General features: G+C 47.3%; 1 protein-coding gene across 3 annotated transcripts; it reads right to left on the bottom strand.

The window, feature by feature from the left end:
• Window positions 1–234,431: 234,431 nt before the first annotated feature.
• On the bottom strand, window positions 234,432–1,137,600 carry VANGL2 (VANGL planar cell polarity protein 2). 3 transcript variants are annotated; one of them, XM_069635423.1, is made up of 11 exons: window positions 1,137,516–1,137,600; window positions 1,050,563–1,050,700; window positions 995,218–995,414; window positions 677,158–677,315; window positions 664,713–664,982; window positions 624,843–624,963; window positions 590,615–591,222; window positions 531,469–531,605; window positions 490,771–490,906; window positions 334,840–335,071; window positions 234,432–239,273 (listed from the first exon to the last, which is right to left on the bottom strand). In XM_069635423.1, exons 5-11 carry the CDS (start codon window positions 664,781–664,783, stop codon window positions 239,013–239,015), a joined length of 1,566 nt encoding a protein of 521 aa, XP_069491524.1. In that variant the 5' UTR covers window positions 664,784–664,982; window positions 677,158–677,315; window positions 995,218–995,414; window positions 1,050,563–1,050,700; window positions 1,137,516–1,137,600; the 3' UTR covers window positions 234,432–239,012. The 3 variants fall into 3 exon arrangements, with proteins under 3 accessions (XP_069491524.1, XP_069491523.1, XP_069491525.1); XM_069635422.1 differs by lacking the exon at window positions 677,158–677,315; XM_069635424.1 differs by lacking the exons at window positions 677,158–677,315; window positions 1,050,563–1,050,700.
• Window positions 1,137,601–1,153,433: the final 15,833 nt, after the last annotated feature.

Raw genomic sequence — 1,153,433 nt, 5'->3', positions numbered from 1 at the left:
AAGAAGGCATTCTTAAGATCCACCACACTGAAAGGAGTAGCAGAAGTTGGAATCATTGTTAGTATCATTGTTACATCAGGCACAATTGGACATTTTGGAGCAACAATCTTATTGATAGCGCGCAAATCGATAATGAAACGGAAAGGAATCGCATTATCCCCTTTCTTATACACAGGTAAAATCGGGCTATTGCACAAACTTCCTGCAATTTCTTCAATTACTCCATGATGTACAAAGTCAGAAACTATACACTTCAAAGCTCGCTCACCGTCAACTGAAATCTTATATTGTTGAATTTGTGGCAACTTAACTCCTGGTCCAAAACAATTTTAACAGGCTCAATTTGCAAAATACCAACATCATTGTCATCAACCACCCATAAACAGGCTGGAACTTCACTAAATTCTGGCGGCAAAGGTCTAGTCAAAAACTATGAGGCAGAGGATTGCTGAGTTGAAATCGTTAAATGCACTCCATCCGAAGAACAATGAATTACCACATTTAATTCCTTCAACAGATTCAACCCCAACAAATTCTCCCCACAGTTCGTTGTCAGAAGAAACAGACAGAGTTCTGTGAATGGCCCCGGTGAAAACGGTACCGGCAGAGAAACCGGACTAACCACTGGTGTGCCAGAAAAACCTACAGAAACGTTATTCTGCCCCGACAGTGGAATGTCTGGAACCTGTGAATGATCAATGGAACACTTCAGTGCTCCTGTGTCTATCAAAAATATATGCTTCAACTGCTTCTGCACGTAAAAAGCGTCTAAACTATCACCATCTACTTCATCATTCTGTAACCATTCTAACTCCCTTCTGAACTCAAAAACCCTCTCGACATGCTCATGTACTTTCTCCGCAGTATCCCTTGAATAAGTTAAAACATTCAAATCCCTCAACCCTTGTGGGATATCTGTGTCCGTCAATCTATTCCACATTACAGCCAAATGTATCACCATCCCCTCAATAAAGACGTTCTGATCGGGAATACTTTCTAGATTAAGGAGTGTAGCTAAAACAGTAGATTTTTCACCTTTCTCTATACATTGTTTAGCCCATGCATTCAAATCTCTCCTCCTCTCTTTGGAAACTGTGTTTGCGTTACAACTTTTGATTCAGCACTCGCCCCTTTATCAGCTACAAGCGGAACAGAACCGATTGGGAAAGAGAGAGTAAACAAATCCTGTACAACAGGTAGTGGAGATACTATCACTGGCAACAAAGACGGATTCACTGGAACAGTAACAGTCGGTAAAGGTGAAGGTACAGGCCGAGGAACAACAACAGGAAGCAGAGCAATAACTGGCGGCGGAGTAGCAACAGGAAGAACAGGAATTGCTACGGAGGAGGAACGACAACAGGAAGAGGTAAAACAGCAGGAAGAGGTACATAAGGAGCTGGTGCAGTGGCACCAGGCCTACGTTCATTCAATGGCTTATCAATTAGCTCATCTGAGGCATGAAAATCTTTAGATGGATACATTTTCTGTATATCAAGTTAAAAAGCCCTATCCATGTTTCTAGCAGACTCTGGCTGTTTTTGTTGATCAAACAATAATGCCTTTTCTGAGTTTGACATATGACGACGTGCATGCTTCTCTTTACTCTTAAATTTCTGCATAGCTTCCTTTTTCCAATTTTGTATTACATCAAATGCTGCAGGTCTAGCTTTTTTGTTTAACAATATAGATTCTAAATACTCTATTCAGGCAATCTCAAAACTACCATTGACTGGCCTCTGAAGTTCGGAAGCATGTCTAGTTTGTCTGTGCCAAATATCGTTGAATACTATACTACCAATGCTGTACTTACAGTAAATAGTACATGCCGCGACCCCTTCTGTGGTGCTGGTCGACCAAATTCCAAAGATTGTCTGTCTCTGCGGAATAACGCCCTGAAACAGGCAGACAATTTCCCAGGCATGTCAGATTACTGGTGTTACCTGGCGTTGATTGTGCTCGCGAGTACAATTCTACAACCAAATATCAGGAAACTTAGGAATCGGGGCACGACTCACCTGATTCAAAGGACAAAGGGAGGTCCGATCGGATTACAACTGACAAAGGAGCCTCGTGGTTGGTGATTTCGGCAAAAGTGCCTGCCTCGATATATGGACCCTAATCAAGATGCCGCCTCGGACCTCATGCTCACCGTCCAGGGATTGGATCGTGCAGTACTGTTGAGGTGTCACGTCCCATCCAAAAGGGGCCCCCTTTTTTTCACCGTCCGATCCCGGTCCGATAGCCGTGTCTACTCTTCAACGAAGTGGCATCAATCTTGAGGGTCCCTATTCGGGCACCATCTGAAAGAACAAAGAAAAATCGGGGCTGAGTAGCACAACGGAAATACACCAATCACGGGCTAAAAAGATTCACGGATCTTTTATTACTGTACAGTTTACAAAGCAAACAGATAGTTATCTGGCTCCCAACACCTTGCAGTGTGTACCAGCCGACAAGGAGAGGTGAGAGAGTCCTGAACATCTAAACACTTGTGTATTTATACATTTCATGCAATATTGTCCAGCCTCTCTTCATGTTAATAATTCGTGGTCTAGAGTTCGGGCCCAGTTCACATACAGATTTTACAATATCATGCGAAGGATTACGTAGGTTTGTATTTCCATGAAGACACAATAGCGATGTATGTTCTTGGATCCCGCAGTAAGCCTTATTCCAAGTTTCTTCACAATGTAGGTCAGCTAAAGCATACGCTCGAGGTTTGTTCTTTATTGTCCCAATGTTTATACAAGGATGAGGCTTGTGAGCGCAGACAACACTTGAATGACAGTTCATATGAAGCACAAGGTCTCTTTGCTCAGTATAAACAGTCGGCTCTCGGACATCCTAAACATTAACAGAACTCAAAGGTCGGAAGGCTTGGCTGCAAGTCGAAAACATAGTCCACCATTTTAGAATGAAGAACACACGAGTGGAAATCAAAATGGCAGATGAATCTTAAAATGGCGGTGAAGTTAACCCAAAAATCCGAACTTTGCAACGCGGTTTTCCGTGTAGCGCGAATAGGCTTAGGCCAATATAAATACTAAGGAGGCACTATATAATTACTGTTTAACACTGGAGGACATCCAATGCCTATTTGAAGTTGAAGATGATCTGCCGCCCCTGCCCCCCGCACCCATCCAAGTGAGCAAAACGTGAGCACAAATTCTGTGAAGGATGTATCTTGCATGATAAATACTGCCCCTCAAACTATGTTAAGTGGACAAACGAAGACACATGAACATTGGTGTGATATACAGGAGTCACAAGATAGGCCTAATGCTTCTGATGTAGATGTTGAATCCAGAGCTGATATCCAAGCCTTACAACTACGGCCTGTTTCATCCTCGGAATATCAACCTTCATTATATAGGTCAACTGTATTATGCATTCTCCATGCTGTAGTAGCCCTTTGAGTTTTTACCTCGATTGAATTAAAATTGTGGATCAATTAGAGGATACTGTATCCTCAGTATACAATATCTGGTTGAACTCTGAAACTACACTAGACTATATTCTACAATATGAGAATGAACTATATAGACTAGGATATGTGTGCAGGCTGGGAAAAATGACACCCCATAAAACTAGAAATGCTCTACTGGTTAAAAAATCTGCCAATGTCACACCTAAATCCACTGAGGTGCAAGCGCAAACACAACGAGAGGGGTTCTGACGAATTATGTGTAAAGACAGTACCCCAGAGGAAGTTGACAATGGAGAGGGATACTGGCAATGGCTACCCAAAGTTTTCAAGGTCCACTTTTCATCAAAATCTCGATGACCTCAATATAATGTGCTCTTGGAACACAAGGGGATTTGCACACGTGTCTGCTGAAGATGGCCTATTATCGTATACACATCTATTTAGTATTATTGCTTTGCAAGAAATGTGGATGATAGAGTCATCTGAATTTGATGGTAGGAGTACTTTGCAGATACCAGTTACAAGGCACCTATTGGTCGACGTTGTCTGTTCGGAATCTATGGATCTTAAGCTCATTGATGGGCTCGACCACAGTGGTGCAAGTAGTTAGAATTGACCACAAACAGAGCAACATGGTCTTGATTAACATATATGAGCCTCCTAACACTGTTGCAACCAAAATGGTTAATGAATGGTGGTTGGGTTGACGCGGAAGCTGCCTCTGTAGTGAACTAAGAATCGAGATGAGAGACGAGAGAGAGGTGCGGCTTGAGTCACGCTACCCGATGCTTAGAGGTTCTTTCCTCTAACCACGTTTCCTCGCTCTCTCTGAGAGAGTGCGCTGTGGGCGGCGGCCGCTCCGGGACTTTAGCGGCTGAAGAGGATCCCTTGGCTACAGCTGGCTACTTGGATGTGGGCGCACCCCAACCTAGCCCAGTCCAGTTTAGCCTACAACCCGAAGCGAACAGGGGAGGAAGCACAGCTGGCGCAGAAGCGGGCTACGGCCACTGGAGCAACAATCAGGGTAAGACTGTGCCCTGCGCCCTGCCCCCATGAGAGCGGAGAGTGCTCCCATTTTTGTGTGCAGTGCCGGCTACTAAAAGGAGCCGCTGGTTTTGGCGAACTTGAGCCTGTGTGCTCGGAGTGCTCCGGGTCATGCTCTCGGTTAGCTCTGGTAGAGCTGGAGCTCTACCTCATGTGGTGAAGGGGTGGAGGGTCCATTACCCCCTTGACCTAGCTGCGTGATAGGCGGCTATAAAGGCTGGGTGTCTGGATCACTGTGGGTGGAAGGGGCCTCAGAAGGCGAGGTGGGGCTTGACTTTTAGGAACGCAAACACAGCGTTTGGTGGCCTGCTTCCCTATCTGCCCATAGGAGGTAGGGGCGAGCAGGGAGTAGTTGGGGGTGTGCATACTCACCCAGGGGCGTATCCTACCATAGTTTGGCACCCCCAGCACACCTTTGCACTTAGGGGGTACCGGCAGAGAACCTGAACAGTGTTTTACGGGCCGGAGACTGTGGGAATTTGCCTTTGACCCGGGCTGTTAGAACATAAACTCTGTACAACACCAGGACGCCCTAGTGCGAAATACCATCTTGGGAGTGATTGTTGGGTTTAACTTCCTCTCCTCTCCAATCACTGTGCTGAATATTATCTTTGCCAGTGAGGCAGGACCTAGATAAAGTAATACTCAAACGGCGAGGGCAGCCACTCAGCAGTTATGCAGCGGGGGAAAAGAGCTCCCCATTCGATTTACAATTTACGGAAAATCAAGGCAAAACCTGCGAAGGAATGTAAGGAGAACAACAAGAAAGGCAACAAACGCAAGAAGAAAGCAAAAAATTCCTTACCGGTCGCGCAAGGAGCTATTACAGATTTCTTTGCTGTGAACCCTCCTCCTGAAATAAACTCTACCATCAATGAGCAAACGGCTGCTCCAGGCCTAAGTGGTAATATTTATTTAAACACCACCAATTTTGACGACATAGACAACAATTCATTGCTTGACCTTTGTTTAGACATAGAGAGAGGAATGTCATCACAGATTCCCCAGAGGGTTTCCAGCATCCTAACATCTTCTAAGGAAAACATCAGCACTCCTTCGGTTGGGCATAATCCCGAGGGTAGCAATGGTCGCCTGTCTGCTTCTCCAAATCTAGCGATGGCTTCCATGGAGGATGGACCCGAAAATGAGGGGGAGGATGATAATAGCACGCATTTAAGTTCAACTGCGATAGCCGAGCTTCAATCTTCGGTGGCCTCCCTTCAATTTGCGCTTAAAATACTTTTGCAATTGTCAGGATGCATTTTGACAAACACCAACACCATTACTATGCCGCTAGATCTTACGGATTTCCTGCGAGACAATGCGGAAGAGAATCTATCAGACGCTGTACACGTAGTGGAAGAGACGGAAGAACAAGCAATTACTCCCGTGGAAGCCACTGAAGATGCTACGCCTTACGGGAGCCCCCAAGAGGAGGATGTACCAGCAGTGTGCGTAGAGGATCAGGAGCTTGGACATAGTCCTGGGGCTCCTCCTTCACGGAAACAACCTAGATTGGCCAAGAAGGCACTTAAAAATAAGAAAGATACAATGAGTGCCCCACTTCCTACTGCTGGCCTAGGGCCTGCTCCAGAAACTCGCTCGAAAAAAGCTAGGAAAAGACTTGCGCGAGCAGAGGCCCGAGTGGCAACAATAAAGGGTCCCCTCTCAGATTGGCTAGTACCGGGAGAGAAGTCCATTGTGGTAGACCTAGATGAAGCCTCGCTGGTGGACCCTGAGCAAGACCTAGATCTCAGTACTCCATTATGTCCTGAAGAACTCTTTGGGACGGGGGCAGCAGGAGAACTACCAGAGCCTACACGACACAGATTAAAAAGCTCTGTGGAGGTGTGCAAGGAGAACCGCATTTGCTTTATTAAGAATCTTTATCCTAGTGGAAAAAATCCTTGGCTGTCACGCTCTGAGTTCTTAATTAGACTTCATTACATCCCTCAACTTCGAGTTCTGAAATCTGAGGATTTCTTGTTTATTGAACCCCTGCAGGTGCCTAATTCACATGTCTCGGCCATACATTGTACTTTTTTGGCCTCTGCACAACTAATCAGAAACTTCAAAGAGGAATTGAGGGAAGTTGACATTGACGTAGATCTGCAGGAGAGGGATCCACATGACGAATCTGAGGTCATTGATACATCTGCCTCCCCAGCCAATGAGCCCAAGCCTGTGGTAATGGAAAACTCTGCCTTGGCTGAAATACAAGCTCTCAAATCACTTTTGGAATCCCTCCCGCGAGCACTACAGAACCACTGATGTTTTTCTTTAATTTCTTGGAATTGTCGAGGCTTTGCACACCTTCTGAGGCCAGAGGGCTCAGTAGCCTTACTGTCCAAACACAGCTGTATCTGTCTCCAAGAAACTTGGTCACTGGACCCTCTATTACTTGATGGTTTTGTTACATATCAGTCACTTGCCAAAAGGGGTGACAAGGGTCGCCCTTTTGGGGGTTTATTTACAGGGGTGGTTAATACAGTCACCTCACGAAAGATACAGTGCAAAGCTGAGGACTATCTGTTGGCAGTAGGGATTGATTATTTAAATGAAGATGGTCTGCGTAGATTTCTATTGATTAACCTCTACAACCCCCCTGGTGCTGTGGCAAGAGAACCTTTACAAGAAGCAATTCAGGATTTATTGTCTTCTTGGTCACTGAGGCCGGGCAACATTGCGGTAGTGGTTATGGGGGATTTTAATTGCCATATGACACGGGACCTCCTTGTATCTCAAAATCTCGACCTCAGTGCAAGATGCCTGATGACCCATGGAAGAAGGGAGGGAGAAGTGTTAGGTTGGCTGCAACTGTTTGATTCATGGGATCTTACCATGATTAATGGTTGCACACTGGGAGATAGGCCTGGGAAACACACTTGGACTAACGGTTCTTCGTTCAGTACCCTGGACTACATATTTATATGCCCCGAGATGCAGTCCAGAATCACTGACATGTGTGTAACGCCCAATAAATGGAGCGACCATGTGTTGCTTCTTTGCTCACTCCGCCTCCCTTCCCCTTCCACCTCACATTCTAATATTGGCAGCATTCAAACCAACTGTTCTGGCTCTAGAATAGTCTGGTCGGAGAAGAACATAAGAGCGGCCACTGAAGCTCTTAAACCCGCCGCTTTATGGGGTCTTCCTCACTTCGATCTCATGACTGTAAATGACATAGAAGATTGGATTCGGGGATTTTCTGGCCTACATGCCACCACAAACACGAGGCACATGCTAAAGCCTGGGGGCAGAAATCGCCCCTATAATAAGGGAATTCGGGAGGCCAAGAGAGGGTACAGAGCTGAGATTCAGGGTTTTAAGAACATGAATTTAGTGGGAGCCACCTACTATGAGAAAGTTAGAAAAGCTAAAAACAAATATAGAGCCTGTATTAAGAGCATAAAAATGTCAGAGAGGAACAACAGATATCAAAGGCTCGTACAAATCATCTGCTCTAGAAACTCTCGTAGTATTTGGACACTCCCAAATGAGAACAGAGGGAAGGTAAATGGACCATTAGCCAACCCTACTGATGAAGAAGTATGGATAAAATTTCTATTAGGTCATAACTCTGGAGAGGCGGAGGCTCCTAGTATATCTCAAGTGAAGGCTCCTTTCCCCCCGCCGTTTGACGTCTCAGCGGAGGCCATTTATAACAAAATAGTCACCCTCAAGGCCTCTAGAGCCCCTGGCCCTAACGGGCTGGCTAATGCAGTAATTAAGAACCATCCTGCATTTTGGGCACACCTCTTCTCTATTCTTTTCATAAAGATCTTAGCTCAGGGGACTATTCCCCGCTCCTGGCAAACGGCGATTCTCATCCCTGTGTTTAAAAAAGGTAGCCGCATAGATCCTAACAACTACAGGCTCCTCACTATGCTGGACATCACTGGCAAACTTTTTGCCGCATTACTGCTTAGTGAGCTGCAGAAGTGGGTGGAACAAACCAACATACTTAGCAGATTCCAATGTGGTTTCCGGCGAGATTTTTCCACTTCTCACAATCTCTGGGTGATGGATATGCTTCGCACACGGGCACTTAGCAAGGGGCAGCCTCCGCTTTATGCCTTATATATCGACTTCAAGGCTGCCTTTGATTCTGTCCCTAGAGCAAGGCTATGGATTAAGCTGGAAACTATGGGCTGCTTGCCTGGTTTTTTATACTACCTAAGACAGCTGCATCATAATACCTCTGCATGCCTCAGATTAAATCAGGAAGGCACTATGACTAGACAGGTGATTCAGAATAGGGGGGTAAAGCAGGGATGTGTAATTGCACCCCTCATTTACAATCTTTATGTATATGACATCCCTGCAGCACTTGCCGAGGCTAACAATTGCCCTCCAAAAATTGGTGAGTAGCCTTGCACTGTTCTAGCATATGCTGACGATCTGGTTGTATTTGACAATACCATAGCTCTGCGGTCACCTTATGGGAATATGCTAAGGACAATGGTTTGACTATAAACCCAGATAAGACAAAGGCACTCAGATTTACTAGGAAAAGAGCATCCCGAGTCAATCTGCAGGTACATAATAACCTTATACTTTATGCTCCATCCTATAGTCGGTATCTTGGAGTAGAACGTGAGCCGTTGGGCGATTACCTCATGTGCCGGCAAGGACGTATAACCAGGGCGATGCAAGTGATAGCATTAATATCTTCGTTCACAAACAAACAGGGCGTCTTTACCTTGTGGGGGACCAGACACCTATACATCCAAGTGTTCGCGCCCATGATTACCTATGGCCTTGAGTCTCTTCTCTCTTTCGATCTTGCCTGGCTGCAAGTGATGGAAGGTAAATTCTGGCGCCGGATACTGGGATTACCTCCGAGTGTCCCAGTGGCCCTGATTAGGCGTGTATTGGGCCTCCCCTCACTCAAAGCATTGGTACTTAAAAGGAGGGCAGGATTCTATCTTAAAATGAAGGGCAGCCCCTCCAATCCGTTACTGGCTGTGATCCATCAAGAAGTGAGTAAAAAACACACCACTTCTCCCTTCCTGAAAGACATGACCAAATTTCTCATGGACATAGGCTGGACGCACAGAGGGGTGACTGTCTCTAAGGATGTTCTGAAAGCACTCAGCAAAAAGGTGGACCTATGGGACTGGTTAGAGAATTTCTCACACCTGAGCAGCCTAAAGACTTTTCATTTTGTAAAATATAGACTCTATAATTTTATGCAACCACAAGCATATCTGTACCTCTGTCCCATCAAAAGGCTCAGACGTTTCATTATTTTGTTCCGTCTGGAGCAATTACCCACCTTGTATAACATAGGAGCCAGGGAAAAGATCCCTGCCAGTGAGCGAGTTTGTTGTTTGTGCAAATCTCTTGAATGTTTGGAAACAGCCAAGGACTTGTTGACTGAGTGTTCGGCTCTGGGGTGTTCAATCTCTAAATATCTTGGGGCATTTGTACATGATCCACTAACCATTTGTGAAACTTCATTCTGGCTCTATTGCACCAACACCTGCAACATGCATTTATTTATTGCATTGTATAATGTGTGGCAGCTGATTGAAAAAAACCTGGGCTACTTGATCTGAAACAACGCATCATGGTGGGTTAAGATTGCTTGTGATACCCTGATCAGGCAGGGGTTTTATACCTTCTCTACCTTTATTATCACTTTAAGGCAGGGTGTTTTTTGTTGAGACGTCTATTGCTTACTTATATGGCTAAGATTGTGCTGATGTGTAGACAAAGACTATAAGCTACACATAATTGTTATTATTTGAATATTTTGTTTTTTCTTGTTCAGGTTGTAAATATTTTAAAGAAAAATTTTGCTTTACCACATATTTTCTTCTGTATGTGATAACTGCAGATTTGTTTTCTCTTAATGAGTTAATATTAATGTATGTAATTTGTATTATGTGTAAAGTTTGAATTTACTTTCAATCTGTATCACATTAAAGAATTATTATTGTTGCAACCAAACAAAATATAAAGACCGTCCAAAAGGTGCTAGATGACACTGACCCTAATGTACCCCTATGGATAGTTGGTGACTTCAACACTAAGATAAGTGTGTGTGCTGCAAGTATGTCTGATGTGGGTGAGTCTGCTCCAATCAAGCCATTTAGTCTCAATCGGCAGGGAAATGCATGGGAAACCCTATTATTTGCATACCATGTTACTAGACTGAATAGTTTTTGTCCAGGTGATGCTCAAAAAGCCTCCACCATTGATTATGTGTTTGCCAATAAGGTGGCACTGATTATGGTAGACGACTTGGCTGTTCTCACATGCGGGGAGAGTGACCACTTACCACTGTATATCAAATGTAAACTTGACATGAACGTTGAGGAGTCAGACCTTTATGATCCAAATGGTGATATATATGTGAACAATGGTAAGAACCGCATACAATGCAATGCGGTTAACTTGGATAAAGCCAGGCTCGTTGTTGAAAGGGCATTCCCCATTTATGTTGAGCAACACACAGATGACTGTGTAAGTGGCGGTCTTGACATAAATACAGTTTTTAGCTCTTACCACAAGTATTAAAGAGGCCACACAACAAAGAAGAAACTACAAAAGTCCCCAAGAACGATGGAACAGGGTGTGTAAAACAGGTCAGCGATGCAATAGCAGAATTAAGGCAGCAAAAAAGCAATTGCGGGTAAACATTGCAGAAGTTGTACACTGTGCTGTGGGCATATATACAGCAATAGAAATCTCTGAGTGCATTAAAACAATGGAAAGTACTGAAGGTGGCTATGAGAACATCGGCGTAAATGTGAGATTGAAGTATGGCAACAGCTTGCCAATCATGCCAACACTGGCAATAATATGGGAATATGGACAGTGTTAAGAAAGGTGGCCAAAAAGGCGTTGCCCATTAAGAGTGTCTCAGATAATGCATGGGTTATGAACATTGTAAGGACACTAGGTTCTGACACCACTTGACATTGAGGTATATTATCCCTTTGTAGCATGGATATGCCAAGTGTCAGTAGGAGAGATTGTAAATATTACTGCAAGGTTGAATAGTTCTTGTGCAGCTGGCCATGAAGGAACCTGCAACAGTTTCATTAAGCTTTCACCAGAGCTATGGGCACAAGTATTACATATCCTATTTGTGCACATTGGAGAGTGTGTAATACTCCCAGAGAGCTGGAGTGAAAGTCACATTATCCCTGTGCACAAGAAGGGATGCTGGAATAATCCATCAAATTATAGGATGCTTGCTATGCTCGACATACCTGCGAACATATTTGCTAAGGTTTTGTTAATCGGATTAAACCAATGGATAACGAAAAATTGAATTCTACCGCTGAATCAAATTGGCTTTAGGATTAACTCCAGCACGACACACAATGTGTTGATTTTAGTATTGGCTGGTGAATATGGGTGGACGAGACAGCACTTGTCAGTCTATGGCGCATATATCGACTTTAGTGCAGCCTTCGAAACAGTCATGAGGAACCAGCTGTGGAGTAGACTCACTGCATGTAATAATACTTGTGGCTTGTTGAATATGATCATGTTGCTCCACAAAGATACAAGTTTGAGGGTGCACCTAAATGGCCAGGTTAAGCTATCTGAATAATTTCCAATGAGCAGGGGTGTCAAACAAGGTTGCAGATTGGCCACCACGCTCTTTAATCTCTACCTTGCTGTCCTAGCAGTCGGTTTTGATAGTCTAGCGACCAATCCTGTTAAAGTTGGAACACAAAAAATGTATTGGCTAGGATATGCTGACGACTTGCTACTGTTAGATCATACACCGAAAGGTCTGCAGAACATGCTTGATCCTTGGGAGACTACGCAGAACTATATGGGCTTTGTGTCAATATCAGTAAAACCAAGATAATGGCATTCATAGGAAAACGAAAGGCATCTTGTACAAAATGTGTGTGGTGGTGTGATAATGCACCTGTCGAGGGTGTTAGGTACTACAAATATCTGGGTGTTATCATGGATGACAATCTCAAATGGAATTTACACTGGGATGAGACTAAGAACAAATGTATGAAGATGGTACATACCGTAAGCTCCTTCTTTGGGAGAAATAGAGGAAGTTCAATGCAGACAATACTACTTCTATACATGACCACAATTGTCCCAGTATTGCTGTATGGTGTTGAAGTGTGGGGACACAATCTGACTGTTACATTAAACAAATTCTAATCAAAAATACCGCGGATTCTATTTAGAATGCCTAAGCTATTATCTGTTGAATTCCTCCTGATTGAGTTTGACATCAAAGGCATTTTAGTAGATTTTTTGGGTAAAATGGCTAGGTGCTATGAAAAACAGCTATTTCATGACAATGGAACTATCATGGGTCAGCTACTTTGAAGTCTTTGTCAAATGATATAGTTTTGATCGACTAGGAATCATTGGCAAGATGTTGGCGATAGATCGAACATGGTTTGAAGGGTTTGTAATAAGGACTGATGGAATGCCCTTAAAAGCATGTAAACGCTGGTTAAAATACAAACTAGGAGAATATAGTTGTGAGACCAATATTGAGCAATTATCAACTAAGGTCAACAGTGGTCCCTACATACAATACAGAATGATGCTCAAAATACGATGGAATTAGGTTTTAGCTTACCCCCAACAGTTTTATTATTAGATAATATTAATTGCAAAAATGTAATGTCAGCCAAGTTTCAGAGATAATGGGTGCAAAAATTGGACTTGCAAGATCAGACCGTAAATGTCGCCTCTACGGTGACGATGAACTTGAGACATTAGAAAATATTGTGATTGATTGTGTGAGTTTAGGCATGATTAGATACAACTATGTTAAAGCATATAATAACATGATAGGTTGTGCTGACAAGTCCTTTATGTGGAATATGTTTATGGAACACGACGACAAATATTTTATATGTTATGGTAAAATTTGATCTGACAATTAATGACGTTGTAGGTGAACTGTTACTGGGGCTTTTAACTTGATTGTTGATTCTTTTTATATGATTAGTTGTACCTGCCCCATATGAATTATGAATTATGAATTTGAAGTCACATGATAGGTCACCAAATTATTTTCTGTGGATAATCTAATGTGGTGAATGTATGTGATGTGTATGTATACACAAATATATACAAAGCAATTTTTGGCTATGAGTATATTAATAAATAAAAGTTACATAACTAAAATAACTCCATGTGTATGCTACTGGAGAAAAGTGCACCGAAATAACTGTGCTGCCCGGGGTTGACCTAGCTAGAACCAGCATTATTGCATATACAGTATCAACTCACATACTCCCAAGGGTTCTAGATCAGACTGAAGGAAGTAGAATGCTGCTGGTAAAAATCTGGCAGTGGCGGTATTGCTCTTTTTAAAAAAAATGTTTTAAACAGAGCGCTCCCATAATGCCCTCCTAATTTATTTATTTGTTAAGCGTCATAGCCTGCCGGCATCGTGGTGCACATTAACACAAGACAGGAAGATCAATAGGACAGAAAACAAAGGGGGTTCTGGCAACCTATTATTCGAATAATAGGGTCTTTAGGTGCTTTTGAAATGCCAGTAAATGCTTTTCTAGTTGTAGATCTATGGGTAGGGTGTTTGTGGGCTGCTTACACCGGGAAAGACTGCCCATTCACCCTCATTCTTTTGGCTCTTGCTTTGATCAGGCATTGGGTGTTGCTAGATCGCAATGATCTGCACGGCTCTACGGTTTAAGACTGTCTTCTGTGTAGGCAGGAGCATTTCCATAGACAGATTTGTGTGTCAGCGAAATGACTTTGAAGGATATTCTCGCGGCCACTGGTAGCCAGTGGTGTTCAGTCCAAGTGCTCGAAATGTGATCCCTTTTCTTTGCCCCACACACAATCCTGGCGGCCTTGTTCTGAATTAGCTGGAGCTTATGTACACAGTCTTTGTTGCCACCTATCAAAAGGGCATTACAATATAATGATGGCCCTGAGTGGGGTTTCACAGTTCTTAGGTGCCATAAAAGGTTTGATTTGCCTAAGCACTCATCGATGGTACTGAGATCTCTTAACTGACCCGCATGCCTGTGCATCAGCCGTGAATACAAGTATGACAAATATATCTGCATGCAGAGGGGAAATTAACTAATACATTTCAGGCTTAGTTGTAAGAATCCCCTATGTTTCTGCTTTGTCAGTTGTCCTATTTCCTCTGCACACCGAAGAGAACAAACCATCATACACCAAACTACAAACTACAATTACCATCCAACATTACTGTTTTTAGGGAAATATATAGCATATGCCTAACAAAAAATACTAGCAACCATTTTCTTCACAAAGTGATTGGCTGCTTCTATGACTCCCCTTCACCATGCTCCCAGAACTGAAACACAGAAATGTTATATTTTCTTTAATAACAAATGTAAAATTCAAAGGGCCTCATCACAACCTCGGCGGTAACCCTTAAATCCGGCGGTAGCACTACTACCGCCGGATTTAAGGGTCTGCCGAATCAGGGCCTCGGCAGATTTCAACCCAGCTCTGAGCTGATGTGAAATCCGCTGAGAATTCGCACTCATACCGCCGGCGGGAAATCAGCGGGTTTTCCTTAGGTTCCAGATCCTGAGCTTCTGGATGGGCAGATGTTTTGGAGGTCCACCGGGCCACTGCTTCATAGGGCTTTTCCTCAGAATTCTCTACTGGCAGAGTGGTGCCCCCCTCTTAACAGCTTTGTCCCAGGGCCACTGATTGTGAGATGGTTTGGAACACTTTGCAGGGGCTTGATATAGAAGGGTAGCCCTCCTTTTGCCAGGTGTCCATGCTAGCTGGCTTGAAGCACCCTGGTGGGGTCTAGCAGAGAAGCATGGCCTACTCCCAAATTCTACACACCTCCCGTTTGTTTGTGCTCTTCCTGGGTGCCTTCTACCTCCTGCCTGAGCTTATTCTGGCCTCCCTGCTCCCCAGCATGGTATCACCAGCTCATCCCTCCACTGGCCTGTGTGAGCTCCTCTGGAAACATGTGGTGCTCTGGAATGTCGTTCTGCTTGCTAAATAGGTAGATGTAGTTCTACGCAGTGTCATATCTGACTCTTACTCCCTAAAAACAGGCACATAACCCCAATTAAACAAAAAAGGGAGCAAAACTACTGCAATCAGAAAATAGCAAACAATAGACACAGATAACGCTGCCCCCTGCTTCCTGAAACAAAGCTCCACAGATATGTTCGGATCAAGGGGCAGAGGGGTGTAACTAGGAGATCATCCAACATTATTACTTTTAATGTGCATGAAATACTAAATGCAAGTCTTGTTTCCAGACAAATAACTGTTTTGAGTTAAAACAAACTTTAACTTTCACGAAAAATACCTACATTGGAAATGGGAATGATCTTTTTACACCCTAAAACAATTTAACTATCAACATAAAAAATAGGAGTAAAATACTTCACCTTGCAAATCATATTGGAATCCCAGCGTGGATTATCTCTCCTTCCCTTTCCTGGCTAAAATGGCCTAGCTACTGTGCCCTCACTAGCAGCCCAACTTCTCCTGCTCATTTCATATAGTGTCTCTCTTGCATGCCACAACTCTTTCCCACATCCAGGGACAACCTCTAGCCCCCCCCCCCCCCCACGCCCTTACTCCGCCGTCGTCGTGCAAAAAGCATCTGGTCTGGCCACCTTTTAAGTCGTGTTGCTACCTCCCCTTGGCGGTGCTTCCATCTCCCCCAAAGCTGGCTCGAGGAGGAGAACACAGCTTGTTTTGATTTGCCTTTGTGTGAGGAATGCACATTTGTCTTTCTTTAATCGCATCTATGTTCAAAATGAGGTATTTCTTAGAAATCCAGTGAACCAAACCAGACCCGTGAACTGTAACAAAGTTCTGCTCCGGCCATACATGGAACAATCCCATTGTCCCTTTTATCACAATGTTGCAAATTCGTTCCCTTAAAGGAAGCACGTGTATTTTCAAGGCGCTGTTTGGGTGTGTCGGCAGGGCCTTTACAGCTCCCTCTACCCCACGGGGTTTTCTTGCCCTCGCTCCTGCTGCCGCCAAAGGATCTGTGGACCCTAAAAGGGGCAGGCTTGTGCTGAAGGTGCAGGGTTATATGTTATATAACAAAAAGTGGATCGAATGTGTGCTAGATATTATTACTAGCGCATTTATTAAACACGTTTTATTCAAAATGCAGAAACCATTAAGGATGAAGAACACTTTCTAAACGTGCATGCCCCAATACAGCAATGTAAAATACACATACAATCACAACAAAAGTGCAGGTGCAGCTCTGATTGGATAACACCTAAATGCAACTACAACATAATATCAAGAAACAATCTACAAACTGTCAAAACCACCCACTATCTAAAAACAAGAGTTCTTTGATTGTAACAATTTCTTCCTGAAAGGTTTACATGTCATTAGAAAGAGTGAAGCATAAATACCCCTAGACCCAAACGTCATCCCATGGGGGAATTGGTCGCCATCGCCATGGATGAAATGTGCACTTTTGTTGTGATAATTTGTGTGTGTGTATATATTTTAAAATTGATATACAGGAGTGTGCAGTGTTATTATGTATGCCTCATTAAGCATATTGGTTTATGCATTTTGAATAACACGTGGTTTTAGAAGTACACTATTATTTTCACAGCAGGAACAGTCATTTGGTAGATATACGACTAACAGCAAGCAGTCCTTTGATTCAACCCCATTTCATTTCACACTATTGTCCCTTTCAAAGCACACATACAGCACAGTGTGATTCCTTGGTGCGGATTTCATAGAGAGGGTGATGGTTAACATCCAAATGCTTGCGTGAAAATCTGCATGCTGTGTTTTCGCCACCAACTTTTTACACGTTTGCTTTTTAAACGTGCTTTTATCGCTGCCGTAATTTTCGACTTTTAACTATATGTGTGTTTGGGGTAGAGGATTGGGGGTGGTGGGTCTCAGGGTGAGCGTAGGTTAGATGGGGTTTGGGGAAGAACCCCTCTGTATTGTTACCTTGATCAGTAAAGATGATCGAACATAAAGGTGATTTCTCAAGTAATTTATTTAAGGAAGTCCCCGGCCGGCAACCTCCACCAACAGGCCATCATATCATAATATCATAACGTTCCGCTTTGCTTGCCCAGGAGACGGTTCCAGAAACCAGGGAAGCGGAACATTCTCAATAGAATCGTACAACATTCTACATTATAGCACCTCCCTTCCCGAACATTCAAAGAAGTGTAATCACCGCAACTATGTACAAGAAGATTGACATAAGCTCCAACAACGCTGCCCACAGAAACTATGTACAAGGTTCATCATTGCAACAGTCCATAAAGCAGTTTACGCCTACTGTAACTATGTACAGAGTTCATACATTACCAATAGCATGCCCCTAACCCTCATTATGCCTCCCTATAAGTGTGAAGGATACACGCAGAGGGTCAGCAACATGCCCAGAGCAATGCAATTACAGGTTGGCTTGATGTAAGGTTTGCAGTCTCCGTGGTAGCTGCAGATTTAGTAATAAATAAAATCTCTCTTGAAATTAGGTATGACCCTTCTAGACTTCGACGAGTACTCATCGTTCATGCATGGAACTCTATGACTCTTCCCATCAACCAGCTTCATCACTGTTTCTTCCTCATTCCTAGCTTGTCTGGATGCTTCAAAAACGGTATTGTCATCACTGTCCTCTGTTTGATTAAACCTCTCTCTCATCGTTCTAACAGGCTGATCAACACCATTTCTTACTCTGTTTTTCCCCACCAAATGATGTCATCACATGACCACTTGTTACCGTCTTCCAATATTGCTGATTTCTTAGAACATCTGACCACTCTCTGAGGAGCACGGAATTTGGACTCTCCTTTCAAAATTCTCTTGGGTTCCCTTACTCTGACCCAATCTCCACCTTCAATCTTACTCTCCTTCACATGTTTTTGTTGGTCATAGTATTTCTTGTATTGCTCTTGTCTCATCCTAACTCTCTTCATAATTTCATCCATGTCAATATTTGTGCTCTTCCTTAGAGTCATCCAAGCAGGTCTGAGCCTGTTGTTGGCAATCCTCCCCCTCATCAAAGTGAAAGGTTCCACTTCCGTCACAGAATGTGGAGTGACTTTGTAGGTGTTCAAAGCTTCCTTAAGCGCATCATTCCATGGCAAACTATTTGCTACAGCCAACTGGATTGCTCCCTTTATGAAACGATTCATCCTCTCCACTAGCCCATTACCTATGGGATGGTACAATGCCGTGGTGCTGTGTTTGATGGCTTGATCTCTCAGGAAGCATTGTACCTCTTTTGACATGAACTGAGCTCCATTGTCCGAAATCAACTCCTGTGGATCACCCTCTCTACTAAAAATCTCCTCCAAAAACTTTGTAACTTTGCTGGCGGAAACAGATTCCTCGATGACTCCACACTCCACCCACTTTGACGTGTAATCAACCAATACAATAAGATATATTTTAAGTGGCTCTAGAACTTCATAGGGGCCAGCTATATCAATGGCCAGCTTTGACCAAACCGAATTTAGTACAGCTATCGGTTGTAGTGGTGTAACTCTCGTTATCTTGCCCTTGTCACTCACCGCACAGGCGGAGCACTCCTTCACTAATGATTCTAGTTCACCCCACATGTTGGGCCACCAATATGTCTCTCTGACTCTTCTTTTTGTCAAACTTCTGCCTATATGTCCTTCATGGGCAATATCCATGATTCTCTTCCTCAGTGCTGCAGGAGGAACAATGTGATTCCCTCAATAGACGCACACCTCATCACATGACATTTCATCTTTCATCTTTCCCAAAACTTGATCTCAGTCTGGACATCCTTCCAACCACTTTCAACTGCTTTCCTCAATTGGTTTTGTTCTGGATCTAGTTTTGTGGCTGTAATCCATCCATCTCTTCCAAAACTGGGATGTATTTGCACAATAATGGAATCTATATCTTGATCTTCTACCAGATTCTCACCACTTAATTGGTCATCACCCTCACAAACACACGGCAGGCGGGAAAAGCAATCAGCAACTTTGTTTGTTCTGCCAGGAGTATACTTTATGACCACATTATATTGCGTAATAATTAATGTCCATCTCCTCTGATACGTGGAGACGTTAAATGAGGATTCTTTGGATTCAATACATGAATAAGTGGTTTGTGATCTGTTTTAAGTTCGATCGGAATCCCCCATATCAGTCCTTTGAAGTGTTCTAGAATCCATTTGACAGCTAGCGCCTCCTTCTCAATAGTCGAGTACTTTTTCTCTGCCCCCTTTAGAGTCCTAGAGGCAAAAGCGATTGGAACAACAAAGCCATCTTGAACCTGTTCCAGGACACCTCCTAATCCCACATTACTTGCATCCACCGATACCGTAGTCTTGGCTCCACAATTGGACATTTTAAGAGCAGGTGCTTTGTTGACCAGTTCCTTGATTGTGTCCAATTCCTTCTTACATTCTTCAGACCATTCAAACTTCGTGCCTTTGGTCATCAATCTTCTCATTTGACAAGTTCTATCCGCATAATGGTCCACAAATTTGGAGTAGTATTCTGTGAGACCTAATAAGCTCTGTAGTTGATCTTTGTTCACGGGATCAGGAAGTTTAAGAATGGTATTTACAAGAGTCTCCTTGGGTCTTATTCCTTCTTCATTGATACAGTGACCTAAATATGTTACTTCTCTTTTTTTATCTTGCATTTCTCGATCTTTAGAGTTAATTCTTTCTGTTGTATGATTTGCAACACTCCCAGGAGTTTGGCGTCATGGTCTTCTTCCGTCATAGCAGACACCAGTATGTCGTCCTGAAAATAATGCACCCCCTTTAGGCCACTGAAAAGATGTTGCATCAGTCTCTGAAAGACGGCAGCTGCCAATGCCAAACCGAATGGCATTCTCTTGTATAAAAAGGCCCCCAAAGGTGTTATGAAAGATGTAAGATGTCTGGACTCCTCTTCTAATACGACTTGATGATAGGCAGATGATAAATCTAGCGTGGAGAAAAACTTTGCTGTTCCATGGTGGTAAGCATTTCCCCAATGTTGGGTAATGGATGGCGATCAACCCAAATATTGTTATTATGATCTCTTAAGTCCACACACATTCTAATCGCTCCTTCAGGTTTCCTCACAATAACAATTGGAGACAGCCACTCAGAGCTCTCTACCGGCTCAATGATGTCTTGTGAGCACAGTTTTTCCAGTTCTTTCTGTAGAGCTTCTCGAGTACCAATCGGGATGTTTCTTACTCTGTGCACCACCGGCTTTGCACCTCTCAAGTATTATGCGATGCTTGAAACCTTTCAGAACACCTATATCGTCATTGAACACTTTGGGAAAGCTCTTCGCTAAATTCTCAGCAGAATCATAGGTATTGTTCATTATACTCATAATTGGTACACCAGGGTGTATTCTGATCTTCAGCGATGCCTGTTCCCACCATCAAACTATCGAAGACCCATCTTTTGCTACATATAATTTACAGTACGTTTTCCTCCCTTCAAAGTCCAATTGCACCCAAGTATACCCTACAATATCAATGGTTGTTTTGCCATACCCTGTTGCCTTGACTTTAGACATTTGAAGGTCATTCATGTCATTTTTTAAGACATTCAAATATGTATTCATGTCTACCATAGTATGCGGTGATCCTGTGTCGACCATTACCTGTAGTGTAATGCCATTGATGGCAATGGGTACCCATGGGCCAACGGTGCCTCCAGTTGGGGTGAGGGCCAATATATGTACTTCATCTTCAAAACAACTAGTGATCACCACCAAATCATTTCACCCAGCCATTTCCTCCAGTGCTCTCACGCTTGTCATAGCTCCCCTTCCAAATTGATTATTATTTCTTGTGGTACTGTAGCGTGTATTGAATCTGCCTCTTCCTCTAATATTTTCACAAACCTTCCCAAAATGGCCCACTTGCCCACATCTGTAACATTCTGCCGAGTGGGCCGGACAATCCTTCTCTATATTCTCATGCCTGGACCAGCCACATTTAAAACACCTGCCTTTTGATTTTTGAAGCCCCTCTTTGTTTTGTCTGGAGTTCATGCCAAAATCCGACTTCACCATTCTTTTCACAATGGCGATCAACGCCTCCTCGTCTCTATTGGTGTTTCCTTCACTTGCGTCCTGTACAGATTTTATGTCAACACATTCAGGTTTACTTTGGAGTTCTTTCATGCACTTCTCTCCCAATTCGAATGTCCTCGCTATTTCAATGGCTTGCTCTAAGGTCGGATTCTTCGCTTGCCATAGTCGTCGTTGGATTCGACTATCTGCCACATGCAAAACCAGTTGGTCTCTCAAATACTCATCTGCCACACCTGTGAATTCACATGTCGATATGAGACCTCTTAGGGCTGCGATGTAGTCATCTACTGATTCATTCTTGTACTGCTTTCTAGAAAGAAATCTGTACCGTTCAAGTACAATGTTTGTTTTATTGCCAAAATGTCTGTTCAATTTCAACAGCGCAGTCTCATATTTCCTTGTACTACTGGCTGAATCTCCAGATCCTACCTCTGTGTCACTGGGTTCTGGTAGAGTTCTGAAGATTCTCAGAGCTTCTGCCCCTATACAATTGAGTAAGGTGGCCTCCTTCACATCATCATTATATTTGGCTCCACCAATTGCCCTCAAGTAAACTTGAAAGCTGTACAGCCACTGTTCCCAGGGACATACCGGATTACCAGGCAGGGCTAAAAACGTCACCGGGGCTACAATGTTCTGCATGGTGGATGATACCTTGTGTAAGGCCCCCTTATTCACTTTTTTTTTTTTTTAGGCTCTCTGTCCTTTCCTTTCCGATTACTCTCTGTGGTACACAATCCTGTGAACAATGTGCTACATTCAGTCAGTGAGATTCCCTTTTCAGTGTAAGTGTGCACCCACCATGTTTAAATGTTCTGCATGTGACACTGCATCCACTACTGAAAATGTTCAGATTTTTAAGCAGGTAGAATACTTCCACTATAATTAGTGTCATTTACACCTTTTTCTTGTGCTAACTTGTCTTTCTTTTCAACACTTTTTTTTTTAGTTGCTCTGGCTCATTCTAATGCTCCCAATGTACGTCTTGCATTGTTCATGTCTCATTGAACAATGTAGCAAGCGCAGGCATATCGCGTGCCTGCAAGCGCACTCTTTGTTTTCTTTCCCGACGTTGTTTTACTTAAACACAATGCCCATAGCGTTCATCGTTACCATGGCATTGCAGTTCCTCTTTTACAAAATGGAGGCCCGTAGTGCACGAACCTGGGTCCCTTTATCTAAACTCTCTCCCTTGGGCTCCACGTAGATTTGACGTGTTGTCGTCAGCCCGTTCCGTGCAGTTCCTTTGGTTCCCGGCTCGCGCACACATTCAAATGACACGCATCACTTTTAAACGTTTATCCCCAGTAAGTATTGTAATTTCATTGCTGCCCACATCATTATTTCTGACCTTGTTTGTCTTTTGTAACATGCCGCTCGAGTGGGTTCAGTAGTTTTCGTTCCGCGATCAGCCCAACTTGATGCGGATCGTTGCATACGCGCGTCGGGGACTTCCTGCTACTCATTAACAGCTCCTCATTGCCATTTGTAGTGTTACCTTGATCAGTAAAGATGATCGAACATAAAGGTGATTTCTCAAGTAATTTATTTAAGGAAGTCCCCAGCAGGCAACCTCCACCAACAGGGCATCATATCATAACGTTCTGCTTTGCTTGCCCAGGAGACGGTTCCGGAACCAGGGAAGCGGAACGTTCTCAATAGAATCGTATAACATTCTACATTATAACACCCTCCACCCCATCAATTAAAAAAAATAAAAATGGCGTTAAAAGCAGCAAGACATGCACGTTTAAAATGCAAACGTGCAAAACCAGCGACAAAAACACATGGGTCCGCAAAAAGCAATGTTTTAAGTTTGAGTCAAAAAGAGTAAAACAAAAAGGGATAGATCATTGGGGTGCATGTTCCAAAGTGAAGGGGCAAGAACCAAAAAATAGCGCCCACCTTAATGGCTGCAGTTAAAACTGGGAACAGCCATATTTCTAAGATGTGAGGAGCAGAGGCTTTTAGCTGGGAGTAAACTTTGATCCATTTAGAAATAACTGGGAGGGCAGCATAAGGCCGGCAGCGATGGGCAGTACACAGACTTATGAGCTACACTCCCTGCTTAATCAGAAGTCTGTGTAGATCAATACAATAAATGATGGTCTGAGCGGAGCAACAATTGGAGTACAAAGATAGGCAGAACTTTGAAGCGTTTGGAAAGAAAAGGATTATAGTGACAGATTTGTATACCTTTTATTGGACGAACTGAACAATCTATGCAGAGATGGAAGAACACATCAGTTTACAAAGCCACACAGACCTCTTCATCAGATGCTGCAGAGTGACTGGGTTTGCAAAGAAACGCCAGACCACGGATCATTCTCAAAACAAACAAAAAAGAACATTGAATTGGCTGGTGGAACAGAATGAATGTAATGTGGGCTTGGAATAGCTTTCTTATCTAAAAACACCCCAATAGTCCTTGAAGGGAACAAAAGAGGTTGGAAACAGTACACATTCTCAGAGTTGCATTTAACCGAAAAAGGAGAAAAAACAGATTCTTTTCACAGGTTACTGTTAAGTTGGGTGCTACCAGTCGTAAGGTGGGCTCTGCTAGTTTCATAAAATTACTGATGTTATTTTAAGAGGTCTATTAAAGTGAGAGGTTTGAAGGCACAGAATTGGGAAACCTGGGCAGTTTGTATTTTAATTACAGTCTAAAAAAGTGTTTAGCAGCCTCTAAGTAACGTCAGGGTATTTTGGTGACTCCAATGCAGTGGCTAATGCTTCCTCGTTGGTATATAATTTGTCACTACAAAAATGTGCTAGGGTTTAACTAATGCCTTCTCCAATGTGACTTCACTATGCCTGAAGTTTCACAAGGGATTTATGACTTGAATAGTGTGGCAAATGACAAAAAAGTTACCTATTTTTGGACGCTGCGGTGTCCACTGTTATCTCAGCTTGTCTCATGTCCGGTAATGGGTGCTAAACCAGATTTCAGCTGTGGGTATCCTGTGTCCCTCATGAATTAAAGATCCTGATCAGTAGCGTGTGGCAGTGAGAAATGGTGCTGGGCAGGAGTCTTCTGATTTTGTTGATGTGATTGCACTGCTCGACCTGGGCTCAAAGTTTGCCATAGTGTGTCATCAATCCAATATCCATGTTAAGACACCTGTCTTTTAGGTTAAGCAACTTCAGTACTTGAGCTCCCACGTTCTTCTTTGTGTGGTTTTGACAGGCCAACTTTTAAAACGATCACGTATAGATACTCCAATGAACGCCCATCATGTGTGAATTGCCGACCATGGGTGTTTCCGTTTGTGGTTTGAGCTGGTGTATCTGTGTAGGTTCAAAGGTACATAAACACAGCTGACATGTGTTTCAACCACGTGGGTCATTCTCAAGGCTGTATAGGACCTGCAAAAAAAACACATCATTCACCATAGACATAAGATAAATGTGAATAAAAGAAAAAGCTTTCTTTACATTCCAGTAAGACCGTAATCTGATGGTCCAGAGCCTGTTGTTTACCCTGGCAGCATCCTCATTTCGTGCTCTATATTTATTCTACACAGGCACGACACTTGATTGCACATGCGATTTGGTGCCACAATTGAAAATATTGGAATTGTACCTTGACTTACTCACCAGCGTGTTTTCACCGCATGGTGAGTTCACGTATTTATTACCTCCTAAGTAAAAGTCCATCCAGTTCTGCGCCTTTTGTTAATCACAGTGTGCTCATTCTCCTATTTTTTCTCATCGATTCCTCATTGAATCCCATCAGCCAGATTGAAACTGATGAGCGATGGCTTTGTGATTTAATCTCCATCAACCACTTTGACGGCATTGATCCACTCAAGTCCTGTACTTTGGCAAACCGTTAGGTACGGTAGTATATACTTCCATATCAACTCATTGTGTGGCCCTGTGCACCATCCATTTAATCTGCCACGATCAACAGTTACTGTCCACCTTCTGCACTTGCCAGTCTCTTTGTCACTGAACCTACACTAATATTCCCTTTCCTTATTTTTCAAGACACCAGGTGGAATCTCTTTGATGCATGCCCAACTGCTACCTTACCAACTGTCCAAAGAATAGCACTAGTTCATGGTTAACCTCAGCAGGTGGTCTTTGGGGCAAATGAGGTGCCTTTGCACTACTTAAATACTTTTATGTCAAAGACATTTTAATGCCATTTCATTGTGTTCTTTGTTATTTTTCTTTCATGTGCGCCTCCATAAAGCTCCGAATTCAACCCCTGTTTTGCGGTATGACACTCGCATTCATTTTAATTATGTGGTACTTCTTATTCGTTATGGAGCCCATTACTTTGTGTTTGTATTATTTGGTTTTTTGATTCGATTCATACTACCCATGTTCAATTCTGATGGTATCAAACAAACAACTGCCACTATGGCAATTTGGCAAAACCTTTTTCTTTTATGCACATTTATCTTATGTCTTTTGTGAATTATTTGTTTTTTTTCATGTCCTATACAGCCTTGGGAAGGACCCACGTGTCAGCTGTTCATTTCATGATTAATCTCTCTAATGCTAAAAAACAGAACTATCTCTGTAATTATAACTTGACTGGTAACAGAAAAAGTAGGCGGTGCGCGTTTCACCCTACTTCCAAAACCAATCCTATACCTTTGCAACTGATATGGCCTTTGTTAGGGGGGAGCCCAGTGGAAGTATTAACGCAGCAGGCTGTTCCTTCTCAACAATTTTTTATAATAAATTTCAAGGTGGTGAATCTAGCGCACCAGGGGTCTTCAGGCGAACCCCTAGCCTTCCTATCCCTCTATGTAGTTCATCCTTTCGCGCAACTCTTTTCAGGTCTCAATCACGCCATTCCCTTGAATGCAATTTTTGCTTTGGGTGAGGTATACAACATTGCATGATCTGCAGTTGTATGTGCCTTGTACCTATATTGCTAGATTCTGCAGGGTTGTAATGGCAGATCTGGTTAAAGAAAAGGACACATCTGCCAAAGTGGACAAAGATAATATCAACAGGAAGATGAAGTATGGCAGATAATGGAGAAAATAAAGCTACATCAAATTTGAAAGCAAGGTTTTTAACTATTGGGACATGTAGACATGATGTGAGAGAAGGGCAGATATGAGAGCACCGTAGATTAGGAACCAAAGAAAATTGCCTCCTCCTTGTGTGTGGGCTTGATAAAGGCAGGCAAAGGAGGCTTAACTCCAAACTCACTCTCCCAATATTACCCCTCACCAATGGGAGCCAATGTCCCCAGAAATTGGGGGAAATTGGGAAACATAAGCAAGAATCTGGGACATTTTTGGGGACACACGTCAGGCAGAGACAAGGGGCTTAAATATGGGACTGTCCCCGTAAATTGGGGCCATATGGTAATCTAACACAAGGAGGTCCAGACCTGTACTTGAGAATAGAGTACCCAGAAGATACCAGGTCAGTGAGATGAAGAGTTTGTGATTGGTAGATTGGATACGCCCACAGAGAAAAGGATGTATGTTGTGATGGAAGCTGAGATGCACACCCCTAAATCATGAATATGCGACGCGTGAGAATGCAAGAGCGAGACTGATGGTTACTGGGCATATGCAAACTAGTCATGCGAAGCCAGATGGGGCCACGCTGCGGAGAAGGGGGTTCCTGTTCAATGAAAAAAGGCTGGGCACACGGATACTCTAGGCATGCTATCGTAATAACGTGTTTTGCCACCTCTAGTCTCCTAGTCTGTATGCCTGTAGCAAATCCACATGTCTGTATTGGCCTAAAAAAATAAAGCAGAAGGTTTTGCGTGCAACAATGACCCCCCCTCCCCTCCTCGTTTTATTATGCACAACCTAATACACATATCGCACCGGTGCCATTTTTGCCACAGTTACAGAGGTGGGTGAGGTTTTGTGCTGGACTTTTTTCTTCCCGCGTGGCAAAAGCCATTTACTATTCAGTTTCAAAACCTTTACCCCATACTTAGGGGAAGGCTGGATCTATCTGTGTCCCGTTGTATATTGTTAGGAGGCATCTTCGATTGTGTTCCAGTTTTAACACAGCCTGTGAATATAGAAATCACCTCCGAGGGTGGGGGGCGTACATGGTCGGTAATGGCCCACCAGCTGCACATATTGCACTCATCAATCTCCTGGAGGTGGGGAGGGGGGAGGGGTGGCCACTGTCATGGGAAAAGGGACTCAGTCGCAGTAGTAAAAAAATAAATCCTCAACCGTATCATTTCTCAAAGAAAAAAAGAAAGTAGTCCGCACAGTCATTTTCAGTATTTGTGTTAACATTACATTGCAGAAATCTGACACTTATTAAATAGCTACCATTAGCTATTATTAGCGGAGGTTATAATTGGCCCTGGTAAAAACATTACATCCAATATTTACCAAAACGTTCAGTGTCCAAGGTGGCTGAAGTCTGTACATTTTGGCAGGTGACCCTGTTCAGATGATGTGACATCTTTTTGTGGCATTTCTCAGTGATCTATTGAAGTCCAGGGGAAAATATAAGAGATGTTGTGGTGAGAATGAATCCAAGGTGGTTCATGCACAAAACAAGGGTGCGCTTTGTGGTGTGCTTCTTCACTTAATTGATATCAGTTTGGTGTAAGACCAATCATGAGGAATCCATAAGCCACAGCAAGACAGCCCACTTATAGTAGTTTTCACGAAATCAGCAAACATCAGGGTGGGCTATATTGCACAGTTTTTTATTCGAATGTTGGGCAATTCTTCATCATTCCACAAAGGAATTTGGAGGGAATTGCTGAAAATCACAGGCCCACTGAGCGGCCACACCTGCATTTGAAGGTGTCTCACCAAGATCAGGGCTTTGACATTAGATGTAATGTGTACTGCTGCGTAACGAAACAAGCAATAGTTTGGTAAAGTGTTTGCATGCAGTACGTCAAACAATAGACTGTCGTGAGGTAAGTCACCGGGTGCTGATTTTTTAGAAAGCATTCGCCTCTACCCTACTTCCGCATCTACTCATGGTCTATGAGTGTTCAGTGAAAGGTGGGGATTTGCCCCGATACCATGAGGGAAGCAACTATCACTTTACTTTCATAGACTGCCATGAATCGGACATAATGTGCAGTGTAAAAACCGATCTCGCTGATAAACACGGACAATAGAAAATCCCGTGGAGGGTGCTCGCCAATAGACTTGCTTCATTTATGCCCAGGTGCATGCTGCCTGATCAATCCGGCTTTATTCCAGGGAGGGCCACCGCATACGGATTGCGGCGTTATCTTTGGTCTACTGCACGCTCTGGATGCTGATCTGCCAGTGGTTGCGGCCCTCCCAGATGCTGAGAAAGCATTTGACTCCATAGAGTGGCCATGTATGTTTGCCGTCTTGCAGAGAATGGGGTCCTTTTTCATATCCCTGATCCCTCTTTTGCATAACAAACCAGTGGCTAGGCTGAGTATTAATGGGGTGCTGTCACAGATTATTTTTGGGCAGGGGCACGAAACAGGGATGCCCACTTTCGCCATTGTTGTTTGCCCTCACTATAGAACCCCTAGCAGCTTTGACAGGTAAAGGCACATGCACCGGGGATACAGCTATACTCGCACAGGTTGGTCATCTCTCTCTATGCAAATGATATTCTGAAAGCAGCTCCGACAGCACCTGAAACCGGTGATGCAGGATATCCACGGGTTCGGTACTTACTCTGGTCTTAGAATGAACGCTTCCAAGCCAACGCCATTTCCCCTCAGAGAGGGGACCCCTGAACTGGTGGATAAACTTGGATTTCAATTGCATGGGCCTCACACTAGGCTCTTGAGGATTCAAGTAGCAAGAGATCATAGAAAACTATGTGTTAGCAATGGGCCGGCTCAAGGATACTGTTAAGTGGAAAATCCTCCCGCTATTACTGTTTGGGAGGATCTCGCTCATTAAAATGGTGATCCTGCACAGGTTCCTCTACTTTTTTCTCAATATACTCATTTTCTTTTTTTTTGTTTTTTTATATTTGTGTTATAACCAAAATTTGATTTTTCAAAAGGAAAGTAATAAAAAATGAGAAAAATAAAAAAAGAATCTTACAACTATTAACAAATCAATTCATACGATTATTTCTGAATTTAAGAAACTACAGATAAACATTATCTATATAGTATTAGCAATATTTTGATAAAATGAATTCCATATCTACAAATACTCTGATTACGTTTATCATCAGTGCAGTCTCTTGCCCGGTGATCAATCTGTTCCAAAACATCAGTGAAGAGAGGCCCGTCTCTGGATCTGAATTAGAGATAAATTTGCCCAAATGTTTTCGTACCCAAGGCCTACTTTAAAAAAGCTGAGAGGCATTCTCACAGGCTTCATTTGGTCGGGCAAGATGGCCAGAGTCAGCTTGGATATTCTTTCTGCATCCCTTATTAGGGGATGACTGGCCTTGCCAGATTTGAAAGCTACCTGGCAGCTCAGGCCTATTTCCTATCGCATTGGTATTCACCATTGCCAGACCGATCACATGTCCAGATGGAGAGGGCCATTGCTGCCTTGGCGGTACTCAGAACCATTATCCTCAAGGAGAGTCGAGGAAGTCAATGTGGTGGCAACAACATGGTCCACTTGGGCATGTATTGGGACTAAATTAGAGGCAAGTGTCTTTTTTCTCCGCTACTTCCTATTATTCACGTGTCAGGTATCATAATGACTGGTGAAAAGGTTTATACATAGGGCCTGCAGAAGCTGGGGTTGGCCATGTTCTATGACCGGTTTTGTAAAGACCAATTTAAGATATTGGGTGGGTCATCCCCACTAGAGTTGTTCCTACATAATAGGCTGCACACCACACTCAAATGGATTTTTGCTACATTCCTGGTGCAGCTGCAGACCTTTCCGGTGCTACACAATGTAATTAAGATGGAGGGAGAGGGGCATCTCATCTACTGGGTATGTGCTAAAATTCTGTTTGGGAAGGGTGTGGGTGTTGGGGTCCCCAATAGGCTGTGGGATCGGTCTTTGCAACACCCACTCACGGTTTAGGTGTGGCAGTATTGTTGTGTACAAACCAAATGTGTCTCCTTCAATAGCCGCTACAAGTTAATTAATTTCAAATTTCTTCAGCAGGTGTATTAAACAACCTTTCAATAACATAGATTTAACCTAGATTCCTCCCCGGCATGCCACATTTGGCCAAATGCTCAGGCTGATTTCGTTCACTTTGCCTGGAGCTGTGGGCTCGTTTGAGTTTTGGGGCGAAATATTTCAGATTGTTAGTGAAATGGTGGGTGAGGGGGTGGATGCGTCACCACCAATAGGTCTGCTGGGCTACACAAATAACCTTGCTCCACATGTCAGGAAACTGGCCGGTCTGCTGTTTCTCCTGGCTAAAAGATCCCCACCGCAGATACAGGCTTGGCTGCGAAATGTGGTGTTCTGCTATGATATGGAGAAGAAATACAAGACTATGATGCCCCCGCATCTTCACGACCTAAGGACTTTTGGGGCCCATATCAAAACTATTTGCTGAGGAGGGCTTCTCACCAGTGTCCTTCTGTATCCAACTCAAGTGCCTCATCATAATCTTGGTGGCTCCCATGGGGGCGGTGGGGATGTGGATGGTACCTGGTCACTGTAGGATGTAGGAGTACCCTCTGCGGATATACAGAAACTGTAAACTGTTGACCTGTGATTTTACCTCTGGTCTGTGACTGTTGTGCATTTTCGAGGGATATGGTCTGTTACATGCTGGTGCCGTCACTTACAATAATTTACTTACAATATAAAGAAAGTAAAAAAAAATAGAAAGCAATTATACAGGTCTTGAATAAAACATGGCAGGATTGCCCCTGTGAAATACATTATCATGCTGTTAGTGCCCCCCAAAAAATGTCCATCTCAACAATATTTACCAGGGCTTCCCACTTTCTGTGCTGTTGTGCCCAATTCTAATTCTGCAGTCTGTCTCAATATATGCGCCGTGCCGTTCTGTTGTGCAATTTGTGGCTCAGTGTTTAACAGCAGTAATTGCAAGCCCATTGTTAAGGCGCCTTTTCGAATCTGGATTTTTGCCCAGCTGAGAAGGTGAGTGAGCAATGGCCCAAATGGGAAAAGGTTGGTTATAGCTGTTGTGTACGCCTTACGTCCCGCTACGCGGTGACGTAAGGCACGATCAAATAAATGCCCCGCCCCTGCTACGCGCGGGCAGTTCCGGGCGTACTACAGCACCAGAGTGTCCGCATCTCTCTTTGCTCCTGTTGGAGCTGCGCAGCGAGGCCCTGGCGCCCAGCGCCACAGAGCTCCTACGGCCCGCCGACGCATCAGCTGGGGAGTAGGATCCAACATTGGAGACGAGAAAACGTGATCAAACGTTGCATGCAACGCCCAATTAATTAAGCCCTCAGCACGGGCACAATTTTTGGAAGCACGGTGGGGGGCTCATGCCCCACCCCCAAAAAAAAAGGAACACATGAGAAGAAGCTTCTAGTCTTCTCATACATGAACATCTCGCCATCGCATACCAGGGGGCCCACCACAATCTGGCCAACATCCGGATGAACCAACAGCCTGCCTCAGTTAGGCACCTCACGTGAAAGGAAAGAAAGCTCAGACATCCACTGGCCACAAAGGTGAGAGGGTTTCAGTGCACATGGGCAGGAAGAGCCACCAGGTCCACGGGAAAATTGCTACGGGTCAATCTACTCCTAGGCCCAGCACACCATTGAGAATGGCAGCCAACCTTTCGCCGTCCACGCCACACACGCGCTCACAAGGAGGGACGTCATTGGCGCTCTGCCCATTCGACCCATACACCGACCCCTCCTCAGTTGGTCCTCGGTGGCAGCTGTGGATCCAAAAATTTGAGATGGCTATGGATTGCAAAGACGTCACCACATCTCGCAAAATGAGGTCACACCTTCTACTTAATGTTGGGGATGAGGTTCTACGCATATTCAACTCACTGGCAATAGCAGATGGCTTCGACGTCTACCAACAAACCAAAGACGCTCTCACAGCCCACTTTTTGCCCCAGCTAAATCCGGACTATGAAACATTCATTTTCTGTACCACCATCCAGTTAGAGGATGAGACACTTGACGCCTATCACACCAGGCTCTGGAAACTTGCGATATCCTGTGAATTTGCCGACGTTGAAAAAGAAATCCGACGCCAGATGATCAACGGGATACACTCGGAGAAGCTAAGGAGAATGGTGTTAAGTGAAAAAGGCATATCTCTGACCAGAATCTTGGAACTCAGGCGCCAGAGGGAGTTGTCACATGCCAGAGCACCGCACATGGGCACAACCCTGCAGAAGCTCCAACCGGCACTAACGATGGCGACAGTGGCCCAAACCACAAACCGCCAATACAAGAGGGACGTGGCCAGCGGCAACATCACCCTCCCCCGGTGGCAACCAAGAACCCCAGGACCCACTGAATGTGGGTGGTGCGGAGGTCCTCACCATGGGAGACGAAATTGCCCGGCCCAAGGCACCACGTGCGGAGCATGTGGCAGAAAAGATCACTACGCAAAAGTATGCAGATCGTCTGGGCCACTCCAACACCCCCAAACATCTCAAGACAAAAACACAGGGAAGAAGAAGAAACAAGCCAGTGCCCGCCATGTTGAGACTGCCAACTCGTCAACCAATGAGGAAGGGGACAATGATGTACAACCTCAAAAGGAAGCAGCAAACGAACAATGGAGAAAAGGGAAAAAGGTGTACCTAGTCTCAGCACTGGACTATGGGGGCACGATGCCCACGAAAAGACTGAGAAGACGGAAATGCCAAGTGGCCATTCAAGGCCAAGAAACGCAGATGACTATAGACACTGGGGCGTCCGTTAATGTCATGCCAATGACCGCATTCAGAAAACTACGACCCCCACCAGTCCTGAAAACAACGGATACGCTGTTATTTGCCTATGGGTGCAAAACTCCACTGCCCATAATAGGACGATTCCGGACAACACTCAGCAGAGGCAACAAGTCACTGCAGTCTAAAATATACGTGTGAACGCAGGAATTGAGTGCCTACTGAGTGGAGACGCGGCAGAGGACCTGGGACTCATAAGCTTCATCTGTGATGTGACAGATACACAGGACATCAACAGCATTCTTGGGAAGAACCCGAACCTCCTCAAGAGCATTGGATGCCTAAAAGGAAAGTCCATTAAACTTCATATTGATGAGTCCGTTCAACCGCGAGCAGTACGCCAGCAAAGGACTCAGTTCCACATAAAAAATCAGGTTGAGAAAGAACTCCATGCACTCGAGAAAGTGGGCATCATTGAAGAGGTGACCGGACCAACACCACGGGTGTCACCCATGGTCATAACCAAGAAACCCAAGCAACCGGGCAAGGTGAGAAAATGCACTGACATGCGCCTCCCCAATGCAGCAATAAAGCGGGAGCGACACATCACCCCCACCCTTGATGAAATTATAGCAGACCTCACAGGATCGAAAATCTTCTCCAAAGTCGACCTCAATGCTGGATACCACCAACTGAAACTCCACCGGGACTCCAGGTACATTACAACATTCTCCACCCACATAGGTTTGCGCAGATACAAATGTCTCAGTTTCAGAATTTCCTCTGCGGCCAAAGTGTTTCAGCACACCATCCAGGAGGTGATACGTGGCATCCCGGGGTACTCAATGTCAGCAATGACATTCTCATCCACGCAGGTGACAAGGAAGAGCACGTACAACGACTCAACATGCTACTCAGCAGGCTAGAGAGTGCCGGCTTAACAATCCACAAGGACAAGTGTGAGTTCCTAAAGGAAGAGAACTCATTCTTCGGATATACATTCAAAAGCGCAGGCATCTCTGTGGACCCTCAAAAAGTAGCGGACATCCATGCTGCCTCGCCCCCAACCACACCAACAGAGGTACACAGTTTTCTAGGGATGGCAACATACTGCAGAAGATTCATCCCCAACCTGGCTACGTTGTCTGAACCTCTGAGGGAGCTCACTAAGGCCAGCACGAAATGGGTCTGGAGCCCCACCTGCCATGAAACGTTCAAACAAATCAAGGCATCACTCTCGGCCGACATTACCATGGCAGACTACGATCCCACATTGTCGACCGAACTATATGTCGATGCCAGCCTGGTGGGTCTAGGGGCGATCCTAATCCAAGTAGCTAATACAGGAGAGTCGATGCCGATCGCATACGCCTCCCGCGCTTTGACACCGACGGAGCAACGGTACTCCCATGTAGAAAAGAAAGCAATCGCAGTACTGTGGGGCTGTCGCCATTTTCATCTGTACCTGTACGGCCGAAAGTTCAAGGCATACACGGACCATAAACCACTCCTCCCCATATTCACAGGCTCGTCATTTCACCCACTAGCCAGAATAGGGAAGGAAGTGGCTACTACATCTACAACAGTATGACTTTGAGTTGGCATACCAGCCTGGCAGTGGGAACCCAGCAGATTTCCTGTCCAGGCACCCAAGAGCAGCCACGCCAGGGGAGATACATGTGGTTGAGGAAACGGAGGAACACATCTGCCACGTTGTTCACGCGATGAAACCAAGAGCCATCGGCATCAAAGACATTGTGGAGGCCACGCAAGCCGACTCATGCTGTGATCTGGTAAGAGACACGGTCATCTCTGGTGAATGGAAACCCTTCCTACGGAATATTCACAATCGCACTGCCGAAGCCAAAGAGTTCCTCGCTGGCATGTTCGCAGTAAGGCAAGACTTGTCAATCACAGAGGAAGGGCTCATACTAAGAGGGACCCGAATAGTCATCCCTGCAAGCATGCAAGACAGAGTCACCAGGGAATGGTAAGGACCAAGGCCCAGATCAGACACCGCGTATGGTTCCCATGCATCGACGAAAAAGTGGAGCAACTAATCACAACATGCCTCCCATGTCAAATCCTGAGCCTATACTATCAGCCGAGCGAGGGTCCTCCGGATGGGACGCCATCAGCGTTGACTTCTGCAAGATACAGGTAGGCAAGTACCTGTTAGTGGCAATCGATTACCACTCTAAGTACCCAAAGGTTGAAATCGTATGCTCCACAGCAGCAGAGACGGTCATACTGGCTATGGAAAAAATGTTCGCCACTCATGGCATTCCACGGCGGATCTGGAGCCACAATGGACCACCGTTCCATGGCGATGAATTGAAGAAGTACCTAGCCGACCTCAACCTTCACTACCATCACATAATGCTGAGATAGCCACAGGCCAACCGAGACGTAGAAAGGTTCATGCAAACCCTCAATAAAGTAGTGCGCCTATCCCTTGTCAACTCAAGCCCCTGGAGGGTGGACTTATACAGGTTCCTAAGAAACTACAGAGTGACACCACACAGCACCACAGGGATATCACCGTCAGACATCATGTATGGAACCATAATCAACTCATCCATTCCACACCACCCGAGCAGGGGTACGGACACGTATGACAGGGCACAAACTCAACAAAGAAGGATTGTGGCGAATGAACACATGAACACCAAGAGACACGCCAAGAGGTCCAATCACTGAGTCAGTGATCAGGTAATAATGGTAACGCACCCATCCAAGTCAAAGCTGGACACCCAATACACTCTGTCCCATAGACCATAACACAAAGGCGAGGGACCATGATAACAGCCACAAGGGGCCAAAGACAGGTCACAAGAAACGATTCATGGTTCAAGACTGTACCAAGAGACCTGTGGACAGATGGAGAGAAACAACCAGCGGAACAGGAAGATCCGCAAATTGAGGAGGAGCATCACCATCAGGAAGGAGAAGCGACCATAGACAGCGGAACGGAAGAGCTGTCAAGCGAACAAGAAGAGGCAGAGCTGAACAATGAAGGTGAGCAACCCAATGGGAGTCAAGAGATAGCCTCCAGGGGTGGACGGTATGCTCTAAGAACTGTGCCCAGACCCCCTGAAAGACTCAAAGACTATGAGTGGTAAAAGCCCAGCCCGCGAGGCATCAGAACTCACAGTTTGGAACATTGTTTGAAAGATATGATGTTTGTTAATGTTCTTGTTGGAAAAAAAGGAGGAATGGTGTGTACGCCTTATGTCCCGCTACGCGGTGACGTAAGGCGCGATCAAATAAATGCCCCGCCCCCGCTACGTGTGGGCAGTTCCGGGCACACTACAGCACCAGAGTGTCTGCATCTCTCTTTGCTCCCGCCGGAGCTGCGCAGCGAGGCCCTGGCGCCCAGGGCCACAGAGCTCCTATGGTACGTTGACACATCGGCTGGGGAGTAGTATCCAACAATAGCCATTAACATACATTTCTCCCCATTAGCTGGGTACTGGGAAGAACAACGACCAATGTGAAAATTGTCACCCACGATAACAGAGGATCAGCGGCTGGGACATTTTCTGAAGACGTAGGGCCTTTATGACAGCCAGCAGCTGGGAAAATGTCTTGGCGGGTCTAAAGTGTTCCTGTTTTCAGCCATGTGGAAGTCTGTTTGGCAAGCTGCCCCTTCTCCCCCCACAGTCGGTACACTACTGTCTGTAATGCAGGCATCGGAAACATGTCATTCTTCCGCAGCAGAGCTGCATTCAGTGTCACCCTGTAAGATGTACCTCCTAGCTGAAATACTAGTCCACCAAGTACGGTAGAGTGGCTGCCTTCGGTCTCACTACTGTCCTGTGAGGAGACTGCACCTGCAGACTAGCAGAAGGAGCTCTGCTAGACTCACTGAATATGGTGAACAGGCTGCACTCTGAGCCAAACTCAGGGCCTTTGCGGAAAGGCCTGTCCAAACTCGGTGTGCTGTCGCACATTCTCCTCCCTCTAGCAGCTCTCATTCTTGTTCACGTTTCAACGTTATCTCCTCGTAAGCATCCACCAAAGCCCACATTAATGCGGGGATCCATGTAAGGGTTTACTAGATTGCTAAATGTGAATATCCAATGAAAAACACATTTGCAACGCTTAACATAGTTGTTGCGCACACCTATAAAAAGCAATAGTCTAGTTGCCAGCAGATTTGAAACCATAATATACATAAAATGAGTGTGCTGTGGTAACTCAGACTTAGGAGGCGGACAAGAGGTCATGGTCCAAACTTGTATTCTATTTAACTTGAAAAGGCGGGCTATTCTAGCCATATATTGGCCCTGTCTAAAAATGAAATCTATGGTGCTCTTCAGTAAGTCTTACAAATCACGTGGTCCAGAAATCGAGAAACAAAAAGATTGGTCTCCAAACTAATGGAGACGGCCGTCCCCTGCACATCTTTGTCCAGTAGAGACAGGCAATATTTCAAAAATTAACATTAGTCAAAAACACCAAATTAGTATACTGTAAAGGAGGGAAACATATCAACCAAATTAACAATCATAGTCCCCAAAAAAGGCTATTTCCTCGTTGGACTCCTTGCTCACAAATGTTAAACAATAAATAATAAATGCACATTCATGTTCATCAAAAGGTTTTTAAAAGATACAATAATTCACGTAGTCCACATCCTTTATATTGTTACCATAATTGTGCATCTAAAGTTAAGTATTTCAAAATTCGAAACACATGAGTGACCAACATGATCTAAAACAACTTCACCTCCTGGTGCCTAACTGCCCCCCATAGGAAACCTTATTCTTCCCCAAGTGGCTCCAAAGTGCTCAAAAGTACGTTTTATAATCCTGAGGTGATGAACACTCCACTATGGTGCGAATCAATCAATCTATAAAAAGCATAAATCCAGGGACGTAATTTCACCACAATGCCAGGGGTAGCAGCGGTGACTTCACACGACCCTTGACCTCTGATGACATCAGAGTAAGTGATGTCATTTGACCCCCACCCCGAAGTGACATCACGGGATGCGATGGCACACAACCTTTCACCCCTTGACAAAACAGGCACTGGAATCACATAGCATTGTTCCTAAGTACACTATGAAAAATATGTTTACGGTATCACTGTAATGTGATATACGTTTCATACAAGAATGGATCACCATATGTATGGTTAATATCAGTGCGTATAGGCCCATATTATCCAATTACTGTGAATGCAAGCAGACATCCAAGGTCAAATGATAATGATGTGTTATTATATAGCACTTACGCTTCAGCACTTTATAAAACAAATGTACATAATATCACCCAACCTGTGTTGCTACTCATGTATCGACCTCAGAAGGAGGAAAGGCTGGGTTGGCCATGCTAGGATTCGAACCTGCAACCTGCAGATCAAACAAACATTGCAGCATTGAGCGCTCAACCCACTGAGGTATTTTACGGCTACAGTAACATTAGCAATTACATGCCAGAATGTTCTCAAAGTCAAAAACAAAATTACACTCTCCAGTGGATACCATTAAACTGGTAACTGAAATTACCAGCAGGCCAGTTCATTTGCAGGTCTGGTGCAAATTTGGCCACATGTCAAGCCTGCATGGCTCTACTTTTCAGGCATCAGAGGATGGCAAAATACATACCATTGGAAGGGCTCATAACTGTGTATAAAAGAATTCAGAGTAGCGCAGGGAAAGCAGCGCACTCACACGGCATCGCATACTCTGGGCACTCGTTACCTCATACATGCAAACATCCTAAACAGCATGCCATGGAGATCGGAAAGATAGATACATTGCAACAAAGCATTTATTGCGGCACAATGAAATCAATAGCCACTTTATGTGCTATGGTCAAACATTTCTACACTGTACACAAGCTTTTAGGCACAAGGGTTTTGTCCAGTGACAGAGAACACCAGGAATGTCTTGTGATGATCGTAACAGAGACAACGGCAGATAAAAACAGGCTAAAACTGCAACCTGCGAAAAGAAAAAGACACAAGGTCCCTTAGCGGGTCTCCTCCCTAACACCTGGTTTTACCAGGCGTTATGGAAGGGACCCGTTAAGGGACTTCAGAGCTAATAACAGTATCGCAAATTGCAGTACCATTATTAGCTCCATCCCCATTGCCATTGAGCCCTATGGGGGCTCGAATGGGGAATGGTTCCCAGAATGAGGTTTTACCTGGTCCTCCAAGGTTGGAATGACCGGTAAATCCCTATTTCGGGAACCCGGAACCGGAATGCGGTAAGGGGGTAGCCATGGTGCTAATAGCACCATGGCTACCACCTACCTCGTAATGAGGCCCAGTCCGAAATGGATGCTTATTCTACTCGAAATGCTTTTTGGAAGTTTTTGTCGGAATTGTGAATTTGAGGTGTTTAAGAACAGACATACAGGGTAATTCATAGAAATTCGCACAAAAGTGGCGCACGCGACTGGCGCACAGCGTGCCCGTGCGAATGTCTGCGCCAGCCGCGTGCGCTAAAATCGATTTCCGCGCACAGCGTATTCATGGATTTTCACATCCAAAACCAGCCGTGGCGCAGCGACCCTGCAGCAGCGCCAGTTACGCCCCCAAGAACGCCCTCGCGCAAGGAAAAGCCTTCAAAATCCCCAAATAATCGCAAAGGGCTGCGCTAACTCTGGACCATTTCACAGGGCTGGCAAACAGCAAACGCCAAGCGGGGAACGTGTATTTCAGTGGTTCGCGGGAAGTTCCACACGCGATTGTCCTGTGCACATGTGCATCAGGGGTGCGCGGGAAGTATCACACGCAAAATCAGCAGGGTACGTGTATTTCAGGGGTGCGCGGGAAGTATCACACGCGATTCCAGCAGGGTACGTGTATTACAGGGGTGCGCGTGAAGTTCCACACGCGATTTCAGCAGGATACGTGTATTTCAGGGGTGCGCAGGAATTTCCACACGCAATTGGCCCCGTGCGAGCAGGGTACGTGTATTTTAGGGGTGCGCGGGAAGTTCCACACGGATTGGCCCCGTGCGAGCAGGGTACGTGTATTCCAGGGATGCGCGGGAAGTTCCACACGCGATTTCAGCAGGGTACGTGTATTGCAGGGGTGCGCAGGAAGTTCCACACGCGATTGGCCCCGTGCAAGCAGGGTACGTGTATTTCAGGGGTGCGCGGGAAGTTCCACACACGATTTCAGCAGGGTACGTGTATTTCAGAGGTGCGCGGGAAGTTCCACACGCGATTTCAGCAGGGTACATGTATTTCAGGGGTGCGCGGGAAGTTCCACACGCGATTCCATCACGGTACGTGTATTTCAGGGGTGCGCGGGAAGTTCCACACGCGATTGGCCTCGTGCGAGCAAGGTACGTGTTTTGAAGGGAGGGGTGCGCGGGAAGTTCCACACGCGATTTCAGCAGGGTACGTGTATTTCAGGGGTGCGTGGGAAGTTCCACACGCGATTTCAGCAGGGTACGTGTATTTCAGGGGTGTGCGGGAAGTTCCACACGCGATTGGCCCCGTGCAAGCAGGGTACGTGTATTTCAGGGGTGCGCAGGAAGTTCCACACGCGATTGGCCCCGTGCGAGCAGGGTACGTGTATTCCAGGGGTGCGCGGGAAGTTCCACACGCGATTTCAGCAGGGTACGTGTATTTCAGGGGTGCGCGGGAAGTTACACACGCGATTTCAGCGGGGTACGTGTATTTCAGGGGTTCTGGGGAGTACTACACGTGAATTGGCCGTGTGGGTCCTCCCAGGTGTTCGCTCTACAACCTCCACGGCCCCTGCAGGCAGCCCACACCACGGGGGACTACCCTGCACCCTTGCCCATGTCCCGCAGGCAGCCCATCCACCATGGGCATGCCCCCCAGCCAACCCACATGTCACCTTGCACTACTGATCAACAATGCATATCTCCCAGCACCCCCACCCCTCAGCAGTGCAGGGGCAGCCTCCACCAGGCCCCCACTCATGTCTCCCATCACCCCCACACCCCAGCAGTGCAGGGGCAGCCTCCACCAGGCCCCCACTCCTGTCTACCTGCACCCCCACCCCCCAGCAGTGCAGGGGCAGCCTCCACCAGGGCCCCACCCATGTCTACCACCACCCCCACCCCCCAGCAGTGCAGGGGCAGCCTCCACCAGGCCCCCACTCATGTCTCCCTGCACCCCCTACCCCCCAGCAGTCAGGGGCACCCTCCACCAGGCTCCCACTCCTGTCTCCCAGCACCCCCACCACCAGCCACCAGGGGCAGCCTCCACCAGGCCCCCACTCATGTCCCCTATTACCCCTACCCCCCAGCAGTGCAGGGGCAGCCTCCACCAGGCCCCCACTCATGTCCAACTCATGTTCCCCTGCACCCCCACCCCCCAGCACTGTGGGGCACCTGCCAGCAGGCCCCCACTCATGTCCAACTCATGTTCCCCTGCACCCCCACCCCGCAGCACTGTGGGGCACCTGCCAGCAGGCCCCCACTCATGTCCAACTCATGTTCCCCTGCACCCCACCCCCCAGCACTGTGGGGCACCTGGCAGCAGGCCCCCACCCATGTCCAACTCATGTTCCCCTGCACCCCCACCCCCCAGCACTGTGGGGCACCTGCCAGCAGGCCCCCACTCATGTCCAACTCATGTTCCCCTGCATCTCCACCCCCCAGTACTGTGGGGCACCTGCCAGCAGGCCCCCACTCATGTCCAACTCATGTTCCCCAGCCAACATGTCATCACAATCTAGATCCCTGGTCCCTATGGTCAGCCTCCAAATGCAAAACACCCACCCGAGTATTGCATCCACCCACTCAGAAATGGCAATAACATGATAGAACAGCAATTGCAAGTTTGGAAACAAACACATGTCCCTCACATACACCCAATGGGTGTCAGTGAATCTCAAAACCCATATCATGATATGCATGAAACCAATGAGATGATACTACACATTAAAGTTTGATCAAAAAATATGTATTAAAGGAAACATGAATTGAATCAAAAATAAACAAACAGAAATGGGAATGTAAAAAAAGTAAAAAGAAGCATGTCCATGAAAAAATGCAAAACCAAAAATCAGAATCCAAAGGAATGGTGTCCAAAGTCACAGTCCACAAAAGAAAATCCAATGGGAAATTATAATTGAAAGCCATTGCTCCATGGGTAAATTGTAAAAAGAAACGAAAATCCAACAGTGTACTATGTACAGGTGAACAAGCCAGGGTCCATGATCCCAACAAAAGAAATGAAACCTATCTAACAACACTACCTAATAAAAAATAACTATATACAAAATGTGGCCCATTGTCCAAAAGGTCCAAAGAAAATGCAAAAACAAAGGAAACCTAACACTAACTACATAACTATTTACATGGGCAGCGGGCTAGTCCAACGGCTCACTGGATGTTGTCATGGGCCAGGGCATCATCGAACTCCTGTTCAATGGCTTGGAGGCGGGCAAGTTCCCTGGCCCCGAGGTCTCGCAGGGATAAAGCAGTGTCCAGCTCCAACTCCCTGCAAAGACCCTCGAGGCACTCAGCCCGCCTCAGCGCCCTCCGCATGGAGTTCTCCGCCCTGACCATTGTGAGCCGTTCCTCCTCTGCCCGCTGCCGCTCCGCACCTATCTGCTGGCCCAACCACTCCCACACGGAAGCCACTCCCATTCCAGGGTTCTCCTGCCCTCCGGCCGATGCCTGCACCCCTGATGTTGATGGCCCCGAGCCATGATGCCTCCCACGTCGAGCCTGCCGCTGCCTCCGACGCAACTGCCTGTGCCAGCACGACAGCATCCAGGCTGATGGTATCCACCGACGCCGTCATGCACGTGCCCTGCCCGATGATGCCATCACATCCTCCATCTGCTGGGGTCCAGTTGCTGGTGTGTCCACCCCTGCTGGACCTCCGACTCCCGACCATGGCAGGGATGGGATCCCCACCGAGCCGGCTGCATTGGTCGGGGCAGGTCCACAGGGGGCCCTGGTGGCATCTGGGCCAGAAGACGGCATGGAGAACGACTGGTGCATAGTCTCCACAGAGGAGGAGAGGGTCGCCAGATTGGCCGACACATGTAGGAAACCCCCGACCATGGCCGTTCCCAACTGGGCCACGTCGGCACGGTGCTCTCCGTGATGACGTGCATGCTCCTCCCGGGAAGCACGCACCTCATCACAAATTGCACCTGTGCGCAACGCGACACCAATCAGGACCTTCTCCATACGGCCAGGGGTCCCCTCGTCCGCAGGTGGAGGGGAGTCAGATGACATGGACATCCCCCCTACCTGCGGACGGGCCTGGGATGGGGCATCCCTGCTGCTGCATGGTGGTGCAGTCATAGTGTCAGGGACAGTGACATGCACAGGCCCCTCCACGGCGACCTGTGCTGCCTCCTGCCCCTGCCCCTGGACTGCAACACTTGCACCAGCAGGGATGCCCCCACCAGGCCCCATGTGCGCCTCAGTTGCGGCCTCCTCCTCCTCTGTGGAAACCACCAACCTGGATGGCTCCACCCTGTCTTCCGCCGTTGCAAGCCCCTGTGGGGGCTCACCCACCCCTTCTGCTGCAGCCGTGGGGGCATCCCCGCCGCTTTGCTCCACAGAGCTGTCTCCGCCCTCTTCTTCAGGTGGCGCTGTGTAGAGGGAGACATAGAACACAAGCATCAGGGTACTGTACAATGGTCCCCTAGACAGGAAGCAATAGCAGATGAGTGGTACTGTCAAAGATCACTTCCATCATGTCCCTCCATAAAACATGACTCAGTGCAGGTAAAACACATGCGGTAACATGCATGGCGCATGCTATGGACATTAGCATACATGTCCAAGGGATTCTTGAAACATACACTGTTGTTTTGAAACTCACATGCATCATGGGCCATGCCTATCACATGCACACACTTCACCCTAGTTTCATCCATCTGGCCTCGTACACATGCATACATGGCCTATGTCAGACATACAGGCAAGTATCAGACAACCAGCACACTGCGACATGCCCTGTCTCACACAGCAATGCTTGGCCACTTACCGCTCAACTCCAGACGGGTCTGCCTCTCAAGGATCTGGGCGTGGAGCACTGGGCCTACGCGTTCCAGGACCCTCATCTGGATGGTACTCATGCGGCCCCGGCCCCCCTCCACGAGGCGCCGGGCCTTCAAGAGGGTCCTGGACCTGCAGTCATCCCAGCGCTTCTTGACATGTTGGTAGTCGCGGACTGCCACCCCCTCCGCGTTGATGGCAGTCACGATGTCCGTCCAGATCCGAGTCCGTCCTTCCTTGTTGGCGCGCTTACTTCCGAAGAGGGCATCATACTGCCCCAGGACTTGCTCCACCAGGACACCAACTTCGGTGGCAGTGAAGCTGGTGCCCCTCTGCCTCTCTGGCCGGGGGTTGCCAGTGGTGCCAGATGTTGCATTGCCCGACATGGCAACCCCAGAGGCAGGTGTGGGTGGGCAACTGGGTCCTGGGGCTGGGCTGTGGAGCGATGGTATCCCAGTCGGGAGTCTTCTGTTCCAGCAGGGGTGGACACAGCAAATGGACCCCTGCAGATGGCTGATGTGCAAGCACCAAATGGCAGGGCACGGTGGCAGCAGGCAGGCAGCAGCAGATGGCTCGTGGGAGGCTGCTCGGGGCTGTGGGGGGCAGTAATTCGGCCTTTTGGGCAGGAGCGTGGTCTTCCGTGTGCTTACGCGTGGCCAGCTTGATATGGAGTGATTTGGCACGTGAAAATCCTGCACGTCTGCGTGTAAATCGAGGAAAGGCCCTTAGCGCGTATGCACATCAGCACGCATATGCGATTTCATTGGACCAAAGGCCCTTAGCGCATGAGCGCGTCTGTGACGTGAGGCGCGCATGTGTTTCCCTCATTACACGTGATGACAGAGCACACGTGGATTACCACCAATCGCGTGTGGAATTTCCTGCGCACCCCAGAAATACACGTACCCAGGCCAATCGTGTGTACGCTCACTTCCCTCCGATTACACGCGATGACACTCGGACGTGCAGTTTTACCACGTGTGCTCGCATATGCGATTTTATTGGCCCAAAGGCCACCATGCAAAGCTGTGACGTCACGCGCATGGCCCTAGAGAATGGCGTGTGTAAAAATGAAGAGATGCATGTCCGAGTGTCAAAGCGCGTAATTGGTGGAAATGGCCTCATCGCGTATGCGCGTCTGTGACGTGTGTATAAAAGGTACGTGTAGAACGCCATTTCCTTGTACGTGCTTTTCGTGGAGAGCGAGTGGTTGAAATCTGTACTTCTTGATGGTTTACACGCGATTTACTTCACGGCGTTTCCAGTTCGTACTCCCTGTTACCTCTGACAGCTTTTTCTCTTTTCCTCTTTTTCCTGGGCCTGTTTCCTCAAACAGCGTTCCCTACTACTGTTGTCCTGTCTCCTCAGACAGCGTACAATTCTTCTTTTGGCGGGGGTGTTGCCAACGCGCACACGCGCATATTTTTCACGCTTTTGTTCCTGGCAGACGGTGAGTCGCGCACGTATTTAACATCTGTGCTTGCCCCGTGTGTCGCGTACCCCTTCAGAGGTCATTCTAGGCTGCGTATGACACGCATAAGTTCATTCTTGTGTTCCTGGGTGCCACAGTGTAGTGCAGGTTTATTTTTCCATGCACGTGGTCTAGGAGGGGTTGCGTGCACCTTACTTCGCTTTTTTGTGGTGCCTATGCGTTGCGTGACCCGTCCTCTTTCCCCAGGGGTGACATACAACCTTGCTAGAGCACTAGGGTACGATTACCATCTGGTACCCAACCCCTTTGACCCCCAATTGCCCAGGACAATAGTTCACATCGACTCCCATACGCACAATAACATCAGTGCCATGGCTGGGAGGCGACCAAGCCGTAACGGTGGCAAAGGTGGCCGAGCCCCAAGTGGTGGCTGTGGTGGATCCAGTAGGGGACGTGGCCGTGACTTGCAGGGTGCCCCTAGCCCCCCATGTGTGGAGGAGCAGTCAGGGACACCCATGCCCCCCCCCTGGTTGAGGTTACCGTGGCTGACACCATCCATGCTCAGCCCTTGTTGGACCAGCCCACTGTGGAACCAGACCTGGCACAGGGTGACTCCATGGCTGACCTCCAGGTCAGCAGGTCTAGGCCACGTGCGCCTGTGAACATTGGTGTCATCAGGCCACATGGATCAGGGGCAGCTAGGTCATCTGCTGCCCCGCGTAGGCAGGCTGGGGAGGCTGCAGGGGCAGCTGTGGCTCCATCCACCCCACCTCTCACACACACATCCAGGACAGTGTTGGTCCAAGTCCATCTTGCTGACATTCCCCCTGACACCATCACACTTGAGATAATGCCTGCACCAACTCCCATGCTGAGTGTGCAATCCCACGCTCCTGCCCCTAGTGTCCAGAGCGGCGTAGGACACTCAGGATCCCCACCACCTTCCAAGCGGAAGAGGAAGAGTGCTCGTCCAGTAGAGGCTTATGCCCCAGACACGGCTACACAGTCCGGCCCGTCAAGGAAGCACAGCTTCAATGAGGCCGAACTGAATGCACTTGTAGAGTATGTGTCCGCACATGACCACGAAATGGTGATTGTTGCAGGATCCAAGACCACACCTGCACAATGTCAGGCACACTGGCAGACCATTGCGGACATCATAAGTGCCCTTGGAATCATGAGGCGCACAGCTAATGAATGCTACAAGCGCTGGAATAACCTGAAGCGCAGGGCAAAGAATAAGCTGGCCTCAAGTCATGCCGCAACTCTAGTGACTGGAGGTGGGTCTCCAGCAGACGACATAGAACTCACTCCACATGAGCAGGTTGCTGGGACCTACATCACGGAGGAACAGATCCAAGGCGTGGGAGAACTGGCAGATTACGAGGCATTGTCCGGTGAGTGCACATGCATGTGTGTGTCATCCATGTGCATGGTGTGTGTGGGAGGGCTTCTGTTTGGGTGCCAGGGGAGGGTGTGTGTGCCTGAGTGGTTCGGCTCACCCATGTGCCTCTTCCTATACATTCTTGGCAACAGCATTTGGGTATAGCAGCATCCCTTCGGCCAACATTAGACATCCAGCCCAACACCACGCCAGTTGCCCTTGGAGTGTCATCTTGCCACAACACTGTTGCTTATTTACCTCAGTTTATTCAGGCAGATTGTTTGCATACCACCACTTTTACTCTGGATTTCTCAGTCCTATTGTCACATGTCTGACATGGCTATGGTACAGTAGACTGGCTCATTTTCGTGGACATGATGAGTTTGTACATGTCCCTGTGCTTTAGGACCATTTTTGACTGGCAGCTGCAGGTTAAACATTTGAACCATTACAATGAAAATAATCAATTATATGAACAAACTGGACCAAATGAACAATTGGTGACCTCCTCTCCCTCTTCAATTCATGGCTAGGGTACATGCCATCTGTGTGATGGCACGTGTATTTGACCTGCCAATCACTGGGCAATGTGTGATGCCACTGCTAGGCAGCATGCAGCAAATGTGTTCATCTTCCATCTTGGTGTCATCAATGTGTGCCATCTGCCTCCCCATCACACGCAGTGACGGTGCATGCATGGGAGTCTTTTAGTCATGTGGGACATATGTCAATCAAGTACTGTTTCTGTAGCCTCTCAGCCCTAATTGTGTGCCATAGTGCTAATGCCTGTTTCCATTTGTTTTCTTTTATGTCTTTGCAGGGGAAGACGCACTTGATACTGCTGGGGTTGTGGAGATGGTGCAGACCCAGGAGGGGTCTGAGGGCCGACCGACCACCAGTGAGGGACGTGGTGTGGTGGTGGGTGAGAACCCACAACTGCTGCAGGTCGTGCTCTCAAGGAGTGTCTCTGGCTGCACCTCCCCCGAGCTGTACTCAGGTGTCGATTCGGATGATGAGACCTACGTGCCGTCGCAGCTGAGTGTCCCTGGGAGGGATTCTGTTCTGTCCGACCCACCTGCACCAGGGTTTGAACCCTCAATGGGGATGTCAGTGTTGGCAGGTACGCCTTTGGTGGTTACGGATGCAGGGTCACACTCCGCGACATCTGATCCTGTTCCTGAGCCAGCAGATCAGAGGGGGAATGCAGTCCTTCAGCCTCAGGCAGTGGCGGCACAGCAAGGCGCAGTTCGCCTTGCCCCAGACAGGTGTGGTGGCCGTACGCCACCTGGCAATACCGCATGGGAGCAATCCATTTATGGTATGGCAACCCAACAGGCAGCATTATCAGAGATGATGGCTCAGGCCATGGATAGGGTGGCCACTTCCATTGTCCCCCCCGAAAGGCTGATGGAGCGACTACAGCAGGCAACCGACTCCATCTGCCAGTCACACAGGGAGGACATGTTGGCGTCCGACAGGGACAGGCGAGCTGCACTGGCGACTCTGCAGGAAGCCATCTCCATAGAGTCCCAGGGCCACAGGGAAGCTCTGAGGCTGGAACTCCTTCACCTCAGGACGACTCTTGTTGAGCTTGAGGCTTCAACAAATCGAAGGACAGAACAGCAGCTGGAGCGTCTCACCCGTACGCTCTCAGCTGAGATGCAGGCAACTAGGGCGGAGGTCCGGGCATCCCGTGAGATGTTGCATGGGGACCTCCGCACACTTATCCTCCAGAACGAGACCTACCACACCCGCATGCTTGCAGCCATGGAGGAACAGACTAGGGCTTTGCGTGGGCTGCCTCCCATAGTGCCACCACCTCCTGATGCAGCTGCAGAGGGTGAGGATAGCGACAGCAGTGATACTCCCACAATAGGGTAGCCGTGTAGGCCATGAGCCCATGGAGGTGTTTTTTTTCCGCAAGATCCACACAGGTGGGTTTTGGTGTGCACCCTGTACTCGGACCTCCTGGGTGGCCTCCCGCCCCCTCCCCCCCCCGGGCCCATTAATGGCCATTTTTGATTTTTTTTTTTTGTTTTTTTGTTTTTTTGGGACAGCTTGTTGCCTTGTATGGCTCCCGTGGGCATACGCTGCATTGTGGCTGGGCACATGCAGGCTTGTCATGGATTTGGTTCAGATGCTTGGGTTTTTGTCACACACACCCCTCCTGCTTCCCGTTTCCATGGGCTTGCAAAGGGTGTGCCCAAGGGACATTGACGTACATGGTGACATTGGACTCCCATGAGCTGTGTGGGCAGTCTGTAGTCAATACTGTGTATACATTCATAGTGCATATTGTTGTTGTATTGTACACTGCGTGGTGTATTGATATGTGCCTCTGCATCCATCTCATCCTCCATATTTGCAGATCCATTCCTCATGTCTTCACAATGTGGTCCACCTTAGAACTGGAGTCCATGTTGTAAGCAGTGCACCTACAGTCTTGCGTGGCACTAACACTGTATACTTGGAAGTGTTCGGAGGGCTGTCATCATCAGGTGGTGAGGCTAGCTAATTTTTAAGTCTGTAATGTCATGTTTAAGGTAGGTTGGAGGTTGTGTAGGTGATTGGTATTCTTGGTAAGTATTTGGTAATGTGGGTTGTAGGTCCTGCATTACTGTGAGCATTTCATGTGTGGACATGTTTCCATTAGGGACACTGTAGCTGCTGACACTTGGGGCATGTTGTGGGGATTAATTTCTTTCCTCTCACATTGCATGACATGCCATGGTGTGTTGTGTGGCCGTGCCGGGGAGGGGGTGGGTGACATGGCACTGTTTTCATGTAGTATATTGCAAGTGGGTATTCATTTCTGCAGCATGGAAGTGTCTTTTCATGACACTGCATTGGTGGTGTTTGTGTAGGTAGGGATACACACATTGTGACACTTCCACATGAACAATCTCAGGCTGCTATGGTTCTGACAGTTGACAGTCCCTTTGTTCATCTTAATTGTCAGGTCGAGTCATCATTGCTTATCAGATGGTATGTGCCAGGCCTGTGTGCACTCCACTGGGGTGTGATTTCTATGTGAAGTAATTAGCCACCAGCTGCGTACGGGCTGCCTCACCCCGTGCCCTCTCCCCTCCCATGCGCAGCGGCCGTGCATGTGGTTGGGGATGTGGGGGCACCACCATGTCCACGGCCAGACCCCGGCATGTTGCAACATTGTGCAGGACACATGCTGCCACTATGATCCTGCACACTACTGGGGGCGCATATAACAGCTGCCCGCCAGAATGGTCAAGGGAGCGAAAGCGTGACTTGAGCACTCCGAATGTGCGCTCCACTATGCCCCGGGTTGCAATAAGGGCTGTGTTGTATCTTACCTCTGGAGGCGTGATGGGGTTCTGAATTGGCGTCATCATGTGGGTGCTCAGAGGGTAGGCGCTGTCTCCTGGTGAGGAGGTGATGGGTATCATTAGTGGGGTAGTGACATAACTCTGCATCTGACATGCATGCATGTGCAGTGGCATTCATACTCACCAAGCAGCCATGTATCGCCATGCCGCCCAGCTTCTAGGTCCCGGCTTAGGGTAGACATTCGGTAAATGAAGCTGTCGTGGGTGGACCCTGGATAGTTGGCATATACTGAGGTGATGATTCCCTTAGCATTACATACTACCTGCACGTTGATGGAATGCCAGTGCTTGCGGTTCCTATAGATGTGCTCAGATGCCCTGGGGGGACGTAGTGCCACATTGGTGCAGTCCTGGGCAGGTATATGTGCCTACGGACTGATGGGCGTGCAGTGATGATGTTCAAGACCTGGTGTAGGCAGCGTGACTGCGTGGCCTGTGACACCCCACCCACTATGGCACTTGTCCGCTGAAATGATCCTGTGGCCAAGAAGTGCAGTACATTGAGGACCTTCTCCAGGGGGCTGAGTGCTTGGGAGCACAGGGTGGGTGATGTGAGGTCATCCTCCCACTCACTGACCAGGTCCAGTATTATGTGTGGGGGAAACCTGTACCTCCCATACACCTGGTCATCAGGCATCCCAAAAAGGCTGGTTCTGGGAGTGAAAATTCGGGCCCTCACTATCCTCCTCCTCCTCCTCCTTTGGTAACCCACAGCCACTGCTGCTAGGAATGGTATATTCATCCTGGCGTATGAGCTTGTTTGTTGTTTGCGCGCACTTTTATGCTGCGCGGGTCGACGTACGCCTGCTTCATGCTGGCGTACGTGTCTCAGGATTGGACCATTTATTTTTCGGCACGTCGTAGGCGAACGTTTGAATCTTCCCGCCCACCCCAGGAATACATGTACCCCACTCTCACAGGCCCAATCGCGTGTGGAAGTTCACGCGCACCCCGAAGTACACGTACCCAGGCCAATCGCGTGTGGGACTTCCCGCGCACCCCGAAGTACACGTACCCAGGCAAATCGTGTATGGAAGTTCACGCGCACCCCGAAGTACACGTACCCAGGCCAATCGCGTGTGGAACTTCCCGCGCACCCCAAAGTACACGTACCCAGGCAAATCACACGGCTGGGGGGTGGGGGTGCAGAGGGACATGAGTGGGGGCCTGGTGGAGGCTGCCCCTGCACTGCTGGGGAGTGGGGGTAATAGGGGACATGAGTGGGGGCCTGGTGGAGGCTGCCCCTGGTGGGTGGGGGTGGTGGGAGACATGAGTGGGGGCCTGGTGGAGGCTGCCCCTGCACTGCTGGGTGGTGGGGGTGCATGGGGACATGAGTGGGGGCCTGGTGGAGGCTGCCCCTGCACTGCTGGGGGGTGGGGGTAATAGGGGACATGAGTGGGGGCCTGGTGGAGGCTGCCCCTGCACTGCTGGGGAGTGGGGGTGGTGGTAGACATGAGTGGGGGCCTGGTGGAGGCTGCCCCTGGTGGCTGGGGGTGGTGGGAGACATGAGTGGGGGCCTGGTGGAGGCTGACCCTGGTGGCTGGGGGGTGGGGGTGGTGGTAGACATGGGTGGGGGCCTAGTGGAGGCTGCCCCTGCACTGCTGGGGGTTGGGGTGGTGGGAGACATGAGTGGGGGCCTGGTGGAGGCTGCCCCTGGTGGCTGGGGGGTGGAGGTGGTGGTAGACATGAGTGGGGGCCTGATGGAGGCTGCCCCTGCACTGCTGGGGGGTGGGGGTAATAGGGGACATGAGTGGGGGCCTGGTGGAGGCTGCCCCTGCACTGCTGGGGGGTGGGGGTGCTGGGAGACATGAGTGGGGGCCTGGTGGAGGGTGCCCATGGTGGCTGGGGGGTGGGGGTGGTGGTAGACATGGGTGGGGGCCTGGTGGAGGCTGCCCCTGGTGGCTGGGGGGTGGGGGTGGTGGGAGACATGAGTGTGGGCCTGGTGGAGGCTGCCCCTACACTGCTGGGGGGTGGGGTGGGGGTGGTGGGAGACATGAGTGGGGGCCTGGTGGAGGCTGCCCCTGGTGGCTGGGGGGTGGGGGTGGTGGGAGACATGAGTTGGACATGAGTGGGGGCCTGGTGGAGGCTGCCCCTGCACTGCTGGGGGGTGGGGGTGATGGGAGACATAAGTGGGGGCCTGGTGGAGGCTTCCCCTGCACTGCTGGGTTGTGGGGGGTGGTGGTAGACATGGGTGGGGCCCTGGTGGAGGCTGCCCCTGCACTGCTGGGGGGTGGGGGTGGTGGGAGACATGAGTGGGGGCCTGGTGGAGGCTGCCCCTGCACTGCTGGGGGGTGGGGGTAATAGGGGACATGAGTGGGGGCCTGGTGGAGGCTGCCCCTGGTGGCTGGGGGGTGGGGGTGGTGGTAGACATGGGTGGGGCCTGGTGGAGGCTGCCCCTGCACTGCTTGGGGGTGGGGGTGGTGGGAGACATGAGTGGGGGCCTGGTGGAGGCTGCCCCTGGTGGGTGGGGGTGTTGGGAGACATGAGAAGGACATGAGTGGGGGCCTGGTGGAGGCTGCCCCTGCACTGCTGGGGGGTGGGGGTAATAGAGGACATGAGTGGGGGCCTGGTGGAGGCTGCCCCTGCACTGCTGGGGGGTGGGGGTAATAGAGGACATGAGTGGGGGCCTGGTGGAGGCTGCCCCTGCACTGCTGGGGGGTGAGGGTGGTGGGAGACATGAGTGGGGGCCTGGTGGAGGCTGCCCCTGGTGGCTGGGGGGTGGGGGTGGTGGGAGACATGTGTTGGTGATCAGTAGTGCAAGGTGACATGTGGGTTGGCTGGTGGGCATGACCATGGTGGATGGGTTGCCTGTGGGATATGAGCAGGGGTGCAGGGTAGTACCCTGTGGTGTGGGCTGCCTGCAGGGGCCGTGGAGGGTGTAGAGGGAACACCTGGGAGGACCCACATGGCCAAATCACGTGTAGCATTCCCCGGCACCACCGAAATACACGTACCCTGCAGAAATCGCGTGTGAATCTTCCGCGCACCTCGGAATACACGTACCCAGGCCAATCGCGTATGGAACTTCCCGCGCACCCCGAAGTACACGTACCCAGGCCAATCGCGTGTGGAACTTCCCACGCACCCCCACCTACCCAGGCCAATCGCGTGTGGAACTTCCCGCGCACCCCGCAGTACACGTACCCAGGCCAATCGCATGTGTAACTTCCCACGCACCCCCACCTACCCAGGCCAATCGCGTGTGGAACTTCCCGCGCACCACGAAGTACACGTACCCAGGCTAATCGCGTGTGGAACTTCCCGCGCACCCAGGAACACGCGCACACGCTATTTTTCACACAGCGGGTGTCCGTTTTTGTCGGTGCCCCTTTGCACCTCATTTGTCCTAGAGGACCACTGTATGGGCCATTCATCATGGCTGTATATGGGTGCTTTTTGTTAGCGCAAATTTTGGCACACATTTTTTTCAGTCGCAGGGACGCTACCGCCTGCTTTCTTGTGGCGTACTTGTTTGGCCCTGTGCGCGTCTTTGACCGTGCGCTGGTTTGCCCTATTCGATTCCATGAATGCGGGTTGTAGGCGAGCTTGTGGGCGTTCCGCGCACTTGCCTCCTGTACTTCCCCCGTGACGCCCATATTTTCACGCGTTGTTCCCCATTTCGAGTGTTACGCCACGTGTTCCGCCTACTTTTGTTATGTGCGCCGCGCTATGTGCAATTTCGCAGTGGCCGTGGCGCACGCTGTTGGATGACCTGTGCGCCGGTGTGCGCGGCGCACATTTTTAGCGCACATCCAATGTTTTTCTCGCGCACGGACTTCCATGAATCGCTGTGCGCTGGTTTTCCTGCGATTTTCGCACTTGCACTGCGATTTTCGCACTTGCACTGCGATTTGCACGTTTTGGCACCTCTGCGCGGGAATTTTCGGCGCACATTAATTCCATTTATCGACCCCTAAATCAGTGACTCACCCCTTAAAGTGTGCCTAAAATAAACCTTTAATGAGTCTAGCAATTATTACACAGAATTCCATAAAGACAAATTATTTACTATTCCTATTCTTTCTTATTTAGCGTCACTGTTACATTTGTGGAATCCCTTGTTTTTTTAAGGAAGCCAGCCACTACAGAAACAAAGAGGCACATGATGCTGGACACAGCCCAGGAGCTTCTGTTTGTAAAAAACAAAAAGCAAAAGAAAACAAGAAAACCATTTTTTTCTTTTTTTTAGGGGTAGCAAAGGGGACCACAGAGTAGCAAGGGAGATCACAGGGGTCGCAGTTGCGACCCCAGGAGGCTCCTAAATGACGTCCCTGCATAAATCATGTCAAAGAAGGAAAAAGTCCATATAAGATCACACACGGGGTTAAAATCTGTAAAGAAAGAACCTGATTTGTACACAGATTCGCCAATTTGTTATGAGAAGAAACAGATTCTATTGTAAAGGTGCTCAAAAATTAAAAATAAATGCGTAAGAAAGTAACCAAGCCCAAAGAAACTCACTGAAGTGTGAAAACTGCTCGGTTGTAAGGCGCAATGTCCCCTCATCGATCAGCAGGTCGCTGATTGTATCTACAAACATACCAGCATGGCCAGCTGGTATCAGGTGACTGACTGCTAACTTTATTATATATGTATGTATGTATATATATATATATATATATATATATATATATATATATATATATATATATATATATATATATATATATATATACACACACTATTGGGAAACGTCCTGTGAGTATGCGGTTCTGGCAGACCGCCCATCGAGTACAGTTAGGGGACAGCACAGCTTACAACCCAGCAGTTTTCACACTTGTATTTTATTTAACTTAAGAAGGCCTATTCCAACCCAGTGTTTAAAGTTTATCTTGGTCCTATCTAAAAAGAAAAAGAATAAATGGTGCATGTCTTTAAGTTTTACAAACCTAACAAAGTCCTCTATCCCAAAAGCCTAACCTTACCATATCAACTGACCTACCACTAATAAAACAGACAAACAAAAGGTTTGTTTGAAAAGGTCTCAAAAGGATTCAGTGGTAAATAACTGACTGGCTGGCTGGCTTCTGATCCCTACCCAATTGCGTCTCTGCAAGTTACCAGCCCTTGCGCCTGGCAGAAGAGTTCAGAGTTCCAATAGGAATGCCTTTTAAATCTTTCTTGTTACCTTGTAGAACAGTCTTTCACTTTGACGATTAAATGTTGATTCCTCCACTCTGGAGTAGTTTCTTTCGGTCAACCTCGGGGTCGCAATCGTCTCTTCCTGCCCATTTCACCTCTTACTGGGAGCCAGATATTCTCCTCCTGTCGAGGATTATGGAGTCGCTCACCCCTGCTTGGGGTAGTTTGGCCTTCAATCCACCTGGGGTCCTCTGGTTTCTCACCCCGTAAAGGTTTTTTTTATCTCTTACTGGGGTGGTTTGCCTTTCACCCTGACAACGTTCTTCCGGTTTCTCACACGGCACTCTCTTTGGTGGACGCGGAACCGCGGTTGAGCTTCATCCAGCGTTCCGTTCCCTACGTCTGTTTGTTGAATTGGCATTCTATTTTGGCAGTTGACCGGCGGTGTCAGCTGCCCAAGAGCAAAGTGGAGCCAGTGCACAGTAGTCAAAGCTAGTGCCCTGATGCAGGTACATAAAGTGGCAGCACAGATTAAGTGAATCTAAAGAGCTGTGGTACTCTTGTGCCCTAGTGGCAAAAACAGGCAAACTCAGGAATGACATTCACTTCAGAAGGAAGGTGTGGTGTCCCCATTAAACGATGAAGGAAGAGATCCCACGTGTATCAAGGGATATCCTTACTAATATTCCAGTACATAGCAGCTCTTAACTTGCAGAAGAGGCAGACCTTTCAGCAGATCACAGGAAAGTTGCAGAAGGAAGGGGTCTGCTACAGATGGACATTCCCCTTTAGGCTTGTATTTACCTGGAAAGCTCGAGAAACCAGATGCACAACCCCAGAGGCGACGGCTTAGATACTTGGGCTGCCATTAGGAAGTGAGCAGAATGATCTGAGCGACAAGCAGTGGTCCAGATTCCCCCGCGCAGATGACGGCACAGCCCGCCTGATCCTGGAGGAGGGCGGAGTATGCAGCCGCGACACTCACAATCACCCGAGGCTCGATGAGGGCAATGAAGGGAGTGGCCTATGACAGATGTGGCACTGTCTCTCTCCCTGGGGTATCGAACAGAGGGCCTCAGTTCTACCCAATGACAAAGTCTTTTGAAAAGTTGAGGAGTGGAATGCGACAGGTTTTCACCTTTGAATCAGGGTCGGGTGGGCGGGTCAGGATAGGAAACCAGGATCGTGGGTGGAGCAGGTGGGGGATAATATCCATAGTCACAGCACATATTCACACGAGGAGTGTTAGGGAAGAGCAGGTTTGCGGATCTCAGCTGAGCTTAATTCTTCATCTTACAAGGCAACGTCCTGCAAACTCCTGCCATATAATATGAGGAACAAAGGGGGGTCTGGGAATCTCTCTACCAGCATGAACATAGCGCAATGACCTGTTCGTGGGTGAATAATCCCTGGGAGAAACTCTACCAAATCTTTAGCTCACTGTCCCTTTCACAGAGAAGAAATGTCCCTGCATATCAGCCTTTGTCCTGCCCAGGGGCAGTCCAGTGCCAAAATGCTAGGCAATTCTCCTCTGAACAAGAGTACCAAAGGTAACCCCATACACGTGTTTCAGCCTTATTTGGCATCATCAGTGAGGTGAAGCTGTGCCTCTCTAAGAACAGTGAGCAATGGGTCCACATCTGGATCGTCCTGGTAACTTAGGGTGAGACGCAAAGTTAATTTATGCAAAACAAAGGGGGGTCTGGGAATCTCTCTACCAGCAATCTCTCTACCAGCACAAACATAGCCCAATGACCTGTTCGTGGGTGAATAATCCCTGGGAGAAACTCTACCAAGTCTTTAGCTCACTGTCCCTTTCACAGAGAAGACATTTCCCTGCATATCAGCCTTTGTCCTGCCCAGGGGCAGTCCAGCGCCGACAGCAACCCCATACACGTGTTTCAGCCTTGTTGGACATCATCAGTGAGGTGAAGCTGTGCCTCTCTAAGAGCAGTGAGCAAGGGGTCCACGTCTGGATCGCCCTGGTAACTTAGGGTGAGACCCAAAGTTAATTTATGCAAAACAAAGGGGGGTCTGGGAATCTCTCTACCAGCACGAACATATAATATGAGGGGCCTTAACTCCCTGCAAAAGAGATGTAGATTTTTCCTGGGGTCTCCCTTTTACAAGTCGATGTAGCATGCCTGCAAGAAACATCTAATAGGGAAAGACACATGCAGAATCTGCACAAAAGATTTCCCACACCAATTCTTCACATGTGCAAAGGACAAGAGCAAGGGGGCCGGCATCTTGGTGAACAAGCAAGTGCAAATCCAGCTGGTTAAGACCAAATCAGAAAAGGGAGGACGGTATCTCTTCATAGAAGGATGGTTCAATGGAGCGCTGCTCACAATAGCCTCGGTATACGCGCCGAACATGTGTCAAAACGAATTCTGCTGTGCAATGTTAAACGAGTTTGCATCTGATGAGATACTGCTGACCCCAATTGGGATATCTGTAGAGGCATGTATATGAGGGCAACACAACCATCCAAAGCACTCATTAGTGGTTAGAAGAGGCTGGGCTGGTAGACAACTGGAGACGCTTGAATCCCACAGGGCGCGATTTCTCATTTTACTCACACGTGCACAAGGTATACTCTATGTTGGATTACATCATGGTGGGATTAAGCTGTGCAGCCAGGGTGAGGGCAGCAGAGATGGGCACAAGATCACATACTCTGACCAAGCCCCAGTCATAATCACATGGGAATTGCAACCAAGAGAAAACAGATCCTCCTACTGGAGGCTCAACAACTCCAGAAATAATGACCTAGTGTACAAACAAGAGATATTACATTTCTTTCAAGTGAATGCCCTGTGGGGATACAAAGGATGAGACATGTTGGGAAGCATTCAAGGCCTATATTAGGGGCATGGAAATTTTAAAGGGTGCGGGCTCCGAAGAAACTGGGCGCTAGACCTAGTGAACCTGTTGGTGCAGCTAAAAAACCTATAAGGGCAGTAAAGGGAATCAGGCTCACGAAAGATCTACAGGAAGCTACAGGCAGTCAGGCGTCAGGTTAATTTGATCGAGGGAAATAAAGCTGAATTTACCCTATTTAAAACTAAGTAGCTATATTATGAGCATGGGAACACAGCGACCAAATTGCTAGCTTGGAAGCTTACGACCCGGACCAATAAGCGGGTGGTGGGAATAATGCAGACTTCTAGCGGGAGCTGTCCGCGGAACATGAGAAGCCAAGGTATTTGATGACTTACAAGGAGCTATACACATCCGACTCCACTAAGCATGAGCTGATAACAGCTTTTTAGACAGATGCAATCTACTGAACCTGACAACAGAGCAAAGAGAGGGGTCAGAGGTGGGATTAACAAAAGAGGAGATTCTAAAAGCCATTGGCACCTTCAAAGCACGCAAAGCACGAGGCCCAGATGAGTTTGCACCAGAATTTTATAAGATCTACTCCAGCATGCTTCTGGGATCACTGAACGCATTATTCAACACAATCTGTGGGATGGCCATGTCCAGGGATCAATGGAAGAAGCAAAGGTCCAAGTGATTCTTAAGGAGGGCAAAGACCCAAGCCAATACTCGTCATACCGCCATATTGCAGTGCTAAATACTGATAGGAAATTGTATGCCAAGATACTTGTGACCAGGCTTGATCTGGTCCTACCTTCATTGGTGACGACGGACCAATTGGGATGTGTGACAGGGAGGCAAGCGGTGGACAACACACAAAGGGTCATACATTCAATTGACACTGCACATAAGAAAAAGACTCGAGCAATGTTAATTGTTAATAGCCTTAGATGCGGAACAGGCATCCGACCGGGTAGAGTGCGGCTATCTGTGGGCAGTGCTGCATATATTCGGCCTGGCCAAACAATTCATAATGGGGATATTTGTATTGTAAAACACTCCAACAAGAAAGGTGGCAGTTAATGGACAGCTCTTCCAGGGCTTTCACGTGAGCAGGGGTACATGACAGGGATGCCCGCTTTCATCCTTATTTTTCGCACTTTCGGTGGAAACGCTAGCAGAGCAAGTCAGGGACAAGAAGGAAATTCGGGGGATCAGAGATGGAGGGTCTGAACATAAAATAGTTTTGAATGCAGATGAGATTCTTCTAGCGCTGTCAAAGCCAAAAGATTTGTTGCCACCGACACTTGAGCTCTTAGAAAATGACAGCCGTCTCCAGGTTTAAAATAAACCTTGATAAATGTGAGGCACTGAATATATCCCTGGGGCACTCAAATCTGCAGAGCTTGGTGGGCATCTCTCAGTTTAAGTGGGCAACGAAGGCCATTCGGTCCTTAGGCATACATCTCACAGCACGAGCAATGGACTTGTATGAAACAAGCTATCTGCAGACCATAAGCGAAATCAAGGGCAACCTGTTAAAATGCAAGTTACTCACTGAGTGACTACCTTACTCCCAGTCCATTGTCCCCTTTCCTCCATACTTGTGGGACATTGTCCTTTTATTTTTATACTGGGCCACCGGACGTGACCATAGCCCCGCCTTCCTGAGCTCTGCTAGATAGAAGCCTGTCTGTTGTCAAGCTCTTTGGCTAGATACCAATGACAACATCGGAGCCACTTGCTCCTGTATTGAGCTCTCATAGAGAGCTTACTTGCCGTTTGAATTATACGCATGTTATCCTCAGAGAGGTTGAACTGCATTAATAATCGGAACTCCGGCAACAGGCCGCCAAGCTGTAAGATTGTGGGGAGTTGTGCCACAACTGGTGATTGATCTGGTGAAGAAGGTTGGGAATCTGCAGCAACCTGATCGGGGAGCACACCGACAGGTGCTGCAGTTCTGAAAACCAGAACCTGGCTGGCCAGCAAGGAGCTATGAAGAGGAGAGTGGAGTTGGAAGCACTCCAAAGTTTCCAGAGTGACTAATGAATCAGCGGCAAAGGATGAAAAGTGTAAGCCTTCAAGTTGTCCCACGGGATTTCATGGGCCTCCCCCAAGGAAGACACTCCAAGCCCGCCCTTGGAAGCATAAAGAGGACGTTTCCGGTTTGATGAGGTTGCAAAGAGGTCATTTGCTGGCGAACCCCATTGCTGGAAGATCGTGGTGAGAACATCGGTGTTCATCTCCCACTCGTAACACGCTGCAGATTGGCGGTTTAGGGAGTCTGCAGCCACATTGATGTGACCTGGAATGCGCACAGCCTGAAGCCAGACATTGTGTTGGATAGCCCAATTCCAAATTCGGATAGCAAGGTCCACCAGAAGAGGAGACTTGGAGCCCCCCTGTTTGTTGATGTTGAACATCGCCATGGAATTATCTGTGCAAATTTGAACACACTGTTGGTGAAGACTGCCAGGAGCTCTAGGTAATTGATATGGAGCTGCCTGTTCTGAGGAGTCCACAAATCGTACACCTCAAGGTGGTGCAGTGTTGCTCCCCACGCCACCAGGGAGCAGTCTGTAACAACTGTTGCTTGTGGGCAGGGCTGCTGGAACGAGGTCCCAAATGAAAGGTTGCTGGCGGACGACCACCATTGAAGATCCACCATCATGCAGGAGGAGACTGGAATCTTCTTCAGATCCATAGCCTGGGACCAGCAGCTCCAAAGAGCAACCTGAGTGCATCTCATTTTTAGTCATGCAAGAGGTAGAGCTAACACGAAGAGGCCATGAGGCCCAGGAGTCTCTAGAATAACCAGGCCGACATGTGGGAGGACTGCAGGAAGAGCTGGCAGGTGGAAGAAAAGTCTGCAACCCTGTCCTCCATCAGAACACTCTGGTACAGACGGTATCCCAACAGAAACCCAGAAAGATCAGGCCTCGAGCAACCATCATTGACAATTTCCGCCAGTTCACTGACAGCCCAAGAAGGAACAGGAGCTGAAGGAGTGACTGAAGATTGGCCATAGCGGCCTGTGGGCAAGGACTGCACAGGAGCTAATCGTCCAAGTATGGATATACATGTACTCCCTGCAGTCTGAGGAATGCTGCGATGACCACCATCATTTGGAATCAAATGGAAGCACCCCATACTGGAAGTGTTCCGTTCCTACGGAAAACCACAGATATTTTTGATGCGGGCTCCAGATCAGAATATGCATGTAGGCATCCTGATGGTCTACCACGCTGATCCAATCGCGTCTCCAGAGAGAGGACTTTATCTGGCAGGGTGGAATCATCTTAAATTTCTCCTAGGGTAGAAAGAGATTGAACTTGGGGAGGTCGAGGATAGTGCGCAGGCCAGCCTGGTTGTTTTTGGGCACTGTAAACAGACAGGAGCAACAGCCCTCCCCTTGCTCCCGCAAGGGAACAGGTTCCACTGCTCTGATGTCTAGAAGTTTCTGCACCTCGGCTCTGAGGGAGGGCGACCCAGTCTGCTGGAGAGGAGGGTCGAAGGGTGGGATAGGGGGAGGGGCAAGCAGAAGCCAGCGCAGGCGACGGACAAAACCGATCAGTTTTCTGTGATGGTCTGCCACGCCTCCAGATGAGACAAATTTCATCCTTCTACCGGAGTCTCGGGCGACCAATGAGAAAAACATTTATAGGGTTTATCGGCAGGGAGACCACCAATAGCTGAAGAGGAGGATGTTGACCGAGAGAAAAACCGTCCGCCTTGCCTTTGCTGTATACGGCAAGGGCCACCAGTGGGAGCCTCTGCCTGGTGCGCACAGTGGTCCTGGAAGCCTCGGAAACCAGAGAAGGACCTTGTTTGAGACCCCAAACTCTGAGTATAAAGGTGCCTTTGCTGGGGATTTGGCGAGGATCGACAATAACTTGGCAGTTTGCGTGCTTGCCTTGGTTTTTTTGACTTCCTCATCAGTGGAAGAATGGAACAGTTCCTTACCCTCGAAGGGGAGATCAAGTACCTTGTCCTGAACTTCCTTCGAAAACTTTGTAGAATGGAGCCACACTTGGCGGGAGAAGTCTACTCCGATCATAAGGCCTTGAGCGGAAGGCTCTACATGATGGGCCGCGGCCTCCAGTAGATCCTGCGCTAGAACGCTGGCATTGGATAAACTGCCCTTAAAGTCTTCTAGCCTATCAGGAGGAATACATTCCTGAAATTGGGTGAGCTCCTTCCACAGCTTGACATTAGCAGCCGCCAGGATAAGCTTGGTATTAGCCTGGCACAGCTGAAGAGCTGAATTGGAAAATACCTTTTTCCCCAAGGGATTCAAGACGCTTGTCCTCCTTGGAAAGGATCTGAGATTTACAGTGGAGGAGGTAGAGTCCGGCTTCGACTGAAACGTAGCTGCTGCCACCACCATCGATGAGGGGAGGGGGCACGCAGACACGGAAATGTCCACAGATGCGTGTAGCTTGTAGCGAGCATCAATTTTCTTGTTTAGGTGTTGCCCGGAATTAGGTTTTTCACAGAGCTTGCAGGCTTCGGCCAAGGCATCCTTTTGAAGGAACAGGCCAGTGCGCTCCTGTGTTGACAGAGTAAAGGCTCCAGAAAGAACCCCATCTTGTGGAGCCGGAGGCTCAGGTATTTGGATGTCTAGCAACGCCATCATATCCACAACCCGGTCGTGAAAGGCTTTAATAGAGAGGGTTGTTGCTTTTCTGGTCAGCTTGATCCTCATCCAGTGAGGCAGGTGCAGAAACTTGGTCCGCCGCACATGGCGCCTTAGGGAGATCCCTGGTAACAGAGTCACTTGAGCCCCTCCCGGACCCCAAAAACCCCACAAAGGAGTCCACTGGCCAGGGTGCCCTTATAAGGAACAAACCTATTGGTTGCTTCCTTTTTTCCTTCAATGAACTGCTGTAAATGTGGTGGAGGAATCCGATGGAACACCTCCTCCCATGTGGCAAGCCGATGCTGGAGTGAGTGCCCGGACGGAGAGGGAGTTGTAGTAGAAGTACGAGTCCTACCAGTGTTTCCGGGCCCAAACACTCCAGGCAAAGAGAATGGAGATATGCCCTCGCGAAACGATGTTCGCACGATGAACAGGACACGAATCCCAGAAGCTCCGGCATAGATGGTAGAAAGATGACAGTGGAACCGGAGAACGAAAATGAAGGACAAGGGAACAAAAAGAAAAATATTCCCTGAGATGCAAGTGCGTCCGACCCCAAACGCGCAGAGAAAAGGACTGAAGGGCGTTGCGCAGGACAGAGCTCAGGAAGGCGGGGCTACGGTCACGTGCGGTGGCCCTGCGTAAAAATAAAAGGACAACAAAGTAAATTTTTTGATGTTTTAAAAGTGCTCCGGTCCTGTCCCGATGGACGGAATGTCCCACAAGTATGGAGAAAAGGGGACGACGTAGGAGTATGAAGTTCGCAAGAGCCATCACTGGTGGGCATAGTAGTCTTAATAAAGATGACTATCCTGCCAAAGCTCTTGTACTTATTTCAGACACTTCCCATAGTGATTCCTAGGAAGGTGCTAGACAATTGCCAAAGAGTTATAGGTACATTTGTAAGGAACAACTGACCTGCTAGGGTTGTAGTCGTGACACTATATAGGCCAAGATTGGATGGGGGGCTTGCTCTCCTGAATCTTCGAAAATATTATCAGGCCACTCGGCTGCTTTCTTGCGAGACGCGGTAGATCCATATTCTGCAAAACCATGGAAAGAGGTAGAGGAACATGTGGCCGGTAGGCCTCTGGGATACATGTTATGGATCCTCCGCTGCGATCGCCCCATCTGCTTGTATGAGCTCCCATCTACGTACACAACATTTAGATTTCGGGACGTGGTAGCAAGGAAGTTAGAGCTAACATCTTCCTAAGGCCCAGTCACCAAGATTCATCACAGCAGTAGCTTCACGCCCGGCATATGGGAATACTACCTTCCAAGCCTAGCAGGTGGGAGGCTGCGAATACATTGCAAATATGTTTGAGGGGGGCCAACATCAGGTCTTTCCCAGAAGCAAAGACACCTTAGGGGTTTCTGAGGGAGAACGTTTCATATATATGAAATTACGACATTGGGTCCTACAGAGAAGCAATAGAAGGGGAGCTATGAGACTTCTTACTGCATTTGAAAAGTTGATCTTCACCCTGGGATGGTCGTCTGGCCTGATATCACAGCTGTATGGCTGCCCCAACTTGCAGGTGCTGACCAAAGTACCGTCTTATGCAAAAGGAGGGCATAAGGATCTAAGCATGGAGCTAGGTCGGGGCAGTGGGCAGTGATATGATAGGGAGCCACGAAAATGACAGTGTATAGTATGCTGAGAAAAACTATAAAATACTAGCAAGGTGGTTTATCTGCCCAGTGAGAGGCTCTCAAATAGGGCACAGTGAATTGGGGCTGTGCTGGCGGGGATGCGGGTGGTAAGCACATAATACATGTTTGGTGGAATTGTCCCAAGCTGAGACCATACTGGGAAGTGGTGGCAGATACTTTAAAGCAGATAACATGCCTTTCACTGGACTGTTCTTCAGAACCTAGCCTGCTGGGCTGGTGGTCACCTCAAGCCAATATTACAAGCAACCAAAGACAGTTGTTGCAACTACTCAGACTGATGCTACTTGTGGCCAGAAACGCCATTGCAGCTCAGTGGAAGGTTAAGAGGCATGTGGCTACTTATTTGTGAAAAAAATGACTTATATTTCACCATACAATTGCATCCTTCCTCATCAATTGAGCAGTCTTCCTACAATATATCAAAGACTCGAAAAAGGACTGTACCTGCCCCCACAGAATTAGAGCCTTGGGACGCTAACTTGTTGCAAGAGTAGATATTCTATGATGCTAGACGGCGGGAGTTTCACTGCTCAGGAATTATGAGTAAAATGTGCTGTGGACAGGGCTATGAGTGGAGGGGGGGTACTGGAGAGGGAACCGGGAGGTGGGGGTGGGAGTGAGCTAAGGGTTTTGTTGCACGTTCAAAATTAACCTGTTGAGCTGTAATGTAAGATCTGGTAAGACATCATTACCAAGTGAACACAGTGAGTCTCAGTGATGTGATTCTACTTATCTTTGTGATTTTCACTTGAAATCCTTAACATAAAGATTTGAACACAAAAAAAGAAAAAGGTTAGGGGCTCAAAATAGCACAGAGATCAGCTTCCCTTCATGCTCTCCAACATCCACACCTATGTGGACAGATGTTATACAGGCTATAGCTCACACCATTCTAACTCATCAGTCCATGACTTCCGTGTACCAAATCAATCCAACTAGACATGTCAGACTTAGAGGACCAGGTTGTGTATTTGCGCCCCATTGCGCCCGTCTCAAGCCATACACTAACTCAAAGAAGGACCTAACTTTTAGAATTCTCACTGCCCCACTTCTCAGGGGTAATCTATCCAATTCTGCATCCAAAACTGTAGTCAAATCCCTAGCCACAATAATGATACCTCTCGAGGAGTCTTCATGGTGCTGTAAAATGTCCTAAAAATGACAAAAATACAACATCAAGCCCCATATATGTTGACTGATAGAACCTTTAGCCACAAAGCCAGTGCCTTGGGCCAGGCATCACCCAGTCCCACTCATCAACTCCTTGAACTTAAAACTCACTGATTTGTGCACAATCATTAGCACACCCTGTTATGACCGGCTCTTGGTCATAGGGTTCACTCCAAGGGACACTCAGGATACACAGGCCAGGTACGCATAGTGGTTACTTTATTAGCTTCTTAGGTTACAGGATCAGATGTCAACAAGTCATTAGGAGATAAAGAGGAAAGGGACAGGAGCCCACTGGCTCCCACCACCCAGGCTCACATAATCTAACTGCCTGGGTTAGAACCCATTCAACTCCAAACATTCTAATCTCACATTCCAGACTCACAGCCTACATTCTGATGGTGACATCAATCCTGGCTCAGCACACATGCAAGTATAAGAGCCAACCCTAACACCTCCTTTCCTACAACAAACAAACACACCTCAAAGACACACTTAGAGGAAGCAACCCTAACACCTCCTCCTCTTGCATAAAGAACAACACACTCTTTCACAACAGCAAGACACACCTCACTCTCAGCAGAGTTCCGCTAAACCCAGAGATTGAACAAACAGGTGAAACTAACATCCTATGACAGTCCCAGCCGCCACAACTAACATTCCTAACCAATCAAAATATCACAAATCACCTTCCGTTCCCCCCTGCCACAAAGGAACCTCGAACTGCCACTTTCGAGCACTAACCACCCACCTCGGCAAACAAACCACAACACTACCAAGACCAACCAAACACAAAGCTCCTTCCGTTCCTCTCTGCCACAAAGGAACCTCGAACTGCCACTTCCGAGTACTAACTCCCAAAATCGGGAAAAACCAGGTACTGTTATAACTGCGCAAGATACTTACTAACAACCCAACAATCTACCTGGGTCACCAAGAAACCACAGTCACAACTCATGCCGCTGTCAAATCCAATCCAAAATTCAAGCAACACAGACACACCTAATCACCAGTCACTCACCTCATCACACCAATAAAGAAACGCAACCAGCTGTCACTAAACAACCACCACCAGCATAACGCTACAAATGTTGGCCAGACAAATGAGCCCTTAAAACCAAATAAACACCCCAAAGTGAACACAGCTGCAGATGAAACGTTGCCAGGCTTCTGAAATTAATCAAGAGCGGACTCAAGAACAATTCCAAAAGTCACCTAAAGTTAAAAGAAAACACTAAATGCAATGTCACTTGCATCTTCAGAATTCCAAGCAATCCCTGGACCTTAACAACTCCAAGGTCACCAAAAACATCAAAGCTTCACACAGCTTCAAGTAAACTCTGCAGAGCTACACACCATCAAAAACAACATAGAAGCTTCACACAGCTTCAGGCACTAGTCCCCTGCTAGATGCCTCTGGACTGCTCCGCAGAGCCACAATCCAAAACAACATAAAAGCTTCACTAAGTTTCATGTGAACTCCTCAGAGCCACCAATCATCACATCAACACAGCTTTGCAAAGCTTATGGTACTAGTCTCCTACTAGATACCTCTGGACCCCTCAGAGTCACTAACCAATTAATCAAAGCTCCAACTAGCTTCTATACTAGCCTACCACTAGTAACATCACTAACCCCACAGGGCCTCAAAACACCAAACACCTCCAACTCCGCAGAGTCCCCTGACCAACCCTGGTCATGTACATCAATTAAAACATATTCCAAAAAACAATAAAAAAGATTTCAAAACCCAACACTGGTCATGCACCAACACTAAAACATTCACATACTACTCCAACACACACATGAAACACAGGATGTTCAAAATACAGACAACCCCCACATAGAATGTTAACTGCTAAGGAGCGCTGCAGTCACTCTAGCAGTCATCATGGGTTGCACATCCATACAGGCACAAACAAAACATCACGCCTGCAATGCCTCAAAAATGGTTACAGTAAGCATTGCAATGACATATCAATAATCACATTATAAATTGCAGATCTCATTTCCTAAAAGTCCATGTTGCCAAAGCATGGGCAACTCTAAATGCTGAAATGCCTCAAAGATTGTGGTAACCATTAATGACCAACATCACTCTTATTGTGCTTTAGGATCACAAATCTCACACCACACACACACAAGCGAAACATAGTGTTATCTCCAGAATTCCTCAGCACACATGCAAGTATAAGAGCCAACCCTAACACCTCCTTTCCTACAACAAACAAACACACCTCAAACACACACTTAGAGAAAGCAACCCTAACAAGGTGTTAGGATGATCAGAACAATGAAACATAGAACATCCAAGTCACATTTTCTAAAAGTCCATGTCGCCATTAAACAGGCAACCTAATATGCTAAAATGCCTCAAAACGTTATACTAAGCATAATAGGATCAACACCCTTTGATTGTCCACCTCAATCAACCTCATATGTGCCACTCACACACAACCCCCGTCACAACACAAATGTGGAAACCGACTTTAAATGAGACCTAAACGTCCAGGTTGCCAACTGGGGCCAACTCTAAAACCAACCTGCAATGCCTCAAAATGGTTACATCTAAAAAAAAATGCATCTCCTATTCTCAGTGCAACATCATTCTCACTAATACTTCTCATGTTAATTCACTACTAATGCACAACTGTACTCTTCAGTCACAACTTGTCACATTATTGCTCAATCCATTATGACATTTTACTTTTAAATGAAACTCCAAAATTTCTTCTGCAAGCATACACTAATCATCCCCAAAAACTACTATCATACCCAAACCCAAACAGTAACCGTTTTCTCATTGCGTGGTCCCCACATCAGACCAAATCAGCATAGCGTCTATTCTCATTAAAACCTTTAGCCTCCAGGTGCATAAAAGGCAAAATTACGCTTACTTGGCATGGAAATTACACTTCCCCTTTTTAAATAATGCTGGCATAGTCACTCAGGAAATGGTGGCACACTTGGGCAGCCTCATGCAACCCTGCCAATGTCTCCTCATGTACCAGGGGGCCTGCTCCTGGCAGACTCCAACAGGCCAGCCTTGCCCCAGGCTCCATGGGGCAGGGTGCTTCTGACACCCCTGGGTGGCCGCCTGCAACAGCCCTGGGGGCTGACTAAAGTACTTGGTGGCTGACTCAAACAGCCCTGAATGCTTTCCATTTCTCCAGACTCTTGGGCAGCCTCTAATGACTCCTGGCATCAACAGGGCACTCTCCCTTCTTCCCAGGGGTCTCCTCTGACAGGCTGTCCCTTCCAGCCCTGGGTGCTTTCCATTTCTCCAGACTCTTGGACAGCCTCTAATGACTCCTGGCCTCAAACAGGGCACTCTACCTTCTTCCCAGGAGTCTCCTCTGATAGGCTGTCCCTTCCAGCCCTGGTGGACTGGCTCAAACAGCCCTGGGTGGTGGGCGCAAACAGTCTATGGGGGGCAGTGGGCTCTCCCTCTCTCCTTTCATTCACTTGTCCTCTTGCCTGCACCCCCCGCAGCAGAGTCTCTTCTCCTCTCTCACATGACATCACACAGGTACCTGCATCTCCTTTTGCTTCACTTGGTGTCCACTCCAAGGTCCTCCTTCACCATACCTTGGACCATCCTCGTCGCCAATTGTTATGACCGGCTCTTGGTCATAGGGTTCACTCCAAGGGACACTCAGGATACACAGGCCAGGTACGCATAGTGGTTACTTTATTAGCTTCTTAGGTTACAGGATCAGATGTCAACAAGTCATTAGGAGATAAAGAGGAAAGGGACAGGAGCCCACTGGCTCCCACCACCCAGGCTCACATAATCTAACTGCCTGGGTTAGAACCCATTCAACTCCAAACATTCTAATCTCACATTCCAGACTCACAGCCTACATTCTGATGGTGACATCAATCCTGGCTCAGCACACATGCAAGTATAAGAGCCAACCCTAACACCTCCTTTCCTACAACAAACAAACACACCTCAAAGACACACTTAGAGGAAGCAACCCTAACACACCTCCTATCCCAAATCTAAATGTGTTGAATTATCAGTTACACCTCCAACACTTGGCATATCTCCCGTGCTCAATCCTATCCAAATTAATCTCTTGCACCATGGCTATATACACGTTATGTCTGGCCACATACAAAAGGATTCTTTTATTGACCTTACTGTCTGCCCTCTAATATTCCAAATCTCAAAATTAATTGAATAGAAGCTATCATCCTGCTGGGGTACATGTTCAATGTGCTTTAGGACTGTGAGACTGACCTCTTCACCAAATTAATCCAGGCTCCACTGCATGTTATCCCACTCCAAATGGCCAGGGGTCAAAGACCTCACTGTAATGTTTCAGATGCAATACTCTGTTCCTGTGTTCTACACTTGTGATAATCAATCAGATTTTGACATCCAAGTGCACCCCCTCATTCAGTCCCTTTGCAGGGACCTGTGCTCCCACCACCACCTCAGTAATTAAAGTTACTCACTGTAGTGACTAGAGTACTCAGTGCATAGTCCCCCTTCCTCCATCCTTGTGGGCATCCTCCAACATGGGGACGGTACTGGAACCTGTGGCAGCAAAAAATGGAGCTTCCCCTTTAAATGTATTATAGCGCAGGGTCTTGGCCCTAGGCGTGAGAAAGACCTGCCGAGGCCCCGCCCTCCGGTACCTCACCTCAGTTCCCTTTGAACACATTGGAGGCTTAGATACCTGGCTATTCTTACCCACCAGACTGCACACATCCAACTGATACCATCAGCACCACACCTAACGTTAGGATGCAGCTACCATCCGACAATTACATCAGCTGCACACATATCTGGTACATCCATGCACCCTACAAAACTGTCTCTCTCTACTGACCGGAACTACGATTCCCGAGGGCGTTCAACCTACTGGCGCTTTAAGGTCATACCAATGATATATAGAGCGCTATATAAATGCCAAGTAACATAACATAACAGTTGGTTCATTGATCTCGATCGTCATATAAATAGCATGTTACTGTTGGATATTGAAATTCTTATTACAATCGTTTAAATATTACATATATATGCACATAATATTTAATATACAATATAATCATGCAAAACCTTTTTGGAGATGTAAAATAAAATGTGGCAGGTACAAAACTCATACTAACATACTAAATAACACATTGTACAACACCTTGCAATATATTGTGCAAATCGCAAGTCTTCCCCTATGTTTGAATGTGAAGTAAAATGTGCCAAGTGCAGAAACATGCCAACATAAATGACACACACTGCAAAGCTTCGCAAGATATTGTGCAAATAGCAGATCATCCCCTGTGGGTGCTGTTCTCATCTGCTGTATTCAAATGTAAAGTTCTATGTAAACAACTAGTACCTAACTGGTAACTGTATATACCTGTTGTAAACCTGAAGACACTAGAACAGGGACACTGAAAAAGTGCAATGCACAGTGCAAATAATAACATCGGCGCACTATATTACATACAGTGCCTTGTGCTGTGCTACTTGCATTGTATATTCTCGCTATATGTTGCAATCTACAAGTTGCAAATGAAACCTACGTGAAGCCCAAGTGGGCATATCAAGCCGTCTTATTGATCATGCTGGTGTGTTTGTGTGGCTGGCATGTCGTATTGTGCCGCCCATCTTTAGATTTTTCTGAAGAAAATAAGGCAAACCTCTACAAATGTGAGAGCTAAATTGGTATGAAATATTGGCTTATTGAGTTGTTACTTGTGTACTTCCTATGGCCATGCCCGGCACGTCACCAGCAGACCGATCTTGACCCAATTTGACATTAACATATAAGCAAACATAAGTATAAAAAACAAAATATAAAAACTCAATTCAATTTCAGTGAGAGTTCAACTACAATGTGTAACACAGAACTCGTACTCTTGGAAAACCTGCTGTTGACCAAAAAACGTTAGCCACAAATGTCTGAATCCATGCTTCTCATGGATATGACATTTCCGCTGCTTGTGGCAAGGAATGTCTACACCAATCTTGTTTAGTCACCCAGAAAATGTATACAGTTCTTCATCTCTATTATGCCCAGTTGAAAATGTGGTATTGTGGTCCACTATATAGCGGGATTCCATTTGTCTCAACTTCCTTAATCTATTACCTCCTCTGGGATGAGCTATTGCTGTATCAATCGCAAAGTATTTGAAAGAGGAAGTGTTGCCTTGGTGTACATCCTCAAAGTGCTTGGCTAATGGATAAGCCATGTCACGATTTTTAATCGCTCACAAATGTTGTAAAATGTGCAATCTTACCTCTAGTTTGGTACTGCAAATATACTATAGCTTACGTTCACAAGTGATGGTATAAATCACAAATTGTGGATCACCTTCTTGAAAGAAATCTCCTTCCCTCTGCGTGGATGGGTATATTTTCTACTGCTGACCCAAATCGACATGCTTTACATTTTGGCCTGGTGGAAAAACCAGACAATTGATTAGGAAGCCAATTGTCGACCGTTTGGGCACTGATGGGCTGAAACTTGCTTGGTGACAGCTTGGATTGAATCGAAGCAGATTTCCTACATGTGACTGTTCCCTGGGCTTGTAAAAGATGACTGGTGTCTTTATCTCTCTTCAACAGATACCAATGTTTGCCCAAAATTCTTCTTATCTCATTTGCACCTTGATTGTACATAGTAATAAATCTAATGAAATTGTTAACTTTATCTTGGGAATTTGTGTGTTGGATCTGATTTTTAACAAGGATATCCTCCCTGGACTTGCTGCAGCTTCGGTTGTATGCTTTATTGATTATGTGCTTGCTGTATCCCCTGACCAGGAATCTCGCAGCTGCTCTCTTTGCATTACTCTCCCAGGTTTCCTTTTCACTGCAATTCCGCTTTATTCGAAGAAACTCGCTGTATGCTATACTGTTTTTAAGGTAAGTTGGATGTGCACTCGTGGCATGCAGAACGGCATTCGTTCGTATGTCTTTTCGATACAGATCCATTGTGATGATATAATTTACAACTTTTACTTTGATGCCCAAATAGACCACTTGAACCTTGTCGTGATGTTCAGTGAATTTTAGATTAGGTTCCTCCAAGTTAAGTATTCAGAAACATTCCATCTATTCTGCATTTGTGCGGTCCCAGAGGATGAACGGGTCATCAATATACCTTTGCCATAGGATGACCTTGTCGGTATAAATGTTATCTTCACTGGCGAATAAACTTTCTTCCGAGGCACCCATGTATATGTTGGGCAAATGTCGTGGCTACTGCAGTACCCTTTGCGGTGCCGCATATTTGATTATAGAATTCCCCGTTGAACATGAATGTATTATGCATCAGGCAGTAGGATAACATTTCAAGCAACATCAGAGAGTGGCCATGATGGCTGAAAGATCTGGTCGAAAGGTAAAGTTTCACTGCTGCAAGGCCTTGAGCATGCGAAATGCACATATTGACACTACGTCAAGTGTAACAAGGAGATAATTCTGTCTCCTGGGTATTTGGTCAATTTGATTGAGAAAGGCTATGGTGTCTTTTCTATAGGATGTTAATGTCTCAACAAACGGAAAAATCCTGCCATGGCGCACGCGGGCACACACGGCGTGCGCTATGCGCACAGCAAAAGCGCACATAGCCGGCGCACACAACCAAAGTGGGCGGGACAGTGGGCGTAACACGCGGAATGGGGAATAACGCATGAAAAAGAAGGCGTAACTGGGGAAGTACTGCAGGGAACTACACAGAACGCCCACACGCACGCGAACATCCCGTATTCATGGATTCGAATATGGGAAACCCGCGCACGGCAAAAGACGCACACAGGCGTCAACGCGTCCGCCACAGGAAGGCAGGCGGAAGCGTCCCCGCGCACAGTATAAATGAATGCCCCATTTCTTGCAGCACTGATCGTGGGACACCGCAGGAGGAGGAGAATAGCCAGGGCACGCATTTTCACACCACGGGCAAGCCTTTTTGGGATGCCTGATGACCAGGTCTACGGCAGGTATAGGTTTCCACCCCATATCATCCTAGACCTGGTCAGGGAGTAGGAAGATGACCTTACATCCCCCACCGTTTGCTCCCAAGCATTGAGCCCCTTGGAGAAGGTGCTCAATGTCCTGCATTTCTTGGCCACTGGGCCATTTCAGCGGACTACTGCCATAGTGGGGGGGATCTCACAGGCCACGCAGTCACACTGCCTACACCTGGTACTGGCAATCATGACAGCGCGCCCCTCAATCCGCAGGCACATATACATGCCCAGAACCCCCGCAGAAAGGCAGGCCGTTGTCCTGGATTTTTACAGGGTGGCACACTTCCCCAAAGTGCTCGGTGCCATAGATTGCACCCATGTGGCCCTACGTCCACCTAGGGCCACTGAGCACATCTACCGAAACCGTAAGCACTGGCATTCCATCAATGTACAGGTGGTATGCGATGCAAAGGGAATCATCACCTCTGTCTATGAAAACTACCCTGGCTCCACCAGGCCACTCGGCTGCTTTCTTGCGAGACGCGGTAGATCCATATTCTGCAAAACCATGGAAAGAGGTAGAGGAACATGTGGCCGGTAGGCCTCTGGGATACATGTTATGGATCCTCCGCTGCGATCGCCCCATCTGCTTGTATGAGCTCCCATCTACGTACACAACATTTAGATTTCGGGACGTGGTAGCAAGGAAGTTAGAGCTAACATCTTCCTAAGGCCCAGTCACCAAGATTCATCACAGCAGTAGCTTCACGCCCGGCATATGGGAATACTACCTTCCAAGCCTAGCAGGTGGGAGGCTGCGAATACATTGCAAATATGTTTGAGGGGGGCCAACATCAGGTCTTTCCCAGAAGCAAAGACACCTTAGGGGTTTCTGAGGGAGAACGTTTCATATATATGAAATTACGACATTGGGTCCTACAGAGAAGCAATAGAAGGGGAGCTATGAGACTTCTTACTGCATTTGAAAAGTTGATCTTCACCCTGGGATGGTCGTCTGGCCTGATATCACAGCTGTATGGCTGCCCCAACTTGCAGGTGCTGACCAAAGTACCGTCTTATGCAAAAGGAGGGCATAAGGATCTAAGCATGGAGCTAGGTCGGGGCAGTGGGCAGTGATATGATAGGGAGCCACGAAAATGACGGTGTATAGTATGCTGAGAAAAACTATAAAATACTAGCAAGGTGGTTTATCTGCCCAGTGAGAGGCTCTCAAATAGGGCACAGTGAATTGGGGCTGTGCTGGCGGGGATGCGGGTGGTAAGCACATAATACATGTTTGGTGGAATTGTCCCAAGCTGAGACCATACTGGGAAGTGGTGGCAGATACTTTAAAGCAGATAACATGCCTTTCACTGGACTGTTCTTCAGAACCTAGCCTGCTGGGCTGGTGGTCACCTCAAGCCAATATTACAAGCAACCAAAGACAGTTGTTGCAACTACTCAGACTGATGCTACTTGTGGCCAGAAACGCCATTGCAGCTCAGTGGAAGGTTAAGAGGCATGTGGCTACTTATTTGTGAAAAAATGACTTATATTTCACCATACAATTGCATCCTTCCTCATCAATTGAGCAGTCTTCCTACAATATATCAAAGACTCAAAAAAGGACTGTACCTGCCCCCACAGAATTAGAGCCTTGGGACGCTAACTTGTTGCAAGAGTAGATATTCTATGATGCTAGACGGCGGGAGTTTCACTGCTCAGGAATTATGAGTAAAATGTGCTGTGGACAGGGCTATGAGTGGAGGGGGGGTACTGGAGAGGGAACCGGGAGGTGGGGGTGGGAGTGAGCTAAGGGTTTTGTTGCACGTTCAAAATTAACCTGTTGAGCTGTAATGTAAGATCTGGTAAGACATCATTACCAAGTGAACACAGTGAGTCTCAGTGATGTGATTCTACTTATCTTTGTGATTTTCACTTGAAATCCTTAACATAAAGATTTGAACACAAAAAAAGAAAAAGGTTAGGGGCTCAAAATAGCACAGAGATCAGCTTCCCTTCATGCTCTCCAACATCCACACCTATGTGGACAGATGTTATACAGGCTATAGCTCACACCATTCTAACTCATCAGTCCATGACTTCCGTGTACCAAATCAATCCAACTAGACATGTCAGACTTAGAGGACCAGGTTGTGTATTTGCGCCCCATTGCGCCCGTCTCAAGCCATACACTAACTCAAAGAAGGACCTAACTTTTAGAATTCTCACTGCCTCACTTCTCAGGGGTAATCTATCCAATTCTGCATCCAAAACTGTAGTCAAATCCCTAGCCACAATAATGATACCTCTCGAGGAGTCTTCATGGTGCTGTAAAATGTCCTAAAAATGACAAAAATACAACATCAAGCCCCATATATGTTGACTGATAGAACCTTTAGCCACAAAGCCAGTGCCTTGGGCCAGGCATCACCCAGTCCCACTCATCAACTCCTTGAACTTAAAACTCACTGATTTGTGCACAATCATTAGCACACCCTGTTATGACCGGCTCTTGGTCATAGGGTTCACTCCAAGGGACACTCAGGATACACAGGCCAGGTACGCATAGTGGTTACTTTATTAGCTTCTTAGGTTACAGGATCAGATGTCAACAAGTCATTAGGAGATAAAGAGGAAAGGGACAGGAGCCCACTGGTTCCCACCACCCAGGCTCACATAATCTAACTGCCTGGGTTAGAACCCATTCAACTCCAAACATTCTAATCTCACATTCCAGACTCACAGCCTACATTCTGATGGTGACATCAATCCTGGCTCAGCACACATGCAAGTATAAGAGCCAACCCTAACACCTCCTTTCCTACAACAAACAAACACACCTCAAAGACACACTTAGAGGAAGCAACCCTAACACCTCCTCCTCTTGCATAAAGAACAACACACTCTTTCACAACAGCAAGACACACCTCACTCTCAGCAGAGTTCCGCTAAACCCAGAGATTGAACAAACAGGTGAAACTAACATCCTATGACAGTCCCAGCCGCCACAACTAACATTCCTAACCAATCAAAATATCACAAATCACCTTCCGTTCCCCCCTGCCACAAAGGAACCTCGAACTGCCACTTTCGAGCACTAACCACCCACCTCGGCAAACAAACCACAACACTACCAAGACCAACCAAACACAAAGCTCCTTCCGTTCCTCTCTGCCACAAAGGAACCTCGAACTGCCACTTCCGAGTACTAACTCCCAAAATCGGGAAAAACCAGGTACTGTTATAACTGCGCAAGATACTTACTAACAACCCAACAATCTACCTGGGTCACCAAGAAACCACAGTCACAACTCATGCCGCTGTCAAATCCAATCCAAAATTCAAGCAACACAGACACACCTAATCACCAGTCACTCACCTCATCACACCAATAAAGAAACGCAACCAGCTGTCACTAAACAACCACCACCAGCATAACGCTACAAATGTTGGCCAGACAAATGAGCCCTTAAAACCAAATAAACACCCCAAAGTGAACACAGCTGCAGATGAAACGTTGCCAGGCTTCTGAAATTAATCAAGAGCGGACTCAAGAACAATTCCAAAAGTCACCTAAAGTTAAAAGAAAACACTAAATGCAATGTCACTTGCATCTTCAGAATTCCAAGCAATCCCTGGACCTTAACAACTCCAAGGTCACCAAAAACATCAAAGCTTCACACAGCTTCAAGTAAACTCCGCAGAGCAACACACCATCAAAAACAACATAGAAGCTTCACACAGCTTCAGGCACTAGTCCCCTGCTAGATGCCTCTGGACTGCTCCGCAGAGCCACAATCCAAAACAACATAAAAGCTTCACTAAGTTTCATGTGAACTCCTCAGAGCCACCAATCATCACATCAACACAGCTTTGCAAAGTTTATGGTACTAGTCTCCTACTAGATACCTCTGGACCCCTCAGAGTCACTAACCAATTAATCAAAGCTCCAACTAGCTTCTATACTAGCCTACCACTAGTAACATCACTAACCCCACAGGGCCTCAAAACACCAAACACCTCCAACTCCGCAGAGTCCCCTGACCAACCCTGGTCATGTACATCAATTAAAACATATTCCAAAAAACAATAAAAAAGATTTCAAAACCCAACACTGGTCATGCACCAACACTAAAACATTCACATACTACTCCAACACACACATGAAACACAGGATGTTCAAAATACAGACAACCCCCACATAGAATGTTAACTGCTAAGGAGCGCTGCAGTCACTCTAGCAGTCATCATGGGTTGCACATCCATACAGGCACAAACAAAACATCACGCCTGCAATGCCTCAAAAATGGTTACAGTAAGCATTGCAATGACATATCAATAATCACATTATAAATTGCAGATCTCATTTCCTAAAAGTCCATGTTGCCAAAGCATGGGCAACTCTAAATGCTGAAATGCCTCAAAGATTGTGGTAACCATTAATGACCAACATCACTCTTATTGTGCTTTAGGATCACAAATCTCACACCACACACACACAAGCGAAACATAGTGTTATCTCCAGAATTCCTCAGCACACATGCAAGTATAAGAGCCAACCCTAACACCTCCTTTCCTACAACAAACAAACACACCTCAAACACACACTTAGAGAAAGCAACCCTAACAAGGTGTTAGGATGATCAGAACAATGAAACATAGAACATCCAAGTCACATTTTCTAAAAGTCCATGTCGCCATTAAACAGGCAACCTAATATGCTAAAATGCCTCAAAACGTTATACTAAGCATAATAGGATCAACACCCTTTGATTGTCCACCTCAATCAACCTCATATGTGCCACTCACACACAACCCCCGTCACAACACAAATGTGGAAACCGACTTTAAATGAGACCTAAACGTCCAGGTTGCCAACTGGGGCCAACTCTAAAACCAACCTGCAATGCCTCAAAATGGTTACATCTAAAAAAAAATGCATCTCCTATTCTCAGTGCAACATCATTCTCACTAATACTTCTCATGTTAATTCACTACTAATGCACAACTGTACTCTTCAGTCACAACTTGTCACATTATTGCTCAATCCATTATGACATTTTACTTTTAAATGAAACTCCAAAATTTCTTCTGCAAGCATACACTAATCATCCCCAAAAACTACTATCATACCCAAACCCAAACAGTAACCGTTTTCTCATTGCGTGGTCCCCACATCAGACCAAATCAGCATAGCGTCTATTCTCATTAAAACCTTTAGCCTCCAGGTGCATAAAAGGCAAAATTACGCTTACTTGGCATGGAAATTACACTTCCCCTTTTTAAATAATGCTGGCATAGTCACTCAGGAAATGGTGGCACACTTGGGCAGCCTCATGCAACCCTGCCAATGTCTCCTCATGTACCAGGGGGCCTGCTCCTGGCAGACTCCAACAGGCCATCCTTTCCCCAGGCTCCATGGGGCAGGGTGCTTCTGACACCCCTGGGTGGCCGCCTGCAACAGCCCTGGGGGCTGACTAAAGTACTTGGTGGCTGACTCAAACAGCCCTGAATGCTTTCCATTTCTCCAGACTCTTGGGCAGCCTCTAATGACTCCTGGCATCAACAGGGCACTCTCCCTTCTTCCCAGGGGTCTCCTCTGACAGGCTGTCCCTTCCAGCCCTGGGTGCTTTCCATTTCTCCAGACTCTTGGACAGCCTCTAATGACTCCTGGCCTCAAACAGGGCACTCTACCTTCTTCCCAGGAGTCTCCTCTGATAGGCTGTCCCTTCCAGCCCTGGTGGACTGGCTCAAACAGCCCTGGGTGGTGGGCGCAAACAGTCTATGGGGGGCAGTGGGCTCTCCCTCTCTCCTTTCATTCACTTGTCCTCTTGCCTGCACCCCCCGCAGCAGAGTCTCTTCTCCTCTCTCACATGACATCACACAGGTACCTGCATCTCCTTTTGCTTCACTTGGTGTCCACTCCAAGGTCCTCCTTCACCATACCTTGGACCATCCTCGTCGCCAATTGTTATGACCGGCTCTTGGTCATAGGGTTCACTCCAAGGGACACTCAGGATACACAGGCCAGGTACGCATAGTGGTTACTTTATTAGCTTCTTAGGTTACAGGATCAGATGTCAACAAGTCATTAGGAGATAAAGAGGAAAGGGACAGGAGCCCACTGGCTCCCACCACCCAGGCTCACATAATCTAACTGCCTGGGTTAGAACCCATTCAACTCCAAACATTCTAATCTCACATTCCAGACTCACAGCCTACATTCTGATGGTGACATCAATCCTGGCTCAGCACACATGCAAGTATAAGAGCCAACCCTAACACCTCCTTTCCTACAACAAACAAACACACCTCAAAGACACACTTAGAGGAAGCAACCCTAACACACCCCCTATCCCAAATCTAAATGTGTTGAATTATCAGTTACACCTCCAACACTTGGCATATCTCCCGTGCTCAATCCTATCCAAATTAATCTCTTGCACCATGGCTATATACACGTTATGTCTGGCCACATACAAAAGGATTCTTTTATTGACCTTACTGTCTGCCCTCTAATATTCCAAATCTCAAAATTAATTGAATAGAAGCTATCATCCTGCTGGGGTACATGTTCAATGTGCTTTAGGACTGTGAGACTGACCTCTTCACCAAATTAATCCAGGCTCCACTGCATGTTATCCCACTCCAAATGGCCAGGGGTCAAAGACCTCACTGTAATGTTTCAGATGCAATACTCTGTTCCTGTGTTCTACACTTGTGATAATCAATCAGATTTTGACATCCAAGTGCACCCCCTCATTCAGTCCCTTTGCAGGGACCTGTGCTCCCACCACCACCTCAGTAATTAAAGTTACTCACTGTAGTGACTAGAGTACTCAGTGCATAGTCCCCCTTCCTCCATCCTTGTGGGCATCCTCCAACATGGGGACGGTACTGGAACCTGTGGCAGCAAAAAATGGAGCTTCCCCTTTAAATGTATTATAGCGCAGGGTCTTGGCCCTAGGCGTGAGAAAGACCTGCCGAGGCCCCGCCCTCCGGTACCTCACCTCAGTTCCCTTTGAACACATTGGAGGCTTAGATACCTGGCTATTCTTACCCACCAGACTGCACACATCCAACTGATACCATCAGCACCACACCTAACGTTAGGATGCAGCTACCATCCGACAATTACATCAGCTGCACACATATCTGGTACATCCATGCACCCTACAAAACTGTCTCTCTCTACTGACCGGAACTACGATTCCCGAGGGCGTTCAACCTACTGGCGCTTTAAGGTCATACCAATGATATATAGAGCGCTATATAAATGCCAAGTAACATAACATAACAGTTGGTTCATTGATCTCGATCGTCATATAAATAGCATGTTACTGTTGGATATTGAAATTCTTATTACAATCGTTTAAATATTACATATATATGCACATAATATTTAATATACAATATAATCATGCAAAAGCTTTTTGGAGATGTAAAATAAAATGTGGCAGGTACAAAACTCATACTAACATACTAAATAACACATTGTACAACACCTTGCAATATATTGTGCAAATCGCAAGTCTTCCCCTATGTTTGAATGTGAAGTAAAATGTGCCAAGTGCAGAACACATGCCAACATAAATGACACACACTGCAAAGCTTCGCAAGATATTGTGCAAATAGCAGATCATCCCCTGTGGGTGCTGTTCTCATCTGCTGTATTCAAATGTAAAGTTCTATGTAAACAACTAGTACCTAACTGGTAACTGTATATACCTGTTGTAAACCTGAAGACACTAGAACAGGGACACTGAAAAAGTGCAATGCACAGTGCAAATAATAACATCGGCTCACTATATTACATACAGTGCCTTGTGCTGTGCTACTTGCATTGTATATTCTCGCTATATGTTGCAATCTACAAGTTGCAAATGAAACCTACGTGAAGCCCAAGTGGGCATATCAAGCCGTTTTATTGATCATGCTGGTGTGTTTGTGTGGCTGGCATGTCGTATTGTGCCGCCCATCTTTAGATTTTTCTGAAGAAAATAAGGCAAACCTCTACAAATGTGAGAGCTAAATTGGTATGAAATATTGGCTTATTGAGTTGTTACTTGTGTACTTCCTATGGCCATGCCCGGCACGTCACCAGCAGACCGAACTTGACCCAATTTGACATTAACATATAAGCAAACATAAGTATAAAAAACAAAATATAAAAACTCAATTCAATTTCAGTGAGAGTTCAACTACAATGTGTAACACAGAACTCGTACTCTTGGAAAACCTGCTGTTGACCAAAAAACGTTAGCCACAAATGTCTGAATCCATGCTTCTCATGGATATGACATTTCCGCTGCTTGTGGCAAGGAATGTCTACACCAATCTTGTTTAGTCACCCAGAAAATGTATACAGTTCTTCATCTCTATTATGCCCAGTTGAAAATGTGGTATTGTGGTCCACTATATAGCGGGATTCCATTTGTCTCAACTTCCTTAATCTATTACCTCCTCTGGGATGAGCTATTGCTGTATCAATCCCAAAGTATTTGAAAGAGGAAGTGTTGCCTTGGTGTACATCCTCAAAGTGCTTGGCTAATGGATAAGCCATGTCACGATTTTTAATCGCTCACAAATGTTGTAAAATGTGCAATCTTACCTCTAGTTTGGTACTGCAAATATACTATAGCTTACGTTCACAAGTGATGGTATAGATCACAAATTGTGGATCACCTTCTTGAAAGAAATCTCCTTCCCTCTGCGTGGATGGGTATATTTTCTACTGCTGACCCAAATCGACATGCTTTACATTTTGGCCTGGTGGAAAAACCAGACAATTGATTAGGAAGCCAATTGTCGACCGTTTGGGCACTGATGGGCTGAAACTTGCTTGGTGACAGCTTGGATTGAATCGAAGCAGATTTCCTACATGTGACTGTTCCCTGGGCTTGTAAAAGATGACTGGTGTCTTTATCTCTCTTCAACAGATACCAATGTTTGCCCAAAATTCTTCTTATCTCATTTGCACCTTGATTGTACATAGTAATAAATCTAATGAAATTGTTAACTTTATCTTGGGAATTTGTGTGTTGGATCTGATTTTTAACAAGGATATCCTCCCTGGACTTGCTGCAGCTTCGGTTGTATGCTTTATTGATTATGTGCTTGCTGTATCCCCTGACCAGGAATCTCGCAGCTGCTCTCTTTGCATTACTCTCCCAGGTTTCCTTTTCACTGCAATTCCGCTTTATTCGAAGAAACTCGCTGTATGCTATACTGTTTTTAAGGTAAGTTGGATGTGCACTCGTGGCATGCAGAACGGCATTCGTTCGTATGTCTTTTCGATACAGATCCATTGTGATGATATCATTTACAACTTTTACTTTGATGCCCAAATAGACCACTTGAACCTTGTCGTGATGTTCAGTGAATTTTAGATTAGGTTCCTCCAAGTTAAGTATTCAGAAACATTCCATCTATTCTGCATTTGTGCGGTCCCAGAGGATGAACGGGTCATCAATATACCTTTGCCATAGGATGACCTTGTCGGTATAAATGTTATCTTCACTGGCGAATAAACTTTCTTCCGAGGCACCCATGTATATGTTGGGCAAATGTCGTGGCTACTGCAGTACCCTTTGCGGTGCCGCATATTTGATTATAGAATTCCCCGTTGAACATGAATGTATTATGCATCAGGCAGTAGGATAACATTTCAAGCAACATCAGAGAGTGGCCATGATGGCTGAAAGATCTGGTCGAAAGGTAAAGTTTCACTGCTGCAAGGCCTTGAGCATGCAAAATGCACATATTGACACTACGTCAAGTGTAACAAGGAGATAATTCTGTCTCCTGGGTATTTGGTCAATTTGATTGAGAAAGGCTATGGTGTATTTTCTATAGGATGTTAATGTCTCAACAAACGGAAAAATCCTGCCATGGCGCACGCGGGCACACACGGCGTGCGCTATGCGCACAGCAAAAGCGCACATAGCGCGGCGCACACAACCAAAGTGGGCGGGACAGTGGGCGTAACACGCGGAATGGGGAATAACGCATGAAAAAGAAGGCGTAACTGGGGAAGTACTGCAGGGAACTACACAGAACGCCCACACGCACGCGAACATCCCGTATTCATGGATTCGAATATGGGAAACCCGCGCACGGCAAAAGACGCACACAGGCGTCAACGCGTCCGCCACAGGAAGGCAGGCGGAAGCGTCCCCGCGCACAGTATAAATGAATGCCCCATTTCTTGCAGCACTGATCGTGGGACACCGCAGGAGGAGGAGAATAGCCAGGGCACGCATTTTCACACCACGGGCAAGCCTTTTTGGGATGCCTGACGACCAGGTCTACGGCAGGTATAGGTTTCCACCCCATATCATCCTAGACCTGGTCAGGGAGTAGGAAGATGACCTTACATCCCCCACCGTTTGCTCCCAAGCATTGAGCCCCTTGGAGAAGGTGCTCAATGTCCTGCATTTCTTGGCCACTGGGCCATTTCAGCGGACTACTGCCATAGTGGGGGGATCTCACAGGCCACGCAGTCACACTGCCTACACCTGGTACTGGCAATCATGACAGCGCGCCCCTCAATCCGCAGGCACATATACATGCCCAGAACCCCCGCAGAAAGGCAGGCTGTTGTCCTGGATTTTTACAGGGTGGCACACTTCCCCAAAGTGCTCGGTGCCATAGATTGCACTCATGTGGCCCTACGTCCACCTAGGGCCACTGAGCACATCTACCGAAACCGTAAGCACTGGCATTCCATCAATGTACAGGTGGTATGCGATGCAAAGGGAATCATCACCTCTGTCTATGAAAACTACCCTGGCTCCACCCATGACAGTTTCATATACAGAATGTCCGCCCTGAGCCGGGCCCTGGAAGCTGGCCAGCATGGCGACACATGGCTCCTAGGTGAGTACAAATGCCCTTGCACATGCATTCATGTCACACACACACAAATACACAAACCCCAATAATCACACCATTTACACCTCCCCAGGGGACAGTGCCTACCCTCTGAGCAACCACATGATGACGCCAATCCGGAACCCCACCACACCACCCCAGGTAAGATACAACGCCGCCCATATTGCAACCAGTGCCATAGTGGAGCCCACATTCGGAGTGCTCAAGTCACGTTTCCGCTCCCTTCACCGCTCTGGCGGGCAGCTACTCTATGCACCCCCAGTAGTGTGCAGGATCATTGTGGCAGCATGTGTCCTGCACAATGTTTCAACACGGCAGGGCGTACCGGTGGACATGGTGGTGCCCCCACATCCCCAACCACAGGCACAGGCACTGCCCATGGGAGGGGACAGGGCATGTGGCGAGGAAGCCCGGACCCAGCTTGTGGCCACATTTTTCACCTAAACTCCCACCTCTGCGGAGTGCACACAGGCCTGGCACATACCAGGTGACAATCGATGATGACAAAGAGACAGTCAACTGTCACAGTCAACCTTACCACCCTGAGATTGTTGCCATGGAAGTGCCACATTGTCTGCATCCCTAGCTACTTAAACACAAGCTATCCTGTGTGACCAAAAGGCACACATATGACATATGACATGACATGATATGGCATTTGTAACGTGCCTATACACAAGTGTTTCAAGGTGCAACGAGGCAGGGAGGGGGGAACAAGGGAAGACAGACAACGATACTACTAGGCCAGGTGTCATTTAGATTACGCAAGTGCAGGGGTAGGGGGAAGGGAAAAGTGCAAGGGGAAGGGGAGGGGGGAGTGCATTACAGGGTAAGTAGAATAAAAAACAAATAAATAGGCCAGCTGGTGGCAACTGCAAAGGTAAGTGCAGACAAGTGCTGGGAAGGGGGGGCTGTAGGGCTAGAGAGACAGTCCCGCAGTGCAGGGGTTGCCAGGGAGGCAGTGCAAGTGGAGAGTGGCTGGGCCAGGGACCGAGGTCGGTGAGAGTGGCCCAGTTGCAGATCCAGTGCAGTTTCAGTGAAGAATTTAGCGAGGGAGAGGGAGAGAGAAAGCAGAAGCAAAGAGGAAGGTTTTGAGGTGCTTCCGGAACCGGAGATGGTTCTCCTCAAGTCCCAGGGAGGCAGGAAGGCTGTTCCAGAGGGAGGCCCCTGCCGCGGAGAGAGATCTACCCCCAGCTCGTTGCTTCGAGAAGCGGCTGACCCTGACATGTAAGGTGTGAATCACACACACCTGCAAAACAGGCCATGACCATCACTGTTATGTCACTCAAACCCTCCCAAACCACAACATGACATGGCAAGCAGTAGCCATACACCAACACAGTACCAATAAGGTACACATTGCCATGTCAAAAATGTACATTGGCATCAGACAATGATGCCTGACATGGAATCAGATGAAATGACTGACCAACAACCTCCCACCCAAAATAAGTCATTCCGAAATGCATGACAAAAGTTGTAGACGTAACATAACAATGAATGCCTGTCTGCATGCACATTGTGCATTGCAAAATCAACACTGCAGCTTCTGTGTGCTGTGTCCAACTCCTGCAAAACACTGCTCAGCGCACACCACAGTGAACAGCTATTGTGTGTGATGCACACCCTGAGCATCACATCTAAGCGACAAACCACATCAAAAAGCAAATTAGGCATGTACAGGATCCATAATTGGTCACAGAACATGTGCTGCAGGGACACAGTGGGCACCAGAAGGCAAACCGTGTACACGTGGATATGCAAGGGTGGTTGTACATGTAGTGCATCATAGTGCGAGTGTGTGGGTCAGTAAGGACATGCACTCAACATATGCATGTGCAATCAAGTGACCATCAGTGTCCTCTACACATCACATGTGAACATTCACCATGTGTACACCCCAGCAGGTCAAACCACAACTATCCCCTCACACCTGAAAGGTAAACACAACACATGAACAGGCATTGATCAGCAGACCACAACATGTACATAGGATACCACAATTACAATGTCAGGGTTCCCATCACACTGCAGGGCAAGGCAACTATCAACAACAAAACACCCCCCCTCCCTCACAAATGACCATGACCCACTGAACAACTGCACCTGGGTCATGGAGCCTTCAACCCTCAATTTCACCTGGCCACAGGATCACCCTTCCCCTTCTTCACCATCTCCCACCTTGTGTGTAAAAAGGTGCCTGCACCCTCAGAGTCCACCTTCATTTGCAAAATCACAAAATCCAAGGCAGAAAAACGAACCAGAACAGCCTCCAGTAGATGACTTGAAGTAGCAGTACCTCACAAAGGCCAAGTACTACCACAATGATGTAACAACCAATGTAGCACAGTAAAACAATGTCACAACAGGATGTGAACCATGTGTGGTACATAACATAGAATGATGCACCACGAATGTATGTGTACTGTCACAGGTCCCGTGTACAGGTGCAGGAGTGGCACGAACCAACCACCCCCACCGTGGCCCGGGTGCCTGCAAGGTCAAACTCACACAGGCCTTTGAGACCCTGGTAGGGAAGGAGGGTCAGGGATATGCAGTCGGGACAGGCGTTGGCACACTGAAGAACTGGAATGAGTGGCAGGAGAGGGGAGGAGGAATGACACATGAAAGTAGGGAATGCACGAATATGTACTACCTGCATGAACACATACACAATCCGAACAAACTTGGACATCATTGTCATGGCCTTCTGGAGTCCAGGCTTAGGAGTGGCACAAACCAACCACCCCCTCTAGGGTCTAGGGTTTCGGCACCTGCAAGCTTGGGGCTTACACAGGCATCCGCAACCCCAGCGGGTAAAGAGGGTTAGGGAACGTTGGTTGGATAGGTACGGGAAGCAGGAACACCGGGTAGAGGGTACAGGGTTTAGAATTGGATAGGACTCCGGGTGATTAGGGGGAAAAAACATACCAAATTGAATTACACATTCAACCATGCATTAGTGCACCCCCCAGCAAGCCTATGCAGAGCAGTTTGAAAGAAAAACAACAAGACACTTAGCTCTGGTTTTGAGTGCTGGCCTCCTGCCTGCGCATTCTCAGGTCCAGTTACAGGAGCACTTCAATGCTGCAAAGAGAGCCACAGTTAATAATCTATGTGTGCCCATAACACAAAACACACCACCAAATATGCCCCATAGCAACAAACTACTCTACAAACAGACAATCTGGTGTGGATGCTTCGTACCCATATGTAACATTACCCCTGTGATTGGTCATACACAGTCAATGCAGTAAGTCAGCCGCCGGTGGGTGCATGGCAAATGGAACACCAATGTGTCACAATTCACACAACATGCAATGTTCCCTGGGTAAGCAGACAGACCCATATAGCAAGGCATGACTTCAGAACAAGTCGTGTTCCACCATGACCGAAACAAAGTAGGCAGTGCATGTTTCAAAATGTACATGGAAATGAAATGCACTGCACCCGAGTAGGTCCCTTGCTGTATGTCCCTGTGAGCTGCTCCTTTCCATGTCTCGGAAGGCTACATGGTTGATACAAGTGCCTCAATGGACCTTGGTGTACCGGAGGGTATGTGCCACTGCCCCTGCAGGTGCCCCAGACAACCTGACAATCAACAGCCATCAGTCCACCAACACATCTGAGCTGTATTGTGTGCTTCAACACCAATATTCGTCCAAGCTCACCCTCAGTGCTGCTACTAAGCCTGCATGTGCAACTGGCCTGGTGGAAGCTTTGCTGTGTTGTGGCCCCCCTGTGCTGCTCACCTTGCCTGGGGTTCCTTGGAACACGTCAGCAGTTCTAGGATGTAGGTCTGCAATCCCTGTGCCTCTGCTTGCGCACACATGTGCATGTGGGCACCAACAAACATGTCCAGAATCCAGACGTCCAATGGGCCATGTCTGCTGGCAAAAGTGGTCTGGAGGCTCATCCCCCTGCAGAAAGGGCATGAAACACATGATTAATGCTTTAAAGTCATCTGTGTGTGTCTTTTCAGGCATCTCATTACTGGACCATGTCAGAGACTTACATCAGAAATCACACCATCAGTCCGTCTTTCACATCCAAAGTGTGGGACACACTATCTACGGCATGAATTGCAACATGCACGTGTACAGTAAAGATAAGAAACATAGTACACAATGCATAGCAATGAATGTACACATTAATCATGAAACACCCCATCTAGCATGAAAGCACAATAGACAAGCAATTTTAAACTATATTAACTAATTACACTTACTATGAAAAACCTACATTACCTAATTAAACTAACTATCAAACAGAAACTTTAACTAAACTAAAAGAAAAATCAAAAATGGCCACATACGACCTGGGGGAGAGGGGAGGCACCCAGGAGGGGGGAGGTACAGGGTGCTGCTCAACACCCACATGCGATGATGCTGAGCCAAAAAAAAACCTCCATGGGCTCAACGCCTGCACAGCCCGACCTATGTGGGAGATAGATGGTCATCCGAGTCTGGCTCATCCTGGAAAGAAGGACGTGGCACAGTAGCCTGGCCACACCTAGCCGCAGCTTGCCCCTCGTCGGCAGAAAGTCTGCCGGACGGGTGAGCCTGGTTCTGTGTGGCGATGTGACGTAGGTCTGCATGCAGAACCTCACGTGATACACGTGCTTCCTCTTGCAAGGTAGCACGTGTAACACGGAGTTCCTCCTGCAAGGCCTGGCTGGACAACCGCTGCACCTGCCGGCAAGCCTGTAGCTCAGCCGAGATGGTACGCTCAAGCTGTGCAAACCTCTCCTCTGCCCGCTGCCTCTGGGACATCATAAGGACACCCAGAGTGGATTTGAGGGAAGCATACTCCTCCCTCAGGGTATCCATGTGCGCCTCTGCGTGAGCAGCAATTGCTTTACGCAGAGACAACATTTCAGCCTGGCGTGCCCTGTCTGAGGCCGCCATGCCCAGCCTGAGCGAGCGGGCCTTGGACCGTGCCGCCTGCTGCTGGAGAAGCACCTGCCTAGCAGGGGAGAGCACAGATCGGGCCACACGCTCCATGCTCTCAGCGATGTTCTCCATTGCTGCCCCCCGCCGTTCTGAATTGGCAGTCATGTCTTGCTCCCACTCAGTATACTGCGGTTGCGCGCGGCGACCGCGTTGCTGGGCTTGACCCCTGCGGGACCCAAGGACCGGGTGTCCGCGCTGTGTTGGCACCGCCCGCGGCTGTACGACTACATGCCCCCGTCGACGTGATGTCCCAGGCACATCAGTGACTGGTGTGGAGGGTGACCCTGCGTCCCGATCCACCACGGGAGGAGGAACCAAGACTGTCTGATCCCTCAGTGCAGGTGTCGCGGACAGAGGAGTGTCCACATCAGAATCACTCACCCCTGACACATGGACTTGATGCTCATCCAACTCGACATGGACGTCTGAGTCGTTATCAAGGCTGGACTCATAGGCAGCCAGAGACAAGATGGACTGTAGTACTTGGGGGTTTTCGTGGCCTACCACCCCACGACCCCCACTTGTGCCGGGTTGATGTAGTTGTAACAACCCTGTGTCTGGCATGACAACACCATCCTCTGCCTCCATTGCGTCATCACCTGAAAAATAGAGAGAAAAAAGGCCACTGCACATGTCAGAAGCACACAACACACACACACACCGACAACAAACACATCAGGCAGACATGTGACACACAACATAGAACCTGGCATGCATGCTGGGTCAACTTTGAATTGCTTCTGTGATCATACCTGTTGAAGGGTGGCAGTTTGCATGGAAGTTGGTTTATGCAGTGCAGAAAATGTGTACGTCACTCACCACCTACATGTACAAGGACTCCATGGTGTGTGTCAGGAAATGTGAAGGCAGTGCAAGGTCAAATTCAGGCATCACGTGCACTGTGCATTCAATGGGTAGCATATCTACAAGACAAGCACCCCTCCACCCAAGTACAAAAGCAGGGATGCCTAGCATGGTATCAAAAGGCTGACCATACACCTGTGTATTGACAGGCAGTGTTGACTGGCATCAAAAGCTTAATGTGATTCAAGTGACAACACTGCAAATTATGATGGGACAGTAAGCAGGACACATGACGAAAACTCTGGAGGCCGCCCACGTGTGAAGAAGACACTACAACAGTCGGCCAGAGTCATTGGTCATTAAACAGGCTGAGGCCTGTGAGCCACACAGATTGTCAGACCCTAAACATGTGTGCAACGCAGTACTGAGCCACAGTTGACATGGGAAGGCTGATGAGATGCCATACAATGTATGTCACCCAGGACTTGTATTACAGTGATCATCCAGTCAAGGACACCTAGGGACATGCGTGCAATGCACATGGAGCATGAATGGGCACTCATGTCCCTGCGGGACATCTGACCTATGCACAGTACAAGTGAGATACCCTGCATCAAGTACTAAGGCTGTACCACACGGCATATGTCTGGCAGATTGTACGCTGGAAGTTAGCATGTACACAGGACGCATGAACAGGAAAGTACACATTGGCAAGATTGAAGCAGACCAGTGCAAAGGTGGAACTGGGGTGCAGAGTGGCAGAGGAGGGGCAAGGGAGCATGCCTACATGGAGTACCCGCATGCAGGCAGAGGACACATGCACGTCAGTCATGCAATGACATTGTGCCTGGGCTGAGAGGAAAGTCACCCCACGCCACATGCAGAAGGGCCAGTGAGCTGGAACATGGACCGGAGGGGCATACTTGTAACCAGCATGTGAGTAGGGTGCAATAGTGGTGATGCGGACAGTCCCCGTCTGCTCCACATGTCCAGCATCCAGCAGAGCAGACATGCATCACGGAAGCATTGCATTACTTACACATCAGAACCATGTACGGTGGTCAGTCAAAAGACCGAAAAAAAAATCTCGAACTGCAAAAATATCGAATCCAAAATCTCGAAAAACAAAAATCTCGAATTATTTATTTAGTTATATGTGTTTTTGGGGTCAGGTAAGTAAAAAAAAGGGTTAAAATAAAAAAAAAATAGAAAAAGGGGAGTTGGGGGGGGAACCCCCCCATTTCGAGATAAAAACGTATTAAAAAAAAATTCGAGATTTTTTTTTTCGAGATTTTGAACTCGAGATTTTTTATTTCGGGATTTTTTTTCGGTTTTATGACTATAAACCCCATGTACACGTCACATGTAGTGGCAATCATGCACAACACATCCCACAAGTGAAACACGCACGTCCTTAACAAACACGCATCAACACTCACTGGACTTGGCATCAAAGCCCAGCATCTCTCCCACTCCTTCGACCAATTCAGGTGGCATGAACTCCGCAACGAGTGCCTCATGCGGAGTGAGCTCTTCCTCCTCTGGTGCAGGCCCACCGCCAGTCACCAGAGTCAAGTTGTAATTTGAGGCACGCTTAGCGTTAGCGCTGCGTTTGAGGTCATTGCAACGCTTGTTGCACTCTAGCGCCGTGCGCACCTCATGGCCGAATGAACGGACATGTTCCGCAACATGCTTCCAGTGGGTGTCACGGTGGGCAGCCGTAGTCTGACTATTGGCACCCACTAGCATTTCACAGCTGTGGCCCCGCACGTAGTCCACGAGGAAGTCAAGTTCCTGCTTGCAGAAAGGCTTCTTCCTCGACATGCAGGAGGTCGTGGCTGTGTGTGTGGTCCCAGCCTGTGCTGCAGGTGTAACCTTACTCCTCTTGGACTGTGGCGCAGACCCTGGCTGGCTAATGCCGCCCTGATCAGTATGGCCAGTGGGTTCGGTGGATTGAGCCAAGGGAGTGGAAGGTGGAGGGACAACCAAAGGCCTGACTTGTGTCAGTGGCATCTGGGTGCCCTCTAATGGACCCTGCGCAGCAACATCCGCTGTGGCAGGGTCATTGACCGCAACGGTCCTGGTTGGCAGACTCACAACCGGGGTGTTGTTGGGTGCATCTACCCCTGCACTTGCCAACACCCGGCTGTTCGGTGCAGCAGATGACATAACTGCCCCAGGGACATGTGTCTTGGTCAGAGCAGCCCTGTGTGCCCCTATGGTTTACCTACTGGCCTGTTGGAAATCTACCAAGGGCTCCTCAAGTGCCAACGCAGCCTGCGCTGGCAGACCCTGAGCCTGGGTGGCGGTGTCCACAGCTGCACCTGCAGCTACCACTACCCTTGGGCCCGTGGCAGTCGATGGAACGGACTGCCGGGTCAGACGGGCGCCAGTGCCAGATGCAGAAGCTGCATCCCCCAGAACCACAGGGGGTGGTGGCATGACTGCACCAACACATGGCACAACATTGTGCTCAAGTGGCGCACCCCTGCCTCTTCCCCCTCTGTGGCCGCCCTGGACACCCTGGAGTCCCCCTACTCCCTGGTCACCACGGCCACGTCCCCAACCACACCCGCCACGAGGAGTACATCCATCTGAGGCGCCCCTCACCTTTGGTGTCCTCCCAACCATGGCACAGATGTAGTAGTGCCGGCACAGATGGAGTAGTGCCAATGGGAGGTGTACACCACAATTGACCTGGGCAATTGGGGTGAAGAGGGTGGGAAGCAAGATGTTAACAGCCCCCCTGAACCTGCAAGGCTGTATGTGACCCCGGTGATGTAGTGACGGGTCACGCAACGCTCAGACACCCCAAAACTGCAGTAAAACCGTGCACGCAACCCTGCAGCCTACGTCCGTGGAATCAACCTCCCGCAGTACGCGGTGGCACCTAATAACACGAATAACGCGTACGCGTGGGACACACAGGCTACTATGACCTCGAAAATGGGTGTGATACACAGGGGCAACCGCAGTGGGAAAAATAGCGTGTGCAACTCACCGTCTGACTAGCGCGAAGCAGAAAAACACGCGTAGCCAATACCCCCGCCAAAAGAAGAGATACGTCCTTGATAGCTGTGAAGTTGTGATGGCGCGCGAAACAACAGGAAGCAGCAACACACGTCGGTCTCCACGAAAGGCACGTACAGCGAACTGCTGCCCCCGCTCACCTTTAACCCGTGCTGAGGGAAACGCCCGCGCGCGTCACGTCACTTACGCGCATGGGCCCTTTCCTCGGATTACACGCATTCCCACGCGGACGTGCAGTTTTTCACGCGCGCTGAAATGCCCGTACACGCCCACGCGCGTCACGTCACAGAAGCGCTTACGCTTGAAGGGCCTTCGGTCCAATGAAATCGCGTATGCGTGTAGACGCGCTTACGCGCTAAGGGCCTTTCCTCGAATTACACGCTGACGTGCAGAATTTTCACGTGCCAAATCACTCCGTATCAAGCTGGCCACGCGTAAGCACACGGAAGACCACGCTCCTGCCCAAAAGGCCGAATTACTGCCCCCCAGAGCCCAGCGCAGCCTCCCACTAGCCATCTGCTGCTGCCTGCCTGCCTGCTGCCACAGTGCCTTGCCATTTGGTGCCTGCACATCAGCCATCTGCACGGGTCCAGTTGCGGTGCCCACCCCTGCTGGAACAGAAGACTCCCGACTGGGATACCATTGCTCCACAGCCCAGCCCCAGGACCCAGTTGTCCACCCACGTCTGCCTCGGGGGTCCCCATGTTGGGGCAAACACCATCTGAGACCACTGGCGACCCCCAGCCAGAGGAGCAGAGGGCCACCAGCTTCAGTCAGAAGGAAGTTGGTGTCCTGGTGGAGCTTGTCCTGGGGCATTATGATGCCCTCTTCGGATCATCATGCGCCGACAAGGAAGGACGGGACAGGATCTGGGACGACTTTGTGGTTGCCATCAATGCGGAGGGGGTGGCAACCCGCAACATCAAGCAAGTCAAGAAGCGCAGGGAGGACTTGAGGTCCAGGACCCTCATAATGGCCCGGCGCCTCATGGAGGGGGGCCAGGGCAGCATGAGTACCATCCAGCTGAGGGTCCTGGAACGCGTACGCCCAGCGTTCCATGCCCAGATCCTTGAGAGGCAGACCCGTCTGGAGTCGACCGGTAAGTGGCCAAGCATTGCTGTGTGAGACAGGGCATGTTGCAGTGTGCTGGTTGTCTGATACTTGCCTGTATGTGTGACATAGGCCATGTACGCGTGTGTTTGTGCAGGGACATCATGGTCATGCATGTGAGACCAGTAATGTGTGAAGCACACGGTTGGTGTATGTGGTTAAATGCTACATGAGGAGCCTTATGCGGAATGGACACATGAGAGCATGCCAGTCTCTGTTCCTGGACATGGGTGGGGGTGAGGGATGGGTGATGATGCCATGTACATGTATGGTGTCCATGTCTGTGTGTCTGACTTGCGTGTCTGTGACTTGTGAATGCCATGGATGCATGACACATGTCTATGACAATGTTCAGATTCACTGATGCAGCCTAGTTATCCTTGCATCCACTGTGTCTGGGGTGTACGAGTCCAGATGGATGAAAGTACGTGAAGTGTGTGCATGTGATAGGCATGACCCATGATGCATGTGAGTTCAAAAACAACATTGTATGTTGCAAAAGTCCCTTGGACATGTTTGCTAATGTCCATAGCATGCGCCATGCCTGTTACTGCATGTGTTTTGCCTGCACTGACCCATGTGTTGTGGAGAGACATGATGGAAGTGATCTTTGACAGTGCCACTCATCTGCTATTGCTTCCTGTCTAGGGGACCATTGTAAAGTACCCTGATGGTTGTGTTCTATGTCTCCCTCTACACAGCGCAAAGTGAAGAAGAGGGCGGAGACGGCGCTGTGGAGCAAAGCGGCAGGGATGCCCCCACGGCTGCAGTGGAAGGGGTGGGTGAGCCCCCACAGGGGCTTGCAATGGCAGAAGACGGGGTGGAGTCATCCAGGTTGGTGGTTTCCACAGAGGAGTAGGAGGCCGCTACTGAGCCGCACATGGGGCTTGGTGGGGGCATCCCTGCTGGTGCAAGTGGTGCAGTCCAGGGGCAGGGGCAGGAGGCAGCACAGGTTGACGTGGAGGTGCCTGTGCAGGACTGTGACTGCACCACCATGCGCCAGCAGGGATGCCCCATCCCAGGCCCATCCGCAGGTAGGGAGGATGTCCATGTCATCTGACTCTCCTCCACCTGCGGACGAGGGGACCCCTGGCCATATGGAGAAGGTCCTGATTGGTGTCGCGTTGCACACGGGTGTCATTCGTGATGAGGTGCGTGCTTCCCGGGGGGAGCACGCACGTCATCACGAAGAGCACCGTGCCAACGTGGCCCAGTTGGGAGCAGCCGTGGTCGGGGGTTTCGTACATGTGTCGGGCACTCTGGCGACCCTCTCCTCCTCTGTGGAGACTATGCGCCAGTCGTTCTCCATGCCGTCTTCCGGCCCAGATGCCACCAGGGCCCCCTGTGGACCTGCCCCGACCAACGCAGCCAACTCGGTGGGGATCCCATCCCTGCCACAGTCGGGAGTCGGAGGTCCAGCAGGGGTGGACACACCAGCAACTGGACCCCAGCAGATGGAGGATGTGACGGCATCATCAGGCAGGGCACGTGCACAACGGCGTCGGTGGATTCCATCAGCCTGGATGCCGTCGTGCTGGCACAGGCAGTTGCATCGGAGGCAGCGGCAGGCTCGACGTGGGAGGCATCATGGCTCGGGGCCATCAACATCAGGGGTGCAGGCATCGGCCGGAGGGCAGGAGAACCCTGGAATGGGAGTGTCTTCCGTGTGGGAGCGTTTGGGCCAGCAGATACGTGCGGAGCGGCAGCGGGCAGACGAGGAACAGCTCACAATGGTCAGGGCGGAGAACTCCATGCGGAGGGCGCTGAGGCGGGCTGAGTGCCTCGAGGGTATTCACAGGGAGTTGGAGCTGGACACTGCATTATCCCTGCGAGACCTCGGGGCCAGGGAACATGCCCGCTTCCAAGCCATTGAACAGGAGTTCGATGATGCCCTGGCCCATGACAACAACCAGTGAGCCGTTGGACTAGCCCGCTGCCCTTGTAAATAGTTACGTAGTTAGTGTTAGGTTTCCTTTGCTTTTTTATTGATTTTGGACCTTTTGGACAATGGACCACATTTTTGTATATAGTTTTTTTATTAGGTAGTATTTTAGATAGGTTTCATTTCTTCAGTTGGGATCATGGACCCCGGATTATTTATCTGTATATAGTTGACTTTGGATTATGGTTTTTTTTTGGATTTACCCATGGAGCAATGGTTTTCGGTTTTGTTTTTTCCCTTGGATGTACTTTTTTGAACTGTGACTTTGGACACCTTTCCTTTGGATTATGATTTGTGGTTTTTCATTATTTTACGGACATGCTGCTTTTTATTTTTAATTCCATTTATGTTGCTTTTATTACATTTTTTTCATCAAACGTCAATGTGTAGTATTATCTCATTGGTTTCATGCATATCATGATATGGGTTTTGACATTCACTTACACCCATTGTGTGTATGTGAGGGACATGTGTTAATTTACATACTTGACATTGGGGTTGTATCATGTAATTGGCATTTCTAAGTGGGTGGATGCAATACTTGGGTGGGTGTTTGGCATGTGGAGGCTGCCCATAAGGGCCAGGGATCTAGATTGTGATGACGTGTTGGCTGGGGGACATGTGTCAGGGCCTGCTGGCAGGTGCCCCACAATGCTGGGGGGTGGGGGTGCAGGGGACATGAGTGGGACATGAGCGGGGGCCTGCTGGCAGGTGCCCCGCAATGCTGGGGGGTGGGGGTGCAGGGGGACATGAGTGGGACATGAATGGGGGCCTGCTGGCAGGTGCCCCGCAATGCTGGGGGGTGGGGATGCAGGGGGACATGAGTGGGGGCCTGCTGGCAGGTGCCCCGCAATGCTGGGGGGTGGGGGTGCAGGGGGACATGAGTGGGACATGAGTGGGGGCCTGCTGGCAGGTGCCCCGCAATGCTGGGGGGTAGGGGTGCAGGGGGACATGAGTGGGACATGAATGGGGGCCTGCTGGCAGGTGCCCCGCAATGCTGGGGGGTGGGGGTGCAGGGGGACATGAGTGGGACATGAATGGGGCCCTGCTGGCAGGTGCCCGCAATGCTGGGGGGTGGGGGTGCAGGGGGACATGAGTGGGGGCCTGCTGGCAGGTGCCCCGCAATGCTGGGGGGTGGGGGTGCAGGGGGACATGAGTGGGACATGAGTGGGGGCCTGCTGGCAGGTGCCCCGCAATGCTGTGGGTGGGGGTGCAGGGGGACATGAGTGGGACATGAATGGGGGCTTGCTGGCAGGTGCCCCGCAATGCTGGGGGGTGGGGGTGCAGGGGGACATGAGTGGGACATGAATGGGGGCCTGCTGGCAGGTGCCCCGCAATGCTGGGGGGTGGGGATGCAGGGGGACATGAATAGGGGCCTGCTGGCAGGTGCCCCGCAATGCTGGGGGGTGGGGGTGCAGGGGGACATGAGTGGGACATGAATGGGGGCCTGCTGGCAGGTGCCCCGCAATGCTGGGGGGTGGGGGTGCAGGGGGACATGAGTGGGACATGAATGGGGGCCTGCTGGCAGGTGCCCCGCAATGCTGGGGGGAGGGGATGCAAGGGGACATGAGTGGGACATGAATGAGGGCCTGCTGGCAGGTGCCCCGCAATGCTGGGGGGTGGGGGTGCAAGGGGACATGAGTTGGTGATCAGTAGTGCAAGGAGACATGTGCCTTTGTTGGGGGGCATGGCCATGTTGGGTGGGATGCCTGCGGGACATGACCAGGGATGCAGGGCAGTCCCCTGTGGTGTGGGCTGCCTGCAGGGGCCGTGGAGGGTGTACAGGGAACACCTGGGAGGACCCACACTGCCAAATCACGTGTGGGACTCCCCGGCACCCCCGAAATACACATACCCTGCTGAAATTGTGTGTGAAACTTCCCGCGCACCCCAGTAATACACGAACCCTGCTGAAACCGCGTGGGAAACTTCCCGCGCACCCCAGTAATACACGTACCCTGCTGAAATCACGTGTAAAACTTCCTGCGCACCCCAGTAATACACGTACCCCACTCGCACAGGGCCAATCGTGTGTAAAACTTCCCGCGCACCCCAGTAATACACGTACCCTGCTGAAATCGCTTGTAAAACTTCCCACACACCCCAGTAATACACGTACCCTGCTGAAATTGCGTGGGAAACTTCCCGTGCACCCCAGTAATACACGTACCCTGCTGAAATTGCATGTAAAACTTCCCGTGCACCCCAGTAATACACGTACCCCACTCGCACAGGGCCAATCGCGTGTAAAACTTCCCGCGCACCCCAGTAATACACGTACCCTGCTGAAATCGCGTGTAAAACTTCCCATGTACCCCAGTAATACACGTACCCTGCTGAAATCGCGTGTAAAACTTCCCGCGCACCCCAGTAATACACGTACCCTGCTGAAATCGCGTGTGAAACTTCCCGCGCACCCGAGTGATACACGTACCCTGCTGAAATCGCGTGTGAAACTTCCCGCGCACCCCAGTAATACACGTTCCATGCTCGCACAGGGCCAATCACGTGTGAAACTTCCCGCGCACCCCAGTAATACACGTACCCTGCTGAAATCGCGTGTGAAACTTCCCACGCACCCCAGTAATACATGTACCCCGCTCGCACAGGGCCAATCGCGTGTGAAACTTCCCGCCACCCCAGTAATACACGTACCCCGCTCAAACAGGGCCAATCGCGTGTGAACCTTCCCGCGCACCCCAGTAATACACGTAGCCCGCTCGCACAAGGCCAATCGCGTGTGAAACTTCCCGCACACCCCAGTAATACACGTACCCCGCTCAAACAGGGCCAATCGCGTGTGAAACGTCCCGCGCACCCCAGTAATACACGTACCCCACTCGCACAGGGCCAATCCCGTGTGAAACTTCCCGCGCACCCCAGTAATACACGTACCCTGCTGAAATCGCGTGGGAAACTTAATGCGCACCCCAGTAATACACGTACCCTGCTGAAATCGCATGTAAAACTTCCCGTGCACCCCAGCAATACACGTACCCCACTCGCACAGGGCCAATCGCGTGTAAAACTTCCCGTGCACCCCAGTAATACACGTACCCTGCTGAAATTGCATGTAAAACTTCCCACGTACCCCAGTAATACACGTACCCTGCTGAAATGAAATCGCGTGTAAAACTTCCCGCGCACCCCAGTAATACACGTACCCTGCTGAAATCGTGTGTGAAACTTCCCGCGCACCCCAGTGATACACGTACCCTGCTGAAAACGTGTGTGAAACTTCCCGCGCACCCCAGTAAAACACGTACCCTGCTCGCACAGGGCCAATCACGTGTGAAACTTCCCGCGCACCCCAGTAATACATGTACCCCGCTCAAACAGGGCCAATCGCGTGTGAAACTTCCTGCGCACCCCAGTAATACACGTACCCCGCTCAAACAGGGCCAATCGCGTGTGAAACTTCCCACGCACCCCAGTAATGCACGTACCCTGCTGAAATCGTGTGGGAAACTTCCTGCGCACCCCAGTAATACACGTACCCTGCTGAAATCGCGTGTAAAACTTCCCGCGCACCCCAGTAATACACGTACCCCACTCGCACAGGGCCAATCGCGTGTAAAACTTCCCGCACACCCCAGTAATACACGTACCCTGCTGAAACCATGTGTAAAACTTCCCGCGCACCCCAGTAATACACGTACCCTGCTGAAATTGTGTGTAAAACTTCCTGCGCACCCCAGTAATACACGTACCCCACTTGCACAGGGCCAATCGCATGTAAAACTTCCTGCGCACCCCAGTAATACACGTACCCTGCTGAAATCGCGTGTAAAATTTCCCACGCACCCCAGTAATACACGTACCCTGCTGAAATTGCGTGTAAAACTTCCCGCGCACCCCAGTAATACACGTACCCTGCTGAAATCGCGTGTGAAACTTCCCGCGCACCCCAGTGATACACGTGCCCTGCTGAAATCGCGTGTGAAACTTCCCGCGCACCCCAGTAATACACGTACCCCGCTCGCACAGGGCCAATCGCTTGTGAAACTTCCCGCGCACCCCAGTAATACACGTACCCCGCTCGCACAGGGCCAATCGCGTGTGAAACCTCCTGTGCACCCCAGTTATACACGTACCCCGCTCGCACAGGGCCAATCGCGTGTGGAACTTCCCGCGATCCCCAGTGATACACGTTCCCCGCTTGCCGTGCTGGTACAGGGTTAGCGCAGCCCTTTGCGCTGGATTGGGGATTTTGATGGCTTTTCTCTGCGCGAGGGGCGTTCTTGGGCGTAACTGGCACTGCTGCAGGGTCGCTGCACCACTGTGCACCACGGCTGGTTTTGGTAGCTGGAATCCATGAATACGCTGTGCGCTGAAATGTATTTTAGCACACGCGGCTGGCGCAGGGATTCGCACGCGCACACTGTGCGCCAGCCGCGTACGCCACTTGTGCGCTAAATTCTATGAATTATCCCCTATGGGTCGACCTGGTGGCCTTGAAATTGATTTATTTATTTTGGGAATAAAGAGGACTATAGGAGTAGTCGGGTGCTCCTTTGTTAGATACTTTTTCTTGTTCAAATTGATGAGGCCTTGTTCGAACCACGCAGTTAGTTTTGCTTTGTATTCTATTTTGTATTGGGGATACAGATCTTGTGGTAGTTTGGCATAACTGTGGGCATCTCTCAGTTGTCGCATTGCTACTACTTGATAGTCTTTAGTGTTTAAGACCACCACATTGCCCCATTTATCTGATGGTTTCACCATGATTGTTCGATCCGTTCTTAAGCTCTCCATTGCTAACTGCTAACTGCTGCGCATTAGTCAGGTTGGACTTTTATTTCTCCGTCCTGGGTTTGACAGCTAAAGCCTTGAATTCATTGATGATCAAGTCCTCAAACAGATCAATCATGGGGCATATATATATATATATATATATATATATATATATATATATATATATATATATATATATATATATATATATATATATTAACAAACATAAAAACCTTGTTAAAAGGACGTTATGGTTAAGTTTCGCTACTGAACACATTTCTACTTTATTGCAAAACACTAGCCTAACACATCGTCATGATTACAGTGCACTATTAAAAACCTATGAAATTCACTAACAAAAAAAACCTTGTTAAAGGGACGTTATGGTTAAGTTGCACCACTACAAAACCTATGAAATTCAATGGAAAAACATTGCTACAGGGACGTTATGGTTACAGGTAAAACCTAAAAACATCAGAAATGTGCAAGTTATGGTATGCTACGCAACCATAACTCGCGCTACCACTGTGCACTTTAAGGACTAACACCCATGACATCAAAGATGACATCACATGTATATGTAGTTGTCATGACAATACTCCAGAGGGCATTGTCTTTGTTATGTTGCCATAACACTACCAGAGATCATGGGGAGAACTATCATTACATAACTAGCTAATTTCACAAGGCATTGATATAAACAGTACTGCATTACACATTTCTTTCCATTACAAGACCAAACTCATGTACAGACGTAAGCACTGTGTGCAGCATGCATAATACAGGTGCAATATCCACATTTTTCACATGATGCATAGTGAGATGCTGCATGCTTTGCTGTTAGACTTTTGTGGACTGTTAAACATGGGATAAGTAGCTACCAATCCCTCAGTTACTATACAAAGATACTACTGCATACAAAAATGAAAGACAGCACAACGCATACCAATAGCAGCATATACAAAGAAAGTATAGTAAGCAAAAAAGTAGGAGTACTACTACAACCTGTTCATAACCTAACTGTATATTTTAATGTACACAAATAAGTGCTGCATTTCAGGCTTCCTTCTTCCCGCATACATACGTAGCATATGAGGTGCCTGAACCATAAGGTAAGCAGATGTAGGAACATATGAGAACGGTAAGATGTACAAATGTAGTACCTTCTCACTTTGCTATTCCTCACTGGTAGGCAAGAAAATCACCTAGTGTACATATCTCATTAAACTAAAAATAGCTAGTGCCAGACTTGTGATTTCATCAGTGATGTCATCAATGGCATTTGTGATGTTATCTTTGATGTCATGGGTGTTAGTCCTTGCAGTGCACAGTGTTAGCGTGAGTTATGGTTGCGTAGCGTACCTTAAATTGTGAATTTCTGGGGTTTTTAGGTTTTATCTGTAACCATAATGTCCCTGTAGCAATGTTTTTCCGTTGAATTTCATAGGTTTTGTAGTGGTGCAACTTAACCATAGCGTCCCTTTAGCAAGGTTTTTTTTGTTAGTGAATTTCATAGGTTTTTAATAGTGCACTGTAACCATAACAATGCTTTAGGCTAGTTTTTTGCAATAAAGTGGAAATGGTTTCAGTAGCGCAACTTGGATCTACGTGATCCGACCGCGGCTGATTTTCCCACGACGGAAAAGTTTGCATGTGAAATGTACGAACCACAAAAGGTTCGTACATTTCCCATGCGAACACACATTCAAAACCCTACACAACTAAACCCCGACCCACACCCATAACACACCCACAACCACCCCTCCACCCCCACCAACACCCCCAACATAAACAAACCCTACTTACCTTTTCTTCACTCTGAGTCCCATCAGCGCCAGTTCCCTTTCACTTCCGTGATCAGGAACCGACGCCGCAGGGTCCTTTTCATTTTTTTTTTATACAGAAGGCTGCAGGGATTTCCCCCACAACCCGCGCTCACTATACTATAAAGTATAGTGAGCGGGGGTTGCGGGGTGTCCCCCGCAGCCCCCCATTTGTTTTTTTTTCTTTTTGTTTTGTTTTTTCTCGGGTGTGCTGCAGGGGTGTCCCCTCCAACCCCCGCTCACTATACTGTATAGTATGGTGAGCGGGTTGTTACGGGGCGACACCCCTGCAGCCCCCATTTATTTTTGTGTCGGGTGTGCAGCGGGGGTGTCCCCTCGGATCCCCGCTCACTAAACTGTATAGTATGGTGAGCAAGGTGTTGCGGGGGACAAGCCTGCAGCCCCCGCAGTCTTTTTTTTTTTTACTTACCTTCAATTCATGCTACCACCAAAGGTTCAAACCTTTGGTGGTAGCATTTTTCGGACTTTTTGTGGGTTTGGACTTCTTTTTTCGGTCCGTTCTTACAATTCGGCGCAACTTAACCATAACGTTCCTTTAACAAGGTTTTTTGTTAGTGAATTTCATAGATTTTTAGGACGGCACTTTAATCATAACATTGGTATGTTATAGTTTTAGCAGGAAAGATGAGAGGGTTTAAGGTACACAAGTCAACCATAGTGTCCCTGTAGTAATGTGTCTTTCACTGAATTGCATTAGATGTGTACAGGATACGCTTAGTGTGTAAAGATGTACTGTGCATCATACTGAAGACGCAGGCTGTATAGTAAAAGGAACAAAGTTTGGGAACACTGCATCCGTTTGAGGCGATTGGGTTGAGTCCAACGTGCCCAGAAAGGGAAGAGGGGGTCATAATAAGGTGTAAAAGTCAGCAAACACAAAAAACATAGACAAACAGCTTCAAGTGCGTCAATTAGAAGGTAAAATGCCTTACCTATACAAAATGTGTACTTTCGCCACAAAGTCATAAAGTATGCAACATAAAGAAAAGCACCAACATGAAAAGTGACGTTTGTCTTCATCAATTTTACTGCACACCTGCTGCACAAGCAAACAAAGAAGGAAGAGGCAGAGGAGCAAACAGCAACTACTGAGAACAGAACGTCAGAGCAACGTGGTAAGGAGATTAACGTTTTTGTTGTAATTCCAGAGATCCGTTAGTGTACAATAGTAGAAAAGCCTTATGTTTTCTGTTTGTGCACAGCAATGGCTTTCACCCTAGAGTGGCTTCAGGAGAATTTTCCGCATGAAGAAACGAGTGATGACGATAAGCCCATTGTTACCCACCACACTGTGAAAAGGGAAAGAGTTACTATAAGGGCAAGCACCCTGGAGTGGCTGGACAACATTTTTCCAAATGAGTGAGCATAGTAACCCCATAGGCAGGGAGCAAGCTGGCAAAAAGAACACAGTCTCAATGTAAAACTTAATTTCAAGTAACCAAATTTGTTCTCTTTTAACAGAACATACCTGAATGCAAAGCTGTTCAACAGAAGCAGCACCTTTTGCACAGGAACATATGGCCCCCAAAACGAAGCTGAACGCTTGGCATATCAAAGTTGACCACCTGGACCCCAAAATCGAGCAGTTGCTCCTCCAATTTGCTGGCTTGAGAACGTTTGTTGAAGACCATATTAGGGGCAAAATAAGATATCACTGCGCAACTTGCACATATCCGCGTTCCCCAATTCCCAGCCTCCCTTCTCCGCAAAATCAGTGGCATGCAAGATGCTTCGATGAGAGCTCACTCCCTTCTTCCCCTCAGAAGCAGCTTCTTGAAATGGAAACATCTCCAATATATGTATCTGTTTCTTGTCCCCCTTCCTTTTCCGATTAGTTGCTATAAATGTGCGCTAATAAATATTGCAATGTTAATTTGTACAGATTGTGTACGTCCCTTTTTTTATTTTTCGTTTAACAGCGCCATTGTAAGTGAGAAGGGCATAACAGTAGTGGGGATGAGTACAAGTGAGAAAAATGGAGGAGGCTTATGACCGCCGCACTTGGCTGCCCTATCCGCAATCACAATACAATCATCCGTAGGAAGCCAGTACAGGCCGCATGTTTGCATTCACACATCCGTCTGGAAATAGTAACAGCAGTGTGTTTATCTGTGGCACAACTGTGCACATACGTATATCGTACTGTGACACCTGGTAACACTTTCCCTGGTGAACATCACCGAATGAACATGTGGTATAGTCGTAGTAGCTGGAAGCGTACACCCTCGTTCTATGCCTATTTCTTTCCACGTAAACATCCGACCTACTCTAGAGTGCTCACATCAAGCATAGGTAGAAATTGCAATGTACGTGCACCACATGTTTAAGTAGGCCGGGGATGGGAAAGGAATCGGTACTACACCTATGCACGTGCGACAAAGTATAACGTGCAATATACGTCTGGCTGAGAAGCTTGCAAACGGAGAAGGATGGCAACGTCATCATAGTAACGTAGCAACATAGCGCATCGTCCCTTATTTTGCACACACACGCCAAATCCGTACACATTGAAAGAGAACATTTCTATGCAATGTACGTAGTGTTACACTGATAGTGCACCCTTACAGCGATCATCCACTCTTCCTTCTACATGTAGATATTGTACAAATAACGAACGCTGGAAATAGGTTTTTATGTTGTTTTACCATGTTGTTTGATATAATAATTAAAATATGCTAAAAACATTTCTTTGTCTATGGTGGGAGATATAATCCTATGAAATTCCTACTGTGAGGTAAATTTCTGACAAGTAGCCACCTTTTGGTGTGTTAGAGGTGGGTAGCTAGTGGTATATGTACGTTTTTTTTTCTGCTGTATCTCTCCTCACATACCACAGCCCCCTTAAAAAATTGAGGAAACCCTTGTGCTCACAACACTTGCTTATCCCCCGGAAAACAAATCCATTCAATCCTGGCAAAATGTGAGAATGTACAGGAAACCACAAAATACAGTCCAATGCAGGCTACTCCTAAAAGAGCACGTACAAATAGTAGTGCAATCACAAGCAAGCATTCAAGAAAACAAATTTTACAAACACATTTCCACCACCAGTCCTTCACAACCTTACAAGTAGAGGACAGAAATCACGCTCAACCCTCAAAATCTACAGTAGAAAAATCATCCTGGAAGCTCTTGTAGACACTGCTATAAGTGTGAAGCGGAAATTGTTTATAATAACTTTAAAGAGAATGAAACCACTAACAAGATTAATTGGTAAATTACAATCAGTACTACTAAACAAACGCAAGGTCACCATAGATACCTTTGGCCACATATGTGCAGGCGAGTGGAGTCACACCACCAACACAGAGCCATACTTCAATGAAGAATCCTACAAACAACTAACTAACCAAATTGCCTTAAATCAGAGTGGACGAGGATATGAAAAGATAGCCAATACCATGATGGAAGAAGAAACACTTCTTTCACAAATATCCCCATCAAACTTAGATGGCACTCTCCCATCCACCAAACCAACACGCCTCACCTACAAATGGCCTTGCACATCTATGTGTAACGTGCCATGCCCAATCAAAAATTTGCAGCAATTCCTCAATCAGTATGTCAAAGGCACCAACAAAAGAAAAATGAAAATACTACAAAGTATGGACTCCTGTCCAGTGCGCAAGTACACTGGTAAGCGCAGAAATTCATTAGACTGCATTTGTGGACCATCTTTCAAAAGCACCTTCCACCGTATTAAAATGTTAGCAACTCACCATTCAACCATCAGAAATCTAGTCTATAAACTATAATATGCAAAAACTCCAGCTGTAGCACTCCAACATTTAAATGGTATTCTCCTACACGGAACAGCCAAACAAGTGTGCAATGAAATTGAGTACATCCTCAGGAAATACTGTGAAACTGAAGAGCACTTACCCACTGCAACATTGTCAGCCAACAATACTGACAACAGTGCAGCTAACAACTTTTTACATCAGACATACACAAAAGAAATACAAACGTTCAAAAGCACTTCTGCTGAAATGCCAAATCAAGTATGTGCGTGTTGCCGTAGAACGTTCTATAAAAAGAGCACCAAAACTACTGATATAATTCAGAAAATGGAAGGCAATGAGCAATCCCAATGGTTTGAATTAGCTCTGTAAATTGTTGCAGAAAACAAGTATGACATTACCAACACCTCAATACTGTGCACATAGTGCACTTCAAAACTTGACAATAACCAAAGGCCTTCACATGCAATTAGTAATAATTTGGAACTGTTTCCAGTGCCAAACGCACTGCAGCAGCTTAATTTGCATGAGAGCATTATAATACAAACAGTGCACCCATTTCAAGCAATAATACGCCTTCAACCAAAAACTGCTAAATTACCTCCCACCAAATTGCTGAAAGGCATTTGTGGTAAAGTAGTTTACTTACCATTCGATCTGAAAGAAAATGTAGACACCCTACGAGTGCAAAGGCCAATACACAAATCTTTGATTATCCTGGTAAATGGTATACCTACAAAAGACAAACATAATTGGCAACACCTCGTGGACTTAACCAAAGTTAGAGAGGCATTGCAGTACCCTAAAGAGAACAATGAATACTACAATAAAACAAACATTGAAGAAAACATGAGAGAAACAACAAAATAATGCAGGACTCCTCAACAAGTGGTCAATTTGAACGCCTAGATCCTAGTGCAGCCTCCAGTATTTTAGACCACTATACAATTCACCCACTGCACTCCAGAGACACCATAGACGATGCACTAGAAACATATCAAATGCGGCAAGCCAAAGGAGTCCCAATCAGTATATGGGGAAAAAGTGTGGAAGCACAAGCCTTTCCTCTACTGTTCCCCACTGGAAAAGGTGGAAGATAGGATGAAAGAAGCACACAAATAACAGCATCCGAATACCGCTGTTTAAGCATCTATGCTGAAGAACCAAGATTTAGACAGAACGTGGAGTACATATTCCACCTACTCTTTGAAAGTGAACTAGCAACCCTATGTTATGGAGTTGCCCAGAGATTAAAAACAGGTTCCCATTTCCAAAGCATGTCTGCTACACAACTACCTGAAAAGGTGCAACAAAAGGACAAAGTTTTACAAAGTAGTGTTACAAATGTCTTGGCAAACATGCGTGGCACCAAAAAGTACTGATTCCGATGGCACACATTTGTACAGTGTATGCTACACAACCTTGGCCCACCCACATGGTTTGTCACTAAGTTGTGCTGAGTATGCATGGGAAGACTTGCACACTTTCATACGCATAGCAAACAAAAAAAAACAGGTTTAGACATGAAAACACCAGGAGAGAGCTGTGCTCTCTCGATCCAGTAAATGTTTCACGCTACTTTCATCATCGCTTCCTTGCGATGCTCCACTTAATTTGCAATAAAAGACTTCCTCCCCTCTGAGAAGTACAACACTTCTTTTGGAGAAAAGAATATCAAGCCAGATGAGCACCACACATCCACATGCTTTCGTGGATTAAAAATGCTCCTAAATTTGATGAAGAGACTGATGAAACTGTTTTGGAGGTCATTCACAAATATGTCACTTGCTAAATCCTTCCGGAAAGTACCCATAGTGACCTACGAGCACACATTTTGCAATTCCAACGACACAAGTGTGGCAAGTATTGTCAACGCAAATACAAGAACAGAGGCAAATACTACACCAAATGTCACTTTGGTTTCCCTAGACCAGTTTGAACAACAGGCCAAGTAAACAGCTTCATGTCTTCAGTTCGACACAGTGTGAAAGGAAAATCTCCTAAAAGCACATACTACATAAAAAGGAGCGAAGCATCCAAGTACATCAATGATTACAATGCAATTATTCCCTTCTTATGGAATGCAATTTTGATGTACAGTAGATTGCAGACAATTCCACTACTGTTGCACGATATGTCACCGCCTGCTTAATCAAATCAGAGAAAGCCGAGCTCAAAGACCTATGGGATGACATATCCTCTGAGAAAACACTGGCACAAAACTTGTACAGCTTTGACATTAAAATGCTCTCCCATAGAGAATGTGGGAGCTACGAAGACGCTGATCGCTTAACCTGCACAGCCTTATATGGAAAATCTGACAACACACTGTGGCTAAGCCTTGGGCCTGATGCATCCAGAAACAGAGTACTTAAATCTTACAAAGACCTATAAAGAATAGCCAAAAGTGATCCCAACAGCCAGGACATTTTGAAGAACAACTTATTGGACACATACTACCCAAGCAGAAGTACTACTTTAGAAGCCCTGTCCTTGTACCAAGTAGCCCAAAACTTCTCATACAAAAACAACATTAAACCAAATGAGGAAAAAGGTAGATAAAGTGTGGAAAGCTGTGAAGGCAGCCTCGTAACACTAACCAAAGGAAGCCTAATTAATCATATTTAAGTTGTCCTTAAAAACTCCTCAACACAGAGAACTGTACTACATGGTTCACAGATAGAAATAACTTTATTACAACTTGTTTCCCCTTTTAAGTGTTTAGTATAGAAGGCACTTACAATACAGGAATCGGATGCTCCACAAGTGCAATCAAAATGAAATGACACAAAACAGGTACAAGACGAAAAGAGCACCCTTTTCGTTTAACAGTACATTATTTGAAAAAGTACAGTTTTACACTTTTTATTTTTTAAAACAGTTGAGACTCTGAGAAAAAGATAAAAATTGCTTTACATTTGATTTAAAATGTATAATTCTTTTTTTTTTTAAACTTGTTTATTTTCAAGCAGCGCACAGGAAAACATTACATTACAATCATTCAACATTTACTACATTTCAAGTCATCTTCATCATCTCCTAAGTTTCTGTCCCACCCTTCCCGCTCCGGCTGCCCTTCGGGTCTTGTTCCTCCACTGATTGAGCAGGGTCCTTGTCCTCAGCCCTTTGGGCATTCAACACCAAGCGAGGTTTGTACGTTAGGGCTCGGAAGCGCTGGTCATAGTCTATCACTGGCGACCAAATGTTTGTAAAGCGGTGGAGGTGGCCTCTATTTGCCGCCATTATTTTATCCGCAATGAAGATGTCCCAAAGCTTCAGCCACCACAGGATCATTAGGGGGCCCTCCGGGGATTTCCAAGTTCGGGCAACAGTGATTTTCACAGTAAGGGCAGTTGCGCTATGAGAGTCGCCCGCTTGCCTGATCTCGGATATATGCCAGGAATTGGGATCCCCAGTAGGATTGGTTCTAGTTCCAATGGTAACATGATCTGAGTAATGTCTGCTATGGTGGCTATACACTGGGAGCAGAAGTTCGCCACCACTGGGCATGACCACCACATGTGTAGGTAGGAGCCCTCCATGCCGCAACAGCACCAGCATAGCGGGTTCAAGGACTGATTGAAATCATGTAGTCGCAGGGTTGGGTAATACCATCTGAGCAGGAGTTTATGTGCACATTCCCGATTGGTCACACAGAAAGAGGACGAATGCGTATGTGCCCAGATGTCGGACCACGATTGGTCTTGAATCAGATGTCCTAGTTCTGTTTCCCACTGTGACATATGAGTCGCTTTGGCTGCGAGCAAGTTCGTCTGCAATAATCTGTATAGCATGGAAATTCGCCCTCGCCTCTGTGGATCAGCGGGCGTTAATTCGAGGGCATCTAGATCTCGCGTGGCTGCCATGTGGATCTGGGGATGCGAACACCAGTGTCTGATTTGGATATAAGAGAATCTATCGGTCTCCGCCAGGCCAAAGGCGCTCTTGCATTGGGCGAACGTCGGCGGTTGAGAGCTTTCGAATAGCTGACTTTAGGAGCTGAGGCCCCCGGCGATCCAGTTTTTAAAGTTCGAGGGAGTGGTCCCAGGTGAAAAGGCTGGGTTGTAGAACACTGGGGCGGCTGGGCTTGAGTCTCTTGGGATGCCTCTGGATTTGCGTGCCCAATCCCATGCCTTTAGTGTTTGTTTGGTCGACGATGGGAGGGATGGCCATGTTCGTCGCAATGAGGCTGGCAGGTGCAACAGAAAACGGAGGGGAAGGGGTAATCGAGATTGTTCTACATCCATCCATCCATTTGGGCCGCCCTGACGCGATGGTCCAGGCTCCAGTATAAGCTATCCGCGCCGCCATCTGATACCTTTGCAGATCGGGGACCCCAAGGCCTCCCTGGATTGGAGTGCATAGCATGGTTCTCTGCGAAATGCGTGACTTTTTCCCCCTCCAAATGAAGCTAAAAATCTTCCTCTGTAGCCGCTGCAGCGGGGGGCGGGGCATGATAGTGGGGAGGGCAGAGCAAGCGTAGAGGAATCGCGGTAGGAGATTCATTTTACAGGCCGCGATGCAACCTATTAACGAAATTTCCTGTGAAAGCCAGCGATCCAGATCATTCTCCAGGGTCTTAAACAGGGTTGGGAAGTTTATCCGGTAGTGTCTTCAGGGCAGACGGGGATCTGGACTCCCAGGTAGGGGATAGATTTTTCGCTTAATGGAATCGAACAATGAGTTCTGAAGGACTCCTTGTCTTCCCGTTCCAGGCCTATTCCCAAGGCTGTTTATTTCGTAAAGTTAATGGAAAATCCCGAGACCCTTTCAAACCTGTGGATTTCTGCCAGGGCGGCCCTCAACGACTGGGAAGTGTCTGTTATGGTCAGCATCACATTGTCCGCATATAGCGCAATTTTATGTTGGGAAGGGCCTACTAGGAGGCATTTAATTCTGGTGTTACAGCAGATCCGTTGGGCCAGAGGCTCCATCACCAGGGCGAAGAGCAGAGGGGAGAAAGGACAACCCAGCCTCGTGCCGCATGTTAGGGGGATCGAGCTGGATGATAGGTCATTTACTCGGAGGAGGGTGGTAGTTCGCTAGTATTAGCCTCGAGAAGAGTGGTCCAATACGGAAGGATTCCAAGGTGAGACGGAGGAACGAAAAATCCACTTTATCAAAGGCCTTGGTTGCATCCAAGGTCAGCAGGGCCAGCTTTCGAGAGTCTCGCTTAGCTATTTCGATCAGATTAAGAACCCTACGGGTGTTATCCGTGGTTGCCCTATTCATTACAAAGCCCGTCTGATCCGGGTCGATGATGTCCGGAAGGATCTTCACCAGGCGGTTCGCAAGGACCTTCAAGTAAATGTTTGCATCTAGATTTAATAGTGAAATAGGTCGATATGCTGTCATGTCTCTAGGGTCTTTTCCTGGCTTGAGAGCTAGCACTGTAATCAATTCTTGCATTGACTCAGTGATAGATCCTGAGGTCGCGAAGGAATTAAAGAGCGTCGTCATGGGGGCCAACAGCTGGGGCCGGAACAGTTTAAAGAATCGAGACAAGAACCCATCTGGACCAGGGGCCCTTGATTTCAGGCTTTTAATAGCCTTGTCAACTTCCTCGCTTGTGATCGGGCCTCCAGCTCTTCTCTACTTGCGATGGTGATGTGAGGTATGGCCGCTTCCTGCAGGTAGGCCTACTGTTCCTCCTTGGATCTCGGGGATGCCGACATTGTCTCTGAGAGGTGGGCCTCTGCAACCCGCAATTTATCCCAGTCCGCGAACTGCACTATGTTCTGGGGGTCCCGCAGGCCTATAATAGTGTTCCTTCTCTTGACTCTCGCTAGTTTTTCCACAAGAAATTTGTTTGCTTTATTACCTCTGGCATAGTAGCTTTGTTTTGTTTTGGCTAGGAGCTGGGCTGTATCCTCTGCATAGTGGGCCTCCAACTTCTTTCGGGCTGCCTGCAAAACTCGATAAGTTTGTGGTGACCAATTTTTAGCTTTACATGCGGTCTCCGCCTCTTGTACCTTGTCCTCCAGGTCGCGACGGAGCTGTTGCTTTCGTTTATGGTAGGCTGCACCTCGGGAGATCAATACCCCTCTCACCACTGCCTTCATTGCATCCCACGTGTTAGCTGGAGAGGTACCTTTGTTCCTATTTACTTCGAAGAACTCCTTTATAGCTTTGGCCACCACGTCTCTTGTTGACATATCCCCTAGAATTGGGTCATAGAGGGACCACCTGCGTCGCAGGGCCTGGTCGGGATCGTGGGCTCTGAGCGTTACAGTTACTAGGCTATGATCTGTGAGGATTCTCGGCCCTATGGAGACTTCGTCTGTGAATGCTAGGACCTGCGGGGAGGCCAGGAGGAGGTCGATGTGTGAGTACGTTCTATGTACGTAAGAGTAAAATGAGTAGTCCTGTTCCCTACTGCAACTTTTTAAACCATGGAGAAAAGAAGATGATTTATTAGCCACCTACACGTGCTATGAAGATGCTTTCAAAGCCACTGAAAGAACAATTACTGATGAAAACACTACATGGTACAAAACCATATTGGATAGTGAACGTCAACAAGAAGAACTTCAAGTACAACTAAATGTGGACACCTATGAAAGTAGTGAACCTTCGCAAACAGGCAGCCAGGAACCACTTGGAGAGCCACTCATAGCAAATGAGGCTGAATTAGCCATGACAGAGGTAATCACCACTATGCTTCAGTACGAGCACTCTACAGAAGAGTTTGCAGTACTGCAATCCCAACTAAACAATGAACAGCGTACCATTTTTAAAGAACTAAAACCACTGAGCATGGTATACAGCACAAAAGTACAACTTGCACCTGTAAGACCAAACCTATACTACTGTATGTAAGTGGTGAAGCTGGATCAGGTAAAACATTCTTAATTAAAATGATCAGTAAATATGTCCAACAAATAACAAACAACAACCTTTCTGCGGTTATAACTGCCCCTACAGGTTTGGCTGTGTACAACATAGGTGGAGTCACTCTACATCGATTGCTACTCCTTCCAGTAGAACACCAAAACAAATTAGAGTACTATAAACTTTCAGCACAAGCTGCTATGGAGCTACGCAGTTTTGAAACAAATGAAAATACTCCTAATAGACGAGATCAGCATGGTCTCCAACCTAATGTTGGCTTTGATTCGCCTCAGAATGCAAGAGGTACTCAAAACAGACTACGAACAACTCTTTGGAGGAAAACATGTCATTGTTTTCCGAGATCTCCTTCAATTGACACCAGTCAATGGTGAACCTATCTTCAAAACCTTAGAACACAAACTGTGCCGTAAACGTCTTGGAAGCATCGGCAATGTAAATATTTGCCAACATTTCCAATACGGAGAACTAACTCAAAACATGCATCAGCCCGCAGACCTCACATATGCCAACATTTAAAAAAACATATGGATTGGTGTACTATCAAAAGAGGCGCAGTCTACCCTCAATAGTAGACACATCCATGAGCTAAACGGGCTTAACAATTAGCTCACAAAAATGTCAGGTGTATGGCCTTATGCCAACTCTAGCAAGCTGCGCACAATTTAATGCAACAATGCTGCAAAAAGAGAAACAAACACTAGTAAAAATTCATAGCACAAACAAACTGGACGTACATGGTATGACAATACCTATGTGTCGGCAAGACATAGCACGACTACAAGCCTTAGATAACTCCATCTCCAACACAGATGGTTTGGAGAAAATTCTAACATTATGTGTCAACTGTAGAGTTATGCTAAAGCATAACATTGACGTAGAGCAAGGTTTCGTTAATGGAGCACTTGGTACAGTTGTTGCCTTCCACACATACCCACGGGACAGCAGCATTCAGTTTGTAAACATCAAGTTTGGCAAACTTTCAGAAGTCAAAAATATAGGACGCACAACAGCACAATTCCTTCTTTTCAAAGACATGTATGTACGCAGAGAACAGTTTTCTCTGTCGCTAGCTTATGCAGTAACTATTCATAAATCGCAAGGTCTCACCTTAGATCAAGCATTGATTGATATTGGCAAGACAGTCTTCAAAGAAGGCATGAGTTACGCAGCAATATCACGGCTACGTACACTGGAAGGACTGTACCTAGGTAATTCTGATGCAACTGCAGTCAGTGCAGACATTCCTTGCATCATAAAGTACAATAGACTATGTGCACTGTACACACCCCATTTAAGAATGTACCCTATTCCTAAAAAACAAAAGCTTTGAAAAGAAGGCTCATTCACTCAGAAGTACTAAATGATTGTGCCACAGTACCATCAAAGAAATTCAAAGAAAGTCACAACTACCAAAAGCACATACAAAAGGAGTAAAATAGATGAACCAAACCCACTCCACCCGCAAAAAAAAGCCTCTGCTAAGAAACCATGTGCCCTTCCATCAAAGGGCTCAGACACAGAAGGACCTATCCCATTCAAATTTTCCAATACAACAGGTGTTCATTGCTATGCAAATGTAACAATAAATGCTCTATTCCAAATACAGAAGCATTTGTTGAACACATTTATTCAAATGGCGCAGACCAATTGTGTTTGCAAATGCTCACCCTTCACAGAAATGCAGTAAGCAATCCTGACACCATTTACAGTGTCTCATGAATAAGGCAAGAATTGGACTACGGTGCTGGAATGGTGAAATTCACTGTAAACCGACAAGAAGATCCCCAAGAATTTCTAATGTACTCACTACAAATACTGGAAAGAAAAAACACACTTATAATAGAAATCTTTCAAATGTCCTACATGTGGAGACATACATGCACTCTTTGCAAACATGTCATTGAGGAGCAAGACTCTAACAAATCCTTTGTGTATATAGCAATACCCAACTGTGACTCCATTCCATTTCAGCAACTGGTGCAAAATGCAAACCATAGCAGGTTCTGTACGTCGTGCAATTCTGATAATCATTTGACGCTACATATACACTCATATACATATACACTCACATAGTCAATATGTGATATTAATGCTCTTACGATACAATGCCGACGGTGACAAAAACAACAGCAAACTTTATTTAGCCTTCACACATGGACAAATATCACTTGACAGGAAAACCTTCACAACTGTAGCCATAATCTACCACACAGGGACCTCCACCAATGCAGGCCACTATACTGCATACATTAGAAAGCAATCGTCATGGTGGGAATGCAATGATGCTTCCATCAGTCCAAAGCACAGACTACCTGCAAATCTTGCAAATGCCTACTTAATATTCTTGAGGCCAAAATGTACTCATTAATGTACAAACTTGGGGGCGTGGCCAACGAGCACACGATGCAAATGTGATCAATCGGTGCTCTTGAGGCCGCCAGCAATATCCTGCCTAAATCCTGCAAAACAAACTACTAATTTGCTCAAAACAGCACACATGTGCAGTGGAACCTCCTCGGAATAATTTGCTGAATTGTGGAACTGAACCGGTATCCAGATCCAGAGATCTACGCAGCAGAAGTACAACAACCGTAGAAGACGAAGACTACCCAAGAGGGCCGGTGCGACCACGAGGTGATGTGGAACGGCATGCGAGGTCAGAGACCCTGCTGAGACAATCACCCAGTGACCTCGCCTCTCGAGACAGCGCTGCTGTGGAGGCGCGATGTGATGTGCTGCGGGGAGACCGACCCGTGGACAGTGTGAGCCTCCAAACACCAATGGCCCTGAGCGCTGATACGCAGCGACCCAGCTGGTGAGACAGACCCCAGCGGAGGCGAACCTCGGCGAGGACGCCCGACAACGGGGAGCTGCGGAGCAATCTGCCGGAGCCGCTATGCCTGCAGTTAGGGACCCGGCAGAATAAGGATCCTACGTGCACCCCCTGCGCCTGTTACAGCCTGCTCCCCCTAGACCACTGCCTGCCCCGGAACACACCAACACTACGCCCTGAAGCGCGGCGTGGACCAGCAATCACACGCGGGCGCCACGCAGCAGAGACTTACTGGAGGAACTGGCGGCTCTCTTTCTCCGCTCCCCTCGCCGCCACCCGGTGAAGGAGCAGGGGACGATGGAGCCAAAACGGACCGCAGCCACAACATCCAGGTGCCTCAGGAGAGAGAGGAGGGGGCCCAAACAACACCCACGCTTGGCAGAGGCGAGATCCGACGACAACACAGCTGACAAACAAGGTAAACATTTGCTGAATTAGCAGCAGCTTCAGTGGTATCATATAGAAACACACAGAAGCTGTCACAGAGGAGACAAGGCCACTCACACACCTAAAGCAACAAAGGTGCACAACATCTGCTACTCCTCTGACAGCACCTGCCCTGCTCATAGCCCTATACCGGAGCAAATAAAATAAATGCCTCTCCCTCAAGATAAGTGGCATTACCAATTTACCTGACTCTGGCACTAATGGCGGCGCCCCTGGTCTAGCAGCTCTCACACGCCGGGGCATTGAAGCCAAAGTCTTGACCCTGAAAAATACTAAACTACCACTGAAATAGTGAAATGAATGCATGCTAGATCTTTCAGAGGATACGGCCAGTGATAGCCACCCTGCAGGCAATAACCACACAACAAACTAATACACAGTGGCGAGTGCTGCCTACCTGGGCTCCCAATAGAGAGGCACTAACGGAAATAAGCAGACACTGAGTAACACTGTGAAGTCCATCCAGCCTAGAAGTAAACGAAAGACACATGGGTACCCAAACAGAGTCACAGAACCAGAGCAATTGGCTGGACCGCCATTCAACTCGCCAAAGTGACACCGCTGACACTGCTGTGAGGGGAGCACAGACACGACTGCATAATATATTGCACATCACCAGCACCAAACACAAACCCTTGCCGAAGCGTGGGAGAGGAGTGCTGACCCCAATTACTATGGCAGCCAGCTTACACCTGGGCTTGGCACATGGTGGCTTTCGACGCTCCGGCACTACTACTGTGCCCAACTGAATCCGGACACACACAGCTCCATAACAAGCAGGACGGCTACTGAGTGAGCCACAGAAGCCGGTACTGTACCAACCACTACTAAAAGGGAGAGGGGGACATACAATGTCGCATTGAAGCTGAAGCGCCAATCACAGAATGCACTAAATGACCACTGGATAGGCGATATAGCGGCACAAAAAGCAACGAATAAAGCCAAGACAATATCCTGCGCAAACACCGCTAGCCGATACGACACCCGGCGCTCCAGGTTGCCCACTCGACAAGAGAAAAAAAAACAACACCAAAGAGGACTTGCGCAACGCCAAGAGCATTAAACTGAGGTAATATCAGCCACGTCACCATGGGGAAAGAAATGGCAAAGAAGGCGAGCACACAGAGCAAAATGGAGCAGTACACAACCCCCGCCCAGACTTCAACACAGGAACAAAGCAAACCTGGCGAGGTAATGAGAAATGCTGAAAACCAACTGTCCCTAAAGGAAGTCACAAATGCCATAGCCAATTCAAGAACCTTGATGGAAAAAAAGATGGACGGCATAGGCACAGAGGTATCACTTCTGCACCATGACATACAGAAGCTTACAGCCTCACGGTGGAAGCTGAGGGCCGCATATCTGAAACAGAAGACGGCCTGAGAACTGTGAGTCAGCAAATGACAGGGGCACTAGAGCATCTCAAAACATTGGCGGAATGAGTGGAAGAGGGAGAGGGGAGTGGAAGAGGGAGAGGGGAGAGCAAGACGGAACAATATCCGAATTCTCGGACTACCAGAAAAGTCAGAGGGCCCGAGCATTGGGTTATTTCTTGGGCAATGACTTGCTGATTTATTCGCTCCCAAGACCCTATCAAAATTTTTCTCAATCGAACGCGCCCAGCGCATCCCAGCGGGAAGACAAGTCCCGGGAGCTCCCCTGCGCACCGTGATTGCAAAACTTCTCAATTACAGGGATCGAGGTGCCATACTCCAAATGGCCATCACCAAGGGCTCTGTGACATACAATGGATCAAAAAATCCCAAATTGCCTCCTCCCTGACTTCACCAGGGAGGTGCAGAAGGCGAGACAATCCTTCGATCCGCTTAAGAGGAAGCTGCAGGCCCTTAATGTAAAATACGGGCTCTTGTTCCCAGTACACTTGAAAATGTACCACAATGGAACAACCGTACACTTTACTGACCACAGGGAAGCATGGAACTGGGTAGAGAATCATCTAGGGGGCGACTGGAGGCCGAACCGACGGCAAGAGAATGGTAGGAATAGACCAAGGCCAGAGAGTGCATCCGCTGAGCGCCCACGACGAGAACCAGAAGCAATCGCGAACAAAGATGATAACAGACACAACACAACGCAGGTGCAGCAATAGGAAAAACAATAAGATGCGACACTGAGACACGACCACGTAACGACAAGTTAGTTAATGCTGATGAAGAACCTATCGCCAACAGCCAGTGGCTTAAACCGCAAGGACCCCTGCTGCTAATGGTATGCGAAGAAATAAGCATTTAAGCGGACTGACCGCTTCATCATAACATCCGAATATTGGAGAGTTCGAAGTGCACCTGACTTCATAATAGCTGGCACCCCCAGACCGCATGAACCCCCGTTAAAAGTTACCTTGCGACTGAGATAGGTAACACTGTTTAACTGACTGTTGTATACCTGATTTTGCAGGTTTGATGATGTTGAATGTATGTAGTTGATTGGTTAATTTATGTTTAACATGTTAGGGCGACAGATGCTTCAGTTTGGGATGGAGTATGGGGAGGGGGGAATTAGGTACGTTTTTAGTAAAGCATACACGGCTCGACTGTTCACACCAAACACAATATGTATTGGGGTACCCCAGATCAAAAGAACAAAGAACACCTCCTACGGAGGCTGTGACAGCATAAATACAGAGGTTTACAAAGCACACAATGGGCCTCATTACGGGTTGGGCGGTCCGGAATAAACAGTGGCGGTAAACCCGCCGCCACTGTTAATTCTGGACCGCCCGGTCCCGATCCCTGCAGGCGGAAGGTGATCTTCCCGCCAGGTCTGACCTGGCGGGTTGAACACCTCCCGCCTGCAGGCGGACGTGGAAACACCGGCACCATCACGAGATGGTGCCGGTGTTTCCACTTCCCCATTGAGTCCTATAGGACTCAATGGGAATGGGGATTAACACCATTCCGCCTCCGTGACACCCGGGACACCGGGGCTGTAATGCCCTGGTAATTCCGGGAGTCACGGAGGCGGAATGGTAATATGAGTCCGACGGTAACCAGGCGGTTTTACCGCCACGGTTACCGCCGGACTCGTAATGAGGCCCCATGACTCTAACTGGGCCTAACACCAAAAAGCTTAGGGCCTCATCACGAGTTGGGCGGTAACGCCGGCGCTAATCGCGCTGGTGTTATCTGCCCTACCGCCAAACCCACTGGCGCTATTAGCGCCGGATCACAGGTTTGGCGGAACGGGAAATCCCCATTGATCCCATTTGGGAATGCCCCATTCCCCATTGGGCTCAATGGGGAAATTTCACACTCTTACCACTGGCGGATTTCTCGCCAGCGGTATGAGCGCAAAATGTCAGAGGATTTCCCCCCAGCTAAGAACTGGGGGGAATCAGCCGAAGCCGTGATTTGGCGGACCCTTAAATGCGGCGGTAATAGCACTACCCCCTCATTTAAGGATTACCGCCAAACTCGTGATGAGGCCCTTAGTCTCTTAACGTGGAACGTGAACGCCTGGGTAATAGTATAAAAAGAAGGTTGGTGACACAGTTTCTAAACCGACATAATACAGACATAGTACTCCTCACAGAGACCCATCTGGCAAGCACAACATGCCAACTCTTCAAGAGAACCAAATACCGCACAGCAGTACATGCAGGATTCTCCATGGGTTCGAGAGGGGTATTAATATTAATTAACAAAAAGACTCCCATTGAGATTTCCAACATAATCCAAGACACAGGGGGAAGGTTCGTATTCATACATGGTACACTGTGAAATCAGACTTTTGCCATACTAGCAGTCTACTCACCCCTGGCACTCATGCCCGCCTTAATGGAACATATCACACCCATAATAGCTAACAATGTAGCAGACACCCTTATAATAGGGCGGGTCTTCAATGAAGTAATGAACGTCAAGGAAGATCGCACACATATAAGGGGAAGAAACCCAGCAATACCAAGCAAACTGGCTACCTTCGCAGCAGCACTGGGGCTGAGAGACGTGTGGCGAGATTTACACCCGACAGAACGTCAATACTCGTTCCATTCCGGTGCACATGCATCACTATCCAGGCTGGACTATTTCTTTATCCCCGCTGAAAATGTCCATAAGGTAACAGAGGCAACCCTGCTTCCCCGAGAGATATCAGACCATTCTCTGTTAATGATACTACTTGAAAAAGAGAAAAACCCCAGCCCCCACCAACCTGGTGACTAAACGGCTATTACCTGGGCTTCCCAGACTTAATGGACAAAATCCAAAAGGCCACATCCTCATATTTCAAGTTGAATCAGGGCCCGATAGATGACAATGTGATATTATGGAAGGCATGTAAGGCAACTCTGAGGGGTGAAATCCTAGGCTAGACAGCAGCACACAAAAAAGCGCATATGAAAGATGTGGAGGATGCTGAAACCGATGTGCAGAGAGCTGAGGCACACTATACAAACACAGGAGTAGCTGAGGATAATAGAGCCCTAGTACTAGCGCAAAAAAAACTGCAAAATGTAACGCTGAATTGCGCAAAACAAGCGCACGAACCATGCGAGTTAGGCTATATGAGACGGGGACAAAGCCAGTAAGATGTTAGCATGGTTGGAAAAGAGGGATGAAGAGCATCACCAAGTTAGAAACATAACCATCGAAAATGCAGGGCAGGCCTCAACTGACCCGGACATTGCAGAGTGCTTCGCAACCTATTATGATGCACTGTATGCGGCCCCAACAGATCCGATAGATCCTGCCGTACTAGACAAAGTTACCATTCTGTCCCTAGATGATGCACAAAGGATGAACCTAGAAAGAGAGATCACAGAAGAAGAGCTGATAACAGCCCTATCCAAACTCCAAAATGGGAAAACCCTGGGACCCAAGGGGTTCCCAGTGGAAACTTGGAGGAAGATAGGGAGTAGTGAAGTGGCACCACACATGCCTAATATGTTTCTGCACTCCAAAGAAAAGGGAATTCTCCACCTGCGGAAGGCCAGCATAGTGGTGATACATAAGGAAGGCAAACCACCAGACATATGTAGCTCCTACCGGCCGATATCGCTCATAAACACAGAAGCCAATGTCCTAACGAAGATTCTTGCTAATAGATTACAAAAGGTAATAACTTCTCTCATTCACCCAGATCAGTGTGGCTTTATGCCCAAGAGATCCACAAGAATGAACATCCACAGGGTCCACGTTGCCATTGAGAAGGCACCAGCACTACAGGAATCACTTGCACTCCTCACCATCGACTTTGAGAAGGCATTTGACTCGGTCTATTGGGGGGACCTGTGGATGATAATGAGTAGAATGGGATTTGGCGACCAATTAATGGGCTGGGTTAAGCTCCTATATAACACCCCGACAGCCGAGTTTAGAGTAAATGGATGGTCCTCATGCAGCATTAGATTGGGCAAGGGAACAAGACAAGGATGCCCCCTGTCTGCAATGCTATTCGCACTGATGATTGAACCCCTCACAATAATACTGAGGGACACGCAATCGTGGAGGGGATTTCACTGGGCTCACGACTGGGAAGATAGTTTCCCTGTACGCTGACGATTTGCTGATTTACCTAAGTAACCCGTCGGAATCCTGTACCATTGTCACACAAAAGGGTTATTTAGTGGGTTGAGGGTGAGTTGGAACAAATCGATACCATTCCTGATCTAAGGGATAAATAACATGAACCCCAATATCTGCCCATACCGAGTAGAATCCGAACAATTTTGCTACCTCAGCGTACAGATCATGACCGGCCTCACGGAATTTGTGCCCAGAAATCTATATCCAATCATTGATAGATTCGCGAATGATGTGAGACACTGGATGGCTCTTTCCCTTACTCTACTGGGGAGAGCGGCACTGTTTAAGATGCTGGCCCTCCCGCGGTTCCTATACATTCTGCAGAACACACCATTACATATACCCAAGTCTGAGTTCCGCAAAATAGACAGTCACGCAAACAGTACAGTCATGCAAACAGTACGTCTACACAAAGCACAGTACCAGTATTTTCCACCGCATACGTGGAATGAAAAGTGCTAAGTATAAGGGTTCAAAACTATCCTCAGTAACCTCCGTAATCACGACTTAAGCAAATAAGTCACCAGCTATCCAACAATTCTCATACAACTACAACACATATGGACGTGGCACCACTTACATCCGTAATTCAGCACTTCCAGTTCCAAACGTAGACAGATATCCAAACAACCACAAGAAAGCACCAGCTTCTCTACGTACCCTTCACAAACAGTACACTCTAAACAGTTAGAATACGCCACCTGTTATCTAACTGCAACCTGAATACGACAATGTTACTTGCAGCATCATAACTACCCAACTCAACCTTCAAAAACTACCGTGCTACTAAAATAGCATCAAACACTTCCAAAGTATAAGCAGTTACAATACACCAACATCTACGTAACTACGGTCATAATACTGCATAACCACTGAACAATATCATAATACTTGCAAACCACCAGCAGAAACCAAACGCATAAAGAAACAATGGTACAAAAAGGAAACAGTGAAACATTTAAAAATCAGCACCTGCTATAGAACGCCACCCATCCCAACATGTATAGAGCACATATTGTGCACCATTACATTTCCTCCTACTTCAACAGTACACCTTAAAAGTATTGTAACCACTCCAAACGTCACTATCACTCATTGTGCACTATATTAGCAACTAAATTTCGAAGGTTTTTTTTTTTATCCAGCATGGATTATTTTTCCCCACAGACCCAATGATTATGCAAAGAACCACAGGAACTGCGCTGATTGCACAGTTCACTGGTTCAAAGCATAGTAATTACTAAGTGTTACTTATGAGGGTCCACAAAATAAAGAAATGTATGCTATGTACTGTACTTCAAAGTAACAAAATACCTGCGCTAACATTCTCATTGTTCTCTTTTCCCACAGATAATACAGCAACCAGTACGACAACATTTTACACTCCTTAAACAGAACACAGTACAGGGATTCCTCAATGCAAACAGTAAGTCTTCAATGATTGCTATTATACTTCTGTACAATATCCACAGGGCATTAAGTGCACTTATTTCTACTATACACATAGCAATAGCACCACTGTCAATGCACACCTATATTACACTATGCAGCTTGTTGCCACGCCCTGCACACTTCACTACACCCTCTACACGCTCTACATTGTAGAGCCTCCAGCCATACACTAAACATTACACACCCTGCCCACTATTGCTGCTGCACTGCAGAACTACACATACAAACATCTATGCATGTACAACTAACCCCACACATAACACAGCCACCTACCCTTTAGCCACTGCAGTTTACATTGCCTACTACTTCTTCCACTGAATACATAACCTGTTTCCTACATACACTGGTCACCTAACCCTACCATAAGGGTACACACTGAATTAACAACACTACAGTAACGTACCCTACCTACAATCTGCACAATTAGAACAATACCACTTCATGCATACATCCATACATCTTATGTAAGTCTCCTAACTTTTCCAACATTTGCCTCCCTGCTTTACACTGCCACCATGTACGCCATTAGCTCACTTTAATTGTTACGTACACCATTTTCAAAAAACCTAGCCAACGCATATTTCAATACAGCGCATACATCATAGCTCCCCAACCACATTGCAACCACTACCGTACCTCTTTACTTTTTCAACTTCTGTTACCTTTATTTTCTGTAAAGAAAACACCATTTGTAGGCCATAACCACCTGACAATGTCAAACAAATGTTCACACTAACTGCTTTCCTTTTCTAAACAGTTGCCCCAAAAACAGTAATGCATTACAACACCAACCTGCGTACTAAGGACCACCCACCCACCCACGTATTCTCAAACAGCAAACACAATGTCACATTACCCACCGTTGCCTCGTAACACAGTGCACATCTAACATTTCCTTACACACTGTACAAAACAAATTCTGTATTTTGCCATCTGTGCATTCACGTGTCCATTTGTACAGCAGCATGATATCTACTTGTACGTTGTACTACCTTCACCGTAATGACACTACCAACATTCGTAAATAGATGGTACACTCGAAACACGTTCCCGGTTTATGCCTTCCTTTTGTTCATGCCCCCATCTCCGGAAATCAAAACTTAACATACCTCTCCTTAAACAGAACACACGCTCATTGTAAAACAGAGTTGAGGGGGAAGCATGTGTAGCTGCAAGGTCATATAATGTGTAGAAGTCTAGCAAAAAAGGATACATAACTTGCAGTGCAGTTTCTCTGTCCATGTGCCCCAAAGGTATTCTGCAACCATCTCATACACTGTACACTGCCATTTCATGGCCTCCCAATTGAAGCATGGAATTTGCCAAAATTATGTAAGTACACCTTTACAGGACATGTGCATGATGATTAACAGTTATTTATGTGCTCCTCTGTATGCATATTTACAAACTTGCTCTACCACTCAATTTCTCTCCATACAATACACAGAACTTTGTGGCGGCAGTAAAAAAACACTGTCACACTGCCATGTCTCCACCATTCTCAGTAACTTGCAACTTTCATTGTACTGTCTTTTGCTTCTCGTACACTGAAACAACTCACCTTCTATGCGCTCATACAGTGCTAGAATCCCTCTTCTGCCCTTTGTATGCCCTTTCACACAATTACTATGTCCACACACCCTCAGTGTACTATACTTTGTAACAGACACAGGTGCACGCAGCGGTCAACCGGCACACAAGTATGAGCAACTTACATTTCTTTTGCGCGCTTCTTACCAAAGCAGCTACTCCATTCTCCACCAATCCAAGGTAACCCCCATTACCTTTCTTATTGTATTACTTTCTTTGTAAACACACTGACACAATGTGCCATTGGTCCAACTGCACTGGCTACCACTGTCAACTTTTGTAAATAAACAACACATGAAAACATCATCTTGTCCCAACGGTTCCAACAGATTTTCTTCTGTGCACCCGTACAATCACTGTATTACTTACAATCCAGACACCAAGGCAATGAGTTCAGATATGGCGCTACGCAGTAACACGCACGTCATTGCTCCTCAGCCATTCAGCTAATTACATGTACTCTTATTCCTCTTTCCACTCAGATATGTTGCACCCTACTGCGCATGCCACACCTTCCACATTCCAATATACGGCTGGTGGACCAACCATTGGAAGATTACCATAAGCAATGTCTTTTCCATTGTTATTATCTGGGCCGACCACTATGGGCCGGTATGACCACTTGCAGTTCCTGCTATATGAACCAACCTGCAAACCTTCATTCTATAAAGCATCTCGGAGGCACTGCATGCTACCTTTGCTACATTTCAAAGACCATGTTTTCTTGCACACGGACCACCAAGAAGCAGTACGTACTCCTTTTCCCACAGCGCTACACCAGAAAAGAAGAACATGACTGCACAGGCGGCATTGGTCACTGTATTTTGTGTGCGAAATAAAAGAGCGGTGAATCCACCAACTGCATTTACATTCTGTGGCAAAATAAAGCACTTTCAACCACTCACTGTATTATTAGTAAAGATTGGAATGATCTCGAAGCGTGCATTCTGTCTGCACAAGTCTTGTTTCCAGAGCTAGGTGCTCACCTGACCGAGTGCACTACTCTTGCCACACACTTAAAATAAATACCTGGAGTGCACGCCATGAGTAACGAGTGTCCACAAGTAAAGTCACGGACGCCAGTGACGGCTGCGATGGTGTATACAGCACACAGGCATAGATGACGGAACCGATCCACACAGTACAAATGCACACGCTTCAAGCTCCACCGGCTTCCATTCGCCATGTAAACAAGTACGCCAAACAAAGGTAACAGTCAGATAGCCTACCATCCTGTATATAGCTCCACTGAACGGCGTTCATCATGGTGCCGGCTGGAAGTGTATGTGTGTTCAAATTCACATTCGCCAAAGTGTTCATATGTAAAACGTATTAACTCGTGTCATGTCGCACTACCTTCCTTCTCTCTCACTGTACTAGGTGTTATGAGAGGTGTACCATACTGTACATTAATTGTGTCATCTTAGAATGTGAATAGCAACAAGGCCAATGACGGTCACCATATTCACGTGCTGTCACTCTATACCACCTCTACTGGTATGGCACCTGCAAGATTTCCTCCACAAACATGGTGTGACAGTGAGCACCCACACATCACATACACATTTCCAGACTTGTACGTTAGACTTACATATCAGTGCAAGAACTGACCCAAAGAAGGGGACATTGTTAAAACTACTTCTGAACAATGGTCACATTGTTACGTCAAACGCCCGTAGCCATCCATACATGGCAGTACGCGCTTGCCACTCCCAACACAACATGGAACACCAATTAGAGCAATCCCTACACCATCTGCAATGCACTCCCCAACCGCAATAGCCTCTTAAGGTTGTCACCTGCACACTTACCCCACAACTGTTTATGTGTTAGTATCTGCATACATGAGCCATGTCGCAAACATTACGTTCTAAGACCAGCCTTGCATTTCCCACTTTCATACTGCACTCCCTGAACCAAATCTCTGGTCACGTCCACACCCCTCTGACCACAAATGATGTCTTATCTCTGCAATTCCCCTTTACGATCTGCACCATGTCCTCCACATTAATTCTGCAAAGCGTCTCATTTTACGGCACTTACATATTTACAAGTGTATTGTATAGCACAAGGTAAGCTTATAATTTACTGCCTACAAATACGTATAGATGCAGCAACATACTGAAAGAAGGCAACAGAGTCACACCTACTTCCAACCAGTGCCCACACTGTCACATGCAAGGGCCATACCCATGCACACAAGGCAATATGGGTTTTACAGGCACAAGGCAACATGACAGCCCGAATGCAAATATCCTCATATTATCTCCAATGCACTCCCCATCCCCAATTGAGTCTGCCTGCATGCACAAAAAAAAAAAATATTCGCCTCCACAACCGGCCACCAATTAACTAATCTGCGAGTACCTGCATACAAATTACTTCCATCTGCCAATGTCTACCTACCCTCGCTAAAGCAAGCCTATGGCCAAGCCCTAGACTCTTGAGTACACAGGCGGAGGCCTATGGCCTCCGCCCATGCACCCAATTGCCTAGTCCTACTACACACCCACTGGAAGGCAATACAGGCATGCATGCTAACAGTACAGTGAAACAGCGAACCAAAACAGCACTTGCACCCCTACTCCCAACCACTGCCCACACTGTTCCAGCCAGAGGCCACTGCCATGCACATAAGGCATTAGGGCCTTTGGAGGCACAACACAACATAGTACACCGACTGCTAATACCGTCATATCTCCGAGGCACTACCCATCCCCTAGACAGTCTGCCTACAGTGACCAACATATCGTACTTCCCTGTGCAACTACCCATCAATCGAGTGTATGTCAATAGCTGCGGCATTGGTGCATACCTCCACAGTGTACTGCCAAACAATCCTTTTTTTCCATGTCGTTATGCACTCTCGTGCACCAATGTTATAAGCAAACTCGCCCCCCTATCTATTAGCTATGTGCCTCATTGCTCTCCCATATATTTAGTCTTTACATTAGGGGGGTTGTACCCAAGTGTACGCCAGGGACGTCATTTAGGGATCGCCAGAGGTCGCAACTGTGACCTCTGTGGTCTCCCTTGCGACCTCTAAAAAAAAAATATATATATATATATATATATATATATATATTCATATATTTTTTTTTTTGTAATTCAACCTCTTGGGCTGTGACCAGCACCATGTGGCTCGTGGCTGGCTTTCTTGTTCAGGCCCCTTAAAAAGAAGAACAGGAGTGCCACAAGTGTAACACTTTCAGCAGTGACTCTAAATAAGAAAGAATAGGAATACCAAATAATGTGTCTTTCTGGAATTCTATACAATAATTGCTAGACTCATTAAAGGTTTATTTCAGGCACCCTTCAGAGGTTGAGTCACGGATTTAGTCTATTCTTAAACGCCTGAACTCAGCCTTCCATCCTTCTGAGGTCGATAAATGAGCACCAACACAGGTTGGGTGATATTGGGTGTATTATTTTTCTACATAAAGCGCTTAAGCGTAAGTACTTTATAATAACACATCATTATCATTTGGTCATGGACATCTGCTTGAATTCACAGTAATTTGGTAAAATGGGCCTACACACACTGATCTTAATGATACATATGACGATCCATTCTTGTATGAAATGTACATCACATTATAGTGATAGCATAACCATATTGTTCGTAGTTTACAATGCTATGTGATGCCACTTCCTATTTTGTCAACGGGTGAAAGGTCTTGTTCCATCGCTTCCCGTGATATTACTTTGGGGTGGGGTCAAATGACATCACTTCCTGTGATGTCATCAGGGATCAAGGGTCATGTGATGTCACTTCCGCTACCCCTGGCATTTTGGTGAAATGACGTCCCTGGTGTACGCGCATTCTGCATGGCATGGCCATGCAGTAAGAAGCCTACGCCTTACCCAGACCCACTGCAAGGCAAGTTGAAGAAGCAGGTTATTTCCTCACAAACCCGCCGCAACAAAACAACTCAAACGCTCAACATAATCACTGGCAGCTGTAGCCTACAGCACAAAACATTGTCAATATCTTTGCTGCCCCCTCTTTCACCCAGCCAATCCTGCAAATCAGTCTGTCCAACGTCTTTCGGCACACCACTATCCTCTGATACTCCATGGTGGCGTCTCCAGAAATGTTGACGCACAGCACGCTTCCCTCCAGCCAACCACTGGCCGTGTCCACTGTTTGCCGACAGCACAGCGTACCGCGACCCAATCACACATTGGTCCACGGAGCGAATTGGGAAATGGGTCTGCGGAGCGGACCCAGATATCACTAATTTTTTGGGCCGTACATTTCAGTGTTCTGCAAAAAATGTACCGTTCCGATTTCGACCGAAAACACAAAAGCACGCTTTCTGGCCCAAGCCCCCGCTCCTGGCGCAAATTTGGTGAGAATCGGTCCAGCCGTACGACCTGTAGCCGTGCGCAAAGTTTTTTCCCATTCAGTCTATGGGAAAAACAAACAATTATTTAACTTTAGAACTCACATTGGTATGCAGCCAGACGGAATTAGTCTTTCTGGATATCAACTTTACAGTTGTAGACAATTTGCTTATATTGAAATTATACAGAAAGGCTACGAGTTCCAACTCAACTCTCCACGCCAAGAGCCATCACCCCAAAGCTCTCATTAACTCCATTCCATATGGAGAATTTTTGAGAGCCAAAAGAGCTTGTAGTGATAGCTTAGATTATCAGAGAAAAGCTAGGGACATTGGCCAAAGATTCATCACCAGAGGCTACACGAAAAATATTGTAGCAGGATGTTATGAGACAGCAGAGAAAGTGGACAGAGATACTTTGTTTAAAGCTAGGAATGTTGTAAATGAGAACACGATCAGATTCATTACAGGCTTTAATCATCAAGCTAATACAGTTAAAACAATCATGAAAACACATTGGAAGGTATTGCTAACTGATCCAGATCTGTGTAAAGTGCTTGGGGAGCAGCCTAGTATAACTTATCGAAAAGCTCTGACATTAAAACCTTATTGTCTCCAAGTATGGTAGTTATCAAATATACTGCTCCCTCTAACTTTCTCATAGAAGAGCAGCAACCAGGATACTGAAAATGTGTCAACTGCAAAATGTGTAATTTTATATCAAAAAAACATGTTGTTAGTTCTAATGGATTATCATGGAAATACAAACACAAGATCACATGTTTAACCAAATATGTGGTATATGTTGTAACATGCACATGTAACTTGCCTTATATAGGCTCTACTATAGGACCATTGAAACTGTGAATATTGCAACACTACAGAGTCGATCAAGAATGGGGATTTAACTTATCCATTGACAGGGCACTTTTTGGAAAAGCATGGTGGCAATATTAATGAGATGTCCTTTCTGGGGTTAGCTCATGTCCCCTTACACAGAATATTGGGCAATAGGGAATTGAAGCTGCAACAACTTAAAGCGTCACTTATTTGTAAATTTGATAGCCTACGACCACAGGGATTAAATACAGACCCATAACTATTTGTGTTTCTTCAATGAATTAACAAAAAGAAAGAACACAATATTGGAGGCATGTGTGGCAGTTCAGGTGGGGTTTCCTCTTTGCTTCTGAGATACACTCAGGGGGGCTGGGGCAGTATATCCTTTATTGGTTATGCACTTGCACTTTTTGGGATGCATTCCAAGTAATGGCATTTGTACTGTATGCACTAGCACTTTATATTGACGAGGCGCCAGCACTTTAATTAGTCATCTGATATACTTGAATTATTGCTTCATTTAAACCTGGAAAATTAGGGTCCCACCTGTACCAATCTCTGCATATAACAGTAATTCAGCTTGAGGTGCACACATATGATTCAACCCCATTTTTGAAATGATCAGAGAATTTGTTTACTGTAAGGATGTTGGAATATGATATAATGAATGCTGCTGCTGCTCTGTTTTTATGCCCTCTCTTTTTCATGTATGATATGTTTTTCATGTTTCCTTTTATATGGTATAGCACTGGTACTTATGTTTTAAGGAACTAGCTATACATTTCAATAAGAGTAAAAGCTTCATCATCATTTGTAATGACAAATCTGTTTATCTCCATCATGTGGCCTAATTAGGGTATTACACCAGACATAGTGGCTAATGTAAGATGCAAGGACGCTCATAGCATGAAATGACTCCTGCCTGTGAGGTTTCAAGAAGTACTTGTTTTTCCTCTTGTGGGGGCTGCGCTTGATGGTGCACTTTCATTAGCAACACCGCACCATCAAGCATAATAATGGCTAATCCCCCACATTAATGTGAGATGGGGGTTTAGATTCTATTAAAGACAAGGAGGCGATTATTATGCATTGTAATCTTTACTCTGAAACCACAGCAGCAAAGAAAAAAAACAAAAAACTTTTACAAACAAAGAAGTTTGAAAACAGAACTAAATAGAGTTCAATGTCAATGCAAGGGGCGACTCCCCAATCCATCATGGAGGACAGGTCATGCACTTCAGGAGACCAATGAGCAGGGACCCTTCCTTATATAAGTCCATTACTCTAAACCCAACTCCTCTTTTTGTAGCTGTCTTGAACCAGATGTCCACTGCACAGATCAGAAGATAAACGATGAAGGCAAATCCAGCAAAGCTCTCATACCACGCACCCCACAACTTGTAACTGTGAGCCACACTCCTGGTCAGAATCTCAACTCGTAGCTGTAAGAACCAGCAAGAAGGGTGGGTAGATGGGAAGAACTACAAACCAAAGAATGTTCTCTCTTGAAATACCTGTGCACATGCGTTTCATAACTGTCATATCATATCAAGGGTGGGTGGGTGGGATAATAATCACCTCCTTGTCTTTAATAGAATCTAAACCCCCATCTCACGTTAGTGTGGGGGATCAGCCATTCTATGACAACACAGGAGGCTCATATTATGCAAGTTCAAAGCCCTTGCATCTCATTAGTACAACATGATCATTACAATAGAGACAATATAATAAAAAATAGGATAAGAAAATGTTTTAAATACTTTCATTAGATCAATCAGCTGACCACAAGATAATTGCCCAAAACTAGGCTGCCCGAATAACTGTTTTATAAGGCATAGCCAAATCCATTGCAAGAAAAACAACTGGAATATGTGCCAATTCCAGCGTTACTTACAGGCCACCAAAACCAACTGGTTAAAAAGGAGGGGGAAAACACTGAACAAAGTTTTCCTAAACTAATAGGTTAGGAAAAAACCCATCGGAATAATAAACTGTTGTCCAATCAAACATTTAAACACTTAAATTCATACCATCTTTGGGAACCTAGATAACAAAGCAAAGAAGATAAGCACTTAGCTCTCCTGGGGATAAAGAAAATACCCCTTAGGGGTGAAAGCATTTTAGGTTCCCTCCCATGCGTTAAAGGAAAATATCGCATTAGAAATAGGGCATGTCACATAACTACACTGGGGAACAAGTCGGAAAGACAAATCTTCATAAAAGGTAAAACGGGAGTAAAAAGGTTGTTTTATCAATCTGTAATAGGACGACCTATCCTGAGCGGAGCTGAAAAGCAATAGACTTGACACACACCATTGTCTTCAGACATATGTGTATACTAAAGAAGGTAGCAGAATAGAAGAGAGGGGCCCCACCTGAAAAGCTAAAATGCCAAACCGCCAAAACGGAGACCTTCAGACTTCCCGAGCTCTTGAAGAAGGACTCTGCTACAATGACAAAGGCAGATATTTACAAAACCTGGCCCTTAGGAGACCAAACCTGGTAAGGAGAAAAAAAGTATCTTACATCCAATCGCTACCATTATAGTGATATCTGAACGCCCTTGTAGATGTGCCCGGTGTTTGAACCTTGTTCCCTTCTCCATGGTTCAAAAATCCCCTAGAGGATCAGAAACTAACCGAAGGAGGACCCTTAAATTCCAAAGTCTTAGCAAAAACTCTAAACTGCAAAGAACTGATCACTAAACAGTTAAAATGAAGTTGCTCACCAGAAGAGGACCAGCCTCTCTCTTAGGCAATTTGAAAAACCTTGAAGTTCCCAGCACCCTGAGCTGGCACCTTATTGCAAAAACAATATCCTGTGAAACCCCAAAATGTCTACCTGCCATGCAGGTGACTAGGAGAATCAAGTCATTAACTACATATATACGTCCCAGCCCCCTGGGAAACGCACTGACAGACACCTTTTGATAGTTAATGGAAAGACGCTGGAACGCATTGTGAGAAGAGGGTCGTAATAACTCGGATGGGAGATTAGTAGCGCTCCCAGACCCTTCTATCCCACCAAGGGCTATTGAGCCTTCCCAAAGGAGGAGAACCCTCCCTTACTTATCTAAGGAAAACCTTGCAACCCAGAAGAAGGCTACCGTGAGGACCACGCTAAAGCCCCGCTTTACACCTTTAAAATAAATAAATACATTCTTGCACTTCTAACCAACCCCCTGACCGTGGAATGGGCTCCAATTAACTTATTGAAATACCAGGAATTAGCTCAAAAGCAAAAAAACTGACGGGAGGGAAATGCTCAGTGCGAGTCTGCACTGGTCACGAGTCAGAACTCCTGTAAAAGGAAAAACAAAATCCATCGGGTGTTACTCCAAGAGGTATAATATGATGCAATCTCCCCCAAGGATGGCGGGAAGGGGAATGAGGGGGGAAAGGACTCTGGGGAATTATCATGTTCCATAAATGAAAGGTTGTGAAAGAATACTGGGACCAATGTCCCCTCAACCCTGAGGTCTGAGTCTCTGTATGCGTGAGAGGCTGAACTGGCCACTAAGGGAATCAGGGGAAGGAAAAATATTAAGCACATTGCCCATAGCAAAATAGCACTAATATAGTGCTATGATCCCTCAGGTATACTAGTGTTGCTCATCACTACTACCAACAGTGTGTGGTGTGAGGTGTTTACTTATCGATTGCAGCAGGATGAAAGACTGATTTAAACCTTTCCAAGTTAGGAACCTGCATTTGCAGGCTCAGTGCAGCTGTGAAAGCCAGCACTCTATTCGCTGACTGTAGAAAAAAAAAAATAATTATATACATATATAACGAAAGAGGCTAAACTCTCTTGAGGGTACAGAAACCTGCTTGTTCTCCTCGAGCAGAGGAGAAAATGTAACACGCTGCTAGACGGTTAGCTGAACAATAGGCCAAGCTTTTGGAGGAAACCCATGGGGCAGATGCCAGAAAGTTATTATTTGGCAACTTGTCCATCTGATACCAGCAAGTGTTTCCAAACACGCCATCCAAGCAGAACATGGATGCCCAACTTGCCTTGCAACAAAACTGAACAGTTGCCCTCGAGCTGACCTTGTCTCCACCAATAGTTCAATAGTAAAATGAATGTCAAAATGGGACAAATAGAAAGGGAAAACACCTCACCACTAAAGAGAGCCTCAAGCCCTGCAGACCTCAATAGGGGCATAAAGTATCATTTTGTTTCTTCCTTATGTCGAGAGAAACATTTCTGCAGCTTAATCAGCACGGGTGTTGGGTGGAGCAATTGTTATTGGGGAAAGGAAACCTAAGGAAAGGACTGAGTTGTCCTAAAACTAACTAAGGTAAAAGGCACCAGAATCTTAACTAAAAGACGAAGGTTAACACCAGAGAGATGGCTATAGGGAAGGTACAACCCCCACATGAGTCCGTTTATAACTACCTCCTCACCCTCTTTTCTTTAAAGTACTTAATAAATAAATAATATAAAATACATAAAGTATATAAAATATCCAAAGAAGATGGGTTACGCCCTCACAGGGGTCCGAACCTGATACCTACTGAGCTATCCGGGCTACTGACAATTCTGAAAAAACGCAAATGTGTTCCAGTCAACACTTAAGCATATTGCTTAGGAAAGGAGTACACTGAGCAAGTGCACACTCAACTGCTCGCCCAAGAAGGATGTGGCAACCAGCAGTACACGAGGGAGCACCTCGCAGTAGAATCCAAGCAAAGCCTGAAACTGAGCAGGTTACGGCACGCTTACAGAAAAAACAATGACATCTGCCATATGCAGCACCTAAACAAAGCTGCTGACCTTAAGGGAGGAATACACTGAGCAAGTGCACCCCCAACAGTTCGCCCGAGCAGGGCGTGATTACCAGCAGTACACAAGGGGGTAACGTCGCATTAGAACTCAGGCAGAACCTGAAACCGAGCAGGTTATGGCACACAAACAGTTAAGGTAATCACCAACGCCATATGCAGCACACAAACAAAGTTGCCAACCTTAAGCGAGGAATACACTGAGCAAGTGTACCTCAAACTGCTCACCCTAGCACGGTGTGGAACCAGCAGTATACGAGGGGTCACCATGCAGAGAAACACAGGCAAAGCCTGCCACCGAGCAGGTGACGGCACCTTTCCAGGGAAGATAATGACATCTGACTTAAACAAATAACTGCCAAGTTTAAGGGAGGAATACACTGAGCAAGCTTATCTCAAACTGCCCACCCCAGCAGGGTGTGGTAACCAGCAGTACACAAGGGTTAGCCTCGCAGTAGAACTCAGGCCGAACTTGAGACCAAACAGGTTATGGCACCTACAGTGCAGGCAAATCACCTATGCCCTGTGCAGTGCATAAATAAATAAATAAATAAATAAAACAGCAGATTGGCAGCGTATGAGGCTCTTCAGTAGGCGAACTAGTGTTAGTATAAGCTGAAAATATCAATTTAAACACAAAATAAAAAATCAATTTTTAAATATATATATATATAAATACATACCTATATATACACATGTAAATACATATTCATAAATATATATATACACAGACACATCCATGTGTGTACATTGCCAATGGAGGATATTGAACCCAGGTCCCTCCGCATGGTAAACCTGCAAGCTTCATATTGAGCTAAGTCGCTTGTGTGCTGAAACAGAAGCTTACCATATATACATATACATATAAAAATATAATAATATAATAAAGCCCAAAAAACATGGAGGCGTTCAACTGAATAAATGGGGGAGGACACAGCTGCATGCTGTAGAAATGCTCACTAAAGAGCTTCACCCACTAAATGAGGGCCTAGCGAACAGCCTCTCATTATGGTCCCAAGCGCAGGCCTAGCCTGTGTGCACCGGACTTCATACGCAAGCCGCGTATAAATAGAAACACACACGCAAACGCGTGAAGTGAATAAATATACCCAGAGATGCCAGTCTTTGCAGCCGTGACGCACGTCGGTAAGAAGCTGAGCTTCTTTAACAGACCGCACGCGTCACCAACAAACCTGCCGGAAAAGCGTGCTGGCTCCGGGGACTGGAGGCAGCCGCGCAATGAAAACAAACTTCCCCTGAGGGGAACAAGCATTTGACGCGTCGCCGCCTGAGTTTCATGAGGCAGGCAGGCAACGCTAAATGAAAAGAATAGGGCGAGACCGCCGCTCAGGGCAGGAAGAATAAACCAATGCACAAGAGGAACGTTCCCAGCGGAGCCCCACTACAATGTATCACTGTGACCTGGAGGTCAGTGTTCCAACGAACGTGGCACTGAGCCAGTTTCCAATACACATGAAAATAAATGGCACTTTCAGTCACAGTGCAATAAATCAAAAATCTCTTTCAATATAACAATAAAATAACACTCTAAACTCCATATATTCAACACTAAGGCCAGACAAGGAGGAGTGACTTAGCTGTGGATTCAGCAGCAAAGAAAGAGGAGTTGTGTTTGTGGTTAGAGTAATGGACTTATATAAGGAAGGATCCCTGCTCATTGGCCTCCTGCAGGGCATGACCTGTCCTCCATGATGGACTGGGGAGCCCCCCCTTCCATTGACATTGAACTCTATTTAGTTCTGTTTTCAAACTTTTTTGTTTGTAAACGTTTTTTTTTTTCTTTTTCTTTGCTGCTGTGGTTTTAGAATAAGATTAGAATGCATAATATGAGCCTCCTGTCTTGTCATAGAATTATGGCGCACTAGCGCTTTTTGAAAAACTAAAATGTTAATGTAAATAAATAAATTACATTTTTCGGAGGGAGGCCCACCAACATGGTCGTGCTCACCCCCAACTATGATTAAATAACTTATTATTGGGGCTATTTGCCTGATATCAAAGATGAGGGATTTGCCCTCTAGTCTTGGTGTGATTATGACACTTCAATATGGAATTAGAATTTGCAGGCATTTGCCGGTCAGACTCACAATCACATGATTGGGAGTCATGTGACCTGGGGGAGGAATTTGCCGCGTTTAGTGTTCCTCTTGTTGTGTTTGGAAGCTAATGTGAATGTAAAAGCCTGACGAAGCTCGGAACGCGTGGCGCAAAGTTTACCCTGGAGGGTGAGTGACTTCTTTACTTGGCCGTCATGCAGGTGAGCGCAATATTTTGTGCTTACCTAAAAAGATGTGTGTTGCACTAAAATGTTAAAATAAAGACTATTTGATTTTATCCTTAAGCAGTAAGGTTGTGTGTGCTTGGATAATTTTTTGTACACATTTATGGGTTTTTTGTAGTGCTACAACCCATGAATAGTGTGTGTTTTGTTACTATTTATGAAAACGAGACAGTTTTCATACCCTTCAGCACCAGCTACGAGTAGGCTGTGCATTTAATGGCTAACCACGTATTTACATATACACACATGTATTACACAGCCCACAGTAGTGGCCGTCTAGTTATGGTTGAGTTGCTAAACCCATAGGAAGAGCACTTTTTGGGCGGCTTATAACTTCACTCCCCCGGACGAATCCTCACCAAACTTTGGATAGTATATGGCCCACTCTGAATTTTTTTGCAAAGTTTGGTGAGATTTGGTGAAGGGGGGGCAAAGTTATAGGGGGTATCCCAAAATCTCTTTTTTTTCCCATAGACATAATGGGAAAACATGTCTGTCGCGACTACAGCCCTACCCGCTGAACGGATTTTCACAAAATCTGCAGCAGGAGCGGTGGCTTGGTCCCGAAAGCATGCTTTTGTCAATTTGGTGTATATCCGTCTAGTAGTTTTTATTTAAACGACCAAAACATAAGGCAAAAAAATGTGATATCTATGTTCGCTCCGCAGACACACTTCCCTGTTCGCTCCACGGACAGGACACCGATTGGATGATCGGCTTGCGTCGTGTCCGCGGACACTCAACGTGTTCTCTGATTGGCTGGAATGAGGCGTGCGGTGCGTAAAATTGTTTCGATGTGACTGCCATATTGGATGCGCGGACATGAACTGGGAGTGAGCATAAATCCAATTTTGGGAAGTGTGTTGGTGTGTATGAGTGCTTGGAGAGGGTGGGGGAGTAAGAGATGGGCCAAGTGCTGTATTTGTTTAGGTGGGAGAAGGCCGTGATGTGTTTGTGTTGTCCATGGTCACCACGGTTGTCAGCGGACATACTAAACACTGGGCGCATTACTTAGAATGTTAATTGAAGTGCCTAGTTTTGAGGTGGATGTATTATGTTTTTGGGTTGTGGTCATTTGGTAGGCGTTTGTTTCTATGGGTGTGTTATGCTGCGGTGGTTGTGGTCAGGGTTTAGAGTCTTGGGTCCATGGCCGAAGGCCCTAGGCCATAGGCCATGCACGCAAGACTCTAGGCCCTGGTCACAACCACTGCAGCATAACTCTACAATGCTACCAAACATTTTGATTGTGGTATGTGGGCTGCTTAGGGGAAATAAATGCAAAGGATTTGATGGGGTCACCAGCTTATTACTCAGTAGGTGATTACTAAGTACTGGGTGATTCTGTGGTGCTTGGAGATGGGAGAGTTTGAAATAAAGTAAGGGTTGCAAGGAAGGACCTGGTGCTTGTGTTGCAAACTGAAGGGAAGGGGGGAGATGTTGTATGTCTTGCTTTACAACACTGTACATAGTTGTAGGTTGTAGATGATGTGGCAGATATGACTGCACTGGTGCACAGTTGAATGCTGTTGTGAAATCTAGAACAGAATGGGCAACCAGCTGGAATGAGATTGATGTGTACATTGGAAGAACCGTTGTAGAGGCAGTGGTGTTGTTTCAGCTGGGAGCCTTTCAAATGATATTGGCTATCTGTGTGCATAAATAGAGATGCATGTACTCACTTTGGCTGCGTGTCATTTTATAACACACTAGAAAGCCTTTTTCCATAATTATACTGTTATTTCTCCCATCTTTTAACATGAAATGACACTTTGTTATATAGCTGTGTGTGTTGTGTCTGATATACTATTATAATCATTCATAAATGAAGTTCAAATGGTAGACTGTATGTAAAATATCCAGAATGTATAGAAAGGAAATTGTATGTACATCCAATGCAATATAATGCATTAAATGCTATTATGGTTCAAATGTGGATAAATAGGTGGCAGCGGTTACACAAATGACAGAATGAATGAAGAGAATAACAGTTTCCACATTACAGTTAGTAATATGGGTAAACAAAAATTGGAGAGCAGACAGTTTTGCAAGTGACAGTTGATCATAGCAGATGGGAGAAATGACAGTAAGCTATTTTATAGGTTATACAGGGTAAATGGAAGTTACCCTGTTTATATGTATTAATACAAGAGCTGTACATGTACTGTGCAGAAAATATTCATAACTGTAGTTTGTGTTCATGCATGTGGATGTGTATGAATCTGCAAGCAGAAGTATTGGAGAGTTTTAAAGTAGTTGTTGCTGTAGGTGCTTCGCAATCACAGCACAATTGTACTCAGAGTGATCAACAGTACAGTGCTGAACTGAGATAATGGAGTTAGATGAAGAGTTCTTGGATGTGATTGGTGGATGGTTGTGTGACTGTTTAACGGTAGCCAATGAGGGAATAGTGCAGAGAGTGAAGTGGAAAGGGTAGAAGGGCTGCCCCAGTGTTAAGTGCTCCGCGGACAGCGCGGCTGTTCGCAGACAAGACATGCAACTTCCGGGGCTTCTCTGCATATCTGGCATGGAAATAGGATTAGGGGAATTAGCTAATCAGGTGCTGAGGGTGTCATTCATAGAGAGGGTGGGTATTCATTTTTTCCATTGCTGTATGCTGTGAAGATGGCTGTGGTTGCTGAGATGGACAGAGTTAGAGTGTGGATAGTGGGGGATCATTATATTACTAATTTGCAGTAGTATGCAAACATGTGTGGCATTTCAGACAATGTTGGAATGCAGGGAGTGGAGGCTAACTGGTGTGATGTGCCAGGGAATAATTTGCAAGGTGGTTATACACTTTGTAGAAATATGGCTTATTTTAACACTCCTGATATTCTGGTGGTAAATTGTGGAGCAATGTATTTGGGCTATCTGAGTGCAACACGTTTGCTGGGTGCACTGAAGCAGTTGCTAAAGCAACTGATGCACCTGTTTCCATCTGCTAAGATATTTTTTTCACAAATACCACCTAGGACTGAATGGATGCCTTGTCATGTATTTAATCCTCAACAAGACATAGCAGGATGTCTTGTTAATGAAGTAATATCTTGTTTCATGCATTCTGTGGGCATGTCATCATTCCAAGATGAGAACCTTTTGGAATATGGTGCAATTCCTTCTTGTAATGGAATGACTAACAGATTTTGGTCATGCAATATTTCTTGGTAATATGCAGACCTCAATCAGGAAGTTGTTAAGTCATGTAACAGATACAATCTGAAAAAAGCCTAAAAAGAAGCCTGAGAAAAATCAGAGCCAACCTGAAAGGGGAAGTGGGGCACAAAATTTAAATTTTCATTCCCCCTTTTCGATGTGTCCATGTACAGCGCGGTTGTCCGCGGGCAGCACGTATTAGATATGGGGATTTTGAGGTTGAGAGGGATGCAAATGAGACGTAGCACAGGAAGGGATTGGTCAATAGGGTTTACTGGGTGTGGTGTGGGAGCAGAGAGTTTGTCAGAAAGTATTTTTCCTGCGAAGAGAGGAGATAGCTATGGCTGTGTGTTTCAGAAAGCAGATTGTCTGGATTTTGGGAGATTCGTGGATAAATTGGTTGGAGGTGCATGCAGATTGCTGCAGAGCGGCTGTACATCTGGGATTCCCTCATGTGGAAGTGCACTGGCATGGAGTGCGTGGAATGAGGTGGCTGGATTTGGTACCTCTCTGTGCTACTTTGGTGACACAGTGTCGTCCAGACATTAGTATTATTCATTGTGGAGGGAACAGTTTAGGACATGTGTCTGGAATCTCTCTGCAATTTGCAATGAAAGAAGGACTTGGGAAAGTCATGGACATGTATCCAAACTCCAGAGTAATGTTTTCCCGTATTGCGCAGAGACAAATGTGGCTGCGTTCTTCTTCATGTGGTCCACAAATGGAGAAAGCAAGGCCCAATGCTAAAAAGGTTGTCTGTGCCTTTTTGCGAGATGTTGGTATGTCCTCTTTTCACAATGAACATTATGTTTCGTAGTACACACATTTTTCACAGCGATGGAGTACATCTTACTTATGCCGGCAATCAGATTTTTCTGCGAAATATACAAAATGCATTGCAACCTTTTTTGCAATTAGAGCAATCCCTTTTGCAGTAGGTGTTGACCATTTGAAATTTTCAAAACACAAAACACCACAAAAAGGCTCTTTTCAGAGCCAGCACTTCCTCCCAGAGAAAAGTGCAATGGTTGTGACAGAGCAGCACTGCACAGATTTTAGATGTCCACAGACTTCTAAAAATGCACACGGCCCTGTGCATTTCAGACACTTCTATTTTTGTACTGTGAAAGGCGGCTCTGAAAAGAGCCTTTTTTGGGGTTTTTGTTGTTTTATATTTTATTGGTTTCTTAAATATGACACACAAGGAAAGGAAAGGAAAGGAGGGTAAAGAAGGGACACCAACCATGGGGATAAGAAAGGGCAGGTGGAGAGAGGAATATGTAGGGCGGGCCTTATTCAGGTAGGTAGCAGTTCTTCTCATGCTCCTTGACTACAGTCGCGAAAGCACTTTGAAGGTTCTCCCCCTGCAGAGTACTGCGTCACAGTACATGCACAATACTGTGACCTTCAAAAGGTAAGGATCAACAGCATCATGTATGGCCTGCAAGGCAGCTGGAGGGATGCGCTGCCCCACAGGAGTGTCTCTTGTGGTGGCAGGAGCGGAAACAGAGGATGTTGTAGGGAAACTCAACCTACTACGTTTATCGCAAGGTACACCTCAGGAATAGCCCCACCGTGGAACGATTTTAGGTGTCTTTCATTGAGGTAGTACCATAGCTGTACAAACCCGGTTTCCCAAGACTCAGCACCATCTTGCACTTTTTGCTGGTCACCTTGTGTGCATATGATTTTGGTACTCCATCAAAAGTGGTAAATAACATCCACACCCAAGATTCACAGTGAAAACTAGTAGTAGGGACTTCCACTACCTCATCACTCACCTCTGTATCCTGATGCCTGTTCCCCTCTGCAGGCCCTCGGGGAGGGGTTGGTGGTGGAGGGGATGGGGGTGCTGCTGAGACAGCAGTAGCACCAGCAGCAGCCATGGATACCATCAGGACAGCTGTTTTCAAAGAGCAAGAGCAATCCAATGCAACAAGGAGCAACCTGGAAGCCCAAAAACAGAATAAGGAGCAGCTCTGGGGTGTGGCCTTTTATAGGGGTACTGGGGCACGCTTCGCAGACCCCTGCGCTGTCCCAGGACACTACGAACACCAAGAAAGGGCTCAAAAAATTCAGAAAAGTATGCAAATCGCCAGGGACATAGTGTGGGAGATGTGCATGGGTGAACTTTCCCAGGAAAATACCTTGGATTGCTGAAAAAGAAACTTTTTAGGGATTCGGGGGCCCGGACAGTGTTTGTTACGCTTAGCGTGGGTGTGGTCACATGATGACGTCAAGGACACGTTGGCAAATGGGACGGCTGTCCCTAGGACACCAAATGCACGGGGTCAGGTCTACGTATGCGTGCAGGTGTTCTACGGGCAGTGTTCCAGTCCCCGAAGTAATTAAAAGTGCGACACACGTGCAGAGGATAGTTGCGGACAGGCACGATGTTCGTAGGGGCAAGGGTGTGCTACGCATGCGGGCGGGTGTTCTACAGACAGTGTTCAGGTCCACGACCAAAATAAATGTGCGTTACAACTTTGCGGACAGGCGGACGGGCTATGTGTTCTACGTACATATTCATTCTGGTTACGGACAATGCGAACAGGGGGAATGTTCTTAGGACACTTTATTTTGCATAGCTACAAACATACAGACATCTTTAGTGTTCTGCGGACACCCCCCATTTTGACTACCGCCTATTCGAACAGGTATAGTGTACTTTCGGACACCCCCATTTTGGTTAATTATGGACAGGCCGACATCTTGTGTGTCCTAAGGACACTTCCATTTTGATTGCCAACAATACGAACTGGTATAGTGTCCTTAGGACACCCCCATTTTGGTTAATTGAGGGCATCCCGGACAGCCGCGCTGTTCAGAGCCACCCTAACTGCCTTTTAAAAAAAAATAAGACACAGAGGAATATACTAACAACACACTTAGGGCCTGATCACGACTTTGGCGGTAACCCTTAAATCCGGCAGTAGCGCTATTACCGCCGGATTTAAAGGGTCCGCCAAATCAGGACTTCGGCGGATTTCGCCCCAGCTCTGAGCTGGGGGGAAATCCGCTGAAAATTCACGCTATTACCGCCGTCAGGAAATCCGCCGGCGGTAAGAGCGCGAAAATTCCCCATTGAGCCCAATGGGGAAATGGGCATTCCCGAATGGGCTCAATGGGGAATGGGGATTAACATTACCACCGAACTCGTGATCCGGCGCTATTAGCGCCGGATAGTTTGGCGATAGGGCTAATACCGCCGCCGGTAATACCGCCGGTGTTACCGCAAAAGCCGTGATCAGGCCCTTAATATTTTATTATTGTATAAAAGTATAAAAATTATGAAAGAGAGGGGGAACCAGAAACAAACAAATACAGGGGAGTTAGCGGTTTGGACATCATGAATGGTAGGGGAGGGGAGGAAGGGAGTGAAGTCTCATCGTAACATTTTTCTTGCTGGGGAGGTTTTGGGGATAGTTGGCTGGGACATGGAGAGGAGGAACACGTACATGTGGGACAGTGATATTTAATGTTTTCTTTTATATGGTCCTCCATAAAGTGTTTTAAAAGAATTACATTTTTTATTAACAGATCCATGTTTAGCTGCATTCGCTGCAGAGGATTTTCTAACGTCTCTCTTGGTATATTATTTTAATGTCTGTATGGTCTGCTGAAAAAATGTGTTAAGTTCACATAAAGTAATGGTTATTACTTGGCTTATAGAGAGAAGTGTAGTGTCTACCATTAGTATCACTGTCTTCACTCATTTCATCCCGAGGAAAATGTTCTTCCAGCCATTCCAAAGTACTGGACATTTCTGTGTAAAAAAAAAAATATATTAGTTTTAGTGTACCTAATACAGAAAGTTTATAAATATATACAATAAATGTAGTGTACTCACTAGTTTCTTGCTAAGTTTTGCTGTTACTGATGCGTAGGTGTCCTGTTGATTTTTGCCGTGCAGTTTGTGAGGTAATTCTGTTGGAGGCATATTTATTGTGCTTTGGTATATTCCACTAGGTTGCATTTGTTATGTAATTGGACTGTTAGTGTCTTACATACACAGTTTCAGTTTATTATTGAATGTAATTTATGTGCTGCTTTTTCAACATTTTCAGTGTTTTTTTTGGATGATATAACAATGTAAGATACTCCTGAGTTTTTGGATAGTGTTGATGTTGTCCGAGTCCGTCCGTGAACAGGCATCAGACCCACTAGCGCAGGTAGGGGGTTCAGTATGTTGTATGTTATATGTATATAAACTAAGGGCATCCTAGTAAACATTTATCAAATTTACATTATCTATATATCTATTTTCAGTGAAAAAACTTTGTTACAGGAACATTATGGTTAAGTTGTGCTACTAAAAACCTATGAAATTCAGTGAAAAAAAAACTTTGTTAAAGGGGCATTATGGTTCCAAGTAAAACCGAAAACCCCCTGAAATTCGCCAGTTATGGTAAGGTAAGCAACCATAACTCCCGCCACCACCGTGCACTGCTAAGACTAACACCCAGGTCAAAGATGACATCGCAAATGTCATTGATGACATCACGGATGACATCACTGATGACATCACATATCTAGCTCCCTCTTTTTTCCTTTACTGACATATCTAGGCCAGTAACAGTCAGGACCTAAAAATTCAAAAAGTACTATATTTGTAGACTAAGGGGGTCATTACAAGTTGGGCGGTAAGGGATACCGGGCACCGGTAAGGAGAACGCACGTCCTCTCCGGGTCCCGCTAAGGGACCAGTGCGCTAATAACGGTACGGCAAATTGCGGTACCGTTATTAGCTACTTCCCCATTCCCATTGAGCCCTATGGGGGCTGAAATGGGAATGGGGAATGGCTGGTTCAATAGGGACTTACCGGTCGCTCCAGGGTCGGAATGCACCGCTAAGTCCCCATTGAACCAGACCAGTGCCGGACCCGGTATTGGAGGCAGCCATGGCGCAAATAGCGCCATGGCTACCTCCAATCTCGGAATGAGGCCCTGATACTTCAAATATGTTCTTACGGTAATTCACTTGGGGTTCACTCACTGCATATGGAACATATACATAAGGGAAAACACAGACTTGGAAGACAGCAATGCTTTCTGTGTATGAAGATGATCAGTAAGGTTATCAACACTTCCTTATATTTCTGTTTTTTTATTACTGTACTTTCCCTGGATATGCTCACATTTGCATACAATATACTCACATTACTTTCCTTAGGGTCCAGTCACATTATGTGATAGTTATACATAGGTAAGTAGTATCTTTCAAACAGAGCAATCATTTTCTGTGCATGAAGATAATCAGTTAGATTATAAAGATTGTCTGGTAATAGCGCTGTTCTATTGTTTATTTCATTTTCCCTGTATATACTCATATTTGGATGTGTTGTTGTCTGTGTTTTGTTTGCAATGATGCAATTGTGTAGTTTGTGGGTTTTATTTGCTACTTATTCGACAAAACTGTAATAAGAAAGCATTTTCTCATTTTACTATTCACCATGGCAAGATTATTAATATTGCACGTCCATCATGTACGCTGCACACAATGCCTATGTTTGTTTCTACATGAGTACCTTAGTATACTGGAAAGAATTTCATAATGGAATGCTATTTGTATCAATGCATTCCTTAATGCACTACGTACCTCATGATATTTATTCCAATGATCCTTGACACTTTTCTTTATCAACATTACTATAAGAATCCCTTCTACAGACTTTTCATGAAAAGTAAATGCACATGTCATGTCATCAGTAATATCAACAATGACATTTGTGATGTCATCTTTGATGTCCTGGGTGTTAAGTCTTAGCGGTGCACGGTGGTGGCGCAAGTTATGGTTGCTTAGCTTACCATAACTGGCGAATTTCAGGGGTTTTTCAGTTTTACTTGGAACCATAACGTCCCTTTAACAAAGTTTTTTTCAGAGAATTTCATAGCTTTTTAGTAGCGCAACTCAACCATAATGTCCCTTTAACAAAGTTGTTTTCACTGAATATATATATATATATATATATATATATATATATATATATATATATATATATATATATATATATATATATAGAGAGAGAGAGAGAGTGTGTGAGACAGAGAGAGAGAGAGAGAGACCCCCAAAACTCCCCATAACAAATACTTACCATTACCCACCCCCCACATATATATGTGAAATAAGTGCATAAAAAAAGGAAATAAAAGAACAAGTTACTTTCTTACCTGGTAACGTTCTTTCGATGGGATGGTCCGACGACGTATTCCATATCTATGACATGTAATCACCACAGCTGTGCTGCTTCGGAAACTTTTTTCGGCGTCTGCGTCCTGCGTCAATGACGTCAATGCGCCATCGTCGAGGACCTCCTCCGACGTACGACGTCATCCGATGTGATAAGTAGGACGCACGACGCCCGTAGCCTCAGTTGTAGTTTTTTTCCCCCAGAACGTGTGACATTAGTCAACTGCCAGTCAGACACAAAGCCTTGCGGAACGTAAGCTGCAATCGCAAAAGAAATTCTGCAGCGGGGAAGGCAGGGCAGGAGCGATATGGAATACGTTGTCGGACCATCCCATCGAAAGAACGTTACCAGGTAAGAAAGTAACTTGTTCTTCGAGGGGATTGGGTCCTCCGAAGTATTCCATATCTATGACAGACTCCCAAAGCAGTACCAGAGCAAGGAGGAGGGAAAGAATTTAGAATCAAAATTTAGAATAGCCAATCAAAAAGCAGAGCAAAGGACCGCCTTGCCAAAGGCCAGATCCTGTCCTCGGATGGAATCGAGGGAATAGTGACGTACAAATGTATGTACTGAAGCCCAGGTGGCTGCATCACAGATGTTGCGAATAGGAACACCCCTCTGCAGGGCAGTAGATTCAGCCACACCCCTGGTAGAATGGGCCCGCAAGCCAGCCGGTGGGTCCTTACCCGCCAAGCGGTAACACTCCGAGATGGCTAAAATAATCCAGCGAGACAAAGTCTGTTTTGTCACAGCTTGCCCCAAACGCTTTTCAGCGTAACCAATAAAGAGTTGATCGTCCACTCTGACCCGGGACATGCGTGAAGCATAAAAGCTTAAAGCTCTCCTAGGATCAAGCCTATGGAGCCTCTCCTCTTCCTTACCAGGATGCGGAGGAGGATAGAATGCCGGAAGAACAACCTTCTGGGCCAAATGAAATTCCGTCACTACCTTCGGAAGAAAAGAAGGACGAACTCTAAGGACAACCCTGTCCTTGTGAAATACAGTGAAGGGTGGCTTAACTGAAAGTGCCTGTAACTCACTCACTCTGCGAGCGGAAGTAACCGCAACTAAAAACACAGTTTTCAGAGTTAACAGCCTCAAAGGGCAAGAATGTAAAGGCTCAAATGGAGCACCCATAAGAAACTTAAGAACAAGGTTTAAATCCCAACCGGGCACCAGGAAAGGTGACGGAGGGAACACATTAGTGAGCCCTTTCAGAAACTCTGAAATTAAAGGGATTTTAAAGTAAGAACACTCTTCAGACGAGCGCTTAAAGATGGACAGCGCCGCCAGGTAACCTTTAATGGTACCCACTTGCAAGCCCCTGTGGGCCAAAGAAAGTAAAAAGGACAGAACCATGGGGATGTCACATGCAAAAGGATCCACATTCTGAACTCTGCACCAGTCGCAGAACTTACGCCAACGGTACAGAGACTTTGTTGCTGGCCTTCGGGCCGAAAGCAACACCTCCATCACGTCCTCAGGGAGGTCCCAATCCCTATACCTCAACCTTTCAGAAGCCAAGCGTGAAGGTTGAGGGATCTGACCCCTGGATGGAGAACCTGACCCCCCTCCCGTGAGAGCAGATTGTCTCGGTAGTGAAGACGACGCTGAGGGCAGATGGACAAGTCGAGAAGGTCCGGGTACCACGTCCTCCGAGCCCACGCCGGAGCAATGAGGATCATCCGGGAACCGAACATCCGTAACCTCTGCAGCACTTGCGGGATGACGGGGACTGGAGGAAACGCGTACAGCAGCGGGAACGACCACTCCACCACAAACGCGTCTCCTAAGGCTCCTTTTGGAGGAAATTCCCGCAAGCAAAACCTTTCGCACTTCCGGTTGACACTGGAGGCGAAGAGATCCACTTGAGGGGTCCCCCAAAGGGCGAAGATCTCCAGGAGAATCTCCTGAGCCAACTCCCACTCGTGGGAGATCGTGCTCTGCCTGCTCAGAGCGTCCGCCGTCACGTTTTCTTCTCCGGCCAGATGAACTGCCGAGATCTAAACTTCCTGCTGGATGGCCCAGAACTCGAGCTGCATCGCCTCCCTGCAGAGAGGAGGTAACCCTGCCCCCCCCCTTCTTGTTGAGGTAGTGCATGGCCACTGTGTTGTCCGTCAGGATCAGGACACTCTTTCCTCGCACAGTCGGCAGAAAAGCCTTCAGGGCTATCCTGACGGCCCTCAGCTCCAACAGATTGATATGGAGTCTGGACTCCGATGGAGACCAACGACCGCTGACTGTCAGCCCGTTGGCATGAGCTCCCCAACCCGTGAGGGATGCATCCGTCACGATCGTCACCTCCGGCCAGGGAAGCCAAAATGGAGCCCCTTTCATCAAGTTGCCTTCGACGGCCCACCACAGAAGGTCCCGGGCGACCGAGGGCGGCACCTGAACCGGGTCCGACATCCTGCCGGAGGACTGCGACCACTGCGTCTTGAGCGCCCACTGCAAAGATCTCATCCGCAGGCGAGCCTCTGGCACCAGAAGAAGGCAGGATGCCATGAGGCCGAGCAACCTCAAGAACTCGAACGCTGGGAGCGTCTGGGCATGCTGAAACTTGTGCACCATCTGCTGAATGTGAAGAGCCCTCACCTGGGGAGGAAAACACTGCCCCAGGGAAGTGTCGAGCACTGCTCCGATGTACTGGAGCCGCTGTGTTGGCGTCAAATGGGACTTCTTTAAATTGAGGGAGAAGCCCAGCCTGTGAAGGGAGTGGCAGGTGACGGACAGATGATCCAGGACTTGCTCGGGAGAGCTTCCCCTGATCAACCAATCGTCCAGGTAGGGGTAGACGTGAATCCCCCCTTGCCTGAGATGCACTGCCACCACCACCATGAGCTTGGTGAAAACCCTCGGGGCAGAGGTCAATCCAAATGGCAGGACCCGAAACTGAAAGTGCGAGTCGCCAACCGCGAACCTCAGGTAATTCTTGTGCTTGGGATGGATCGGCACATGGAAGTAAGCATCCTTGAGGTCGAGTGACACCAACCAGTCCTGAAGCTGAAGGGCCTGGAGGACTTGAGAGAGAGTAACCATCTTGAACTTGTCCTTCCTGAGGAGTTTGTTCAAACCGCGCAAGTCCATGATGGGTCTCAATCCCCCGTCTTTCTTCGAAATCACAAAATAAGGGGAATACCATCCCTTGTTCCTCTCCGCTACAGGCACCAGTTCTATGGCGTCTTTCTCCAGCAGGGCTTGAATTTCCTGCGCAAGGAGCGGATCCGGACTCTGCAAAGAGAGGTACCCCGGTGGATTGTCGCGAGGCCTGTGCCAAAAGGGAAGACAGTAGCCGTGGGTTATGATCTCCAGAACCCACACATCTGAAGTAATGGCATGCCACTCTACAAGATGCTGCGCCAGCCTTCCCCCAACCGGAGAACCATGGGACATGGCCTCATGACTGAGTGGGAGCGGCCGCGGCGTTACCTGAGGGCAAAGAGGCAACTGCCCGAGCGGCCTTGGCACCACGGGTACCCTGTCGTCCACCTCTGGTACCCCTGCGTTGGCCTCTTTGACTGCCAGCTCCTCTCGCTTTACTGAAGGACGAGTAATAGTGAAAGGAACCACCCCTCCACTGCTGTCCCCTAGGACGAAAAGGCGGAGGTTGGCGAACTGCAGCGCCCAACGACTTCGCTGCAGCTTTCGAGGTCTGCAACCTCTCAAGGCTCTCGTCAGCCTTGCTGCCAAAAAGGTGTTCACCGTCAAAGGGCATGTTGAGGAGCCGAGACTGCACATCAGGAGCAAACCCCGACTTCCGCAACCACGCAAACCTGCGTATCACGGTGCTTGCCGCCATGGACCTACTGACGCATTCAGCTAAGTCCAAACCCGACTGAACGGACTCACACATGGCATCCTTACCATCCTGGACCATAGCAAGGAAACCATCCCGTTCGTCCCCTTCGGGAATATGTTCACCGCTAACGCAAAACAGTTCCACAGAGTGTGTGTGAAACGAGACAAGGCACAAATGGAGTTGGCCGCCTGAAGCGCCATACCACCAGAAGAAAACACTTTCTTCGCCCAGCCATCAAAATGTTTGTCGTCCCTATCAGGAGGGATGGTAGGGTACGACACCTGCTTTGCCTGGGCCGTGGCCGCCTGCACCACCAAACTCTCCGGAGTGGGGTGCCTGGTCAAGTAGCAGGGGTCGCTACTGGCTGGACGGTATTTTCGCGACAAGGATCTGCCTACCGCCGGGAGACTCTCCGGAGCAGTCCAAGCCGCCGCCACCCTTCTCTGTAAAGCCATATGGAATGGCAGTACCGGATCAGTTGGGGGACCAACATCAAGGATGTCCGTCAGATCATCCTGCACAAACTCCCCTGGGGGAGCAGACCATCCCAAGTACTCAGAAACCCTAGCCATAAGGCGCCGGTACAAGGAATCGGCATGACAGCCAGGCTCAGGCCTACAAAACTCCACCTCCGGAGAGGTGTCCAGTCCACTGGCATCATGCAGTGACTGTCTCAAATCGTCAAACTGACTATGGCCCGAGACAATTTCATCTGGAACCTGACTAGGAACCAGGCCATCAAAATCCTCATCCGCCTCTGAAATATAGTTCAGGTGGCGAAAAGAAGGCACCCGAGAGTGCTTGCTCTTAACCAGAGCCTTCCTAGGGGGTCCTCCCGTGCTACGGGGTACCTCCGACACGAAAGGCGTCGATGGCGTCAAGCGAATCGGCGCCGGCGTCGAGAGAACCGGGATCGGCGTCGACGACGAGGAAATCGGCGTCGACGTCAGATGCAGCGCCTCCAGCATCGGCGGCATCGACACAGCCCTCGAGGCCAGAGCCCCGAGCGTGTCCCTCGACGGCCTGAGCGTCGACGGCTTCGACGACTTCCTCGGAGCCTCGAGAAAGCCTGCCGACGCCCTTGACGCCTCAGACGTCGATGTCTTCCTCGAAGACCTCACAGGTGCACACGGTCTCGAACGCGTTGAGGACCGGGACCTGGAACGGGTACGTCAAGAACGAGTCTCCTTGTCCGAACGGGACCTCTCCCGTGACTCGCGCCGACCACTCCTGCGAGCGGTGTCTCTCGACCTCTCACGACCGACCCCACTCGGGGGCGAGGACGGCTTAGTACCCTGCGACTCAAGAATCGCCAGCATTTTCTTCCCGAAGGAAGCCCATTCCTCCGGCGTCGCACGGCTGGTGGGGTAAGCGACGTGCCGGGCAGAGTCCTCCGAAGAGGACCTGGAAGACGGCCGGTGTCGGCGCTTCCGAAAATGCCTTGGAGGCTGAGGAGTGGCGAGACCGACTCCTAGAAGGAGACCCACGAGACTTCCGACGATGACGCGGAGAGTCACCCCTTGAATCATCCGTCGAAAGCCCCGCAGACTTCGTCTTCCTGGGCTTGGACACCCGACCTACCGACAACTTCTTCTTACGTTCGTGTAAGGCTTTGGACGTGAGCGACTGGCAGTCGATACAGTCATCCGTGTCGTGGGCCTCCCCGAGGCACCAGAGGCAGGCGTCGTGCGAGTCCGTCACCGACAACTTGGACCCACACTCCCCGCACTTCTTGAAACCCGGACGCGGGGTCGAAGACGAAGTAGAAGACATCTTCACACGAAGGATTTTCACAAAACGAACAGGTTCGAAGAACCGAGAAGAACAGAACTCTAAAGAGCCGAGGCGTGAACCGAGAATCACGAAGCAACACGTTCGCGGAAAAAACGGAACTGAGGCTACGGGCGTCGTGCGTCCTACTTATCACATCGGATGACGTCGGACGTCGGAGGAGGTCCTTGACGACGGCGCATCGACGTCATCGACGCAGGACGCAGACGTCGAAAAAAGTTTCCGAAGCAGCACAGCTGTGGTGATTACATGTCATAGATATGGAATACGTCAGAGGACCCAATCCCCTCGAACCGGTATTTTTTACTGCATGATAATGTCTGCGACTTTATTGCTGGAATCTGAAAATTCCTGCTGCTTACTAACCCTGTGCAGAGAGGTGAGAGCCAGCAGTAAAACTCTCTTTAGTGTCACCAAGTGGATATCCACAGATCCAATGGGCTGCAAATGTTAGCGCTGAAAAGCTGCCAGAACCACATCGAGGTCCCAGACCGGTCGCAGCCTATGCACTGGCAGAAAAGCCTAGATAACCACTTAAGGTGGGCCTTAACCACCAGGTTGGCTGCAAAAACATGCTCAGGGGAATTCTTGTAAGCCCCAATGGCCATCAAATAAGTGCAGCGGGTATCCAACTGAACTCCAGAATGAGCCAGGTGTGCTGAAAAAGCCAGTACATCATCCTAAGGACAGGTGACAGGATCCAGTCCCCTGTCACAGACCCAATGGCAGAAAATAGTCCATTTACTCCTATACTGGGACCGAGTCGAGGGCATTCGGCCCTGCAGAATGATGTCCCAGTTTTCATCTGAAAATTGAATATGCTGAAGCCTCAGCTGGTCAGGAACCAGGCCGCCAGCGCCAGCTTGCCCGGGTCCGGATGTTCCACCACCCCACCCTGCTGTGTCAGGAATCCCATTCTGGGGATTGGAAGGTGGAAGGGATCCTGGTAGCACAACTGCAGCAGATCTGAAAACCAGGGTCTCGAAGGCCAGTGGGAGGCAATCAGGATGAGGCTGCAACCCACCAAAGCCCGAATCTTGTGGAGGGTCTGTTGGAGCAGAGTGATGGGCGGGAACGCATAGCACCTGCGGCTGTGCCAAAAGATCTGAGAGGCATCTCCCAGAGACCCCCGTCCTGCACATGAAGCAAACTGGGGCCCTTGAAATTCAGAGCATGCAAACAAATCTAGGTCCACGAAACCCCAAAGCTGGAATAGGGGCAACAAGGAGACTGTGTAGGTGTTGAACGCCTATCGGCTCAGTTAGTCCACTTCAGTTGGTCCGCTTCTGCATTGCTGTCCTCTGGGAGGTGGACTGCTGAAACACCAAACTTCCTCCCTCAGGGCCCATTCCCAGATTGATAACGGCTCCATGTAGAGGAGGGGGGAATGGGTGTCACCCTGCTTGTTCAGGTAAAACATTGTAGTAGAATTGTCCATCCTGACCAGAACCAACTTGTCCTTGATGAGGGGCAAAAACGTTTTGCGGGCCAGGCCCACTGCTCTGAGATCAAGCAGATTGATATGCAGGAGGGCTTCCTTCCTGGACCATACACTACATGAATCATGTAGCCCGCCAGCCCAAAAGAGAGCAGTCCATTGTCACCACCAGGGTAGGTTCGGGTGAAATGGGCGCCCACTGAAACATTGCCCTCCATCATCCACCAGCGAAGATCGGGCAGTAGGAGCATTGTTATTGTGATCCTGTCCGACTGAGACCCTGACTCCTGATCCCAATTGGCTGCCAGGTGGAGCTGGAAGCACCTCATCCTGAGGCAAGTGTGCTGTACAGTGAGCACACAGGAGGCCAGAACATGCTGGAACCACCATGCAGAGGTGGTTGTGTTGGACAGAAAGTGCCCACTGCCTTACAGAAGGACAGAAGCCTCTCAGGCGTAGGAAACACCCGCTGAAAGGTGGTGTTCCAACGCACCCCTAGGAAGACTAGATCTTGAGAGGGGCACATCTGTGACTTCCTCTGGTTGAGGGAGAACTCAAGCTAATGAAGGAGATCCGCCAATCTCTGGCAGGAGTGTACCACCCCTTGGGGTGACCCTGCCCTCACCAGGCAGTCGTCCAAATAAGGGTACAGATGATGGCCCTTTAAGTGGAGAAGACATACCACTGCATTCATCAACCTGGTGATGACACGAGGAACAGAGTTCATGCCGAAGGGCAGCACCTTGAGATTGAAAGTGGTGCGACATAATCGTGAACCGCAGAAACTACTGATGCGTTTGGTAGATGGGAACATGCAGGTATGCATCCTTGAGGTCCAGGGAACAAATCCAGTCCCCTGCACACAGAGACTCTGCTATGTGTGTGGGAGTAAGCATCTTGAAGCGTTCCAGCGGTAAAGGCAGATTTAGAAATGACAGGTCCAAGACAATGCTCAGGCCAGCCTGGTTGTTCTTGGGTACCGCAAAAATCCTGGAATATTACCCAGTGCCCCAGTCTACAAGAGGAACCAGTTCTATCGCCTGCATCTCCAAGAGCGAAAGGACATCCCGTAAAAGAGCCGGGCGACCCGATCTGACAAAGAGGAGAAGATGATGGTGGCAAAGGAAAAGGAAGACTGAAGCCTGTGGAGACTACGGATAGGATCCACGGGTTGCTGAAAAGATGCTTCTAGGTGTCCTGGAAAAGAGCCAAACGGCCCCCCACAGGCGAGCTGTGCGTCCCAACCTTGACGACATTGCTTCTTCACGTCAGAGGTGGGGGTAGAGGGGGAACAGAAAAACCCTTGCAACGTCCTGTGGTGCGTCCACCACGCTGGGCGACCTGACAGACCTCTGTGTAAACCGATGCCCGGAACCCCTTGAAGCTGGAGAAGGCGCAGGGCTTGAACTTGATCCTGCCCTGGGACTGGGGGAAGCATTTCTTACCTGGTTTTGTCCAGATGGCCAAGGACTTGGCAGTTTGAGTGGAGGTTTTCTTCTTTGTCAACTCATCGGTTGATGAATGAAAAAGGTCCACACCCTCAAAGAGCAGATCCAGGATCTGTTCCTGCATGTCAGATGAAAACTTAGTGGCGTGCATCCACGCCCTCCTTCTCATTTAGACCACAAGGCACAGTCCTCTGCTGGCTGTGCCGATGTGGGAGACTAAAGACTCCATGAGGTCCTGTGCAATGGCCTGGACATCTACCAGCCCAGCCTTGAAGGACGCTTGCTTGTCTGAAAGGAGGTCAGGCAGAAATCCGCCACAGCTTCTGGTTAGCAGCAGCCAAAAGGGTGTCTGCGTTGACTTGCTGCAGATGCATTCATGAGATGGAATAACAGCGCTTTCCGAAAGAGGCAACTGGTGTTGGCTCCCGTGGAGGAACACGATGGTTTAGAATACAAGGAGGCTGCAGCCACCACTGAAGAATGCGGCTGCGAGGTGAGGAGGATTGGCTTCCGGTCCGTCAGCCTAAACCTGATTGACCTTCTTTTTCATCTGGGTGTTGGCCCTGGGCTTCTCCCAGACCATCTGCGCCACCTGCAGAACATCCTTCTGGAGAGGGATGTCAGACCAGATCATGGTGCACTTCCCCAAGACCTCTGCTAGTACACCCGACTCCTCGGGGGGTTCCTTCGGGCAGAGGGACTGCCAAGAACTCCACCAGGCCCTGAAGGCGGTCATGAAAGACCTTATCGGATGCTGAGGGTTCATCGTCCTGGGCGTTATCGTCCTCATCACACCCCCCTTTTTCACAGACCAAGGGGAACTGGGCCCTGGGACACAGGTGCCAGTGGGGTCCCCCTAGGTCCGGAGCCGCAAACAGGTTCAACGGCTCTTGCGGTGGAGGCGATGGTGGTACAGGAGGTGGTGGAGGGGTCAGAACAACTGGTATGGCCTAGACCGGGGGAGGGACTGGCACTGGAACCAGCAGAGCTGGAGAAATGGGAGGAGTACCCAGAGGAGGTGTCCGAAAGTGGCACCACCTGCGGAATGACCTTCACAATGTCATTCAGGGGCCCCTTCATCTGAGGGGTATTCATGAGGAAGAGGAAGCGCTCAAAGCGGTCCTCACAAGCCGCCGAGTCCCTAGAGGCTTGGCCCTTCGAGGAGCTGGGCCTCTGCTCCTGGTCAACGCACAGAGGGGCCTGGTACATGCAGCTGTAAGGCTATGATGGGTAGATGTATCCCTGAGGAGACCAGAAGCCTACACCATAGGATCCGCTGCCGCTTCCACATGGAAGGGGCTGGGATCATCTTGCAAAGCCCATTCGATGGGCAACAGCACTGGCAGGCCGTGAGCTGGAGCCAAGAAGGCCGCCTCTGCCATTTTGAAGCCCTGCATCACGCCCTGGGCGGGAGGGCATGAAGGTCCTGAGAGGCCTCAGACACGGGATGATACAGCTTGGGTCTTGCATCCAAAGCAGAGGTGTCTCTAGTAGGCGCTGAGCCCTCAGCCAGACGGCCAGTAGTCGTAACACCATGACTCACAGCCTCAGAGTGAGCTCCTGTAGGCTGGATGCCCTCGGCACCTTTGCTGGTAGCCATGTTGGATAGTGCCGAGGAAAAACTCTTGGAGATGGCACTCAATGATCCCCTAACCCCCTTGGGGTAGAAGAAGACTAAGAACTTGATCGCCCTTCTGAGGACAGCCTGGTAGGGGCAGAGCCCCTCATCTTGGAAGCCGGTAGCCAGGACAGTCTCAGATCTGTCCCCAGAGCGCCGGCAGAGCCCCTGGGCCCCTCTGCTTGGGCGCCAGTAGCCTTAGAGGCTGCAGGCCTGCCAGAACCTGAATTCGAGGAATCCTGATCCGTGGGAACCCCGGGGAAGGAGTCGCCGCTCTGTGGAGCCATGCTGAACAGAGAGCCTACCTTGTCTTGTCAAGAGGTCCTTGAGGCAAAGTCCTTAAGCTGGGGAGGAGGAGAAGTGTGGAAGATCTCCCCCCTACCGTGACAACACATTCTTCAATGCCCTGTGACAAGAGTGCTGCAAGCCAAACATGTGTCCCAGCAGTGGTCAGCCCCAAACAACCAAGACAGAGTACATGGAGATCCAAGGTGAGGAATGAACGGTTGGAAGAGGCACATCTCGTGAATCCTCCTGCAGCCGACATGCGCCGGGGGAGGAGAGGCACTGAAGGGAAGTTAAATAAGATTTTTATTTTAAAAATAGGGAGTAAAGGTCCAGTCGCAAGCGACTCACCACGAGATTAAAAATGCCAACCACTCTGCCCTACCAGGAACTGAACACTGAACATCATACTGCCTACAAATCATGCCTGTCACAAACTACACCTGTAACTCAAGACACCAACAACGACCATCGATCAACGTCACACCGCCCACTTTAGTTCGTTATAACAAACGCCACGACCGGGAAGTTCTATGAGCAAGGACAAGGGGGTGGGGGGAGGGGAGAAAAGGGAGTTATACTATTCGTCCATCAGAAATGGACGTGTATTTTTTTGTTAAAATGTTGTTAGGGTGGGATGCAGGGATCCTGTGAAGTAACTATGTTTGATTGACTATGTACCCACCCAGCTGTTCACTTCTGATGTCAAAAATCAATAAAATTGAATTTGAAAAATAAAAAATAGGGAGCAAGCGGAAAGCAAAAGAAAAAGTCTCTGCACTGGCTGCCAGGTCCGGCACAGTCCGGGCAGAAAAAGGGACTTGGGTGAGGCACCGGAGGGCAGGGTCTTGGTGGGGCGTTACCATGCCCGAGGCCGCACTCTGCGCGCTATACTAAATTTAAAGGGGAAGCTCAATTTTTCGCTGCCAAAGGCTCCAGTACCATCCCCAAGGATGTAGGAAAGGGGACGGGACATATGAGTAGTTGGCACATGCTTTTTAGGCCATTATTCATTACCATTAAAATTACACTGATGCAACGTCCCCCATCAGATATCCTGCTCCAGATTTTTCATACTCCAGATCAGGCAGCTGTGCATGACAACCCTCCCTACTCAGTCTATGACTCTGCTTCTTGTCTAAGGTGGTCCTGCAAGGAAACCTCATAGGAACCACCCTTGACTTCTGAATGGGCCTCAACTCTCCAATGATATGATATGATAGGTTATTTATAACGCACTTAATACCCAGAGGTTGTTAAGCGTGGACCCGGGGATCGAACCTGTGTTGCTCCGTATCGTGTTACTTCCAAGGTGAGCACGTTGCCGCTGAGCTATCCTCCCGAGACTACTAATGAGCTCGCCACCCATGGCCACAATCCTCAAACCTGCCAAGCAGCCAGATCTCACTATTAAATAATGACTACTCAGTTGGAGTTACCCATACCCCTGATTACCTTAAATGTGTCTGGTGGTTATCAGTACTATCTTTATATACCATTTACAGATGCACTACTGATCAAACCCCCAATCCATTATCTATCCAGCTTTCTCTCACCTAATAAACAAAATACTTCCTATCAGAAGCCCCCATCCCCTTACGCAACATTAACATAGCAAGTTATTCCACCAGTTTTCCTTTTTACACAAATGCAACTTCAATGTAATATCCCCCTCTTGCAGCTTCTTCAGCTTCACATATATAGCTCAGCCACATTCTCCTCACGCCTCATCGACTTGCCTACTGTCCTTGCTGTCATCTCAGTCTACCATAGCGAGGAAGCCGGCATGAGGTGAGCCTTGCCCACCCCTGGACACTTTGTGTTATCTGGCCCATACCAGGCCCCCAGGTCCCCGTAACATTCCTCTCCCACCCCGCACCCGCTTCCTGGTCTCTCTCCCCTGCCCCCACCTTCCGACCCGCCCATCCCAGCTATCATTGGGCCTAGAGCCCTGGCTGCTAGGGTCTAGCAACCCAGCTCACACCGGCTCCTCCATCCATAGCGAGGAAGCCGGCGTGAGGTGAGCCTTGCCCACCCCTGGGCACTTGGTATTTTCTGGCCCATACCAGGCTCCTAGACCCCCGTAGCGTTCCTCTCCCACCCTGCACTTGCTTCCTGGTCTCTCTCCCCCTCCCGCCTCACGACCTGCCCATCCCCGCTCTCATTGGTCATCGCGGCCTTCATCACTGGTCCTCCCAGGGCAGCCCTCTAGCCGGGAGTCCTCTGCCCGGCAGCCCACTGCCAGGCAGCCCCCTGCGGCTAAGAGCCCCAAGACCAAGGTCGGCTCCAACAGAGGCAGCTCCAGGAGGTACCAGCAGGGGAAACCAGTGGCCAGCCATCAACCAGCAACTACAAGGACCAGTAAGGTAGGGGTGGCTTGGGTTGGGGGAGAACTACAGCTCTACCCTTGAAACCTGACCACTTGGCAAAACCAATGTTGAACAGTGTGACTATTCCCCGTTGCCCCGCTCCCTCCCACACCCTCAAGAGAGACAGATCAAGCTGTCTAATACGATAACCAACAGACCGGCTAGCTGTAGACCACTATACAGGTCTCTCAAATTTAGCAGGGCCTCTGGGCCCAAATTGCCATGTGTGATATTTAGATTGCATTGATAGGCCTCTCTACCACTATACAGGTCTCACTAATTTAGCGGGGACTCTGTGCCCAAACGGCATTGGGTGATATTTAGATTGCATTGATAGGCCTCTCTCCCACTTTACAGGTCTCTCAAATTTAGCAGGGCCCCTATGCCCAAATTGCATTGTGTGATATTTAGACTGCATTGATAGGCCTATCTCCCACTGTACAGGTCTCTCAAATTTTAGCAGGGCCCCTGTGCCCAAATTCCATTGTGTGATATTAAGACTGCATTGATAGGCCTCTCACCTACTATAAAGGTCTCTCAAATTTAGCAGGGTGTCTGTGCCCAAATTGCATGGTGTGATATTTAGACTGCATTGATAGGCCTCTCTCCCACTATACAAGTCTCTCAAATTTAGCAGGGCCCCTGCGCCCAAATTGCATTGGATGATATTCAGATGGCATTGACAGGCCTCTCTCCCACGGTGCTGGTCTCTCAAATTTAGCAGGGCCTCTGCGCCCAAATTGCATTGGATGATATTCAGATGGCATTGACAGGCCCCTCTCCCACGGTGCTGGTCTCTCAAATTTAGCAGGGCCTCTGTGCCAAAATTGCATTGTGTGATATTTAGATCGCATTGATAGGCCTCTCTCTCACTATACAGCTCTCTCAAATTTAGCAGGGCCTCTGTGCCCAAAAATTGCATTGTGTGATACTTAATCTGCATTGATAGGCCTCTCTCCCACTATACAGGTCTCTGAGATTTAGTAGGGCCCCTCTATCCAAAATGCATTGTGTGATATTTAGACTGCACTGATAGGCCTATCTCCCACTATACAGCTCTCTCAAATTTAGCAGGGCCTCTGTGCACAATTTGCATTGTGTGATATTTAGATTGCATTGATAGGCCTCTCTCCCACTAAACAGATCTCGCAGGTTTAGCAGATCTGTGCCCAAATTCCATTGGGTGACATCCAGATTGCATTGACAGGTCTCTCTCCCACGGTGCAGGTCTCGAGTTTAGCAGGGCCTCCATGCCCAAATTGCACTGTGTGATATTAGATTGCATTGATATGCCTCTCTCCCACTATACAGGCCTCTCAAATTTCGCTGGCCAACTCACTCTTAAGTTTGACAGAACCCACCAGTGAATTACTGTGGAGTGACACTCTGATTAGGGGCTCACGCAGCACAAGGCGCAAGTCTGAGCTGCGCCCTCTAAGCCATTCTTCAATCAATAGATACCCCTCCCAAACCCACATAGCTAGCTCACAGCATTGAACTGCGCTCAGGGAGACAGACATCGATAACACCCAACTATATAACCCCTAACCACCGCCCTACCCCTCTCAAGACAGTGACTGAACGTGTCAGCAACTGCAGCCGGAACACCACCTACAAACAGAGCCCAAACCAGTAGCGGACAGCCTCCACACCCACTACTACACCACAAGACAACCAGACCAAAGCGTGATCTTATAATGCCGCACAAATGACCCATTCCAAGGAAAAGACAAAGAGAAGAAAGGACACACACTCCAGAACAGCAACTAAGAACAACTACTATAGAATGCACCCCCACAGACAGGAACACAAATCGAACCAACACAGAGAAGAGACAAATCCCTCTACCTAACTCCATACCTCGCTGACAACTGGCCACCACAGCAATACAACCCAACGCTAGAAGCATCATCAAACAACCTAACACAAGCAAGTAGAAGAAGGATGAACAACACAAAAAACTACAAACACACGACTGATGCGATAACACCGTATATCACCAAAACAAGAGGAACTTCCAACTGACAACCACAACACCTGGAAGACGAACCTGATGAAAACAAAAAAAAAACAAGACAGAACCTAGAAGAACATTTCGAAGACGCTAACACCCCCAAACCCACAGCCCAACAAGAGATCGACCAGGAAGGAAACCTCAACACTGTGCAGAAGACAACCTCAACAAGAAAGTCCAAACCAAACAACACCTCCAAACTTCACTGCAATCTAATAAACGCAAGATCCATGTCAAAACACTCAACAGAGATCTTCGACCTACTCAACGATAACGGCATTGACATCCTGTTCATCACAGAAACATGGCGGGACGAAAACTACAAAATCACACTCCAAAGCTGCCTTCCAACCAACTTCAAATGCCTGCAAACAAACAGGAAAAACAAAAAAGAAGGAGGCATCGCAATAGCATTCAAAGAACACCTGAAAATGAAAACAGACGAACCACTCAACATCCTCAACTGCGAAACTATGGTAGTACACCTAACAGCAAGCCCAAAAACCAACATCACATTCATCCTGGTGTACAGACCGCCGACATATGATGCAACCTTCGTCGACAACTTCATAAAAGCCATCACCAATTTAGCCATCAACCACTAACACCTAATCATCCTGGGGGACTTCAACATCTGGTTTGAAGACAGTCACGCCAATTCCCAAAACTCACTGATTGAACAACTCGCCAACATGAAACTACGACAACTAGTCAAAGGGGCAACACACTCAGCAGGACACACCCTCAACGCAATTTTCACCAAAGAAAAACTCATCACCACGGCACCACCAATACGAATACTGTAGAGCGACCACCTCATCTTCCCATTCGTGATCACTCTGCCTACTCAAGTCTGCATCACCCGGAACTCACAACCACCACCAAAAGAAACTGGAAACACGTCAAAGAAATCAACCTATTCGAACAACTGGAATTAACCAAACCCACAACTACAGAACTAGAGCTAGCTGACCTAGACAGGAAAGCGGAGATACTACACAAATGGATTGCAGATACAATAGACAAGATCGCCCCAGAAAAACCATTCACCTCATCAAAAAAAAGAGCAATGGCAAAATGGTTCACCCCATTATTGACCGCCATGAAAAAGGAAAACAAAAAGATGGAACTGGAATGGAGGAAAGAATACAACCCAGACAAAAAAAAACACTGTTCCAGAAACAAATCTGTGTATACAAGAAGGAAATTAAAAAAGACAGAGTCGACATTACGATGACAGAATCACCAATGCCATCAACACACAAAAAGAAATGTTCAGCATCATTAAAGAAATGATAAACCCACCAGGCTGCGATAACACCCCAACCCCCAAAGAGAAACTATGCAACGACCTGGCAGACCACTTCAAGAAAAAAAATCTGTGACATCCGACAAACCATACAAAAGAGCCCAACCGACCACAACATACAACCTAACGAACCTAACACGGAACCACAGCACAAACTCTGAAACATTTCTGAAATATCAGCAGATGCTTTCTCAATGCTGGTAACACAAAGCAAGAAAGCTGGATCACCCATGGACCCTTGTCCCCCGGACATCTTCAAATCAATCCTCGCACAAGGAACGCCGGCAGAACACTACAGAAACCTTCTAAACCTATCACTAGCAACAGGGACTGTACCGAAGATCTTCAAATCATCATATATCAAGCCACTCCTGAAAAACACAAGTGGTGACGTAGAAGACCTCTCCAACTACAGGTCGATCTCTAACACCCCCTACCCGGCAAAACTCCTAGAAACCTACGTATATAAACTAACCCAAGAACACGTAGAAAAACACTACCTGCTAGACCAAGCCCAAGTCGATTTCAGACCAGCAAGAGGAATGGAAACAGCACTACTATCCATCTGGGACGACCTCAAAACTAACGCAGACAAACACTACCTCAGCCCTTATTCTGTTCGACCTCTCCACAGCCTTTGACACAGTTAGCCACGACACCCTGACCAAAATACTAGAAGACATGGGCATAACAGACACAGCACTACTCTGGACCAAATAATTCCTAGCAGACAGAACAGAAACCATATGGATTAAACCATTCAAATCCACTCCACGATTTAACGACTGTGGAGTGCCACAAGGATCCTCACTAGCCCCACTATATTTCAACATCTACCAGACTCCGGTCATCAGAATCTTCAAAAAATACAACATTACATGCTGCAACTATGCAAATGACACTCAAATCATCTACAAAATCAAAGACACCAATGCTGATCATTCAAACCTAATTGACTGTCTAAAAGAAGTCTTCAACTGGATGAATGCCAACAACCTCAAATCAACCCAGGAAAGACAGAAATCATGATCTTATCCAAAGACAAGGAGAACAAAACCACCATCCCGTGGCCTACGGAAATGGGAAATGCACCAACACCATCTAAGGTAGTCAAAAATCTGGGAGTCCTAATGGACAACACCCTAACCTTCGAACCCCAAATAAATGCAACAGTGAAGAAATGCTTTTTCCTCCTCCACACAGCAAGAAGAATTCTACCTTTCCTCTCGCTCACGCACAAAACACTCACTATCGTCTCCCTCATCATGTCAAGAATCGACTATGCAAACAGCTTCTACCTCGGAATACCAGAATACCTCCTGAAGAAACTACAACGGATCCAAAATGCAGCAGCAAGACTACTCCTCAAACTATCCAGAAGAGAACACATCACTCCTGCCCTAAAACACTACACTGGCTCCCACTAAAACATTGCATCACCTTCAAAACAATGTGCATAACGCACAGGGCAATCAGCGGACAAGGAGCAGAATTCCGACAAAAGAAAATAATCTACAAACCAACGAGACCCCTCCGATCAAGCAACGAATTCCGCCTGGAACTTAAACCATATCTTAAGAAAAAACTTGAGAGCATCTCCTTCTACCACTTAGCCGCAAAAACCTGGAACATCATCCCAAAAGAAATAAGAAACACAGAAGATCACCTAAAATTCAGAAAATCACTAAAACCTGGCTCTTCAACACCAAAGACTCAAACTGAGAACCGAAACAAAGAGAAGGATGACTAAACGGGAAAGGACACGGACAACCCAGAACTGACAGGGAAGCTCCCACGGTACCCGGACAGGTGACTCCAGACAGACTAACACAGGCGACACGCATGGAGACCAAGTCAACTACCCCAGCCAACCCCACTCAACATCTTCACCCGCACCTTAGTTACCACCAGGTACCACAGTGTTGTGGAATTGTTTATAAATTGACAACCACCACACTATCTGAGTTGTTGACAATGGCAGGTGCACTGGCCACAGGAGTAGGAAGGGAGGACATGTGGGGCTATGAGAGAGCCTGATAGAGGTGGGTGCCAGATGAGAAAGGGACCTTGAATGCCAGACGGGCCCAGATCAGGACTGAGGCGCATCAGGGGAAACTGCGCAAGCCAGGGGAGTTGCTGGGTCTGGAAAAGACCCGGGGCTAAGCTGATGTCGGAACTGTTGGGACTGGGGGCTAGCTAGTCTTTTGGCTGTAGCTCCTGAGATTCTATCCGGGGCTACAACCAAAAGATCAGGGGCTATAGCCCCCTTATCCCCCCCTAGCAACGCCCCTGGCGCAAGCCCAGTGCCGCAATTCAGGATAGAAATGCCAACTAACCAACTCCACTAACAATTTCACCCTCTGCATACACCTCTCAAACTCCAAACCAAACGCAACCAAAAACCTACAGCACAACAAACCACACAAACTTCACTACATTGCAACAAAAAAACAAAATTCACGCAGACTCGCACAACTGTACACGACGACTAATGGCCGCAAACACCCCAGGCCCAGCCAACGGACCCACCAGGCTGAGGCCGCCAACAGCACATCACTGCTCTCTTGCACTTTTCCTGCTTCCTCCCTCTAACTCAACCTCCCCTTCTCTTTCAGAGCCGCCTGCATGCCAGCGGACCACTCCGGTGGTGATAGTGTGTGGTACAAAAATCCTTAAACATTAACATTAACTACCATCCTGCTGATGGCTTGTCCTTCTAGTGGGCTCTTCCAGGGCGCCACCAGTTCTTCTGCATGTTGAGGAGCTGTCTCATGGTCATGTAGAAATGGAGTCTGACCACTTCCAGAATAGTGAATTTAGTCGAATGCACTATTGTATACATCAAGATCTTCACAAGCAGCAATGCCTAAAACGTCCGGAATTCTTTTTGGGCTCTCTTGCATTCAAGGGTTGAAATTCAGATATTACCCGATCCGATTTCAATCCAGATCGATACTCTCCTTGTACAACTTGCCACTGTTAGGATTTCGTCAGTCTCCATAAATCAATATATTTTTTTTTTTTAAACGTCGGTCTAATATGTCTCAGTACTAAGACTTTGACATCAGACTTTTGTTACAACATGGTGATTTTTGTTGATTCCTTTACTAAACTCAAGAGCCAGCCGATGTGATGCGAGCTATGGCGCTCCAACATTATAGCTAAAAACTACAAGGGAGGTGGCTAAGCTCGCCACTATACCGCTATGGTCATGCGTTTGCTTCCAAATCTAGAGAGTCTATGAAGTCAACTACGGCACAGCTTAGTTTCACAGAACTACCGGCCATGGCTAGTGACCACCAATCTCGGGACTCTGGGCTCGCAGGACTTTAGTTTCCTAAATGCACGATCCGCTTTGCTGTTGTCTGCGTGCATGTAGTAAGGAGATGTTCCAAAGATTCGATTTCACTTAGGCAAAAGCAACACTTCTTGTCGTTTACTTTGTTTAAGTGACGAAGCCACAACGTCGCCTTGGTTTTTATGGCATTTAGTCGAATTCGCAGGAACTGTTCACGGTGATGTCGAGAAGGACAGTTTGTTAGATAGTGACATGGTACACCCAACTTATGTTCTCCTATTCCAGAGTCTAATGTGGTTGGCATCTTGATACGTTGATCGTTGTTCTCAATCCAGCACGAAAGTTCAAACTTTTTTTTTGCAATTTGCGGCCGCATCATCAAGTCGTCTGGTGTTAGGTTTGCTTGGATTAGGATTTGTTCTAAACGTTGTTTCCATTTTTCTAGTAGGATTGATTTTCCTGAGCCTGGTTTTACGGAAAAAAATTCATATGCAGGTGGAGTGGGTGTCATGGTCATCTTTCGCATTGCCATTAAGGATTTCCACATGACACACACGTGAAGCGAGTTTAATGAGAGTTCGTATCTTATCTGCTTCATCGAAATGTATGTCGGCAGCTTCAAGACGCGCCGCCAAAAGATGCCTTCCAATTTCTGCCAAAATGAGGCGTCTACGCTCCATCCCGCTTCTGACCCGAAGGTAATGGCCGGAACTACTTTTTGGGCATAAAATGTTAGTACGGGAGTTAGAGGGAATTTTCCGTACTGTTTGTTCAACAATATCTTGTGGCATCCCTAAAATGGGAACATTAGTTAATTATGCTCACCTTTCTTGGTTCTCAACACTGGTCATCGCTTGCTAAAGAACCACTGCCATGCTCCGTGTGAGGGAGAATTCTCATAAATGGTTGATTTCCCTTACATAGTGAGTCCCCAGCAGCTTTGCTGGATTTCTAGGATTTATTCTTTCCACCTGGTAAGAGTGTGAGTCTTTTTTCCCCACTCTTACATGTGTTTTGCTGTGTGTATTTTCACTGTTTATGTGATCTTGGGCACTGGAACCTCACCTACACCATGTGCACCACTTTTTGTATGTGTTACACAGCACCTTCAGTGCAGTGACAAAGGGTTGTCTTTGAGACTTACCACTGACTTCATTTTTCTGGGGCTGACTACTGTCCCCCAGAAACAGGTAAAGTTGCCATTAACTTTATATAGTCACTTTAAATCACAGACCCAGTACACCCCATCTTACATGGAGTATTGGAAAGGGTTAACTCTTATCCCTTTTTGTCTGTACCTCTTGGAGCCTTGTTTCGCTCCCTTAACATTTAGACTTGGCTGGTGGCAGTGGTATCTACCCTAACTTTTCTACCGCGATTACCTTATATAAACGTGGTAATGTTTTAGGCTATTATATTAGACTCGAACATAAACCCGCTTGACCAAATACATTTTATTTTGGTTCCGGCTGGGTTTATTCGCCATTTCTTTTTGTTAAAGTCTTTCTTGTGTTTTACTCTGCGCGCCAAACTGGGGATGACTCCTTTGTTCGCTGTCTTTTCACGGGCTTCTGCACAGAAGCCCTCCTTAAGGCGCCTGATAGTCTAGAGGGGCAGGATGTGAGGGAGGTATCTTCGGACCCCTGCCATGGGTTGCCTTAGTAACCCAAGTCACACTCTTGTCTGAATGGCTAAGGGGACTGGCCTTGCCAGGCCAGCCACCCTGCTGTGTGATCGACAGCCAGGCTATATGAATGGGGGAAAACTGCATAAAAAGCAGGTCTCTGGGACTGGAAGAGCAGAGTTGCCACTGGAACGAAAGAACCAACGAGGAACTGGAAGAAGAGGACCCCAACCATGACTCAACCGCCCGGTGAAGCCCAACTGCAGGTCTGAATCTTCTAATCCGACGACAGAGAAGATCCTCCAGGAAACTTCTTCCCTTGAACTGGTGGGACCAACCACTTCACCCAAACTTCAAGCCAGGACCCCTCCTCTGGTCGAATTTGCTGTACAGAGCTACAGTGGGCCGGATAGCCAGGAAGGTCGGACCCGGCTTGGGTTTTAAGGAGCGCACTTTTCATTTGTTGTTTGGCGCTGCTGCTGGTTTCTTCCCTGGGTAGTGCAGGACCCTCCAGTCTTCCTACTTCTGATCAGTCCGACAGTCGCTTCAGGAACCGTGAGCCTGCAGGAACTACCAGGAACGTCTGCCTCAGCTACAGCCCCCTCTCCGCTTTAAGGTACTGTGCAAATCCGGTTGTGCGTTTCGCTCAGCTGCGGTGAAAGTGTTTGAAATCTTTCTCCAATCTGAGGGCTTGTCCTTCTCTTCTCTTTGAACTAACTTTTCTACCAACCATCCTCGTCTGGAATCTGTGCCACAAACTTTACCGCGAACTACCCTGAACTGTGTGATCTTGAGCAAAAGACTTTGACCCATTGATTTTGGCTTTAAGCCTTTTCTAGCTGATCTCCTCACTGTAGTCTCTCTTGTTCAAATTGCTCAGAGTACTTACCTGTTGGTGTTGCCTAATTTCCAATACCTTGTCTTTCCCTCCCTTTTAAATAGTTGGAGTGCCATTTTGCTCCCACTTCATTTTGTGAGCTTAACTTGTCTGGAATTTAATGGAAGTGGTGTGGTGTATTTAGGATTGTGATTTTTAACTTGCTTAGAAAGGTGAACTGTTATACAACTGGTAAGTAAATAAATATATATTCTTTTACTTTGAAACCCTTGAGTCAGTGTTTGCCTGAATCATAGTAATTGCTGTCCTTTGTGTAACTATCTTGTACTGTTCACTTACTCTTGAGATAAGTCTGGCTGCTCCGCTACTGCTACCACTATAACTGTGTAGTACCGGCTTGTACCAAAGGTGAAATTGTACTGTCACTTGTAGTCTTAATTGTGTGTAGTGTTCCCAAAGGGTACTGCATATAATTCTGCCTAACATTCCACAGTTGTTGCTCAATGTAGTCAACTGTTCCGCAACACTGTTTATCCATCTTGCAGCCTCTTCCACCCGCCAGTTACCTTGTTGATGCGTTGCTGCATAGTCAACTTTCACCAGGAGTGTCCACTAGGTTCTTTTTTTCAGTGCCCTCATCTCCCCTCGCACTATAGCAAAGTCCAGGTAGCCAACCGGTAATTGCAGGTGTGGCGTTTTCCTAGCTGGGTAGAAGAGGACTGACTCTCCAAAAAAGGAGGGCAGGGGGCGGGATCTTTGGGGCAGCAAACTCATTCATGCTTTTTTGTTTGCTTTTTCCATCGGTAACTACAGTTCTCGATTACTTTCATAAATGGGAAAGGGCTGTTCATTGATGTTTATTGCAGTGGGGAGTGGGAGCTCAAAGGGACGTGTGCCTTTAAGTTCCATCCATGCCATCCTGTTGTCCCACCCGCTGCAATTTTCTAAGGGTTCTCTTTATCCGGGTGTTCTTTTCTGATATGTTCTTAAGATTGTATATTACAATTCATCGAGCACGATCTCCAGGTAGGCTTGGCGCTGTTAAACGACCAAGATGCAAGAACATATTTCAGAGATTAAATCGAATGATACCCTATTGAATAATATTTTTTAATGTCTTCTTGAATTTTAGATGCTAATCCAGCAGTCTTATTGGCTCAAGAAGAATTCCATAGGACTGCTGCATGGAGCAAAACAGTTCTGTCACTCACTCTAGGTTTTTTTTTTTAAACACAGAATTACCGAGTTCCACGTTGTTCGCGAGATTCCACCGGTCGTCCAGTGGTTAGTCTCGGAAATCATGTTTGGCCAGCATCTCTCAGAACTTTTGCTTTGGTATGCAATCCTTCTACCACTTGTTAGAGTTCAAATAGCATGCAATGTTTCTTAAAAGTTTTTTAGCAGATGATTCTAAAAGGAAGCCAGACACTATATTATGTCACCGTGTTGGGTGCATTTCATTTGTTGCTTCTGAAGCCATTTTGTAAGAGTTTGCAATTTGGTCCATTTTCTTTTTGGTGGGTGCGTGAAGTTTTCTACATTAAAATATTCAATGACATAATTAAGTAAAAATCCAGACATAAGTAGGCAACGTTTTCCTGTACAGCACCCTTCTGTCATTTGATTTTGACCTTCCGGCATGTGGCTACGTAAGAAAGGAGTGCACATTGGTGCATAGTGGAAGTACCTAGGTCCTGTCTGCCTGAATGCTTCAGAGGGTTTGGCAGAGATCCGTGGGGATGTGTTGTCTGGAAGGGAGCACCATCTGAAAAGTTCTAATTGTTTTGGGTAATATCGCGGATTTGGGGGCATGTGATAAGGCTAAAGAGGGTAGACTAGTCACACCTCGATAATGTTCATGTGGTATCAGCAATGCCCGTCAGCCTAAGTGGGGGATGCGTAGTGTGAGGTGGTAGATTTTAGAGGAGAGTCGATTATACAAGAGGAGTGCGCAAGCAGGGATACGAGTAGTGTGAGGGTAAAATAAAACTGAGAACTCTTGGGAGTGAGGTTGGATGTTTGTTATACATTTGTGGAGATAATGCTTTGGTTCAATTTCATTTGTGTCAAGCACAATCCAAGTAAGGCTGGTTCTCGGCAGGATACATTTGGGTTCCTGGTAACATCCATACTTTAAAGGGTGCCATCATCAGGCAGAGCTGAGGTATGTAGATGTTAGGTGAGATTATGGTGCTGATCTTGTGATGTTAGTTAAAAAACGTGATTTTGGGTTGTTTCCTGAAGGTTAGGTATTCGACTTGTGTGCGGAGGTACTTGGGTAAGGAGTTCCAAAATGTGTTTTTTAGGGTGAAGAAAAAAGACCCGCCCTGCTACTTCCAGCTACTTCCAGCTGATGTTCGATACTATTACTAGCGCAAAGTTGCCAAATTGCAGTGTTCTTAATTTTATGTAGTTTTAGGGTTTCCTTAGGATGGATTCCAGGCCTCTGGTCTTGTAAGAGCAGTGCATGATGAGCAGAATTTTTAAGTGGCCCTTTTTTTCCTTTAAATGGAAGCCAGTGAAGGGTGTGGAGTGCTGGCCTGATGTGTTTTGCATCTTGTCAGTCTTAGAGAAGTAATCGGGCTGCCACATTTCTTTTAGTCTGCTGAGTAGATCACCCAGGAGTCCATGGTAGAGGCATGTTACATCATAAGATGCAAAGTTGGAAGAAGCAGCTCCTTAATCTAACTTTCAACTGTCGTTCTAGTGGAACATTGCTGTCCATTGTGATTCCAAGATTTCTAATTACATCTGACCAGAGGATTATAATGCAGGGCTAAATGTTATTGCACCAGAGAGCGAGAGTCATGCTTTGGAGAGGTTGAGCCTATGTTTGTTGGAGGTCATCCAAGTTTCTGCTTGTGAAAAGTATGTGTTGAGATTAGGTCGGTCTGCTGTTGTGCACCATTTGTAAAGCATTCCTGTGCGTTTCATTGAAGCATGCGGCCCATCAGTGCTGCTTCTTTTCTTTTTGTCAGGAGGAACATGTGATCCAGCGTAAAGCAATTCTCTTTACCCCAATGTCCTCTAGACCTTTATGTAGGATCTTGGTACTGATGGTGTAGAACGAGGCAGAAATGTCAAGTAGGAGTGTAGTAATAATCAGTTGCGTTTTTCTTTAACACGCCCCTGTTACTTTCATTGCCCAGAATCTATGTTGTGCTACATTAAGGAGGTGGTTGATCTCAATGTATTCCTGAAGCTATTGGTAGAGTCATTTCTTAAGGATTCTGCTGATGAAAGGTGTGCTCGAAAATTGGGCTGTAATTACGTGGGTCATTTAGGTCGACCGTGAGTCTCTTCAGAGATGAAAGGCTCTAAAAGTGTGTTATTGTAACACACCCAAAAGGGCACTTCTTTATCTGTAACGTTTACTCTAGTGAGTTGGTCTAGTTATTTATTGTCCACTTAGGTTTTGATTTTTAAAGAAAATTCCATTCCAATTTTCTGTCTTCTGTTTCCCGGTATGGGCTCTCGAAGTATGGAGTTCAGTTTGTTGAAGTGACTCTGGGTAACAAACCAGGAATCATACCAAGTATATATGTGGAACTTACCACAAAAGCACTTGGGAATCCTCTGCTGCTCCCTGCTCCTGCTCCTGCTTCGAACGCTGCTCTACACGCTTCCTGGAGGAGGCGTGGCAACACCGGCACGTGACCCCATCACGTGACTCGGGCCGGCCTTCAAAGGGCAGAGGCTGCCGCCCGCTCAGTGCGTGGAACTTACCACAAAAGCACTTGGGAATCCTCTGCTGCTCCCTGCTCCTGCTTCGAACGCTGCTCTACACGCTTCCTGGAGGAGGCGTGGCAACACCGGCACGTGACCCCATCACGTGACTCGGGCCGGCCTTCAAAGGGCAGAGGCTGCCGCCCGCTCAGTGCGTGGAACTTACCACAAAAGCACTTGGGAATCCTCTGCTGCTCCCTGCTCCTGCTCCTGCTTCGAACGCTGCTCTACACGCTTCCTGGAGGAGGCGTGGGAACACCGGCACGTGACCCCATCACGTGACTCGGGCCGGCCTTCAAAGGGCAGAGGCTGCCGCCCGCTCAGTGCGTGGAACTTACCACAAAAGCACTTGGGAATCCTCTGCTGCTCCCTGCTCCTGCTCCTGCTTCGAACGCTGCTCTACACGCTTCCTGGAGGAGGCGTGGCAACACCGGCACGTGACCCCATCACGTGACTCGGGCCGGCCTTCAAAGGGCAGAGGCTACCACCCTTGTGGCGTTAAGCCCGTCTGGAGTAAAGCCCAGTGACTGTTAAGCGACTGTTAGGCACTGGTGGCCTCACTCCACGTACTGTTGGCGAGCCGTCATAAATAATGACTCTATCGGCAGACGGACCCCAGACCCGAAAAAAATCCTTACAGCAACGGCGCTCTACAAATCCTTGGTCGATGATGAAAGCTGCAGCCGGCACAAAGGTAAGCAAAGCTACGGGTCGTGCACTTATGGCTCCAAAGGAGTCATTACCAACAGAAGTTTGCAGCTCTTCAGACCCCTTAGTCTTGATATCTCTCGAAGAGCAATGTGCACAGATTGATGCTCTAACTCCACCTGCATTACCCATTGTTCCATCTCATGCCTTAGCAACACAGGCAGACAATCCTGATTCATCGAGACTCCTCTCCATTAACTTAGAATACAATCCAGCATCTAATGATGAAATCTTACTTGTCAACAAAACAGACATATCTGCAAACAAGGTGAGCAAGGTGGACTCACCGAACTCGATGAACGTGTTAGGGGATATTCCGGCGCCTCGGCTCGATGTTAAGACATCTGAAACATCACGAACGACGCAACCGGCCATAATAGCAACTACACCATTTCACAACAACAACTCTATGAATGCTGCTGGTCTTTCCACAGACAAAGGTATCTTGTCACACTTAGTGACCGATGAAGAACTGTTAACAATCCCAAATCTTGAGTCGGGAAACCTTGCGACGAACAATTTATTTCCCAAACAAGCTCTGGACACTAAACGACCTTCTATGCCAACTGTGAAGCTGACTTGTTGCCCCACAGACAATGATATTCTATCACAGAAGGGAAGCGCTTGTCACTTCCCGGTTCAGTCGCGTGGCCCCAAGAGCGCACTGGCCAGTACCGTAAATTCAATGATGGCCCCTGATAATATCTCACGTTTCTTGGCCACCACCAATCCAACTTATTCCCGAACTGCTCCTCCTAATCTAAAAATAGCAGGTCGTACTGCTATAGGAACAGTCTTTGAATGCACCGGATCTGACAACGATAGCGCTTTGGCATGTCAAGCTCCAGACGTTGGTCGCTCCTCTATCTCGAGTGCAAATGACCAGCTCAGCGCGACTCAGCAACTTAGCACCCCTCAGCCACTGGCCCCCGCACTCAATCCACTCCCCATTCCATGCGATCGGAGTGCGATTGCTCGGGCAAGTCGCCTGCAAAGAGTCGCCGAGCTAAAAGCTAAATGCACCTCCGCTATACCTCCTGTAGGTGAAAATTCAACGCCGAATGCAAGTACCCCACACCCAAGGCCATCTCAGTTCGGTGAAGAAGCTCATCCGACGATTTCTGCAAAAATATTTACCACTTTTAATCCGCATTACAACTTAGACAATTCTGTTGGCTCCTTGTCCCTCCAAGACTCCGCACCTCAGTCGTTTGGCATCTCACCCGAAGCACTTTCTCAGATACATAACAACGTCTTAGCTGCCTCGGCTGTTGCCTTAGCTCCATTCACCAAAATTTTTGAATCATTGATAGGATCAATAAGTGACCAAGGAGCTGCCATCTCGAACCTAACGGCAAAACTCGATAAACTTGAACACTTTTCGTGCTTCCTTCAAGCCCAAATGACAACAAATAATGAAAACGCGGCGCGATGGCAAAACAGGTTGAGTGATCTCGCTGCTCGTCATCACTGTCAAAACGATTCTCTAATGGAAGGCCTGCTGGACGCCGTGAAATGGATGCGAAAAAATACAACCCTGGCCTCCCGAGACCCTTGCAAGAAACAAGAAAATCCATCAAGATCCCCCCGCTCTCAAGTTTCGACTACACCTGCGACACTCGGAAAAGAACCATCGCTGTGCGATCCAACAATAAGCCTTCCGGCGCCCTCTTATGACACTCCTGTCCCAACCTCGGAAATGCAGGGACCAGTCCCGCAAACAAGCAGCCTCACAATAAAAGAAATCTCGTTACAAGGACATGTACCGGTACAAACCTCCAAATTAGTGAACTCATTTAATATATTCAAAGGGCCAGCAAAAACCATCATTACAAACGTCGAAACTTATCCGAAAAAGCCTGCCGGACAAGAGGCAGAGCCTTCTAACAAAAAAAGCACTCATCCTAAACAAAAACAGCAAATCAAAAAAAAAAAAAATTTATAAGGAATCTAACAACCCCCAAAAAGACAAGTCTGTTTACTCGGCATGCTCATTCAGCGAATTTAATAAAACCTTCAAACAATGCACCATCAATATCTACAGGTGCTAGACCGAGTCCTTCAAGGACCTCAATAAAACGACGGCGCATAGCCTCCAACGATGCTTCCACTATAAACGGTTCTCAAGATTCCTCCGTTGACCTGTGTGACCTATCGACCTACTCAGCTGATTTTGAGAATTCCATCAATGCTTCTCTTGTAGCTCCAGCTGTAATATCAACCGGACCATCAATGGAAGAGAAGCTAGAAATAAATAAAACATCGAAGATCGCACAATCAAGGACCAATGCCCGACAAATTTTACCCTCAATAAAGAGGAAAGCCCAGCAACTACTAAGTTGTAGGCTAAATCCTAAATACACGTCGAATCAGTTAAAACTGTGCCTGCCTCCAATGCAGCGCGCTCCCGGTCCTGCCAATTTTGAGCCTCAAACTAGTAAGTGGAAACTCCGTCTCCAAAATATCCACTCAGACGGCAACGAAGTCAACCTAAATAGAAGAAACATCCTAAAACTGTTCGCATGTATACCTCCACTGCGAGCCATTTCGTCAGACGACATCAAAATTGTGGAATATATAACAGAAGCGTCTTCCGACCAAGTGATTCTTCATATTTCATCGACGGCGGTAAAAAAATATGCTACTTCAAGCAACTGAAGATCTCCTACTTTACGGCTTTGATCTCACTCTTGAACCTCTCACAATGAGAGGCGCTTCATCTTCCAAGATAAATCGTGACCATGAAGCAAGTAACGATACCGCCAGGCATCAAGCTGTGCGCCAATCGCTAGTTTCATCACCCGACATTTTAGACGCTGCCACGCATCAATCATTTGAAAGAAGAGCCAATAACGCAAAACGATTCCCAAATGGACCATACAAACAACAATGAGCCGACGTCAAACAAAAGACACTGATTCTACTGTCATGGAACACGAGAGGATTCACGCACTTGTTTAACACTTTCCAAGAATCCTTGGCGAATGTGTTTGCGTTATGCCTACAGGAAACATGGCTACGGGATCCCCCGACTCGTGATGGATTCATTACGCTGATAAATCCAGCTAGAAAGAACCCAAAGGGTAGACCATTTGCAGGCTTGTTAACCCTTCTGAAAATCCAGAACTGGTGGTCGCTCGTTAGTTCCACGAACCCTAACCCATTCGTGCAAAGTACTTTGCTCAAACTTTCATTAAGAGCCACCGTCTCCCATCTTCTAATAATAAACGGATACTGGAATCCTGCTATGATCTCTTCAACATCTTTCATTCAGTCAATATTGAATGAAATAGATCACACTTTTGTAGAACACAACAATGTCTCTGTACTTATCTGCGGCGACCTCAACTGCAGTTGGTTTAAATATGATCCACTTACTAAACTAAATGTCCGGCTCCCGGACCTTGAAGTAGCTAAGCGAGGCCAAACTTGGTCAAAGGAACTTCTGGCACGCAACTGCCAGATGCTAAATGGAACAACAAAGGGCGACTCTCCAGCAATTCCGACGTGGCATAGCATGGCTCGAACAAACACCCTCGACTATATTTGGGCCTCGGCGAACCTCTTTGACAAGGTTTCTTCCCTCAAAGTACGGCCAATGCCATCTAGCGATCATAACCTGCTGCGGCTTGTTTGGCATGAAGAACTCTGCAAAACGCCAGACAAATATTCTATTCAATTACAAACAAATGCAGCAGGCAATCGATTAGTAATCAATGGTTCAGCTATCGCTAATCTATGCCACAGTGCAAACGAATCTGAGACAGTAGAATATACACACCTGCTGATGGACCACAGTCAAATAATTTCCAACTCAAGAACGTATGGATCACTCCCGAAACATCTATATAGCTCTGAAATCAGTCTGGCGAAAAAACTACTAAGGAAAGATCTCAGGCAAATTAAAAGAGTCGTGCGATCTACGCTGCAAGGCAATGAAGATCAAGGCCCGACGACAAGTCTATCGAAACTGGCTAAGATCACACTCAACCATCATTGATCAAGATCGAGCAGAAACGATGTTAAAACTTCTTGTACAGAAAAATACCCGTGAAATCTGGGCCATCTTGAATAAGGGTCGCTCCAAATCATCGCCAGCAATTTCTAACGAAATCACCGGCGACAAATGGCGCGAATACTTTACCTTAATGCACGAAAAACCTGAGTCTGAAGACCCCCCGCAGCCTGACGTGACACTCTCTACCTGGGACATCATACCTTCTTGTAAAGAGATTGAACATGCAATCTCCAAGTTGAAAAATTCAAGAGCCGCTGGGCCAGACCAAATATCAAATCTCATGCTCAAAAAACACAGTATACACTGGGCGAAATTTATTCATGAGCTGTTTTTTCGAATTACAAGCTGCAAGAAACTGCCTTCCTCTTGGAGCAGGGCTATTGTAGTTCCGATATATAAGAAGGGATGCCGAGCCGACCCTTCGAACTATCGCCCGATTACCCTTCTAGATACTATTGGGAAAGTATTCGGATCCTTTTTGCGCCAACAGCTGGTGAATTGGGCAATTTCAACAGGAAAACTTGACTATCGCCAAACCGGGTTCACGAAAAACGTGGGGACTGATGTGAATCTGACAATACTATCATTTTTAAAGCTGTCAGCAATGGAGGCGAAAAAAAGAATCTTCCTGGCGTTTGTCGATCTTCGACAAGCATTTGACGTCATAAATAGGACCAAACTATGGGCAAAACTACGTCTGTGGCATTGCCCAGAGTCTCTGTTAGAGCCCATCATCGCCTTACACTCCAATACGTCCATCCAAGTCAGAATCAATTCACAAGGCGATCTTACAGATCCAATAAGAACATTTAAAGGCGTCAAACAAGGCTGCCCCCTCGCAGCAGACCTTTTCAAACTTTTCATAGCTGACTTACCCGAGTGGCTAAAGTCTGTTCATTGTTTTCCACCCAAACTAAACGGAACCTTCATTAATCACCTGGTATACGCGGATGACATAGTGTTGGTTGATCAAACCCAAATTGGCCTTCAACATCTTCTTCTTCGCCTGCATGAGTTTTTAACCTTTAACGAGCTCTATCTAAACACAGAGAAAACAAAAATCATGTGCATTGACCAAGGCAGATCAAAAAAAGACAGGTCTTTCAAATGGCACATAGAAAAAAAAGTGCTAAATGTTGTCAAGTCTATTCGCTACCTTGGAGTAATGGTCAATGACTCGGTTTGCGAAGCTGCATGGACCGGTGATCTGAAGGACAAAATAAAGATCCTGAGTATCCAAGCTGCCAAAATAAACACAGACTACGGGAAATTTTCTATCGCTCCCGTAGTAACGTTCTATCTTCAAAAAGTAATCCCAACTATTACTTTTGGCAGCGAAGCAGCCTTGAATATCAACCACAACCTATGGTGCCAACTGGAGGGAAAGTTTTGGAAACGTGTCCTGAGCCTTCCGAATCAAATCCCCATGTCGGCTCTGAGATATGAGCTAGCTTTGAATTCCATGTATATGACAATTGTCTGGAAATCTCTATCTACCTTGCGTAAAATATTACTCAGCTCTACCATCCCAGCTTATAACATCCTTAAGCTGGGGCTGAAAACCACCGACAATGTCCTCATCCAGACATGGAAGCTCAAACTAAATTCTATCATGGCTGACGCAGGCATATCGGAGGAAGAGCTAGTCAAGCGCCCACAACATGCCAAGAAGAAGATAGCGGAATGGGATTAGATCACAACTTACAATACCCGCCTAGCCCTTAAATCAACCCTGCCCACTTCCAGAAGCCAAGTTAAACTGAATTCTCAACCAAAATACCTCACAAACTGTCCATCTCGCCACCTCAGGGCACAATTTCTAAGGCTGCGACTGAACGCTTTAAATACTAATGAGACGCTCTGGAGGCAAAAGAATAATGGAACAGCAAATAATTACTGCCGCTTTTGCAAAACCACAGAAGTTGAATCTCTGAAGCACCTAGCTATACTGTGCCCAATGCTGACAGATCTTCGTGAGGTGCATTTAAATGAATTCAAAACACAATCTGAGGAACCCGATGATTGGTGGGATAACGCAACAGCAGGTCATAATATCAAGCTCTCTTGCAACCTCATCAACTTCTTTGATGAAGCCCTAAAGTCAGTACCCAACTGAAGGACGCCAACATCTGAAAGTTCCGCCCTCTTGGTGGATGCTCTTCTCCAGTAACTGTGTTACCATAAAAAATGTGTTACCCTAAATTAAAACACTCACTGTTAAATCCAAATAAGAATACCCACGGCGGAAATAGATGAAGTAGAATTTATTTCTTTTTTTTTTCTTCCTTTCGGAAATGTAACAAAAACATGATATGAAAATATCAAGTTGAAGTTTTACAATAAAATAAAAAAAAAATATATATAGAATTTGGGGAGCATATCTATCCTGTAAAGAGAGATTTTACCCAAGACTGAAAGTGGTCGATCTACCCATCTCTGAAATCCCCCTCTATGTTAGCCCATAATCTGTCCAAATTAAATTTCATCATACCAGTAAATGAGAGACATAGCTTTATGCCTAAGTAAAGTAATTTATTCTGTTTTTAGATTCTGCAAATTCTGTAGTCAATGGTGCCTTCTTGATGTTGAGAGGGAAAGAAGTTCTGTTTTGCCCCAGTTTATTTTATAGCCTGATAAAGTCCGCATTCAGATAAAATCTCTAGGATATAAGGGAAGTCTCTTTCCAGATCCGCTAGTGTAAGCAAAATATCAACTGCGAGCAATAGGAGTTTTGACACTTATCTGCCTATGGGGAAACCTACAATTCTCTCACACTCCCTAATCTTAATCACCAGCGGTTCCAAGCTGAGGGTAAATAGGAGTGGTGAGGGGGGCAACCATGTCTTGTCTCCCCTCTCCAAGTGGAGAATGAGCAAGATGTAACCCTACCCATGAAGATAACCACCCGAGGGCTTTTATAAATCGTTTCTATCCATTGGATGAGTTGCTTATAAAAGGCAAACTCCTTTAATATGCATAGGAGAAAAGGCCATTCCAGCCTATCGAATGCTTTTTCTGCATTGATCGATGTGAATGCTGTGGTGCCTTGGCTGTTTTCACAGCTTCAATCATGTGGGCAACTCTATGTAGATGAGAAGGTGATACCTATTTGTAAACCACCCCACTTGATCTGTATGAATAATTTCCTGAATAGGCTTCTGTATTCTGGTCGAAAGGATCTTTGGGGGGTTCTTCAGGTCAGTATTTAACAATGAAATTGGCCTGTAAATGTTGCAGATTACTGGATCTTTATCAGGCTACGGAATGACTATGATTTTCACTTGTGATATTGATTTAGGGAGCATCCCCTGACGTAGGAAGTGATTAAAGAATCTAGTCCGGTTGTGATCAAGGTTCCTGCTGTGATCTTATAGAACTATGCCCCAAAGGTATCCAGGATTGGGGGTTTTATTTTGAAGGGAGTTAACAGCCAAGAGAAATTCCTCTTTTGGTGATGAGCGAGGGACTTTCATTTCCCCAGCAGCCCCGCTGCCTAGTTTTAGGAGGATAAATGAGTACCAATTTCGGTTGGGTGATATTGTATGTAAATATGTGCTCTGTAAAGCACTTTGGATTAAGGTGCTATATAAATAACACATCATTATAATGTCATTTTTTAAAAAGTGCCACAGTCCTGGGATGTGTATAGGGATTGATCAAAAAAGTCCTGAAGACTTAATTTATAGCGTTGCCTTCTGTCCTCAGTGTACCTCCGTCATCTTTTATTTCAAGGATTATGTTGAGCCACTTGCTTTTGTTTAATCATGTGAGCTAATAATTTCCTCCGTTTGTCCCCTTGGTCGTAAAAGGGAAGACCCAATCTTTTTGTGTAGTAACATTGCCCTAATCATGTGTAAGCTACTGAGGCCCCTTCTTGCTGCAAAAGTGTCAAGTGGCAAGGGCTCTTTCTTTATGAGACTTCCAATTCCCTAATCTTATTTCCCAGTGCGATGTATTTAGCCAATGCCTTTTTTCCTCCTGCTCCATCACTCAATAACAAAGCCCCCATTTCTGGGCTGCAGTTTCATTATCATCATCCTGCTCCATGAAGTGCTCAATCTCCATTCTTCAGACTTTCTTACCTTCTTCAATCAAATAGATTGGGGCTAAACACTTCTAGTGTTAGTGGAGCACGACCTGATATTGTTCCCACCAAAATATTAGCTTATCTAAAATCCCCCAAATCTGTCTTTGAGAACAGAATTAAGTCCAATCGAGAAAAGGTCTTATGTAGAGCCATATGTGTGTGTCTCTCCAAAAGTCAATTAGAGCACACTGATCCATTAGTTGGCGAAACGCTCTCCTTGCTGCCGAGTAATTCATAGCCATGCCACTTAGATCGGTCAACGGCTCGGTCCAGTAATTCATTCCAATCGCCTCCAAGAATAATCGAGTGAGTGGGAAAGGCTTTCAGTTGTTGCAAGATAATCTTAAAGAAATCTGGATCATCCTTGCTAGGTGAATATGCTGACATAATGAACGTATCATTGTGGCCCCCCACCACCCTAGATTCCTCTACACCAATACCCAACTATTCCCTGGGTCACTTGGCACTGTTCTGTGTTTAAAACCCACATATTTATGGATCAGTATGGACACACCGCTCAATGCGGAAGTGCAGTCGGCAGCGGGAGGCTACCTGTTGTGCGTCGTCAGTGAACGCCATCGTTCGACTTTTTTTATTTTGCGGTGTGCGGACTAGATTGCCTAACGGCATCCATTTATTGGCAATCTGCAGGAAGTGACTTCATAAAGACTGCCCCGCCCTCAAAGTGCGGAAGGGCAATCAACAGGAACAGACTGCCTGCCCCAAGAAGCACAAGAGAACTGTTTGTGTTTGGTTATTTAGCTTCCGCTATGCCAAAAAGAGGAAGGCAGGATTTGACAAGAAGACAGGTGCGTGCTGAGGGCTTTCAAATGGGAAAAAAATAAACAAAAGGATTAAACATATCCCTCCCCCTAATACGGCTGAGGATTCATCCTTCAAAAAGAAGAGCTATGTCGTTCCTAGGACTTTGCCCATGCAAAGGAGGGACAATTAAGACTTTTTCCTGATCTTACATCGGATCGAGGAATACTGAGAAAAGCTGTGGACTCCATTCATGACAGTCCTGTGCTGGAAAGTCTCGAGGTGGGGGGGACATTCATCTAAGCCATTGCCCCAATGGATAATAATTCTCTGCTCACCCTTTGTTACAGCCTCCAAAGAGAAGGTGTAACAGTGGGGGATACTAAAAGATCTTGTGAGCTTCTGGCTTCTCTGCTAACGCGATAGGTACGTGCTGTTCTGCATCGCCAAATTTTAAAATCCTGACCTTGCAGAATGATAGCTCAGAGGATGTTTCTGAGGCATCAATTTCAAGTGACGCTGATCTTATTCCTGAGATTGTAGAAATACACGCTCTTATAAAAGCCATCCTCGCATTGTGCACCAAACTGTTCAAAAGTTATAAACAGACCAACACTCTCCACAAGAAAATCGAAGTTATAAACAGACCAACACGAAACTGCTCTAAAAAGGCCAGAGATGCATTCATCCACAGTAATCAAAGGGTGGGAGGAAGTTCTTGAAACCAGACAAGTGGAATCAGATGAGGTAGAGGTTGTTGAGGAACAAACCTCCCGCATACTGAATAATAGTGTTGTGGAACAGGAAGAATGTGCAGCATTGGCGACAGTTAAGGTAATAGTGGCAGATCTTTCTGTCCAGTTAGAGTGCTGTCCTGAGTCTGATCGCGACTTCTACCAGCCCCTTTGTTATGATGTAGAGTGTTATGTACTAGGTTCCATTTAGGAGTGTTCTTCTTGTGTGGTTCTGGAATCTGCTATCAGAACCATACAAGAAGATACCTGTATGAAGGAGGTTGGCTGTTGGAGACTTCCTCCCAATAAACTAAATTTAATTATAATAAACTACGTCTGATCTTCTTTACAGCAATTGGTGACGAGCAGCGGTCCCTGAAGGAAGTCCCCAGATGCGTGCCAGCACAAGCTCTTGATGGATGTGGTCATCGAGAAATGAAATGAGGACAGCTAGAACCCATGAACACTAAAGAAGTAAGGAAACTAATTGAATGAAGTAGCGGTGACTTTTCTTGCAGGAGATAAAAAATTATTCACCTCGTATTGGCGTGGAAGCGACTTGCATCATACGAGTGGTACGCGAGCCAAGAAGCCAACCAAAAGAAGCATCCGAACAATGCACCCGGTATGTAAGCACTTCGCTCCGTCATAGCGTAGCAAGTGCCACAGAACTATTCTCGAGTAAAGCACCTACGTGCGTGCATTACGTGCCGCCATCTTGGAGGACTATAGTTGGCATAGTTACGTATAAACAGCAATGCTACGAATAGCGTGCATCCTAAGGGCAATACAAACATATACATAGAACGTATGCACGCTGACATGTTACAAGTGCAACTGCTTGCCGTGATCAGTTTATAATCTTGCTGGTAACGCATATGATTAACTACATTGCTGCAAGAATTGCACCGCGCGTAACAGACATAAAAGGCACGGCATATTGTTTCACAGTGATATTGGATCGTGTCAGATCTCAACAAGAAAGGAAAACATGGACAATTTGACAAAACAGTAAAAATAACATAATGGCATTATGGAAATACGTACCTCAATGCAGTAACAGTCTAGCAAGGACTCTTTTGGACAGTTGAAGAGTGCTCCTTTTGTGTGGATTATAATTGCTGGCACCTAAAAAAAGGGTTAAAGGGATAAAAAAAAATTATTTTTTTATTTTTAAGATTGTTGCCGTGCAGCTGTGCTCATTGACCAACAATCATTTTCACCATGCAGAACATTGTGGCCCCAATGAGATTCTTGGCACAGCCTGGAAATCCTGTTTGCCCGTGGGAACAATGGCTAGACAACTTCCAAGTTTACTTGAGAGCAATTGGAGGGGCTAAGTAAAATGACGATCTGAAAGAAGCCACCTTGCTCAATTGCGTTGGTGCAGAGGCACTGAGGATATTTAGAACGTTACCAGATTCCAATGACACGGAGGAGGGGTCTGGAGATTCTGCAGCTAGTGTAAGAAAATATGAGACTGCACTGTCAAAACTGAGCAAACATTTTGGTAATAAAACAAACATTGTCCTAGAATGGTACAGATTCTTCTCTAGGAAACAAAACAAAAATGAGTCTGTAGACACTTATGTTGCTGCTTTAAGAGGCCTTATATCAATGTATGAATTCACAGATATGGCAGATGAGTATTTGAGGGATCAACTGCTTCTACACGTGGCAGATACCCGGATTCAACAGCTACTATGGCAAGCGAAAAACCCAACATTGGAACAGGGAATTGAGATAGCAAGATCGTTTGAACTGGGAGAGAAATGCATGAAGGAAGTTCAAAGTAAGCCAGAATGTGTTGACAAAGTCAGTACAGGACATAAGCGATGGAGGATTCAATAAAGATGAAGATGCTTTAGTTTCCATTGTAAAGAGAATAGTGAAATCCAATTTTGGTATGAGCCCCAGAGAGAGTAAAGAAATGCTCCAAAGGTCACAAAACAGATGTTTTAAATGTGGTTGGTATAGACATGCAAATAGAGAGAAAGATTGTCCAGCCCAATCAGCTGAATGTTATAAATGTGGACAGGTGGGCCATTTTGGTAAGGTCTGTCGCAACATCAGGGGAAGGGGCAGATTAAATTCACGCTATAATGCAACAAGGAATAACAGCCATTTTGGAAGAGGAGCCACGACAAGCGTAAGAGCGTTGGAAGAAGTTGGTGGGTCAAATGACTTGGTGGCGATCACGAGTGGTTTCGAGGAGGAAGTACGGATATTGGCCCTTAAACCTAATGAAAGCACGTTGGCCCATGGGTGGCCATGGCCATCAATGGCATAACATTACAGGTAATGGTCGATACAGGGTCGCCATATACAATGGTGGATATGGAGCCGTATCTGAATGTATTAAGAAAGAAGATGGAAGACTTGCATATGACTAAAGTTAGAGCGACCGGCTATGGTAAAACAGCAATCAATATTGTAGGATATACCTGGGTGCACTCGGACTTTGAAGGAAGGAAAACATATTGCAAGATGTATGTGGCTGAAGATGGTCTTTCAATAGTTGGCTGGTGGGAACAGGCATCATTGAAGATAAGAATACACCCTGGCGAGAATGTACCAATCTTGAGTATAATGAACAATAGTTGTGATTCTGCTGAGAATTTGGCAAAAAGTTTTCCCAAGGTATTCAATGATAACATTGGTGTCCTTAAAGGATTCAAGCATTGCATAATACTTAAGAGGGGTGCAAAACCAGTGGTGCATAAAGTAAGGAACATTCTGATTGGCACTCGAGAAGCATTGCAGAGAGAATTGGAGAAGTTATGTTTACAAGATATCATTGAACCAATAGAGATCTCTGAATGGCTATCTCCTATTGTTATAGTAAGAAAACTGGAAGGGTTGATTAGAATGTGCGTTGACCTGAGAGATATTAACAATAATATTTGGGTAGATCACCATCACCTACCCAATATTGGAGAAATGCTCACAACCATGGAACCAGCAAAGTTTTTCACTACGTTAGACTTATCTTCTGCGTACCATCAGGTTGCATTAGAAGAAGAGTCCAGACACCTTACATCATTTATAACACCCTTGGGAGCATTTCGATACAAAAGAATGCCATTCGGCTTGGCGTCAGCAGCCGCCGTTTTTCAGAGACTGATGCAACATCTTTTTAGTGGCCTAAAATGTGTACACTATTTTCAGGATGATATATTATTGTCTGCCATGTCAGAAGAAGATCATGACACTATGTTATTGGCGGTGTTGCAAGTTATACAGCAGAAGGGTCTTACCCTTAAGATTAAAAAATGTAAGATAAAAAAGAAAGAGGTGACATATCTGGGTCATCGCATCAATGCAGAAGGACTACAACCTAAGGAAGCTCTTTTGAATACCATTCTCAAACTTCCTGATCCTGTCAACAAAGACCAGTTTCGGAGATTGCTGGGTCTCACGGAATATTATTCTAAATTTGTGGACCATTATGCAGATAGGACACATCAGATGAGAAGACTGATGACTAAAGGCACAAAATTTGAGTGGTCTGAAGAGTGCAAGAAGGAATTGGATACAATCAAAGTGTTGATCAAGAAAGCGCCTGCCCTTAAAATGTTTGATTGTAGTGCCAAGACTATATTATCGGTGGATGCAAGCAACATGGGGTTGGTAGGCGTTTTGGAACAAGTGCAAAATGGATTTATAGTCCCAATTGCTTTCACTTCAAGGACTTTAAGAGGGGCAGAAAGAAATTATTCAACTATTGAGAAGGAGGCTTTGGCAGTCAAATGGATTTTAGAACATTTCAAAGGGCTTATTTGGGGAGTTTCCATTCAACTTAAGACAGATCACAAGCCACTTATACATGTATTAAATCCAAAGAACCCTCATTTGACATCCCCACGCATTAGGAGGTGTACTTTGATTATTATGCAATATAATGTAATTATAAAGTACACTCCGGGAAGGACAAACATAGTGGCTGATTGTTTTTCTCGCATGCCATGCGACAATGAAGGAAGAGACCACTGTGGTAGTGATGAAGTGATAGAAGATCAGGACATGGATTGCATTATTGCGCAAGTACATCCCAGTTTTGGGAGAGATGAATGGATTGAGGCTACGAAACTGGATTCAGAACAAGGATATTTAAGGAGAGCGGTGGAAAGTGGCTGGAAAGATGTTAATGTAGACATTGGATTCTGAGAAATGATAAAAGATGAAATTTCATGTGATGATGCATGTATTTATCGAGGAGATCGGATTGTTCCTCCTGCAACATTAAGAGAGAGAATCATGGAAATTGCCCATGAGGGGCATGTGAGGAGGAGTTTGACAAAGAGAAGGGTCAGAGAAACTTATTGGTGGCCCAACATGTGGAGTGAATTAGAAACATTGGTCAAAGAATGGTCCGCATGCGCAGTGAGTGATAAAGGAAAGTTAACCAAGATCATACCGTTACAACCAATAGCCATACCAGACTCAGTTTGGACAAAGTTGGCTATTGACATAGCTGGTCCATATGAGATACTAGAACCGTCAAAAATATATTTTATCATGTTGGTTGACTATACATCCAAATGGGTGGAGTGTGGAATTATTGAAGAATATGTCCCTGCCATGAAAGTTACAAAATCTTTAGAAGAAATTTTCAGTAGAGAGGGTGAACCGCAGGTGTTGATATCCGACAATGGAGCTCAATTTATGTCGCAAGAAGTTCAGTGTTTTCTGACAGAACAAGCCATCAAACGCAGCACAACAGCGCTATACCACCCTATGGGAAACGGCTTAGTGGAGAGAATGACTCGTTTTATAAAAAGTGCAATTCAACTAGCCGTTGCCAATAGCTTGCTGTGGAAAGAAACACTCAAAGAAGCACTGAACACATATAAAGTCACTCCACACTCAGTGACAGAAGTGGAACCTTTCAACTTGATGAGAGGGAGAATTGCCACTAACAGACTTAGACCTGCTTGGATGACTATAAAGAAGAGCAAAAATGTTGATATGGATGAAATAGTAAGGAAAGTAAAGAGGAGGCAAGATCAATACAAGAAATACTATGATAGGCAGAAGCATGTAAAAGAAAGTAAGATCGAAAGTGGAGACTGGATTAGGGTAAGAGAACCCAAGAGAGTTATGAAAGGGGAATCTAAATTCTGATCTCCTCAGAGAGTGGTTAAATGTTCCAAGAAGTCAGTAATTTTGGAAGATGGCAACAAGTGGTCATGCAATGATATTATATTGGCGAAGAAAGAAGATCAGATGAGGAACGGTACTGATCAGTCTTCCACACAAGGAATATGGAGGGACAGATCCAGACAAGCAAGTGATATCAATGAGAATATTACATTTGCAAGTGATGGTGGTACGGTGGAGAAGTATGACAATGGGAAGACCTCTAGAAATCCATGGGAAAACAATAACATTTCTTCGAGAGCTAGGAGAATTGTACACAATTTCAAGAAGGATTTTATTTACTACTGAAACTGTTGGCACTTTCATACATAGTTACAAACCCTGGGCTGCATCATCCTGGGACCTTACTATGAGCCACAGCATGTATCCTTTTATTAAGAATTAATGTATAGTAGAAAGAAAGTTTAAAGCTGTCTTGTGTTACATATTAGTATTTTCTGTACATAGTTCTTTTCCAAGTTAATAGCCATGTTAGGTTGCATATTAGTATTTTTGTATATAGTTTCTCACAATCACATCCTTCATAAATAATGTGGAGGAGATGTTAAATTAGTTCCATTTAGGAGTGTTCTTCTTGTGTGGTTCTGGAATCTGCTCTCAGAACCATACAAGAAGATGCCTGCATGAAGAAGGTTGGCTGTTGGGGACTTCCTCCCAATAAACTACGTTTAATTATAATAAACTACGTCTGATTTTCTTTACAACACCCGTAAAAAAAGGAGGAAGGCGCCAAAAGGCTAAATACAGTGTAAAAAGAAAAGACAGCGCTCTAATCGGAAAAATACTGGGGCCTTGGCGCAGACGGACGACACGTTACATATGTGTGTGACTATGGGGGATAAATATGATCTAAAAGAGACTGGAGTGATACCAGAGTTACAGAAAATAAGCCCAAGAAGAAACCAGAAACAAAGTGTAATACCTTGGATTTGTGGGTCAGCTCGATCACTCCCGCCGTCACTTTTGCGCCACGGATGACAATGGGGAGTGACATGGTCACAGGGGCAAACGTTGAGGGTGGTGGTGGTACCCCTTCCCATACAACAACACTATCCTCTGGGATTGGATGCAAAATACTGTCTAGCTTGGAGGAATTGGTCATAAATGTCACACACCTCTTTGCCACGTGTGGCACTCTATTTCGTAATAGGCAAGCTGTTTTGAACCTACTCCATGTCTTCCCTCAGTTAAGGGCGATCTCCTCTCAGGACATACTCTGTGTAGTTTTACGACTGTGCGACGGAGAGTTGGTCTTCTATGTATTTTAATAGTAAAATGACTGTAGAATGTATTATTGATATGTCGACTTATTTCTTTATAATGGGTTATATGCTGGAGGTGAGTCCTACCTTTGTTGATGTTAATGAGTCCTCTTCCATTGAGGAGAGAGTTCTAGAAAAAGGTGTGCCAGTTATAAGAGGTTCCTGGGAGGTTGCCTATAAGACATGAGGTTGGGAGGGTGCCTTGCACCCCAGTGGGTATTCACACTTTTGCCAATACAATGGGTTTGTTGCCCATTTCCATTCAAACAACAAGGAGTCAAGTTGATTTAACGGATCAAAGCCAAGCCCCTGCTGCATTTTGAGCCGGAACACTCATGGGCATTCCCACCTGTTACGTGGAAGGGCGAGTATGCTGAAATTGAAAGCGGCTGACATTCTTATTTTAGGAAACCTGGCTTTGTGCATCCCTACACTGTTTGAATAAAAATGTTAAGGGTGGCTGGGGTCACCCTAGTGGGGGCCTAATTATAGGTGTGAGGAATGTTTTTCAGCTCTTAGTTTGGATCTAGCCTGGCTTCCAAATATGTTTTATTGGCTCACGTAATTAGTACTGATTGTGAACTAGCAAAGGGAGAGAGTACAGTAAATGGTTGCTCATTGGACATGGACAAACGACCATATGACATCTAGATTGGACTATATTTTCGTCAATCCTTTTAGTTATTTGTCTGTTGTGTCATTTGTGCAAATTGATCATAAAATCTTGTAGGTCGATCTAATGCAGGGTGATGGGGAACCCACTCATACTTGGAGTCATACTTGGAGGGCTTTTCTAGAATAATCCTTCAAGGTAATAGAATAATCTGGACTCAGGGTAAAGCTTGTGCCATTAACAATGAATTAGCTAATGCTAATTGTTTGGGTTCCTTTAATCCCTTTTTAGGGACTGAGGAACTAGTTTTTTGTTGGTCGACCATGGCCTATAGAATTGTGGCGGCTACTGCCAAATTTAGCCTGGATGGTAAAGATCATCCTCGAAAGGTCTACAATGTCGTTATAGCCGCAAAGAATTTAACATCATTTAACAATTTAAACAGCAATTCTGCTAATCACATTTATCCGTTCATGCTCCCCTACTACTGGGGTACCTCTGGCTGCGTCCTCGGCCAAAATCGGACCCGCTGTGAACTGCTACCAGCACGGCATCTGGGGAGGCCTCCTGCTGCTCCACCTTCTACCCGGCTCTTGCGGTGTTCCTTCCCGCTCTACGCTCGACTGGAACAGTGCTGTGCTTTGTCTACCTCCAGGTGCCGCCCGGCGCCCGCAGCACTCCTGGTGCCTTGTAACGGTCTCAACCATCCTGAGTCGCAGCTGGTTCAGCTGGATCGCGGCTGCCTGTGATCCCTCCTTGTCCTCCGGGCAGTCGCCATTCCGGATCTTGGGGTCCCGGCGGGGCTGTGGCTGTTCGCCACCATCTTGATTCTCCCCTGTCTCCGGCGGCCCTCCTCATTTGAGTGCAGATTCTGCTGCTTGCACACACCGGCGTCTGCCTGACTCCTCCGGCGCTCTGTGGACCGGTGGCGAGTTCTCCTTGAAGCTCGAGCTCTACCCTGGTGCCTGCCTTTCTGCTGGGTCGCGTCTGCGGGAGGGTCCACCATCTTGGCTTCGGCCGTGTATGCTGGAGGGTCTACCATCTCGGCTTCGGCCGCGTCTGCTGCAGGGTCTACCATCTTGGCTTCGGCCGCGTCTGCCACAGGATCCACCATCTCGGCCGCATCTGCTGCAAGGTCCACCATCTTGGCTTCGGCCGCATCTGCTGCAGGGTCCACCATCTCGGCTTCGGCCGACATCAGCCGAACTCAACAGACTTCACTTGCTGGCATCAGCCTGACTCCTCCAGCACCCCATGGACCTGTGGTGAGTTTGTCCTGACGCCCGAATTCTACCCTGCTGACTGCCCTGCCGCAGGATTGCGCCTGCTTGTGGGTCAACCATCCTGGCTTTGGCCGTCATCAGCCATCTTTGGGCGACATCTGCCCAGCTCCTCCGATCAGCGGTGAGCTCTCCCCAATGCCTGAGCACTATCCTGGTGCCTGCCTTACCATCCCCCCACTGTCAGTGGTCCCCACTCACTCTGATGTGAGTTCTGCCACATATTTGTCTCCGGGTCCAGCCTTGGTACTCAGTTGGAGACGAGCGTGGCTGCTCTGGGTCCCTACGGGGTGGTTTGCCTGGATTGCCTCCACTCCATCCCTGGTCCATCATCTCTCCTCACTGGCTCTCTGGGTTCTGGCAGGGCCACGGCTGTTCAGAGTGCCTCATTTCATCCCTTGTCCCACTACCACCGGGCCACCCCGCCTATGACTGATCGCAACAGCGTGGGATCGCCTTCACCAGCCTAGACCCCCCTGGCCGACCGCTCCGAATCCCAACCCAGCCCTACCCCCCCTGCCGTCTCTAGCCCCCAGCCTCAGCCCCTTTCCACCGCCTACAACCCTCCCCGCTCTAGAGCGGACCTCTCACAGTGGATTCTCATCTGGAACCCTACCTCCTCTGCTGACTGAAGTCCTGCCAGTGTTCCTGCTCAAGATCCCAGCTGCAGCCCCTACCCACAGCCTGCAACCCTCCCCCCTCCAGCACCTGACCTTCCACAGAACATTGCGGATTCAACCCACTTCCTGCGGTCCACCTGCAAAACATTGCGGGCTCAGTCTACATTTCTTGACTGTCCTTGTTCTCACCTGGTGTCAACACCCCACTCCTTGACCCACTACCAGCGGCCCTCCCCACTCAAAAGTGAATCTATTCATGCTAGATCCCTGCTCTCCACCATTTACTTCACTGTCTGAATTCCTCCACTGGCACTTTACTGCCGCTTCTGATTCCACCTGCAACCTCCCCCCCCAATACATAAGATTCACTGCACCAACATGATCACCCGGGCTGCCTAAGATCTCCTACCATTACCCCCTCATTACCCCTATTCATCCTCCTGCTACCTCCTACTACTACCTCCCTCCTCTCGTGTGGGTACAACCGATCAGGTTTGCAACCCGTCTCATCCACCTGATTAACTGGTGTACTACTAGCGCCTCCATTTCACTCCTGCCTCCCCCTCCTGTGAACCTCCACTCTCAAAGGGAGAGCAGATGTCCAAGATTGCCGCACCTGCCCATTCTCCTCAATTGCCCCCGTCCTTCCTTTAAGCCTCTACACTGATAACACCTCTGCCCAGTCCCCCGTTTACTGTCCCGTCTTGATACTGCCACAGTGGTCTCTGTCCTCTACATCACAAGACTTCAGCTACGGCCCCTCCTGCCTCGTCACATTTCTGAGTGCCCTGTTATGCAATCCTCCAAATCTCCTTTTCGCCACCTTTTCTCCCCTCCCCCCCTCTTTCACCACTCCTACCTTCTCCTCTCCCTCCTTCTCTCCTTTCCCCTCCTAATGCTCTGCCCTCTCCCCTATCCCCCCGCTACTCCTCCTGCCCCACTCCAACCCTCTCTAACCACCCTAATCTTCTTTACCCCCCCTACCGCCCACCACTGGAATGCCAGATCTATCTGCAACAAAACCACAGCAGTTCATGACCTTTTCTTTCACCTCTTTCACCTCAACCTCAACTTTCTATGCTTAACTGAAACCTGGATTCCCCCCATAACACTTCTGTCCCAGCGTCCTTAACCACCACCACCTCCTCCTTTTCTCACACCCCTCGCTCTACAGGCCGTGGCAGAGGTGTTGGCCTCCTCTACAACCCCAAGTTCATCTCCTCCCCCTCCTCTCCATCTCTCCCTTCTTTCCCTTCCTTTGAATTCCTTTATAAATCTTTCTCCTCTCCTCACCCTATCTCTCTCCTGATCATCTATCGACACCCTGGCCCTCTTTCTTCCTTCTATGACGACCTGGATCACCTCCTCTCGCTTATCTCTCCCTCCTCCTCTCCTCTGTCAGCGCTTGGCGATTTTAATCTCTATCTCCCTTCTCCCCCTCAATCCTCGCCCCTCTTCTCCATCCTTGGTTCCCATCTCTCTGACCATGCATTACTCTTTTTCCCTTTCTCCTCTCCCTCACTCCTCCTCTCCTAACCCCTCCCCTCCAATCTACTCTCGACGTGACTTCTGCAACTTTGACCCCTCCGTCTTTATTGACACTTGCTCTTCTCTTCTCCTATCTCTCCATGACTTCTCATTATCGGCGAATGATGCTCTTTCCTCCCTTTCCTCTGCTATTTCATCCTCCCTTGATCAACTCTATCCCCTCTCTCTCTTCCGCCCAACCCGGAAACCCTCTCAACCTTGGCTCACTCCTCAACTCCTCTCTGTGATGCGCCTTCTCAGACGTCTCGAGAGACTATGGCTCAAAACTCCCTCGCTTTCTAACCAAACCGCTTAACTTCTCTTACCACACTATCTACGATTCTTGTCTGACCTCAGCTAAATCCTCCTACTACTCTAACCTACTCCAATCTCAAGCGACTCACCCTCGCCATATCTTCCAAACTCTCTCTCGACTCCTCTCTCCCCCTACTCCTGATCCCTCCTCCAATTCTTCACTCTCGCCTTCTGACTTCGCTAACTTTTTCTCCTCTAAGATTGTTACCCTTCGGCAAAAAATACTCACCCCCCTCAGACTTCCCTTCTTCTCCTCCCCCCTCCCTCTTCTTGCATGTCCATCTTTTCCCCCATCTCCCCCTCTGAGGTCTCTACCCTCCTATCTAAAGCCCACTACACGTCTGCCCCAACTGACCCCCTTCCTTCCCTTCTCATCCCTAAGATTTACCCTCTTCTTGTCCCCTACCTCACCTTCAACATCTGTCTCTCCTCAGCTACATTTCCCTCTGCCTTTAAACATGCTACGATCATCCCTATTCTAAAGAAACCTTCTGCTGATCCACTTCTAACCTTGAATTTCAGACCTATCTCTCTTCTCCCATTCCTCTCCAAGCTTCTCGAGCGCCTTGCCTACTCTTAACTCTCATCCTTTGTCACTAGCTCCTCTCTCTTACCACCGTTCCAATCAGGCTTCCGTCCTAAACACTCCACTGAAACTGCTCTCACCTCTATTCTTAACTCCCTTCTTACTGCTCGTCATGCCAAACAATCCTCTATCCTTATTCTCCTTGATCTCTCTGCAGCCTTTGATACTGTTGATCACCCCCTCCTCCTTCACACTCTCTCCTCCTTTGGCTTCAAAGGCTCCATCCTCAACTGGCTATCCTCTTACCTCTCTTCCAGCTCCTTTAATGTCTCCTGGGGTGGCCGGTCCTCTCCTAACTATCCTCTTGAATATGGCGTATCCCAAGGCTCGGTACTCGGCCCTCTCCCTCTTTAACACCTCTCTCATTGCTCCTGTTATCTCCTCGTTTAGCATCTCCCACCATTTCTATGCCGATGACACTCAACTCTTCCTCTCTTTCGCCTCCTCCTCATCTGACCTCCACCTACAACTCTCTTCCTGCCTTACTGCCATTAAGAACTGAATGTCTTCCCGCTTTCTCTCTCTCAACAATGACAAGACGGAAGTCGTATTCTTTCCCTCTAACTCTCTTCCCCCTTCCTCTCCTCCCCCTTTCATTCACTTTCCTCCCTCCAACCTTCCTCTCTCTCTTCAAGCTCTTAATCTAGGCGTTCTTTTTGACTCCTCTCTCTCCTTCTCCCTGCACATCTCCCTCACTTCTCGCTCCTGTCGCTTCCACCTCTTCAACATTCGCAAAATCCGTCCCTCTCTCACTTTCCACGCTACCAAACTCTTAATCTCCTCCCTCATCTTCTCTCGCCTCTTTTACTGCTCTTCCTTACTCTTTGGACTTCCTACTCCTCACCTTGCCCCTCTTAAATCCATCTACCACTCTGCTGTTCGCACTCTCTGTCTCCTTAACCCCCCGTGACTCCATCGCTACCTCTCTCTCCTACCTTGGTTGGCTTCCTTTTCACTCCCAACTTAAATTCCAATTTCTCTGCCTTGTCTTCAAGTCTCTCCATGGTCTTGCCCCACCCCTTAACTCTCCTCCCTTCTCTCCTTCTACTCCCCCTCCCGTTCCCTTCGGTCCGCTGATCATTTCCTTCTCACTTCACCCCCACCCCCACCTGTGTCGTCTCCCGTTTCCGCTCATTCCGATTCCTAGCTCCTCTACACTGGAACTCCCTTCCTCTTGCAATCCGTTCTTCCTCCACCTTCACTTCATTCCGCACTTCCCTTAAATATCTCCTTCTCCATTCTCCTCCTTGAAATCCCTTCCCCCTTCTGCTTCCCCCTCTCTCTTTTCCCCAACTTTCTCCTCTCCCCTCTCCTGCCTCCCATTTCACCCTCCCCCTTTCCTCCTCCTACTCTTCTCCTCCACTCCCCCTATTCTGTCCCATCTCCCCTTTTCCTCCCTATCCCCTTCAGTTAATTGCTCTTCTCATTGTTTTGCTGTTTGATTGATTCATATTGTAATTGCTTCAACCGTTATATCGTTTATGTTTTATGTATTATGTTGTTCCATGTACAGCGCTTTGGATTAAGGCGCTTTATAAATCAATAAATACAAATACAAAGAAGCGTGCGGCTGCCCGGAATAAACTAACATTAGGGAAGTTATGGAAAAATGGTTCAATCTCTTTTCCCTATTATATCCAGGAGGTATCTAATATCCATATTAGACAAAACTGGATGGTCACAAAGGAATTCTGCCAGAACTGCTCGTTTGCAGATTATATTTAACCTACTAAAGACCAACGATAGCAAACATTTCTACCAATTGGCAAAAAGCTCATCATCTTTAAATTAGGCAGCTGAAATTACCCTACAGGGAAGAAGGATTGAGAGCTCTACATCGCAGACCTCTATGGACCTAGTCCAGTTTGTTTAGACAACTTATTTTCTAAGCAGTCTACCTTTCCCCCAGTAGAAATAACCTGGAATATGGAGGACGTTAAAGTTGTAACTATGAACTGAAAGCCCTCCAGCGCGCACAGCCCAGATGGCCTATCTAATATGGATATTCATGCCGAAACAGATATGTGGGATACTTTTTGACTTGTTTTTATAAAGTCCTGAGGACTTGGAAGATCCCTTTATCTTGGAAAAAAAATAGCTTCCGATTCCTGTATTCAAGAAGGGTGACAGAGGGGTAAACCAGCAGATTACAGGCTTCTGGCAATGCTGGATTCCCCTAGTAAGATCTTTGGTTCACTGTTATTAAGGGAGCTACAGGACTGGGCCAATCGGAAAGAGATTTTGTTGGTGCAGCCATCAAGATTGCAAAAGGAGATGGGAACGGATCAGAATATCTGGACTCCCCAATACTTAGCACGGTCAACTACACAGAGGAAAGCCTCCTCATGTATCGCTTTTGTTGATTTCGTAAAGGCAAAGGCGTTTCGTACGGTTGATGGGAATAGGATTTGGGGCAAGTTGTCTTCTTCAGGTTTAAATCCAAAAAGTAATTTCTTTGTTAAAGCAGTTACATGAAGTAACTAACAACTGTTTGATAAAGGCTAAATCAATCCAGCCTTATGACCAAGCACTTCCCTTCTGGGAAAGGTTTGAAACAATGGTGCAGTCTCTCACCCATGCTTTTTAACTTGTATCTTGCCAATTTACCCCAAAAACTCAAATTGTGGAAATCTCCCCCCGTCCCTACCAAGGATGGGTCCTCAATCTGGATCTCTGGCTAACGTATGCTGACTACAGTACTTCTGGACAGTACCCCAACTGTGCTCCAATGCTGACTGCACTATATGAATATTCCCAGGCCAACGGCCTCGAACTGAATAAGCAAAAAACTAAAATTATGATTGTGTGGGGGGGGAGAATACAGACATTTTAATTAGAAAATTAAAAATTATACCCTTGGTGGTCCCATCCTAGGTTTACCCGGCTGTTTTGTTGAGCTGCAGGTTTTCCGCAGATTCACTTCAACAGTTAGTTCAAACCAGGGCTGCACATAAACTGGGATTGATAAAGCGCTCTCTGCAGACATCGGGGGTTATTCTGTGGAGGGAATACGACATGCTTATAATCTTGGAATTGTCCCCACTATACTGTATGGCCTATGTATGAAGATAGCGAGCTCAGGTGGCTCAAAATATTGGAGGGGAAAATATGTTGTGGAACCATGGGCCTGCCTCAGTCCTTACCAATCCAATCTATTCACCTCGAATTGGGTTTGATTTCCCCATCTACGCTTATCAAGGTGAAAAGTAACTTATTTATATATAAGATTTTAATTAATATGAGTAAGACCCAGTTTGGCAGGTATAAAGAAATAAGTAAGCCATTGCCTTTCCCTGACTCGAAATTTGCACAATTCATGCAGACATGAAAATATTTCCATGCTGAAATCGGTTGGGAACTTGAGATAACTTCAAACCACGCTTTATAAACGCATTGTAAAACAGAAGGTGTTTGCATGGGATAGGGCTCAAAACCTGGAATATTTAAAGGGGACATCTTCCCTTCTCTTTTTATACGAAGCAATCCTTCCTGGCCGATTCCCCTTTCCTTTACCCGAGCTTGTTCAGCGACAAAAGGTTAAAGTATTTTGGCCTGGGGATTAAGATTTAACCTATTACCTGTACTGGTAGTGTTGGGCCCTAGGCTGAGAATACCTCGGTTAAAACATATGAGTAGAGCTTGTGGTAATGAACAAGAGTCTATCAGACAGGTACTCACACATGGCCGATAATTGGAGAAGATGGACCTTAGAGGTGACATGTCCTTTGTGTCAGTTCCCGAAGCCATTGCGGGAGACCAATTTTGGTCGTGGATTTTTATGACCTCCAAGGTGTTAACTCAGGAAACTTATGATGTGTGGGTATGTTTCGAGAATATACTGACGCACAACCTTGGTAATAAAAAGGCAGCAATTCCTTTTAACATTGTATTGCGCATATATGAATTAAAAGCTGGGCACTGAATGCACTTTAGATATCGAGTTTGGAGATCAGGTAGTTGGATGAAATTGTAAAATGGTTGATGACTTTCTAAGAAGATCTGTAATACCTTCATCATATATTAACTTGAAGAGTGTGATCATTCCTGAATCATTTTGTTTTAATGATGAAATCTTGTATGTACTCGATGTATTATTAGTGTTTAAGGTGTATTGTAAACCAAACAACACTTAATTAAAAAAAGAAGCCTAATCCCTTTTATGTCTGTGAGCTTTTCCAGCTCTGTCTGTTCTAGGTATGTTTCCTGGAGTAGACATTCTTGCCGGTTTTCTAAGATAAGTTAGGATCTTTGTTCTTTTGATCGGTTTGTTAATATGTATATTTTATTTATATTGCACTCATACACAAGTGTTTCAGAGCGCGACCAGACAAGGGAGGGGAAACAAGGCAGAACAACAACAATGATCTCACTATGTCCAGTGACATTGAGAGCGCGCAAGTGCATGGGAGACGGGATCAGTGCATTGGGGGTGGGGAGGAAGTGCGGAGCAAAGGAGAAAACAGATTAATAATAATAAATAAAGGACAACAAACAGTGGTAGTTTAAGGCAGCAGACACGGTATGTCTGATAAGTGCAGGAACCTGGCCCCGGAAGACAGATGGTAGGCCAGGTGCACGGTGCCGAGAGAGAACAGATCAGTAGGGGACAGGGAGGTGGGGGTAGACAAAGGCAGAAGCAAAAGGGAAGGTCTTGATGTGCTTCCGGAACCGGAGATGGTTCTCCTCAAGTTTCTGAATGGCAGGGAGGCTGTTCAAGAGGGAGACCCCAGCCAAAGACAAATCTACCCCCAGCTCATCTCTTTGAAAAACGACTGACCCTGAGGGAGTTTAATAAGGTTAATCACCGTAGTGACTACCTTACTCCTAGTCCATAGTCCCCTTTTCTCCATACTTTTGGGACATTCCGTCCTGTGGGACGGGACCGGAGCACTTTTTGTAAAAAAGCATCAAATTGAAAATGTGTCCTCCTCCTCTTTTTATGCAGGGTACCGCACGCGACCGTAACCCCGCCTTCCTTAGCTCCGCCCCGCTCATTGCCCATCAGTACTTTTCTATCGCCAGGTCTGAGACCATTTAAGCAAGGAACAAGTTACTTACCTGTAACTGTTGTTCTCCAGCATGGGTCTGGCATGGATTCACATGCTCATGAATATTCCCCGTCAGGCCGGGAATCCTCGGTAAAGAAAAAATCAGTATCAGTTTTGTTTCTGATCTGTCGTTCTTAGTAGTAACCAATCACTGATCTCTGGGTCATACTGCCCCCAGCCAATGTCTGCCCTCTCCCTAAGCCCCTCCCCTGGCAGCCATCCTCAGATTTGGTAGCACGTAAAGTGGCAGTATGACCAAGTGAAGAGCCGCAGAGGGGTAGGAGGGAGGGATTGCATGTGAATCCATGCCAGACCCATGCTGGAGAACAACAGTTACAGATAAGTAACTTGTTCCTTCTCCAGCATGGGGTCTGGCAGGGATTAACGTGCTCAAGAATACATAGCAGTACACACATGCACAACCACGGGAGGTGGCAAAGGCTCAACATTAAGCATTATATAAACTCAACATTAAGCACTCTTACCTCCTCACCAGGACCACCTTCAAGCGAACAGGTTGCGCAGCACTGCTTGGCCGACTCTGGACTCCTCCCTGGAATCCCGGTTGATGCAGTAGAATCTCGTGAAGGTGTGCGTCGATATCCACGTAGCAGCCCTGCAGATGTCCAGCAGGGGCACACCAGACAACAACGCGGTGGTAGCAGCGATCGCTCTGGTCGAATGGGCTCTCGGACAGCCGGGCAACGGTCGGTTTGCCAACCGGTGAAAGTGCTTGATGCAGCCGGAGAGTCATCTGGAAATGGAAGCCTTCGAGAGAGCCTTCCCTTGGTTCACAGGTCCAAAGTTCACAAATAGCTGTGACATCTTCCGAAAACTCTTCGTGCAGTCAACGTAGAACTTCAACGCTCTAGCCACATCCAGCGAGTGCAAAGTCCTCTTGGCCAGCGACGAAGGCGACGGAAAGAAAACTGGTAACACCAAGGGCTCGTTGAGGTGGAAGTCCGATGGCACCTTGGGCATAAAGGAGGGGTTGCGTCCTCAGCACCACCCTCGTGTTGTGAAAAGTCAAGTATGGAGGCTTGCAGGATAGGGCCTGGATCTCTCCCACTCGTCGTGCGGAGGTGATGGCCACAAGAAATGCTGTCTTCCATGACAGGAACTTCAACAGCACCAAATTAAGAGGCTCGAATGGCGCCCCCATGAGCCTAGACAGCACCACGTTGAGTTCCCAAGCCGGGGCAGGAGCCTTCACCGGCGGGAACGATCGGAATAGTCCCTTCATAAATTCCTTCACCAGGCGATGAGACCACAAGGACGCCCGTCCCGTAGTTCTGGTGTATCGGGAGATGGCAGCCAGATGTATCTTGATGGAAGCGTGAGCTAGTCCAGCCTTGGCCAGCGACAGTAGGTAAGGCAGTACTTGAGGAGCCGTAATCCGCAGAGGGTTAATCTTCTGTGCACGGCACCAGACAGAGAACATCTTCCACTTATGTCTGTAGCACTTGAGAGTTGAGGAAGCCCTCAAAACTCTAGTGCTGCAGGAGCCAGGCCTGCAAGTTCAGCGACTCCGGGTCATGATGAAGGATGGCGCCTCCTTCTCTGGAGAGAAGATCTGCGTCCGTCGACAGCTTAACTGGTGGGGATGTTGACAAGTCCAGAAGGTCTGGGAACCAGATCTGTCTCAGCCACGCCGGTGCGACGAGGATCATTCTGCACCGGGACCTCTTGAGCTGGTTGATGAGTCGGAGCAGCAACGGCAACGGAGGAAACGCATATAGGAACAGGCCGTCCCAGGGGAACGAGAAAGCATCGCCCATGCTCCTCGGTTGGGGAAACCTGCTGGCGAACCTCTGGCACTTGGTGTTCGTCGCCGTCACGAACAGGTCGATCTGGGGTTTGCCCCATCGCTGAAAGAGTCGGTCCACTTGATCCTGGCGTAGTTCCCACTCGTGGCGCGAGCACAGCTCTCTGCTGAGTGAGTCAGCAATGGTGTTTTTTATCCCTGCCAGATGAAACGGCACCAGAAACATCCCTTGAGCAACGGCCCAATGCCACAGGTCCTGGGCTTCCTTGGATAGGGCCGGGGATCTGGTTCCGCCCTGCTTCCGGATGTAGAACATCGTGGTGGTGTTGTTGGTGAAGACCCTCACCACCTTGCCCTTGAGGGACGGGAGAAAGGACCTCAGGGCACAAAACACTGCCCGGAGCTCCAGGATGTTGATGTGGAGTGGCTTCTCCTCCGGGAGCCAAAAGCCTCTCACGTGAAGATCTCCGGTGTGGGCTCCCCACCCCTCCAGGGAGACATCCGTCATCACAGTCGCCTGGTGGGCCAGGGTCTGAAAGTCTGTCCCAGCCGCTAGATGAGCGCGGGTGCCCCACCACCGGATCGCTCGTCGGAAGGTATCGTTGAGAGGGATCCTGTCCTCGAAGCTGGCCATCGCTTGAATCCAGCGGGTGTCGAGGAACTCCTGTAGAGGGTGCATCCGAGGCCTGCACAGGTGCACGAGATAAATGCAAGAGAACATCATCCCGAGGAGGAACTTGATGGACCTCACTCCGGCCACGTCCATGGCCAGCAGACGCTGCACCTTGCCTAGGATGGCTTTTGTCCTTTCCTCCGACGGCGAGGCCAGACGCGCCACTGTGTCGAGCTTGGCTCCCAAAAACAGTGCGACTTGAGAGGGGACCAGGTGGGACATGGGGAAGTTGATGGAGAACCCCTGGTCTGTGAGCAGCTGGACAGTCTTCGCTGTATGTTCTACGGCGAGCTCCCTTGTCCTTGCGCGGATGAGCCAATCGTCCAGGTAGGGGTAGACGTGGAACCCCTACAGGCGCAGCCACGCGGCCACTAGATCGAGGCACTTAGTGAAAACCCTGGTTGCCGACTTCAATCCGAACGGGAGGGCCTTGAAATGGTAGTTCCACCCTTGGACCACAAACCTGAGGAACTTCCGGTGCCCTTTAAGGATGGGAATGTGAAAGTATACATCCTCCAAATCCAACGACGACAGGAAATCGCCCTCCTCCAGCTGTCGCAGCACATGCTGGAGGGTGACCATCCAGAACTTCTGTGCCTTGATGTACTTGTTCAGTCGTCGCAGGTCTAGGATGGGTCGCCACCCTCCCGTCTTCTTTTTCACGAGGAAGTACCTTGAGTATACTCCAGAGCCCCGGAGCCTCTTTGGGATGAGCTCAATGGCACCTTTCTTGAGCATCGCCCTTACCTGTATAAACAGGAATGCCACTAAATACAGCTACCCGCCTACACACATGCTAGGTGTGACTAGTTGCACCAAGTGTTAACAAATCATGTTGGTCTATAGATCCAAACAAGAAAAAGGGATAGAGATAAACATATTTTAATTAGTACATAAGAAAACTCGACATGTTAAAAAAACAACAATGCATCTCGTTTACACAAAACATAAAAACATTTTGAGAATCAGCGTTTTTCCTAACCGGGAAGACAACTGCAAACATCATTTTTAAACAGTGTGGTGGGGTTAGTACAAGTGTGATATTGACAATTCATATATCCTCAATGGTTATTATTTGTCCTTGACTCGGTCGACACAGAGAAATGTGTTTCTGGGTACCAGCGGATGTTGTTGGAAAGAAAAACTCTCTAGCCGACGTTAGATTGCTATGAGATGTGTGCTGCACCCGTCTTCAGGACAATACATTGTAAGGCCACAGGATAAGTCTCAGGGGCACAGTGATAATACTAAAAACCAAAAACACAAAAAAACGTATTAGTGGTACCTTAAAAACTGGTTGAAAATCTCTATAGGTATACACGTGCAACTGTTAGCACTAACCTTGCAATTGCTTTGTAGCTGTGTGTGGCATCGGATTTGGTGACCATGTAGACCGAATTCGATGGTAGTAACTGTGGGAACTCACAGTTAGAATAACTGAAATGAAGAAATAGATTTTAGCTGTTTGTTGAACAACATTATTTGAATTTTAATTATTAAATTATGTGCGAAAAACTGCACAAACCCTAAGTGAGCAGCTTGGGCCATTGAATTTTAATTCTTCGTGGGCTATCCGTTTATTTTAGTGATAGTCCTATGGTTAATGAATTGAAAAGGCCTACGTATTGACATGCAGAGTTTTACAAACGTGCTGGTAACGATTATTACCTTCATGCCCAGGCAGGAATGTGCCTGTTCGTTGGTGTCGATCGACACGGTGTTGGCCGAAATAGTGCAGCTAATACGGAGTGCGCCGTGTGGTATTTCTTTGAAGAGAAAAGGAAAAGCCGGTAAATGACTTAAAGCGCTGGTGTGAGGCCTGGTGAAAGCATGAATGTTCTGTCCTCTTACCTATTCGGAAACCGGAATGAAATGCCGGAGGATTGCAGACTGTCACAGTGCAGAGCGCTGAATGACACACTGGGAGATACGGATCGGGTGAGGCCATATTTGAATGCTTGAGAACTAGACCGGGAGTGTACTACCAGAATGGATTACGTTGGACGCCATCTTGGATGGACAAAAGGCGGATACTGACGGAACTAAAGTAGTCATGCACATGGATCCCTCTATGCGGGTGGACTGCATAATTTATTTTTAGCAGACTGAACGATGTGGTAAATGTTGAGATTGTCACACTGCCACAAAATAATTGATCACATGTGTGGATAAGGGCAACTGGTATGGGTGGCACCTGTATCCAGACAAAAGATATGGATCATTTGTGAAGGAACAGACTCCATTCTATCCCGATGTTTAAGCCAGCTTGGACTGTATTCAATTTGTAAATCCATTTTTGCTCAAGCTATCTTAATTTTCGGTCTCTATCTACCCCACGGGGATGTGGTGGTACTGTTTGAAGTATGACCCACTGGATGTCTTTGACAGTATGTTTGGCTTTGACAAAATGAGCCACTAGTGGTTTTTCAGGCACTGCGTTTTTTACACATGAACGATGTTCGCAGATCCTTTGTTTTATAGGTCTCTTAGTTTTGCCAATGTATATAAGCCTGCAAGGGCACTTGATGGCATAAATGGCCCACGGTGTGTTGCAATTCGTGAACTTCTTGAGATACCAGGTGAAACCATTTAGATTGACAGATTTTAAATTGTCAGTTAGTTCACATACCGAGCAGTTGCCACATTTGAAATGCCCAGTTACTGGCGGTAAATGCCATAATGTTGTTTGTGATGTAGTTAGAGGTGTCTTTGCAACTTTGTATGTGTGTACTAATTTATCACGTAAATTGGGCATATGTTTGAAGGCAAAACGTGGTTTCTGTACAAAGAACTCCTCAGTTTGTATTAGAGACCAATTTTTCAGGATGCAACGGCGCAACTCGTTGCCAATTGGCGAGAAGGTGGACACGCAAGTGATCTTGTCCTCTTGTGCCCTGTCTTGTTTTTCTAAACAACGAGATCGGTCGGTGTTCCGTGCCCTTTTCATATATCGTCTAATGATGTGTGGTGGGTATCCTCGTTCTTTTAATCTAAGAGACAGATTTTGACTGTGGCTGTCAAAGTCTTCTTTAGTCGAGCAGTTGCGCCTAATTCGTAGGAATTGGCCAAAAGGGAGATTTTCCCGCAAAGATTGCGGGTGGAAACTTTTGAAAGACAGCAAGGTGTTTTTATCTGTAGGCTTCTTGTATAAAGTGGTGTTCAAGGTGCCCAAGGTTATTTTATAGATTTCTAGATCTAGAAACGCTATTTTCTGATCATTGTGATTCATGGTGAAATTTATACATGGATCTTGTTGGTTTAACCATTCTAGAAAATTAGTCAGAGATGTTGAATCCCCGTGCCAAAGTAGAAACACATCTATATAGCGATGCCACGCGATGATTTCTGTTTTAAAAGGGATTGTTGCCGTGATGGACTGATTTTTGTTCTAAGTCATCCATGTATAGGTTGATTTACATGATAAATTAGTACACACATACAAGGTTGCAAAGACACCTCTAACTACATCACAAACAACATTATGGCATTTACCGCCAGTAACTGGGCATTTCAAATGTGGCAACTGCTCGGTATGTGAACTAACTGACAATTTAAAATCTGTCAATCTAAATGGTTTCACCTGGTATCTCAAGAAGTTCACGAATTGCAACACACCGTGGGCCATTCATGCCATCACGTGCCCTTGCCGGCTTATATACATTGGCAAAACTAAGAGACCTATAAAACAAAGGATCTGCGAACATCGTTCATGTGTAAAAAACGCAGTGCCTGAAAAACCACTAGTGGCTCATTTTGTCAAAGCCAAACATACTGTGAAAGACATCCAGTGGGTCATACTTCAAACAGTACCACCACATCCCCGTAGGGGAGATAGAGACCGAAAATTAAGACAGCTTGAGCAAAAATGGATTTACAAATTGAATACAGTCCAAGCTGGCTTAAACATCGGGATAGAATGGAGTCTGTTCCTTCGCAAATGATCCATCTCTTTTGTCTGGATACAGGTGCCACCCATATCAGTTGCCCTTATCCACACATGTGATCAATTATTTTGTGGCAGTGTGACAATCTCAACATTTACCACATTGTCCAGTCTGCTAAAAATAAATTATGCAGTCCACCCCCATAGAGGGATCCATGTGCATGACTACTTTAGTTCCGTCAGTATCCGCCTTTTGTCCATCCAAGATGGCGTCCAACGTAATCCATTCTGGTAGTACACTCCCGGTCTAGTTCTCAAGCATTCAAATATGGCCTCACCCGATCCGTATCTCCCAGTGTTTCATTCAGCGCTCGGCACTGTGACAGTCTGCAATCCTCTGGCATTTCATTCCGGTTTCCGAATAGGTAAGAGGACAGAACATTCACGCTTTCACCAGGCCTCACACCAGCGCTTTAAGTCATTTACTGGCTTTTCCTTTTCTCTTTAAAGAAATAGCCACACGGCGCACTCTGTATTAGCTGCACTATTTCGGCCAACACCGTGTCGATCGACACCAACGAACAGGCACACTCCTGCCTGGGCATGAAGGTAATAATCGTTACCAGCACGTTTGTAAAACTCTGCATGTCAATACGTAGGCCTTTTCAGTTCCCTAACCATAGGACTATCACTAAAATAAACGGATAACCCATGAAGAATTAAAATTCAATGGCCCAAGCTGCTCACTTAGGGTTTGTGCAGTTTTTCGGACATTATTTAATAATTAAAATACAAATAATGTTGTTCAACAAACAGCTAAAATCTATTTCTTCATTTCAGTCATTCTAACTGAGTCCCCACAGTTACTACCATCGAATTCGGTCTATATGGTCACCAAATCCGATGCCACACACAGCTACAAAGCAATTGCAAGGTTAGTGCTAACAGTTGCACGTGTATACCTATAGAGATTTTCAACCAGTTTTTAAGGTACCACTAACACTTTTTTTGTGTTTTTGGTTTTTAGTATTATCACTGTGCCCCTGAGACTTATCCTGTGGCCTTACAATGTATTGTCCTGAAGACGGGTCAAGCACACGTCTCATAGCAATCTAATGTCAGCTAGAGAGTTTTTCTTTCCAACAACATCCGCTGGTACCCAGAAACACATTTCTCTGTGTCGACAGAGTCAAGGACAAATAATACCAACCGTTGAGGATATATGATTTGTCAATATAACACTTGTACTAACCCCACCACACTGTTTAAAAATGATGTTTGCAGTTGTTGTCTTCCCGGTTAGGAAAAACGCTGATTCTCAAAATATGTTTTCATGTTTTGTGTAAACGGGATGCATTGTTTTTTTAACATGTCGAGTTTTCTTATGTACTAATTAAAATATGTTTATCTCTAACCCTTTTTCTTGTTTGGAGCTATAGACCAACATGATTTGTTAACACTTGGTGCAACTAGTCACACCTAGCATGTGTGTAGGCGGGTAGCTGTATTTAGTGGCATTCCTGTTTATACACGTTTGCATTTTGTCCTCAGCCACGCAGCCCCCTAAAAAAAGTGGACTTTTCTAGCTCGAAACGCTTGATTTACTGCATCGCCCTTACCTCCAACAGCAGTTGAGGGACGTGGTTTTCTTTCCTGGCCACGGGAGGAATGCAGGGGCACTTTTTTAGAAATTCGAGGGCGTGCCCCTGGGCCAGGGCGCCCAGCATCCAACGGTCGGTGGAGATGGACTCCCACACGCTGATGAACTTCGCCAGCTGGACTCCCACCGGGGTGCTTTGTTGGGTGCCCCACGCCACGGTCGGTTCAATCTTGCTTGGAGGACGCCTTGCCGCCTTGGCCTCCCTGGCGACGACGGCTGGATCCACCCGACTTGCCTCGTCCTCTATAGGCTTCCTGCGACAAGGAGCGGGCCGCTTAGCGGTACGTAGAGGAGCCACCGCCGAATCCCTTGGAAGCACCCTGCTTGCCTCCTGAGCTCCGAAAGGATGGCCTTCATTGCTGGAGAACTCCCAGGGCCTTAGCTGTCTCCGTGTCCGCCTTGATGGCTTGGAGGGACTCATCCACTGTGTTCCCAAACAGGTTGTTCCCATCAAACGGCATATCCAAAGCCTTGGCTTGTACGTCCTGGCCTAAATCCGTCGCCTTGAGCCACCCTCGTCGTCCGAGGCAGACGCTGTTGCCTAGCAGGCGGAAACCGGTGTCGGCAATGTCCGTTGCCACCGTTATGGCGTGGTCCGACGCCACCTCACCTTCTTGCAAGATCTCCAGAGCTTCAGCCCTCTTGTCGTCCGGTAGGAAGTCCAACAGGGGGGTGATCTTGTACCATAACTCCCTGTCGTAGCGGGCCACGATCGCGAGGGCGTTGGCCGCCTTAATCGTTGTTTGCCGCCGACGAGATAACTCGTCGTCCCATTGCATCCAGCTTCTTTCCTTCGCCGTCCGGCGGGGAAGTTGACGTCGAGGCCGATGCCCCCCCCTCGCTTTCTTCTTGGCCGCCGCTGAGATGACCGAGTCAGGTGTTGGTTGCGCCCTAAGGCACAAAGGTGCCGCGTCGGGGGCCCGGTACTACTTCTCGTACCGATCCCTCTTGGCAGGCGTCATAGATGGGTTCTTGAGAAGGGTGAGACCCTCGTCCCAGATGTCATCCAGCAGAGGCACGGCGAGGACTGTCTTCCTCTTGGCCTCGCGCTGTTGGTAAAGGAAACCTTCCTTCTTCTCTTCGGGACAGAGCTCAAAAAGCTCAGATGCCCTGGCGATCATAGCGTGGAAAGACCCAATCTCGTCGGGCAGGGAGGCCTGGCTGGAAGCGATGGGCGCTCCGTCCCGTCGTCGCCGCCTTCATCCGTACCAGTCGTGGCTGTGTTCGTTCCCGTGTCATCCCCAGGTACTGGGGACGTGGGCAAAGGCTGAGCAGGCCGCGAGGGCTGAAAAGGCGGGGCTGGATGGGTCCATCTTCTCTTGTTTGGGGGACTTCCTGACGGGCCTGGCTCTGGCTCCTCCGTCGGGCCTGGTTCTAGCTCCTCCGTCGGTGGTAGGGGCAATCTCGTCCTTATCTCCGAACATAAGGATTGTATTGCCAACAAAATGGCCGCCGAGTTGTCCTGCGGCTCCAGAAACAACGGTCGCAACGGTTGACTAGGAACCTCACCGGCGCCGCCGTCGCTATCGTCCCCTTCGTCGGGATCCCTCCCGTGGGACCGGGCCTCTTCGACACCCTCGTCGAGGCCCTCCAAGACTTCAACCAGTTCCTCTGTGGCTGTGTCCGTGTTCATCATGGCCACCGCCCCTCCCCTCTTTTTCCACCGGGGTCTTCAAGGGGGTCTTCTCGATGGGCATGAAAGAGGCTTCCCTCCGCGGTGGCAGGGAGACTCTGAGCCCCGAGGTCGCCTCCACTGGTGTAGCCCCCTCAGGCTGCGCAAGGGCCGCCGCGACTTCCTCGATAGAGGCCTTGGCCAGGTGAATCAAGGCCTTCACCACCTTCTGCGGGCCTGTCGCCTTCACCTTGGGGGGAGGGTCACCGCCTCGGTCCCCTTCGGCTGAAACCTTAGAGATCGACCGGGGCCTCTCCAGAAGCTTCGCCGGGTTCTCGGCCTTCCTCTTCCCTGAGCCAGAGCGTTGGCTCGTGGTTGATGACGCTGGAGAGGATGCGCCCTGCCTGGCAGCCGAGGAGCCCAACCGTTCGGCGCTCCCGGTGCCCGCAGACTCGCAGTGCTTTGCCTTCTGTTGGGCCCCCGTCGCCGGGGCACCCTCACAGGACTTAGAAGACCGCTCGGACTTCTTCTTCTCACTTGACGGGCTCTTTCCTTCCAGCCAGTTGGAGAGACAAAGGTGTCGGTCCCTGATGGTCCTTTCCGACATGTTCCCGCAAAACGCAAAGTCCTTCTCCATGTGCGTTTTGTCCTCATGAAGCCAGTAGAGACATTTCGAGTGCTCGTCCTCCTTGAACACATTCTGCAGCTGGCATCCAGGGCAAACCCTGAACAGCTTTCCGGGCGTCGAGCTTCCTTTCTCCTGGGCCATATCCGGATAGGCCGCAGAAACTTCTGGACTCCTCCAAGAAGCGCAACTCAATGAAAACTTCACCCTTGAGGGGCGTAGAAAATCCGAAACGGGTCCCCGTTGATCGGATGTAGACACGGTGGAGCTTGAGGGTCTATTTGACCGGAAAATGAGAAAATCTCTTTGAAAAAGCGCGAAAACGCAGCAAAAAGCTCGAGAGCTAAACACGAGGACTCCCAACACTTGAGCGTGCAGTAAAAATCTGAGGATGGCTGCCAGGGGAGGGGCTTAGGGAGGGGCAGTCATTGGCTGGGGGCAGTATGACCCAGAGATCAGTGATTGGTTACTACTAAGAAAGACAGATCAGAAACAAAACTGATACTGATTTTTTCTTTGCCGAGGATTCCCGGCCTGACGACGGGGAATATTCATGAGCATGTGAATCCATGCCAGACCCCATGCTGGAGAATAGAGGATACTTATTAGAGGGGACGGTGGGCAGGTGCATGGAGGAAATTGGACTATGGGTTAGGCGTAAGGTAGTCACTACGGTGAGTAACTATTATACTCCTAAGTCCCGTCCCCTTTCCTCCATACTTTTGGGAGATTACCAAGCACTCCTTACAGAATACCGGGTGGATGGAACTCCTTTACTGAAAGAGGTTTTTGAGAACAGATTGCCCGAACTGAGCATCAGCCCTGGAGCTCAGGTCTAAGCAGTAATGTTTCACAAAAGCTGGTGGGGAAGCCCAAGTGGCTGCCTTGGCAATGGTTTCCCAGGGAACATATTTTTAGAAGGCAAAGGCCGCTGCCTTGACCCGCACAAGATGGCCATGAATTCCGTTTGGAGGTTGAAGGCCCTGAACGGAATACGCTTCAGAGATACAGGAAGCAATCCATCCGAAAATTTGATGTTCTGTCCAAATAAAACTTAACAGCTCGCCTTACATCCAAATTATGTAGAACCCTCTCAGCATCTGAAGCCGGTTCTGGGAAGACAACTGGTAAGGAAAAATACTGTTTCAGATGAAAATCAGATACCACCTTTGGAAGGAAAGAGGGATTGGTCTGGAGGCTAACCTTATGCTTGTGAAAGGTGAGGAATGAATGTTCTACCGACAAGGCCTGAAGCTCGCTTACACGCCTTGCCGAAGTCACCGCAATCTGAAAGGCCAATTTCCATGAAAGGAATTTCAAGTCTGCCGTAGCCATGGGCTCGAAGGGTTTATGACAAAGCAGTAAGGACCACAATTCAGATCCGATTTAGGATGAGGGTTGCACACAGGTGAATACAGATGCAACAGACCTGCAAAGTGCCTTTAAATGACAGGGTTTGTCAAAGAAAAAGAGCAAGAGTCCGCAGACAGGTAGGCGGCAATAGCCGACAAATAAATAAACACTGTGTCGATAGCAGCTTCTCTGGGGTCCAGCTTTTTTGCTAAACACCAGTGACAGAAACCAGAGCCATTTGCTCCTATACTGAGAACAGGTCAAAGGTTTTCTAGCCGCTTCGATAATATGCATATTATCCGCTGACAAATTGAAGCTTTCTTAAGATTTGAACTCAGGCACTAGGCTGCCAAGCTGAATGATTGTGGGGAGGGGTGCCACATCTGCTGATCGCTCTGGTGAAGCAGGTCGAGAATAAGCGGAAGCCTGATCTGTGAGCAGACCGACAGATGCTGAAGCTCCGAAAACCAGAATCTGGCTGGCCACCACGGGACTATGAACAGGAGTGTGAGATTTGATGTGTTCCTGAGCTTGCATAGCGCCTGGTGAATCAGAGGAAGAGGCGGGAAGGCATAGGCCCTCATGTTGTGCCATGGAATCTCGAGAGCATCCCCCAGGGAAGAAGCTCCAAGCCCGTTCCTGGAAGCATAAAGAGGAAGTTTCCTGTTCAAAGATGTCGCAAAGAGGTCCACTTCTGGATTGCCCCAATGGTGAAAAAGGTCAGAGAGGATCTGTGTTCAGCTCCCACTCGTAGCTGACTACCGCTTGCCGGCTGAGCGAGTCTGCCATTCCATTCAGCTGGCCCGGAATGTGTACTGCCAACAGCCAAACACTGTGCTGAATGGCCCACCCAAATATGAATGGCTAGATCTACAAGGGGAGGTGACCTGGTACCCCCAGCTTGTTGACGTAAAACATGGATACTGCATTGTCCGTGCAGATGTGGACCACCTTGTTCACAATCCCTGGCTTGAAAGCTTTGAGTGCCAGGAAAATCGTCATAAGCTCCAGATGATTTATTTCAAATTGTATGTCCTGCGGCGACCACAGGTTGACAACCTGAAGATGATCCATCGTCGCGCCCCACCCGATAAGTGAGGAGTCTGTCATAATGATCACCTGAGGGGAGGGCTCCTGAAAGAGCGCACCCACTGACAGATTTCTGGAAGAAACCACCATAGATCGGTCATAATGCAGGGTGGAACCGGAACCATCATGGTGTCCGGGTCCACTGCCTGAAGCCAGGCGCTCCGAAGAGCCAACTGTGTAAGTCGCATCTTGAGACGTGCGAGGGGAATAGCAAACACGCACAAGGCCATGAGGCCCAGAAGCCTCTGGAACCACCAGGCGGACATGCTTTCCAATTGAATGAAGACTTGACACGTGGTTAACAGATCCGCCATCCTGTCCACCGTCAAGTACACTTTGCAGTTGATCGTGTTCCAACGGAAACCCAGGAATATCAGGTCCTGAGAGATCGTCATGGAGGATTTCCGCCAGTTCACCGACTGCCCAAGACTGAAGAGGAGCTGAAGGAGAGACTGAAGATTGCGTGAGGCTTTCAGCAGACAGGGACTGCGCAGAAGCCAGTCGTCCAAATATGGATACACATGAATACCCTGTAGCCTCACAGGGAGAACCGCAGATATTTCCCACGCGGGCTCCAGATCAGGATATGCATATTAGCATCCTGAAGGTCCACAATGCTGAGCCAGTCGCCCTTCTGAAGAGAGGACTTTATTTGGCAGGGCGTAATCATCTTTAATTTCTCTTGGGGAAGATAAAGGATGAACTGGGAAAGGTTGGTTGAGTTTTGGCACCGTAAACAGACGAGAGCAGTAGCCCTCCCCTCGTTCCCCTAGGGGAACGGGTTCTATCGCCCTGAGATCTAGAAGCTTCTGGACCTCGTCTCTGAGCGTGGGCGTCCCCCCACTGCTGAAAGGGAAGATTGAAGGGTGGGGTAAAGGGGAGGGGCAAGCAGAAGCCCACCCGATGGACAAAACCCACCGGTCGTTGTGACGGTTTGCCACGCCTCCAGATGAGACGAGATTCGTCACTCCCACTTGAGTCGCACGCGAGCGCCAATAAATATAATTTTGCAGACTTTTCGGCAGCCTACCTGTCCCTGAAGTGGAGGCCGATGACCAAGAGAAAAACCGGCCAGGTTGCTGCCTCCGGCGGGAGTTACCGGGCAGAGGATCAGTCCTGCGCGACCTGCGATCTTGGAACCCTCTAAAGCCCGAGGAGGATCGAGATAGGGACCCAGATCTCTGACCTCTGACTGGGGCTTTCACGAGCAGCAACTGAGACTTGGCAGTTTGCATGCTCGCCTTAGTCTTGGTGAGCTTGTCATCCATTGAAGAATTAAATAACTCTTTCCCATCAAAAGGCAGTTCCAGAACTTATCTGGGACCGCCTTCGAAAACTTCCTTGCATGAAGCCAAGCCTGACGAGAGGTGTCCACCCCCCTCATGAGGCCGCAAGCCGAGGTGTCAACATGGTGCGCAGCAGCCTCTAGCATATCCTGCGGCAACACCCTGGCATCTGACAATCTGCCTTTAAAGTCTTCAAGCCTGTCAACAGGAATGAACTCCTGGAAGTCAGCCAAATCTCTCGACAGTTTCATATTCGCCGCCACCAGGAGGAGCTCTGCGTTGGCCTGACGCAACTGCACCACCGAATTGGCAAAAATCTTCTTGCCCAAGGAATCAAGCAATTTGTCCTCCTTGGACAGAACTTAGGTCGCAGCTGTGGAAGACGCAGAGGCTGGCTTGGATTGCAGAGTGGCGGCCACTACCACCGTCGAGGACGGCAGCGGACAAGAAGCCAAGGCTACTTCCTCAGAGGTGTGAAGCATGTAACAGGCATCGATCCTTTTATTAATGTGTAGCTGGGTGTGGGGTGTATCCCAGACCTTGCGGGCCTCGGCCAGGACGTCCGTCTGAAGGAACAGGCCGGTGCGCTCCTGTGGAGACAATGTTCGCACCCCCGAAAACACCCCTTCCTGTGCAGCGGGTGCCTCAGGCACTGGTATGTCAAGAAGAGACATGCCTAGTACCCGGTCGTGAAATGCTCGGACAGAGCAGGGCTGGTCCTCACTGTCTTGATCTGCCAAAGGGTCATCTAGAACATCCGGGTCCTCCAGCTGTGATGCGACTGGCGTCAGATTGACATCACTCTCTGCCGGAGTCTTGTCCACCAGTGACAAGGGAGGCAGAGGCGGAAGAGCCGGAGGAGGGCCGGGAGGAAGAGGAGGTGCAGCCGCCGGGGCGACAGACGCTGTGACAGGAACTGTCGGGGCAGGCAACGGAGACAGAGGCCAGATTTTTCTAAAAAGGCCCTTAAAGTACTCCTTCATGGGATCAGAGTTCATTAGACTGGGAAATTTCCCCGAAAAGGCATCCTCTGCCAAGACCTTAGGCGCTGGAGTGGGCAGAGGCCTCTTATGAGGAGCATAACCCTATGAACACATTGAGGAGGGCTGCCAAGAGGGCCCGCCACCAACCGGATCTACATAGACCAATGGGGCAGATGTAGGAGGAAGCGAGACCGAATGTGGTAGTGGCATTCGAGCACACCAGTCATAGGAAGGGCGGAACGGATTCACACTGTCGTGTGGAAAAGGTTGTCCACCGAAAAGAAGCTTCCCAGCACCCGTCGCCGATAGCGTGGGTGTGAGGGAAGAATACAAAATGCCGCCGTACTCCACGCAGGAAGGCACGCCATTTTGTGAACATCTGAGGAGAACTGCGTCACATGTGTAGATGAGGCAGTTGACTCCACAGATTGTTCAGGGGCCTTGACTGAAAATTAAGCCTTGACAAAAGGATCCTCGGCAAAGCCGGTACTATGAGGCCTTGGATGTTTCCTGGACATCCTGTCCCTTGAATTAGACTCCAAAGGAGGAACCTCGGCAACGCTGGTAACAGAGGAGTTACAGTCAACAACCTCTCCCTGTGCCCCCTCAACAGAACCGGTAACTCTGAGCGCGGGAAAGTTCAGGAATCCACCTCACAGACAAGACCTTTACAAGCCTCTCAGTTGTGTTGGTACACACCTTAGCCTCGTTAAGAGGAACCTCGGAACACATTCCGGTCTTAATAGCTCGCCCGAGAGGGGCCTCGAACTGTGGTTTGGTACAGAAAGCCTCAACAGAGGCCTCAAGGCGCACCCAGGTGTCTGTGTGGGAAGCTCCAGACAAGGAGACCTCGGAGCGAACTCCGGTACCCAACACCTCAGCACGACTATGCTGGCTATTAGTACCTGATCGGTGAATCTCGGATCGTGATCCGATATAGGCAGGCCCCTCACGGAAAGCCTCAGAGAAAACCCTGGTACGTCTATTAGGCCTGCGAGGCACCTCAGTGCCAACCCTGGTAGCAGAGCTTTTGAAGCCCCCCCCAGGACCTGAAGGACCCCGGGAACGAGTTCCCTGGCCGGGGTGCCCTGAAAAGTAAAGAACTTACCGGGCGTCTCTTCTTTCCATCGATGAAGAGTTAGAAATGCGATGGAGGAACCTTTTGGAAGATTTTCTCCCACCTACGAAGACAACGTTGACGTGCCCGGACCGAAAGGGAGTCGCAGAAGAAACACAAGTCCCAATGGTGATCCGGTTCCAGACACTCCAAGCAGAGAGAATGGGGATCCGCCCTAGCGAAGCGACACTCACAAGAGGAACAAGTGGCAAATCCAAGATGCTTCAGCATAGACGGAGGACTACGCGACCACAGAACCGGGACAGGAGAGAAGGACAACAGTTAAGAAAAAAAAGGTCTTCCCAGTGATGCTAGTGCGTCCAGCTGTGACCGCACAGAGAAAAGGACTGAAGGGCGATGCGCAGGGCGGAGCTAAGGAGGGCAGGGTTACGGCCGCATGCGGTACCCTGTGTACAAAGAGAAGGACACATTTTTAATTCGATGCTTTTTTACAAAAAGTGCTCCGGTCCCGTCCCACAGGACGGAATGTCCCAAAGGTATGGAGGAAAGGGGACGGGACATAGGAGTAAGAGGTAGAGGAGCGAAGAGCTCGAGAGGGGAGGTATTTGCGAAGGGATAGCTGAAGGTATTTTGGACCCAGGCCCCAGAAAGCCTTGTGGACAATGCAGAGCATTTTGAGTGTAATCCTTGTGAGCCAATGGAGAGATTTCAGAGCTAGAGAGATACTATCCCAGGGATTGAGGCCAAGGACAAGTCTCACAGTCCTGTTCTGGATTAGTTGCAGGGGTTTAAGAGTAAAGGAAGGTGATTTAGAAAGAGGCTGTTACAATAGTTCAACCTAGAGTGAACCAGAGGTTGAGAGACAGTGAGCTTCTGGGGAAAGGAGAGGAAAGGCAGAGTTCCTCTGAGGAGGTGCAGTAGGAAGTTTGACTTTTTAGCGACATCAGAGATGCGGGTGGAGAAGGAAAGTGTGGAGTCAAAGATGACACCAAAGTTCTTAGCCTTGCAGGTGGAGGTAGGAGGAGGGCCAAGGGAGGCCGGCCAGAGAGTCAGGGGAAAGGAGGGTGAAGGTGCGCCGATGAGGAGGATCTCTATCTTGCTGGCATTCAGACAAAGATTGTTGGCGGCACACCAATCTTGAATGGCAGTTAGGCAATCAGAGATGAGAGAAGGAGAGGTGGTGGCTGAGGGCAGCCTGAAAATGAGTTGAGTGTCGTCAGCATAGCACTGGAAATTGGAGCAGAAAATGGCAATGCAGTTGGCAAGAGTTGCCAGTTATTGGTTAAAAAGCAAGGGCGAATGGTTAGACCCCTGGGGAACACCACAGGTAGAGAGGGCGATAGATAGGAAAGACCCAAGTTGGACCTGGTAGGGTCGATCAGAGAGGAAAGCGGCCAGCCAGGCCAGAGGCCGATTGGTGATAACCATGTTGAATTCCATTCAAGTGATGATTTTAGCATCATCCTACATTCTTGATGAAAATGTCAAAAGGTAGTGATAGTAAGATCAAGGAGCATGTGTTAATCTAGCAAGCCACTTTTCAAAACACAAAGTTGGAAAGTTCCTGCAACTTCACGTGGCTTGAGTTTGTTTTTTTAAAGAACATTTCCAAGATGCACTCAACTGTTTTTTTAGAGTCTGTGTCTTCACTCACATTTGATGGGCTTTGCATTCCCTCTTGATTTTTCAATATGGCAACAATAGCATTTTGCATTCTGGGGACACGTTTCTGGCCTTTCCATCTGAACTTTATCATCACCTGGACAGACCCTCCAAGTGTAGATATTTCTCGGGGTAAGCTTTTCTTGGCTTCATTAAACCTTTTTCTCTGCTCTAGCTAAAGTTGAGGTAGGACCTGGAAAAAGAGGAACTTTTTACCTTTAGGACTGAATGTTTCTCGTGCTAATTGAATCGTACTTTCTGATTGCAAACCTTAGAAAATGGATGATGTGTCTTGAGGCTTTCCTGTGTCTGTTCGAGGTCGCAGACCGCTGTGCACCCACTTTATCTTGGTTGCATCCTGGATTTCGATACCCAAAGTCTCTGAAAGTAACTGTAGAATAAATGCTTTCATACTTTGTCCCTCAGCACCCTCTAGTGATCCCTAAGAAGCTGTTGTTTCGTCGGTCACTTGCTTCTAGGTCTAGGAGTTTCTCGTCCACAGATTACAGCTTTTTCAAAAACAATCGAGGGCCTTTGGCCTGACCGGCGAGGTCATTCTCCAGCTGTGAAATCCTGCCATCTGCCTCCTCAATGCATTTAGGTCCACCCTCAGGACTTTAATGTCTGTTTTAATGGAGGTGTTGGCATCAGGTGCAATGTCCAAAATGTGAAAGAAATACAGGCTGCGTAAATTCTATTTGGATGGAGAGCTGGTCATTTTTAGTGTCGCTGTTGAGCTGGATTTCTGAACTCTGACCTGGTGGGCAGAGGTTCAGAAGGCCAGCCTAGTTTCTTGGAACAGGGTAACCTTCTGGACAAGCCAGAACAATCAAGGTAGCATTGGCAACGGTCAAGGTTACGTCTCAGGAGGGGCGAGGGTGATGATCGAAAGCCCACAATGAGCACACACAGTAAATTGCACAATAAATTACTCTCAGGTATATATATATGAAAAATACATATACATTTATTAAAGGCATTTTAAAATCATACACAAAGCCAATCTCAGCAGTAATAACTAAACCAACACAACACTACTATTAAACATATATGCAGTCACCAATGGCCTAAAGGAACACTATACAGTAAGGGTCGACAACCTGTAAAGAAAGGGAGCATACAGTGCAAATATTGTTTCGGCAGTCCTTCACTATTCAAACCCTGAGAGGCAGACCAATCCCAAGAGGAGTGGAGCCTTATGCTCAAAATTACTTTCAGTGCTGTCGTATGCTATCGTGCGGTTGAGCAAAAACAGGGTTTCTTGCAGGGTGTGTATCGACTCAGGAAGGTGTGTGAGGCAGTGAAAAATAAGTTCGCTCTATTCAAGGAGGGTCTCCCCAAGAGGACAGAACAGGATCCAAGAGTTAGGAATAGCTTAGTAGGACAGGCTATCTCGATAAAGAAAGGTGGCCCTCAGGGGACATTTGCGTGTATAAAAAAAAAATCTATGGACGCACCAGGAGCCACCAGTAGTGGTTGCAAGAACTCACCGACCAGACCAAAATTCAGCAGCCGAGTCCACTTCTGTTACAGGCTCAAATCCTGCAGTTGCACGCTCTGCGGCTTTTAGTGGATGATTTCGTGGTGGGATAGTGGCAACCTCTGCGCTCCTGATGGAGGGTTCAGGCAGTTCTGCTGCAGCAAGTTTGAAGGCACAGGGGGGGAGGGCACCCACAAAGTTAGTCACCAAAGCTGAGCGGCATGGTGACCGCATATGACTCTCCCAATTCCAGACCTAGGAATGCTAGTTGTACGAAACTCGGCGGGAGAGTGCCTTGCATACAGAGCTTATCGTCTCCAAATGCTCAAGTGTCAACTCGAGACAGCAGTGGTTCCAGGGCAAAGGTGTCCAACGGGACAACAGCGGGCTCAGGGTGCCAAACCTTCCAGAGGGTCACCAGCGGTTCCTCTGCTCTGCTTTTTGGTTTCAGAATACTTGGCTCCTTTCCGAAGCTCGGTGTGAACTCAAGAGATCGACCTGGAATGAGTGCAAGATGCTTTCTCCTATCCAGAATCTCCTTTGCGCCACAACGAAGAGGACCCAATGAGAGATCTGCTCACATACAGCCATCCCACACGTAGACCAATCACGGTGGTCCCAGTCATTCTCAGCAAACCAGACATCCTGCCACCCAGGATGTGTATTGGAACTAGACAGTCCAGTCCATATCCTGGACGCACAAACACAAGGCATGCAGAAGCCCGGGAAAGCTACGGTTTGCGCGGGGGTCTGCATGACCAAATAAGTAATTTCCCGGATCTGCTCGACCTGGGGAAGGCAAAGGGACAAGATGGCCAAAGGAAAGAAGGACCTCGTGGCATGGCCATTTTAGGCACTGGCCACTGTCCTTGGCCAAATGGACTATAGAAAAGGGTTAACATACATGAAATGTAACAGCTGCCACGAGCTCTGTCCAGGGCACATATGTACATGCACCGACAATTCCTTTGAGGGTGTCTAGGTGCCTTAAAAATGAAAGGAAGACCCCAGCGCACTGTACTGTAAGGTACTTTGTACACTGAAAAAATGCTGCTAAAGAATAGCAACAAAGTGAAAGACTAAGGGAAACAAAGTCTCCCAGTAGTGACTGTCTTAAGGGAATGTCAGTTTCCCCATAACAAAATGAGCAAAAGCACAGCAGAGTACTGGGCTCCACTGGAGAAAGTCAGGCTAGGATGGCCAGACAACGGCAAAAAGTTGGGTGGTTCACAACTGGAGGGAAAATTACACATAAATGGAAATCTTTCCTAACAGTCACTAATCTTGTAATTTGCTTAGCGGTTCTGTCCATGTGTGAATTGCACTTGACAAACACTAAAGAGCACTACATGGTGAAAAGAGAGGCAGCAAAAGACGCTGTCCATTACACTCAGAATTTAGGCCTATATCACTCCAAAGGTTTTCTAGCTAGGATCATTGAATTAGATTATGTATTTGCTGCTTTCACGAGGATTAGAGTGTGTCCTTTTAAATTTGGACCTATCATAAGGCAAACTTCCACATTTTTTAAGGGGGATCTCTTTCTCGAGAGGGAGGGAAATATAGATATACCATAGAGGTGAGAAAAGATTACCCCTCTCACTATCAGTCCGTGTGGGGTTGGTGGTGCTTTTACAAAGGCAACATGTTCGATCAGCGGTATCTCATACATTAAGAGAAACATCATCAGGAACCAAACATGCCATTAGGTTGACTATAAAAGGATTTCAATTTATCAATAATTCATTAAACCCACACACAACAAATACACGAATCAAAACAGACAACGAACATATAAAAAAATCACTGTCAGATAAATATATATATAGTTCATACAGGGGTCAGTCTATCTTAAATCACAAACACTCTTAACAAATAGAGATCTTTTCAGATTGTCAACATGTTTCGGCCATTACGAATTGCATTAGACACTATCTCTAGTGTCACTTCACACATTACTATTTTGGGCCTTCTTCAGGATGAACTGATTTCTTCGACGTGGTACTAATACTGTCTTGTACCCGAGAGTTATTTCGCAGGTTCTAAAAACTGGATAAAAACAGACACTATTACAAACAGGTTTGAGGATTCCTATGTGTTTCTCAAATTCTCAATTTACATGATATACTTCATCTTTAATCTGAATCTCAGCGTTGCGCACCTCCATATTATGTGCTTTGTAAGAGAAAAAAGAGAAAACTGTGCCTTTCTACTGTCAGAAAGACGTTTACATATTTCCGTGACACTTCTCAATTTGATTAAGCACAGCCAACCCTTTACTTACTTCCACAAGCTGGTGTGAGTAATTATGCCCATAGAACTCGAATTAGCCAGGGAAAGTTAAGATTTTCACAGGTAAGAACGTGTTCTTTTTTTCCTACAACACAAAAGGAGAGCATCTATTTATTGGATGTACCTCCTCATATTTATATCAGAATTTCTTCTATTTAATCTGGCATTTCTTCTCTACAGATTTTAGCTATTATCTCTTCGTAGCGGCACATAATTACCAATCTATTCTGAGAAACTCCTTTATGATAAATTGGACGAGAAGTGAAAACTCTACTTAATCACCTCCTTTTAAAAGGGCGGTGGTTAAGTGGGCCTTAATGTTAGTTCATATTCAGTATTTTAACAGAAGGAGGGCTCTTTTCCACAATGAGGGCCAGAGAGGCATCTCAATTATGACACTCTTTGTCACAGCATACGCCGGGGAGGCAACTTGATTCTGACCCTCTGCATGGATGATAAGTTTATGCAGTTATTCCTGTAATTCCTTTCCAAGCCCCTATGACTGTTGGTGTGCCCCATCTGAATGCCACTTGGTCTACCTAAAACTTACTTCTTTGATATCAGAAGCGCCTGCTTCTTTCCACTCGGTGGGTGACACAAATGTCTGTCGCTCACTAGCCGCTGGTGCGGTAATCTTAATGCCCGTTGTATAGGTCCTCAAGTCCCTATCCTGTTGGATTCTGTACAGGATAGAAGGTGCTTTAATGAGGCGTTGGTAATTCAAATCGCTGCCATATCTTACAAGGGGATGGCCAAATGCAGACTAAACTACCAAAAGGGGGGACGTTTTAATTTACAAGCCAACTAATCACACAACGGCACTAGTGGGCCAGCGTCTTACTGAACATGAACGTCAGCATTCACTAAGGCTAACTAGTATGCATACGGCGGTAAGGGAGAGCTTACCTTGATGCTGGTGCACATAGATCGACACTCCTCCTCCGAATCGGGCGATCGCAAGATTGGTAAAATCTCATTTCTATTTATATCTATCCTGCGTGGAGAACGTCTGTTTGCGGCCAGCTGCGGCCGATCACGTGACTTTAGGTAGTTTCAGTTTGTGCTTCCGTTTAAAGGGGCTAGAGCCTCATTTTAGCAGGATAGGTGTTTAAAGGGGCTGAGGCCTCATATTAGTAGGGTAGGCGTCATAGAACACCTTTCATTCATATAAGTATTCCTCAATGATTAAATTTCGAACGTTTCTGCATGGCAGCTCATTGAAAGTTATAGGCGACATCAGAACCAAAGCTGGTAAAGAATCTAGCACGTCCAGATGAACGTGGCCCACACAAAGATGATGGGGGCATCATTGAAACGGGAGCTGGTTAATGCAGACATTTGCTCAGACACCACAAGAAAATATCCAAAAAGCCTTTTAAAAGATGGAAAATGCCATAAATGACCCATGCAGAAGTACAATTTGAAAAAGAGCGTAATTCCCAGGTTCTGCCATTAAGGTCAAGGGATTTTAAATTTTGTGTGAGAGAGCACCCTGAACACTGGCCACATTTAAAGTGGCCATGACAGGTAGAAAATGCCTGAGTGTCGTTTGTCCAGTAGTTTCTTGTTTTTTGGGATATGTATGGACTAGCATATCCATGCAGCTTCTTTGGCGTTTAAAGGCAAAGCAAGGTTGGGCTGGGTTGAAATCTTCAGTGACTAGTATATGCCAGTTTTTCTTTACGCTTTTTCTTAATTTATTGCCGATGGGGCTGAAAGTGGTAACGCATGTAATTTTCAGTTCTTGATTTTTTGGTTCAGGATGCAAACATCTCTCTATTCGTGAGTTGAGCCCTTTTAAAAGCTGAGTGCACAATTTTCTTAGGGTAACCTCGGACCTTAAGACATTCTTTAAGATCTTTTCCTTCCCCGATATAGTCGGTCATGTTGGAACAATTCCTTCGGATTCCCAAAAATTGACCGATGGGTAGGTTATCCCTGAGTGCTAAGGGATGGAAGCTGTTATAAGGCAGGCACGGGCCCACTAGTGCTGTTGTGTGACGAGTTGGCTCGTAAATTATAACAGCCCCCCTTTCAGTAGTTTAGTTGGCATTTGGCCATCCACTTGTAAGATATGGCGGCGATTTGAATTACCAACGCCTCATTAAAGCACCTTCTATCCTGTACAGATTCCAACAGGATAGGGACTTGAGGACCTATATAACGGGCATCAAGATTGTCACTCGCTGGCCGCTGGTGTGGTAGACGTTTGTGTCACCCACCGAGTCCCAAGAAGCACACGCTTCTGAAATCAAAGAAGTAAGTTTTAGTTATCGCAAGTGGCATTCAGATGGGCCACACTAACAGGCATAGGGGCTTGGAAAGGAACTACAGGAATAACTGCATAACCTTACCATCCATGTAGAGCGTCTGTATCCAGTTGCCTCCCCGGCGTATGCTGTGACAAAGAGCGTCGTAATTCAGATGCCTCTCTGTCACTTGTTGTGGAAAAGAGCCCTCCTTCTGTTAAAATACTGAATATGAACCAACATTAAGGCCCACTTAACCACCGCCTTTTGAAAAGGAAGTAAGTGATAATGTAGAGTTTTCACTTCTCGTACAATTTATCATAAAGGAGTTTCTCAGAATAGATTGGTAATTATGTGCCGCTACGAAGAGATAATAGCTATAAATCTGTAGAGAAGAAATGCCAGATTAAATACAGGAAATTCTAATATAAATATGAGGAGGTACATCCAATAAATAGGTGCTCTCCTTTTGTGTTGTAGGAAAAGAGAACACGTTCTTACATGTGAAAATCTTAACTTTCCCTGAATAATTCGAGTTCTATGGGCATAATTACTCACACCGGTTTGTGGAAGTAAGTAAAGGGTTGGTTGTGCTTATACGAATTGAGAAGTGTCACAGAAATATGCAAATGTCTTTCTGACAGTAGAAAGGCATATTTTTCTCTTACAAAGCACCTCATATCAAGGTGCGCAATGCTCAGATTCAGATTAAAGATGAAGTATATCATGTCAATTGAGAATTAGAGAAACACATAGGAATCCTCTTATCTTTATGAATTTGTGACTGTTTTTATCATGTTTTTAGAACCTGCAAAATAACTCTGGGGTACTAGACAGTATTAGTACCGCGTCAAAGTAATCAGTTTGTCCTGAAGAAGGCCCGAAGTAGTAATGTGTGAACTGACACTAGAGATAGTGTCTAATGCAATTCGTAATGGCTGAAACATGTTGACAATCTGAAAAGATCTCTATTCGTTAAGAGTGTTTGTGATTGGGGGGCGTGGCCAGCATGCGAGCAGCAAGGATGTGAGTCCCGTGAGCTCCATCTGGCCGCCCGCGATATCTTGTTTAAATATCCTTTGGACGGACCAAATCGGCCTGGAAAGACACCCGAGCTGAACTAAAGCCGTATAGCATGCCTGGAAGAAATCCTGACTCCCGGACGGAATCCGCTCAGCATCTACTTCGACAAACCCGGAGGCCCCCTGGGCGCGAGGAAATGCCCGCCAAAATGGCTGCTGCGGCCAACTACTGAGGACGACACGAGCCGCCGAAGCACTACGAGGAGGGGAGGAGGGACCCAGAGCCAGCTCCTCCGTGCGGGCCTGCGAAACACAAGCGTGCACTGACCCGGCGGGACCCTAGATTGCCAGCTGGACCTCCGTAGTGCCGGAGACACACGCACGACTGTGTCGAGGGGTGAGACAAGTGCTGGTGCCCCGGACACATCCTGCTGCACCGCGACCTTGTAAGGTGCTTCCCCACCGTGTGAGACGAGCAGGGGGGGCACCATGGGCAAAAATAAAACAAAACGGGGTACCACGCAAAGCACCATGGACCAATACGCAACTAGCACCCCCACCACTGCAATGGAGGTGTAACCACCGACGGCCTCCACGCCTGAGGCTGGAGACCTGACGTTAAAGGACGTGATGGCCGCCATCGCTACTTCTCACTCCTCAACGGAGAAAAAAATGGACGGCATCTCAGCAGAGGTCTCGTTCCTCCAACACAACCTCCAAAAGCTGTCCTCTCACACAGGGGAAGTAGAACAGAGAGTCTCGAACGTGGAGGATGATCTTGGCGGGGTCCAACTGCAGCTATCACAGGCAATCACACGTCTAAAATCTCTGGAGGCACGAGTGGAGGAGGGAGAGGGCAGATCACGCCGTAACAATATTCGCATTTTGGGACTGCCGGAAGGAGCAGAAGGTCCCAGTATGGAGCTCTTCCTCAAGCAATTGCTAGCGGACCTGGCGACACCGAAATCCTTCTCCAATTTCTTTTCAATAGAGAGAGCCCACCGAGTACCATCAGGGCGTCCAATACCTGGGGCCCCCCCGAGGACCGTCATCGCAAAGCTATTGAACTACCGAGACAGAGATGCGATACTGCAGATGGCCCGATCCGGAGGCCCGACTACATACAACGGCTCCAAAATCACGTTCTTCCCGGACTACACCCGGGAAGTGCAAAGAGCCAGGCAATCCTTTGAACATCTAAAGAGGAAACTGCACTCTATGAACGTAAAATATGGACTGCTTTTCCCAGCACAACCGTGCACTTTACGGACCCAAAAGAGGCCTGGAAATGGGCCGAGACACATCGCCGGGAATAGGGATTCGGGGATCCTGCACCCTGGGGGCAGGCCCAGACTCCCGGGAGACAGAGGGCGACGAGGGCGGCTCCCCCCTCGACCGGAACCGAATGGCCCGGCTCAAGAAATAGAAAATTGACGCATTAAACCAGGTAGGACAACTGATGTACACCCAGCGAGACTACACCAGGGCACGTGCCAGACACGCATGCAAGGGTACTGTGGAATCCTGTTCACACTTTGGCGTAAATCCGTCAAAGGGGCATGATGTAAGCAGCGAGCCCCTAAGAGCCACCACCTACGATCCCGAGCTCCGTGAGGATTGTGAACAATTTGGGTGGTGTGGCAGAACGAGTAGAGAAAAGAACATTAGGTAATAGTTATTAGTTAATGAGTTGACTGTCCTTTTGACAGTGTGTTGAATCTGTTATATTGGGCAACAGATGCTTCAAGTTGGGTGGAGTATGGGGCGGGGGGATCAAAGTTGTAATGTTAAGCACCGCACCAGTTCCAACACACGCATGGCAACAGCTTCCTTACTAATAAGCCACACAGGAGTACATATGTCCCGACAGATAACCACCTTACGCACGACCATGACCAATCCCTGAATGGGCCGCTGTATCACGCAGCATCTCTAGACACCCAACACTGCGTCACTATAGTCACACAGCTCAAATGGCAGGGACCTCCAACATGAACAGAAATAGAACCATCCGGCTGATGACATGGAATGTAAAAGGGCTTGGTAATAGCATCAAAAGGCGACTGGTCCTGCAGGCATTGAACCAAAACTCCCCAGACATAGCTTTCCTAACGGAAACGCATCTCGCTGGTACAAAGTGCACACTATTTAAACGTTCGAACTATAGATTGGCATTACACGCCGGTTTCACGATGGGATCGCGAGGGGAATTAATCCTAGTACACAAAAGACTTCCATATATACCCATCACTGTTACACAGGACACAGGAGGCAGCTTCGTACACACAACAGGAACCCTCTGGCAACGCACTATATCCATGACTGCTGTATATGCACCACCCATCTGCTAACCTCTCTGGCCAATGACATTACGCCCCTACTTGCTACAAACTCTGCAGATCTTACACTAATTGGGGGAGATTTCAATAAATAATGAATATAGACATTGATAGAACACATGTAAGGTCCAGAAACCCAGATACACGCACTAAACTCGCCACATTCACTAATGCTCTGGGGCTGCAAGACGTATGGAGATCATTGCATCCCAACGAAAGAGAATACTTGTATCACTCTGGAGCACATGCCTCACTGTCCCGGTTAGATTATTTCTTCCTACCATTAAGCAATATACATGAAGCATGTGAGGCACACCTACTCCCCAAAGGCATATCAGATCACTCTCCACTCACAATAATGATTAAGACCAACAGATCAACTCCCCCACCCAGTTGGAGATTAAATGGTTACTACCTAGGATTCCCAGAACTGGTAGAACATATTCGCAAGGTCACTGAATCGTACTTTGAATTGAATATTGGCTCTGTAGACAGCCTGGTAACACTATGGGAGGCTCTAAAGACGGTATTAAGAGGCGAGATCATAGCCTGGACCTCAGCCCACAAAAAGAAACATCTAGAAGCAATACGCGAAGCCGAAACAAAGGTACAGAATGCTGAAGTTGAGCATATAACACACGAACAACCTGCGATGCACCGTACGCTACAATTAGCGCAAAAACAGCTGCAGCACATAACTTTAGATAACGCTAAACAAGCACACGCAGCGATGCAAGCAAGGGTATACGAGACAGGGGACAAGGCTGGAAAAATACTGGCATGGCTAGAACGTAGGGAGATGGGCCTTACCCAAGTCAGGAAACTGATGATGGAAGGACCAGATCCACTGGTAACAGACCAGGACATAGCCGAGGGTTTTCGCAAAGTACTACACAGAACTGTACAGAGCACCATCCTCACCACTATCGACTGACATTCTGGACGAAATCACTCTCCCTACTTTAAGTGTGCAACAGCGCAACATATTAGAACAAGAAATCACAGAGGAATAAATAACCCAGGCAATGTCAGAACTCCAATCATGGAAAATCCCATGTCCAAACGGCTTCCCAGTCGAAATATGGAAGAAATTTGGCACAAATGTAATCTCCCCGCACCTGCGACGCCTTTTTCAACACTCACATTCACTGGGTTGCCTCCCCACAGACCTTAGAAAAGCCACGATAATAGTTTTATCAAAAGCGGATAAACCACCTGACAAATGCAGCTCCTACAGACCCATCTCCCTAATAAACTGCGAGGCCAAGATACTTGCAAAGGTACTGGCCAACCGACTACAGCAAGTTATACACACACTGGTACACCCAGACCAGTGCGGGTTCATGCCGGAGAGATCCACTAGACAGAATATATACAGATTACATACAGCACTGGAAAAAGTACCTGGGCTGCAGAGCCCCCTGGCCTTGCTTGCCATAGACTTTGAAAAGGCTTTTGACTCTGTTAATTGGGAAGCAATTTGGGCGATTATGCAACGAATGGGCATGGGACCGTACTTCATGAGCTGGGTCAAGCTGCTATATCACCTTCCTGAAGCGGTAACCAAGGTAAACGGGCATGTCTCAAATCCTTTCCGGCTGGGTAAGGGCACAAGACAGGGTTGCCCCCTGTCAACTTTGATATTTGCATTAGCGATCGGACCTTTAGCAATCCTACTAAGATCGACACAAACATGGAGTGGATTCAGATGGGCAGAAGACTGGGAGGACAAGGTGTCCTTATACGCAGATGACCTACACCTAATATATACCTAATATACCTACAGGACCCACGTGACTTTTGCCCTATCGTGACGCAGTTGCTAAAAAGATACGGCAGGTTCAGCGGCCTTCGTGTCAATTGGTCTAAATCCATACTGTTCCCAGTGAGGCAGATAGACAACCCAGTACCAGACGAATGCCCATAGCGCATTGAAAGGGAGCAATTTAGATACCTAGGCATACAAATTACACATAAATTGACAGACTATGTGTCCAAGAACTTACTCCCTATAACGTTAAGGTTCAAAGATGACGTCCAACATTGGATGTCCTTACCACTTACACTATTAGGACGCGCTGCACTTTTCAAAATGATGGCCCTCCCCCGCTTTCTTTATATATTGCAAAATGCTACACTGCCTGTTGCGCCCAGTGAGTTTCATAGAATAGATCAAATACTCAGGAAATTGCTATGGAAAGGGGGATGCCCACGTCTGGCACTCACGACCCTACAAAGATCCATATGGGAAAGCGGAATCAGACTCCCCCGGCTGCAAACATATTACTGGGCCAGTCAAATGGCAATAATAAATGATAAAGTACACGGGGACATCACCCTACCGCACAATAGAATGCCGGATTCCAACCCACAAGAAAGACCCATCATGAAATACCTCTATTGCCAAAAAGACCAGGCTGCAGCCCCATCCATGCAGACACATATAACTCTAATATGGTCAGATACTCAAATACTTAGGCTGGGATGGGAAGCTAACCCCAGCACAACCACTGTGGAATAATAAACACCTCGCGGAAGTGAACAACCTCCCTAAATGGCGCTCCTGGTCCCAACTAGGCATTACGAAAATTGGGGATGTAGTGAGAGAAAACGAAATAATACCATTCGAAGTTTTAGCCACCACTTTTACGCTTCCCCCCAATGAACAGTACCACTATGTGCAACTTAAACATGCGCTACAGGTCCATCTCCCCGATATACTGACCCCTGTAGGGTATTTTGTGTAGATTTGGGGCCTGGCAGTATTTTCTTACCGCCAAAAATGATGGTAATTTGGCAATGACTACTCCTTGCATTTAGATTGGGTTTGGCTTTATAGTGGTATAGTGGTGAGCATAATTTCCTGTTTTATTTATGGCCCCAATATACAAACCCCTTCTTTTTGCTTAGACTGTTCGTGTGATCACTAGAGGCCTCAGACCTACATTCATAGATACCACAACTTTCACATATAGCATTCTCAATCCCCTGTGGTATTATCACTAATTTATTTACATTAGTGAGATTATGTTTCCATAGGCCTCTTTTTGCTGATTCATGTACGCTCAGCAAGAACTATTGTATTATATTCCACTCAGAAATCACACACACATACACTGAGTGGAATCACGCACACAGCTATTTATAATTGCTAATGACATTGCTTCATCTGTATAGGAAACCTGGCACATATATTACTTAAACATCATCCCTTTCTTGAAGGGAATTTTTTTTAGATGCACCAAAGGAGAAAGAAAAAAATAAATAAAAGAAGCAAAACACTCTTACACAGACTGTGTTATAACAATTTCATTTCAAAATGATACATTACCATTCTGGTGAGACAGTCCTTTCTGAAATAAACAGAAGAGAAACAAATACAATAATACAACGAATTTCACTTTACATTTACAACAAGAAAAATAAAAGTTACATCAATATGACAGCATTTGCATTGCAACATTATAATGTGGCAGTTAAACACAGGGATTCCCTATCGCTATCTTTCCTGCCTGAAAAATACTTCATCAACACGGCACACCCTCAATTTTACGTGATAATTACCAGTGATTTGTAGCTCTCTGGCACGCAAAATCCGTTGGCTTGCCGCCTCCGAGAAGTGACCCAGGGTTGCCCTCGTAAGCTTGCAACTTGAAGGGCACGGCAAAAACACACAGTTTTCAAGCCTGCACCAAGTGACCACGAATCCCCAGTCTCTGAAGGTCAGCAGTGCAGGTGGAACGACTCCTCCCAGCAGCCCAGCAAAGGCGACCTCACAGAAGCTCCGCAAAAGTGAACTATAATTCTGTCAGAGCTCGTCCAGCAAAGCTCTGTTGCTTACGCAGCCTGTCTTCAGATATACTTCCCTCCAATCATATTAACAGAAAGTGTATTCGGTTGCCACCCCTGTTTCACAAACAATGGGATCTTCATACTGTAAACACTGTTTGATTCCCTGTTGCCTTTCCGTCCTTCACATTTCAGTGCAGCCAGAGAAAATCAGAGAAAAATGCATGTTTAAACTGAATCTCAGAACAGGTCATTCCTGCCTCCTTTTTCTACATGGAGAGCACATTATAATGTTATTTGGTTAGCAGTGGTGTTAGTATTTGTTAATCAAGTTAGTCAATTAGATAGCTAATGTGGTCTCCTGTGAATGAGGCATTTCAAATAAGAAAGAGAAAAAGAAATAATTCTATTATGCTTTTAAATCTGTAACCTGTCTCCATTTGCATACCCATATCTAACACTGGCGACATATGGCTGGCTATATGTGTGCCACATTATAGCAAAAATGTGATCATATGCAGTGGCGCTGTACTTCAAAACACAATGAATTATACTACACCACTGTATGAACTATATATATATTTTTTATCCGACAGTGATTTTTTTTATATGTTCGTTGTCAGTTTTGATTTGTGTATTTGTTGTGTGTGGGTTTAATGAATTGTTAATACATTGAAATCCTTTTATAGTCAACCTAATGGTATGTTTGGTTCCTGATGATGTTTCGCTTAATGTGTGAGATACCGCTGATCTAACATGTTTCCTTTGTAAAAGCACCACCAACCCCACACGGACCGGTAGTGAGAGGGGTCATCTTTTCTCACCTCTATAGAATAACTTTTGAATTTGGGAAAGCTTTTGTTAGTTGTCGTGTGTGTGGCCGAAGTGCGAGGAAGTGCAAGCATTAAGCAGGGCAGATATTAATCATTATTAGCATAAGGGCCACCTTAGCCAGAGCCATGCCCTTTTTGAACTAGACCCAGTTAAGAGTTGGTATCTTTCTGTAATTCAGGGAACTAGGCTATATTTCTGAGCTTCTGTCATGTTAGTTATGTTCCAGACGATAGATTAGAATAATAATTGTGAACAGCAGATCTGGTGGGAACAAGGTTGTGAGTCGAGATATTGCCAAAATACTGAATCAAGTTGTAGTCACTCACACTGCCCCTAGCAGATCAGGACAACTGGGTCCTTAGAAGAAAGGCCTGGTAGCACAAATATATCAGACATTTCCAAAGAGTAGAGCCTCAGCTGAGGTTTACATGAAGTCATCTGGTTCACAGGAGATAGCTAGGAGGATGTGCACTAGGGAAGGGAAAGCAACATGTTTCGGAATGGGAGTTGCAAAAAGTGTGGCAGAGCAAGCCGCCACAAGTGTCTCAGAATTGTCCAATTTTGCCAAGAGTTTGAGCTCATAGGAAAGGATATGAGGTCTAAAATGCTGGTCACGCCGTTCACACCTCCAACAGGATTGGTTCATTTCAGGGGCATGCACATCATGAGTTCCCCAAGTTGTTCTGGCCATTATTGCAACAGTTACATGGATGCTGTTTAGCCATGCAAAACAGTATTTTTCGCTGTCTATATGCTTAGGTCATTCGCAGGGGGCTGTACTCCTATGGTCATGGATAGTTTACTAACCAATGGGTTGGAGTTGTATAGGTTATGTTTAGATTCTTTTAAAGGGTTTAACCAATAGGGAATGTGGGATTAATCTATACTTGTTAGACATGTTAATTTTGAGTTTTTTGTCTACAAAACCTGTAACCCCAATATGGGCGGGACAAGAGACGTTTCAGATTTTCATTTCTACGGAGTTGACTGACCCTCTCCGACGTATTTGCATGTATTAAAATCTATTTTTCTTGCAAAACATGCACTCCATTATTGATTCCTTGAATAGTTTTTTCCTACAGGTTTTTGGGCCTACCGTACAGTGCCCACATCGTTCACCAAGACTTGTGTTAAATTAAATATGTCTCATTGCGGTGAAGTCCTTTCATCTATGTTAGAGTCCATGAAGTTGTCAGAGAGCTCATCGCTTATGTTTGTGCGTTCTATTCTTTGTGCCATTGTGTGGAATCATGCCTTATACACCTTCCTGAGTTCCCGAGCCCTGCTTGTTTAAGATTGCTCAACCCCCACCCCGAACCCAGTGGGGTGCAGTGAGTTCACTCCTGCAAAGTCCTACTATTATAACTAGGGAGGTTATTAGCTGCTTCTGCAGTGCTTTTAGTGACCATCTCCAGATGCGCTTCACTTGACGTGAACCATTTAATAGGCCCTGAGGACTCCTTCCTCCAGGCTGTTGCCGTCTCAGACTCTGTCCGCAAGAAGTCTGCTTGCTGCCTCCCTGGCCCCCTTCACTTAGCCCAACAGGTGTGGTAGTGCCCTTGTACCAACAGTTGCGGTCCATTGACATGGCGGTTAGGCCTGCTGGGATAGAGGCAGTCTTAACCAGCCCTCTCATGACCCACTTTTGGTTTTACATTTCACTGAATGTTAAGCTGTCCCCCCGCCCCCCTAGCTACTCCTGTATGCTGGGCTCTTCAATTCCTTTGAGACATGATGTGCTTGCCAGTCTACCCAGAGCGCCCTCCTCCCATGGCCTTTGTTCTGACCCTCTTTGTGGTCCCTGGCATCCCATCTCCATGCCGCACCAGCAGCTGCTGTTTCGAATCTCTTCACCTTCCACACATTCTGTGACTCTTGGCAGCACCCCACAGCCCTAACCAACGCCCTGTGATGATTCCAACCGCTTTCGCCCCAGGCTGTGGTCTAGCAGGCTCCTATCACAACAGGGTTCGGCTCTGTTGCTTTACATGCTCTTCGGGCTGGGTCTGCTCAACTTCCCTGGGGGATGTCTGGTCCTCCATGTTGACCTCTGTCAAGTCACCGCACTCTCTGCAATAAGCCTCTGCACACTTCAGGTGTGGAGACAGAAGGGATCAGATTATGCCATCTCAGGTAGGGTGGGGAGTGGAAGGTGTGTGGACCTAGGTGTTAGGGAGGAGCCATTTCTTGAACAGGAGGGTCTTGAGCTTCTTCCTGAACATCTCCCATAATACAGGGAAAGGGGACATAATAGTACTCCTAATTGCCTTAAGTAAAAACAAAGAAGCACACAGAAAATTTGAAACAAATAAATATTGACGCCCTTATGTGTTGACTTTTAAAAATTGAATTTTCCTGTGTCAAAATCTCACTCCACCTTTTTGTAACTTTTTAAGTGGTCAATGTTATTAAACCATGAAAGCAGAATATATTACGGATAACTCACCTGGACACTCGTCCTCTTTATGGCTTGCAATGCTCATCTATATTAAGGGGCAAGGAAACCAATACCAGAAGCCTACATTTTGAAGATGCTAGCATTTACTCAGTTTCAGGGAACATTTCGACTGGCAAGAAAGGTATTGTATAAAGGCAAAGATCTCCTATGTGGATGTTGTTCACAAAAGAAGCAAGCAGTGCCCAGACTTCCTTTGCCAATACAGCAACACAACCAGCAGAAATGTGTAGGATTTTGGCTGGGGCTTGAGATCAGATGGCTGACCACTGTCAACAACATTGCTGTTGTAATTGTCTATGAATAAGTAATGCAAACCCAAATCGCATTTTTTCATTCTTCAGTATACTGACATCCACTTGCAAGTTGACACAAAGTAAAATGTAAACTATAAATAATTCCTATGATGCCGACAACGTCTCAATCACAGGCATCTTTTGCCAATGATATAAACATTGTCATTATAGATGGCAAAAACAAATGTCTATAAAATCATCCAAGCACACTGCAGTGGTTAAGAGGCAAGTTTATCTGTTCTGCTCTAAATAGACTGTTGCACCCAGTTTGTTTCTTACAAAACATTTTAAGACAATTTTGGATACCCAAACGCTAGGTGGCAAATTATACAAATGTAGTTAATGAAGATACACAATTTCCCTGTTATCAATCGACCTTGTGAAATCATGGAATCATATACTGCAACCCTGTGTCAAGGTACTTGACTCCTTTGGAGTTTATAATGGATTCCTTTCTTTTCATTACCACTGAACAGTTATGTAACTATGTATCTGCCACGTTTCTTTTACAGGCTACTTGAACAGTGAACAAAACAAATATTTAATGAAATAATTAAGTTGATATATTTACATAAATGCAGTGTTTGTTGCAGGACATTTCTCACATGTGTCTCTTTCATATTTCCCGGCACATAAGCAAACACACGGATAAAATCCAAATGCTTTATTTTGTTTAAAAAAAAAAAAAACACATGTACTTTTAGTATCTATGTTTAAGAAAAGACAACTATAACATTTCCATTCACTTCAAACTGCAAAACAAGCTTTACATATATTAAAACAAATTTGTACATACATTTCACAATTTCTACAGGCATGCACATTTAAAAAAAATCTGCTCAGTAAAAAAAATCCTCAATGTAAAAGTGGAAAACTATGTTACAATCGTAGGCAATTAAAAATATTTCACAGCTGCCCCCATGATGCACATCAGAAATGTGTGCGCATGCGTTCTCATCGATGCCAAAAATAGCATCAGAATAAACGCAAGAAAAAAACGTCTAATAAGACGATGAATAGTGGCAGTTATAGAATTATGGGGGCACCACTTAAGACCTTTATGGGCATGGCATAGAACAGAATGGCTCATATTAGCCATAAATAAAACAGGCAGTTCATGCTTGGTGAGACCTTCAACAATATTTTGTGATGAAGGCTAGAAATAAGTAAGGAGATTATGCATCTGCCACAATGTCAGCAAAGACTACCCCCTCCCTAAGGGCTTTGTCCTACTAGGGTGTGGCGAAAAGGGATGACTCCATTATTTGACAATTCCCCGATTAATTTGATTAGAGGTGAAAATCGTTCAGCAGAGCAAGACTGCCAATTCCTAAGAATCAGAGAGCATTAATAATTATTTGCGTGTTAATTGATGAAGACTAGATTGAAGGGGAAAAAAAAGAAAAGAAAAAAAAAAGACGTGGTGAAATAAAGATGCCAAAACCTATTGCTAAACTAATGTTAAAATAAAAGAGAACAACAGGGCACACCATTTTAAGGACCAAGAGCACACAATGCTTGAAAACAAGAGCTGCAGCCCTTTTGATGAGCAATTCAAGTGACAGGAAGTGGGCATGTTTGAGAAGGAATAGAGCGGGAGGAAGCAGAATAAATCACAATATGATGGATAATTGAAGTGTACAACCAATGAGACAGATTTATCAGAATACTCTTGACAGGCATGATCAGACTTTGGACCATGTCTCTCGTCCTTTTTGGAATTCTTCAGATTAAACAACTTTCCTGTTCACATACATTTTTTTGGAAGCAGTAGGAAGTTGATGTGTGAAGGGAGATGAAGAAGAACAGTAGTATCCGAGAAAGGCTTGTCATCTCAGTTGTACAAATGGCTTTGTAAGGAATGGCATCCCAGATATAGAGCTACTTTGAAAAAGGGTGCCCATTGCACACTGGGGGCTTGTGTTACCAAACTGCCCAGATTTCCTATTTAAATGAACTAATGCAAAGAAAGGCGGAGAGGAACATGTGAAAGTCACTGGGGAGCCCATCGATAAGGAATGAATAGAATTAGAGCTTGCCAGTTAATATGACCTCGCACCAGTCGCAAATTAATGTCTACTTGCATTTGCTGCATTCATTAGGAATGTTAATACAATTTGAACATCGTAAAGATTACTAAACAGAACAGAACTTAAAAAAACATGGTCTACCAAACCAAATGCAATCATGATTGTATGCAAAAAGGACAAATGAAAACACAAGAGTCGAACAGGGGAATCACACAAAAAGGAGGAAGGGCAGAATATGCATGAAAGATGTGCAGATGGATGGAAGCAGATGGGCTCAAAAGAAGACCACATGGGAAAGAAGGCGTTGGATAAACAGAAGAGGGCAGGAGTTGGGATGATGCAAACAGGAGATGGGTGGATCACTGGATGCAAAGACGACTTCTTTTTTAAACGTTGTTCATCCACTGGTGAATTTCCGCTTTGAGGTAGAAGCCACAGCCTATAAAACCCATCTGGATAAAGTGAGGTCATGCATTTTCAAAGCGGAACAAGTGGTCGATCAGCATGACAAACTTTGCGTGACAATGCCACAGATAAATGCACAAAGGATAATGAAATGCAACTATATTTTATTTAATGAGGTAGGAAACCAGCACTATATGCTTGAAAAAAGGGAAGAGATTATCGGACCGTTGTGCTGCTGGTGTGCAGTAGCATGCCAGAGTGTGACACAACGGAAAAGCTTCTTTCACATCAGTTGACAACTTTTACTTTTTGGGGGAACATTCACTTTAAATCTTACGTTTACAATACGACTTTAGCACAAGTGTAAACTTCAACCCCATGTAACAGCATACAAAAAAACGTATTTGAAAAAGGTAAATCCAAGTCTTTTAACATCAGAAGATTATTTATATAAAAAGACTTTAGTGCTAGAAATATACCCTATATAATTACAATCAAGTAATCTGGCGGTAACAAAGACATCTTTACAAAGGACCATATGCAAGATAGTAACTCTAGCATTATCAATCATTAAAAGTCTGGTCGGTAATTACTACGAAAAGGTTCCAAATCAACAATTCTCCCAAAACAGTTAAAAAAAAAAAAAAAAAAGGCTTGGGATGATTAATACACTCAAATACCATTGATCCGGTGATGCAGAAAGGAACAAAAACCAGAATCGTCCATGTGCATTCAGAAGAGAATCACTGCACTTTGTGAACAACTAAACACAATAACTACACGGTTACATATGCTCTACTATGCTCTACTCTTTACTTTTAGTGTGAATGGGTTTAAACTTCAGAACTGAAGATTTCAGTATTGATAGTGAATTAGAGTTCTATTAAGGGAGGCCAAGGAATCTGCAATGAGTGGCCAACATAACACTAAAGATCTACTGGCTCCTACTATGGGAGCATCTGGACACCAAATGGTATTTTCCAGAAAATGAGGCAACAATGACAAGTCATGTAATCTTACAGCCAACATTTGTTGTCAATTCCTGACATCCAGTACTACAGAAGAACAAGGACACACACGTTATAACATGCCACTCTCATAACCGTGCAACTCCATATTTTGCCATGGTGGCAAAGTAAAAAGCTCTTTGCTTACACCTCACCATCATGGAAAGGGTACGAATTGAAGATGATCTACTTGCATTGTAACATCTTTCAAATAGGGTTTTAATCGTAGAAAGATATGGAACATAGTCACGCACAATGATTGAAATGAAATGAGCTGCACACAAGAATGGCAGGTGATCTCGTATTAGAAGTTGATCGCAAGACATAGTATGGATGGTGAACTATTTGGGTTGGAATGTTAAATGTATCCATTCTACACAATCTCAACAAAGCCTCAATGAAATCCTCCCTGGAAAGTAAGTTTAATGCATATTCATTCATGTTTCAGCTTCTGTGGTAGTAGAGAATCCAAGCTGAAGGGCTGGGGCATATGGAGCTTTATGGAGTGCTTCATGATCAGGAAATTTGACCGCATATGGATTTTGGGAATTAACATTCTGGGTAAAGTTGTGTAGGGCAGGTTTACCTAGTTGAAAAAGTAAAATGCTTAGCATGCTAGCCACGATTTTCATTACAGAAGCTCATGTTCTTACTTCTTCATCAAGCAGTTGATTTTAGAATGTCTTCGTAATAAATTGCTGCGAAAACTGTTCAGAAAAAGGTACAAACGGAAATTCAAATGGTAAAAGGCAAAGTTCGGCAAAAGAAGTACTTCTGAGTTTGAATACACAAGCTATTCAAATTCAACTCCACATACTTATTCATTATTTAAAAAAGGCAAAAGTCATAAAAAAGTCATCATTATGTACATATACAGGATTTTCTTTGAAGTTCTCACAGCTTTGTACCGGATGCATGAGCATTAGTGGTCAGTTCTCATCAATGCCAGGAAGTCCTAATTCAAAACGTCTCTTGTGTTTGTCTCTGTTTCCCTATTGTTGAATTGTCCCACTGAATATCTCTGTAAGCAGTACAGCAGCGTTCATTTCATGGTACCGCTCGTTCTCCTCCTGTGAGTTGAATGGGGATTACATTGAGGGAGTGATCCAATGCTGTGTCTCGAGGACAGGCATGAAAAAGAAATGTTCCGGGAAGCTATCAAAGGCCTTGTCAAACTGACACAGATGAACGAAAGGAAATCAAAACAGATCCCAAAAACAAAACAAGAAACATTGGGTCATGCCAGTGACTTGGCACCAAGGTAATCCTCAAGCAGCAGACTGTTGTACTGTGCTCCAAAAGCATGCGGATTCTACTGGCCATGTGCATCTCAGGGAACTCTAGAAAATGACTAAATGGTGCATGAAGGACATGGTCGTTTGGAAGGTGCAGTGGTGATGATCAGGGACCTTGAGATGAGAACAACAGAGTCCAGAAATGATAAGCATTTGCTCTACTTAAATGTGGAAAAACTGTACATATGGAGGGGAAGCAGTGTGAGCAGAGAGGTTCCTTCTAAAATCCTGGAACGTGGTACTCTCAAAAAGGGACATGGCGGTGGAAAGGAGTGGTCCTCACCCCATAGCAGCTGAAACAAAGGCAGAAGATTGGAGAGAAGGGACTAACCGATGGCGTGCAAAGGAATAACCAACAACCAACCCGGGATGGAAATGCAGATACTAGAAATGATAGGTAGAGACACACTGCAGTTTATGATTATTATTGTCCGATCAGTCTCCAATGGTACACGGCTCCCTCTATTTTAGGATGGTTTCCTATTTGCTTCTTCTAAACAGACGTTTCAGATTGCAATCTCATAACAAATTTGTGAGATTTAGGGTCTACAAACTCTTCCGACAGTTTAAAGAAAGGGATCTTCTTCGTGCTGACCACCAAACTGAAGTCTTGGCGCTTGAGGACAAAAACCATGGCATCTTTCAGGCCATTGGTGACAGGCTCTTCGCTGACTAGTGTCCACTTCTTGGCTAGCCACCGGTCCTTGTGGTACTGGATGGTAGGGCCTGGACCCAGGTACCGCTCGAGGAAAGCCTGAAAGAGGAAACACAGAACATAGAAACCAGTTATAGAACAATTAAAGTGCCATCTAGTGCAAATCTATTTACTGCATGTATTTGAATATTTCTCATAAGAAGCCAAGTAATGTATTTATTTTTATTTAAAACTTTTTATTAGTAAATATGTACTCTCAAAGTAAGAAGCCAAGTACTATGCAAGCCACATTTCTTAAGAAATATGGATTCATGATTAAACCATGAGGTGATCATTCAGATTTCTACCAAGAAAATCTATGTACTTTTAAGTTGTCCTGGTCACTGGAAGCCACAAAACGTTTAAATTACAGTTCAATCAAAACATGTGCAGATTTACATGTAGAGAAGGAGCCAATTAATTTGGAACAAGATTAAATAATTTTTCATTTAGAGAAAATAAACCCATCAAATTTTCAGCAAGGTCATACGAAAACAAATATGAGCTGAGGATCTCCATAACACACAAATGATTCTGTGAAAGTTTCCTTTTCTGCAATTTCTAGAGAACCAGTTCTGAAATATTTCATTTAAATTAATTTGTAAATTTCTAGTGACTGCTCAATAAAAAAAGAAAATTGAGATAACCCAAGAGTTTGTTTTGCCAACAATGAAACAGTTTCATGAAGACCTGCACTTCCCCTAACGTGAGGAATACTGAGCCTTAAATCGCTGTAGTGGTATCCCTGCTCTGAGGCTTGACAAAGTGAATACTTGCGTATTGTACCCAAACCTGGGTTTCCCAAAGCCTAGTCCGAGGAAGAATAAAGATTTTCCATGATAACTTACTAGAAAGTCTTAATTCTATTAAAGACGCGGAGGCAAGCATTATGCTTCTCTTTCTTTTATTCGACAATAAAGGAAAAGCTCAGCAGCAAGATATTTGTGCACCAAATGTGAATGTGCCATGAGTAATGTGCAGAAAACAGGTGCACCAAATATATATATAATAAGCATAGCAATATAACAGTAATATAACAGTAACATCATAACCTAAAAGGTAAGAGTCTCTGAAGAAACTACTTTTCCCAGGGAGCTTAGCTCCAGTTCATTTAGAGGCCATCAACACGTGACCTAGTCCACCAATAGTAGTTCAGATCCCCTGCATAAACAGTCCTAAACATGATAACACTTCCTTTTTCTGGGCTGCGAACTTGGCTGTCCATAGTAGAAGACAACTGTAGCCAACTTGAAGAAGAACTTATGTCGGGCCGTGATCAGGCGGACTTGTCTGCAGGCGCTGTCAAAGAAAAGGAAAATGAGTGTCTTGTATACAACAACCCTAGATCCATTATCAGGGTGGGAGAAAATCGTGGAGTTATTCTGATAGGGTACATGTAAATTTCAGAACATTAATCTTTTCATTACATATTTAATTAACATCAGGTAACATGCTGTTATTTTCTCGCCGGGTGGGATAATGCTCGCCTCCGAGTCTTTAATAGAATTAAGACTTTCTAGTAAGTTATTATGGAAAATCTTTATTCTATGTCAAGACTGGAGGCTCCCATTATGCTTGTTTAAAGCTTACTTACCACAATAGATGCCGGCTGATCTACCGGTTTTAGGTAGAATTGTTTGAATACTGATTCACTTGCCCAGTGCCATCCTCATGATATCTTCTAGGCAAAATCCTGCCCGGAAGGCTTTGGAGGCCATGGCTCCCCTAACAGAGTGGGCTCCGAAGTGCTTGGTGTCTATCCCTGCTTGAGCTAGCGTTCACTGGACCCAGCGTGCTAAGGTCGGTGCTGATACCGTGTTGTGCGGTTTACGCAAAGCAATCAGTAGCTGCCCGTTAGGGGAGGTTCTGAGTGGAGCCGTCTTTTCTTCGTAGACTTTTAAGCATTTAACCAAGCAGAGCTTAGGTTGATCTCTAAAGGCAGGATAAGAAATCACCCTGGAATTGCACTTTGTTCTTCTATGAATATGGAATACAATGCCATCAGGAGAAAAGGCTCTGCCTGCTAGATCTAGAGCTCTGATATCCAAGACTCTCCTGCAGGATACCAAGCAGAGTAGAGTAGTGAGTTTGCCAGATAGGGCTGTACGTGATAGTTCTTCATTACTAGGCCATGATAGAAAAAGGTTCAGTACTTTATTAACGTCCCAAAGCTTGTCATAGTGAGCTGAAGGTGGGACGGTAAGCCTTAAACCCTTGAGCAACCTGCAGACGAGGTGGTGTTCTCCTGCTGGTACTCCCTAGATAAGGTCATGACCTGCGGAAATTGCTGAACGGTAGGCTTTCACAGACCTGTAGGCGAGCCTTTTTTCCGCTAGGAATGCTAGAAAATTCGAAATCTCTTCTAAAGGTGCTGTAATCCTTTCTCACGACACCAGGAGCTCCAGATGCTCCAAGAGTTGGAATCTCTCTTCCAGGTACTAGGAGCCCAGCTCTCTTCGATAAGTTTGATCACTTTGTGAGACATGCCTGGGACTCTCCATCTTGACCTGAAATCCTCCAGGCCGCTAAGGTTAGAGATCTGCTGAGGAGGAGACGATGACGCTGACCTGATGGATCTAATAGGAGATCCGGAAACTGGGGTAGTAGGATTGGAGAATCCGAAGAAAGTTCCAGAAGAACTGGATACCAGGTCTGAGATGTCCAGACCGGCGCTATAAGGATCAGATTTGCATGCTCCTGACGGGCCTTCGCCAGGGTCCTCGCTATCATAGTGAAAGGAAGAAAGGCATACAGTATTCCCTTGGACCGTGACTGTAGGAATGCATCTGTTGTAGCTGCTGCCGGGTACGGCCGCCAGCTGTAGAAAGTTGGCAGTTGGGAGTGGAGTCTGGAAGCAAAGAGGTCTATGGACATTGGACCACAGATCTCCTGGAGGTGGAGGAAAACCTCTCTGTTGATTCTCCAATCGCTGTAATCCGTCGAGTGGTGGAAGTACCAGTCCGCTGCTACATTTGAGAGGCCGGGAAGGTACTCCGCTGTAACTGAAATCTGGTGATCCAGACAGAAATGCCAGAAGTCCCTGACTAATTCTGCTAGGGGTCTCGACTTGGTGCCGCCAAGATGGTTGATGTATCTTACCGCTGAGTTGTTGTCCATCTTTAGTAAAATACAGCAACTCGCTTTGTCTTTGGCAAAAGAACGCACTGCAAAGGAACCTGCAAGAAGTTCTAGACAATTGATATGAAGGTCCAACTCTTGAGGGGACAAAGTCCCTCCTGTGGCTACGGAACCGCATCTCGCTCCCCAACCGGAGCGACTGGCATCCGACTCGATAATATCTGGAGTGAAGCCGAAGATGGCTCTGCCATTCCAGGCTTCCATGTGAGTGAGCCACCAGTTGAGCTCTGTCCTCGCTTGAGGAGACAGTGTCAGGAGATGAGAATAAGAAAGGCTTCTCATTAAGTGTTGGCCTTTTAGTCTTTGCAGTTCTCGATAGTGAAGAGGGCCGGGAAATATTGCTTGAATGGAAGATGAAAGTAGCCCTATCAGTCTTGCTAGTTCTCGAAGAGAGAACATGTTCTTCTGTAAAAGTCTGCGTATCTCTTTTGGTAGAGTGAATCTTGGCTGATGGGAGTCGAAGTTGCGAATTCTGTGTATCCACTATGAATCCCAGAAATTCCATATTTTTGGATGGAAGTAGAACTGATTTCTCCCAGTTTATAAGAAAACCGAGGCTGTGTAGCAAGTTTATTGCCAGTTTGGTTTGTTTCTGAACTAACTCCTGGGAGTCGGCCATGAAAATAATGTTGTCTAGATAAATTATGAGACGGACACTTTGCTCTCTTATTTGAGCTACTACATGTCTTAAGAGTTTGGTGAAGACCCAAGGTGCCGAAGAGAGTCCGAAGGGGCGACTTGTGAATTCCCAATCTCGATTTCTCCAGGAGAATCTGAGTTAACTGATATGTGCTTGATGAATCGGCACTGCGAGGTAAGCGTCTTTTAAGTCTATGCGCATAAACCAGTCGTTCGGTCTCAGAAGATCTCTGAGCATGTGTATACCTTCCATTTTGAAATGGCGGTAAAGGATGAATTCGTTGAGTGCTCTGAGGTTTATGACTGGGCGCACTTTTTGTTTCCTGCGTACCAGAAATATGGGACTGAAGAAGCCTCCCTGACTTGTCCAGGGGCGAATCGTTTCCTTCTGATGGAGACTGAGTATTTCGCGGTCTAAGGCGGTTTGATCTGATAGAGACATTACTATGGGAGTGGGGCGACATGTCTGAATGGGCTGCGTGAAAAACTCTAGGCGTAGACCCCGAGCTGTGTCCCTTACCCAGGCATCTCCCGATATGGTATCTCAAGCATTTGCAAACATCCTTAACCTCCCTCCTATAGGTGTTAGTGGCGCTGGCGCAGTTATCAGTACACTGACCTGTAGGTTGTTGTTGGGCTGGGTATCTAGCCGCTCTCCTCCAGGGACGCCCTCTTCCACGACCTCTCGAGGGGAAGAAAGTGTTGGGTCGTTCTTGCCAGGAATTATGCTGACCTCTGGATTGTTGAGGTCTCTTGTCGAAGAAGTAACGGCCGGAAGAGCGACCTCTTCCTCGTCCGGCCCTGGAGAAAACCTTGGTTGCAAATACTCTTTTTATTGAAGCCTGTGCTTTGTCCAACGCCGTGAATGTCCCGACGAATTTTGTCATCTCCTTCATAAAAGGATCTCCAAAAATCTGGCCTTGCGCAGTTGGGCCGGATTCTGTGTCTGCCAGTTCGGTTAGTTTGGCATCTATTTTGTATAGGATGCCTTTCCGTCGCTCTGTTGAGATGGCGCAACTGGCGTTGCCCAAGAGGCAAATAGCCCTCTGGACCCAACCGGACAGTATCACTGGGTCGATGGGGTCCGATCAGGTGATGGCTGCATTCGCAAGATCAGAGATTTTTGCTAGTGCACCTGCTATGTCCAGTACTTTATCCTGGCAGGCCTTCCAGGCGCAATCAATACCCTTCCTGGGGTCTTTAACGTTTTTACCCAGAAAGGTAATCATTTTAGAATCAAGCTCTGGAGTCAGAGCTACTTTATCCGCAATGTCTGGTCGTGGACATTCAGCGCGTAGTCTGGCCCGAACTTCTTTATCGAGTGGCTTGCGCCTAAGGTGGATGTAACTCGATGTCTTGGAAGATGGTTCCCAGTCAGTGGACCTGGGGTGTATTAAGTCTTCCGGGGTAAATGTACCTTCAGTAGAAGGTTTGGTCCCGGTTGTGTCTTTAGGGATGGGGTCTGCCGCAATCCATGACACAGAGGGTTTTGAATCCTCAAAATGAAATTCCTCATCTGAAGAGGAGTGAGAAAGATCAGCGTCGTAGACGTTCTTATTATGATCTTCTTCCGAGCCCTGTCCATATCCCTCTGGGCTTGAAGGTCTATTTCCCCTGATTTCCTCCTCGGGGTAAGAGGGTTGATGGGAAGGGGTTACCTTCCTATTCATGAAGGCTTGTTTCAGCCTTGAGAAGGCGTCCTTTACGGCAGCTGTGGCATTAGATGGCTGGCTCGGGGGAGGGGTGGGGGGGGGGGGTCGTAGAGCTTTTACTCTTGCGAGCTGGTGTACATCCCCCTTCGGTAAGGTGCTTCCTTTTCTGTGTTCTCTTCCTCCCAGGAGGGGAGGTCCCTCTGAAATGCTCCTCCATAGTGTCTAGGCGATTTTGTATGGGAATGAGCATATCTGTTACAGCTTTCTTAACACTGATATCCACAGAGGATCCCAGAACCTTCTGTAAACTATTAGCCATTGCCACTTCATCTATGTAACAGTGATCTCCCTCAGCCTCAGACCAAGCCTGATCTGATTGAGGCGAGTACTGTTCTGCCATTATAAAATAAATGCAACGTACTCACTTTTTTAATTTTTTATTATTTTCTGGGCTTCTGAACGTCTTCTATCACTGCCAAGTAATCTTATTTCAGTTCAGCTTTGTAATTGTTCTTAATATGCTGAATAGGAGATTTCTTTGATCTATCCGCGGTGAAAAAACCCGTGAGAAGAAACACTTGTTCTTGTCCGAGGAAAGATTCCGGCGCATGAGCTGCAAGAAACCGTTATATTATAACGGGCATGCGCGCTCGAGCGCCGGAATGTAGAGAAAAGGACCAGGAGCTCCCCTGGCGGCCTGCAGGCGGTGCAGCGTGCTCCGGCTAGGCCGCGCCAGACTCCCAGTGCTTCAGGAGCACAACGAAGCTGTGGGAAAGCCGGCGCGAGTACGCTGAGGGATCCGCTCGACGAGCGGATTAAATAACGGCTGATCAACTGTGACTGTGTGAAGCCGAGCTTCACATTAAGCGGTCTCCGAGGCCAGTGGACTGGCGTCAGAGCTCAACATAAAAGTACAAATTATTATTATTTTTTTTTTAAATAAATATTGAAAGTAAACTTCGTATAAGTCTATAACCATGCAGTAAACATATATTATGAAATTTAGCAACGTTATCTTTTAAATTATAAAATCATGACGTAAGCAGTGCTAAACATGAAGTACTTATCTCTTGCTGTGAGCAGCAAAGAAAGAGGAAGTGTCATCATGTTTAGGATTGTTTATGCAGGGGATCTGAACTACTATTGGCGGACTAGGTCACGTGTTGATGGCCTCTAAATGAACTGGAGCTAAGCTCCCTGGGATCTGTAGTTTCTTCAGAGACTCTTACCTTTTAGGTTATGATGTTACTGTTATATTACTGTTATATTGCTATGCTTATTATATATATTTGGTGCACCTGTTTTCTGCACATTACTCATGGCACATTCACATTTGGTGCACAAATATCTTGCTGCTGAGCTTTTTCTTTATTGTCGAATAAAAGAAAGAAGCATAATGGGAGCCTCCGGTCTTGACATAGAATCACACTGTGACAGAGTTGGTTGGGGAAAAGCAGGAACAGTAGACGTACAGTTGAAAAAATAGACGGTAATACAGGAAGGCAGGATGGGGATATGTTTTTAGTAGAGTGGGTGCAAGTAGACTCAACTAATGCAAGCAGGAGAGGTGGTTGAGGAAATGGGGGCGCAAGGCTGCTAAGCCACTACTAAGAGGGTAGGTTCCAAGTGCCATATCTGGTGTAATCAGATGATGGACGGTTGGTTGAGTGATGAGCTCTAGTCAAACAGTGAAATATAGAAGGAATCCTGGTATGATCAGAGGTGTTTAAGCTTCCCAATAAAACAGCCTATTTACTGAATAAGCTAATGCAACCTATACGTCCAAGTCAGAGAGGACTGTATACTGTAAGGGAACAACAGAAGATACAAATCCAAGTGGAATGCCAAACCTGCTTGGGAACAATCCTGGGGGAATCTGAAGTCGTAGGTGTGGGAGGTGGATATGTGGGCGTGCATACGGGGGAGAGGTGTCTGTCTGCACTTAGTGACAGGTGGAGCTAGCATGATGGAAGCAATATAGCATTACAAGACTGTCATGTGTCCATCCGCCTCCTTTAAAATACATTAGAATAACCTCGACCTGGTAAGGCACAGCTCTGCCTAAATGTTTAAGAATATGGCCCTGGAGTTTGGATGCCTCCATGTTCCATCTACTGAAGTACCCAGCTGTAGGTCAAGAGTTCCAACATACATTTGAACATGAGTAGTCTCGCCATGTGCCTGATGTGGCCAAGGAGGGCTTTCCAGAGGAGGAGCTTCCCCGGTGTGAATATTCTTGGTGGGTAGAATCATTTAGTGAAGTGAGAGACTTATTTTAAGCAGTCTTTGCGGCCACTATCCCAATCTCTCAGCTGCATTAAAGTTAGTAACTTAGTGGAAAAGACCTTAGAAGCTTTTCTCTTGGCTAGTGCAAGACAGGTAAATGGGGGCCTGCAGCAATACAGTCTCGGTGGCCTAGACTGAGAAGTGTAGGCTGGAAACCCCTTAAACACAGGCTGTTTGCATTATCAAGGCAGGATTTTGCCATGGCCTGGTTAGCAGTGTATTTTAGAGGAAATGCTAGGAAAGGCAAAATCTTCCTTCTGGATTTAAGCTCCTAAAACTATAGATTGACAACTGTCATAAACGACAAAGAAAATGAGCTCCACAACAGAATGGCAGTTATTAAATATATACAAAATACATCACAAGAGACTTTGGGCACTACTACAATCCATAAACTAGGTTATTTCTTGCACTTTACTGCAACTGTCCCCTGAAACTGAGGTTTTTCTCTGTTTGGGTGCCAACAAGCTGGCAGCTGTAGTAGTGAAGCAGCTGTATCTGCCCTCTCCGAATTTGCTAGTTTTAATCTTGAGGGCAGTCGGGTAGTCTTTTTGTCTCCAACTCTAAATAATTACAACACAGTTATCCAGATTAGACAGATAATGATTTTGGATTCTCTCTTCAATCCTATTTTGGCCCAGCTGCAAGGCGAAGGGAGGGACCACTGATTTTGGAAAATGTAATGGATGAATGTAGGAGGAAACAGACAAGACATAATTGAGATAGAGTGGACAAGGGTAAATCGAGCTATGTCCTGCCATTAAGAAACCGGCAAAAAAGCAGGATTGAAAGTGTAGGCCTGCAAGTGAGGGAATGGGCCACTAGCTGAGCTCTTTGTGCCATTAATGGCAAACTAGGTAGGGACACTCCAGCACAAAACCCTCTTATTGCCCATCAGTGGGGCCTTTGATAAACTATAATTTTCTAGACATGTAGGCTTAGCCAGTGCCATTCAGATCTGATTTTTGGGTGGATTGTGGAAGATCTGCTCTGGACTAAGGGGACAATGCAAAGGGAAAGGTAGGAGACAAAGCAATAAAATGACGTAGCACCTTTTTTGCCCATCTTTTGTAGTCATCTCAACTAAAGGTGGGACTCACCTTGGGTAGGGGTGGATTAAAAATGGCATTGATGGAAGGGGTGGCGCAGTTAACGGAGGATGTGGTTACTGGACCAATTCAATGTTGCCCAAGCAGCACCAAATTGAGTCAATGTCCAGTGAACCTGGGGTAAAATGAAGTATACTGGAAACAAGAGCAGCTTCCTGGCACTGCAAGGAAGTCACATGGCTGGAGAAATCTACAGACCACTTCTTCACTCCACTCAGGGACCTTATAGAACTTGGATTGATAGAAGAAAAAAGTCTGAGTAGGTAGAGGGCCTGGAACGATCTGGAGTTGGCAATAGCAGATGAGCACTCAAGGGTGTTCTTGGCCCTCGATACCTGGGCGATAAGGTAGAGGTGGGGAGGACCTTTTGGGAATTTGAACAAGGTAGCAAGGATTCTATTGGGCTATACAATCAACCTGCAAAAATGTACACATCTTAGAAGGCAAGAAAAAGGTGGCCGATTCCCTTCTTTATTTTGAGGAATCTCTGGCCCTACATTCCCAATCATCTGCCAGCACTAAATCCAGAAACTATTCAAACAGACTTGTATGATGCCAATTTGGAATTCTGGGTCAAGGCATTCACCAGTGGCAGAATCAGGGGGCGCCCCTAGTTCCACACTGGTGCCCATTCGTCCCTCAGCCTCCCACTGGCACCATATTATTCTCCGCCCCGCCACAAACAGCTGCCTCCGCTACTGATTCACCATCATGTTCCACCAATGGGCTGCTTGAAGTTGAAAAGCGGATGGTGCATGCAGCCCAATTCCACTTATAATTGTGTTTTAGCTCCGTGTGGAGTGGAGGGATACGTAAAAGAAAATTATCTATTGTACCAGTTACAATATCCAGCGTTTACAAATATTTCATTAATTACAGTATTTTTACGCAGCATGTTGCATTTTTATAGAACTCAGTTCTTTTTATTTTTATGTAATGTTTTACTCAGTGTTCTCAGCAGATAAACACTGTTAATCAATACATGTTTTAGCTGACTTGATATTATCAGTTGCCTGTCATCTGCAAAGTAATCGGCCAGCTTGAGCGATCTGATGAGGGAGAGATTGAAAAGGAGGGGGAGACTAGGAGGATCCTTGGGGAATGACAATTACAGCAAGGAGAAATGTAGACCATGTGGGTTCATTCTTTGAGAAAAGGGTGAGTGGGTGCACATCACATATCTGGGTGCTACCAAAATAGCATTGAATGATGTGAAATACAGAACACAGGCATCATTTTGGAAGATAGGCTTGAAAGAACAAGTTATTTCTCACCAGTAATATTTGCGGTACTCTTCTCACAAATTCAACAATTTATGACAGGTATAGACTGTCCAAAACTATTTCTCATAGCCACTAGAGGGCAACACATGCATATGTGCTACGAGTGTTTGTGGTAACCGCAGTGCCCCAACAGACGTTCTTGGCATATATACACATGAAGCGACACCCGTTACCTGGGATCCACTACATTTTCTGCAGTCACAGAAGCTGAAAAAGAGTAAAACTGCCACAGCACATGACAAGCCATTTGCTCAAGGACAAATGTTATGGGTTGATGAGGAATCTCATGGAGGAATACCACATCTTAGATACCAGTAATGTTCTTTCTATGGATTCTTCTCCCACAGGTGCTTCATATTTTGGAGGGCTATCACAACCAAGGAGCTAAGGACAACGTCACCCATACACAATGAGGTTCTGTAACAATGAATGCCCAATATCAACAAGTGAGAAGTAGCCCTATAAAGTCAAGTACAGTTTAAGTTACTTACCTGTAACTATTGTTCTCCAGCATGGATTCACATGCTCATGAATAATCCTCAGTAAAAAAAAAAGTTTCACTTTTATCTATATAACTGAATTTCTCTCCTAAACCAATCACTGTCCTCTGGGTCATACTGCCCTCATCCAATGACAGTCCTCTTCCCTAAAACCCGCCTGTAGCAGCCATCTTCAGCTTTGGTAAGCACGTAAAGTGGCAGTATGACCAAGAGCCGCCGCAGAGGACAATAGTTACAGGCAAGTACCTTAAACCTTTTCAAGCATGGGGTCTGGCATGGATACACATGTTCATGAATAACGAATACACAGCAGTACAACATTACCAAACCACGGGAGATGGCAAGGCACAACAGAAGCAATTAACACTAACCCCTGGATCTGCAGGGCTGCTACATAGAGGTCCACACACAAATTCACGGGATTCTACTGCGTCGACAGGGATTCCAGGGAGGAGTCCAGAGTCAGCCAAGCAGTGCTGAGCAACCCGTTTGCTTGAAGGTGAGCCTGGTGAGGAGGTAAGAGATGCTTAATGTTGAGCCTTGCGAACCTCCCGTGGTTGTGCATGTGTGTACTGCTATGCATTCTTTATTCAGGAGCATGTGAATCCATGCCAGACCACATGCTGGAGAAGGAACAAGTTACTTACCTGTAACTGTTGTTCTCCAGCATGGATCCACATGCGACCCCTCTTGCCTATCCCTCTGTGGCTCTTCTCTTGGTCCTACTGCCATTTTACGTGCTACCAAATCTGAAGATGGCTGCCAGAGGAGGGGCTTAGGTAGAGGGCAGTCCGTGGCTGGGGCAGTATGACCCAGAGACCAGGGATCCGTTGTTAGGAGAAAGACAATTCAGAAGTGAAACAAACTTATTTTTTCTTTACCGAGGATTCCCAGCCTGACGACGGGGAATATTCGTGAGCATGTGAATCCATGCCAGACCCCATGCTGGAGAAGCAAGGTCCTCTCCGCCAGCGAAGGATTCAGGAAAAAAATGGGCAACACCAAAGGCGCGTTGAGGTGGAATTCCCTTCGGCATGAAAGTGGGATGCATATGCAGTACTACCCTTGATTCGTGAAAAGTCAGATACAGCTGCTTGCAGGGTAGGCCCTGTCTTTGGAGGATAGCTCAGTTGCAACTTTTTCACCTTGGAAGAAGGACAATACGGAGCACCACAGGTTCGATCCCCAGGTCCACGCTAAGAAACCACTGGGTATTAAGCGCGTTATAAATAGCCTATCATATCTCACCGACTTGTCTGGCTGAGGTGATGGCCACAAGGAATGCAGTCTTCCACGAGAGATACTTGAGTGGGGCTTGATCCATAGGTTCGAAAGGTGCCCCCATGAGTCTTGTCAGGACCACGTTGAGGCAGGCGCCTTTAGAGGGAAAGATCAAAAAAGCCCCTTGAGAAACTCCTTGACGAGTCTGTGGGACCTGTAAGGAACTCATGGTGGCAACAGTAAAGACAGACAAGTGATCACAGTTCAAGGGTGTTTATTCAACTGTATGCAGGTTGGAAAAACGCCTAATCTAAACTTAAATCTAAGATGGAAGCAAGCTTCGACCATCAGGACCTTCGATGGTTAAGTCTCTATTCTAGAGAAAAGTCTTACCTCGGAGGGCCTGATGCTTTAACAAATAAACAAAAGGTTCCTTCTGTTCCGATTACACTTGGGTGATGTTTCTTCACCCCTGGATCGCCCTCTGCCGGACTCAGAACCCTCTTGAAGATTAGCCTCCCTCCGTCGGGTTTACTCTGGCTTTTCACAAAAAACAGTTCACCTGTGGACTTTCACAAGTCTTAATGTCTTTTTGTTAAAAAACATTTTTACTGCTGATTTTGGTACATGAACGACAAACCATATAGGAAAGGAAAATCAATCAACAATGAACTGACCAGGCACCCCCAGAGGTGGCTCGATGGTGGGGGCCATGTTGTTACCCCTTGCATTTCTGCACCCTGTCACCATATGCTCCATATGGTCCACAGAATCGGGTGATCTTGGATTCTGGAGGGGTGCTTGCTTCTTGGTACCCACAGCCATTCTTCTACGGTGGTGGGAGACAGGTGAAGATTGTCTAGGCCCACCCAGTGGGGATACCTCTGCGCTCTAAGATGGGGTTCCAGGGAGAGTGCATAAAGGGCCAAGGAAAGGGGACAGCCCTGCCTCGTGCCCCTGCTGAAGCCGAACCAGTGGGATTACCCTCCGTTCACTGCCACACACAACCGGGGGGGATACGTAAACTGCCATTATCCCCCATCAGAGCCTAGTTCCCAAACATACTTTAGTGTGCACTTACTTAAGAAAGCCCCACTCCACCCCTGTCAAAATACCTCTGCATCAACTGAGAGGAGGGAGGGGTCCCCAGTCATCCCCATAGCTTCAAAAATCAGGTGCAAGGTTTTCCTCATGGTGTCCGCCCCATGATGTCCCTTTATGAAGCCCATCTGATCCGGGTGTATCAGTTGGGGCATGTCCCCCTGAAGTCGTGCCGCTAATAACAGAGTGTAGATTTTGGCGTCGATATTCAGAAGGGAAATGAGTCAACAGGATCCACATAATTGGGGATTCCCCTCCTTGTGTATCACCGTTATTAGTGCGCAAGAGAAGGATTCCGGGCTTCCCCCGTCTCTAGGATATCATTGAACAATTCTACCATGAATGGCAGGGGGGCAAGGAAGGTTTTGTGAAACCCCTGCCGAGAAACCATCCTCCCCTGGGGCCTTTCCTATCCATAATCTCGCCACTGCTCTCCTAATTTCTTCCTCCGATATTGGGGCCTCTAAGGCCTTGGCTTCCTCAGGATACAGCCTGGGTGTTGGGGAGGATTCTCAGAAATATGTCAATTCTCTTCTACCTTAGAGACCCCCAGCTGTTTTTGCTGGACTTTAGGACTTTTCATTTCAATACTGGAGAGAGTGAGACTTTTTTCCCCACTCTCTCCTGTATTTTTCTGTGCTTCTTTTGGTTTTGGAGTCTGACAAACTCCATAGGCATCATCTTTTACATTGTAACACACAGAACCTTCAGTGAAGTGGCACAGGGAAGTCTTTCAGATTACCCAAAGGTTTAAATATCTTCTCTTGGATAAACTACTGTTTTCAAGAGCAGTGAAGTGAAATTGACATTTACTTACATTTGTAACTTTCTAGACCCAGCACACACTATCTTACAATAGGGTGCTGGAAAGGGTTACTAAGTATCCCTGTTGTCTAGTTTCTCATGTAACATTTTTAGGTTACCCTTGGTGGCAGTGGTTTACTTTTTCCTACCTTTATTTGTTTCTACAGCGGGCTGCAATTGCAGCTGCAGTAAAGGACCCATGGGTGCCCATTTTGTCAAAATGGCCCGTTTTGTGCGCCATTTCTTGTTGGAAAGGTCGTCCTTGAGATTTACTCTGCAGGTTTGGTCCCTTTGTTCATTTTGTCTTTGGCGGGATTCACTGGTGAAGTGAGGGATGTGCCCGAAACTCCCTCTGCTTAATCCCCTTGGTTACAGGAATGCACCCAAAGGTGATCGGCTGGCTGGCTGGCATTGTAGGACAGCCACCCTGCTGTGTGAGTGACAGCTAGGCTGCGAATGAACGGGAGAAACCTGCATAAAAGGCGAGGTCTTTTAGACAGAAGGCAGAGTCGACCACTGGAAAAAGGAATCCAAAGAAGAACTTGGAAGAGATTCTTGCTGCAACTCCTGGACCGTTGGTTTGCCCGGTGAAGCCCTGCTGCAGTGCCGAAGCTCCGAATTCACCTCGACTAGGGAAGCCCTGCAAAGGACGACTTCTCCTCTTGGGTTGGTGGGATCAATCGACCCAGAGACAAACTCATCTCGAAATCTGCTCATAGCAGCTGTACTTCCATTGCTGCTGCAGGAACCGATTGCCAGGGAGAGGAACACCAGAATTGAGTCCATCGTCTTTAAGTCGGACCCAAGCTCCAGGAAGATCCTGCAGACTCCCTCGAAGCAGGACTAACCAAGCCTGAGCCACCTCAACAGAGTGCTAGACCCCAGAAGCGAGGAAAGTCAATAAAGTATCCGAGAACCGCGGTGGTGCTATTTGCGAGAAGCTGAAACCGCAAAGTGCCACTGATCTGAAGTTTGCCCATTGCTCCCGCCGACCTGCAAACCGTAGTGCAAGAGTCCCCAGACATCCTCCCTCTTGTCCCCACGACTGAGGCCCAGGAACAACAGGCTCTGCAGGACCTACAACAAGCTGGAACCACTTTCTTCAGACCTAAGGTACTGTGAACTAAGGCGTACTTACCTCTTGTTGTGTAGGATTGCTAGCTCTCAGTTGAGGCTTGTATTTGTTACCTTTTGCCGAGTTGCTTGCAGCTCTGCCCATCACAGGCCTCCCAGCTTGTGGACCAACAGTGATTTCTTTTTCAACAAAAACTTGCTATAACATTCTGCAAGAAACTTATTAACCATTGTTTCTCCCTTAACCTTTTCCTTTTGACACCAAACTCAGTATTGCTCTAAATGTAGCAGTGATATTTATTTATTTTTATTTTGCATTTGTAGAGCGCACTACAGCCCACGGGCATCAAGGCGCTATAAGGATATTTACGAGTGCTTGCTTGAGGGTTACAGGAAGCAGCACAAGGACAAATGCTTAATACAGTTTGCTTGGTTACAGTCGGTTTGGTCACATGCTCAGAGGTTACATTGCATAGTACAGTGGATAGGCAAATTGATGGTAACATATATTGCATAGCGTAGAAGAACAGGCCCATTCAAAATACAGTAGCAGGGCGCACAGATGGTTACATATATAGTACATAGTGCGGTGGGACAGGCCCTTTCAGACAAACAGCCTAGTTTTTATGGCCTTGTGGAAGGCTGCATGAGAGTCAATCGTCCTGATCTGGGCTGGGAGGGTGTTCCAGAAGGTCGCGGCCATGGTTGGAAAACTGGACCCGCCCGCACGCACTGGGTGTGTGAGGAACAGTAATCCGATTAGCATATGCAGACCTAGAAGGTCTGGATGCAGTCTATTTGGTGATCCTTTGTGCTAGGTACAAGGGTGCCAATCCGTGAAGATGTGTGTAAGGGCAAGTGTTTTGAAGAAAATCCTTTCCTTAGCGGGTAGCCAGTGTACCTGTCTCCTGATTACAGAAATGTGGTCCCTGCGTGAGATGCCTGTTGCGGCCCTCAAGGCATTATTCTGAGCTATCTGGAGTTTAGCCAGATTCTTTTATGAGGTCCCAACAAAGAGGGCATTGCAGTAGTCCAACCTAGAGCCAATGATGGCCCTAGCGATGGTGATGCAGTTCTGTTGGGAGAGAAATGGCCTAACTGCATTGATCAGTTTAGAATGATATGCTGCAGAAGACGCGACGGCAATGACCTGCCTATCCATGGCAAGGCTGGGTACGAAATACACGCCCAGTGTCTTGATTACTTGTGACACTGTGATGGGAATGTTGTCAATGGTGAATGAACAATACTCCTTGTCCAATTTACCCAGTGTGGAGGGGATCCAACCAGCAGAAGTTCTGTTTTTTTTTTTCGCTTTTGAGGCATAGCCAGTATTCAGCCATCCAGGATTGAATTGTGGAGTATATGACGCTGAGGGTGTTCATATCAGTTGAGTAGTCACCTTTGAGTGGGATCAATGTCCACAGTGTCCTAGTTATTTAAGTCACCTCAGGGTGTAGTAAGTGTGTGTGGCATCCCAAATGGGTATCTACTGATTTACTGAAACAGAGTGTGTATTTTAAGTATATTTAAGTGTTAAAGATTTTCTCCCTTATTCAAACTGACTGTCAAATTAATAAATAATTGTTTAATCAAGAAACCTTGAGTAAGCGTTTATACGGATACTTGTCACTGTGAAACTCTATGATGCAACCCTAGACCCCTCTTGAGATAGGCCTGGCTGCTCAGTCACTCTGCCAACTTGTGTTGTACATGCTTACACCACAGGTTGGGTTAACTACTGCCAAGAGGACAAGGCTGGTGCAGTCTCCCACAGGGTACTCTATACAATCTTGCCTAACACTGGGCAACTGTGTGTCCGCCAGGTTAGGTCTCCCGTCTCTGTGGTAACATCAGTTTCATACAACGTTTCATAGAAGGAAGTAAATGCCTCTTGAATCCCATCTGTCGTGGGGTCCGGTGCTTTATCCACCCCTTCTATAACCTCCACCCACCTTTCGGATCCCCATCTCCTCAGCCTGGCAGCTAGTAGTGCGTCCAACTTATTGCAATTTCCTAATTATTTGCCCTTCTTCTAGCAGTCCGAGATCCTCGCTTTTCCCCCACGCCTCCAGGACCCAATCCTCCCGGCTACCAGACATTTGATGGAAAAAAATTGGTCGACTGGACAAATGGTCGAACCAATTTCGTCGAAAACCAAATGGTCGAATTTTTATTTTGTTTATTTTTAGCCCTTTTTTTGGGGGGGGGGGGGTGTCCCCCCAGCCCCCTTTTTTTTCTAAAAAACCCTTTTTTTCCCTAAACTACAACCTTAAAAATATATATATAAATAAAAAAATTTGACCACTTGATTTTCGACGAAATTACGTCGACCAAATGTCCTGTCGACCAATTGTTTTCGATGAAATGTCCGGACACCATTCCTCCCGCCTCTCAGTAGCCTCGCAAGCCTGTTTGTCGAGCTGGCTGATCTTCGACCTCAGCCTATTTTCAATAAGTGTTCATTCCATCTTTTTCCCTGCCCCTTCCCTAAGCAAAATTCCCCTCCATGTCCCCTTCACCACTTCCCATACCACTCTCTTCTAAACCTCCCCCATATGATTTGTTTTGAAATATTCAGCAATTTCTTTGGCCAATTCTGAGTGGAACACCGGGTCCTTCCATAGGAATTCAGGTCCACTGTTAACATGATAACATACAGACTTGCACATCAGATTACAACCGCACAACAAAATGGTCAGGTCTGCTTGCTCCCTTATCCCCCGCCCTCCCAACTCCTCCCTGCCGCCTACATGCATCTTATACCGTACACATTGCGCGACTAACTTCCGCTACAACTCGCTACTCCAATGTCTTCCACTCCCTCCCCTCTCGCTAACATTGTCATACCCAGTGCCAATAATATCCATTACCACCTGTCCCCAAGCCTCCAACCCCATATTACTCTGTCCTGGGTCGTGACTAGCTGCTTCCTGCCAGGCCATAGTCTCTGCGTTCATCCATTTCTGAAGATCCGCTCACCACACTTGTGCCGCCGGCCCCTTGTGTGCTTTCCAGCGTGTCGCTATCCTGTGCTTTGCCAGTATATATGCGAGGTATTTTAGATTATTCACAAGTTTTACTTTCTTGGGTTTCGCAAAACACCCAGCAGGCAGACCTTCGGGGATCCGGTGTCTAAGATGATACCTGCTCGCGCTAACACTAGGGCTATCTCATCCCAAAATTGCCTAATCTTTGCGCAGGCCCAAAACATATGAACTAGGTCCGCGTTAACTAATCCGCATTTTGGGCAGACCTGCACTGCCGCATGGCTAAACTTTGCTATCCTCCCGGGGGTCAGGTATGCCCTGTGTGTACATTTGCACCTGCTGTAGTCTGGCATTCCTAGACACCTTCTTGGGATAAGCCATTGTTCTGGCCCACATCTCGTCTGACATTTATTTTTGCAGTTCCGTCTTCCAGCACTGTCTGACCCGCTCCACCCCACAACCCACTATGCCCATCAGCAGCTCATATATTCGAGACCTCATGCCCGCCCTGCAAGATGTCAAAGCGCCTCTAGCTTATCCCCCTGTAGACCTTCTACCGTCGGCCATGCCCATCTAATTTGAGTTAGCAGGTGGTTGAATGCGAGATGTGCCAGGTGCAACCCTGTATTCGCCGCCAGTGCACTAAAATCTAGTGGCTTCACTTCTTCCAGCATATCTCCCACTGTTGCCACTACCTTGAGTTCCCAATATTTCCTCACAATCAACCTAATCTGCTTCTCCTCCCCATACAGCGTGACCAGTGGGATCTGTGGGGAATATGGATCCACCTTCCCCAACAGTCGGCAAGCTCGTCGCCACATCGTCTTTCCCAACTTCAATAATGTATGTGGGCCCGATTCGCCGGGTGCCATTGTCCATATCACTTCTTTAAGGAAGTACAGACTGCCACCGCTTGCAGTAACTGCGACTCCTGCGTCTGTACATCCGAGAGCCATTTGATCACGAATTGTAATTGGCTAGCGACAAAGTATACCTCAAAGTTAGGCACTTTAATCCCTCCCTGCTCGTACGGGTTCTGGAGCTTCTGCAATTCCACTCTGCATCTCGAGTTGTGCCATAGAAAGCTCCTACATTTTCCGCTCAACCCCCCGAAAAACGATTTTGGGATGTCGTATGGGACATTGGCAAAACAATGCAGTAGCCTTGGTAGCACCACCATCTTTAGCTGGGCTGCTCTCCCCATCATCGACAATGGCAGTCTGGCCCAGCAGGCCATGGAATGCTCCATTGTGTCGATCGTTCTCTGTGTGCTTGGTCTTTGGATCGTGATATCTACCACTTAGTACCTGAACGTGTCAATCTCCCATCTAATCGGCAGCACCGGCAGTGCACTATCCTCTCAGGTAATCCGACATATCCTCCCAACGGGAACAGGCTAGACTTCTGCACATTGACTGAGATACCTGACAGTGCCGTTTAGAGTTCTAGCACATCTAGGATATACTGCAGGTTATCCCCCGGGTGCTGCAGGTACAGAAGCATGTCATCTGTGTACAACGAAAGCAGATGCCTTCCCCCCTGGTGTAGCGATACCCGCCCCTATATATTCTTCTCGGAGGTAGACAGCCAATGGCTCCAATGCCAGAATAAAGAGCATCGGGGACCACGTGCAACCTTGCCTCGTACCTTTATCCAGCTGCCATTGTTCTGAGACAATCATGTCCGTCTTAATTCTCACCATCGGCTCGTTATATAGCAACAGCACCCATTTGATATATGTGGGGCCCATGCCAAACTTTTCCAACACTGCTATCAGCCAAGGCCACTTCACTGAGTCAAACGCCTTGACCGCATCTAGCGAGACCACTGCCAAGTGATACACACTGCTCTGGGTGTGATCCATTATGTGATGCAGTCTTCTTAGGTTACTAGTGATTTGTCTATGCGGGACGTATTCTGTCTGGTCCGGGTGTATTAGGTTGGCAATAGCTGGTTTGAGCCTGTTAGCCAGTAAAGCTGTGAGAATCTTTCCGTCTTGATTCAGCAGAGACATGGGCCTATATGAGCCACAGTTCGCAGCCGGCTTGCTGGGTTTCAAGAGGGGAATTATTATTGACTCTCTAAGCGACCCAGGCAGTTGGCCTATGTTCAATGCTTCGTTGAGCATCGCCTACAATGGGGCCATGACCTCCGCTCTATACTCTTTGTAGAATTTGCCGGGCAGTCCATCTGCTGCCAGAACTTTACAAGTCGGTAGCTCTTGTATAACCTGTTCCAGTTCCTCTGCGGTTATGGGGCCTCCAGTTTATGTGCTACCTCTAGCTTGGGAAGATTAATCTCTGACAACGCCTCGTCAATCTCGGACATCGGGCATTCTGAGGTTTCCTCGTATAGCTTCTTATAATATTCGTAAAAGCAATGCTTCACCCCTTCCTGAGTCTCCCACAATGTCCCATCACTCCCCACCCGTGCTCTAATAGTTTCCTTTTTGGTCTCGCTATCATACAGCTAGGCTAAGAGGCGCCCGGGCTGGTCTCCTTACTTTTGTTGACGCTGCACATGTTTCCTATAGCTCAGTTTACCCAGCCTGTCCCAGTGTGTCGAGCATTCCTTCTGCAGGCAGAACACCTCTTGTGCTCGGTCACTGGACCTGTCCTCTGCCGACTCAATGGATTCCAGTGCAGTCTCAGCTTTTCTCATGTCTCTATCTCATCCTGCATCCCTTTTGAATTTGCCATAGCTGCCCGATGCACCACGACTTTAAAGGCCTCCCACAGTGTATCTGCTGACTCCACACTACCTGTGTTGGGTTTAAAATATTCCTTCCCCTTCCCCCCTCAGGGTCTCCCGAAATCCTGTATCCTTGAGCGCCTCCACCCTTAGCCTCCATGTAGAGATTCTAGCCCTGGGGTAAGAAGCTGCCACGTAATCACCAGGGGTGTGTGATCCAAAAGCATGCTCACCTTGTATTCTGCCTTTGTGAACTGTCCTAATGTTTCCTCTCCAGCAAACACATAATCCAACCTTGTATAGAGATTTGTGTGAGTATAGTCTGCTGGGGATGCATCCTCCTCCACACATCTGATGGCTTAAATGCCTGTAATAACGAGTTCAGGGCCTTGGCCGCCGGAGCTGGTCGAGTGTTTACCGTGTAGATCTATCCACCGCTGGGTTAAGTTTACAGTTGAACCCCCCCCCCCGAACCCTCATATTAATCTGCCGTCTCTACTGGGGCTGATCCTGGAGTACAACGATCAAAAGCATGCTGCTGTATCCCGATTCGGCGCATACATATTGATGACACAAATCTCTGTTTCCCACCATCCTGTGTAATACAAACATTATACCCTCCTCGTCTAGGGAGGTTTAAAGAACTCTAAGCGGGACCTTCAGTGCCACCCATATTAGGACCCCCCTGGCAAATGCTGAATATGACGAGCCCACCATCATCCCACTCCACTTGGGGGTCAAAGTACTCAGCTTTTCTTTGGTGAGATGCGTCTCTTGTAGCAATGCAGCATCTATCCTCTTGCGATTCAAGTAAGCCATTACTCTGTGTTTTATATAACTATTCAAGCCCCTGACATTCCAGGTTACTACTTTGAGTTCCCCCATTTCCTTTCAACATACAGCCTGCCGAATACTCTCCCAATATGGCGACTGCAGTAACCCTCATAAATGCAATTGCAGGCCCCCTTAATCCCATGAACTACCCCAACTCCCCCTGCCCCCCCAAACAACAGCACAGCTCAATTCTGCATGCTCAGGCTCTCCCACTTCTCGCCTCTGTCCCTGGAACATGTCCTGGAGTGTCAGGCACGGTGGGGGGATACGTAACAGCTAGTTGCCGTGCAGTCCACTGCAACTAGGTGTATAGGAAGTTCCCACTCAGTGCAGTCTGGGTAAGCACCACACTGTTAGCTCCTGAGTTTAGCACCATTTTGTCATTCTTTTCTCGATGAGGTTCATGATGTAAAGTCCTCACAGCCTATGCTGTTCGCAGTTTTCTCTTTGCAGTTACACCTGTCCATCTGGATCCGCTTCCGCCCTTGCTGTCAAGTTCTGTGTGTCCATCCAATGCTATGCCCGTGGATTGTCAAAGAAAAGTGTGCAACCCTTATGGATCACCTTCAGCCTGGCTGGGTACAACAGCATGTATTTCTGGTTAGCCTCCCTCAGTCTCCTCTTCACTGCTATGTAGCTCATTCTCAGTTTCTGAACCTGCAGGGTGTAGTCTGGCTACGCCGTTATTGTGGCGGATGCCCTTTGAATAGTCCCCCCTTCGCAAAAGTGCTCAAGGATCCTATCGCAGTAGTTCAGGATCCTGGCTACTATTGCCCTAGGCTGGGCCTCTGGCGGTGGCTTCTGCGCCAGCGCCCTATGCGCCCTTTCCGCTGTGAAGCCTTAGCTGAGAGCCCCTGGTCTGATTTCTTGCTGCTGCAGGATTTCGATATACTCCGTCGGGTTTGCATCACCTCCTTCTGGGAGTCCAATAATGCATACATTGTTGCGTCTGGCCCTGCCCTCAGGGTCCTCCGCTCTAGTCCTCTAGGTTACGAACTTGTTGGTGCAGTACCCTCACCTCTTCTGTGGTGTCCTTGGGGCCACTTGCGTTCTCCAGCATCGACTTTGAGCGTTCCCGTTTAGTTTCCGCCAGGGCCCCTACATCTTGTCGTAGCAGGAACACGCTAATGGCATCTATTTTTCCTTCCAGTGACTCTTTCAATGACGCTATGGCCGCAAGGATCTGCTGATCTCCTTCCACAAGCTTCTGCTCCTTTTGAGGTGTTGAGGTCACTTGTGGGGATGGCGTAGTCTTGGTGCATGCCTCCAGGGTAAGTTGTTTCCCTTTGCTCTTTTGATGTTTGGACGCCATGACTGATCTTCGCCCCTTGTCCGGCACTCGTGCTGGCGTCTATGTGATCCAGGCGTGGTAGTTGCACTGCTCGCCACACTTCCAATGCAGGCGACTTGGGCTCTGTCTTTTACCCTCTCCCTGGGATGTCTGGCGCACTGCCTGGTGTTGCCTATCTCACCCTGCAGGCACACCCACAGCCTTCTTCATAGTGTAGTGCCTATTACCAGGGCAGGTGCACTTCATTCAATGCCGACTGTCAAAGGCCTGAAGTGCACATCAACGTCACTGGCGTGAGCCACCCTCTGATCAGACCTGCACTCCTCTGCCCCCTTATCCCGCTCTATGTCCACCTGGTCCACACAGCGAAGCAGAACCCAGAGGCTTGGTATTGCGGGCACTCCAATTTCCGTGCTTAGGAGGTTGTAGCCGGGGGGGCATTACCTGGCGCTGCCGGCTATGTTCCCAGCTCCTTGTCCTGTTCTGGTTGAGCAGTAGCAGTGTCCTGCCCACGTAAATTGGTGCTTATCGTGGACCTTTTGGCTGCAAGTTCCCCACCAGGGTTCTCTTACAGATTGTTCTCTGGGGCTTCTGTATCCAACCCTCACCCAACCTCAGCTGCAGTATTATGTCCCCTTCTTATGGCATAGCCCGCACAGGTGTTCACGCTGTTATCATACTCATTCTGCACAGATAGGAGTTTTAACAGGAAAAGCATCCCGGGGTCGCACACAGGGAGCGTCCACACAGCCCTTACTGTGCTCTTGGTCTTCTGCCCCTCCAGTAAGCCCAAGTCATTCCTTCTTCCACTGAGTTGCAGCAGCACTCTTTTCAGGCTTCCCAGACGACACAGACCCCCAGGCTCCTCATGAACCTGAGCATATCACCAGCTCTGCAGGGGCCTTCTTGTGGCCGAGCTCCACCTGTGCCCATAGCTTATTTACTCATCTTGCCTTCTCTAACCAGTCCCCACCGGGTCACACGTCTTAATCAATGTGTGACTTTCCGGTCTCCGTTCCTCTTGGTCCTGGAGTACTGCAGTTCTTCTCAGGCCTTTTCCTGGACAGTATCGAACAACCAGAGCGCTGCCGCCTCCTCCAACGCCGTATTATAGGGCCTCTCAGGTATCGCAGCCTCAGTATCTCCGCTACCTACAGTCCTTTCGTGTTGGTCCCGCGGCACTATTCAGTGTGTTACACCTCCCCCCGCATCATTGTTGGCCTCCACGTGTGCCCGTTCTACGTGCAATAAGGGTAGTGTCTTCCATTCCGGGTCGATTCTGTTTTGGTACCTCCTACATACAACACTGTAGCCCATCCGGTTTGCGAGCGGCCCTTCAGGGTGGCCATCGCACATCCTCCCTTCTTCCTTTATTCCGTTACTGCAGCCCTCGATGTTCGCTGCCGGGGTCTGGGTCGATGTTAGGTTCCCGGCACTCCACACTTGCCTGCAAACCGTAGCATGCTTGTATCTGTTCTTAGGTCTAGCGGACACCAGGCGCTTCACTTAGTCGCTGCATCCATCCATGTTCTACCTATATTCGCATCTCACAGCACAGACATGCTCCAACCATCCAGCCACCCGTCACCTTTCTTGCGGGTGCTGCTGCCTTCGTATTCGCACACCAATGGGTCTGACTCAGGGCTACTGGCTGGCATTCACTGTGCCTCATCAAGTTACTGCTCTCCACGGTCTTCACTGTCAGCCATTGTGTTCCTCTTCCGGACTGAGCGGACAGCGCGTGCCCGCTCCTCTCTCACAGCCCACCGGTATTTGGCTTCCGTGGAGTACCAGTGCATGGACCTCAGTGGGAATACGGTCCCGCTTTGCGCCGCTCTCCTCACCAGCACCTGCTCTTCTCCAGGCATCGTTACGCGCCAAGCCAACAGTGCCCTGCGATGATCCCTTTGCCTCTCACTGCCATCTTGGAGCACTCTATGCGGGTCGCAGCTCCAATTCCAACCACTTCAAACCTTTAACCAGAACACCTCAGGTGCTCGCACGCTGGGTTCCCATACATGGTGCTGCAATCTTCAAGTTCTAGGCTTGCAGAAAGCATTTCATGCCTGTAAAGATCACAGGAGCTAAACAGGACACGTCCTATTCCATGACTGTGTACCTCCCCCCCCCCCACCCGCCGAGTGTGGGGCTATGGGCCTTTGGCATGTGGCCTTCCTTCTACAGTTCTGTCGAGGAGCGCCCTTGGGGTATGCGTTTAGGTGTGTGTGCGAGTGCGACACTGTCGGCAGATGCCTTCCCCATAGCAGCACGCTGAAACTGCCTTTTGAGGATGGGGGCTCCCCCATGGGAGCCTGATGGATTCCTTGTAGTGTTTTCAGCTCCAAACTGGAGCCTTCGCTGCCCTAGCCTTCCTGATATGACTCAGAACTGCAGCAGTTTCCGACTGTCATCATAGCATATGCCACCCACTGTTTTGTTCAACGCTCTTTTTAAGTGTTTTGCGCCAAAAGCTCACAGGATGCACAACGGGTCTCCTGGTGATCACGAGGAATGGAGGGTCAGTTGCGGGATGTCCAGCTTCTCCATGAGTTTGCCCAAAAAAGGGTGATCGAGATAGGGCGATAGTTTGCTGGGCTAGAAGGGTCAGCAGATGGCTTTTTAAGGAGAGGGTGCACAAGAGTGCTTAACGGGTTGAGGGAAGGAGTCAGTGGCAAAATTATAAGTTACTCACCGCAGGGACTAGTCCCCTGTCCTCCATAGTGCAGGGGCGTCCCTTCCAAGGGACAGGAGACAGAACCTTTTTCACCAGAAAAAAACGTCTCCCCTTTAAATTTAGAGGCATGCAGGGGTGTGGCCCTGGGAGCTTGCGCTGACCTGACTCCGCCACCACACTTCAGTTCCCACAGACGAGTCAATAATAGATCAACATTGCCTAATGACACCAGTTTTATTAGGGGGCGCGCGGGGGGGTGGGGGTGTGGGGGGGGTGTTACGTACGAAGCAAAGTGGAGTAAGGACTAAGAGTAGAACAAGTTACTTACCGACTGGTAACGTTCTTTCGATTGGATGTTCCTCCAACGTATTCCACATCTTTGACATGTAATGTCCACAGCTGTGTACTTCGGAAACTTTTTCGGCAGAGGGCGTCCTGCATCGATGGCGTTGGGTCGATGTACCTCGAAGGCCTCCGTTGAGGGCGCCGTCACTGGATGTTATAAATAGGATGCATGGCGCCCATAGCCTCAGTTTATGTTTTTTCCCCATAACGTGCGACATGCACACATCCAATGCCTGCTTGACTGCACATAGCCTTGCGAAAAGGTAAGTTGTAGTCGCACAGGACATTTTCCAGAGGGGCAGGTTGGAAGGGCGATGTGGAATACGTTGGAGGAACATTCAATCAAAAGAACGTTACCAGTTGGTAAGTAACTTGTTCTACAAATGGATTGTGTCCTCAAACGTATTCCACATCTTTGACAGATTCCAAAAGCAGTACCAGAAAATGGAGGAGGGAAAAGAATTTTAGAGTATCCTATCAGATGGCAGAATAAAGAAACGCCTTACCAGGCCATATCTTGACCATGGAATGTATTCAGGGAGTAATGTTTAACAAAGGTGTGGATAGAAGCCCATGTGGCTGCATCACAAATATTCCTAATAGGAACTCTGCACTGCAGGGCTGTGGAAGCAGCCACGCCCCTAGTGGAATGAACTTGCAACCCTTCAGGAGGGTCCTTGCCTGCCAAACGGTAACATTCAGTAATGGTGAGGATAATCCACCTGGACAAGGTCTGTTTTGTAACAGCCTGGCCCAATCGGTGACCAGCATACCCCAGAAAGAGTTGATCGTCCACTCGGACCCTGGACATCCTAGAAATATATAAGCTCAGAGCTCTCCTAGGGTCCAACCTATTGAGTCGCTCCTCTTCCTTATCAGGATGAGGAGGATGTTAGAAAGACGAAGAACCACTTTCTGGCTCAAATGAAATTCAGACACTACCTTAGGTAGAACGGAAGGACGTACCCTCAGTACAACCCCATCCTCGTGGAACACACTAAAGGGCGGCTTAGATGAAAGTGCCTGCAATTCACTCACTCTGCGAGCGGACGTAACCGCAACCAAGAACACCGCCTTGAAAGACAAACTCAAAGGACAAGAGTGCAAAGGTTCAAACAGAGCACCCATGAGGAATTTAAAAACCAAATTCAGATCCCAAACCGGCACCGGGAAAGGGGACGGCGTGAACACATTAGTGATCCCTTTAAGAAATTGGGAAATCAAAAGGAATCTTAAAGTAAGAACATTCTTCAGATGAGCGCGCCATGTAACCCTTAATGGTACCCACTTGAAGGCCCCTGTGGGCCAAAGAAAGCGAGAAAGACAAAACCACAGGAATGGAACACTGAAAAGGATCAACATTTTTTCCTCTGCACCAGTCGCAAAACTTGCGCCAATGGCAACAGTACAGGTATTTTGTGGCTGGCCTCCTGGCCGAAAGCAACACCTCCATCACGTCATACGGGAGGTCCCAATCCTTATACCTCAACCTTTCAGATACCAAGCGTGAAGGTGGAGAGTTCTGACCACTGGATGGAGAACCTGTCTTCGGCATGAGCTCACCATCCTGTGAGGGAAGCGTCCATCACTACAGTCACCTCCGGCCACGGTTGCCAAAACGGCTCCCCCTTCATCACGTTTCCCTCATTGGCCCACCATAGAAGATCCTGGGAGAGGGAGATTGGAATCTGAACGGGATCTGTCATCTTGCATAAGAACTGCGACCACTGCGTCTTGAAGACCCATTGCAAGGATCACATCCTCAACCTGGCCTATGGCACCAGAAAAATGCAGGATGCCATGAGGCCAGGCAACCTTATGAATTCGAAAGCCGGGAGACTCTGGGCATGTTGAAACTTGTCCACCACGATCTGCACAATGTGATGAGCCCTCACCTTGGGAGGCGAGCACTTCCCCAAGGACGTGTCCAACACAGCCCGATGTACTGGAGCTGTTGGGAAGGTGTCAGATGCGACTTCTTGAAATTGAGGGAGAACCCCAGCTTGTGGAGGGAGCGGTAGGTGAGACTGAGGTGACCCAATGCTTGCTCAGGAGAATGCGCACAGATCAGCCAGTCGTCCAGGTAGGGGTAGACTTGAACCCCCCCTCCCCTCACCTGAGATATACTGCTACCTCGGTGAAGACCCTCGGGCGGAGGTCAATCCGAATGGCAGACCCCGAAACTGAAAGTGCGAGTCGCCAGCTGCAAACCTCAGGTACTTCCTGTGCTTTGGCTGAATCGGCACATGAAAGTAAGCATCCTGTAGATCCAGAGACACCAACCAATCCTGAAGTTGAAGGGCCTGGAGGACTTGAGAAAGAGTGACCATCTTGAACTTGTCCTTCCTGAGAAGTTTGTTCAACCAATGCAAATCCAGGATGGGTCTCAATCCCCAGTCTTTCTTTGGAATCAAAAAATATGGCGAATACCATCCCTTGTTGCTCTCTCCGCTACAGGCACCAGTCCTATAGCACCTTTCCATAGCAGGGTCAAGATTTCCTGCCCAAGGAGCGGATATGGAAGCTTCAAAGAGATTCCCCGGTGGATTGTCGCGAGGCCGCTGTAGGAAGGGAAGGCAGTAGCCGTGGGCCATTGTATCCAGGACCCACGCATCCGAAGCAATAGCTCGCCATTCTTGCAGATGCTGACTCAGTCTGCTCCCAACCGGTGAACCATGGGACATGGCCTCATGACTGGTTTGGAGCGGCTGTGGCAGTACCCAAACGCAAAGAGCCAGCTGCCTGAGCAGCTTTGGAACCTTTATTTCCTCGACCACCACATGTACTTTTACGCTGACCCCTTTGACTGGCGGCACCTCTCGTTCTACCAAAGGAGGAGTAGTAACGAAAAGAACCTCCCCTCCAATGCTGTCCCCTAGGAAGAAAAGGCAGAGGTTGACGCACAGCTTCGCTTAAAGATTTTGCTGCAGCTTTTGATGTCTGCAACCTCTCAAGGCTCATGTTAGTCTTGCTGGCAAACAAATGCGCGCCATCAAAGGGCATGTTCAAAAGACGGGCTTGCACATCCGGAGCCATGGCCAGCTTACACTGTCAGCCGTGTCCAAACCCGAATGAAGGGATTCGCACATGGCATCCTTGCCATTTTGTACAAGAGCAAGGAACCCATCTCTTTCTCCCCCTTCGGGAATATGCTCAGCCGCTAGAGAAACAATTCCACAGAGTGTGAGAAAATATTGGCAAGGCACAAGTGGAGTTGGCCGATTTCAGCACCATACTCCCCACAGAAAACACCTTTTGTACCCAACTGTTTGTCGTCCCTATCGGGAGGGATGGTAGGGTACGCCGCCTGCCTCGAGGTGGTCGTAGCTGCCTGAACCACCAAACTCTCGGGAGTGAGGTGAGATGAAAAATATTTTTTAGTTAACGATTTGTTAACTGCCGGAAGAGATTCCGGGGTCTGCCAAGCAGCCGCCACCCTTTTCTGCAAGGTCAGATGAAAAGGTAATACTGGGTCAGAGGACGGGCCTTGATCCAGAATATCCTTCAATTCATCCTGAACAAAAGCTTCAGGAGGAGTTGACCAACCAAGATATTCCGTTACTCTAGCCATCAATCTCATGTAGGACAACTCAGCATGAGCCAGAGGCTCAGGCCTGCCAACTCCACCTCAGGAGAAGTGTCTAAGCCACTGGCATCATGGAGATTGCCTTAACTCTTCCAAATGACTATCCCCTGAAAAGACAGGAGCCACATCAGGCTCAAAATCTAAATCTGACCTCTCCTCCTCCTCCTCCTCATAGATGTCATCCAGAGGGAGGTAAAAGTCCTGTCTCGAGACAGCCGAGGGTCTGGAGTTCTTAACAGGCCTTACAGACTTGGAAGTATCCTTCCTTGGAGGATCCACCGTACCAGGGACCTCCAACGGCAAATCCCGGCCAAAAGGCCCTGAAGGCATCGAGGGCGCAGACTATTTCGATGTCGACAACGATACAGACAGCTGGTACGAAGGCAAAGCTTTGACGTTCGTATTCGATGGATGCCGACCTCGAGCCCTTAGCAGGTTTCTGCGTTCTCGCTGCGACCATCCTGAGCTTTGTCCGAACGGGACCTTGAAGGTTCTTGATGAGGATTGCGCCGAGGATCCGAGCCCGAAGGCGCACGAGCCACGGATCGAGACGGTTCCTTGCCGGCTTCATTAGAAGGTGCGGACAGAACTGTGCACAGTGATTGAAAAATTGCTAACATCTGCTCCCTGAAGGCAGCCCATTGCTCAGGAGTCGAGGACTTTGTTGGACAAGCCACTTTCCTCACGGCTGCATCCTCTGAGGAGGACGGGGAAGGCGACCAGTGACGGCGCCTCCTAGAATGCCGAGACGAGGACGACGAATGCCGGGAACCACCCCGGGACCGAGACCCCTGAGACTCCTTCCGACGCAGAGAGTCGACCCTCGAATCGTCAGTGGACATCCCTTTCGACTTAGATTCACGGGACTTACTGGGTTTAGAACCCTTACATATTTATTTATTCATTTCTATTGAGCCGGTAACTCGCAAGTCTCGGGCGCAGATACATGGACACAAGGGACAAACAAAAATAGAACAAGACAAAAGCAGAGTGCTTACTGAAGTATGTCTGAGAAGACAGGGGCAGAGGGGTTAGTTACCTACCTGAAGCTTTCTCTTACACTCCTGCAAGGCCTTAGCAGTTAGTGACTGGCATTTGGAACAGTCGTTGTCGTGACTCTCGCCCAAGCACCACAAACAAATGCGATGCGGGTCGGTAATCGGCATTTTAGACTTGCAGTCCCGGCAAGTCTTGAAGCCAGACCACCGAGTCGGAGGGGTCGAAGAAGAAGACATTCACAAGGAATACACGAGGCGCGCAAAGTCTCCTAAGCAAACACATTTGCGGAAAAAAACGGAACTGAGGCTACGGGTGCCGTGCGTCTTATTCATAACATTCGGTGACGTCGCCCTCGACGGAAGCCTTTGAGGGACATCGACCCGACGCCATCGGCGCAGGATGCCCTCTGCCGAAAAAGTTTCCGAACTACACAGCTGTAGACATTACATGTCAAAGATGTGGACTACTTTGGAGTACACAATCCATTCGAAACTTATAATAGCTCTTACGACCTGTCCATTTCGTCCATACTGCATTGGCGATTACAACTGAGTGTAGCCCCAGGGTGGAGAGGAGACCCTTCTTAAGCAAACAGATTTCTAAGAACCACCTGCCAAAAAGCTGCGTCTGATCTAGAGCCGGCATCCAAACAGAAGGGCTTGCAGAAAGCCGAAGCAGTGGCTCATGTGGCCGCCCTGCTTATGACTTGCCTGGGGTCAGGTCGCTGGAATGCGATGGCCTTTGCCTTGGCTCTAATTGCGTGGGCGTGAATGTTGGCCGGCAGTGTCTTATGCTGTCCCTCGTAAGCTTACTTGATGGCCGAGAGCATACAATGTGCTATGGAGGCCTTGTAGGCCGGATACCCCGGTCTTAATCCACTGAAGGTGACAAAAAGTGCATCCGACTTGCGGATGCCCTTGGTCCTGTCCAAGGAGAATTTTAGGGCATGCCTGACGTCTAGGCAGTGCAGAACTCTCTGTGCCTAGTCTTTGGGCTCAGCAAAAAACGTAGGCATCACTATTTCTTCGTTCAGATGGAACGCGGAAGACACCTTAGACAGGAATGCTGGGTGCGTCATCAGGACTACTTCATCCTTGTGAAACGTAGTATAGGGCTCTGAGGCAACTAGCGCCTGGATTTCGCTGACTCTGTGAGCTGGGGTGAGGCCAACTAGCAAGGCTGTCTTAATGGTGACAAGCTTGATGTCCACGGATGCCATTGGTTCAAATGGTTTGTGCGCCAGAGCACCCAGAACTATGTTAAGGTCCCACACGGAGTGTGGCCTCCTGATGGGCGGGTAGAGGCTGGCGAGTCCTGTCAATGTTTCCTGACAATCGGCTTGGAAGAGGAAAAGACCTCCTCTGAATTTCTGTAGGCCCCAATGGCCGCAAGTAAGGGCGGCAAGTGTCCACCTTCATGCCTGAATTGGCGAGGTGAGCAGAGGAGGAGAGCACATCATCCAAGGTACATGCCCAGTGGCAGAACCTGGTCCACTTGCTCTTATACTGGGCCTGGTAGCTTTGCTCCTGGAACCCTGTATGATCTCCAGATTAGCCTGGGAAAGGCTGAAGTGACCTAGCGTGACCTGCTCCGGAACCACGCTGTGAGGGCTAGTTTCTGTGGAGCGGGGGGATGACCCTGCCCCCTGCTGCGCCAGAAGATGTGCTAGGCCCACTGGAAGGCGAATGGTCGGCCTCTCTGAGAGGCTGAACAGCTCTGAGAACCATGGCCTGGCTGGCCACCGCAGGGCTATTAGAATGATGCGGAGGTGGCGAGACCCCTTGATCTTGCATATCACCCTGTGTATCAGTGGTGTGGGCGGGAAGGCGTATGCCGTCATTCAGTCCCACCAAATCTGGAATGCATTACCCAGGGAGCCCGGGCACTAAACCTGCCAAGAGGCGAACAGTTCACCCGCAGTACTAGGTCGTTCAACTGCCACTCCTAGTTGTCCGCTCCCACTCTGCTAAGCCTGCCTGCCTCCAGGTTGTATTCTCCCGGCAGGTGGAAGGCTGTGAGGTAGATGTTGTTCTCCAGGGGTTATTCCGAAATGCTGACTGCCAGTCTGCACAGTGGAGGGGTTCTGGTACCTCCCTGCTTATTGACATAGAACATGCCTGGTGAGTTGTCTGTCAGAATGAGGACGGACCTTGCCCTCGATTACCGGCAGGAAGGCTCTGAGCGCCAGCCAGATGGCCTTCAGTTCCAGCCAATTGATGTGGTACTCCTGCTTCAGTCGGGTCCAGGTGCCATGGACACAGTGGTTGTCCAGGGTGGCCTCCCAACCCTCGAGAGAGGAGTCCGTGGTGATGTGACCTGTGGGGTAGGTTGCCGGAAAGGCTTGCCCATCCACAGGTTGTAGTCCCTGGACCACCATGTGAGGTCCAGGTGAAACAACGGAGGAATGTTGATCATCTCCGACTGGGAGCCTCTCCCCTGGTTCCAAGATGTTGCAAGTGCAGCTGTATTATCCTCCTTATCCTGAGTCTTGTGTGGGGGGTGGCCAAGAGGACTGCTGCCATCAGACCCAGTAGGTGTTGGTACCACCAGGCCAGGGTCACTTCTCTGCTGATGAAGTGCGCCATGGCCCTCTTGATGGCCATGATCTTGTCTTCTGAAGGAAATACTTTCTTGGAGCACGTGTCCCAAATGAGGCCCAAGAAGGTCAGACCATGCGTAGGCTGTAGCTGCAACTTCTTGAGGTTGAGCGAAAAACCCTGCTTGTGTAGTGTGTTCATAAGAGCATGGGAAGTGTGGTGCACCACTTCAGGAGATGTTGCCCTGACGAGCCAGTCGTCGAGGTACGGGTAGATGTGGTGGCCCTGAGACCCGCGGAGGGCCGCCACTGTGTTCATCAACCTGGTAAAGACCCTGTGGGCTGAGTTAGGCAGAAAGGAAGTACCTTGTATTGAAAATAGTAGCCCATGATCCTAAATTGCAGAAAGGAACGATGAGGCTGGCAGATCGGGATGTGCAAGTACGCGTCCTTCAGATCCAGGGAGCACATCCAGTCTCCCTTGCACAATGTCTCTGCTATCAAAGCTGGCGTAACCATCTTGAATTTTTGTAGATGTAGGGAGAGGTGGAGGGTGGAAAGGACTAGCACAACTCTCAGGTCCGCCTGGTTCTTTTTCTGAATGGCGAAAATCCTGGAGTAAACGCCCAAGCCTCGCTGGGAGGCTGGGACTTCCTCCACTGCTTTGCCCCTCGAAGAGCGACCGGATCTCCGCCAAAAGAATTGCTGTCCCAACCTGTAGGAGCGGAGGGAAAGAGGGAAGAATGCTGTGATAGGCAGGCGGTACCTCGTGGATACTACAGAGAGGATCTGAGGGTCCGTGAAATTCTGGCACCAAAAATGTGCATGAGAGCAAGCCTGCCCCCCACTGGAGACACGTGGACACGAAGGGGCTTGTCATGCCTTCTTTTCCTCTGAGGCTGCAGTGGAGGAGGGGGACTGGAAAAAGCCCCCCCACCTCCAGGGACTGGAAAAAGCCCTTACTCCCCCCCCCTTTTGTTGTTTGCGCCGATGTTGGGTCTGCGAACGGTCAGGCTGCCTGGACCTCCGCTCTTGGAAGCCGCAGAACCCTCCGTATGTACACCCCTTGTCAGAGCACTGCAGTGACTGGGTGTACATTTTGGGCGTGGTCTTTGTAAGGATGGATAAAGACTTGGCCGTTTGAGAGCTGTTTTTCCTTTTGTCCAGCTCCTTGTCCGTGGTGGAGTGGAAGAGGTCACCCACTTCGAACGGAAGGTCCAAGGTGCTTCCTGGACATCCGTGTTGAATTTAGTAGCACAGAGCCAGGCTGTTATGTCCGTGGCAATGCAGATGGCCCGGCCAGAGGTGTCAATGTGGGCCACGGTGGACTCTGTCTTGTGCCACCATCTTGGCCTCTGCCAGTCCTGCCTTGAATCGTTATTGGCTCTGCGCCGGAAGCTCTGGGAGGAAATCTGCAATTTCTCGCCAAAGCCTCTGGTTAACGGCTGCCAGCATGGCATCCGCGTTGGTTTGACAAAGATGCAGGGACGCGTTGGAATACAGCTTCTTCCTGTATGCCTCCAAGATCTTCTCCTCCTTGCCTAGCAGCGTCGCAGAGGAAGAGGCCGACTGCGGCTCAGAGTATAGTGATGCCGCAGCGATCACTGAAGAGTGCGGCTGAGCATGGGCCGATAGCAAGAGTGTATCCCCCTCCATCTACCTGTACTTGGCATCCAGGCGTCGAGTGACCTGCTGGACTGAGTGGGTCTTGAGCCAGCCCTTTTTGTCCAAGGCAACCATGTCCTTCTGCATCGGGATCCCTGTTGTTGCTGTGGGACGCAGTACGAGGATTTCGGCAAGGAACCCCCTCTCCTGGTTGCTCAACCTCGGTTTGAGGAAGGCCCAAGTACTCTGCCAGTCCTGCAAGACGTTCATGGAAGGCCTTGGCTGACGACTGTCCGGGTAGTCGTCTTCATCCGTGTCCACCTGAGGGTCCGGTTGGTCTGGCACCGGTGGAGGGGTGGTGGGATCGAAGGCTGGAGTGTAGAGACCGGAGGCTGCAGCGGAGGCTGGTACAGAACCGCCAGCACAATCGGTTGGGGGGGAACAGCACGAGTAGCTGAGACTGCACAGGGGCGCCTGAACTGGGGCCTGCAGCGCCAGAGCACGTTGCTGATGTCGTCCCAGAGGATGACCCCCATCCGAGGAGATTTCATGAGCCTGAGGAACCTTTCAAAAAATCTGTCCTCACAGGCTGAAGTGGTAGGCGATATTGACAGGGTAGTGGGCGGCTGCTGGAGCCATTGCGTGCCCTGCCCATACGGACGCAGTGGGAACCTGCCCTGCACAAATGAATGGTAGGCTGTAAGCAACATGCTTGGTTGACACCAGTCCCACCTTGACACACGTTCCTCCACCTGCTACCTGCCATGGTGCGGTATTGGGTGGGTGCCAGAAATGTCTGGCACAGCGGCCATTTTGTCGAACTGCCTTCCATGTCCCTGTGTTGTGTTGCTTGGCTCACTGGGCCCTGCCCAGGACTCTTGAGTGTGGATCATGGGGCCTACCCTGTTCCTCAGGCCGAGGCCTGGTAGGAGCTTCGTCCTCGGCGGATCTGCCGGTAGAACTGTGTATAGACACCCCCTTGGACATGTTGCCGGGCCTAGGGCGTGGCCCCTCGGGTGACGACCCAGTAAAATAACCCTCCAGTACCTCAGCACTGTCACTGGGAGGATCTACTGACACCCACGGCCTGCCGGCCGATAGCCGATATAGCCCGGTACTCATGCTGGTTTGAGGACCCGAGCGGTCCCTCCTGCGTGGGCAAGTCCTTGGGAAGGAGCGGCCCTACCTTGGGCTTGGATCGATGATAGGCGAAGTCCTTTAGGTCCTTTGGAGGCGATCTCTGGAAGAGCTCCCTCCACCTGGCTAGCCTGTTCTTTAGAGACCTCGAGGAGCGTGCATCGGTGCGCAGTACAAGCTTGCCAGCCGTGGTCTGGGCCAAGGCAGCGTAGGCAGAGGGCGTCTTTAGATGTAAAGAGCCTGCCGCAGGATGAACACCTGCTGAACCCCATGAAGTGGACATGCGCCTGGGCGGAGCGCAACACCAGATTACCGAGTACCTGAATGATAAAAAGACAAAAAAGACAGAAGAGGAACAGTATTGGCGCCTGGAATTACATGGCTGAAGCCAAACCCAGGAGCACTGGTGAATTTAGCCCGTTCCCGTCGACGCGGAACAGGGGACTGAGGTGTGGCACCAGAGGGCGGAGTCAGGGCAGCGCATGCTCCCAGGGCCTCTAAATTTAAAGGGGAAGAAGGTTTTTTCTGGTGAAAAAGGTTCTGCCTCCCGTCCCTTGGAAGGGATGCCCATGCAGTATGGAGGAAAGGGGACGGGACATAAGAGTATGAATGGTTGCAGAGGTCAGCCAAGTTGTGGGGCGAGAGGCAATGTTGTCCTTGATGGTTATGGAAGAGCAGGGGAGCACCTATTTAGAGGCGACTTTCATAGAGATGACAACTCTAGTGATAACATCTGGTGCAATAGGAGAGAAGGAGGAGAGTACTGGGGGAGGATCGGGCAAGAGAGGAAAGATAAGGGGGGGGGGAAGCAGATGACAGGACAGGATATGCAGAGTTTTGGAGCAGAAGCAGACTGCAGTAGGATTGGCAAGTTCCTTACAGATTTATTTGCGCACTGAGGCCTTCGGGCGAGTTGAGCTATACAAGCAATGCTCATATATATTCTAAAGATTACAGCTATGTTATTGGCGGTTCCAGAGATGCAGGCTTGGATATGAGCCCTCTTCTCGGAGCAGATGGCGAGACGATACTGTCTTTGGAGTAAGTGACAGGCCAGTTTGTCAGAGGATGAACTAGATTGATTGCCTGCCACTTCCGTTCTGCACTTAGCAAGAGTTGCATTTGGAGGCAGGCTCCATGCGGATCCTCACGACGGAAGCAAGGACGTCCAGGGTGTTGGAGATCGAGGTTAAGTAGAAGAGTCAAATGAAGGGGGCGGAGGAGGGATGAAGGAAGTGGTAAACTTGGCAACTGATACACTTCATAGGTCGAATGATGAAGGAAACTGGCAGCACGGGCGGATCATCATCAGGGGGCTGGGGAGGTCAAGTTGGGAAGAGAGGAGAGAGTTGTCAGACCAGGAGAGAGGGGCAGTCAGAGGGTTGGAGAGAGGTAAGTCAGTAAAGATGAGAGCATCCACGGTGTGTCTGGCAGAGTGGGTTGGGCCAGAGAATAAGTGTGAGGGAAGGAGTGTTGCAGAGGTCGCGAAAAAGAACAGTAGCCACATCTGGGGAGTCGAGATGGATGTGGCATTGAGCGAGAACCGGTAAAGTAATAATGAAGAGATATTAACTCAAAAGTAGCATAGATACAGGATTCTGCGAGAAACACAACTAACCGCAATGGTGGAAATAATCTCAGGGACCGCGACAAGTGAAGGATCATGGGTAAAGTCGATGTCACACCAAGGATAGAATTACAAACGCGCCCAATAGATGTCCCATTTCGAACTTTGAAAACTTCATGTGTAATACTCTGCAGCTACCCCTAGATGTCGGCCTATTGAAAGCATGTGATTCTAAGCAGAACCACAAGCCTCAGAAATATATACAACAAATATTACATACCTGTAACAGTCTTTCTGATTGTATCTGCTTGGATTCACATGCTTTGCATAGGCCAGCAACTAGTGGTTGGTGCAGACTATTGCACCACTTGTTTTCAAAATTCTAAAAGGGGCGTCGACAGAGCTTGTCTAATACTATCCCTAGTTTGACGTACACTGTACCCATGGTCCTTCACGCGTCGAAGTCGTCAGACAGTTTCGGACATCAGAGTTGGTTGCATTACACATAATTCCTAGCTGTTCCAGCTAGCGTAACTTTAATATATTGTTGCTGGTAGTAGAAGCTCTTCATCAACCGATTAACTAAGCAGTTCTCGACGAAACGATAGATGAATTAATTACCTATCACCTATTCTGTCTACATACTATTTCATATCTGTTGACTCCTCCTCTGAGCTTGTAACAGGCGTGGCATCCTCAGTGTCATGACAGATTGGAATGGGGAACTCACATATGCCAATTGTGTTATGCTTTAATTTCGATGTACATGTGTGAGATTAATAAAATCAATATCATGGTAATCTGTAGATCAGTGCGGACAATTACATGTGCTTTCTGTCTCTGTGCGATGTATAGAAGCAGAAATGTTCTATTTTGTCCATGGCTATCATTGATAGAGTGAAAAGTGACTATTTACTGTTCGCTTTAAAGATGAAGTCCACCCAGATGTTTAGGGTTTTGAATATTGCTGTTCCTATTGAACAGGCTTCCAACAATAGAAGGGTTAATTGGCCTCCGGTCAATGAGGACATTTTATCAAAAGCAATCATATCTGAAGTTTATGACCTTATGATGGTATGTTTATCTGATATTGATGTAAAGTTAATTGCTGAAGATTCAAATATAATGCATAAAGTAATAAAAAAGATTCTAACTTGTAAGACCAGTTACAGTAGTTGACGCCAGCAGCAACAGTGGTATTCTAAGGAGTGCTGAATGGGCAAAAGGGAAATATTAGATGCTAGAAGAAGAACAAGTTACTTACCTGTGATAACGTTCTTTTGACTGGATGTTTGTCCCACATATTCCTGATCTTTGATACTCCAAGTCTGCTTGCTTTGGAATCATTTTTATAGACTTGTGCGTCGTGCTGTGTCGAGACATGGCCCTCGAAGGCCTCCGTCCTTGGCTGTGACGTTGATGCATAGCAACTAACTAAATCAACAGAGTATGTGCAGACTAAAAGCTTTCCCTTTGGCCAAGGCTTATATTGCTGCCATTACATCTTCATCTGTAAAATTCAAATTTAAAGTTGCCAACTTTTGCTAGGATACAATTGGCAAATCAACTGCTTGCAAAAATGGCCCTAGCCTGGCTGACCCATCATATCCGTGTTGACCATAAATCGCTTTATAAAATTGTACAAACTGGACATTGATATCGAACCTTTCAGCTGCCAAACACACATTTGATTTCTTAATTTAGTGAATTTTAGGTGTTCCCTTAACTTGAACGCCCATCCATTTAATGGGCTAGGAGGAACTGCCTCTTCTCTTCTCCAAAAAGTGTCTTTCCATTTTATTTATGGGTTCCTGTACCCCACGACTAACCAAGCCTGATGTCCTGCACTGATCTCAATGTCTAATCAAAGATTAGGTAGGGGTCAGCCAGGAGAGAGGCAGAAGGATCCCTCTATATTGCTTTGACATTGCCTGTTGCTCCCTCCCGGACCTTTTACGAGCAAACACCAAGCTCTGTAGACCCATTTGGAACCTGCTCCCACCTCCCTCTAGGGCCTGACCTAGCACTCTGTAACCTTTCTTTTTATTTATACATGGTTTAAACAAACCCTTTACAAACATTTAAAACTTGATGGTAATCATAAGTATTTACTTAAAATGCACAATTAAAATCATTACATTATCCTTAACATATATAAAAATATACAAAGTAAAAATGCTTTCCGTACAGAGTCAAGTATTCATTGTGTATCGGCGGATAGCTAGTTGCTTACAATCTCAGTTACCTCTCGTTTCATTGTGATGGAATTCATTAGCACTTCCAAATTTGTAGCTGAATGCTAGCATTCATATCAGATTGAGTTATTCCAGATACCTTCTAGTAGCATTTATCCATTATTCTCCTAGTATTTCCAAAACGCATAAGCGCCCTATTTCAATACAGTGACACAGAACAGCGCAAGTCACATTTATAATTAGTCATGCGAGCATGTTACTTAATCTTTGATGCCGTCTGTTTTCATTATTCGTAAAGCAATTAATAATATACGAATAAGAACTCCAGGCCTCATTAGAATAGGCCTTCACCGAATGGAGTAGGTCACCATTACCTTTATTCAAGTTTGTCAGATTCTACTCTATTATTGAGTACTGACATATTGAATCAACATTGTTTGGATTCAATATGTATGTCAGGGACAAGCTTTTAAAGTGTTGTTTATACCATAGTTATTATATTTCTTAGGACTCTAACCAATGTTAGTTCCTCAGTTATTTATTTTGAGCAGCATAGTCAGTGCTAATATCAGTGAGATATTCTCACCCCACATTAACCTTATCCATGTCCATGCCCTCAGTGAGCCGTATCTCCTATGCCAAATGTGCAAAGTAATTTCGTTCTTAGATGTTCAAATTTTGGACAAAAAAAAAAAGTAAATGTTTCAGAGTTTCCTGGTTTAGACTCTGTGCAATAACTGCATTGACTTATTTTCATTTTCAGTGGATGATTTTGCCAGTTGTGGCAACGTTCCCGAGTATGGAATTGGTTCAAACTAAATCGGAGATGTAATTCACAAGCTTTTTCGAAGGGGAAACATTTGAGATATGTTGCACATGGTACTCTTTTTTTTTTTTTTTTAGAGAATTTGGCATATTCGCTGTATGTTTTATATGACAATGCATTACTTACCGTAAAAGCATTTCTGATGGTTGTATCTGCTTAGATTCACATGCTGTGCATAGGTCCGACATCCAGTGGTCACTGCGGAGTATTGCATTTTGTTTTTCGTAGTCGGAAAGGGGACGTTGACAAGGCGTGTCTGTAACACTATCCCTATAGTGACGTGCGTTGTACCCACAATCCCTCACGCGTCAAGGTCCCTCTGTTTGTATTTTTTCTGCCCTGAGGGAGCCTTCTATACGTGAGTGAGTACAGAAAAGAGAGATGTAGAAAGATGTCTATGTTCCTTCCATCCGAGCGGAGAGGAAGGGTGGGCGCATGTGAATCTAAGCAGATACAACCATCAGAAATGCTTTTACGGTAAGTAATGCATTGTCTTCTGATGTTTGTTAATCTGCTTAGAATCACATGCTGTGCATAGACTAGCGAGCAGTACCCGGAGTTGGCGGTGGGTTATGAGAAGGAACAGTGGAGAAAAGATGTCTTAATACTGCCTGTCCCACCTGGGAGTCAGATCTAGAGTGTGCATCTAGACAGTAGTGTTTTGTAAAGGTGTGCACAGAACTCCAGGTAGCCCCTTTGCAGATGGGCTCAAGGGGAACATTTGCAATGAATGCTATGGATGCCCCAGTGCCTCGAGTAGAATGTGCTCTTGGCTTGAAGGGTAGTTCTCTCTTAGCAAGAGTGTAACAGAGAGTGATGCATTGAACAATCCATCTAGATATAGTGGACTATGAGACTGCATCTCCTTCTCTTCCTGCTGCCACCGAGACAAAGAACTTATTAGTCTTTCTCAGTGGCCTAGTTCTTTCCATGTAGAACATGACAGCTCTGCTTACATCCAGTGTATGCAGACTTTTTTCTCCCAAGTTGGAAGGGTTTTGAAAGAACGTTGGTAGTTCTATAGACTGGTTTACATGGAACTTCGAGATGAGTTCCGGTGCAAACCTTGGGTGTGTGCATAGAACCACCTTATCTTTGTGAACTGTTACAAAGGGATCTAGAACAGAAAGAGCCTGTAGTTCACTTACTCTTCTAATGGAGGTGATAGCTATTAGAAAAGCAGTCTTAAGAGTGAGGTCCTTAAGAGTTGCCTTGTGCATGGGTTCAAATGGCGAGCCCATGAGTCTGGTAAGTGCCACATTTAAGTCCCATCCGGGAGCTGGGTTAGCTATCGGAGGGTGTATTCTCTTTACCCCCTCCATGAAGGCCTTGATAGCTGGGATCTTCCACCATGACACTTTAAGTTGGGAAGTTGTGTATGCAGAAAGTGCCGCCATTAGACTTTAATGGAATTGAACACTAGACCTGAATCCAATAAATGGGTCAGGTACAGAACAATATGTGTGGGAGAGCAGTCAACCGGGTTGATGCTCTTTCCTCTACACCAGATGACAAATCTTCTCCACTTGCTAGAATAGCAGTGGCGAGTATTAGGTTTTCTGGCTTCCCTGAGGATGTCCATACATCTCTGCGGGAGTTGTAGATGTCCAAATTCTATGATCTCAGGAGCCAGGCTGCTAAGTTCATGTTCTGAGGGCATGGATGCAGTGTCCTGCCCTTGTCTTGTGACAGCATGTTGTGTGGGCAGGGAAGTTTCACTGGGGGAGATAGAGACATCTCCATCAAGTGAGCGAACCATGGCTGCCGGGCCCACATCGGGGCCACTAGTATCATGGTAACTTGTTCCTGGTGCATCTTGTGCACAACTTTGTTGAGAAGGGGAGTCGGGGGGGAAAAGCGTAAACAAATTTCTCAGACCATTGAATCGGCAGACCGTTCCCCTTGGACTGGTTCTGGGGGTACCTGGAGGCTTAACTTTGGCATTGTGAGTTCTCCAGAGTTGCGAACAGGTCTATTTTGGGGAATCCCCATTGCGTGAAGACGTCTAAGACGATGTCTTCGTGCAATCGCCATTCGTACTCTTCGAGCAGGGGGGAGTCTCTGCTGAGTTCGTCTGCTAGCAGATGGAGTTCCCCTGGTACGTGTTGTGACAGTAGGAACATGTTGTGTCTGAGAGCCCACTTCCATATATTCTGGGACAGCTTGGACAGTGGGTGCCCCCCTGCTTGTTGATGTAGTACATGGCTGCGGTGCTGTCCGTAAGGACCATCACTGTCTTCCCTTGTAGGTGTTCTTGGAAGGCTTTTAGTGCTTTGAACACCGCCAGTAGCTCCAGTTGCTTTATGTGCTTGGATGCTACGCTCGGAGTCCACACTGCGTGAGCAGTCTGATGGGATAGGTGAGCCCCCCATCCCGTGAGGGATGCGTCCGTGGTTAGAGTGGCCTCCACCGCGGGTGTGGCAAAAGGTTTCCCTATTATCAGGCTTTCCTTTGTCCACCACCGTAGCAAGAGAACCAAGACCTGCAAGACCACCACTAGATCGTCCCATTGTCCGCTGGCCTGACACCACTGGCTGTTGAGCCACTCTTGCATTGGGCGCATGCGCAGGCGCGCGTGAGGTACCAAATAAATACACAACGCCATCATTCCTAGCAAGCGCATCGCTTTGCGCACCGTCACCTCTCGGCCTGCCACATATTGGGGGATCTGAAACAGCATGTTTTGGACCCTCTCGTTGGAGGGGAAGACGAGGCCGTCCTTTCTTCGAATTAGAGCCCCTAGGAATTGTTTGACTTGGGTGGGGTCTAAGCTGGACTTCTTCTCGTTGATGGAGAAGCCCAGCTGGAACAAAAGGTCTACAGTCTTTTCGGTGTTTGAGAAGCATGTCTCGTAAGAGTCCACTGTTATGAGCCAGTAGTTGAGGTAAGGGTATACTGGGATGGATAACCTGTGCAGGTGGGCCGCTGCCACTGCCAGTACCTTCGTGAATACCCTTGGAGCAGTTGCTATGCCGAAGGGTAGCACTCTGAACTGGTAGTGTTTGCCCTCTATCATGAACCTGAGGTATTTTCTGTGCGCTGGCAACATTAAAATATGAAAGTATGCATCTTTCATGTCCAGTGTCGCCATGTAAACTCCCTGTGATAGCAGTGTGATCACCTCCTGTTGGGTCACCATACGAAACTTTTGGGGTTTGACAAACTTGTTCGCTGGGCGCAGATCTAATACAGGGCGCATGGTTAGATCCTTTTTGGGTACAAGGAAGTACACTGAATAAATACCTTCCGTTACCTGAGTTAGAGGCACAACCTCTATGGCTCCTTTTTCCAGCAGTTGGTCCACTTCTTGGAGAAGGATGGTGAGGTGTTCTGGTGTCATGCGGCGTCCCCTCGGGGGTCTGTATGTTGGGGAACTGTTGAACTCTATACAGTAGCCGCGGGCTACGGTGGAAAGCACCCAGCGGTCTGATGTTATTCCCTCCCATGTTGGAAGAAAGGATGTTAACCGGCCCCCGACCGGCGTTGCATGGGAGGGGACGCAAATCTTCGCGTCACTTGGTGTTGGTGGCTTGGGAGCCTCTGGGGGTGGAACCCCGGCCTCTCCCTTTGCCACAGCTTTGACCCCTTTGATGGAATTGGCCTCTAATTCCTTGGTAGTTGCTGGCAGAATACTGTTGTTGGTTTTGTTGCTGGCGTTGGCCACGAAAAAAGCTCTTATTACCAAATCCCCGCCTGTTAGGGGGTTTTGAAATTTGGTCTAAGGTGTTTATTGTGTCAAATTCTTTCTTCGGAGTGGACAGAGAAGGGGTAATACGTCTCTTAACTGAGGCGAGGATGGGGATAGTTTGGCTAGTGGGGGGTTTTTCTTTGATAATCCTCTCCACAAAATCGGTGTCTGGGGTGACCTCCCCAGTTTCAAGTTCAAAATGCGCTGCTGCCTTCTTCAGCAGTGCATTGAAGGTGGGTTGATCATCAACAGGCGAAGGGTTCCTTACTGGTGTAGTTTCAGTAGACCTGATGACTATACTGGTACTGCCTGTGTCTGTAGACCTAGCTGGTGACTGCCAGGGATTTGGGTCGCCCTCCTGGAATCCCTCCTCACCCAAGTTAGTGTCCTCATGAAAACCTTCCTCTTCTTGTTGGTCTTCAACATAGGTGAACTCATCTTCCTCCTGGAAGAGGGTATCTTCCTCAGTGAGGTCGTAAGAGTATATGTCCTCCTGTATGGGGTTATAAAACTTGTGGTATTTAGCCCTTGGACTCTCCAGGGGTGCCTCCCTTGGTCTCTTGGGTGCCCTGTCTTCTGGGATGGACATGAACCTGTCTAGTTTATCCATACAGGTCTGGAACCTTTCAAAGGTCCACTGAGGTCGGCCAGGATGGACTGGGAATGAAAAAGGAGTTTCTTCCTCCTGTACTTGTCTGGTTCTGTCCCATAACGTCGAAGAAAGTGTGTCTTCGCCTTCTGAGAAGCCTTCTCGCTGGCTATGGCCTTCCGTTGGCGGCGGTAACTGGCCTGATCTGTTTTCCGGCGCTTTCTGCATATCTTTGGCCTTGTGCGTGGTTTTCGGCGTCTCACTCGCCGTACGTCTCTGGCCGTCCTTAGATGATATGCGTGCGAGGCTTTCGGCGATCATTCTCTCTTCCGAGGGATCGGTCGCCGTCGAGTCCTTGCTGGCAACGTGAGCGCTCTGTAACGTCGAGTCCTTGCTCGTCGAGTCTTTGCTGGCAACGTGAGCGCTCTTACGATGCGCCTCGTCGGAGGTTTTGGTGTTAGCGCCCTTATCTTTAGAATGCCCATTCGCCTGTCGCGGAGGCGGTGGCAGGGAGGGCTGACGACCCTTACAGTCGGCGGAAGACGCCAGTGGGCCCGGCGTCCCCGTTGGCGCTATGGCTGCCTTCGTCTTCGACTAATGCGTGCCGAGGGGTATGTGCTTTGGTGTTTTTCCGTGTGCGTCCTTGTCGCCGGGGTGTTCATCACCATAAGCTGGGCGTGAGCCGGGCTTGTCGGGGCCAGGGACAGACGAGGAGGAGCGTGAACGCTCCTTTGAGAGGTCTACAACCTCCGTTACGGGGGCCGTGTAGTCACTGTCCTCGTCACATTCGGCAGCGGCGGCAGCGGGTGAGGAGTCAGGCCTAGACATGGCATAGGCCGCCCACCTTTTGACCCTGCGGTCTTTTAGAGTTTTGGGCTTTAGTGATTTACAGGCCGCACAGCCGTCCTCCTGGTGATCGAGGGGTAAGCAACGGTTGCACCGTTTGTGCTTATCCTTCCAGGTATATTTACCCTTGCAAAGCGGGCAAAACCTAAATGGCGTCCTCTCCATAGATGAGGGCAAGAAGTGTGGCTACGACCTCGAAAGAGAGGGAGGGGAAAGAGAAAGGCATTCTTAAAGAGAAAGAAAGACCACACAACCCCACTCTCCCTACTGTGTATGGCCGGCGAGGCCAGGCCACGTGTTCGGCAGCGCAGAAGGATCCCCTCCGCTCGTCCTTCCGTCGAAGATCTTGCTCGGAGGAGAAACAGCTCTGCGTCGAGGGAGGGATCTACGTTATTGATATTAATAACAAACGACCAAAGGTCGAAGAAACTATTTGGCAATGTCTCTCGAGGAGCTCCGCATAAAGGCGACCAGTAGCTGGGTGAAAAAAACAATCTGAGGGTCCTCGACGCGTGAGGGATTGTGGGTACAACGCACGTCACTATAGGGATAGTGTTACAGACACGCCTTGTCGACGTCCCCTTTTCGACTATGAAAAAACAAAATGCAATACTCCGCAGTGACCACTGGATGTCGGACCTATGCACAGCATGTGATTCTAAGCAGATTAACATACATCCGAAATATATATTATTTGTTTCGATCAGGACTGTCCAATCTAGTTCAAACAGTTTCTTTTCAATGTATGGCAGACCAGAGGCCAAGTCTACTGAATTAGCATTTAACTTAGTAACTTTGTCATTAATATCTCAAATCTCTCAATGGATTTAGGATGTCCACCTTTTAGCATCTTAGCTAGATCTTGGTACACTGCATTACTTGGGGGGGGTTCTACATTTTGGGTTAGCCATTAAGCTTCCACCAGTGGAATTTGGATGAGAGTGAGCTTATCCCTAGTTCATGCCTTAAGATGGAATTGGGTATAGCCAGGCATAAGCCCAAAACCTGTTTCCATACCTTCCCCCGTACTCCCTCCTGTCCATATTCAATAGAAAGAAGTCCAGTCCATACAATATGATGGATTCTACTTTTAGTGAGTAGAATTCAAGCACTGGCATCAAAGAATATTTGCAGTGCTTCCTTCTTATGATTTTAAGCTGCGAAAGTAGAGGGCTCATTTTTAACTTGATGTTTGATTCCCACGTATTCAGGGAATTACTATAAGAGATTGTATAACCAAGACATTTTAATGTGATGACTCCTATTTGTGTGGCTGCTATAGTCCATTTACAGGTTTTAATGCTTTTCTTTTAGAAAAAATAATTATGTTGATTTGGTGGGATTAACTGATAGGTTTTGATTTGTAGATGCCGAAAAAGAAATAGCAAACTGCTGTGCCTGCCGCTCTCGATTACCCAAGTCAACTGGGAAACCGTCATATACCTCGGCAGTGGACGCGGTTTTATCTACCGCCAAGGGCCATCTCTGCACCTTCTGTTTCGAATCACTAAGGACTAATGCCTTGATAATGCAGTTTTGTCTTGTTTGGCACACAGCAATTACCTGCGTGTCTTGGCTATAGCTAAATGCACAGAAGACCTAGGCTTTGGGTTTTTGGCCAATACACATGGCCCTTGGAAGTAAAAGAAATATGGCTGCTGACAGTGGTCAGTATTTAAGAATTGCTGGTTAGAAATGAATATAGACCATCAACACGACATCTAATAAAACTTCCATATCTGAATTACAGGTGTCCTGATGAAAGCTTTAACAGGAAATATACAAATCTACTATCGACCTTGAACTGTGGGGCACTAGTAGTTACCGTATCAAGGCTGGAAACATATTTTGTTACTGTTGACACTTCTCTAATGAGCTTTTTTGCTTGGTGTTAAGAAATGTGCAAAAATGTACTCACCAGTTACTAACATCACTCTGTAGATATAGGACAAGTCTTTCCTTTTTTGATGGTACAAGACACCAGACTGTCTATTTGTCTGTTCTGTTGTATATACATGTGTTACCTGTATGGACATTACTTTTTATGCCCTTTATCATTTTTTTATCATGTGTTAAAAATAAAAATGATATATTTTTGGACAATTTTCGACCTCATCGTCTGTATATGTTTGAAAATACAATTTCTCACCTTTCTCTTGTTTTAGGTGAGTAGCTAATTTTGCAGCCAATTACGGCATTAGCAGGTAGTTTGTTGTGGACCCTGGTTGTTTATACATGTTTCTAAGTCCTCTCCCAACAAGCCCCTAAAAAAAGAGGACACTTGATTGCTCGTTTTATGATTACACTGCTATAGTCCATTTACAGGTTTTAATGCTTTTTATGTTGGATTTGGTGGGATTAACTGATAGGTTTTGATTTGTAGCATAGATCTCAAATTGGTTTAGTTTATTTGATAGCCCAGCCGGAGTCTGGTAAAAAAAAATTAGATCATCTGCGAATCCCATCCAGTAGAGTCGAAGTGGGCCCAGTTTTATTGAGAATAAATTGTTTTGTTCCCAAATACTGTCTAGGTCGCAGAGGTATACATTAAAAAAAAGGTGGCAGGTAGATTGCACCCCTGCTTCATTCACCCCAGTGAGGGTCGGTATGGGCTTAGTGAGTGCACCCTATTGAGTTATGCGGACTTGAAAGGTGGTATTTTGATGTAGCATTACTATTAATTGTATAAACACAGATGGTACCCCCATCTTAAGCATTTTGCACCAGAGCAGACTTCTTATAACTGTCAAAAGCTGCCGACAAATCCAACCAGGCCATGTAGATGGGTCCAGCGTTTACCTCCTTAGAGTTCTCTAGTATGTGAGCCAGAATTGTTCTATTTAGAGGAGTCCCCATAAACTTGCGGAATACAACTTGGAAACGCGATATGTTGTTATGCCCAATAAATTGTTCAAGTTGTGTCAGAATTAATAACGAAAAAATCTTCGAGGCTGCATCTGTCGGAGCAATCAGACGGTAATTGTTTGGCATTTTCGGATCCCCCTTCTTAATAGGAATTATAATAGCACTGACCCAAGATTACGGAATTTTCTTTGTGTGAAAGATTTGATAACATTTTATTTTGAGTATGAACGCCCAGAACTTGGGGTCTGATTTTAGGATATAGGCTGGAATGCCATCAGGGCCAGCCCCTTTAGAATAGTTGAGATTTCAACTGCCCTTTGTATTTCTTCGATCTTTCATGGGCATTTTTTAAGGGCTGGGAGATTAGCAATATTAAAGTCCACATCTCTGTGATGTACAAGTAACTCATATTTTTGCAGAATAAAGCGATGCCATTGTTCGGCTGTTATTGAAGTGTTAAATGCGCTGGTCGTTGTCATTGTGCTAGCTCTAAAAAGGTGTCCATACATTTTAGATTTTTTTTTGCATACACTGGCAATCTTTCTTTGATCATCTACATATGACGGTGGAATTTAAGGGATTTCATTTTATTTCAATATGATTGACATACACTTTTTGGCATTTTTATATTCGCAATTTAGTAAGTATGGCGTTTGAAATTCCTAATCGGTTTATTTTTTGCACGTTTTAGGCTTGCAACTTCAGCATTGAGATTAAGTATGGACTCTAAAATTATCCCGTTTTGTTTTTGCAAGTTTGTTTACATGAAATTTTATGATCAAAGCATTCCATGCATTTATACAATCATCGCTAGCCCCTATAATATTTACATTGTCCAGGGACATTATGTCCCTACTTACTCTAAACGTTAGATCTCGACAGAGTCTGGGGTTCCACCTGACCGAGATAGCATGTCGGTCCATTTGTGTCAGCGCCAGTACTGGAGCCATTTGGTGTATGTTAATTGATCTATTTATATTTAAAGTTATGGCCTTGTGGTCCCCAAGTTCACATTTTGTATTGTGACTGGTTCACAGAAGCCACGCATTTTGTAAGACACAAAGAAATAGTCAATGCAAGAATAAGCCCTGCCTTGCCAAGTACCATTGTGGGTGCCAGTAGTCATGTCAACTAAGTACATTTCCCAATTTTCAAAATAGTCGCACCACAATTGACCTCTCTGTTTTTAGCAGAGTTTGATTTTTAGTAATAGGCGTTTTAGCAGAGGAATTGGAGATGTTTATGCAAGATGAATTAAAGTCGCCTCCTAAAATGACATGAGCATTAGGAGAGCGACAAAACACCTCCTCTAATAGAGTGTCCATTTGCTTACATATCGATTTAATTGAATTCTTAAGCAGGGTTCAAATATATGCATATTATTAAATATATTGTTGTCTTTTGGTCATTGGGTCTCAGTTCTATTGCCAATAGTTCATCCAAGCTCATTATCAGAGTGGATTTCGCTTGCAGGTTGTTATTAACCAGAATTGCTAGTCCCCCTGAATTGTCTCTTGAATTAGTAATATTGAGGACTTTAGCATAGGGGCCAACGAAATTAACCTAGCATATAGGTTATTAAAACCACAGGAATTCCACGATTGGATAGAGCTGCAATTCTGGCTACGATTTTAACGTCGCATTTTGTAGTTTTAAGACGCTATTCATCAGCGGTTCCAGCCATGCCCAGTCCTTGATCGAACTGACTGGGTGGAAAGCTGTGTCAGCAAATCTGGATTTTGTAAGGGGGTGGCTGCTTCTAGCTGTGTCTTAGGTGGAGTTGAATCCACCACAGGTTCCTCAGTTTCAACAAATTCAAGAGCATCTGCTTAGAGTCAAATAAAAGCGGCGTTAGACTCGACTCAACCAGATCCTGCCTGTGCTCCCATAGTAGCTTCACAACTATATGGGAGTGCAGACGCATATCACACGAGGGTTATTACTTCCATTGAGGGTTATCAGGTCTATATCTTCGTCTATTAACATTATCAAAAGTGGACTTTTTTGAAGGTGGAGAGCATAAAAAGGTATGATTTAAGCGCTGTCTTCCGTTAATGGTGGGAATGCTCAGCCAACCCAGGATATGTGGGAGTTCAGACAACAATTGTAGAGGGGAGATCTCATAAGGAGAAATGGGGACTTAAAGGTTGCCAGTCTGGAAACAATAGTACCGGTAAGCTTGCCAGTACCGTTGTTTCCAGACCGGCAAACTACGAGTCTGTGAGTGGGTGCCTAGCCGGAAAGGCACCCGCTTGCAGACCTTGACGGATGCACCGGCACCGTCATTAACGGTGCTGGTGCATCCGTCCTCCCCATTCCCATTGAGTCTTATGGGACTCAAATGGGAATGGGGAGTAATAATTTTGGGGCCCAGGAATGGGCAATTACCGGGTCCGCCAGGGATGTAATGCCCCGGTAATTGCCCATTCTCGGGCGCCAGAAAATTCGGCACTGGTGCCGGTATTTACTGGCACAGCTACGGGCAGGGTCATAATGACCCCCATGGTGTTTGGAAGATTTTGTCTCATCTGTGCCTCGTAACCTATTTTCATTTGTCTCTATCGCATGATCCTGCTTATCACTCGTCTCCAAAGCATCATGAGAACGGCCCTGTTGCGGCCATGACCCTGTGGTTGTAGTTTTAAAGGGGTATTAGCATTCCCGCCCTGTGACATTTGATCCGAATCATTGCTCCGATCAGTAGGTTTATCTATAATGTCCTTGCCTACCCCAGGTATTGTTTTCTGTGCAAAACCCTTTGCCGTCTTATTGGCAATTAGAGGGTAGAATTTAGATAACTGTTTAGTTTTGTTTTCCTTTTTTAGTGGATGCTGCAGAACCATCTTCCTGTCTGTGGGCTTAGCGTCCTCAGGTTTGTATTTTGGGAGGACCTTTTTGGTAGGCCTGGCCCTACCTGTTATGTTATCTTTCGGAGCTGTTTTTCCTGGCAGAGAACTTGTATCTATTTGCTTTGCCCCATTTTCCTTGATGTTTAGATGTGATTTAGATTCATCATCTAATTGGTTTAAATAGACTGTCTCGTCTTCTTTGGATTGCATAACTTTGTATTTGAATTATGCCCTCTACTTTTGGCAATGGATCTTTTGTTTGGTTTTTTTTCATATCTTTTTGATATCTTTCCCATTAGCTTTCCTTTTTTGTGCATTTGCTTGGGCTTGTTTTAGCCTGTGTGAATACTGAGTAGCAGCAACTTCAGGCTCTGCGCTTTACTGTCGATTTTAGGTGAAACAGGACTTGCTGCTTGAATGCCGTCAGTTATATCAGTCAATGGGGTCAAACTGTCCAGTGTATCGGGGATGTTTGTCAAATCCGGCACAATGGCAACAGACCCCGTTTTATTCTGGTGTCCCTCCATACATGGGTATCCCTGTAGATTTTGTATGCACATCAAAACGTCTTATCTGTTCTGCTTAACAGCTTGTATTAATGTCTTAGAGTGGCCCTCATCACTACTTGCTTTATGTCGTGAGGGTTGCCGAAGGGCCTCTGCATAATATTTGTTTGGGGCTATCATTTCCACATGATGTTCTGTTTGGGAGGCTGTATGCTTTAATCTAGTTTGAGAGTTATTATAAATATCCCCAACTTTTCTTAAATCCAGACGATTATAATTTGCGGGATTGATTTGGTGATTGTTAAGGTCCTGAGCATACATGAACCCCTCCAATTTATACAGTTTCCCCATGATGTCTGAAATGGCCTCCTTGATTGACCGAAGAAGAGGAGTTAATTCATGGCCTCTATCCAAGAGATTGAGGATCCGCGTGAGAACAGGAAACAAAGACTCATCCGTTTCGTTCAATTCGTGGAGATGGGGACTCCTGTTGGTATCAGGTAATAATATTCCCATATATATGGTCGCCGTAAATAATATCGCCGGGAAAATGTCATGGCGATATTATTTGGGTGATCCTATATATATGCCCTTATCATTCTTGCGTTGATCTATATCATTTGAATTAAAAGTTGAGTACCGGGAAGTGATGGTATCATTTCCCCTAGGATATGTTTTTCCGTGTAAATTTAAGTAATCAAGGTGATTTGAGTGGAGTGGATTAAACAGTCTAATTTCCTCTATATTAGGTGGTAAGAGTGAGGGTGGTGTGGCTGGGCCAAGCAATATCCTGATCCGTCTACTAAGTTCTGCTTGTACGGCTCGGGTTAGAATTGAAACATCTGAAATGTGATTATTGAAACGCTTTGGGCTGAAAGCATGTGTAGAAAAGTTAGAAATGTGTGTGGAGTTTAAGTCTATTCCTGTGGGAACCTGCACATCTTCCACCTGATGTAGAGAATAATTGGCGGTGCAAGCCTTGTTGCCTGCCAAAGTATGTAGCTGTGTATTAACACTCACCAGGGTTCCAGGCATGTCGCTCCCTCCCTCCGCTCCATCTTTCTGAACTTCGTCAGTTGCTACAGACTCGAACAACGGCTGAGCATGAATGCATGGCCGTGAAGTGAGGGGTTGTTTTCCAATAGAGGGAGACCTGGGTGGATATGAGGCCCCTAAAGTCTGCATTTCATGGTCACTTTCAGATTTATTCAGCCGCTTACCACTTCGTAGGCCCATAGCCATGGTGACCTGTAATGCACGTAGCAGTAAATACAATTGAGTTCACACAACCGTTAAGGAGAAGAACAATTTCGACTAATCTGGTATCCCAACTCGTTTCTTTTCGATACACTTAAATCGGGTGTGCCTACCAAAAAATGGTCACGCTTGCACCTATAGTAAGTCAGTTACAATAACTATCAGCTATTTTGTACATATATCTTTTTAATCAACACCGTTTTGGCCTTCTCCCCCTGGATGACGAAGGCTGACCGCACAGCCTGCTCCCCCTCCAGCCGGCTGAAGCCGCGATCAGCTGTCGCGCATACGTTGCCAGAAACAAGGCGATATTTAGAGTAGGGGCAGGAGCCACACCGCAGGCCCTTCGCCGCACAAAGGCAAACAGGCACTTGCAGGGCAGCACATGCAGGGGCGCATGCCCATGCCTTAAATAGTAAGTGTACTTTGAAGAGGGGGTGGGGCCACTGCCGTCTCTGGAGAGACGAATAGAAAAATAAAGCAAATATTAGCACGCTGAAAATCTGCACGCTGCAAGTCCAAGTCCGAGCAGCATTGTAATAGTTGTCAGCCGGTCTGGTTATTGAGAACACACCGTAGTTGCAAGAGTTGCAGAATGAGGAGCAAAGCAGCAAACTTCATGGCAAGAAGCTCACGACTCTCGACCCATCTCCTTGCAGGCACTAACCTTTCTGCTTTATGTGACCCAGGTTAGTTCACCAAGTAGCTGTTCAATTAACACTTGGACTCTCCGCTCTAAAGCTTTCTCCTCATCACTAAAACTGGTCTTTTAGCTCAATTTCTTCTCCACTGTTAATATTCTTCCGCAGATACCTCTCGGTCCAAAACTCCTTATCCAGAGGATAACCAATCACTTGTCTCCCATCTTCTCCCCCCCATGTTCTTTATGGTTTTGTCACTGCAACCCCAGTCTGTTCTTTCTCCTACTGCTTGCTTTCTTACATTTGACACCACCTTTTCACCACCAATTCCTTGTAATGCTCTTCTCACTGCCACTTCTTCAATACCATTATGCATGCATCTTCAGACCAACACCTTCTCTCTACTACCTTGGTCTGATCCTGTTGCCACCACTTCCTCTCTACCGCCTTGGTCTGTTCTCTCCTTGGCACCTTCCACTACCCAACCACCTTGGTTCCTCTGGTCACCACCATCAACTGTAGATTTTTCTGTCATCTCTACCTTCTCTCTCTCGAGATCACGCAGCCTTCCACTATGGGGTTACCCTTACCTTAACCAACTCTCCATCTTCTACCACCTCTGCCACAGCCATCACCTTCCATTCTGTTCTTACCATATCCTTCTGCTCAGGTCTCACACCTCCTTAACCATTTCCACAGGACGCACCACCACATTCCACTCAAGGTCCCTCCACCGCCTCTCCCACATTTCTTTGGTTTTCTACCACAACGACTCCTGACACTATCATCACCACCTTCCTTTTGAATCTGACCACCTTGCTTTCTCTTGTAAATGTCACAGCCTCCTTTCTCCTGCAGCAAGCTCTCCAGTCACCCCCTTCTTCGCCAAGTCTCCAGTCTACTGCATCTCCACTGCCCTCCAACATCCAGCTTTCACTAAACCAGAGCCACCTGCAACCCACTCTGCCAGATAGGGCTGCTTGGCCCATAGAAGTAGATCCCCTCTACCCTTGGGTGGAACACTGGCTGAGGATCTGCACCTGTGTTCCTTTGCCCGGGTGAGCTCCGATTGATTGTGGCTCCTGGCTTCCAGTAAGTCAGAATGAAGCTAAGAGGGCAGACCTAAATCTATAAGAGCAAAATCGGCTATTTAGGAAATCTCATGGGCGAACGAGTCAGGCAGTCCTCCCTGTGCCAAGCTTATTGTGTTGATATATACCACGCAACGCTACCATTTGTGAATAGTCCCCAGGCGCTCACGTGGCTCTGTAAGAAAGTGGGTGGTGTAAGTTAGTGAGGGAAGGGGGCTAGGCTAGAGGTTGTGCTTTTTTTTGGTGCTTCCAGAACCATGAGGAACTGGTGTCTGTGTGTTGGCTTTTTGAGTGTGCTTTGATTGTGTGCATAGAGGTTGTGTACGGAGGGGCAACATCTAGTGTCTGGGTTCTTTGTTATTAGTGGCAGTTTGTTCTTTTGGCAGATGTGTGGCTTGTGGGTTTGTGTAGTGCGTCTAGCCCATATGAGCATGTGTGGTACATGGGAGGTATGCGGGAGAGGAGCAGGGATGGTTAGTAGTTAGTGGGGTAGCAAGATTTAACACAGTGGTTAACTTTGAAGGGCAGCAAGTTTTAAATGGTGGCAAAATTGAAAGGCAGCAGGATTCAAAACAGTGGTACACATTCACAGGATAGCTAGATTCAACACAATAGCAGACAGAACGCAGCATGATTTAAAGCAGTAGCAAAACTCACAGGACCGCTAGATTCAGCTCAATGTCAAACTAGAAAGCACAGCAGGATTTAAAGCAGTGGCAACATTCCTAAGGCAGCGGGATTCAACACAATGGCAGACTTCAGAGCACAGCAGGATTTAAAGTAGAGGTGAAATTCATAGGACTGATATATTCAACACAATGGCAGCCTTCCGAGCGTAACAGGATTTAAATCTGTGGCAAACTTTCTAGGGCAGCTAGATTCAACACAATGGCAAACTTCAGAGAGCATCAGGATTTAAAGCAGTGGCAAACTTCCTAAGGCAGCGGGATTCAACACAATGTAAAATCAAATGGTAGTAATAAGGAGTGGCAAGATTTCAGTGGCACAGCACTGGCTTGCTCCCAATTCTTACCACCTTACCCGATTGTTCCTGTAGACGGCTTGGCAGAGCGCCCAGGGCAAACAGGCGATGGAGGTGTCCCTTGCCTTAGCCCATCAATAGTCCTTCTTACCTGTTGGTCTCTGACTCTGTATTGCTCCCTGGGTTTTCTGCGTCCCAGTACTCTTTGCAAGTATCACTAAGAGGCCAGAGGTATTGAGCACCCCAGTGCCAGGACCTATGGGGAGCATGTGTATGTGGCAGTAGAGTGGACCATTTGTCTTGGGACTTTCCATGAATTCTGTCAGATTCTCTTGGCCCGCCACCTGGTGGATATCGCAGAGGAGCTGCAGTTTTCTTCATGCTCCACCGCTGGCGTTTTCCTAACTGCATATGAAACCATGTGTTGTGGTTTTGACCAGGCAAGCACATTTTGGAAGAGCTACGAGTGGTTCGCAGACTATTCTTGGGTTCCTTAAGTTTGTGCTTGCCTCCAGCATTTTCAGATTTGTTGACATTTTTCAAGTCTGCAGACCGTCAAGTGTGTATGTGTTGCTCAGGGACTTTAGGGGGGGGGGTCCCATTAATTACATTTGTAGGGCACTTAGAGGCACATGAGGTGGGTTTGGGGTCCCCTGATTGGGAAGGGGATCTGGGGTAGCTCTATCCATCTATGGGGAGGGGACTAGTGTTACCCGAGTGACTAACCCCTGTCAAGCAAAGCAGACCCTTGAAAAGTGAGCAGAGGATCCTACCCATTCACAACATTCACTCAGGGTGGCACCTGGTCTGCAGAGCCACGGAGGGCACTTTGTCACACTGGGCAGAGGTATCAAATAAAAAGTAATTTCTCTTAGAAACAGAGTTATGAACAAACTAGAACAACCCAAGGGATGCAACTCCCCCGTCAATCCTCCCACTCGCCTATAGGATCTTGTTGGCTAGGCGTGCCCTCTCTCTTGCAAAAACATTACGTATTTGTTTAGGATGGCTAATTATAAAAACAGAAATCAAATAGTTTTCTTTCCCTAGGCTAGGTCTTCTGCCGGCGACACCAATATTTGATAGTTGTTGTTGAGTAAATATCAATACTAGTAGCACATGCGTTTTAGAACAGTTGTCGCGTCTCCCTTGGGTGGGGGGTGGCAAAGAGTGAGCCACTTTAGTGTACAAAATGCAAATAGAGACTCCTGGGGACTTGCGTCAAGTTATAATAGTTTTGAGTCTTTAATTATCCATTAACAAGTTGCCTTTATAGATGAAGTGTTTCGGCTTGTTCTAGCCTCTCTCAAATCTGGGCATAGTGACAAACTAATACTTATTAAATATACATATTTTGCGCACATTTTACATGCATAAGAAAAACCATATTGTCAACAGAATCAGGTAATAAGTCGAAGCAAGGTCATAATTTGACAGAAAATAAGGATGGGCTTGTGCGGAGAATTATAAGGGGTGAGGAAAGCGAGTGGAGAGAAAAACTTAAGAAAACATCAGTTAAGTATGGCATATATTCCTGTATACTGTCCACTACAGTTGTATGGGAAAAGAATCTGGAGCTATATTGCTCTATTCCTACCATCCAGGTTAAGCTGCAAATTTGGGTTCATGTATTCTTAAGAAGGGTTCAATCCCCATAAAACTACAATAGGAAGTTTAAAGCGTCTTGATTAGTGAATCTATAAGTGATTGTAATCTAGATGTTCAGTCATTAACACCAGATTGTATCCCATTTGTGTTCCAAAAATGTGCAGAATAGTAACTGCCTGCCGTTCCTTCCCATTAGTAAACCGCATTGTAAAAGTGTCTCTACATGTCTGTGCGTTAATCCTAAAAGATTGCAAGCTTATCAATCTGGGTCCAAAAAATTCTATTCTCCTTATGTTTGTTGCGAACTGGATTACGGAAACATCATGCGCGTATTAATCGCTATTGTATGTTGTTCTGCCAGGCATGTTTATTGAATTTATATAGCGCTTTAAGCCAAATCGCTTTACAGTATAACAGGTACAAAAGTCAGAAAAGGATATTTACAAACATGAAACAAGTCATTAGAACAATATGTAGAACTATTTACAAGGAGGAGGGGGAGAGTGGGGGAAGGGGAGGGGAGGGGGTGGGGGTAGGTGATGGGGGTTACATGTGTATATGTTTTTTCTTATGCATGTAAAATGTGCGCAAAATATGCATATGTAATAATTATTAGTTTGTCACTATGCCCAGATTTAAGAAAGGCTAGAACAAGCCGAAACATGTGTCATCTATAAGGGCAACTTGTTAATGGATAATTAAAGATTCAAAGCTATTATAACTTAGTGCAAGTCTCCAGTAGTCTCTTTTTTGCATACTTATTAAAACACTGTAGATTACCCTGTCGGTGCACACCTGTAAATATCGTACACGTGACATACACTTAGACATTTAGGTGCAGGGGTGGAATAATGACCTTTACACGAGGTCATATACAAACAATGAGAAAAAAAAAAAAAAAAAAGAGTCCAAAGTATGAACTCTCCCGTCCCCTGCACACTTGAATGCTGAAAAAAACAGGTGAAATCTTAATACAAATGGAGTAATACAATTCCAATCAGCCACATTTTTTACTGAACCACAATGGTTTAATACAAATAAATAAATGGAACAAATCTTCGAAGAGATGATTCATATGGAGGCCAGACAATTCCAATGAAGCTCGACGCGTTTCGGAGCTGCAACCCCGTCTTCAAGAGCAATACGAACTGTAAATTGAGATCCAAACAAACTATTATATATCAGTCACAATTGATAACCAACAGTACGGAGCTGTATCAGAGGTGAAGGCAGTCTTGGCAGGAGCCCCTTTCTGATTGTTTCTAGTCTTTCTGCAGTGGCAATCATTTTTGAGGAGGTGACTGCTTTAAAAAGCAGCCCGCAATACAGAGCATTCGCGGAGCTGTAGCAGAGGTGAAGGCAGTCTGGGCTAAGCTCGCCCTGTGGGACGCCGGAGAAGCAACTTTTTGCAATGGACGGATGTGACATCGACTCCCCACCCTCGGCGCAGATGGAGGCTGTGATCGAGACGTTCCAACGCAGTGTGAGTCACCCGTGGCTAGCTTCAACATGCCCGGAGTTAAATGCACCCCAAGAGGGAGGGGGTTGCCCACTCCCAAGGGACACAGGGGCTTCGAGACTGATGGCCTGCCCCTTTAATGTGCAAGTTTCTTTTGGTGCTGGCACGGCACTATTCATGGATAGTCACCCGTCAAAGAGATCCCCGGCATCAACGGCCTCAAGGAGCACTGACCTGGACATCGAGAGGCAGCCAGAGGAAGACGCCAGTCTAAGGTCACTGGAGACAAAAGGAGTCGCCTTGAAGCAGCAACTTGCAATGACCACGATGCAGGCGGCCAACCCGCAGTGGGTGGGACTACAGGAGTTGGGGCTTTAAGCACAAATTTAGCGGGAAATATCAGCCTCCCTGCGACCCCCACCTTTCATTTGGGGGATGCAAAGGAAGCATCAGAGACGTGCCCAGCCGGCCCAAGTGAGAGGCCTGACACAACGGAAACCACATTCGAACATGCAACTACGCTGTATTTATTTAATGCAGCAAACAGAATCAATAATCATTGAGTTTTGGAGCTAGCTCTAGCAGACAGTTTGACTGACATGGATACTCACACTGGCATATTGAGGTTCTACCCACATACATTATTAAAAACAACTCCTAAGGAACACCTCAGAGGGAGCAGAGTGCTTACCATAACCCGGAAGAAGACAAATGAATGCCTTGTACCAGAGAAAAATATATGGAAGTTGCCAAGGCTAGCGCCTGTGAGTTCGTCAGCAAACCGTTGCTTCTTCTATAAGGCACCAGGGGAGAGGCTACACATAGAACAAATCCCAGCCATAAGAAGTACATTTGAGAAGCCGGAACCAGGTGGAGAGATTTCGGATCAAGTCCTGTTGGAAAGCACGATCCTGGTAGAGAGGGCATGCAATCTTGGCTAAATCTCAAACCACAAAGGAGGAAATGGCGCAAGCTCCCCGATATCTGAGGAAAAAGAAAGTCGCACACAAAGAAAAGGGGACCAAAACAAAAGAGCACCCACCTTGTTGTCAATGGGGGTTGCTCTTTTGATGCCTCTGTAAAGGAAGCCTTAGGGACCTGGGTGGATAAAATGTCCAAGCCGGACCAAAAATCAAGCAAGTAATCCTACTTAATCATGCCAACCACCGTTCTAAGGGGCACTGGGGGGCAGAGGAGAATCAACGATAACAATACCCCATAGAACAAAGTAAATGGAGCTTCAAAAAGAGGGAGGATGGAATTACCCAGTGAAGAGTGCAGAACTGATGAAATAACTACAATGGACTGTGCCACAATGACGGAGCAGTTAACAGAAAGGACACCTATAAGAACATATAGAGGTGAATCCAGAAGGGCTAAAGGAAACAGATTGATCAACACTCACCGCTTTAGCTGCTACAATGGCCTCCTTTATGAAACTTAATGAGAGAATTGGGGACCAATTAAAGGACCAGACTACCATGATGCATTCTAAAATGGTGTTTTTTTTCGAAGGATTTATAACGGGAATCAAAAATAAACTTCAGCTCGGGTTTCTAATCTTCTACACAGCACATTGGACCCTATTATCAAAAACAAGATCACAAGGATTCCCAGAGCCTCAGGAGTGATGGCTAGTCCATTAACAGACCTTGTGTCTATCAGTTACTGGCAGCATAATTCATGTGGACATGGAGCCCGCATTGGAAATTATTAGCAAGAGATGGGAAACAAATTGAGTAGTATATCGGTACCAACAGAGGATGTTAAAAGAGCATCAAATAATATATCAAGACAGGTTTGAATCCCACGCCTTGAGTGAGGTGCGTTATTTTGCACGCCCCATGGCCGCCCGACGGTACAGCGAGGGTGACAGACCTGGCAGAACCCTGGCCAAACTGGTATGTGCGGAGGGTGGCAGATCCCAGATAGATAGCATTCTAGACGAACAAGGCAAACGACATCGGTCCGACCAGGCCATAATTGACATCTTCGCTGGCTTCTACGCCAGGCTCTATGGCCCCCAAACCAGAACAACACTCAAGATCTAGACGACATGTTAGAACGCATCCCTATGACCCTCATCTCCCAGAGTACCAGGGAACAACTTGACATCCCGTTCACCCTGGAGGAGATAGTCCAGGTGATCTCTGACCTTCCGAAAAATAAGGTTCCGGGTCCCGATGGGCTCACATCTGAGTTCTACCGTGAACACGTCGCTATCTTAGCCCCCATATTGCACAGGGTTTGGACCTTCGATTGGCCACTCTTCCCCCCTCCTCTTTAAGGGAAGCCCTAATCACCTATCTCCCCAAACCTGGCAAACCGCCAGAGGAATGTGCATCCTATAGGCCCGTATCACTTAACACGGACATGAACATTTTTGGCAAAATAATTGCAAATAGATTCCTCCCATTTATGCCCCATCTGATCCATGCAGACCAAAGTGGATTTGTTCCAGGCCGATCCACTGCTCTCAACGATAAAGGGGGGCCCATCACGCCACACATTGGTATGCACACCTGAACCCACCGCCACACATCAAATTGGAGGAACTGGCGGGGGACGGGACTAACATTATGACCCTGTTACACCATATGTTCCAGACCGAAGCACCTGCAGACCCCGTGGCCACTACAATTAGAGCATGGAGGTTTATAGTGAAAAGGTCGAATGAAAAAAAGTCGAATGTCAAAATCTTGAAAAAAAGAATCTCGAAAAATGTGTTTTTTTTAATGACGTTTTTTATTCGAAATGGAGGGGTTCCCCCCCTTTTTTTACCCATTTTTTTATTCCCGGACCCCAAAATAAATATATAATTAAAAAAGAGGGAATTCGACTTTTTATTTTTCGAGATTTATCTTTCCGAGATTATTGTCATTCGACTTTTTTTTGGGAGATTTTGACTGACCACCGAGCATGGAATATGATTTTGAACCCAGCACAAGGGCACCGCCCATACTATAAATGGCTACCCTTACGTCAATTCCCAGGTCTCTCCCCCACGCACGATCATCATTTCATCCAACACTGAGAAGCCCTGGGATACCGAGCACTCGCAGACCTATACCCAGATGGTAAATTCATCACCCCCCAAACATGGAGACCCGGGCACTCTAACTCAGCGCTTGAGCTACTACAAAACTTTAGGCTAAGGGCGGCGTTCCGGGCAATATGGCCGTCTTACTCAGACGAGACCCCAGATTCGGCCGAACTCCAATACATAGCAAACTCCACAGGTAGTAGGGGTATAGTATAAAATGTATAAAATGCAGCTAACAAAGCGAGATAATATGTCCCTTAAACCACGGGAAGCCTGGGCCAGAGAGCTGGGAATGGAAATCGCTGATGGCATGTGGTACAACATGTGTGTGCACACGCGCAGAGTCTCCCTAAGTGCTAGATTCCGCTGCATACAAAATAAATTACTCAATAGACTTTATTACACACCGCTCAGAGTAGCGAACTTCACACGCTCCCCTACCCACAAGTGCCCGAAATGCAACTCTGAAGAGGCAGATCATATGCACATGTTTTGGTCCTGTACTGCGCTGAGGGCGTTCTGGCTGGAAGTAACGAGAGCGCTCACAGAGATAATTGGGTCCCCAGTAGATCTCGACCCGGTAGCCCTGTTTGGAATATGGTCTGGAGAAAATGCTAAAAAAATGTCTAAATTCTTAAATGTGTGTGCTGTTGTTGCTAAAAGATGTATCTTGCAAGGTTGGAAACGCCGCTCTCCCCCCACCTTTGGAATGTGGTTGAAGGCACCCACCTGGGTACAAACCTGGGAGGAGGAGTATATCAGATCCTTGCCCAGTGTTAGGGAGAATTCTCTCTTTAGGCTGAATTTCCTAACCTAGTGAGTCCCCCAGCAGCTTTGCTGGATTTCTGGAGTTTGTTTTTTTCCTCCTGCAAAGAGTGAGACTCTTTTTCTCCCACTCTTGGACATGATTAATGGTATTCCTTTGATTGGTAATGTGTTTTATGGGCTATGGGGTCCTTTACTCCATAGGGTCTCATGTGTTTTTCCTATGTGTGTTACACAGCACCCTCCGTGCAGTAACACCAGGGTGTCATAGTGACACCCCACCATAGACTCCATACCCTGGGACTGACTTTACTGTCTCCCAGGGCATGTAAAGTCACCATTGGCTTGACTAGTCCCGAATTATTAACAGAAACCAGTACAAACCATCATATTGTGGACGTACTGATCGGGGCAATTCCGTTGCCCCAGGGTCTGTTAGTCGAGGGGGCACGTCTCCGTCCCCCCTGATCGAGTTTTGGCTGGTGGCAGTGGAAACTACTTTTTATATTCGACCGCAAATATTTTCCTATGGGATTTTCCCATTGTTCTAGGCTTCCAACTTTAATTATTTAATTCTCATAGCCTCGAACATACCGCCGGTTTATTTAATTAATATTAATTCTCCGGTTGGTATTTTTTGCCAAGACTCGATTCTAAAATGGCGTTTGTGTTCTCTTCTGTGACTCCAACCCAAGTCGAGCCCTTTGTTCCACTTTTTGGCGGGCTTCTCCACAGAAGCCTCCAAAAGTGGTGCCACTCTGTCTGGGTACCACAGGAGGTGTGGGAGGGGGTTTAGGCACCCTGGACCGAGTTACCTTGGTAACTCAAGTAGCACTCGTGTGATTGGCCCAAGTGGTGAGCCGGCCGGCTCACCACTTAGCATGTTTGAGTGACAGCTAGGCTGAGTGAATGGAGGTTTTCTGCATAAAAGCAGGGCTTTGGGGACTGGAACTTCAGAAGTCGCCACAGGACCTAAAAATCCGACGAGGGAGAAGCTGAGCCGACCTACCACGACGACACCACCGGTGGAGCCCTGCAGAACCGACTCACCACTTCCAGACGACAGAGAAGATCTCCCGGCTGGAGAGGCTTCTTCCCCTGACTGGTGGGCACAATCAGTTTTCCTTTCTTTCTTCGCACCCCAGCCCGGTTTGTGGTCGAACTGCGCTTGTCAAGCACCCCGGCAGCCAGATAGCCACTCACCACTGAACCGCGAATCACCGGACCGCTCCTTGTACTTGAGAAACTCCACGGCTGGTTTCTTCCCTGGCAGTGCAACGGACTCAAGTCTTCCTCCACGACGAGATCCTCTCTTCCCCGGAGGAAGCACCGCTTCCAGGAACAACTGCCCCCGCTGGAGTGTTCTCACCACTTTAAGGTACCGTGTCCGCCAGGCCTCCCTTTCTAAAGATTGCAACAAGGTAATAATAACTCCTTAACCTTCTGGACTGGGCTGTCCGCCTTGACCTTCTAACTGGTCCCTTTCCTTGGTCCAACTCCTTTTTGAACCGTTACAAGACTTGTGCACTGCAACTGTGTGACCTTGGACACATTTTGTTTTGATCCTCTTAAAGCGGATCCAGCCTATTGCCTCTGAATTCACGGTGCTACTTTGCCTTTCTCTCTTGTGTGTTCGTGAAAAAGTGTTGGGATCTGTTTCAATTTATTCTCTGCTCTTCTCTCCCTTTTTAAAACGAATTATTAGAGTGCCATCTATGTTAAGCGCTCACCGCTGTCTGAAAATAAGTGGGGCTTTACTTAACACTTGTCTAATATTCTTTTAAGGAAGTGTATATCTTTTAGTGACCATGTTTTTGAATTGCTTACTATTAGTGCCTGTGTGTTTTTCTAGATGTGGTTTTAAATAAATAATTATATCTCTTTTACACCAAGCCCTGGTCAGTGTTTGCTTGATCTACTGTGTTCTCTTGACCTATTGCGAATACTCTGTATACTGCCTAACTCTTCTTGAAGGAAGTCTGACTGCTCAGCCACAGCTACCAAGTGAATCTGTGTGGTACAGACTGCTACCAAGTGGGTTTACTGCCAAACACCTTTAGTCCTAAATCTTTTGCAGTGGTCCCAGAGGGAACTGCACAGGTTTCTACCTAACACCCATGCCATCTCGTCCAAAGAATGTGTGGATGGAATTCTGCACCCATCTGAACAATAAAGATCAGGTTGAGTGGGGCCCCGCTCCCCCGCGGAACAGCCTGACACACTACCATAAATACTAAACATCTTGCCTCCTCTCGAGTTGTCAATACCCCCCCCCCCACTATGGAGCCGTCTCAAAATGTATGATATAATTCCCAACTGTGGTGTTGTGATTTTTGTGTATCTATGTGCAAATGTGCTATTCCTGTCTTAACTTTCTGCCAATAAACAAAAGGTTAAAAAATAATAATATATCAAGACGAGAAACCAAGCTAGACGGCCTAAAAAAGGGGAAAACAGAGCAGAAAGGTAAAGTGTTGCAGAAGGTCTTTGACATCTTTAAGAAAGGACCAAAATTAAAGTTCAAGCGCAAACGACACTGAATTTAGAAAAATCAAAGAAAAACCCCTCAAATGGTGCTCAAGTTAAAGAAGACCTCCAGAAAAAGTATAAAAACAGAAGTAAACTACCAAAGCAGAAATCGAATGGCAGCTGTGCCTTCATAAGGAACCTAACCATACCATAAAATAAGGATTTTATCAAAACTCCTATTGTGAGTAAACTAAAGACTCAAAACATATCAGATGAACAAAACACAATGAGCCCCCAAAGGGGGAGGTCAGTTAAAGTGGACGAGGGGGAGGATACTGATCGAATGGATCTCTCAACATTCAATAATATCCAAGTCATCCAATGTCAAAAGTCTTAGATTAGGGTCATGGTGAAGAAGACTGACCACATTGGCCCGATTCAGGATTAAAACATTGTTCAATTATAGTATTCTTTACAATACCAGGCCATCACTACGCGGTAGGTGGCTTCTTCGCAGGGCCTTCTTCAGATCTTTACTTGATTGCTGGTTGTATTTGTGTTAGAACTTCCTTTCAGTCCTTCCGATGTTTCTTAAAGCCTGTCTCTGTTAACAAAGGAGGCGGCTTAAAGGCTCAGCACATGCATTAAAGTTATTGTGCATCCATCGCTCATGGCTGCATGTCCTAACATGATCATTATGCGTGTAAAGCAGGCCAACCTACTGTAATAACATTTTGGATATGCTCATTCAAACATGTCTGAATACATTGCCCCCTACTTTTACTTGGTGCCGGTGACTACGCGCACATTCAGTATTGTTGCAAGAGATAAAAGGGCAGTTACAAATGTGGTCTAAATCTAAATTCTGCTCCTTTATATATTAGCTTAGGGGGCTTGCTTGTGAATACCTTTAGTTAAGACTATTTTTGTCCTTGCAATAGGGGTCGCTGTGTGTCATGATTGTTATACCTTTGGCTTAGCTATCTCTTTGCTCCTAACCATGCTGGCCATTTATGTCTTGACTAAGTCGTCCGATAACTATCCTGTTTGTTAGGCCCCCCCCTATCCTATTTGCAACTAGCATGCATTCAGATATCCAGCTCCCTCTGTGTAATTCTGGGATGCGAATTAAGACCCTGGTCCAAACTATGTCTTCCGCTAATACTCTACCCCTTTGGGTTAAGCCAACTAGCTACCTGTAACCCCTTAACATCTTGCCTACCAATATCAGACCAACTAGGTTTCTACCTCAGATTGACCTTGAAGTCAATAACCTGAATTTAGGATCCCCCTCCTGTTGGAGCGCACCGGTCCTTAACACCTTACCAGGATATTCAAGGCTCAGGCGCCATACCAACAGGTAAATTACCATGCTCAATTATGAACAGAAATGAAAGGTTGGGCTCTAGACTCCAATTCACCTACCTAATGCACACCAGCCGACAACCAACCCAGCCAAGTCCATTCCCACAGGACTTCCTCATCCACGATCTACAAAGCAACAAAAACTAAAAATATCAAGCCCAAACTGGAACCTCCCAGTCACAAACTTGAGCAGATGAAAAGGTGCATCAATTAATGCAAGATCCTTGGTAGCACATGCAGTTAATATAGCGGACCTGATCATGGATAAACTAGACTTCCTAGCAATAACAAACATGGCTCCCTACAACAGCCGGGCCCTCTCTCTTACTTGCTATCCCTGAGAACTACACTATCCTAAAACTAGATAGAGAATCGTCTAGAGGCGGAGGCATTGCCTTTATTGATAAAGCTAATCTGGGACTCAGAGCAGTGACGCAACTGCAATACAGTCATTACATCCATCACTTTTTAGTGAATTTCACCATCCAAAATTCCCCACCCAACACCAGCAACAATCTGCCAGCACCCTGCTTATCTTAAGGAACAAACGTGATATTACAGTGGACAAGCTAAGGCCTCTTCGCCGCCCTATCTTAAACCCACTACTGGCTACTTCAGATCCAGCTATGCTAGCAGACCTCTACAATGCCACTGTCTACCAAGCGATAGACAGCATTGCACCCTTCAAACTGTGCAAAAGCAAACCTAGAGCCCACCTGAACTCTTGGTTTACTCCCAAACTTAAAGCTACTCTAACAGAAAAAAGGAAAGCGGAAGCCCTGTGGAAAAATCACCCTACAACGGCCAACAAAGAATTTACAGCTGCCTACAAATCAGAAATACAACAAACTAAACAACACCTATAATGATAGGATTAGTAAAGCCAGTTCCAGTACAAGGGAACTCTTTACAATCCTAAAAGAATTGTAATCCCCTATCACACCGTCAGACACCTGTGGTAGGGACAAAACAGTGTACGAATATCCAAAATGCCTTATCCACCAAGATTTCGCTCCTCCAAAACACAATAGCAAAAAATATTGACCTTGCCTAACTTGGGCACTAGTCAGAGTTCCTTATCTAACGCCATGAAACCCCTTCATTACCACCTTAATCAACGCTTCCTTCCAATCATGAACCGTGCCTACTAACCTAAATAATGCTTTGGTCTTACCTCTCCTAAAGAAACCTTCACTCGGCCCAAGCATTCCAACGAACTTCAGACCCATCACCACAGTCCATTTCATATTAAAAATACTTGATAAAGCAGCCTACCTCCACATACAATCATACCCGGAAATCAACAATTTATTGGGACTTCAGCAATCTGGATTCCAACCGCAGCAAGGTACTGAAACTACCCTAATCGACCTTAAGAACCAAATTGATGAATTGCAAGACTAGGGAAAACTTGCCCTCCTACTCCTATTAAATTTAACAGCGGCATTTGATTTGGTAGACCATAAAGTGGTGTGCAACCATCTGTCCACCGCAGCCCACTTCTCCCCAGAGGCCACAGCCTGGATTCAATCCTTTCTGAACAACAGGTTTATGAGAGTGTTCTCACCCTCTGCTGCAGCAGACCGCACCCCAATTACTTGGAGAGTTCCGCAAGGATCTTGTACTTCGCCCACGATGTTCAATATCTTTACTAAGCCTTTGTTCAATGACCTGGACCATCTGGGTGTCACCTACCCTAATTACTAAGATGACACCCGGATCCTCATACCGATGACTGGAGACTACGATACGGACCTAGCCATAGTTGACAAAATCTATCTCATCATTCAGGCATGGATGACGGCACACGGCCTGTGTCTGAATGATAAGAGTGAACTCCTACTCCTAGGAGCCCCCACCAAGCTTACTAACTCAGCAACCAATACCTTTCATTCAATATTGACGTTCTTGACATTAAAGTGGCAAATGAGGTAAAAACCCAGGGCTTCTACCTAGACTCAGCACAGATCCTACACAAGCAAGTCAACACCACTGCCTCAGCGAATGCTTACACCTGCAAGATGATCCATGCATGCAAACCTTTTCTTTCTATAGAAAGCTGCATTACTCTAGCGAGAGCATTAATTCTCTCAAAACTCGACTATTGTAATGCATTATATCTAGGTGCTAACAAATACATTATAAACAAACTCCAAATGCAATTAGAACAGCTTTTAGCTTTCCAAGAAGACAGCATATCTCAGAGGGTAGACGGAAGATCAATTGGCTTTCAGTCAAGGACAGAATTCACCTTAAAACAGCTTCCTTGACCCACAAATGTTTCAATAACTCAGCACCAAAATATCTAAAGGAAAAAATGGTAAACATTTTTTCAACAAGCCTTACGAGGACTGTCCATTCCTTCTGCCTAAAAGTCCCTAGTTTAAACAAAAAAAAAGCAGGGGGAAGAAGTTTTCCCATTCTCGCAGCCCAGTTTTAGAACTCTCTACATGTTACATTGAGAGCCATTCAGTCTTTCTACAGCTTTAGAAAAAGTACCAAAATTTGGCTGATTATGAAAGACTCAACTGCAACCTAAGCTCACCTTTTGTTCTGTACAGTCCTCTTCAACTCTTTGTTATCTTTGTAAATGGTTTACATGTATATATCTTATGTATCATACTCCTAGCTTTGTGTTAATAATGTAACATTTCCCTGTACTGTTCTTGTAACCATTGTGTACCGGACCATATGCAATTTGTAAAGTGAATATTCATATGTAACACAGCCAGATACCTTCGGGTTTGGAGCGCTATATAAATAAAGAAACAAAGATGTCAAAGACCTTCTGCTGCACTTTACTTTTCTGCTCAGTTTCCCCCTTTTTTAAGCTGTCTAGCTTGGTTTCTCATCTTGATCTATTATTTGATGCTCTTTCTGTTGGTCCTCTGTTGGTACTGATGTACTACTTAATTGGTCCCCCATCTCTTGGTGTTCCGGCATTTTTTCCAAGTTCTGATCCTCAACTGCCCTTATTTGCGTCTGTACCCTGGCCCGAACTCGGTCACTGTGGCCCCTTCCATGTCCGATTCAGTTATTTGAGCGTTGACAATAATTTCCAATGGGGGCTCCATGTCCACATGAACTATGCTGCCATTAACTGATTTTTTTAGACAAAAGGTCTGTTAAGGGACTAGCCATCACTTCTGAGGCTCTGGGAATCCTCTTGTTCTTCTTGTCTTTGATAATAGGCTCCAATATGCTGTGTAGAAGATTTGAAACCCGAGCTGTTGTCAAGGTTATTTTGGACTACCGTTTTAAATCCTTTGACGAACACCATTTTAAAATGCATCATGGTAGTCTGGTCCTTTAAATTGGTCCCCAATGGTCTCAAAATCTCATAAAGGGGGCCATTGTAGCAGCTAAAGCAGCAAATGTTGAGAAATCTGTTTCCTTTGGCCCCTTTGGATTCACCTCTATATGTTGTCTGATAGATGTCCTTTCTGTTAACTGCTCCGTCATTGTGGCACAGTCCATTGTAGTTATTTCATCAGTTCTGCACTCTTCACTGGGTAATTCCTTCCTTTCAATTTATGAAGATCCATTTACTTTCGAAGTAAGAGGTGATGTGATCGTCGATTCTTCTCTGCCCACCCCCCCTACAACGGTGGTTGGCGTGATTAAGTAGGATTTCTTGCTTGATTATTTGGTCCGCGTTGGCCAGCTCAGCCACCCAGGTCCCTAAGGCTTCCTTTACGGAGGCATTAACCCCCATTGACAACAAGGTGTGTGCTCATTTGTTTAGGTACCCTTTTCTTTGTGTGCTACTTTCTTTTTCCTCAGTTGCTTTCCATCCTGCCAGGTTTACACACTTTAGCTTTTGTCCCACGGCTGCTGTGGGCATACACAGATCAACAGTTCCAGTGGATTACCATAGTCATGTGCGCGGGCACTTTTTATATTATTGTGAATTGACACTCCTGAAGACAGGGAAAGTGGGTGGATTCCCATCCATTCTCACTATAGCTCTGTGTATTACTTGATGACATGCATTACTTACTGTAAAAGCATTTCTGATGATTGTATCCGCTTAGATTCACATGCTGTGCATATAGTCTGACATCCAGTGGTCACAGCAGAGTATTGCATCTTGTCTTTCGAGAATTGAAAGGTGACGTCGAAATGGGCGTGCCTGTAACACTATCCCTACGTGACGTGTAGTGTACCCAAAATCCCCACGCTTCAAGGTCCCTTCGACTGTATTTTTTCTGCCGTGAGGGAGCCTATGACTATCATGAGTGAGTAAAGAAAAGAAAGTAGTAAGATGTCTATGTTCCTTCCATCGGAGTGGGGAGGAAGGGTGGGCGCATGTGAATCTAAGCAGATACAATCATCAAAAATGCTATTACGGTGAGTAATGCATGTCTTCTGATGCTTGTTAATCTGCTTAGAATCACATGCTGTGCATAGACTAGCGAGCAGTACCCGGAGTTGGAGGTGGGTTGTGAGAAGGAACAGTAGTAAAGAGAGGTCTTAGTACTGCTTGTCCCACCTGGGAATCGGCCCTAGAATGAGTGTCTAGGCAATAGTGTTTTGTAAAGGTGTGTACAGAACTCCAGGTTCCCGCTTTGCAAATGGGACTCTAAGGGAATATTTGCAAAGAATGCTATGGAAGCCTTAGTGCCTCGAGTAGAATGTGCTCTAGGCTTGAAGGGCAGTTCTCTCTTAGCAAGTGTGCAACAGAGTGTGATGGATTTGACAATCCACCTTGAGATTGCTGATTTAGAGACAGGATCCCCCTTCTCTACCAGCTGCCACTGAAACAAAAAATTGGTTTGTCTGTGTCAGTGGTTTAGTTCTGTCCAGGTAAAACAGGACTACTCTATGCACATCTAATGTGTGTAGGCTTCTTTCTGCCAGGTTAGTAGGGTTCTGGTGAAAAGTAGGCAGTTCAATTGATTGGTTCACATGGAATTTGGAGAAAAATGTAGGCGCAAATCGAGGATGAGTGCGCAGAACCACCTTGTCTCTGAACAGTAACGAAAGGGTCTAGTACTGAATGGGCCTGTAGTTCACTAACCCTTCTTATAGAAGTGATAGCCACTAGGAAGGCTGTTTTATAGGCAAGGTCTTTTTGACTAGCCTTGTGCATATGCTCAAAAGGGGGGGTCCCATGAGTCTAGTTAGAACCACATTTAAGTCCCATCCAGGAGCTGGGTTAGAAATGGGGGATGAATCCTTTTAACCCCTTCCATGAAAGCCTTAATAACTGGTATTTTCCACCACAACACCTTCTGCTGTGACGTAGTGTAGGCTGAGAGAGCAGCTAGGTGAACCTTCAGGGAATTAAAAACCAGTCCTGAATCCAGTAAGTGGGTCAGGTATAATACAATGCGAGTAGGAGAGCAGTCAATGGGTTTGACACCCATGGCATTACACCAGATAAAGCGTTTCCATTTACTGGAATAGCAGTATCGGGTGTTGGGTTTTCTTGCTTCCCTGAGTATTTCCATACATCTCTGAGGGAGTTGAAGGTGTCCAAACTATGACCTCAGGAGCCAGGCCACTAAGTTCAGAGTTTGCGGGCATGGGTGAAGTGTCTTCCCTTTGTCCTGAGACAACATGTTGTACAGGCAAGGAAGTTTCACTGGGGGAGATGGGAGACATCTCCATCAGATGAGCGAACCAGGGTTGTCGGGCCCACATGGGTGCCACCAATATCATGGTGACTGGTTCCTGGTGCATCTTGTGCACTATTTTGTTGAGTAGGAGAGTCGGGGTGGGGGGGGGGGGGAAGCGTAAACAAATTTCCCTGACCATGTGATCCAGTGTCTGTTCCCCTTGGAACGGTTCTGGGGGTACCTAGAGGTGTAATCTTGGCATTGAGCGTTCCCCAGAGTTGCGATCAGGTCTATCTCTGAGAAGCCCCATTCTGCGAAAACGTTGGAGATGATGTCTTCGTGTAATCACTATTCGTACTCAATGGGTAGTGGGAAATCTCTGCAGAGTACGTCTGCCAGAAGATTGAGTTCCCCTAGAACATGTTGTGATAACAGGAACATATTATGTTTGAGAGCCCACTTCCAAATATTCTGTGACAGTTTGGACAGCCTGGAGAGTGAGTGCCCCCCTGTTTGTTCAGATAGTACATGGCTCTGGTGCCATCTGTGAGTATCAGGACCGTCTTCCCTTGCAGTTGTGTCTGAAAGGATTTCAGTGCTTTGAATACTACTAACAGTTCCAACAGATTTATGTGGTTGAATGCTATGTCTGACGACCAAACTCTGTGCGCTGTTTGTTGAAGTAGGTGAGCTCCCCACCCTGTGAGAGATGCGTCAATAGGGAGAGTGGCCTCCACTGCGAGAGTGGTGAAGGATTTTCCCTTCAAGAGGTTCTCCCTCGACCACTACTGCAGCGAGAGAACGAGGGCTGGCGAGGCAACTACTAGATCGTCCCATTGTCCGCTGGCCTGACACCACTGGATGTTGAGCCACTCCTGCATTGGACACATGCGCAAGCGCGCGTGAGGAACCAAATAAATGCATGACGCCAACAGTCGCATAGCCTTGCGCACCGTCACCTCTCGACTGGCTACATAGTGAGGGATTGAAACAACATGTTTTGGACCCTCTCTAGGGGAAGACGAGGCTGTCCTTTGTTCGAATTAGAGCCCCTAGGAATTGCTTGACTTGACTGGGGTCTAAGCTGGATTTCTTCTCGTTGGAGAATCCCAGGCTGAATAAAAGGTCTATTGTCTTTTGGGTTTTTGACAGGCATGTTTTGTAGGAGTCCCCTGTTATGAGCCAGTCATTGAGGTAAAGGCAAACCGGGATGGATAGCCTGTGCAGGTGTGCTGCTGACACTGACAGTACCTTTGTAAATAACCTTGGTTCAGAGGCTATGCCAAAGGGTGGTACATTGAACTGATAGTGCTTGTCCTGTATCATGAATCCGAGGTATTTTCTGTGTGCAGGCAACATTGCAAAATGAAAGTAAGCATCTTTCATGTCCAATGTTGCCATGTAATCCCCCTGTGTGAGCAGTGGCTGGCAGGTGGTTTATCTTTCATATGTCCTTGACAAAATCAGCCTCTGGTACAGCTTCCTGGTTAGCAATCTGGAAGCGTTCCGCTGCCCTTCTCAATATAGCGTTGAACGCCATTTGGTCGTCAACCAGGGAGGCCTGTCGAGTGGGTCTGGTTGGGGGGGGGCACTCCATGCACAAGGCATCAGGTTCCAGTGTTGGATTAGGTGACTTGCAAGGCTGAGGGTCACCCAGATCGGGGTTGTCCCCCCCAACCCTCTGTGTGGTCTATATGAACATCCTCAGAGTCACCAAAGGGATATTAATCTAGATTGTATTGGTCCACAGGAACCTCATCCTCAGTGAGGTCATAAGTATATTATTATTATTCTTCTTGAGCAGGATTAAAGACCTTTTGACGTTTAGCCACAGGGGGACAGGGACTCTCCTCCCGAGGCCTCTTCAGCGTGGACTTCTCCGAGAGTTGTACAAACCTTTCTAACCTATCCATACAACCCTCAACTTCTCCCTGGTCCAAACAGATAAAACAGGGGAGCCTAGGGATGGAAAAGGCTCTTGTAAAGGATCTTCCGTCGAAGAACATCGAGATTTCTCCTTTAATGTCGAAGAAACCCCTCCAGTGCCCTCTGAAAACTCTTTTTGGGGGACCGACGGTTGATGTGTGTCCTTGTGTTTGTCCTTGGGCCTCTCCGTAGGTTCTGATGAGTCCCTCGGCCTATTCCTGTATTTCGACAAATCCCTAGGTTTGTCCTTGGGTATCGACAAATCCCTGGACCGTTGCTTCAGACTATCCGCCAAAATAATCCTAGTGATGCTTTTGCAACCTCTTCAGAGGCAGAAAGGTGTCTAGTTCGGGGCTGTGGTTTTCAGCAGAACCGGGGCCTTCTCGGCTGTGGACGCATTCTTCCGAATATTGGTGGCTGCGCCCTTCGATTTAGAATGCCCGGTCGCAAGGTGCACCTGCGGTTGCAGGGAGGACTGCCGAGCTGGACGATTGGCGGTCACGGCCAAAATTTTCGGTGTGCCCGTTGGCGCTATGGGCCGCTTTGACGGTTTTGTCAAAGACGTCCCTGGGGTTGTGTCCTTAGTCTGTAAAGAGTGTGCGTCCTTATCGCCGGGGTGTACAGTCCCCATAGTAGTACCTGAGTCTTGCCTGACGGGGCCGGGGACGGACGACGAGGCCAGGGACGGACAACGCGGAGCGGCAATGTTCTGCCCAGGGGCCAACTGCTTCCGAAATGGAGGCCTGTTCGTCACTTAGCCCTTCGTCACACTCGGTGGCTGTGGCATTGGGAGAACCAGACTCTGCCTGTGACATTCCGTAGGCCGTCCACCGATTAACACGGCACTCCTTTAATGTCTTTGGACGCAGGAACTTGCAAGCCGCACGAGCCGTCTCGTTGCGATTCAAGGGCCGACACCCATTATCCTTAAGGTGTTTATCCCTCCAAGGAAATTTGGCCTTACATGAAGGACAAAACCTAAACTGAGTCCTCACCATAGCTGAGGAAAAATATAGTGACGAAAAGACCTAGGGAACAAAGAGAGAGGAAAGGGAAAGGCATTCTCAGAAAAAAGAAATGTCCACCCCGACCCCACTCTCCCTACTGTGTAGGCCGGCCACATGGTCGGCAGCGGCGACCGGAACACATCCGTCGAAGATCCATGGAACTGGCTTCGGCGTAGATCAGGAAACAGCCGTCAAAGGACTAGACGGTAGGATAATATTCAAACTTTATAATAATACACGACCAAGGGTCGAAAGGATAACAATAGCAATGTCTCTGGACGAACTCCGCATAAGGCGACCAGTATGCTGGGCAGAAAGAAACAATCTGAGGCACCTCTATGTGTGAGGGAATTTGGGTACACTACACGTCACGTAGGGATAGTGTTACAGGCACGCCCATGTCGACGTCCCCTTTCGATTCTCGAAAGACAAGATGCAATACTCTGCGGTGACCACTGGATGTCATGTGATTCTAAGCTAATTAACAAGCATCACAAATAATATTTACACCTAGTGTACTTGACTTTTTACACTAGATGAAGGACAGGTAGGTCTGGTGGCCTTTACCTTTAGCTTTTGCACTCATTGCATGGGTGCCATATTGCATTAGATGACTTTTAGCATACCTCCATTTGAGGGTTCACCAAAGCGACACTGGTGGTTGGTTAACGAACATACCAGTTATAAGCATTGTGGATGGGGTACCAAGGGTGATTCGCTTTAACACACCAATGTACTTTGCATGGTTAGCATGTACAGTTGGTTATCAATTGTGTCTGATTTAAAATAGTTGTTTGGATCTCAATTTACAGTTCATACTGCTCTTGAGGGGTTGCAGCCCCGAAACGCATGAAGCTTGATTGGAATTGTTTGGCCTCCATATGAATCATCTCTTCGAAGATTTGTTCCATTTATTTATTTGTATTAAACCATTGAGGTTCAGTTAAAATTGTGGCCGATTGGAATTGCATTTCTCCATTTGTATTAAGATTTCAGTTGTTCAGCATTCAAGTGTGCAGGGGACGTGAGAGTTCATACTTTGGGACTCTTTTCTCCTTTCCAATTATAAAAACATCTCTTTAAGGATTCCCTTCCTGATTAAGTTAAGGCTCACACATCATGTTCTCTTAAGGTTCCCAATGACCCACTACAGTGCTTCAATCTGGTAATAGGGTGCAACTCTAGTCGCTTCTTGGGACCACTCCATCTGCCAATCTGTTTAGGGGGAGTGGATCCAAATTTGACAACATTAAAAGTCTGTTCTTCCCCTTTTCCACAAAAAAAATGTCTTTGATACAAACAGTCCCTCTCTGGTTTTACTCAGATTCCTCAGTTTTATTCATGTTCATGGGCACACAGTTGCTTTAATGAGTGAAGTCTTGATGAGACAGTGGCCTCTCCCAGTAGGCCACTGGCTGGTTAGTTTTGTCAAGGTGTCTCAGTCAATCTCACAGAAGCTTGAGGCTTTTCCCGAGTAGAAGCTCTCAATACTCCTTGAATAAGAACTCTCCCAAAGCATCTTGAAAAGGAAATGTCAAAAGCTCGTGCACCCCTCCTTGAATGAGAACTTCACATCTTTGGCAACAACAAACGGTCTGGCCAGAATGGTCTGCTTCAAGAATGACTGCAGGAAGAATTGTAACTTTTACTCACTCAGCTTTCATAATTCTTCCCTGTTAGGGAGGTGTATCATTGTGCTTCTTCCCCTCTACTAGTGAGGCCCACAGCACTTGTTGCTGGACTTCTGGACCTTTCTTTTAATCCTGAATGAGTGGAGCCTTTTTCCACTCATTCATTCTTGTGGGCTCTGTCTTTTGGAACTCTATTCTTTGTTAACTACCTGTACTATCGAGTCTGTCCACTCCATAGTTCTTAAAGGCATCTACGTTGTACTACTGCAGCACAAAGCTCCTTAGGGGCAGTGTTGCTGGGGACCCCTAGGGTCCTCCTTTAAGTTTCTTTTTATATATCCTTGAGTAACTACAGTTCTTAAGGATACTTGGTGTCTCTCCCAAAACTCTATAGACAGAGATTGGCACACCCCACCTTCAGTGGTGTGCCAAAGGGATGCTTAAGATCCCCCTTCTCTCTGCTTCTGTGACTTTTTAGTCACAATTGGTTCCATGTGTTAATATCCCCACAAAAATATCGGCATACAAAAATATCTCAAAATGTTTGCGGCAATATTAAGCCATGGAACCTGCAGGGGACACTCCCGCAACCTCTATCATTTTATTAATGGAGCGGGGACGCCCCCGCCACCCCTGATCCCAATAACCCCATAAATGATCGCTTATGGCCTTACCCCACGACCATATATATGGCAGCATTATTGGTGGGGATAATATTACCTGATAAGACAATCACCTAGTTATGGCTGGTGGCAGTGGACGTGTTCTACCAGCTATTGTGTATTTGTTATATAGCAGGCCATAGCCTCAGTAGTGCACAATAGGGGCACCCAAGTACCAACTTAGGCTTCAATTTTTTCGCCATTACTATCGTGGTTGTTCTTTGTTAGCCCTTCTACCATTCTGGGAGGGGGATGTATGTGTGTGTGTTTTGCCTTTGGCGGAAACCAGTAGGTATACTCGCCTGGGCTCCAGAGTGTCTGGGCAGGCAGGAAGTGGGGAGGAGTCTTCCACCGCACTTAGTCTGCCAGAGTCCCTGAATAGGTCCAGCTCCCACAGCGGGGTCTTAGCTGTCCTGATTGGACAGCCAAATGCCCCTTTCTGTAAAATGCTGAGCGAGATTGCAGAGGAGTGTGTGCTGGAACTGTATGAAAGGTGAGGCTTCTGGAGTGTAAAGAAAGTCAACCACAGAAAACAGAGGTAACCAAAGAAGTCGACGACCAGAGAGGCATGCAGACTCTTTGCAAGACAGTGAATTGACCACTGCTGTCCTGACCCAGGCCCTTTCCGAACTGCCTTTAGCTAGGGTTGCATTTTTGGACAAAAGACTTGCCAGGCGAAGACAGTCTCTAGAACCTTGAACTAAGCTCATGTTGCACTACCCACTTATTTTCCTCCCTATATGTGATTGCAGAGTAAATGCATTACCGTATGACCCGTTAAAAACCGCATGAGTGCGCAATTACCGATAATATGATAACCTTGTCTTTCTCCTTTCTAACGTTGCTACAAATGTAACCGCGAACAAACACAAAAGTGAAAGTTCCCTTTGAAGTGCATTATCTAGCATCCTGAAGTGTTCCACCATAAACGTTTGAAGTATTTAAAGTGATTCTGGTGTAAATATAATAAATATATATCTTTTATATATATAACTATATGTGCTTCTTTGCTGTGCCCGTCTAAGATTTAGAGTACTTACAGCTCACTTTATCCTCTTAAGATAAGCCTGACTGCTATGCCACACTACCAATGTCCTGAGCTAGTACAGAGTAATACTAAGAGTTGTGCTTACTAATGTCTTACTGCAAGTAGGACTTTAGGAAAACTCCCAACATTCCCACAATTGCCACCACGTAATATGTTGCTTTCCAATAGTACCACTTTTCAGCACTTGCTCCTTCTATTACCTGGCGTAACCTTTCACCAGGTTTCTTCTGGGCAATCACCCCTTGGCCTATGGGTCTACTCGCCTGCAAGTCTACTTCATCAGAGCCAAAACATAGCAGTGCTTCAATGGTAACTTTCACAGTAGAACAACCACCACTTCAATGGCCTTCATTGGCAGAAACATGTTAACAGCTTTTAGGGAATAGAACATTCACACTGATCCTTGTCATCAGGACCTCTCCACAAACAATGTTCATCTGCCTCTGGTTAACCTCCAGAAGGGTACCCTGTTTGCCACCTTTCTTTCCCTTCTGCATCAATACCGAAAATAATGTTCAGGGTCAAGTCTTTTCCCGCTTCTATTTCAGCTGTAGCAATCTGAAGCTACATAAACCACAATATTAGGTATCCCCGAACCGGAGTGGTAACCTTTACATGAGCATGTGAATCCATGCCCATGGGTCTGGCATGGATTCACATGCTCATGAATACAAGAATACATAGCAGTACACACATGCATAACCACGGGAGGTGGCAAGGCTCAAAATTAAGCATAACAACTCAACATTAAGCATCTCTTACCTCCTCACCAGGCTCACCTTCAAGCGAACAGGTTGTGCAGCACTGCCTGGCCGACTCTGGACTCCTCCCTGGAATCCCGGTCGACGCAGTAGAATCTCGTGTAGGTATGTGTCAACCTCCACACAGCAACCCTGCATATGTCCAGCAGGAGCACACCAGACAGGAACGCGTGGTAGCAGCGATCGCTCTGGTCGAATGGGCTCTCTGACGGCCGGGCAATAGTCGCTTTACCAACCGGTGACAATGCATATTACAGCTGGAGAGCCATCTGGAAATGAAAGCCTTCGAGAGGGACTTCCACTGGTTCACAGGTCCAAAATTCACAAACCGCTGTGATGTCTACCCAAAATTCTTTGTGCGGTCCACGTAGAAATTCAGCGCTCTAGCCACATCCAGCGAGTGCAAAGCCCTCTCGGCCGGCGACGGGAAGAAAATAGTTAACACCAAGGGCTGGTTGAGTTGGAAGCCCGACGGCACCTTGGGCATGAAGGAGAGGTGCGTCCTCAGCACTACCCTCGTCTCGTGGAATGTCAGGTATGGAGGTTTACAGGAGGGTGCCCGGATCTCTCCCACTCGTCGTGCAGAGGTGATGGTCAAAGAAACGCTGTTTTCCACGACAGGAACTTCAACGGTGCCGAATGCAGAGGCTCGAATGGAGGGCCCATGAGTCTGGTCAGCACCACGTTGAGCTCCCACGCCGGTGCCGGGACCTTCACCGGCAGGAACGAGCGGAACAGTCCCTTCATGAACTCCTTCACTAGGCGGTGGGACCACAGCGACGACTGCCCCCGAGTTCTGGTGTAGCGGGAGATAGCCGCCAGATGGATATTGATGGAGGTATGTGCCAGCCCCGCCTTGGCCAGCGATAGCAAGTACGGCAGCACTTGAGGGGCCGTAATCCGTAGAGGGTTGATCTTCTGTGCACGGCACCAGACAGAGAACCTCTTCCATTTATGCCTGTAGAACTTGAGAGTCGACGGTAGTTTGACTTGGCGGTGGGGGGGACCTACCCTGTCTGCTCCCTTAAACCTAGCACTTGCAAATTGCTGGCTGCATTACCACTGTTTGTTGCCTTTATTATGTATTTATTGTTCTTTATCTGTTTCTCCTCAGCTTCGCACTTTCCACCTCTCCCCCTTCCATGCACCTTTCCCCTCCCCCCTTTCCCATGCACTTGCGCATTCTCAAGGTCACTGGGCCTAGTAGGATCGCTGTTTTGTTCTCCCCTGTTCCCCTCCCTTGCCTTGTCGTGCTCTGAAACACTGGTGTACGAGCGCAATAGAAATAAAATATCAATCAAAAATCAAATCAAGTCCAGAAGGTCAGGGAACCATATCTGCCTCGGCCATGCCGGTGCGACGATCATCCTGCACCGGGACCGTCTGAGTTGACTGATGAGTCGCAGAAGCAACGGCAACTGTGGGAACGCATACAGGAACAGGCCGTCCCAGGGGGAAGGAGAATGCATCGCCCATGCTCCCCGGCTGGGGAAACCTGCTGGCGAACCTCCGGGACTTGGTGTTCGTCGCCATTGTGAATAGATCTATCTGGGGGTTGCCCCATCGCCGGAATAGCAGATCCACTTGATCCTGCCAGAGTTCCCACTTGTGGCACGAGTGCAGCTCTCTGCTGAGCGTTCTTCACTCCTGCCAGGTGGAAGGGTACCAGAAACATCCCCTGGGCAACGGCCCAGTGCCACAGATCCTGCGCTTCCTTCGATCGGGCTGGGGATCTGGTGCCCCCTTGCTTCCGGATGTTGAACATTGTGGTGGTGTTGTCGGTGAAGACCCTTACCACCTTGCCATTGAGGGATGGGAGAAACGACCTGAGGGCCCAGAACACAGCTCGGAGTTCCAGGACGTTGATGTGTAGCGATCTCTCCTCCAGGAGCCAAAGGCCTTTTGCGTGGAGATCTCCAGTGTGCGCTCCCCATCCTTCCAGGGAGGCGTCCATCGTCACCGTCTCCTGATGTGTTGGGTCTGGAAGTCCATACCCGCCGAAAGATGCGCGCGGTTGTCCCACCACCGGGTTGCTTAGCGGAACTTCTCGTTGAGGGAGATCTTGTCTTCGAAATTGCCTGCTGTTTGCATCCATCGGGCGTCGAGGAACTCCTGCAGTGGTCGCATCCGCAACATGGATAGGCGCACGAGGTAGATGCACGATGACATCATGCCGAGTAGGAACTTGATGGACCTCACCTTGGCCATGTCCATGGTCAACAGCCGTTGTACCTTGCCCAGGATGGCCTTTGTCCTTTCCTCCGACGGCGAAGCCAATCGCTCCACTATGTCAAGTCAGGCTCCCAGGAATAGGGTGTCTTGCGACAGTACCAAGTGGGATTTCACGAAGTTGATCGAGAATCCCAGATCCGTGAGCAGTTGGAGGGTCTTCGCTGTGTGATCGACGGTGAATTCCCTTGACTTTGCTCGGATGAGCAAATTGTCCAGGTAGGGGTAAATGTGGAACCCCTGCAGGCGCAGCAACCGGTGCCATTCACTTGGTGAAGACCATGGGCACCGACTTCAATCCGAAGGGCAGGGCCTTGAACTGGTAGTGTCGCCCTTGGACCACGAATCGTAGGAACTTTTGATGTCCTTTATGGGGATGTGTGGAAGTAGGCATCCTCCGAGTCCAGCGACGATAGATAGTCGCCCTCCTCCAGCTGTCCCAGCATGTGCTGAAGGGTGACCATCCGGAATTTTCTGGGACTTGATGTACTTTAGACGACGAAGGACCAGGATGGGTCGCCAACCGCCGGTCTTCTTTCGGATGAGAAAGTACTGAGAGTACACTCTGGAGCCCCAGAGCCTCTTCGGGACGAGTTCTATCGCACCCTTTTTCAGCATTGCTCGTACCTCCGGAAGTAGCTTTGGCATGTGGTTTTCCTTCCTGGCCACAGGTGGTAGACGGGGACACTTTCTTTGGAATCCCAGAGTGTGCCCATGGGCCAGCACGTCCAGCACCCAACGGTCGGTGGAGATGGACTCCCACACATTGATGAATTTCGCCAGCCGGCCTCCCACCGGGGTGCTTGGGTGGGGGACCGACATCATGGCTGGTTCAATCTTGCTTCGCTGAGGCCTTGGCGCAGGCGATGTCCTCCGGCCTTGCTGCGGCCTCTGTAGGACTCCTGCGACGATGAACGGGCCGCTTGGTGGTACGACGAGGAACCGCCACCAAATCCATACTTGCCTCCGGAGGTCCGAAAGGGCGGCCGTCGTTGATGGAGAGAACGCAAGGCCCGGGCCGCCTCGATGTCCGCCCTGATGGCCTGCAGTGACTCGTCCACTGCCTTGCCAAACAGGTTGTTCCCGTCGAAGGGCATGTCTAGTACCCTGGTCTGAACGTCCTGACGGAAGTCGGTGGCCTTGAGCCAACCGCGTTGACGAAGGCAAATGCTGTTGCCCATCTGTCGAAACCCGGTGCCGGTGATGTCCGTGGCCACCGTAATGGCATGGTCCGACGCCACCTCGCCTTCCTGTAGGATTTAAGGGCCTCCGCCCTCTTGTCTGGCAGGAAATCCATGAGGGGAGCGATCTTGAACCACAGCTCCCTGTCGTAGCGCGCCACTATCACAAGAGCGTTGGCCGCTTTGATGATCATCGCCGCCAACTAGATCACTTGTCGTCCCTTGGCGCCCAGCAATTTCCCTCACCGTCCTGTGGGAAAGTGGAAGTTGATCCCGTCGCCCCTGCCGATTTCTTCTTGGCTGCTGCAGAGACTACCGAATCTGGGGACGGCTGAGCTCCAAGGCACATCGGGGCAGAATCTGGGACCCGGTACTACTTCTCATATTGCTCCCTCTTCGCCTGAGCCGTGCACGGGTTCTTGAGTAGCGACAGTCCTTCGTCCCAGATGTCGTCCAGTAACGGTATTGAGAGGACGGTCGTCCTCTTGGCCTCCCCTCGTTGGTAGAGGAAACCCTCCTTCTGCTCTTCGGGACAAAGCTGGAAAAGCTCTGATGCCCTGGCGATCATGGCGTGAAAGGAGCCAATTTCGTCGGGAGGGGAGGCCTGGGGCAGGGGGTGATGGGAGATCCATCCCCTCGTCACCACCGTCCTCGTCCGTCCCCGCTGTCTCCGTTCCCATCTCATCCCTCGGTGGAGGGGGAAGGAGGTAAAGGCTGGGAGGGGGGAGGATGGAGTCGCCTCTGGTAGTTCGGTGCGCTTCCCCATGGTCCAGGCGCCGCTGGATCGTCCGCTGGGGGTAAGGGCAACCTTGTCCATCTCTGTACACAGGGTCTGGATAGCCATCAAGATTGCTCCCGAGTTGTCCTGTGGCATAGGCATCGGTTGCGACGGAGCAATGGCTGGGGAGTGCGTTCTTCCATGGCCCACGGCTCCTCGTCAGCTCCACCGTTGCTTTCTACATCTGCCTTGTCAGGATCCCTCCCATAGGACCAGACTTCCTCGAACCTCTTGTCAAGAACCTTTGCGTGGCCAGCCAGCTCATCTTCGGAGGTGGTATCTGTGTCCGTTATGGCTACTGTGCTCAGCCCCCACCCCTCTGTCTACTCCCGGGGTTTCACGGGGGTCTTCTTGATAGGCTGAAAAGATGATTCCCTCTGGGGTGGCAGGGAAACTCTAGGCCCGGCAGTCATCTCCACTGGGGTATCCTCCACAGGCTTCGCCAGGGCCGCCACGACTCCTTCGATCGAGGCCTTCGCCGGGTGAATCAGGGCCTTCGCGACCTTGGGCATGCCTGAGGCCTTCACCTTAGGGGGAAGGTCGCTGTCTCGCTCCCCCTCGGCTGTCGCCGTCGGGATCGACCGGGGCTTCTCCCGAAGCTTACCCGGGTTCTCAGACTTCCTCTTCACCGAGCCAGAGCATTGGCTCGTGGAGGATGGTGTCGGTGACATCGTGCCCTGCCTGGTTGCCAAGGAGCCTGAACCATCGGCGCTCCCGGTGCCCGCGAACTTTCAGGTTACGCTCACCTGGCTCCCACAGAGGCGTCGATCTGAACTGGACAGCTGCGGTCTCCACCAATGTGACGCGTAGGGCCGAGATGAGGGACTGGACTGGCCCACCTAGCTTCGTTTACTTGGCCCGTAGGAATATCCTTCTGCAAATGGAGAAAGGGAATTAACCAGCCGTGGAGTCGAGTGTTAATTCCCCCCACCCCCGCTGTTCTCCCCACAGATCACCTTTGATGTCCCCTCCTATAGTCTCACCTGATGGTTTGAAAAGATGAGCTCTCCATCCTGCATTGAGCGCAGGGGCGCGTTGATAACCAGTTGCTTCACTGGCTCGAAGGAATCGGTGAGTTCCAGAACAATAATGACTCCGAAAAAATATGCAGTTCGTAAGAGTTCACATGTCTGACTTTCACTTTTGTCCGATTCCTTGCAGTTTGCAGCTTGGTCCCAGCGAAGAGTTCCTCTTGGTAGCTGACAAAGTTCAAGTAAGGATTTGGCTTATTCTACACAGTTCAATAAAATAAGGCCAGAATGTAAGCTGCCTGTTCCCTTATTCAGGTGTGGTGAGAAAATATGAAGTTCAAGGAATTATGCCTCTGGCGGTAAAATTAGGTAAGTCTATTGCGGTGAGGAGAGATCCCCTTATTGTCCCGTTGTCTCACCTTGCCGTCCTTTTGTTCCCCTTAGGGGCCGGAGTGCGGCAAGGATGCAATGGAGACTGCGCCGACCCGTGAAGAGGAATAGTACCCCCAGCGGTAATCAGGTAAGTCTATGGGGGTAGTTACTATTGCCTCTGTTTATTTTCTGGCTCACCTTTGCTATTCTTGTGTTCCCCTTAGGTGCCAGAATGTGGCGGAACATGCAGAAGGATGCGGTGGATCGTGAGGATGCTGCGAGGGCCGGTGAGTTCAGCGCAGCGCTGCAGCAGGCGAGGCGGCGCGCGTAAAATGCTTCTTTCTTCCAGTTCGAGGGGTGCGGTGGATCCGGAATCCAGGTAATGATCGAAGGTTTGCTCTTATTCTAACCTTTCTCCTTCTGTTCCTCCCTTTTTCTAGGAGCTGCAGACTCGAGGCGGGCGTGGCAGAAGACTGGATGCAGGCTTGAAGACACAGTGAGCGTTACGCTGCTGGATGCAGAATAATGCGAAGCGTGTGCTGCTCTTCGGGCGTGGTTTAAATAGCCTCCAAAGTAGTCCCAGGTGAGTATTCTTCCCCAGCCCCACCAGAGTAAAAAAATAGTCCCTAGGTAAAATAGTCCCTTCCAAGCCTCATTTGGCTTGGAGCTCTGCAGCATGGTCTGCATCAGGTATGTTTACTCTAGGAGCCTGGTGCCTAAGGCGCCAGGACTGACTCTCCATATGAGCCTGGTGCCATAAGCGCCAGGACTGCACCCAAACAGCCCCTAACAGGGGATTTTGGGCTTGCTCAAAACACCTTGATGCCTGCTTCCGGGGTTGCTGGACCTGGTCTGGTTCCCCGGGGGTAGGCATCATGACATTGCAGTGCTTTGTCTTTTGTTGGGCCCCCGTCGCCGGAGCGCCCTCAAAGGTCTTAGAAGACCGCTCGGACTTCCTCTTCTTCTCACCTGCTGCTGGGCTCTTATCCTCCAGCCAGTTGGTGAGTCGAATGCGACGATCCTTCATTGTCCGTTCGGACATGTTCCTACAAAATGCACAGTCCTTCTCCACGTGCGATTTGTCGTCGTGAAGGCAATAGAGGCACCGAGAGTGCTCATCTTCCTTGAAGACATTCTGTAATCTGCATCCAGGGCAGCTCCTGAACAGCTTGGATCCAACAGGCGATGTGTTTCCTTTGTCTTGGGCCATGTCCACGCGCGGTAGGCCTCAAAGATCTTCCGGAATCCTCCAAGAAGTGAACATTCTACGAGAAATGTGCCCTTGAGGGGCGTAGAAAAATCAGAAACGGGTCCCTGTTGATCGGAAGTAGAATCAGTCGAGCTTGAGGCTCGATTATAAGAGTAAACTCTTAGAAAAAACGCAAAACGCAGTAAGAGCTTGAGAGCTATAGCACGAGGACTCCCGACACTTGAACGTGCAGTAAAAATCTGAAGATGGCTGCCAGAGGAGGGGCTTAGGTAGAGGGCAGTCATTGGCTGGGCGCAGTATGACCCAGAGACCAGTGATTGGTTACTAGTAGAAAGACAGTTCAGAAACAAAACTGAAACCGATTTTTTCTTTACAGAGGATTCCCAGCCTGACGACGGGGAATATTCAGGAGCATGTGAATCCATGCCAGACCCCATGCTGGAGAACCTTTATTAGACTGATACTGCCAGTTTCTCAATGTCTCGTGGGTTGGGATTGGTGGTATGACTGGGTTTCTAGTATGACCTCCCCACCAGGTTATTGGTGTTTGCCCAAGCTCGCACTTTCCATCCTGCACCTCGTTGGGTTTTACATCAGCCACATTTGTAAGTCTATCACAGCTCGATATTCATAAGACTTGTTAGCTTGCCTTTGGAAAATGTGCAATGGTTTGGTATTTGCAAGATGTATAATCTTGCCTTCATAGGTTTGCAAAAGTTTGCTATTCGTGATGTTCATCAGCCTGCCTTTTTATGTTAACAGTTTGGTACTCGTAATGTTGTTTATTCTGCCTTTCATTCACACGGCCTGCACATGGAGTGCTCCAGAGGCAATCGAGTGGCTTATATTCACCAGGTAAGTCGCTTCCAGGTGATACACAGGACTGGTGATACCGTGGCTTCTTTCCGACCAGGCTCTCCTCCTTTCTTTGGTCGCCACTGCGTCAGCACGCGTCCGGTGCATCCCTACCACCTGAGACCTCTCGACTGCTCACACTATGCCCATTTCCCACTGCAAAAGCCCTGCACAATGTAGTCCTTCAGGGTAAGCATTTCTTCCACACGCATCCCGCTGTGCAGCCTCTCCAGTTTAGGATAGATGCACAGACCCTCTCGGGACTCAGCTGTCCCGGCATCTTCCAGCTCCTCTACTCCCGTCTCCTGCAGCACACATGAACCACACTTCTTCTGCCTCTTCTCTACTACCTGCACCTGAGGGGGCCTTTTATACCAGTCTCCCTAATATGTAGGTCATTCTGGTTAATTAGCAGACCACTTCCACATCTTTGTCCCTTTGTCTCCCTCTTACTAGTCTCAGTACTAAGGAAAATATGGGAATTGTAGTCCCGAATGAAAGTTTGTTTTCTTAACTTTTTCTACATTTCAAATTTGATTTCCACTATCGACAATATTTAACAAAGGGATATTGGAAGAGTCCGTCATAAGGTTGGTTTGATAAGAGGAATATGGTTCTTTGCCTGTAAGACTTGCATTATTCGACAACTTCCTCTTATTAGGCTTTTGGGAACCAGGGGAATTTATAACGACATGCCTTTCTTGGGTTATAACAAGATGTTTGTTACTTTTACCAACACCATGTTCATAGCTGAATTTGTTCCCACTAAGAGGGTCTACTTGTGGAACAAGAGAATCAGGATGTCACCCAGCCATTACATATTATGGTATTGGTTGGACGTCCTCTTGAAAAGAGGTTAAATACTGTGTTTCATCCTATAGGTATCCCACACTCTCCTGACCCTTTTTGTCCTCCCGGGTGATCCTCACGCATTACACCACCCCAAGGTCAGGATCAGGAAGCCTCTGCCTTTCCCTGGCAACCCGGGAGGTTACTTTAAGCAGGGTTTCAGTGAGGGATCCACATGATTCATTACAGCTTATTTAACCTCCCACTTGACCCAGACACCACCAGGCTTGTGTGATCCAACTCTCTGGCTACCACTTTCTGTATACCGTCAAAGGACTTTTTACCATCACACTTTCCTGAATCTTCTAACCTCTTCCAATTACCGTTACATTCTCTGTGCCACTTCTGCGCCCTCCAACATTTGAATACTTTACCTCTATTTTTCACATGCTTCAACCTCTCTTGCTCTCTCACCTCCTTGATCTTCACCTCCTCAAACTCCCGCACCTACATATATTCCTGCACTTATACTCACTGCTCCACTACTCTAAACGCCTAGGCTATCATCTTCTCTGCCCAACCTTATATAGGGGTTTGTTCACATCCCTTGGGGGCGCTTCATTCTAGGAGTTGTACCTGTGTGTGTTACTTAGTGTTTGGGATTGGTTAGGGCAAAAGAATCATGAGCTGCATTTAAGACCTGCCTGGATGCAGTCCTCGATATGCCGACCAAGGCTTATCATTTTGGAATCTTCACTTGCATGCATGTACAAAAGAGCACATGTGTGGCTTCAAAGAGTGGGTATGGAGGGACTGGCAATTTCTCTGCATTGCACCAGCAGCATATTGCACATGCAGTAGAGGCATCTTGCCATAGACTAAGGTCGACAAACTAGGTCCATCATTTTAATGCGAATTACACAGGTCCACATGGAGAAACGCTGCCGCTTTGAACCCTTGTCTTGGCTCAGATTCCGTAAAGGGAATTTAGAGGTCGTTTTAATGTGGCAGTCCCCTAAACCCTGTGCTGTGTGGGGGGGCCATCAGTTCATCCCAATACCACCTCCTGAGCCCCACATCACTTAGCCCCTCCACTGAGTTGTCCTGACATATACCCTGAGAGTCAGACAGGTGACATCAGCAAAGCTTTCATGGATTTGAATTTTGAAATATGAATCTTGAGACTGTCATCCTGTAATAATCTGTTTGCATCTTGAAGAGCTAGCCTCATGAATTTTTGTGCTTTGACCCAACTGTTCGGTGGTCGCAAATCCAAAATGGAATGAAATAGCATGCAATCTTTCTTGGGAAAAAGGAAGTAGGTTAAATAACTGATCCTTCCTAGGTTAAGTACTTCCTCTGTTGCCTTTTTTTCTGGAAGTGACTTTACCTCTTTCAACAGTATTCCACACAGCTTGTTGCCAGAGATGTCATTTGAGGGGCGGGGGTGAGGGGGATGGGGAGGGTCACACCTGCGACCCCTGAGGTCTCCCTTTATTTTAATGGAAGCTCCTCGGCTGTGGCCAGCATAATGTGACTAGTTTCTGGAGTGGCTGGCTTTCTTGTTCAGTCCTCTTAAAAAAACAGGTGGTTCCACAAGTGTAACACTGAGCAGTGACGCTAAATAAGAAAGAATAGGTATAACAAATAATTTCTTTCTGGAATTCTATACAATAATTGCTAGACTTATTAAAGGTTCATTTCAAGCACACTTCAGGGGGTGAGTCACTGGGTCTGTTCTTAAACAGCTCAAATTCACAATGCAGACAAAAACCTCTAAAAAGCATTTAGAGTAGAATAAGCATCCATTTCGGACTACGTATGTTGCTTTTTGCAAGTTGCAGTTATGGCATCCCCTCGATCACTTGACAAAATCTTTGTGCCTAAAAGCTTGTGTACAGTGTAGAAATATTTGACCATAGAACATAAAGTTGCCCTTGATTTCATTGTGCCACAATTAATGCTTTGTTGGAATGTGTATTTTTCCTATCTCCATGGCATGCTGTTCAGGATGGATGTTTGCATGAATGAGGTAACGCATGCCCAGAGTACGGGATGCTGTGCAAGGGCGCTGCTTTCCCAGCGCTACTATAAATTATTTAATACACAGTTATGAATCCTCCCAAAGTTATGTATTTTGCCAACCTTTGAAGCCTGAAAAAGTAGATTCAAGCAGGCTTGACATGTGGACAGCTTTGCACCAAGTTGGGGAAAAGTTGTCACCTGCTGTCTGCGGACTCAACAGCTCCTTCTGTTTACATCCGCCCAGACTGAGGGCACAAGCGACTCTTCTGTACAGGAGTACAGTCTACATTCTGTCGCTGGCCTGCTCTTCCAGAGCACATAGGATAATCAACAGGCAACGACCTAGGCCGAGCCTCCCTGCCTAATTCCCATTTTGCCCTCCGGCTACATCATCCGCCTGGAGGCGAAGCGAGGGAAAAGTTGTCGCCTGCTGTCTGCGGCTCTCTGTGGCGAGGGCAAGCTGCGCTCTTTAGCAATGCCATCCTGCCTCCTCGCTGCTTCCCTACTACATCCAGGCAAGTCATCCCCTGGTATTAAGTTTTATTCCATCAAAGTACTGGTCCTACTATACAGGACTCTAATCATACCTAGTCTACCACCTCAGAAAGCTCTCACTCATATGCCAGATTAATAAGTAACTGTACTACAACCAATCTCATTTATTCCTCTGTTTAAAAACAATACTACTACTATCGACCTAGGTCTTTGGAACGCCAGGCCTTTATGCAGCAAATCCACTGTGGTTCTGGAAATGTTTCCAAGATTCAATTTTCATTTTCTATGCATCACAGAAACATGCATTCTGCCCCACAACACAACTATTGCTGCTTCTTTGACTACATCTTTGACTTCTTTTGACCATGCCCCCCTACTCTACCGTTTTCTATTCCTTCCCCACTTCCTTTTTATCTTTCGTTTCAATTCAGTTATAAAATCTTCACTACACCTCTATTTCATTCATCATTGTTCTGTTCCCCCCCCAGTCGAGTTGGCTCTTTTGGTGAAGGTATTGACCACCTTTTGCCTCACCTTTTGCCTAGTCGTGCTCCTGTCGTATATTACTAGTATTACTAGGCAACTTTTCTTCACCTATCTTCTACTATTCCTTTTCTTTCTGTTCTTGATTCTTACTTTCTTTCGTCTCTTGCAACTTCTTCATCTCATATCTGGTTCTTCTCTTGATTTAATTTTTATTTCAACTTTTTCTGCTTCTTCAGTGTCAGCTTTACCTATTTATCTTTCGTATCATTACTCACTCTCAGTCCCACTATTCCCCCATACTTCACAAAATTATTCTGCTCTCTTCCCCAGCAACATTCTTTCGATGTGATTTACCAAACTTCAATCCCACGCTTTTTAATACTACCTGTACCTCTGCCCTCTTCTGTGCCGCACTTCTCTGCCCTCAATGCGGATGAGGCGGATTCTGTTATCTCCTTATCTCTTTCCTCTTCTGTAGATCAACTCTATCCCTTGTCTGATTTTCACACTACACGGAAACCGTCTCAACCTTGGCTATCTTCTCACCTTTGCTCTATGCGTCTGTTTCTTTGCTGACTTGAATGGCGCTGGCTTAAATCTAAATCAACAGCTCATCATTCTTCTTACTTTTCCTATCATGCTCTCTACGATAAATGCCTACTCTCTGCTAAGCATGCTTATTTCTCTGATCTTCTACACACTCAAACCACACACCCTAGGCGTCGCTTCCAAACCCTTGCGCAACTTCTTTCTCCTCCCACCCCGACTACTCTCTTAAACTCTACATTGTCTGCCTTTGACTTTGCTAATTTCTTCTCTTCGAATGCTCTTAATCTTAGTCGTGATATCTGAAGCTTCTCTTCCATCCGGCACATCTTCTCCTTCTACTTCACAAGCTTATTTCTCACTTTGCTCAAGTCTCTAATGCGGATGTTGTTCTTCTACTAGCTAAAGCTCACCCTACTGCCTCTGCTACTGATCCAATTCCTTCTGCACTTATTCCAGGGTCTATCCTCTTCTTGTACCTTATCTTGTTTCTTTCTCTAACATCTGTCTCACTACGTCTATTTTTCCTGCATCTTTTAAACATTCCTATCTTAAAGAAACCTACAGCTAAACAGTTGACTGCTTCCAATTTCCATCCCATCTCTCTTCTATCATATTTCTCTAGACTCTTAGTGTCTACTCCCAAATGTCCTTATTTGTTACGGATTCTGATCTTCTTCCTCGATTCCAATCTGGCTTTCGTCCCTTCCACTCTACTGAAACTGCTCTTGATTTCTGTGCTAAATTCTCTACTCTCGGCTCGTTATTCCGAACACTCTTCTTTCTTATTCTCCTGGATCTATCCACTACCTTCGACACTGTGGATCACTCATCATTTGGTATCAAAGGTTCAGTTCTGTCCTGATACAATTCCTACCTGTGCAACCAAACCTTTTTGGTCTCTTGGGCAGGGAAGACTTGGACACCCTTCTCGCTTGATCACAGGTGCCTCAAGGGTCAGTTCTAGGTCCCTTCATTTTCATCTTATACCCATCACATCTTGCCGCTATTACCTCTTTCTTTGTTCTATCACATCACTTCTATGCAGACGACACTCATTTCTTTCTTGCGCCTCCTTTTCCTCTGATATTCATCACACTCTCTCAGCATGTCTTGTTGCTATTAAATCCTGGATGCCCTCATTTTCGCACTCTCAACGCAGGGAAGACTAGCCTCCTTTTGTATTCTTTCCACCTTCGAAGCTTCCAATTTCAACCACAGCTCGTATTCTTGGTCTACACTTTGACTCAAACCTTTTTTCTCTCACTATATTTCCCTCACCTCGTGTTCCTGTCATTTCCATTTCCACAATATTCGCAAAGCTTGCCCATTTCTCACTTTTCAAGCATCTACACTTTTAAATCTTCTCTTTGATCTTTTCCCAACTTTTCTATTGTTCCTCCACTATGTTTGGCCTTCCCAGATCTGGTCTGGCCCCTCTAAACTCAGTCTTTAACTCTTCTATTCGTCTATTGTGTCTTCTTCCTTACCGGGACTCTATTTCTTTGTCTCTCGCAACACTTAGTTTGCTACCCTTTCACTCTCAAATTAAATTTAACTTTCTTTTAAATCTCTTTACGGCCTTGCTCTCCACTATCTTACTGAACTCATATCTTTCAATATTCCTTCTCGCCCTATCTCCAGTCTTCTTCCCACTTTAGACTTCTGGTTCCTCGTCCTACCTGTGCTCAGTCTCGTTTTCTATCTTTTGAAATTCTTGCTTCTCTCCACTTTCTCTTCACTCCATCACTGTTTATTCTCTCTTCTGTGGTTCCCTAAAAACACACTTACTTCAACACCCTTGAGTGTTGAATCTGGATCTAACTGTTCATTCAATTTTCTTTTGTACTGTGTATTAAATTTTAATGTTCAGGGCTTTGGTTTAAGGTGCTCTATAAAAGACAAATAAAATACAAAAATACACCGGACCTGCAGATGAACTGGCCTGATGTTAAATCTCATTTGCCAGTTTAATGGTATCCACTACAGAGTGTAATTTGCTTTCTATCTTTGAGAACATTCAGACATACAATCGCTCATTTTACTGTAGCCGGTAAGATAGCTCAGTGGGTTGAGCACTAGCTGCTGAGATGTGGGTGTGTGATCTGCAGGTTTGCATACTGGCAAGGCCAAATCAGCGTTTCATCCTTCTGAGGTTGATAAGAGTACCAACACAGGTTGGGTGATATTGTATGTATATGTGTTCCATATAAAGTGCTTAAGAGTAAGTGCAATATAATAACATTATCATATGGCATTGGATGTCTGCTTGGATTCACAGTAATTTGTTAATATGGGCCTATACACACTGATATTGATGATACATATGGTGATCCATTCTGGTATGAAATGTACATCACATTACAGTGATATCGTAACCATATTTTTTGTAGTGTACTTAGGAACAATGCAATGCGATTCCACGCCCTCTTGTCAAGGGGTGAAAGGTTGTGTTCCATTGTTTCCTGTGATGTCACTTTGGGGCTGGGGTCAAATTACATTTCCTGTGATGTCATTGGAGGTCAAGGGGTATGTCATGCAACTTCCACTACCCCTGGCATTTTGGTGAAATGACGTCCCTGCTTGTTGCTCAATTGTCTGGCGTTGCATCACAGGAGGTAGTAGAGATTTCAATCTGCTTCCTAGCTGTTGTGACTAGAATGGAATACATGTCAAAGGGACTTTCAGACTAGAACAGGATCCCAAGGTACAGACTTTCAGTTCTTTTATATAATCACAGGTTGACAGTTCTTATTGTCTCCAGTTTAAGTGATGAAACTTTCCATTGGTTCTTTATTTGTGCCGAAATAGGTAAGGGAATCTTGTCAGTTTGTTTAGTACTAAATGTGTCTAGAAAGTTGGCTTCTTCCTTCCCAAACTGTATTAAACATGCATACTGCCCTTTTAAGAACACCATAACATTATGAGGATATTGGGTGCTATTTTTCTTCAGGCGAATCCATTCATACTACTGCCTCATTTCTTAACCTAGTAAGTGATCCGCCTATAGGGCCTCAGCGTCCGCTTCTAAATCCTGTGACCACTCTAGGATAATTGCTCACAATTTAGGAATTCATCATTTCTTTGCATGTTATGGTCTGAAGTACAAGGGTGTTTTAGTATCTTTGCTAATGCCTTCTCTCTCGTGCATCTATTTAGGTTACCATAGCCTCATCAATCTCTTCCGTTACTTGGACAGTTTTTGATCTTAAACATCCCTTTTCTCTGAGTTTCAAGGTCGATATAAAAATGTACATGTAAAATGTCCACCCCTGACTCTTTTGGCATTGAAATCCTAGAGTTCTCTTTATGCACCAACGCATCCAAGGACTACAAAGTCAAAGGATCCTCTCTCGGGGCATATTGTGCAGATGTGTGCAGTTTTGTACTGGGGGGGGGGGGGGTTTCTTGTGGAGAATCTTTCAGCCTTGTCAGACTTTCTTAAAGTGGTTGATTGCCGCTTTTAGAAGATAATGATGCAATCGCGCTAATCATTCCATCATAGCCTCCATTCATGGAAATATTGTCATCCCTCTTAAAAGGGTCCATGTAGTTGGCATAAGACTGCATACTCTTGGCCTCCATTTGATCGGCAACTGCTTACTCAACAGAAGCTGCTGCTTGGCTGACATCCATTGCCTAAGCAGTTCACTGCTTTTGCTTTGTTACCATTTGGGTTTTGGGCTAAAACCTCGTGCAAACGGTGCATATGGTGTCATCAAGTTCGGCACTGACTGCAGAGTCTCTGATGGTCCATCTATGAAAACAATCACAACGCAGGCAGAAAATCAGCCTAAAGTCCGTAGATCTCTGTAATTCACAAAAACATTCATAAACATTCTCATATATTACCTAGCCCAACATCTACAGTCTTTGCGATTATACACGTATTTGGAGTTTTGAAGGCAAGAACCAGATAACATGAAAACGTCGTTCTTCAGTAACTGGAGGTCGAATATAGATGATTTTGAAACTTGCTTTTAGAAGTCCTTCTCTTCTCTATTCAGTGACCAAACCAAATGACAGAAAAAAAACAATGTGATGATGGGGTATATTCAAAGGAGGCTACTGGGAAGAGCATAGATGTCATAATAACCCGTAGTCACACAATAGCCTATTTGGACAACCACTGCAAAGCCTATCAAAATAGTTGTAATATTGAACAAGCAAACTAGATGCAGGCTACATCCAACAGGTGAATCTATTGGTTACAACAATTTTTATGTATAAGAAAAGATGGGCAACCGGAGGGCAGCGCAAGTAACATTTGTTTTCAAAGAATCCTTCATTTTTGCCATTTACTTACACATGCATAATGTTACCGGAGATTGAAAAGACAGGGCTCAGGGAGGAAAACTCAAAACCATATCACACAGAATCCTGAGATAATTATGCTACTGCCACCTACCACAAATGTATACTATATGCTGGCTGAGACATACAACACAAATAAAAGTTCAAAAGTTTTTTTATTCTACTTACCCTTTTCAGCACCCCCCCCCCCCCTCCCCCTTGCACTTTTTCCCTTCCTCCCTACCCCTGCGCTGTCTGAATGACACCTGGCCTAGTAGGATCGTTGTCTGTCTTCCCCTTGTTCCCCCCTCCCTGCCTCGTCGCGCCTTGAAACACTTGTGTATAGGCGCGTTACAAATGCCATATCATATCAAGATTTTAATACTGAAAGAAATGTAGGGCATATTTCAAAATACCACTGGCTCAAAGTGCCTCCAAATCCTGTGATAATGCAGCCACATATGTAGCAAATTTCCAATAAAATAAAAATACATGTGGCATCAAAAAAAAAGTAGCAATCAAACAGCAGGCACACAACGAATTAAGCAATATAACCAGAGATTGAGGGGCTTGGATGAACACAGGTACTGTTTTCTGTTTACAATGTAATACAAACCATTAAACGGATGCTTAGGATTCATTGACAAATCACAGAATTTAGGCAATGGAAATTTAGTGTAGCATACAAGTGTACCTTGGGAGTCATGTCGTGAGTGATGCAGAACTCCAGGTGCTGCAGGATGCTTTCCATGGTGTGGTAAGGCTGCTGTTTTGTTGTCCGCAGGTATTTCTGCATTGCCCGGGCCATTGAAGCAAAAATGGCCTGTGCAGCCTCCCGAGGATCCATGATTTCCCGGGGGTTCTTCTGGTCCTCCTCCTGCATCCTCTTAATGTGTGTAAAAGCTTCTTCCACGGCAACCACCAACCTGTTCAAGTATAAATATGACAAAGAGCCCAATCATTTTATTTTCCAAACTTGTTTAGTTCATCAGGGGAGTACAAATAACAGTAGACTACCATGTATTCATGTATTGACTGTCGGTAAACTATCAGTAAACACACAGCTGGCCAGGGTTACCTAAAGAAGAAACCAACCCTGGGAGTTCAGAAATATTTTTGCCATTTCTATTGCTAGTCGCCAAGGTTTAGGCTGAGACCCATTTCCAAACCAGCACATTGAGCCTCTTGGGGTAAATGTGTCATAATTCAAATGCAGGAAACCAAACCCATCCGTCTGGACACTTTTTGTATGACCCACCAGACAATTTGCTGTCTCTTTCCTTAGCCAGATGGGAACCATTTCCACACTATAAATATTCTGACGAGATCTACTTGTAGTAGAGGTAAAGAAAGGACATGAACTACATAAAAGAATTTGGTAAAGACACTCATCTTGATAGTATTATGCCCTGACAGGCCCATATTAGGTTTCCCCCATTACTATTCAATTTTTCTTCAAATTCAAGGTTAAATAAACAAAGAAGCCGTTTTGCTTCCAGCATAAACCTCTTTAGTACCAGGGGGAGTGGTGCCAAATAGAGGTATCCCAAAGTAACTACCCGTGTTCTCTTGGCAACCAGAGCGCCTCCCCCAAGGTGATGGCTATTTCTTTTTCAGGCATGTAAATTGAACCCGCTCCAGCATTGGATCGTTCAAAGATTCACATGCTGAATAGATTACAAAGCAGTAAATATGTATATAGGGGGGGAGGAATTGTAGCTCACTGCCCGTCCTACCCTTGACTCAACTGATTATACAATAGAATTTGGTGAAGATTTGCAGAGAATGCCATGTGGCAGCCTTGCAAATAGCCAACAGTGAGTTGTATTAGAGGACAGAGCTCTTATGATAGGTGCGTTTGGTCACACGTAGGCAGCAATCTTCGGATAAAAACGCAATGGCTTTTGACAGCCATCTGGAAATGGAGGCTTTTGAAATGCCTTGGCCCGGCTCATGTAGTATTTAATGAATGGAGGACATTTCAGCAGGTGCTGCTGGGACCTGAAGAAAAAAAAAACATTACTTAACTCTCAGTAATGTTCTTTTTGATGGATGTTCCTCCCACAGATTACTCATCTACTATATCCCTATCCCAGCACAGCTGGTCCCCGGAAACGTTTCCGCTGTCACCGAGTGCAGCGCAGCTCCGCCTGATGCCTTTACACACCTGACCTGATGCCAGGGTTTGTATATATAGTGGTTCTGTACCCAGTGACCACAGTACTTTTCCCTCTAGATCTCTGAAGCTGAGGGACCGTAGAACTGATGGTGTACTAGCTTCGTGAAAAGAGGCAGGTCTGAAGGGCGATGAGGATCCGTGGGAGGAACAACCAGCAGAAAAACATTACTGAGAGGTAAGTAGTTGACTCTTCTAATGGATTCTTGCTTCCCACAGATTCCTCATCTATGATCGACTCCCAAAGCAGTATGTAATATGGAGGAGAGAGGAAGCAAGGACATTAACCAAACTAGAAAACGCTGGCAGACTGTCCTACGAAAACTGGCATTGTGGCCTGCAAGGGAATCCAAGCAGTAATGCTTAGCAAACTTGTGCATCGACGCCCACGTTACCAACTCACAAATGTCTAGCATGGGAACTGCACTCTGCAGGGCAGAGGTGGCAGTCACTCCTCTGGTAGAATATGCTGCGACACTCCGGCACATACTTTCCAGCAAGATAGTAGAATTCAGAGTTGCACAGAATGAGCCACCTGGACAGGGTCTGTTTGGTCAGAGCCTTGCCAGCACGAGCTCGAGCGTAACCAGCTAAAAAGCTTGTCATCTTTCCTAACCTCTCTAATAGGAGGGACATAGACCTTAAGAGCATGTACCGATGGAACCATTACTCTGTCTTAGAAGGGTAAGGTGGAGAGAAAAATAAAACACAGAAAGAAGGATCTTCTGAGAGAGATGGAAATCCAAGATCACTTTCGTCAGAAAGGAGGGTCTCAATCTCAATGTCCCCTTCTCTTTCGAAAAGATGAAATAGGGAGGTAAAATGGACAATGCCTGAAGCTCACTCACCAGTCTCGGAAACGTGATGGCAACTTGGAAAATCACCTTACGGGCGAATAAGTTAATAGAACAGGAATGAAGGGGCTCAAATGGAGCGCTCATAACAAATGTTAAAACTAAAATTCAAATCCCACACCGGATACACACACTGGCGAGGTAGAAACTGGTTACACAAGCCCACAAGAACTGCATTAACAGAGGGAATTGGTTAGGGGAACCTCTTGAGCATCGAAATAGTGGCAATGTAACCCCTTACAGTACCAATCTGCAGACCTGCTGGATCCAGAAAAGCAGAAAATCCAATACAGGGGATAGATGAAACGATAAAGGATTCAGGTGCCTCTCCTGAAGGCATAAATGTATTTCATTGCAGGCCTCCCAGTACATCAAGAACGTCGTCCAAGTCCCACTCCATGCACCTCAGCCTCTCCGTAGCCAAGCATGAAGGTTCAGGCTTCTGAGGTTCCTTTGGAGCACCCACCCCTTAGATTAGGAGAGCAAGTCGACTCTTCGGAAGACACGAGGAAGGGCTGATGGACATGTCTAGCAACTCCGCATACCATGTTCTCCGGGCCCAGCCCGGAGCAATCAGGATCAACGTGGTTCAGAACAGCCGCAACCTACTGAGAACCAGCTGAATGACAGGGATCGTCGACAACGCATGCAAGTCGAAAGTCCACTTGACCGTCAGTGAGACCCCCCCACCACCCCCCAAAGCTAGCGGACAAGGACATTCCCTGGAGCAGAACAACTCGCACTTCCTGTTGACACTGAGGGAGAAGAGTCAACTTGAGGAGTCCCCCAAACAGATACTCCTCCAGAAGTTCCTGGAAGCACTCCTACTCTTAGGAGGCCAAAGTCTGTCTGCTAAATGCATCTGTCATGACCTCTCGTCCAGCCCGATGAGGCGCCATCAGAAAGAGACTGTGCTCCATAGCCCAGAACCACAATCACATTGCTTATCTGAGGCCAGGACCCCACACCACCTTGTTTGTTGAGGTACTGCATGGCCACTGTGTTGTCCGTCAGGATCTGGACAGTCTTGCATTGCACTGAGGGGAGGAAAGCAACCAGGGAGAGCCTGATCGCCCTCAACTCCAGCAAGTTGATGTGTTTCCGAAAGTCTGGGGGAGACCACAGTGCGCTCACCATTCGGTCTGACAGGTGAGCGCCCCAACCAGCAGAGATGCACCCATGACTACTGCCACCTGGTGCCAAGGTTGGCAAAACAACGCACCTCTCAGCAAGTTGGCTTGCACTGCCAACTGCGTGAGATCCTGAGCCACCTGCTCAAAAGCTGTAGAAGATCAGACACGCGGCCCTGAAACTGCAACCATTGGCAACAGAGAAGCCACTTAAGTGATCTCATGCACAGACTCGCCAGCACAAGGATGCAGGAGGCCACAAGACCCAGAAGGCTCAAGAAAGCTGAGGCCAGAACTTGTTCCTGGGATTGGAGGACACTGACCATCCGAAAGATGCTTTGCACTTGATCCCCAAGCAGGAAAGCTCTGCCCAGACGAGTGTCCAAGACTGCCATAATGAATCAGAGAAACTGGGATAGCGAAACATGAGACTTTTTGGAAGTTCAGGGAACAGCCCACGCTGTGCAAAAAGAGTGCCTGCCTGGAGTTGGTACTCCAAAAGCAGATCTAGGGAACAAGTTTGGATGAGCCAGTTATCAAAGAAGGGAAAGACATTAATGCTCTGCTTCCTAAGGCAAGCCACTACTACTGCCAGCAACTTGGTCAAAACTATTGGAGTATAGCAAAGACTGAATGGGTGGACCTTTAACTGGTAATGTCGGCTCACTATGAACCTCAGGTACTCATGTGGATATAGACATCCTGAAGGTCCAGAGAAACTAACCAGTCGTGCAGATAGAGGGCTTGCAGGATCTGGGCTAGAGTAACCATCTTTATCTTGCCCTTGTGTAAAAACAAGTACAGCAGCTGCAGATCCGGAATGAGGTGCAAGCCACCGTTCCTCGCTACCAGAAAATAGGTGGAGTACCACCCCTTTACTAATTCTGAGCTCAGAACCAGCTCAATATTTGACAGAAGACAACAGACTTCCTCCAGGAGGATGGAGTCGAGAGACAAGGCGATGGTCAGAGAGCTGAAGGAATGGGAGCCAATATCCCTGTCGGATAACCTGTAAGGCCCAAGTGTCGGACGTGGTCACCGCCACTGAGGTTTAGTACCCTGGGGTGCAGTAGGGACAGCGGTCGCTGCAATGCCACCGCACTGGATACCCCTTCCTCTACTTTTCGGGAAGCGAATGCCCTACCCTCTACCCGGGGCAGACTGACCACGGCCCCTTGTGTCTTAGTGTCTCAGTCAGAGCCTCTGTATGCAGGTGTGATCTTAAGTCTGTGACTCGGGGGTGCTGAGCCGCCATTCTCACAGCTGCTGGTGTCGTAACGCGAGGAGCTTGAAGTGATCCTGCAGTATCTCAGAAATGGCAACTGATAGAGGAATAATCGTCCTGACACGAACAGTCGCACCCCTGCCAAAAGGGCACCCGTCAAACAGACTTGGCAAACTGAGCTGAGCTCCAGGCGCTGTTAAATGGAATCAGATGGAGAGTGGAGCCTATACTGTTAAAATTCACTGCTTGTTTCTAACGTGGCTGGCCCTGAGCTGTCCACACAGCTCCTGAGCCCTAGAGTGGATATGCATATAAGGACTGTGCAGAGACTGGTAAGCATTTGGATCAGATAGCCAAGCCGCGATGCATATGTGTCAACTGTGACCCTCAGACTGTGGCAGTTGGAGATCATCTTAGAGTTGTAAAAGCATCCCAGGAACCCTTGCCGGTACACAGCTGTTTGGGGCTGACAGTGTTATTTTGTCACTCGTTATTGATGACACCGGATTCAGTGCTTATGTTACAGCTATCCTGGCAACCGTGTGACAAGAAACAGTGGTACTGTAATGTGTTCGTAATAAGCCCCTGGCTGCTGCGAAATCGACACCATCTTGTTTGTTCCAAACCGGCAGATTCAAGCTTTAAAAATCTACAGTTGGGGTGCGATACAGTGATTAGCAGAAGTTTGTCCCCCGTATGCAGCTAAGGAACAAGTTACTTACCTGTAACTGTTGTTCTCCAGCATGGGTCTGGCATGGATTCACATGCTCATGAATATTCCCCGTCGTCAGGCTGGGAATCCTCGGTAAAGAAAAAATCAGTATGAGTTTCGTTTCTGATCTGTCTTTCTTAGTAATAACCAATCACTGGTCTCTGGGTCATACTGCCCCCAGCCAATGACTGCCCTCTCCCTAAGCCCCGCCCTCGGCAGCCATCCTCAGATTTGGTAGCACGTAAAGTGGCAGTATGACCAAGTGAAGAGCCGCAGAGGGGAAGGAGGGAGGGTTCGCATGTGAATCCAAGCCAGACCCATGCTGGAGAACAACAGTTACAGGTAAGTAACTTGTTCCTTCTCCAGCATGGGGTCTGGCATGGATTCACATGCTCATGAATATAAGAATACATAGCAGTACACACATGCACAACCACAGGAGGTGGCAAGGCTCAACATTAAGCATTACATAAAACTCAACATTAAGCATCTCTTAACTGCTCACCAGGCTCACCTTAAGCGAACAGGTTGCGCAGCACTGCCTGGCCGACTCTGGACTCCTCCCTGGAATCCCAGTCGACGCAGTAGAATCTCGTGAAGGTGTGCGTCGACCTCCACCTAGCAGCCCTGCATATGCAGGGGCACACCAGACAAGAACGCCGTGGTAGCAGCGATCGTTCTGGTCGAATGGGCTCTCGGACGGCCGGGCAACGGTCGGAGAGCCATCTGGAAATGGAAGCCTTCGAGAGAGCCTTCCCTTGGTTCACAGGTCCAAAGTTCACAAACATCTGTGATGTCTTCTGAAAACTCTTCTTTCGGTCCACATAGAACTTCAGCGCTCTAGCTACATCCAGCGAGTGCAAAGTCCTCTCGGCCGGCGACGAAGGTGACGGGAAAAAGACTGGTAACACCAAGGGCTCGTTGTGATGGAAGTCCGACGGCACCTTGAGCATGAAGGAGGGGTGCGTCCTCAGCACCACCCTCGTCTTGTGGAAAGTCAAGTATGGAGGCTTCCAGGAAAGGGCCTGAATCTCTCCCACGTGTTGTGCGAGGAGATGGCCACAAGGAACGCCGTCTTCCATGACAGAAACTTCAACGGAGCCGAATGCAAGGGCTCGAATGGCGGGCCCATGAGCCTTGTCAGCACCACGTTGAGTTCCCACGCCGGGGCTGGAGCCTTCACCGGCGGGAACGATTGGAACAGTCCTTTCATAAACTCCTTCACCAGGCGATGAGACCACAGGGACGACCGTCCTGCAGTTCTGGTGTATCGGGAAATCGCTGCCATATGTATCTTGATGGAAGCGTGAGCTAGTCCAGCTTTGGCCTGCAACAGTAAGTATGGTAGCACTTGATGGGCTAAAATCCATAGAGGGTTAATCTTCTGTGCACGGCACCAGACAGAGAACCTCCTCCACTTGTGTCCGTAGCACTTGAGAGTTGAGGACACCCTGGCCTTTGCAAGAACCTCTCTGCAGTCAGCCGGGATATCGTACCCTCCAATCTCTAGTGCTGCAGGAGCCAGGCCTGCAAGTTCAGCGACTCCGGGTCCTGGAGAGAAGAATATCTGCGTCCGTCGACAGTTTGACTGGTGGGGACGCTGACAAGTCCAGAATGTCCGGGAACCATATCTGTCTCGGCCACCTCGGTGCGACGAGGATTATCCTGCACCGGGACCTCTTGAGTTGGTTGATGGTCAGCAATGGCAACGGCGGGAACGCATACAGGAACAGGCTGTCCCAGGGGAACGAGAAAGCATTGCCCATGCTCCTCGGCTGGGGGAACCTGCTGGCGAAACTCTGGCACCTGGAGTTCGTCGCTGTCGCGAACAGGTCGATTTGGGGTTTGCCCCATCGCCGGAAGAGTTGATCCACTTGATCCTGGCGTAGTTCACACTCGTGGCAAGAGCGCAGCTCCCTGCTGAGCGAGTCGGTGATGGTGTTTTTTATCCCTGCTAGATGAAAAGGCACCAGAAACATCCCCTGGGCAATGGCCCAGTGCCACGGATCCTGGGCCTCCTTGGATAGGGCTGGGGATCTGGTTCCTCCCTGCTTCCAGATGTAGAACATCGTGGTGCTGTTGTCGGTGAAGATCCTCACCACCTTGCCCTTGGGGGACGGGAGGAATGACTTGAGGGCCCAGAACACTGCTCGGAGCTCCAGTATGTTGATGTGGAGCGGCCTCTCCTCCGGGAGCCACAGGCCTCTCGCGTGAAATTCTCCGGTGTGCGCTCCCCACCCCTCCAGGGAGGCATCCGTCGTCACCGTCACCTGGTATGCTGGGGTCTGAAAATCCGTACCTGCAGCGAGATGCGCGCGGGTGCCCCACCATCGAACTGCCCGGCGGAATACTTCGTTGAGCGAGATCTTGTCCTCAAAGCTGTCCGTCGTTTGTGTCCAACGGGCGTCGAGGAAATCCTGCAGAGGACGCATCCCAAGTCTGCACAGACTCACCAGATAGCTGCAAGAGGACATCATCCTGAGAAGGGACTTGATGGACCTCACTCTGGCCACGTCTGTGGCCAGCAGATGCTGTACCTTGCCCAGGATGGCCTGCATTCTTTCCTCCGACGGCGAGGACAACTGGGCTACTGTATCGAGCTTGGCTCCCAGAAACAGCACGACCTGCGACGGAACCAGGTGGGATTTGGGGAAGTTGATGGAGAATCCCAGGTCCGTGAGCAGCCGGACGGTCTTTGCTGTGTGTTCGACGGCAAGTTCCCTTGTCCCTGCTCGGATGAGCCAGTCGTCCAGGTAGGGGTAGACGTGGATCCCCAAAGGCGCAGCCACTGGTGCTAGGCACTTGGTGAACACCCTGGGCGCCGATTTCAATCCGAATGGTAGGCCTTTGAACTGGTAGTGCCGCCCTTGGACTACGAACCTGAGAAACCTTCGGTGCCCTTTTAAGCTGGGGATGTGAAAGTACACATCCTCCAGATCCAACGACGCTAGGAAGTCGCCTTCCTCCAGCTGTCCCAGCACGTGCTGGAGGGTGACCAGCCGGAACTTCTGTGCCTTGATGTATTTGTTTAGCCGACGCAAGTCCAGGATGGGACGCCAACCTCCTGTCTTTTTTCTGATGAGGAAGTATCTTGAGTATACTCCGGAGCCCCAGAGCCTCTTTGGGACGAGCTCGATGGCTCCTTTCTCGAGCATCGCCCTTACCTCCAACAGCAGTTGAGGGATGTGGTTTTCCTTCCTGGCCACGGGCGGAATTCGGGGGCACTTCTTTAGAAATTCCAGTCTGTGCCCGTGGGCCAGGGAATCCAGCACCCAACGGTCGGTGGAGGTGGATTCCCACACGCTGACAAACTTTGTCAGCCGGCCTCCCACCGGGGTGCTTCGGTGGGGGCCCGATGCGGCGGCCGGTTCAGTCTTGCTTGGAAGCAGCCTTGGCCTCCTTGGCGACGACAGCGAGATCCACTTGACTTGACTCGTCCCCTGTCGGCCTCTTGTGACGAGGAGCAGGCCGCATGATGGTAGGTCGAGGAGCCACGGCCGAATCCTTTGGAGGCACCTTGTTTGCCTCCGGAGTTCCGAAAGGGCGGCCGCCACTGCTGCAGAACTCCCAAGGCCCGGGCCGTCTCCGTGTCGGTCTTGATGGCCTGTAGCGACTCATCCACAGTCTTTCCAAACAGATTGTTCCCGTCAAAGGGCATGTCCAAAACCTTGCCTTGCACGTACTGGCGGAAATCCGTCGCCTTGAGCCACCCCAGCCGAAGGCAAAAGCCGTTGCCCAAGTGGTGGAAACCAGTGTCGGCAATGTCCGTGGCCACAGTTATGGCGTGGTCCGATGCCACCTCACCCTCCTGTAGGATCGCCGGGGCCTCTGCCCTCAACGTCCGGGAGGAAGTCCAACAGGGGGCGATCTTGTACCATAATTCCCCGTCGTAGCGGGCCACAATCGCTAGGGCGTTGGCCGCCTTAATCGTCGCCGACGAGATGACTCATCGTCCCACGGCGTCCAGCTTCTTTCCCTCACCGTCCGGTGGGGAAGTTGAGGATGAAGCCGATGCCCCCCTCGCTTTCTTGTTGGCCGCTGCGGAGACGACCGAATTCGGGGTCGGCTGCGCCCTGAGGCACAACAGGGCGGCGTCGGGAACCCGGTACTACTTCTCATACCGGTCCCTCTTGGCAGGTGTTGTGGACGGGTTCTTGAGGAGGGCAAGTCAGATATCATCCAGCAACAGCACCACTAGGACTGTCTTCCTCCTGGCCTCGCGCTGTTGGCAGAGGAAGCCTTCCTTCTCCTCAGGGCAGAGCTGAAAAAGCTTGGATGCCCTGGCAATCATGGCATGGAAGGAGCCAATCTTGTCGGGCGGGGATGCCCGAGGAATCGGAGACGGAAGGCCAGTCCTGTCGTCCCCGTCGTCGTCATCCGTCCCCGTCGTGGCCGTGTTCGTTCCTGTGTGGTCCCTCGGGATCGGGGAAGGCGACAAAGGCTGAGAAGGCCGTGAGGGCTGAAGGGGCATTGGATAATTTCTCCTCTTGTTCGGAGGGCTTCCCGACGGACCCGGCACAGCTGGGTCATCCGTCGGGGGTAGGGGCAGTCTCGTCCTTATCTCCGTGCATAAGGCTTGGATTGCCGTCAAAATGGCCGAGTTGTCCTGAGGCTCGGGTTGCGACAGGCATGCCGGGAGCGACGTTTGTTCCTCCACGGGAACCTCGTCGTCGTTGCCACCCTTGCTCTCGTCGTCTCCCTCCTCGGGATTCCTCCCGTGGGGCTGGGCCTCTTCCAGATTCTCGCCCAGCTCCTCCTCGGAGGTTGTGTCTGTAACGGACACCGCCCCCCCCTTTTCCACTGGGGTCTTCTCGATGGGCTTAAAAGAGGATTCCCTCCGCGGAGGCAGGGAAACTTTGGGCCCCGAGGTCGCCTCCACTGGGATACCCTCCACAGGCTTTGCCAGGGCCGCAGCGACTCCCTCGATAGAGGCCTTAGCCGTGTGGATCAGGGCCTTCACCGCCTTAGGCGGGCTTGAGGCCTTCACCTTAGGGGGAGGGTCACTGCCTCGCTCCCCCTCGGCCGGTTCCTTCAGATCAACCGGGGCTTCTCCAGAAGCTTAGCCGGGTTCTCGGATTTTCTCTTCCCTGAGCCAAAGCGTTGGCTCGCGGTTGATGGCGTCGGTGAAGGTGCGCCCTGCCTGGCAGCCGAGGAGCCCGACCGTTCGGCGCTCCCGGTGCCCGTGGACTCGCGGTGCTTTGCCTTCTGTTGGGCCCCCGTCGCCGGGGCGCCCTCACAGGACTTAGAAGACCGCTCGGACTACTTCTTCTCACCTGCTGGGCTCTTGCCTTCCAGCCAGTTGGAGGCGGGTCCGGCGATCCCTCATAGCCCGACAACATGTTCATGCAAAACGCACAGTCCTACTCCACGTGCGGTTTGTCCTCGTGGAGGCAATAAAGGCATTTCGAATGCTCGTCCTCCTTGAACACATTTTGTAGGTTGCATCCAGGGCAGATCCTGAACAGTTTGCCGGGAGTCGAGCTTCCCTTATCCTGGCCCATGTTCTTCTCGTCCACGAGGTAGGCCTCAAACTTCTGGAATCCTCCAAGAAGCGTAACTTGATGAAAACTTCACCCTTGAGGGGTGTAGATAAATCCGAAGCAGGTCCCCATTGATCGGAAGTAGAAACGGAGGAGCTTGAGGCTCGATAGACCGAAAAATAAGATAAATCTCTTTGAAAAAGCGCAAAACGCAGTAAAAGCTCAAGAGCTATAGCACGAGCACTCCCAACACTTGAGCGCGCGGTAAAAATCTGAGGATGGCTGCAGAGGACGGGGCTTAGGGAGATGGCAGTCATTGGCTGGGGGCAGTATGACCCAGAGACCAGCGATTGGTTACTACTAAGAAAGACAGATCAGAAACTAAACTGATTTTTTCTTTACCGAGGATTCCCAGCCTGACAACGGGGAATATTCATGAGCATGTGAATCCATGCCAGACCCCATGCTGGAGAACTTCTATCTAACCCTCATTTATGACGCTTACAAGGACTTTAAGAACGGGCAAGCAGTTGATTAGCAAGGGGTTGCCAGAGAACACCCCTCTGCCCTTCTTTTTGAGGTATTGTGTAGGCTTCTATGTGCTTGGCTGTGTGCTCTATTAGCACTTTGACTGCACTTTGACTGCATTAACTCCACCAATTCAAGTTTACATGCTTGTCCACATTTGCAGCCCCTGTGCAGTTTGCTCAAACTAGCTATGAGACATCTACGAGTCATCTCTCTGCTCACACCCTTGCAGAAGTGTCTACCAGGTGAGTAGCTGCGTTAGCCCCACGCTGTATGTTTTTGTCTCGACCGGCCTTGATTAGGGCTCTATTTGGCCCGGCTGAGGGTGGAGTGCTGTGCTGGTCTTTTTGAGGGCCATCTGATGTTGGAATACAAGATCAGCTCCTCTATTAGGGATTTCCTCGCCCGGTGCACTGTGTTCGCTCCATCTGTGACTCAGGGGCTGGGATTGCACTGTTTGCAGATGGTCACCTGTCATCTGTGCATTATCTATCTCTGTGCTTCTGGCTTGCCCATTCTGTCTTTCTGCTAGAGATGCTCGCATTGGCATGAAGGATACTCTCCACGGCCCGACTGCCACCTGCCACCGTTAGACTCTTCACTGGGCTGGACTTCCCTCTTGTGATCATCTGCGCCTGCCTTGCTGCTAGGCCGCCTGCCCCCCCCACCCCCCAGTCCCTCCTTCTATGCCCCCTACCCGACATCTTGTTTCCTCCTCTGCTGCAGCTGGAGCAGTGCAATACCCTGCTCGGCGAACTGTGTGACATTGTGCAACTGAATCAACTGCACCGGTCTTGTTGCTAAGCCGCCTATTGAGTTCATTATGCAGTTTCTCCTTCTCCCTCTCTTCCCCTTCCATCTATCTGCCCTCTCCCTCCATGGTGCTCTCAATCACTCCTATTTACTCTAACAGCTACTCTATCACCTAACCTATCCCCCTTTCGAAGATTGGAAGGAAAAAGTTCAAGAAAGATCTCTTGGTCTCCAACCCTGGCCTGCCCATCGCTGACACCTACATCAATGCTTCTTCCAGGCGGACTGTCAATGACATCCTCTTAGTCGCTCCCTGTCCGGACCTATGGACTCCACATATGGTCTCAATCATCTCCCCTTTCTCTTCTTCACCCATTAATGGTGGAACCAGATGGGAAGTATGTTGTGGCTAGCTTTACCTGCACCCTGCTTTGTATGGATGGAATGCTGTGAGTTACTGGCGTGGAATGCCGAGAGAGCATTTTATCTTATGAGTGGTTCCATGAATGTCAGTTGGGATGATGATGTGACAGAAGATGCCTGTTGATGTTCCTGTCCCTATGACTTACCTGACTTGATGTACTTGACCTGATGTATGAGGAGCAGAGTCAAGAAGATGTTTGCTCATGCAAAGATGTCCACCGCCTCCCAAACGCTGAGAAGATCCTTTCTCAGGTAGGAGCACTGCGAGCTGCAGTGGGGGCAAGTGAGGCCCAGCCATTGAAGTATTGAGCGAGCGCCAGGGTCAAGTGCCAGCGAGAATGCCAGCGAGCAGACAGAGAAATTGCCAATGGCCAGTGACTGCAGTGGGCACAAGTGAGGCCCAGATATTAAAGAATTAAAGGAGCGCCAGGGCCGAGGGCCAGTGAGTTGTCAAGTGGCAAACAGCAAGATATGGTGGGGCTTGGAGTCCGCCGCAGAGAATAATAGGGGCTGGGACACTCGCACAGACTATAGTGAATGCTGCTGCACTAGGGCTCCGTGTCATATCGAGTTTTAGCAAAAGAGATGGGAGGAAACATGCAGCTTAAGGAGCAGCTGAGCAGTTCTTACCTGGAGGTTGTGAGCTGCACTTCGTGGAAATTGTGAAGAGTTGGAGCCAGAGTGCTGCTGCAGTTCAGTGGTGTGGGGGATCCTGGAGTCCAGCGTTAGCGCTGCAGCGGGAGGTCTGGCCGGATCGTGGAGACCGTTGGAGCAGAGAGCTCTGTTCCCCTCTGTGGCTCTCCTACAGTGATGACATAGGAGAGACTGCCAGGGGAGTTGGCGATTGCGTCTGCGAAGTGAAGAAGTCACGTTGTGAGGATTTCCCATTACAGAGCTTTGAAAAATAAAAAAATGGACTTTGCAACGTTCCGACGTTGTAACGTGGCTTCTGTAGGAATCAAATGTCCTTTCTTCTTATGTGCGTGGTGTTTTGCCTGTGATGATGGAGCTGTTCAGAGGATTGGCATGAGGGAATAAGGAAAGCAAGCTTGCGGCAAGGAAAGGATGGAGGTTGCTGCGTTGCAATGCTGGAAGATGCAGTGCACGGCTGTGTTAGAGCTGGCAAGTAAGAGAAATGCTGGCAAAACAGAATCGGAAGGTGGATTTCAAGTTTCATCAGCAGAAAAAGAAAAGGAGGGGCCGTGTCCCTGAAGGTACCGTACTGGATCTGGCAATAAAAGGAGGAGTTGTGATCGTTGTGTGAACTTGTACCAGCTTAACTGAATGACATTTCAAGATAAGAGCAATCACCATCTGTAGTTGTGTCCCTGATGTTCCGTTCTGATGACAGTATTATGATTGTTGCTACAGATGTGTGACGTGCAAATGAGGTGCTGTAGTAGTTGCGTGATGAGTGCTGCAGCGAGGATTTTGAGTAGTGCTGCAGTGTGAGTTGTGTGATGAGTGCTGCATAGTGAAGATTTGCAGTGAGGTTTTCTAGAATGGCCGGGTGGGTCCTAGGTTTGGTGTTTTACAGGATGGCCGGTTGGACCTGGATATAGTGTTTTACAGGATGGCCGGGTGGGTCCTGGGGATGGTGTTTTACAGGATGGCCGGGTGGGCCCTGGGTATGGTGTTTTTGCAGGATGGCTTGGTGGGTCCTGGGTTATGGGCAGTGAGGTGCTGCCGGGCGGTGGTGTTGCAAGCAGGTGCAACAGGAAGTGTTTGATAGTGGAGGAGAGGATCTGTGATGAGTACTTAAGCAAATTAGAGTGCAAGTAATTATTCAATTAATTATTTGCAAATTGATGTATAGAGTTAAATCAATGTTTTAATATTTTCCTTTCACAGATGGACTTGTAGAAGAACTTCGAGAGTTTGCAATTTTAGTGACCAGCTAGTTGTGAAGAAAAATGTATTAACTTTTAATATTTCAGGATGCACTTTATGGACTACAAGATTAGGAAAATGTGTTACAAATGCACACTTAGTGCATCATTTAATAATATGTAAGAATTGTTCATGTGATTGTAGGAATGTCTATAGAGAAAATATTTGTTACTGGTGTACATCGCTTCCTGGTGGTGGTGTGTGTTGGAAAAGGGGGAAGATAAGTTGTGACTAGCTTTACCTGCACCCTGCTTTGTATGGATGGAATGCTGTGAGTGACTGACATGGAATGCTGAGAGAGAGAATGTTATCTTATGAGTTGTTCCATGAATGTCAGTTGGGATTATGATGCGACAGAGGGTGCCGGTGGATGTTCCTGTCCCGATGACTTACCCGACTTGATGTACTTGACCTGATGTACCAGGAACAGAGTAAAGATGTTTGCTCATGCGAAGATGTCAGTGTCAATATTGGCCAGGGACCCAACTTTAAGTACTCTTGGCACACTTATCTAGGTTCATCATTATTGTCTTCCGGAATGGCAATGTCGTGGCCCAGGGCTCTCAGCCCAACCTTCTCCTCCTTGATAGGCATCTCCCGTCTATCATCAACTTCCTCCCTTCTCTTGCTATGCCTCCTTCTGCCACCCCCCCGGCCTCTTCGCAACCTCCGACTGATACACCACATTCTTGTAACCCATCCTTGTATCCCCCCCCTTGGAAAACCTTCAAAGATGGCAACCTGTTTCACTTCGCCACCCTCAACTCTCGCTATGTTAAAAACACCTCCGACATCTGTCGCCTCATTAAAGACTTTGACCTTGATGTCCTCAGTCTCTCACTGAGACGTGGTTCACTGCCAGCACTGTCACTGCTTGTGACACACTCCATCCTGTGGGTTACTAGATCCTCTCTAAACCCAGGCCTAACCAGTCCGGAGGCGGAGTGGCCCTAATATTCCCTGAATGGGGCCCTGCCTCATACCCACTCAGTCCTAGTCTTCCTTTGAATGCCTCGTCTGCAGGGTTGGTGTCTCGACCATCTCTGCCTTAAAGCCAGTAAGACAGATCCTTCTCGTGGGACCCCTGCTCCCTTCTTCCCTCCACTCTGGCCGCCCCCCATGGGTCTGCTCCCCACACCACCCTCTTGTGAGGGTAACAACCTTGGCATCATCTTCGCCTCCTTTCCTTACATCGCAGACCTTGCCAAGGAGGACCACTTTCAGCTGCACCTCCTCAGAGGTATTCTCCCTTTCCTCACCATCCCCCAGAAACATAATATCTCCAGAGCTCTGATCCTCTCTAAGCTGGACTACTGCAACAGCCTCTTCCTTAATCTGCCTTTATCCTCCCTTTGCCCCCTTCAACTAATCCAGAATATGACTACAAGACTTGTCCTTCACCTCAAGCCCAGGGACCACATCTCTCCAGCCCTAAAATCTCTCCACTGGCTCCTGGTGGCTGCGAGGATCAGATTCAAGACCCTCTGCATCATCCGCAAGGCTTTCTGGGGCCTGGTACCCTACTACACCCAACTCGCTCTCCGTAAAAACTTCCCTGCTAGAGCCCTTCGGTCTTCTAGCTCCAACTCTCTGCAGATCAGCCATTTTTCCAAGCAGCGATTGGGGGGTAGATCTTGCTCTTTGGCAAGAGCCTCCCTCTGGAATGTCTACCTGTCCCTCTCAGGCTTGAGCCGGATCTCATTAAGTTGCAGAAGCATCTCAGGAACCTCCTTTTCTCTTCTGCCTTTCCTCGTCCCATCCCCTGCTAATGCCCCCCTCCGATTCTGATGCATTGACTGGCTGCCTGGTCCCTTCTGAGTCCTACAGGACCACCAGGCCCTCCTCGCCCAGTCTACCCCAGCAACCCATAGTCCCCAACCCCTCCTCCCAACCCTCTAGCTTGCATTTGTCCATCTGGGTTCTCTTCCCCCTCGACTAGTCTGGTGGGCTGTGCATCCCTACCGAGCCTGGTCCACTCCCCCGCACTTAAGATGTGGTGCTCACTCTCTTCATCCCCTAGCACTTCCCAACCTGGCCTCCCTTTAGCACTTGCCTAGCCCCTCTCTTCCCCTCCTCCCGCCACCACCTGCACTGTTCTGCCTCCACTGACCCCACACTTCCCTCTCACCCTAGTATTATCCCTTCTGCCGTCCTGCACTTCCCCTCTCCCACTCTCCTCCCCCTGCACTTTTTGTTACTGCACTTGCACGATCCGAATGCCACAAGGCCTAGTAGGACCATTAATGTTGTTTTCTTCTCTGTCGCCCCACTACCCCCTCGCCCCCACACCTTTGTCTCGTGGCAGTCCTGATTGCAGCATTTAGCGTACTGCCTCCTAGCCATCAGAGACCAAGATTAGGAAACCATCCCTCTTCTCTCCCTCTGGGATGTACTCGGCCGCATTAGCCACAGCCATCAAAAGGACAAAGGAGAACTTTGCCATGTGTCAAATCTATTACTGTCCCTGTCCAGTCAAAGGGACAGGACAGCAGAAATCTTCAGGTTAGTGGTTGCAGCCTGAACCACCAAGATTTCAGGCGAAGCATGAAAGGAAAGAAAGACTGGGTCTGACGGAGCGTGACAGTGTTTCCTTGCCAGATCCCTGTCCACTGCCGGAAGAGAGGCATGTTTCTCCCACACCTCCAACAGGTGGGTCTCTTTCTATGGTGGCATCGTCCAGAATATCATAAAGTTCGTACTGAACCTTGGACATGGACCGAGCAGATAGCCCCAGAATACTGGCCACCTTAGCCAACAAATGCTGGAAGGCAGCTTGAGGCATTTCTGGGGTGGGAGCAGACAATGTCCATCTCTAGAAAGGTGTCAAGGCCACTGGACACTAGCAAGTCCTCTGCCAGGCCCAGCACATACCATCCTCCTCTGACTGAAATTTCCTGGGAAATCCCTTACCTCCCTAGAACCCATAAAATCAAACCCAAAGGGGTCCTGGCCGATGCCCTCATCATAGATGTCCTACATCTTTGACATGAAGGCGTCCCTAGGGAGTGAGATGCGGGGAGTGGTAATCCTGTAGAACCGCTGTCGGCACAGCGAAACCTCAACCTTCCTCTCATTCAGGCCAGAGTCCTTAGCCGTGTGGAAGAGGTCTCCAGAGGGTACCCTGCCTTTTGCGAAAGAAGCTGTGGGACCCTGCAGTGCCGAAGCTGACAGCAGTGCCACCTGCACTACAGGTGCCTTGGCCATAGCCGTCAGTGCCTTAGCGAAGATATCCAACATCTTCAGGCGTAAGTTTTACCATTCCTCCAGCGTGGAAGATATTAAAGTTACTCACTGTAGTGACTGGAGTACTCAGTCCCATTTTGTCCATCCGTGATGGCGTCGCCCAACATGAAGACGGTACCAGAAACTTTGGCAGCGGAAAAAATGAGCTTTGCATTTAAATTTAGTGTAGCGCGTGGGTGCGGCCTCGGGCGTGGGAACGCCCAGAGTGGCCCCGCCCTTCAGCGCCTCACCTCAGTCCCATTGGACTCTTAGATACCTGGCTAGTCCTATTACCTGTAAGCCATTTGCATACTAGAAGGGGAAGGTGGGTGGTAGGTACGGCGGAAAGGGGACGAAGGACTATGAGTACTCTAGCCACTACAATGAGTAACTTTAATTACCCATAAGTACTGTCCCCTTTCCTCCATCCTTGTGAGTGATTCCACTGAACAAGGACATAGGGTGGAGCTGTGACAAAGTGCCTCATATCTAGGATGAAGCAAAAAGGATCTTCAGAACCGCCTGACCAAACCCTGCATCGCGTCTGGAGCTGGTGTCCAGTGAATAGTGTTTAACGAAGGCCGACAGAGTGGCCCAAATGGCCACCTTGCTGATGACATCCCAAGAAGCATGTCCCTGAAACGCTACGGCCGTGGTCTTAGCTCTGACCGCATAGGCATGAATCCCTTCAGGAGCGGGTTTGCCCATGACTGTGTAAGCTTCTGAAATGTCCTGGACCATTCAAGGGGCAATAAAAGCCTTGGACACCTGAGAGCTGAGGAAGGAGCCCCCAAAAGTCACAAACAGTGCCTCAGACTTCCTGAGGACTTCGTCTGAGAAAGACAAAACTTGAGAACCCTTTTGAGGTCCAAAGAATGTAGGGCCTTTTCTGCCACCAACTGGGTTCGGGAAGAGCATCGGCAGGCAGATCTCTTGATTCCGATGGAACAGAGAGACCACCTTGGGTAAGAAGGAATGGAGAATGCGCACAATTACCTTGCTGTTGTGAAACGTGGTGAAGGGCTTGCAAGAAGACAACGCCTGCAGCTCACTAAACCTGCGCGCAGATGTGAGCGCCACCAATAAGACTGTCTTCAGTGTCACCAAGCTGATGTCTACAGAGCCCATTGGCTCAAAAGGCTTGGGTTGCAAAGCTGCAAGAACCACATTGAGGTCCCAGACCGGGCACAGCCCTATGCACCAGAGGAAAAAACCTAGACAACCCCTAAAGTGTGCCTTAACTACAAGGTTGGCTGCCAAAAACACATGCTCATGGGAATTCTTGTAAGCCCAGATGGCCGCCAAATACGTGCAGCAAGTATCCACCTGAGCTCCAGAACGAGCCAGGTGCGCTGAAAAGGTAGAATGTCATCCAGAGGACAGGTGACAGGGTCCTAACCCTTGTCGCGAGCCCAATGGCAGAACCTAGCCCATTTTATTTTATTTGTAATTTATATAGCGCAAATCCACGGATCCTAAGGCTTAAGGGCGCTGACAACATACAGAAACAGAACGTTCAGAAGAAATGGTCACGGATGATAACAGTAGTGCCAGAAGGCATGATCTCAGGCCAGAGGAAGATGTTAATTGAACAGATGGGTTTTAAGTCCTTTCCTGAACACTCTATTAGAGCTTTCAGTTCTGAGTTTCAATAGAAGGTTGTTCCAAGCAATGGGAACCGCAGAATAAAAGGCTCCAGCCTTTGTCTGAGATAATCTGCAATTTGGAACAATTAGCTGAAGGAGACCATTGGATCTGAGGCTATAGTTGCTGGTTATAAGCCTAAATTCGTCATTAAGGTAGGTAGGACCAGAGTTTTTCAAACAGTTGAAGGAGATGGACAAGAGAGGAAAGAGAATATGTTCCTTAATAGGAAGCCAATGAAGCTCCCTTCTTGGCAGGGAGATATGGTCTGATCTCTTTTTGTCCATAACAGCCCTGACAGCGTTATTCTGCACTACCTGCAGTCTATTCACTTCAAATTTTGGAAGACCGATCAGAAGACTACTACAGTAGTCTATCCTAGAGCTAATCAGTGCTCGGGCTAACGTGTCTCTACTAGTTTGAGAAAGGAATGGGCGTGCATGAGAAAGTAGTTTGATATAATACGAGGATGAGGACACCAGATTACTGCCCTGCGCTTTCATGCTCAAATTACAGTCCAAATAAATCCCCAGTGTCTCAACTTTTTTCTTAATCTTTATGACACAATTATCAATCACAAGCTCGGAGTATAAGTCTTCCAGTTTGTGAATTTTTGGATCAGTGCCCACAAGCATGAGTTCTGTCTTGTTGGTGTTAAGGGCCAATCCATTAACACACATCAAACTTTGGCTGAGCGAATATATCCAGTTAATTTTAGTTTCATCAACTGAGAAAATACCCATAATAGGAATGATACACTGAGCATCGTCAGCGTAATTGGTGAACTCTATGTCATTACTGTCCAAAAAGTCAAGGAAGGGAACCGTAAAGATGTTGTAAAAAATTGGTGAAAGACAGGCTCCCTGCGGGACTCCCTGCGTCAGATCCATGGGGTTAGCTTCTGCGATGTTACTGCTCACTCGCCATTGGCGCTCTTTGAGAAAAGAGGCGACCCATGCGGCCACCCGGGCATTTGCTTTTATACTCTGAGTCAAGGGCCTCCTAGCCTGCTGAATGATGTCCCAGTTATCTGAAAATTGAGCATGCTGAAGCCTCAGCTGATCAGGAGCCAGGCCGCCAGTGCCAGTTTGGCTGGGTCGGGATACTCCACTGCTCCGCCCTGCTGTGCCAGAAAGCCCCTGCTGGGGATTGATAGATAGACAGGAACCTGAGAGCACAACTGCAGCAGATCCGAAAACCAGGCTCTCAAAGACCAGCAGGGGGGAACCAAGATGAGGCTGCAGCCCAGGGAAGCCCAGAACTTACAAAGGGGTGGGCTGGTACGTTTAACACCTGCAGCCATGCCAGCAGATCTGGAAGGCTTCTCCCAGTGACCCTCGACCCTGACCTGCCCATGAGGCCAACTGCTTTGCATTCAGGGGAGAGGCGAACAAGTCCAGGTCTGCAAACCCCCCCAACGCTGGAACAGTGGCAACAAGGAGTTGTTATGAAACTACCACTCCTAGGTGTTCAACACCAAGCGACTCAAATGATGCGCTTCTGCATTGCTGTCCTCCAGCAGGTGGACTGCAGAAATCCAAATCTTTTCTGAGGGCCCATTCCCAAATCGAAACCGCCTCCATGCAGAGGAGAGGGGCTGGGGGAGGTGTGGGTCGGGGACGGGTGCCACCCTGCTTGTTCAGGTAAAACATTGTAGAATTGGCCATCCTGACCAGAACCGACTCGTCCCCGACTAGGGGCAAAAACGCCTTGATGGCCAGATCCACGGCCCCAAACTCGAGCAGATTGATATGTAGGTGGGCCTCCATCCTGGCCCATGCAACATGAATCGTGTAGCCCTCAAGAGTAGCCCCCCCAGCCCAAAAGAGGAGTCAGTTGTCACCACCAGGGTAGTCTCTGGTCGGGTAAAGGGGGCTCCCACTGAAACATTGCCCTCACTCAGCCACCAGCGATGGTCGGGCTAAAGGAGCAGTGATATTGGAATCCTGTGACTGAGACCCCGTCTCCTGATCCCAGTTGGTCACCAGGTGGAGCTGGAGCCGCCTCATCTTGAGGTGGTTGAGTTGGCCAGAAAGTGCCCCATTGCCTTGCGGAGGGAAATGCACCTCTCGGGCGTGGGGAACTCCAGCTGAACGTTACTGTTCCAACGCACCTCTAGGATGACCAGTTCCTGAGACGGGCATAACTGCAACATCCTCTGCTTGAGGGAAAACCAGAGTTGAAGAAGGGTATCCGCTAATCTCTGGCAGGAGCGCACCATCCCTTCAAGTGACTCCGCCCTCACCAACCAGTCATCCAGATACAGGTATAGATGACAGCCCTCCACTGCAGTCATCAACACAAGGGGCCCAAGTTCATTCTGAAGGGCAGCACTTTGTACTGGAACTAGTACGACAATCGTGAACCACAGAAAATTCATATGCGGTTGATATATGCATACATGCAGGTACGCATCCTTGAGGTCTAGGGAACACATCCAGTACCCTGCACACAGACTCTGCTATGTGCGCAGGAGTTATCATTTTGAAGCACTCAAACGTTAAAGACAGATTTAGAAATGACAGGTCCAGGACTATCCTTTGGCCAGCCTGGTTGTTCTTGGGTACAAAAAAATCCTGGAATAGTAATTGAGGTCCCGGTCTACAAGAGGAACCGGTTCTATTGCCTGCATCTGCAAGAGTGAAAGGACCTCCCGTGAAAGAGCCATGGATGCGATCTGACAAAGAGGAGGAGAAGATGGTAGAGGGAAAGGAAGAGGAAGACTGAAGCCTGTGGAGACTATGGACAGGATCCATGGGTTTCTGAAAAGACGCTTCCAGGTGTCATGGAACAGAGCCAAATGCCCCCCGACGGACGAGCTGTGTTCCCCGACCTTGACGTCATTGCCTCTTGGCGTCAGAGGACGGGGAGCGGAAAACCTGCAGGAAGTCCTCTGCATCTTCCTTCTGTTGTCACTGGGTGACCGGTCAGACCTCTGGGTACCGCGGTCTCTGAAACACTTGAAGCCAGAGACGGTTCAGGGTTTGAATAAAATACAAATACAAACTCAGTCCTACCCTGGGATTGAGGGAAGGATTTCTGAACCGGCTTTTTCTGGATGGCCAAGGACTTGGCGGTTTGAGTGGAGGTTTTCTTCTTTGTCAATTCGTCATCGGACGACTAATGAAAAGGTCCACGCCCTCAAAGGGCAGATCCAGATCCGCTCCTGCAAGTAAGATAAACTTTGTAGAGTGCATCCAGACTCCAGTCCTCATCTCAAACCCAAGACACATCCTTCTGCTGGCTGCGAGACCGAAGACTCCATGAGGTCCTGAGCAATGGCCCGGGTATCTGCCAGACCGGGCTTGAAGGAGGCTAGTTTGTCTGGCGGGAGACCGGGCAGAAATTCCCTGAGCTCCCGCCACAGCTTCTGGTTAGCCGCGGCCAAGAGGCTGTCTGTGTTGTCCCGTCGCAGATGCAGTCCTGAGATGGAGTAACAGTGCTTTCCCCAAGGACTCGAGGACTTTGTCCTCCATGGGGAGGCAAATGGAGGTGGCACCTGTGGAGGAAGATGACAAAGACGATTCTTTAGAATATAAGGAGGCCGTGGCCACCACAGAGGAATGGGGCAGCCGGTGGGAGGCAAGGAGGATTGGCTCTCTGTCCGTCAGCCTAAACCTGCTGTCCAACCCGTTCATCTTGGTGTTGGCTCTGGGCTTCTCCCAGACGTTCTGCACCACGCCCCTCTGGAGTGGAATGCCAGACCTGGTTGTGGTTCCTCCCCCCCCGCCTCCCAAGACATCTGCGAGCATACCCAAGTCATGGGAGGCTTCCTCCGGAAGAGGGACTCCCAAGAAACTCCGCCAGGTCCTGAAGGCAGTCATGAAAAGCCTTAACAGATGTTACGGGCTCATCGTCATCCTTACTGTTCGCCGCCCCGGCCCCCTGCCCACCTTCTCACAGGCCAAGGGGAATCTGGGCCTTGGTATGCAGGTGCCAACGGAGTACCCTCTCCCAGGACCAGAGCCGCAGACAAGTCCAACGGCTGTTGAGGGGGAGGCGGTGGCAGTACAGGAGGAGGTGGAGGGGTCATCAGCACAACCTGGAGGGCCTGAATTGGTACCAAGAGAGGGTCCCCAGAGGAGGGTGCAGAGGCAGCGGCACCTGGGAGATAACCTTCCTCACAATGTTCTTCAGGTGCCCATTCATCTGATGGGAACGCATGAGGAAGAGTTCGAAGAAGCGGTCCTCACTAGCCGCCGGGTCCCTAGGAACCCTGCCCTCTGATGCGCTGGGCGTCTGCTCCTAGTCTAATTGCTGAGGCGCCACGTGCATGTAGCTGAAGGGTTGTGATGGGTAAGTGTACCCCTGCAGAGACCAAAGCCCTGGACTGTAGGATCCACTGCTGTTTCCTAAAGGAAGGGGGCTGCAATTGTCCTGCAAAGCTGACTCGATGGGCGAAAGCCCCCGAGCCAGATCCAAGATGGATGTCTGCCTTGCAGGTTCCGCCCTGTGCCGCTCTGCCATTCTGAAGCCTTGCGCCACGCCCTGGGCGGGAGGGCGTCAAGGCCCTGAACCAAGAGAGGCCTCAGACACGAGTGCAAATAGCTTGGGTCTTGAGCCCGAAGCAGAGACGTCTACCTCAGAGAGCCCTGTGGTAGGCACTGAGCTCAGGCAGACTGAGAGCCTTCGGCACTTGAGTGTAGACATGCTGGATATTGCAGAGGAACAACTCTTGGAGGTGGCACTCGACGATCCCCTTAACCCCTGGGGTAGAAGAAGAGGACAAGCCTGATCGTCCATCCCAGGACAACCTGGTAGGGCCCATGGACCCCTCATCTTGGGAGCAGGTAGCCTTAGAGGCCTTGCACCTACTAGAACCTGAATGCGAGGAACCCCAGGGAAGAAGTAACTGTGCTGTGGAGCCGTGCTGAACAGAGGTCCTACCTTGTCTTGACAAGCGGTCCCGAAGACGAAGTCCTTAAGGTGGGGTGGAGGAGAAGTGTGGAAGATCTCCCTCCACGGCGAAAAACTATTCTTCAATGCCCTGTGACAGAGAGCGCTGCAGGCCGCACATGAGTCCCAGAGGTGGTTGGGTAGACAGAGTGGGTGGGGGTCCGAGGCCGGGAACGAGCGGTCGCAAAAGGCACATCTTGTGAATCCTCCTGTGGCCGACAAGCACCAGGGAGGTGAGGCACCGAAGGCAAGTGAAATAATAATTGAAAAAACAAATGGGGAGCAAGCGGAAAGCTTAAAAGAAAGGTCTCTGTGCTGGCTGCCAGGTCCGACACCATCCGTGTGGAAAAAGGGACAGAGGCGGCACCGGAGGGAAGGGCCTCTGCAGGGCATTCCCACGCCAGAGGTCGTGTTATACTAAATTTAAAAGGGAAGCTCATTTCCTTGCTGCCAAAGTTCTGGTACCGTCCCCATGTTGGGTAATAGCACTTCTACGGTTCCAAGCAGTTCCAGTGAATAGACAGACAAAGACAGAACTTACTTTGGCCCAGCAGTTATCACACCTTCCACAAGTGGCAGGTGAGAATATCCATCTTGGCCATATTTAATACAGAGCTTTTATATCTTCTTTATGCAGGACATCTCAAAGTAGGTTGGCATTTCAGAGGTTGAATGGTACCTAAGGAAACATGCAGTTATTGATGCCAAAGACCACATTATGGAAAGTCATAAATGCACCACGTGGAAGTGGGTATTACTTAAAGGAGGAGAAGTCCTTTTTTTAAAAAAAGTTCAGATCCTTGAGCAACATTTTGCTGCATGAGGACATTGTGTTCTAAAAAGCCCCACGATAAAATAAAAATCCCGTAGTTGGAAGATTGCCTATCAAACATTCTAGGTGTGGAGTGAAGTGAAGTGAGCAATGCCCTGGGAAGAGGGTGGATTTACAAGCAAGAGGCAGACATTCTAGTTCAAGATAATCCCTGAATCCCGAAATTCTACACACTTCCCAAGATTTAAAAATCATTTGTCAATCCTCCAGGCGACCCTTCATTTCAGGTAAAACTCCATCTTCGAACCACTATCAAAATTTGCTGATGTGTACCTGCATCCTTTTGTGCGAACTAGGAAATAATGTGTTCAAGACACAACAGATATATCTGAGATTATAAGGGAAGAAATGCTTACAGCGATAGAATACCTAAAAAAAGGCAAAAGTCCAGGGCCAGCTAGATAACTGGTAGAATTGTATTCTACGTTTCATGAAACTAATACAAATATTATGGGATGTTTATGGAAATATAGTGGAGGGGGAATGTAACAGAAACAATGAGATTGGCCTTTATTACTTTAATTCCTAAACCTGGAAGGGATCATGCCGATTGTGCCAACTACAGGCCAATACCTTTTTTTAAATGTAGCTATTGCCAAATATATTTGAGTCTTGATTAAGTCTACTAATACTGTAAAAGTGCAGTCCCTCAAGGTAATCCAGAAAAATAACTCAAAAGTAATAAAAAATGGAGCGCATATCTTAGAAGAAAAAAATCTGCAAATACGGCTCGGAGAATGTCAGACAGCTCTGTGGTAAATGTACTGAGAACCAACTCAACAAGCCCATTCCGGGCTACACTAAGGCGGAAAAAACGCAAATGAACTTTCTCTAAAGGCAACATTAATTCTAATATTTCAATTGGCTGATCGTCATCAAGGTCTTAAAGTCCACTATACATTTAACATTATGATTTGAGGTTTCCCTTCTTGTGACAAATATACCACACTCTCAAACATGACAATTTGATAGGTAGCAGAAAATGTTTCATTCGCATTGGCTGGCACTCAATGGCACAATTGTAAAAAAAATCTTCCCGAATTGTACAGTGACACCTGGGACAGCTCGGGATGGAGCATTCCACCGAGAAAGATCAATTATTTAGTGAATGGAAACCAGTGAGGTCAAACCTTTGATCACCTGAAACGCCATAATCCCTTACCCATGATTGTTGACCTTCCATCCCTTGCACCTAAAACTCCTGTCTCGATACATGCTGCCAACTCTGGATGTGACCTTGTAGTTATCTTCTAACAATGAATAGTTGTGTGAAAAAACGTAATTTTACCTCCGAACCAAATGTCCTGCTCTCAGTGGAGGCACTGTGTTCACATTCTAGTTCTTTCTTTTGGCAATACTGCTGTCTGGGCCTGTTCGTGGGTTCCCGTATCGCACTTTGTCCGTCGCAACCATTACGTATTCATTTGTCTAATGTCCGGGAAGGCAGCTCCTCTTTCAAGGTCCATTTCAGGCCCCTGAGAACTTTCTCCCTCACAACAATTCAATGAGCACTGATTGGCATATTTTTCCATCCTGACCTTGGCTGCTTGGAGCTTTCTGCCCACCAGCTAAATGAAATTCAATTAAATGACCATAGCTCCAAAAATGCAGCCTAGCTCACTAGAATGGCAAAATCTGAAGCCTTTAGCAATGGTGTCTTAACATGGCAGACCTCCAGCTCAATAAAACTACACTTACTAAAACTCAATCTACAAACTCCAAATACATCTAAAGTACTTAATTGCATCTAATGATATACATGTATAGAAAACAATGCAAAGAAAGGCTTTGCTACACATGGGTTTTTCTATACTGCGCACAACCTGGAAGCTTCCCTGAAGTGTGAAAACTATATGTACTCAAAATACAATGTCACACCACTGAAAGCATGTGACACCTACATCACTGCCAGGAGTCCGATACCCATCTAAACGAGTTTTCTTATCTTGTACTTGAGCACAACTTTAGGACTTGCATATTTACAATACCTCGTCTGGTGCACAATAATCAAACTGATTTTGTCAAAGGTATATACAGCCATGATAACGTAAGAGAAATGATAGATATGGTTCACTTTTGTAAATATATTGAACCTCTTGTAGCTATTAATATTGATGCTGAAAAGACTATTGGTATTGAACTAGTAATTTCTATGTTTAGTTCTGAAACAATTCCATTTTGGACACACATTTTTTTGCCTTTTTAGAGTTTTGTATAGTGAGACAAAGGCTTAAATACTAGTTAATGGGTCTAAACCTGAAATATTTACAACAGGCTGTGGAATCCATCAATGTTGTCTGCCTCTTTACTCTTTATATGGAACCTGTTGCAATACTCATTTGTTCACATGAAGGAATTAAGGGCACCGCTTGGGCCTCACAGATCTCTAAGTGCTATTATATGCAGATGGCTCATTTTGATGTCGAACCTAGAACAGTCATATTCCAACCTAACAAATGTTTTTGAATTATGGTAGATTTTCCAACTTTAAGGTAAATATATATAAAAAAACAGAAATATTTCCAATAACAAGGTCATGTTTCAGAAACTTATTTAAACATCAACATCTCTGGTGGCCCAAAGATGGATTTCAATATTTAGGAAATTTGATTACATGTGACAATCCACATTTATTGGTGAACAATGCCTAACTGCCATCCAAGATTGGTGTGCCGCCAACGATCTTTGTCTTAATGCCAGCAAGGCATAGATCCTCCTCATTGGCACACCATCACCTTCCTTTCCCCTCACTCTCTGGCCGGCCTCCCTTGGCCTTCCACACAAACACTTGTGTATAGGCGCGTTACAAATGCCATATCATATCCCCACCTTGGTGTCACCTTTGATTCCACACTGTCCTAATCTGCTGACAACGCTGATGTATCAAAAAAGTCAAACCTCCTACTGCACCTCCTCAGAGGTATTCTTTCTTTCCTCTCATTCCCCCAGAAGCTCACTGTCTCCCAAGCTCTGGTTCTCTATAAACTGGACTATTGCAACAGCCTCATTCTTAATCTACCTGTCTCTACTCTCCACCCTTTACAACTTATCCAGAACAGGACTGCGAGACTTGTCCTTGGCCTCAAACCCTGGGATCGTATCTCTCCAGCTCTGAAATCTCTCCATTGGCTCCCAGTGGATGCAAGGATTAAATTCAAAACCCTCTGCATTGTCCACAAGGCTTTCTGGGGCCTGGGTCCAACATACCTTCAGCTATCCCTCCGCAAATACCTCCCATCTCGAGCACTCCGCTCCTCTACCTCCAACTCCCTCAGGGTCAGTCGTTTTTCAAAGAAACGAGCGGGGGTAGATCTCCATCTTCGGCTGGGGCCTCCCTCTGTAACAGCCTCCCTGCCACTCTAAAGCACCTCAAAACCTTCCTCTTTGCTTCTGCCTTCTCCTCCCCTCGCCTCTGTTGATTCTACTCTCCATTGGCACCATGCACCTGGCCACCCTCTGTCCTCTGGGCCCAGGTACCTGCTCATCTTGCCACTCTCACGCACTGCCTCTGGGACCTCCCCCTGCACTGGGGTCTGTATCTGTACCCATACAGCCCTCCCCTTTTCTACCTGCTCTTTCAGACCTACACGGCCTGCTGCCATAAACCCAGCACTTGCCACTTGCTGGCTGCACTCCCATTGTTTGTTGCCTTTTTATTTATTATTTTATTATTATTTTTGTTTTTTCCTTCTCGCTCCGCACTCTCTTTTGTTCCCCTTCCATGCACTTCTCCCCCCTCTCCCTCTACCCTGCACTTGCACGTTCTCAATGTCAATGGGCTTAGTAAGATCGTTGTTTTTGTTCTCCCCTGTTCCCTTTCCCTGCTTTGTCGCGCTCTGAAACACTTGTGTATGAGTGCGATAGAAATAAAATATCAATCAAACAATGTTAAAATTAAATTACAAGATAACATATCTGAATGTAAAAGACGAAAAAAGCTTAATCTCACATTATGGGGTAAAATAGGCACCATCAAAATGTCTCTACTTCGCAAAGTGCTTCATCTATTTGACATGCTCCCATTACCTTACCTTAAGAAATGACTGAAAGATATATAGAAGATATTCAATGAATTCATGTGGGGCGCAGTATCAAAGCTGCACATTTCAATGAGAATCTTGAGTCCCGGTGAAGGATGGAGGATTTGGATTCCCCATTATAAATAAATCATGCAGCATACACTAACATGGATTGCATGGATGGATTAATAGACATGTCGAATCTAACCCAGCGTGGATAACTTAAGAAAGACGTAGTGTTTCCCAACCCCATTGACTGTCTACTAATAATGGACAAACCATAAAAGGACAACATTGTTCACCAATGATTCAGCATATTGTAGAAGTCTGGAAAACTGCCAACAAAGAAATGGACATCAAGATCCTTTTATCACAGGAGTCGAGTTAGGAAAACAAAATCAATACATTGGCGCCCCTGGCAAATGGCTAGACTAGTGAAACTGAAAGAGGTTTTGAATGGAAACATGTTGATGGATTTCGGTTTTCTACGCTTATAAGATACGTGCTCCTGAAGCCTAATGATACCAAATACAGACTAGTATTTTGACATCCATCTTCTTCCGAATGAATGCTAAACACAATGAACCCGAATTGCGTCGCCTCTTGAGAATACATCCTATGTCTGCCTCATCGATCTATCACTTGTTGCCACATATCCCTCATAATATTAGTTTGGAGCGGTCATACTGGGAAAATGAAATTGGCTCACAAATATCAGAACGAGACTGGTTGAAAATATGCAAACATATGCAACTAATGAAAGTGGATTTAGATTTGAAATATACTCAGCAGAGAATCATCCACCATTTATGTTGGCCACCATAGGCGATCAGGTGTCCCTGTAATAAGATGTATATAGGGAAGACAGATCGCAAAGATAGAATTAGGATTACTGACCACAGAGCTTTATTAGGAACAATATGATAAATACACCCATAGTAAAACATTTTTTTGAGGCAAGAAACACTCCTGACACCGTCACATGGACAGGTCTTAAAAACCCTGAAGGGCACGGATAATGCTACCAGCCAAGATCCTCTGTTAGGGAAAGAACAGGAATTCATTTTTCTTACAAGTAGCCTTTTAAATGGCTTGAGTGAAGGGATCAAATGATATAGGGCCTCATTACGACTTTGGAGGTAGCCATGGTGCTATCTGGTCCGGGTTCCCTGAATGGGGAATTACTGGGCCATTCCGGGTTTGGAGGGCCCGGTAATTCCTCCTACTGGGAGCCCGGACCATCCCCATTTCCCATTTGAGTCCCCATAGGGGTCAATGGGAATGGGTGCGGGAGCTAACAACGGGCTGATTACGACCAGCCCGTTGTTAGCTCCCTGGTCCCCTCGCGGGACCCGCTATGGACGTCTGGTAAGACCAGACGTCCACATCGGGTCCTGCGAGGGGACCTTGTAATATTGCGGAATGGTGTTAACGGGTCCGCCTCCATTAGCGGCACCCGTTAACCCATTCCGCAATACTTATAATGAGGCCCATAAACTCAAATGCTGAATTCACTACAACCTAATGGTTGGACTTCAAGATGTAGGTGCCCTATACTGTAATTTGTGAACATAATAGTTTATGAGATATGTGAACAGTAACGTTTTGCAGACAAAGAAACAAGCTGAGGAGGTAACATGGTATCCTAATCATACTTGTATATCAGTAGTTCCATACTGTACTTTGAAGTATGTTGCCACCCTCTGTGCATTAAACATTAGGTTTTGACATAATGTAAGGGGAGTAACAGGATATGACACTGGATTTCTATTGAAAATTATTATTATTCCATGAGACGCTGTACCGTTAAGAAAGTAAGCTTTGAGTAGTCCAACAACATGGAGCGTCCAGAGAGCATCACAAGTTAGCGTAAGTAAGATCAGGTGATGAATGGAGGGCTTGGGTACACGGATACGAGTGGACAGATCAAACCCTTGGCGTGGACAAGTCCATTTTCATAACATAGGTAAGGCTAACTTTGGAATACTAAATTGGCGGGACATACAGGCATTTAAGGGCACAGTGATTGATAAAGTAGTAAGTGAGTCTTGTGCAGTTGAGAACCAACACATGATCGTGGTTCTCTCAGCCCCTTAACTGCTGAGCTTTAATTAAATATATGCAAAAAGGACAAGCATACTCGTCCTTAGCACTTACTAAGTGGTGTGACGGAAGCTGTGTAGGAAGACACAATGTGAATTTCCCACTTTAACCATCAATTGGAAAAATTAAAAGATTTGGCATGTGCGCTTGCAAAACGAAGGATTGCTATGGTATGGAAGTAGTGTCACAAGCCGCGGGTGGAGGTATGGTGGAAGGAATTACAGAAATGGGCGGAGGCCAAAACGATGGTATGGCAAGAGAGGAGTAGTATGGGTGGAGAGGAAGAAGTGGGCTCCCTGATGGCATGGAAATCATTGATAGCGGAAATGTTTGGAGTTGTATCGGATCAAACAGAATCTGAGGGCAGCGAAGCCCAGCCACGCAAAGCAGATACTGAATGCGAAGAACAAACAGGCTCATAAAGGGGGGTGGGACTGAGGAAGTAGTGATTAAAGGTGGTTAATGGAACTGTTATAAATTGCACTGCATGTTTGATTTGTATTGTTGGTTGAATAAAATTAATAAAGAAATTAAAAAAAAAAATCAATTGGAAGAAGTGAAAAATTAGCAATGTCTTCTGTGTTTGATAAGATACATTATGAGAATGATCATCAGCAAGTGTAAAATTAGTAATGTCTTCTGTGTTTCATAAGATTCATTAGAAGAATGTTAGTCAGCAGCATATATTCTGTTAGCTAAGCATGGGACAGGTTACTTGCCTGTAACTATTGTTCTCCAGCATGGATCTGGCATGGATTCACATGCCCATGAAAATTCCCCGTTAGGCTGGGAATCCTCTGTAAATTAAAGTTTCACTTTCACTTATAAACTGTATTCCTCCCATAAACCAATCACTGTCCTCTGGGTCATACTTGCCCCAGCCAATGATTGTCTCCCTAAACCTCTGCTCTGGCAGTCACCTTCAGATTTGGTAAGCACGTAAAGTGACAGTATGACCAAGAAGAGACGCAGAAGGGCAGGAGGGAGGGTTTGCGTAAGAAGAGTCGCAAAAGGGAAGGAGGGAGGGTTTGCATGTCAATCCATGCAAGACCCATGCTGGAGAACAATAGTTACAGGTAAGTAACTTGTTCCTTCTCCAGCATGGGGTCTGGCATGAATTCACATGCTGGTAACTTGACCGGCAGCGACACAGACAGGCTGTAGAAGGTGCGGGTATCGCGAGGAGTATCATCCTGCACTGACACTGGGTGTGTTGATCAGAGGCAACAGAGGAAACGCATACAGAAACGGCCCTTCCCACAGGAAGGAACACATCCTCCAGGCTCCTTGGCTGGTGAAATCTGCGGGCAAACTTCTGGCATTTGGAGTTTGCCGCCGTTGCAAACAAATCGATCTGGGGCATGCCCTACTTGGAGAAGATGCAGTCCACCTGGTCCTGCCGAAGCTCTCATTCGTGACAGGAGTGCAACTCCCGGCTGAGGTAGTCTGTAATGGTGTTCTTGACTCCGTCTAGGTGAAGGGGACGAGGAACACATCTTGTCCGACGGCCCAGCCAACGGCCCGGCGCCACAATTCCTGCGCTTCCATGGAGAGAGCCGGGGATCGAGTGACCCCTTGTTTCCTGATGTAGAACATTGTGGTGGTATTGTCCATGAATATCCTCACCACCTTACCCTTCAGAGACGGAAGGATCGACTTGAGGCCCCAGAACACTGCCCGTAGCTCCAGGAGGTTGATCTGGATCTCCTTCTCGTCCTGCAGCCCCAGGCCTCTGGCGGGCAGAAATCCGGTATGGGCTCCCCAGCCTTCAAGGGAAGCGTCCGTCATGACAGTTTCCTGGAATGGAGAGTTCTGAAACCCTGTGCCAGGGGTCATGTTGGAGCGGTCACCCCACCACCTTTTCGCCAAATGGAACTTGCCATCCAGAGTGATCTTGTCTGCGACGTTTCCAGACACTTGTACCCAGTGAGCATCCAGGAACTCGTGAAGATGTCACATTTATAGCCTGCAGAGCCGGATGAGGTAAATGCAGGACATCATACAGAGCAACGACTTGATGGTCCGCACAGTGGCTGTCTTCATCAACAACAGCCGCTGCACCTTCCCCTGAATGGCCCCTACCCTCACCACCGAGGGTGATGTGAGGCAGGACACCGTATTGAGTCTGGCGACAGGCAGGAACAGCCAGTTATGCAATGGAGTCAAGCAGGACTTTGGATAGTTGATGGAGAATCCCAGACCCACCAACAGCTTGACGGCCGTCTGTGTGTCTGACGGCCAACTCTCGCAAACAGGCCCGGATGAGCCAGTCGTCAAGGTACGGGTAAATGTGGATCCACTGTAGGCGCAGATGGGCCGCCACCAGCGCCAGGCACTTCGTGAACACTCTGGGGGCCAACTTCACACTGATTGGTAGGGCCTTGAACTGGTAGTGCTGATCCTTTACTAGGAAGTGTAGAAACTTCCATTGTGTCATGGGGAAGTGGAAGTAGGCGTCATCCAGGTCCAGCGATGTCGGGAAACCTCCCCCCCCCCACTTTCCAGTTGGCCAAGCACTTGTTGCAACATGACCATCCTTAATTTTTGAGAATTGAGGTACTTGTTCAGACGTTGCAGGTCTAGAATGGGCCTCTAGCCTACAGTCTTTTTTCTTACCAAGAAGTATCTGGAGTAGACTCCGGAGCCCTTGAGTCGCAGGGGAACCAGCTCTATCACCCCTTTTTGTAACATTGCCTGCACTTCCTCCAAGAGCTGATTGATTTGCTGCTCCTGATGGGCCATCTGCCAGACCATGTGTCGGCAACGTCCAGCCCCACTGTGATGGCGTGATCCGAAGCTACCTCTCCCTCCTGGAAGAGTGCGATCACCTACATCCTCTTGTCGTCGGGGAGAAGCGCCAGAATCAGCCCCAGATTGTACCACAGCTCCCTTTCGTAGTTGGCTAGGATCACCAGTGCGTTGGCAGTCTCAATGGTGGACGCCACAGTGTAAATCACCTTCCTCCCCATGGCATCCAATTTCTTACCCTCGCTATCTGGAGGGACTGAAGATGACCACTTACCGGAAGCACCTCAAGACCATCCTCTTCGCTTCTGCCTTTGCCCCTCTTCTCCCCTGCTGATCTGTTTTCTCTCTCGGCACCGTGCATTTGGCCACCCCATGTCCTTCGAGCCCCGGTACCTGCTTCACCCTGTCACCCTCCTGCAATGCCTCTGGGCCACCCCTTGCACTGGGGTCTGTATCTGTACCCTTACAGTCCCCCAACTGCTTCTCTTCTGCACTTATCAGATATACCCTATCTGCTTAACCTAGCACTTGCCACTTGCTGGCTGCACTACCATCTTTATTTATTTATTTGTTTTACTTATTTATTTATTCTGTTCCGCACTTTCCACCTCTCCCCCCTTCCATGCACTTTCCCCCCCTTTTTCTTTTCCCATTGACTTGCGCGTTCTCAATGTCGGTGGGCCTAGTAAGATAGTAGTTTTTGTTCTCCTTGTTCCTCTCCCTTTGCCTGGTCGTGCTCTGAAACACTTGGGTACGAGCGCAATATAAATAAATTATTTCATTTCCTCGCAGTCTTTGAAACCACTGAATCCGGCGATGGTTGCGATCTCAGGCACTTGGGTGCGGACTGACTCCGATACTACTTCTCCAGCCTATTCCGCTTGGCTGGAGCTGGGCCAGGGTTCTTCAAGAAGGCCAAGCCATCCTCCCACACGTTCTCCGGGAGTGGCACTGCCATGATAGTCTTCCTCTTGGCCTCGCACCTCTGGTACAGGAATCTCTCCTGCCCGGCTTCCTCAGGCACAAGCTGTTACAGCACAGAGTTTTTGGTGATCATAGAATGGAACAATCCTGCCTCCTCCGGTGGGGACGCCCTAGGCAGCGGGGACCCGCTGCCCGCTCCGATGATGTGGTCATTGTGGCTGTGTCCACACCCGTGTCTGGGCCTGCTGGGGGAGATGGAGCGCGTCTGATGGCCCATCCTTTTCTTCGTCGATTTTTGACACCAAGGTGTGGAGGGTTGATAGGACGTCCAGAGACATAGCCCTCGTTGGAATTGGCTTGACTGGAACATTAGGCCAAGAGCCGTCCTCTTCGCCGCCGTCCTCTTCGCCGCCGTCCTCTTCCACATCCTTGTGGACCATGTGTCGGGACTCGTTCATAGATGAAATTTCCATGGTTTGGGCCACGGCTTAGAGCTGATCCGGGGCCTCCTTGCCATCCCTGCTTTTTCCAACCTGAGGGGCTGAAACCAGGTTCTGAGGCAGCGTCTCCTTCTCCGGCCTGCCCTGCCGACCTTGTCAAAGTCACCACAGTTGCCTCGCGTCTCGGAGGGAGGGAAACCTTCAGCGCTGTGGGGTTTACCTTCTCCGGATCACCCCCTTTAGCTTTCGAGAGAGCAGCCGCCACCAGCTACATTGTTAACGAAGACTTCTCCTGTGCTGCCTGGGCGTTCTTGGGCAGCTCTGCCTTCTTCTCCTCCGTCCGTGGGTTTTTGGGCTTTGAGTGCAGCTTAGCCGGGTTGGACGACTTCCTCTTCGAGGAGAAGCATGGTTGTTGGCTGGCAATGGAGGTAGAGGGTAATGTCGATTGCGCCCTGCCTACCGTGGGACCAGCTTCCGCAGCGACCCTGGTGGACCGGAGTTGGCGTTATCTTGGGCCCCCACGGATGCGGCGCCCTCACAGGACTTAGAAGCCCGCTCCTTGCACCGACCGGCATTGAGTGAGGCATGCCACCACTCAGGGCACGTGGCAGGGACCTTGGTGTTCAGCCATGCTGCCAGTCTACTGTGTCTGTCCTTTGTCGTCTTCTTGGAGAATCTGCTGCATATCTCGCAATCTCCTTCCATGTGGTCTGGATGCAGGCAGTAGAGACATTGCAGGTGCTTGTCCTCCACAAACATATTTCGGAGCCCACACTTGGTGCAGGATTTGAAGAGGGATCTTCCTTCCTTCTCCATGGCCGGAGGATGCGAAGTAGGCACAAGGGCCTTCTGGAAACTTTGGCGTTCTTTGCCCCTGAGGGGTGCTGAACTTTGCTGACAATGGATCCCTGCTGTTGGCAGAAGGAGAGAAGAGCCTGCTCTTTTGAAACAAAAATAGAAACTTTTCCCACAAAAAACAAAAAATGTAGAAGTAGCTCACAGAGCAAACCTGAGGACTCCAACACTGAAACGTGTGGTAAAAATCTGAAGATGGTTTCCAGAGATGGGGCTTGGGGAAACGACTCATCGGCTTGGGACAGTATGGCCCAGAGGACAGTGATTGGTTTATGGGATAAATACAGTTTGTAAGTGAAACTATTTTTCTTTTACTGAGGATTCCAGCCCGACGACAGGGAATATTCATGAGCATGTAAATCCATGCCAGACCCCATGCTGGAAAATTATCAATTTTGTTTCTACCGAACAGGGAAGAGAGGCCTCATGCGGACACTGCTTCTGCAATTAAGCGTTTTAAGTGATTAGCGTTGCAACATACACCAAGGTAATAATTAGGGCAATAGTTTGAGATAAGAGGCTAATCAGTCATGTCTGGTGTTTTTCTCAATGTGTAATGAATATGCAGTTTGGAATAAGATATGCATGAACATCACTTAAGTCATCTAATAATAAGGTAAAGTAAAAGTAATTTGGTGCCAATTATGAACTATATTGAATCTCTGATGTGTCATGTAACGTTTACAGTCACTAATTATGTGACTTTCTTCTCCCAGTTTGCTTATTATTCTTTTTTAAGTTGTTGGATGGACAACATACAGAATGCTTCTAAATTGAGGAAAATTATCTTAAATTTGTGAAGCTGTGATGCACTATTGTAGGCGGAGACTAATGGCAAAATGATGATGTATTAATGGTTTATTATCGACCACTTCAGTGGATTTGGATGCAGCAATGCTTCATGGTGTAGATGGTAATTGATCACCCGCTGTTAGATTAGTATTCTGTACAATTAGAGCTGTATTTAATGTCACGGTTGCATTTATTGAAGCACTGATGAGGATTATAAATGCACCCAGCGTATAGAAGATTACTTACGGGGCATGTTATTCGAGATCTTGATCCTATGCGTAACCCCTAAAGAAGTACCAACACTTAAAGGAAATGAACGAAACATGTAGGGTTGGTCTGTTGAAGTCGGATCAGGTTTTGACATTTTTTATGTTTGTACTGTTTTGTATTTATAGGGATCAAGTCTGCACATTTGACGATTGTTGCAAGTGGCATGTTATGCATGTTTCCCTGTTTCCTCCACCTTCCGTCTCCCAGCCCGCCCTTCGTCCCCGATTGGTGCTCCATCTAGGTCATAACTAACCCTCCCAGGACAGCCCTCTGCAGGTGTCAGCAGGGGAAGCCAGTAACCAGCCGTCAACCAGCAGCGACTAGTGCGGTAAGAGGGGCCAGGGTGGGGAGTTCAGCAACTATCTACCCTGGATGCCCAGACACTTAGCAAACCTACCTACGCCTGTACAATACTGTGTTCACTATCCTCTGCCACCCTCTCTCCCACTATACAGGACTATCAAAGCTAGCTGTGTTTAGTCTTGTACTCATTTTGAATTCTTAGGTGTAGGACTCTCTCCCACTATACAGGACTCTCAAGTCTAGCTAAATCTAGCTGTGCCTAGCCATCGCACTTGAGTGAATATGTTGACTAACTTGATCCACATATAGAGGGGTCCACGCTGTGTTAGCATTGTGATTGCTAGCCTGCCCTACGCTGTGATAGTACTATAACTGATAGCCTACCCCACACACTAACAGTTCGGTTTAGACCAACTTGACCCATATCTAGACGGGACCACACTGATAGCATTGCATCAATCCACCACCAATACCTCTGAGAACAGCATCAATAGCTACCTGAATTGAGTCCTAGACCACGAGACAACCGAACGCCCAGTACCCCCAAACTCCCCCAGACAGTGTACCTGTAGGATACACACCTAACCCACCGACGGAAGAAAGGACAGCACCCAAGTTTACCAACATCAAAGGAAACACCAGTACTGCCCTAGCACTAAACACTACAGTCGAGCACTTGACTGGTTATCTCTGCACTGAGAACAAAAATGCCCCGAAGCAGGAATGGGCACTGAAAAAGAGAACAAGATCAAGTCGCACTGGTCATGGACACAAAAATCCAACTGACCCCAGCAGCAACACCCTCAAATGCAGTAAACACCTGCCAAAAACCAATAACAGCAAAACAAACTTCGAAAAAGAAATATCCTTATATCCTACACCATACCTTGCGACAACCCCAGAACCCGGATACCCCATCGACACAGTTATCGAGATAAGCAAAGAATCGCCCCAGACAGCTAGATAAAAGGAAGGAACACCCAAGAAGAGTGTGCGAAGACTCTGACCCCCTCCCCCCATACATCACAAGAACACAAGGGCACCACCGACACCAACTACACACCAGACAAGTCGACGAAATACTAGTAACCAACAACCCAACCATTAAACCTAACAGACCAATTCAATGAAGAAGAAGCCTTTGCTGATCTTCAACCAATCGGCATGAGTAGGGAAGCACTGCCATTGAACAGGCCACCTATCAATCTAGCAGACCGCTACAATGAAGATGCAGCCTTCACCGATCTTCATCTTCATTCAACCAACCAACGTCACTACAGAAGCACCACGACCAAACAACTGCAAACCAAAACAAGGAACAAATAAGCAAAACCATACCAAAAAGATCCACTACAATCTAATCAACGCAAGGTCAATGTCCAAACATGGCACCGAAATATACGATCTCCTTTGTGACGGAGGCATCAACATCCTATTTGTAACTGAAACATGGCTAGACAGCAACTACAAGATCACCCGCAACAACTGCCTGCCTGAAAACTTCAAATGCGTCCAAGTAAACATAAAAACCAAAAGGAGGACGACTGGGGGTAGGTGGTTTCGGGGGGGGGGGGGGCGCTGGGAGGCGTCGGCGACTGGCATTCAAACACCTGGCTATCAAATCAGTTCGATGAAGAAGCCACAACCACGCAAAAATCCCTAACCAGCCAACTAGCAGCAATTAATCTACAACAACTAGTTAAAGGAGCAACCCACTCGGCTGGGCATCCTAATGGTGATTAGGTTTGGCTAGGTTAAGTAAAATAACCAATTATGCCAATGTAGTAATTTGTATGTTTTGTATGTACCCCCAACTATAGAAACCGGAACCATATAAAGTAGTCTACGGGAAGCACAAGACAATTTTCTGCCCCTGAAGAATGTCCAGTTAATAATAACATCCAGGACAGAAACTTATATAAGTCGGGAAAAGTTGTTGTACACAGTAGGAAATAAGAAAAATTGAGTTTGCTACTGTTGTGTGTTTTCAAGCATTTGCTTAACTTGAATATGTGTGGTGAAATCACCATTTTTAAACATTGTATATCTTTATGTGATGTAAATGCATTTTTTAGTAAAATGTTTTTTGATACTTGTGCTGTTTAGCAAATTAATTAAAATATAATATTTTAAATGTTGGATAGATGTCACTGATTAGACTTTACACAGCCTATATTTGTTTGAATGGCTGCGTGATCAGGTTTCAGATTACTGAGGGTAACATGTTGTGTTAAAGAAATATGTATATGTCCCTTCTTTTGATTAAATAAACAAGAGGTACTAACACCAGGATAAAGACCCCACTAACCCAACCTTCAAATCTCTGCATACCTGACCCACACGAAAATTCACACAACCATCTCTCGCCCAGCAAACCGCACGCACTTTACCACTCTGCATCAACAACAAACACAAACAGCACACAAGGTTTCGGCCAGTACTGTCATGCATTCCACATGGCGGCGTTTGTGGGACATCTGGAAGCGCCATTAGTGGCTCCGTTACATCGGCGGCCGTTCGGATTCAACGGTCTAGTTGTTCCCCAAGATGGCTGCTGCATCTATTTATGCCGGTTCGACCCTTTCCTCCTCGCGTTGCACCTTCTACGCTCCGCGAAGGTAACGCTTCTGTGTGTGTTCGTCCTTCGCTTCCCTTCTGCTATTGCTTCTCCCCTGAGTCTCTCAGTCTCTTGCTCCTGACGCGGCTCGCGTCCCTTCCTTTCAGCCCTGTTACCCGCTTCGGATATCTCGTTTTCCCCTCCTGTGTTTCCCTGCTACTTACCCGTCTCTTCTTGCTGTCCGGTCTGGGTTTCCTCCTCTCTGGGCATACTTACCTCTCAATTCTCTTGTTGGAATCTCCCGTGGATCTGCTGCATTATCAGCTCCAGAATCTCCTGCACGCCAAGTATCTTTTCATCCGGACTCTACTCAACTACATACGTCTCCAACCGGGCTGCACCCGTGGAACCAACTAGCAGGGTTTTTTCTGCCATTTGGCTTTTTCCCTGCTCCGGAACCGGCTCCCGGGAGACCCCCCTGTCCGGTCATCTCATATACCGACAGCGTGGCATCCCAGGGAGCTCGTTCCTTTTTGCACGATAAAAAGACCAGGAAGAAGATAAAGAAAGAGGCAAGAGAGACAGAAGAAGAAGACAGAGTGCCAAGACGATTCCTCAGATCTCAGGTGAGGAGGAGGGGAAGGGAGTTATATCAGAGCTTGACAAGTACGATAATCACACCAAAGCTCAGTGCACGGTGTATACCAAACTGAAGCCGCCAACAGCACATCCATTCTCCTACTCCCCCTCCACCTGACTAACCCTACCCACCCTCCTTGTTTACAGATCCGCCGGAGCACCTGGGGACCAACTCTGTTGGTGACGATGCGATATATAAATACCTTTAACATTAAAATACATGCATTAATGCCCTTTTCTATGCAATTAATTTCAATTTGTTGAGTAAGTTACTTACCTGTACCTCCAGTTCTCCAGCATTGCTATCTTTCATAGAATCATATGATGTGAATATTACCCAGTCAGGCTGGGAATCATCAGTAAAATAGAGCAGTTTAAAATTAAACTGCAAACGGTCAGTCACTATTGTGCTCTATTACAGTCATTTTGGGTCATACTGACCACAGCCAAAAGGAACACCTCCCTTAACTCCTCCCCCGACAGCCATCTTCAGATTTGGGAAGCGCACGTGGGTGGCTCTAAGAGCCAAAAGACGAGCCATGCGGGGTAGGTGGGAGGGTTGCATGTGAACCAGAGTTACAGGTAAGTAACTTATTCCTTCTCCAGCATTGGATCTTTCATAGATTCACATGCTGTGAATCGATTACAAAGCAGTATTAAACAATACATATGTGTGCAGGCAAGTTCCCAGCATAACTTACCACTGGAGACTTAGTAACCTTACGTAAAAAGGTTCTGCAGAACCAACTGTCCCGACTCTAGACTCTTGGGCGGAATCCGTCGACACAGTAGAAGCTGGTGAAAGTATGCACCGACCTCCAGGTGGCCGCACGGCATATGCCAGGCAGTGGAATTCCAGAGAGGAAAGCAGTGGTTGCAGCCACTGACCTGGTGGAGTGCGCCCTGGTCCTGCCGGGAAGCAGCCTACCGGCCTGTTGATACCAATACGAAATGCAGTCTACAAAGCCATCTTGAAATGGAGGACTTAGAGAGCCTTGCCGGTCGCAGAAGGTCCAAATGAAACAAACAGTTGGTCCGTTGTATGGAATGACTTAGTACATGCCACATAGAACTTGAGGGCACGCACCACATGCAGGGTGTGCAAGGCTCGATCCGCTGGAGATGGTGTGCCAAAGAATACAGGCAAAACCACCTGCTGAAAGAGATGGAAAGATGGCACGTTAGGCATAAAAGGTAGGATAAGTACGTAGCCTTGTCCTTGTGAAAGGCGGTTTTGAAGAAAACACCTGGATTTCACCCACTCGCCTGGCTGAAGTTATGGCCATCAAGAACGCTGTTTTCCAGGAAAGATGTTTAATGAATGCTTTATGCATGGGCTCGAAAGGTGGCTTTATGAGCCTAGTGAGTAGCACATTTAACTCCCACGCTGGCGCTGGGCGATGGACAGGTGGAAAAGACCGGAACAGTCCATGCAAGAATTCCTTCATTCGCCGGTGGGACCACAGGGATGGAACCCTGGCGGAGCAGTTGTATCTGGAGATCGCCACCAGGTGCACCTTGATGAAAGCATATGTTAAGCCAGACTGAGCCTGGGACAACAGATGAGGCAACAGATCCTCTGGCCAGATGGTCCGAGGCCGCAGTCGGTTTGTGCACCATACTTGAAAGTTTCCACTTGCTCGTGTAACAAGCACTTCAAGGTGGATGGCGCTCTAGCTCTGGCAAGGACCTCCTGGCAATCTTGCAGAAGGGACAGAGCACTGAACTCTAAGATCACAGGAGCCAGGATGTCAAATTGAGAGAGGCCGGGTTGTGGTGCAGTACTGCCTCAGATTCCTCGACAGGAGAAATTGGTGCAGGCGGAGCTCGATCGGCGTCGTTGATGAGAGGGCAATGGAGGTCCAAGTACCAAAACTGTCCCGGCCACGTATACACTGATAGTCTGAAGGTGTGTAGGAATCGAGGAACCAGAGGGATTGGGGGAAATGCATACAGAAACTTCCCTTCCCATGGAAACACAAAAGGTGACCCCCAAGCTCTCCAGATGGGGGAAGCAGTTGGCAAAGGTTTTGCAGCGACTGTTGTCATAGGTGGCAAAAATTTCTCAAACAGGTGAAGTTGGTCATTGTGCAGTTCCCGCTCTTGACACAAGCTCAACTCCCTGCTGAGTGAGTCCGCCAGAGTGTTCTGAATCCCTGGTAGATGAAAGGGGATGAGAAACAGGTCATGCTTTGGGCCACCTTGGAAAACTGTGGGCAGTTTGTTCCTCCTTACTTGAGGACATAAAACATGGATGTTGTGTTGTCGGTGTAAATCTGCACCACTTTCCCCGTCTGGAGGGAAGGGGAGGGGAGGAAAGAGTTCAGGGCCCAACAAAGTTTCCTGCAGTTCCAGCAGGTTGATGCGCTGGCTCTTTTCCTCCTCTGACCAAAGGCCTCTGGTGTGTTGGTCTTGACAGTGGGCGACCCAGCCCTCAAGTGACGCATCCGTCATGACGATGGCCTGATGGTCTGGCAACCTGAAGGGGGCGCCCTGCACCAGAGGTTCCCTCACCGACAACCAGCGAAGGCACGGACTGAAAACCGGTGTCATGGCAATGCAATCGTCCCTGGACCCAGAGGCTTGGATCCAGCAGGCATCCAGGAATTCCTGTACCGGCCTCATGTGTAACCAGTAGTTTGTGATCAACGGGATGATTGATGACAAAATCGCCAGAAGGGATTTGTAGTTGGGGACTGGTGTTACCTGGGCACCATTGAGACCGCACACCTTTTCCAGAAGAGCCACCACCCTTTCGTCTGAGGGACTGACAGTGCAGGTTTGGGTGTCAAGTCTTGCTCCGAGATAGAGTGCCTGTTGCGATGGGACCAGGCACGACTTTGGGAAGTTGATGGAGGAACCCAATTGCTGTACCCAATTGCTGTAGACACTGGATGGTGGTGTTGGCTTGTGCCTGAAGATACGAGAGGGCTCTCACCAACCAGCCATCTAAATACAGGTAGACGTGAACACCCCTATGCCGCAGGTACGCCACACTGGCACAAGGCATTTGGTAAACACCCGCGGAGCAGACCGCAAGTCGAATGGAAAGGCCTTGAACTGATAATGTACTCTTGCCACCACGAAGCGTAGGTAGCGCTGGTGTGAGTGGCGAATAGAGATGTGAAAATAGACGTCCTTGAGGTCAAGGGATGCCGAGAAATCTTTGTTGTAACTGGGACAACACATGTTGCAGCGTGACCATGCAGAACGTCTGTGCCTTTAGGAACTTGTTGAGCACCCTTACATCTAAAATCGGCCTCCAAACCCCTGACTTGTTGTGCAGTGACTGTTTCCTTACCAGGAAGTAGTGGGAGTAGAGTCCTGTGCCCAGTTTGTCATTTGGCACCTTCTCCACTGCGCTCGTCAGCTGCAGAGCTTGTACTTCCTGTAGCAAGATGTGCCTCAACTTCTCTGGTTTGTGTGTGGGAGGAATGTCCGGTGGATAGTCCACGAAATCCAGCACCCATTCGTTGGTTGTGATGTGCACCCATTCGTTGACAAACCTTGACAGTAGTCATCCCACCGGGGTGCTGAAGTGGGAGGACTTGACCCTGGGCATGTCATGTCTGTTTGCAGGACTGGCCCCTAGATTGGGAGGAGCCACAGCGTTGTTGTGTACCCTTTTAGGACTGGGACCTTTTTCTGTACTGGTCTCCCTAGTACGGGGTCTTATAATATGAGAAAGACTGATGCATGTAGCCGTTATCCTGCAAAGTTCTGCCATTATGCCCTTTTCCTGAACTAAAGGACTGGCACCTTTGTTGTAGCGTGTAGTGGTTTCCGTGTCTGTTTTTATGGACTTTAAGCCATCATCCACTTCCTTACCAAAAAGGGCTGATCCGTCAAAGGGCATATCAACGACCCTGGACTGAACATCAGGTAGACAATCTGTGGCCTTGAGCCAACCCTGCCTGCGTAGGACCACTATTTCCAAGCTGGCAAAAACCAGTATCAGAGATGTCCACAGACTGTGATGGCATGGTCGGACGCTGACTCACCCTCATGGAACAGGTCTATGGGCTCCTGTTTCTAGTCCTCTGGCAGGAACTCTGGCAGGGGACCCAGCTTGTACCACAGCTCACAATCATAACATGCGAGTATGGCCATTGCATTTGCCACATTGATAGTCATGGCTGCGGTGGTAATGATCTTCTTAATAAAGGCATCAAGTCGTTTGCCTTCCTTGTCTGGAGGTATAGAGCAGTACGATGGGTTAGCAGACCTTTTTCTGGAAGCAGCAGACATGGGTTGGGTGTGGAGGCAGACAGCAGCACTCTCTGGGACTCTGTAAACGTTTGTCCAACCAGTCTTTTTTAGCCGGGGCAGTTATGGAATGCGTCAGGGTGATCCGGCCATCCTCCCAGACCTCTTCTAACAGCGGGATAGACAAGACAGACTTCCTGCGCTGCTCTATGTGCTTGTACAACACACTCTCCTTTTGCTGCTCCCCTGGTGCAAGGCAGAACATCTTGGCTGCCGTGGACATCAGCGCATGGAAGGCCCCTATCTCTTAGGGGGTGAGTCCCTGAGTGGCATCTCACCTGGTTCTCCATCACCTGTGATTAAATAGTCAAATTCGTCAGTGTGGGAGGTGTTTGTGGAAACCATGTCCTACAACTGGTCGGGATCTGTGTCTGTCCCAGTATCAGATATCCTTAGAGGTACTGACCGATCTTCATCCCTTCTAGGGGATGAGGGATGTCATCCACTTCCCTGAAGAGCCCGGGGACATCTGCGCAAAGTTGCCTAAACATTTTAAACTGGGGATGGTGCAGGCAGCCATTTTTGCAAGGTTGCCGCCAGAGTGGTTAAAGTAGATAAAATGTCCAGTGACATGTCTCTTTGTGGGGGCAGCAATGGAGCTGGATGCATTACAAGCAAACTGTGCTGTGCCTGATATGAATGTTGAAGAGCCAAAGGGGGTGGAGTGATGTCCTTTTCCTGAGCTGAATGTCGAGGAGGTAAAAGTGGTAGTCTTATCAGGCTTGCCTCACCCTGTGGTGAACTAGATTGCCTTCAGGGAGGGCTGGGGGGGGGCGACATGCGTACTACCAACGACGGCAGTGACATGATGACCTCTCCCCCGCTTCCTCTTCAGTCTCAGATTAGGAAAGACTTGGTCCTAATACAACAATACCTCCGGGTAGCAAGGTCGCCCCAAGGTTAGGGAATAAAGCCTGTGGACGGGCCGTCAACGCAGACACTGTGCGCGTCAGCGACACCAGTGACAATGGCAGTGGTGACAAACCTATGGGATGATCCACTTTTTCCTGTCGACGAGGGGGTCACAGCCGTTGACATAGATGCCGTCGACAAGATCCTCGATGACGCAGTAGTCGTGGACGTGGCCTTGGGGTAGATTACCTGGATGGAGGCTTGGTCGTCGACGAAGTAATTGCTGGCGATTTCGAGGAGTCTGCTTTCGACACCAAAGAGTGGCCACCAGATTTTGAAGTGGACTTGGAAGATGTCGCCTCCTTGGGGTGATGGAAAATACCTTAGCTCTGCTTGCCTGCCGACACCCCTTGGGCACTGACCTTTGATGCAGACCGGTCCTTGTGCGAGGATCTGGGTTCATAGACGGAGGTGTCTTTATGCCTCCTCTTGCTGGTGGTTTGGACTTTGAACGACCTGGACCTCTTACTAGAGGTGGTTCGCTGAGCTGCCCTGCCGTAACAAGGGATGACTCTGTACCGACGCAAAGTCAGAAGGACCCCCCCCCGCCAGCATCCTAGAGCCATGCAACGAGACGACGATGACAAACCCCCAGCGTCTTGTTGAGAATGACTGGCAGATCTTGCCGTCCTGGATGACATTGTGGGGATGAAGGCACTAGGGGCAGTCATCGTGGTGATCCTATATGTAGTGATTTTTCAGCCCACAGCGGGCAGAGGCCTTTAAGAAGCTCTTCCTCGTGGATTCAGCCACGAGTTAGGCCCAACTGGGCAGACAAAGCTTTGTCGAAGATTACCAGAGGCGGGGATGGTCTACGGAGCTTGCACTGTTGCCGCCAACACTGGTCTTCAAAAAATATAAATTTGTCATGTAAATGATACATTTCAAAATGATACCTGGCATTCTATTGGATGATTTTTGAGGATTCCTTACACTAATGTGCAGTAAAAAAATCTGAAGAAGGCCGTCAGTGGCGGAGCTAATGGAGGTGTTCCTATTGGCTTGGGCAGTGTGACCGAAAATGACTAATACAGCACAAAAGTGACTAAAAGTTTTCTGTTTAAGATTAAACTGCTCTGGGGGCGTGGCTACAAGGCCATGTAAGCAGACGTGCTTGTCGTGAGGCTCCTAGTGATCCTACAAACATCCGTTGAAAAAGTGCAGTTGCACTGGCCTGGCGAGCATGGAAATATAAGCATCAGCCTATGAACACATGGTGAGAACCCGTTGCTAATCTGGAACCCACATGACCTTTGGAATGGCTGCTAGAGGTGCATGAAGTCTGGAGGAGATGAAGACCGCAAGATAAAAATGGCGACCCTCCGAGACAAAGAAGACGGGATGAGCGGATCGATGGAGGCGCTTGCTGGGTGATGGACACTGGGACAAGCGAGGCATTAGGAGAGTGCACCCTGAAGAGTGCCACCGGTGTGCACAAGTGCTCCGTGTACCCCTGAAACGGGCGAAAAACCTCTGCAGGCAGCGCGAGACTGGGGGATGCCGGCGCTAGGACCACACCGGAGTCATGCGGAACGAAGCGGACCCTGCGGCCCGAGCGGAATCGGTGCCCCAAGGCATCTGGTGGGCAATGGGAGAGACGGGCCCTGGCCCTGAGCGGACCGATGTGGACCGGGAATACGGCGCAGGGACTGAGACGCCCGCCCACGGGCTCTCCCCAGCTTGCGTGCAGAGGTCCAAACGGAACAGGGGACTGTGACGGGCATCAACCCGGTTGGATGGTGCGGGTCCTGCAGGCTGAACACAAGTCTGAGCACAATGAGCAGCTGAACAAACGAGCAGTCACAGCGCTCCACATAGTGAGTGATTAGGCGTAGGGATCCGGCTGGAGGGAGCTGCAGAGGCAAATGTGGGCAAAACATTAAATGTGCACTGAATGGAATGAACACATGCATGCATATTATAAACTGAATTAGCAATACTCAGAAAGCCAGTATCGGATCCGTGAACTGATTACAACAACCTGCACCGCATCAAGATACCCCCTGGCACAACTACAACACACTAAAAAGGGCAAATCATAAGGCCAGATGCATGACCATCGCTAGCATCCAGGCACTGGCCCAACAGCAAGGAAGAAGGGAGGGAGCGGACCGGCTGGCCATCGGGGACACAATGTTTCCAGCAAGCCCAGTGTAGAGTGTACTCAGGATGTGAATGGTGGCTACAAGGCTCATGTGTGTGGCCTGACAACTGACACTGGGGCTTTCAATTGTAGCATTTACCGTGGGTGATCCGGACACGAATCATAGAGCATCCCTGTGGACGTATAAAGGCATTGAAGAAAGGACTCAATTACGTGGGAGAGCACAACCCATTGAGGCGAATAAGAGCTGGGCTCGGTACACTTCTGAGGTGGCCTCCCTGAACGCAATAGACTGTAGCGAGTTGCCCCCGTTGGAACTGCAGACTACAAGTGGCGGGACAGACCCACGATCCTTAACAACAGCGCTATGTCCAACAAACCTCCTAGACTCAAGGGGAAGCAGCCTACGTTGGACGAATACGCCAGGACGCCGCCCGGCCCGGAAGGTGCCAGGAGTAAGGACAGGCCTCCTGCCGGTAGCATGGCCATCACGGGCACGAACCAAGAGGTCCTAGCCGCAATTGCAGACCTGAAGTTGGCCTGGGAAGCCAAGCTTGAACTGGCTGTGACCGAACTGAAAACAGCGCTGGACCGCAAGGTTGGAGAGGAGCAGGAAGAGGTGAACCTTCTCCGGCAGGATGTCAGGTCATTGGCGGAGTCACTGAGAACCAGAACACAGTTGACTGTGCTTCACACAAGTCGGAACTACACGCCCTGGTGCAGCGGGTGGGCAATTTGGAGAACAGGGCGGAGGAAGCGGAAGGACGCACCCAGAGAAATAACATCCACATTATGGGCTTGCCTTGCCGGAGGGAGCAGAGGGCCACAACCCCACGGAATTTATTGAATCAATGTTGTTGCAGGAGATACCTGGAGGGGCCCTGTCTCAGGGGTTGGCGGTGGAAAGGGAGCATAGGGCTCTGACGAGGAAGCCGCCGCCGGGTAACCCGCCTAGCAGGCCTCCAGATAAGGTGCGTACCAGGCCTTTTTATGCATGAAAATCTTGTAAATACGACAGGTTTATTATTTTCCTGTGTACATTTAAACACAAGTTTAGAGCAGAGGGCAGTGCAAAGGTCGGGTTACTTGACAGAAACCAGAAGGCGTCTTTTGATTTTTTATCTACATGGATGTAATTGCAAGCCATGGAAACAATGTATTTCTCTGAAGCTTTTCTAAAAAAGAAACTGCACACTGTGATAAAAGGAATGGTTTCTTTCCATTCAACCTCTGCCCTGTTGCTGGTCATGGAGCAAACACTGTTAATAAGATGGGAAACTAAGTTGCAATTCAGAATTGATATTTTGTAACAAAATATGCTTTTTTTCCCAAAGTGAAAGCAAACCAGTATTTCACAGTTGTATTTTTCAGAGTTCCTGTGCTGTGTGCATAATCATGCTATGGCATATCATTTTTATACTTATAATTTAATTTGCACTCTAATTATAAAAACAGTGTGTAGAATGATGACTGCGTAATCTAGTTTACATCCATTAAACATTGCAGTGTATTGGATACATTACTATAAATGGTCACTGGCAGCAGAGTCTTTGCTCACGGGTGGGTGATTGTCATTGCATCAATCACAGGTGTGCTAGACGCTCAAATCATCAAGACTACATTAAAACATCCAAAACCTGACTCTCCAGGAAGTGCAAGAAATGTTCAAAACAAACAAATGAAAGTTACATTTGTAATTGAAATAGAAATTCAGCAAAACCTGTCCCTGTGATAATCCAGATCGGTATTTAATTTTAAGTAGCGCATAATACCTGGTTCATCTAACATTAGGCCTTGTGATCATTATACCTCAGTCGATACTCTGTTAACCGACCTATGAAGGATGTTAGCCACTAAGATAGCTCAGCTGGTTGAGTATTCGTTGCTGCAATGTGTGCGTGATCTGTAGGTTGCAGGTTCAAATCCCGGCAAGGCCAACTCAACCTTTCATCCTTTCGAGGTCGATAAAAGAGTACCAACTTCAGTTTGGTGATAATTGGGATAAATATGTTCTATGTAGAGCGCTTTGCCAAAAGCGCTAATATAAATGACCATTTGACCATGAGATTAAATCTAGAATTTAGCATGGAGTCCTTGCCTCTCTGCACCGTTGTATCATAACATTGACATACCATTAGGTAGTAATCGCTCCAGGAAATTAGGACTTTCATTAAACATCAAAAGACAATTCTGCTATCGAACTTCAAAACGCACAATACAATTCATGCTTGCTTTTCTATGTTATTGGATAGCTTTTTGTATTTTCAACATTTAAATATATACAGGAGAGATGAAACGGCCAGACCTTTGAGAAATAAATGAAAGGTGCAATCTCCACAATGCAGAAAGTGGCCACATAGTAATGATTTCCATACAGTTTTTGCCCACGTTGGCTGGATGGCACATGCAATTTACTCAGTTGCAAAGGAGAAAAGTCATTTTTACTCTCTTAAAATCACATTTACTCTCAAAGTTTAAAAATAGGGAGTAAAATACTCCCACCTCAAAATCTTATCTGGAGCACTGCCGCCTAGGTCAGTGATTGCCAAGATCCTTAATTACTGGGATCGAGAAAGGATACTGGAGCACTTCCGCAAAGGGGGAACAATTCAAAGGGGGACGGCAAACATAACGGCCTACCCAGACTATACCCTGATGGTACAGCGGAGTCGAATGAACTTTGGGGCGGTCAAGAGGAGATTGAAAGAAGCGGGCCATAAGTATATGTTGCTTTCCCCGGCGAAATTGAAAGTCTTCCACAAAAACAGAACCTTATTTTTGAAACTCCGGAGGATGCCATGGGATGGTTCGATACGCAAGGTTGCCCACAGGAGCTGGACATCCAGACGAAAGGAGGAGATGGAGGAGATAAGTAATGCGCAGGGGGGCACCTGAAGGGGGTGCGGTTTGAGACTATGGGACTATAGTCAGTGATGCGGCCCGTTGGCCGGTAAAACCAGTTTGGAATAGAAAATGAAACACGAGCACTGTGAATGATGCTTCATTAAGGAGCCTTGCAGAGCTAGTCTGCACACCCCCATTTAGAGATTAGTTAGGTCGCCAATAGTGTGGTGACACCCTGCTGGGGTCTTGGCCTGGCGTTCCAGGGTAGGTCCAAACGCGGGGGAGCCTGAGATCCAGGGATGGAGCTGGGCATTTTTTGGGCTAGGGTGGGGAGGGAAGGGGTTGTGTGCAGTGGTTTGTTGTAGTTGAGGAAAGGGAAGCGGGGGGAGAAGGGAAGGGAAGTTTGCAGTGTTTGTAGTTTTAGGAAGTTTGAAGTGGGGACCGAGCCTTGGTAGACTGAGACGGAAGTGGGATCTGGACTGCACTGGTGGGAGGGGAAAGGGAACTCTCATAAAACCATGGGGGATCTGAAGATAATTACGTGGAATGTCAGGGGACACAATAGTTATCTGAAAAGGAACAAGGTGATGTTGTACCTGTGCAGACAAAAGATGGATATTGCACTGTTGCAGGAGACTCACTTGACACGGGAAAAAATGGAAACGATTGCGAAGAAATGGAAAGGGGTTGTGGGGGGCTCAAACACACTCTGCTTACGCTAGAGGGGTACTCATCTGGGTGGCACCACACGTCCCGTTTCAACTGTTGACTGTTGGAGGATGTGGCCGAAATGGATGGGAGGATGGTAATATTGCGGGGACTATTGGAGAATAAAAGAGATCAGTATTGTAAATACATATGCCCCCAATCAGAATACGGCAGCGTATTTCAGGACTATATGCAACAACCTTAGCTTGTGCATGGGTAGTGTAGTGATTTAGGGTGGGGATTTTAATTGTGTACTAAACCCCAGGGTAGATAGGTTGGATGGCAAGTTTGAGAGACCCACTCCAGCGGCAAAAGCACTGCAGACACTGCTGGACGACTTTGGTCTGGCAGACGTATGGAGAACGAAACACCCCCAAGAAAGGCAATATTCACACTACTCCGCCCCGCAGCAGCTACATACGAGGCTGGACTATGTCTTTGCCACAGCGGCAGTATTGATGGAGATTACTCAGGTAGAATATAAAGCGAGGGTCCTCTCGGACCACTCGCCCCTGGTTCTTGGGTGGCAATATTGTCCTCCGAGAGCAAGGATTCCGACATGGCGCCTCCGGACGGAGGCGCTTAAGGATCCGGTGTTCAGGGAGGATATACAGGAAGAGATTATAAATTACTTTGAGGAGAACACGGGTAGCCTTGACTCGGCAAGCACATTATGGGAAGCCTTCAAGTTAGTGATGAGAGGGGTGGCTATAGCTAAATCAAAAGGCCTGCAAGGGGGGATTGTGGCTGAACTACAAGAAACAGAAAGGGAACTAGAAAGGGCATTAAATAAAGAAGGCGGAGAGACGGAGCTGAAACTCAAACTGCAACAGAAATGTGCAGAACAATGGGACAGGCTGTGCAACCTTAACTATAAAATATATATAGAGACACAGCATTCGGGAGGTGATAAAACAAGAAGGCTTTTGGCATGGTTATATAAGAGTGAAACTCCCAGACCCACGATACGATAACTAGAGACGATGGTACTGTAGCGGACACCCAAGAGGGAGTTAATCAGGAGTTTGCGGATTATTACAAATCATCATATGGGGATGAGGAGGGAAGTAGTCATGAGGAGATAATGGAAACATTAGGACTGCCTAGAATAAGTGTTGAGGAAAGAAGAGCTAGATGCAATGATCACTTTGGAAGAGTTAGAAGAGGTGATGAAGCAGCTGCCTACGAGTAAGACCCCGGGGCAGACGGATTCCCTAGCGAGTTTTATAAAGTTTATAGGGCAGAAGTGCTCCCTCCAATGTTGGAAATGCTGAACGAGGCGTTTGAGGTAGGACGGTTACCGGAGTCACTAAGGGAAGCGATCATAATACCGCTTCCCAAACCTAACAAGCCGGGGCATAGCTGTGGCTCTTATAGACCGCTGTCGATGTTGAACCAAGACAGCAAGATACTGACGGCGGTCTTGGCAAACAGACTGCGGAAAGTTATTGATAAACGTATACACCCCGATCAGACGGGCTATGTCCCGAACAGAAATATTACACATAACCACAGACGACTCCACCGGATCGTCGAATGAAGAACTAAGCTTGAAGGCGAAATGGCGATCGCGTCACTAGACGCGGTTAAGGCCTTTGATTCAGTCAAGTGGCCATGGCTGCTAGCAGCCCTGGCGGGTTACGGAATGGGACCAGGATATGTAAGATGGGCGAAAATGCTATACAGTGAACCGCTGGCTAGGGTTAGAACAGGAGCAGTGATATCTGGAAGATGGCAACTCAGCAGAGGCACCAGACAGGGATGCCTGTGGTCCCCAATGCTCTGTATATTAGCCCTAGAGCCCATAGCAATATACCTGAGACAGCAATACGACACTATAGGCATTGTACGACACTTCATCTCCTTATATGCGGATGACTTGTTACTGTACATGAAGTACCCGGAAGAAAATCTTCAATATATCCTGGAGGTGATGGAGAGATACGTGGGGCTGTCTGGCATAGCAGTGAACCCACAAAAATCTAGTATGTTCCCGCTAGGCAGTTACAAGGGGACTCCTGGGGGGCGTCTGCCGGTGTTTCAAATACCATGGGCGTTGAGTACCTTTCAGTACCTTGGGATAGATGTTTACCATACGGTTGAGCAAGAACATAGGCACAATACTGAGGTGGCCATTGTGAAAATCGAGAAGTGTATGAAATTTTGGGTGAAGCTGCCCCTAGCGATGATGGGACGAGGGGCAATGCTGAAGATGGTGGTCCTACCTAGGCTCCTGCATTATTTTGGGAATATTCCATACCTGATACCCAAGAGGTTTTTCACTAAACTGAACAGCATGTGTAGGGATTTCTTGTGGCATGGTACCCGGAATAGGGTGCCGCTATGGAAGCTGCAGAACTTTTATGAAAAAGGGGGGACAAAACTGCCTAATTATGAGGTTTATTATGTAGCGAGCCAGCTGCAATACGTTGCCAAATGGCTCTCAGACGAAGTGACCGCCGTATCTAGGCTGTTTGGTCATGATTGTGCCTCATTTTATTTAAGAGAAATGATCTGGCTTCCCAAGGCAGAAATGGGAGAGCGCCCTGAGATGATGCGGCTTGGGTGGCAGATGTGGCGCCAGGCATGTCGGATGATGGGGAACCCACTCCCATGCTCCCCGCAGATACCGTTGGCTACACTGGCAGGGGGAGATGAGCAATTGAGAATGATAATAAGGACCCACTGGGAATCGGCAGGGGTGGTAACGATGGGAGATATCTGGCGAGAGGGGGCTATTATGAATTTTGAAGTACTTGGGGAAGAGACGGGATTACATATGAACCAGTATATTACATATCATAGAATGGTGCAGAAAATTAGGAAAACATGGCCTGAAACTGTATTGGAAGAAGAACCAGACGCTATTATGGATGTAATATATGATATAACGGAAGAGGGACATGAAATTTCTCGACTGTACGAGCGTAAATCCCCCCACCCCGCTGTTCTCCCCTCTGATCACCTTGGATGTCCCCTCTTATAGTCTCACCTGATGATTTGAAAAAGATGAGCTCTCCATCCTGCATTGAGCGCAGGGGCGCATAGATAACCAGTTGCTTCACTGGCTCGAAGGAATTGGTGAGTTCCAGGACAATATTGACTCCGATATTCCCGGCAAGACGCCGTAAGTATGTAGTTCGTAAGAGTTCAAATGCCTGACTTTCACTCTTGTACGATTCCTTGCAGGTTGCAGTTTGACCTTACTGAAGAGTTCCTCGTGGCAAACGGTAATGTTCTGGTAAGGATTTGCATTATCCAACACAGTTCGAAAAAATAATGTCCATATGTAACCTGTTGCTTTCTCCCTTATTCAGGCGCTGAGAGAAAGTATGAAGTCTCGGGGAATAATGCCTCCGGCGGTAAAATCAGCTAAGTCTTTTGTGGTGAGGAGGGCTCCCCTTGTTAGTCCCTTGTTTCACCTTGCTGTCCTTTTGTTTCCCCTTAGGGGCCGGGGTTCGGCTAGGATGCAGTGGAAGCTGCACCGACCCGTGAAGAAGAATAGTACCCCCAGTGGTAAAATCAGGTAAGTCTATGGGGGGTATTCCTCTGTGTATTCCCTTGGCTCACCTTGCTGTTCTTGTCTTCTCCTTAGGCGTCGGAGTGCGGCGGGAACGTGCAGGAGGATGCAGTGAAATGTGAAGATGCGGCGAAGGCCGGTGAGTTCAGCGCTGCGCTGCAGCAGGCGAGGCGACACGCATAAAATAACTTCTTTCTTCCAGCTCGAAGGCGCGATGGATCGGGAATTCAGGTAAGGATCCAAGGTATTGCTCTTGTTCCAAACTTTTCTCCTTCTTTCTCCCTTTTTCTAGGATCTCCAAACTCGAGGCGGGTGTGGCAGAACGCTGGATGCAGGCTTGCAGGCACGGTGAGCGTTACGCTGCTGGATGCAGAATAATACGAAGCGTGTGCTGCTCTTCGGGCGTGGTTTAAATAGCCTCCAAAGTAGTCCCAGGTAAGTATTCCTCCCCAGCCCCACCAGAGTAAAAAAAAATATCCCTAGGTAAAATAGTCCCTTCCAAGGCTCGTTTGGCTTGGAGCTCTTGCAGCATGGTCTGCATCAGGTACGTTTGCAGCATGCTCTACATCAGGTAAGTTTTAATCTATGAGCCTGGCGTCTATGGCGCCAGGACTGCACCCAAATAGCCCCTAGAGGGGGTTGTTGGGCTTGCTTGTGGTAACTTGATGCCTGCTTCTGGGGTTGCTGGACTTGGTCTGGGTCCCCGGGGGTAGGCATCATGACAGAAACAGATACAACTGTATATTACGCATAGGGCATATATGACACCTCAAAAAATATCTAGGTTCAATAACGCTGGAAGACAGGCATGCCCCAAATGTGATTAGGAAAATGCTGATATGGTACACATGTTTTGGTCATGCCCAGTGATCGAGCGTTTCTGGGGTGAAGTAGCCCAGAAACTGGCGGAAAAAGGGATCACTATTGTCATAGATACGGCCTGGGCCTGCTTGCTAGGGGGGGTTCCCTAGAGCACAAAAACTTAAACACGTCAGTAAACTAAAAGACCTAGCATATGTGCTTGCAAAAAGGAGGATTGCCATGGGGTGGAAGACATGCCACAGGCCACGAGTAGAGGTGTGGTGGAAGGAGTTGCAGAAATGGGCGGAGGCAGAAACCACGGTATGGCAAGAGGCAAGCAATGTAGGGGGAGAGGAGGAGGTGGGAACCCTGATGGCATGGAAATCATTAATAGCGGAATTGTTTGGAACACCACAAGATCTGTCGGAATCCACGGAAAGTGAGACCCCACCACGTGAGGCAGACACAAAGTGCTTGGAATAAATAGGCTCGTAATGGGGGGTGGGATATGGGGAGCAGTGATCGGAATTAAACGATGAACAACTGAACTGTTGATATATGCACTGCGCGTTTGGTTTGTATTGTTGTTGGTTTGAATAAATTAATAAAAATTATTTAAAAAAAAAAAGTTTAAACTGCTCTATGTTACCAAGGATTCCCAGCCTGACGTGGAATATTCACAGCATGTGAATCTATGAAAGATCCAATTTTGGAGGAAGAGTGTAGTTTTGTATTTAAATTTGGTATGAACTGATATTGATGAAAACCTACAGATTGAGTAAAGTAGACACTTTGGATTTTTTTGGGGGGGTGTTTTACTTTTGTCTTTCCCCCTTTGCCCCTTTTGAGTGAGGTCAACCATTGCCAAATTGTAGTCTGAAAACTGCCCTCCGCCTCCCCGAATCAGACCTCAACCGGTGGAATAGACTGACCACACTGCCTCACCCACAGCCTACTAGACAACTGCCAAACATGAAGTGCAGTCTACAAGAATACGGCAGTGAAAGCACTGCGATAGAACTAATGTTCTCTCACATGGAACAGCCATGCACAAAGGTTTTACCATCCTGAGCACAAAAGCAATGTTGTAAGCAAGCCATACAACAACCTTTCATTATGGCCCTTGAATCGGCATTTTACCACACCAAAGTGGTGGTATACATAAAATGGAGCCAAATTAAAATCACATGCCATTGCCATTTTTCAAGGCTACCAATCATATGGGATTTGCATCTTTAAACGTGCTACTTACTTTTGCGCTACCCATGAATTTTTTATATTCACATGCTAAGTGAAGACTGGTTTACAGAGCGCCTTAGACATCCCAAGTACTTTTAAGTTACAATACCACAAACTATTTGAGGTGAAAACACAAACTAAAAGAATACTGATCAACAGAAGACACAAAGAATGTTCTGATGGTGTTGTTGGATGCATTAGACTTCGCTCAGTCTAATTCCTGTCAGACCCTAAAACTCTAGCCCACTTAAAGAAGGGTTAACTCCATTGGTGCTAATTTTTTCTGTAAATCCACATTTTTGTGAGATTCGTTAAACAGATATTCAAGCAGTATCAGACACTTAAAGTAAGCAAATCAACTTCTCATGATGATTTGTTATTTATATTGCGCTTATGCCTAACCGCTGTTCATGGAACATATTTACATACATTAATCATCCCAACCGAAGTTGGCACTCATCAAATCATTACAAATATATATTCAGAATATATATCGTAATAAGTCACGTTACATGCCCATTTCAAATGTTCTTTCAGGCTTCCATCAGCCAACTTTCCGCTCTTGCCCGACTGTCCGCTATTCAGGCATGGTGCGTTTCTAACAATCTCTGCCTTAATGCCAGTAAGACTGAGATCCTTCTCATTGGGACCTCTGACCCCGCTTTCCCTCTCTCACTCTGGCCGCCCTCCTTGGGCCCTCTTCCTTCGCCTTCCTGAGAGGCTAAAAATGTTGTCGTCATCTTCGACTCCAATCTCTCCTCTCCACACATCACAGACCTTGCCAACCAGGCCCACTACCAGCTGCACCTCCTCAGATGTCTTCTTTTCTCACTTTCTCCCAGAAGCTCACGGTCTCCAGATCCCTGGTTCTCAATCTGTCTTCCTTTACTCTCCGCCCTCTGCAACTAATCCAGAACAGGACTGTGAGACCTCAAGCCCAGGGACTGCATCTCTTCAGCCCTGAAGTCTCTCCACTGGCTCCCGGTGGCTGCAAGGATCAAGTTCAAGACTATCTGCATCGTCCACACAGGGCTGTATCTGGAATCCTACACCGCCCCCACCTTGCACTTTTGCATAACGCACTTGCACAAACTAAGTCTGAGTAAGATTGTTTGTTTTATCCTCCCGCTATCTTCCCTCCCTTGTCACGCATAGAAACACTTGTGTACAGGCATGTTATAAATGACATATCATACAAGATGCACCTAGAAGACTCATTTGATAGGCCTATTTTATAGCAGGCCTCTGATATCCATTATATGATAACCTCATTGCTATATTTAGCTCAGTAGAGCAACTTTATATTGGGAACATACGTTTTATTATGAGTATGGATTCATGAACAAGAGAAGAAAAGGTGGAGTGGGCAGGGGAGAAGGAAAAGAGAAAAATAAAGAAACAAATCAGTTGAAAACAACAACCACATGTCCCAAAGAGAAAAGTAAATGCTTCCAATGCATAAACCTTCCTATGATCATAACCTTCAATAGAAGGTACAATAAGTGACACTTTGTGGTCTATAATGAAGACTTGGATAATTGTTACCCTCAACGTAATCAAAGAATCTGGACCAAGTCGTTATGAATCGAGGCATAATGTTTTTAAGTGTGCTTGTGATTTTATCCATAGCCATACAATTCTATAAACAAGCCCACCATTCAGATACTGGAGGGGTTCTTGGGGACATCCAGTGTGATGCTAGACAATTCAAGCCACTATAAGGCACTGTGTGATCAAGTCTGACTTCGCCCTTTTCACCTTCTCCAAACAACATGACATGGGGGTCCCTAGGGAGGTGCTGTATATTCAGAAGGACGTTGTACGAGATAGGCTGAATGATGCAAAATGTCCATTATTGGTGTAGTGTTCTCCCTAAAGCAGAGGCAATGCAGTGTTTGTGGAAACATTTCATTAAGTCACAACAGTTATATACTAGCTATGGCAAACCTTGTAGGCATTTCTCTTCACAACATGGGTAGGAAGGGTTTAGATGCCCTTCCCCATACATAACCCAAGATGTTGGGGTCTATGGTTACATTTAAGTCCTCCAACCAGGCTTGCATATACTTGTGGGTCCGAGTACATCTGGCCAAATCAATGATTTTATAAAAGGAATGAGAACCAAATGGCCGTGACTTTAGCAGACAGTTCCTGTCGTTTATATGTAACCCCAAAGCTGGTTCTGAGACTACATGAACCAATGACGCAATTGCACATAGTGAACGTTTTCTATTTCGGGAATCTGAAAATGTGCCGTGCATTGTTCAAATATTACGGAAGTTCACTGTTCATAAATTTGATGGACATGAGTTAACCACTCTACCCCCACTATCTCTCGATAAAAATCTGCAGATGACAAACCAAGAGAAAAGTCTGGATTTCTCACTGCAGGAGTCAAGGGTCAGAGATAAGTGGATAATTTATATTTGCGATGGGCATGTTCCTAATAGGAGTGTATACCGTCCATTTTAGTTTGCACATTAGGGTATGCCTATCCGGTGGGCAAGATGGACAAAAACTGGCAGGAAAGGGTGGATCTTGTGATATTCATTATCACTACTTCTTAGTCGATTTCTTATCTGCCAAGTCTACGGGACGCTAAGATATCTACCAACATTTCGGAGGGAAAGTTTACAGTTGTGTTTCTCAGACAAACATATTCGATGCTACCATAGGAATTCTAACGGTCCAAATAAATTAAGAGGCTAAGCTGTGAATAGTCAGGAAGAGCCTAAGTGTGACACGTAACAGGAGGGTTTGAAGAGGTATAAGAACCACAAGGAACAAGTTACCTACCTGTAACTGTTGTTCTCCAGCATGGGTCTGTCATGGATTCACATGCTCATGAATATTCCCTGTCGTAAGGCTGGGAATCCTTGGTAAAGAAAAAATTCAGTTTCAGTTTCGTTTCTGAACTGTCTTTTTCCTAATAACCAATCACTGGTCTCTGGGTCATACTGCCCCCAGCCAATGACTGCCCTCTACCTAAGCCCCTCTTCAGGCAGCCATCTTCAGATTTGGTAGCATGTAAAGTGGCAGTAGGACCAAGAGAAGAGCCGCAGAGGGGTAGGCGGGAGGGTTCGCATGTGAATCCATGCCAGACCCATGCTGGAGAACAACAGTTAAAGGTAAGTAGCTTGTTCCTTCATCAGCATGGGGTCTGGCATTGATTCACATGCTCATGAATACAAGAATAAATAGCAGTACACACATGCACGGGATGTGGCAAGGCTCAATATTAAGCATCTCTTACCTCCTCACCAGGCTCACCTTCAATAGAAACAGGTTGCGCAGCACTGCTTGGACGACTCTGGAATCCCGGTCGATGCAGTAGAATTTCGTGAAGGTGTGCGTCGACCTCAACGTAGAAGCCCTGCTGAGGTCAAGCAGGGGCACACCAGACGGGAACGCAGTAGTTGCAGCAATGGCTCTGGTCGTATGGGCTATCGGACGGTCAGGCAACGGTCGGTTTGCCAACCGGTGACAATGGGTGATGCAGCCAGAGAGCCACCTGGAAATGGAAGCCCTGGAGAGGGCCTTACCTTGGTTCACAGGGCCAAAGTTCACAAACAGCTGTGATGTCTTCCGAAAATCCTTTGTTCGGTCCACATAGAACTTCAGCGATCTAGCCACATCCAGCGAGTGCAAAGTCCTCTCAGCCGGCGACAAAGGCGATGGGAAGAAAACCAGTAACACCAAGGGCTCGTTGAGGTGGAAGTCAGACTGCACCTTGGGCATGAAGGAGGGGTGCGTCCTCAGCACGACCATTGTCTCGTGGAATTTCAGATACGGAGGCTTACAGGAGAGGACCTGGATCTCTCCCACTCGTGCGGAGGTGATGGCCACAAGAAACGCCGCCTTCCACAACAGCAATTTCAGGGGTGCCGAATGCAAAGGATCGAATGGCGGACCCATGAGCCAAGTCAGCACCACATTGAGCTCCCACGCCGGGGCCGGAGCCCTAACCGGTGGGAACAAGCGGAAAACTCCTTCACCAGGCGATGAGACCACAGCGACGACCGCCCCGGAGTTCTGGTATAGCGGGAGATAACTACCAGATGAATTTTGATGGAGGCGTGCGCAAGCCCCGCCTTGGCCAGCGACAGCAAGTACAGCAGCAACGGAGGGGCCGTAATACATAGAGGGTTTATCTTCTGTGCACGGCACCAGATGGTGAACCTCTTTCATTTATGTCCATAGCACTTAAGAGTCGAGGAAGTCCTTTGCTAGGCAAGTAACGCCTTGCAGTCCGCCGGGACCTCGTAGCCTCCGAACTCTATTGACGCAGGAGCCAGGCCTGCAGGTTCGTGGTGCAGATCACGCCTCCTTCCCTGGCGAGAAGATCTGGGTCCACCGGAAGCTTGACTAGAGGGGACGCCGACATGTCCAGAAGGTCCGGGTACCATATCTGCCCCGGCCACGCCGGTGCAACGAGGATCATCCTGCACCGGGACCGTCTGAGATGACTGATGAGTCGCAGAAGCAACGGTGGCAACACATAGAGAAACAGACCGTCCCAGGGGAAGGAGAATGCATCCCCCATGCTCCCTGGCTGGGGAAACCTGCTGGCAAACCTCTGGCACTTGGTGTTCATCGCCGTCGCAAACAGATCGATCTGGGGATTGCCCCATCATCGGAATAGAAGATCCACTTGATACTGCCAAAGCTCCCACTTGTGGCAAGAGCGCAGCTACCTGCTGAGTGAGTCGGCAACTGTGTTCTTCACTCGTGCTAGGTGAAAGGGCAGCAGGAACATCCCTTGGGTGACAGCCCAGTGCCACAGCTCCTGCGCTTCCTTGGAGAGAGCCAGGATCTGGTGCCCCTCCTGCTTCTGAATGCAGAACATCGTGGTAGTGTTGTCGGTGAAGACCTGCACCACCTTGCCCTTGAGGGACGGAAGGAAGGACCTGAGGGTCCAAAACATGGCTCGGAGCTCCAGGACGTTGACGTGCAGCGACCTCTCCTTCGGGAGCCAAAGGCCTCTTGCGTGGAGATCTCCGGTGTGCGCGCCCCATCCCTCTAGGGAGGCTTCTGTTGTCACCGTCTCTTGATGCGCTGGGGTCTGAAAATCCATGCCTGCTTCGAGATCTGGTGGTGGGGAACCCACGCGCATCGCTCGACGGAATGTCTCATTGAGGGCGATCTGGTCTTCGAACCTCACTGTCACTTGTATCCAACGGGCGTCGAGGAACTCCTGCAGTGGTCGCATCCGCAACCTGCACAGCCGAACAAGGTAGATGCATAACAACATCATGCTGAGCAGGGACTTGATGGACCCCAACATGGCAGCTTCCATGGTCAACAGCCGTTGTACCTTGCCCAGGATGGCTTTTGTCCTCTCCTCCGACAGGGAAGCGAGTTGCGCCTCCGTGTTGAGCCTGGCTCCCCGGAACAGAGCGTCCTGCGATGGCACCAAGCAGGACTTTGCATAGTTTATCGAGAACCCCAGTTCCGTGAGCAGGCGGACGGTCCTCACTGTGTGTTCGACGGCGAGTTCCCTTGACTTCGCTCAGATGAGCCAATCGTCCAGGTAGGGGTAAACGTGGATCCCCTGCAGGCGCAGCCGTGCCGCCACTGGTGCCAGGCACTTGGTGAAGACCCTTGGGGCCGACTTCAAACCGAAGGGGAGGGCCTTGAATTGGTAGTGCCGCCCTTAGACCACGAAGTGCAGGAACTTTCAATGTCCCTCGTGTATGGGGATGTGGAAGTAGGCATCCTCCAGGTCCAGCGACGACAGGAAGTCCCCTGCTTCCAGCTGTCCCAGCACGTGCTGAAGGGTGACCATCCAGAATTTCTGGGATTTTATGTATTTGTTGAAGCAGCGTAGCTCTAGAATGGGGCGCCTGCTGCCGGTCTTCTTTCGGACGAGGAAGTACCGCGAGTATACTCTTCGGGACGAGCTCTATCGCGCCCTTTTTCAGCATTGCTCGTAGCGCCAGAAGTAGTTGTGGAATGTGGTTTTCTTTTCTGACCACCGGTGGAAAACGGGGACACTTCCCTTTGGAACTCCAGGGTGTGTACATGGCCAGGGCATCCAGCACCCAATGGTCGGTGGAGATGGACTTCCACACGAAGTCGATGCCGTCGGCCCTGCCGATTTCTTCCTGGCTGCCGCAGAGACCACAGAGTCCGGGAACGGCTGCGCTCTGAGGCACATGGGGGCAGAGTCTGGAACCTGGTATTTCTTCTCGTACTGGTCTTTCTTCTCCGGGGCCGAAGATGGGTTCTTCAGGAGGGACAGCCCTTTGTCCCAGATGTCGTCCAACAGCGGGACCGAGAGCACTGTCTTCCTCTTGGCCTCTCGTCGCTGATACAGGAATTCCTCCTGCTTCTGTTCTTCGGGGTGCATCTGAAAAAGCCCTGAGGCCCTAGATATCATGGCGTGGGATGAGCCAATTTCGTCGGGCAGAGAAGCACGGGGTGGCGGCGACGGGAAATCTGTTCCGTCGTCGCCGCCGTTGTCCATGTCTCTGTCTCGTCCCTCGGCAGAGGGGATGGAGGTGAAGGATGGCAGGGAGGGGGTGGATGGACTCGCCTCCGCTTGGATGGAGGGCTTCTTGACGGTCCAGGCGCCGTTGGATCACCTGCCGGCGGCAAGGGCATCCTTATCCTTATTTCTGAGCACAGGGTGTGCAGGGCTAGTAAGATGTCCTCCAACCTGTCAGTTGGTGGTGGCAGCGGTTGCGATGGGAGTGCCGGCAGCGCGTGGTGTGGTGTCCCTCCGGTTCCTCGTCGGCCTGACGCTCCTCGTCGGTTCCTTCGTGGCTTTCCACGTCCGCCTCCTCAGGGTCCTTCCCGTAGGACCTGACCTCGACAAACCTCTTGTCCAGCACTGCCTTGAGGCCTGAAAATTCGTCTTCGGAGGAGATATCAGAGCCCGGCAGGACTATCGTGCCCGCCCCTTCTTTTCGGCCAGGGGCTTCACAGGGGTCTTATCGATGGGCTGGAAAGAAGATTCCGTCCGGGCGGGCAGGGAAACTCTTGGCTTGGGGGTCGTCCCCACTGGGGCCGCCTTTGTGGTCTGCGCCAAGGATGCTACCACTCCCTCAATCGAAGCCTTAGCCTGGTGAATCTGGGCCTTCATGACCTTGGGCGCGTCTGAGGCCTTCACCGTGGGGGGAGGGTCAATGCCTCGCTCCCCCTTGGCTTTCTCCGTTGGAGCTGACCAGGACTTCTCCCGAAGCTTACCCGGGTTGCCGACTTCCTCTTCATTGAGCCAGAGCCTTGGCTCGTGGTTGACGGCGACTGCGATGCTGCGTCTGGCCTGGCAGCCGTGGAGCCCGTACCAACGGTGCTCCCGGTGCCCGCGGACTCGCAGTGCTTTGCCTTATGTGGGGGCCCCTGTCGCTGGAGCACCCTCAAAGGTCTTTGAAGACCGCTCAGACTTTCTCTTGGGTGAAGTTGCCGGGGCTCACCTGTCGCCGGGCTCCTTGTCTGCAGCCAGTCAGCGACCCACTTGTGACGGTCCTTCATGGTGCTGGAGGACATGTCCTTGCAGAACGCACAGGCCTCCTCCATGTGCGATTTGTCGGAGTGTGAGCAGTAAAGGCACCGGGAGTGCCCATCCTCCTTGAAGACGTTCTGTAGTCCACATCCTGGGCAGATCCTAAACAGAGGCGTCAAGTCTCCTTTGTCTTCGGCCATGTCTACGCGGGTTAGCCCTCAAAGATCTTCTTGAATCCTCTAAGAAGTGGAATTCAACGAAAATCGCCCTTGAGGGGTGCAGAAGCTTCCGAAAAAGGGTCCCCGTTATTTGGATGAAGGATCAGTGGAACTCGAGTCTCAATTGACCGAAAAAATAGAGAAATTCTTTGAAAAAAACAGCAATATACAGTAGAACCTGGAGAGCTATAGCACGAGGACTCCCAACACTTGAACGTGCGGTAAACATCTGACGATGGCTGCCCGTGGAGAGGCTTAGGTAGAGGGCAGTCATTGGCAAGGGGCAGTATGACCCAGAGACCAGCGATTGGTTATTAGGAGAAACTAGACGCAACAGAATTTTATTTTTCTTTACCAAGGATTCCCAGCCTGACGACGGGGACTATTCATGAGCATGTGAATCCATGCCAGACCCCATGCTGGAGAATAGGTGGTTCATCTCAATTGAAATGATCATACCCATTCAAGAAATCTCTAATGGAGCCCACCGATACAGGTCTTGAGTAATTGATCAGAGAAATCCAGGGACATTGTGGCTGTACAACGCAGAGTCGCATTTCGGAAGATAGACACCCAAGTTTTATTATCCTTTGTATACCAAGAGTTTACTTTATTTGAATGAGCAAAACAGTATTGTTTAGCTTTTAACAGTATTGGTGGTGTCTTTAGCTTGAAGAGTTGGCAACTGTCCATTAACTCACATCAACTGACTTGACACTCAAGTAGACTTATGTTGTTGTTCCAGAGACTGGATATCAGTTTCTAGTTGGAACATGGTCTGTCTTCTCTACCTATTGCAACTAGATGCTTAAGTAATTATATGACATGCATTACTACTGTTAAAATTCGACCTTTTTTTTTTGGCCTTTTTTTTCGAGATTTGTAAATTCGGTATTATGACCATAAACCGTTAAAATACATCCGATAGGGTCGCAGTGGACATTACCAATATGTCCTTTCCTTGAAAATATAGGACAATATCACTAAAAACAGAGTGACCACCGGGTCCCCAGAGTTTACTCAGTCTTAACCATTTACAAAATCTAGGCACGTTCAATGTTGGCATAAATGTCAACATGATGATAGCATGGTCTGACAATGTGATTGTGCAGACATCTGATTGTAGGGCATGTTGCAAGAGAGGCCTAGACTCTAAAAATAGGTCCTTTATAGAATAAGGTCTGTGCAATTGGGAATAACATGTATAAACCCATGTGGAAGTGCCATCACATATTGATCCAGGTCAAGTCCCCACTGATCGTAAAAGAGAAGCACCCCCGGGGAGCCTCCGATATATGTTCATGTTAGGTCTATCCATGGGGAGATTGGGGGAGGGGAGAATACAAAAGTAATAATGATAAAATCGGTCAACACACCCTCCCAGAATCAGGTGCCTGTGTTAAAAAGTGGTGACCTAAGGGGTGAGATTGGATAAGTATTGATCCGGACCTTAGTTTGGGGCATAAACAGAAAATATAACCGAGTACCAAAGTGTAGTTGCAGAACTAACATATATCCCCAATTATCTTGTAATAAGTCCCCAATTTCAAGTTAACGCTTGTGCCTAAAAGTATAACCAACCCCCATTGTTTTGTCCCCAGACAAGAAGCAAATTGCCAGTAACCGAGGGAAACCGGGCCTATTTTGGTCCACACGTAGTGGATGGGTTATGGGTTTCCTGTAAAGTTATTATGTTGTCCTTCAACATTTGGAGATATCCAAGCACCTTTCTCCATTTAAGCAGGGGAATTAAGATCCTGGACATTAGATGAGGCTAATCCAAGAGCAGACATGATTTTAAAAAGGGAAGTATGTTGCTCTTCATATCTTAATACCGCTGAAGAAAGCAAGATATTTCTTTAGCAATAAGATAGGCGACACTTGAGGTAACATTACAATCGAAGACAGTATAAGACACAACTGTATAGACAAATCAACAGTAAAGAAAAATGGTAAATAAACAAATGAAACCCATTAGCAACACAATCCAGGTAGTGGGTTGCAATTGATCCCAAAACCCTGAAGCCATATCTTGGGAGAATACCACCCCATGGCCGCTATACAAATTGACAGGTTTAATGGGTATGTGATCGTACAAACCGCCACCTTAGAAACTCTAGTAGAATGATGGCATGGGGGAAGATGTCTGGAGTATTCATGTGTTTTTCTATGTACGGAGGTCTTTCTCACCCTTTTGATGCCCTTGCCACACACCTATATAATCCACACTAGGATTTATTATTTTTCTTTAAATTATAGCAGACGTTGTTCAGGGCTTGCTCCCTGGTCTACTGGCTTGTGAGTGACTTTATAGATTGAGCATGTGTTCCACAGGAATATGCTGAGCTTAGAACATGTGCAGGGTTACTGGGCATCTGCTCGCTAGGTCGTGAAATGAACTGGTTTCAGCTGACATAAGCATGAACCCTACATAGGGAACCAGAACTGTATCAGAGGGTAGAGAACCTACACCCCTCGCCCGAGGACGGTGGAACCAGAAGTAATAATCCATCATAGGGGGCTGCGAAAGGGCAGATAAGGGTTTTTTGGGGGGGGGTGGCGGTCGGGAATAGTTAAAAATATGTGGTTGAGGGGGGTTTAAATTCGATTACCTTTTTCGTTATTTTGTACACGATTAAAAGACAATAGTAAAAATGCTTCACGATGAAATAACATAGAACCTTACCCACAGCTGACTTGTTACATAAGTGGGACAAGGCTAATTCCCTGATGCGTTTATTATGTAAGGATTCGAAAGACGACCTTTGTCATCTGATCTTGCTGTGTCCAGCCTCCATGGGCCTGAGGGAACATTTCCTGAAACCGCTATTTTTGAACCGTGTGCGCAGTATAGTCGCCGAAGCCATGGCTGTGTGCCTAAACTCCAGTGAAACGCCAGCAGTTTCGCTGGGTATGAAGGGTTTGTTTAAATTGGTGAAGGAGCGTGATTAATTGTTAACGGAATATGAATTGCATTTTAAGTATGAGGCATCATTTTCATGTCACTATTTATTTTAATGCGATTACCTGATGATGGTGGGACTTTTATAGAATTGTTTAATGTGTATATGATGTATTTTTGAACTGTTGCTTTCATAACTTGTTTTGTCGAAATAAAGCCTACGAACGGGTATACAGAACCCCCCACCCATTTCTCACAGCAACTAAAAAGGGATCTAGATGATACAAGATAAAAAATGTGTTGTTCAATATAGAGATGACGTAATGTGTCACCTGTCTACGAAAACTGCAAGCAAGACACACAGGTGCATTTGAGTGCCCTACCTGAGAAAGGGCACAAAGCCTCCAAACAGAAGTTACAACTGTGAACAAAGAGTTCATTGCACAGGACACAATATTGTGGAAGTTTAGTGATTGATATTCCACTCCCGGAAGGAGTCTATTCAGTACCGGTTTGATTTATAGGTGCTTACTCATAAACATGGTATATATTACAGATCTATTGCTTACTAGAGTAAATAGCTACACCCTGTAGCTACTGGAATACCAGCATGTTTGAGATCTGTGGCTGCCACGACATCAGCAGTAGAGCAAAGGGAAAACACTGTGCCTAATTCAACCTCTATGGACAAGGATAGCTGAAACTGTCTAAAATGCTTGACTCTGTTCTACCAGTCTACCCTTAGACCTGGCAGCTTGCCCATGTGGAAGAGGGTACTAGTAGCGGGAAACGGCTGGTGGGCATGTCATCTGTGGTAGCTAGATCGCTTATTTCAAAGGCTTGGAGAGCCAGCAGGCCTCCCAACTTCCAACACTGGCTCAACATTATGTTGACCTGCGAACAAAGGGAAACAGTTCAATTCAACGATCCCACCACACTGCAGACCTAAGGACTACTGGGCGGCTTTTAGGAACTACATGAGCGAGGAGCGACTCTCGTGCCCTGCTTCGCAGAGCGCTGATAGTCCGAGAAACTCCAATGTTTCACCCCGCAAGGGTTCCCCTCCCGCAAACAACGAAGGATGAAGGACGTACTTAGCTGCCCGGCCCCTCCTGTGGTGCATGGAGCCTGGGCCCTATGTGATTAGTCAGTTTCTGAGCGACCACTCAGATACTCACCTCAATATGGGTTTGGCAGCTAAAGCAGTATCCAACTATGGTATTGTGAACCGGAACCGTTGTGGCACAAGGGATTCAAGACTATATTGGATGTGTCTGTGAAATGAGAGGATTTGGGGGGGTGGGATCGGGTGGCAATATGCCCCTGTTGGGCCTTTGTTTTCTGATTCTTGTACGCTGAATTAGAACAATAAAAACAGGTTTAAAAAAAATGGAAAACATTGTGCTAGGGTTGGCCTTAGAAGTGGCGGTACCACATGTAGTAGTTTCCCTCCTATTAAAAAACAAATACAACACGAATTTGTTTCTAGCGTGAAGTATGAGATTCTTGTTCAGAACTCCTCAAACTATTTAGAATAGATGCTCTGTGTTGAACCCTGTGTTCATTCTCCCTAATTCCCAAGAAGGAGAACCACATGATACTACCCCCACAATTGTGTAAACATCACTGATGCCTCACACCGACCTTACTGATGTTATCTGAACGTGATTTGGTGACGGATCATGCTAGAGAGACCAGAATGGAAAACTGTTGTAGGGTACACAGTATCTAGGTGGTTGTGGAAGGTTTCCTCAGGTCAGTTATGCTCAGGTGAAAGAATTTGTGGTTTTTACTGGGGCCCGTTTAGCTGTGGTTCAATCAATACCTACACCATACGGCTTTGGGTTAAGCCTGCAACTTTGTTCAACTATTGAAGCAGCAGAGATTCTTAATGTCGACAGATACCCCTATAAAGAATGGACATCACGTAATGGTTTTATTAGATGCTGTCATGCTGCCCAAAAAGACAGCCATAATTAAATGTGCTGCCAGCCAGTCTTCAGATAATCCAATCAGTTGCTGCAATGATTTTGCAGATATAACCACTAAATAGATGGCCACATCCTACTCCTTATATGGGTTACCAGATTGCTTTTATAATTATAATTGGTTATTTAGAACATGCTTAATACCCAGAGGTTTTTAAGCACGGACCCGGGGATCAAACCTGTGTTGCTCCGTGTCGTCGTCTTGCTTCCAAGGTGAGCGTGTTGCCCCTGAGCTATCCTCCCGAGACAGCTTCATGCAACTTGCATGCTGTAATAATTAGCCGTACCTTTTTGTGGTCCTGGATGTGTTCTTCAGGTGAGTGGAATCTTACCCATGCAGGAAGGCAGATGCAATAATTCTGAAAATGATGGTCAAAGATTTTGTGAAGAGGTTCTGGAGTGCCCAATCGATCAATAGTGACCAGAGTACCCACTTCAGGAATAAGGTTATAAAATTACTTCTGTATAGTGTGAACATTCAGCATAATTTGCACTTCCCTCACAAGCCTAAATCCGCAGGAGCAGTGGCGAGGAGGAATGGGGAACTAAAGAATAAGTTAGCAAAATTGTGTCAAGCGGCTGCTTTTAAAATGGCCTGAGGCCTTGAGTTTGGCATAATAAGTCCCACTAACAGAAATGGACACCTTATGCGAATACCTTTTTTCCTCTTGTAAAAGCTGTGACTAATGACAGACCATTAGACTATTAGAGTATACAAATATCTCAATTCCCTCTGCTAGTCTCTCACACAATAATGTCACAGCTGCACCGCCCAGAGAACCACTAGTCCCTGGCCATTGCTTGCAGCCAGAGGCAGAAACCTGACAAATGTCCATCAGCGGAAGTATACTTTGGACCAAAGTTAGAAGGGACTCTATTTAGTCCTCCTGGCATCAAACTCTGTTAAGCTTCACGGACATCCAACATGGGTTCACGTGTCCCACTTCAAAGGGCGGTAGCTCTAGTAGACAAAAATCAGATATTTGTATTCCGCCTCTTTGTTCTGTAATTTTCCATTTTGGTATCTATTGTTTCTAATGTTTCTACTGTAGAGCCTGTAAAGAAATATAATATACCCAACATAATTACTAATTCTATGGTCGAGAGCTGGCCCTGGTACTGAAGGAATTATATAATGCACTGGCAGAGAGGCACTTACGACGGCGCATCGACGTCATCGACGCAGAAAAAAGTTTCCGAAGCAGCACAGCTGTGGTGATTACATGTCAGATATGGAATACGTCGGAGGACCCAATCCCCTCGAAGCACTTTTTTTGGAAACTTTATTATTACACATGGTGGTGTAATTACCAACATTATATTCAATGGTGAACAGACATTATTTTAGTCATACAAAGTACAAGCTAACATCCCAATGTGCAGCCCTTACCCATCTCTCTCACTTCTCCCTGCCAGGTATAATTGGAAGTCAGCCCAAATGTCATTTAGCTGGCTCACGGAGGCCTGCGGTGTGACCTATTTCCTGCATGTCATTTGCCCATACGACATCCTGTAGCCAGTCCCTTAGCAATGGTGCTTCCTTCCGTGTCCATCGCATAAGAACGGCCCTCTTGGCAAGTAGGAGCCCCAGATTAACACATTTTCGTTTTAATACATTTAACTCCCCAACATAACCTAGCACACAATCAATCATGGCCAGTAGCAGGGGTTGTCCTGGTATCTCGTCAGGTTTGTGGCACACTGATTTCCAGTATACAGTCAGAGCAGGGCAATCACACAGCATATGTAGTAGGTGGGCATTCGTGTCTCTGCATTTGGGACTCTCCCACTCTGTCGTGTGGAACAACTTTGAAAGCCCTACGGTGTATAATACGTTCTATTAAGCACTTTGACCTGTATACCTCTATACCTGGAGTTCAGTGATACCTATTTCGTGAGTCTACAAACCTGTGCCAAAGTGTGTCCGAGAAGGGCATACCAAAATCTCTTTCCCATTTCCCCCTAATGTCTATTTTCTGCGGCGTTGTGGCTGGTTGATCTATTTTATACAGAGCAGATATGGATTTCTTCCCAACTTGTGACATGATGTACATGAGGCGTGGGCGTAAACCTGGCTCCAATGGGAATACTGGCCATCAAGATGCAATCGACGTGCAGACCTGGTAACACTGGAACCACTGTAGTGGTGTGTCTCCTATATGACTTAATCATGTCCCACGTGATCGAACTACCCGCAACAAACAGGTCCCCCAGTGTCAGTATGCCCCCAGTGCTCCAGTGAGCTGCTATTAATTTGTCCTGGGTGGGGTTCAACGCAGTTAATCCCCAAAGCGGCAGGTCTTTACTGTACAAAGTGGTGCCGCAGGGGCAGAGCAATAGTTTAAACCACACCATTTGCGTGGCACCCACCGAGTCCAAATGATGTGTGCGGCGGTACCCATTACCTGCCAATAGTTGTACCAATGGTCCGGGGGACATCTGCAGTTTCTCCAATCGCACGTGCAGCTAGGTTGGATTTTGACCCTGCCAGTATGTTGCCAAGTGCGTTTGTGCTGCTAAATAGTATAGTTCGAAGTCTGGGGCTGAAAGCCCCCGGTCTCATATGGTAGTGTAAGATGTTCCCACTTCACCCTAACCTGTCCAATCCACACAAACGAGGAAAACATCTTAGCTAGATCAGTAAAGAATACCCTACACGGCCACATTAGTATATTATGAAAAAGGTACAAGAATTTAGGGAGGATTATCATATTCACTAGCGCCACCCGACCAGCTAATGATATGGGGAGGTGTTTCCACCTTTCTAGCTTAATATCCAGTTTCCCCCTATTGGCCGTCGTAATACAGAGCTTTGGTCAGCGGGGAGATTTGTGTTATTTCTATCCCCAAGTATCTGACACTCTGTGGCGACCAAAAGAGGCCAAATTTATCTACAGGTATCCATGTGCCATCCGTCAGGGCGAATATCTTTGATTTGCCACTGTTCAAATGTAAACCAGAGTGTCTACGAAACTCCACCACAGCGTTTAATAACCGTCGCAAATGACGATCCGGGTCTCACATATAGCATGATATAGTCTGCATACAGTGTAATTAGCTCTGCTCGGCTGTCAATGTGGATACCAGCACCGCCGAATAAGGCACATATTAGATCAGCTAATGGTTCAATAATTAAAGCAAAGAGTAAGGGCGACAATGGGCACCCATGTCTGGTACAGCCTTTCAACATGAGTATCGGGGACAGTACTCCGTCTGTATAAACTCTCACAGATGGCTGAGTACAAGTGTACCCATTTTATAAAAATGGGCCCAAACCCATAGTTGCCCAGTACCCTAAAGAGGAATGGCTAGGAGACAGTATCAAAAGCCTTCTGCATATCTAAGGCCACTGCTACTACCCGACTGTCTTGCAGTGCTTGTGCACGGATGTTGTACATTCTGCATAGAATTAGTGTGGTCAATCTATCCGGTATAAAGCCAGCCTGCTCTTCATGTACCATGTGTGGCATCAGATGGGTTAACCGCATTGCCAGAATCTTTGCAAATATTTTAGCATCAATATGTATTAATCATAGCAGCCTATATGACCCACATTCATTAGCAGCCTTATCGGGTTTAAGTAAAAGAATAATTGCCTCAAGCATCAATTCGGGTAAGGTCCCAGTCACTAGGACCACTGACCAAATTTGCATTAAACAGGGGGGTGGGGGGGGGGGTCAAGTTCCTCCACAAATTCTTTATCAAATTCAGCGCCGAGTCCATCTGATCCCGGTGCTTTCCCGTTAGGAAGATCTTTGATAGCTTTCTTAATCTCAGCTATATTAAGAGGTTCCTCTAGTGTCAGTCGAGCATCGTCCGTTAGTGTCGTGGGTATCTTCCCCAAGTAGTTGTCTATCGCAGAACTCTTGGTCTTCCCTTTCAGGTAAAATTATGCAGCATAGAAGTCATAGAATACCATATTTACGTCTCCATCTAGGTTTTCCACAGAGCCCTCTGTGTGTGTTACACTTGATATATGGAGGTTGCCCCCATCGCTCCTGACCACGCTTGTTAACTGCTTGCACGGTCTGTCCGCCTCCCCATACCACCAGGCTGCAGGAGGCCTATCAAAATATTTTAGTTCCCTGTCCGCTACCCACTGTGTTTGTCGAGGGAGATTTTGATGTTCCGCCTTGTCTTGGGGGAATGGTCAGTGGCATATTCCTGCTGCAGTCGTCATAGTTCTAATTCACATTGTTTCAGTTCCCTTCTAATGTAACGCAACACCACGAATTTCGTTGAGAAAGCCATGCCCCTGATATAAGCCTTAAACGCCAGCCACAATGTTGCCTGTAATATTACTGAGCCATCATTACTATCAAAGTGTGATATGTTCCCTCATGTTTAGCTGGAATACCTGGTCATCTAGGACAGCTGGTTTAAATCGTCACTGCGTTTTCATCCCTGTGTGTCCAGAAAGTTACATAGTTAATAGGATCAGTGAATGGTCCGTTAATGTTCGTGGACGTATCTGGCAACTTAAAACCCAGTTAAGCAACGTGCGAGTGACAAACCACATATCTATGTGTGAATGCATATCATGTACTGAGAAGTACAATGTGTAACCTTGGCTTGTTGTATTTAAAACTCGTCACACATCCTCAAGCCCCAGGTCCTTAACTTGTGTCAAGATGGAGCGAGCTGCATTAGTGGGGGATCTGGTCGTTGTGGAAGTTCGGTCTAGTTGCAAGGCTAGCATTGTGTTGAAGTTACCCCCACAAAACACCAAAGCAGTTGGGTATATCGCACACCTGCTGAACACATTATAAAATTCGGGGTGGTCTATATTGGGGCCATACACATTGAGCGACAGTACCTCATGACCACACAATTTACTGTGCACAAACAAAAATCGTCCCAGTTCATCACTTACAGTTTCATATTGCTTGAAATGGAAGGGAGCGATGTTTCCGTATCATTACTCCACACGCAATATGATCTGTAGTACCTCTTACCCACCCGTAACTACGAGACTGGCCTGAAAGCTAATTTTATTTTAACGTCTTTTTATTGGCATTTATAAACATACAATCATACACTTCCAATCCACTCCTTTGCTGCAAATGCAATAAGCTTACATGTAATACTGATTACAGTTCGCTGAAAACACTTCAACATTATGACAGAACAACTTTCTTCATGCATGTGAACTGGGCGTCTCGTATATTGACTCGAGCAATGGGGCCTGGTGCTCATGAGGGCATCCTTTGGTGGCCCAATCTTAGGTGCCTAGCTGAATCCATACCTTCATACAGTTTAATGCAATGTTGTACAGGGTGATGTAGCCTTCACAGTGGCTTTTCGTCTAAGTGGTGGAACATGTCCCAAACTAACATCTTCCAGGACTCATAGGTTGCACTAGTGGTCAGCTCCAGATTGTGCACCATACCAACCCACACTCTGGTTTCTGCCTCAGCCCAGGACTCAAAATTCTTGTGCCAGCGTGTGTATTTTGGGCCCCCAGCTGACTTCCATGCCATGGCGATGCACCTCTTAACCAGAATGCATGCCATGTCCGTGACTTATGACATGTTCATGCTTGCTATTCCTTGGATATGGCACCAGCAGACACTCTTTTGGGTTCCAGTTGTATCTAGTGACCCCATCCCTCCTACACGCCTGCTCAATGTGAGCCCAAAAACTTGGTACTTTTGCACAGCCCCAAAACATATGGATTAAATCCGCCCCTGTGCAGGCATACCAAGGACATTTTGATTATGTACTGCTGTTAAACTTAGCCACCCTACTAGGTGTCATGTAGGTGCAATACAACACATTTAGTTGAATCAGTTTAAAGTGGGGGTTCCTAGACACCTCTCGAGGGAAGCCCAGTATACGTTCTCATTCCCTCTTCTCTATGTCTTCCACAAGGTCCACCTCCGGGCGTGCTTTTAGTTCAGCACTCTGAGGATTGGGTCTACCGGCCAAGCTGCAATACAGCCTGGATACCGGTTTCCAACCATCATCTAAGGCATACATCAAGGTCAGCAGCGGAGTCGCCTCCAGTTCCCCAGGCCACTCAGGCCATTTCAGATTAGCCACCCCCCCTTATTCGCAAATATCATACAAATTGAGCCCCGAGTAGCCTTGACTGCTCGGTTAAGGCCTCTATCTCCTTAAATTTACCAATTTCATACGTGTCAGCCCAAGTAGAGAGACCCCAGCCCTCCCAGTGTCTTGCCGCCGCCAGGTCCTCCCTGCTTCTGCATACATCTAATGCCATCGGGATCTCGGGCGAATAGGGGCGTTCTAGTTTCAACTATTTCAGTGTCCTGCATCACACCATTCTTGCCAGGTCCACCAGTAAGGGGGTAGTACCCAGACAGCTCATCAGCAACCATAATATTTCTTTGAGGTGCGCAGGAGCCACCAGTTGCTGCAATAACGCTGACTCGGATGTGGCTTCATCAGATAGCCACTTTGCGGTAAAACTGAGTTGTGCGTCCAAGTAGAACAAGTTACTTCTTACCTTGTAACGTTCTTTCGATGGGATGTTCCTCCGACGTATTCCTTATCTTGACAGATACATCCCAGCTTGCTGGCCTCTGAAATTTTTTCAGTAGAGGGTGCTGTGCGTCGACGTCCCTCTAGCTGGTGTCCCTCGACAGCCACCATCTCGGCGCCGACGTCATCGTGCATATAAATAGACTCGCGCAGCGACTGTTGCTCAGTTCCATTTTGACGCTTGAAATTTAGCTGTGCATGAATTGATTATTGATCTCGAAGGAGCGTAAACTGCAACTACAAGGGAAGTTTTACTGCGGGGGATGGAGGGGCGGGGCGATGAGGAATACGTCAGAGGAACATCCCATCGAAAGAACGTTACAAGTTAAGAAGTAACTTGTTCTTCGAAGGGATTGTGTCCTCCGACGTATTCCTTATCTTGATAGACTCCCATAGCAGTGGTGTGAAAGAGGAGGTGGGAGTAAAAATTGAATATTTCCCTTTAAGAATGAACAGAATGTAACACAGCTTTGCCAAAGCTTGTGTCCTGGATAGAGGAGGAATCCAGACTGTAGAATTTTGTAAAAGTATGAGCGGACGACCACGTGGCAGCCGCACATATGTCCCGAATTGGAACCCCTCGAGGGGGGTGAAGGCTCCACGGGCCACAAGGGCATGAAGGGTTTGGGGGGGGGGGGGGAGTGAACTCTCCTCTGCTTGCTCGGAGGGCTTCACGACGGGCCCGATTCTGGATCGTCCGCCGGGGTTCGTGGTAATCTCGTCCTTATCTCCGTGCATAAGGTTTGGATCGCCATCAAAATGGCCACCAAGTTGTCCTGAGGCTCGGGCAATGGCTGCGGCGGCCACCGTCGCTATCTCCAACCACCTCTTCAGGATCTCTCCCGTGGGATTGTACCTTCTCGAACCTCTCGGTGAGGCTCTTCACGGCCTCCACCAGCTCCTCCTCAGAGGCTGAATCCGTGTCCGTAATGGCCACCACCCCCCATCTTTTTCCACCGGGGTCTTCACGGGTTTCTTGTCGATGGGCTGGAAAGAGGTTTCCCTCCGCGGTGGCAGGGAATCTCTGAGCCCAAGGTCGCCTCCACTGGTGTAGCCTCCACAGGCTTCGCCAGGGTCACCGCGACTCCCTCAATAGAGGCCTTAGCCGGGTGAATAAAGGCCTTCACCACCTTGGGCACGCTTGAGGCCTTCACCTTGGGGGGGGGGGGGTCACCGCCTTGCTCCCCCTCGGCTGAATCCTTCGAGATCGACTGGGGCCTCTCCAGAAGCTTACCCGGGTTCTCGGATTTCCTCTTCCCCGAACCAGAGAGTTGGCTCGTGGTTGACGGTGCCGGGGAAGGTGCACCCTGCCTGGCAGCCGAAGAGCCTGACCGTTCGGCGCTCCCGGTGCCCGCTGACTCGCGGTGCTTAGCCTTCTGTTGGGCACCCGTTGACGGGGCGCCCTAACAAGACTTAGAAGACCGCTCAGACATTTTCTTCTTCTCACCTGCTGGGCCCTTCTCCAGCCAGCTGGCAAGGCGGGAACGACGATCCCTCATGGTCCGTTCCGATAGGTTCTTGCAGAACGCACAGTCCTTCTCCATGAACGTCTTGTCCTCATGAAGGCAAAGACATCTCGAATGCTCGTCCTCCTTGAAAACATTCTGTAACCCGCATCCAGGGCAGTTTCTTAACAGCTTGGATCCGGGCGTCGAGCTATCCTTGTCCTGGGCCGCGTCAATGGTAGGCCTCAGATCTTCTGGAATCCTCAAAGAAGCGTCACTTGACGAAAACTTCACCCTTGAGGGGCGTAGGAAATTCCAAAACGGGTCCCCGTTGATCGGAAGAAGAAACAGAGCTTGAGGTTCGATTTAATCGAAAAATGAGAAAATCTCCTTGAAAAAGCGCGAAAATGCAGCAAAAGCTCGAGAGCTATAGCACGAGGACTCCCAACAATTGAACGTGCGGTAAAAATCAGAGGATGGCTGCCAGGGGAGGGGCTTAGGGAGAGGGCAGTCATTGGCTGGGGGCAGTATGACCCAGAGATCAGTGATTGGTTACTAAGAAAGAGATCAGAAACGAAACTGATACTGATTTTCTTCTGTACCGAGGATTCCCAGCCTGACGACGGGGAATATTCATGAGCATGTGAATCCATGCCAGACACCATGCTGGAGAAAGATAACACCACTGGTGTACTGCATGAAAAGGGTTTGATATTCTTTTCTCTACACCAGCTGCAAAATCTGTTCCAACGGCAGCGGTATAAAGTCTTTGTTGCTGGTCTTCTAGCTGAAAGCAACACCTCCATGACGTCATCCGGGAGGTCCCAATCCTTGTATCTCAACCTTTCAGAAACCAGGCGTGAAGGTTGAGGGTTCTGATGTCCGGATGGAGAAACTGACCTCCCTTCTGCGAGAGAAGATCCTCTCTTTGTGGAAGACGAATCGGAGAGCAGATGGACATGTCCAGAAGGTCTGGGTACCACGTTCTCCTGGCCCAATCCGGGGCAATTAATATCATAGTTTTCCAGAATCTTCTCAACCTCCTCATCATCTGAGGAATGACAGGTACTGGAGGAAATGTGTATAGAAGTGGAAACTCCCAGTATACTACGAACGCGTCCCCTAGTGCTCCTCTCGGGGGAAATTCCCTTGAACAAAACTGATCGCACTTCCTGTTGATACTGGTGGCAAACAGATCCACTTGAGGGGTTCCCCAAAGGGCGAAGATCTCTTGAAGGACTTCCTGAGCTAGCTCCCACTCGTGGGAGACTGTGCTCTGCCTGCCCAGAGCATCTGCTGTCAAGTTCTTCTCTCCGGTTAAGTGAACTGCCGATAGGGAGATTCCTTCTTGAATTGCCCAAAACCAGAGCTGCATCGCCTCTCTGCACAGTGGCAGTGATCCTAAGCCTCCCCTTTTGTTGAGGTAGTGCATGGCCAATGTGTTTTCCCTCATTATTAGGACATTTTTCCCATGTACAGATGGCAGAAAAGCCATCAGCGCTAGTCTGATTGCTCTCAGCTCTAACAGGTTGATATGTAGTCTGGACTCTGATAGAGACCAACGACCACTCATGGTCAAGTCGTTGGCATGGCCTCTCCACCCCGTGAGTGAGGCACCCACGACTACCGTCATCTCCGGCCATGGTTGCCAAAACTGTTCTCCTTTCAAAATGTTCTCCCGACAGGCCCACCACTGAAAGTCTCGAGCTATCTGGGATTTGAAGAAGATCTGTCATTCTTCCTGAGAATTGCGACCATTGAGTTGTCAGCGCCCACTGGAGAGATCTCATTCTCAGGCGAGGCTCTGGCACTAGGAAGATGCAGGATGCCATGAGGCTTAGCAACCTCAAAAAGTCCAAGGCTGGAAGAAGTTGGGCATTTTGAAATTTGGTGACCATCTGCAGAATATCTTGGGCCCTCACCTCTGGTGGCGAGGCTCTCCCCAGGGAAGTGTCCAGGACCGCTCAAATGAACTGGAGTCTTTGTGATGGTATCATCTGTGACTTCTTTAATTTGAGGGAGAATCCCAGCTTGTGAAGGAAGCGGCAGACATAATCTAGTTGGATCTGAGCTTGTTCCGATTAAACTGCTTTGATCAACCAATCGTCTAGGTAGGGGTAGACATGGATGCCTTCCCTCCTTAGACTCACCGCCACTACAGACATTAGCTTGGTGAAGACCCTCGGGGCAGAGGTCAGCCCAAATGGCAAAACTTGAAATTGATAGTGAGAGTTGCCAATTGCAAACCTCAGGTATTTCCTGTGTTTGAGATGGATTGGCACATGGAAATAAGCATCCTGAAGGTCTAGAGATACCAACCAGTCCTGAAGCTGGAGGGCCTGAAGGATCTGAGAAAGAGTTACCATCTTGAACTTGTCCTTCCTGAGGAATTTGTTCAATTCTCTTAAGTCCAAGATGGCTCTCAGTCCTCCGTCTTTCTTTGGTACTAGGAAGTAGGGGGAATACCAACCCTTGTTCTTCTCCGCTACAAGTACTGGTTCTATGGCACCTTTCTCTAGCAGGTCTACAATCTCCTGCATAAGGAGCGGATCTGGAAACTTCAAAGAGTTGTTCCCTGGTGGATGACTGAGGGGTGTGTAGAAAAGGCAGACAGTAACCTTGGGCAACTGTCTCTAATGCCCAAGCATCTGACGTAATAGCCTGCCATTCTGCCAGATGTTGAGTTAACCTGTCCCCTACTGGTGTCTTGTGAGGGGAGACCTCAGAGGGGTTTAGAAGCGGATGACGCAGATGCCGAGGGTAAAGTGGCACCTGCTGCTGCGGCTTTTGTACCTTTAACCCGTCCACCACGGGTGAATAATGTTTGGCCCCTTTGAGCTGCCTAAAAAGCGAAAGGACCTACTCCTCCAGGTGGTTCCTTAGGGGCGAATTGGAGTCTGACGGATTGCAGCCCCAAGAGATTTTGCTGCTGCCTTAGATGTTTGTAACTTCTCCAGGCTGTCATCAGCCTTCTTACCAAATAAAGAAGTGCCGTCATAGGGCATGTTCAAAAGTCTGGCTTGTACATCTGGAGCAAAACCAGACTTTCGCATCCACGCAAATCTGCGGATTGTAGTACTTGCCGCCATGGCCCTGCTGATACTGTCAGCAGAATCAATGCCTGTTTGAAAGGACTCGCACATTGCATCTTTCCCATCTTTAATGATTTTCAAAAATGCTTCCCTTTCCTCTCCTTCTGGGAGACAGCCGCAGATGAAGCACACTCCCTAAGTGTATGTCTGAATCTTGCAAGCGTGCAAGTGGCGTGATTAGATTTAAGCGCCATGCTACATGCCAAAAAGACTTTTTTTGACATAGCGTCAAACCTTTTATCATCCCTGTCCTGTGGAATAGTAGGGTATGCAGATCTACTATTTGATGAAGTTGGTGATTGTACAACCAAACTCTGGAGTTGGATGTTTGCTCACATATTCATGGTCTGTAGCAGATACCCTGTATTTGGCAGATAGTTTCTTGTTAACTGCTGGGATAACTTCAGGAGTTTCCCAATTAGCCGAGATTTTTCTTTGCAGAGCAGTATGAAAAGGAACAGGATCTTCCTGTGGACCATTAAAACCCATTTCTAGAGCAGAAGGGGCCAAATTTGTTGTCACCGGTTGAGAAAACGTTGCAGTTGTCGATGTGGAAGTCAAAGGCTTCGACAAACCCGAAAAGGGCGTCGAAAAACTTTGAAGAGACCTCGAAGTACTCGAGAGGATCTGAATCCTACTCTAAGTCGTCAAAGTTGTCGACGGCATCCTCGAGGTCATGGTTGAAGTCCTCGGCACCTCTACTGACTGAGATGTAGTGACAGTTGTAGGTCTGTCTTTTATCGGAGTCGACAGTGGTGTCGAAGACGGTGTCGATACAACAGATTTATGCGTCGACTGACCCTTCGACAAAGGCATCGATGACGCAGATTTATGAGTTGAAGAAACCTTCGACGACGGCGTCGATGACGCAGTCTTACTGCCTTTACTCGAAGGTTCATGATGCTCTCTGGTAGTTTCTTTCGCCGGGTGCAACGACTCGCAGCGTTTTGATTTTTCGTGTCTTTCACCCAGGGTATCACCTTTAGCCGTCTCCGAGGGGGTCGAGGCCGCTTTCTCGAAGACGCTAAGCATTTTCTTACGCAATTCTTCCCACTTAGCTGGAGAGCTGTGTTTCGTGGGGCAGGTGACCCTTTCTAGGGAGATCTACGACGCCTCTTAGAGTGTTTCGATCTCGAAGACTGATGGGAACCGCTTTGAGACCTTGAACAGGAATGTTTCCTGTGACGGCGAGGAGACGAATGTCTCGACTCTGCAGAAGAAACTTTCGAAGGAGTAGAAGTTTTAAGAGTCCTACCTCTTTCTAGCTTCCCCTTACGCTCCTTCAAGGCTTTCGCCGTCATGGACATACAGTCCTCGCATTGCGAACAGTGATGCTCCGATCCCAGGCACCACAAACAGATCCTGTGAGGATCTGTCAACAACATTTTCTACCCACAATCACGACACTTTTTGAAACCGGACCGTGGGGTCGACGGTTCGGATGAGGAAGACATCGAATAAAGATGATATCTTTGAGGAATAAATTGAATCTTCTTGAAGAAAGAACGGAGCGACACAATTCCAAGGCCCCCGAAGCGCGGAAAAACGGAACTGAGCAACGGTCGCTGGGTGAGTCTATTTATACGCACAATGACGTTGGCGCCAAGACAGTGGCTGTCGAGGGACATCAGCTTGAGGGACATCGACGCGCAGCGCCCTCTACTGAAAAAATGTCCGAGGCCAGCAAGCAGGGATGTAATCTATCAAAATAAGGAATACGTCGGAGGACACAATCCCTTCGAAATATCTTTCTAAATTCTGGAGGTGCACCCCTCTCTCCTTATAGGATAGGCACAGTGTTGCTAGAGCAAACCTACGACGAGCTAGGCCCCAAAGGAATTCCATAATCAGTGACTACAAATGGAGGAAGAAGGAGGTTTTGATGTAGTGGTGGACATTAGTAAAGAAGTACAGAAATCTCAGTAAAATTATAATTTTTGCAATCGCAATCCTGCCCATCAGTGACAATGGAAGCCTTGACCAGAATGTCATGGTCCCCCTTCAGACCTTTTACCACACCCACTGTGTTCCGGTCATGCATTTCCTCAGATGTGTGCATTATGTCCTTGTCCAACTTCCTGCCTGACCCCCGCATGCCGGGCGCATCGCGGCGCCACATCGAGGCTAAGCCTCGCTTATCCCGCCCATTACATCCGCCGGCAGGCGGATGCGCCGGCGGCCCTACGAAGGCCATACAAAGGCCTGTTGAGAGCCTGTTGGGCCTCACTACATCGCCCCATCCAAGGGAAGAGGGCAGGAGCCCTTTCCCCATCGCTGCAACGCCATAACAGCTGGTAAGCTGCAACGAAGGCCTGCCTGGCCTTGTCCAACTTCCTGCCTGACCCCCGCATGCCGGGCGCATCGCGGCGCCACATCGAGGCTAAGCCTCGCTTATCCCGCCCATTACATCCGCCGGCAGGCGGATGCGCCGGCGGCCCTACGAAGGCCATACAAAGGCCTGTTGAGAGCCTGTTTGGAGCATCAGGAGCCAGGGGCCACGGACCTTTAATCTTTTGTGAGTAGTGGGAATACCCTCAGTCTATACTATTGTGCTTTCTGGTATGCCCTCTGCTACTCCGCACCCATAAACATTTGAACTCGGTTTCTTTAACTGTTTGCTACATACGCTCATGCTTCCAACTCCGCCGCCTCTATGCATTACTGCTGCCACCTCTTTAATAGTACAGGCAGCCTTAGCCTTAGCCCTTAGTGCTCCATGCCTCATGACTGCTTTTGGCCGTGCCCTATGGTCGCTAACGTACCACTGCAACTGTGCTGTGCCCTATGGTCGCCCAGACCCCACTTGCATTGTATTGTGCCCTATGGTCGCCCAGACCCCACTTGCATTGTGTTGTGCCCTATGGTCGCCCAGACCTCATTCGCATTGTGTTGTGCCCTATGGTCGCCTAGACCCCACTTGCATTGTGTTGTGCCCTATGGTCGCTAACGTACCACTGCAACTGTGCTGTGCCCTATGGTCGCCCAGACCCCACTTGCATTGTATTGTGCCCTATGGTCGCCCAGACCCCACTTGCATTGTGTTGTGCCCTATGGTCGCCCAGACCTCATTCGCATTGTGTTGTGCCCTATGGTCGCCTAGACCCCACTTGCATTGTATTGTGCCCTATGGTCGCCCAGACCCCACTTGCATTGTGTTGTGCCCTATGGTCGCCCAGACCCCACTTGCATTGTGTTGTGCCCTATGGTCGCCCAGACCTCATTCGCATTGTGTTGTGCCCTATGGTCGCCTAGACCCCACTTGCATTGTGTTGTGCCCTATGGTCGCCTAGACCCCACTTGCATTGTGTTGTGCCCTATGGTCGCCCAGACCCCACTTGCATTGTGTTGTGCCCTATGGTCGCCTAGACCCCACTTGCATTGTGTTGTGCCCTATGGTCGCCCAGACCCCACTTGCATTGTGTTGTGCCCTATGGTCGCTTAGACCCCACTTGCATTGTGTTGTGCCCTATGGTCGCCCAGACCCCACCTGCATTGTGTTGTGCCCTATGGTCGCTTAGACCTCATTCGCATTGTGTTGTGCCCTATGGTCGCCTAGACCCCACTTGCATTGTGTTGTGCCCTATGGTCGCCTAGACCCCACTTGCATTGTGTTGTGCCCTATGGTCGCCCAGACCCCACTTGCATTGTGTTGTGCCCTATGGTCGCCCAGACCCCACTTGCATTGTGTTGTGCCCTATGGTCGCTTAGACCTCATTCGCATTGTGTTGTGCCCTCCCTATAACGCCTATGCCCCCTTCACGCCACTCCCCTGTACATTACCTTAGCCCCAGCATGCTACTCTGCCTGACTGCGATCATGTTCCCTTTCTGTGTCATGCAAAGTAACATACCCTGCACTGGCAACAGTTACCTAGCCTATAATAATGGTTTAGTCAGACCCGCCTGCCCAAGACACCACCCGATCACCTGCCCTACACCATTCCTGCCCACCACACCAGCCTTCCCCCCGGATACCAAGTCCGCCCTTCCCACCCATAGACATGCACACGTTCCGCATGTCGCAGCTAACACACACCTAGCTGTCTATAAGCAGAACCCCATCAACACGAGAGCATCTTGCCCTACCATTGACTACAACACCTCTACATTAGCTAACCCAACCAACTCCCGTAACACTACCCTCATCCCCTCCGATCGGAATTCTAGACTTGGCGCCAGAACCCACCACAGACCTAGCAAAGGCCCTACCAAATCACTCAATAAGATCAACCCTCACACTGTAACACCCATCAACACTATCCATCCCAGTCTTAAAGGAGCTCTCCTAAATGTCAGATCATTAGTCGCCCATGCCACAGAAGTCGCTGACATTATTCTAACAAACAACCTGGACTTCCTTGCGGTAACCGAAACATGGCTGCACGATGCTGCAGGTCCATCTCTTACCCTAGCCATACCTGTTAACTACACCATCCTTAGAGCAGATAGACCGAACGCTCGAGGTGGCGGTGTAGCTATCATCTTTAAGTCCACGCTTGACATCAGACTATCCTCTGCTCCCCCACTCAAATCCTGTGAATACATTACAGTCAAATTTCAAACCTCCCCTAAAAGTACTATTACGCTGCACTTAATTTACCGACCCCCGGGCCCTCCTGGCTCATTTGAGGAAGACATCACTTCACTAGTTGCTGAAAGCTCCAAACCATCAGCACAATTGATTATACTCGGAGACTTTAACCTTGGGTTTAACGACCCCCTAGACACCCCAGCCACTGCCCTGGCCATGGCATTAGAGGAGCATGGCCTCCAACAACTTTGCTCCAAACCCACCCACTCGAAAGGCAGAATCCTTGACTGGATAACTACCCTTAACTGCAACATTACTACGAAAGATCCCACACAACTTATCTGGACTGACCACCACCTCCTCCCATTTGACATTCTTACCAGCAACTCAGCACATAAAAAGCCTATCATTGCACCTGCCTGCCCTACTAGGAAAAAGAGCAATATCACAGCGGAAGCCCTAATACCTCTGGTGATCCCTACTTTAAACGCACTACCCGCCACAACGGACTTGAACCAACTGGTCAACGCCTACAATGAGTCCATGGCCAAAGCCATTGACATCATTGCCCCACTGAAACTGCGCAAAGGAATACCCAAAGCGCACCTGAACACATGGTTCACCCCGGAGCTCAAAACCCTGCGTCAACAAAAAAACAAACTTGAAGCACTCTGGAAATCAGTGCCTTCTATAAATAACAGAACCAATCTCACCAACATCTCCACCCTCTACAAAAATGAGATTATACGGGCCAAGAAAGAATCTCTCAATACTAGGATCTCCCAGGCAAGCTCCAGTACTAAGGAGCTCTTTAACATACTAAAGGAATTAGAAAACCCCATTACCCCCACTGACTCTTGCACTAAGGATAAACCCTGGTGCACAGGGATCCAGAATGCCCTAGCTAACAAAATCTCAGGGCTCCAAACTAAAATCAACAACAAACGACAACAACTCACTCTCGATCCCACCTCCTTCCCCACGCCCCCTCCACCTACTGCCTCTAGTTCAGGCTTCACCTTCAAAAAGGTATCCATATTGGAGGTTCAGAAAATTATAGCATCCCTTAAACCATCGAATTGCAAGGGGGACAGCTGCCCCGCACAGATCATAAAAGATGCAGCTAGGGATCTCTCCCCATTTATCACCAAATTAATAAACCTGTCCTTCGCCAACAACATGGTCCCCAGCAATCTGAAACAGTCCTGGGTCCTACCGCTACTAAAAAAAACTACTCTCAACCCTGACATCCCCACGAATTACAGACCCATTACCACCGTCCCATTCCTACTAAAAATCTTGATAGAGTGGCTTATTTACAAATCCAGGACTACCTTGAGGCCAATCACCTACTAGGAACTCGCCAATCTGGCTTTCGACCACAACATGGGACAGAAACGGCCCTTGTTGATCTCAAATGCCAGATAGACGAACTCAAAGACAAAAACAAGGCTGCCATCCTACTCCTTGACCTCTCCGCTGCCTTTGACCTGGTCGACCATAAAATCCTGTGCAACCATTTGTCTCTGGCAGCACACTTCTCCCACTCTGCAGTCACATGGATCCAATCTTTCCTGGACAACAGAACCATGCGGGTCTTCTCCCCCCTAGCAGCGGCTGACCCCATCCCCATCACCTGCGGTGTCCCACAAGGATCCTGTGTCTCACCTACCCTTTACAATATTTTCACCAAGCCCTTATTCGACAAGCTGGACAATCTGTGTGTCACCTATACTAACTACGCAGATGACACCCAGATACTCCTCACCCTATCAGGCAACTACAACAAGGACGCCAAATGGATCAATGAAGTCTTTTCCATCATTCAGGCATGGATGGCCACACATGGCCTATGCCTGAATGATGACAAGACTGAATTGCTTCTTGTCGGCTCACCGAACACTATCAGTAAACTCTGTCCCGGCTACACTAGCTTCACTATTGACGGTAACACCATACCCATTGCCAAGAGCGTAAAAACCCTCGGTTTCTACCTAGACACGAACATCAACCTAGCTAAACAAATCAATATGACCGCCTCAGCCACTGCCTACACCGGTAAACTAATCAGGGCCTGCAGACCACTGATCTCCCCTAGCAACTGTCTCATCCTAGCCAGAGCACTCATTCAATCTAAACTGGATTACTGTAATAGCCTCTATGTAGGTGCCAACAAAACAGTAATCAATAAATTGCAAGTTTTACAAAATAACGCACTCCGTGCCGCCCTCAATATTCCTAGAAGGGAACACATCTCCGCCACCAGAACTGCCTGCAAATGGTTGTCCATCCAACAGAAAATTGACTTGAAAACCATATGCCTTACTTACAAAGCCCTCAATCATCTTGCCCCACCCTACCTCTCGAACAAATTTACACTAAGACAGAACACTAGAACCACCAGATCGTCCAACTCATTACAACTAACAGTTCCCAAATACTCCCTCAAAAGAGCTGGAGGATCCAGCTTCCCAACTTTGGCATCACAACTCTGGAATTCCATCCCACTGGATATTAAATCTACACCTACTTTCCAACCCTTCAGAACCAAGGTCATTTCCTGGTTAACCAACAAATAACTGTCCTACCACATATGTATGCACTCCGAATGTCCAATTTTATGTATATTGTTTGAATACTATTATCTATGCCCTATCAATACTGTACTATTGTCTTTTACCTGTAACCTGATGTTCAAAGCGCATATATACCCCCGGGTCAAGAGCGCTATATAAATAAATAAACAAACAAACAATGTGTACCCCTAGATATTTCAAGGATTCCAAACACCATGGGAGCCCCACTTCCGGTAGATGTCCTGTGTCAACCCCCTGGAGGCCAGCCAATGGGACCAGACACGACTTCTCCTTGCTGAAATAAATTCCCGAGAACTTTACAAAATTGTCCAATACCTCCATGACTATTGGCAGATTGTGTTGCGGGTCACTGAGGTAGAGTAAAACATTGTCTGCATATAATGGGATCAGATGGCCCGTGACTCCAACCCATATACCTGTCCCCAGAAATTCTTCATAAAAGGTAGATTGCTAATGGCTCCAGTGACATCACGTACAGCATGGGCGATAGCAGGCACACTTGACGCGTACCTCTCTATATGTCCCATGCCACCGAAACCGGTCTTCCAATTTTAAACCTTTCAACCGGCGAGGCAAAGAGGATTCGCGCCCAGAGTATGAGCTGCTCGCCAAATCCGAACTCCTGCAACAATGCGATCAATCATTCCCAGTATAGCAAATCAAAAGCTTTTATTGCGTCCAGCAACACCACTGCACACAGTTCCTGGCAGTCGTTATTCTGCGCAATAATATGTTGCAGGCAATGTAAATTCATGGCGGTGTTGCAATCCGGGATAAAAGCATTGTGGTGCCTGTGTACCAAGCCCACAATTACCCTACGGAGTCGCCCCGCCAATATTGTCGTTAAGATCTTCATGTCATAATTTAGCATGGCTAGTGGCCGGTAGGAATTGCATTTATCCGTGGGTTTCCCCGGCTTGGGAATCGGGACTTACTAAGGTTTCCCTCATGCTTGCCGGGAGCTCGCCCATTGTATAGGCCTCTTCAAATACCTTGAGCAGCACTGGGGCCACTACAGACGCATATGTTTTGTAAAATTCTGGGGGGAATCCGTCAATGCCCGGAATTTTGCTAGTGGCAAGCCACAAACACTTATGTATAGGCACGTTATAAATGCCATATCATATCACAATCACCTTGTTCACCTCCTCGACTGTGATGGTTTGTTCAAGTGCAGCCTGTTGCGCGGGTTCGAGTCCAGGCAGCCCCATTTCTGCAAGAGCGACAAATACTTCCTCCTGAGGGACCAGGTCTGTGTGCCCATATAGTTGAGAATAAAATTTGGCAAATATACTGTTGATTCCTAGCTGTGTCCTGCACGTGTTACCCTCCTCATCTCTCAACTCTGATCAGACAGATGTCTGGGGTGTTCTCTCTTACAGAGCCACGATAAATGTCTACCCGATCTATCTCCCTCTGCATGGGCTCTAGTCTTTCCAACTGTATAGTTGAATTTTGACAGCCTCCCCCAAGCCTCCAGGCAGCGATGCCTGGCCTCAGCCAGCTTCGCTTCACCAGAATGTTGTCCCGCCTCCCAAACCTCCATGCCCCGTATTTCTTCTACCTTCTCCAAATCTGTCCTCAGTGTTTTTCGGAAATCTCCCGCACTAGCCATGACCTCACCGCTAACTACTACTTTCATAGTCTCCCACACAGTGCCCAACTCAATTACACCGACTATGTTGTGTTCCAAAATAACGCCCTCAGCGTCTTCTGTGGCTTATTCCTAAAGATTTGATCCGTCAAGGCGTCGGTAGACATGCGCCACATCGGGATGGGAGGCCAGAGTACTGCTTATGCTCCACTCCATCAGCAGTGGGGAGTGGTCAGATTGTTCGACCCAGGTAATTTTCTGCACCTATTTCATCCATTTGGGTCCGGCCTACGAAGAAGTAATCTATCATGGTGTACAGGCCATGGGGCGAGGAGTAATAAAAGTAGCCCCCATCTTCAGGGTATAACTCTCCATACATCCACCAAGTCTAAGTTAGCTAGTACCGCATTGAGAGCTGTAGGTGCCGGCCCCATGCTCTTCATAGGAGGAGAGGACCTATCTAACATCGGATCCCTGGCACCATAAAAATCACCTCTCCATATGAGAAAGCACTCTCGGTGGAGTACTATCTTGGCACAGAGCGTGTTAACATGTGATGGGACACCATGATTTGGAAAATAGGAGTGGATTATGCATACCTCAAATTGGTCCAGGTGCCAGCATATTGGGTAATTGCAGCTCTTCGATGGACAGCTCAAAATGCAGGTTGTCTCACGACTGGTTAGGCTCACCAGTCCAGGGAATGAAGTTGTCCAGTTTGGATCTGCACCGGTTGATCAGAAGAGGAGGTTGGAGCATCAGCAGTCACTGGCGGTCACTGGAGGTAGCTGCAGACATCCTCCTCCCTCGGATACTTTTTTCCATGGGTTAACTCATTCTGCTCGATGACCCTCGCCTTTATGCAGGAAGCCAGCTAATCAACAGTCAATCCACATTCAAACGTTGGGTAGTGGCTGTCCCAAGGGGACAGCCAGCCTCCCAGTCAGAAATGGATTCAAGCAGACATACTGGAGGACAAAGAACTGCAGTGTTTCGGTGTACTCCCAGCTTCCCGTCCTCTAAGACACGCTGTCGCCATAGAGTGGGCTTCCCAATGGGAGCCCATCAAAGACAAAAGAGAACTGGATCTCCCCCCAACAAGGATGGCTGAAGGCGGCTCAAGAAAGAACAAGTCATCAAGAGTTGGGGGAAAAAAAGACAAAGGGCACAATTTTAGTACAATGGTGACACATGTGTTTCACTAGAAATCGGTGGAAAATATCCACTGCCACCAGCCACTCAGATGAACTTGTCACTGCAACTAGAAAGTTATAGGAGAAGTGGAAAAAGCGATACAATTTGACCCCTCAGCACTCCACACAAGGCGTGTGCTGATCCCACAAAATGATATTAAGGTAGGATTGAAAGTATTCCCCCCCATCTTGGTAACTGTATTCATCCCAAGGAAAATAAAAAAGGGCAGCTCAAAGAGCCCCCACCAACACTTCACAAAAGTGCAACAATAATAAATTGCAGCAGGCTTAAAAGGTGAAGGAAAGCATCACTCCAAAGAGATACAACCAAAGGGGTTGAAAAAGGTTGCCAGAGATTTAGTAAAAAAACTAAGCGAGTGGTGGAAAAGATTCCCACTCAGTCAAGAGAACTGAATAAAAAAAAAATCAAAGAGTCCAGCAAAAAGTGCTGGCGGACTTGTGTGCTGAGAATATTACAGTAAAATGCAATTCTACCCAACAGCTCCCTACCCCCTATTACAGAAATGTACAAACAAAAACAAAGCATATCCTCCAACATTCTGTGTCACAAACTTCAAGCCTTTATATCCCAGGGGGAATGACTCCATTTTCTCCTGTGTTTCTGCTTTGATCCTCCTTGCGGTATGGTTTTCCAGGAGAGCGACTCCCTTCTCCTGCCCTTGTCAGTTTTGTTTTCCCAGTTCACAACACCAGAGGGAATACCTTCCCTTCTGTAGGGGCAGATCTCCCAATTACCTCAGCCCAAAAACATGTACACCACATGAGGAACGAGGGCTCATTTTGTGCATAAATCAAGGCTTAGCATGTGATCTAAGCAGGTCCACAAGCCAAGAAACACGTTGCATCCTGGACTTTGAGAGCAAATATCCAACGGGCCACACAATTGATGAGGAACTGTAAACATTCCTGGGACAATGATATTCCATTGATTGGTATTCTGAGAGTGCAGTTGTTCCTGATAATCTTTCCCTGCTGTTGGCTTCTGTTTTCTTCTACCTTCATGGCTGACTGGTCTTTCTCCTTTTTTTTGCCCTCTTTTTTCATCTTGATGTATTGGATCTCACTGGTTAATGACATACGTTTTTTTCTTTTTTCATTTTCTGTCACTCGCTTTGGATTCCTAGATTTGTCTGTTTTTTTACTTGATTAGGCGCAACTTTGCAGTCAGTTCCACTTAGAGGCCATATTTACATCACCACAGTATTATGTACGTAGGCGTGTTGTCTCTGTTATACTTTTCAATAGTTGGTTTATATCAATATTGGGGACAACCTATTTCTTTCTAGGTCACCAGCGATATTTGGGTTTTTATACCCCCCTTTTTTTCTCCTTTCACTTATTTGTTTCTCTTCTTTTCCATTTTTCTGGTGTTTCATTCTAACACAGGAACAGGAGTTGTAATTGGTCATATGTTTGTATTGTGTTTCTTGTTTTAAGCACAGTGGTTTCTATACTATTGTAACATTGATTATATGCAAAATGACACCGGTCTATGCAGGCTCGTTCCAGTTTGGCACAAGATATAATGCTTTGCATCTGTAACATCTTACAGGGAGACTGGCATTTCATCCATCCGGCAGCTATGGGCTGAAGCACTGTGCACTTTATGGCTGACATGCAGGGGCACTTTGCCAGCATGCGTTTTTAGTCATCATGGCAATGTGATCGATATGTAATTGGTTTGTATTTTTGAAATGCTAATTTTGGATCTTGTGGTTTTAAATGGCCTTGCATTAGCACTTTATTATCATGCCTCATGTTGAACAGCACTTCTACTTTGGTTCAAAATTCTCTTTAGGAGCATTAGCACTTTATAATTGTGTCATTTATGCACAGCACCAAGCACCTAGGAGCAGCTTCCGCTGTGGGAGCATGCTGCGCTGTGTACCATTCCAGTAAGCCAAATGCACAGCAAGGCTGTTTTATTACTATGTATAGGCATTTTTGCTTTGGTGCGACACGGTGCACAGCAGGAGGCTATGTAGAGAAGTATCCATGTTAGGAACTGGAAATGTCATTAACTGCATTAGCCAGCAACAGGCCCATGTACCTTGCACGCATGTTGGATGCTTTACAGTTCACTAGGATGCTGCATCGTTGGTATAACAACCTTGCACTAGCATCTTATTCTCCTTCTAACACCACTAACTATGGCTTATTTTCTGAAATGTTGCTACAGCCTTGTCTGCTCACGTGACAGTAGAGCATCAGTATGTCCACCATGGGAGTGCACTATGCAACACACCTATTGGTTGGGCGCCATGTAGCAGCAGTAAGCATGCATACTCCTCGCATACATTGGTTATCTTAGGACATCTAGATTCCTTATTGCACACAGCCACTAATGGATGTACACCTGCTACGGCTTCACGAGCTGGCGCGATCAGTTGTGCATGCACACTCTAATCATTTAAGGCAATGCAGACTGATCCGTGCACGATACCTTGGTGGTTGTATATATTTTAGATCACAGTATCTATGCATACCCACACGCATATGTGCCGACGTGTGACCACCCATTGGGCATTGGCAGACTAGCACTACACACAGGCTTTCAAGGCTGGGTCCTTTGGCTTACCGCAGTTAATGCAATGCAATATGGCCGACAGAATCTTTATGGAAGTATTCCTTTCAAAGCAGTTGTTTGAAATGTAAAGGGCCTTGTCCTGTTTCTGGTTGTGGGGTTCCACATATAGCAAAAGTACAATCCCAGAACTTTGGTCTACTAATTCCAACAGCACATCTACCCTGCCTGTAAAGGCCAGTAGAGTTAATGATGGTACAGTTAGGGTTCTACAACTAGAACCAGTGTCATCTGTGGTTAACTTGCCACCCCTAAATAGATGAACAAGTTACTCTCTTACCTGACAACGTTCTTTCGATGGGATGGTCCGACGACGTATTCCAGATCTATGACAGTAATCACCACAGCTGTGCTGCTTTGGAAAATATTTTGGCGTCTGCGTCCTGAGTCGATGACGTCGATACGCCGTCCTCGAGGGACTCCGAGCCAACGTCACCGGATGTTATAAGTAGGACGCACAACGCCTGTAGCCTCAGTTGTAGTTTTTTCCCCAGAACGTGTGGCACCAATCTACTGCCATTATGACCAGAGAAAGCCTTGCGGAAATGTAAGCTGCAAACGCATAAGAAATTCTGTAGCGGGGTAGGCAGGGAGGGAGCGATATGGAATACGTCGTCAGACCATCCCATCGAAAGAACGTTACCAGGTAAGAGAGTAACTTGTTCTTCGAGGGGATTGGGTCCTCCGGCGTATTCCATATCTGTGACAGACTCCCAAAGCAGTACCAACATAAGGAGGTGGGAAAAGAATTTAGAACATACAAATTTAGAATGCCCAATCAAATTGCAGAGTAAAGGACCACCTTGCCAAAGGCCAGATCCTGCCCATGGATAGAATCTAGGGAATAGTGACGTACAAAAGTATGGACCAAAGCCCAAGTAGCTGCATCACAGATGTTATGAATAGTAACACCCCTCTGCAGGGCAGTCGAGGCATCCATACCCCTCGTCGAGTGGGCCCGTAAGCCTACTGGAGGGTCCTTACCCGCCAGGCGGTAACATTCAGAAATTGCCAAGATAATCCATCTAGACAAAGTCTGCTTAGTCACAGCTTGTCCCAAACGCCTTCCAGCGTAACCAATGAAGAGCTGATCGTCCACTCTGACCCGAGACATGCGTGAAATGTAGAAACTTAAAGCTCTCCTAGGATCTAACCTATGAAGCCTCTCCTCGTCCTTACCAGGATGCGGAGGAGGATAAAATGCCGGAAGAATGACCTTCTGGCTTAAATGAAATTCCGACACCACCTTCGGAAGAAAGGACGGACGAACTCTAAGGACAACCCTGTCCTTATGAAACACAGTGAAGGGTGGCTTAACTGAAAGTGCCCGTAACCGCAACTAAAAATACAGTTTTAAGCGTTAACAGTCTCAAAGGACAAGAATGTAAAGGCTCAAATGGAGCACCCATTAGAAACTTGAGAACAAGGTTCAAATTCCAAACCAGGCACCTGGAAAGGTGACGGAGGGAACACATTAGTGAGCCCTTTCAGAAACTGAGAAATTAAAGGAATTTTAAAATAAGAAAACTCCTCAGACTAGCGCTTAAATAAGGACAGCGCCGCCAGGTAACCTTTAATGGTACCCACTTGCAAGCCCCTGTGGGCTAAAGAAAGCAAAAAAGACAGAACCACAGGAATGTCACATGAAAAAGGATCCACATTCTGAACCCTGCACCAGTCACAGAACTTTCTCCAACAGCAACGGTACAGGGACTTTGTCACCGGTCGTCTTGCCGAAAGCAACACCTCCATCACGTCTTCAGGGAGGTCCCAATCCTTATACCTCAACCTTTCAGAAGCCAAGCATGAAGGTTGAGGGATCTGACCTCTGGATGGAGAACCTGACCCCCCCTCCCGTGAGAGCAGATCGTCTCGGTAGGGCAGACGACGTGGAGGGCAGATGGACAAGTCGAAAAGGTCCGGGTACCACGTCCTCTGGGCCCATGCCAGAGCAATGAGGATCATCGGGAACCGAACCTCTGTAACCTTTGCAGCACTTGCGGGATGACGGGGACTGGAGAAAACGCGTACAGCAGGGGGAAGAACCACTCCACCACAAACGTGTCTCCTAAGGCTCCTTTTGGAGGAAATTTACACGAGCAGAACCTTTCGCACTTCTGGTTGACACAGGAGGCGAAGTGATCCACTTGAGGGGTCCCCCAAAGGACGAAGATCTCCAGGAGAATCTCCTGAGCTAACTCCCACCCACTCGTGAGAGATCGCGCTCTGCCTGCTCAGAGCGTCCGCCGTCTCGTTTGTCTCCGGCCAGATGAACTGCCGAGATCGAAATTTCCTGCTGGATGGCCCAGAACCAGAGCTGCATCGCCTCCCTGCACAGAGGAAGTGACCCTGCCCCCGTCCTTTTTGTTGAGGTAGTGCATGGCCACTGTGTTGTCCGTCAGAATCAGGACATTCTTCCCTCGCACAGTCGGCAGAAAAGCCTTCAGGGCAAGCCTGATGGCCCTCAGCTCTAACAGATTGATATGGAGTCTGGACTCCGACGGGGACCAACGACCGCTGACTTCAGCTCGTGAGGGACGCGTCCGTCACGATTGTCACCTCCGGCCAGGGTAAGGGTAGCCAAAACGGAGCCCCCCTCATCAAATTGATTTCGACGGCCCACCACAGAAGGTCCTGGGCGACCGAGGGCGGCACCTGAATGGGGTCCGACATCCTGCCGGAGGACTATGACCACTGGAACTTGAGAGCCCATTGCAGAGATCTCATCCACAACCTGGCCTCTGGCACAAGAAAAATGTAGGATGCCATGAGGCCGAGCAACCTCAAGAACTCGAAAGCTGGGAGACTGTGGGCATGTTGAAACTTGTGCAACATCTGCTGAATGTGGTGAGCCCTCACCTGGGGAGGAAAACACAGCCCCAGGGACTTGTTGAGCACTGCTCCAATGTACTGGAGCCGCTGAGTTCGCATCAAGTGGGACTTCTTTAAGTTGAGGGAGAAGCCCAGCTTGTGAAGTGAATGGCAGGTGATGGACAGATGATCCAAGACTTGCTCGGGAGAGCGCGCCCTGATCAACCAATCGTCCAGGTAGGGGTAGACGTGAATCCCCCCTTTCCTGAGGTACGCTGCCACCACCACCATGAGCTTGGTGAAGACCCTCGGGGCGGAGGTCAATCCGAACGGCAGGACCCGAAACTGAAAGTGCGAGTCGCCAAACACGAACCTCAGGTACTTCTTGTGCTTGGGATGGATCGGCACATGAAAATAAGCGTCCTTGAGGTCTAGAGACACCAACCAGTCCTGAAGTTGAAGGGCCTGGAGGACTTGAGAAAGAGTCACCATCTTGAACTTGTCCTTCCTGAGGAGCTTGTTCAAACCGTGCAAGTCCATGATGGGTCTCAATCCCCCGTCTTTCTTCTAAATCAAAAAATAAGGGGAATACCATCTCTTGTTCCTCTCTGCTACAGGCACCAGTTCTATGGCGCCTTTCTCCAGCAGGGATTGAATTTCCTGCGCAAGGGGCGTATCCAGACTCTTCAAAGAGAGATTCCTTGGTGGATTGTCGTGAGTCCTCTGCCGGAAAGGAAGACAGTAGCCGTGGGCTATCATCTCCAGAACCCACACATCTGAAGTAATGGCACGCCACTCTACAAGATGCTGCGCCAACAATCCCCCAACCGGCGAAGCATGGGCCTCAAGACTGAGCTGAAGCGGCTGCGGCAGTGCCTGAGGGCAAAGAGGCAACTGCTTGCGCGGCCTTGGCACCTCGAGTACCTTGTTTTCCACCTCTGGCACTCCTACGGTTGCCCCTTTGACTAGCAGCTCCTCTCTATTTACTAAAGGACGAGTAATATCGAAAGAAACCTCCCCTCCACTGCTGTCCCCTAGGACGAAAAGGCGGAGGTTGGCGGACTGCAGCACCCAACGACTTCGCTGCAGCTTTGGAGGTCTGCAACCTCTCAAGACTCTAGTCAGCCTTGCTGGCAAAAAGATGTTCACCATCAAAGGGCATGTTGAGGAGGCGGGCCTGCACATCAGGAGCAAAACCCGACTTCCTCAACCACGCAAACATGCGTATTACGGTGCTCGCCGCCATGGACCGGCTGAGGCAATCAACCATGTCCAGATCCGACTGAACGGATTCACACATGGCATCCTTACCATCCTGCACGATAGCAAGGAAACCATCCCATTCCTCCCCTTCAGGAATATGATCAGCCGCTAAAGAAATACAGTTCCACAGAGTGTGCGTGAAAGAGTTGGCCGCCTGAAGCGCCATACCCCCTGAAGAAAACACAGCCATCAGGCGGGATGGTAGGGTACAACGCCTGCTTTGCTGGGACCGTAGCCGCCTGCACCACCAAACTCTCTGCAGTAGGGTGCATGGTCAAGTAGCAGGGGTCGCCACTGGCGGGGTGATATTTCTTCGGCAAGGACTTGCTCACTGCCGGGAGACTCTCCGGAGAAGTCCAAGCCGCAGCCACCCTTCTCTGCAAGGCTATATGGAATGGCAGCACCGGGTCAGTTGGAGGACCTTGGTCCAGGATATCAGTAAGGTCATCCTGCTGAAAATCCCCATGGGGGGCAGACAACCCCACGTAATCTGTGACCCTCGACATGAGGCGCCGATAAGAGGATTCGGCATGCGTGCCAGGCTCAGGCCTACCAAACTCCACCTCCAGAGAGGTGTCGAGACCACTGGCGTCGTGCAGCGACTGACACAGGTCCTCAAGTTGACTATGCCCAGAAACAAAGGCATCAGGAACCTCCCCTTCCTCGGACCCCTCATCCACCTCAGAAATATACTCCAGAGGCTGGGAGGGTACAGACAAAGGCACAAAGACATGCTTTGCTTTGGCCAGAGCCTTTCTGGGGGGTTCCACCGTGTCACAGGGTACCCCCGACAAAGCTACCTCGAAAGGCGACGAGGGAATTGGTGTCGAACGCGGCGCCGACAGCTTCGACAGCGTCAACACAGGGCTGTTGGGCGGAGCCCCGAGTGTGTCTCTCGACAGCCTGGGCGCCGATGGCGTCGACGACTTCCTCAGAGGCGGAGCCTCGGGAGAGTCAGTCGACGACCTCGGCGCCGCCGGCATCGATGTCTTCTTTGAAGACTTCACAGGTTCTCGCGGTCTAGAGGGTGTCTAGGACCGGGACCTGGCACGGGCATGCCTAGAGCGACCATCCTTGTCCGACCGGTACCTCGAAGGCGCCCGGTGGTCGCGACGACTGCTCGAGCCCGAAGGCGGATGAGCGGTGTCTCTAGAACGGCCACGACGGGCGTCCTCAGACGGCACGGACGGACCAGATCCCTGCGATTGAAAAATCGCCAACATCTCCTTTCGGAAGGGATCCCATTCCTCAGGAGTGGAATGCTTGGTGGGACAAGCAACCCGTCGATGGGCGGAGTCCTCGGAAGAGGACGGGGAAGGCGACCTGTGACGCACTTCCTGGAGTGCCTCGAAGAGGCAGAGGAATGGCGGGACGACTCCCAGACCGAGAACCCCTGGACTCACGACGACGATGCAGAGAATCGCCCCTCGAATCGTCCGTCGAAAGACCAGTGGAACGTGACTTCCCAGGCTTGGCCACCTTACCGACTGACCGCTTCTCCTTATGCTCCCGCAAGGCCTTCAATGTGAGCGATTGGCAGGCGACACAGTCGTCTGTATCATGGTCCTCCCCGAGGCACCAGAGGCAAGAGTTGTTCGTATCCGTTAGCGACATCTTGGACCCGCACACCCGACACTTCTTAAACCCGGACCGCGGGGTGGAAGAAGCCGAAGACGTGATAGCAATGAAGAAACAGGTTCGAAGAACCGAAAGAACAGGATTCAGTAGAATCGAGGCGCGCCGAGATCTCCCAAGCGAACACGTTCACGGAAAAAACGGAACTGAGGCTACGTGCGTCGTGCGTCCTACTTATAACATCCGGTGACGTCGGCTCGACGGAGGCCCTCGAGGACAGCGTATCGACGTCATTAACGCAGGAGCCGAAAGATTTTCCGACGCAGCACAGCTGTGGTGATTACTGTCATAGATATGGAATACCTCGGAGGACCCAATCCCCTCGAACAGCAGTTTTATGCATACTTCATACTGTGGTTGCTCTTAAGAGTAATCACATCAGGATATTAGGATCGTGGATCAGACTGAACATACTACTGAGTTTGTGTCCAATGTATGGTTTAAATCGGTAGCAACCTTGGACTATATCCTTTGCTATGAGGAGGAACTATATAGATTAGGCTATACTTGCAAGCCTGTGTGGATTCCGACAATTAAGCCACGGGCTGACCATGCAGGGCTGGCACGAGATACCAATCTGTTGTGTCTCATTGGATTGAGTACAGGTGCTAACCTAATACAAACGAGATGGGTTGAGATCTCGAAACAAGGTGGTGTGACTAGTAGCAAGCTTGTACCTACAAAATTGGTGCCTACGGGTAGACCAGAGAACAAGACTGACAGTGCTGTGGTAGACCCTAGTGAAGTCTACTGGCAGTGGCTGCCGGTGGCTTTCAAGCAACATTTCACATCGGTGTGTCGATTATATCAACTTACTGTATTCTTGGAACACACAAGGGTGGACACATGATATCTGTTAAATTGTCATGGTTAGCGACAGCTTTAAGTAAATCCAGACCCACCATTCAGGCGGTTAAGATATCCTACGAACAGTGTGTTATTATACCAATAAATATATGTGACCCCCTCCCACCTCAATCTTGTGGCCACACAAGAAAATGTGAAACCAGTCATTTCTATTCTCAATACATATGCCCAATGATACCCTGTATGGATTGTGGGCGATGTTAACGCTAAAATTGGAGAATCCTCATTTGATCCTAATATGGGGAGGTTTAATAAGTCTGCTCCAGCAAGAGCTCCCGCATTGGAAACCCTGGGCGAAAATATGGACGAATATGGGCTAACCGGATTGATTGGTTGCTGTCCCGGTGATGCCGATATGGCTATTACGCAGGTGGATGGGAGGTCGGCAACCACCATTTACCATGTGTTTACTAATACTAAAGGTCTCTTGCTTATTGTAGATATGGCAACCATCCCTCGTGAGGAGAGTGACCACTTTCCTTTATGTGTTCTTTTAAACCACCCCGAGGCGAATAGTGCATCCAATGAATACGACCAAAAGGGACAGATCTACTTAAACTAAGCACAAAACCGGATACATTGGCACAGTAAGAACTTAAATGTGGCCAATTGTGCGGTGAGGAGCATAAATCCGAACTTCATAATACAATGCGAGAATAGCAGCAAAAATTGTGAAGTCTAAATAATCCTCAGGTTCTCCAATATGATGGCGACCATAGGTATTCTTTCTCGTTCCACTAGATCCTATATATCTCCCCTTGAAAGATCTAATAACGTAATGCACAAAAGACAATGTGATAAGAAATTCACTGAGGCAAAAAAAGCTCTGCAACAAAATAGTGGCAGTGATTTATCCTTGATTTGGGAGAAGAGATTGTAGTGAGACGGTTGCACACATTAGATCCATTAAAAAAGGCTCATCACCGGTGGCTGAAAGACTATAAAATGGGTCAAGAAATAGAACAATGGAAGAAGATCACCAATTTTGCTTCTTATCGGAATAATATAGCAATATGGGGGTAATCTGTGGAGAAAGGAGTTGATTGTAAATTGCATATCAGGTGGTCAGTGGGTAGACCATATAAAGGGGTCAACAAAGATGGTATCTGGGTCGTCCTGGACCTGCAGGTAGCTATCACCATCCTGACTGGGTCACCGTGATCATCTGTCCACATGTTCTTGTCAGTTTGTGTGGACTGCATGTCCCCATAAAGAGAACCTTGTGAGAGCTCCCCAGGCGGTCGGGATGGGGCAGCAAGAGGGTGGCACTGGAGGTGGTACAGGAGGCTACTCAGCAGGCTTTGAAGGAGTGGATAGCCTGCTCATAAAGTACACAAAGAATAAAATGTTCCCCATGGTGTCCTCAAACTGTGACTGGGTCCAGGGGGTAGCAGACAGGATGGAGCTTGGTGTCACAGTGTTGACCCTTGGCACAGGAGGTGCCTCTGCCGGACCAGGGGCTTTGGGTTTGTCCTTGGAGCTCTCCCTAGGACACTTCGTTAAGAGTGGCATCCAGAGGTGAGGATTCTTCTTCATAGTCTCCAGAGGTCTGAGATGCCTGTTGACCGTGAGCAGTTACTTTGAGTGTAAGTGTGATTTGTGCTTTTTCGACAGCTGTTTCGGTGTCTCCGCCTCAGCAATCGAGCAGTGTTTATGCGCACCCTTCTCCGGAGTATGTGCATGATCGCTATGTGGTAAACGTGTAGGCGGAACCACAGCGGGCACGATCAGCATGAGGTCGGTGGGGGGAGAGGTGCCAACTGACAGTGCTCAGTCAACAGTCATCGAGGGACGGCTTGGAGGGCGTGGGCGCTTATGGGAAGAGGTGTGTGCGGGTACGCCTGTGTCGCCAGAGGCTTTCCTCATTGCGCACTGCAACTCCCTTTCGAGGATGGGGACAGGCATATGAGAACTACACAGTTCCGCAGTAGTGTGTTTGAGATCCAAATCAGAGTCTCGGCTGCCTCAGCTTTAGTGGTCTGACTCGAAGACCCTGGCGGCGATCTCTAGCACCGCCGGCATGGTGCATACCGCCCACCTTTTGGTTCTGTGCTCCTATCGGGTTTTGGACCTAAAGAGCTTGCACGCAGCACACAACAGGATTCAAGATGGTCACGTGGAAGGCTGTGGTTACAAACTATGTCTACCCACAGAAACTTCCTGTTGCACTTAGGACAAAACTTAAAGGGAGTGCGCTCCATAATGGAAGGCAGAAGGACAGAGAGGCAGCAAGACTAAGTTAGTAGGGGCAGGACATGGGGGTGAGCATTCCCTGAATAAGAAAGGATCAGTCCACACACTCTCCTTACTGCTTAGGCCAAGCCAGGTGTAGGTCGAAGCACGTTGTCAGAGCAGACGTCTGGTTCAGAAGCCAGAATCAGCCGGCGAGAAGCTCCGGTTATCAGCCATCAAATTATTGCAAATGCAAACAACAAGAGAAATGTTGAAGTAACTCTTAAGTAGCACACAGGTACGGACTCTGCTAAATAACGACATGCCCCGATGGCATAAATAAATAATCTGGGGGACCTCGACGCGCGAGGGATCTTGGGTACAGGGTACATCATACTAAGATTAGTATTACAGTCACGCCATGTCGACGTCCCTTTTTGAATTTTGAAAACTTCATGTGCAATACTCAGTAACTTCCATTAGATGTCGGCCTATGCAAAGCATGCAATTCTAAGCAGATCCACATGTGTCAGAAATATAAAATGGGATACGTTACTGACTGTAATCGTATTTCTGATGCTTGTATCTGCTTAGATTCACATGCTATGCATAGGCAGACCTCTAGTGGAAGCTGCAGAGTATTACAATTGTTGTTTTCAAAACCTGAAAAAGGACGTTGACAAGGCGTGCCAGTAATACCATCCCTAGCGTGACGTTTACTGTACCCATGGTGCTTCATGAGTCGAGGTGCCTCAGATTGTTTCTGACATGAGGTTGCATGAAGTGTTGCGCAAGAACAGGTGTAGTAAAGCAACACGTTGTTCAGATAAAGCCCAGAAAACATCTATGCACCATCTACTACAGGGGAGGAAGGGCGGGCGCATGTGAATCTAAGCAGATACAAGCATCCGAAATACGATTACAGTGAGTAATGCAACCCTTCTAAGGCTTGTGGAATCTACTTAATCACATGCTATGCATAGATTAGCGAGCAGTGTTTGGAGAAGGTGGTGGGTTGTGAGAAGGTACAGCAGAAAATAGATGTTTTAGCACTGCTTGTGCCACCCGGGGACCTTCTTTAGAGTGAGTGTCAATGCAGTAGTGCAGATTAAAAGTGCAGACAGAGCTCCATGTACCTCTGGTGGTGTGAAAGACAGTGGGTCTCATTCCGAGGAGGGCGGTAAGGACTACCAGACACCGTTAAGGAGACCGGTGCCGGTAATCCCTTACCGCCCTACTACAAGGTCCCTTAGCGGGTCCCTCCTTTAACGCCTGGTCTGACCAGGCGTTATGGACAGGACCCGTTAAGGGACTTCAGAGCAGATAACGGTACCGCAAATTGTGGTACCGTTATTAGCTACTTCCCCATTCCCATTAAGCCCTATGGGGGCTCAAATGGGAATGGAGCTTTCAATGGGGACTTACCAGTCCCACAAAGGTCGGGCTACACCGGTAAGTCCCCACTGAACCAGGTTGGAGTCGTTATCGGTATGGAAGGTAGTCATGGCGCAATAGCGCCATGACTACCACCATACTCGGAATGAGGCCCAGTGTCTTGCTTGATAGAAAGTAGCAGAGCTGTATGCATCTGACTAGCCATCTGGAGGTGGCATTCTTGGAAATGCAGTCTCATTCCCTACCTGGAGCTACGGAGACAAACATTTGATCCATTTTTCTTAGCAGTCTGGTCTTGTTTACATAGTAAAGGACTGCCCTCCGTACATCCAGTGTATGGAGTTTCTTCTCAGCTGAGCTTGTTGGGTTTTGAAAGAAAGCTGGTAGTTCGATGGCCTCATTGAAATGGAACTTGGAAACAACTTAGGTGAAAACCTATGATGCGCTCTGAATACCAATTTGTCTTTGTGAATTAAAAAAAAAGGGTTTTGTACCGACAAAGCTTGTAATTCACTGACTCTCCTTATGGAGATGATAGACACCGGGAAAGCAGTTTTATACAGGAGGTGTTTAAGGCCTAATTTATGCATAGGCTCAAAGGGGGGGGTCCCCATGGGCTTTGCAAGTACTACATTGAGGTCCCAGCAGGCGGCAAGCTTGAAAAAGGAGGTGGAGTCATTTTATTCCCTCCACGAATGCCTTAATGACAGGGATTTTCCACCATGACACCTTACTCTGAGAAGTTGTGAACGCGGATCAAGCTGCTAGGTGAACTATTATTGAGTTAAATACTAGCCCCGAGTCTAGTAAGTGAAGCATGTAATGAAGAATGTGTGATGGAGTACATTCTATTGAGTTTGTTTTGACTGGCACCAAATTACAAATCTTCTCCACCTATTAAAATAACAGTGTCTACGGTTTGCTTTATGTGCCTCTGAGGATTTCCATACACCTTTGGAGGTAGATTTAGATGTCCAAACTCTGACTTCAGGAGCCAAGATGCCAAGTTCATATTATGAGGTTGAGGGTGTAATGTTGTCCCCCTGTGCTGAGTGAGCATCTTGAAAGGTCACAGGAGTTTGATCGTGTCACACATCGCCTGTTTGCGCATATGTGGATACCAAGGTTTTCACGCCCACATAGGAGCAACTAGGATTAATGTCATCTGTTCCTTGTGAATCTTGTTCACCACTTTGTTCATTAGTGGAGTTGGGGGGGAAAAGCGTAGGCAAATATCCCTGATCAACTCATCCACAGGGTGTTCCCCTTGGAGTAGTGTTGGGGGAAATCTGGATGCTAAATCTGGGCATTGTTTGTTTTCCCTTGTTGAAAACAAGTCTAGTGAGTGAAAATGTAATCTAGGATATTTTTGTCGGGCTGTCACTTGTGCTCTTCGGTGTGCTCTTCTGGTAGAGGATCTCTGCTTAATGAGTCTGCTAGAGTATTGAGTTCCCCTGGAAAATGTTGAGATGTTAGGAACATGCCCGGCTTGAATGCCCACTTCCATATTTTCTGTGCTAGCCTGGACAGATTTGGAGAATGTGTGCCCTCCCCCCTCCTTCTTTATATAGAACATCGCAGTGGTGCTGTTTGTGAGAATTTGTACTGATTTATTTGTCAATTGTGCTTCGAAGGCTTGGAGCGCTTTGAGCACTGCTAGAGGTTCTAGCAGGTTAATGTGGTTCTGTGCTGTGATTTGAGTTCACAGACCATGCGCTGTGAGATGAAGGTGATGGGTCCCACCCACCTGGTGAGAGATGCATCTGTTGTAACAACCGCTTGCACTGCCGGGTCGTGGAAGGGTTTGCCCTTCAACGTTCTCCTTTGTCCACCAGCGTAGAGCTTGTACTAGGGTTGCCGAAATGACCAGTAGATCATCCCACTGACCGCTTGCCTGAGACCACTGTTTCACCAACCACTCTTGCATTGGGCGCATGTGCAATCGTGCGTGTTCGACCAGGTAAATGCACAATGTCATCATCTGGAGCAAGCGCAAGGCATAATATAAGTGGTATTGCATCGCAATTTGTGATACGATAACGCTGGTTTGCGTTTTATTTTTAGAATCGTGTCTCAGAAACTGCGATATGATTTATGGCACCGAGCATAGAGCTTAAAAGGCACAGATTACTGTGCCTGTTTATTTAAACTCTACGCTCGGTGCACTGACAGTGTGCAGGCAGCAGGCAGAAGCTCCCGGCCTGGGCTAAATACATTGTATCAATGTATGAGCCCAGCCCGGGGGCGGTGTCGAAGTCACTCGTAGCACACTTCAGCAGGAGCACCCAAGCTCAACTCACAGACCCCGGGCTTCAATCCGAGGTAAGGAGTCATGCTGGGGTGCTTAGGGGAGGGTGGAGGAGGGTGCAGGCCTTCTGCGAGCCACTTGTCTGCAGGGCTGGGTGTTAGCAAGTGGCCACGGCTAGTAAGAAATATTTCGCCTGCCGTTCGGGAGGGAGAAATATTAATTCCAGCCACTTGCTAGTACCCAGTCCCACAGTAAAATGGCATGCTGGCAGATCGCCTTTCAAATATTCTTTCCTTCTCGTGATTCACTAGAAGGAAGGAATATTTGAAATGCCCTCTGCAATCAGGCTATGTTATTACTGCAGGCCTGGGTGCTTAGAAAGTGGCTGGAAATAATATTTCTCCCGCCCGAACTGCTTGTAGCTGCTGTCTTCATCTTGGGCAGTTGCTTGTGACTGTTTTATGCCAAACACTAGTTAATTGAAACTTGATAATAAAATAAAAAGGACACACGCACAATTGCATCTTTATTGATGTGTTGTTGATGGACACTGCACTATGCACCACTGACTGCTGCATGACCCAGCCGCACAGAGCTTTTAACAGAAAAATGTTTACAGAGCTTTTTTTATCAGATCCATTTGTGTAGTCCATTCACGCAGTGAACCTTTACATTTTACACTAATTGCACTAATGTATTACTTCAGAGATACATAGAAATGCTGTATTCATGCTAATTGTATGTCTTGGGGTAAAGCCAACTTCTGGTGTCATTTAAAATAGGAGTACAAAATTGCTAATCAAATAGGTTTATTTGCTAATCAAAAATATTTTAATTAGCAAGTGCTGATCAATTTTTGAAAACTAATTTATGCCTTGAAGCGCATTGCTTTTCGTACGGTTATCTGGTGACCGGCTAGATACTGAGGTATTTGCAGCAGTGTGTTTTGTACTCTTTGCTTTGATGGAAAGACAAGACCCTCTTCTGTTTTAATGACAGCTCCTAAGAACTGGTGGGTCTTGTTTGGTACAACCCAATTGGAAAAGTGGATTGATCGCTCTTTGGGTATTTTCCTTGCAAATTTGAAGGATTTGCCCTGTGATCAGCCAGTCGTCCAGGTAAGGGTACACTGGGATGGACTCTCTGCGTAGGTGCGCCGCCACTTCCGCCAGTACCTTTGTAAATAGCCTTGGAGAGGATGCTATGCCAAAGGGTAGTAACTTGAATTGCTGATTTGCTACCTTGAAACACAAGCCATTATCCTCCCCACATTATCTGCTGCATCTAAATTATTCTTGAGAATACAGTTTGCAACAGCTTTACCTTCTGCAACGGAGAGAGAGTTATGATTTAAGGGGCTCTGGGGCTGAAGCCACCTGTTTGGCCAATTCGTCCCACTTATGGCAATTGTAGCTTGCCAGTAAGGTGGTGTTCTTGGCAATCCTTGCCTGGTAGGCTGCAGAGGAGGCGACTTTTCTACACTTTTTATTTTCTTTATCTGGGGTGCTTCTGAAGAGGCTAGGATGTTCCTGCTCTCTTTCTAGTGGCTGTAACAACCAATGAATCAGGTTTTAATTGAACCCTGATTTTAAGTGGGTCTGAGGGAGCTGGTCTGAAGATTTTTTCAATACACAGGTTTACAGCCCGTGTTAAGTTTGAAGTCACTTAAGAGGGTTGAATTCGGCTCTGTACAGATTGGAGAATGTGTTTGAATTGGGTAGCAGACTTTTTATCTCCCAAGATGTTTTCAACAAAGTCCTTGTCTACCTGGGTCTCCTGTGTATCTATCTTGAAATGTTCTGCTCAGAGGTATTCTTCCTTTCCTCTCCTTCCCCCAGAAACTCACTGTCTCCAGAGCTCTGGTTCTCTCTAGGCTGGACTATTGCAACAGCCTCTTTTTGAATCTCCCTGAATCTACTCTCCGCCCTCTGCAACTTATCCAGAACAGGACTGCAAGACTTGTCCTTGGCCTCAAGCCCTTGGATCGTATCTCTCCAGGACTGAAATCTCTGCATTGGCTCCCAGTGGCTGCGAGGATTAAGTTCAAAACCCTCTGCATTGCCCACAAGGCCTTCTGCGGCCTGGGGCCTCAATACCTCACTTCCTAAATATCTTCCTTCTCGAGCTCTTCACTTCGATCCTCGAGTCTGCGCTTAGAAACCTCAGGGTATTAAGCACATTATAAATAACCTATAATGACATGATCATAACAAATAACCTTATGTCCCAGTCACGGTAGAAGAACGGGGCAGAATTTTATTCTAATAGGCTTTTTTAACAAGGGGTTAGAGTGAGTACAGGAGATGGCATACAATGAAATCAATATTCCCATCCATTGCAAAATGGCACTGTATGAATGGCTCAGATCAGTGCACTGCCACGCAGTGAATACGATTTTCACAGTAAGCGCAACTTGAAGACCACCGGCTAACAGGACAAATAATGTGTATGCAACAGACACTATTCAGTATCGGCCATTCCAGTATCCAGAATTGGCTTTAAGACACAAAAATCATGTCAACTGGTTTGGGGGTAATCTAGTTTACCCACAAACAGGTGCAAGGCATGGACCGTTAGCTACACCCAATCTGTCACTAGAACTCTTGGAAGACTGACTACCAATTGATAGCCACCTACTTTGATACAGTGCGCAACAATGTGATGCAATATGCAGGTCAGCAGGGTATAGCACACGCGCAGCAACCTCAAGGACAGCTGGATGCAGGTGGGCTACAACTACAAACATTGAGAAGAATATTAGGATCTTGTCCATCCAAGAATGAAGACATACCCAAGTGGTATTCAGAAAGATTAGGACAATTGCAAGCCGCCTATCCACAAGTCACTCCCCAGCACAGACCTAGGGCCCTAGCCATGTTTATACCTTCTGGCTGAACATCTCCTCTAGCGAGTTGTGACAGCTGGATCTCAATCTATAGCTGGCTTTATTTACAGCTGATAGGCATGCTGTCCATTACAACACTAGCACTGAAACTAGCTAACATCATGGGAACACAAGGCGCGGCCGCAGCCATGAATTTAGGACTGTTTATAGCGTATAACAATTATCAAATGGTTGAGAGCATAATCCTACCCTTATTAAAAGGAGAACCTGCAAGGTTAGAAGTCCATTAGGAAATTGTCCCAATTGAATAAGCAAGAAAAAAGGGAGCAATTTGGGGACATAGTAAAATCAACCTATCAATCCCTAGGCAGGGATCACTTGGGGAGAAGACCTGCAGAGACACAGAAAAAGGGTAATAAGTTTCTTAAGCAAGATAAAGAGACACCACAAAGGAAGGCCCTCGAAAGGACGAGGATCTTTCCATGCTAAAAAAGGCAACAAACCACAGAGGCAGCAATTGTCGCCCATAGAGGAAGAGAAATATCCAGACCATGGGCCAAAAATGAGAGAATTACAGGAGGGAGACAGGCCACACAGTGGCAAGGGAACCACAGGGGTAGACGATCATGGGGTAAGCCTGGGGGACAGTCCCATTTCAGACCTACCGACTATGATTTTAGAGATAGGAAACGCATGAAAAGTCCACAGAAGTTCGGCACTGATGAGAATCTGTCTCCTTCCCAACAGGCAAGGATGCCAGACTGTTCTAAGACTGAGGGGAAGGAAGTGAAGGTTAAAAAAAAAAAAAAAACACACGGCAGCCCTACAGTTTTCACAGAATGCAGAGTCCACGCACTCATCGCATCGTCCCAAAGACTAAGCGACACACGGATTGGATTGAAGTCCTATTAGACTCTGGGTCTGACATTTCGATATTTGAATGTCGCCACAAGGCACTATTGGAACACACAGGGGCACACAGGAATGCACAGAACACTACACCCACTGGGCAGACATTAGCACATAATGAAGTGTATTTTGTAATAATTCAGCTAGAAGACGAACACCCAAAGAAAAATGAAGCACTATTTTGGCCACAGTTAGACATTCAATGTAAAGGGCTGTTAGCATTTCAAGATTGGCTACCATTGTCTGTAAGGCAAGCACCAAGGGGTGATGAAGTGGTAATGCCTGCTTTTGCAAACAAAGTAAGTGGTGAACTAATGCAAAAATATACAAGAAAATGGTCAGCGCTGGCAGCGGTGCAGCTGCTTAAAAATCATGATAAAGAATGTCCAGCACATGTGATTCCAGTACTGAAACCACCCCCACCACAAAGGCAGTATCGAATTAAACCACAGGCAGTTGACCACATGAAAACCATAGTAGACCAGCTAATGGACCAGGGGGTAATCATAAAGCAAGCTAGCCTACATAACAGTCCAGTGCTCCCAGTTTTAAAACCCGAAGGTACCTACCGTTTTATTGTGGATTTTCGAATTCTGAATGCACATTGTAAAACGGAGGCAGTCAAGAATCACAGTTCTGGATTGTTAGCTAACACAGATGTAAATATAAAACAAACCTTGATCTAGGTAATGGGTATTTCACACAACCTTTAAGTGTAGAAAGCCAGAAATACACCATTTACGGTTAAGGGAAAACATGTCCAGTTCACTAGAATAATGAAGGGGTATAAAAATTCACCTAGCACATTCTCAAGTCTAATACAGAGCTTATAGAGATTTCTAATTGTTGGCAGTATGTAGATGATATTTACATCACCCATGAGAATCTCAGTGAACACTTGCAACAAGTAGACAGTCATTCAAACATTGGCTGCAAAAGGGTACCTGATTAATAAAAAATATATATATATATATATATCTGGAATAGCTCATCTTGCGGTTACCTTTCTAAAATTCACTTTCAGATGAGGCCAGAGGCTTGTCAGCAGATCTTCTTGAGAAATGTGCCAATATAAGACCGCCCACTACGCTTAGGCAGTTACAGGCCATTCTAGGGATGTTCAATTTTGGAAGATCGTATGTTTCTAATTTTGCTGAGCTAGTGAAACTATTGTATGCTTTGATAAAACCGAGTTTCAAGGCCACTCACTGGCTGCCAGAACACACACACACATTCTGCACCAGGTATATTCATTAATGACCAACTGGTCCTTGGCAGGACAGGAATACAAATAAAGACTTCGAGATAAACCTTGCAGTGGGAGACCATGCTTTCACATACACAGTGTGCAATCTAGGAGAGACTAAACCAATTGCATATAAGACATGTATATTCCACACGCAAGTTAAAATGTACACCTGAGGAGAAAATTCTGGCTTCAGTTCAGATGATTATTCAGAAAGAGCGGCCTATGGCAGCAAACAGATCCATACACAAACACACATTTAGCTCAACTTGAAGCTGCCACAAAAGCTAGCGTGCCAAATGCAAAGGATTACACACCAGATGGATTCAATGGTCAGCATCTCAACATGCTCCAGATGTAAAGTAGCATTATAAAACAGAATTACAAAGACTGAGTGGATTGAGTTGGACAATGGACACAGAGCCAGACACCTAACGGCCTGACATGCCATTGTTTGATTTTTATCCAGGTAATTTACTGCAATGGGTCAGCAATTCCAGCAGCTGGGACACAGTCAAAGTACGGTGCTGCATGATGCTCAGCAGTCATAGGACACTTCACACATGAAGAATTTATACACACTGATATTGCAACCAAGCACCTGGGAGACATGTCTGCCAAGACATCCGAATTGCATGGATTACTGCTTGCATTGCGCCAAGCAGATTTAGGGAAGCCCACACTAGTAGTCTCAGATTCAGATTACATTGCCTGGGCTTATAACACTGACTTGCATTGGTGGATAAAGACATTAGGCATACAATTATTGCTTCCAGGCAACTCTGGAAGCAGGTTTGGGATCTTAAACAGACTTGTCCTTTACTATGGCTGATGCACACAAGAGCACATACCAAAGGACACATTCATAGCACTGGCAATGCATTCGCAGATAAATATGCACACAATACGAAAAACAATAGCAGCCATAACTCGCTCAGCGACTGCAATGGATGAGAAAATAAAAGGTTTGTTTAGGTATTGTACCTAGGCCAAATGTTTTCCCCAGTAATTATGTTTATGACATTGAAAATAAAGCAATAGTCACCATTCCTATGAAAAAAGGGGATCCTATTCAAAGATAAATCCCTAATAGAGGCAGACGGGGGATTGCAGCCACACACGCTGGACTTGCATATGCCCCTTTTGGAGTGAGTGCAACTGCACAGCTGCTCCTTGACCATTCCTGGTGGCCAGGGCTTCAACAGCAGGTGAAAATATATATATATAGCAAACTGACACATGTTTAATGACAACTGTGAACCACAGCAAAACACCTAAGGAGGTTCCTTTGAGAAAGGCAGCATCGCCCTTTGAGATCCAATATATGGATCATATAGGCCCCCTACCAGCAGGGAATAAATACAAGAACATTCTAGTAATAGTGGATTCCTGCACTAGGTTTACCTGGATGATTCCTCAAAAGAAGGCAAACTGCAAATCAGTCATACAGGCATTTAGAGATGTAGTAGCGATGACTACAACCAAAATGCTCCATGCGGACAATGGTCCTGCTTTCTCGGGGAGGGCCCTGAAGGCGGCAATGGAAGCAGCGGGAACAGTTGCATTTCTCGAACCCATTTTCACCTCAAACGAACAGGGTTGTGGAGAGCGTGAACAAGACCATAAAAGCTAGCCTGACTAAATGCATTTCACTGGGAGCTAACTGGTTAGACCATGTGCCCTTAGTAATCAGGAGTGGAATAATTTACCATGCCATTGAACTCTTTTTTGGGAGAAAGGTGTATATGCCTGACCTGCATACTCTTCCCACCCCCCTATCTAGGCACGAGCAACTGTCGGCGACAACGCTGCTGAGGGATCCTCCAGGTGGATGCTGCTGAGGCCAGTCCTCAGAACACACTCAAAGCAGGAGATTGGGTTCTTGAAAAGATCCATGCCAAGACTCCTTTTGGCCCGTTTTACATACCAGCAGTGCAAGTAATCAGAGTAAAAGGTTCCAGAACTGCTGTGCTACCTGCACTACCACCTAAAAGTGGTACTAGGCAAGTTTCTTTGAATCACCCAAAACCTGTGCCGATGGTTATCACGATTTTTCCACCTAATCTCCCTCTTCCAAGTGAGGCACCCACTGAAGATGAAGGGATGGAGATCCGTCAAATGATGATAGGTGTTCAAGATGAGGAAGAATATGCCAATCTTGACTATACGTCCACAATTCAGGAAAGTACTGCAAGTCTGCCAATGTGGAAACAGAAAGCCATTCTAGTAGCTAAAATAATGAAAATTCTTTTGGACAGACTTTCTAAAACTATTATAAAATAATGGCAGTGCATTTCCTTCTCCTGAATACCTCAATGTTAGATACATGTACTAATTCATGCTGATGTTGGCAAGTAGTGCCAACTATTTAAAATGTGGTGCAGCAGTTGATATATTTTTTAATTTGTGTATAGCACTCAGTACATGCTTCTAGGCGCTCTGCAATTTATTAAGCACCTCATGTTGATCCTTGCATGCAACAGTTATCTGCTAAAAAATGAATGTATACATGGATTTTCTTTTTGTCCCCAATATAGGCAATCTTTATGTAGTTATTGCTCCCAGTAAGTGTATTAATGACTTCACAGAGCTACACATCTTTGATCTATGTCAAACTGCCTTGGGGGGGGAGGGGGAGGGGTATGTTATGAATTATGGATAACGAACGAACGAACGAACGAACGAACGAAATAGCTAAAACAGTTAAGTCACAGATCAGACAACTTCAGTAATGGCAACAGCAAGACCACTAATGTGTGTTGAATACAACGTTGAATACAATTTACACGGTTGCACATAAGGCAAGAGCAGCTTTCAAAAGACAAGCATAGACATGCTGTAGATATGGGTTCCGTTTAATACAAACCAACATGTGGCCAGCGAGGAACAAACGCATAGCCTATTCCTTGACTTTAGCAGAAGGCGGTGAACATGAAATGGTAGCTTCCTGTTTCTAACCACAGAATAGCAGCTCCCTGTCTTAAACGGCTAAGTTCAAGACATGCTTTTACGCACCAGGCAGATCAGATAAGAAGCCATGGACAGGAAGCACGATACCAGAATACACATGTACAGAGAAAGTGTCCAAAAGCAAGTGTAGCTTTTCACCTCTTCAGAATCGCCTCGACTATAATGGGGTTTAAAGGGGCCTAGAAGTAAATGACACACGTGCTCTTTCTCTGAGCAGAAGCCCCACTCACTCTAAGGGAAACAGCCAAGAGTCAAAGACAGCAACTGTTGCTTAGGTTTGTACATAGGTACATCATGTGTCCAACACAAAGCAAAGCTCAGAAGCAGTGTTAAGCACTACAGTTTAATGGCTGAGGTGTCGGAAATGATGCACCAGATGGCTACACAATAGCCAGACAAGACCGAGATGGCGCACGAGGAGGCGCTATCGCCATCATCTCTAAAACGTGCGTCTCCCTCAGACTAGCCCCCACCCAATTGTCACAATCCTGTGAAATTCTATCTGCTAAACTCCAGATAAACAATTCACAATCACTCACCATTCATCTAATATACAGACCGCCGGGTCCTCTTAGTACCTTTGAGGAGGATCTGCATAACATACTCACTAACAACCTCAAACCATCCTCTCAATTACTCCCATTAGGGGACTTCAACATAGGCTTTAATGACCTGATGGATAAAAACGCTACAGATATAGCTAACACAATCAATGCACTAGGCTTGTCTGAAAAAGTTAATAAAGCTACCCGCTTGAAGGGGAAAACATTGGTTTGGATAGCGGATTATAATTGCACAGCTACTATCTCATCCATCACGCCTCTTTCCTGGACAGACCACTCACTGGTGTCCTTTCACTTATCCACTACCAGACCGACTCCCAAGGCCCCTCTACTAGCGCCACCATGTCTAACCAGAAACAAAAAAAAGCATCACAGTAGATAAAGTAATCCCTGCAATCCTTCCCACTCTTAATGCATTACCAGAAAATTTAGATCCCAGTATCCTAACCCATGAATTTAACAATATCATGCTTACTACATTGGATAAAATTGCCCCTCTTAAACTCAGATCTAGCAAACCAAAAGCCCACTTAAATAAATGTTTCACACCACAGCTCAGAGACTTGCACCTCCTGAAAAGAAAAAGTTAAACCAATTGGAGACTTTGCCCCTCCAATGATAATAAAGCCAAATTAACCTCCCTCTCCTCATACTATAAGAATTAAGTCTGCCGGGCAAAATGTAACTCTTATGACGAGCGCATTGCCAAATCCAACTCTAGCATGAAAGAATTAAAAGAACTAGAGTCACCTATAGCTATACCCGATATCTGTACTAAGGAAAAATCCTGGTGGGCAGACATCCAAAATGCATTAGCAAACAAAATAAACATGCTCCAAAATAAAATAGAGGAAAAAAAAGGAAACGCTGAATTTACAGCACTCGCCTAAAAACCCTCTGCCTAGTAGCCCACCGACGGCACACAATAATATATACTCCTACGTCCCGTCCCCTTTCCTCCATACTTTTGGGACATCTCTCAGTCCTGTGGGACGGGACCGGAGCACTTTGTAAAAAGCATCCAAAAATTTTGCAAAAATGTGTCCTTCCTCTCTTTCTTGCGCGGGGCCCGGCTTGTGGCCGTAACCCCACCCACCTTGGTTCTGCATCGCCCATCAGTCCTTTTCTCCGCTCGTTCGGGACTGGACGCACTTGCATCCGCGGAAGATTTTCTTCCCTTTTTCCTCTCTGGCTCTCGCTAGCGATCGTGTACTAGTCTGTCTATGTCGTTCAAACTAGACTTTCCTGATTGTTCATCGTGTCACCGACGCATCGCGAGGGCAAATCCCCATCCTCTGTGTTAGAGTGTTTGGGACCGGATTACGTTGGGACTCCTGTTTTTACTGTGATTCCCTTTCGGTCCGGGCTCTTCAACGTCAGTTGGAGCGGTGGGTGGAGGTGTTCCAACGAACTCCCCCTTTGCATTTTCCAGCATTTATCGACGAAAAGAAGAAGCGCCCGGTAAGTTCCAACGAAATCCCTCTTTGCATTTTCCAGCATGTATCGACGAAAAGAAGAAGCGCCCGGTAAGTTCTTTACTTTTCATAGCACCCTGGCCGGGAGACACCTTTCTGGGTTCTTCCCAAGCCGAGAGGGGCGTTGATCGCTCTGTCACCGGGGATTGCCCCGAGGTGCCCGTTAGGCCTAATAATTGTACCAGAGTTCTCTCTGAGGGTCTCCGTAAGGGGCCTGTGGATACCAGAGCACGCTCCAAGGCCCCTCCTGTGGGGGCTGCTTGTAGACCCAGTTCTGCTGAGTCGTGGGGTACCGGAGCTCGCTCTGAGGCCACTCTATCGGCTTCCCTCAAAAATAAGTCTGGGGTGCGCCCCGAGGCCTTGGTTGTGCTTGGTGTTCAAGGCCCACGCTAGCAAGGCTGTTACCGGAGCTGGGTCCAAGGTCCTTCGTACAGAGGCTAAAGCTACCAACATTTCTGAGAGGTCTGGCAGGCCTTATCGGTGAAGTTTGTTTCTCACGGCTTCCGCTCTTGCGGCGACACCAGATCTGTTGAGGGGGCAAAGAAGGAATATTCTTCTTTTACCGGCAGTGCCGAGGTCCTAACTGGGAAGGCTGATTTGGCGGTTGGTATGTCGCAGAAACATTCCAGGCCTCATAGTACCTGCTCTGCCGAGGTTCCTTACGTTAAGGCTAAACTTAAGACCCCTGATCCATCGACGGGGACCCCTGCCTCACTTCCTCACGTGCCGCAGTTCCCCTCAGGTGATGACAAAAGGGCGGCCGTTCCCGCCACGACTGCTGTGGCCATTTTGGGTGCTACTCCTCCAACTACACCATCGGCCTCAGGTGTAGGACTTGGCTCTGGGGGTGAACCTAGAGTTCCTTGTGTGCATCCTTTTCGGCCAGTCTATGACTGGAATGCTCGGATGCCCCTTCCGCACAATGTTTCGTTGCCTGTGGGGTCGGCACCTTTGATTTTTGTGGATACTTCGGGAGATGGGCCGGTGTGGCAACCTTCCCCCGTTACGACCCTGGAATTATCCTCCTCATGAGAGGCCTTCTCCGGTTCTGAAACAGTCCTCGGAGGAAGCCTTTTTCTGCAAATTTCAGACGCTTATGGGTACCGACCTCATGAGGGAATATTTCAAAGGGCTTTTGAGAGAAATATGTCCACCTGCGCCTCCGGTTCCACCTGTTCCTCCGGTGGTTCCGCCGGCGCCCCCTTTACCTACAGTGCTTTCTCCTATTCTTCCGCCTTTGCCTCCATTGTCCCCCGTCGTCTTGCCCGCCCTGCTCCTCCACAGTGGTGGCTGCAGCTACTTTACAGTTCAGGCCTGCAGCATCCTCTTCCACATCGGCTACTCAGGTTCTGGGAAAGGAGGATAAACTCCTCGACTCCCTTGGGAGGAAGATTTTCACCAACTCGGCCGTGCAACTCCGGCAGGCCAATGCCGAACTAGTGTTAGAGGGGGCTAATATGCGGATGTGGAAAGGTCTGTCGGAGTTCGAGTTCATCCCGGTCAAGAAGCTGGAAGACTTTAAAGCGGGATTATCCGACGCCAGGGTCTTGGCCCAGGATCTCCTGGAGGCTGCGTCACGTAGACACCTCAGCTCGGAGCCTTATGCTGGGGGTTGATACCTCACGACAGGCGTGGCTGCATGCCAACAAATTCTCAAAGGAAGTGCAGGACAAGTTGTTTGGACCTTCCGTTTGATGGTAAGGAGCTCTTTCATTCTACAACAGATGTAGAGCTGACCAAGACGAAGGATAGCACTCAGACAGCTAAGTCCTTGTCAGTCCTTGTTAAAACCCCTTTTAAAACCCAGAGAACGTTGTCGCAAAGTCAACCCTACTCTGACTTTAGGGGCTTCCTAGACCAGAAATCTCGCAGAGTAGAAATCCCTTCGGGGAAATAACCGCCGGAGGCAACAACGGACTCGGTTTTTCTCCCGCTCCTCAGGTTCAGGTGGCAACACCACCGAAAAACCTACAAAATGAGGGTTCACCGTGCTCGCACGAGACCCCGGTGGGAGGATGCATTGCGTCTCATTGGGAGGCGTGGCAGACCATCACCGAAGACAGATGGGTCTTGTCAGTCGCTCGGGCGGGCTTCCACTTATCCCTACCCCCTGCCCCACCGTTCAACCCTCCTTTTCAGCTGTCGGGCTCACCCTCCCTTAAAGCTGAGGTTCAGAAACTTCTGGACCTCAGAGCTGTAGAACCCGTTCCCCTTGGGGAGAGAGGGGAGGGCTTCTACTCCCGGCTGTTTACGGTGCTCAAACCCAACCAGGCTGGCCTGCGAACCATCCTAGACCTTTCCCAGTTCAATCTCTTCCTACCCCAAGAGAAATTCAAGATGATCACGCCCAGCCAGATACGGTCCTCCTTGCAGATGGGCGATTGGCTCAGCATGGTGGATCTTCAGGATGCGTACATGCATATTCTGATTTGGAATCCACACAGGAGAGATCTCTGTTTCTCTTTGGCAGAGGAGCACTTCCAGTTTTTAGTGCTTCCTTTTGGCCTCAGCTCTGCGCCGCGTGTCTTCGCGAAGATGATGTCGGTGATTGCGGCCTATCTTCGTCTGCAGGGTATCCATGTGTATCCATATTTGGATGACTGGCTCTTACGCAGTCCTTGCCAGTTGAAAGCAGCGTGCAATATTCAGTCTCTCCTTCAGCTCCTGTTCCATCTTGGGCTGTCGGTGAACTGTTGGAAATCTTCCATGACGGTCTCGTAGGACTTGATTTTTCCTGGGTTTTCGCTGTAACACGATCGACTGCAGAGTGTACCTTACCGGGGGCAGAATGGCGGATCTGTTAGCCACATGTCAGATGTTTGCGCAGTCGGAGAGCATGTCGGCCTTGTGGCTTCAGAGGGTGGGGTGCGACGTTAGATCCTCTTCAGGTCTCGGATCTCTGGTCGCCTCAGGACAAGCTCCTCCACATACATCATTTAGAGCTTCTGGCGATCTTCCTAGCGCTCGGGGCGTTCAGACCGATCATAGTCAACAAGGTGGTCCGCATACGCACAGACAATGTGGTGTCAATGTATTACATCAACAAGCAAGGGGGAACCAAATCTCCCCCTCTCGTGGACCTGTCCATCCAGATTTGGGAGTGGGCTGTGCTTCATGGTGTTTGGCTGCTTGCAGTGCACATCCCGGGCCAGCTGAATGTCACAGCGGATGCCCTCAGCCGGCAGACAGTGGTCAGCTACGAGTGAAAGTTGAAGGCGGAGGTCCTCTCATGGATTTTCTTGCGTTGGGGCACACACCGGAAGTGGACCTCTTCGCTACGGCGGTAAACAAGAAGCTTCCTCAGTATGCCTCCAGAAGGGGGCTGGGAGCCTCCTCTCTGGGGGATGCTCTCGAGATTCCATGGCACAACATGAGAGCTTACGCCTTCCCGCCTCTGCCTCTAGTTCACTGAGCAATTTGGAAGCTGAAGAACTCGGTAAACTGTTCTCTTCTACTCATAGCCCCGTGGTGGCCAGCCAGGTTTTGGTTCTCAGAACTTCAATACCTGTCGGTGTATCTACCGATCAGGTTACCAGTGACCCCCGATCATCTACATCAGGGGGAACAGCAGGTGTGGCACCCCTCCGCACAATCGCTCAGCTTGGCGGCATGGTGCCCGAGTTCAAGTCTTTAGAACATCTTAAATTGTAAGCGGATAACATGCATATTATCCAGGCAGCCAGGAAACCCTCAACTACGTCCCAGTACCGAAGTAAATGGCTCAGGTTCTGTCATTGGTGTTTGGACAAGCAGTTGGACCTAAGGGGGGCTACAATTGACACGGTTTTGTCCTTTGTATCCTTCTTAGCAGTGTTGGGTGTCCATGTTCTGTCATGCAGAACTTACCTTTCAGCGGTTTCCGGTTACCTTTCTACGGACCAATGCTCTTACACTCTGAGTAACCCAGTGGTTAAGAGGCTTTTTGCAGGCTTGACACGCCTCTATCCTCCAATTCGTAGTCCGCACCCGTCGTGGGATCTAAATGTAGTCCTGACAGCGTTGGGTCATAAGCCTTTCGAGCCAATGGCTACAGTGGACCTCAAGTACCTGTCCTGGAAAGTGTCCTTTTTGGTCGCCGTTACGTCAGCAAGGCGGGTGAGTGAGTTCCAGGCTTTATTGGTGGAGCATCCCTTTTTGGTCTTTCACAAGGATAAGGTAGTCCTACGGACGAATCCGGTTTTCCTGCCGAAGGTGGTATCTGAATTCCATCTGAATCAGTCGATCTCCCTGCCGGTCTTTTTTCCGAACCCTATCTCAGAGGCAGAAAGGGATTGTCTCGATGTCAGAAGGGCTCTTAAGTTCTATCTGGACAGAACATCCGAGTTTAGGAGTTCTTCTCAACTGTTTGTGACTTTTGGTAACCCTCAGGGTAAGCAGGCATCTAAGGCGACTATTTCTCGGTGGATCGCCGCCTGCATTACGGAGTCTTTCACCGTCCAAGGGCTGAAGCCTCCTAAGGGTATTCATGCACACCTGGTGCGGGGCAAGGCAGCCGCGGTTGCTTTTCAGAAATATGTCCCCTGGGAGTCCATCACTAGGGCAGCTACTTGGGCCTCCCTATCTGCTTTTTGTAAGCATTATTGTCTTGACATGAGCTCAAGAGCTGATGCTCAGTTTGCTCAGGCTGTGCTGAAGACCCTGTTTCAGTAAGGGGTATTTCCATCCACTCGTAGTTCCTGTATGGAGTGCTTGGGAATCTCCCATAAGTATGGAGGAAAGGGGACTATGGACTAGGAGTAAGGTGGTCACTACAGTGAGTAACCTGGTTATTCCACTTCACCAAAATGTCTACCCTGGAAGTAGAAAAAATCATCCTTTCACTGAAGCCTTCCAATTGTAAAGGCGACATCTTCCCAGCACAACTAATAAAAGATGCTGCCAGAGAACTATTTCCGTTCATCGCCAAATTGATTAATGCCTCCTTTGCTTCAGGTTCCATCCCTGCCAACCTAAAACAGTCTTGGGTTCTCCCTCTCCTCAAGAAACAGACATTAGATCCTCTCATCCCCACTAACTACCGTCCCATTACCACAGTGCCATTTTTTCTTAAAATATTGGACAAAGCTGCCTACAACCAAATTCAGAAACACCTAGAATTGTATAAACTCTTAGGGGACAGACAATCTGGTTTCCGCCTTCTATACGGAACGGAAACCTCCCTAATTGATTTAAAATCCCAAATTGATGAGCTGAGAGACAAAGGGGAAGACAGTACACTCCTGCTCTTACTTGATCTCTGAGCTGCATTTGATCTAGTGGGCCATAAGGTCCTCTGTAGACACCTTGATTCTGCCGCTCACTTCTCCTCTGAGGCTATCAGATGGATTGAATCCTGAGTGAGAGAACCATGAGAGTACTCTCCATCGGCAGCCGCAGACCCTACCTCTATCCTGTGCGGTGTTCCTGAAGGTTCTTGTGTCTCCCCAACTCTATACAACATCTTCACCAAGCCCTTGTTTGATGATTTGGACCATCTGAGTATCATCTACACTAATTATGCAGATGATACACAGATTCTCCTCCCGCTTTCTGGGGATCATAGTAAGGACATGGAGTTGGTGAATAGAGAATATCTTATCCATGCGTGGATGGCCACTCATGGCCAATGCTAGACTGAGTTGGTAATCATAGGTACACATGCCAACATTAAAAAACTAGGCCTGGAATTTTCTTCATTCAATAACGACGGGAATACCATCAAAGTCTCCAAGGAAGATAAAAACCTTGGTTTCAACCTTGACTCCACTATGTCCTTGGCCTCCAACACAGCCTACACTTGCAAGCTGATAAGAGCTCGCAAGCCATTCCTCCCTAATGCCAGTTGTTTGATCCTGGCCAGAGCCTTAATACTATCCAGAATGGACTACTGTAATGTCCTATACAGTGGTGCTAATAAAATCACCATCCGGAGTCTCCAAACATTACAAAACGCCTTGAGAGCAGCACTTGGCATAAACAAAAAAAAAACATATCTCCTCCATTAGACTCCAACATAAATGGATGTCTACTGGTAACAAAATACAGCTAAAGACGTTATCACTGACCCACAAAGCTTTAAATAACGCTGCCCCTAGCTACCTTACAGATAAACTTCATAGAAGAATCTCTCTCAGACCAACTAGAGCTGGCAATGCTAATTGCCTGGCTATACCCAGATACAGGTGCACCCTGGTGCACCAGCATCCAAGACGCCCTAAATAATAAAATCACAGGACTCCAAACTAAAATTGAGGACAAGCGCCAACAACTCTATAGCAGCAAATCTACCAGTCCAAGCTCACCAACGCCTCTCAAAGCCAATGAAGGCTTCACATTTAAAAAGATTACTATATTAGAAGTTCAAAAAAATCATCATCTCCTTAAAACCCTCCAACTACAAAGGGGACAGCTGCCCCGCCCAGATCATAAAAGACGCAGCCAGAGATCTATCCCCTTTTATCACCAAACTAATTAACCTATCCAACAACTCAGTCCCCAATAACCTTAAACAATCCTGGGTTCTCCCACTCTTAAAAAAACAATCACTAGACCCAGCCATACCCACCAATTATAGACCCATCACCACTGTCCCATTCCTGTTAAAAATCCTGGATAGAGTCGCTTATCTCCAAATTCATGAGTACCTGGAATCCAACCAACTGCTTGGTATATGTCAATCTTGCTTTAGACCTCAACATGGAACAGAAACTGCCCTTGTTGACCTCAAGTGTCAGATTGATGAAATCAAAGACAAAAGGTAATGCCGCCATCCTACTCATCTTAGACCTCTCAGCAGCATTTGATTTAGTTGATCACAAAATCCTATGCAGCCACCTATCTACCGCAGCTCACTCCTCCTCTGCCACCACTTGGATACAATCCTTTCTGGTGAACAGAACTATGAGGGTTTTCTCCACAATAGCAGCAGCAGACCCTATCCCCATCACATGCGGAGTCCCACAGGGCACCTGTGTCTCCCCCACTTTGTATAACATATTTAAAAAGCCACTATTCGACAAACTGGACCGTCTGGGTGTCACCTACACCAACTATGCAGATGACACCCAGATACTCCTTACCATCTCAGGCAACTACAACGCGGATGTCACCCGGATTAACAAAATGTTCATCATCCAGGCATGGGTGGCTAAACACGGCCTATGCCTAAACAATGAGAAGACAGAGCTTCTCCTTGTCGGCTCTCCCAGTAACCTGTCAAAACTGAGCCCCAGCTACAACAATATCATCATCGATGGCAATACCATCCCATTGTTAAAAGCGTAAAAACCCTTGGCTTTTACCTTGATGCTAACGCCAATCTCTCCAAACAAATCAATATGACCGCCACAGCCACTGCCTGCACGGGCAAGCTGATCAGGGCCAGTAGATCCTTCCTATCCCCCAACAGATGCCTCACACTCGCCAGGGCCCTCATACAGTCCAAACTGGACTATTGCAATAACCTGTACCTAGGCGCCAACCAATCTATAATCAACAAACTTCAGGTGCTCCAAAACCATGCACTACGTGCAGCACTCAACATCCCCAGGCGAGAGCACATCTCCGCAGTCAGAAAGTCATGCAAATGGCTCACCATAAAACCAAAAATGACTTTACTTACAAGGCCTTAAACCACTTAGCTCTGCCGTATCTCACCAATAAATTTACCATGAAATCCGCCACCAGAACCACCAGATCCTCCAATACCCTATGCCTATCAGTGCCTAGATTTACCTTAAAAAGAGTAGGTGGTACCAGCTTCTCAGTGCTTGCCTCCCAACTCTGGAACACCCTACCACTCAACATTAAAACCATCGAGTCCTTTCAGATTTTTAGGAAACATGTTATTGAATGGCTACTGAACAAACATGTAGCACTTACTTCCTGTCGTAAATATCTAAGAATTTGGCCGACTGTTTTAATCATGCTTGTAAATTGTATGAATTGCTGTATTATGGATATGTATATATCCCACTTTGTAACCGCTTCCTTAAGCACCCTTCTACCTCCGGGTCTGGAGCGCTACATAAATAAAATAAACAAACAAACAGGCTCACCACAATTGGTGGTAATAGTTTCCCAGTGAAGGCGGCTAAATTATGGAACATACTACCACTAGTCCTAAGAGCAGACCAACCCTACCTACACTTCCAGAAAAATGCTATCAAACATCTCATCTCTTCTGACCCCTAGTCTTCTACCCTTTGGCTAACTTCGTACCTGGATCAGCTTATTCCCACTCGCCTAATATTCTCAGTTAAACTCTGTCACTTTGTAACTTGTATATTTGTACATTACATATTTTTGCAACCATATAAACCTTTATATTGTATATTTTGTAACCATGTAAGCCTTGCGTTTTCTTACTGCTGCGCCCTGTTACCTACGGGTCTGGTGCGCATAAAAAGTCAATAAACAAACCTATTGTAGGCCCGCTTTAGTATAAAAAGCACAGACTGACGGAGTACCAAACACAGCGCAGCAGAAGAAATCTTGGGGGGTTGGGACGATACATCCATTGCAAGTCCCCAAGCAGAAGGCATGAATGGAGGCGAGAGCAGGCTCGATTGATAGGAAATCGTGGTCTATTCGCATGCAGCCCAGCGAGGCCTGAAAGCGCGAGTTTAAATGTGGAAGTGGAACTGTATGCATATTCTGAGACTGAAGGCGTGTTATTATGTTACACCACTCCCGATTATAGCATAGCTTAGTATAGACCAACAAACTCCATGTTGCTCAAGCTGGTATCTCAAAATGATTAATTGTACTTGTTCTGTATCAGATGTAAATCATGCTTTTAGCTTATGCAATAATGCTCTTCACATATTTTGCAATATGCTGCGTTCAAATTGCCGCTTCCATAGCAGATGCAATGAGAATTAGAGCTGGTAGAAAACAGAAGTGATATTAAATATATTGACTTGCTACCTTCAAGTGTCAGCTTCATATTTCTGAGTAATGCTTCATAATGAGGTCTCTCTGAGTCCAAACCAACAACACAAACATCTTTCCTGGCTTTATTATGTCAAGTATGTCAAGGGGTGCGAACACTCAAGGAAACCGTCCTAGCGCTAGACTAAACTCCTAGGGGCATCCCTTGCCATAGAATATGACTTGATTCCCTGCCCTCTTCACAAAGCCCTATTTGGGGTGGAGGGAGGGGGCAGAAATCACGCCCCATAGGGGCAATTACGTCACCACTGTGCTTGTATACTGCGATGATCATTGCCTTGTGCCAAGAGTCTGGGATCCTGCCCCGACGCAAAAATGCATTAGCGCAATATAGGGGCCCGGGTGGATCTCATCCTTACCTAGATCCGACTGTATTAGGTTCGGGCCTGCCTCTTTACCATTTTTTTGTAGAAGCCAATGTGTCCTCTACCTCCTGAAGGATGATTGACAATTACTGCTTGTTATACAGTGGGTGGCAAGAGGATGAGTTCGAAAAGGGTCTGCAGCATGACTCTGTCGTGCACCCCCCACAATACTACCAGCCGGTTGATGGTCCCCCTCATGGTCACAGTCTGCAAACTAATTTTCAAAACAAGACGTTATCCCTTAGATCATAGGCTCTATAAAGGCCCTCCCATTTCCCTTGAAGATAATCTGTCTTTTTGGTGTAAATCAAGTTTTTATATTCGGTTCTCAGGAAACGGCGCTTGGGTCTGTCAATCCCCTTTGGGTCCCTTATGCATCTTTCTACATCTCTTTTAGCTGCTCTACAGAACCATCAAACCATGCCACCCTCTCAGTATGTTTACGTTTGAACTTGGACACAGTCACCGAAACATACGATAGAACGTTATTTTTTTGATTTTCAAATTCAGCCAAGACCGTAACAGACTCACTCTCCTGGTTGCAGATTGCATCGACGCTGGCTAAGATTGAAGCATACATTTGCTGTTCTGACTTGGGCAAAGAGGGCCTGGCTCATTTCAACGGTCTTTGGGCAGGGCCCTTGTCTCCCATGTATTAGGGGCCCTGTGTAGGAGCTTCACGCCAAAGTCTGAGGGTTTCCCACCTTAAATAGATGGCTAATGGGCGATGGGCCATTTCGGACCCAATCGATGACTCTAAAATCGCCTACCCGTGCCCATGCAACTGCTGGGATTAAAATGTAATCAATTAAGGTGCTGCCCCTTAAGACCTATCAAGGTCTGGCTGGCAGGTTGGTCAGTGGCAAACCTACTGTTACAGGCTTAGTTTTAAATTGTATAAAATGGTGGATGTTTGGGCTGCTAGAGGGTACTTTGTTAGCGCTGGGGACACCTCCAAGTTAGGAATATTGCAGGCTTGGTCGGCCCACAAACCTTCAACCATGTCTGTTGGTTCCAGTTGTAGGTTAAAATCTCCCACCATCACTATATAGGAATGTTGTCACGCCGCAAAATCGGTGCTAGCTGTTAAGATGGATTTCTGAACTCTGTCCTGGAGGGGGCAGAGGTTCAGAAGGCCAGCCTAGTTTCTTGGAACAGGGTAACCTCTGGACAAGCCAGACCAATCAGGGTAGCGATGGCGGCAGTCAAGACTAGGTCTCAAGAGGAGTGAGGGTGACAAAGCCTGCAATGAGCACACAAAGCAAGGACACTTACAAATCACTCCAAGCAGGAGTTATATTAAAAATATAGACACATTTATTACAAGGCCTCTGTAATATTGACCATAGTAAAGAATCACGGTAAAACTCAAGTAAACCAACACATCACAATCAAATACAATATATATATATACAATTACTGAAGGGTCTAAAGAGTTAGAAGCATGAAATATGCAGACCACCTAGATGGGGAGGAAAACAAGCAGTGCAAGTAATCGTTAGACCCAGTTCGCCTTCAGAGGCCACCTAACTAGAAGGAAGTCCGAGCCCTACGAAGAGTGGAGCCTTGTGCTCAAAAGTACCTGCACACGCTGGTGCCAACGGGCCAAGGGGAGTCTCTTCAAGGAAATCCGGCAGTTCAGAGCGGTGAACAAATGAGGACGAACAGATCTCTGCTACTCAAGCATGGCCTCCACTTGTGGGCAGAAGCAGAGCGCGAGTGCGAAAAAGGCGTGCTGTTTAACACAGCGAGGAAAAGCTACAGGCTACTGCAGGAGGGCGACCGGTTCCTAGCGTCGCTACTCACCGGTCCCCGATGCAGGCAGACCCAGGCTTCTCTGCGTCAGTTTCAGTGCTGCCAGGTTCAGATACGAGCAGGGGACGTCTCGGCGTCGTGTAGATTCCGCGGCAGCAGAAGTTATAGTTGAGGATGTCCCAAACGCAGTGAACCCACACAGATTGTTACCACAGCAGGGCAACGCAGCGGCAGTGTGTATTTCAGCCCGATGCACACTTCTCACTTCAGACCTGGGAATGCCAAGTGTACGAATCGTGTGAGAGTGCCAAGGACTCGGAATACAGCAGCAACCCGACGGCGGTGACAGATCAAGGCTCCTGGGTAGGCTGGTCAGTCCAGTGGATGGCCCAGGGACGCTTCCGAAGGCTTACGTGCAGGAGGTGATGAAGATGCCGAGAATAGTTGTTCCCACTATTCCAAGGGGTCGAAGTACCAGTACAGGCTTTCTCGTTCGATCAGAGGCAGAATGGTCTCATAGGGCGACAGCAGTGCAGAGGAGCAGTCCTTCAGCGGGTCACCAGCGATTCCTCGGTTCAGCCTCGTGGTTGCAGGATACTTGGCTCCTGTATCCGTGAGAACTCAGGAGATCGACCTGGTAGTGGTGTTTCCAGCCTCCTCGTATCCAGAGTTCCCTTCGCGCCAAAACGGAGAGGACCCAATGGGAGATCTGCTCACAAAACACTCACACCATACGTGGACCCATCACGGACCACGGAGGTCCCAGGCATTCAAGAACCACTAGACTCTCTGGCACCCAGGATGTGTATTGGGACCAGACATCAGCCCACATCCTGGAGGCACACACAAGGCCTGTAGAAGCCCGCGAAAGCATCTGTGTTTCGCGGGAAGGTACATGCCCAAATAAGGAAAGCCCCGGGTCGGCTCGACCTGGGGAAGGTGAAGGGGGCAAGACGGTCAGCGGGCAAGACAAAGAGCCTCGTGATCTGGCCATTTTGGGAGCCAGGCCACCATTTTGGGCCAAGCGCGAGAAACGCACTTAAACAGCCAAAAGGAGCTCAAAACACAAAGAAACGATCGCTGCCACCAGTCCCGTCCGTGATTCACTTGCACTGTTCGTTAACAATCCAATGAGAGTTTCTAGGGCCTGTAGAGTGACTAGAGACCCAAAAGAGCAGTAACTTAGCTTACAGTGCCCTCTTGTGCCATGTTGCGCAAAATCTGCAACATGAGAAAAGAACTACGGAAAACAACGGTACTGACTGTCTTAAGGGCATGTCCGTTTCCCCGTAAGAATGGAGCGAAAGCCCAGAGGAGTGCGGCAGAAGGCTGCGCTTCTCTGGCAAAGTCTAGATCAGGGTGTAAAACAACAGCAAAAAGTTTAGGGGTTGCCACATGGAAGGAAAATGACCTACAATTAAGAAATCTTTCCTAACACCAGCTAACGCCATTTGAATGCTTTCTATGCAGGCCATTCCATTCAGACCTGAGGATCGGCTATAAACATGAATTAACCATAGAGGACTCTAAGGCAATAAGTTTGATGTTAAGCACAAGAATATCCGGAGACTGAATATCAACTGTCTTCACCTCCCACCCCAGAGAACATTCAATCCAGACCAATATGCCCCCCGTAGCCTGTCCATCAGGCCCTTGGTGGCCAGGATTCAAAAAGACTGGTAGCCGTGTAACTTGACAGGGTCCAATGCCCTAGTCTCCGGGAGGGCAATTCTGTTATAACCTCTAATAAAACTGGTCCAAACAAAGTCTTCCAATGGTCTGTTCAGCCTGTTATGTTCCAGGAGAGCAACCTGATCCCCAAGGTGCTTGCCCCGGAGTCTGGGCCATCTCCAAGTAATTTGGCCGCCTCCAGTTTAAATGGATTCAGATCTGTTGGTAGTGATCAGGAGCTCGCTGACTACTTTCATTTGCTCTTCCCGCACAAGTGGGAAGATGGCTCGAGTTGAGGTCTGTGAAGCTTATACTGTTGCCTCACAGATGGAATCTCCTGGTTACTGTTGCTGACGAAGAGTAGGCCTCTATGGGCTGCTTACAACACGCTGAGAGTTTGTAACCCATAGAGTATAGAATTCCTGAGCATATGGAGAGTAATGAGACTGTCGCTGGTGAAGGAAATTCTATTAAAGCCCAGTTAGAGGCACTATTCCACTCAAGGAGTTCTATGCGGGCAATGTCACTGCAACAGATTGAAGATAACGGGGGGAAATGGACCCCCCCACTTATGTCCAGGAGATTAGAGCAGTTCAAGAATGGACTGTCGAGTCTTGGTGAAAGTTCCTCTATTCTCACTGACCTGCATAGCAAAAGGTTAACCTGCGTTTCGCTTCGTTTTTGTGAGCTCCTATAGTTGGCTCCTTAAACGGCAATGAAAAATAGTTGGAACCAAATGAGTGATATTGATTGAATATAAAAATTATACTGTACTTAGCCATTTGAATGTCTCAGATAGAATTAATGATTGGGCATTGATAAAAAATACATAGCACGTGCACTAATGTTGGCTACTGTACCACACCAGAGTAAGCTACTGTACAAGACAAATAAGCTGGATAAGATGGACCAAGTGGCCTTCCTTCGACTTCTTCTTATAGAATTAATGAACTAACAAGTGTTCCACAACTGCATCAGATGGTTGCTAAATTGCAGAAATTTCAGGTTTGAAACATCACAACTCTGCCTTTTACATTAGATCGTTACCTATTAGATGTATGTACTTGATTTAGCGTGATGCACCCACATTGAAGTCCCTGACCCCCCCAGCCGCCCCTCCCCAGAGTACAATATATATTAGTTGTAGGGTAGAGGCACCCACCACAAAGGGCTATGCAGCAGGAGCCAATTATTTAGACTGAAAGGTGATATTCTTAATACCTCCTACATCGGCTATGTCTGCTGTAGCTGTTAGATTTATTTAAAGATCTGAAGTGTCTAAATTGTACATCATGACCCAATAGCACACTTGTAAATCAATACTCTGAGCCGTTTATTATTCGGATTGAATTCTTTTCCTTCTCTTTGTCTGCTAATGTGGCATTCACCCCAAGCATCGGGGGTGTACCAGGGTGGGTAATGGCCAGCCAGCCCGAGCAAAGCAAGAGCCTTGGCAAGGGCTCAGGGCTATTACCTCTCTGTGTACACACCCTCCCGCCCCTCCCCCAAACAAGGGGCTATGGCTATTTGTTCTTCCGGGGTGCAAATAGTTGTAACTTTTTTTTTCCCCTCCCTGAAGGTAGGCTTTGTGAGTTTTGCGCTAGCTCAATCGCCGGGTTTGCAGGACGACCTAGTGTGTAGGGTATTAGGTAATATTATCCCCACCAAAAATATCGCCGTACATATGGTCGTTGGGAATGGCCATAGGCGATATTTTTGGTGGGGATAATTTATGGGGTAAATGGATAGGGGGGTTGCGGGGGTGTCCCCTGCTCCCTTTTAAAATTTATGGGGGTTGCGGGGGTGCCCCCGCAGGTTCCATGGGGTAATATCGCCGCAAAAATATGGCAAAATTTTTGTATGGCGATATTTTTGCGACGATATTATCACATGGAACCGTGTGTAGGGATTGATGGGAAGGGGGTTAGAGGCGGGGCCGGGAAAGCTAGCACCAACACAGGTTTCACAAAAATGGTTTTATACATGTTATAGAGGCCATTTTTTATGAGCTTTTCCAGGGTCATTTAAATGTTATTTTACTTTGAGTACATTTTGAAAACTTCATATTTTTGTTTTGATCAGTTTCCTCTTGTACTTTTGTAGTTTTCTGTTGTGTAATTAACATCAGGGGTCGAAATTGGGATTTTTTCCACCAGGAGGAAAAGGCAGTTCCTGGGTATAAGGCATAATCAGTTAGGCAGGAGCTACCTGTGGGGGACCAGGAGCTAGAACATAGCGCACAGCAAATCTCACTTTGCGCAAGATGCAAACTTTAACTTACTGTCGATTTTATATTATCCAGTATCCTCCAAGCATCCCTTAGGCAGGTTCTTTATTCTCCTCGATATATATTCCCAAACATACACAGTTAATATAGCATAGCTAGGATTGTATGGCACCACTTGCCAGAGGAGTCAAAAGTAGCTCCCAGCTCCTGGCAATTTTGAACCCTGAACATCAGTAGTACATGTTTAAATTTTTCATGTGAAGTCTTCATTTCATTGATCATTTAAAATTCTTATCTTTCTTTTAATTTCTTTGTATGAATAGATCCTGTTTCTTGATAATTGTGGGGCATAACCATAGAGTGCAAAAAACCATATGTTTCACCTGCATAGGAATAGAAAACTGAGTCTGAATTGTACCAATAGCCATCCCATGTTTCTGAGCTCATCCATTATTGCCATTAGGTCTTTTTTTACTATGAGAAGAAATAAAGCGATCTCAAAGACTATATACTAGTACACCCAAGTGGCAGGGACTTAGGTGGTGATAAGGCAACAGAGACAAGGTGCTAATGAAAAGAGGGATGCTGATGCAGTAAACATACCTCTTGGAATGCACAGTTCCAGGGGAGTGTAGCACAGAGCATCAGAGCGCGTCATTGCGGGAAGGTTCTAAAGTCAATATGAAGTTCTTTTGTTATTGGTTGACTACTTTAGATTCTAGGAACAGCACTCGGGTGACAAAGGCACACCAAAAGTCATCCAATACACCATATAGATTTACTAAGTATTTAGACAATAGGACTTGTACTATGATTATAGCATTTGGTGCTGCCGGTGGTTAAGATTATGAGGAACCCGTAAGTTTGTAGTCAATCTCTCTGGTACGGCACAGTTAGTGATATAGATAAAGCAGAATGTCAATACCTTGTTTTGAATGTAACCGTGTCAACCATGTTTCTTTATTGTGCCTGCCTTTCAGTTACTACACAGTTTCCACAGTATTCTGAGGGGGCTGGTACCTGACTTCAGCAAGAGAGGGATGAGTTACTCCCAGGATGACGGAAAAGGGAAGTATTAGACCGGGTGTGGAATGGGGCAAATCCATCACTTGCCGTTTGGAGTATTTATAAGGGGCAAACCTTAGAAGCCGACTTAGCTGCCTTGAAGAAGCCACCAGGCTTATCCCTGGGGCACAGCTCTCAATTACTCCAAAAGCAATATAAATATCAGTAATCTGTTATTGGGAGACTGAACCGATTGACCAGACAAACCCTGCATCAGTTGATGAAGAGCTCAATGACTGCAGGAATCTAACTGCAATAGGACAAGACGTGTGAATAAGTACAAGACTATAGAAACACCTTGCTGTTCAGCATCAGAGAAGATCTGCAACATAATAGCCGGCCTAGAACTTTGGGCAACGACTCATAAGTACCAGAGTAGCTGTTGCACTGGAGACACTTTTGACTGTATAGCAGATGTTGTGTGAATTGAAAGTCTGCACATTTACACTAAAAGGACGATTCAAAAGCATCTGGTCTGGTTCATGGACAGGTTATAACTGGGACTAGACCACACAAATGTGCGAAAAATGAGACCAACTAGCAGTTCAGCCCGATACCTCACCTCCGACCAAGGAATAACCCTTGATTTGGAATTGGCTCAACCTGCAACTGTGGCCCCTGAAACTGCCCACTTGCAATGTCTCAATAAATGACATTTAGGTCAAGTGTTAGTGGGAGATCAAATCTGTTGGCAAGGGAACGCGTTTGGGTTGACATTAACTGGTAGAAGGTTGTTCCATAGTAAGGATAAATGCATAGTTACTTGCAGTACCTAAAAGGAGTGGGCATTTCATGGGTCACATTAATTAAATGTGTTCTGGATGGCAGTGGAGAGGAAGTTAGTGAGTATTCACGTGGACTTTTTAAAGGAATCCCCTAAATGAGTGCCAAGACAATATGTTAATGTTAAAGGATATTTGTACCGCGCACTATCACCACCGGAGTGGTCCCCTGGCGCTCTGGCGGCTCTGAAAAAGAAACAAAGGGAGGAGGGAGGGTTGAGTTAGTGGGAGTAAGCTGGAAAAGTGCAAGAGAGCTGTGATGTGCTGTTGGCGCCCTCAGCCCGGGGGTCCGTTGGCTGGGTTTGGGGTGTTTTCCGTTCGGTAGCCGTTGTGTGCTGTTGTGCAAGTCTATGTGTTTTTTGTTTTGTTGTTGCTGTGTAGTGAAGATTGTGCGGTTTGTTGTGTTATAGAGTTGTGGTTGTGTTTGTTTAGAGTTTGAGAGGATATATGGGCAGGGGTGAAATTGTTAGTGGGTCGGTTATTGATTCATGATTGCATGGCCGAGGAATCGTATGGCAATCATTGTATCACATTTCTATCTAGATGTGACGCAGGCTAGACTTAGGAATTTAAAGAATGTAGCACTATAGATAAAGAAATGTACAGCTTTTCAGTAGACTTTACAGATGTTAGATGTGACGATTCGCAAGGTATTGTCCCTTCTCCCCAAAGAAGAGCCCTTTCCCATGAGGGGAGGCAGGTGTGGCCACTACCCAATAGTCCCCCCTAGGGGTGGTATATTGCAGGAGGACCTCATGGTGGGGGACATCCCCTCTGGGAACTTCCTTGAGAGTAGAGCCATGTATTTCTGTAGTGTAGGAGAAACAACCACAACAGAAAGTACCAGGGCGAAAAAGAGTACAGAAGACATGAACATTTCTCTGCTAGTACTGGTACGAGGTGGCCCATAGAATGAATAAGGTTCAATCCATCAAGAACAAAGGACTTTGACAATCTGCCAGGGCAGGATTGGCAACATCTTATAAGAAGAGAAGGACTTAAGGCTTGGTCAAGCTCAGCCAGGAGAGGTAGCAGATGTGGAGACCATCCAGAGCGGGACTTTCGAATCCTGTTGGCTTATCAGGGATGCCAAAGAGCAGAGGACGCCAGAGAAGCACTGAGGGAGTTTTCCATAGGTCCAGCTGGAGCAGACCCGAACATGAAGCAGGAAGAAAGAACAGAGCAGACCAGTATAGCACAGTGCTGCAGAAGCAGATGAGAAGCCCAGAGAGACACACCCCAGTACTAGGAAGCACCGGTGGTATACCAAAGTCCCAACGATGGTAATGTGAGGTACGAGAAACCCTGAGGGGACACAAAAGTAGAAAAGAGGCAGGCTCAAGAGGCTCTCCACGACCCGGTAGTGGCAAACTATCGGTAAGGGTGCATCAAACATCCAAGGAGAACTTCCTCGTCGCAGTGGCAACAATATGCCCACTGACCACCAGAAAGGGGTCTGGGAGCACAACACAAGCAAACTGAGCATCCAAAGAGAATTGCCTAGTTGGAGTGACAACAAGAATCCCACTGAACACCAGAGAAGGGTCTGGGACCCGAACCCACCTCCTCGCAGTCACAGAAACAAGCCCACTGACCACCACAGAAGGGTCTGTGACCCTAATTAGAGAGAATCGAGCAAAGGAGAACTTACTCATCCCAGTGGCAGCAACAAACCCACTGACCATTAAAAAGGGTCTGGGATCGATCCTGCCCCATTGTGACACAGATGCTCGCCCGCTTTGGCGAGTTTAGTGGACTTAGAATCAATTGGGGAAAATCTGTTCTCTTTCCTGTTAAGTGTGGAACACAGGCCATCCCCCAGGACTGCCCATACCGGGTGGAATACCAGGGCTTCAGATACCTGGGGATCTGGATATCTGGGGACTTGACGGGGTAGGTAAACAGTAATCTCCGGCTGATTACAGACCGCTTCTGCATCAATGTTCATCATTGGAAGCTCCTCCCCCTGACTCTTATGGGCAGAGCTGCGCTCTTTAAAATGATGGCCTTTCCAAGATTCCTCTACATCCTCCAGAACGCCCCGCTCAGGATCCCAGAAACAGAGTTTCAAGAGGTGGAGGCACTTCTCAGAGAGCTTATATGGGGGGGGAGGCCAGCCACGCATCGCGCTAAGCACTCTCCAAAGGTCGATATGGGAGGGTGGACTAGGAGTCCCTCGTCTCCAAACCTATTACTGGGCCTCACAATTGGCAGTGGTTAATGAGCTACTCCACGGAGACCAGGAGCTGCCCCACATACGGGCCGAGATAGCCGCTATTCACAACACAGACCCACTGACTCTCCTATACCAACCCCTCCCGAGACCCCCTCCACCCACAACCACAACACAGCTTATTACGGTCTGGAGACAAGCACACCACTTCATAGGGTGGGAGAATAAAGTCACTACTGCACAACCCCTATGGCAAAATAGCAACTTGACTGAAATCGGGAGATCTCAGCCATGGTCCAAATGGGTGAGGGCTGGGGGTTCTGAGGGTTGGGGACATTCTCATAGATGGGAAACTGGCCTCATTTGAAGCTTTGCAACTACAATTCCAGATCCAGAGTACAGAACAGTACCACTATATGCGATTGGCCCATGCCCTGAAGGCCCACATACCCGCAGACGCAAATGTTCCGGAATACACTCCTATTGAACGGAATATTCTACCAGCACACATCCCCACTAAATGCACCTCCATCCTATATAACGCCATAACATCCTTTACCACCCCCGAACTGATCAATTTGAAAGCGAAGTGGCAGGTGGACGTGGGTGAGAGAGAACCAGAAGGCTGGATCCAGGTTCTCATGCACCCCCGGGAAATCGCCATTTCCTCAATGCTTCGTCTGGTTCAGCTGAAAATACTGCACCGGGTATACTACCCCAGGACGCGCCTATACGGCTGGAAACGGGCTTCAAACCCAAAATGTCTTTGATGCGGGGAGGGGGAAGGAACCTTCATACATATCCTATGGTCATGTCCCCGGATACAAACCTTTTGGGATGCATGCTGTAGCGAACTTTCCAAAGTCTTGGCCCGTGCCATATCAATGGACCCTAAGGCCTTACTCCTGGGAGTTCCCTACGAAATAGAGGCTAACAAATGGGAGAGATTGCTCCTCCACATGGCGACAGGGCTAATCAAGCGTAATATAGCGCAGAAGTGGGGAGCCCCTGACTCCCCGACACTGGAAGGCGGAAATGGACACATGCGCCATGATGGGGCATAGGATCTATGCAGCATGGGGATGTCCCAACAAAGCCTCGAAAATATGGGATAGGTGGGAAGAAGCGGGGACCCAAGACTCCTTCTCACATGCTGTACGAGTACGACCAATACACCAATGTACTTACGTTAAAAGCCTCTTGATCATTGACAATATGTGTATCACCTTTTGGTTATGGATGAACGTGATAGTCTTTATGTTGGTTTTGTTTTTGTGAATTAAAACAATAAAACATGTTTTATCAACAAAAGAAATGTCCTTGTGGAAAACTATACATTGGCCAAACCACAAGACCAGTGAAAGACAGATGTTCAGAACACAAATCCACAATTAGATGTAAAACTCAGATCTCCTGTAGCCAGACACTATCGAACAGCAACACACCATCGTGCAAATTAAATTCCAAGTGGTTGAAGTGGTTAAACGGCTACAGAGAGGTGGTAATTACCAAGCACTCCTATCACAAGGAATATTAGATACATACCCTTGGCACACTTCAACCTCAGGGTTTAAATGAGGAATTCTCTCTGAATTTTTTCCTATAAGTAACTTAGGTTCTTTAATTTGTGATGACGTCATCCATACCGAGTTAAGGACTGTATATATGTTCAGTACAATCTAATTTCTTGTTCAATGTGAAAGATGTCTCTAGTCTCGATCAGTATGAATGCAAAACATCTTAACCCAGCTTCTGTTCAATCATGGACCCCACTAGGGAATAGACACCCTGACAATGTAATGTAACTCTTGGGAGGCATATCTAACTTCTATGGAAGCTGTTGATGTTATGTACTCCTGAATATAGACACTAACAATTGTTTTTGCGTTGTTTATTTAATTTTTATCTTCTAATTACAATGCCATCTCTTTTAATGTGTATCTCCATCATGAGGTATTTCTCTACCAAGATTGGATATTTTTGTTGATAAACAATGTCCTTATGATATCAGAATAATTGTATTGGAACAATTGAGCATGCACCCTTATTAATGTCCCAATAACATCTTAACAATGAGACTGGAATGACATGCTACAATGTGTGCTTATTTTGCATTTGTATAGAGATATATCAATGCAGATGTTGAATTTACAAAGGATAATGACACCATCTGAGTATAATGATGTATTGTATGTTAAGTATATCTCTGATTGATTTTGGATCACATGTAGCATGTCATGTAGTTTGAACACTAGCCGTTGAGTCTAAATCCATTTCCCAACATTTTGTTGGAGTTGCGTCCTGGAACACACTAAGGGTCTGTCTTTTCAACTTTTGCATCCCATAGTTATAACCAAGTTTTATTTTCAGGGGGATTTCCGCATGATTGATCACCACTATCGTTGGATAGCCATGTCAACCATAGTGCCTAATAATCCTCTAGAATCGAGACTTAATGCCTAGTGTTTCCAGCGAATCTCCCTCCGAGCACCTATCATTATGCAAAACTATATATTTTTCAGGAACTCAATAGTCTGTGAGAACTTTGGCTAACCTTTACACACCTTTACAAGATGGTGCTACGCTGTTCTTTTTACAGTGTGGTCCCCTTCTTACAAGACGGAGCCACGCTGCTCTTTATACAGCATAGCCCCCTTTTGTTTCCATTATCTGAACACCTTACTAAAATGGCGCAGTGCACCCGTCACGTCCACTGTCTCCTTGGCAACTCTCACGTTAGAGACTCGGAATACAGTGACTCGAGGGTAGACATGTTATATCTACCAAGAGGGTAAGATACTTATATATGTTATTTCATATGAGCCGATATTGATTTTTTTATTAAATACAATCCCTGCCATTTGGATTTTTTCGTAGCTTTCACCCGTATTGTGATCCTCCCGTTACTGCACTTGAGGCGCATTCCAAAGCCATTCAGACACCCGCTGAAGGTACCATTGCAGTGCCTCTGGGACACGCTAATACAAGTTTGCCACTTGTAGACTGGTCCGATGAACTATGACAGTATCAACAGTTTATGCCTGGACCATAATTACGAGCATCCTCTGTACTTTTACCTCGCTCTCATATAAGAGATAACGGTATACATAAAGAAAAAGTGGTTTGAACCTGGACGATATATTGCGCTACAATTTATGGGTACACCGATTTTACCTATCAACAACATTGATATGATTGAGTCCAATTAGGCCCTTTTTTGAGGGAATCCTCGAAATGCGTCGGCCGACTTACATTGGACATTATTGTTTGCACATTGTGTTTCTCCAAACACTTACTATTTTTGAAAAAATAAATTATTGTTCTTAAAGGGATTTTTTTTTTTTTTTTTAAAAAAGGGGTCTGGGGCCCTGACATAAGTATGTTAAGTAATCCAAGGAAGGCATCCTTGTCGTAGTGGCAGGAAAACGTCCACTGAGGCCCAGCGAAGGACTTGGGACTTTACCACTACCAGGATAAGGGAGTCATTCTGCGAGTTCTGAAGTTGAAGCAACTGAAAGCCCATTTGGATCCCGAGACGCCAGGGGAAGGGAGTCAATCACCTTGGCTTTGGTGTGATATACTTTGGTGTGTGTGAACCAATACCAGGAGAAGCGAGTTCCAAAGTGGACTGCGGCAAAGGTTTGTTGGAACCACAAGCCAGGGGAAGCTAGTCATTCCCCCTGGCATCCTTTTTGCCAAAGAACATTTCTGGGAATACCATCCATTTACCTGGATATGGGAGTAATTTTCCTGGAGAAGGAACTGTTCTGTTGAGTTATTCTTTAGTGTAAGCGATAGAAGTAGGTTGTGACACAGGACGGTGGACTTTGATTTCAATGACTGACAGATCCTTTAGTATTAGTTTTAGGCAGGGAAACCCCTCTTAGAAGATCGGGATAGTGAGGGTTTCTTTTCTTAATAAATAAAAGTCTTTGCCAATCAAAATGCCACCCTTAGGTCATCATCCTTCGTCAACGCCCTTAAATACAAGTAGTGTTTAATGGCAGAAATCACCATTCGAGGTGGCGCATCATATGTGCAGTTAGAAAAGAAGTATCTGATAAACTTTACATCACAACCACCATGTGTACAACAGTCTTTATTTTCGGTAAGCATCGTCTCCTGTTGCCACAGATATTGTAATGAAAATTTATCCATGAATATCACCACAGCGGACCCCTTGACCCAACCCCTGAAATATTTGCTTCCTTTACACTATTGAAGGTATGTAGGAAACAGCATGCATTGAAGCATGAATTGAAATCAATAACGAAAAGTTAAACCAAGTGCTTGTTTAGAACGGTCATGTTTTAGGGAAACAGAGGTAGCAATGAAGGCTGTAGGTTGATGGCCTTTTCAGAAGAAAGCACACCTGTCTGTAAGAAAATTACAAATGATGATCATTTGAAGTTAAGAGTTAGGGTAGTTCCACAAGAAGTGCAAAAGGCGTGTCTGAACGTACAAATGCCCAGCTTAGAAAACATAATGAAGTAGAAAGATGTCATTAGGGGGAGATGACCAGAAGGCGACGTGGAGTATTCATGTTTTCCATTCATGTGTAGGGAGGTCTGTCTCCCCTTAATGATTCCTTCACCACGCCCATATATAATATGCCCTTGCATTTATTATTTTTCTTTAAATCGCAGCAGACATTGTTGATGGTTCCTCTTGGTCTACTGAGAGTCAAACCTTGTGAGTGGCTTTATAGAATGAACATGTGTGCCCCAGGAATATGCAGAGCTTGGACTGAACGTGCCCGGGGTGACTGGGTGAAGGACATCTACAACCATTTTGTGGAATAAACTAATTTCAGCCGGCATAAACAATGAGCCCCAGATGGGGGACTGGAAGTGTGTTGGGGGGTGGACGGCCTACAGCCTTTGTCTGAGGACGGAACCAGACCTAAGAATCCATCATAAGGCCTCAGAAGGCGATTACTATTTGATGTGCTGGAATCATGGAAAGAGAAAACAGATTATTTTAACTATACAATGAACCTTACTGTTTGTGGAAGGCAGGAGCAGCGTGTCAGAAGGTAAAAGTAGGGCACTTGGAAAATATGGGGTTCAGTGTCTTGAGGGCTAAAAGTGAAGGCATGCTGGCGGGCAGAATGGGTTAGCTGGAACTGTGGGGTAAGGATGTTGCTAGTTTTTCATGCAAGAATGTGATGCTAATAAACCCTTGCCAGTTCATTCTCAGAGCAAATACGGCTGATTTTTTAATTACATTCATAGGTACACTGTGGCAGCCCCTGGAATAAACAACTTGACATGAACAAATATCAACAAGCTCAACAAAAGCAATATCTCTGCAAATGTTAAGGGCCCAGATGAATAAAGGTACTAAAGCTTGCGAGAACCATTAGCAATTGAATTTGGCATCTCCTTTAATGACATCATTTTGGCTAGAAGTCTGGGCTATGGTATTTTCCTAGGATTCTAAACTGCATGGCAACAATTCAGTTTAGTGATGACCAAGGTTAGGGTTATGAACCCTTCGAGTGCCTTTGGGGCATGTATACAAACCCCAAATAAGGTTTAGGTAGGCACTAATAAGCATAATGCCAATTCATGCAAGAGTAGAATAAAAACCTAAATCTGATGCAGATGAAAGAATTATATAACATTGCAGTTTCAGATTAAAAGGGTCACATTTCAATATGCAGTAATCATACAAACATGCAATGGTAAAAGATGCACAATTACATCAAATCTACTAGTAGCCCCAAGCTGTGGCTTGAAATTTCGTCAAACAAAATCTCACAAGCAGAGATCCTTTACAATAAACAAAGTCCAATAATGCATTCTGTTTAGACCTATACATACTGGCATGCTCCTCTCCATTGAAGTGGTGAATTTCAAAGCCATGTGTCTTGCAGCACGAGTTGGAAGATTCAAATAAAGTCAGTGGACAAGGAGCAGGCGCTGGTCACAAGGCAGACTACTAAATTGCCTGTCAATGACTGTATCATAAGGCCTGTCTCCCTTACAGAGGTATTTGCCTGGCAAGGTCTAATTTACCTATACTGCAATGCTTCAGTGCTCTATTGCAAACAACAAGTTACTTACCAACTGGTAATGTTCTTTCGACTGGCTGTTCCTCCAATGTATTCAACATCTTTGACATGTAATGTACACAGCTGTGCACATCGGAAACTTTTTCGGCTGAGGGCATCCTGCGTCGATTACGTCGGGTCGATGTCCCTCGAAGGTCTCCGTCGAGGGTGACGTCAACAGATGTTATAAATACGACGCACAGCGCCTGTAGCCTCAGTTTAAGTTTTTTCCCCCAGAACGTGTGGCACCAGTCTCATGCTTGCATTACTGCACATAGCCTTGCGGAAACATAAGCTGCAATCGCATAGGAAATTCTCCAGAGGGGCAGGCTGGGAGGGCAATGTGGAATACGTTGGAGGAACATCCAGTCGAAAGAACGTTACCAGTTGGTAAGTAACTTGTTCTTCGAAAGGATTGTGTCCTCCAACGTATTCCACATCTTTGACAGACACCCAAAGTAGTACCAATAAATTGAAGAGGGGAAAGAATTTAGAGTACCCCATCAGATGGCGGAATAATGAACCGCCTTACCAAAGGCTATATCTTGACCATGTATCGTATCCAGGGAGTAATGTTTAACAAAGGTGTGGAGCAAAGCCCCTGTAGCAGCATCACAAATATTCCTAATAGGAACTCCCTGCTGGAGGACAAAGGAAGTATCCACGCCCCTAGTGGAATGAGCTCGCAACCCCTTCAGGAGGGTCCTTACCCGCCAATCGGTAACACTCTGTAATGGTGAGGATAATCCACTTGGACAAGGTCTGTTTGGTAACAGCCTGGTCCAATCGGTGTCCACCATATCCTACAAAGAGTCGATTGTCCACTCTGACCCTGGACATCCTAGAAATGTAAAAGCTCAGAGCTCTCCTAGAATCCAACCTATGGAGTCGCTCCTCTTCCTTACCAGGATGAGGAGGATACAAAGAAGGGAGAACCACCTTCTGACTCAAATTAAATTCAGATACTACCTTAGGTAGAAAGGACGGATGTACGTACCCCAAGTACTACTCTGTCCTTGTGGAACACAGTAAAGGGCGGCTGTGAGGAAAGTGCCTGCAATTCACTTACTCTGCAAGCGGAAGTAACAGCAACAAAGAACACTGTCTTGAAGGACAATAATCTCAAAGGACAAGAGTGCAAAGGCTCAAACGGAGCACCTATGAGAAATTTCAAAACCAAATTCAAATCCCAAACCGGCACCTGGAAAGTGGACGGAGGGAACACATTAGTCAGTCCTTTAAGAAATTGAGAAAGTAAGAACATTCTTCAGAAGAGCGCTTAAATATAGACAGCGCCGCCAGGTAACCTTTAATGGTACCTACTTGAAGGCCCCTGTGGGCCAAAGAAAGTAAGAAAGACAAAACCATAGGAATGGAGCACTGAAAAGGATCAACATTTTGACCTCTGCACCAGTTGCAGAACTTAAGGGTTCCCCTAAGGGTGAAGATCTCCAGGACTTCCTGAGCAAACTCCCACTCGTGAGAGATCGTACTCTGCCTGCTCAGAGTGTCCGCCGTCGCATTTTTTAATCTCTGGCCAGATGAACTGCCAAGACCGAAATTCCCTGGTGGATGGTGCAGAACCAGAGCTGCATTGCCTCGATGCACAACGGGAGTGACCCTACCCCCTCCCCCACTTCTTTGTTGAGGTAATGCATGGCCACTGTGTTGTCTGTCATGATCAAGACACTCTTCCCCCGCACAGACAGCAGAAAGGCCTTCAGGGCTAGCCTGATCGCCCTCAGCTCTAACAGGTTGATGTAGAGTTTGGACTCCAACGGAGACCATCGACCGCTGGCGGTCAAGTCGGCGGCATGAGCGCCCCATCCTGTGAGGAAAGCATCCGTCACTACAGTCACCTCTCAAAATATCTCCAAATACCAAAAATGTCCAAAATACCTTCAGCTATCCCTCCGCAAATACCTCCCCTCTCGAGCTCTTTGCTCCTCTACCTCCAACTCCCTCAGGGTCAGCCGTTTTTCTAAGAAACAAGCTGGGGGTAGATCTCCGTCTTCGGCTGGGCCTCCCTCTGGAACAGCCTCCCTGCCACTCTAAAACTTGAGCAGAACCATCTCCGGTTCCGGAAGCACCTCAAGACCTTCCTCTTTTCTTCTGCCTTCGCTCCCCCTCTCCCCTGCTGATCTGTTTTCTCTTGGCAGCGTGCACCTGGCCACCCTCTGTCCTTCGGGCCCAGGTACCTGCTCATCGTGCCACCCTCCCGCACTCCCTCCGTATCACCCCTTGCACTGGGGTCTGCATTTGTACCCATACAGCCCCCCCTTTTTCTTCCTGGACTTATCAGACCTACCCTTTCTGCTGCCGTAAACCTAGCACTTGCAAATTGCTGGCAGCATTACCACTGTTTGTTGCCTTTATTATGTATTTATTGTTATTTATCTGTTTCTCCTCTGCTTCGCACCTTCCATTTCTCCCCCCCTTCCATGCACTTTTCCCCTCCCCTCTCTCCCATGCACTTGTGCATTCTCAATGTCACTGGGCTTAGTTAGATCGCTGTTTTGTTCTCCCCCGTTCCCCTCCCTTGCCTTGTCGCGCTCTGAAACACTTGTGCACGAGCACGATAGAAATAAAATATCAATCAATCAATCTCAAGTCAGCCTTATTGCCAAACAAATGTGCGCCATCAAAGGGCATGTTCAAAAGACAGGCTTGCACATCCGGGAAAAAAACGGACTTCTGCAACCACGCAAACCTGCGTATAACGGTGCTCGCAGCCATGGATCGGCTAACACTGTCGGCCGTATCCAAACCCGACTGAAGGGATTTGCACATGGCATCCTTGTCATCCTGCACGAGAGCAAGGAATCCATCCCTTTCTTTTTTTTTTAACCAACTTTATTTAGTTTTCAAGAGCATAAATCAGACATGCATGCATTAGAGAGTAAAAAATAATAGCATAGTCCAGGTCTTCCCCTTTTTAGTTCGTCCCAGTCTTTTAGCTCGTGAGTTTTAACTATTACAACATCCCCTCCTCCCCCCAACAAATTCTCCAAACATTTTGGTGGAGTACTACATCTTTTCGGACTTTCTTGAATGTTCCACGGGTCAGGTCGCCTTTCAGCTCAAGATTCATACTGACTGTCAAATGACGGAAACCTTGCGAAGTAATTTAGGTTTGAAGTACATCTGTCCTTTATAGTCTGTGAACTCATGCAACGGCATCCAGGTGTTCTGATATTTCGAGTAGGAGCCATGAGTTATGGCCATCACACCCCATAGCCTCACCCACCACATGGCTACTACCGGCCCTTTTTTATTCTTCCATGCTTGCGACATGGTGATTCTAGCCGCGCTCGGCATGTGGGTGATAAGGTTAGCTCTGGCCCCAGAGTTCGCAAAACACCCTTCAACTGCCTCCCCCAGTAACACCACCACCGGTTCCTGAGGCAATTGCACCCCCGTTATTTCCTTGATATGACTCAAGATCTCCTTCCAGTAGGTCTCTGCCACCGGGCACGACCACCACATGTGGATTAGATCTCCAAGTTGCCCGCATTCCCTCCAGCAAGATATGGGATAAGGAACAAGTTACTTACCTGTAACAGTTGTTCTCCAGCATGGGTCTGGCATGGATTCACATGCTCATGAATATTCCCCGTCAGGCTGGGAATCCTCCATAAAGAAGAAATCAGTTTCAGATTTGTTTCTGAACTGTCTTTCTACTAGCATCCAATCACTGGTCTCTGGGTCATACTGCCCCCAGCCAATGACTGCCCTCTGCCTAAGCCCCTCCTCTGGCAGCCATCTTCAGATGAGGTAGCACGTTAAGTGGCAGTAGGACCAAGAGAAGAGCCGCAGTGGGGTGCCCGGGGGGGGTTCGCATGTGAATACATGCCAGACCCATGCTGCAGAATAGTTACAGGTAAGTAACTTGTTCCTTCTCAAGCATGGGGTCTGGCATGGATTCACATGCTCATAAATACAAGAATACATAGCAGTACACACATGCACAACCACGGGAGGTGGCAAGGCTCTACATTAAGCATTTCAACAACTCAACATCAAGCATCTCTTACCTCCTCACCTTCAAGCAAACAGGTTGCGCAGCACTGCCTGCTGCCTGGCCGACTCTGGACTCCTCCCTGGTATCCCGGTCGACGCAGTAGAATTTTGTGAAAGTGTGTGTCGACCTCCACGTAGCAGCCCTGCATATGTCTAGCAGGGGCACACCAGACAGGAACGCCGTAGTAGCAGCGATCACTCTGGTTGAATGTGCTCTCGGACGGCCGGGCAACGGTCGGTTTGCCAACTGGTGACAGTGCGTGATGCAGCCGAAGAGCCATCTGGAAATGGAAGCCTTCGAGAGGGCCTTCCCTCGGTTCAAAGGCCCAAAGTTCACAAACAGCTGTGACGTCTTCCGAAAACTCTTAGTGCGGTCCACGTAGAACTTCAGCGCTCTAGCTACATCCAGCGAGTCCTTTCACCCGCGACGAAGGTGACGGGAAGAAAACAGGTAACACCAAGGGCTCGTTAAGATGTAAGTCTGACGGCACCTTGGGCATGAAGGAGGGGTACGTCCTCCGTACGACCCTCATCTCGTGGAATGTCAGATATGGAGGCTTACAGGAGAGGGCCTGGATCTCTCCCACTCGTCGTGCGGAGGTGATGGCCACAAGAAACGCGGTCTTCCATGATAGGAACTTCAGCGGTGCCGAATGCAAGGGCTCGAATGGTGGACCCATGAGCCTGGTTAGCACCACTTTCAGCTCCCACGCCTGGGCCGGAGCCTTCACCGGTGGGAACAAGCGGAACAGTCCTTTCATGAACTCCTTCACCAGGCGGATAAGACCACAGCGACGACCGCCCTGGAGTTCTGGTGTAGCGGGAGATAGCCGCCAGATGGATTTTGATGTAGGCATGTGCCAGCCCCCCCCTTGGCCAGCGACAGCAAGTACGGCAGCACTTGAGGGGCCGTAATCTCTAGAGGGTTGATCTTCTGTGCACGGCACTAGACAGAGAACCTCTTCCACTTATGTCCATAGCACTTAAGAGTAGAGGGCGCCATGGCCTTTGCAAGCACCTCCTTGCAGTCCGCCGGGAAATCGTAGCCTCCGAACTCTAGTGCTGCAGGAGCCAGGCCTGCAGGTTCAGCGATCCTGGGTCGTGATGTAGGATGGCGCATCCTTCCCAGGCAAGAATATCCCCGTCCGTCGGCAGTTTGACTGGGGGGGGGGGGACGCTGACATGTCCAGAATGTCTGGGAACCATATCTGCCTCGGCCACGCTGGTGCGACGAGGATCATCTTGCACCGGGACTGTCTGAGTTGACTGATGAGTCGCAGAAGCAATGGCAGCAGCGGGAACGCATACAGGAACAGGCCGTCCCTGGGGAATGAGAATGCATCGCCCATGCTCCCCGGTTGGGGAAACCTGCTGGCGAACCTCCGGCACTTGGTGTTCGTCGCCGTCACAAACAAATCGATCTGGGGATTGCCCCACTATCAGAATAGGAGATCCACTTGATCCTGCCAAAGCTCCCACTCGTGGCAAGAGCACAACTCCCTGCTGAGTGAGTCGATGACTGTGTTCTTTACTCCTGCCAGATAAAAAGGTACCAGGAACAGCTCCTGGGCGACGGCCCAGTGCCACAGATCCTGTGCTTCCTTGGATAGGGCTGGGGATCTGGTGCCCCCCTGTTTCTGGATGTAGAACATCGTGGTGGTGTTGTTGGTGAAGACCCGAACCACTTTGCCCTTGAGGGACGGAAGGGAAGTCCTGAGGGCCCAGAACACGGGCCGGAGCTCCAGGACGTTGATGTGCAGGACCTCTCGTCCGGGAGCCACAGGCCTCTTGCGAGGAGATCTTCGGTGTGCGCTCCCCATCCTTCCAGGGTGGCGTCTCTCGTCAGTTTCCTGATGCGCTGGGGTCTGGAAGTCCATGCCCGCCACAAGATGCGCACGGGTTACTCACCACCGGACCAGTTGACGGAAAGTCATGTTGAGGGGGATCTGGTCTTCGAATCTTCCCGTCACTTGCATCCAACGGGCGTCGAACTCCTGCAGAGGCCGCATCCGCAACCTGCACAGATGCACGAGGTAGATGAACGATGACATCATGCCGAGTAGGGACTTGATGGACCTCACCCTGGCCACTTCCATGGTCAACAGCTGTTGTACCTTGCCCAGGATGGCCTTCATCCTCTCCTCCAACGGTGAAGCCAACCACGCCACTGTGTCGAGTCTGGCTCCCAGGAACAGGGCGTCCTACAACGGTACCAAGTGTGACTTCGCAAAGTTGATCGAGAATCCCAGTTCCGTGAGCAGGCAGATGGTCTTCGCTGTATGGTCAACTGAGTTCTCTTGACTTTGCTCGGATGAGCCAATCGTCCAGGTAGGGGTATACGTGGATCCCCTGCAGGCGCAGCCGCGCCGCCACCGGTGCCAGGCACTTGGTAAAGACCCTTGGGGCCGACTTTAACCCGAAGGGTAGGGCCTTGAACTGGTAGTGCTGCCCTTGGACCACGAATCATAGGCACTTCCGATGCCCTTTGTTTATGGGGATGTGGAAGTAGGCATCCACCAAGTCCAGCGACGACAGGAAGTCGCCTTCCTCCAGCTGTCCCAGCACGTGCTGAAGGCCAACCATCCGATTTGATGTATTTGTTGAGGCAGCGAAGGTCTAGGATGGGTCGCCAGCCGCTGGCCTTCTTTCGGACAAGGAAGTACCGCAAGTATACTCCGGAGCCCCAGAGCCTCTTTGGGACGAGTTCCATCGCGCCCTTTCTCAGCATGGCTTGTACCTCCAGCAGCAGCTGTGGAACGTGATTTTCTTTCCTGGGCACAGGTGGGAAACTGGGGCACTTCCTTTGGAACTTCAGAGCGTGCCCGTGGGCCAGGGCATCCAGCACTGAACGGTCGGTGGAGATGGACTCCCACACGCCAACCAGGTTCGCCAGCTGGCCTCCCACCAGGGTGCTCAGGTGGGGGCCCGACGTCACGGCTGGTTCAGTCCCGTTTTGCCGAGGCCTTGCCACCCTGGGCTCCTTGGCGACGACGACGACGGTATCCACCAGCCTTGCTGCGGTCTCTATATGCTTCCTGTGACGAGGAACAGGCCGCTTGGCACTACGAGGAACTGCCGCCGAATCCTTTGGAGGCACCTTGAGATTTGCCTCCGGAGGTCCGAAAGGACGGCCGTCGCTGATTGAGTGCCCAAGGCCCCGTCTCGGTGTCCGCCTTGATGGCCTGCAGTGACTCGTCCACTGCTTTGCGCAACAGGTTGTTTCCGTCGAACGGCATGTCCAGTAACCTGGTCTGCACATCCTGACAGAAGTCTGTGGCCCTGAGCCAACCGCGACGGCGCAGGCAAACGCTGTTGCCCATGGGACGAAATCCGTTATGAGCGATAACCGTAGCTAACGTGATGGCGTGATCTGAAGCCACCTCGCCCTCTTGCAGGATTTCAACGGCTTCCGCCCTCTTGTCGTCCGGGAGGAAGACCAGGATAGGAGCGATCTTGAACCACAGCTCCCTATCATAGCGGGCCACGATCACGAGGGCGTTGGCTGTCTTGATGGTCGTCAAGATGACCCGACGTCCCATGGCATCTAGCTTCTTCCCCTTACCGTCTGGCGGGGAAATGGAAGATAACACCATCGCCCCTGCTGCTTTCTTCTGGTCTGACGCTGAGACCACTGAGTCTGGGGTCGGTTGCGCCCTGAGGCACATAGGAGCAGAGTCTGGGACCCGATACTTCTTCTCGTACAGGTCTCTCTTCGCAGGGGCCGTGGACGGGTTCTTCAAAAGGGACAGCCCTTTGTCCCATATGTCGTCCAACAGCGGGACCGAGTATGGTTTTCCTCTTGGCTTCCCGTCGTTGGTAAAGAAATCCCTCTTCTGCTCCTCGGGGGGACAGCTGGAAGAGCTCCGAGGTCCTGGCGATCAAGGCGTGAATGGAGCCAATTTCATCGGCAGGGGATACCCGGGCGCGAGGTGTCCAGAGATCCATTCCGTTGTCGCCACCGTCGTCCGTCCCCGTCTCGTCCCTCGGCAGAGGGGATGGAGGTGAAGGATGGAAGGGAGGGGGTGATGGACTCGCCTGCGCTTGTTCGGAGGGCTCCCCGACGGTCCAGGCGCCGCTGGATAGTCCACTGGAGGTAAGGGCAACCTTGTCCTCCCCTCTGTGCACAAGGTCTGCAAAGCCCCCAAGATAGCTCCCGAATTGTCCTGCGGCGGAGGCATCAGTTGTGACAGAGTCGGCATGGGTGTGGTGTCCTCAGTTTCCTCCTCGGCCCGCCGTTCCTAGTCGGCTCCACCATCGCTCTCAACGTCCGCCTCGTCGGGATCCTTCCCGTAGGTCCTGACCTCCTCGAACTTCTTGTCCAGGATAGCTTTGACGCCAGACAGCTCATCCTCGGAGGAGGTATCTGAGTCCGTTAGGGCTACCATGCTCCCCCTCCTTCTCGTCCCAAGGTTTCACGGGGGTCTTTTCGATAGGCTGGAAAGACTATTCCCTCCGGGGTGGCAGGGAAACTCTAGGCCCGGAAGTCGTCTCCACTGGGGTCGCCCCCACAGGCTTTGCCAGGGGCCACCACGACTCCCTCAATCGAGGCCTTAGCCGGGTGAATCTGGGCCTTAGCCGGGTGAATCTGGGCCTTCACGACCTTGGGCGCATCCGAGGCCTTCACCATGCGGGGAGGGTCACTGCCTCGCTCCCCCTTGGCTTGCTCTGTCGGGATCGACTGGGGCTTCTCCCGAAGCTTAACCGGGTTCTCAGACTTCCTTTTCACTGAGCCGGAGCGTTGGCTTGTGGTTGACTTCGTCTGTGACATTGCGCCCTGCCTGGCAGCCGAGGAGCCCGAACCAAAGTGCTTTGCCTTTTGTTGGGCCACCGTCACCAGAGCGCCTTCAAAGGTCTTAGAAGACCGCTCAGACTACTACTTCTAACCCGCTGCTTGGCTCTTCACCTCTAACCAGTCAGCTTCATGGTTAGACGGTCCTTCATGGTCCGGACGGACATGTTCTTGCAGAACGCACAGTCCTCCTCCACGTGTGACTTGTCGGAGTACAGGCAGTAGAGGCACCGCAAGTGTTTATCCTCAAAGACGTTCTGCAGGCCACATCTTGGGCAGTTCCTAAACAGCTTGGATCCAGTGGGCATCGAATCTCCTTTGTACTGTGCCATGTCCACGCGGGGTAGGCCTCGAAGATCTTCCGGAATCTTCCAAGAAGTGGAATTTGATGGAAATTCACCCTTGAGGGGTGTAGAAATTTCCGAAACGGGTCCCTGTTAATCGGAAGAAGAATCGGTGGAGCTTGAGGCTCAAATTGACCGAAAAAATAAGAGTAAAGTCTTTGAAAAAAAACGCAATACACAGTAAAAGCTCGAGAGCTAAGAATGAGGACTCCCAACACTTGAACGTGCAGTAAAAATCTGAAGATGGCTGCCTTAGGAGGAGCTTAGGCAGAGGGCAGTATGACCCAGAGACCAGTGATTGGATGCTAGTAGAAAGACAGTTCAGAAACAAAACAAACTGATTTTTTCTTTACCGAGGATTCCCAGCCTGACGACGGGGAATATTCATGAGGATGTGAATCCATGCCGGACCCCATGCTGGAGAATCTGGATTAATGGAGTGCATACGTGATGTACCACGGCAGACAGTTTGTATGCCTCCTCTTTGATTAAAGTACATTTGGAGCTTTTAGCAGCTCTATGCCATATGCGCCCCCAGGTCTCTCCAGAGATTGGTCTCTCCACATCTGCCTCCCATTTCTGCATGTACAAAAGGGTTTCTTCTGGGTCCACCACCCCCAGCAACCGGTACAATTTCGACACTCCTTTCTCTGGTTGACCTGCTTGTATCGTTAGTTCCAACCCTACCGTGTCCCGAGTTGCTCCCTCCCAGACCCCGGTATTGGAGATCCAGTGTCTAAGTTGGATATAATAGAACCGTTCACCCTCCGGTATATCATACCTGGCCTTGCAGTCATCAAATGTTAGGGGTGCCCCTTCTGCATATAGATCCCTCAGTATCAGGGTTTGCTCTACCCCCTCAATGTGCCCAAAAGTTGACCTGGATCCCTGCAGTGAAGTCCGGGTTATGGGCAACCGGAGCCAGAGGGCCACCCCCCACTTTTACCTTTCCACCCCTTAAAGCTTTGTCCCAATACCATAGGGTGGCTTTGGTTGACTTCAATAATGTGCCCCCTTTGACTGTCGTGCTGCAAGGAAACCAAGGCCTCCCAGGGGTGTCTTAGTTGCTGCACTCTCGAGGATTGCCCATCGGTTCTGGCCTTCTCTAGGCAGCCATTGTAGCATAGGTGCCATCTGTGCAGCCCATAAATATCTGCAGAGTTCTCTGCCCCCTAACCCAACCCCACACCCCCCTCAACGCTTGTGGTCTAAATAGTACCTTCTTGGGGACTCTCGGTTTCTCCCCCCCAAATGAAGGACATCACCTCCCTTTGTAGTTTTTTAATTGCTGGGCCCGGGATGCGTATTGGAAGCGCGCCTACCACATACAGAAACCTAGGGAGCAGAGTAATTTTGACTGCTGTTATCTGTGTCAGCCATGATAGCTCCTGCATGTCCCAATGCTTCAAATCTCCTGCCAATGCTTTCAATAGGCCCGGAATGTTAGCTCCATATAACCTTTCATACGGGGGTCAGCTGTATTCCCAGGTATTTTACTGATTTCTGTTCCCATCTCAGAGGGTACCGGCTTTCCCATTCCGTCACTCGCTCTGTCCTCTCAGTGATGTTAAGTGCTTTAGATTTAGGGTAGTTGATATGGAACCCCGAGTCCCTCGCAAATCCCTCTAGCAATTCTATGGCCCTTGGGAGTGAGTGCGCCGTGTCTTTCAAGAACATGAGAACATCATCCGCATAAAGAGCTACCTTTTGGGATCACCCGGCATCCGCTTCCACCCCCTGGATTCCCAGATCTTCTCGGGCCATCTGCGCCAGCGACTCCATGGCCATAGTGAAAATCAGTGGTGATAGTGCCCCCCGCCCCCTGCCTCGTGCCCTTCGGGATGTTATCTGTGAGCCACCCATTGATCATTAGTTGTGTAGATGGACGCACAAAATTGGCCATCACCATGCGGTTAAAGGTTGGCCCACACCCGAACTTTGAGGGTCAGTTGTAAACATCCCCACTGCAGGCTATCAAAAACTCTGGAGGTGTCCAGCGCCAGTACTGAGAACCTCTGCCCTGTTCTTCGTCCCCAGTCTAACCTATCTATAGCTCTACGGATATTATCATAGGTGTGCCGCCACTTTACAAAGCCTGTCTGGTCTGGGTGGATTATCCCCGGGAGAACCTTCGCTAACCTACAGGCCAAATCTAGGAATAGATTTTCACATCCCCATTTAATAAGGAGATAGGGTGGTAGCTCGCACAGTCTAGTGGGTCCCTAAGTGGTTGCCGGGTTCATGTCCCCAGAGGTCCGCCCTGTGCCCCGAATGAAGTTAAACAATTTTGTTAAGGGGCCCACTAGGGTAGCCCTGAATGCCTTGTAATGCGCGTTAGTAAGACCGTCTGGACCCGGGGATTTGTGTCCCTTCAGTACCCCTATGACCTCCCCCACCTCTTCCTCCGTTATGGGTGCTTCTAGCATTTACCCATTTGATTCGCTAATTTCCGGAAGGACTATCTGGTTAAAGAATGTTATCTGTGCCTCCCTCTCTAGGTCTTCCCCTTTCAGGTTATCGGTATAGTAAGAGTACATGACCTCCTATTTCCTTCTCTCCCCTCACCAGATCTCCTTCCCGGTTTTTAAGTTGGACTATGCGATTCCGGAATTTCTGCTGTCTCAATTTGGCTTTGAGGAGTCTGCTGGATTTGTCCCCATTTATATAATAAAACTGCTTAGTTTGCACCAGAAGCCGTGCAGCGTTGTCTACCAGGTGTGCTTCCAGGACCGCCTTCACTTTTTTCAATTGTAGCCATGCTTTTTGTGAGCCCTTATCTTTGTACTCTGCCTCAACCTTTTTTACTTTGGCCTCCATGTCCCGCCTCACCCTCTCTCGACTCTTAATGTAGTTTGCTGTGTGTGCGATTAATTCTCCCCTTACCACTGCTTTACTCGCGTCCCATATAATGGCCCAGTTGACTTCTGATGTAGTGTTTTCTTGGAAGTAATTCTTTAAGACCTGTTCTATGCCTGCCCTAAGGGCTAGGTCTCTCAAGATCACCTCATTTAGTCACCATGGTTTGCGGGATTGTTGTTGTGGATCAACCGGTTCCATCTTCAGTAGGACCGGAGCGTGGTCTGATAGACACCTCACTCCGATTTCCAGTCCCGTGATTTATGGGACCAGCGTGTCTGAAATGAGCATCATATCGATCCATGTTTCTATTAAATGTAGTACCCTAATGAATTTTGTAAGGCCTACCTAAACGTGTGTTCACTGGGAGTGGCCAGAAGGGTCTTGTCCATTGCAGCGTCCATTAACCCGTTAAAGTCGCCCCCAATCAAGACCTGGCCCACTCCCCACTGTGTGATTTTGGGCAACAGTCCCAACAAGAAACGATCCTGCCTTTCATTGGGGACGTAGATCGTGACCAATGTAACTTGTTGACACATCAGCTTCCCTCCTAATATCAAGTAGCGGCCTTCCGGGTCTCTTTTTGCGAATTGTTTCTCGAAGTTGATACCCTTTGCCAGTAAGATGCCTACTCCCCGTTTTTTGGTCCCACTAGAAGCAAAGTATGGTATGGGGAAGGCCCTCCTGTGCCTTAGCCTGTGCTCATACTCTGGAAGCAGGTGCGTTTCCTGCATCCATATCACTTTGGCCCGCATATCCCCAGCCAGTTCATCATGGATTTCCGTTTAATTGGGGAATCAAGCCCTTGAACATTTAATGTGATGAATGTTAAATCAGCCATTATCACACCTTGACCCCATTCCTCAATGCGCTCAAGCCCCTCCACCCTTCTGGTGATCACATATATATATCGTCTCTAGTCTTCCCCTCCTCCCCCGCAAGTAAAATGTCCTCTCCCCTCCCCCCTAAGTCCCAAACTTGATCTTCCCCATTGAACTTTCATCGTGGCATTGCCACAGCGTCTCACCAGTTCCATTATCCACCAGGGAAATTTGGGATCTGATCTCCCTCCCCTCTCCCTCGCCCCCCCCCCCCCCATTTGGTTTAACATTGTTGAATTGTTTCATGTTCGCCCCCTACTACGGCAATTTGTGCCCCAGAGCTGAGCCCTCTTCATAGATTTCAGAACCCCTTATTACACAGCGGGTCTCTTTTTCCCCCTTCCATACTGTTATTCACGTGGGATCAGTGGACTTGGGCTCCTTATTGCGCCCCCGTGGGCAGGGATGCAGCGGTTTTCATTGCTCTCTCTCAGATCTGCCTGCTTTCCCCCTGTTTTGGGGGAAGGTTCCTCTTTTGTCGTTACTTTCTCCGCCTTCTTCCTCCTTCATGAGTTATTCCATGTCCTCCTCCTTCGTGACTGTAAACACGAGCGGAGGCTCGTCGGGTATCCCCAGCGATATCGCACATCCCTAGTTCTCAGCCAGTCTGTGACGAACCTCGTCATTTCCTCTTAGCGAGCATCGCTTGGGCCAAGTCTTGGAATAACTGGATAGGTGTAGTTCGAAAGCTCAGCGGTTCTTTTTTACGAGCAGCCCGCATTATATCCCCCTTCAATTGAAATAGATGTATCCGGGTCAGCACATCCGGAGTCAGCTTTTGGCTTAGTTGAAATGTGGAGTAGACCCTATGCGTCCTGTCTAGCATGATTCCATCCCTTTCTCCCCCCTCAGGAATCTGCTCAGCCGCTAGAGAAACACTGTTCCACAGAGTGTGTGAAAACCTTGCTAAGGCACAAGTGGAGTTTGCTGATTTCAACGCCATACTCCGCGCAGAAAATATCTTGCGAGTCCAACCGTCGAAGCGTTTGTCGTCCCTATCCAGAGGGATGGTAGGGTGCGCCGCCTGCCTCGAGGTGGCCGTAGCCGCCTGAACCACTAAACTCTTGGGAGTGGGGTGAGTGGATAAGTAGCTGGGGTCGCTAACGGAAGGGCAGTACTTCTTTGTCAAAGACTTATTAACAGCCGAAAGAGATTCCGGTGACTGCCAAGCAGCTGCCACCCTTTTTTTGTAAAGTGAGATGGAAAGGTAACACTGGGTCAGAGGACAGACCTTGATCTAAAATGTCTGTTAGATCATCCTGCACAAAGTCTTCAGGAGGACTGGACCAGCCCAGATACTCCAAGACCCTAGCCATGAGCCGCCTGTACGAGGACTCAGCATGAGCTCCGAGCTCAGGCATGCCAAATTCCACTTCCGGACGAAAGTGTCCAACCCACGGGCCTCATAAAGGGTTTGCCTCAACTCCTCCAATTGACTGTCTCCAGAAAAGACTGGAGTCACATCATGCTGAACAGGGTCCTCAAATTCAGACCTTTCTTCCTCTTCATATATGTCGTGCAGAGGGAGGTGAAAACCTGGCCTGGGGACAGAAGAGGGCCTGGAGTCCAATACTGGTCTCACAGACTTTGCCGTAGCCTTCCTTGGAGGATTCAGCAGATCAGGGTACTCCAATGGTAAATTGTGGGCAAAAATACCCGAAGGCGTCGAGGGCACCGAAGGCTTCGACGCCAAAAGCGTTGACAACCTCAGCATTGTGAGCGCAGCAGGCTTCGGCATCGACACTGGGGCCGACCGTGCCGTGGGCTGTTAAGACGGCAAAGCGTCGACGTCCGAGTTAGACAGATGAAGGCCTTCGAGGGACAGAGACCCGACATCATCGACGCAGGACGCCCTCTGCCAAATAAAATTCCGAAGTGCAGAGCTGTGGATATTACGTGTCAAAGATGTGGAATAGGCTGGAGGAAAATCCATTTGAAAAATATATAAGGGCTATCCTCTACACATATGGGAACAAGGGTGATCAGAACAATACAAAAGAAGGGGGAGGGAGTCTTCCAGTGGAAATTACTAGAAACCTATATAAAACAAATTGTTTGGACAGAAAAATGAATGTTTAATTTCTTGAGGCTATCTTGAATTCATCATCTACCTCTTTATTTGCTAGACATATAACCAACATAGCACCACAGAAAAGGAAAACGATTGCATTTCAAGGTGCATAAACACCTGTTGTAGTGTTCAACAGTTGCTACACATACATGCATGTAAAGAGGGAGGCATATAATTAATTCAAGATAACCTCAAGAAATGGAATGTGCATTTGTCTGTGCAAACAATTTGTTTTAAATAGGTACCTAGTCATTTCCATTGGGACCCCCATTCCGTCTTTTGTATTGCCACTGCTCTATTGGCCTCATTTAAAAACATACCTCGCCTTGCGTTTCCGGACTCTGCGCTCATGTTCGGCTTCTTCATAGTAATACTCATTGTGACTGTTGTCCCGCCTCCTGGCAGCTGCTGCAATGACTGCTCGAGACTGGCCTGTTGAATTGTTGGTTGTGTTTTCTAAAGGAAAGAAAAATGAGATGTAAACAACTACCCTACTACAAACGACTTGCAAACACACAACCTGTCAACATTACTATAATGTATTTATCATAGTCCATACCACTTTCACTCCCAGGCCATCATTTCCCTTTGCCTAAACCTTGAGTTCTCCACTCAGCGGCCAGAACTCCTCACCTTCCTCTGTGCCCAGTTCTCATACTAGATGTACTACATGTCTCGCCACCAATGATCTGCATCCATACACGGTGGTCCCCTTGTTGTGTACTTAAAGCTCTGTGTGTATGTATGCGCTGCGTTTTAAAATAGCGCAGACCTAGCTGTTAAGCAACAGAGTGATGTACAACAAGGGGAAAGGGCTGAATAATGGGGATGAAATTTGGAAGATAGATTAGTATGGGTACGTGGGTCCAAGGACATGGAAAGAGGATTGTGCCAAGAGTTTGCAGTTTGGGGAGGCAAAGGAAGACCTAATGTTGATTATCCAAAGGTAGCTCTGCATCTGTGTCCTGTCGCAGTTCTTTTCCCTTTATCTACACATGATCTGATAAACTGTAATGCTGATTCCATTGGTCTGCATCAATGATTCCTTCCCTTGCCCTTCTTCGGTTATCAGAGGAACCAAAGGGGTTCCCCTTTCAATCAGACCAGAAGATCCCAAATGCGGAATTCCATTAAGAAACATTACTTTTTTTTCCTGTCCTTTTTGTGCCAATTCCCCAGAAGGCTCCAAGAGTGGCAAGTCATTAAGCAACTCCCCCCTCTCTACTAGCGCTCATTCAGAGCATCCACTCAATCCAAGCACAGTAATTCCATTTGCAAATTCATTGAACCCCTTCATCCATGACCAAGTTTGTTATTTCTTGTCCAGTTCTCCCCTTCCAGTACCCACTTATCTGTGTAAGGCCACGGCCGAGGGATCAAGAGAAGACTCAAACCTTGATGGAGAAATGATTTACCGTTAATGTTCCTTCTATGGATTCTTCTCCTGCAGATTACTCATCTTGATAGCCATCCACATCTCGTGTTACTTATATGGCCCATGACAATCTGAGAGAGTTCATGGAAGAATGGTGGGCCTTCCTGGGAAACGACTCACGCCCGTGAGATTTTCCCACAGAAATGGTCTTTGTTCCCAATTCACTGAAGGCGCGGGTGGGGATCGAATTAGGCAGGGGGTGAAACAAAAATAAGTGAGGGGCGAAAAGGTTGAAACCCGCTTGATACCTCGGGAGCATTTAGGCAAGTAAGCCAACGCAAGGAAGAGAGAAAAGGATGATTACAAGAATAAAAAGGAGACCAGAGAACCAGTGGGGTAAGGTCAGGAGGACCTCAGCAGACAGGCAAAATGGCCCCTTTTTAAACTATAATTTCTATGCACCTTACTTTTCAAGCTTTTTTTTTTTTTTACAAAAGGGGGTTTTCTTCAAGTTCTGCATGTGGGCAAACAAAGGGTTTATGCTTGAGGAAGGAGGGATAGAAGCACCGTCCCCATTAAGGGAAGAGGAGCAACTACAGGGAACTAAGGCATCCCCAGGGCAGGCGGTACAAGAAGAGAAAGTAATGATCGGAATTGCAGGTGGTGGGGCCTTATGAACAATATGTGGGGATAATCACAATGTACACCTTCTTATTGTATTTTGAGGCATATTTTGTGGCAATTGTGCTATGTTTGACTATTAACCTAAGCAGTGTTCAAAATAAACTAAATAAAGACAAATTTGAAAACAAAATACGGGGACGTATCGGACCTGCAAATCCATTGGAAATAATCTGATCTCCTGTCAAGGGTGACTTTACCTCTGCTTTTTTAAGGAGCCCACAGTCCATACACTGCCAGGGAATTTTGGTCTCCATAGACACCAACACTTTATAAAACACTACATATGGTGTTTAACTATATAGAAACACTAGATACCTATCTGTCCACTCCGGGATCCAGGCTAAGTCGACAGATGGTTATGCCTTCAACTGTCCCAATCAGCTAGACTCTCACTAGCTGAAATGGTGGTGCACCAAAACTTTACATTGTCAACAATGTGCCTATAATACTACCAAAATCCTACTAAATCAGGCTAAAGAGAAAGGTTCCCAAAATACAATTCGGAGTAGCGGCAGAGTAGCAGTCTTTGGCAGTGACTGCAGCTACTCTTTTCCTGCATATACAGACTTTTCCAGTCCATCTACAGTTTCTAGTGTGGGGAGGTGGAGACTGCCTTCAAAAACCCCACTTCACCGCTGAGCGGCTGCGCAGTAGCGGCAGAGCAGCAGTCTTTGGCTGTGACTGCAGCTACTCTTTTCCTGCATCCACAGACTTTTCCAGTCCATCTACAGTTTCTAGTGTGTGGAGGTGGAGACTGCCTTCAAAAACCCCACTTCACCGCGGAGTGACCACAGAGTGGCAGTCTATGGCCGCTATGGATGCCGTGGACTGCGCTCTGCTTAGCCCCGCCGCCCAGGAGAGAGGTCGGCGACTGAGGAGCTCGCGCTCACGTGCTGAGGAGAAGCAGAAACCCCTCAGTGGCAACGGAAAACCCGTCCGCCTACACATTAGGTCGAAAGGTTCTGGAGACTCCATCGACCCGGACCGGTTCGTCCAGATACCCTCAGGTGCCTGTCCTGTGGCTCCCGGGACGAGGCTGTCCCAGCTGCCCTTTCTGCAATCAAACGTCGTTTCGGCGGCCCCCTTTGAAGTACAGGGCACGCCATGCCATGGAGTTACACAGGGCGTCCCAGCCACCTTAAGTGCCCACCCGCCCCCCTGAACATCGCACATGCAGCCCAAGACTTACCATCTGCCGCGGCTGCCTGGTCAGCTTCATCGACCGCTGGTGCTCCGTGCCTTCTACCTGCGACCGCTGACTCTGTGCCGTCTGTTGGAGGGGGGACGGCGCAGAGCCACGGTGAGGGAGAGGCTGGAGCAGCGCCGCGAGCGCCAGAGGGGGAGAGCGTCCCAGGAGATGCGGGTGAACTAAATAGAAGAAAGTCTCCGGAAAGGGGAGCGGAGCCACCAACCTCAAGTGCCTCTACAGCAGAGGAAGACGTCTTCAGTTCAAATGAAAGGCCAAACAATTCAACACCTGAAAACAGCCTGCCTACCGAGGCTCTGGACCAAACGCAAGAAGGGTGCTCTCAGCACTCCCAAACCTTTACGGTGAGCATCGATATGCACCCCATACCAAAAAATTGGATAGTGCCGCCAGTACAACTCAAAGAGGCCTTCCAGCTGAGCCCACTTTCGACCAATGCACCTGACCCAAACGAGGAATGGGAAGATACGGATGCTCTGAGCAGCAATTCAAATTACTCACCAACGAGAACATCTACTTTAACCAAGGGCAAAGGACTCCACCCTAAGAAAAGCAAAAGATCCCAAAGGACAAACACCACGGGCAGCCCATTCACGCGGCCCAACCACCCACACAGGCAGATCGCCAAAAAAAGGCGAGGAACTCTCTTCTCCTACCAATGGCAAAAAGCAGCCAGCCAAACGCCTAACTAGGAAACTATCAAAATCTAAGGCCACCTCTAAAACCGTGGAAACCAAACTTTTCGTAACCCACACCTTAAAAGACTTCTTTGGGAAACAATGCAAAAGAAAATATGACAAGATCTGCGAAATCATTGACAGCGAAATGCTGGAAGTTGTGTTCAGTTCGGAACAACACGTAGAGGCCCCCAACCTAACGGCAACAAACCCTAATTCGCCTGTCTCTCAACACCAAGTCGAACCACGGCAGACGGATACTCCCACGGAGTCGGAACTGACGGGAGCAAAGTTCAAAAATCCAGAGACACCGGATGTGCAACATCATCAAGCCATCCCAACAAGGGGCCTCGTATCAACCCAGGAAAAACGCCAGACCGGAGGGGCCACTGCTCTACACGACAAGAAGTCGCCCAGTGGTGTCTCTGCTCCCCTGGCGCATCCAAAACCATCCATGAAGAAACCAGTTGCCTTGGCAAACTCCTGCCCACCTCTAACAGAAACTTGGGAAGTCAAATCCTTTGGAGCCACTCCAGACCCAAGCACAGTGGAGGAGAAACAGTCGAGTAGCCAGGAACACTCGGACTCTACATTGGAGCATGTTCACCGAGCAAACCCTACGCCCATTGACCACCCCAACTGAAAGGGAAGAAATGTAAGATCTGTTCCTTGCAAGCAAAACGCCTCAGCGCGCCAGAACCTCCAAAAAAGACTCTCTGACTTCTATGGCACCAATCCCCCTGAGAGCCAGCAGGTACAGTGAACTACCAGAAACACCCCTGAGAACACGGAGACTCCACGAACTGCCAGCATCTACACCAGTTGACTCGCCTAAGAAAAAACATTTTGACAATTATGTCAGCTGTGACAGTGGCCCTCGCTCCATTCAATAAACTCTATGAACCGATAAATTACACCTTAAAAGACCACAGCACTATTTCAGCAATGATGGACTCCAAACTCCTTTATTTGGAGTGCTACATTGCTGCCATGAAAAAACAATCAGAAAAAGTGCAACCAGCCATAGTTCGACAGGTAAATGCTGAAGATCAGAGGCAAGTAATCCTAACAACCTCCCAAGAGATAGGGTGCCAGACATTGTGTAACTGGAACAAACTCAATCAAGCACTAGCCAACATGTCACCTGGTCTTGGGAGGGGCGACCACCACACTTTCAGCCCACTTAAAAAAAAAAAAAAAAAAAAAAAAAAAAAAAAAAGACAGCATCTGAGAAAACTATCAACCAACCAAGAGAAACCAACGACAGAGGTAAATAACTGGCCAACGGGAAACGAAGCGACCGTCTAACTGCGTATGTGAAGGAAATGAGCTAGTACTGGAATTTGACCTCGAAAAACCTAATATAAAGGAAAACGAATCCCAGATGAACAAAGATTTTCCAATTTTCACAGACCCGAAGTCCATCTAACTCGAAACACAGAGGAGGGAGAAAACTGATTTTCGGCCCACCACCGTCCGAGAAGAGGCCAGCTACAAAGCCACTCAGAAAGCCAGGGCAGAACGTAGGGCAGCCACTCGAGCGACACCGATTCCAAACTCACAAAGGAGAGAAACCCTTGACGACCATCCGGTGGTTATACCAGACGACACACCGCCCCAGCCAAGTCCAAAGCACAGAGCCACGAATCCCCAACAAACGCAAACACCTGTGATGCAAAAGACTAATCTCCTTTCCTGACATTGGAGGAACGCTGTAAAAAGGCGACCCAAATTGAAAAATGGGTGTCGGACCGTCGAGCGCACAAAGAACAGGCAATGACCTCAGACAGACCACAACGGCACTACTATTCAAAAGTACGGGGGTCCCCAAAACACAGCCCTAGGAAACCGATAAGTCGACCCATCGAAAAACCAACCTTCTCACGAGGTTTGCAGTGGAACCGATCTCCAAAAGAACGTGGAAAAACGAAGCAGAGAGCCGAATCCAAAGACACAGAAAAGCGAGGCATAGGTTCCCCAAAAAAATCCAGTCCTCACACAGTGAAGTGCTCAAACCCGGCCTTTAAACTGGACCAAACACGTGACAGCAGAGAATACAACATCCTCAACAGAAGAACAGTAATGGATTTGTTCCATAGCGTACCGAATCTCAGATCAGTGGAATCCAACGATTTAAAATTAGTAGAGCCAAGCCACAAAAGTAGACAGGCGACCACCTACCTGTATATAACCTCTAGATCTGTAAAACAGAGGCTATGCAACTCCACGGGAAACTTCCGGAAACTCGGTTACGAACTGAGAGAAACTGAAGAACTCCGACACCAACAATCGCAGGGCACCCACAGGAAAGCCCACATACACTCAAGTCCTTCAACAAGAAAAGACCAGTCGCAACAGGCTACCATCCGATAACAGCCAAAACAAGCGCCACCAATCTGTCCATGTGGAAGTGCTAACTGAAACACCTACGGTGAGAAGGTCTCACAGGGACAAAGGCAACATACTTAAACTTAACCAGGAAAAAAGACCTGAAACAATCCAAAAGTAAAGCAAAGAAAAAAAGCCAGAGACAGTCGAGGAAACTGGATGAAGGCCAACTATAAAAAGAACATTTACGCAGACCATCGACACAGCATCTAAACAGCCGAATGAAAGAGGAAAACTTAACCCCCTGCAGAATCTATGGGCCTGGCTCCCGAAGTCTCTGGCCCTCCAAATAAAATAGCAATCCAGGATCACCCAGTCACCTGTTCTAACAGCACAACTAACCAACATCAACCAAATCTCCAGACTAGGTTCATGGAACACACAAGGGTTTTCTCATGTTACTGTTCCGGGAGATGTGAATTTGGACTCCTTTGACATTTTGTGTCTCTAGGAGACATGGCTTACAGAAAAGCCGGTCTTAGACCGGTTCGATTTAGCCCTCGCTCCAGCACAAAAAAGACCCAAAGGGCGGCCATCCTCAGGTCTACTAACCGCGATACATTCAGGGAGAGGGACGAAAATGATCAAAATTCGAACATCTACTCTATTCCTATTAACTGTCCAAGTGAAGTGGACCCACTGGAATCCCGTACAAGGCAAACCATCGACTGCCTCTGCCATAATTATGAACACTTACTGAAATCCAGAGGCCATCACTGACAATGACAGCGAAAGAAATCGACCGATCATACATTGACCATGAAGAAACCCACCTCCTCATCTGCGGGGACCTAAACGCAGTCTGCACAAAAAAGACCCAACGCCCCTTAGGGACTTTGGCAGAGCTGCGCGGCAAAGCTTGGATCTCCTTGATGAACTCTAGAGACCTCGTCAATCTAGACACCGTCTACGCCCGTACCAACTGTATTCCGTCTTGGGAAGGCCGCAACTGATTGGCCACAATCTACTAGATCTTTGCCTCAACCCCGTTGCTCGAAATCATCACCTCTTTCAACATCTCCAAAACTTCGCCAAGTGACCACAATTTATTGAGCATAACGTGGCCATCTTTCCCGACGGAAAAAGTCATGCCAAACTCAAACCTGGCCATAAACCTCAAAGGAAACCGCCTCTCACTGGGCGCGAACAATATCATCACTCTGACCAACAACTACGCCTAGTTTGCTTAACATTTTCAAAAAATGAAAACTGAACCCAGGTATGGCAACAAAGAAACCCGTTCATAACTATGAGCAAACATTGTTCGCCAAAAGACGCCCCTTACGAAAACTAAGAAGAGCGCTAGCCAGTAACAGCTCAGAAGCCAACAGAAAAGCTCTAGCTGACAGACTGAAGCTTTATAAGAACTGGCTAAAATTCTATCGCCTCTCCCTGTACCAAAAGGACTCGGGGAGGGAGGGAGAGGGAGGGGGAGGGGGGGGGGGAAATGCTGAGGGCCGTCTGTGGCAAAAACACTCGCAAATTTTGGGCTCCGATCAATGTAACCAAATGAACCACGAGCGACTCGCTAATAAACAGCATCGGCGAAGACACCTGGTCGACACACTATAAAAGCCTCTTCTACGACCCACTTGGGATCTCGTCAAGCCTGCAGGAACAAGACACGTCACCCTGGGTGGACCTTCGTGACAGACAGGACATCCTGGAAATCCTGAAGAAGCTTAAAAACTCACGTGCCCCCAGGACCGGATGGGCTGTCGAACATGCATCTGAAGCAGCATCTGGTAGAATGGTCCCTGTTCATCAGTCAAGTTTTCCAAAGATTAGGAAAAGCCAAGACACTACCAAACTCCTGGACTACTGCAGTAGTAGTCCCAATCTTCAAAAAAGGAAATAGAGACGACCAAGAACTTTCGTCCCATTGCACTCTTGGACGTCATTGGCAAAGTCTATGGGTCACTGCTGCTATGCAAATTTCAATCATGGTCAAACAAGGCACCTTGCGAGGACCCATTCCATTCCGGGTTTAAGAAAAACGCAGGCACCAATACCAACATACCAACATACCAACCCTGAGCGTCTTGAAGAGCAAAACACTGCCAGGAGGCCATCAAATTTTCATGGCCTTTGTTGACCTACGCCAAGCTTTCGATCAGGTAGATAGAGCAAGACTGTGGAAGAAATTAAGAAAGTGGAATTGCCCGGCTGAAACACTACAACCTATCAGAGCACTTCATAACACCAGGATACAAGTCTGCTTAAGCCACCAAGGGCTTCTATCAGAAGAGATAACCACAAATCGAGGGGTAAAACAAGGCTGCCGCTGGCCCCGGCTCTCTTTGTGGCATACATGGGAGACTACAAAGAAACTGAGGCAAGGGTCAGAGCCTTTCCCCCACAACTTGGCCAGGCGAAAATATCCAGGATTCTATATGTGGACGACAATCCTTCTTGACCAAACCACTATTGGTCTACAGAGACAGTTTACTAACTTTGCTGAGTACATCGCAGAAAACCACTTAGTATTCTGGTTTTCGATTTATTGATTTCTATCACTTGGTAAAGGAAGAGGCAAAGCAGATAACTTCGTATGGCATTTGGAAGGTGAACGAATCGAGAAGGTCACAGACATCAAGTAACTGGGCATTATGATAGACAATTCTCAACACGAAAGTGCCATGCAAAACCACCTGCAAGACAAAACCAAGAGCCTAATATCTCAGGCCAAAGCCATCAACAAGATGTTTGGTCACTTCTCTTTAACTCCAGTCATAGACTTTTATAAGGCCAAGGTTGTTCCATCGCTCGTATATGGCGTAGAAGCCATGCCAGGGTTAACTAAGGAGATCTGGCCCAGACTTGAAAGTAACGTTTGGCGAAAAGTGTTGGACCTGCCAACCTCAACACCTATAGCTGTAATAAGGCGCGAATTGAGCCAGTTGTCACTACAATCGGTGGTTTAAAGAAACTCCAAGGTGCTGTTCAGGAAACTCCTGCTGGAAAACAGCCCCCAGCTACTGGCAGAAATAAAAAAAAACCTGACTGGGGATGCTGCACTTTTTCTAAGAGCTTGCCTTAATCTTCTGCACACCAATGAAATTCTCGCCATTCGTGGCCTGACGATTTCAAATAAATGCAGATTTTGTAAAAACCCCAACGAGGTCGAAACAACGAGGCATCTTCTCCTATCATGCCCAGGAGTGGAAAACATCAGACAAGCCTACCTGAATCCTACCTTGGCCCCTGTCTACATTTTTGACAAAGATGTCTGGTGGTCAAGACTAATCGGAGGACAGAAGACAGCGTGGTTGACAGCCACAGCTAAAATAATGGACTTAATCTTAATGAACACGGTTGACAAAGAAAAGTAAACAAAGTACAGAACAGATAAGCAATACGACCAATTCTTGTAAAAACCTTAAGGGTTAATAAAGTATATATATTTTTTTTTTTAATTAAGGCAAAGTTCCCTTTATCTAAGCAGGGTTCATATTTGGTGGGAGTTGGGTGCTATTTAGTTCCTATTTCAACTCCAGGAGAGCCTGGTTAGCTTGAAACCAACAACTATCAGGAGCTACTTTCGGCTTCTGAGACCAACGGATGCCTTACAAACATGTATATGTGACAGTAACTTGAGTATTTGAGAATTTTAATAAAGATGAATTACAACATAATAGATCATAAATCATGAGCAAAAGGTTGCATCACAAGTGGAACTTTGATTCGCAGAGCGCTGTGTGCGCGCTTCAGGTTCCCCAGCGGTAGCTCCTGCCTATTGGGTGATGTCTGACATCCAGGAGCTGGTTTTAGCTCCTGCTCACCAAGCCTTAATTTCAAACTAAGGGTACCTTGGAATAAAATATCCATGGTGTGAAGAATTCAGGGAGTTTGTTGTCCTCCCCAACCCCTAAGGGGGTGTCACCCCCTTTCTGACTACAGAGGCAAGCCTGCTAAGATGAACACCCCCAGGGGACAGGGCAAGTGAGATCACACTAGGAGGGGCCTCCTCCCCTGACATCCGTTAGAAGACAGGCAATCCATTGATAGGGATATGTGTTATGTGCCCTTCCCTCAAGAATGCCATAGATTTGTTGGCTACCTGGTAATGGACAAATATAATGAGGTTAAGACTGAGATTGAGGAGGCGAGAGGCAGCTATGAAGGTGAAAGTGCAGTTTAATAACCACACCTGAAAGATTGAATCAACCAAAAGGTGGGATTCTTACCAGAAGAAAATAAATAATTTCCTTGGCTACTCCATTCTCAGTACTCAAACAAGTTTCTTGTAGGAGCAGCTTGTCCCCGTTTTAATTCCTCTGCTTCTCTTCTTAAGCCCAGCAATATCCCTCTGAACTTGGTCCGTCACCGGCTTGCTCCTGTAATGAAGCAAATCAGAAAGACAATATATCCTTCACGCTTATATCCTGGGTTGCCTACTTAGACCAATTATAAGCATTCCTTCCGCACATTGTGTGTGAGTTTATGAGGTAAGCCCCTCCCCTTCATTTGAACTTTCCCTGGATGGCTGTTAGGACTCCTTCATGCCTGCTGGGTCTCTGGCTGCTGAGACTCGGTACTCTCTGGAATTACCAGGTGCATGAGTGTCCCGCTCAGAGCTTGCTGCATTTACTGTGGGGTCGGTAACGCAGCCCATAAGTCCGTGGGATTTCCTGCACAGATCATGTCGGCAGCTATGTACAGCATAGAAACTGGCTGCAGAGGTCCAGCATGCCATCACACGCCCCAGCACTTTGCCCCCTAATTACTGTCTGAAGTCAAAATACCTCCGAAGAGCCATTGGTTCAGCTGCCTGCAGCCCTGTCCAGTGAGGCCCCGCTGATGGACCAGGTGGCTTTGCATGCCGCCACGTCACAAAGGGATATCTCTAAACGTGATGTGGTTTCTGACACTCTTGAGGCACCATACTCAAAATGACTTGGAGAACGAGTCATAAGCCCTCCCCATTACTAAGGCAGATAAGAGCCCATCCGTGTTATTGAAAAGTCAGCGGAGGCACACGCAATCGCCTTCCAGGAAGGCGTGGCTGGGCCGAGGAGACCACACCAGACGTGGGCCTTGGAACCGTGGAAGACTCTAGCGATGACTCGCAATAGGAAAGAGGTATATACAGCACAGGCAGCCCAGCGGAAAGAGCAGGAATCGCAGACCGTGAGGAAATGCAGAGCTGCTGTGTGAGAACCCAATAGAGGTTGGCAGGAAAAGAGCACCCGCTCCAGCAAAGCCAAATGAGAAGGCTGGACGAGACTCCCCCACCTCCACGACCCACACGGAAGAGCACCGTTGGAAGGCAAAAGGTACATAGTGGCTTAGGATAGTTGGGGGAGGGCGGTACAGTCGTACCAGACCCCAAGGCGGGATGAACAGCAGACCCCGAGGTAGGGTGTGAGTCAAATGACCCCGAGGTGGGGTAAGAAGCAGACCCTTAGACCAGGTGAAAGTTAAACGACCCACAAGATGGGGTGGAAGCCAAATGACCCCCAAGGTGGGTTGAGAACAAGATGACCCACCCCCCCACCTATACCCCCCAGGTGGGGTAAGCAGCAAATTAACAAGGCGGAGCAAAGAAAATGCAGCCATAAATTGGGCCAGAGAGGGGGGAAAAAACAATGTACAGAGGAAGATCTGTGACCCAGTGAGGCGTAACCACCGGAAAGGATTGATGCGACATGAGAATTTATCAAATACAAACCTCATACAGGATATAAAGTAACCAACACCAACAGGATCAGGCACCCGGAATAGGTACAAAGTATACTAAAACTAAGTATTAAAACTACAACCAGAACTCTTAGATCTAACGCAAAAATGCACCTACTCATCCCTCGATTCAAGAATGAAAGAACAGGCAGCTCCAGTTTCCCTGTAGCAGCCCCCAGAATTTGGAACTCACTCCCAGTAAATATTATCAATGAGCCTCCCCTCAACAAATTTAAGAAACTCCTCAAAACGTGGCTATTTAGCAAATACTAAGTTCCTTCTGCTATGCACATAAGCACTGCATGTATTGTCATTGAATGTAAGACTGTAAATTACCATTCAACCATTAAGTCTGTATGTCTGTCTGTCGACTAGTAAGCTAGAACCATTGTGATGAGTCCCCTAAGTACTATTTAAGCAACAAAACTACACTGATTGTAAGCCATTTTACTATGTAACGAAGTTTATTTGTTTACAAATTGTAAATCCTTTGTACATGTAACATTTAAGACCAGGAATACCTGTAAATTACGCCGTCATACTCCAGGGTTTGGGCGTACAACAAATGCAATAAATAAATAAATAAAAAATAAAAAAATATGACTGAGCTAAAAGCTGGGAAAGAAAATGAGAAGGACAGGACACAGGCTCAAAGGAAACTATTATTCATACCTATGAAATGAAAGTGACAAATTAATTGACTGAGCACGGGGACAAGGACCCTTCTGTGAAGAAAAGAGAACAGGAGGTCAGAAACCAACCACTGGTCAATCTTTGGGGCAAGAAACCATCACTTTGTTACCATGTGTTGGTTTCTTTTCTGTATTTCTGGTAGAAACACGGATCAGGGAATGTTAGGTTTTCTGGGACGATGGAAGAAATGAAAGTTACTCATCGTAGTGACTAGAGTACTCAGTCCATAGTCTCCTTTTCTTCATCTTTATGGGCGTCCCCCAACATGTTGACGATACTGGAACCTTTGGCAGTGAAAAATTGAGCTTCCCCTTTAAATTTAGTACAGCGTGCAGGGCGCGGCCTCGGGTGTGGCAACGCCCCACCAAGGCCCCGCCAACTGGCGCCTCACCTCAGTCCCCTTTTAACACATTGGACTCTTAGATACCTGGCTACGCTTATTACATATTAGCCTTTGGCATACTAGCAGGGGAAGGTGAGTGGGACTATGGAGGAAAGGGGACTAGGAGTACTCTAGCCACCACAGTGAGTAACACCAATTACTCATATGTCCCGTCCCCTTTCCTCCCTCCTTGTGGGCGATTCCACCTAACAAGACCATATCTAGGATGAGGCAAAAAGGTTCTTTAGAACCGCCTGACCGAACTCTGCATCGCGCCTGAAGCTGGTATCCAGGAAATAGTGCTCAGAGAAGGCCGACGGAAGCCAAGAAGCATGTCTCTGAAACATCTGTGGCCTTCGCTCTGACCGCATGGTTGTGAATCTCCTCGGACTGGTTTATCCATGGCCGTATACGCCTCCAAAAAGGACTGAACCATCCAACAGGCGATAATAGCCTTGGAAGCCTGAGAGACGAGTGAGGAGACCTCAAAAGTAACAAAAAATGCCTCAGACTTCCTGAAGGATTTAGTCAGAGAAAGGCAAGACTTGAGGACCCTCTTGAGGTCCAAGGAATGCAGGGTCCACGCCGCCTTTGACTGCGGGTTCTGGAAGAAGACCGGCAGGCAGATCTCTCGATTCAGATTAAATGGAGAGACCACCTTGGGCAAGATGTTTGGGTCAGTGTGCAAGATGACACTGTCGTCGTGAAATGTGGTGAAGGGCTTGCACGAAGACAACGCCTGCAGCTCACTAACCCTGCGTGCAGAGGTGAGAGCAACCAGTAAAACTGGCTTACCTGTCACCAAGTAGATGTCCACAGAGGCCATCGGTTCGAAAGGCTTGCGCTGCAAACCTGCAAGAACCGCATTGATGTCCCAGACCGGGTGCGGCCTATTCACTGGAGGAAAAAGCCTAGACAACCCCTTAAGGTGGGACTTAATCACCGGGTTGGCTGCCGAAAACATGCAATGGGGAATTCTTGTAAGCCCCAATGGTGACCAAATAAGTGCGGCAAGTACCCACCTGAACTCCAGAACGAGCCAGGTGTGCTGAAAAAGTCAGTATGTCATTCAGTGGACAAGTGACAGGATCTAGACCCTTTTCACAAACCCAATGGCATAACCTAGTCCATTTGCTCTTATATTGGGACTGAGTGAAGGATCTTCTGGACCGTTGAATGATGTCCCAGTTGTCATCTGAAAATTGAGCATGCTGAAGCCTCAGCTGGTCAGGAACCAGGACGCCAGTGCCAGCTTGGCTGGGTCCAGATGTTCCACTGCCCCGCCCTGCTGTGTCAGGAAGCCCCTGCTGGGTATCGGAAGGTGGACGGGACCCTGGGAGCACAACTGCATCAGATCCGGAAACCAGGGTCTTGAAGGCCAGTGGGGGGCAAATCAGGATGAGGCTGCAGCACAACGAAGCCCAGAACCTGCAGAGGGGTCTGCTGGAGCAGAGGGTTGGCCGGAAACTGACAGATTTGGAAGGCGTCTCCCAGTAACCCCCGAAGCAAACTGGGGGCATTAGGAATTACGGGGAGATGGGAAGAAGTCTATGTCAGTGAACCCTCAAGGGTGGAACAGGAGCAACAAGGAGTCAGTGTGCAGCTCCCACTCGTAGGTGTTGAACCCAAGCGGCGCAGTTGGTCCGCCTCTGTATTGCATCCCCCAGAAGGTGGATCGCAGATATCCAAAACCCTTTTGACCGTGCCCATTCCCAGATCGAATGCCACCTCCAGACAGGGTAAAACATTGTAGTAGAGTTGTCTGTCCTGACCAGAACAGACCGGTCCCTGACGAGTGAATGCCTTGAGGGCCAGGCACACTGCCCTGGGCTCGAGTAGATGGATATGCAGGAGGGCTTCCGTCCTGGACCATGCGCAAAGAATCACGTAGCCCTCCAGAGTAGCCCCCTAGCCCGAATGCGAGAAGTCAGTCATCACCACCAGGGTAGGCTCCAGTCAGGAGAAGGGGCTCCCATTGAAACATTGCCATCCATCATCCACCAGCGAAGATTGGGCAGGAGGAGCAGAGGTATTGGGATCCTGTCTGACTGAGACCCTGTCTCCCGATCCCAACTGGCCACCGAGTGGAGCTGGAGGCACCTAATCTTGAGGAGTACGTGCTGTACTGTGAGCATGCAGGAGGCCTTCAGGCCCAGAAGGTGATGGAACCACCATGGCGAGGTGGTCGAGTTGGCCAGAACAACAAGTTACTTACCCTATCTGGTAACGTTCTTTCAATGGGATATTCCTCCAACGTATTCCACATCTATGACAGGCAATTACCACAGCTGTCCTGCTTAGGAAACATTTTCGGCATAGGCGTCCTGCGTCGATGACGTCGATACGCTGTCCCTCAAGGGCCTCAGTCGAGGGTTTACATCACTGGATTTTATATATAGGATGCATGGCGCCCGTAGCCTTAGTTGCAGTTTTTCCCAGAACGTGTGGCACCAATCTCCTGCCGTTATGACTGCAGAAAGCCTTGCGGAAACGTAAGCTGCAATCGCATAAGAAATTCTGTAGAGGGGCAGGCTGGGAGGGTTCGATGTGAAATACGTCAGAGGAACATCCCATCGAAAGAACGTTACCAGACAGGGTAAGTAACTTGTTCTTCAAGGGGATTGTGTCCTCTGACGTATTCCACATCTATGACAGACTCCCAAAGCAGTACCAACGTATGGAGGTGGGAAAAGAATTTACAAATTGAGAATATTAGAATGTCTAATCAAATTGCTGCTTACCAAAGGCCAAATCCTGCCCATGGATGGAGTCCAAGGAATAGTGTACCAAAAGTATGGACAGAGGCCCATGTGGCTGCTTCGCAAATATTGCGAATCGGAACACCCCTCTGTAGAGCAGTGGAGGCAGCAACACTCCTAGTAGAGTGAGCCCGTAAGCCTACTTGAGGGTCCTTTCCCAACAAACAGTAACACTCGGAGATCGTCAAAATGATCCATCTGGACAAGGTCTGCTTGGAAACAGCCTGACCCAAACGCCTTCCAGCATAACCAACAAATAGCTGACAGTCCACTCTGACCCAGGACATCCGTGAGCGATAGAAACTCAAAGCTCTCCTAGGATCCAACCTATGGAGCCTCTCCTCTTCCTTACCAGGATGTGGAGGAGGATAAAACGCTGGAAGAATTACCTTCTGGCTCAAATGGAATTCCGATAACCTTCGGAAGAAAAGAAGGCCGCACCCCAAGGACAACCCTGTCCATATGGAACACAGTCAAGGGTGGCTTTGGCGGAAAGTGCCTGCAACTCACTCACTCTGCGTGCGGATTTAACCACAACTAAAAATACAATTTTAAAGGATAACAGTCGCAACGGACAAGAATGTAAGGGCTCAATTGGAGCTCCCATTAGGAAATTTAAAACCAAATTCAAATCCCATCCCGGCACCTGGAAAGGCAACGGCGGAAACACATTAGTTAGCCCTTTTAGAAACTGTGAAATCAAAGGAATCATAAAATAAGAACATTCCTCAGACAAGCGCTTAAATATAGACAGCGCCGCCAGGTAACCTTGTGGGCAAAGGAAAGCAAAAAAGACCAAACCAAAGGAATGTAACATTGGAAAGGATCCACATTCTGTACCCTGCACCAGTCGCAGAACTTTCTCCAACGGCAACGGTACAGGGATTTAGTTGCGGGCCATCTGGCCGAAAGCAACACCTCCATCACGTCTTTGCGGAGGTCCCAATCTTTATACCTCAACCTTTCAGATACCAAGCATGATGGCTGAGAGACTTGACCTCTGGATGGAGAACCCAACCCCAACCCCACCCCCTGAGAGCGCAGATCGTTTCGGTAGGGAAGACGGCGTGGAGGGCAGATGGACATGTCTAGAAGGGCCCATGCCGGAGTAATGAGGATCATTCGGGAACCAAACCTCCATAATCTCCTCAACACTTGCGGAAGGACGGGGGCGAAGATCTCCAACAGAACTTCCTGAGCCAGCTCCCACTCGTGCGAGACCGTGCTCTGCCTGCTCAGAGCGTCCCCCGCCACGTTTGTCTCCAGCCAGATGAACTGCTGAGATTGAAATTTCCTGCTGGATGGCCCAGAACCAGAGCTGCATCGCCTCCCTGCACAATGGGAGTGTCCCTGCCCCCACCTTTTTTGTTGAGGTAGTGCATGGCAAGTGTATTGTCCATCATAATCAGGACATTCTTCCCCCGCAGAGATGGCAGAAAAGCCTTCAAGGCTAGCCTGACACCCCGCAGCTCTAACAGATTGATGTGGAGTCTGGACTCTGACAGAGACCAACGGCCGCTGGCTGTCAACTCGTTGGCATGAGCTCCCCAACCCGTGAGGGATGCGTCCGTCACAATCGTCAGCTCCGGCCACGGTTGCCAAAACCGAGCTCCCTTCATCAGATTTCCTTCGACGGCCCACCACAGAAGATCCCGGGCGACCGAGGGTGGAATCTGAACGGGATCCAACATCCTGCCGGAGAACTGCGACCACTGCATCTTGAGAGCCCACTGCAAAGATCTCATCCGCAGCCTGGCCTCCGGCACCAGGAAAATGCAGGATGCCATGAGGCCGAGCAACCTCAAGAACTCGAACGCCGGGAGACTCTGGGCACGTTGAAATTTGTCTACCATCTGCAGAATGTGAAGAGACCTCACCTGGGGAGGCGAACACAGCCCTAGGGATGTGTCGAGCACAGCTCCGATGTAGTGGAGCCACTGGGTAGGTGTCAAATGGGACTTCTTTAAATTGAGGGAGAAGTCCAGCTTGTGAAGGGAGTGGCAGGTGACGGACAGATGATCCAGGGCTTGCTCGGGAGAGTGCGCCCTGATCCACCAATCGTCCAGGTAGGGGTAGACGTGAATCCCCAATTTCCTGAGATATGCCGCCACCACCACCATCAGCTTGGTGAAGACCCTCAGGCAGAGGTCAATCCGAACAGCAGGACCCGAAAATGAAAATGCAAGTCACCAACCGCAAACCTCATGTACTTCCTGTGCTTGGGATGAATCGGCACATGAAAGTAAGCATCCTTGAGGTCGAGAGACACCAACCAATCCTGAAGTTGAAGGGCCTGGAGGACTTGAGAAAGAGTGACCATCTTGAACTTGTCCTTCCTGAGGAGCTTGTTCAAACCATGCAAGTCCATGATGAGTCTCAATCCTCTGTCCTCGTCACGTCTCCCGTTGCTCGCTCGATTAAGAATCACACGAGCACACGCATCACACCACACCTAACCACAAGAGCAGTCCATGCACATAGAAAGAACCAGCAGTTTGCCCGGCATAGGTGGACACCAGCCTGTAGCCCCGGCGTCTACCATCCTTTGTTTCGCTGGCAATTGCCATGGAGGCGCACTCACGGCTGTTCACGCCCACGGAGACTCCCACGGCAACCCCGAACATCCAGCGTTCCGTGACCACGTCACGTCTCACACGTCCATGGGACACATGACGTGACTATTCAATCAGTTTAAAAGCATCTTGGCAACGTGGGTACAGCGCTTCACCGCTGATCTCTTGAGGGATTGTGTAGCGCTCTGGTTACCTGTTTATGATCACGGACCTTGAGACCGTGGACTGTTCTTCGGATTTGTCTTGCCTGCCCCTCGGATTTCTGACTCTTGGATTCCTTGTTTCCCCGGCTCCTTAACCCTGGAACACTCTCTCTTGGACTGCCTTTGGATTATCCTCTCTGAACCTTGAATCTTGGAACTTGGTTTTGAACATTTTGCCTTACTAGTCAATCTAAATCAGATCCAGGTGTGCCTCTCCTACAAACCGTGCAGAACGCCTCTTTCACCACCATCAGCAATCTGTGGACCCCATTTACAAAACTCCTGGGTAAGCCTAGTTAATACTGATTGTTACCCGTACCAATTGCACTGCTCTGTTTAACCATTAACCATTGCCTTGCAGCGGTCAGGGGTCCTTCCGGCGTTCCTGCCACCTGATTGACGGCTCAACACACCTGTGGCCTCAAAGATTGCACAGACAGTGTATCTTTTCTGTCTGTGCGGTACTTGGGGATGGAGGTACAATAATCTGCACGACCATCAAGTTCAGAACAGTCCTCTCCTCACATCGAGGACTTTGCCAAGAAGACCCACCATCAGCTGCACCTCCTCATAGGCATTCTCCCCTTCCTCTCCTTCCTCCACAAACTCAATGTCTCCAGAGCTCTGGTCCTCACTAGACTCTCCTACTTTAACAGCCTCTTCCTCAATCTTCCTTCATCCTCCCTCCGTCCCCTTCAACTCATCCAGAATAGGATTGGGTGACTTTGTCTTGGCTTCAAGCCCAGGGACCACATCTCTCCAGCCCCAATCTCTCTCCACTGGCTCCTGATTGATGCTAGGATACAATACAAGACCCTTTGCATCATCCATAAGTCTTTCTGGGGCCTGGGATCCCCCTACATCCAACTCTCTCCTTAAATAGCACCCTGCTAGAGCCCTTCGGTCTGCTAGCTCCAACTCTCTGCGAATCAAACGCTTCTCTAAGCAAAGAGTGGGAGATCAATGTCTCTCCTCCGCAAGAGCCTCCCTCTGGAATGGTCTCCTGTCCCAGATTTCCTTAAGTTCCACAAGCTCCTCAAGCCCCTCCTTTTCTCCTCCTCCTTCACTATCCCCCTCAGTGACCGGCTGCCTGGTTTCCCTCTTGAGTACTACTGTCCCCCCCTGCCCAGTGTCCACTCCCCCTGCCCCCCTGTTCCCTGCACTCACCTGTTTTCCCTGGCACTTGCCAGCTGGCCTCCCCTTAGCACTTGCATTTTGCCCCTTCATCCTTACCCCTCTCACCTTAGCACTTTGTGCGCAGACCGGCACTCCCATTTCCCCCCCCCCCCCCCTCCCTGCCTCCCTCGCACTTCTTGTTCTACACTTGCATGATCCGAATGTCAAAGCCTAGTAGGACTGTTGCTTTATTTTTCTCCCTGGTTCCCTCCCCCATTTTTGTCTTGTGGCGCCTTGAATCACCACTTAATAAATGTTGCTACTGGTCCTTCTGCCGCCAACCGGACCAGTTCAAAGTATCAGATCTTGGCTGGCCAGAGAGGCGCCACTAGTATGAGGCGTAGCCCTTGGGACTCCCTTACCTTCTGCATTATCCTCTGGATAAGTGCCGTTGCGGGTATGCATAGGCCCAAAGGTTGTTCCATGATGGGTGCAGATCGTCCCCAAAGAGCGCTTGCCCCCTGCCCTTCCAGGTTGCTTATTTGCATGTTTTGTGTTGCAAATGGATCCACTCTTGGCTGGCCCCATGCCAGAAATATGTTGCGTAGGCTGTAGAAACTGCATCCCCATCGAGAGGTCGGTCTCCTGTCTCCACCATAATAGGTCCTGGCTTAGATCCCTGGTATGGTTATCCTGTGGGACTGTGGATCCATCTCCTGGTTCCAACAGCTCGCACAATGCATCTGTATTCTCATTCAGAGTCTGGTAAAGGGAACAGCTTGGAGGCGTGTCACCATGATTCCCAGCAAGTGTTGGAACCACCGGGAGGATGTTGATGCCCTGCTGAGGAAATGACTGAAAGCCACTCCCATGGTATTGATTCTGTCCTGTGTCAGGAAGATCCTTTCTGCTTGTGTGTCCCACACTGAGTCCAGAAACACCCAGTGCTGGGTGGGGGACAGCTGAAACTTGCGCTGGTTGATGGAGAACTCCAGCTCATACATGGTGTCCATGAGATACTGGGCTGTTTGTGTTACGCTCACCTGGTTCCCAGAGGGGTGTCGGCCGGAACTGGACAGCCGCAGTCGCCACCAACGTGATGCGTAGGGCAGAGATGACTGTCTGGACTGGCCCACCTAGCTTTGTCTGCTTGACCCGTAGAAGTAGTCTCCTAAAGGCGGAGAAAGGGAATTAGCCACCCGTGGAGTTGAGTACTAGCCCCTCACTGCGTTCCCATTTATCACCTCTGATATTCCCTTTCACCAAGCTCACCTTATAGTTTTGAATGATGAGCTCTCCATCTTGCGAGGAACGCAGGGGCGCATTGATGGCCAGTTACTTCACTAGCTTGAGGCTATTGGAAGAGTTCTAGACAATCTTGGCTCCAAAACTCCTGGCGAAGGGACGCAAGTATATTGTTCTAAAGAGTTAAACATCTGAATAATCACTTTTGTCCAATTCCTTTGTTTATCTTGCAGCTTAGACCCAAACGAAGATAGTTCTGTGGCAGCTGAAAGCGTTCTGGTAAGAGTCTGTGCTATTCCACACTGTCCATTAAAAAGTTAACTCGCTGCTGTCTCTTTTCTTACAGGTGCGGCGTAAGAAGATTTGGCGTGCTGGTGAATAATACCTTCGGCGGTAAAATCAGGTAGGTATATGGTGGCAAGAGATTGTCCTCATTTGTTTCCCCTCGGCTCACCTTGTTGTTTTCTTGTCCCCCTAAGGTGCTGAAATGCGGCAACTTAATGATGGAGACAGCGCCGGATCGTAGAGATGCTGCGAGGAACGGTGAGTATGGCGCTGCTGCTGGCTATGCGCCATGTTTAAAATAAAGTATTTTTCTCGTGCAAAGATGCGATGAATCCGGAATCAGGTAAGAAATCCAATAATGTTCTTGTTCTAACCTTTCTTCTTCTTTCTCTTCTTTCTAGGAGCTGTGGACTCGAAGCAGGCGTGGAACGAGGCTGGATGCTGACTGCAGGCACGGTGAGCGTTACGCTGCTGGATGCAGAATAATGCGAAGCGTGTGCTGCCCTTCGGGCGTGGTTTAAATAGCCTCCAAAGTAGTCCCAGGTAAGTATTCCTCCACAACCACTTCCGAGTAACAAAATAGTCCCTAGGTAAAGTAGTCCCTTCCAAGCCTCACATGGGCTTGGATCTCTTGCAGCATGGTGTGCATCAGGTAAGTTTTAACATATGAGCCTGGCGCCTATGGCGCGAGGACTGTTCCGCCATATGAGCCTGGCGCCAGGACTGTACCCATATAGCCCCTAACAAGGGTTGCTGGATTTTGTCTGAGTAACATGCCTGCTTCCGGGGTTGCTGGACTTGGTCTGGATGGCCGGGGGTAGGCATCATGACAGCATGCTGCACCACACCTGGAGCTGTAGCTCTGATACGCCAGTCGTCCAGGTACAGATAGACATGGTGTCCTTTGGTTCAGGGGATAGAGGCCACTGAGTTAGTTAGTCTGGTAAAGACCCACGGGGCAGAGTTCAACCCAAACGGGAGCACTTCGTACTGGAAGTGCCATCCCACAACAGTGAACCTGAGGTAGCGACAGTGAGGCTGGCAAATAGGGACGTGTAGGTATGCATCCTTGAGGTCCAGAAAGCACATCCAATCTCCCCCCACACAGACTCTGCAATCAGTGACGGCGTGACCGTGAATTCTTTAAGGGGTAGGTAAAGGTTGAGGAATAAAAGATTGTGGACCACACTCCTGCCCGCCTGGTTCTTTTTTTTTTTTTGAATGGCAAAAATCCTTAAATTGAAGCTGGACCACCTGTGAGAAGGGTGTACATCCTCCACTGCTCTTGTGGAAACCGGAGCCCAGATCTCTGCCAGGAGAGTGGAGGACCCAATCTGTAGGAGAAGAGGGGAGGAAGGGCAAACCAGGGGGATGGTAAGACAGAAGTCCGTCGAGACCACCAATATAGTCAAAGGGTCTGAAAATGACGACACCAAAACTGAGCGTGAGCGGCAAGCCCGCCACCTACTGGAGAGCTGTGGACCCAGATGTCTCCCTCATGTTTTCTTCCCGGCTGGGGCATGGGAGGGGCGGGAAGGGGGGGGACTGGAAACCTTCCCTTTTAGTTGACCCCTGCCTTGCAGTCAGATTACCGAAGGCTTTACTCGCTGGCTTGACCAGCAATTTAGAAGTCTGGAAGCTCGCCTTCGTTTTATTTAGCTCATCTGTGGAAGAGTGGAATAAATCCACACCATTGAACGGGAGGTCGGGAATCCGCTCTTGAACAGAACTGAATTTCGCTGCCTTCATTCAGGCCGAGCACCTCCTGTCTGGCTATGCAGATGGCCTGCCCAGCTGTTTCTATGTTGGTCACTGCCGACTTCATGATGTCTTGCGCCGCCACATTGGCCTTCGCCAATCCCACTTTGAAAGCGGCATGTATGTGGAGACGAAGTTCTTGCAGGAAATCAGTGATTTCACCCCATAACTTCTTGTTTGCGGCAGCCAGTATGGCATCCGCCTGCCACAAGTGTAGCCCGGCTTAAAGGTACACATTCCCGAAAGCCTCCAACGTCATATCCTCCTTTGCTAAGACAGATGTCTCAGTGGTTGACGCAGTACATGCTTGTGGCTACGAATATATCGAAGCTGCTGCAATAACAGAGGAATGAGGATGGGGATGCGCAGACAGTAAAATGGTGTTTCCATCCACTTGCCTGTACTTTGAATCCAGCCTTTTATATGTTGGCTGGACAGAATGAAGTTTGGACCAACCCTTTTTGACCAAGCCTTCCACATCCTTTTGCAGGTGTATGCCACATCTGGTTGTTGACCTTAACATCAACAGTTGTGCCAAGACACCTGCCTGCGATTGTTCCTGTTGAGGTTGTGGTATCCCCAAGAATTCTGCCAACCCCATCATGAAATACATTGGCTGACGTTGATCCCTCTGTGTCGTCATCAGTATCTGTGGGGTCTGTCCCAGTCTGATCGGAAGCTTGTTCCCACTGCGGGCTCAGGTCCCTTGCCCACTGTGTTCTGCTGTTGCGGGACCAGCTGCGGTTAAACTTCTAGGGGCCTCTTGCGGGACTTGGGGGGCCTGAAATAGGCAGAAGCCCTTGCAGCAGTGGCTGAACCAAGGTTGGTGGCTGAACTGGGACCGCTGGGGCTGGTGGTACAGGTGACTGTAGCGGTGGTGGCATCACCTCCTTTATGAGGCCATTCAGTATCCCCGCCATTTGCGATGACCTCATGAGGGTGACACTATTTATTTTTAACGCTTCTCGCACGCTAATGACTCGCGACTTGGTGCTGTGGGCGCATTTGCAGCAAACGGGGGTCTGCTAGGCCCTTGCCCGGGCTGAGTATAGTTTGCCTCTGTATACCTCACCAATACCAAAAGGTACCAGGGGTATGCCGTGCACCACGTCATTTCTGGTGTAAACATAGGTGACCACTCCATCCTCCGGGTGAAATCTTGTCTTGGCATCAAGGGTGTAGAAGCCTGAGGTCTGTCAGGGGCGTTCCTTCATGCTGCGTCCTCTTGTCTCCCGAAGCCTCCATTTTGTCTGTTCCAGCAGGAATGCACTGGAAGCTATGGTCTGGTGACTAATTTACACAAGTAGGCCCACGGATACTCGCTTGCACCTCAGGTACCAACCTGGAAGGTTTTGTGCCCTCGGGGTTGTGGCTGGTAGTGCCCTTGCATGAAGGCACCCCACCCCCCTCGTGCCTGGACCCGGTGTTAAGGCAATGCCCTTCAGGAGTAATCCCAGTATTAGATCTTTGCTGTTCCTTAGGCTGGTGCCTGGAAGGATTGTGAGACCCGCTCAGCCCTAGGGCCATAGCTACTTGTGCCTCGGGCCCCTGACTGGTACAAGTATCTGAACGATACCTCAACACTAATGGGATTCCTCGGGAAGGAATCCCCTTGAAGGTTGCCATGGTGAACAAGGTACTTACCTTAGGTCTTGTCTTTTGCCAAACAAAATCCCTTAACTGCTTTAGCAGTGACCAGGAAAAAAAGCTCCCTCCACCCGGCCAACCAATTTTTAAGTGACCGCGGGGAAAGCGCGTCACACGCCGTCCGGCCTTCACAACGGTCATCCTCTCCCAATCGCTCCAGACAGAGCGCATGAGGATCGAACACCGGGAACGACCAGTCACATGACAGGCACCAACTGGGCCAAAAAGCGTCGGCGAGGCGAGGGACCGGAAGCCAATGAGATTACTAAAATGAAAGTTTCCATACAGAAAGAGAAAAGGAGAAGAAACTTCCTGGGGAATTGCCCAGTGCGTGGAATTATGAGGGAAAAGGCCTCAACCAAAAGCGTTGCTAAGAGGCCCGCTCCCATCAAAGTGGAAAAGAGGACTAAGGAGAGATGCCGGAGGGCAGGGCAAGCGGAGCGCACGCGCCGGGGCCACGCTGCCGTGCGCCTTTAAAGGGAAAAGCCCTTTAAATAAAAAAAAAAAAGAAGGTTCAGTTCCAATCCGTAGCGAGGGATGCCCTATGAAGTATAGAGGAAATGGACTGGGACGTAGGAGTATACTTTTGGGTATGAAATCTTTTTTTTCTTCTCCAAAATTGACTTTATTAGCATTTCAGATAAAGCATTACAAGCCATTTCTCAGACACTCATCAATAGCCAACGTGGCATAATATCCACCCCCCACAGCCCCCCAACCTCAACAGCTTCCCAACCCCATTCTATCTCCCCCATTGCCCCCCCCTTGCAGCAGATGCAAATCAACCCCTTTAGGCTCGTGTAACGAGTGCCCCACCCCCTTTGGGTAGGCCAATCTCAAAATCGCTGAACAATCCTTGCATTTGTTTTATAGTGAAGCCCAGGACCTTGAGGAGCCAGCCACCACTCTCATTCAGGATAGAGTACCAAATCACTTTGGAAATGATGTATATTACTACCCGGTCAGTCCAATAAAGATCAAGTAAGTCCACATGATCCACATCTCTAGAGGCAATGGCCCGCAAGTTGGGGATCTCACCAAGAAGTCGCAGGATGTTGGCCCTATTGAGGACCAAGTGTTTGTTATCAGGGAGGACGAATTCCGACTCCTTCCTGATTTCATGCTATGAGCGAGATCCATTTAAAGTCGCCAAATTGCAAACCCGGTCCGGGCCAACAAGAGCACAGGGTTCAATGGCTGTATCAAAAGAATCAATTTGCTTAGAACCATTCAAAACACAGCTGGTTCTGCTGTTTCCAAGGTCAACCTTTCCCTGCTTGTAGGATAATTTCAGTATTTTTGCTAGAAGCCAATTAATGGATTGCTTATGCAGGGAGGTTTGTTACCCATTATTGATACTTCATCTCAAGATGCAGGGTCAGGCCTGTTGGAGCCATGATGCGAGGAAATCTCTAGGAATTGAGCACCATGCTCAGCAAACCCAATGCAACCTCGGGGAGCCCTGGCTGGGTTAGAGCAGGACAAGATATACGATTGGTTATTTATAACATGCTTAATACCCAGAGGTTTCTAAGGGTGGACCCGGGGATCGAAACTGTGGTGCTCTGTGTCTTCTGGCTTCCACGGCGAGCATGTTGCCCATGATCTATCCTCCCGAGACCTCAAGATACGCTCTCCTCTTGTCAAAGCAAGCCATTCGATCCTAATTTGCAGTTAAGCTGAGTGGTTACTATTGACTGAGGGGCCACATCAATTAATTTACAATCTGAGTGTTATGCTTTAAGACTCCAAGGAGTCGATAAAGTGCTACAATGGAAACTAACAGCTCGAAGTTGGTGGAAGCCACCTACCTGGTTCCAATGGTGAAGGTTCAGATATGAGAATTCACCTAGTCATCCCTCTGTCATCCTGAGAAACCAGGATCAAAGAGGGGTTTCCAGGGAAACTCTCCTGGGGGGAAAAACCCTGGTATGATCTGCTAGGGTGCATAGGTCCTAGGTCTCGCGATGGACTGGATATTATGTTGAAATAGAGGACCATGTCTGTCCCCCTGAGGCAAGACACAGATTAGTATAGAGCTGGCTAGGATCCGTCGGACGGCGGCAGGTAACCAACAAGGGAACAATTACCCTAGCAAGCTGTTCTTATGGGCCCCGGGGAGGAAGGGGCGGTGCAGACTGAATGCAGAGTTGAGTGAGAGGAAGAATCCTTGTTATTTCGAAAGAGAGCGTACAGAGACAAGTAAGAAATAAACAGTTAAGTGGAGACGTAGATTGATAAGATTGTAAGCCCTGAGCCCTTCCCCCCGAATGTGGAAACGTACCAGCTGTGTGTCAGTGACTCTGCCTTGCGTGGTAATCAATAGGCGTTCCCTAGAGTGGCTCTGGGTAACTTCCCCCTAGGATTTATGGGAAATGGAGTTCCTTCTAAAGTTCGCTCGGAGGGTTGACTGGAGAGAGGCCAGAAAGGTTATGGGCGTACGAAGCAGGTGGTGTCAGGTCAGGTATATTAAAAATAAAGTTTGCCTACCAAAGTCGCGAAACAACTGCCTTTACGATTCCGAATGGTTGACACAAAATCAACCCTGGAACGAAAGGCTCCGTCTGCAGCAGGCTGACATCGCGATGAAGCGAATAGTGCTGCGAGTGGAGTTAATAGACAGCAAGAGTAAGCAAGGAGTTTAAACAAGCAGAGTAGAAGCAGAAGACTTGTCAGAATAGCGCGTGAAGAACTTACTAAGCATGAATTCTCCTGGAAGAGAGTAGCAACGCCACGTTGTCCTTCCAATTCGCCATGGTATCCTGTTTCCTGTTCAGTGGGAGTGGCTCGGTGCGGAAGCAAAGCTAGTCCCCTCACACTGCGGAATAGATACTGCCATGTTGGGAGTCTGGCCTTCAGTCAACACAGTGCAATGCATCCAACGAGAGCATCGTGAACGCAGAGGCCTCATTACACTGAGGTCAAATACTTTGATTCCGAAGCCTGGACCACATTGGCCCCCACCACAGGGATCGCTTCTGCCACTTTTTCCAAGATCGCTTTTAAAGGGGGTTGCTTTAACAAGGCATTGACAAATTTCCAGGAAGCTCGCTTGTTGCAATTCTGTGTGGTTTTGTTCTTTGTTTTCTTAGCCTGTTTAAAAGGTTTACTTGAAGACATTGATAGGCACATATGATGGGAAAATATTTTAAAGTTGGATTTCTCATTAGAACATCAATATTTTGCAATATGCTAAATTAATGTGATTGATAACCTTAATGCTGCACTGTAACTGAACCGAAAAGTTCATAGATTGCACAGTAAATCACATCACACTTGACAGTGATCATGTTAAAACATTTCCAGACTTGGAGAAGGCAATCAACATTGCCAATACAAAGACCAAGTGTTTAAAAAAATAGTTACAATTAGAGGTGGGCAAGCCAATGTGGGTTTGAGACGATCTCAAGCTAAACCTCTTGCTCTGGCTCAGATCTTGCCCTCAGGAAATCAAGGGCCTAGACATACGATAAGTGTGCTGTCCTTGGCATAGTAACAGCTTGGAGGAAGCAGAGTTAGACTTGCAGATGAGTCAACAAGCAAAAGAGGGTTGGAGGGGATCGGGTGGACAGAGCAAGATGAGGTAAAGACAAGGAGGAAGAACAGGTAAGCAAGAGACTAATAAATTGAGTAGAGATTAAGAAAATGAGAATATTAAGGTAAACAGATGTTTGTTGAAAACCAAAAGGAGAAAGGCGATTGTACGATGAGATCCCTCAGTGCATTGTGTCCATTTTTCTTGAAATGGTACTATGGTCACTGTTGCTCCGAGCAGTGCAAGCTAAGGCAAACACAAATGCAAGGGCACAAACACTTTCTGGAACCCACAGAAGCCAATATTTATGCAGTGTATTGAAAAAATGTGTGAATTACTACCTCCTTTTGAAAGATCAGTGTGTTAAATGTGAACTACAGTGCAGCAAGCATGGCCATTCCACAGTACAACAAACTGACATCTCACTCTGAAAGAAAATAAGTATTGGATATTCTGTAGCAGAACCTATTGAATACATACATTGTGCTATGTACAGGCAACTTTGTCCAACACAAACTGCCTGTTTCCAGCACATCTAGTCCAATATCAGTTTAAGTATTTATGCTCCCAAAAGAAGTATTTTATAAACTTGTAAACATATGTTCAACTGTAAAACAGAAATGTTTGTGTGAAATAAGTCTTTGCACCAAGTTATTCATGTATATTAAAAACATACCTTTGACCTTCTATAATTATAGTTGTTTCTTCGTGTGGTACTTCATGAACTACTAGTCCAAACACATCCAGGGAACTGTTCGAGTGAAAGAAGGGACACAAGCTCATATGTGTCCAAATTGTTTATAGGGAATATTTTTACTCCTTATTCTTTAGTATTGGCATATTTTTAGGGAGTAAAAGTGGACGATACACCCTACGTGTAGGGCTGGCTGAGAAGCTGAAAAAGATCAAAAAATATCTACCATCCAACAAGCACATTAGTAAAAAACATGGTAAACAATTAGTGTCGGTCTATAAGGGCCGACATTCCCCCAGTGACTACACTTCTGTAAGAACGTTATGATGGCTAAATGGGCTTAGCACATATCGCAAATATGTGCAACCCATAGTCACAAATTAAAATCCCAGCAAGGTCAGCCAGGTCTTTATCCTTCATATATCGCTAACATCATGAGTGCTATTAAGTTGGTGTGCAACACTACTGATTATTTCTGCACTCAAGAGTGGAATGAGTCAGGCATGAAAAGCTATATAAAAAAGTGAAATTATTCTATCACCCAGACTCCTTTAGTCTGTGTTACTGTTTTATTACAAAGTCGATGTTTTATTATATAGCAGAATGATGGTCATTACACTATCTTTTATCATGTCACTTCTATCATTTACTAAATGCCAGGCTGCCTAATTTACATAACGTGATGTGTTTCCAATGGCCCAACTTTCTCTGCTTGGTACATATATACATGTATCTTATTGTTCAAGTTGAAATGAAGGTCCTCTGACCATACACCTCAAGTGACACCCTTTTGGTGGGTCAGATGAAGACTCTTGATTCATTTTTAGTTAAATTACCTTTCAGAATATTCCTTTAGCATTTTTTTTATATGCATGCAATATTTTGGATTTGCCTTGCTGTTAGATTTGGCAGTAAGTGTTCTAAATTTGCAGTCAATGAAAACTACCCACACGTAGAGTCTACCAATTATCTATGGTCATCAGTTGTCAGCATAGGTATATACCGCTATTTAGACTGCCTTATAGCTGAAATATTTTTCGTTACCCAAGTATTGTCCTTGTGCGCCAACTGGGAACAGATCAGAATCCTTGTACTTTACAAAAAACAGTCAAGTATTTTTCAATTTTTCTCTCAATCTCTTTATTTTGACCAATTTCCCAAGCGATAATTGTTACCAAATTCCACATTCAATTTTTACTCATGGTAATTCCGTTACCCATATTGGATAAACTCATTTTGTCCCTCTGCACGCATTTCACCACCTTCGTACAGTGGCTCATCAGGAGAGATTTCTAAAACAATCACAACACAAATCAGCATCATAATCATATCATAATATCAACTAACCCTATTGCCATAGGGTCTTTAGAAGATTTTTTTTTAAACTAATAACCACTCACCCTAAAGCAAATCCAAATACTGTATTGAGAAAGACTTTTCCCTTTCCTTATTATTTATATTTTATAGTGTGTTGGAAATGGTAACTTCCTTTTGACACATTTATTTAATTAGTATTTCACGTAATTTATGCATTGTTCCAAAAAAATAAAGAGGGAAGAAAACAAAATAGACTTAGAGCCTTGAAGTTTTCTGTTACTCCAATTTTCTTAATAGAAACAAAAGATTCAATTAAAACAGGATGCAGCAAAGTTCATCTACTCCTGACTGTCAGTAATTCTTATTGGCTTGCAAGGACACTGTAAACCGTCCCTTTGTCTGGTGCCTCAGATCCGAGTCACGGATCTAAAATGGCTACGGCACTCTTTTTTATACTGATTGGCGTTATTCGCGGTGATGTCACATGTTTTTACGTCACAGCGTTATCAACGATGTAACGTGAAACACACATTTTTCTTAATTATTCTGATTTTGTTTTGCCGATTGCAAATATTGTTTAGAAGGATTCCTTCCACGGCTACATTTATAAGACATTTATGATGCGTCATACGGTCACAACAATTTATATTCAGTGGCAAGTTTCAAATCATTCAATTGTCATTTAAAATGTTAACACAAATCTACAGATGGTGGCCATCTTTATTTATTGTACTTATTCCACTCTTAGGGGTTAGTATCAATATGGCTATAAAATTGAGATTTTTGGCATTCTCATGCCTCATTCTATTAGTTATACCTCATCAAATACAACATGATCAAAATTCTATTTCTTGCTTAGTTTGTTTGCATATTTATTTTTATGTTTATCAATAGTTTAATTTGATCATATTTATCCTTCTACCTCATTTTAGAGTAATGATTTGTTCACTTTGAAGTTAAATTTAAAGATCCACTTAGTAGATACACCAAATAGGATTCCTCAATCGCATCTCTATTTTTTACTCTATGATCATTCCTTTTTCTATCAACCTTATATTTGTTTAGTTCATCTTAAATGAATACCAATTTCCTTGTTTCTAAACATTCTTACACATTTTCTTAACCTTTTCATTCTGAAAACATAATTGCCAATCTTTAGTTTACAGCCAATTTTACATGTAATTGGCACAATTAAGGCCAGTTTCACAGTAAGTGAGTGAGTGATTTCATAGACATAAAAGGGTGCAACTTGGGTTGATTCACGAGAGGCATTAGTCAACCTTTCTCCCTTTCAAGTTCTATGGTGTACAACAAACAGTCCAGAACAGGATAACAAAGCTTCAAAGATGTACCAAAGGCAGAACATTTGTAATTTCCAGGTGCAGTTTTAGGATGTGTAGGTAACACTAAGAAAATTCGATCTGTCCATGAAAACCTGTAATTTGACCCAAATCCCTAAGACTCAGTCCAAGCACAAGTCTGGTACATAGATGAGCTCTGTAATTTTAATTCACAATGCTTTTGCCATAGAATTTCATTCAACCACACCATAATAAGTAGTGTGACAAATCCCAGGGTATTTTTACTGCTCCCAAGGAGAGGGGGTGGGGTCCCATCCCATGGGGCCCTGGAGGTGAGGCCGCTATCAGATAGTCCCCCTGGTTATGTAAGCCTTCTTCAGAAGGGAGCAAATATGTAACAATTCAAAATACACTTCAAAACACACTCTCTCTAAATCAGATGATACCCATTAGGGATGGCACACAGGCACTTCCTGCACCCTCAGGTGATTTAAATAGCTAGGACACTGGACACTAGGACACTGGACATTGATTTATCACTGGTACATTTAGAGCAATACTGAGTTTGGTGCAAAGGTTAGATAGGGGAATAAAACAAGGGTTAACAACTACTTCATAAAACTGGTAAGTACTTTTTGAACCCTCCAATGCAAAGTAAATTAACCCTTTCCTTGGCAAAGGTAAAAACACCAAGTCAGAGGTAAGAAGAGTCTCTCAGGGAGCCAGGACAGTCAATGTTATTTGAGCAAATTCTAGGGGATCTGAAGATCTTCTTTGCAGTTAAGTAAAAGTCTTGCACAATGTTTTTAGAAAATGTTTGTAGAAATAAGATCACTTGAAGGCCACAAGCAGTAAGGCTTGTGAGGGGCAAAGTTGCAAGCAAGGTTAACAAGGTTATACAAGGTTAACCAATACAAGTCTCAACTGAGAACAAGGAAGGCTACAACACAAACATAACTTCTCTTAGACATTACATTACCTTTGGTTAGAAGAAATGGTTCCAGCTGGCTTCTGTTCCTTTACAGCTCTGCAGATCCTTGTGTTCCTTGTCGTGGGGACAAGAGGGAGGCCCTCTGGGAACTCCTGCACTGCAATGGGAAGGTCAGCGGCAGCAAGGGCAAACTTCAATTCAGTGGCACTTCGCGGTTTCAGCTCTTCACGTATGACAGCAAATAGCAACACTGCAATTCTCGGATACCACGTCAGACTTTCCTCTCATCTGGGGTCCAGCACTCTGTTGAGGTGGCTCAGGCTTGGGTCAGTCCTGCTTCAGGGAAGTCCGGAGGATCTACCTGGCACTCGGGTCTGACTTAAAAGCGATGCACTCAATTTGGTGTTCCTCTCCTGGCACTTCGGTTCCAGCAGCAGCAGCAGAAATACTGCCAGATCCAAGAGGATGTCCAAATGAGTTCACTTTGGAGTTGATTGGTCCCACCAACTCATGGGGAGAAGTCGTCCTTGCAGGGCTTCTCCAGTCGAAATGAATTCAGAGTTTCAGCTCAGCTGCAGGTCTTCACCGGGCAAACCAATGGTCCAGGAGTTTCAGCAGGCGTCTCTTCCAAGTTCTTCTTCGGATTCCTTCGTCCAGTGGTTGACTCTGCCTTCCAAGCCAAAAAGCCTTGCCTTTTATGCAGGTTTCTCCCATTCATTCAAGCCTAGCTGTCAATCACACAGCAGGGTAGCTGTGCTTGCCATTGCCAGACAGCGAGCCGGCCAATCACCTTTGGGTGCATTCCTGTAACCAAGTAGATTAAGCACAGGGAGTTTCGGGCGCCTCCCTCACTTTCTGACCCTGCCAGACATACTGGAGCCAGAGGCAGGCTCCAATCGTGAATCCCACCAAAGACAAAACAAAGGGACCAAACCTGGTTTGGCGCGCAGAGAAAATCTCAAGGACCTTTCCAACAAGAAATGGCGAAGAAAGACAACCGGGGCCATTTTGACAAAATGGGCTCCCATGGGTGTCTTACTGCAGCTGCAATTGCAGCCCATGGTCAAAACACACAATGGTAGTAAAAAGTAAACCACTGCCACCAGCCATTAATTGTAGAAAGGGTAACTCAAATGTTACATGAGAAACTAGACAAAGGGGATACTAATTAACCCCTCCAGCATCCCATGGTAAGAGTGTGTGCTGGGTCTAGAAAGATACAAAATGCAAGTTAAGTCAATTTCACTTCACTGCTCTTGGAAACAATTTTACCAAGAGACGGTATTTAAACCTTTGGGAAATCTAAGACTTCCCTGTGCCACTGCACCGAAGGTGCTCTGTGTCACAATGCCACAATGATGCCTATGGAGGTTGTCAGACTCCAAAGTCACAAATCACAAAAAATACATGAGATAAAAAGTCCTAAAGTCCAGCAAAACGAGCTAGGGGTCTTGTAATAAAGTATATTGGTTGTAGTAAAGCTGAGACTCGAGACACAGACCTGCTGTGGAGTCATTGTGTTTGATCCAGGCAGCTTTATTTACATAATTACAAATGTACATCATCCAGTTTCTTTTGAGGGTATTTACAGTAGACAGGAGACAAGACATAACTGTAGAGCAGAAACCCATCGGCCATCCTTCACACTCCAGCTCAGGCAGCCAACTGACACTCACAGAACATACATTCACTCACATATACACCCAACATTCTCCTGAGCTTCATTCATGCATCAAAATTCTAACATCAAGCACTACAGGCCAGTGACATAAGACAAGACTACATTAGAACATCTCCCTTTCATACCCTGACACAACATCTCCCTTTCATACCAGACTCAACCACAACATCTCCCTTTCTCACAACAACCATCCTTCCGACACAAAAACATCCTTCCATCCAGACCCGCCACATCCGGACACAGTCTGCCACACTCTGGCACAAACCAAACCAAAGGGGAACATTCCAAACACACAGGTGGGGAAGAGGAGGGGGGGGGGGGACCCGGATGCAACACAAAACAGTGAGCAGAGCCAATGGAACTTTGTCCTGGGAATCCACAGACTAACATGCAGGAGAGGGGTGTTGCCATACCCAGACAACGTTTACAGGAGGGATGCATTGCTCACACTCCTTCCACTCTCACAATCAAACACACAATCAGCTACAACCGGCTCCCACTTATCGACACACACACACACACACCCCACAGACCACAACCATATCAAAAGCAAACCAACTTCCAACCATTCTAGCATCAGACATATGCACACTGCCTCATTTGCTCAGTGCAGACATACGTATACGGGGACGGTGGAACAAAGCACACACATGCAGGTGCAACCTCTCAACAACAGGCAATCCACTCATCTCACCCGCGCCACGTACATCCTTAACAGTATACTAATGCAAACATCAAACAACCACAACCAAACCACAAAACTACCAGACTCGCTCACAATGGAACAACATTTAAACATATATATATATATCGTGCTCCTGGTAGCACTGCACACTTTAAAATATGATCAAAACTTTGAAAATCTAACTAAATACAACCTGCAGGAATTTACACATGTGTACATTTCTTTTGTAGTTCAATCTAAACATCAGCATGCAATAAACATTTTTCCATTTGACCTGAAACCTCAAACCTTTATGTTTGTAATTTTTCTCTGACCCAACACTCCAAACATTTTTGTTTGGTAACTCTTTCCCTTAAACTTTGAAATCCTAAACTTCTTTGTTCGGTTTATTATTCATTTTCCTTTAAATTAAACTCCACTTACCACACTGCATTTTGAGCATACCAGTTACCATGCGTACCTCTAATTTTAGCATCTACGTTCACCTATTCCAATCGTACCTCCTAACAGAGTGTACCAATTAGCCATTATAACAATACATCCTGACTTCAAGTATAAACATTGGCGCACAAGTTCTACCTGGGATGACATTTTTCACTAGACATTGGGCCACAACACTACACACACCAGACAGAAAAACGGCCCGACATAACTTTCAGGTTGTTCATATAACATGTCTAATGAATTATTAGAAATACTATTTTTGAAATGCATAATACACAACTCAGGATGTAACTCCATTGTTCATATATGACCTTTGTATCGCAGAATTATTTTCCGACATACCTCACCATTTTGCATTGTAAAAAAAAAAAATGAAACATTCGCAATCAATTCACAAAAATCATATTATCTTTGTATTAAAAACTTATTGCACAATTTACCAAATTCATTATGAATTCACAAAATCCTGTTGTCTTTGCAATGAAAACTATATTGTGTAATTTCCCAAATTCATTGTCTTCCTTTCTTTCATTTAAACAAAGTGCTGCAAATCCCACAAAAAAATAAATAAACATGTTGGCTGGCCAAACCACACGCTTTACATGCATAATTGACCAATAAATATTCAAAAACTTGTGAGCAGCAAACAATGTAATTTCCTGTAACAAAAATAATTATCAATCAACATCTTCTGATATTTAAAACATGCTTTTTCCATTCATTCTAATATGTCAGTTGCACTTTATTAAACACGATACCTCAGTTGAAAACGTTCACAGTCCATCATAAATCTTCATTAAAATATTGCATTCATAAAACTTTAACACCAGTGCCCGTGCCATGTTCCGTTTCATTCTGCTCCGTGTTGCTCGTACTATTTCCACAGTATCCCTTTATCCACTGGTGGCATTGCTGATTATGTAATAACGTTTTGTTTTATTCATGCTCCGTAGCAAAATGAATGGTGTCATGGTGATCTGACCTGTTTTCCAAAATGGCTGCACGTATTTTGACGTTCCTAGGTCCTTTCTTCAAAGGTTCCAGTCGACTTTGCGTGCACCCTGGAAAGACGCATCTGGGGCAGCAAAGGTAACTGCCATGCATACTTTTAATTTTTTAATCACTATTTGTCAAGACGCTCACTGTTAGATTTCTTCTCCGGCACAGATTGCAACCTTATTTATTTTAAATTTGTAGGCTGTTGATTTCTCGGGCGCACTGCTACAAACACACACATACTCAAGGTGCTTCTATTCAACGTTCTAGTCATAAGACGCTCCCGAAAAATGCACCAATGGCATTCTACACTGCGCCATCACTCAGTAACATCAGCTCTCCATTTGTTCGAGCTGACAGTTCCATGCACGCATACAACTGTCACCATATCCCCCACCATTCTGTAGACATCATCATTAGTTTGTAATGGTCGGGAGAGAGGGTCGTGGATGCTCCCTACACAACGCTGTTTTCCAATGTAGTTCGCAAGTGTTCATTTCGTTTTACACTTCCCCTGCCCGAATGACAGCACCAATGGATTTCAAATACACACGGAAAGGACGCAGTTGTACCAGTTACTGGGCATTACTATACATATTCACCAACACCTCACAAAACAAGTCTGACTTCATTTGTGCCGGTTCTTGCGCCCTCCAACCTCCGGTTACTTTATTGTTCATGAAAATTATTGAATATAGCACTCTCCACTCATAAGTCCTCGTGCACATTCAACTTCTTTAATCTCACGTCAACTGCAGGTGGCAGAGTTTTTTTTTTTTATTTAACGTTTACCACAGCAGGGTTGCTGGGGGTCTGTCTATTGCTGGGGGCCTCCCTCCCAGAGCCCAAAGGTCATATTTTTGCATTTCGCTGGGCAGGATGGTATTTTCAGTGTCATGGGGGAACAGTGTGTCACTCATTCACAGCGGTTTCCCCCCCGCCCCCCCACAGCACTCCTTACTGTCTTTAGCGTTGCTGCAGCTCCTCCCACTGTCTTTCTGTCCTTTCCTTTCTATTTTTCACCTTCCCTTTAATGCGGGTTCTCTTTATCTGGTGGCCCTTGTAATAAAGTATATTGGTTGTAGTAAAGCTGAGACTCGAGACACAGACCTGCTGTGGAGTCATTGTGTTTGATCCAGGCAGCTTTATTTACATAATTACAAATGTACATCATCCAAGTTCTCTTGAGGGTATTTACAGTAGACAGGAGACAAGACATAACAGTAGAGCAGAAACCCACCGGCCATCCTTCACACTCCAGCTCAGGCACCCAACTGACACTCACAGAACATTCACTCACAGATATACCAAACATTCTACTGAACTGCATCCATGCATCAACATTCTAACATCAAGCACTTCAGGCCAGTGACATAAGACAAGACTAGATTATAACATGTCTCTAAGGTAGAGAGGAATTGCCACATTTCTGAGCATTCTCCCTAACACCAGCCAACTACCGCCCCATTTCAATCACCACCTTCCTAGGGAAACTGCTGGAGAAGCTGGCCTTGACCCAACTTAACTCACACAATGAACCCACCAGTGGTCTCCATGGCCATCAGCCTGGATTCCGAGCATCCAGAGACACTGAAACTGCTCTTCTGAACACCCGTGAAGAACTGCTCGCATCCCTGGAGTCCAACTCCCCAGCTGTCCTCATCCTACTGGATCTCTCCTCTGCCTTTGACCCGGTCAACCACTCCATCCTCATACAAAGGCTCCACAATACCCTTGGTATCTCGGAATGGGCATTGCAGTGGTTGACCCCTTTCCTAACGTAACCGCTCTTTCCAAGTCATCCTTGGCACCTTCTCTCCTACTGCCTTCTCCACCTGGATCGTTAACATCTATCTTGCTTAGCTAGGACTCATCTCTCCCAATTTACAGTGTTATTTATTTTATTTTTGCATTTGTAGAGCGCACTACAGCCCACAGGCATCAAGGCTATGAGAAGACGTAAGAAGGCTTGATTAAGGGTTACATACATGTGGCCCACAAGAGTATTGCTTATTACAGAATGTTTTGTTACAAGCAGCATTTGAGATGGTGTTACTTGTGTGCAGAGGACAAAACATTTTCAGACTGCCTGCTGACTCACTCGCACCTTCCTTCATCCCCAACTGCCTGCCATCCAGGCCTAGTGCACTTCCAATGATCTCTGCGTCAATGCCAGTAAAACCGAGAACTTTCCGATTGGGATACCCCGCTCCGCCGTCCTCCCCTTCTCTCTGGCCGCCCTCAATGGGCCCTCCCCCTGCTCCTTCTGAAGCTATAAACCTTGGAGTCATCTTTGACTCCTCTCTCTCCTTTTTCCACTCACACTCAGGACATTGCTAAGAAGTTCCACTTTCAACTCTTTCTTCTCAAAGGAATTTTCCCTTTTCTCACTTTCTCCCAAAAGCTCAATGTTTCCTGAGCCCGGGTTCTCTCTAGGCTTCACTAATGCAATAGCCTAATCCTCAATCTTCCTTCCTCCACTCTGCGACCCCTTCAGCTAATCCAGAATGGAGCAGCAAGGCTCATCCTTGTCCGTAAGCCCAGGGACCGCATCTCTCCTGCCTTAAAAAGTCTTCACTGGCTCCCGGTTGCTGCACGAATCAAATTCATATCCCTCTGCATCATCCACAAGGCTGGCCGGGGCCAGGGGCCACACTATCTTCAACTCTCTCTTACAGACTACTCTCCAAGATCTCTAGATTCCTCTGGAACCAACTCTGTGTGTAAAGCGTTAAGCTAAACAGAGCAGGAGGTTGTTTGCTTTCCTCAGCTGGATTCCTCCTTTGGAGCAGCTTCCCCATCCATCTAAGTCTTGAGCAGGACCTTCTGAAACTACCTCAAGCCTTTCCTCTTGTCCTCCTTCCCTTCTTCCCTCCTCTGCTAATCTCACAGTTGCTGTGATCGGTGGTTGGGACACTTCTGCATCCTCTGGGCCCCTGACCACTCACACCCAATCTTCCCAGCTTCTGTCTACCTTCAGCACTTGCCTTGGCACACCCTCCAACTTGGAGACTCGCACTCTTTCACCGAATGCGACTCCAGGCCGTATAGTACTTACCATACCTTGCACTTCATCTGTGTCTCACCCACGAGCATGGACACCACAGCACCTAACCCACTGCCCTCTTCCTTGCTGCTCTTGCTCTTTCTGGGAACTCACAAGGCATAGTAGGTTAATTAGTTCCTTCCCGCCACTGTATTTATATTTGTGTTCTTAATGTACTTTAATCCCATATTCCCACACTGTTGCCCTGTGGGCGCATTGAAACAGACGTAATTTGCTGTATAGGATAATAAATATAATGAGGTCTGGGACCCACACAAAAGAGAAACAAGTTACAGAACAAGTCGGGAAAATCCAGAGACAGCCCAGAGGGATCCGAGATCCTCATAAGAGAAAGAGGTGCAAGAAGCTAAAACAAGGGGTGAGGTTCCATTGCCAAAAGAAGACATTTTCTGGTTTTCCAAGCTCTACAATCAAGCTTGGCAGGAAAGTGAACCAGACTTCATACTAAATGTGTTAGCTGGAGAAAGAACAGGGGAAGAGACACCCACCCCCCTCCCCTTGGTACTTGGGAACTGTTTTGTGATTAGGTCTACAGTCAGTATGGCAGGATAGCGAACCAGACTTAATGCTGCATTTGTGGACAAAGAACAGTGGAAGCACCCCCAACCCCCACCTATTTGTAAACTGTTTTGTCGTAATAAAACCTACAGTCAAACCTGGCAGGACAGTAAACCAGACTTGACGTTACATTGGTGAAAGAAAAGGGGTAGAGACGACTCCTCCCACCCCCTCCCACCCTTGATACTTGGGAACTGTGTTTTTCTTTGAAATAAAGAGATTGGGAAAGGAAGGGGAAGCAATTCCCTGTTGAATCCAGTCGTGTTTTTGTATATATGTGGAGCAGCATCCAACGTCAAGAACTTGAAAAAGTTAAAGGACCACTTGTGTGTTTCATCAAGAACTGAATATTTGAATCTGAGTGCAGACGAGAGGAGTCTACTTCTGGGTCAAGAATACACACAGTTTTTCCTTAGTTAGTCTAAAGTGTAAGGGATGGGAAAAGGTTTGGGACAGGACGGTGGACATTTTATTTTACTGGACATCCGAGAGTCCTTAGTATTTTTGTTGAGGTAGGGCAAACCCTCATAGAAGTAGGGCAAGAAGAGTTTTCCTTTTCTTTATTTTGTATATATATGAACACAAGTCTTTTGTCAACAAACATGCCACCACTGTGCAGACTCATACTTCAGCACCCTTACAGTACACATGCCACTAGAGTTAATGAAAGAAGGCAGCCAGAGTTCATAAAGACAGTGATTCGTTAGGCATGAATGCATTGTCATTCCAAGTGGTTAATGGTAACAAATTGAGTTAATTAGTTCTGTGTTGCTTGTAGACAAGGTAAATGTAACTTTTGTTATTTACAATATATTAAGCAGTCAATTTTACGCACATTTTACAGTGGCTTGGCTACTGGATTAGGTCTTACGGTCAAGCCAGATTTGCAGCTTGGGCTGCTATAAATTTCTTGGCATGCCAGCCTCTGGTTACAATGTGTGGGTACAACAGAATATTCTGGTATTTCAGATAGGACTACAGAATAAACATATATGCAAGGAACATTAACATTTTCAAAACATTTTTAATGATCACAAAAAAAGCAGCAAAATAAAAAAACATCACTTGTCTAAATAAAGGGTTTTCAACAAATGTAACGATTCATCTCCCCACGCCCATTATAGAAGCACCAGCTCACCCTCGCCAAGGGAGTACACCTTGAAGCCTGACATTTTCTTGGAGAGGATGGACTTGGGCAGGTTCAGGAGGGCAGGGTTGTAGACTGGGAAATCATGGTAGTAGTTCTCCAGGATCCAAACCGCCACTCGCTGGATACTGCAGAAGGGATGAGGGAGGCGAAAACTAGGATTAGCGGTTCAAGCACAGGTGCAAAACAGAAGGTTGGCAATGCAAAAGTAACATATAAAAAAGGGTTGAAAATGCAAAAAAAACAGGTAAAACACAGTTTTCAAGCTTTCTTTACTCTTCGGAAAACGTACTTCCAGAAATCAGAAACTGGTGTGTTCTAACTTTCCTGTCAACGGGAGGAGAGCTACATGTGAAAAGAAAGAAAGGATGCAATGATGTGCAACATATTGCAAGGCACAATCTAATTTCCTGGGACAGGAGAGATCAGCTGATGTCCAGCAGGGGTATAAAGGTATCCCCAATATTCTGTGGGGGTCATGAAACTGGCAGATTGGCAGCGACTCCCTCTACCTCTCTCCCCCCCCACCCAGTCGGCTTCTTACATATACCCTACTCTTAACTGTTCCCGTTTCCCTTTCACCTCAACTCAGTTCAATCACATCAATCAATCTCCCATAATGTGTATCTCAACTTTGTCCACCTCCTAACCTCATCTAAATTAAGGTATTTATTGCTCGTCATGTCTTCTGTTCACTCTTCCATGATTCTCATTGCATTGCAAATTCAACTCTCATTTTTCATTGTTTTTACTTAATTTTCTCTACCCTCCCATCACCCCTTCACTCTAACCACTATTTTTTCTAGTTTCCCTCTCACTTCTGCCTCTCTTCCTTCCTTATCTACCTGCACCCCTATCAATTCCACCACTCATTCCCATCTGAATTCATATTAGTTTAATTTCCCCTTAAGCTCTCCCAGCTTCCATCAAACCTACATTTAGTTTGTTTCCTTCTCCATCCCCAGCTTCTCCCTATCTCATTTACACTGTTTAAATGTCCATGCCTCACCGCTCGCCTCTATAAAACCCTTTCTCCGTTCCTCCTACCTTCTGTCCAGTTACACTCCTTGTCAACTATGCTGCCTATTCCCTACACTCCGTCGCCCTTAATCTTTTTATGTTGCCCCTTCCTGCCTCTATTCTCACAGCTTTCTTGCACTAACATTACTTCTTGCTCTTCTAGTCCCTTCTTCACTCCATTTCTTCTTTCCATCTTACTCTTCTCTTTCACTTTCCACTTTGTGTCCACACCTCTTGATTTATCCTTCTAATTCAATACATATTCTGTACTATCTGAGCAAGTCCTAACTCTTTATTATGTCTATACCCTTTGCCATGACTATTAGTTTACCTTTTCTTTCTATTACCAACTCTTTAGGTAACTTGTGTTGCACTTCAACTTTGTTATGTCATGCTTGCTTTACATTTCTCCCTTTACAAAAAAACTATTGCTTACCATTTGTGCTATTCTTTCCTTCACTCTCTTTCCAATTGTCTTCTGCTCTCTTAGTTTATCTTTTATTTGTGGGCTAACAGCACAAGGGGGCAGAAGTACTTAACACCTGAAACCTAGGTGAACTGTAAGATTATATAATAGTTACATTGTTTTGTCTTTTCACCAAACAAGTTGCAAACTCATGATACAATCACATACTTCCATATTATGAACCCAATAAGAAAAATGTAAATGACCATCAAACGCATGAACATACATGAGAAATGTATCTAAAGTTTATGAAATAACAAACAAAAACTAAAAAGCGACATTCTAGGAACAAAGTGCAAGTATGTTAACTAATTCTGCAACAGTGATTTAAATTAGTAAACATTGTATATTAACATTGTTACCTTCATACGTTCATTATAAAATTATTCAAACTAATTCAGTTTATAATGGATAAAAAGCTAGAAAAGGCTAAAAAGTAGGGAGAGTATACTCGCAGCCCTATCAGCTATAACAAGATTGTGATAATTCTTCACAGGCATTTTAAGCATTGTCTAAAGTGCCAGCTTTAAGCAAACTGTTTTTTCTTTGCAGCCAAGCTCGGTTGATGTACCATGCTATGCACGACACAGATTATGGGCAAAGTGTGCCTTTGCAGAATTCTAAAGTATTCGCCATTGATCGAATACCCTCTCTAACAACGGTTCCAAGTAACTCATTCTCGCAGATTTCAGTCTTTCACACGCTAAAAAATAGAAAACAGGCGATGGTTTCCTCTCCTTGATTACAAATAGGGTACATACCATCCGCTCCAACTTTACAAGATCTTGTAAAGGTGGCAACCTGCAAAGTCCCTTGCCTGAAACCGACAAAAAGGGCTTAAGCATTAAGGGGCTCGAGTTATCTAAATAGCATTCTTGACCAAAGTACTCAGAAACTCATTTTGGGACTTTGGCAGCTACCACTAGGTTTCTCCTGGCCAGGATTATTGCTTTTTCCTTTATTCTACCTTTGGTGTCCACAGCAATCGAAAAGGGGTCTTCGCAGAGTGAATTTTCGTTCATACGATACAATGTTTTCCTAACAAGCATCACCCAAGGAATACTTTTGGCTACAGCTATACCTAGTACATGTTTCAATGCATCTCGATACTTTCCAAGGCCATGAGTGCACCATAGCCTTATCCAGTAAAATATTGGGTTCAAAGCACCCTGTTCTCCATTCGGATATATATCAAGCTCCAAATGTATTAGCGCATTTGGAGATGCTGGAGCAATTGTTTCAGGTGCTTATTTTCAGTTCTTTTTAGGTCAATGATATGTTCATGGCCCCACAATTCAGCACTGTAAAAGCTTACTGGAATCGATTGTCTGCGGTACATTTCTAAGGCTGGGCAATAGCACCCCTACCATATCTGGCGTGGAAAGTTATGTGAGCACCCAAATATTTACCCAGGTTTGTAAAAGCCTTATGTATGTGTTTGGATTAGAAGCCTTGCTTGTCAAATCTAAGTCTGAGGTAGTAGAAAAACAGCACTTGATCTAGATTCTTCCCTTCAACAACTATATCAAGTTTGCAGCGCTTAGTGTAACTGGGTCTGAAAACCAAGACCTTTGTTTTGTCAATATTTAATCTGAGGTTAAGGTTGTATTATGTTTCAGGCCCCCAAGGGGTTATGACTAGCAATACAGGATCATCTGCATAGAGGGTAATTGTCAGAAACCATTTTGGGGCAACCCAGGCACCTCTGTAACAAAGCCTCTGATCCCTTCGATGTATATACAAAAAAACATTGGGGGCAAGGACAACCTTGTCTGACACGCATTTGAACTTTGAAGGAGTCTGTGACCTCCCCAGCCAGGCTATATCTCGCCAGTGCTTCATTTTTACAATACAATGCCCGAATTACAGAAATCAAATGAGAGGCGATCCTCCTTTTAATACCTGCCAGTGCCAATTAATTTCTCGCTCCACCCCATCAAATAGATTTGAGGTCCACAAAAATTGCATAGAGCTTCATACCATTTAAAAGCTGGTACTTTTTGACCAATAAAAAAAAATAATCACAAACATTGATCAACTGTGATTTTACATTTTTGAAAACCAGTTTGCAGGTCACTGATATCTGTTTTAAATGATATAAGACTGATTTAGCAAATGTTTTACCATCGCTACTATCTAAAAGTGATATCACCCTGTTTTCCTGGGTGGTCCCTGCCCACTTTATTGCACATTGGGACAATTGAAGCATAGTCTCAAGAGGGTGGAACTACGTCTAATTTGATGATAGCATTGAATAGTTTACATAGGACAGGAGCCCATACACCCACCTCATCCTTGTCAAAATCGATGGGGACCCCATCCAGTCCCGGCACCTCAACCCAGTCCCCCCTTCTGCGAGCTAAGAGTATTACAAACTTCTCGTTAGTTGGACAGCACCCTCTCTTATGGGAGGACTGACCTCAAGAGCTGTCCCGGTTTGCTGTCCTACGACTCCAACATATAATCTCATGAAGTACTCCCTCCATGTGTCCATCTGCAGTAATGCAAAAAAGTCTAGCAACCCAAACCCACCTTTTTCTACCCCGGAGATGCTTTTCCAGAATTCATTCAAGTCTCGACTTTTAAATGCTTGCATATAGTGACAGCACTGGGACTTTACAAACTTTATTTTTCCCACGTGATTAACTTTTTATAGTTGGATCTGCAAAGGCGGAGTGCACCTTATCCACTGTAGCGCCTAATTTAATGCCCTCCAGAAGCGGTTTCCTAGCGTCTCGACAGTGTGCATCGTACCGGTTTACCATTTTCAAGGATTTCTTTTTAACCTCTCATTTCGCAAATAAAGTGTGAGAAAAAGACTTGCAGTGAGTTTTTCAAACTCATCCAAGATGCCCATATTTGAAATATCTTCACTGCAAATCATGTCCAGATATCTCAAAATACTTTCATAGATTATTGGCTTTTTCTTTTGCGCAGTAATTTTCGGCCATTTAATGGACATCTGAGTGTGCCCAGAGATAATTAACTCTGTTGTACAGCTAATATCAGATAATATACACTTTTTCTCTCCAACATTGAACATAATGGATAGTGGGAAATGACCACTGCCAAAGATTTCCAGTACATTCCTTTGCCATCACCAGAATAATATCCAAGATTGACAAACCATTGGCCCCTGAAAAGGTATAATGTGCTGGCTGATCCTTGGGGAAATGGCCATTACATGGTCTTAACTGCTAACTATAAACCTTGCTATATTTAATCTAGTTTCTGTCAAAAACCTAAAAACCACAGTTGATCTAGTTTCCAAATCTAGTACATCCAGTATCTATTTTTAAATAAACTTAGGTAGACCGCCAGAGGGGCGCGGAGCATGACGGACCTGTAATGCTCACGCTCTGTCTGCCCCGCAGGGCCTACAGCATTTTTCCAATCCCCAGCCGGGAGTTCAGAATAGCGCCGAGGGAGTACTGCACCTAAGCAGCCCACCCCACTGCACAGGACCATGGGCCCACTCCCACGCGGGCCCGGAACGGGACCTCCAGTGTGGGCCATCAGGGGATACCCGCATCCCAGCACAGAGTGTGCCCAGGAGAGGGGGGGCCTTCTGCACCACGGACTCGCCGGCACCCCAGAAGGCCGCAGGGAGCCCGGACCGCGGCGAGCACCTGCCGCACCAACCGAGAAGACACGGAGGTTGGGCGCGGAGAGGGAGGCCTTGGCGCACATAATTTGGTGCGGCGGACACCAACACGCAAACGCGGCCAGCGTGAGCCGCCGCGTACCACGGGAGGTAGAGAGGAGCCAGGCCTGGACCCCCAGCCAAGAATCCTACGTCGGAGCGGGCCCGGAGAGGCGGACACCCCGTGGGACCCCAGGCAGCCCTCACCCAGACTCTGCAGGGGGCCCCTCAACCGCCCCCCTTCCATAACGGGGATCCCCAACCGGCGGCTCGCATAAGGAGGTGCCATCAGAGGAGGAGCCCGGACCTGGGGTGTCGGCCCTGGGAGCACGTGGGGACACTCGCCAGGCCCCGACACTCACCCAGCTGAATCGGAGGCAGCGGCAAGGTGGAGGTGAGGAAGTCGGGGGGGGGGGGATTAAAAACAGGGAAGATACAGGGGCGAGGATCTGCCCTCCTCCCCCCCTCACGCCTCGGCCTGCCCTCGTTAGAGACTAACCAGGGTGAACTACCTGACCCAACAAGGACCTGAGTCAGGCAAACTTCCCTCCACTCTTCGATAACTTATTCAGGGACATGGAGGGCCGGGGAAGGGGGCAAATATCCTGGATGGGAAGAATAAATGCCATAAAGATGAACCTTCTCCCTAGGGTGCTTTATGTGTTTCAGATGCTTCCATGGAGGCCCCAGAAAATTACCTCAGAGGCCAAAAAGCGTATACTTTAATTTATATGGCAAGGCCAAAGACCAAGAATAAGCTACGAGACCCTCACCCTCCCCAAAGAAAGAGGTGGGGTTGCCCTCCCGGATCTGCAGACCTACCACAGAGCGGCCCAATTAAGGGCACTGGCCCCTCACCTCAGGGAGGACCCTAACAAACAATGGGTCTATCTCGAGAACTTCCACCTGCAACCAGTCACAGTAGGGGAATGTTAGGGGTAACATTAAAAAAGCTCCCGAAAAGATTTAAGGACCACCCAATACTAGGCACAATGTGGAAAGCGCTAGCAGGAAAGGGCAGTGGAGAAGGGGTGACCAGATGGCCCTCCCCACTGAGTAACATCTGGTCCACGCCATTGTTAGAAGAAATCCCATACCATGAACATTACCAGTCCTGGTTTGACGCGGGACTCTGTAGGGTCGGCCAACTGGTGAGGGAGGACACCTTCATAAGTATTCAGGAACTCAAGGAAGCGCTGGGAATTGGTGCGCTCGCCCCCCTCTTACACTTACACCTTAAGGGAGTTTTGATGAAACCAAAACTAAAGCCATGCATACAAAGAAAGCTCACCCCCGTCGAGAAAATCCTAGATACCCATGTAGAAATGAGGGGGCTCATCTCCCTCCTCTATGGAGCACTCATGACCCCCCGGGAGAAAACAACGAGAAGCCGGAGAAGAAAATGGGAGAGGGACCTGGGCTGCAAAATTGGGGATGGCCTCTGGGGGCGACTCTGTAGCAGGGTATTCAAGACATCTATCTCATGCCAATATAAGACACACGCCATCAAACTCCTCCACAGGTGGCAGTATGACCCAATCAGACTCTCCAGGATGTTTCCTGATGTGATCCCTGTGTGTTGGCACGGCTGTGGAGAAACAGGCAATTATTGCCACATGTGGTGGTCATGCAGTAAAGTTCAAACCTACTGGTTAGAGGTCCTTAGCTGGCTTAAGGAGGCGGGAGAGCGGGTTTATCCACTAGACCCAGTCCTTTTGATATTCGGGCTGCAACAAATAGATGAAGATTGGGAAAAACTCCCGGACCTGACACACTCTACTACTGGCAGCTAGAGCCAGAACATGGAAGAGGATCGCCCTCCCCACAAGAAGAGAATGGGTGGCAGTGTCCAAGGACATCTATTTTATGGAAAGACTCACGACAGCGATACAGGGCTCTAATGAACAGATAGAAACTGATTGGCTACACCCCCACCCCAAGCACCCCGCCCACACTTATTTTTTGCCATTGACCACCCGCCCAAACCCTCATCTGCCCTTTCCCACTCCCCCTAAAAATTTGATGAGCACATGTGATGGAATGTGCACTTTGAAAAGCCTGGGGATGAAAAGGCAGACAATGAAAGGACGACGTACCATCAATATCAGAGTACATGGTTAGAGGAGAAAAAAACAGCAAACTTTAAGCAGCTCTGTGCAAGGAACAATTGTGTTTTAAAGGATGGGGTCGCCATAAGGGCCAAAATCACTGTTTTTGTAAACCTGCTGTAATCTATTGTCCCACATTATCAGTTTTCTTTTATCAGTGAGTTGTCACTTTTGTTGCTTTAACCTATAATGTCCTCCAAAACACCAAGTGCTCAATAAATTAGTTTTAAAAAATGTATTGTATTGTATTGTGCCATTGAGGCAATTATTTTGGTTTGGTCCAAACACATTAAATATTAGAAATGATCACATTTGTAGAATGCCAAATGTAATAGTGTTCAATTTGGTAACTCAAAATGGTTGTCACAAGTATTAATGTTCCATTCAATATTGTGTCTCAAATGAATACTAGTTCATTGGCTATTCATGCTCCATGTAGTTAAACCACACGGTACGACAATGCTGAGTACAGCAGGGATGAGACATCCCACCATTACATGTGAACATTACCCACCCCCTCCGGTGTAAGGATAAGTTGATGTACGATCGGTCCAATAATGCCCTCAGGCAGGCCTGTTTTTTCTTTGGAATAGCAAATATCCTTAAATGGAATCCCTCGCTCCTGTAAGAAGGTGGAACCTCCTCTACAGCACGGGACTCTATTGGGCTTTGCACCTCCTTGAGTAATGTTCAGGAGCCTATTTGTTTTAATGGGGGCGTGGGGGACTCTTGAGGGGGAACGGGGGGTAAGCAAGCAAAATCCACTGGAACCCACCAAAATTAGCCCCGGGTCTTTGAATTGTTGACACCGTTGCTCCTTGTGCAGAGCCAATATGCCGACCACTGGGGACTGGTGGACCATGACATGGATTTCACTGCCTCTTGTGTTTGGAGACGGCTGATGAGGATTGGGGAGGGGGGGTTGTGAATAAACCTTTAATGAGTGGTCCTCTGTTGCTTTTGCCTAATGGGGGGAGGGGGGAAATACATCTGGCTGCCTTGTCCTCCATTCTTGGAATTCTCTGAAAACTCCAAAGGCCCTAGACCTAGAATCTGACCTAGACCGGCTCTGTGTTAACAACTTGCCACTTGACTTAGATATAATTGCTAAGGATTTTGTTGTTTGTGTGCAAGTCTTTTTTGTCAACTCCTCAGCTGTGGAGGAATGGAAAAGGGTCGGCACAGTCAAACGGAAAGTATATTTTCTCCTGCACATCACTTGTAAAGTTAGTAGCATGCATCCACGCGGAGCTTCTCATGCCCAGCCAATGCACATGCCTTTGCTAGCTGTATCAAGGTGCCCTACCAAGAACTAATAAATCTTGAGCAACCAGGTTTACTTCCACAAGCCCAGACTTACAGGCTGCCCGTTTGTCCGTGGACAGGGCCGAAGCAAAATCTGAGATCGCACTCCATGTAGTCTCTGAATTGGAGAGACAGGAAACACATTGGCGTTTGTCTGATGTAAGTAACGCTGTATTGGTGTATACCATTTTTCCAAACACTTCTAGAAGCTAGTCTTCTTGACAGTTTTGTCGTGTTGAAGAGGTAGCGGATAACCCAGCTACACTAGGTATAGCATATAACTATGCAGCCTCTACAAAGGAAGGAGTTTACGGATGAGACACTACAAGAGGTCCATTCAAACCCTACTGCCTATATCGTGCATCCATTTGTTTTGCTGAGGGGCACGAGTGAGGTTTTGCTCACAATTCCTTAGCTTTTGTATATGTATGCCTGTTCTGTTTACACTTTTGCGAGGACTGGAGACTCTGGCTGTTCCTGTTGTGTCAAGGCACTCCCAAAAATGTTGCCAAGCCTTTCATGAAATGCCTTGTAAGATGAGGGAAATTCTGTTACTTCCTCATATCTGTCCTGTTTTCCGTGACTGGATTAGATGGTTGTCCTGCATCTTGTCCTTTTGGAGCATCGGAAGGTGCTTGGTTGTTCAAGCCTTTATCAAAAGGCTGAGGTTCCGTCCCTAGATAGGTGGTGGTGGTGCAGGCATAGGCTGCACTTGTACTGTAGGTTATGGCACAGAAGGTCTTGGCTGATCACAAGCAAAGACGTAGGAGGTGCTAATACTGTTGGAATCCATGTCGACATTACAGGTACCCAGAGGTCTGTTCTCTGATGTGGCACGCACTGGCCAGTGTATCTCCCTGTGCTAGATGCATTGAGTAAGTAGTGCATCAAGGCAGATCTGCTGATAAACACTATAACCATTCTCTGTGGGTTCCTGACTTGATATGGTACTACCCACTGAACGTTACATGTGGGTTCTTGGAGCAGAAATCTGCTGCCCTTTTATTAGGGGAGGTTTCTACTGAAGGTGGTGTTCTTTCCAATGCATTGCTCTCGTAGCTGACCCTTCCATAGCGGTCACCATTTTATGGTACCAAGGTGAAATGGGAGCGCTGGCGATAACTGTCCGATACAGAGCAAGTGTCGGGCAGCTGAGCAGAAATGGAATTTGTCGGGTGGACCATCTGACAAACTGGCCTGCCGTCTCCTTCAAAGGCAATATCGACCGTGCATCCAATCCAAGAATATAGTTTTTATTCAAGCCCGCAAATCCGCGGCATCAAGCAACACAGCTGAACTTTTCAAAGTGGGTAAGGAACTGGCCAAGCCTGCAGCAGCCTCTTCTTCTGTCACACCCACCCAGGACCTTTGCTCGGCCCTGGGTGTACAATTCATCACAAAAACCAAAGACATCCTTTTCCTCTCTCTCTTCAACACCACAGCATACACCAACACCAGAGCATCCCTTGCCCGCCCCCCTTCCTCTGCCACGCTCCTCTCTCTCTCTGTCTCACCCCTCACACCCGCTGAGGTCACCAGACAAGTCCGGTCTATGAAGGCTTCATAGAAACAGGTGGATTCCTGTCCCTAAAGAATCATTAAGGACAACATTGACTCCCTCGCTGCAGCCTTGGCTGATCTCTGCAATCTCCTTTGCCAGTGGAGTTTCCCCAACTGCTCTTAAACACTCCCTTGTGCACCCTCTGCTCAAGAAACCCGCTGCTGACCCTTCCATTCCGGCAAACTACCACCCTATCTTCATCACTCCTTTCCTGGGCAAACTCCTGGAAAAGTTGGCTCTCAGCTGACCCTTCACACAATCTATTTGTTGCTTCCACAACCATCAGTCTTGCTTTAGAGTATCCAGATGCACGGAAATTGCTCTCCTGAACACCTGTGAAGACCTGCTTTTAAATCCTGACACCAACACTCCCTCTGTCCTCATTCTCCTTGACCTCTCCTCTGCCTTTGACACGGTTAACCACAACATCCTGATCGCACATTGCGATACCCTGGGAATCGCAGGTCAGGCTCTGGCGTGGTTAACCTCCTTTCTCTCCGACCGCCCATCCCAGGTGGAACTCAGAGCCTTTGTCTCAGTTCTAAGTGATTTTACCGAACCCAAAGGTTCGACTTCCCAAAAGTTCGATTTTTTTATTTTATTTCCCACAAATATGTGTGTGGTGGGACACCACCCACAGCCCCCCCCCACCTTAGCCCTATACAAATTGGGAGTCGAACTTTTGGGGTTAGGTAAAATTGTACAATACCTTTCTCTCTACTATCGTTCTTTCAACCTGTGGTGTTCCCCAGCGATCCAACCTATCCCCATGGTTCTTCAACGTCTATATGGCTGCCTTGGCACATGTGATTGCCACTTTCACCTCCAATTTTCAGTGCCAATGCGGATGACACGCAACTATCTTTCAGGCTACCCTAAGCCGCCTCCTCCTCCTCCCCAATATCTGACTGTCCGCCATTCAGTCATGGTGTGCTGCATACGACCTCAGCCTCAACGCCAGTAAGACTGAGATTGTTTGCATTGGGACCCCTTCTCCCGCTTTCCCACTTTCACTCTGGCCAGCCTCCCTTGGCCCTGCAACCGCACCCTCCGGCAAGGCCAAAAACCTTGGGGGGTGGGAGGGCATCTTTCACTCCACTCTCTCCTTCTCCTCTCACATTTTGGACATCTCTACCTTTTCTCACTTTCCCCCAGCGGCTCACTGTCTCCAGAGCCCTAGTTCTCTCTAGGCTGGACTACTGCAACAGCCTCTCCCTCAACCTCCCTGCTTCCGCTCTACGCCCTCTGCAACTCATCCAGAACAGAACCGCAAGACTTATCCTTGGCCTCAAGCCCAGGGACTTCATCTCTCCGGTGCGGAAATCCCTTCACTGGCTCCCCATGGCTGCAAGGATCAGATTCAAGAACCTCTACATTGTCCACAAGGCTTTCTGGGGCCTGGGACCTACCGATCTGCAACAATGCTTACCCAAATACTGTCCCTCCCAAGCCCTCCGCTCATCTATCCCCAACCTTCTGCGAGTGAGCCGGTTCTCCAAGCAGAGATTTGGAGGGAGATCTTTATCCTCAGCGGCGGCCTCCCTCTGGAACGGCCTCCCTACGACCCTCTGTCTTGAGCCTGATCTCCTTAAGTTCTGGAAACTCCTCAAAATGTCCTCTTCCCTTCCTTCTTTCGCCCCCTACCCTGCTAACCTACCTCTCTGCTCTTTCTCTCTCTCCCTCCTTTACCGTACAGCTTGTTGACTGACCGCCAGGTGTACCTCAGTCTCACAGGTCCCTGGTGCCCCCGCCAGTCCTCTTGCACTTGCCTCCGGGACCTGTACTCGCCTCATCATCACTGCATTTATAATGATCCAAGAGAGTGACATCTCTCTGCACTTACCCCAGTCTCCACCTACTAGGTGCACTTGGACCCCCCTACCCCTCAGGACTTGTCCCCCCCCTGGAACCGCCTTTGCACTGCGCGATACGATTGCACCGTGCCTGAAGCTCATCCGATTCCCCTTGTCTGCACTCCCTGCATGGTTATGCCTTAATTGCACTTGGAAAAACTGCAGAATCGTTGTCAGACCCATTTGCTGTTATCCCCACTGTTAATTGTACTATATGCACTTACTCTACCTGTGCAGACTATTATTGTTGCAGAATTTCAAGGCTCTGAACGACTTGTTTCTCCCCTTGTTCCCTCCCCCTTGAGCGCTTTGAAACACTTGCCTTGTGTATAGGCGCTTTATAAACAAACATTACCATACCATACACTCAACATGAGGTGAAAATTTCCAAATAAAGTTGTCCCTAGTCTCAATTTAATAAAGTCTTCTGGATAACAAAAAGCTTTCGCCTACTGTTATCATTAGCTAATATTGAATTGGTCATGTTTGCTGGCTATTTTGACGCGCAGGTACTTTGTGTGCTGGGAACATTAAGTATGCATCTTTCATATCCAATGTTGCCATGAAATCGCCCTGTTTTAATAGATTGATTACTACTTGTAGCGTTGTCATGCAAAACGTTTGAGGTTTGACATACGTGTTCACTGGGTGCAAGTCTAGTACAGGGCACAGAGTTAAGCCTTTCTTTAACACAATGAAGTACGTTGATTAGATAACCTTGTTTACCTAATTTGCTGGAACTATTTATTATGGTGCCTTTCTCCAGTAGGGACTTCACTTCTTGTAGTAGAATAAGTCTTTCTTGTGGCACATCTTACAATGTTTTGGCGGATGATTTTTGGGTCTTTGTAGAAGTTTGATGCAGTAACCCCCTGCCATTACACACCCTGCCCGTTTTCCTACCCATCGACTGTATATATGCTGTATATTTTGTATTGACTGTACATATCCTGTATATTGTGCATGCACTTGTGACTTATCTTGTATACAATGTTGTACCTGTGACTTATCTTGTATATAATGCTTGAACCTGTGACCACACAGCAATGCAACCAAAGCTGAACAACCTTCTTGATGCCTATTGCGCCCCGATACCCTCGGGTCAGGCACGCACTTCTGTTGGGTGTCCTGACCCACGTTTGAGCTATCATGCTGCAACATTTGGTGCTGTGGGCTTAGAAAATCCAAGATGGCCAAAAAGCCCACAAGTGCGCCAGAATCCAGGAGAACCACGCAGTTTGTGCGCACACCAAAATGGTTACCTCACTTGCCAACCACCAGTGCAAAGAAAGATCTTTGTTAACAAAATCCACTGTTACTGATGTCAAAAAGTTGCTGAAATCGTGACTCATTGGACCACTTTAAAGATTCAACCCTTTTGTGGGGTTCCACATAACCATTTTACTGTAAGGAGCCCCATCAAAACAATGTTAAGCAAGGATTTACTACCATGTAAGAACCATACCTGTTTGGAATGCATTAATCCCAGAAAAATCCCAAAAATGGTTGCATTACCAGTACTCACCACTATCAGAAAGCCGGCGTTTTAAAACAACACCAGACTTTTTTCTTTTTTGTGTAAAACTGAATAGATGAACCCAAAGCAGGCCAAAGAAAGACTTACTGAGAGGTGGATACAATGTAAAGTTATATTCTGAAGTGACTTGAAGGTTTATAACAAGACTGGCTGAGCTGTGGATTTCAGCAGTTTAAGTAAATTTGGACTGAAAGACACTAAAAATCTAAATGTTTAAAAGAAATGAGTGACCTACTTTTGAGTGTCACATAGGTTGCAATTGTTTAAATGTCATAGTTTTAAACTTAGAATCAGCATTCTAGCTGCATGTGTAAAAATGGTTAGTTTTATTTGAATGCAGAAAACTGGGTAACTAAAAGCGACATTAGCTGGGGCTTGGCTTAAGGAACTGAATTCTGCCCACCAGCTACCCCCGACAGGAGTTGAGACTTGCACAACAGCTGTGTTCCCAGGCCTAGCTGCCTTTTGCTGTTCCCATCAAAAGGGATAGGACACTTCTCTGATTGAATTACCAAGGGACTGCTAGAGACTAAACATAGGACTCAGGCAGAGGGTTTATTGAAGTGGCCATAAATGGCTTCCTATTGAACAATGGGCCTTCCAGGGCCCAGGCAAATGTTTTATTATGGGGGCCGTAAAAGTGGCTTCCTCCTGGAAGGAAAGGGGAGGAGCACTGCCTGTGAGAGCAAGCTGGCTTGGCAGAACTGGAAAAACCAGAAATTGAACCTTGTGCTGGTGGGAAACCACACCCCTGTAGCCAGAATATGGTTTTAGAAAAAGATGAATAACTCATAGTACGGACTTGTCATAATTATTTAAATGATACCATAATTCTTGTGATTTTTCTGCCCACATTTTAAGAGATTTTAAGAACCAGTGGCATGATCTGGGGGCAAACTAGCAGTTAAGAGGGTATTACTTAAAATGTCTGCATGTGAAAAGTCTGATACTTCATCAATGAATGCCTGCATGCCTTGCACACATTTGGGTAAATTTGAGTAAGAATCTGATATTGGTAACTTGACCAAAAAGTGAAATATGTTGCCATTTCTCAATGCAAGCTCTCAGGAAGAGCATATTTGAACAGGGTATATCTCATGTGATATGCATGATGGGTGCATGTAATTTCAAACCACTGTGTAGCTATGAAATATGTCTTTTTGATCAAATATAGATTGTGTGTAAAGTTGACAGGGGTGGGTTCTCTGTATCATAAACAGACCTCATCATGATGACACTTCATTTCATTCCCCCAATCAAGGGGAAGAGGAGGCCAATGACAAGTGGAGAGGGGCTGGCTAGTGATGCTGCTCACACACCCACTTTCAAAACACATAAAAGCAGACAGTCAGGACAGATAGGGACATTCTATTCCATCTGCTGCGGGATCCTCTGCCGGGAAAATCCATACTTTACCTCCATCAACCTCCAGAGAGCCAACATAGAGACTTCAATCTATCCACCTTCAGAGACCAAGACTTTACTTCAGAATTTGTAGCAGAGAGGTCAACTACAAGCTAAATCCCTCTTTAGCAGGCCTCAAATCATTGCCATTATCACAGCCAGGCGAGCTGTTTGAATTCTTTGCAAGAACTCTTGCCATTTGCCAGAGAGCAGTGTTGTATCCAGAGAGACCAGCGGAACCGGAGACCGCTGTATCCGGACTCACAGACCTGATCAGAACCAGAGACCCAGACCAGACCAGCAGAGTAGAGCTGACCCGACGCTGTGCGCAGAGACCGTCCGTGGCGAGTGAAGAAAACCTGACCAGATCCGTGGCGAGGCCCATTTATTTCAAAAATATATTGTGAGTACCTAGCAGAACTGTGCAGAACCAATCTCTTAGTTAAAATAATATAATTCAATCTATTTTAATCTAAGTAGAACTGCCTCCTGTCACCTGTCATTTCTAGCTGCTAGCTGTCATTTGTCACTTTGAACTTTAAAATTTCAAATCTGAAAAATGACCTTTACCATATCGCTCATATCTCCGTGACCGTTTGTCTTAGAGACTTGCAGTAACTTTCCTCTGAAAGCTGGGAATCTTGGCTTTTCAACGAACCTAGAACCGCATTCCTATTCCATTTTTGCCGCAATCGCGAAAAACGCACTCGCGAATTTGCCGCGATTTGCAAATTTCTCCACGTGTGAAAACAGCAGCTTCCTTGCTTTCCTTGCTAAAAATTAGTTTGCCTCTTAAGAACCATCCCTGAATCATTGCTAGAGTGAGCTTGGACTAATATTAACTAGATACCACTCACCCTGAACCTCTAGAGGGAATTAAAAGCATTTTAGCATATTTTTCACTTCATTGCCAGCACATATAAAAGCATCTTGGGCCTGTGTTTCAAACTTCTGTAGTCTAAGCTTGCTGGGGTGAACTGAATTACATTTGATTGCATTTCTGAGACCTGTGTGCTTTCCTTCCATTTCCTTGCATTGCATAAAGGGGGGAGTGGATTGCCAGAGAAAAGTGATTACATGGTTTTGTTGAAATCATATTGAGTAGTTTCTGTATTGCATTTTCATTCAACATTGCATCCATCTGAACTTATATAAAGCATTCTCTACCACCTTATTCTTCTGTTCCTATTCACAAGTGTGCTAGTGCCAGACTATCCATTATTGATTACTGCTCAGATTAAGTGTGATATTCAATTATTAATTTATTATAAAGTGTGATATATATATTGTTTAAATTCTCAAATAAACCTTTTAACTTGCAAAACAGAGCTACTTCTTGGCTCAGGGGGATTCCAAGAGAGGGGTGTTATATAGGGGTAGTCATCCAGAACGCATGAACTGGACAAAGATATATTAATAAGGGTTTCCATTCAGTATCCCAGACTAGGCATTGACTTAGCTGTAGTGTTGAATTGAATCCTCTTACAAATTGGGGGCTCGTCCGGGATGTTTGGGTTAGATCTATCACTGTGCAGATTAATACAGTGTGCCAGCTGACCAGATACACATATCCGGTCGGATCACCACGCTGTGTTACGCTGTAAAGCACTCCTCAAAGGAACGCTCTAAGGAAAAGGTCTGTTTTGCAAAAATAAAATACAAACTTCTGTAAGTCAGGAAGGAACCCAAATTCCAGAATGACGACCTTGGTAGATATGAAAATAGCCAGAGAGCACTTCTTACATAAGCTATTTGTGAGAGGTGAGTGGACCCATCAGGACCAGACGGTCTGGTTGCAAGCAATCGCACCCCAGATCACGGAAACAGGGTCAGATATATGGAGAGACCAGGATCCCTTACATGTGGCCCTGAGTGAACTATATATGTCCTCTAAGGCCAAGGATGAGCACAACAAGATTGCCAGGGTAGCGGCATATTTATATTTACATATGGGAGCCATGCAGGACAAATGTGCTGAAGGCCAAGATCTGGCGAGTAGGCAACTGCTGGCATTACAGAAGGCCCAATCTGATCTGGACTCTTCTGAGCAGAGGCTGCAGAGGAGCCAGGAGTCAGAAAATGATAGTAGGCAGTATATCATTAAAATAAAAGAGGACATGGATATACTGCAACAGGAAAAGGCTGACCAGGATACTAGACTTCTGGCCCTGCAGAAGGAGCAGCAAGACAGTTTGGACTCCTTACTGCAGAGCCAGAAAAAGCTGGAGCAACAATTAGACTTTAACAGGGCATGCAAGGAGCAGGTAGCCACCCTGCAAAGTCATCTAGATAGAGTGAAGGCAGAGAGCAACAAGCTGATTTTGAAAGACCTGGATACCCAGGCAGAGTTTGATGAAGAACGCCAGAAAGCTGGTGCCTTTCAAAGGCAGAGGGACCTCTGGGAGCAGTGCCTCTGAGTCAGAAGATGAATGGACCAGGGTTACCCAGACCAAAAGGGCCAATAAGACAAAAAGGGTCTTGCTTAAGGACCCCTAAAGCAGATTAAGGCAATCAGGAGCGTCATCACAGCTTATCATAAGAACGCCAAGTATTCTGTTTGGGAGCACTTAGAGTTGTTTGAGAAAATGATGGAGACTTTCCATTTGAAGGACAGCCAAAGCTGTATTCAATATGTAAAGTGGACCTTCTCCCCGGAATACTCCAGTTTCTTTGCGGGGCTGGAGGACCAAAATCATTTAAGATGGTCCACCTATAAGGCGGCCATCTTGAAACATTTTTCTACTCATAGAAATCCTCAAGAGGCTCGCAAGGCAGCCTACAATTTACAATGTGGGGAGGATCAGGCCCCACAAGAATTTGTGCAGGAGTTAAAGCGTGCTTTTGCACAGACCACAAGAAGGGTGCGCACGGATAGCAGAGAATTTATTAATACATTTTTCCATGCTTTGCCCAAATATATAATGACCCAGCTCGTGAGAGATTTTCATGAGAAAAGATCTTTAGACTGGGTCATTGAACAGGCTACCCCGATCTATGAGGTGCAGAAGCCCATAGAAAATAAAAGCAATGCCCAGAAAAATCCCAAAACCAACAGCACCCCTGCTGCTGCCAAGGTGGCAGAGGTAAAGGTCACCCCCGTTTTCGATTTGGAGATAGGGGGGCCTAAAAACCTACCTGCACCTAATAATGCTAGGCCCAGAAGGTCCTCGGGCCAGTCACAGACAGGGAGCCAAGGAGGCAGCCCCACCAATGGGGTCCCTCGCTCTCCTGATTATGTAAGTCCCCGTTACAAGGGAAATCGACCCATCCTGGGTTATGTGTTGACTCCTCCAGCCCAAGGGGGGGATCCAGCCAAGCACCTAACCCAGGGAACTTCCCTCCTAACTTCCCACCGGAGGGCAGAAATTCTCCAAATCCTGGGCAGAACTTTTTCCCCAGGTATCCACCCAACTTCCAGCCCCAAAATCCTCCACCCTTCTTTCCCCAATTCCCTGAGCCCAGACAACCGAATCCGGGAGAGGGGAGGCCAAGGGTGGAGGGGTATCCAAATCTTCCCAACCAGGGGTATTACCAGAGAAGGGATAGCTACCCTTCGCGGGATCAGCCCAGGGGAGAAAGCAGGGCCCGGTATCAGCCTGAGCAGGTTTCCCAGTTAGAGCGCCAGGTTCAAAACATGGCGCGGGATCTGGGTCACATACTGAGGGCTCAGCAGAACTCTCAGATCGGCATGCCGGCGCAGAACGCACCCAACTCTGGACCTGGTGCTCCAGAACAATGACGGGGGCAGCACCCCGATAACACACCGGTTCCCAGGGAGGAGGCACAAGGGGAAGGGGGGTGTAAAGCCTTGGAGGAAGCTTCCTTTCCAGCTTGTAAACAGCCCCTGGAAACCCAGGAACCGGAAACAAAATCTCTTGCCCCTGAAAGTCTGCCTCCTAAGGAGCAGAGGGGGGGTAGGAGAAACAAAAGACCCAAACAGACTCAGTTTGAGGAGGAGGTACAGATCTTCCAATTTGAGGGAGAGGGATCCTCAGAGGATCCTGGGAAAAGGATCTTCTCCTTCAGAGAGGGGGGAACTCCTCCCAAAGAAAAATGGGTCCCTAGGGATGCAAATCCAGACTGGGGAGATGTGGAGACTGAGCTACCGCCGCCCACCATCTCATCCCAGAACCAACAGCAAGAGAATCCCCTGGTTCAAACCCATCCTGATGACTGCCTCCAAAAAGGGGGGGGCGGCCCAGAACCGGAGCCAGGGGAACCCACAATGGCTCTGATCTCCAGTTGCCATTTTTCTTTCAGATTCCCAAGGCTCTCCACAGAATTCTGCCCAAATCTCTTCGCTAGCGATGTCCAAAACCAGAAAGTTAGCCCACCAGTTGTCCAAAAATATGCATTATCTGTGCCCCCTGGAGGAGAAGGAGGGAAGATACTATGCCCCGGTACAAGTACAGGGGCAGGGTACAATTTTGGCACTGGATCTCAAGCTACCCTTCTGTCCAGAAGGGCCTTTGACGAACTGAATGCAGGAAGGGGAGAGAATTACCAAATTCCTCTCACCTCTCTTCCTGGACAACTGCAGAACTTTGACGGGAAGGAAATTCCCGTTGAGGGGACTGCAGATTTGGACATTAAAATTGGGCGACACAAGTTGAAACACCCAGTCATAGTTGTGACTCCAGAGGGCACCCCTTGTTTACTGGTGAATGACCTGAGGAGGTTGTCACCCTTAATAGATTGCGTAAACAAGGTCCTCTGGACCCAGACTAGCCGACCAATAAAATTAAAACAGAGTGTCAACCATGTTAGTTTAAACGGCACATGCCACATGGTTGAACAAAAATCTGACCAAGTAGAATTCCACTTCCAGAACAACCAAATTCCAGACGTGACAGTAATAGCAGTAGGACAACAGACTGGTGATGGGGGGGGTCCTCTCTATTTCTGAAAATCAACCTTCCTTCCAGTTTAAGGTGGTATTCCACACTGGAAGGAAACACCCTGAAATTCTTTACTAATCCACAATCAGAAACTCCCACTCCTATAGTCCAGAAAGATGTGAAATCAGCTCAGAACCTGGCTGATATTCAGCAAATTGGAGAGCAGTTGTTCATCCCTGTTCAGTTAAATGATGGGAAGAACTCTGTTCTCGCTCGAGTGTGTGTGAGCAACGGTAAGAGCTTCATCAGCGAAGCCATGTTCCGCCAACTCCCAAAAGATCCAGCCATTCCCACATTCAAACTGATAGACAAATGGGAAATGGACCTGGAAGCACCCAATTCCAAACATCTCCTGCCAAGCAGGTGTATGCTCAAAATCTCCATTGGCAACAAGAGCATAGTCCACAATTGTTGGGTCGTGCGAGACGTCACTGCCGCTTTTTACTTAGGCAGTGACATTCTCAATCGCTTTGCCATTAGTTTGGACCTAATAAACTTCAAAGCTTGGTCCCGATTAGTGGATAATCCCATGGGCTTTGATGATCCAGAAAAAGCATTTAGGTCAGCTCAATTGCTACCTTATGCAGTTGAAATTCAGATCAAAGAGGAAGTCACCATCCCAGAAAGGACCCGACAATTCTCCCTGGAAGTGAAAGCTAAAAGAGGACATTTGAAAAACCCTGATGCTTACATACATCTAAACGCTTCTCTCCAACAGCAAGGGTTGGGGGTAAACCCAACACCATTAGTCAACATAGAACATGACACCATTCTAATAGAGGTGGATAACAGCGACTTAAAGAGTATTACTCTAGCCGCAGGCACCATTATTGGAATGGCGGTTGATGACCGACATTTTTCCATCGATTTAGGTAATGAACTGTTAGAGCCAATCCCCAAGGACTGTTTTGACAGTGACAGTGATGACAATACAACAACAGACAGGATTTTTACCCGGCATGGGGGGGGGAACTTCCTGGTGTACCCTTCTTGCCCTTATGGTAAGGAAGATGTGACTTGTGACTTCAGGAGGGATGAGGTGATTTTCCAGGTCCATGAGGGCTGCCTTTCCCACCTGAAGCCTCCGGTCCAAATCAGCACTCTGACCAGGGACTTCTCCACCCAGCTGGAGGAGGCCGCTGAGATAGCCAAACCAGAAGTCTTTCCAGGCTTCAGGCAGATGGTGGAAGAGAGAGAGTCAACCTATCTGACGCCTGTGTGACTCTGGAACAAAAGCAAAAGTTGAAACAAGTTTTCTTGGATTTCCAAGATCTCTTTGCGGTAGACTCATATGACTGTGGTCGCACTGACATCCACACAACAACAATCCCCACGGACCCTGGCATGACTCCTGTGTTTGTGAAGCAATATCGCTTGCCTCTCGCATCAATGGAGTCCCTTACTGAAATAATTAAGAACCTTGAGTCCCGGGGAATAATCCGTCCAGTCCACAGCACCTTCAATAATCCGGTGCTGGGAATATTGAAGCCAAACGGCCAGTGGAGACTCTGCGTCGACAACAGGGAGCTCAACAAACGGGTCCATACTTCCCGATGGCCTCTGCCCTACATTGACCAAGGGCTGGCCCAGATCCAGGGGTCACAAGTATTCACTGCAATAGACCTGACCATTGGATACTGGACTGTGGCTGTCAGTAGGGAGGACCAATACAAGCTGGCTTTTACCTTTGGGGGCCAGCAGTACACATGGACCCGGACTCCCTTCGGATACCTTAACTCCGGTAATGAGTTCAATATTTTCCTACATAAGGCCATGCCCGACCTGGGTGCGAGGGGTAACCTGGCTTATGTAGATGATGTCCTCATCAAAAGTTCATCTGTGGAGGAACACATAGCGGAGATCCGTTATGTTCTGAGGCAGTTGAGGGCCGCCGGAGCAAAACTTTCCTTTCAGAAAGCACAGTGGTGTAGAACCCGTGTTAATTTCTTGGGGCATGTGATTACTCCTCAGGGTCTCTGTCCCCAGGAAAAGAAAGTGGAAGCACTTCAGAAACTGAAAGACCCCACAACTCTGCGGGAACTAAGGAGCCTCCTTGGACTGACTAATTACAGCAGAAAGTTCATTGAGGGCTACGCAGAGATCACCAGACCCCTGATTCATCTCCTGAAGGGGGGGGTCAAGTGGGAATGGGGTCCAGAACAAGCCGAGGCAGTAAAACAACTCAAAAGAAGCCTCTCACAAGCGCCTTGCCTAGCTTACCCTGTCAGAAACAAGGAGTTCTTCCTGGAGACGGGGTCCTCTAATACGTGCTTGACAGCAGTATTATACCAAAAGCATGACAAGGTCAATAAAGTAATCTATGCAAGCAAAAATGTATCCTCTGTGGAGGAAAAATTCAACGATTGTGAGAAGGCACTCCTGGCAACGGTGTGGGCATTGAAGAATTACCGCCCGTTTATCCAGGGGGAACACATCATAGTGGAGACTCCACACCAGCCTCTGCAATATCTCCAAAGTGATAGAATCCGGGCCGGAAATGTGAGTAATTCCCGAATTACTTCCTGGATTCTGTCAATGCAAGGCTTTCCTGTGGAGGTCAGATATGGCGAAAACAAGAAGAATCCCCTTGCGCAAGGTCTGGCTGACTTGCATGATTGTGCCAGAGAAAACAGTCTCGAGGACGAAAGTCTCTAAATAAAGGACAACATGGAGGCATACCTTAATTTCCCCCACAAAGTCTTTGAAGAGGACAAGTGTGAGGGAATGCCCACTGTATGTGGATGGATGCTCTTACCATGTTGACAACAACGGGGAGAAAGAACTGGTGGCCGGCGTAGGGAATGCATGGGTGAAGGAGTTCCCAGAACCCTCCGCTGGATACAAAATTGGTCCCCGAAGTAGTCAGGTGGCAGAATTGATGGCTGTGCATCAGGCCATCCTCACTGCTGTCCAGCATCAACTCCACGAACTGGTCATAATCACAGATTCGGATTATGTACGGAACGGGTTCGTGGAGCACCTGGTTAATTGGAAAGCCAGAGGCATGTTATGTGCTAACAACAAACCCTTGAAACATGGGAAGTTGATCCAAAACATTGATGATCTGGTCACCTCGAATGAGATGACCATCTATTGGAAAAAGATCAAGGTTCATTCCAAAGTAGAGGGACCAGACAAAACTGGAAATGACTTAGGCCATCCAAGGAGATCTAATTGAGATTGAGTCCCTGTTGGGGGAAATCCAGGTCACTGCTATCACTAGGTCCCAGACAAATGCTCACAATGATCTTTCAATTGCACAATGGAGTAAGGAGACCCCTGATGCTGATTTAATTACAGCTCAGAAAGGGGATCCAATAATTGGTAAATTTTACCAGCACATAGTGGACCCTGAGAACTTTCCCCTGACGGATACCGATTACATTGGGAAAGAGGACCTAAGAGTGTTGATGAAATGTCCAAAAATGTTCCGAATCCAAGACGGTTTGCTGGTAAGGAAATCCAAAGCTGGCCACGATCAGTGGGTGGTTCCTACCTCATTCCGAAGCCTGATGTTAAGTCACGCCCATGATGCGGCCACCGCCGGTCATAGGGGGTTTCACACAACATTGGAAATCTTAAGAGAGGTTGCATACTGGCCACACATGGGCCAGGACCTCAACCAATACTTGAAGGGTTGTCTTGTGTGTGCACAATTTCAGCCAACATCCCTCACACACCGGGCGCCTCTCCAAAAGAGGGGGATGACACTGCCATGGTCAGATTTACAAATCGACTTCGTAGGCCCTGTGATTCGCTCGTCTAGGGAGAATAAGTACATGTTGACTGTGACATGCTTGTTTACCAAGTGGGTGGAATGTCTCCCAGCCCCAAATTGCAAGGCAGAAACCGCAGCTGCCCTGATGATTAACCACATCTTTTCCCGTTTTGGTCTACCTCAAAGGATTGAGTCAGACAGGGGTAGCCACTGCACCAGTGAAGTAATGACAAAGATGTGGGAGATACTGGGGGTCAAAAGGAAGTTGCATATTGCTTACCGGCCAGCTTCTTCTGGGGCAGTAGCGAGATATAACCGAACCATTGTGAGCATATTAAAAAAGTTTGTGGCGGATTCTGGGCCAAGTTGGGATATCCGATTACCTCTGGTCCTAATGGCCATCAGATCTACCCCTTCATCTGCAACCAAAATGTCACCATTTGAGTTGATGACTGGGCGCAAGATGGTGCTTCCTCAGCATTTGCTCTATAGGACCCAAGAGCAGACATTGATAAATGCCTCCACAACTCATGAGTATGTGGAGAATTTAAGGAAACACCCTCAACATGCTTTTGCCTATGCTCAGCGGAATCTAGAAAGATCAGCTGAGAGTATGAAGACCCACTATGACCTGAAGACTTCCAGGAAGGAATATCAGGTGGGGGACCGGGTCTATCTATACAATTTCCAAAGGAACCAGGCCAAACAGCGAACATTTTTGCCTATATGGAAGGGACTGTTTGAAATTATAGACAAAATCTCCCCTGTGGCCTACAAGATCCGCATCCCCAAAGGCGGTTTGGCAGAGGGGGAAGACAAGTGGGTCCACATTAACCAGTTAAAGTGTTGCCATCCCAGGCACACTCTGCAACAACTGGAGGAATCCTCTGGAATCCTAGAGGGTACTGTCTCAGATTAATTCAGTTCTAACTTAAAATATCCTACATATTGCCTATCAAATTCTGAGTTTCTCAATGTGGGTGTTTTCGTTTTTGAATGCAAAAAGAAATGTGCATGTTCATATGTTTTGACTATAAATTTATATGCCACCCCACTATATCAATGGTGGGGGAAAAATGTCTATGAATAGGTATTGCCGCTCTTCCTTTGTCGTCCTAGGAGAAAGAAAACCTCGAGACTGGCCAAGGAGGATGATCCGGAGACCGGGAGCAGAGACGCGAGGGGCCCAGGGTACCGCCCAATATTCCCATCAGGACCGGCGAGGAGAACCGATCGATCCGACCGGATGGAGGAAAAGATGCTGAACTGTGCCATTTGCAGAATTGGAAGTAGATTATGCGGACAGACCAGTGCGTGGGTCAAAACCCTTGTGCACCCGACTCCCCATCGACTCAGATTCAAAGGGCAGTCACGTGGGGGGATCTGTTGGGTGTCCTGACCCACGTTTGAGCTATCATGCTGCAACATTTGGTGCTGTGGGCTTAGAAAATCCAAGATGGCCAAAAAGCCCACAAGTGCGCCAGAATCCAGGAGAACCACGCAGTTTGTGCGCACACCAAAATGGTTACCTCACTTGCCAACCACCAGTGTAAAGAAAGATCTTTGTTAACAAAATCCACTGTTACTGATGTCAAAAAGTTGCTGAAATCGTGACTCATTGGACCACTTTAAAGATTCAACCCTTTTGTGGGGTTCCACATAACCATTTTACTGTAAGGAGCCCCATCAAAACAATGTTAAGCAAGGATTTACTACCATGTAAGAACCATTCCTGTTTGGAATGCATTAATCCCAGAAAAATCCCAAAAATGGTTGCATTACCAGTACTCACCACTATCAGAAAGCCGGCGTTTTAAAACAACACCAGACTTTTTTCTTTTTTGTGTAAAACTGAATAGATGAACCCAAAGCAGGCCAAAGAAAGACTTACTGAGAGGTGGATACAATGTAAAGTTATATTCTGAAGTGACTTGAAGGTTTATAACAAGACTGGCTGAGCTGTGGATTTCAGCAGTTTAAGTAAATTTGGACTGAAAGACACTAAAAATCTAAATGTTTAAAAGAAATGAGTGACCTACTTTTGAGTGTCACATAGGTTGCAATTGTTTAAATGTCATAGTTTTAAACTTAGAATCAGCATTCTAGCTGCATATGTAAAAATGGTTAGTTTTATTTGAATGCAGAAAACTGGGTAACTAAAAGTGACATTAGCTGGGGCCTGGCTTAAGGAACTGAATTCTGCCCACCAGCTACCCCCGACGTGAGTTGAGACTTGCACAACAGCTGTGTTCCCAGGCCTAGCTGCCTTTTGCTGTTCCCACCAAAAGGGATATGACACTTCTCTGATTGAATTACCAAGGGACTGCTAGAGACTAAACATAGGACCCAGGCAGAGAGTTTATTGAAGTGGCCATAAATGGCTTCCTCTTGAACAATGGGCCTTCCAGGGCCCAGGCAAATGTTTTATTATGGGGGCCGTAAAAGTGGCTTCCTCCTGGAAGGAAAGGGGAGGAGCACTGCCTGTGAGAGCAAGCTGGCTTGGCAGAACTGGAAAAACCAGAAATTCAACTTTGTGCTGGTGGGAAACCACACCCCTGTAGCCAGAATATGGTTTTAGAAAAAGATGAATAACTCATAGTACGGACTTGTCATAATTATTTAAATGATACCATAATTCTTGCGATTTTTCTGCCCACATTTTAAGAGATTTTTAGAACTGGTGGCATGATCTGGGGGCAAACTAGCAGTTAAGAGGGTATTACTTAAAATGTCTGCAGGTGAAAAGTCTGATACTTCATCAATTATTGCCTGCATGCCTTGCACACATTTGGGTAAATTTGAGTAAGAATCTGATATTGGTAACTTGACCAAAAAGTGAAATATGTTGCCATTTCTCAATGCAAGCTCTCAGGAAGAGCAGATTTGAACAGGGTATATCTCATGTGATATGCATGATGGGTGCATGTAATTTCAAACCACTGTGTAGCTATGAAATATGTCTTTTTGATCAAATATAGATTGTGTGTAAAGTTGACAGAGGTGGGTTCTCTGTATCATAAACAGACTTCATCATGATGACACTTCATTTCATTCCCCCAATCAAGGGGAAGAGAAGGAAGTGGCCAATGACAAGTGGAGAGAGGCTGGCTAGTGATGCTGCTCACACACCCACTTTCAAAACACATAAAAGCAGACAGTCAGGACAGATAGGGACATTCTATTCCATCTGCTGCGGGACGCTCTGCCAGGAAAATCCATACTTTACCTCCATCAACCTCCAGAGAGCCAACATAGAGACTTCAATCTATCCACCTTCAGAGACCAAGACTTTACTTCAGAATTTGTAGCAGAGAGGTCAACTACAAGCTAAATCCCTCTTTAGCAGGCCTCAAATCAATGCCATTATCACAGCCAGACGAGCTGTTCGAATTCTTTGCAAGAACTCTTGCCATTTGCCAGAGAGCAGTGTTGTATCCAGAGAGAGACCAGCGGAACCGTAGACCGCTGTATCCGGACCCACAGACCTGATCAGAACCAGAGACCCAGACCAGACCAGCAGAGTAGAGCTGACCCCGACGCTGTGCGCAGAGACCGTCCGTGGCGAGTGAAGAAAACCTGACCAGATCCGTGGCGAGGCCCATTTATTTCAAAAATATATTGTGAGTACCTAGCAGAACTGTGCAGAACCAATCTCTTAGTTAAAATAATATAATTCAATCTATTTTAATCTAAGTAGAACTGCCTCCTAACTGTCACCTGTCATTTCTAGCTGTTAGCTGTCATTTGTCACTTTGAACTTTAAAATTTCAAATCTGAAAAACGACCTTTACCATATCGCTCATATCTCCGTGACCGTTTGTCTTAGAGACTTGAAGTAACTTTCCTCTGAAAGCTGGGAATCTTGGCTTTTCAACGAACCTAGAACCGCATTCCTATTCCATACACTTTTGCCACAATCGCGAAAAACGCACTTGCAAATTTGCCGCGATTTGCAAATTTCTCCACGTGTGAAAACAGCAGCTTCCTTGCTTTCCTTGCTAAAAATTCGTTTGCCTCTTAAGAACCATCCCTGAATCATTGCTAGAGTGAGCCTGGACTAATATTAACTAGATACCACTCACCCTGAACCTCTAGAGGGAATTAAAAGCATTTTAGCATATTTTTCACTTCATTGCCAGCACATATAAAAGCATCTTGGGCCTGTGTTTCAAACTTCTGTAGTCTAAGCTTGCTGGGGTGAACTGAATTACATTTGATTGCATTTCTGAGAACTGTGTGCTTTCCTTCCATTTCCTTGCATTGCATAAAGGGGGGAGTGGATTGCCAGAGAAAAGTGATTACATGGTTTTGTTGAAATCATATTGAGTATTTTCTGTATTGCATTTTCATTCAACATTGCATCCATCTGAACTTATATAAAGCATTCTCTACCACCTTATTCTTCTGTTCCTATTCACAAGTGTGCTAGTGCCAGACTATCCATTATTGATTACTGCTCAGATTAAGTGTGATATTCAATTATTAATTTATTATAAAGTGTGATATGACAATGCATTACTTACCGTAAAAGCATTTCTGATGGTTGTATCTGCTTAGATTCACATGCTGTGCATAGGTCCGACATCCAGTGGTCACTGCGGAGTATTGCATTTTGTTTTTCGTAGTCGAAAAGGGGACGTCGACAAGGAGTGTCTGTAACACTATCCCTATAGTGACGTGTGTTGTACCCACAATCCCTCACGCGTCGAGGTCCCTCTGTTTGTATTTTTCTGCCCTGAGGGAGCCTTCTAGACGTGAGTGAGTACAGAAAAGAGAGAAATATAGAAAGATGTCTATGTTCCTTCCATCCAAGCGGGGAGGAAGGGTGGGCGCATGTGAATCTAAGCAGATACAACCATCAGAAATGCTTTTACGGTAAGTAAGGCATTGTCTTCTGATGTTTGTTAATCTGCTTAGAATCACATGCTGTGCATAGACTAGCGAGCAGTACCCGGAGTTGGCGGTGGGTTATGAGAAGGAACAGTAGAGAAAAGATGTCTTAATACTACCTGTCCCACCTAGGAGTCAGATCTAGACAGTAGTGTTTTGTAAAGGTGTGCACAGAACTCCAGGTAGCCGCTTTGCAGATGGACTCAAGGGGAACATTTGCAATGAATGCTATGGACGCCCCCGTGCCTCGAGTAGAATGTGCTCTTGGCCTAAAGGGCAGTTCTCTCTTAGCAAGAGTATAGCAGAGAGTGATGCATTGAACAATCCATCTAGAAATAGTGGACTTTGAAACTGCATCCCCTTCTCTTCCTGCTGCCACCGAGACGAAGAACTGATTAGTCTTCCTCAGTGGTCTGGTTCTTTCCATGTAGAACATGACCGCTCTGCGCACATCTAGTGTGTGCAGAGTCCTTTCTCCCAAGTTGGAAGGATTTTGAAAGAACGCTGGTAGTTCTATAGACTGGTTTACATGGAATTTTGAGATGAATTTTGGAGCAAACCTTGGGTGAGTGCGTAGAACCACTTTATCTTTGTGAACTGTAACAAAGGGGTCTAGAACAGAAAGAGCCTGTAGTTCACTTACTCTCCTGATGGAGGTGATAGCTATTAGAAAAGCAGTCTTAAGGGTGAGGTCTTTAAGAGATGCTTTGTGCATGGGTTCAAATGGTGAGCCCATGAGTTTGGTAAGTACCACGTTAAGGTACCATCCGGGAGCTGGGTCAGCTATCGGGGGGGTGTATTCTCTTTACTCCCTCCATGAAGGCCTTTATAACAGGGATCTTCCACCACGACACTTTGAGTTGGGAAGTGGTGTATGCAGAAAGTGCCGCTAGGTGGACTTTAATGGAATTGAACACTAGACCTGAATCCAATAAATGGGTCAGGTATAGAATAATATGTGTGGGAGAGCAGTCAATTGGGTTGATGCTCTTTCCTCTGCACCAAATGACAAATCTCTTCCATTTGCTAGAATAGCAGTGGCGAGTGTTAGGTTTTCTGGCTTCCCTGAGGATGTCCATGCATCTCTGTGGGAGCTGTAGATGTCCAAATTCTATGATCTCAGGAGCCAGGCTGCTAAGTTCATGTTCTGGGGGCATGGATGCAGAGTCCTGCCCTTGTCTTGTGACAGCATGTTGTACGGGCAGGGGAGTTTCACTGGGGGAGATAGAGACATCTCCATCAAGTGAGCGAACCATGGCTGTCGGGCCCACATTGGAGCCACCAGTATCATGGTTACTTGTTCCTGGTGCATCTTGTGCACTACCTTGTTGAGAAGGGGAGTAGGGGGAAAAGCGTAAACAAATCTCCCTGACCATTGAATCGACAGACCGTTCCCCTTGGATTGGTTCTGGGGGTACCTGGAGGCGTAACTTTGGCATTGTGAGTTCTCCAGGGTTGCGAACAGGTCCATTTCTGGGAACCCCCATTGCGTGAAGACGTCGAAGACGATGTCTTCGTGCAGTCGCCATTCGTACTCTTCGGGCAGGGGGGAAGTCTCTGCTGAGTTTGTCGGCCAGCAGATTGAGTTCCCCTGGTATATGTTGTGACAGAAGGAACATATTCTGTTTGAGAGCCCACTTCCATATGTTTTGGGCCAGTTTGGACAGTCCTGGAGAGTGGGTTCCCCCGTTTGTTGATGTAATACATGGCTGTGGTGCTGTCTGTAAGGACCATCACTGTCTTGCCTTGTAGGTGTTCCTTGAAGGCTTTTAGCGCCTTGAACACCGCTAGCAGCTCCAGAAGATTGATGTGTTTGGATGCTACGTTCGGAGTCCACTCTCCGTGAGCAGTTTGATGGGATAGGCGAGACCCCCATCCTGTAAGGGATGCGTCTGTGGTTAGAGTGGCTTCCGCCGCGGGTGTGGCAAAGGGTTTCCCTTTTTCTAGGTTTTCTTTTGTCCACCACTGTAGCGAGAGAACTAAGGCCTGCAAGACCACCACTAGGTCGTCCCATAGTCCGCTGGCCTGACACCACTGGCTGTTGAGCCACTCCTGCATTGAGCGCATGCGCAGGCGCGCGTGAGGTACCAAATAAATACACAACGCCATCATGCCTAGCAAGCGCATTGCTTTGCATACCGTCACCTCACGACCGAACACATATTGAGGGATCTGAAACAACATGTTTTGGACCCTCTCTTTGGAGGGGAAGATGAGGCCGTCCTTTGTTTGAATTAGAGCCCCTAGGAATTGTTTGATTTGGCTGGGGTCTAGGCTGGACTTCTTTTCGTTGATGGAGAAGCCCAACTGGAACAAAAGGTCTACAGTCTTTTGGGTATTGGAGAAGCATGTTTCGTAAGAATCCCCTGTTATGAGCCAGTCGTCGAGGTAAGGGTAAACTGGGATGGACAACCTGCGCAGGTGGGCCGCTGCCACTGCCAGTACCTTCGTGAATACTCTCGGTGCTGATGCTATGCCGAAGGGTAGCATTCTGAACTGGTAGTGTTTGCCCTCTATCATGAACCGGAGGTATTTTCTGTGCGCTGGCAACATTAAAATATGAAAGTATGCATCTTTCATGTCCAATGTTGTCATGTAATCTCCCTGTGATAGCAGTGGGATCACTTCCTGTAGGGTCACCATACGAAACTTTTGGGGTTTGATAAACTTGTTCGCTGGGCGCAGATCTAATACAGGGTGCATGGTTAGATTCTTTTTGGGTACAAGGAAGGACACTGAATAAATACCTTCCGTTACCTGAGATAGAGGCACGACCTCTATGGCTCCTTTATCCAGCAGTTGCTGTACTTCTTGTAGAAGGATGGCAAGATGTTCCGGTGACATGCGTCGTCCCCTCGGGGGTTTTGTATGTTGGGGAACTGTTAAATTCGATGCAGTATCCGTGGGCTACGGTGGAAAGTACCCAGCGGTCTGACGTTATACCCTCCCATGCTGGAAGAAAGGATGTTATCCGGCCCCCGACCGGTGTTGCATGGGAGGGGACGCGAATCTTCGCGTCACTTGGTGTTGTTAGGGGCTTGGGAACCTCTGGGGGTGGACCCTCGCCCTCTTCCTTTGCCCCGGCGCTGTCCTCTTTGGCTGTACTGGCCACTATTGGTCTGGAAATTGGTGGCAGGGTACTGTTGCTGCTGGTTTTGTTGTTGGCGTTGGCCACGAAAAAAGCGTTTATTGCCATAGCCGCGCCTGGTAGCAGGCTTAGAGATTTGGTCAAGAGTTTTAATCGTATCGAACTCTTTTTTAGCCATCTCCAGAGCCTCATCCACCGCTTTCCCGAAGAGGTTTGAGTCTTCAACAGGTTTATTTATTAAAGACGCCTGTGTCTCCGGTTCGAACCCTGAGTTGCGTAGCTATACGTGTCGTTTTAGGACTATTCCCTGAACTAGGGAACGTCCCGCAGTTTCTGCTGCATCCAGAGAGCTCTTTACAATACTCTGGTTGACCTGGGTTCCTTCGCCAATAGTTGAAAGCAGGCGTGTACGTAATGGTTCCGGCGCTTCTTCGGCGTCCTTGCGCAGTTTGGCCCACTGCGCGTCCGCATAGCTAGCGAGCAAAGAATTGTTGTTGGCAATTCTTGCCGAAAAGGCGGCCGAGGATGTAATTCTTTTTGCAAGGGCATATAACCGCTTGCCCTCCTTGTCAGGTGGTGCCTCACTGGTGGAAAGTGGTACCCCTGCCCTCTTTCTTGTGTTGGTTACCACCAGGGAATCCGGAATGGAATGTCCCCTGATGTACAGCGGGTCTGAGGGTGAAGGAGTGAAAAGTTTTTCAATTCTAGGATTGACCCCTCTGATTAGTGCAGGTGTGGACAGCAAAGGGATGATTCTTCTCCTCACTGAAGCGAGGAGGGGAATTGTCTGACTGACCGGGGGTTTCTCCTTAATTACCCTTTCTACAAAGTCTAATTCAGGGGAGAGCTCCCCAGTGTCCAGTTCGAAGTGTGCTGCTGCTCTGCGCAACAGGGCATTAAATGTGGGTTGATCGTCAATGGGAGACGTGTTTCTAACAGGTGAAATGTCAGGAGGATTTAGGTTGATGGTGATTGCCAGGGGTGAGAAGGTCCTTCTTCTGGATTTTCTCCGAAGCTTTCTCCTACCAAGTCTGGGCTGTCTTCCAGACCTCCTTCCTGGTTCCGTCCGTCTTCCTCGTCCATAAAATCATCCTCTTCCTCAAAATAATGTTCTTCCCCAGTGAGGTCATACACACTGTGGAGGTCTGAGGCTGTGTCCTGGTGGGGATTGCCTAATCTTGGAATTTTGGCCCTGGGGTCCTCCTGAGGCCCTTCTCTTATTCTCTTTGGAGTGGGAGGGTTTTGGGCATTCATAAACCTCTCCATTCTTTCCATGCAGAGATGGAGCCTTTCCATGGTTTCATGGGGTACCCCTGAGCGGTCTAGCGGGGGAAAATTGGTGTCTTGTAGCTGAAAACGGCTCGACCTCTCCCATAACTTCGAGGAAAGTGTCCCGTCGCCCTCCAAAAAGCCTTCAGGTGTGCTGGAAATGCCTTCGACTGAAGGAGATCGTCCCTGTGTTTTCGGCGTGTCTTTCGACCTTTGCGTAGCGCTCGACGTGTCTTTCAGCGTACGCTTGTGGGCGTCGGCTACCACGATCCTCGCCAAGCTCTCAGCGACTCGTTTGTCAGCGGAGAGCTGTGGTTTCGACGTTATGGGTGTCGAACGCTCTACGGCGGCATGCGCTTTCTGCTGATGCGCTCCGGCCGATGATTTGGGGGCGGCGCCCTTATTTGCTGAAAGCCCAGTCGCTGGTCGCGGCTGCGGTTGCGAGAGGGGCTTCGAACCCGAACGGTCCGACGAGGCCGCCGGTGAAACTTGCGTCTCCTTGGGCGCTGATGCTCTCTTTGCCTTCGGCAAAGAAGAGCCATGGGTTGTGTGCTTATGTGTGGTCTTGTGTGCGTCAGTGTCGCCGGGGTGTTCATCCCCATAAGCAGGGCGTGAGCCGAGCCCGTCGGGGCCGGGGACAGACGAAGCGCGTGTTCGCTCTCTAGGGGGGTTTACGACTTCCGTAGCGGAGGTCGTGGTATCACGTTCCTCGTCACTGTCGGAGGTAGCGACGGTGGGTGGAGCGTCGGCCTTCGACATAGCGTAGGCCGCCCACCTTTTGACCCTACGGTCTTTTAGAGTCTTCGGCTTAAGAAGCCGACAAGCCGTGCAACCTTCCTCCTTGTGATCGAGGGGCAAGCAGCGGTTACACCGTGAATGCTTGTCCTTCCAAGTAAACTTGCCCTTGCAAAGCGGGCAAAACCTAAAGGGTGTCCTCTCTATAGCCGAAGCAATAAAACGTGATAACCACCCCAAGGGAAAGGAAGGGGAAAAGGAAAGGCATTCTCAGAAAAGAATTAGAGATGTCCCACGACCCCCACTCTCCCTACTGTATTTGGCCTGCGAGGCCAGGCCACGTGTTCGGCAACGCCGAAGGATCTCCTCCACTCGTCCCCTCCGTCGAAGATCTTGCTTGGCGGAGACAGCTTCACAACAGCGTCGAGGGGGGGATCGATATGTTCTATATTAATGTAGGAAAACGACCAAAGGTCGAGGAGATGAAATCTGCAATGTCTCTCGAGGAGCTCCGCGTAAAGGCGACCAGTAGCTGGGTGGAAAAAAACAATCTGAGGGACCTCGACGCGTGAGGGATTGTGGGTACAACACACGTCACTATAGGGATAGTGTTACCCCTTCGACTACGAAAAACAAAATGCAATACTCCGCAGTGACCACTGGATGTCGGACCTATGCACAGCATGTGATTCTAAGCAGATTAACAAACATCAGAAATATATATATATTGTTTAAATTCTCAAAAAAACCTTTTAACTTGCAAAACAGAACTACTTCTTGGCTCAGTGGGGTCAGGGGGATTCCAAGAGAGGGGTGTTATACAGGGGTAGTCATCCAGAATGCATGAACTGGACATAAAGATATATTAATAAGGGTTTCCATTCAGAATCCCAGACTAGGCATTGACTTAGCTGTAGTGTTGAATTGAATCCTCTTACTCTACAAATATTAAAACAAACTGTGGACAACACCCACTGGTCAGATCTGATTACCCTCCCATGCGTGGGTGAATTGACAAATACGACCTCCAACTGGAGTTGCATGTGAGGGAACCAGAATTGGGGAGTCAATGCTTAGAGGCAGGGGAGCCTGTAGTGGCAGTTGCTCTACCTCTACTTCTAGACCTTTCATACCCTCGTTAGAAAGTTAGTAGGGTATCTGGTTGACTGACCTATGCGTTACCCCAGGATGAGGACTGGCCTTGGTTATACCCTGGGAATCTTGGAAAACCACGAAAAAAGCGCCAGGTGTTAAAAGCCCCTCGCTGGACAAAGGGCTTGTTTGTTGTCTTTCGCACTTTTTGGCGCATCCTCTACTGCTTTGCTACATAATAAGTTCAGGCACGTTTAGGAGTATGGCTTACGTTTCAAGTTTGAAACCCAACTGTCTTAACCAGGGGTGCTATTTGATTAGAGTGCCGTCTGCTAAAATGCATCCAGCATTATCAGCTGCATCTCGATTATTTTGCAGGATGCTTTTTGCAACTTGTTTCCTTTCGGAGATGGTTTTAGAGAGCTGAGATTTTAAGGGCTCAGGCACAGGCTCGATTTGTTGTTGGAGTGAATCCCACACATGGCAGTTCTAACTGGTAAGGAAGGTTGTGTTATTTTCAATTTCTGTTTGATATACAGCGGAGGATGCCTTGTCTGGAGGTGCCTCTGCAGAAGCTAAGGGTGTGCATGCCCTATTTCTGGATGTTGTAACTACTTAGAGTCAGGTTTTAGTTGACCTTGAATGTAAAAGGTGAGCGTTGGTGCCAAAATGAATATTTTCTCGATGCGGGTGTTAACCGCTCTCGTGAGATTAGGCGTAAGTAGAGACTGCTGGATAAGTCTCTGTACTGACTGAAGAAAAGGGATAAACTGTGCTACTGATTTTGTCATCTACCGGAATGTCATCTACAAAGTCTGTGTCATTTTGCACCTCCTCTATTTTGAAATGTTGTGCAGCTTTGAGTAGCAGCTCGTACTGGAGCTGGTCGTCGAAAGGAAATTCAGCCACAGGCTGTTCCTGGTCATCAGAGGCTTGCATAATGTAAATGTCAGGGTTATCATCATAAAATGTATCTTGATTTTGACCATATTGGTCACCCTGTGATCCTTGATCCTCTAGGTGGGGAGGGAAGAAGTCTTGTGAGGGGTCTTGACTGTGTGTAGTAAAGACTGCTTGGGTAGAAGTGCTGGGTTGTGAGCTATCAAGTTTTAACATCTTTGAAGGTGGCTCACCACTAGTCCCCCTCAGCTCCCCACCCAGTGCAGTACCTTGAGGGTGAGTGAACTCCTCTGGATGGAGATCAAAGTTCACAAAGCAAGACATACTTTTCATTACTTTTTGAAATGTTTGTTGTCCATTCTGTGTACGTTGGAAAAGGGGAAGGTACTGAGGGACAGGGATCCTGAAGAGGAGACTGTCTTTTATGGAGTAAAGCCCCTGAAAGGGTATACCCAGAGTGGATAGTCTGTATCCTGTGTGATTTTTGTGTTTTTCCAGTGAAAGACGAGAGGATATCGACGCTTTAGCCTTAAGCCACATTTTTGGGATGTGTTGATATATAGGTTTCTGCATCTTTCACACTCCTTAGGAGTGCAAAGTTTTCTCTTTCGATGTGCGCTCCTCGGCACGCGAAAGGCGGGCCTTTCCATGTGCTGTGTCAGAAAACTGGTCTGCTCGGCACCTGGTTTGGAGACCTGTCGTGGGGCAAGTGCGAAGGCCAAGAAGACAGCAGGGATTTAGATTTATCCCTCTCTATTGACACTGCGTGGTCGTGAATGGCCGATGACGTGGTCAGAGTTCGGCTTGGGGTTGTATCTATTAGTACTGTGTGTGCGCTTGCTGGCGGGTGTGTTCTCCATGGCAGGACTGCCGGGCTGCTTATTGGAGTCGGGGACTTGCACCTGGGGTTCTGATGAACCTTGATAGTCTTCGGCCTCACTAATAACGCTGATGCTAGATGCTATCGTCGTCGGATACGTCCGATGTTTTTGTGTCTTCAGTCTGAAAAGTTGGCAGGACTTGCAATGCTTCAACGTGATTGGTGTCAGTAAGGACTTGACTGCTAAAAGAATCACAGTACCTTTAAGTGCCAACATCTTAGCAGTGGAACTAAAGGCTCCAGATCCTGCTTTGTCATCTAGGATTTTGGGCATGAATGTCATACGATCATTCCGGTGGGGGCGAGGGGGGTGGGGGTAGGGGGTGAGGGTTGGTGGTTCGACTGTTACTCTTGGAGACCCTCACTGAAATCTTTGTGGAGTGAGGGTGAAAATTATTACTTAATAATCCTGGGGTGGGGGAGGGGGATTTTAGCGCTCATTATGTTTGCAACATCAACTCCCCAATAGTTTCAGGTAAAAGCACAATGTTACAGACCAAACCCAATAAGCAGGGTGTTAGGTGGCTAAAATTACTAACTCGATGTGATCTTTTAATGCTGAACGATCAAAGTAAGGGTGACCTGACCAGAAATTATACCTGGTATAGTGGAATGAAAAGAGACCCAACTTTTCTGTGAATGGAGACATCATACCTTATATTGAGAATGTATTAGGCGTAATAATTTGTGATCATGCCACATACACAGTGAAATGTAATTTTAAAATTCCACTAAAGTTGGCACTATAAGTGTAAATCATGCTGGTTCCTGTATCAGATGGTCTGTTAAAAGTGGATAGAGAATCTATGTCTAAAGGACGTAGATGAAATTGAAAATTGGGTTACGGAATTTACATCAGGGGTAGCTGGGCAAAAACCCAACCATATATTGCATGAGGCAAAATCTTCAGCGAATAACGATAGTAAAATAAGAGATGCAAATTGACAGATGCCTCAGGATATAGGTCACAACTAAATTCATTAATAATATCACTTGGCAACTAAAATTAATAAGGAGAAATAAAAATCCATATTATCATCGGATCAAGTGGTGGACGTCCGGCAGAACTTCACAGTGGCAAACAATGATAGCAGCATTGAATACCAGAAACACGCAGACTATTGGGTATCTGGCAACTATTGGGCACTGCCACAGGAAAAAGCTGTCTGGTTATTACTCCCATCAGTGGATCCCTTTGGAAGAAACATATCCAGCATAATTACTACCACAGTGTAATGGAAGATAATAGCACCTCATATTATGATAGTAAAGGTTTAACGATGCAAGTGGCAAGAGAAGAGATCCACGGAAAGATGCTGAAACTAAAATCACCTGGCGCAAACGGACAAGTCAATGTTATATTAAAAAGCGACCCAGAGTCTTGGTCCCGTATTCTTGAAATTCTATTGACTCAGAGTGCATACTGGTGCAAGGAATTTCTTGTATCCATTGTTTAAAAGTGCTCATGTACTAAACTGTCTAATTATAGACTTCTGTCTACGTTAAATACCACCAGAAAACTATTTGCATCTTTTTTGCTCGATGAACAAATAAAGCTTGTATATCAGATATCCAACGGGCTTCAGATCTGGGTCTTCAAACTCTCATAATTTGAGACTGATCAATCTTTTGAATGACAGAACTAAAAAGATACGCTCTCAGGCTTTACGTCCCTTTTCTTGATTGAAAAGCAGCATTCAATTATGTGAATAGAGGGAATCTGTGGTCTAAGCTCGCTACATTTGGCTGCCTTCTGGATCTACTGTATTTCTTGAAATTGTTCCCTAGAGATACAAGTGTGCAGGTGCAGTTGGACAGCGGGGGTCCATGACAAGTCTGATGCAAGCCAATATTGGTGTTAAGCAGGGGTGCGTCTTGGCACCCCTGCTGTTCAACCTGTACCTTGCAGATCTTACTAAATACTTAAAACGAGTCTCCAGTTGCCCACCCAAAGTTGGATCCACACATTACCAGTCTTCTCTGTGCAGATGATTTGGTTGTCTTCAACCATACTTAATTACAGAGGAGTGTGGGACACCCCCCCCCCTCCCATCTACTGAGAATGTACATGGGTGAAATACCCAGTTCTATGGAATTTAGTCCACTCAGGAGGGTCTTACAACCAGGTTTTAGCTCACTGCGCCCTTCACAGAGGAGAAATATCCATGTGTCCATCAGTCTTTGTCCCACCCAGAAGGGCAGACCACACCAAAATGCTAGGCAATTCTCCTCTGAACCAGAGTACCATCAGCAACCCCAGACACGTTTCAACCTAGTCGTGCCTCATCAGTGAGGTGAAGCTGTGCCTCTCTAACCACAGTGAGCAAGGGGTCCATGTCTGGATTACCCTGGGTTACTTAAGGAGAAAACCCCACTTTTTACATATTTACAGAGGAGTGTGGGAGCCCCTCTACTGAGAACGCACATGGGTAAAACTGCAAACTCATCTCAGAACAGGTTATCATGCCATGTTCTTTCTGGAGAGAAGCGCCTGCTACCTTTTTTGAAATATTTGCAAGGGACTTGGGGTTGGTCACCCTGAGTTACCTGGGAGCAAACAGACGTGGACTCCCTGCTCACTGTGCACAGAGAGGTACAGCTTCACCTCACTGATGAGGCCCAACAAGGCTGAAACACGTGTATGGGGTTGCTGTTGGTACTCTTGTTCAGAGAGGAATTGCCATAGCATTTTGGTGCTAGACTGCCCATGTGGGTGGGACAAAGACTGATATGCAAATGGATATTTCCCCATCTGTGAAAGGTACAGTGAGCAAAAAGCGTGCGCAGCAAACTCATCTAAGAACAGGTATCATGCCATGTTCTTTCTGGAGAGGAGCGCCACCTACCTTTTTTGTAATATGGGTAAAATACCCTGTTCTATGGAATGTCTTCCACCAGGGAGGGTCTACAACCAGAAAATTCCATAGAACAGGGTATTTGACCCATGTTCGTTCTCAGTATAGGGGCTCCCACAATCCTTTATAACTTTGTAAAAACTTGGGTTATTTTGGTAATAAGAGGTTGAATAAAATCCGGTTTATCTCACCTGCAGGCCCCTTAGAAAGTTATAGGTGTCTGGGTATTGATATTTATTCTGCATTTGCTTACGGTGAATGTGTAGTAAATAAGACAAGTAATTCAGGATTTCGAATACAGACTATATCAACATTTAATTAGACAGCAGGTTTTAGCTTGGATGGAATTCTGCGTTTATACAGACTGTTTCTGCCCCGCAATAATCTAAGTCCTTGAAGGACTATCCTTAGGGGGCTGGGCTTGGTTAACTGCAGTGGATGGCAAGTTCTGGAGAAAAATATTGGGCTTACCAGTCTGTGATCCTATGGCTGAACTAAGGTTAGAACTCGGCCTCATTTAATTGAGATGTAATATGACAAAACAAGGCATCCTTTATATAAAGTCTACGTGTAATCCTAGATGCCCTTTGTTGACATTACTTGGTGTCACCATTAAGATAACCAGCAGTGAAAGATTTGTTACAGCTGCAACTTATTATTTTGAGGAAATTGGTTGGCGTCCAAACTGGAACAAGGACTTCATCACGCTGAAATACTCTTTTGTAAAGAAAAGAGCAAGAGATGGGACTGGCTCCATAATTTTGAAAATGACAATTGAAGAGCTATACACCCATGTATACACCCATGTTAATGGATATATCATATGATTTTAAAGCTACGCAAAGATATCTGCTGCTTTGCCCCGTGCCGGATATTTGCAGATTTCTTTCGTTGACCCTTACACAGCGACCAATTTTGTGTGTTAGGTCCGAAATTGAAATTGACCAGCGACAAGAGATTCTGTAGCATTTGTAAGATTCAAACTATACTTCAGATGGTTAAACACATTCTGAGTCAAAGGAGTTTGGACGTGCCCATACGTGCAATCAAGGTCATTGTGTTACAATCCATCCAGAGTGAGGGCTTCTGGAATGATTACCTAAATACTAATAACAAAGGAATGCAGATGGCACTTTAATATGGAAATGTGCTGAATGCCTAAATGTCAAATAGAAACTCCAAAAACAGTGGAAACACAATTCAATCAAGGTCGGAAGCAGGTGCTACATGTTACGTTTAATGTGTAGAGTGAGAGAAATCAGTACGGCTCGACACTACGCTCCTCCAGCAGAAGGTCTCCTGTTTACTGTGGAGAGCTGAAAATCAAACGCGGAGCGGTGTAGATAAGCTCCGAGTAGCTGAGCATTATTCTCTTTGTTGTTCTTGGGCGCAGCTGCCCCTGATCCACGATCTACAATATCAGCTGGAATGGACATGACTCCCGAGGCAGCAGCAGAAGCCAAAATCCGAACAGCAATTGCAATAGATGCCGACAGTGGCGCCCTCACCCCAAACACATTGCCAGCATTATTTGATCAACCGCCCTCCGAGACACAGGTGAATGTGGAGGGCGGAGGCAGAGATGGACTTGCTGCAGCTGGAATGAGACTCGAGGTAAGAGCCTGTAAGTCGTGCAAATTTTAGCACGACATAGACCCCTTGGTTCCGGTACCCATTGTCAGTAACGCTGTATGCAGCCGCGAGGAGCAAATTGGCCCCAGACAGTTCTCTCGCAGGCGGTCTGCGAGCCCCACTCCCTCCATCTTTACACCTCTCCCGCTTAACGTGGTTGGGGAAATAGCTGCGTGTACAGAGAAACATGTCAATATACTGCAGACTCTTGACCAGACTGAAGATTTAATCAAGAGGCATTGTCCAGATTTTACAACCACAACAAGGCTGACTCGTTGGACCCCCACCATGGTGAATGAAGAAGCCAGCCTCAATCCCCAAGCTCCCGAACTCCCAACCAGGTCCCAGAGAGCGTGATCGGGAATTGGAGAGGGAGTTAAAATGGCCGCAGAGGTATTTTTAGCAAATGAGCACTCAACAGCCCCCACGGCCCACTTGAGGGCTCACGAACCTCAGAGGTAGGGTGGAAAGCCCACGACCAGCCTCATATCAGTTAAGGACAAGGCTCTTAAATCGGGCCTACCGATATCAAACCTCAAAAATTCTGCTACCGACGTATGGACCTTTCTACCTTCAACAACTTCAACGACAGGCAGTTACGAGTGATATCAAATTGCAGTAAACCAGAAACGAAAAACAATGTATAAATAACACTGATCTAGGCAGTGTGATACTTCATCCCAAGCGACCGAACATTTGGAAGCCACAGAGCTCTAAGCCCCATTGCCCCCTCCCCGGAAACATTTTCTCCTATTGAAATAGTACTGGGGGTGGTGGGTGGGGGGCAAATCAGGACGCTTGGGATCCCAGACTCCAGACCAACGTTCTGGTCGTGTGGGCTCAACCACCATTGATTTTGACTTAAAAGTACATGATCAACTTCTCTTGGAAGCCTCACTGCTAACTGGGGTGGGGGCAGACCCAGACCCACAAGATTGTCTTGCTGAGCCTGTGCCAAGGGGCTTCAGTGATATCAATTCAAGTATGACAACAACCCCACGGATCGGCCATGTCAAAGCCCATTACCCCAGTGTTCAAGAGTCTACCTCTAGTCTGCAAAATGTGAAATGTGGATACAGAAGATATTTAATCTTCCAACGATCACCAAAACTTAGCCATGGTTAATCAGCTTCAACGAAAATCTAAAGAGTCTCAAACAGTGACCGAAAATTCGGAAGCTTTCAAAACGGGGTCCCTGGAAGCTCCAAGGAAAGACCAGGATTTTTTCATAATTTTGAATCTTACTAATATACTAGCCCTGTTTATGAAGCTTCACGAACAGTTAGGAGACCAGATTAAAGATCAAACTACAGTGCTTGCTATGCACTCAAAGACCATCTATCTTGAGGGTTTTGTTACAGGGATACAAAAACATCTGGACGCCAGCTCAGCAAAGGTGTCCTCACTGTTACACACAATACTGGACCCATTAAAGAAAAAGCAGCGTGCCGCCAGTCTAGAGCATTCAATGCGACAGAATTTAGCCAACAAACACCACCTCCAACCAGACCCACGTCCTCAATGGTATCTCAAACTGATCCCGTAGAGCGAGGCCATCTTTACTCTGACCCACAAGAGTGGCCCAGCAAAGGGGATTCAACAAGACCTGGGTCGGCTGCACTACCTCGATCTGAGCCAACTAGTTTGGAGCCTTTACTCAATACCACAATGGCTACAGTGGAGGCCCCAAGTGACTCCTCTTGGGAAAACCCTGTTACCATCAAGATCCTGCAAAAACATTCGATCGAACAGGCCATCACCTCTGGTCAGTTGTCACAGGACCAGTGGTAAGCCTTGAGACAACTACTAATGATGATCCAGAGCAGCAGCTTTGTGCCATTTTTCATAAGAAACCCAAGGTCAATAAGGAGACTTTACGGCCACCATCAAATAATAAAACTATCAATGACCAGATAAGGGGATCCAACAAAAAAAGAATTGTGGAAAAACCAGCTCAAGCCAAGAAGTCAAAGAAATTACCACCACCGATCGGACAGAGAATGAGTGGAACCAAAATCTTTATTAGAAACAAACCAGTCTATAAAGTCAACAAGGGATTCCAACCTGAATCTACGGTCAATTTTGTTAGCAGCTACTGCTGCGGAGAAGCAGGCGTCTGCCATAGCTCTGATTGCACAAGAGAGAACGACTGAAGATTTAATTAATTTATCTACATACACAATTTTGGCATCAGACTAACACAATTTGATTTATTCTGGTAATGAAGAATCATCTTGTGGCCTCGCCTCTTCAGATAGCGAGGACGACTATGGTTTGAATAGGAACTCTCGTTTGACAAAGCGACTGGTTGGACCAGCCCTATTAAACTAAATATCCAAAGCTCCACTGTGGTTGCACCAGAAACCTAGATTGCAGAAGCCAGGTGGGCCGTTGAAGCAAATTACCGGCCCTCTTTCTTTCAGAGCACGGGAATGAGCAATTGACCGAAGTAGTCCAAGAGGGTAAGGACTATTACACAAGAGCCTCAAGTGATCCGTGATGGTTCTAACAGGCAGAAACCACTCTGATGAGTGCATCGACCATCAAGACCCGTAATAAAAGAGCCCTGATTTTTCAGAAAAACAGTGCAAGTTCGGCAAATCGGCCTCTGATTCAAGCGGCCGACCGCAGAGAGCTTATGTGTCCACTCAGAGATGAAAACTATGTGATATCACCAATTAAGAATCATAAAAAAGAAATGAGCCAATGGCCAGCACAGTGCTAAACATGCAGCACCCGGACCTACATCAGGACAGGGCCTCAATTGCCAGACCAGAAGCTCAAGACACATTAAATCTATGTGTCAGCTTGGAAAGAGTGATCACTTCGGACGCCGGTCCAATTTTGAACAGAGGAAATGTGATTAGGCTGTTTCATCAGGTTCCAACCCTCAGATAGCCATCATCTAACGACTTGATTATAATAGAATTCCCGAAAGAGGATCGTATGGACAGAGTGATAATTCATGCATCTAGTGCACTCATCAAGCACCTTGTTTGTTTATTTAATAATGCGCGCCAAACCCTTAGGTAGCTGAGCGCAACAGGACAGGATGACTTAGGGAGATTAGTTACAGGGCATGTTAGATATGAACACATACATGCAATATATAGATACTAGCACCTCTGGTTACAGTAGGGAGGCGGAGGCACAGGCTCACATAGTATGTGGTACATATTGCAGGATAGTGGTACAGTCTGTGGCAGGAATAAAGAGCTTGGAAGAGATAGGAGCATGCTGAACATGGGTTAGGAGTCATTTGATCGTAGCCATTTGAGTACATTACATCTGAATTTAGGGTAGGGTTGTTCCGTTCTGAGGTCTGATGGGAGTGTGTTCCAGGATTGTGCTGCTTCGACTGGGAAACCAGTCCCACCAGCTGTAGTTCGTTTGAATCTGGGAGTCTCTAATGTGTAGGCATTAGCAGATCTCATTGGGCGGGAGACAGTTCTTCTGTTTATTCTTTCAGCCAGGTATGGGGGTGCTAAGTTATTTAGACAGTTAGATGTGAGTGAGACTGTTTTAAGGAGGATCCCATTGCTAATTTTTAGCCAGTGGACTTCTAGTCTAAACTTAGAGATGTGCTCTCTGTTGGGTATATTCAGAGCTGCTCTTAAGGCATTGTTTTGTAATCTTTGGATTGTATTCGTGACATACTTGTTGGCACCCGAGTATAGGGCATTACAATAATCCAGTCTGGACATTATGAGAGCATTAGCCAGGGTAATGCAGCTAGCGGCAGAGAGGAATGGTCTGCAGGCATGGATGTGCTTACAAGTGTAGGCTGTTGAAGAAGCAAGAAAGTTAACTTGTTTTTTAAAGGCGAGAGAGGAGTCAAAGTAGAATCCTAAGGTTTTCACGGCAGACATAACCTTGATGAGATTGTTGTCGATATTAAAGGAGTCATAGCTAGGGCAAAGGTTTTTAATGTTAGTTTCAGAGCCTAGGATCACCATCTCAGTTTTTTCGTCATTCAGGCAGAAGCCATGGGATGCCATCCATGCCTGAATGAGGAAGTATATCTTATTTACTAAGGCCGTGTCCTCAAGAAAGGTGCCCGAAAGAGGGATGAGGATCTGGGTGTCATCCGCATAATTTGTGTAGGTGACACCCAGTCTGTCCAATTTATCGAACAAGGGCTTATTAAAATGTTATACATAGTAGCTGAGACACATGATCCCTGTGGCACTCCACAGAATATTTGAATCGGGTCAGCAGAATCTGAGGTGGAGAAGACTCATTGTGCGGTTGGCAAGAAATGATGGTACCCAAGCAATGGCCTCTCCTGAAAAATGGGCTGCCGACCTAAGATGGTTGCATAAGACTGCATGATCCACCAAGTCGAAGGCCGCCAAAAGGTCCAGGAGAAGTAGCATAGCTGTTTTTCCATTGTCCTTCAACTCGTCAATTTGAGTCTTAAGATCTAGCAAGGCTGTCTCCGTGCCATGAAGAGGGTGGAAACCAGATTGCCGTGTTCCTAGTAAGTGGTCAGCTTCCAGGTGTTCCTGGATTTGTAGGTAAGGTACTCTGTCAATGATTTTAAGTAAAAACGGCACAGTTGTAATGGGTCTGTAATTGGTCGGGATGGTAAGGTCTAAGGTTTGTTTTTTGAGGAGGGGGAGTACCCAAGATTGTTGGGCACTGAGTTAGTTTTGAAGGAGACATTGATAAGCTTAGAGATGAATGGGGCCAGGTCTCTAGCTGCGTCCTTTATGATTTGGGGTGGGCAGCTGTCGCCCTTACAGTTTGAGGGTTTTAAGGAGAGTATGATCTTCTCCGTCTCTGGGCTAGAAATCTTTTTGAAACTGAATGGGGTGACCATTCTGATCCCAGTGTGTTGAGGGAGTTGGTGTTCCAATGGTAGCATAGAGGCCTTTTTGATGGCTTTCTAAGTTGGAGAGATGCAATTTTATTTGACAAGGCATTTTGTATGGCAGTGCACCATAGCTTGCCTTTTGGGACACTGTCAACCAGAGGAATTGGGGATTCCATTTCACGGAGGATGGTGAAATGTTCCTTAATGTTGGACTTAGCTTTAGAGATTCTTTCATTAAATAAGTTCTTTAGTATTAATTATTTATTTATTGTAAAATTTGCAGTAGTTAGTTAGCTTAACTTTGTTGTCATCAGTAGGGGAGCGACGCCAGATGGATTGGAGCTTTCTTTTTTGTACTCTTAATTCTTTAAGTTGAGGCGTGAACCAGGCATTGAGATGAGATTTCTGTCTGCCTTTGCGCAATTTGATCGGGTCAATGATGTCCAAGGCCTTTGTCATGGCATTATTGAAAACCTCTACTAGTATATTATGGTCTAAGTTATTATCTAGATTATTGATTGCGGGGAGGAGGTGAGGGAGGAGCTTTTCCACTGTGATGTCCTTTTTACTTCCAGTAAGTAATGGTGGTGACATATCAATAGTTTTGGGGCAATGGAGATCTAAGGTGGCGGAGAAAGTGATTAGGTAGTGGTCAGAACAAGATAGTGGGGCAATATCAGTAATGGCGATGTTGACCTACTAGCGGAAGCAGGTAGACTGCATCCTATGGGTTTTGACCTCACTGACCATAAAAGGTGGTGTTAAATACCCGGTACGCAGAGAGTTTGATCCAGGTCTCCAACAGAGGTGCGGTTGGGAGAAGAAGCCATGCTCCCCTGGAAGGCTCAACTTAAGTTCAGAGAAGGAAATCTTCACCCGAATGGGGATAGGAAAAAGTCTTCAGTTAATTCTTTAGGGGCAAATATAGCTAAGCCCACGGACCTGGGGTCTGATGATCACTGGAAATGGCTTGTCTGGCTTTTCGCTACAAAAATGGGCAAGCCATAATGTAAACCACCTCCTAAGGATATCCCTCTAATTTTGGCAAGTTGGAATACACGCAGATTCACCCATTTGTTTCTTAATGAAGATCTACTCAAGACTAAATACAATATAATGTGTCTCCAAGAAACCTGGCTGAGGGACCCGCCACTCAGAGGGATATACTGTTCATCTCAACCCAGCGTCCAATGGTTCGAGAGGGCGACCCATGTCGGGCCTACTGATAGCGATTAAAAACACCGCAAATTTGGAAATTTTGGAAACCAACAATCCTAACCATCATATGCTATTACTGGTGGGCAAATTGTAAGGCCTGACACTGAGCCCCTGATATTGGTAATTAGTAGCCGGCAAGGGCGCAATCAGAATGAAAGAGCCATTCTGATTGGCCCTTGCCGAGTTGTTACCAGGCCAGGCATCCCTCCGTTGGGATTCCACAGCCTTTGTCCCCGGCGGGGGGCGTGGCAGCCCCTCAGCCAATGAGAAGACTCGAAGCGGGGCCATCCCCGCTCCGAGCCTCTCTGCGGCTGAGAGGCTGTCTTCGCCCCCCGACGGGGACTCTTATGTTTTTTTTCTTTTTAATTCCCTTCCCTCCCTCCCGCCCCCCAACTTACCTTCTTGGTCCTGTGTCCCCGGCGGGGGATGAGGGAAGCCTCCAGCCGTGTGGAGACTCAGAGCGGGGCCATCCCCGCTCTGCACCTCCACACGGCTGGAGGCTTTCCTCGTCCCCCGCCGGGGACTGTGGAACGTTGTTTTTTTCCCCTCTTCCCCCCTCCCACTACCGCCCTCCCAACCCCACTTACTTTCTTTTTGATCATTTTTCAGGAGCGGACGCGCTGGGAACACTTGTGTTCCCAGCGCGTGCGCTCCCGATGGCCGCCATGGACAGGGAAAACAGACTCCTTGATGGTTTCTTTTTTTTTTCTTCTGTCCAGAACAGAAAAAAATGCTTTTAGTGCCCCGTCGCTCGGGGCCTTACCTACGGGTCCCAGGGCATTACCTGAGTCGGTAATGCCCCCGCCGCGAGGGTTATATTGCTTAATTATAAATCTATATTGGAACCCCATGAACAAAGATCTAGATGACCTCCCCGATCGGGTCACGCAGTGGGTGAACATGCAGAGGGGGAAACAAGATAGCCCCTATTTACTCACCGGTCAAGTGGCACAGCGAGTAGAGCGCTCGCTTTGACATCCGTGCAGAGCTTGCTAACGCAGGTTCGAATCCCGGCAGGGCCAAACTCAGCCTTTCATCCTTCCGAGGTCGATAAATGAGCACCACACAACGTGGGTAATAATAAGCAGCACTCAGATACCTGAGGGTTCGTAGCGCTACATGAATGCGAAATTATTATTATTTTATTATTAATCCTCTGTGGAGATCTGAACGCACACTGCTGGAACAATGAAGGATATGATAGCGACTAAGACCCGGTGAAAATTACGACTGCAAGAAGAAGAGGCATATCATGATATGATACGATATATGTGTTTATTTTTATAGCGCCTATACCGAATATGTTTTGAACAAGGGAAAATACAATGACATTCTTACAGGCCATGAACAGTAAGGATGTAAAACTAACTATCGCACTCGGCCTGACGACATTTCAGATAGTGCAAGAGCTAAGATATAGATAAGGAAGGGAAGGGGAGAGTGGGAAGGAAATAGAAACTGACACGCGACTACCGTACTAGGCCGGATGACATTTCTGGTAGAGCCGGTGAAAAACAAAAGGTTAGGGAGAGGGGTGCAGAAAGGGAGGGGAGGAACAAAACAAGCAACTATCGTACTAGGCCTGACGAAATTTCAGATAGTGCCAGAGGGGCGGGGTTGGGAAAAAACAAGTAAGGGGAGGGGGGGGAGGAGACAGACGAGGTTGCTATCATACTAGGTCCAGGGACAATTCTGATAGAGTAAGTGCATAGAATAAAGTAATGGGAGAAGGGGAGGAGGAGGAGGAGAGAACAGAGTAAGCAGTCAAATAAAGTGGAGAAGCAAGAGGGGAGAGCGAATACAATTGCAGAGGTCCGTAACGCATAATGTTGCAAGCCAGGATACAAGATGAAGATGGGAACAGCATGTTTCAGGGCCACCATGAGTACAAGATGCAAAGGAAGTCCAGCATGAGAGTTGAGAAAGGGTGATGCACCGTTAATCAATCCAGCATTGGCCACAAGACAGAGATGGTGAAACCAGAATGTATCAGGACAGACTCCAGAAGTAGGCTCGGCAGCGGGGGGGGGGGGGAAGCAGGGTAGAAGAATGGAGAAGGGCAGCTACATCTAGGCATATACAAATCTTGACTGATGACAGCACGGGAACAATGTTGGGAACTGCAACATGGAGGGGGGGGGGGCCAGATAATCGACTACATGTGTGTATCACATCTTAACATACCAAATCATGATGACCATGAAAGTGAAATCACAAAGAGATCACAACCGCCGAAGCATGTCCATTACAGTGGAAACCCCAAAGTGATGCCTGGACGTAATAGACTGAGGGTTAGGCCAGCCCTCTTGCCGAAATTAGCAGTCAATCTCCAAGAGGCCATACAAACTAATGCCCAAAACCAAACACCAGGCCCTGTTGACTATATAGTCTTTCAAATTAAAAGTGGGAACAGAAATAAACCTGGCTTTCTCCATCGCCACACTTTTGATGTGGTCACCTGGAGAAAAAAAAGAAACAAATGGCTTCCCTGATACGGTCACTAAATAATAAGCCATATCCACAGAGCTTATTTAAAAATTTAAACAACCAAGCAACAGTATAGAAATTGGCGGGATCATCATCAACGAGCTATCGTTAGGCTGGACGCCAAATCCATGCTTCATAAAATCAGGTCGAAGAACACCTCTGAAATATAGTGTACCATTAATAACCTTGACGCCCCGCAAGAGCTTCTGGTGTCTAACCCTATAACATCGGAAAGCTGGACTTTACTTTTCAAATGTTTTGACCCAGACTGCTTGGATGTTCCGTCACCATCACTTACAGTGACTGGAACCATCCCAATATTAATTATCAGACAATCAAAAATACTATAGATAAGTTGAATGGATCCAGAGCGCAGGGGCCTGATGGCCTGTCAAACAATGCTGAAGGCTGACGTGACCCAATTGTCGAGAAACTTAATGTCTCTGCTCGCCCACATCAAAATCAAAAAGTTCCAGCATCATGGAAGACCCAGATCATTATCTCGATCTTCAAAAAGGGCTCAAGGTTAGTCCCAAGCAACTACCGGCCCATAGCATTGCTGGATGTTGTGTGTAAGGCGTTTGCTTCTTTTGTACTGAAGTCTGTGGGAAAGTGGAGTAAGGATACTAACCATCGAGATATTTGGCAGAACAGGTTTATGAAAGGGAGTAGGAACCTCCCTTAACATCTTTGTGATAGACATTTTAAAAGCACAAGCTGAGCGCAACAAAGGGAAAAAAATCTATGCCGCTTTTGTTGAGCTCATTGAAGACTTTGATACTGTCAATCACCACAGGTTATGGGCCAAAATGAAGCAGTGGGACTGTCCAAATAACATTTTGGACCCCGTCCAAGAATTGTATTCAGGTACATCTATACAAGTAAGACTGGATAGGTCCGGTTTGTTGTCAAAATCCATCAAAAGCAAACCGAGGACTGAAACAAGGGTGCACCCTCGCCCCGGACCTATTCAATTTGTTTATTTCGGACATAGACACTGCATTTACTGGCATAAAATGTTTCCCTCCAAACATTGGTGGCATCAAAACAGGCTGTTTGCTCTATGCCGACGATGTGGTCCTACTGGACCAGACTATGGTGGGGCTACAACGCCAACTGGAGGCGCTCCTTAAATACATAGAGTTCAATGGCTTAAAAATGAACCCATCAAAATCAAGAATGATGGTCTTCGACAATAATTCAGGAGCCCTCAGGAAAAAACGTAATACATGGCACCTAGAAGGGAAACGTATCCCACAAGTATCTGCATTTACTTACTTGGGGGTATGCCTCAACACAAGCTCAATTGATAGACTTAGGCTTGATGTTTTCAAATCTACGGCAACAACCCTTGCCAATCAAGGTCGGCTGCTGATGAAAAAGTACTGCAGCTTCACAATGAGGCCTCTTATTGATTTTTATCGGACGAAAGCATTGCCAATATTAACGCACGGTGCTGAAACTATTTTACTTCCGTTTAGAAAACTGGTCAGTTATAGGAATTTTTGGGAAAAGAGTGCTGAGAATTCCATTCGTATGGAGCTTGGGTTAACGGCTATGAAGACAATAATCACCTGGAAGTCGCTTGCACTATACAGGAAATACTTAACTGCTGCAGATAGTGGAGGATTCAGAATTCTAAAAGAAACAAATAATAACAAAGAAGCCACACTACTCAAATGGCAATTGATTTACCAAGCGATCATTGTCAACTTGGGAGAAAGCGATCAATCCATAATAGAGAATCCAGCTAAACTCAAGAAGAAAGAAAAGGGCTGAAATTGTTTGGAAGACTAGGCCTGGAGTCGACGAAGCTGAAAACACTCCCAAAATACCTTGAACAATTCCCAAACTTGTACTTTAGTGATTATTATCTCAGATTTAGATATAATTTACTGCCAACTGGAGAGTTGCTCAGTGTTAGGGCAAAAGCCCCCTTTAAACCCGTATCCAGTTTATGCCGGCTTGAGGGCAGCATCGAGACATTGAAGCATTTGGATCTATTCTGCCCAATAATGGAGGACAAAAGAAGGCAATTTATGAAAAGATTAACTAAGAACTATGTCGGAACGACAGCAGAGGATTGGTGGCTGGAACTATTAAGGGGGAGCCACATTTCACTCATTCTGGCATTGGTTAAACTGCTGATTGAAATCTTCGAGAATCAAGCCTGGCCTAAAGCAAGGAGGAGAGGCCAAGGGAGGCCCTGTGGACCCAATCAAAAAATGGGCCTAAATGACTCAAGAATTTGCCTCGTTTTTTTCATTTTTCAATTTCTCATCTCTTTTTTGCTTATTTTATCTCTCCTCCTTTCATTTTGATCTTTTATATGAATCTAGTTATGTTTATGGTTTTAAATGGCTATTTTAAGGCAAAAGGTTTTTCTTTATAGTTGAACCAAATAAAGCCTTTATTATAAAAAAAAATAGAAACAGAAAAATTTGAAATAAAATTGAAAGGATTATAATGTTATTTGGTTATGTGTAAATATAATTATGAAATATGTTCTTGTTTTATGATGTTATTTTACCTCACTGATAACTATGTGTATATGAGATATGTATTTATATATTTGTCTGTGAATGGTTTTCTATATACATAATATATTAATATAGTTGTCATTTTATTACTATAAGCTTGGACAATGTGTTAAAAAATGTAGATAAAGTTTATGTGAAAAGCTTATAAACTATATCACATTAAATTAAAATGAATAGAACATAAGTAAAGGTTTCAGCTGAGAGAGTCCTTACTGGGCCAGTTACAATTGTATCTTCCGACGGTGACTCCATACTTTCAACCATGTTTTTCCGGGTGTGCAGCTGTGTCTAGCTAGCAATGTAGAGGACCTCTCTTTGGCCAATAATAGTAGCTTGCGGCTCTACACAGGTAGTCCCTTCTGCATCAGCAGGGGTGGGGGTGGGGGGGAGATCAACCCTGGTGTCTTTCTCCAGTGTCAGTTGAATCAGGAGTTTGGGAGGAGGGCGTCTTTTTTTCTGTCACCCCTGAGGCGTCATGGGGTGTATTAGAAGTTGCTGCCTGTGTGTGCGTGAATGGGTTTGAGAGGTTGCACAAAAATGTCCATTATCGCTTCAATGTGTTTTTTGTTGCGCTTTTTTATTTTTTTGACTTTCTGTCCATTGTCTGCTCCGAGCGTGGCCTTCTTGCCCCTACCTGATTCGTTCCGTTTAAATATCCGGAAGTTTGCCTCCTGCACTGAGCGGTTAGCTGCATCCTCGAACACAACCTCATATCTCACTTCACACTTAGCCATCAACTCCTCCGCTGCCTTCACCATACTCGGGTGCAACGGTGATGACACAGCTGCACACAGTTGGCAATCCTCTAAAAAACTCCAGTTCACAAATGTGAGCGAGTTCAGAGGAGTCTCCTCGTCGATCAGTATGCCCTTCAGGTATGGATCTAAATTATTCTCCAAACCAAAATCAGTTTAAACTGTGGCATCCATCCCGGCCCTGTCTTTGGTCATATTTCAAGTGTTCCCTTTTAGGAAGCCCTCCACAAATGCAAATTTGGCATTTGGATCATTCAGCAGGCATGATTGCGTGCACAAAGCATTTCCTACGGTTCCCTGGTAGTTAAGTAGTCAAGGCAATGTTTATGTTAGTACATCGATCGGCACCCTCAGCCGACCCAGCTGTATTGCACACCCCCAGTAGAGGGTCAAGTAAAGGCCACCGCCGCAATGTTGGGGTTCCAAGCTATTGCAGGCCAATTCTTTATTACTTTGCGAACTGGATGAAGGGACTGGAGCCAGAAAAGGTGTACAATTAGCAATTTCTGTTCCTGCTCCTGCACAGGTCTCGACTTCAGCCCCAATCCTAACCTCTAGAACAGAGTCAGACCTGGTACATGCATCCAGATTCAACCTAGAACCTCTTGCGGGTATAGCAGTGAAGTTTGAAGACTCCAGGGCCAGGTTTAGGGTGGAATGACCTAAGGGGCTTATCAGAAGTGGTCTTGAGGAGCCGTCCTCCTTTGCAGTCTGTTTTTTCCATGACCCACGCCTCGAAGTGGCCATAATATGAGGCTAATTCCAAGTCTGAAATTTCCTTAAGGAGGTCTCTGCTTACAGAGAGAAGGGCTAAGAATGAATCATTGGGTTTATTACAAGCTGTTGTTGAGGGATGAGGTGGCTCGCCCGTTATTCCAAGCAACCTCGACACATTATTTTTATCATCGTGTTTGTCTTGCTGGGTGTCACTGAAGTAAAACACTTCTGTGCGATTTGAGTGCACAGGTATTACAGGCGATGCTGATTTTGGAAGATTATCTGGAGATACAAATCCTTTAGGAGTTGACGCGTGGAACAGCATAATCGTTATGGGAGGAAGAAAAGACATCGACTGGACATGGCAATTGAAGAGGAAATGTGTACTGTTCGTATACAAAGGCTGGATTGTCCTAGAAGTAAGGGTGGCCTCGGCTGTGACTTATGTCGGGACACCTCCTCCCCTTGCAGACAGACTTGGTCCTGTTGACTGGCCCTTGTCCAATCGTTCACTATCCAGGTCATGCAAGTCCATAAGGGTTGAGTGAATGGGGAACACCCCTGACTCCGCAGACCATACTTATTCATAGAGGAACTCAATGTGGTGCAAGAGTGGCAAGTGGAAGAAAAAAAAAGAAAAAATCTAGGCACTCTAACTCTTGGTTCACATAAGAGCCATCAGCCCTCCACACCAAGAAACGTAAAGCTCTAACTAAGTGGCAATCAGCGCCTAACCAATCATCTCTCAACAAATTCAAAGAGATCTCATTGATTTACAAAAAAGAGATTTTGAGCTAAATCCGAATCCTATAACCAAAGAATCTCTAAAGCCAACTGCAAATCAAGAGAAATATTCTCTATATTCAAAGAACTTACCACACACGCTTCCAGCCCTGATGAAATCATCAGGGATGAAGCATGGTGCACAGGCATCCAGACTGCCCTCATCAACAAAGTTAAAACGCTCCAAGATAAAAATAGCATCACAGCGTAAGGCTCTCCACAACCAAGACAGTCCTCCCACACTCTCCTCTCACAATCCTCACCTGCAAACACCCCTTTTCGCCTTCAGAGAAGTCACAGAACTCGAAGTCTCTGACCTTCTCAAAAACATCAAACCATCCACTTGCAAAGGGGATGTCTGCCCACCTACGATCATCAAAGAATGCGCAGTCACTCGCCCCCATCATCACAGCATTCATCAATGCCTCATTCTCATCTAGAATCGTACCACAATGCCTAAAAGAAGCCTCGGTTTGCCCGCTCCTAAAAAAAAAACCTCCCTTGACCCAGCCTCCTCCAATAACTATCGCCCCATCACCACCGTCCCCTTCCTCCTCAAAATCTTAGACAAAGCCGCCCAAAACCAAATCCAGCACTACCTGGAAGCTAATGCCATCTTAGGCAGAAGACAATCCGGTTTCCGTAAGGGCCATGGGAACCGCCCTCTTAGACTTAAAGAATCAAATTACCAAAATAATGGACACAGGCAAACCTGTCCTCCTGCTCCGGCTCGATCGTTCCGCCGCGTTTCATCTTGTGGACCATAACATCCTCACCTCTAACCCATTCAATGCAGCACACTTCTCTCACAAGGCAACCACTTGGATAACTCCATTCTTACAAGGAAGGGCCATGAAGGTGTACTCAGACCAGGCCAAAGCACCCCCTACCACCATTAATTGTGGAGTCCCACAAGGGTCATGCACCGCACCTACCCTCTAACCTTTTCACCAAGCCTCTGAATTACTCGACGCACTTGGCATAGCTTACACAAACTATGCCGACGACACGCAAGTCTTCCTCCCCCTCACCAGAGATTATGTCCAAGACACAGAAGCTCTCCTTAAGCTATATGCCACCATCCAAACTTGGATGGCTATTAATGGTCTTTGTTTAAACGGTGATAAAACCGAGATCATCCTAGCGCCCAAGGAAATTCTATCCAAACTCAGCCCTGAATACTCACATATCACCATTGACAACACTAACATAAAAACCTTACCTTACCTCTCCAAACTGCCTCTCCATCGCCAGAGCCACAATAGGAGCCAGACCAGACTACTGCAACACCCTCCTAGCTGGCACTTCAACCAAAAACTTAAACAGGCTCTAAATAGTACAAAATAACACTCCACGCCGCACTGCACATCCCCAAATTTGACCATGTAACACAGGCCAGAAGAAACGCATACTGGCTTCCAGTTAAAGAAAGAATCAATTTCAAAATACTCACCCTCACACATAAATGCATCAATCTCACAGCACCATCCTACTTATGAGAAACTATAACCAAGAATTCATCCCTCCGTCCTAAAAGAAGCCACCATGCTAACCAACTCCGAATACCCACTATAAGAAGAGCCAAAGCCGGCAGCATTGGCTTCCCCTACATAGCACCTAAGCTCTGGAACGCCCTTCCCAACTCACTCGGAGCAGAACCTTCTCTGTGCTCCTTTCGTAAATCCCTTAAAACTACACTATTCACATAACCCCTACCCTTGCCCTCACCCCCTCCGACCCCTAGCTGTACTGTAATGCAATAAGTCTGTAATGCAAGTGTATGTAACCAAAATATGCTCCTAGAATGCAAATCTCCATGTAACCACTATGCCTTTCTCTGTAACCAGCTATGATGTCCTAATCTGCAACAGCGCCACAATGCCCCTGGGCTGATGTGCACTTTAAAAATACGAATAAATAAAGTGGCAAGTAAGGGCTGGGGTAAGTAGAGACCAATGCGAAACGGTGCGTTATAGAGCAGTATATGTTGGGTTATGTCAGTTTTATATCCAAAAGGAAACAGGGGAGCGTAACTTAGGCAGGACCCTTCACAATAGCGTCAGCAGTCACGCTGTTCCTCAAATATAGCGGGCAGCACTGGAGTAGAGATTAGATGAGTCATGGGAATCGAATGTGTACCTCGATGCTACTCGATCAATCCAAAAACTGTCCCTGGCGAAGAAAGAAACTCTGCGGTCCAGCTGCTTGCAGCCTCAGCGGACCTCGGCAGACCACTGTCACTCACGCTTAACCTATGCTACTTGGTGGAATTTTGCATGTTACATTCACAGAATAGAAAAAGGGTGTGCCACTTCCATAATTGATATCCATAAATATAATCAAAAGTGGAGTTCACTGATTGAATATCTTAATGCACCGCAAGAGATTCTTTTAAATTATTGATTCGGTTTTAGTTCCATTTGATTCTCCCTTTCCTCTTGCATCTTGTATTATCCCGTACAGTTTATTCTTCTTTTGTGTTCCTGTAATTCTTTTGGATTTATATATCTCATCTATTGCTCCAGTAAGTTCTTATTGTAGAGTTTTGCCAATTACATTTAAGTGCATTCTGCATTTATTGTAACCTTGATGCACTCCACTTACATATTTATCTTGGATTGTTTAATTGATAAGCCTTATAATGGTCAACTGCGTATTATATTCTGTATTTATTCATTAGTAAAATTAATCAAAATAAACAGAAAAAAAAGGAGTACTCGTCAAACAGAGGAAGGAGTCAGAAACGCATAGTGACGCAGGGGCGGTCTCCTGGTAGCATAATACCAGCAGGAGGCAGAGCCGTAGAAGGACATGGAGCCCACAAAATCCAAAGTTGCCTGGAACCAGCAAAGCAAATCCTGGAAGTATGGTGTGCGGGTAGAAGCAGAAAACAGGAGAGACTGGAGTTGGAGATCCGGTGGTGGCATGACAACTAGGTCGACATCACCTGGGAGAAGCCGCAGCAAGCGGCACGGCTTCCAGTAAAGATAGTGAGAAGCCGTGAGAAGGAACAATAGCCATACGGCCAGGACGCCGGCGAAAGCAAGCAGAACGTGAGACAGAAAACCAAACAAGGTCCCAAGCACACAAGAATCCCGGTGACGTTGTCTAACAGTACAGAAGGTAACAGGGAACACGGGAGGAACAGTAAAGCAAAAGGCACTTATTATATGCTGATAAAAACTCGTCCCAGCAGAAGGGAAAAAAGCTTGGCAACAAAGCCAAGAAACTTTAACTGCTCTAATGAAAGAAAGAGAATAAACGTATCTCGGAAGGAGATTGGCAGAATTGAAATACTAGGAGAAACTCATCTAAGTAGAAGGGAGGCTGGCGTGGGAGTACAGTTAAGAAACTTGAACTGCCTTACTGAAAAGGAAGAAAATAGACAATCCTCGAGAAGAAGACTAATATGACAAGGACACTACTACCCTGGGAAGAAGGGAAAGTTAATGCCGGGACAAAAGTCCAAGAATGGAATGTAAGAGAAAGAACATGATAAACTGAAAGCCAGAGAAGCATCTATGATAAGGCAACTACAAAAAAAACAGACCAGGAAGGGTTGAACTAGAAGTCTCCAGGATAACAGAATTACCCAGGAAACTATATTTCACCAGCTTATGCAAAGCCCCTTAAAAATGAACTAAAGATTATAGAAGAGTCAAGGAAAGCCATTTCTAAAGCGGAAAGTACTGTTCAGAGTCTGAGTGATGTCACATAACCTTATAAGAAAAGTCACAAAAGACTGTTTGAAAATTATGTGTTGACAAGGAAGCAAACCAGAGGATGAATAAGGTCTCCTGACCTTAGTGGTAGGGTCAGTTTGCATTAACATTTGGACAGCGTCATATTCTTTTTGGACATTCACAGACAACTGACGCCTTAGTTATTCATATAGGTATGAAAACCCCATAGTGATAGGTGTCATTAGTCCTTCATACTATTATGTAATCAATGCACCTTGCAAATGTCCTTCGAGAGTCTGTCTCCTCCTTCTGGTCCACCACAGTAGATTGTAATCTTTTACAGAATCATCATCCAGTTGAAAAACGTTACCTTTCAGTAAGATCATGCAAAACCAGAAGCAAAACATCATCTTGGAAGGACACTAAATATTTTCCTGTGCAGATATACATGTTTTAAATATTCTCTTAGCTTCTCTTCAATCTTGATGCCCTTTTGAAAGCAAAGTTGAAAATTATTTGCACAGTTCCTGTAATTTTTAACCAACTAGCTAGAATGTGGCATTGATCACTATTTGTATGCCTGATGGCAGCTGAAATTATCTGTGTTATAGGGTGCGATAGAAGACATAGGATATGAAAGTCAAATAGCATTATAGTGTTTAACCTTTTGTTTAACTGTATGTTTTGCAAGAACATAGTGCACGGTTGCTTATATAGTGCCTAAAGCAGTTTAATAAAAAAATTAAAAAACTATCTAAGAAAAGCATGGGTAAGCAGCTAATCTGTGTGACAACCATTATATTTTTGCAGCTTTGTGTTTGTTAACCTCATTTGTTACCTACATTCCAAAGAGGAAAGCACAATGTTTGCACTTTCCACGCACAAACTGCTTTATAGCAACACAAATGGATTTCCATATTTAGTTTTCAAAATCATTTTGAAAAACTCAACATTACAAACCGATCGACATATATGGTGTGGCGGGAAAGGGCAATCAGTGGAATGCAACAAAGCATAATTTATTCAGTGATACTTCCACAGAAACCACCTTCTAAAGACGTACAGCAGGATTTAGTACGTAGTTTGGGAGAGAGAAGCCATTCAGCGATCAAAAATAGTTAATTGAGGCTTTCCTATACAGGTTGATCGCTGGTCTTTCAAAACAACATTTGATTAGCAAACTGTCAAAAAAACATTGTGCAGTGCATTTAACTCGTGTCTACATTGATGCACATCTCAAACCTCCATGCCTTACTCCTTTCTCCTTCCTTCCCCTCCCATTACCTGAGATGTCCAATGTTGTAGAAACGGCTGACTCCATCTGTTGAGCGCACAACCTTGACTGTGAACTGCGGTTGCAGCTGTCGTAGCTCCAGCAGCACCACAGCCAGGTAATGCACAAAGAGCAGGGCATCCACCAGTGATACTGCATATTGTACAATTCCCTGGTAATTTCGATCCTTTGAGTCCAGGATGCGCACACCATAGAAGAGCCAATAGGAGACAACAAGCAAGAAGATAAGCACCATCAGCAGTGCTCGGAAGACAAACACCCGGGGGAAGAAGGCCTTTGGATGACGGAAGAAGAGTGCCCAGCTGCCAAGAAGAAGGATGAGGAGCTTGAAGGCCACTGAGATGAAGAGGCCTTCGCAGGCTGTGCCACAGGGCTCCAGCTCTTCACGCCATAGTACCTGTGGCAATAGCATAAAGGCAACAGGCGTGAAGAATGAAAGCAGTGCTAAGGCACCTCCTAGTGTAACCCCCAGGTGCCGGGAGCAATCCAAATGAGCACTGTCCTCCATGTCTTTAGTGATGCGTGTGATGTCATCGTGAGAGATGCTATGCTCCGACGTCCCAGTCACAACGGTCGTCGTTTCACCCCAGTTATCGTCCTGTCCAAACCAAAAAGAAAGTCATTATTGAATTATCCTCAATCCATCAAAATGAGAATTCCAATTTTACAACCAACACAATATTATACACATAGGGACACCATCCGCTTATGGTTGAGGTACTCAAGACTAGTACTCGGATATTGTCTAACTAAAATACACTTATCAAAATAAAGCGTCTATATGTATTAATGTCTGTACAGGGTATTATATATAGCAAACCTAGCTGGATAGTAATGGAGTGTTTCACAGGGTGGGACTGATTAAACAATTTGGTACATGTACAGTGTTATCTAAAGGTTAAGTGTTTGGCTCAAACATGGGGCCAGCTTGTAGTTTGCAAGTTTGAATCCCGACTGAACCCTTCATGCTTCTGTGGTCTAAAAATAGAATACTGTTAAACTGTAACAATAATGCCTGCTATTGCAGAGCTTAGAAGCAGAAGGAATCTTGCATGAAATGCTTAACAGGAACACATTATTATACAATAGGTAAGATGGGGAGTAAACAGGGAAAATACAAAAGCAAAATCTCCATTACGTCATCCAGGAGGTCCCACTCCTTGGTATGTCAGCCTCTCAGAAACCATGCGCGAAGGCTGAATGTTGTGATCTCTGGATGGAGAACTCGACCCTCCTCTTGCGAGAGAAGGTCCTCTCAGCGGAAGACATATTGAGGGCAGATGAACATGTCCAGAAGGTGCGGGTACCACGTCCTCCTGGCCCAATCCGGGGCAATTAGGATCATGTGTTTCCTGAACTTTCTCAACCTCCTGTTCACGTGAGGAACGACAGGGTTTGGAAGAAAGCGTACAGGAATGGAAACTCCCAGTCCACTACAAACACGTCTCCTAGAGATTCCATCGGAAGGAATTTCCTGGAGCAGTACAGTTCACACTTCCGGTTGACAATGGTTGCAAACAGATCCACTTGAGGGGTTCCCCAAAGGGTGAAGATCTCTTGAAGGACTTCCAATGCTAGTTCCCACTCATGGGACACTGTGCTCTGCCTACTCAGAGAGTCCACCGCCATGTTCTCTTCTCTGGCTAGGTGAACTGACGATAGAGAGATTCCTTCTTGAATTGCTCAGTACCAGAGCTGCATTGCCTCTCTGCACAGAGTAGTGACCATACACCTCCTCTACTGTTGAGGTAGTACATGGTTGTTAGGCAAGATTGTATGCAGTACCCTTTGGGAGCACTACAACAACCTGGACCGCCTGGCAATAAGAACCCATCCTTTGGTATAAACTTGTACTACACAAATTGGTAGCGTGTTGAGCAGCCAGGATTATTTCAAGAGGGGTCAATGTGAGCTGTAGGGGAGTTCCACAGAGATTCGCAGTGACAAGTATTCAAATAAACACTTACACACAAGGTTTCTTGAATAAACAATTATTAATTTATCAGTCAGTTAGAGTAAGCCTTCTTCAGAAGGGGCCAATATAACAGTAACACTCAAATATACTTCAAAAATGCACACTCTTAATATTTCTAAATCAGCAAGTACCCTTTTGGGATGGCCACAAACACTACCTACACCCTCAGGTGACTTTAATAGTTAGGGTCCTGGGGACATTAATATATCACTCTTGCATATTGCATCAGATTTAAGAGTTTGTCAAAGAGAAAGGTTATGAGGACACAAGAAATGTCACACATATTTCTCAAAGCAGGCAAGTACTTTTGTAAACCCCCTCTAATGCAAAGTTAGTTAACCCTTTCCTGGAAGGAAGACCAAACACATTCACAGAGGGAAGAAGAGTCCTTCAGGGAGCCAGGCTAAGCCAAAGTCAATGGAGCAAAAGTCTAGGTGAAACTGAAGCACTTCTCAGAGGTAGGTAAAGCGTCTTGCACAATGTTTTAAAAGTCTTTGTAGATAGGAGAATTTAAAGTAGGACCACAAGCTGTTTAGGCTTGTGAGGTAAAGAAGCTGTCAGCAACTGATTTATTGTTTTATTTTATTGTTGTTTTTGATGTGAACATCTTTACAAAACTTGCATTACAAAATGTAAAAATTCTTAAGATCACAGTTCATCCTTAAACACAATTCAATTATGTACAATACCAAACAAGAAAACTGGTTTCATTTTGCCAGTATCAAGTAGCTAGTGCGTTTTCACTCCCTTAGAACTCATATCTTAGTTAATGCATCCTGATCTCGGATTATTTTCACATTCCCTGGCAATGTCACGATTGAACAGGGCTCTATACACCACTACAAGTGGTTCATAGAATGAGAACCATCATATCCATATAGATGTTATATACATTATCTAGTACCAAACAAAAGCACAACAAATCAGTCAATTTTCCCCCGTTTTACAATTATCGACCACAAGGCTCCATTCCTCTAGTCCGAACATTCTAGGGCTTCATTTTTCCCCAAATTCGAATCTATAATTAACAAAAGATAGTACAATGTGATAATCAAGGATTGCCTATAGCCCCACATACATTGTATCCATAACAATTCTGGGTCATCGTCAACAGCAGGATTTACATACATTCGCATGTATTTTTGCCTTTCATTTGAAAAATAATCACAGTATAACACGAGATGTTTCAAAGTTTCGTTTACAGAATCTTTGCAAAATCTACAACTATCATCTGTTGTGTCAGTCGCCTTTTGCCAATATTTTGTGCGGGCTGTAGTTGCCAGAAGATTAAATTGCTGTCAGCAACTCTACAGCGCAACCACGACAAGTCTCACCAACAGAGAACAAGTGCAGTTACACGACAAGAGGTAAGTTCTCAGACTTTACAGTACCTTCAGGTTGAAGAAAAGTGCAGCAGATGAATTCTGTTCCTGTGCAGCTCTGCAGATCCCACAGTTCCTGGGCCTCAGTCTTGCGGACAAGAGGGAGGACTTCTGTTGACTCCTGCACTGCAATGGGTCGGTCACCTACCGCAACCAGCAATCTTCAAACAAGTGGCACTTCTGTGTTTCAGCTCCTCGTGTCTACCGCAAATAGCAACACCATGGTTTCTGGCTGTCGAGCTGGACTTTCCTTGCATCTGGGGTCCAGCACTCTGTTGAGGTGGCTCAGGCTCGGTCAGTCCTGCTTCCTGGGAGTTCAGAGGGTCTTCCTGGAGCTCTTGGCCAGTTTAAAAGCAACGCACACAATCTGGTGTTCCTCTTCCTGGCTATACGGTTTCCAGCAGCAACTCTGTGGAAATTCAACCAAGAGGATGTCCAGGTGGCTTACTTTGAAGTTGATTGGTCCCACCAACTCAAGGGGAGAAGTCGTCCTTGCAGGGGCTTCTGTGTCGATACGAATTGGGAGTTTCAGCACAGCAGCAGGGCTTCACCAGGAAAACAAATGGTCCAGGAGTTGTAGCAGGCGTCCTCTTCAAGTTCTTCTTCGGTTCCTTCGTCCAGTGGTCGACTGCCTTCCAAGCCAAAAAGCCTCGCCTTTTATGCAGGTGTCTCTCGTTCATTCCAGCCCAGCTGTCAGTCACTCAGTAGGGTGGCTGTCTTTGCCGGCCAGTCCGCCGGCCAATCACCACAGAGTGCATTTGGGTCTCCTAGGAGACTAAGCCCAGGGAGTGTCGGGCACCTCCCTCACTTCCTGCCCCCACCAGACACCCTGGAGCCAGAGGTGGGCTTCACTCGTGAATCATGCCAAAGTCAAAGTGGACAAAGGGACCAAACCTGGTTTGGCGCGCAGAGTAAATCTCAAGGGGGACCTTCCAAATGGCGAAAATAGACGACCGGGGGCCATTCTGACAAAAATGGCACCCTTTGGTGCTTTACTGCAGCTCCGAACGCAGCCCGTGTTAAATGCACACCACAGTAGTTAAAAGAAAACCACTGCCACCAGCCATTCAGTGAGGAAAGGGTAACATAAAAATATTACATGCAAAGCTAGACAAAGGGGATACTAAGTAAGCGCTCCAGCACCCTATTGTAAGATAGTGTGTGCTGGGTCTAGAAAGTCTTGGAAACAGTGGTTTATCCAGGAAAAGGTATTTAAACCTTTGGGCAATCTGAAAGATTTCCCTGTGCCACTGCACTGAAAGTGATGTGTGACACGATGTAAAAGATGATGCCTATGAGTTTGTCAGACTCCACAACCAAAAGAAACAGTTGAAAAATCACATTCAAATACATGAGAGTGTGTGGAAAAAAAGGTCTCACTCTCTCCAGATAAAAAGAAAAAATCAATCAGTCCTCAAAATCCAGCAAAGTTGCTGGGGGGTCTCTAAGGTAGAGAGGAATTAGCACATTTCTGAGAATTCTCCCTAACAATGGCCACTGTGTTGTTCATCATTATCAGGACATTCTTTCCCCGTAGATAGGGCAGAAAGGCCTTCAGCGCTAGTATGATTGCCCTCAACTCCAAAAGATTCATATGTAGTTTGGACTCCGATGGAGACCAACTACCTCCGATTGTCAGATCTTTGGTGTGGGCTCTCCACCCCATGAGTGAGGCATCCATCACTACTGTTATCTACGGCCATGGTTGCCAAAAGTGTTCTCCCTTCAGAATGTTGTCCTTGCAGGTCCACAGCACAGGAGAGCCTGTGCGACCCTGCTTGGAACCTGTAGTAGGTCTGACATGTTTTCTGAGAACTGGCACCATTGTGTTCTGAGGGCCCATTGACGGGATCTCACCTAAAGATTGGTCTGCCGCCTTTGAGGTCTGCAACTTATCAAGGCTTTCATCAGCCTTGTTGCCAAAAAGGTGAGACCCGTCAAAAGGCATGTTGAGGAGTCTGGATTGCACATCCGATGCAAATCCCGACTTCCTCAACCACGATAGGCCCTTCCTCTCAGGTGTATATTAGCACTGTACGTGCTGGATGTTTAGTAATACATGCACAACACACCTGCTTGACTACAGCTTTGCACTGCTCAACCCATGCCACCTGTACCCAGCCGTTTCTGGACACCTCGCCCATATGCTACACCTGCACTACCTATGACTGCATACTTGATGTTGCATTTTGCTGAACAGTAACTGCATGCCTGATGTAGCCAGTCCTGTATTCGCACAGATTTTGACTATTATGCCCGTCTAATGTAGCCCCTGTACCATGAAGTGTGGCTTTGCCAGTACTGTACTCACCTATTTTATTCTGTAATCATATACATAATCAAGCACTTTACCAATGTACTATGCACTTTCTGTAACTAGCGCCTACATGCCTCTAGGCTTTGTGCCCTGAAAAAATGCTAACAATAAAAATAAATAAATAAATAGGGGATACAGTAAACGAGCAAGGAGGAGTTACAGTAAGCGTGCAGAACGTCAAAGGGACAGGAGAGGGGGATGGAAGGTGAGGAGGGGGAGAGAAGTAGGGAGCAAAGACGTGTAAGATCAGGGACAGGAGAGAACGAGAGAAAGCAGAAGAGGCAGTTTAAAGACCACGGTGTCTTGTACACACAAATCAGACCCTTGATATTCCCATTCAGAAGATTTGGGGCATATCTTTTACAGTTAGGTACCCTTGGGAAGTACCAGAGGGAGAAAGATGGATAAGGCTTTGGCCTTCAGGCCCTCACAATAACTAGCTTTTAGATAACATGGGTTACTGATCACCAGCTAACCAACCTAGGGTTAAGGAGCGCAGAGGAGAGTAGAGAGGGACAGCCCCTAGTGTGCCACAATCCTAATCAATCCACTGAATCTGATTTGCTCAATATCAGTTCAATAATAACCCTCATTTCTGGCAGCTTGTGAAGCCCTCTGTGACATTACTAATGGTTATAATGCCCCTGAAATAAAATTAATAACCACCATAAAGAAAGTATTCACTAACACCATACATAGATACAAAAGTGTGCTTCCAATGCCGGTTTAACAAATGGCATAACGTGCTTAACACTAGGACACTGCAACAATGAACGCATTGCCACTTGGGAATAATGGATTTGATTAAAACAGTTAAATGAAATCCCAAAATTGAAATCCTTTCAGGTCCGAATCCCTAGGCTGATAGATTTTGAGCACCTCATCATATGCATAAGTTCCCAAGTGCTCTGAATCTGGATTCCCGGTGATAGTGGTTCTATATAAAACCGCAACATTATAATTAATCAATCTGTGGGAACTGTGAGGAGCCAGAAATGAGACAGTTTATGGTTGCCTCACTATGTAAGGTTATGTTATAGTGCATTTGTATAGCGCCTTATGTACCATTGGTATGATCTCAAAGCGCTGTGGGTTGAGCGCTCTCGGGGACTGTGGTTCGTATCAGTTGAGAGAGTAATGTAGCATATAGTGCTTGGGTGCACTTGGTATGTGTGTAGCCAGTGCGGAGTGCGCACGTTGGCTGTGTTCTAGTGCCAAGTGTAGCACGGTGGATGTGAGAGATCAGTGTTAAATGCGCACCATGGAGAGTGGCCTCCGAGTCTGCATTCTGGCTGCCGTGGGGCATGTGCAAGAGATTATGTGTTCTCCTAGGCTGATTATTTTCGTGGGTTATTGCTGCGTTTTACCAGGTTGTTGAGGTTTTATATGAGCGATGTAGGTATGTGTGTAGCTAGGCCAAATTGATTGAGCGGTGTAGCTGCTTTCTATTGTTTGTTGGTGTAAATTGGAGGGCAGCATAATGGTAGGAATGAGTATGTGGTTACCGGTGGGTGGCTTCATTATATGTGCTGTTACGGAGCTCGATGCACCGGGGGAGTCTGCACTTTGGCTTCGTGGTAATGGATTTCACTCTGGAGTTGGCCTCTGGGGGCCTATTTCCGGTTCCTATATAGAATTTTAGGCTGGGTTGTTGAGTGCTTTCTTGGGTATATATGATCTCTTGAGAGCATTTGGCCAAGCATAGTTGCTTCCATAGTTGCCGGCACAGCGTTGTTAGTTACTATTCCTGGGTTGAGGTCACCTTTATTGATACTATAGCACAAGCAATACTTTGGAGGCTAAGTTCGGTGCGTGTAGCTTTTAGCTGCAAAAGGCAGGAAATGTATCGGTCTCCAGGCCGATTTCCGTGTCATGACCGTCCTGCTTTTCCGGGATGAGAGTTAAATTATTGGTTAGCGGTATTCCATGGCTCACGTGTTATGTTTCAGGTTAGTGCTTGTTTTTGTCCTCACTGAACTTTGGTTGGATTAGTTTATGGCAATGAGCGGAACTTTCATGGATTTGGGAAGAGCCATGTTTTTACCGCTTTGCGGAAGGCCATGTAATCCTGAGTGTGACTAATATGGGGAGGTAGTGAATTTCATACAGTTGGTGCCAGGCTTGAAAAGGCTGACCGTTCCAGTCTAGCTGAGTTGGAGCCTGGGATCTTTAGTAGGAGTGCCATGCTTAACCTTAGGGAGCGTGATAGGCGGTAGCGTATGGTTTTCTCTTGGAGGTATGATGGGCCAGACTTGTGCATTGCTCGGAGTGTGATGCATAAGATTTTGAAAGTGGCTCTTCGACTAATAGGAAGTCAGTGGAGGGTGTGGAGAGCAGGCGAGATGTGGCCTCTGCGTCCCAGGGCAAGCAGTAGTTTGCTCTGATGTTTTCATTCAGTGGGTATGACGGAGCGCCTAGGTACATGGAATTCGTCTAGTGTAGGCATAACAATTGACATAATAGAGGTCAATCTGTTGGAGAAGGAGAGATAAGGTAAGATGCGTCTCAGCAGCCTGAGGTTGTAGTGGTAGGATTTGGATACATTATTAATCTGGTGGGACAGAGTTAGGCCCGAGTACAATATGCATCGAAGGTTTTTGACTGTGCTGGTGGGGAGGGGTCGGGGGAGTGCCAAGGGTGGGTAGCCATGGGTGTGGTCGAGGGAGTAGAGCAGTTTTGCCACATACCACGATTTAATTTTTCCCTGGGTTGAGAAAGAGGTGGTTTCCAGTCATCAATTGGTCAATATCACCGAGGCAAGCTGCTAGGGGAGTGACCACAGCTTATTTTAGGGATTCGCAGGATAATTTGGGTGGTGTTGGTGTAATTTTAGCAGGTGAGGTTGTGCGAGCGGATGATCTCTGGCAGTTGGGTCATGTAAAGGTTGAACAGGAGCGTAGAGAGGCAATCGCCTTGGGGTACTCCGGTGTTCTTTGGGCAAGCAGAGAAGGTAAAGGGAGGGAGGGTAGTGATTTGTTTTCTGTTGCTAAGGAATGAGGCAATCCAAGTGACAGCCAGGTCTCGAGTGGAGTCGGTGGAGTAGGGTTGAGTGGTTAATGGTGTCGGCAGCTGAGAGATCAAGAAGAATCAGAGCAGCACATCATTCAGAGCCTGCAGTGACTGAGGTCGTCCCAGATCAAGAACAGGGTGGTTTCTGTTGCATGGCAGGGTCGGAAACCAGACTGAGCAGGTTCTAGTAGGTTGTTGGATTCGGCGAAAAGGTTGAGCGGAGAGTAGGCAGAGCTGTCAATGAGTTTCGCTAGGAATCTGGTGTTGGATATGGGCTTTAATTGGATGGCCTGCCTTTTTCCGAAGGGTTTGACGAGCGCAACTTGGAAGGGGTCTGGGAAGGAGCCTGAGGTGAAGGAGTCGTTGAGAATTGACCTAGCTTGTTCTCCAGCACAAGTGGAGGAGAACATTTCTTTGAGGAGGAGGGCCGGTCAGGGTCCAAGGGGAGACTCGGAGGGTCTGCTGTTGGACAGTAGTTTTAGGAATTCCTCACTCGAGATCGGCTTGAAGGAGTTGAAGGTCGGCGCTGTGAGAAGGGGGGGAGCAAGGGGAGTTGGCAGGGGGGTGAGGTTGGAGACTTTAGTAATAAGGGTGGCTGTACTGTCAAGTGCTGTTCTGTAGAAATGATGGGAGAAGGATCGCAAAGCGCGTTTTGTGGGCGTGGTAGGGGCAATGGTGCAAGTGGGCTTCACGAATTCTGAGATGACCCTGTGGAGCTCTTTACTACTGTTGTGGCAGTTTATGGTTCTTTTATTATAGTAGGTCTTTTTGGCCTTTCAGATCTCGGTTTTGTGGTTACGGTAATAGCAAGCGAACAGGGATTTGCTACAGGGAGTCTTTGATGCTCACCATTTACACTCGAGGGAGTGGTTATGAGTTTTGACAGACTTCAGGTGGGGTGTGAACCATTTGGGGATTGGTCCTTTGCCGGTGCGTGCGGGTCATGAAGGGGTGAGAGGGATGAATGAGTCACTGAGCCGAGAGTCAAAGGGTTCAATAGGTAGAGTTCTGAATGAAGTGAGCGTAGCAGGGCTTCAGTTAGGTCACATAGTACCTTGACCATGTTCCAGCATTTGTGGTCTTCTAGCGAGATCGGGTGGATGATGGGTGGCAGGGTATTTGTGTGGATAAAGAAGGGTAGGGCTGAGTTGTCAGTCCAGATGAGGGGTTTGGGGATGGACACCGAGACAAGGTCAGAGGAGCTGAAGATTGCATCAACGGTGTAGCCTCCGTTGTGGGTGGGACCAGTAGAGTACCTCTAGGCTGTCGACAAAGGGTTGGGTCATGGGGTTGGTGGGATTATCAAACCAGATGTTGAAGTCGCCCAGTAGGGCGAGTGCCGGTTGGTTGACCAGGATGTTAGCTAGTGAGTCACAGAGATAGTTTGCAAAAAGTCTGATGTATCCCGGCGGCCTGTAGACGAGTAGGAAACTGAGGAAGTGGACGAGCAGGAGAGTTGGATCAGAAGGGATTTGCAGTTAGCTGTGCATGGCTGGGTTTTGATGAGAGAGATGGATATTTTGGGTTTCAAGAGGATGGAAATTCCGCCACCCCTGGTGGCTCTGTTGTGGAGCATGAGAGTGTAGCCGGGAGGGAAAGCCTTGTGTGCGACTGGTGTAAAGTCATCTCAGTGATGAGATCAGGGTTTTTGGTGGATAGAAGGTCGAAAATGCTGTGATAGTTTCTGGCCACGGAGCGGGCATTGAATAAGAGGCAGGTGACTTGGTGTGGAGGGGTTGAGGGGAGAGTGGTTCTAGTGGTGTTCGTGGCAGGATGGGCATGATGGCCCCGGGTGGCAGGTGGAGGGGGGCTGGCGAGAGGGAGAGGCCGGGACAGTCCGAGTATTCAGTAATGATGTTTGGGGGGAGAGGAGGTGTGGAATCTGGGAAGAGAGATTGCAGTGAATGCTCTGGATGTGATGGAGGTAGTTGAATGGAAGAAGGAGAGGTGGGCGGTGAGTGGTGTTGGTGCCGTGGGTGGGTATCGACTGGATAGTGACTTGGTCGCAGGTCTGGAGGGAGGTGGAGATGAGGAGGTTGTAGGTGAGAGATTGTGTCTGAAGAGGGACAATCTGGGAGTTGATAGAAGAGTTCCTGACAGCAGGGCTGACGGTGGATGGGATGGAGGACTGATGTAGGCAAGGAAAAGGCACAGAGGGTTGAGGCCTGGTCGTTAGCTTTGATTGTTTTCTGCGCAGGAGGTGTGAGAGAGGGTAGGGGGTTCGAAGGGGAGGGGGATGAGGCGATAGTTCTTGAGAGAGCAAGACGTACCATGCTGAGAGAAGGGGGTGCTGTGTAGTGACGGGCAGTGAGGCGAGGTAGGACTGAGTTGGAGGGTCGGTTTGTCGATGGGATGAAGGATTTGGAGGTGGGACATTGACATCTCTGTGAAAGGGTGATTGCTGATATTTGGGGGTCGGCAGGGTTTTGGCTGAGGCATGGGGCGGGGTGAAGGTCTATGGGATGAAGTTCTGCGTGGACGGGCAGATGAAATGGTGGTGAATAGGAGGTTGTGTGGAGTGAACCGGGAGTGTTTGCTGGGGGCAAAGCAGGTATTGTCAGGGAGTAGGAGGGGGGGAGGTGGGAGAGTCAGCTGAGGGATGGAGTTAGTGGAGGGACATGGACCTTGCCCTGAATAAGTGATTGGTGTGGATTGAGGGGAGGAGACGGTCTGCAGGATTCTGGCTGAGTTGAAAATCTGCAAGGAGAAGATCTACGGGGAGTGACAGGTGCTAAGGTGGTGGCAGGGGGGTTCTTTAAGTAGTGCCAGTGGCTACTCTGGCCTGGGTGTTGGATGTAGCACAGTGAGTGATTCTTGGTGATGTGGGAGGAGGTGATGTCCACGGATCTGGGTGGAGAGTGGGGCGTGGAATTTATGGGATGGGGTCTGGAAGCTGTTGAGGTGTTAGGGGGAGTTAAGAGGTAGAGCGGTGAGCGATGCAGTAGGGGTGACAGTCATTCTTGGCATGTGGCCAGGTGGAGGTGTTGCGCGAGGGCGGGGCCTCCGCGCAGGTGGATGGAGGCATGGAAGGGCGGGGATGATTTGTGGTGTGCCAGGTGGCTCCTCTGGTGTGCGGAGAGGGCATGAGGGAAGTAGGGTGTGTGGGATGTTTCTAGGGCTGAGGATAGAGGGGGTGGTGGTGTGTGAATGGGGATTGAAAATTGTGGAGCAAGAGAGGAAGCGGTCAGGTGAGCCTGAGGGGAGTGTGGGGTCGGTGTGGAGGATGATTCTGAGGTTAGGGGTAGGGAGGCGTGGTTGTGTATGGATAGAGTTTGGGGATGAGGGAGTTACAAACGTGGTGGTGTGGTGTATGCGTGAGGGAAGTGGGGCGTATGCAATGTTTCTGGGGCTGAGGATAGAGGCGGTGGTGGTGTGTGGATGGAGTATGAGAATGACAGTTCTAGCAAGGCACTAGTAGGTCGTGCATGGAGGGTATTGGTTTGAAATCATTTTTCTTTCGTTTGTTGGTTGTTGAGTGAGAGTGGGATGGTTGTGTGTTGGATTGGATTTTTAGGTGGCAGCGTAGTTGCAGGGACATCATTGCAGGCGCGGAGAGGAGTTGGTTCTCGCTCCGTTTTTGTCCTGTTGGGAGTGTTGGCACAAGTCGTGAAAGGGAGCACTGCGACAGGTGGGGTTTATCGGGGTTGGGTGGGTCACTGCAGGTCGGGAGTACTGGGTCGGGTATTTAGAGGAGCGAGTTTCTCAAGTCTAGTAGATGCTGCTGGATAACTAGAATTGGGACAGTGGTATATGCAATGGTACCTAGAGATGGGACAACCGAATAGCGGGAGAAGAACAAGTTCCTTTCTTACCTGGTAACCTTCTTTCGATGGGATGTTCCTCCGACGTATTCCACATCTATGAAAGTAATCACCACAACTGGGCTGCTTTGGAAAATTTTGCGGCGTCTGCTTATAAGACGTCGATACGCTGTCCCTCGAGGGCCTCCATCGAGCCGACGTCACCAGCTGTTATAAGTAGGACGCACAACGCCTCCAGCCTCAGTTGTATTTTTTTCCCAGAACGTGTGGAACCAATGTTCTGCAAGTATGACTACAGAAAGCCTTGCAGAAACGTAAGCTGCAATTGCATAAGAAATTCTGTAGAGGGGCAGGCTGGGAGGGTGCGATGTGGAATACGTCGGAGGAACATCCCATCGAAAGAACATTACCAGGTAATAAAGTAACTTGTTCTTCGAGGGGATTGTGTCCTCCGACGTATTCCACATCTATGACAGACTCCCAAAGCAGTACCAATGTATGGAGGAGGTAAAAGAATTTAGAATTTTAGAATGCCCAATCAAATCGCAGAATAGAGGACCGCCTTTCCAAAGGATAAATCTTGCCCATGGATAGAATCCAGGGAGTAGTGTTTTACAAAAGTATGGACAGAGGCCCATGTGGCTGCTTCACAAAGATTACGAATGGGAACACCCCTCTGCAGAGCAGTGGAGGCAGCCACACCCCTAACAGAATGGGCCCATAAGCCTACCAGAGGGTCCTTACCCGCCAGACGGTAGCATTTAGATATTGTCAAGATGATCCATCGGGACAAGGTCTGCTTAGAAACAGCTTGACCTAACCGCCTTCCAGCGTATCCTACAAATAGCGGATTGTCCACTCTGACCCGTGACATCCGTGAAAGATAGAAGCTCAAAGCTCTCCTGGATCCATCCTATGGAGCCTCTCCTCTTCCTTACCAGGATGCGGAGGAGGATAAAACGCTAGAAGAATTACCTTCTGCCTCAAATGAAAATCCGACAACCTTAAAAGAAGGACAAACCCCAATGACAACACTGTCCTTATGAAACACTGTGAAAGGTGGATTGCTGGAAAGTGCCTGCAACTCACTCACTCTGCGAGCGGAAGTAACCGCAACCAAAAATACAGTTTTAAAGGTCAACAGTCTCAAAGGACAAGAATGTAAGGGCTCAAATGGAGCATCCATTAGGAATTTCAGAACTAGGTTCAAATCCAATCCCGGTACCTGGAAAGGAGACAGTGGGAACACATTTGTCAGCCCTTTTAGAAACTGAGAAAATCAAAGGAATCTTAAAATAAGAACACTCCTCAGACGAGCGCTTAAATATGGACAGCACCGCCAGGTAACCATTAATGGTACCCACTTGCAGGCCCTTGTGGGCCAAAGAAAGCAAAAAAGACAGAACCACAGGAATTGAACACTGAAAAGGAGCCACATTCTGTACCCTGCACCAGTCGCAGAACTTTCTCCAACGGTACAGGGATTTTGTTGCTGGCCTTCTGGCCGAGAGCAACACCTCCATCACGTCTTCAGGGAGGGCCCAATCCTTGTATCTCAACCTTTCAGAAACCAAGCATGAAGGTTGAGAGACTTGACCTCTGGATGGAGAACCCGACCCCCCCCTCCAGTGAGAGCAGATCGTCTCGGTATGGAAGACGGCGTGGAGGGCAAATGGACATGTCGAGAAGGTCCAGGTACCACGCTCTCGTGGCCGATGCTGGGGCAATGAGGATCATTCGGGAACCGAACCTCCGTAACCTCCGCAGCACTTGCAGAATGACGGGGACTGGAGGAAACGCATACAGCAGTGGGAAGGACCACTCCACTACGAACGCGTCCCCTTAGGCTGCTCTTGAAGGGAATTCCCGCGAGCAGAATCGCACTTCAGACGGCAGAAAAGCCTCCAGGGCTAGCCCGACGGCCCGCAGCTCCAACAGATTGATATGGAGTCTGGACTCCGACGCAGACCAAGGACCGCTGACAGTCAACTCGTTGGCATGAGCTCCCCATCCCGTGAGGGATGCATCCGTCACAATCGTTACCTCCGGCCAGGGTAGCCAAAATGGAGCCCCCTTCATCAGATTGCCTTAGACGGCCCACCACAGAAGATCCTGGGCGACCGAGGGCGGCACCTGAACGGGATCAGACATCCTGCCGGAGGACTCCGACCACTGCATCTTGAGAGCCCATTGAAGAGATCTCATCCGCAACCTGGCCTCTTGCACCAGCAGAATGCAGGATGCCAGGAGGCCGAGCAACCTCAAGAACTCTAGCGCCGGGAGAGACTGGGCACGTAAAAACGTGTCCACGATCTGCAGAATGTGATGAGCCCTCACCTGGGGAGGCAAACACTGCCCCAGGGATGTGCCGAGCACTGCTCCGATGTACTGGAGCCGCTGGGTAGGTGTCAAGTGGGACTTCTTAAGTTGAGGGAGAAGCCCAACCTGTAAAGGGAGTGGCAGGTGACTGACAGATGATCCAGGACATGCTCGGGAGACCGTGCCCTTATCAACCAATCGTCCAGGTAGACGTGAATCCCCCCTTTCCCGAGATACGCTGCCACCACCACCACCATTAGCTTGGTGAAGACCCTCGGGCGGAGGTCAATCCAAACGGCAGGACCTGAAACTGAAAATGCGAGTCGCCAACCACCAACCTCAGGTACTTCCTATGCTTGGGATGAATCGGCACATGAAAGTAAGCATCCTTGAGGTCGAGAGACCCCAACCAGTCCTGAAGTTGAAGGGCCTGGAGTACTTGAGAGAGTAACCATCTCGAACTTGTACTTCCTGAGGAGCTTGTTCAAACCACACAAGTCCATGATGGGTCTCAATCCCCAGTCTTTTTTCGGGATCAAAAAATATGTGGAATATCATCCCTTGTTCCTCTCCGCTACAGGCACCAGTTCTATGGTGCCTTTCTCCAGAAGGGATTTGATTTCCTGCGCAAGGAGCGGATCCGGACTCTTCAAAGAGAGCTTCCCCTGTGGATCGTCGTGAGGCCTCTGCCGGAAAGGAAGACAGCAGCCGTGGGTTATGATCTCCAGAACCCACACAACTGAAGTAATGGCACGCCATTCTACAAGATGCAGCGCCAGCCTTCCCCCCAACCGGCGAACCATGGGACATGGCCTCATGACTGAGCTGAAGCGGTTGCGGTAGTGCCTGAAAGCAAAGAAGCAACTGCCCGAGCGGCTTTGGCATCTCGAGTATCTTGTTTTCCACCTCTGGTACTCCTACGTTGGCCTCTTTGACTGGCGGCTCCCCTCGATCTACCAAAGGAAGAGTAGTATAGAAAGGAACCTCCCCTCCATTGCTGTCCCCTAGGACGAAAAGGCGGAGGTTGACGTGCTGCAGCGCTCAACGACTTAACTGCAGCTTTGGAGGTGCAACCTCTCAAGGCTCTCGTCAGCCTTTCTGCCAAAAAGATGGTCACCATCCAAGGACATGTTGAGAAGTCCGGACTGTACATCAGGAGCAATGCCCGACTTCCGCAACCACGCAAACCTGCGCATCACGGTGCTCGCCGCCATTGACCGGCTGACACAGTCTGCCATGTCCAAGCCCGACTGAATGGATTCACACATGGCATCCTTGCCATCCTGAACGAGGGCAAGAAAACCATCCCGTTCCTCCCCTCCCTCTTCAGGAATATGTTCAGCCGCCAAAGAAACACAATTCCACAGAGTGTGAGTGAATCTTGCCCAGTTGGCTGCCTTTCAAAGCCATACCCCCAGATGAAAATACTTTCTTCGCCCAACAGTCAATGCGTTTGTCGTCCCTATCCGGAGGGATGGTAGGGTACGCAGCCTGCTTTGCTGGGGCCGTAGCCGCCTGCACCATCAAACACTCCGGAGTGGGGTGCAAAGACAAGTAGCCAGGGTCGCCACTGGCTGGATGGTATTTTTTCAGTAGCAACTTATTCACTGTCGTGAGACTCTCCAGAGCAGTCCACGCTGCCGCCACCCTTCTTTGTGAGGCCATATGAAAAGGCAGCACCGGGTCAGTGGGTGGACCTTGGTCCAATATATCTGTCGGGTCATCCTGCAGAAAATCCACAGGTGGAGCAGACCACCCAAAGTACTCCGTCACCCTCGACAAGACATGCCTGTACGAAGACTCAGTGTGTGTACCAGGCTCAGGCCTGTCAAATTCAACCTCCGGGGAGGTGTCCAGACCATTGGCGTCATGCAAGGATTGACGCAGGTCTTCGATCTGGCTATGACCTGATAACGGGTCATCCGGAACCTCAGGAGGAACAAACCCCTCCACATGTGACCCTTCATCCACCTCTGAGATGTAATCCAAAGGCTGGAATAAATCCCTGGATGAGGGTACAGAAAAAGGCTTAAACACAGGCCTCACTGATTTACTCAGTGCCTTCCTCAGGGTTTCTATCGGTCTCCGGGACACCTCCGATAAAGCCTCCTCAAAAGGCGTAGACGGAATCGGCATCGAGCGAGGCGCCGATGGCTTCGACATCGGCTTCGAGGCCGGAGCCCCGAGCGTGTCCTTAGACAGTCTCGGCGCCGATGGAGTCGATGACTTCCTCGGAGGCAGAGCCTCGAGAGAGAGAGTCCCTCCACAGACATGGTGCCGATGGCATCAACGTCTTCTTAGAAGACCTCACAGGCTCCAACGGTCTCGAGGGCGTCGAGGACCGGGATATGGAGCGGGCATGGCTAGAGTGATCTACCTTGTCCGATCGGGACCTCGACGGCTCCCAATGATCGCGCTGACTGCCTGAGCCCGAAGGCATGCGAGCGGTGGCCCTAGCGCGTTCCTTGCCAGCTTCCCTCGAAGGCGCGGACAAAACGGAGCCCTGCAATTCGCAAATCGCCATCATCTCCTTGCAAAATGCGTCCCATTCCACCGGAGATGAATGCTTGTTGGGACAAGCTACCCGCCGTCGGCCGGAGTTCTCGGACGAGGACGGGGAAGACGACCGGTGACGGCGCTTCCGAGAGTGCCTAGAACTGACAGAGGAATGGCGGGAACCACTTCGGGACCAAGACCCCCTGGACTTACGCCGACACGGAGATTCGCCCCTCGAACCGTCGGTCGAAAGCCCAGCGGATTTTGACTTTCGGGGTTTGGAAACCCTACCTACAGATAACTTCTTCCGCAAGGCCTTCGACGTCAAAGACTGGCATTCATCGCAGTCATCAGTGGCATGGTCCTCGCCGAGGCACCACAGGCGGACGTCGTGCGGGTCTGTAAGCTACATCTTGGAACTGCAGTTGCGCAACTTCTTGAAGCCCGACCTCGGGGTAGAAGAAGACAAAGACATGATTCTCACAAAACCAAGAACGAAGAAACGATTCAACAGGAGAAGAAACGAGGCGCGCTGAGATTCCGAAGCAAACACGTTCGCGGAACAAATTGAACTGAGGCTGGTGGCTTTGTGCGTCCTACTTATAACATCCAGTAACGTCGGCTTGACGGAGGCCCTTGAGGGACAGCGTATCGACGTAGAAAATTTTTCCAAAGCAGCACAGCTGTGGTGATTACTGTCATAGATGTGGAATATGTCGGAGGGCACAATCCCCTTGAAACACTGCTACTGTACTAATGGGGGTACAGCTTTGAGATTCCTAAAGTGGGGGCACAGTAGCATAAGCAGCGAGACCTAAGATTATGACACCTGGATAGCGGGAGAAACACCTAAAATGGAGGCATAGCAGCAAATGTACCAACTGCTAGCTTTGAGATTCCTAGAATGGGCACACAGAAGAAAATGCACCAACACCTAAAATGTGTGCACAATCGAAGTTTAGCAGCAGCAAGCATTTAGAATCCCAAAATGTGTGCAGAGTAGTAGAAGCAGCTAAACCTAAGATCGTGACACCAGGATATTAAGAGAAACTCCTATAATAGGGGCACAGACACAAATGTAACTACACCTAGCTTTGAGATTCCTGGAATGGGGCACAGTAGCATAAGCAGCGAGACCTAAGATTATGACACCTGGATAGTGGGAGAAACACCCAAAATGGGGGCACAGTAGAAAATGCAACAACACTTCAAACGCGGGCACAATAGCAAGTGCAGCAGCAGCAAGCTTTGGGATTCCTAAAAATGGGCGCAGAGTAGTAAAAGCAACAACACCTCACTTTGAGATTCCTAAAATGAGGGCACATTAGTAGAAGCAACAAAACCTAAGATTGTTGCACCATGATATTAAGAGAAACACCTATAATGGGGGCACAGAAGCAAATGAAACAGCAGCTAGCTTTGGGATTCCAAAATGGGGGCACACTAGTAAATGCAACAACACCCAATTTTGAGATTCCTAGAATGGGTGCATAGTAGTAGAGGCAGTGAGACATAGGAATTTGAGACTAGGATAGTGGAAGAGAAACCTACAATGGGGGCACAACAGCAAATGCAACGTGGGGGCACCTACAATGGGGACACAGTAGTCAATGCAACACCTGACAGATTCCTAAAATGGGGGCCCAGAAACAGCAAGACCCAACATTGTGCCACCTGGACAGTGGGAGAAACACCCACGATGGGTGCACGGAAGCAGATGCAACAACTGCAAAGGTGGCTATCTGGTGGAACAGAGTAGGGTAGTTTTACAATAATAAAACACTCTTAGCTGTGTACGTTGGACCAAATGTTCTTACAAAATTAATTAGGTGGGGATTGGGTTGGTCAGTTTAGTGGGGGGCAGTAATGGCTGCAACCCCTAGCCGTAACCGCACTTGCTCCGTCAGTGGCTGCTGGGTGAAGGCTGCAGGCTCCTCAGGCTAACATGGGCCAGCACGGTGTGGAGCTGCTGCTTCCACGGGCGCTATCCTTTGCCGTGAAGTCCTTCGCCGAGAGGTCTCTGCCTGGGCATGAGGCTGCCCTACGAGTGTTGAAGATGAGGTGTTCCAAGTCACATGGCAGGTCCACTGACCAATCGGCAGGCCGCAGGGGGGAGAGGAAAGGGAACAGAAACAGGCGCCGAGTGCGCTTAAAATGGTCTCAGAGTAAATCATTTTGTTTGCCTATAAACGAAAAGGGGAGCACTGGTGCTTCTGCACTGCTCTCACCCTCTTTGCCAGTCCAAATGAGTCCTTAGGGGCTCAGCTGCAGGCTCTACAGCCCACTCTAGCTTCTGGTTTTCCTGGGGCCTACAAGCCAATCGGCAGGCCGGGGGTGGGGAGACTGAATCGCAAACAGAGGGGGAGGGAAACCAGTGCAGCGTGCACAATGGGTTTAAATGGCCTCAGACTAAAACTATTTTCGTTTGCCTGTAAACTAAAATGGGAGTGCGGGTGCTCCTGAAATGCTCTCACCCTCTTTGCCGGTCCAATTTAGGAGGTATTTCCCTACCTCAACCAAAACAAATGGATCTGTCCTTTGTCAAGATGTCCAAAGCAAAATATAGGTCCTGTTTTCAAAACCCTATCCTGCCCCTCTCACACTAAAACTAACTCAAAAGGTGCAAAGGATATTCTCTCTGATTCTCAAAGTGTGCAAATGTTCAAATCCAACACAAAGATATAAATCCAACCAAAAAGTTCCAGGTGGATAATGCTCACAGTTCCAGGGAATGGCTCCTGTCCCCAGATTGCTTTTCAACAAAACGAAAAAAGTACAAACAAAGAATTACCAAGTTCCTTGTAACCCAAGAGGGTAACTCCCTCCTCTTGGTGTGTTCACAGTTCACGGGGAAATGGTTCCCTCCCCCAGGTTTCTTGTCACATGCAAGGCAGTTCAAAATCCTAAGGATATGTGTTCTCCTTGGGATTCTCTTTCCACTGTATTACAATTAGGTTGTGGGTCCCAGACTCGCAAATCCCCTGGTATACTCACCTGCCAGGTTCTTTTCCACACTTTGACAATTCAAAATCTCAAGGGCATGGATCTTCCTTGAGGTGCTCTACTTACTGTAGTATATTATGCACACTTGACTTTGCCTGGTATACTCTCCTTATATTGATATTTTATTTCTATTGCACTCGTACAAAAGGGTTTCAGAGCGCGACAAGGCAAGGGAGGGGAACAGGGGAGAACAAAACAACGATATTACTAGGCCCAGTGACATTGAGAACGCGCAAGTGCATGAGAGAGGCGAGGGGAAAAGTACATGGAAGGGGGGAGAAGTGGAAAGTGCGAAGCAAAGGAGAAACAGATAAATAATAAATAAATAAATAATAAAGGCAACAAACAGTGGTAGTGCAGCCAGAAATTTGCAAGTGCTGGGTTTAAGGCAGAAGACCGGGTAGGTCTGATAAGTGCAGGAAGAAAAAGGAGCGGGCTGTATGGGTACAGATACAGACCCCAGTGCAAAGGGTGGCCCGGGGGCAGTGCGGGTGGGTGATAGGGTGAGCAGGTACCTGGGCCCGGAGGACAGAGGGTGGCCAGGTGCACAGTGCCAAGAGAGAACAGATCAGCAGAGGAGAAGGGGAGCGAAGGCAGAAGAAAAGAGGATGGTCTTGAGGTGCTTCCGGAACCGGAGATGGTTCTCCTCAAGTTTTCGAGTGGCAGGGAGGCTGTTCTAGAGTGAGGCTCCAGCCAAAGAGATCTACCCCCAGCTCGTTTTTGACCCTCGGGGAGTTAGAGGTAGAGGAGCAAAGAGCTTGAGAGGGGAGGTATTTGCAGAGGGATAACTGAAGGTATTTTGGACCTAGGCCCCAGAAAGCCTTGTGGACAATGCAGAGGATTTTGAATGTAATCCTTGCATCCACTGCAAGCCAATGGAGATATTTCAGAGCTGGAGAGATACGATCCCATGGCTTGAGGCCAAGGACAAGTCTTGCCGTCCTGTTCTGGATTAGTTTCAGAGGGCGGAGAGTGGAGGCAGGTAGATTTAGAAAGAGGCTGTTACAATAGCAACCTAGAGAGAACCAGAGCTTGGGAGACCCTGAGCTTCTGGAGGAAGGATAGGAAAGGCAGAGTACCTCTGAGGAGGTGCAGTAGGAAGTGAGACTTCAGATGTGGGCGGAGAAGGAAAGTGGGGCGTCAAAGATGACCCTGAGGTTCTTAGCCTCGCAGGTCGCGGTAGGAGGGCCAAGGGAAGCTGGCCAGTGAGTGAGGGGAAAGGATGCTGAAGGTGTGCCAATGAGGAGGATCTCCGTCTTCCTGGCATTAAGACAAAGATCATTGGCGGCACACCAATCTGGAATGGCACTTAGGCAATCAGATGAGAGAGGGAGAGGAGGTGGCAAAGGGCAGCCTGAAAATGAGTTGAGTGTCGTCAGCTTAACACTGGAAATTTGAGCAGAAAATGGCAATGCAGTGGGTAAGAATGACCAGGTATTGGTTGAAAAGCCAGGGCGAGAGGTTAGACCCCTGGGGAACACCACAGGTAGAGAGGAAGATAGATAGGAAGGACCCAAGTTGGATCTGGGAGGGTCGATCACAGAGGAAAGCGGTCATCCAGGCCAGAGCCTGATCAGTGATACCGAGGTTATCACGGAGATGGTTGAGCAGGATGGTATGGTTGACCGAGTCGAAGGCAGAAGAGAGATCGAAGAGGATGAGGACAGAGAGAATGAGTCCAGGTTGGAGAGCAGATCTTCACGGATGTTCAGGAGAGCAATTTCCGTGCTTCTGGCAGCTCTGAAGCCAGACTGGTGGTCATGGAGCCAGCCAACAGAATTGGAATGAAGTTAAGCTGAGAGATGGCTAACTTTTCCAGGAGTTTGCCCAGAAAGGGAGTAATGGCAATTGGGCGATAGTTAGCTGGACAAGAAGGATCAGCTATGGGTTTCTTGAGAAGAGGATACGCAAGGGAGTTCTTCAGAGGGGAGGGGAAGGATCCTGAGGCAAAGGAGTGGTTGCAAAAATCAGCAAGGGCCGGAGCCAGGGGTCAATGTGTCTTTGATGGTTTTAGAGGAACAGGGAGGAACCTGTTTTGACGAGGCTTTCATAGATCAGACTTGTCTAGCGACCGCGTCAAGAAAGAAAAGAAAAAAGGATGAGAAGGAAGTTGGGGGGGGGGGGGGTGTCTAAACGATAGTCAGTAAGCACAGATGGAGAAGGAGGGGTGGAGAGGGTGGACAGGATGTCCTGGGTTTTTTAGATGAAGTGAGCGGCAAGGGCATTGCAAAGAGCCTACGAGGCAACAGGAGGGTTAGAGACTGCAGCAGGGTTGGCCAGCTCCTTGCAGATTTTAAGAGTTTGGCTGAGTAGTTAAATGCCACAGAGACACCAGCTTCAATGTGGACTCTCCTCTTGGTGAGGACAGAGTTGGGATTGCCTTTGTAGCAGGCGACAGGCCAGTTTGTCAGAGGATGAACAAGAAGCCCTCTATTTCCTCTCAGCCGCCCTACACTTACGTTTAAGTGTAGCTAGGTCAGAGTCATACCATGAATTGCACTTGGATTTGGATTTCAAGCGGATCCTCATGACAGGGGCAAGAGCATCAAGAATATCCGAAATTGAAGATTAGAGCAGAAACACGGCTGTGTCAGGATGTGAGACACCGAGAGGTGGAGGGGGTCAGGTGGAGTGGCCTCAATTGACACACGCTTCATGGGCCGGATGTCCGAGAAGGTAGGTGGCAGTGTTGGGGTAGGCTTGGCTTGGGGGGGGGGGGGGGGGGGGAAGAGAGGGAGAGATAAGAGGAGAGGAGGGAGTGATTGCTCCAGGAGAGAGGAGTGGTCAGAGGGATGGAGAGGGCGAGGTCAGAGGAGATCAAAGCCTCAAGTGTGTGCCCTGTAGAGTGAGTCGGACCAGAGGGGAGGATGGACAGGGAGAGGGAGTCGCAGAAGTCACTGAAGAGTACAGGGGAGGCACAAGGAGAGTCTATATGTATATTGAGGTGACCGAGGAGGAGGAGATGAATAATATAGGCCAGGAGGGAGGAGGAGAGGTCTGCCTCAGAAATGAGGTGATTTGACCAGGAGTCTGGTAGATGGTAGCCACAGTAAGAGAGGCATAGTAAGGGTAGGCGAGAGAGAGAGCCAACAGACAAGGCATTCAAAAGAGGAGTAGGTCTGAGTGGGAATGATAGAGGCAGGAATCCACTCAGGAAAGATCAGGGATACCCTCCCACCGGACCGGGAGGATCTGCGTGCAGAGAGGATCTTGTAGCCATCAGGGAGGAGAGTGTCAAAGCTTGTGACAGAGCTGGTTATGAACCATGTCTCAGTAAGACCAAGGACATAAAGGTCTAGTTCTTCGAGGAGGTGGCAGATGTCAGAGGGGTGTTTGACAGCAGAGCGAGAGATGAGAGTGACAATATGAAGAAGGTTGCCAGCCTTAAAGACCTCCCGGGGATGGGTACAGATCAGAGGTACGCCCTGTGGAGGAGAATGAGACCTAGGAGGGATAGAGGAGGAGGGGAGAGAGGGCAAGGTAGCCAAGGGGAGAGAGGAGGGACAGCAGGAGATGAGGAAATTTATGAGGCGAGGAAAGTGCCTTTCAAAGAGGAGATTGGCCAGAGGGCCTTGGACCATGACAGTGCCATTTAGGTAGACAATAATGATGACTTTAGAGTCATCTAAGGAAGCCATGAGAACTTCCCAGCGAGTGCCACCATTAATGGGACAGGAGGAGATGGGACAGAGCACAGAGATCATACGAGGAGTCCATAGATCTGGCGAAGGAACGACAAAGAGGATGTCGGTGAAGGTCTGTCTGGAGGAAGTATAAGAGTAGGTGTAGGCGATAGGAAGACCAGGGTTAGAGGCCAAGATATCCATTTTGAACTTCTTCCTACCAGACATAGTGAGAAGGGAAGGATAGTCAACGGAGAAGCATTTGGAAAAGATAGGAGAAACAGAAAGCGCCATGGGGGTGGAAGCGAGGAGAGTATGAAGAAACTGGGGGGTTCTAAGGCAGGGTAGTGTGGGACAAAAGAGAGTGGGGAGGTCACTGGGCTGGCAAGTTACACAGAAACATTAGTATACAAGCAGAATACAAAGAATTTTGCAATGGGCACCAAAATGTGACTTTTTAGCACAAAGCAGCGTGTGTAAAATCGTAAGTGAAACAGCATCCTTTTGTTTTTGCAATTTATGAAAAAAAAGAAACTTTTTTACTAAAATATTTGTTTTTTAATATTGAATAAATCATTTGTGGAATAAAAATGCTTGTTGTAATACGGTGTTATAATCATACATAGTATTAAAGATGTTGGACCATAACAAGAGTGTGGACTTAAGGGAGGAGTAACCAAATCACTCTTATGTTGTACAGACATTGGTAATCTTCTTGCAATTGCACTGGTCCCCCGACAACAAAAAATAGGGAAGTACACAATCACAGACCGCTCTGTATACTCTTCTGCCAGGACTTACACTAAGTGTGTGAAAGTAACTGCATACATTTCTTCTACCAGTTTTCAACACAATGTCCCTCTGGTTTCCCTTCTTGGTTCGTACTGAGGGTCCCTGACCCCAGTCCCACTGTCAAAGGCTTTTGTTATCTCATCGGACCGTGCTTCGGCATTCCAGCCCTTTCTCTGGGCTCACTAATTCTCTTCCTGTGGTTTCTTAGTGTTCCAGACTCCAAATCGGGTATTTCTCTGGCTTTCGTTGATCGCTCTGCTCTTGCAAGCACCTCCAATAGGCGTTCAGGCTTTGGTCTGATTTACGGCCTCTGCAGCAGTCCAGAAGTGCAGTTTAGTGTATTCCTTGTGCTTCCTTCTGGGTTCTGTGGGGCCTTCTTCAGCACATCGCTCACTGGGCTGCCCTCTCACTCATTATAGCTGCCTTGGCTCCTGCGTCACCACCAGAATCTCGCTCTGCCCTGGAGAACTCCATGCTTCTCTTCCTGGCATGGTTTTGAACCATGTTGGGCCAATCTAATTTCTGCATCAACCAGACCGCTGACAGTGGTTCTAATGAGGAGTATTCATCATCACTCCTCACCTCATCTCATCTCAGTTGTCATATTGTTCCATATGTGATGTTGAGGAAGCTCATTTTGGACCTTAATGGGAGAAAGCATCACTGCTCCCTGCCTCTTGCTTATCTCTGTTGACAAACTATAGGTGATCTTGGGGAATATGTGAAGTAGACTTGGCAAGTTGTTGAGGGAGTGGGTGTTACAATATGCCATAAAGGTATTACGGGGAGGGGCAAGGGGGGGAAATCCCTAAAACGGAATGGGGATATGCGACTTCTTCCGGTGTTGCGTCAACCCTCTGAGGGTCTCCCCACCCCATGTGGTCATGCCTCAAACAGCCTTCCCCAGAATCAGGTATCGGCTGCCGTCCGATGTTTGGATGATTAAATAATGTCATTGTTGACAAAATTCCAACGTCTCTCGGAGCCGACCGTGGTCCCACACCGTAAAACAAAGTGAGCTCCCTGCTGTTATGCAAGAGTGGCTCTAAAATATTTTTCAAAAAACCTTGTAATTGCACAGTACTGCCATCCCTGCTCTATAAACATCGCATCAGATATTAATTGACTGTGGCACCGATTCGTGAACAGCTTCCTTTCACAAAGTTAAGAGCAGCACTCAAGAGATTTAAAAGAAGCACCACAAAACTCATTATACAAAGCAGAATTCCCTTTTCCAAATACCACTGCAATACTGATAACTACAAAACACCACACTGCCGCTTTAGAAAAGTCAATGTTGATGTCTAAACAGCAACAACACTGCAATGTTGTAAGTGCTGTACTGCCTTTACAGTTCAGAAATCTGCAGTATGAAGTGAACACCAATTAATTCGGTTGACAATGCATCAATTCACAAATAATGGTATAAAGTCAACCTGTAAACAGTAACATGCTCAGGGTGAAAAACGTCATGCTGGACGCTCGTGGCCACAAATATGCACTGAAACCATTCTTTGTTAAAGGAACTGCATGACGGCGGCACTTCAAAAAATAAGTAAGATCATTCCATCGATATTGACACAGTGAACAGTCAATGTATTTGAGCTTGAGGGATGGCATTCCTTTACTTGCTCTAGGTGCAGTTATTTATCTTTGCGTGAAACGGATTCAGAAGCAGAAATAGTATTTGGAACCAGCAGTCGTAGGTCCCAATCACGGTCTCCATACATCCCCAATAGCATATGATCCTGGACACATGACTGCATCTCTTTGTGACTCTGTCCACTTATGTGAGAGTGCATAAAAAAGTGCACTAGCAGAAGTGCTAAATGAAAACGAACAAAATCAGCCATTTGGTTCTGCTGTGCTTACAGGCGGATTACAAGCTTCTGAAATTGAACTCACAGTGCCCAATTGTCAATAGCTGGTGACACTGGTAGCACCTAGAGTCTGACTGTGTTGAGACATGCTAAAGTCTCCTAAATCACTTAAAGGCTCAATTATTTAACTGAGGCACTGGGCAGAACCTACAATGATTTCATACGGAAACTCAGGACGAACATACTTGCCCTTAACCCTTAAACATTTAGACAGAAATATTTGTTTAAAAAAGTCATAATAGTAGGGATAATGAATGCATTTGGACTAGGGTTCCAAACTCGCAAAAGGTAGGGCAACGGCTATCATGAAACACTATTCTGACTGTGCAAAAAGCCTGTCATTTGTAAAATGGCCTTAGCTAATCAATAAAATAAAATAGGCAAATGTATTTTGTTTACATGTTACCCTTTAAAGAAAGCCCTTTAGAATATGAGAGGACAAACACTGGACAACGAATTGCAAAAGCTTAAATAGGCAGCAAACTGCAGTTCATTTTGGCAGTCTACCATCAAATTCATTAGACTTGAAGACACTGTTCACCAATCTCCACTGACAACATTGCGGGAAGCATTTTGCTCAACCTTGCCACTCATTACTAACCCCAGACAGAGGTCTAGGCAGTTCCTGCCTTCCACTGATGGCATAGGTGGACTTCAGGCAGGCTTGAAGAGGTGTGGGAGTGTCAACTGGCAGTTACACAAGTAGACATTGGGCATCTAGTCCCCGGTACTGGCAGGGGTTTACCTCACAGTCCAGAATAAGAATCTCACCAGTTTGTTCACTCCTCCACTGTTCAGAACAAGCAAACATGTGGATTGTGTGCCCCTGGAACAACTCCAGGGCATCCTTAATCAATAATGGTTGAACTGGGTGACTGCAATTACTTTGATAGATCCTCCCTGATGTAGACCTTGCATGCGATTCAGTAGCTCCTGCTAGAGAGGGAATTGACGGGAGCACATTTATGACAAGAATCCTTGATAAACACGTGCCCATCTCCACAATGGGTTACGAAGAAAACACTATGCGCGTGGCGGCTAAACAGATGCCATCTCTCCACATGTACATAATTTCTTACTCCTCCAGATGAAATTCACTCCCCAACAGACATTCAATATATAATTGGAAGAGAGCTCAGGGCAATGCCCTCGCCTTGGCGGCATGACAATGACATGTAACATGGGTTAGATCTGGGATCCGGCACTTAAGAGCTGGAAGAATCCTAAATTAAGTATGATATAAATCATCATCAGCCACATAAATCCAGATGTAGTGGCTACATAGACATATCTGTCCTATTTATCTTATTCATCTTACTTATCTTTTTTTTAATTTAATTTTTCTTGCCCTCGCTTCTGTTACATGTCTGTGAGATAGCTCGGGAGTTGAGCAGTCCTTGCTGATGTGTGTATAGCCAGCAAGTAACATTTCAATCCCAGTTACACTCTACGTTTTGTCCTTCCATAGTCGATGAATGAGCATCACCGAGTTGAGCAAAGTTTGGTTATTTACAGTGCTAAAAAATAACCAAACTGTACTGGCACGTGCGATAGACCAAAGATCTTTACGGTACCTCTCTCAAACTTCTTTCCTTTCCAATGTATGCATGTGTGTAGTTTGTTAATCGCTGCATACCTAAGGTTCATCTATCACTTTGTTAAATTTAACAAATTACCAATGCAGACAAAGCCGGCCCTTTCAACCCACAATTCAGGAAGGGCCTGGAGATTCTACTCTTCGAAGAACATCTCACCAATGACTGATACTTCCAATCAATCCTACTTTTCCCAACCCAGGACTCCCACCCCATTCTGGAACCTGAGCTCCGGGCACACCCTACCTATAAGCCCCTGCTACACCCCCTTGTAGTGCCGCTCGGTTGCTTCCTGACTAGATTGGAGCATTCCAAATCAAATATTATATTAAATACACTTTTCGCTTTCCCAAAATCATAACCAATATGGTAAAGATAAAATGTAGCCAAACGGATGTGCTTAAAAAGCAAAATGTGATGGGCAGATACAATTTCTTGAGCTGATGCGCTGAGAATTCATATGGGTTGCAGTCAATTGTATCGTTTTTTTTTTTACTGTCGCTGCCATTCTAAAAGGGCACCAATCATATGCCAATCAGTAAAAACTTGAAGGTAAGCAGCAAAGCTTCAACTGCTCGACTTCCTCAGTATGGGACACAACACAAAACAAATTTCGGCCGTACTGGGCCTCATCAGTAAGCTGAAGCTCGAGTCACTATGACTGACGAGCTCTAGGCCCAGATTGAACCTTACTTGAGTAGGCTTTCCTATAAAAACAGGAAGCATTGATTAAGTACAAAAGTGCTTACATAAGTATAGCAAAAGAGTTTTCTGTGTGGTCAGGTTTTGGCATTGTACTTTTGACCATCAGATGTCCAGTTATTACAATAATTTGCTTTGTAGTGCCATTATATGCTCTGGTACGCACATCATATGGATGTTAGTGCCATCATATTTTTTTACTATCTTATTCCCATGTTTGTGAGTGCCATAACTGGCATTACCACCATATGTCTGTCATCGTGCATCATTGAATCACACATTTCTAACTAATTGCATCATATGTTGGATTTTGCAACCATTTGCCAGGTGCTTTATCATGTGAATAGGAACTTACAGCATTTGTAGAAAATTACCTCCATGTACCCATATACACTATTTTACATGCCCAATAGCACCATCATTTGCCACTGGTTGCAATAATTTGCCAAGTACTTGCACCACTTGCCATGTATTGGATCACATACCAGGCACTCAGAGCATTTTCTGCCACCATCTATTCAAGGTACACAATGTGAGATATTGCCAAGATATGCACAGTACTCACACAATTTGCTAGGTATTGGAATCATATGCCAGGTTCCACAAGTGAGCCAAACCACAAGGGTCACAATGAGCACATCTGGATTTTTTTTTTACAAACTTTATTTTGTATTTTATCTCAAGAGCTCTGGTTACAAACATGTTAAGAAAGGATAAATAAAGACCTGATATGGTTCAGTCCGTGTCTTGGTGTCTTACAATTTCCATACAGTCGCTTATACTGTTGGGTTCTTGAGCTTAATAATGAATTAATTAACAATAAACAAAGAATTAACCATTTTTCCACCTCCCTGTCACCCTCCTCCCTCTCCCGGCTTATTTATGATGATAATAATTAACTGCAGTTGAGTTTACTATGAAACGCGTCCGTCTATGTGTCCTTGCGGTTCCCGTCCTTGAGAAGATTCATCCTGGTTTCATTGGTCATATTATAGAAACTTTTCGTAGTATTCTAGGTTTAAAGTACATATGTTCTCCATCTCTGGTGAATTCATGGGGGGGCATCCATGTGTCCAAGTATTTCGAGTATGAGCCGTTTGCCAGGGCTGTTACCTTTTCTAGGGCCATGATTCCCCACAGTTTAAACCACCACATAGCTTCCATTGGTCCTCATTTGTTTTTCCACATATGTGCCAAGTTAATCCTTGCTGCGCTTAACATGTGGGAGATGAGCGTGGCGTTGTTCCCGGTGTTTGCATAAATGTTCTCGACTGCCGCCCCCAACAATATTACTACCGGTTCCATAGGGATCTGTACCTTCGTTATTTCTTTGATATGACTCAGGATTTCTTTCCATTATGTCTGTGCTTGAGGACACCACCACCACATATGGATCATGTCTCCTACTTCTCCGCAGCCCCGCCAGCACAATGGGGAGTAACTATTCTTAATGGAGTATATTCGCTGTGGAGTCATATACCACCTAAGACACAGTTTAAATGCTGCCTCCTTGAGGCACACTTGGAACTCTTCGCTGCCCGGTGCCATATGTGTCCCCACGTTTCCATAGGGATTTGCTTGCCCATTTTGTCTTCCCATTTCTTCATGTATGTGAGTGTCTCTTCTGGGTCTGCTCCGCAGAGAAGACGATATATTCGCGATATGCCTTTTTTTCGGGTGTTCCTTCTTGCATGGTAAGTTCCAGCCCAGTTGGCAGTCGGGATGCGTCTTCATTCACCCTAATGTTTGTGATCCAATGTCTTATCTGAATATAATGAAACCGTTCAGTTTCATGGACCAAGAACTTACCGTTACATCCTTCAAATGTCAAGGGCACCGCATCTATGTAAAAGTCTTTTAGAACAAGCTTCTCCCTTCCTTCCCAGTGGGACCAGAATTGTGGTTGTATTCCTGTAGAAAAGTCTGGGTTGCTGGCCATTGGTGTGAGTGGGCCTCCTCCTAATTTAAACTTTTGGCTCCGTAGGGCCTTATCCCAGTACCATAGGGAAGTTTTTGTTGTTTCGTTGCTTCTCTTTCTAAGCGTACCCATCGGTTCTGGTTGTCCCTCTGAGACCATTGGAACATTGGTGCCACTTGTGCAGCCCAAAGGTATCTCAAACTCTGGCACCCCCAACCCTCCCATGATTTTTGTTCGGAAAAGAACTTTTTGGGGGATTCTTGGCTTTTTCCCTTTCCAAATGAAAGCCATAACTTTTTTTTGTAGATTCTGAATTGTTGGGGGAGGGATTTTCACTGGGAGAGCACCGGTTACATATAAAAATCTAGGAAGTAAAGACATTTCAACTGCAGCTATCCGCGCTGACCAGGATAACTCCTGCATATCCCACCTTTTCAGGTCTTCTATCAATGTTATCAGTCCCGGGATGTTTGCCCCATAAAGTTTCCTATATGTAGGTGTTAGGTTTACGCCTAAATAGGCTATGGGTCCTCGACTCCATTTTAGTGGGTATGTTCCCTCCCACCTTGCCACCCTGTCTGGGTTTTCTGTGATATTGAGTGCGCTAGATTTGGGGTAATTAATATGAAACCCTGAGACTTCGGCGAATTGCTTTAACATTGTAATTGTGTGAGGGAGAGTGTTCTGTGTCCTTCAAGAAGAGAAGGACACCGTCTGCATATAATGCAATTTTCTGTATGCCCCCCAGACCCGGTGTCCACCCCCATGATGTCCTGTTCTACTCGTATTCCCTGTGCTAGCGGCTCCATAGCCATGGCAAAAATTTGCGGTGAAAGGGGGCACCCCTGTCTAGTGCCTTTACAAATTGGGATGTTCTCGGTCAGCTGGCCATTAATCATCAATCTTGTCTTTGGGTGTATGAAGTTGGCCATTACCATGCAGGAGAAAAGCGGGCCACATCCAAACTTCCCCAAGACCAGCTGGAGAAAGCTCCAATCTAAGCTATCAAAATCCCTAGAAGCGTCCAGTGCTATTATCGACATAGGCTGGTCTGTTCTTCGTGCCCATTCTATGATATTAATTGCTCTGCAAATATTATAATATGTATAGAATCCTCTTACAAAGCCTGCCTGATCTGAATGAATTATTTTAGGGAGGACTTGGGCTAACCTTTGTGCTAAGACAGTCAATTTTTGCATCGCCGTTTAGCACGGAGATGGGGCGGTAACTAGCACAGTCCGTCGGGTCTCTATTTGGTTTTAGGAGGAGGACTGTGGTGCCTGGGCTCATATCCCCCGTAACTTGGCCAGTGTCTCTTATATGATTGAATAGGCGTGTTAGTGGGCCAACTAGTACGTTTTGGAAAGTTTTATAGTAAGCATTACTTAGGCCATCTGGGCCAGGGGATTTGTTCCCTTTCAGGGCATTAATGACACCTCGCACCTCTTCTTCCGATATAGGTGCTTCCAGCTCCAGTCTTTCATTCTCTGTGATCTGTGGCAGTTCCAATTGTGCCAGGAATTCCGTTAGTGACACCCTTTTTAAAGGATCCCGATAGGTGTTTAGTATAAAAGGCATGCATGACCTCTGCTATCTTTTCTTCATCTTGGGCCATCTCCACCCCCCGCATATGCTAATTGGGTAATGCGATTACAGTTCTTATGCTTTCCCAATTTGGCTGCTAGAAGCCGATTGGCTTTATCCCCTTTTATATAGTACGTTTGCTTTGTTCGTAGGAGGAGTTGTGCGGATTCATCTGCATAGTGAGCTTCTAATGCAGCCTTGGTTTGTTTGAGTTCTCGCCAAGCTTTTTGAGATCGTTTATCTTTATAGTGCTCTTCTGCAGCTTTAACTTTTTTCTCTAGTTCTTGCCTCTCTCTTTCTTTTCTTCTTAGGAGATTTACTGTGTGCGCAATAAATTCTCCTCTGACTACCGCCTTGCTGGCATCCCATAGTACCCCCCAGTCAATTCCCAGTGTGGTGTTCTTGGTGAAGTAATTTCTAAGCACTTGCTCGATGTCCGTACTCAATGCCAGGTCTTTCAATAGTAGTTTGTTTAATCGCCATGTTTTGCTGGTTTGCCTTTGAGTGTGGCATTTCCATGTTCATTGAGACTGGTGCATGATCGGATATACATCGCACTCCAATCTTTAAACCTATGATCTGTGGTATGGTTGTATCAGAGATTAGGATCATGTCGATCCATGTCGATCCAGGAGTATCCTTTATGTACTCCTGAATAAAAGGTGTAATCTTTCTTGGGGATGAAAGAAGCGCCAGGTTTCTATTAGCTGTAAGTCTCTAAGAAATTGGGCCAAGGCTTGCCTGTTCAGATTATCGCTGGGTGTTGCTGCGAGAGTCTTGTCCATTGAGGCATCCATAACGCAGTTGAAATCTCCTCCTATAAGGATTTGACCTTTCCCCTATTCTGCTATTTTTGGGATCAGCTCCACAAGGAAATGATCTTGCTTTTTGTTGGGGGTGTAGATCGCCACCATCGTCACTTGCTCACTTGCTGGTTCATTAGCATTCCCCCAAAATGAAGTATCTCCCTTCTGGGTCTATTTTAACAAACTGTTTTTTTAATTGGTTTCCTCTAGCTATGAGAATTCCCACTACTCTCCTTTTCGTCCCACTCGAGGCCAGGAATTGTGTTGGGAAAGCCCTGTGCCTCAATCTGTGTTCGTCTTCCGGGAGCAAGCGAGTTTCCTGCACCCACACCACTGAAGCTTGTAGCTCTTTCAGCCGTCTCATGATGGATCTTCTTTTAATAGGAGATTTTAGCCCTTGCACTTTAAGCGTGATGAAGGTCAGGTCAGCCATATTCAGGATCAGGTATCATTTGCTTTACACGCCTCTTTTCTACTTGATCTCTTGGGAACCGCATGCATGTAGCTTTATTCTCAACCGCAATTTGTGTTTTGTATAAAATTCTTTCCCCTTCCCATATCCCAACTTTCAAAAACTTTATAACCAACAAATAACATTGGTTGTCACACAGTTAACCAATTCACCTGGGACTAACTTTCCCAGGAATAGAGGGTTCTGTGATTTCCCCCACGCACCCCACCTTTTTTTTCTAGCTTTACGCCCAACTTCTTGCTCTCATTTAGGGTGACCCATTAGTGATAGCTAATTTGCCCTCTTCTCTGGTATTACCTCAGTGGGGTGTCCTTCGGCTTCTTTCTTCCAAATGCTAATAGGCACACAGGTTTTAAGGTTTCTTGACAGTACTTTACATGGATTCATCCCTCCAAGTTTATCTCCTTGTGTTCTTTTGTATAGCCTCGTAAACGAGGTTGCGCTGGTTTCTAATGTTCCCTCTCCTGAGCTTCGCTATCTTTAGGGTGGGCCCATCTGGAATTTTATGAATATTCAGCAGAGAATACATTATTGTACCACTGGACACGGATTATGAAAAACTTCAAATGTCGTTTAAGTCTTACCCTTTCATCGCCTCTCGTAGACTCATTATCAAGGAGGGGCTCCCCGGGAGCTTGGATAGTCACAGACTTATCAGTTCGACTTCCATCTCGACTTTTAGAACGGTGCCTGTCTCTGCGATCTCTATAATTAAAAAAACATGATATCAAAAGAATGCCACAACTCTGCATCAAGCCATCTTGTCAACCGAGCATCCCAGGCTAATCTTTTTTTTACCTATGCCTGGAAAAGTAATTGCATCAAAATAAGTGTTTAAACAGGCAGGGATTATCAAGGAGACCATTACATGTAGGTTGCAGTTGTACCTGCAATCACACAAAAAAGAACACATGACCTTATATTCCAACATAAAACATGCCATTTAATTTTTGTTAGAAAACCAATGGAGATATTAGCCTGGTTATCAACTAAGGTTTTAAAAATTAAGTTTGAGGGTATTAATATTCCTGGTGAGTGATGCATTTAAACTGGCAAGAAATGCCCAAGCAGAAAAGCTTACTATGGCCCCAATAATGGACTGTTTCAATAACAATTTATAACACTAGCTGTTCCCGGCTTAACATAGCAAATCTTAAAGGTCAATATCTGTCAGCAATTCATAGGGTCACTTCTGTCCCCTTGTTAAATATCTGAATTACCACTGATCGCTTCCAGGAAGGCGACGTAGGTCCCTGTGACTTATCAATGGTAACTGAAAAGGCTAAACGTATAGGTAACTTTTTTTATATTTGAAAGGCATATTTCTATCAGATGGAATAAGAAGTATGCGCGGTATAAGAACAGTATGTAAGTTCCACCAATTACACAGGCCTCTAGGATGCAGACGCGCAATTGTCAACCTTGTTCCATTGCAGAGTCCCTGTGATGGAATGAGATTGCAAAGTAGCATAATTACAGCACCTACTTTCAGTTTTAGCTCGTGAGGAGGCATTTGTCCTACAGCATTTGACTGCAACATTGTGCCAGTAATTAACTTTTCATTGGCACTGGAAACGCTGTGCCGGAGTGAAAAGAAGTGGAGGTGGAAAGAAGTAACCTGAAATTATTCTTAATGTTAGCGATATTGGAAGAGGAAGGTGACCGCAGAGAACCGTGCTGATTCGGTTTGTTAAAATGATGGCGGTTGAAGTGGAAGGGCACAAAGAGGTGCACTTTGCCATTTAGACAACAGAGGGGAACCTAACACTGATGGATTGCATCAGCCGAGTACAGAAACATACCCAAGCGTTTTATATAGATAGATGTCTTGCTAAACCATGCATACAGGAAATGTTGAAATCAAAACAAAACCAAATGCTAGATTGTAGAGATGATGGCAAGCAGTTACTTTAACCCTTCGACCCCTGAGTCAGAAAATGCATACTGTCCAAAAACACAGTCAAGCATGAACCTACAGCACTTTTATTATGATGTCACAGTTTGACAAAATAAGTCACTGATCTGTTCAATATGTTGTCTGTAATGAGAAGTTTGTCCCCACCAAAGGGGTGATAGACAAGCTTGTTTAACTGGGACATTATCTACACACAGTAATGAACCGCAAGAATTGGAAGCAATTAAAGGAATTCTGGTGGCCATGCATGGACGTTTACATTGAAGACCATGTAAGGTCATATAGTGTGTTAAGCAAGTGACAAAGGTGATCTACTGCATGTGTTCCCAATAACCTCTGTTGAGTACATTAAACGCCATGGATGATAGTGGTTATCAATATCTTACTCCTTTTCAGCACTCAACCTGATGATTTTATTTACTTGATTTGATTGACTTTTACTCCAAGTACTCACATTTGGATGAGAAGCAAGCCCCCAACAGGTAAAGAACGTTCTTGAAAATGTTTTTGAGAGTCTAGGACTGCCCACAGAACTTGTATTTGCCAATGGCATACAGTTGAAATCCCAAGAGATAACCTAGGATAAGGAATATTGTCCACTAGTGCACCTCTATTTACTATCATCAAATGAAAGGGTTGAGCGAGATCCAACAGAGGAATTAAGGTACTGACACAAGTGAGTAGGCAGAAAAGGTAGGATTTTAGGAAGGAGTTACAATCCTTTGAGCTATCCTAGAGGATGACTCACGCACAACTAATAGGTCACCTTTTAAATTAGTGAAGAGCAAGTTGCAATGTAGCCACTTCCGTCCTGGATTACTGTGCAACAAAGGATGCACATTTCAGTGGAACAAAAGGAAGGCCAGAGTTGCTTGGAAGGGTTACAACAACAAGGAGCAAGGCCAAGTATAGTTAGTGGAGGTGACTGGGTAAAAATAAAATGGCCTGGAAGGAATGCGAAAGGAAAGTCCTGATTCACAATGCCCACAAAGTTAGAGCAGGGGTTTGGAACAGTTTGCATTTGGAGGATGGAAAGACATGCAACTAACATGATTATTATGTGTTCTGGTTTGGTGATGGCTAGTCATGTTGCTGAATTCCCAGAGTAAGAAAATTAGAACATTTCCCTCATGGTGATTTCGGTACTCCTAATCCTTGCTCTCCCTCCTCCAACTGGTTGTGTTACCCTGCACTGCACAATGGAGAAGGGGAAAAGATTATTCAAACGAGTGCTGTCGCTTTAAGACATTTAGATTGGGGTTCAGTATGCATGCATATACCCCCGCGAGCCCACCCTGCACCGGTCCATCACCAATTGACAGCTCTGAGTTTCACCATTCATTCTCACTGTGGAGGTTGTGGTACAACATAGGGGCTTAGGGGGACAGCTAGGAGGGCGTTGTGAAGGAGGGAGAGCAAGGACTAGGAATATCAGAATTACCATTAAGGTACATTTTTGTACTCGAGTGTCCTGCTCTCTCCTTCATGCAAACTGGTTGCCATGTAGTGCCGGACCCCTCCTCCCCCACTTCAGCAGCGGGATTACTTCCTGTAGCGATGTCATGCAGAATTTCTGTGGCTTGACTGAGGTGTTTGCAGGGCGCAGATCTAAGACCGTGTGCATCATGAGGTCTTTTTTTGGTACAAGGAAGTACATTGAATAAATACCCTTGTTTACCTGGTTCGCCGGGACGACTTCTACAGCGTCCTTTAAGAGCAGCGCTGTCACCTCTGACAATAGGCTGCGCTGTTCTTCCTTGGAGGTGTACCTTTGTCTTGGTGGATGGTTGGTGGGTTGCTGTAGCACCTCTATACAATAACGGCCCGCCACGGTTGAAAGTACCCACTTGTCCAAGTTGATTCCCCTCCCATATGTGGGTACAGTATGAAATTCAGCCTCCTACTGGACGGGAGGTCATTGTTTGGTGGGTGTTGAGTCACCTCTGGAAGAGTAGGATCTACCCCTGCTACAAGACCTTCTCTGGCCTCTTTAAAAACCTTGCAAGGAATGCCGACGAGCTCTGACCCTGGTTGTACCCTGACCCCGTTTTAAGTTTTGCCCTCTAACGCAGTGAACATTGTAGCCCCCTCTGTGTCCGGAGGGTTTATTGGTAAGTTGCCTTAATGATTTTTGGTTATCATTCTCCTTTGGCGCTCTTTAGGGTGTCTTCGACCGCATCGCCGAACAACACGTTTGGCTCTATGAGCATATTAACAAGGGTATCCTGTGTCTCAAGCTTAAACCCAAACAGGCGAAGCCACACGTGTGTTTGATTAACGTGCCTCAGCTATTATTCTCCCCGCATTATCTGCTGCATCCAGGTTGTTCTTAAGGATGCAGTTTGCAACAGCTTTTCCCTCTGTAATGGAGAGGAACAATTGTGTCTTTAGGGGCTCTGGGACTGAAGCTATCTGTTCGGCCAACTCATCCCACTTATGGCAGTTGTAGCTAGCTAGTAAGGTGGCGTTATTGGCGATTCACGCCTAGTAAGCTGCCGAAGAGGCTACTTTCCTACCAAATGTATAGATCTTCTTACTTTTATTTATCCGGGGATGCTTCTGAAGAGGCTAGAGGGGTTCCCGCTCTCTTTCTAGTGGTTGTAACTACTAGGGAGTCTGGTTTTAATTGTCCCCGGATGTAAAGGGGATCTGAGGGAGCTGGCTGGAAGACTCTCAATGCACGGGTTAACAGCCTGTGTTAAATTTGGAGTAACTAGAGAGGGTTGAATTCACCTCTGTACTGATTGGAGTATGGCAATGAATTGGGTAGTGGACTTTATCCCCCAGTATGTTTTCAACAAAGTCCTTGTCTGCCTGTGTCTTGATCTTAAAATGCTCTGCTGCTTTTAGGAGCAGGTCACTGTACTGAATTTGATTGTTGACCAGTGAGTCTGATCCGGCGATTGTATGACGTAGACGTCCTCCTCATAAAACTGGTCAACATCACACATGTGCCCTTGGTCCTCAGTGCAAGTTCCAGTGTCCTAGAAGTCTTGCATGGAGTCACAATAAGTAAGCTGCCCTAAATTCTGCTGAGAGGTGGGTGCCTGTGTAGGGTCTGTGTGGGCTCTCTTGGTGGGGGGCTGTGAAACTGTGGCCCCACTAGCTGGGCCGCTGTGTGGAGTGCCCTGAAGGTTTACTAAGACCTCAGGGTGGTTATCAAAGAAATTGGCTAGGGAAGACATTGGTCTCATGACTTACCAATATCCTCTGCAGACCATGAGATGAACTTGGGATAATTGGTTGGGGGGTGTTTTGATAAAGGGGGGTGGGTGTTGGTCAAGGGGGGTGGGTGTTGGTTCAGGCGCAGATCTTTGTGTGCCGCATAGCCCCTGAAACAGTGCCCTCCCCATGGGTCATAGTCCCTAAACTAGAGCCCTCTTTCTGTGTCTTTGAAGACTTGTGCTTTTTTAATGCCCAACCCTTCAATAGCGTGTCGGGGATGTGTTTTTTGATGAGCTCACTCATTTTTTTAGCTGTGTGTGGTCTTGGCAGAGGCCTTCGATGAGTCTTTCGACAGTCGCTTTTCAGGCTGTGTGTGGGCCATCGACCAGTCTTTCGCCGCTCGGTCATCCTGTGTGGACATAGAGATTTTGGACACAGCGTCAGAACCGGACTTGCCTATCGATTTCGAGGGCCTGGCGTGAGGCGAGTGCGAACTGTCGAACCTCCCCCTCGACGCTATGTGTGGCATTACTGTTGGTGTTGAGGTCGACTTTTGTCCGTGGGATGTGTTTTGTGTGGTGTTTGTTCGTGCCAGTTCTGCCGGGTGTCGCCCCCCCGTAGCAGAGCCGCCAGCCTGCCTAATTGGGTCGGGGGCATCAGACAGATCCCATTCACCCTCTGCGTCACTATAGATGTCAATGCTGCCGTCACTGGAGGCTCCCTCACCGTCCATGGCGGATTTGGCCTGTATGGCGTGGTGCGCCCAGCGCTTTGCGGTCCTTACGTGTCTTGGGATAGAAATGCTTGCAAGATTTGCAGTGGACCTTGTTATGATCCCTTGGGAGACAAAGATTGCACACCCGGTGCAAGTCTTTCCAAGGGAATTTACGGTTGCACGATGAGCAAAACGTAGGTGTATTCTCCATTGTGAATGGGGAAGACAGCCTGGCAAAAGTGGGTGGACTAAAAAAAAACAAATGCGCCAGTTATGGTAACCTAAGCAACCATAACTCGCCCCACCACTGTGCACTGCCAAGACTAACACCCATGACATCAAACAGGACATCATCGCCGGTTCCGGAATCACCTCAAAGCCTATCTCTTTGCATCTGCTTTTTATCCTCCTCTCCCCGACTGACTTACCCACTTCAAATTCACTAAGTATTGCGTCACTGCCAACCAGACCAGACAATCTTCACAACATTGGGCCTACTCACAGGAAGCTACACAAACCAGAATATCAAAGCACATAGAACATTCACTTCAAGCCTACCCTCTTCTATACTGACAGTGTTCCACCACTTCACCCAGTGGACACACTGCAGGACTTTTCAATGCACAATCTCCAGCCATACACCGAAACCCAAGGGATTTTCCAACAATGACCACACCCATGGAAGCAACACTATATGCATGTCAGCTCGCTTCTGGTGCTCTATGAAGAGTAAAATGTGCTCCACAACCATTCCGTAAAGGTGAGCACCCTCTGACAGATGCAGTCTAAACTGTATTGGTGCAGTGGGTGTGGGTAAGGCCTAGACTATTGGGTGCATGCACCCAATAGTCTAGTCCTTGCCCACACCAACCGCAACGTAATGCAGCCATGCATGTCAACATGTGCCCAAGTACCGCACTCCACACACGTACCACAGCCACCGCTACTGCTGTCACACTTTGCGTGAAATCTCACCTGTTTGTCTTTCAAAGTATTGGACTGGTTCTTTTCCTTTTTCCGGCTCGGGACTTGTAAAGACATGGGCGTGTATCCTCCGTCGCCAGCGTGTAGATCACTCTGACCGAAGGAGTCTGCTTTCAATTCCAGGAAGGAGCAAGCGCTACAGGCGAAGGCCCTCAAATAAGGGGATGGCTGAAGGAGACTAGGAAAGAGAAGCTCTAAGGTCCTGGACAGGGGGTAAGAGCACAGGAAAGTACGAGCACACTTGCCGAAGTTTGGAAGTCTAGCGTTGAGACGCGAAGCGCCGCTGGGGCGTGTCCTTTTTCAAAGGACTGGCGAACTCCTGGAAACGCTAGCGCGGTACTCGCGCACCAACGTCGCCCATGTTCAGTGTGCCTTAGAGGGAATGTAGCAATGCCCTATGGACCACATAATCAAGAAGGGGCTGAAACGGTGAATCATGACCGCATGCCCCCTCTTAAACTGCGATCCTCTTGGTTTGCCCGGATGGGTTAAATGAAACAGTCATAGCAAACGAGGGGCATTCATGTTGGACACAGGTTCCCATGTTCGCCCACTAGGTGGATAGCCTTTCCATTCCACCAAATATTGAAGGCGACCCCTTCTGTATCTGGAGTTACAAATCCTGGCAACTTCAAATTTGACCTGGTCATTGTTGATCACGGGGGTAGGTCGAGAAGAGGTCCTGGTGTCATGCAAATAAGGTTTCAGCAGGGATGTAAGAAGAACTGGGTGAATCCTTTTCCAGGATTGGGGCAATTGAAGCCTGAAGGCCATGGGGTTGATAATTTCTCTCATCGTAAAGAGTCCATAGAAACGTGGAGCTAACTTGTTGGGTCTCAGATGTCTAGGTAAGAGCCTGGAGGAAAGTCAGACCTTATCTCCAATAGCATACTTAGGCCCTGGTCTTCTCCTGGAGTCAGCATATCGTTTTACATTTTCCCTGGCCTTTACCAAATTACTTTTCACATCCTTGTGTACTGTAACCAAATGGTCTATCCAGGAATCAACCGATGGAACTGGGTGGATTGAGGTAGCACAGTAGGTAGAACTGAAGGGTGAAATCCCTGGGAGCAGAAGAATGGACTGGTCTTAATGGCTGTATGATTGGAGTTATTGTAAGCAAACTCAGCCACGGAAACTAAGATGGACCAACCATCCTGGACCTGGGAGGTAAAACATCGTAGATATTGTTCGCGTCTTTGGTTGACTCGTTCTGTAATTCCATTGGTCTGGGGATGATATCCAGAGGACAAGGCTCGTTGGATGCCTAATACTTTGCAAAGATATTTCCAGAACTGATTTTGGAAGGAAGGCCATGAAGTCTACAGATGTGGTTTATGAAAGTTCCTGCCATTTCTTCTGCTGAAGGTAGCTTTTCCAAGGGAGTAAAATGGGCCATATGGGAAAACAGGTTGATGGTCACCATTATGGTCGTAAAGCCTTTGGAAGGAGGCATTTCCACGATAAAATCAGTAGCAATAGTCGCCCAGGGACGGTCAGGTAATGCAGGCTGATATAGGAGTCCTGCTGGTTTCTTATTGTCATGCTTATTCTGGCAGCAGATTGCGCAAGATTGGATGTAATTTCTTACATCTTCGGCCATTCTGGGCCACCAAAAGTTCCTCTGAATGAGTGAGAGTTGCTGACATGCCTCGATGCCCAGAGTGGAAGGTATCATGACAGAATTTTATGAGCTTTAACCTCCGTTCATGTGTAGGTATCACTAAACTCTTTTCTTTGAACAGGTATCCATCTTTCACTGAGAGTTCCCATCTATTTGTCTCAAGAAATTCCTTCCAGAGATCAGATGAAGGTGTCGCAGAATGAATATTATCCAATAATGAATTCGCCTGGGCAACAAAGACTGAATCGGGAAACATTTTAGGAAGGGCACAAGTTTCCTCTGGTTCATAGTCCGGTCGTCTGGACAAGGTGTCAGCGATAATGTTGGTCACTCCAGGAACATGGTTTATCTGGAACTGATATTGAGCAAAAAAAAGGCCCCGCGAGCCTGACGACTGTTTCTACACTCTAAGGACTGAAGAATTTGTAAATTCCTGTGATTAGTCCTAACTTGGATCGGAAATTTGGCCCCCAAGAGCAAATGGCGCCATTCTGTAAAGGCCTGTCGGATGGCTAGTAACTCCTTCTCCAAACCAGAATAATGGGTTTCACTGGGATTTAGAGTTCGGGATAGATAGGTGATGGGATGTTTTTTTTGTCTTCCGATTCTTGTTTCAGAACAGCTCCTATGGCGTAATCCGAGGCATCTGTTTCCACCAGGAAGGGTTTGTCAATGTCAGGTTGTGCTAGGATGGGACCTCGAGTAAATCTTTGTTTTAACTCATGGAAGGCCGATTCTTGGTCTTTAGTCCAATTAAAAGGAACGTCTTTCTTTAATAAGGCGACTATAAGTTGTACAATAGCAGAAAGGTAGGAATGAAATTCCGGTAGAAATTGGCAAGACCCAGGAAGGACTATCTGTTTTACAGATGTGGGACTGGGCCAAGATAGGATTGAGTCTACCTTGGCAGGATCCATTTCGATTCCTCGAGGACCTAGGATGAACCCCAGGTAATGAACCGTTGGAACGTGGAAGATGCATTTCTCCGGTTTAGCAAGTAGATTATTAGCTCGTAAACATTGTAGGACCATAGAAACATGTTCTTCATGTATTGTAGGGTTCTAGGAGTAGATTTAAGATGTCGAACAAATAAATGATGACAAAGAGGAACAGCATGTCAGAACACTCTATACATGAACCGCTGGTGCATTAGATAACCCGAAAGGCACAAGTACTCGAAATGCCCGAAGGGTGTCCTGAAGGCAGTTTTCCATTCATCACCTTCTCTTATGCGGATCAAATGGTAGGCTCCTCGAATGTCAAGTTTGGTAAAGATCACAACTCCTCCGACCGCTTCTAGGATATCTGAGATGAGTGGTAGCAGATAACGGTCCTTTCGAGTACATTGGTTGAGCCCCCTGTAGTCCAAACAGGGTCAAAGTTCCTTAGTATCCTTCTTAGGCACAAAGAATAAGGATGCTCCTGCTGGGGATTTCGATGGGCGAATGGTTCCGTTGGATAGATTAGTGTCCAAGTATTCTCGTAGGGCTCTCTTTTCAGGTTCGCAAAGTATGAACATCCTTACGAATGGTATGACTGCGGAGTCATCTGTTTCGATGGCACAGTCTTTGGGTCTGAGAGGAGGTAACGCTTGCACAATTTCTGAAGAAAATACATTTGAGAATCGTTGGTAAAACTCAGGTATCTGGGTGACAGTAGACGCACTAATGGGTGGGTTCTTAGTCTCCTGGGGTTCCCGGACACAAGGTTGAGCCTTTTGAGTCAGACAATGCGAGAGACAATACTCTGATCCCAGGAACAAGGATCCTGCGGTCCACTTAATGTACGGATTGTGAATTTGAAGCCAGGGCATGCCTAGTACCATCGGATAGTGAGCAGCCTTTATCGAAGTGTAGCATCTCTTGGTGGTTGTTTATGGACCGTAACAGTTCTGTGGTTTGTTGAGTTATCTAGCGATACCTTCGACTGCCTGGATGATGTCCTTGGTTTCCCGGGGAATATGATGTTTCAAGGCCCAATCATGATCGAGGAATATCCTCATTGCTCCGCAGTCCACCAAGGCCAGGACGGAATATGTTTCATCCTTTGTCACTGATAGAAACACTTGAAGGATCACCAGATTGTTTGTGGTTTGATAGGTTTTACTTGGAGAAGACTTGGAGCACGAATCTTTCTCCCGAAGCTGGGCTCCGTTCAAGATCGGGAGCTGGCGTTTCCCGAAAACCTGGGAGGAACTATTGGGCAATTTCTTACTAGGTGTTTGTCTGATGCGATGCACAATACATACATAGCCCTGTCTCAATCCTACGGGTTGTTTCTTGTGGAGAAATGGGCCCCCGTAAGGAGCCAAGTTGCATCGGTTCAGGATGTGGCTGAGGACTGGGAGTCGTCTCCTTACGACTGGGATATTCCAATGGGGCCTTTGTTGGCAGGGAACGTGTCTTTCTTTTCAGATCTTTTTTCCTGGATGAGGAAATCAATTTGCAATGACAAGTCCAATAAAGCCTGGAACGAGCTTGGGCTGGCTACCCGGGCGAGTTCATCCTTTACTTCATCATTCAATCCACGGCGAAACAGTGTTAAATAGGCTTCCGGAGCCCAATCAGCTTCCTTGGCCAATTGTTTGAAACGGGTGACGTATGACAACATATCCTGAGAACCTTGTTGAAACTCCAGTAGCCTCTCTTGAGCACTGTAAACTTGCTCAGGTCGATCAAACAGTTTTAAAGGCAGCCACAAATCCTTCATAGTTGTCCAGAAGTGGGTCCCCTGCATTTACTAGAGGTGTTGCCCAGGCCAATGCGTTTCCTGAAAGATGGAAAATTATGAAGCCAACCTTGGTTCTGGGTGTTGAGAAGTAATAGGGTTTGAAGGTAAAATTAACCAAACACGAGTCGAGAAAGGAACGCAATGTTTTGGTGGTTCCGTCGTATTTGTCCACAATACCCCGTACTATGGCGCTTTCTTGGAATGCAGAGTCCCTGGAGAGAACGAGTTGTTTCAAGGCAGCATTTTCCGCCTTTAAGTTCTGTACTTCAGTTGTCAGCTCTTGCATACCCCTCATGAGGTCTTGGACGGCGGATTCCATTGTAGAATCAATATTCAATCCTTGGCGTCTCAAACTGTCACACTTTGCCTGAAATCTCACCTGTTTGTCTTTCGAAGTCTTGGACTGGTTCTTTTCCTTTTTACGGACAGCTCGGGACTTGTAAAGACACGGGCGTGTATCCTCCGTCGCCAGCGTGTAGTTTACTCTGACCGAAGGAGTCTGCGTTCAATTCCAGGAAAGAGCAAGTGCTACGGGCGAAGGCCCTCGAATAAGGGGAGCGCTGAAGGAGACTAGGAAAGAGAAGCTCTAAGGTCCTGGACAGGGGGTAAGAGCCAGGAAAATACGAGCATACTTGCCGAAGTTCGGAAGTCTAGCGTTGAGACGTGAAGCGCTGCGGGGGCGTGTCCTTTTTCAAGGGACTGGCGAACTCCTGGAAACGCTAGCGTGGTACTCGCGCACTAACGTCGGCCATGTTGAGTGTGCCTTAGAGGGAATGTAGCAATGCTTATGGACCACGTAGTCAGGAAGGGGCTGAAACGGCGAATCATGACAACTGCTACCCAACCTCTGCACATTAATACAGCTATACATGGAAACATGCAACAGTTAGATTCTACAAACATACCACAGCCTCTTGCACCCATACCCACTTTGTTATGTTATGTTTATTTGTAGAGGGCACAAACGCCCGAAGGCACCAAGGCGCTAAAGAGTGAACAAGAACCTAAAAGCCAGAACTTAGAATACAAATGTCTTTAGTAGACGACGAAAGATGAGATGATCAGGGAGAGCGTTCAGCCTTAGCAGCGGCCACTGAAGGCACGACTGCAAGTGCGCATCATCCAAAAGCGGGGTACCACAATGAGAAATGCGGATTGAGAGCAGAGACCACGAGTGGGAGTGTAGTGTGAGAATTTGGCCTGAATGTATTCAGGTCCCACGCCGTTGAGTGCCCGATGAACCATACACAGAATTATGAACAAGATCCCCTTTTCAACCGGGAGCCAATGGAGCTGCCGCAGTAAAGGGGTCATGTGGGTGTCGAAGGAGGGCCGTAAAACAGCTCTAGCGGCACTTTCATTCACATAGTATGGTGTTACTGCCACCCAAACCAAAAATAAATCAGCAACAGTGGCCCTGTTCCCAGCACACTATTCAGTACACAAATGCAATACCTCATAGTGCAGTATAGTAGTCAGCACTCCGCACAATGGACACTACACAATCCTATGAAACATGCAGTTCACCCCTATGCACTTCTCTGCAGACACTATAGGAGTATTGCACCCATTTCAAACACTGCAGTATCAATGCACATAGAAGATGCACTTCAACCCTACCAGCTTCTATACTGACAGTATTCCAATACTTCACTCAATGCACACACTGCAGAACTGTTCACTCCATTAGCAGCAGCCATGGAGTAAACACTGTAACATGTTCTAACAAGCACCACACCCATGGCTGCAACAATGTATGCAATGCTGACGAACCACACACAGAAGGCAACAATGTCAAACCTAATTGCAACCACGGCACATAGTTGTCAGTGCAAGGCCTCCATCCGTGCATCGAATGGGCTATGGATTTACCACATGCAACACACCGGAGTACATGCTATCTTACAATGTGCAAGTCATGTGCAATGCACTCCCCTTCTGCAATTGAGCTCCCACCAGTCACCATGGAACGAGGTCTCCGCACCAGCTATAGTGCCGTAATGAAGCCTGCCTGCATTCAGTACACATGGTAGTTGCCTGTGCAGAGACCTGCGAATTGGCGCTGTACGCACGGATAGTGCAGGCACATCAACGTCTTCGTCCACCTATTGACATCTCAGATGAACCATTTCTCATGCCCCAACCCTTTCCATCCCTTCTTCCCACCACTACATGGTGTAATACATGTTTTCCAATGCACTCCCCTTCTGCAATTCAGCTGCCACCAGTCACCACGGTAAGAGGTCGCGGCATGAGCTTATGTGCCATAATGAAGGCTGCCTGCATTCCCCACACATGGTAGACGCCTGTGCAGGGACCGGCGAATTGGCGCAGTACGCACGGATACTGCAGGCACACCACCGTCTTCGTCCACCTAATATTCACACATCTCAGATGAACCACTACTCACTCCCCACCCTTTCCTTCTTCGCACCACCACATGCCGTATATATTATATTTGTCAGTCCCTTTCGGTGCCGCACTGTCCAACGATACACCATGGCGGCATTTCCCAAAAAGTTGACACACAGCACGCTTCCCTCCAGCCAACCACCGGACGCGTCCAATGTTCGCCGACATCACAGCGAACTGCAAGCCAATGAGACTTCTGTCCACAGAGCAAACAGGGAAATGGGTCAGCAGAGCAGAACCAAATATCACAAATTCTTTGAGACATACATTTCAGTTCTTTGCAACAAAGTACTGGTTGGATTTCCACCAGAAAAACACAAAAGCATGCTGTCTGAACCAACCCCCCACCGCAAATTTGTTTTTCCCCACTCAGTCTCTGGAATAAAAAATGTTTTTGGGGCCCCTCTATAACTTTGCCCCGCCACATCCACGAAACCTCACCCAACTTTGCAAAAAAATTCAGAGGGCCCCATATACTTTTTTGGCAAAGTTTAGCGAAGATTCATCACAGGGAGCAAAGTTATAAGCCGCCTAAAAAATGGTCTTCCTATGGGTTTAGCAACTTAACCATAACTACACAGCTGCTACCGCAGGATATATATTTAATACATTACTCATCGTATTTCTGATACTTCTAGTGGAAGCTGCAGTGTCTTACAGTTTTTTTTTCGAAACTAGAAAAGGGACCTCGACAGGGCGTGCTAGTAATTCTATCCCTAGTGTGACATCCACTGTACCCATGGTCCTTTACGCATTGAGGTCCCTCAGATTGTTTTGTTCTTACATGAGGTTGCATGAAGTGTAGCGCGAGTACAGGTGTAACCAAGCAGATAGGTAACAGAAAGCTCATATAACATCTATGCACCTTCTCTCAGGGAGGCAGGGTGGGTGCATGTGAATCTGAGCAGATACAAGCATCAGAAATACGATTACGGTGAGTAATGTATCCCTTCTGGGGCTTGTGGAATCTACTTAGATCATATGCTATGCATACATTAGCGAGCAGCGTTAGGAGAAGGTGGTGGGTCGTGAGAAGGAGCAGAGGCAAATAGATGTTTTAGAACCGCATGTCCCATCTGTGTATCTGCTTTGGAATGGGTGTCAATGCAGTAGTGCTGAGTGAAGGTGTGTACTGAGCTCCATGTAGCTGCTTTGCAAATGCTGTCTAAGGGGACATTTGCAATAAAAGCCAGAGTAGCTCCTGTGCTCCATGTGGAGTGAGCTCTTGGTGTAAAAGGCAGTGTTTTGTATGATAATGAATAGCGTAATTGTATACATCTGATTATCCATCTGGAGATGGCATTCTTGGAAAGTGGTCTCTTTCTGTGCCTGGTGCTACAGAGACAAACAGTTTATCTGTTTTCCTAAGCGGCCTGGTCTTGTTTACACAGTAAAGGACCGCCCTCCTCACATCCAGAGTGTGGAGTTTTACCTCAGCTGAGCTAGTTGGATTCTGAAAGAAAGCCGGAAGCTCAATATATTGGTTCATGTAGAATTTGGAAATGAATTTACGGGAGAACCTAGGATGAGTACTTAAAACCAACGTATCTTTATGGATGATAAAGAAAGGGTCCTGCACTGACAATGTTTGCAATTTACTAAATCTTCTTATGGAAGTAATAGCCACCCCCCAATTAGCTTTGTTTAGACTACATTGAGATCCCATCCTGGACGTGGGTTTGAAATTGTAAGGTGGAGTATTTTTACTCCTTCCATGAATACCTTAATGACTGGAATTTTCCACCACAATACTTTACTTTGAGAGGTGGTCTAAGCTGATAAAGCCCCATGTGGACCTTTATAGAGTTGAATACTAACCACGAATCTAACAAGTTGAGCAATGACACAGACATCAAGACACACAAAGGACATCCCGAGACAACCAGGAAAAAGACGGGAACACCAAAGAAGAGGGTGGATAAACTGCGACCCCCATCACCCCAAAGATCACTAGAACAGAAGGACACCCTCAACACCCACGCAACACCTGACAAAGCGATGACGAAAATCTAACATCCAACAACCCAAACATCAACCTAACCGACCAATTCAACAAAGAAGAATCCCCCACAGACCTTCACCTAAGCGGCATAGAGACGCACTGTTATTGAACAGCCAAGCTTTCAACGTAGCTGACTGCGTGAATGAAGATGCAGCCTTTGCTGATCTTTACCCACCCCCAATCAACTGCAATAACGATGCACCGCAACTAAACAACCACAAACCAAAACAAGGAACATCCAACAAGCAAAACCACACCAAAAAGATCCACTGCAACCTCATCAATGCAAGGTCAATGGTCCAAACATGCCACCGAAATACACGATCTGTTCTGTGACGGAGGGATCGACATCCTGTTTGTAACAGAAACATGGCTACTACAAGATCACCCTCAACAACTGCCTGCCTGAACACTTCAAATGCGTCCAAGCAAATAGAATAACCAAAAGAGGAGGGGGGGTGGGGACTGGCAATCATTCACAAGGAACACCAGGATATCAAATTGGAAGAGCCACTAAACATCGATAAATGTGAATCCCTAATCATACGTCTAACAGTAAGCCCGAAAACAAACCTGAAATTCATACTATTATACAGACCACCAACCTACAATGCAACTTTCGTAGATGCCTTCACAGAAGCAATCACCGTCCTAGCCATCAAACAATCACCTGATAGTTCTTGGAGATTTCAACATCTGGTTTGAAGAAGCAACCACAACCACACAAAAATCGCTAACCAGCCAACTCGCAGCAATGAACCAGCAACAACTAGTCAAAGGAGCAACCCACTCGGCAGGGCATACACTTGATGCAATCTTTGCAAACAAACTACTCCTCACCACGGCACCCCCAATTCAAATACCCTGGAGCGACCATCTCATCATCCCCTTTGCAATCAAAATGATCGCCCCAACAAACAGTCAACCAGACAAAACACTGATCATGAAAAGAAATTCGAGAACCATCAAAAACTCCAACTTAACTGAACTCCTGGAACTTAGCATACCACACCCAACATTCATGGAATAAGAGGACCAGGACAAAAAATTAGCCATGCTGCATTCCTGGATTATAACTACTATTGACAACATCGCCAAAGAAAAACCCTTCACTCCTTCTCATAAACGGGCAATGGCAAAATGGTTCACCCCACTACTTAGCACCATGAAAAGGAAAAACCGAAGACTAGAACTTGACTGGAGAAAACAAAATGACGATGCGAACAAACTAAAATTCCTACAACACAACCGAGCATACAAAAAGGAAATACAAAAAGCAAAGAGTAAACACTACAACAACCGAATCTTCGAAGCACCAAACACCCAAAAAGAACTCTTCAAAATCAAACGAAATCAAAAACCCTCCAGGATGTAACACACCAACTCCGTCCACGAAACTCTGCAATGACCTTGCAGACCACTTCGAAAACAAAATCACCAGCATCCAACAAAACATACAAAGCAGACCGCCTGTTCTGACTACGATCCCCACCTACACCCAGGAACTACAACCAAATAAACTACGAGGCTTTCCAGAAATATCAGTGGAGACATTCATCAAACTGGTGAATGAAAGCAATAACTCAGGGTCTCCTGAAGACCCCTGCCCACCAGACATATACAAATTGATTCTCAAACAAGGAACGCCCCTGGTATATCACAGGAACGTCCTCAACCTTTCCATCACAACTTGGAAAGTGCCACAAGCCTTCAAAAATGCATACATCAGGGGGGTTCCAGGATGGCTGCCGGCTGGTAAACACTGCAACGCCCGAGCTCCCTGAACAGCTCAGGCCCTCATGGTGTCGCCTGAAGATTAATTTGCTTCAAAGCCCTCCCTGGCCGATTTAGGTGCTTTTACTTCCCGGGCGGAGAAGCAGAGTGCAGGGGTGCCTGGAATTGCTGGCTAGCCGGGGTGAAAATTGCCTGAGTGAACTCGCTGAGGGCCGCCTCCGCTTGCGGTGGTGGTGTGACGCGGAGGTCCGGTGAAGTTTCCTCTGCTGGCTCCATTTGCTGACTAGGGGAGCCTCTGCGGCCAAGCGGAGCGGATCGCCAGCGGGACACATGTGAGGAGACCCGCCCACTGAGGGATCGCAGAGGGCGGCAGGGTCCCCCCCGCACAAGGGAAGAAAGAATCAGCGGCCTGCCCTGAGACGGCCGATCGGAGCAGTTGGAGTGGCACGGCCCCGGCGCCTTGCGGAGAGCAACGGGCCGAGGGAAAGTGCAGCCCCCGGCAGAGTGGAGCGGCCTGTGTGCTCGGGATCCGGAGGAGGTGCTTAGAGAGAGGGGGGGGCCCTCTGCATCGCCGGACAGGCCGGCTTCAAGTAAGGAAGAAGGGGGGTTCCGGAGAGCGGCCAGAGGTGGAGAGAGGCACCAGGCAGTGCTGGGAGAACATTGGCCTTGGCGAACGGGGAAAAGTCTGCTCCGGTGCACACAGGTTGGGACGTCCTTCAGATCGAGGTGTCCCCGAATAAAAAAAGAAAGAAAAATAACTTTTTTTTTCCACTCGGCCCAGCCATGGGAACCACCGCCACACGTGAGTGCTAGCCTCACTTGCAGGGCCCATCCTGGAGGCTTGAAGAAACTTGGGCTCCGAGGAAAAGTTGCATCATTGCGCCTTTGGCAGGCTATTCAGAAGAGGGAGCAGGCTTTTGAATCTGAAGCTAGAGACCCCACCCCCCCAACTTGCCAGACTGTATTGGACGAGGAGGTGCGCTCCCCACCCAACCCTCAGGCGCCAGCGGACCTGTGCTAAGGCCCCGGGTCCGACCACGTAAGCAGATTGCAGACGGTACCTGGGGTGGAACGAAAGCTCTCTATAATGTCCAGGAATAAAGCTAAAGACCTCTCCTCTGGGGTGAAGAGCCTGAAAAAGCCCCAGGAGGGGACACTTGCCAGACTTTGGTCCTGGGAGCCTGAAAAGGAAGGGGACCTGCCAGACCTCCCAAGATGCTTTAGTTACACATGCAATGCTTAAACAATTTTTGGGTGAAATGGTCGACAAAATTACTGCGGGAGGCCAAAGGCAGATGAATACCATGCGAGAGGATTTGGCGGAAGGTCTCAGGGAAATCAAACGGGACAGAATTAATGAAAAGGCCATCCAAGAGATGACGGAAGATGCTCGGCAGGCGGGTAATTTGCTGGAGCCCCTAGCTGTGGCAACTCAGAATTTAGAGTTGCAGGTTGAGGAGCTGGAGAATCGCTCCAGGCGGATCAATATCCGGGTTAAAGCCCTTCCGGAAACTATCCAGGGCCATGACCTCACGCAAACCCTTACAAGCATTTTCACAGACCCGCTGGAGGAAGAGTCGGGCCTGGACCTTCAGTTTGATGGAATCCACAGAGTGGGGGCTCCCCGGACCAAACCTGGCGCTAGACCAAGGGACGTCTTGGTGGCCTTCCATAGCTATGTTACTAAGGAGACGATTATGCGGAAGGCCAGAAAGGCGAGCAGCATCACTTACAATGGTTCTGAGATCTTTCGTTATCAAGACCTGGCGCAGGTAACTTAAGCTAAACGAAGGCGAATGAGCCCAGTCTTGAAACATCTGAGGGCACAGCAAGTTAGATACAGATGGTCTCACCCGTTTGGTCTGGCATTCACTTGGCAGGGCAAGCAGCACAATAAACTACCTGTGAATAAGGTCTGGAGCTATTGGGTATAGAGGACCAACAATCACCGGGGCCGGTTGCGGCAGAGGCCCCCGTAAAACACTCAAGCCCTGGAAATGGACCAAAGTACGATCTAGGCGCCTGGCGAAGCAGGTCCCCCCACAGGCTCGACGCAATCCAGGGAAAGCCACTACATCTGGGGGAGGGACTGCACAGTTGGGGGCCCCTGGGGATGGTGATCCTGCCTTTCAAGCTGTGATCAATGCTTAACAGGGCAAGTCCGGGGAGGGCACTTGCGAGAGGAGAAACAGGCACCATCTTGGCGGTCGTTAGCTGTATCGGGGGGTGGAGGCAGAGAGGGGAGGGGTGATCTTCTTGGAATGGGATGGGTTAGTCCCACGTTGTTTAAGACTGGGAGAATGTTTGTGCTCAGCTCTCGTAGGTTTGATGCGAGGGGGGAAGATTGCCAGTTGAGCTCGCCCAGGGGGTGTTTTGAGGGGTGGGGGAGGAGAGTGCAGGGGGGGAGCTACCGATCCAAGAGGCCGTAAGTGCAGAGCAACGTTCCAACTCCTAGGATGAGCATACATCTGAGGCCCAGTCTGTGAGGAAACGAGGACGCTTGTCCAATTTAGGGTTGCCATCAGAAATGGGGCAGCTGAAACTACTGTCTATGAATGTTAATGGGTTAAACTCCCTGCATAAAAGATTGAAAGTGGAGAGGTTTTTGCGGAGGGAGAAGCCTGAGTTAGTTACATTGCAGGAAACCCATACTCGAACCTAAGACTCACACAGAATTAGAATATGGGGATATTCTCGGCTTCTACAGGCCACTAAAACGGGGGGGGGGGGGGTCATTGTTGTGCGGGACGGGGTAGACTTGACGGTCAAGGCTACTCAGAGGGACTCTCAGGGTAGGTAATTTGGCGATAATACTGGAGGGTAGGTGTGAGATCTACACTATTGCCACAATATATGCACCCAACACAGGCCAGGACCCATTCATAGTGAAAACCCTCACTAAATTGAGCAAGTTCACAAGGGGCCGGATCATATTCACAGGGGATTTCAATATGGCCTGGGAGCCCCACAGGGATAGGTGTAGGCTGCTTTGGGGTTCGCAGGGCAAGGCAAAAATGAGAGAACTGGAGCTGGTCGACGCGTGGAGGGAATTTCAGGGAGATGTCCCAGGATACACGTTTTACTCGCATGCACACAAAACACATTCACGTATAGATTACGCCTGGCTGTCCAGTTCCCTCCTAGGAAATATAGAAGACATCACATTAGGTCCTATTGCGGTCTCTGACCACGCTCCTATCATTCTGGCAATCGCTAGACCAAATGGGCCCCCGGGTTTGTGGAAGTGGATGTAACCTGCGACTCTCTTTAAGGACCCTATTCTGGTTAAGGAGGTGGAACAAGAGCTTGAAGAGTTTGTCACTCGTAATAGCAGGGAGGACACCACGCCGCAGATATGGTGGGACGCCCTCAAAGCTACGATAAGGGGGAAGATAATAGCGATTATTAAAAGCAAGGAGGGAACGGGAATTGCGACTGGAGGAAGAGCAGCTGGGAAATAGGCTCAAGGAGGCATTGGCCAGGATGGCCGAGAAACAAACGAGGGCCATCGAAAGAGAGGTCCATACACTTAGGGCCCAGCTGAATCTCATTCACTCTAGGGAAGCGGAAAAGTCTCTCCTCCGCTTGCGACAGAAATACAATGTTAAGGCGAATAAATCAGATTGCCTGTTAGCCAGGATGCTCCAGAGGGAAGACAGCGAGAAAACGATCTTAAAAATTAAAGGAGAGGGGGATCAGACATACACCTCCAACTGTGACATCGAGAAGGAGTTCTGCAAGTTCTACACAGTCTATACTCCTCTAGCGACCCGGATGCAAGCACACGAGAGATACTTGGAGAGGGTCAAGCTCAGCTCTATAATGAATGAACAGGGGGAACAGTTGGAGGGGGAAATAACCACGGACGAAGTTAGAAAAGCGGTATCTTCCTTGGCTGCCAATAAAGCCCCAGGCCCGGATGGTTTCCTAGCCAAATTTTATAAGCTACACAAGGAAACCTTAATCCCCCATCTTACTAGACTATTCAATCACATAGGGTTAACGAGGGTTTTGCCACAGTCTATGGAGAAAGCAAAGGTGATTCTTATTCACAAGAAGGGTAAAAACCCAGAGAGGTGTGGGGCACATCGACCAATCGCCTTAATAAATGTTGATGCTAAGTTGCACACAAAGGTCTTGGCTGCTAGATTAGACAACATCATGCCCTCTATAGTCCAGGCCGATCAGGCGGGTTTTATTAGGGGACGTCAGACGGCAGATAACGTGAGAAGAATAGCTCACCTGATGGAAAAAACTCACATGAAAGGGGTTCAGGCCCTTTTGATGCCTGGCTATCGACGCCGAAAAGGCGTTTGATCGCGTAGAGTGGGGCTTCCTCCGGGCTACGTTGATCAGGATGGGTTTGGCCCAGGTTTTGTGGGCCGGGTGATGGCCAGTTATGAAAACCCGATCGAATTTTAGGTCCTGGGGCGGTTCACCGAGGTACTAAACACGGATGCCCACTCTCCCCACTGCTATACGCCCTCCATCTGGAGCCTTTTTTGACAGCAGTTGGGGCCGCAGTACATATACAAGGAATATAATTTGGAGGGCATGAGCATAAAGTCTGTCTTTTCGTGCGCTCAGTGAGGAGCTGGATCATTTTGGTCAAGTTGCAGGGCTGAAGGTGAATTCTAGTAAGTCTGAAATACTGAGCCTGGGGCTGTCGCCTTCCACGGAGCGATATATTAAAAATACCTACGAGTTTAGCTGGGCAGACAAACACATTAAAAACTTGGGTGTGAACCTTACCAGAACTGTGGGAGAACTGTTTAGGGCTAATTATCTGCCCCTGCTTGGGAAAACCAAATCAAAATTAGTCGACTGGGATCCCCCGAGTATCTCCTGGCTGGGCCGCATTAATGTTCTAAAGATGGCGATTCTACCTTTGGTGCTAGATCACTTTGCTGCCCTCCCAATCGCTATCCCATGTAGTTTTATTAGAGCGTTACACGGGGTTACGAGCCGGTTCATTTGGAAAGGGAGAAAACCAAGGGTGGCTGCATCTCTTATGAGGGCTCTTTTCTCAAGGGGGGGGCTGGATTTCCCAGACTTTAAGGCATACTATCTAGCAGCCCCGATTAGAATCATCAGAGATTGGCAGAGGGATGATCGGAACAAGTTGTGGAGACAAATGGATAGAGCAGTAGTGGCGGGATATCTGGAGGGAATGCTTTGGAAGCCAAGGGTAGAAAGAACTCCTCAAATGTATGCTAGTAAAATCACCTCAGTAGTGGGCGAAGCATGGGACTCCGTAGTGATAGGCTCCCACTTTACCACGTTTCCTTCCCCGTACACTCCTACATTTGAGAACCCGCAATTTAATCCAGGATGCAAGAAGAAGAGTTTTGATGCATGGTTCCATGGGGGCTGCCGAATGCTACGAGATATGTACCACGAGGGGTCAGTTAAAGACTTTGAAAGGTGCAAGGGTGACTTTAGCCTAGACGAGCGGCATAGATATGGGTACATACAGCTGCAGCCTTGGCTCTCACCCTGAGATGCGTCAGGCTGGCTCCCGACCTCTGACGCCATTTGAGAAATACTTTGATTCGCACTCTGAGGACAGGGGATTAATGGGGTCCATTTACAGGCATATTAAAGAGGGTGAAACTCTCCCACCTAGGATTTATATGAAGAAATGGCAGGAAGACACAGGGGTAATAATTGAAGATAAGGAGTGGCAACAACTCTGGTCCCAAATTCCAAAGTTAACCAGATCGATCCGGATCCGCGAGATCTGGTTGAAGCTCCTGGTCCAGTGGCACCTCACTCCGATCAGATTAAATAAGATCTATCCACCTTCATCTCGTGAATGCTGGAGGGCGTGCGGGGGGGGGGGGGGGCGGGGAAGATTGGTACATGGGCTCACATAATGGTGGGGTTGCCCAAAATTGGAGTTGTTTTGGGGGTCAGGTAAGGCAGGCAGTGGTGCATACCCTGGGGAAGGTTGGAGGTAGGAATAGAGGGCTGGATATGGTTTGCTTCAAGGATCTATCGATTAGGTGTATGGGTCTTAGCCCTTGTTCGGATGCCTGGAACTTATTGGTGACATCATTGGGGGGGGGCGAGGGCCATCACCTGGATCACGCAAAGGGGAGTCGGGAGGTGGGGGTATGGGGAGTCATGTCCAGTTGACAGTTTCATTGTTGTATGAAATGCCAATAAAAATCAAGTCGAAAAAAAAATGCATACATCAGGCCACTACTCAAAGATACAGTGGGAAACGTAGAGGACCTCTCCAACTACAGACCCATCTCCAACATCCCGTACACAGCCAAACTGCTCGAAACCTATATATACAAAATGACCCAAGACTTCATAGAAGAGCACGGCCTACTAGACCAGGCACAAGTCGGCTTCAGACCAATGAGAGGAACAGAATCAGCTCTACTCTCAATATGGGACAATCTAAAAATGAACGCTGTCTCGGACAACAGCACTGCCTTGATACTCCTAGACCTATCAGCAGCATTCGACACAGTTAACCACGACACCCTCATAACGAGATTAGAAGGACTGGGAATAACAGACACCGCCTTACTATGGATCAAATCCTTCCTAACAAACAGAACGGAAACCGTATGGATGAAACCCTTCAAATCCATGCCGAGAAATGCCACCTGTGGAGTACCACAAGGATCCTCATTCTCCCCGCTACTATTCAACATCTACCTGAATCTACTTAGAATCATCAAAAGCCACGTCCTCACCTGCTACAACTACTCCGATGATACACAAATCTTCAAAATACAAGACAATCCGGAATTAAACTCAACGCTAGAAAACTGCCTCTGCGATGTATTCCACTGGATGAACTCCAACAGCCTCAAAATCAACCGAGGCAAAACAGAAATAATGATGGTCACAAAAAATGGAGGTGAAAACCACCTCATCCTATGGCCAAAAGAACTCAGGACAACCCCAGCACCCTCACCGATTGTAAAAAACATGGGGGTCCTGATGGACAACAAACTCGCACTAGAGCCACAAGTAAACGCCCTTCTCAAGAAAAGTTTCTTCCTCCTACGAGCGGCGAGGAGGATCCTACCATTCCTATCGTTCGCCAACAAAACAACCACCATCATCGCCCTGGTCATGTCTCGAAGAAGACTACGCCAACAGCCTATACTTAGGCATGCCGGATCAACTTTAAAAAAAAAAACTACAACGCATTCAAAACGCAGCAGCCAGAATGCTTCTCAAAGTACCCCGAAGAGAACACACCACACCAGCGCTGAAAACACTACATTGACTACCAATAAAACAACAAATAAAATTCAAAACTATGTGCATCATGCACAGAGCGGTACACAGTGAAGGCGCTGAGTTCCTTAGAGACAAACTGCATCTACATCAACCCACAAGAACCCTCAGATCAAGCATTGACATCCGCCTGGAACCAAAACCCTACAACAAAAGAAAACTGGGAGGATCCTCCTTCTCTCACCAAGCCCCGGAAATGTTGAACGACCTTCCAAAGTACATACGTAACACAAGAAACCACCTACTATTCCGTAAACTTCTCAAAACCTGGCTCTTCACGACATATCTAGAAAGACCAGCCACAGGAGCGCACACACAATTAAAACATCGATGAAGGGATAGAGAGACCCGGATCCACACCAAGCAATCAATGGGAAAACAAAGAAGGAAAATATCCCACGACATACTAAACGACTAACTGGGAGACAGCTGCAATACGATCAAAGACCGTACACATAGCTAGACAGGCAAATACTAGGACGAATCAACAAGAGGACCATGACCTTAAAAACAGCCATTCTCAACAGACCCAAGGACACCAAATAGAGAGGGAATGAAGCACTACACCACGAGGCCCTATCCAGTGGGTGAGAAACAGAATGTTTCATCATTACACACTGTCCATTAACTACACAGAGGGAAGCACTATGCCCCATCACACAAACTACAACTAAACAGCCACAAGGATGCTCACCCCACAGAAACCAAAGAACCAACTGAAAGACAGTCATGACAGGCGGAAACGAACGACCGAACAAACAACCTCACCAAGATGGAAACACTAGAACGCCACACCAACACCACTCCGACCCTGAGCCTCTCAAAAGCTCAACTGACCAGTGTCACGCTAGATAACAAGAGAATAGATATTACCATCCCAGACTCACACCCAAAGAAAAACAAATCCAAACAATACTCGCTATGAAACAGCGGGGTCAGCTCAGCGCCAACAAAGCGAATCTGCCCACGAGGAACCAGCATCAACCCAACCCACAGGGATACAACTCTAAAAGGAATCAGAAGGACCTGAATCTGGACACAGACCCACTAACCCAACCCTCAACCTTCTGCATACTTAAACCACACAAAGCCACACAACCATCTCTCTCCCAGCAATTTGCATGCACTTTACCACACCGCACCAACACAATCGTCACCTACAGCACTCGAGGTCTCGCCTGATCCGAAACTAGCACCAACGCCCAAGCTAAAGCTGCCAACAGCACATCACTTCTCCCACTCTCCTGCTCCCCTCCCCCAACTAACCCCATCCCGTCCTTCCCGTTTACAGATCCGCCAGAGCACCTGGGGTAAGTTGGTGACGGTGCGCTATATAAGTACCTTTAACATAGCATATCATTTAGTATGTGTGAAGGAGTACATTCTATGGGGTTTATTTATTTTGACGGGCACCAAATTCAAATCTCCTCCACTTGTAGAAATAACAGTGTCTAGTATTTGCTTTTCGTGCCTCCTTCAGGATATCCATACACCGCTGTGGTAGATTAAGGTGTCTGAACTCTGACTTCAGGAGCTATGCCAAGTTAATCGAGTGTGGTTGTGGGTGCACTATTGTTCCCCCGTGTTGGGTTAACAGGTTGTATCGCCCACATGGGAGCAACTAGGATGAGCATCTTCGGTTCTCTGTGGGGGAGGGGGGAGCAGGGTTGCGTAAACAATTTTCCCTGACCAGTTCATCCATAGGGCGTTCCCCTTGGAGTCTGGCTGGGGGAACCTGGATGCAAAGTCTGGGCATTGCTCGTTTTCTCCTGTAGCGAACAAGCTAGTGTGGGGTAACCCCACTGAGAGAAAATGTGGTCCACAACACTTGAGTCTAGTTGCCACTCATGTTGCTCTGGTAGGGGATCTCTGTTCAGGGAGTCTGCTAGAGTGTTGAGTACCCCTGAAACGTGTCATGAAGATAGGAGCATCCCCCATCTGAGTGCCTATTTTCCATATTTTCTGCTCCAACTTGGAGAGTGTGTGCCCCCGGTTTGTTGATGTACAACATCGCAGTTGTGCTGTCTGTTAGAATCTGAACAGGCTGGTTCGTCAGTTGCGCTTCAAATGCATAAAGTTCTTTGAATACTGCTAGTAGTTCCAGCAGGTTGATATGGTTCTGTGCCGTGATGCAAGTCCACAGACCATGTGCTGTGTGGTGACAGTAATAAGCCCCCCACCCAGAGAGTGATGCGTCTGATGTGACTATCGCTTGTGCTTCCAGATCGTGGCAGGGTTTTCCCTTTAACAGATTCTCTCTTGACCACCAGCGTAGGTTTTGAACTAGTGTTGGCGAAACAACCACTAGATCATCCCACTGATCACTTGCCCGAGACCACTGTTTCGCCAACCACTCCTGCATTGGTCGCATGCGCAGATGTGCGTGTGGGACAAGATAAATGCACAATGCCATCATGCCTAGCAAATGCATTGCTTTGCGTACACTTATCTGGAGACCAGCTTGATGGGTTATTTGCCGAAGCATGTTCTGCACTCTTTCCATGGATGGATTTTCTTGCATCCAATACAGCTCTTAGGAACTGTTTCATTGTGTTTGGTACAAGACTTTACTTTTTATCGTTTATTGAGAAGCGCAATTGAAAGAGAAGATGTATGGTTCTTTGCGTGTTTTGTCTGCAAAGATGGGGTATTTCTCCTGTGATCAGCCAGTCGTCCAGGTAGGGGTACACTGGGATTGCCTCCCTGCGCGGGTGCGCCATCACCAATGCCAGTACCTTGGTGAATACCCTTGGAGCTGAAGCTATTCCGAAGAGTAGCACCTTGAATTGGTAGTGCTGGTTTGCTACTTTGAACCACAAGAGTTTTCTGTGCGCTCGGAGCATTGAAATATGATAATAGGAATCTTTCATATCCAATGTTGCCATGTAATCCCTCCTCTTTAGCAGGGGGATTACCTTTTGTAGCGTTGTCATGCAGACTTTTGTGGCATTACATAAGTGTTTGCAGGGCGTAAGACTAATACTGGGTGCATAGTTCGATATTTATTTTGGCACAAAGAAGTAGCTTGAATAAATACCCTGGTTTACCTCGCTGGACGGCACAATCTCGATGGTGTCTTTGAGGAGCAGCACATTGACTTCTACCAGGATGAGTTGTTCTTCCCTTGTTGTCTTCCTTTGGCGCGGGGGTGGTTGGATGGTCTTTCTAGGCACTCCACACAACCTCCCACTAATGGAGATAACCCCCACTTGTCTGTGGTTATTCCCTCCCATCCGTGGGTGAAGTGTGACATCCGTCCCCCTAATGGGGAGGTATGGGAGGGGACATGTAGTGGGCCGTCATTGTTTGGGAGGTGTTCCTTCACCTCTAGATGTGGAAGATCTCCCCCGACCACAGGATCTGCGCTGGTATCTTTGATAACACTGGGACACTTGACCCTGGTGGTTGTTCCATGAAGAATTTTGATTTTGTCCGTATCCGGACCCTCTTTGGGAACTTTGGTCACAGAAACGGCAAAAACTGTTCCCACCCGTTTGGATAGGCGGTTTGTTAGTCATTTGCCCAAGTGATTTGAGAGCATCATATTCCTCTTTGGCTGATTTTAGAGCGTCCTCTACCGCTATGCCGAGAAGTATGGTTGGTTCCACTGGCATGTTGAGTAACATTGCCTGGGTCTCAAGCTTGAAGCCAGATTGGCGAAGTCAAGCGTGGCGCTTGAGAATGGTTCCTTCCACAATAATACAGCCTGCAATATCTGCAGCGTCGGGGTTGTTCTTCAGCAAGCCGTTGGCAGTGGCTTTGCCTTCCGCTGCTACTAGAGCAAATTTAGACTTTAAAGGCTCTGGCGCAGAGTCGATGAGGGCCATAATCTCGTCCCATTTATATCAGTCATAGCTCACCAACAGTGAGCAATTGTTGGCGATTCTAGTTTGAAACGCTGCCGAAGTTGCAACTTTCCTCCCTATGCTAAAGAGCTTCTTGCACTCTGTGTCTGGGGGAAGCCTATGAAGAGGCTAGTGGTGTACCTGCCCTCTTCCAAGTAGTTGTGACAACTAACGAATCCGGCTTAAGCCATCAACGGATATATAAAGGATTAGAGGGTGCCGGGTAGAATAGTTTTTCCATCCACAGGTTTATTACTGCCCTTGTTTGATTGGATGTTTCCAGTGAAGGTTGCATTCTTCTCTGGACCGACATCAAGAGAGGGATTAACTGGGTAGGAGGTTTTTTCTCCCAGTATATCTTTGACGACAGCCGCGATTTGCCGTCAGTACCGGGTGGATTTAGCAGCTTTCTTGATTCTAATAACTCTCAGGATTCGACCTGATTTTTATAAAGTCACACACCACGCAGGCAACTCTTTGGAACAGATTCCACTATTTTTCCATTATATTTCTTTCATCTCACTAATTGGCCTCTCTTTACTATTCTCCTTTCGCAATTTTGCTCTGACAACAACCAAAACAACCGGCAATTGGTACGTTATGTTATGTTTACTTTTTACACAAATGGTATTTTCTTTCTTCACCAATGGCATGATTTTGTATGTGTTTTTTATTGATTGTGTAAATCAAGTATTTGACTCGCCCTGATGAAGGAGATATTCTCCGAAATGCATTGGCAGATTAAGTCAATCATTTTGGATGCTGTGACTACTTTGCTTCCTCACTAAGACATTATTAGTGACCTTTTTTTTTAAAAAAAACTCATCTTTGATATAAATTGGTTACAATGTAATTAAGAACAGCGTCATTCGTAATGATTTATTAAAAACCCATTCAAGACCGCCATACCTAAACATGAATACCTAAAAACTTTACGATAAGTACCAAAAACTTTGAAACTAACTTGATATCCCAGTTGGGACCAAAAGGAGAGCGGTTTACTACCTAGCCTTCTGCTATGCGTATATTTGGAGTTAGGGTGTCTCCAGACTCTTCACAGTCCGCTCCCAATAAGATTTTCTACACAAGTGCAAATTGATAAATCTTATACAGACTTTCTAAAGTTCCACTCATAGTGATTATAGCCCAGTGGTGCCCACTCATCTTTGCTTTTCTTGACAGACCCCATCCCCCGAAAAGGGCTACATCTGAGGAAAAACTGTCATCCTATTCTAAAAAGAAAAAGGATGAAAATCCAAGTAAATCCAGCCGTCCATCGACGCCCCAGACGATGAAACCACCGCCAGCAAAGACATTGACAGCAGTGGGAAGTGGGGGATACAATTTTAGGGAGTCTATGACAACCTCAATTGCAAAAAGCAAATCCTTGTGGACTATCAAGATGATTCCAACAAATGCAGGCAAATCCTTTTTGACACCATCATGGACGGTGGCCTAGTAGACGGCAAAACCAATGGCCACGTCGACTACAAGAACTACCATGTCGACGCCAGCAAACTACCATGTCGACGCCAGCAAACTACCATGTCGACGCCAGCAAACACCCCGTCGACGCCAGCAAACACCCCGTCGACGCCAGCAAACACCCCGTCGACGCCAGCAAACAGCTGCAGTGACAAAGAACCCGTCAACGATAAACCAGCCTGCAAAGACAGGCACCACAGGAACCCAGACGACAACCCCTTCACCGACAGTATACACCGTATCACCTACTACAATACAGTCCCCATCAGGCAATTTTGTCGACAACCAAGATGAGTACAGGAAAAAGTTGTGCCCACAGCCTCGTCCATGGGTACAAGGAAACTGACAGGTGATGACAAGAAGACCACCAGTGGGGTCACATAGGCAAAACCGTCAATAGAACACCAAAAAACATAAAGCAAGTGGACAACCACTGGCACCATCCTAGAGTACAGAAGATGGTACAGGATAAGAACAAACAGGGAGGCCCCAGTGGGAGAACTAAAACTGCAGAGGACACAGAGCCCTAGAGTGATAAGCATCCCTCTAAAACCATTCAACCCTTCATAATGAGTGACACTCAACCAGCCTTCGCTGCAAGCATGGAACCATCCCCATCACCAGTTTCTTCAGAATTGCCCAAACAAATACTGGAACAACATATAGACAGGCTGAACAAGGTTATTCACCTCAATTATCAGAGGATGAACAGTATTCAAATCCGTAATCTAGACAGGGAAGACCTGTACATTCATCATTGAGACATCCGTAGGTACACCCGGCTCCAAGCTTTCCAATTAGGTTGGTTCCATCCCAAACTACTGAACCAATCATCAATTCACAAGCTTTGCTCTCTCCAACTACTAGCCAAAATACAATCTCTAGTGCAACAACAGGACAAGCGGCTACCATCAATACAAGACCAACAAAAATGGTATGAAGAGATGCCAGTCCCTTCCGGAGTTCCTCCAAACCCAAGTAGGGAGAGGGGAAAGCATGGCAGGAGAGGAAAGGGGACATGTAAAGGACAACTTCCCGGCGAATTAGAAGGTCTCCAAGACTGTCACCTGTCAGACCTTTGGTACCCCTGCAGAGGGCTAAGTCAAGAAGTCCAATAAGAACACAAGGTTCGCCGCCAAGGCCAACACACTCCGAGTGGGGGGTGGGGGGGTGTGGGGGTTGGAGTACGGAGCAGGAGCACGGCGAGGCCCTGGAAGCGTCCGCCCAGATCTCACGCCAGGACCTGCACAGGGAGCTGCTCTCATTCCAAGCATCTTTGGGAAAAACCTTTCAAGAGCAATTTCAACTAATAAGATCCGACATTAACCAAGCGCTGGCCGAAATCAAGCAGGAAGTGGGTCAACTGGGGGAGAGAACAGACAGTCGAAAAAGGCCTGCAGGAGATAGGCAGAGAGACCATGGAGAACAGCGAAGCTATCGAGAGGCTCGACATGGCGACGCGGAACCTGGAAATACGAATGGAAGACATGGCAAACAGGTCTCGACGGATCAACATCAGGTTGAAGATCCTGCTGGAAACGGTGCAAGATAAGGACCTGAAGGAAACGATTCAACGAATCTTCGTGGAACTATTGGGCGAGTCCTCACCGGATCGAACTGGACAGGGTTCACAGAGTGGGTTCCCTCAATAGGCCACGAGACGTGTTAGCGGCGTTTACAAGATACGCTCAAAAAGAGGCAGTACTCAAGGCCGCTAGACAAAAAGAGCCGATATCCTTTAACGACCAACGTATCGAGCTGTACCAGGATCTCGCCAGCTGCACCTTGCTCAAGAGGCAACAATGGAGTCCCCTTACCGTGAAGCTCAAAGAAAAGGGGATCAGATATAAGTGGACCTTCCCGTTTGGACTTGTATTCGATTGGGCTGGTTCTCAGAAGCGGATAACCACGATGCAGGAAGGTGCGGACCTACTTCAACTTGAACTGAACCAAGAACTGGTCGAGGAATCGAGGATGGCGGACCTGAGCGGCCCCTCGGAGGTGAAGAGTGGTGCCCGAGCCAGGCCATGGGAATGGTCGCTGGTCGGGGAGGGGAAAAGGAGAAGGCCCGTACAGCGGAGGTCCCCTGGGAAGGGAACTGATGCGGAGCCGGCGGCGGTGGAGTGAGCTGGACCAGGGGAGAACTAACCGGGTACTTAAATAATTTCAGTGGGTGGTGGACACAAAGGCACTTTTGTATACAAGAAGGGGAGAGGGTGCTAAGAGCAAACATCATGGGATCATCAAGGGCGAGGAAGCCTGGGGGGGAAGGGATGGGGGACGCGGGAGGACCAGGTTTTAAAGGTCATTAGGGGTTGGGGGGGGGGGGAAGGGAGAGAGGGTGGGGGGGGATCCTCAGGTGCTGCACGAGGGACGAACTAGAAGTGGCCCAAGCACCCGGGCAACAGGCAGGGGGCAAATGAGTGGGAGTGGAGAACTGTCGGAGGGTCTTGAATGGCGGGGACAATTGTCTAACTACAATTCAAGTGGGTAACGCACAATGTTGGGGGCCTAAATACCCCACTGAAAAGGAAAAAGCTGGAACAATTTACGAAGCGGGGAAAACCAGACTTTCTGGGATTACAAGAGACACACCTGCTTCGCAAGGTGGCGCTGGCCATCAGGGGCACGGTGAATTTCCGCTTAGAAGACACCCTTCCTCTGCGATCTCATGGGGAAAATACGTGGCTGAGCAAGAGGCCAGATAATCATAATGGGGGACCTGAATATAGCTTGGAACAAGATTAAAGACAGGTCAGGAGGGACCAAAAGCCGTGGGGGAGGGACAGTAGCCTCAGCGGAACTCCGGGACAAAGTGAGAGCATAGGGCTGAGGGATGTCTGGAGGGAATTGAGGGGGGATGAGGAGGGCTACACATTCCTTTCTGAAGTTCATGGGACCCAGTCCAGAATTGACTACATCTGGATCTCGGCCAACCTGGTGGGTAAGGTAAAAGAGGTAGAGGTCGGGCACATGGGAATAGCAGACCATAAAATATTGTCAATGCAGCTGGAACTGGGAAAAGAGGAGGAGGGAGCTGTGGGGCTGGAAATACCCGGAACATCTACTGAGGGACCCTGTGGTAAGAGAGGAGATAGAGGGCAAGATGAGAGTTCTTCGACAATAACAAGAGGGGACACGAGGGAAGATACAAGATGGGACGCATTTAAGGCCACACTGAGGGGGGAAATTATAGCAGCTAGGGCACAGAGACAAAAACAGCTACAGGACTTTGAGTCCCGGCTGGAAGCGGAAGTTGAGGAAGCGAGAGGCAGGGTAGCGGCGAACCCCAGCAGGATCAACCAGAACACTATAGGAGGGCAATAGGACAACTGGGGATCCTTAGGACCAAAAAAGCGGAGGGGGCCATGCTTTTTGTGAGGCAAAAATTCTATGCAAGAGGGAATAAGGCGGATGCCCTGCTAGCTCGCCTCCTTCGGGGAGCGGCCTTCAGAAACACAATCGCGGCGCTAAACTCAGAAAAGGGGGAAAGGGTTACCCGAATAGAAGACATCCAAGAGGCCATGGCCGTTTTCTACAAGACCTTATATGCTTCACAGCACCCCTGCGTCAAGCTCAAGAGCAATTCCTGGAAAGGGTTAACTTACGTAAAATCGAGGGGGATGCCCAGATTGGTCTACAACAAAAGATAACGGAGGAGGAGGTGAGGGGGGCTATTCGGAAGCTGCCCGCGGGTAAGGCCCCCGGCCCCGATGGGTACACTGCGTCCTTTTATAAGACCTACGCGGGCGTGCTGGTTCCACACCTGACCTACCTTTTCAACTCCTTTTTGGATAGTGGGAAAATCACCCCGTCCATGGAAGAAGCCAAGATCTCCCTGATTCTGAAGGAGGGCAAGACCCCCTTGAAAGATCCTCCTATAGGCCAATAGCGCTCATTAACGTAGACGCAAAGATCTACACTAAGATCCTGGCGAACAGGCTTGAGGGGCTCCTCCCGGATTTGATCCATCAAGACCAGGCGGGATTTGTAAAGGGGAGGCAGACAGCGGATAATATCAGAAGGGTGGCCCACCTGGTGGAAAAGGCAGAAAAGACTCGCAAACCGGCAGCACTCCTATCCCTAGATGCTGAAAAAGCGTTCGACCGGATGGAGTGGTCCTTCCTCTTTAAAACCATGGAAAAGATGGGGTTGGGAGGCGCTTATTTACAGTTGGTCAAGGCGAACTATGAGGGCCCACAAGCGAGGGTGGTGGTAAATGGGTTTCTAACTAGACCATTCCAACTCCAAAGAGGAACAAAACAGGGATGTCCCCCACCACCCCTGCTATACGCAATTTACCTGGAGCCCCTCCTACCGGCAATACGGGAATCGGAAGGAATACAGGGAATACCGTTTGGAGGCAGGCACCACAAGGTGGCGGCCTTTGCAGACGACATGTTGCTCCCCTGACCAATCCCATAGAGTCGAGCACACAAGCTAGGTTATTGCTAGAAGACTTTGGGGAAGCATCCGGACTACGCATTAACATGCACAAGTCCGAATTGATGGACCTAACATTGGCAAGGGAAGAGAGGGAGGAGCTAAAGGGGACGACGCCCTTTGCCTGGCGACCGGGGGGGAATCACATACCTGGTGGGGGGAATCACATACCTGGGGGTGAGAATCACTCGGCTTTGAGCGGAAGGTACGCAGCAAACTACCCCCCACTCCTGCAAAGAATTAAGAAAGATCTCCGTAAGTGGCGGAACTTGCGGATCTCCTGGTTGGGGAGGCTAGAGGCACTTAAAATGGTTACCCTGCCGAGGCTACTTTACCTCTTCCAAGCTATCCCTCAAGCAGTCCCAGCTTGCTTCTTCAGGGAGTTCCAGGTAATGACAAACAACTTCATATGGGAGGGAAAAAGGGCAAGGGTGAGGAGGATGCAACTTATGGCCCCAAGAAAAGGGGGGGGCTAGCTCTTCCCAGCTTCCGTCAATACTAAGAAGCAACCCAACTAAGGGTGATCAGGGAATTGCTACAGGAGGGGGAAGGAAAACACTGGGTTCAGATGGATAGAGCGGTTACGCGACACGAACTGGGAGAGGTTCTGTGGCTACCCAGACAGCACCGCCCGGGCCATATGTACCTTAGCTCGATTACTAAACTAGCGGCAGATAACTGGGACAGATTGGTCCAACGGAAGGAAATTACAACCTTCCCGTCTCCCATCACCCCCATCTTCAATAATAAAAACTTCACCCCCGGGTTGGAAAAAAGGGCATTCCGGAACTGGCGGGATGGGGGGTGGCGTTGGATGCGGGACATGTTTATTGAATGGGAGATCAGTTCTTTTGTAGATTGTAAAAAGGATTTCGCACTGGGGGAGGGCGAACGACTGAGATACTCACAACTTCGAAACTGGCTTCTACACCCCATAAATAAAGAGGCGGCCACTAGATCACCGACCCCTTTTGAAAAATTCCTGATGACCAATGACTTCTCGAAAGGCCTTATTTCGCAGCTTTACAAGACCTTGGATGAGGCTACCCCGAGGCCGCAATGGGCATACATGGGAAGGTGGGAAAAAATTCTGGGCAGGGAAATGGAGAAGACAGTGTGGGAAAATCTTTGGAGGAAGATCCCCAAACTAGCGAGAGCCTCACAAACCCAGGAGGCCTGGTATAAGATATTGTATGGGTGGCACTATACCCCAGCTCGGCTACGCAGGATCTACACGGAATCATCGGGAACTTGCTGGAGGGGATGCGGCCAGGAGGGCACTGTGGAACACATTTGGTGGCAATGCCCAAAAATAGTCCCGTTCTGGGGAGACATCAAGCAGGCGATGGAACAAGTGTTTGGGGCAGAGGGAGGTATACCCCCAGAATGGTCACTACTAGGCTTGAGGCCAGCAGAAGGGCCGACGGGCTCAAGGGGCAGGGAAAGAGCGAGGGTGATGCTCACTCTGGCAGCAATGACAATCATAGCCCAGAAATGGAAGAGTTCGATCAGACCAACGCTTCAAGACTGGCTGCGTAAAGTGTGGGAGATAGTAGCGATGGAATGGGCCTCCTATGCAATGAACACAATACAAAAATTTGCGGGCGAGTGGGGTGAGGTCCTTTCCTTTCTTAGAGACGATTTCAGGATTGGATGGCGCCCACAACGTCCAAGACTTCTGGACCTGGAATAATCCCGACTAGACACTTTCTGGTGACAGGGAGCTACAGAGACTTTGGAACAGCACCGGGGGGAGGGGAGGGAGGAGTTATGGGGATTGCTAATGTTGTTGAAAAATTCAATAAAGAGAATTAAAAAAAAAAGAAAAATAAACTACAGGTATGTCACACTTTTCGTTCCTTTAGGGATGCCTCATGGGTGCCTGCGGCAGGGTATCCTGCAACAGGGGGCATCCTTCCCTACAGGGAACAGAATTATGCAATCTGTGAGAGTTTTATGTGGATTAAAAAGTGTTGAGACTAATGGAAGTTAAGCATATTTCTTTTCTCTTCATTTGTAAATTGAAAGGTAACACAAACATATTCATATCATCAGAGGCATACATTTAAATAATACAATATATACAGTATCCAAGTATCCAAATTCAGCAATAACAGCGGATCCAATCCTTATCTAACAATAACAAGCCTCTATATCATAGCAATGGTTTAAGATTGACAACATCGAACAATACATCACTGACAGACGTCAACACACAACATAGAACACACAAATCTGGTAACCTTCCTCTTATTATGTTCCCTCGATCACATGCTCCATAAATTAACATTACCTACACAACCCGTTGAACAATCCCCAAATTTCAAAGTAACGTTCCTCCCGTTTCGGCTTCTTAAAAGTAACTTTTTCATAATCAGGTAAAGTACGCACATCTAGCAACCAGTCCTCCATCTGGTATTTTCCTCAACTTCCACACCCGTAATATTTGCTTTGCCTCTACTACAAGAACTCTATTTATCCATTCATTGTTAATTCGGGCCATTTCACTTCTCCTGTTGATCGATAACAAGATTGTCGAATAAGGTCTTCTTGTAAGTGTGTTCCCCAGCACAAGATCTAATCTGCTTAAAACATCACTCCAGAAATCAGTCATTCTCGGGCATGCCCATAACATATGCAGTAAGGTACCCCCACTACGGCCACAGCCCCAACAAGTGTCATTATAGGGCAACCCTATCCTAGCCATCCGCACAGGGGTCCAGTACAATCGGCAAAGCCTTTTTGACACTTCATCTGCAGGTTTTATTTTCTGGAGTGTATTTGGGGTGATGGCTAAAGAAACCGAGGTCCTGATCGGAGATTCAACAGAAAAGTCCCAGGACTGGGTTTTCATATTCCTAAACTGCTAGATCTCCCTCCTCACTCCTAAAACTGCAGATATTTTAACCTATAATTGTATGGTTCATTTTATACCCTGGATATCCACCAAGAGGGAGCATGTTCCAGTAATGAGCATAGCTTCTGTGGAGTTTTTGAACGGATTGTGAATGTGTTTGACAGATTGTCACCAACCAACAAATGACTGTCGGGAGTACCATTTAGAAGAATGTTAAGTACAAATGGTTTGGTGGGGGGTGGGAGGTCCCCGTTGATGTTCTCAAGCCAGGGCTCTGCAACCTTTGGCTCTAATGTTTTGAACTACAACTCCCATCAGCCAGGCCGGAGCCTGACCGGTGATGCCCAGGTTATCGCAGAGACGGTGGAGCAGGGTAATATGGTTGACTGTGTCGAAGGCAGAGGAGAGATCAAGTAAGATGAGGAGAGAGGGAATGTTACAGTCAAGGTTAGAAGCAGATCTTCACAGATGTTCAGGAGAGCAGCAGTTTCCGTGGTTCTGGCAACCCTGAAGCCAGATTGGTGGTCCTGGAGAGAGCCAACCAAATCAGAATGAAAGTTAAACTGAGAAATGGCCAGATTTTCCAGGAGTTTACCCAGAAACGGAGTAATGGAAATTGAGCGATAGTTAGCTGGACAAGAAGGACCAGCTGTGGATTTCTTGAGGAGAGGATGCACAAGGGATTGCTTCAGAGGGGAAGATCCAGAGGCAAAGGAGAGGTTGCAAAAATCAGCAAGGGCCGGGGTGAGGGCATCAATGTGGACCTTGATGGTTTTAGAGGAACAGAGATGAACCTGTTTTGACGAGGCTTTCATAGATCGGACTTGTCTAGCAACCTCATCAGGGGAGAAAAGAGGAAAGGATGAGAAAGAGGGTGGGGGTAGCAGAAGGAGGGTCAGCAAGCAGAGACGGCTAGAGGAGAGATGGGGAGGGAAGAAGAGGGGAGGGTAGACAGGATGTCCTGGGTTTTAGAGATAAAGTGAGAGGCAAGGGCACTGTAAATATTCTGGGAGGTTAGAGTAGGGGTAGAGACTGCAGCAGATTGCAGATATTAAAGAGTTTGGCCAAATTGTTAGATGTTGCAAAGACACAGGCTTCAATTTGGACTCTCTTCTTGGTGCAGAGAGTCGATATTGCCTTTGGAGCAGGCGACAAGCCAGTTTGTCAGAGGATGAACAAGAAGCCCTCCACATCCTCTCAGCCGCCCTACACTTAAGTTTAAGTGTAGCTAGGTCAGAGTCATACCAAGAATTGCACTTGGCTTTGGGTTTCAAACGGATGGGTGTCAAGCAACGGATCCATTTTTTTGGGACTTTGGTGTCAACTGTAATGGCAGGATCAAGTGTTCATTTTGGAAATGCTAGGTGGGGCTGGCAGTTACCAGACAGTTCACGAATAGTATGCTCACAAATGAAGACCCGGTGCCTAAAATTGAGCATGGCAATAAGAGGAGAGCTGCATTTATCATACGAGGGTCCTTCGTGCGCTCAGTTTTCAGCTGATGATCTGTGATTGCTGGACAGAAAAGTTCAACAATTTATAGCTTTCACGCTGCAGTCGGAGGGCTTCCTCCACCAAGTTGGGACTGCTGTAATATTCACTTCATGCTCATAGTTTCCGGGTCATTTTCTAGGGTACTTGTTAGTTCTACACTCGAGTACTTGGACAGATTAATGTATCCTCAAAGGGACTGATCACCATTATAGTCCAATTCGGGGCAACAAGGGTAGCATCAGGGTTAACGTTTCCATTTAAACTAACCTCTGTTTTCCTTGGAAACCAGTCCATGGAATAGATAATATGCTCTAGATGGGACAATTAGCCCAGGTTTGTCCTATTCCCAAAAAAGAGGAATGACCCTGTTCGCAATTCATTTGGAGGGTATATTTAAAACTACAATTTTGGATCAATGTATAAAGTTAAAGTGCATGGGTAGATTTCATATTCTGAGTTTTCCTGTTTTAATGCAAGAGTTCTGTTATTGTTATAATTCTGCATTTATCTTAAACATGTTGCTAAGAGTAAAATACATCTGAGTTAACTGGCTAAAACATATTTGAACCACCATCGGCCTTGTTAAAAAGTAGAGGTTTGAGGCACTTTCAAATTGAGTAGTTCCAGATGATTCTGTCTTCATGGCATTTTAGGGATTCTATTCTCTTTAGGAAGCCCCTTTCACCTAAGAACTCAAGTAATATAGTTTCCACCTTGCTTGTTAACAGAGGTGAGTGCTGTGTTGCCCCCTCTCAAGCAGAGAGTACTTTATTGCATAGGTTATTGTGTCAAAAGGGGAGGTGCTAAAAGAGAGCCACAATGACCTTCCACAATAAACAAAAGGAAAAATAACTCTTCTTCGGTCAGGTTAGTCTCACCAACACATGCGTCAAAGCACAGAAAATCAGACCCTGGAGATCTGAGTCAGTCGTGTCAGTCACCCCTGCTCTGGCCTTAAACCACAATCTAGAAAAAGAAGTACTCTACCCCTGTCGAGACCCAAATGACTAAAAACCTATTCCTGGATCAACATAAGACTGCAGCTCTTAACGCTTCAGTCTAATAAGACTTAATAAGAGAAGTCTACACCAATGCACAAACCCATTGCCTCACAACTACCTTTCTCTCTCGATAGAAACACACATACATACCCAGCAGTAACTGGCAATTGCCAAAGAGAAAACCAGATCTCAGTACTCTGGTACTTCTGGGAGGCACTCAGATTTTGCACCTCCCACCCTATTTACCTCACCAACAACCCCCACCCACTTTTCTTGTAGAGCCACAAAACCACCAAAACAGCAGTGGTGCGTTACACATTACATCTTTGCATTACATACAACAGGCATGTGCTAATCACATCTAGGTAGGTATCCTATATTTTTCCATCCATGTCTTTGCTTCTCGGTAAAGTTCCCATAAGTGCTAGTACACATTATGCAGGTTTAAGCTGCACAACACTCAACTTCTGCTTAAATTATATGAATTTACTAGCAAATCTGCTCCAGAGCTTTGCATAAATGAAAATGTACATGTGCTTGCATTTTCTTTCACTCATTGCGAATGTTCATTTTTATTTCACTTTCAAAAAGGACATTTATTTGAACATCTTGGTTGTTCCTCTAACAGTTTGTAACTTTTGAGCGTGGTTTGACATTCCATTAGGGATATGGTTAATTTAGCAAAGCATACTGGCAAAATAAGATTTTCTTGACAGTATAAGCTGCCTATAATGGAGTCAGATGTATGCAAGGGAAGTTAGCTTAAGTAAAGCAAACCTCACCTGTGCTTGCGGGAGCTTCTTGAGTGGCCAGATTTGTAGGAATAACCAGAGTATTGGGACTCGGTGTCCATGTTGTCCGACCTCTGTGCCTTATATCTGTACACGTTAACGGACTTCGGTCGCCCAGGTACTGCTGCCTGCGCACGTGCAGCTGCCTCCTTCAGTGCAGGTTTCTTCAGGCCAAGAGGCACCTTCAGAAAGTCAACTTTTGCCTTGAGGGACTCTATTTTGATTCACTGGAAGGACTAGTTCTAGAAGAAAGTGAATTACCTATTTTTGTACAAAAAAGAAATGAAGACAAAACATTAATATGTAAAATTAACAAATGAGGAGTTAGGCATATGCTCAAAATCATGTACATCTCTGCTGCTATTCTAACTTCCATCATGATTTGGTAAAAATTAAGACTCCAATACACATATGGACAATCGTGGTAGTACAAGATATTTTTTAATTCACTTAAAAAGCCATTTTAGGCTGTACCTTATCAATTATTTTAACCCTAAAAGAGTATTTTTCAAAATATAAAACCCTGAACTTAAAGGTTTGCTTGAAACGTACCTTTAACCTGCAAATAAATAACATTTGATCAGGTGGAAGGGTCAACTTCCAAGTCCCAGATTCCCAAAGAAATTTCAACTGCTCTCTGAAATTTCACCCCTTTAATTTTTCATGTTATAGGACCGACCCAGCAGTCACTTCAAGAATAAATCGGAAAGGTGGATGGAGAGAAGGGAACATCTGAGCAGCAGAGACTCTCTAGAGCTTTCTTCTAAACAAACAGGACAATGCACTAGTTGTTTTCTTGGAAGCAGAACATGGCGATTTCTCAAAAACAGTGAACACATTTTGATTGTGGCCTTAATGAAAAAGCTTCAGAATAACAGATTATTTTAGGACCAAGAACTGAAGTTAACTGTGCCTCGGAATGTTATGTTCAACAGATTATACTGCTGCCCATTTTTCTGCACAAGGTCATTCTTAATAGTCCTCATACATACTTTTAAATGGGCACTCATGGATTATTTACTTTTTCAACATTGAAACAATCACCTGATACACCCCAGAGAACAGCTGCACGCTTGCAAAAACAACGAGCTTCAAATAAGAGCGCTCCAATTGGCTTCTTTGAGAAAACATTTTACAGTTTGTTTCCCCCCCCCCCAATTACCCTATTTTTTCCCTAACAAAAAGGTTACAGCCGCAGCACAATAGTTTAAGTACAAAAAAGACTTTACTTGCAAGAAACACATTGGGCGCCATTATAAGGTAGGCGGTAGTCGTGACAGTAAATACCAGCAGAGCAGCCGCCACAGTCATTTTTTTTCCGGCACCCGGCAATGGGGATGTACCAGGGCATTCCGGCCCTGCCGGACCTGGTAATTCCCCTTCGCAGGGTGGCGGTAAACATTACTCCCCATTCCCATTTCAGTCCCATAGGACTCAAATGGGAAGGCCGGTAGCAATGGTCCCGTTATTAACGGTACCAATGATATGCTACCTTATTTATTTATTTATTTATTTATTCGCATTTGTTAAGCGCACAGAATCAGCCCTGAGGCATCGTGGCGCTGGTTACAGAATAGCGCTGGTTACAGGGAAAGCGCGTCTTAGTTACAGCATACAGAGGCATACATGCATACAGTTTGGGCAGTAGCAATAGTTAGCAGTGTGTGCCTGAATGGCAGTAGGTAGAGGAATTTTAGTTAAAGAGAGAGGTTTTGAGTTTTTTTCTAAACGCTGTGAGGGAGCCTTCTGCTCTTAGAGCGTGGGGGAGATTATTCCAAAGTTTTGGTGCTATGTAGGGGAAACCCAGCCCCCCGGCTGTAATCTTGTGGATGCGTGGTACAGTGAGTTGGTTAGTGTAGCAGAGTCTGGTAGGTCTGGATGAGGTCTGTCTGAGAATGGTGTCTGAGAGATATGATGGTGCAGTGTGGTGGATACATTTGTGGGTAGTAGTCAGTACCTTGAAGGTGATGCGTTCTTTGACAGGGAGCCAGTGAACTGATTGCCTTGCCAGTGAGATGTGGTCCCTTTTGGAGATGTTTAATGCTGCTCTTAGAGCGTTATTTTGGGTGACCTGGAGTTTGTTTAGGTTTTTTTCAGAGGTGCCGGCTAGAAGTGCATTGCAATAGTCAAGTTTAGCGCCTATGGTAGCTCTTGCTATTGAAAGGCAGTTTTCTTTGGAAAGGAATGGTTTAATGGCGTTGATGAGTTTAGTGCTTAGTGCAGATGCGGAGACAATGGCACTAACTTGTTTGTCCATGGACAGGGTTGCATCAATGTAGACCCCTAGCGTTTTCACAGAGGATAGGACTGGGATAGTGCAGTTGTCGATGTTGAAATTGGCATAGCAGCTGTCTAGCCTGGCCAGTGTGGATTTTTGGCCGAGGATAAGGATTTCAGTCTTATCCCCGTTAAGACATAGGCCGTTAGTGGCCATCCAGGCTTGAATGGCTTGTAGGCCTGTCTGCGAGTGCCGTTCTGCCCGGCTGGTTAGACCTGCCGGGCTGAAAGGCACCTGCGAGTAGATCTCGTAGTTTGCCGGTCCGGTAACAACGGTACCGGCAAGCTTACCTGTACCGTTGTTACCGGACCAGCAACCTTTTAATGAGGCCCATTGTGAAGGATTGCCCTTTTGCAAGGAAATCTGGGTTTTGAAATGTTTATTAATTTAATAAAATAAGGGTAATTCCATCTCTGAAAGGGTAATCTGCTGATCAGATTCCCCTTTCATAAGATCCATGCCAAAAGCATAGTGTGTACTTAGGCCGTTCTGCATCAGTAACTAGATCCCGCAGCGGACAGAACAGGTTCAGAGGTCCCAGGAAGTCTCTTGACAGCTGCATTGACAGCTAAGCATTTCAATTACCAGTCTACCTCCTAGTGACAGAACACTCTTTAAATACAAGCTAAGCCCAAGTTATGCTATGGTGGATGTTTTCTCATAATTATTACAGCAACATCAATTTGATATCACAAGTGTGTCAGCCCTGTGGGCGCATGCTCAAATGTGAAAGGATTAGGTGCATTCTCCTCAGAAAGGATAAACCTTGGGGGATGACCTTTCTCTGTAAGGGTCGGTAACACCCTTCTCGGAAGACATCCACTCCACAGGAAGCTGACCAGGGAACAAGAATCAAAGGGCACAGTCATTGACAAAAGGCTAGACCTCACACCAGGGTGCTGCATTTCAAAAGGCCTTTGATTCTATTGCGAGGTGAAGGGGAACCAGGTTTTTTTTATTTTTTTACATCTCTATTGATTGGTTCACATCTCCACTTTAGACCACATTACAGTTACAACGTATGGCACAAACACAGCTGTATACACATTGCATATCACATTCTTCAAGGTACAGAGCACGCCTGATAAGCACATTGATAATGTCCCTCGTCCCATACAAATGCCCAGCTTGGCCTGCTCCGGGCAATGTCATACAGTCTCCCCGACCTCCTTCCTCATCCCAGTGCTTCTTCTCTCATCAACAAGTATGATGTTCACGGGCCCCAGATGTCTTTAGGTCTATTTTGTTGCCCACACATGGCAGCATAGTCTATCAGTATCGCTTAGCCTAATCAGATCTTTCAGCCATCTGTCCGTCCCCGACATTAGTCCACTTCATAAGGATACACCTCCTAGCCGCTATCATGCAGGATGCCAAAAGTTTATGATACTTCTTCGGTGTTCCAGGTGACCACCCCAGCATGCTGCACAGCATTGTGCATGGGATATCCTGCTCCACCATTCCCGGCCATGACATCAAACACACCCTCCCAGAAATCACGCAGACCAACACACGCCCAAAGCATATGAACCATATGCACCTGATCAGTGTTGCACCTAGGGCATGCAGCCGAACTCGATGCATCAAATTTGTGTACTCGAGCCGGCGAGACGTAGGCCCTGTGGAGGGTCTTGAGTTGAATTAATTGTAGTCTAGGACTAAATGTCCCAGTGTGCGTGGTGCCACATATTCTTTTGCACTACTTATCCCCAAGGGTGACGCCGCTGTCCTGTTCCCAGTGGTGTTTACAGGGGAGAGGGTCCCGATGTGTGTCAGCAAGAATGTTACTGTATATTGCTGAGACTACGCAACTGTACCCTGAGGAGTTTTGATTATAGTACAGTAGTGGTGTGGTCTGGGGTATGTCAGGGAAGACCGGCGACCATTCCCTGAAAGCCACCCACATCCAGTAATATTGTAACCTGCGTTGAGGGCCCCTGCCCATCTTATCCAGATACACCTCCTGAGACATAAACTTCCCATCCGGTTACATGTCCTCCAACCAAGCTATCTGCCTACCCCCACCCCCAGCCCCCCCATTCTCGCACTAATGCTGCATAGCATGTTGGTGCCAAGACTTCAATCCACAGAGCGAGATGTACAGATCAAATGAGTGTTCCACCCCAGCCTCCTCATCGTCCGTTTCCAAGCGTACACCGTTCACGCCACTGGGTCCAGTTTACATTTGTCCGCGACTCTCCCCGAGATCAACAGCCCCTGTAGTGAATGGGGGTGCACCGAGCCTCTCTCAATGCATTAAGCCTGGCTGCTCCAGGCTAACTTCCAGATCCCTCACACATATAAACTCATCATCTGCATAGAATGAAATTAGCTCCCTGGGTCCCCTCATATTCCCCCCCCCCCCTGTGTCCATGGAACCTCCAGAGTCTACCAGCCAATACTTCTATAGCAATCGCAAAAAGCATCAGGGAGAGGGGGCTCCCCTTTCTGGTCCCTCTCCCAAGTGCAAACAGGTTCGACCAGGTTCCACCAATATTAATTTGGGCCCTGCAGCCCGAGTATAGCGGCCGCACTGCTTGCATGTAGTACATCGGGAACCCTACTTGTGCCAACACCTCAAATAAGTAGCCCCACTCCGCCGAGTCAACTGCTTTTTCCTCATCTAGAAGCGCCGCTACTGCCTGTGTTCCTGGATCTATCTGTGCCATGATTGCAAACAAGCGTCTAAGATTCAAAGCTGTCGACCTCCCAGGGATAAACCCCGACTGATCCCAAAGAACTATTTGTGTGACATACGGAAGGAGGCGGTCCGTCAGTACCTCCGCAAATATTTTCACATCAAGGTTTATAAAGAGATATTGGGCGGTATGACATGCAGTCGAGTGGGTCCTTGCCTGGCTTCAGCATTAGTGTTATGACAGCTTCCCTCAAAGTGGGGGGAAGAATTCCCTTACTTATCCCTTCCTCCCACAAATCGAGCACGTGGCTAGCAAAATCAGTTTCCCATTCCTTATAGAATTCGGCAGTTATACCATCCGTCCCCGGTGCCTTCGCGGTAGGTAGGGCCCTCACCACACTCAACACATCATCCACCGATAAAGGTCTTGCAAGGGTCTCCACTGCCTCTGTGTCGAGTCCGGGTAGTGCCACTGCCTCAATATATTCCCTAAGTTTGGGGGCTGTTGGAGTCCCTCTTGTAGCGTACAGGGATTCGTAGAATGCATGGAATTCCTCTGTTATTTCACTAGGTTTCACTAACACCGCCCGTGCTTGGATCTTACTGCAGATCTCTTTCCGAATCCCTGCTTGCCTCCAACCAGTGTCGCCAGGTACCTGCCTGGTCATCCCTCTTCCCCATATCTACGGGCCATGGCAGGATGGGCTAAGTATTTCACCTCTCGGTCTGCAATTGCCTGGAAATTATCTAACCCTTCCTTCAGCTTAGCTATTGAACTAGGTGAGTTCAATCTTTCCACTCTCTCTCCCAGTGTTTTTTTTTGGATTTGGTTTATTTAATAAAAACCTTTACAATTAATTTTCATTCAATGTACATTAAAACAATATTTAAAATAATCCAACATACATTCATATATAATTCTTACCAAACTTCATAGAATTTGAAATTGAATGTATAGTCATTGTGAAATACATCCAGGCAAATGCTAACATTTTACTTCGTGTCTCATTTAGGTAGCAAACCCCTAATTGCAAAATCAAAGTAATGATTAGAAACAATTTATCAAAAGGCTTCCAATTCATACGGTTGGATTCACGCTACTTGATATAATGCATAGTTAACAAATTACAGTTGTGAAACATCTTAAAGTAGCGCTGAAGTTAGAAAGATCTTCCAAACCAGATAAAGATAGTAATGAGGTGCCTTAGGTAGTTTTGTTTTCGCATCCTTCTTTACATTTCACACTACTTCAGAATTTTGCAATTACACACCTGGCAGTTCTTCGCCCAGTTTTGCCTCTATAATTACAAGAAAATTAATTAACTTAAGTGAGTTTTTGACTGTACCCTTCCATACAGCGTTTCCATAGGGATTCCCTAGCAGTGTATGATTTATTTTAAAAGTAATGCTCAAACATTCGAATTAGAGATTCCTCAAAAGAAGGACAAGAAACAACAAGATATTTCAGATGCTTCCTCATCCTCACAAAATCGACACATTCCTGATCCCATGGTTCTTTGACTGCCATACCAGTGTTTTTTTCGAGAGTATGTTAGAAATTGATTTAATCTAAAACGCATATACATTTTCCTTGCTGTTGCTGAGGGAAACTGAATGAGATGTGTGTCTGGTCCCCCATTTACTTCGGAAAAGATTGTATTCCTCAGACGATGAATAAGTCCCCATTACATACAGCATACTGCACCAATGAAATCTTTGATATTTTTTTTTGGCCCGGGAGCCACATACTCATGGATTCCGGAGTTTCATTGATTGAAGTTAACATTTTCTTAAGTTTTAGAGTTATTCTGTTTAGTGATCTAATGCTCGAATCGGCCAGCGTTTTGTTCAGCTTTGCATATAGAGTATTTTTGGGCGGATTCAGCATTTTGATATAATTAGTGATACTTCACCAGTTATATTTTACTGAGAGGGGCAACAGGTTTAACTTGTGACATATCATTACGTTGGGAATGGAAGAGGCCATACCTAATGCATTTTTCCAGTGTTTGCCCTGTAGTGTGTCTAGAAAGTCGTCGAGCTCATAACTGCAAATATCCAGAGAGTAAAGAATGATGGGTTCTACTTTTAGTAGATAACATTGGATCAAGGGTAATAAAGAAAACATGCATAATTTGTGGAATATAATTTTCATTTGAGATGATAAACTTTTGACCTTTTGGTTTAGAACATTTTTCCACATTTTCAAGGAGTATGAATCGATAAGGGGATAGCCTAAAAATCGAATCATGGCTGCATATTCCACTTTGATTCCGTTCAGAGTCCAAGAAAAACTGTAAGGTTTGAGTTTACCATCTGAAAAAATAGATATGTAGGATTTGGCAGGGTTTGGTGATAAATTATGTTTGTGTGCGAAATCTGCGAATTGATCTAATTTTCTTTGCAAACCAAACAGAGTTCTGTCAAAGAATAGCAGATTGTCTGCAAAGCCCATCCAGTCCAAGTTAAAAGAACCAAGCTTAGCAGGAAAACACTCGCCGGTCTGCCAATGATCGCCCAAACCCAAGAGATATAAATTGAATAACACTGCTGCCATGTTGCAGCCCTGTGTTACCCCCATTTTGGTGGTAATGGGGTTAGTGAGAACGCCTTCCTTATTTAGGCAGATGTGGTAGTTGGTATTTTTGTGTAGTGATGCAATTAAAGCAACCAACTGTGTTTGGATGCCCATGACCAACATTTTTTTCCACAGTAACTCACGTATTACACAGTCATATGTTGCGGTCAAGTCCAGGCTAGCCATGTATACCGGACCACTTTTGGATGACGATGTTTGAGCTTGAAGATGACATCCAATAGGTTTCCTAAAACCTACTTGATAGGGTGATAGTAAATTATGATCGCTAATATGAGTTTACAGCTAACAGAAGTAAACACATTTTTTTCGAGGAAGCATCAGTTAACGCTATCGGACGGTAGTGAGATAGAGAAGCCGGGGGACCCTTTTTGTATATAGGGATAACCAGAGCTGATGACCAAGAGGGAGGGATTATGCCAGTCTGTAGGATCGTATCAAAACTGATCTTTAGAATGTGAGCTCAAAATACCGGGTTTGATTTGTATACACAGGCTGGGAGACCATCGGGGCTAGGAGCTTTGGAGTGTTTTAATTTCCCTATGGCCTCGATGATATCCCAAATAGTCCACGTAGCTTGAGTACCCAATAGCAACTTGGGTTCTCCCCCTTTGAGCGAAGAGAAGCGATCTGGCATTAGGTATGTACCTTTTATGTATGAAACTCAGGTTTCTGCTGTAATCACTGATTCCATCACATTAGCAGAATCAGAAGTAATGGTACGCAGAGTGGACCAGATTTGCCTTGAATCATGTTTTAGCAGGTGGTAATGTTTTGATTGTCTTCATAATGCAGTTTGCCTTTCATCCATTTTAACCTGTTTCTATTAGTTTGTTTGATAATTTTTATTAGTTATTTTCGACTCTGAGGTAGCGGTTGTCTTAATTAATCTCCTGATCTCTGAATTTTTTTGAGCTTTCAGGATCGCTACATGCTGGTTGAATTTATGAGCATGCCAAACTAGCGTTTGGACTTTCTTCTTTCGTTCTTGTGCCAGTTTTTGCAAATGAAATTTTATTCTAAGAGCATTCTTATTTTCCATTTGTGGGAGGGAAGTACCTCCAGAAACAGTGTTGGTGATGATATCAGCATCCCATTACAGATGGTTTATAAAAGTGCTGCAAACTCTAGTATTCCATCTCCTGGTTAGGGATTGACAGTCAGGTTCTAACAAGGGTAGAAATAACTCTTCAGAGAAACGGGCAATGGAATGTTCAAAGTCAATGTAACAATCATATGGTCCCCTAGGGCCGGGTCGCTTATCAGGAGAGAGTCAACATACCAGTAAAGCCTCAAGGAGATAAAAAAAATAGTCAATTAGGGACTTACAAACTCCTCTTGCCCAAGTATAGCCGTAAGGTTCCAGTGGAAAGATAGAGGTTTGCATATCCCAATCAAGAAAGAAATTGTTCCACGTTTGCCCGTTTTTCTTTGAGGAAGTCGAAGGATTGTTCCACATAGGTCTTGGATGGGAACTTTCTTCATAACAATAGCAATTCAAATCACCTCCAGCAATTATTCTAACAGATGGATGTTTTATCAGAGCCTTTTCAATAACGTTATTCAGTTCGTCTAAGATGTCATCAATTGGAGTGATGAGTTTATTCCAATAGATGCATATCAGAAGGAGAATGATGGAAGGATCCTCGTCGTCTATTAGTATAATGGCCAATAAAGAGTCGGATCTACTGATCATTTCTGTAGAACATTTGCATGCAGTGTTGATTAAAATTGCGAGACCACCCAATGGTCTTTCCCAGGGTCCCCGACATGTCACTTGAATGTAGGCATAATAACCCTCAATGGTAAAATCGGTTTGGTTCATGGATTCTTGTAAAACGATGTCGGGTCTTGGGTGGTAATTGAGGCTATACCATTTTTTAAAGTTATTTAAGACGCATGAATTCCACAAGATAATGTGAAATTTAGCCAGGCTAAGAGTCTCTCATCGGGTTTGCTTGAATTTGCGTTTGCTCGGATTTAGGATCCTTCCATGACATCTCTTTCAGTGCTGATACAAAGGACATAAATTGTTTCATTGTGTTTGCATCAAAGTTTGTAGGGTCACCTTGGCTCGAACTAATGGGCGTAATCTCATCAGAAGGGGGCGTAGTCTCCAGAAAACTGATTGCTTCGTCAAGGGAGGAGAATATGCTAGATAGTAGGCCGATGGAGGCTAGATCCTCTCTGTACTCCCATATTAATTTCAGAATTAAAGGGGAAATACATTTGCAGATCATTCTGTTATTATTCACAGAAGTCAGTTTCACCCAGTCAATATCATTAGTATAATACGAAGTGCTGGGATCTCCTGTAAGGCTGACAAGAAAACGTGATTCAGACGTGCCTTCACATGTCGTTTTGGCTCACTTTCCCACCCCATTACTGAGGCAGTTTTTAGATCGATTGAATTGGCACTCGCTGTAGAACAATGCAGCACCGAATTCGAAGCATTGCAATTCGTAGTTAGCGGAATCGCATGTTCCGAAACGTAAACGTACGGGCCTGCTTGGTCAGTCGTGCCCTCAAGTTCAAGATTAATAACTGTCGTTTTTGCATCAGCAATGTGGGAATTGGTGCCATTAGTGGCAGTAGCTTGAACATTTCCTTTCTTGTTTGTACAATTAGCTTGTTTTGAAGTCCTTTGCTTGTTATCTATACCAATAATCACTTTTTCCGTCTTTTTTATACCCAGCATGGGGTCAAATTTCAAAAAGACAGATTGTTTATGGTTGGGTGATTGATTTTCAGATTGTGATCCCAAATTTAGGATAGCTATTCCTTCATCCAAACCAGCAGCCCCTTTCTTAGCTTTTGTATTTGATTTTTTTACTACCTTGTACATTTGTCCTGCTTTGGAATCATTTGTTTCTTTTCAATTTAATTCTTTTTGATTGGTTGAACCGTCTGATCAGGTAGAATTAACAGCGCTTTCGATTCTTCATTCAGTTGGTTTAGGTCTATGATCGTGTCCCCCCAGATAGATTGCAAATGTCCCTCATGTGTGTATTGTGTTTGTCTATTTTGTCGATTGCTTGATTTTTTAAATTTTTTCCACTTTTCCCTTCATTCTTTCATCAAAGATTCTCTGCTTTTCTGCTCGGGCTACAGCTCTCCTTTGTTTTTTAGTTTGCGGAATAGTAGAGGACTCAGCGATTTAATGATCGACTATTGTCCTTTCCTTTGCTTCTTTCAACTCAAAGCCCTCTCCGCTTAAATCGATAAGGTCGGTAAGCGCAGAGGGACTATCCACGGGTGCAATTTCCTTTCCAATTATGGGAGTTTTAGCCTCTGTTATGGTTGGATTAGTTTGACTGGCAAGAGTGGTTGCCATCTCTTTTACAAGAACAGTCAATGCTGCAATATTCAAAGCATTCACATCTTCCATGTATGTTGGAGAAGGGTTAAAATCCTTCACTGAGTCAAGTTTGGGCTTAGAGCCCCCTGTAACTGCCTCAGCAAAAGTTTTAGTTTGTGTGGCAATATGGTGTGTATTTGGCATCTCATTTGTCTTGTGGGTCAGCGCCGAGATCATATTGCACGTAAGGAGCATTGCCTCCATTTTGCTTAGCTTACTAATGAGTTCACACATTGGAAGTTGTAACGTTTTTATTTCTTCATGTGTTTGCTCGTGACCCTTATCCAATAAATTTAGAATCCGCGTCAAAACTGGGAAGGTTTTGAAGCATTGTTGCTCGACTAGGCTTTTTTGCTGCTCCTCAGGTCTAAGATTCGGACGTAACCCATGTACTTGGTTCGTGGACTCATTGTATTCATAGTGTGGGACAGTAAAGCATTCAGGACTATATGAGGATTGGGTACCTTGAGTGATTGATTTTTCTTGAGATTGGAGAACTATTGATCTCTATATTAGATGCGGCCGCAGTAGACATTCTAGGTGAGAAAATGCTCCCTATCGCTCGTGCCACTTTCTGTACACTTAAGTGAGAGGGCACAGAGTATGTGTAGTTTGGAGGGTTGTTGAATAGAAAAACATTTTCAATCCCGTATTTACTTTTGTTTACGGGGGTAGAGGGTTCGTGTGAGAGTCTAATACGCTTTCCCAGTTCAGACTCTATTGCAGGGGCTAACAGAGAATTCAGCAGGGTTGCTACCAAACTTCTCTATCCACATTTTTTTCCTGATCTCATCTCGATCGAGGCTAATATCAGGGATCATGTCTTCATTGCACCATCCTCTCTGGGAAATTTTATTTGCCTCTTTGATGGAAAGGGACCCCAGCGGCTTTTTAAAGGCGCAGATTTATTTTTCCAGGTTCGGATTTTCACATTTCCAAGGAATTTGGGGCTTCGCTTTTTTCTGTAATAGACTGCCATTAAGAGTCTCGATTTCTAATTTAGCTTTTTCTTCTTGTTTAAAGGCAAAGGGTTTGCATTCTTCACTTTCAACTGCCCTCTCAGAGCTTTGAGAAGAGCTTTTCTTTGGTAGATTGTGGGGTATATATGCCATTCTCTGCTCCTACCTCGGAGCTGACCATTACATTTATTCCTCTATGATCTGGGTCAGTGATTCCCGGCTGGATTTCCTCTGTTTTGGTTGGGGCATGCCCATTCACCATTTCAGGGGGGTGGGGGGGTAAGTTGGAGTGAAGAAGATTAGTTACAGTGTTTTCTTCGATTTCCTCTTCAAGTATGGGAGGAATGGTAGAAATATCTGGTGTAAGATTAACCCCGGCTTGTTCAACCTCAGTATTTTTTTGTGTATTCATGTTTAATTTCTTCCCACTGTGCAGACCATCAACAATTGTCAGGGGGATTATAGACTGCACTCAAAGCATACCTGTACTGATAATATCAAACTACACCTTGCAACAATGTAGTTAAGGTCAACCATGAAACTGGCCATGCATACTATCATATAATTTCTGATGAAATGCCAAATCTGCACTAAGTATAATGCTTACCAGCACCCCAACAGCCGTGCAGCCTCGCAGCCGAACAGTCCACTTTGGTATGCACTTCGGACGTATGCGCACAAGTGCAAATATAGGAAGTGATGCAGGGGAGGCAGGAGCAAGGGAAGGCGGGCTAGAGGGCGGGCTGAAGGCGGTACCAGGAGTGACTAAAAAGAAAGCAGAGAAGACCTGGATAAGAATAGTGAGGCAAGTTAGGGGAACAAGCAGCAAGCCGCGGCGCCAAAGTAAAGTTAACGATTGTTCAATGCCTGAGTCCAACAACAATTACTTGGCAAGTTGAGAGTCCAATGACCAGAGTCCAGAGTGTAAAGTCCAATGTGTTGCAGCGAAGTAGCAATCTTCCTCTGGCCGACTACGCGATCACAAAAGGGATGCAGCAAGCAATTTGGAATGCACTTCGGATGCGCGCCAGTGTTTGATTTCAATTTCCGCGGCGTGCAGCTCTCTACGTATCTTCTTTAACACCCCCAGTTCCATAGATAGGCACCCACCCTCAGCACCACCTTGAACGCCTCCCAGATGACACCCTTACTCTGCCCCGAACCCCCATTTTCTTGGAAGTAGTGTTTAATCAAACTATGTATATCATTTTTAAAAGCTGTATATCATTTTTAAAAGCAATGTCAAGCAAGGCCGCTGGCTTGAACCTCCATCTGGGGTGGGGTAGCATCACTTCTAGACTCATGGACCATAACACCGGGAAGTGGTCTGATAGAGTCCTCGGTAGCATTTCACACCCTTCCGTACTCTGAATAAGTTGAGGACACCTCAGTTGAGGTATTATGCACCGTAGAGTGATGTGAGAATCCCTGCCTCCCCTAGATGCAGTAGCCTCCATAATATCCTCCTAGTGTAAAGCTTCCATAGCCCCATGTACTGCTTCAGACACTCTCGTCGGTCTCCCCCTACCATCCGACCTATCCAAGCTAGGGTCTAAGACCACAGTGAGGTCACCTGTCCACAGGACATAGGTATCACTGTACTTGAGACATTTCCCCAGAAGCCCCTAAAAAAAGTCCGGATTATCCACATTAGGACCGTAAATGTGGACCAGGGTAAATTTTGTGGGTCCTATACACCCCAATACAATGACATATCTTCCGCCCTGGTCAATCTCCGTCTCACTAACTCTGAACCCCAACGACTTGTGGACCAAGGTCATTACCCCTGCTGAGTATGCAGAGTATGTGGTATAGTATTTACAGTTACCCCACCCCTTGGTAACCCTTTAATTTCCCTGCCCTTTAAGGTGTGTTTCCTGTAGCAGGACTATCTTTGCTCCGTGCCTCTCACAACATTGCACCGGTTTTCTGGACTTTTACAGGTCATTCAAGCCCTGCACGTTCCAGCTCATTATCCTACTTGCCATGACTCGGATGAGGAACCCAGAGAAGTGCCAGTGTACTCCGCCCTGACTGTCGCAATATCTTCTGCTTCATGGTCGTCCGTGTGTGATGTGAACCTTTTCCGTAAACTTCAACCCTGCCAACCGGGCAGCTCTTCACCCCTCCCACTCCATTTCTCCCACCTCCCCATCTCCACCCACCCACACTGCCCTCCCCCAACTTGCAGTGGTTAACCCTTCCCCCCCATAACCCAACTGAATGAGCAACATGGGCACCAGCCTGGGGGCACTGGACACCACTACCCAGGAGGTCTCCCACGCTTTAACGGCAGAGGAGGACTAACTATGAGAATAATAGAACAATCATACATGCCACAAGTCTGACTAGGTACATATTTGGCATTGTTATGGTAAGACCCCTTGGGGGGGGGGGGGGGGAAGAACCTCAGGTGAGCTCTACCCGCATTGGTTATGTTCACTCCCACGGCAGCACTGGGCCTAGCCGCCTAATGTACATTGCGTTAGGAGAACACATCATGCCCCTGGGATCTTGTTGCATCACTTCAGAAGGCCTTCGATTAATTCATGCACTGCTGTCGTGTCCGTAAAAAAGTGGGCCCTGCCATTATACAGCACCCTGAGTTTGGAGGGGTATTGCATGGAGTATTGCAAGCACTTTTCCCGCAGCACCCTTTTTACCGCCACAAACGACATGCAGGCCTTCTGGACTGCCGGTGTAAAGTCAGTATAGAAAGACACCTTGCTGTTCTCATACATGAGGTCTCCGAGCTCCCTCGCCCTTCTCCGTATTGTGTCGCGATCCTGGTAATTAAGCACTCTCGCATCGGATTCTGCCCATGCCTCGGGACAACGTGCGATAGCCGATGCGCCCTTTTCTACCAAGAATTGGGCGGAGAGGGCTGGCCCTTGTAGAACTTCTTTAATAAAACTTTCCATAAACACTTAAATATTCTGTTGGTGGACGGATTTAGGAATCCCCACCACCCTTCTATTATTTCTGCGCAATCTTGCTTCGAGATCCTCATTTTTGTTCTGATGGCCTGCAACTCCCTCCACAACTCTTGTATTGCCTGAGTAGTCTCATTACACAAATCCTCCAGCAGACTCACTCTGGTCTCCCCCTCCGAAGTTCGGCTACTTTCCTTATCAATCCTTTCCTGCATCCTATCCACCTTGTATGTAAGGCCATCCAGCTTTGAGTTGATGGCTGCGAATCTGGACCACATTTCCGCTAGGATCATGCTCAGCTCCGATGCCGGGGGTTCCTCACCCGGTCCCGCATGAGGTAAGATATGTGCCATTTTAGCTGCTTCTGGTGTGGGTTCAGGCGTAACTGTCTTCTCGAGGGCCCTCTTTGTGTGTGAATGGTAGACTGGTTTGTTTCCTGCCCCCCTTCGCCATCAATGTCTACCAAGTTGCCACTTCCTTCGTGCCTACCCTCTCCTTGTGTCTGAGCTCCTCAATCAGCTTCCCGACCCAGCAACTGCCTTACAGGAGCTTCCCCAGGTCAAACTGCTGAGCCTGATGACCGGCGGATCAGCTTGCACCCAACTCAGCCACCTCCCCTCCGGGCGAGTGAAGCCCTGTTCTCTCCCTGGCACTACCAGACCAAGCCAACCTGCCCTGGTATTCAGCTCCACTCCAGGCCCTCCATCTATTATTAATTGCAGCTCTTCCTGACAGCAGTCCGAGTTGCTTTCTTCCTTTCCTGCAGGGCCTGCGATGTGTCATCCCGGGCCCCCTCCAGAACCACCCCCTTTTCGCTGATATTCTCCGAGGTCAACCCCCACAGCCCCTGGAGCATGTGCCCATGTATCTAGGGAGCCATTGGCGGACCAAGCACCTTCCCTCCCTGCCACAAACACCACAGTCCAGTGTGCTCCTCGCTAATGGGCCCCGGGGTGGTGCAGAGCGTTGCAGGTAGGGAGGCCCAACTCCCCGCTTCACCCAAGGGCAGTGCAAAGATATGCAAGTCCAGCAATACAAGTCTGCCCACCCCGCAGGTTAATCTCTTCTGCTTATGTCTCTGTTCGCCTCCTACTGCCGCTCTCCAGCAGGTCAACTCCGCCTGCGGCTCAGAACGTTCCATACTGCGGCACCTATGTACGCAGATCTGGCCCACCAATGGCGCGATTCACTTCTGTACTGGGCTTGCTCTTCCTGCCCACTGTACCGACTCACCGCAATATCAGCCGCCCTCTTGCCATCCGCTACACAGTGCGACCAAAGCCTGCAGCGCTCGCCGAGGCCACAGCTCAGAATGTCTCAGGGTACCCCGGAGAAATCCTTTGTAGCTTTTGTAGATTTTGGGGAGGGGGAGCCGCTCCGGCCCACACCACCTTCCTGCTTTCCCTACAGCTGTTGCGGTTTCGATTCTCCGCCCTGGTTCTCTTCCCCCTCCCTCACTCCAAGAGGGTGAGCCCCGGTCGGCGGACAGATCACAGCCCTGGGGAGGCTCTGGATTCTCCAACACTGCACTCTGCAGGTCAGTCTTGTTGCCGCCTGCCTCCTTTCACCCACACAGCAGCACTGGGTCGCAGAGCTCCCTCCTGCCTGGCAGCGCACAAGCACTCAGGTTTTGGCAGCCCTGAGCCGCGCCGACGGCCCGTCCCCACTCTCCACACAGCGCGGCCCAGCTCTGCTCCTGGAAACCCGAGCCGGCTCAGATCATGCCTCGAGCTTCCCCAGCACTATCGCAGCTCAGACCTTGCTGTTTTTGCCGGTATTAGCCCCAAAGCGTTGAGTGTCTTCCCCCTCTGCTGCGGGCATGCAGAGAGCTCACAAAGAAACTGCCGTCGTGGGCTCTCTAGCGCCCCCCCAAAGGGGCACCAGGTTAGTGAAGACAGAGCTCTGTACAGATTAAGTTAGATTCTGCCATCTTGTTTGTCTCTGCCTCTAGCTCTCCTTACTGTCCCCTCCCCTTCCTTTAGCACAAAGCACTTTGGGTGTGCTGTCAGAAGGGTAAAGTCCACTTATTTTAAGAGCAGGGGTTGGCCCCTAAAGAAGGCTAGCTTTAGTGCAATCACTTGTGGACCTTTATCTTTAAAAAAGGGGTGTCCCACCACTTCCTTGAATCATTGTTTGGACATCAACCTTTCAGGAAGCTTTCATTTGTACTCCTCGAACCCCCATCCCACGTGTTAAAACCTTTTAACTACCACCCTAGCAGAGTATGCTGTTACCTCTGCTTGAACTGTGCAATAATTGCATCTGCCACCTTCGAACCATTGCTCAAATTGCCAGCATCTTCGCTGTCGATTACGGTGGCCAGTCGAAACTACCCTGGTGGTCCATCAAGCCCAGATCATTAAACGCTGAATCATCCGTCTGAAACTGAATTATGTGTCGAGTGTCCAGCATCTTTGCCGTCAAATTGACCCTGGTGGCCCTTATGATCCACAGCTCCTGAAGAGCACCATCAAACCAATTCAGTCTAACGGCGCATCCAGTCTCCAGCATCTCCACAGTTGTACCAACTGTCGAATCTACCCTGGTGGCCTTTACGAAGCACCCTTCTCAAACAGTGTTCGAAACGCAGAAAGCCCCTGTATGAACCCAGCTCATCAGCACTCCCCCATCTAGAACAATCTGACTGCTGCTCCAACCGCTGAACTGCAACTTCAAAACAGTTTGCTGTTGCTCAGCGCCAAAGTGAGCGCGTTGTTGCCCTGGGTCAACCCTAAAAATAATCGTTGTACCATCTTTGAACTGCTTCTTCTTACCACCAGCATCTTGGCTGCAGATCACCAAGAGTCGACCAGACCCTGTACGAGCCTTCAAATACCGGACTCAAGCTGTTCGACTGGAACCGCACATCCAGTCACCAACCGCTTGACTGATCAACTGACACTGGTGGCCCTCCTGATCCCCACCTCTTCGAACTGCAGCAAATTTCAGCTTGTCCCCGGCTTGACACCCTCTCCCCATCTGGAACAACGCCACAGATACAGTCAGGCCAGATTTTAACTGCTGGAACAGTGCCAACAAGCCTGGATCAACACTGTACCTCTAGAGAGCAGAATCAAATTGATCACGCACGTTTTCCACTCTATGTTGTAATACAAATCCTGCTGCCTTGATCTTCATCATTACATCAGACAGCCCCACTGACTGCAAAGATAGCAATATGGACAAAATCCATGCGTACTATGGCAAATAGCTTTCCCTGCAACTGCATCCCAGGAACACAACGCATACCCATTTGGTACAAACTGATGGACATCATGAGCATGCATACATACATATGTAGAACGGACAGTGTGTTCAAGTGTAGAGTTTGAGGGACAACAATATTTCAATGTTGCCAGACATTAATGGCCTGAGGAAACAAGCAGAGGGTAATTTGAGCCAAGGCTGACTTGCCTTCAGACGGAGCAATAATATCCTTTATGTGCTGAAATGTACTATCACAATTTATTTTAGGATACACTCATATTTTTCAATTGCAATAAGCCCACAAATCACTGTGGTATAGGATAGAAATTCTGAAATGAAGTATCCCTCCACACTGCCTGTCCTGCCATTCACATCTTCTTGAAAAAGAAAAACAGAAAAAACATGGGGGCCATAAAAATACATATAAAGCATTCCTTGTTTTTACACATTTAAAAATAAAGACTAACAGGCATCTCAAACATACATTTGCAATTCAGTAGCAGGCCCTGCCCCTTTAACATGCCAACCAAGTCAAATTTAAAAGCTTAAAAAAATGGCACATTTGCTGTGTTTGTATTTTATAAGTGCAAAATCACTGATGAATCTGAAACATACAGCAGTAAGTAATAGCAAGCCACATGAAGCCTATTCAATGTGGTCGGCATCGTTACAAACTGCCTCAACTGAAATGTGTGTTTTTTTTCTTTCTTCCAGATGTGTCAATTAGGTGCATGTGAAACTGTCCAATATCGACAGAGGAGTCCATTTGTTATGTTATTTTACTTGATATCTGTATAGTACCTCACTGTAACTGTTATGGCTTCAAAGTACTTTGGGATGTATGTTCAGCAGTGTTCAGTTTTCTATATGCACTGTGGATTGCTAGGTCAGTGAATAATTGACAGCTGGACCAAATTTTCAGTAGGACTCTTATTCTTATTCAATAGAGTGAAGCAATACATTTGGAGTGGGTAGCAAGTATAAGGGAGTATCAGTCCCGGGAGAAACTGTATATAAGATGAGGGCTCTGCAAATGTTCACATGCAAATCACATCCACAATAACTAACATACACATGTAACTTCAGATAAACTCTGACAGGTCCCAGTTTCACAAGTAGTAGATATTGTATAGCACATCGAAGGATGGGAAGACCTCATTGGGCTCAGAAAACCCACTACTACAATCGTGCAGAATCTGAAAATTGTGTAGAGCAACCCAATTATATACGCAAGGGTATCTTCCTCAAAGAAAAGCCCCATGATAAATAATCTCCTGCCCCATTTGTTAAATAGGTTTTATCCGATTACTGCTCAGAGTTACCCTACAAAAACATTATTGGGCTCTAACAATCAAAAGGCAGGACAAATACTTTGGAATTTAGAAAGGAGCTGAATAAAAAAATCACGGGAATGTTCTAAACTATTGTTTTGAGTAATTTGAAAATGCTCTTCAATGTACATGGCCTGAAAGTCATTTTGCAATTAGGAAGGTTATCTTCATAGGTAGATGTTGTAAATTATGTTTGTGCATAGAAAAAAGTAAGGGCAAGTGGGGCATGTGCACAATACTAGCACTTGTGCTTGTGATTTATTGGTGCTGGAAAACCGAGTAGGGATTTATGCACAGAGTTCCAACATAAAATGGCCATAATATTCGTCAAGCCAGATCAGATAATAAAAGTACATATTGTTCTATTATGTTTCAACTGTTTGTTTTCATGGATTAAAGCTTTGAGCAACAAAAAAAAGGTATATGTGTGCTTTATACATGTTAGAGACATGTAAGGGATGAGTGAAACTGTGATAGAGCCCATCACCAAAACATTGTTTTAGAATGGTTTCTATTCAAAATGTATTCACGGCTTAAAAATTGCATTATGGGATCCATTTCATTTAAATTATTTGGACATATTTAATCAAACCCAACAAGTGAATTGCAACTGTGAAATGTATTATAAAAAAAGGGTGCGTTTCATATTTTCTGCATTGTAATAACGGTTTCATACCGCACAGTTAGTTACAATTGCTGTATGCAGAGTTTTCCCATTTAAAAAAAGAAAAGTATGCTATGCAAAGTATGGGTACCTCCATTTAGGACCTAGAATCTGCTTTCATACACTTCTTGCTAGTTTCCATAAATTAAAGGTGGTTTCTACAAAACTCTTTACAAACATTTGGATTTAATCTATTGCTGACGTTTCATTCTCATTGCTATATCCAAGACAATTTAATCAAAAAGTGATAGCTTTTGATTTAAGGTATAATTGTGGTGTCTCGGTAGCAGTAAGCTCGATTTGTAGCTACATAATCCAGGTTGCTTCATGGCATTCTCAGCTTCATCTTTAAATAAAACATAGTTGGTGACACTCCAATTACACCAGTGTGCATTTCAAACTACTTCATTGCATATAGTGTTTACACACATTTTATGAGCGCCAATTTAGCATGGAATTCGCTCCCTGCAATTGTATAAAAATGTGGTATTGAGACACATATGTTTCACCTTACTAACTTGTGACTATCTGATGTTCGTTTGTCGCAGAGTATTGCATGATTTGTATTTTTATTTATTAATTTAAAGCACCTTGCACCAAAGCGCTGTACAATGGAACAACATAATACATAAACAAATATAACGGTTGAAGCAAATACATTATGAATCAATCAACAAAACAGTGAAAAGAGCAATTAATTGAAGGGGATGGGTAGAGAAGGGGAGTGGGAGTGGATAGGGGGGAGAGGTGGAGAAGGGTAGGAGGAGGGAATGGGAAGGGTGCGAGGGGGAGGCAGGAGAGGGGGGGAGATAGACGGGGGAAAGAAAAGGAGGGGGGAGCAGAAGGGGGAAGGAGTTTCAGGGAGGAGAATGGAAGAGGAGAGATTTAAGGGAAGCACGGAATAAGGTGAAGGTGGGGGTAGAACGGATAGCAAGAGGAAGGGAGTTCCAGTGTAGCGGTGCTAGGAGTTGGAAGGAGCGGAAACGGGATGAGGCACAAGGGGACAGAGGTACAGTGAGAAGGAAATGGTCAGCGGACCGAAGGGAACGGGGGAGAGCAGAAGGAGAGAAGGGAGGAGAGATAAGGGGGGGTGAGACCATGGAGAGATTTGAAGACAAGGCAGAGAAATTGAAATTTAAGTTGGGAGTGAAAAGGAAGCCAGCCAAGGTAAGGGGTAGAGATGGAGTTACGGGAGGTAAGGAGACAGAGGGTATGAACAGCAGAGTGGTAGATGGATTTAGGAGGGGCAAGATGAGAAGCAGGAAGTCCAAAGATTAGGGAAGAGCAGTAGAAGAGGCGGGAGAAGATGAGGGAGGAGATTAAGAGTTTGGTAGCGTGGAAAGTGAGAGGAGGACGGATTTTGCGAATATTGAAGAGGTGGTAGCGAAAGGTACAGGAAGTGAGGGAAATATGTTGGGAGAAAGAGAGAGGAGTCAAAGAGAACGCCTAAAGTACGAGCTTGGAGAGAGATAGGGAGATTGGAAGAGGGAAAGTGAATGAAGGGGGGGAGGAGAGGGGGGGGGGAAGAGAATTAGAGGGAAAGAATACAACTTCGGTTTTTTGTCAGTGTTAAGAGAGAGAAAGCGGGAAGACATCCAGTTCTTAATGGCAGTAAGGCAGGAGAAGAGTTTTTGGTGAAGGTCAGATGAGAAGGATGAGAAAGAGAGAAAGAGAGAAAGAGTTGAGTGTCGTCGGCATAGAAGTGGTGGGAGATGCCAAATGAGGAGATAACAGGGGCAATGAGGGAGGTGTAAAGGGAGAAGAGGAAAGGACCAAGTACCAAACCTTGGGGTACGCCGTATTCAAGAGGATAGGTAGGAGATGACCGGCCACCTCAGGAGACAGTAAAGGAGTGGGAAGAGAGGTAAGAGGATAACCAGTTGAGGACAGAGCCTTTGAATCCAAAGGAAGAAAGAGTGTGAAGGAGGAGGGGATGATCGACAGTGTCAAAGGCTGCAGAGAGGTCGAGGAGAATAAGGATAGAGGATTGTTTGGCATGGCGAGCAGAGAGAAGGGAGTGGATTTGTTTTCGAAACTCGAGAAAGGGACATTGAATGGGCACGTTCGTAATACTATCCCTAGTGTGACGGCTATTGTACCCATGGTCCTTCACGTGTCGAGGTCCCCGAGATTGTTTTCTTTCTGACATGAGGTTGAATGAAGAGTAGCGCGAGTAGGGAGGTAATAAACCAGAAAATAGATCTAGAGCAGGCAACTTCGACTCCAGGAGGGGAGGTAGGGTGGGAGCATGTGAATCTAACCAGATACAAGCATTAGAAACACGATTACAGTGAGTAATGTATGCCTTATGAGGCTTGTGGATTCTGCTTATATCACATGCTATGCATAGACTAGTGAGCAGTACCTGGAGAAGGTGGTAGGTTGAGACAAAGTACAGAGGGAAATAGATCTTTTAGCACCACTTGTCCCACCTGTGAATCTGCTTTAGCGTGTGTATCAATGCAGTAATGTTGGGTAAAAGTATGAATTGAGCTCCAAGTAGCTGCCTTGGAAACTGCATCTAATGTAACATTTGCAATAAAAGCTAGAATAGCCCCTGTACCTCTGGTAGAGTGAGCTTTCGGTGTAAAAGGTAGAGTCTTTTTTGATAGTGAGTAGCACAGCTGTAGTTACTGGACTATCCATCTAGAGACAGCATACTTTGAAATGTGGTCTCTTTCCCTACCAGGTGCTATGGAAACAAAGTTGGTCAGTTTTCCTTAGCGGTTTAGTTTTGCTTATGTAGTACAAGACCGCCCTTCTTACATCTAAAGTATGGAGGCTTCTCTCGGCTGAGTTAGATGGTGTTGGGGAAAAAAGTAGGTAGTTCAATCGACTGGTTGACATGGAACTTGGATATGAATTTAGGTGAGACCCTAGGGTGTGTTCCAAGAACCATCTTGTCTTTGTGGATTACAATGAAAGGGTCTTGTACAGACAATGCCTGTAACTCACTGACTCGTCTTATTGGGGTGATGGGGACGAGAAAGGCAGTTTTGTAGGTTAGGCGTTTAGGCTGGCCTTGTGCATAAGCCCAAAAAACAGACCTGTGAGCTTTGAGAGTACAACATTAAGGTCCCAACCTGAAGGAGGGTTAGCAATGGGAGGGTAGAGTCTCTTTACTCCCTCCATGAAAGCTTTGATCATAGGAACTTTCCACCAAGTCACTGTTTTGGGAAGTGGTATACGCGGACAGGGCCACTAGGTGTACCTTGATGTAAATAATAAACCAGAGTCTAGTAGGTAAAGCATGTAGATTAGAATGTTGGATTGTGAACCTTCAATTGGGTTTAAGGATTGTGATCTGCTCCAGACGACAAACCTATTCCACTTGTTAAAGTAATAATGTCTGGTGTTGGGTTTCAGTGCATCCTTGGGGATATCCATATACCTTTGAGGAAGGTTTAAGTTCCCAAACTCTATGCCTACAGGAGCCAAGCTGCCAAGTTCATAGACTGAGGATGTGGATGGAGTGTTGTCCCCTCGTGCAGGGACAGCATGTTGGAGGGACACCGAAGTAGGCGTGGAAACCATGGTGGTCTTGCCCACATGGGAGCGATCAGGATTGGGGCAGCTTGTTCCTGGTGCATCTTGTGCACTATCCTGCTGAGGAGTAGTGTCAGTGGAAATGCATAAGCAAATTTCCCTGACCAGCTCCTCCACGGGGCATTCCCCTTGGATCCTGGTTGGGGAAACCTGGATGCGAAGTCTGGACATTGTGCATTTAGGCCTGTGGCAACAAGTCTATAGTAGGATGGCCCCACAGGGAGAAGTGTTCATCTAAATTCTCTTCGTACGAGGCTATGCCGAAAGCGAGTAGCTTGAATTGGTAGTGTTCTCCAACTATTTAGAAGCGCAGATATTTTCTGTGCGCTGGTAACATTGAAATATGAAAGTATGCATCTTTCACATCCAATGCTGCCATGTAATACCCCAGTTTTAAGAGAGGGATTACCTCCTGTAGTGCTGTCATGCGAAATTTCTGTGGCTTGACATGTTTGTTTGCTGGGCACATGTCTAGTACTGGGCGCATTTGTAAGTCTTTCTTTGGCACAAGAAAGTATGTTAAATAAATATCCTTGTTTACCTGATTTGACGGGCCGATTTCTATGGCGTCCTTTTCGGCGGGTGGTTGTAGAAGCTCTATACAACATCCCCCCGCCAAGGTGGGTAACACCCACTTGTCAGAGCTGATCCCCGCCCATGCATGGGTGAATTGGGAGATGCAACCTTCTACTGGAATAGCATGGGATGTGTCCTGGAGCGGGGTGTCATTGCTTGGGTGGAGTGGAGACTCTGGTAGAGGAGGCTCTACCTCTGCTCCTAGAGCTTTTGTAGCCTCTTTGAAAATTGGAGGACTGTCCCTGTGAGGTGCCCCCACGATGAGGATTCGCTACCCTAACCATAATTAGAGGACCTTTGTGGGCCTTGCTCACGGAATCTTCTTGTGTTGAATGACCTTTGGACAAAAGGTTTGTTGGATAATTGTCCAAGATATTTCAGAGTCTCATATTCCTTCTTGGCACAAGAGCATCCTCAACTGCTTTCCCGAACAGGGAATTAGGCTCAATGGGCAAGTTAAGTAACTTGGCCTGCATTTCTAGCCTAAAGCCAGACTGTCTCAGCCAGGCATTGCGCGTCAATAACAAACCTTCGGCTATGATGTGGCTGCATTGTCAGCGGTAGCCAACTTATTTTTTTTAATGCAGTTAGCCACTAGTTTGCCCCCTGACACTGTTTTCAGGAATTGTGACTTTAGAGGCTCTGAGACAGTCTCAATTTGTTGTTCCAACTCGCCCCATTTATGGAAACCATAGCTAGGCAGGAGGGTGGTATTGTTGGCTATTCTGGTTTTGGTAGGCAGCTGAAGATGCCACCTTTCTGCCAAAAGTATACATCTTTGTGCACTTTAACAGGTGGGGCCTCCGCTGAGGCCAGAGGTGTGCCTGCTCTCTCCTTTGTTGTGATGACAACTAAGGAATCGGGTTTAGTTGACCCCTGATGTACACTTGGTCAGTAGGGTCAGCCTAAATACCATCTTGATGTGGGGGTTGACTGCTCTTATAAGGTTTGGTGTAAGGAGGCAAGGCTGAATGAGTCTTTGGACCGATTGTAGGAGGGGGATAAACTATGGAGCAGACTTTTTGTCTCTCAATAGGTCCTCTACAAAATCCTTGCCGATTTGTGCCTCCTTGGTGTCATTTCTTGAAATGTTGGGCAGCCCAGAGGAGCAGCTCTTTGTAATGGAGACGATTGTCAATCAGTGAGACAGCCAGTGGCTGATCCTGGTTGTCTGAGCATCGGATGACGTATATGTACTTGCGTAATATTGGTCCTGACTATACTAGTCCCCCTGGGAACTAGGATCTTGATAACCCAAGATGTCTACAATAGAGAGATCCTGAGAGGGATCATGGGCCTGTGGAGTAGCATGGGTTTGGGCGGAGGTGCTGAGCTGTAAGGTGTCTAGGTGTGGCACCTTGGTAGGTGGTTCATCCCTAGCTACCCTTCCTCACTGTGTTAAGCCTTGTTTTTTCTTTTTTTTTATTCTTCAGGGTGACGCACCTTTTGACGCATGCCCTTCAGCATGTGAAAGGAAGGTCTTTTTGGCACAATGTCTGCAACGGGCCAGGTCAGCACCCGTTTCGAGACCTGTTGTGCACCGAACACAATGGAGCAGAGGACAGGAGTGACTTGGAGGACCTATCTGTAGACACTGTGTAGCTACTACTGGTCTACAATGTGATAGCCATTCAACCATGTGGTGTGTGTTTAGTGTGGTGTATGTTTGCCTCTGCTGCCCGGTGATTTCTCAGTCACTGGTCCGCTGGTCTGCCTGCTGGAGTCGGGGGCTTGCACATGGGATTCTTTGGAACCCTGATCGCCCTCAGCGTCACTCAGGGCATCGATTCTGCCTTCACTGGATTCCTCCGCCACGTCTATGGAGGCCTGGGCCTGCATGGCATGGGAGGCCCAGCGTTTGGTTTGACAGTCCTTCAAGGTTTTAGGACAGAAAAGCCGACAGGACTTGCAGTTCTTTTTGAGGTGATCATTTGGCAAACAGATTGCACACTTTGTGTGGGTCTTTCCCGGGGTATTTCCTGTTACAGGATGCGCAGAACTTAAATGGTGCGTTTTCCATGGTGAGTGGAAAAGGCACCGCAGCGATGAAATTGAAGATAAGGTGTCAGAAGAGTCATTCTCTAAATAGCAAAGAAATGTAAGACCTTCCCCCACTCTCCCTACTGTAATGGGTCGAGGTCACAGTCGTTCGTTGAGACGGTTGTAGTGTCGATGATGTAGTAGTCTATCAAAGGCTACCAAAGCAGTGATTGCGGCAGGCGATGGGCGGTTGTAGGAAGAATAGTAAGAAAGTCTAAGATAAAACTTTTTCTTATCAAAGGCGTTACAGCCAGAACAACTTTGCAATCTATCGACTGACCATGATGGCAGAAAAAAACTATCTGAGGGACTTAGACGTGTGAAGTACCATGGGTACAGAAGATATCACACTATGGATGGCACTAACACGCCCAGTCAACGTCCCTTTTCAAGTTTCGAAAACAAATAATGTAATACTCTGGGACTACCACTAGATGTCGGCCTATGCATAGCATGTGATCGAAGCAGATCCACAAGCCTCAGAAATATATATATGTATTCACTGAATTAACTATAAAGTGCAGTTAAGTGGACCAGAATTAATGCAACAAAAACGTTGAAATTCAGTGGATGTGGGAAGCCATGAGCGGCCTAACTTGGCATGCTTCCGTTGAAGTCCCCCATAATGTCATTGTGAATCCCTTTATTAATATGTACTCATGGTCTTTGCAAGGGGAATGCACTGAGTTAAGCTGGTCATGACTTCCAACAACTGCTGACTTTCGGGGGTTTTGTTGCATTAAATGTTGTCAATTTAACGCACTTGTGTTATACATTTGGCCATGTCCACTGTATATGTTCCCCCAATATGGCATACATTACTTACCGTGATCGTATTTGATGCTTTTATCTGCTTAGAATTGCATGCTTTGTATTGGCGAACGTCTAGTGGTAGGTGCAGAGTATTGCACGTTTTGGATGTCGCAAAGGGACGTCGACTGGGCATGTTTGAAATATTATCCTTAGTGTGACAACTTCTGTACCCATGAAGCCTCATGCGTTGAGGTCCCTTAGGTTATTTGTTTCTGACATGAGGGAGTGTGAAGTATAAGCGTAGAGACTATAAGTTATGATGAGGTGTAAAAAACGCCTATTATTTACCTAAGAACATTCAACTCCGGAAGGGTGGGCGCTTGTGAATGTGAGCAGATACAAGCATCAGAAATACGATTGGATCTGCATAGAAGCACATGCTTTGCATAGATGAGCGACCAGTACTTGGAGTAGGAGATGGGTTATTAATGCGCCTGGCCCACCTGGGTATCACCTTTAGAATGTGCATCTAAACAGTAATGTTGAGTAGCGAAGTGTAAACTGATCTCCAATCAGCAGCTTTGCAAATCACACATTTGCTATGAAAGCTAGAGTTGTCTCTGTGCCTCCAGTTGAGTGTGCTCTGGGCTTGAATGGCAACATTCTCTTAGCAAGAGAATGGCAAAGTTGGACGCAGTTGACAATAAATATTATCCCCGCTATAGCACAGGGAGTCTTGATTCTATTAAAGACATGGAGGCGAGCAATATGCAGATAGAGAGGAAGTAGTCTCAACGGCTACCCAGGCCTAAGGCGTGACAGGGGGTCGCAATATTCCTTGCAGTGGAGCTACGAAAATACTAGCTGGAGAAAAAGGATCACTCTGGAGTATAATAAACAGGAAGGTTTATTTTAACAGGAAGACATGTTTACACAATTCTTTATGTGCCGTGGCACATAGTGTATGCATACTTGAAATACATTTACAGGTTGCATATCGGTGAGTTAGTAATCATACAATAGTGACCAGATATTCTATGTATTGTTTACATTCACAATACATTTAACATTGTCGACACATAGGTGGGTGTTTCTGGTTCGGTAGGTTACAAAGGGCAGTGGCTGGATGAAATGAGGCAGCGCTGCAAAGTAGTACCGAACTGTCTTCAGGACATCAAGTCGTGGTCGGACTTAGTTAAGTAAGAAGAGCGTCATCCTGTAGTTTAAGGGTGGAGAACGCTATTTAGAAACGGTGATGCAAGATTTGAAACATAGTGAAAGTAGGGCTGCAAGGAGTGGACCTACCATGTGTAAGTAAGTTGACGCCATGGCGGTGGTCTTGTGTTTGTCCAGCTGTCGGTAAATACGGCTGGGGTGGGCAGTCTGCGTTAGTCAGATGCCCAAATCTAGTTGGAAGGGGGTCAAAAATGACAGTGCGGTGGTTAGCGGTGGGCTAAGACAAATTAGGGCACAGGTAAGATCTTGTCGTGCAAGGTATTCGTGATTTACGAGAAAGGTGCATAAAGTGAATGCCATTCATGGATTTTAATTTTTGGACGTGCTGAAAAGAACTCGACTGTGCGGTTGGTGCCGGAGTAAGGGAGGGCTGTTGTTGAAAATGCCCTTTACAAATGTAATGGGGGCCAAGGGAAAAATAGCTAGGTCTTGATCGGATCGTGACGATGAACATTCTACCACGACTCTAAGTGTGAGAGCGGTGAGGAAGGCCACTTGATAAATAAGTGCTGAGACCAACGGCAGTGAATCAAAAAACGTGACCGTACTCGTTCTTACCTGTACCGAATTGAAAAAGAGCTGTGTCACTGCAGGCTAGTTGTGCGCATGTGTGCCCTGGAGGGTTATTTAACCAGAATGAGGCTGAAACGTAGCCCGAACGCGCATGTGCAGAAGGGCAGTGTCTGAGTGAGTGCTTAACGCAGGGGCGTTAAATCTCAAAACCAAAACTCAGTGATGGAGTAGCGGAGAAACACATATAGTCATGTATGGCAGGAATATGTGTCTGGATGAATAAGACTCTTAAAAGTAGTCATGGTTGACACAAAAAAGTGATCTCTGGATGCAACAAATCTCTTAATTTGGAGACGGAGTTGTTAAACCTCCTAAACATAGGATGTGCAAAGCGGTACACGAGAGTCGTCAATATACCATTAGGGAGAAATGCATTTGGTGCGGTTACATTGTCAAGATTGCAAAACATCCAAACATACAACATATATATGAAAACATCATGACAGAAGGAGGGAGACATCAAAAGTAAACAAAGCCCACGTTTAGTGTAGTTTTAACAATGTTGCTCGTCTAAAAGAACCGATTTTGATGTTTGGTTACAGGGAAAAATGTTGCAAACCAATTTTTGCGCATTGTTGTGGGAACTCAGAGTTATTTGTTAAAGAAAAGGTTCCATTCAATGGAAATGTTCAAGCCTTGTCTGACGGAGTCAAGGCGATATATCCATTTCTGCTCGAGTTTGCGAAGGGCAAGGTCTCTATTACCCCCTCGGAAGGGGTTACCCACTGTTTGCAGTATTGTCCAGAAAATGTTGTTGTGGGTATGTTTCATGGCTTTGTAATGTGCCACTAGGGGTTTATCTTCTACTTGGTTGCGTACACATGACCGATGTTCACAGATGCGTTGTCCGATTTCTCTCTTGGATTTGCCTACATAGATGAGGTCGCAAGGGCATTTGATGATGTGGACGGACCATTTAGTTTTGCAATTGGTAAAGGAATTCAGGGTCCACAAGTGACCTTTCAGATCGATTGTCTTGAGGTTTGTTGTCAGTGTGCAGACGGAACAGTTTCCACACTTGAAATGGCCTATTACTGGCGGCAGGTTCCATAGAGTACCTTGTGTACTGCTTGAGACATCTACTTCTGTGTATGTGTGTACGAGGCGATCTTTTAGATTGCGGCTGCGTTTGAACGCAAATCTAGGTTTCTCTGGTGTGAAAGTCAGTTTAGAGCTTGTCCCAGTGTTTAAGGACCATTTTTCTGATTGAATTACTTAAAGGAGTGAAAGTCGTGACGCAGGTCATTTTGGTGTTGGACTGTTCTCTTTTGGTTGTGGTGAGGCAGGAGTCTCGATTGGTGTGTTTTACTCGATTCCTTGTTTGACGGACGATGTGGCTTGGGTATCCTTGCTCTTTTAGGCATTTAGCCAGTTCTTTGCTTTTAGATTCATATTCAACCATTGTCGAACAATTCCGCCTAATCCGTAAAAACTGGCCATAAGGAAGGTTCATCCTCAGGCTTGACGGATGGAAACTGGAGTACTCGAGTAGGGTGTTTTTGGAGGTCGGGTTGCGATATAGAGTGGTGCTCAATGAGATGTTTTCATTTTTGCAGATTTCAAGGTCTAGGACAGGTATTCTGTCTTTGTTAAAGTCAATCGTGAATTTAATACAATTGTTCTGTGAGTTCAACCATTGTAGGAACAGGTGGAGATTCTCTTCGGTTCCTTTCCAGACCATGAATACGTCGTCAATATAGCGTAACCAGCAAATGATCGAATTTTTGAACGTGTTGTGTTCATTGTAGATGGAATTCTTTTCGAAGGCGTCCATGAACAGGTTGGCTACGTCCGGTGCAAAAGTCGACCCCATACTGGTCCTGTGACACTGCTGGTAAAAAGTCTGTTTAAATATGAAATAGTACTCCATGAGGGCTATTCGGGTGCATTCAAGGAGGAATGCTGTAGGTGGTTCCGCTGATGTTCTGCTGTCTAGATAGGTTTTAAGTACTTGTAGACACTCCAATTGCGGGATGCTGGTATATAATGACTCTACATCTAGCGTTACTAGTAGGTCTTCTGGTTCGGCTTGTATGGTGACTAGTTTGTTTATCATGGCCGTTGTATCCTGAATATAAGAAGGCATTTTGCAGATGAAAGGCCTCAGGAAATGGTCTATGTAGATGAAGTGGCTCAAGGACTGAGCAAATGCCTGCCACGATAGGTCTTCCAGGCGGATTAAGTGGATTTTTGTGGATCTTGGGGAGCAAGTAGAACGCAGGGATGATCGGGTATTGGTTTACCAAAAATGCTTTTTCGTCGTCGTCTATCCAACCTTCTTCATATGCATGTCCCATCAGACTCGTGATTTCGGACAGGATCCTGAACGTAGGGTTGAAAGGTATCTGCCTGTAGAATTTGGTGTTAGACAATTGTCTGGTGACTTCTGTGTCATATAGGGTGTTGCTCCAGAGTACAATACCTCCACCCTTATCTGCTGGTTTTATGAGAAAAGTCTTGTTGTTTTCTAAAGATTTGAGTGCTGATTTTTGCGATGCAGAAAGGTTGTTCTTAAAAGGGGTTGGTTTATCGAACATGTTACGTATTTCAAGGAGGATGCGATTTTCAAAAGATAAAATTTCAGGGCATATCATCGAGGAAAGTGGAGTGAAAGTTGACGGAGGTCTTAGGCCAGTGGTTTTAGGTGTTTCTTGTTCTGGGCTATCTCTGAAGAAATAGCGTAGACGGATCGTGCGGAAGAATTTGCGTATTTCGACCTCTGTGTTAAACAAATCAGCACTGGAGCTCGGGATAAAACTGAGACCTTTGCTCAGGACTTCAATTTCATTTATTGACAGTGTGAGATCGCTAAGATTAAAAATGGGGATTACCATGTTTGTTGCGCTCATGGGGTGCAATTCCGTGTGCGCATGGGGTGTTGGCCTTGGTAGCGGGGTCTGCCGCATTGTCCCCTCCCTTGAAAAATATGCTTCAACTTCCGTTATTCTACTCTTCATGGCAGATTTAAATCTTTAAATGTCCTTTTTTTTATCAACAAAAACACAACAAAACTAAACTGGAGCTACACATCCCATGACAACCAGAGTCTCTGGTAGTCCTTCAGTCCATTTCCTGTCTCTGGGCCTCACTAGTCACTTCCTGCCAGGTACTTTCCTCTTCTTTTGATGCCCTCCAACTGACATCCGGCAAAACGAAAACAGATTGCTCTGCTGAAATCCACCTGTTGAGTCCAGACCTGAATCCCTTGCTATGTGCCGACAGCTCCATCAACGACCACTCGACACCTTCACTCTCCAGTGCTCATCCTGCCTTTAGCATGCGCCCTCTCTTCAACCAGTTTGTCATCCCATTGAATGGAAGGGCCCTCACCTCTTGAAACAGTTTAGTGCCTTTAACCACGCACCTCGTCTAAGGTCCACACAAAGACAGATGCCTCATGCTACAGTGTCGGCATGACCTGCTGCCACTTCTAGCATGTCTCGGTCTACCATCCTAGCAGCTGTCAATCCTGCCAGGAATTGTTCTCCCCCCCCCTCCACCGCCAATCATGTCCTGTGCAAATTCTTCAATTTCCAGCCACAGTTAGTTATTAAAGACAGTGAGATTTGCATTGATTGGCTTGTCTCAAATGCAGTGCGCTATTCAAATACAACTCCCCCTCACGCCCCCTATCGCACCCAGTGCTAGCTCTCTTTTCTGATGGTGCCAGATGTGGTGCTCATAGGTGCTTTCCCTTGTGCAGAGATGCTGAGATAACAGCATAGTGTGCTGCCGGGTTATTTGTTGGTGAAAGCAGCTCAGTGGGCACCTGTTTATAACAGGAAATAAGCTTTTTGTTGACCTGCAGGTCTTCATGGGGCTTTTCCCTATTTTCTTTGTCTCAATAAAGATGTCGTGTTGTAGAGGAATTCCTGTGGGCTCCATTCTTTTGGGCAGGACGTTGGCTAGAATGCCCGATTCTACAGGTGTTGCTTCCAGTACTAGGAGTTTCTAGGAACTCCAGAATATCCTGAACATCAGATTTGTGGGGGTACTTTCCTCCTGTTCTTCTCCATCATAAATGCTTCTTCCTCCTTTGAACGGCAAAGAGAATCTTACCGTTCCTATCGTTCACCAACAAAAGAACCACCATCATCGCCCTCGTCATGTCCAAAGTAGACGCCAATAGCTAGGCATGCCTGAACGACTCCTAAAAAAACTACAACGCATTCAAAACGCAGCAGCCAGACTACTTCTGAAACTACCCTGAAGAGAACACACTGCACCAGCGCTGAAAACACTACATTGGCTACCAATAAAAACAAATAAAATTCAAAACAATGTGCATTACGCACAGAGCAGTACACAACGAAGGCGCTGAGTTCCTAAAAGACAAACTGCTCCTACATCAACCAACAAGAACGCTCAGATCAAGCAGGGACATCCGCCTGGAACCGAAGCCCTACCACAAAAGAAACCTTGGAGGATCCTCCTTCTCTCACCAAGCCCCGAAAGCCTGGAACGACCTTCCAAAGTACATACGTAACACAAGAAACCACCTATTCAGGAAATTACTCAAAACCTGGCTCTTCACGTCATAACTAGAAAGACTGGCCACAGGGGCACAGACATAACTAAAAACATCAATAAACCTAGACCGACCGCGATACACACCGATCAATGGGAAAAGCTGAGGTAAATAACCCACGACATACTAAAGGACCTAACGGGAGACAATCGCAATACAACCAAAGACAGTAAACCTAGAAAACTAAGAGAGAAAGACTAGAACGGATCATCAAGAGGACCATGACCTTAACTATTACCTTCCCTACAGCCTTAAGGACAGAACAGAGAGGGAAAGGAAGCACTACGGTCCCCAATGCAATGGGTGAGAAACAGAATGTTTCATCACTACACACTGTCCACCAATACAAAGCAGGAAGCACAATGCCCCACCACACAAAAGGACAACTAAACAACAATCCCAAGGATGTTCACCCCACGGAAACCAAAGAACCAGTCGGGACAGAAGGATACGAACGTCTGAATACACAGGCTCACCTAGACGAATCCACTGAGACAGCACATCAACACGACCCCGACCCTGAACCATTCAAAGCCTTAACCGACCAGGGTCACACTAGATCACCGAAAAATAGATATCACCCACCCAGTCCCACACGTGAAGATTAGGTTCAGACGCACCCACAAATCCACCCACTGACTTCCTTCCCTACCCCAGCCCCCACCTCCTTTCCCCCCATCCTCTCTCCTTCCCCTCCGACCTTAAATTGGTAACAAATACTACTTAAGGGCAATGAGGACACCAGATCACTCCCCCTTCCCTCCCCCTCCTTTTCCCCTACCCCAAATTCTACACCGTAACTCCCTTCACCTACCCCCCCCTACCCTCCGGCCACCCTCTCCCCCCCCCCCCCCCTGTAAATAGTTCTACTTATTGTTCTTTGACCTGTTCATGCTTGTAAATATGCTTCTCTCACTTTTGTACCTGTTATATTGTAAAGCGCTTTGGCTTAAAGCGCTATATAAATTCAATAAACAAACATAATCCAAACTATACTCCATAAGATACATTTGGATCAGTGCAACACCACCAAAGCAAATCGGCCCACGAGGAACCAGCAACATCCCAACCCACAGGTATACAACTCTAAAGGAACCATTAGTACCTGAATCAGGATACAGACCCCACTAACCCAACTCTCAACCTTCTGCATACTTAAACCCACACAAAACCACACAACCATCTCTCTCCCAGCTAACCGCACGCACTTTACCACAAAGCATCAACAATACAAACTTTACCCAAAGCACTTGAGGCCTTCGCCCGATCCGATACTAGCACCAAAGCCCAGCACTCGGTGTATATAGAGCTGAAGCTGCCAACAGCACACCACTTCTCCCACTCTCCTTCTCCCCTCTTCCCGACTAACCCTACCCACCCTTCCTGTTTACAGATCCGCCAGAGCGCCTGGGGACCAATTCCGTTGGTGACAGTGCGCTATACAAGTACCGATAACATATCATCTGTGCCGTCCTGTCGACATGTCTTGCTACCTCAACCCAATGTCTGTAGTGCCTGATGTGTGTACGGGCAGTGTGGCCTGCAATTGAGGTCCTTATGTAGGTTCCGATTGTGGTACCATTTCCTTATTCAGATCTTTAAAGAAACAATGCATATCGGGTCCCTGCAAAAACTGTTTAAAACGCGTCACCAGTGTCATCTCCTTGTACCGGAAGGCTCCTTAGTCTGACCCCAGTTGAGCAAATGGGATAGTGGCAGAGAGTTCTGTAAAGACGGAGTCCCCAAAGGTAATGCAGAAAATAACACAAAAGTAATCAAAAAATAAGTGCACGGATAGTAAGAAAAAACAGCTTTTTACTTGCAAATAAGGCCAGGAGAATGTCAGACAGCTCTGTGGAACTGAACTGCAAACGAAATCGCCCATTACAGGCTACAATATTTAAAGTGGAAAACCGCAGATTAACAGATTCTCTAAAGGCAAAAATTATTCTAACATTTCAATTGCTGTCACTCATCAAGCCCCTAAAGAACATTTTACATTTAACATTGTGATTTGAGGTTTCCCTTCTCATGACCATTGAAAATCCGACCCCTCAAATAAGACAATTTAATATTCAGCTGAAAATGTCACGCCCCCAATGGTTGGAACTCTTCATAATACGATAAACAAGCTTTGCCCCAATTGGACAGCGATACCTGAGACAGCTCGGGCTATAGCACCCCATCAAGAGTGAACAATGGTGTATCGAGTGTCAATCAGTGAGGTTAAAACGTTTTTTTGTTTCTTTTTAACTTGTCTTTATTAGCATTTTCCATACAACAGTAACAATAGCAATCAATAATAAAAATATCTTGTCCTTCAAATCTGCTTATTAATGTTCCCCTTATAACTCCCCTACCAACTGCCTGTATACAGTTCTAACTTTATTATTATCAGTGAGGTCAAAACCTAGTCGCCTGCCATGGAACACCACAATCATTTCCCTATGGCCTTCCTCCCCTTGCACCGTCAACTCCAGTCTCGAGACATGCTGCCAAATCTGGATGGGATCTGGTTATCTTCTCACAATGAATAGGTGTATTAAAAAACGTGTGTGCGTTTGCTCCTGGAAATTAATTTCTTTAATGCATTAATTTTACCAAGGCATTTACACATCTGGACCAAATGCCCTGCTCCCAGTGCGGGCGGTGCGTTTACATTCTAGTTCTTCGTTTTGGCCCTGCTGCTGTCGGGGGGGCCTGGGCACTGTTTCCTTCACAACCATTATGTATTCATTTGTGTATCGTCTGGGAAGGCACCTGCTGTTTCCAGACCCATTTCAGGCACTTGAGAAGTTTTCTACCTTGCAACAGTTTGGCACCTCTTTCCCATCCTGGCCTTGGGTGCTTGCAGCTTTCCGCCCATCAGCAAAACAAAATCCAACCAAATGTCCATAGCTCAAAAATGTGGCCTAGCACACTAGAATGGCAACATCTACATCCTCTAGCAGTGGTGTATTTGAACATAGCAGACCTTGTGTTCAATACAACGAACTACACCTACTAAAACTCAATCTACACAATCCAAATAAATCCATACTCTTCACCTTCAACTAAGAATATAAGTGCGGTAAAAAGAATGTAGAAAAATGGTTTGCTGAACGTGTTTTTTCTATGCAGCACGTAGCCGGAAAGCTCCCTGAAGTGAGGCAAAACTACATATACTCACACTGCTTTGTCCCACTGTTAGACCAGTTTTTCTGAAGTCCAACTAACAGCTTAGTAAAACCATTCAACTGAGGCAGTACAAGACCCCACTCTTAGTACAAGGCTGTACCACCTGAGCTCATGGTAGCGTGACAGAGCAGCCAGGCTCATCTTAAATGGGAGAGAGGCTGTAGAATCAGTACAAATGAAATTGTAATACAAATGGTCCAAAGAAACACTGACACACAATGTATTGTAAAAATAAATGATTTAAATACAAGTAAACCCAGATATATTTTGGGGGAAATAAGTACTATACAACCAGGTAATATTGGTGCACACCTATGCGTAAATATACCAATTTATAGGGGTTTAACAATATACACACAAAATAGTGCCTTCAAAGGTTTTGAGGTGCAGGGAGGAACTATTATCCTGGGACAGAATCACCACAAAATAAAGAAGAAGATAAGAGTATCAGGACCCTCCCGTCCCCTGCTCACTTTTGTAAACTGCAAAAAACTGTCAATACTTAATGTAATGTGTACATAATCTCTTAACACAATTTGATAAGAGAAATTGTGTACCAACAAAATGTTAAGTTTAATTACAATCAATATGAAAAAAACAACAAGATCACAAAATTGGAGTCCGCTGTTAGCTGACGCGTTTCGAGGTGATGACCTCTCCTTCACGAACAATGCAGACTGCAAAAACAATATCAAAGAGGACCAGTTCAGTCATTTATGTATGTCAAATTCGTTATATAAACTGTTCAAACAAAAGACAAAAGTCAGATACAAGTTTGTTAGTTAAGCTAATTAACCATTAGAGCCAGCTGGATGTAACCCATGGAAAGAGAGGGGTGAATTGAGGTAGTTAGAGACTTATCACCCAGTGAGGTCCGAGGCATAATCATACACCCAGTAGTTAGTGTTCCATGCATATCCCCCTTATATGTGTATCTGCAGATCCATTCAACCCGTCGCAATTCTTTCTTACCTATCCTCCCTTCCAGGATTAAATCAATCAAAAAAGTGATGGTGTTCATCTACTTCAGCATATATTCAAGTGCGTGGAACCAAATCTAAGAGGAGAGGTACAGCTACAACAATTCACTGCATTGGATGAAACACCTAGTCAGACACTGGTCTGAGTAACATAACGCTCTATAATGTAAGCAGTATTTCCCACTCGTGCACGACCACTAGGGGCTATGCTCTTACTTTTCAGGGATGATGAATAATAAAATCCACTTACCCCAACAGGGTCACATTTCCATACATGGATGCGTAATTGAAATCAATCATGGACAGTGTTAGTTCATATCGGCAGATCTGAAGGGCCCAGAGAGGCTGCATCGCAGCCAGTGCCACGCCCGCACTTCAAGATGCTAAACGGAACCAAAAAGGATTCCGTAATCAATTTTACTCCACAAGATAGTGATCAGTATACTGAGTGATGCAGGTCTAACCCCCATACAGGGAAATCCAAATATATACTTGATATGCTTATCTCACTCCATAGTGCGAGTAACTACCGATTCCTCTTTTGAGCGTGGCATCTGTTACTAAGGCAACCACACTCGCTGTCGGGTTACGTGGGACGCCATCAAAGCATGGCTGGATAAAGCTGGTCTACACTAACATCGAAGATGGACTTGTTACTCAACTTTCTCAAAGTGTTACTCCATCTTAGAGTGGAGGCAGCTACCTGAACTAACCACATTGCGAGTATATATAGGAACCTAGGGTGCTAATGGCCTTCGTCCCCCATTACAGGGGCTGGAATGGGGGGGATAATGGTCCAGAGACCTCGTTAACCACCCTCGCTTCGGCTCATGAACGCCACAATATTTCCATTAGCATAACACAAAATGCAAATGGAAATGGAAATGTTGGAAAATCTTATTGAGTCTATGTACTTTACTGACAGACTAACTACGTTTTTTCATTGAATTTCATAGGTTATTAGTGCAACTTAACAAGATCGTCCCTTTAACAAAGTTTTTTCTATATATATATATATATATATATATATATATATATATATATAAACATAGGCCGACATCTAGTGGAAGTTGCAGAGTATTAGTTTGTTTTTCGAAACTCAAAAAGGGGCGTCAAACCGGGCTTGCCAGTAATACTATCCCTAGTGTGATGTCCCCTGTACCCATGATCCCTCACTTGTGTAGGACCCTCAGATTGTATTTTTTCTGACATGAGGTAGCATGAGGAGTAGCGCGAGTACATAGTATCCAAGCAGATAAGATAGGGAACAAGTTACTTACCTGTAACTGTTCTTCTTGGGTCTGGCATGCTCATAAATATTCCCCGTCGTCCGGCTGGGAATCTGAGGTAAAGAAAAAATCAGTATCAGTTTCGTTTCAGATCTGTCTTTCTTAGTAGTCTTTCTTAGTAGTAACCAATCACTGGTCTCTGGGTCATACTGCCTCCAGCCAATGACTGCCCTTTCCCTAAGCCCCGCCTCTGGCAGCCATCCTCAGATTTGGTAGCACGTAAAGTGGCAGTATGACCAAGTGAAGAGCCGCAGAGGGGTGGGAGGGAGGGTTCGCATGTGAATCCATACCAGACCCATGCTGGAGAACAACAATTACAGTTAAGTAACTTATTCCTTCTCCAGCATGGGGTCTGGCATGGATTCACATGCTCATGAATATAAGAATACATAGCAGCACACACATGCACAACCATGCGAGGTGGCAAAAGCTCAACATTAAGCATTTCTTACCTCCTCACCAGGCTCACCTTAAGCGAACAGGTTGCGCAGCACTGCTTGGCCGGCCATGGACTCCTCCCTGGAATCCCGGTCGACGCAGTAGAATCTCGTGAAGGTGTGCGCCGACCTCCACGTAGCAGCCCTGCAGATGTCCAGCAGGGGCACACCAGACAAGAACGCCGTGGTAGCAGCGATCGCTCTGGTCGAATGGGCTCGGACGGCCGGGCATCCGTCGGTTTGCCAACCGATGACAGTGCATGATGCAGACAGAGAGCCATCTGGAAATGGAAGCCTTCGAGAGAGCCTTCCCTTGGTTCACAGGTCAAAAGTTCACAAACAGCTGTGATGTCTTCCGAAAACTCTTCGTTCGGTCCTCGTAGAACTTCAGTGCTCTAGCTACATCCAGCGAGTGCAAAGTCCTCTCGGCCGGCGACAAAGGCGATGGGAAGAAAACGGGTAACACCAAGGGCTCGTTGAGATGGAAGTCCGAAGGCACCTTGGGCATGAAGGAGGGGTGCGTCCTCAGAACTACCCTCGTATCATGAAACGTCAGGTAAGGAGGCTTGCAGGATAGGGCCTGAATCTCCCACGCGTCGTGCGGAGGTGATGGCCACAAGGAACGCTGTCTTCCATGACAGAAACTTCAACGGGGCCGAATGCAACGGCTCGAATGGTGGACCCATGAGCATGGTCAGCACCACGTTGAGCTCCCACGCCGGGGCTGGCGCCTTCACCGGCGGGAATGATCGAAACAGTCCTTTCATAAATTCCGTCACCAGGCGATGAGACCACAGGGATGACCGCCCTGTAGTTCTGGTGTATCAGGAAATCGCTGTCAGATGTATCTTGATTGAAGCATGAGAAAGTCCAGCTTTGGCTAGCGACAATAGGTATGGTAGCACTTGAGGGGCTGTAATCCTGAGAGGGTTAATCTTCTGTGCACGGCACCAGACAGAACCTCTTCCACTTGTGTCCGTAGCACTTGAGAGTTGATGACGCCCTGGCCTTTGCAAGGACCTATCTGCAGTCAGCCGGGATATCGTATCCTCCAAACTGTAGTGCTGCAGGAGCCAGGCCTGCAAGTTCAGCGACTCCGGGTCTTGATGAAGAATGACGCCTCCTTCTCTGGAGAGAAGATCTGCGTCCGTCGGCAGTTTGACTGGTGGGGACGCTGACAAGTCCAGAAGGTCCAGGAACCATATCTGTCTCGGCCACTTCGGTGCGACGAGGATCATCCTGCACCGGGACCTCTTGAGTTGGTTGATGAGCCTGAGCAGCAACGGCAACGGAGGGAACGCATAAAGGAACAGGCCGTCCCAAGGGAACGAGAAAGCATCGCCCATGCTCCTCGGCTGGGGGAACCTGCTGGCGAACCTCTGGCACTTGCAGTTCATCACCGTCACGAACAGGTCTATTGGGGGTTTGCCCCATCGCCGGAAGAGTTAATCCACTTGATCTTGGCGTAGTTCTCACTCATGGCACGAGTGCAGCTCCCTGCTGAGTGAGTCGGCGATGGCGTTTTTTATCCCTGCTAGATGAAAGGGTACCAGGAACATCCCCTGGGCAACAGGTCCTGTGTTTATTTGGACAGGGCTGGGGATCTGGTTCCTCCCTGCTTCCTAATGTAGAAGAACATCGTGGTGGTGTTGTCAGTGAAGATCCTCACCACTTTGCCCTTGAGGGACGGGAGGAAAGACTTGAGCCGAAAACACCGCCCGGAGCTCCAGTATGTTGATGTGGAGCGGCCTCTCCTCCGGGAGCCATAGGCCTCTCGCGTGAAGATCCCCGGTGTGTGCTCCGCCTCCTTCCAGGGAGGAATCCGTCGTCACCGTCACCTGATATGATGGGGTCTGAAGGAACAAGTTACTTACCTGTAACTGTTGTTCTCCAGCATGGGTCTGGCATGGATTCACATGCTCATGAATATTCCCCGTCGTCAGGCTGGGAATCCTCGGTAAAGAAAAAACCAGTACCAGTTTCGTTTCTGATCTGTCTTTCGTAGTAGTAACCAATCACTGATCTCTGCGTCATACTGACCACAGCCAATGACTGCCCTCTACCTAAGCACTGCCTCTGGCAGCCATCTTCAGATTTGGAAGCACGTGAAGTGGCAGTATGACCAAGTGAAGAGCCGCAGAGGGGTAGGCGGGAGGGTTCGCATGTGAATCCATGCCAGACCCATGCTGGAGAACAACAGTTACAGGTAAGTAACTTGTTCCTTCTCCAGCATGGGGTCTGGCATGGATTCACATGCTCATGAATAAAGAATACTTAGCAGTACACACATGCACAACCACGGGAGGTGGCAAAGGCTCAACATTAAGCATTACATCAAACTCAACATTAAGCATCTTACCTCCTCACCTGGCTCACCTCAGGCGAACAGGTTGCGCAGCACTGCTTGGCCGACCCTGGACTCCTCCCTGGAATCCCGATCGACGCAGTAGAATTTCGTGAAGGTGTGCGTCGACCTCCACGTAGCAGCCCTGCAGATGTCCAGCAGGGGCACACCAGAAAGGAACGCCGTGGTAGCTGCGATCGCTCTGGTGGAATGGGCTCTCGGATGGCCAGGCAGCGGTCGGTTTGCCAACCGATGACAGTACATGATACAGCCGGAGAGCCATCTGGAAATGGAAGCCTTCGAGAGAGCCTTCCCCTGATTGACAGGTCCAAAGTTCACAAAGAGTTGTGACGTCTTCCGAAAACACTTTGTGCGGTCCATGTAGAACTTCAGCGCTCTAGCCACATCCAGCGAGTGCAAAGTCCTCTCAGCCGGCGACGAAGGCGACGGGAAGAACACAGGCAACACCAATGGTTCGTTGAGATGGAAGTCCGACGGTACCTTGGGCATGAAGGAGGGGTGCGTCCTGAGCACTACCCTCGTGTCGTGAAAAGTCAAGTACGGGGCCTTGCAGGAAAGGGCCTGGATCTCTCCCACCCGTCGTGCGGAGGTGATGGCCACAAGAAACGCTGTTTTCCACGACAGAAACTTCAACGAGGCCGAGTGCAGAGGCTCGAACGGAGGTCCCATGAGCTTGGTCAGCACCACGTTGAGCTCCCACGCCGGGGCCAGAGCCTTCACCGGCGGGAACGATCTGAACAGTCCCTTCATGAACTCTTTCACCAGACGATGAGACCACAAGGACGTCCGCCCCGTGGTTCTGGTGTATCGGGAGATCGCAGCAAGATGAATCTTGATGGACGCGTGTGCCAGTCAAGCTTTGGCCAGCATCAGCAGGTACGGCAGTACCTGGGGAGCCGTAATCCGTAGAGGGTTAATCTTCTGTGCGTGGCACCAGACAGAGAACCTCTTCCATTTGTGTCCGTAGCATTTAAGAGTCGAGGACGCCCTGGCCTTTGCAAGAACCTCTCTGCAGTCGGCCGGTATGTCGTATCTTCCAAACTCTAGCGCTGCAGGAGCCAGGCCTGCAAGTTCAGTGATTTCGGGTTGTGGTGGAGGATGGCGCCTCCTTCCCTGGAGAGTAGATCCGAGTCCACTGGCAGCTTGATTGACGGGGACGTTGACAAGTCCAGAAGGTCCGGGAACCATATCTGCCTCGGCCACGCAGGTGCGACGAGGATCATCCTGCACCGTGACCTCTTGAGCTGGTTGACGAGCCGGATTAGCAGTGGCAAAGGAGGGAACGCGTAGAGGAACAGGCCCTCCCAGGGGAACGAGAAAGCATCGCCCATGCTCCTCGCCTGGGGAAACCTGCTGGCGAACCTCCGGCACTTGGAGTTCGTCGCCTTCACGAACAGGTCGATCTGGGGTGTGCCCCACCGTCGAAGCGGCGATCCACTAGATCCTGCCGTAGTTCCCACTCGTGGCACGAGCGCAACTCCCGGCTGAGTGAGTCGGCGATGGTGTTTTTTATCCCTGCCAGATGAAACGGCACCAGAAACATCCCTTGGGCGACTGCCCAATGCCACAGGTCCTGCGCCTCCTTGGACAGTGCTGGGGACCTGGTTCCGCCCTGTTTCCTGATGTAAAATATGGTGGTGGTGTTGTCGGTGAAGATCCTTACCACCTTGCCCTTGAGGGACGGAAGGAAGGACCGGAGGGCCCAGAACACTGCACGGAGCTCCAGGACGTTGATATGGAGGGACTTCTCCGTCGGGAGCCAAAGGCCTCTTGCGTGCAGATTTTCGGTGTGCACTCCCCACCCTTCCAGGGAGGCATCCGTGGTCACTGTCTCCTGGTGGTCTGGAAGTCCATGCCCGCCGTCAGATGCGCGCGGGTGCCCCACCACCAGACCGCTCGGCGGAAACTCTCGTCGAGTGTGATCCTCTCCTCGAAGCCGCCCGTCGTTTGGATCCAGCGCGCGTCCAGGAACTCCTGCAACGGGCGCATCCGGAGCCTGCACATGGGAATGAGGTAGATGCAAGAAGACATCATTCCGAGGAGGGACTTGATGGACCTCACCTTGGCCGTGTCGGAAGCCAACATCCGCTGTACCTTGCCCAGGATGGACCTGGTCCTTTCCTCCGACGGGGAGGCCAGAAGGGACACTGTCGAGCTTCGCTCCCAGAAACAGTGCGTTTTGCGCGGGTACCAGGTGGGACTTGGAGTAGTTCACGGAGAATCCCAGGTCCGTGAGAAGTTGGACGGTCCTTGCCGTGTGCTCCACGGCAAGCTCCCTCGTCTTGGCTCGGATGAGCCAGTCGTCCAGGTAGGGGTAGACGTGGATCCCCTCGCGGCGCAGCTGCGCCGCCACCGGTGCAAGGCACTTGGTGAATACCCTGGGTGCCGACCGTAGTCCGAAGGGGAGGGCTTTGAACTGGTAGTGACGCCCTTGGACCACAAACCTGAGGAATTTTCGGTGCCCCTTTAGGATGGGAATATGGAAGTAGGCATCCTCCAAATCCAACGACGACAGGAAGTCTCCTTCCTCCAGCTGACCCAGGACGTGCTGGAGGGTGACCATCCGGAACTTCTGCGCATGGGGCCATCCTCCCGTCTTCTTCTTCACGAGGAAGTATCTCGAGTAAACTCCGGAGCCCCGAAGCCTCTTTGGGACGAGTTTGATGGCGCCCTTCCTGAGCATCGCCCTTACCTCCAGGAGAAGCTGAGGGACGTGAAGCTCTTTCCGGGCCACGGGGGGGACGCGCGGGCACCTTCTTTGAAACTCGAGCGCATGGCCCCGGGCTAAGGCGTCCAGCACCCAACGGTCGGTGGAGATGGACTCCCACACGCTGACGAAGCTCGCCAGCCGGCATCCCACCGGGGTGCATCGGTGGGGGCCCGACCCCACGGTCGGTTCAATCCTGTTTCGACGAGGCTTTGCCGCCTTGACCTCCTTGGCGACGACGGCGGGGTCCGCCAGACTTGCCTCGTCCTCTGTAGGCCTCCTGAGACGACGAGCGGGCCGCTTGACGGTAGGTGGAGAAACCGCCGCCGGAACCTTTGGAGGCGCCCTTGCCTCCGCTGCTCCGAAAGGGCGTCCGTCGTTGCTGCAGAACCCCAAGGGCCCGGGCCGTCTCAGTGTCCGCTTTAATGGCCTGGAGGGAATCGTCCACTGTTTTCCCAAACAGGTTGTTCCCGTCGAACGGCATGTCCAGGACTCTGGTCTGTACGTCTTGACGGAAGTCCGTAGCCTTGAGCCATCCACGCCGCCTAAGGCACACGCCGCTGCCCAACTGGCGAAACCCAGTGTCGGCGATGTCCGTCGCAATAGTGATGGCGTGGTCCGACGCCACCTCACCTTCCTGTAGGATCTCATGGGCATCCGCCCTCTTTTCGTCCGGTAGGAAGTCCAGCAGGGGAGCCTGCTTGTACCATAGCTCCCTGTCGTAGCGGGCCACGATAGCCAAGGCGTTGGCCGCTTTAATCGTCGTCACTGCAGACGAGATGACCCTGCGTCCCATAGTGTCCAATTTCTTTCCCTCGCCGTCCGGTGGGGAAGTCGATGTGGAGGCCGCACCCCCCCCCCCGCTTTCTTCCTGGCCGCCGCGGAGACGACAGAGTCCGGGGTAGGCTGCGCCCGGAGGCACAGGGGGGCCGCGTCCGGGACCCGGTACTTCTTCTCGTACCGGTCTCTTCTAGCTGGCGTAGTGGAAGGGTTCTTGAGGAGGGCGAGGCCCTCATCCCAAATGTCGTCCAGCAGAGGCACCGCGAGGACCGTCTTCCTCTTGGCCTCGCGCCGTTGATAAAGGAATCCTTCCTTTTTCTTCTCCTCAGGGCAGAGTTGGAAAAGCTCGGATGCCCTGGCGATCATGGAGTGGAACGAACCAATCTCGTCGGGCGGAGAAGCCCTGGTGGGAGGTGATGACGGTAGATCCTCGTCGTATACCTCGTCGTCCGTACCCGTTGCTGCCGTGTCAGTCCCCGTATCATCCCCTCGGGTGGACGGGGAGGAGGGCTGGACGGTGCGCGACGGCTGAAAAGGAGGTGGAGGGTGAATCCTTCTTTTCTTGGGCGGGGGAACACCAGAAGGTCCCGGTTCAGGATCCCCCGACGGGAGAGGTTCCTCCGTCGGCAACGGTAGTCTCGTCCTTATCTCTGAGCATAAGGACTGTATAGCCAACAAAATGGCCGCCGAGTTGTCTTGCGGTGCTGGCAGAGGGGAATCCGACGGGCGATCAGGGGCCCCGTCGGGACCCTCGACGACAACGTCGTCACCTGCGTTGGGATCCATCCCGACGGGCCGGTCTTCTTCCACGCCAAGGCCGTGGCTTAAGACCTCGATCAGCTCTTCCTCCGAGGTTGAAGCCGAATCTACGACGACGCCCTGCCCCCCCTTTTTCTTCCCCGCCGGGGATTTCACAGGGGTCCTATCGATGGGCACAAAGGAGGACTCCCTCCGAGGTGGCAGGGAGACTCTGAGCCCCGAGGTCGCCACCACTGGTGTAGCCTCCACAGGCTGAGCCAGGGTTGCCGCGACAGTATCGATAGAGGGCTTGGCCGGATGGATTAAGGCCTTCACCACCTTAGGTGCGCTCACCGCCTTATCCTTGAGGGGGGGGGGACACTGCCTCGCTCCCCCCTCCGATGGGGCCTTCGAGGTCGACCGGGGCCTCTCCAGGAGCTTCGCCGGGTGCTCGCCCTTCCTCTTACCCGACCCAGAGCGTTGGCTCGTGGCTGAAGGTGCCGGGGAGGGTGCGCCCTGCCTGGCGCCCGTAGAGCCCGACCTTTAGGCGCTCCCGGTGCCAGCGGACTTGCGGTGCTTGGCCTTGTGTTGGACCCCCGTCGCCGGGGCGTCCTCAAAGGTCTTAGAAGACCGCTCGGATTTCTTCCTCTTCTTCTCGCCTGACGGGCTCTTCCCTTCCAGCCAGTTGGCGAGACGTTGATGGCGGTCCTTCATGGTCCGCTCCGACATATTGCCGCAAAACGCACAGTCCTTCTCCACGTGCGTCTTGTCCTCATGTAAGCAGTAGAGACAAAAGGAGTGTTCGTCCTCCTTAAAGACGTTCTGCAGCTGGCATCCAGGGCAGACCCTGAACAGCTTTCCGGGCGTCGAGCTTCCCTTCTCCTGGGCCATGTCCGGGCCTGAGAAGCTTCTGGAGTCCTGCAAAGCGTAGCTAGACGAAATCTTCACCCTTGAGGGGCGCAGACGAATCCGACACGGGTCCCCGTTGATCGGATGGAGAGTCGGTGGAGCTTGAGGCTCTTTTGACCGAAAAAACGAAGTTTTTGAGCAAAAAACGTGAAAAAATAGCACTAACGCTCGAGAGCAATAGCACGAGGATCCCAACACATGAACGTGCGGTAAAAATCTGAAGATGGCAGCCAGAGGCGGTGCTTAGGTAGAGGGCAGTCATTGGCTGTGGTCAGTATGACGCAGAGATCAGTGATTGGTTACTACTACGAAAGACAGTTCAGAAACGAAACTGATACTGTTTTTTTTTCTTTACCGAGGATTCCCAGCCTGACGACGGGGAATATTCATGAGCATGTGAATCCATGCCAGATCCCATGCTGGAGAAAGTTCGTGCCCGCCGCGAGATGCGCGCAGGTTCCCCACCATCGAACAGCTTGGCGGAATACTTCGTTGAGCGAGATCTTGTCCTCGAAGCTGCCAGTCGCTTGCATCCAACGGGCGTCGAGAAACTCCTGCAAAGGACGCATCCGAAGCCTGCACAGGCTCACCAGATAGATGCAGGAGGACATCATCCCGAGAAGGGATTTGATGGACCTCACTCTGGCCACGTCCGTGGCCAGCAGACGCTGTACCTTGCCCAGGATGGCCTTTGTTCTTTCCTCCGGCGGCGAGGCCAATCGCGCCACTGTATCGAGCTTGGCCCCCAGAAACAGTTGATGAGAATCCCAGGTCCGTGACCAGCTGGACGGTCTTCGCCGTGTGTTCGACGGCAAGCTCCCTTGTTGTTGCCCGAATGAGCCAATCGTCCAGGTAGGGGTAAATGTGGATCCCCTGCTGGCGCAACCACGCCGCCACCATTTCTAGGCACTTGGTGAACACCCTAGGAGCCGACTTCAGTCCGAACGGGAGGGCCTTGAACTTGTAGTGCCGCCCTTGGACCACGAACCTGAGGAACTTTCGGTGACTTTTTAGAATGGGGATATGAAAGTACGCATCCTCCAAATCCAACGACGTTAGGAAGTCGCCTTGCTCCAGCTGTCCCAGCACGTGCTGGAGGGCGACCATCCGGAACTTCTGTGCCTTGATGTACTTGTTCAGTCAACGCAGGTCCAGGATGAGGCACCATCCGCCCGTCTTCTTTCTGACGAGGAAGTATCTTGAGTAAACTCCAGAGCCCCGAAGCCTCTTTGGGACGTGCTCAATAGCACCTTTTTTGAGCATCGCCTTTACTTCCAACAGTAGTTGAGGGACGTGGTTTTCCTTCCTGGCCACGGGTGGAATGCGGGGAAACTTCTTTAGGAATTCGAGAGTGTGCCCCTGGGCCAGGGCATCGAGCACCCAACAGTCAGTGGAGATTAATTTCCACACGCTGACGAACCTCGTCAGCCGGCCTCCCACCGGGATGCTTTGGTGGGGGCCCGACACCACAGCCGGTTCAGTCTTGCTTGGCCGCCGCTTTGCTGCCTTGGCCTCCTTGGCGATGATGGCGAGGTCCTCCGGACTTGCCTCGTCCCATGTAGGCTTCTTGCGACGAGGAGCGGGCCGCTTGACGGTACATTGAGGAGCCGCCGCCAAATCCCTTGGAGGCACCTTGTTTGCCTCTGGAGTTCCGAAAGGGCGGACGTCGTCGTTGTAGAACTCCCAAGGCCCGAGCCGTGTCTGTCGGTCTTGATGGCCTGAAAGGACTCACCAACTGTCTTCCCAAACAGGTTGTTCCCGTCAAAGGGCATGTCCAAAACCTTGGCCTGTACATCCTGGCGGAAATCCGTCGCCTTGAGCCACCCCTGCCGTTGAAAGCACACACTGTTGCCTAATTTGCGGAAACTGGTGTCGGCAATGTCTGTGGCCACCGTTACGGCGTTGTCAAAGGCCACCTCACCCTCCTGCAGGATTGCCAGGGCCTCTGCCCTCTTATCGTCCAGGAGGAAGCCCAACAAGGGGGGCAATCTTGTACCACAACTCCCTGTCGTAGCGTGCCACGATCGCTAGGGCGTTGGCCGCCTTAATCATCGTCGCCAACGAGATGACTCGTCGTACCATGGCATCCAGCTTCTAGAGGTCGAGGCGCGCGCCCCCCCCCCCGCTTTCTTCTTGGCCACTGCTGAAACGACCGAATCCGTGGTCGGTTGCGCTCTAAGGCACAAAGGGGCGGCGTCGGGGACCCGATACTTCTTCTCGTCCGGTCCCTCTTAGCAGGTGTCGTGGACGGGTTCTTGAGGAGGGCAAGTCCCTCGTCCCAGATGTCATCCAACAACGGCACCGCGAGGAGCCTTTCCTTTTGGCCTCACGCCGTTGGTAAAGGAAGCCTTCCTTCTTCTCTTCGGGGCAGAGAGCTGAAAAAGCTCGGATGCCCTGGCGATCATGGCGTGAAACGAGCCAATTTTCATCGGGAGGAGACGTCCCAGGAATCAGCGACGGGGGACCAGTCCCGTCGTCACCACTGTCGTCATCCGTCCCCGGCGTGGCCGTATCCGTCCCCGTGTCCTCCCTCGGGGTCGGGGAAGGAGACAAAGGCTGAGCGGGCCGTGAGGGCTGAGAAGGCGGGGTTGGATGGATCCTTCTCCTCTTGTTAGGGGGGCTTCCAAACTGACTCGGCTCTGTCGGGTCGTCCGTCGGAGGCAAGGGCAACCTGGTCCTCATCTCCTTGCATAAGGCATGGATTGCTGTCAAAATGGCCGCCGAGTTGTCTTGTGGCCCGGGCTGCGAAGGACGCAACGGTTGTTCCTCCTCCACCATCAGAGCCTCGTCGTCGTCGCCCTCGCTCTCGTCATCCCCCTCGTCGGGATCCCTCCCGTGGGGACGGGCCTCCTCTATGACTTCGACCAGTTCCTCCTCGGAGGTTGTGTCCGCGTAGGCCATAGCGCCCCCCCCCACCCTTTTTCCACCGGGGTCTTCACAGAGGTCTTCTCGATGGGCTTAAAAGAGGCTTACCTCCGTGGGGGCAGGGAAACTCTGGGCCCAGAGGTCGCCTCCACTGGGGAAGCCTCCACAGTCTTCCCCAGGGCTGTAGCGATACCCTCAATAGAGGCCTTGGCCCGGTGAATCAAGGCCTTCACCACCTTGGGCGCGCTTGAGGCCTTCACCTTAGGGGGAGGGTCACACTGCCTCGTACCCCTATGGCCGGTTCCTTCGAGATCGACCGGGGCCTCTCCAGAAGCTTAGCCGGGTTCTCTGACTTTCTCTTCCCCGAGCCAGAGCATCGGCTCGCGGTTCATGGCATCGGTGAAGGTGCACCCTACCTCGCAGCCGAGGAGCCCGACCGTTCGGCGCTCCGGGTGCCCGCGGACTTGCGGTGCTTTGCCTTCTGTTGGGCCCCCGTCGCCGGGGGCCCTCACAGGATTTAGAAGACTGATCGGGTTGTTTCTTCTTCTCACCTGCTGGGCTCTTGCTTTCCAATCAGTTGGCGAGACGGGTCCGACGGTCCCTCATGGTCCGTTCCGACATGTTCATGCAAAACACACAGTCCTTCTCCACGTGCGATGTGTCTTCATGAAGGCAGTAGAGGCACTTCGAGTGCTCATCCTCCTTGAACAGGTTCTGTAGCTTGTATCCAGGGCAGTTCCTGAACAGCTTGCCCGGTGTCAAGCTTCCTTTCTCCTGGGCCATGTCCACGAGGTAGGCCTCAGAAAACTTCTGGAATCCTCCAAGAAGCGTAGCTCGATGAAAACTGCACCCTTGAGGGGCGTAGAAGATTCTGAAACGGGTCCCAGTTGATCGGAAAGAGAAGCGGTGGAGCTTGAGGCTCTATTTAACCAAAAAATGATATAAATCTCTTTGAAAAAGCGCAAAACGCAGAAAAAGCTTGAGAGCTGTAGCACGAGTACTCCCAACACTTGAACGTGCGGTAAAAATCTGAGGATGGCTGCCATAGGCGGGGATAAGGAAAGGGCAGTCATTGGCTGGGGGAAGTATGACCCAGAGACCAGTGATTGATTACTACTAAGAAAGACAGATCAGAAACTAAACTGATACTGATTTTTTCTTTACCAAGGATTCCCAGCCTGACGACGGGGAATATTCATGAGAGAAATAAGACTACAAGCATCCATGCGCCTTCTCTCAGAGGGGAAGAAGGGTGGGCGCATGTGACTAAGCAGATACAAGCATCAGAAATACGATTACGGTGAGTAATGTATCCCTTCTGAGGCTTGTGGAATCTGCTTAGATCACATGCTGTGCATATTAGCGAGCAGTGTTAGAAGGAGGTTGGATGTGAGAAGGGTCATGAGCGAACAAATGTCTTAGAACCTCATGTTCCACTTGCGTATCTGTCTTGGAATGAGTGTCAATGCAGTAGTGCTGAGTAAAGGTGTGAATAGAGCTCCGTGTAGCTGCTTTACAAATACTGTCCAGGGGTACATTTGCAATGAAAGCCAGAGTGGCTCCAGTACCTCTTGTAGAGTGGGCCCTTGGCGTAAAAGACAGTGTTTTATCTGAAAGGGAATAGCACAGTTGGATACATCGGACTATCCACCTAGAGATGGCATTTTCAGAGATGCGATCTCTTTCTCTGCTGGGTGCTATGGAGATGAACAGCTGATCTGTCTTTCTTAGCGGTCTAGTCTCGTCTATGTACTAGAGGACCGCTCTCCTCACATCTAGTGTGTGGAGTTTCGCCTCAGCAGAGCTTTTGGGTTCTTGGAAGAAAGCCGGTAGCTCAATAGACTGGTTAATATGGAATTTGGAAATTAACTTAGATGAGAACCTAGGGGGAGTGCGTAAAACCAGTTTATCCTAAAGTATAGTAAAGAAAGGATCCTGCACTGACGGAGCTTGAGTTTCACTGACCCTTCTTATGGAGGTGATGGCTACTAAGAAGGCAGTTTTAGAAGTCAGGTGTTTGAGACTAGATTTGTGCATGGGCTCAAAGGGAGGTCCCATGAGCTTAGCAAGTACCTCATTAAGGTCCCAACCTGGTGGTGGTTAGAAATTGGAGGGTGGAGTCTCTTTACCACTTAAATAAATGCTTTGGCGACTGGCACTTCCACCATGACACCTTGTTATGGGAAGTGGTGTAGGCTGATAAAGCTGCCAGGTGCACTTTTAGTGAGTTAAACACTAACCCTGCATCCAGAAGGTGGAGCATATAGGTGACCACATTAGAAGGAGTGCAATCAACAGGGCTGATTTGCTTATTCTAGCATCAAATTACAAATCGTTTCCATTTATCATAGTAACAGTGCCTCAGGTTTGGTTTTCTTGACTCTTTCAAGATACCCATTCATCTCAGAGGTAAATTGAGATGTCCGAACTCTGACTTCAGGAGCCATGCTGCCAAGTTTAACGAGTTGGGCTGAGGATGCACCGTTAAATCCTTGTGCTGGGAGAGTAGGTTGTACCGGCACAGGAGTTTGATGGGGTCGCACACCGCCAGCTTGCGTAGGTGTGGATACCATGGTTGTCTCGCCCACATAGGAACAAACAGGGTAAGCGTCATTGGTTCCCCGTGGATCTTGTTCACCACTTTCCTGATCAGAGGGGTTGGTCGAAAAGCGTAGGCAAATATCCCTGACCAATTCATCCATAGGGTGTTCCCCTTGGAACCTGGCTGGGGGAACCTGGATGTGAAGTTTGAATATTGCCTGTTTTCGCTTGTGGCGAAAAGGTCTATAGTGGGGAAACCCTACTGAGAGAAGAGGTCTCCTACGACCTCTTTGTGTAGTTGCCACTCGTGTTCCTCTGGGAGGGGATCTCTGCTCACAGCATCTGCTAGCGAGTTGAGTTCCTCTTGAACATGTTGGGATGACAGGTAAATCTTCTGTTTGAGTGCCATTTCCAAATGTTCTAGGGAAGCTTGGACAGATTGGGAGAACAAGTGCCCCCTTGTTTGTTGAAGTAAAACTTTGCAGTCCTGCGGTCTGTTAGGATCTGCACTGACTGGTTGGATAGGAGGGATTCAAATGCCCAAAGCAGATGTGGTTCTGAGCCACTGTGTGAGACCAGAGACCCTGAGCTGTATGGTGAAGGTAGTAAGCTTCCCACCCTGCTTGGGTGGCGTCTGTTGTGACAACGTCCTGTATCTCTGGATCGTAGAAGGGTTTCCCCTTCGTAAGATTATCTCTTTTACACCAGCAAAGACTGTACTAGTGTTGGCGAAATGACCACTAGATCGTCCCACTGACCACTTGCTTGAGACCACTGTTTCGGCAACCATTCCTGCATGGGTCGCATGCGCTGGCACGCTTGGGGAAGCAGGTAAATGCAAGATGCCATCATGCCTAGCAAACGCATAGCTTTGCGCACCCTTATTTGGCGACCTGCCCGATATTGAGGAATTTGCAGCAACACATTTTGAATTCTTTCCTCTGATTTAAAGGCCAGCTCCTAGGAACTGTTTTGAGGTGTTCGGCACTAGGCTTGATTTTTTCTCGGTTGAGAAGCCCAATTGGAAGAGGAGGTTGATTGTTCTTTGGATGTTTAGTCTGAAAATTAGGGGGGGACTCCCCTGTATTGAGCCAGTCGTCCAGATAAGGGTACACTGGGATTGCCTCCCTGCGTAGGTGCGCCGCCACCTTCGCCAGTACCTTGGTGAATACCCTTTGAGCAGAATCTATTCCGAAGGGCAGCACCTTGAATTGGTAGTGCTCGTTGTCCATCTTGAAACGCAAGAATCTTCCGTGCGCTGGAACATTGAAATATGAAAATAGGCATCTTTCATATCCAATGTTGCCATGTAATCTCCTTTTTTAGTAGGGTGATTACCTATTGTACTGTAGTCATGCAGAAGGTTTGTGGCTTGACATACTTGTTTGCAGGGCGCAATTCTAATACTGGGCGCATTGTTCGATCTTTTTTTGGCACAAAGACGTAGTTTGAATAAATACCCCCGTTTACCTGGTTGAGCGGGACGACTTCTATGGTGTCCTTTGCTGGCAGAAAGGCGATCTCCTCGAGGAGGATTCTTTGATGTTACTGCGAGTGTACTCTGTCGCGGAAGGCGGTCATGGGGGCACCCTAGAAACTCTATGCAGTATCCTGCGGAGACTGTGGAAAGCACCCATCTTTCCGAAGTGATCCCCTCCCATGCGTGGGTGAAGGTGGAAATGCACCCCCCTACTGGGGATGCATGGGAGGGGACCTGAAGCGGAATGTCACTGCTTGTTGGGTGGCGTACCACCTCTGGCGGGGCTGCCTCTACCCCTATAGCGACCCCTGCGTTGCCCTCTGGGGTAGCCCTGTGAGGATTGGGATGGATTATTACCCCATGAGGTTCCCCGATTCTGGTAATAGTTTGAACCCCTTTGGGAACTTTGCCTGAAAGCGGCGAAAATTGTTGTTTCCCCTCTGTCCAGAGGGTTTATTGGTGAGTTGGCCAAGATATTTTAGGATCTAGAACTCACCCTCGCCGTTTTTAAAGCTTACTCCACTGCCTTGCCGAATAGTACATTCGGCTCCACAGGCATATCTATCAGGGTTGCTTGGGTTTCAGGTTTGAACCCTGACTGCCTTAGCCAAGCGTGACGTTTTATAACAGTGCCTTCGGCGATTAACCTACCAGCATTATCTGCTGCATCAAAGTTTGTTTTTAGCATGCAGCCTGATACAGACCTTCCATCTGCTGCCAGCTGAGCCAACTGGCTCTTTAAGGGTTTGGGTGCGGAGGATACCAAAGCGGATACCTCCTCCCACTGATGGCAATTTTTGCTTGCCAAAAGGGTGGCACTGTTGGCAATTCGTGCCTGATAGGCAGAAGTGGAGGCAGCCTTTCTACCCAGAGCATATAGTTGTTTAGTTTCTTCATCAGGAGGTGCTTCCGAAGAAGCAAGTGGTGTACCTGCCCTCTTTCTGGTGGTTGTTACGACCAGGGAATCCGGCTTTTATTGGACCCTAATGTACAGGGCATCGGAGGGTGTGGCACAGAACAATTTCTCGACTCACGGATTAACCGATCGAGTGAGATTTGGGGTTTGCAGCGAGGGATCAATCCTACGCTGGATGGATTTTAACAGAGGGATAGCCTGAATAATGGCTATCTTGTCTCCTAGAATTTCTTCAGCGAAATCCATGTCTTCTTGGACACTGTTGATATGAAAATGGGAAGCTGCCTTAGCCAGTTCCTCCTCCACCTCCACCTCCACCTCCACCTCCACCACCACCACCACCACCACCACCACCCCCTCCCCCCCAATCTGGTCATCAACCAATTGAGGTTCTGTTTCATCACAATATGAATCAGGGTGGTAAGGTTCAAGCGCAAAGGGGTCTGTGACCAAGCCCTGAAACGGGGCGTCACAGCAGAGATTCTTAGCAGGGGGCTGCAAGGACTCAGGTATTGCCTTGGAACCCGAAGGGGCAGAGGTAGGAGGGGTGTTGGAGTAACTATGTAAGTAATTAGGGTCCTGGAGTTACAGGTAAGAAACTATTCCCTTCTCCAGCATTGGATCTTTCATGGATTCACATGCTTAGAATAGACTGTATAGCAGTAATCCTGAAAAAAGGCGGTGTGAATGCAATCCAACACCTTCCTAAGCGCATATATATATTATATATAACCAACCTATGCATCCAGGTATATATCTACCTATACATGCCTATACACAAGTACATATAACTGCAAACATAAATATATAAATGTACATACATATATCAATATATCTGCATAAAATGAGTAAAGACCCTTCTCGAATAGGGCTTACCTTATTGAAACAGATGGCGCAAGACTGCCCTTCCCATCTGTACATCGTCCGCATGCTGCCGTTCGAGGCAGTAATGGCGGGTAAATGTGTGAGGCACCGACCATGCCACCGCCTGGCAAATGTCCGTCAGCGGAATTCCTGGCCACAACGCCGTCAAAAACTAAGTTGATCTCATGGAATGAGCTCTCGGACGCCTTTGTAGCGGTTTTCCCGACTTGGAATGACAAAAGGCAATCGTCGACGAGACCCATCGAGCCAGTCCTTGTTTTGAAATTGCCTTTCCCCTCGTCGACGGACCATATGCAATGAAGAGTTGATGTGTAGATCTGAGTTTCTGAGTCGATGAAGATAACATTTTAGAGCTCTCTTCACGTCCAAGGTATGGAGGGCTTTTTCTCTGCAGCCGATAAGGGGGTCGTGAAAAAGGTAGGCAGGACAATTGACGAGTGTTTATGATAAGCAGTAGGAACCTTTGGGATGAAACGGGGATTGACAGCACCACTTTGTCCTTAAAGAAACTTCGTTACGGCGGATCTACTACCAATGCTTGTAATTCTGAGAGCCGCCTAGCTGACGTAATAGCTATAAGAAAAGCCAACTTCCACGATAAGAACTTCATTGACGAGGTAGCCATCGGTTCAAATGGGGCTTTCATTAACCCTGCTAGCACCACGTTAAGACTCCACGTTGGTGGAAAGCCCTTAATCGGTGGGAATGTACCGAACAGAACCCCCCTCATGAAGTGTTTTACCAGCCTGTCACTAAACAAGGGAGACGACTGCCTCTTCCTCGTGAACCTAGAGATGGTGTACCTTTATTGATGAAAAAGACAATCCGCTCTTCTCCAAGTGTAGCAGATATGGTAGAAGTTGCTCCGGAGTTACCCTTAGGGGTTGCACTCCCAGCTGACTTTGACACCACCCACAGAACCTTCTCCACATACATGCATACGACTTGTTGGTGGAAGGGGCCCGTGCTGCCTGCAGGATTCTCCGGCAATCCGACGAAATGCTCAGAGCACCAAATTCCGAAAAGTCAGGAGCCAAGCTGTGAGATTGAGACTGTCTGGATTGTGATGTCACACTGTCCCTTTGTCCCGGGACAGGAGGTTCGGGACCTTCGGAAATGGTATCGGTTGCTCTATTGACAGTTGAAGCATGTCAGAAAACCACGGCTGCCTCAGCCAATACGGGGCCACTAGGAGGACTCGACACCTGTACCTGCGTATCCACTGCAGGGTTCTCTGTATAAGAAAGAACTGGCGGAACGCGTAGAGAAACCTGTCCGTCCACGGGAAGGAGAACGCTTCCCCCAGAGAACCCTCCTGTGGCCACCTGCTGGCGTACAGCTCGCACTTCTTGTTCACCTCCATTGCGAAGAGATCCAGCGGAGGTTGCCCCCACTTCGCGAAGACCTTCGATAACTGAATGCGGTCTATCTCCCATTCGTGTATTTGGTCCATTTTCCTACTGAGGGAGTCCGCTTACTCGTTCCTTACTCCAGGGAGATGGTGAGCTACGATGGTTATATCGTGCTTCAGAGCCCAATGCCACACCTTCTGAGCCTCGATGGAAGGGGTTCTCGACCGCATGTTCCCTTACTTCCTTAAGTAAAACAATGCTGTCCTGTTGTCTGTCAATATTCTCACTACTGACCCTTTGATGTGTGGTAGGAAAGACTTCAAGGCCCAGCGCACTGCCCTCAGCTCCAGAATGTTGATGTGCAGGAGTGACTCCCTCCGGGACCATCAACCTTGCGTTTGCAGAGTGCCCATGTGTGCTCCCCAACCCGTCAGGGACGCGTCCGTCACTATGGTCAGCCGAAACTCCGGCTCATGTAGGGGTACCCCTCTGGATAGGTTCTGAAAGCTCTGCCACCAATGAAGAGCCTGCAGGGGCTTGTCGTCGTCGACGGTCAGCTTGTCCGACCAGAGCCCTTGGGCCTCCGTCCACCAGGAACTCTTGAACTGGCCTCATGAACAGGCGTCAGTTGCTCACTAGAGGAATGCAAGACGCCATGCGGCCAGAATCGACATATCTAATCACTGATACTCTGGTATTGATCCTCCACCGACTTGCTAACCGATTGAGTTTGGTGATTCGGTCGACGGATGGCCTTACTAACCCTGACTGGGTCTCGAACTGTGCGCCCAGGAACACAGCCTCTCGATGGCGTCAACGAAGATTTCTCGAAGTTTATCGCAAACCCCAGCCGCCGTAAAAGGTGCATGGTGGCCTGCAAACTTGTGCGAGTTGACATAGGGGAGGTCCCCCTCACCAACCAGTCGTCGAGATACAGGTACACGTAATGGCCTTGCCTTCTCAACCAGGCTGCCACTGAAGCCAAACATTTTGTGAACGTTCTGTGAGAGGATTTTAGCCCAAAAGGAAGCACTGAACTGGTAGTGAGTCCGTCCTACCACAAACCTTAGGAATTTTCTGTCTCGTCAGCGCATAAGTACGCGTCCTGCAGGTCCAGAGACACCAGAAAATCCCCTTCTTGAACGGACCGGATCACTTCCTGGAGCGTGAGCATCTTGAATTTTAGGCTTTTCAACATCTTGTTGAGATTGCGCAGGTCTAGAATGGGATGCCATTTTCCGTTTGGCTTTTTCACCACAAAATAACGGGAATAAACCCCTTGACCTCTCGGCGATGCCGGAACAAATTCTATAGCTCCTTTTTGTAGCATAAGTGCTTCTTCCTGCTGCAACACGCTCAGATGGGGTCGAGCTAAACGCCGGTGGAACATGCAGAGGGTTGCTTTTGAATTGCAGGGAATGTCCATACCATACTGTGTCCAACAACCACTAATCCGTTATTTGCTCCCTTTCGTCGACGCAGTGCGATACCCTGCCTCCCAGAACATTCCGACGCCCGTCATTGTTGGTCTTTGGTCTGCTCATCTCTCGTCGACGAGTAGCCTGTTCTCTTCCTGGAGTTCTGGTAGTCCCGGCGTCGTTTTGCCACCTGAGAAGCCTGACTGTACCCCTGCGAGGAGTATGCCGGCCTATTGAAAGATCTGTCTCTCGACGCCGAGAATCGGGAGTTCCCCGATGTTCCTTAAAGGGACGAAAAGACCGAAAATTCCTTCCACTCTGGAGGGCACCCAAGGAACGCGCCGTGTCAGAGTCCTCCTTCATGCCCTTCAGGGCCTCATCCACCTTTTCGCCGAACAGGTGGTCTCCCTCAAAAGGCATATCCAGCACCTTGTATTGCACCTCTGGTCTAAAGTTGGTGCATTTAAGCCACGCTTGCCTTCGTAGAACTACCCCATTGTTGACTTGCTTAAACCCCGATTCCGCGAGGTCCACAGCGAGGTTTATAGCATGATTTGAGGCCTTCTCACCTTCCCGGACGAGTAACATCGCCGCCTTCCTATGCTCTTCCGGAACATGCTCCAGCATAGGTGCCAGCCGGTGCCACATTTCTCTGTCATATCTGGCTACTATAGCCAGAGAGTTGGCCGCCTTCACTGTAGTTGCTCCTACCGACAATACCATCTTGCCAAAGGCATCTTGTCTTCTGGCCTCGTTTTCCGGGGGGGTCGTGCATTTGTGCTGGGCCCTCGCTTTTCTCGCCGCCGACTCCACCGAGTCAGGGGTTGGTTGGGAGGACAGACACTTGGGGGTGGATTCTGGGGCCTTACATTTCTTCTCCACCCGACCTTTAATTGCGGGTTCCGAGAAAAGGTGATGCATCGTCTGTAAACCCTCCTGCCACACATGATCCAGGATGGGTACTGAGAAAACCGACCTCCTCCTCTTTCCCATGTGGTCGAAAAGAAAAAAACAGTCCTTTTTCTCTTCCTCCTGGGCCAATCCGAATTCTGTACACTCTTTGGTCGTCATGGCGTGAAATGACCCAACGTCGTCCGGGGGAGATGGCTGAGCTGGGCTTCTAATTCAGCCTCTGACTCCCAGGTTGGATCCCTGGAGGGGGATAATCAAACATCCAACAGGGTCCTTCTGTCCGAGTCCGAATCTAGCAGTTCTCCTTCCTCCTGGCGTGCACCTGCGAGGTCCCCACTTGCTGGTACCATCGTAGGCACTGTCGGAGTTGGCCGACGGGACGGGCCCGGTTCGTCAATGGTCGATTTGGCCGGAGTTACCACTTGAGGTAGTCTCTCGTCCAATGTTTTCAATAGGGTCTGCAACGTGGATAGAACCTCCAGGGAGAAGATCGACTGCGGATTAAGAAGAGGGGTAGACACCGGAATGCTGGTTCCCCCGGAGAGAGGCTTGCCAATTCCTCGTAACCTGAGTTCTGCAGGGCCAGCAACCCTCTCACACTCCTCATCTCCCGAGGACACCGACAAGGCCGCCTCTTGCTGCAGCAAGGCCTCCGGTAAAACCGGGTCGAATACTTCTGGTCGCCAGGCCTCCTGCAGAATCTCCATCGACGAGGCTAAAGCCGGTGTCATGATGCATACCCCGGGGCATCCAGACCACGGAGCAGGCATCATGTCGCCTTGAGAAAACCCAGCAACCCCTGCTAGGGGCTGTCTGGGTTCAGTCCTGGCGCCATAGGCGCCAAGCTCATAGGTGCACACTTACCTGATGCAGACCATGCTGCAAGAAGATCCAAGCCCATGTGATACCTGGAAGGGACTACTTTACCTTAGGGACTATTTTGTTACTCGGGTGTGGTCGGGGAGGAATACCTACCTGGGACTACTTTGGAGGCCATTTAAACCATGCCCGAGGAGCAGCACACGCTTTGTGTTATTCTGCATCCAGCAGCGTAACGCTCACCGTGCCAGCAGCAGCATCCAGCCTTCTGCCACGCCCGCCTCGAACCTGGAGCACCTAGAAAGAAGGAAAGAAGCAAAGGTTAGAACAAGAGTATTACCTGATTTCTTACCTGATTCCGGATTCATCGCATCTTCAAACCAGAGGAAAGACTTTGTTTTAAACGCGTCGCATTGCCAGCAGCAGTGCTGCGCCATACTCACCGTTCCACGCAGCATCTCTTCGATCCGGCGCTGTCTCCATCTTTACATCACCGAATCCCGGCACCTAAGGGGGACAAGAAACAACAAGGTGAGCAGAGAGAACAGACAGAGACAATCTCTTTAGCCGCCATATGCTTACCTGATTTTATCGCCGGAGGTATAATTCATCAGCACCCCACATCTTCTAAGCCGCACCTGTAAGATAAGGAGAAAGCAGCAAGTTTAACCCTTGGCATTATTTACCGGACAGTGTTGGGTAACAGACTTTTACCGGAGCGCTTTCAGCTGTCAATCTTATTGGGTCAAAGCTGCAAGATAAAAGAGCAATTGGACAGGAGTGAATGCCAGACATTTTGAACTCTTACGAACTAGATACTTACGGCTCTTCGCCTGGACCTTTTGGAGTCGGGATTCATCTATAACTCTTCCAATATCTTCAGGCCAGTGAAGTAACTGGTCATCAACGCGCCCCTCCGTGCTTCGCAGGAGGGAGGGCTCATCCTTCAAGAATATAAGGTGAGATTGCTGAGAGGGAGCTTCAGAGGTGATTAGTGGGGAGGACTGAGGGGGTGCTATCACTTGAATCCACACGTGGCTAAATCCATCTATCCACTTGTAGGAGAATATTTCTACAGGCCAAGTAGACAAGATTAGGAACGCAGATACAGCCAGTCATCACTGCACTACGTATCACGTGGGTGGAGGCCGCAGCAGTCCGGGTCCAACCGACACCCCAGTGGGAGCCAGGTGAGCGTAACAGCCGGGCCCATAGTCGTCACCACCTGTGGCCCAAGAATAGACGAGACCAACTGTGTCAATGGTAGAAAAGGGATCGACGACGGCCCTGCCGTCGACGACAGTGGCGGTCGCGTACGTCCCTGAGGCGTTCCCGCCTTTTCTGAACTTGACCTGCGTTTCTCAGATTCTCGACTCAAAGCTGATCTATGGTGATCACCTGAGGAGGATTTCAACCTTTCCTTTCTCTCCTTCGACGAAGATGAGGTTTTCTTCGACGACCATTTCTCCGCCGGCCGTGGTTTCTTCACCGGGGGTTCCGCCGATGTCGAGCGGCGTGGGGCCCCTGAGGATTTTGATGCTGAGGCCACGCTGCGCGTGGAGCCTACCTCCGAAGGCGGGTAGGTCCCCGCTCCATCGCTCAACCATGCCAGTAACCGCCGACTTCGGTCTTTAAGAGTCTTTTGGGAGAAGCCTTTACATATGTCGCATTTGTCTGCCGAATGGTGAGGGTGTAGACAATATATGCAATCCATATGTCCGTCCCCCCTCATACACTTTCTTCAACCCGCACATAGCACACGGGCGGATCAGAGCTTTTCCATACATCTGGACGAAGCTCAACGACACAACCTTGACAAAATAGTAGACGACGCGAGGTGATCCCACTACTTTGGAGACTTTTGAAATCTGAAGGGAGCCACGGGGGCGGGGCATTTATACCGCTACGTCCTATTGGGGCATGCGTAAGCGGCCCCTAAAACGACGTAGATAGGACACAGAAGTGTCGGGAGTTTTTTCCTATGGGAAACGGCTTTATAAGTGTACCGTGGGTTCCCAGTCTGACGACGGGGAATATTCTAAGCATGTGAATCCATGAAAGATCCAATGCTGGACAAACTGTTATTCTCTTCATTCATTCTGTCATTTTTGTAACCACTACCACCTATTTATCCACATTTCATGCATTATAGTGCACAGGATGTGCATACAGTTTCCTTTGTGTACATTCTGGCCATTTTACATAGAATCTATAATTTGAACTTGCTTTAGAAATTATTACAATAGTAATCAGACACAGCACACACATCTTTCTAACAAAATGTCATTTCATGTTAAAAGATGGGAGAAATAACAGTATGATTGTAAATGTCAAGAACCATATTCAAATGTATGGTTTCATGTTCTGTGTTGTGATATGGGAAAATTAAAACTTGGAAAACACACACCATTGAAAGGGACACTTGATCATAGCAGATGAGAGAAATGACAGAACGACATGTTTACTAGTTATACAGGCCAAGTAGCAGGTACCGTGCATTTTATATACATACATTGCATGCTTTTCACCAGAGTTCCTGCCATTTAACCTGTACAACTAGCAAGAAAAGCAGATTGTTATTTCTCCTAACACCAAATAACACTGCCTTAAAAAGCTAAGTGTGCTCTCTGTGCTTAATATTGTAATAATTTCCAAGACAAGTTAAACTAAAAGATTCTAAGTAAAATATCCAGAATGCACATACACAAAGGAAACTGCATGTACATGCTATGCACAACAGAAAGCACCATTACTGCAAAAACAAACAAATACATGCCTACATTAACAACGGTGCTATTAACACATATGTACTAACTTCTTTCTTTCACAATTGCAACGAAGACCACTCTCCTGAAAACCAGCAGCGTCTGAAGTACAAAAGAGAACTCAGAAGAAACCTACTCTTTGCATCCAAAAATATAAGTACAATACTACAAAACAATGTTCTGTTACTCAAACACTGTAGAATTCTAGTATTGTAAAACAATTGTATTAGCCCTGCAGCATTAGATTCAGTATTACTGATTGCACCTCAGCAGGTGCACAGTTGTGTATTGTCATCTGAACACCAGTATAGTAACACAAATACGAGAATAGCCTTCCCAACCTGAAGTAACAGCCCATTCCACAATCACACACCTCTACATACATGCCTACCATCATACTCAATCATGCACAATGCATACATACATACATTGCACAACGTCCCAACCCAAACTTTCTTTTTTCTCCAACAGGACCCAAAGAATGGCTCCCAGAAAGCAACTCTGTAGAAAGCAATGGAGAAGTAGAGCAAATCAAAAAAGTATACAAAATAAGCATCCACCTCTAGCAGAATGTATACAAAAAGTTCAAACAAAACATCTAATACAGTCATTAAGTGAAACAAAAGCAGCTTCCATAAAGAAACTTTGACTCCTCTTTAAAAATGTAGAACTAAACAGAAATGTATTAAAAAATAAATGCAGCTACCACTAGTGCTAACACTGCACCTATAAATCTCGATGTAGCCACAAGTAAGCATAGCAAAAGAATTTTACAAAAAATGTTTCGCCACAGAGTCCTTCACAACCTTATAAAAACAGGAGAGAAATCATGCACAAACCTTAAAACCTACCATAGAAAATTAATCTTGGAAGCTCTCAGACAGTGCAATCGTTCTCATAAAAGGGTTTAAAACAGAATGAAACCACTAACAAACTAACTACTAAACTGCAAAAAGACTTCTCAAACGGAATATCAACAAAAATAGCTTTGCAAACATCTGTGGAGGTGAATGGAGTCACACCGCCAGCACAGAACCATATTTCAATGAAGAAGCATACAAACAAAAGCAAAGAAACCCAATTGCCATACATAGCAGTGGACGAGGATATGAAAAGGTTAATAATACCATTATGGAACAAGAAACGCTGCTCACAAAAATATCCCCAGCAAACCTAGTAGCAACTCTCCATTCCACTGAACCAATACGTCCAGTCTACAAATGGCCAAGCACATCAATGTGTAACATAGGCAAAAAATCTTTCACATCTTTATGCCACTTCCTCAATCAGTATGTGAAAGGCAAAGACAAATTGAGAATAAAATTATTACTAACTATGGACTCCTGTTCAGTGTGAAAATACACAGGACTACAAGGACATTCATTAGCCTGCATTTCTGGACCTATTTGCAAAAGCACCTTCCACAAAATCAAAATGACAGGAACACACCATTCAACTAAGAAATCTCGTTCATAAACTCTACTATGCCAAAAGTCCTGCTTTAGCACTGTCCAATTTAAAAAACATTCTTCTACATGGTACAGCCAAAGAACTACAGAAATAAACCACATCCAGAAAAAATATTTTGAAATTGAAAGCCACTTCCAAAATTCAATAGCTTTAGAACAAACTAGCAACAACTTTACAGATGACAACCTCCTACTACACACATACAAAAAAGAAATAAAGTTTAAAAGCACATCTGCTCAAGTGAGAGAGAGAGTGTGAGTGTGAGTGTGAGTGTGAGTGTGTGTGTGTGTGTGTGTGTGTGTCAAAGTAGTTTATTTGCCATTAGATCTCAAAGAAAATGTACACACCCTGGGAGTGCAACTTACAATAGATCAATCTTTAATTATCCTAGTAAATGGCGTACCTACAAAAGGCAATAAAAAAATTGGCAGCAACTAATGGATTTACATAAAGTTAGAGAAGCACTGCAATATCTAAAAGACAACAATCAATACTACAAAGAAATAAACATCGATGAAACCCTGAGGGAAACCACCAAAACAATTCAAGACTTGTCAGGAGCTGGCCAATTTCAACTTCTAGATCCTACTACAGAACCCAATATTTCAGACAAGTATACAATTCACCCATTGCACTCGAAAGCCACCATAGATGATGCACTGGAAACTTGCCAAATGCGACAAGCCAAAGGATCTCCAATCAACATATGGGAAAAAAGTGTAGAAGCACAAGCCTTTCCTCTACGCTTTCCTACTGGAAAAGGAGGAAGGTACGATGATAGACCCACACAAATAACATCATCAGAAGACCGCTCTTTACGAATGTATTCTGAAGACCCAAGATTCAGACAAAACGTGGAATACATATTCCAACTTCTCTTTGAAAGTGAACTAGCAACTCTATGCTACGGAGTTGCACACACATTTGAAATCATGTACCAATTTTCAAAATATGTCAGCTAAGCAATTACTACAAAAAGTGCAAGAAAAAGATGAAGTTTAACAATCAAACATTACAAATCTTTTAGCAAACATGCGTGGTACAAAATAATACTGGTTCCGACGTCATGCAGATGTATTCTGTATGATAAGAAAACTTTGCCCACCCCCTTGGTTTGTTACATTAAGTTGTGCAGAATATGCATGGGAAGATTTGCACGATTTCCTACGAATAGCAAACAAAAACAATATTGATATGAAAACACCAGGAGAACTCTGCTCTCTAGATCCTGTAAATGTATCAAGATATTTCCATCATCGCATTCGGAGCAGTGCAACACTTCTTTTGGAGAAAAGAATACCAAGCTAGAGGAGCACCACACATCCACATGCTTTTGTGGATTAAAGATGCTCCTAAATTTGGTCACGACAGTGATGCCACTGTTTTACAGTTCATTCAGAAATATGTCACTTGTGAAATCCCTTCACAAATTACAAGGTGACCTGCATGCACACATTTTACAATTTCAAAGACACAAGTGTGGAAAGTATGGTCGTCACAAATATAAAAACAAAGGGAAATACTATGCCAAGTGCCGCTTTGGTTTCCCTAGACCAGTTTCAACAACAGGTCAAATGAACAACTTCAGTTAGACATGGTGTCAAAGGAAAATCAAGTAAGAACACATATTGCATTAAAAGAACAGAAGGATCAAAATACAGCAATGATTACAATGCAATCATTGCCCTCCTATGGAGTGCAAATATAGATGTGCAATTCATTGCAGACAATTACACTGCAGTGTCACGATATGTTACAGCATACTTAACCAAAGCAGAAAAAACAGAGCTCAAAGACCTCTGGGATGTTTTATCATCTGACAAAACACTGTCACAGAAATTGTACAGCTTAGCCGTAAAAATGCTCTCCCATTGAGAATGTGGCTGCTATGAAGCCGCAGACTGTTTAACCGGTACTGAAAAAATGGAAAATCTGAAAACAAAGTATGGCTAAACCTTGGTCCAGCAAAATCTAGAAAAAGAGTTCTCAAATCATATGAAGACATAGAAACAATAGCCAAAAATGATCCCAACAGCCAAGACATTTTGAAAAACAACTTCCTAGACACATACTACCCAAACAGGCATACCACTTTAGAAACCATGTATCTATACCATGTTGCCCAAAACTTCACATACAAAAATAATATTAAACCAGATGAGACGAAAGGTAGATACATAATGGAAAATTGTAAAGGCAGCCTAGTGAAAATTAACAAACGAAGATTAAACATATGAAATTGTAATTAAAAACTCCTCAACATAAAGAAATGTATTACATGTCCCTAGTACAACTTTTTAAACCATGGAGAAAAGAAGATTTACTAGATACCCATCACTCCTATGAAGATGCTTTCAAAGCAAATAAAAGCACTATAACAGACAAACTTTACGCAGTCCAAAACAATGTTACACAATGAACAGAAACAAGAAGAATAACTCCAGGCATGACTAAATGTAGACACTCCTGACAACAGTCAACCTTCTGTAACAGTAAGCCAAGAACCACTTGGACAGCCACTCAGAGCATATGAAGCAGAATTGGCCATGACTAAAGTCGAAAAAAACATGCCTCACTATGAGCAATCTGCAGAAAACTTTGCTCTACTGAAACCACAACTAAACAATGAGCAGCTTAGCATTTTTCAAGAAATAAAAACAAATTTAACATGGTGTGCAACATGACAATAAAAATGGTACCTGCAATACGCAAGTGGTCAAGCTGGTTCAGGGAAAACATGCTTTATCAAAATCATCAGCAAGTTCCTCCAACAATTAAACAACAAACTGTCAGCTGTTGTAACTGCTCCCACAGGTTTAACCGCCTACAACATAAGCGGTGTCACTTTACACCGATTACTAATCCTTCCAGTATAACACCAAAACAAATTAGACTACTACAAACTTTCTCCAGAAGCTGCAGTGGAACTACGCAGAGTTTTGAAACAAATGAAAATGCTGCTAATAGACGAGACGAGAATGGTTTCCAACCTAAGGTTATCCTTGATTCACCTCGGATTACAAGAGGTCCTGAAAACAGACTACGAAGAACTCTTTGGAGGAAAACACATTATAGTTTTCGGAGTTCTTCCTCAATTAACACCATTTAAAGGTGAACCTATTTTTAAAAAATTAGGGCACAAACTATGCCGTAAAACTCTTGGCAGCATAGGAAATGTGAACCTTTGGCAACATTTCTAATACAAGGAATTCACTGAAAACATGTGTCAGTCTGCAGACCTCACGTCAACATTTTAAAAAGTATTAGAGAAGCACAATCTATATTAAATACCAGGCACATCCACAACTCATGTGCTAGTGATGTCATGGAACAATTAGCACACATAAATGTAAACTGTATGTCTTTAATGCCAACTCTTGCATACTATGCACAATTCAATGAAACAATGTTGAAAAAAGAAATGCAACCAATAGTTGAAATTTGCTCCACAGACAAACTGGACGTGCACGGTATGACACTGCACATGTGTGAACAAGCCACAGCACAACTAAATACCTTAGAAAATTATCTCCAACTGGTTTGGAGAAAATATTAAAATTATCTTTAAACTGTATAGTAATGCTTAAACGTAACATTGACGTGGAGCAAGGACTAGTTACTTGAGCACGTGGTTGCTTTCAAACATACCCAGGTGACAACATTCAGTTTGTCAATATTCACTTTGACAAACTATCAGAAGTTAAAAGGATAGGATGCTCAACAGCCCGATTCCTTCTTTTCAAAGACATGCATGTACGCAGAGAACAATGTTCTCTATCTCTAGCATAGGCAGTCACAATTCATAAATCACAAGGTCTTACCCTGGATAAAGCATTGATTGATATTGGTAGCACAGCGTTTAAAGAAGGCATGAGCTATGTAGCACTATCACGCTTACGTACACTTGGACTATTTCTAGTCAACTGTGATGCAAGTAAAGTAAACAATATTCCTTGCACTCTATAATACAATAGACTACGTGCACTCTACGCCCCCATCTCAAAACCTATCCTGTTCCTCAAAAAGCAGAAGTTTGTAAAAGAAAACTACGTCAGACTCAAATTAGGCAGGATCTCACAGTAATACCTGCAAAGAAATCTAAAAAAGCTAATACTTCATCAATGACCACAACCAAAGAAGGATCTAGTGTACGAACAAAATCAACTCCCTCTTCAAAGAAACAACATGCACTACGAACAAACGACTTGGACACAGAACTGTCTGGTCCATTCAAGTTTTCAAATACAACTGGAGTAAATTGCTATGCAAATGGAGCAATCAATATTCTATTCCAATCGCCACCAATGGTTCAAAACCTTTACTTAAACAGGACAAACCAATTGTGTTTGCAAATGTTAGTCCTTCACAGAAATGCAACCAACAATCCTGACAACACTTAGTGGAATGATGAAATTCACTATAAACACACAATAAGATCCACAAGAATGTCTAATGTACTTACTACAAGTACTGGAAAACAAAAACAAAGCTATAATTGAAATCTTCCAGATTTCATACGTGTGGAAACATACATGCACGCTCTGCAGCCATGTGACACAGGAACAAGTCCCTAATGAACGCTTGGTGTATGTATCCATACCTAACTCTGAATCCATTCCATTTCAGCAACTTGAACAAAATGCAAACCATGGCAGAATATGTACTACCTGCAATTTCGATAATCGTTCCACGTTACAAATACAGTCACATAGTGAATACGTAATAGTAATGCTTTTACTTTACAATGTAGATGGTACCAAAAACAACCGCAAGCTGACTGGATTCACACATGGACAAGTCTCACTTGGTTAAAAACAACAAACCCAAGGTGGGAACCTCAACTTTCACTGGTACCTAGAGGTAGAAACATATAATATAACAGAATTGTACCAGGAGAACGAGAGAGGCTAAAGAAGGTGGGCAGCAGAATGTGAAATTCAAATCATTATGTTCATTTTATTTAGATTTGTGTAAAACAACATATAGAAACATTGACATTTAATTAATTCTTAAAAATCTTTTTACTAATCATGCATCCATACACTCATTCACTAATATAGTGTCTAAAAGATTCTAAGAGGTTACAACAACTAATCATTTCATTAATCTACTTCTTTTCATTGTGTTGTTAGTGAATCACAACATCTTAACATTGTTGATAATAGTTAACTCCAGATAAAATATCGACTACTGGTGCCTAACAATTTCAATCTTCTTTGTAATAAAGGCTTCCCAGTTGGTTAATAGTTTCGACTCGACATATTAGGTGTGTCTTCATCAGGATTGGATGAACAATAGCAACGTTCTGTGAACCCCATTCAGTTCGCCTAAGGGTTTAAATTCCAGTCGTTTCTGGTGATATATCCAGAATGACTGGATTTTCACAAAAGCAAAACCTAAACTGATCTGTTCCAACTTTAGATAAAAGTTAGTATCAGCCTAACGATCCTTTTTGCCTATTCCGCAGCTTCCCATTGGTTTTAGCTGGAAACTTTACCGCTTCTTAGTCCAGCTTATTTGCAGCAATCGGAGCCCGTGATGTCAACGCTGTGCGCATCCGGAAAACGAAGCTGGACTAAGAAGCGGTAAAGTTTCCAGCTAAAACCAATGGGAAGCTGCGGAATAGGCAAAAAAGGATCATTAGGCTGATACTAACTTTTATCTAAAGTTGGAACAGATCAGTTTAGGTTTTGCTTCTGTGAAAATCCAGTCACTCTGGATATATCACCAGAAACGACTGGAGTTTAAACCCTTAGGCGAACTGAATGGGGTTCACAGAACGTTGCTATTGTTCATCCAATCTTGATGAAGACACCTAATATGTCGAGTCGAAACTATTAACCAACTGGGAAGCCTTTATTACAAAGAAGATTGATATTGTTAGGCACCAATAGTCGATATTTTATCTGGAATGAACTATTATCAACAATGTTAAGATGTTGTGATTCACTAACAACACAATGAAAAGAAGTAGATTAATGAAATGAGCTGTTGTGATTCACTAACAACAAAATGAAAAGAACTAGATTTATGAAATGATTAGTTGTTGTAACTTCTTAGAATCTTTTAGACACTATATTAGTGAATGAGTGTATGGATGCATGATTAGTAAAAAGTTTTTTAAGAATTAATTAAATGTCAATGTTTCTATATGTTGTTTTAGACAAATCTAAATAAAATGAACATAATGATTTGAATTTCACATTCTGCTGCCCACCTTCTTTAGCCTCTCTCGTTCTCCTGGTACAATTCTGTTATATCACTTGGTAAAAAAACCTTCACGACAGTAAGTATAATCTGACACGCAGGAGCCACAAGCAATGCAGGTCACTACACTGCATACATAAAAAAAGAATTGTGGATGGTTTGAATGTAATATTACCATTACTCTAAAGAAGAGATTACCAGCAATTCTTGTAAATGTTTACTTAATATTCTTAAAACCAACATTTAAATCACTAATCAGAGTATGAACATCAACAAAATCTCCTCAATAACCTTTAAATCCATAAACTAACAAAATAAGACAAGTATCTAACAGTGAAAAACTATAACAGTTACAATACGCCAACTAGTATCTAACTACAAGGAGAAAACGTCAATATACATTTTTTCTAAGGAAACCCTGCAACACTTATTACGTATAAAAATACCCTCAACAACTTCAAAACTATCAACAGTTAGAATACCCCAACAGGTACCTTACTGCCCCAAAATTTTGCAACAAGCAAACAGATAAATGAATACTACTAAAATGCAACAATAAATAAGAAATTTGAATACGCCAACTGGTATCTAATTGCAACAATACTACCACCACTTCCAAACCAAAAACCAAAAACCATACACCTTTTCAATTCCTCCCATTGAAATCAACCACAGAAGGATTGTACCAAAACGTAGAATTTTTATTTTTAATCCGGCATGGATTTTTTTTCCCACTGGCCCAATGATTTCATGAACAAATGCAGGAACTGAGCAAATTGCATAGTACACTGGTTTGAACCATAGTACTTGTAAAGTACCAACTCTGAGGGTCGACAAAGTATAGAAGTGTCTACTAAGCAATGCAATAACTCGCTACAAACTACCTACACTAACATGTGATCTTTTCTTTTATCACAGAGATTGAAAAAACAATGTCTGCACCAATTAACCATGTCATGAAAAAACTGCATATAACCACAACAAATCAAACAGTAAGTATATAATGATTGGAATCACAAACAATGCAGCATGTCATGACCCTTGCCCTCACTGGCAAGTCAGCCTTCCAGTTAGGGCCAGGTCAAAGGCCTTAAAACCTCAAAGACTCTCTTGGAGTCAGTCCTGGCGCCTTATGCAGCAGGCTCATAACCATCATGAATACCAACATTAGAATGGGACTATTTACTTGGGACTATTTAACTTGGATAGTTTCAGCTAACATGGAGGCTCACACACAGCTCAGTTACAAGGAACTGAGCTATGCGGTCTAGTCTTTTGGGTGTGGCAGGCCTGGGACTATTTTACCTGGACTACTTTACCCGAGATTATTTAAACCGCACCCAAACAGCAGAACATGCTTTGCGTTATTCTGCTGTGGGCAGCGTAACGCTCACCGTGTCCAGTTATTTGATGCCAGTTTACCTGAAACCAAGGACCTGCACAGAGAGAGAAAGAACACTACGAAACTTACCTGGAACAGTATCCTGTCTTCAATCCATCGCCGACTTCAGTTCCACTCACCTGAAGGTACGAACTCCATCATCCGGCACCGCATGCATCCTGGAATACCAGAACCTGGAAAGAAAAGAAAGACAGCATTAGTAAGCGTTTACTCACGTTTCCTCCCAAATGAAGAAAGCCACACAATTCTTACCTGGGTAGTCATCTCCTGGTCATTATCATTGCTGGAACATTACGGCGCTCAGTGAGGAACATCGCAACCTGCAAGGAGAGAAAAGACAGGTTAGCAACATAAAAGTCGAAAGTGCCGCGCATCGCTCATTACTCACCGGACAGAATCGCGCACACCGCGCTTTCGCCTACCGGCCCATGCTCATCTTCAAACTGCATGACAACACCAGAATACCTTTCCATACCTTAAAGGAAAGAAGCAAGACATTATTATTCGAACTAAGAGGAACATAAGAACTGCATATGAAGACTGTAAAGCAGCAAACCTACGGAGTGGCAGCAGACCTGGATTCCCACAGGGGGGGTTGCACCAGTGAAGTAACTTGGACGCTGCTCACCCCCACATCTCGGCGCCCCTGTCACGAGGAGTAGGACAGAGAATCCACCTTTTACAATATTAAGGTGAGGAGAGGGCCCAAGGGGGAGGAAGGAGTTGAGGCCAAGGGAGGTGGGAAAACAAAGAATCTGGTATTAAATCCAGCTCTCCTATATTGCAGACCCATCTTTAACCAGAGGCCTTACCAAGGGACCGGGAGAGGGTTTGAGAGTGCAACTCATCCAACCAGGGCTAGGGGGGTGTCCCCGTGGATACCAGGTGAGCGTAACAAGCATAACACACCCATTCAAGCAAACACCTGACCACAGACCACAATCCAAAATGTTTCCTTGCATGGGTATCTTATGCTGCAGTGGTTGTGGCCAAACCCTACAGTCTTGACTGCATGGCCTGGCCAAAACTCTACATACAGCCACAACATAGCAAACAGTAAGTATATAATGATTGGACTCACAAACACTGCAACATAACACACCCATGCAAATGAACACCTGACCAATAAATACAACCCAAAATGCCTACAGTCTTGAGTGCCAACATTCTGAACACAATCCAACAAACCAACTACCACACAACATGTCACTATCCCATAAACACTATTACACTACTGCCAATCAGTACAAAACTTTTGAAAACATATCCCCTAAGCAGCCCACATACCACAGTCAAAATGTTTTCTTGCATGGGTGTGTTAATGTGTTATGCTGCGGTGGTTGTGGCCAGGGCCTAGAGTCTTGGGGTCCTTCGGCCATGCACCCAAGATTCTAGGCCGTGGCCACAACCACTGCACACCACGGCATAACACCCATGCAAGCGAACACCTGCCAAATGACCACAACCCAAAAACATTACAACCACCTCAAAACCTATCCACTTCAATTAACATTCTGAAATAATAATTACAGCCAATGCACAAACTCTTCAATACATACCGTCTTCACCCAATGCTCTACTAACTACCCAAAACCAACATCAGAGTATAGTAAAATACCCAGTAGTGTGCCCAGCGTTTAGTATGTCTGCGGACAACCGCGGACATCGCGATCACATCACACCCTTCTCTCACCTAAACAAATACAGCATTTGACCCATATCTCACTCCCCCACCCTCTCCAGCCACTCCCATAATTCGATTTATGCTCAGTTCCATGCTGTGCTGTCCGCGAATGTCTGCGGATCCAACATAGCGGGCACATCCAGAAAATGTGACGCACCTCACGCTTCACTCCAACCAATCAGCTAACACGTTGTCTGTCCGCGGACACAACGTAGGTTGATTGGCCAATGGGTGTCCTGTCCATGGAGTGAACAGGAAAGTGTGTCCGTGAAGTGGACATAGATATCACATTTTTCTGGACCTACTATTTATTTAGTTTTAAAAAAAAAAAAACTACGGATGGATTTCCACCAAATTTACAAAAGCACGCTTTCGCGACCAAGTTGTCGCTCCTGCCGCAAATTTGGTGAAAATCCATCCAGCGGTTTGGGCTGTAGACGTGAGCAAAGTTTTTTTTTTCTCCATTCAGTCTATGGGGAAAAAAAGAAATTTTGGGACCCCCCATAACTTTGCCCCCCCCCTTGACCAAACCTCACCAAACTTCCCAAAGAAATTCAGAGTAGGCCATATACTTCTGTTGTCCAGGGGGAGCGAAGTTATAAGCCGCCCAAAAAGTGCTCTTCCTGTGGGTTTAGCAACTTAACCATAACTACATGGCTGCTACCCCAGCCATGAGAAATATCTAGATATAGATCTATGTAGATATATATAGATATATATATATACATACATATACACAAAAACATGCACTCTTTCTCGGATTGCAGTACTGCAAAAAAAAAAACATTGAAAATAGTGCATTCGAATGTCCAAGCACACATGACCCTGCTACCTCTTTGTTAAAATTCAAATCTTTATTTTGACTAGAACGTGCAGACACAATAAAATGAGCATAAGCAATTTGCTCTAACCCACATGACACACAAAGTTTGAATAAGTCACTCACCCTGCTGGGTGAACTATCGCCACGCGTTCCGCCCACTTCCTGGGCTTTATCAGGCTGTTACATACACACATTTCAATAGAACACTCCCAAATATATATAAACATTCAAGCTCCCAAGCACGGCAAACTCCTCCCCTTCGCCTCTGGGCAACGCAATTGTGTTGAAAACTGCCTAGTGCCTGAACCTTTGTGTTCCCCCATGCAAAGCTAGTAACGATGAGCTGACGGACTGGCTCTATAAGCATACTGGAGACTCCAGTTCATAGACTGCGCCAGACCTGGATTTCATGGGCAAACTAGTACAAAGTTCATTTGTTTCAGGCATTATTTATTTGAAAGGCAGCATACAGATTTGAAACGTTTTTCACAGTCATGCTGCTCCGCGCTACAGGTCAGATCTTCTATGGTGATTGTCCCAATTTTTAATTTGCAATTAGCAAGAGCACAGGGGCAGCACAAGGGTGAGCTGAGGGCCTGAACTGAAAGTAAGCATTTTATTTTTCCTTTTGTTCGTATGTAAACAAATGTAATAAAACGTTCAGTGACCTGCAAATCAGTGGAGCCAGGAGCACTTTGCTTAGCAACCACACAGCCAGCAGATCAGAAATGTATTGATTCAGCCTGGCCCGGCATCATGTGCTATTAGTTCAGTAAGTTAAGGTCCTACTGCACTGAGCAAAATACTCATTGGAACAGCTCTTGCTCTGGCTGTGCAAATTGTATAAAATAATAATAATAAAAAAAAGGACAGCCAGTTAATTCATGCATATCGAATTTCTCTCCCCAAGGTTTAGATTCAAGGAACTTAAGTTTCTCATGGGCGTGGATGAGATAGCCATCCAGTTCTGTTTTAGCTGAGAATTCTGGGATTTGTAAGTTTTCCCACCAATTTGAAAGATGGGGAACTACACATCCCAGAATGCAAAGGGGGGAATGAACTGGATGCCCTTCTGAGGCATATCCACAAACTACTTTAGCTCTGTAGACCAGGCATGGACTGGCCTTTAGGGCAATAGGCCCATATCCAAACCAAAAAATGAAATGCTTGTGTGGGCCAGTTTTTTGGGTTAAAGTGAGGCACTTCTTTGGCCAAAGTGGGCCAGTTTGATGAGTGAATTCACTATGTGGCTAATAGTTTTGACCACTGTTGCTGAATAAATATTCTTTTAAATGTACAATTTGCATCACGTTTTTCAAAAATCTCCCCCTTGGGTACTATTCAAACAGTGTTTGAAAAGGAATGAATTCCCATTTGCAACTGTGGGCCACTTTTATGTTTGTGCCCGAGACAATTTTCTGCCCCAGTCCGACCCTTCTGTAGACTGTGTGAACACTGGGCCTATCAGTGCTTTCTGCTAGTAAATAAACTACCCTTCCCCCACTGTCCTCTGTGTAGATTTGCACATTGGCACTAGAGTTGTTGCTTTGTTTGATCCTTCACCTACCTGCCTTCTGCATATGGCAATGGACTCAAGCAGGCAGGACAGATTCAACATTCAATTTGAAGTATCCCGAACAATGGGGGTGAAATATTTCTTAGGTCTATTCTCAATTTGTGACACCACCCATGAAAGCATTCCTTCCTCTGAACTCGCATCACAAGGGTCCGAATGCACACAGACCAGGGGAAAACGGTAATGATGGGGCTGCAGTCAGGTGGTGGTCTAGGCCATATTTGTGCCGATATGTATTTTAACTGTCATTTTCAAAGTTTTATATTTTTGCCTCTATCTTTAAGAAGGTAATGAACATGTATTGCAAGAATCAAGAAAGAAATCTACAGCGCCAACTGAACGCTGTCCCTTTAGGATTACATGGTCAGTGGTGACTCCGACATCAGACCTCATAATACACCAGGCAGATGGTAAACAAGCTATAGTTATTAGATCACTATGCAACCTTTCAGTGTGTCTGTGTTGGCTATGACATTTAGACAAAAGAAACACAAAAACATGGGCTTTCAAACCCCGCATGAGTGACTTTTCTCCCTTAAATGGGATAAAGCGTTATCAAAACAAGCTTTTTGTCGCAGCGATGACCTGTGACTGAGCAGCAAGCTCATAGTTCAAAATGTGCATTATAACACTTCCACTAGTCACTCTTTCATTCAAGGCGATCAACGAGTGAGCGCCAGGAAAGACCAATTCTGCAACTGCCTTAGATTCCTGGAGAATCAGCTAAATATGTGCAGAGACTAGTTTCAAAATGGGACCTTGCTACAGCTTAAAAGTCCTGCCTGCGTATTTGTAAGTTAACTAAAAAGCATTAAAAGGCAATGTAGAAAAAAATCTTTTTTTGGGTACAAGTAGTTTCAGTTCGAGCAGTTTTTAATGCCATTCCGTAAACCACACGTGCCTGGCAAAATCAATATGTTAGCAATAGGAAGAATAAATACATTGCCAAGAAGGAAAAGGATTTACTTTAGGTTGGCGGCTTTGGGGTTTATATATTTATAATGGATAATGTTTTCTAAACATGACAACAGGGGGATTTCCCTGGTTCTATCATTGAATTTAAATATAATGAGTCACACTGCAAAATTCACTCATCTCTGCAGGTATTCTCTGCTGCCATAACAAAGGGTAACATGTCCATGATTGCAGAGCACCTTTTGGCCCGCAAGCAAACTAAATGCTGTAACAAAAAAAAGAGAGAAAGTGCATGTGTGTGTCTGCGCGCACAAGCGCATACTACCATCAGCTTCCATTGATCTGTGGCATGCAGATTATCAAGATGGCAACATGTTCATCTTCACCAGTAGCCATTGAGGGAGCTAAAAGCCTAAATGACCACTTAAGAAAAGCTATTAAGTTTGCTTTGCCAGTCGCAGCAGGCCCCCGCCCCCCCTCTCCACACGCGTGTTTGTGTTTGGCAGAAGCAAGGGGTGGCATTTCAGTGGAAAGTATGTTGAAAAGCTCAATTCTGGCCCTGGGTGCCTGGTTTTGTTTGCAATGATAAATCTGACAATTTATGACCTTTTAAGAAAATATTTGTTAAGGTAAGTTAACTCCATCTGCAATACTGCGATAACCATGATATACCGTCATTTGGCAAGAAGGTTATTATACCGCCATAAAACTAATACCGTGACACCCCTACATTATATTGGGACAGAATATGGATTTGGGTTTGAAGTGACTAGGGCAATTTATGTCTGTCTGTATTCCATATAGTTCTTTCAGCGTTTCATGGTCTACTGCCCCCATGTCTTCCTGACCTAATGTGGGCATTTGATCCATATTAGCTAGACACATTAGTCCTGTAAGATCTTTTTCAGTTAGTGGTGATAACTCTTGAATTTGTTTTTTCTTTTTCGCTTTTCCTTCTTCGACCTTCGTGGCATAAAATTTAGTCAATTTCAGCTTCCTCGTGAATTTAAAAAAATCCACCCTAGTGGATGTATATGTGTAAGTTGGGCTGAAAGACAAGCCACAAGAAAAAAAAGGACTTTCCACTTCAGTTAAATTTCTGGTCAAAATATTAAAGATCTTTAATTTGAGGTCTTCCTCCCTCTTGGTCACCCCCTCTGGTTGCTGCCAGATCGTGGGGTCATGTTGGACTGGTTGCTTATGCTGGCGTCCCCACCTCGTTTTTGTTCCTCTTCCTTGTCCCGCATATTACCCCCTTCCCTTTTTGTCCATCCTGGTGTTTAAATGTAGCAGCTTGAACTCCTGTTAAAATGTGAGCTTTTTTGCGGAGAATGTTCCCCTCCTCCAATGTATCCACCTCTGAACTGCTTGCTTCTTCCGTTGTAGAATGTGTTTTTTGCTGTTCACTCGCCATCTGTTCCATTCTGTCTCTAGGAGCATCAAAGCGTTTAGCAAAGGAGTATATTCTTCCTTGCTTAACTACATACCTCATGATATTTTTTGACACTTTTTTGTCAACATTATAATAAGAATCCATTGTACAGACTTTATGAAAAGTAACTGCACAGGTGAGGTCATCAGTGATGTCATCAATGACATTTGTGATGTCATCTTTGATGTCCTGGGTGTTAGTCTTAGCAGTGCACGGTGGTGGCGCGAGTTATGGTTGCTTAGCTTACCATAACTGGTCGAATATCAGGTTTTGTACGATCGGACTAAAAAAAAAGGTCTGACCGTACAAAACGACTGAAAAATGCTACCACCAAAGGTTCGAACACTGTGTGGCATAGTGAGCGGGGTGTTGCAGGGGACACCCCCACAGCACACCTGCAAAAAAAAAAAGAAAAAGAAAAAACAGTGGCTGCAGGGACAACACCCCGCTCACTATAATTGACAGTATAGTGAGCGGGGAAAACCCCTGCAGCCCCCGTAGTACGCAAGTGTGTTCACATGAGAAAGGTGCAAACATTTGGTAGTTCACACCTTTCTCATGCGAACATTACAGCCGCAGCAATGAATTTCATAGGTTTTTATTAGCACAACTTAACCATAACGTTCCTGTAAATGTTTTTTCACTGAATATAGAACATGTAAATTTGATAAATGTTTACTAGGATGCCCTTAGTTTATATGCATATGTGTATAGGCGTGTTACAAATGCCATATCATATCATATCATATCATAACCTACAACATACTGAACCCCCCTACCTGCGCCAGTGGGTCTGATTTCTGGGGACCATACGCCTGTTCGCGGATGGACTCGGACAACATCAACACTATCCAAAAACTCAGGGGGTATCTTACATTTTTATATCATCCAAGAAAAACACTAAACATGGTCAAAAAGCAGCACATAAATAAATTACATTCAATAATAAAGAAAGTGTATATAAGGCACTTTCAGTCCAATTACATAGCATATAAAACATAGTGGAATATACCAAAACACAATAAATATACCTCCAACAGAATTACCTCACAGAAATTCCACAGCACAAATCAACAGGACACTACGCAGCAGTAACAGCAAAACTTAGCAAGAAACTAGTGAGTACACTACATTTATTGTATATATTTATAAACGTTCTGTATTCCATACACTAAAACGAATATTTTCCTCGGGAGTACATGAGTGAAGACAGTGTTACTAATGGTAGACCCTACACTTCTCTATATAAGCCAATTAATAACCATTACTTTATGTGTACTTAACAAAAGATTTTTTTTTTCTAACAGACCATACAGACATTAAAAAATAATATACCAAGAGACATGTTAGAAAATCCTCTGCAGCGAATTGAGCTAAAAATTGATATGTTAATGAAAAATGTCATTCCTATAAAAGACATTAAATATCACTGTCCCACATGTACGTGTTTCCCCCTCCCCATTTCCCAACCAACAATCCCCAAATCCTCCCCAGCAAGAAAAACGTTATGAGACTTCCATCCCTTCCTCCCCTCCCATCCATCATGTCCAAACCCCTAATTCCCCTGTATTTGTTTGTTTCTGCTTCCCCCTCTATTGCTTAATATTTTATTATTGTATAAGAGTATACAAATTAAGTGTGTTAGTATATTCCTCTGTGTCTTATTCTTTTTTTTAAAAGGCAGTTAGGGTGTCCGCGGACACTATACCCGTTCGTATTGTTGGCAATGAAAATGGAGGTGTTCTTAGGACACACAAGATATCCGCCTGTCCGCAACTAACCAAAATGGGTGTTCTAAGGACACTATACCTGTTTGAATTGGCCGTAGTCAAAATAGAGGTGTCCGCAGAACACTAAAGACTTCCGCATGTATGTAGCTATGCAAAAAGTGTCCCAAGAACATACCCCCTGTTCGCATTGTCCGCCACCAGAACTAATACGTCCGTATAACACATAGCCCGTCCGCCAAGTTGTGACGCACATTTGTTTTCTTTGGAGACCTGAACACTGTCCGTAGAACACCCGCGTGCATGTGTAGCACACCCTTGGCCCCTACGAACATCGTGCTTGTCCGCAACTGTCCGCCGCACGTGTGTCGCATTTTGAATTAGTTCAGGGACTGGAACATTGTTTGTAGAACACCCACACGCATTCGTAGACGTAGACCCGACCCCACGTATTTGGTATCCTATGGACAGCCGTCCCATTCGCCAACGTGTCTGAGACGTCCTCATGTGACCGCAAGCGCGCGAAGCTTAATGAACACTGTCCGGGCCCCCGGACACCAAAAATGTTTTTCAGCAATCCAAGCTATTTTCCTCAGAAAGTTGTCCTTTGCACATGTCCCACACTATGTCCCTGGCAATCTGCATACTTTATGGAATTTTTTTTAGCCCTTTCTTGGTGTTTGAAGCGTCCTGGGAAAGCGTGGGTGTCCGCGGCCACATCGAAAAATTGGAGTGCAGGGAATTCAAATTTAAATAGTGTGCCCCATTTACCCTTTGAGGTGGCTCTGAAAAGAGCCTTTTTTGTTTTTGCAGATGCTTCAGAAACAACTTTTATTTTGTATTTTTGGGGGGTTTTTTTATTTTTTTATTTTCCTCCAAAAGTCTTCACATTTGCTTCTCCAAAGCAACGCAGGTTCCAAAACAGCGTGGCATTTCCCCAAAAAAGATAACAACATGCCATCTTCCTTAAAGTAATCAACATTACCAGAGTCAATGTTGTCATTGTTGCAAAAGAACATGCCAGCTCTAGTCATAAAAGCAAACATGCCTCGGTTGATTAAGCACCTACCAACATTTTGCAGAGGACAAAAAACAGAACTATTGTCCCATATTCGCCTAGATATGAAACCAGAAAAAAATATTCTTGGCATTTGGAAGTAGTTTCATTACTGCCTGAACCAAGCTTTGCAGTTCTTGCAACAAAGTAGGGGCACTGACATAGCCCACATGCAAAGCACCACAGTGCAGAAAAACCACATGTGGACTATTATACCTAGCCATATCCTGACAAACTTCTACAATTGCCTGCAAATTAAATCCAGGCACAGTGCACCACACCACCTCCACACCTTTTGTGTCAAAATGGTTAGCCACATTCCTAGGTTTAGCATACTGCTCCAAACCATTCACAAACATATCTCCAACCACCACCACCCTGACTTTCTCCACCTCCGCCATCTTCACTACAAACAGCCCCTCTCAATATGAAGCAGAACCTCAACACCTGATTGGCTAAGCCTCAAAATACACTCCCATTTCATACTCGGAAGCCCCAGATGTGGCATGTCCTGTCTTCTAACAGCCGCGCTGTCTGCGGAGTGCATAAGTAACACTGGGGCAGCCCTTCTACCCTTTCCACTTCACTCTCTGCACCATTCCCTCATTGGATACTGTTAAGCAGTCAAACAACCATCCACCAATCACATGCAAGACCGCTACATCTAACTCCATCACAATTCAGCACTTTAGATGTACTGTTGATCACTCCGAGTACAATTACACAATTGCGCTGCGACTGCAAAGCACTGACAGCAACTACTAGTCAACATTTCTACTTGCAGGGGGGGCGTGGCCAGCAGCCATCCGATGAGGACGTGAGCCTGCGCTGCTCCCGCGCCACTGGCCTCATCCTGTTAAAATCCTGCTAAAATATATATCCGAGCTGAACCCTGAAATACTCCAGCGGTGTGCGAGACTCTCCTCCACCGAATTGTGGTGCTCCGACGCAAATCCGTAAAAGGAATCGCCGTCCAGATCGAGTGGAAGTTGCAGGAACCGTGACAAGTGCTGAGCCCAAGATGGCCGCCATAACTGCGAGCGCGCACTGTCGGCCGGCGGCCGGCGCACGCTCCACCGGGCCCTGCAGTCAACATCCTGACCACGGTGGCGGAGCGGTACTGTGGTCGCAGGCCCAGCCCACCTGGCGAGAACCCAACCGAACCGGGGCCTGAAGAGGGCCCGGAGCGGGAAGCTTGGCGTGTCGGTGTTGGCACGGACGAAGACGCACGGCGTACCGGCTGGTGATCCGACTAGCGTGCCCCCTACAACCGCAGACGTGGACCCGCTGCTCGAGGCCTGAAACATCCGGCGGTAAGGAGAGGGGAAGGTGGGATAGAGAGTGCTGGCGAACCGCCTTCCCTCTCCCCACGGGCAAAGGGCCGCCAGACGGAGCCGCGATCCCCACCGGCGCCTGCTGTGGCCGCGACCAGGGGATAGAACCATAGAACTGCTGAAAGTGTGGCTAATAGATATTGTTTGGTCAAGGGAACAGTTAAGCCAGCACAAGCATAAATATCCGCCGGTCGCAGCGGGCCCAGCACCACCATTAGTGCCTACCCCCAGCACTGGCCGGACCCCCCACCCCCGGGACCAGACACCAGCACATTGCAACAGTACCACGCCAAACAGAGAATGGGTAAGGAGAAGCCCAGGAAAACATCCACACAGAGCAGGATCAAGCAGTATGCAGCGACGCCAGCACCCCACTCAGAGAGGACACCACCGGTCGACCCGGACCATGTGGATAATATTTCCTTAAGTGATATCATGAGTGTCATCACCAACTCCAGGACCTCGATGGAAAAAAAGATGGACAGCATTGGTGCAGACGTGTCCCTGCTACGCCATGATCTGCAAAAGCTGACCTCCCGTACGGGAGAGGCAGAGGCGCGAATCTCTGAAACCGAGGACGGCCTGCGAGGCGTAAATAGGCAAGTGGCGAGTATGCTAGCACGGATAAAGACCCTGGAGGCAAGAGTGGACGATAGCGAGGGTAGATCCCGGCACAATAATATCCGCATAATAGGCCTGACGGAAAAAGCCGAAGGGGAATGCATGGAACTCTTCCTTGAGGACTGGTTGACGAATATTTATGACGGAGAGGCATTTTCTGAATTCTTCTCTATCGAGCGGGCCCATCGCATCCCAGCTGGCAAAGTGATACCAGGAGCTCCACCACGCACAGTAATTGCCAGGTTTCTCAACTACAGGGACAGAGACACGGTACTCCAACTGGCAAGATCGAAGGGCACGGTCACATTCAACGGATCCAAAATAGCCTTCTTCCCCGATTTCACCTTGGAAGAAAGCACGACAGTCATTTGACCCGCTTAAGAAACGTCTACAATCAGTGGGTATCAAATATGGACTGCTCTTCCCTGCCCAACTCAAGATATTCCATGGGGGCACGACCGTGCACTTCACCGACCCCAGAGAGGCGTGGAACTGGGCCGAACAGCACATAGAAGGGGACTGGAACACGGAGGGGAGAAGGAGAGATAGACGCAATAGTCCTCGCCCAGAAGGTCCGCCAGAGCAGGGCCAACAGCAGCGTCCACAACCAGGAAACCCGCTGCGGCAAGAAATATGAACTGGGAGCAGTTTTGGGCAGAAAGCCAAAACTACTGTGCCTAGGAGCACCACAAAATCTCTCACCCCCCATGCCAATCTACGCACGGAATACAACCAGGCCAGTGGCCGAACAGCCACCCGCCCCACGAGCGAAGACTAAAACCAAAGAAGTCCGCGACAGCACCACGGACAGGTGTTGTGTAATCTAAGAAGTTCATATGCCACTGAGAGTGGCTTAGTTAAGGTTTACTTGTTCTGTTTAAATTTCGGGCGACAGATACTCCAGGTTGGGTGGGAGTATAGGGAGGGGGGTTAGGTAACACTACCGGGGCAGTAGATGCCTTCAGGGGAACAAGAGATGGAGCTGGGGGGAGGGGGAGTTCTCACCCTTGTTCTGGGTTTCGTCTTTATTTTTGTTCATGTATGGTCCGACAACACTAAATATTCACTCCTACAAACCTGCATCACACGGCGAAACAATAGTTTGTGCATCTTCCCGGAATCCTACATATACTGCTCAACAGCAACCCACCCCCCAACCAGATGACGAATGCTAGATTTGATACAAAATTATTACGTCTCCTGACTTGGAATGTCAATGGGCTGGGTAGTGGGATAAAACGCAGACTTGTCACCCAAGCATTAAACAGGCAAGCACCTGATGTGGCGTTGCTCACAGAAACACACCTAGCGGGCACCACATGCAACCTATTTAAACGTGGTAACTATCGTACAGCACTGCACTCGGGTTTTACTTCAGGCTCCAGAGGGGTCCTCATACTGATCCATAAGAAGCTGCCGCTGACACTGTCCAGTGTGTCACAGGACACAGGAGGCAGATTCGTGCATATGACAGGAACCCTATGGAATCAAACCATAACAATACTAGCTGTGTATGCACCACCCGCGCTGTTGCCAAATCTCATAGAAGAAATAACCCCCCTAATAGTACAAGATTCCTCAGACACACTAATCCTTGGTGGCGACTTTAACGATGTTATGAACCTGGGTATGGCTCGTACACACCTAAGGGGCAGGAATCCCGACACGCACACTAGGCTAGCCACCTTCACATCAGCATTGGGACTGAGGGATGTATGGCGTGACCTTCACCCCGAGGGGCGAGAATACTCTTTCCACTCAGGCGCCCATGCTTCCCTCTCTAGACTGGACTACTTTTTCGTTCCAACCACAGAGGTGCATAGAGTACTTAGTGCTAGACTACTTCCACGCGGCATCTCTGACCACTCGCCCCTACTAATAGAACCATCAACGTCAAGGCCAATCCCTCCACCTTCATGGCGCCTTAACAACTATTACCTAGGCTTCCCGGAGCTCGTAGAGCGTATTCAAGAAACCACAACCAATTACTTTGAACTAAACGCTGGGTCAATTGATGACCCAAGACTGCTGTGGGAGGCGTACAAGCCGGTATTGCGGGGAGAGATTATCTCCTGGACAACGGCACACAAAAAGGCTCAAATGCAAAAAGTAAATGAGGCTGAAGAACAGGTGGAACGTGCAGAGCGCGCACATCTGGCGCGAGACCTGCCTGAAACGAACCGAGCACTGGTCCTTGCCCAAAAAAAAATGCACAATGTAGCCCTAGACAACGCTAAACAGGCGCACACCACGATGCATGCCAGACTGTATGAGACTGGAGATAAGGCGGGTAAATTGTTAGCCTGGCTGGAGCGCAGGGATGAAGGGCACAAACAGGTCAGGATGATCAAACCCGACAATTCGGAACCACTGTGGACAGATCAGGCTATCGCAGAAGGCTTTGCAGCCTACTATGCAACGCTCTATGGGTCACCGGAAGCCCCCACTAACCTCTCCGTGTTGAACGGGATCACCCTTCCCAGCCTAACGGACACACAGAGATCTACTGGAGGCAACCATTACTGAAGAGGAACTAGGGTTGGCCATGTTACAACTACATCCCGGGAAAACACCGGGGCCGAACGGCTTCCCGGTGGAGACATGGAAAAGGATAGAACCAAGTGCGATACTTCCACATCTCCTGCAGATGTGCACACACTCGAGGGAGCAAGGACAGCTTCCCCCAGACCTAAGGAGAGCAACTATAATAGTGATCCCCAAGCCAGATAAGCCTCCAGAGAAATGTAGTTCGTACAGGCCGATTTTGTTAATCAACACAGACCAAAATCCTGGCGAAAGCATTAGCAAACCGACTGCAGAAAGTTATCCTGTCACTTATACACCCAGACCAGTGCGGCTTTATGCCCCAGAGGTCTACGCGTATGAACATACACAGACTGCACGCTGCACTCGAAAAATCCTCCCTATTGCGGGGTCCCTTGGCGCTTCTAGCAATAGACTTTGAGAAAGCCTTCGATTCGGTGCACTGGCCAGCACTATGGGAAATAATGCGTCGAATGGGTTTTGGTGACCAATTCCTGGGATGGGTGCAGCTGCTATATAAGTCCCCAGAGGCCGTGACCAGAGTAAATGGGTGGCTCTCGCAGCCGTTTAAACTGGGCAAGGGGACACGACAGGGATGCCCCTTGTCTGCAATGCTTTTTGCGCTTGCCATAGAGCCGTTGGCGATTCTATTAAGAGAAGGAGGGGCTTCCGGTGGACAGAAGACTGGGAGGATAAGGTCTCACTGTATGCGGACGACCTGCTCCTGTATCTATCAGACCCCATAACCTCTTGTCCTGCAGCGATACGCTTACTGAAGGAATATGAATCCTTTAGTGGTTTGAAGGTAAACTGGTCGAAATCCACACTGTTCCCACTGAGAGAGATGGGTAGCATAGAGATCCAGAACTGCCCCTTTCGTATAGAAGTTGACCAGTTTCGCTACCTGGGGGTTCAGATAACGACGAATCTAAACGAGTACGTAGAAAAAAACCTCCACCCAATCATAAACCGCTTTGCAGAGGACGTCAAACACTGGAACGCCCTGCCACTGACCCTACTTGGGAGAGCAGCACTATTTAAGATGATGGCACTACCTAGATTCCTGTACATACTCCAAAACGCCCCGTTACACATCCCCAGAAGGGAGTTTCACAGAATCGACAGAATCCTCCGGAAACTCCTGTGGAACAATGGACACCTGAGAATAGCGCTCCACATCCTGCAGCGCTCCATTTGGGAGGGAGGCATAGGATTGCCACGTATACAGACGTACTATTGGGCGAGTCAGATGGCAGTGATAAATTACCTATTACACTGCAACCCCTCGCTACCTCACATTAAATCTGATACCCTAGATGGAGCAAGCATAACCCCACTAGAATCCCTATACCAGAAAACTAATAGCAACACCACCAAAACAATGGCTACTCACCGGGCATTAATCTGGGCAGAGGCGCATAAACACAAACTGGGAAGGGAAAACCACGCCGGTACAGCCACTGTGGGTAAATAAACACATCCCTGAGCTGGACAGGCTCCCAAAATGGCGCAACTGGATAACTGCGGGAATAACAAAAGTGGGAGATGTGATTCGGGACGGGAGAATTGTGACATTCGAGAGGTTGGTGGAGGAATTTAACCTCCCTGTCACTGACCGATACCGGCATATGCAATTATGTAATGCTCTACAGCGGTACTTGCCTGACCTACGGGACATGGCAGACTGCACCCCCATAGAGAGGAACCTGGTACTAGATAGCATAGACGCCAAAATCACCTCAGTGATGTACAATGTTCTCACCTCGTTGGCCACACCGGAGCTATCGAGTCTAAAATCTAAATGGGAAAGGGATGTGGGAGAAATACTGCCTGAAGACTGGATAACAATCCTAATGTACCCGAGGGAAACTGCCATTTCGGCCAGATTACGCCTTGTCCAGCTCAAAACACTGCATAGAGTCTACTATCCACGGGTTGCATTGTACAGATGGGGTAAAACCACAGACCCGAATTGCCTGCGCTGCCACCAGGAAGAGGGCACCTTTTTCCACATTATATGGGACTGTCCACACATCACGCTATAATGGCAACGCTGCTGCGACACACTTAGTAAGGTACTGGGTCGGACTGTGCCCAGAGATCTGAAATTGATGTTGCTGGGTGTCGAGGAAGAGGGTGAGATGTCTCGCACCGACAAGCTACTATTTGCAACCACCACGGCACTGATCAAGCGCAACATTGCCAAGCTATGGGGCTCGAATGTAACCCCCGAGCATGCACAATGGATAGATGATGTAGAAGCATGCATTGCGATGGAGCGAAGAGTATATGTGGCCAGAGGATGCCCTGGGAAAGCGGGGAAAATATGGGAAAAGTGGGAGAACGCACAATAAAACTATTGTATGACAAAGGCCGGTGGCCAGTATGTAATGGCAAAGCAAGAGTGTACAAGTATTTGTTAACATATCCTTAAGTTGTTGAAAGACGGACCTTATTTTCTCTTATGATGTTATTGGTGGTTGGGCCCCCTCAGGGTCACTGTTTTTTGTGTATTATGTAATAAAATCAATAAAATTGTTTGATCAAAAAAAAAAAACATTTCTACTTGCAGATTCATGCACATCCAAATGCATGAACACAAACTACAGGTATGAATATTTTTTGCACAGTACATCATACATGCCAACATTCCGACCCACCTGGAAGGGACAATTCCTCTGGAAAATTGGGAGACAACATTAATTTCATAAGAATGCATTGGGCAAAGGTGTATTTTTGGCGGGAGAACGTGAAAAACAGCAATATTTTTCACTGAAAAATTGGGAGTCTCATGCTGAAATCAGGAGGATTGGCATGTAGAGTATATGAACATCTCTTGTATAAAGGCATATAAACAGAGTAACTCCCACTTACCCTGTAAAACAAACTTACTGTCATTTCTCCCATCTGCTATGATCAAGTGTCACTTACAAAGTTGTCTGCTCTCCAAATTTGTATTTACCCATATTGCCACGTATTTAACCACATTTCAACCATGATAGCATTTAATGAATTATTGTGCATAACGATATATGATATGATATGGCATTTGTAGCGCGCCTATACACAGGTGTTTCAAGGCTCGACGAGGCAGGGAGGGGAGGAAACAAGGGGAAACAGACAACGATCCTACTAGGCCAGGTGTCATTCAGATCGCGCAAGTGCAAGGGTGGGGGAGGGGGAAAAGTGCAAGGGGAAGGGGAAAAGATGTACATACAATTTTCCTTTCTATACATTCTGCACATTCACATACATTCCATCATTTCAACTTCCTTTACAAATGACTATATTAGTAATCAGACACAACAGACACAGCTATTTAACAAAGTGTCATTTCATGTTAAAAGATGGGAGAAATAACAGTACGATTATGGAAAAAGGCTTTCTACTGTGTTATATGAGTAAATGCACCTTTATTTATGCACACATATAGCCAATATCATTTGAAAGTCTCCCAACTGAAACACCACCACTGCCTCTACAACTGTTCTTCCAGTTTACACCGCTCTCTCACTCCAGCTGGTTGCCCATTCTGTTCTAGATTTCACAACAGCATTCAACTATGCACCAGTGCAGTCATATCTATGACATCTAAAACTATGTGCAGTGTTGTAAAGCAAGACCTACATCTCCCCCCTTCCCTTCAGTCTGCAACACAAGCACCAGGTCCTTCCTTACAACCCTTACTTTATTTCAGACTCTCCCATCCCCAAACACGACAGAATCACCCAGTACTTGGTAATCACCTACTGAGTAATAAGCTGCTGACCCCATCAAATCCTTGTGATTTATTTCCCACACCTTCCCAAATACATACATTGCATACTTTTCCATACAGTTCCTGCCATTTCCCCTATAAATATAGCAAACAAAGCATACGATTATTTCTTCTATCTCCTAATATCCAAAAACACTGCCTTACAAAGCCAAGTGTGTTCTATTCGCTTACTATTGTAATCATTTCTAAAGCACATTCAACTAACAGATTCTAAATAAAATATACAGAATGCACATAGGCAAAGAAAGCGCATTTACATGCTATGCACAGTTATCAGAAAGCACTACTACTGCAAAAATAAAGAAATCTATGTCTACATTAACAACAGTGCTATTAACACACACATTTACTAACTTCTTTCTTTCACAATTGCAGTGAAGACCACTCTCCTGAAAAGCAGCAGCGTCTGAAGTACGAACAAGAACTCAGAACATACTCTTTCCATCCAAAAAAGTGCAATAGTGCCATAATGTTTTGTCACTCAAACACTGTACAGTTCTAGTATTCTAGAACAATTGTATTAACCCTGCAACATAACATTCAGTATTAGTGCTTCCCCTCACGAGCTCCATACTTTCTATTGAAATCTGAACACCATTATAGTAACACACAAATACAAGAATAGCCTTGCCAACCTGATGTAACAGCCCACTGCACAATCACACACCTCTACATGCATCCTTACTATCATACTCATACACTCATGCACAAAGCACACATACTCTGCACAAGATCCCAACCGACACTTTTTTTCTCCAAAAGACCCCAAAGAATGCCTACCAAAAAGCAACTCCATAGAAAGCAATGCAAAATTTTAACAAAATTCACTGCAATTGTGATCGTCGTTGGAGCAGTGCTCACCAAAGGAAGCACTGGAGTGCTCTTAGGTAAGCCCATGCATCACTGCTGGCTACCCCGTGCATCTATACCTGTACACTTCCAAGCCATGCCCCCCTCTGCATCCATCTTCCTAAATTCGTGAGAGGAGGAATATTTTTGTCACCGGCTGAGAAAAGCATTTATTTGCATTACTTTGGCACGCTCTCCGATCCCCCTCCATTGTTTTACCACAAGGAGGAACAGAGGATAAGATGGCCACCCCCGAATTCTCCCGACTGCCCCCAGCAACCAGAAACCAGAAACCTGAGCCTGCATTGGCGAAGCTAGAGCCTTAGCCAATCGTATCTCAACGGAAAGCGAGCGCTGGCCCACATCCAAAGGCACACAGGTCTAAGGGAAGTCCTGTCCCGAGCCTGTCGGAGCCGGCAGGGGCTACTAGACCTTGTCCACTTTGCCCTTGCACTGGCCCAATATCGGAAGATATTGCCATCCTGATATACATCACGACTCACTTCCACAAGACTGCAAACAAACACGCGTGCGGTAAGACTACGCTGAATGGTGGCGACTTTGTGTCTTCACATTTAAACAGTAATTGCATCTCTTCTGTCTATGCACCGCAACTAGCATTACCCTCAATACAGAGCCTGGACTCAGCTTTGCCATGCTCCAATTCTAGCTACTCAAACCCACAAACTTGCATCTACGTGCGATTGCTGCACGTGCAACCATATCGACTCACCCACCTCATATAGGGTGCGTGCCCTTGCCCATGCTGTAAGCTGCAGCTTACCGGTCCATTGCCCCTGTACCAACGATCACGGTACTGATTAACTGTATTTGTTTACTGTACTACAGCCCTGGCTAACCCGCCAGTGCTAGCCTGATCTGCTGTACAACGCGCTTCATTTATATGCATGTTTTTACTGTACCGCGCCAACTCACGATGCTGTTGCTGCACTCTTTGCACATTGTTCATTGTTTTACACACTAGCCTTGACTAACCTACCTGTACCATCCTATCCCGACTCGCTGCGTTACTGTTCTATCCATACAAAAGTCGTTTGTTTCATCTCTACAGCATTTACCCTTGTTACTGTTGCCCCACATGGAGATCGTTTTCTATGCCACTCTGTCCCGATTACCTACTGTTCCTCTGTTAAATTGTTACAACGCCATTGTCCACTGCCTGCTAGGCTGCTATATTTGGAACTGTATTGCTGCATTACTAATTTGAATATATTGCTGCTTCACTGTGAAGCCTGTTATTCTATGGTATATTGCTGCCCCTGCACTGCAACAAGTGTCCCTTTGCTTTGAATGATGCACGTGCTGCGCTTTGCCGTGCCGTACCTAACACACATCTGTATTGACATTTGAGACTGCTTTTAGGTCACTTCTGCTCTGCGTGGACCCATTAACGATTTTAGAATGTTCAGCGCTATTCTCCAGAATTAGGTCTGTTGCCCGAGTCAGTAGAGTCCTGTAGACTGCTAAATCTCTCCACTTACGGTGCCATTGCTGCTCATTGCTGTGCCTGCACTTCTATGGCTTACATTATGGTTTCTGAATTGCCTTTATTTGGCACGCTGTTTAATACCAACACTAGACTCTAAGTGCACTGTTTAAGTGTACTGTCTCGCTAAGGTCGCTGTGCTGCTGTGATTCCGAACGCTGATGCTGACACGGACGTTGAGGCCATACAAACGAACTCTAAGGTGAAGCTTGCCCTTGGAAGTGCATGAGGATTGTGGACTGGTGTGTGGTAATCCCCTAGCAACCGATAGTAATTGGGCGTTTTTCACTTTGTTTTCAGGAAAAACAGTGGCCTTGGAAAAACAACATGTGTAAACCACACCTCCATTTCCCAATTTGCCTTTAACTAACGAACGCGTGTGCATTTGTGCGCGCGCATCTGTGGAAGTGCACTGTTTAAGTGTACTGTCTTGCTGTCTAGCGAGATAGTGAGGAGCCATTATTAATCAGTACTTAGCACTAGAACAAGGTAACTTGGATAAAGTGTATCAGTGGCAGATTAATATTGCAGTAATTGTCAGATCATTTAGACATCTGAATATTTAAAGGTTGTACTTAAATGTATTGAGTGAGTAACTCCTAAAGAAAAGCAGTGTGTGTGTGTGTTCTGAAAAAGTGTAATATTGGCGGCAAAAGTGATTTAACAATAGGAAAATATATAGGAGAAAGCAGCACCGAACCAATATTTTTTTGGCTCTGAAACATAGATTGTGGCAAAGACAGCTCACTAGCCCATTGTTTTTGTGTAACAAAAACTTGAAAAAACACAGATAAAATGGAACTAGGTCTTTATACATTGAAATCTGGTATGCCGAGTAAAAATGAATTGTTAATGTGTGGAAATGATAATGCAACACCAAAGGCTAGAATAGCAACCCCGAATATGCCGGGGCAAAAAATAAAATGCAAACAACTATGATTGAAAAATAAATAAATAAAAGTCGGAAAAGAACAATGTCCAAAAGGTACTGACATACGACTACTACAATCAAGGGGTGGAACAAGGGGCTGCATTAAATAAAACTCAAAATAAGGAAAATTAAAGTATAAAAGATAACAAACTGACAGAGTTAAATGCATGCCTGAATCAGGAAGTAGACGCCATTGAAGCCAACCCCGCAGAGACAGTAATGACTATTAAAGTTGGAAGCATAATATCAGATATCACGATGGAATCTGAATGGAAACGCTGCAATGACAACATTCTGTCAAGCCAACAAGTAAAGGGAGATGCGGATACTGGTCCACCCAAAACATGTTCAGTAGAGGCCCAGCAAAGGTTAAGGAAGGCATACCAAATGATGCATATTACAGGGCAGGTGGTTGAAGAAACGTTGAGCTTATGAATAGGAGTCATAATTCAGATAATCAAGATGAAGTGGTGTTTGTGCATTCCTATACGGGGCACCTGATGCAAATAGATAACTTCTCCCCCATTACGTCTCTAAGTGAGCCAATTGTATTTGTGAGAAATAAGGAAGGGAAAGAGTCGGATGGCTAAGAGCCAAATGAAAGCAAGATCTACAGGATCCTTTGAGTGCTCAGATCAGGATGAATCCATAAACTCCTTATCATTTATCCCACCAACTCCTAGACGACAAAAAGTAGTATGTAAAAACTTACAAGCTCTATGGACCAGTGATGGTACTGGTGAAAACGATATTACTGAATAGAGTGTGAACCCAACAATAAAAAACATGAACACAGCCCTGCTAAGCCTTGCAAAGTTATATGAAGTAATGGACCAAAAACTTAATTACCAAACAATTCCTTTAACGCAAATCTTGAGTCAGAAAGCAAAGAACAGTGAGCCACAATATGAAATTTTTAGACACTGTACTTTAAGAGAAATGGGAATATAGACAGAGGACTCAGATATCAATGGGGGCACGACAGAGCAAGATCAGACTCAAGAGATGCTACAAAGCAATGTACAAATAGTGAAGGAAACAACATTGAGGAAAATCAGACAAAAAAGCAAGTTGGTAATACATCTAGTAAAGACAAGGAGACTGATGGAACAGCAGCAGAGGTGTTAAAAGTGCAAAGTGCGAAAATTCAGGCAAATGTGTTATGCCATAGCATGTTTGCTAAAAGCAGTAAATGATGGAGACCAAAGGTTTGAAAAGTATCAAGACACATGCAAATGAAGCTGGCATACCTGCGAAAGTGGAGATAGAAAAAATTAAAGTAACAAGAATCAATACTAAAATGTTGGTGAAAGTACAAAGAGCAATCAAAACAAGTACAAAAACGACACTTTTTGAAAATAATGAACTCCTCAAAACAAAAGCAAAATAGAAAAGAGGATGAGAAGAGTAGCAACATTGTAATGATACAACAAGCTGTGAGTGAGAAAGAAATGCTAACGATGGACTTGACCTATAAACCACTTGATGACTTAGTTGAAGAATCTACCTTAAGGCAAGAAGGACCGAAAAGGGAAACGTCCCAAAACCCTGAACCTACAACATCACCGGTTGACCAGGGAAAAACCATGGTAGAAATGGCCGTGGCTCAAATGAGAGGAAATAAGTAAAACCCTGGAGCATTACATGACCAACAAGAACAAAGAGCATGAAGTAGCAACAAGCAGCTCAGAACCAATACAAGAACCAGGGTATCGGCCAAACCTAAAAAGATCAAGGATGGAGCAATCTAAACCTAGAGTGAATGCACTGGATAAAGAAAATCGTGAACCTATAGCAAAATGGAGAAAAACTATTGATACAGTAAAGGACATATAAAACAAAAGCAATTCAAAATAACAATCGAAATGGCACCGATTTCCATTGCTTTATTCTTGAAGGCAGAGAATATCCATTTGCCCAATTTGACTTAAACCGGGCCAGTGTGGTAAATATATGCAGAGAGATATTGCAGTTGCAGAGCATAAATTCATCAGATATCGAAAGGATTGAGTTCTTGGATAACCAGAATCTAACAAAATCACGAATATCAGTACGCTCTATGATTTTGGCAAATATCCTCTGGGATACAAAGGACATATTATATCAAATGGGCTTCAGACTGTTCAAGGATGAAGTAGTGAAGGGGAATGGCGATAAGTCGGGAGTTGCCAAGAGAAACCCACGAATATATGGGAAAAGTGGAATAAGTCAAACTGATATGGGAAACCAACAATATCAGGCATAACAATCCCTATTAGTAGAGAAAATCCATCTCATGCTTTGGAACACCCATGGTTTCTCACATATGGTTGACTCAACAAATACCGATTTGAATACATTTGACATATTGGTGTTCCATGGATGGTTGAAACGCCAATATGGGACGGATATGACATACTGTTGACGCCTGCTCTTCAATTAACCAGGGGCGCCCGATGGCTGGCCTAATGATAGCAGTGAGAGTTGCTAGCGGCTTTACAGTGTCAATTTATGAATCATCTACACCTTTCATACAAGTTGCAAAACTGATAGGACATGTATACAGTGATAATAGTTAATATCTATAGGGGGAAATCAAATCTAACATCAGATTAATTTTTTGACCATCTGCAGGAAACTCTCGCTGGAATTTCATCAGAAAAGAACATAGATTATGTATTAATCATGGGTGATTTGAACTTACATTCGATATCAAAAAGGAGCAAAGAACAAAACTTAGAGGAACAAAGATGGGAATATATAATGGAAGACAGACAATTCATAATGGTGAATGGTGCAGTAGAAGGAGACATCCCAGCTGCAAAAACGTAGCGGAATGGCCCCATAGAAGCAACCATTGATTACATGTACGTAAACTCTGCACTGATGAATAAAATCCAAACTCTGGATATTAAATGGAGTACCAAAAGTGATCACGGTCAAATGTGTTTGACATGGGAATTAAAACAGCACATGTCACAAACGGGAAAAAAAAACAATGGCCTTCTTTTTGCGAACAACGCTAGGAATAGTTTAAAATGGTCAAAAACAGCTCTAAACAAAGGGCCTTAGCAAATAATCCAGATAATGGATACATAGCAACAATGCAGAGATATGCGCATGTACAGACAGTGGTGCAGGGAAACAGCTATGAACACACTCATGTATTTGATATTGATGTCAAATGTAAAAAGCTAAGCTAAGACAGGATATATGGCTGTTGAAACAGTTACCAATGGAAGAAAGAACTCCAAACTAGCCATCTAAAACAATATATAAAAATTGTCAAAAAGGGAGGAGAGCAATATGCCATCAAAAGGATAGTGGATTTATGTTGCAAAGGATTGCTTCTAAGTTATCGGCGGAAGTGTGGGACTTGTTGAATAAGGCAACATATAAAGACCAAAATTCGGTACAAAGAAATTCTATTGAAAAAAAAAACATGGTGTGACTACTTTAAGCAAATATATCAAACTCCTATCGTAAACCTTCAATTAAATTGGAAAAGTGAAAAATGGGATCACTCATTTCATTTTGATCATGATGATGTGATGTTTTACATCTCAAAACTTAGTGCATCCAGGGTCCAGAGCCCTGATGGTCTTCATAATGGAACTCTGAAAAAAAATCCAAAGCTGTGGGTGACCATATTAGAATAAATATTTAAGGAGGTAATACGAACAGGAAAATTGCCCGAGTAATGGAGGGAAAAAAAAAAAAATTGCTGTTAATCCCGCTTTCCGCTTTTCAAAAAGGGCAATAGATTAGATCCTGCAGCATACAGGCCAATAGCGTTACTGGACTGCCCGGGAAAAATATTTGCCCGCTTAGTCCTTCATAACTTTAACAACTGATTAAATAAAGAGAACATAAGGGATCCATGGCAACCAGGATTTCTACAAGGCTTAGGAACAAGTGTTCATTTATTAACTATAAATGCCATAATTGCCGAACAATCAAAGAGGAAGCAACCACTGAATGTAGCGTTCGATTTTAAAACGGCGTTTGACTCGGTGGTAAGAGAACTGCTTTTTATGAAAATAATGAAAACTAACTGCCAATGGGAGATTCTAAAATGGCTAATTGATTTCCATGAACAGACATCACTGCAAATAAGGTTAGATAGCACTGGATTGCTGTCCGAATCTATTCCAACAACAAGAGGGCTGAAGCAGGGTTGTATACTTGCTTCACCTCTCTTTATCCATTTTATTTCCGATCTGGGGATGGAATTCAGAAATGTGACAATGGACTCGCCGAAAATTGGTAATAAGCCTGTAAAATGGTTATTATATGCAGAGGACCTGCTCTCATTGTCAAAGACACTGATGGGACTACGTAACATGCTAAAAGCCTGGGAAAGATATGCTAATGCCAACAAAATGACTATAAATGTAAAAAAAACGCAGGTGGTACAATTTGGTAACCTAAAGCAGCGGAATCAAAGTCACAAGTGGATGCTAAACGAACTAAAGGTGGAAAATGTCTCTAGTTATATATACCTAGGAACCAACATCAATAATCACCCAAAAGATTTACCATTTGAGCATATTTTAATGTTGAAATCTAACAATCTTCTATCCCAAGCAGAATTATTAATGCCAGATATTGTAAGTATTCTATACAACCGGTATTAACGTTTTTTAAACAGAAAGCAATACCAATCTTGTTATATGGGGCGGAAGCCAAGGCAGGTAGACCAGCCTCATTTTGGAAGATGATTGAAGGCATTTTCTGGAAAGGGTTGTTGAAATTACCAATATCTACATCCATAGCATTGATAAGGCATGAATTAGGGATAACATCTGTATATGCCACTTATAAATGGAATGTATGTATGCTATACAGGAAATGTGCTCTGGTGAAACACCAAAATGGATTACTAACACAGTTAGCACTATATGTTAAGGAATCAGATGATCAGTTTATAGTACAATGGAAATCCAAGGCGCATGAGTACTTGCATGAAGCAGGCGCAACAAAAGAGTTACTCTTGCAGAATCCAAATAAAGCAAAAGCAAAGATGAGGCAAACTGATTGGATTCGGACGAGGGATTTATGTAATAATTACAAAACATTTAAAAAGCACCCATTCGCCCTAAAGCCACTTGGACAAACAGAAGCATATTTGCTAAAGACTCCCAATGTCTTGCATCGTGCTGGCCTCATGCGCCTACGTTTAAACTTTTGGAGAACCAGAAAAGTTACCTCAAGATGGTTTAATGATGATCAAAAGCTAAATATATGTGGTTATTGTGCGGCAGGAGTAGAAACTTTGGAACATCTTATCACTGAATGTGTGAAACTACGAGGTGAAAGAGTAAGACATCTGAAATCTCTTTTTAAACATGTATCATATATGGATGCAAAAGACCTATGGAGAGATGCATTTCATATACACACTAAATCAATAGGTTATGCAACAATGAATTTTCTGAATGAGCTAGGATTGCATGATGAAACAACCAAAGAGACGAGAAGTTTAGATGTCAAATGAACTAAACAGAATTGAAGTCTTTGTTATTCAAGATTTTAGCTGTATTTTATTTTAATATTAATATAATAGGAATTTTAATGTATGACTTTTTCTGTTTTTTTTATATTGAACGGTTGAATGTTTCAACCGAATCAATCAATAAATAAAATAAATAAATAAATAAATGAATTATTTGTCATGCTGTTTAATGCTAACACTATACACTGCCGTTAATAAGCGCATGTTATTACAGGCCTCTCTGCCTACGGCGCCACTGCTACTCACTGCTTGTTTGCATATTTATGATTTACATTATGATTCCTAACCTGACTCAACTGCTATTATCTGCCACAATGTTATTGTTACCTGTACTATGCCATTAACAAGCCCACGCTATTATTAACCGCCTGCTGCTTCCAGCCAGTCCACTTTGCCCACGGCACCATTGTTGCTCATTGCTGTTCTTGCTTATTTAGGGCTTATGCTATGGTTTCTAACCAGTCTTCATTTGCCCTTATGTGCCCATGCTATTATTGTCAGCTCTGCATACTGCCCTCTTTTAGCCCTCATCAGCCCACGCCATCTATATCAGACACCCATCGCCTATCCGACCACAGTGCCACTACTGGGCATTGACCCACATCACGTATCAGGTCCGCTGTAGCTTCCATCCACCTTTTTATGTCCATTCTGCATACAGTACCAAGCTCCACCTAACCACGAGCCTACGCTATGAACATCTCGTTCTCTAAAATGCATGCAGCCACCACCATATAAGCGCACTATGATCACCACACTGCCATTACTATTTGCGCTCACCATAATCGGTATCTGGCACACCCCGACCGAACTTCAGTCGCATCCAAACATGAACCCTACCAATATCACAGATTCTAGGATCAAAGCACCACTGTTCCTACCAGCACTGAATAGCAACCTTAGATGCCACAATTAAGCCCACCACATTCCTACCTAAACTACACACAGACGCCCTCAGGAATAAAAGGGTGTCAGCTCTCACTCACACGACTGACTCATTGACCACCTGCCCTAGTTCTATGGACAGAAATCAGACTCTGCACAAGGCTACCCTCACATTATCAGCCTGCAGACAATAGAAACCATAGCAAATCTGACTCTAAAAATTCAAGTAACCACCCCAAGGGACACCTTGCCACCAATCTCACACATCTCAGACATGAGAACCAGAAAGAAGTCACATCCGGTAATATCATAATTGACAACCCCACACAAACCATCAAAGGAGCATCAATTAATGCAAGGTCTCTAGTAGTTCATGCTATTGACATTGCTGACATCATATTATCCAACAACCTAAACTTCCTAGCAGTTACAGAATCCTGGCTGCACGCTGCAGCAGGCCCCTCACGTCTACTAGCAACCCCAGACAATTACTATCATTAAAGTTGACAGACCAAGCTCCAGAGGTGGAGGTATTGCCCTCATCTTTAAAAACTCGCTAGACATGAGAATAGCCTCCCCTCCTCCTCTCTCATCTGAAATCCTCTCAGCCAAACTCCAAACTTTGCACAAAAGTACCATTACAATCCATCTGATCTACAGACCTCCTGGGCCAATAGGTTCATTCGAGGAGGACATATTGACATTACCTTGCGACATCAAAACTACCTTGCAAAACCTAATCCTAGGAGACTTCAACTTAGACTAGAACTACCATAATGACCTCCCAGCAACCTCTCTAGCTAATGACCTGGCTGAACATGGATTTATTTAAAAAAGAAATCACCCAACCTACTCACGAGAAAGGAAGGACCCTTGACTGGGTAGCAAATCTAAATTGCAACATTTCTATAAAATAAATCCTACCGCAAACTTGGGCTGACCACTACCTGATCCCCTTTGAGTTTAACACCAGCAAAACTCCCAACAAAACCAGCCCAATAGCACCGCCGTGCCCTACAACAAACAAAACACAATATTACTGCTGAGGCAATCATGCCTCTTGTAATCCCCACATTAAGTTATTTCCTAAACACCAATGACCCCAACACTCTTGTAGATGCATATAACTCCTCTATGGCTGAAGCTATAGACAAAGTCGCTCCACTCAAAATGTGCAAAGGGAAACCAAGAGCCCAAGTGAACTCATGGTTTACCCCCGAGCTGAAAGCGCTTCGCGCAGAAAAAAGAAAACTTGAAACTATCTGGAAACATACTCCCTCAGAGAACAAAACCAATCTAGCCACCATTGCTACTAAATACAAAGAAGAGATTATCCACACTAGGCGAGATTCCTACAACAATAGGATAAATCAAGCAGGCTCCAGTACTAAAGAACTCATCATCTTGAGAGAAATGGAGACACCCAACCCACCCACTGATTCATGCCTTAAAGACAAACTCTGGTGCACGAGCATTCAAAATGCTCTCACCAACAAAATTGTTAGTTTACAGACTAAAATAGCCTTCAAACGACGACTACTTACCAACTCTGCCTCTACCAAGTTTTATCCAGAACCACTCACCCCACAGCCCCAAGGCTTCAAATGTGCAAATGTGTCGATAACCAAAGTACAAAAAATGATAGCTTCTCTGAAACCTTCTAACTGCCAGGGTGATAGCTGCCCAGCACAGGTCATCAAAGATGCGGCCAGAGACTTGGCCCCGTTCATCACCAAATGAATCAACTCTTCATTCTCAAGTGGCATAGTACCCAGCAACCTGAAGGAATCTTGGGTACTTCCACTTCTCAAAAACAAACCCTAGACCCCACAATTCCTACGAACTACAGACCTATCACCACAGTCCCATTTTTGCTAATAATCTTAGATAGAGTTGCATACATGCAAATCCAAGATTACCTGGAGACTAACAAACTTCTGGGAACACGGCAATCTGGCTTTAGACCACAACATGGGACAGAAACCACCCTTATTGACCTAAAAATCCAGATTGACGATCTCAAAGATAAAGGTAGACTTGCTATCCTGCTCCTCTTGGACCCGTTGGCGGCTTTTGACTTGGTCGATCACAAGATAATATGCGATCACCTTGCCTCAGCAACCCACTTTTCCAAGTCAGCCATCACATGGATACATTCTTTCCTAAATAATAGGACCATGCGAGTCTTTCCGCCATCTGCAGCAGCCGACCCCATCCCAATCACCTGCGGTGTGCCCCAAGGCTCCTGCATCTCGCCAACTTTGTATAACATCTTTACAAAGCCTTGGTTTGATGAACTTGACCATCTGGGTGTTACCTACACTAATTATGCAGATGACACCCAGATACCCCCCTTACAGGCGTGTACGACACAGGTACATCGCATTAACGAAATGTACACCATCATTCAGGCAAGGATGGCCGTCCATGGCCTATGCCCGAATGATGATAAAACAGAACTACTCTTTGTAGGCTCACCAACAAACTTAAAAAAACTAAGCCCCGACTACAACACGTTTAACATAGATGAGAATAACATCCCACTGCCAAAGTAGTCAAAACACTTGGCTTCTACCTCGATGTTTCCTCCAACCTAAACAAACAAGTAAATAGGACCACCTCAACTACTGCCTATACGGGCAAGCTAAGAGCCTGCAGACCCATGCTATCCACAGAAAGTTGTCGTATATTAGCCAGAGCTCTCATAGTGTCCAAACTGGATTACTGTAATGAACTTTACTTAGGCGCCAACAAGACTGTACTTAAATGCCAGATAATACAGAACAATGCTCTCAGAGTTGCACTCAACATACCAGGAAATTAGCATATCTCTGCAACTAGAAAACAATGCAAATGGCTCTCTTTAAAAGAAAAGATTGAACTTAAAACCATATGTCACATTTAAAGCACTGAACCACACAGCCCCTCCATACATCACTGAAAAATTCACATTGAGAACATCCACACGGACTACAAGATTGGACACTTCCTGCCTAGTGGTCCCAAGATACAACTTAAAAAGATCTGGGGGATCCAGCTTCCCAGTCATGGCCGCCCAATTATGGAACACAGTTCCTCCAAACATCAAATCCATCCAAGTATTCTCCAATTTCAGGAAAAGCCTCATTTCCTGGCTACTAACAACAAATTGTTAACCATAACTATCGTCTTGCTACACTTGTCATGCCTACTCGTCAAGCATGTACCTTATTGCATATCTGTACCTATCTGCTCTACGGCTATAACTCCTATGTATGTACAACCTCCATTTCTTCTGTATGTAACATTACACTAATAGCACCCAGATACACCTGGGTCAGGTGTGCTATATAAATAAACAAACTACAACTCTCCAAAATAAGCATCCAGCTCTAGCAGAATTGGTACAAAATGTTCACACAAAACAGCTAATACAGTCATTAAGCGAAACAAAACAAGCTTCCGGTATAGAAACGTTGCCTCCCCTTTCAAAATGTAAAACGAAACAGAAAGTGATTGACAAGACTGCAGCCACCACTAGTGCTACCACTGCACCTATAAATCTTGATCTACCGGCAAGTAAGCATAACAAAATAATTCTTTTACAAAAAATGTTCCGCCACAGAGTCCTTCAGAACCTTACAAAAACAGGAGAAAAATCACACACAACCCCAAAACCTACTGTAGAAAATTAATCCTAGAAACTCTCAGACAGTGCAATTCTTCTCAAAAGGAAATTATTTTAGTTTTAAACAGAATGAAACCACCAACAAAACTAAGTACTAAACTACAAAAAAAGACTTCTCAATAAACAGAATATCAACAAAGATAAAATCTGTGGGGGTGAATGGAGTCACACCATGAGCACAGAACCATAGTTCAACGAAGAAGCATTCAAACAAAAGCAAATAAACCCAATTGCCATACATAGCAGTGGACAAGGAAATGAAAAACGTAATACCATTATGGAACAAGAAACACTGCTCACACAAATATCCCCAGAAAACTCAGTATCACCTGTCCATTGCACTGAACCAATACGTCCAGTCTACAAATGGCTGTGCACATCAATGTGTAACATTGCCAAAAAATCTTTAAAATCTTCACGCCAGTTCCTCAATCAGTATGTGAAAGGCAAAGACAAATTCAAAATTAAACTACTACAAAATATGGACCCCTGTCCAGGGCGCAAATACACAGGACTACAAGGACATTCATTAGCCTGCATTTCTAAACCAATTTGCAAAAGTACCTTCCATCATATCAAAATGATATCAACCCATCATTCAACTATAAGAAACCTGGTCCATAAACTGTACTAAGCCAAAAGTCCCGCTTTAGCACTAACCAACTTAACAATCTTCTACATGGTACAGCCAAACAACTACTCGAAGAAATAGAGCATATGCAGAGAAAATATTTTGGAATTGAAAGCCACTTACAAAATGCAATAGATTTACAACAGACTACCAACAACTGTACAGGTGGCAACCTATTACATACATACAAAAAAGAAATACTAAAGTTTAAAAGTACATCTGCTGAAGTACCCAACCATTTGTGTGTATGTTACAGCAGGACTTTTTATAAAAAATAGCACAAAAACTGTAGACATAACATACAAAGTAGAAGACAATGAAGATTCCAAATGCTTCCAATTAGCTCTCTATCTTATAGCAGAAAACAAATCCGAAATTACTGACCCCTTAATACTTTCTGTTACTGCACTGCAAAACTTAACAACCAAACACCTTCACGTGCCATCACAAATAATTTCAAACAATGCACCCATTTCAAGCAATAATACCCCTTCAACAAAAAACAGCAAAACTACCTCCCTCTGAATTAGCGAAAGGCATTTGTGGCAATGTAGTTTTTTGCCATTAGATCTCAAAGAAAATGTACACACTGTGGGAGTGCAACATCAAATAGATCAATCTTTAATTATCTTATTAAATGGCATACCTACATACAAATCTGGCAACAACTCATGGACTTACATAACGTTCGACAAGCCCTGCAATATCTAAAAGACAACAATGAATACTAAAGGATGGAATACTCCGGGAGGATAGCTCAGCGGCAACGTGCGTGCCTTGGAAGCAAGACAACACAAAGCAACACAAGTTCAATCCCCGGGTCCTCGCTTATAAACCTCTGGGTGTTTAAGTGCGTTATAAATAAGCAACTAAGACAAAAACAATTACGCAACTAAATAAAACAAACAATTCCTGTAACAGCGCCTCGATGCCCGTGGGCTGTGTGAGCGCTTTAAAAATGTAAAAATAAATAATACTACAGTGAAATTAATATTGAAGAAAACCTGAGAGAAACCACTGAAATAATTCAAAACTCGTCAGAAACTGGTCAATTTGAACTTCTAGATCCTGCTACAGAAGCCAATATTTTAACCCATTATACAATTCACCCATTACACTCTACAGACGCCATACATGATGCACTGGAAACATACTAAATGCGACAAGCCAAAGTATCTCCAATCAGCATATGGGAAAAAGTATAGAAGCACGTGCCTTCCCTTTACTCTTTCCTACGGACAAAGGAGGAAGGTACGATGATAGACCCACACAAATAACAGCATCAGAATACCACTCTTTACGAATGTATTCTGAAGCCGCCAGATTCGGACAAAATGTGGAATACATATTCCACCTTCTCTTTGAAAGTGAACTAGCAACTGTATGCTACGGAGTACCACACACATTGAAATCAGTTAACCATTTTCAAAATATGTCAGCTATGGAATTGCTACAAAAAGTATAAGACAAAGATCAGATTTTACAGTCAAGCATTACAAATCTTTTATCAAACATGCGTGGTACAAAAGAATACTGGTTCCGACATCACAGATGTACGCTATATGATAAGAAACCTTGGCACAACCACTTGGTTTGTGACATTAAGTTGTGCAGAATATGCATGGGAAGATTTATACGATTTCCTACGCATAGCAAACAAAAACAAAAACTAATATAGAAACACCAGAAGAACTCTGCTCTCTAGATCCTGTGAATGTATCAAGATATTTCCATCATCGCTTCATTGCTATGCTACACTTCATTTGTAATCAAACTGTTTCTCCCCTCGGAGCAGTGCAACACTTCTTTTGGAGATAAGAATACCAAGCCAGAGGAGCACCACACATCCACATGCTTTTGTGGATTAAAGATGCTCCTAAATTTGGTCAGGACAGTGAAGCCACTTCAAGCACAAATTTTACAATTTCAAAGACACAAATGTGGGAAATATTGGCGTCGCAAATATAAAAACAAAGGGAAATACTACACCAAATGCCGCTTTGTTTTCCCATGACCAGTCTCAACAACAGGTCAAGTAATCAACTTCATGTCTTCAGTTAGACATAGTGTGAAAGGTAAATCACCTAAGAACACATATTACATAAAAAGAACAGAAGAATCAAATACATCAATGATTACAATGCAATCATTGCCCTCCTATGGAATGCAAACACAGATGTGCAGTACATTGCAGACAATTCCACTGCAGTTGCACGATATGTCACAGCCTACTTAACCAAAGCAGAGAAAACAGAGCTTCAGGACCTCTGGGATGACATCATCTGACAAAACACTATGACAAAAATTGTTAGTTTAGGCATAAAAATGCTCTCTCATAGAATGTGGCTGCTATGAAGCTGTAGACCGTTTAACCGGTACTGCCTTGTATGGTAAATCTGAAAATATATTATGGCTAAGTCTTGGTCTTGCTAAATCTAGAAAGAGAGTTCTCAAATCATATGAGGACATGGGATCATTTTTGGCTATTGTTTCTAACAGCCAAGACATTTTGAAAAACAATTTAACAGACACATACTACCCAAATAGGAGTTCCACTTTGGAAACCATGTGTCTCTACCACGTAGCTCAAAACTTCACATACAAAAATAATATTACACCAGATGAAAAGAAAGGTAGATACAGAGTAGCAAATTGTGAAGGCAGCTTAGTGAAACTTACCAAACACAGCTTAATCATATCAAATTGTCATTAAAAACTCCTCAACATAAACAACTATATTACATGCCCCTGCTACAACTTTTTAAACCATGGAGAAAAGAAGAAGAATTACTGGATAAGTAAGACTCCCATGAAGACGCTTTCAAAGCAAATGAAAGCACTATAACAGATGTAAACTTTACACAGTACCAAACAATGTTGCACAATAAACAGCAACACAAAGAAGAACTCCAGGCCCAACTAGATGCGGACACTCCTGACAGTAGTCAACCTTCTGTAACAGGAAGCCAAGAACCACTTGGACAGCCACTAATAACAAATGAGGCAGAATTAGCCTTCACAGAAGTAGAAAACACCATGTGTCAGTATGAGCAATCTACAGAAGACTTTGCTGTACTGAAATCACAATTAAACAATGAGCAGCGTAGCATTTTCCAAGAAGTAACAAAACAAATTGAACATGGTGTGCAACATGAAAATAAAAACGGTATCTGCCAAGATTACAAACCTATACTGCTATACTACCCTACGAGAAGATCAATCCTACACACAATTCCGACAGAATTACATAAGACTGTTGAAAAATCCAAACTGTCATCCTGGCTTATGACGACCCCCTACTTTGTGTTCTCGCCTGTACATAACAAAGCAGCTTTATATTGTACATACTATTTTGTCTATATCCTGACTTCCTATCTAGGATGTGCATAACTGTCTCATGTAAATATACCCATGTAGACGTTTGCCTTGTAATAATGTTAACACAACTGTATGTCTATAGCCTTTCTGCGTAATGTATCCTATCCGGATTGTATACTCTACCTTGTAAATTTATCTATGCAAACGTATTTTCTGTAACCAAGCAAGCTGTCTTATGCAATGCACCCTGATACCTTCGGGTCTGGTGCGCACTACAAGTTAATAAACAAACAATCCCCACACCCAGCACCAATGGCTTAGATGTAAGGGAAGTATCCAAAATGGCTGCCGTAGTCTTGGCGGGAGTAGCCGCCATTTGGCAGCACCTGAGAAGTGCGACACGTGTCAAAGTGAGACAGGTGTCTCCACAGATGGGTCAGTGGTCTTCATCTTAGCCTTGACACAAACAACCTTGGCCGTGCCGGTACTGCGTGGCATACAAGGTTTTTGAGATATGCTATCAGCCAGAATAGTCTTCAACAGAAGGACCTCGGCAACGCCAGTAACAGAGGAATTCTGGTCAGAGACCTCCTCAACAGAACTGGCATCACTGCTTGAGCGGGAACGATGAGGAGCACACCTTACCGACAAGACCTTAACAGGCCTCTCAGAACTGTAGGCAACCTTAGCCTCCAAACGAGGGACCTCGGACCCGAGCCCGGTAAAAGCCCCTTCACGAAGAGCCTCGAACTTTAGTTTGGTACAGAAAACCTCACCAGAGGCCTCAGGGCGTACCCAGGTGTCTTTACGGGAAGCTCCAGTCAAGGAGACCGCGAAGCAAGATCCGGTACCCGCCGCCTCAGTAGAACTGGGCCCACAAACAGCTGCCACAAGAGTGGCCTCGGATTGTAATCCGGTGTCAATAGGACCCTTACAGAGGCCCTCGGAGAAAACTCTGGTATACTTTTTAGGCCTAGAGGGCACCTCATGGCAAGCCCCAGTAAAGCTTTTGATGCTCCCCCCGAACCGGGAAGACCCCGGGAAGGAGTCCCCCGGTTGGGGTGCCCTAAAAAGTAAAGAACTAACTGGGCGTTTCTTTTTCTCGTCGATGAAAGTTTGAAAGTGCGTAGGGGAGTGCGCTGAAACACCTCCTCCCACCGCTCTAAACTACGTTTAAGCGCGCTAACCGAAAGGGAATCGCAGTAAAAGCACGAGTCCCACCAGTGGTCCGGACCCAAACACTCTAAACAAAGAGGATGGGGAAAATCTAACTGAACGGGCATAGATGGATTGCCACACGACCGCTAAGCAGGAGAGGACAACACTGGAAGGAAAGAATCTTCCAAAGATGCAAGTGCGTCCAGCCCCGATTGAGCAGAGAAAAGGACTGATGGTCGGAGCTAAGGAGAGCAAGGTTACGGCCGCATGCGGTACCGCGTGTAAAAAAAGAGGAAGGACACATTTTTGAAAAATGTGATGCTTTTTACAAAGTGCTTCGGTCCCGTCCCACAGGACGGATGGATGTCCCATAAGTATTGAGGAAAGGGGACAGGACGTAGGAGTAAAATACAACCCAAAATGCCTAGAGTCTTCAAAGCCAACAATCTGAACAGAATCCAACAAACGCACATCATCTCACTATCCTATAAACACTATTACACGACTACCAATCAGTATTCACATTTTTGAAAACATATCCCCTAAGCAGCCCACAAACCACAATCAAAATGTTTGGTAGCATTGTAGAGTTATGCTGCAGTGGTTGTGGCCAGGGCCTAAAGTCTTGGGTGCATGGCCTACGGTCTACGGCTTTCGGTCATGCACCCAAGACTCTAGGCCCTGGCCACAACCACCGCAGCATAACACACCCATAGAAACAAACACCTACCAAATGACCATAACCCAAAAACATAATACATCCACCTCAAAACGATGCACTTCAATTAACATACTAAAAAATAATTACAACCAAAGTACAAACTCTTCAATACATACCCCCTTCGCCCAATGCTCTTCTAATGACCCAAAACCAACATCATATTAAACTAAAATACACAGTAGTGCGCCAAATGTTTAGTAGGTCCGTGGACAACCGCTGTGACCGCGAACATCGCGAGCACATCACGGCCTTAGCCCACCTAAACAAATAAGCATTTGACCCATCTCTTACTCCCCCACCCTCTCCAAGCACTCACACACCAACACACTCCCCAAAATTGGATTTCTGCTCACTTCCAGCGCATGTCTGTGCCTCCAATATGGCGGGCACATCGAAACAATTTGACGCACCTCACGCCTCATCCCAGCCAATCAGAGAACATTTTGCGTGTCCTGGGACACGACATACGCCGATCATCCAATCGATGTCCTGTCCGCGGAGCTAACAGGGAAGTGTGCCTGCAGAGCGCTCATAGTTGCATCACATTTTTTTGCCTTACGTTTTGGTCGTTTAAATAAAAACTACTGGACGGATTTACACCAAATTAACAAAAGCACGCTTTCGGGGCCAAGCCGCCGCTCCTACCACAAATTTGGTGAAAATCCATCCAGCAGTTTGGGCAGTAGGAACGACAGAAAAAAAGAAATTTTGGGACACCCCCTATAACTCTTCCCCCCCCCCACCCCCCCCTTGACCAGACCTCACCAAACTTTGCAAAAGAATTCAGTGGGCCATATATTTTTTTTGCAAAGTTTGGGGAGGATTCGTCCAGGGAGAGCAAGATTATAAACCGCCCAAAAAGTGCTCTTCCTATGGGTTTAGCAACTTAACCATAACAACACAGCCGCTACCGCGGGCTGTGTAATATATATGTATCGTGATGTGGTTAGTCCAGGTAGCTGCCTCCACTCGAAGATGGAGGAACCCTTTGAGAAAGCAGAGTAACAATTCCATCTTCGATGTTAGTGTAGACCAGCTTCATCCAGCATTGCTTGATGGCGTCCCACGTAACCCGACAGCGAGTTTCGTTGCCTTAGTACAGATGCCACGCTCAACAGAGGAATCAGTAGCTACTCGCACTACGGAGAGAGATAAGCGTATCAAGTATATATTTGGATTTCCCTGTGTGGGGGTTAAACATGCATCACTCAGTATGCTGATCACTATCTTGTGGATTGTTTACAGGATCCTTTTTGGTTTCGTTTAGCATCTTGAAGTGCGGACGTGGCACTGGCTGCGAGGCGGCCTCTCTAGGGCCTTCACATCTGCCGATATGAACGGACACTGTGTGATTGATTTCAATACGCATCCATGTATGGAAATGTGACCCTGTTGGGTTAAGTGGATTTTACTATTCATCATCCCCGATAACTAAAGGAGCATAGCCCCTTGTGGTCATGCACGAGTGGGAAATACTGCATACATTATATAGCGTTATGTTACTCTGACCGGTGTCTGATTAGGTGTTTCATCCATTGCAGGGAATTGTTGTGGCTGTACCTCTTAGATTTGATTCCACACACTTAAATAGATGCTGAAGTAGACGAACCTAACAAAACAGGAATGGAGTCAATGTTCCATCATGTTTTTTTATTGATATACTCCTAAAAGGGAGGACAGGTAAGAAAGAATTGCGCCGGGTTGACTGGATCTGCAGATGCACATAAGCGGGATGTGCATGGAGCACTGCAACTACTGGGTATATGATTATGCCTGGCACCTCACTGGGTGATAAGTCTCTACCACAATTCCCCCCATTTTTCCCCATGGGTTACATCCAGCTGGCTCTAATTGTTAATTAGCTTAACTAACAAACTTGTATCTGACTTTTGTTTGAACAGTTTATAGAACGAATTTGACATACATAAAAGACTGAACTGGTCCTCTTTGACATTTGTTTTTGCAGTCCGCATTGCTCAGGAAGAAGAGGTCATCACCTCGAAACGTGTCAGCGAATAGCGGACTCTGATTTTATGTGATCTTGTTTTTTTATATTGATTGTAATTAAACTTCACAACATTTTGTTGGTACTAAAATTATCTTTTCAAATTGTGTTATTAAGAGATTATGCACACATTACATTAAGTGTTTACTGTTTTCTGCAGTTTATAAAATGTGCAGGGGAGAGGAGGGTCCTTATGCTGGATCTTCTTTATTTTGTACTAAGTGAAATAAGTACCATCACATTATATATAACCAGAATTCTATGCTTGAAGGTGCACAGAGCAACGCATACAACCTAATTTGGAACACCCAACAGGAGTTCTAGGAAAGTCAAAACCAATATTTACTTTTAGATTAGTTTCAGTAATCCCAGGGTAGTAGACCATATCAGTTGTACTGTGACGCTCATCAAGAAATCACATAGTAATTTCCACTGGACAGTATACTTCGTTGATCTAGTGAAACACAAACACTAGCAACAGTATAAACCTGTAACTCTGATTCAGGATGAACATTATTCTATGGGAGTTGGACCTTCGGGTGTAATATTCAATTACATTTGCTTTTCAGTTCACAGACTAAGAGAAGCAATAACTAACTTATTTTAGGATAACAGTTATACTCAAGGTAAGTAAAAACTATACTCTTTTTACAGGAGCTAAAAGCAACTTAAAGGCAGGTACAAATGTAAGACTCTTTTTGTGTATTTCTAAAGCAGATCAGGGAAAGCAAAACCCTGCGTTATATTTTATGAATGACTCCGTTATTCTAGGTAGGTAAAACCTAATGCAGACTTTTTCTGTACAGGCGAACAGCAAGTCAGGGGAAGCAAGACCCAGCTGGGGGGGCACTCATACAATTATCCAAACAGGAATAAGAAATACACACTAACAGCATTACTTTTGTGGAAGAGGCCCAACCAATTCACAGGTGAGTAATGTAACCTTATATATACTTTTCACAATAGTGAAACACACAAAGTAAGTAAGAACTTTTGTAACTGTTCACTCTCAGAGTTAGTTACCAACCGACTCTTTTCACAGCTAAGTAACTTTTAAACACATTCTCTTTTCTAGGCAAAAGGCCCAATCCTTCAAAGGTCTTTCCTTTATTCTTGGTGCATGAGTGTTTTCAGTGGCAAAAGGGGGGGCACTAGAGTCTAGTGTACAAAAGTGTCAGGATAGGTTCTTGAGTAGCAAATGTCAGAATTCCTAAGGAAGACGGTTAGAAGAACAAGTTACTTATCAAGTGGTAACGTTCTTTTGATTTGATCTTCCTCCAACGTATTCCACATCTTTGACATGTAATGTCCACAGCTGTGTATTTCGGAAACCTTCGGCAGAGGGTGTCCTGCGTCGGGTCAATGTGCCTTGAAGGCCTCTGTCGCAGGATGTTATAAATAGGACACACGGCACCCGCAGCCTCAGTTTATGTTTTTTCCTCCATAACGTGCAACATGCATATATCCAATGCCTGCTTGACTGCATATAGCCTTGCGGAAAACGTAAGCTGCAATCGCATAGGAAATTCCCCAGAGAGGCAGGTTGGGAGGCCGATCTGGAATACGTTGGAGGAACATCCAATTGAAAGAACGTTACCAGTTGGTAAGTAACTTGTTCTTCAAATGGATTGTGTTCTCCAACGTATTCCACATCTTTGACAGACTCCCAAAGCAGTACCAGAAAATGGAGGAGAGAAATAATTTAAAGTACCTAATCAGATGGCAGAATAAAGAACCGCCTTACCAAAGGCCATATCTTGGCCATGGAGTGTATCCAGGGAGTAATGTTTAACAAAGGTGTGGATAGAAGCCCATGTGGCTGCATCACAAATATTCCCGCACAGATGGCAGAAAAGCCTTCAGGGTCAACCTGATGGCCCTAAGCTCTAACAGGTTGATGTCGAGTCTGGACTCCGACAGAGACCAACGACCACTGGCGGTCAAGTCTTCGGCATGATCTCCCCATCCTGTGGGGGAAGCGTCCGTCAGTACAGTCACCCCCGGCCACGGTTGCCAAAACATCGAGCCCCCGTCATCTGGTTACCCTCACTGACCCACCACAGAAGATCCTGGGAGACAGATTGGAATCTGAATGGGATCCGACATCTTGTCTGAGAACTGCAACCACTGCATCTTGAGGACCCATTGCAGGGATCTCATCCTCAGCCTGGCCTCTGGCACCAGAAAAATGCAGGATGCCATGAGGCAGAGCAACCTTAAGAATTCGAAAGCCGGGAGACTCTGGGCATGTTGAAACTTGTCCACCATCTGCACATTGTGATGAGCCCTTACCTTGGGAGGCGAGCACTTCCAAGGACGTGTCCAACACAGCTCTGATGTACTGGAGCTGTTGGGAATGTGTCAGATGTGACTTCTTGAAATTGAGGGAGAAGGCCACCTTGTGGCGGGAGCGGCAGGTGAGACTGAGGTGACCCAATGCTTGATCGGGAGAATGTGCACAGATCAACCAGTCGTCCAGGTAGGGGTAGATGTGAATCCCCCTCGCCTGAGATACGCTGCTACCACCATCATTAGCTTGGTGAAGACCCTCGGGCGGAGGTCAATCCGAAAGGCAGGACCCAAAACTGAAAGTGCGAGTCGCCAGCCGCAAACCTCAGGTACTTTCTGTGCTTGGGATGAATCGGCACGTGAAAGTAAGCATCCTGTAGGTCCAGAGACACCAACCAATCCTGAAGTTGAAGGGCCTGGAGGACTTGAGAAAGAGTGACCAATGCAAATCCAGGATGGGTCTCAATCCCCAGTCTTTCTTTGGGATACAAAAATAAGGGGAACACCATCCCTTGTTCCTCTCCGCTACAGGCACCAGTTCTATCGCGCCTTTCTCCAGCAGGGTCAAGATTTCCTGCACAAGGAGCAGATCTGGAAGCTTCAAAGAGATATTCCCCGGTGGATTGTCGTGAGGCCACTGTAGGAAGGCGAGGCAGTAGCCGTGGGCTAGTGTATCCAGAACCCACACATCCGAAGTAATGGCTTGCTATTCTTCGAGATGCCGAGACATTCTGCCCCAACCGGCAAACCATGGGACATGGCCTCATGACTGTTTTGGAGCGGCAGCGCCTGAAGGCAAAGAGTCATCTGCCTGAGCGGCTTTGAAACCTCCATTTCCCCGACCACCACAGTTACTTTTACGCTGACCCCTTTGACTGGCGGCTCCTCTCGTTCTACCAAAGGAGTAGTAACGAAAAGAACCTCCCCCAGACTGCTGTCCCCTAGGATGAAAAGGCGGAGGTTGATACAGAGCCGCGCTTACAGATTTAGCCGCAACTTTTGAGGGTCTGCAACCTCTCAAGTCTCTCGTCAGCCTTGCTGCCAAACTAATGTGCGCCATCAAAGGGCATGTTCAAAAGACGGGCTTGCACATCCAGAGCAAAACCCGACTTCCGCAACCACGCAAATCTGCATATAACGTTGCTCATGGACTGGCTAACACGGTCGGCCTTGTCCAAACCCTGAAGGGATTCACACATGGCATCCTTGCCATCTTGTACGAGAGCAACGAACCATCTTCCTATTCGGGAATATGCTCTGCCGCAAGAGAAACAATTCCACAGTGTGTGAGAAAATCTTATCAAGGCACAAGTGGAGTTGGCTGATTTCAGCGCCATACTCCCCACAGAAAACACCTTACGTGCCTCGAGGTGGCCATAGCCGCCTGAACCACTAAACTCTCGGGAGTAGGGTGAGTTGAAAGATAGCTCGGGTCGCTACCAGAAGGGCAGTATCTTTTAGTTAACAATTTGTTAACTGCAGGAGGAGATTCCGGGGACTGCCAAGCAGCCGCCACCCTTTTCTGCAGGTTTCTGCGGTCTCGCTGGGGACAAGGACCGAGACCTGGAAGCACGTCTCTTGTGACCATACTGAGCCTTGTGTGAACGAGACCGCGAAGGTTCCTGAAGGCGCACGAGCCACAGATCGAAACATTTCTCTGCTGGCTTCATCAGACGGTGCGCACAGAACTGTGCCCTGCGATTGAAAAGTCACTAACATCTGCTCCCTGAAGGCAGCCCATTCCTCCGGAGTCGAGGACTTTGTTGGAAAAGCCATTTTCCTCGCAGCTCCATCCTCCGAGGAGTAAGGGGAAGGCGACCGGTGACGGCGCTTCCTAGAATGCCGAGGAGGACGAATGGCGGGAACCACTCCGGGACCGAGATCCGCGGGATTCCTTCCGACGTGGACAGTCGCCCCTCGAATTGTCAGACATCCCTTTCGACTTAGATTCACGGGACTTACTGGGTTTAGAACCACTATCTACTAGCTTTTCATTTTGCTCCCGCAAAGCCTTAGCAGTCAGCGGCTGGCATTTGGAACAGTCGTTGGTGTCGTGACTCTTGCCCAAGCACCACAAGCAAATGCGATGCGGGTCGGTAAGCGACATCTTAGACTTGCAGTCCCGGCAAGTCTTGAAGCCAGACCGCGGAGTCAGAGGGGTCGAAGAAGAAGACATTCACGAGGAATACACAAGGCGCGCTGAGTCTCCGAAGCAAACACGTTTGCAGAAAAAACGGAACTGAGGTGCGGGCGCCGTGCGTCCTATTTATAACATCCTGTCACGTCGCCCTCGACGGAGGCCTTCGAGGGACAATGACCAGACACCATCGACGCAGGACGCCTTCTGCCGAAAAAGTTTCCGAAGTACACAGCTGTGGACATTAAATGTCAAAGATGTGGTCTACGTTGGAGGACACAATCCATTCGAACATGTAAGTAGTTTAGAGTTTGTCGAGGATCCAGGGACTTCACAAAAGACACCCTAGGAGGATTCCAGCATTTGACCTGGGTGAGCTGGACGAGAGGCCTCCCAATAACAGTGAACACCCCAAAACTATACAGGAATCACAAGAGACTTAAGGCAAGTAAATTCCCAAGCCAGCACAGTACCTCAGCACAAAAGATTTTGCAGCATGAGTACTTCAGGATCTGCAGCCAAAAATCTGGTCGGTGGATTCCTTGTCATGGTGACTGAAAACAGGACTTTGGAAGGCACTCAAGGTTTTCCTTGAGGCTGGATGCAGCTCTGTGGATTTGGTGCCTTTTCAGGAGCACAGAAGACAGAATATCACTGGTTGGATTCTCGTTATTACAAACGTCCAGCACTCTGGTGAGGGGACATTTCAGACTGGAATCATGCCTCTGCAGATCCAGCAGGATGCATATGCAGTTTCAGCGAGATTCGTAAATCGGAAGACTGTGCACCGCACAATGGCTGAAGGTCCCAGGTTATTAGGGTATTGCAACCCCACAAGGTTGTAGCACAGTGTGGGATGGCTCACAATACAGGTCTTGAGTCTATTGGGTCTCATCAGGCTCTGGGTCAGGGTCGCCCATTTCAGGATACCCCAGTCGATTGGAAGGAAGGGCTACAGCAGTCTCCGGTTATACAGCAGGCTCTCCAGATGCTGGAAAACATGTCAGCTGCTTTTCCTTTATCATCCTCTTTGGTTTTGGCTCCAGTTGTCGACTACCTCTTCAGCTTCCAGGATCGGACTCATATGCAGAAACCCAGCCAATCAAACAGTCTTGCAACTTTCACACTTGGGAGGTGGGAGGGGGGGAAAGAGGGGTTGACAATCCTTTCCGGGCAGCCAGCCTCCTAGTTTGAGCTGGAATCTCGCACTCCGGCTGCAAGACAAAGGGCTGCAGAGTTTTGGACTCCTCTCTCACTTTCCGCCTTCACAGACACTCTGGAGCCTGGGCAGGGAGTCCACATGACTCACGCGAATATACAAATCACACTAAGGAATTTCCCACCCAGGATGTCAGGGGAAGGAACAAGAAAGGTGAAGGAACACTAAAATGGCGAAAAAAGAGACATGGGACATTTTGGTAAAATGAGCACCCCTGGGTGCCTTTACTGGGGTTGTGCATACAGCCCGCCGTAAAGGTGCACCAAATTAATCAAAGGTATCACTGCCTCCAGCCACTAATGGTAAGCCTGCCCCTGTAACAGAATTGTTACAGTTTTGGTATGAAAGGGGATATATTACATCTCTCCAGCACTCCACATAAGGTGGGGTGTGCTGGTTTCGCCAAATAACATCCAAAGATCCTTTCTACCCTTGGGAACTGTAGTTCTCTCAAGGTCAGCCAGACAAAGGGCAACCCAGCAACAATAGGCACTTATTGCCCAAGAGTTGTCAAAGATAAGACAATATGGAGAGTCTAAAAAATGACACCCATAAAAAGAGTAAAAGATTCTCTGAGTGTGGAAAAGGTTCTCACTCACTGAGGTATAGGGAAAAATAATGTACCAGTCCAGCAAAGCGTTCTGGGGTTGACACAGGTCAGGAAGATTTATAATTATTGTGAAAATCTAACACCCACCATGGAAAGCAAGTGACCCCTATGTCACTACCAGGGGTCTAATGCCGGGCTAAAGGAGTTTTCCTATCATGTACTTGTGCACACCTTTACAATGTTGGACTTGCAGGTTTACAGTTCGGCTGGTTAATCAAGCACAATGGTGTAGCCCAGGAGTTGGTTGGCAAAAAGCAAGATACCAAGTAAGCTTCCCTTGTTGGGGCCGACCACATAACTAGTGGTTCAACACTTTGGAGGTAATGTTTGTGGCCCGAGGGTGACACTGCAGAGCCATCATAGTGGTTACCGACAGTGTCACTATGGAGGTAGTCGTTGCCACAGGTGCAGAATTCTCCTCATCCTTTTGTGCCTCTTCATCTGTGGCTTTCCCTAGGTCAGAAGAGATCTTTTTCTGGGCTCCCCCATCCTTTTAATCTTGATGTTTAGTCCTGTGTTGCTTTCTAGTCCAGGGCATAAGCCTGTGTCTTTGTCTACTCATTGCGTGCCTTTGCCTGCTCCTTCACTTTTAGCACACCCTGCTCCTTTAGGGGCCCATTATGCACTTTCTAGCTGTACGGGCGAGGCAGCCTTGACCACATTTGGTCAGGACTAATGTCCCTCCCATGCTTATTGTACACACAGGGTACCTCTTCACCAGCTCTCTTGATGGTGAACTCGCTCACGTGCCCAGACTGTATAGTGTGGACCCGGGTGCGGTAGAGCCCCTATGCAACAGGTGGTCTCCAAACTCCCGAACCGCTGGGCAGTGTTCCCTTAGTAGTCCGCAAACGGACCTCAGGCGTTGGCCAGGTGCTATCTGCTTGTGCGGATTGGAAATGGCATGTCAGACAACTCTCATGCAGTCGAGTACTCTACAGAGCATCACCCGCACGGGAAGGCCGAGTAAACATTTGTTTGCTTGCCTGCAATTTTCTGTTGGTGAAGTTCTCATCTTCCTGTTGAGACTTTGAAACACTGCTTCCCACCAATTCTAAGAGCTTGTCGCAAAAGGGAGAGCGACGGGTCAAAGAATGCGACGCATGCCTCGCCACCAAGCAAAATAAACCAAAACCATATGGGTCCAGAGGAAAAGCTCTGTAGGCACTTACCACAAAACTAGAACACGTTGGGCATGTGCAGAGGAGGATTTTCCCTGTCTTAAGTGCAGCGCAGCGCTTAAAACAGACTACTACATTTCTTTCAGGTGTCTTTTTGTTGCAAGTCTAAGGACTTGAGTTTGATTTTAACAGGCAGGTAATAGCATAGGTCCTTGCTATTTATGAGACCCTGTGGGCCTCTTCCTTTTACCAGGTTTGGCTAATCGGGGGGGTTCTATTAATGAGTGTGCTATGGGACTACCCGCCCCAGCTGCCAAAATGGACGGAACCAGAGAGCTCCTAATTACTTATATCCAGTTGGGATTCCTTTAGCGCTATTCTTGTTTCCTCATGCCAATGATTAAAGGTGGTAGGAACTCTAATATCCGCCTTGATCAGATGTTGTAACGTTCTGCAGACAAAAGGCGGCAATCTTTAGGTCCGACGACTAACAAACAAGGTAATACAATCACTAAAATGGCCGATGTCACTGATCCTGTATTCCGCACCACTCAGCACATCTCCAAGGGAGTTTAGTGCCTGGCTGATCTTAATCAGATCATTGAAAAGCATAGCTTGGCTCCGCACGTAGGCACAGTGGAGCTGCTGTGCCCGGCTTTCAGTCTGTATTCTGCGTGCTTGCTGTCAGCTTCAGAAAAATCTTTCTTCAACTCGGAATATGAATATATCTTCAAACCGTCGGAGTGCCACCACTCAAGACCACCCAAATGGGTTGTACTCTATGCCTGTTATCTATACTAGGAAATTTAGCAGGATTATCAGGGAACGAAGTGGGTGCTCCCGGCATATAGTTTTACATCGGTTGGCTGTTCGCCACGCCCTCCAACACATGGCTTTAATCAGTGCTCCAGATATGTGAGTATTTTATAAGCGAGTAAATATATGTTTTTTTTTAATAACACACTTTATTGCTTTTTAAACATACACCCGCTGGATTGTGTAAGGCCAGTGTCTACACAATAACAGTAATACTCATAACAGCGTTAAAGGTAACGTTGGATGGAGAACAAACACTCATATGGAACACATACTGGATGTTTTCATGTAGTCTCCGATACACAGTATAATGTGGTTTGGTAGGCTAGCAGATCTTCGGAGGGCATTGTCCTCACCCTTTAGTCTATGATGTTATGATGTCAACGGCACAATGGTTCATATCATGTCTTCCCAGCGCTGCCATATCTTGTCTACTTTTTCAGGGCAGCCTCTGGCTCTGTAGACCCTCCTTTCTATCGCGATGCAGATTTCTACATCAGTTATCCACTGCTCCACTTGCGGGGGTTCCGCTGCTCCCCATAGGCGTGCTATGTCTCTTTTGAATATTGCTGTTGTAGTCATGAGGCAGAGTTTCTCATATTTTGACACATCTATCTCGCTGTCCACACCTAGTATCAAGAGTTTGGGATCTCTGGGAATCGACTGGTTCAGAACCCTCGACAGTACATCGCAGCATTGCTGCCAGTATTGACAGATCACTGGGCATTCCCACAGTATATGGAAGAAGGTTCCACTCTCCTCCCGGCATCGCAGACAGTTGGGTTCAGCTATTTTGCCCCATTGGTACAGGGCTACTCTCGGATAATAGATCCTGTGTAGTATCTTCAGTTGTACTAGGCGTAATCTAGCTGATATGGTGACTTCCCTGAGGTACATTAGGATTTGGACCCAATCTTCAGACATAATTTCTCCCACTTCAACTTCAGTCGCTCCAATTCTGGTGTGGCAAAGGAGGTGATGACACTATACATAACAGTAGTGACTTTGGCTGGAATATGGTCTACCACTATGTTCCGTTCCAGTGGGGTAGAGTCTGCCATGTCAGAGAGGGCGGGGAGGTGTTGCTGCAGAGCATGCCATAGCTGTGTATAGTGGTATCTCTGTTTCCGGAAGGTCGAAGGTCAAGGCTAATTCATCAAAAGGTTTCATGACTGCCTCCTCCATAATGTCCTGCACTTTTTCTATACCGTGTCTCTTCCACGCCGGCCATTTCGGCAGTTTAGTCACTTCAGGGAGGTTCCTATTATTCCATACTGGCTGTAGTGGAGTGATTTTATCCCCCAGCCAATAAAGGTATGTGACTCTGCCCAGATGCGTGGTATGTGTGAGGTCATGTCGCGGAGAGCTGCTCTACGTGTTGCCGCGTACAGATCCATTGGGGGGGGGACGCTCTCACATGTGGTAGTGTTGGGTTGGCATGTAAAGCATCGTTTATTACCGCCATCTGGCTGGCCCAATAGTATGTCTGCAGTCTTGGTAGGCCGATACCTCCTTCCCAAATTGACCTTTGTAATGGTTGAAGGGCTATTCTTGGGTGTCCACCTCCCCACAGGAGTTGCCTAAGTGCACGATCTATCTCTTGGAACGTCTTGGTCGGTATGTGCAGTGAAGCATTCTGTAGTACTACAAATACCGCTGAAGCGTTAGCATCTTGAACAGTGCAGCACGCCCTAGAAGGGTCAAGGGTAAGGATTTCCAATGTTGCACATCCCTTGTGAACCTTTCTGTGATAGGCTGTAGGTTATTTAGTGTATAATCGTTGAGATTTCTTGTAATCCGGACACCCAGATATCGAAACTGTTCATGCGCGACTTTCTATGGGCAGGGCTCAGGGGTGTCGTTTCCTAGATGATTCAGTGCGAACAATGTAGATTTGGATCGGTTCACCCTCAGGCCACTGAAGGTGCCGTATTCCTGCAGTAGCTGTGTTACCACTGGACATACTGTTTTAGCTTGTTGGAAGTATATCAGTAGGTCGCCCGCATATAGTGAGACTCTGTCTTCCCATTCTGATCCTCCAGGGACGCCGTCCCAGGTTTGCGTATCTCGCAGCCATTGGGCTAGTGGCTCCATGGCCAGTGCGAAAAGGAGGGCCGACAGTGGACAGCCTTGTCGCGTCCCTTTCCCCAGTGCGAAGGATGGCAACGTCCAACCGTTTATCCTTACTTCAGCCATCGGTGCCTCATACAGCAGTTGGATCCAGGTCAGGAAACGTTCGCTGATCCCCATTTTACACATAATTGCCCAGAGCGCCTCCCAGTGGACCGAGTCGAAGGCTTTCTCAAAGTCCACTGCGAGTACGCCCACAGGGGCATCCAGGGTCTGGGCGCGCTCAATGGCCAGGTGAAGTCTGCGTATGTTCATCCTCGTGGATCTGCCGGGCATAAAACCACATTGATCTGGGTGTATCAGGGATGTTATGACCTGTTGTAGACATGTAGCTAGTAGTTTCGCCAGTATCTTCGTTTCGCTATTAATCAGAGATATTGGTCGATAGGAGCCGCAATCGTCCGGGGGTTTGTCTGCTTTGGGCAACACAATTATTGTCGCCTTCCTTAAATCTGCTGGTAGACTGCCTTAATCTCGGGCATGTACGAACAGCTTAAGTAAGTGTGGGGCCACTTCGGTTCCGCCTATCTTCTTCCAAGTTTCAATGGGGAAGCCATTCGGACCAGGTGTCTTTCGAGATTGCAGGTGCGCCATAGCTGCCCCCATCTCGTCTTCTGTGATTTCCATTTCCAGCATGTCCGCTGGCTCCGCAGTGAGAGAGGGGAGGACGACCTTTTCCAACACAGAAATGTCAGTGGGGAGCTCAGGTGCACTGTATAATTTCTCATAATATTTAGCAAATTCTTCTGCAATGTCTGCATCTGTAGATCTTGTTTCAGTGTTTTGTGTTCTAATCGCTCTTACTTGGTTGTGTCCCTCATCCCTCCGCTCAAGCCAGGCTAGCATCTTTCCAGCTTTGTCTCCTGTTTCGTAGATTCTTGCTCTCATCGCTCCGTGTGCCTCTCTAGCATTGTCCAACACAATGTTTTGTAGCTTTTTCTGAGCTAGGATCAGGGCTCTATTCGTGTCGGGGGTGTCTTGGGTTAGGTGAGTTTCCTCCGCTAGTTTGACGTTTGATTCTGCTTCCCTTGTTGATTCAAGGTGTGCCTTCTTTTGTGCCAAGGTCCAGGAAATAATCTCCCCACGAATCACAGTTTTGTAAGCTTCCCACAGAGTGATGGGGGAGTCCACAGTTCCTTCGTTTAATTCGAAGTATGTTGTGCTAGGATTCTGTAGTCTTTCTACTAGCTCTGGGGATCCCAGATGGTAATTGTTCAACCTCCATACTGGAGGTGGGATTGGTTTGCACGTTTCAATGGACATGAGCAAGGGGGAATGATCTGAGATGCCTCTTGGGAGGTATAAAGCCTGTGTCGCTGTATGTATTATTGATGCTGGTATAAAGAAATAGTCCAGGCGTGACAAAGATGCATGTACCCCAGAATGGTAGGAGTATTCCTTGCTTTCCGGGTGGAGATCCCGCCACACATCTCTGATTCCAAAAGCTTCGACAAAGTTGGCTAGGTTAGTTCGACGATTCGGGTCTCTACTGTGTAGATGTGTGCGATCTTGCACATTATCCATTACATCGTTAAAATCTCCCCCCAGGATTAGGATGTCTGCTGTGTCCATCGTGAGCAGTGGTGTTATGTCTTCTATCAACATGGCTTGCAGTGTGGGTGGGGCATAGATCGCCAGTAGGGAGATCGTTTTGTTCCAGAGCTTGCCTGTGACATGCGTGTACCTGCCTCCAGTGTCTTGAGTTGTGTTCGTGATGGTGAAAGGAAGCCTTTTATGCATCAGGATTATTACCCCCCCTAGCTCCCATCGTGAATCCCGCTTGTATTGCCGTGCGGTAGTTGGATCGTTTAAACTGTGCATTGGTTGTGCCGGCTAGGTGGGTTTCAGTTAAGAAAGCTATGTCTGGGCTATGTCTATTGAGAAATTGTCGCACTAATCATCTCTTCAGACTGCTTCCTAGACCAGGTGAGGAGTTTTAAAGTCAGAGTTTTCGTGACTTGTGAGCTCATTTAAGCGTTCATGGGTAAAGTGACAAGAATGTTCTTCGGGTACTGGCCATTATGTACATGCGTACCACAGCAGAGGACAATGGCCCATATCGCTCCACAGCCTGTGTCTCGACTACTTTGATGTTCCATTAAGTTTGTCCAGCCTTTAAACATAACACATGCCCAACTGCCCCCTCCCTATACTTCACCCCCAACTGAAGCATCTGTCGCCCCATAGTAACTCAAATACAAAATAACTTCTAAGCGAGTTCCAAGGAAGGGTCTTTCCCAGGTCCCACCACGGGGCCGCCAGCTTCCTTATGTAGTTTATTTCCTAGTTAGGCGGGTAGGGTATGGATCCTGATATCTGCATAATCTGTCTCTGCTGCTAGTCGTCGTTGTCTGGAGGCATTTCTTCTTCGGGTTGCTGCTCTGGTGGGTCATCTGGCGGTCTATCCGGTCGAGGTCTATTTCTTCTATTTTCTTGCCTCCTACGCTGGTTCCAGTCCCCTCCTAGGTTACGTTCTGCCCAGCTCCAAGCTTCCCTTGGATCTGTGAAATGCACCGTCGTGCCGCCGTGATATATCTTTAGTTGTGCCGGGAATAACAGGCCGTATTTCACATTCAGTGCCTGGAGGCGTTTTTTCAGTGGGTCAAACTTTTGTCTTGCTTTTTGTACTTCCTTCGTGAAGTCAGGAAAGAATGCTATTTTAGAGCAGCTATATGTGATTGCACCATTTCACCCTGGCCATTTGGAGCACCGCATCCCGATCTCTGTAGTTGAGAAGCCTAGCGATCACAGTTCTTGGTGGCGCCCCCGGGATTGGTCTGCCTGTTGGTACTCTGAGCGCATTCAATGGAGAAGAATTTGGACAGGGATTTTGGGGCAAACGGGTCTGCAAGCAGCTGTTCCAGGAAGAGCTCCATGCTCGCCCCCTCTGTTTTTTCAGGCAGGCCAAGGATCCGTATATGTTGTTTCTTCTCGAGCGGCCCTCTCCTTCCTCCACTCTCTCCTCCAGTACTTTGATGCGCGCCATTGCTCTGCTCATTTGTTGACTCAAACCTCGTAGCTCATCCTCCGCCACTGAAATGCGAGTCTCGGTTTCACCCGTCCGGGCCGCCAGTTTTTGAAGGTCATGACGTAGCATGGGCACATCGGTACTAATGCTATCCATTTTGACTTCATGGATGTACGTGAGCTAGAGATAGCATTCATCACATCTTTGAGTGATATGTTTTCTGAGGGTTCTTGCGCGTTATCTGTTCTGGCTTGATCTGCTGAGGGCTGCAGGGCCGGTGTTGTGTACTGCTCCATGGTACTCTGAGTCCCTGGTTTCTTTATTTTCTCCTTGCCCATCTTGAAGCTGATCTTTCCCCTCCGGCCTGTATTGCCCTTGTTTTTGGCAGTTGCCAGGCACGTTTCAACTTCACTAGTAAGACACGCCCTACGTTGCGGACTGTTCGAGTAGTTTGTGGTGTGAGTGGCCACTGTGCGATGGTTCACTCATCTGGTGTTAGTGATTCGGGTGTTATCAACACTTATTCGTGCCGTGTATCCAATGGATGCCCTTTGTGCCTATAACTTGCGGTTCAGTACCACCTCTGTCGTGTATCTGTGCTGTGCTGTGTTAGTACTAACTTTTTCCCCTTTATGAGTCACAGCTGGTAAGGCAGGTGCGGCATTGCAGCCAGATCACATCTCGCTTTGCAGTGCACATAGTTCAGGTGACAGTTGCACGGTTATGCAGTGCTGTATGTTCGTGACTTAGTTTGGTTCTCTATGTAGGATGGCCTGCTGTCGGGGGATGAGCTATTGTTTTTTTTTCGCGTTGGGGGCCGCACTGTTTATTTCAGTTATATCCCAACTCCCCCTCACCTTACCTCCTGTATGAGTTCTGGATAGGTGCTTAAGAACCGCAGGTCACCCAGCAACTCAATGGGGCACAGCAGGCACTCCCCACGGCACAGAGCTCCCGTAACCTCCACGTGGTCCGCGTTCGCTGCACTAAGGATCTAAGTAGTGCAGCGCCGGATTTGCTGGGGCAATCCCCCTGCCAGGAGTTTCGCTGAAGGTCGGCTCGCGACGTGTCACAAATGTGTGCTGGGTCTCCTCCGGGCCCTATGGAAACATAGCGAGGCGTGAGATAGTGGGTCAGAAGGGGCTTATCTGCTGCGTTTCCACTTCAGGTCAGTGTCCGTTGCCTGTTTTCTCCTTTGCTTTCTAGCAGAGGGTTGCTTCTGGTATCGAACCAGGTTATACCAGGACATGCAGTGCTGTGCAGGGCTGGTGCCTTTATTTTAGCGCTAGGGTTGCGTTTCCTAGGGCATCGGGGGGTGTAGTTCGTTCCCTGTCTGCTTGTGGTAAATGTCTCCGGGCTACAGCACTTTTTACTGCATTGGGTCGCGTAGGGGAATCGGGCCAACAATGATCCCGTTCCACTACTCTCAGGCGGCTCAGTGTTAGGGCTCCACAGGTGCGTATCTATCAGGGCACGTGAACCGCGTTGGACGGGGAGACATCTTCCCACCGTCGTTCAGGGCTTCTGAGGGCAAAGCGGTAGGGTTATGCTGGGTTGGGTGCCTCCCTCCACCGTGGCCGCCCCTCCGTAACGGTCGAGACCCTCGCGCTCCAGCAGGGTGCGGGGGGGGGGGAGCTCCTGGGGGGGACGCAGGTAGGCTCCGTGCCGATATCGTCAGCGGCAGTCCCAACAGGCCCTTCCCGTACCACGGCGCACCTTCAATCGTTCCGTCTTCCAAGCACAGCGCTTACCGTGGCGTATCAGGGGCTTTGCCTGGGTGGGCTCCCCCGCCCCGCGGCACCGTTTTCCGGACCCAGCTGTGGCGCAGTCACCGGCGGGGTGGGAGGGTGTTTCCCGCTGTCTGGTCGACAGTTATGCTTCTCCCTGTCGGAACACCGCTGCACAGCGTATCTTCACCTCTCCGTGCAGGGGGGGGAGCCCTTGGGGGGAGTGGGTCGGGGGGGAGGCACGCAGACTCCGTGCCGGTGTTATCAGCTGCAGTCCAACAGGCACTCCCCACACCACGGAGCGCCTTCAGTCATTCCGTCCTTCAAGCACAGCACCCGCCCCGGCGTGTCGTGGGCTTTGCCGGGTTGGGTTCCCCGCTCCGCGGCACTGTTTTCCCGATCTAGTTCTGGCAGAGACACTGGCAGGATGGGAGGGTGATTCCTGTCGTCGGGTCAACGGCAATGCTTCTCCCTGTCGACTCACTATTGTACGGCGTACTTTCCCCTCTCTGGCGCCTTTTCAGTTGATGGTAACTCTCGCGCCGTCCGCACAATCGCGCTCAGTGGCCATCTTGTTTCAGTCGCGGTGCCGTCTTTTCCTTTCTGTACAATCACGTTTATTTCCAGTTTCCTTCACCGATTTGCTACAGAACTTCAGCGATTCCGTGTCCAGGATGTCTGCAATCGATAGCTGACATTTTCTTGGATTACCACAATCAAAATCCGCAGGATATTGCAGGATACAGCTGGCGGCCCCGGGAGCACCAGAAGATCACGTCTTCATGCCGTGCTCGCCGGCCACGCCCCCCCCCTCCCGAGTAAATATATGTTTTAACTGGGAAACAGATTGTTTTTGTAATAATTATTTCTTTGCATCTAGTTATGCATGCACATTTAAAGATAGATGTTTACTTCCGATAACACGCAGTAATGGCAGTTTCATCTTGTACTACATGCGCTGTTGGTCCAAACATCATAGAGCCGTGTGAGTGAATGTCGTGTGTCTCCAATTTTTTTGGGGGGGTTTATGATGTACTTGTTATGTGTGCATGCTTGCATGGAAAGCTGATGCAAGGCAGCAGAATGTTTGGTGATGACTGCGGTCCCAAGGTCTACCCTGTGAAAGATGAGCCTGGCTGATGGGACCCAGTGGATCGTATACTTAACAGCTTAATGTAACCTGTAATAAAGTATATGTGAATAAGCTAAAGAATACTACAGAAGGTACGTTATTTCTGGGGTATTTTTACTTTTTTGGAAGCAAAAGTGGCCGATACACTCGTTATCTGAAGGGCTGACTTTAATAAACATGGGCTACATTCAAATAAAGACCAAACCAGAAAAAGCATATGCAGTCAATTTATTATTCACCAGCAAAATGTACCCATTCTCCGAACGGGTTCTGTAGACAGACATGACAACACTCAATTGTTGAAAATCAATGATCCTGTAGGTCGCTTTTCCATATCGCTGATATTGTGATTTGCACTCTGAAATAAAACGCAGTGAGAATGGGCACACGTGGCTGGCTGACATATCTGGAACAGACATTGGGGAAGGCAAGGGTTGATTTGCTGCTGCATACAGGGACCTTCTGTGCTCTCTCCCCCACCCGACGGCTCACCAAGGCGTGTTGCGGTGCATTGCAAGGCAAATCTCAGAAACTGTGCATCCTACAGGCTTGAAAAATGGTTTTTGAACTCCCATGGGCAAGTATTTTGCTCGTATCAAGACCAGCCCGTCTAAGACCACATTGATGTTTTGCCGATTTCAGGCAACCCTCTCATGTGTGAAAGTGCTGAAATCTGGGGGAAAGGTGGGGTGTCCAAATGACATGTAGCCAGTAATGTCCAGAGGTTCCCAACGGGTAACTATGCAAAATGTGGTGCAGATTGGTGAAACGGTGCGGAATTGTATAAGAAACAACTCTTCACAAAGACAAATGAATTTTGACTTGTTTAGGATATACATGAAAATTGTTGAAAAAAATGTTCACTGCTTTACATATTTAATTTGACTTTTATGGAAGATCTCATTATTTAATAACATATGGTCTTAAACCTTATGGGACAATCTAGTTAATATTAAGGCACACAGACACTTTCAGGACAAACGTACCTCTTATTGGGGGGTGGGAAGGGGTGCGTGGCCAACGGCACCAGTCCTGCTGCATGATTTTGTCATTCCGGGCACCTCTGGGAGTTGAAGGGGCTCCGGTACACTGGCAGACCCGAAAAGTGGAGCCTTGTGAGCTGAGGAGATGCAGGATCTGTAGAGCGAGTCCCTTCCTTTGGGAGCGCAGAGCGGGGGGGTGGAGGGTTACGGCGCAGGCCACCAGATCCGCATGGTGGGCTCGGAGTGACTCGCAGGCAGGAGCCAAGGCCCGCTTGAGAGTTTACGCGGCCTCTGCATGATGTGCGGTCACTTTTCACGTTACAGGGGTCTCCCACAGGAGACAGAGCAGATCAGCGCCCTTGGAGACCAGAGCCTTGGCAGCTCAGTAATGTTGAGCAGGCCACCGGAGTGGCCAGGACGGCCTGCAAGGACTCCTGCAACGACAGCGCTGCATCCCAGGGATTGCACAGAACACAGTGAGGGAGTCAAGAAGGAGACTGCTGGCCAGGGGATGCAGGCAGAAAATAAGGCACAGGTTGCCGTCAGCAGAAAGTCCCATTGGGCAGAGGAGGGGGTCGATAGCCTGCCCAGGTTTATAGTGATTGCTTCGAAACAAAAGTTTCGAATCCCTAAAGCCTTGAAACAAACGTTTCGAAAACAAAAGCTTTGACAAGCTATTTTTAACATGCAGAAGTGCATTTCTATCGAAACCAATCCGTCGACAATACACATGGACAGGTTTCAATAGAAATGCACTTTTACATGTTAAAAGTAGCATTTCAATGCTTTTCTTTTAACTTTAAAATGTTACATGGAGCTGTCCAGTGCTGAAATTTCAGCACTGGCCAGCCCCTTGTTATGTTTTAGAGTTTTTGTGTATATTGGGGGGGGGGGGGGGTTTGCCCCCCACTCCTCCCCCAACCGCCAAGCCAACCCTAGCCCTAGGTAAAGGCAGCGGGAAGGAGTGTGGCAAGACCAGCAGAGGCAGACTGAATTGATAGATTATTGAATGGATTATTTATATAGCGCCTATACACAATGTGTTTCAAAGCGCTTCAAAGCAGGGAGGGGAAAAAAGGAGAATACAGTGACATTCAAATAAGTCCTTCATACATATTCGGCCTGGCGACATTTCAGATAGTGCAAGAGCTTTTGACAATGATAAGGAGGGGATGGATGTGGGGTGGGGAGGAGAAAGATAAGCGGCTACCTTACTAGGCAGGACGAACATTTTGGTAGTGCCGGAATTTAACAAAAGGGCCGGAACAGGGAGAAGGAGAAGAACAAAACAAGCAACTATCGTACTAGGCCAGACAACATTTCAAATAGTGCTGGCGGGCGAGAGGGAGGATAAAACAAGCTGCTATCAAAAAGTTTGGGTGATACTTCTGATAGAGTAAGTGCTAAGGATACCGTCAAGGGAGAGGAGAGAGGAGGGTACAGCAAAGAGGGATTAAAATAAGCAGACATCTGAGCGATCAAACAAACCGGGAGGCGGGGGGAGGCGAAATCCAGCAGGCAAGCATGAAGACGAACAGGGGTGGAGTTAGGGAAAAGGATAGAAAGAGAGGTAAGGATAGGCAATAAAGAGGATTGCAGCTAGGCTAAATGCATGAAAACACAGCCAAATCTGAATTAAACTAGATACATGACTACACAGCCACATCTGAATTACGCTAGATGCATGAAAACATAGCCACATTTCAATTAAGCTAGATGCATGAGGACACAGCCAAACCTGAATTAAGCTAGATGAATGATGACACAGCCAAACATGAATTGAGAGATGTATAAAAAGACAGCCAAATCTGAATCAAGCTAGATGCATGGAAACCCAGCCAAATTTGAAAAACACCCAGATACAGAAGTTAGAAGTGTGTGAACACGCAGTATAATCAGAGGTGCAAACATGAGGGACAAGCACAGAGGGGGGCTGATGCTTGGAGGGTAGAAAGGTGTCCAGAGTAGAGAATGTACCGCCCATAGTTATGAGGAGTGTTTATGGAAGTCCAGATTTCAAAGCAGAATGAGGGCGCAGCATCAAGGAAATTAGAGTACAGGGGTGACAAGAAAATACCTCATGTAGCAGACAGGGGCCATTGTTGTGGGCCTTAATGGTCATGGCTGGCTCCTGGTTGCTGCGATTGGCCTATCTAGGCCAAGGAAACCAATGGGAGGGGGCAGTAGGGCCAGACCAGGGAGAAGGCACAGTCCAGGAAAAAGATCCGGCCATCTTGTAAGGCAGGAAGCACATGGGGGATTCAAGGCGAAACGATGTAAATATGATGAAAAACCCAAGAAATTGGTTCATTGTTGGAAAGCATTGCTCTACTTGCGAGCCTCGTGCTGCCCAAAAGTAAATGCACAATTTAGACAAAAAAAGATGGAATCTGCGCAACAGGGGCGATGAACCCCCCCCCAATTATGAGGCTTACCCCAGCAAGCTAGTAGGAATCTTGTGATGCTTGTAGGCAGGGCGAAGTGCTGCAGCAGGACATCGGGGCTCCAGGTGTTTGAGCAAAGGGAGAAGGCAAAGGGAGAGCGACGCATGCTGAAGGGCTGGCCAGGACTGAAGGGTACATGCACCATGTGGTGCAGGCTCAAATTCTGTGAGCAGGCAAGGCAGCAGCGAATAGGGGGACAACACTGCACAGAGGGCCTGCCGTGAGGATTCACCAGGCCAAAGGGTGTATACACAGTGTAGTGCAAGGCCAGTTTCAGTGTGCTGGAGAGGCAGCAGCGAGTAAGGAACCGTGCAATGCACAGAAGAGCTGCGTGACAAGGAGGTGGTGATGACGGCAGCTGCTGAGTGCATCCCAGGAGGGGAGACAACCCTCTGAGTTGAAGGGAGGTGGATGTCGCAGCGCAGATTGGCATACCGAGGCCGGACTCTGAACACCTATTGGCAGCCCACCCAACAACAAGCGGATGTGAAACCGCGCTTGCCTGCGGATCCGGACCCAGCACAGTCAACAGGAGCCATGGAGGCTGCTACACATGGGGCAACGCACAGGGTCTCAAAATCGGGCTTAGACTGTCTGAAGACCCTAAAGGAGGAGCTGAAGAACGAGCCGTCTCAGTCCATCCACATAAAAAATAAAAACAACGCAGAGGGGCTCACAAAGTCCATTGAAGACCTAGTCAAGGACACAAACAGCAATGAAGACTCTCTAGGAGGATGTTCTTCATCTTCAGGGGGAGCTGGCCAACACCAAGCAAGATATGACTTTCCTGCTATCCACCATAGAGAACCTGGAAAACAGGCATGGCCAAGAGAATATCCGCATAAGAGGTGAGGCGGAGGAAGTGGAAGGCACAAATCTGCAGAGCTGGGTCCAGCAGGTCTTCAGGACAATGGCTCCAGAGGTAGCAAAAGATGGCATAGTGCTGTACCGGGTCCACAGGGTGGCCCACCTCAGAAGAACTGAGCGCCAACCAAGGGAAGATCCGCTCATACGGTACCAAGGAAGAGACACTAGGAGCATCAACGAAAATGGGAACAATCTCCGTCCAAGGTCAATCCCTCCTGATTATCCAGGACATTGCAGCGCTGACCCAACAAAAACAGCAGCCGTATCAACAGTTCAAGAAGCGATTGTAGAACGACAGCGTGCGTTACAGATGGACGTTTCCATTCGGCCTGGTCTTCATGTGAAATGGCTGAGAAACGGGATGCACTAACCCAGAGGAAGCAGCACAGGTTCTGGGTCTGCAGATCCAGTCCGAGCAAGGAGAGCAGAGCAGCAGAACCTGGTTGATCATTCCACTGTGCAGAAGGCTGCGTGGAGTGGCAGGCACTGAGGCGAAGCCTGTTGGTGCACCGCACAAACCTGGAGGGGGGAGCTTCCTCAGCACAAGCATAGACCATTTGCACGATAGCTCCCTTCAGTGAACGGGTGGAGGGCGTAATTCACAACTGATCATGGTGTGGTTGGTAGTGGTGAGGAATTGGAAAAACCTCAAAGTTTTGCCCTGGTTCCAGGGGAGGGGGGAAATTGGGGAAATGAGGAGGGGGGGTGGCGGGGAAGAGGTTCACATTCACAACACTCACTCTCGAATGAGTAGGGAGGGACCAGTTGACAAAGTGCCACAACAAGCCATATGATCCACTATAAGAGTATGTTCAGGACCCGGACCTATAATGTAAGGGGTCTTGATACCCAGCAGAAGAGGGGAAAACTGCTAGGTGAGATCAAGCAATGGCAGGTTGATGTGGCAGGTCTCCAAGAGACGCATCTTATAAGGAAAGAAACTTACAGGCCGAGGTCAAGGCAGTGCCTACAATGCTTCGACAGCAAAGATCAAGTGCAAGGGGCTGGGTACGCTGGTGAGCAGGTATGTCTAATTTACACTAGTGAAGACTAAGACAGACAAAGAAGGGAGATACCTATTTGTAGAAGGATGGTTCAATGGCGGCCGGTTGACTGTAGCGTCAGTATACAGCCCAAATGGCAGCCAAAAGGAATTTTGCAGTGTGGTCCTACAGGAGTTCGTCGAATTTGCGAGTGGGGATATGGTATTCTCTTTGGACCTCCACATGACGTTTGACCCCAAAATGGGATGCATCCAGAGGTACTTACATGGTTGGAATACAGCCATTGAAAATATCCATTAACAGGCCTAAATGAAGCAGGGTTAGCGGTCTCGTGGCGGCATGCTAATCCAGGGGTGAGGACTTCATTCTACTCCCACAAGCACAAAATATGTTGCAGACTAGATTACATTTTGGTGGGAGGTGGAATTTGACTGAGTCTTGGGACTGCTATGATAGACAAAATCACTCTTTCAGATCATGCTCCTGTACATTTCTCATGGGATTTGCGCCCTAGGGAACATAGAGCCAACTACTGGAGGCTATAACCATCACTTTTAAATGATCCCATATGCCAGAAAGAGATTAGCAAGAGCATCAGTCACTCTTTCGCAGAGACTACTTAGGGGATAATGAGCGAGGGGACACAGTGGGATGCATTTAAAGCCTATATAAGGAGGGGGGTCATAATCTCAAGAGGGGTGGGGCTGCGTCGAACGTGAGTTGGAGCACCTGCTAGCTCAGTTGAAGGAACTAGAGGGGCAGTACATATCCCCCGGGCTGCAGGATGGTCTATAGGAAGCTTTAGGCGACCCGAGGTTAGATCAATATGATAGAAGGGAATAGAGTAGAATATGCCCGGATGAAATAAGCAACACTATGAGCAGGATAACCGGGCTGGGAGACTGCTGGCATGGAAGCTCAAGGTGAGAGCAAATAGGAGGGCCATTGGGGGATTAGAAACGTCCCCAGGAAGATGGACTAAATACGGAATCGGAGAAACAGGAAGCCGTCAATCAATTTTATAGAGACCTATACTCCACAGACTCCCCTGTGCAGACTGAAATAGGCAACTTCTTAGAGGCATGTGAACTGCCAAAGGCGATAGAGGCTCAGACGAGCATTAGGGCAAGATATAACTAAGGAAGAAATCTTGAAAGCCTTTGCTTTCCTAAAGATGAAGTCCCTGGCTTGGCTGGGTTCTCCCTGGAATTTTACAAGGGCTATGCAGGCAAGCTTCTAGGCCTGCTTCAAGCGTTGTTAAAGACAATCTGGTGGGAGGGGTTAGTCCCAAGCACGATGGAAGAAGCAAAGGTGTTAGTCCTATATAAAGAGGGCAAAGACCCAGAACTCTGCTGGTCATACCACCCCCACAGCAGTATTGAATATAGATAGGAAGCTGTTCGCCAAAATCCTAGCTGAGCGCCTTGACCGGGTACTACGGTATCTGGTAACAGAGGATAAAGCAGGATTTGTGGCAGGGAGGCAGGCAGCAGAGAACACTAGGCAGGTGTTGGACCTTATTGACATTGCACACAAAACAAAACTGCCAGCAATGATGGTGGCCTTGGACAGGGCCTATTGGACGGAGGTGTTGGGCAAGTTCGGCCTGGGTGAAAAGTTCATAAAAGGAGGTATTTGCCATATATGGGACTACCACAGGCAGAGTGGCGGTCAATAGCCAATTGTCGTGGGGCTCTTGTTTGTTCAGAGAGACAAGACGGGGCTGTCAACTCCCTCTACTTTTTGCTTGTCCATAGAACCGCTAGCCATATGTATAAGAGCTAGCAAAGACATAAGGGGCATTAGTGACAAAGGGATCTCTCATAAAATAGCGCTGTATGTAGATGTTATCCTCCTGGCAATCTCAAGAGCACTCGCTACCCCAGACAATAGCACAGCTAGACGAATACCGGGCCGTATCTGGGTTCAAAATAAAACTGGACAAATTTGAGCCTCTTAACCTCTCGCCGTCAAATGTGCAAGACCTTTCAGAACTTCTCTCCCTTTAGGTGGGCTGCAAAGGGCATTAGCTACCTGATCATCCAGCCAACAGTGAAGTATGAGGGACTATACAGAGCCAACTACCCCAAGCTGATAAAAGCGATCAGGGCAGACCTGAGTAAGTGGAGTGCACAGGAACCATCACTGATGGGCAGAATAGCGACACTAAAAATGAACACCCTGCCAAAAGTGCTGTATCTATTTCAAGCCCTTCCAGGAGCACTTCCCAAGCAGGTGCTAGGGCATCTCCAAAAAGAACTAGGCAGGTTTGCATGGAGGAAATGGAGGAATCACCTGGCTAAGGTAGCAGCTAAAACACTATACAGATACAGGGGAGGGAGGAGACTAGCCACGCTTCACTTATGGAAATACTATCAGACGGTGCAAGACAGTTCGAGGAGCAGGTGGTGGGGAAACCCCATCAGATATATGCCTTGGCTACCCCAATCAGATCGCCACATCTGCATGTACAAACTGCCTTCCACCGCTGCCACTCTGAGTTGGGATAGTGAAAGGGTTGGAACGGAAACGGACAACATTCCCAGACCTGGTAACCCTGATACACCCTAATGTAAACTTCACCCCAGCGTATAGGAACAGGGCCTTTCAGGCATGGCAGACAGGAGGGTGCGAGATCATCTCACATATCTATGAGGGAGGGGAAATAAGACCATTTGAATCCGGCAAGGCAGCATTTGGTGTGGGGAAGGAGCACTTCTCATACCTACAGCTCAGTCATTGGGTAATGCAATGAGGAAACAAGGAAGACGCCACAAGGCAACCAACACCATTCGAGAGGCTTATATTTACACAGGAGGGGGTTCAGCAGGCCTAATAACACTGCTATACAGCTGCCTCAATGCTCCAGTTAATAAGGGCTGCCACCCTGTGATAGGGGTGCCACAAGGACTTAGGTAAGGAGATGGACAAGACCCGGTGGACTGAGATCTGGAGGCGGGCTGCCAAAGCGACAGTGAGAATTTAGTATGTTAAGATAGTATATATCCCTAGACAGGAAGGCACACATGGGAAAAGGGGGGCTACTGGGCTTTGTTGGAGGCTGTGAAGCAGTAGGCACATACTTGCCTATTTGGTGGAACTGCCCAAAGCTACAACCTTACTGGCAGGAATTAGTTCCTACCCAAAGGCTGATAACAGGCTCGAGGATTGAATGTGCCCCAGAGGTTTGTCTGTTGGGACTAGTGCCATCGCATAAAGAGCAAAGGGGAAGTAACTCGGCTTTGTCAACAACTCTTCTGAGGATGCTGATAACGGCCAGGAATGCAGTCACAGAAGCCTAGAAGTCTGCTCGGCCCCAATCGATTGACGACTGATTAGGTGGAATGTGGAGGCTTCTCATCTGTGAGAAAGTGACTTATGCCCCACTCCACAAACTAACCAGCTTTTCTAGTAAGTGGGAAGGTTTCCTGCAGTTCATTAAGTCTGCGAATAAGGACTGCACCTGCCCCCCCGCCCTGATTCCCCCCGAGAGACTCCGAGCATTGGGGCTACTCAATCTGGCATGAGGCGCATAAGGTGAAATGCAAATAGAGTGGGATGGGGAAAGTTGAAACTGGAGGGAGAGTGTGACTGCTTGTGGGGTTGGGAGGGAGTGGGTGGGGGGCCTTGAGGGGTGAGGGTATGTTCGGTATGGTTTAAGGGGCATAGATAGTTAATTAAATCACTATGACGATCTGCAATGTTTGCGTTGTTTATAACTTCATCATATAGCAAAGGTCTGACATGAGATATGTCGTAGTGTGTGTGATATAACCCCAATACAAAAGATTTGAACACAAAAAAAATAATAAAGTACTTCTCATCTTGGATTGAGCTATGCCGGTCTTACCTGTCTGGAGGACAACCCAGCCATGTCAGTGTGAGATCTGACTACTGGGTATAATGAAGCAGGCACAACCAATGCAGATCAATGGTAGATCATATATTGCATGGACTTCTCTTGATAAAAGATATTTCCCTATAGAGCTAGATTGAACAGGCCTTGGAAGAAAAATGAGGCACAGCCATTTTGGTGTCTTTGTAGGAGTGCTAGAGCAGACTGGCTTAGGGAAATAATTAAGGGGTTTCATTTTATTGCAGAGGCCGATCGCAGTATCTGGACTCCTCAGGGGCTCGAGGCTCTGCATTGGGTAATCCAATGAGGGAGTGTGGTTCATGTTGTTATCGTGCAAAAGGGAACACCTGCACCACAGAGAGGAGGGCAGGGTGTTCCAAATAAGAAAGCCCTTTGTCACAGGGGTTTTGCATGTTCCCTTATCTTCCATTGCAGGAGTCTTCCATCAGATACCACACTTCTTTAAACACAACTGCTCCCGTGTGCAGGTCACACCAGCCATCGCCATAAAGGTTCTGTAGCAGATTAGAGGCATAATGTCTGTTAAGATGGCTTTTTAGAATCTTGGGTGGATTCTAAGAGGCCTGCCTACAATGGTGAACAGGAAGGACCACGTTTAGTCAAACCTAGTCAAGGTAAAGTACCAAAATGATTAAATAAAAGAAACTGGCAATATTCCTGTTAGCTGCAAAGCATCGATCCCAATTCCTATATTTAAAAAGGGTGCAAGAAATAATGCTGCAAACTATAGGTTATTAGCTAGGACTGATGTGTGTTCCAAAATATTCGCTAAACTCTTGATGTTGGAAATGAATGAGTGGATAAAGAAAAACAACATTCACAAACCATCAGTCAGGATTTACACACGGTATGGGTGCTACCCCTAATCTTTGGGCATTGATGTATATAATTTGAGAATGCCTGAATAAAAACAGAAGGATTCTTTTCTATATGATTCACTGATTATAGGGGCACATTTGACACAGTGAATTGCGAGCTTTTATGGTAGAAGTATTTATTATACAAAGGACCAGATCTGATTAGATTAGACCAGGAGGGCTCCTTGAGTGATCCTATTTATACTAATTATGGGTTGAAGCACGGATGCCCCTGGCCCAGGCATTGTATAAGGAACAAGTTCCTGTAACTGTTATCCAGCATGAGTCTGGCATGCTCATGAATATTCCCCGTCGTCAGACTGGGAATCCTCGGTAAAAGAAAAAAATCAGTTTCAGTTTAGTTTCTGAACTGTCTGTCTCCTAATAACCAATCACTGGTCTCGGGGTCATACTGCCTCCAGCCAATGACTGCCCTCTACCCAAGCCCCTCCTCTGGCAGCCATCCTCAGATTTGGTAGCACGTAAAGTGGCAGTAGGACCAAGAGAAGAGCCGCAAAGGGGTAGGTGGGAGGGTTCGCATGTGAATCCATGCCAGACCCATGCTGGAGAACAACAGCTACAGGCAAGTAACTTGTTCCTTCTCCATCATGGGGTCTGGCATGGATTCACATGCTCATGCATAAAAGAATACATAGCAGTACACACATGCACAACCACGGGAGGTGGGCTCAACATTAAGCATTACAACAACTCAACATTAAGCATCTCTTACCTCCTCGCCAGGCTCACCTTCAAGCCAACAGGTTGCGCAGCACTGCTTGGCCGACTCTGGACTCCTCCCTGGAATCCTGGTCGATGCAGAAGAATCTTGTGAAGGTGTGCATCGACCTCCGCGTAGCAGCCCTGCAGATGTCCAGCAGGGGCACACCAGACAGGAATGCTCTAGTTTCAGCGATCCCTCTGGTCGAATGGGCTCTCGGACGTCCAGGCAACGGTTGATTTGCCAACCGGTGACAGTGTGTGATGCAGCCAGAGAGCCACCTGGAAATGGAGGCCTTGGAGAGAGCCTTCCCCTGGTTCACAGGGCCAAAGTTCACAAACAGCTGTGACGTCTTCCGAAAACTCTGTGCGTTCCACGTAGAACTTTAGCTCTCTAGCCACATCCAGCGAGTGCAAAGTTCTCTCAGCTGGCAACAAAGGCAAAGGAAGAAAACAGGTAACACCAAGGGCTCGTTGAGATGGAAGTCCGACAGCACCTTGGGCATGTAGGTGGGTTCGTCCTCAGCATGACCCTCGTTGCGTGGAAAGTCAAGTACGGAGGCTTACAGGAGAGGGCCTGAATATCTCCCACTCGACGTGCGGAGGTGGTGGCCACCAGGAATGCCATCTTCCACGACAGGAATTTCAGGGGTGCCGAATGCAGAGTCTCGAACGGGGGACCCATGAACCTAGTCAGCACCACATTGAGCTCCCACGCCAGGGCCGGAGCCTTTACCGGCGGGAACAAGCGGAAAGGTCCTTTCATGAACTCCTTAACCAGGCAATGCAACCACAGCGATGATCGCCCCGGAGTTCTGGTGTAGTGGGGAGAGCCGCCAGATGGATCTTGATAGAGGCGTGCGCCAGCCCCCGCCTTGGCCAGCGACAGCAAGTACGGCAGCACTTGAGGGGCCGTAATCCGTACAGAGTTTATCTTCTGTGCACGGCACCAGACGGTGAACCTCTTCCATTTATGTCTGTAGCACTTAAGAGTCCAAGAAGCCCTGGCCTTGGCAAGCATCTCCTTGCAGTCAGCCGGGATCTCGTATCCACCAAACTCTAGTGCTGCAGGAGCCAGGCTTGCAGGTTCAGAGACGAGTCGTGGTGCAGCATCGTGCCTCCTTCCCTGGCAAGAAGATCTGCGTCCGTCAGAAGCTTGACTGGAGGGGACGCTGACAAGTCCAGAAGGTCCGGGTACCATATCTGCCTCGCAACGACGGTGCGACGAGGATCATCCTGCACCGGGACCGTCTGAGTTGACTGATGAGTCGTAGGAGCAACGGCAAAGGTGGGAACGCATAGAGAAACAGGCCGTCCCAGGGGAATGAGAATGCATCCCCCCTGCTGGCAAACCTCCGGCACTTGGTGTTTGTCGCTGTCGCAAATAGATCGATCTGGGGATTGCTGCATCGTCGAAACAGTAGGTCTACCTGAACTTGCCGAAATTACCACTCGGGCAAGATCGCAGCTCCCCGCTGAGTGAGTGGGTGACTGTGTTCTTCACTCCTGCAAGATGAAAGGGTACCAGGAACATCCTTTGAGCGACGGCTCAGTGCCATAGGTCCTGTACTTTGGAGAGAGCAGGGGATCCTGTGCCCCCCCCCCCCGTTTCCAAATGTAGAACATTGTCTTGGTGTTATCGGTGAAGACCTGCACCACCTTGCCCTTGAGGGACGGAAGGAATGACTTGAGGGCCCAAACAAGGCCCGGAGCTCCAGGACGTTGAGCAACGACTTCTCCTCCGGGAGCCTAAGGCCTCTTGCGTGGAGATTTCCAGTGTATGCACCCCATCCCTCCAGGGAGGCGTCCGTTGTCACAGTCTCCTGATGCGCCGGGGTCTGGAAGTCCGTGCTTGTCGCTAGATGCGCGCGGACTCCCCCCTCCGCCATAGAATCGCCTGACGGAATGTCTCGTTGAGGGCGATCCTGTCCTCGAAGCTTCCCTTCGCCTGCATCCAACAGGCATCGAGGAACTCTTGCAGCGTTGCATCCACAGTCTGGACAGCCGAACGAGGTAGATGTATGACAACATCATGCCGAGCAGCGATTTGATGGACCTCACCCTGGCAAACTTCATGGCCAACAGCCGTTGTACTTTGCCCAGGATGGCCTTTATCCTGTCCTCCAACAGTGCAGCTAGGAACACACAGTGTTAAATCTGGCTCCCAGGAACTGGGCGTCCTGCAATAGTTCCAAGCAGGACTTTGCATAGTTTATCGAGAACCCCAGTTCCGTGAGCAGGCGGACCGTCCTCGCTGTGTGTTCGACTGCGAGTTCCTTTGACTTCGCTCGGATGAGCAAATCTTCCAGAAAGGGTTAGACGTGGATCCCCTGCAGGCGCAGCCACCGTTGCCAGGCACTTGGTGAAGACCCTTGGGGCTGACTTCAGACCAAAGGGGAGGGCCCTGAACTAGTAGTGCCACGCTTGGACCACGAAGCACAGAAACATTCGGTGCCCCTTGTGAATGGGGATGTGGAAGTAGTGGACGTGCGGACATGTCCTTGCAGAACGCACAGTCCTCCTCCACGTGCGACTTGTCAGAGTGCAGGCAGTAGAGGCACCGGGAGTGCTCATCCTCCTTGAAGACATTCTGTAGTCCACATCCTGGGCAGATCCTAAACAGCTTGGATCCAATGGGCGTTGAGTATCCTTTGTGTTCAGCCATGTCCATGGATGGTAGGCCTCAAAGATCTTCCGGAATCCTCAAAGAAGTGAAATTCGATGAAAATTCGCCCTTGCGGGGCGTAGAGATTTCCGAAATGGGTCCCTGTTAATCGGAAGAAGAATCGGTGGAGCTCGAGGCTTGATTTGACCGAAAAAAATAAGATTAAACTCTGAAAAAACACAATACGCAGTAAAAGCTCAAGAGCCAAGTACGAGGACTCCCAACACTTGTATGTGCGGTAAAAATCTGAAGATGGCTGCCAGAGGAGGGGCTTAGGTAGAGGGCAGTCATTAGCTGGGGTCAGTATGACTCAGATCAGTGATTGGTTATTAGGAGAAACACAATTCAGAAACAAAACTGATTTTTTCTTTTACCGAGGATTCCCAGCCTGACGACAGGGAATATTCATGAGCATGTGAATCCATGCCAGACCCCATGCTGGAGAATCTATATGTCTCTGACATAGGTTTAACATTAGATAGTGCCCACATCTTTCCCCCAAAAATAGGTACGAAAAAAATAACTTGGCTCGCTTATGCAGACACCCTGTTGTTGGACAAGACTCCTATAGGATTATAAAGGAATATGGATGCGCTGTGTGAATATTTAGGGAAGAATAGATAAGCGATTTATTATCAAGAAAACAAAATTATGGCAATTAGACCACATACAAAAAAGAGGCCATAATTGGAAGTGGTCCATGGGCACAAAAATAATTGAAATTGTCCACTCATATGTCTATCTGGGTCTTTTTATATCTGACAGAATTAGTGTGTCGGAAATCCAAGATTATGATTTGTTAAAAATAGAAAAACACAAAGCTATTAAGAGTTTTATTGGATATAAAGGTGGCTTATTCTTTTATACAGTGTTTTCCAGTTTACTAGAAACTTTTTACACTCAAAAAGAAAAAAAATACAACACAGCAACAACAACTTTGACCATTAATACAAACCCCACTGTGTCTTGTGACACTTTCCAAACACTCCACTTTCCAAAGCATCCCAAATATCCTGCCATTCTTCCTCACCTTGCTGTACAATCAATTTCAAATTTGCAAATATGAATTTCAGTAATTTACACAACGCTAGAATCAACTATTGATTATTCATCATCATTAGTCCATCCCATAACAGGTTTATAACGACCGAATCAGTAGAGTGCACAAAAGACCCCAATAGTCTAAGCCTTTCCACCAAAAATGCCCGACATTTCAGCACCAAATGAAATACAGATTCTGTATCCGTGTTTCCACAGGCTCTACAGCCACACAGATTTTGGAAGTTCCAATTTAGGACCAATAACTTTCAAAGAGGGCAATGCATTTAATCGAAATTTCAGATACAATGTTCTATATTTCTGTGAAGGGAATTTAAGTATATATAATCTTAGAGTGGCTTTCAGTATATAGTATGTTTGTTTACCTCTAAACAGCTTCAGTCTTTTCAAGACATTACTCATCCCATTGTCTCATCTTATTCTTACTAACATAATCAGAGTGCGAGATAGCTATTAGCATTAGGTCTTGATACAGAGTGCATGGTTGTTGGAATTTTTTAAAATAAGGGCATTCGTTCAATTTGTTAAACCCTCACTCAGGTAAAACCCCAAACTAGACTCTTTCGCCATTAATAGCTTGTAGAAAAGAGTCAGACTGTGTTTCATGTATTGTGCCCACCATGATGTGAGGCCGAACTCCAACCATATGGCACAAATAGGTGTGGACTTTGGCAGTCCCAAAACTGCCTTTCAAGGAGTCCAAAAACTGTTGATTTTTAAAGACAATCAATTCACATCTGTATAGCAACATAGCTGATATTTTGAGTTTGTACAGTTCAATCAATGGTGCAAGAGAGAACATACACAGTTTCCTCTGTTACCTTCATAAGAGAAATACAGGACAACATTTTCTCCTTCATTTTGGCTTTTTGTTCTTTGACTAAGCCTTTAGAGGAGATGAGTAAAGCAAGTTAACATATTAGTTACAGGTTGATTGTTTAAACTCCAAGTAAAAGGTCTAGTCTTACACTTTTTCGTGAAGGACATAATGAACAATTTTGTGAGATGCATCTTTAGTTGATTTTCATGCAAATAACTTTCCACAGTACATTTTAGCCCTGACGGAGTGTAGTCTCATCACCAAATCGTCAGCATAGGCCAAAATATTATCCTTAATATCTTTCCACTTTTGAGCTAGACTCTTCCACCCGCCTGCCATGTAAAGATTAAACAGTATAGGCGCCATAGTACAGCCCTGTCTCACTCCTCCCTTGGTCGCATTAATCACACTGGCACTTTCCCCCCCGATTGTTCAATCTTTAACTGTCGTACCTGTGTACAATAACCATCATCTCCAGAAGGCTGCTGTCTAACTTCCACTTGCCAAAGTCTACTGACAGCAATTTAAAGTGATTTACCAAATTGTCCACCTATATCAGAGCTACATGCAAATTAAGTCCGAGCACGCCTAATAGTCCCAACCCCTTTTCTAAAGCCTATTTGCAGAGGGCTAAGGATCCGATTAGACTCCGCCCAAGCACTCAACTCCCTCAAGATTAGCTTAGCAAATATTTTTGCAGACTAATCTATAAAGGCAATTGGGCGATAGTTAGCAGGTGAGGCTCTATCACCTCTCTTGAAAATCGGTAGAATCACTGCACACTGCCAATATGTACGGCAGACAGTCTTTGCAATATGTGTCAAGAGCCTGAATAGAATATCAGACCACAGCCCCAGATCGTCTTTATAGACGCAGTAGGAAACACCATCTGGACCACACACTTTTGACATCTTTAGGGCTTCTATAACCATTTCTAGGTCTATTTTATGAAATTGGGGTTCCCACCCAGACCGCCGTCAAGGCCTATCTTCCAGAGGACTGACATTTCCGGATTTCATATTACATTTATTGTTCATATACTCCACCAAGCCCTTGCTGATACAAAGCAACTTTGTAGGTTGTTAATTTGGGGATCATCTATCCCATTCATAGTTCTCCAAGTAGCACAGGTGTCTTTCTTAATGATCTTCTTAAACAGTACCCGATTCCTTCTTAAACAGTACCCGATTCCTCTGAATATGTTTTTCAAGTTTATAACATTTTAACCATCTACAGTAAGACTGTCTTACTTGCTTTATTCCACTTTTAATATCTGCCCTGCTTAAATTCAGATAACAGCCCCATCAAGGCGTTGATACATTTAAACAGTTTCTTCTCATTTATCTGATTATCACACAATTGTATATGCTTACCCAGAAAGAATCCCCCACACCAATTTGTCTTGCCCAGTCTCAGCTGGTCCCAGTTTGCACAATACCTGATGGAAGACATTGGGCACAGTGCATATATTTTTAGTCACATTTGGTAGGGAGTCCCACCATGTTTTCTATTCTATTAAATGGAATTTTTATTAAGCGCCAACTCGCCCGCAGGCCTACGAGCGCTGACAGACAAAACAACATGAAACAATGAGAGACTACGGATAACCATAGAATATATGTCCATAGCCAGGAAGGATGGAGGCAAGGCTTAGATTAGTCCACCGTCAAATAAATGAGTTTTTAATGCTTTTTTAAAAATTGAGCAAGCAAAGGAAGCTGCCTGATTGATAAAGCTAGATTGTTCCAAACCCCTGGACCTCAAGCATTGAGGCTCAGATCTCCAAATCTCTAAAACTTGCATCGTGGTTGCATGAGTAGAGACTAATTGTTGGACCGCAGAGTCTGCCTACAAGGCAGTCTTCTGATCTGTGATTTGAGATAGCTGGGGGTACTACCTGCGAGGCATTTATACATCATGTAGGAGGCTTTAAAATTAATTTGCTGAACCGGCAGCCAATGTAGCCTCCTACGTGCATCAGAGGCATTTTCTCTGTGTTTTATGCCACACCACTCTAACGGCACCATTCTTAATAACTTGCAGTTTTGGTATGTTTGCCTGTGAAGTGCCATCCAGGAGCCTGTTGCAATAGTCTAACCTGGAGTTAATGGTTGCTGTCGCCAACAGAGCCCCGTTTCCTATAGACAGATATGGCTGAATCTGCCACAGCAACTGAGTCATATAGGCACAGTTAGAGTTTAGGTAGGAAACATGGTTCTTAAAATCAAGATGTCTGTCAAATACCACTTTTAGGGTTTTAACCTGACTGGCGACCTGAATTCTGGCCTCATATTGAAGATCTAGTGACTTAATTCTCTGAGAGCTACTTTGGCGGTCCTAGGTCCCAGAAAAGATCTAAACCAGTCAGCAGCTAACTGTGAACATTTCCCAACCTCAGTTAGCCTGTCTGCCAGCCTATCGTGGTCTACCAAGTCAAAGGCTGCGGACAGGTCTAAAAGCAACAGCATAGCCAGGCAACCCTGATCAACAATTCCAGCAAGGGCACATAATTTCCAGCAAAGCTGTTTCTGTTCCATGTTTTTTTCTGAATCCAGACTGGCCCTTAAACAGAAGGTCTATTACTTCAACAAAGGCATTGCACTGAGTAAATGCAACTTTGTCGATAATTTTCAGCAAGAAGGGTACATTTGTTATCAGGTGATAGTTTAAAGGATCCTGGGGGTATAAGCCATACTTTTTTAATACGGGGTGATCCAGGCTTTATTAACACCATCTGGAACTTTCCCCTCCTGGAAGGACCGGTTAACAAAAGATGTCACAGGTTTGGCAATACTGGAGAAGTGTTCCTTAAACAGTGTTGTGGGAAATACTTTCTTTGCATTGAGTGGGTTTTATGTTGGCAACCATAGAAGATAATTCTAGGACTGAGACCTGCTTAACAGAAAAGAGTTGGTCTTCGTATCTTTATCTGAGTGAGGAGTTCCATAAGCCACACATGCCTCATGAGAAATGGTAGGGAGACTCTTGATGTAATCTAACCTTTCGGACCATGCTGTTGTGGATCTTTTGGCACCAGGCATCGTCGACAGCTAACTCTGGCTCTTGCATTTTTCCCTTAAGTTTGTTCGTTCTCAGATTCTTATTTGCTCTGTTCAGATTCTTAATTAGTACAAGCCTGTCATTCTGTCCATGTACAATAAGATTTATGGGTACCCTGGACTCAACCACTCTAAGGAGGGCTAGGTCCAGGACCATATGCAACATTGCATGATCACCATGACGAGTCCCAATTATTTCAAACATACAAATATTTAGTGACTCCACATTCCCCACAAATAGATAATCAATAGTAGAAGCCTCCATCGAGAATTGCCAAGTATGTACAATTTTCTACTTTTCGTCAAAGAGCAGGTTGGTCTGTAATAGATCCCCATCTGGCAAACAACAAAGACCAAGTTTTACCATAGGAGCTACTCTTGGAGTAGTCATTTGTTATAGGTACTATGGTGGATTCCTAAAATAATTCAGCATTTGCTATAGTGCAATTACATTCACAATTAAAAATCACCCTCCCCCCACAACCACTGGACATCTCAGATGCAATTGCTGCCATTTCATCAATATCTCATCAATCTCAACAGTGAGAGAATCTAGCTTGGTACACACCAGACTAAAATGACATACATTGTCACCGTAATAGCATTTCTGATGGTTCTATCTGCTTAGATTCACATGCTGTGCATATGGTCCTACATCTAGTGGTAACCGCAGAGTATTGCATCTTGTCTTTTGGGGACCGAAAGGGGACATCGGCATAGGCGTGTCTTTAACACTATCCCCATCGTGACATTTAGTGTACCCAAAATCCCTCACACGCTGAGGTCCCTCAGATTGTATTTTCTCTGCCATGAGGGAGCCCAAGGCTATTGTGAGTACATAAAGAGAGAAAGTAGTAAGACGTGCTATTATGGTGAGTAATGCATGTCTTCTGAGGCTTGATAATCTGCTTAGAATCACATGCTGTGCACAGACTAGCGAGCAGTACCCGGAGTTGGAGGTGGTTTATGAGAAGGAACAGTAGTGAAAAGATGTCTTAATACTTACTGCTTGTCCCACCTGAGAATCAGATCTAGAATGAGTGTCTTGGCAATAGTGTTTTGTAAAGGGGTGAACAGAACTCCTTGTTGCCGCTTTGCAAATGGACTCAAGGGGAAAATTTGCAATGAATGCTATGGAAGCCCCAGTGCCCAGAGTAGAGTGCGCTCTAGCTGTTAGCAAGAGTATAACACAGTGTGATGCTTCTGACAATCCACCTTGAGATAGCCGATTTAGAGACAGGATCTCCTTCTCTACCAGCTGCCACTGAAACGAAAAACTGGTTCGTCTTCCTCAGTGGTTTCGTTCTTTCCAGATAAAACATGACTACCCTGCGCAGATCTAGTGTGTGAAGGCTTCTTTCGGCCATGCTAGTGGGATTCTGGAGGAAAGTGGGTAGTTCGATTGATTGGTTCACATGGAACTTCGAGATGAATTTAGGCGCAAATCTGGGATGAGTGCGCAGAACCACCTTATCCCTGTGGACCGTAACAAAAGGATCTAGAACTGAAAGGGCCTGTAGTTTGCTAACCCTTCTAATAGAAGTGATAGCCACTAGGAAGGCCATCTTCTAAGTAAGGTCTTTTAGACTTGCTTTATGCATTGGTTCAAACAGAGACCCAATGAGTCTGGTCAAAACCACATTTAGGTCCCATCCGGGAGCTGGGTTAGAAATGGGGGGTGGAGGATGAATCCTCTTAACCCCTTCCATAAACGCCTTAATAACAGGTATTTTCCACCACAACACTTTCTGTTGTGTAGTAGTGTAGGCTGAGAGAGCAGCTAGATGAACTAAAATTAATTAAAATAATAAAATGAATTAAAAACCAATCCTGAGTCTAACAAATGAGTTAGGTACAACACAATGTGGGTAGGCGAGCATTCAATGGGATTGACGCCCTTGGCTTTACATCAGATGACAAAGCGTTTTTATACTTACTGGAATAGCAATAACGAGTGTTAGGTTTTCTAGCCTCCCTGAGTATGTCCATGCATCTGAGGGAGTTGAAGGTATCCAAACTAGGACCTCAGGAGCCAGACCGCTAAGTTCAGAGTTTGTGGGCATGAGTGTAGTGTCTCCCCTGTGTCCTGAGACAACATGTTGTATGGGCAGGGTAGTCTCACAGGTGGGGGACATTTCCATGAGATGAGCAAACCAGGGTTGGAGGGTCCACATGGGGGCCACTAAAATCATGGTAACTGGTTCCTGGTGCATCTTGTGCACTACCTTGTTGAGTAGGGCAGTCGGGGGGGTGAGGGACAAATTGAGTAGACAAATTTCCCTGACCATGTTATCCAGAGTCCGTTCCCCTTGGAGCGGTTCTGGAGGTACCTGGAGGCATAGTCTTGGCATTGGGCGTTCTCCTGAGTTGCGAACAGGTCGATCTCTGGGAAGCCCCATTCTGTGAAGACGTTGGAGACAATGGGCCTCATTACAAGTGCTCCGGTCTGGAATTAACGCTGCCGGTATAACCATACCAGCACCGTTTCCACGTCCGCCCAATCATGACCCGTGGCCCCGGAAATAGCACCTCCCCAACCGCCACCGTGGAGTTAAGGGTCCCGTAAAGTCCACCTCCACGGAAACCCCTCCGTTACCGGCAATACGAAACACTGCGAGCATCACAACTAGCGCGGACACGGAAACACTACCAGAAAAATGGCGTTAAAACCATGATCACGGTGGCGGTACCGCCGCCAACGCGAACATGGCGTTAAACAGTGCCTGCTGAACTGAATCAGGGCAAAGGTGCACCAAATCAGCCCAGCTGGACCCAGAAGTACACTGCAAGCCTACAAAAGGGCCACACTCAGGCCAACACAACACAAAACCATGCAGGCAGCAGCTCTAGTAGCACTTGGACTAGGCCTACTCAACCAACAGGCAGCACTGCACATGATGGCAGTAATGGTGCAGAGGAGGAGGCGAAGGAGGCGCATGCTCCAACCAGCCAACTCTGCACCTATGGCAAACCCCATTGTCCAGCCGGCACAACCCCGCAGGCAGCCTGCAATACCACGCATCAGGGCCTCACCCTGGAACCTTACCCCAGGACAGAACCACACACTATACCGGGCTGGACCTTCCACAATCGTGTACATCACTGCCATGATTGAGGACAACATCAGCAGCCACATAGACACCCCCACCGCCATCCCCCACCTCCTGAAGGTTGTGTCTGTGCTGCATTTCCTTGGCACTGGCACCTATCAACACACAGTCGGTGAGCTGCACGGCATATCACAACCCTGTTTTTCAAAAATCCTGGTACAGCTACTGGATGCCCTGTTGCGCCATGTGTCTGAACACATAGCCCTACCCCGTACCCTCCCCGAGGTCATTGCCACCAAGTTGGCCTTCCATGCCATAGCAGGCATGCCAAATTGCATGGGTGCAGTTGACGGCACCCACATTGAGCGGACAGTACCACGTGCAATTGAGATGGTGTCAGGCAATAGGAAACAATATAACTCGTTGAATGTACAGATGGTATGTGATGCCACGCTACTGATTACACACTGCTGTGCACGTTTCCCAGTCTCAACCCATGACTCAATGGTACTGCGGAATTCCACGTTGCCACGGTACATGGAACGCTATGCTGGACAAAACACATGGCTATTAGGTGAGTACAGCTGACAATGCTCCGACCCTGTTGAAGTGGTGTGTGTGTGTGTCTCCAGGCCAATGAGCAATGTGAGTGTGGCGCTGTGAACGCACATGAATCACCACCCCTGCCATCAACCAAATAGACAGCGGATCCCAAACATCACAAAGGAAGTCATGACAGGTCAACACAGTGTGCCCGTACACACCCTGCCACATGACACACAGCCGATACGGTCACTGTCCCATACACCTTGTGCCACTGCAAACACCCACCCACAAATGGAACAGTGCCCTCCCAATGCACATGATGCCTGTAAATGAGACGTCCTGCATTAACTACTTCATTACAGTGGAGTGACTCTGCCATGTGTGCACATCACTGCACTATGCCATACTCACAATCAAATTTCACCCGCAGGGCAGAGTACACATGCACGTAAATGTGTAGGTCAATATCCATTTGGCTATATCCACTGTGATGGCCGATAAACACTTCCAACCAGTGCATGGCACACATGCATGAATGAACAATGATATAAAATAGCACAGCATCAGATGAAGACATGATACAACAAACACCGACATGTCCCCCCCCGCCCCCCATCTACATCCCATGTAGGTGCTGCTGGATATGCACTCACGCCATGGATGATGACACCTGTACAGAGACCAAGGAACAGGCATGAAGAGGCGTACAATAGGGCACATGTCCGCACACGTGGACTGATTGAGAGGACATTCGGACTGCTGAAGGCCCGGTTCCGCTGTTTGAGCAGATCTGGCGGATCACTGCTGTACAGCCCAGTGAAGACGGGTAAAATCACGCTCGTATGTGCCATGATGCACAATCTCTGCCTGCGCAGGAACATCCCAATGCCCCCAGACGCAGATGAAGAAGATGGGGATGGGGATGGGGATGGAGATGGGGATGGCACCACCTCCCCCTGGGGGTGCACTTGATGGCCAAAGAGCACGGGATGAACTGATTCGCATTTACTTTTGAGACACAGCACATTCACAGCAATGCATGGACATGGTGATGATAATAAATGATTTGTTGTACTGCAAATGAAATGATAGATGTCCACACATGTATGTTTTGATTTCAAATGAGGATATATTGATGAATTAACAGGGAAGGAGGTGCAATGGTTAGGGAAGCTGTACACCTGTGCCCACCCACCACCCAAACGTACCCTCCCCCACCCAGGCCCCAATGTTTAAACACCCAAAACAACCTCCCCACCACCCAAACGTACCCACCCCTCACACCCTTCAAGTCCACGTGTGTCCTGCAGTGCCCCACAAACATGCCATCACTTCCGTGTGCGCTTCTGTGCCTGTGTATCCTTGCCCGAGAGCCCCGTTAGCCGACTCGAGCGCCTCCTTGGACTCGCAGTAGTGGAGCTGGATGGGGTGGTGGTATTGGATGGCACACAATCAGGTATAGATGGCATAGTTGCAATATTTGCCTGTTGCCCAATCAACATGGACTCTATGAGCCTGGAGGTGTTGTCATTAACCTCCCGCACATGGCGTGCCAGGGTGACAATAGTGCTGGTAAAGCGTCCAATGGACATTGATAGGCGACGCACTGACGTGCTGTAGCACTCCCTCTGCAGCCTAGATTCCTCGAGCTGCCTCTGCACCAGCTGGGTGAGGGTAGCCTGCTGCTCCTCCATCCGCTGCATGCGGGAATTAAGCTCTGCCATAGTTTGGGTGGGTGACCTCATGGGACTTCGGAGTGATGTGGGACTAAACTCCAGCTGATGGAAGGATCCCAGGTCATCAAATGTGGGCATCTCCCCCTGTGGCCCAGTATCAGAGTGCTCTGCCGGGGCACTGTTGTCACTACAGGCCGCCTCCTCTGCAGTGCAGCTGCCTTCTGTGTTGATTTAGGTGGGCACAATGGGTTCCTGTGGTATCTGTGTTAACTCAGGCAGCGTGGAGACGCTGGGGATGTTGGTGGTGGTGGCCGGCACATTTGTTGCAGTTGGTACTGGGGGCAGAGATGCCGAACTGCTGGCAGCATCCTCTTGTGCAGGGGCGGTGGCTTTGACACGTGCCGGTGCAGATTGCCTGGCCTGTTGTGCAGTATCACTGTCACTTGACACGGCTGTGGGAACACAGGGGACATGCAATTGGTGGTGGCTGATGGGTGCATCATATGCATCATACAGGTTGATCATTCAATAGTGTTATTTACATGCATCCGATTGTTGGGGGTATGCATTGTTGTGATATTGGTTGCCATACGGATGACGATGGGTCCTTTGGCCCAGTCATGCACTGCTTAGTGGTGGGGGAGGAGGTTGTTAATGGGTCGTTTGACCCAGTCATGCACTGCTTAGGGGGGGGGGGGTGTTGTTAATGGGTCCTTTGGCCCAGTCATGCACTGCTTGGAGGGGGGGGGGGGGTTGTTAATGGGTCCTTTGGCCCAGTCATGCCATCAACATATTCTCATGTGGCAGTCATGTTTCACCACTTACCAGCATCTGCAGGTGGGCTCACTCCTGCCTCAGCCTCCCCGATCCCATGGATGCCCACAAGGTGGAGGACACTGCTGCAACACTCCTCCCATGCTTGCAGCCTCAGTGGGGAAGGGGGTCCTCCACCTGTCCCACTGCTGCGTTGGCGGTGTGTGGAGATCAGGTTCTGAACCCTCAGCCTGAGGTCGTCCCACCGCTTGTGGCAGTCCTTTACGCTCCTCACAATCACGCCCACAGCACTGCACTTGCGTGCTGCTTCCGCCCACACTTCCTTCCTCCGCTGCTGTGTGGCACGCCGCTGATCGGCACTGAATAGCATCTCTACATGCTCCACTATATGCGTCACCAGAACAGTTAGCTCCGCCTCACTAAAGCGATGTTTGCGCTGCATCTGAGCTGGAATCCTGGCAGACATGCTGGTGGTTCCTTTTGCCTTCTCTCAGTGTGGATTCTGCTTGTGCTGACTCTGGATGGCAATGGATTGTGGTTTATATGATGGCCGCCTCTCTGTTTCCCGTTTTGGCGATCATGGTACTTCCGGTTCCGTGTCCGTGGCGACGGAGGCAGACACAGTTTTTGAGCTACTTGTGGCAGCGCTATGTCCATTTCCGTGGCTTTTTACGTGATGGCGGTAACAAAGTTTCCGCATCCGTGTGGTGCGCGTGACCGACAGCACATAATCGACGGTCTTTCCGCAACGTTGCAGACACAGAAACTTTGTTACCGCCGTCACGGAATCACTGCGGTTCAAACCTGACAGGTTGTAATGAGGCCCAATGTCTTCGTGCAGACGTCATTCGTATTCTACGGGCAGTGGATAATCTCTGCTGAGCACATCCGCTAGAACATTGAGTTCTCCTGGAACGTGTTGGGACAGTAGGAACATCCTGTGTTTGAGGCGCCACATCCAAATGTTCTGTGACAGCTTGGATAGCCCTGGAGAATGTGGCCCCCTGTTTGTTTAGGTAATACATGGCTGTGGTGCTGTCCGTCACGACCAGGACTGTCTTCCCATGTAGCTGTGTCTGAAAGGCCTTCAGTGCTTTGAATACAGCTAGCAGTTCTAACATATTTATATGGTTGGATGCTACTTGTGGGGACCACACTTGATGCGCTGTCTGCAGAAGCAGGTGAGCCCACCCCGTGAGAGATGAGTGTCGTGAGAGTGGCTGCTACCGCAGGAGTGGTGAAGGTCTTACCCTGCAAGAGGTTTTCCCTCGACCACCACTGCAGAGAGGACGAGGGCTGGTGAGACAACTACCAGATCTTCCCATTGTCCGCTGGCCTGACACCACTGGCTGTTGAGGCACTCTTGCATGGGACGCATGCGCAGCAGCGTGTGAGAATCTAAGTAAATGCATGACGCCATCATACCTAGGAAGCGCATGGCCTTGCGTACCGTCACTTCCCGACTGGCTACATATTGAGGGATCCAAGAAAGCATGTTCTGAACCCTCTCGTTGGAGGGGAAGACGAGGCCGTCCTTTGTTCCGAATCAGACCCCCCGGAAATTGCTTGACTTGACTGGGGTCTAAGCTGGATTTCTTCTCGTTGATGGAGAATCCCAGACTGAACAGGTGGTCTATTGTTTTCTGAGTATTCAATAGGCATGTTTCGTAGGAGTCCCCTGTTATGAGCCAGTCGTCGAGGTAAGGGTACACCGGGATAGATAATCTGCGCAGGTGTGCTGCCGCTACTGCCAGAACCTTTGTAAACACCCTTGGCGCTGAGGCAATGCCGAAGGGGAGTACTTTGAATTGATAGTGCCTGTCCTCCATCATGAACCTTAGATATTTTCTGTATGAAAGTATGCATTTTTCATGTCCAGTGTTGCCATGTAATCCCCGTTTCAACAGCAGGATTACTTCCTGTAAAGTGACCATACAAAACTTTTGCGGTTTGACAAACTTGGTCGCTGGCTGCAAGTCTAGCACAGGGCGCATGGTAAGGTCCTTTTTGGGTACAAGGAAGTACACTGAATAAATACCCTTGTTTACCTGAAGAATAGGGATGGCTTCTATGGCGTCCTTTTGCAAAAGTACCTCTACTTCTTGTATTAGGATTCGCAGATGGTCTGGCGTCAGGTGTCGTGTACAGGGCGGTCTGAATGGTGGGGGGGGGGCGGGTGGAGGGGGTTGAGTCGGGCGAATTCCACACCGTCTTGAGAACCCACTGGTCTGATGCAATCCCCTCCCATGCCGAAAAGAAAGATGTTAAGCGCCCCCTGACCGGGGTGGCATGGGAGGGTACCTGGACCCGTAAGTAATTTGACCGGAGGCTGGGGTTCCCCTGGAGTTGGAGCCTCTGCCTTTCCCGCGCCGCTGACCCCTTGGTGGTTAGTTAGCAGGGGTGCTGGATGTTTGTCCCGAGTTCCAGGTGTTTCCCATATTATCCATGGTTTGTGCGGAAGAGGTTTGGCCTTGAAAGGACCGGCTGTCATGCCTGCGCCATGGGCGCATACATTTACGAACAATATGGACCTTATTTCCCATTTGCGAGGCTTTAACTACACTTAGCACAATGCACTTGGCTATAACCATCTTTTCCTGGCAATTCCTATTGGCTATCTTCGGAACTACAATCCCCAGAAGCCCTAGGGATCTCCTCTGCTTCCACCAGCTCAGGAACAGAGAGGGAGGTGGCCGATTGTCTACAGGTGTGCTTAGCCAGGTGCGACCAATTAGCTTGCCTCTGTGCTGGGCTGGGCAGTATAAATGCTGCTGCCTGCAGGAGCTCAGTCTCTTGCATTAGGAGTCTTCCCGGCACCTTGTTGCTTTGATCTACGGATCTTGTTTGCGGTTCCTCCTTACTCCGGCTTTGGATCCAGTGCCCTGCCGGGCTCTCTACATTGCAGCCGATCACGCTCTGCTGCCTTCCAGCCTCCGCCCTTGCCTTGCCGGGCTCTCTACATTGCGGCTGATCACGCTCTGCTGCTTTCCAGCCTCAGCCCTTGTCCTCTGGGCTCCCTGCTCTACAGCCTGCCTCACTCCGGCTGCCTACAGCCCTTGTATTCTGGGCTCCCTGCTCTACAGCCTGCCTCACTCCGGCTGCCTACAGCCCTTGTCCTCTGGGCTCCCTGCTCTGCAGCCTGCCTCTCTCCGGCTGCCTACAGCCCTTGTCCTCTGGGCTTCCTACTTTGCAGCTGATCACGCTCCGCTGCTTACTACCTACCTTTTTCCGCTGTGTTCTCGGCCTAGCAGCCCTCTACAGTCCTCTGCAACCTTCTACGGTCAGCGGCCCTGCCCCTCAGGGCTCACTCCTTGCTGCCCGGCCTTTCTGGGTTCCTTGTCGTGCAGCCTGCTTTACTCTGCAGCCCTAAGCCCTTTCCCTCTAGGCTCTCTACCTTACAGCCCTGGTTCCTGTGGGCTTGCTCATTGCTTTGCTGCTCCTCTGAGCTCTCAACCTTGTTCCTTACTGTCCTCTGCTATCCAATCCTGTTACACGACTTTCCCTTCATTTCCTTCTGCTAGTTTGCTATCAACCTCCTTTTCCTGGATTTGTCTGCAAGTATCTTCTCTTGTACTGTTTGTAGACCCTTTTGTACAGAGCTTGTCCGTTGGTTCCCATCAGTCAACCTCTGCCCCTTCCCTGGTCTTGTTTCCACATTACAGACACCCATAGCTGCTGTTCCAAGCCATGAGCAAACAGCGTGGGCCTCTGTTATAGCAAACTGTGCAGAAGGCTAGAGTTTTTCCTAAGGTTCGTGGAATACTCTTTTCCTATATCTGCATACACCCCTAGAGGGAATCCATTCTGTTGTATCTTATTCCTTGCTACACTTGACTACTCTTTGTTCTCATTACTTTCAGCTGTGTGTGTACTATTCTGTCCACCTTACTTCGGCACAACCACCCGAAACCCTTCCTGGGTGTTCTGTGCCTCTCATTTCATCTCGTGACACCGGCGGGAACCGCTTCCCCTCTGGGCAGAGGGTTTTTGGGTGATTTGCTGAAGGGACTTGACAGTCTTGTGCGCTTTCTTGGCAGTCTCTAGAGCATCGTCGACTGCTTTGCCAAAGAGATTCGATTCCTCAATATGTTTATTAATAAGAGCTGCTTGGGTCTTCAGAGCCGAGCATGCCATTTGAGCAGGGTGCCCCGAGCTATGGATCTTCCTGCCGTCTCTGCAGTATCCCGAGTGTTTTTTAGTACATTTTGGTTGACCTGCCTGCCCTCGGCCACGATGGCAAGTAATTTGGTTCTTGCAGATTCAGGCACCTCCTGGAGACCTTGTATAAGGTTCCACTGTGCATCGGCATAACTGGCAAGCAACGTAGTGTTTGCTATGTGCGTGGTAAAAGCAGCTGCCGTGGTAATTCGCTTACCCAAGGCATACAATCTTTTTGACTCCTTATCGGGAGGTGCCTCTCCTGTAGCAAGGGGTACACCTGCCTGTTTCAGGGTGGTGGTAACCACTTCAGAGTAGGGGGTGGCGTGGCCTTTAATAAATTTAGGGTCAGTAGGCACTGGGCGAAATAATTTCTCCACCCTTGGATTTACTGCCCTAGTCTGGGTTGGTGTGACCAGGGAAGGAGCCAACTTCCTTTTAATGGAATTCAGGAGAGGTATGGTTTGGCTGGAGAGGGGGTTTTCTTTAAGAATATCCTCCACAAAATCTTGTTCAGGTAGGGCCTCCTGTGTGGCGATTTTAAAATAATCTGCCGCCTTTCGTAAAATGGCATTGAATGCCATCTGATCGTCCACTGGGGAAGCCTGGCAGGCCAGAGTGGAGGGAGGGGAATCCAAAGATAGGACTAGGGGTGTACCGAATAGTGAAATTACTATTCGGCCGAATACCGAATAGTTAGCAAAACTATTCGGCCGAAGCCAAATAGTGAGCCGAATAGTAGGTTTTTTAAATACATTTTCCAGCACATGTGAAATACTGCTTTGCAAGACAGTAAAGTGCATGTGAATGCACGCATCATGGATGTACACATTTAGCTGCCCTTTTCAACCCCATTTGAGCATTTGCACAACCAAAAGAGGCCCTGGAAATCATTTTAAAATTGGCCACATATTACACATTTTCAGCAAGCCCAACCCTTTTCCTATGGGAACATGTGGAAATACTGCAGAAAAGAGGCCCAGTGTGCCAGTTCATAATACAAACACACGCATGTAAGCATGATGTACCCTTCAGTGAATATGCTAAACACAGAGACCTGGATGTCAATTCTGCACATATACAAAGAAACTGTACACGTGAAAAAAAACAACACAGCAAACATCTCAGTGTATGCTCCCCCAAAAGTACACATGTACGTACAGACAGCACTGGCCCTAGTATAGACAGTCCACACATGTGAATATTGTACACATGATTTGAATTCTACATATCTATCTGGATAAAGCACTTGTGTGAGCACACACAACTGGCATGTTTTCTATGTATGTTAAGTGTACATGCGTGAACTGTCCAGTTCTCTGTAATTGTATAGTAGTACACACACAGCACTCTCACGGTATGTGTTACAGCGTGTATCCATGAGAGTACGCACCTCACAGCATCAGTGTATGTCCCATATATGTGAAAACTATTGTAAAATTTTGAGTACACCACACGATATAGCGTGTGTTCATGTGCAAATTGATATCAAGCACACGGGTACACGAAGGGGCATAGCTCTGTGTATATGGATATTAGAGCACATGTGTGAGCATGCATCACACCGCCCTCCGCACCCGTTTTCTGTATTCAAATACATAGTGTATGCTTGCGAGTCGCTATCACACAACTACGTGTATATGGTGCTCAAGTGGGTACACACGGCGCAGCCCTTGGTATATTTTCTTTGTATTCAGTGTTTCCACATGTGTATACAGTACACCATAGGGTTTCGGTGGTGACGGAGTACACGCAAGCACATGCCGTCCCCTGTATAGACGCTGGCGGCGTCTCTTACCTTGGTGTAGCCATGGAGCTACTCGCTGTTGGAGAGGGTGGCGTTGAGCGGCAGCAGGTAATGGTTCAGCTCCTTTACTTTCTTGCGCTCCTTCTTGGCCACTACCTGGAGCAGGGCGAGGTGCTCCCACAGGATGCTTATATGAGAGGAGGGTTGGGGGGGAGGGGTAGGGAAGATGAGGGGAGCAAAGGAGGCAGTGCTCGCTGGACCCGTCGGCGGAAATGGGGGTGGAGGGGGCCGTGCGAGGGAGCCTGGACTGCTCCAAAGTAGTTTAGTGTTCACAAAAACATGGACTGAAGCGACAGGGCCCTTTCAGAGCAGCACATCAATCCAGCGATGACCTTTCGGTGTGCATTGGCTGAAGCAATCCAGGGGTCTGCAACCGGTGGCCCACAAGACCCACTGAAGCAAAGTCTCCAAGAGACATCCTACACACCCAAATAGGGACGCGTTGGAGACAATGGCTGCCCACCCCCACACGTTTGGATTTATTGGAATTTTCACCGATTTTATAACACTCGCAGTTCGGCCTCAGTGCAGGGTATTTTTCCTTGTGTTGCTTGCAGCAGCCAGTAAGCTATTAGATTACTGGGTACTGCTGCTACTGCTACTTTCCCACTGTTCTCTTTCTAGGATTGGCTCCCGTCTCTTACACTGAGAGAAGATTGCTAATCATAGAAAGAGGACTTTAAAAAAAAAACATGTTTCTTTATTCGTTTTTTTATTTTTTTAACTTCGGCTTAGAGTAAGCATTCCATGAACCTTTGGCGGAAGCCGAATAGCTGGTTTTCAGCCGAAATTAGGCCGAATACCTACTCGAAGCCGAAGTTCGGTACACCCCTACATAGGACATCCATATACTGGTCGTGAGTAGGGAGCGTCCATGGTTCTGTCTCAACCTGGTGAGTGTCTTCCCAGCCTTCTGTGGGATCCGCCTGGTCATTCACAGTGTAGTCTTGTAGGAAGGTAGTATCCTCTTCCTCATCATAAATGGCCTGATAAGTGTCCATCTGGATCTCATCTTCTGGGTGGATAGACATGACATTTTCTTGAGAGGGTCCAAATTTCTAGGAAATTTAGAAACAGGCCCAAAGGGAGGGTCCTCCAGAGGTCTCTTGGGGATAGGGTGCTCTGAAAGTGAGAAACTTTTCCAAAGTGTGCATGCACCCTTCGAATTTTTCTTTGGTCCATTTAGATGAACCAGAAGGGTCCAAGGGTGGAAAATCTTCATTTTCCTCACTATGGCGCCGAAATTGGTTTCCAATAGCGCTAGCCAAAGGTTCCCGACTATCCTCGTAGTCCTCTTGAGCATCAGGGTGTTGTGGCGCATCTTTCGACGTGCCCGCAGCCCGCTCTTTGCGCTTCGTTGTGTCTTTAGACTTCTCCTTTAGCCCCACTGCCGAAGCAATCCTAGAAATACTTTCGGTGAAGTGGGGCGTGCCGTATGACTAGGAGGTCTAGCGGTAGATTTTTCCCCTACCGGGCCTTAAAAGACATCGGAGCGCCAGCTGAGCACGCTTTGATGGCCGGATGTGTTTTGGAAGTAGCGCCCTTATTTTTTTGAAGGCCCAGTCGCAAGACGCTGCTGCGGATGCGGGGAAGGCTGTTGATCTTGAAGATCAGATGGTTCCGTCGAAATCTTCGGCGTTCCGGTTGGCTCTTTCGCCCGTTTCGGTGGTACCGTCGAAACCGGGCTCGGGGCTGTGTGTTAAGTGTGGCAATCTTGTACGCCCTTGTTGCTGGGTGTTTTCCCCATAGCCTGACTTGTGTCAGGCCTAGTGAGGTTGGGACGGGCTTGGCATACCTAGAGGTGTCCGTCGTGAGGTCTATGGTATCCGACACCGATGCCTGGTCATCACTAGTACCCCCGTCACTTTTGGCGGGTGCGGCAGTGGGGGGGAAGAATATCTAGCCAGCGAAATGCCATAGGTGACCCACCGCTTAACGCGGCGCTCCTTAAGCATTTTAGGTCAAAGTCGTCTACATGGCGGCACCACGCTTCGTCGTGGTCAAGGGGTAGACAATTACACTTATCGTGCTCGTCCTTCCAAGGGTACATGGCCCTGCAAGAGGGGCAAAACCCAAATGGTGTCCTTTCCATAGCGAAATGTAATAAAGGCGATGGCCAGACCTAGAGGGCAAAGAGGGGAAAAGAGGAGCGACATAGCTGAAAGGATATGACCACCCCGATCCCACTCTCCCTACTGTGTAGGCCGGCCAGAGGACCCAGCCACGTGGACGGCTCCACCACCGGAGTTTAGGCATCGAAAGTCCCCCGTTGTCTTTGGCGTAGCACAGGAAGCACTGTCAAAAGTACTATCAGGGGATAATCTACAAAGTCGATAAACAAGGTATAATAATGTATCTTATAAAAGAGCTCCGCAGTAGGGCAGCCAGTTATCTGGGAGGAAAAAACTATCTGAGGGACCTCAGCGCATGAGGGATTTTGGCTAAACTACACGTAACGATAGGGATAGTGTTACAGACACACCTATGCCGAAGTCCCCTTTCGGTCCCCAAAAGACAAGATGCAATACTCCGCAGTTACCACTGGATGTTGGACCATATGCACAGCATGTGATTCTAAGCAGATTAACAAGCATCGGAAATATATTTAAAATTAAGGGGAGCATCGAGGAATCATTCATGGACTCAACAACCTATGTTGCCAGGACCGCATCAGATATACACTGCCAATTCTGCATGGCACAATTCAAGTCGCCCTTGTTGCTGTGGCCAAACCTCGCCTAGGACACCCAGACCCTTTGTTTGCTGGTTTCACATTTAACATAAAACCATCCAATGCTGGCCAAGTAATCAGCCATGTCTCTTGCAACAAAACAAAGTCGTATTTACTAAAAACGTGTACATTTTGGAGAAAGGAGATGTATTCTCTTGAGTTCCGCCACTTTAGAATCCTTGCCTTGAGATTGGAATTCCTGGGAGGGAATTTGAAAGCCATTCCCACCCAAGGTATTTTATTCTCTGTGGTAATGCCTACGATAGGCATTTTCGTAGTGACAAGTTACTACTAGGTTCCTTTGTTGCTCCAATCCCCACTTATTTGCACGCCCAATAAAATAGCTCTCAAATCCTTTCAACAAAATATACTGATGTTGAAGCACCCGATTTTCCACAAGTTTTGAATGAAAATGAACTGCGCATTTCCCCATGCAAAGGCTGTCAAATAGATGCACAAATCTCAGGCCCCCAGACGATATCTAGCAGAGTTCTGGAACTGTGGAAAGAAGGCTCAAACAGAGGAAGTTGGAATCTTGATAGGAGACAGAACTTCACTTGATCTCTCCACAGGTACCTGTCCCGCTTCCTTCAGTTGCATATTGTGGTTGTCACTTGAGCTTGGCACAGGCACTATTAAGAGTGTCCCAAGTTCTGCTAAAATAGCCAAGTTAGCTCTCACGTCATAGGCTAGTGTCGTATAGGCGTATAAACGATGACTAAATTCAAAGCCGCTAGTGAATTCAAGCTGACATCCGAGCTTTCGTTACAAGCCACATTCACACCCTTGAAATGGAGCAAAGAATTCTCAGCTCAAAGAGGCGAGTCCAATCCAGTTTCCAAGTCATTTCCTGCACTATTGGGAGAAATACTGGTGGCCTGGGTATTGAATAGTCCAGGCGACATGATCAATCTTTCACTTAAGCTGTTGTGTGCTTCCAGCTCTTGCTCCAAGCTAATCCCAGACTCTGGCTGCAGGATACTAAGTCTCCATTCAATATTGCAATAGCACAGGGCCAGAGATTTCATACATATTGTGCTCCGTTACTAGCGTTCCAACAGACACAAGGTCTATTACGGAAGTCTCCAGTGTGACAGCTTCACTATAGGTTTTCGGAGGAGCTTGTGGAAAAACCCTTGTGATTTTCCCCTGTTCAGTAGTGACCCCATCTGTGTCAGAGCATGAAGTTACTTGGTTTTTCCCCTCACTAAAGTGTATCTCTTGTTTTTCCCCTAATTTTAAGTAATGCCCTTATCCTACACGGGTGTCAATCGAGTAAAATATCAGTGAATGATTAGGGAAGCGGGGCAGCACATATTCATTACGAATGGTCCGTTCTGCTGTCTATATACTGCGGCTGCAAGTAGAGATTCTGTACCAGATCTTTCTGAGACTTATCCACGACACAATCGATCCGCTGTACACCGTGCTGCTGGTTTTCCGTTCACACACCACAATAGGCGGTGTGAAAGGTTTACTAAAGAAAGGCCGCTGCAGCCTCCGGAAAAGCACTGGAATTCCAAAATACTCCAGCTGCACTCTGCTGTCGCTCCACTGGATAGCTGAGTCTTTCACTGATACACTCCTCCTCCTTGAAATAGAGACAGTAGACAGACTTCCAGATGGTGAACCACACTGAAACACAGCTCTACAAAAGTTGGCTTCTCTATTGAAAGTTTTCTAAAACTGTATTAAACCTGTTTAATTCCAAGTATATGTGATGGTTTGGAAAGTTTTACAATTAGAGAAGTCGCCTGGATTAAAAAAGGATTGAGCAAAATGGGGACAAATCTGCTGGGTTTATCAATGAGTGCCTATATGGTGGCTAATAATCGTCAACTGGGGCTTGTATCACTGTCGACACAAGGAAACATCGCTCTGGGTATCCTCTATATAAGAATGCTAAGCAAATGTACCTCTGAGTAGGTTTATAATTTTAAAAATATGTTGTTGGAGGATATTCCGTGTAAGGCATTGGCTGAGTGGATGAAAGATTTAAGAACTTTTTCTTAGAATATAGGCTTTGGTCCCTTATGTACTAGAATTACCACTGCAAATGAAAAAAAATGAAATGCACCTCTACTTGGGATAGAGAGCCAAGTACCTCGCTACTTTGAGAGGTCTTAGGACATACCAGTTTCATAGCACCCAATATTTTCTGAATGATACACCTTGCCAATATCTGTTAAATCATTTCAATTATAAAGTCAGAATATTTGTATTATTGTTAAGATTGTAGCTACTGCCGACATTATTGAGAGTTGGAGCTTGGTACAACATAGAACATGCCCCAAGACTGTAGATTTTCTGGGCGTGTAATGGAGACCTCTAGACACCTTCTAACACATTGTGATAAGTGAGGTATATAGTATAGGGTACTTGAATTTGAAATACCCAATCACTAATTACCAGACCGATCAAATGTGGAGCTTTTTTTATTCTGGGAATTGTACCTTGGTAAACTTTGCCTTATATCATGTTTGGACTGTAATAGAAAATAGAATAAAGAGTGAAACATGGATGGCAGATCTACCCTAGGAACAACAGCGAATTATATAGGGATATTTATGATAGTCTTTTGTCTATAGGTCACAATAGAGGTTCATAATATGTTATGCATTTTGGGTCCCCTAAATTATATATATATAGATTGTTTTTTCTACCTGTTAGGTAGAGGACTCAAGCTGCACTCTCCACAGTATCTTGGTGACCCCTCACCATTTCAAAGAAGTCGGAATCCAAGCCGCTGGTTTCAATATCAAAACTGTTCTTTATTTAGTTTCACAGGGAAAAAATCACGTCGTATTTAAAAATCCATGGAAAAGCATTTCACAATGGAAAGCAAAAAAGACCAAAATATAAACAGGTCCTCCCAAGTGCAACCACTCCTCATATCGAGGCGTTCACACGTTTCGCGGCCAACTCGCCGCTTGCTCACAACAATTAGCCTCATTGTTACCAAGCCATTTAAAACGTGAGAAAGACGGGCAGGCAGGGGGAGGAGAGAGAGAGTGGAGGAGGTACACAGAATGCAGCAATCGTAAAAGGACTAATTTCGCCCTTCCACGCAAACATTTCGTTCCAATCCCAGACATCTTTGAATGGTGGATTTATCATTAACCACTCTGTGGTGCCACTATTGCTTTGCAATTTGCTGCATTTTATAAGTGATTTTACTATGCGTTCTAATGAACGTATTTCTTAAAGTCCTCCTTCTCCTTCGTAATAACATTCCCGCATTTATTCTATTTTCAACAGAAAGGCCCCCATATATTGTGGGTCGTGTGCCATTGCATCTAGTTTAAACACGGACTTGTCAAGTCCGTTTATCAGTTTTCATTTACCCATCCATAGGCTAAACTGCAAAGTGTGGAGTTAAGAATCAAAGTGACATGTGCAAGCAGCTATGTATACCTATCGAAATAATGTTGTATATGATATATTGCTCCATGTTTGCATACTTTGAATGCTTAATGCATTTCAGTTGAATGCTTAGTGCATTTCAATTTCTACCTTCCCTCTTCAGATTAAAGTGCCAAGTGCAATAGGAACAATAACTTATGTTCAAGGTTACCAAATATAAATATGCAAGCATGGATACAGATAATTTTAAAATCTAATTTGTAAGTACATTTGCCACAATCTTTGACTAGTAAAGTGCTTAGTGCATTAGCAGCCTTAACTTCTTCAATTTAAAGTGACACGTGCAATAGCAGCATTTCTCTGTAAAAAAACCCTTGCCTAATTTTTGTAAAAGGCATGAGAGTGGAACTTTTATAGATTTGCTTATATCATGTCACTTAAGAATTCCCACACTAAATATCTGAACCTAAAAAAGTTATAAAATCTAGCTGGGCCTATCTCTGGTCAATATTTAACACTAGACATCACGCCGGGGTCCAACACATCTTCATTCCGGAATATGTTGACCTCACCTCTTAGACCTCTCCTGTTTATCTCTCACGACCCTTAGGTTAAAATTATTACGAATCACCACAAGTGTAAAAGAAGCAAAAACATCAATTACCATGTACCCAAAATTGTTAAAAACACTGAAACAACTGCACAAATATATCTACTCCTCAAACATAACAGGAATTTCTTCTAAGTCCTTTTCTTTTTCGTTATCCAGACAACACCTTATAAAAGTTGTAATAGGAATGGTTTAAAACTGTTTACTCACCGTAATCTTATTTCTGATGCTTGTATCTGCTTAGATTCACATGCTGTGCATAGGCTGACATCTAGTGGAAGCTGCAGAGTATTACAGTTTGTTTTTTGAAACTCAAAAATGGGCGTCGACACAGGCCGTGCTAGTAATACTATCCCTAGTGTGACGTCCCCTGTACCCATGATCCCTCACGCGTCTAGGACCCTCAGATTGTATTTTTTCTGACATGAGGTAGCATGAGGAGTAGCTTGAGTACAGATGATCCAAGCAGATAGAAGATAGATAAGATAAAACTACAAGCATCCATGCGCCTTCTCTCAGAGGGGAGGAAGGGTGGGTCGCATGTGAATCTAAGCAGATACAAGCATCAGAAATACGATTACGGTGAGTAATGTATCCCTTCTGAGGCTTGTGGAATCTGCTTAGATCACATGCTGTGCATAGATTAGCGAGCAGAGTTAGAAGGAGGTGGGATTTGAGAAGATTCATGAGCAAATAAATGTCTTACAACCGCTTGTCCCACTTGAGTATCTGTCTTGGAATGGGTGTCAATGCAGTAGTGCTGAGTAAAAGTGTGAATAGAGCTCCAAGTAGCTGCTTTGCAAATGGTGTCAAGGGGAACATTTGCAATGAAAGCCAGAGTGGCCCCAATGCCTCTTGTCGAGTGGGCTCTGGGCGTAAAAGGCAAAGTTTTGTCAGAAAGTGAGTAACAACTGGATACAGTTGACAATCCACTTGGAGATGGCACCCTTAGAGACGCGATCTCCCTCCTTGCCTGTGGCTACGGAGACAAACAGTTGATCTGTTTTCCTAAGCGGTCTGGTCTTGTTTACGTAGTAAAGGACCGCCCTACGCACATCTAGGGTGTGTAGTTTAACCTCAGCCGAGCTTTGTGGGTTTTGGAAGAAAGCCGGAAGCTCGATGGACTGGTTTACATGGAATTTGGAAATAAACTTAGGTGAGAACCTAGGGTGTGTCCGTAAAACCAGCTTATCCTTATGAATAGTAAAGAAAGGATCCTGCACTGACAGAGCCTGAATTTCACTGACCCTTCTTATGGATGTAATGGCTACTAAGAAGGCAGTCTTATAGGTCAGGTGTTTGAGACTCGTTTTATGCATGTGCTCGAATGGGGGGCCCATGAGTTTAGGTCCCATCCTGGTGGTGGGTTAGAAATAGGAGGGTGAAGTCCCTTTACTCCTTCCATGAAGGCCTTAACTACTGGTACTTTCCACCACGACACCTTGTTATGGGAAGTGGTGTATGCTGACAGGGCTGCCAGGTGTACTTTCAGTGAGTTAAAAACCAGCCCCGCATCCAGCAGGTGGAGCATGTAAGTAACAATAGTGGAAGGAGTGCAATCAACTGGGTTGACTTGCTTACTTTGGCACCAGATTACGAATCTCTTACATTTACATTTGTCAAAGTAGCAGTGCCTCGTGTTGGGCTTCCTAGCCTCTTTTAGGATGTCCATACACCTCTGTGGTAATTTGAGATGTCCAAACTCTATGACCTCAGGAGCCATGCTGCCAGGTTCATTGAGTTGGGTTGAGGGTGCACTGTTTGACCTTGGTGCTGGGACAATAGGTTGTACCAGCTCGGAAGTCTGATGGGTTCGCACACCGCCAGTCTGCGTAAGTGTGGGAACCATGGTTGTCTCGCCCACATGGGAGCAACCAGGACGGGCGTCATCAATTCTCTGTTCATCTTGTTGACCACCTTCCTGATTAGAGGAGTTGGTGGAAAAGCGTACGCAAACATCCCTGACCAGTTCATCCACAGGGCGTTCCCCTGGGAGTCTGGTTGGGGGAACCTGGATGCAAATCCTGGGCATTGTCTGTTTTCGCTTGTGGCGAATAAGTCTATAATGGGGAAACCCCACTGAGAGAAGATATCTTCTACGGCTTCTCTGTGTAGACACCACTCGTGTTCCTCTGGGAGGGGGTCTCTGCTCAGAGCATCCGCTAGGGAATGGAGATCACCTGGAACATGTTGCGATGACAGGAACATGTTCCGTCTGAGTGCCCATATCCAGATTTTACGGGCAAGCTTGGACAGATTTGGCGAGCGAGTCCCTCCTTGTTTGTTCAGGTAGAACATGGCAATAATGCTGTCCGTCCGGATTTGCACTGACAGGTTTAAAAGGTAGGGTTCGAAAGCTTGAAGCGCTCTGAATACTGCCAGAAGCTCTAGAAGGTTGATGTGATTGTTGGCCACTGCGTGAGATCAGAGACCCTGAGCTGTGTGGTGGAGATGGTGGGCTCCCCACCCCGTCAGGCATGCATCGGTTGAGACTACCGCCTGTATCTCGGGATCGTAAAAGGGTTTCCCCTTGGACAGATTCTCTCTTGTCCACCGGTGAAGGCTTTGTACCAGTGTTGGTGAAGCGACCACTAGATCGTCCCACTGACCACTTACCTGAGACCACTGTTTCGCTAACCATTCCTGCATGAGACGCAGACGTGCGTGGGGGACCAGGTAAATACATGACGCCATCATGCCCAGCAAACGCATTGCTTTGCGTACCGTTATCTGGCGACCGGACTGGTATTGCGGAATTTGCAGCAGTATATTCCGAATTCTTTCCTCTGAGGGAAAGGTCAACCCCTCTTGAGTGTCTAGGATAGCTCCTAAGAATTGTTTGGATGTGCTTGGCACTAGACTTGACTTTTTCTCATTTATTGAGAAGCCCAATTCGAAGAGGAGGTCGATAGTCCTTCGAATGTTAGTTCTGCAAATTACTGGGATTTCCCCGTGATGAGCCAGTCATCCAGGTAAGGGTACACCGGGATTGCCTCCCTGCGTAGGTGTGCTGCCGCCATCGCCAGTACCTTGGTGAATACCCTTGGGGCCGAAGCTATCCCGAAGGGCAGTACCTTGAACTGGTAGTGCCGACTGTCCACCTTGAAGCGCAAGTATTTTCTGTGTGCTGGGAACATGTAAATATGAAAATAGGCATCTTTCATGTCCAATGTTGCCATGTAATCCCCCTTTTTTAGGAGGGGGATTACCTCTTGGAGAGTTGTCATGCGAAACTTTTGGGGCTTGACATACTTGTTGGCAGGCCGTAAATCCAATACTGGGCGCATTGTCAAATCTTTTTTTGGCACAAGGAAGTAAGTTGAATAAATACCCTTGTTTACCTGGTGTCCCGGGACGAGTTCTATCGCATCCTTTGCTAGCAGATTGACGATCTCTTCTAGGAGGATCTTCTGGTGTTCCAAAGAATGTATTTTTTGTCGTGGAGGATAGTCTCGGGGACACTCTAGTAGTTCTTTACAGTACCCCTCGGATACTGTTGACAGCACCCATCTGTCTGATGTAATTCCTTCCCAAGCTTGGATGAAGTTGGAAATGCGTCCCCCTACTGGGGTTGCGTGAGAAGGGACCCTGAACGGAGCGTCACTGTTTCGGTGGAGGCGTGCCGCCTCCTTTATTGGGGCTGCCTCTACCTCTACCACGTCCTATCTTATTACCCCTGCCGTAACCCTGGGTAGACTGCTGGTTATTATTGTTCCACTGTGTACCCTGCCCCTGGGAATAGTTAGAACCTCTTTGGGAATTTTGGCCGCGTGGGCGACGAAAATTGCCATTCCCTCTCTGATTAGGGGGTTTAGTGGTTTGCTGGCCTAGGGATTTGAGTGTTTCATACTAGTCCTTAGCATTCTTTAGTGCGTCCTCGACCGCCTTACCAAACAACAGATCCGGCTCCACCGGTTTGTCCAATAGTGATGCTTGTGTTTCAGCCTTGAAACCAGACTGGCGTAGCCAAGTGTGTCTCTTAATAACAGTTCCTTCTGCTATTAATCTGCCTGCGTTATCCGCGGCATCAAAGGTTGCCTTTATAATGCAACCGGACACGGCTCTTCCCTCCACTGAAACTCGTGCCGATTGGCTTTAAGGATCTGGTGTGGAGTCTATGAGTGCCGCAGCCTCTTCCCACTGATGGCAGTTGTAGCTGGCCAACAGGGTGGTGGAGTTGGCAATCCTTGCCTGGTAGGCGGAAGTGGAGGCCCCTTTCCTGCCTAACCCGTACAGTCTTTTGCTCTCCTTGTCGGGAGGAGCCTCGGACGATAAGGGTGTTCCAGCCCTCTTACGGGTGTTAGTAACAACCAGTGAGTCCGGCTTCAGATGCCCTCTTATATATAGTGGGTCTGATTGGGCCACCTTGAAAAGTTTTTGAATCTTAGGGTTCACTGCTCTGGTGAGGTTAGGATTGAGGAGCGACGGGTCTATTCTTCTTTGAATAGATTTTAGGATAGGGATGGCCTGAGCAACAGGCCTCCTCTCCCCCACTAACTCTTCTGCAAAGTCTCTTTCCTCCTGGGCACCCTGGCTGTCGATGTGGAAATGTTCGGCTGCTCGAGACAGCACTTCATTCAGGAGTGGCTGGTTGTCGACAGGGGAGTCGGTAATGGGGGCCTCTCTTTCTACTGGGGAGTCTACCCTGTAGGGGTCTTACTCCTCATCTTTATCCTCATCATCCCCATAGTAGCCTGTCCCAGTTTGTTCCTCCACCATGCCCAAATCTGGATCCTCAACAAAGGATGTCTCTCCCTGGTAATGAGTGTAGGGCTGGACGTAGAAGGGGTCTGAAGACCCTGTTGGTGTCTCAAAGTGGGACCCTGTACTTGGAGGTATAGGATCCTTAGAGCCAGAGGGTGCTGACCGGTATGGAGTATAAGCAAGAAAGTGCTCTGGGTTTTTTGAATAAAAATCTGCCAGATATGACATTCTTGACATTACCCTATCTATGTCAACACTGGTCCATTCTCTGGAACTGGGAAGGATCCTTTCTGGGAGTTTTTCAAATTTATTCTGACTAGACTTGGTAGCCTGTGCAGGGGTTTTGGTGTTATTAGAAGACCTGGACTTGTCTTTCTGTTTTTGGGGAGTGGAGTGTTCTACGGGCTTGGAAGTGGGTAGAGACTGCATCCTTTGCGGTTTCCCTCCCTCCCCGTGACTGGAGGAGTGTTTCCCTTGTGTTTTAGGGCCCTCTGAGCTTTTCGACGCCTGGCGTCGAGGTTCGGGGGTCTTGACCCTATCCTTAGAGCGTGGAGGTAGGGGTTCGGGATCTGTAGTAATTCGGTCTGCGGGCGCCGACTCTTGGAGTGCGGCCTGAGGGTGGAAGTCGGCTTCGTCTCCCGACGATTGAGCTTCTGTGACCTTAGGGAGCGAGGCACTCTTGGCAATAGTGGATGCTTGCCTGGCGTCGTGTGGCGATCTAGATCGAGAGCGCCCAGAGGACGCCGATTCGGACCGTTCTCTACGTGCCTCTTTCCGAGAACTCGACGTGCACGTCGAGTCTCGGTTGGACTGTGTGTTTTGTGAAAGTGTCATGGGAAGCGCTCGTGTCGCCCGGGGTGTTCCCCATAGCCGGCCTGCCGGTCGACCTTCCGAGGTCGGGGACTTGCGCTCGGCTGTCTTTCGACGCCATAAAGCCCTCGCCGTCCGAAAGTACGGCGTCGCTGCCGTCGCTGAAGGCGCCCTCCGCTGCCATGGCCTCTTGACGCCTGGTGTGGTGGGCCCAAAGCTTGATTGAACGGTCCTTAAGTGTTTTAGGCTTAAACCTACTACAGGCTCTGCAATTTGCCTCGGGGTGGTCCCTCGGCAAGCAGAGGTTGCACGTGGCGTGCCTGTCGACCCAAGGGTATTTGCGATTGCACTTGGGGGAGAATTGGAAAGGGGTACCCTCCATACGGACCTTGTGGCAGCGGGCTGGTAAATGTAGGAATATATAAGTGTGTCTATATATTACAAGTGTGTAGAGTATGACCACCCCCCACTCTCCCTACTTGCAGGGACTTGGCCAGCGGCCCAGGCCCGGGCCGAGACGGAAGCCTCAAGGCCCAAAATCGTTGTGCAGTCGACGGTCGAAATCCTCTCCGATCCGGCGTCGAGTGTAGAAATTCGGTATCTCGACGTTGGGGTGGAGAAGGGGTAAAATTATCAATATTTTGCAAAATTATGGCTTAGTGCCAGGAACTCCGCAAAATGCTTCCGACCAGTATGGCGGAAAAAAACAATCTAAGGGTCCTAGACGCGCGAGGGATCATGGATACAGGGGACGTCACACTAGGGATAGTATTACTGGCACGCCCTGTGTCGATGCCCATTTTTGAGTTTCGAAAAACAAACTAATACTCTGCAGCTTCCACTAGATGTCAGCCTATGCACAACATGTGATCTAAGCAGATTCCACAAGCCTCAGATATAGATAGATATATATATATATATATATATTCAAGGCACTGAAAAAGTCAGGCAGGGTGAGTAGCACTCTTCACTTTTCCAAAAATAGTAAGGTCCGGACATCAAAGTTGAAAATAAAATATAGTCTTTATTTATGCCTTGCAAAGTGGCAAAAAGGTTAAAACGGCATTACAATAAGGCTCTCCCAAAGTGCAAAATATCAGTGCGCATTAGGAACGTTAACGCGTTTCGTGGCTTGCCTCGCCGCTTGATCACAACAATACGTTCCCATTGAACCACAGAGTTTTAAAACATTGTGCAGAGCAAACGGCAACCATTTTTGCCGACATCAAAGAGGGACTCCATTTGAAATCGCAGCCCATTCTGAGCTGACCCATGGCGGACATCTTTAAAATATTGGTGCCACAAAGGTGGATGGGATGCTAATGCATACCAATGCCCACTAATTGGACTGTGAGGTCCCTATCAGCTGCCCTTTTTACGGATTTCAGCCCGATTTAATTCAACCCAATATTTGTCCGCCATCGTCTGCCGCAGAAGGTGAGCGCGTGTCAATGGGGCCCCTCGATGCCGCCTATTCTGTTTAGAATCCATTACATGAGTTTATTGACATCCTGTTTTTTCTAAGATGCCAGATACATTAAGCATACATACGACATTTACCTAGTTTGCAAGTCATAAAAGTCCACTTACTCAATTTGCTTTTCCCAGTTCCATAATTGATAGCATGAATGCTTAATCAGCCCTTTATGTTGTGATCTCGATAGAGCAGTGTTTCAACATTAATGTGACGGAAATGGGATCCTTCATAAGCAAGGTAATTGTATGCCAAATCATATCGTTAGGTGCATCAATAAGCTTAAAATACACTGTGCATATGCCCATTAGCAGTTAACTTCAAACAGTGTTACTGGCTTAGATGTTAACTCGAGACCTGTTCGTTGTACATTTTACAAAGAGGTCCTAAATGCGTTGCCTATTAGCAGATTGCCAATCTCATGGCTGCGCAAATGAAAACGCACACCTTCCGTGCCATCTCTGTTTGCCATACATTGTGTTACCTCCAACCCAGCACTGCGTATGCCACTGGAAATAGAATTGCATAGTCAAATGCAGAGATCACTATAAAGTGCATAATGCAAAAAGCATAGTAAAGTGCAAGTGTCTTTGAAGTGCGTTGGTCACTGTAAAGTGCATAGTGCAAAAAGGTTTTTGGTAAAATGTATTAATTATAAAGTGCGAAGTGCACAATTTGGCAATCTGGGACTTATCAGATTTAAACTGAATGCCTACCATGTCGTCTCATACACATTCTAACTTGGCAGTTATTTGTACAGGCTCTGCATTACAAGTTCAAAATCAAACTCCGATTAAAAAAAAAAACAAAATCAAATATCACCCGTGTAAAATTATTGATAAAAAGACAACCACCTGGTGGAATAAAATCGTACTTTGATACGGAATAAAACAATGTTAAAATGGACGTTTTAAAAAACATTTTTTTCCCAAAAATTCTGGAGGGGCAAAGCTAGTTACTATGCTCCTCATCCATTGTCTTTCATAGTAGAAAAATGAGGATCCTACAATGTTTTTGGACACTACATTAACAGAATAACAGATTCCCTTATCTTCTTGTTAATACACTCCGAAACTTACAGGAAGCAAAGAAACAGGGGAACAAAGAAAAGGAGCAAAGGAGGAAAGGGAAGATGAAAGAAAGAACAAAAGTAGGAGACAACAAAAACAGCAAAGTTTACTACTTGACTCTTGATCACTGGTCTAAAAATGTAAAGTTCCTCGTCTATATTGTGTCCATTAGGGGTTTTACTTTCAAAGTCCAATATGTAGCAAGTCTCTCTCTGTCTCAGGATTTTTTCTTTGTCGCCACCTCTTGGTCCCGTCTCAATTTTTGTGCACACCAAAGAACCCGAAACTACCCATGTTTTTCTCATGAAATTCTGCGAAATGTTTGGCCATCGGGTAGTTGGCATCATTGTTAACAATGGCCTGTACATGTTGTTGGATACATGTCTTTAATTTACATTTGGTGCTACCCATGTACCACTTGTCACATGCACAGGTCAGCACATAGACAACGTATTCCATTTCGCAGGTGATTTTGCCCGATATGCAAACAGTATGACCAGTGATGGGATGTTTGAAAGAGCTCCGAGGTTTAGCATATTTGCAGATGTTGCAGTGGGTGCATTTGAAAAAGCCCTCTTTTTTATTGTTGGATAACCAATTTGCCTTGTTGCTCTCCTCTTCCTGAGTCATAAAGCTCTGCACCAAGACATCCCTCATAGATCGATTTCTTCTAAAGGTTATCTGTGGGCTGCTTTGAAGATTTCTATTGAGATGTTGATCCGCCATGAGGATTCTCAAATGATTAGTTAAAATGCGCCTGATCTTAGGTGCCCGAGTGTCAAAAGTTAGAATTAGTCGAGTGCTGTCTTTTTCCAAATTCTTCCTCTCATTATGTTCAGTTCCTGCTATGAGACGAGAACGTTCCTTGGCTCTGACTTTGAGATATGCTCTTTCAAACACTCTTTGGGTATTTTTATCTGACAAACTCTTGAGCATTGATTCTGCTCTCCATATCATAGGATTTCAAGGTGCTCTTGTTTCGGCGCAACCTAATAAACTCTCCGTAAGGGACACTCCATATCAAGTTTTTCGGATGTCCACTATGTGCGTGGAGCGGTGCATTTGTTTGCTAGTTATCTTATTGTTTACTTTTCTTGACGTGAATGTGAAGATAGTAATCAAAGTGCAACTGTGTGTTTCTGTAAATCAGAGATTGTTGTTGTTGAGGTTAAGACGGTTGACAAACTCCATCCATCCTTGTTCGGTTCCCTTCCATACTATGAAGAGATCAACAATGTATCTCAGCCAGAGAATGATGTTGTCTGTACAGACCTCTCGTTCTTCCCATGCGCCCATAGTAAGATTTGCATAAGCCGGCGCAAACATGGTGCCCATAGCGGTTCCTTGTAGTTGTTTGAAATACTCATTATTAAAGAGGAAAATGTTGTTCGTCAAGCATAAGTCTATCATTGATAATACCATTTGAGTGTGTTCCAGGTAGTTGAGGGATTGGGTCTGTAAAAAGTGTTTACACGCCTGTTTTCCATATTTATGGCCGAAAGACGTATACAACGAAACCACATATATATGCAAAGTTCTGCTTTACCTTGTCAGAAAGTGTCTCATTTGTATGATTTTATGGTATTAATGCTATTACTGCTAGCTTTAGTCATTTCCTTGCTCGATGATCCTGTTTGTAGTGAAGTGTTATATATTTATTGATTTTGTAATTTTAGGTGTTACACTGCTTCTTTAATTTTTCAACCCATGATGTTTTATTGTATTGTTCATATTTCATTTAATGTGTATATTTGTTTTGAAGTTTAATTAACCATAGAAACAAAAGAAAAACACACACTCACAGCACTCCAATAATTCCAGTTAGACATAAGATGAACAAAATATACAATTATGTATTAGGTCTTTATAATACACTCTAAGCAATTAACATTTCTGGTAATTATCACACTATCATATGCATTCAACCAGCCCTCCAGATAAGGTGCGTAATAGGCCTTTTTACGCACAGGAATCCTGTCAATATGGCCCTTTTCATTCTTCCTTGCATACAGCTTACACAGGCTATTTATAGCAGCACCTCCAAACATCATGGAGTTCACTGGCGAAAGCCTGACCAGCATCAGCTTGCAAATCCACTCTTTACTTTAGCAATCAGCACAGTTATTTGAAAGAAGGAACTGGGAAGAGTCCTGGTCTGTTTATTTTTTTCAACACTCTGTTAATAATTCTATCAAGAAGTGATGTATAAAGGAATTTGTCTTTTGTTCACTTTGTTCAACTAACTGCATTTTGTAGGTTACAGTGCTACTGAAGCATTTTCAATCATGAACATGCGTTTCACATTGCTTTAGGACATGTAGTATTGTGTAAAATGAAAATGGTCTTAAACAAGGTGTAACGCTCACCTGACTCCCACGGAGGCGCCGGCCTGGTTTGCGCTGCGGTGGCCTCTTCCAGGGTGGTGCGCAGGACTCGGAAGATGGACTGGACCAGGCCCCCCAACTCTTGCTTGCCTGGCTCGCTGAAGTACCCTTCTGTAGGCGAAAATAGGGGATTAAGGGTGTGCGGGGTAAGTAATCGGTCTCCCTCTTTCCCCTCTCACTCTCCTTGACACCCCTCTGTGATTCAGCGCAACAGCTCACCTTAGGGTCTGGAAGGGCGAGCTCTCCATCCTGCCTCTGATGCAGGGGCGCGTAGATATCCAGTTGCTTCACTGGATTTTCGGATTGGTGAGAAGCAAACTTGCTTGGCTTCCAGGTAAGTTTTTTGATTAATGGTTCCCCTTGTGTCCATGCGTTAATGTTCTAACGCTAATGTCTTTTTCCCCATAGGGGCCGGGGTACGGAATGCCGGGGAACAGGCACCGACCCGAGATGAAAGGTGAAATCCTTGTGGAAATCAGGTAAGTCTTTAATGAGCGTTTTGATAATGTCTTTTCATTTGCCCATTAACGCTGATGTCTTTTTCCCCTTAGGGGCCGGGGTCTGGAACTGCCTGGATGCGGCGCGGACCCGAAATGAAAAGGGAATGACCCAACAGGTAAGTCTTAACATGGAGTCTTAGCTTCCCTTCTCCCTTCTTTCTCTCACCTTTGTTCTTGTCTTTTTCTCCCTAGGTGCTGGGGAGCGACTGTGGATCCGGATGGTCGCTGCTGATGGAGGCGCCCTGTAAAGGTGAGTAAATGCAGCGCTGCAGCAGTCAATGCGATGAGTTTTTAAAATAAATGTCTTCCTTTTCAGGATCGTTGGCGAAATGTCTCCAGGTTGCAGATTTAACAGGTAAGGTCTTTTCCTTCTTCTGTTCTCTTGTTCTATTCCTCTGCAGGTGATCAGGATGCTGGCAGGCGTGGAAGAAGTCAAGATGCAGGAGCAGACACGGTGAGCGTCCAGCTGCTAGATGCAGAACAACGCGAAGCACGTGTGGCTGATCGGGTGTGGTTTAAATAGCCTTGGAAGAAGTTCCTGGAATGTGTCCTTCCTCCAATCAGGTATGTATCCTTCCCCGACCACACCCGGTGGTAAAAGAGTCCCACAGGAAAAGTAGTTCTGGCCTCAAGATGGCCCGGCTGTTGCAGCATGGTCTGCATCAGGTAAGTTTACACCAAGCACCTTTAAACACAAAGTCATCTTTTATGAGCCTGGCGCCTTTGGCGCCAGGACTGTTGTCCAATATGAGCCTGGCGCCAAAGGCGCCAGGACTGAGTCCACAGGGCCCCTACTTGGGGCTGCTGAGACTCCTCCCGAGGGCATGATGCCTGCTTCCGGGGGTGCTGGGCCGGTCCTGGTGCTCCGGGAGCAGGTATCATGACACAAGGGCAGCATTTGTGCTTTATTTTCCGGTTTTAATAAGCTTTAATAGATGCAGCGCTGTTGCAGCTGCATGGGTATTTCATTCTTTGTGTTCTTTCTGCACTGGTTTCAAAAGTGACACATGAAAAACAGGATGAATCCGCATGTTAGCTGGTAACTCGAGCTTGACTGCCACTGGATTAATGATAGCTTTGATCGAATAAGGGCCTAGGTATCTTGGATTAAAAGTTCGAGGTCCCTTTAGCGATAAATGTTTTGTGGCCAACCATACCTGATCTCCAATTTGGTATGAAGGCGCCTCTTTTCGATGCAGATCTGCATTTTTCTTGTATTTCTCTTTTGCGTGTTGCAAATGAGCAGTTGCATTCTTGAAGGCTTGAGTTATAGTAGAATGCAAGTAGTCTACTGCAGGCATTTCAAGACTCGAAGGAGAGTCCAGGTCTGAAGTACGAGGGTGGTGTCCATATAGTGTGTAAAAGGGGCTTTGCCCAGTTCCAGAGTGCACCGAGTTATTGTACGCATATTCAGCCACCCATAACAAATCCTTCCAGTTACCCTCTGATTGGTGCAACATACACCGTTGGTATTGTTCAAGGGTCTGGTTCGTTCTCTCCGTTTGACCATCGGTCTGTGGGTGGTGGCTGGTTGAGAGTCTCACGTCGATTTGTGCTAGTTGGCAACACTTTTTCCAAAAATGGGAAATAAACTGGCTTCCCCGGTCGGAGACTAATATGGACGGGAATCCATGCAAACGGATAACATTTTCGAGGAATTCTTTGGCAAGGACCGCAGCTGAAGGTAACCCTCTCAACGGGATAAAATGAGCCATTTTTGAAAATAGGTCCACCACAACCAGAATGGTATTGTATCCGTTACAAGGGGGCAGGTCCGTGATAAAATCTAGTGATAAAGTGTGCCAAGGCGCTGGTGGAATGTCTAAAGGCTGAAGAAGGCCGGCGGGTTTTGTCTTTTGGCCTTTGTTTTGGGCACAAACTCCACAGGACATCACAAAAGACTTAATATCCTTGCGCCAGGAAGGCCACCAAAATTGTCGTTTAATTTTTTCCTCCGTCTTGGCAATGCCAGGGTGTCCTTCCATCAGGGCATCATGGTGATGGGAAATAACGAGGTCTTGCAATTCTTTTTCTGGTAGAAATAAACGTCCTTGGAAGTAAGGTAGGCCATTGTTGACCGAAAAGTAAGACCCCTTTTGGATCCAATCCTGTACTGCGGTAGCGTCCATGAGTTCTTTTACACGTGCTTGAATGTCCTCGAAGGTTTGTAGTGAGGTTAATCCCAAAATTCTTTGCTCGGGAATGATTGGTACAGGTTCTGAAGTAGTGTCCAATTCTCCCATTCCAATTCGAGATAGAGCATCCGCTTTGCCATTCTTACTGCCGGGACGGTAAGTGATTACGAAATCAAACTCAGCAAAGAACAACGCCCATCGGAGCTGACGTGACGATTGTGCTTTGGCAGTCTTCAAGTATTGTAAGTTCCGGTGATCAGTGATCACAGTGATGGTGTGCCTGGCGCCAAGAAGATAATGCCGCCAAGCCTTAAAGGCGGACTTAATGGCCAATAATTCCTTATCGGTAATTGCATAATTTACCTCAGGCGGTGAGAACTTTCTGGACCAGAATGCTACAGGATGTAGTTGGTTGGTTTCAGGGTCTCTCTGAGACAGTACAGCTCCCATGGCTAAACTGGATGCATCAGTTTCCACTATGTATGGGAGATCGGGACGCGGGTGCTTCAAAATAGGTGCAGAGGTGAATTTTGCTTTTAATTCCTGGAAGGCCTGTTCCGCTTCCTTGGTCCATTCGAAACGTTTATTTTTCCGTAAGAGTGTTGTGATGGGTTGTACCACACGCGAAAATTCCGGGATAAATCTGCGATAAAAATTGGCAAAACCAAGCATGCTTTGGACCCCTTTCACCGAACTAGGAGATGGCCATTTAAGGATGGCCTCCACCTTTCTTGAGTCCATTTGGACCCCTTTTGGCGTCAGGATGAATCCGAGAAACTCAACCTCGGTGGTATGGAAAACACACTTTTCCAGCTTAGCAAACAGTTTATGCTGGCGTAATTTCTCAAGGACGGCCCGGACATGCTTTTTGTGATCAGATTCCGAAGAGGAGTACACCAGAATGTCATCGATATATACGACAACACAAACATCGATGAGTTCCCGGAGGACATCGTTCATGAAGAACTGGAAAGCTGCAGGCGCGTTGCACAACCCGAAAGGCATCACCTGGTATTCGAATAGTCCGTATTTTGTGCGGAAGGCGGTTTTCCATTCGTCGCCTTCCTTTACTCGTACCAGATGGTAAGCCCCCCGGAGATCTAACTTGGAGTATATGCAGGCGTCCTTCACTTGGTCAAGGAGTTCAGGGATCAGAGGCAAAGGGTAACGGTTTTTGACCGTTATCTGGTTTAATGCGCGGTAGTCAATGCAAGTTCTAAGGTCGCCTTCTTTTTTCGGCACGAAGAACAAAGACGAGGATGCCGGGGACTTTGACGGGCGAATAAAACCATTGGCTAGGTATTGATCCAAATATTGTCTCAAATGCAGGTTCTCAGGTTCGGTAAGGGCATAAATCCTGCTACAAGGGGGCTGTGCACCTGGCACCAGATCGATTTGGCAATCGTACGATCGGTGAGGAGGTAAAGTATTTGCCTGTTCCTTTTGGAACACGTCCTGAAAGTCCTGGTATTCCGGAGGTAATTGCATGGAGGCAGAGGTTATAGATGCTAAATGAATCTTCGGGTTTTCTGGGTAACAGGTTTGTGCACACTCCGGGAAAGTTATTCTCTTAGCTCGCCAATCAATTCGAGGATTATGTGTCTCTAACCAAGGGATTCCAAGAATAACCTGAAACTGTGGAGCCTTGATTACATCAAACACAACTGCCTCCCGATGGCCGTCAGGACCAATAAGAGTCACCTCAGTAGTGGAGTGAGTTACCGGTCCAGAGGCAATTTCAGTTCCATCGACTGTGGTGATGACATCTTTGCTGGTTTTAGGACGGAGTGGGAGGTTTATCCTAGAGACCAATTCTCGATCCACATAGTTTCCAATAGCCCCACTATCGATGTATGCCTTAATTGCATGCATGCGCTTAGGCTGTTCCGGATCTACGAGGACCATTGGCACGATGAAATGCGAGGTCTGAGAGTTAGTTTTCAAGCTCGGCAAGCGGACCCCTACGCTTGTCGGGCTGAGGCGTTTCCCGAAACAGAGTCTTCGAGGTTTTTATCAGCGGCTCCCACAGCCTTTCTGGGCGGTTTTGCCGGGCAGTCTCGTAGGAAGTGTTCTGAGTTCCCACAATAAAGACATAATTTTAACTGTCGCCTCCTTTCACGTTCCTTTTGAGTTAAAGGTCCTTTAACCCCTCCAATTTGCATAGGCTCAGAGACATCAACACCCTTGGGGTTAGCGTGGGTCTTGACCAACACCCGGTTTTCTAACCTGGACCGATCTGCTTTCCTGTTTTGAAGTCTGTGATCCAATTGGACCACTAAGTCTATATACTCTGTGCACTCTTGAGGCGGATTTACAACTTGGGCCAAGACATCTTTAAGTTCTCCACGTAGACCTCGATAAAATAACGTGACTCTTTTATCCTCAGGCCATCCCGATTCCACAATCAGTCTATTAAAGGTTGCAATATAGGATAGGAGGTCCTGATTGCCCTGTCGCAGGGAGAGAAGTTCGTCATCCAGGGCCTGCCCCTGTAAGTGTCGAGCAAATAACCTTTCCATGCTTGCTTGAAATCCCTGAAAATCACGGAGAATTGGGTCATCTCGAGTAACCAGTGGAACTGACCAGTCGGCAGCGCAGCCGCTGAGATATGACAAAACAAAGGCTACCTTGGTCTGATCATTAGGGAAGGCCCCAGGTTTGCACAGGAAGTGCAAACGACACTGATTCATGAATACGGCAAATCGTTTAGGGTCCCCAGCAAAGCGTTCGGGTGGGGCCAGCGGCATGTTTCCAGGTAGATTTATCTGCACAGGATTACTGGAAACCACAGGAGCGGGGTTCCCTCCGGAACCGGGTAGAGGAGTCTGTCCAGCTTGACTCTGCAAAAGCTGTCTGGCCAGGTCATCAGTTCTTTCTTTTGATACCATTAGTTCACTTCTGAGGGCATTAGTCTCCTGCCGAGAGGCATGTACTTCGGCCCGTAATTCCCCCAGTAATTGGGCCAACTGATCAGTCTCAGACATGTCCATAGTGCCTGGGTGGGATTTTGTAGGAAGGCTTCGCGTTCTGTAACGCTCACCTGACTCCCACGGAGGCGCCGGCCTGGTTTGCGCTGCGGTGGCCTCTTCCAGGGTGGTGCGCAGGACTCGGAAGATGGACTGGACCAGGCCCCCCAACTCTTGCTTGCCTGGCTCGCTGAAGTACCCTTCTGTAGGCGAAAATAGGGGATTAAGGGTGTGCGGGGTAAGTAATCGGTCTCCCTCTTTCCCCTCTCACTCTCCTTGACACCCCTCTGTGATTCAGCGCAACAGCTCACCTTAGGGTCTGGAAGGGCGAGCTCTCCATCCTGCCTCTGATGCAGGGGCGCGTAGATATCCAGTTGCTTCACTGGATTTTCGGATTGGTGAGAAGCAAACTTGCTTGGCTTCCAGGTAAGTTTTTTGATTAATGGTTCCCCTTGTGTCCATGCGTTAATGTTCTAACGCTAATGTCTTTTTCCCCATAGGGGCCGGGGTACGGAATGCCGGGGAACAGGCACCGACCCGAGATGAAAGGTGAAATCCTTGTGGAAATCAGGTAAGTCTTTAATGAGCGTTTTGATAATGTCTTTTCATTTGCCCATTAACGCTGATGTCTTTTTCCCCTTAGGGGCCGGGGTCTGGAACTGCCTGGATGCGGCGCGGACCCGAAATGAAAAGGGAATGACCCAACAGGTAAGTCTTAACATGGAGTCTTAGCTTCCCTTCTCCCTTCTTTCTCTCACCTTTGTTCTTGTCTTTGTCTCCCTAGGTGCTGGGGAGCGACTGTGGATCCGGATGGTCGCTGCTGATGGAGGCGCCCTGTAAAGGTGAGTAAATGCAGCGCTGCAGCAGTCAATGCGATGAGTTTTTAAAATAAATGTCTTCCTTTTCAGGATCGTTGGCGAAATGTCTCCAGGTTGCAGATTTAACAGGTAAGGTCTTTTCCTTCTTCTGTTCTCTTGTTCTATTCCTCTGCAGGTGATCAGGATGCTGGCAGGCGTGGAAGAAGTCAAGATGCAGGAGCAGACACGGTGAGCGTCCAGCTGCTAGATGCAGAACAACGCGAAGCACGTGTGGCTGATCGGGTGTGGTTTAAATAGCCTTGGAAGAAGTTCCTGGAATGTGTCCTTCCTCCAATCAGGTATGTATCCTTCCCCGACCACACCCGGTGGTAAAAGAGTCCCACAGGAAAAGTAGTTCTGGCCTCAAGATGGCCCGGCTGTTGCAGCATGGTCTGCATCAGGTAAGTTTACACCAAGCACCTTTAAACACAAAGTCATCTTTTATGAGCCTGGCGCCTTTGGCGCCAGGACTGTTGTCCAATATGAGCCTGGCGCCAAAGGCGCCAGGACTGAGTCCACAGGGCCCCTACTTGGGGCTGCTGAGACTCCTCCCGAGGGCATGATGCCTGCTTCCGGGGGTGCTGGGCCGGTCCTGGTGCTCCGGGAGCAGGTATCATGACACAAGGGCAGCATTTGTGCTTTATTTTCCGGTTTTAATAAGCTTTAATAGATGCAGCGCTGTTGCAGCTGCATGGGTATTTCATTCTTTGTGTTCTTTCTATCTAAAAAGCGCATAAATTGCATTTAACGGCTTGGGGTTCTTGATGTCTTGCAGTTTAAGGAGAGCCTCCCAGCAAGCAGTTTGGTATTGGTGTTCTATATGAAGATGTTTTTTCAGTTTTAGGATTTCAAGTGTTCATGTGCATGCATGAAAAGGCACTGTACACAGTTTGTCTTAAGAGAGCAAGCAAATAGCTGGGCATATGGTCTGAACTTTACTTTAACTCCCTTTCAAGCCTCCCGCCCACCGCAAGTGGGCATAGTGGATGCAGGTACAAGCAGTACTGAATATATTTTCAGTGACACAGATTGTACCGGTACCACTCAACAAGAATCATATTCAGGCAAAGTATCCTAGTTTATCAGCGGAGCTGCTATACGCATGTCATGGCACAGTGCCAATTATTCACAGCAGGGATGATTGCATCATGCCCACATTGCTTAGCAGGGCTGCTAGGTTTTGGGACAGTACCTGAATTTCTAAAAAGAGCTGCAGTAATGACAAAGCACAAATATGTGTTGTCATTTTCTGCCTGCAGCAAGTTAAAGTACTGAGCAAAAACAGTGCCTGGGCTCTTCCCACTGTTATCACTACAAAATACTGAATACCATTACTGTGAGGCAGAAAACTGTTAGGAAAGATTTCTTAATTGTGGGTAATTTTCCTTCCATGTGGCAACCCCTAAACTTTTTGCTGTTTTCACCATGATCTAGACTTTGCCAGAGAAGTGCAGCCTTCTACCGCACTCCTCTGGTCTTTCGCTCCATTCTTACGGGGAAACTGACATGCCCTTAAGACAGTCAGTACCGGGAAACGCTGTTTTCCGTAGTTTCTTTATCATGTTGCAGCTTTCGTGCAACATGACACAAGAGGGCACTTTAAGCTAAGTTACTGCTCTCTTGGGTCTCTAGTCTTCTACAGGCCCTAGATACTCTTTTTGGATTGTAAATGATCGGTGCAAGTGAATCACGGACGGGAATGGTGGCAGCGATCGTTTCTTGTGTTTTTGAGCTCCTTTTGGCGTTTTAAGCACGTTTCTCGCGCTTAGCCCAAAATGGTGGCCTGGCTCCCAAAATGGCCAGACCACGAGGCTCTTTGTCCTGTCTGCTGACCGTCTTGCCCCCTTCACCTTCCCCAGGTCGAGCCGACCCACGGCCTTCCTTATTTGGGCATGTACTTTCCCGCGAAACACAGATGCTTTCGCGGGCTTCTACAGGCCTTGTGTGTGCCTCCAGGATGTGGGCTGGGATGTCTGGTCCCAATACACATCCTGGGTGCCAGAGAGTCTAGTGTGGTGTGAATGCCTGGGACCACCGTGGTCCATGATAGGTTCACGTATGGTGCGAGTGTTTGATGAGCGGATCTCCCATTGGGTCCCCTCCGTTTTGGCGCAAGAGGGGATAAGAGGGGGCTGGAAACGCCACTACCATGTCGATCTCCTTAGTTCTCACGAACAAAGGAATACAGGAGCCAAGTATCCTGCAACCACGAGGCTGAACTGAGGAATCACTGGTGACCCGCTGAAGGACTGCTCCTCTGCACTGCTGTTGCTTTGTGAAACCCTTTCTACCTCTGATCGAACAAGGCGGCCTGTACGGGTACTTCGACCCTTGGAATAGCGGGGACAGCTATTCTCGGTATCTTCACCATCTCCTCCACGTAAGCCTTCGGAAGTGTCTCTGGGCCATCCAGCAGACTGACCAGCCTACCCAGGAGTCTTGCTCTGCAACCGCCGTCAGGTTGTGTTGTATTTCGAGTCCTTGTCACTCTGACACGAATCGTACACTTGGCATTCCCAGGTCTGAAGTGAGTAGTGTACATTTGGCTGAGATACACACGGCCGCTCCGTTGCCCTGCTGTGGTAACAAACTGTGTGGGTTCACTTAGTTTGGGACATCTTTAACTCAACTCTGCTGCTGCAGAATCTACACGAGACGTCCCCTGCTCCCCTGAACCTGCCAGCACTGAAACTGATGCAGAGAAGCCTGGGTCTGCTTGCATCGGGGTCCGGTGAGTAGCATAGCTAGGAACTGGTCGCCCTCCTGCAGGAGCCCATAGCTTTTCCCCGCTGTGTCAAACAGCACGCCTTTCCGTACTCGCGCTCTGCTTCTGCCCACAGTGGAGGCTGCGCTTGAGTCACGGAACTCTGTTCTTCTTCATTTGTGCACCAAACTGAACTGCCTGATTCCCTCGAAGAGACTCCCCTTTTTGCCCGTTGGCACCAGCGTGTACAGGTACTTTTGAGCACAATGCTCCACTCTTCGTAGGGCTTGGACTTACTTTTAGTTAGGTGCCTCTGAAGGCGGACTGGGTCGAATCATTATTTCGCACTGCCTGTTTTCCTCCCCTTCTAGGTGGACTACACATTTTGTGCGTCTAACTCTTACTCGTTTGTATTTGTATATATATTGTATTGGTTTGGTATGTGTTGATTTACTCGAGTTGTATTGTGATTTCCTGCTACGGTCATTGTTGCAAAGGCCTTGGAATAAATGTGTATATATTTTTAATATAACACCTGTTTGGAGTAATTTGTAAGTGTCCTTGCTTTGTGTGCTCATTGCGGGCTTTCAGACACCCTCACCCCTCTTGAGACCTAGTCTTGACCGCCGCAATCGCTACCCTGATAGGTTGGCTTGTCCAGAGGTTACCCTGTTCCAAGTAATTAGGTTGGCCTTCTGAACCTCTGCGCCTCCAGGACAGAGTTCAGAAATCCGTCTTAACAAAAACCTTGCATGGAAAATGACTTTCCCCCAAAACAATAGATCGGGGGCGTTGCGTATGGGCATTTAATAAAGTGAGTAGATGGGGATGTATGGGGTCTCCCACCGCATTAAAAATACTGAAAATGTGTTTTACATGCAAGATTTTCGACCCCACTGTAAATTCTTTGGTATTTTCAAGTAGCTCCTTCCCATCATCCTTCTGAGCTGGTGTGATGTACACTGGCAGTCAGTGTGAGAAGATGGCACTGCTGTCACATTTCAATCTCTACTCGGTCTTGCGCTTTTCAAAACTTCTGCTTCTCCCATGTTCGATTACTGAATCCAACTGCCAAAAATCAAGCACATTTCAAAGCCTCATTATGAATCTCCTCACTCATTTAGGATAGTCCAAACAGGCCGAGAGCTTTTCAGAAGCCAGTTATGTCAGGCAAGCCTCACATGAAACTGCCAGTGCCCTAACCCTAGGTGCCTCTGAGTCAACAGCCTGATATGATATGGTATTTAGAACACGCCTATACACGTGTTTCAAGGCGCGATGAGGCAAGCGAGGGGGAAAAGGGGGAAGACAAAGACAACTATCCTACTAGGCCAGGTGTCATTCAGATCGCGCAAGTGCATAGGAAAGGGGCAAGGGGAAAGGGGAAGTGCAGGGGAAGGGGAAGGGGGAAGGGGACAGTGCGGTACATGGGATAATAGAATAAATAACAAAGTTGGTGGCAAGTGCAAGGGTGAATGCAGACATCGGGTGTCAAGTGCTGGAAGTGGGACTGGAAGGATACAGAAGACAGTCCCCAAGTGCGGGGGTTGCCCGGAAGGCAGTGCAGGAGTGCGACTGGTGTGGGAAGGGACCTGGGCCCGAGATCAGGGTCGCCAAGAAGCCAGTGCAGTTTCAACCAGGAATTCAGCAGGGCAGGAGAAAAAGCAGATGCAAAGAGAAAGGTTTTGAGTGCTTCTGGAACCAGAGAGGATTCTCCTCAAGTTTCAGGCAGGCTGTTCCAGAGGGAGGCTCCAGCCAAAGAAAGATCTACCACTAACTCGTTGCTTGGAGAAGTAAATGACTCTGAGGGAGTTGGAGGCGGATGAACGAAGAGCTCAAGAACGAAGATATTTAGGAAGAGAGTTGAAGGTATTGAGACTCCCAGCCCCAGAATGCCTTGTGGACAATGCAGAGGGTTTTGAACTTAATCCTCGCAGCCACTGGGAGCCAGTGCAGAGATTTCAGTCCTGGAGAGATACGATCCTTGGGCTTGAGGCCAAGGACAAGTCAGGCAGTTCTGTTCTGGATGAGTTGCGGAGAGTAGAAGCAGCAGATTTAGAAAGAGGCTGTTGCAGTAGTCCAGCCTAGAGAGAACAGCCAGAGTGCGACAGGAAAGGAGGGAGCTGGTGTGCCGATGAGGAGAATCTCAGTCTTACTGGCATTAAGGCAGAAATCATTGGCAGCGCACCACTCCTGGAAGGCGGACAGACAGTCAGAGATGAAAGCGGGAGAAGAGGAGGCTGAAGGTAGCCTGAAAATGAGCAGAATGTCATCCGCATTGCACTGGAAGTTGGGGCAGAGCGCTGCAATGCAGTGGGCAAGCAGTGCCAGGTATTGGTTGAACAGCCAGAGAGAGAGGTTGGACCCCTGGGGAACACCACAGGTAGAGATAGAGGAAGGAACCAAGTTGAACCTGAAGGGTCGATCAGAGAGGAAAGAAGTCAGCCACGCCAGGGCCTGATCGGTGATACCCAGGTTATCACTGAGACGGATGGGCAAGATGGCATGGTTGACAGAGTCAAAGGCAGAAGAAAGATCAAGTAAGATGAAGACGCAGTGGGTGTTGGAATCAAGGTTGGAGAGCAAGGCTTCACGGATGTTCAGGAGAGCAGTTTCCATGCTTCTGGCAGCTCTAAAGCCAGACTGATGATCATGGAAACGACCAAGAGATTCAGTGTGAAGACTGAGCTGGGAGATGGCCAGCTTTTCCAGGAGTTTGCCCAGGAAAGGGGTGATGGAGATTGGGCGATAGTTAGCCGGGCATCAAGGGACGGCCGAGGGTTTTTTTTAAGAAGAGGGTGCACAAGGGAGTGCTTAAGGGGGTGAAGGGAAGACTCCAGTGGCGAAGGAGTGGTTGCAGAAGTCGGCCAGGGCAGGAGCCAGGGAGTCAATGTGGTCCTTGATGGTTTTGGAGGAGCAGAGATGAAACTTTGATGAGACTTTCATAGATCGGACTTGTCTAGAAATCTTGTCTGGGGAGAAAAGGGGAAAGGCAGAGAAGGAGGGAGGAGAGGTGGTTTAAGAAGGGCCAGAGGAAGAGCAGGGAGTAGAGGGAGGAAGAGAAGAGAGAGAGAGGACAGGATGTCCTGAGTTTTCGAGATGAAATGAGAAGCCAGTGCCGAGTTGTTAGATGCCCCAGAGACGCAGGCTTGGATGTGAGCTCTCTTCTTGGTGAGGCCAGAGCCGGTATTGCCTTTGAAGGATGCGGCAGGCCAGTTTGTCAGAGGATGTACCGGAAGCACGCCATTTCCTCTCAGCCACCCTGCACTTGCGTTTGAGGGTGACGAGGCCTGAGTCCTACCAGGAGTTCACCTTGGCTTTGGGCTTCAGGCGGATTCTCATGACGGGGGCAAGAACATCAAGAGTATCAGATATAGCAGATTGTAGCATGGAAAGGGCTGTATCAGGGTCCGAGTCAGCCAAAGGTGGAGGGGGGGCATGAGAAAGTAGCAGTGAAAGCCTCAACTAACACGCTTCATGGGTCGGATGACGGAGAATGTGGGTGGTAGTGCTGGAGTTGGCTAGGCCTGAGGGGTAGAGAGGGTGAGCTGAGAGCAAAGGAGAACATGATCGCTCCAGGTGAGAGGAGTGATAGAAAGGGAAGGTCTGAGGAGATCAGAACATCCAGAGTGTGCCCTGCAGAGTGAGTTGGGCCAGAAGGAAGAATAGAGAGTGAGAGAAAGTTGCAAAAGAGTCCAGAGGAAGGACAGGAAGCATCCACGTGGATGTTAAAGTATCCTTGAAGGAGGAGTTGAGTGGTCAAGACCAGGAGGGAAGAGGAGAGGTCTGCCCACTCAGAGCGGAAGAAGGAGATCTGACCAGGTGGCCGATAAATAGTAGCCACAGTAAGGGAATGGCTGGGGGGGGGGAGACAGAGAGAGAGAGAGAGAGAGAGAGAGAGAGAGAGACTGCAGGCGAGGCATTCAAAGGAGGAGTAGGCCTGCGTAGGAATGAGAGGCAGGAATCTACTCAGGGACGATCAGGGCTACACCCCCTCTGGAACGGTTGGAACTGTGTTTGGAGAGGATCTTGTAGCCATCAGGGAGTAGAGTGTCAAAGCTCGTGACAGAGCTGGCTGTGAACAATGTCTCGGTGAGACCGAGGACACCAAGGTCAAGTTCCTCCAGAAGGCGGCAGATGTCAGGAGTGTTTGACAGCTGAGCAAGAGTTAAGAGTGGCAATATGGAGAAGGTTGCCGTCCTTAAAAGACTTCAGGCGAGGGGTACAAATCAGAGGTCCGCCCTGCGGAGGTATAGAAGAAGCCCAAGGGGGGGCAGAAAGGGAAGGAGGAGAGGGCAAGGTAGTCAAGGAGGAGGCAGCAGGTGGAGGCGAGGAAGCAGTGGGGGGGCGGGGAGAGGGGACAGCAGGAGAAGAAAGGAAGTTAAAGGAATGGTTCGGTCAAAATTTGTTATTGTCCCTACGGGTCGGCCATGTGTTTTTAAGCCCAAGTCGCACGATTTTAGAAAAATGTCCTATGGACCTTACCCGAGTTTTTGTCCATTAAACGCACGCGAAAACAGGCACCAGGGCGCTGCCATTTTGTGATAATCTTATCACTTGCCGCATCACCCTGGCTGACCTGCTTTTGCGGCACTAAATCATATCCCCCGCCCCTGAGCCTGTCATCAGACGCGTACCGCCTATTTCACAACGCCAAAGCACCTCTCGTGTCAACAATCGCTGCGCTTGAGCTATTGACGTGTCGCCATGGAAACGGCATGAAGCCTCTTTACTCAATAAGTATAAACAGACCGTTTCACAACACACAGCAGCAGATTTGAAACACACAAAAACGATGGGGCTTTGGACGGCAGTTGGAAGGACGAATCAATGGATGAAGACACTGGACCTAGTCGCATGGATGGTGTTTCCACCTGGTGCACATGCAATCAGTGCGAGCTAATGCCAACCGAGGAGGGGAACTGCTGCTGCTGTGAAAACTCGGGATGCGTGGCCTACATCTCGGAAGGCGAGCCACGACCGCAATGCATCACCGAGCTGCCAGACTTCAGGGCAGCCTGCCTCACATGGTCCGTGTTGATGGTGCTTATGCACAAACTTCGCGCATCTCTTCGTCCTCGTAATCCGAGTAACGAGTAAGTATACTCTGCTTGTGATGCCACTCCTATTTCATGGTCTTCTACTATATCCAAAATTACATATCATGTTAACGCATGAAAGTCGTTCAATGGTGTGCAGTCTCTAGATAGCATTTGTCCAAGCAGAATGCCATTAGTTACAAGAATTGTCATTGACAACAAACGTTTGATAAACTTATCTTGTTCGTTTAAAAAAAAAAACAGTTTGTATCATTCTTTTTCACAGGTGGTACCAGTAGGTGGCCTATCGTTCCTTTACATGGTGGCTTCACGGGAGGCTTGGACACCGTGTTCGAAGAGTAATACCCGCCTGTGCCGTTCTTGCCATAAGAGAAACTTTCCCGAGTGACAGCGGTCAGTACAGGGGATTTTCCCTCGCTGTGCTGCAACCTGACCTGTACAATGTGTAAAGTCTTGTATTTTTGTGCCAACAAAATAAGATCCAAAATAAAACACCACATATATTTGAAAAACGGTTGTTTCGATTTTTTAAATGAATGAAGTGTGTCTCCATTCAAGGATGGACGTCAGACATCTGTGCTCCGAATGGGTGAAGGTCAGGTTGCTGTGAAGCATGGTGGTCACTATCTAAGCTAACAATGTATTCTCAATAATGCATGCACTAAATAACACTTTTTCAAAGTCTTTCAGTAGGTTATGTCTCTATAAAAGTCACACATATATCTATACTATCAATTAACACACTGGTTGAAGTGTGGGTCTGTGCTCACAAGAATCTCCGGTATGTGTAATTTGTTATTGATAGGCAACGATATACTGTAGTAGGGGTCTAATGTTAGTTGGGGATCTGCTAGGTGGGCATCATGGCGTGGTCAGTGGTCTGGCACATGAAGAGAATACCTTGCATGGACACAGGGTCAGAATGGCAGTAGGTTTCCACTGGCGAGGGTGCGTGGGCAAGGACACGTTTGTGGAGATGAACGAGCTATGTGCTTAGCTCAGGCTGGTTCACATGCAGGACAGTGATCTCAGAGGAAGATTGATGTGTTACATTTATTAGCTGTTGTAAATACCTCCAGAGTTTTCCAGTCAGAGTGGGAACGAGGGTGTGGCCATGTGCTCTGCGTGCTGTACTATCGCAGTGAGGCCTGGTCATCAAGATGGAGTCGAAAGGGGGTACAAAAATGGATGCCCCGTGTCCTGCTCAGTGGTCCCATCTACGCGAATGTCAACCAAAGTTAACATCACATAAGGGCAAGGGGCGAACCCACTACTGGAGGCACTTGGTCCAAGTTTCTACTGAAAAGTAAAGGAGAGGGGCCTGATGGCCCCTCGCTCCCACACACTTGCCTGCACGCCAACCGGCCCATCCATCCACCCCCCCTCCCCTATCAAAGGCATTTCGCACCCGTGGATGAGCGCTGCCATGGTGTGCTGTCAGGGGCGATAACGGCCAAGGTGCTAAACACCATGTACACTTCAAAAGGTATCCCACGCCAAAGGGGCAATCGCTCACTGAGATCTATGCTAACTGCTCGTCGTCGTGCTATCCGTGAACTTCTGTGACCGCTCCGAGCAAACTCGTCAGTGTGCAACCTGTGGCCATCTACCTGTTCTCCTGCAACATACTGCTCTGCTTGCTGAATCCAACTGTTTGTTGGTCAAGGTAAGGCCATGTATCCTAGTCATATTTCGCTGATTTTTAAATTTCTATCTATTTGCGAGTAGAGTACACAATAGTGCTATGTTCATTGGTCTCATTGATATTGACTTGAGTTTCCATTGTTATGCTATCAATAGATCTATTTATTTTCATCTGTGTCAATTGTCATCGAATTGCATCCTTCGGGGTCCAGTCTATAATGTAAGTATGTTTCCTTCTCTTGCAAGACAGAACATCCAAGGCACGAGTCACATGTTCAGAGTTTAGTCACATCATTTATACATTTCTGCAACTTATGCAAACACTAAGCCGCACATGATGAACTGGCATAGTTCCGGCGAGTAAAACAAACTTTGCATTGAACATTGTATGGTTCATTTACTTTTGTATCACATTTTTATTCATCAAGATTGTTTAATAATGTCGATATTTACTTTTCAGAATTTTCAACAATGACTGCCTGTTCGATTAGCGGTTGCCCTTCGAAGACCCATGCTAAATCTGAAGGCACTACAATGCATGTATTCCCAAAAACTGTTGATCGAATGAGAGAATGGGTCAGACATTGCAGATATCCACTGCATGAGCTTGAAAGTAGAGTCCAACAAGTCTTTGAGGACAAGAGGGGTGATCGATACTGCATCTTCAGCCGGCACTTTCCCTCGAACATGTACACCACATCTTGGGTAACAAAGAAGAATAAAGAGCGAACGACACGAAAATTGCTCGCAAACGCTATTCCCACTCTATTCGTCCACATTCTGCCACTGGTGAGTCAAGTGTCCTTTTTTAGCTTTAGGCCTTGCTGTAGTGTGTAGGTAGCCGAATGGATTCATTGATATTTTAGGTGTTGATTCCAATTTGTAATACTTTCGACATTGATATGAGTGTATAGCTTTTTGAATAATGTCATTTATCAATATATTATTTTTCGATTTCATAACCCACAAACAAAATCTATATATGGGAACAGGGAACTGTGCTATATTGCGCATTTTCAAATGCATTACTCAAGTATTCTATCTCCTTACATGGCAATTTTAAATATTGGCATTTCATTATCAAACAATCATTAACCTTTACAACTGCTCGACTATCCCTTGAATCTGAAGCAAGAACATTCTACTTCCGTGATGTGCTCGCAGTTATCAACCACTTCTAGCGCGTATCGGGTAATCTTACTTGGCTATTCCGCTACAGACTTGTTTTATGCATGTCAAGTAATAGTTTTTATGTATCGTGTGATTATTTTACCAATTGTTAAGTTAGTGCTTTCCAATTGATATACACCTTGGTTGTCGTCCCCTGGTGTTTGTTTTCAGTTATAATTAGTGTTATCCATACTAATGCAAGTACTGTCTTTCAGGGAGATGCTGAAGCGTCCACCACATTGACAACAGCCCTAGATGTTCTTCAGCAGCACGAGGTATGGATACTGACAGCTCCATCGACCGTGATCATCAGGACTGGAACACTTGTCGTTTGTTCTACATCATGTTTCATTCGTGGTTAGCCATTGATATGTACCTGTGCGGTCGACCCCAAGTGTGTGTTATGTTTTCAATATTGTAATCCTTACTAATGCAAATACTATGTTTCAGGCAGTTGTTGAAGCGTCAACCCCCACACTTGATGCAGACCCTGACATTCAAGTAATTCCAGGGGAAGTGGAAGTGGGACCATGCGGATACGAATCGGCGGAACAGCTTTCGGAAGTGCGCACTACATTTACAACATCCCTAGATATTCTTCAGCAGCACGAGGTATGGATACTGACAGCTCCATCGAGCGTGATCATCTAACGTGATTCCATTTGCTATACTTTCTTCCCTATTAATGCAAGTACTGTGTTTCATGGAGACGATGGAGCTTCCACTACAATCACAACACCCCATTTAGATGATGCAGATGTAAAGAAATCGGAGAAATAAGTCGATTAAATCGGATCATATTTAAATATTCCTTGATTCTTTTAGACAAAGCATCATTTGTGGTCATCTCTTTATATGTACCTGTGCCGTCAACCCCAAGTGTGTGTATGTTTACAATATTGAAAACCATATTAACGCAAGTACTGTGTTTCAGGGAGTTGCTGATGCATCCTCTCCAATACAATCATTCATGGGAGTCCATGCAGAGCCATAGGTATGGATACTGACAGCTCCATCGAACTAGGTCATCAGAGCTCGAATACTTGTCGTTTGATTGTTCTACACAATGTTTAAATCGTGTTTAGCTATTGAGATGTACCTGTGGGTCCGTCCTCACGTGTGTTTTATGCTAACAATATTGTGATACATAGTAATGAAAGTACTGTTTCGGGAAGTCGATGGAGTCTCAATCCGTGCTGTCTATGCGGATACAGAAAATATAGTCGTTGCAGCGCAACAGGAAGGGAAGAGATGCGGAAACGAATCAGAGTTACAGCATGCAGATGTTGAAGGTCGAGTCAAAAAAGTTGCAAAGAAAAGAAATAAAAATAAGGTTAGTTACAATCAGTTCATAACTTTAGAAATTGTTTTGTGCTGGGGACTATTTTATGTTTTTTTGCAGTCAATTGTACTCTCCTTTATCTTTTTTTAAACTCTTTATTTTTGGTATTTAACACACCATACAACTACACACCCACATTAGGGTGGACATTAACTTTGCGCCGTCGTCTTAAATCCTACTCTCCCCCCCCCTCACCCTCCCACCCCCGCTTCACCCGAGCAAAGTCTCTGCAGGTATTCGTCGCTCCCTTCCTGAACCAAGGCTTGAGGAAAAGTTGTCCTGGACTGAGATTCCATCAGGGTGTGCCTCCTGACTCTGAGGTGCCAATTGAGGGGGGCTCCGCCTCACTCATCAGGAATGTTAACAGCGGGCCCCATATGTCAGGTGGGCGAGCGTGTAGAGGCAGAAGTTGTATAAAGTCCGATTCTACATCCTGGTAGTAGAGTAAGTCTTTGCGCCAGGCTGCGTAAGAACGAGGGGGGCCCCCGCCCCACCCCATGGCCACTCTTCTTCGAGCAAGTGTCAGCAGAAACCCTGTTAACCTCCTGGATGGGACGGAAAGCAGCCTTGTCATGCCGAGCAACGCTGCTGTATGTCTCGGGTGTATAGTTTCTCCAACAATCGCCGTCGTCGTGTCCAGCACTCGGTTCCAGAAAGGGGCTATTTCAGGGCACTCCCAGGACAAATGGACAAAGTTCGCGGATAGGGAACCACATCTCTTGCACGTCAGGGTGATGTTTGTTGGTCTTTTCGGGTGTGTGGTAGGTTTGATGGAGGAAGTTGAAATGGATAAGTTTGAGGCGTGAATTAAGTGCGATTTTCTGATTCTGATTCAGGACGTAGCTCCAATCCTCATCTGAATTGACTGTTTTCCCATCTGGATTTTGCACGAGTGATGGCGGGGGTCGTACTAGAGATTAGTGCTTTGTATATTTGTGACACCAACCTGCCGTCACCTTGAGCTTGAATAACATCATGCAGCAATTGACAGGTAGGCGGTTGACACGGGAAGCCCGGCAGGAGGGACTGTAGTGTGTAGCGGGTTTGGAAATAGAGGAACACGTCCAGTGCGGTGTTGCCCCCTTTCATTTTTGCTTGGGCCGGTGTCAGGAAGCCTTCCTCCGTGAAGAGGTCTCCTAGAGTTTGTATATGAAGCTTATCGACCCATTGATGAAAGACCTTCTCTGAAGTTAGGGGGATTCCTGGTATAAACTTGACTGGTAGAAGAGGGGAGTACCATGTTTGCACCCCGAGCCTTTGGGCTAAGGTTTTCCAGACTTTGTACGTCGTGAGCATCGCGTTCATCGTGTGGCAGGGAACGGGGATCTGGCCGAAGATTACTGCAGTCAGAAAATTGGGCGTTGCCAGGGCTCGTTCCACTTGTACATGAGGGCGGATCGTGTGAGTTGCATACCAATGGCTGAGGTATTGTGCCTGGGCAGCCCAAAAGTATTTCTCCAAGTCCGGGAGGGCCAGTCCCCCGTTGGACACCGGAAGTGTCAATGTTGAGTATGCCACTCTGGCTTGTTTGCCCGCCCAGAGAAGCTCAAGAACTAAGCTTTTCAGCCTTTTCAGAAAGGTTTGCGGTAGTAACAGGGGGATATTGTAAAAGAGGTACAGTAGCTTCGGGAGGACCACCATCTTGACCAGGGAGGCCCTTCCCCAGAGCGTTAGTGAAAGCGTCTTCCAGCGTGCAACTTTGTCCTGGAGGGCCTGGACCACTTCCTCGTAGTTATTGCAAAACACCTCATGTTTGTCCAGGGACAGCTGTATCCCCAGGTACCGGACACTGGCAGTATTCCACGTCAGATTGAATTCGTCTGCAAACTGTTTTGTGGCCCTGGTCAGTGGAAAGACGACGGATTTAGAAGGATTAATTTTTAGCCCAGAGGCCGCTCCGAATTTGATGACTTCCCTCATGACTGGGTTCAGGTTGACCTCGGGGTCACGGATGAATAGAGCCAAATCGTCGGCATATAGGGAGACGATGAGCCTGTGTGGGCCGATGTCCCCTCTGTTGTCTAAGTTCCCGAAGGTTAGAGGCGAGTGGCTCCATTACCAGGGCAAACATTAAAGCGGACAGCGGGCAGCCTTGTCGCGTACCTCTTTGCAGATCTATTGAGGCTGATTTTGCGGTGCCTACAATGATGTTTGCTTGTGGCTTGGTGTACAGGAGAGAGACAAGCTTGATGAAACGGGCACCTAGACCCATCCTGGTGAGGACCGTGAACATAAACGGCCACTCCACCGAATCGAACGCTTTCTCAGCGTCTAGAAGGACTGCAGTTGCCTGACTTTAGGGGTCTAGCGCCTCGATGATGCCGAACATTCTCCGGATGCCGAAGGTCCTATTGCGGCCTCGAATAAAGCCGGCTTGGTCCGCTAGTACAAGGGCGGGCATCAGGGGGATCAACCTTTTGGCTAGAACCTTGGCAAGTATTTTGTTGTCGAGGTTGAGCAATGAGATGGGGCGGTACGATGCACATTCTTCTGGTGGTTTGCCTGGTTTGTGCAGCAGGATGACATTGGCTTCACGGGAGGAGTGAGGGAGAGTCCCAGCTTCCAGCGCCTCTTCGTACACCGCCGCCAGGAGAGGAGCTAGGGTGTCCGCGAATGCTTTATAGAATTCTCCCGTTATGCCGTCTGGGCCCGGCGCCTTGGAAGAGGGTAGGGCCTTTATGGCTGCTTTAATCTCTTCCTGCGAGGTCAGCTCATTCAAAGGGGTTCCCGCAGGTGTTGTTCGACCAAGTAGAGCTCTTTGTCTTCTAGATTTTCCAATAGGGCGTTTGGGAGTTTCGCACTGTAGAGGTCTTGGTAGAATAGCCTGAATTCCTCTGCAATCTTATCGTCGGTGTGGATCACCTTGCCTTGCTTGGTTCGGATCCTTTCGATTTGGGACTGTTTGTTGTCGGCTCTGATTAGGTTCGCCAGAAGTGCACCAGGTTTTTGGCCCTTGCTTTATTGGCAGACTTGACTGGTGAGTCTTAAAAATTTGACCTCTCGCTCTGCGGTGGCATTGAATTTTTGCAGTTCAGTTTTCAAAGCTGCCGCTGTCTTTGGGTCGGCCGAGTTCGTGTTCTGGATCTCGAGAGATTTTAGTTTACTTTCGGTGGCAGTAAGCTGCTCCTGATGAGCTTGAGGATGCCGTTGTCTTTGGCGTGGCAGACTCCTCTAATGAAACATTTAAAAGACTCCCAGATTGTGCCTGCTGAGGGGACAGAGCCAATGTTGGCTTCAAGAAATACATCCATCTCCTCTCTTAATTCGGAGGCAAAGGCATCATCACGTAGCGAGCCCGTTTTGAAGCGCCAGCGCTGTAGGGGCGGCATGGGGTTGGATGGCTTGAGATTGAGAAAAAGCGGTGAGTGGTCTGAGAGCGTTCACGGATGGATGCAACACCGGCCACATGTCCAGGGGCCATTTGCTGAGGTGAAGAGATAGTCGATCCGGGAGCTCGTGTTGTGGACCGCAGAGTGTAAGGTAAATTCCCGCAGCTCTCCATTAGAAATCCTCCATACATCTTGAAGATCAAACGCTTTGCAGATTTCCCTTATTTTGAGCTAGCCTTAGAGGGCGGCAGCGGTGTGGCTTTTGATCTGTCTCTCATAGGGTCTAAAACAGTGTTCATGTCTCCGCCCCAGATTATTATTGCAGGGTCGTGAGTGGAGAGCTGTGTCAACACCCAGCCAAAGTTGTCGGGACCGTCCACATTCGGCGCATAAGAATTAATGAAAGTCATTTTTTGACCTGCAATGATGCCGCACACTAGTACTGCTCTTCCCTCGGAGTCCTTTGCCGAATGGAGTAGACTGAAACTGAGCCTCCTGTGTAGGAGTATAGCGACTTCTCTCGAGTATGTAGATTAGGATGAGAAATATCTAGGACATCCCCAGCTCTTGGCCCACTGATGGTCCCTCCCAGGGCTGAGGTGTGTCTCTTGGATCAAGGCCACGTCCACATCATGGCGTCTGAGGTACTGCAGGATTTTTCTGGGTTTTGCTGGGATGTTGCCGCCTCTTATATTCCACGTTAGGACATTGAATGGGGTGAGTAGATTGTTATGTCAGACCACAATGCCATTCCGATCTGCAGCACTGGTTTGGCAATAAATGGTCTAGTGCCGGGTTCAGTGTTCAGGGGTGGAGGGCCTGGTTGAGGCGGCGGGATCGACGATGGGCAGGGAGCAAGCGGGGAACCGGATGGTCGGGATCTGGCGGCGCTGAACAATTCCAATGCACTCTGAGGGCTCGATCTCCGGGCAAACCCCAACAGGCCCACCGAGAGGTCCCTCATTAGCCAACAGTTAACACAAACGGCCCATGGCACCACCATGCTGAGGAATGAACCTCCACCTCAGCGGAACAAACTCAACTAAAACTAAACTTAACAGTAGCTGTGCTAGGGGCGCTCGGGGCCTCCCAGGTGTCCCTGCCCCGTCTTTCGCTTAGTGTGAAAGTTCCGGCTTACTCTGTTGCAGTGGGCTGGTTTCTGAGTTGTCGCCCAGCATTACTCTTTATGGAGGATTCCTGGGGTTTCTTTCTCTCTGCGGTCTGGGGCGAGCTTGGTTCTGGTCTGGGCATCCCAAACGGTCCAAGAATAGGTTTGCTTCATCCGGGGTTTGGAAGAACTGGATCTTCCCATCGTGCTGGACTCTAAGGCGTGCAGGATATAGCATTGAGTACATCATTTGACTGTTTCGGAGTCTCTGCTCGACACTGGCAAACGTTTTCTGTTGTACCTGCACTGATGGGGAGAAGTCAGGGAAGAAATGAATATTGTCCCCCTCGTGGCGCAGCTCGCCTTTCTCTCTGGCCAGCCAGAGTATGGAGTCCCGATCTCTGTAGTTCAACAGCCTCGCTATTATTGGTCTAGGTGGCGAGCCCGGAGCTGGTCTAGACGTGGGAACTCGGTGAGTCCTCTCTATAATGAAGAGATGTGATAGAGCCTCCCGTCCGAACAGGTTTATGCACAGGGACTCGACAAAATCCTCCATTTTCTCCTGCGTTTGCTGTTCTCTCACCCCCACTATCCGAAGGTTGTTCCTTCTTGATCGGCCTTCCAAGTCTTCACACTTGGCAATGGTTGTTTTAAGTTGTGATTCCAATAGAGAGACTTTGTTGGTTAGAATTGTTGAGCTGTCGTCGAGATTTGACACGCTCTGCTCCATATCGTTCATGCGTTCAGTATGTGAGTCCATCCGATGTTGCAGGAGGTCGACTTTAGATGCAAGACCATCCATTTTATTGCTCAGATTGCCGATTCCAGCCTTCAAGTCAAGGAGGATTTCTTGAATTTCGGAGGAGTTGCCGCTAGGATCTTCTTGCTGCGGACAGACTGACATTGAGGCTAGGTCCTCCTGGTGGAGTGGGGCTCTGGGCGTCGAGCCACTTTCAAAGTTTAACTTCCTCTGGGACTTGTCAGTCTTCCCCATCGTGGCAGCAGATGTGGGAATGACTGGTGTCGGTAGCGGGAGTGGGGATGACTGACGTCGGCTACTTATGTCCAGACTATACCAGGGGTGCCTCCGGGGCCCTTCCCTGGACTGGCCTGATCGCTGGTTGATGTGCGTGGTGGTCTTGCGGCTTTGTGCAGGAAGAAGCGTCACCATCCGGTACCCACGGGCAGTGGGGAAGGGCTCTGAGAACTTCAGTGGGGTAGACTATCTTTTCCGGTGTAGTTGGCACTCCTGCTGCGGGGTGGTGCTGCCCACCTTAGTGCGGTGGGGCCCAAAGTGACCAGTTAGCAATGTTCAAGTCGCGGTCGGAGCAGGGTCATGATGGACAACTTCTGGAGTTCTGCGCCGACCCAACCCTATGGTGATCCCGGCTTGCCTGAGGGGGGATGGAAGGGGGGGGGGGCGGCCGTGTGCTGGTCCGGCACCCTACGGTGAGTGATGTATACTTCCCCCCCCCACTCCTTACCTCCACGCCCGCTCAGCCTTTTCTTTCCTCTAGGCGTGTGCGTGCTGGGTGCTCGAGACTGGGGGGGGAGGGGGGCTCCTGGCTCTCGGTTCGGCGTCGACGCTGGGGCGGGCTCAGCAGAGGATGGACTCTTGTATGAGGGCTCTGCGGGGGGGGGGGAGGTAAACCCCCCGACCGCTGTTACGCCTCTCGCTCAACGGCCCTCAGCCTTGGAGCTGGATGCCAGAGCAGGCGCAACAGAGGCGGGCGGCGATGACGTGGGGGAGCAGCTGTTCCTATCTCAGAGCGCCGTCACCACCGAGGCCGGCGCCGGCCGCTGGGGTAGCTTGTGGCCACGGTCCCTGCACGGCTGCCGGAGTCCGATGGTGGAGGAGGGAGGAGGGGGGGCGCCTGTGTCCACGCCGACACGCTGTCATCTGACGGGTGCCCGCCCGAATTTGTCGTCGGCTCCCTTGGCGCCCTCGTCGTGGCTTGGCTTCTGGTGGGGAATCGGGTTGCCACTGGCGAGGGAGCGGGGCTTTGGATGGTTGGCGCCCCGCTAACCAGCTACGCGGGGCTCGGGGACAGAGCCGCGTGGGCCGGGCTTTGGCTTGGGGGCACCGATTTGGCTCCAGATTTCTCAGAACTGTCGCTGGGGAGACCAGGAAGACAAGGATCTGCGGGTTGACACAGGTTTGCCGGGAACTGGAGGATTCCGCAGGATTAATACGGGGCGAAGCGGGAGCTTTAGACCAGGTCGGCCATCTTGGATGGCCCTCTAGCGCCCTCGCGTCTACTCTCTCCTTTATCTTGTGTTTAAACTGAACATCCCTTTTCCAATCCGTCCTCTAGTTACCCGTGGGTGTACGAACTATACATAGACAGTGAAGCGAATGAGAGATGTTGCTTGCCAGACCATTTACACTATGGAGGAACTATTAATTCAGACGCCGCGTGTTGAGACTAGAGATGCTCATGTCCAATGGCCAGAACATGAAATTAAGGTGTCCGGAGAATCCAGTAAAGTTGTAAAGGACCATTGCTACAGTGCGACTGCAACTCCACAAGAAGATGATACTGAATGTATTGAAGATAGCTCTGAAGTAGTCGCAGATCAATTCACACAATCTACACCCGCCAAAAAATTGCCACCAAAAAAGCTGTCGACATTGTTGTGTTCTCCCATCAATGTTGAAGTAACAGATGTTGAAATGACAGGGAATTAACCAGCAGCAGCATTCACCGACGCATTAGAACCTGATATCAACGATATTTCTTTCAATGCTGCTGATATGTCCTCAACTATGCAGTCCGAAACAAGTGTGATGCCGGATGACAGTCTAATCAAAGAGGGCAAATACATAGTATTCGACAGTTGTTTGATGGATATTATAAGTATGCTGCAATGTGGGCATTCCGTCAGAGGGAAAGTATGTCGGAAGCCATTGAATCATGTGACTCGTCAAAAACAAGGCAGTAACGTCACAATACATGCCGCCTGTAGATTAAATCATACGTTCTCATGGTCTGCACAACCGATGCTGGGGAAACTGTCAGCAGGCAATCACTTTTTAGTGGCTCCAGTTTTAGAAAGTTAAAGTCTTTCTTTCAGTTTGTGGGACTCCATTTCATTTAAAAAACGCAGTACTACAGATACCAACGTGATTATCTATTTCCGGCCATTAGTGATGCTTGGAAAATTGAACAATTGTCTCTAGCAAGTAGATTCGAAGGCAAACGATTCAGGCTAGCCGGCGATGGACAGTGCGACAGCCCTGGATTTTCTGCCAAGTACTGCACCTACCACTTTCAGGACATGGATAGTAAGAAAAATGTGAGTTCGGTGGTCGTGCAGGTGTCCCAATGTAAATCCTCAGTGGCCATGGAGAAACTAGGATTTAAAAAATCAGTGGACTATCTACAATCGAGGGGAATGCACATCGACCTCATAGCCATGGACAGACACGTTTCAATTGCCAAGACAATGAGAGAGCAGTTCCCACATATTAAACATCAATTTGATGTATGGCATCTTGCTAAATCAATCAATAAGAAAATCTCGGCTGCAGGGAAAAAAGAAGGTTTGGAAAGTATTTCACAGTGGTCCCAGTCCATCAGCAACCATCTTTGGTGGAGCTCCAAAACTTGTGAAGGATCAGTGGAAATCCTACTTGAAAAATGGCAGTCACTGATGCACCACTGTACCAACATTCACCGCTGAACAGAAAACCTACATTTCCACCAATGTGAACATGGTCCTTTGTCCCCAGAAGAGGCACGGAAGAAGAAGTGGTTGGTTCCATCTTCACCCACACACAAAGCCATTCAGAAAATTGTTTTCGATAAAACTATCAAGAGATTTGAGGGGGCTGACAGAATTCTGTCACAACCGAGGTTTGGAAGTGTTCCACAATATGTGCCTAAAGTACAGGCCAAAGTGCTTGCATTTCAGCATGCAGGGCATGAAATATAGGACTCTACTTGCGGTTTTGGCTCATAACGAGAATGTGTGCCGTGAACAATCTAGAACTACAGGTAATGTAGGGAAGCTTTGCTACACTACGGCCTTTGCAAAAAGTAGTAAGCAATGGGTGATCAAACCAGTCTATGAGGAAATGGAGTTCGACTTTGTTAAAGGCCTGATTGTTGCTGTACTTGAGAAGCACAGATATGGAATTATGAGCGTTTCTGTGCAGAGCACTGATGCATTGCCACTGTGCCATGCCCACCAAAAGAAGAACTCGTTGAGAAGTACAAATCCCGGTTTAAATTATTATAATTTGATTGTCTTTTTGGAAAAAAATGTTATTGTACAGTGTACATACAAGGTATGCAAACCCTAACCCCTACCTTCACCATCCTGGGTGGCGAACAACCTGGGTGTCATCGTTGACTTCTCTCTCTATTCACCTCATATCGCTGACCTTGTCAATATGTGTATGTATATATTTTTGTTGACGTAACTAAGTTTCGCAATCTCATGTAAATGCTGCGCACTGTTAACCGAGGGGAGGTTTGCGTATTGCAAATAATAAAACAAACAATAAATCTCACTTTCATTTCAACTCCTCGGGTACTTTATACTTTCCGCGACCTTCCCCCAAAAAGTCAATATCCCCTGTTATGGTTCTGTAGGGCTGCAAAGCTCGCGGACAACGAGGACAAAATTGGGGGCCTTGGAACGCGACTAGCAAGTCGTTGCATATGGAAGAGAAGCCAGTTCGCATTTGCACATTGAGGCCCAGTACATAGATTGATTCGAACATTCAAGTTCTCACAGATGGCTTTACTACGGGATGTTGCAAAGTAAGAATGTATGCTCATTTCGAGCGAAGGTCAGTGGCTTTGATTTTCAGCTTGTGGCCTGAAGAGGCCCACAACTCGCCCTGGCAGTATAAGGTTCTATTGTTTTTTGACCTTGGGAGACAGGGACCATGCCGAAAGGACTTCATTTGAAGGAGGTGGGCAATTACTTAAGACGATAAGGCAGAAAATTCGGAAACTAGACTGAGCTTCATGTTAGTTCAGTATACGAAAAATCGTTGTCACGAGCACAGTGGGATTTACGGACTGCATTACGCAGAGACAGAATGGAAATTGCAAATATAATGTAAGTAACTCTTTAGACGCTATTATACTGGGATGAAGAATTAATGAATGGATGAATGAAGAGCAAGTAAAACGTTTGTGGGATTGTCTTTGTACCGGGCACACGGGCATGCAGATCCACATTCCACACGCATGTAGACACAGTCGTTTCTCATTGTGTGTTAACCTCGATTTAATTCGTTAGTTTTCGCATCGATTTTAGAGCCGAACATTCTCCATTGCGCTATCCTTGCAAGCAAATAGTTTCTGATTGGCCATAATAAATAAAATGAATAATAGTAATAAAGATCGGCTGGCAAGACTATTTATAATTTTTATGTTTTCAAAACAGGTATATCCTACCCTACTGCTACTGCCACCAGTTTCAGACCCCGGCAGATAGTTTTTTCAACCGCCAGCTGCGGCTTCTCGTAAACAACTGCACCACTTTGACGATCTTATGGGATGATCGCCAAGGGCCCATATGCCCTTACGCGGTACTAGCGGCTAGAAGCAACATATCAACCTTTACGCTGGCCTAGTGCCTAGTTGATGGAACAGCCTTGCGGTTCACCGTGCGACCAAAGTGCTTCTATTAACGAAAACCAACACCCTGTGTACCATAAAGGAACAGCGCGTGACTCACGATAAAACAGAACAGCATTTGCGGATAGAAAAAAAAAAGTAAAAAAAAAAAATCACATTCCGATTTAATATGCCAATTGATGAATATTCTATAAACATTTAATGTCAAATAAATGTACTTTACCAAATGTACCGTGTTGCTGTTTGATTTTAAAGTACAGTTTCATATTCCGAATTGTGGCGCGCTGTGTTACGAGTTGATCTGTGTTGGTTTCCGGGTTCTGCGTGAAGTCACGTAGAAGACGACTGGGCGCGTTTGCCTAAGCAGCGCAGTAACGTCACGGAGAGAGGCGGGGAACATGAATGTTTTGATAATGTCAGGCTCAGGGGCGGCAGATATGATTTAGTGCCGCAAAAGCAGGTCAGCCAGGGCGATGCGGCAAGTGATAAGATTATCACAAAATGGCAGCGCCCTGGTGCCTGTTTTCGCATGTGTTTAATGGACGAAAACTCGGGTAAGGTCCATAGGAAATTTTTCTAAAATCGTGCGACTTAGGCTTAAAAACACATGGCCGAGCCGTAGGCACAATAAAAAATTTGGACCGAACCATTCCTTTAATGAGGCCCGGGAAGAGAATCAAAGAGGAGAAGGTTGGCCTGAGGACCTTGGACCAAGACAGTACCATTACCATAAACATTAATGATGACCTTAGAGGAGTGGAAGGAGGACAGTAGGACCTCCCACCAGGTGCCACCATTAATGGGAGAGGAAGAGTAGGAAGAGAGCAAGAGATCATATGAAGAGTTCATAGGTCTGATGAGGGAACAACAAAGAGGATGTCAGTGAAGTTTTGCCTGGAGGAGGCACCGGTATAGGTGTCAGCGATAGGGAGGCCTGGGTTGGAGACCAGGATGTCCTTTTTAAACTTCTTCCTACCAGATTTAGTGAGGAGAGCAGGATAGTCAATAGAGAAGCAGTTAGAGAAGATAGGAGAGACAGAGCACCACAGAGTAGGTGGAGAGAGGAAAGAAGAGGAAGGGAGAGAGAAGGGGAGACCACTAGGGAAGGACACATAGCAGGGAGCAAGCAGACGAGAGTGAGAGAGAGTGAGAGAGAGAGTGAGAGAGAGTGAGAGAGAGAGAGGGAGAGGGAGAGGCGAGACAGTTGACAATTGGACACAACGACAAACTCAGATTTATAAGACATTCACAATGCTTTTCCTGCGGACACCTACAGACACAGCCAGGAGCTGCCTCTGTAGGAGCCACCCTTCGCAGCTGGGGATGCCGGGAAGAGGGCTGCCCTTGGAAGGACAGTAATGAGGAAGAAAAAGGCCAATAAGGGTGGTGGGCGGGCAGGAAGGAGGGAAGAAGCGGAGGGGAAACACAGAGGGAGCAATGAGCAGGGGGCACCATAACAGAAAAAAAAATAAGCAATTGGCCTAAGGCGGGTCTCACCAAGTGAAATCCGAGCCTGCAGTCACCCGCTCAGCCTCGATGGAAATGGCGAGCACGGTGTGCGACGGCTCTCCAGACAAACACACGGAAATCAGAGGAGCCATTCAGGGTTGAGGGTGGGCGGGCAGGGAGGCGGAGAGAAGAAGGGAGAAACAGAGGGAGCAAGAGGCACCAGAACGGTAAGGTTGGGAAAGGTAGCTCAATAGGTCTATAACCATGCTGCAGAGATCATTGTGTAATCCTGATGATAGGTGAGTTAATGCATCTGCATCAGAGGTATGTGTTGAAGATGCAGGTAACATTCAATTGTAACAGAGCCAACTTATCTTTCGACTTATCAAAAGGGCTACTAAATGTTCAGTAATTTAGAACACCCATCTCACCTGGGCTCTTACACTTGTAATGGCATACAGTGCTGGTAAAACAGCTGCATTCAAACAAGAGCTGCATCTGGTGCGACATCCAACTCTATAATTCCCAGCCTAATGGCCAAAAGAAGGTTTGCACACATCTAAAAAGGAGCAGCCAATGGTGACGATGCACTATATTTGTAAATGGAAAAAGCATGTTCAGCTATTAGAATATTTATTGGTGTTAAGTCAAAAGAAAAAAAATGGATAAAGTGGGTGTTGGGGGAGGGCCGTGTGAACAGAGAACATACTGGACAATCCAAACAGGAATTAGAGCAACAGGAAGAGAGAGAACAATGAGCTACATAAGAGAGCAACAAAGAAAGTGCGATGGGAAACCGAGGTAAATAGGACACAGACACACAATAAGAGTGAGGGATAGAAAAAAGCAAGAGACATATAGAAACAGTAAAATAAGAAAACAGAACAGCAGGCGTGGAGAGCTGGAAATAGAAAATCCAGATTAGAGAAAGTTAGGCCAATAGCATAAGAGGCAGTGCAAAAAGATCATCAGAAGGAGTAGCAACCACAACAGAGTAAATGAAAAAACAGATTTAGCCAGAGGAAGAGGAATTGTATCAACCGATACAGCATAATGTAGGAGGGAAACCGCAATAATAGAATGCAGAGATGTTAGAAGCAGAGTTTCAGAGCAACAGACTTCAAAACGTGAGAGGCAAATCATCAGGAAACAGAGTAGCAAAGAAGGAGCCATGAGCCAAAAACATGGAGTAGCCGTCAAGGCATTAGTCATCAATACGTTTATTTGGAAACACATTTTCCATAAACAATGCAGAATAAAATACAATACAAAATACATAACATAAGGATAAAAGCACATTGGATGAAATGACAAAATTAAAAAAGTAGGTGTGTGCAGATTAAAAACCTCTGAGGGAGTGCCTGGGTAGTCATTAAGTTATCAATGTTCAGTTAAATTTTGAGATGATTTTGGTTCTACGATGCCAGACCTTTCCTAAATAGTCCACCGAGCCCCAAGCCACAAGCAGTTTAGCAGCTGAAAGTAGATAGCAAAGGGCCGGCCTGGCTTGAGACATTCCAGCGGACCTCAGTAATGGCAAGAGTGTTTTCCTTCTTAAGTCCATAAACCACTCACAAAACTGCAATCCCCTAGCGCACATTATTTCATCCTCCATTTGTACAGGGGCTACCCCGTAGGCAAATTCTTCTACAGGGTCAACATTTACAGACAGTTCCCCCAGGCCTAATTTCACATTAAAGTCACCAGCCAGAATTAACAATGAACCCCAGTTTGCGTTGTCACTGCCATGCGCTTCAATCAAATCTCTCAACGCACCTGGGCACCCTTGGTTAGTAATGTGTGGCCTATTATAGAAATTGACCATGAATAAGGGACGGCCACTGGCAGGGCGAGCAGTAATGCATTGCACATTCCCATTCTTAGTTTCTCTCACCATCAAAATTAAGGCTAAGGATGCCTTCACCAAGATTGCCAGGCCACCAAAAGATCGCCCACGTCTACCTTTCTCAGCTGGAACACATACTGAAACATAGCCATCAAAACATAATGGGGAGAGTGCCCACGTCTCCTGAAGGAACAGGATATTGTATTCCCTCATGGCGATAGTTCTATCGCTCTGCTTAAGCTTAGACACAGCACCTGAAATATTCCAAGATAAAAAAGACAGATATCTCTAAGGGTGCCCGTTCATTATAGAAATCATTTTGCCCCTTTGGGCCTCCTAGTCCAGGGGATCCTTTGGATGACCCACCTCCCCCGCGGCAACCGGTCAATCTAGTTCTTCAATTTCACCCAAAACCTTATAGCTATTTGTAAGATCTACCATGGCCACTGGCGTTATTGATGACACCTGACTGCCTCCCACAGAGCCCTCCAATGCCACACGAGAATACAAACCTTTAGTGGTGGTCTGTGGTGCTAATGGTGGATGATTTACCAGATAGAATGCTCATAAGGGAAAGAAGTCGCTATTTTGTACGAAAGAATTAGGGTCCTCCACTCTGGATTAATGGAGGTAACTACATAGTTGAGCATGGCTGGAGCAATCAGACACCACCACATAATCCCCCACAGCCCCTTTCGGTTCCTTCCCCACCTAGGAGACCCTCCTGGCCATAAGGATGCCTCTAGGGTTCACCTTCATATCAGGAAAATGTGAATTAATCCATTGTGCTGTCTAATTTAGAAGAGAGATAGTGGGTTCCACCTGGCTGGGGGCCAGGGGAGGGAGTCTCGTGATGACTCCCACCAAAGGGGCAGCCTCTGGGGGGAGATTGAGAACTACTTGCTCACTAGGGGAGCATTTATCTTTTAAGATCTTATGTGTACCCACAGCTGAGACCCCCAGGCAAGTCTTAGGCCCCCTCCAAGAAGTGCCTTCCAAATGTGCAGTATCATGCCGTATTGGAGGCACAATAGGTAAAGCAGCGACTATAGGATTATGAGCCACCGTCCCACCCCTGTGTAATTTGGTTGAAGAATTTGGGAGTTGGGTTGCGGGGGCTTCCAATGCGGACCCAGGGGCGGCCGGCACTGTGCGTTCTACAACAAGTTCTTTAATTTCCATAATATCTTTATTAAGACCTCTTAATAGGTCATCCATAATGCATAAGATGGTACTTAAAGAATTCTTAAGGGCCCCTATTTTTTCTAGAACCGGAGCTAGCTTTCTGTCCAGTACCGCATCCAAAATTCTAAAATCACTTGAATAATAAACCAAAGGGTTATTAAGTGCTGCAGCAGGGTGAAGGTTCTGACCACTGTCCATCAAGCTGCCTGTGTGGACAACTGCTTTCACTTCCTCATAAGTTAGACCTCCAACAGAAATCCCCCCTTTTTCACCACCCATTGGGTCAGTTTCCAAATGATGATTATTCAATGTGTTTTCAAGACATTGTGAGAGACTGGGGATTGAGGAGTTTGGGGAAGGTAGCCGGGCATTCTTTTGTCACCATGTACACTAGATTGTAGGCTAGCAACTTCAATAGCTATCTCTGTATGTTGGATGCGCTCTTCCAGTTTGCCTGCCATTTGCTTAAGGTATTCATTTAAAGTTGATTGACCATGATCGACCTGGGCGCCTTTACTTTTTCTGGGCTTCAATTTAGGATTATTGCTGGCAATGTCCAGGGTTCCCGGTACACCCAAGGCACAGGGCTTGCTTTTTTTAGTTTGGTTGGGGACCAGTGGGGGAGCTTTGGCCTTGCGTTTAAACATAATTCAATAGCACTAAGAGCAGCCCTCACTTAAACCAGAATGGAGCTCATGGAAAAAAGATCCTAGGAGCTATGAACCAAAAAACCCCTATTAATAGGGGGACTGAACGTGTTACTTAAAGTGCAAATGCAGAGGGAGTGGAGTGATTCACGCACAATGGTAAAAACACACAGGTACTAGTTAAAAATCCCCAGAAAAGGAAATAAAAAGAGCGCTGGAAAATATGCACTAAGAGCACAAGTCAAAACAGAATTGTACCATGAGGCTGGGGTAGGGGAGGGGAGAGATTCACTTGCAGCCCCTCTCCCTAACAACCTAAAACCCTAATGCCCCAAGTAATGAAATCATGGAAAGTAAAAAAAGACTGCAACAAGGGACACAGTTACGCTTCCTTTCCAGCAGACTCTATAGTAGAGAAACCAAAAGTCACTGCCACCAGAAGCAGGGACAGGGCACGCCCGGCAGCTCAGGGAGCCCCCTTAGTTTGACTCTCTCCCCCCCGTCCCGCTATCCCAGTCCTAGGAATAGTCCAGAGCAGAGCACAAAGGAAAAACAAATGGGAAGGGCAGCCAGTGAGGACAGGGCACGCCCGACAGCTTGAGGAGCTGCCTTAGTCCGTCCCCCCCTGTCCTCCAAACTGCCACTGACTGTACAAACTGGCAAGTTCCAAATAACAAAATAACAAGTAATATCCGCAGCCAAGATGTAACTTTGATTATAGCAGCAGATGAACGGATAACTTAATTGGCATCATCAGGGTTCAGTTTGCATTCCGTAGCAACACGGTTTTAATTACTGCCGTTTTTATAAAATCCTTAATGCCAAGGAGTCACGGTGGAAATCACATCTGTACACAGAGAAGGTAGTCCTAGTAACAGGAGGTTCCCTTATTCAAATGGCTTTGCAGGTTTAAAACGAAGATAAAACATGGAGTGGGAGTGGGGGGGGGGGGGGGGGTGGTTAAGGGTTAAAAGTCAACCAACCCTCAACACCCAGCTCACAGTACTTCTGGGAAAAATGGGCTGTGTGTGTCAAAGTACTCCTCCGGGAGCCGCCTGCACTGCAACGTCCGTGCCCGTATCCCAAAAGATTCCAAAGTGAACCGCAGCTTATTACAGCCGTCGCTGTAGACCTCGAGGTTGGGACGTGCTGCAGCCATCAATCCACGCAGCCCTGCAGAGCCACACAGACTGCAGAGACTGCCCTTCGCCCAAGGCATTAGTACCAGACTGCAACAGTAGGCCCGAGAGACGGAGGCGATCCCAGTAGAGTGAGAGACTGAATTTACCATGTAACTAGCTGGCATCTCTAGTAGTTCTTACAGTTTCATTGTCCAAATATAATAAAGATGAAGCTTGATAGTACACATCAACTAGTTCTTTGTCACTAATGTTTTCTAACAGTTTTATTTTTATGCACAAAATGAATAGTTGTCAGACACTTTTTACGCTCTTGCGAAGGAGAAAACGAATTTTCACTCTTGAAATTGGATTTACTCTGCAATTCTAAAAACTGGGAGTAAAATTCCCTCACGCTAAAATCCTATCTGGAGCACTGCATTCACCATTGGAAGCTTTGCCAGCAGGACACCAGCACTTCACCTTTAGAAAAAGTGATGCAATTGTTAGCAAAGTTAAGGGCAACACTGTAAATAACTTAGTGGTAAAGCACATGTGAAATGGGCGGGTGAGGGGGGAGGAAGAACCAGTATAGACCAGTACGTAAATTATGTAGAAAACCCATAGACAAACCTACTAACAAAACATCCCTAGTTCTTAATAAGTGCAACCCTGCTAAGAATTGGGGCCTAGTGCCCAAACGTCAAAAGTTCCACAATACATACTTTGCAGGAGGGTTTACTATGTGATTTAAGACCAAGAGTGGCCTAAATTATTGGTATTGAGTAAAGGTTCCAGATGTTTAATAAAAACGTAAATAACATTCTTATAAGTTTCTCTCTGAATCCCACCACTCTAGGGGAAGCCCAGGGAGATGCTGGACCAGTCCACCACCGAACATAGGCAAGGGAAGAGATCGGTTTAGGACTTTTTGTCAATACAACCGTATGGTGGATGTACTCCTCTTTAAGGGTCCCCGAATCAGCTGAGCCCACTTCTGGGCTGTGTCCAGTTGAGTGTTCCAGGCACCACAGGTGCACATGTCACTTTCGGCATCAGGTTTGCATCGGCTACTTTGCAGTTACAGGCTCCGGTGATACGATTCTGAAGACTGGACAGCTGGACACCCTTGGCAAGATAGGAAGATGACCTCCACAGAAAATGTGGCTTGGAGACACAATGAAGATGGTGAAGACAGCTGATCCTTGACATGGGAACGAAGGAGTAGACCCTGTGCAGCTTCTCTTCGGTCAAGTAGGTTGAAACTGCAGTAACAAGCCTCTGGTTACACAAGTTGATGATCCGCAAAGTTACAAGGATGCACTTGGAAAGGCGACTGCTGCAGTGAGGTAACCCTGGAATGACAAAGGTACTCACCGTAGTGACTACCTTACTCTTAGTCCATAATCCCCTTTCCGGCATACTTTTGGGCCATTCTGTCCATCGGCAAGGGACCGGAGCACTTTTAAAGCATCAAAAAATTAACCTGTTTTGTCCGTTTATTATTTTTACGTAGGGCTACCGCACGCGACCGCAGCCCTGCCTTCCTGAGATCCTCCCCGCGCATCGCTCTTCAGTCCTTTTCGATCGCCAGGTCTAGGACCATTTAGCAACAATAAAGGATACTTAGAGGGGACGGCGGGCAGAGGTATGGAGCCAAGGAGACTATGGACGATGAGTAAGGTAGTCACTATGATGAGTAACTTTGCCATACTCTTACGGTGTGTCCCCTTTCCTCCACACTTGTGGGAGATGACCAAGCACTGACCAGAAGAAACATGGGTTGATGGAAATGTACCTTATTGGAAGAAATTCATAGAAACTGCCTGGCCAAATTGGGCAACAGCCCGGGAGCTCAGGTCAAGACAATAAGCCCACGTAGCAGCCATGGCTATGGACTCCCAAGGGACATATTTTAGGAAGGCAACAGCAGCCGCTTTGCCACGGACCCTTGAGTTTTGTAGGCCTTCGACATGCATGAAGCTATCCAACGAGAGATGGACGCTTTCGAGGCTGGGTTCCCTTTTGGGTCACCAAACGTAACAAAGAGTTGTGAAGAACTTCTAAGTTGGCCCGTTCTGTTGGGATAAAACTTCAGAGCACTTCCGACGTCTAGGTCGTGTGAAACCCTCTCTGCATCGGAGACCAGATTCGGCAAGAAAAACCGGTAAAGATATTGACTGGTTTAAATAGAATTCAGAAACAACTTTGGGAAGGAAAGAAGGGCGAGTGTGAAGCACAACCTTATCCTTGTGGAAAGTTAGGAACTGATGTTCGATAGAGCTTGAAGCTCACTTACTGGTCTCGCAGATGTTACAATCAAAAAGGCCACGTTCCAAGAAAGGTACTTGAGCTCGGTTGTGGCCATAGGTTCAAAAGGCTTATGACATAAGGCGGGAGGACCACATTCAGATCCCATTTGGTATGAGGGGCCCGAACCAGCAGATACAGATGAAGACCTGCAAAATGTCTCTGGATGACTGGGTTTGACAGTGAAAAAGAGCAACTGTCTGGACAGATAAGCCGCAATGGCAGATAAGTATGTCCTGCATGACAAGACATGGATGCCAGAGGCTGCAAGGTCAGATACAAAAGACAAGACACAGTCAATAGAAGCCTGTCTGGGATGATGCTGCTTAGCTAGACACCAATGACATCAGAGCCATTTGCTCATGTATGGAGCTCTCGGAGGGCTTACATGCCACTTGAATTATACGCATGTTATCCTCGGAGAGGTGTAACTGCGCTAATGATCGGAACTCTGGTACCAGGCCGCCAAACTGAAGGATTGTGGGGTGCAGGGGGTTAGGGGGATGCCACAACTGGTGATTGCTCTGGTGAAGGAGGTTGGGAATCTGCGGCAACCTGATCGGGGAGCACACAGACAGGTGCTGCAGTTCAGAAAACCAGAACCTGGCTGGCCACCCCGGAGCTATGAAGAGGAGAGTGCAATTGGAAGAACTCCGAAGGTTCCAGAGCAACCGATGAATTAGAGGCAAAAGAGGAAAAGCGTAAGCCTTCATGCTGTCCCAAGGAAGACACTCAGAGGCCGTCCCTGGACGCATAAAGAGGAGATTTCCGGTTCGCTGAGGTTGCAAAAAGGTTCACCGCTGGAAAACCCCATTGCTGGAATATCTTGGTGATAACATCAGTGCTCATCTTCCACTTGTAACTCTCCGCAGATTGGTGCCTGAGAGAGTCTGCAGCCACATTGATGTGGCCTGGAATGTGCACATATTGAAGCCAAACATTGTGTTGGATAGCCCAATTCCAAATTTGGATTTCTAGATCCACCAGGAGGGGGAGACTTGGTGCCCCCCGTTTGTAGATTTAGAACATTGCTACGGAATTGTCTGTGCGATTTCAAACCACACTGTTGGTGACAGAAGGTTGAAAAGCCTTGAGCACCAGAAAAACTGTCAGGAGCTCTAGGTAGGGCCGGTATGGGACCGCCTATCTTAGGGCGTCCACAAATCGTACACCTCGAGGTGATGCAGTGTCGCTCCCCACCCAAGAAGGGAGGAGTCTGTGGTAACAGTTACTTGTGGGCAGTGCTCCTGGAAGGAGGTCCCCACTGAAAGGTTGCTGGCGGACGACCACCATTGAAGATCCACTGTCACACAGGATGGGACTGGAATCATCTTAGAGTCCGGATCCGTAGCCTGGGACCAGCAGCTCCGAAGAGCAAGTTGAATGCACCTCATTTTCAGTCGTGCAAGGGGTAGAGCTAACACGCAAGAGGGCATGAGTCTCTGGAACCACCAGGCCGACATGTGGGAGGACTGCAGGAAGAGCTGGCACGTGGTTGAAAGGTCTGCAATCCTGTCCTCCGTCAAGAACACTCTGGTACTGACGGTATCCCAACGGAAACCCAGAAAGAGGAGGTCTTGAGAAACCGTGAGATGATTTCCACCAGTTTACCGACAGCCCAAGATGGAACAGGAGCTGAAAAAGTGACTGAAGACTGGCCATTGCGGCCTGTGTCCAGGGAGTGCACAGGAGCCAATCGTCCAAGTATGTATATACATGAACTCCCTGACGACTGAGGAATGCAGCGATGACCGCCATCATTTTCATAGACACGTGGTGCCGAGCTGAGACCAGATGGTAGCACTCGATACTCGACGTGTTCTGATCCCACGGAAAACCGCACATTCGATGTGGGCGCCAGATCATATTATGCATGTAGGCATCCTGAAGGTCTACCATGCTGAGCCAATATCGTCCTTCCGGAGAGAGGACTTTATCTGGCTGGGCTTAATCATCCTGAATTTATCTTGTGGTAGAAATAGATTGGAATTGGAGAGGTCGAGGATAGGGCGCAGGCCAGCTTGGTTGAGTTTAGGTACCTTAAACAGACAGGAGTAATAACCCTCCCCTTGCTCCTGCAAGGGAACACGCTCCACTGCTCTGCGGTCTAGAAATGTCTGTACTTCGCCTCTGAGGGAGGGCGACCCAGTCTGCTGGAGAGGAGGGTGGGAGGGTGTGGTAGGAGGGAGGGGCAAGCGAAAGCCTGCCCCAGCAACAGACAAAATCCATCGGTCTTCTGTGATGTCTGCCATGCCTCCAGATGAGATGAAATTCGTCCTCGTACGACCGATGAAAAACAATTTTAATGGGTTATCAGCGGGGAGATCGCCTGTTGCTGAGGAGGCTGTTTACCGAGTGAAAAACTGGCCACCTTGCCTTTGCTGCTTGCGTGAGGGCCACCAGCGGTAGCATCTGCCTGCCGCGCACGGCAGTCCTGAAAGCCTCTGAAACCAGAGAAGTACCTCGTTTCAGACCCCAACCTCTGAGTATAAGTTGCCTTAGCTGGGGTTTTGGCAAGGACCGACAATAGCAGTTTGCGTACTTGCCTTGGTTTTGGTGAGTTACTCATTAGTAGAGGAGTGGAATAGTTCCTTACCTTTGAAGGGAAGGTCAAGTACTTTTGTCCTGAACCTCCTTCGAGAACTTAGTAGCATGCAGCCATGCTTGGCGGGAGAGGTCTACTCCAACCATAAGGCCTTGAGCAGAAGTGTCAACATGATGGGCCGCGGCCTCCAGCAGTTCCTGCGACATAACTCTGGCATTGGATAAGCCACCTTTAAAGTCTTTGAGCCCATCAGGTGGAATACATTCCTAAAACTCAGAAAGCTCCTTCCAGAGCTTGACGTTAGCAGCCGCCAGGATGAGCTCGGTATTAGCCTGACGCGGCTAAAGAGCCGAATTGGAAAATAACTCCTCCCCAATGGTGTCAAGAAGCTTGTCCTTCTTGTAAAGGATCGAAGACTCTGCTGTAGAAGATGTAGAGGATGGTTTAGACTGGAGCATAGCTGCTGCCACCGTCGATGAGGGGAGTGGGCATGCAGGCAAGGATATGTCCTCAGACGCGTGTAGCTTGTTGCAAACATCATTCTTGTTTAGGTGCTGCCCAGAATTAGGTTTTTCCCAGACCTTGCAGGCTTCGGCCAGGACACCCTTTTGAAGGAACAGGCCAGTGCGCTCCTGTGTCGACAGTAAAAGCTCCAGAAAGCACACCACATTGTGGAGCCTCGGGATTGGGAGGTCTAGCAATACCATCATATCCGCAAACCGGCCGTGAAAGGCTCTAATAGAGTGGGGTGGGTCGTCTCTGTCCTGGTCCGCTTGATCCTCATCCAGTGCGGTGGTAACAGAATACTGATCTGCTGCATGTGACACCTCAGGCCCAGAGGGCAGGGTTGACTGCACCACTTGAGTCTTTAGCACAGGTGATAGCGGAGGCAGGGGAGGAGGGGTTCCCACTGGCAGTGGTGGAGGAGGTGGCACTACTGGAACCTGCATAGGAATTGCCGGAGCAGGGTGCGGTTCAGGTGACTTAGGATACATTTCCTTGAATAAATCCTTAAAGTATGCCTTCATTGGATCAGAGTGCATAAGTGTCTGAAACCTGCCAAAAAACGAAGGCCTAAGCGCTGGAGTGGGCAGAGGCCGCTCTGAAGGGGCATACCCGCAGGATCGCAAAGATGATGGTTGCCAGCATGGCCCTCCACCAACTGGGTCCACGTAAACCAAGGGAGTAGATGTAGGCGGGAGCGAGACTGTGTGGTAGCGGAGACAGAGTACACCAATCCATTGGAGGGTGGAACAGGTTCTTATTACCCACAAAACGTGGAAAAGGCTGCTCAGCCCCAAAAACAGACCCCTCAGTACCAGCTGTTGTGAACGTTGGTGTGAGAGGTAGACAAACAGGTTTTGTGGACCACTGGGGGTTGGGCCGCCATTTTGTTAATGTCCGAGGTGAACTGCGTCACAGTTGTCAGTGAGGCCGTGGTTACCACAGGGATATTAGGGGACTCATGTTCAATTTTAGCTTTGTGACAAGTAACCTCTGCAGAGGCGGTGCTAGCAGATCTAGAGTGCTTTTGCGACCCCTTAGAGACTGCTGATGAATTAGCCCCTAGTTAGGGAACCTCAGCGGACGCGGTACTCAAAGACTTAAGGTGTTTAACCAGCTTCTTTGCCCGTTCAGCAAGATCTGTTCGACCACAGGCCTGAGTTTGGGAAGGCTTAGGGTCACCTCCTGAAGCCAGAGCCCTTGAAGGGGGCCCCTCAATCTTGCTGGTCTTCGATATAGCCCCAAGACGGGGATCCTCAGGGGTAACCCTGGTACATTTAGTCACCTTAACATGAACCTCGAGACAAGACTCTGTACACTTAAGTTCCAGATGTGGAAACCTCAGGAATGACCCTGGTGATCAAAGCCCCAGTAATACTGGGCTGAACTTTAGCCCCCAAAAGGGGAACCTCGGAGGAAACTCCAGAGTGCTGTTTAGATCCCTTTTGGGACACCTCAGGGCGAATCCTGGTACCAGAGCCACTTGGGCCCCTCCTGGACCCCAAAGAACCTGGGAAGGAGTCCCCTGGCTGGGGTGCCCTAAAAAGGAACCAACTTACTGGCCTCTTCCTTTTTCTTCAATGAACTGCTTTCTGAGAAAGAGAGAAAGGGAGAAAAAGAGAAAGAGAAAGAGAAAAAAAATCCACCCTTGTGAAACAACATTCACACTAAGAACAGGACACGAATACCAGACGCTCCGGCATAGACGGAAGAAAGACGACCATGGAACTGGAGCAGGAATATGAAGAACAAGGGGAAAAAAAGCAAAATATTCACTAAGATGCAAATGCGTCCGACCCCAACACAAGGAGAAAAGGACTGAAGGGTGATGCGCAGGGCGGAGCTCGTGAAGGCGGGACTGCAGTCACGTATGGTGACCCCACGTAAAAATAAAAGGACATTGTTTCTCGTCCCGATGGACAGAATGTCCCACAAGTATATATGAAAAGGGACGGGTGTGGTGCTGGAAATGCATCGGAGGGACAGGGCCTCCGTATCCTTGTCCTTTACTGCCTTTTAATCGTGTGTTCTGTCATATTTTCCGCGCAGGAGTTCATGTGGGACTCCTGGCGGTGCAGCTCTCTTTTGGTTTGGTGAACAGACCCGTGGGATACCCTTACGGCACCCATGGCTGGGGGTACAACCCTGTGCCCCTAGTGTATGTTTTTGGGCACCTGTGGGTGGCCTGCAGAGCAGGGTATGGGCTGGTGGCAGCTCCATGCTGACTTTGACAGATGCACTGAGTATCCTCCATTCTGGGATCCCCAGGCCCTGCCATTGGAATCAGGTGATTCCTGATGGAAAACAAGATGGCCCCTGTGGCCTATTGCTTTCTATTACCTGTTACCTTGTTTTCCCAAAGTCCTGGGAAGCCCCGACTCTGTCCCTTGCCCCCGACTGGCTGTTGGGTGGAAGTTCCATATATGGTGGTGTTGTGAAGGCCCGGCCAGACTAGATGGAGCCTTCCCAGTGACTGTATGTTGTGGGTACGCCCTGTGGGTGGGACCTGGGTGAATGGAGTGCGTGGCCAATATGCACTTCTTGTTGTGGCTGTCTGGTTTCTGGTATGAGAGACAAAGACAGACAGCCCTGCCTGAAACTGGCCTGAATGCAGTGTGTAGTGTTGAATGGCTGGGTACTTGTCCGAATCCACATTCCTTGTTGTGAGTGTCTGAGAGGGAGGAGGTTGGCTTGAATGCACTGTGTGCCCGATTGGCTGACTGACTGCATGAATGCCCTTCTGTATGATTGGCTGCTGAGAGTGACCCAGCAGTGTGGATGAGAGACAAGATAGTATATCTGGGGACCTCTCACCACTCAAAATTGTTCAGAAGCGTTCAGAAGCTGTGTCTACACTTTAAGAGTAACTGGAACTGCTGATCCTCGACGCCCAGCTGGAAGACGAAGACTTGCTGTTGCATTTGCTTCGACCTGATCTGAAAGCTGCCAAACTCGTCAAGGACTGATCCGAGAAAGGACCTGGTAAGGCGCCCTCTTCCCATGCTCCGAGGGACCATCGAGCACCGCTAACCTTCGCCGAAGCTCCCTGGAAGTCAGACCCTCGAAAGGCTGCCGACCCGAGACGGGACCGCTGAGGAGAACGAAGCAAAGCACCCGGACTTCGCTGCTGTCGAAGTCCATTGCCGTCGAACAGGGTTCGCAGGTTTGTGTAACCGCTGGAGGCCCGTTGAAGTTGTGTTGCCCAGCCGTGGGGACCGCTTGACGCCGTGCCGCCAACGACCGGAGCCGTCCGCTCCTTTGCCTAAGAACATGAATCCAAGGACTCCCTTGCCTGCAACGTCAACCGCTTTGTCCCGCCGGAGAAAGTAGAGGACGACCAATGCGCCGAGGAGAATCCGCCAGTGGGTTTCCCGCCACCTCAAGGCCCTCTGTGCCTCTCCTCTACCATATAGAGAGCGGAAGTATAGGCACCCCCCACCAGTATCTTCACAACGGGACGTAGGAGTAACAGCAGTTCAGTCCACCTGATGGAGTAGGGACATTTTGGAAGGCTCAGCAGGCCTGGGTCTTGGGTTTAAAGCAATGACAAGAGCCTTCTGGAGACCAGGACAGGGGAGTAGGGCTTAGCCCCAAACTCCCGGATTACCCCCAAATGAATTGAAGGACTGCTGTTAGAAAGCTTAGAGAGGGGGCTCGGAAACAAACCGATAGGTCCCCCATAGGGCAGCCTCTTATCTTGAGTAGATACAAGCTTAACAGGTGGGCATGGACCCTGAGGCCTAGTGGATAGTTTAGGTTATCATTCGGTTTGTGGGAAGTTCACACATCTTTCTATGGTTGTTAGAAGTGCTAAATTGTACAGACCCTTCTACAGGAGAAACTAAAGTAAAAGCATCTTTACATCCAAATGAGATATTACAATTATTGACAAGCTTTAACTTTAGTGGCCCTTTACCTTGCATGGTCCGATTCTGTTCTTTGTAGAGTAGTCATTTATTTTAAAAATCTTAGCAATCTTCAGATTCTCTTTGCTAGAAGTACAGGCATGTCCATGTCCAGTGTCTGTTCATTGGTTACAAGTTTTTCTATCTTTGCGGGTTTAAAAGCAAAGTGGATCATTCCGAATCAGTCAAGTCAACAATATCAGGACAGAAGGATACGGGATAAAAACGATTTTTTTTGTCAACCTTTTCTGGTAACTATTTTGTTTCTCCATCTTATGCACAGCCGAATTCTCAGCCAAATGATGGTGGGATGCATTTAAAAACTCTACTTCCAGGGTGCCTTTCCGCTGGTTAAGAGTATATATGCCTATTAGGAGTGCATCAGATAACAAAGGCAGCAGGGCAGCAGACTGTTGGGCCAGCTGGGTGACATCACAGCTGGGTAGAATGTGGGTGTGGAGTGATTCTAACAAGTGTCAGTTGGAGAGTGGCTGCCATAAGGGAGGCCGCTTAAAGAACCTATGTAATGATTAATAACTATCAAATGAAGACGTTATACAAATTATTACTGGGTTGATGTCTTTAATTACAATCTAGCAGCCAGGTGCCTCAAATCATGGCTGTGTTCTACAGTTGGTATCAGTAATGCCAAAGAGTGCCAGATGACCTTGCGAAAGCAAGTAGGCTGAAGAGAGATTGAGGGCCTGGCTTGTTTAGAAAAGTGAACCTCACCCTTACCACTGATGAAATAATTCAATCACTGGTCAAGAGATTTAAAATGACCCAATAAAAGTCTCAATTGCTGAAATTAATATATTGGCTCCTGGGGTTTAGAACCCAATCAAAGTCTATGCTTTGGGAAAGGGTGGGCAGAATGTCTAGGTGCAGCCTTTCTTTCAACCATACATCAATGATTCTTGGGATAAACTTGTTAGAACAGGTAAAAACCATGAATACACTCGCAGGAGGGCTAGTTGATCAGTCAAATGGGCAATACACATACATTAGGGGCATCGGACTAAAGATGATCTCAGCGATCACCAGAAACGTTTAAACACAATATTGCCACCTCACTTGAAATATCAAGGTCGAGAGCAGGTCCCACAACATTAGCCAAAATGCAGATTTTAAAACCCATCAACTGTCTGCCGAGGGTTAATGGCCTCTATTACACCTGCGCCAAACCGCCCAAGCCAATCAGCGTTGGCTTACATGCCGATTTTGGCAGGGGTGCTGGTTTACCATCAGCGTGCCGCTAACTCCGCAAGCAGGAGGGAGGAGAAAGGGGTGTGGAGGTGTGGGGAATGACCAACAGGACAAAAAACTCCAAGGACAACAGCCAATTAAATCCTGGATTATTTTTTTTTTTTTACTTGATTTAATTGTATAAAACAATGTTTACAAGACTTGTTCCGAGTTTGCCAAGTCGTTAAATGTTCCTGTCAATTCCTTCAGTACATGACTTTCAGAATTTCCCAAGTGAACAAAAGATGTCTGCGTCTCCATGGACTGGGTTCATCAAGTGAGTAGACCGATACTTTGGAAAAATCCCACCACCATGATGATCCACGATGTATTTTCCCCACTGATGAGCCGGCACCACCATTCTTCTTCGTCGTAGCAGTGCAAGTTTCTGAACAGATGGCCCAGATGTTGCGAGCGTGTAGTTTTCAACCCTGAGCAATTTAACAAAAGATGTTTAATTGTTTCGATCCTATCTGGCCGCTGGCAGTACCGGCATGATTTTATTTCTGATTGGTTCCTTCTAGCCAAGATTTCCCTCATATGTAAGATATTTAGGCGAATTCTTAAGAAATTTTCACTGAGTTTCTTGTCCAGACATTTTGCCAGGTAAGGTTTTAGTTTGTTCACTTTGGTCCGTTTGGAGGGCAGATCTTGTGTCAGCTTTGCAGAAGTAGCTTTTTCCAGAGTGTGTACCCAATCTCTCTCCAGTATGCGTTTTTTTTTTTTAACTTTTACTGGATTGTGGATAAATTCTTCTTCCGAACTGCCCACCCAATGTGGGAGCGTTTGGATCCTGGATGCCCACTCCTGAAGCATCTTGCATGACCCTACTTGATTTCCTGATTTATTTCCTTCAAGACGAGTGGGGACGAAGGAAATGAGGCTTTGTGGTAGAGCATTGCTTCATTTCGTGCCACAATTGAAACCAAAGATTGCAGGGAAAGCCCCCTCCTCATCAATGCGATCGAAGGGATTGTGGGAGGTTGAGGACCTTTCTCCAATATAGCCCTTCTAATCTTGGCCAAAAACTGGCCGGTAGGTAGGGTAACGCTTCAACCCCATAAATTAAGCTTGGGATAACTTTCGACTTGTAGAAGATTAGCGTTAGCGACATTGTGAAACGCCCAAATTTATTGGCCACTGCACGAGTCTGTGAAATTAAAAGGTGGGCTTTTGCCATGAGGCTTTCTTTTATTGGAACTTCTTTTGTGTTTTTATTCAGTATGATTCCCAGGTATTTAAAGTTGTTCACGAGTTCCAGTGGCTTTTTGTTCATGGACCATGGAAATGTCTCCACTTTCCTGGAACTCTTTCCGAAGGCCATAATTTTCGTTTTTTGCAAGTTCATCTGAAGATGATTGTCTTTCAGGTATACAGCTAGATTGTTAATCTGCCTCTGTAGACCTATCAGAGTATGATCCACGAGAATAATATCGCCTGCGTAGAGCAGTTTTGAGATTTTACTCTCGGCCAATGTCAGGGGGAATGAACATACTCTATCCTCGCAGTCTTTGTAGTCTGCCGTATAGGCATTGTATAATGCAGGGGCCAGCGGGCAACCCTGTTTCACCCCTCTTCCTGTCTTAACCCAAGAGGATAGTAAGCCTTTGTTTTTCAGGCGGACACTCATCGAGGTGTCTGAATAGAGGGCTTTGATAGGGTCCAAGATCTCTGAAGGGCAGGCATGATGGTCCGGTTTTTCCCACAAGATTGTTCTATTTACCCGGTCAAAGGCCTGAAGCAGGTCGATGAATGCCATATAGATTTTGGGCCCGCCTTCTAGAACTTTTGCTTTTAGTGCACTCAGCGCCAAGATGTTCACGGTCACATTTTTCACGAATCCGGCCTGAAGTGGGTCAGCCAGACCAGAGGTAGCTATCCAAGCCTGTAAATTATCCAAGATCAGAGCACCGAAGAGTTTCCCTATCGTGTCCAGTAGGGCGATTGGCCGATAATGCGAAGGATTGTCTTTTGAGCCCTTTTTAAAAGATCGGTACCACAATAGCCTTTTTCCAGGAGGGTGGAATAACAGATGAATGGATACAATTTGTGAACACCTTCTTTATGAAGAGTGACCAAGATTCCACATTTTCTTTCCAAGTCAAAGTGGGTAATGCCGCCTGGGCCGGCCGCCCTGGATCCATTGAGTTTTTTTATTTTCCATTGGATCGTGTCCAAGTCCATCGGGACCGACCCGGTGGCCCCCAAGCTCGCTGTTTGTGAGATATTCGAGTTCTCCGGTGCTCCGTAAAGCTCCTCAAAGTGTGTTACCCACCTTTGGTCGCCTATTGAATCTTGTAGTGCTTGGTTCATTCCTTTATTAGAGAATTCTCTGCTCTTTTCTTCTACGTACTTCTGGGTGAGCTTGGCTCAGCCTTGTGCCACTCGAGTTAGATTCCAGGTTTGGGTTAGTGTTGCGAGCATCGAGCCTACGTGAAGACCAGGCAAGCGTCAAGATGTTGTGATCACTATGTATTGTCCTGGTCACCTTGAATGATTCCGTTAGGGTCAGTATGCTACGTGAAACTTGGATATAATCGATCGTTGCGGTTTGATTCTTTCTCTCTCTGTTGAAGATTATGTAATTATCTGGCTTCCAGTAGGTTGGTCCATAGGCAAGCTCTACCTTGTGAAGAGTCCAACCGACGAGTTAGGTCAACGCTCAAATCTCCAACAATGATTCGGCTGGACTTGCTCTTAATCAAGAACTCATCGATTAGGCATTCCATTTGGTCAATAAAGTGCTTGTTATTCACATGTTTGGGATTCCAGTATGTATTTATCAATAAAATCTTGGCACGTTGGTTCATTTCGTGGGGGTTTGAATTGCCGGACCATTCGATGATTGTAGCCAAGATAAATTCCAAAGCCTTTAACACTTTAAGTGAAGGCTGCTGCCCGATCCGATAGCATTGGTGAGGCCGTATCTTGGCCTGCCCTTAGCTCCTTTTTGGGCTGGTGAATGAGCAAGTTCAAAGCCGTCTAGGGAGGGTTTTTCAATGAGCCAAGTTTATTGTAGACACAGGGCATCAAACTTTGAAAAGTTTACTTCTGACTTAGTTGTCAGGTGCCGGAAACCTCTTGTATTCCAGGAACCCAACTTTGAGGTGGAATTAGGTGGGTCCAAGACAGGCTCGTCATCGGTGCACCCATTGTGGTGGCTATTTCCTTCTAGACTGGTTCATAGCGAGTGCCCGGCTGCCTCCTTTTTGATCAGTGTTCTGAGCTGGCCTTCTTTCCTTCGGATCTTTTCTTGATGTCCCTTTCGGATCTCGAGTTTGTTCCACTAATTGAAAGTTCATACAGGTGGGGGGGATCTTTAGAATTTTGGACATGTACCGGGGGCCTCTCCGAGTTGGCTTTCCCAAAACTTTCCTGCCAATCATTACTTTTGTATTGAGGTATAGGGTCCCAGGTGCCGAAACCTGTTTGTGTTCCATGGCCAGTCTGGGGCTCACGCGCCGATCTGCCCATCTGATCGCTCTTTAGACGACTGCTATCGATCCCCTTAAACAAAAAGGGCTGAGCGCGTTGGGGTGACTTCTCGTGTAGTGGTTTTGGCCTTGTACTGTCCGCTGTTGCACAAGTCAGGTCAAATCCCATACTTGACAGTTTGTCCCTTGCCCTCCATAGATTCAAATCATATCCAACAGAAAATATGTGGAGAAAGGAGCTGTCCTTTCTTCCATTAGGATTTGGCTCCAAGATATTGATGTCTTTTGTTATGTTGATTTGGAGGGATTTCATCTCGTTGAAAAGTTTAGCTAGATCCCTGCGATTTAGAGTCCAGTTATCGTGCTCTTCATGGGTCCTTTGGAGTCTGAAGGATCTTGTGGAGTTCTCTTTTCGTGTGTGCTGAGTAGGGTTGTCCTGCACGGTTTTGAGCTTTATTCCCCCTAGGTCCGTGAACCTGAGATTTATAGTGGACTTGTGTTTCGCCTGGACAAATCTTAAAGTCCTTTTGTCCTCCGCTGGAATACATGCTCGTTTTTTTAGCTTTCATGCCGTTCCCCTCAATGACCTTGGAGTTCGTCCGCGTTGGTTCTGGCGTCATTACGTTGATGATGGTCGGGTGAAAGATCACTTTGTGCTTTTGAGGGCATCCTTTCTCTGTGGGTATCCCCTGCTGGAGCTTTCTTTTCGCTGGCGTGTTTGCCTTCTTCTGTGCCACGGGCGTTGTAGACAGTGATCTATGAGCAGGGCTTTTGTTTTTGGCTCTTCTGTTGCTCTGTTCTCCAGAGTTTCCGTTTTTTTTCTTTTTTGCTGGGTAATGATCGGAATTTCCGATTCCTCCACGGTATATGTGCTCATGTTCATTAGGTCTGCAGAGCTGAAAGAATCATCCCCCGACAACTCCGGACTGTCTCTTCGGTCCGTACGCTGATCAGGGGGCTTCAGTTTGAACACTTCTACTTTGAACAGGTGAGTCTTCATTATCACCATCTCGGCGTTCCCCTTTGTTTTTCAGATAAGAGGAGAGAGACTTTGTCCCGGCCCGAGGCACAGGGTTTTCTTGATTTCAAGGACTTTCTTTTTCTCGGGTCTTGTTGGACGGTTCCTTTATGCTTCAAGATTTCAAAAGTGGAGGGGATCTTGAATGCCGTGAAGTTGTGTACTTTCGGAGCGGGTTGAAGTAGTACACTCTCCGGTAAGGACAGGGCCACAGATCCGTTCTTAGAAGCTTTTCTCACTGGTTGCGTGGAGCTTTTCGTGTCCATTGCTTTCCGCTGGATTTGTGGAGTGGCCATTGTGATAGGTCTCACCACACTGGGGGTTTGAGAGTCACCATGCCCCCCAGTGAGGTCTTTCTCAGGTTGGTCACAGGCTTGGTTTTCACTCGTTATGTACGACTTGTTTGTTTGAGTTCCTTGCGCCTTTAAAGGAGTCACTTTCGAGATGCATTGGCAATGTGCCTCCCTCCGGGTTGGCGGGTCATTTCTTTCATCCCCACTGTGTTCTTGACCCATATACCAGCTCGGCCCGGTGGTAGTCACAAAACCTTCTAGGTAGATGAGTTTGGTGTGCATCAAGGCAATTAAGGTGTTTTGGTCTCTAAGGGTATCGTCGATTGCTTCATACAACTTCCCGAATGGGGCCAGGGCAATAGTGACTGTTGACAGAATGGTCATTGGGTCCAACTTCGTGTGGGGGGTTTCATTGGAAGGCCTTGCAGAAATTTCACTAAGGCATCTATTGAGGGGAATAGTTCTTAAACTTGGGTCACTGTCGATGCTTTTAGCTTTTGGATTATATCCAGTGTTGTTTGGGGGGGCGGTTGTTTCAGTTTGGGGTGGTTGGGGAGGACGCTCTCCTGAGGGGGGGGGGGCTTCTTCCGCTCCTCAGGAACAGTCAATGCTGTCGCTCCCTCCCCCACTTCTGCCTGTGCATCTTCCAATTCTTGGACGGGCTGAGTGTCAGAGTGGGGCCCCGCCTCAGACGGTCTAGTGTTTTCCAAAGAACTGTTTTCTCCCCCCATTCTCCATTCTCTCCCAACAAGTTTTGAGGCTTTTCAAAATGCCCTTTAAGGGCCTTGGCGTCAATTTTGCTGGCACTTTCTTGGTGGCATTTCCCTCTGCCAATGAAGAAACCTTGGGGGGCAAGTTTAAATTGGAAAGATGCGTGGCCGTATCTTCTACAATGGCCAACAATTCTGCATCCGAAAGATCCTGAAGGCTTTCTCCTTCTCGACATGCTTCTTTACCGAAAAACTCCTTGAGCGTATTCATGGAAGCAGAGGAGTTTGAGGCCATTAGACTTTTCACTCCGATTGCCCCTCTCATAAGGTGCTTTTGGACACACAGTTCTGCGGGTTAGCATTTTCTGGGTGTTGCTCAATGTTCTCGTTGCTAAGGGTCGACCCAAGAGGCCTTTCTCTACAGGGTCTCTAAGATTGCGACTGTCAGCGATAGAGGACCTGGAGTGCAACTGCGTCCTGGAGGGACTGGACCCCTTTTTGGAGGTTCTGCATTTGACAGCCTCTGCAGGCTTGGAGAGCTACTCCCCCCGCCCCCCTTGCCCCACCACAGGGATCTGTACCTGCGCAGGGCTTCGACCGTGCTTTAGGTGAAAATAGCTCCTCCAATGTTGGATTGGGGGAGGGTTGAAACTCCTCCACTCCCGGTGAGGTCCGGCCCGGTGGGGTCTTCAAATCCTCTTCTTCCCCGTTGGTATGGATCTTAATTACAGCTTTCACACTCGTGCTAGCCAGTCCGTTGACTTGCGCTTCCTGCTGGACTTCAGGAGCACTGTTGTCAGCTGCGGATTCGAGCGGAGAGTGTGCGCCAGGGCGCTGCTTTGTTTCTGGAGAAGTCGACGCCGTCGGCTTGGGCAGTGGAGTTCATTCCGGACAGGCGTCTCTAGGACCGGGGAAGAGGCCTTGCCACTTTCCTTTGCCAATGGTGCAAATTGTCGGGCAGAGGTTTGAGTGCCTTCAGTGGGGCCGGCCGCCTATTTGTCCTCGGATGTATAGTTTGGCGGGTTCATCCTCCCTGACTCAATTGTTGCAAAATTAAAAGTTCTTGTAGATGGCTCAAGAACACTCATAGCTTCTTCAGAGGAAGTCAGAGGCCAGTGTTTTTGCCGGTTGTTAGGTGCAGGTCTCTGATGATCGAAAAGCTCAACTTCCTCTGGCAGTTCAGTGGTGCTCCAATGGCTGCCTCCAAACTCGTAATTAGGCCCTTTCACTCAGGGAGCTGGTTACAAATGCACTGGACTGGAGTAAACTGCAGAGACTGCGTGCCTGGATTAAAAAGGTAAACTGCCCCCACAAACTCCCTCGCAAATCCATGATCACAAAACTGGCAAGATCACCTATGCCCCTCCACTAAGGAAAGGACCAGACCAGAGGCAAACGTATGCTGTAAACTAGGGCAAAGTCTCCAATAGGCAATGTGCATAGATATTAGCACAGGCTGAAACACAAACACATAGCAAAGTGTGTTGCTAGGTCTGGAAACGATATGGGACTATGCCAGTTTTGGGACTGTCGGGACTGGGGGCTAGCTAGCCTTTTTGGTTGTAACCCCTGAGCTTCTATCCGGGGCTACAACCAAAAGACCCGGGGCTATACCCCACTCAGCCCCCCCCCACTAGCAATGCCTCTGCGTAAGGAAATGGGGCAACTTCCATCATTTAAAAAAAAGTCATGAAATCTCTTTCCACCTCCACTCCATCGCTCACCACCCCCTTTATCCCATCTGTGGTTCAAGGGCTCACGCTACGTAAATATACAAATCTCGCAAGAGAGCTGCAAGCACCTCAAGCACTCACTGTGTAAGCTGGGCATCCAAGGAGCCTACCTCCAGGGCATACTGACACTCACCAGAGCATGAGACACTCACAGCTGCACCCAACCGCTGCTCGTCAAGCCAAGCCATGCTGAAAAGCACAGGCACTTCCAATGCTCAAGAAGGGAAAACATCTGAAGTGCAGATTTTCCCAAACCATCAGATAAGCAGTTTACCCACCAGTCAGCAGAATTGCCCCTACAGATAATGCAGCTTTGTCCTTGCTTGGGACACTAAGTCCTATCCCTAGTCATTAATGATGCACAGCAAAGATCTGGAAGCGGGCAGGTCCGAGGGGGATGAGGAGGTGGGGGGGGGGGGGGGGGGGTGAAGAGGCAGGATAAACACAAACAAAAGCCAAGAAAACTATTCACTGAGAGAACGGAGCACAGCTCCTCTCACACTTCTTAGATTGTGGACTCATTCTGTGCACTATTCCTTTAGGCCACTTGGTAACTGTATATTTGTTTCATAGTAGTGTTGTATTGGTTTGAGGTATTACTGTTTATATTTGCTTTATGTTTGATTTCAAAGGCCTTGAATACATGTATATGTATTTTTGATATATACACCTGACTGGGCGTGATGTGTGGTGTCCTTTACTGTGTGTCCTCATTGTGGGCTTTCAGTCATCCTCACCCCTCCTGAGTCCCAATCTTGACTACCGCAAATGCTACCTTTATTGGTCTGGCTTGTCCAGAAGGTTACCCTGTTCCAAGAAACTAGGCTGGCCTTCTGAACCTCTGCCCATCATGGAAGAGTTCAGAAATCCATCATAACAGCGCTTCTGGTACAATACTACTCCTATATTTCTAGGAAGCCTTCCACAGAATGCCCCCCACCTTTTTGCCCATACATTTTCTCATAACATTCCACTTTTGAACTACCTTAGCTTCTACAACATTGTTGTAGAAAGGCTTGGGAGGGTTATTCATAAATGGAACTTCCAAATAAGGGTAGCTATCAACTATCTCCAAGTTCTCCATGTCAATCTTCCACGTAAAGCCATACTTTTCCTGCCTGGATTTATGTCCTCCAAAACACCATGGTCTTGTTTGCATTAATGCATATATTCACTTTCGCATATTTACATATCGGATATATGTACATCATCATCTTTTATATATGTACATAGCATTCAGCATTCTCTGCAACCCTATCAGTGTTTTATCCAGGATGACTGAATCATCTGCATAAGTCAACCAACTAATGGCAACATCCCCAACTTTAGGCGGATAGTTTTTTACTGTTTTTAGTCTTTCCCTCATGTCAAGGACATAGAGGTTATATAGGACGGGAGATGTAACAAATCCTCGTTCCAAACCCATGTTGGTCTTAAAAGCAGAAGAGGTTGTTGCTCCCTTGCCCAAACAAATAGGGACTGTTTCAGAATACATGGCTTTTAAAAATTACAATACTATATAGGGCTAACTTCCCAAATCGCTAATTTACTCCGAGTCTATCCCTATCTACACAGTCAAAAGCTCTGGAGTAATCGATGAAACGCATATACAAGTTGGTATCTTTTCTGCCCATCGTATCCGCGACTACATGGTTCAACATTACCATGTTATCTAAAGTACTATGGCCCTACTAAAGCCAGTTTGCTGTGGCCAGAATAGATTTTTCTCCACAATCCATTTATTAATTTCCAACAAAAGAGCAGAACATTGTACAACTATTGTCAGCCATAGCTTGTAGTTCATAGTCATTGGGGCTAGTTATTTTTCCCTTTTTAAAGAACAGTACTAGTATTGCTTTGCGCCAACTCACTGGGATAATGCCACTTTGCCATATAGAGGAGCACAAGCGTATTTATCAGGATTTCGTTTAATAACAATGTTTGCTACCCTATCCGGCCCGGGGCTCTTGATTTCATTTATTATCTTAAGGCTATCAACCATATCAAAAGGGATTATTATTTTGCCATCATCCCAAAACTTGTTTGTCCCACAGGACTTATGTTCCATATAATATAACAACTGTATATATTTAGACCATTCTTCCAATGTTATAACATTAACATCTTTGTGGTTATCTTCCATTAGTGCTGTCTATAGAGATGCCAGCATTTTTTAGAGTCATTGGTTTTACATAGTGTGAAGATTTTATTCCAATTGGCATTATTGATATCATGTGTATGGGCTTTTAGCCAGGTTTTAAACTTCATCCATATGGTAACATTCTTTTGCCTCTTCATAACCTCTTTCATCTCCTTATCCTTACTTACTTTGCTTATTTCTTGCTTTACATTTTTTTCTTCTCGTTTACCATACTGCCATACGTATTGTTATATTTTTTTACAGTACGTTGAGTGACACCAACTCTTATTAGTTTTTTTGTATCTTTCTGAGCAGATCACTCACAACCCCTAGTCCATTCAAAGCAATATCATCTCCATCAATGGGCAATATATTAAACATATGGTCAAATTTAACCACATGTTTTTCCGTCCAGAGTATTCCGTTTCCCCCTGCTGTGCTCTGGATGTTCAAAGTATCTTCTACCTGATGGGCTTTTTTTGGATAGGATTTAGAAAATTTACATTTAATCACCCTATGGTCACTTAGAGGGGTGAGTATATGTTCCAAGCAATCTACTTGTTTGCGCAGACCATTACTAACAAACATGTAATTTATTTGATAGCTCACTTTTCCATTTGTCAAGGTCACTTGTTTTCCCCTAAATTATCTGAGTTCAGGTAAAATAAACCCCAGCTCTGAAACATTTACCCATCTGATCCCATTGATAATTTATAGAGCAGGGTTGTGTCCTGTTCCATGTTTTCCTACATCAGAAGGAGGTTCTACCTCAAATTCCCCACACTTATTCCATTTTTTCATCATACCCGTGGCCTCATCCCAGGAGGCTTTAAAATCCCCCACTATCATAATTTCCGATTTGGGAGATTCCATCGTCCACCCTTCAAATGGTATCCATTATCATCTTACCCACAGATTCTACATTTACCACCCTGGACGTGAATACAGATTTATCAGCAGTAAATTACTGGTCATGCCCAAATTTCCTACGATAGCACATATAACAAAAGGAGAACAACCAAATTCATTGTACTCCAATTGTAGTTGGGCTTTTGGCCCCTATACAGAGTCCCCCCCGCCCGTCGCCCCTTGCCACTAAAAAGTGCAGGTCTCACCAAAATATTAAAACCATTCATCAAAATAGTACCACTTACCCACGTCTCCTGAAAGACAAACTATCACAATTCTCCATATTACTTTCCCCATCTTTATGTAAAAAGGAACTGAACCCTCTAGTGTTCCAGGGAATAATTATTGGCTCATGCAGGCCTCCAGATAAGGTGTGTACCAGGCCTTTTTAGGCATGAAAATCTTGTAAATACGACAGGTTTATTATTTTCCTCTGAACATTTACACACAAGTTTAGAGCAGAGGGCAGTGCAAAGGTCAGGTTACTTGACAGAAACCAGAAGGCGTCTTTTGATTTTTTATCTACATGGATGTAATTGCAAGCCATGGTAACAATGTATTTCTCTGTAGCTTTTCTAAAAAAACAAACTGCACACTGTGATAAAAAGGAATGGTTTCTTTCCATTCAACCTCTGCCCTGTTGCTGGTCATGGAGCAAACAGAAACACTGTGCATATTTATTTTCCTAGCATTTTAGGATTGTAAAATTAATAAGATGGGAAACTAAGTTGCAATTGAGAATTGATATTTTGTAACAAAATATGCTTTTTTTCCCCAAAGTGAAAGCAAACCAGTATTTCACAATTGTATTTTTCCGAGTTCCTGTGCTGTGTGCATAATCATGCTACGGCATATCATTTTTATACTTATAATTTAATTTGCACTCTAATTATAAAAACAGTGTGTAGAATGATGACTGTGTAATCTAGTTTACATCCATTCAACATTGCAGTGAATCGGATACATTACTATAAATGGTCACTGGCAGCAGAGTCTTTGCTCAAGGGTGCGATTGTCATTGCATCAATCACAGGTGTTCTAGACGCTCAAATCATCAAGACTACATTAAAACATCCAAAACCTGACTCTCCAGGAAGTGCAAGAAATGTTCAAAACAAACAAATGAAAGTTACATTTGTAATTGAAATAGAAACTCAGCAAAACCTGTCCCATTGATAATCCAGATAGGTATTTAACTTTATGTAGCGCATAATACCTGGTTCGTCTAACATTAGGACTTGTGATCATTATACCTCAGTCGATACTCTGTTAACCGACCTCTGAAGGATGTTAGCCACTAAGATAGCTCAGCTGGTTGAGCACTCGTTGCTGCAAGGTGTGCGTGATCTGTAGGTTGCAGGTTCAAATCCCGGCAAGGCCAACTCAACCCTTCATCCTTTCAAGGTCGATAAAGGAGTACCAACTTCAGTTTGGTGATAATTGGGATAAATATGTTCTATGTACAGCGCTTTGCCAAAAGCGCTAATATAAATGACCATTTGACCATGAGATTAAATATAGAATTTAGCATGGAGTCCTTGCCTCTCTGTACCGTTGTATCATAACATTGACATACCATTAGGTAGTAATCGCTCCAGGAAATTAGGACTTTCATTAAACATCAAAAGACAATGCTGCTATCAAACTTCAAAACACACAATACAATTCATGATTGCTTTTCTATGTAATTGGATAGCTTTTTGTATTTTCAACATTTAAATATATACAGGAGAGATGAAACGGCCAGACCTTGAGAAATAAATGAAAGGTGCAATCTCCACAATGCAGAAAACGGCCACATAGTAATGATTTCCATACAGTTTTTGCCCACTTTGGCTGAATGGCACATGCAATTTACTCAGTTGCAAAGGAGAAAAGTCATTTTTACTCTCTTAAAATCACATTTACTCTCAAAGTTTAAAAATAGGGAGTAAAATACTCCCACCTCAAAATCCTATCTGGAGCACTGGGCTCATGCCCAGTGTCCTTTTCTCAACATTCTTCAAAATAATTCCTATCCGGGATCCACCTATCCATTCTCCTTTTACTTTCTGAAATGTACTCTTTATTCCAACTATGATTACTGAAGGATAGTCACACAAGGATCCGGTAGATTAAACAGGTTTAGTCTAAGATATGCAGCACAGACCCCCAGCACATCCTTACACCAGGCGGGGCACTATAAACTATAATGGTATGGAACCAACATCAAACATTCTTTTGGGTCGCCTCAGGCTGTGACATTCTACATGGAACTATATTACATCATATGCATGGAACATTCTATACATTATATACAGTAGGCCTGGCAACAACTATTTACACACAACAAGAGGACTTCATGACAATTACTTTCTTTACTCTTTTTGGAGACATTATTCAACATTTTATTACAGAGTATTATTTCGTAGCCCTTAGGTCTGTTGTGTACTGTATTGGCTGCCAAATGGTAATCACAATTTTTTGATGTAGAAGCACCTTACAGATAAAAATAAATCCCGTTTTAGACCGTACAATCCCACATAGGTTTTGAAACAGTAAAGCGCCCTTTTAATTAGAAACGTGTCCCATCATCTGAGCAAAATGAAAGGACAGCCATTTAGTGCAATAATCACTGCTAAAAACACATAGCTACAACAGAAAGACTCGTTTATATAAAACAAAAAAAACGTACACGCTACTTTTTCATGTTAATTGTCTATCAACTACAAAGAATTGTAAACAGAAGGTTTCCTTTTTCCTATTAAATTGACCTTGTCTAGAGAGAGTTCTAATACATTTTTATAACTCTTGGTTACCTGACTCAAATAACAAGAAACATACTAGAAAAATATCTGCCGGTTCACGATGGATTCATTTTTTTATTTTCCAACAACTGCATCCTTAGTTCTGTGTCTTCATGAAGCCTTATGGGTAACCGAAAACAACTGGGTATTGTAATGCTGCTAAGCAGACGATATTAAGGTCATTTGAACTAAAACACAGGAATGTCTTGTATGTTTCACACACGCTGGGTGGGTGAACTGGGACGGCATTCAAGACGATGGGAAGAGGTTCAACGGCGAGGCTGCTCAGGCCAAGATGCATCATTTTGTCACATTTATCACAACCGAAAGAAAAGCCTCCTCGTTGGCAAGGAGATGGTAGCCAGGCACCGAGTATGCATCTCTGAATTCAATGAGACTAGCGAGGTGGGGGTGGGGGTGGGTGTGACCTGGAACTCTGCTGGAATGGGATACAAAGCGAAAGGGAACAAATGAGCCATTCAAACTCCCCTGCCTTTTTTCAAATCAAGGGATCGGCTTTCTCCAGAGAGCTACGAGATAAAATGCCAGAGCAAAACAGTTAAGAGGAGCTACAAGCAACGCCCCCTTCTCAAACAAACTACTGTAGCTTTGTCTTGGTATATGCAGCAGAGGGCGTATAGATTTAGCTATGATTGGGTTTCATAACGGAAAACAGTTGCATACAATGGTGCCAAAAACGGCTTTCTCCAAATCAACAACATTCAAAATAATAAATAAAGACGCAGGCCCCTTCCCTCCCCCTGGAGAAACTAGAAATAAGATTCCCAAAAAAGTTTGCATACAGAACAATATCGCATCCAGGGCCTCACAGTCAACAGCGAGCCTGGACAACACCGAGATCTCTAACAGTGAAAGGCTTTTTTTGTGTCTATGATGAAATGCGATTCCAATTTGCTAAGAATGTGTGTTTGTAAGCGAGTGAGCAAGTGTGCAGGCACGGGATGGCGTGAATAGGAGTACATGCTACTGGAGTCACTTGGATAATCATACACCACTAAACCCTTGTAATAGTTGTTGCGACAGTACTGTTGAAATAATGCCAAGGCCAAGAAAGCTTAAACAGTTTATTTAAGTCAGAGATAACGCGACAGCAGGCACCAACACATCCAGCCAACTTTCAACTGAAAGTTTTCCCCATTCCAGAACCTCCCTCCATAACAGAACATTCCCCCATAGAAGCTGCTGACCGCATAACACTTTGCTGCAGTATTAACCAAACTAATTAGATACACACTGATGATTATATAAACAGAACAGTGAAATAACAAAATAATGCATGAAGTGTGCAATTACTAAATAGTAAACACCCTTGTAACAGTATAGAATCATTAAACATTGTAATCCATCACTATTCTGAAAATCCTAATCCTAACATGTACCATGGGGCCCACGGACAACCCACCCCCGTCACTATAGCGAGCGAGTCACATGATGTGACCGACTAAAGGGGCACTCCTCATGCTCGGCGCAGCCATTACCCAGCTACGCGATGTCTAGAGTCTACATCGGTGAGAAATAGACAGCCTGCTACACTGCACCACATCCCTATGTGGGATTATATGCTCTACAACGGTATTTCTTTTTATTTGTAAGGCGCTTATACATCAAGAAATTGTGATTACAATTTGGCAGTCAATACAGTACAACAAACCTAGGAACAGAGCATGCAGAATACTTATTTGTTATGTTAAGTGAAGGTGGCAAAGGGGTTCCCAATTGTGGGTCTCCCCAAACAGACTAAAAAGCGAATTGCCTGAAACACTTTTTTGTTGGTCATTGTGTCTTTCACTTTCTATGTTAATTAAGCTTCTGCAATCACAGCACACTTTCTTGCATGCCTACTGAAATGAAGAAGTGTGATCTGTCAAACTGCAGTTCGGGACATTGAAGCAGTTAAGAGGGTGTACACCAGTGGAGGTTTCAGCATATGCGACCAACCCTTGAAACTTTAATTTGTATTTGGATCACTTGATTGTTTTTGAAGGAGGGACAGATGAAAGAAAAATGGACGAGGCATCTGAAGGCTAACAATAAGCTTCTTTGATAATAAGGGGTGCCTTTAGAGGGTGTGTCTCACATCTCACCACCAATGTAAATGCATAGGAACCACTCACCAGAATCCTAGTTCCACCTTTACTCTAGATCAAATCTGGCACAGTGTTGGCCGTAAAGGCCTGAGGACAAATGAAGGACGCACACCAGCATGTTGGAACAATGTCTTCTTTAATCACCAACATACACGAAACTGAAACTGCCTCCTCCCTAATTCGACATCACAAACCACGTGACAACTTCCCGGAGGCCCCGACTCAGTCTTAAAGAGACAGGGGCTCTGTAACACCACCCCTGGACAAATGTCCTTGCTTGCACTCAGCTTTCTTCAACCAGTCTGGGTGGTTTCTTGATGGTCCTTTGCGGAAGCCTATGTGGCTCTTGGGCACGGCCACCATCGGGACTGTCGGGCAGTTCCATCCGAAGTCAAGCCGGGGGCTCTGGGGGAGTCCACAAATCGCCCCTGGCGTCATGATATTCAGGATCCGGCTCAGGTGGTGGAGGCCTCTCCTCTTCTCCCCTGCTGGCATGCTTGAAGCGTGAGCCGTTTCCAGTCATCTCCCAATCGGCGTTTGCGGCGGTTACCATTGTCCCCTTGATGGCAGTGACTTGCAGGTGATCCTGGGCAAACTGAGTGTTTTCTTGCGCATGATTTGTTGGACCCAGACTTCGTCTCCTATGTGAAATTCTTTCGATCAAGCTCCTCCCCTTTCGTCCATCTCTATCCGTGCCCTTTCTTTCCGCTCAGCGTTTCTCTTTAGGACGTCTGGGTCTGCTCTAGGCTGGTTTGCTGGGTTACTGACTATTCGGGTGCGGACTTGATATTTCATCATTAGTTCCGCAGGAGTCTTATTCGTGGCCTCATGGGGTGTGTTGCAGTAGTCCCTTAGCATTCGACAGAGTGCCTGGTGTGGATCAGTGCCCTCAACGCAAGCCCTTTGCAGAGTCTTCTTGATTGAGGCCTTAAATCGCTCTGCCATCCCATTGGCTTGGGGCCAACATGGTGTAATCTTTTCATGGCTGAACCCCATTTGTTTGTTTTCAAGTGATCTTTATTGATGTATTTTGGCAACATATTCAGATGAATTGTTATGGTGTATGGCCAAAGGTTTTTCCTGCATGATCTGTGTGCATGTTATAAAGTGATTTAAAGTTTTTCGATGTTTTTAAATATGGAAGCAAATACAAATATAAGTGTTGAAAACAAGGTGTATGTGAAGAGAGGTATACTCTACTAAATAAGAAAGTAGCAGTACGATTTACCTCCCAGATGCCCATGAAGGGACTATAGAGAGGGGTAGTCCATCTGTCTTTTTTCAATGTACGCTGAAGGGTGGACCATTGTCCGATTTAATTAAATCCGGGATAATCCATTCGCTCATGACATCAAAAATGGCTGCTACTGGGGCAAACGCTGTGGATCTTTTTCTCTTTACTATCAGGAACCTGGAGTGCTCGTTAATGAAGAGTTCTTGGCTCCTTGAAAAGAACTTGCGTCTCTCAAAGGTAACATTCTTCCTTGGTTCAAAATGTAGTTGTAGTTTTCTGATTGCCACAGAGAACTGATCCTCTTCTCCCTGGCCTCTCTCCATGGGTTCTGACAGATCGAAGACACTGCGTCCTTCAGTTCCCAAATTGTGTAATGATCTAGGTTTTGTTTGTGGCCGCGTTCCAGTTTCACTAGCTACGTAACTCGTTCTACGCGGCTCGTGGAACTGAAATGCGGGTTTCAAAGTACAACAGTTGGCAAAGCCGCGATAAGGTGTGCCCGCTTGATTAAAGCTTAATTACAATCATAATTGGAGTCCGTACCTCATTCCATTGGCAACGAGGTTACCGGCCGTCTAGCGGGCCCGCCATACGCTTCATGGCACTGGGTGTCCTGGGTGGGCTCTGCGAATGAGGAGCAGACAGCTGCACGGAGACGTTCCTGCAAATTTGGCCTGGGGCTCGCCCGGAGGTCCAGACAGGGAACAGCTGCGACTGCTGTTCCCACATAAGCCGCTCTGCCCTTCCCCTGGGCATTGAAGCGGCCAACGGGGCTCGTCCGCAGTTCCAAGGCTCGTCAGCAGTTCCAGGCCGGAAACAGCTGGTTTGCGGTTACCACGCAAGCGGCTCCGCCCTTCCCCTGGGCGATGATGCGGCCAACGTAAGAGTGCAACTGTCCTGGTTTCCCCTGCCTTGTCCCGCCTATTTGTTTTGCGTCAAGTACTGCAAAGTCTAGTCTAGTAGTCAGGAGCAGAAAGTCTGCACCCCAGTTACCGTACTAACTGTTATAAAGCGGCAAGCACATTTATTAAATCCGCTCACCAGCTGACTGGGAGGCAGCAAGCTTTCCCAGGGCGCATTTGGCACACCTTAATTTGTTTAAATTTCCTCTTGACACTTGGAGCATCTACCTACACTGTGCATACCGCCAAGGCTAGCCGAGTGCATGTGCACAGCATTAACCTAAGTGCCACAAAAGGATGAAGACTTTAAGCCCACATTTTTGTCCCAAAAGCAAACATGGCAGCTGCCAGCATGTCGCCTACCCCACCTTTCCTGTCAGAACCAGGCACACCACCCATCACATGGGACAGATGGAAGAAGTTGTTCGACACTTGATTGCCATTGGGGGCGATAAATTTGCTCCGGCCAGGAAGGAAGCCGTATTGCTACACAATTTGGGAACTGAAGAACAGTGTCTTCGACGGTCTGTCAGAACCCATGGAGAGAGACCAGGGAGAGGAGGATCAGTTCTCTGTGGCAATCAGAAAACTACAATTACATTTTGAACCAAGGAAGAATGTTACCTTCAAGGAGCCAATAACTTCATGAACCTGTTATTGCTGCACTTCGAACCCTCAGCCATTCGTGTGAATTTGGATCCTTGGCAGAATCACTCATTCGTGACCAGTTGGTGTGCTGCACTAACAATAGCAGGTTGCAAGAAAAGCTGCTGTCAAAGAACCTACCTCTTGAGCAAGCAGTGGAAGTGGCAAAGGGCATGGGGGGAGACGTCCAAATACATGGAGAGCATGAGGACGGACAAACAAATCAATGAGGAGGCAGTGATCAGAAATAGCAAGAAGTCCAACAATACAAGAAATTTAAAGTGTTTTAAGTATGGCAGCAATAGACATGTTTCGTCAAATCCCTTCTGTCCAGCACGGAACGCAAATTGCCTCAAGTGTAAAAGGAAAGGGCATTTTGCCAGAGTCTGCAGGGAGAATTCTTCAGTGGAGAACATCGAGGCCAATGCCAATGCTAGATGGCCGGAACAGGAGGAAAATGTTGGAGTATCAACACGTTACACATGTTTTGGAAATCGGAGATGTGTCCAATGGTGATAAGGGGCCAATTGATGTCTTTATGGTCAATGGCAGGGTAGTCAACATTAACGTGGATAGTTTCTCCCCATGGACAATAATGTCTAGGCAAACCTTTGAGAATTGTGTAAATGGTAACATTGAACAATTAAAGCAACCGGACATAGAACCCTACGTGTATGGCAATATCAAAAGAGACTTGCAAGGAAAGTTTTCTACGACTATCAAATTTAGGGAAAGGAGTTGTGAAGCTGATGTATTTGTCACCAAAGAAGGAGCCTCATTGTTAGGCTGGAGCGAACAGAAAAAGCTTGGGATAAGAATTCAAGCCAATGCCGAGAGTCCAGTCACGATTGCAGAAGTGAGATCAGTGGGAAAAGGAGTTCCCGAATGTGTTCACAGAGGACCTAAGAAGATTAGAAGGTTATGAACATAGAATTAAGCTAAAGAAGGGAGCTATTTCAAAAATACACAAAGTCAGACTGGTTCCACAGAATCTCAAACACAAAGTGAAAGAGGAGATTGAAGCATTACTTCAAAGGGGCATTATAGAGAGAGTAGAAGGATCTGAATGGTTGTCGAGAGTTGTGGTAGCTACAAAAGCCAGTGGGGACATAAGACTTTGTGTTAACCTGAGGGACCTTAATAAGAATATTTTGGTGGATAGTCACCCTCTACCCTTCATCAGCGAAAAGTTGGCCATGTTGCGCAAGGCGAATAACTTTTCAGTAATTGACTCATCACAAGCATATCACCAAATTCCACTCTCAGAGGACTGTCAACACCTAACTACTTTCATCACCACTGAAGGGACATTCAAATATTGCAGGATGCCGTTCGGCTTGGCTTCACAGCAGCCATCGTTTTTCAGAGGGTCAGGGGAGATGGCGATGGAGGGTGTTCAGAATGTGATAATTTTCCAGGATGACATTAGTATATGCAGAGTCTTGTGAAGAGCATGACAAGCTGTTGAGAGTTGTGTTGACAAAGTTGGGTGAAGCTGGTCTTACTGTGAAAAGGAGTAAATGTAGACTATCCGTTGATGGTGTTGAATACTTTGGTCATGTGGCGTCAGGACAAGTTGAGTCTAGTGGATGCAATTGAGAAAGCTCCATAGACCAGCGATAAGGATCAAGTCAGGTTTGTTTGTTTGTTTTAATATTTGTAATGCGCACCAGACCCGAGGGTATCAGGGCGCAATGAGCATAAACAGGGTTGTTCAGCTTCGGTTACATTGCTGTATAAGGGCGAGCATTTTATAGATTTATACATTATATACATAAATTGAAGACAGGCAACATGTACAGTAAGCAGGCATAAGAACAGTGGGGTACACACTAGGCATAGACAGTGTATACAATATTTACAATATGTACAATTAAGCACGAGAGGCAGTACTGAAGTAGTGGTTGGTCATACGTCATTTATCTTGATCCAGTGGATAAGGTTCATTCTGAAACGAGTGTAGGGCAGGTCTTCCCTCAGGGGCGCAGAGAGGGAGTTCCAGTATTGGGCAGCTTTGACCGGGAAGCTACTGCCACCAGTCCTACAGCGTTTAAATCTTGGCACCATTAGAAGGTTGGCATTGACAGTTCTCGAGGGACGATTGGAGAGTTGTCTCATGAATCTCACTGAGTTATTGAGGGGCTGCATTATGGAGATATTTGTGTGTCAGGGAGGCTGTTTTAAGGAGGATTGTCTTTTGTAGACAGCCAGTTGTTAGATCTTCTAAGGTCGGAAATATGGGCTTTCTTCGGTATGCTTAGGGCTGCTCTTAATGCATTATTTTGTAAGATCTGGATCTTGTTGGTGATGTATTTGTTACTCCCTATGTATAGGGCATTACAATAGTCCAGTTTGGATAAGACAAGGGCTCTTGCTAGGGTAATGCAGTTGTTGGTGGAGAGGAAAGGCTTGGCTGCTCTAATTAATTTAGAAGTGTAAGCAGTAGATGAGGCCATGGAGTTGACTTGTTTTTTTAAAGGTTAGCGTGGAATCTAAATAGAATCCGAGGGTTTTGACATCCTTGGCTACTGTAATGTTATTGCCGTCTATATTGAAGGTAGAATAGGAGTGGCCTAGTTTGTTAAGGTTAGCATGGGTGCCGAGAATGAGAAGTTCCGTTTTGTCATCATTCAGGCATAGACCATGAGAAGCCATCCATGCCTGAATGATGAGGTACACTATTCATAAAGGCCAAATCCTTGTTGTAATCGCTCGTCAACGGGATGAGGATCTGTGTATCCGCATAATTAGTGTAGGCGATACCCAGGCCCTCTAGATCATCAAAAAGGGGCTTTGTGAAGATGTTGTACAAGGTAGGGGACATGCATGAGCCTTGAGGCACTCAGCAGGTGATGGGTATAGGGTCGGCGGCTGCTACAGGTGAAAAGACGCGCATGGTTCTGTTGTCTAGGAAGGATTTGATCCATCCAATCGCTTCTTGTGAAAAATGGGCGGCAGAATCCAACTGGTTGCATAGGATCTTGTGGTCCACTAGGTCGAACGCTGCTGAGAGATCGAGCAGTAGCAATAGTGCTGCCTTGCCATCCTCTCTCAGTGCGTCTATTTGTGCCTTAAGGTCGATAAGCGCAGTCTCAGTTCCATGCTGTGGTCTGAAGCCAGACTGACGTACTCCTAGGAGGTGGTTACATTCCAAGTATTGTTGGATTTGGATGTAGGCCACCTTGTCTATGAGTTTAAGCAAGAATGGGACTGTGGTGATGGGGCAGTAATTAGTAGGTATTGATGGGTCAAGTGTTTGTTTTTTAAGAAGTGGGAGGACCCAGGACGATTTTAAATTATTGGGTATGGAGCTGGTGGCGAATGAGGCATTGATCAGTTTAGAGATGAAATGGGAGAGGTTGTGAGCAGCATCTTTCATGATCTGAGCTGGGCAGGGGTCGCTGTGGCAGTTGGATGGTTTGAGGGCGAGGATGACTTTTTCCAACGGCTAGCATAGAAACTTTTTTGAATTTGAAGCAGGGTTTTGGTGGATTAAGAGGCGGCATAGATTGAGGTGGCGGCCTAGATTGAGGTTGAGGCGTAGGAGTTTTCTTAGGTTTAGCAGCAAGTAGGAGCATTTCTTTTTTATTATTGATCTTAGTTTGGAGGGTCGTTACCTTATTAGATAGGGCACTCTGAATGTTAGCGCACCATGTTTTGTCCTTGGGACATGTGTCCTGGATTGGATAGGGGTTTCTATCTCTGAGGATGGTAAAGAGTTCTTTAATGTTTGATTTAGCTTAAGGGATGCAGAGGTTGTAAGAATTGTTTAGCAAGGATAATTTCCTTTTTGTATAGGTATAGGGTGGCTAGTTTACTAAGGTTAGTTTTGTTGGTAATAGAGGGATCTTGTCTCCAAATTTGTTCACGTTTTTCTAGTCAGATGGTTTTCAGGTGGCGAGAGAACCAAGTATTCACATGTTTTTAGGTTTACTCTTTCTACTCTTCAGAAGTGCTATGACGTCTAATGAGGATAACATTATTTTGTTATATTCCTCAACCATAGTAAAGGGATTGGTGTGGTCGGGCAGCAAATTCAGAGTGGGAAGAATTAAGGGAATGAGTTTTTCAGCTGTGACATTTCTTTAGTTTCTGGTGATGGGATGGCAGGAGCTATAATATGAGCAGTTAAGGGAGGTGTAGCTTCTAGCGAGAAGGAAATCAGTTGGTGGTCGGACCAAGGCTGAGGTGTTTTGGACGTAATGGATATGGGGCAATTGTGCTCTGCTATCCAGTTGAGGGTCCTGCCTTTAGTGTGGGTGGCACCTATAACTTTTTGGATAAATCCTAGTTCCTCCAGTGAGGCATTGAAGTGCAAGGCATTTTGATCTAGTTGGTCGTTGAAGCCTAGGTTAAAATCTCCTAAGAGAAGGCATTGTGAAGAGTTTTTAAGGTTGTCAGATAAGATGTTAGTTACATCTTCTTAGAAGGAGCCTAGAGGTCCAGGGGGTCTGTGTATGAGGTGTATAGACAAGGTCTGGGTGTCAGATGGTTAGCTTGGCAGAGAGGGATTCGCACAAGTCTGCATTAAGAGGCTTAGTAAGTCTCAGCGCAAGACTAGATTTGGCAATTATGGCAAGGCCACCGCCACGGGTGGTGGTACGATCTATTTTAAGCAGAGTGTAATCCTCGGGGATAGCTAGCATGATCGCTGGGCCTGCTGCTGGGTGAAGCCAGTATTTAGTGATGGCAAGGAAGTCCATTTTTTCTGTGTGGAGTAGGTCCGCTATTTCAGTAACGTGGGCTTTTTATACTGGACTGGGTAGGTTGGTAGTTGGAAGTGCTGGTGGATTCAGGTGAATGTTGAGAGTCTCGGGTGAGCCGTTTGTTAAGCTGGAGTGGGTGCTGTGTGGGATTTTTAGTATTGGGCTGAGGGCGCTCAGGGTACTAGTCTTATTATTTAAGAGAGGGCGTGATGTTTTGGCAGATGGTTTGTATATTTGAGGGAGTCTGGCCCGGAGTTTGCAGTTTCTCTGGAGGAGGTTGTATGGTCTTGTAGCCAGAGGCACCTGACTCAAGGGCTTGTTGTAGAATGATGTAGGAGCTGCTGCCAGCGGAGTGTGTGCCATAATAGGGTTTAGTGTGCTAAGATTTAGGACAATCCTTGATAGGATTGTGTATATCATGGGCAAATGCATGGTTAAGGCGTAGGATGACTATGTGATGGCAGGTTTGACAGTAAGGGCAGGGATAGGTGTAGGAGCAAAGGATCAAGGATGAGGTAGCCGTGGGTAGATCATAGTCATGCAGATCGACTACACAGTTCTAAATATCAGTAGGGGCTGACTCCAGTGGGGTAGTACGGTATAATCTAGGGTGAATCAGTAGAATCTAATGTAGTGTATCAATGGAGATCGGGCTGGCTTAGGCAGAGAGATTTTGCCAGCGCAGATGCATGTGTGCAAGATGCAGTAAAGCAGTAGCAGGAGGGAAAGGGTGACAGGCAGTGAGCATGGGAAGCCGACTAAGGCAACAGTCAATGGTTAGGGCGGTAGGCAATCTGCATAAACAGGTATTAAGCCTCAGGCAGTATGCAGGGTAAATAGTAGGCAGTGAGGCAATATGCACTCACAGCCTACAGGTCCTTCCTGGGTTTAGCAGAATATTACCACAAGTTTGTGAAAGACTGTCAGTACTTCCACACCATTAAGGGCCTTATTAAAAAAGGGGGTAAGGTTTCAATGGTCCACACAATGCGAGGAAGCTTTCAGATTAATCAAACAAGGGATTGTACAGGCTCCCTCCATAGGGAAGTTTGAGGCCAATGACCGTACGGTGCTAGTGGTTGATGCCAGTACATTCGGTTTGGGAGCTACGCTACTACAGTATGATGTTAAAATTGAAAGGGTTATAGCATTTGCCTCCAGACCGCTCAGGGGGGCTGAAGAGAATTATTCGGTAATAGAGCGTGAAGCGTTGGCCATGTTCAGGGCAGCCAATCACTTCAAATATTATCTTTGGGGAAGGAGGTTTACAGTACCGTCAGATCACAAACCCTTAGTGCAGTTGTTAAATAGTGGCAGATGGGCTGTAGGGTCACCAAGAATAAGCAGATGGGGCATCGGTATTCAGTTATACAATTTTGAAGTTTGTTATTTGCCAGGAAGAAAGAATCTGGTAGCAGATTGTCTATCGAGATTACCAGTTGATCAGGCTCAACCAGTTCATGTTCAGGATAGTGAAGAGTATATTGTTGCTGAATTAGTGAGTGTGGATCGAGAGGAGTGGGAACAAGCAGAGCTTACAGATCAAGATTTTAGAATTATAAAGCAGTGGACGGTTGAAGGGTGGCCTGATAAGGAATTACTTGATAAAAGGTTTGCATTTGGTGGGAAATACGAGAGGAGTCGAGTCTTGTGGGTGACAGGTTGAGGAGGGGGAGTTGCATAGTGCCTACAGAAGGAGTGAGAAGAAGCTTGTTGGAGAGTGAGACATAGCTACTGGTGGCCCAAGATAGACAGAATGGCAGAGGATCTGGTGACACAGTGCAATGCTTGTCAACTGGGTGACAAAAACAAGGTAGTACAGGAAGTACCTTTGATACCCAATTCGGTAACAAGTCAACCATGGCAGAAGCTAGCAGTGGATATTTTAGGACCTGTGGGAGGTTTAGGAGATGAGTTTAAAGATGAGTTTAAATACATTTTTATTTTGGTGGATTTTCATTCCAAATGGGTGGAGTGAGAAGCAGTCAGAGAAGTGACGGCTACAGAATTGGTTTCCTTCTTGGAGAGGGTCTTCCTCAGGGAAGGTTGTCCTGCTGAGTTAGTTTCAGACAACGGTGTACAATTTGTCTGCCATTCCATGAGGAAAGTTTTGGAGGACTACGGCATCAAGCATATCAGAACAGCTCTTTATCACCCAAGAGCAAATGGTTTGGTCGAGAGGGTAAATAGATATATCAAAGGTGGGATTCAGCTTGCAATGTGTAATGGCTAGCCTTGGAGGCAATGGACCACATGATTTGGAGTTATCTAACAACTCCTCACTCCACTGCTAATATATCTCCTTTTGTTTCATTTAAGGGAAGGGGGCCTGGAACCAAGTTGTGTCCTGGCTGGTTAGGTTTGGCAGGGACAGTTGCAGTGGATAGGGACGCCATTATGAAGTTGATTGCTAGAGGTCAAACAAGGAACAAAGTCATTTGGCAGGAGGGAGTGTGTTAAGAGTAGAGAGAGGAAGGTTGGAGATTGGGTATGGGTAAAAAATCCCAAGTCTACACAAAAGTGTGTGGAAAGTAAATTCATGGGTCCTAAAAGAATTGCCGCAGTACGTGGCAGTGTAGTTATGGATGGAGGAGAAGTGTGGACACAGGGCAGGTTGGCAAGACCTGAAAATATTGGAGGTGGAGAATGAGAAAATGCAGAATGAGAGTTATGAACGGTTGACAGGAGAGCAAAGGGAAAGTGATGATCCCTCAATCATGCGTTTCAAACTAAGCAACAAAAGTGATGGTAATAAGAGATTTACAAGCAAACCCAGTTGCATGAAGTACTTTGTTCAGTGAAATTATTTTGCTTTCTGTATGTGAGGTGGAAGCAGTGGCAGCTGCCCTGGACACTGGGAGAAAGGAGGGAGTTTAGGAAGAGTCCCGTCAAGTGCTGGCCATCAATGAAAAGAGAAACTACAGATCCCAAAATACCCCACGAAATACTGCATCAGGGGGGAGGCACACCGATGGGTAAAGAAAGGAGAAAAAGGAAAGGGAGAACCAGGTTTCCTTACGTTAAAACCACCCGAACACAAACAAAGTACAGGGTTAGCCCACAGTGGACGGAGCAGGGAGGAGGTGGGGAATCTGATTCAGGTGTGTTAAAACCATTGCCGAGAACACATGTGGCTGATTACGGGGGGAGGGGCCGGACAAGGATTAAATGCAACTCCAAGAGACTCGGGGCGCGTCTTATTTTTCAGGAGCAGCGCGAGGCGAGAGACACCGCACCCGAGTGGAGTGAGACCAGCCAAGATTACGAGTGGGCTTACTAGTAATAAGCGGAAAGTTCACAGATTGACACCGTACCCGGACCAAGGCTCAAGACCTTCCATTGGAGAGAAACGGACACCTAAGAAGAAGGATTCAGAGTGGTGAAGTGTGTACTATTGACATTTTGTTAATTTCGTTTTTATGGCCGGCGGACAGGTTGAAGGGTGAAAAGCCTGTAATCGCCTGGCTGTTATCTTGGAACTAATTAAGGCCAGCAGAGGCTGTTGCAAGTAAAGTAAGACAGAACGCCTGTGCCTATGAGGTGAAAAGAACCGTCATCAGTTGGCTAAATTTATTGATCCGTGACCAGAATTTGTTGTGCAATAAACCACTGTGAAAGAAAACCTCGTTTGTCTCCAGCTGACTACTTAACAGTGGTGGCAGCGGTGGGATTGCAGAGGAACGCAAAAATCACCAGCAGCATGGAAGCCGTGTTAAAAGCATTGGCTGAAGGCCAACAGCAACTACAGCAGTTGGTGCAAGTACAAGGACATCAAGCCCAGGCGGACCGGCAGGCCCTACAACAGGCTCTACAAGTGCAAACAGCAGTTCAAGAACAGGGAAGAGAAGCATTGAGGATTCTGGGTGAATCAATGGCTAACCAACGGGCACATCCAGCTATTCCCCCTACCGTACTTCAAAAATACCAGGCAGGGGATGACCCTAGTTATTTTTTTGTAAACTTTGAAAGAATAGCCCGAGCAGCACAATGGCCACAGGACAGATGGGCTTTCTTTTTGGCGCCCCTGCTTACGGGAGTAATGCAAGGAGCCTATCAGTCTGCCAATCCCACAGGGACACCCCATATGTGGATATCAAGAAATCAGTGTTGGAAAGGCTGGGGATGGATGAGGAGTCCTATAGGCTCCAGTTTCTTGAAACCAAACTGAAACCCGGAGAGAGCCCCAGGCAACTGTTGTACCGCGTACAGGATTTAGCGGAAAAATGGCTACAACCCAACACAGCCACGATTGGACAGATTAAGGAAAAGGTAATGATGGAACAATTCATTGACGCCCTGCCTAGTCCCATACAAAGGTGGGTAAGGCAACATCACCACCTTACTCTGTCAGAAGCCATAGATGTGGCCACCACTTATCAAAAAGCCGGTACACCCCGCACATTAACAACACCACCAGCGAGGCCCCCCAACGAAACTCCTATTATGAGCAGCAATTACAGGGGAGCAATCCAAGAACCCAGGAATAGGCCAGACCCTAAGCCCAACAACGGAACCAGTGTCCTAAAAGGGCAGACACCCCAATGCTTCGCATGTGGGGAATGGGGCCATATAGCCCGGTTCTGTGCCAGAAAAACCAAGGCAGAACCAATGGACATTGGAACACTACAAGCTCCAGGATATCGGAAGAAACTGCCCTATGTGATAGAGGTAACGGTGGATGGACGTCCCCAACAAGCCATGATGGACAGCGGTAGCAGACAGACGACCATACAACCGCATGTGAGTGAGCAAGATCCAGGAAAGGTGAGAACCATTGACATTAAATGTGTGCTTGGGGACGTAAAAAGGTACCATACGAAAGACGTTGTGTTGGGGCTACAGGGACAAGAGATACCAGTTAAAGTAGCCATTATTCCGGCCATACCAGCCCTGGTACTAATAGGGACAGATATTCCAGAATTCGACAAATGGCTAAAAGAAGCTCCATTTGCCAAAACAGAGATCGGGGTACCAATAAGAAGGGGGAAACTCACAAAAAGCCAGAGAAAAAATATGGAAGAGAACAGGGGAAAAGGGAGGGAAATTGCCCTCAGACTGGCGAGTGGGAGACCATCTTCCCTCGTTCCGAACCGAAACCGGACTGGATGAAACCTTGAAAAGGGCCAGGAAACAAGCCCAAACAATGAGTGGGACCCCAGTTACTACTCCATACTTCAAGGAAAATCAAGGGCTTAATATATAGGGTGACCAGAGGTTCCGATAATCAGGAGAGGGAACAATTGCTGGTTCCCCAGTCATACCGGAAAACTCTGATCCAACTGGCCCATGACCACACAACAGGGGGCCACTTAGCGGAAAACATGACGGTGAAAAGGGTGTTGCAGAACTTCTACTGGCCTGGAGTATATGCGGAAATAGCCAGATATTGTCAAGAGTGTGCCATATGTCAAAAAACTAGTCATCATATACCGGCTAGAGCACCCCTACAAAGAATGCCCCTGATTAGGGAACCCTTCCAGAGAATAGGAATGGATATTGTAGGGCCATTGGAGCCCACCAGTAGAGGGTTCCGGTTTCTCTTAGTGATTGTGGACTATGCCACTCGCTATCCCGAAGCTTTCCCTTTAAGGGGAATCTCAGCAAGACAGGTATGCAATGTGCTTATGCCGTTCTTTGCTCGAGTGGGAATTCCAATGGAGATAGTGACAGACCAGGGTAATAACTTCATGTCGGTAGTTATGAAGGAGGTGTGTAAGACCTTAGGAATTCAACACTTGAAAACCTCAGTGTACCATCCCCAAACGGATGGGTTGGTGGAACGATATAACCAAACTATTAAACAGATAAGAAGAGCCACCAGCCCCACAGGGTTGGGATGGGATCGGGTTCTACCTTGGGTGTTGATGGTACTAAGGGATACCCCACAATCCTCTACGGATACTCCCCTTTTGAATTGTTATTCGGAAGACAGCCCAAGTCCATACTGGGCTTACTAAAAGACACCTGGGAACAACAGGGGGAAACCTCACTCACCGAATATGTTAATGACCTAAAAGAACATCTAGGCAAACAGAGTCTTTGCTCAAGAAAATCTGCGTAGGGCCCAAGACCGACAAGAGAAGTATTATGATCAAGGAAGCAGACCTCGAACTTTGAAGGTAGGGGATAAGGTATTGGTTTTGCTGCCTACACACACGAACAAAATGTTGGCTCAGTGGAAGGGCCCATATCAGATAACAAAAATATTGGGACCTGTTAACTATGAGGTGGAACAACCCGAACGGAAAAATAAATTTCAGAATTATCACATTAACTTGCTCAAGCTATGGAAAGAAGGAACAACTGACATATTATGTTCAACCCTCTCAGACATGTCAGTCTCCGAGCAAATGGTCCCTAATAGCCATAGTAGTCTTCAAGATGTGGAAATCGGGGGGGGGAACAGTTGAGTGAATCCCAAAAGAACGAATTATTGGATACCTTAAAGCAGGTGGCTGTGATTTTTTCAGGAATACCAGGAAGAACACATATGGCTACCCACTCTATACCCACAGAAAAAGGGAAAATTGTAAGGCTCAGGCCTTATCGAATTCCGAAGTCAAAACGTGGGGAAATGGCCAAGGAAATAGATAACATGCTCGAATTGGGGACCATTGTGCCACCTAAAAGCGCATGGTGCTCACCAGTGGTCCTAGTACCCAAACCTGATGGTACTACTAGATTTTGTATGGACTTTCGGCAGTTGAATGCAATATCCCACTATGAAGCCTACCCGATGCCCAGAATTGATGAACTGATAGAAAAACTGGGTTCAGCCTCATTCCTGAGCACCCTGGATTTAACCAAAGGGTATTGGCAGATACCCCTCAACCAATCAGATCAGGAGAAAACTGCCTTTTCGACACCTCAAGGCTTATTTCAGTTCACTGTCCTACCCTTTGGTTTGCATGGGGCACCGGCCACATTCCAGGCATTAATGGATAAAATCTTGAATATGCTGCGGCTTACTTGGATGATATAGTGATCTTCAGTCATTCGTGGAACGAACACCTGGCACATTTGACCCAAGTAATACAATCATTAAAATAAGCTGGTCTGCACATTAACCCAAAAAAGACTAAACTGGCAGCACACACAACCAAATACTTGGGGTATGCAGTGGGTGGAGGGGTGATAACCCCCCTTTTGGACAAAATTCAAGCCCTACAGAAACTCAGGCCTCCCGAAACTAGGAAAGAAATTTGAGCCTTCTTGGGGTTTGTGGGGTATTATAGGAGATTCTTACCACACTTCTCTACCATAGCTGCACCGCTTACAGATGCACTGAAAACCAACCGTCCCCTACAGATCACCCCGGAGGCAGTGCAAGCATTCCAGAAGCTGATCCGGATGATTTCCACAAAACCTGTTCTCCATTGTCCTGACTTTTCAAAAGAATTCTATTTGCAGGCGGATGCCTCGGTGTGGTTTAGGAGCAGTGCTGTCGCAGGGGACTGAGCAAAACCTTTACCCAATAGCCTTCATCAGTAGGAAGTTACTTCCACACGAGATTCCGTATTCAACGCTGGAAAAGGAATGCCTGGCCATAAAATGGGCTGTTGAGTCTCTTCGATATTACCTACTGGGTAGACGGTTTACCATTTTTACCGATCATGCACCACTAAAATGGTTGGCTACACAAAAAGACTCAAACCATAGAGTTCTGAGATGGTTTTTGACACTACAGCCTTACCAGTTCGTGACTATACATAAACCAGGAAAATATCAGATGGTGGCTGATTACTTGTCACGTGCCATGGACCTGCCCGAACTGCATGGGTCCTTGAGGGGAGTATGTGAGGTGGAAGCAGTGGCAGCCGCCCTGTACACTGGGAGAAAGGAGGGAGTTGAGGAAGAGTCTCGTCAAGTGCTGGCCATCAATGAAAAGAGAAACTACAGATCCCAAAATACCCCACGAAATACTCCATCAGGGGGGAGGCACACCGATGGGTAAAGAAAGGAGAAAAAGGAAAGGGAGAACCAGGTTTCCTTACGTTAAAACCACCCGAACACAAACAAAGTACAGGGTTAGCCCACAGTGGACGGAGCAGCGAGGAGGTGGGGAATCTGATTCAGGTGTGTTAAAACCTTTGCTGAGAACACATGGGGCTGATTACGGGGGAGGGGCCGGACAAGGATTAATTGCAACTCCAAGAGACTCAGGGCGCTTTTTATTTTTCAGGAGCAGCGCGAGGCGAGAGACGCCGCACCCGAGTGGAGTGCGACCAGCCAAGATTACGAGTGGGCTTACTAGTAATAAGCGGAAAGTTCACAGATTGACACCGTACCCGGACCAAGGCTCAAGACCTTCCATTGGAGAGAAACGGACACCTAAGAAGAAGGATTCAGAGTGGTGAAGTGTGTTCTATTGACATTTTGTTAATTTCGTTTTTATGGCCGGCGGACAGGTTGAAGGGTGAAAAGCCTGTAATCGCCTGGCTGTTATCTTGGAACTAATTAAGGCCAGCAGAGGCCGTTGCAAGTAAAGTAAGACAGAACGCCTGTGCCTATGAGGTGAAAAGAACCATCAGTTGGCTAAATTTATTGATCTGTGGCCAGAATTTGTTGTGCAATAAAACACTGAAAGAAAACCTTGTTTGTCTCCAGCTGACTACTTAACACTGTACAATGCATTTTTCCTCTTTTTAATCCTTGTTTTTTTAAGTTATCATAGTATAGTTGTTTAGTTTCTTTTCCTTCTTTTACTGTTTAGTATTTTTAGGTTCCTTTTGCATTGTTGGTTTTCTTTGTGTGGTATACTTTCTGTTATAAGGAGGAAGGAACAAGTTACTTACCTGTAACTGTTGTTCTCCAGCATGGGTCTGGCATGGATTCACATGCTCATGAATATTCCCCGTCTTCAGGCTGGGAATCCTCGGTAAAGAAAAAAAACAGTATCAGTTTCGTTTCTGATCTGTCTTTCGTAGTAATAACCAATCACTGGTCTCTGCGTCATACTGACCACAGCCAATGACTGCCCTCTACCTAAGCACCGCCTCTGGCAGCCATCTTCAGATTTGGAAGCACATGAAGTGGCAGTATGACCAAGTGAAGAGCCGCAGAGGGTTCGCATGTGAATCCATGCCAGACCCATGCTGGAGAACAACAGTTACAGGTAAGTAACTTGTTCCTTCTCCAGCATGGGGTCTGGCATGGATTCACATGCTCATGAATAAAGAATACATAGCAGTACACACATGCACAACCACGGGAGGTGGCAAAGGCTCAACATTCAGCAGTACATCAAACTCAACATTAAGCATCTTACCACCTCACCAGGCTCACCTCAGGCGAACAGGTTGCGCAGCACTGCTTGGCCGACCCTGGACTCCTCCCTGGAATCCCGATCGACGCAGTAGAATTTCGTGAAGGTGTGCGTCGACCTCCACGTAGCAGCCCTGCATATGTCCAGCAGGGGCACACCAGAAAGGAACGCTGTGGTAGCTGCGATCGCTCTGGTGGAATGGGCTCTCGGACGGCCAGGCAGCGGTCGATTTGCCAACCGATGACAGTACATGATACAGCCGGAGAGCCATCTGGAGATGGAAGCCTTCGAGAGAGCCTTCCCCTGATTGACAGGTCCAAAGTTCACAAAGAGTTGTGACGTCTTCCGAAAACACTTTGTGCGGTCTACGTAGAACTTCAGTGCTCTAGCCACATCCAGCGAGTGCAAAGTCCTCTCAGCCAGCGACGAAGGCGACGGGAAGAACACAGACAACACCAAGGGTTCGTTGAGATGGAAGTCCGACGGTACCTTGGGCATGAAGGAGGGGTGCGTCCTGAGCACTACCCTCGTGTCGTGAAAAGTCAAGTACGGGGCCTTGCAGGAAAGGGCCTGGATCTCTCCCACCCGTCGTGCGGAGGTGATGGCCACAAGAAACACTGTTTTCCACGACAGAAACTTCAACGGGGCCGAGTGCAGAGGCTCGAACGGAGGTCCCATGAGCTTGGTCAGCACCACGTTGAGCTCCCACGCCGGGGCCAGAGCCTTCACCGGCGGGAACGATCTGAACAGTCCCTTCATGAACTCTTTCACCAGACGATGAGACCACAAGGACGTCCGGCCCGTGGTTCTGGTGTATCGGGAGATCGCAGCAAGATGAATCTTGATGGACGCGTGTGCCAGTCCAGCTTTGGCCAGCGTCAGCAGGTACGGCAGTACCTGGGGAGCCGTAATCCATAGAGGGTTAATCTTCTGTGCATGGCACCAGACAGAGAACCTCTTCCATTTGTGTCCGTAGCATTTAAGAGTCGAGGACGCCCTGGCCTTTGCAAGAACCTCTCTGCAGTCGGCCTGTATGTCGTATCCTCCAAACTCTAGCGCTGCAGGAGCCAGGCCTGCAAGTTCAGCGATTTCGGGTCGTGGTGGAGGATGGCGCCTCCTTCCCTGGAGAGTAGATCCGCGTCCACCGGCAGCTTGATTGGCGGGGACGCTGACAAGTCCAGAAGGTCTGGGAACCATATCTGCCTCGGCCACGCAGGTGCGACGAGGATCATCCTGCACCATGACCTCTTGAGCTGGTTGACGAGCCGGATTAGCAGTGGCAAAGGAGGGAACGCGTAGAGGAACAGGCCCTCCCAGGGGAACGAGAAAGCATCGCCCATGCTCCTCGCCTGGGGAAACCTGCTGGCGAACCTCCGGCACTTGGAGTTCGTCGCTGTTGCGAACAGGTCGATCTGGGGTGTGCCCCACCGTCGGAAGAGGCGATCCACTAGATCCTGCCGTAGTTCCCACTCGTGGCACGAGCGCAGCTCCCTGCTGAGTGAGTCGGCAATGGTGTTTTTTATCCCTGCCAGATGAAACGGCACCAGAAACATCCTTTGGGCGACGGCCCAATGCCACAGATCCTGCGCCTCCTTGGACAGTGCTGGGGACCTGGTTCCGCCCTGTTTCCTGATGTAAAACATGGTGGTGGTGTTGTCGGTGAAGATCCTCACCACCTTGCCCTTCAGGGACGGAAGGAAGGACCTGAGGGCCCAGAACACTGCACGGAGCTCCAGGACGTTGATATGGAGGGACTTCTCCGTCGGGAGCCAAAGGCCTCTCGCGTGCAGATTTTCGGTGTGCGCTCCCCACCCTTCCAGGGAGGCATCCGTGGTCACTGTCTCCTGGTGGTCTGGGGTCTGGAAGTCCATGCCGCCATCAGATGCGCGCGGTTGCCCCACCACCGGACCGCTCGGCGGAAACTCTCGAGTGTGATCCTCTCCTCGAAGCGGCCCGACGTTTGGATACAGCGCGCGTCCAGGAACTCCTGCAACGGGCGCATCCGGAGCCTGCACATGGGAATGAGGTAGATGCAAGAAGACATCATTCCGAGGAGGGACTTGATGGACCTCACCTTAGCCGCGTCGGAAACCAACATCCGCTGTACCTTGCCCAGGATGGACCTGGTCCTTTCCTCCGACGGGGAGGCCAGAAGGGACACTGTGTCGAGCTTCGCTCCCAGAAACAGTGCGTTTTGTGCGGGTACCAGGTGGGACTTGGCGTAGTTCAAGGAGAATCCCAGGTCCGTGAGAAGTTGGACGGTCCTTGCCGTGTGCTCCACGGCGAGCTCCCTCGTCTTGGCTCGGATGAGCCAGTCGTCCAGGTAGGGGTAGACGTGGATCCGCTCGCGGCGCAGCTGCGCCGCCACCGGTGCAAGGCACTTGGTGAATACCCTGGGTGCCGACGTAGTCCGAAGGGGAGGGCTTTGAACTGGTAGTGACGCCCTTGGACCACAAACCTGAGGAATTTTCGGTGCCCCTTTAGGATGGGAATATGGAAGTAGGCATCCTCCAAATCCAACGACGACAGGAAGTCTCCTTCCTCCAGCTGACCCAGGACGTGCTGGAGGGTGACCATCCGGAACCTCTGCGCCTTGATGAACTTGTTCAGACGTCGCAGGTCTAGGATGGGGCGCCATCCTCCTGTCTTCTTCTTCACGAGGAAGTATCTCGAGTAAACTCCGGAGCCCCGAAGCCTCTTTGGGACGAGTTTGATGGCGCCCTTCCTGAGCATCGCCTTTACCTCCAGGAGAAGCTGAGGGACGTGAAGCTCTTTCCTGGCCACGGGGGGACGCGCGGGCACCTTCTTTGAAACTCGAGCGCGTGGCCCCGGGCTAAGGCGTCCAGCACCCAACGGTCGGTGGAGATGGACTCCCACACGCTGACGAAGCTCGCCAGCCGGCCTCCCACCGGGGTGCTTCGGTGGGGGCCCGACCCCACGGCCGGTTCAATCCTGTTTCGACGAGGCTTTGCCGCCTTGACCTCCTTGGCGACGACGGCGGGGTCCGCCAGACTTGCCTCGTCCTCTGTAGGCCTCCTGAGACGACGAGCAAGCCGCTTGACGGTAGGTGGAGAAACCGCCGCCGGAACCTTTGGAGGTGCCCTTGCCTCCGCTGCTCCGAAAGGGCGTCCGTCGTTGCTGCAGAACCCCAAGGGCCCGGGCCGTCTCAGTGTCCGCTTTAATGGCCTGAAGGGAATCGTCCACTGTTTTCCCAAACAGGTTGTTCCCATCGAACGGCATGTCCAGGACTCTGGTCTGTACGTCTTGACGGAAGTCCGTAGCCTTGAGCCATCCACGCCGCCTAAGGCACACGCCGTTGCCCAACTGGCGAAACCCAGTGTCGGCGATGTCCGTCGCAATAGTGATGGCGTGGTCCGACGCCACCTCACCTTCCTGTAGGATCTCCAGGGCATCCGCCCTCTTGTCGTCCGGTAGGAAGTCCAGCAGGGGAGCCAGTTTGTACCATAGCTCCCTGTCGTAGCGGGCCACGATAGCCAAGGCGTTGGCCGCTTTAATCGTCGTTGCTGCAGACGAGATGACCCTGCGTCCCATAGCGTCCAATTTCTTTCCCTCGCCGTCCGGTGGGGAAGTCGATGTGGAGGCCGCACCCCCCCGCTTTCTTCCTGGCCGCCGCGGAGACAACGGAGTCCGGGGTAGGCTGCGCCCGGAGGCACAGGGGGGCCGCGTCCGGGACCCGGTACTTCTTCTCATACCGGTCTCTTCTAGCTGGCGTCGTGGAAGGGTTCTTGAGGAGGGCGAGGCCCTCATCCCAAATGTCGTCCAGTAGAGGCACCGCGAGGACCCTCTTCCTCTTGGCCTTGCGCCGTTGATAAAGGAATCCTTCCTTTTTCTTCTCCTCAGGGCAGAGTTGGAAAAGCTCGGATGCCCTGGCGATCATGGAGTGGAACGATCCAATCTCGTCAGGCGGAGAAGCCCTGGTGGGAGGTGACGACGGCAGATCCTCGTCGTATACCTCGTCGTCCGTACCCGTCGCTGCCGTGTCAGTCCCCGTATCATCCCCTCGGGTGGACGGGGAGGAGGGCTGGACGGGGCGCGACGGCTGAAAAGGAGGTGGAGGGTGAATCCTTCTTTTCTTGGGCGGGGGAACACCAGAAGGTCCCGGTTCAGGATCCCCCGACGGGAGAGGTTCCTCCGTCGGCAACGGTAGTCTCGTCCTTATCTCTGAACATAAGGACTGTATAGCCAACAAAATGGCCGCCGAGTTGTCCTGCGGCGCTGGCAGAGGGGAAACCGACAGGCTATCAGGGGCCCCGTCGGCACCCTCGACGATGTCGTCACCTGCGTCGGGATCCATCCCGACGGACCGGTCTTCTTCCATGCCAAGGCCACGGCTTAAGACCTCAATCAGCTCTTCCTCCGAGGTTGAGGCCGAATCTACGACGACGCCCTGCCCCCCCTTTTTCTTCCCCGCCGGGGATTTCACGGGGGTCCCATCGATGGGCACAAAAGAGGACTCCCTCCGAGGTGGCAGGGAGACTCTGAGCCCCGAGGTCGCCACCACTGGTGTAGCCTCCACAGGCTGAGCCAGGGCCGCCGCGACAGTATCGATAGAGGGCTTTGCCGGATGGATTAAGGCCGTCACCACCTTAGGTGCGCTCACCGCCTTATCCTTGAGGGGGGGGGGCACTGCCTCGCTCCCCCTCCGATGGGGCCTTCGAGCTCGACCGGGGCCTCTCCAGGAGCTTCGCCGGGTGCTCGCCCTTCCTCTTACCCGACCCAGAGCGTTGGCTCGTGGCTGAAGGTGCCGGGGAGGGTGCGCCCTGCCTGGCGCCCGTAGAGCCCGACCGTTCGGCGCTCCCGGTGCCAGCGGACTCGCGGTGCTTGGCCTTGTGTTGGACCCCCGTCGCCGGGGCGTCCTCAAAGGTCTTAGAAGACCGCTCGGATTTCTTCCTCTTCTTCTCGCCTGACGGGCTCTTCCCTTCCAGCCAGTTGGCGAGACGTTGATGGCGGTCCTTCATGGTCCGCTCCGACATATTGCCGCAAAACGCACAGTCCTTCTCCACGTGCATCTTGTCCTCATGTAAGCAGTAGAGACAAAAGGAGTGTTCGTCCTCCTTAAGGACGTTCTGCAGCTGGCATCCAGGGCAGATCCTGAACAGCTTTCCGGGCGTCGAGCTTCCCTTCTCCTGGGCCATGTCCGGGCCTGAGAAGCTTCTGGAGTCCTCCAAAAGCGTAGCTCGACGAAATCTTCACCCTTGATGGGCGCAGACGAATCCGACACGGGTCCCCGTTGATCGGATGGAGAGTCGGTGGAGCTTGAGGCTCTTTTCACCGAAAAAACGAAGTTTTTGAGAAAAAACGTGAAAAAAATAGCACTAACGCTCGAGAGCAATAGCACGAGGATCCCAACACATGAACGTGCGGTAAAAATCTGAAGATGGCTGCCAGAGGCGGTGCTTAGGTAGAGGGCAGTCATTGGCTGTGGTCAGTATGACGCAGAGACCAGTGATTGGTTATTACTACGAAAGACAGATCAGAAACGAAACTGATACTGTTTTTTTTTCTTTACCGAGGATTCCCAGCCTGACGACGGGGAATATTCATGAGCATGTGAATCCATGCCAGACCCCATGCTGGAGAAAATATGTAATGATCTAGGTTTTGTTTTTGGCCACGTTCCAGTTTCACAAGCTACGTGACTCGTTCTATGTTGCTCGCGGAACTGGAATGCGGGTTTCAAAGTGCGACAGTTGGCGAAGCCGTGATAAGGTGGGCCTGCTTGATTAAAGCCGAATTACAATTATAACTGGAGTCCGTACCTCATTTCAGCTGTACCTGGGCAAACGCTGTGGGTTTTGTTCTCTTTACTATCAGGAACCTGGAGTGCTCGTCAATGAAGAGTAGCAGGTACTCACCGGACTTAAGGGGCCCGTAGGAGTCGACAGCGACTCTCTCCCAGAGATGGTCTTCAATCTGTGTCGGTCTGAGCGGGATCAGGGGTTAGGTTCTGGCCATGCATTGGCATGCTACGCAGTTCTTTACCCACTGGTCCACCATAGCATACAGGAACGGGAACCAGATGTGACATCTGAGCCGTCTCTTGGTGTTGTCTGCTCCCCGATGGCCTTCGTGGGCCGTCTTGATGACTTCCGAGAGGAGGGTCGCCGGGATGACCAATCGGCACCCTCTCCGAAGTATCGTCTTTGTCCTGTACGTCTAGCTCCGTGTGTACCTTGGCTAGCCTTTCAAGCTCGTCTCTGCAGGCGCCTGGGTGTCTGAGCACGGCGCAGTGATAGTCCTTCCATCTGTTTTCGGTCAGGCTGATCGCCAAGGCCATGGAGGGGTCTGCTGCCGACGCTACCGCCTCAAGCGAGATGGCTGGATGTGTTGGATGTAAATGTTAAAGGACATTTGTACCGCGCACTATCACCACTGGAGTGGTCCCCTGGTGCTCTGGCGGCTCTTAAAGAGGAGGGGAGGTTGAGTTAGTGGGAGGAAGCAGGAAAAGTGCAAGAGAGCAGTGATGTGCTGTTGGCGGCCTCAGCCCAATGGGTCCGTTGGCTGGGCCTGGGGTGTTTGCGGCCGGTAGTCGTCATGTACTGTTGTGCGAGTCTATGTGTCTTTTTGTCTCGTTGTTGCAATGTAGTGAAGTTTGTGCGGTTTGTTGTGCTGTAGGTTTTGGTTGTGTTTGGTTTGGAGTTGGAGAGGGGTATGCAGAGGGGAAATTGTTAGTGGAGTTGGTTAGTTGGCATCTCTATCCTGAATTGAGGCGCTGGGCTTGCGTAGTCTGCCCCGATTCGGCTCTGGCCTGATATGGGTCCGTCTGACATTCCAAGGTTCCTTACTCCTCTGGTCCCCACCTCTATCCGGCTCTCTCATAGCCCCCCCCTGTCCTCCCTTCATACTCCTGTGGCCGGTGCACCTGTCGATGTCCAGAAGTCAGGTAGTGTGGTGAATTGCCAATATCTCGACAATTTCACAACACTGTGGCATCTGGTGGTAACTAAGGGGCGGGTGGAAATTTTGGGTGGGATTGGCTGGGGTAGTTGACTCGGTCTCCGTGCGTGTCGTCTGTGTTCCAGTCTATCCGGTGTCACCCATCAAGATGCCGTGGGAGCTTCCTTATCATTTGTGGGGCTGTCCGTGTCCTTTTCAGTTTAGTCTTCCTTTATCTCTTTTTGTTTTCAGTTTGAGTCTGTGGTGTTGAACAGCCAGGTTTTTAGTGATTTCCTGAATTTTAGGTGATCTTCGTGGTTTCCTATTTCTTTTGGGATGTTGTTCCAGGTTTTTGCAGCTAAGTGGAAGAAGGAGGTGCCTCCAAGTTTTTTCTTAAGGTATGGTTTGAGTTCCAGGCAGACTTCGTTGCTTGATCGGAGGGGTCTCGTTGGTTTGTAGATTGCTATTTTTTCTTTTGTAGAAATTCTGCTCCTTGTCCGCTGATTGCCCTGTGCGTTATGCACATTGTTTTGAAGGTGATGCAATGTTTTACTAGGAGCTAGTGTAGTGTTTTTAGTGCAGGAGTGATGTGGTTTCTTCTGGATAGTTTGAGTAGTCATCTTGCTGCTGCATTTTGGATCTGTTGCAGTTTCTTCAGGAGGTATTCTGGTATTCCGAGGTAGAGGCTGTTTGCATAGTCGATTCTTGGCATGATTAGGGCGACGATAGTGAGTGTTTTGTACGTGAAGGAGAGGAAAGGTTGAATTTTTCTTGCCGTGTGGAGGAGGAAAAAACATTTCTTCACTGTTATTTATTTGTGGTTCTAAGGTTAGGGTGTTGTCCATTAGGACTCCCAGAGTTTTTTACTACCTTTGATGGTGTTGGTGCGTTTCCCATTTCCGTAGGCCACGGGATGGTGGTTTCGTTCTCTTGGTCTTTGGATACGATCAGGATTTCTGGTCTTTCCTGGGTTGATTTTCAGGTTGTTGGCATTCATCCAGTTGACGACTTCTTTTAGACAATTGATTAGGGTTGAATGATCAGCATCGGTCTCTTTGATTTTGTAGATGATTTGAGTATCATCTGCATAGTTGTAGCATGTTATGTTATATTTTTTGAAGAGTCTGGTAGATGTTGAAATATAGTGGAGATAGTGGGGATCTTTGTGGCACTCCACAATCGTTCACTCATGGAGTGGATCTGAATGGTTTAATCCATACGGTTTGTTATGTCTGCTAGGAATGATTTGGTCCAGAATAGTGATGTGTCTTTTATACCTACGTCTTCTAGTCTTTTGGTCAGGGTGTCGTGGCTAACTGTGTCAAAGGCTGCGGAGAGGTCGAGCAGCATAAGGGCTGAGGTAGCGTTTGAGTCTGCGTTAGTTTTCAGGTCGTCCCAGATGGATAGTAGTGCCGTTTCTGTTCCTCTTGCTTGTCTGAAACCGACTTGAGCTTGGTCTAGCAGGTGGTGTTTTTCTACGTGTTCTTGGGTTAGTTTATATACGTAGGTTTCTAGAAGTTTTGCCGGGTAGGGGATGTTAGAGATCGGCCTGCAGTTGGAGAGATCTTCTACGTCGCCACTTGTGTTTTTCAAGAGTGGCTTGATGTATGCTGATTTGAAGATCCTCGGTACAGTCCATGTTGCTAGTGATAGATTTACAAGGTTTCTGTAGTGTTCTGCTGGCGTTCCTTGCGCGAGGATTGACTTGTAGATGTCTGGGGACATGGGTCCATGGGTGATCCAGCTTTCTTGCTTCGTTTTACCAGCATTGCGAATGCCTCTGCTGATATTTCAGGAAAGCTTTGGAGGTTGTGCTGTGGTTCTGTGTTAGGTTGTATGTTGTGGTTGGTTCTCCTTCGTATGGTTTGTCAGATGTCATTGATTTTTTTTTTCTTTTTTTTAAGTGGTCTGCATAGTTTTTCTGAGGGGTTTGGGGTGTTATTGCAGCCAGGTGGGTTTCTAATTTCTTTAATGATGCTAAACATTTCTTTTTTGTGTGTTGGTGGCAGTGGTGATTCGGTCATCGTAATGTCTTCTCTTCGCCTTTTGAATTTCCTTCTTGTATGCGCAGATTTGTTTCTGGAACAGTGTTTTTTTTCTGGGTTGTATTCTTTCCTCCATTCCAGTTCCATCTTTTTATTTTCCTTTTTCATGGCGTTTAATAGTGGGGTGAACCATTTTGCCATTGCTCTTTTTTGATGGGGTGAATGGTTTTTCTGGGGCGATCTTTATTGTATCTGCAATCCATTTGTGTAGTATCTCTGCTTTCCCGTCTAAATCAGCTAGCTCTAGTTCTGTAGTTGAGGGATTTGTTAATTCCAGTTGTTCGAATAGGTTGCTTTCTTTGACGTTTTTGCAGTTTCTTTTTGTGGTGGTTGTGAGTTTCGGGGGTTGGATGCAGACTTGAGTAGGCAGAGTGATCACGAATGGGATGATCAGATGGTTGCTCCACAGTATTTGTATTGGTGGTGCCGTGGTTATGAGTTTTTCGTTGGCGAAAATTGCATCGAGGATGTGTCCTGTCAAGTGTGTTGCCCCTTTGACTAGTTGTCATAGTTTCATAGTGGTGAGTTGTTCAATCAGTGAGTTTTGGGAGTTGGCGTGATTGTCTTCAAACCAAATGTTGAAGTCCCCCAGGATGATTAGGTGTTCGTGGTTGATGGCTAAGCTGGTGATGGCTTCTATGATGTTTTTGGGCTCGCTGTTAGGTGTATTACCATGGTTTCGCAGTTGAGGATGTTGAGTGGCTTGTCAGTTTTTATTTTCAGGTGTTCTTTGAATGCTATTGCGATGCCGCCACCTTTGATTTTTTCCATTTATTTGCAGGCATTTGAAGTTGGTTGGAAGGCAGCTTTGGAGTGCGATTTTGTAGTTCGTCCAGCCATGTTTCTGTGATGAACAAGATGTCAATGCCGTTGTCGTCTAGTAGGTAGAAGATCTCTGTTGAGTATTTTGACATGGATCTTGCGTTTATTAGATTGCAGTGAAGTTTGGAGGTGTTTGGTTTGGACTTTCTTGTTGAGGTAATCTTCTGATCGGTGTTGAGGTTTCCTTCCTGATCGATCTCTTGTTGGGCTGTGGGTTTCAGGGTGTCCGCGTCTTCAAAAAGTTCTTCTAGGTTTTGTATTTTTTTTTTTCTTCGGGTTCGTCTTCCAGGAGTTGTGGTTGTTGATTGGAAGTTCTTCTTGCTTTGGTGATGTAGGGTGTTATCGCAAAGGTTGTGTGTTTGTTGTTTTTTGTGTTGTTCCTCCTTCGACTTGCTTGTGTTAGGTCGTTTGATGTAGCTGCTTCTAACGTTGGGTTGGATTGCTGTGGTTGCCAGTTGTCAGCGAGGTATGGAGTTAGGTAGAGGGATTTGTCTCTTCTCTCCGCGTCGGTTCGATTTGTGTTCCTGTCTGTCGGGGTGTATTCTATAGTTGTCGTTCTTAGTTGCTGTGACTTAACTGATGTATTCAATGTCTCCTGGTCTGGGGACTGGCTTGCTTGCTGGGTGTCGTGACAAGTAGACCGCCGGGTTGTTCTCGCCCCCTGGTCGATGAATGATTTCAAAGTCATACTCCTGGAGCCGGATAACCAAACACTCGATCCTCAGGGGCATTTTTGTTCTTGGGTTCCCGAAGAGGGACAGTAGCGCCTGGTGGTCCGTGAGAAGGGTGCACTTCTTCCCTAACACGAAATTGGGGAAGTGTTTGCACACCCACACGGCTGCCAGGCTCTCCTTCACAGCCTGAGAGTAGGCCGATTCTGGTGGTGCAAGAGCTCTGCTGGCATATGCCATGATGTGTCTCGGGTGCGTGTCTGTCCTGATGGTCTGTGCCAAAATGGCCCCTAGCCCTACTGGGCTCGCATCCAGCACCATCTCCGTGTGCCAGTCCGGGTCGAAGTAGACGAGTCTCCTGGCTTCCGCCAGCCCCTGTTTGATGGTATCAAACGCTGATTGACACTCATTCAACCACGTGAAGGGGACCGCCTCCTGCAGCAGTCGCCGTAGTGGCTCTGTGAGGGTGGTGAAGTGGGGGATGTATCTAGCACAGTAGCCGACCATCCCCAAGAATGATCTCAAATCTGTTGCTTGCCATCGCTTCTGCAAGTTGAATATGGTGGAGACCTTGTCAAGGTCCATCCGAACACGAGAATGTCATCACTGTAGTTAGGTGTCCCTTTGATCAGCCCGATAACTTGCCTGGTGGCTTCAGCTGCGACGAAATGCCGAAGTTCAGGCGTTTGTAACGGAAAAGCCTGCCGTGGGTGGCGAAGGTGGTTATACCTCTGGACTCAGGGTGAAGTTTTATTTGGTGGTACCCTTGATTGAGGTAGAGTTTGGAAAAGAGAACGGCCTTGGTAAATTGGACAATCATGTCCTCTATTCTCGGCACAGGATGTCGTTCCCACTGGATGGCGGTGTTGGCCATTCTCATGTTCACGCACAATCTTAGGCGGCCTCCTCCTTTCGGTACGATGACAGGTGGTGAGACCCATGCAGTTGGCCCTGTGGCAGGTTCAATTATGTCATTCCTTAGGAGTTGGTCTAGTTTGTTGGAAACAGCTGATTGGAGGTGGAAGCCAACTCTCTGTGGATGCTGGGGAACGGGGGGGGACAGAAGGGTCAATGTGTAGTTTGACAGGAAGTCCTTTCATTTTGCCTAGCCCTTTGCATAGGTGCGGGAAATATCTAGAATCTTCTCTTTCGTGATGGCAGGTTTTGCCACTAGGTCATTTGCCATTGTACAGATCTGTTCACTCATCTCAGGCATGGGGGCTGTCGAAGGAATGCTGTCGCCTTCTTGGACATGAATGTCAATCAGTCCTAGGCACAAGGCTGTCCAATAGCTCAGAAGGCACCTTCCCTTGGTTGGACTCCGGATCACGTGGATGACCGTTGTCATGACCTGGCCTCGATGGAGGAGCAGACGTTTGAACGACATAATGGAATATAGCGGGACATCAGCCCCCCATTGAAAGATCTTGGAGGTTGATTGTACTAGTGTTGGTCTGTCTTGGATCTGATGGAATTCTTTCTCCCCCATGATATTCCCGGTGGCCCCTGAATCAATGAGCTGAATCAATGAGGACTCAAAACTGTTTTCTGCATATTTCTACTACAATCCGGGGTGCTTCTCTGGCCTCTCTGCCATCCATGATGAGGTTCACATATTCATCTTGAGAGTACAGGTCATATTGTTCACTCTTGTGTACTTGGCCATAGGGTGCCATGGTTTAGTATCCTTGACTTGGTGGTGGTCCGTCATATTCATCACGGATTCATGGGATCAAATCTTGTGTTTCAAGCTCTTGAGGTTCGTCATCCGGGTAAAGTTCTTCAACTACTCTGACGTACCTTCTCAACCCTTGTTGTTATGGGCGCAACTGGTACGTCTGGTTCTGCCGTGCTCTTTGGTATGACCTTTATTGTGGTGTTGTGGGTGCTTGTGGCATGGGAAAGGGCCTGCCTTCGTTGCAGACTGCCTGGAAGTCTCCTTCTCTCCCTCAATTTCAACATTTTTGAGTTAGTGCAGGACATGTGCCTGTGTGAGGAAAGGCCATTACTTGCATTGCCACTACCATGTCACCTTTGTCCTGCTTGGGTGTTGTGTTGCTGGACATTTGAGTTGCTTGTAGGTATACTCTTTCAAGGATCCTGGCCATTTCGCTGACCTCAATGGTGAGAGGTTTCTTGAGTAGTTTTTTTTTAACTGTTGGCGAGATACACCCTCCAATCATTCGTAGACGAATGGCTTCATCCAAGGAGAACACATGGAATTGGCAGTGTGCCCCTTTGATTCGTAGGCGGATGATGAACTCATCTACTGTTTCGTCGACTCTCTGGGTGCATTGGTTAAACATGTATCTTTCATAGTCTCTGTTGGGCTCTATGACAAGTCTTTTGTTAAGGGCCGTAAGTAGCGATGTGAAATTTCAGCCACTGGAATGGTTTTAATTAGCATCTTGACTTCGATGCCAACTGTATTGAGAAACATGCCAAGTAGACGTGGGGAAGTCTCTTCGCCCGCAGCTGTGATGAAATTATTAAAATCTTCAAGCCATTCCACCCACCGGGGGCCTTTGTCCGCTTGCGGCGTCATCGAGAATGGGAGAGGCATTCACCACGCAGTGGCAGTGGATCTAGTAACTGGCGCTGGAGGAGCTGGGGCTTGCCCACCCCGATTAGGGTGTGAGCTCATGGTGACTGCAGACTAGGGTGGATGGGCCTCTCACGATCGGTGACCACACTGTGCAGCAGGGGATGCTGGGGCCTGGCGCTGTCTTTTTCGTGTGGCAGCACGTCTCAGGGTGCAGAAAGTTAGTTTTTTCTCTTTTGTGACAACGTCTTGTGGGGGGCAGGCTCTTCTGGGGGCTCTTCTCACGGAGGTCTCTGTGCCCCCTATGCTTTGTCCTGGAGGAGGTGGTCCTTTGATTTCCTTTATGGGCCATACGTATTCTACCAATGGGGACAGGCTCTCCTCTGCCAAAGGTCTGATGATACTGTTGTGTCCCCTCTTTTTTCTAGTGGATGCGGGGCGCCTCTGTGGATTCTTTTGGAGGGCCCACGTGCCACTTGGATGAGGAAAAGGAGGCCCGATGAAATGGGCTTGGTGCGGGAGTAAGGGATGACACCCACCTGTTGCCTCTGGAGTCCACGTGGTGTGCAGGGCTCCGGCCACTGGTGGATTGCCACGCGCCAGTGGGACGGCACAGGTCTCCTTACACGCCATCCATCTCGCAGCTGAGGCGAATGTTGTGTGACAACTGGTGGAAGCGGGGTCTGAGATCGGGGCCGCTGCTGGACCACGTCAGCTTCAGTCAACCACCCGAGAGTGCAGGAGGAAGGTGGGACCCGGGATCAGGTGCATCGCAGGACAGGTGCTGGGGCCCCTGCGCAGCAGGATCGCTGGTGCAGTGCAGGAGGACGACGCTGGTGCGTGAGGAGCAAGTCTCGTCGCCAGTTGTTGGCCGTAAAAGCCCAAGGACTAAGGAAGGACGCACACCAGCGTGTTGGAACAACGTCTTCTTTAATCACCAACATACACAAAACTGAAACTGCCTCCTCCCTCACAAACCAGGTGGCAACTTCCCTGAGGCCCCGCCTCGGTCTTAAAGAGACAGGTGCTCTATAACACAGCAGGATGTTCTTGCAAGGAAGCAGTGTTAGCAGAGGAAAAATATGCCAGTCACTGCCGTACCCGCCCGTCCTTCGTTATTGTCAACTTGTCGGGTCCACGCTAGTATTCATCCAACTAAGGCACTACATCATTCAGCATGTTAGGTCTCCCCCTCACCACTATAAATGTGGCAGAGCCGTCAGCGGCCCACAGTAGTGGATGCTTGTGAGTCAGCTCCAGAAAATATAATAAGATTATTAACTACTGGGCTCAAAACCCTGGCAAGGCACCATGTGGGACACTCCAAAAGAGGGCTGTAGCAACCATCTGATGTCACATTTAAAGTCATCCTCCCTGCAAATGGGGCACTGCAGAGCAGCCAAGCAAGAGGGCTGCTTAGCCTGGAAGCTCTGCTTACCGGCACATTAAACTTGTAAATTCTCCAGCGTGTATACTGCATTTGACATGAACATTCTTCTCTGCTAAACGGAGAGTGAATGCTGCAAGCGGCCGGGCCCTAGATGCTTGGGTGCAATTGGAATCTGCTGCATTGCCACACAAGTACTGTCGGCCCGGGTGCTAGGTTTGAAGCCCAGATGCGAGACCATCTGCGCTGCCACGGAGGGACCGTAGCTTGCGGGTGTCCAGCAACGTGTGAGAGGGATTCCCAGCAGAAGCGGGGGGACCTCGCTGCTCCCTCAGAGCCAGTGCTGCTGCCGTAGAACCCACGAGACAGGAGGGGTAGTTTGGGGGTGGGGGGGGAGGAGGGTGAAGATCCGGCTGCCGTTAGCCCAGGCGTGGATGCAGGCCGCCGGTACTATTGTGCGCCTCCTGCGCTATATATATTTTCAAAGTGACTTCCCCGGACACACAGACCCACTGAGCACGGGCCTCAGCGGCAGTGCTGTGTGGCGGAGCACTGTGCCCATGGTGGGTGCAGTAACAGAGGCTTGAGCCACCATTTTCCCATATAACAAACACATTTTTAAAAAGGAAACTCCCGCTGCCCCTCAGAATTGGACACTGCGGACTTCAGCACCAGTGCCTGTTCTGGGGGTGAACGTGTGAAGTGCCCTATTCTGCGCTCTCCACGCAATCGTTCCCATATTGGTGTGGTGAAGGGAGTGAAGCACATGTTTGTTTGGTTGATTACCAGAACTCCTGGCAGTGATTATAAATAGTGAGCAGAGTACCCGTTGAGGTTGCAGCGTGGCAGGCATCAGGAGTACCGCAATCCCTTGTGCAGGGAAACCTTCATTTTGATATTAAGTCCACACTATCAGCTGAGGCTTTGCCCTGTGTTTATTTCTCCACTACAAGTCATGACCAAAGGAGCTGTGGAAGGAAGAAATGCAGCACAATGGATACATTTGCAAAATCCACTCCCCCGGAAGGAAGGGGACACGGCCACCCAACTAACGACCCCTCAAGAACACACCACTAATAACCCTTCCACTTAGCAGCAGTAGCTCCTCCACACCATGATCAAGGGTTTTGCAGCAGTGAATGAGAAGCTCGATGACATAACTATTAATGTCACAACCATCAGGTACCAGCTTGCTAAGGAGGTGTTGCGAATCAATGAGGCGGAGGAGCGAATAGGGGCAACAGAGGACGCTGTGCAAGAACTACCATCGATGGTGAGTGTTCTCACTAAAGATAGGCGCTATGTTAAGGCAAGTTGTGACAATTTAGAATCACGCTCCCGGAGGAATAATGTGCAAATAGTGGGGGTCCCGGAAGAAGCTCCTGCTGGAAAATGGAGCAAGTAGTTAAGCAGCTACTTAAGGAGTTGTTGGTTGAACCTCAGTTGTCACTTTTTTTATAGTAGAGAGCCCAAAAAGCGCCAACCAAAAAACTGAAACCTGGAGACTTCCCGAGACCTATCATTGCCAAGATACTGAGCTATTGTGATAGAGACCTGCTGTTGAAGTTTGCAAGGGACAAGAAGGAACCCAGACTGGGGTCCCAGGTGATCTTGATCTTTCCAGATTTCCCTGTGGCGGTACAACAAAAGCGCCACCAGTTACTTGGGTCAAAAAGTTGCTACGGGAGCGTAGCATTCAATATGCTAGGCTCTACCTTGCCAGACTACGCTTCGAGTTCCAAGGGAAGAACAAGTTACTTTCTTACCTGGTAACGTTCTTTTGATGGAATGGTCCGACGACGTATTCCATATCTATGACATGTAATCACCACAGCTGTGCTGCTTCGGAAACTTTTTTCGGCGTCTGCGTCGATGACGTCGATGCGCCGTCGTCGAGGACCTCCTCCGACGTCATCCGATGTGATAAGTAGGACGCACGACGCCCGTAGCCTCTGTTGTAGTTTTTTCCCCCAGAACGTGTGACATTAGTCAACTGCCAGTCAGACACAAAGCCTTGCGGAACGTAAACTGCAATCTCAAAAGAAATTCTGCAGCGGGGAAGGCAGGGAGCGAGCGATAAGGAATACGTCGTCCGACCATCCCATCGAAAGAACGTTACCAGGTAAGAAAGTAACTTATTCTTCGAGGGGATTGGGTCCTCCGACGTATTCCATATCTATGACAGACTCCCAAAGTAGTACCAGAGCAAGGAGGAGGGAAAGAATTTAGAATCAAAATTTAGAATTGCCAATCAAATAGCAGAGCAAAGGACCGCCTTGCCAAAGGCCAGATCCTGTCCTCGGATGGAATCGAGGGAATAGTGACGTACAAATGTATGTACTGAAGCCCAGGTGGCAGCATCACAGATGTTGCGAATAGGAACACCCCGCTGCAGGGCAGTAGATGCAGCCATACCCCTGGTAGGATGGGCCCGCAAGCCAGCCGGTGGGTCCTTACCCGCCAAGCGGTAACACTCCGAGATGGCCAAAATAATCCAGCGAGACAAAGTCTGTTTCGTCACAGCTTGCCCCAAACGCTTTCCAGCGTAACCAATAAAGAGTTGATCGTCCGCTCTGACCCGGGACATGCGTGAAACATAAAAGCTTAAAGCTCTCCTAGGATCAAGCCTATGGAGCCTCTCCTCTTCCTTACCAGGATGCGGAGGAGGATAGAATGCCGGAAGAACAACCTTCTGGGCCAAATGAAATTCCGTCACTACCTTCTGAAGAAAAGAAGGACGAACTCTAAGGACAACCCTGTCCTTGTGAAATACAGTGAAGGGCAGCTTAACTGAAAGTGCCTGTAACTCACTCACTCACTCTGCGAGCGGAAGTAACAGCAACTAAAAACAGTTTTCAGAGTTAACAGCCTCAAAGGGCAAGAATGTAAAGGCTCAAACGGAGCACCCATAAGAAACTTAAGAACAAGGTTTAAATACCAACCGGGCACCAGGAAAGGTGACGGAGGGAACACATTAGTGAGCCCTTTCAGAAACTGTGAAATTAAAGGGATTTCAAAGTAAGAACACTCTTCAGACGAGCGCTTAAAGATGGACAGCGCCGCCAGGTAACCTTTAATGGTACCCACTTGCAAGCCCCTGTGGGCCAAAGAAAGTAAAAAGGAAAGAACCATGGGGATGTCACATGCAAAAGGATCCACATTCTGAACTCTGCACAAGTCGCAGAATTTACGCCAACGGTACAGAGACTTTGTTGCTGGCCTTCGGGCCGAAAGCAACACCTCCATCACGTCTTCAGGGAGGTCCCAATCCTTATACCTCAACCTTTCAGAAGCCAAGCGTGAAGGTTGAGGGATCTGACCTCTGGATGGAGAACCTGACCCCCCTCCCGTGAGAGCAGATTGTCTCGGTAGGGAAGACGACGTGGAGGGCAGATGGACAAGTCGAGAAGGTCCGGGTACCACTTCCTCCGAGCCCATGCCGGAGCAATGAGGATCATCCGGGAACCGAACTTCCGTAACCTCCGCAGCACTTGCGGGATGACGGGGACTGGAGGAAACGCGTACAGCAGCGGGAATGACCACTCCACCACGAACGTGTCTCCTAAGGCTCCTTTTGGAGGAAATTCCCGCAAGCAAAACCTTTCGCACTTCCGGTTGACACTGGAGGCGAAGAGATCCACTTGAGGGGTCCCCCAAAGGGCGAAGATCTCCAGGAGAATCTCCTAAGCCAACTCCCACTCGTGAGAGATCGTGCTCTGCCTGCTCAGAGCGTCCGCCGTCACGTTTTCGTCTCCGGCCAGATGAACTGCTGAGATCTAAACTTCCTGCTGGATGGCCCAGAACTCGAGCTGCATCGCCTCCCTGCACAGAGGAAGTGAACCTGCCCCCCCCTTTTTGTTGAGGTAATGCATGGCCACTGTGTTGTCCGTCAGGATCAGGACACTCATTCCTCGCACAGACGGCAGAAAAGCCTTCAGGGCTAGCCTGACGGCCCTCAGCTCCAACAGATTGATATGGAGTCTGGACTCCGACGGAGACAAACGACCGCTGACTGTCAGCCCGTTGGCATGAGATCCCCATCCCGTGAGGGATGCATCCGTCACGATCGTCACCTCCGGCCAGGGAAGCCAAAATGGAGCCCCCTTCATCAAGTCGCCTTCGACGGCCCACCACAGAAGGTCCCGGGCGACCGAGGGTGGCACCTGAACCGGGTCCGACATCCTGCCGGAGGACTGCGACCATTGCATTTTGAGTGCCCACTGCAAAGATCTCATCCGCAGGCGAGCCTCTGGCACCGGAAGAATGCAGGATGCCATGAGGCCAAGCAACCTCAAGAACTCGAACGCTGGGAGCGTCTGGGAATGCTGAAACTTGTGCACCATCTGCTGAATGTGAAGAGTCCTCACCTGGGGAGGAAAACACTGCCCAAGGGAACTGTCGAGCACTGCTCCGATGTACTGGAGCCGATGTGTTGGCGTCAAATGGGACTTCACATTGAGGGAGAAGCCCAGCCTGGAAGGGAGTGGCCGGTGACGGACAGATGATCCAGGACTTGCTCGGGAGAGCTCCCCCTGATCAACCAATCGGCCAGGTAGGGGTAGACGTGAATCCCACCCTTGCCTGAGATGCGCTGTCACCACCACCATGAGCTTGGTGAAAACCCTCGGGACGGAGGTCAATCCGAACGGCAGGACCCGAAACTGAAAGTGCGAGTCGCCAACAGCGAACCTCAGGTACTTCTTGTGCTTTGGATGGATCGGCACATGGAAGTAAGCATCCTTGAGGTCGAGAGACACCAACCAGTCCTGAAGCTGAAGTACTTCGAGGACTTGAGAGAGAGTAACCATCTTGAACTTGTCCTTCCTGAGGAGTTTGTTCAAACCGCGCAAGTCCATGATGGGTCTCAATCCGTCTTTCTTCGAAATCAAAAAATAAGGGGAATACCATCCCTTGTTCCTCTCCGCTACAGGCACCAGTTCTATGGCGCCTTTCTCCAGCAGGGCTTGAATTTCCTGCGCAAGGAGCGGATCCGGACTCTGCAAAGAGAGGTTCCCCGGTGGATTGTCACGAGGCCTGTGCCGAAAGGGAAGACCGTAGCAGTGGGTTATGATCTCCAGAACCCAAACATCTGAAGTAATGGCTTGCCACTCTACAAGATGCTGCGCCAGCCTTCCCCCAACCGGCGAACCTTGGGACATGGCCTCATGACTGAGTGGTAGCGGCTGCATCATTACCTGAGGGCAAAGAGGCAACTGCCAGCTCCTCTCGCTTTACTGAAGGACGAGTAATAGCGAAAGGAACCACCCCTCCATTGCTGTCCCCTAGGACGAAAAGGCGGAGGTTGGCGAACTGCAGCGCCCAACGACTTCGCTGCAGCTTTTGAGGTCTGCAACCTCTCAAGGCTCTCGTCAGCCTTGCTGCCAAAAAGGTGTTCACCGTCAAAGGGCATGTTGAGGAGCCGGGACTGCACATCAGGAGCAAACCCCGACTTCCACAACCACGCAAACCTGCGTATCACGGTGCTCGCCGCCATGGACCTGCTGACACATTCAGCCAAGTCCAAACCCGACTGAACGGACTCACACACATGGCATCCTTACCATCCTGGACCATAGCAAGGAAACCATCCCGTTCGTCCCCTTCGGGAATATGTTCAGCCGCTAACGCAACACAGTTCCACAGAGTGTGTGTGAAACGAGCCAAGGCACAAATGGAGTTGGCCGCCTAAAGCGCCATACCACCAGAAGAAAACACTTTCTTCGCCCAGCCATCAAAACGTTTGTCGTCCCCATCAGGAGGGATGGTAGGGTACGACGCCTGCTTTGCCGGGGCCGTGGCCGCCTGCACCACCAAACTCTCCGGAGTGGGGTGCCTGATCAAGTAGCAGGGGTCGCTACTGGCTGTACGGTATTTTCGCGACAAGGACCTGCCCACCGCCGGGAGACTCTCCGGAGCAGTCCAAGCCGCCGCCACCTCCTCTGTAAAGCCATATGGAACGGCAGTACCGGGTCAGTTGGGGGACCAACATCAAGGATGTCCGTGAGATCATCCTGCACAAACTCCCCTGGGGGAGCAGACCATCCCAAGTACTCAGAAACCCTAGCCATAAGGCGTCGGTACGAGGAATCGGCATGAGAGCCAGGCTCAGGCCTACAAAACTCCACCTCTGGAGAGGTGTCCAGTCCACTGGCAACATGCAGTGACAGCCTCAAATCGTCAAACTGACAATGGCCCGAGACAATTTCATCTGGAACCTGACTAGGAACCAGGCCATCAGAATCCTCATCCTCCTCTGAAATATATTCCAGGTGGCGAAAAGAAGGCACCCGAGAGTGCTTGCTCTTAACCAGAGCCTTCCTAGGGGGTTCCCGCGTGCCACGGGGTACCTCCGACACGAAAGGTGTCGAGTGAATCGGCGCCGACGTCAGATGCAGCGCCGCCAGCATCGGCGGCGTCGACACAGTCCTCGAAGCCGGAGCTCCGAGCGTGTCCTTCGACGACCTGAGCGTCGACGGCTTCGACGACTTCCTCGGAGCCGGAGCCTCGAGAAAGCCTGTTGACACCCTCGACGCCTCAGACGTCGATGTCTTCCTCGAAGACATCACAGGTGCACACGGTCTAGAACGCGTCGAGGACCGGGACCTGGAACGGGTACGTCGAGAACGAATCTCCTTGTCCGAACGGGACCTCTCCCGTGACTCGTGCCGACCACTCTTGCGAGCGGTGTCTCTCGACCTCTCACGACCGACCCCACTCGGGGGCGCGGACGGCTTAGTACCCTGTGACTCGAGAATCGCCAGCATTTTCTTCCCGAAGGAAGCCCATTCCTCCGGCGTCGCATGGCTGGTGGGGTAAGCGACGTGCCGGGCAGAGTCCTCCGAAGAGGACCTGGAAGACGACCGCTGTCGGCGCTTCCGAGAATGCCTCGAAGAGGCTGAGGAGTGGCGAGACCGACTCCTAGAAGCAGACCCACGAGACTTCCGACGATGACGCGAAGAGTCTCCTCTCGAATCATCCGTCGAAAGCCCCGCAGACTTCGACTTCCGGGGCTTGGACACCCGACCTACCGACAACTTCTTCTTACGTTCACGTAAGGCTTTGGACATGAGCGACTGGCAGTCGATAGTCATCCGCGTAGTGGGCCTCCCCGAGGCACCGGAGGCAGGCGTCGTGCGAGTCCGTCACCGACATCTTGGACCCACACTCCCCACACTTCTTGAAGCCCGGACGCGGGGTCGAAGACGAAGTAGAAGACATCTTCACACGAAGGATTTTCACAAAAACGAACAGGTTCGAAGAACCGAGAAGAACAGAACTCCAAAGAGTCGAGGCGTTAACCGAGATTCGCGAAGCAACACGTTCGTGGAAAAAACGGAACTGAGGCTACGGGCGTCGTGCGTCCTACTTATCACATCGGATGACGTCGGAGGAGGTCCTCGACGACGGCGCATCGACGCAGGCGCCGAAAAAAGTTTCCGAAGCAGCACAGCTGTGGTGATTACATGTCATAGATATGGAATATGTCGGAGGACCCAATCCCCCTCGAAATTGTATTTGTTTACGGTGCCGGATGAGGGCGATAAATTCATAACGGCTAAAATCCTGATGCCCCACGAGGATACCCTGCAAACTTCACCGAAAACTTGAGAACACAGACAGACCTGCTGGCTCTTTGACATGGTCTGCCAAGTTCATGACATTATGTTCTGTCACTTAAGTCAACGTAATACTTATATGCTGTCAGTAACACAAAGAGTAGTGCTCAGAGCGGCGGCGGTATGCCCCTGTAGCGATTGCAACCCAGTTATTTAAAAGTTGGGAAAGTAACCTGGATGTTGGGGTTGTACTGTTTGGTGTTAGGGTGGGTATTTTGTCACACTACAGGTTGTGGGTGGGCAGCGAGGGAGGAGGGGGGGGGTGTGGGGATGGTGGAGAACCTGGGAGTTCAGTTCTAAAAAAAAGATTGGTGCCAAATGCAGAGTGTAATGCAGGGAGTGCAGGATGGTGGTTTTAAAGGTGCAGGTTTGGGAGCAACCAAGTTTCATGAATTGGACTCCAGCGAGGAGGATGGCAGGACCAATCCAGATTAAGTTTTTGAGCTGGAATGTTCGGAGGCTCGTCAATCATGTCAAGACCCGGAAACTCTGGCTCAGACCAGCCGATTGGGTGTTAATATTTCTTTTACAGGCGACCCTCATAGTGGAATCTGTAGCCAAACGGGTAGCCCGGTCATGTGGTGCCCAGCGCTATTAAACATCATTCAACCAGGGCGCAGGGGGGTGTTACCGATTCATAAATCGCTTCCATTTTCTTGTACGGAATCCATCATTGATTAATATGGGAGGTATGTGTTGGTGTACAGGAAGCTATGCAGGAGAAAAGTTGCATTGTTGCACTGTTACGGCCCCAATATAGACGACCCTGACTATGAAGCGCAAACAGACCTTTTGGGTAGGTTTCCTGGGACCACCCTACTCGGGGAGAGAGGTGGGAGGGTTTACATGATCATGGATGTAGCACTGGAAAACAGCGGCTGATGGCAAAGTAGCCATTGCTTGGACGGACTTGGCACCTCTCCCACCATGAGGGAATCTTCTTTGGCCCCTTTGACTTTCCTGTCCTCTCGCTCTTCCAACTGAGGAGTAGAAGCAAAAGGACCTAACCCCCTTCAAGATGATCTGCTGGAGTGAGAAGGTTGTGGCTGTATGATAGCGACGCCAAGGAATTTGGCTGCCACCTTTGAGGTCTGCAGGTTCTCTAGGCTTTCATTAGTCTTGCTGCCAAACAGCTGGGTGCCATCAAAGGGTATATGTTGAAGAGCTTGGACTGCACGTCCGGTGCAAACCCAGACTTCCTTAACCACGCAACCCTATGTATTACTCTGCTCACTGCAATAGTTCTGCTGATACTGTCAGCAAAGTCCAGTCCTGATTGAAGGGACTCACTAAGCTGTCTTTCTTCCCCTTCCGGAATATTATGAGCTGCCAGGGCTACACAGTCCCAGAGGGTGAACGTGAATTTAGCGAAGGCACAAGTGGCATTTACAGATTTAAGAGCCATGCTCACAGCAGAGAACACTTTTCTTGCCCAAGCATCGAAACGCTTATCCCCGTCTGGCGGAATTGTTGGATAAGCCGTTTGTTCAGAGGTGGATGTCGCAGCCTCAACAACCAGGTCTCTGGCGTGAGATATTTAGACAAATAGTCAGGATCGCTACTGGCTAGCCTGCACTTCTTGGTGAGGATTTTGTTCACCACTGGGCTTGCCTCAGGTACCTCCCAGTCTGTCGTTACCCCTTTTTGCTGGGCAATATGAAAAGGGAGTGCCGGATCCTTCTGAAGCCCTTTATCAGGGAGATCAGACAGGTCATCTCGCTCGAATGGGGGAGCTGGCCTGCCCCATCCTAGAAACTATTACCCTAGACATAAGATGTCTGTATGGGGCATCAATCCCACTAGCTGACTCAAGATTTTCATATCCATTTTTTAGCCTTGACTCTTCTGAGATTTGGGCTTCTTGGACGCTTGTGGTGCCATACTCCAAACCAAAAGGAGGGGTATTGGGTCTGAAGGTTCATGTTCTTCATAATCTGAAGACAAAGACTTGAAGAAATAACTCCTCAGTAAGTGTTTAAATGTGTTTTTCAACTTCCTTAGCAGGTTTAGAGGGCAAAGGAGTTGCTGGCTTCGACACCAATGTCATGATGGTTTCAACCCAGATTGCGTTTATGGCTTTGATGCTAATGGTGTTGATGCTTCTGAAGACCTTATCGAATCCCTCTAGGGACTCAATCCCAGACAAGATAGAGTCTTTGATGGTTTCTCGAAGGTTCTTGTGGGGTTTCTGGCCTGCATTCCAGGCTCGAGGGCATGCAGGATTTTGGCTTAGTCCTTTCCTTATCGATCTTCAACGACACGGCAGGAGCATGACTTTTAGTCCTTTTTTGAGAGTGGGTCAGGGCCTCCTTCTCCAACATTTTCTTCATTTCTTGTCTAAATACCTCCCATTCAGCAGGAGTCGATTTGGTCAGGCAAGAAATTGTTCTCTCAGGAGAAGAATCGAAAGAGGAGGTGGAAGGTGACCTATAGCGGTTTTTCTTCATCTTCTTGGAAGATAAAGAATGGTGTGACCCACTACTGCATTGAGGATGCTTTTTTTTGTTTGGCGAGCATTTCTTCTACCGAGTCGTCTAGGGGTATTTAGTTGGGGGCCTACCAGCCGCTAATTCCCCTTTTCGCTCTTTCTTTCAACACCTTACAATCATTGCTAGACAGGATCGACAGTCGTGCAATGCTGCACGCCAAAACACCACAACACTCAGTGAGGGTCAGTGAGTGACATCTTGGCACTGTAATCATGGCATTTTTTAAACCCAGTCTTTGGAGTTGATGGTGTTGATGACAAGGCCATCATTTTTGAGTGTCAAAGCTTTAAGCCTGGAACCAAAGTGCGACGTAATTCTCCGAAACTTCCACAGAAAAACTGAGCTGAAGCTAATGGGCGCTGTGCGTGCTATATGTACTAGGCATGGTGTTAACATCGGGACAGAGGCCCTCAAGTAACATTGAGTCTACCGCATCAATGCATAGCGTCCTCTGACAATTTTGTTTTGCAGGAGACAAATCTATCAAAAGCTGAGGAATATGTCAGAGGACACAATCCATCCAAAATTTAAGTCTGCAAGGTCCAGAATGATGTACAGGCCTTCCTGGTTGGACTTTGGCACTGAACAGTCAGGAATATAACCCCTGGCCAATTTCTGGGGCTAGAACTCTAGCACCCTCATTTCTAGGAGCTCGAAAGTCTCTGCCCCAAGTGAGGGGGACCCAGCCTGCATCAATGTGGATGGGATGGGCACTGGGTGGTTAGGGGGGTTGGGGCGGGAGTGGTTGGGTAGAAGGAGCCTGAACCCCCTGCTGGCGACAGACAGCATCCTTGAGTCCTTGGTTTTGGTCCTCCAGGCCTCCCAGTGAAAGATCCACCCCCCCATGCCATTCCCCACCAGAGTCATGTGGGACTGAACAGGGCCATCATCTGGTTGTTTTGTCAGTAGAAGAGCTGGTTGATTCAGCTTGGTGGGAGAAAAAACCCCTGGTAGACGTTTTCCGTTGCATACTGGGCCATCTGTCCTGCAGTCTAGCCTTTCACTCCTGGAATCCCCTGAATCCAGAAAATGACCTGGACCGCGTCTCCGATCAGAACCAAGAAGCCTGTCTGGAAGGCACCTACTTTGCCTGCACCAGCGACTTTGCCTTTAGGGGAAATGGCTGCACATCGTCAATCGAGCTGTGGAATAGATCCACACCATCAAACTTTAGGTCGAGCACCTTATCTTGCACCTCTTTGTAATGCTTGCAACATACACAGAAGAGGATGACGCTGATGCCAGCTTTGCAAACATCACCCCTGCCATGACAACCTATTTATGGGAGTCAACGAATGAGGTTTACTCAAGATTTTCTTCACCTCTGCTAGCACGCCCTTCTGCAGGCCAATTCCCATTCTATCAGACCTCTTTGTTGACTGAGCCCCCACCAGCATCCTCTCACTGGAAAGCCCATATGGTCCATGAGCCTTTCAAGAGAAGCCGGCACTGGCAATGGAATTTCTGCCTCCCTCCTCTGAGGTCCGGAACTGCAGGGGCCTTCAAGTCCAGTGCCGGCAGAGGAGCCTGTTCCTGAATGAGAGGAGGTGCAGGGTAACGGGGGAGTGGTGGCAGAGTTTGGGGTTCCACCAGAGGCAGATGTGGAGGCAGGTCTGAGATCCCTGGATGGGCTGGCATTAGCTGTCTAAAGATGCCTTTGAAATACCCCTTTTCATAGGGTCTGAATGTATCAGCGTGTAGAACCTCTGAAAGAATGCCCCCTCCAATTGATGCAACCTTTGCTGAGAAGTAAGCCTCTGAGTTGGAGTAGGCCATGAACATGACTCAGTAGAAACTGGCTGCTAAGTGGGCCTGGACAATAGACTGGTTTTTGGTGGTAACTTCGCCCTTAAACAGGGAACCTCGACAATGCCTGTATCAGACATAACCCTCAAAAAAGAGGGAAACAACCTTGGTATGTGTAGCTACCTGGGGAGCCTGGATGCTGCCGGGAAGATTAGCCCTGCTGGAGGGAACCTTGGGGAGAACTCTGGTAGATTTAGCCACTGTCGGGGGAACCTCAGCATTGCCGGTGCTGACCTTAACCCTCTAAAGAGGGACCCATGGGGGTGACCCTGTAATGTTTAGCCACCACCTGAGGGATCCTCAATGCTGCCATTAAGAGTGTTAGCCGCTGAGCGGAGAGCCTCAGAGCAAGCTCTGGTATCCAAATTAGCCTCAAGTGCCTCGGGATGAGTCCCGATACTGCTAGCGCATGAACTGACCCTCCCGCAACCAGGAGCCTCAGAAGAGGAAAAGGAAGACTGCACTGAAAAGGAAGTCTCTTCACAGAGACACATTCTGTAATGTTCTCTGGCACTACCTGATGGAAGACTTCTTCCCAGCACTGGAGATGTCGAGGGAAGGCCTGAACTGAAAGTGCATCACAGGTGGAGCACACGTCCCACCTGTGATTTGGGCACAGTAACTCCAAGCAGAGTGCTTGCGGATCTCATGCAGAGTAACTTATAGAAAACAACGTGCAGGAGGCAAACCCCTTCTTTCCTGGCGTAAACAGGCCCAAAAAAAGAGACTGCAACACTGGAGACAAGGGGAAAGCATTCCGACAGGAAGAAAAAAAATAAAGTGGGAAAATTGCCCACTGGTGCTGAAGCATCCAGCCCCAACCATGCAAATAAAAGGACATAGGTGTGAAGCTCAGAGGCAGGGCTTGGGAGGCAGAGCCTGTGGCCAAGCATGCTCTCAGGCTCACAACAAATATAGGACAGAAAAGGTTTGTATGGTGCTGTAAAAAGCTCGGGTCCCGTCTGGATGGAATAACCCACAAGTATGGAGGAAAGGGAACAGTATGTTAAAGTAATAGGTCTTTTCACAAGGCCTTGTAATATTTAAATGAATGCACAATGGCTACATTAGAAGTGTGACAAAAATATATGTAGCAGACATCAACCTCCCAATAAAATCTCAAGGCAGGAAAAACAAGGAAGAGACTGGCAACTAGCCACTACCATGCACTTACTTTTCTGAGCACGAGAAACACAGAGTATATGGGATGTTAGCACTGTGCATTATTCAGGGGCAAAACAAAGAAGAGCACCTAATAACCTCATCACCGAAAACACTTGTGTATAGGCGCGCTACAAATGCCATATATCATATACATCGGGTAGTTACCACCCAGTTCTAAGTAGGGCATGTTACCCCAAAACCAGAAGCACTCTAACGACATGCTGGTATCTTGTCTTCATTATTAACAAGAGGCCCTGAAATTTCTCAATTTGCGTCCTTATTGCCTTCTCTCTTCTGCAAGTGTGAAATCCAATTTTGTTCATTCGCTTTCCAGTCAGTATTATTAACCCGCTTTCTCACAATATTGCCACGTCAAATGAACCCTCCCGGGCCTAGTAACGTCCAACTAGTAAATTCCAACTTTCTTCAGCTTCCAGCATTCTTCCGTCCTTTTCTAGCACTCCTTCGAGATCGTCTTACTGCATCATCCATCAACCTTTCACTCTTTGTCCCATTGTTGCCACCCTATTGAGGTACCTCAAGTGAACTGCTATGGGCTTCGGGCGGGATTGAGTTACAACCCAAACAGTAAATCTCCAATATGTCAACATGGCACGCCACACTAAAGCAAAAGTGCCAAGTAAAGCCAACCTGGTTGATAAATAATGTGGAAAATACTATACCATGTACCCACCCAATCCAATGGTGAAACTTAAAAGGGGAAGTGAATGAAACCATTTAAAAGCTGTAGTGTTGTACAGTAGAGCTTGATTAGCATTCCTGAAAATATTAGCAATGAGTTGCCAAATCAGTAGGTGTCGGTTTTCTTTTCCATTCGACAGTAAGAGTAGAAATGCAGATCTTAGTTTCGCAAAAAATACAACAGGTCTTAACCATGTTTTTCAAAGCACAGCTGGACACCTATGCAAATGTCTTGTCACTTCAATGAAAGAAATTTGATTTAAATGCACACATGTCACTTACATAATTGTGACTTAAACCAGGAAAACAATACCATCTTAGTTCTTTGAGGCAGTGTAATTGTTGTCCTGTAGTTCAGTGGCAGCGGTTTAGTGGACACTAGCAGGTTTTGCTTTTAGACTTTTTACGGAAGATGGCTCTCAGCACTTTTGGACTCGTAAGTAGGGTGGATGCAGAGTCTAGGAAAGCCTTGAATGCATTGTGATGGAGCAAATTGTCTTCCAGTAACAGTGTGTCAATCCTACTGTAATATTTGCTAGAGCCAATACCCCCTTAGGTGTTGCCATCTTCACAAAAGCTAAAATCTTCCACTGGTACATATTCTGTTGTGAGGAGTTCTGTTGAAGGATCTATTCCCTGCATGTCTTCCACTGATTGTCTCAACAGTGGCACTAGGACCATAGAAGTGACGTTGAGATCCATTGTGGAATCTTGCTGTTTGCAGAAATAATTGCCAAACCCTCTGGAAATCTGTGGGACCTTGCAATTGTGGAGTGCAATGTTCACCTGTAATTAGCGATCAATCAAAAATACACACATAATTGAATGGCACACAAAAGAACTCTCTGTGGTTAGCCTACTTTCTGTAGTTTTGATGCTTGAGGTCTGGTAGCCGATGAGATTTGACAGTCCTCCTTAATTCTCTAATCAATTCAATTGATTCTCAGCAAAGTTTACAGGGGGCTCGTCCATTGCTGGTTAGCCAAGTACGAACAAAGTAAATGATAGTTGGTCAAATGCCTTGCATGCATCGTATCCAATGCGTTTCGCAAATACTTGATGCAGAGCCAGGTTATGTGAATCATATTGTTCGTTAGGGTACCTCAGCCACAGTTGTTATCTAGCACCCGGTAGTCAGAAAAACTGACGCCAACAAGGATGATTGACTCTAGATAAGTGCCAGTGATAAATGGAGAAATGAAGCCTTTCACTTTTGTTATTCCTTTCAACATGTGTGCCAAAGGACCATTATTTATTTTATTTATTGTGCATTTGTAAGGCACGTATGCATCAAGAAATCGTGTTTCAAAAGCGCCCACTGGACAAAAGGGAGCGAATATGAGAACAAAAGGAATACATTAACAATGAAGAGAAAGAAAGGCGGTCCTACTAGGCCTTGTGAGCATTCGGAGTGTGCAAGTGCAGAGAGAGAAGGGGCGAGTGTAAGTTCCGCTGAGGAAAGTGCAACAGAGTATGTTGCAAGCAACTGTTAAGTGCCTGGCAGAGATCACTTAGTTAGAGTGGTCAACTGCCAATCCAATAAGTGCAGGCCTGGGAGACAGCACAGGCCAGTGGGTGACCAAAGGCGAGTGCTGGAAGTGGGCAGAGGCAGAAGGCGATTGGGGGGAGGGGGGACAAGGACGCACAAGGACCCTGGTCACCAATCTTAGAGACTGAGGGGTTTAGCACAGGAGGGAGAAGGGGGGCGGTCAAAAGGAAAGTCTTGAGGAGCTTCTCGAATTTGATGAAATCCGGCTCAAGACGGAGAGGAAAGGGGAGGCTGTTCCAGAGGAGGGAAACATCTGAGGAAAGATCGGCCCTGAGCTTGCTGTGTAGAAAAGCACTTGACACGCAGAGCGTTAGCGCTGGAGGTGCGTAAAATTTGGTGAGCGCCAGTTGTAGATAGCGTGGTCTCTGGCCCAAGACAGTCTTATGGATGATGCAGAGGGATTTGAATTTGATCCTGGCAGCAACTGGGAGCCAGTGGATAGATTTTAGGGTGGGAGAGACAGTCCCTGGACTTGAGGCCAAGGATAAGACTTGCAGCCCTATTCAGGATAAGCTGGAGGGGACGGAGAGAGGGAGAGGGTAGATTAAGCTAGATGCTGTTGCAGTAGTCCAGGCTTGAGAGTACCCAAGCTCTAGAGACATTTCGCCTCTGGGGGAAAGTGAGGAAAGGAGGGATTCATTTGAGGAGGTGGAGTTGAAAGTGGGCATCTTGGCAAGGTCCTGGATGTGAGGGAGGAAGGAGAGCGAGGAGTCGAAGATGACTTCAAGGTTTTTGGCTTGAGATGAAGCCAAAAGGGGGACGCCCGGGAGCAGGAGTCCCAATGGGAAGAATATCTGTCTTGCTGGCGTTGAGACGGAGATCATTAGAGGCACACCAGGACTAGATGGCAGCTAGGCAGTCAGGAATGATGGAGGAAGTACAGAGGATCAGAGGGAAGATTGAAGAGGAGTTATGTGTCATCTGCATAACACTGGAAGTAAGGGGAGAAAGTTGAAATTAGGTGAGCAAGCAGAGCAAGATAGATGTTAAAGAGCCAGGGAGAAAGGTTGGAGCCTTGGGGAATGTGACAGGTGGAGATAGAGGTGGGAGAGGAGAAAGAGCCCAAGATAACCTGGGAGGCACAGTCAGTGAAGCAGGAGGTAAGCCAGTCCAGTGCCTGCTCCGCGATACCAAGGGTATTGTGGAGCCGTTTCATGAGGGTAGACTGGTTGACCATATCAAATTCAGGGGAGAGATCAAGTAGAATGAGAACAGCTGGAGACTTGAGATGCAAGCAGTTTTTCACAGGTGTTCAGGAGAGCAGTTTCGATACCTGGAATACAGATTGATGGTTGTGTAGGCAACCGACAAACTCAGTATGCAGGGTCAGTTGGGGAGAAGACCAGTTTCTCCAAGAGTTTTCCCAAGGAAGGTAGTGATGGAGATGGGGCGATAGTTAGCCGGACACGAGGGGTTAGCAGAAGGTTATTTCAGGAGGGGGCGCACAAGAGAGTGCTCGAGGGAAGAGGAGAAAGATCCAGTAGAAAGAGTGATGCATTAATCAGCAAGTGCAGGCGCAAGGCAGTCCATCTTGTCCTTAATAGTTCTCGAAGAACAGGGAGAGACCTGTTTGTAGGAGACCTTCATAGAGCAGACAATCCTAGTGACCTTGTTGGATGTGATAGGGGAGAAGGAGGAGAGAAAGGCAGAGGGAGGATGGGCAGTCATAGGTGGCAGGGGGAGAGGGAAAAGGAAGATGGTGCCCAGGATTGTCCTGAGTTTTTTCAGTGTACTGTGTGGTCAGTGCATTGCAGAGGGCCTGAGAGGGAAGAGTTGAGGTGGAGACAGCAGAAGGTTGGCTAGTTCCTTGCAGATTTTAAACACTTCAGCCATGTTGTTGGATGCTTCTTAGATGCAAGACTGGACGTGGGCCCTTTTCTTGGAACGATTGGAGAGTCGTTATTGCCTTTGGAGAAGGTGACAGGCCAGTTTTCGGAGGTTGAGAATGAGGTCTGCCACTTCCGTTACGCAGCTCTGCACTTGAGTTTCTGGACTGCAAGTTCAGAATCGTATCAGGTGTTACGCTTGGTGGCATGTTTCAGGCGGATCCTCATGACTGGGGCAAGAATGTCGAGCGTTGGTGATGGCAAGGATGGGGTTTGCTGAGAGCTGAGTCAGAGGTAGAGTCTGCAGTGGGAGGATGGGGGGGATGAAGGTGGGTGCGAATGCAGCAGCTGACACTTGTTTCATCGGGCGGATGGCCATGAACTAGGTTGGCAGAGCTGGAGGAGGTACGGTCAGAGGGCAGAGAGGACCCAGGTGAGAGGAGAGGTGGGAGTGGTCTGAAGAGGGGAGTGGTGTGTTGTGGGGCGGAAAGCAAAAGATCAGTGTGGATCAAGCCATCGAGAGAGAGTCCAGCTGAGTGGGTAGGATTATAGGGGAGAATGAAGAGCAAGGTGCAGAGGTCACGGAAGAGACTGGATGGTGTGATTGAGGAGTCAAAGTGGATGTTGAAGTCACCCAGGAGTTGAGAGGTAGATGAAAGAAAAAAAAGAGGAGAAATCAGCTCATTCAGAGGGGAACAGGACAGGGGGGGGAGGGGGGCTTTGGTTGGGGGGTAGAGCCAGGTGACCAGTAGATGGTGGCAATGGTCAGGGAGGAAGTGGGCGAGATTGTAGACCAAGTACTCCAAGGAGGAGTATGGGTGGGTGGGTATGAGGAAGAAGGGACCCACTCAGGGAAGATCAAGGAAACCCCACCGCCAGCACGGTTAGGGCGAGGCTTAGAAATTATCTTGTTGCCATCAGGGAGAAGGCAGTCAAAAGCATTGACTGACCTGACATTGAACCACGTCTCGGTAAGAGCGAGGATATCGAGGTCAAGGTCTTCAAGGTCAACAAATCCGACATGCTTTTATTTTCGGATGACAAATCCATTTCCACTGCGCATTGTTAACGTGCTGCCTTCCATTGCATCCAGATACCAGTAGCAGCTTGCTACATGGTATGGATTTGTGGTTTTCAGTGTGTGCCTATTTCATTTTTCACATCTTGCGGCACGTGAAGATGGCCGCCGTCTTTCCTTTTTGTGCAAGGCAGTTGGACTGAGCTGCCTTCCTCTCCGGCTGTCCCCTCCTCTCCTCCCTTGGCTACATGCCTTCTCTTCCTGCCTCCTCTGCCCCACCTTGGGCTCCCTCCACACCTCAGGGCGTACCTCAGATGTGTAACCATCCCCACACCCCTCCGGAAGGTCGGTCGGTGTCTCTGTCTCCCTCTCTCTCTCTCCCTCTCCCTCTCCCTCTCACTGTTGCCACCCTCTACCAGCCCCCTGGTCAAATCACCTAATTTCTCTGAGTGGGCAGACCCCTCATCTTCCCTCCTGGCCTCAATCACTCAACTCCTCCTTGGTGACCTCAACATCCATCTCAATTCTTCCTGTTACTCATCTGTGCTCTTTCGCTACCTCTGCGATTCACACTCTATCCTCCCCTCTGGCCAGACTTACTCTGCAGGACACACACTTGATGTCTTGATCTCCTCGGCCTCCTCCTCTTTTCCTCCGACCACTCCTCTCTCCTGGAGGGATCACTGCCTCGCCTCCTCTCCTCTCATCTCTCCTTCTCCAGCAAGTGCAAGTTCTGGTATGACTCCGACCTAGCTACACTTAAGCGCAAGTGTAGGGCGGCTGAGAGAAAATGGAGGGCTTCTGGTTTATCCTCTGACAAACTGGCCTGTCGCCCGTTCCAAAGGCAATGGTAACTCTGTCCTCACCAAGAAGAGACTCCACATTCAAGCCCGTGTCTCTGCGGCATCTAACAACTCGGCTGAACTCTAAAATCTGCAATGAGCTGGCCGACCCTGCTGCAGTCTCTACCCCTCTGCTTGCTTCAAACTAATCCTCCTCTTGCATCCCAGGCTCTATGCAATGCCCTTGCCTCTCACTTTATCTCACAAACTCAGGACATCATGTCCACCCTCTCCTCCCCTTCCCTCCCCTCCCCCAGCCACCCCTGCCCCCCTCACCCTCTAAGATTTTCCGCTTTTCTCCCCTGATGAGGTCACTAGACAAGTCCGATTCATGAAAGCCTCATCAAAATCCCTGTTCCTCTAAAACCATCAATGCACTGGGGAGTATAAAGTGGGATGATTGACGAATGATGTGTCGATCTGTACGGCCGAGTTGGTGGCAATTGCATTGGCGATTGATAGGGTGTGCGAGTTGGGGTTAGAGAAGGTGGTGATGTTTTCAGATTCATTGAGTGGGTTGCAGGCGATTGTGGCAGGGGATGGCGACAGGAAGGATGTGATTTTGGACATCAGGAGGAAGATTGATCGGTGTGCGCGTGGGGGAATGGATTTGGAGTTGGCATGGGTCCCCAGTCACAGTGGCATTTTGGGTAGTGAGTTGGTGGATCTGGCGGCTGGTGAGGGTATGAGAAGGGGAGCGGTTGATGTGAGGCTGCCTTTGAGTGTGGATGAGGTGAAGGCTGTGGTGGTGAGACGGGTCATGGATGAGTGGCAGGAGAGGTGGGTGAGTGGGGTGAAGGGAAGGTGGATTTTTGGTGTTCGTGGGAAAGTGTCGGTGAAGGTGGATGCGGGGAGTCTGGAATGGAGGAGGGGGGGAGAGGTGATGCTGAATCGATTGAGGATAGGGCACGTGGGGCTGAATGACTGTCTGCATCGAATGGGGAAGCGTGAGACGAGGGATTGTGCGGTGTGTAGGGTGCCTGAGACTGTGGGACATTTTCCACTTAGATGTGAGACACATGTTGAGGAGAGAGAATTGATGAGGGTTCGGTTATCTGCGCTGGATGTGGCTGAGCTGAGTCGGAAGGCTTTGCTGGGAGGTGACTGGGTGAGAGGCAGGAGGAGGAACAGTGTGATGTTGGATTTTGGGAGGCAGACGGGCCGGTGGAAAGAGTTGTGAGTTTATGTGACACAAGTATTGATTGGTGGGTCTGGTGCACATCATCCTTTAGGATGTGGAAGCGCATGCGTGGGTCCGCCCACGCACCCGATAATGAAGAAGAAGACAACTACATTGATACCCTTGCTCCGGGCCTTGCTGATTTTTGCAACCTCTCCTTTGCCTCAGGATCCTTCCCCTCCCTTCTGAAGCACTCCCTTGTGCATCTTGTTCTCAACAAACCCACAGCCAAAACTCCTGGAAAAGCTGGCCATCACTCAGCTTAACCTTCATTCAGATTCAGTTGGCTCTCTCCATGACCACCAGTCTGGCTTCAGAGCTGCCAGAAGCACGGAAACTGCACTCCTGAACGACCTTGACTCCAAAACTCCCTCTGTCCTCATCCTGCTCAATCTCTCCTCTGCCTTCGACACAGTCAACCATATCACCCTACTCAACCATCTCCTCAATAACCAGGGTATCACCAATCAGGCTCTGTCTGGCCTGGCTGACTTCTTTCCTCTCTGATCGACCATCCCAGGTCCAACTTGATATGATATGGCATTTGTAACACGCCTATACGCCTATCATCTAACTTCCTCTCTACCTGTGGGGTTCCCCAGAATGGATCGTCAAAACCCGGAACTGGTATTTAGATCAACATACTCTATACAAAGAAGTAAAATTTATGAAATAATTAAATACAGGTGGAACATATTGACAAGCGATGCAAATTAAAGACTCATTTCCACAACCTCCGGTCTTTGCCTACAAGAGAAGCAATAACTTGCGCAATATTCTAGTCAACACAAGAGGGAAAAGTGCAACTAAAGAACCAGACACACACCCAGGCACTTACCCCTGCATGAGCTGCAGTAACTGTAATAATGTCATGAAGGGAAACACCATAACGCACCCGAGAACAGGAGCTAAAATTAAGCTCAGATATCATGCCACATGTATGTGCGAAAACGCAATTTAATCTATTAAGTGTCCCTGCAGAATATATTACGTAGGAGAAATAGCACAGAAGGTACGAGTCAGGATTAACGAACATAAATCATGCATCCGTAATGCCAACTCTGCTTCAGCAATAGACAGACATTTTAAGGCTAATGGACACTCCATCACTCAACTGCGATTCGTGGTACTTGAAGTACAATCCACAAAAGGATCAAATAAAGACATGAAGAAATGGAGGGTGCAGCAAGAAGCCTTCTGGATCGATAAACTGGACTTGTTAACTCCAAATGGAATTAATGAAGAATTAGATTTGAGTTGTTTTTTGTAAAGAAGGATTTGATACCCAGCCTAGAAATTGCAAACTTGAATGATGATTATAATGTTTGAATATGCACTATATGTGCATGTGATTGGCATATAAGAGCTAGTAGCAGCAGTGACAAGTATTATTTACTAATGGACAAGGGCTAAATGTGTATTCAACTTGAATGAGATCAGCACTAACTCAACAATGCTACGAGTTAATTGATACCCACAATCTAAATCACCTTGCACCTCCCGAGCAGAAATCCATCTCAGTGGGAGCCAGGAATATGTTTACCCTAGTTTGACCACACCATTAGTTAGTGTGCACTGAGCGTCCCGACTTATATAAGTTAATAAGTAAAGAATACCACGTGCACGCAGATCGTAATAGCATTCACATTTGTACCTAACATGTTGAATACATGCTATGTATAATGAATTTCATCTACATTAACGCCATTATTCGCAAAAGAATTTCAGCAACCATCTTTTCCATCTTTCTTTTTGAGGCAGAACTCGTAGAATAATTTAAAAAATTACATCTTTATTTTTTTAATTTTGGGTCTCAAACCGTAGTAGGCTTTTCCAAATATAGACTTACCATACATATAACCTTGTCTAGTTCTGCTTTAGCAGCTTCACATTAAGACACAGAATGATAGGGTATCTCTAAACAGCAAGGTTTAACATTATAAGATGGCCGTCACAGTAACTGACGTCTTTTTCGTTACCATAGTAACTTCCATAACACCACCACCTTGCTAGCAAAGCGCGCGTTCACGCTGCCTGCCGACTGGGACAGAGATACGAGGTAAGAGGCAGACAACAGTATTACAGAATTCTGCAGTTTTATACGCTTGTAGCACTAATAGTGATGTTTTTGACTCCATATATATGTTTTTTTAGACTGGCTCAGACAGATGGTTCACATGTCCACGGAAGCATGAAGCAGCACCTTCTACTTTCATTCCTATGCATTTATGCATAGCAGTTACCCAAGTGCAACTGTAAAGGTTAGTCACATATTTACCTACCAAATTCTTTATCTGTTACTCATCACAGACAGTAAATCTAACTTTGATGTTTCTTTATTTCTCTTTTTTTTTCATGACACCGCCCGCTCTATTAACCTTCTTCAACGCGTATGTACACTTCAAATACTCTTTTCAACATGGTTACACGTAATGTGTATATTTTACTGCTGTTTGCATTAGAATTATGGGATGCTCATACTGAATGAACATGGATGCTTGCACATTATTGATTGATGCAATGTGATTGAAATGGCTGTTGAAAATTACTTTTACTGTGGTCATCAAGGATTTTTGTTGTGATTAAGACGATCAGATGTAAAAGGCCCTGATGAAGGAAAATTCTTTCCGAAATGCATTGGCCCATCTAATGGCACCTGCACCAATCGAGATGTCATAATATCAGAATTCTATTAATAAAATTCAGAAAGATTTTTGCAAATATACAGTTTTGAACCTTTTTTCGAAGATTGGAATATACATATAATATAAGTGAACATACACCACATTACAGTGGTTACGGAAGTGCAGCCCACACCGCTGGCTTCACAGCCAAGGTCCTTGAACCTTTGTCTATTTAACTGCTAATTCACGGAGGCAATTTATTATTGGGTTTGCACCCAAAGTATTACCTACTTGTGAGCAAAAAAATACAACAGACTGAGAAATAATTATAGGTTGTGCACACTCACCTCAACTCGGGTCCTTCCCATCATCCATCTCCCCCTCTACCTGTGGTGCTCCCCAGGGGTCTAACCTCTTACCCTGGCTTTTCAACCAATACCTGGCAACTCTTGCCCACTGCATTGCCATTTTCTGCTTACATTTCCAGAGCTACACTGATAACTCCTTTTCAGGCTGCCCTCGGCCGCCTCCTCTCCTTCTCTAATCTCCGATTGCCTAACTGCCATTCAAGATTGGTTTGCCGCCAACGATCTTTGTCTAAATGCCAACAAGACAGATCCTCCTCAACGGTACACCTTCCCCATCCTTTCCCCTCACTCTATGGCCAGCCTCCCTTGGCCCTCCTCCTACCCCTACCTGCGAGGCCAAGAACCTCAGGGTCATCTTTGATTCCACACTTCTTTCTCTGTCCACATCTGAAGTCTCTAAAAAGTAAAACTTCCTACTGCACCTACTCAGAGGTACAGTGCCTTTCCTCTCCTTCCCCCAGAAGCTCACTGAATTCCCAAGCTCTGGCTCTCTCTAGGTTGGACTACTGCAACAGCCTCTTTCTAAACCTACCTGCTTCCACCCTCCGCCCTTTACAACTAATCCAGAACATGAATGAGACTTGTCCTTGTCCTCAAACCCTTGGATCATATCTCTCCAGCTCCGGAATCCCTCCATTGGCTCCCAGTGGATGCAAGGATTACATTTAAAAACCTCTGCATTGTCCACAAGGCTTTCTGGGGCTTGGGTACAAAATACCTTGAACTATCCCTCCATAAATACCTCCCCTCTCGAGCTGTGCGCTCTTCTACCTCTAACTCCCTCAGGATCAGTCTGTTTTCAAAGAAACAAGCTGGGGGTAGTTCGGTCTTCGGCTGGAGCCTCCCTTTGGAACAGCCTCCCTGCCACTCTGAAACTTGGAGAACCATCTGTGTTTCCGGAAGCACCTCAATACCTTCCTCTTTGCTTCTGCCTTTGCCCCCCTTCTCCCCTGCTGATCTCTTTCTCTCTTGGCACTGTGCAACTGGCCACCCGATGTTCTCCGGGGCCAGGTAACCTGCTCACCCTGCAACCCTCCTGCACTGCCTCCGGGCCACCCCTTGCACTGGGGTCTGTATCTGTACCCATACAGTCCCCCATCCCCTTTTATTCTGCACTTATCAGACATACACTGTCTGCTAAACCCAGCACTTGCCACTTGCTGGCTGTGCTACCACTGTTTATTGCCTTTATTTAATTTATTATTAAATATCTTTTTTCTCCTCTGCTCCACATTTTCCATTTCTGTTCCCCTTTCATGCACCTTTCCCCCCTTTTCCCTTTGCCATGCACATTCTCAATGTCACTGGGCCTAGTAAGATCGTTGTTTTTGTTCTCACTTGTTCCCCTCGCCTTGCCACGCTCTGAAACACTTGTGTACGAGCGTGATATAAATAAAATATCAATTAATTTATTTTATTTAATGTGATAGTTTTTAAATAAAAACTTTACACATAAATCCAATCACAATCATAATAAAACTATACTAAGTCTTATTACAATTCATTACAACAACAACATCACCTCATACTTCCAATTCTGATCGTTGGAGTCACTAAAAGTCAGCTAAATTAATATCAGAGTTAAAATTAATTCTAAAATTAAAATTAAAACCATTCACAGATCGTAATTCATAATTCTCAGTACACAAGACAGGCAACACTACTAACATGATTACCCGATAAAACATTCTTTAATATTGTGTGGATCTATCACTGTAGTTCTTCTTCACTTCCATTAGGTACAATTCCATACAAAGGCAGTTTACCTATAGTAGTGCTCCACACATTGAATACATTAAACAGGGCTATTTGCAAGCTAGCGTTCGAAGTGTTGATGCTTTGATACCAGAATTCAGGGTCCTTAATGTGGTACAGGTTATATACGTAATTCCAGCAGATGTCTTTGAAAAGCTGGTCCATACTATCTTTAAATCCAGCAAGCTTCTTAGAACCTCTCTTTATTTAGTCTGGCAAGTAACTGGTTTGAGGGGCCATTACAGAATATATAACTCGGCCCTCTTCTTCAGTACGAGTGCTTTATGCGATATGAGCCCAAGCTCTAGCCTCAAGATGGCCATGGGGATAGACTGAGGCAACCCAAACAGCTTCCTCCAAAATTTACCCACCCCCTCCTGAAGACTGCCAACCAGTCTAGACCAATGTCCAGCAGTGATTCCAATCCATAACAGATCAGTATCATGCATTGGACATATAGCTGCCTAGCCCCCCAAAATCGAGTAACTGCTTTGCTCACAAGTGAATTGATAAATCAATGCTGTTAGTCGAGCAGCTTTCACTTTTTCGAGTTTGGATACATTGGAAGTACCCCCTTTTCACCTCAAACTCAACGCCCAAGTACTTGCATGCGTCCGAGGCGGGGTCGTGCTATCTGTTTGCTAGAATATACCAGTATCTTGGTCTTATCATGGTTGATCACCAGGTCATTGATCTCTGCGTATTGCCAAAGTAAGTGCGCCGATCACAGCAATCCACTAAATGTGTGATCGAAGATCATGAGATCGTTGGCATATGCCAATACCAAACAGTGCTTCATAAAGATTTTAGGGGGGTATTTAATGCTTGCTGAAGGAACCGAGGGTCTTCTGATACAAAGAGGTTGTAAAGCAGGGGTGCAGTTACGGAGCCAATTACTCTGGTCATGTTACCACCGGTGTCTAGTTTCAATTGCATTGTCGTGTTACAATGTAATAGTTTAAGACAATAGAGCAGACCCATAGGACATCCCAACTCATACAGCCTGGACCATAATTTATCTCTTAACAGTATCAAATGCGGCTTTAAAATCGATGTACATTGCGTACAAAGATGCACTTTTAGATTGTAAGGCCCTACTCCTCAAGTTCATAATCAACAAGTTATGGGAAGTAGAATATCCTGAGCGGAATCTGCTTTGAAAACAGTCAAGAACCCCCGCTCTATCGACCCAGGTTTGCAGTTCACAGAGCAATGCAGATGCAAAGAACTTTCCAGTGCAATCGAGCATGGAAAACAGGCGATCATTTTTGACCCGTTTCTGAACACTGGGACTAGTATAGATGTTTGCAATGTATTAGGGATAATTCCCTCTCTCAATACTTTCCTGAAGGGGATCTTAAGCATTATTGCCCAAAAGCCAGGACTTTTTTTTTTAATTTTTTTATGGCCAATATTAGACAGGCCATTGGGCCCCAGAGCCTGAGAGGATTTCAAGTTATTGATTTTAGTTTCCAAGTCTACCACTGTCACCTTAACAGGGGCACCCAGTGGCCTGTCAAATACGGACCCCTCACCACTACCAGCACCCTTGTCGTTGCTGCTCGAGGAATTCCTCCCAAACAAGCGCACCAATAGGATTAACCAGGTGCTGCCTTGTGTCGCCCCTGGCTCTGCCCAGTAGTGCCCAGGTATTTACGAGAAATCCGCCTGCACATCACCTTGACCGTGTGCTGCCAAGCTTTGTTTCGTTTATCTAATTTCCTCATCTTTAGCCACTTCCTATACCTATTTTTTAGTGCTTTATTGATCTTATAAAGCTGTGTCAGAGTGACAGGTTTCATTAGCCACACGAATTTCCTTTCTAAGCATTCTCTTAACGTCTATGATTTTTGTCAAAAGGGGCCCTGGTGGAGATGTCATTAACCACAGCATATGTCTTTAGTGTAGCATGTTCTCCAGAAAACTTCGGATCCAGCTTTCAATTGCCTCGGTCGTCATAAGATTACATTTAGCAAGGAAGTCATCACTAACCTCTAAGATGGCGTTTTCTGCCTTATTTAGATCGGACCAAACCAGCCTGGTATTAGCATGGTTAACCGATACATTTCCTAGGTACATACAAACCGGCCGATGGTCCTGGGATTCCAAATGCATAGATAGTATCTCATGGTCACTCCACTCGTTAATAATTACAGACATATCATCAACCACTGGTGAAGACATAATCAAGGGTACTCATGGCCATACCGGCCTTCCAGGTTGGTGTACCTGGCCGGTCACCCAGGGTATGCCCATTAATAATCTCTAATTCCCCGTTGTTAATGAAGCTTAAGCAGCAATCGCCCTCCTTATCATTTCTAGTAAGAGACATCAAGCTAATAGGCAGCAGCTTGGTATTAGAGCTCCGACCGCTCCCTTCCCCAATATGGCAATTGAGCAAAATATCAAAATATCAATTCAAGGAGGAGGCAGATGTCGGCAGAGTGTTTGATAGCCGAGCGAGCATTAAGCGTGGCTAGATGCAGCAGGTCACGGCCTTTGAAGGTTTTACGATGAGTGGTACAGGGGCAAGGTACACAAATCAGAGGAGGAGGAAGGCGGACAGAGAGGAAGGAGTAGCAGGTGTAGAAAGGAAGTTGATGAGGGACGGCAAGAGCTGGTCGAAGAGGAGAGGGTTGGGTTGAGGACCCAGAACCATGATAGTCCCATTGCGATAGACATTAATGATGCACCTGGATGTTAAGAAGCCCAATGGAGTACTTCCCATCTGGTGCCACCATTAATGGGTGAAGATGTGAAAGGTGAGAAAGTAGATATAAAATGAGGAGTCCAAAGATATGGAGAGGGGACAGAAAAGAGGTTATCAGTGACAATCTGTCTGGAAGTTGCACTGACTTAGGTGTCTGCAATGGGTAGACTGGAGTTAGTGGTCAAGGCGTCTTTTAAATGTTTTCTTTGCAGACTTTGGGATAGAAGCAGGATAGGTGATAGTATAGCAGTTACAATAGATCGGGGAGATGGTGAGGAGCAGAGAGATAAAGGATGGAAGATAAGAGAGACTGCACAGTAGGAGCACAAACTCACCAGGTGGCCTAGTAGCCAAAAACAAACAAACAAACAGATGCAATAGAACACTTGAGTACCAAAAATGGGGGTGTAGAGTTTTTAAAAACACAAAAGGATTTGAAGTTACCAAAAGCACAGAAATGTAGTGCACAGTGGGGGTGTAGAGTTGTTAAAAAACCCACTCAGATTCGAAGTTACCAAAAGCACAGAAATGCAATGCAAAATGGGATGGGGTATAAAGTTGTTAAAAAAATGTTTTTAAAAACACACCAGGATTCCAAATTAGAAAAAAGAATAGAAATGCAATAAAGTGAAGGGATATAGTAAGCCATAGAAGGGAAGAATGGCATAGGGACAACTAGGTTCAACAGTTTTGTGAGTTAGTGTATAGGCATAACAGTGTCCAGTTCATGACTAACAGGTAATCTTAATGGGAGAACAAAATTCCAGAGGGGTAACTGGCCGCATGCTGGGCATCTGTCCGATGAGGCTGAGAGAGGGTGGAGCGTGAGGTGCTATGGGGAGGAGATGGGGGCTCCGAATCCTCCAGGCTCAGAGGGGGGGCCTTAGTTGAGGGTGTTGGGAAGGGGCCAGTTTCCGCCGGCCAGCTCCACCAATTGGCCAGAGAAGAGTGAATAATAGCCAATCAGGCAGCGTCTCAGTGCACCAGGAGGTGCTGGCTTGTAGGCGAAGTGGAGGCAGCTTTCTTTGAGTGGCCACGAGGAGGCCAGATGCAGCAGAGTCCAAGTGGCAAAACGAAACAATGAGCACAAACTGCCCTTAGGATTGTGCATTGGTGCTTCCTAGCCAAGTGGCGGTGTATCTGTGAAAAGAAAATGTCAGCAGATTCCGATGATGGTGCCACAACGGGACTTCAGTGCCCAATAAGATGGATTTAGATCAGCGGCTCCGGGTGTCAGGCAGGGAAAGACCACCTGCCGATTTCAGGCCGGAGATGAGCCCTGTTAAATTGCTGGGGCCATTAAACATTGGGACGTGCTACAAGGCTTCAATGCCATGTGGCCAGGAAGTAGCATCAGCAAATGAGTCTGGTCAATTTGAAAGCACACAGACACGCTTCCTGAAATTTGTAGTGCTCAATGAGCATATTTGAGGCCTCTTTGTGCTCCTTTAGGTCAATTCAAAAGGCATCAACATTGGCTGTATGGGTCAATTTAATGTGAATTCATGGTTTATAGTCATTCCATCGACAGCCAAAGCATCTAGTGCAATACCATCTAAAAAAAAATTTAAAAAGCATCTAATGCATTTTCTTTTCTATTGTTTTTTTAATGGGAGGGGGTTACAAAGACCCCAAAGACAATCAAGCCACTCTCATCAGCAACACCCTGTCTGAACTAGGCTTCACACAAAAAGTAACCAGCCCCACCCATAACAAAGGGAGAACCCTTGATTGGATAGCAGACTATAACTGTGCCGTATCGATCACTAACAACACTCCCCAATCCTGGACCGACCACCACCTCCTCTCCTTCTCACTTGAGGCCTCAAGCCCTACAACCAACATGGCACTAGCCCCAGCCATCCACACGAGAAGCAAAAAAAATATCACAGTAGAAAAACTGATCCCACTCATTCTTCCTACACTAAGCCAACTCCAAGACTCTAATCCCTATGACCTCGTAGAAGGCTATAACAACACCATGCGCATAGCCTTAGACGCCATTGCACCATTGAAACTTAGAAAATCCAAACCAAAAAAGCACCTCAACCAATGGTTCTCCAGCCATCTTAAAACCCTTAGATTGGAAAAGAGTAAACTGGAACAAGTCTGGAGACAATCTCCGACTGACCACAACAAACTATTGCTCAACAAAATAACGGCCAACTATAAAAAAGAAATCATAGCGGCCAAACAAGAATCCTATAACCTGAGAATCTCCCAATCCAACTCCAGCTCCAGAGAATTATTTACTATCCTGAAAGAATTGGAAACCCCGGTAACAATCCCAGATACTTGCGTTAAAAACAAACAATGGTGCACCAGTGTCCAAAATGCACTAAACAACAAAGTCACTGGCCTTCAAACAAAAATTAAAAATAAGAAAGACTCCCTCACCAATCTTACCAACCCCATCAACGCCCACTCGAGCCCTCCACCCTCACACCACACACCTAACTCTGCTCGCTTCAGCTTTTCCAAAGTCTCTTCCCTCGAAGTAGAAAAAATAATTCTTGGCCTTAAACCCTCCAACTGCAAAGGTGACCTCTGCCCCCCACAAATCATTAAAGACGCGGCACGAGACCTCTCGCCATTCATCACCAGACTCATCAATGCCTCCTTTTCCTCAGGAACAGTCCCCAGTAACCTTAAAGAGTCCTGGGTCCTCCCTCTCCTCAAAAAACCCTCCCTTGACCCGTCCATCCCAACCAACTACAGACCGATTACCACCGTCCCATTCCTGCTCAAGATACTAGACAAGACAGCATACCTACAAATTCAAAAGTATCTTGAAACAAACCACCTTCTAGGAATAAGACAATCCGGCTTCAGACCCCAACATGGAACTGAAACAGCCCTGATAGATCTGAAAGCCCAAATAGACGACCTTAGAGATAACGGGAAAACTGCATTACTACTCCTGCTAGACCTCTCTGCGGCGTTTGACCTAGTTGACCATAAAATCCTATGTAATCATTTAGACTCAGCTGCCCACTTTTCACAAGAAGCCATCAGTTGGATTGAGTCATTCCTCAACAACAGATCCATGCGAGTCTTCTCCTCCTCTGCCGCCGCCGAACCCATCCCCATTACATGTGGAGTCCCACAGGGCTCGTGCGTCTCCCCCACTCTGTACAACGTGTTCACAAAGCCCCTGTTTGATGATCTAGACGGCCTGGGTATCACCTACACTAACTACGCCGATGATACACAGATCCTCATCCCGTTGACGGGAGATTACAACCAGGATTTGGCCTTGGTGAACAGGGTGTATCTCATCATCCAGGCATGGATGGCTTCGCACAGTCTATGCCTGAATGATGACAAAACTGAACTCATCATCCTTGGTTCTACGTCCAACCTAACCAAACTCGACCACAATTATGCCAACTTCATCATAGATGGGAACCTAATCAAGGTTTCGAAAGAAGTAAAAACCCTAGGAATATACCTCGACTCCTCCCTAACCTTCCACAAACAGGTTAGCTCGATGGCATCCTCTACGGCCTACACATGTAAGCTCATAAGAGCAGCCAAACCCTTCCTCTCCACCCACAGCTGCACTACACTTGCCAGAGCATTGGTATTATCCAAACTGGACTATTGTAACGCCCTCTACATAGGAGCCACCAAACAAATCACCAACAAAATTCAGACGCTACAAAACAACGCCCTTAGGGCAGCACTCAATATTCCCAGGAGGGAACACATTTCCAATATCAGGAAATCCCATAACTGGCTCAGCACAACAGACAAAATCCTGCTTAAAGTAGCATCGCTCACCCACAAATGCCTGAATAATGCTGCCCCACGCTATCTGGCAGACAGAATATGCAAACACAGCCCCATCAGACCCACCAGAACCTCCAATGCTAATCTGCTCACCGTCCCCAGGTTTAAACGCACTAAAATGGGTGGCAACAGCTTCCAGGTGAAAGCACCCCAACACTGGAACTCCCTACCACCATCGCTCAGAACTCCCCAACCTTACTCACTTTTTAGACGCAACTACATCCATTGGTTAAAGATCACGAACCACTAACACCTCTAACACCACACGGCTGCTCTCCGCGTTGCATGCTTTAAGAGAATCTGTAAATTTGTAATACTAAACTTGTATATATTTGTAATTCTTTAAATACATCTACTGCATTCTCTCCTGCCAAACTGTACACATGTTCCTTCATCGTCACACTGTAATTATGTAATGTAATGTATAATTATGTAATGTAAAGTATAAGCATCCTGTAACCAAGCTTTGAATCACCTTGCTGCTCATGCGCCCTCATACCCTCGGGTCTGGTGCGCAATACAAATGAATAAACTAAACCCCCAAACCCCCTCTTTTTAACCTTTAAAACCAACCCGTTGTTCTTAAACTAAACCCTTTACCATCTAAAAAAAGGCATTTGATTTTTTTTTAGATGGTATGGCTGTCGATGCTTTGGTTGTCGATGCAATGACCGGATACCGAATTCATAGCATTTCATGGAAGAGGATACAGTCACAAGGGAACCGAAATGGAAACAAGGTCTACTGAATTAAACCACACATGAACAGTTTGCCATTCCTTGGGCTGGGACAAAAAATGTGGTTAATGTTGCAATGTGAAAGGTGTGTCAATGGGCCTTATTACGAATTGGGCAGTTTAACACCCCTGTTACCATTCACCAAATAAGGATTAAATGAAAACTAGTAGCAAGTACACTGTTGCCAATTCCTCTGACAAAATTGGTGCTGGAAATAAACATAATTGCACTGAAGTACAAGTGAAAACCCCACCGAAATATTGCTAAAAATGGGCAGTAATTCTACCAAAAACACAGTGCAGTTACCTCCACCCAAAAGGTGGCTGCAAATGCAGTCAGGTGATGGACACGAAGCCACAGGTGCACCAAATTGGCCTTTCCCAAATACACTTCCCAAAACCATTCAGACACTTCGTGGAGCAAACCATGAGATCAATAACCTGTGCTCTACATCGAGCCACAGAGGCATGTACAGCAGCACCACAGAGTACAAGCGGCAGAAAGGAGGAGGAGATGCATTACATCAAGGAGAGACCACATTCCACAAGTGAAGCCATCAGCCCGGGCACTAACCGATTGACAGCTAATACTACCTACTTAACAGGGAGACCATAGCAAAACGACTCTCCCCAATACAGGCTGATCTACAAATCAGGATCAACATCAGAACAGGCATCACACCACTGATGAAGCTCATCGTCGGTGCTGCACTTATTTTGCCACAGGCATCTTCCTGCACACTTAGGGAATGCTGCATGGCATATCTAAGCACGCATTTCTATAGTGCTTGCCCAGCTACTGGGCAAGCTCATGCAGCATGCACCCCAACACATCTCCCTGCCCACCACCCCTGCACATGTAAATGCGACAAAGGCACATTTGCAGCTGCCCACTTCCCTACTGTCATCGCTGCTTTGGACAGCACACATGTAACAATGGTGCCCCCCCCCCCGTCCCCACCCTGGGGATCGGAAGATGTTCCCTTTGGGGCAAGGCCAGCGTGTATGGTGTAAAGTTGCAAGTGCAGAAAGCTCCAATCTGATGCCCCGTACATACTGCTAGATCCAGGAAGATTGGTGATTTCAGTATAAAGAATTGAAGTGGAGACTGGTCCAGGTGGAAATCTGTGCCCCTGGCGATGGAGTGCAACTGGAGGACAGAGCCGTATGAAATCCAAGATGGCGCCGGCTTTGGAGACAGAGCTGCCACATACAGTGAAAGAAGGGTGGTGAAGCTGAAGGTTCATCCTCTCCCACCAGAAAGGTCTGAAAGGACTTCAATCATGGAAGCCACTCCTTGGTGGTGGGTGCATTCCATTCGCGATGCACAACATGGATCCTCAGGTTGCAGCAGATCGGTCGTGGGGCGTGCCCTCCTACCCCACCTCTTAAAAGGGATGCGACTGGTGAGTGGATGCTTGCACTACTGGAGGTAGCTGGCACCACAGTCTTATGGTGTTTGAAGTACGCGCGGCATGAGGGAGTTTTCGCTCTGTTGACCGCTCCAGCAGATTGGACTGCTGTGAAGGGTACTGGGTGCGCTCCTTTACAACTATTTGAAAACCACCTTATTCGCCTGACCACCACACCCTGTCATGACGGCCATGGATATGTTGACTATGTTCGTTTTATGTAGAACATGTACTATATCTTTGCGCTCAAAAGTTGTAACTTATGCATATTGAAACTAAGTTTGCTGCAAGTAACAGCGCCACAATGCGCCTGTGCGCTATATAAATGTAAAAAATTAAATAAAATAAAAACTGGCAGGGACCACTGGCTGCCAGCTGTTTGAAGGGGATGGAGCCGAGACAGCCTTGTACTGCTTGGTGTGCTCCACCTTGGCCCTGCAGAACTCTCAGCTTCGAGCACTGATCGGACCAGCATATTTAATGTCTAAGCGGGCATCCCACCCAACAAGCCAAGGTGGATAGCTTTACTAAAAGGCCAAGCAGTGGGATCACACATGAGGTGAATACAAAAATCACTAGACAGCAGGATCCACCTCCAGATGAAAACTCCATCTTGAGAATGATAGCCACTCTCTGGTCCCCTTTGGAACAAATGGTAGGAGAGGTGGGGGTTGACATCTCCCTGAAGCAGCAAGACCTCAGAGCACCATCGGAAAGCGTGAGCGGGTCTGAGACGAAACTGGCATAGACAACATACATGGATGCACTTAAAATACAAGAAGACACATGGGAAATCAAAAGACCTCAACAACAAAGAAACTGTTAGATTGGTCTTGTGACAATCCTACCGTGCAAGTGCATGAACGAGGTGATAAGCGCAAGGGGAGGGGTGGGGGGGGGGGGTGGTGCAGTGGACAGGAGGACTAGGCTGAGATAGTCCGGGAAAGGAAGTCAGGGGGAAAGTGCTGGCAGAGGATGCAGGGGGAGGGAAGAGGATGGGTGGGGGTGGTCTTGCCATTGTAGGACTTCGTAGGGAGTTAGCAAGGTAGCCGGAGAGGGAAGGAAGAGGAGAAAATGAAGGTCTTGAGAGGTTTCCACAACTTAAGAAGATCCGGCTCAAGTCTGAGGGGGGGAGGGAGGATGTTCCAGAGGGAAGCGCCAGCAGAGGAGAGGGATCTACCTCCTACTCTCTGCTTGGAGAAACGTTGGACCTGCAGAGAGTTGGCAACAGAAGACCAAAGGGCTCTCGCTGGGAGGTATTTCAGGAGACAAAGCTGTATATGTAGAGAGGTCCCAGGCCCTAGACAGCCTTGTGGATGATGCAGAGGGTCTTGAATTTGATCCTTGCAGTCACCGGGAGCCAGTGGAGAGATTTCAGGGCTGGAGATATGCGGTCCCTGGGCTTGAAACCAAGCATAAGTCTTGCAGTCCTATTCTGGAGTAGTTGGGGGGGTGGAGGCAAAGGGAGTAAAGAGTAAGGGCTATTGAAGTAGTCAAGCCTAGAGAACCAGGGATCAGGAGCCACTGAGATTCTGACAGGTGACAAAAAGTACATACTGTGGCTTTCCAGGCTAGGAGAGAAAATAAGCAGGGGATAACTGATTTGGTGATTAATCCCCATTACACCAAGCTGGTAAAAAAGGAAACGCTAACAGTATGATTCAGTCAAAGTTTGACTAAGATACAGTACATGCTAATGCATCCGGCAAAGCTGCGTGTGTGTGTATATAAAGGGAAATCCTGTTTTTTAACCCCGGATTGCGTACATCGCTGGCTTGATCAACAGAACATTCAGGCTCCAGCTGGAGGTACTAGTCATTAACACCCGAAGTGAATAGCTTGTTGATTTCACCTGTTCTGCGTGCACTTGGATGGTCCGAGAAGAGCCGGCTATGGCTAGTAAAGACCATCAGACATCAGCTTAGATGAGACTGCAGATGCTGCACTTATTTTACTACTTAATGGCTGCTACGGATATGGGGGTTGTACACTGAGGCCATACAGATAACTATTTGTTAAACAGAGGAAAAGGTGTTGATTGCTTTCCTCAGCTGGCTCTCTTCTTTGGAACAGCCGTCCCCCTCCCTCTTCTTGAGCAGAACCTTCTTAAATTCCCGAATAGCCTCAAGACCTTCCTCTTTTTCTGCTTTACCTCTCTCCCCATCACTCTCCCTACATGCAGTGTCCGCAGGGATCTAACCTATCCCCCTGGTTTTTCAATGGCTACATGGCATCCCCAGCCCATAGAATAGCCACTTTCACCTCCAACTTTGTGTTATGCGTATGGCGCGCAGCTCTCCTTCAGGCTACCCACGGCCTCTTCCTCTTCCCTCACTCATACCAGAGTCTCTGTCCGCAATTCAGTCGTGGTGTGCTGCAAACAACCTCTGCCTCAATGCCAGTAAGACAGATTGTACTCATCGGGACCCCTGCTCCCGCCTTCCCTTTCTCTCTAGTCGGCCTCCTTTGGCACTGAGCCTCCACTTACCAACGAGGCCAAAAAAAAAAAAAAAAAACTGGATTATCTTCTATTCCGCTCTCCCCTTCGCCTCATATCACAGACATCTCTAAAAAGTCCCAATACCAACGGCAACTTCTCGGAGATATTCTACCTTTTCTCACTTTCCCCCAGAGGTTCACCATCTCCAGAGCCCTAGTCCTCTCTAGGCTGGACTACTGCAACAACCTCTTTCTCAACCTTCCTTCTACCCTCCGTCCTCTTCAACTCATCTAGAACAGAACCGCAAGACTTATCCTTGGCCTCAAGCCCAGGGACTGCATCTCTGCAGCACTGTGTTCCCTTCACTGGCTCTCCGTGGCTCCAAGGATTAAATTCAAGGGTCTTTGCATTGTACACAAGGCTTTCTGAGGCCGAGGCCCACTATCTGCAACTCTCTTCCTAAATACTCTCCTTCCCGAGCTTTCCGCTTGTCTTCCTCCAACTCTCTGCAGGTGAGCCGCTTCTCCAAGCAGAGACTTGGAGGGGTGGGGGGAATCTTTATCCTCTGCAGGTACCTCCCTTTGGAACAGTCTCCCATTTCTCTCCATCTTGAGCCAGATCGCCTTAAATTCTGGAAACTCCTCAAGACTTTCCTCTTTGCCGCCTCCTTCTCCTCTCTCCATCTACCCTGCTAACCACCTCCATCTGCTCTCTCGCCCTCTCTTTCCTCTACCTCTGCTCCGTTTCACCGATTGGCTGCCTGGTGTACCCTCAGAGCCTCACAGGACCCAAGCTTTCCTCGCCAGTCTCTTGCACTTGCCTCCGGAGCTCGGAGCAGAGGGTACATAGGATATGGTGGAAAGCGGCAGCGTAAAGACAGTGAGTTATTGAAAAAGGATGGTCTTAACAAGTATGCCGAGCGGCCAGTAGGAGGGTTCAGAGCGAATGTGGGGGTGGGGGGGTTGTTTCAGAAGCGGGCGGATGGCCATCACTGGGAAGCTAGAGTCTCCAGCTCTTATGCGTTTGTAGCAAGGTGTAGTTAGTCTATGGCTATAGAGAGATCTTGTAGGTCTGGTAGAGGAGTGTTCAGTCTTTGTGAAAGGTAAGTTGGTGCAGTGTTGACTGGAATCCAGTTTGCTGCGCCATGGCTTGCCATATGGTTGCGTTTGGTGTGGTTCAAGGCCGCTCAGATGGCGTTGTTTTGGATTGTCTGAAGTTTACGAAGGTTGCGTTCGGAGATGCCAGCCAGGAGGGAGTTGCAGTAGTCGAGCCGGGAGCCTTTGGTGGCTCTTGCGATAGTAAGGCGGTCTTGTGGAGAGAAAAGATGTTTGGTGGCGTTTAGAAGGTTGGTGGTGTTGGCCGCTGATGAGGCAATGGAGTTGACGTGCCGGGTCATGTTGAGGCTAGAATCTAGGTAGACTCCAAGTGTTTTAACCCTCGAAGAGACTGTGATGGTACAGGCATCAGTGTTAAAGGAATGGTATGCAGAGTTTAGTTTGGCGAGGCGGGAGTTGGGCCGAGAATCAGGATTTTCCTCTTGTCATTTTTCAGACAGAGTTGGTGGGAGGCCATCCAGGCTTAGATAATGTCATAGATAGCGTTGATCTTGCTGGAGTCTTGTGTGTAGTCGACAGAGGAGGATGAGGATCTGCGCATTGCCAGCATAGTTGGTGAATGAGATCCCCAAGGAGTCAAGGTGGTCCAAGAGGGGTTTGGTGTATACATTGTATAAAGTGGGAGAGACACAGGAGCCTTGTGGGACCTCCACAAGGGACGGGAGAGGGCTGGGTGGCTTCATTACCAGCATAGACTTGGGCAGCCTACCCCTCCCTTCCGACTAACTATCGCCCAATCTCCATCACTCCTTTCCTGGGCAAATTCCTAGGAAAAGCTGGCCATCTCCCAACTTAATCTTCACACTGAATCTGTTGGTTGTCTCCATGACCATCAGTCTGGCTTTAGAGCAGCCAGGAGCACGGAAACTGCTCTCCTGATCATCCATGAAGACCTACTCTCCAGCTCTCCCCTCTGTCCTCATCCTACTTGATCTCTCTTCCACATTTGACACGGTCAACCATGCCATTCTGCTCAACTGGCTCCGTGATAACCTAGCTATCACTGATCAGGCTCTGGCATGGCCGACTTCTTTCCTCTCTGACCGACCCTCCCAGGTCCAACATGGGTCCTTCCTCTCTCTCCACCTGCAGTGTTCTCCAGGGGCCTAACCTTTATCCCTAGTTGTTCAACCAATACCTGGCACCCCTCACCCACCGCAATGCTGCTTTCTGCTCCAATTTCCAGTGCTATGTGGATGACACCCAGCTCGCCTTCAGGCTCCCCTCTGCGGCCTCTTCTCCCGCCCTCATCCCCGATTGTCTGGCTGCAATCTAGGAGTTGTGCGCCGCCAAGGAACTCTGCCTGAATGCAAGCAAGACATAGATTCTCCTCATCGGCAGACCTGCATCCCTCTTCCCGCCACTCTCTGGCCGGCCTCCCTTGGCCCTCCTTCTGCTCCCACTTCTGAGTCTAAGAACCTCTGGTTTATCTTGGACTCCTCCCTCTCCTTCTCTCCTCATATTTCCGATGTCTCCAAGAAGTCGAACTACCAACTACACCTCTTCAGAGGTATTGTTCTTTTCCTCTCCTTCCCCCAGAAGCTCACTGTATCTAGAGCTCTGGGTCTCTCTAGGCTTGATGACTGTAACAGCCTCCTTTTAAATATGCCTGCCTCTACTCTCCTCCTCTGCAGCTCATCCAGAACAGGACTGCAAGACTTGTCCTAGGCCTCAAACCCAGGGACCGTATCTCTCCAGCACTGAAATCACTATATTGGCTCCCGGTGGCCATAAGGATCAAGTTCAAGACCTTCTGCATTGTTCACAAGGTTTACTGGTGCCTGGGACCAAAATATCTCCAGCTTTCTCTTCTGAAGTAACTTCCTACTCAAGCACTTTGCTCCTCCAACACCTTGAAGATCAGTCGCTTTTCCAAGCAACAAGTTGGGGGCAGATCACCCTCTTCAGCTGGCGCCTCCCTCTGGATCAGCCTCCCTGCCTCTCTGAATATTTAACAGAACCATCTCCAGTTCCAGAAGCAGCTTATAACTTTCTCTTTGCTTCTGCCTTCTCTGTTCCGCTACCTTGCTGATCTCCTGTCCGATACTGCACTGGTTACCTGGCTACCCTCTGTACCACAGGCCCAGGTTCCTGCCCTCCCAGTTGCACACCTGCACTGCCCCATGGCAACCCCTGCACTTGGGGCTGTATCTAAAACCCTACAAGCCCCCTTCCTTGCACTTATCTATCACCAGTTTTTCTGCACTTAACCCCCGCACTGCCACCTGCTGGCTGCACTTCTTGTTTGCAATGTCTGATCCTAGGTCTTGCACTTGCTCCCCTTCCCCTCGCACTTCTCCCCTTCCCTCTCCCTTGCACAATCTCAATGTCACTGGGCCTAGTAATATCGTTGTCTTGTCCCCACCCCCCCTGTTCCCCTCCCACTCCTCGTCGCACCTTCTAACGCTTTTGTATAGGCGCGATATAAATAAAATATATCAGATCTCTGCAAGGAAAGAGGCAATCCACTGGACAGAAGATGGGTCAAAGTTGGCAACTGTGGTGATATAGTGGCAGAGAGTTTGGTGGTTGACTAAATCGAAGGCAGCTGACAGGGTCCAAGAGGAGGACAAGAGCAAGGTTGCCTGAGCCATGGATATGATCAAGTTTTTTTAATTATTTTTTTAAAATCAAGTGGTGCAGATTCGGTACAATGGGCGGGACGAAAACCAGACTATGACGGGCTGAGAATATGATGGAGTTCCAGGTAGGCTTGAATTTGCGTGTCGGCAGTACAGGCCAGGATTTTTAGGAGGAAGGGGACAGTGGTACTGGGACAGTAGTTGGTGGAAATGGCCGGGTCAAGAGAGGCTTTGAGGAGTGGGGAGATCCATGCTTCCTTTAGCATTGTAGGTCTAACGCTGGTGGTGAAGGAGTTGATAAAAATGAGTTAATGATGGGGACAAGGGCTTCTGTGCAGTTCTTAATGAGGGGAGCTGGGCAAATGTCCCCATGGCAGAGTAGAGGCTTCCGATAAAGGATAGGGCGGAAGGAAAAGGGTGTGTGTGAGAAAGGGAGATGACTGGGGGCTGGAGAGGGTCAGTCGTAGTGGGCTTCGTAATAAGGATAGAGTGCTTGATCTGTTTTTTTTCAAGAGGGCATCCTGAATGTTTTGACAGCACAAGTCATCTTTGAGGATGTTGGAACTGGGGACACAAGGGGTTTCGAGCTCTCTGAGAATTGAGAAAAGCTAGAGAGAGTGGGACTGTGCTTTAAGGATTCCGTTAGTGTGCGCTAATGCTTTTGCATGGAGGATGGCTTTTCTGTATTTGTTGGAGGAGGAGGATAGTTTGTTTGGTGGGGGAGGGAGATTTGCACCAGATGCATTCAAGGGGGTATTTGTTAGCTCTCATCTTGTGTAGATCGCGGGTGAACCAAGAGTTTATGTGAGTGCTTGGTTTAGCTTTACAAAGTTTAAGAGGAGCAATGATGTCCATGGCGGAGAGAATGGTGGTGTTGTAGAGATTGACAAGTTCAGTTGGGTTGGAAGGTAAGGAGGCTTGGAGAAGGGAGGGGTTAGCAGCTAGGAGAGAAAGGCAGTGTTCTTTGGGGAGGTTCCAAAAACATTGTGAGAGCTGGTTTAAGGGGTGTGTGGAGGGGCGTGGGAGAGGTGTGGTGGGTATACAGAAGGAGATGGTGTGGTGGTCAGTGCATTGATTAGGCCAGACAGCTAAATTGTCTGCAGAGCAATTATGGTCAGCAAGCCTGTCAAGGGATCTCCCTAGCTGGCGGGTTGGGCTTGAGAGATGCTGTGTAAATCCTAGCAAGGTTAAGGAGCAAGCCACTGTGGTGGCATCTTTGTCATCTGAGTCCGATAGACATAAATTGAGGTCACTCAGGAGTAGGACTTTGGACGATGGTTTGATGCTAGAGCTAAGCATTGAGGACAGGTCATCTTCGAATGTTTTGGCTGGTGAGGAGAGGGCGATCGCAGCAGAGGATGGTGTAACCTGCTGGGATGGCAATCGCTAGGGCAGGGCCTGCAGCTGAGTAAAGCCATGTTTCAGTGATGGCAGGATGTCCAAAAAGTTGTTGGGGATGAGGTCTCTTATGTCGGAGAAGTGGGATATGACTGAGCGGGCATTGACTAAGGCGCAGGAAAGCGGTTGCTTGGAGAGGGGTGTCAGAGCAAGAGAGAGGGGTGGGTGGAGGTGTTGCGGGCATCGGAAAGAGAGGAGGCACGTGATTGAAGACTATTAAGGCAGGGCACAATGTTAGGAGGGTAGGCTGATGGTAAGAATGGAGTAGAGGTGAGCCTTTATGTCCTTGCCCAACCTGTGCCGGACAGGGAGGCAAGAGAGGTGGTGAGCGGGTCTGGGGGTGGGGGGGGGGAAATCACAGGCTGTGTGTTGTAGGTGGGGCATGTAGCTTAGAGTGCCTTAGGGATTTGCATGAGTTTACGTAGGTGGTAGTGGGAGGTGGAAGGCTTGTGGTGAGTGGGACAAGAGGAGAAAGGACGAGGGTGTGTAGCAGGGGCATTCTTGAGCAGAATATGGGACAGAGAGTGGGGGCAATGTTGGTAGCACTGATCAGGGCTGTCCTGCCTGCTGCAGTCAGAGCAATAAGAATTTAAACTAGGTTGTCGGTAGCACAAGGTGCTGAAGGCAAAGCGGGGTTGGGGAGACTTGCTTTGTTGAGCAGAGGGGCATGGGACTGCACATCAAGGGTAATCCTGGAAGAGGAGTGTTTGGATAGGACTGTGCAGCCTGGGTGGAGCAAACCACAACAGAGGGGGTTAGAAGAGCATTCCCGTGGTCCGTAAGGGAAGTTTGCTTAGGGATATTTTGCGGAGCGGGAGGGGCGGTGGTGACCGTTTGGCTAGAGGGCGAGAGGTGCCGCAGAGCGAGGGAAAGCGGTTGCAGAACGCGTTTGAGCATGTGGATGGAGTTAGCTTAGCAGGTGAGGGGGATTCAGGGGGCATGGGTCGTTGTAGACTGAGGGGTGGTAGAGGTATGAAGGAAGGAGACATGTCAAAATGCTTAGGGGACATATATAGTACGGGAACGCGGGGCAGAGAGCCCTTACCTGTGGCGTGCGTGTTCAGGCAGCATGGCAAGTCAGCTTAAGTTGTATGGGGCAGATGCAGGGTTGAAGGGTGATTGTGGAGTTTGACGCAGTTGATTTATTGGTCGGGCTGCACACCTGCATGCTGGCAATGGCCTGACACGGCCAGCCAGGAACAAAAGGCCTTAAGATGGGGCTTTTGGAGGGGGCTGGCTTTCGCCTGCCGGCTTCCTATGATAGGGCGATACATAAAGGGAAGGAGCCAATCACTATCTTCGCAGTGCTGTAGTCTGGTCAGGCATGGCTTAAGAAGGTAGTCGGGCAAGGCAGCGGTTGCCATTTTAACAGGGAGCCCGGAGCTCATGCCATGAAATATGTAAAGTTGTGGGAAGCCCATCTGGCCTGCATATCATTGCTTCGTATTTCGCTATTCTAACATCAGGATTCATCAGAGGGTAAAGTAAAGGCTCATGCAGAGCAGATAAGGACCAAGCAGCGCTTACCTTGTGGTAGTCTAACATTGTAATCCCTGCATCAGACTCCATACAGAGGTAGTACAGGGATGCTGAAAGATCTGGTGGAAGGCACGATACTTCAAAAACTAGACCGCCAGACAATGTTAGTAATGGAAGGAAATTTCATCAAATTAGGGAACTGGATCCCGAGGCTCTTGTATGATCACTGTGAGGATGTCATTTATGTATGTTGGATATCCGGGTTTGTACAAAGGGTTTACAAGTTGGATTGTGGCTGCTGGAATGGGGAATGCGGTCCCTGAATGGACAAGTTGCACTCCATGTACCAGCGTCAGCCACTTTTATAAATAATCCGGGGTCTTCCACAATCGATTACTTCCTCATGCATGTTGACTATTGGCACTGGATTAAGGAATTTGAGTTGATAAAGGAATTGTACTGTGACCATTTCCCGCCGAGGTAAAGCCTATCGTGGGAATGTATCCAGCCAATTACATCTGCCTTTCTTCATTTTGACCTTTGTGAGATTAATCGACACTGTAAAAGAAGAATTAAATGGGCCAGTTATGATCTGTTGGAGGCACAAAGGAACATTTACATTTGATCCTTTCCATGTTAGATGATACTAAATCCTCAGACGGTGGCGGAATGGTTTAAGGAATTGATTGGGTGCTTAACTAATACCTTGCAGCTTGATTTAGAATAGATAAAAGGTAGGGAGAAAAGTTGGTTTAATGAAAAGGCACCGGATAGTTGTCGAGGGAGGGGGGCTGCAGGGACATCGGGGCAGGATACAAATTGGGATAAAAACCAAGATAGAGTTTCTGGAAAATCAAAACATGGGAAGATCTGCTATTCGCTGTTTCTTCAAATGATTCCAAAAGGTTTTGGGAGTTTGCTGCAAGAGGTCCCTCTTACAGAAGCCAGCGAAACCAGGTGGATCACTTCTCTGATCTGTATATGGGCCAGGCTAATAAGATCATCTTTGAGGTGTCCAGCTCTATGGCTCATTTCTCTCTAAAAGAAGGGGAGGCTGCGATCGATACTCAAGCGAGAAATCGTGCTCCAGGCCCAGATGCGGTCCCCGCAGATCTCTACAAGGCGGCAACACAATTATGGGCGCCTCTGTTGACCATTTGTTTTACTGCATTTCTGAAATCAGGAGTATTCCAGCAGCCGTGGAAACATGCCACTAAATAGATCTGATTTTTAAGAAGGGTGATCGCAAGAGCCCTTTGCCCTACAACCGATATCCCTCAAAACTTGGACGCGTTTTACTCTGTCTCATTGAGAACTGGATCTCTGCGCTTTCAGGCGTCCAATATGGCTTTAGACCTGGTGTAGGAACCTGTGATCAGGCAGAGAATTTATATCTGGTGGGGGCACAGCCCGTTTATTTGAGGGGTGAACCGATATATTTGGCTTTCGTGGATCTACGCACCGCCTTTGATAAGGTAAATAGAGAGAAGCTTTGGGTGGTGCTTGGGTCATGGGTTGTCCAGCTGGGTTTTGAGGGTCTTGCAGCTGATTCGCGAAGGCACTAGGGCTCGTGTTCCTTTTGGGGAACATGGCCAGTGCAAGGGATATTTTGAAGTTAACTCAGGAGTTTGACAGGGCTGTGTCCTGGCCCTGGTCCTGTGCACCTTGTATATAAATGGTTTGTATAAGGTTTGTGTAGACACTAAAGCAGACTCCACCCACCCCCTGTGTTGGCAATAAACCTTTCCCCCCGCTCCCCTGTTAGCCTATGAAGACGATACAGTGATCACTGCGCGTACACCAAAAGCCCTGCAAGGACTAATTCACGTGTACACAGATTTCATGACTGGTTTGCACTTGAAAATTAACACGCAGAAGTCTGGTCATGCTGTGGGAGGATGGGCAAAAAAGGAAATAGGAATGAGTAATATATACTGCAATGGCTCTGTAATCCTACGGGTAAAAGAGTTTGTCTATCTGGGAATCCGGTTTGCAGAAGATTTGAGAGGGGCTGCTGACATTAACAGACTGTGCAAGGCTTTAGAAGGATGGGGGGGGTACATCGTTTTATGCAACTGTGTGAAGGCAAACCGCTTGAGTTGATAATGAAAGTTTACAGGTACGACATTCTTTCATCATCAGGCATTTCAAAGCCTGCAGTTTAAACATGTATGACAGTTCATCTAATTTTTTGGGGGAGGTGGGAAAGGGCAGATAAGAGGTTGGGGGTTTGGTATAGGTAAAATAGGTGCGGGAGGGGGAGATTGTCCCCCACCAAGAATGAAATGCCCGACGATGAAATGACATAGAACCAAGTTCACAATGCACAAACAAGGGCAGCAACCAACTATGGGGCCTCGCTGTGAGTGCAAAAAAATATTTTCTCATTAAAATCTATATAAAACAAGTTTTTTTAAGAAGGTATTTGGTCTGCCGTGCTCAGCCCTGACTTTTGTGGTGCATGCCGAGCTGGGAGCAAAATATCTGGCAGATGAATGGCATTAGGCTTCTTTATTACTTTGGTTCAGTATTTGGTCCAACCCGATAGCATTTGTAACAAGAAATTAACCAAGCCCTGAGGTGTAGTGATGTTTGGAGAAAGATACTGTGGTTGACATGTATTCCTTTTATGTGACCCAGCTTAATGCCTCTACCAGCAAAGCAATTTGCTGAGCCAGATGGAGAGGAATGCCCACAAAAGGAATGGTTGTACTTTAAGCAAGGGGGAGTGGGAAACCATGGGGCTTTATAAGGCTTCGAACCGCAAACATGCTATTGAGACAAAGGTAAATTCTATGCAACCGTATTTGACTCAGAACAATCCAATAGATCTTTGGGTTGTCAAGAGCCGTTTTGATCTCTTGCTGCTAAGAGCCAATACAGCAAATTGTCAGGAAAGTGTGCAGGACCCAGAATGCCCTTGCTGTAACTTGGCAGTTTAAAGTCTTGTGCATTTTGTACTGCTTTCCCCGCACTATATGGAAATGAAAAGGCAAACGATTCTTCCAATATTGAAAAGATAGAAATTCAGTCAATGTGGGCCAGCACTAAACTTATTGCAGCCAGAGGCAGTTCTTGTTGCTTGGGCATTTATTTATTTTAATGAGGGCATGGAGTACCAGGAAAGGCTGTTTCGGGCAGATTGCTCCAGTCGATTATAGGAATGTTTTAGTTAGTGTATAATTTTAACCACATGAAGTTATCGTTTTAACTGTTTTATGTTATGTTATTTTGCATTTGTATAGAGCCTCATGTATCATTGGTATGATTTCACGGCACTGGTAGGTTGAATGAACTCGGGAACCACAGTTCAAGTCAGTTGAGACAGTCGCAAAAGTGCGTGGGTGCACCAGGTTTGTATGCAGCTGGTGTGGTTGTTGCACGATAGCTGCAGCGGTAGGTGTGGTGCTGAGGAGATCGGTTGAATGTGTTCAGTCTGGAGGGTGGACATCCAGACAGAGTTCTGGCTGCATTAGGCCCGAGGAGACGCCTAAGCTAGCCGGTATGTGCTAGCTAGCTGTGTTTTATTCGGATGATGGGTAGTTTGACGAGTCATGTTAGTATGAGAACAGCTTTACCGAATGTGTCATAGTACTGCTGTGTTCTAGTTGAATGGTGGTGTATAGGAGAGAGTAAGCGTAGTAGTGTGATATTGTGGTAATCAGTAAAGTGTATGCGACCAGGCACACTCAATGATGTTGGGAATACCTTCTAAATTAAACTTTTAACACAGTGACGCTATTAGGGTGCGGATAATCGTTGGGCCTTAATATGTGACTGTATGATGTAACACAGTAAAATTTTGGGTACGAGTGGTAGGGCTTTCAGGCGTGAAGTGATTGGTTCAGTCCCCACCCTTGCCACAATTGCATTTTTGTTGGTGCCGTTTGCCGGCAGGCTACTGGCTTCTTGCTTCTCCTGCGGCTAACTGCAGATATGACCTGGAGCCGTCCTTTGCCTCAGGGTCCTTAGCCGATGGGTGGAGGGCTGCCTTGGATAGGTCTTTAAAGGCCTGGTAACACGGTCTACAGCCCAATCTGAGCAGGGGAGGCGGGCGGAAGACCAGGAAGAGAGTGCGGGGAGGCAAGGGGTGCTTCGGGGGCATGGGGTTCATTTATGGTGGGCAAATTGGGAAAGAAAAGCCCAATATGGGCATACTCACTGCACCGGCTCCCTCGATGGACGGAGGGAAGCCGGTGCGCACTGGTTCACTAGACCCTTCTAGCACGGGCCTACGGCCCAATCAGAGCAGGGGAGGCGGGAGGAGGGAGGGAGGGAGACCAGGAAGAGGGGGCAGGGAGGCAAGGGGACACAAGGGGTGCTTCGGAGGGATGGGGGCCATTTTTGGTAGGCAAATTGGGAAAGCGGGAATTCTGCTGCTTTTTTAATCTGTATAACATTAATGGATTTTATCCAAATAAATGCATTAGATTATATTCATATGTACTCTGTTATGATTTAGTTTTCAGGGGCTTAGATTGGAGCATGCCTCCTCGTTCGTTGGAGGCAGAGGTTGGTATCTGGCGCTCTAGCCTTGCCCTGTAATACTCATCAAGACAGCAGCCTGGCGGGTGCATTGGCAGTTCTTGGAGTGGACTGTGAGGTGAACGAGTTGGCGCTCCTGCCCAGCGAATTAGGGAATAGCACTGAATGATAACTCAAATAGCTGTTGTGACAAAATTACTTGTTGGGGTGTGTTCAAGTCTAATCTAAAGGGGAAATGCTTTGTCTGTTCTGCTACACTGGGTGTCATGTGTGCAGCCGGTATTTGTGAACATGATGCATGTTTTGAGAAGGGACGCAGGATGGGAGAGGAAATACTGTACCGTTTTATGATGGGGGTTGACTTAAGAATCCTGTTGTGGAATACAAGGGGATTGAATGGGTACGACAAGAGAAACAGAGCCTTTGGGTATGCTAGGCGCAAGAAGGTTTCTATTTGGATGCTGCAGGAAATGCACCAGGATAAAAACAGACAAGGTGCCATGATTAAATATGGGAGGGTTTGAGTTGGCCTAACATACTCCACTTATTCCAGAGGAGTACTTGTATGGATGTCAACTTTCGGCTACAGAAGGCTGTAGAGGGCAGGGTGGTACCTTTTAAGGGCTGGATTGAAGGGAAGCCAAGTTGCATTATAAAAGCGCATGCTCCCAACCACAATGTGGCAGCATTTTTTCACAAAAAGCTGGAGATCTTGGCGGTTCACAGAGACGTGCCTTTGAGTGGAGAATTTAATTGCATGCTGGATCCTAGACTGTACAGGTCGGACGTGGTGAGGGTGCGGGGAGGGGTGGTATAATTAACGTCAATAGGGATGCAGAGAAGAGTTATTACGACACAATCTTAAGGGGCTGTGGAGGGAACACAATCCTACCACTCAAGGATTCTCTCTACTCGCCTCCAGACAACATTTTGACAAGACTATGTTTAGGGGTGAGGAGGAACACACATTTTGGAACACGCAATATTTGGGTAGGACTTTATCCATTCACTCCCCCTGGTCACTACGCTTCTGTGGTCAGATGTTAGACAGGAGAAACCTATGTGGAGGCTAAGGGTGGAAGCCCTTCTAGCCCCTGTATGGAAAGCATCCGGGAAGCATTGCATAGGTATTGTGTGACAAATTATCAGTGTCACAGACTACAGACTAGTCTGGGAGGCTTTCAAAATAGTGGTGAGGGGAGAAGAGCATGGCTACTTCACCAGGGATTAGAGCGGTGTTGATGAAGACACTGGAAGGCGTAGAGGCAAAGATCACAGCAGCGGAATTAGGGCTTGCGGAAGGGAATCACAATGAACCCTAACTGGTAGCTGAGAGACAAGGGGGTGTGGGATGGGCAAGCATAGCTTGGCAGTGTACTCTGAGAAGTTGCATGAAAAAGCATGGCTTGCAAAACCTACTAGCCTGCTAGCATTGTCGAGTAGTTTTTATGCAGGGTGAGTACCATTTGCATGATACTCTACCTTGCTGGTGAGTATGGGGATGTTAGAAACGTATGTTTCAATATGAAGTGTGCTTATGGCGACACGCACCATTTTATAAAAAGCACTTGTAAATATGTTGCCCTGAAAGTCTAGTGGGATTTTTTCAAAGAATTTGCAAGGCCTGACAAGGTGATCAACCTCGAAAGCATTTGCATGATTAAAGAAATGCGAGAAACCTAGGACAAACATAGTAGAGCTATTAGATGACTGCATCGTGTAATGGGCAGCAAGATCTGAAACTATATCTTTGCAGACTTCTATGAGAAGCTGTACAGTGGGGAACTGCAGGTGAATCTGGAGGACAAAGTGTACACTCTTCAGCATATTGACTTGCCGACCATTTCTGAAATCCAAGCTGAGGAACTGAATACCCCTGTGACCGAGCAGGAGATTTAGGTAATAATAAAATCGCAACTTGCTGCACAAAAGACCGCTGGGAACAATGGACTCTCTGCAGAGATTCATAAGACGTACAAACTGGATGTGATAGAGAAATTGTTTTGAACGCTGAGCATGTGTTATGAAAAGGTCAATCTTCCCAAGTCTATGCGATAAGCAGGGAATGTGCCAATTTTGAAGAGGGGAAAGTCAGTCTCTCTGAATCATAGAGGCCTCTGTCAATGTTGAACATAGAATCAAAAATCCTTAGTTCTTTATTGGCCAAGTGTCTACAGAAAGTCCTACCCCGTCTGATGGAGCGAGATCAGACTGGTTTTGTGCCAAAAAGGACTACCTCCCATAATCTATGGAGAGTGCAACATGCCATCTCTCTGACAAACTGTAGCGAGGAGGAGATTGCTGCAGCGTCCATAGAGGAGATCAAAGAGTTACATTCAGTGGGATGGGGCTGAATGTTTGAAGTGTTGCAGGAAATTTGGGATAGGGGAGGGGTTCCTTAAATGGGTCAGTCTCCTGTGCACAAACTCGGTGTCTAGGGTCAAAACGGGATGTGATATTTCATGAGTGGGTTGTTGGGTCAGGTACAAGGCAAGGTTGCCCAACGTCACTGGTATTATTTGTGCTGGCCTTGGAACCTCTGGTTGCATACCTCAGTCCGAAGTTTAGCACTGCAGCTTTACAAGTGGGTAGCGACCACCACGTGGTGTCAATGGATGCAAAGGATATCAGTCTTTATATTAATAAACCTTAGTGTGAATATGCCCTGCATTCTTGAAGTGTTGACACATTTTGCCAATTGTCGGTTATCCGAATCAATTGGACAAAATTTCCAGGGCGTAGAGATTGTGAGAAATGGCCAATGGAGAAAGTGCCATTATGCTGGGCAAATATTTTCTTTGAATATTTGGGGATAGATTTATAGCATGAGCCGCAAAATACATTTAAGAATAATACTGGGAGAGCAATGGATAGGATCACACCATTGCTAGCGCTTTGGAGGAAATTGCCCCTTCTTTGATGGACAGAGTTGCGCTAATTAAAATGGCTCTTCTGCCACAAATGTTGTATTAACATCTACATGTGGCGCTCAATTAAACTGTAGCAACACAAAGTGACTAAGGGGGAACCTCAGAGATATGATATGGACAAACTCTAGGAGAAAGTGGCACTAAAAACACTACACGCCCCATGGTAAATTGAGGGGGCAGGGGAGGAGGGGAGCCCAACTCCTGGATTTCAAACTGTCTTTTCTTGCAGTGCAATTGCAAATTGTGGCACAATCGATAGCTGACCAGACATGGGCCTGGTTCTGTCTTTGGTTAGGCCATTTAATATTATAAGACTACTGCTCAGCAATGCATGCAGTTAGATTTGGGCTTGGCAATATGGAAGAGTGCTGAAAGAACTGGGCATCAAAAAGCCTGATTCGCCTAATATTCCATTAACGCTTTACGAGTAAGGAACGGATAGGAGCATGAGCCCAAACTGAAAAGATGGCAGGGTAACAGAATAGCGGGGGGGGGGTATGTTTTTGAAAATAGGACCTTGCTACTCTTTAGCGACCGAAGAGATAATTAGGATTTGCCAATGCCAGTTCTTGACGTATGCAGGGATGACGAATATTGCTAGGAAGGGGTGTCCACCATTGCCTTCTTAACCGGAGGCCGATGAACTGTTGTCCACGCTTTATAATGTAATAGATGAATCTGGAACAATATTGCACTTGTTTGGGGTAATTATCGTACTATCACGTAAAGGGGATCTACTGATCAGAGACACATGGGAATCTGATTTAAACATCTCAAAGGATGAGGATACCTGGAAAAGGAGTACCATTATACCCAAAACAAGTCTCCGGAATGCGAGATTCAAACTGGCACAGTATAATTTTCTGCACAGAGTGTATTTGACCCCTGCACAGATGGCTAAAGTATTTCCTAAACAGTCCTTTACTTGCTGCAAGTGAGAGTTGGAGAACGCTGGGCTGGTGCAGGTCTTCTGTGACTGCCCGGTGGTGCCACTGTTTTGGAAAGCCATATATAGGCAGTTGAATGAGCTGAACATAACAAACTGTTCATATCAACCCCAAGTATGCCTTTTGGTGATGTATCCTAGACAAGGCCGGTAAGTATTGATACACACATTGACATTTCTGGAGTTGGCATGTGTTGGCAACACACAGGATTGCTATGGCATGGAAAGTCAAAATGGGCCCCAAGATCGAGAAGTGGCTGCGAGACTTCAAGAGTTGGTTGTTGGCTGAGACAGTTTGGAAGAGTGCTAGGTCAAAAGAGGGCAATGTCAATGAAGATATGACACTGGCTTGGAACTGGCTGATTCAGTTGCTGTTTCACCTCTCAGATGATAAACCACCTTGAGGGGTGGGCTGTCAAACAGGATTGTTCCCTGGAAATCTGTTTTTGGAACACACTGGAGGGGTTCTGTATTGCCCGAGCTGCACTCCAATATGTGGCTATGGAAGGGTGCTAATGATGTGGCAGTAGACGCTGGGGTGGTAGGACAGAACAGACGAGAGAGCAAGAACGGAGTGGATTGGGAGGAATAAGAAGATTTTGTTTTTGAAATGTGCTGATCCTATGAGTATATGGAAGGACTGATTATCTGCTGCTGCCCGTTGCTATGGTGAAATTCTGAAAATTAAGACATTTAAAAAGAAATGTCCCTTACCCTACATACATTACAGGTGGACCTGTTCCACAGACCTCACTTGGATCCACTGTGCCTGCTTCCCAGATACCACCCATGATTCCATGGTCCTGAGAAGAACAAGTTACTCTTACCTAGTAACGTTCTTTTGATGGGATGGTCTGACGACATATTCCATATCTATGACAGTAATCACCACAGCTGTGCTGCTTCGGAAAATCTTTCGGCGTCAGCGTCGATGAGGTTGATAGGCCGCCCTCGAGGACCTCCTCCGACGGCTGACGTCACTGGTTGTTATAAGTAGGACGCACGACGCCCGTAGCCTCAGTTGTAGTTTTTTCCCAGAACGTGACACAACAGTCTTCTGCCAGTCTGACCACACAAAGCCTAGTGGAAACTTAAGTTGCAATCGCATAAGAAATTCTGTAGCGGGGAAGGCAGCGAGGGAGCGATATGGAATACGTCGTCGGACCATCCCATCGAAAGAACGTTACCCGGTAAGAGAGTAACTTCGAGGGGATTGGGTCCTCCGACGTATTCCATATCTATGATAGACTCCCAAAGCAGTACCAATGCAAGGAGGTGGGAAAAGAATTTAGAAAACAGAAATTTAGCATGCCCAATCAAATTGCAGAGTAAAGGACCACCTTGCCAAAGGCCAGATCTTGCCCCCGGATGGACTCGAGGGAGTAGTGACGTACAAAAGTATCTACCGAAGCCAGGTGGATGCATCACAGATGTTATGAATAGGCACACCCCTCTGTAGGGCAGTAGAGGCAGCTATACCCCTGGTAGAATGGGCCAGTAAGGTGACCGGTGGGTCCTTACCCGCCAAGCGGTAACACTCAGAGATAGCCAAAATAATCAAGCGAGACAAAGTCTGTTTCATCACAGTTTGTCCCAAACGCTTTCCAGCGTAACCAATGAAGAGTTGATCGCCCACTTTGACCCGAGATATGCGTTAAATATAAAAGCTTAACGCTCTCCTAGGATCAAGCCTATGGAGCCTCTCCTCTTCCTTACAAAGATGTGGAGGAGGATAAAATGCCGGAAGAACAACCTTCTGGCCTAAATGAAATGCCAACACCACCTTCGGAAGAAAAGAAGGACGAACTCTAAGGACAGGATAGCACAGCGGCAGCGTGCGCGTCTTGGAAGCAAGACGACACAAAGCAACAACAGGTTCGATCCCCGGGTCCGCGCTTAGAAACCTACGAGTGTTTAAGCGCGTTATAAATACGTAACTAAGACAAAGAAAAACACACAATTACACAACTAATAACAATTCCTGTAACAGCGCCTCGATGCCTGCGGGCTGTGTGAGCGCTTTATAAATGTAAAATAAATAAATAAAACCCTGTCCTTATGAAACACAGTGAAGGGTGGCATAACTTAAAGTACCTGTAACTCACTCACTCTGCGAGCGGAAGTGACCGCAACCAAAAACACAGTTTTAAGAGTTAACAGTCTCAAAGGGCATGAATGCAAAGGCTCAAACGGAGCACCCATCAGAAACTTGAGAACAAGGTTCAAATCCAACCGGGCACCTGGAAAGGGGACGGAGGGAACACATTAGTGAGCCCTTTCAGAAACTGAGAAATTAAAGGAATTTTAAAATAAGAACACTCTTCAGACGAGCGCTTAAATATGGACAGCGCCGCCAGGTAACCTTTAACGGTACCCATTTGCAGGCCCCTGCGGGCCAAAGAAAGCAAAGAAGACAAACTACAGCAATGTCACATGAAAAAGGATCCACATTCTTAACCGTGCACCAGTCGCAGAATTTACGCCAACGGTACAGGGACTTTTTTGCTGGCGGTCTGGCCAAGAGCAACACCTCCATCACGTCTTCAGGGAGGTCCGAATCCTTATACCGCAACCTTTCAAAAACCAAGCGTGAAGGTTGAGGGATCTGACCTCTGGATGGAGAACCGGACCCCCCTCCCGTGAGAGCAGATCGTCTCGGTAGGTAAAACGACGTGGAGGGCAGATGGACAAGTCGAGAAGGTCCGAGTACCACGTCCTCCGGGCCCACGCCGGAGCAATGAGGATCATCCGGGAACCGAACCTCCGTAACCTCCGCAGCACTTGCGGAATGATGGGGACTGGCGGAAACGAGTACAGCAGTGGGAATGACCACTCCACCACAAACGCGTCTCCTAAGGCTCCTTTCGGAAGAAATTCCCGCGAGCAGAACCTCTCACACTTCCGGTTGACACTGGAGGCGAAGAGATCCACTTGAGGGGTCCCCCAAAGGGCGAAGATCTCCAGGAGAATCTCCTGAGCCAACTCCCACTTGTGAGAGATCGCGCTCTGCCTGCTCAGAGCGTCCGCCGTCTCCTTTTCATCTCCGTCCAGATGAACTGCCAAGATCGAAACTTCCTGCTGGATTGCCCAGAACCAGAGCTGCATCACCTCCCTGCACAGATCCCCCCCCCCCTCCCCTTTTGTTGAGGTAGTGCATGGCCAACGTGTTGTCCGTCAGGATCAGGACATTCTTCCCTCGCACAGTTGGCAGAAAAGCCTTCAGGGCTATCCTGACGGCCCTCAGCTCCAACAGATTGATATGGAGTCTGGACTCCGGCGGAGACCAACGACCGCTGACTGTCAACTCGTTGGCATGAGCTCCCCATCCCGTGAGGGATGCGTCTGTCACGATCATCACCTCCGGCCAGGTTAGCCAAAATGGAGCCCCCTTCATCAGATTGTCTTCGATGGCCCACCACAGAAGGACCTGGGCGACCGAGGACAGAGGACTGAGACCACTGGAGCTTGAGTGCCCATTGCAAAGATCTCATCCGCAACCTGGCCTCCGGCACCAGAAGAATGCAGCATGCTATGAGGCCGACCAATCTCATGAACTCGAACGCTGGGAGACTCTGGGCAAGCTGAAACTTGTGCACCATCTGCTGAATGTGATGAGCCCTCACCTGGGGAGGAAAACACTGCCCCGGGGACGTGTCGAGCACTGCTCGGATGTACTGGAGCCTCTGAGTTGGTGTAAAATGGGACTTCAAGTTGAGGGAGAAGCCCAGCTTGTGGAGGGAGTGGCAGGTGACTGACAGATGATCCAGGACTTGCTCAGGAGAGCGCGCCCTGATCAACCAATCGTCCAGGTAGGGGTAGACGTGAATCCCCCCCCCCCCCCCCCCCCTTTCCTGAGGTGCGCTGCCACCACTACAATGAGCTTGGTGAAAACCCTCAGGGCAGAAGTCAATCCGAACGGCAGGACCCAAAACTGAAAGTGTGAGTCGCCAACCGCGAACCTCAGGTACTTCTTGTGCTTTGGATGTATCGGCACATGAAAATAAGCATCCTTGAGATCGAGAGACACCGACCAATCCTGAAGTTGAAGGGCCTGGATAACTTGAGAGAGAGCAACCATCTTGAACTTGTCCTTCCTGAGGAGTTTGTTCAAACCGCGCAAGTCCATGATGGGTCTCAATCCCCTGTCTTTCTTGGAAATCAAAAAATAAGGGGAATACCATCCCTTGTTCCTCTCCGCTACAGGCACCAGTTCTATGGCGCCTTTCTCCAGCAGGGATTGAATTTCCTGCGCAAGGAGCGGATCCAGACTCTTCAAAGAGATTCCCCGGTGAATTGTCTTGAGACCTCTGCCGTAAAAGAAGACAGTTGCCATGGGTTATGACCTCCAGAACCCACACATCTGAAGTAACGGGGCGCCACTCTGCAAGATGCTGCACCAGCCTTCCCCCAATCGGCGAACCATGGGACATGGCCTCATGACTGAGCTGAAGCAGCTGCGGCGTTGCCGGAGGGCAAAGAGGCAACAGCCCGAGCGGCCTTGGCACCTCAAGTACCTTGTTTTCCACCTCTGGCACTCCTATGGTGGCCCCTTTCACTGGCAGCTCCTCTCCCTTTACCAAAGGATGAGTAATAACGAAAGGAACCTCCCCTCCATTGCTGTCCCCAAGGACGAAAAGGCAGAGGTTGTCGAACTGCAGCGCCCAACGACCTCGCTGCAGCTTTTGAGGTCTGCAACCTCTGAAGGCTCTCGTCAGCCTTGCTGCCAAAAAGATGTCCCCCGTCAAAAGGCATGTTGAGGAGCCGGGCCTGCACATCAGGAGCAAACCCCGACTTCCGCAACCACGCAAAACATGCGTATCACAGTGCTCGCCGCCATGGACAGGCTGACGCAATCTGCCATGTCCAAACCCGACTGAACTGCCTCACACATGGCATCCTTGCCATCCTGAACCATGGCAAGGAAACCATCCCGTTCGTCCCCTTTGGGAATATGTTCAGCCGCTAAGGAAACAGTTCCACAGAGTGTGCGTGAAACGTGATAAGGCACATCCGGAGTTGGCCGCCTGAAGCGCCATACCCCCTGAAGAAAACACTTTCTTCGCCCAGCCGTCAAAACGCTTGTCGTCCCTAACAGGAGGGATGGTAGGATACGACGCCTGTTTTGCCGGGGCCGTAGCCGCCTGCACCACCAAACTCTCCGGAGTGGGGTGCTTGGACAAGTAGCAGGGGTCGCTACTGGCTGGGAGGTATTTTCGCGGCAAAGACTTGCCCACTGCCGGGAGACTCTCCAGAGCAGTCGAAGCCGCCGCCGTCACCCTCCTCTGTAGAGCCATATGAAACGGCAGTACTGGGTCAGTTGGTGGACCCAGGTCGAGGATATCCATAAGGTCATCCTGAAGAAACTCCCCCGGGGGAGCAGACCATCCCAAGTAGTCGGTGACCCTCGATATAAGGCGCCGGTACGAGGAGTCGGCATGAGTGCCAGACTCAGGCCTACAAAACTCCACCTCCGGAGAGGTGTCCAGCCCACTAGCATCGTGCAGGGACTGCCTCAGGTCCTCAAATTGGCTATGGCCCGAGAGAATCTCGTCTGGCACCGTATTAGGAACCATGCCATCATCAGAGCCCTCATCCACCTCTGAAATAAACTCAAGATGGCGGTAAGAAGGCACAGAATGTGAACCAAAGCCATGCTTGACCTTGGCCAGAGCCTTTCTAGGGGGTTCCACCGAGCCTCTGGGTACCCCCGTCGACACAGCCTCAAAAGGCGTCTAGGGCATCGAATGAATCGGCTTCGACGCCAAACGCGGCACAGACAGCATCGATGGCGCCGACACAGGCCTCGAGGCTGGAGTCCGGAGCGTGTCCTTCGACAGCCTGTGCGCCGACGACTTCTTCGGAGGCGGGGCCTCGAAAGAGTCAGTCGACGACTTTCGCGTCAACATCTTCCTCGAAGACATCACAGGTTCACACGGTCTCGAGAGCGTCAAGGACCGGGACCTGGACCGGGCATGACTAGAACGATTCCCCTTGTCCGAGTGGGACCATTCTCGCGAATTGTACGACCACCCGAGCCCGAAGGCGTGCGAGCAAGTGTCTCGCGACTGAGCCCACTCGGAGACGCGGACAGACCGGTGCCCTGCGATTCGAGAATCACTAACATTTTCTTCCCGAAGCCCATTCCTCCGGCATCGCCTGCTTGGTAGGGTAAGCGACCCGCCGACGGGCGGAGTCCTCGGAAGAGGACGGGGAAGGCGACAGATGACGGCGCTTCCGGGAGTGCGTCGAAGAGGCAGAGGAGTGGCGGGACAGACTCCGGGAAAAAGACCCACTGGACTTCCAACGACGACGCAGAGTCTCGCCTCTCAAATAGTCCGTCGAAAGCCCCGCAAACCTCGACTTCCATGGCTTAGACACCTTAACTACCGCTAACTTCTTGCGCTCCCGCAAGGCTTTAGACGTGAGCGACTGGCAGTCGACACAGTCATCCGTGTCATGGGCCTCCCCGAGGCACCAGAGGCAGGTGTCGTGCGAGTCCGTAACCGACATCTTGGACCCACAGCCCTGCACTTCTCGGTGTGGAAGACGAGGTAGACATCTTCACAAAGAAAGACTTCACAAAACGAAACAGGTTCGAAGAACCGAGAAAGAACTCCAAAGAGTCCAGGCGCGCCGAGATCTCCGAAGTGAACACGTTTGCGGAGAAAACAGAACTGAGGCTACGGGCGTCGTGCGTCCTACTTATAACATCCAGTAACGTTGGCCGTCGGAGGAGGTCCTCGAGGGCGGCGTATCAACGTCATCGACGCAGGACACAGACGCCGAAAGATATTCCGAAGCAGCACAGCTGTGGTGATTACTGTCAGATATGGAATACGTCGGAGGACCCAATCCCCTCCAAACAGACACTCTGCTAGCATATATCAAGACACAAAAACTTCTTTTTTCCCATAGACATAATGGGGAAAAAAACTTTGCTCACGCCTACAGTCCAAACCGCTGGACGGATTTACACCAAATTTGCGGCAGGAGTGGCGGCTTGGTCCTGAAAGCGGGTGTTTTTTTTTATTTGGTGTAAATCCGTTGAGTAGTTTTTTTAAAAATGACAAAAATGTAAGTGAAAACAATTAGTGATATCTGTGTCCGCTTCGCGGACACACTTCCCTGTTCGCTCCGCGGACAGGACAGGGATTGGGCAAGCGGCTTGCGTGATGTCCGCTCCGGATATGTTACGTGCTTTCCCATTGGCTGCGGTGAAGCGTGCAGTGTATTTAGTGCCGTGTGTTGGTGTGTAAGAGTGTTTGGGGAGGGTGGGGGGAGTATGAGATAGGTTCAATGTTTTGTTTTTTTATGTGCTAGACGTTTGTTGTGTTTGATTTGTCTGAGGAGAACACGGCTGTTCTGACATTTTGTAAACTAAATGGTGGGGTGTTTAGAGGACGGCGTATGTGTCATTTTTGTTCGCAAGGAAGGTAAAAATGAGCCATCAACACTCAAGGTGTACTTAATTGTTCATAAATACACAAACTGGGGGTGTCCTCAAGACGCTGTCCGTATTGTAATCTGTCTAGTTGAATGTGTTCTAAGAACACTCGCGGTTTCCCGAAATGGTTGCAATTACACAAAATGGGGGTGTTCTGAGAACGTTGTTTGTATTGTTCGTTGTCAGGGTGAAAGTGTTTTAAGACCACTCCTTTTGTCCGCTAATATTACAATTTCCTATGGGCGTCAACCGACTTTTTGTCCACTAAAGAAACGATAAATCCGGCTGGTGTGCGCCGACATTATGTGATAATCCCATGACTGGCGCTATTGACCTGGCTGACTTGATTTTGCGACACTAAATCATATCTCCCGCCCCTAAGCCTGCATTCATATTCCCCGCCTCTCTCCGTGACGTTACAGGGTGCATCAACAAACGCGCCCAGTCCTAAGTGACTTTACACAGAACCCGGAAGACAACACATATTATGTCACAACACAACACGCCACAATTCGGAATATGAAACACTGATTTAAAAGCAAACAGCAAGATTGTAAATTTTGTAAAGTACATTTGACATCAAATGTTTAGAGAATATTCAGCGATTTGCTATTGCCTCTGCTGTCGATCAGCAAAACTTTATTTTGAGCCACGCGTTGTTCCTTTGCAGTAGATGGGCTATTGGTTTATGATAAAAGCAGTAAATGGTCGCTCTGATAATCGGAAGGTTGCTCCAACAACAAGCCATTAGACCACCCTATTGGTTGGTATGTTGTTTGTAGCCGCTAGTACTGCGTAAGGGCATATTGGTCCTTGGCGATTGTCCCATAAAATGGTGAGGGTCATGAAGTTGCATATTTGGACCTGCACCTGGCCGTTGAAGACCCCATCCGCTGGAGTCTGTAAATCGTGACATAGGCAAAATGGGGCGACATACCCGTTTTAAAAAACATAAATTAGTCTCACCAGCCGATCTACATTAAAAAGCATAATTTTATTTATTAGGGCGTGAAACTATTTGCTATCGAAGTTAGTGCAACGGAGTATGTTAATAATAAAATAATAATATGTTTCCATTCATATAGCGCTAAGAACCGTGAGGTATCCAAGCGGTGCTTATTATTACCCACGGTGTGTGGTGCTCATTTATCGACCACGGAAGGATGAAAGGCTGAGTTTGGCCTTGCCGGGATTCGAACTTGCGTTAGCAAGCTGTGCACGGATGTCAAAGCGAGCGTTGTACTCGCTGTGCCACTTGACAGGCTACAGTGAAGTGGCACAGCAAGTAGAGCGCTTGACCGCCTATAGACCGGTTAAATTATTTCCATTAACCCACCCTGTGTCGTCTGCCTTTTTCAGAGCCCTCTAAACGACAGGGGATCAATTCGGCGGTGAGAGTGCGCGGTAGAAAACATTATGCCACTTTCAACGAACAAGTTCAACTTGAGCGGTCTTTAATGCTACGCTATTGTAATTATATTTGGTATTTGGTATAAAATAATCTAAAGGATTACTTACAGTACAATTGCAATTTCCATTGTCTACGAGTAGTGCAGTCCCAAAATACGACTCCGCGTGTGCGAACGATCTTTCGCATTGTGATATAATATATGAAAGTGGTTTCGTTTCAGAAATTTCACCCTTATCTTCTCTTATGTTTTAGCAACACTCCTTCAGGAGAAGTCTTTCGTCACAATCTCTGTCAAGGTCAAAACACAATACAACCTTATAGTCCGCTTCATGAGCCTCTCCGGGGCCCGAGAAAAAAATGGAAGCAGCTGACCTTCACTGTGAACCAGCATAAATTCTTACTTTGCAACATTCTGTGTAAAGCCATCTGTGAGAAGTTGGTTTTTGCACGCCATGTTTGTATATTGTTTGCGTGATATTAAAAAAAGTTTGTTTAAGGGACGTTATGGTTCTAAGTACAGCCAAAAGACGCCTGAAAATCGCAAGTTATGGTAAGCTATGAAAAATAACGCGCGCCACCACTGTGCACTGCTAAGACTAACACCCTGGACATCAAAGATGACATCGCAAATGTCATTGATGAAATCACTGATGACATCACGTGTATGTACTTTTCATGGAATTTGTACTAGGGATTTTTATTATAATGTTGCGAAAAAAGTGTCAAGGATATTGCAATAAATATCATACCGTTATTATTGCTTTGAACGATGCATTGATATAAATAGCATTGTATTATGGGATTCTATCTAGTATACTGAGCTACTAATGGAGAAACATAGCATTGTGTGCAGAGTACAAGATGAAAGTATAATATTTGTAATGTTAATATGTTGAATAATGAAATGATAATTGTCCTGAAATGTTCAAAAATTCACAAAATGGGGGTGTTCTGAGGACGTTATTCGTATTGTGCGATTGATTAGCTATATGCAATGAGCGAATGGCACAGAGAGTAAAGTGGACGCCGTCCGCGGACACCGCGGCTGTTCGCGGACAGGGCGTGCTACATCCGGGTTTTTCCAGGAAATCCAACATGGAAAGAAGACTGTACGGATCAGCCAATCGGATGTTGAGGGTGTGGATTTGTGTTGAAAGAGACTGTGTGTGGTGAAGATGGCAGAAGTAGAGAAAGTCAGGGTGTTGGTGCTTGGAGATATGTTTGTGCATGGTTTACAACAGTACGCTCAATGCAGACATGTTGCAAAGAACTTTGATGTGAAAGGAGTGGAGGTGGTGTGGAGCACTGTGCCTGATTGCAATGTACAGGGAATTGTACAAGTTTGTGAGGATATGGCCACGATGAACAGTCTGCATGTGGTAGTTTTGCACTATGGTGCTTTCCATTTAGGCAACGTCAGTGCCCCTACTTTGTTGGCTGATTTGGAATGCTTGGTTCAAGCCGTAATGAAGATCCTTCCAAATGCGAAAGTAATTTTTTCTGGATTACTACCTAGGGCAATAGTTCAGTTTTTTGTCCTCAGCAAAACATTGCTAGGTGTGTCATCAACCGAGGCATGTGTGCCTTCATGCTTAGAGCTGGTATGTTCTTCTGTAATAATGAGAATATTGATGCCAGTAATGCTGTTAATTTTAAAGAAGATGGCATCTCTTTATCTTTTACTGGAAATGCCTTTCTATTTTGGAATGTAAGGGTTGCTTTCGAGAAGGTTATGTGAAGATTTTACGAGTAAAGTAAGAAAAAAAAACAAGAAAAAAAATACAAAATAACAGGTGTCTGTCAAGCATCTGTAAAAAAAAAACCAAACAAAAAGGCTCTTTTCAGAGCCAACTTCAAAGGGGAAATGGGGCACACTATTTAAATTTACATTCACCATGCTCAGATTTTCGATATGTCCGCGGACATGGGGGTAGTCCGCGACATGAAAATCACTACGAGGGGGTTAGTATGTTCTATGTTACATGTATATGAAGTCAGGGATATTATGGTTAAGTTGTGCTACTTAAAACCTATGGAATTCAGTGAAAAAAAACTTAGTTAAAGGGATGTTATGGTTCAAAGTAAAACCGAAAAACCCCTGAAATTCGGCATTTATGGTAAGATAAGCAACCATAACTCGCGCCAACTCGCACTGCTAACACTAACACCCAGGACATCAAAGATGACATCACAAATGTCATTGATGACATCACATGTCTGGCTACCCCTTTTTTCCCTTTACTGACATATCTAGGCCACATGGTTTTGCTCAGTAACAGTCAAGGGGCCTCATTACGACCCTGGCGCTAAGGGATTACTGGTACCGGTAATCCCTTAGCGCCTGATTACAAGGTCCCTTTGCGGGTTCCCACCTTAACGGCTGGTTTTACCAGCCGTAAAGGATTGGACGCGCAAAGGGACCTTGGTGCTAATTACGGTACCTTCACAGTACGCAAAACTCTAATAAGAAAGCAGTTATCTTTTTACTATTCAACATGGCAAGATTATGAATATTGCACCTTCATCATGTATGCTGCACACACTGCCTATGTTTCTGCATGAGCAGCTTACTATACTGGATAGAACTTCATAATAGAATGCTATTTATATCAATGCATTGCTTAATGCACTAATTAGCTCATGATATTTATCCCATTGATCTTTGACAGTTTTTGGTCAGCATTATAAGAATCCCTTGTACAGATTTTTCATGGAAAGTACATACACATGTGATGTCATCAGTGATGTCATCAATGACATTTGTGATGTCATCTTTGATGTCCTGGGTGTTAGTGTTAGCAGTGCACGGTGGCGCGAGTTATGGTTGCTTATCTTACCATAACTGCCGAATTTCAGGGGTTTTTCGGTTTTACTTTGAACCATAACGTCCCTTTAACTAAGTGTGTGTGTGTGTATATATATATATATATATATATATAAATATGCACACGCAAGGGTTACATACAGCCTCAAGTCACAGCACGCGGGCGCCCGCGAGGGTAACATACTGCCCATTTGTGCTGTATTTGATCAATTTATGTGTTTTAGTATAAATATTTTTGATACATATGATATATATTAATGACAGTTTGATGCCCCCCTACGCCCCCCTCCTTCTTTACCCCTTTCGGTGTTTAGCGCTTTTTAGCGTTTCCCGGTACATTTCTGTGGAGTTGATGCGATCTGAGTAGGATAGAACATACCATAGAGGCACCGGCAAGGGTTACATACAGCCCCTAGGTCAAATTACCAACTACTTGTGATTTTGCAATATGCACTTTATATTATGCACTGTATTGATAGCACTCAGCACTTTGTCAATTAATAGTCCTTTAATGTTTACATAGCACACAGCACTTTATTACCTATGAAACATTTGCATATTTCAATTTTGATGTCTGCAACATGTATTTTGTAAACTTTTGTGACACCACATTTCAGTTCATGCTGAGACACTGTCGGCCCACTAGGGCTGAATTAAACAAACCTAGTATAATAGAAGACGATGCACAATCGTTTCTCTTAATTTCGTCGGCATTGGCAAACACTAGGATGAAAATACATCATTTTATACCAGTAATTTCAGGCAAATTGTCCATCCCCAACCCACATGGGATAATTGGTTTGATTTGACAAAAGCGTTTCGAATTACTATAGTGCCTATAAAACACTGTCTCGCATGAATGCACTGAAATGGGTGGTCATGCAAGTTCCAACATGGCTGCATTCTTGTCTACCACTTGTTACTTTACTTAAGTGCAAAACATTGAAAAAGGACTTATACAATTTTCTCTAACACACTACAGTCCTCTCTCTATGTCACATACCAGACGAAGCCCGAGTAGGGTGAAACGCGTCGTTCCTTTTCTTGCATTCAAGACCGTTGCTGCCTCCTTTGTCCATGTATTTCAAATAATAAAGGACACTTTGACTGCACGGTACACAAGCCTGTGTGTGGATTTGTTGGAAATATCCAGTCTTTCGCTTTTATCACAGACGGAGTGCCGATGGAACTCGGATTGGTTTCCAGTCCTTTTTTACTAATATATATATACACAAATATATACCGACATGTTGACCATTCTGTCACGATACATTTGGTACACTTCTAGTTCTGAAACCAACATATATCCCCAATTCTCTTTGCAGGTGACTGGTTATCCCTGGCTCCGTGGCTAATGACACCTGTACGTAACCCTGGATAGCACAGGAGGCGGCATACAATAAGGCACATTTATGGGACACGCGTTGCTGAAGGGAAAGTTACAGAGTCTCTGTTAATCAAACAGGAGGTTCCTAAATGTAAAAGGCAAACAGGGTGGGCAACATTTTCGTTGTTAGAATTGTCCCCCTATAACCGGATGTCGATATGGCACCCCCAGAAATGGCTGACGATACATGCTAGGTAGAACTTTCTGCCACACAGTGACTGTGATGAAGGCAGGGGATGGATGTTTTGTTCAGCAAGAATTGATTGCGAATTTCTTTTAGGGGCATTTAATTTCACACAGCTCACAATTGTTAATAGTCACATAGAAAATCAGTCACGCCTACACAAATATCTGTTCAAGTGTATATGTGAATTAATTTGCATTCCAAAAAACACTTACCCTCCAATCTCCTTCGTCCCCTTCATCCCCAACACCCTTGCCCTCCCACACCCCCAAAACACTTGCCTTCCCACCTCTGTCCGCCCCTACATGCGTGGCCACTCACCCATCTTGTGCCGGTCATGAGTGTCATTTACTCCAGTGCAATTTGTGTGACCTTTTTGGCATAGCAGGCTGCTCAGCCTACATGCCACATATTGTGCCCTACAGGACCCGCTAAGCATTGAGCCTTCAGATGGTCGAGAGATGCCTAGGATACCCTGGTTCAACTATTTGATAGTATGCGACAATGGCTGTACCATACCCACCTCAATCATTTGTAGCAGCAATTGTGTCCCTTTTCACGCAGCAGTTGTGTTAATAAACAGCCCCTACCAGCCTTGACAGCTCAGGACAGGTCTAGTTAAAACCTTTTTTCTTTTAAATGAGGGCAGTCTCCAAAACCTCTTTCTCATTATGCAAATACAAAGCTGCGTGGGTTTGCTATTCAGGAGCGGGCTGCAGGTCATCTAGGACTTCAAAACTAAAACAATATGGTTTACACCCTTCACAGGACCGATTTTCTTGCATTTATTAACATGGGAGAGCAAGACTGTAAGCAAAAACCTAACAAAGGTAAACATGCAAATGGCAAGCAAGAATGACACGTGCCAAATACTAGTTGCTAGCACATCTAATGCCTTTAAACAAAAAGCCACAAACTCACCCAATTCTTGAGCACATTGAAGTAGTAGTTCGTAGGTTGTCAGTGTTTAGTAAGCCTTTGAGGACTCGTGCACCATTATGTTTTCTGTGTAAAGGTTCACAGGAAAATCTGGTAACATTTCCTTAACATCTCGGCTTGTGATGCTCACCAATGAGGTGTCTCATTAGGCAATCATCTTCAAAATATTGTGTTAGAAGCTAGAACAGAGAAATTATTAGATGAATTCTCAAATGCAGGATTATTATATACATATATTTTTTTCCCTTCCTTTTATTGTTATATGGTTATAAATAACCTGTAACAAAACACAATCAAGTAATAAGAAGAATGTTAAAACAAATATGACATGTCGGTACATTACACATGATGTAAGAAACATTGGTCCAATTGCCATAATACAATACATTAAAACCTACAAAGCCCTATTTAAAAAGTATTACAAATAAAATCGATTATTTTTACAACCAATCATAAAAAAGAGCGACAGAAATAGTACATTGTGCTAGAGTACATCATGCCATTATCATGGGATCTTATAGCAGGGAAGAACAAGTTACTTTCTTACCTGGTAACTTTCTTTCGATGGGATGTTCCTCCGACGTATTACACATCTATGACAGTAATCACCACAGCTGTGCTGCTTCAGAAAAGTTTGCCGTCTGCATTCTGCATCGATGCCGTCGATATGCTGTACCTCGAGGGCCTCCGTCGAGCCAACGTCACCGGATGTTATAAGTAGGACGCACGACGCCTCCAGCCTCAGTTGTAGTTTTTTCCCAGAACGTGTGGCACCAGTCTTCTGCCAGTATGACTAGAGAGCCTTTCGGAAATTTAAGCTGCAATCGCATAAGAAATTCTGTAGAGTGGCAGGCTGGGAGGGTGCGATGTGCAATACGTCGGAGGAACATCCCATCGAAAGAATGTTGCCAGGTAAGAAAGTAACTTGTTCTTCGAGGGGATTGTGTCCTCCGACGTATTCCACATCTATGACAGACTCCCAAAGCAGTACCAACGTATGGAGGAGGGAAAAGAATTTAGAATTTTAGAATGCCGTATCAAATTGCAGAATAGAGCACCGCATTACCAAAGGCCAAATCTTGCCCATGGATAGAATCCAGGGAGTAGTGTTTTACAAAAGTATGAACAGAGGCCCATGTGGCTACTTCAGAAATATTACGAATGGGAACACCCCTCTGCAGAGCAGTGGAGGCTTCCACACCCCTAGTAGAATGGGCCTGTAAGCCTACCGCAGGGTCCTTACCCGCCAGACGGTAGCATTCAGAGATGGTCAAGATGATCCATCGGGACAAGGTCTGCTTAGAAACAGCTTGACCTAACCGCCTTCCAGCGTAACCCACAAATAGCTGATCGTCCACTCTGACCCGGGACATCCGTGAAAGATAGAAGCTCAAAGCTCTCCTAGGATCCAACCTATGGAGCCTCTCTTCTTATCAGGATGTGGAGGAGGATAGAATGCCGGAAGAATTACCTTCTGGCTCAAATGAAAATCTGACACAACTTTCGGAAGAAAAGAAGGACGAACCCTAAGGACAACCCTGTCCTTATGAAACACTGTGAAAGGTGGCTTGGCGGAAAGTGCCTGCAACTCACTCACTCTGCGAGCAGAAGTAACCGCAACCAAAAATACAGTTTTCAAGGTCAACAGTCTCAAAGGACAAGAATGTAAGGGCTCAAATGGAGCATCCATTAGGAATTTCAGAACTAGGTTCAAATCCCATCCCGGTACCTGGAAAGGAGATGGTGGGAACACATTTGTCAGCCCTTTTAGAAACTGAGAAATCGAAAGGAATCTTAAAATAAGAACACTCCTCAGACGAGCGTTTAAATATGAACAGCGCCGCCAGGTAACCTTTAATGGTACCCACTTGCAGGCCCTGGTGGGCCAAAGAAAGCAAAAAAGACAGAACCACAGGAATTGAACCACATTCTGTACCCTGCACCAGTCGCAGAACTTTCTCCAACAGCAACGGTACAGGGATTTTGTTGCTGGCCTTCTGGCCGAGAGCAACACCTCCATCACATCTTCAGGGAGGTCCCAATCCTTGTACCTCAACCTTTCAGAAACCAAGCCTGAAGGTTGAGAGACTTGACCTCTGGATGGAGAATCCGACCCACCCCCCGTGAGAGCAGATCGTCTCGGTAGGGAAGATGGCGTGGAGGGCAGATGGACATGTCGAGAAGATCCGGGTACCACGCTCTCCTGGCCCATGCCGGAGTAATGAGGATCATTCGGGAACCGAACCTCCACAGCACTTGCGGAATGACGGGGACTGGAGGAAACGCGCACAGCAGTGGGAAGGACCACTCCACTACGAACGCGTCCCCTAAGGCTCCTCTTGGAGGAAATTTCCACGAGCAGAATCGCACTTCCGGTTGACACTGGTGGCAAAGAGATCCACTTGTGGGGTCCCCCAAAGGGCGAAGATCTCCAAGAGAACCTCCTGAGCTAGCTCCCACTCGTGAGAGACCGTGCTATGCCTGCTCAGAGCGTCTGCCGCCTCGTTTTCGTCTCCGGCCAGATGAACTGCCAAGATCGAAATTTGCTGTTGGATGGCCCAGAACCAGAGCTGAATCGCCTCTCTGCACAGTGAGAGAGACCCTCCCCCGCCCTTTTTGTTGAGGTACTGTATGGCCACTGTATTGTACGTCAGAATCAGGACATTTTTCCCCCCGCACAGACGGCAGAAAAGCCTTCAGGGCTAGCCTGACTGCCCACAGCTCCAACAGATTGATATGGAGTCTGGACTCCGACGGAGACAAACGACTGCCGACAGTCAACTCGTTGGCATGAGCTCCCCATCCCGTGAGGGACGCATCCGTCACGATCGTTACCTTTGGCCAGGGTAGCCAAAATGGAGCCCCCCCCCCTTCATCAGATTGCCTTCGACGGCCCACCACAGAGGATCCTGGGCGACCGAGAGAGGCACCTGAACGGGATCCGACATCCTGCCGGAGGACTGCGACCGCTGTATCTTGAGAGCCCATTGCAGAGATCTCATCCGCAACCTGGCCTCTGGCACCAGTAGAATGCAGGATGCCATGAGGCCGAGCAACCTCAAGAACTCGAACGCTGGGAGACTCTGGGCACATTGAAACTTGTCCACCATTTGCAGAATATGATGAGCCCTCACCTGGAGAGGAGAACACTGCCCCAGGGATGTGTCGAGCACTGCTCCGATGTACTGGAGCCGCTGAGTAGGTGTCAAGTTGGACTTCTTTAAGTTGAGGGAGAAGCCCAGCCTGTGAAGGGAGTGGCAGGTGACTGACAGATGATCCAGGACTTGCTTGGGAGAGCACGCCCTGATCAACCAATTGTCCAGGTAGGGGTAGACGTGAATCCCCCTTTCCTGAGATATGCTGCCACCACCACCATGAGCTTGGTGAAGACCCTCGGGCGGAGGTCAATCCGAACGGCAGGACCCGAAACTGAAAATGCGAGTCACCAACCACGAACGTCAGCTACTTCCTGTGCTTGGGACGAATCGGCACATGAAAGTAAGCATCCTTGAGGTCTAGAGACACCAACCAGTCCTGAAGTTGCAGTGCCTGGTGGACTTGAGAGAGAGTAACCATCTTGAACTTGTCCTTCCTGAGGAGCTTGTTCAAACCACGCAAGTCCATGATGGGTCTCAATCCCCCGTCTTTTTTCAGGATCGAAAAATGTGGGGAATACCATCCCTTGTTCCTCTCCGCTACAGGCACCAGTTCTATGGCGCCTTTCTCCAGCAGGGATTTGATTTCCTGCGCAAGGAGCGGATGGGAACACTTCAAAGAGAGCTTCCCCGGTGGATTGTCGTGAGGCCTCTGCCGGAAATGAAGACAGTAGCCGTGGGCTATGATCTCCAGAACCTACACATCTGAAGTAATGGCATGCCATTCTACAAGATGCTGCGCCAGCCTTCCCCCAACCGGCGAACCATGGGACATGGCCTCATGAGTGAGCTGAAGCGGCTGTGGCAGTGCCCGAGGGCAAAGAGGCAACTGCCCGAGCGGCTTTGGCATCTCGAGTACCTTGTTTTCCACCTCTCGTACTCTTACGTGCCCCTTTGACTGGCAGCACCCCTCGATCTACCAAAGGAAGAGTAGTATCGAAAGGAACCTCCCCTCCATTGCTGTCCCCTAGGACGAAAAGGCGGAGGTTGACGTACTGCAGCGCTCAACGACTTTGCTGCAGCTTTGCAGGTCTGCAACCTCTCTAGGCTCTCGTCAGCCTTGCTGCCAAAAAGATGGTCACCATCAAAGAGCATGTTGAGAAGTCGGGACTGTACATCAGGAGCAAACCCGACTTCCGCAACCACGCAAACCTTTGCATCATGGTGCTCGCCGCTATGGACCAGCTGACACAGTCTGCCACGTCCAGACCCGACTGAACAGATTCACACATGGCATCCTTGCCATCCTGAACGAGGGCAAGAAAACGTTCCCGTTCCACCCCTTCGGGAATATGTTCAGCCGCCAAAGAAACACAATTCCACAGAGTGAGTGAATCTTGCCAAGGCACAAACTGAGTTGGCTGCCTTTAAAGCCATACCCCCAGATGAAAATACTTTCTTCGCCCAACCATCAAAGTGTTTGTCGTCCCTATCCGGAGGGATGGTAGGGTATGCAGCCTGCTTTGCTGGGACCGTAGCTGCCTGCACCACCAAACTCTCTGGAGTGGCGTGCAAAGACAAGTAGCCGGGGTTGCCACTGGCTGGAATGTATTTTTTCGGGAGCTACTTATTCACTGCTGGGAGACTCTTCGGAGCAGTCCAAGCCGCCGTCACCGTTCTTTGTATGGCCATATGAAATGGCAGTAGGAGGACCTTGGTCCAATATATCAGTCAGGTCATCCTGCAGAAAATCCACAGGTGGAGCAGACCATCCCAATTACACACTCGACATGAGACCCCTGTACTTCGACTCGGCATGTGTACCAGACTCAGGCCTGCCAAATTCAACCTCCGGGGACGTGTCCAGACCACTGGCATCGTGCAAGGATTGACGCAGGTCTTCCATCTGGCTATGACCCGATAACAGGTCATCCGGAACCTCAGGAGGAGCAAACCCCTCCACATCTGACCCTTCATCCACTTCCGAGATGTAATCCAAAGGCTGGAATATATCCCTGGATGAGGGTACAGAAAAAAAAAGGCTCAAACACAGGCCTCACTGATTCACTCAGTGCCTTCCTCTGGGTTTCCACCAGTCTCCGGGCACCTCTGATAAAGCCTCCTCAAAAAGGCGTTGAGGGTGTCTACTTCGAGCGAGGGGCCGATGGCTTCAACAATGGCTTTGAGGCTGGAGCCCCGAGCGTATCCTTCGACGGCCTCGGCGCCAATGGCGTTGATGACTTCCCCGGAGGCAGAGCCATGAGGGAGCTTCTCGACGGACATGGCGCGGACAGTGTCGTCTTCTTAGAAGACTTCACAGGCTCCAACGGTCTCGAGGGCGTCGAGGACCGGGGCCTGGAGCGGGCATGGTTAGAACGATCCACCTTGTCCGATCGGGACCTCGACGGCTCCCGATGATCACGCCGACCGCCTGAGCCTGAAGGCGTGCGAACGGTGGCTCTAGCACGTTCCTTGCCAGCTTCCCTCGAAGGCGCGGACAGAACGGAGCCCTGCGATTAGAAAATTACCATCATCTCCTTGGGAAATGCGTCCCATTCTGCCGGAGATGAATGCTTGTTGGGACAAGCTACCCGCCGTCTGGCGGAGTCCTCGGACGAGGACGGCGACCGGTTGACGTCGCTTCCGAGAGTGCCTAGAAGAGGCAGAGGACTGGAGGGAACCACTCCAGGACCGAGACCCCCTGGGCTTACGCCGACGCAGAGAGTCGCCCCTCGAATCATCGGTCGAAAGCCCAGCGGATTTCGACTTTCGGGGTTTAGAAAACCTACCTACAGATCACTACTTCTTCTGCTCCCGCAAGGCCTTCGACGTCAAAGACTGGCATTTACCGCTGTCAACAGTGGCGTGGTCCTTGCCGAGGCACCACAGGCAGACGTCGTGCGGGTCCGTAAGCAACATCTTGGAACCGCAGTCACGGCACATCTTGAAGCCCGACCTCGGGGTAGAAGAAGGCGAAGACATGATTCTCACAAAACCAAGAACGAAGAACCGATTCAACAGGAGAAGAACCGAGGCGCGCCGAGATTCAGAAGCAAACACGTTCACGAAAAAAACAGAACTGAGGCTGGAGGCGTTGTGCATCCTACTTATAACATCCGGTGACGTCAGCTAGACAGAGGCCCTCGGGGAACAGCGTATCTAAGTCATTGACGCAGGACGCAGAAAAATGTTCCCAAGCAGCACAGCTGTGGTGATTACTGTCATAGATGTGCAATACGTCGGAGGACACAATCCCCCTCGAATCCACAAAATGTGTCACTGCAATCACTATAGCTGTGGTTCCGCCCGACAGACAAAACTGCCATATTGATTTATCCTCAGACAAGGCAAATAAATAAACTCTTAAAATAGAGATAGACCTTTTAACAGTCAGTGCAGGGCAAGATATAATTAAATGCTTAAGTGTTTCAGCGCCTTCCACCACCAGACAAAATCTACACAAACGTAGTTCAGGGGTAGTTGGCCGTAACGAATTAAGATCTTCCTAGCTGGAAGTAAATTCCAACAGAATCGCAAAAGGTTTCCTCTAGTTCTCGTATGGGGATATATAGCCAAGTAGGGAGCAAGGATGCTGATGTTTTTTAGTTGCTCAGGGAATTTTATGACTTCCATCTCCTCCATAGTGGAGACCCAATCACTGTGGAGAGGTTTAGCTTTTACTTTCACGAGATTTGCAGCCAATTCAACCATGGATGAAGCCATTTGTTCCAGAAGATAGTTAGACCACTTTGAAAATGTAACTATGAAAGGATCCCCCTTAATGTGCACCATAACTCGTAGATCCACAAAAAGGGAGTTCTTGTGAAGATAAGTTGAGAAATTTCCAGCAGGCCCTAGTTTTCGGACAATGGATTCCCAACTCATATTGTATCGCAGCAAGAGGTGTGCAGTTAGGTAACCTTAAGTTTTTTCCAAGTCAAACTGTCCAAAGAAAATAGGAAGTCCAACACTCAAAAATCCTGTATTTCCAACCCATATAGAATTTTGAGCACAATTCTTCGCTCATAAAATGTGAGTGCCGGGATCAGGGAGAACCTTCCATATAAAGTGTCAATTCTACGCATTTGGTTAAGCAACTTGGTTGTCCTAGTTTTGAGCCAAACTTTTATATATTCTTTGTGTGGTTTGGCCAAGATAGGAAAACCTAGATAAACAAAGTTGTCAACCAATTCAAGCGAGTTTGATCTAATCTGCTATATATATTTTGGAACAATCTGTCTCAGAGTACATTGCATCACTTTGGTCTTATTGGGATTAACTTTAAGTGAGTGTGCTTCAGCAAAGTTCAGAAATGCAGTAATCAGGCGTTGAAACCCTTTTTGGGTGCAATCAAATATAATGAAAGGCCAACCATAACATTTTCAAATTACAAATATTGGGAGATTTACATGCAGCAGAAGTCAAAGAATCACCAACATCAAACCGATATAAATGAAAAAGGGCGGCACTAACACACAACCTTGCCTCACACCCTGAGGGGTCATGAATTTTTATGAGAGCGAACCCCATTGATTCAATCTAACCTGGCCATTAGAGCCCTGGTGCAAACCAATAATAAGATGCAGCAGCCCATCCGGAATTCCCCCATTTTAGTTTTGTCCATAAAAGACCTTGATCAACCGCATCAAATGCGGCTGAAAGATCAATCCTAGCAAGGAAACTAAATCATATTTTGCTGTCCATGCCCGACTCGTAATACCTTTCAAGATGAAGCCATTGATAGTGCTACCCACCCAGACTGCCATTTTGAGTTCATCCCCACCTTTTATTGCCATTTCTCCAGATGCACCAACAGCAAGGCTGGAAAGACCTTGCTGTTGGCATCAAATATGGCCCATATGATTCAACGGGTCAGATCTCAAGCCCCTTCTTAAAGATAGGTAACAAACAGATTAGCTCAGGATGAAGGGAACCGCTGAAGAAAAACAATCTGTTCAAATAGTGTCACGAGAATCCCAGCCCTTAACACAGGGCACCCCTTAAATAACAGTTTGGAGAGCCCATTAGGCCCGGCACCCTAGAGGAACTAATCTTACCAATAATTTCCACAATATCAGCAGGTTTGATAGCTAGAAGACATTCCACATTTACCTGGATATTAGGATTATGTCCCTTATTCCCAAATTGAGTTATAGGCAGGGCAAATAAGTTCCCCGGTCTGCTCCGGAATGGGATTCAAAGAGTTGCTAGACGCTGGGTTATCCAACGCATTTATCACCTGCCAAAAACCCTCGAAGCTCTTATTTAGCTAAATAGAAAGCATGTGTTCGGCCTCCCAATGGTTCCTCAAAAACCAATGTCCTCCGAGTCCGTTTTTATATACACTTCCTCTTTTCAAGTGTAGGAAGTTCAGAGGATCTATTGGTGTTTATTTATTGTGCATTTGTAAGGCACTTACACAACAAGTGTTTCAAAGCGCCCACAGGGCAACACGGAAAGAACATGCGAGTCAAATGAGATATAACACTAATATAGAGGCAGACCTACTAGGCCTTGTGAGCATTCAGAATGTGCAAGTGCAAAGAGAGGAGAACAAGTTACTTACCCCTGGTAACATTCTTTCGACTGGATGTTCCTCCGACGTATTCCTCATCTACGTTATCTTCCTTTCCAGCTTCAGCTGCTTTGGAAAAATTTTCTCTGCAGAGGATGCTGTGTGTCAAGACGGTCGACTCAATGTCCCTCGAGGGCTTCCATCTCAGCTGACATTGAGGACATATACCATGCTCAGCGCCACCATATGCAGAATTAACGGCCTTGATAAGTGCCTTTAAATCATCAGTCCTTAAAAGTGCGCAAGGTCCAAAGCTCGGAAATTCTACAGTGGGGTAGGTTGGGAGGGCGATGAGGAATACATGGGAGGAACATCCAGTCGAAAGAACGTTACTAGGGGTAAGTCAGTCACTTTCTTTGAATGGATTGTGTCCTCCCACGTATTCCTCATCTAGGATAGACTCTCAAAGCAGTATTAGGCTCTTTTGGAGGAAGGTTGAAGAATTGAGAGTTGTTTGTCTAGAATGGAGCATAGAGCTGCCTTCCCAAATCTTGCTTCATTGTTAGAAACATCTAAACAGTAATATTTAGTGAACGTATGGAAGGTGGACCAGGTAGCTGCCTTGCAGATGTCCTTTATATAAACTCCCCTCTGAAAGGCAGAGGATGTTGCCATGCCCCTAGTGGAATGAGCCCTTCAACCTTATGGGGGATCTTTCCTGGCTAACCTGTAGCACTCTGAAATAGCCAGTACGATCCATCTGGATAGGGTCTGTTTGGTGACTGACCGACCGACCTAGTTTGTGTCCTGTATAACCAATGAAAAGTTGGTCATGCCATCACAACTTTACCATCCTCACAATATGAAAGCTTAGAGCTCTCCTCGGATGGAGTCTATGGAATCTTTCCTCTTGCTTGCCAGGGTGAGGTGGAAATAGAAATCCGTAAGCACAATTTTCTATGCTAAATGGTAATATGACAATATTCGGTAGAAAAGAAGGTTTGACCTGAAGGACTATTTTATCCTTGTAAAAAGTGGTAAACAGGGGATTCCAAGATGGCCGCCGGGGTGAGGAGACGCGAATGAGTCGCTCTCCGCCCGGGCCGCCGGCAGCAGCACACGTAACAGTGCAAATAGAAGCCGGGAGGTCGGAGCAACCTCGGCCCCCTCAACCCCCTGCAACCTCCAGCGAGGCTAACCGTTCGGACTCACGATCGGGGCCACGGAGCGACGCCAGTGCGCAAAACGGCCCCTCACCCATCGGGCCTGGATTCAGCGGCTGCCGGCCGGCGGAGTGGGGGACAGAGGTGGAGGCGGCCCGCAACGAGGGAGGATCGAGAGGCGGGATACGTGGGGTGTGCGCCCCCCCAGGGAGAGAGGCAGACGGGCTCGTTTCTGCGAATCTGGATGCAGGGGAGACCGCGTGGCGACCCCTCCCCCACCCCGGTGACGGCAGGAGAGGAGCCATAAGAGGATACGTCAGGGAGGCATCACCAACCCGCAGGGGGCCTCCCCAGCCATCCCACATAACGGAGACGGGAAGGGAAATAAAGCCTGGCAGAAGCGCCGGCAATAGTGGCCGCATTTCGTGCAAGCAGCCCAATACAGGGCAGGAGAAGGTCAACACAACCCCCACGGAGGTGAGGGGGTGGGTCCCCCTCAACCCCTACCCTAAGCATACCTACAGCCAGCGGAGCAAAGGGACACAGCCCCCCCCCTCCCATTGAAAGGCGGAGGAGGAGCGGGGGCTGAGTGAGAACTACCCACCGTCTGAGAAGAGGAAAGTTAGGGGACAGAAGGGGACACAGAAGGAGGGCTCATCGGTCGCCACACTACAGAGGACGAGTGAACACCCCCAGGCCAGGCACATATACCCTGCACCCAGCAGGACCAGCTGCAAAAGAAAGGAGGGCAGGCTCTCCCCCCCCAGCGGATCTTCCCACTGAGGCACTGAGGAAGGTGAGAAGGAGCCCAAGACGCAATACCGCCTCTGGGGAACAGAAGGGGGAAGCAAATGAGAAAAGGGGTCCCGGAGTAGACTCGCAGTCAGCAGGAGGTGGGTCACGGCGGAGGGAATTTATCGCCCCGAACATCCAGTCCTAGGATCTGATCTAGGCAACCCCGCCCCTCTGCTCGTCAAATAGAGGACAGCAGTGGTGGTGCCAAAGGAGAGCAGTCATAAGGCAGGATACCCCCGGAGTGCCCAGGGATATCCTCAGAAGACCAAGCAATCATGTCAAAGGCCAAGGGGAAAGAAGCACAGCACAAAACACCCCACAGAACTCAAAGCAGGGCACCGATATCCTACAGATGTGGTCCGCAGACACCGCATCACAAACTAGAGGAAAGGGCCAGGAGGACAGGCAAGGTGAAAGTATCGGCCCAATGCCACAACAACAGCTACCATCAAGAGATGACATGCAAACATGGTTCATGGAACTACAAGAAATGTTCATGTCAACGGTACAAGAACAATTTGCAACAATGAAGGCTGACATGAAACAGGTGGTCCAAGACCTGAAGGTTGAGGTGTCAAAGCTAGAGGAAAGAACGGACATACTAGAAAGATCGGTCCAAGGCATGGAAGAGGATACACAAAAGATCAGCGAAGCACAGGAACGCCTCGTGAGTCTGACACAATCTACAAATCCAATGCAAAAACTTGGAGAACCGCTCCAGAAGGTATAATATATGCATACAAAACATGGCGGAGACCGTTCTAGACAAAGATCTCAAGATGGCGGTGAAAGAAGTTTTGAGGGACGTCCTGGAAGCACAGGATATGGAAGAAATCGGGGTGGACAGAGTGCACAGGGTGGGCACGAAGAGATCAGGAGCGCCAGGGGAAAGACCGCGGGACGTCCTGGTAGCCCTCTCATACCCGCAAAAAGAACAAGGAGGGCAAGAGAGAACCGACAAGACATTCAATTATATCACGATTTAGCCCTGGTGACACTGCAAAAGAGGAGGGCAATGACCCCCCCTGGTAAAAGCATTAGTGGCGAGACAAATCTGCTACAAGTGGGCCTTCCCCTTCGGACTGCTGTTCACATGGGAGGGCAAACAGAGAAGAGTGACCACGTGGGAAGAAGGCCTCAACATAATGGAACTCCAGGCAGGAGAGGATGAAGAAGTGGATCCAAAAACAAGGTGAGAACATTCGAGAAGGCCGAGAGGATGGGAAACGGTTAAACAAAGGAAGAAAAACACAGGGAAGGATGGCCGCAGGTTGTCTCCATACCTGGAAGTGTGAGAGCATGGCCAGTGCCATAAAGACTCTGTGGGCACCCAGCAAAGGCAATAATTCGGGGGTCCGGAAGGAGGAAATTCAGAAGCAGCGCGGGACATTGGAGTAGACAGCCCAGGGAGGAACCCAGTAAGAACAGTCCAAAATGTGGGTTTAAGATTCCCTGCGAAGTTCCCCCCTTCCCACCTCCATCCAACCCCCCCCCCACCCCCCCCCCAAGTTTACTGAGGGCAGGGAGCGATAGGCGCAATGCCCTAGCATCCTTAGGAAACCTCGCCCTGCTCGGGGGAAAATTGTTTGGTTCATTGTTGTTGGTTGATGGGCAACGTTCAGGGGAGGGGGGCCATGGAAGAAGGAGGGGGAACCTGAGGCAATGGACCTGGACATGATACCATGGGGAAGATATGCATCCTGACATATAATCTTAGGGGAGTTTTTCACCCTACGAAGAGGGTAACATTCGAGAAGTTGCTTAAGAGGGGAAAAAGCAGATGTACTGTTACTTCAAGAAACACATCACAGCCCGGGACAAGCGGAAAACACGCATAAGGGGCTACAAGATATGGGCGCAGGCTAATGCAACTGAAAAAAGAGCAGGAGTGCTAATAGCAATAAAGGAGGGTGCCGCCGCCAGACTAGTAGACAAGAACACAGATAAAAGAGGGGAGATATGCATTCGCTAATGCAGTAATAGAGGTACACCGCATTACCCTGGCGTCAATATTCGCTCCAATGTAGGACAAGAAGGCTTTCTAAAGTATACGCTAGGGAAACTTGAAGACTTTGCAAGGGGAGAAGTAATCCTGGGGGGGGACCTTAATATGGCATGGCACCCAAAACTTGATAGAAGCACGGGGGACCCGCGAGGCCAAGGGGCACCATCGAAACGCCTCAAGCAGCAGACGGAACAGTTAGCCCTATGTGATGTGTGGAGGGAGCTCAAGGGGGATCAAAGGGGCTATACGTACTTCTCGCACGGTCATAATTCCATGTCAAGAATAGACTTCTTCTGGGCATCAGTGGGTATTTTGGGGAAGATTCAGGGGATGGACAAGAGATCGATATCATTGTCGGACCATGCTCCCTTGTGGCTGGAGGTGAATCTACCTGGGAAGACAAATGGGCTCTGGAGGTGGAGGCTACGCCATGACTTAATTCAAGATCCGGTAACAGAAGAGTCAATTAGGGAGATGGTAGAAGAATATTTCGAGCAAAATGACACAGGGGAGGTCTCTCTGGGGACAGTGTGGGAGGCGTTTAAAGCGGTAATCCGAGGGAAACATAGCATTGAAGGCCTTAAAGGACAAACAGAGGTACAGCTGGGAAAGGGAGCTAGAAACAATAGCAGACATCCAAGAGAAAATCTTGATACAGCCTACAAGGGCATTAAAAAAATTGTTAAGACATACAAAGGGTCAATTAGAAATGCTGCGCACCAAAGGCGCAGAGAGAGCACTGGTATATCTCAAACTAAGATATTACATTAAGGCCAATAAGGCAGATGGATTATTAGCTAGGCAACTCCGAGCAAAACAAAAGGAGATGACGATTAAAAGCATACGAAACACGCAGGGGGAGCTACTGATGCGCACACAAGACATGGGGGAGGCATTCAGGGATTTCTACTAAAATCTATACTCCACGGACACCTCAGATGGGGACGCACAAGACACTTACCTACAGACCCTACCCATCCCACAAATAACAGAAGAGGACAGAACAGCCCTAGAGAGCCCGATCAGGGAAGAGGAAGTGAAAAAGGCAATAGCGGACCTCCCGCTGAATAAAGCACCTGGCCCCTTATGGCTTCACACCCCTTCCTATAAAAAGTATGAGGACATTCTGTCCCCCATTCTAACTAGGCTCCTAAATACCTTTAAGGAGAGCGGCAATGTGACCCAAACAATGAACAAAGCGAAGGTGCTAGCTTTCCACAAAGCAGGGAAAGACCAGACATCCCCCGCGTCGTACCGGCCGATATCCCTGATAAACTTAGATGCAAAGATGTACACAAAGGTCCTGGCAGCAAGAATATCTCCACTACTACCCAGCCTAATACACCTCGATCAATCAGGCTTTATCCCAGGTAGACAAACACACAACAATATTAGGCGACTCTCACACCTAGTGGAAAAAACAGGGATCTCACACACTCCTGCGAACTTGCTATCTGTGGATGCGGAGAAAGCATTCGACCGGATGGAGTGGTTAATGCTTTTTAAGATCTTAAACTGCATGGGTTTTGGGGAACAATTTATAGCAATGATTAGGGCCAACTATAACTCTCCAACAAGCAGAATTGGCATCAACGGCGAAGTCACAGGAAAGGTAGCCATCTCAAGGGGAACAAAACAGGGATGCCTGCTCTCCCCGCTATTGTATGCGATTTTCCTAGAACCTCTCCTATTGAAGATAAGAGAGTCCAACCATATTAAGGGGATCCAAATGGCAGGCATGCAACACAAGGTAATTGCCTACGCGGACAACATGTTAATAGCCCTTCAAGACCCGAGGAGGACACTGGCGGCAATGGTCGGGGAGTTAGAAATGTACTGGGCTATCTCTGGACTTAAAATTAATAGGAGAAAATCAGAAATTCTGATACTGGCGGGAGATAATGAAGCACTAGTGAAGGGAAGCAACAGCACTCAACCTGAAGATAGCAGAAAATGGGATTAGGTACCTGGGAATAAGGCTGACACAAAAGGTACGGCAGCTATACGAAAAGAACTACCCCCAGCTACTGACATGAGCAGAAACCTGGAAAGATGGAACCCATTGTTGATATCTTGGTGGGGCAGAATACAATCAGTCAAGATGACCATCCTTGCAAGGATACTGTACTACTTTGAGGTGCTCCCTGTGGGGGTACCTGGATCCTTCTTCAAAGCACCGTCCAAGGCGGTAACATCCTTCATATGGAAAAGAAAGCCCCCCCGAGGGTAGCCAGGTGATCCCTACAGCACCGACCCGGGAGGCCGGGGGGGGGGGGGGGATAGCCCTCCCCCACTTTCAAAAATGCTATCAGGTGGCACGGGACTGGATGGGGGGAGATCCGCAAACAATATCGGGGAAACAAGGCAGGACAGTTGCTAGAACTCCTCTGGTGGAACTGCTTTAGAAACTGAAACACAGACACCCCAATCTGGGGATAAGTGAAATTCTGAAGACGACATTGGAGGCATGGGACAACCAAACACGTAGGGGTATAATAACCACAGAGGTAGGCCCTTTTACACCCATATGCAGGAGCCCCCAATTCCCACCAGGAATGGAACGAGGGGCCTTCGAGAAATGGGAGGAGGGGGATACACAAAAATTGGGGAAATGTTCAAGGACAAAGAAATCAGATCATTTGAGGCTTTCAAATCCCTCCTACACCTCAATAAGGGAGATAAATATAAATATGAGCAACTCAGACATTGGCTAAGGTTGCCAGAAATAAGTGCAGCCACGAGAAATCTCACACCGTTCGAAACCTACGTCACCTCAACTCAGGGGCGAAGAAATGGGTCTCGACACTATACTCCTTCATAAACTCCCATGACGAGGAAATAAAATGGACATATATGATTAAATGGGGGAATACCCTAGGGGAGGAACCAACAAAACAACAGTGGAGGGACTTGTGGGCACAGATTCCCAAAATGACCCTCAGCACAAATAAGGGAAAGGTGGATAAAAATAGTAACCCAATGGCACTATACCCCTGAAAGGCTGCACACAATGTTCCCCTGAAAGGCTGCACACAATGTTCCCCCAAACATCAAATTGGTGCTAGAGAGGGTGCGATGAAGTGGGAACATGGAGACACACGTGGTGGGATTGAAATGGGATCAAACCATTCTTGGAGGAGGTAAAGGTGGAGATGGGGAAAATGTTTCTGGGGTAGAGCAACTGGGGGAAAGGGTATGGTTATGTGGAATGAAGGACAAAACAGCCAAGAAATATACAATGGAGAAGCTTCATTGGCCTGCTCATAGTGGAATGGATAACAATTCCCCAATACTGGAAAAAGAAAGACACCCCTATGACGTACACATGGCTCCAGAAGGTATGGGCTCAAATGGAAATGGAAAAAGTGACCCACACAATCCAAGGCACAGGTGATGCATTTGCAAAGGAATGGGGAACGGTCCAAGATTACTTACAGTCAGACTTTATGGAACAGTGGTGTCCCCATAATATCAAAATAACTGATATTCAGCGGATAGAAGGATCCCCTGCAGACTGACAATGCCCCAGGGGGAGGGATGGGGATGTTGGGGGAGTTTGATACTGTTGAATGTACTCTTTGCATTTGAAAATAATAAACAATATAACATTTTTTAAACAAGGGGTAAACAGAGGTTTACAGGATGTCTGCAAGTCACTCACCCTGCAGGCTGATGTTATCGCTACTAACAAAATGGTTTTGTAAGTTAGAAGCCTTAAAGGGCAAGAATGGAGTGGCTCAAAAGGAGTGCACTTCAAAATCTTTAAAACCAAGTTAAGGTCACAAGTTGGTACTTAGAATGGTGTAGGAGGAAACACATTTGTAAATCCTTTAAGAAATTGAATTAAGGGTGCCTCTTCCGAGGTTCTCTTGAATATGGAAAGCGTTGCTAGATAATCCTCGATTGTTCCAATCTGGAGCCCCCGATTTGCCAAATGTAGCAGAAAAGAACTCTGTAGGTGTTTTGCATTGAAAAGTGTCCACATCCTTTTCCCTACACCAGGAACTTGTTCCAACGGCAGCGCAGCGGTATAGGGAATCTCCATTATGTCCTCCACGAGATCCCAATCATTGTATCGCAGCCTCTCAGAAACCATGCGTGAAGGCGGAGTGTCTTGACTTCTGTACGGAGAACCTAACCCTCTCGCAAAAGAAGGTCCTAGTTTGTGGAATACGTATTGGAGGGCAGATTACATCTCGAGAAGGTCCAAGTACCACATCCTCCTGGCCCTATCCGGGGCTATTAGGATCATGGATTTCCTGAACTTTCGCAACCTCCTGATGATGTAGGAATGACGGACACTGGAGGAAACACGTACAGGAGTGAAAATTCCCAGTCCACTACGAACATGTCCCCTATATATCCTCTTGCAGGATATTCCCTGGAGAAAAACAGTTCGCTCTTCCGGTTGACACTGGTCGCAAACAGATCAACTTGGGGAGTTCCCCAAAGGGTGAAGCTCTCTTGAAGGACTTCCTGAGCTAGTTCCCACTCGTGGAAGACTGTTCTACCTGCTCAGAGAGTCAGCCACCGTGTTCTCTCCGGCTAGGTGAACTGCTGCTTCCTTCTTGAATTGCCCAGAACCAGAGCTGCATTGTTTCTGTGCACAGTGGTAGTGACCCTACACCACCTCTCTTGCTGAGGTAGTACATGGCCACTGTGTTGTCTGTCATTATCAGGACATTCGGTCCCCATACAGAGGGTAGAAAGGCCTTCAGTGCTAGTCCGATTGCCCTCAGCTCCAAAAGGTTAATGTTGGGCTCGGTGTAGCCCAACGAACATTGATTTTCAGATCGCTGGCGTGGGCTCCCCACCTCGCAAATGAGGCATCCGTCACTACTGTTATATCTGTCCAGGGTTGCCAAAAAGGTTCTCCTTTCAGAATGTTGTCCTCGCAGGCCCACCGCAGAAGGTCCTATGAGACTCTGCCCGAAATCTGAAGGAGGTCTGACATCCTGCCTGAGAATTGGGACCACTCTGTTCTGAGAGTCCCATGAAGGGATCTCATTCTCAGGCAAGCCTCTCACACCAGAAAAATACTGGATGCCATGAGGCCGAGCAACCTCAAAAAGTCAAAGGTCGGAAGATGCTGGACACTCTGAAACTTGGTGACCATCTGCATTATGTCTTGAGCCCTCACCTCGGGTGGCGAGGCTTTTCCCCCCCAAGGATGCATCCAGGACTGCTCCAATAAACTGGAGTCTGAGATGGTATCATGTGAGACATCTTGTAATTGAGGGAGAAGCCCAGTCTGTGGAGGGAGTGGCAGTTGACAGATGTTCTTGGGCCTGTTCGGGTGAACGTGCCCCGTTTAGCCAATCATCCAGGTAGGGGTAGATGTGAATACCTGCCTCTCCCGTGAGACTTGCTGCCACCACTGCCATTAACTTGGTGAAAACCCTTGGGGCGGAGGTCCGTCCGAATGGCCGAACTCGAAACTGAAAATGAGAACCGCCAATGGCGAACTTTAGGTACTTCCTGTGCTTGTGATGGATAGGCATATGAAAGTAAGCATCATGAAGGTCCAACAATACCATCCAAACCTAGGGCTCGAGGGCCTGAAGTGTCTGAGAAAGTGTGACCATCTTGAACTTGTCCTTCCTGAGGAACTTGTTCAAGTATCTCAAGTCCAAGATAGGTCTCAGTCCTCCGTCCTTCTTGTGGATTAGGAAAAGGGGAGCATACCATCCTGTGTTGCTCTCCCATCACAGGTAATGGTTCTATAACAGCTTTCTCTAGTAGGGTCAACATTTCCTGCAACAGGAACGGATCTCGAACATTTAGCGAATGGTTTCCCGGGGATGATCCCGAAGTCTCTGTATAAAGGGGAGACAGTAACCCTGGGCTACTGTCTCCAGTGCCCATGCACCCGAAGTAATACCTCGCCATGCTTTCAGATGCTTTTGACAGTCTGCCCTCCACCAGGGTGTCGCGAGTCAAGACCTCAGAGTGGTTTTGAGGTGAAGGTAAAAACGTTGCTGCTTCTCGCTCTTTCAACTGAGGAGCAGGAGCGAAAACACCTACCCCTTCAAGATGATCCACTGAGGTGAAAAGGCTGTGGCTGCCTGACCGCGGCACTTAGCTGCTGCCATTGAGGTCAGCAGCTTTTCAAGGATTTCGTCAGCCTTATTTCCAAATAAATGGGAGCCGTCAAAGGGCACGTTAAGGAGTTTGGATTGTACATCAGGTGCAAATCCAGACTTCCTCAACCAGGCAAATCGGTATATGACAGTGCTTGCAGTCATGGCCCTGCTGACACCGCCAGCAGTGTCCAGACCTAATTGCAGAGACTCACACATGGCCTCTTTGCATCCCTTATGTTCATGAAGCCGTCTCTTTCCCCACCCCCAGGGATGTCATCAGCCGTTATCGTTATGCAGTCTCAGGGTGAATGTAAACCTTTCCAGGGCACATGTGGAATTAGCAGACTTTAAAGCCCTGCTGCTAGCCGAAAAGACTTTCCTTGCCCAGGCGTCAATGCGTTTGTCATCCCTATGAGGGGGTATGGTTGGGTAGGCAGCTTGCTTGGAGGCAGATGTAGCTGCTTGTACTCACTATTGGATGACCTGTATTTTCTGGTCACATTTTTATTTACTGCCAGGCTGGACTCGGGAGCCTCCCAGTTGGCTGCAACCCTTTTCTGCAGTGCCACATCGAATGGTAAAATGGGGTCATATTGAGGACCCTTGTCCAATAGGTCAGTCAGGTCGTCCTGTTCAAATGCTTGTCTACTCCATCCCAAACGTTCCACGACTCTGGACATTATGCATCTGTAGGAAGTATCTGCATGACCAGCCGGGTCCGGTTTCGCAAAATCTAATTCTGGGGAGGAGTCTACCCCACTACCTGTCTGTAGGGTGTCATGTACTTGCCTAACCCTGGTCTATTCTGAAATAAAGCATTCAGGTATATTAGCATTTTTCTGAATACTAGGGGTATCCAATTGGAGACCACATGGAGGGGTGTCATCAGAGGTTTCCTAGCACTCGTATTGAAGCAAGGACCTGAAAACATCCTTTTTATGTAAAGGTTTAAAAACGTTTTCCTGGCTTTTATGATGTTATGCCGTTGAAGAACATACAATCAGCGTCAATGTTTCTTGTATCGATGTCGAAGGCGTAGAAGGCTTCGATGGTGTCGACGGCTTGACTTTGTCTTGTGCTACGAGGGACTTTACCCTCGACTCGACGTCTTCGATGATTTCTCGTCAAGTACTCGAAGACCTCTGCTTAGGCTTATGATCCAGGCTCGAGGACGCGCAGGTTTTCGCCTTGGCGTCATGCTCATCTTCGACCGTAGCATGGCCATTATTCTTATTATTCGGGGAGGTCGGGGCCTCATCCTTGAAGATTCTGCACATTTTCCTCTGAAAGTGTTCCCACTCCTCTTTGGAGGAATATTTAGTTGGGCAGACTACGCTCCTTTCTGAGGAAGACGGTGATCTGTGCCTTCACTTAAATTTTTTCAAAGACGAGGAGTGTCTCCTTGAGTGGGATCATTTCTTCAATATTTTTGTGAGTAGAGGAATCTCTCGACTCGTGGGATCACCCAAATTTAGAAGAAGTGGACAGAATTTGGGGATAATCCTACCCACTGCAAGTTAAGATTTGCGCTCTTAAGGCCTTACCCGCCACTGACTGACAGGATCAACAGTCGGTTATATGCTTGTCGGCCAGGCACCAGAGGCATATCTTAAGCGGGTCTGTGATCGACATATTGGTGCCGCATCTTATACACTTTTTGAAACCAGTCTTTAGAGTATTCGGAGCTGAAGACGGGGCTATTTTTGATACGTTTTCAAAGACAACCGAAGCGTGCCGTTATTCTCGAAGCAATCGCATTAGCAGAAAAACTGAACGGAGGCCAAAGGGCGCTGCACGTGGTATATGTGCTCAGCGATTAAGTCAGCCGAGATGGAAGCCCTAGAGGGACATTGAGTCGACCGTCTCGACGCACAGCGCCCTATGGCAAGAAAACATTCCTAAAACAGCTAAAGCTGGAAATGAAGTCATCACAGATGAGGAATATGTGGGAGGGCACAATCCATTCAAAGGGCTGGGGGAGTAGGGGTTAAGTGCTAGTTTTATCAAGTGAGAAGTGCTAGGGAGTGAGCAGCTTTAAGTGCCTAGGTGGAATGTTATACCACCAATAAAACGGTAAGTGTAAGCCTGTGGTGGCACAGGCCAGTGGGTGCCAAGGAAAAGTGCTGGGAGGTGCAGAGACTGTAGGCGATTGGGTGTGGGAAGCCAGGACACACAAGGGCCCTGGTCACCAATCTCAGCAGCAGTGAGGTTTAGCAAAGAAGGGAGGAATGGAAGGAGGAGGTGAAAAGTAAGGTCTTGAGGAGCTTCAGCAACTTGAGGCAGTCCGGCTCAAGACTAAGAGGAAGGGGAGGCTGTTCCATAGGAGAGAGCCTGCTGAGGAATGATCGGCCACCAGCTCGCTGATTAGCAAATCGTTTAACACGTAGAGCGTTGGTGCCGAAGAGTGTAAAGATCTGGAGGGAGAGTTGTTAGTGAGAGCAAGTTGCAGAGAGCGTGGTCCTTGACCCCAGAGAGCATTGTGGATGATGCAGAGGGATTTGAATGGGATTCTTGCAGCAACTGGGAGCGAGGGGAGCGTTTTTGCACAGGAGGGATGCCGTCCCTGGGCTTGAGGCCAAGGATAAGTCTGGCAGCCCTAGTTTGGATTATCTAGAGGGGTTGTAGAGAGGAATAGGGTAGATTAAGGAAAAGGCTATTGCAGTAGTGTAGCCTAGAGACCCAGAGCTCTAGAGACATGGAGCTTCTGGGGGAAAGTGAGGAAAGGAGGAATTCCTTTGAGGAGGTGAAGTTGAAAGTGGGACTTCTTGGCAAGGTCCTGAATGTGAGGGATGAAGGAGAGAGGAGTCACAGACTCCAAGGTTTCTGGCTTCAGATGAAGGAGATGGGGGATAGCCCATGTAGGATGGCCAGTGAGGGAGAGAAAGAGTGAGCAGGAGTCCTGCTACGAAGGATCTCAGTCTTGCTGGCATTAAGGCAGAGATTATTGGAAGTACACCAGGACTGGATGGCAGATGGACAGGAATGATAGATGAAGTGAGAAGAGGATAAGAGTGAAGTTTTAAGAAGAGTTGTGTGTCATCTGCATAACACGATGTTTGGGGTGAAGGAGGAAACTGTGCAAACGGGGCAAGATATTTGTTAAAAAGCCAAAGAGAAAGCGGTGGGGGAGGAGAAAGATCTCAGAATGACCTGGGACGGACGGTCACGGAGGAGGGGGGGGGGGGTCAGCCAATCCAGTGCCTTCTCTCCAAGATACCTAGGGTATCGTGGAGGTGTTTTATGAGGATGGAGTGGTTGACCGTATCAAATGAAGAAGAGGAGAGATCAAGTAAAACGAGTACAGCTGGGGTGTTTGAGTCCAGAGATGCAAGCAGTTCCTCACAGAGTTCAAGAGAGCCATTGGGTTTCTGTGCTTCTGGATGCTCGGAATCCAGACTGATGGTCGTGGAGGCAACTGACGAGCAGAGTGTACTGGGTAAGATGGGGGAAGACCAGTTCCTCCAAGAGCTTGTAAAGGAAAGGGTTGATAGATATGGGGTGGTAATTGGCTGGACAAGACAGGTCTGCAGAGGGTTTTTAAGGAGGGGGTGAGGGAGGAGAGGCAATATCCCGTATTAAAAGGGTGGTTACAGAGACCAGCAAATGAAGGGCAAGAGAGCCAATGTTGTCCTTAATGGTTCTGGAGGAGCAGGGGGTGACCGGTTTGGAGGAGACCTTCATGGAGCAGATAACTCTGGTCACCTCAACAGACTTTTCTCATCTTTGAACCATATTATTACCTTTTATACCGGATGAAAACATTTTTTTCACCCGTTAATAACTATTTGCCCTTGTTGGGCCCCACTGAGAGTGACTGTGTGACCTAGTATTCTACTCGGTCTTTGGCTTCCGTTGCAATTCTGAGTCAGGGTGTCTCCAGAACTGGAACTACAGTTTGAACTTTTAGTCTTTATATTTACATTGATTCCAAAGATTTACAAGATTACCAACCCTGTGGTGTCCACTCACATCTTCGATTACACCTCATCAGGTGTGACAGGAAAGATAGGCAGAGGGCGGGAGTGAGAGGCCAAAGAAGGCAAAGGGGTGGGGAAAGGGGAGGGGCGCAATAGCGATCAGCATGTCCTGAGTTTTTGTAGTGAAGTGTGATGCCAGTGAGTTGCAGAGGGCATGGGAGGGAAGAGGTGTGGAGGAGACAGCGGAAGGGTTGGCTAGTTCCCTGCAGATTTGAAAGAGTTCAGCCGTGTTGTTAGATACACAAGCCTTTGGGCCCTTTTCTTGGCACGGAAGAGTCTCTGTATTGACTTTGGAGCAGGCGACAGGCCAGTTTGTCAGAGGGGGAGCCGGAGGTCTGCCACTTCCGTTCCGCAGCTCTGCACTTGCATTTCAGGGCTGCAAGTTCAGAGTCATACCAGGTGTTATGTTTGGAGGCATGTTTCGGGTGGATCCTCGAGACTGGGGTAAGAATGTCAATGTATTAGTAATGGCAAGATGGAGGTTGCTGAGAGCAGAGTCAAAAGTAGTCTGTAGTGGGGGGGGGGGCTTGAAGGTAGATGCGAAGGCAGCTGCTGACACTTGTTTCATCGGACGGATGTTCGTGAACAAGGTTGGCAGGGCTGGGGGAGGTGCAGTAATAGTGCCAAGAGGAACCAGGTGAGAGGAGTCTGACCAGGAGAGTGGGGTGATCAGTGGGGAGGAGAGTGAAAGATCAGTGTGGATGAACGCATCAAAAGTGTGTCCAGCTGAGTGGGTAGGAACAGAGGGGAGGATGGAGAGGGAGAGCAAGGTGGAGAGGTCATGGAAGAGAGTGGATGCTGTAATTGAGGAATGAAGGTGGACGTTTCAGACTACCGCCCTCAAATCTTTTTTGTGGCAACTTCGCCATCATAAAAGGTACACGTTTCCTTTTAATATCACTAAAGGTTGTTTTATGTACAGGCATGCTATGTTCAATTATATATTTGACAGAATCCTCAAGTATTTTCACTGCATCTTTTGTAATATTGACAAAAGAATATTGTCTAAATTGATCATTTCATGAGACATCCAGATTCTGCATTAATCCAAGGGTGGGCCCGTAATATCTACCAGAATGCCAGCATCTGCTTACAAAAAGCTTAAGTGTAGAGTATGGGCACATAGAAGGTCAGAGACCCATGTTAATCATAGATTTCACTTTTATTATCTGTTCCAGTCCCTCACCTTCAAACATTCTGTACAGCATGGTGTGCATGTTCCACTAGTCTGTGGGGACAAACTAGTTGCATGTGAATGACAAATATGCAAGCGTAAATGGCACCATCTGACACCGGGCAAAATCCCATGTATTTTCATCCAACACTAAACGCAATATTAAGCCGAAGACCAATCACAAACTACGTCTCAAAAGGAATACTTTCACCTGAATGTAAAGTAAATGTGGAGGAGAACAGAGAACACAATCTGAAAATTACATTAAACAGCATTTTAGAGGTCCTTAAACCTATTTAAAAAATGTGCAATTGTTCACAATAGAATATTTGGCTCATTGGTTAATTGTTATGCAGGTCCAGCAATATTTAGAAATTGACAAAATATAAAAATGAAACTGTTTAAAGATAAGCCTACTATATGGATTATGGTGTGGGGGGCATCTGGCTTGGTGCTGGAAAGCCACCTAGCCCATCTCGAGAGGGGTCCTTGGGCCCCTCCGACAGGGTCATATGCATGACAACAAAACATAAAACATGATTTGTTAAGTTTCCAACCTTAAACAATGAAAAAGGACCCCATTAGAAGCAGTAGTCCTGTTAATCACATATGAATATCACTTAACAATTGTGTTCTTTTTTGCATAGAACTATCATAAATTACCATGAACAATGAATTTTGGGAGCTAATGCAACTATTCTTGTGATGCACTTGCGGAAGTCCTCAATATTTGCCCACAGGTAACATGTAAGCATACATTTGTCTATTAGTAGATATGGCCTTGTCTACGCACCCACACATGGTATTGTATGCCATGTGACAGAAATTGTGTCAAGATTTTCACTTGTTTCTGGATGTCGATCGCTTTCCATTTGTTGCGCCAAAACAAAAATCACATTCTCCATAGCTCCCTTGGTTTTTAGAAAAGCAAAACTATAACTTAAGTGTGACTTTTCCCGCCCCCCCTTCGAAACTCCCTACCTACAACCTCCAACCCACAGGATTCCATAACTATCCCCTTCCCTCCCTCCCTCCATCCCTCCCTCTACTTTGGATGTCCACCCACCTGATCCTTTCAGTGGATGCTTGACAGATTTGCATCTTACTTCAATCATTTTTATTTCCCTTCAACTTTTATTTAAACACTTGGCCCAGTTCAGAGTTTTCACAGTTGCATAATGATCCTGCATACATAACAGCAGATTTACAGACTATTACAAAACATTGAGATATGCAATCAAGGACACAGCAGCAACAGCTATCTTAACTATCATTTTCTGGAGCTTGCTGCTCTTGGATAGTGGTATTTAAATCACCTTGAGAAGAGGTACACTCTGTAATAAGTCTATATGTCCCTGGAGCAATTAGTCGCTGTAATTAGTGAAATATACACGTCATCATTGTTACTGAACCACTCAGCCAAGTTTTCAACATGGGAGGCTTATGAGGTTGTTGCATTAGTAAGGCCCTTTTGGCAAGTAAAACTCCAATATGGGGAAACCTGCGCTTGAGCTTCCAACATATCAACAAGCTTCTCATAGCTTCAGTCGGTATGGTAACTCCAATCTTTAAGATCAATTCTGAATACACTAACAATGTGACAGAGGAGCGGGGTATGACCAAATCATATAATTGTCTGCATGCTTCAAACTACATCTCATGAAACATGAAACTACAATCGTTTTGAAGTTTGCATTAATGCCGGCACGTAGTGTATCCCATGCAATATATTAAATTAAAGCAAACTGAATTTAAAATTAAGAAATTGTTTGTTAGTGTACAAACCTTAATCCATAAATCAATTTGTTTTCAACTCCTAATCTTTTGGCCCACGTATCCCAGGAAAAGAAGCTGCCATTTTCTCATTCAAATGAATCATACTGTAGAATATGATAATGATACAAGTCATTTATAACATGCCTGCACACAAGTGTTTCTAGGCGCGACAAGGGAGGGAAGACAGGAAGGACAAGACAAACGATCTTACTAGACCTTGTGTCATTCAGATCGTGCAAGTGTGAGAACGAGAAATGAAGGGGCAAGGGCGGGGAGGGGAAAATAGGGCAGAAATGCTGAGTAAGTGCAGCTAATGCAGCGCGGCTCTGGGTAATGCAAGGAGAACAATGGACTGTAGAGGTAGAGTTACAGCCCCTAAGTGCTTGATAGGCCCGGAGGCAGTGCAAGGGTGAATGATCAAGAAAGTGCCTAGTACCCAGTGAGACTCTGAGGGTGGCCAAGCAACCAGTCAGTACAGCAGACAGGTAGGTCAGCAGGAGAGAGAGAGAAAGGAGAAGAGAGAATGAATGTTTTGAGCTTCTACTGGAACTTCAGGTGGTCTGGCTCAAGTTTGGGAGTAGTAGGGAGGCCATTTCTGAGGGAGGCATCTGCAGAGGAGAGAGAGATCTACCCCTCGGTCTCTGCCTGGAGAAGCATCTAACCCTTAGAGAGTTGTAGGTAGCTGAGCAAGGGCTCTTGAAGGAAGGTAGTTTGGAAGGAAGCGTTGGATGGAGTGCGGGCCCCGGCCCTAGAAAGCCTTATGGACAATGCAAAGGGTCTTCAATGTGGTCCTTGCAGCCACTGGGAGCAAGTGTAGAGATGTCAGGGCTGGAGAGATACGGTCCCTGGGCTTGAGGCCAATGATACGTTTTGCAGTCCTGTTCTGGATTACTTGCAGAGGGCATAGAGTAGAGGAAGGCAGATTGAGAAAGAGGCTGTTGCAGTACTCCAGCCTAGAGAGAACCAAGGCTCTGGAGACTGAGCTTCTGGGGGAAAGTGAGAAAGGGAAGAGTCCCTTTGAGGAGGTGCAGCTGGTAGTGGGACTTCTTGGCGATGTCACATGTGAGGAGAGAAAGAGAGTGGAGTCGAAGATAACACCAAGGTTTTTTGCCACAAAGTAATGGGGCCCAAGGCGGGCGGCCAGAGTGAGAGGGAAAGCAAGTGTCCCAATTAGAAGGATCTCCCTCTTCATGTCATTAAGGCAGAGATGGTTAGAGGCACACCAATCCTGAATCGTGGATAGACAGTCAGGAATGAGCGAGAGAAGAGAGGAGGCTGTAGGGGAGCCTGAAGGAAAGCTGAGTGTCATCCGCATAACACAAAGTTGGAGTAGAAGGTACAGATCAGGTGGGCCAAGTAGAGGTTGAAAAAAAGGGGTCAGAGGATAGAGCCCTGGGGAACGCCACAGGTAGAGAGAGAGAGGTGGCAGAGAGAAAGGGACCAAGTTGGGCCTGGGAGGGGCAGTCCAAGAGGAAGGGGGTCAGCCACTCAAAGGCCTGATCCGTGATGCCCAGTTTCGCATAGAATCGATGAATGCCGATATAAAATGGCGCATAATAGTGATTTGATAGTAAAAGTCATAAGGGTGCCTTAGGTTCATATGAAAAAACACCAGAGATAGGATGACCCAATATGCATGAATGTTAACATAATTGAAGCCCAGTGGCCCATTCTATCATGTATCTAAGCCTTTTGGTAAAAGAATCACTCAGAACTTTGAAACCAGACTCCTCACAAGCTATGTGTATTGTTACATTTAATGTGGAAAGTACAAGCAACATGCCCATATCGGTGCCTCTCAATGGTAGGGATAGAGAATATTCAAATGTCCCAGTTTTGGCTGCACAGCATTGAAAATAGTCAATAAAGGGTGAAAAGAACAGGAGTCAACATAACCTACACTCAAGTGTAAAAGTAATGTGCACTTTTAGATTCACTTTCCCAGCCGCTTTTTATTCATTTCTACATGTTAAAATTAAGCAAATGTCGTCACCCAAATATATAAAGTTGGTTTGGGCTGTAAGGGAATATAATTCAAAATCTGCTGTCCTGTTCCCATTGAATATGGCTTGGGCATATCCAAGTTTCATACGTACTGCACCTGGGTGTCATAAGAACTGTGCAATAATTTTACTTGGGGCATCAAACTATTTACGATCTGACCCAATGGTGACATTAAGAATACATAGCAACAGTAACACCAAGAGGTTAAGCAACACTACCCTGTCCATCAGCAAGATGTAAGTTTCAGCCACCTACTTAATTTAGTAGGTAAGACATTTAGACAGGCCCGATGTTGTTAGAATATAGTTAACATAATGGTGATAAACTCTTGAACACAACTAGCCTCAAATATGCTTCATGGGCCGGATGACCGAGAAGATAGGCGGCAGTGCAGGAGCTGGCTTGGTCTGGGGGGTGGAGAGGGAGAGATGGGAGGAGAGGAGAAAGTGATCACTACAGGAGAAAGGAGTGGTGAGAGGGTTAGATCTGAGGAGATGAGAACATCCACAGTGTGCCATGCAGAGTGAGTCAGGCCAGAGGGAAGAATAGAAAGAGAGAGTCGCAGAGGTCACGAAAGAGTCTGGAGGAGGGACAGGAAGCATCAAGGTGGATGTTGAGGTCTCCAAGGAGGAGGAGTTGAGTGGTTGAGGCCATGCGGGCTGGGGGCTGGGGGGAAGAGGTTGGCCCACTCAGAGGAAGGAGACAGTCTGACCAGGTGGCCGATAAATAGTAGAAATGGTGAGGGAGTGACCAGGGGAGAGAGAAAGCCTGCAGACAAGGCATTCAAAAGGAGTAGGAGGACTCACTGAGGCAGGAATCCACTCTTGGAAGATCAAGGCTACACCCCCCACTGGGACGGTTGGATCTGGGCGAGGAGAGAATCTTGTAGCCATCAGGGAGTATAGTGTCAAAGCTTGTGAGAGACCTGGCCGTGAACCATGTCTCTGCGAGACCAAGGACATAGTTCTTCAAGGAGTTGGCAGATGTCAGAGGAGTGTTTGACAGCGGAGCGAGAGTTGAGTGGCAAGATGGATAAGGTTGCCAACCTTGAAAGACTTCCGGGGAGGGGTACAAATCAGAGGTACGCCCGCAGAGTTGTAGAAGGAGCCCGAGGGAGGACAGAAGAGGAGGGAGGAGAGGGCAAGGTAGCCAGGGAGGAGGAAGAGGTGGAAGGCAAGGAAGCCGGAGAAAAGAGAAGGCACAGTAGGGGAAGGAAGGAAGTTGAAGAGGTTGAAGAGGCATGGGAAGCGTCTATCAAAGAGGAGGTGGTTGGCCTGGGGGCCTTAGACCAAGACGGTGCCATTCAGGTAGACATAAATGATGACCTTCGAAGAGTGGAAAGAGGCCAGGTTGGCCTCCTATCCGGTTCCATCATTAGTAGGAGAGGAAGAGAAAGGAGAAAGCACAGAGATCATGTGAAGAGTCCATAGGTCTGGCGAAGGAACGACAAAGAGGATGTCGGTGAGGGTCTGTCTGGAGGAAGCACTGGTGTAGGCATCAGCGATCGGGAGACCAGGGTTAGAGACCAAGATATCCTTTTTGAACTTCTTCCTGCCAGACTTCGTGAGAATGGTAGGCTAGTCAACGGAGAAACAGTTGTAGAAGATAGGTGAAACGGACAACGCCACAGGTGATGAGGAGGGAGTAGAGGGGGGGTGAGAGGGGCAGAAAGCGGGCAGTGGGTGCATGGGGGGTGCAAGCAGAAAGTAGCACAATGCAGTCACTGGGCCAGAGAAAAATAGAAATTTGCAGCTGGTCAACACAGTTACAGCCACTGTAGAAGTCAAAGAGCAAGCACAATCACAAGGTTAGAACATAAGTTCTACTAGGCCCTAGGTTTGGAGTCCTGAGCAATGATTTCCACACAAATGAAGGGTAGTGTCTCTCCTCTCTCCTCTCTCCTCTCTCCTCTCACCTCTCACCTCTCACCTCTCACCTCTCACCTCTCTCCTCCCCCCCCCCCCCCTCCTTGTAAATTGTTCTACATATTGTTCTAAGGACCTGTTTCATGTTTGTAAATATGCTTCTCTCACTTTTGTACCTGTTATACTGTAAAGTGCTTTGGCTTAAAGCGCTATATAAAATCAATAAACAAACAAGCTAACGCATAGGTGCTACGGGATTATACAATTACTGTGCTATTTTTACTGCGACCCCTCAAAACGTAGACTTTTAAAACCCCTTTTCAGACAGTTACTTGCCAACTGTAACGTTCTTTCGACTGGATGTTCCTCCCACGCATTCCTCATCTTGTGATAATTTGTTTCGCCAGCTTCGCTGCATCGGAAAGAAAAGATTCAGCAGAGGGCGCTGTGCTCGAGGTCGTGGTGTATAATGTCCCTCGACGGGCTCTGTACCGTGTCGACGTCACTGATGGCATAAGTAGCTCGAGCCGCACCCGCTGGCTTCAGTTCTGTTTTTTCGAGGAAATACTCGTGGAACATGCTGTGACTGATAGGCCATTCGTGAGAGGAAATTTTAAGAGAAACTGTACTGTGGGGTAGGCTGGGAGGGTCGATGAGGAATACGTGGGAGGAACATCAGTCGAAAGAACGTTACAGTTGGTAAGTAACTTGTTCTTCGAATGGGTTGTGTACTCCCACGTATTCCTCATCTTGTGATAGACTCCCATAGCAGTGACCAATTTGGAGGTGGGAGTGCTAGTTCGTGTTTTCATGTACAGAGTGAAGTACCGCTCTGGCAAATAACCCCTCATTGGAGGAGGAGGCATCTAAGCAGTAATGCTTGATAAAAGTATGCATTGATGCCCATGTTGCAGCCTAGCAAATATCTTTTGCAGGGACTCCACTCTTCAAAGCCGCAGAAGTAGCCATTCCCCTTGTGGAGTGAGCACGTAGCCCATCCGGTAGGTCTTTTCCTGCTAATCTGTAACACTCCAGTATGGCTAGAATAATCCAGCGGGATATGGTTTGTCACCGCTAAACCAAATTTAAGACCTGTGTAGCCCACAAAGAGTTGGTCGTCTTGACGTAATTTTGTCATTCTTGCAATATAAAAGCTGAGGGCCCTCTTGGGGTCCAGCCTATGTAATCTCTCCTCTTCTTTTCCCAAATGAGGAGGAGGATAGAATGTTGGTAAAACAATGTGACAAATGGAAGTCGGAAACTACTTTTCGTAAGAAAGATGGTTTAACTTTCTGAAATACTTTGTCTTTGTAAAATGTGGTGTATGGAGGTTTACTTGAGAGAGCCTGTAGTTCACTAATCCTGCGGGCTGATGTTAATGCCACAAGAAGGACAGTCTTTAGTGTTAAAAGCCTCAATTCACAGGAATGCAAATGGTATACATGTTAGGAATTTAAGAACTAATTTTAAATCCCAAGTTGGAACAGGAAATGGTATGGGTGGATATACATTTGTAAGTCCTTTTAAGAATTGTATTATTAATGGTATTTTAAAGTAAGAAACCTCTTCCGAGGAGCGCTTAAAAAATGGACAGCGCAGCAAGGTATCCTTTGATTGTTCCCATCTGGAGCCCCAGATTGGCTAGATGTAACAGGAAAGAAAGCACCATTGGTGTGCCACATTGAAAAGGGTCCACATCTCTATCCTTGCACCAGTTACTGAATTTATTCCAACAACATCGGTACAAGGATTTTGTTGCTGGCCTTCCATAATGTCATCCGGAAGGTCCCAATCCTTGTAATCTCAACCTCTCAGAAACCATGCATGAAAGTTGAGTGTGTTGACCTCTGGATGGAGAACCCGACCTTCCTCTTGCGAGAGAAGATCCTCTTTGTGGAAGACGTATTGGAGGGCAGATGGACATGTCCAGAAGGTCCGGGTACCACATCTGCATACATCTCACTCAAAAACTCACACAACCATCTTGCGCACCACAAGCCGCACGCACTTCACAACACTGCAACAACACATAAGCCAGAGCAACAGCACACGCGAACTGACACCGATCCAATACCCGCACCAAAGCTCAGCACCCGGTCTATACCGAGTTGAAGCTGCCAACAGAACACCACTCCTCTCACTATCGTGCTCCCTCTTCACCTTACTAACCCATCCCACTTTATTGTTTGCAGATCCGCCAGAACGCCTGGGGACCAATTCCGTTGGTGACGGTGCGCGGTACAAATACCTTTAACATCTTCCTGGGCCAATCCGGGGCAATTAGGAACTTTCTCAACCTCCTGATTACTTGAGGAATCACGGGGACTGGGGGAAATGCGTACAGCAGGGGAAAATCCCAATCCACTACGAACGTGTCTCCTAGAGCTCCTCTCGGAGGAAATTCCCTTGAGCAATACTGATCGCACTTTCGGTTTACTGAGGTTGCGAACAGATCCACTTGAAGGTTTCCCCAAAGGGCGAAGATCTCCAGAAGGACTTCCTGAGCTAGCTCCCACTCGTGGGAGACTGTGCTCTGCCTGCTCAGAGCATCTGCCGCCGTGTTCTGCTCTCCGGCTAGGTGAACTGCCGATCGAGAGATTCCCTCCTGCATCGGCCAGAGCTGCATTGCCTCTCTGCACAGAGGTGGTGATCCTACGCCTCCTCTTTTGTTGAGGTAGTACATGGCCACTGTGTTGTCCGTCATTATCAGGACATTCTTTCTCTGTACGGAGGGCAGGAAGGCCTTCAGCGCTAGTCTGATTGCCCTTAGCTCCAATAGGTTGATGTGTAGTCTGGATTCCGATGGAGACCAACGTCCGCTGATTGTCAGATCGTTGGTGTCTGCTCCCCACCCCGTGAGTGAGGCGTCACTACTGTTATCTCCAGCCATGGTTGCCAAAAAGATTCTCCTTTAAGGATGTTGTTGCAAGTCCACGAGAATTGGGACCACCGAGTTCTGAGGACCCATTGGAGGGATCTCATTCTCAATCTGGCCTCTGGCACCAGAAAAATGCAGGATGCCATGAGACCGAGCAACCTCAGGAAATCGAAGGCCGGTAGATGCTGGGCTTTTTGGAATTTTGTTACCATCTGCTGGATGTGGAGAGCTCTCACCTCGGGCGGCGAGGCTTTCCACGAGGAAGTGTCCAAGACTGCTCCGATAAATTGGAGTTGTTGGGATGGTACCATGTGGGACTTCTTGAAATTGAGGGAGAAGCCCAGGTTGTGGAGGAAGTGGCAGGTGATCGACAGGTGTTCCTGAGCTTGTTCTGGAGAACGTGCTCCGATTAGCCAGTTGTCCAGGTAGGGGTATACGTGGATCCCCCCCTCTCCTGAGACTCGCTGCCACTACCGCCATCAGTTTGGTGAAAACCCTCGGGCGGAGGTCAGCCCGAATGGCAGAACTCGAAACTGATAGTGAGAACCGCCAATTGCAAACCTCGGGTATTTTCTGTGCTTGGAATGGATTGGCACATGAAAATAAGCATCCTGAAGGTCCAATGATACCAACCAGTCTTGGAGTTGGAGAGCCTGAAGGATCTGAGAAAGGGTTACCATCTTGAACTTGTCCTTCCTGAGGAATTTGTTTAATTTTCTCAAGTCCAAGATGGGTCTCAATCCTCTGTCCTTTTTGCGGGTGAGAAAATAGGGGGACTAACAGCCTTTGTTCCTCTCTGCTACAGCTACATGTTCTATTGCACCTTTCTCTAGCAGGGTTATAATCTCCTGCCAAAGGAGCAGGTCTTGAATTTTGGTAGAGCTGGCTCCTGGTGGATGATCTTGAGGTCTTTTTATGAAGGGTAGGCAGTAACCTTGAGCTACTGTCTCTAGTGCCCATGCATCAAGTAATGCCTCGCCATTCTTCCAGATTCTGAGAGATTCTGCCTCCCACAGGTGTTTTGTATGATAAGACCTCAGAGGTTTGGATGCGGCTGCACGAGCGGCTGATGGCATTGATGTTGTTTCTGAAGATGGCTTTGTAGTCTTTGCTCGTCCACCACGAGTGACATTTATTCTGCCCCTTTGAAAAGCCTGTCCTCTTCCTCTACCGACAGAGAAGTAGTATCGAAAAGGACGACCCCTCCAGGAAGATGAGCCTGAATAGGGTTTCTGAGGTGTTAAGGAGAGTTCTCTGTATAGGCTAATTTCCCAAACCTAGTGAGTCCCCCAGCAACTTTGCTGGATTTTTGGGGTTTATTTTATTCTCCTGCTAAGAGTGAGACTCTTTTTCTCCCACTCTTAGACATGATTTGAGATATCCTTTGACTTTGTAATCTGTTTAATGGGCTATGGGGTCTTACTCCATAGGGTTTCATATATTTTTGGTAGGTGTTACACAGCACCCTCAGTGGGTGTCATAGTGACCCTCAGCACCACACTGGGTGTCATAGTGACCCCCAAACAGATTCCATACCCTGGGACTGACTACTGTCTCCCAGGGCATGTAAAGTCACCATTGACTTTACTGCTCTTAAATTGGGAACAGAACCAGTACAAACCATCATATTGTGGAAGTACTGGTAGGAGTAATTAGATTGCCCCTGGGTTTTTCGAGGGGCACTGTGCAGTCCCCCCCTCGTCGAGTTTCTGGCTGGTGGCAGTGGTTACCACGCAAAATATTCCACCAGAATATTTCCTATGGGATTTTCCCATTCATTTTAAACGCACCATTTTTTGGTGCAATGTTAAAGAAACCGCTGGGTTACTTATTTAATATTTATTCCCCGGTTGGGTCTTTTTGCCAGGACTCCGTTTTAAAATGGCGTCTGTATTCGCCTCTGTAACTCCAACCCAAGTCGAGCCCTTTGTTCCACTTTTTGGCGGGCTTCTCCAAAGAAGCCTCCAAAAGTGGTGCCACTCTGTCTGGGTCTACAGGATGTGTGGGAGGGGGGTTTAGGCACCCTGAACTGAGTTGCCTCAGCAACTCAAGTCGCACTCTTGTGTGATTGGCCCAGTGGTGAGCTGCCCGGCTCACCACTTAGCATGTTTGAGTGACAGCTAGGACTGATGAATGGGGGTTTTCTGCATAAAAGCAGGGCTTTGGGGACTAGAACTTCAGAAGTCGCCACAGGACCAAAGAATCCGAAGAGGGAGAAGCTGAGCCGACCTGCAACAACGACACCATCGGTGGAGCCCTGCTGAACCGTCTCACCACTTCCCAACAACAGAGAAGATCTTCATCCCGGAGAGTCTTCTTCCTCTGAGCTGGTGGGGATAACCAGTTTGCCCTCTTTTTCGCCTGCATGGATCGTCCCGTGGTCGAATCGCCCGTGCCAAGCATCCCGGCGGCCGGATAGCCACGCTTCACTGCTACCGCGAATAAAAGGGTAGTACCTTTTAACCGGGAAACTCCGCGGCTGGTTTCTTCCCTGGCAGTGCAACAACCTCCAGCTTTCCTCCACGTCAAGATCTCCTCTTCCCCTGGAACGAAGCACCGACTTGCACCCGCTGCCAGGAACAACTGCCCCCGATGGAGCTTTCTCACCATTTCAGGTACTGAGTCCCGCCTGGTCTCCCTTGCAACAGACTGATCAAGGGGTCCCGTAAATCCTTGACTTTCTATCCTGGGGTGACCTGGGACCTACTAACTAACTTTTCCTAACTTGAGCCAACCCTTTTTTTAACTCTTTGCAAGGACCGTTTAAAAGTACTATTCAACTGTGTGACCTCGGACACATTCCGCCTTGCTCTGTTCAAGAGTGGGCCTGGCCTATGACTTTCTTGCTCCTCAGTAGACTCTGCCTTTTCTGACTTGCTCTGGTTCTCCTAAAGTGTTGGTATTGTGAATGTTCCTAATTCTGCCTTTTTCCCTCCTTTTTTACTTATTGGAGTGCCATCTTAGGTTAAGTGCTCAACTCTGTCTGAAAATAAGTGGTGTTTTAACTAAGACTTGTTCAATAAGTGATCAGGGATGTATATATATATTAATAGTGACTATTCTGAACTTGCTTGCCATATTAGTGTTAGTGTATATTACAAGGTGTGTTTTTAAATAAATAATTATATACTTTTATACCCAAGCTCTGGTCAGTGTTTGCTTGTGCTACTGTATTTTGGTACCTATCTTGTATACTCTATATACTGTCTAACTCTTCTTGAGAGAAGTCTGGCTGCTCAGCCACAGCTACCAGGTAAATCTGGGTCGTACAGACTGCTACCAATTGGGTTTACTGCCAACACCTGTAGTCTTAAGCCTTTTGCAGTGGTCCCTAAGGGAACTGCACAGGTTTCTGCCTAACATGAGGCTGTCGCATGGAGGCACTAAGGGACTTTGCTGCCGCTTTCGAGGTCTGTAGTTTTTCCAGGCTCTCATCAGCATTAATACCAAACAGCCTCGAGCCATCAAAGGGCATGTTGAGAAGCCTGGTCTGTACATCTAGTGCAAACCCTGACTTTCTCAACCACGCAAATCTGCGAAATACTGTGCTTGATGCCATGGACCTGCTAATACTATCAGCAGTATCCAGTCCAGACATTGCCTCTTATATTCAGGAAGCCTTCCCTTTCCTCGCCTTCCGGAATATGCTCAACCGCCGCCTAAATGCATTCCCACAGGGTGTGTGTGAACCTGGCCAGGGTACAGGTGACATTGGTAGATTTCAAGCCCATGCTACCCGACGTAAAAACTTTACGAGCCCAGGCATAAAACTTTTTATCCTCCCTGTCCGGAGGTATGGTTGGGTATGCTGCCTGCCTTGATGTAGTAGCTGGGTGTCCAGTCATTTGGTCGACTGAAAACTGGTCGAATGACATTTGGTCGAAAACCAAATGGCCGAATTTATTTTTTATTTATATATTTATTTTTCGAGTTTTCGTTTTTTAAAAAAAGGGGGGTTTTAGAGGGAAAAAAAGGGGGTTGGGGGGGGACCCCCCAAAAAAAATAAAAAAAAGGGGTAAAATAAAAAAAATAAAAAATTTGACCATTTGGTTTTCGACCAAATTGGTTCGACCATTTGTCTGGTCGACCAATTTTTTCGACCAAATTTCTGGTAACCTAGTAGCTGCCTGAATAACCAAGCTTTCTGGAGTAGGGCGTCTACTCGGGTATTCTGGGTCAGAAGTGGAAGTTCTGTACTTTTTTGGGAGATTACTGTCTACTGCAGCAATGCTATCAGGTTTTTCCCAGTTTTTCTCAACTGTTCTTTGCAATGCCCTATGAAAGGGGAGAACTGGATCTTTCCAGGGTCCTCGGACTATAATATCTGTCAAATCATCTTGCCCAACCCATATATTCAATCACCCTACTCATCAAATTCCTATACCCTGAGTCTGCATGTTCTGCAGGATCAGGTGCAGCAAACTCCAATTTGGGTGATGTGTCCACACCACTAGCAGAATGCAGAGTTTCAGATAGATCTCTCATTTTTGTCTCAGGATTTATCAGTTCCTCTGGAACTTTTCTAGTCCCATATTTTACTCCAAGAGGAGTGACCTCATCATCTGAATCAGATTCCTCAAACATTGAAGATATGTACCTTCAAAAGTCCAATCTTGTTAAAGGTGTAAACCTTCTCTCTTCTTCCTCATAATTTGTCGAAAGAATCAGTGTTTTATTCGAGGGAGTCTTCGAGGGCGTCGAAGGAACCTTCGACACACTCGACGAAGCCTTCGACAAAGGCGTCGAGGATAAATTAGGCTTCGTTATTGGAGCAGTCGGCGCCGATGGCGTTGATGAAGTTGCACCAGACTTCGACAATTTTTGTTTCTTATGAGGGATCGGAGAGGCACTTGAACCTCGAGGATCTCTCGACGACTTGTCGACTCGAGATCTATGGGTACTAATAGGATTAACCGTTGTAGTTCCCCGACTTCCCTGCGTCGTCCAAAGGAGCAACCGGGGTCTGGCTTTTCTGAGGTTTCTTCGAGGGGCTCAAGGCCGCGTTCTCAAAGACCTGCAACATTCTTTTTCTAAAAGATCTCCCACTTTGAAGGGGAATCCGATCTAGTCGGACATCGAACCAATTCGGTCGACGAATCGGACGATGATGACGGAGATCTATGTCTCCTTTTGAGCTTTTTGGAGGAAGACCAAGAAGATCATCTCGACCTGCTACGAGATCGGGATCTCTTCGAGTGCTTTTTATGGCGTTTCGATTCCTTAGAGTCGGATGATTTTTTATGTTTTTCAGATAAGGCTTTCGAAGAGCCCTTCGACGCCACCCGCCCCACCATTAACTTACTTTTCCTCTCACGGAGGGCCTTCTCCGTCATAGACTGACAGGAGCCACAGTCGCCTGTTCGATGGTCTGAGCCCAGACACCACAAACAGATACAGTGAGGATCGGTGATGGACATCTTCGATCCACAGTCATTACACTTCTTAAACCCAGTTTTGGGAGTCGAAGCTGTCGATGAAGAAGACATTTTCTTGACAGAAAATCTTGAAGCACGCCGTTCATGAGAGCGAAACAATCGGAAAAACGGAACTGAAGCCAACGGACGCGGCTCGAGGTACTTATACCATCAGTGACGTCGACACGGTACGGAGCCCGTCGAGGGACATTCAACACCACAAGCATAGCGCCCTCTGCCAAAATGTTTTTTCCGATGCAGCGAAGCTGGCAAAATGAATTATCACAAGAGTAGGACTAGGGATGGTACAGTACATGTTGCATACAGGGAGGGATGCGGGGGGGTGTCTCCCCTGCATATATATGGGGTGAAAAGACGGTTGACATGGGGGGATGGGGGAAGAGTCGCAGTCAAAACAATGCAGTAATCACATACATCCGGTGCTACTGGGCATGCAAGGAGCCAACATGATCATAATAACGAAGACAGTTCCCGGTCATTCTTACCTGCCTATACTTTTGGATTCTAAGCCATTGCTTAGCCGCAGGTGGTTGGGTCGGGAGGCATGGTTTTGTGGTGGAGCCAAGGCCAAATCAGTCCTTTGCACTATTTAGGAGAAGAGCTAAGTTTTGAGTCCTTTCCAGAATGCCATGCAGTCTTGCATGTGTCAAATGCAGGGGGATTTAGAGATGGTTGGCGCCAAGTTTGAGTAGGTGGACCCTCCGATACGGGCTGAAATGGAGGGGGCAGTGCTTTACCTTAGATCACGGGTTGGGAGGTAAAGCGTACATTTTTCTTGTACGTATATGGGGCCGGCTTTGTGCACAGCTCGGTGAGTAATGCACAGGATTTTGAAGGTGGTCCTATGCCCAATCGGGAGCCAGTGTAAGGTGCAGAGAGCAAGTGAGACGGTTGTGGGAATAGAGACGTTTTACCACACACCATTATCTCCATTTTCTCCAGGTTGAGAAGGAGATTGTTTCTCGACATACAGAGGTCAATTGATAGTTTATTTGTATGGCCCCTATACACACACGTTTCAAAGTGCTTCAAGGCAAGGGAGGGAGCCAGGGAAAAATACAATGACATTCTTACGAGGTCTTGAGACAGTAAGAATGAGAAATTAACTATAGTACTAGGCCTGATGACGTTTCAGACAGTGCAAGAGCATTTGACAATGATAAGAGGGGGAGGTAGACGAGACAATCTACTATCGTACTAGGCCCGATTTATGGTAGTGCTAGAGATTGACAAAAAGCTGAGGGAGAAGGGGAAAAGGGGAGTTGGGGGGGAGGAAACAAACAAGCGACTATCGTACTAGGTCTGACGACAATTCTGATAGAGTAAGTCCATAGAATATACTGAGGGGAGGGAGAGGAGAGAGGAAAAAGACAGGGAGAGGAAGAGAAGACTGGGAGTCAGTGAGGGTTGTGAAAGAGAAGAAGCAAAGCCGGTAAAATACAGTGTTCTAGAGCACAGAAGCAGGTGAAAGTACATCAAGTTGCAGGGGTCAATACTGAAACACATAATGTTGCAAGAGATGAGCAAGTGCAAGCCAGGATTCAAGTCGTAGATGGGCATAACATGATTCAAGGTCACCATGATTACGTGATGCTTAAGGAAGTCCAGCATGAGAACGACGAGATGCGAGATGGGTGAACCAACATGAGTCGCAGGAGTACAAAAGTCAAATCAAAGCATCAGCAACAAGGCGATGAAGTAGTCACCATAATGTGTCAATACTAACTCCCACAATGGGCAGGGAGGGATTGTTGGTGCGTGGGGTGGGGAAGAGGGGAATAGCAGGAGAGGGCTGCCTTGGAGGTTGGGGGGAGAGCAGGATGAAGGATTCAAACATACAGGCATCACATGCATACAACAGGTGGGGAGGGGGGCAGGGAAGTACAGCGGCACGCATACAGGCATCACATGCAAACAACGGGGGCCAGCAAAGTACAGAGGCAGGCATATAGGTCTGTAAATCATGCTGCTAGGTCAGGGTGAGGGTTGGTGGTTGATTTGGGAATACTCTGGATGATGCGTGTGGCATCAGCGTAATTAAAGCAGGTGAGGTTGTGCAAGTGAATGAGACAGGGCAGAGGGGTCATGTAAAAGCCGAAGAGGGGGTGAGAGGCAGGCAACTTGGGGTACTCTAGTGCTCACGAAGCGTGTAGTGGAGAAGAAAGTGGGGAGATTGGATATTTGCTCTTGGTTAGTGAGGAAAAAAGCGATCCATCATTTGAGCACCAAATCTCGTATTCCTAGGGAATGTAATTTGTCAAGGAAGACGGTGTGGTTAACAGTGTCAAAAGCTGCTGATGGGCCAAGGAGAACAAGTGTGACGCATCCTTCCGAGTCTGCAGTGACTGAGGCCACCCCAGATAGAGATCAGCGTGGTTTCTTTTCCGTGGCGAGAACGGAAATCCGATTGCATGAGGTTTCGGAAGTTGTTGGTTTCCACAAAAAAGTTGAGCTGGCAGTTTGCAGTGCGGTAGATGAGCTTTGCCAATAATCGGGTGTTGGAAATGGGCCCCGTAGTTGATAGGCTGCAGCGGGTCAAGGGATGCTTTCTTTAGAAGGGGTTTGAAATGCACGATTCTGAAGGGTTCTGGGAAGACGTTGGAGGAAAGGGAGGCATTACGGATGGACCTCTCCAGTAACCCTGCACATGTAGAGGTAAAGATTTCTTTGAGGAGCGAGGTAAGACAAGGGTCCAGCAAGGAGCCCGAGGGTCAGCTGTTGGAGAGCAGTTCGATAAACTCTTTGCTTGAGATGGGGCTGAAAGAGCAGGATGGAAAGTCTCTGCAGGCATGTGGGTCGATTCTTGAGGGGTGGGTGTTGGCAGGCAATGAGGTTGCAAAGGTTTGCGTGGTGGGTGGCCGTCCTGTGTGGGCTGTTTTGTGAGAGTGAGTTGCAGTGCGTTTGGGAGGAGGTGATCGGGGCGGATGTGCAAGAAACGTTTAGGAATTCAATAAATATCCTGTGGAGCCCTTTACTACTGCCGCTGCAGCTCAGGATTCTGTTGTAGTAGGCTTGCAAGGCCTTCCAGATCTCAGATTTACAGTTGCATTGATAGCGGGTGGCCACTGATTTGGGTTGAGGGGTACTGGATGCTCGCCATTTCTGCTCAAGGGAGTGGTTTTGAGTTTTTAATGCATTTAGGTAGGAGTGAACCACTGGGGGGGGTGGGTAGGGATGCTTTTCTATGTAATTGGCTAGCTTTTTGTATTTCAACATTTAAATATATACAGGAGAGATGAAATGGCCAGACTTTAGAGAAATAAATGAAAGGTGTAATCTCCACAATGCAGAAAGCGGCCACATAGTAATGATTTCCATACAGTTTTTGCCCATGTTGGCTGGATGTCGCATGCAATTTACTCACTTGCCTCTGGGTTGTGTGTGTTAGGGTGCTAGAGCGGTGTGCGAGAGGTGCGGGGAAGGGGGGGGGGGGGTTGAACCAATGGTTCAGGAAAGGGCAAGCCATGCCATACTGAGAGAAGGCAAAGTAGCAGCAGGGGGTGGGTTGGGATGTAAGGGTTGGAGAGGGTGTACGAAGCATCAGGAAGGTTCCTGAATCGCTCAACTATACTTCTTGTACAATTCAGAGCAAAGGCAATCAGATCCCAGTGTCTCATTATTTATTAGCCTATCAACAGCAGCAAATATCTCCTCTAGTGTTAGTAGTGCGAGATCTAGTTTTCAATAGCTCTTGCAGAATATATACATACATACATACATACATACATACATACCCTTCAAACACTTGCCATAGTGTACCGGCCATGGAAACCAATACCAATCAATCAAGTTTATTCGGATGTATAAAAACAACCATTAAACAACAGATCAAACACATTAATACTCAGATCCTATTTATAAATTCATAAAATTGCCTTATTATAAAATACAATCGGTATACAATTCCTAAAAGCAGTGTACAAAAACATTTCTTTGTTAAAAGGTTACCTCAAACAAGGGTGAAGGATCGTACCAAAAAACTATACACATCTTTTATCCCACAAAAAGAGATATTATACTATTTTCTTACAGGCCTTCATCGCCTTGAAGTTTCATAATGCAATTTCTGAAATACATCACTCTTCAGAAACGTCAAGAGGGCCCAAGCAGTGAAGACTGTTTCAGCACTCAAAAGGAACACTAAAGCAGCCCTAGGAGTATGGATCGCCATCTTCTTGAGGGCAGGAATCAAAGTCAATTTACGTATGCTGGCATATCCTATACAAAAGAACAGCAAATGGGCAAGGTCCTCTCTATAATATCCACAAACCGGGCAGCTATCTGAGTCTGGAGAGCCCCTCCACTTATAAGTGTTACCGTTCAATCGAAGACAATTAAATCATGCTCTGGAGAACAGCCACCTGTCCTTTTTCAACACACTCCATAACAAATACGGTTGGATTCCAGTTAAACAACTAATGCTGGCGTGCAGTTCGCCGTTACTATGGCCAGACTCCTGCAGAATTCTTTTCGCGACTATAACTTCACCCAACAAGGCTTTATAGACGGCCCCCTCACTCTTTTCTGCAACAGGCAGAAAAAGCGCACCCAAATTAGCTTCCCCCAAAAATGAAAAAACATAAGCTAACCAAGGAATTTTTTTCCACCCACTTTTGTCCATCACAGTGCGTAGGATGGTTTGGCACAGGGTGGCATGCTCATTAGCCCAGAGCCTGACCCAGAATAACAAAGGGGCCAGTGCCCACTGATCTTCCCAAAGCTCCACCCCCCAATTCCCTATGGACCGCTGTACTAGAAACAGTGGGCGGAAGCCCGAGCAAATTTTTTAAAAATCTGCTCTTCTTTCTCTGTATTTCCACCGCATTCTGGTAACCCCAGATAGCTGCACCATACAGAGTCGAGGCCAAGGTTTGGGTACCATATATCTTGAGTATCACGTCCAATGGCTGGCCCCTACACTTGGACATAAACCGTGAGATACCACCTAGCTGTTGGCTCATCTTAACGGATTGTTTAGCCACATGGCCTTTGCCATTTAGTGCCTCAGAGAACCGTATCCCAAGGTAGTCAAAGGACTTAACTCTGGGGATAATTTCTCCGACACAGAGAATGGGTTTCATTGGTGCAACACGTTTTCTACCCACACACGCCATTACCGCAGATTTCTTGGAATTAATTTTTAAACCCAAGTTGCTCATAAACGTGGAATAGGCGTTTATCAGGGCCTGAAGCGCCCGAGGAGTTCTTGCCAAATGGACTGTCGTCAGCATAGGCCAGTACTGGGAACCCCCTACCACCCAATGTTAAATAATCGGCCAGTACACCTACCAGGTCCTGTGAAAGGCCATTGATGTAAAGGCAGAAGCAGATAGGAGCCAATATGCAGCCCTGCCTCACACCACACCCCACCTGGAAGCAGGCCGTGCAATGCCCCCCAGAGCTGCTACGAACACAGGCCTCATTATCCGTGTGGAGGTCTACCAGGGCCTGTAATATTGCACCTGGGCACCCTAAGGACCCAAGCACTGCCCAGAGCTTAGCGCTGTCTACTTTGTCAAAAGCAGTGCTTAGGTCCATAAATTCCAAATAGACTACCTCGCCCCTACAGAACACAGAATTAGCCACCAGCAGGTATAGATTGAGGCTCTGCTCTAATGTACCCACACCAGGACGAAACCCAAATTGGATATCAGATAGAACAGACTGTTCCCCGATCCAAGACTCAATGCGGGCCAACAAGATTCTGCCAAAGATTTTAAACGAGGAGTCTAATAAAGAGATAGGCCTATATGCTCCAGGACTAGAGAGGTCTCCCTTTTTAAATATTGATTATCGCCCGCCTCCACGAGGGAGGATATTTCCTTGCTTTAAGACATGCATTAAAGACCACAGTCAGAAGTGGGGCCCACAAGTCAGCTGGGTCCTGGAACAGATCGAAGGGTATCATGTCCGGGCCAGGGGCACGATTATGCACCTGTAGCTTGATTGCCTTGACAATCTCCTCCACCTCAAACCTAAGACAAGGGCCACTATAAACTGGTTCGACTCCTGATTTTTCGGACCCGAACAAACTACCAAAGTGCGCTACCCATGCCCCATCTTCCACATGGGTGCCACTCACCAAGTTGGACCAACTGCCCTCCGGGCCACTTTTTACGAAAGCCCAAAAAGCCTTCTGATCCCCCCCGCATGGCGGAGTTCAAGAACCCTTCCCAGGCAGCCTGTTCTATTTCCTATTTTCTACTCTTTAGCTCTTGTTGATAAATTTTCCTATCTAGGGCAATCTTCAATCTACCACTTGTCGGGTCCTTCAAGGTTCTCAACAACGATTTTTTTGCCTTTTTACAAGCTCCATCTAACCACCCTCTTCTAGGTGCAGAGCCATTGGCCTTTGTTGCTTTAGAGAATTTGGACCCAATACCTACATTTCTCAAGATTTGTATGTGTTCAAGTATTTTTAATTTAACAGCAGGATCTAACAAAGCCAATTTAAATTGCCAAGGCGGCTTACTCATTGCACCTGCCCCCAGCACAATGTAGACTAGAACAGGTAAAGGATCCGATAACATCCAAGGAAGTATGACTTCAACTGACCAATTAGAGGATGGGACAAAAAAGCAAATAGTCCATGCAGGATGAACCTGTACACCGACTAATAATATGCATTTTCGTTCCCATCAGGATGCTGGTAATCCCAAACATCAACCCTGCCCCTACCATCATGCCCTCAAATATCACCAGAGCGGACTTTGTTAATATTCTACAAGCAGTGTTTGTTCAACTCGTATTCATATTTAAGATGGTATTCAGATCCTGCCGCCGCACAACGCATAAAATGTGCACATCCAGTCGTTAATCACAGATCAACAAAATAGGACTAATCATGATTGTCAATATTAGGACCGACAATTACAAGTTGCTGCGCATGAAGTATGCCATGCAGTATCACAAATCTTCCCATGGTGTTGCCAGTAGAAGTAATGCATGGCAAATGTAATGTTGTATGTATTAACACAAGTACATGTGCAAGGCATAAATTAGTTTTCAACAATTGATTAGCAGAGTTTGCTAACATGTTCTTGATTGTCCCCAGAAGATATTTGTACCCAAGACATAAAATGAGCATCAAAACCGAATTTTGGTGTTCCGCTGAAGTAAAGCGTTAGTGAGAAGTCAGGCCTTGCAAATTCTTTAAAATTCCACTAGATGCACAGTTCGAGTAACTTAGTTTACATACTCAACATAAAAGAAATGCACTCGACACAGAGCAACGGATGACAAAAAATGTATTCATGCTTTCTGTAAAATAGTGCATAACACCAAAATCCCACACTGCTGCCACCCAGAAGCCAACTATGCACTGTGAAACTTTTGACAGTTACTGCAAAGTAAATGTTAAAAGTTCCAAACATCTCCTACAAAAGGTACTCACCCTTCATAAAATCTACTCCACTATGGGAGCCCTGGATTATGGTCTGTAAAATATAAAAGGTTAGCCGCATGAAAGAACAAAAAAAAATATATATGATCAAAAGGCTCTGAAAACTGTTTGACCAGCTGTCTCTTGCCCGTGCTAATATATATAATACAATCAATCGTAGAGCAAAGCGAGCTATGGAGGCTTAACAGTGTATGGTATTGCAGCAGATATGTAGATGAACAGACTGGATGGAACTATTGATTACTACTTAGCATAAACACTGGTTATCTTTGTGTGTTCATTATGTAAGACTAAGAGTGGATGGTGCAGCAAGCAGAGAACTGGGCCAAGTAGATGCAATATTGTAGTTTGCCGGCATCTCACTTTCAGGTCAGCTAGTACATGGTGATAAGATAGAATGTAAAGGAGTATGGGATCAGCTCATGGGTTGAGCACAAGTTGCACCGATGCATTCAACCAGCAGGTCCCAGACCTAGGTTTGCCATCAAAAGCACTTGGCTATGTGATCATGTACATTTTCAAAGGCGTTCACTAGTCAATATGATGCATCTTCCCCAAAATAATGAAATCTAGTTTACACTGTTAGATTTAGATACACTAACCTGAACATTTGTGACAAAGCAGAAAGCAGTGTTTTTATGGTAGCAATAAGGTAATTATGTAACAACTTACATTTTTAGAAATGTAATTGCATGACAGCAAGAAAGATATATGGGATACAATACTCACTGATACAAGCATCAGAAATACGATTACAGCGAGTAATGTATCCCTTCTGAGGCTTGTGGAATCTGCTTAGATCACATGCTATGCATAGATTAGCGAGCAGTGTTCAGAGGAGGTAGTGCGTTGGGAGAAGGTACAGCAGCAAATAGATGTTTTATAACTGCTTGTCCCACCTGTGTATCTGCTTTTGAATGAGGGTCGATGTAGTAGTGCTGAGTGAAAGTGTTTACTGAGCTCCATGTAGCGGCTTTGCAAATGGTGTACAGCAGGACATTTGCGATGAAAGCTAAAGTAGCTCCTGTATCCCTTGTGGAGTGAGCTCTGTGTGAAAGGCAGTGTTTTGCTTGATAATGAGTAACATATTTGTATGCATCTGACTATCAATCTGGAGATGGCATTTTTGGAAATGCAGTGGTCTTCTCTGCCTGGTGCTTCGGAGACAAACAGTTGGTCTCTCAATCACAGGTCAGGCTCTGGCGTGGATAACCTCTTTTCTCTCCGACCGCCCATCCCGGGTGGAACTTGGAGCCTTTCTCTCCACTATCACTCTCTCCACCTCTGGTGTTGCCCAGGGATCTACCCCCCCTTCAACATCTATATGGCTACCTTGGCAGGTGTGATCGCCACTCTAACCTCTAATTTCCAGTGTTATGCTGATGACACTCAACTATCTTTCAGGCTACCCTCAGCTGCTGCTGCCTCCTCCTCCTCCTCCTCCTCCTCCTATATATATCTGTCTGTCCGCCATTCAGTCATGGTGTGCTGCAAACAACCTCTTCCTCAACGCCTGCAAAACTGAGATTGTTTGCATTGGGACCTCTGCTCCCGCTTTCACACACTCACTCTGGCCAGCCTTGCTTGCACCTGCACCTGCGGCCACCCCCACCTGCGAGGCAAAAAACCTTGGCGTCATCTTCGACTCCACTCCTTTTCTTCTCACATTTCTTACATCTCAAAGTCAACTATCGACTACACCTCCTTAGAGGCACTCTACCTTTTCTCACATTCCCCCAGTGTCTCACTCAGATCCCTGGCTGGTTCGCTCTAGGCTGGACTACTGCAACAGAGTCTTCCTCAACCTCCATGATGCGGCCCTGCACCCAAGGCAACTCATCCAGAACAGAACCGCAAGAGTTATCCTTGGCTTCAAGCCCAGTGACTGCATCTCTCTGGCTCAGAAATTCCTTCAATGGCTCCCCATGGCTGCAAAGATCAAACTCAAGACCCTCTACATTGTCGACAAGGCTTTCAGGGGCCTAGGACCTACTACCTGCAACACTGCATACCTACATACTGTCATACCCGAGCCCTCCGCTCATCTACCTCCAACCTTCTGCGAGTGAGCCAGTTCTCTAAACTGAGATTTGGAGGGAGATCCTTATCCTCAGCAGGTGCCTCCCTCTGGAACAGCCTCCCTGCTGCCCTTCATCTTGAGCCTGATCTTCTTAAGTTCCGGAAACTCCTCAACACTCCTCTTCTCTCCCCCCTACCCTGCTAACTTTCTCTCTGCTCTTGCCATCTCTCCCTCCTGCTCCATACAGCTTGCTGACTGGCCGCCTGGTTTACCTCAGAGTTCCACAGGTCCCTGGCACCCCCGCTAGTCCTCCATGCACTTGCCTCCGGGCCCTACGACCCATTCCCCTCATTGCACTTAGTCTCCACGTACTGGTGCACTTGGACCCCACACCTTCCTTGACCGTCTGGCACTTGTATGATCTGAATGAATCTCTGCCTGAGGATAGTCTGTCCTCCCTTGTCTTGACCCTTTATGTGCACTTGATAAAAACTGCAGAATCGCTGTCAGGCCCATCTGCTGTATATATATATATATATATAAATAAATAAAGAGGGGACGGACCGCACTCTCCATGGACCCAATGAGGTGAGGTCCTACAATCCCAAAAGGGAAGAGGACCCAGAAATATAGAGCTCACACAGTAAGAATAGGAAGTTATTTTAATCGTAGAAGACTGCACAGTTGTGCAGAGCAAAAGGCTGGGGAAACAGCAAGACAAACAGGGGCAGGAGGCCTAGTGCACGGCCCACCTACAACGCGTTTCACGCTCAACTGAGCACTTGATCACGTAGCACAACAAAGGACAAAAACACAGTTAAAAAAGACATGTAGTCCATCATCTATGTCAGTTGGAATAGAGGTGCAACTAAGGACTGATTCCATGGCGGCCATGTTGGAATGGAGAGTCAAAACTAAGCCAACAGTGTGGCACTTATACCCACCTATAATATAAAGCACAAAAGTATCCCCAATAGGCAGAAGAAAAGTTCCTTACAGATAGCCATATGAGCCAAATCCCTTGCACCTCAAGTTCCAACGTGTGAAACTAGTTTTAAAAAACAAGATATTACAATGCATATTTGATAATTAAATGAGTGCATAGTGTGCTTGAAAAGATAAGATTGCAGCTTATGAAAATAAGTCAATTGTAACACAGGCTAAAAGGCAACATAATGCCATGTACAATCTGGCTTTGTGCAAATCCGCAAAATAGCAGCATAAGTATGCAAAATTAAGCTTTGTGCAAACGAGCAAAATAGCAGCATAAACATGTGCAGAATAGCAAACATTGCATCACATTGTTATTATTGATGGTTCCAACGGCTCAGTGCCGATAAATTAGTCATGGAGGGACCATCAATCTTGTAGAATGATCGGAATACGAAGATATGTATAAAATGATCAGAATTACAATTCTGATAATAAAATACAGGGCAACAATGATTTTTACAAATAAATCAAAGGACATTTCATATTCTAGCCAGTATTGACAAAGTGCAAGTGCAAGTCAGTCAAAAGCAGCATGAGAAATGTGCAAACAGGCAAAATCACATAAGCAATATTGACATAAAGTGCAAGTGCAAGTCAATCAAAAGCAGCATAAAGGTTGTGCAAATAGGCAAAATCACGTAGGCAACTATAATTAGCAGCAGTATGGCACATTAATTGGCAGATGGTATCGTAAGTTACATAGATGAACACTTTTGTAAGCCTAACTGAATACCTAGACTGAAGCATGCAAATTTGAAATGATCTTGTATAAGACGCACAAAAAAATGTATTGTAATGAAAACAACAGACAACGAAGTAACCAAGATGGAGAGGGTGACAAAAAGCACCAAGCACCAAGTTATTAAACACCAAAGACTACAACAGAAAAGTAAATAAAAAGTGCCAAATGTCCCGCTAGGTCGTGAATATAGCAGCTTAAAAAATAAGGCTAAGAATAAAACCAATCCCAATTATAAACCTTAGTGGTAATATAACCACCATGTTGGTAATGAGAAAGGATGAAACTTGAGCACAGGTCAGGGACTGAAAAGTGAAATGGGAACAACATGTTCATTCCAAAAGGCAAAAGAAAAAACTCGATAATGAGAAAGCACAATCCCATCAACTAAATATAATCAAAAACGGATTGATAACTGAAGGAAAACCAATCCAAAACAGTTAGTGAAAAATACTCTATGTGCCTAGATACGTATAAAGCTCCTCGTCGAGATTGTGACCATTAGGGAACTTGGTGTCGAAATCCAAAATAAATCTGGTCTCTAGCTGTCTTAGCTTTAACACACGATCCCCAACTCTAGGATGGATCGGGATATGCGCCACTGCAAAGAATTTAAGGAGAGAAAGGTCATTGTTATGTTCTTGTTTAAAGTGCTTGGCCATAGGGTATGCGGGATCTGAGTTTTTGATTGCCCTAAGATGCTGTAATATTCTGAGCTTAAGCTTACATGTGGTACTCCCGACATACCATCTCATGCAGGGACATGAGAGCACATAAACCACAAAAGTGGTATCACAGTTCATTGAATGCTTGATTAGCTGGTTGAATTGGGTGACCGGATGTAAAAAGGATTTACATGCAGTGGCATGAGCACAGGCCTTACATTTAAAGCATTTAGTAAAGCCTATGGGGGATTCCATCAGTGATTTCATGAGAGATGGATTGGTGTTAATAGGTGACAAGAAGCTAGAGACCAGTTTATCCCTGAGCGAGGGTACACGTTTGTACGTGATGGTAGGACGTTTAGAAAGCAGAGGACATAAGTCTTTGTCAACGATGAGAACCCGCCAATGTCGCTCTATAATTTTGCGAACATGATTAGAAGCATTGTCGAATGTGACAATCAGACGGGGTTCATCGTTGATAGTAGTTCTAGCAGGCTTAATGCCATACAATAGGCAGTCCCTGCATAGTCCACGTGCTTTGGTGTAGGCCAATTCTATGATTCTGCGCTCATAGCCTTGCTTAACAAAGTCTGGAGCCGCCAAGGCACAATGATGATCAAAGGATGCTAGATCTGTACAATTCCTGCGATATCTGATAAATTCCCCATATGGAATACTATGTTTACATGACGTAGGATGACAGCTTGTGGCATGTAAGGGCAGACCGGTGTTTGAGGGTTTTTTGTATAGTGCTGTATAAAGGCCAGATCTTTCAAGAGTCACCACTACATCAAGATAGACAATTTCAGTTATGCTGTTACACTCTGTGAAGCTCAGATTAGACATGTTGGTATTAATCTGTTTCACAAATGATTGCCATTCAACTTCAGTCCCCTTCCATATGACGAATACATAGTCAATATATCGCCACCAGGCGACAATATGTGTGGCAAAGCTAGATGCAAGTAGATCACTAAGGAAAGTGGCCTCCCACCATCCCATTGTCAGGTTTGCCTATGCAGGAGCAAAAGTACTACCCATGGCAGTGCCCCTTACCTGACGGAAAAAAGAACCCTCGAACAAGAAAATATTGTTATTTAGGCAGAAAGAGCATTTCAAGAATCATGGAACTGTGACTGTGGAAATTCAATGAGCGGGTATCAAGAAAATATTTGCAGGCACCCATACCAACTTGGTCAATGGAGGTATAGAGGGAGACAACATCAAGGGTTGCTAGAAGCAGACCATCCTCCCAGGGTATGTTCGAAATATGTTGCAGAAAATCTTTAGTATCCCGTAAATAAGAAGGTAGAACTGACACAAGAGGAAATAAAGTTTCGTCAACAAACTGGGCCAAATGCTCAAGGAGAGAACCACACAGAGTAACAATGGGTCTGCCCGGTGGATGAACAAGAGATTTGTGAGTTTTGAGTAAAAAATAGATTGTAGGTATAGTGAAACAGGATGGAGCCAAAAATTTAACAAAATCATCATCTATGAGGCCAATGTCAACCCATTTAGTGCATACGTTTTTAAGTTCAGACTTTATGTCACAAAAGGGATTTTTCGAAAGTTGGGCATAACACAGTCGATCTTTGAGTTGACGATTGGCCTCCGTTACGTAATGTACTCGATCTTGAATTACAATGTTTGAACCCTTATCGGCCAGTTTAATAATAATATTCGGCAAGCTTTGTAATTCACCGATGGCCGTGAGTTGAGCAGAAGTGAGATATTGTTTGCTCTTGATGGTACTTCTCCGTAGTTTTCTGAAATCACTAATGCACAAATCATAGAATGCTTCAATGCATCCACCAACAGGGAACGGTGGATTGAATTTAGATTTGCCCTTGAGTTTGGTGCGTACATCCCAGTCAGGGTCAATGTCGAAATCAGCAAGACAAGCATTTGAGGGATCATAGTCAGAGTCTTGAAGACAGGCCAGGTCCATGAGAGATGGGATATCAGAGATCAGAAGGTTGGTGTTGCCAACACGAGGTGTAGGTGGTTTTGGCACAGTTGGATTTAAAGAAAAAAATTTCTTGAGTCTGATCTTTCGGATAAATTTATCCATTTCAATGCGTGACTGGACATAATCAAATGCTTTGGTGGGGCAAAAGTTAAGTCCAAGTGAAAGGACCGAGATAAGGGCTTTGGTGAGGACATGAGAGGACAGATTGATAATTTGACACAGCTTCATATTGTCACTGGTTATTTTTTGGTCCCAGAGCGCGTTGCTCTGCTCTCTTGGCATGCTTCTGGGCCGTTTACCACGCTGGCCTCGCCGAGTTGTTTTCCTCCTACTGATTTCTGTCCCCTTCCTCTTCCTTTTCCTCTGCCTCGCCCCTTTCCGCGTTGCTTCTGATTCTTCCCATCCTGGCAGTCTCATCTCGTCTAAAAAATTTAGTCTGACAGAGGGCTCCTCATTTTCAAAAACTGAGACATCTGATTCAGACGAGATAGAACCAGGATCACCACCAGCTGTAGGCTGGATTGCTGGTTTTTTGCGCAGCGAGTCAAATCTTCTGGCAAAAGTGAAGATCCTGCCTGTTTCATAGTCAATTTTATCCCTGATGAACTTGCGATGCTTTCGTTGCTTAATATCTTCATATACGAGTAAAGATTCATTGGTTTTGTCACAGAGTTGTTTCCCCTCCTCAGAATGCGACATTTTGTTAAGTTCTGTTTCCTTTTTCGCAAGCTCTTCCAATGCCTTTGCTCGGTCTGATTTGGCATATTTGACTAATATGGTAAGGAAGTGTGCTGAACACCCTTTACTGGCATATATATATATATATATATATATATATATATATATATATATATATATATATACCTGCGCAGACCATTATTGTCTCAGAAATCCAAGGGCTCTGAGCGACTTTTTCCCCCCCAATGCTCCCATCCTCCTTGAAACGCTGCCTGTGTATAGGCACTTTATAAATAAACACAGTACCATACCATTAACATACATGTTTGCAGGGCGCAGGTCCAGCACTGGGCGCATTGTTAGATCTTTCTTTGGAACAAGGAAGTACATTGAATAAATACCTCGATTTTGTTCCATGAAGGGCACCAGTTTGATGGCTCCTTTTTGTACTAGGATTTCGATGATCTCCTTGAGGATGTTGAGGCGTTATATTCGGCCTACACAATGTGGATGGTGGCGAGGCATTTTGAGGAAATCCACAGAGTATCCTTTGTCCACTGTATCTAGAACCCAGCGGTCTAATGTTATTCCCTCGCATTGCTGGGCAAAGATGGGGACCCCCAATCCCACCCCCCCCAACCCCCCCACCCCCCGACTGGGTACAAATGGGAGGGAACGTGGATCAGCATGTCATTTGGAGGCTGGGGCTGCTGCGCCCCTAGAGGGTACATCCATGCCTCGTCTTTCCCGGAGCGAAACCCACACTGCTGGTAGGACATTTGGACTTGCTCCAGCTTGGCCTGGTTTCCCTGAGCCTTGCGCCTAAAGTTTTGGTGTGCGTTGAATGACCTCCCCCGTGGGTCAAAGGGCTTGTTGGAAATTTGACCAAGAGTCTTGATGGTTTCATGCTCCATCTTTGCTGGTTCCAGCTGGTTGTCGACAGCTTTGCCAAAGAGGAGACCCTACTCGATGGGCATGTTAATCAGGGATGCCTGTGTCTCTAGCTTAAACTCTGAGTCTCTAATACAGGAATTTCTTTAGGAGGGTTCCCTCTGCAATTACCCTTCCCAAGGTCTCTACAGAATCCAAGATATTTATTAGGATGTTTGGGAGCCCAATTTACCCTCAGTGGCGACTTTGAGAAGGTGCGAGCGAGCAGGTTCCAGTATAGAGTCCAGATGCTGCGAAATCTCATACCACTGGGTGCTGCTGTAGCTGGCAAGCAAGGTGGTATTGTTTGCTGTTCTAATGAGGGCACGCAGCAGGGGTTATGATACGATTACCCATGTATAATCTCTCGCACTCCTTGTTGGGAGGTGCCTTGGAGGTTGAGAGAGGAACAGCAGCTCTCTTTCTGGTAGTGGTTACCACCAGAGAGTCTGGCTTGATGTGACCCCTAATGTAGAGGAAATCTGAAGGAGGGCCTGAAAGATTTTTCCACCAGTGGGTTGAAAGCCCTAGCAAGGGAGGTGGTCGACCGGGATGGAGACACCCTTTTCTTGAGAGATTCCGGGAGTGGTATAGCCTAACATGTTTTTTCTAGTTAAGGATATCCTCAACGCACTCCGTCCCTGCAGGACTGGATTCCTTAGTGTCTATGCCAAAATAGTGAGCATCCTGCTTCAACAGCTCATTGTAAAGAGGTTGGTCGGCAATAGGAGAAGAGTGACCACCCTACACTACGGAGGGGTCAACAAAGATGGGGTCTGGGTCGTCCTGGTCCTGTAAGTAGGCATCATTCTCATCTTGACCGGGATCACCTTGAGCATCCACCCACATATCCTGGTCAGCTTGTGTGGACTGCATGTCCCCATAAAGAGATCCGAGAGGGCTGGGGCAGGAAGAGGGGGGTGCCACCAACACTGGAGGAGGGATAGGAGGCTGCTCAGCAGGGTTTGAAGGAGTGGGCAACATACTTAAGTCCACAAAGAATGATACTTTTCCCATGATGTCTTCAAACTTGGTTTGGTTTCAGGGTAGCAGACAGGATGGATCTTGTACTTTTGTAGGGCAATTGGCTCTGGGTGTATCCTTGGGGCTCTCCCTAGGGCGCTTTTTGTTGAGGGCGGAAGCTAGGGGTGAGGATTCATCTTCATAGTGTTGAGATGCCAGAGGGGCCCGTTTACCATGAGCAGAGGGCTCTTCATGGCGTTTTTCCGAATGCAAATGCCCTTTGTGCTTTATCAGAGTCTCCACCTCAGCCATCGAACAAGGTTTATGCGAGCCCTTCGCCGGTGTGCCTTCATTATCACCTTGTGGTAAGCACGTATGCGGAACCATAGCAGGCGCGGTTGTCATTAGGTTGGTGGGCTGAGAGGTGCCAACCGACGGCGAGCAGCCCTCCATCGATGGATCCGTTGAGGGATGGTTTAGGGAAAGGAGGGAGTGCGTTTATGAGAGATGCATATATGCCGGTGTAGCCCGAATCCTTCCTCATAGCAGTGCGCTACGACTACCTTTCGAGGCTGGGGACAGTCGTGCATGAACTAGACTCAGGCCTCCAGGTAAGGTGCCAGGCCTTTTTACACACAAAAAATACAACAGGTTTATATTTTCCTGTGTACATTTACACACAAGTTTAGAGCAGAGGGCAGTGCAAAGGTCAGGTTACTTGACAGAAACCAGAAGGCTCCTTTTGATTTTTATATACATGGATGTAATTGCAAGCCATGGAAACAATGAATTTCTCTGAAGCCTTTCTAAAAAAGAAACTGCACACTGTGATAAAAGGAATGGTTTCTTTCCATTTAGCCTCTGCCCTGTTGCTGCTCATGAAGCAAACAGAAGCACTGTACATATTTATTTTCCTAGCATTTTAGGATTGTAAAATAAGATGGAAACTAAGTTGCAATTGAGAATTGATATTTTGTAACAAATTATGCTTCCCCCCCACCCACCCCGTGAAAGCAAACCAGTATTGCACAAATTTTATTTTTCAGAGTTTTTTTGCTGTGTGCATAATCATGCTACGGCATATCATTTTTGTACTTCTAATTTAATTTACACTCTAATTATAAAAACAGTGTGTAGAATGATGACTATGCGCAATCTAGTTTACATCCATTCAACCTTGCAGTGAATCGGATACATTACCATAAATGGTCACTGGCAGCAGAGTCTTTGCTCAAGGGTGTGTGCTTGTCATTGCATCAATCACAGGTGTTCTAGCCTCTCAAATCTTCAAAACTACATTAAAAGATCCAAAACCTGACTCTCCAGGAAGTGCAATAGCTGTTGAAAAAACAAACAAAAGTTACATTTGTAATTGAAATAGAAACTCTGTGATAATCCAGATAGGTATTTAAATGTATGTAGCGCTTAATACCTGGTTCGTCCAACATCTAGGCCCTGTTATTTTTATTCCTCTGTTAACAGAACTCTGGTTGAGCACTCGTTGCTGCAATATGTGCGTGATTTTTAGGTTGCAGGTTCAAATCCCGGCAAGGCCAACTCAGCCCTTCATCCATTCAAGGTCGATAAAGGAGTACCGACTTCAGTTTGGTGATAATTGGGATACATATGTTCTATGCACAGCGCTTTGCCAAAAGCGCTACATAAATGACCATTTGACCGTGAGATTAAATATAGAATTTAGCATGGAGTCCTTGCCTCTCTGCACTGTTTTATCATAACATTGGCATATCATTAGGTAGTATTTGTATTTAGTTTATTTGTAAAGCGCAGCCAGGCCGGTAGGCAACCAGGCGCATAATCTTGCATTCACAGTTACAGTAAAGCTCAATGGCAAGAAACTCAAGCTCCCCCTGTTTACAAGAAGATACAGGGGAGAACTGAAGTTTCAAAAATGGAATCATGAAAACAATAAAATACAGAAATACACAATAAGAAATATACAGATAAATATACAAAACTATACAAGAAAGCAGAACGACCCTGAAGATACGGGGACAGACCCTGTATAAGGTGCATCATATATTCTGCGTGAAGAGCCAAAATTTGGTTTTTTTCTTGAAAGCTTTAAAAGAAGGCGCAGTTCTGATGGGGAGAGGAATGGAGTTCCAGAGCTTCTAGACCAGGACATTGAAGCTCACACCTCTGGCTTTTTGGAGTTTGAATCTGGGCAATGTGAGGCTGTGAATGTGTTGAGTTCTAATGGGTCGTGTGGACGTATGGAGTGTAAGACGGTTGAAAAGGTAGGATGGGGCCTTGTTGGCCATACATTTGTGCGTCAAGGCTAAGGTTTTCAAAGCGATTCTATGTTTTACTGGGAGCCAGCGTAGATCTGATCTGACGTTGGAAATATGGGAGTGCCTGGGGATATTGAGAGCCGCTCTGAAAGCATTCTTGTCTAGTAATAGCTCCAGGAAATTAGGACTTTCATTAAACATCAAAAGACAATTCTGCTATCGAACTTCAAAAAACACAATACAATTCATGCTTGCTTTTCTATGTAATTGGCTAGCTTTTTGTATTTTCAACATTTAAATATATACAGGAGAGATGAAATGGCCAGACCGTAAAGAAATAAATGAATCGTGCAATCTCCACAATGCAGAAAGCGGCCACTTAGCAATGATTTCTATACAGTTTTTGCCCACGTTGGCAAGATGTCACATGCAATTTACTCAGTTGCAAAGGAGAAAAGTCAATTTTACTCTTAAAATCACATTTACTCTCAAAGTTTAAAAATAGGGAGTAAAATACTCCCACCTCAAAATCATATCTGGAGCACTGACTAGACTGTTCCACAGTGGTGTCTTCGAGCTCCAAATCAGAGTCTTTGCTGCCTCGGCCTTCGTGGACTGATTCAAATATCCCGGCAGCAGTCTCAGACTCTGCCGACATGGTGTATGCCACCCACCGCTTGGTTCTGCGCTCTTTTAGGGTCTTGGGTCTAAAGAGCTTGCACGCAGCGCAACAGGATTCGAGGTGGTCATGTGGAAGTCAGTGGTTACAACCTCTGTGTTTGTCTACCCACAGGAATGTTCTGTTGCACTTGGGGGCAAAACTTAAAAAGGAGTGCACTCCATAGTGGAAGGTGGACACAGAGGCAGCAAGACAAAATGTAGTAGGGGCAGGAAATATGGGTATGCCTTCTCTAAATAAAGAAAGGATCAGTCCCCCCAACCCGCCCGCCCCCCATTCGCCCTACTGGTTAGGCCGAAGCCAGATGCAGGACGAAGCCTGTAGTCGGAACAATCTGTTTCAGGAGCCGAAATCAGCCATCAAATTAGTGCGAACGCAAACGAGAGGTTTGGACGATTTTAACTCTTAAAGTAGCTCACAGCTACGGACTCTGCAAAATAACTTGCCACAATGGCAGAAAAAAATTATCTGAGGGAACTTGGCACGCGAGGGATCATGGGTACAGAGTACATCACACTAGGGATAGTATTACAGTCACGCCTTGTCAACGACCCTTTTCGAATTTCGAAATCTTCAAGTGCAATACTCTGTAACTTCCACTACATGTCCGCTTATGCAAAGCATGAGATTCTAAGCAGATTCAAAAGCCTCAGAAATAAATATATATTACCGTAATCGTATTTCTAGTGCTTGTATCTGCTTAGATTCACAGGCTTTGCGTAGTCCAGTTTAAGTTGCAGAGTATTACAAAATGTGTTATCGAAACTCGAAAACGGATGTGGATGGGGCGGGATTAGTAATACTATCCCTAGTGTGACGTGTACTGTACTGTACCCATGGTTCTTCACGCATCGAAGTCCCTCAGATTGTTTCTGTCATGAGGTTGCATGAAGTATAGCGCGAGTACGGATGTTGTAAAGCAGAAACAGAAAACATCTATGCGCCTTCTACTCCAGTAGGGGACGACGGGTGGGCGCATTTAAATCTAAGCAGATACAAGCACCAGAAATATGATTACAGTGAGTAATGAATCCCTTCTGGAGCTTGTGGATCTGCTTGGATCACATGCTCGGCCTAGATTAGCGATAAGTATCTGGAGAAGGGGGTGGGAAGTTGGAAGGTACAACAGTAAAGAGATGTTTTAGGGGCGCTTATCCCACCTGTGAATCTGCTTAAGAATGTGTCAATGCAGTAATGTTGCGTGAACGTATGGATGGAACTCCATGTAGCAGCTTTGCATATGGCATCTAGAGGGATGTTTGCAATGAAAGCTAAGGTAGCCCCTGTACCTCTGGAAGAGTGTGCCCTTGGTGTGAAAAGGTAGAACTTTTTTGGAAAGAGAATAGCAGAGTTTTATGCATTTGACTATCCATCTGAAGAGGGCGCCCTTTGATAGGTTATTGCGTTCTCCACCAGGTGCTATGGAAACAAAGAGTTGGTCTGTTTTCCATAGGGGTTTTGTTCACATAGTACAAGACCGCCCTCTGCACATCAAGCGTATGAGGTTTCTTTCTGCTGAGTTAATGGGTTCTTAAAGAAGGTGGGAAGTTCTGTGGACTGGTTTACATGGAACTTTGAAATGAACTTAAGTGAAAACCTAGGATGCTTTCGGAGAACAACCTTGTCTTTGTGTATGATGAAAAAGGGGTCTTGTACCGATAAAGCCTGTAGCTCACTAACTCGTCTTATGGAGGTGATCACCATGAATGCAGTTCTATAGGTAAGATGCTTTAGGCAGGCCTTGTGCATAGGCCAGAAGGGTGGCCCTATGAGCTTGAAGAGCACAACATTGAGATCTCAACCTGGGGGAGGGTTGGTCATTGTGGGGGTATAACCTCTTTACCCCTTCCATGAATACCTCGATGACAGTGACTTTCCACCAGGACACCTTGTTCTGTGAAGTGGTGTAAGCCGATAGGGCCGCCACCTGTACCGTTAAGGAATTGAATACTAGGCCAGAGTCTAGTAAGTTAAGCATGTAGTGTAGAATGTTAGCTGGAGAACACTCCAGTGGGTTTAGTGATTGTAATGTGCACCATATCACAAATCTTTTCCACTTATTAAAATAACAGTGCCTCGCGTTGGGTTTTTGTGCCTCTTTGAGGATATCCATACACCTTTGTGAAAGTAAATGGACAAAATCTACGACTTCAGGAGCCAAGCTGCCAAGTTCATTGGGGGCGTGGGTGGAGGGATGCCCCCTTGTGTTGTGTCAACATGTTGTATGGGCACAGGAGCTTGATTGGTTCGCATATTGCCAGTTTGAACAGATGTGGAAACCAAGGCTGTCTCGCCCACAAAGGAGCAACCAGGCTTAGGGTTACTTGTTCCTGGTGCATCTTGTGCACTATCCTACTCAGTGGGGTCTTTCATCCACCAGGCGTTGCCCTTGGACCCTGGCTGGGGAAACCTGGATGCAAAGTCTGGCCATTGAGCGTTTAGCTTAGTGGCAAACTGGTCTAGTGGGGGTGACCCCACAGTGAGAATATTCACTCTAGGATATCTGTTGTTGAGTTGCCACTGGTGTTCCTCTGGTAGAGGGTGTCTGCTTAACGTGTCTGCCAGAGAACTGAGTTCCCCCAAGAACATACTGGGATGTTAGAAACATGTTCCGCTTCAGTGCCCACCTCCATATCTTCTGGGATAGTTTGGACAGGCTTAGAGAGTGTGTGCTTCCCTGCTTGTTCAGCTAGAACATGGCCGTGGTGCGGTCTGTGAGGACCTGCACTGTCTGACCGTGAAGATGGTGCTGAAAAGCTTGAAGAGCTTTGAGGACGGCCAAGAGCTCCAGGAAGTTGAGATGTCTTTGGGCAGTAGCGAGTGTCCACTGTCCGTGGGCTGTGTGGTGGAGGTAGTGGGTGCCCACCTCCCAACCGGCAAATTAGGCATCTGTAGTTGGGATCGCTTGGGATGGTGGAGCGCGAAAATGCTTTCCTTTTAACAGGTTGTCTTTGGACCACCAGCAAAGGACCTGAACCAGGGTTAGCAAAACAACCACTAGATCGCACCACTGTCCGCTTGCCCGAGAACACTGTTTCGCTAACCATTCCTGCATTGGACGCAGGCGCGCATAAGGAACTAAATAAATGCAAGAGGCCATCATCCCTAGCAAGCGCATTGCTTTGCATGCCGTTATCTGGTGACCGGCCTAGTATTGAGGTACCTGCAGCAGCATATTTCATACTCTCTCGCTTGAGGGGAATGCTAGCTACTCTTTGAGTCTAGAATAGCCCCAAGACATTGTTTTGTTTGGCTGGGGATTAGACTTGATTTCTTCTAATTGATAGAGAAACCCAGATTGAAAAGGACTATAGTTTTTTTGCATATTTAGTCAGCAAATTTGAGGAGATTCCCTGGTGATCAGCCAATCGTCCAGATAAGGGTATACTGGGATGGACTTTATGTGCAGGTGCGCTGCCACTACTGCAAGCACCTTGGTGAACACTCTTGGTGAGTACTTTTAATTGGTAGTGTACGCCCGCCATCTTGAAAACAGGTATTTTCTGTGTGCAGGATACATTGAAATATGAAAGTATGCACCTTTCATGTCTGCTATGTAGTCGTCACCCCTCCCCCCCATTTCAGGAGTGGTACACCTTCCTGAAGCGTGAGCATGCAGAACTTCTGTGGTTTGACATTTGTTTGCAGGGCGCACATCTAGTACTGGACGCATGGTAAGGTCTTTTTTGGCACAAGGAAGTACGTTGAATAGATACCCTTGTTTACCTGGTTCGCCGGGACGATTTCTATTGCGTCCTTTTTGAGCAGCGCCTGCATTTCCTCCAGCAGTATGGCAGTTTCTTCTGCTGTTAGTTTCTTCTGTCTTGGCAGGCAGTAAGGTGGTTTCTGAATCAACGTGATGCAGTAACGGGGGCGCTGTTGCGCACATGACGAGATGGCAGCTCCTGTGTGATCTCTTAAGCATTCCGGGCCGTAACAAATGCAATTCTTCTAAAATAGGCCGGTTCTGCACATATATTTGAAAAGACACTTATTAGGTTCTTCGGAGCAATACCTGGAAATGTGATCCACTTCCGTTACTGGAAACAGAAGTTAAACCGAGCGAAAGCCACGAGCGTGGGCAGCGTGGGGATCCGGCTCAGCCGCGCGCATACTCGGGAGGAGGAGCCTGGCCACGAGTGAACTGAAGAAAGGACTCGATGGGTAATGAGGCTGGACCCCAACGGACAGTATCATTACAAGAAGCGGTCGCGGGCGCTCCGGGAATTGCTGAGCGCCTGCTGATCCAGCACGGCACCCCCGCACAGACGTGACAAAGTCTGCAACAGCTGGTCAGCCCGGAACGATTGTGAAAGCTATAAGGAGGATGGGGCGGCGGGCGGGGAGTGCATTCAGACCGCCAAGACCCTGGGCCAATCTGCACCCTGCGGTGCCCATAATACGCGCCCTCCTCCCACAATTAGTCAAGAGTGGGAAGCGACACAGGGCGCGCCGGTTGCAGCATAGTGCCTGCTGTAACCGTGACACTAAAGGAGCTGCGATACCGCTGCAGCCGAGGGCCAAGTAACGCTTATAAGTGAGTGGAGAACACAATTAGGGCACGACCAGACTTCAATAACACTTGTGTAGTGTAAAGACTGCCAAAAACTGGGGGAAAAGAAAGAACCTTCCAAAGGCCACAGGCACTACACGTTTTCCTACCACCACGACATAACTGGCATAGAAGATCCGTGACCCAAACATACACCACAGTTGCTGGCCCTCAAGTTTAGAGAGGCTCAAAAACGCACCGGCAACTCCCACCACTCAATATACCATAAGGATCTGAACGACTACAGCAGCAAGAACATCCACGGATTTGCAAGCGTCACTCCAATAAAACATATCATAGGGCCTGGCACACAAACTGAAGCACAGGGGGAATCCACTACAGAATTGATCCAGTGACAACAGAAATCAAACAAGCCCGCCTCCTCGGGACGGGGTAGCTTGAGACAGCCATCCCCTGATATTTAGTTACATCCCTAGGACAAGTCATAGATCAGGGAGTTGAGGAGAATACGAAAGGAAACGCAACCATGGCCTGATACCACTGAGCACAGATACACCCGCGCCACCACTGGGGATGGGGGAGGGGGAGGGTGCGGAAAGCGCTGACAAATTGCGTTGTCTGGGAAATGACCCACCATGTTGCACCAAGGGCCCATGGATCATTGGTTTCAACCCACTACACAACATATGGGCTCACACAGCAACGGAGGGTGATAACGGATGACAAGTAAGAGAAGCCAATTCAAATGCAATCAGGGGACTGTCAACCACATAATCGCACCGCCTAGATGGGGCTAGTTCCCTTCCTCGACCACGACCCTCATCACATCAAACACGGGGGAGATTAATACAATCAACGTGCCCCAGGCGCAGAGCAACGGACCGGAACGGAGAGGAACAGTTGCAATAACAAACCCAGAATAACCAAAAGACAATGCACAAGGGCCTAGGACCAAAGAAAGGGAAAGGAACCATAGACAAATATACACTAGTGGCAAAGAAGGGTTCTGAGACCACTATGTCAGCAGAATCAACATTGCAAGAACAAATAGCCACTGCTACAGCCGCAATGGATCCACAGGCAGTCTTCTCGGCTATGCAACAGGGGTTCACATCCCTCAACGAGAAATTGGATGGGATAACAGCCAACGTAGCCTCTATTAAGTCGCAACTAGACAAGACCACAAGTCGAATCACGGAAGCCGAGATCCGAATCAGCACCACAGAAGACACACTGGAAGCATTAATAAATACTGTGACAACAATGGCAAAAGAGCTGGGGACGGTCAAAATAAAGTGCAAAGATTTGGAAGACAGACCCCGACGGAATAACATACGCTTAATAGGTATGCTGGAGGAAGCATTGAAGGAACCCATGGAAGTGGCAGTAGAGAAACTACTACGAGACCTCCTAGGGGACCCTGGCTGGTCACCCATGTTAATTGTGGAGCGGGCACATCGATGCACGGCACCGCAACCCAAACAAGGAGCCTACCAGAGACCGATTATAGCACACATGATGAAGGAACAAGTTACTTACCTGTAACTACTGTTCTCCAGCATGGGTCTGGCATGGATTCACATGCTCATGAATATTCCCCGTCGTCAGGCTGGGAATCCTCGGTAAAGAAAAAATCAGTATCAGTTTAGTTTCTGATCTGTCTTTCTTAGTAGTAACCAATCACTGGTCTCTGGGTCATACTGTCCCCAGCCAATGACTGACCTCTCCCTAAGCCCGCCCCTGGCAGCCATCCTCAGATTTGGTAGCACGTAAAGTGGCAGTATGACCAAGTGAAGAGCCGCAGAGGGGAAGGAGGGAGGGTTCGAATGTGAATCCATGCCAGACCCATGCTTGAGAACAACAGTTAATAATAATTAATAATAATTTTGCATTTATATAGCGCTACGAACCCTCGGGTATCTGAGCACTGCTTATTACCACTCACGGTGTTATCGACCTCGGAAGGATGAAAGGCTGAGTTTGGCCCCGCCGGGATTCTAACCTGCATTAGCAGGCTCTGCACGGATGTCAAAGCAAGCGCTCTACTCGCTATGCCACTTGACCGGCAAGTCAAGTTACTTTACAGGTAAGTAACTTGTTCCTTCTCCAGCATGGGGTCTGGCATGGATTCACATGCTCATGAATATAAGAATACATAGCAGTACACACATGCACAACCACGGGAGGTGGCAAGGCTCAACATTAAGCATTACATAAACTCAACATTAAGCAACTCTTACCTCCTCACCAGGCTCACCTTAGGCAAACAGGTTGCGCAGCACTGCCTGGCCGACTCTGGATTCCTCCCTGGAATCCAGGTCGACGCAGTAGAATCTCGTGAAGGTGTGCGTCGACCTCCACGTAGCAGCCCTGCAGATGTCCAGCAGGGGCACACCAGACAAGAAAGCCGTGGTAGCAGCGATCGCACTGGTCGAATGGGCTCTCGGACGGCCGGGCAACGGTCGGTTTGCCAATCGATGACAGTGCATGATGCAGCCGGAGAGCCATCTGGAAATGGAAGCCTTCGAGAGAGCCTTCCCTTGGTTCACAGGTACAAAGTTCACAAACAGCTGTGAAGTCTTCCGAAAACTCTTCCTTCGGTCCACGTAGATCTTCAACGCTCTAGCTACATCCAGTGAGTGCAAAGTTCTCTCGGCCGGCGACGAAGGCGACGGGAAAAAGACTGGTAACACCAAGGGCTCGTTGAGATGGAAGTCCGACGGCACCTTGGGCATGAAGGAGGGGTGCGTCCTCAGCACTACCCTCGTCTTGTGGAAAGTCAAGTATGAAGGCTTGCAGGATAGGGCCTGAATCTCTCCCACGCGTCGTGCAGAGGTAATGGCCACAAGGAACGCCGTCTTCCACGACAGGAACTTCAACGGAGCCGAATGCAAGGGCTTGAATGGGGGGCCCCCATGAGCCCGGTCAGCACCACGTTGAGCTCCCACGCCGGGGCTGGAGCCTTCACCGGCGGGAACGATCGAAACAGTCCTTTCATAAACTCCTTCCCCAGGCGATGAGACCACAGAGACGACTGTCCTGCAGTTCTGGTGTATCGGGAAATCGCTGCCAGATGTATCTTGATGGAAGCATGAGCTAGTCCAGCTTTGGCCATCGACAGTAAGTATGGCAGCACTTGAGGGGCTGTAATCTGTAGAGGGTTAATCTTCTGTGCACGGCACCAGACAGAACCTCTTCCACTTGTGTCCGTAGCACTTGAGAGTTGAGGACGCCCTGGCCTTTGCAAGGACCTCTCTGCAGTCAGCCGGGATATCGTACCCTCCAAACTCTAGTGCTGCAGGAGCCAGGCCTGCAAGTTCAGCGACTCCGGGTCATGATGAAGAATGGCGCCTCCTTCTCTGGAGAGGAGATCTGCGTCCGTCGACAGTTTGACTAGTGGGGACGCTGACAAGTCCAGAAGATCCGGGAACCATATCGGTCTCGGCCACCTCGGTGCAACAAGGATCATCCTGCACCGGGACCTCTTGAGTTCCCAGGGGAACGAGAAAGCATTTCCCATGCTCCTCGGCTGGGGGAACCTGCTAGCGAACCTCTGGCACTTGGAGTTAGTCGCCACCGCGAACAGGTTGATTTGGAGCTTGCCCCATCGTCAGAAGAGTTGATTTGCTTGATCCTGGCATAGTTCCCACACTTGGCACGAGCGCAGCTCCCTGCGGAGTGAGTCAGCGATGGTGTTTTTTATCCCTGCTAGATGAAAAGGTACCAGAAACATCCCCTGGGCAAGGGCCCAGTGCCACAGATCCTGGGCTTCCTTGGACAGGGCTGGGGATCCTGTTCCTCCCTACTTCCGGATGTAGAACATCATGGTGGTGTTGTCGGTGAAGATCCTCACCACCTTGCCCTTGAGGGACGGGAGGAATGACTTGAGGGCCCAGAAGACTGCTTGGAGCTCCAGTATGTTGATGTGGAGCGGCCTCTCCTCCGGGAGCCACAGGCCTCTTGCGTGAAGATCTCCGGTGTGCGCTCCCCCACCCTTCCAGGGAGGCATCCGTCGTCACCGTCACCTGGTATGCTGGGGTCTGAAAGTCTGTGCCCGCCGCGAGATACGTGCGGGTGCCCCACCATCGAATTGCTTGGCGGAATACTTTGTTGAGTGAGATCTTGTCCTCGAAGCTGCCCGTCACTTGCATCCAACGGGCGTCGAGGAACTCCTGCAGAGGGCGCATCCGAAGCCTGCACAGGCGCACCAGATAGATGCAAGGGGACATCATCCCGAGAAGGGCTATGATGGACCTCACTCTGGCCACGTCCGTGGCCAGCAGATGCTGTACCTTGCCCAGGATGGCCTGTGTTCTTTCCTCCGACGGCAAGGCCAATCACGCCACAGTATCAAACTTGGCTCCCAGAAACAGCGCAACCTGCGACAGAACCAGGTGGAATTTGGGGAAGTTGATGGAGAATCCCAGGTCCGTGAGCAGACGGACGGTCTTTGCTGTGTGTTCGACAGCGAGTTCCCTTGTCCCTGCTCGGATGAGCCAGTCGTCCAGGTAGGGGTAGACGTGGATCCCCCTGCAGGCGCAGCCGCACCGCCACTGGTGCCAGGCACTTGGTGAACACCCTGGGTGCCGACTTCAATCCGAAACAGAAGGGCCTTGAACTGGTAGTGCCGCCCTTGGACTACGAACCTGAGAAACTTTCGGGTGTCCTTTTAGGATGGGGATGTGAAAGTATGCATCCTCCAAATCCAACGACGATAGGAAGTCGCCTTCCTCCAGCTGGCCCAGCACGTGCTGGAGGGTGACCATCCAGAACTTCTGTGCCTTGATGTATTTGTTTAGCCGACGCAAGTCCAGGATGGGACGCCAACCTCCTGTCTTCTTCCTGACAAGGCAGAATCTGGAGTATACTCCGGAGCCCGGAGCCTCTTTGGGACGAGCTCGATGGCTCCTTTCTTGAGCATCGCCCTTATCGCTAACAGCTGTTACGCTCACCTGGGTCCCACAGGGGCGTCGATCTGAACTGGACAGCTGCGGTCTCCACCAATGTGACGCGTAGTGCCGAGATGACGGACTGGACTGGCCCACCCAGCTTCGTTTGCTTGGCCCGTAGGAATATTCTTCTGCAAATGGAGTAAGGGAATTAACCACCCGTGGAGTTGAGCGTTAACGCCCCCCACTCCCGCTGTTCTCCCCACTGATCACCTTTGGTGTCCCCTCTTATAGTCCCACCTGATGGTTTGGAAAGATGAGCTCTCCATCCTGCATTGAGCGCAGGGGCAAGTAGATAACCAGTTGCTTCACTGGCTTCGAAGGAAGTATGTAGTTCGTAAGAGTTCAAATGTCTGACTTTCATCCTTGTCCGATTCCTTGCAGGTTGCAGCTTGACCCTAGCGAAGAGTTCCTCGTGGCAACCGGTAATATTCGGTTAAGGATTTGTATTATCCAACACAGTTCGATAAAATAATGTCAATATGTAACCTGTTGCTTTCTCCCTTATTCAGGCGCCGAGAGAAAGTATGAAGACTTGGGGAATAATGCCTCCGGCGGTAAAATGAGGTAAGTCTATTGTGGTGAGGACGTTGCCCGTTTGTCCCTTTGTTTCACCTTGCTGTCCTTTGGTTTCCCCTTAGGGGCCGGGGTTCGGCGAGAATGCAGTGGAAGCTGCGCCGACCCGTGAAGAGGAATAACACCCCCGGTGGTAAAATCAGGTAAGTCTATGGGGGTAACTAATATTGCCTCTGTGTATTCCCTTGGCTCACCTTGCTGTTCTTGTCTTCCCCTTAGGTGCCGGAGTGCGACGGGAGCATGCAGAAGGATGCGGTGGAATGTGAAGATGCTGCGAAGGCTTGCGAGTTCAGCGCGGCGCTGCTGCAGGCGAGGCGACGCGCATAAAATAACTTCTTTCTTCCAGCTCGAAGGCACGATGGATCGGGAATTCAGTTAAGGTTCAAAAGGTATTGCTCTTGTTCTAACCTTTTCTCCTTCTCTCCCCTTTTTCTAGGAGCTCCGGACTCGAGGCGGGCGTGGCAGAAGACTGGATGCAGACTTGCAGGCACGGTGAGCGTTACGCTGCTTGATGCAGAATAACGCGAAGCGTGTGCTGCTCTTCAGGCGTGGTTTAAATAGCCTCCAAAGTAGTCCCAGGTAAGTATTCCTCCCCAGCCCCACCCGAGTAAAAAAATAGTCCCTAGGTAAATAGTCCCTTACAAGCCTCCTTTGGCTTGGAGCTCTTGCAGCATGGTCTGCATCAGGTGAGTTTGCAGCATGGTCTGCATCAGGTAAGTTTTAATCTATGAGCCTTGCGCCATAGGCGCCAGGACTGCACCCAAATAGCCCCTAGCAGGGGTTGTTGGGTTTGCTTAGTATAACTTGATGCCTGCTTCCGGGGTTGCTGGACTTGGTCTGGGTCCAAGGGGGTAGGCATCATGACAGCAGTTGAGGGACGTGGTTTTCCTTCCTGGCCACTGGAGGAATTCAGGGGCACTTCTTTAGAAATTCCAGAGTGTGCCCGTGGGCCAGGGCATCCAGCACCCAACGGTCGGTGGAGATGGACTCCCACATGCTGACGGACTCCCACATGCTGACGAACTTCGCCAGCCGGCCTCCCACCAGGGTGCTTCGGTGGGGGCTCAACGCAACGGCTGGCACAGTCTTGCTTGGAAGCAGCCTCCCTGGCAACGACGGCGAGATCCACCTGACTTGCCTCATCCCCTGTAGGCTTCTTGCGACGAGGAGCGGGCCGCTTGACGGTAGGTCGAGGAGCCGCCGCCGAATCCTTTGGAGGCACCTTGCTTGCCTCCGGAGTGCCGAAAGGGCGGCCGCTGTTGCTGCAGAACTCCCAAGGCCCAAGCCGTCTCTGTGTTGGTCTTGATGGCCTGCAGCGACTCATCCACTGTCTTTCCAAACAGATTGTTCCCGTCGAAGGGCATGTCCTAAACCTTCGCTTGCACGTCCTGGCAGAAATCGGTCGCCTTGAGCCACCCCCGCCGTCTAAGGCAAACACTGTTGCCCAACTAGCGGAAACCGGTGTCGGCAATGTCCGTGGCCACAGTTATGGCGAGGTCCGACGCCACCTCACCCTCCTGTAGGATCGCCAGGGCCTCTGCCATCTTGTCGTACGGGAGGAAGTCCAACAGGAGGGCGATCTTGTAGCACAATTCCCTGTCGTAGCAGGCCACAATCGCTAGGGCGTTGGCCGCCTTAATCGTCGTCGCCGCCGAGATGTCTCGTCGTCCCACGGCATCCAGCTTCTTTCCCTCGCCGTCCGGTGGGGAAGTTGAAGATGAAGCCGATGCCCCGCCCCCCCCCCGCTTTCTTCTTGGCCTCTGCTGACCGAATCCGGGGTCGGCTGTGCCCTAAGGCACAACGGGGCAGCGTCGGGGACCCGGTACTTCTCCTCGTACCGGTCCCTCTTGGCAGGTGTCGTGGACGGGTTCTTGAGGAGGGCAAGTCCCTCATCCCAGATGTCATCCAGCAACGGCACCGCGAGGACCGTCTTCCTCTTGGCCTCACGCCGTTGGTAGAGGAAGCCTTCCTTAGTCTTCTCTTCAGGGCAGAGCTGAAAAAGCTTGGATGCCCTGGCAATCATGGCGTGGAAGGAGCCAATCTCGTCGGGCGGGGACGCCCGAGGAATCGGAGACGGGAGGCCAGTCCCGTCGTCGTCATTCATCCCCGTCGTGGCTGTGTCTGTTCCCTCGGGACTGGGGAAGGCAACAAAGGCTGAGAAGGCCAAGAGGGCTGAAGGGGCACTGGATGAATTCTCCTCCTCTTGTTTGGAGGGCTTCCCGACGGACCCGGTACAGCTGGGTCGTCCGTCGGAGGTACTCATCTCCATGCATAAGGCTTGGATTGCCGTCAAAATGGCCGCCGAGTTGTTCTGCGGCTCGGGTTTGAGACGGGCGTGCTGGGAGCGACGGTTGTTCCTCCTACACGGAACCTCGTCGTTGTTGCCACCCTCGCTCTCGTCGTCCCCCCTCGACACGATTCCTCCCGTGGGACCGGGCCTCTTCCAAATTCTCGGTCAGTTCCTCCTCAGAGGTTGTGTCCGTAACGGCCACTGGCCCACCCCTCCCATCTTTTTCCACCGGGGTCTTCACGGGGGTCTTCTCGATGGGCTCAAAAGAGGATTTCCTCCACGGAGGCAGGGAAACTCTGGGCCCCGAGGTCGCCTCCACTGGGATAGCCTCCACAGGCTTCGCCAGGGCCGCAGCGACTCCCTCGATAGAGGCCTTAGCCGGGTGAATCAAGGCCTTCACCACCTTGGGCGCGCTTGAGGCCTTCACCTTAGGGGGAGGGTCACCGCCTCGCTCCCCTTCGGCCTGATCCTTCGAGATCGACCGGGTCTCTCCAGAAGCTTAGCCGGGTTCTTGGATTTTCTCTTCCCCGAGCCAGAGCGTTGGCTTGAGGTTGATGGCGTCAGTGAAGGTGCGCCCTGCATGGCAGCCGAGGAGCCCGACCGCTCGGCGCTCCCAGTGCCCGCGGACTCGCAGTGCTTTGCCTTTTGTTGGGCCCCCGTCACCGGGGTGCCCTCACAGGATTTAGAAGATCGCTCTGACTTCTTCTCGCCTGCTGGGCTCTTGCCTTCCAGCCAGTTGGATAGGTGGGTCCGACGATCCCTCATAGTCTGATCCGACATGTTCATGCAAAAAGCACAGTCCTTCTCCACGTGCGTTTTGTCCTCGTGGAGGCAGTAAAGGCATTTCGAATGCTCGTCCTCCTTGAACACATTTTGTAGGTTGCATCCAGGGACATGTTCTTCTTGTCCGCAAGATAGGCCTCAGAAACTTCTGAATTCCTCCAAGAAGCGCAACTCGATGAAAACTTCACCCTTGAGGGGCGTAGATAAATCTGAAATGGGTTCCCGTTGATCGGAAGTAGAAACGGTGGAGCTTGAGGCTCGATTAAACCGAAAAATGAGAAATCTCTTTGAAAAAGAGCAAAACGCAATAAAAGCTCAAGAGCTATAGCACGAGGACTCCCAACACTTGAACGTGCGGTAAAAATCTGAGGATGGCTGCCAGGACCGGGGCTTAGGGAGAGGGCAGTCATTGACTGGGGACAGTATGACCCAGAGACCAGTGATTGGTTACTACTAAGAAAGACAGATCAGAAACAAAACTGATACTGATTTTTTCCTTTACCGAGGATTCCCAGCCTGACGACGTGGAATATTCATGAGCATGTGAATCCATGCCAGACCCCATGCTGGAGAACTATAGAGACAGAGACTTGGTGCTGAAAGAAGCTAGGGAAAAGCAAGAACTAAGATCGGAGGCCAATGTCATCAGCATATTCCCCCGACTACATGCTGGCAGTACAGCAGGAAAGACGCTCATTCACAGGGGTCAAAAAGATACTACAAGAACGTCATATTCCCTACGCAATGCTGTACCAGGCCAAGCTAAGGCTAGAATAGCAAAATAAAACCTACTTCATCACATTCCATGAGGAAGCAGCAAGCTTCGTGGAAGCCAATATCCCACTACCAGCTCACCAGCCAAAAAACGAGGAAGACTCCTGAAAACACAAGCACTCGTGACTAAAAAGCAAGATGAGGAAACAATGATGAGGGGGCTAGGGTTCCCCCATGAGGGTGCGCAACAGGTATTAACATTCAGGATTGAACTATGGACATTAGCAATGAGTGCACTCGCACCATTCAACATGGGTTTGAGCAAACAACTAAGTAGAACTGGCCAGGACAGAAAAGAATATTAAGCGCCACGGCCGGGAATGTCTCAGCAGCACCCCCCTGTTGCAGGTGCACACCAAGTTATGGGCAGGAAAAGGGAAGGACCTGGGGGCATAGTTAAAGTTTGGGTAACCATGAGGGATGGGGAGGGGAACAGGACAAGTTTGTTGGGGCATTTGTTGGGGAAAAGGGGAGGTACAATAAAAAGCACACAGGTACTGAGACTAGACACAGACATATTAATGGCAAGGAAAAAACATGTTAACCGTCACCATATGAAGCAACGAGATGATTGCTAAAACAAGTAAAGAGGATATAAAAATGTTAAACTTGAATTTCCAGGGTCTGGGATCCCAAATAAAAAGGAAAATCATGGTATATATAACAATAGGCTAGATCCCAATATAGTATTTCAGCAGGAAACGCACCTATTACAACATCAAGCCGAAAAGCTAGCCCCCCCCCCCCAACTGGGGCCCACATCGCTATTACACATCATACTCTAGCCGTGCTAGGGGAGTGGTAACCCCGATACATAAATCCATACCATTTACATGTCTGGACACGGAATGCAATCCTGAGGGCAGGTATGTCATGGTACACAGCACCCTCCAAGATAGAGAGGTGTTATTGCTCAACATATACAGGCCAAATGTAGATGATCCCGGTTTCTACTCTACATTGTTTGGGAAACTAGCAACATTTCAAACGGCTCACATGGTATGCAACAGTGATAGAAACACCATCCTTGACACACACCTAGTCCGCACATCAGATCAGCCAAGAGCATTGGCCAAAGCAGCCCAAATGATAATTACCCATATGGCTGACCTGAACCTTAGAGATGTATGGCGTTCCTTAAATAGCGCCAAACGGGCTTACACATTCTACTCTTCGGTGCACGATATGCCCTCCAGAATAGACGTGTGGCTGGTGTCTAATGAGGCATTAGGCTGGATCACTAATATGCATAATACATCCTAGAACATACTTTGATCACTCACCTATTCAGATAACACTACAAATCCCTGAAATTAAACTGAACAGACCCTATTGACGATACAAACCTGCAGCATTGCACAACCAGGTCTATAAAACATCGCTGTCCCAACACATCCAAGAATACTTTGAAATCAACGAGGGCTCAGTGAGTAGCCAAGCGACACTATGGCAGGCATTCAAAGACTCCATCAGGGGCACCGCAATGTCAATGGAATTCAGGGTCCTAAAAGACATCCGCAAGGACCTGGCGGGACGCAAAACAGATTGCCCAAAAGCAAAATCTATACGCACAAACTCTGTCTGCACAACTGGGGCTAGATATTAAGACCAAGTAAGACAAATACAGAGAGGCAGCTGATCGCCAGATCTGCTACTTCGACAGGCCTACAGCAGCTCGGCGGTATGGGGGAAATTGAACGCCCGGGTAGACTGCTGGCCAGGATGGCACGAGGGGAACGTGGCCCAACAACTACTCCATGTATAACACAAAACGACGGCACCATGACCACGGACCAACATGAGATCAAGGAGGCATTGTATGGCTTCTACAAACACCTATACTCCGCACAGAGTAATGCCACTGTTGCAGAAATAGATCAATATTTAACACAAATACCAACAACATTGTTATCAGACGCCACTAAAGAAGCTTTAGAGACTCAGATTACGGAAGCGGATATCTGAACCATTAAAACATTACCCAACGGAAAAGCACCAGGCGCGGATGGCCTAAGTGCAGAGTTCTATAAAGAATTCTCCCATCTCCTCGTACCCAAGCTACACGCTGTGTGGGCACCAGCCCTAGAAAAGGGAGAGATACCAGAAACCACTAGAGAAGCAATCATAATGCTACTGCTTAAGCCAGGGAAACCCCCTGAAGACTGGTTCTTACAGACCACTATCATTAATAAATACATATGCCAAGATCTTTGCGAAGATCCTGGCCATCCGGCAAACCCCACTAATGCCATATATGGTCCATGAGGAAAAAGCGGGATCCATAATGGGCAGATCCATGTCTACGAATATCAGACGCTGCCACAAGATTCTAACGGCAATACCAGAAGAAATACAAGGGGTGGCAATCTCATTAGATATGCGAAAGGCGTTTGACACAGTATTCTGGCCGTTTATATTTCGGGTCCTGCGAAACTACGGGTTTGGCCCCAACTTCATTAAATGGCTCAAGATACTCTACACACGCCCCTACACTAGGCTAAGCATCAATGGTACATTAACTGAATTACTAGAGCTGTTGGGGGGCACCCCTCAAGGCTGCCCATTGTCCCCCCCCCCTTATATGCACTGGTGATAGAACCCCTTGCAGACATATTAAGGGCTCGATACAGCAGATACGGACTGCGGCTTGACGGCAAACTAGAGATTATTACACTCTTTGCCGATGATATCCTATTATATTTAAAAAAACCCTGAAAGCACGCTCAGCAAGATACTATCAGCGGCCAAAATGTTCGGCAAATATTCTGGGCTGAAACAACGCTAAAAAAATCAGAAATGTTCCCACTCACGGAGGAGACGGTTAAACCGACCGACCTTTATGGCCTCATATGGAGTCCGGTACATATCAAATAACTGGGTGTGAACGTGGCCAGGACGTCGCAGTTGTCCCGTGCACTGAATTCCGATGCCCTCACAGATGCTCTATGCGCCAGAATGGCACGCTGGAGCACCCTACCTATATCAATGATGGGAAGAATCGCCCTCATAAAAATGATAACTCTCCCTAAACTTTTTTACATATTCAGCACGGTACCGGTCTGGCCGGGCAGGGCATTATTTACAAAATTGGGGAGCGCTTGCACTGCATTCACGTGGGGCGGTCGTTATAGATTGAGATGGAGGGTACTCACTGACCAATATCAACAGGGAGGCTTAACAGCCCCAGACTTTGAACACTACTATCTGGCGGCACAAGCACACTACGCCGCTCAATGGGCGACGGATTTCATTAATCCCAAGGGAACATTGCATGAACCCCTCTTACCAAAATCGACCATTCTACTCCATGGCCGGACGACGCCTCGCCCAAAACTGTATAATACTATAGACCCCACGGTGGACACAACCACAGCATGGTCCAAGATTACTAACATATATGGTACAGCCACACAATATCATCCAAGCATGCCAATCTTGGGCGATCATTACATACCTCTTACCCTGGATAAATAGACAGCAAAACAAAGGGGCGCCAAGGGAATTGTGCAATGGGGACAATTATTTCAAGATAAATGCTTTGTGACATGGGAAACCCTTAAAGAAATAGTGGGAGATATGCCAAAACATAAGATGCTTTACATGTGCATGAGATTTGCAATTGCTAAAATATGGGCTGGATTTCCAGCAGAGCCAGAGTTAAATCTGTGACTGGGTTATATGTTCACAGCAGGGCAAGGGAAGATATCTGCATCCACACTATAAAGGACCATCACTCAGACCCGACCACCAGTGACACACAGTGCCAAAGCCAAGTGGGAGCAAGATCTGGGACACCCAATCAGTGATAACCAAAAGGACACAAATATGTGCACTAACTAAACACATATCATATAATGCGAAATATAAGCCGATACACTACAAGGTTGTTCACAGGACACACTACACGCCAGCCAAACTAAAACGCATATTCCCCACAACAGAAAGTATATGCCCTAGATGTCACTACGAGGATACTGATACCTTCAATATGTTTTGTTAATGTACACAATTAAAAGAATACTGGGAGGGAATCTGCAAAGCATTAGATGACATGGTTGAACATCCTATCGAATGGTCTCCGATGCTAGGTTTACTGGGAGCCACATGAAAAATTGACCCTACGTGGCGGAAACTACTGAATGTGAGTCTAGTACTAGCCAAAAGAGCAATACTGCTGAAATGGAAAAGCAAAAGCCCACACACAAAGGAAGATTGGGACAGAGACATGATATGGGCAAACGACAATGAAGAACTATACAAAGACTCGCTAAATGCAGCTACTAGACCAAAGAATATATGGGCCAGATATAAGCAATACCTAGCGGACAAAGCTGACGACGAAGACATGCTATGATAAACTCCGACACAAGAAATTGATGTACAAATTGTGTAAATGCTATATACTATAGGTGTGGAGTACCTCTGTGCAATGACAAAGTTTTTTTTAAAAAACTTGATGCAGTAACCGGCTGCTACGGTGGACAACACCCATTTGCCCGATGTTCTCCCCCTCCCATTGTTGGGTGAATTGAGAGATTCTGCCTCTTACTGGAGTTGCATGGGAGGCGAGGGGGAAGGGCTGAGCCTCTCCCAGGTGAGGTTCTGCCTCTTTTATTCCCTCTTTGAAAGCTGGACGAGGAACCTTGGCCTTGAGACTGGTTCCAAGACGAGTACTGTCCTCCCTGAGAGTAGCCCGAGGAATGTTGACTGCGCCCCAGCCCCCAAATCTTTTTGAATTTGGGGATCCCCATTGGGACTAAGGTTTGTTAGCCAGTTGTCCTAGGGACAAAAGTGTCATACTCGTCCATGGCACTCTTTAGGGCGTCACTTATGGCCTTAACGAATAGGACGTTCGGTTCTACTGGCATGTTCAGGAGGGTTGCTTGGGTCTCTAGCTTAAACCCGGACTCCCAAGCCAGGCATGCCGCTTAATGAGGGTCCCTTAGGCTATAATGTGTCCCGCGTTGTCCGCCGCATCAAGGTTGTTCTTCAGGATGCAGCTTGAGACTTGCTTGCCTTCTGAAACAGTTTTAAGCAGTGGTTCTGGGAAGGCTTGTAGTAGTTGTTCAAGCTCGTCCCATTTGTGGCAGCCGCAGCTAGCAAACAAGGTTGTACTGTTGCCAATTCTTGTCCGGTACACTGCAGAGGAAGCTACCTTTGTCACAAATGTATACATCTTTTTACTCTCCTTGTCTGGCGGGGCCTCTGCCGATGGCAGGGGAGTGCCTGTCCTCTTTCTGGTGGAAGAGAATCCGGTTTGAGCTGGCCCCTAATGTACAGGGGGGGGGTCAGTGGGTGCGGGCCTGAACAACTTTTCTATTCTTGGGTTGACCGTTCTTCTAAGACAAGGTGTTAAGAGGGATGGTTGAATATGTCACTATTGATTGCAAGAGAGGGATGAATTGTGTGGCTACCTTTTTGTCCCCCAGTATGTTTTCCGCAAAAAGTCCTCATCGACTTGTGTCTCCTCAGTGTCAATGTTGAAATGTTGCGCCGCCTACAGTAACAATTCTTTATACTGTAGTTGGTTGTCAACTGGCGAGTCTTCAACCTGCTGGTCAGTTGACTGAACTACATAAATGTCACCTGGTTATAGATCCCCCCCCCGCCCCCTCCCCCCTGAGACCTTGCTTGTTCATAATAATATGGGTCTTGATATTGAGAGATGTCTTGGGGAGCCGAGGCCGGAGTGCCTAGAGCAGAGGTGCTGGGCTGTAGATCAAGGTGGAATTTCTTAGCAGGGGGTGGCTCTGCTGATGCCCCTGGCTGCGAGGCACCTCTAGTACTGTTAACCGATCTGGGTGTCTGTCCATAAATTCCATGAAACTGGACATACGTCCTAAGATCTTGTTAAATTGTTCTGGTGTAAAACGACATTCTGGTGGGAAGCCAGAGATGACAGAGCCCTGGGTAGGGGCGATATCTTTAGTAGGAGCGGTCTTTACGGCGCATAGCCCCAGAGAGGGTGTCTAAGCGAGTTGAAGAGACTGTCTGGGTGGCCTCAGGAGTTAGCACTTGTATTTTCAGTTTTTTTTTTTAGGAGCTGCTGAGATGCCTTTTGAACGCCTGTTCTTCCACGCACGAAAGGAGGGACTTTTTATATGCAATGTCCAAACCGACCTTTTCTTTCGGTTTTTGGGAGCTGTCAATAGGCGAAAGTGTGCACGATGGCCCAGAGGACAGAGAGGAACCTGAGGCTTTATCCCCAATCACCACAGGGGCTCAGACGCTCAACGGTGTACTCGAGACACGGCCGTGGGGTAGGTCTTTAGGGTGTTTATGCTTGTGTGTGCCGGGGCTGCTGGGTGTCTTCATCACAGGACCGCCGGCCTGCTCTCGCAGTCGGGGGCCTGCATTTGGGGTCCGGATGGACCCAGATCACCCTCAGCGTCACTCATGACTCCGTAACTGCCCTAGCTGTAGTCTTCAGTCACGTCAATGGAAGCCTCGGCATGCATAGTATGAGCGGCCAAGCGTTTCGTCTGCTAATCTTTTAGAGTTTTCGGCCGGAAAAGCTGACAAGATTGATTCCCTGGGAGACAGTGGTTGCACACGCCGTGCATGTGTTGAGACAAAATGTAAATGGGGTTTTGTCCATTATGTATAAAAAGGGCAGTTGGGCAAAAAGAGAAGAAGGGGGCTAATAGAGAATGTTTATCCTAAAAGGAGTCATTATGAAGAACCTCCCCCCTCTCTCCCTACAGTACTGGGCCAAAGCCCAAAAAGGCCTGTAAGGCTGCGTCTGGGTGTCGATCGGTCGACGCTGTGGGTATTCGTCAGGAGCCGTCGAGTGGATGAGCAGTCAAGCTGCGAGGCGAGGAATAAAAGGAAAGGAAGAAATTCCACCAATATAACTTTAGCAAATCAAAAGGCATCAGCCTAGAAGAGAACTCTTTTTTTTCCACCATCAAAGTCTGTCACAAATGCAATCAGTGGGACCTTCAGGCGTGAAGGACCATGGGTGTTAAGACGGATTTCTGAACTCTGTCCTGGCGGCACAGAAGTTCAGAAGGCCAACCTAATTACTTGGAACAGGGTAACCTCTGGACAAGCCAGACCAATCAGGGTAGCGATCGCGGCGGTCAAGACTAGGTCTCAAGAGGGGTGAGGGTGACTGAAAGCCTGCAATGAGCACACAAAGCAAGGACACTTACAAACTACTCAAACAGGTGTTATATTAAAAATATATACACATTTATTCCAAGGCCTTTAAAACAATGACCGTAGCGAGAAATCACAATACAACTCTAGTAAACCAACACATACCATACCAATAAAATATATATACAAATACAAACAAGTCTCAAGCGTTAGATGCACAAAATGTGTAGTCCACCTAAAAGGGAAGGAAAACAGGCAGTGCGAAATAATGCTTAGACACAGTCCGCCTTCAGAGGCACCTAACTAAAAGGAAGTCCGAGCCCTACGAAGAGTGGAGCCTTGTGCTCAAAAGTACCTGCACACGCTGGTGCCAACGGGCAAAAAGGGGAGTCTCTTCGAGGGAATCAGGCGGTTCAGGTTAGTGCACAAATGAAGAACAGAGTTCCGCGACTCAAGCGCTGCCTCCACTGTGGGCAGAAGCAGAGCGCGAGTACGGAAAGGCGTGCTGTTTTGACACAGCGGGGAAAAGCTATGGGCTCCTGCAGGAGGGCGACCAGTTCCTAGCTATGCTACTCACCGGTCCCCGATGCAAGCAGACCCAGGCTTCTCCGCGGCAGGTTCAGGAGAGCAGGGGACGTCTCGTCGTCGTGTAGATTCTGCAGCAGCAGAGTTGAGTTAAAGATGTCCCAAACGAAGTGAACCCGCACAGTTTGTTACCACAGCAGGGCAACGGAGCGGCCGTGTGTATCTCAGCCAAATGTACACTACTCACTTCAGACCTGGGAACGCCAAGTGTACGAATCGTGTGAGAGTGACAAGGACTAGAAATACAACACAACCTGGCGGCGGTTACAGAGCAAGACTCCTGGGTAGGCTGGTCAGTCTCCTGGATGGCCCAGAGACACTTCCGAAGGCTTACGTGCAGGAGATGGTGAAGATGCCGAGAATAGCTGTTCCCGCCATTCCAAGGGTCGAAGTACCAGTACAGGCCTTCTAGTTCGATCAGAGGTAAAAAGGGTTTCACAAGGCGACAGCAGTGCAGAGGAGCAGTCCTTCAGCGGGTCACCAGCGATTCCTGGGTTCAGCCTCGTGGTTGCAGGATACTTGGCTCCTGTATTCCTTCATTCGTGAGAACTCAGGAGATCGACATGGTAGTGGCGTTTCCAGCCCCCTCTTATCCACAGTTCCCTTCGCGCCAAAACGGAGGGGACCCAATGGGAGATCCGCTCATCAACACTCACACCATACGTGGACCTATCACTGACCACGGTGGTCCCAGGCATTCACACCACCCTAGACTCTCTGGCACCCAGGATGTGTATTGGGACCAGACATCCCAGCCCACACCCTGGAGGCACACAAAAGACATGTAGAAGCCCGCAAAAGCATCCGTGTTTCGTGGGAAAGTACATGCCCAAGGAAGGCCCCGGGTCGGCTCGACCTGGGGAAGGTGAAGGGAGCAAGACGGTCAGCGGACAGGACAAAGGAGCTTCGTGGTCTGGCCATTTTGGGAGCCAGGCCACCATTTTGGGCTAAGCGCGAGAAACGGGCTTAAAACGCCAAAAGGAGCTCAAAACACAAGAAACGATTGCTGCCACCAGTCCCGTCCGTGATTCACTTGCACCTATCAGTTACAATCCTAAAAGAGTATCTAGGGCCTGTAAAAGGCTAGAGACCCAAGAGAGCAGTAACTTAGCTTACAGTGCCCTCGTGTCATGTTGCACGAAAGCCGCAACATGATAAAAGAAACTATGGAAAACAGCGTTTCCCGGTACTGACTGTCTTAAGGGCATGTCAGTTTCCCTGTAAGAATGGAGCGAAAGCCCAGAGGAGTGAGGCAGAAGGCTGCACTTCTCTGGCAAAGTCTAGATCATGGTGAAAAACAACAGCAAAAAGTTTAGGGGTTGCCACATGGAAGGAAAATTACCCACAATTACGAAATCTTTCCTAACAATGGGTACAGTACACGTTACACTAGGGATTGTATTACTAATCACACCCTGTCCAAAACAAATCTTGTACTACTCTGCGAATTTCACTAGATGTCGTACTCTGCAGGGCATGTGATTGAAGCAGATACACAAGCCCCTGAAAAGAATATAGATTACAAAGCCTGCGGTAGCGGGCGTGGAGGTTTTCTTGCCGGAGGGGGAAAGGGGGGTGGGGGGAGGGGGGGGGTTTATGGTAATTGAGGGGTGGGAGGCCCCAAAATGTTATTTTTTCCCATAGACTGAATGGGGAAAAACTTTGCGCATGGCTACAGGTCGAATGGATGGATGGATTTTGACCAAATTTGCACTAGGAGCGGTGAGCTTGGGCCAGAAAGTGTGCTTTTTTTGTGTTCAGTGGAAATCGGACCAGTAATTCTTTTGCAAAACACTGAAATGTACGTCCCAAAACATTTGTGATATTTCCCTGTGCGCTCCAAAGACTGATGTCTGATTGGGTTGCGGTACGCCGTGCTGTCGGCAAACAGTGGACGCGGCCGGTAGTTAGCTGAAGGGAAGCGTGCTGTACGTCAAAGTTTTTGGGAGACGCTGCCATGGTGTATCGGAGGATAGTGGTGCGCCGAAAGGCATTGGAAAGATGGCTTTGTAGGATTGGCTGTGTGAAAGAGGGCCAAGCGAAGATATTGCCAATGTTTTGTGCTGTAGGCTACGACTGCCGGTGGCTATGTTGAGGTTGTGTGTTTGAGTTGTTTTGTTGCAGTGGGTTTGTGAGGATATATTAACCTGCTTCTTTTACTTGGCTCGCTGTGGGTCTAGGTAAGGCGTAGGCTTTTCACTGTATGGCCATGCCATGTAGAAAGAGCGTACGGCTTGGGTACAACCCCTCCTAATGTAAGGGCTGAATGTATGGGAGAGCAATGAAGCACTTAGCGATTAGGTAGGCCGGGCGAGTTTGCTTACACTGTTGCTGCAAGGGAGTGCATAACAACACGGAACAAAAGAAGGATGGTTTGGCAGCACACTGTCGCAATATGCACCAATCCCGCAGCTACTGACTTACACTGGATTGGTGGGTAGTTGCACAGGGAAGTATGATATGTTGGTCACTGTAGGCAGACTGTATAGAGGATGAAGATATTAGCAATCGGTGAACTATGTGGTGTTGTGGCTCCAAAGGCCCTACTGCCTTGTGTGCATGGCAATGGCCTCTGGCCATAAGTCTGGCCTCTGGTTGGAAGTAGGTGTGCGAATGCGGTTTTGGTTCGCTCCTTTACTGTAGGTATACTTATGTGTAGGCAGGCAAGCAATGTTGGAAATGTTAGCATGCATGCCTGTATTGCCTTCCAGTGGGTGTGTAGTAGGACTAGGGAATTTGGGGCATGGCCACAGCCTTGCTTTGGGGGGGGGGGGGGGGGGCAGCTTGACATTGGCAGATGGAAGGAATTTGTATGGAGGTACTCGGACATAGTGAGTTGGCGGGCAGTTGTGGAGGTGACTATCATTTTTTGGTGAGTGCAGGCAGACTCCATGGAGGATGGAGAGTGAATTGGACAGAATAGGAGGAGATTTGCAGTATTAGTGGTATGTCGTATTGTGCTGGCAAAACCTATACTGACTTGTGTACATGGGTGGGGCCATTGCACATAAGAGGGTGGGCACTGTTTGGAAGTAGGTGTGAGAATGTTACCTTGTTTGAGTATGTTGTTGTATCTATACGTACTTGTAGGCAGTAAATTAGAAGCTTCCATTGTGCTATATGATACACTTGTAAATATGTAAGTGAAGTAAGATCCGCGCCTTTCAAGAATTCATGTGGAGGACATGGTGCAGGTCGTAAAGGGGAATTGCTGAGATAAGACCTAATTTGTGTTAGTAAGGGTGTGGACGTGATCAGAGGTTCGGTTCAGGAAATGCAGTAAAAAAGTGGGAACTGCAAGGCTCGTTTTAGTACGTAATGTTTGCGACATAGCACATGTATGCAGATACTAACACAAACAGTTGTGGGGTAGGTGCGCAGGTGACGACCTTGAGAGGCTATTAGAGTTGGGGAGTGAATTGCAGATGGTATAGGGATTGTTCTAATCGGTGTACCATGTTGTGTTGGGAGTGGCAAGCGCGTACTCCAGTGTATGGATGGCTACGGGCGTTTGATGTAACAATGTGGACATTGTTCGGAAGTAGGTTTAACAATGTTGCCTTCTTCGGGTCAGTTCTTACACTGATACAGCAGCTCATATGTATGGACCTACTGATACAGTAGGTCCAGCATACAGGGCTGGAAATATGTATGTCTACTGTGGGTGCCGACTGTCACAGCATGGTTGTGGAGGACATTTTGCAGGTGCCATACCAGTAGAGGTGGTGTGACGTGACAGCATGTGAATATGGTGACCGTTATTGGCCTGGTTGCCATTCACATACTGAGATGACAATTAATGTACAGTATGGTACACCTCTCATACTACCTAGTATGTTGAGAGAAGGAAGGCAGTGCGACATGACACAAGTTAATAAGTATCACATATGAACACTATGGAGAATGTAAATTCGAACACATACATTTGCAGCTGGCAACATGACGAACACTGTTAAGTGGAGCTATACACAGGATGGCAGGCCATCTGACTGTTACCTTTGTTTGGCGTACTTGTTCAGATGGGGAAAGGAAGCTGGTGGAGCTTGAAGTGTGTGCAATTGTAAAGTGTGCATAGCTTCCGTTAGCTATGCCTGTGTGCCGCATAACCCATCACAGCAGTCACTGGCGTCAGCGACTTCACTTGTGGACAGTTGTTCCTCACGGAGTGCACTCCAGGTATTTATTTTATGTGCGTGCCAAGCGTAACGCACTCTGTCATATGAGCACCTAGCTCTGGAAAGGAACAACATAAAAGAAAAAAGCGGACTTGCACAGACAGTGTACGGTTCCAGATCATTCCATACTTTACTAATACAGTGAGTGGTTGGAAGTGCTTTATTTTGCCACAGAATGTAAACGCAGTTGGTGGATTCACTGCTCTTATTTCGCAAACAAGATACAGTGACCAATGCCGTCCATGCAATTATGTTCTTCTGTTCTCATGTAGCACAGTGGTAAAGTTGTGCTGCTTGGTGGTCTGTGTGGAAGAAGACATTGGGCCTCATTACGAGTCTGGCGGTAAAACCGCCTGGTTACCGCCGGACTCGTATTACCATTCCGCCTCCGTGATTCCCGGAATTACCGGGGCATTACAACCCCGGTTTTCCGGGAATCACAGAGGCGGAATGGTGTAAATCCCCATTCCCATTGAGTCCTATGGGACTCAACGGGAATGGGGATCATGGAAACACCGGCAGCATCTTGTAATGCTGCCGGTGTTTCCTCGTCCGCCTGCAGGCGGGCGGTGTTAAACCCGCCAGGTCAGACCTGGCGGGAACATCACCTCCCGCCTGCAGGAGTCGAGATCAGGCGGTCTGGAAACAGTGGCGGCGGGTTTACCGCCACCTTTATTTCCGGACCGCCTGAGTTGCAATGCGGCCCATTGTCATTGAAAGGTAGAGAAGGTAGCATGCAGTGCCTCTGGGATGGCTTATAGAATGAAGGCTTGCAGGTTAGTTCGTATAGCAGGAACCGCAAGTGGACATACCGGCCCACAGTGGTCGGCCCAGATAATAACGATGGAAAAGCCATTGGTAATGGTAATCTTCCAATGGTTGGTCCACCAGCCGTTTATTGGAATGTGGAAGGTGTGGAACGCGCAGTAGGGTGCCAGATTTCTGAGTAGAAAGAGGAATGAGTAGATGCAAGTAGCGGGTATTCGTTGTAGCGTACGGGACAAAACTTTGGGGGGAGGAAGGATAATGTGGTAATAGCCGAATGGCTGAGGAAAAATGACTTGTGTGTTAGTGCGTAGCGCCATATCTGAACTCACTGCCTTGGTGTCTCGTTTGTAGGTAATACAGTGATTGTATGTGTGCACAGAAGAAAAATGTTTTCATGTGTTTTTTCACAAAAGGTGACAGTGGTAACGAGTGTAGTTGGACCCATGGTGCAATGTGTCTGTGTGTTTACAAAGAAAGTAATACAATAAGAAACGTAATGGGGGTTACCTTGGATTGCTGGAGAATGGAGTAGATGTTTTGGTAAGAAGCATGTGAAAGAAATGTGAGTTGTACATATTTGTGTGCCGGTTGAGCGCTGCGTGCAGCTGTGTCGGTTATAACGTACACTACACTGAGGGTGCATAGACTTAATAATTGTGTGAAAGGGCATAAAAGGGGAGAACAGGGAATGTAGCAGTGTACGAGTGCGTAGAAGGTGAGCTGCTTTACTGTACGACTTGCGTTCCATGTTCGTGGAGCCTTGTATGTCTGCATTTGGAGGGGTTGGAGAAGAATGGAAGCAAAAGAAAGTACAATGACAGTTGCAAGTTACTGGGAATGGTGGCGACATGGCAGTGTGACAGCATTTTTTCACTGCCGTCACAAAGGTCCGTGTAATGTATGGAGAGAAAGTGAGCGGTAGAGCAAGTCTGTAAATATGCATACTGAGGAGCACGTAAATAACTGAATCGTAATACACATGTGATGTAAAGGTGTACTTATATCATTTTGGCAAATTCCATCCTTCTATTGGGAGGCCGTGAAATTGCACTGTGCAGCGTATGAGATGGTTGCAGAGTACCTTTGGTGCACATGGACAGAGGAACCGCAGTGCAAGTAATGTATCTTTATTTGCTAGACTTCTATACAATATATGACCTTCGAGCAAAAACTGCTTCCCCTTCAAGGCTGTTTTACAAGGAGTGTGTGTTCTGTATAAGGAGAGGTAAGTTAGGTTTCGATATTCGGAGACGAGGCAGGAAAAAAAGGAAGCAATTAGCCAGGAACGGGTTTCGAGTGTAGCATGTATTTACAAATGTTGGTTGTGTCATTACAGTGAAGGTAGTGCAATGTACAAGTAGATATGATGGTGCTGTACAAATGGTCACATGAATGCACAGATGGCAAAACACAAAATGTGTTTTGCAGTGTGTAAGGAAATGTTAGATGAGCACTGTGTTACGAGTCAACGGTGGGTAATGCAACACTGTTCGCTGTTTGAGAACATGTGGGTGGGTGGTCCATAGTACGCAGTTTGGTGTTGTACTGCATGACATTTTTGGGGCTACTGTTTAGGAAAGGAAAGCAGTTAGTGTGAACGTGTGTTTTACATCGTAAGGCTGTTATGGGCTGTAAATGGTGTTTTCTTTACAGAAGAAAAAAGGTTAACAAAAGTTGAAAAAGTGAAGGTAGTGGTTACAATGTGGTTGGGGAGCTATTCTGATGGCTCTGTACTGAAATATGGGTTAGCTATGGTTTTTGGAAATGTTGTACATAACAATGAAAGTGACCTAATGGCGTACATGGTGGCAGTGTAAAGCAAGGAGGCAAATATTGGAGAAGTTAGGAGAGTTACGTAAAATGCATTGATGCATGCATGAAGTGGTATTGTTGTAATTGTGAAGATTGTAGGGTAGGTTTTTGTAGTGTTTTTAATTCAGTGTGTGCACTTATGATAGGGTTAGGTGACCAGTGTACGTAGGAAACAGGTTATGTGGAAGAAGTAGTAGGCAATGTAAACTGCAGCAGCTAAGGGGTATCTGGCTGTGTTATGAGTTGGTTTAGTCGTACGTGCATAGATTTTTGTATGTGTAGTTCTGCAGTGCAGCGGCAATAGTGCGCAGGGTGTATAATGTTTAGTGTATGGCTGGAGGCCCTATAATGTAGAGGGTGTAGTGAAGCGTGTAGGGCGTGGCCACATGCTTCATAGTGTAATATAGGTGTGCATAGTCAGTGGTGCTATTGGTATGTGTATAGCAGGAATAGGTGCACTTATTGCACCATGGATATTGTACAAAAGTAGAATAGCAACCGTTGAAGACTTACTGTATGCATTGAGCAAGCCCTGCACTGTTTTTTGTGTATGGAGTGTAAAATGTTGTCGTACTGGTCGCTGTATTATCTGTGGGAAAAGAGAACACAATATGTTAGGGCAGGTATTTTGTTACTTTGAAGTACACTACATAGCATACATTTCTTTATTTTGTGGCCCCTCACAAGTAGCACTTCGTAAGTAGTATGCTTTGAACCAGTGTACCGTGCAATCAGCGCAGTCCCTGTGGTTCTTTGCATAATCATTCGGTCTGAGGGAGAGAAAAAAAAAACTTCAAAATGTAGTTGCTAATCTAGTGCACGATGAGTGAAAGTGACTTTTGGAGTAGTTACAGCACTTTTAAGGTGTGCTGTTGAAGTAGGAGGAAATATAATGGTGTACGATATGTGCACTATACAGGTCGGTAGGATGGGTGGCGTTCTATAGCAGGTGCGGATTTGTAAATGTTTCACTGCTTCCTTTTTGTACCATTGTTTCTTTATGCTTTTGGTTTCTGCTGGTGGTTTGCAAGTATTAGGATATTGTTCAGTGCTAATGCAGTTTTATGAACGTAGTTACGTAGCTGTTGGCGCATTGTAACTGCTTATACTTTGGAAGTGTTTGATGCTATGTTTGTAGCACAGTAGTTGTTGAAGGTTGAGTTGGGTAGTTGTGATGCTGCAAATAACATTGTCGTATTCAGGTTCCAGATAGATACCAGGTGGCGTATTCTAACGGTTTGCAGTGTCCCGTTTGCAAACGGTACGTAGAGAAGTTGGTTCATTCCTGTGGTCATTTGGTCACCTGTGTACATTTTGAAGTGGTACTGTCCATTTGTGGGTTTACGTGGTGATATGTAAATATGTGTTGGTAGTTGTAGGAGTATTCTTGGAGAGCTGGCCACTGATTGCATTAGTGGTGATTTTAGAGGTTACAGAGGATAGTTTTGAACCCTCACACTTATCAATTTCCCTTCCACATATACAGTGGAAAATACTGGTATTGTGTTTTGTGGACACGTACTGTTTGTGACTACTCCTTGGAATAATTGGGAATGAAATTGGCAAATATACACTGTAGTGCATTTTGCAATGGTTCATGTGTGGTACGTTGCTTTAGGTCAATAGAGTGGAAGGAATAACATTTTTTGTCCACTTACGAAGTTACTGGTTGGTGCTGGGAAGTAAGGTATACTAGGTTTGTACATTAATGAGTACATTTTGGCCTCAAGAATATTAAGTAGGTATTTGAAAGATTTGCAGGTAGTCTGTTCTTTGGACTGATGGAAGCATCATTGCATTTCCACCATGACAATTGATTTCTAATGTATGCAGTATAGTGGCCTGCATTGGTGGAGTCCCCTGTGTGGTAGATTATGGCTACAGTTGTGAAGGTTTTCCTGCCAAGTGATAGCTGTCCATGTGTGAAGGCAGTACATTTGCAGTTGTTTTTGGTACTGTCGGCATTGTACCTTAATAGCATTAATATCACATATTGACTATGTGAGTGTATATGTAGCGTCGAGCGATTATCAATTGCACGACGTACAGAACCTGCTCTGGTTTGCATTTTGCACCAGCTGCTGAAATTGAGTCACAGTTGGGTATTGGAATATACACAAAGGATTTGTTAGGGACTTGCTCCTCAATGACATGGTTGCAAAGAGTGCATGTATGTCTCCACATGTAGGAAATGTGAAAGATTTCTATTACAAGTATGTTTTTTCTTTCCAGTATTTGTAGTAAGTACATTAGAAATTCTTGGGGATCTTCTCGTCGGTTTACAGTGAATTTCACCATTCCAAAACTCTAGTCCAATTCTTGCCTTATTCCCGAGACACTGTAAACGGTGTCAGTATTGCTTACTGCATTTCTGTGAAGGATGAGCATTTCCAAACAATTGGTCTGGGCCATTTGAATAAATGTGTTCAATAACTGCTGGTATTTGGAATAGAACATTTATTGTTACATTTGTATAGCAATTAACACCTGTTGTATTGGAACATTTGAATGGGACAGGTCCTTCTGTGTCTGAGCCCTTTAATAGAAGGGTATGTGGTTTCTTAGCAGAGGCTTTTTTGTGGGTGGGGTTTGGTTTTGTCCATTATACTCCTATTTTATGCGCTTTAGGTAGTTGCTGTAATAGGACTTTCTTTGAATTTCTTTGACTGTGCTGTGGCCCAATCATTTAGTACTTCTAATGGAAGAGCCTTCTTTTCAAAGCTTTTGGTTTTTGAGGCTAGGGTACATTTTTAGATTGGGAGTGTACAGTGCACATAGTTTATAGTACTCTATGATGCAAGGAATATCTGCACTGACTGCAGTTGCATCAAAATTAACTAGATACAGCCCTTCCAGTGTACATAGTCGTGACAGTGCTACGTAACTCATGCATTCTTTGAAGACTGTATGCCAATATCAGTCAATGCTTGATCTAAGGTGAGACCATGCGATTTATGAATGGTTACTGCTTATGCTAGCGACAGAGAAAACTGTTCTCTGCGTACATATATGTCTTTGAAAAGAAGGAATCGCGTTGTTGTGCATCCTAGATTTTTGACTTCTGAAAGTTTGTCAAATTTGATGTTTACAAAGTGAATGCTGCTGTCCCATGGGTATGTGTGGAAGGCAACTGTACCAAGTGCTTCATTAACTAAACATTGCTCTACGTCAATGTTACGCTTTAGCATAACTCTACAGTTGACACAATGTTAAAATGTTCTCCAAACCAGCTTTTTATGTAGTATGTGTTTTTAGGAGATTTTCCTTCGACACTGTCGAACTGAAGCGGTTTACTTGGCATGTTGTTGAAACTGGTCTAGGGAAACCAAAGCGGCATTTGGTGTAGTATTTGCCTCTGTTCTTGTATTTGCGTCGACAATACTTGCAACACTTGGGTCGTTTGAATTGCAAAATGTGTGCTCGTAGGTCACTATGGGTACTTTCTGAAGGGATTTTGCAAGTGACATATTTGTGAATGAACTCCAAAACAGTTTCATCACTCTCCTCACCAATTTTAGGAGCATTTTTAATCCACAAAAGCATGTGGACGTGTGGTGCTCCTCTGGCTTGACATTCTTTTCTCCAAAAGAAGTGTTATACTTCTCTGAGGGGAGGAAGTCTTTCATTGCAAATGAAGTGCCGCATCACAAGGAAGCGATGATGAAAGTAGCGTGAAACATTTACTGGATCGAGAGAGCACAGCTCTCCTGGTGTTTTCATGTCTATACCCGTTTTGTTTTTATTTGCTATGCGTAGGAAAGTGTGCAAGTCTTCCCATACATACTCGGCACAACTTAAAGTGACAAACCATGTGGGTGGGCCATGGTTGCGTAGCATACACTGTACATCTGCGTGCCGTCAGAACCAGTACTCTTTGGTGCCACGCATGTTTGGCAAGACATTTGTAACACTACTTTGTAAAATGTCATCCTTTTGTAGCACCTTTTGAAGTAGTTCTGTAGCAGACATATTTTGCAAATGGGAACCTGTTTTTGATGTGTGGGCAACTCCATAACATAGGGTTGCTAGTTCACTTTCAAAGAGCAGGTGGACTATGTACTCTACGTTCTGTCTAGATCTTGGTCTTCAGCATACATTCGTAAGCAGCAGTATTCAGATGCTGTTATTGGTGTGCTTCCTTCATCACATCTTCCACCTTTTCTAGTGGGGAAGAGTAGAGGAAAGGCTTGTGCTTCCACACTTTTCCCCCCATATACTGATTGGGAGTCCTTTGGCTTGCCGCATTTGATAGGTTTCTAGTACATCGTCTATGGTGTCTCTGGAGTGCAGTGGGTGAATTGTATAGTGGTCTAAAATACTAGAGGCTGCACTAGGATCTAGGTGTTCAAATTGGCCACTTGTTGAGGAGTCGTGCATTATTTCGGTTGTTTCTCTCCGGTATTCTTCAATGTTTATGTCCTTGTAGTATTCATTGTTTTCTTTAAAAAAGGTACTGCAACGCCACTCTAACTTTTTTAAATTTTTTATTTTATTTGAATTTATAAAGCGCCCACCGGCTCGGAGGCATCATGGCACTGTTACAGCAAGTTACTTAGTACAGTAGGATAGGTAATGCACAGGTAGTGAAGAGGTTGCTACATGTTCAGTGACAGTGTTGAGAAAGAGTTCCAAGTGTTACAGTGGAACAGGGTGGAAAAAGTACATTTGTAAAAGGTGTTCGTTAAATAACTTTGTTTTTAGCATCTTTCTGAACACAGATTCTTCGCTTCTTAAGTTGAGAGGCAGTGCATTCCAGGCTATTGGGGCTAATACTTCAAAGCTGGTTCGGCCAGCTTTAGCTCTGTTGAACACTGGGACCGATAGTAGGTGGGAGTATTGGTCACATTTAGGTCTGTGGGCTGGAGTCTGGTGTATTCGGTCTACTAAGTAGGCTGGGGCAGTCTTGGCAAGGCACTTGTGTGTGATGGTGAGGGCTTTGAATGTTATGCGTTCTCTGATTGGGAGCCAGTGGGCATCCTTTCTTGCCTGGGAGATGTGCTCTCTTGGGGATGCTTAGGACGGCTCGGAGGGCGTTGTTTCGTGCAATCTGTAGTCTGTTAATGTTATTGGCAGAAGTGCCTAAGAGAAGGATGTTAAAGTAGTCAAGTTTGCTCCAATTGTGGCTCTCGCAATATTAAGGAGATTGCTTATAGAAAGGTGGGGTTTTACTGCATTTATAATTTTTTTGGTGAGGGCAGCGGCGGATGAGATGGCGCTGACTTGCCCGTCTATAGTTAGGGTAGAGTCGAGGTAAACCCCAAGGGTTTTCACTGATGTGGAGGCTGTAATGGTAGTATTCTCAATAATTAATTATACTTCTCATTCAGTTTTTTTAGGGTTTCTTTGGGGCCTACTAGCAGGATTTCAGTTTTTTCCCTTTTTAAGCAGAGCCCATTGGCTGCCATCCAAGCCTGGATGCGTGCATATGTTAGCTGCAGGGTGTGGAGATCTTGTTCGTAGTTACCTGTTAGGGGGAGAAGAATTTGTGTGTCATCGGCATAGTTTGTGAAAGCTATGTTGAAGTCTTCTAGGTCTCTGAAAAGTGGGAGGGTAAAGAGGTTGTAAAGGGTGGGGGCTGTACAGGATCCTTGTGGTACTCCGCATTCAATCGGAGTTGGGGAAGCTGAGGATTGGTCCGAACAGACCCGCATAGCTCGGCCCTCCAAGAAGAAAGTGATCCAGGTGGTGGCCTCTTGGGAGAATTGGGCATTGTCAGCTATATGTTTACATAAGATCTTGTGTTCAACCAAGTCAAAGGCAGCAGAGAGATCCAGGAGTAGTAGGAGTGACGATTGACCTTTATCCATGGCTTCTAGTAGTTGGTTCTTGAGGTCTAGTAGGGCTGATTCCGTGCCGTGACGGCGGCGGAAACCAGATTGCCTTTTGCCGAATATGTTGTGGGTTTCCAGGTAGGACTATCTGTATATAGGCAGCTCTGTCCAATATCTTTAGCAGAAATGGTACGGTGGTGATTGGACGGTAGTTGTTAGGGGAGTCTGGATCTAAGGTAGGTTTCTTTAATAGTGGTCGAACCCACGCTTCCTTAAGGGCTGATGGGACAGTGCTGTTGGCGAAGGAGGCATTTATGAAGGTGGTGACAAATGGGGCCAGGGCAGCTGCACAATCTTTAATTAGATTGGCTGGGCATATGTCTCCTTTACATAAGGAAGGTTTGATGCGTTTCATGATTAGTAAGACTTCAGGGATTGTTACTTCCCTAAATGAGAAGAGTGTAGGCTTGTTTGTGGAGTGTGGAGGGTCTTGGACCACCTGGAGGGTTGATGGCTCAGATGAGGGCGGAGTGATCTTGGGCAGTTTGTCGTATTGAGTCTTGATTTTGTTTTGAGAGTTGTGATTTTGTTTAACATGGCATGTTGGATGTTGTTGCACCAGGTTTCGTTTTTTTCTGTAGGTTGTGTGGATGTGGGAGGGATGGACAGTTCTTTGTAAATGTCGAATAACTCTTGATTGGGAGTTGGATTTCTGGATTCTGGAATTGTATGTGGTGGCTTTGGCCTTGGCAATGGCATGTTTATACTGTTTGGCGATTGTGGTGTATGTGTCTCTTGTGATGGTAGAAGGGTTTGTTTGCCATGCAGTTAGTGCTGCTCTTTTAGCAGTGCGGGGGTCCGAGAGTTCTTGTGTGAACCAAGAGTTCACATGTAGAAATTGCTTGGCTTTTTTGAGTTCCAATGGGGCTATGGTGTCTAGTACCTTTTTTAGAGTGGTATTGTAGATCTCTACTAGTTCTGTAGGATCGTTTGAGTTTGGGTGGGCAAGCACCGGGGTGTCAAGAAGGGGGATAATTCTTTCTGTGGTAAGTAGTTTCTTGGATCTAGCCATAGTGGCTGGTGCAGGTGAGTTTGGGTTGGCAGCCGTTTTTGAGGTCATGAAGAAGTGCAGTAGATGGTGATCGGTCCATGGGCATGGGGTATTGAAACTTAGGTCTACTGCGCAGTTGTGATCCGCTATCCAATCTAATATACAACCTTTGATGTGGGTGGGGTCATTGAATAGCTGAGAGAATCCTAAGTCTAGGAGAGCTTTAGAGAAGGCAGAGCCTTTCTTGTCTTTAGGGTCTTTGTAGCCGAAGTTGAGGTCGTCTAGCAGGATGGCTCTTGTATTTGTTTTAAGGTTAGCCCCCAACGTATGGAAGATGTTGGATTGGAAGTCGGGTGTGGGGCCTTGGGGACGATACCCAGTGTGGAGGGTTATGGTGTTTGGAGATGGAGATATTTGTACTGATAGCATGTCATAGTTGTCGGCTTCAGTAGTTTTTAGTTGCCTGGCGTTGAGGGATTCTCTAGTGATTATGGCGACCCTTTACTGGAGGTTCTGTCTTGGCATAGGATGATGTAGCCTGGTGGTAGGGTTTGGCAGATGGCAAGACCAGAAGCTACGTGTAGCCAGGTCTCGGTAATGGCTAGGATGTCTAGGTTTAAGTTGGTGATGAGATCGTGGATCTCCACGGTGTGCGCTGGGATGGAGCGTGCATTAATGAGTACGCATTGGCAATGTGTTTTCTGATTTGTCCCTTGTTTTGTTTTAGGAGGGATGCTGGTGAGGGTGGCGGTTTTACTATGGGTTTTTTTCAGTGGGAGGACCTTGGGTGATGGCGTCTTCAGGGTTGACTTGACAGAGTAGGTTTTAGTGTTGGCTGAAAGGCAATGTGATCGGGTGCCTAGCCTTTGATTTCTCAGGTGGAGCGGCATAGTGCAGGTTTCTGTTTGTGTGCTGTGGGAGGTACTGTGTAGCATGGGAGCTGGGCAGGTAGGTGTAGAGCTTCTAGTTGATGAACCTATGGATAGTGTTGGAAGGGCAGGTGTTGGTGGTACATTGTGGGACATCGGCACGGTGTGGTTTGGCATGTGGACTGAGTCGGTTTGTATCACTCTTGTGGTAGGTGAGGCTATTGTAAGTGGTGGAAGGAATGGTGTGGGCAGAATGCTGTGGGAGTTTGTGAGGCATGTTGGCCGTGGGTGCTGTGGATTCTCGCAGTCCGGGTCTCCTCTCTTGTCGGTTCCTCTCTCCATGTAGCTCTGGGGGCTTTGGTTAAATCCACTAGGTGTTGCCAATTTTTTTTGTCTTTTGTAGGTACACCATTTACCAGGAATATCAAAGATTTGTGTATTGGCCTTTGCATTCGTAGAGTGTCTACATTTTCTTTCAGATCTAACAGTAAATAAACTACTTTACCACGAATGCCTTGGAGGTAATTTTGCAGTTTTTAGTTCAAGACATATTATTGCTTGTAATGGGTGCACTGTTTGTATTATTATGCTCTCATAAAAATTAAGCTGCTCCAGTGCATTTGGCACTGGAAACAGTTCCAAATTATTACTAATTGCACGTGAAGGCCTTTGGTTATTGTCAAGTTTTGAAGTGCAGTATGTGCACAGTATCGAGGTGTTGGAACCATACTTGTTTTCTGCTAGAAGGTACAGAGCTAATAGAAACCATTGGAATTCCTCACTGCCTTCTATTTTCTGATTTATATCAACTGTGTTGGTGCTGTTTTTATAGAAAGTTCTAGTTCTACGACAACACACACATACTTGGTTTGGCATTTCAGCAGAAGTGCTTTTGAACTTTTGTATTTCTTTTGTGTGATGTGTGTATGATGTAAAAAGCAGCTGACAATGTTGCAGTGGGTAAGTGGTCTTCAGTTTCATAGTATTTCCTTAGGGTGTGCTCAATTTCATCACGCACTTGTTAGGCTGTACCGTGTAGGAGAATATCATTTAAGTGAGGGGTGCTAAAGCATAGTACAGTTTGTAGACTAAATCTCCGATTGTTGAATGGTGAGATGCTAACATTTTAATACGGTGGAAGGTGCTTTTGCAAGCTGCTCCACAATGCAGGCTAGGGAATGTTTGCGCATTCCAGTGTACTTGCGCACTGGACAGGAGTCAATACTTTGTAGTATTTTCATTTTTCTTTTGTTGGTGCCTTTGACCAACTGATTGAGGAATTGCTGCAAATGTTTGGTTAGACATGGGCGCACGTTGCACATTGATGTGCAAGGCCATTTGTAGGTGAGGCGTGTTGGTTTTGGTGGATTAGAGAGTTTCTTCTTCCATTATGGTATTGGATATCTTTTCATATCCTCGTCCACTCTGATGTAAGGCAATTTGGTTAGTTGGTAGTTGTTTGTAGGATTCTTCATTGAAGTATGGCTCTGTGTTGGTGGTGACACTCCACTCACCTGCACATATGTAGCCAAAAGTATCTATGGTGACCTTGCGTTGTTTTCGTAGTACTGCTTGTAATTTACCAATTAATCTTGTTAGTGGTTTTATTCTCTTTAAAGTTACTATAAGCAATTTCCGCTTCACACTTATAGCAGTGTCTACAAGAGCTTCTAGGATTACTTTTCTGCGGTTGGTTTTGAGGGTTGAGCGTGATTTCTGTCCTCTACTTGTAAGGTGGTGAAGGACTCTGTGGTGGACATTTTTTTGTATAATTAGTTTTTTTGAACTTGTGATTACATTACTATTAGTATGTGCTCTTTTAGGAGTAGTCTGCGTTTAAACTGTATTTTGTGGTTTCCTGTACTTTCTCACATGTTGCCAGATCACCTACACTGTCTTTACTGGTAGATAGATTAGTTTTCCTTAATGACTGAACTAACTCTTCTCCTGAACCTTCTTGAACGCGTTTACGTTCAGATTGCAGTGGATGGGTACTTTGTGTTTGTAAGCTACGTGGCTCTCTTTCTGCGTTGCTTTCTACGGAATTGCCATTTGGTAGTCGTGTATTAGCGGTTGACGAAGAAACGGAAGTGTGGGTGTGCAATGTTTTACATGTGTACAATGTGCGTCAGTGGGTGAATGGGAGGGTACGCAGCTAGTTAAGTGCAAGTGTGTGGCTGTGTAAGGTTAGGTTGGGTACACTGTTAGTATTATTGTAATGGTGGCGACATTAGCACCTGTAGAGGTGTGATTAGTAACAATGAATTACATACTGCTGGGTGGGCACACATGTATATGCTACAGTAGAATATTAGTGCACTGGTTTAGTAAGACATACAAGAGTATGCTGGGATTGTACTTACTTTGTTGACAGTAGTGGTCTTCTAGGCTGTATTTTGAAGTGTACACTCCAGTAGCTTCCCAGAGACTGGTGGGTACTGCTCCTGTATAAGAAGACGGTAATAAAATATGTTGACTAATGACATACTGCTTATATTTGTACATTACATTCTTGAGAACTGTAGGGGGAAGTGTTGGCAGGAAGACAAAGTGTGTTTGTATAAATGGAAGGTCTACAATATGAAGAGCGGTTGGGAGTAAAAGCAGGTTTGTTAAGGGAGTAGGTGGCCTACTTGGGAGTTTAGTGTGTCACAGGTTATGAGTATTGTGCAGTGTGGGAGGATGTACAGAGTAGAAAGTACAATGTTTTTGGGCGTCCATTTGCATGCAGTTCTGTGCATATGGATGTTCAGTACCTGAGTGCAGGGATTGCTTAGGGGTTTTGATTTGAATATGCACATTTACGTATGTTACTGTTTTCAATGTGGCAATAACTTTTTTATTGCTTAACTGCTGGTATGTATGACGTACGGGTGGAAACTGCTTGAAATGTATGCCGTTTGCATAGTTTGGTCAGAACGGCTGCCTGATAGCACTTGTGTACAAAATCGCAAACAAAACTAGGAGGTGGTGTAATGGGGCAAACAATTGTAAAAAAGGCACAACAAAAGAACACAGTAACCTTTTTCGTCTACTAATGCATGTTGTGGCCAAATGGAACCTTTGCCATCACCTACCACTGTAGGAGCAATTTCATGGTATCTGATGGGAGGCACAATAGTACACATTTTGAGTACGTTGTGGAGATTTAGACATAGGTACTCTGTTGCTACGCATGGTGTACAGTTCTCAACCTTTCATGGCTCTTGGGCGGGTGAAAGCAACTGATGTCGTAATTGCTGTGTGAAAGCCCATTGATTGTTTTGGGCGTTTAGGGAGCTTGCCGGGTGAGACAGCGGCATAAGTGGCGGGTGACAGCCACCAAAGGCATGTGATTTGAGATGTATGTGGACGTATAACACAGTTGGCACTGTACTGTAGAAAAAAAATAGTAATGCCTACTGGGTCTGCTGATTGGTAGTGATGCCAATGTTGGTGGGTGCAGAGCACGTAGACCGTTCACCTGTAATTTCTCGTGGAGGTGCTGTTACGCACGGTTTATTAGATGTATTAGAATTAAATGCACACTTCTTGGTTGTAATTGGTTTATGTGTATGTAATATTTTAACAGTAGCCAATAAGGGAGTGCTGCTGAAAGACTACTTGAAAGGGAAGAAGGACTGGCCCTGCTCTACTGGACCGCAGCCCTCACAGTAGTAATGGAAAAAATCACACATGCTACATGGTGTTCTTCGTAATGTACTTGGTATGGAAATGGGACTACGGTTCAGCGAATCACGTGCATGTATGCTTTTGTGTTCCATGGTAGGATGTTTAGTGGCCACGATAACGTTATTGCATGTAGTGCGACGTTTGTTAGTGTCAGTGATTTTTTTTCCCCCTATTGCAATTAGTAATCTGTTGCAGTACATACTGTGTATGCTGCAGACACATATGTAGTAATAAACAGAGGACAAGCAGAGAGCAACCCATAGCACAGAAGGTGTTTCAGGACACGTCCCTTTAACAAATTTAGAAATAAACACTATGCAGAACTTCTACGAAGACGCCGTTTTTTTAAATTACGCTTCAAATGGGTTTGTGTAGCCCCGTACACAGTGTAATATGTTGACAAAAGCCGCACCTTTTGGGGGAGCGCACGTGCTACATCTGGGTATTGTGAGGGTGGATGCAATGGAAATGGGACTATGCAGGAGTTGGGTTTGGTCAATATGAATTTGTGGGTGTGGTGTGTAGGAAGAGATTGTGGCATAACGTTTCTTTGCCAATAGGAGTGGACATGGCTATGGGGACAGGTGTGCCGTTAAGTAAGCAGACTATATGGCCGTTGGGTGACTCGTGGATACATTGGGTACAACTTTACGCAGAGTGTTGTACACTAGCAGCACACCTTGGTTTCGATAATGTTGCTGTGCACTGCTACGGAATTCGTAGAATGCAGTGGGTCCTTTTTGTGCTCGTTTGGCGACGCTTCCTCATCCAGACATTATTATGGTTAATTGTGGAAGGAACAGTTTAGGGCAGGTTACTGGCATTTCACTGCAGTTTGCAATGAAGCAGACATTTTGCCAACTAATGGAAATGTTTCCAAATTCACACAATCTTTTCTCGCATTGCCCAGAGGCAGATGTGGCTGCGTGCTTCCTTCTGTGGTCCACAAATGGAGAAAGCGCGGCGCAATGTGAACAAGGCTGTGTGAGGTTGTCTGCACGCCATTGGCATGTTCTCCTTCCACAATGAAAACATAGCCTTTCGTAGTAGCAACATTTTTCGTTCAGATGGAGCTCATCTGAATGATGCTTGCAATGAGCTCTTTCTGCGTAATATCCAAAATGCCATACAGAGCTTCCTGCAAGTGTAGGATGCATTTTCCCAGTGGTCCTTCCCCAATTGCAACATTTAAAATACAAATAGTACCAAAAAGGCTACTTTTTTTGTGAAAATGCGTACAATGCTTTTGACTGCGTCTCGCCGCCAATTGTTACCATCTGTACGCAGCGCTTATAGGCTGCGTCACCGCCTGCATGCTTCATTTGAAGTTCTATTTTTGAACACTGGAGGGTGGCTCTGAAAAGAGCCTTTTTGTTCGCCCCACTTTCTGGCTGTGTAGCATTTTTCCTAAGAGACGCCAGAAAAGGCATCAGTGGAAGGGCGATTTCACAAAGCGTGCCAACCACAGGGATAAGAAATGGTAAGTGGAGAGCAGAAGATGTAAGATGCAACTTACTTGGGTAGGGGGCAGTGTTTGCCATGGTCCTGGCCCGCTGACTCAAAAGCACTTCGAAAATGTTCTCCCCTAAACAGTATTGCGTCGCAGTATATGCAAAATACAGTGACCTTTGAAAGGTAGGGGTCTGTTGTATTGTGTATGCCCTCCAAGGTTGCTTGTGGGACGCAGTGGCCCGCTGGGGTGTCTCTAGGGGTTGGTAGGAGCAGATGCGGAGGAAGCTGTAGTGGACAATAACATACTGCGTACTTGGAAGGGGACAACTCTCCAAATAGCTGCCTGGTGGTGCGCTTTAAGGTGCCGCTGCAGCTGTACAAGCCAGGTTTCCCGTGCACTGCACTTGGCTAGCACAAGATTTAGGCACATTTCCAACGGTCCTAAATAGTTTCCACACCCAGGATTGCTGCTGGCTGTAGGCAATGGGGATTCCTTCTACTTTCCTCTCGTTTCCTTTTCGATGTCCCTCCCCATTATGACGCTTGTCCATTTGCTGAGGACTATTAGAAGGAGGTGTTGGTGGTGAGGGTGTGGGTGCTTCTGAGTCAGAGGTAGTAGTAGAAGCTCTGGTGGCCATTACTTGGAGAAGTTGTTTGCAGGCACAGATTTGGTGAGAAAGCTATTTCTGCCCCAAGCACTGCGCACCAGTGCTCTTGTATAGAAAGCCAAACAGAGCAATTGTGGGGTGTGCTCTTTTATAGGGCTCATGTAGAGCATGTGACATCCAAAATGCCATTAACTCATTCCCTACAATATCTACATGTAGAAGGAAGAGTGGAGTATCACTGTAAGGGTGCACCATCACTGTAACACTATGTACATTGCAAGGAAATGTTCTCTTTCGATGTGAACGGATCTGGCTCCTGTCTGCCAAATAAGGGACGACGCACAACGTTGATACGTTACTATGGTTTGTTTTCCATTTGCAAGCTTGTCTGCCGGAGGTATATTGCATGTTAAGCTTTGTCGCACGTGTATAGTTGTACTACCGATATATTTAAGTAGGCCGGCGGTGGGAAAACTATGGTTCACGTACATTGCACATTTCTACCTTTGCTTGTTGTGAGCACTATAGAGTAGGTGGGATGTTTATGTGGAAAAATAAAAAAATGTTTTTAAAAACACGCAGAACGAGGGTGTACGCTTCCAGCTACTACACCACACGTTTATTCGGTTATGCTCACCAGGGAAAAGTGTTACCAGACATCACAGCACAATATAAGTATGTGCACAGTTGTGCCACAGATGAACGGACGCTGCTGTTACTATTTCCAGACGGATATATGCATGCAAACATGCGGCCCGTAGTGGCATCCTACGGATGATTTTATTGTGATTGCGCATAGGGCAGCCAGGTGCGGCGGTCGTCTACCTCCTCCGTTTTTCTCACTTGTACTCATCCCCACTACTGCTGTACCCTTCTCACATACAATGGCCTTGTTAAACGGAAGAAAAAAAAAAAAAAAAAAGAAGGACATACACAATCTGTACAAATTAACATTGCAATATTTATTAGCGCACATGTATAGCAACTATTCGGGAAGGGAAACAAGAAACAGATGCATATACTGGGGATGTTTCCATTTCAACAAGCTGCTGCTGAGGGGAAGAAGGGATTGAGATCTCATCAAAGTGTCTTTCATGCCACTGATTTTGCAGGAAAGGGGGGATGGGAATTGGGGAAGACGGACATGTGCAAGTTGGGCAGTGATATCTTATTTTGCCCCTTATATGTTCTTTTACAAACGTTCTCAAGCAAGCAAATTGAAGGAGTAACTGCTCGATGTTGGTATCCAGGTGGTCAACTTTGATATTCCCAGCGTTCAGTTCAGTTTTGGTGGCTGTATGTTCCTGTGCAAAAGGTGCCCCTTCTGGTGTGCAGCTTGACATTCTGGTATGTTCTGTTAAAGAGAACAAATGTGGTTACTTGAAATGAAGTTTTACATTGTGATTGTGATCTTTTTGCCAGCTCGTTCCCCATCTATGGGGTTACTATGCTCACTCATTCGGTAATTTGGAACATTTTCCTCCAGCCATTCCAAGGTGCTTCCCCTTCCAGTAACTCTTTCCCTTTTCATAGTGCGGAGGGTAACAATGGGCTGATCATCACTCATTTCTTCATGCATAAAATTCTCCTCAAACCACTTAAAGGTGGAAGCCATTGCTGTGCACAAATAGAAAAACATAATGCTTTTCTACTATTGGTCACTAACGGACCTGTGCAATTACAACAAAAACTTTTGTCTACTTACCACGTTGCTCTGACGTTCTGTTCTCGGTAGTTGCCGTTTGCTCCGCTGCCTCTTCCTTCTTTGATTGATTGTGCAGCAGGTGTGCGGTAAGATCGATGAAGGCAAAAATCACTTTTCATGTTGGTGCTTTCCTTTATGCCTTTGTGCACTTTGTTGCGAAAGTACACATTTTGTATAGGTATGGCATTTTCCCCTTCTAATTGACGCACTCAAGCCGTTTGCATACGTTTCTTGTATTTGCTGAATGTTACACCTTTTCATGACCCCCCCCTTTCTGGGCACGTTGGACTCAACCCAATCTCCGCAAACGGACACACTGTTGCCAACCTTTGCGCCTTTTACTATACAGCCTCCGGCTTCAGTATGTTGCACAGTAAATCTTTACACACTAAGTGTATCCTGTACACATCTAATGCAATTCAGTGAAAGACATTATTACAGGGACACTATGATTCACTTGTGCACCTTAAACCCCATCAACTTTCCTGCCAAAACGATAACATACCAACGTTATGATTAAAGTGCCGTACTCAAAACCTATGACATTCACTAACAAAAAAACATTGTGAAAGGGACGTTATGGTTAAGTTGCACGAGGGCGCTAGAGAGCCAACCATGATGGCGGCTTCTCTGTGAGCTCCGACAGAGCTCCTAAAATATCCTGCAAAAAATAACGTTCCGGAGTGCCAGTAACCCACAAGAAGTGGGATCAAAGCGCCGACACTGACCTGCTTCCCTGACAGCAGTAGCAGTGCCGAGGGAGGCCCTGCCCCCCCCCCGCTGCCGAGAACGACTTCGGCAATCCCTGGTGGAGCACAGGGCCAGGCCGCGCGCCCCTCCCCCATTGGAGCCCACGCCACGCAAGCGGGCTGTTGCGGGCGCCGGCCCAAACACAGACTGAGCGACTCCCCCGAGGCGGAATCCAGCGCCGGACTGCAGGCCCTGGACCGCCACCAGCACCATCCCACATATACTACGCGCTGAGCAGCACTGTGTCCTAGGAGTCATCCTCCCTACGGCCCGGGTAGAGCCCCAACGTCCCTACGGCCCGGGCAGCGCCCCAGCTGGCGCACCACCTTGGGAGGCGAACCTGGCGGCGAGCCCCGAGTGGAGAGGCGCAGACGGGCCTAATCAGCACCTGGCGGCAGAGGAGGGCGAGAGTGCGGGCAGGAATTCCAACCAGACAGCAGGACTCCCGCACAGCAGGTGAGCTAAACAAGTGCTCCCGATCCCCGTCCTCCTTTCCCGTCCCTACCCACACAGCCCTCCCAGGCACAACACATTGTTAAGGCAACCTCCCCACACCGGGCCGACAACGCCCTACCCCCCTCCAAAGCACGCAATATCCCCGACAAGGGACGTAGACTCACCACCCTGCAGGAGCGGACCAGCAGCAATGCGGCGGCACCGACGTCCTCCTGGCGGAGCCGAACCCCACTGCCCTGGGCATACACAGCGGACCGCTTCCCACACAACCGAGCGGTCCGCTCCAGAAGAAAAAAGGAAGCTAGACAGACACTGCTTCCCCCCCCGGGGAGAAAATGCAAGATACCCCGTGAGTCACCAGGGGCCCTCTCTGCGTCCCACCCCCTGGCAGGCCACCCTATTCACCAACCCATGCAACAAGCACCTGAGAACACCTGGTGGCCTCACGCCCTCACCCGGAGGGACCCAACCAATAACTAAAAGAAGACCCAGCAGAGCACGCTGTTCCCAACACAGGGGGGACATCCGCGTTAACCTCAGGAGAAGCAGGTGCCCAAACACCACATTGAGTCTCCTAAAACCACAAAAAGAAGCACAGCTTGGGGAAGCTCTGTGCACCAACCCCACCAGCAACGAGACGAGACACCCTAAGCCCCAAGGACCGGCAATCCCGCTCTACCACCCTGAAACACCACGCAAATTTAGAAAAACCACCACTAAAACAACAGCCGACCTGCAGAAACATCCCGCTCCAATGGGACGGGGACCCTAACCTCTAACAGACATCTCAAGCTGGAGCCCGACACTCCCTCGCTATAAGTATAACACCAAGTGATCGGGAACAGCGTGCAGAGCCCAGACGCCACCAGACCCAACCATTCGCCTCCCGCTCTTAACAACCAGACGGACTAAAGGACACCAAGAAATCCTGGCTGGCACCAGCAGGTGAACCACATACCCACCGAATCATCGGACAACAAGGCGGTTACGACTAGGGACCTCGCGCCACCACCCCAGCCGACTGGCTAAAACAACACACAGCAGATCACAACCATACGAAGCTTCTCCCTACAAACCTGAACACCGCAGAAGGCCCATAAATGCAGTGAGATTAGGGGATCACACCTCACCCACCAAGCCCGTCGCCAAGGCAAGGATCACACAGAAACACGACCAAACAATTTCAGCACCAACATGGAGATGCCTCAAACTCTGCAGTTAGACAGCACCCATCTCCCACCCAGAGGAATCGCTTACTCCAAGGAACAACCACTACGTGCTGGAACATTCTACCTGAACAGCCTAGAAACCTCTCCCCCCTCCTTGGGTGTGTACACCGATAACTAACGTAGCTCCTAGAAGAGGTCACCACTCCCACATAAGGCGCCAGGGCACCCAACTGCCCACCACCAACCTTACCAAGACCAACAAACTAATCACCCACCTGGCCCAGCCCAAGAGACCATCTCTGGCCATTCAGTTTACTCCGAACGCACACCAAACGGAAACCTGAGATGGGAAAAAACAGATAAATCACAGAGGAAACTAAACTTTGAATCTGGAGCGGTGTGCAAAACCCCCAAATCAAGTAACCAAATAGAAACCATGTTCACAGAAATGGAACAGGAAGACGAGCCCACACAAACAGTCGACATTAGAGATCCTACTCGACCTGAAGGCAGGAATAGGCAACTTAGATAGCAAGCTGGACCCATTGTCATCGAAAGTCACCTTCTACAACACCGACTCAACAAGCATGGGGATAGGCTCGATGCCGCGGAACAAAGGGTCTCCGACCTGGAAGATGATTCCACATCGCCTGCAGCCAGGGTATCCTCAGAGAGTCAAATGAAAACCATAACTGCCAAAAATGAGGACCTTGAAGGGTGCTCACGCCGCAACAACATCAGGCTGGTCGGGGTAAGAGAGACAGATCCTGGGGAAGATGGAAGACAGAGATTGTGTCTAGAACTCTTCGGAGCCGCAGCCATGTCCCCTATGTTCTTGATCGAGAGCATATACACGGTCCCGTCCTTCCGACCAATCCGAGGCGCTCACCCCAAACCGATAATTGCCAGAATCCTAAATTACAAAGACCGGGACACAATCCGCAGACTGGCGAGGGAAAAGTAACACCTACAATTCGACAGCGACAACATCCATCTCTTCCCAGATTTCTCGCCAGCCGTCCAGTCCCCAAGGAGATCCTTCTCAGGAGTCAAAAGACTGCTGATGGACAACCAAATGTCATATTCCATGCTATTTCCAGCACAATTGAGAGTCCAACATGAAGGGAAGACCCAATTCTTTACCTCACCGGAAGAGGCTAACTCGTTCGCGGACGGAATAGGCTGCACACCCCCTGACAATGTACCATGCCCGCCAAGAAGGGACCGCTCCAGAAGAAACCCGTCATGATATAAGAATCCTTTTACCCACCTCAATCCAATCACAATAAAAAGCTACACTCCGGAATGCAACACCAGACAGTTTTAAAAGGGAGCTGCCACCCCCTGGCGGGTCCTAGCACCCACGGCACAGCACTCAGTTTAATTTATATAAATAACGGCGGGGGGGAAGGGTCGGGCAAGTTGGGAGTTGCCCACGAGAGGGAAGGAAAAATCACACTGTTCAGGGGAAAGCACGAGGAAAGGAACCACCGCCCACTCATGCCATCGCTCAGAAACCTCATCTGGAAAAACGGGAGCCCCAGCGTCTGACTCCAGATAAAAGAATGCTATAATTTACCATCACATCCACAGACGACAAAGTGAAACACTGTCGCAAAGTTAAGAACAATGTGCCACATTCAATCTAGCTACGTGGAATATTAAAGGGCGCAACCAGCCAACCAAAACGTGAAAAATCACCCAGTATATCTCAGGAGACACAAGATTGAGATGGTTCTGATACAAGAGACACACCTTCTCCACAACACAGAAAATGGCTGGGCTCGAGATTGGGGTTGCCACAGATATTTTCATCGATTTCTTCCTTTGCCAGATTCACTGCGATCCTAATCAACAAAAAGACAGTTCAGATTTATTTCGGCAGACAAGGACTCAGACGGTCGAGCCCTCATCCTCATGGTACAGGGGATACTAGAGGGAAAAGATTGCCCTAGTAAACTCCTATGGCCCAAATACCGATGGCCCAAACAATTTTGACTGGGTGATGACACACCTCATGACCGCAAAGTCAGCCATGCTCATCTGGGGAGGGGATCTAAACACACCACTAGACCCTCAAAAAGAGAAATCCCTCGGTGTGACATGCCCCTCCCCCCCACCAAAGCCAGCCTGCAGATCACAGAGATCTGCAAAGCATACGATCTCATCAATATTTTGAGGCATGAGCATTGGGAAGACCGTGAATACTCATTTCACTCGTGGGTCCACCACACAAGTTCGCGGCTCGACTACCTGTTAGTGTCTTCTCAGAGTCATTTTCGCTGGGGACAAACTCAAATCTTGCCTAGAACCCTCTCAGACCACTCAGCAGTCAGATTGGAATGCACAGCATGAATAATAGAAAGGGCGGGTCACACTGAAGATTCAAACCAGGCTCCCTCCAAGACCAAGTCTTTGCGGAAGAACTACGTTCAGAAATAAACTCCTTCATCGAAACTAACCAGGGCTCGGTCGCATCAGCCGACACACTCTGGGAAACGCTGAAGTACTATGTGAGGGGGGGGGGGTGGGTGTCTGGCAAAAGAAAACGGTATCTTGAAGTTGATCAGAAGAGAACTTGACATGAGTGAAACCAAGTTGAAGGAACTCGAACAGGATCTCACAACGTCCAACAACCATCACTCCCAAGCCGCACTCAAAGAACTACTGGAAAACTTCAAAACCAAGGCAGAAGGAGAAGTGAAATTCTTAGCCAAGGGCCACAAAGTGCATCAATACGGCAAAGGTCAGAAACCTGGTGCCTTCCTCGCACGACTAGTGGCTGCCGAAACGAAACCAACCCTGGTGGAAAGGATCCGAAACCAACATGGCACGCTAGTATACACAGAAGAGATTACGGAGTCATTGCGCACATATTACCAAAAACTATGACACAAGTTACTCCAATGATCCGTCTGACCTAGCTTGCCATCTCGAAAACATTGAACTGTACTGGGTGGCCGCCGAGCTGCGAGAACCGCTCAATATCCCCTCACATTAGCAGAAATTCTAGAAGCAATTAAAGGGCTCCCTAACACAAAAGCCCCAGGGCCCGATGGGTTAATGGGTGAATTTTACAAACACTTCGCCCACATGTTGGCCCCACTCCTTCTGCAAACCTATGAGGAGGCACTTACCACTGGAACATTACCACCATCTCTACGCAAAGCAAACGTCATCCTACTACACAAACCTGGGAAATGCCCAAGAAGAATGCGCATCGTACAGGCCAATTTCACTAATCAACCTGAACAACAAAATATTAGCCAAAATCCTCACCTCCAGGCTGCTCCTACTTATGCTCGGCCTGGTGCTAGCCGACCAGGCGGGTTTTGTACCAGGCCGTAACACAACATTCGGAATAAGGAGAATGTTTGGAGTCATGGAGGTGATCGACCCTGAGTGCCAGGCAGCAGCGGAGCTACTAGATGCCGAAAAAGCTTTCGACTATCGAATGGCCTTACTTGCTCGCTATACTGAGACGCATGGGTCTAGGCAACTACTTCCTCAGGCCAATAGCACTCCTATACAAACTTCCAATATCATCTTGGGGAACACGAAATCCGCCGACATAGATCTGAAGAGAGGGACAAGACAAAGATGCCCATTGTCAGCCATATTGTTCGCGTTAGTGATGGAACCCTTGGCCTCGGAGCTACGGACAGACCACCTAGATAAAGGGATATCTCTCGGACCTCACAAACGAATATCCCTCTATGCTGATGACGTAGCCCTCTTCATAAATAACGCGGCAGAAAACTTAAACCCAATAATGAGAGTGGTGATCAGGTTCGGCGGATTCTCAGGACTGAAGATAAAATCGCGCAAAATCAATAATTTTCCCCATTGACTGCAAACACCAGAGAATTCACAGACGACTTTGGATTCCACTGGCAACAGACAAAAGTGAGATACCTGGGAATCTTCCTGTCCAGATCCCATCAAGACATTATGCAAGACCACTATGCAACAACTATAGAAACACTACGGAACAAAATAAACAGATGGAAGCTCCTCCCGCTCTTGCTGTAGGGACGAGTCTCCCTGGTCAAGATAGTGATTCTACCCAAAATCCTGTACCTTTTTGCAAACATCCCAATCCTACTACCACAGCAATTTCTTCAACGCATCCAGAGTATGATTCCCGAACGCGATCTGGAAGAAAATCGCACAAAAATATAACATTCAAACCAGGTTTTCCCCTTTGCTTCCAGCAAGATTTATACCTGGAATACCTCCAACTACTGAAAAGATTTACCTACAATGGACAGATAAATTGCAAATCAAATCACTAGGAAACTTGTTCCCAGAAGGCACATTCCTAACTCCACAACAAGCCAAAGACAAGGCGAGTGTTAACGCCCTAGACCAGTTTATCTACTTCCGACTACGCCACGCACTCCAAACCAGCGTCAACACTTTTCCAAATCAACCACCCACATGGAACCTACTCCATGGGGTGATACAGGCACAGGGAGAGGGCAAACTATTATCGGAGATACACAAAACCCTTCTGGGTGACACGACCCCCTGCCTCGAAAAACCCAGGAAGAGATGGTAAAGAGCAATGAAGATGTCAATATCAGACGACGATTGGACCTACATTCTACAACAAACCCAGAAGGTATCCCTCAACACCAGTTAAGCAAACTCACTTCAACTACCTGCATCAAGTGTATCACACACCAATGAACCTCCATGCACAAAGGCCAACAATCTCGGCGGAATGCACCCGCTGTGGAGCCCCAGAAGCAGTTTTGTGCACCTAGCCTGGTCATGCCCAAGAATTTTCAAATTCTGGACCCAAGTGCTTGAAAAAACCTCTGCAATCATCGGGGAACAGCTGGCTCCCGATCCCACGCCAACACTCCTCAGTCTAACAAGACAACTTCCATCATTCGTCCGTAAACTGACGAGCCTCCTGCTACTCCTAGCAAGAAGAATTGCATGCTCATGGGTTCGCGGACCCCCACCAACCCTACAAAGATGGCAAAAGGATGTGACATACTGTCAAGACGTGGAAACAGACTTTATGAAGACACTACCACTCCACGCGCTCCCCCAGACATCTGGGGCCCTTACATTGCATACTTGCTATCAACTGCAGACACCCCCTCCTCTCAATCCCCGACTCCGAGCTCAAACTCCAGAGAACCACCAAGATAAGGGAAGAGCACCGAAAAGATATAAAACTGTTGACACTCCACTGTAACAGAGACAGATGCATTGAGCGGGGCAGGGAACAGGCGAGGGGTTCGGGGCTCAGTTGTAAATGGTGCACAGTTTGCTTGTTAATTTGTGGAAAAACCCAAAAATAAAGTTTTAAAAAAAAAATTGTTAAGTTGCACCACTACAAAACCTATGAAATTCAAAAGGAAAAACGTTGTTACAGGGACGTTATGGTTACAGGTAAAACCTAAAAACCCCATAAACGTGCAAGTTATGGTATGCTACCACTATGCAATGCAAGGACTAACACCCATGACATCAAAGATGACATCAGAAATGCCATTGATGACATCACAAGTCTGGCACCCTCTTATTTAGTTTAGAGATGTACACTAGGTGATTTTCTTGACTAGCAATGAGGAAATGAAAAGTGAGAAGGTACATTTGTACACCTTACCGTTCTGATACGTTCTTACACTTTCCTTAGGGTTCAGTGGTATTTTTGGGGAAAGCCAACTGGATGAATGTTATAACGTTATGTATTGGCAGGGGGTCTATAGCCAAATGGGGCAGGCAGAGTGGACATTTGCTTTCTGTAGCATTGTTTTTCTTCCCTCACATAAGGACTAGGCCAATATGTGCGTTGTAACATTGGGGGGTGGGTGGCTTTGCAGGCACTTGGCATTCAGCAAGTAACAGTTTTCTTACTGCAATTTCATGTTTTATTGGTGATAAGGCAAAGTCACCATGATGGTATTCGAGTCAAATCATCATGGTTCCTCCTGGATGACGGTCTCTCCGCAAACTTTTACAAAAAATATGCCAGAATCTTAGCACCACAAATGGCCGCCTGATTTAACTCCTTCCTATCCAGAACATCGGTTACTAGACCAATGGCCGAATCGATCACAGTCTTGATCCATAAACCCGAGAAGGATCCCGAACTACTTGACTCCTATCAGCCAATCTCGCTACTGAACAACGACGGCAAGATCTTTGCCAAAATACTAGCCAGAAGGCTGGGCTTGGTTCTCCCGCTATTAATTAACCAAGACCAAACGGGAGGGACAGAGGGACCCACGACAATATTAGGCGAACAATAAATATAATTAAAAGTGCCCACAAAATGAAGGTAGGGTTGGCCGCGATATCATTAGATGCCCACAAAGCCTTCGACCGAGTAGACTGGGGATACATTCAAGCGGTTCTTAGGCACTTTGGCTTTGGGCTCAATTTTACCATTTGGGTGATGGCCAATTACCAAATCCCCACGACACTGCAGTTCAATGGCAACAGGTCGGAACATATCCAGATATCCAGGGGCACTAGACAGGGATGTCCACTCTCACCCCTGGTTTTCGCCTGGTCTATGGAACCCTTTGCGGCTAGAATCAGACAGAACGGGAATATAAAGGGGATAATGGTGGGAGACCAAGAATACAAAATTGCGTTATACGCAGATGATGTATTAATAACAGCATCGAACTTAGAAACGTCCCTAGGAGCATTATGGGAAGAAATCAATGAATTTGGGGCCCTATCAGGATTTAAGGTGAACCTATCCAAATCCTCAGCTTTAGCCATCCACCTTTCTGCACAAGCAAGAGACTCCCTAGGCCCACCATCAGCAGTCCCCTGGGCGAAGGGCACAATCGAATATCTCGTGGGCCAAATGCCAAAAGATCCAACAAGGCTGTACTCAAGCAATATCCCAAAACTAATCCGGGACCTACAAAATGACCTTATAAGGTGGAAACAACATGAAGTCTCATGGTTCGGACAAATTACTGCCATTAAAATGAACCTTATTCCCAGATGGCTGTATCACTGCACAGCACTACCAATACATATTCCTGGACCGGCCCTAAAAGCTCTACAAAAGAAAATATTAGAATTTGTCTGGGGAGGGGAAAAAACCCTGAATCACCAAAAGAATTATGCTGAGGGGGGAAGACACAGGGGGGGCTGGGAGTCCCAGACATAGCCAGATACACCCTAGCTGCACAATTATCATACGCATTCTCCTGGGTGCAAGAAACCGACCCCCCCGAAATGGAAACAAATTGAAGAATTCTGGTGCCCGGTCCCATTATCTGATCTCCCACACCTACCAAATATAAAGCCACAGGTAAATAGTGGTCCCCTGGCAGCCACAACGGTTATGGTCCTTTGCTGGGAAGCCACAGCTTGGAAGTGGGGCATATGTAGCGCCTTAGGCCTCCTGACCCCCGTCTGGAACAATCCCGACTTCTCACCGGGTAAGCCCCCTCTTGACTTCCGAGCCTGGACAGAGGGTGGCCTGGGTAAAACCAGCAATTTTCTAGAAGAGGGCACACCCATCCCGTTCGAGAGATGTAAAACAAAATTCGGAGTTGGGGAACGCGAAAGATTCCGCTATGCACAAATTAGGCACTGATGTCCCACAGGACAACCCGAGAAAAATGCTCTAGAGAGCTGACAGCGCTGGAACTCACACCAACTAGACCAACCAGACCAACCAGAAGGAGCAGGATCTCAACCATCTACCGCCTTCTAGACAGATCAGACCCCGGGAAAAAAGAAAGATATGCGCTAGAATGCGAAAAGGACCTAGGACAAGAAATAGAGGGGGAAGAATGGGGGAAAACATGGGCCAGATAGCACAAAAGCTCGCAATGCATCACTAATAAAGAAGGGGGCTATAAACTTTGCTATAGATACTATATCACCCCAGCCCAAATTCATAAGACTAACCCGGATATTCCCGGAACTTGCTGGCGTGGTTGCCCGGTCCCCGGATCTTTATTTCACATGATATGGTCTTGCCCAAAAGCAGAAGCATACTGGAGACAAAACTTAAAAAATATATCAAAGAAATATCTGGTCGCTCCATACCTTGGGACCCGGGAATTGTTCTATTGGGCGGTACAGGAGACGGCGCACTTCCAATCTCAGGGCAAATACCCCGCCTATGCACGCACCTACTGCTAGCGGCAAAAATCGCAATGGCCCGACTGTGGAAAGACGAAGGCGGCCCTTCGATAGCGTTATGGTGGTCCAAATGCTGGGTCATAGCAGTGGCCGAGAAAATCACGGCAATACGATTAGGTTCCCTAAGCGGGACCCTGAACATATGGGACCCATTTCAGGACTACGCGGCTAAATTCCCAGCCCTCACAAAGAGAACCCCACTCACCAGATGGCTCCAATGAAGCCCGCTTTACTGAACATTGGACCTTACCCAAAGCACACCAAAGACAGGGCTCGCAAACATTTATGAGAAGTACGGACCACGGACAATGGCGGAACAGCCAGCAATGGTCACCTCAACCTATAAACATTGTGAGAGACACTCCACTGTGAAACAACACAACCCATAATTTATTGCATTGTTGTTAATACTGTATTGCTTTTGAAAAACCAATAAAATGTTGTTATGAAAAAAAAAAAAAAAAAAACGCAGAGGGATAGGCAGAACCGCCAGTGGGAAGAAGAATTGGAAGCCAAACTAGAAGCCATCCAGGCAGAACTGGCCCAAAAGCAGACAAAATTTGAGGAGAGCCGTACGGCACATTCAGGGGAAGCTGGAAGTGTCACACCAAAGAGCCGAGAGGAGTTTCCTACATATGAAGCACTGGTATTATATAAAAGGCGAACAAAGCCGACCGACTCCGAAGCAACAGCAGCAGTCGGTTAAGGCACTGAAGGACGACCAAGTACAAAAAGTTGTAGACGACGGACATCAGGAGAATCTTTAAAGACTTCTATCAACGCCTATATACGTCAGATAGCCCGCAGGACACATACTTGGACGAGATAGCCCTCCCAACTATTACGGGCGAGGAGAACCAATGGCTGGACAGCCCGATCACAGAAGAAATAGTTACCAGGGCAATATGGGACCTCGCCAACAACAAAGCCTAAGGGCACGGCCGGCTTCACCGTACCCTTCTACAAACGATACACAAAAGAACAAGGCTCCGCCCGGACGTAACTCTTTAATACCTTTAAAGGAAAGGGAACCATTACACAAACCATGAATGAGGCGAAGATTGTGGTGTTCCCCAAACAAGAGAAAGACCCGACACTCCCCAGCTCATACCACCCGATCGCACTAATAAACCTGGATGCAAAACTATACACCAAAATACTCGCCAACCGACTCTCGAAGGTACTCCCAAAACTGATACACCAAGACCAGTCAGGCTTTGTGCCCACCAGGCAAACCCATGACAACATCAGGAGGATAACCCACTTGATTGAGAAGGTAGGGATCAGGCACATACCAAGCAGTCCTACTCGCGCTAGATGCAGAAATGGTGGCCACAAATCGGTGCAAACAGTGACCAACCCGTGCAGACGGCATGGACCGAGGTATGACCAATACCATGAAGGGCTCCTTAGTCCAACTCCCTCCCCTTGGGAAGATTTGTAGGCAAAAAACAGATTCCTCCAGGATGTCTAGTTAGTGTTTAGACCTTTCCGCACAAATGGTCGACTGGTTTCACAAGAATGGAGTACCAATTATACGGCGAGTTACCTTCTTATTTCAAATGATAAGTATGAGAAAAGTAAATTGACTCCCCAAATGAGACAAGCACTTTCATTTCAGGTCTACAAAATGAAAGGGGTGATGATATAGCAGTTTGGTCACGTGCAGTAGCACAGCGACTTTCTGCACTAGAAGCTACAAATCCGTTTTGGGTCCTGAAGAAAGTGGGATAGAAGTGATTGGCACCCCACTGAATCCGGGCGACCATTTGTTCTGAAGGTCTAAACACTGACTAGACATTCTGGAGGAATCTTACAATTTCTTTGTTTTTAAATGTTTACAAGTGAACAGATGAATATGGGGCATTAAAATTGATTGTGCACTCCCTTCCGTGCTACGGGTTCCGGTATTCACGGATATTATAGCATGGGATTTATTTCTGACCCACTGTTTGTTGTACCACTATTAGATTGCAGTCTGGGAGAAGTTAGGGCTAGCTTTCCAGGTCTGTCCCCTAACCCTAGATAGATGGAAAACAAGCTCCCAATAGGGTTGGACACCACCGGAGAGATATCTAGCGGTGGTTGGAGGGCCAGTTTAGCTAAATGCATGGCTTCTAAAACGAATTTAAAGAAAAAGTTCCCTGCACTTACTTGTGTACCAAGCAATACATTGTAACAAAACCATTCATCAGTGATGACACCAGTGTGGTCATACGCTGTGCAACAGGGGGGGGCAAACTTAAGGGGCTTTGCCTGAATTCTGAACCGCGTTGCAGGGGTTTTGCTGTGTTACATTGTCTTCTTAACATCTTTGCAACTAAAGTTTTCCCTGTGTGTGCATACAGATATCACTTGCTAGTTTCATTTTTTAGTGTCTGTAAATACATTTGTATTTTTTATACATTTATGTCTAAATTAAAATATTGTGGACTAACAAAAAGTACTCCACATAGGTTCTGTCGACAGACGTAACACTCAATTGTTGAAAATCAATTATCCGGTAGGTCACTGTTCTAGTGAGATAGAAGTCCAAGGCATACATTTGTTTTCAGAAATTGATTAGCAGAGTTTGCCAATTAAAATGTTCTTGATTAGCAAACACACCAATTTGATTAGCAATGCTGCACTCATATTTTTAATGTCGCTAGACGTTATTTGGATCCAAAACATCAATACAGCATTTTTGTGTAACGCTGAAGTAAGATATTAGTGAGACAAATCAGGCCTTGCAAATTCTTTAAAATTCCACTAGACCTGCAGGTTAAGTAATTTAGTTTACCGACTCGACCTAAAAGAAATGCACTCTGCCCATAGCAAGGGGTGACAAAATGTAAATGTGCTTTATGTAAAATTGTACATGTCACAACACACCCACATTTTGTTTGGCACACTGCTGCCACCAAGAAGCCAACTATGCACCTCTTTGACATTTACCGCTCAAAAAGTAAATGTTACAAAAATGTTTCAAACCTCCCCTGCAAATGATACTCTCCTTCATAAAATCTACAGGACTATGCGAATGGGCGAGGACTTTGTGAGCTCTGCCTGAGTGTCTGTAAAATGTAAAAGGTTAGCTAAATGAATGGACACAAATAAATATATTTGATTAAAAGGCTCTGAAAACAGTTTGTCTAGCTCTCTCCCGCAGGTGCGAATCGATAAATCTGAGAGCAAAGTGAGCTCTGGAGGCTAACTACAGTGTGTGGTATTGCAGTAGATGTTTCAATGTACAGTCTGGATGGAACTATTGATCACTCATTTGCGTAAACATCTAGTTAGCCTTGTGTATTCATTATGGAAGAGGAAAGCAAGTAGGAGACTAGGCAGAGTAGTAGGTATAACAGGCAGAGAACTGGTCAAACTAGATGGAATATAGTATTTGCTGCCATCTGTGAGGAAACCATGGTATCAAAAGACAGACCACAACACAAAAGCAAGTTCAAGGGTGTTTCACACAACTTCAAAAAGGGTTGGAAACTTCTTACCTTGCCCTAAAGGCTAGAGTAATCTCGACCATTAAATTAAAGGAATACAGTCCTAGACAGTCTAGTCCAAAACAATAATAAAATGACACGAATAAACCTACCTGCCATAAGCTCATACAAAAAGGTGTGAGGGTAATGTACTTCAATAATAAGAGAAGTGTGTTTCAAAAGAATCAGGATGGCAAAAACGCGTTCAGGATGGCAAAGTGTTCACAGAAGGGTGACTCCCTTGCCCACGATTTCACCTTGGGATAGTATATGGTAGGGATAGGCAGCAACGTCTCCATCAGTAAGGCACACTCTGGTTTGCTGGGGCAGTTCAACAGCTTGTTCAGCTTCTGGCTGCATCAAGATTAGGTGTTGCTCAATCTTCAAAATCAGGCTTTTCCCAATGTTCAAAATAAATTACTGCCAAGGTCTCTTTGTAAACATGCTTCTCTCAAAGTTCAGAATAAATGTCTCCTTTCAAACAAGATTCTTTGTTTCAAATAAATGTACAACGTTCCTTCTTTCTCAATTCACTCGGGATTCCCTTTCCCAAGTTGCAAGTTTTCTATTCAGCAACAATAACTAATAATATTCACAGTTTCTTTCAACTTACGAGGTTTCTCTTCCCCAAGCTTTCTTCATGTCGCAGGCTTTCGAAACAGCATAGTTTTGACTTAACCACTACACCCGACCACTGCGACAGTCACTCATTTCCTCTGGTTTAGCAATGCTTTCTGGTAGTTGTAGTTCGGTCGATTAGGGCTCCCCTCAATCGGACGCAAGCTCAATAGTTCAATACAATACCAGTCAATTTCCTGCTCAGAGACTTTTGACTGTGCCGTCTTTATTACGGCATGACCACTCCATTTCTAATTATCCTTCGCTCACTTAAAGCAACCTTCCTCGCATGCTAAGCACTCTTCATTCTTTCAACACGCGGTTGCCGCAATATGTTTGGATACGGTTTCTTAAGCAACAAATCAACCAGCTCTTTGTTCTACTTCGTTGAATCACTCACTGGTTATTGCCCTTCTTCCATTTTCAGGTTTCTTTCAATTTCTGACTTTAAAGTTTACCAAACGGAATCTGCTTGCGGGGGGAAATCGAGGGCTTCCAAAAGGGCCCTTTTTGTTCAGCTTTATCAGTAGTTGTCTGGAAACGTGGTTCTTTCACAGTGGCTTTGTGTAACTTTCCTGCAGCTTTTAAGAACCGTTGTCCTTCCACGTCCACCTTCCCAAGTGCAGCAGCTCATTCAGCCCGGTTCTGCCTTGCCCCCAGCCTCGCTCCAGTCTTCCCAAGAGCAACTGCCTTCTCTCCCTGTGCAGCCTCCTTTTGTACACCTGCTAGGTGTTAGTTAGTGGCAGGTGTGTTGCCGGGGTTGTGGCTGCCTGACAATTATTGGTACAACTTACTGTAGTCTCTTCTGACTCTCAAAGGGTTTTCCCTCAGTAATCCTCATACTCTGTCCCTCCCTTCCTCGTCTCAGTCCTAGGGTATTGCAATAGGGGAATGGGAATTGTGGTGCTCTACAAAAAGGGATGAAGAGGTTTTGATTTTTGTCAGGTTTCGAGGAACGAGGGGTAAACTCAAGTTGAAATTGAGGGGTGGTCTTTGTTTTCCCTGATGGTTTTGCCTCCTTTTCGGTATGGGAAAAGCTTGGGGTAGATGGGACTTTGGTCACAATATCCCATACAACAAAGGGGATGTCGGGTAGAGGTGTGTCAAAAGAAAGGGGATACCCCGTCGCACCAAAGGGCATTCCTTCCGCAGTGCCCAAGGACCCCCTGCCCAGGTGATCCTCCCTGGTTTGTCCGCTCCCAGGATTGGGATCTAAGCGCGATGGCCCTACCCAGGCCACCTGAACAAAGGATCCCCAAGGCCTATCCTTGAGAATACCCTTGGGTTTCTCACACAACTCAATTTCAGGGAAACTGGTATAAAACCGCTCATGCGTGGAGCATGACAAATGCACCAGTCCGGTCACAGAACTAGATTTGATATGATAGGTTATTTATAACGCGCTTAATAGCCAGAGGTTTCTAGGCGCAGACTCAGGGATCGAGCCTGTGTTTCTCTGTGTCGTCTTGCTTCCAAGGAAAAACAAATGGGGGTAATGCCTGCTCAAACACCCTGGTCCCTCAGGCAATATATCAAAACAACAGCAATGACCAGAGCATTGGGGGGAGGGAGGCGGGGGGGGATGACCTTTCGCACTTAGTTTATCATTTGCATTAAATTGATAACAATTCCTTCACAATAGTTTTTTATTCCATATTTTTCATAACATTCCAACCATATTCTTTAAATCAATTCACAAAATATATTCAATACTCAAACAAAATCATCAATTACGTGCTTGCTCACACACCATTTCCCTACCCTTCATTCCTCATATATTCATCATACTTCATAAAATGTGACCGTCTACATTAGTCACCAATTGACATGCTCTCTCGTTTTGCAAGGTCTCGTTCCCTATTTCCGTTATCAGGTGACACAATCTGTATATTGCTGTTCCCACAGATTGTCGTCTACACGTGTTTCGGTTGGCTTCACGGACTCCAAAACGATAATGTACCCGTCAATAACGCAACCTTCGTCAGGACCATAAAAGGAAAAAATAATTTGGTTCTGCAGCGACTTGCTCTCACGGGCGACTGAAACAAACAACCGCCATTCATTCTGTCCTGCTTTGCATTTTGTATTAGTCATAGAAAGCGGACATCCATAATTGAGAATGGAAGAAGTTGTGGAGAATGTATGCTAAAAAGTATCAGACATAAAACAAGTGAGTACAACTATTTATTGGGTACTACACTTGATGGTGTTCGATCGAGATTGGGTCTAGTTAATTGCAAAACAGAATCAATAAAGTATCTTGGCTTTACAGTTGAGACCGGAGGATTGAGGTCGAAGCTTGAAGGCGAGTGTGGGATACATCCAGTGATCTTGACTACCTGCGACCAAACTGAAGGTGCAGGTGAGTCAGATTTGATGACTAGTGCCAAGTCATGAGGTATTACATTAATTGGATAAATGAATAAAATGGGGTATGACATATTTGATTTTATCTTTGTTTTTAGAGATATTGTGCCTCACCATACTATCGTGAATAGGAAGATTTTTTCCAGTTTATAGTCCTGGCGAAGGTTGCGTTATTGAAAGGGAGATTATCGTTTCAGTCCGTGAAGACAACCGAAACACATGTAGACGACTTAATCTGTGGGAACATCGATACACAGATTGTGTCACCTGATGGCGGAAATAGGGAACAAGACATTGCAAAAAACGAGAAAGCATGTCAATTGGTGGCTAATGCAGATGGTCACATTTTATGAAGTATGATGAATATATGAGGAAAGAATGAGAATGAATGAAGGTTAGGGAAATAGTGTGTGAGAAAGCAAGTAATTGATGAGTTTGAGTATTGAATATATTTTGTGAAGTGATTTGAAGAATGTCTCGGGAATGATAGCTCAGGGGCAACACGCTCGCTTTGGAAGCAAGACGGCACGGAGCAACACAGGTTCGATCCCCGAGTCTGCGCTTAGAAACCTCTGGGTATTAAGCGCGTTATAAATAACCAATTAGAAGGGGCGTGGCCAGCATGCAAGCTCAGGAGACGCGAGTCCCGTGAGCTCCTCTTGCCGCCGACAACATCCTGAGGTTATCATCCTGTTTGGTGGGACGAAACGACTCGTGATTCCAGGAACAGCTTAAAGGCTGTTGGGAGAAGCTCTGTGACAACTTTCAGCCCAGAAACCCCAATCCGTGGGGTGTTAGAGCGAGGAGAAGTTTCGGCACGCAGGACGAGAGAAGCCGACTTCAAGATGGCCGCCGCGGTCCTATTCCCGTAACGGACGGAATCTCCTGGAGCCTGCAGCGAGGGAGGACCTCTGCGCTGCTTTGCAACGGAGCCGGAGGATCGAGAAACAAGGAGCCGAGCTGTAATCCGACGCCCGACCGCTGGAGAAACGGTGTGTCGCAGACACCGCTGGAGCTGTCCCCGACATTGGGGTGTGAAAAGTCCCGGTGGCGCCCCTCGGGAGCGGGAGAGACGTGCGCCTGAGATCGGGCTGCGACACACACCTGCATTTTGTGTGCTGCTCCCCACATTGCGGGCGGACGAACACTAGCGGTGAAGACCCGTGGGACTGGTGCACCCCCGGGGGGGGACGAAAAAAGATCGCAGGACGAGTGCGACGCCGCCCGCCCCCGGCGAAGTCAGCTGGTGCCCCCCCCCCCCTTCTCCCTGTACGCGAGACTGCTGCCTCCCGGACTGCACTCCTCCATGCTCGGCGTGGCTGCTGATCCTGAGGAGAGCGAGCTATAGCTGTGCAGTGGTCCTCGGTTGCTGAGGGGGGGGGCGCTGCCGGTATGCAACGAAGTGCTGGCCATTTTGAGCTCGACGACACCCCTTGACTGCGCCGGGGCAAATAAACATTTACTACTCGGATTAACAGGGGAAGTATACCCACTTCCAGGATGTCACTTGCTTCCTGCACACTGGCACTCCCGAATACCCAATACCTCTGACTGGGAGGACCGCTGGTGTTTTCCTGGCCGCCAGAGCACAAAGCCTGCTGGACTACAATTTATGAGCCGACAACTTGCGACCCATGCCCAAGATGGCCGACAGAGCCTGGTGACGGCCCCGTGCGTGGCAGGTCTTCTCCTCCGCCCCATGATTTCGGGCTGCAGCGCCGTGCGGAGAGTGACCTGCGGGTGGAGACCTGTGCCTGTACCAGAGGCGCTTTCGGAGCGCACCAAGCAAGTAAGTGGCCCCCTTCTCCCTCGGCCTTTCCCGCCATCACCGTGCAGTCATCCCAAGGAATACCTGGAGTGGAGGGATTGAGAGTGCGGAGGGGCAGCGCAAGCCAACAAAGAGGAAAGAACCCAGCAGAAACTGGGGGGATTCGCCTAGTGCTCTCCGCGGGGGGTGCTCACGGCCCCAACTGGGCAGAGTCCCATAACACAAGCCCCACCTGACATCTGCGCCCGTTGTAGGACAAGCCGTAATATAGTGCAGAATTGGGGGAGGAACCACCGAGGAGCGGCACCAACGGAGGCGCTGATCCCTCCCACCGCGGTGTCCAGCGCACACCAAGATGGGGAAAGACCGACAAAGGAAAGCATCTACCCAAAGTAGCATGGACCAGTTTGCGGTTGCTACAGCCCCGGCCCTCGCGGGAGCAACAACACGAACAAATTCCCCTCCAGAAGATGAGTCTCTCTCCTTACGGGATGTCATGGCAGCCATCGCCATCTCCCGCTCCTCCATGGAGATTAAGATGGACAGCATTGCAGCAGATGTCTCCTTCCTGAGGCATGACTTACAAACGTTAACCTCTAGAACCGACGAGGCCGAGCACCGTATCTCAGAAGCAGAGGATAACATCATTGGGATCAACAGGCAGATGGCCCAAGCCCTGACCCGCCTGAAGACCCTGGAAGCTAAGGTTGATGAGGGAGAGGGAAGGTCTCGCCGTAATAATGTTCGCATTCTGGGCCTGCCAGAAGGAGAGGAGGGGCAGTGCATGGAACCATTTCTCAAACAATGGCTCACTGACATTTTTGATCCCCACTCTTTCTCAAAGTTTTTCTCGGTGGAGAGGGCCCACAGGATGCCCTCGGGCAGACCGATCCCAGGCGCTCCGCCCCGAACAATAATCGCCAGATTACTTAACTATCGCAACAGAGATGCTCTCCTGCAAATGTCGCGCTCGCATGGGTCGATCACACACAATGGCTCGCGAATAGCCTTTTTCCCGGATTATACCCGAGAGGTGCAACGTGCAAGGGAATCCTTTGAGCCACTAAAAAGACAACTGGCGCAATTAAAAGTGAAATACGGCCTCCTCTTCCCGGCCCAACTGAAAATTCACCATAAGGGATCAACAGTTCACTTTACGGACCCACAGGAAGCCCGGAGGTGGGCCGAGGCGCATATTGAAGGGGATTGGTCCACGAGACCACAAAGACAGAGGCAGATCCCGACACGGGTCACGGCGGGCCTCCCCGAGGAGAGACCCGGAGCGGGAGGAGTGGGGGGGGATCCGGTGCCAGCTGTGGAACAGGATGAACATTGAAGAAATAGCCCACCCTGCAACGAAGAGATGGAGCGCTCCGCTGCACCAAACGGGCGCATCTGAGCCAAACCCCCGACTGGGTCACGGGAGGCGCCCCACAATGTAAAACACCAGCATACGGCGCAAGAAAGAGAACCCCCCCCCCCTGGGAAGAGCCTTCCTTGGAGTTTAGTTAGAAGGCACTTTGCATTTGAGTTACGGGGGAGTAACTTGTACCTCTAATTTAGTTTGTTTCATGCGAGTTGTCCGGTGACAACTTGTATTTCCTTGTTCGGGCGACCGATGCTTCTAGTTGGGAGGAGTATAGGGTGGGTGGTTATGGGTTTGTTATGTTTAGTTATGGAAAGGGCCAGTCAAGCACGCAATACATTAAAGTCAAATAAGGGGGTAATAGCAAAAAACACACAAACTCGGCGCCTGGCGCCGCCACCAGTGGCACACACCTTCTCATTCGTAGACAGTGATGGCATCAAATAACACTAGGTCCAACACAGCCAGAACACTCATATTCTTAGCCTGGAATGTCAACGGGCTTGGCAATGCAATCAAACGCAGATTGGTAGGGCAATACTTGAAAAGGCACGCACCAGATATAGTTTTTCTAGCTGAAACACACCTTGCAGGTACAGAATGTTCCCCATTTAAACGCACAAACTACTGACTCGCACTCTATGCAGGCTTCACAATGGGCTCTCGTGGGGTCCTGATACCTAAAAATCTTCCCTTCCACTTGAACACAGTGACACAGGACACCGGAGGCAGGTACATATATGCGACGGGTATGCTATGGGGAAACTCCATCATATTACTTGCTATCTATGCACCACCAACCCTATTAACGCCATTACTCACCGACAGTTCCCCCATGATCACGGAGGACTCCTCCGACATTACGATAATAGGAGGGGACTTTAATGAAGTCATGGACGCAACCCTAGACCATCTGCGCAATAGAAACCCCGGCATACATACCAAACTTGCCACATTCACGAACGCCCCGGGTTTGTGTGATGTATGGAGAGATCTCCACCCCGATTCCAGGGAATATTCCTTCCATTCTGGGGCTCATGCCTCACTGTCCAGACTGGATTACTTCTTTATCCCATCAACTGACCTGCACAGAGCACGAGAAGCATACCTGCTACCCAGAGGCATCTCTGATCACTCCCCGGTGGTGTTGAAAATCACAACTTCTAGACCGACCCCCTGCCTAGTTGGCGTCTGAATAATTGCCATCTGGGTAATCCGGATCTGATAGTTAAACTTCAAGAAGCGACCGAAACATATTTCGAGTTAAACACCGATACTGCAGCAGACCCTGGGTCACTATGGGAGGCATACAAAACAGTACTAAGGGGGGGGGGGGGGGGGACTCATATCTTGGACGTCCGCATACAAGAAACAGCACTTACTTAAGGTACACGAGGCGGAACAACAGGTTAAACTGGCAGAAGAATCACATATTACCCAGGACACGCCCGAGACGGACCGAGCCCTACTCCGAGCACAGAAGCTGCTCCAGAACATAGCACTTGACAACGCCAAACACGCACACACTGCAATGAGGGCACGCATATATGAAACAGGCGGCAAAGCTGGCAAGATGCTAGCGTGGCTGGAACGTAAGGAGCAGGGAATGTAAGGAACGAGTAGGGGGTCCAGGTCCACTAGTGTCAGATCAAGACATATTGCGGGGTTTCGCAGATTATTATGCTGAACTCTATAAGAAACCCACCACCCGCATGGACACGTCAATAGTAGATGAAATTAACTTCCCCACTCTGAATGAGGCACAACAAGAATTGCTGGAGAGGGATATAACGGAGGATGAGGTGTCGTGCGCTATGTGTGCCCTCCAAACTGGCAAGTCTCCAGGCCCGAATGGCTTTCCGATAGAATTGTGGCGGAAGGTGGGGACCAACGTAATCGCCCCTCACCTACTGAGAATGTATCAACATGCAAAAGAACGGGGCATCCTATCCCCAGACTTAAGAGAAGCCACAATAATCGTATTGCCCAAACCGGACAAGCCCCCCCAACGACTGCAACTCATACCGGCCCATCTCACTCATAAACAGCGAAACCAAAATTCTTGCTAAAATACTGGCAGATCGTTTGCAACAGGTGATACCCTCTCTGATCCATCCGGACCAGTGCGGCTTCATGCCCCAGAGATCGACACGCATGAACCTCCACAAACTGCAGGCGGCACTGGAGAAAGCCGACAGTATACAAGGGCCGTTAGCCTTGCTGGCAATCGACTTCGAAAAGGCCTTCGATTCAGTGAGATGGGAGGCCATCTGGGACATAATGGGGCACATGGGGTTTGGCGAAAACTTTATGAACTGGGTGCAACTACTGTACAGATGTTCGATGGCCAGGACTAGGGTTAATGGCTGGCAATCGGAGCCTTTCAGTCTGGGCAGAGGCACTAGACAGGGTTGCCCCCTGTCAGCAATGATCTTCGCCATAGCCATCGAACCCCTGGCCATTCTCCTACGAGACACACTGCTCTGGGAGGGATTCCGCTGGTCAGACGTGGGAGGACAGGGTCTCGCTCTACGCGGACGACCTGCTTATCTACTTGAAAGACCCACGCAACTCCTGCCACAGAGTTACACAGATGTTGGAGATACGGAGCCTTCGGCGGTCTACGCGTGAATTGGTCCAAATCGATCCTATTCCCCATAGGCAACATGGCAGCCGCCGGCCCCATAGACTGCCCCTACCAGATCGCGACAGAAGAGTTTAAATACCTGGGGGTAATTATCACGAAGCACCTTACAGACTACACAGCGCTGAACCTCCACCCTGTTGTGACGAGATTTGCAGAGGACACTCGCCATTGGATCTCCCTGCCACTAACTCTGATGGGCAGAGCAGCCCTATTCAAAATGATCGCACTCCCCAAGTTTTTGTACATCCTGCAAAATGCTCCGCTGCACATCCTACACCAGGAATTCCTTAAGATTGACCGTATCCTTCGTAAGCTACTGTGGAGCGGAGGTCATCCGCGGATTGCTCTCTCTACCCTGCAAAGGTCCATCTGGGAGGGTGGGATTGGGCTGCCCAGATTGCAGACCTATTACTGGGCCAGTCAGATGGCAGTGGTGAACGACATGCTCCATGGGGACAGAGACCTGCCGCACATCAAAAGGATCATCACCCAGAGAGGAACCTCCCCTTTGGAACTTCTGTATCGCGGCCGGCGCCACACACCTGCTCTCAACATGGACACGCACATCACACGCATCTGGACCGAAGCACACCGCTACATAGGCTGCGATGCAAAATTGACTCTAGCCCAACCTCTGTGGAACAACAGCCTCCTCCCCGAAATATTGAAGCTACCCAAATGGACGGCATGGGCCCGAAGTGGTATCACCAGAGTTGGAGACGTAATAAGGGAGCAGAAACTGGTCACGTTTGAAACAATGCACTCTGAATTCGCCCTCCTACCCGCAGAGGAATACCACTATACTCACCTGAAACATGCACTGCAGGCCCACCGACAAGCCATCAATGATATTCCAGACTGCACCCCCCTAGAACGCAACATTGTCCAAGACCAAATACAGCGGAAAGTTACCTCAACCATGTACAATGTAATCACATCCTTTGCCACGCCTGAACTGATTAGCATAAAAGCCAGATGGGAGCGAGACGTGGGCCCACTTCAACCTGAGGACTGGACAGAAGCTTTAATGTACCCCCGGGAAGTGGCCATTTCATCGAGACTCCGACTGGTCCAACTCAAAATCCTACATCGCATCTACTATCCCAGATTGGCACTCTTCCGCTGGGGCAGAGTCCCGGATGCACCATGCCTGCGCTGCAAACGGGAGGAAGGTACTTTCTTCCACATCATATGGGAATGCGACAAAATACAGCAGTTATGCAGGAAGTGTTGTGACAAGCTCTCCAGGGTCATGAGCAAGCCAGTGCAAACAGCTCCTGTTGGGGATCTCCGACGAAAGCGATCTGACCCGCTATGAGAAACTGCTCTGGTCGACCGCAACAGCAGTCCTTAGAAGGAACATTGCGCAGCTATGGGGATCTGAGAGAACACCCTGCTACAACCAATGGGTCACAGACGTGGACATTTGTGTGATAATGGAACGCAGGGTGTATGCTGCGTGGGGATGCCCGCAAAAAGCAGATAAAATATGGCAGAGATGGGAAGAGGATGGCTAAGCTTCCGTAGAGATGTAACGAGTAAGGTGCACTATTTGGACAAGCCAACGCCGGATTAGCGAGCCTGGCACGCACAAGTTGTTTCATGTGCTCCCGCATCGTAGACTTGATGGCCCTTAGGGCTAAGGCCCCATATTTCCTTTCCCCTTCTCTTCCCCGGTGCCGTTTACCCTTCCTTTTCCCTTTCCTGTAATGTAGAGATATTTGTTATGTTTATTCATGTTTTTGAAAAATCAAATAAAGTTTTTGATAAAAAAAGAATAACCAATTACAATTATGTTTGGAATTTTATAAAAAATATGGAATAAAAAAAGTGTTCAACTATTGTGAAGGCATTCTATCAATGTAATGCAAATGATAAACTAAGTGCGAAGGGTCATCCCCCATGCTCTGGATCCATGCTGTCGTTTTGATGTCTTGCTTCCAAGGCCAGCACGTTCCCCCTTAAGCTATCCTCCCGAGATTTGCCATTAAAAGCCGTTGGCTATGTGACCATGTACATTTTCGAAAGTGTTCACTAATCAATAAGACAGCAGGGTGGGAGGGGCGCACAAAGAGTCCTAAATTCCTCAAGTAGTTTACAAAATTCAAATTATTTTAGGTGCAACTACCAGTATTGTCCTTGGCTAAGAGGACAAAGCAAAAAGCAAAGAATACGAAAAGATTTCGCCTAAATACAATCAGGCAAACTGCAGTGCACTCCAAGAAGGGGAAAATTATCACTAAATGAATCATTAAATAAAGTAATCCTTAATCAGTTGATACTGCTGAATGTGAATAATTTAATACGTAAATGTTGATTCAATTAATGGACAAAAGGAAAATTACATTATTTAAAGTATACAGCCTACATTGACTGTGGATTTAGGACTGCACAATGCATGTGACATTCAAAGACAAAATATATTTAAGCCGCATTTCTCAAGTACGATGCATCCTCCCCAACAAAAGAAAATCTAGTTGACACTGAGATTTAGATGCACTAACCTGAACTTTACTGTAAACCATGGAAACAATGCAGTGTTTTACAGCAGAAATACTGTAATACTGCAACAACTTTTGTTAGGAATGGAATTGCAGGACTAAAGGACTTTAAATAAATCTGTTTGTTTTCCAATAGAACACATAACAAGCAAACAAAGATCGCCAAAACTTGGTTGCAGCATGTCAAAAGTGTTGTAGTACATACACAGAGGTCACAGGTAAGGCTGGGAAGGGCAGTGCCAATCAATAGCTCCATCTTATGCGTAGTGGGACAGAGTCCAACCTCCAGGGCAATACATTTTTATCCCTCACTCGTCTCCTACCCATCCCCCTCACACTTTTTGGAATTTCCAAGGACAACCTCTTGCTTTATAGATTTGCGTTTCCAGGGACGCACATCCGTCGGCCCAGGGGCTCACAGCCATGAGCCTCTTCCCTAGCCCCAACACTACAGCGAGAATGTTTTCATGTCTGGTAAACTCCACCCCCCCACCCCCCACCAGACTCCCAACAGCACCAATAGACCCCAGCACCCCCGATGTCTTATGAATGCACTTCCTCCAAAAGTCCTGAATTGCATCGTAACTCCACTATGTGGAGGAAGGCACCCTCTGCCCTCCCACATCTCAACCACACCCCACTATCCACCACCCCCCCCCCCCCCCCACACCCCCCACCCCCACACCCCCCACCGCAACGCTGCCCGGGAGTAATATGCCTGCTGTAGTATTTTAAGCGAATATCCCCAGCTATTCCGATGTCCCGTGGAAACATGAGTGCTTCCACCCACTCCTCAGGCTCCAGTGGACCCACATCCCTCTCCCCTTTCTCGAAGTCGGGACAACGCCTGGGCCCTGAAAGCAGTAAGCACCTGATACAGTGTGGAAGTGACCTTAGTTCGAATTTGTTTTGGGAAAAAGTTAGCCTCCAGGGAGGAGCACTTCAGGTCTATAGTAATCCTTGTTTGGTAACAAACCTATCCTGCACTGTACCAAATGCATGAAGATGCTCCTCCTGCCTGAACCCCCTTCTCCTCCCACCTCACAAAATGGCCCATTTTCAGGACTTCCGGGATGTACCTATTGTTCCAGAGGGGTTGGTCCAGTTTCAGCTTCCCTCCCCAGTCAATGTAATGGTGACCACTGCCCAGGTTTGCCGGATGTGCAGCGTCATCTGCAACAATTCTGTGGTTCCCTTCCCATCCCCATACAGTACTTGTAGGGGTGTGTTATGTCCCATTCTCCTGCTCCCCCCCTATATGGTGAAGCCTAGGGTCGCCATGAAGTCATTCATTCACTACCTACAGTTGCGCTGCCCATTTATACTTGCGGAGGCAGGGCAGACCAACCTCCCCCAAACCTCCCCCCCCTCGCCTCCCAACCTGAGCGCTGAAGGGTTTTGAGAGCAATGCGAGGCTGTTGTGCCCCCCACGGAACTCCTGCAGAAAGACATCGATGGACGTGGGGGACAAGGAGTGGGGTGTTCTGAAGGACATAAGGAACCTCGGGAGCATCAGCATCATGAACAAGACCACCTTGCCCAACAGTGTTAGTGGAAGGGATTGCCAGTGAACCACGTCAGCTGAGAATCAATCAATCACCAGTTGCAGATTGAGGCGTAGGAAGTCCCCGGGGTTCGGGCCCACACGGATAGTCGAGACCCTAGATTCACACGCAAGACTGCCTCCGGAGACTCATACAATAGCCTGACCCATGACATGAAGCGGTCCCCAAATCCCATGCGCCCCATAAGGCGTCCCACCCAACTGAGTTGTATGCCTTCTCAAAGTACACGGCTAAAAGCACTAGTGCGTCTGGTATCGCTGAGGCCGGACTGATGGCAAACTGCACCCTACGCAGGTTCATCGTGTGGATCTAGAGGGTATAAATGTGCATTGATTAGGGAGTCTATCACTCCCAGTAGTCGATTAGCTAGTTCCAGCACCGGGACCTTGGTCTACCCATTAATTAGCGATATCAGCCTGTAAGAAGCACAGAGTTGCAGTGGTTTTCTGGGCTTGGCGAGCACTACCATACATGCCTTTCTGAGGTCCCGGGGGAGGTATCCATTCTTTTTGCTTTGTGTAAACATGCAGTGCATGGACCCCATCACTGACTCTCCCAGTCGCTTCCAAGTTTCCACCGGAAAACCCATTCAGTCTCGGGGTCTTGCCAGATTGAAGCAGGGAAGAATCCTCCTCCGTGATCTCAGAATCGAGTCCCAGCATCTGCTGTTCCGAGAGGCGGGATAAATCGCTATTGAGTCAAGGATATTTGGTCCATCTATAATGGGCCATAACACTGAGGGGTTAGAGGGGGTTTTGGGGGGGGGGGCAGTACAGCTCCTCCTAAAAGGATACGAATGCCCCAGCAATGTCAGAGTCCTCCGTTAGCATCCATCCCCAGTGTCCTGTATGGTCTGTACAGATCCCTTACCCCTGCCCTGCGTTTGTGCAACCAGGCCAGATTTTTCCCTGCCTTGTCGTGAATTTGGCAACGTACCAATGCCACATTTCTCAGGGCATTTTGCACTGTGACTAGAGATTCCTGTGAATCCTGGGTTCCAGATTCCAGAAACAACGCCTCCCTCTACAGGGCTGTTTTTAACAAAGTTACACATACTTGTATTTGCCAAAGATAATATATATCTTTGCCAAAGAGGATATAATTAGTTTAATAAAAAGTATCATCCCAATTACTACTGGTTTTCAATTGTTTTAAGGAAATCTTGCATTGCACTCCCACACAGGCGTTTGGTACTTTGGAGGAGATGATTTCTATTTGCACGCCCTCTCCATTAGCCTCTTTTGAACTTGCAGTGGCGAGAGCATTGAGAGCCAGAGAGGAATTCAGGGTGAGCAGTGCTTTTATTGAACAGGGTAACTAAAAGGCAAACTTTGCTACACAAGTTTCAATGTAATTAGCAAATCTACAGAATTGCATAGCAAATTGATAATGGACACTGCTTATTGTATTCCTTGTAGAGACTCATCGCTGGATGTGCTTTGCACTCTAAAGTAAACTGCAATGAGAATGGGTGCATGTGGCTGGCTGACATACCCCAGAACTGATATGTAGGGGAGGCGAGAGTTGGCATGCTGCAGCATACTGGGACCTTCTATGCGCTCTCCTCACCCATCAACTCACCCTGGTGCAGTGCGTTGCGAACATCTTGGAAACAGCAAGTCCTAGGGCCTTGAAACGTGGTTTGAAGTCTGTGACCTTCGAGTTTTGTTCCTTGTGGTGAGATGCTTCAAACAAGCTTTGTCCGGTCCTTCTACGACATGATGTTTCGCTGAGTTTAGGCAACCGTCTCATGCGTGAAGGGTTGGGGCATCCAAATGTCATAGCCAGTAATGTCCAGAAGGTTCTACCAGTAACTATGCACCATTTGGTGCAGATTGGTGGAACACTGTGGAATTATATAAATAAGCGAGATTATATATTGTGTGGATTTATTGGGGACCCCCGACCCTTCTCAAGGAGAATGCCTTGATTGACTGCTTGCCACAGTAACCTTGATTTGGTTTTGGCTACCCTCATAGTTCCCTCTTCACCATAATTAGGGTGGCCTCCTCAAATCGCTCAACCAGGCAAGATTAGAGAAATCCATCTGAACAGCGTGTTCACAGAATATTAAGTAGACTTTTTTGAGACATAGAAGTTTGAAACCAATGAGAGGAACAGAAATATTATGCAATTTTAAGATCATATGCTATAAACGAAAAAAAATGTTCCACACCAATACGTTTCATGATCCCTCGTACCCACTTTTCAAATGCACTTATATTTGTTTTTACAGCCGAGATGCATAGTGCTCGTGTTCTCACTTTCACATAGGAGTTTCTGTAGCATCTGGCAGGGTGTTGAATAACCAAGAGCAGAGTTTGCATCACACAAATATAAGATACACACAATAGTTATTTCGATAGTTCTTGGCGCAAGTCACATTAGGTAGTGCCAATGAACACTGAAATCCATGTAAGCAAAGCACCTATACTCCCCATACTCTCATTCTTCTCTTGCATTGCACTTGAAGAGGTCTCTAGGAGTAGTCTGCTCTATGGAAGTCTCTTCTTTCATAGGTGCTCCCCTGCTCTTCCAGAATCAAGGACAACATTGCCCCTCTCACACCAGCTTGGCTGACCTCTGTAGCCATTCATTTGCCACGGGCTCCTTCCCAAAACCCCTCAAGCACTGCACCCTCTCCTAATAGAGCTATTTGCTGACTCTTCTTGCACGGCTAACTAGTGATGTCTCACCATCACCCCTTTTCTGGGCACACTCATGGAGAAGTTGGTCATCCCCCAACTAACCCTCCACACTGAAATGGCGGACTGCCTCCATGACCACCTGACTTCAGCGCATCCAGAGGCATGGAAACTGGTTTCCTGAACACCTGTCAAGGCCTGCTCTGAAACCTGGACCCAAACGCTCCCTCTGATCTAATCATCCTCGATCTTTCTTCTGCCTTTGACATAGTCAACCACTCCATCCTCAAATTGTCTCCATGATACTCTAGGCATCACGCACCGGCGTGACTGACCTCCATCCTTTCAAACAGACCCTCCCAAGTGCAAACGTGTCCTTTCCTTTCCTCCAACTCACTCTCTACCTGTGGCGTCCCTTAGGGCTCTATCCTATTGCCATGGCTCTTCAGTTACCTAGCCCCTCCGGCTCAGCTGCCATCCTCTCCTTCCTCTCATACACAACGGCTATTCAGGTGTGGTGTTCTATCAATGATCTTTGTCTTAATGCCAGTAAGACAGAGATCCTTCTCATTGGAATGCCTGCTGCCCGTCCCCCCCCCCCCGCACCACCTCTCTGGCCACCCTCCTTGGGGGTCCCCTCCACTCACTCACTTGTGAGGCAAAATAAACGTGGGGTCATCTTTGACTCCTCCCGTTCTTTCTCTCCACACATCACTGACCTTGCCAAGAAGTTCAACGTTCTGCTTCACCTCCTCAGAGGCATTCTCCCTTTTCTCACCTTCACCCAGAAGCTCACATCTCCAAAGCCCTGGTTCTCTGTAGGTTGGACTACTTCCTCAATCTGCCTCTTTCCTCCCTTCGACCCCTTCAACGAACCCAGAATAGGGCTGTAAGACTTATCCTTGGCCTCAAGCCCAGGGACCGCATCTCTCCACTGGCTACCAGTGACCCCAAGGATCAACTTCAAGACCCTTTGCATCATCCACAAGGCTGTCTGGGGCCTGGGAACACTACATCCAGCTTCCTCTCCCCAAATGCCTCCCTGCTAGAGTTTTTCGTCCCTCTAGCTCCAACTCTCTGCAGGTCAGACATTTCTCCAAGCAGTGAGTGGGAGTTAGATCCCTTTCCTCAGCAGGTTTTCCCTCTGGAACGGCATCCCTGCCCTCCCACAGACTTGAACCAGACCGTAAATTCTGGAAACTTCTCAAGACTTTGCTCTCCCCCCCCTACCGTGCCAACGTCTCTCTGCCGCTGCGACTGGTCCGGACCAGTCCCACCCCCCCGACCCCCAAGCACTTGCCCTCGGGCACCCCACTCCTGCACTTCACCCCCCTCGTCTTGTACGGTAGGATTGTTACAATGCCGATATAACCATCATTATTGTTGTTTCTCTTTTTCCTATGTCCTAAACCACAAGAAGGTTTCACAAGAAAATGCATAATCAACTTCAGCTGGATAATTATTTCGCTAAATTGTGGCCTTTTTTGAATCCTTAAAACTGCATTAAAACTCAGAAGCCGGACTGGCCACCAGGGGGCGCACGGATGAGCTCTGCCTCCGTGTGAGCTCTGAGGCCGTAGGTCCTCGAGACAACTTGAGCCCCCGTCTCGTGACCATCCCCAGGAGACAAACTGTGGTAGAGTTGGATGAAGGACCCCCCCACCGTCCCCCAACATCCAGGAAAAAACACGGGTGAAATCGACCCCGGAAAGGCAGAGAAATCGGCGTCTGAAAATACACGCTTCACTAAGCACCTAAAGTGAAAGTGAAACCCCGTACAAGTAACCAGGCGGCCCAGCTGTGGTTCTCTTGAGACGGCAGCGGCCTGGACAAGTGGCCCACAGCGCACCCCCTCCCCTCCTTCCCCCGCTGTGCTCCAACCATCTGGGGGGGCACGCCGTGTGCAGGCAAGAGAAACAGAGAGCGCAGAAGGGGCCCCCTGCAGGACACTCCAACCAACCTGTGTGTCCCTGAAGATCTGGGAAGGCCTCCAAAAGAACAGAGGTGAGGAAATACCCCCCCACACTCAGGGAGCGGTGAAGCCCACGAGGCTGTACTACCGACCTGCTATCCATGCGCACAGCACCCAGCGGGCAGGCGCCCTCCATAGGGGATCCGCTGTCCCCGGGAAGCCACGAGCCGTCATTGACTCCCCGCGGGCGGCACCCGGCAGGGGGAAGAGGGGAGAAGACCCGAGGGGCCCGCCCCCCAGCACACACTAGCTCCCCAGGGACATAAGCACACCAAAGCCTCCCCCCCCCCCCCCCATCAGAGGCGAGCCTCAAACACCTCCACAAAGGAGGGTGGCACCCCCCTTCCAGAGTTACAAGGCATGGCAACAGAGCACAGGCCAAGTCAAAACAGGATTGATGCGGCCACCGACGCTCTGACAATTCGGGCCGACTTAGAGCAACACAGCTCACCACACTAACCCTGCAACGAAGGCCTGAGGCTGGTTATTAGGGAGAGGAGTACAAAATCAATCTTAGGCCTGCCAAAGCATTGCTGCATTGTTAAGCGAGATAAAAACACATGGGAGCCAATCTTGGCGGTAAAATTGACAGGATCACCCAGAGAATGGACAAAATTGAAGAGAGACTGGAGGGTGTCGAGAACAACCAGGCCTCGATAGACACCCTTGAAACCCAAATGGACATAAGGATACGGAACATTGAAAAAAGGGAGGAGGAGATGACGCCTAAAAATTGACGATTTAGAAAACAGAAAAAGAAGGAATAACCTACTTTTTGGGGAATTCCGGAACGCGAGGGTGAAACTGAAGAACCTCAAATGTATGATACATGACATCATTAAAATCCTAACGGCAGATGAAGAAATAGACAAGCCCAAAATAAACTGAACGAATACACAGAGCAGGTGGACCCCCTGGCGGCCCGTGCTCGGCCCTTGCCAAATTCCACCGATATCAAGACAGAACTAGTATCCTTGAGAAGGCCAGATCGGGAGGCCCACTCGCAATGGGAGGTGCCCAAATTACTATATTTCAGGACCTATCCTCACTCACGCTGGCGCTTAGACGCCTCTGCAGCCCCCTGACAAAATGGCTCAAAGAACAGGGCACGCCATATAGGTGGGGATACCCCTTCTCACTCACCTTTGAGCACGGAAGCAGGAAAATAACCCTTTGATCCGAGGACGAGATCAAAGACTGCATTGCAGACATTCTCGGAACAGGCCCGAGGGATGGCGAAGGAGGTGAAACCGAGCAGGCTGGAATGCAATGGGAGCTCCAGGGCCCTAGGAGAAAAAAGGGTGAAAGGATCGAGAAAATATAGGCGCCCTAACAACACGCCCGAAGCCAGAAAATGAAGATGAGTCTCACAAATCTCACGAGCCAACGCATCGAAATCCTCAGCTGAAATACCGGAAACAGACCCCCAGTGGGACTGAGAGCCAGGAATGTAGTCGACATGGGGGCAGCCGGCCGCAGAGCTCCCCCCTATAGTAAGGGGGGTAACAAACTTCCGGAGAAAGGGCCGGAGAATGCACGTAATGTTACACCTTTGTATGTTTTTTATTGTTACTTTTGAAATATATGATGTTGGAGGGGAGGGGGGGAGACGGGAAGGGGGCTCAATCATATGTAGTGATGGTATACTTGATTGGGACCGTGAGGCAACGGTCCCAACTGATGGTCCGACACTGGACTGAACACGTTCATCAAGTCCGAGCCGGACTGTCACAGGCTGCAAATGTTGCATCCTCAACTCCTGGGTTCACTTGAACACAATCAACTCAGGAAGGGAAGTGAGGGGGATGGAAGGGGGGGGAATAGAAACTTGGAAACGGTAGTAGCACCACCTGAACTAATCCGAAATACCAAGGATAATGTGGGACTGGGAGAGCGTGTAATTGTCTGGCCACTAAACGTGAGCAACTTCCCAAAAATAATCAACAATGGCATCATCTGATGAGCTCAAAGAGAGGGACTCAATGTGAAAGGCTTGAATTCACCAACCAAGAGGTCACTGGTGCTCAGGGAGTTTCGCAGATCCAATATTGACATCCTTCTCCTGCAGGAGACAACTTTTGCCAAGGGAGAGGAGCGAAGCGTGCTGGGGAGGGCCTGGAGTTTTGGGGTTCAGGTCTGCTCAGGAAGGGAGGTGTCGGAATCTTACTCAAGAAGGGAATTCAATTTGAAGTGGATAAGACATGGTCTGATGTGGGAGGTCGTGCCCTCCTGATAACGGGAAGAATTGCGAAAGTAAAAGTAACAATTGCCACAGTATACTCGCCCAACACCGGACAGGCCGCATCCCTTGAGAAAACGATCCCTAAAATAATGTTAGAAGCCATAGGACATATCATCCTGGGCGGTGACTTTAACCAATGGGCTGACCCGTCCAAAGACTGGAAACCAGGTAAACCTGAAACGAGAAACCAATATAGGGGAGATTGCACCGATCTGTCCGAAATGATGGAACTGTATGAAGTGAAAGATGTGTGGAGGGTCTTGCACCCCAGCGAAAGCGGATACACCTTTTATTCGAACCCCCACAACATATTCACACGCATAGACTATATATATATCTCACAACCGACCTCACAAGCACCACCCACTATTCAGATATCATCCCGATAACATGGTCGGATCGTGACATGGTACTAGTAGATATCAACTGGGCAGACTTACCTGTTACAGGAGGGACCTGGAGGTGCAACGAGACCCTCTGGAAATATGTGATTTTTCAAACTGAACTGGAGACCGCAATTGATGAATACTTTAAAATAAATAATAATGGGGAGGTTTCCAAACAAACGGTGTGGGAAGCTGGGAAGGACACATGGAGAGGCATTTTTAATACGAGAGGGATCCTCTAATAAAAGGGAGCGAAAGATCATAGAAGATAGACTACGGGCTGAAATACACCAACTAGAGGGAGAGGTAAGAAAAGACTCTGAGGTGGACCCCAGTAAAATGAAGGCAGCCCAAAAAAAAAAAAAGGGATGAACTCCGGTTGTTGGAACACGACCAAGTAGTACGTAAATTGCGTTTTCTCAAACAGAAATTTTACGAAAAGGGCGACAAGGCTGATGCACTATTAGCCGCCAGACTTAGGGAGCAAAGAGCGGAACGCAAGGTAAAGGAAATAATAGAGGACTCCACCCCCTCGGCTCACCGCCCTCCCCCACCCCCCGCGCTATCCCAGAGTGCTTCGCCAATTTCTATGAGACCTTATATACCTCCGAATTAGCCCCTGGCCAATTAGACACAAACTCCTATCTATCTTCCATCACCATGCCCACAATAACGCATGCAGAGGCCGAGCTCCTCGACTCCCCAATCGTTGAACAAGAAATCCAGGATGCAATCAAAAGGTTAACGCTGGGCAAATCTCCAGGGGAAGACGGTTACACCGCTGGCTTCTATAAAACCTTTAATAAGCAAGTAACACCTTATCTAACAGAACTACTCAATGAGATAATAGAGACGGGGTGGCACCAGATTCTTTCAAAAGAGCTCTGATAAACAGTGATCCCCAAAGATGGGAGAGACCCCAAACACTGTGGATCTTACCGCCCCATTTCCCTCCTTAACCTCAAGGCCAAAATCTATGCCAGAGTATTGGCTGCAAGACTGTAAACACTAATGCCCCACTTGATTCACCCTGACCAGGTCGGGTTCATTCTAGGGAGACAGGAAGCCGATAACATTACACCTCATCCACGCAGCTCACAGCCTCCCTGGCGATCCTGCCCTTTTATCAATCGATGCAGAGAAAGCCTTTGATAGGGTAGAGTGGGAATTCCTGGGAGTAGTCCTACAGAAGGTTGGAATAGGCCCGAGAATTTGAGATGGAATACGAGCGATATACACATCCCCCAAGGCGTCAATATTTGTAAACGGAGAATACACCAGATGGTTCAAACTGAAACGAGGGACTAGGCAGGGATGCCCCCTCTCTGCAATTCTATTTGCACTCTCCTTATAACCCCTAGCACAAAAAATGAGAGCTGACCCTAAAATAGAGGGAATGCGACTAGGGGCAACGGAATATAAAGTAGCACTCTACGCAGACGACATCCTCTTACACACAACTAATCCTTTGGAATCCATCCCCCATGCCCTTAACCTAATAGACGAATATGGCCAATTCTCTGGATTCAAAGTCAATAGGACCAAGTCCATACTGTTCCCCCTGCAGGGGTCTGCTGAAGAGAATGACGCCAAGTTCCTCCCTCTAGGCCTTAAACTGGAACACACCGCATTGCAATGCCTGGGCATACAGATAAAAAAAACCCTGAATGACTTATACAAAGCCAATTTCCCCCCGCTTCTCAGGCGATTCGCAGCCGATCTGAAAAAATGGAATAAACTCATGATCTCCTGGTTAGGGCGAATTAATGCTGTCAAAATTGTATGTCTCCCCCGATCCTGTACCCCTTCCAAATGCTACCAGTTGAGATAATGAAAGGGTTCTTCATGGAAGCCAAAAAGATTATGACACGATTCATATGGCATGGGAAGAAGGCAAGAATTCCATACACTACATTAACAATTCCCTAAGAAAAGGGAGGAGTGGGGCTCCCTGAGCTGAGAACTTACTACAAACCCGCCCAGTTGCAAATTCCTAATTACACACAGCAGGGATCGTAAAAACCTCCAATGGGTGCACATGGACAATCACGAGCGCCAAGGGACCACTCCGGTGGTGATAGTGCGCGGGACATTTAAATGTCCTTCAACATTAACATTAACTACCTGTCCCCAGCTACGGTATCATAATGGCTATGGACCCCATACAAAAGGGTACAAAGGAAAATCAAAGGCCACCCCATATTGAGCACCATATGGAGTATATGGCGAACAGGCAAGGAAATGCGCAAAATCACTACCTGGCCGTCCCCGCTCAGCCACCTATGGCACCTGGTATAAACCATCACATTCCCAACGTGGGGATGTTCCAATCGTGGTATGAGGCAGGCCTAGAAAGGGTGGGGCAGTTGCAGCGCTAAGATTCGTACATCACTCTACCAGATCCGACAGAGGCACTGGGTATAGGTACTCTATCCACATTCCAGTATATCCAACTAAAAGGTGTGCTAACGAAGTCCGAATGGAGAGACAAACTTAAGAGAGAACTTACCCCAATCGAAAGACTCAGACTCTAAATCTGAAATGAAAGGCCTCATATCTGCAATGTACCAAGAGTTAATAGCGGCAGGAGATGGATCCACGGACCCCCTAAGAGCTAGATGGTAAAAAGACATTGGAGAAGAGATACATCCTGACCAATGGGAAATATTGTGTAGCGCTGCATCCAAAACCCCCATATCCAGTCAATACAAACTCCATGCCATCAAACTCTTACACAGGTGGCAATACGACCCCCTCAGGCTTTCCAAAATGACTCAAACAATGAGCCCAAGATGCTGGAGAAAATGTGGAGAAATAGCCAATTACTGGCATATGTGGTGGGGTTGCCCACGCATCAAAGTGTTCTGGGACGATGTCCTTGGGTGGATCAAAGAAATAGACGGGATTCAAAGGGATGCCGACCCATATTTAATACTATTTAGCCTAGAAAGAGACGATGATGACTGGATCAGAGTGAAAGGTCTAACCCCCCACCTATTGCTGGTAGCTCGGGCCTTATTAGTGATTAAATGGAAATCCACAACAGTTCCGGGAAAGAATAAATGGATCAACTTGGCCTCAAACATTTACTCAATGGAAACAATCACGGCACCCTTACATGATAAAGCCGCCCAATGCAAAGCTTTATAGATGGACTTCAAAAATAAATATCTCGCAACAGCCTCCGATTCCCAACCGAGGGAGTCCATAGGGTCAAAACGCAAGACCCAAGAAATCACCATGGAACAAACTCATAGACTGATGACAGTGCGACCAGACAATGGAACTATGTTTACTGTGCTTTCGTAGCTACCACGCCACAATGACGTTCACATGATGTGTGCTGATCCGAGGAGAGTGAGTGAGTAAGTAAAGGTTATTGGTTTATACGATACACCCAGAAATACGGAATCAATGTTAAGTCAAGAAACTGAAAGGATATAAGATGTTCTGTTTTTGTCAAGCTACCACACGCTAACAAAGGTGTTTTAAAAACGTTAGCACCCAAGGGAGACAGTAATCAACTGAGGAAACCATTCACGGTTCTGTGATGCACTTAGCATTTTTTCAGCATCAGAAGTAATTTTAGTTATGCATAAATGTATGTGAAGTGAAACTCTTGTACTTACTTAAGCCTTACAGAAAGAAGCAAGGAGTCGCACAAAGATGTTCCATTCCCACGGTATGTAGAGGGTAGGGAGCGGGAAGCGATGGAATACCATTTGGCTGTGCTTGACAACATTCTCAATGTACCACTCAATTACGTCCCAATGCTGAAACGGCGCCTGTTAGAATTCCTACTACTCATTCTTTTAACGGACTTGCATCCCTATTACCAAATCTCGCTCCACAAATCCTCCTCAACAGTACCTCTGCCCTCGCACAGCACGTGCTTCTTGGTTCCATTTTTCCCACACCACTGGAATTAGCTACCATCGGACACCAAAAATCTTAAGAACAACCATGCATTCAAATCGGCACCCAAAGCTCCATCTACACTGATGGTCAACCAGCCTATCCAACACACTGTACCCGCCCCTCTGCCTACTGCTTTTGTTACACCCAAGCATCTGTCAATACTGCACAATGTTCCTTTGACAGTCTGCCTTTACCCCCATGCTGATGTACGTCTATTCACCCAGGAGCACGCACCTGGATCTTATTTGTTCATGCAATTTAAGATATTAAAAAAACAACCTCTGGTTCACAAACCATTACTGCCAATGTCTGGTATGCAGAAAAAATGCCAATGCCCAGAAGGGGAGGGTGCTCCTCCCCAACACTCTTGCCAATGAGGGTTTCTCAATCAATTGGAAATAGATAACACCGATTTCTTGCAGGATACTTATGTTAGATAACATTCCAATGCCACTGTACTTTCTAGTATATGATTTCATGCAATAGAGTTTGCACAGGGACAACACAATGATGCGCATTATAAAACTCTTGGCAAACTAAAACTGGTCACTCATCTTGAATATGAATTTATCTAGGTGGTATATTGGCACACAGCATAAGCACTTACTGAAAAACATTGTTTTGTGGATCTGTGCTAGATTCTTATTTGCAGAATGTTCAAAGGAGATCCAAGAACCTCTCCACCCCAGAGAGTTAAGGACAAGTCTTATTTGCTATTACTGATGTTTGCAATCTTTGGCTTGTTTATACAATGCTCACGTTTACCAGCCAGAGGGAACAACATACATATATTGAAGGAAATCTAAGTGGTTGCTGCAAATCAGTTAAATATACTGCCATTTCCAACCCTCATGTGTGAACACATACCACGGAAAGTGTGTTGAATGTGATCACAAACTATAATCTTGTAATTAGATATTCAGCATCATTTAGATCTCCCATAATAGAGAAAAACACAAATATTATTGGGCATTCTTGATGCTGCTTAAAGCCTAGTATGGGGAGGAGGAAACAAATGCACCAACGCTACCAAATGGGGTATGTTAAAACGAAACTTGAAATGCAACAGTAACCGCCCAAGATCTTTGATTGAAATCCAAAGTGCAAACGATTACTCATTGCGAAATTCCATCTACAACTCAAAATATACATATGGATTTATAATACAGTGGAGGTCCAAGTTTTGCTTTTGATGCTCACTGCTGTATGGACATAAATGTGTGATAAACACAACGATCAAAGTTACAGTATTAAACATGTGACAGGAAGCCTGCATCGAGACATTGAAACAAGAAGAAATGTCCACAGATATATGTTAGTCAACCGCCCGCAGAACGCCAAAATAAAATTATTAAGAAACGATTGGATTTGTACACAACATCAAAAATCATATCAACTTGCCTTGAACAGTGAAACTGAGACTCGCTCATTGAATCAACTGCCCCAGTACCTGCAAATCTTTTTAGAGAAGGCAATGAGAGACACTTTCACGAGATTGCGTTTGAACATCCTCCCTACAAGAGAAATTTTGGTCAAGACTAAACAATTGCCACCAACACTGATCTTCTCTAGATTCTGCACTCAGCCTGACCATGTAGAAGCGTTACAACACCTTTTTATGGACTGTACAGCTCTGCAAGAAAAAAAATAAAAGACTGCCGTTTGGCGGGATGCTTACACACAGAACAGCGACAGTCCCTAATCATATCAGGAAATGATAAACTGCTGATTTTTAGAGAGTTATTCAACAATGGATAACAGGAATAATAATGTATATAGATCTTTATCCATTCAGGAATTGAGCGATTTTAATTTGAATGAATCGAAAGTTAATTTGATAAATAAGAGTGAAAAAGTTTGTCAGAAACTACATCATTCAATAAAAAAAAATAGACGTTGCATTGCTTTTAAAAACATGAATTTGTATTCCCTCATGGCACTACACGATTTCCTTTTTAAAATGTCCAATTTCATGCATTTTTTCTAAGAGAATGCAAACAGCTTTGTCACGAAAGGAGTGCACCACATCTCCAGAAGATTGAATTAGTATGTATGTTCCTTCTAACAGAAAATTAACAAAACCTCAAAAATTAGACAAATGCTGCATTGCGTTTTTTCAATTTTGAAATACAAAAAAGTGCCAAACCAAAACAACCACAAGCATGTGGTTGAAAACATGTTCTGCGCAAATAAAGCTCCAAGCTCTAAAATGTGAAATGCAGATCTACCATAGAACCCATAAGTTTCCTGTGAAAAACTCGCCGTGAATAATCGGCGGAAAAAGTCGCTTTTGAATATGCACTTTCAAACGTTTTTTTTATTTATTAATTTTTTTGGGGGCCGGGGGTAAGAGGGCCATTTTAAACAGTGGCTATTTCAGCCGCAGGATTACTCAGACGACTTTCTCACTGCATACGACTTTTTGGTGGTCGATATAGCTATGTACGTAAAACATCAAAGTTATGGTGGGTAAAAAATAAAAACCGTTTAAGCAAGTCACACATGCCACGATACATTGTTCAGTGGCAAAACAAACACAAAACAAAAAAAAAAGAGAAGGTAAGCTTCCAAGGATGGCTACTGTTTGGCGTAGTGGCATGTGTGGCTTGGCTGTAAAGATACCTAGATGCACAAATTTAATGGATCTCTGAGCTATTTGGCGTGTAGCTAAAATAACAAGGTCGGTTTGACGCCATTAACTGCTATGGACTCGCCAGCCCAATTGCTACCATATAGACACAGCAAATATTAAAAGTGTGTTTGGAAGTACTACGGTACATCTAGAAGACACCAAGCCTAATGGGGGTAAAGTACAAGACATAAGTTATGCATAGGATCGAAAGCTGCAAAACTGATACAGAATGTACTACCTTCTTATTCCCCCCCAGGGGATGCTCACGCTTACAAGGCGATGCACAGATGCAACCTTCATTTCAAAATGATCGGGATGAGGAGGGAAAACAAATACCAAAAACAGGGTAAAACCATCACTGTAACCTTGCTTTTTGTCTGAACAGTATTTTGCGATTATTCTGTATATAGGTGCTTGGCATGTTCACATTTGTTGTTTGGTACGACGACACAAGTCTATTGTATGAACTATTGACTGAAGTACTTTTGGACAACATAACATACATGTGCCACATTACTGGTGACTCAAATTTAGACAAAAGCAGTTTCTCATCTCCAAATCAGCAAAATTAAGGTACACGATAAACAGCTGTGTCTTTCTCTGCAAGAGACACAATAACTCAGATATGGAAGATAATATACAACATAAATCACCTCTTTAGAAATGGTTGTCCACATACCAGTTTACCTAGAGTGCATTCATACTGTCTGCGCGCAAGCTGCTCTGCCTGGCTATCATGGCATGGAGGAGTAAGAAGCCTTCCCCAAGCTGCAGTTTCACTGCCTGCATTGTACAACAGGGGCTGAGCCACCTGAAACGAGCGCAGTCACAGTAAATTACAAACCTATGGCAAACCCCAGGTTGCTCTCCTGTGCGGTTCCCACTCCAGTGTGTGCTGCCGCTATAGCTCTGTAAAGTGTTTCCTTATCTGTCTCGGTGATCTGCGGTCATCACCGGCCCCTGCGCCTGCAGCAGCTGGCCTCTTCTGACAGCGACGGCGGCCTAGAACAACAAAGGCAGTTCCGTCTGCCTAGCAAATCAAGATCACTTTTAGGGGTCCTGATCGACACGGAAATCGCCAGCATGCACCGCGAAACCCTCATTCGCAAATAAATAAACCCAAAAACATCTGTGCACCGCCTCCTTACCTTATTGTGGCTTGTTTTTCGAATTCCGGCACACGCTCGAATCCTGATCCGCCATTGCTGCTGATGTGCAGTGTTGCCCGGCGTTGCCAGGTCGGAAGGAAAAAAGAAGCCGAATATCCTTCAAAACAAACCCAAAACAAGCGGACTCCCGTCCAAATAAGCAGGAAAAACAAGAGCACACCTAAAACGCGGTGGATAGGTCTCAAGAAGTAAGAAACATAGCACAATAGCATAAACATACTTCGAGAGAACCCAAACATAATATGTTAAAACAAAGAGCATTCATTAAAAATGCATGTTCTTTTTCTGACAAGTCGTATTTTCATTTATTGTATGGGAGTCACTTATAAAAGCACATCAGTGGCTTTTGGTCCTTCACTTCTGATCCTTACATAGCTCCCAACCTTTTGTGTCACCAAAGCGGGAGAAAACGCCCGATTTTCTTATTGGCGGGTGATAGCCCATATAAGTGAATGGGCATATGAGGGGCTTGTTGGGTGATTCAGCTGCTTGCAAGGCAGGTGACACCCGGACACCCGCCAAAAGCGGGCGAGTTGAGAGCTATATGGACCTTGATTAGTCTTTCATTCTGGGGCTTTAAATGTGCGCTTTGCAGCGCTGACCTTACAAGCTGTGTTTGCTGGAGCCCTTCTGGCCAACTCTTCCCTCGGGGTATACAGAAGTGGTCTTATTACCTTGCTGAAAAAGAAGGATTGATAGCTTTTCCGTGGGCATTTAGTGTTTCAGCTCCCTCTGGCTGGCCATCTCATGAAAATCGGCCACAATTAACCCCCAGCTGTATTTCTTTGTCCCCATTATAATGTATGCACCCCACAGGTGCCTCAGACTGTTTTCCACTCGAAGCAAAGCGTCCCCCAACCCTCATTTTGAAATAGGCCCAGATACCTCTTCAGCCAGGCCTGATGATAAGTGTTATCACATTTTCAGACTGGCCCACATTGTGCAGCCAGTTTGGACATGTCTTCTCACTGTGACATGATATGATATGATTGGTTATTTATAACGCGCTTAATACCTGGAGGTTTCTAAGCGCAGACCCGGGGATCGAACGTGTGTTGCTCCGTGTTGCCTTGCTTCCAAGGCGAGCATGTTGCCCCTGAGCTATCCTCCCGAGACATGGCATTTTTAAAGGCAAAGCCAAAAGGAGTGTTTTATTAGGTGGGGATACTGCCATATATTGTTTTTAGACTGGCAAACATTGTGTTATCCAATTTTACTACCTAATGCACCATTTTAACCCATTATTCAAAACGTTTTTGGGGGATCCCCTCCCTCCTGAAACCTGCTTTGGTGGTTTGGGCTCCCGTACTACACTCAGTCACTCTGGTATATATATATATATATATATATATATATATATATATATATATATATATATATAGCGCAGTGATACCTCTTGGTCTGGGCGCTACCAACAAATGAAATAAATATATATATATATATATATATTATTCAATCTTTATAGTGAATATAAATCAAAGACACACAACATGACAAAATCAAATAAGCAACGCGTCGGCTGGTGTTAGGCAGAATTACATGCAGTACCATTTGGGAACACTACACACAATTAAGACTACAGGTGTAAGCACAATCTAACCTTTGGTACAAGCCTGTACTACACAGTTATGTGGAAGCAGTGGCTGAGCAGCCAGACTTATCTCAAGAGGGATGTGAGCAGTACAAGATGTTACACAAAGGACTTGCAATCACAGTAGTTCAAACAAACACTTACTCAAGGTTTCTTGGTAAAAAAAGGATATACATTTATTTACACATTTAGTTAGAAAACATTCCACTAGCAAGAAGCAGCTCAATATCACACTATAATACACTACAGTACACAACCAATACGTTTCTGAACAGGTTAGGCTCCCCTGAAGTGGGAGCAAAATGGCACTTCAGTAACTTTCAAAAGAGGTAGAAAGACAAAGGTTATAAGAATCAAAGCACAATTACATTCAGAGCATGGAAAATAGTTTCAGTTCACTACAAGAGGCAGTTCAATTCAATAGGCCTGGGCCAAAGTCAATGGTTCAGTGTCTTGCATAGGATAGCACAGTTCTGGTAGTAAACGGTTAAGTTGTTGCCAATGTTCTTAGAAGAAGTTTGCCAGAGAAAGAGTTATATGTTGGATTAGGAGCGAAAAAGACTCCAAAGTTGGGAAAGTTTCACAAACTTTCACCGCGGCAGAAAGGATTTCCTGACCGGTTTTGCACAGTAGCTTATGAATGAAAAAAAGCTGTAGCTGAGGCAGTTGTTCCTGCACTGCCCAGGGAAGAAGCCACAAGCTTGGCTAAACGTCGGTTTCAGGTGTGAGTGCCTTAAAGTCCACAAACTGGTATCCTTCTCACTGGCTATCCGGTTTTCAACAGCACTCTGAAGAAGATTCGACCAGTATGGAGATGGTATCCAGGTGGCTAGCGAGTTGGTTATTCCCAACAGCTCAGGGGAAGAAGTTGTCCTTGAAGGGGCTTCTCTGTCAGGGAGTTTCAGCCAATTCAGACCTGCAGCAGGGCTTCACCGGGCAAACCAACGGTCCAGGAGTTGCAGCAGTCGTCTTCCTTCAGCTCGTCTGTGGTTCTTTCGTTCCAGTGGTCGACTCTGCCTTCCAAGTCCCAGAGACCTGCTTTTAAACAGTTTTCTCCCATTGATTCCAGCCTAGCTGTCACTCACCCAGCAGGGTGGATGTCCTTGCCGGACAGTCAGCCAGCCAATCACACCAGAGTGCATTCATGTCTCCTAGGAGACTATGCACAGGGAGTTTCGGGCACCTCCCTCACATCCTGTCCACCACAGACACTCAGGCGCCAGAGGAGGGCTTCAGCACTGAAGCCCGCCAAAGGCCATCGAACAAAGGGACCAAACCTGGTTTGGCACACAGAGACAAACACTAGAAGGACCCTACCTAAAAGAAACGGCAAAAAAAGATGAGTGGAGTCTGTTTTTACAGAGAGGTCTTGGGCGCCATATTGAAAAACATGCCTGACCCGATTTCTAGCTACCAGTGTTTGCGGTCAGGAAAAATCATGATAGTTCGTTCTAAAACCACTGCCACCAGCTGTCATGACCCATAGAACTTGCCCCTTCTGGACTTCCTGGTCCTTATCGCGACGGGGCTTGTATTCCTTGTTACTCCCAACATGGCCGTGCCAGGTGACTTGCCTCGCACCAGCCTTCATGTCGCACACGGCACGTTCTATAAATTGGCCACGTCCCCGCGGCCCCGCGCGTCTCAACGCTATCATTAGGTAGTGACTTGACGTGTGTGTGCTGTTCGGCGAATCCACTATTCCTAGTTTCCTGGTTCCTTCTTCCTTCCTTTCACCCCTTCCCTCTAATTCTGCTCCCGGAATCCTCATCCCTAGCGACCACTACTTTTTTCCTGGACATCTGGAACTGCGACCTTCCCGGAACTCTGAACGCGCTCTGCAGCTGGACGAGACTCGAGCGAGCCTATACAAGACCCAATCCGTCCACAAGAGGAATCCTCCCGCGGAACAGAGCAAGAAGCGATCCCAGGTGAGACGGGGGGAGATTTACGACAGTTTGAGACGCCAAACGACCGACACTGATACTGCTATGGAGAAAGCAGTCCAGGACCTTATGCGTGGCATGCAAGAACTCACAACTGAAGTACAGAACTTAAAAGCTGACAATGCTGCGTTAAAACAGCTTGTTTTGTCTCACGACCCCGCTAACAAGTACAGTGTGTTACTGGGTGGAGTGGTAGACAAATATGATGGCTCGGCAAAATCCTTACGTGGATTCCTGGATTCCTGCTTGGTGCATTTTACTTTTAAGCCCTATTATTTTTCAACTTCCAGGGCGAAGGTGGGCTTCATAATCTCGCACCTCACAGGGAACGCGTTGACCTGGGCCACTCCCTTAGTCAACTCAGGAGATGCCCTCCTGGATGATTATGATGGATTCATTCAGCCATTCAAGACTATGGGCCTCATTACACGGTAGGCGGTAGTGGTTTACCGGTACCGGTAAGGGCACCGGTACCAGTAAACCCCTACCGCCTTACTACAAGTTCCCTTTGCGGGACGCGACTTTAACGGCTGGTTTTACCAGCCGTTAAAGTAGGGTGCTGCAAAGGGACCTCAGAGCTAATTACGGTACCGCAATTTGCGGTATCGTAATTAGCACCTTCCCCATTCCCATTATGCCCTATGGGGGCAAAAATAGGTATAGGGAAGAGCCTTGGTGAATGGGGAATTACCGCCCCCGCTCACCTTGGAGTAGGGCGGTAATTCCGCCATCCACCAAGGCGGACACGGTAAAATACCGGCGGCAACCATGGCGCTAATAGCGCCATGGTTACCGCCTACTGTGTAATGAGGCCCTATGTTCGACTGCCCAGAACAGGTTTTTAGTGCTCAGGAACGGTTACTTGATTTCCGACAGGGATCTCAGGATATGCTAACATACCTTACTAGATTCAAACAACTGGCTAAGGAAGCGGATTGGTCCTCAGAAGCAAGTTTCACTCTATTTCGCAGGGGTCTAAACGAGGATATTAAGGACGAATTACCCAGGGTGGCTCGTCCTAGCTCATTCCAGGCTCTTATGGATCTAGCCATGCAAATAGACTTCCGAATCCAGGAAAGAAAGGCTGAAAGAAGAAAGACCAAGATACCCTTTCAAAAGAATGCCCTTGAGACTTCTGTAAAAACCGATCCTGCCCCAACCCCTGATATAGATCCGGAACCCATGCAAATAGGAGCCTTCCGTGGGCCTATTTCCCCACAAGAAAGGATGAGAAGGATCCACACAGGCCTGTGCATGTATTGTGCCTCGGATAAACACCTTGTTAGAGAATGCCCTCTAGCCCCTCCACGATGTTCAGGAATCGCCAGCTCCCGGTCCTAGATGGAGCGAGGTGTCGGGAGAGAGATGTTTGCTCCACATCAATTCCATCCTTGAACTCTCCTGGACAAAACAATTTGGTGATACTACAGGACTTCCTGTCGCCCTCCAAGAACAAGACCTATCCCATTCTGGCCTTTGTGGACTGCGGATCTATGGGAATTTTCATTGATCATGACTGGGTTGTTAGTCATCATATTCCGTACAAGACACGAAACACCATGCAGCCGGTGGAAGCAATTGACGGAAGACCCCTCTCTTCAGGACCCATAAGCCTGCAGACTAAAGAGATCCAACTTTCCATAAACCATCATCAAGAGCGGATTACATTCGACATCATTAAGTCAGCCCATGGTTTTGGGTATGCCCTGGTTACAAAACCACAATCCGTATATCAATTGGACAGCAGGATCATTATTCCTGGGCTCAGAGTTCTGTATGTCCCACTGTCTATCCCTGGATCCCTCCTCGACACCACCTAAAGAACCACCAAGAGACCAAAAAACACGAGTCATGGTTTCCAATATCATACAAGTTCCAGATGCCTATCAGGGATATGCTGATGTATTTTCTACTGCCATAGTCCAAGCCTTACCCCCTCACAGGCCCGAAGACTGTGCCATAGATACAGATCCCTCAGCAGTAATTCCCTTCGGCAGAATGTTCATTCTTTCTGAACCTGAGAAAAAGGCCCTTCAGGAATACCTAGAAACCAATCTTGAAAACGGCACCATAAAACCCTCGAAATCTCCAGCGGGTGCTTCATTGTTCTTCGTTCCCAAGAAGGATACCAAGGAACTCAGACCCTGCCTCGACTATCGAGGCTTAAATCAATGCACCCTCAAAGATCGGTACCCACTGCCCCTGATCTCGGATATCCTGGAAGCTGTGCAAGGCGCCGTAATATTCACAAAGTTGGATCTCCGGGGTGCCTACCACTTAATCCGTGTCCGGGAAGGAGACAAATGGAAAACAGCCTTTAGAACACCCTTTGGTCACTATGAATATCTAGTCATGCCCTTTGGACTAGCTAATGCTCCCGCAGTCTTTCAGCGTTTTATGGATAGGGTGTTCTCTGACATGTTGTTCCTCTTCGTCATGGTCTATCTGGATGACATATTGATTTTTTCCAAGGATCCTCTAAAGCATGAAGAACATGTAAAGGCAGTACTACAACGACTTTGTGAACACAAACCTTTAGCCAAACCCGAAAAATGCTTGTTTCACGTTACTTCTGTTCACTACCTAGGATTCATCCTTAGCCCAGATGGAATTGGTATGGACCCTTCAAAGGTAAAGGCCATACTGGCTTGGCCTGCTCCCACATCTTTGAAACAAGTTCAATCCTTCCTGGGGCTCGCCAACTTTTACCGGAAGTTTATTTCTACCTTTTCCGAGATCGTTCAGCCGATCGTTGCTCTCTTGAAGAAAGACACCCCCTTTATCTGGTCTACACCGCAAGATAAAGCATTCCAACGATTGAAGACAGAGTTCACGCAAACCCCCATCCTGGCTCAACCCGACATAAATCGCCCATTCCTAGTGGAAATGGATTCCTCCAACTACGCCATAGGAGCGGTCTTGAAAACAGGAACTTGAGGATAAACTGGAACACCCCATTGCTTACCTTTCACGAACCCTGACTCCCAGCGAGACACACTATTCCGTCCTGGAGAAGGAACTGTTGGCCATCCGCCAAGCCTTCACTGAATGGCGACACCTACTTCTGGGTGCTAGATATCCAGTTCAGGTCCGCACAGACCATCGGAATCTCCAAATTCTACAGCCGTTGGAGTGCAGGAACAGTCGTCAGGCGCGTTGAGCCTACTTCTTTGCCCAGTACCAATTCCAAATCACTCATGGTCCCGGATCACAAAACATGATTGCTGACGCCTTATCTCGACGTCCTGACTACGTAGCCACTGAAGACAAGGCCTATCCTAAGATGTTTCCCCACACTATCTTTGTAGCTCAAGCAGTCAACCTCCTGGAAGAAATCCGAGTGCAAACCCAGTCCTCTGACCTCTGGAAGGATATTTCAAGGAAGAATCCATGGAATCTAAGAGTTAAGGAAGGATATTTATTCAAGGACAATGCACTGGTCATTCCTACGCAGAAATTACAACAAAGGATAATAAACCTCTGTCATGATACCCTTCACTCCGGTCATCGTGGTATAACTAACACCCTCCGTTTTATACAAAGACAGTTTTGGTGGCCTGGAATGAAGACCGACGTACAACAGTACATCAAGGCTTGTGCTATCTGCGGTCAAAACAAACATGATAACAAGAGACCGGCGGGTCTTCTACTGCAACCATCGCTGCCAACAAGACCATGGAAATTTATTGCTACAGACTTCATTGTGGAATTACCACCTTCCCGAGGATACACGACCATTATGGTAACCATAGACTTGTTCACTCATATGGCTCATTTTGCACCTTTGTATAAACTACCATCCTCCTCAGAACTTGCTGGAATCTTCCTGGAACACATTTTCCGTCAACATGGACTTCCTTCCAAGATCATATCGGACCGAGGACCTCAATACGTCTTACAATTCTGGAAACATCTGTGTCGTATTCTAGGGATCCAACGCGCTCTCTCATCAGGTTATCACCCCCAAACCAACAGAGCTACGGAACGTGTAAATCAAACTCTGGAGCAATATCTTTGTTGTTTTGCCACCAAGGTTCAGGATGACTGGTCTCTCCTCATACCCCTGGCCGAGTTGGCCTACAACAATTCCGATCACTCAGCACTCAAGGTCAGCCCTTTCTATTGCAGTCAAGGTTTTCACCCGTCCGTTTTACCTTCTGTTCTTCCACATCCCACTCCAGTACCTACTCTCGACTCATGGATTCAGACTCTCATCAACATACACAAGGAAGCCAAGGAACAATTGAAAGAGGCCCAGACACACACTAAGCGTTATGCGGACTCCAAAAGAAGACCAGCGCCTTCTTCTTCTGTTGGTGATCAAGTCTGGTTGTCCTCGAAACTATTACCACGACATCTACGGCCAAACAAATTAGCCCCTCGGTACTATGGACCATTTTCCATAAAGGAAATCATCAATCCTGTCTCATTCCGACTCAAGCTACCTGACTCCTGGAAGAAAATACACCCAGTCTTTCACACTTCCCTATTGAAACCCTACATCCAATCCACCCGAAAATCCTGCAGACCCAGTCCTCTTGTTGTGGACGATCAGCTGGAATATGAAGTGTCCAGAATGTGCGATTCCAGGTATAAACGGGGTCGACTTCAATACCTGGTTGAATGGAAGGGATATCCTCCTAGCGAGAGAACCTGGGAACCGGTTTCTAACTTAAATACCCCTCGATTGCTTAGAAGATTCCATCTCATACACCCGGGCAAACCTGGTGGAACAGGTCTTCGGAGGAGGCATGCTGTCATGACCCATAGAACTTGCCCCTTCTGGACTTCCTGGTCCTTATCACGAAGGGGCTTGTATTCCTTGTTACTCCCAACATGGCCGTGCCAAGTGACTTGCCTCGCACCAGCCTTCACATCGCACACGGCACGTTCTATAAATTGGCCACGCCCCCACGGCCCTGTGCAGCTCAACGCTATCATTAGGTAGTGACTTGACGTGTGTGTGCTGTTCGGCGAATCCACTATTCCTAGTTTCCTGGTTCCTTCTTCCTTCCTTTCACCCCTTCCCTCTAATTCTGCTCCCGGAATCCTCATCCCTAGCGACCGCTACTTTTTTCCTGGACATCCTGGAACTGTGACCTTCCCAGAACTCTGAACACGCTCTGCAGCAGGACGAGACTCGAGCGAGCCTATACAAGACCCGATCCGTCCACAAGAGGAATCCTCCCGCGGAACAGACCAAGAAGCGATCTCAGGTGAGACGGGGGAGATTTACGACACCAGCCATTTCAAGAGGAAAGGGTAACATTTGACTGTTACATGAGTGTTTAGAGAAAGGGGATGCTAGGCAACCCCTCCAGCACTCTATAGGAAGATAGGGTGTGCTGGGTCTGTGAATTTAAAAATACTAGCCAAGTCAATTTAACTTTACATGCTCTGGGAGACAGAAGTTTGTCCCAGAGAAGGTATTTAAACCTTGGGAAGTCTGAAAGACATCTCTGTGTCACTGCACTAAAGGTGCTGTGTGACACACAAGAAAAAGATGATGCCTAGGGAGTTGTTTAAAACTCCATATCCAAAGAACACAAAAGTAAAACACACATCAAAACACATGAAAGAGTGGGAATAAAGGCTCACACTCTTTCCAGGTAAAAATTAAAATCCTAGAAATCCAGCAATTTTGCTGGGAGTCTCAAAAGGTAAGGGAAATCTGTACATTCTTGAGAATTCTCCCTAACAGCTGGCATGCCGAAAGGCACATTGTAACGCATTCATAGCATCTTGCAAGTAAGAACCATATACTAGTCCAAAGCAGCCCACCACATTAATCAAACCACCCCAAACCCCACAACTCCCCTCCCCTGCCTCCACTAAAACATTGAAAGTGGGAAATGTTCTGTCTATGAGCCACCCGTGTCCACGCCTCTTCAGCATTCTGTTTTGTTTAGTCTAAATAAACATATCGGCCAGTGACCAGAATCTATCTGGCCATGTGGGGCCTACAGTTCTGCGATAACATGCACACTCGGCAGCACAGACCTTGAACAGCAATGATTTCCGTTTCCTCTGGGATGGCGGTTTTGCCCCTTTCCAGTCAATGAGGATGGACTTATGTGCAGTAAAGAGCGCAATGTGAATCCGCTTGCGGGTCATTGCATCTGAGTGGCTATTAGGTAAGAATTGATGCAGTCACACTGGGTGAGACTACACAACACTTATCTTCTTGGTATTAGGTAACCCACCTTTTGTTACAGGGCTGTCCTACACAAGTTGGTAGTGCGACTGTGCAGCCAGGCCTATCTCAAGAGGGGTACATTTGAGCTGTAGAGCTGTACAAATGAAATCCTTGAATACAAGTAGCCAAGTAACACTTACACTCAAGTTTTCTGTTATAAATAGTTATTTATTTAATTAACATCAATTTTTAAATAAGCATTCTTTAAAAAAGGCAATCCGTTGTAACAATGTAAATATACTTTAAAATTACTTTTCAGAATCAAAGCAAGTTAGTGGATAATCTTTGGATATGCTTCTTACACAATTCCTACACCCTGAGGGGACTTCAATCACAAGAACACTAATGGCATTTAATTTAACTAGTATACTTTATGGATCCTGAGGTTGCAGAAAAAGGAAAAAGGTTAAACAGTTTGTCAGTATATGTGAGGACAACTAAATCTTCCAATTCAATCTAGATAGGCTTTTCCCAGAAGTAACAGTCTACAATAAGCTACCACCTATGAGGGACAAACAGTATCAAAGTCATTGGAATAGAAGAGAATTCAGGGACAGGCCAAAGTGATTTGGGACACAATCTATGGGTCTGTTGCACTTCTTAGATCAAAGTCTTGGACAAGGTTAGAGAGTTTGTAAGAAGAATCACTTGTAGGGTCACAAGCTGTTAAGCCTGTGAGGAGAGAGTTGAAATCAACTCTAAAAGGTAAGCCAATGCAATTTCCAACTGAGAAGAGCACGACTAAAAGACAATGGGCCTCATTACGACCCTTGCGGAAAGGGGAAAACGATGGCGGAAATGCAATACCGCCATCGAAAAGCGCTCGGTGCGACTATGACCCGTCACCGCAAAGTACGAAGCCATTAGCGACACCGTAGTGAACGCCAACGCTAACTGCACTAAGCACGCGCGCGCGCACCATGCCAAACCGCAAACACCACCATGGTGCAACGGTACGCCAATTCCGACCCTAGCGGACATGTACCTAACGCCATCAGGCATGGCGGAATGGACCATTCCGCCATGGCGAGAAATACGGCATCGTGAACCAACCGTAAATGGCCCACTGAGTGCCTGTACTCCACTCCCTGGCCACATTGCACAACTCCTGGCAGGCGCAATGTACTCACACCATGCAACCAGTGAAATCTACAATTCACCCATGCATGCCAACGTAGAAATGCATGCAGGTGTTCAAAGCGCCCCGTGAGTGGGCATCCATGTACGGCATGTCACCATAGCCGTACTGATGCAGCACAGGCATGTGAAGGTACAAGACATCAAAATGGGAATCAAGAACACATGACACAAAACAACAGTAGTCCCCCATCGCTTGCCACCAGCGCAAGGCAACATCCAAAACAGCATCCTGAGGGGGATTGCACCAGCCCTGTACTCTTGCCAGTAAACAAACCAACCATCAGCAGAAGCATGTACCACACAAGTTGGCAGGGTGACTGAGCAGCCAGGCACATCCCAAGAGGGGCCGATGGGAGCTGCAGGGCACAGATGGCATGAATACAGAAGCTATTCCAATGGACATGACCCCAGTCCCCCTCCAACAAACGCACGCAAACACAGGCACCTGTGACCAGCCACATTCTGAACATCCCATCATACCATCAATCGACCTGGCTGACAGGCACCAGTCGGCCAAAAGCCAATCCCCCGCCCCTGAACAGCACATCATGTAAACAGTCACAATGGCAGCCCCTATCCGTGACCACACTGTGCTACGTAGGCAAAAGCGGCCAGTACTGTACCACACAACTCAACTCAGAAGGCGGAACACAATGCAGATCATCTCGCAATACATACCGCCAAAAATCGAAAATCGCCACATCACCTGCAAAGAATAACGCAACACGCCAAATATCGCAATACAATTTAAATGCACATCCAAATGACAAAGGCCTCACAGCAATTTGTAAAATAACACCAAAACATCCATCATCACCGAGGGCTGCATCTGCAATAATTGACCAGCTTCCACTTGTGTGACGCCCTGTACCATCATGGCACACAGGGCCAACATCAACGTCCCAAAAGGCAACATGGAAGCGGCAAGAACCGCAGGTCCGTCCCATGAGGCAGGCACTAGTCCAGCTGAAAGGCCGAAATGTTGCACCTAGCCACCAGAACAGCGTAAGGGCATGTGGCCCATTGGCGATCGTCCCATAAGATCGTAATGGTGCTCCACTGATTCACCCGAAGCTGGAGGTGTCGGGAGTAAAATCCATCTTGAGGAGTGGCGTACAGATGGCATCTGCAATAGGGCAGGAGATACCTGTCACCAAAATGAAACACAAATTAACCGATTGCACTACAGGACACATGATGCATCACTATCTTCATTCAACACACCAAATCCACACCCATATGCATGCTAGCCCACTCCAAAGGAATATACACACCCCTAAATCAGTATCGATACATAACGAAACCAATCGAGGTTAATACACCATTGGCAACGTCGGTTACTGTGCATGCGTCCGTCAAGATAGAACCCATGACATGGGATTAGTAACGTGCCTAGACACAAGTGTATGAAGGCGCGTCGAGACAGGGAGGATCCGACAAGGGCAGATAGACGTAAGTCCCACTATGGCAGCCTTGCATCACATAGCGCAGGGGAAGGGGATTGAATCAAAAAACACATGTACATGGCAGACCCTAAATGGAATCATCTGTCCATGCATCCATTCATCATTCCCTCATCCCGCAATGAAAACGCATGAACATTCACTCACATAATATGTGAAACTTCCATCGCGTCTGTGCGTAATGCAGTCTGCAAAAACCACTGTGCTCCTGGCCGGATCTGTAGTGTCGTGAAGCTAGATGGACTTGGGAACGTCCTGCCTTATCGTCCACTACGCTATTGCGCATCCCATTCAATTCATGTCATTCATTGCTTGCTCGTTATGGGCCCTGTCCCAAGGACATTCAACAATAGAACGTTACATTTCCAGCCAGACCTGTGGGCGTCTCCTCACCGCTACTTCGCAACCAAAAATGCTGGCCTTCGAATTCCTCACTTGCAACATTACGTCGAAAAGGCTTCTGTGAACGCTTGCATTCACAATTACATCAATGTAGTGCGGCTGTGTGTCATAATGCTAACTGGCTGCAATCACAAATTGGACGCCACGCCCGTCGGTGAAGTACGATACTGTGCTGCATGAGGGTCGGCCATCGATCGAGCCCTACATACCACTGACTCTTCACAGGTATGTAAGCGGCTGCAATCATAGCATGTGTAACATTGGGAGCATAGCATGAAAATCAGTCAAAGTACATCACACTGCCATCGGGATTCGATACATGATTCCAATCCCAAGATGCCATGCGGCCAAATGCAGCCTTACGTGCGGGACGTGCTCGGCCAGAAGGGATTGCATCTGCCACAGATTCATTCAATCAGCACAGGTGGAGGCCATACAGGCCGACAGCACATATATAGCAGACCCAAACCCCGCCCACAACCACTCCCACTCCAAAATGCTACCGGCAGGACTAGCGATGTTGGGCCTGGGGCACCAGATAGCACTGCAAGTGCTACAACTACAAGAAGACGACGAACAACAACAGGTACAACAACCGGGCGCACAGGGGAGACGGAGGAGAAGGAGGAGGAGGAGGGCAAGGCAGGGTCAGCAAGGCCCACAAGCACTGCCACTACCAACACGCAGGCGGCCCGCAATCCCACGCCTCCGAGCTGATCCGTTCAACCTCACTGCTGAGCAGATCCACACCCTCTACCGTTTGGACCGGGACACCATAATCGCCATTGTGGACATGACACATGCTGACCTCGTGAGCATGATAGATAGCCCAACCGCCATCCCACCCCTACTGAAGGTGGTGTCTGTACTCCACTTCCTGGCCACAGGCACCTACCAGCACACAGTGGGACAGTTGCATGGCATTTCACAGCCACTGTTCTCACGGACACTCTCCCAAGTGCACGATGCCCTCCTGAAGCACGCCGACGACCACATCACACTACCACGCACGTACCAGGAAATTACCAACGCAAAGGTGGGATTCCATGCACTTGGCGGCATCCCGGGTTGCATTGGTGCCATCGACTGCACCCATGTTGAATTGGTTGTCCCACATGCCATGGAGGTCCAGTACCGCAACCGGAAACAATTTCATTCAATCAATGTGCAAATGGTGTGTGACTCCAACAAGATATTTACGCATTGTTGTGCCAGATTTCCAGGATCTACCCATGATTCTATGGTCCTGAGGAACTCAAGAATACCACGCTACATGGAGCGACACGCAGGGCACAGATCCTGGCTACTCGGTGAGTCTCATTCCATGCATGACATCGTGGCCCATTTGATGCGTCAATGACCTTGCAGGAGGGGGGGGGGGCTACTTAGCACTATCATTCCACTGACACCCTTTATTCGTCCCATACAGGTGATGCCGGGTATCCACTGAAGAGATGGCTCCTTACACCAATCCGGAACCCACAGAACCAGCATGAGGAGGACTACAACCATGCCCACTCACGTAGCCGTGTGGTCATTGAACAGGCATTCGGCCTACTGAAGGCTCGTTTCCGCAGCCTCAGCAGGTCTGGCGGGGCACTCATGTACAGCCATGAGAGGGTTTCTAAGATGGTCATGGCATGTGTCATGCTGCACAACATGTGCATACGTAGGAATGTGCCCATGCCCCCTGACGCTGTACTGCATGCACCTGAAGATGATGATGATGAGGGTGGGGATGTGGAGGCACCCCAAGGAGTCCATGAGGCACAGGATGCACGTGCAATCCGACAGAGCATCATAGATGCATGCTTCTAGCAACCACGCATGGTGCCTATTACACGGAAAGGGGACCTGTGGCACTGTGTGTGTGTAGTACAGGCACATAGTGGACTGTACGCCTATGAAGGCCTCGTACGCAAATATCAATGTCCACACATGTCATTGGATGATAATGAAGTGCTGTATTGTTGATGTGATTTGATTCATACACCCTATGGACCCGCCACCCAGTGAAGCCCAACACACCCCCTCCACCCTACTTCCTCCACCCCCAACACCAGTGTCCAAATATGCATGCTGCCCGTGGGTAGACGCTATTGCAAGCCCCCTCTACGGGTATCAGGGGCACCCCTGCCCGTGGAGCGCAGGTTCCTGCCAGATCTGCGTTGGGGGCTGCCCTGGACGGAACTTGCCACGGATGACGTCTCTGCCTGCTCGCGTCCATGCATGTCTCTGAGGGTTTGTGAGAGCTCCGAGAGCACACGGCGCACAGCAGCAAGTTCAGCACAAACGTCTTTGGACGTCGCATTCAGTTCCCCCTTCAGGCTCTCGGTGCTTTTCTCCATTTGTGCTCTCAGGCTCTCGGTGCTTCTCTCCATTTGTGCTCTCAGGCTCTCGGTGCTTCTCTCCATTTCTCCCCTGAGGCTCTCACTACTTTTCTCTATTTGTGCCCTGAGTGTCTCGGTGGATGTTTCCATGGCTGCCCTGGAACCCCCGCATTCATTCGCATGGTCCTTGAGTAGCGTGGACACTTCCTGCTGTTGCTCGATCAGCAGGTCGAGGGACTGTTGCCTCTGCTGGGCCATGGACATTTGCGGTGGTGTGACAGGGGGGCTGCTCAACACATGTTGCCTTGGCACAGGACTTGTGGGGGTTGGCCAGTCGTCGTCTTCTGGGTGCCCCTGCGTGGTTTCGTCATGGTGTAGGGGATGGGACATGCAGGGGGATTGGGAAAGGTCATGGATGGTACCTACGTCGCCAGCACTGTTTTCCGTGTCGGAGCATGCTGGCATGACAGCTGTGTCACCTATGGTGCTGCTACCACCAGAGGCAGTGCCATCAGATACGTTCTTTGGGGGGACCTGTGGTGCTGGGGTTGTGGACTTGCTGGCTGCTGGGGTGCCTGTTGCAGTCCCCTCCAGTGTGCTGGCACTTGATTCCTGCTGCTGCCGTGTCTTGATCCTTGCACCTGAGGTGGAGGCTCTTGGGACGTTGGTCCTGGCCCTCTTTGCAGGCGTGCTGGTAGGGGTGTCCTGCAGCTCGTCGTTGGTATCGGACCCTGTGGTGGAGTAAAGAGGGGCGAGCGTTAGTTATGGGTCTGTGGGATTTGGAATGGCAACGTATCAAATGCATTGGGGTGGTACATGAGGGTGATTT

This window comes from Ambystoma mexicanum, chromosome 1q, assembly GCF_040938575.1.
Source record: "Ambystoma mexicanum isolate Mex_15411 chromosome 1q, UKY_AmexF1_1, whole genome shotgun sequence".
NCBI classification, from domain to species: domain Eukaryota; kingdom Metazoa; phylum Chordata; class Amphibia; order Caudata; family Ambystomatidae; genus Ambystoma; species Ambystoma mexicanum.
The sequence above is the reverse complement of the archived record's forward strand: the minus strand, read 5'-3'. Positions and strand labels throughout refer to the sequence as shown.

Excerpts from the sequence above, each read along its gene's own strand:
- VANGL2 (XM_069635423.1), bottom strand. The coding sequence starts at position 664,783 with ATGGACACCGAGTCCCAATACTCTGGTTATTCCTACAAATCTGGCCAC. Across the intron at positions 591,223-624,842 it reads CTACGAGAGGCGATGAAAGG|GACGATAACTGGGGTGAAAC; the intron begins GTAAGACTTAAA and ends TGGTTTGGACAG. Across the intron at positions 239,274-334,839 it reads CTCACGACATGACTCCCAAG|GCTTTCCTCGAGCGGTACCT; the intron begins GTACACTTGTAT and ends TTCCTCTTTCAG.